The following is a 1153433-nucleotide window of genomic DNA, read 5'->3' as shown; positions in this document are numbered from 1 at the left end:
AAAGAACTCTCCTTTGAGGCTGGGAGTTTCTTCGACTGCTGCCTCAACCCCCACAGGTGTTTTCAGTAAGTGGTTTGAGACTTTATTTCCCTGCAGTGGGGCCCTGTGTTGCGTAGTCCGTCCCACTCCCCAGTTGTTCCTCCCAGTTTATCTGTACAAGAATGTGTGACCGCCCAGTCTGCCAACCACTGCCTTACTTACCACCACCTTGCCACGAGTCCTCTCTGCTGCGCTGCCTGTCTCTGCCCCTCCTACCAATCTGGATGAATGTGTCTTCTTTAACTCCTTGGTTTTTGGACTTCCATATTGTTCGATTTTCTGTCAGGTCTGGTTGTTTTTTGTTTTTAAATTGTTGTTGTCCTTTTGGTTGTGCAAGGGGGCACAATGCGTCTACCTACTCCTCCATCTTTGCCGGAAGTTTGTGTTCTTTATTTCTGACATGTTATTTTTTATGGTTTCTATGTACTTTTAAATGCTTAATGTGTCTTTGTCTAAGTCCTTGTGAGATCATGCATCCTTCCCATAAGGTCCTTGAGCATTCCTAAAACCATTGTTGTAAACTCTGCATCTCGTATCTTTGTTGGTTCATTTTCATTTAATTCTTTTTCTAGGGATTTTTATTATTCTCTCATTAGGGACATATTTCCTTTGGTTTAAAAGATTTTATTTATTTTCTCGAGAGAGGGGAAGGGAGGGAGAAAGAGACGGAGAGAAACATTGATGTGAGAAACATCAAATGGTTGTGTCTTGCATGTCTCCAACCAGGCCTGTGGCCCCCAACCCAGGCATGGGCTCTGAGTAGGAATCAAACTGGTGGCCATTTGGTTCACAGTCTAGCACTCAACCCACTGAGCCACACCAGCCAGGGCTGCAGCATATTTGTATCCCCATTTTGTCTGCCTTTTTGTGTTTGACTCTGTGTATTAGGTTGATCTGCTATGACTCCCCTGCTCGTTATGAGGCTTTCTGATGTACGTGTGTGTTCCGGGTCTCAGTAGCACTGTCTCCTAGATTATTTGAGTTATGTGTTTAGAAATGTTTCTGGTGTGGGTTACATGCCCCCTCTGTTGTAGTTGAGTTTTGAATGCTATTGGCCTGTTTGTGGTTGGAGTTAACCCTCAGGCTGTCCGACTTAAGGATAGACCCCACTCTCAGTGTATGAGTCACTGTTCAGGAGCTTCCCCCAAGGTAGATTTGTCCCCAGCAGATTTTGGTGCCTTCCAGAGAACCCTTTGGCTATGCCATTTGTATGGCTAGTTGGGTAGAACTTTGGTGAGGTTTGAAGCCCACCACTAATTGTGTTGGTTCCCCACCCATTTGGATGCAGTTCTGGTGCAGGTCACTGTCAGATGTTGTGTATAACTGGCCACTGATTGTGGCTGTGTCCACTGGGCTACATGTGCATGGGAAGGGCCAAGCTGTGTACAACGGTTAGTTTACTGCAGCTCTGTGCTGGGGGCAGATCAATAAAAGGTTCAAGACTTTCTGAGGTTGGTGTTCACTTGTCAGCTACTCCTTTACCCCCTGAGGTTGCCTGGATTTCCTCCTGAACCTTTTGAAGAAAGACTGCAGAGTGGGCCCAAACTAGCCTTGCCTGGCTGCCCCTTTCACATATCACAGTCTTAGTAGGGCAGGGCTCCTGGATCAGGAGGATGGAGCGAGTGGGATCTTTTCTTGGGGATAGTAGGGTCAGACACTCAATGAGGATAATGTGGCCCTTAGTCCAGAGCTATAGCACTCAGTCTCTGATATTCTCCCACTTGAGGGCCCCAGGAAGAGTTCAGGTTGGGTGCAGCCAGTCAGCCCCACTGCAGGAGCAAGCTTAGCAGAGTGGGGCCACTGGAACTTGTGAAAACAGATCAAGACAGTCTTCTGTTGTGGGTGGTACCCACCAACCTCACTGGAACCCCAAACTGAAGCCTTCCAGGGAGATGCACCTTAAGTTCCCATCTCTGAGTGACCTGTTCTTCTCCCTATGGATCTGAGCTCAGCAGGATGGGGCTCAGACTTGGGAAGATAGAACAAAAGGTCTCCCTTTGAGGATGGTGCTGGTTAAGCTTGCAGATAGGGAGGAAAGACTGGCTCTTGCTCCAAGCCTCACAGTTCAATGTCTGTGTCTCTCCAGAGAAAGAGTGCACCATAGGTCCCTGTTGAGTATAGCCAACAGTCCTTCCCGCTGGACTCAAGCTTGGCAGGCTGGTGTTGCCAGTGTTTGGAGGACCAGGTTAGAGCACTTACCAGACTGGTGCTGTAAGAAAAGGAGCACCCAACCCTGGGAAGATAGCATCTGAAGGCAGTGTGGGATCTTGACTCAGAACTGGGACCTCCAGATCTTTCTTCAGGGTCACACCACCCAGATCTTACTTTTATGATTCTCATGTGCCCTGAGTCACCTTCCCTTTACCAGAGCCCTGGGTGAGTGCCCACAGCAAGCTCCTGTGCATTGGCCTTTTAGGAGATCAGCTGGAATTCTAGCTGACTCCCTCCTCTTCCAGGAGGACAGAGTCCCTAATGATTTCCACTGCCAGATGCTATTCTGGCTCCACTCTCAGCCCTGGTGCTCTGGGTTGAAGGTCCTAGTATGAGGTTGAGACCCCACACTCCACAAGGGGTCTTTTGCAGCTGAGGTATCCCTCTGGCTTCTTAGTCATGGGTGCAGGGGCCAGTCCTCTCTGTGTTTCAGCCTTTTTTCTAGTATCTATGTAACTTTTTTCTATAAATCCTTGGATATAATGCTTTTGTTCAGCTATCCTTTGGTTGATCATTCATGTTGATTGCACTATAATTTAGCTGTTAATTTGGTTTGGCACCAGGAGGAGATGAATATAATTTCCACCTACTCTATAGCTATCTTGAAACTCCTGAGGCCAATTGTAGTTTAAAAAGAACTTGTACAGTCTATGGCCATACCACCCTGAACACACTCGATCTCGTCTGATCTCGGAAGCTAAGCAGGGTTGGGCCTGGTTAGTACTTGGATGGGAGAAAAGGAACTTGTACAAATGAAAATATGTAACACACAACATATGTAATTATAAACCTGTCTATGGGATGGGATTAATATCAGAGCAGACAATACAGAGGAAAACACCAGTGAACTTGAAGATGTAGCAATAGAAACTTTAAAACAAAACACAGAAAGAAACCTAGAAATATAATCAGTAACCTGAAAGATAATGTTATGCAAGCTCAAACAAATTAACATACATGTAAGTAGGTCCCAGAAAGAAAAGATGTGATGAAGAGAAAAAATAATGTAAGAAATACCACAAAAAACTTCTAAAATTGACAGCAATTACAAACAACATTCTAGCTGAATGACAGCTAGAATAAACACTAAAACATACACACATTCATGCACACACACATATCAATCATATGCTCATCAAATCACTTAAGAACAAAAATAAATAAAAAGAATCTGATAAGAATGCAGAGAAGAAAAAAGTCACATTATATAGAAAGGAACAAACAGTTTTTATTTTAAAACAACCTAATTCTAAAAAACTACAAGGAGGCTACTAGAAATAATAAGTGAGTTTAGCAAGATTTTAGTATTAAATGTTAATCCATAAAAAATCAATCATGGCTCTAAATTCAATGTTTTTGAAATAAAGAGACCATTTATAATAGCATTAAAAATGTAAATTAATCAGAATAAGTATAACCAGGTTGTACTTGCCCTATACATTATAAACTTCAGTTGCTGAAAGAAATTAAAAAGCAGCTAAATAAATGCAGAGAGATACCATTTTTGTGTGCTAAAAGCCTTGAGTTGTTAAAATTTTAATTTCACAAAATTAATTACTTGATACAGTATAATCCCAATAAAAATCCAAGTAAATGTGTTTTTTTTTCATTCAAATTAAAAAGCTGTTTCTAAAATTTATATGAAAATAAAAAGTACCTAGAATAGCCAAACCAACTTTGAAAAGAAAAAAATACAGTTAGAAGACTGATAGTACCTGATTTCAGGACTTGAATAATGTTTCTCCAAAGAAGCGCAAATGACCAATAAGCACAAGATTCCCAACATCATTATCCATTAGAGAAATGCAAATCAAAACCATAATGAGATACCACTTTATTTCTACTAGAATGACTATATTAAAGAAGAGAGATAACAGCAAGTGTTAGGAGAAGGACTTGTAAGCCTCATACATTGATGATGGAGATGCAAAAATGGTGTACTTTGGAAAACAATTTCACAGTTCTTCAAAAGAGTTTAAGAAAGAACTGGCAAATTTAGAGATTGAGAGTGGATTAGAGGGTACCAGGAGCCTGAGTGAGGTGGCCTGAGGTGTGGCTTTCTAGTGGCCATTGGGTTTCTTTGGAGATAACTAGATGTTCTGGAATTATGTATTGGTGATTTGCACAACTCTGTGAGTGCACCAAAATCCACTGAATTGTATACTTTAGAAGGGTAAGTGTTATGGTGTATAAATTATATATCAATTTGAAAATTTATCATATCTAATTATAAGTATTTAAACTATAAAAATTTTGGAATAGGAGAGTATCCTAAAGAAATTGGGTAAATATTTTGAAATTTAATTTTTTAAATACTGGCTGTAATATGAAAGGATGCTCAGCATTGCTAGCCATCAGAGAGATGCAAGTTAAAACGGCAATCAGATATCACTTCACACCAGTCAGAATGGCCATCATAAACAAATCAACAAACAACAAGTGCTAGTGGGATTGTGGAGAAAAGGGAACCCTAGTGCACTGTTTGTGGGAATGCAGACTGGTGCAGCCACTGTGGAAAACAATATGGAATTTCCTCAAAAAATTAAAAATGGAACTGCCTTTTGACCTGGCAATTCCACTGCTGGATTATACCCTAAGAATCCTGAAACACCAATCCAAAAGAACCTATGCACCCCAATGTTCATAGTAGCCTTATTTATAACAGCCAAGTGCTGGAAACAGCCTAAGTACCATCAGTAAATGAGTGGATCAAAAAACTTGTGTTTACACAATGGACTACTACACAGCAGAGAGAAAGAAGAAACTCCTATCTTTTGACATAGTATGGATGGAACTGGAGAGCATTATGCTAAATGAAATAAGTCAGGCGGTGAAAGACAAATACCATATGATCTCACCTATAAGTGGAACCTAATCAACAAAACAAACAAGCAAGCAAAAGAGAACCAGAGACATGGAATAAACATCAAACTGACAGGGGCCAGAGGGGAGTGGGGAGAGGGATAATAGGGGAAAGAAGGGGAAAGGTCAAGTCAAGGAACATATATAAAGGACCCATGGATAAAGACAAGGGGGGAGGAGGATTGAATGTGGGAGGTGGGGAGTGGGTATGGCAGGGGGTACTAATGGGGGAAACATAGAAACAACTGTAACTGAACAATAAAATAAAGAAAAAGAAAAATGATAACTTGGTTTTATCTATTGTTTTTGGTTTATTCTAACTTGTAAGGATGCTTCAATATCATGAAATATATCAACATAATACAACATGCCATTCATACATTGTTCAATAAATGTAGAAAAAGCATTGGGTAAGTTTGATTACCTATTTCTGATTTTTAAATACTATGCTAGGAACAGAAAATAACATCTTTAACTTGATAAAGTGTATACACACATATCAAAAAACCTGTAGAAAATGTTTTCATGGAAATATTTAGATATATCTTTTTTATTGCAAAAAATAGAATATGCTAGTATTATTTCTAATATTATTATAGTGCCAGAGGGCTGTTGAATAGTGTGAGACATGACCATGTAGAAAGGCACAGGCACTTCAATAAAAGAGGGTAAATATCTCATTTTTATTGTGTGACCATCTCCAGGAAAGAGACCAAATTAGGGCAGCAAATATTACACAAACATTTTCATGACACCACCAAGGATCATTCAAAATTATGATAATTAAAATGCTATTTACATAGCAACAAAATATAAAATATCTAGGAATTTTGCTTAAGAAAGAATAAACCAATCCTTTACAGGTGAGATTTTAAAAACATCATTAAGTGAAACTAAACAAGATAATGTATATTCCATTTTTTTAGTATAGAAAGTTTTAATATTATAAACATTTTATTTAAATTAATTTACAGTTTGGATATAATACCAATCAAAATCCCACCTGGCATTTTATAGAATGTGACCAATATATTTCAATTCACGTGAAAATATTAAGGGGCCCAAAACCTTATCAACTTTAATAAAGAGATCAAAGAAGGGATATGCTTGTTCCTCCAGATGTTGGGGCATAACATAGGCTACAGTCATGAACAGTGTGATACTCTTATGAAAAATGGGATGGAAAAGAATCTAGAGAACTATTTATATACAGACAATACAGATTTAAATTGCACAAAAAGTATCAGTGGAGAAAGACAAAATATTTAGCAGATGGTATTGAGACACTGCTCACTATATATGAGTATACCTAACTCACACCACAAAAAAAAGAAATGAATTGCAGGTGAAATAAAAACCAAAATAAGAAAGGTAAAAGTATGATAACCTGTCTAATGTTCTGGCTTCGGGGCCCAGCAGAACCCAGGAAGGGGATGAAGCATAAAGAGTAATGGGCTGAATGATTCTAAGTACAGTGGAAGGATCCGCAGGGCAGGGTGAGAAAAAAAGGCTGAGATGAGAAGGAGAGAGCAGCACAGGAATGAGGGGGCCTGGGTAACGAATGATTAAATGTCTTTGGGCTGCTCGAGGAGACAGAGGTAGGAAGAGGAGATAGTGTTTTGAGAAGTCAGTGATAATTTTATTTTAGCTTTACTTTTGCTAATATGGTATTTCTCAAACATTTGCATGCATCAGAATAATCTAGAAGGTTTGCTAATGCCCAGAGGGGAAGATCTGACCTCCAGAATCTCTGACTCGGCAGATCCAGGCTGAGGCCTGAGCATGTTCACGTCTGAAGAATTCCCAGGTGGTGTTAAATTGTTGCTACTCCAGGTACCAGGTGGGAAACTGCGCTTTATACTTCAAAGCCAGGAATCACATAGTGTCATACTTTGCTGTGTATAATGCGCATTTTTTGCCCAAATTTTTGAGGGAAAAATAAAGGAGTGCATTATACATGGGTAGTACCTGAAATACCTTGTATCTGTTCTTGTGTTTTGTAATTATTTGTTACATACAGTTTCTCGTACCATAATATGTTAAAAAATAAATCCTAAAATTCCTTTATAATACAAAAAACAAGTATCTAAATATAAACAAAATTGAATGAAAAAATTAAAATGAAAGATTGTTTTCCTGAAAGTTTGGGCAAAAACATGGGTGCCCATTATAGATGGCAAAATATATTATATTGTGAAGGTCCAGGGAGCACTGAGTGGTTGGTCATTTAGTTAACTTCAGTTTATAGGAAGATGCTTAATGTATAGAAATATTCATTAAAACCTTGCCCTAGGGATGAATGAATGAATAAATGACCCATTTCATGGATTAGGAAATGGAGGTTTGAGGAAAGTCAGGGGACTTGCCCAAATTATGCTAATTATTTCCAGTTTCCAAATCCAGTAACTCTCCCAGTGTATTATCCATGTGGAATATGAGGTGGGAAAATATCCTTCTTGGCTTAGGTAAGAAAGACTTCAATAATGAGCATTAGAACTGAGTGTTAAAGAAAGAAGAATATGGAAGTGGTGTGGGCTAATCTTTGGAGGTAGATCTGGGAACTTGAGTGACAGTCAGGTAATCCGACAAGTTTTATTTCGACACAGTCCAGTCTTTCTCGAAATGTGCACCATGCATATTTTGAGAAAGCCTGGGATGTATAGGTCAAGAGGTAAAACTGAAAAGGGCTTCACTGTACTGTATGGCTTTATAAATACAGAAGAGTCTGTGCCTCTTTCTGTAGGCAACTGAAAGCCATTAAATACCTTTGCCCAGTGAAATTACATGATTGGAGCTGTTCTTTAGGGCAGCAATTTAGACAATAGCTCTACTCAAAGTCTTGCCTAGAGGTGGAAGAAATTAGGTTCTGGGTTTGCTATCTGGACATCTAGCATAAAGCCAGCAAAGCTTCTGCTCCCTGGTTTACATGTGGCAAACTGCCAACTCAGGAACACAAATTATATGTATTTAAAAACTGAAAGTAAGAAAAGCTTGTAATAATTAGTGCTACAGTGTGATGATAAAATTGCATTCTATAATCTAGTAATTAGATTCCTCTGTTTTTTGGTTGTCCATATGGAAGAAAATGCAGAGTTGAATGGCTGGAAGAGAGGGACCACTTGCTTCTAAATCCCTGAGGGTTGTTCTAAGACTGCTTATCACAACATTTCGATCGATTTTATCTGCTCGCAATAGTTAGCTTCATATCTTGTCCCTCAAAAAGATTGTCTCTTTGGAGAAAAGGGCTGGTGTAGATTTGAATGGTTCTCTGAAATGGCATCATAAAATACAGAGTTAAGCCAGGGGAAGGGATACAAACAGGATTACCTGGTACTTGGGTTTAGTTCATGTGTTCTGTGAGCATGGATAGGATGGAGATGAAGCCAGAGATAACATAAGAGTTCATGACAGCTAAATAGCACAAAGGTAGGAGTTACTGGACAGGAAAATACCTCAAATTTAGCAGTCCATTCTGTGTCTTGCAAGGGCCTTAGGGATGTCTATGCTTGAGACAGACATTATACGAGAGAAGGCTTTCCTAATATGTTTCCAGAAGCTCAAATCGACCATCTGGTTGAAGCAGCTGTGAGGAAAACCATGGTTGTGTTGTTTAGCAATTTGTTTCTGCTAGTGTCAGACAGGAACTTGATGCAGAAGGAACGGGCTACAGTACAAATGAAATTAAATTATTTAAAATAAATAATTGAAATTAGGGTGTCAGAGGGTCTAGGAAATTACTGACATGCCAATAAATTCCACTGTGTCACAATAAAGAAAATAAATCTAGAATAGTGGTCTAGTGAAGTGCTACTTTTGGGAATTTTAGTTAGATAGCCAGAATTAAAATAATGATTATGTATTTAATTTTGGATCACGACTATAAGGTATACCCAACATTATAAAAAACACTTCAATAGTATGTTAACATTAAAAAGTTACACTGAAGTGCATCTTTAATAAGAAATATGATTTAGAAGTTAAATGTACTTTTGTATAAAAATAATACATAGTTATGGGAGAGAATCAAAATAAAAATATTTTTGAAAACTATCCATAATGCCACCATGCAAAAATAACTTAGTATTTGCCTATATTGTATAAAGTATTATGTACTATAATATGTGTAGTATCATGTATTATATCAAATTAAAAGCTCTATTAAGGCAGGGATTTATTACTATCTTGTTTAATTTTGTTTATTGCTGTATCTTCAGTGTCTAGAGCATTGTCTACTTTATAGTATGTGCAGCAATTTTTGAATCAATGAATGTGCACATTATAATTGCATAACTAATAAAAATATATGACATGTAATTTCAGATTACACATAGATCACCTTGTATCCTCATTTTTCATTTAATATTAAGTCATCTGCTAGTAAATAATTTAATGGTTACATTGAATTCATCTTATGAATATATTTGCTTAGGAAGACTTTTCATCATTGCTGAGGATTTAGATGTAGAAGTGGAATGTAAACACCATAAAATGTTATCACAGTGCTCAGACCAGTATAAGAATCGTTTTCTCTTTCATAAAAAATATGACCCATATGTATTTATCATTACTATGAATATATTTATCTGACCTTGGCTATGTCTTCTTAAGCATTGTGTTTTTAATTTTTCTTTGCTGATTATTTTGATCTTTGTTAAATAGATTATTTTCTCTGGATTTTATTGGAAATCTGTTATATTAAGAGACATAAATTTTAAGTCTATTAGTGGTTATCTTATGCTTCCCCCAAAAATTAACTGTAATTCTCCATTCAGCTGAATATAAGCTGAAATTACAACTTTTAACTTCTTTTAAAGACATAATTAAACAAAATTTTGCTTCTATCTGAACTTAGAATCATGCCCATTTATGTGTGGTATACCAATATGAGAATAAGATTGTCATTTATTAAAAGTTACATATTTATACATATTATTTTCTGAATAATTTTGACATTGTAACACTTCATTTTAAAGTCACATATAAACATTATTTCAAATGAATCTCTGTTTAACTTGTTTTATTGTGTATTACATGTCCTTAAATTCTCATATTTTATTTTACCTTATGTCTGGTTTGTGTAAGTCAAACACAAATTATATAGAAAGCAGTGTGCCATTCTTATTCTTGCATATTTGAGGATACATTTTTCTCATATTGAAAGAGAAACTTTCTGTCATCTTAATCTACAAAGGTTTTTCCTCAGATCTCTGCATATATAGCAATATTACTCTTTATTAGTATTTATTAGTAATAGAAAGCCACTTGCCATTTTAATATATTCATGACGCCTGAGGAAATTTTCATAGCCCTTGTATTTCAAATATTTATTCTGAAAATGTTTAATGACATGACTTTCTCTCAGTCATTTAACATAAAATATGGGATGACGGTGCATTCTCTTACACGAATCTATTTCAGTTCAGAATATTTTCTCTAGTTATATCTTTCATTGTGACCAAGTTTCTTGCTTCTTAAGGTCATTGCTTATAGTTACATTTTTATTCTCTGTTGTCCAATTGTCTCACTTCCTTGGTACTTATTTTTAACATCTTTATCTTTTTGCTCTAAGCTCTAAGTTGATTTGCAAGTCTGTACACTGCATGACAAATTAAAGGTTTTTTCTTTGTCGTTTCTGTATTTTACTACCTCCAATTTTTGCGTTTTTGTTTCCTGGAAGTGTTTCCTATTTATAGTCACTTATAGTCCATCCTACTGACACTTATTTCAGGTTTTGTCCTTTAACAGGTTACTAACATTGTAGTGGCCATATATTTTTACATCTTACTGAGTGCGCCCATTTGTTTTCTGAAACTTGTTTTCTGATTTCCAAAACAGATGTATTTTGAGCTGTTTCTTTTTAGAATTTGTTACTCTGTTCTTTATGTGTCTTTTTCAAAAACCATGTATACATATATTTTTTATTTTGATTTTACTCAAATGAGGCAAGATATTTATTTCCAGACTTAGCATTTACTAATGCACATGAGTGTGTGTTGCATGAAGCTAAGAGATGACCAATAATCTCCTATTATTTTTCTTAGATGGGGTGCAAGTTGTGCAACAAGGACCTAATTCTCCACATTTGGCAGGAATTAATATACTACTTAATAACCAGCGGAGCATGTGAAATGCTACACTACTAAGCTGGTACTACTCTGGGATGTCTTTTTATCTCTGTTTTGACCTCATCCATTTTACTTGTCAAAACTATATGCCTCTCAAATGCAAAGCTTATTGTCAGTTTGTTGCTCTCCTGGCCTTGATAATTTGCTGAATCCAGGGGATAGCTGGGTTGAAGAAACACAAACAGAAATAGTCTTCATGCTTCTTCCCCAAGCACAGAGCAGGCTTGTAAGCAAACTTGAGTTTGCATAGGCTAGGAGTATCTGAGTTAATGAGAAATACAATATAGCGTATCCTCATAATTTTTAAGGCAGTATTCATTAAGAGGCAAATCCTGGGGAAGATTTTTCCAAATCAAACTTCATCTGCCTTATACTTGGTAAGATTCCTCTAAGATTCTGATGTATGTTTTTCTTTCTTTCTTTGCTATTAATGTTTGTGAGTTCCTTTTTTAAAATGTCTCTATATAGGTTTTTAAGCTGGAATTTGTGAGGATCTGTATGTAGGATTAGACTTGAGGTCAATTTATATATGCCAATTTTTGATGATTTTAGAAGAACGTAGTACCTATGAATTAAGTACTTGAATTACGCAAAATCACATGATTAATCAAAAATACATGCCTGCATTGTTGACAATTTCTAAATCTGTGAAGAAGTATCAATTAATGGTTTGCTAATACATAATAGCAAAAATAAGGATTAAAACCTTAAATATCTCCAATTTCTTAATATAAATTAATATTTCTTAACTTACTATCAGTGTAATAAAATGCACTCTTGTAATACCCAGATGGCATTCCTGATTGTGACCCCAACTCAGAGACTCAATGCCTAGAAGACTCAAATACTGTTCAAATGCTTATGCTCTACCCCCCACCCCCCACCCCGCCACCACTAATCCATGCTTGACATCCCAGCTTCAGTACTAGTTGGGTTTGACTTCTGCTTAATTTATTCATTCTAACATTTTGGTCTCTGTTAAAATACCTCCACTAAAGAGCTTAAAACTCTCAGCATCTATTTACATCTTTCTCTGAAGGAAATGTAGATTTGAGAGAAAAGAGAAGAATGAAGAGTGAGGCTGTATTTGATGAAACAATGTTTAGGAGGTACTATTCTTTGACCATGTCCAGTTGTTGAACATGATTTTGAGGTTTTGAGATGTGGTATTTACTACAACTATCAACATGGCTTTTATTTCTCTGAGCCCAAGTGTACCCATGAAAAAAAATTAAAGCTCTAAAAAGACAGGGAGTTTGTACTTTTTCTTTCTGTTTCCCTGATGTTGAGGAGAGTGTTTGGCACATAGTAGTTGCTCAGTAAACATTTGTTGGTTGAAGAGTAGGTAAATGAATGATAAAAGAAGTCAGCTATCATCAAAAAGCAGGATCAAAGTTTTTGGACTTTAGAAAATGTTGTCTTGTATAATGGATTGAGCAGCGATTTTCAACTCTTTTCATCTCTTGATGCATGTAAACTAATCACTAAAATTTTGTGACACACCAAGATATATATATTTTTGCTGATCTCACCAAAAGATAGGTATAATTTTGATTCATTCACACAAAGTGACTATTGTTGTGTTGGCTGTTGTCATTTTACTTGACAATCTAAGGGAAAAGAAGTCAGTGCCCCTGACTAAATAGTCAAGTGTTTCATGTTTTAAAAATCCTCACGGCACACCAGTTGAAAATTGCTGGGACAGAGTGTGGAAGAGATTTCAGAATTGAATCCTCCCTCCTGACATGGGAGTTAAATTGTTATGTAACATTTAGATTGATAGTTTTAGCCCAGCTACTGTTTTTCCCAACCAAAGTTTTCTCTTTTGTAATCTGAGTATTAAATGAGTTTTAATGAATATAACCAGCATAAATTCCTCCACAAACTCAAGTAGCAAATATAGTCACAGGAAATTAATTTTTCCAAACAATTACTGTAATATCCCATGTATACATTAGCTGTAAAATACTTGCTTCTTTCTTCCTGTAAACTTCTGTTAACCTCAAGGCTTATGCAGTACAGAGCCGAGAGAACATTAGAGTCTCGCCAGTCTGCTGCTGCTCTGGCTTTGCCCTGCCACCTGGCGTCACGCTTGACAGATGACATCAGGCCACCCAGCGAAGCTGCTCTGCTCTGTTCCACACAGCTGACCTTTCTGCTGTGACATCAGTAGAGTGAGGAAAATTCCTATCACTAGGGCCAGCTCGGTCAGCTCTTAGATTGCAATGATTAGTGCTCAACTCTTTGAATCCTAAACGCAGCGGTCTCCCAGGGTGCCCAGGAGCATGAGGACGTGGTTTGTGCTACTGTCCGCCATCTTTCTGAACCAGAACCACTACTTACTCTCTTCCCTCTGTAAGGTTCACACCCGCAGTGCAGGCTGGCTTTCTTTTAAACCTTCAGAACATAGATGGTCTCATCACGATGTCTATGGACTAGAAGACACACTTGCATTTGACATATATCAAGGTAAGTACTGCCTTCCAAATTTTCCTCCAGGGAGGGTCTCTTTACACACTCCTCGACTGCCTAGGGGACTGTCAGTCAAGGAGGCTATCTAGAAGTCCTGTGATGTCAAGACCTGGCAGTCTCTTTCATCAGGAAAGTGCAGATAGTGACTGAGATCAATTCTGATTAGGTGTCTAGAAGCAGCTACAGGCGTATTGTTATCGAGGGGGTAGCTGCATTTTCTGTTCTGGCAAATACGATAACAAACCCTTTCCCCAGGCAATGGGGCACTTTTCCAACCTTCTAAGTAAAAAAATCTCTTGGTGGTTCGAGAGATTCCAAAACCCACCAACTGGAAAAAGACTAGTCTCTTTCCAGAGCTGACTTACCATTTTAGGAATTAGAATAGCAACACACAATCTTCATAGATCTCTGAACAACGTTGAGTGGAAAAAAACAAAGCGTTGTCCCCAGCATTGCTGAATTTAATTTTCAGCCTCATTGTCAAAGCCAAAATAAGAGAAAAATGTGAAACAGATAGACACCTACCATTAACACCATGCCTTCTGCCTCATACCTCACCAGGTCCCATCTCCATCTCTCATCCTGTTCCTGCAATTCCCGTGCTCAAGTTCTCAGGGCCTCATGTGTACATGTGTCCCCCTCTCTCTCAGTGGGTTATTAAGGAAGTTCTACTAAGGCTTTATAAGTATGGTACTGTACACTGGGACATATTAAAGAAAAATTCTGTACAGGGAGAATTTAAATTGTCGAGTCTTTCATTGGATGATGGGTCTAATATGTTTGATGGGAGTGTTGCCTAATATTTCAAGCTGACCTGGTCACAGAAGTCCTACTAAAGAAGCTTTTGGAAAATGTCAGGACTCTGGCTCAGCCTTCCAGCATTGTGATTAGGGATTTTCTGAACATCTGGTCATAGCCTGCCTGGCTTCATTGATAATCTTGTCTGATTCCATTCTTCCACCAGGATATGAAATGTTAGGCTGCAAACTCACCCATAAAGTCTTTTGTGTATGTGTGGGGTGAGTTGGATATGGGGAGTTTGGCACTTGAATTTGACACTTCTCTCACTCGGATAGAGGAGACCTGCTCTGTCTCATCAGATGCGTTTCCATAGCACCATTGAGGTAGTGAATGAAACGAAGAATTGGGCACCTCTTCCGAAAGATTATTTAATTAAGTGAAATATTATTAGCTACATTTTTTTTTGTTTTCTTTACCAAATGTACATGCTTTTCATGGCCTCTCCTAATGGGCATTTTAAAATGAAAACTATAAGCATGTCTAATTGAACCTTACACGGTCAATGTTATGTCAACTAGCTAGGACATCACAATAGAAATCCCAGGCCTGGGAAGCATCTCCGGACAGTCAGACTATGGTAGCATCTCCAGAACATGAGGTCTGTCTAGAAAGTATCCAGCCATGTACTGTGAAAAATAGAGGCACTTATTGAAGAAGCTACACGATACAAGAAACATTGTACACAGGACAATGACACCTCAGTCCTCTTCCAGGTAGACACTTTGGGACCTCACACAGTTCTTCTAATCACCATCAGCTAACCCATTGTATTTTCTTGAGTCCAATCAAAGGTCTGAAATCACTTCCCTTTGAAAGGTGACTTAAGTTTGGGGAAAAGCCAGAAGTTGTAGGGCACTGAATCTGGGCTGTAGTGGGGCTGAGTCACCTAGGTGACTTGATGTTTCACCAAAAAACTCTGCACAAGATGTGATGTATGAGCAGGTGTATTTTTGTGATGAAGCTGCCGATCAGCAGTTGCCCATAGCTGTGGTCTCATCCAAATAGTTTCCACAGAGGAATGTTCAAGCTTAATGCAAAATTTGATGCATATTCATTGATCTACTCTCTCAGTCATTTGAATGCCACAACTACACAGTACACATGCTCACTCAGTGGTGTCTATTCCCCCACTGACTAGTACAGTGAAATCATCATTGTTCATGCATGTGCATTCCAGTCTACTCTCCTTGGCTGCCAAGTTACGTCCATGTCATGCAAACCATTCTCGTTGTATTAGTAATGGCTGGACTCTTTGCGGACAGACTTCATATAATCATAAAAATCTATTAAATGCAAGCACACTGATTAGCTCTTCAAATGTAATATGTGTGTCTGTAGGATGATGTCCTTAAATATAGTGATACATTTTAAGAGACATTCTGACCATTAATTGATATGACAAAATCTGTAGAGGATGAAAGTCATGATTCTAATTTTAAGTATGATCAGCCACATATAATTTCAAGTTCTATATGCTTTAGTTGTTAGTTTTAATATCGTTTAGTTTATAGTCAGGTTAGATGTAAGAGGGTAAAGAGGCATTAAACCAAACTGCAACCAAGTTGTACAATCCGTTCTTATTTCCCGTTAAACTCGTGGGATTTGAGGATAAGCTATATTTAAAATCTGTATCTCTAGCACATACTCTAAGCCCTGACTTTTTTATTAGTAATGTAGAACTGTTTTCTTTTTTAGGAGGGGTGAAATAATTGCATAGACTTTCTTCAATTATATTGTACCATATGTTGTAAGATAAGTTACACGAGCATATGTATTTCATTATGAATATGAGCATATCAAGAAGAGAACACAGGATATTTGGACACTTCCACTGTATGCCATCTCTTCTCCAACCCCATCAAAACCCCTGAAGTCTCAGGAAATTTGGATGCTAATCACCTGTGAATCTTCTCACATAAAATTTCCAGTAGTTCCTGAAGTTAATACACCAAAAATGCCAATAGAACAGACTTTGCTATATTGCAGAACATCTGGTTCTGATCTTGGCAAGAGAAAATGAAAAGTAATGGAAACCAACATTTTGCCAGGATATGTTTTTTTCAAGGTTCCTTTTTAGAAATGGGCAGAAATTCAATGGGCATCAATTCCAGGAATTGCTCGTTCCCTCCCCATTTTCGTTTCTATAGCTCTTTCAATTATGCACACACCCAGATTTATATGCAGCTATATCTTCCTTTATTTGTAGAGCAAATCTTCACTAGAAATTTCAGATCTATAAGGTGGCACACTTGCAATATAGTCAGCACAATAAATCTTTCAAGTAACAGGGTTACAGCTCCTAATTAGAATGTGTTTTGCATTTACTATGTAAAAAACAAGTTGTGGGTGTTCACGATATGTCAGTGACACTGGCCCCCTTTATTATATTCATATTTCTAAAGGCTTAGAAATCCATAAGAGAGCTCGTTTCACAGAAACAATACAGTGCTAAAGACAAAATGTGCTGTTACATTTGCACGTAAGAAGGGAATTTTTAAAAGTTCTACATTTAAAAATAGGAAAATAATAGTGTATGCATATACATACATACATACATATATACAGTCATATATATGTATCTATCCACATGTAACAAATATAACTTAATTTCATATAGAAATAAAGACCTCACCTTCTTTTGGACCCTTTAATGAAAAAAACACATTTGTCCCTGGATTTAATATTATGGCACTATTTATCAATAAACTACATTCTAAGAAAGGCATGAAGACATATAACAAGGCATAATAAAGTGTCTGACTAGGGTTGCATTGCATTTCATTTTACTTAAAATTAAAGCTAAAGAATGGTCAGATGTTCGATACTCCTAAGAAAAAAGAATATTTTCATTTTTCCATTGCTGTATACCCCCTTCTACCCTGTAATCAAGTGTATTTCTTGTGAGAAGTGGAATTTTAGATATTTTGAACAGAGAAAAGTACCTCAGTAGAAACAAAAAGATGATATGAAAGAAGTCATACAAAATATGGACAAAAGAGGCATTGGGAGAAGCCAGAAATTCAGCAACTTAGGACTCTTTTAAAGCAACCCCTGGCATTACAAATATTTTGTTTTTAAACTGCTATCATATTCCTATTGCATTTATATAATTCATTGTTTCATGACTCATGTTACTAAATACAGGGTCCAGCACAAATAATGCCCCTTTTTTTGTTACAAAGCCATAAACATGTAATTCTGTAACACAACAATATCACATTCTACCACATCATATGACATGTTAGGTGAAGTGTTCAAAGTCCTGTCCGTCTCAAGTAGGACATTCACGTACCCTGCCCACCACACTCAAGCAAGCCTTACCCTGTATATCCGATATACCGTTGGACCCTGTATATCCAATATACAGCTCCAATCCTAATAAATTAAAAGAAAACCTTTTCTCTCTAATATTTTTATTCACTGTCTGGCTTTAAAAGAACAGATTTGCTAGAGGTAGAGCAAAATATTGAGAAAATAAAAGGCTCCAGATCTTTTCAGCCTTCTTTCGAGTGTGGCTGTAACTCTATGAAACCTGCCCACTGCTGTGTCTTCCAGGTTCCCGTTCGTAAAATGGACCTGTAACGTGTGCCGCTGCCCTCTTCTCTCCAAAGCTTGTGTTTGCTCACGGACAAACACAATTCGACTTTTCTGGTATCACAAAATTCCCTAAGAATGAAGAAAAATTTGCACTAACTCCTTCACAACATTAAGTCCTGTGTAACCAAAATTAAACCTACACAAAATATTTTTCAAAGTTTTCAGCACTCCCTCTTACCCTTCCATATGTTCTGTGTTTGTTTTTCGTGCCGAACAAATAAAAAGGGGAAATTCGTTTTCAGAGAAGTGTGTTACAGTTGCTTTAGTAAAAGCGCTGCCTCTCCATCAAAGCCATTCCCAGTATTGCTGCAAACTGGATGTGAAATTTCATAAATGTGTCTATCCAATATCAGGGCAGGAAAAAATGTACGTACCCCAAAGGTTTAGGCAGGCCATGATCTGTCAGGTAAATACATTTTGACATGTGTCCAAACCCCAAATAAAACTTCAAAACCATTTGGGGAGGTCTCAAGTAAATGTTCTTGATATTTAAAATATGCTCTGCTTACCATATGTTTGTGGAATTATGAATATTGGCCAGTTTCTCCTTGCGAACAGTTGCAGTGCTAGGACTGACTTTTATAAATTCCTCACTACAGAAGAGTGTCTCAAGGATCATGTGAATTCTGTGTGTATGAACTGCATGAATTTTTAAGTTTTAAAGGATTAGTGTCAAGGCAGTGGGGTTGGTTTAAATCAAGGACTGGGAAGCAAAATCAGTTGCAAAGAGGGAAGGGATAATCTTTAGAAATAGCAGGCTTTTGGCAGCAAAGGGGTCTCTTTCCTTTGTCAGCATCTTTGGCCAGGTCTTGTGCACTGCTGGGCCACCCACAAGTGAGTGAAGACAAAGTTCTGTGCGACACATACAGTGAGGAGAGGGCCATGTCATGGTGGAAGGTGAAGGCCCCTAGCTGTACATCTTAAGGAGAGCTGAGAGCAGTAAGCCATGGAGAATAGAATACGAGCTGCAGAACCAAATGGGCTGGTTTTATGTTTTGATTGTTTTTCTCATTGGTGGCTCTGTGTAAGCTGCTTAAACTCTCAGACCTCTGGGTTTATCGTCTGTAAAGTGGGGGTAATGAAATCTATCTACAGAGTCTTGTATTAAGGATGAATGCACTAACAAGTAACTGTGTCTAGCGCATATTAGTCGTTCAATAAAAACTCTTCTCCCTCAGCCTATTCGCTTTGCATGATCTTATCCATGCTCAAGGGTTAAACTAAGATACATGCTGATAACTCCCCAGTCTACACAATACAACTCAGACCTCTCTTCTGTGTTTCAGACTCATGAACCCAGCCTCTCCACCCACAGTTTCCCTCACGTGGGTTAGTGCCCTGGTTCTTTAAGCACCCTTTCTGCCTGCTTCCCTCAAATTCATCCCCCACACTTTTGACAAAATGATCTAAAATGCAAACATAACAGATCTTTACCTTGTGGAAAACATTCAATCATGCTCCATTACCTCTGGCAGAGATCTTTAATCTATGGCCTAAGGGCCACACACACAAAAAGAGTGTGCCACAAGACTGTATGTGATCTGTAAAGCCAAACATATTTGCTATCTGGACCTTTACAAAAAGGTTTCTCAAACAGAACACATTCCAAGTCCCGACTTGCACACACCTCTTCAGTCTTATCCTTGTCTCTCCCTGTCTTCAGCCACCGTGGAGCACTTGTGCATTGTTTGGTCATAGAGAATCTACCATTGCCCGCCTCCACGCTGTGGTCTCCGTCACAAATGCCTTTTCTCTTATCCTCACCTGGTTTGAATGTTCATATTAGCTCTCTCCTCCAGGAAGCCTTCTTTGAATACCTACCTCGCACATACTAACAAAGCAGAGTTCATTGTCACTTCCTCTGTGCTCCCATAATTTCTTCAAATATTCCTAATATGACAACCATTATTTTCTTACACGAGTCATAAGTTGCATCTTTTTTGCATGCTTAATAATGTTTGTTTGGATGGCAGACATTGAGAATTTAACCTTGTTAGATATGGATATTTTTGTATTGTTATAAATATTGGTGAGCTTTGTTCTGAGAGAGACTTAAGTTGCTTGGAAAAAGTTAAACTCTTTTGGGTCTTGGTTATAAGCTTTATTAAGCTGACTGAAACACTAGGGCTAATTCGGGCCCATTACCGAGTAGTCAGCCTGATGCTCTGTGAATTATGAGATTTTCCACTCTGGCTGGTGGAAAAACAAATTATCCTCAGCTGTCTGTGAGCTCCAAGTATCATTCCTTCTAATCCCTTCAGGCCATTTTTCCATTGGCCTTAGACAGTTCCATCAGCGACAGGAACTGATGGGTTCTTAGACGAAGGTTTGGAGGGCACTATCTGGGGTCTCTAGGGGCGTCTGTGTGCCCCGCTCTTCTTTGCTATATTCTGCCGTGATAACTCTAGCTGCTTGGTCTGCCAGAACTCTCAGATCCAACTCTGCAGCTCGAAGAATCCTCTGAGCTGGGGCTGGGCTCCTTCTTGAATCAAGGCCTGGAAACTTGGTAGTGAGCTAGGGCAGTCTTGCGGCTCACCTGACTATTTCTCGTCTCTCAGAAATCATCGTCTTTTGTTGCTTCATGTCCAATGTCTTAAGAATCATTGATTTATAGATTTTGTCATTTTTTAGTTGTTTTAGCAAGAGGCTAAATTCCTTTACTTCATCTTGATCAGAAGCGGAAGTACCACACTATGTTATAATTATTGATTTATGGCTATATTTCCTCTCACTAAACTGTGAAGTTCATTGTAGGACCTTGGAATTCTAACACCTAGTACAGTGATGTTTTCCACGCAGCAGTTTCTCAAAGTTTTTTTGTTTTGTTTCGTTTTTAAGCAAATGACAATGGCAAAAGAAAAGTGAGGAAGAAAGAGACAAAATTCACTGGATCCCGTGTCTTCTATGGGGATCCCCAGAACAGAGGCAGACACAAAACTTTGTCCGTCTGCTCTGCCAAGCCCTTCATCGCTAACCCAGGAGGTGTGTATCTTCCACCAGCATCTGTGAAACTGTAGCAGTCTAACTTGTTTGTGTATCAGAAAATAAAACCTCAGACCCTTTCAGTGTATGACAGTTGGGGTGACAGGGAGGGGGTGCTGACAGAAACGTGGCTTTCTGGAAGAGGGAAGGGCAAGGGTCCTTTATGGGCTGGGTTAGGACATCTGAGAAGCCTCCTCAGGGTCCAGTAGCAAATGCTTTCCCCCAAGTGGTGAATGAACTGGTGGAGTAAGGGTCTCCTATGGTCTTGCCTCTCAGTGAGGCTGAGCGCCAGCATGTAGGAAAGAAATAAGCTACCTCGCGGTGCATTTACTGTTGTCCACCCCCCTTCAGGCAGGAGGAGGAAGAGCCAAGGAGTCTCTAAGTCTAATGCAGAGACCTGAACGGAACACAGGCATTAGCAGTTCTTCTAGCTGAGCCATGATGCAGTTACCGAAAACCCGAAGTGCCTTGCTTACTGGCACCAGAAGTAAGTGTCTTGCCTTCATGAGGTCTGTCTCCGTCCATCCCTATCTCTATCTCTATTTCTATTATTTCTATCTGTCTCTGTCTCTGTCTCTCCAACTGTGTTCCTTCACCCTCTCACTCCCACTGGACCCCAAACTCACCTACTTCCTGAGTATACTGGGGAATACCAAAGAGGGAAGCACTCTATCTTCTGTGACCATGGTCCTGTTACAAACAAGAGGCCAGTCTTCATTCTGCACAGACCTGAAGAAGTGGTGTTTGGATCCCACTGGTGGGTTTTAGGCAGGGATCACGGTGGAGGAGACAAGCTAACAAGATCTATTGCATGGGGCTTGGCCAATCCTAAGTGTTATTTTTGTCTCTTCTACAAACTGATGTGTTGTCTGCTTGTACATTCTGGCTGTATAAATGCCCAAGGAGATTATCCCAATCTAGAAAGAGCTGCGGGTAAAAAAAAATGCTAGTGGGACTTTGGGATTAAATATGAACATTATTCTCCCCTCTGATACCCGAAGTTTTCACTATAGAGACCACATCCTCCTTTCCTTTGGCAATTCAGAATCCTCAGTCTCCACAACCCTGAGAAGGGTACCATCACACTTCTGTCAACAAGAGTTGTTGACTAACCCTGAGAAAGTCAGAAGCCTGACTTTCTGACTCTCTAGTCCCAAGCAAACTTTGGGACTAGAAGGATGGATTCACAATGCTCAGTCTATATAGCTAGCAGTTCCTCACCATCAACAAGGAGGTGCACCACCTCACTGGGTCCTTTGGTTACTGGAAATGGTGCAAGTCTCTGGAACTGATGCTTTCGTCAACTGGAGCCTTTAACAAAGGAAGGCAGCCTCCACCTGGTGGCAGCATTGGGGCTTTAAACTTGTGGCTTCTCTGATGTGTCTACCAGGTTCATGCCTTTGGAGGAAAAAGGTGCTAGATTTCTACTGAACTCTAATCAGACTTAATGTGTGGGCCATGGAGGGCTTGTGACTCTTTAACGTGACATCCATTTTTAGGTGGCTTAGTTTGGACTCAATGGCCCACAAAATGGGAAAGGCTGAGAAAGCATGTTTCTCAAGTGGGAATGACGTATCAGGAGTGCACCCTGCCTGACCCCAGTGGCCTGTCAGTTTTACACGCACCAAAGTGGCAGGTATTCTTCTGGAGGAAACTTCATTCCTGCCTCTCCCACATGAAATGAAACCACTGGCTAATAGGAAACTTCATTTTCAAAGATTCTCTTAAATGCCTGGGCCTGGCTCACCAATGTTAACACTCTTCTTCAAGCTACTCATCAGCTGACTTCAGACATACCATAGGACCGGGGCGTGAAACTCAGTTTCACCAGGGGCCACATCAGCCATGCGGTTGCCTTCAAAGGGCCGAATTTAATTTTAGGGCGGTATACATGTAACTGCTCCTTAACAGTTAAGCGAGAGCTTGGCACTGCTGCTGGGTAGAAACAAGGTGCCAGGCCGGATAAAGCAAGGTGGAGGCTGGATTCAGCCCAAGGGCCTTGTTTGCCACCTGTGTCATAGGTGCTCTGAACTTACTATATGTCATGTTTTGTCTTTTCAGACCACTGATAATGTACATTTCTCTCTCTCTCTCTCTCTCTCTCTCTCACACACACACACACACACACACACACACACACACTTTTTCTTAGCTTCCCTTCCCTTAGACCATAAACCTTAGTAATGCAATTTGGTCATTGATTGTTGCCCTCCCCAGAAAGGAACATTCTTTTTCACCTGCTTCTGTGGGGATTTTCAGGAGTGGCTGGGAGTCAAATGGATTTAATTAAAAATTTAGAAGTCCATTTTGAACATTACTGGGGATGATGCGACTTTATTGTCCCTAACAGTAATCCCTGTCTAGCCTGGTTGATACGTCTTCTAGGTGGCAGCCTCGCCAGAAGGGGGACAATGGGAGTCATTCTTAATTCTGCTTAAGTTTTATAGAAGTGCCCTTGAGTGTCTTGTGCCTGACCCTTCTTGCTGAAGAGATTAGATACAAGTAAAGAATGACTGGGGGCGGGGAATGAAGTTAAAGCTCCTGAAATGAAATACACTGATTTGTGACATGAGAAAGAAAATGACAATCTGAAACCTGGAGAAGGTCCACCTTTTACTCTGGGAAATATGGGACAGGGAGGGACATGGATGATCATGGCGTCTTTTTCTAGAAAGACAACATCCTGGTTCAACTCTCCCAAACTGTTGCAAATGCCTTAAAATGAATTGACTGCTGGGTCTGCCATCACTTGCATGGTGGTTTTGACCGTGATTTCATTGTCACTCCCTTTAACCTTGGCGTGAAGTCTCTCAGAGACAGCACACCTATCAACATCTCTGGTGTTGCCTGCCCCCATCCTCAGTCACTTAACGGGATAGATTAATGTCACCTAGCTGGTGTCATGGACGAATGGAACAAATTAGACTAGCTCTCCTCAGGTAGTCCCTCCACCAAGTACTGGACTCAATTCTTCAAAATGAACTACTAATTATAAGATTCTTATACAGACAAGAAGCCACGTAGAAAGTACTGTTAACCTATGCTGCCCATGGATATAAGTGTCACTGAATGTCCCAACACTTGTACATACTTTTTTTTCCCAGGAGGAGCACCACATCTGTGCTCAGGACTATACTTCTTTTGTGGAAGACAGACATTCATTTGCTTTCCTCTGTAAAACACAAACCCACTGTATATACAGCATCCATTTGGGACTCCCTCCGCATCTTTCCCATGGGATGCATACAAACATCAGAATGATGCAAGTGGGCCACTTACTGTGCCATGAGGTAATAAGGTCCTGACCCAGGAGCCTTGTGTTTTCTGTCAGCAACTATATTAAAACTGGCAGACCAGCTTCTTAGCCACAAGCAGGATAAAAACTTAGCTCCTTCATAGTGATTGGCAAGCTACCATCATGAACTGGGTATAAGCTCTCCTTCTGACTATGGAGTTGAAGAAACAGAAATCTAATGGAAATAGTGCTGATGGATAAGTAATAAGCTAACCTAGAAGGTGAAAGTTAGTTGCATGAGCCGATTACCCCTTTAGCTTTTCTAGTGCTATATTGCTTTCTCTCTCTTTTTAAAAATTGGTGTTTTATAGAAACCAATAGCCCTGAATTCTCGATAACTTTCAAACTCCGATCTCACTTTCTCTGACCTGATTTTATCTAGGTACCTTATCAAACCTGCTCTTTTGTCATGACATAATGCATTAAAAGCTAACTTCTCCAAATAAGTTCTCTCAGTATATTCAGTTCATTCAACAAGTATTTTCTTGAGCTCTTACAATTTGTTTAGTATTGCCTTATGATTAAGGGAAGGGATAGATGTGCAGGCTGACTCCTGTCCTTACATCAGTGGCAATTACAGAATGTTTTCCCATTTTTTCAGTAAGGACTTCACTCAAACCTCTAAAATATTTGAGTCTGAAGGAAATGCTGAAAGATCCATAGTTGGAATAACATCTTTTAGGGTAGCAAAAAGACAATATTAGCATAAATATATTCTAGCACCAATAGACTGCCACCCCCTCTGAACCACCTAAATGCAGTTAAATATAGATATTAAGCCATAAAGCAATATTTTGTTTAATTTGGGGTTCTTTATGTTTCTTACTGACAGAGTTATAAGCTGTTCAGTTTCTTCTCTGAAAAGTTTGAATGCTGGTGTCTCTAAGAGATTAAAAATTTTAACTTTGTATTTCTATTTCATTTAATAAGCACTTTTCATAAACCATCATTTCAACTCTTTGCTCAAGAAAAGTTTCGTTATAACATTTCACCTAATTTTGGAAGCCATTTTTTTAAAAAACTAGTTTCCAACAGGCAAGGAAATTATCATCTACTGCAACATTAACTAGAATGAAGTTAAAAATAGTACAACTTATTTTATAAACTGGTATTTTCTTTACAATTCTTCTCAGTGTTTTTCTTTCTTTTTTTTAACAATGTATGTTATAAATTTTTTAAAACTTCACAATAATGATACAACTGCTGCACAGCTAGGTTATAATAATTGCACAGCAAGGATTTCCAAGCATCTCACTCTTTGTGCAATATCTTTCTTTTACTCCCCGAGAGAAGGTTATTGTATAATAATTACACACCTTGTTATACCTTATTACTTTAGTATTGTACACTCCTCTCTGTTACCTTGTTAGCAAAGAGGATGGGATGCAATGGAGGACTAATAGCAAGTATTGACAGGAATAAGTCCGTAATAATTTCTGGCTCCAAGCACAAGTGTTGATTATGATTAATATAATTAGATTAAACTAATGAGAAAGAAAAATACAAGTAATATGTTCAAGTCCCTCCATATTTCTTTCTTCTTTCTATCCATAATGAAACAGGAAACAACTCTTTTCCATAACAGGAAAAAGTTGAGAACAGCCATGTGAAGGAGAGCTAGAGAGGAGAGAGAGAGACGTAGAGATGTGAATCATGGGAAGGGCTTCATTTCTTACTCCATATCTAATTTTCTTACTATCAAAATTCTGGTTATCACTCATGCATAAAATTATAAAAATTATGCATATACCAAAATAATAATAATAATAATAATACATATACCAACTATTGTTATTTTCTCCCAATTTTCAGATCTTTTCTCTCAGTTATTTTAGTGAGTTAACTGCCAGTGATTAAAACACGCCATCTCAATTTCCACTCTCACAACTTAGACTTTATTACTTATGATCAGATGAGCCCTAGCACCCAGTTTCTGGTGATCAATAGGTAATATAAAACCTGGTCGTACAGAAACTCACTTACTCAAATACTACTTATTAAATGCCCTTATGCTCCAGCCACTGGTTTAAGACAACACACATATTGGTGAGAAAGATAGGTGTAAATTCACGTAATCATAAATCTTCTAGTGTGGGAAGAGATAAATGCTGAAGAAGAAATTAATGTGAAAAATGTCACGAAGTGGAAGTCCAGATGAGAGCGTGTAATAGGGACCTAAAACGCTCTGGAGTAGGGCCAATTGATTTAGACAAAGCGATTAAAGTCTTCCTGGTAGAACACTTTCATCACTGTGGCCTAATAGAAGTCAGCGAACATGTTTGGGGGTGAGAAAGGAGAGTAGGTAGAGATTAGAAACAACAATTCCACAAATAAAACATGTGCAAAGAGGTGGAGAAAAGCCTGCTGCTATCCATGGACTTAAAAAAGGGTTCATATATAACGGGAGCATTGAGAACAAGTGGGGCATTCTTCAAAGGAGTGTCTTAAATCTCTGTCCTAAGCCCTTTTTTCCTCTCATTTATGCTGTTTCTATAGCTTCAAGGGACCATGGCTTTGATTATGACCTACAAGAAAACGGTTCCCAATTCTATTTCAGTAGGTCAGATATCTCTGAATTCTACATCATTATATACTAGTTTATGGAAGGTCTTCAACTTGCTGTTGCAAAAGCACCTCAAAGTTCATATGTATAAAATAATGCTCATCATCCTCCCCTGAAAAACATTCTCTTCTAGTGTCCTCTGTCTTTCCATTATCTTGTCTCATAAACCAAAAAATTAGAAGTCATTTTGGACAATTAAGTCTATTTTCCTTCCCTACCACATCCACTCTATAATCACAGATGTTAATTTTACTTCTTTCTTATCTCTTGAGTGGGTCTATTTATCTCCTACTCCACCACCACCATCACCACCTTAATCTGAGTAATCATCAGCTCACTTCTAATAGAGACCTCACTTCCTGGCTCTCTTGCATCCATTTTCCAGTCACACCATATATTTTTCTCCAAACTGCAACACTGACATTTTTCCATTCATTCTAAATTATTTACTTCGGCTTAGAATAGGGAAAGCTAGGAAGAAAAGAATTTTCACCCTTACCCCCCAAAAAACCAACAAAAATCCTGGACAATTTTCAAATTCATGTATGTTTTGAGCTACTTATGGAGCAAAGGTCATAGGACAAACAACTAACCTGAGACCTAAGGAAGACAGGTGCACGCAAAGAGAGACATGATTCTAGCTTTACCTTACCTGCGGTAGGTCCCACAGAGTAGTGGAAAGAATCGTTCAGCTCATTTTTTTAAAGGAATTGGTAAATTTCTTAAGAGTTTTTCATTTTTGAAGTGTGAGCTGACAAGAGAATAGAACTCCTAGGGGACACAGATATGTGAGGACAAAAGAGTTCAAAGAAAGCCTCACTTTCAGTGCTGTGGGAAGAGGGAAGGGAACAGCAGGCACTGGGGGAAAGACATGAACAGCACCACCACCTCCCCCCTGTCTTCGTCGTCGAACAAAGGCCTTAAAGTGCTGTGAGAAGGGCATCGAACAGCAGCCTTCTTAGCACACTGTTACAAACTCTTTCCAACAATCCATTGGCTGGGTAGCATTTTTATGCTTGGTGGAAATACGAAAGACCAGATATATGATCATCATGGACTTCTGGTTAAAATAAATTTCTGACTTGTAGAAGTATGCTCTAAAAATACAAGCTGACTCTAAAGGTTTAAAAAACAACTCATTGCCTTTGGCGGAGGGCAACAGGAAAAAGCCCTCTACCCTTGGGGTAGTGGCAGAATGTGTGCCGTGCCAAGAAGTAAAGCCGGGAAAGGGCTGGGACGCTGAGAAGGCCACACGACCTAAGTCAAAGGGCAATGTGTGACTGAGACTTCATCAGAAAAAGAGAAAAACAACTCCATACTCCCCCCTACCACCAAGCTAAAAGGTTTGGGGCAACAAATAACAAATACGGACCGGAAAAAAATGGCTGGATAAGAGCACGAAAAGTCCCTCTCTCATAGAACAAAGGGAGCACCTCTGAGATTGGTACGTACATTGAGAAAAATTCTTGGGCAAAACAGCTCTCCCCCTAAACACAGAGTAATGTTGGAGAAATTTGAAATCAGTGTTACACTTGTAATAACCATAGCAATCACAAGCCTCAAGTCTTGCTCAACTCTGAAAATGCAGACTCTAAATCTCACACTTATGTCCTAGAGCAGGCAAAGTTATGACTAATTTTAGCCATAAAATCTCAGTCTCTGTTGCTGTAAATATGATGTTTAAATTTCAACAACAACAACAAAAAAGAGGCATACAAAAGTCAAGAAAAACCAATACAATAGCAACAGACAACACGGTCTCTAATTTGAACCAGATTCAAACAAGATACTGATGTTGGAACTATCAACACACACAAAAATAAAGTGCTTTAATGGAAAAGGTGGGGAAAAGCTAAATGAGATAAATTCGTTCAGCTTAGAGTTAGAAGAGATTTTCAAAAACTAATCAAAATGCTGTAAATGAAAACTACAATAACAGAGGTGAAGGTTTCTTTCAGGGAGTGCATACGGAGACACAACATAGCCAAAGGGAAAATAAGAGAAAAAGCAGAAACGCAAATACACTGCAAAATACATGAAGCAAAAACTAACAGAATGAGAGGGAGAAGTAGAGAATTCAACAGTGACTGTTGAGGACTTTAATACCTCACTTTTAATAATAAATAGAATAACTGAGCATAAGACCAACAAGAAAACAAGACTGAAACAGCTGTGGACCCTCTAGACCTGCGGGCAACAATGGAGCCCTCCACCTGATCTCGCAGAACACGTGTTCTTCTTGATTGCACATGGCATATTCTCCATGACAGACCATTATTGTGGGCTATAGAACAAGCCTTAATACATTTAAAAGCATTGAAACACAGGATTCTCTCTCACCAGAATACAGTACAATTAGAAATCAGTAAAAGAAGAAAATTTGGGGAATTCACAAATGTGTAGACGTTATCACAATCTGAAATGATAACAGGTCAACAGAATAATCAAAGAGAACTAGAAAATACTTTGCTATGAGTAAAAATGAAAAAACAACATACCAAAATCTATAAAGTGCAGCTTAAACAGTGCTTTGGGGGAAACGAAAGCTGCAAATTCCTGTAATAAAAAAGAAGAAAGGTCTTAGATCAATACCATAGTATTCTGTCTTTAAAAACTAGAGAAAGAAATACAAACTAAACCTAAACCAAGGGCAAGAAAAGAAATAATAAAGGGTCAAATGAAAACAAATGATTTAAGAGAGTAGAAAACCAATAGTGAATCTCGAAACCAAAAATTGTTTTTTTGAAAGGACCAACAAAATTGAAACTTTATAGTGACTAAGGAAAAGAGAGAGAAAATTCAAATTAGCAAATTCAAAGGCAGCAAAGAGGACATCATTACAGTTCCTTTGGAAATAAAAAGGATTATAAGAAAATAATATAAATAACTATATACCAACAAACTAGTGAACAAATCAAGAAGAAATAGAAAGCCTGAATACACCAACTGACAAGTATACAGATTAGTTAGTAACTTTTTAAAAACTTCACTCAAAGAAAAGTCCCCAAAAGAGATGCTTTCACCAGTGATTTCTACCACACGTAAAGAAACTCTGCAAAGAAATCAAGACAGGAACACTTCGCAAACTCACTAAATAAGTATGAACCTTTTATTAAAACCACACAGATTTTGCCCAAGAAAACAGTAGACCAATATTTCTTATGAATATAGATGCAAAAGTCCTCAAAAAGTTTCTAGCGAACTGAATTCAGTAACATGCATAAGGAATTTATAGGTAGGCCTGGCTTTTTGAAAGCTTGCATGTATCACTTCAATTTATGAAAGACCTATGTTAGTACCTGTTTTTGCTGACTAATAGAAACCCAAAGAGGATTTTACTCATACAAAAAAAGGCAAAAAACAAAAATATTGTTCAGCATTTGTTTTACATCGAACCATTACAAAGGCAGCACCTACCTGGAGCAGCGAGAGCAACGCTACCAAACTCCTTTCCCGAGAACTATGCTGAGCATGTCAGTGTCAAGGTTCCATAGCTTTGAATGGTGTCTATGAACATCTCTACTTCAGCTAGCTTTATTCTGTGCATCTGTCAAAAAGATGTGTCCTAAGGTATCAGAAAAGCCTAAGAGAGCTTATAAGGGTATTAACACTTAGAATAAAATTGGATATAACAGTGCTTTTTGTACAACTTGGCAGGATAGGTTTGGGTCTGGGAATGCTCAAAACTTTTTCCACATATATTAATGGTGTATGCTTTTGACTCTATGCTACTTCAACTCACAAAAGCTTTCATAAGAATGTACTACTTTTGAATAACTCTAACTGGAACTTATTCCAGAATGCAAGATTTGTACAATGCACAAAAATCAATCAATGTAATACACCACAATAGCATAAAGTACAATAATACCTAATCATGTCAATAGACACAGAAAAAATCTGACAAAGCCTAACACTCTTTTACAGTTAATACTCTCAAAACACTAAGAATAAGTCTTCCTCAACCTAAAAGGGGCATATACAAAGAAGCCCATAGCTGACATCCTACTTCTGAAAAACTGAAAGCTTTTCTCCTAATATCAGGAAGAGAAGACAAAAATGTCAGCTTTTGACACTTCTATTCAATATTGTGCGGTAGGTTCTATCCAGGGTGATTAGACAAGAAAGATAAATAAATGGTACCAGGTTGAAAAGAAAAAAGTAAAACCATCTCTCTGTGCAGGTGACGTGATAAAGAAAATCTTAAGGAAATCACCAAAAACCTATTAGAACTCATAAACAAGTTCAATAAATCTACATGATTGACACACAAAACTAAAGCACATTACTATACTGTAGCAAGTAACATTCAAAATTTGAAATGAAGAAAACAATTTTTTATAATTATACCAACAAAAATAAAATTTTTCAAGTATAAATTTAAAAAAATTGTAAGACTCGTACACTTTAAACAATGAAGTGTATTGGAAAGAAATTAAAGAGAATCTAAGCAAATAGAAAGAAATCCCAAAATCTATCTACAGATTCAATCTCTATCAGATTCCCAAATAACTTTTTTTTGCAGAAATTGGCAGTATGATTCTAAAATTCATATGGAAATTCCAGGTACCCAGAATTTCCTAAGCGATCTTGAAGAAAACAAAGCACTAAGTTGAAGGACCTATACTTCCTGGTTTCAAAACTTACTACAAAGTTATAGCAATTAAAATGGTATGACACTGGCATAAGGACAGACACACAAAGCAATGAAATAGAGATTTTAGAAATTAACCCTTTTATATATACTCAACTGCTTTTTGACAAGGGCACCAAAATCATTCAATGGGCAAAGGAGAGTCTTTTCAATAAATGGTGCAGGAGAAATTGGTCATCCATATGACAAAGAATGGGTTTCACCTTCTTCCCATACTGTATACTATGGACTTAAACGTAAGAACTAAAACTATAAAACTCAAGAAAATAAGAGTAATCTTGTCACTTTGACTTAGGTAATGTTCTTTTAGATATGACACTGAAATCACAAGTGACAAAAAAATATGTTGGACTACATAAAAATGAAAGCCTTTTTTGCTGCAAACTGTACCATCAAAAAGTGAAAAAAAAACAAGCCCCAAATGGAAGAAAATGTTTACAAATTCTGTATATGATGAGACTTATATGTAAAATAAGTGAAGAACACTTACATCTCAACAATAAAAAAGACAAATAACAGTTTGAAAGTTTGTAAACTGTGTTTCTAGTTTTTACAAACTTGATGCTTTAACACCCGCCCTAAATGCATGTGCTGGACAGGCCATATTCCAGGCAACCTGATTATATCTGAGTCACCTGCCTCTCTTAGGGTCTTTCTTCCATGGGATGCAATTTTCAAATATATACCAATCAATCCAGAGTCCATACCTTCACCTATCTCCTTTATCAGACTCTCACATGCTAGGCCACTATCCACCTGCCCTAATCAACCTAGTAGCAATAACAGAGACAGTTCCTATGTCCCAGAGCCTGCTGAAATTATTCAAACTAGCCAATCCTCAACTTCCTTTCCCTACCTTATCTATTTCTTCCTGTGGAAATTGCATGTGCTTTCCCACAGTTCACCCATCTCATCTCTGCCTCATGACTGACCTTGGTGCTTCCCCATTAGACCTTTTCCAGCATGGCATGTTCCCTGCTCTTCGAAACTGTAACAAACTACTACTGCCTGGCTATTGTGGCTCAGTGGATTGAGCACCAGTCTGGGAACCAAAGGGTCACTGCTAAAATTTCCAGTCGGGCACATGCCTGAGTTGCAGGCCGGGTCCCCAGTAGGGGGTGTGCAGGGGACAACCACACACTGATATTTCCCTCCCTCTCGTTCTCTCTCCCTTCCCCTCTGTATAAAAACAAATAAAATCTTTAAAAAGAAAACAAAAACTGTAACAAACTCTCTCTTCAATGACAATTATCTCTTGATCTATGGGTCTTATTATACCTCAAAATTTTATTAATACAGTATATTTTAAACTTAAAAAATAGGCCAAGAACTTAGATTGATACATCTCTGAGAAGATATACAAATGGGTAAAAAAACATATAAAAGAATGCTGAACATATTTATTTATTAGGAAAATGCAAATGAAAATCACAATGAGATATCTACTTCACATCTACTGAGATGGTTATAATAAAAAAGACAAGCAATCACAAGTGTTCACAGGGATTCAAGGAAATCAGACCCTGCATAAAATGCTGGTGGAAATGTAAAATGATTTGGTAGTGCCTCAGAATATTTATCATACTCTTACCATATGACCTGGTAAATCCATTTCTACTTATATACCCAAGAGAAAGAAAAACGCATGCCCACCCCAACATTTGGACATGAATGTTCATAGTGGCATTATTTATATTAGCCAAGAGGCAGAGACACCCCAAATGTCTATCATCTGATAAATGGATAAACTGATGTGCTACATGCATATAATACAATATTATTCAGCCATAAAAATAAAGAAAATGCCACAGCATGAATGAACCTTAAAACATTATCCTATGATTCCATTTATAGAAAATGTGAAGAACAAGCAGGCCACATAGACACAGAAAGTAGAATAATGATTGCCTAGGGCTGTGGGGTAGGGCGGGAAGTTACTGCTGATGGTTATGGAGTTTATTTGGGGGGAAAGAACATGTAAAACTAGATTGTGTCTGTGGCTGTCTAAATTTTAGTGAGCCCACTAGAAAATGAGTTGTACTCTTCAAGTGAATGAATTGTATAGCCTGTGAATTATACCTCTCCAAAGCTGTTAAAACTATTAGAAATCCCTTTAACATCTAAGTGAAGATGCCAAGTGTCTAGCTGTAAATATTAATTTGATAGGCATTTGCACGTAGCAGAGTAGATGCGAGCTATCAGAGGGAGGCAGCAAGAAGGTGAAACCCAGGGCTCAGTTGACTTGCTTTACTTTGCTAATTCATCAAAGTGAGTTTTTTCAAACCTTGAATGTCTTCCTCACGACTTCTAATAAGTATAATTTTATTGTATGTATTATAATTGCAGGTGCTATTACATGTTCATTGTTAATAGCTCACTTTCCTGTAGGCTTTGCCATTTCGCTTGGCTTTAAAAGTGTCTTAATGGTATTATAAAGGTGGGCAAGATGATTGGCCTATTTGTGGACAATGTGCCTATTTGGGGAACAGAGGAAAGAAAAGCAGGAAAGAGGAGAAGAGAGGGAGTAATAGAAATAGTAATAGCTTAATAATCCCACTAACATTTTTTTATTAGGGCCTTCTGTGCTTTGGCCACCACCCAGTGAGTGAGATATCTGGCAATTGGTGCTGGGGCACAGGGAAAATGGAATCCACCAGATCATTAGTAACTTCGGTGACCAGATTTCAAACATAATCATTCCTCTTATTCATTTATGACAGTTTATAAATGTGTAACTGTATCTAACAGGAGAGACATTAAGTAATTTGATTTTTATAATAATGGGGAAGCTAGTATTTTTCATTCATTTCTGGTATATTGTTTCCTCAAGGACAGTTTTCAAGAGCAATAGAAGCATCTGAAATGTCAGCTGAGTCCACAGTAGCAGGTCCTCACAGGGGTGCTTTCCTCTGAGCAGAAATGCGGAAGACCTTTTGAATAGAATTTCAACTGTGCTTTAATTAACTTGCCTGAAGAGTACAAGTATAATTCAAAAAAAAAAGTATAGCAGAGTTGTTTAGGTACATGTTTGAGCAGCTAATAATCAAAAAGGGGAAACCAGCAAGACTGGGGACAGGTGAATTTCACTTGAGGCAACTGAAAAGTTAACCACTTAACTGCATCGATGTGCAACACCTCACAGTTTCGAAGAAGTCATCATGTCTAGTTATTTGGGAATTATTTCTCACATTTCAGCTTTATGTTTTTCTTTTCTGTTCTCACCTAGCTCCTAAATAGTGGGCAGAGATTATGTGAGAGCACTCAAGTATATATGAGTATTTAAAATTTGAGATCTAGAGAGATACTTGATTTCAATGGCAAATCAGAATTTTTAGAAGAGGTGGACAGATAAGGTGTAATTTTAAAAACACATTGTATGTTTATATTGTGAGAGAGAGAGAGAGAGAAACAAAACTACTGTTGTTGTAAGAACTATAAGGAATAAAACTTAGCAATACTTTACTGACCAGGAGGCATGGTTAGGAGATACCAGGCGTCTTTCATGAAGGGAATGTTCTTAGACCAGAGATACTAGGAGACGTGTATATGAAATTCTAAATTTTGTGTAAGGGGAAAAATGTCTTAGGAAATTTGGAAACACTGATTTAAATAAATACCTCTTGATTTATAGATATTACAACTTCAAATTTTTACAGGTCATAAATACCCTAAGTAAGCCCTGTCTGTCTGTCCATGCTCATTTCCTGTTGTGCAACCCACTGTGTTCACATCTTAGTTTGCATAATCACCCTCATGTCTTATGGGATGTCAAAATCTCCCAGAATTCCCAGGCTCTCCCCCCATTCCCTCTTCCACACCACACTGTGTTCTGTACAGCCTTCCATCATAACCCTGTACCTGGGCTGCACTGGCTTGTGTTTGTCTGCATCGCTCCACTAGCAAGCGAGTTCTTGCAGAAAAGCAGCTGAGTTAGTAGCACTCCTGTTCCTGCTCCTGTTTCCATCCTTGAGATACTGTCGACAGGGAAATGCAGGACGCTCTGAAGGTGATCATTTTGTTGTGAACATTCAACAACAGCTGGGAGGGTTCCAGTGAGGTCTTCTGAACAAATGTATCTCTAAGCATCATGGGAGACAGGGGGCCTACGGCAGGTATTCAAATAAATGTTTAAGTGGAGTCAGATGAGAAATACTTGCTCTCTTAGGAATAAAATGATTCTACATGAATATTATGCTCAAATGGGGATTTCTTATGCTATTTGTTTACTTTTCATCTTATTTATACTTATCCTAATTATTAATACTTTACTTTTATCTTTAATAAGCACACTGTGTTTTTAAACCTCCTTTGCATCCGTAACTGCGTAAGTAGAGTTTTTAGTATGTACAGTATGCTCTAAATTTGTAACCTGTTATGTGTATCTCAGACCTACTTGGTAACTGATCTACAAAGCTTTCTTTGCCCTCAGGAAAGTCTCTCTTCTGCTCTTCAAATCTCTCTCTAGTTCTTTCTCTCTCTCTGTCTCTCTCTCTCTTTCTCTCCCTCTCTTACATATGCACCCACACACAAGTCGCGGTTGGTATCTCCCTCCTTACTCTGTTACAGAGCTTTTGAGCTGCTACAGAGTGAATGACAGGAAAAAGGGGGAAAAAAACAACCTGAAAAAGATCAAAAGCAAGTATGATATGGCGATAGAAAAAATGAAAAAGAAAAACTTTAAGCAAAAACTGAAATGAGTGAGTGGCAGGACTGAATTATGAGATGTTGGCATAGGTCCAAAAAACTGTCCAAAAACAAAGACTGAAATAATATAAATGTTTGGTTGTGAATTCAAAGAAGAAGAAAAATCAAGGACATGCCAATTGTATATCAAAAAGGTCCTCTTGTTCCTAAAAACAGAAGGACAAATGTCCATAACCTCTATTCTGAGTTCATGTAATTGACTTTGTATATGTGGGTATATATTTGCACATAACTATCTGATAATTACATTCCAATAATTACTACTATTTGCAAAATACTGAATTTAGGTAACTAAAAGATTCTTAAAGATGTATCATGCTCAGATACTTTTTATCATAAAGCAATTTTTAGGCTCTCAGGAGCTAAATTAAGTAAGCTAATTTGGTGCCCTTTCAAAATAACCTTTGAACAATTTTTTTCAAATTTACTTAGTGAAGAAGGAGAGACACAACTTTTCTAATCATTGTATTCACATATAAATTTGCTTACTCATTTGCTTTCAGTAAGTGAAGTAAAAAAGGCAATATGTTTTCTACTTCTTGAGGTTTACATTCCACCTTCAATTTTCTTTTCTGAACCAGGTGTGTTTGGGAAGCGGCACAGTAAGTAAAGTGCTGTTTCCCATTTTTCATTCCCAGTTTTATATTTATTTCCATAGTGATTAAAATTTAGATGATAAAGAACATCACTTGTTCCCAGTAACTAGCATTGTATGCAATCGTCTGTTTCAGAACTTTAGCTGTTTGTGACTGCCAAGTTCAGGTGACTGTCTACAAGCTAGCTTCAGAGTTGGCTGGCAAAGAGTGTTTTTTTAAATAAATTTCCATTCAGGGCATCACCACTTTGGTGGGAGCAGGACCAATATTCATTTTGCCAATAATATAAGGAATTGCTTGTGGAAACCTGAATTTTTTGGCACAGTATATTTGATTTATTCCACTGAAGTTTTAGCGCCCCTTACAGATTAACACCCCTGGTGAGAACCAGCTGGCCCTTAATCCAGTTCGTCCCTCACTCAGAGGGCATTTGCTATTCACCATTGTGCAGGACTTTTTAGCACATGAAACAAGAAATAGAACGTGTAAAGATTGGAAAGTGCAAAGCAAAATTATTGGTATTTTCACATGCTATGCTTCCTTATCTATAGACAAAAAGTCCAAATGAATCTATACAAACCAATACAAAGTTTAACAAGATCATAGGCTTAGTGGTATCCCTTTATGCTCTCACCGGACAAAGATAAAAAGTATTAAGATCTTTCTATTCAGAAAGCATTGACATAACCAGGAGTTAGTTTATCAAAACATATAGAAGGTCTTTATAAAAAATTTTGAAAATTTATTGAAAATATCAAAGATCTACCTAAATAAAGTAGATTATACATAAGGATGTGAATAATGCATATTTTAATAGTGCCCATTATTCACAAATTAATCTGTAAATATAAGACAACTCCAAGCAAACCTCCAACTTTTTTAAATGGAAATTTACTAATTCTAAAATTTATGGGATGCTAAAGCGTCAAGAGCCAGTGATGTAAAAAAAAAAAGAGGAAGAGGTTAGCACTCACTCTAAGAGTGATAAAACATATTATGAAATTATGGTAATTAAAACTGTGTTGTATTGCAATATAAATAGATGAAATTAAAGAGCTGTGGAAGAACCCCAAGTGGGAAAGGAAACAGGGGTCATAATCAGAAGGACAGCATGTATCGATGAGGGAAAGAGTGAAATAATAAATTGTGCAGTTATTTGTCATTATAAAAATTATAAATTATATTTCTCTCTTGTACAATCCTCAAAAATACATTCCAGTTAGATGATTTCCTAAATGTGAAGAGTAAAACATTTAGAAGAAAATGGACAGACTTATCTTATGACCTCCATATGGAGAATGACTTTTGAAAGACACAAAAAGCCCAAATTGTAAAGAAGAGCATTGACAAGTTCGATGGCATTATGATAGACATTTCTTTATGACAAAAATGTGCACAGACTGAAAGAAGATATATGCAATGAACAAAACCAACAATAATTAGTGTTCAGAATAAAGCAATCAATAAATGTATAAATCATTAAAAAAAAGACAACCAGACAAAAAGAAAAAAAATCAGCAGTGGATATGAACATGCATTCAATTCATGGGAGAAAATAATTCATGGGCCCAACAAACATTTGGGAGGTCCTCAACTTCAGTGCTCATTAAGCACAGTGGGGAGAGTGGATTAGTTCATTCCGTATCCATTCCTCCCTTCCCATTTGGAAAGGGAAGAAAGCTACATGTACAATTCTAGACCTTCTCTGTAAGTATTCCAGATGGAAATTAAGTCTGTCTCTAATTGTACACAGGAGAGATTCAAAAGGCAGAGAGACGAAGGGCTCATTTGCTTTGTCCACTCCAGCTGTTTTTCACAGGCACGTGGTAGAAAGAAATGTGATCCTGCCCCGGGACAGGCTTCCAATTCCATTCTCTAGCTGCCTGGGTTATGACTGTTTGCAGCACTTCAGTGGTAGAGGACACCCTTTGGTCTTGACTTTCTGGTCATTGATTGGCAGCTATGGAGCGTGTGATTTCAACTCCTGATTTCCAGAAGTAGGCCAGAATGGGTAGTCATCTGAAAGGGCAGTTCTGCTTTGCTCTGGCATTACTCTAGAGGGCTCCCAATCTCTCTATCAAATTGTCTCTCTTCTCAGTTGACCCAGAGAGTCTTTTGTTTTTACTGCACTGAACATTGATACAACACGTAAATGTTAATTAAAATTATGCCTATTTAACGGCCTGCTAACAGACAAAAATTTTAATTTTTTAATTGATAGTAACCAAACATTGCTGAGGAGAGCTGGAAATAGTGTGAATGAGAAAGCTATCAATTGTAGTTTTCAAGATAAAAAAAATAGAGAACCGGCATTACAGTTTAGTGACCAAGGGCATAGCTTCCAGATCTGGATACATAATTGTTTGAATTATGCCTCTCCTACTCACCTTGACAAATCCCTTTATTTGCCGTATTTTTTGGACCATAAGATGCATCTAGGTTTTAGAGGAGGAAAACAGAAAAAAATTGAAGGAAAAAATGTGGTAAAATATTTAATAACAAAAATAACATAATATTTCACCAATGTAAATGTAAACAGAACTCAACAGAAGCATTAACAACCATTATTCCTCCCAAATTGGAGGTAGGAGGGTGCATCTTATAGTCTGAAAATACAGTAAATGTCAGTGTCCTCAGCTCTAAGATGTAAAAAAATGATAGCTACCTGTAGTGGGAGAATGAAATACAGTAACATATTATTTATCGAGTCTGAAACTCCACAATGGTAGGCATTATTGGATTATATTTCTATGCCATGAAATGGAAAAGAATAAAAAGTAAATGGGAAAATGAGAAACTATAGAAAATAAAAACCCTTAGGATGTGTTAGAATTTAGGAGGAAATTAGAAATTTGTGCCTCCTGGACTTTTAAACTATGGCCAAAGAATGAGGTTACCCAACCTTTGAATACATAAATCAATTATATTATAATTTCTCACCAATCTAGTTATTATAATCATCACCCCCAAACTGTACCTCTCAGGCCTTTTGCTGCTGAATTTCATGGAACTGCTGAGCCCCACTCCCCTTCCTTTGTGATGGCTCCACTCTGGCCCTAGAGGAGAAGCACAGATCTTTCCATTTTCCATAACCTAACTCAAACCAAAGGGAGAGAGTAAGCAAGACTTGCTGGAGCCTTGAGAAAGAAGTCATATTAACACACCAAACAGCTTATAGCTGCTTCAGGCAGTATTTCTTAGAACTCCCATATTCGTAGCAAAATCCAGAGCCCTGGCATTAATGCTCACAGACTTTTACACAGCAGAAGCCATCTCCGTGTCACCGTCAGGATCTACAGTCATCTCCACACAGCAAGGTTCAGGCCTGTGTTTCTGTTGGTCCCAGAAAATGAATGTTCATTTCAGTTTTTGCTGCAGGATGGTTGTGGGAAATTATAAATTATTTCAGAAAAAAATTCTGTATAACAATATATATTTTTAAGTCCCAAATCTGTTAATCAAAATGTTTTACACTGTGAGGTGTTCTGAAATTGAACTATCTTTGCATTCCAGGATAAATCACATTTGGTCAATCTATTGTTCTTAGAATGGACTGCTGTATTAATTTTATGTATATAATTTTACATTTATTTCTATAATAAAATTATCCACCAGCTGATCTCTTCTGTGAAGTTTTTGCCTGGTATCATATAAAATATTACTGACCTCAAAAAGTGAGTTGCCTGATTCACCATCATTGTTCTATTGAGGAACAAATTGTAAAAGTTACGGAGCAGAACTGCTCTGTGACAGTTTAGAAAATCTAAAAACTCACCTTTGTTTGATGTCTCTTTTAGGAAAATATCTTTACCACCACTTTGCTTTCTATTACTTTGGTTTGATCCATTGAAAACATTTTTTATTAATTTATATCTCCCTAAATTTTTAATTTTATCTGAACTTCCAAATTTTCATTATATAAGTTTGTTTATAATAGTACCTTATAGATTTTAGTAAATCTCTTCCCTCTGAATTGTCTCCTCTCTCCCATTCTTAATGTCATTTATAATTTTTCTCTTGATTAATTTTCCAGGAGTTTGTCTGCTTTGTTAGCCCATTAAAGAGATGTCTTTTCAGCTACATGCAAAAAAATGAAACTCGAGCACCAACTTACATCATATACCAAAATAAATTCAAGGTGGATAAAAGACTTAAATATAAGCCGTGACACCATTAAAGTCCTAGAGGAGAACATTGGCAGGAAAATCTCAGATATTTCACGCAGCAACATTTTTAGTGATATATCCCCTAGAGCAAGGAATATAAAGGAAAGAATAAACAAATGGGATCTCATCAAAATAAAAAGCTTCTGCGCAGCTAAAGAAAACAGCATTAAAATAAAAAGACAACCAACTGTATGGGAAAACATATTTGCCAATGATACCTCAGACAAAGGTTTAATCTCCAAAATATACAAAGAACTCACACGACTTCACTCTAAGAAGACAACTAACCCAATTAAAAAATGGGGAAAGGACTTGAACAGACACTTCTGCAAGGAGGACATACAGAGGATCCAGAGACACATGAAAAGATGCTCAATATCACTAGCTATCAGAGAGATGCAAATTAAAACTACAATGAGATACCACTTTACACCGGTGAGAATGGCTATCATAAACAAAGCAATAAACAACAAATGTTGGAGAGGGTGTGGGGAAAAGGGGACTCTGGTCCACTGTTGGTGGGATTGCAGACTGGTACAACCATTATGGAAAACAGTATGGAATTTTCTCAGAAAACTAAAATTGGACTTGCCTTTTGACCCAGCAATTCCACTGCTGGGATTGTATCCTAAGAACCCTAAAACACCAATCCCAAAGAACCTATGCACCCCAATGTTCATAGCAGCACAATTTACAATAGCCAAGAGTTGGAAGCAACCTAGGTGCCCGTCAGTAAATGAATGGATCAAAAAACTATGGTACATATACACAATGGAATTTTATGCTGCAGAAAGAAAGAAGGAGCTCCTACCTTTTGCAACAACATGGATGGAACTGGAAAGCATTATGCTGAGTGAAATAAGCCAGGTGGTGAAAGACAAATACCATATGATCTCACCTTTAACAGGAAGCTAAACAACAAAACAAACAAGCAAGCAAAATATACCCAAAGACACTGAAATAGAGAACAGGCTGATAGTAACCAGAGGGGAGAGGGGAGGGAATTTCAGGGGGAATAGGGGAGGGATTTAGAGGAACATATATAAAGGATACATGGACAACAACCTAGAAGGGTGGAAATGGGAGGGAGGGGGGAGCACGGGGGTGGGATGGGATGGGAGTAATAGACAGATAACTGTACTTGAAAAATAATTAAATAAAAAAATTGGAAAAATAAAAAATAATAAATAAATAAGAGATGTCTTTTTTTTTATTTGTTGGTTATCACCATTGGCTTTAGTATTCTCCACTATTTCTGTTTTATATTTATCATGTTCCATTTTATTTGGATTTATTCTGTTTTCCTTCTGACAGTATCTTTAGTTGAACAGTTAAATTACTTTTCTTTCTAATTTGTTAAAAACCAGATAAATGATATTTTCCTGGTGATTTGGTTGCAGATGTTTATCATTTTTATTTAGGTTTTCTCTTTAATCCAAAAACTATTTATAAATGTGCTTTTTAGTTTTCAAATGGGGAAGCTTAGTGATTAGTTGGTCAGTTTTCTGAAAAAAGATGAAATTTTACATTGCTATGTACTCAAATACTGTTTTCTTTCATTATATGGCTTGTAATCATAATTTGGTCATATAATATTCCATAATGCCAATGTTCCATAATTTATATAACCATCTTCCTAGCATTAGACTTCAGCTTGCTTTTAATTTTTGGTTGATGAAGTTAGTACTTCACTAATTTTAGATGCAATGTTTTTTTTTCCTACAGGAAAAATGAACTTGGTTAATAAAAGAAAATCCGAGAATGAAAGTCATAAGTAGGGAAAAGATGTAGGACAATACCCTAATGCAGGGTTAAATGGGGAACAAATGCTGTCAGCACCACTAAAGAAATAATGTTCTCTCTCAAGTAAGAGGAAATTAAGGGAATTAAGTATTATCAAATTTAGTAAGAAGTAATGATGACTTAAGTCGTGAAGATAAACCACGTAGTGTTTTAAATACAGCAGAGCAAGTTGTACAAGTTCATAGTGTTCTCCCTTAGGAACATAGTTTCTTGGTCTCTCTTGGATTTTTAACACAGACTGAGTAGCCAGTTGCTGCTCTTTGCAAGGCTTCGGCATCTAGGACCACTGTGCCAGAGCACTTCACACCTCGTCAAAGGATCAGGGCAATGAGGCACAGCCCTCACTGCCTTTGGAGGTCTTTCAACCCTCGCCATTCCCCAAGGCTGAGTGGGAATCCTCCTCTCCTCGGCGCATTTTCACTTCTTCCAACTCCTTCTCCTTGAGGGGCTTACAAAAATTAATTAATCTGGGGTTTCTGATTGTTTTCTGTTTTTGTTTCTAACATTCAGACCTGTACAACAAAACAACGTAGGTCTTTTTTTCTGGAAGGCTAGATGCTCTATTATTCTCTAGCAGCCCACAGCAGCCAAAAACAAAACAAAACCGAAATGCATGTCAGATTCTGTTTACCCTTAATAACTCCTTGCAACACACCCGTCAAGAAACATCTCCAATGTCACCTTTCTGAGTGTCTTCAGTGAAAATGAAAAGACAGCCTACGTCCTTGTTAAAGTCAAACTAGAGATATTTTGTTAATGTTCTTTGCCTGAAAGGAATCTCTTACTCACCTCCCTCTGTTTTGTGTAACTTTGCCCAGCTGCGACCTGGAGCTTTGCCCAATGTCTACAGTCATATATGGCAGAGACCGTGGATTTTAAATAATGTTTCCCTTCATAAGGGAACTGAGAACACAACAGTACCGCGGTAAGTCGAATGTGCTGTTTGTGCAGGTAATGTTAGCGTTATCCTGGGAGGAAATTTGAAACTTGGTGGTCTCCCGAGTCACTCAAGTTCAAGTTTTAGCAGATCAAACACTAAAAGGGATTTGGAGCTACTAAAGGAGTGCAGTGTGATGCTGTGCTTGAGGCCTCCCTGTCTTTGGTCATTATCTTTGCCTTCCTCATCATGTGTCATTTTGGAGATCCATAAAGAAGATGAAAAAGTAATTTTAAAGAGAAGTATCTGAATGAAAAAGGAGTAATCCAGATAAGAAAAAAGATGGTTAAAACAAAGCTGACACTAGAAAAAAACAATAGAAATGTATTTTAATGGAATAAAGTAGAAAAATAAAAAAGTTAACATTTTAAGAATTTGAAGATGGGAGTAATAGACAGAAAACTGCACTTGACAAGTAATTTAAAAAAAGAATTTGAAGAACAAAACAAACTCAAATAGCAAAATTGTAAAGACATTAAATCTTATTTTGGAGCAAAATCAAACTATTAAATCTTGCCAAGGTGTTAAAAAGAGTATGCATTAACAACTTAAAATCAATAATCATAGTAAAAGAGAAGAACTGCAATCACAAACTAAAAGATTGAGAATAAAAAATAAAATGAATAGTGAAGTATTCTAAAAAGCAAAATTTGTTTTAACACCCAGAACCCGTCCAGGTACTTCCAGCCTGTCATGCACCACCTGGGTCCTGCACAACATTTCTCCTTGTCGCTGTTTGGTGGGGAAACACCACTGTGCTCTCACCTCATCATCGCATGTGTCTTCCATTCCGAACAGGGTCTTGTCGGGCCCAGTTGCAGACAGGGTTTTGTCACGTGGACTCTCCAGTTGACAGACATAGCTGAAAAAAAAACAAGGCTTTTGTTCAGAGTGAGCATTCCAGCCTGCGGCAGCAGGCCATTATCTCCCCGACTCCCCCAACCATCAGGTTCTGTATGAAGGTAAAGAGGAGGGAGAAGAAAAGGTATGTTCTTACTGAGATGCCCCCCTGGGAGACAAACCAGGTGTCATTGCCCAGAAAAATTTGCCACTGCGAATGCCATTGCTGACTCCCACATCCCAATCTTCTCTTGCACCTTGAGTTTTGAGGTGCAAAGGAGTCCTGAGGAATGGCTTAGTATCAAAGGTGCATCTGAGCCCTAAAAAAGGATGCCGTGGAGTGAGCTGCAGCTGTGAATGAATCCTATAGCTCCACTGCAGCCCCAGCTACACTCAGATGAAGGCTGCTGAGCTAGCTGGTCTCCATCAATGCATTCGCCTCTGAAGGGAGGCAAGGAAACACAATATCATATAAATAATTCAAACAGAGCTTCAGAACAAATTGTGCCAAGCTCCCTCTCCTCCTCAAGTGCTGAGCCCAGGTATCTCCTACACAGAAATCCTAGAGCCACTGTGTGCTCCAATAAAGCAGTGACACCAGCCAGCATGGCAGTGGCCCGGCCATGGCAGTGGACGTCAGCACAGTGCCCACAGCAGAGGTGGATGGCCTCAGTACTCTGAAGTGGTGGTCTCCTTTCTCTTGATAACAGGGACCAGCAGCAACAGGCATGACAAAATGCATATTTACATATTGGTACTAAGTGGGGAAGGTAAAGAGTAGCTGTGTGAATATGTTCATGAGTACATGTGAGATGTCTTCCTAGGAACCCAAGAAACAAATGGGGGAGGGTACAGAACAAGGCCTTGAAGGGCTGGGGTATTTGGAGCATGGTGAGAAAGAGCCAGGGAAATATTCCTATCTATCTCATTTTTATTCAAAGTCAACCGTGACTAGAGAAAATATACCAAGGCATAAAGAATGTAACTTAAAATGGCAGTAGCCTGAAGTCTACAATTGAAATGAAATCTGACATAAATTGCATATCCTATATTAAATCCTCAGCCCTCAATTCTCTAACCATCCTGAAGATTTTACTCCTTAGGGAATCGCTCTCTGCCATGATGCAATATCATTTTTCCCTACTAGTTTGCAAAGAAAAAGGAATATCATGCTTACAAATTACATGAAGAGGGTAGAAAAGATTGTAACAAAGATCATCAGGCTTGTTAACATGAGCAATTAGAAAATGTTAAAGGAATCAGAGTGATGTGTCCTTGAGAAAAGAAAAAAAGGATGCCTTCATAAAAAGTTCAGGTATTTCCTTTTCAGTCCTGAGGGAGAATTTGGTAAGACAAAAGGGCGCAGAGAGGAGAAGTGAAGGAATGTTAATGCAGCTGGGGGTGTGCCTTGAGGGATGATCCTTTTGAACAAACAGCAGAAAAACGTAAAGCATCAACAGAACAAAAAAGTGTTGGTGCTGCAATTCATCTTTGAAAAAAATAAACAATGAAAACCCTACACTACATGCAAACTCAAAATTTAGAAAGCGTTAGGTAACATTTGGAATGTGGGGAGAGGGTCATACTATTACGAGGGACCTGTTAAGTGAGGGAATGACTTGTGTCCTGTGAGAGGTGCTATGGACAAAGACCTAGAACAACAAAAGGTGATCTCTGGGTGAAAGCAGGGAAGAAATGTATTACTAAACGCATTCCAGAGAAAGCCGTTTGATATATGTAGAAAATATATGAATATAATATCTGGAAAATGACAAGAATTTCTGAACTGACAAAGTTCAGAAGCCTCAGGCTTAGCAAGCTTACCTAACTTTTTTTAAAATATAAAAATGAAAGAAACAGTCATGAAGTGTTCTTCTTTAGGCAGTTATGTATTTCACATGGCTGTTAGGCAGCTGTCGGTGTCAGTGATGAACTATGGAAATGGAAGCCTGAAATTTTTTTAAAAAAAGGTCCTGTTTATATGGATTAAAAAAACTCAACTAACCAACTGGAAGAAGGGCAAAATGAGAAAATACATGAGTAGTGAACCAAATATATACTTCTTGTCCTTGAATTTCTCAAGAAAATTCTGATAAAAAGAAATGAATCTGAATTTGGGGTATAAGAGGAGAGAATATCAAGTGTGGGTCAAAAGGAGATGACCTTTTCGCTCTCCTGGTTCTTGCCAACAGTACATGTGAGGTCCCTAATAAAGACTTACAAAGACCCCTCATTTCCCATGTCACCATGCACATGCGTTAGGCAGGCAGGAGCGTCCAAGGACAAGCTTAGAAGAGAAGGCGTGAAACAAGCCCTTGCTTCCTAGACAGGTGAATTTCTGTATCGGCGAAGTTTGTTTAGCCTAGCTTTTTTTTCCAGGTCTGAATAGGTTATTGCTTTTATTTTTTTTAAAATGTAATACACAAAAAATAGTTCAGTTTGTTTTTTTAATTATTTACTTTTTTAATTTTTAATTTTCCCCACGACCAGTGAGTCCCCTCACACCCCTCCCCCACCATCACCTCTCTGTTGTCCATGTCCATGAGTCCTTTGCTGTCCTAGTTGCAGAAACTGCCATTGTTACGACTCCGGATTTCCTCAGTGATGCGCTCCTACTGGGAGAGTTCTCTCTTTAGTCTAAATGAAGTGTTTACATATATAAACCAGCCATGTTTTCTCACTTCAATACAGAATGCTCGTTATAGAATCTCTTTAATTTTCTCTTTTACCGGCGGAACAGTGGCAATTCCTACAAACTTTTTCAGAGACCCTTGAACCAAGTTCTTATCTAAACATTTAGACAAGATCTCATGGTTTAGAAACGTAGACACTTTCAAAACTGACTCTGCAGTCTCAAAGGGCTCAGGGAAACATGAAGGCAACGATCTTCCCCACAAGGATGCATTTGGGTTTGTTGATTTAAGAGTGCTGCATTGCTGGCTAAATAGAACTATCTTAAAATAGGCTGGATAACATCTGTGGTGGTTGGTTAATAGGTCAGGTTTCCTAAGGAAGAGGATTCCCTTTAAAAAAAAATTCACATTAGCTCAAATACGTAACACTCAAAAATAGAAATGAGTTCATGAGATACTTTCTTAATCACAGAAACAAAGCATTCATGGGAAGTGCAGTTAACTCTAATAATAAAAGTAGGAAAAGAAACAAAATGAATAAATGTTCTCCTTTTTTCCTCTTGTGCCTTTTAGTTTCTTTCCTCCTCAGTTCAGTTATTTCTCTCCTGAGAGTCCACAGTTTATCACCGAAGCATCAGACGAAGTGGGCCAACTCAGTTCAGAACACTCACCCAGGTCCCGCTTGTCTCCCTTACCTACGCCGCTTTGAGTCAGCATGGCCAACCAGCAGCAGACAGTTGCCTTGTTCCGAGGTGAGGAATAACCACATGCTGTAAATGTATTCATTTCCTGTGACAGCATAGTAAAATTCTGAAGCGAACCAGGTTGAGCTTTAATTTTGTATCAGGTGGAATCTGGCTATAGTTTCTTTCCTCCCCCTGGGTTTTGGGCCATCCCTTCATTTGGCCAATGTCAATGTGTCCCCTGCCCCCTTACACAATACTTGACATTGTGAGCCTGTGATCCCCACATCTGGTGCACTGGCCTTCCCCTGGTCTGCCAACATCACTCATCTGATTCCTTTGCATGAACATCTCTTCAAGCGCACCTCTACGATATGCCTTTTTTTCCCCTCATTAAATAAAAATGAAGATCCTTCTCAATGAATGGCACAGAGTTACTCTTTATACCCAAATCTATCGTACATCGTAACTCTTAATTTTCTTTCTTTCTGTTTGCTTTGTAATTTAATTTCAGTGTACAATCTTACAGTGGCTTATTATCAGTTTTCTCGGTCTATTGTCACCTGTTTTCAATTGTAAACTTTAAAGAGCAGCAGGGAGTGTGTCTGTGAACTGCTCTGTGTGGTGTCCAGAGCAGCATTACACAGAGGTCAGTGTCGCCTGGATGTTCATTCATGGCGTGGTCCAGGAGGTTCTGCCTTCCCAGTTCACGCTCTCATTGAACTGCCTACTAGTGAAAGAGGGTTTAAGAAAATGCTTTTGTTAGACTCTAATCGGAATGCCACAGTGCTGTTTCCCTCTTTGTGCCATGCCCTACCGTGGCTCTGGCATTCGAGTGAGGGGCAAAGGAGAGAGAATACCCATGTTTCACACAGGCAATGTCATAGAAGATTTGGGACTCGGCGTTTTAGTGGCCTGTAGTTGTGATTGTATTTGAATCATAGCAGATACTCTACTGAAAAGTGTTCCTTCCTCCCTTCCTCCCTTCCTTCCTTCCTTCCTTTTTTCTAGACCTATTCAGCATTGAACAATTATAGCAGAGAAGATTTTATATCACCAAAGACAGACACAATTACATGGTGAGTGTAAGAACAGTTTGGTGCAGGTTTCTATAGAAAAATATATTTTCCATTGTTGATTCAAATACCTTTCCTCACCCTACCTTGAAAGAAAAGCTCTTTCAAAGAGGCATTTTGGCTTTTTGTCATTTATCTGTTTAGCCATCTCTCCTCGGTATGTGCATACAGTGAGTTAACAGAAATAACCCTTTTTGTTTCTCTTGAAGATATCTAAGTAAAGTTTCAAGTAGCCAATTAGCTTTTTGACCTAAGCTTTGTTGGCTGCAGAAAGCTCGAATCTCAGGAACATTTGGTTCTCAAGGCATTTGGATCTCATAAGAAAGACTCGGTGCCAGCACCAATCAGAATGGCTGCCAGTTGTTATTCTTCTTCACAACTGGCGGCCATTCCCAGCACTGTTACGGAGCCGTGATCAATCTCTGCACCTGTCTATCAGTGGATGTTCATAGAGAGAACGGTGTGGGCTGCATCTGCAGATACCACATGTAACCAGAAGGGAGAAAGGAGGAGGGAGAGTGTAAAGCCCCGAATGTGTACAACGAGAAAGGCTACAGGGAGAGAAAAATAACGTGCCAAAGCATGCACCAGTTAGCTATATGTTGTTACAGAAATTCAGAAGAAAAGAGGAAAATAGTGACCTATAATTGGATGCTTATTGTTGGAATATGTAGTTCCACCCCATGCATGAGCTTAGTTTTTAATTTAACCCTTGAACGGGTTATCTCAATGTTTCACAGATATGTCTTATCTTTGCAACAATAATTTAAGAGAGAGAATCTGAGAATCTTATATTTATAGGCTCTGTACCCTCTGTCGTTAGAATCCTTCTGTGCCTACGATTATGTGTTAGTGTGTAAGAACATGGCATGTTGGTTATTTTATATATGGTCTTGGTTTTTTTTGTTTTGCCTGTTTTGGTTTGAGGTTTTTCTGGCATTTTGTTTTTTTTTTTTTTCCAAATCTGCTAACTTCTTTCTTGCAAACAAGGAAACTGAGCAATCATTTTGAAAATTAATAAAATAAATTGTCACATGTTTTATGCAGGAGCCTATAAAGTGGTGATTATAGGTACTTGTATTTTATTTTTGTAAATATTATAATTTTTCGAAAACTGGAATAGGAAATTCTAAATTTGATCAGACTTAACTTAAAAGTATTGCATAGTTTTTTTACCTTTGCAGGTGCATATACTTATTTATGTCCTTTATACATTTATTGGAAGCTGCAACATATGATTCCCAAAGCAGTTTGATTCTGTGTTGAAAGCTGAGTTCACATTGCATAAAATTTCTGTCTAATTGTCCTGCAACGATCTTAGCTCCTCAGTGTTTCTCTCTGAGTAAGCTTAATCTGCCTTATGCAGTCAATCAGTAAACAATTTAATATCCCTGCTCTTATTTCATAATGCTGTTTTATAAGTATTCTCTTCAACTTCTGCATTCAATAAAATTATCTTGAATAAATGGATTCATGTTAGTTTTAAAATGAAAGAAGAAAAAGCACTTTCTAAAATCTTAAATCTAACAAGATGTTTGATAGAGTTGAAAGATCAAACACTCTGAATGAAAGGGTGAAACAAGAATATTTCAAATTTAACAAAACATTAAAAATATTCCACATCTGTCCAGGGATCTTAACCTTCTCCCAGTATCAGTTAAATCAGATGAAGTAATAGACATTTTGGGGGGAAAATGTATATATGTGGGAAGAATGTATATCAGTAAGAAAAATTACCTCTATGTCTGCTTTTCCATCTATTTTTCTTGACACCATGACCATATGAATTTCTAAAGGGAAAAGAAGAGTACAGAAAAATTATTTCAGAACTATTGCAAAGAGCATACTCAGAGCAAATATAGATAAGTTATTTTGCTTAATTCACACTATCTGTAGACTCTCCTGTAAAAATCCAGCCTCAGTTAAATATTATTCTCTAGTTGACATAAACCTCAATTCTTCATTTGATAAAACTAGGTCCAAAAGGATGGTAAGTTTGAATCTTCCAAAGTTAAGCTATGAATTTCTTCTGCAGTGACGACATTTGCATTTATCAAGTCTACCAGACCCGAGTGTGAAAGGAGGCAGAGTTTTTCTTGATAAAATCTCATCACTTGAAGAATATTCTGATGTTTTTTCTTTCATGAGAAAGAAACCAAGCCTTCTGAAAACCTGGGTTTAAGTAAAGGATGAATTGTCGTTTTTCTAGAACACTCCTTAGGTTATATGGGGGGAAATGGTGGAAAAGCAAAAGATAATCTTAATTGGATATCATTTTGAAAAATAGATATTCATATTTCTGTTTTTTAATTCAATCTTTTTTTATCTGAGTAGCAACAGAGCATGAGCTTTCCCATAAAATTAAGAATCCCACAATTCATTTGCTGTTTATTAAATGCTCTAAGCTGTAGTCCTGAAACAATTATCCAACATCACTTCTCTCAATAAGCCAGAACAGAGAGGAAGCCTCTGGGCAATTCGGTGAAGTGGTAATGTGGTTCTTCAGCATCCTCCAGGACTTTCGGTGCATATACTTACCTCTTAGTGATTGTTGTCTTCATGGGCAGCTCAGAGACCAAGATAATGCTCTTATCTTTCTCCAGGAGAGTTCCCCCAAAATGTGTTCCTTTCATATCTCAATCCCTTAGAACCCTACTGGGAAACAAAAGTAAACAGATACAAGTAAACAAATTAGATTTAAAGTGTGAGTGGTTCTAGATGTTTTCATCCAATGCTCTCCCAGATAACCCCATCCATTACAATAACAGAATAAGCACCATGGAGATTTTAGGCAGGATGGCAAGTCAAGTGAAGAGGTATTTGGGGGCAAGAATTTCAGTGCCTATGAAATCAGAACAATAAAGGCAACCGCATTTCCAAGGAGTTTCAGTTTTTGCATGGCTGCTGGGCCTTGGGAAAGGACAAGACTCACCAGCTTTCAACACTTCATGCTCATTGTTTTTGTTGCTATGCCAAGTTCATATGTAACCACAACAGCCTAGTTGACTGTGACCGGCTGTACCACCACTTTTAGAGTTTAGAGGTAGAAGGTCTTCCAACATCCTAAGATCAAAATCTTACTAACGAGTTCTTGCCCTCTGCCTACCTTTCATTCCAGTCTTGTAAGCATGAGCTTCTGCTTTCCTGCTTTATTCTGTGAACACTCTAGCTTCACTTTCATCACCTGAACTGGCTCGCTGGCAATTGTCCTCAGAGGTTTGCGAAAAGGGGGAGGATGAAAGAGAAGATTTATTTTTAGGCTTTTATATGTCTTTAATGAGGAAAAGAGATTTTTGTACAACACCGCAGGTCCGCATCCTGGCAGCAAGGAAGCATATCTCCATATGGCACCAAATCCCTGATGGAAGTAGAATTCTAGAAAATAAGATAAAAAATACAAGAGATGGTCACTTTTACTGTAATGTTACCCATATTATTTTCTTGCTGGAATTTAGAAGTGATGTGTGGAGATAAAGCCACAAAGTATACTTTCATAAAAACACCATAACTACTTTTAAGCCAAGTCAACTTCTGCAATCACTCAACATATATCTGCATTTTAGCACCAGTGAAATGGGAGATTATCCAATTGCTTTTTATTATAAAATGGGGTTTTTAAAAAATAAGAATTAAATTCCCAATATGCAAAATGCATAGGGGAGAGGCCCAAGTTAAATAAGATATTCACTCACTAAATTTCAGTAGAATACCTACCTTGTACAATAAATATTACATTTGAGTGCTTATAATGAATTTTAGATGCACTAACCCATTTATTCCCCCAAATAGCCCTATAAAAAACCAACATGGGACCCAGAGAAGTTAAGTAACTTTCCAGTACTCGTAACTACTCAGGGTATAGAGATGTATAAGTCATGTTTCTTCTCCTCAAGAATGTTCATTTTGAAATAATTCCATTTAAAAAGTATGATCACAGAAGATGAGTTATGTAGATTCTCTATTCTGTCCTCCAAACCTGGCTTAGTACTTGGAATTCAATATATATCAAAAAATATCTGCAGGAAGAATAAAGTAATTAATACGATACCATCTTGAGAAGAGTATCTAGTGCCTGGGAAAGGCATTTGAATTAGTGAGAAGGGGTCTCTGGGTGAGGGTCAATGCGTATGACCAGGAATCTTAAGTTGAACAAATCTATTAACTTCAAATTGTTTCTTTAAAGTCCACTTTTAAAAGTATGCATTTAAAGTGAGTGGAACTAATTTAAAATGTTTTTGATGATATTGCTTTAGTAAAACATCATTAGGATGCTTATTTTCAAATTCCTTCTTTATTACTAGAGCAAGGCTCCTGCTTCCTAAAGAAGGCACAGTTGCAAAGTGGTCACAGTAGAGGGCAACCTAGAAAGAAAACCTTTTTCCTCTGAAATTTAACACACCCTACGACCTAACTGCAAAGCACCCAGTGTCGTCAGCCCTTACCTGGGCGGATAACATTACTATGCATGCATACTCCCACCGAGTTGATGTGTTGTCCACGACGACAGCTTGTAGTCTCTGGGTCCCCGTTCTGGGTGCCAGCTGATGCGGACACTGGCCCGCAGTGTCCGCAGTGTTATGGATGAGATATGAGACAAATTCACATGGATTACTGAGTCCTGTGGAGGAAAAGGGATGGCATGGCTACTCTCTCAAGGGAAGAGTGCCTCGGAACAGCCTAGACACTCTCTTAAGAGGAGAGCACACTGACTCTTGCCTTGACAGGTTTTTATTGGGTTTCAATTTGAACAGGAGTACAGGTAAAGTTCATTAATCATTGTCAGGCAGTAAGGATCAAACAATAGATAGCATACAAAGAACTATAAGGGCTTACTCTGAGTTAGGGTCTTTTACCTAAAGGGCTACAAAACTTTGGGAAACAAACTAATTTCCTGCTTGGATTCATATTTAACTGAGAATATTCTTAGCAAAGCAAGTTTCACAGAATTTTATGTATTCTTTCTTAGGCCTGATCACCTGGGGAACCTGCCCTTTCCAGCACAGGACTGCATCGCCCTCTGTCATTGTTTCAGGCTTAAGTCAGGCAGGGGAAGTAAGGCAGCCAAGAGATTAGGAGACTTCTTGCAGACAGAATGAGGACTCAGGCTGTCAAAGCTGAGAGCGAGGTCCATTACCCTCTTTTGCTATAGCACCCTAAGTCCTGCCCTGGGGCCTCCCCGTGACTGTGCCTGTCTTAGGCCATTCCCCCTTTGGGGAATCTTACCCATCATTGGCTAACCAACCAAGCATTGGGGGCCAGTTATGTATGAAGTAAAAGGAGCAGAAGCAGTGCTCCTGTCAGAGAGATAAGTTTCTATTCTTAGTGGCTTATGGTCCAAAGGTCCCGGAAGTTGCTCACTCAGCCTTAGCAATGGGGGGGGGTTAGAGCTTCTGAAACCAGGCAGGGTGATTCCCAACACTTTGCCTCTCACAGGCCCCCAATCAGGGATCTGGCTTGAAATCCAGACATGTGCCCAGGCCAGGAATCAAAACAGGGATAACACCCAACCCACTGATCCATACCAGTTAGGGAAAAATGTTTGTTTCATAACATCAACTTGGAGATGAGTAGATATAAAACATTTTTTTTTTAAATGCGAGCCCATAAAACTCTTAACTATTGACTATCTCTTTTAATGTCATATAGAATTTGTATTACTCCAATGAAGAGAATACATTCCACCATTCTTTTGGGGAAGGCTTTTTAGGAATTCACAAACAAACCTGATTTTAGTTTAACACCTTTTTGTTTGCACTGTTTAAAAATGTAATCTTCATTGTATTTTTCCCCATTATCATTTAGTCCCCTTATACTCTCTGCCTCCCCACCCCCAGCAATCACCACATTGTTGTCCATGTCCTTGAATCTTTTTTCCTTTTTGCTCAATCCCTCCACTCCCTAACCTACCCCACTCCACTAGCTGTCATCTGCTCTCCATCTATGAGTCTGTCTCTGTTTTGCTAATTAGTTCAGTTTGTTTATTAGATTCCACATATGAATGAAATCATATAGTATTTGTCTTTCAGTGACTGTTTTTTTTCACTTAGCATAATGTTCTCCAGGACCATCCATACTGTTGCAAAGGGTAAAATTTTCTTCATTTGTATGGCCAAGCAGAATTCCATTGTGTAAATGTCCCATAATTGTTTTATCCACTTAACTACTGATGTACACTTGGGCTGCTTCCATATCTTGGTGAAAATAATGCTGCAATAAACATAGGGGTGCTTATGTTCTTTCAAATTAGTGTTTTGGGTTCCCTTGGATATATTCCCAGAAGTGGGGTGGCTGGGTCAAAAGGCACATCCATTCTTAATCTTTTGAGGTACTGCTTCCCACCATGTCTGCTCCAAACTGCATTCCACCAATAGTGCAAAAAGCATTCCCCTTTCTCCACATCCTCGCCAGCATTTGTTTATTGATTTATTGGTGATAGCCATTCTGACAGGTGTGAGATGGTATTTCATTGTGATTTTAATTTGCATTTCTCTCATGATTGGTGACATTGAGGATCTTTTCATATGTCTATTGGCCATATGTATGTCCTCTGTGGAGAAATGTCTGTTCAGATCCTTTGCCCACTTTTTGAGTTGTGGGTTTTTTTTGGTGTTTATAATTACTTTATTTATTTTGGATATTAACCCCTTATGAGATATATTGGTGAATATGTTCTCCCTTTCTGTGGGTTGTCTTATTTTGTTGATAGTTTCCTTTGATGTACAAACACTTTTTAGTTTGATATAGTCCCACTTGTTTATTTTTTCCTTTTGTTTCCCTTGGCTGGGGCCATATGTCTGATAAAATATTGCTTCAAGCAATGTCTGAGATTTTGCTACCTATTTCCCTTCTAGGATTTTCATGGTTTGGGGTCTAACATTTAAGTCTTTGATCCATTTTGAAATAATTCTTGTGTGTAATATAAGAAGGTGATCTAGTTTCTTTTTGCTACACTATCTGTCCAATTTTCCAAACACTATTTATTGAATAAACCATCTTTAGCTTATTGTATGTGCTTGCTTCCTCTGTCAAATATTAATTGACTGTAAAGTTATGGGTTTATTTCTGGACTCTCTTCTGTTCCATTGAGCTATGTGTCTGTTTTTACTCAAGTACCAGGCTGTTTTGATTGCTATGGCCTTGAAGTATAGTTTGATATTAGGTAGTGTGATTCCTCTAACTTTGTTCTTCTTTCTCAGGATTGCTGTTCCTATGTGAGGCCTTTTGTGGTTCCATATAAATTTTTGAAATATTTGTTTTGGTTTTGTGAAAAGAAACTATCATATGACATCCAAATCTTCAAGAGATAGTAATGACAGTGGACCAGAATAACCTACAACTGAGCCATAAACTTCTGATTATATAAACATGTTGCCAGACTCTAGCATAGGGACACCCCTAAGTGAGGGGAAGGGATAAAATTGCAGAAAAGACCTATGGGGTTGCTACAGAAAAGAAATAACAAGAAGGAAGCTGTAGTATGTCATTTTTCCAGTTGTATCTTGGGAGTTCTTGTTTCGAACAAGACTGGTTTCTGTAATAATCAATGAAACAGGTACTAACGATTGAACCCCTGCTGTGTGGCAAGTCCTGTTAGGTTTCAACATCACGGAAAGGTTTAACTGCAAGGAACATGTCATTTAGGTTCCATGAAAGATAACATGGGAGTGGGATTTACTGAAACCAACTCTGTGATCAGAATCACTTCTTTTATTAAGGATTACTAAACTAATACAGCTGCATTTGGCAAGCCCCAATATGTAATAAAGTTTCATTGATACCTAAGAGAACAAAGAGAGAAAGTGTGAGAATGAACTCTTGGATAATTTTTAAGTGACTCCTAATATCAAAACATTCTCTTAATTATTACCATAAACCTCTTTTCCAATCAAAACACTACAAAAGTTATTAAAATATTTAAATTGCCTGATTTTGGCATTGACTTTTCTCCATTCCACTGGCAGCTTTTCTACTTTATGCCTCTGTTTTTACTTACACAAAATGAGTATAATACCTGCCAAACTATATTACAGCATTGTAGTGAGAACAAACAAATACATATATAAGAGTAATACATTTAAATAACACATGAAAAATTATTGTCACTTATATTGCAATATATTATTCAAAGATACTAATGTTCTGAAAAAGGAGCAATATAACCAAGGCGAAATGTAATTTAGAGATTATTTAATCATTTCTCACTTTGTCTAGAAATAACATTATAGAGAAAGTGAAATATAACAATGTCGATAGCTCTTATGGGTTAGAAAAATGAGCTTTATCCTGACTCTAAATTATGAATCAGGGTATTTAAATAGTCATTCAATTATTTGGAGAGGGGAGAAAAAAGTCTTTACCCTTTGGCTTCCCATCACATATGGGTGGTGATATGGTAAGGATTTCATTATATACATGAATTAGTATTCAGTATAGATGACTTCCAGAAAAATTGTACCTTATGGATCTTTGAAGAAAATAATAGAGACATAAAATGTTGAACTTTTTATTTTGCCGGAGGAAACTGACCTTGTGTTTACACTTTGCCAGAACAGGCTGCTCTATTTTTTAAAAAATCAGGTGAAGCAGGTACTTAGAATTGTTAAAGGAAAAACAAAAAAGGAGTTTCTTTTCATTGGAGTGATGAACTGCTTTGTTTCACTGTGCTTTGTTTTTTAATCCTGTCAACTAGTCCTGGCTGCATCAGTGGACTGGACTTGCCTCCGGAGGGAAGGACCAGTGCGGTTGAGGGGTTCGGCTGAGGCTCTCCTCTCAGCTCAATTTGTGATTTCACCCTGCAGGGAGCAGGGACCAGCTGGGTCTGTGAGATACTGAGAAAGCAAGAATATTGCACCATAACAAAACATGGAGAGAAAGACAAGGGCTTGCTGTACAACAAATTAATGTTGAAAAATTAAGGGCACCATTTAAGAAAAGAAGGAAGTACCGGAAATTATAAAGGGAGGTTGTGATACTCCTTCATTGCAGTTGTTATGTTAATTACATTTAGTACAGTAAAAAAAGGGGGGGGTTGAACAGTCTATCATGAACTGAAAAATCATTGACGTTATCTCTTTTTCCATTGGGAACATTTTGTTTATGTCAATTTTTAACTATTGTTTCTACTTTACATGTTAATAAATGTGTGAGGATTAGATAATATCTATGAATGAGTTCTTCCAATATACTACAAATATTATTATAAGATACATTATTATATACACCAAAGAAAATGTGTAAGTTACAGCAAAAAAAAAAAACCCACAACTTTTGGTGGGGAGGGGACTTAACGTCAAGGTTTTGACTTTAGAATAATAGTTACCTTTTATCTAAATTTATCCTCTTGGCTACAGAAAGGGTAATTCAGAAAAATTGAGATGAGTTTTGAAGATGACGCCTTCGTTGATCTTGATGATTTAGGGAGGCTGGTTCATCCTTCCTCTCATGCAGGATTATCTGTAATGATTTCCAGGGAACCCAAGTGCATCCATGCAGTGGCTCCCTAAATCTTTTGCTTTGCAAAATAACCCGCCTGAGTTCCAGGGACGGGCTAGGAAAGAGGCAGAGACATTAGGATTCTGCAATGCACTAATTGATTTAGCAGCAGTTTAAAACAATGTTGAGCATTGTCAGAGATGTTCCTTTGAGGTATTAAATCAAGTTTCCCAAGATGGATTGCATGCTAACCACATACTATCTAAAAATCTCAAGGGCTATTTATTGTTCTGCAATTTATGATCGCCTTGTTAGAGGATTGCACATCAGCTTCCCTGGAGCCTAGGAAGAAACAGAGACAAATAACGTACAAACTATATTGAACAATTCATTATATTATATTGTAGAAACCTAAGCACAGTGTGGAGATAACCCTTTTATGTGTGCTGCCTTATTGAACAGTAATCACTCTGTAATGCTTTAGATATTTAAATCATATTTATAATAACACATATTAATGTAACATCCCTCATAAAGTTCTCAAGGCATTTTATGGGGTATATAAACCATGGAAAAATACAAAATTTTATAATGCAGATATACCTACCCTGGGGTCTTTGAAACAACCTAATGAGGAATATATACAAAATCCCAGGCTGACAGTTTAACTATTTAAGTAGCATATAGAATATTTCAAACACATTTTAAGATATTGCTGGTTACAAACTCATTCTTTATTGAAATATTTGGCCAGGTTGCATAAGTGCTTATTTTTAGTTTTACTGTGATGGGTAGGAAAAAAGATTTAAAATGCTCAGAACATTTTCAATCAAAGTTTTCAAATTTACATGCCTGAAAATCAATCACTGATTTGGTTCTATGCATTGTGTAAAATTACCTGCTTGGAGCAGTAATGTTAAATTTATTTATTTTTATTATCCTTCAGTTACAATTGCCCCACCTTTTCCCTATTGCTCTCCCCTTCCCCATCCCCCCACTCCCTCTGTTATCCATGCCCATGAGTTCTCTATTTGTGTTCCTTGGCTTGTGGAGTTAATTCGAAAACAAATGAAGGTATTGATCTTGGTATGGCTTGCCTAGATTTGGTACAGTGTTGGGCACGTATGTGTCCAGTAAATAATTCAATAATCAGCTATTGACTGATTAATCCATTTATCCTCAAAGAAAGGCAATTATGAGTCTTGGTGTTCCACAAGAGTATTCTGTACTTTTCACAATATGGGGGTCTCCCTAGTCTAAATTGGTCTAGTTGTTTCACTTGAATGTTTTTAGCTATTTTTTACCATTTAGTGGTTAAATATAGAACTATAAAAAAGTCTGCCATCAATCTAACTATGTAAATGGCAGTATTTAATGCTCTGGGTTCTGTTTGTTAAACTTACAACACACAACACAAATAATACGAATTAAAGAGTATTCTCATTTATAGTTACACTGCTTTTATATGAATGACACACACAATGTTTCATTGAAGCAAGTCCACAAGTCAGGTGGAGGAGAGAAAATGAGAACAGAACTTTCTGACTTGGCCAGGCATACCATTTACGACAACATCACCAACCACAGCCATTCACTTTCCTTTATTGTTCTTGGTTCAATGCTATTGTTTGAACACTGTATTCAGTGGTCGGGAGACACCAAGTATTCCAGGAAAGGAATAGAATAAATGCAGGATAACCAACTCCCAAGTTGTTCAGTAGTTGTTTCCAAGTCAGAAACCTTTCTCGTCAACAGCATCTGTAACAGATTAATACAACTTAGAATGTTTCACATGAAGGAAACATTTTAGTGTGAATAAATGGTTTCCTTTTTGCTGGGAAAGAATGGCACCCAGCAGGAATCAGTTATTAGCATTGACATTCAATTGTTTAAATATAATAAAAATTTTCTCAGTGGTATCCTGCTGGCTGTCTGGTTTTGTGTCCTTAATTTTAACAAAGCTGTTAAATCCAGAGGTCTGCTCACTAGTGTTGCCATAAGTTGCAGTACATACGAAGTTCTTTTTATGAAAATAGGGTTTTCTGAAAATACAACTAAGCTCAGGTCTAACTGTAAAAGAAAGAGTCTTTTCTTAAAATAAATGAGCTGCTCTGCTGTTTTAAGCAGAACTGTCTGGACAACTTATCTCCAGTTTTCTCAAGTTCTGAACTCAAGTGTTTGTAGTCAAATATAAAGAAATAAGAAAGATTAAAAATATTTTCAGAAGTCCTGTGACTTAAATAATATCAATTCATTCCTGATCATCATTTTATACAATTCCTGGGAATGACTACCTATTGTATTTGCTGTAATCCACACAACGATTTATTGTGCAGGGTTCTATGCTGGGTGTTGAGAATTCAACAATGAACACAGAATCCCTGGCTGCATGGGTTTTCTGGTGTGAGGACTTTCAGCTCCCAGCTAATTAGATAATTTGGGATATATATATATATATATATTTATATTTATATATATTTATATATATATATTCTTATATATATATATAACTTTTAACAACATGGGTTTGAATGGCATGGGTCCACTTATACACAAATTTTTCTCAATAAATACAAACAGTACTATAAATGTAGTTCGTCTTCCTTATGATACTCTTAATATCATTACTCTATAGCTTACTTTATTGTAAGAATACAGTATATTATACACATAACATACAAAATGTGTGTTAACCGAATGTTTCTAGTATTGGTAAGGCTTCCAGTCATCAGCAGGCTCTCAGTATCTAAGTCTCTGAGGAGTGCAAAGTTACATGTGGATTTTTAACTGCCAGGAGTTGGCACCTCTAACTCCCACAATGTTCAAGAGTTAACTGTATGTATAATCTCCAGAGTATTTTCATGCCTGTGTCTTTATGGCTTTTATCAGTAAATCTGACATAAGACTGACATGGACTTCTGATACAGGTTTTTGCCTGGTGTTGTTTGTGGACTGCACTCCAGAAACGTGGTGCACAATAGGATGTTCATAGAATGACTGTTGACCAATGAATTAATTCCAATTCAGTTTCCTACACTGTGACTTTTTAAAAAAGATTTTAGTTATCTTTAGAGGGGAAGGGAAGGAGAGAAGGAGAGAAACATCAATGTATGGTTGGCTCTCATGAGTCCCCTGCCGGGAACCGGCCTGCAACCCAGGCATGTGCCCTGACTGGGAATCGAACCACGATCGTGTGGATTGCAGGCCCGCGCTCAATCCACTGAGCTACACCAGCCAGGGCTACGCTGTGACTTTTATTGAAGGGCTCTTTCCTGTGTCTTTGGATCAACCCAGAGTTAACCTCCTTCCTTTATCACATGACAGCTTTTAAAATGTGTTAACTAAATTGTAGTGTTCCTAATAAATCATGTCTCTATGAAACCAAATTCATTGTGTCTTGAGAAAACATACATCACTTAATGTGGCTCTGAGATTTCCAAACATACAAGTCACTCACTTCTCTCTGACACAGTTCAGGTACCTGTACATTCTTGGAATCTGGTGAGATATTATTGATAAAATTTGTGAGGGAGAGTGTTATCTATATTGCTTTCTATTTTGTCTATTGGTCTGGTTTTCCATAAGTGTCTTGATCAAATTATTTGATCCCTGTTCACAAAAGGTCGTACAGCAGTGGACAAAGTGCTGACTCTGCAATGAGACTCACCGTCTTCCCATCTGAGCCTTGCCGATACTCGCTCTGTAATCTTGAAGTGATTGATTAACTTACAGTTTTAATGTAAAATGGGGAATTATTTTAGCTCATTTGTATTTTGTGAGAGAATAGCAATAAGTGAGGTAAGGTAATAAGCACCCACCTAGAGACTGTGATACAGTAAGCACTGTAAGAAAGTGTAGGTACTTTTATTAATACTGTCAGTACTTGTAGAAAGAGTACATAATGTGGTACCTAATTCAGCTAATCAAGTTCATTTTTTGTCCTGAGTATAAGAACAATTAGAATATCTTTTTTTTCCAGACATGATGTCGAAAATGATGTGAGCCTTATAAGTCCTTTGGGAAATAAAATTATGATTTACTTTGACCCTTGGAAACTCTGACTCTGTTGAACTTTGAACACAAGAGCTCATTCCAAAGGTTATAGCGTAATCGTTTTAAAATGTCGTCCCAAATGTATATGGATCTGATTCATATGTCTTAAATATAGCTAGTTCTTTTTATAAGACTAAGAGAGTTTTAGAAATATAATTTCATTTTCTGAAAATATTCTTGAGTATAAAATGAAAAATATGGCAGTTATTCATACTTAGTAGATGGGGAAACTAAGGAATTGAAGGTTTAATTGAGTTGTTAAAGACCATTTTGCTAGTTAAAAGTAGAGTGAATGCTATAAAAAATGTTTCTTATTTCCTGTGGAGTTTGAGTACTTTTTCTCCTAAGACTATTTTGAATAAGAAATCGTATTTTTCATAGTCTTAAAAGATTAACTTACAGAGGAAATGAACAAAGCATAAGATAAAGAAATAAATTAATTGGCATTGGTTAAAACTTAAAGGAAATAGGACACAAGCTGCCAAAAATACAAAAAAAGGACATAGAAAGTAGTTAAACAAGGAGTACTAAAACGTCATCAGTAAGAGCAAGCACAAAGCAAAAACTGAGTGTGAAATTTGAAATGGATAAGACATTAAACTTATTTTTAAAACATCTCTTTATTATAAAAGGAGAAATCAGGATGCAATGTCATGAAATCTTGAAAAAATATATTTCAACCAAAAACCTATTTGCCAAGTACTTTTGCACTTTAAGGTATATTAACATGTCCAGATGTAGGGCATCCATGGATATTAGTATAAATGGCAAGTAAGATTTATAAGCTTCTTACGATGTGAGAAGTCTCATCTAGTCACAGAGTAGTTTAGGAATTGTCTTCTTGGTTGATATTTCCCTTCTCAATCCCTCATAATAAGTATTTAAGGTAGAGGATTGCCTGAATAAAAAATCTCCAGGTCTGAGTAACCTGGAAACCTCACGGTTCTAAATATTTAGAGAGCCATAATATAGCATTTTTTATTCATAGCACAGCTTACGTTACTAGATTTAGTCTTTATTCACTTTAACATCCAACACCACTACTACCTGAACTAATCTAATCTGTCAATTCAATCAAACGAACCAGTTATGTTTTTTATGTGGACACATATAATAGATGCACATTAAATCAGCTGTTGCTTAAGTTTGAATTTCTTAGAGGACATATTATTTTGAGCCTAGGTTGATATAGCATCTAGAATAGAAGAACCATAAAAGTTGTTTGGCAACTTTGTTTTGCCAATCTGACTGAGCCACTTTATTTCATTTAGTCTTTGTTTTCTCCTCTGTAAAATGCTGTATCAGTCAGGATAAGCTAAGCTATGCTGCAGTAACCAGTTTGATTCTTTATGGTAGCCACTCAAGGACTCAGGCTTATGGAGGTAATATTTGCATGTTTTCATGATTGCTGTGAAAGAAGAAACGTCACATTGGCAATGAATTGTTTTTGTCTGAGAGTGATATATGAGGTCTGTCCAGAAAAAGTCTGACCACTGTTAATATAATGAGAATGGTTTGCATGGTATCGATGTAACCTGGCAGCCAAGGACAGTGGATTGGAATGCGCATGTGTGAACAATGACGACTTCACTGTACTAGTCAGTGAGGGCGGTAGATGTCGTTGATTGGGTATGTGTGCAGTGTGGCCATCACATTCAAAATCACTGGATGAGTAGGGTGACAAATTCACACCAGATTTTGCATTAAGCTTGAACATTCCCCCACAGAAACTATTTGGATGATATACAAAGATGCAACTATGAGTATCTGGTGATAGGCAGCTTCATCATGACAATGTGCCTGTTTATGCATCACGTCTGATTTAGTTTTCTGGTGAAAGATCAAATCACCCAGGTGACTCAGCACCCCGACATCTGGCTTTTCCCAAAACTAAAATCATCTTTGCAAGGGAAAAGATTTCAGACTGTTGATGAGATTCCGGAAAATATGATGGGGCAGCTGATAGAGACTGGGAGTTCCCGAGGTGCCTACTTTGAAGGGTACAGAAGCATCATGGTCCCATGCATCTTGTACCTTCTTCAATAAATGTCTCTAGTTTGCACAGTGAATGGATGGATACTTTCTGGACAGAACTTGCATGTTCCTTCTGCTTAGATTTCATGAGTTAACGCTAGTCACACAGCTATACCTAACTTCAAAGGAGTGGGAAAGTACAATCTTACCATATGCCTGAAAGGAGAAAAACTAGGTTAATTATAAATAGTCCTATTACTCTCTGGAATAAATGGAATGACTTATTTAAAAATGCTTGGAATATAATATGCTTAATCAATGATGATATTTTGTTTCTATGTATTTTGAAAGTAAAAGAAATTGAATATTATAAGAATGGTATGATATGAGCAGAATTTGCCAATATACGTAATCACATGAAAGTTCATATTTTATTATAATTTTACAACATTCCTGTGCACAAAAGCTATGGGGATGCTTGAGACTATCCCAAAGCACCAAACAGGTTCATGTTTAAAAATGAAGGTAACTGCCCTGGCTGGTGTAGCTCAGGGAATTGAGCAAAGGCCTGCAAACTAGAGAGTTGTGGTTCGACTACCAGTCAGGGCACATGCCTGGGTTGCAGGCCAGTTCTCAGCAGGGTACCCATGAAAGGCAACTGATACACTGATATTTTTCTCCCTCTCTCCATCACTTCCCCTCTAAAAATAAATAAATAAAACCTTTAAAAATTAAAAAAATAAGGTAACTTTTTAAACTTACAAGGTTAAAACAATTTAATTTAGAAACATGAATGTTAAATTGAAAAGATTGAATTTCTTTTCAAATTTACTTGTATATGTGGACCAATTTTTAAAAATCTTCTCAAGAGTTTTTTTTTTTTGTATCTGTGAAGTAAATTTGCAAATGAAGATAATTCAAGCAAATGTTAGGTTTGTTCATTTTCTTGCAGACTGAATTACCTGACTAAATTAGAACAAAAATTAGGCAGAGATACAGTGTTTTAAAGGAAAATGCCTTGCTCTCCCTAGGTTGGAAGACATCTAATTTCTCCTATTTCTGTCCTTTCAGTTTCCAGGGCAAAGAAAGCTCCAAACGCATAGAAAAACAACAGGCACCTCACCGGAGGAGAGCAACCTCCACAGTAGGTGGCAGAAGCCGGAGAAGCCAAGGAAGTGTTGGTTTACACCTGGTCTCTCCTCTCCTGGCTCCACCCCAGGCTGAGGGCTTCTTAATAAAAACGCGTCCTCATCTGAGTGTGGAGAAAGCTCACCAAAGCAAGTTCTGTGCATGTAAGTCCCGAACATGCTGTTAGCAACGCAAGCACTAGTATTTAGTGGGAAGCAAACCTGTCGCTTCCATGATGTGTGACTTGAGCGATTCCTTAAATCTGTCCAAATCTCCATTTCCTCATCTGTAAAATGGTTACAATATCACTTGCCTTCGCACCTTGCAGGGTTCGGGGGAGAGTCAAAGGAGACAATGCAGAAGTAAGTAATCCGCCATGGTAAAAATCAAATGCATGTGTGGTCCAGTTTCTCCACCCATCTGCTTTCGACCTTTGTTTTCTTTCCATGCACATGAGATGACACAGCTTTGTGGGGCGCAGTCTAAGTATGAGGCCCAGCACCGAGTGGGACAGAGGGATGCGTCCCGCCCTCTCCTTGCCACTCAAGAAAGCACAGCATAATGCAGAGGCAATAGGAGTGATACTGTCAGAGAAAATAAAAACAGAATCCCTGTAAATTTATTTTTTAAAGTAAATGAGTTTCAAAGGTGAAGACGTGATTAGGAAAATTGTTCTGGCATATCTCACGATAGAATACACCCTGTCCAGGAGTCCAGACTGGTAGAAAGCCACGTTTGCATTGACTAGAGAAAGATGGCGTGCTTACCGGCCGGAGGGTCCCGTACTCCGTCGTGGCGTAAGAAGGTGGTGTTCGCAGCATCCCTATTGACCCAAGGGGTGAACGGCCGCAGAGGCCAGCGTGGCAGTAGGGAAGGCAGTGTCCCCACCGGCAGCAAACACTTGACTCCTGAGGTAGTCGGTGACTGCCCAAGCATAACAATCTGACAGGTCTCATTACTGGTCGAATAAATGATAGTGTGTTAGAGAAAACAAGATGGATAACGGGCTGCTGTGTGTCAGATTGTAGGGACCACTGGAGCTCTCACAAAGGGCATCAGTCATAAGAAGGGGACAAATTACAGAGACACTCACCCATGACTTTCCACATCATTTCCCCAACACTTCTTCACTGCCCATCAACTCCAAAGAAAACGACTATTTTAGATCCTAACTTGAATGGAGGGTTTCCCCCTCGCATCTTGTTGTACTATTTTCTGTCTAGTCATAATATGCACCTAAAACAACAAGTGAGGACAAGTTTCACTTAGGATATAGCCTGAGGCTTGAGCACACGGTTCACTACAGAGTTGCTAGCAGTCAGACCTTGGCAGTTTTACTTAATGGAATAACAGATAGAGAGCAAGCATAATAGCTCCCTTGTCTCTCAGTCTATTAATAGGGGAACCATTAATATTGCAAAATGACTGGCAATAAGAATATTTTAAGGGGGGGAGAAACCTTTGCAACAAATGAACTTTTATAGCTAAAATGGTTGTTAGAGCATGAGTCTAATTCTTAAGAAAATAGAACACTAGTTTACTGGATACACATATTTGTTATTAGTTATTATTGTTTGTTTATTATGTTATTCTTCCTTTCTAAAAAAGATGGTTAGTCATTTCCCTCTTAGTTGCGAAGTCCAAAAAATACATGGCAACTCATGACCTAGGAATATATTTGTATAGCATCACAAACGTTTTCCATGGCAACAAGCCGTGCCAGGCTGACAGAGGCCACAAGGCAGACTTCTGAGAAGTTTCCGAACAAATATAAGTCTAATGTAGGAGTGACTGAGAATCCCGATTTCCTGAAATGGTATCTAATGTTGAAACCACAAAAAGACAGGACTGCACACCAAAACATAAAAGTAAATATGAAAAGGAGAAAATGGACTCGTCGTTATTATATGAACTCCATTTACTTGGACAGTTGTTTGTTTTCAGAAGATGGTGACCATTGTCTTAAAGTTACAGTGATTTTTCCCAAGCAACCTTATTTCATGAACAGTGACAGTTTAATAAAATTTTAAAGAAATTCAACAGTCAATGTAAACATTGCACCATTTATATCTTGCTAATGAGAATTACAAAGAATTAAAATTGAGGTAGTAAGAAAGACAAAGTTTTGGCTTGTTATTTCACCTCTCCTGTACTTTCTGGTGTCCCAGAAAGCCACGGAATGAAGCATATTTGGTATAGAATTGCAGAGCAGTTCTCTGGTAGCAAGATATAGATGGTAGACAATAGATGAATGAACGAACGAATGAATGAATGAAAGGATAGATACATCTGTCTCCTGGTTAACTAGCAGATAACTGTCACCAATCTGAAAATAATACAGTATATTTTGGTCAATAAGTTAATTATTAAATAAATCTTGCAGTTGAACACCCTGGGAACAAAGAAGTACTTTTACTCTCTCTGCATTTTTTATTAAGCCTTTGTAATAGTTGAGAGTAAAATCTAACAGTATGAATTCCATGCCTTAGAAGACCTTAATTCTAGAGCTCAAAAGACCTAGGTTTTTATTCTGGTTCTGGCATTATTTTGATTAGTTCTTGCTCTGTAACATACCACCCTAAAACTCAGTGGCTTAAGGAGAATCAGACCTTGTGATTCTGTGGGCTGGCTGGACGCAGTTAAGCTAGTCCTGAGGGTGAACACCCATGTGCTGCATTCATCTGGGGGAGTCGCCTGGGAAGGCGACACTGGAAAGTCAGCTGGACTTTCTCTCTTTCCATGGTGTCTCAGGGCGTGTCCCTCTCCACATGGCCTCTTCATGTGGTTTCTCCTACAAAATAATCAGGCTTCTTAGTGGGTCTTAAGGATTCCAAGAGTATAAAAGTAGAAACCACCAAATCATCTTAAGGCTTAGTCTTGAAAGTAGTACAGTGTCTGTCACTTGTGCTGAATGCTATTCATTATAGTGAATCTTAGATTAGGATAGGGGGTTACACCCATAATATCCTAGGCTTATTTTCAAATCCACACTGAACAATCCTCAATGTTGAATAGAATTGGTAGATAGCTCAAACTGAGTACATCTTAATCATGACCTTCCTTTTATATCTCCTCTTATCCCTGTAGTCCACGTCGCCACTGATGCCATTCTTCTTTCAGTTATCTTTGTCAGAAATGTGGAAGTCATTCCAGACCCTTTCTGTCACAGCATCCACCAGCCATCAAGTCATAATAATACTATGAAGGCATTACTGTTATCATCCCCATTTTTCAGATGAGAAGTACAAGACACAGAGCAGTCATGATCTGTCTAATAAGACAGAACTAGTAAATTCTGGAGCTCAAGTTCCTAATCATGATGACACCCTTGAATTGTTCGTGTAATAGATAATTTGTACATTTTTCAATAATAGTGTTGTTCTAGGAGGATGGATTTAAGAAAAGGATAAGTTCGCCGTCCATTGTATGAAGGCTACAGTAGAAATTCTGTGTCATGGGTGAGGAAAACGAAGATATTCATGTTAAATGATTCAGCCCAGAGGAGCTGGCACTGGAATCATGTGTAGAAACTGCTAGCAATTAGTAGCTAATAATTAATTAGCTGAATGAACTGGACATATGGTGTGGGTTGAAATTATTCAGAAGGCCATGATTCTGAGGTCAGTCTCTCAGTAACAGGTTTAATCGGTTACTTTGTATCTATTCTAGTTAAAAAACCTTTGCAAAGAAATGAGAAATGTTAGGCGAGGTCATGTGCTACCAACTTTAAATACTTCTGGAACTATTCTTAATACAATGTTTGTGTAGGGGGTACGAGATAAGGTCTTTGAGACACTTGAAGTATATATGAAGGTTTTTCTGAAAATAGGGGAAACTATGGTGGAAATGTTTCTTTTCCTGAGAATGAAATAAGTCAATAAATTAGTATTTAAAGCACTGAATAATCCCCTTTCCCCATCCTTTTAAAATTACTTGTTTTGACTTTGTATATGTTTGCCACTAATTCTCTTTGCAAAAAGAAAACTACCACATTGGCAAGTGTGTGGATGTTTTCTTTGAAGCCATTGAACAGTTGCAATTTGGCTGATCACACTCTCCCCCTGCCTGTCTCCTGGCAGCTGGTTGACAGTAAGGACCCTGGGGGCACCATCTCTGGGGACTGGGGAGGAATTTCTTCCCTCTTTGGTGTTCCCCGAGGCCATCCATTAAAGACAATTAGGAAACACTTCACATAGACCTAATAAACACCGATCTAAACTGTCTCCTCACGTTCGCGTGTGTTCATTCACTCAGAGGTTGGTTAATTTGATGAATAAACATTCCTCAGATCTGCCCTCCTTCCACGGTTCCCCATTTCATCCAGGCTTAGTATAAGCTACCACTTGGTTTGTATTTCCTTCTATTCCATCCTAGCCTTCTGGCAATCCCTAGGTCTACTGCATCTAAAGTCATCTATCAATTTCTGTTAAAGTCCTAAAAATGTATATGTTAAAAGGGCACACTAGTAACAATGCAAAAGAAGGGGTGTGGATATATTAATCCCTCCTGCTGCCTCAGTTACGTGTGAGGCATTTTTTCTCCTTGCAATATATTCATGTAAGGCTTTGCCGTGTGGGGAGAGTAGAAGGAGTTCATTAGGATGCTTTGGTCTGTGGCCCAGCACCCAGTGTTTACTCTGCTGCCTGATCCCAAGTGATCCACTCAGAGCACTTTTCTCATGACATCGCTAGCCCCATCCAAGAGAACTGATGCCGCTCTTACTTCTGTGTGATGCATAGTTCAGTTGTGTTTTATTCAAAGAGACATAAGTTTCTTGGGTTTATTTTTATAAAAATAGAAACACTTTAGGAATGTATTTCACCCAAATTCTGAGTTCCAAAGAGGGGTAATTTTAGAGAGCCCTCAAAATCCATTCTCCACTGTCTTCACAGCCACCACCTCTGTGTCTGTGGCATCATCTCCCACGGGGGCCACCGACACCCATCCCACTTCCCTGACTCCAGGCATCACCCCAACACACACACACACACACACACACACACACTGAGTGGCTGCCAGAGGAGTAGTTGTACCGAGACAGAAGCCTGACCACACTATTCCCTGGCTTAGACACCTCCACTGATTTGCCATTCCCCTGTGGGTCAAGTCTAAACAAAAGAGCATGGACTTTCCACTCTCTTCCAACCTTCTTTACTCATCTAATCACTATCTCTTCCCTTCTATCTTATGTTCAGATAGGCCAGACAGGTCACCCTGTTCCCGCAAAAGCATCAAGTTCTTTCACACTCTCAACCTTTGCACAGATGGAAAGCTCTGTCTAGGTGCCTTCCTCCCCTTCTCCTCCCAGTGAAACTCCTGCATATCTTTAAAGACCCAGACTAAGTGCCACCTTCTGTGGAGGCTTTCCCAGTGCTCACAGGGAGAGTCAGTGCTGGTGCAGACAGACGTGTACTAGAGCCCGTGCCACACTGGACTCACCTCTTCCCACTGGGCACAAGCATGAAGCCTGTGTCTCACACATCTTTTTGTCTAGATTAGTGCCTTGTACAGAGAAAGCACTTCAGAAATGCATTCATTCATTCATTCATTCATTCATTTGTTGAATAAATGTGGAGTAATTGCTGGTTTACTGTTGAAAAACATATTAAACATAGTTCCTACTAATAGGTATTATAACGAAGGGGAACTAGACAAACACACAAATGAATATACAATTACCATCTCTAATGTGCTTTGATAGAAAAGAAGGGCACAAGAAAGACCATAAGAAATGGATGAAAGAGCCAATTTACATGGGGAAAGGAGAAAGAAAGACATTTCTGAGAGTGGCCTTTAAGTTGGGGTCTGAAAAATGGGTAGAGATTCGCCAAGAAATGAGTCAGAAAAAGCATGTGTGAAGGTCTCCAAATGGGAACCAGCTTGTGAAAGGAACTGGAAATCCGTCAGTCTGGTACCATGGAGTGAGCAAGGCAAGCAGATGTAGAGAGGCTTGGGGGACAGGCAAGGACAGATCACAAAGAGTTTGTATTTCATTGGAAATTCATTGGGAAGCCATTGAAGGGTTAATGAATGTTGAAAGTAAGTTCCAAAAACAGACAGCACATTAACTTTGGAGTGACAAGAGGTTTTCTTCCTCAGGGACCCTGGATGAGAGATTAATTTAGCTAATGCTAGGATGGAGAAACAAGTTTATCACTCATCCTTACAGAATAGAATTATTGACAGTTCCCTTTGGAACAAGCTGACTCTATTTGTCGCCAAGAGCTACAGTTTCAACTGTTTGAAAAGTTATTAGATCTCTCCCTTATGACTGAGAAAAACGTGGAATATGTCCTCAAAGGAGTAATGTTCTGATTAAGGACCAGGGCACAGTGCTATAGAGCGAATGCATAACTACCGGCACACCAGACAGCTTCGCATGGATTCTAAAAGTCACTTCAAACTCAATCTGCCTAAAATGGAACTTCCCATTCCAGTTCCCCACCTTCCCATCACCACCTCTGTCCACGTGGCCCTCCCCGTGTTCCTGATCTCAGTGCCTGGCACTCCCATCAAAATCAGATGTGAGCACTGATACCTTCCTCTTCCTCCTCACCCAGGACCAAGCCATCACCAAGTCCTGATTATTTTACTTCCTAAGAAATCTTAGTATGTCAACATTCCTCCTTCTCTGCTACCATCGCACAGTTCAAGCTATTACCAACTCTTTTCTGGACCTCTGTAATAATCTACTAATGGATACACTGTAGGAGACTAATGGATATCTCCTGTTAATTCTTTAACTCTCAAGCTAATGTTTTCAAGTGGTAGAAATGTTATTAAAGTTAACATTCTACAAGGTCATATTCACACAAAGCAAACTGAAAAAAATTCCAGGAATACAAACTATGATCTCTGTTAATGTACTATCTTTTGTTTCCAAATGTCAAAAATAGACATGTCTTAATGATACAAAACATCTTTAGAAAGTCAAATCCACATTCCCTTTGTGTTGAGTAAAAATCCTATTGTCTTCATTCATTTCATGAAATTCATGTTAAAAGAACTGTGTCCTGGTTGTATATTCAAACTTATTCTTAAATAGCAATTAGAGAGAACTTTTAAAGTACAAATTGGCATCTCCCTGCCACTGACATCGTTTGTGGCAAACTTTGGAAGAACAGAACTCCTTATGGAAACTTCGGATGCCCTACCTATCTGGACTGGATTTTGCCTGCTCTTGATTTTGTATACCTCTTGAGCTTAATCCTGTGATATGTTTCCCCTATGCTTTGTATCCCTAGCACCTTGTACATGGTTTAGCACATAGTAGATGCTTAATAAATATTTGTTAAGTAGCTGAATGAATGAATGAATGAATGAAAGAAAAGCAAATATCCAAGAGTTTCTCTATATAAAGTCATGGGTGCCAAAGGATAACTGAAAAAGTGGACATGTTGTCCAGAAGGAGACCCAGCTGATCAGTAGAAATCACAGAGACTGAGTGAGGGAGCAAAATGTCTCCAGGGCAAATCACCTTCTGTTCATTACACTTCCTGCCTACTCATTCTTTCAAATAAATCCACCTTAGAGACCCTGGAATGTCCAAAAGGTTATATTTTGTAGGTTGCATGTTTTGGGTAAAGGGGTGTGTGACAGCCTCCTACCCCCACCCCTCAACACTAAGCCAAGTTCTACATGTGCTCTCTTTTACCAGCCTGGTTTGCCTAGCATAGTAGTGTTATCACTGAAAATCTCATGTCCTAGGAAATCCCTCCAGCCCAGACAGACTGGGAAAGTGTGTTCTATTACCTCAGTATACGTAGAAGTTACTGAAGTATGTTTTTCAAAATATGATTGATGAATGAAATTATTGCTACACACTGCTTTTTCTATTTTGTTTAGTAGCATTCCCATTTTTCTTACTTATTTCAGTTATTGTCTCAGAGACTGTTTGATTTTAAATCATTAAAAATGTTTCTTAATAATACTATCTAAATAATAATAATAATAATGCTATTTTTTAAAAATTCTGCAATGTATTATTATTTTTGTCAACCATGGTCAGGAACCTGAGAAGAGAGTGGTCATCGCGTGAATTGCAATCTATATTATTTTCCCACTTTTGTTCTTGGCACAGAAGTGGCGTCCAGGATGTTTGGAAGCCAAGGAGATCCCGTGACTTCTAAGGAGCGTGCTAGGCTTTGAATGGAATTGCACACAATCAGATTTTCTTACATTCTGCAAGGTGGGCAAAACAGCTCTAAATTTTCCCTGTAACTTTTACATGCATGAAAGAAAGTAAGTAACAAAGGATATATACGTGCTTTTTCCAAAGATTACTGGTGGGTGGAATCCTCAAACTCAAAGAAAAGGAAAACCATATGGGCATAAGATGGATTTGGTATTAAAAGTGAATTTCTTTTCCTATACTGAATTGTTCTATACTTTATGGAAATAAATTTGTTAAAGTTTCTCTAGGAAAGAACTATTATAGCTTGCCCACTGAGTGGGTATGTTATGAAAAAAAGTAGGGAGAAGTTGAGCAAATTTAAGTTGCTTTTAGACTTTGTGAAAATGAAACTTGCCACACTGATAAGTCCACATGTGAAGTAACTTCCTTGAGTCACTTACTTTACTGGAGTTGAATATCTGTCCCACTGGATATGAACTTGATTCCAGGAGATGCTGGACAGCATGACCTGATCTAGGCTAGAGGGAGCTGATGATATTTTCCTTAGACACCTGTTTGGGTAAATCTAGCTCAAATGTCTTATTCATAAGCCAATATAAGTCCTTGATCTAGAACATATCAAAATGCTAAATGTTAAATGCTCTTCTGAATTTGTATTCTAACTTGGAGTAGCATTCTATATTCCTATTCCTAAACTTTTGTGTATAATGCACATCAAAAAAACCCCACCTTCCTTAAAGCCCCAGCAGCAGGTCCAGCTTGGTGATAGATGTAATGAATGAGAGAAGTTACTCAGTATGATAAATAAGGATACGTTCTTTTGATGTTTTTGTTCCTGCTTAGGGGGTAAAAATGAATTAATACCTGAGTTGTGACAATAAAACCTTCATGTTAATAAATAACACTATTTGTTCTTTACTCTTAAGGCATTAGACAGTTTGCATGTGTTACCTCATGTAACCCTATGAAGTGGGTTGATGATCAATCACTTCCACTTTATAGGCAGGTAAACTGAGCCACACGAAGATAGAGCCATGCAGGGTCACACAGCCCATAATAAAGAGACACAAGTACTGGTTACATGTCTCTATGAACAGAATGGACTGTCTTTAATAGTACTCTCTACTCAAACAGATTAGTAGTAAAACTCCAGTGAAACCACAGGCTTTTTTTAAAAAAAGCTTAACTGCTAAACCAGGCAAAGACAAAAAAAAAACCTAGTTCAAAAGAGAGTACTTTTGAATAATTGAGGAGAATTTTCTAGGCAGCCCTCAGGCCTTAAGCTGAGCCTTTCTCACACAAAATAAGAAAAGTTTAACAACATATCTTCTACCTGCTTCTTGGAAGGAATATGCAAGTATTTGACCATCAAATATTTCACAAAGGCCATGTGGTGACCATGTTCACATTGGGAAAAAATGTCTTTCTCTACAATTACCTGCATCCAATTGCTTTGCTCAAGCTCAAATATTACCTATTGAATTTGAAATGATAAAATTTGGGATAATGTCGAAGCAGTTTATATGGCCTAAGACAGAAGTTCTTTACATTTTAAGGTTTTTTATTGTCTCTTCCTGTTTCCTTCCATTCCTGAACAAGTTAAGCCTGAGACCATTAGGTGTTCCAGAGAAAGATAGATGTCCTGGGGCAACAGAGCTGTGGGAGCGGCGAGTGGGAGGTTGGATTCCAAATGAGGTGAAGAGGGCTAACAGTGAGGAGTCTCCTAACACTGCAGGCTGGACACCAAGCAGGACGAAGAAGACACCGATGCTTGGGAGTGGCCTGGCACAGGGTTTCAGACACCAAGTGGGCAGTGGAGGGTGTCCACACACCCTGGCTTGGCCCAGGATGAGGAGGGCGTGCCGGAGGGAAACTGGCAGCAGAGAAGGGAGATTGAGAACAACAGGGGACTGAACAAAATGTAAATAGGTAAATGGTCATGGAATCCAGTTTCTCATTATTGGGAAAGGCTGTTAAAAGTATAGAAAGTAAGATACTAGAATAAACCCTGAGGTTTAGGTTTAGATTGGAAGTGTCTGTGTGAATGCCCAGGATGAGTAGACAAATGGATAGACAGATATAGATAGACAGATAGACAGACAGACAGACAGGTGGATGGATGTATACCCATGACTACATTTACATACATACGTTCTATAGCTCTATGTGCTGAGAGGACCCGGGAACAGCATGTCTCAGAGCAGTAAGCACACTTATATTTCAAGATCTTGGCTTCTAAATATTATTCTCCATTGAGTAGATCCAGAATCTTTGCAAAAAATAATTTATTCCACAGCTATGGCAAAAGAAATGCAAGGTAAGTCTAAAATACCTTGTGTCAGACATCAAGGAAGCTCTCCAAGAATGATGGAGACACATCAATAGGGCGGGGAACATAGCTGGAAGGGGCCGCCCTTGATAAGAGCCAGCACAGTTTGCCATCCAAATAAACAATGCTTGTCATGAATTTAGCTCATTGAATAAAGTGGAAACCATGATTCCAAACAGTTATAAATGAATACATGCATTGAAATAATATAAATCAATACACTTAAAAGATAATGAGAAATGAGCTATTTAATCATAGCTTCAAAATACCTAGATTAAAAAAATAGATACTAAAAAAAGAGAGAAAAAGTTACTTTAAAGTGGAAAAACCTGGCAGGCACCATTTTAAAGTGAGCTAAATGAATAACATCAAGGAGATCCCACTAAAATCACGTGCCCTTAAACATGATATAATAAAAATATAGCATCACTTCCATGCTTTTCTTGTCAAAGATATAATCCATAAGGCAAATCAGATAAATTCAATTTAAGAGATATTATAGCTGGCCTTTCATCTTCAAAAGTATAAAAGTCATGAAAGTAAAAAGGAAGGAAGTGTTTCAGAATGAACGAATCGAGAAAAAAATGGCAAATAAATGCAACTGGAGATTCTGGGTTGAATCATTTTGTTATAAAGGCCATTATTGTGATAACTAGCAAATCTGGAATAGGATCTGTGGATGAAATGGGAGCGATACATCACTGCTAACTTCCTGACTTTGATGGTTGCACTGTGGTTCTGAAGGACAATGTCATTATCTGTCCCAAGTACACGCTAAAGTATTCAAAGGTGTTAAGGTTAACATCAACAATGTACTCCTCAACAGTTTTGAAAAAATAAATCATCCTTGTATTGTATTTGCAACTTTTTGTAAAAAAAGTTTGTGAAACTCAAAATTCAATAAGATATTTTTAAATAAACTTTTATTATAATTACCTCATTAACTAATATGTCAGCTGTGACACAGGAGTTATCACTAGCTTCATATGTGCATATCAAACAACACTGAAGCAAATTGTAGTACGAGGGTAAACAAAGCGAAGAAAGGAAAACGGCGTAAACCTGAATGCCGGTAGACACTACTCAGGATTAGGTGTTTTCTACTAACACCTTAGTGTGGAAGGATTTACAGTTACTGGTATTTATCCTATAAGAATATTGTTAAACTTTCCAAAATCTATTAAATAGTGAAGGTTTATTCTTCTCAACTTTTTAGTCATTGTTGAATTCTTGGAACTCTTGTATCAGAAGATGTCAAATTGCAGTGACCAGAGAGAAGAGGGGAAGGAATTTCAGGGGAAATAGGGGAGGGATTTAAAAGAATATATATAAAGGATACATGGACAACAACTGAGAAGGGTGGAAGTGGGAGGGGGGAAGCACGGGGGTGGGATGGGATGGGAGTAATAGACAGAAAACTGTACTTGAAAAATAATTAAATTAAAAAATTGGAAAAAAGAAGTTGTCAAACTGCAGGGATTCAGTGGTCTTTGCTCTTCTAATGAGCAACAGATAACATGCTTTCACAGAATGATCTCTGAATAGGGAAAATTAGTGTCAGGAGTTGAAGCCATTAAATCTGATGGAAGTCCTGTCTGCCTTATTCATAAGTACTAAACTTATGCACCTTGGTCTTGGAGAAGATTTTATGAATTTGGCCCCAAAACAAGAGAAGTAAAGGCACAAATAAGTAAATGAAACTATATCAAAGTAAAAAGTGTCTGCATAGCAAAAGAAACTGCCAACAAAACAAAAAGACAACTAATTAAATGGGGGAAGATATTTGCAAACAACTCTGTAAGGGGCTGATGTCCAGAATATATAAAGAACTCACACAACTCAACACCAAACAAACAATCCAATTTAAAAAATGGTCAGAGGACCTGGACACTTCTCTTAAGACACAAATGGCCAACAAATGTATGAAAAGATTCTCAACTGCACTAACTATCAGAGAAATGCAAATTAAAACCTTGCTGGTGTGACTCTGTGGGTTGGGCATCACCCCACAAACTGAAAGGTTGCTAGTTCAATTCCTGGTCAGGGCATGTGCCTGGGTTATGGCTTCCATCCTTGGTCAGGTTGTTTCTCTCTCACATTGGTGTTTTTCTCTCTTTCCCTACAGGCAATGAACAACAACAACAAAAATATCCTCAGGTGAGGACTGAAAAAAAACCTACAATAAATACCACCTCATACCTGTTAGCATAGCTATTATCAATAAGACAAGTAATAACAACTCAGTCTACTTTTACTCAGTAGAAAGAAATCACAACACACACTCATATATTCACACTATGTATATTTAGAAGAAAAATGGAATGGAGAGACTCTTGAGTTACCCAACTCTGTCAAATGTAAGTAAAAAAACTATGTAAATGGATAATTTTGCAAATTTTTCATTTTTATTCTCTAAAAATATATAAGTCCACTGGGGGGGCAGGGCTGGGAATATAAGACAGAAAACTGTACTTGAACAAGAATTAAATAAAAATAAAAATAAATAAAGTAGTAATTTTATACAGCTTTATTTCTAATGCAGAACATTTAGATGTCTTGGAAATCTATTATTTTATATGACTTATTTCTAAACTGTTGTCTTTCAAAAGTAAATTGCCTAATTTTTTTATATTTTCAAATTTCTCTATAAAAATAGGGTTCTCTTAGTGGTTCTTTTTAAAAGGATAAATATTAATATGTGTTTTCAGAGACATGATAGATAAAAGTATAGACATATGAAGTCACTGATATTCATATCCATAGTTTAGTGGTTTTTATATTAAAAGAAAATAAAGTTAATCTGCAATGTAGAATATAATGAAGTACCTACTGAAAAAATTTTGACTTTTCTATGGTTTATTAATAAGAGTAAGTGAGCATTTCCCTTTAAAAGGAACTGCATTTTAAAGGAGAATAATGATTTTTTCCACATGGAACTTAAATGCAGAATATTAATTTCACCAAAGGTGGTAGCTAGTTGTAGTTTTCCCCCATCTTTAACCTGTAAAGTGGCTTTCCTTGGCATTAATCACATAGTTCCATGTATCTATATTTATAATTTTAACAGATAGTTCATAAATATGGAAGCAGGCTATTATCTTGATAATCTGCCACTTTTCTATAAATACAGAGATAGAGTAATTACCACTAGAACTATCTGATAAAATTCAAAAATAGATAAATAATGAATAAGTCTTCCATTCAGTCATTAAAATTCAGAAAACAAAACAAAATATATTTAGCCATTATCCTTTTGATGAATTTGGCTCTCTGCCTTCAAACCACTACCAATTTCAGCTGGCACATAAGGAGCATTTTTGAATACTGCCCAGTGTGCGATGAACTGAACTAGAGACACTAGTCAATAACAGCCCATTGCATTACCCAAACGAAGAAGCAAATAAAACATAACATTTTTTAACACTATAAAAGTTGACATGCAAAATAGAAAAGTTTAAACATTTTAAGTGCAATTCAGTCTGTCCTATAATCTGAGTTTTGCTTCAAAACTGGGAGACAAGATTATGATTAAATACATATTAGTTGCTATGAATTCAGGTATAGGTTTGCAGAATGGTATGACGTTTATCACGATAGTGTGATATAGCGTATTCTCATGTTGCAGTAGACTTAGACGGTCCAGTTTATGAGAATTGATTCCATTCTACATAATCCTCAAGCCCACATGTGGAATATCATGTTCAACCACTCATTTTAGAAATACTAATTTTTAGAGATAGGGAAATGGAGGGAGAAAGAGAGGGAGAAGAACATTGACATGCAAGAGAAACATTACTTGGTTGCCTCTCGAACAGCCCCAGCCAGGGATCTGGCCCACAACCCAGGCATGTGCCTCAACCAGGAATCTTACCTGTGACTTTTCAGTTTGCAGGACAACACCCAACCTGTTAAACAACACCAGTCAGGGATGTGATTCTTGCAACACAATAATGAATAAAAGATTGTCTCTAGTTGCCCAAATAAACAGACAATTTAAAAAATACAGTAAGGCTATGATGATGTTTACCACTGTGTGTTACAGAAACATAAAGAAAAGCCATCCAACTAGCTTTTAAAGGGGTCAAGGAAGAATTTCCACTGAAGAGATCATTTTCTCCAAAACGATATTCTAGGCTGCCTTGTGCACGTCAGATTCTGGCACTCTATCTTTCCTTGAGACTAGATCTTGCAGTTTGAAATTGTATGTCGATTTGGGAGTATTTTTTTTTCAGTTCAGTCCCCTCTATTAAGTTTGAAGCACCAGAATGACACATATTTTGTATACTATTGTCTGCCCATTCCTTGGAACAAATTTGTGTATCATACCTAAAGAGAATGATGTCTAAGTTTAAATCCCAAGAAAAAGCAGGAGTGTGTAGAGAAGGAAAGGGATTCACTTCTAACAGGCAGTCCAAAGGCAGTAGGGTGAAAATTGTCACAGCAGACATTAGGGACTAAGTAAAACCTAGCATGGCTGAAAATGACACATGGGGTGGGCTGAGGGGTGTGATGAAGGGAAGACTTCCAAGAGTTGGAAGCTGAAGAATTGAGCAGGAAACAGAAGGTAGGTCCAGAAGAAATAATTAAAGAAATAATTATTTCTCCAGGCCCTGAGAAATAATTAAAATCATCTATGTATAGTGGTTTGCAAAATATCTCACACATAGTAAACAAAATTAAAATATTCTTTTATCATTAAACATTTATTCTTTCACTTTTACCTTATATATTAAATTATATGTATATTTCATATATATTATATATATTGTGTTTTGTAGATAAAGGGAATTGGCATTTCACAGGATGCAAGTCTCTTAATTCATAGAGTTTACATTCTGGAGGGTGAGGGTAGGATATGAGATAAAGTAATTAATTTTAAAATAATGAGGTAGGGATACAGGCTAAGATGCTAATAACACTGATAATGTGATAACTGGAAGACTGTGTCAGGTGGTCAAAAAGGAACTCTGAGAAGATGACTTCTAAGTCGAGATTTAAGTTAAAAGAGTAAGGCAGCAGTATTGGAGCCTCAGAAATGGGAATTCTAAGCAGAAGAAGCAGTTGGTACAATTGTTTTTATTGTGAAAACTAGCTTGGCATGTTTAAGGAATAAGAAGAGGACCAGTTTGATGAGGACCAGTAATGAGCTAGAAGAGAATCACTGGTGGAGGTGATTTTGAAGAACTAGGCAGGGGCCGTATATGAGGTCTGTCCAGAAAGTACCCAGCCATGTACTCTGAAAAATAGAGGCGTTTATTGAAGGAGATACAAGATACAAGAAACACTGTACAGAGGACAATGACACTTCAGTCCTCTTTGAAGTAGGCAGCTTGGGACCTCACAGAGTTCTCTGATCTTTGTTGTTTGCATCCTTTCCATGTTCAGCATTCTTAGGTGTTCTGCTTGTTGCAGGCTTTCTAGAATGTGGATCACTTTCAACAGATTCATGGCCATCTTTGAAGTATTTGTGCCCCATTTAAATTTCACTGCACTCATTGCATTGTCTCCAAAAGCCTTCTGAATTACCTGGATATTTTGCACAGTAGAATGTGCAAGCCTAACACAAATTTGAGGCAGATTGTTGCTCTGCTTGCTCAGTCATTTCTAATGCAATAACCACACAGTACACATGCTCACTCAACAGGGTCTACTGCCCCCACTGACTGGTGGAGTGAAGTCATCATTGTTCATGAATGTGCTTTCCAGTCCACTTTCCTTGGCTGCCTGGTTACATCGATGTCATAAAAACTGTTTTCATTATATTAACAATGGCTGGACTTTTTCCAGACACACCTCACACTTTTCAGCTTTATGAGTTATGCTTGGCAGTTTGGGTTTTATTATTAGTGCAACAACAAAATAGAGGATTGTAAGGTGAGGAATTATTAAAGTAGATTTATGTTTTAGACATACCATTTTGAGTATTAAAAGATGAGTTAGTCACAGTAGATAGGCAAATCATTGTAAAATACCTTTTGGTGGGGATGTAGTAAAAGAAGAGAAACATTGCCCTGTCTGAGCAGAAGGCTGATCAAAGATGGTCTAAGCTGTTATCATCACACATGAATTATGACAATACTCGTATGGCTTGCCTCACCACTTCTGCTATTGTCTACCTTCAGTCTATTCCTAAAACAAAAACTTGAGTGATTCTTTAAAGAAGATATTGATAGTTATACCTTCTCATTTTGCAAGTAGAACAATCCAATGCCTTTTATCTCACTCAGAGTATCAGCCAAGGACCTTAAAATGTCCATGAAAATAAACACAAGCGAGGTCTCCTGCTATCTACCTTTATTCATCACCTAATGCCCTCTGCTTTAGTTATCCAGTCTTCATTTCTCTGATAAGACTGAAAAACAAGTCCTTACCTCAGGGCCTTTTCATTGACTGTTTCTTCTGCCCAGTCTGCTCTTCCCCCAAACATTTCATGTCTTAATTTTGTTCTCCATTCTAGTCTCTTAAAACACTGCCTTTATCAGTAATGCTAATACTCATAACTTAGATAAAATACTACAGCCTCCAAAGATATGGGCACATCCTAATCTCTGGAATTTGTGAATATTACTTTATTTGGATAAAGGTCTTTGCAGGTGTGATTAAGTCAAGGATCTTGATTTGAGTGGGTTATCCCAGTGGGCCTTAAACATCATCACAAGTGTCCTTAAAAGAGAAACACAGTGTTTGAATAAATACATACAGAGGGGAAGATGAGGTAAAAACTGAGGCAAAGATGCAATGGATGCGGCCTCAAGCCCAGGAATGCCAGCATCCACCAGAAGCTAGAAGCAGCAAAATATAGATTTCCCCCCTAAGGTTTCTGGTGTAAGCACAGCCCTGCTGACACCTTGATTTTAAATGCATGGCTTCCAGAACTTTAAGAGAATAAATTTATTTTTCAGGTACCAAATTCATGTAACTTGTAATAGCAGCAATAGGAAACTGTATCAAATACCTGTTCTGTTTACCTTATGAAACCTAAGGGAAATAAAAAGAAATGTATAATGAGAAAAGCTCCTGGTGGTTAACTGGCTTCAGATAAAATTTAAAAAGCAGAGCTTAGCGGTCATTTCTGCCGAGGGGGCTCTCACACAAACTGCACTTCACAGAGAAGCCTGCACTAAAGTACTTGCCACTGCACTGAGCTGCCTGCCTGCAGTGTTTTAGCCACCTGAATCAGCCCTTATAAAGGAGTTGCCGCCATTCTATTTCAACGAATAGAACTGGAACTTTCCCTATCCAATCAGAGCTTCACAGCTCCAGCCAATCAAAGTGGCTCTATTCTAACCAATCAGAAAACTTTCTCTTGGGTCAGTCAAACTGAGCTTTTGGAGTCCTCATTTGCATGAGGACCAATCAGGCCAAGAGCAGGATGTCTGTCCTTATAAGCCAGCTACCCTGTGGCTCGGAGAGTGTACTTCCTTTTTCATTGAAGAACGAAGACTGAGCTGAAACACCTATTTTGATCTCCAGAACAAAGCGGACGTAGACCAGCGCAGCGCAATGTAGGTAAGCGCAGAGCAGACCATGGAAGAGCAGATCAGAGCTGCCTAAGCCAGAGAAGGGCATGGGACCAGGGCCGCCTTACAGCCATGCTGTTTCACATCCGAGCTGTAACAGAGTAGAGCCGTGTTGCACTGCAGTTTCATTCTTCGTCACGCCCCAGATCCGGACGCACCAAAGTTAACTGTTGCCATTAAATTGGTGCCAACAACCACAGATTGACAAACATTGTTTTTATTTCATAACATTTATTATCTGCCATAATATTCGTTACTTGGTTTTTGTGTGATTGTAAATCATGTGCTACGAGAATATGAGTATCTTAATGACAGGAACTTTTTGTGCTATATTCCCTTCTAGGCACAGTAGTTCTCAATGGTTTTTTGAAGGGGAGGAAAGGAAAAAGGAAGGGAAAAAGAGGGGAAAAGAGGGAGAAAAGAAGTAAGAACTTAGTCTTAAATTTTCAAGGTGGAGAGGGGACAGCATTCCAGGAAGAAGACTTGTCTTGTTCTTAGAACAATGATTATATGGACAGAAAAATTAAGTACATTTAGAGGAGAGCAATGAAGATGGTGAAGGGGCTGGAACATTACTGTGCAAAATGTGCCTATAGAATCTAGACCTGTTTAATTTAAAGAAGATAATTGTTGGTCTGGGCGTGGGGAATAGATTATAATGGACATAGACCAATGAATTAAAAAAAGCTTTATGATAGTATATTCCAAAAAATTCTAGAAGTTAATCCCATCCACATTAGAACATTAGAATTGACTACATTATGACCTATTTTATGACAGAGAGAGTGGTGGAGTGGACTGGCTCGATAATCATTAGGAAAGTTAAAGGGGAGATTCCCACATTATATAGCAAGACATCTAAAATTTCTTCCAGTTAATTGGAAAGGAATGAATCATGCCAGTACATCTCCCTGCTCTGATTTACCTGACAAGATTAGGACACTCGTTCAGAGGTGGCATTAATAGTTTACAATAGTTTATCTTACCCTCTTTTTGCATCAGTAAAGCAGAAAACTAAACAAATGCCTGTACAAATGATGGATCATTCCACAGTAGTTCTCAGCCTAAGGGAGGGCGTCAGAATCGCCCAGGATAGAAATAACGTCCTATGTAGAGTGTGGCTTGAGCGAAACATTCTTAGACGGTGCTGATATGTTTATTGGGCTGGGAGGCCTCCACATTCACTCACTTGCCTAAATCAAGGCTATCCTTTTTTTGATCCCAAGATTATCCTTTTCTAATTGAGTTGAAAATCTTTATATTTGGCATGAGGGGAGGCTGCAGCCTCTTAAACTGTTCCTTGTTTATTTCACTTTTGGATTAAATAAATAGAAAAATGGACTCACGGACACAGACAACGGTGTGGGGATTGCAGGGGAGGGGAGTGGCAGTGAAAGAGGATAAGGGAGAAACATGGTAATGGAAAAAATACAATAAAAATAAACAAATTCTTAACAAGGAACTGGTAGTGATAAGGTATAGACAAGTTTTTCTGAAAGTACTTTATTTTTAGAACTAAAATATTATTCAAAAGAAAGCTTGATATGATTTGAAATGTTTTAAAAGAGTAAAAATTATTTCCAAGGAATTAAGAAATTTTATTTTTGTTCATTTGTTTTTTTAGTTTCAGGTAAGAAGAAAGGGGAAGAAGGAGAGAAAAGGAAAAATAACTTTCCAAAACTATCTCAATAAAAAACAGAAAAGCCCGAATAGAGTTATACATGTTAAATTTAATTAATTAAAAATAAAATATTTCCCCCTCAATAAAAGTAAAATACCAGACATGGATTTTTGCAAGGATGAGTTCTACTAAGTAGTCAAGGAACAAATTATTGTCATCTATACTATAAAGTATTCTAAAGTTAAGAAAAAGAGCCATCTGATTGGAGGAGCCTAAAATAACCTTAGTAACAAATTCAGACAAAGACCATATAAGAAAGGAAAAAAAATCATGGTCTCCATTAATATATAATTATAGATGAAAAAAGTGCCAAAAATATTAGGAAATCAAATACAACAAGGTATAGAAAAGATAATATTTCAAGACCAAACTGATTATGTCCTGGGAGTGTAATATTGATTTAACACTGGGAGTTCATCAGATTAACGGAGATAAGTCATATGGTTATCTCAAGAGATGCAGAAAAATATTAGATGTAATTCAACATCTATGCTTTTCTTTAACCTGAAAAAGGCTGTCTACAAATAACATAAAGAAATAATCACATTTCATCGTAAAGTGATGGAATCTTTTTTGTAAAAGGGGAAGATCTTTTTTCCCCCTGAACTTAGAAGCAAAGAATTGTTGCTTTCTTCAATTCTATTAACACTATATTAGAGGTCTAGGCAGTGCAGTAAGGCAAGGACACTAAATTAAAAAGAAAGCAGATGTAAAAAGGAAATAAAACTGTCATTATATAAAGATAATATGAGTTTATACATATAAATCCAAAGGACTCATTATGGGAATTCATTGGAAACTTACCAATGTTGTTGGAAGTAAATTTTAATACCTATTTTTTATACATCAACAACCAGCCATTAGAAAATGTAATCTTTTAAAAAAGACATCATTTGCAATAGTTTGCAATAGCATTTAAAAATAGGACCTTCCTGACAATCACTCTAACAAAAGTTGCACAATTTTAAAATATGATCTTAAAATTTTTTGACTATCTCTCCTCACAAGGTGGGATGGATGCCCCTCGCCTTGAATCTGGGCCAGTGTGGTGTAGCGGAAGTGGTGCTGTTTCAGTTTCCAGAGACAGGTCGAAAGGAATTAGCATTTCCACTTCCTGTCACTTAGAATGCGGGCTGTTAGGACTCAGTCACCTGCTGAAGGGCACTCTACCAACTAGTCCTTGTGGGGAGACCCAAGGCAGAGGCCCTGAGACCACATGAAGAAAGGTACAGGGCCATCTGTATCTCCCAGCTGCTCAAATCCCCCCTTCTCATGAGCTCCCACCCCGTTCCAGACTCAGTCGTCATCTCACTACACCCACAGAGAGAGATGCTGGGTCAGAACTGCCCAGCAGAACCCATCGCTTTCAAATATCCTGACCACAGGAACCATAAAAGGCAATGAGGTATTTTTGTTGTTTTGAAGTTGCTGAGTTTGGTGATGGTGTATTACATCAATGATAGCGAGTCAGAATGATCTCTATGGAGAAATTTCTAAATTTTGCTGAATAACATTTAGACATATTAATGAGGGTATGGTTTAAATGCAGTTCATCAAAATCTCAACAGTCTTTTTGTTGAAACTTATTAAGGACAAGATGGAATCTTTTCATATAGCAACAATTATTTTGACATTATAATAGTTAAATCGGTGTGGTATTGTAGCAGATATTAACAAATTCAAATAATTTGTTAATTATTTGATAATAATTAAAATTAATAGAGAAATATTTCTGGAAAACAACTCCTTCAGTCGTATCTTATTCTTTAACAGATGTTAGTTGTTCTTGTCAGAGGGTGGTAAAGTCAGGAACAATCTGTGTTATCACCTTGATGGCATTAATCACTGGATAACTCAATATTAATGAAGTTAAGAATGGCACAGCAATTTCATTGTTATTTTATACTGTAAAAAACTCTTACAAATAGACACAAGGAAGCATGTACAAGAATGTAGTACTGTGTGAAATAGCAAAAATTTGGAAACAACATAAATCCATCAGTGGTAAAATGGTTAAATATATTGTGGGAATTAAATATTGGAAAATATATACCAGTAGAAACATCAAGGAATTAGATGTACTATAGATTATTTGCAGTAAAAAACACCATTTATATAAAATTTTTAAATCATGTAAAATAATTTTATTCTTTGTTTAGGAATAGGTATATAATAAAAAATAAAATCCATGGGATTGTTAACCAAACTCAAGACTGTGGTTTCCTCGGGTTGTGGGATTGAATGACATTGGGGAGGGGCACTCAAATGTTATACCTGTAGGCTTCATGTCAAGCTCAACTTCTACCAAGTTGTTTAATATACTGTTCCTTATTTATTTATTTTATCTTAAATGTCCATAAACATTTTTCAGTTTTTAGGTCAGATTTGGCTGCTTGACAAATGTACAATGTCCTGTACATATGTGGATACCTATTGATTTTATGAGGAAGTCAGATCATAATTTCAAGGAATACCTTCTGTGTTTTAGAGAGAGTTCAGAGGTTGACATTCTAATATTAACTGAAAGCAGACCTGAGGCTCATGAGTCCACTTTGAAAGTGTCCTTTCCAGATGGCAGGACTGAAAAATGTCTGAATCTTAAGCGGAAATTAATTTTTAATAATCTCTTACAGATAGGTAAGATTAAAGCTGTAGAGGAAGTTTAAAAGATCAGGATCTTCACCTTGATTCTCAACTCGGCAACTGTGATAGTAATTGAAAAATGAATTCCAACCAAAAGACTGCTGAATACAACCTCAGAGGCAAAATGATGCATCTGATTGTTGTTGTTGTTGCTGTTGTTTTTAGATTCAAGATTTATGTTTGCCAACTCCCTGTGGAATATTTATACCTGGTTTATCAGCCTAAGATGAGACATGGGGTTCTGAAGTTGTGCAGGATTATTTTTTATGAGCTTTCTAGCCTTTGCTTTTTGTTTGTTTAGATTGTTTCATTTTGTTCTGTGTGAATAAAGATGTTTAAAATTATAAACAGGGGCATATGCTTATCAAGGATCAAAGTTATGAGCTGGGAAGAATTTATAGAGTAATCTAAAAATAATTTGAGAGTTAATTGTTTTCTTGCTGATGACCTATATACTTTCGAGGAGTTGACGTGTGATTCCCTTAAGAACACTGACATGGATTATGTCGTGGTCTGCATGAAGAGCCAGCTTACATTTTAAATATTTTCACCCTTTATTTTGCATGTTAACTGACAGAGCTCAGGGTTGGAGAGAGAGAGAGAAGTCATATATTCAACAGGGAAAAGATTAAGTGTGGTCAGTTATGAAACCCCTGCCCTGTTCAACTCCCAGACTAGCCATCTCTTCAGTCAGAGAATGTTCTGCCTACAACTTTCTATGGATTGCATAAACACTTTTTTTGTCTTATTTATAAATTGCTATGGTAATGTTTGCAGTGGGACAATGATACCAGGTGTTAGACCTCGGTTCAGCAACCTCGAGATTCAGAACCAAGACTCAAATTATAAGAGAAAGTTTATTTAGAAAGTCACAAAAGTGAGTCATAGATGAAATGAGCTTAGGAAACAAGATACAGAGCCAAAGAAAGCCCCTTGAAGTTTAGGAGAAAGACAAAGAACAAAGAAAAGGCACCTTGAAAGAAGCAGAGGGGGAGAGAGATATTGAGCATGCTGGTTGGATGGAGGGAGAGTAATTGCCCTGGGGAAAGAAGGAGGTGAGGAAAGGCAAGGGCGTGGTCCACAGACACACATGTAGGGACCTTGGTATTAAGGGCTTTTATCTGGAGGTCTCAGAGGAGGATCTCAACAGAATATTCGTCAGCTTTCCAGGTGTGTCCCTTGTGGTTTCCACTGACTGGTCAGTGCCAGGGGTCATTAGTCAATGTATCTGGTCCTGATGTCAGGCATGGCAGCACACTGTTTGAATTTGCTGCTTCTCTGGGCCTGAAGCTGAGACACAGAGGAAGCCTAGGTATCATCTTCTACAGGTTAATGCATAAGGGATCGGTTGTGCAAGGGCTTGTAGCTTGGCCATTTGCTAGGCACCTGCAGCTCTCTGGCCTGGTGACCCTCTGCACCTCTGCTTATGCCTGTCTAACTTCCTACTTCTGTAATATTGTATTTTTGTGTCTTTATAGCATTTTTCACTTCTGGAATCCTAACATTAGCTACAGAAATCCCTTGACACATTAGGCCTTTATTTTGCTTGCTCTTTGATCATAATGTCTCTGTGTGACATGGTTTGGCATTTGCTCATGTAGTAGTCTTCCATACAATTTTAATTGTTTGATCCACATCCCTAAATATTTTGACAAGTTAAGCTGCTCTGATTCATTTGCAGCAACCTCAGCTCTGAGAATGAATGCCTTCAATTAATATACTAACAAGTGAACAGTTCAAGGAAAATGTTACAGAGAAACAAGAAAGGAATGCGCAATGCCACTGTCTGTGCCTCATGCGGAGCACTGCAGCTTCCCCCACAGAGCCAGAACTTTTGGCTTCACTCTTGCTGTTAAAGACTCAGGGCCTTCAAGTACTGTGCTCTTACTGCCTTAAAAAATGGTCCCGTGTGAACAAAATTCCAGCAAATGAGGAAATTTACCTTGTTTGTTGTTAAAATCCTCTAAATGTCAGATTTCAAGTTCGGGAATGACCATGTTTCAGTAAATTGCATGACTGGGTGCTAGCCATCCCAGTGCACAGGCTGCAGAATCAAAACCATTCCACTCACACAGGTATGTTCCCACAAAATGAAACACAGTGTGTGGCCATGTGATCAGCTGCCACGAAAGGAAAGCCTGTCATTTATACCACCAGGAAAACGAGCCAAAAAGAGCCAGTTGTTTGCTATTGAAGTGCAGGTGTATGGGAAGGCATGGTCACTGAGCAGGAAGATCAGCACATTTCAACTCAGATGTTTCTAAGACGCGTGTAAATTCTCAGTCAACTGTTACACAGACCCTCTTTCTTAAACAACCTTAGACCCTTCTAACAAAACACATGTCTAAGATATTTTTTTTTAGAATTTAAAATACCAGTTGAAATATGTAGATACGTGAAAATGGTTATAAAATCTAAACATCCCCTTCCCAGTTATCCATGCACAGATAGAAGCTCAGAGAAAAAGAGTTACAGTTTACCTTAAACATGAAGTTGAAGTTCATAAGAACATAGGAAAGACATCGGCTCAAACGCACGTTCCAGCAAGCCCAATAGTCCATGTACTGTCACACCAAAAGCTACCTAATGGTTGTGCCAAGGATGTCGTCCTTAAAAATTAGGACATTCATGTCACATAATTAAATGAAACGTGTGCAAATCAATGAGTATTTGTTTACACACCTCTTTACTCTCTTTAAAAATATGCAAGTCTTCTACTTTTCACTGCTAACTCCTACTTTAGGAGAAGTTGGGGCTATGCTAAGATATATCATCATGTTTATTGTAGAAATATGACACAATTTATTCTATTTAGACATAAAGAAGCTTGCGGATTGAATTGTGTAATAGTCTGCCCCCTCTCTTGGATTGCCTCTGCTGTGTGTGGCTTACACAATATGAAACGTTAAAAGTGAAATGTATGACTGCTCTAGGCAGAGAGATGGTTGACCATGTAATACAAGAAGTACAGAGAGTTTCTGAGAATTGGTTTTCTTATTGTACTCAGACTGAAAATTATGGTTTTCAGTGAAAAAATTAGAATGAACTATAAAATCACAATATGAAGAAGAGATAGGGAAAGTGGAGGAAGAGGAGAAATATGTTTGCAGTATGAGAAAAAGCAGAACAAAAAAGAATAATTCAAAGAAGAAATGGAATTAGTCGACAGTATTTGAAGATGGAGGGTGGCTAATGAAGGCGAAAGCAAAGAGGAGTATTACTTTTAAACATTAGGCTAATCATGGTGGGGGCAGTCATGCAGCCGATTTTTTGGAAGTAAGACTCGTGGGAAAACGATAGAACTTTAAGAAGCACCAGAGATCATCAGCATTGTCAGTAATCTGTAACTCTGACTACTGCAAACACCTATAAAAAGGTGTGTGTGTGTGTGTGTGTGTGTGTGTGTGTGTGTGTGTGATTTTTTTTCCCTTTGAGAGTCTCTGTTGAGAATGTAGTTCCAACAACCTGTCTCCTTACCACTCCTTGCCCGTTCCTCTCCCGTGGTTGATGGGTCTAACCGGCATTTCCTCCACCTGGTTAGGAGTTCCTGACAGACATTAGCTGGGGCATCTCCAGACCCCACTTAGGAAGTCTGGTACGGATGAAGCATTGACCGGGGAAAACACTGCTCCTTCCTTCCTCCTTTCTTCTACCCCCTATCAGAACCCCCGAAGCATTTACCTGTATTAGGTGGTCACAAATAAACTTAAGGAGATCATTTTTTGAATGGCTCAGGGTAAAATTTAGATTTCAATGGACTGAGAAGTAATTGCACGGTAAGTAAAGAGCATAACTATAAGAGTGTCTCTGAGAAATTTATTGCTAAAGAGGAAGATGAGGCAGCAGTTAAAAGGGTTATCAGTTAGCCTAGCAAAAGCAAATGCTAACTGGAGATGCTTACTAGAGAATTTTGTGTATGGTCATCAGTGGAGGACCCCTGTCTACTTCATTGATTAATCAATACTTCTGACAAAAGTACGTGGTTACGCCGGAGACATAGACTTCCATTGTTTTAAAGCATTTTTCTGTGATCTGTTAACAGTGAGAATCACTGAGATATTTATGATTGTTTAAGCAAACAAACCTTTAAAACAGTTCAAATCCTATTTACAAACATTGAAAATCCTTTACTCACAAAGTAAACATTGCAATGTTCTAGTTAGATTTACCCAATTTAATTCTATTACCAACACATGATCCTTCTTCTTAGTAGAAGAAAAACATGTTTACTAAAGGACTTTAGAAGTGGTTATCTGGCGTCACTCTATTCTCATCCTCCAAATTATTTGCATTGAGAAACTTCAATGTGGCGTCCTTATTCTGAATGAGATTCTTTCCCTACGTAGCCTTCACCTTGGTGTGGTACTAGCTTTGTTAAATAAATAAAAGAGCTGGCATACTTGAAGGGGGCTGGTAGAAAATGAAAAAAACTGAATGCTAACGTGGAAATATTAAATTTCTCTTTTGACAGCTTTTCCTATAGCAAAGATGAGAGAGATACTTTAGAAGCATAAACAGGACTCTCCAGTGAGGTTTTGAATGGTCTTATTTGGTCAGCATTGAGCTAGTTACCTGGCCATCTGCCAAAAAGCCCCTTTTACTTTGTGCTATTTAGAGTCTAATGTTAGATAATATCTAATTTTTAATGCTAAGAAGTGGTGTTTGATGTTGTTACCAGTACCTGGTGGAAAGCAAGGGGCAGGAGGTCAGGAACAGTTTCCTGGGAAGTACTCTTAAACTGTTTTCTAGGCAGTAGGGAAAGTGAACAAAGAGAAACCCTGTAGCCACCGTTTCCTTATCCTTCCTAAGAATAAAGAAAAAGGAAAAGATTTAACATAACCTACTCAGCAGGAAACTCAACTTTACAGTTTCACAACAGCATAATTGGGTATTTTATATTAGTCTATCATATCCAAGCATTTCAAAAATAAAACAGGAACAGCTTTTAATGCAATCTGTGTTTACTAATATCTGCTAATACAATCTCATAATATTATTTTGTATTTCACTAATGGGTATTGCATTATAGGATATTAGTTAAATCACCCATTATTTCAGTATTTGGTGTGATACTCATAGCAGGAGTATACGTAGCATAGTAAGAGAGATCTGGTGGGAAAAAATAGGGTGCCAAAGTAAATATGGACTTTTTAAAATAGGTTTTTAAATAGATCAGTGAAGGGAGGAGAAGGAGATGGAGCAATGATGCAGACAGGTATTCCATCCTTGGAGACCTCAGTCTTCTGAAGAAGCAAGGGATAGCTTCTGGGATTGCAGCAGTGACTGCCACAGGTTGCTCCAGTGAGTAGACATATTCAGAGATGATGGTGGTTTGATTGGTTACAGCTTTAGATCTTGAACTTAGACCACCAAGTTTGCTATCTTCCCATTAGTCCCTCCAGTCTGAACAATGCATTTGGGTACTGAAATGGTGTCAAGCCCAAGATCAGATGGACAACAAGTAATGGAATGGGGATTTTCATCCAGGCTGTCGGAGACAGTGCTGTTATGTGATACCGCCTTCTTATCATTTTTTCTTCTTTTAAGCTACAACATTTAACTCTGTGCTAAATCAGACATGTACATACTAGGGCTATTATCGATGGATGGAAGTAGGAACCAAACATTTACGAAAGAACACCACGTGTTCCCGGATGAAAAGAATGTTAAAATTAGAAATGAAGAATGGTCTGAAGTCTGGAAGCCTTCATCTACTTTGTGCATCAGTGTAATGAGAGATTAAGGATTGAATGTGAGTGGAGCCAGTATACAGAATATCTACTAAGATCATGGATCTTGAAATCAGAGACAGACTCCTTCAATACTGATTTAACCTTTTCAAGATGTGTGATCTCAGGAAGGCAGTTAAAATTTCTGTCATTTGGTTTCTCTATCCAAATTGTATGGATAACAAACATTTTCTTGAATGTATTTTAATAATATTAAATAAAGTCATGACAGAACTTATATTAAGTGCCATACATATAATAAATTTTTATTAAATATACATGATAATTACTTTGAGGGGCATAATATTAATTGCTGAGCTGGCCGTCTGGGATGGTTAATGTTATATGTCAGCTTGACTGGGCTAAGGGGCTCCAGAGAGCTGGTAAAACATTATCTCAGAGTATGCCCTTAAAGATGTTTCCTGAAGAGATTATCATTTGGAATCAGTAGGCTGAGTAAGAAGATCACCCTCACCAATCTGGGTGGACATCACCAATCCATAGTAAAGGGATATATACAAATATAACAAAAGGGAAAACAAAGGGCATGCTTGCTCTTTGCTTGAATTGGGGCATCCATTTTTTTCTGCCTTCAGACATGGTGCTCCTCCTGGTTCTCAGTTCTTTGGCTCAAACAGGGACCGACTCCATTGTCCCTGCCCTAACACACACACACATTTCCTGAGCCTTTGGACTAGGACTAGGACTTAGACAGTTGGCTCCTCCAGTTTGCAGGCCTTTGGATTTGTACTGAATTACGCCACCAACTTTCCTGTTTCTCCAGTTTATAGACAGCAAAACATGGGACTTTTCACCTTCTAATATCCTACTGGTTCTGTTTCTCTGGAGAACCCTGACTGATATACCATACAGCCTGGTTTATCTACAATAGTCCTTATTCACATCTTTTATCCCAGCATAACTATTTATGTTGCTCTCTTTTACTTGCAAAAGTATCCTGATTTAGGCAATAAATTATTATATTCTTTGGTGATAGTTGAGATGTTGAATACTTGCAATATGGCAATACTATATTTATTAAATGTTTTTAACTAATTTAATCCTTACAACTCTTGCAAGATAGGTGGTGTTATTATCCCATTTTAGAGATAAGAAAAGCAAGGCACAAGGCAGTAAAGTAACATGGGGGTCTGAATCCAAACTTTACTCTGCACTGCCTAAGAGTATATTATTTCACCATTCATTTATTGGGGTGATATTAGCACTGTAATTGCTCAAGCGTGCTTGAGTAGAGATAAAAAGAAGAAAAATAAGAAAAAAAAAGAATTCTTGCATCGATTCCCTGACCTGGGTATTATAACCATGCATTAGTTTTGTTCGTTACAATTTCTATATGAGGCCAAATTAATCACATGCCCTAAGATATGCCTGAATTTCTACTTTCTACAGTAATTCTTCCACAAGTATTAATTCCTTTCTTTTTTAAAAAGATTTTATTTATTTTATTTTAGACAAAGGGGAGGGGAGGGAAATAGGGAGAGAAACATCAATCTGTGGTTGCCTCTTGTGCACCCCCTACTGGGGACTTGGCTTGCAACCCAGGCATGTGCCTGACTGCGAATTGAACTGGCAACTGTATTTGGTTCACAGGCTAGTTAGTGCGCAGTCTGCTGAGCCACACCAGCCCGGGCTCCTCCCCTTTTCTTTATGGCATTTGTAAAATGACAAACAGTGATACTTTGTAAAAGTATCACAATTTGGGTTTGTCTGTTTGCTCATGATCAGATCTATTCTGTGCATTTTGAGAACTTCTACAGCAATGAAGTGCTTCCCAAAGACATTACGTCAGGGGTCACAGCATGTCACTTTGTCTCATGATTTTTTACATTCATTTTGATAATATGGCTAAAGGCAGCATCCATCAAACTTTTTCACCAAAAGGAACATTTGTTTCCCTTTGTACTTAGTACATGATAGGTGAGGAACACCTGAGACTGTCTAAAAATACCCTATTACCTAACACCATTCTCCCATTTTTTGAGAAGGTGTTAGTGATTTCTCCATGAATCAAATATTCTGTGGTTGTATATAGTGATTTCCTAAGTATTGATTGGCATTCCACTATTAAAAAAATATACTTCAGGTATCTTTTCTACTCTTTCTTGCCTTTATTAGATTTTCTTTAAAAATTTAATGTGTTGTAATTCTTTACTGACTATTCATCTTGCTGCTCAAAGCAGCCCATATTTGGCCAGTAAGAGTTTCATCAAGCAGGCTTCTTTTATTTATTTTTAATAAAATTTATTAGGATGATGTTTGTCAATAAAATTATGTAAGTTTCTATGTGTTTTTAACAAGCTCCCTCTTAATTTCTGAATCATTTCTCTTTTTTTTGATACAACAAAGTATTTCAAGCACAACTTCTTCTTTACTTAGCCCATAAAGTCATTTTTTTTCAAGGTTTCCTTGTTCCTTTGGTGAGGAAGGGTATCTAGAAATCAGGACATGGGTACTAAATGAGCTCAGTGATATTGGGATATCAGGGTATCAAGGATACTGGGATACATGTATATGTATATTGTGTATATGTATATATGGTGAGTTGTGTGGATATATACACATACCATGCATTACATACAGATCACAAAGTGTAAAACATATGTTCTATATCCCAGGTTCACATTACTAATCATAGCTCCAACCGAATACCACAGCATCTTCCTTGCATCCCCCAGTTACTCTTTGGGATCTCCCTTTAGTAAGAACCCCAGCTGCTAACAATATCAGTATATTTAGTAATTTCCTGATCCCCTTAATTCACCAAAAAATAACTTCAGAATTGCTACAATATCACTGTAATTAACAACTAACCTACTAAGTAAAGTTCAAGTTTTTTTTTTATATTGCTCTTTGTGTCTCTACACATAAGGCATGCAAAGTAATGTGTTTAAAAGTTACTTAGATAAATTATTTCTTTTTTCTTCACCTTAGTTATCTTTACACATTTTATATATATTTCAGTTCACTTGTTTCTGTTGGTAGTCATTTTTAGGAAGTGAGATCTGTCTTGGTTAATTTAAACTTTTTACATCTGTATAATATTAATACAGTTTTAAGTGCAAAAAGTATAAAAAGGGTGTACCCAACTAATATACACCAATAATGGCCTACCAGGAAAGGAAACGTAGAAAACAATCTCATTTACAATTGCGTAAGAAGGTGTACTCGGAGGAGCATTACTCTCTCCCCTACCCCTTGGACCTCTTCCCCATCTAACCCTTGCAAATAACGTTTCATTAATTTATAGTCTATTTTTACTGTCTCCTTGTGTTTCTCTTTGTAATTAGAAGTATTACACACACACTATCTATTTCTTCCTTTTTTATAATACTCTTTTGCATTCATATTTTCTAATTTAAAACGACATTTTGTAAATCATTCCTTATCAATTACTAGAGATCTTTCTCATTCTATACAATTAGATAGATATACCACAGTTTATTCAAGCAATCTCTGATGTACGGGCATTTGCATTTGTGAGATAATAGAAAATATATACATTAGTCCCTACTCTTGGTTCCTGGCACAGAGCTTTTAAAACCCTTATAACTTCCTGAGTGATAAGAGCACTAGGAGCATTTTTGTTCTAATATTTGGCCTTTGACCATGGTTTCTGACACAGAGTTCCTAAACTTCTTGGAATGACCTGCGTGATAGAAATGTCTTTTGTTTTAATGAGGTGACTCTTGATGGGTTCCAGGGTGAGGGCTGGTCAGCAGAAAGACCAAGCAATGATTAGAAGCTTAGAATTTTTAGTTCCATTCTCCAGAGAGGTAGAGGGGCTAGAAATGGAGTTGTTAATCGTTAATCGTGTCTACTTGGATAAAGCCTCCATCTAAATCCCCAAAGTACCAAAAGTGCAGGGTTCAGAGAGCTTACAGGTTGGTGAACAGATAGAATAACTGGGAGAAGAACTGACCCCCACATACAGAGTATGGAAGATCTATGCCCCTTCTTACATACACCCCCAGTGCATCTCTTTTATTTGAATTTAATCGGCATCCTTTATCGTATCTTGTGTAAACTGATAAACGGTAAGTAAACTATTCTGAGTCCTGTGAGTCACTCCAGCAAATTAATTAAACCCAATGAGGGGGCCGTGGGAACTTCTGAATTGCACCGGATGGGTTTAAAGCACAGATAATAGCCTGGATTTGGGATCGCGTCTGAGTCAGAGTGGGAGCAGTCTTGTGGACTGAACTCGTAACCTATAGGATTGAGTTGGATTGCAGGACACTCAGTCAGTACACCAGAATTGCTTGGTGTGGGTTGATGCCCCTCAAATGTGGTGTCAGAAGGATTGTAAATGTGGGTACAGGGAAACACAAGAGAGTTTAGATTTTTCCCATGGGTTATTTCTGAAAATTTGCAAGTACACGTCATGCAGCGTGCTATAATGCTGCAATGAATATCTTGCACAATTATTTCCTATTAATGAAGATGTATCCTCAGGGCAAATACCTACCATTTGCTGGACACAACCAAGTGCAGATGTAGCATTATCAGATATTCCCAAATCCCGCCTCACAGGTATTGTGTCGCTTCCCATTGCCTCCACTGACACATGCAGGTGCCTGTCTCTCCACAGCCTCTACAGCAAGGTGGGTGTTCAAGCCTTTGATTTTTTGTCAGGGGTAAAAATGCAATGGGTAAAAATGCAATCTTACCAGTTTCAATTTTCATTCGCCTTATTGTGAGTAAAGTTGAAAATCTTTCATTTGTTTAGAGACTACTTTTGTATCACTTTTTATTTTTGTTTTCAATTTTTTAAAAGTTTTTTATGTGTTAAGAATATCAGCCTTTTGTTTGTGACATATATTGGAAATAGTTTCTCCCAGTTTGTCATTTGTCTTTCGAATATGCCTGTGGTGACTTTTGTCATTGAAAAAGTTATTTTTAGATATTAAAATTTATCAATATTTAATTTTGAGTTGTAGTTAAAAAGTCGTTTTTCTCTCATCAGGTTCTAAAGGAATTCACCTATATTTTCTACTTTTATATGGTTCTATTTTTTATATTTAGATCTCCTGTACTGTCAAAGGTTATTTTTGTGTATAGTGTGAAGCATGAATCCAACTTTATCTTCAAACTGTTCATTTGTCACAATACCATCTATTAAAATGTTCACTTTGTTCTGAATAAACTGATAATTTTTAATACAGTACCCTACTACATATATAAAAGAAGTACTTTTTATTATCAATAGATCCTTGATGCCAGTTATTATTATTACACTGACATTTCAAAACACAGTTGTTATTGTATAACATTTGCCCTGTTCTAAATAACCCCACCCAAACCACCAATATGTGACAGTTCTAAAATTAAGTACAAAAATTTAAGCTTTCTGCTGCTTTTTGCAATGTGGCAGACAAGGTATTCTGAAAAATCACTTTATTTAAACATTTAGAAATTCTGGATAATATTGAACAAATTATATTGATAACACAGTTCTGGGCTAATAATAAGGTAAATCCATCCAGGGCCAAATGAACAGAGAATTAAAACCCAATAGGGACACAGAGTGGGAAACAGAGATGGGGTCATTTGTTTACGTCTGGAAACAAAGCTTTTACTCCAGAAAAAGACAGATATCTCAAGGCAGCCTCCTCATTGAAAAGGCAGGGTTTTAAAAAGCTACCTTGTGGCAAAATGAGTCCAAAGGAAAATTTGGGGCCAGCCAATTCCCCTGCTTATGCAACCTAGAGGAATGTATGTATTGCGTACATGTTCCAGGAGACATGTACAAATACAAAAATAAGCCAAAGTTCTACAGTAAATATCATTTGCAATTGTGCCCTCATTTAGTAGAAAACTACAGCATTAGAAATGAATAAACTACATCATTGTCAACATGAATGAACCTCCCAAACATAATGTTGAGCAAGAGAAGAAGTACAGAGACATGTCTTTAATTTAAAATACATGCAAACTAAAGAATGTCCTTTCGTCTAGACATGGGCACCTGTGAGGTATAACTATGAAGATGTTCAAAGGAATGACAAAGTCCGCCTGTGTTTAACTCTGGAAGTGGAGGGGAAAGGTGTGTGTGAAGAGTGCATAGAGGGCTTCAAAGTTTTAATAATATTTTATTTCTCAAGCTGGGCATTGTTTTATTAACATCTGTTTATATCTTATATTCAATTCCTTTATTTACTCCACAGAGATTTGTTGACCACCTACTATGTGGCAGGTGTGGTTTAAGGCAATTGGTACATCGGGAAACCAAACAGATGAAAAATCACTGCCTATGTGGATCCTGTGTTCCAGAGGAGGAACACACAAAAAATTTTAAATATTAGAAGTAAACTATGTGTAGTACGCTGAAAGAAAATGTGTAGCGACATAGCGAGGGTTGGCAGTACAGGTGATACAAGAACCATTCATTCAGAATAACGCAGGCTAGGAGGTCTTGTTGAAGTAGCATTTTAGCAAAAACTTAAAGGAGATGAGGGAGAATAAAATATTTTGAAGGAAAAACATTTTCACAGGTGCAACAGCCAGCGCATAGCTGTAAGGCGGGACCCTGCCCTGAGAGTTCACGGGCAAGCTAAGATGAGGATGAAGTGGGCTAAGAGTGATTGGAGGGGAAAGCAGCAGAAGATGAGGTCAGAAATGTCCTGGGTGGTGGCCAGAGAATTTCTAGGGATTTGAAAGTAAATGCTATTTACTTTCAAATCCCTAGAAATAAAATAAAACATGTTTTATTTTACTCTGAGTAAAAGGGGAGCCAATGCAAGACTCTGATCAGAGAACTGACAGGTTTTCACTTAATTTTTAAAGCATGAGTCCAGCCGAGGTGTGAAGAACAGACTGTGTGAGGACAGGGACATAACTGAGATAACCAGTTAAAAGGCCACTGCAGTAATCAGGGCAAGAGGTGACGGTGACCTGGACCAAGGCAGTAGTACAAGAGCCAAAGAAGAATGGTCAGATTCCTCAAAGAGGCAGAGACCGGACTGCCCGTCGCCAGTGGGGAGGGCTTGGGAGCCTGGGTGAGAAGGTGAAGAAGTTACAAGGTACAAATTGGCGGTTACAAAATGGTCACAGGGTTGTAAAGTACAGCATAGGAAATATAGTCAACGACATTGTAGTAACTGTATATAGTTATAACTGTATATAGTGCCTGGTGGCTACTGGAAATATCAGGGGATCACTTTGTAAAGTATACGGTACTTTACCGCATGTGGTACACCTGAAACTGATATGAAATAATATTGAATGCAAGCCATAATTGAAAAATAAGGTTTAACAAAAGTAGGTAGATTCTATTCTGAATCTAGAGACAACAAGAGTTCTAGATCAACAGAACATAGAATGGGAGAAGAAAAAATAAGAGTCCCGGAAACTCCAAAGTTTTTGACGTGGGCCAAAGAATGGAACTGTTGTGAACTGACTTAGGGAAGACTGGGTGTGTTTGTTTGCTAGGGCTACCAAGAAACGAATATCACAGCGCAGGTGCCTTAAACAACAGAAATTCATTTTCCCACAGTCCTGGTGACTAGCAGTCTGAGATGAAGATGTCAGCAGCTTCAATTTCTTCTGAGGCCTCTGTCCTTGGCTTGCAGATGGCTGCATTCTGTGTGTTCACAGGGTCTTTCCTTTTTGCACAGGCATGTTTGGTATCTCTCTGTGTGTCTTCATCTCCTGACCTCAAAAGGCCACCAGTCGATATTGAAACAGGACCCGCCCTTATGACCTCACTTCACCTACTGTCCTCCTTAAAGGCCCTCTCTCCAGAAACAGTCAGACTCTGAGGTACTGGAGGTTAGATTTTCCTCGTATGAATGGAAGTGGGGACACAACCGAGCCCGTAACCGTGGGTAAGTAGGTTTGGGGATGGAAGACCCAGAAGTTTAAGTACACGTTAATTTAAGATATTCTGGGCGTCCCCCCAGATGTGTTGAGTAAGCAGTGTGAAACACGGGTCCGGGGTTCGGGGGAGAGATTACGGCTAAAGGTATAAAGTTTAGTGGAGTTTAAAGCCATCAGACTTGATGGAATCATCAAGAGAGCATAGATAAGCCCTGGCTGGTGTAGCTTAGTGGATTGAGCGCGGGCCTGCGAACCAGACGATCGTGGTTAGATTCCCAGTCAGGGCATATACTTGGGTTGCAGGCCAGCTTCCAGCAGGGGCCAGTTCCCTGCAGGGGATGCACAAGAAGCAACCATACATTGATGTTTCTTTCCTCTCTCCTTCCCTTCCCCTCTAAAAAGATAAATAAATAAAATATTTAAAAAATATTCTCAACTCACAAGTGATATAATAAAAAAAGAGAGAGAGCATAGATAAGTAGAAACAGATAAGAGAACCAAAGTCGGAGCCATTGTGCTCCCCAACAATAAGTAATCAGTGATTAGCNTGGGATCATCAAGAGAGCATAGATAAGCTCTGGCTGGTGCAGCTTAGTGGATTGAGCGCGGGCCTGCGAACCAGACGATCGTGGTTCGATTCCCAGTCAGGGCATATGCTTGGGTTGCAGGCCAGTTTCCGGCAGGGCCAGTTCCCTGCAGGGGATGCACAAGAAGCAACCATACATTAATGTTTCTTTCCTTTCTCCTTCCTTTCCCCTCTAAAAAGATAAATAAATAAAATATTTAAAAAATATTCTCAACTCACAAGTGATATAATAAAAAAAGAGAGAGAGCATAGATAAGTAGAAACAGATAAGAGAACCAAAGTCGGAGCCATTGTGCTCCCCAACAATAAGTAATCAGTGATAAGCAGGGACTGTCGAAGAAAATGATGAAAGACTGTAAGAAGAAAATTGAACAAACCATGAAAAACAAGAAGTAGCAAGAAGGAAAGAGAGAGCACAGTATTTGCTTGTAGGTCAAATAAGATGTGGTCTAGGGATTGGTCACTGAGTTTGTCAATGTGAAGGTCATTGGTAAAATCGGTCAGTGTAATACTGGTAAAGTGGTGGAGGATTGAGGCCTGAGTGGAGAGAGCCTAAGAGAGAATAGAATCAGAGAAATTGAAGTCAGAGTAAAGGTAATTGTTTTAAGAAATTTTATCCTAAAGAGGAGCAGATGGAGGAGATGGGATCGAGAGAAAGTTTTGATGTTAAATATGGGAGAATAATAGCATGTATGAGTGCTGATGAGAACGAGCCTGTAGAGAGTGCAAAACTAATGATGTAGGAGAGAGAAAAGGAAATCGCTAGAGCAATTTCCTCAAGTAAATGAGTGAAAATGGGATCTGCCAGAGAGAATATTTTCAGCTAGGAAGGAGAAAAGATAACAACAGGCATATATACATTATATATATACTTTATATAATGGATTAATATATGGTATATCTATTTACATACATATTTCAGGCTTAAGTATAATTTTATCTGCCTACTTTACATAATACATATATACTTTATACAGAATATCTATACTTTATATACAATCCATATAATATGTAAGAATATAAATGTTATATCTAATATATAATGTATATGTAATATATTTATATATTTACTTACATATATAAAAGATATTTCAGACTTAAGTCTCACTTAATAATTTTTGCCTGCCCTTCCCTTTATTCTGTTCTTCTGGATATGCCCATTCATAAGAATTGGGGGCTTCTGGAGAGGGGTGTGGACTTCCAATTGACCAGAGAAACGAATATATAAGTCACAGCAATTTATACTAAATGGCCCAGGTGTAATCATGTGACCACTCAGTGTCCTCGTTTGAATTTTTAAAATAGAAACTGAGCAAAGGTACTTCTTTTCTTCTTGATCACAGCATTGCCAGGCTGGAAACTTGAAGCTTCCTGCCACATTGACAGGCTGTTCTAGAGAATGAAGTCCCCAAGTCATCAAAGAGAGAAGATGGAGAAGAATATTTCTGACATTGTTTATGTCCACGTTCTAGTTATCCTGAAGATGATTTCTACAGAGTCCTTCTAGTAACCTGAACTGTGAATTAATTAATCTCTCTTTCTCTGCCTGTCTCGCTCTGCTTCTGATCTTTCTCTAAAAGAGGTTAGTCAAGGTAGTCCTACAGAGCTGAAACAAATGTTTCTGATCTTTTCTTCCTATCATAATATTTGTTCCTCCTTTTTCTCCCACAGTATATTACTTGTAATTGTAATGAACCTTCACTCCTGCTTTTTTCCCCTCACACCTCACATCCTAATAATCAACCAATTCTTTAGCCTCCACGAAGTACTTCCTGAGTCAGATCCTCACCTCCATCATTCTAGTCCAAGCCATCCTTATTTCTTACCTTTTTGAGTGAATGAATGACTCTTGATTCCTTCCATTTTTTTCTAAGTTACTTCATTCTGTTTACTCTACCTGGAATTCTCCGTCTACTCAGCCAGAAATGTCCCCACAACTAGGTAGTAGTTTCTGACCTTTTCAACATGAAGTGACTTCTTCCACATTAAAACCCTTTAGACCTCTCATGTCATTTGTTTTATTTTTGCTTTGCTACAGTTATTTGGGATCTCATATGGGATGGTAATCATTAAGGTGAGAGCAGTTCCAATCAATAATGAGCATCTTCAGCAGCTTGTATACACTATGTTCTCAGTAAGTATATACTTATATAAGTACACACATGTTTTTGTATTTAGGTAAGAAAGTTTGGTGGGGAAGTATCAAGACCTATAGGTTATGATATACTCGACTACTATTTGTAAAGTGGCTTTTGGCAAGTTTTGGAAATCGTAATGATTAGTGATGAAAAGACAAGAATTTATGCCACGTGGCATCCTGTGTTTACATGATTGTATGTTCCCTTTTTCATTTTAAAACCTGTTTAAGACTGAGAAAATAATGAAGGAAAAAATTTAGAAATGTGGCATTTCAGAACAGAACATGGATATGCCAGTATTTTTAGACTGCAGTTTTTGGTTCTATAGAAAAATATCATCATGACCTCTCTTCAAGACGGCCTCATAAACAGAAACACATCGGTTGATGTCTCCATGTAAATGTTGACCTGGCAACTGCTATCTTTGCTTTCTAAATGTTGTCTAATTTTGGAAACTTATTTGATTACACAAAAGCTGCTGCTCTGAGGCCTATAGGTTAATTGTGCCTATTCACACACACAGAAAAGTTTAAATTTGTTGCTAAAAATTTCTGAGTGTAGTAGCAAAATTTATTTTGATACAAAAAATGTTATTTAACATTTTAATTAAGGGCCGATAGAGAGGGCTGCCACTGAGTCATTGCTCCTCTTACACTTGGAACCACTTATATCTCTTCCTTTAATATCGCGTTTTGACAACAGGACATGACAAGGATTAAACAGCTAATGATTGCCTGAGTGAAACCATCTTCTCAGCATTAACATTAGTACCAAACATTAGAAGATCTAGCCCATGATCATCCGTTCTCCAATTCTGATTTTACAGATGGTGAAACTAAATAATAAAATAGATTATCCTGTTAACCTATACCAAGAAATCCCTGGTGCACGCTAAAGCTAATAGCTTGTCACAGCCACGAAAATGAAAAAGCAGCACCATTAGACTAATAATGCCATATGATCTGCCATGTAATGCAAATACCAAATGTTGTGTTCCTGCAGAGAACGCAATGGAAATTTTGTTCTGTGGTTATGGAATGTTATGTCCCATTTGGATGATCTTCTTTGGGCCCATTTTTACCCTGAGATAATGAAAGCTTTGCATGAGTAACCTAGGAGAGACGATGGTCTTTGAAACTAACTTTTTATTACTGCCAAATAAATCTCTTTTAAATATGTTCTCTGTGAGGCAATCATGACATCCATTGGCCAACTGGATCTGGGGTTATGCCTGGATACTTTCCACATTGCACGTGGTTGTCAATTTGAATTGTGTATCAACTACCCATCATATTTGGCACATCTGTACTTAACATTGGCATTAATTTTACCCTATTGTTCTAATTGCAGTACTTTGATGTAATGACACCATTCAATTCACAGATGGTACTGGTGGGGGGTTTTCCCAAAAAATATAATGTAATTTTAATTTGGAATGTGAGAATGCCAAAAATAAGAGCTTCATTGATTAAGTTATCTGAGCCTGCTAAACAGTAGAACATTTGAACTAAATAGGAAAAACTGGGAACAAGAAGAGCAGGTTTCAATGCCACCCTACTACAAGTGTTTTGGTGTTTGATTATAGCCTACAGGACTCGTAAGACTAATCTGTTCACAAACAAACTTTGAGGTACTTAGAAATAAGCAAAATAAAATCTAATTTAAAGGTATTTTTTAAATGAGGAAACCATTGAATGGGTGAGTTGAGAGATGGTTAATTTGAAATGAATGTAATTTAATTATTAAAATGATTTAAAGGATGATCACAGATTAGATATGCATATATACTATATTTGGCTGTCAAAAGATTTCCCTGAACTATCACTCACAATTTTCTGTGACGTAGTAAAGTAGTGCCTATCACAACTAGTATTTTAGAGAATTGCATCAGGGGAAAACTAGGTAACTTTCCAAAGGCCACAGAACCCCTCACTAATGAAGGAGTGACTAGGATATAAATTGTTACTTCCCATTTGAATTTATTTTATGAGTCCCTGCCCACTTTGTTGAGTCAAAATCTGCTACCATGTTGTTTCAACAGGAAACAGACTACGCTCCCAATAAGGTATGGTGGCAGATGTGTGGGTGGAGGACCGTGGTACTTAGCTTTAGAATAGGGCCTGGAGAGGGTAGACATTAAGCCAAAAGAACAACTGATTTTAGTTATTGACCTAGAAATAAAAAATAAATGCTGGTGGGAAACACAAAGGGAATGAGAGGCATTTGACTGCATAATGAGTGAGAATCCCAGAGAGCTATGTAACTAAAGTAACTAATCATTAATTTACTTTAATAGAATACAAGAAGCCAGGGTCCCAATGAGCTAAAATAGTTCTCATATGGCTGGGTATGGTTAATGAAGTGATGGGGTGGTGGACTCATTGATTTTTTTTCAGCAAGCTTGTCTGAGACTAAAGGGTCCCCCAGATAAAGCTTGATCTGTGAGCAACACCTAGAGAAGGCTGAGAGCTAATTCCTGGCCTTCCCTGAGACTATTGCTGGAATCTATGAGAAAGAAGCTGCTAGCTGAAACAAAAAAAAGTTGTTTTTTGTAAGGGATATTTATAGCCAAGTGGTAGAAACAGCCTAAGTGCCCATCAGTAAATGAGTGGGTCAAAAAACTGTAGTATATTTATACAATGGAATATGATGCAGCAGAAAGAAAGAAGGAAATCCTACTTTTTGCATGGATGGAACTGGAGAGCATTATGCTTGGTGAAATAAGCCAAATGGTGAAAGACAAATACCATATGATCTCACCTATAAGTGGAACCTAATCAACAAAACAAGTGAACAAAATACAACCAGAGACATGGAAATAAAGAACAAACTGACAATGACCAGAGGGATGGGAGGAGGGACATAACGGGGACAGAAGGGGAAGGGTCAAGTCAAGGAACACGTTTAAAGGACCCGGGGACAAAGACAAGGGGGGGGGGATTGAAAGTGGGGAGTGGATAGGGCAGGGGAGAGTAATGGGGGGGGGAAATGAAGAAAGTGACGAGGCATCTTCCTTAGGTAGACTTGTAAGTAGGAGATAACAGGAGGATGCCTCAGACATTGGAGCATTGCTCCTGAATGTATCATAGACACTCCAAAGTTCTTTCAGGTATAACTCAAGAGAATTTCAAGGATTACCAGAGCCTTCTTCATTAGTTCATTAGTTTACATAGAATCGTTTGTAGTTTCAGTTGCTTGCAGTCAACTGTGGTCTGAAAATATTATATGGAAAATTCCAGTTATAAACAATTCATACGTTTTAAATTGGGCACCATTTTAGGTATCATGATAAAATCTCACGCCATGAAGCTCTATTGAGATCCATGAATAATCCCGTTCATATGATCTGGCATCTCCAAATGATCCCTACCCTTTAGTCATTTAGTAGCCGTCTGGGTTATCAGATGCCAGATTGGTGTGGTATTGCAGGACTTGTTTTCAAATCACCCACATTTTACTTACTAATGGCCCCAAAGTGCAAGAGCTGGGGTGCGGGCAATTTGGCTATGCCAAAAAGGAGCCATAAAGTGCTTACTTTAAGTGAAAGGTAAAAGTTTTTGACTTTATAAAGAAATAAAACATACACTGAGGTTGCTAAGATGTACAGTCGGAATGACTTTTCTGTGGAACTGTAAAGAAGAAAAAAGAAATTTGTACTAGTATTACTGTCCCACCTCGAACCATAGAAGTTATGGCCACAGCATGTCAGGGCTTAGTTAATAGGAAAAAGGCATTAAATTTGTGGGTGCAAGATGCAAACAGAGGATGTATTCAGATTGACGCATGTCACACCAGAAAGCACTGAGCCTGTGTGAAGGCTTCAGCAAGGGATCCCTGAAACAAGGGACCATGTTTGTGTAACTTCTACTACAGTATATTGCTGTGATTATTCTGTTTTATTATTTAGTGTTGTTAATTTCTTACTGTGCCTATTGTATAAATTAAACTTTATCATAAGTAAGTACGTACAGGAAGAACATAGTATATATAAGGTTTGGTATGGTTTCCAACATCCACTCATCCACTGAGGATCTTGGAACATTTACCCTGAGGATAAGGGGCGACTACTGTATGCTAAAAACGGGAGTTTGGATTTTAATTTGCTGTAAAACTCATAGGCTGGAATGTCTTGAGATTTGAGTTTTAAACATGCAAATCCTTAACGCAGTGATCTCCCTGCACGCTGCTCTCTGCCAATGGTCACAAGCTGCAGCAGCCCATTAAAATTGCCAATTTTGTGGGTCAGCTTCAAGCACGTGTACACTCTGAGGCAGCATATGATAGGAGGCCGGCTCAGGAAGTCCTGGTCCTTAAATGGTGCCGATTCACTTTGAACATACTTCTGGAATTTTCTCCTGCATCTCTCTTCAGCCTCTTTTCTCCAAGGCCCTCTTATTGTTTGCATAAGGTGTAGTTCTTTCTGTAAACATCTCCTGTAAATACCATGCAAAAACTTTCACTCAGTTCTCTTTCCATGCCTCAGTGTTTCTTGTGAGCTTTCAACATCAGTGCTCTCCAAATTTGTATTGCCACTATCTGCAGTGATCATTATTAGAATGATAGCCTACCCTTGATTTTTCTAGATCATGCCCTGAGTGGTAAATTAGGTGTCATGAAGTCAGTTGGAAGCCTCGGTTGGGAAAACGCCAGTTCTACCTCACAGTGCCTTATCAGATCTTTAAACATTCTGGTATGCATTGGGCTCCATGGAAAGCTAATTGTGGAGAATATGTGTGTGCTAAAATCCTTGGAACACAGCCTCCCAGAAAGGCTATGACTCACAGCTGGTGCTCTGATACACTGCAGAGAATCATGGGAAGACAGCCATTAAAAACAGAGGGGCTCATTCTCCTCGTAGCTATAAAGAGGCATCTTAAAGTTTGACAAGCATCCTTTCTGAGTAAGTAAGAAAAGTTAAGGGGACACTTTGTTTTTCTACTTTCCACCACTATTTTTAGAATCATCAAGAAGTTATTTCTCTTCCATAGATATGCTGCCATATCTCCATCCCATTTAGATTTATCTGCTTCCATATCTCTTTTACCATAATTTTCTAAAACAGCTTTCTCTCCAAGTATATTATTTATTTTACATGTATGCGTGCATGTGTGTGTATATACAAACTTCCTCATCTACTGCCAACAGTTACTGCATTCTAGGTAATTTTTGAGGCTTGTGCAGCTGTTAATTAAAGTGGCCATTACAAGATGATTTAGCATATAATTTTAGAAAAGCATACTGCAAGTTTGAAACATCTACACCTGTGTTTACCTGTGTACTAGAACTGGTTCTAGGGAAATCCAGATGAGACCCAGGTGCCCAACCCACTTTGTAGCAATATTTACATTTTGCACTAAATATGTTTATACCACACATTTCTAGTTACACAGCCCTAATTATGATGAACAACATTTCTATACCTCTCTCTGGGAAAGGGAATTTCTTTTCTTTAGAGAAGGAGAAGTACAGAATTGACTTACTGTTGTGCCAATTTTTCAAGCTTATTGGAATGAAAATTCCAGGATATTGCTCTTCGATGAGTCTCACTTTAAGCTAGTTTTTAGGTAACTAAAATAGCAAAGCATCTTTCACATAAAATCTCTTTGTAAGAGAAGAAATACTAGGAGATTGGAGTGCAAAATTTCAATGTCTGATCAGATGAGACGAGCTCATAAACATTGTTAGAGTGTGCTTGGCTTTTAATTGACAAGACTAACCGATTGCACTACGTGGCATTAAAGGTTTAATTTTATTTGCAGTACTGAAATTTTTGAATGTGCCGTTGCTGTCTGTCTTGCTAATTCATTAATTTGACATTTATTGTGCTAAGAAATGAGAAATTCTGAAATGTGGTCTTCCAGCTAGAAAGTTCTGGTTGTTAGAGTTTCAGATTTTACAGATCCAGACATGTTTCTATTAATTTCCTGAAATAAGGTCTACGTTCATGGCAGTCAGCAGATGAGATTATTAAGTGACCTAGCAGTTTTCTAAGTAGCCAAAAATGTAATTGCCTAACTAATATAACTTTGATCTCATTGTCTTAATCACCTCACTGAGTCTTCTGTAGCTAAAACAAAAAAATGTTTTTCAGTTCTCCTTCATCTGGCCGGTCATTCCTTTGTCCCAAACCTGGGGTCCTTCAATCAAGATGTGCTGAAGGTAGCAAGATGCGATTGTGTTTTTAATAGCTCTGTGGAGTGGTGGTTAGCCTCACTATTTTCTGGTAAATGTGAATTGAAAACCTTTCAACCATTTTTCCCGAGTTTTAGATGTTCATAGTATTGATTTCCTAACTTGTCTCTACAGTAAGGATTTTTTTTCATGCCTAAGAGCACCTTTCAAACCACTTGATTCAGTATGCAATATTTTGAATGACCTGAAGTCATTCACTGCACCAATAATAAGACCGTATCATTTCTCTGTCATCATTTTTAAGTAGTATTCATGTCCTGAGACTTAAGAAAATATTTCAGCACTGTTAATAGTCTCTGCAGTATATGTATGTGCTAGTAGTAACTGAGCCTTGTCTGAGACTACGAAACTTTTTTGTAGAGAATTAATTGTCATAGAAATGAATGAAGGCTACTCAAATAAGTTCCTTATAACTTCCTTTATATATTAGAACAATAATATTTCTCTAATAAAAGAACAACATGAATGCAAAATATTCACTCTTTTATTCCATTTAAAAATGAAACAAAACTTACCATTTTACTGAGGTTACATCTTTTATAATGATACTATTTATTCACTCAAAAAATATTATGACATATAACTATGCAAAAACCTTGATTAGTTTGTGATTTTATCACAATGCCAATCCCTGGTCTTACACTTTGACTTTTGAATTTTCATCAATCAAACATTCTGACAAAAGAAGAATGATTCTTTCATATTTGGAACACAATGTATGATATAAATCAATTAGAACAAGATAAATATGTTTTAAATGAGAATCAACTGATTTTAATTTGTGTCCTGAAGAAATGGAGAGGAAAACTACAAGTTTCTGAGTGATTACTATGTCCTAGGGACTAAGCTTAGCATCTTACATCTTTTTACCCATCTACTCCTCATAAGATATTATATAATTTTTACTTTATAATTAAGGAAAATAAATTCTAGAGTGTTTAAACAACAGTTTAGTGCTTTTTTCAAGTCTATCCTTATGGAATTCCTAGAATTTATTTATATATTAATTTTTTATTTTTAGGATCACACTCAACTTTTGGGCAAAAATCACCTGAGAAGTACGTAACAAATTTCTCGCACACCTGCTTTTAAACTTCTCACACAAACATCAGTTCCATCTACATGTCAAGGAACCTCAAGCCAAATTAAAAATGAGTCCATGTTCTTAGCATAATCAGTAACAGACTTCTTATTAACCTGCCAGTTCTCTCAAAAATAGAGTTCACTTTTGCTTTATAAATGAGAATAGATTAAGCAATTTTTTTCCACTGATTTTTTATTGACTGCAGCTATTACAGTTTCTTCACACACACAAGTAAGAACTTGAAAAGTCCTTCTTTGTGTAACTTCATTATGCAGGTGAAATATAGACGTGAGAGTGTGAGCTTTCTTTACCTGCTGCGTGGGTCCCCCATGTTCAGCTACTCTTCTGTTTGTTGTGTCTGGTCTCCTGGCCCAGGAATCAATAGAAAATAGCAGGAAAAACAGAGGTAATTTCTAATGCATCCTATGAATTCTAATTTACAAGGATTATTTAATAACACCTCAAGGATAATTCCCTATGCAACATCATAATTAGGACTATGTAACGGGCAATAGGACTGTATAATATAAAGGGAAAGGAAAAGTTACCAATTAGGGAACATCTACTATTGGATAGGCACTATGCTCTGTGCCAAGGGTCAAGAAAGTTTTTTCATGAAAAGGCTAAATAGTAAATATTATAGGCATTGCAAGCTGCTTGGTCTCTGTCGCGTCTCCTCAATGCTGCTATTGTGGTATGAAAGCAGCATTAATAAGAAGCAAGTGAATGAACTTGGCCATGTTCTCATATTTTCTGTGTAAACACCAGCAGTGGCCTGCTTTTGACTGAAAAGCCATAGTTGGTGACCTTCTATATAAATTACCTGTAGTCATTAGCACAAACATCAAAGGGCGGTATTGTTTAATTTATTCTATAGGTGGAGAAAGTTGGATTCAGACAGATTTAGGATTCAGACAGAACTCATTGGGAAAGCAAAGCTGACCTTCCTCAAATGAATTCAGTAACAAGGCACTAGTTAACAGTGTCTGAAGTGCTAAGAAGCCAACCAGGGTGCAGAGAGACAACTCCAAGGTCAGCAACAGAAGAAAGTTGTTACCGTCCGACAGGAGGCAGTGGCGTTGCTAGAACCCAGGTGATGTTCATCAAGGACCTTGTTGGAAAAGACCTGTCAAGAGAGACCTACAGACAGAGGCTACTATTTGGGGGAGCCTGCAGCAGAAAAGGGGAGAGATTCTTTGGCACACTCTTCCTGCCCTCCAACCTCCCACCACGTTGGTGGACCTTAGCTGGAATATAGTTTGCAAATTATCAGCCTCGAGGCTGAGCAGGGAATTAATCTTGAAACACACAAGAAGTATCAGTAGCATGTAGAAGTAACATGGTCACAGTTAGACTCCCCCAAGCCTGTCTCCCCCAACTTGTGGGCACTTCCACTGTGCTACAGTGTAAGTACAGCTCACCTCGTTTCTTTTCCTCTTCTGTTTTATACACGTAAAGTTTCTTAACCCCTCAAAATAAAACTCTCAAAATCTTTAGCTTCATTCTATAGTGCTCAGAATAAATGATACCCTATTTCTGTGAAGAACTGAAATGGTATTTCTGTTACTTGGCCAATGCATTATTTCACAAAGTTGAAAAGAACATGCTTACCAAAAAATTAGCCAATTGGCTTTCAGTTATGTACTCAAGTAAAGATTCATATAGAAGACATACATAAAAGGTTATTTCATTTTCATTCGATTACTAACTTAGCAGATTTTTATTCCCATTAAGTCTTAGTCTTAACAGATTGTTTTCAGGACAGAGAAAAAGAGACCTTGAGAAACTGGCAATCTTAGTAGTATGGGCATACATTTTTAAAAGACTGTTGTCTCAGTGTTTGCTGGAGTCATTGCAAACATATGCAGCCTATGTAATAGCAAACACATGGTTAACTTTAAGGTCCCAGGGGGCTTCAAGAAGAGGGAGAGTGAATTGAGGTGCTCAGATATTGTCATTTGCTCTAAGATGCTCTACCTTCTTGGGGAGCCCTTTCAGTTACATTGCAACATGGAACTATTTCATTACCCAAAGGTCCAAAATGAAGATAAATAACATCATGACAACAACAAGCAAATCATGAGAGTCCTTAGAGATTTGGAGAAGGACACAACACCATGGCGCCCTGCAAAGGGGAACCTAATCCCCAAGAAAGAAAAGAAACATTGGGAATTTCGCAGAGTACCCTTAACATAGAAGTCTGCCACTTAACTTGAGGCATAATGAATATGTTAATGCAGAACTTAGTTTGAACTGTAAGCGACTGCAAGATGGAGAGACTGAGGGTTCTCTGCAGTTAAAATTTGGACTCCCTTAAGAAAAAATCAATGATTGCTGGATCAGCTGACGTGACGGCAAAGAGAAGTCCCAGAGAACAACGGCAATCCTGCACCCGAGGGAACACATTTGCTTTGGCCACATTCACCTCTAACGATTTCACCCCTTCCCAGGAAGAAATTAAACAGAACCACACCATTTATCATTTACAATCAGCACACCTATTTATTTCCTTTGAAAGGTCCCGGATAGGGGCCAGTACTACAATTCTCATTTCAGACTCTGGCTACCTCAGTTCTCAGTTGAGACTCTGACTCTTTCCCGTCATCCCAAATCAAAAGTAGACACGCAAATGCTATTGAAGAATAATATCGGGTGAATCGAACTCGCCATTGCTTGTGAGTCTCTTGTGCCCACTGTGAGCTGATCATGGGAACTGAATAATGTAGTGGGTACAGGCACAGGCTCTGGATTCATGGGTCTGAACCTTGCTCCACTGTCACTAGCTGCAGGCACACGATTGACACTCTTTGTTTGTACTCGCTGTGCCTCAGTTCTCTCCTCTACACAACGAGAATAATAACGGTGTTTTTAATATTGCCATCGTGAGGATTAACCATGTAAATCATTCTGTGTTTCCATATGCACACGAATCACCTGGGAATCTTGTTAAAATCCTGTTTTAGTAAGTCTGGGGTGGGGCAGAAATTCTACATTTCTAACAAGCTCTAAATAATGCTGAAGACGTTGGTCTGTGAACCACAGAGTAGCAAGGATTCATAGAAGTGGCTGGTGTGTGGTAAGGTTTAAATAAGTGTTGTTGTTGTCGTTATCGTTACACAGCATCCTTGGAGAATGGTGCTTTCCCACATCTCAGGCCCGTGAATGTCACTCATTTCATACATTATTTTGCAGATACTATCTTCCAGAATGGCTACTTTTTCTGCCTTACTTGCCCCAGGCTGAGTTTTCTGTTTGTGTGCTTGTTTCTCCTGATGCTTTCCTTTTCCTCATCACTTCCACTGGAAGGAATCTTTACCTTCTCAATTATCAATGTATTTTCTGTAACACTTTTGCAAAATGACCACGTACCATTCCTTGACAACTTCTCTACTGTGTAAAAAAACTTCCCTCCAAATAGAACGCATGTTCTAATGCCTTATCGGCCTTCTGAACCAAGTACTTTTCCATCCCAATGCCCTGAACATGTGGGGTCCTAAGTGTGTTTATTTGACTTGGAGAAGCCATTGCCTGTTCATACTTCCTTCTCTCTGAGATGAGCTGACACAGGTTGAGGGTATGGGGACCTGTCCCTGTGTGCTATTCTTGGTATAGCTGCCTTGCCCTATTACCTTGCTAAACCAACTTGAGACAGAGAGGCACAACACATTTATTTCCACTGGAATGGAGGGCAGTGCGAATAGGTTCTTTCCCAAAATACCTATTATGACTGTCAAAATCTTCAAAGTTACTTGTAAAAGATTTGGGGATAAACAATATATGTATTTTTTCAAATATTCTGGGTAAGCCTTGTGAAACACAAGTTCTAGTCAATCCTTTTGATCTTTCCTGTCCACTGATAAATCCCAGTTGGATGGATAAACTGGGATTTTTTAAAAATTTGAGATAAAATTTGAGATAAACACTTCATGTCTGAGTCTGTGCTGGTGATTGGATGGCTTTACTAGGGATTTTAAAAAAATTTGAGTCAAATTTTCTGCTGTTAATTTTATGAGCCTGAATAGTTTGGGAAGGGAACATAAATGTGCAAACACCAGAGTCTTGATGGTTGGACCTCATCTTTAGCAACTCTGGCTCTGTGCTTAGCAAAATAACCTGCCTGATCCTCACGTTTCTCTTAGATTAAATGAAAGAAAGTGAAAGTGATAATTATTGTGTGTGTGTGTGTGTGTGTGTGTGTGTATACATATATATATATAGAGAGAGAGAGAGAGAGTTACTTACAACAAAATTGATCAATGGATCTGACTCATTTTTATTGTAGATTTTTCATATTTAAAAAGCAACCTTGAAGGTCATGATTAAAAGATCTTTCAAAAAGCTATAATTTTTTTGTCCTGGCTGGTGTAGCTCAGTGCATTGAGTGCGGGCCTGCGAACCACACGATCGCAGTTCGATTCCCAGTCAGGGCACATGCCTGGGTTGCAGGCCAGTACCCAGTGGGGGACACATGAGAGGCAACCACACATTGATGTCTCTCTCCTCCTCTCCTTCCCTTCCCCTCTAATGATAAATAAATAAAATCTTTTAAAAAACACCATAATTTTTGTTCTTACTGCAAATGAGACCAAAGTCTTGAGTTTTGGTCAACCAAAATGTGAACAGGAAGGAAGGAAGGCAGGCAGGCAGGCAGAAGGAAGGGGAAAAGGGAGGCTGATAGTAACAGAAGGCAGTGAAGGACAAGAAAGAAAGGGATGGAGATGGAAAGGAACAGAACAGAGAGAAAAGTTTCAGAGACCAGTTGTGTTAAGGAGAAACTGATAAACGAGCAGTCAGGTGAAAGCTCTAGGACAAGTGAGCACAACTTGACTTTGATGTACCCCTTGACCTCTTCAGAGGAGGATGAATCCAGGAATGAAGTTCTTCTCAGCGGTAGTTCAAGTCAAGCACTTACATTAATTTACTCCAATTTTAAGTGGTAAGACATTTATACTCTGAAAACGCCACAATTTCCCACTACCAGATTCTACCACAATGTTGACAAAACACCTACTTTTCAAAGTCAGACAAACTGCTCACCACCAGCCGCACTGCATGCAAGGTGCTTTTGTTGTATGAGGTGATGCGTCTTCTGCTCGTTAAATGAGTCAGAGAACCAAGAAAAGGCTTTGTCTTCCCGATGGGCGCGGTCACCAGTGGGCCCTGAAGTAAAAGTTGCCATCAGTCTGCGTTGTTTGAAACAGTGAACAACTGTAATACCTCCGTCAGCACAACCCAGTGTTCGCGTTCGTCTCGCATATTAAAAATGCCATTAAAACCTTTGGGGATAAAACAATCTTTTAAAGCAAGGATACACTTCTAATTTGAAACCTTTACATACTAAATTACTAGTATAATTTAATACAAAGATAAAATTATTATAAAACACCATGGCCAAAATTTTCATTCTGAAAAATTGATACCAAGAAAAAAAATAAAATTTAAACCGACATTATGTGCTAGATAATAGTACACACTATTTGTGTTTTATTTAAAATCATTTTATGTATGATACAAATGCAAATAGTTGAATCTTGAGTTGTTACAAAATCTCTATGTATGTACCATTGCATTGGGTAGCTATCACCACAGTAAGGCTGCATCACAAACAAACATAAAAATCTCGGTGCCACACTATTTCACACATTTATTTAGGTAATAAACTTGTAGTTGGGTGGGAAGTTTAGTAATCTGGGCTGGGCTCAGTGGGTGTCTCTACTTCAAGCTGGGCTTGGCTACTTCTCGGGGTTTGTGCTAAGAGTTACTTCGTGTGTGTTTATTTTTAGGCCCAGCCTGGAGAGCGGCAGCCACAGGGCGAAGCTGCTCTCATCACGATGGTGGGCGGCCCCAAATGATGGGCAGAAATCGCCCCATCTCCTTCAGGCCTAGTCCCGGAGCTGGCACACCCTCACTGCTGCCTCGTTCTCTTGGCCACAGGTGTAGAAAGAGCCCTGAATTAGGGTCTTTTGTACAACTTACTACAACCATCTTTACCTAAAACAATATTATAGTTCACAGCAAGAAGGACCAACAGGGACAATTACAGACCTATGAGAATCACCAAGTAGGTAACTGACCAGAAGCTACCTAACTGTTGGAGGATCCTAAGGGCTGAATGCAGAGCTCCTTGCCCCTACTTAAGGAGTAGTCACGTGTTGGGAACCACTCTGCCTGGTTTCAGGACTTGTAACCGCCCCCCATGGATAAGGCTGAGTGAGGGACCTTCAGACCTTAAGCCACAAAGGAGACAAAGCTCATCTCTCTGACAGAAGTGCTGTTTCTGCTTCATCCATCTCTGGCCCCCAACACTTGGTTAGTTAGTCAATGATGGGTACGACCCCTCAGAGGGGGGGCAACCTAAGCCAGATATGATCACTTGGGAGGCCTTCAAGGAAGGACTTGGGGGTTGCAGCAAAGAAGGGGTGGTGGACCCTCGCCCCCCTGGCTATTCTGACACAGCCTGAGTCCCCATTTCCATCTGGGAGAAGTGCTTCCTGGCTCTAATCCACTTAAACCTAAAAACCTGTGACTGGGAAGGCGATGCAGCCCTTTGCCAGCTAGAGTGGGTTCCGGGGTGATCGGGCATAAAAAAGAATTTGTAAAGTCCTGTGAAGCCTGCTTTGCTAAGAGTGTTTTCATTCATGTGATAAGGGTCCAAGCAGGAAATTAGTGTGTCTCCCAAATTTCTGCAACCCCCTTACCTGACAGACACTGACTCAGATTAAGCCCTCAGATTTCTTTGAAATGTTATCTACTGTTTGATCCTTGCCACCTAACATTGATGAGCTTAACCTGTATTCCTGTGTGTTATGAACCTAATAAAAGCCCTTGAGGAAGAGGCTCTTGGCCCTTCTCCTGTGAGAGAATGACCACCTTTCCTCCCCAAGCAGATCATCATCCTGGTAGTTTATTTTCATCCATGGCCAACGGGGGGACCCGCAGGCAAAGTTTCCCCCACAGTTACATTTACCCAGTCCTAAAATTGTGTTTGGCCCTTTGAAGGCAACCGCGAGGCTGATGTGGCCCCTGGTGAAGATAGGTTTGACAACCCTGACTCATAGATTCTAATTTAATCAATTTAGAGTCTATTTAGGGTCTCAGATTTGGCAACTTCTTAAAAGGTACGAAATAACTTCCAGGTGCAGTCAGCACAGAGCACCACTGGCCTGAACAGTCTTCCCCTCCCACTGCCCCGTCTCCCACACACCCCTCTCTAGATATGGATCCCGGAACCACATGGTTGGGTTTGCTTTATGGAAGAAGAGTGTAGGGACAGGATGAGAAGGGAAGGGAGGAGAGGGAGGCACTATGCATTTGCCTGCCATGGAAGAAAGCAAGGGTGGCAGCTCTATCCCCGTGTTTTATAAAATTTAAAGACTCTTTTCGTGGTGGGACACGGCAGACTGAGACTCGGACAGATGAGAGGCAGAACTCAGTAACATATCTGTCAATGGGAAAGGGCTGCCAGGCAGGGCTCCATGGGGCCTGCACTCAGGACCAGGGTAACAGCAAGCTGGAGGTCTAAGGGCAGCCTATGTAGGGTAGGTAGGATGGGTTTAGCTAAGGTTCACAGGCCTCCTGGGGTTTGGCTGCATTAATAAAATTTCACAAGCTCCGGGGCACAGGAGCTGTCCCTAGATGTCAAGTACCTGAATCTAGGATGATTGGGACAAGAGCATAGTGGCCCCAGATTGTGAGAGCCAATAAAGAAAGTGGTTGGGGTGTGGATTTAATCAGCTTTCCAAAAAGCTTGGATGCAGGATTTCAAAGCTGGATCAAGACAACATTAAAAAAAAAAAAACAAAAATGTATAGCCTTAGAGTCATCAAAGTGATGCCTAGCTCAAAGGAAACAAAAGCCCTGAATGTCCTATGCTCTGACCGATCAGATTCGAGGCTCCTTCATTGTCAGGAAGGGGTCAGACAGGAGTGGTCAGAGCTTGGAAAGGAGCACAAAATACAGGTCCCCAGCTGAAAGCACAGGTCACGCCCCTTTGTCCAGGAGAGACCAGATGCATAATGGAATTCAGAGGTGTTTTGGTAACATTTCTGACGGAATCTGGGACAGCAATGCGAAACACATGAATATTTCTGCAGTTAAATTTATTAATATTTATTTTAAGTACGATAAATAAAGATTACAAGCAGCTCATGTCACTTCAGATCAGGTTTGCAGCTGCCTGAGTTCAGTTCAGGTCAGGTACCACTGCAAAGTGAGGTAGAAACAAAAACTTCTGTTTTAAGACCTTTAGACATTTCAGACCTGAAAATAAGAGGTTGTAGAGGTGGGCAGAAGTAGGTGGACATCCCTGGCTGGTGTAGCTCAGTGGATTGAACATGGGCTGAGAACCAAAGGGTTGCTGGTTCAATTCCCAATCAGGGCACATGCCTGGGTTTTGGGCCAGGTCCCCACTTGGGGGCATGAGAGAGGCAACCACACATTGATGTTTCTCTCCCTCTCTTTCTCTCTCCCTCCCCCTTTCTAAAAGATAAATAAAATCTTTTAAAAGTAGGTTGATTATTTTTAATATGGAAAAACCCTGCAGGTTATGATGACTACAATAGCTTCATTAGCACAAAAGAATGTCACAATGGCACAGTGCACTTAGGTACAATCTCATAAGTGCTCAAATAAATAATACACTAATTAACAAATAATAATACAATAATGAACTGTGTTTCATGCACTCATAACTGTAAACCTACTTTTGCCCACCTCTCTATATCTTAGATACTATCTGAATCTACACTGTTACACTACAGGTGATAATGATTTTATAAAGGTTAAAAACCCCAAGATAATTTATTCATTCCATAAGTACTTACTAAATACTCAGCAGGCATTGAGTATTGTCAGGGGTACTGGGGATACAAAGAAGGCCATGACAGAGTGTCTGCTCTTGTAACAGTGGGAATTGTAACAGGGGATTTCTAACCCACCTCACAACTCTTTTTTTTTCACATTGTTTCTTAAGTGCTGACTCTGTCTGATATTTAGCTTGTAGATAAATAGTATGTTTGTATAAGGATCCTAGGGAATGACTTCAAAAGAGACAGACTGACTGTCAAGCATCCCAGCTCCAGGAGATTTGCTGACCTCCACCCGTGGAGTCAGGACAAGGTGAACCCAGAATGACGTGAATCCAGGATGACGAAATCAGGATGCTGCACACTGGACAACCACTGGCCTTAGCGGAATGGACTGTGATTGTGGGCACGTAGATAACATTTCGACCCCTCCCTTGATCTCTCTGTTCTGTTCCCCTCTGCCTCTTTATAAAAATGTCTGCCTCCACTGACATGGGAAGATGTGATTTGTGACAATAATCCTGCATCTTCCAGGTTGCTGCTCCCTGAAAATGAATCACTTTCCTTTACATCAGCACCTGCCTCTCAAGGATTGGCTTTTGTAGCGACAGGCACTACAAAAGGCCTATGTTCGGTTACACTCTCAGAGGGCGTACGCTCTGGTAGAGAATGTTATTATGTAAAAGCAACCTGCAATAAAGCTTCCCCAGTGGCCTGTTCCCAACATAGTGTTTGGTTAAGGCACAAAGGTCACAGAACCAGACAGAACAGGAGTCAAGACCAAGATCCCAACCTCCTGATTCCACACATGACAGCATCCTGGAAAAAAATATTTTGAGTCATTTATACAAAAGCAAATTATATTTAATGGTGAGATGCTGCAAGGTAGAAATCATTGCACAGAAGAAAATAAAAATCCACCATTGTTTCACCAACCTGAGATAACCAGGATCAAGGCGGTGTTTCTCCTCTTTGCTGCCCAGGGTAGCGGGTAAGGGCTGGTATTTTGCACTTTTGCTACCTTGGTTTTTATGTCCTCCCCTCACTTCCTGACTGTTTGACCTTAAGCCTGTTACTTAATTTTTCTATCCTACATCACTTTATCTATAAAGGGGCACCAATAAGAATACTATATCTGTCCTAGTGTTGTTGTCAGGATTAAAGGAGTTAATAGATGCAAAATGCCCAGCCTAGAGCCAGGCGTGCCGTCCACATGCTGTGAAGGTTTGCTGTCTGTTAACCGCCTGGCATGTGCTGGATTGCCTGCTGCCCACTTTGCATCGCGACCACCCACTTCTAAGGAGGTGTCTTCTTTGCAGGTGTTGGGTTAGATTTTGCCCATCCTAAGAACCCCCCAAGGTTTGGAAGGCAGAAGGGTGGTGATGGTGTGAGGCAGTTTCAGTGGCCAGGTCTAAGGGCAGCTGCTGAGTGCTCATCAGCTTCTCAGGCTCCTCCTCCTTCCTGCCGCACAGCTGTAGACACAGCATCTTCAGACACTCAAGAATTGCAGCCAATTCTCAGACATGTCCAGAAGCCTGGACCTTTCATTTCAATGTTAGACCAACTTAGTCCTACAATATTTAAAGTGCCTCTGTTTTTCTTTTATTTTATGCTACAGCCACTTCAAAAGACAGTTTCTTTTTTTTTTCTTCTCATTCTTTCTTTTTCCTTTTAATCCTCAGCTGAAGATATATCCATTGATTCCAATGAGAGGGAGAAAGGAAGAGAAAGAGCAACAATGATGCAAGGGGAACATCGATCAATTGTTCCCCCATAGGAGCCCTGATGGGACCGAACCTGCAACCGAGGCACGTGTTCTAACTAGGAATCAACCTTCGACCTTTTGGGTATGGGTCAACACTCCAACCAACTGAGCCACACTGGCCCGGGCTAAAGTGCCTCTGTTTTTTTGACTGAACTCATACAGCTCCTCTTGTGTCCCCCCGCCCTCCGTACCAGAAGTGGTGCCGGGGAAGGGAAGCTTTACAGACATGAATCAGGAATTAGATTAGACTTGATTAATTTGATTAGATTTTAAGGCTCCCCTGAAAATGAGAAAGGAGACACTGGCGCTCCCTACGGTACCATAACGATTACGTTACTCAGATCATCCACTGTCGCTAGAGTCAAGAACCTCTGTATAGAGGTCAAGAGTTTGGGAGACAAGTCTTATGCAAAACCAACCCTGATGGCACCTCCATCTTAGACTTCGAGGTTCCAGAACTGTGAGAAAACACATTCCTGCTGCGTAAGCCTGCCAGTGGGGGGCGCTGTGTGATGGCAGCCCCAGCAGACAATTCAGTGTGTTCTGCATGTGTTTGGACACATGGTAATTGTTAAATAAAGTTTTGTCAAATTCATTAGAGTTGAAAAATAAAGAATAAAGCCTCTAGGACAGTTATGAAAAAGAAGCTGCATGTACGGCATTGAATAAGATAGGGTATTTCAGCTATGTGTAAACAGAAGGATTTTCATTCTGAATATTCTGTCTATAGTGTGTGTACCTTAAAGATGCTTCCTTTTGGAAGTAATGTCATACTTCCTGGTTACATTTAGCTGGGGCAAATATCTTCCTTGTCCATTCTTCATGCCCACCTGCCTTGACCACGACTGAGATTTTGCTATAAAAAATATTCCTCCAAAAGGCTCTTTTCTCTTATGAAAATATCTAAAGTTGTCTCAGGCACTTGACCCTATTATCCCATTTTGCTGTCTTCATAACATTTATCTCAATCTGAACTTATCGTAAATATATTTTTCTTTTTATACCTTTCAATAAAATATAAATTCTGTGTAACCTTGTTTTTGTGCTCACTGCAGTATGCCTAGCACCTAAAACGTTGTAGGGATTCAATAAATATTATATGAGAAAAACATTTTTGTAACTGACTACAGGAAATCTTTGAACTAAATTTATGGCCTACAGTATGGCCTAAATTTTGGGAATTAACTTTAATTCTTCTAGCATTTATACCCTATTTTTCATTGGGATAATATGATTTCATCTCACTATGTTATAAAAATCTTTGTGAATTTTCTAAACATTTTTGGAGTAAGTTGGCATATGAATAAACAAAACTCAGGGTAGGTTTAGGTTTTAGGTTATTCTCCCAAAATGTGTTTACTCCGTAATGAACCTAAAGTACAGCACAAAACTAGCATTTATCTATATAATATAAGATATACAGCATAGAATATATAGTTAAAATGTTTGTTTTATTGTATATTTCAAATCCATTGAAGAATATATATATGTATGTATTTATAAATAATAATATATGGCAATGTATTTTATATAATATATAATATTCTTATATGTAAGAAAGATATATATATATAACATTATTTCTAACAGCTTACAGATACTAGTTAGGTTTTTCCAGCTATAATAATGTACTCTTGTTCTCTGTCTCTTTTTTCCTTCCATGATCTATCACCTGTGTTTTTTTGCCCTGCTCTCTGTCTCACTTGGTGACCTCCACAATGGCATTGCTCAGGTCCTCTTGCCATCTGGCTTCCAAGTGGACTCAGCCAATGGCAGGCACAGACCAGACCTGATGGGAAGAGATCAAGATAAGGTATTCATCACCCTGTGCCTGTACCCATGCTGCCTCCCCCCTTGCCCCTGGTCTGACAGTGACTGTGTTCTGCTATGACCTTGATCCATTCAGACAACCTTTCTGCCACACCTCCGGCTTCTTCCCTGCCATAGGAACTGCATGTCCTCCTCTTACTCCCTCAAACTTAGGGTGGCAATGGCTTCCTACTACTGCTTTACCCTTTTGGCTTCTTTAACCCTGCCCCATTACTGTAATTGGTTCTTTCATTGATCTCTCTTTAGTTAAAAGCTTTGAATGTGCTATCTCTTTCCTGCCAGAAACCAGACTAAATCTAATCATGAAAAATCTTCTGGCTGTGTTTTAGTGGACTAGGGTAATGGTAAAACCACCATGAGCCATATAGTTAGCCGGTGGATGTTTATTAAAAATATAATATATACAAGGCACCGTGCTCTTAGATTTAATAGCTATGATGTTGCATAAGACATAACCCCTCTCCTCAAAGGAACATTTAAACAAAGGGAAAAATATCATAAGTTACTCTCTATATCCTGATGTTAAAGGGAACAATTCCTGCTGTCTCCATTTTGGCTGAGGTCCCAAAATAATCTGAGAACAAAGGATGTTAATACCTTTTCACAATAAAAAGTTTTGTTTGATCATCCTTGCGTAACTTCCTCAGAGATGACCCAAAATATATCAGAGAACACTTAGTCCTCACTCACCTGGAAAGCACATATGGATAGGATGGGAGGGAATGTCAAGAGAACTGTATTGTACCAATCCCTGTTTCTTCTCAAATTTAAGAGATTCAGGAACACGACTCATGTCTGAAAAGTAGGCTAAATGTAAAAGACTGGATCTTTGTTGAAATATTAAAAATAATCTATTACACTCTTATCAATAATAGAGTATAAGTTTAATTACTGAAGTCAAATGTACACTCTGATGGAGAAACATGGCTCTGAATGGCCTTAAACCCTAGTGCACATTGTAAAGGAGAAAGCAGGCTTGGAGAACCAGGGATCGGATGGAAGGTGGAAGGAGCAAGTGACCTGGGAACTGAAGCCAGAGTTCCCGGTTGGGGAATCTCTAAGGAACTCATCAAAGAAAGGACCAGCATTTCGAGGGCTACACCCATGTCAGACTGCACAATTAGCTATCAAGCTGTACTTTGGTATCCTTCACGTCTATTTGCTCTTCCCATTTCATTCCAAAGCATCCCAGAGACCACATATTGAATGGAGGAGGAAGACCAAGGTGGTGGCAATAAGATTTCTCAGACTCATCTGTAAGAGGAAAAATAGTTTGAATTGAATAAAAGATTTAATGTTGACTTGTCAGATTGGACTGTACTTTTACTATGACTATAAAATAAAATAATTAGTTTGAAGATGATGAGGAAGAATTTGGGGTCACCAAAAAAATATTTCAAGGAGACTCAGCTGAGCATGGAGGAATACAAGAATATGACAGAATGAAGCTGCTTTTGACTGGCTTCTACCTGAACCAATTAATTAAGTAATAAATTGGTCAACATTTTGACTAAACGAAGAATAAATGTGATCAAACAAAACCTTTTATTTACATTTTGGCTTGAATAACAAAAACTATGTCTGCTAAAACAACAGATATAACTAATTAAATTGACCTTTCCTACCATCCTATTGGTCAAAATCATATACAAGATGAAATTTTTACTTAGTTTGGTTGAGAGAATTCTTCACCAAATTGCCTAAGGAATTCTAAGACTTGATTTAAATTTGTAGCACATTTTAAAAAAATCATTGCTGCAAACCCTCCACTTTTTCACTTTTTAGTGTGCACACACTGTTGTATGAGTTTCATTTTTCTGCATCCAAGATCCAAGAAATTCAATTATTAGATATGCAACTTAGCTCCAGTTTAGTATTAGTAGAAACTGTAGTAATAGTAGTAGAAGTAGTAAACAGTGATAATAATAATAACAGGAAGTGTTAACTACTTCCAGCACACAAGACAAAAGTACTAGGTGCTTTCAATGAAACACCTAGGAGAGCAAGACAATCTTCGATGTGTGGGAGAAATATCACTCTGTTGCCTCTCAACAGGCCGCAACCAGGAAGCAGGACCATGACCCAGGCATGTGCCCTGACTGGGAATCACAACAGCGACCTCTTGCTTTGCAGGATGATGTTCAATCACCTAAGCCGGGCTGGTCAGGGCTCTTCTGAATTTTTAATAATCCCAGGGGACACTAGATAACATTGTTCCAAATTCCATATGTCCTTAAAAATACCATCAGATCTAAGTAAAAGAAAAAAAATAGCTTGAAACTATGGAAGGTCATTAGTTTATAGCCAAAGCAGATTTTAATAATACTACATTTAAGGAATTTTCCCTATCCTAGAACCTAACATAGTACATGAAGTAACCGATAAGGAGTAGACCATTTAATAGGTCTACTGTTAAATAAATTAATATTGCTAAATAAATTAACATTGATTAATGTTGAAAGAATGTATAGGAGACTAAATTTTGTATATCTTTATAATAGAAGTCATGAAATATAGAACAGAATTCAAACTTAAAATTATGCATATCTCAAGTAAATATAAATTCATATCTGACTATTTTATCGCATTCATTTTATTATGTATTCACTGCTGACAGTAATAAGCATTCAGCTCAGCAATAAGGATATTAAAATCTTGACAATGATGATGCCCTAATTGAGGTTAATTTGGGATCAATTAAAACCTGATTGAGTTTTTAATCCTGTGATAGGGATATTAACATTCTACACAATATTTTTTTCTCAGCTAAAATTATAAGGATACCTAACAATAAGGACTTAAATCTAAATAAATGTAAACTGAAACTATAGCACAGTGGTCTCTACAACTGTTATTAAGCAAGTGTAGTGGAGGTTATTCTTTTGCACCATTCCAGAAGCATAGCATGTGGTTTTTTTGGCTGTCTGTCCATTCACAAGCTGAGGTAAACATGTATCATTGAGTTCAAAGTTCAGCTCCAATTGTCACCTTGTCCGTGGACCCTTCACTGATCTTCATGGACCAACACACTGGTTCTGTCCCCTGTCCCCTCACAGAACTTGGTTTCTATTAACATGAATGAGGACAGGGCAACCTGGTCGGCATATTTTAGTCATCTCTGAAATAGAGTGGTAAATTTATCTCCAGGTTTCCTCTTTAGAGCAGCCTAACACATGTGTCAAACAGATTTCCATGAGGAAGAAATAGAAAGAAGAGAATGAGCCAGCTGTTGACTCAGCAGCTTTCCCAAGAAATCTGCAGCTTACACCTTGTTTTTGGTGGCTATAAAAATGAATACCAATATTAAAGAACTGCAGAGGCATTTGGGAAACGAGGAGCTGCTCCTGAGTCTTAGGTACCATACTTGTTTTCAAGAGGACAGCAAATTTGTGAGGAAAGGGTCAGAGTCTGAGTGGAAATGTCCACACCCGGTATTCAGAAGGATACAAAAGACAAGCAGGTCTGCAGGTGGGGGGGTCACTTCTTCCTCATCTGAGCAAAGGCTCGCTCTGCCTACTTCCAGGCCTCTCTACGTCCTGTGCTGATTCTACTGTCCTTGCTGTATTTGACAGTTGTGTAAATCACAGGAAAGTTTTATGTATACACACATGTGCATTAATTCATTTAACCAGAATACCTAAAAGTGGGCAAAAATTGCTCACAAAGGTAATACTGGGAAATAGAAGACAGCCCAAATACAGAATCACCCTCAAATCTCAAAACAAACTAAGCATTACGCTGGGTGTAAGAAGGGCTGAAAGTAAGAAAATAATCTTATGCATTTCACTAGACTCTTTCTAATGGGCATAATAAAACCAAATGTCCAATTGTACTTTAGAAATAGCAGTGATTTTTTTGTGGGAAACCTTTTAAAATAATTTTACACTCATGGTGCACAACTATTTTTATAATAATGTGCCATCTCTGTTTTGCAGAGAGAAGCTGAGGAAAAAAATCTGTATCATCAGCTGCAGTGAACTCAGAGAAGAGTTAGTCCAAATTTTCCAATTTTTCCAATTATTCCAATTTTCAACGGCTTATCACATATCAGTTCTATGTAAAAATCTGTGACTGACTTTGAACCCAAGTATTTACACCAAAGCTTTGACCATTTGTATAGGTTACCACCTTTTTTGTTGTTATTGTTTGACTTCAAATTAATTAACTAATTTAGTTTATACAGGTTACTTTCTAATTTTTTGCCTCACTTTGTTCCTCCCATATTTGGAATAAAACCTTAGAGAACTGGAGAGATAATTTGCACCACTATATAAAATGTTCTTGGCTATACAGTGCCAGGTAGCTGCCAAACCTCAGCGAATTACAGCAGTAGTTACTGTAGCTGTCTTTGTTTGCAATGGAAAACTATCACATTTCTTAGTCACATTTTATTCAACAAGGTAGTCTGGACAAACAGTGTCTAAAGGACATCCCCTTAGATAAGATCGAATTCCGTTCTTCTCTAGGCTCTAGTTTTGATGGAGACATGCCTTTAGGTTGCCTTAAAAGAATAGTTACAGCTATTACACTGATCCTAATAAATAGTAAAGTGCGGTTGATACAAAAGTAATTTATATTCATGGATTAGCTGGGTACATAGGTTTAATAATATTGACATCACAGTAACATGCTTAATAGCACATTGTCACAGTATCATCTGTTAAATATTTCTTACCAATGCATTTCATATTCTGGCTAAAAATAATTTGTTAAAGGCAATGTAGCTGCACATGTTAATTCCTTAGTAAAAAATGTGAATATCTCATTCTTGAATGGCACATGACTTAATTCATGTTAACTTGGGTTGTAATTATATGAATAGAAACTCAGCCTCATCTGAATGGGAAAATTGCACATTTGTAGACCTATTACAGTTGGGAAATTAAATGTGAGTGGAGTGACAACTGCTAAGATCTGCAATAGGGAAACATTTGACTAAATGCAGTGAAACTGGTCCACGTCACCATTGCCACTCATTCCTTGCCATTTCATCCTCTGTGAAATGTATGGCAAGATGGCTGAGATGAAATGAGGATATGATCCTTTTCCTCAGCTACCCAGATTATATTTAGTTGTCTGTTTCAGCCTGTCTAGTACAAAATAATAAAATTAGTGGAGCTCACCACATCACATTTTTTTAATTTTATTTATTTATCTTTAGAGGGGAAGGAAAGGAGAGAGGGAGAGAAATATCAATGTATGGTTGCCTCTCGTGTGTCCCTGCTGGGAACTGGCCTGCAACCCAGGCGTGTGCCCTGACTGGGAATCAAACCACGATCCTCTGGTTCGAAGGCCCGTGCTCAATCCACTGAGCTACACCAGCCAGGGCACATTTTTGTCTATCAGAGTTACAGAAATGCCTTAAGTTTCATTGACTTATTCAATAAACATTCATTGATCACCTGCTATCACGCGGTACTGGATTAAGCACTGTAGCTACAAAATGAAGACAAATATCCTGTCTACAGAGCATCTTAATTAAGATGGAGATTATGAAATAAATTAGAGATGGAAAAGAAAGGTCATAAGCAAAACGCAGCAATAACTGTCACAATTTCCAGATATAAAAATGCATGTATTTAAGATTCTTAAAAGCTGGTCAAACAAGTTGCCTGCCTTCTAAGAAATCTTATTGTTACTGAATATAATGAAGTACATAAAAGATTATATAAGGGTATTTTAAATAGTTGATATTAAATGTGGTAGAGAGGTGTGATTCCCAGCTCTTTCTTATTATTTATCCTCAAAATCTTGCTAAGATCCACAAGAAATCTTCCTTCTTGCGATGAGTATTTCCACTTTAAATTATTTTCTGTAAGACTTACGGTTTTGCATACTTTAGGTATATTATCTCCTGTAATAAAACTGATCATTTGAAACTTAATAAATTTATACTTCAATTGAGACATCTGATCTTATTGAAAAGCATCAAGAGAAAGGTAAACAAACAATCTGGTCCTTTTTCATTTGTGTATGATGATGTTTGCTTTCCAGGTAGGGTGAAAACGTGAATTACGAGGAAATACTACCTTACTTGTCTCATTTTCCCCTCCTCCCAGACACCTATTGTTCTTCTGGTTTTTCATTTTCAATAAAAAAATAGTGAGATACTTTTAAAATTTATGTTAATATTTAAGGGACCAAAATTAGCCCACATGATCTCAAAATAAAAAGAAAAGAGTTTGAGGACTCAAATTCCCTAATTTAAAAATGTACTACAAAGTGACAGGAATTAGACAGTGTGGTATTGACATAAGGATATATATACAATCAAGGAAATAGAATTGGTAATAGGGATAGAAACCTTCATATTTACTGTCACTTACCTTTTAACAAGTGTACTAAGGCAATTAAATGGAAAAGAATAGTCTTATCAACAAGGAGTGTTAGATAATTGGATACCCACCTGTAAAAGAATGAAAGTTGGACCTTCTACCTCATACCACATACAAAAATTAACTCAGTATAGATCATAAACCCAAGTTTAAGATTTACTATAAAACTCTTAGAAGAAAACATAGGCATAAATTCTCATGACCTTAAATTCGGTAATGATTTCTTAGATATGATACCAGAAGAACAGGAACAAGAAAGAATATATTCATAAACTGACCATCTTCAAAATTTTAAAATTGGAGCTTCAAAAGGACGCCATCATTAGAACAATGAGATAATCCACAGAAAGGAAGGAATATTAGGAAATCATATATCTGATACCTTGTATCCAGAATATCTATGGAACTATTGCAACTCAATCATTATAAAATAAATATCACACTTTTTAAATGAGCAAAAGATATAGATGTTTCTCCAAAGAATATACACAAATGGCCACTGACAAATGAAAAGAAGTACATTATTAGCCACCAGGAAAATTCAAGTCAAAACTACAAAGACATACCACTTCACACTCAATAGGATGAGTGTAATAAAACAGAAAGATATCAACAGGTGTGGTGAAGTCAATCTCATACACTGCTGGTTGTATCCACTTTGAAAAACAAAACAGACGTTCCTCAAGTTTAAACATAGGATTACCATTTCATCTAGCAATTATACTTCTACATATAAACTCAAGAAAAAATGAAGATATATATCTATGCATAAAACATGTATGAATTTTTATAGCAACAATATTCATTACTGCCAAAAATTGGAAACAATCCAAAGTCCATTAACTGATGAGTGATTTCCTTCATTCATAATGCTTTTTAAAAATTTATTTCTGTAACTTCTTTTTTTATTGATGTTCAATTACACTTGTCCCCATTTTTCCCCTATTACTCTCCCCTACCCTACCTACCCCACCTCCCATATTCAATTTTCCACCCTGTGGTCTTTGTCCCTGGGTCCTTTATACATGTTCTTTATGGTTTAATGTTTATCCATGTTATATATGTGTACATATATGTATATATAGATAGAGTTATAGTTCTATATCCGTACTTTATTTTTTGTTACTGTTGAATAATAGTACATTGTATAGCAATCAAGAGGGAGCAGCCATGGTCAGGTACAAGGCTAACAGGGACAAAGGACAACACTGGAACTGAGTGAAGACACTGTTTTGAGAACGAAAGAATGACCAACTTTGTTAAATGCTGCTAAGAGGCTGAATAAGGTCAGGATTTAAAATTTACCATTGGGTCTTTTAGTAAATTGATCTTAACAGAATTCTTTGAGTAAAACAGTTGGACAGGGTTCAAGAGAGAAAAGGGAAAGGTAGAGAGTGTGGAGACAACAAGCAATGCCGAATCTTCTGTGAATTTTACACAAAGAAGAGCAGCGAAACGTTGCAGGCGCTGGAGAGAATATGTGGTTGAGGCTCTGTTTTTGTATTTTTTGTGAGATGGATGATATTATGGTGTACAGGACACTAATGGGAAGCCCTCCGAGAGTTGAATACGGTGGTTGTGCAGGAAAGAGAGAGAGAAGTTGGTGTATAAGGTTGTGGGACGTTTTAGAAGTTTTCTTGTAATTGCTTCTTTTCTGTTGTTGTTGCTGGTTTTTTTTCTCATAGGATTTTAAAGACTACTTTCGAAGCAATTTTAGGTTCACAGCCAAATTAAGAGGCTAGTGCAGAGATATTCCATACCTCCTCCCCCTGCACACACACAGCCTTCTCCATTATAACATCTTCCACCAAAGGGCTACGTTTGTTACAACTCGGAATCTGAAATCGAGTTGCTCCTATTTTTACCTATGAAATATGAAGCCTTCTTATGAGTTGTGACCCAGGAGAAAGAAGCTTCTAGAAGCTTTAGGTGGGGTGTGGTCTCTGGGACAAAGAGAGAGTAAACTGATTGGAAAATGACTAAGAAAACCATGGAATTAAACATCACTTTCAAGGGCTCATTTTCCACCTGTGACCATAATAAATTTAGTCTGAGGCCAAACACTAGTTGCTTGATTGTGATTGCCAGTTTCCGTTCCTTGAGTGTAAGGTTGGAGTAGGAGAGTTGCAGCTTAACAAAACTGTGTTGTTGTTTTTCACCAGTTAAATGTGACAAACAGGGAGAGACAAGAAAGTAGTGGTTTTATAAGGGACTATGATAATGATGGATAATGATGGATCCTGATAATCTTCCTCTAGTTGGAAGGGATATGGTGACAAGAGAAATATACAGTGAGAAAACAATCAGGTTAATGGACTAGCGGTATTGGTTTAGTAAGGAATTAGAGAGTGTCAGATGGAATTATAGTTGGTAGCAGTCCGAGGGTACAGTGATGTAAACTGAGAGGTTGGAAATCGTGAAGTTACTGGTGTGGATGTGGATGCCTGTACAACCATGGCAGTGGGTGGCGGACGGTAATGGGCAACTAGATTGGTGAAGGGAAGTCAATAACTGAGAGACTAGAACTCTCCCACTGCACCATCCATGGGGAGGTGGGGACACCATAGGCGGGAAGTTGATAATGACCTCAAAAGGACCAGCAAAAGGAAAGCGGACCACTGTTTGAGAAAATGGAAGACAAAGCATCCTTGTTAGAATCAGATTTCAGGTGTAACAAGGTGAAGGAAATATTCAGAGGAAAAACTGAGGGTATAGGAACTTTTTTTAATATATGGCAGAACATATGCCTGTCGTGGGAAAATATTTGGGATGCCTGCAAGAGGCATGAGATGAGATCAGAATAGTACATACAGAGTTTGAAAAGAAGCATAGTTTGCATGGTTAGTTTAAGTGTACAAGCTGTGTTTACAGCTACAGATGTGGCCGACCCTTCACACTTCATCCAATGGTTTGGAAACCTTAAGACAACATGAGTACATGAAACATCATTTGTCGTCGAAAAGGAAAGATTTGAGAGTTTATTTCATCTAGTTTTGTGTTTGTGCAGCAGATAAATCAGACCACTTGATCATGTTGTTCTGTGAAATGCTGTATTCATTAGCATTATTTCCATTTCCTTTGAGTATAGCCAAGAGATTTCCCCCCCACGCAGAATACATAAGGACTGAGAATGTGTTTGCCAATGGACCACTGGATGGGATAAAGACAGCTCATTCTTTATTCCACTTCGATCTCTGGCCTGTGTGGTGGTGCTGTCAACGAGGGGGTGACACATTGCCAAGTATCGTTGTGATTTTTATGACCTGGACATCTGTCTAGTATGTACTAGACTAGGACCACAAGTTCTGTCACAGAGGCCGTGGAGAAACTGCCAGATGGTAATGAATTTTAGCCACTGCTGACTTCAGCTGGATACAAACAAATGACCTAAGGCGACCAGATTCCATATCTCACTTCTAATCCTTGCAAGCTAACCACTCCTTCCAAGATATGATTACAAATGCAACATTAATGCCGAAACAAACGTGAAGCCAGAGAGTAACATTAAGGTAAATAATGTGTATTATACAGCAAAAATTAAACACTTTTGTGAAGAGATACTAAACCAAATAATCCCTGTTTTTATTTTTTGCAAACCTTTATACATTTTTTTCTTCATCTAAAAGGGTCAGAAACAAAACTAATGAAAATTTGCCACATTTGCTTTTTTTGGTTTTGTTAACCCTAAATAGAAAAGTTTATTATAATTACTGTCTCACAACATTCACAGAATAATGCGTAATAAAATGACACATATTTTTACCAGCATTATACTCAAAGGATAATGTGTTTTGACCTGACAATTTTAATTTTCTGATAAACAGAGTGTTTTTATTCATTTTTTTTGTTTTCATTTTTGCTTTAGTTTCAGGCCATACTAAAATTTTTATATGTATAAGCAGTTACCTCAATAATATAGTAATGGAAATAACTATTGACTTCTTTGACAGGGTCTTATGATCGTAATAGTAAATCTTAATTTGGATGGTAGAAGAGACTAGATTGGGATTGTACTTACACGAGCTTGTTTTATTCACTCTCGTATGTGATTGAATTCCTGTATTTTTTATTGCTTCTTTTTCCCAAAAATGAGAAGAGAAAATACTAGCTCATTATGGTCATGATTAATTTGTATCTGACTAATTAGTTTAGTTGGTATATTGAGTATTATAGTAATCGTAGCTTTTTGATCTCTAAACTCACTTTCTCTATATAAATGCATATGGTAATTGCATGGGATCTTGGTAGAACTCTGCAGAAAGGATGTGGTAGACAAATCATTAAGAAAAAACAATTTGGTTGCACTTTCTTTTTAACATATTGCCTAGAAATGAGGACCCCACGCTCTCTTGTTCACGCGCCAAGTGGGGACGTAATGGAAAATCTCTTTCCTGACAAATTATGTAGGATTTAATGGAAACAATCCTTTCTCAGTGTTCAGCTATGCAAGTTTTGATGAAGGCTCAGTCTGAAACTTTAGTTTAAAGGATTTAAACTAAAAAAATTTAGGGCTTATATAGAGAAGTAAAATTTTAAAATGATATTAAATTTACAGTAAATGGAATCTTTGAAGAAACAGCTTAGAGGAAAATAGTTGCATGATTACCTGGACAAATGATGCATTCTTTGAAATACAGATATGCCGCGTCTTACAACAAGGTAGTCCATCTTATCTTTCCTGCTGGATTATAAGTGCTTAGATAGGAAGAACTGTGTGTCGTCCATCTTGGTATTTTCCACAGGTGGATCTATGCAACAGATGCTCAGTAGTATGTGTTAAATGAATGTCTAGAAGTTATCTCCAAAAACAGTGAAATTTCAACCAGAAATTTTTAAAAGCTAACAGAAAAGGGATTTTGGAAATTAACAAAGCTCTGAAAGAAAGGTCATGAACTATTCTTTGGAAGTTCCTTTACTACCCACAGTTAGAATTAGTCCTAGAAGAATCCAAAAAATAAAAACACAAATAGTCCCTTCAACTTGAGGAGCTATTAATCTGAAAAAAAAAACAGAGAAAGATTTTTAAAAAGAAAGATAAATACCAACAATTTGTAATATAATGCAAAATGGAGTTGCATGGACTAATATGCTATGGATCATGGTCATCAAAATCATTAAAGATTCTAGAAAGCTTTCTCTTTCAATGTAAGTGTATGTATTGAAATATGCTATATTAAAAGTTAAAATTTTTAATTCATTAAAAATATTGGTAAAAGTAACAGTAAAATATCATTATATATCAATAGTAATATATTTTTGCATAAAATATATTTGTCAAAACAAAAAATAAAAAGAACCACATGTTAGACATTTTTAGTCAGTTATTTTTCATATAAAAACAATTTTTATTAGTTTTAAATTATTTATATGTATGGTGTGCAGGTCATACCTTGAGAAAGACTTAGGTTCAAAAGTCATTCAGAAAAATAGTATTGTGTTAGACATTTAAAAAATCACTTTAATGTCTGACTCAATAGGAGTCAGCTGGATTGTCTTATCTTCTGCATTATTCTGTTGAGAATTCACATGTCACACAGCCTCTAGAAAATTCCAATCTGTACTCATGAGAAAACGAAAGAAAAAAGGCAAATGATGTCTTTGGTTATGAAAGTGGTTTTGATCACATTAGTCCCCCGAGAGGATCCTGAGACTGGACAGAGGGTGGTAAGACTGGGAAGAGTAGGGGAAATTTTAATGGGATGTTTTTGAAGTGTTTATCTTAGGAAGACCTAGTGAAATGTAAAGCTTTTAAAACCTGTTATGTTTTTTTTTTTTTTAGTGGGATCTTGAATTAGGATGCAAAGGATGAATAATTTGCCTCTAGATGTCAAGATCAGAGAGAACATAAATGTTCTATTTTAGTGCTTTGTCCAGTAATCCACTTGAGTCCTCAGGGCACTTTCCCTACTGAAATATTTCACAGTGGTTATCAGTCTCTCTCTCTTTAAACACTTTATCTATCAGACTATCACTCAGAATGCTGCTCTCCCCTTTTCTCACCTGGGCATTCTTTTTCAGCTGCTCCTCTTCTCTCGGAGCAATTGCTGTTGTTGGGCTTCACCAGAGCACAAACTTTGTCCCTTTTCTCCATTCCATCTACACTACCCACTACATGACTTCATCCCACCTCATGACCTTAAGTAACACCTTTGTGCCAATGAATCCCAAATGCACCCCTAAACTTCAACAACTAGCTGCCTACCGTGCATATCTACTTGGAGGACCAATAAGAATCTCAAACTCTATGTGTCTAAACGCAAATCTTACCTCCACCTTACTGACCCATCTCCTGTTTCTTGCTCCCTTCCTGTTCAGGTACATAAGGTTTCCTGACTTTCCAACAAGTCCTTTCTATAGCTCTTCTCTCTGTTCTATTTCTAAGTACACTGGTGGCCCTCTTCCTATTTAATTTTTGCCCCAATGTCCCTTTCTCAGTCAGGCCTGTTAAAAAACTGCAAACATATTACAATTTGCAACTCTGTGCTCCTCATTGTTTCCTGGAACTCTCTATTCTAGTAATTATATTATATTGTAGCATGTACTATATACTAAAATTTTATATAATTAACTATTTGTTTGTTTGTTTTTCCCCTAGGTGCCAGTTTTGTTTATTTTTCTTTCTATATGCAAGCTCCACCAGGACAAGAACTTTTGCTTTATTTGTTAGTGTATGCACAGCCGTCCTCTCTCTTATCGGCAGGGAATACATTTGAAGGCCCCCAGTGGATGCCTGAAACTGCAGGTAGTACCGAGCCTTGTCTATACAGTACATTTTCCTGTACATCCATACCTATGATAAAATTTAATTTATAAATTAAGCACAGTAAGAGATAAAAAACAACTCTAATAAAATAGAACAACCATAACAATATACAGTAATAAAAGTTATATGGATGTGGTCTCTTTCTCAAAATATCTTATTGTACTGTACTTATCCTTCTTGGGATGTGAGATTATAAAATGCTTACTGATGGGAAAAATGGAGTGAATGATGCAGGCATTGTTAAGCTGCTGTGCCTTGGGGGTCAATGTTAAGTAAAATAGGGGCAATTGAACACAAGCACTGCAATACCATGACAGTCAATCTGATAACCAAGACAGGGACTATGTGACTAATGGGCACGAAGCGCACACACTGTGGAAATGCTGGACACAGAGGTGATGTCATGTCCTGGGGGGATGGAGTGGGTTGGCCCAAGACTTAATGATGCTATTCAGAATGCAATTTAAAACTTATGAATTGTTTATTTCTGGAATTTTCCATTTTGTATCTTCAGAGGATAGGTAACTGAAGCCATAAAAAAGCAAACCCACAGATAAAGCAGGAGGCTACTGTATTCCCAGGTCATAGAATGGCACCCAGTGGGCACTCAAATGTTTGTTAAATGTATAAATATTTATATTAAAATCTGAAAGTCATAACAACCAGAAGAAGCAGAAAATGGCAATGGAACAGAACAGAGTGGGGCAAATTCAGGGAGGCAAGCACAGTAGGTGCGAGCTAAGTTTGATTGGAAGAGTTGCATGCTTCAGAGCTGTATATGGGAAAGGTGTTCTTGACAACAATGAAATGTAGCCTTTATATAGGCTTTCATGGGATGCTATGGCATATTTTTTCATGACGACTGCTAAAAATAGCAAAAGCCAGTTCTCAGCCATTTGTAAGTCTAATCCACATGTAGGTAGAGACTGAATGAGATTACGGTTTGGTCCTTTCCAGTTGTGTGTTGTGGTATGTGAATATGAGTTTCAGCTTGGAAAACAAGTCCCTCATGTGTCCACTATGTACCAAGTCTATTACCTAATATATGTAATGTTGGTCATATAAGCCTATTTTTGTGAGACTGTAGATAATAGTGTGAAAGAGAATGAGTATTATATCATAAGAACCCTAAAACACCAATCCCAAAGAACCTATGCACCCCAATGTTCATAGCAGCACAATTTACAGTAGCCATGAGTTGGAAGCAACCTAGGTGCCCATCAGTAAATGATTGGATCAAAAAAACTATGCTACATATACACAATGGAATTCTATGCAGCAGAGAGAAAGAAGGAGCTCCTACCTTTTGCAACAGCATGGAGGGAACTGGAAAGCATTATGCTGAGTGAAATAAGCCAGGTGTTGAAGGACAAATACCATATCATCTCACCTTTAACAGGAAGCTAAACAACAAAACAAAGAAGCAAGCAAAATATAACCAAAACACTGAAATAGAGAACAGGGGAACAGCGATCAGAGGGGAGAGGGGAGGGAGTTTCAGGGGAAATAGGGGAGGAATATAGAGTAACAAATATAAAGGATACATGGACAACAACTAAGACAGGTGGAAATGGGAGGGGGGAACATAGGGAGGTGGGCTGGGATGGGAGTAATAGAAAACTGTACTTGAAAAATAAATTTAAAAAATAATAATAAATTAATTAATTAATTTAAAAAAAGAGAATGAGTAAGAATACAGGCTGAAGAGGATTTAAATCATCTTCTGTGAGGGTTAATATTATTTTTTTAAATTTATAATTTGGTTTTGCACATTTGCCAAAAATAATACTAGCAACTAAGTCTCAATCATTTTATATCCAGTGTCTTGATGGCTTACTGTACCGTTACAAAACACTTCCCAGTCCTCAATAAAGATAAAATTTTCAACAAGGGAAAACCTGTCGAGCCAAGTTTGGAGGTTAAAAACTCAGTAGTGAATATTCTTGTTCTTGTGGGTTATCTCAGATTCTTAGCATTATTTTAATGTCATTTTTAATGTGAATTTCCATGCTATTTTAATTCATTAGTCATGGGCTATCATTTTTTGAAGTAATTACTGTAATTTCATCAAATGACATAATTATAGTAAATACTTTGATGTAATTACCATAAATATGGAAAGAGACACCCAAAGGTGTAATAATGTCACAAACTAAGATATTTATGATGTGTAAAGACAAATTATGATGACATTTATGACATGTAATAACATCATAGAGTTCTATGTTTATGTTGTATAAAGAATAATGATATAAATAGAATGTAAAATTACATCATGAAGATTAATTTCTTTTAGAAATAGTATAGAAACTTGAGAGCTCTACAACACTTCAGGTTTGGATTAATAGGTCATTGCCACTTTTTGGCATTTGTCCCTTTGAACCCTAATAAATGACTATACTATTTTATTAGGGATTAAAGTATTTCCCTTTAAAGGCACAGACATAGAAACAAAGAACTAAACCACATTTAGTTCTTTAAAAAGTATTTATTTGAAGAGTTAAAAAATAATTTTATGTTTTGAAGAACAGTCAATGTTTGGTCCACATTGACAATTCAGACTCTCATGTCATTTCAGTATTTTCTTGACCACTTGGCACTTGGCAAAGCAGACACCAATTTGAATGAAAGATCTCTTCTTTTGTCACATTATTAAGTTTTGACTCCATGAAAAAATAACTTTGCATGTCCACATTCTGACTATTGGGATGATGTGAAAATATGTTTTAAGAAAAAAGGGAAGTAGAAGACCACAAGCCTGCAGCAAAAATTTGTAACTTGTTTACTTTTTGTTGTTAGACAGAGACAAAACGAGTTCCATCAAATTAATTTCTACTGCACAGTTGCAGCCTGGAGTGAAAGACGTTCTGGACATCAGTTAATTCATGTGTGATATTGTCAGTGATCAACATCTAGTATAAAGAGAAGTACAGTCTCAGAAGAATGGCCTTTACCACCTAATGTATTAGCCAAAGGATTTTTGGAGCATTCACTTTATCTGAATATACCTTGAACGTGAAATTTAGCAGCTGAGAGGCTGAGACTCATTTTCTTTCCTTCTATTTATTCTCTAGGACATTTTAAAAGAGACTTCCTAGTCTGTTGCCTTAGAATTCCTCACAGACTCAATAGTGTTTTAGGGCATGGTAATTTTCCCTCCATGCACACTAATTCCAGGTGACCATCGCAATAATTTTGTTAAATGTTTTGCCACTTTTCACAGTGGGCTGCAAACCTATATTAACGAATAACAAGTGAATTATTTCTGGTTTTGTTTTTTTGTTTTTTTGTATTTTAAAAACAATTGACCCAACAGTCAACCCACAGATTTATATTTCCTTGAAGGATTGTTGCCTGCAAGTATAGTATTTCTGATACAAATTTCTGCATTTGTAAGTGTTCTTAATTGCAAACAACAGGATCCACTTCAGCTAAATTAAACAGTAAACAAATTTATTAAATCATACTTTGCAATTCACGTAATCTCCATGAGGGCTAACAAATTAGACCCAGCAACTACACTACTATCAGGAAAATATCCAAATATGCTCCTGAACCCCTTGTGGGCATAATGGTACTTCCAGGAGTACAGCATACCCCTTCCTGGGAAAGATGGGTATGAGGCTTTGGAAAGTTACTACTGGGACTTTTGTCCTTGCTACATCTGATAGCTATTGCCCCTGTGCCAAATGCCTCTACACGTGTCTGCAAAATGGCGGCTGCACATAGCTCAGTCCCCATACTGTTCTCTTCTGCGAGGAAGTCATTGCCATGGTCGGATCTGATTGTGGGAACCTAGCATGCTTGGTTTTGCCTCACCTGCAAGAAAGACAAAAGGGTAAGGTCCTGACCTCACACTTGGAGAAGAAAAAATTAGAATGTGGAAAGCTACCTTAAAATATGAAAATGGTTTTCAAAAGTTTCTAGGTTGACAAAAGCTTCACATATGTCCACTATATCTGAGAAATAATCTCAGGCAGCAGCCCCCAAGATTTTTGGCACCTGGGACCAGTTTCGTGGAAGACAATTTTTTCACAGACAGGGTGAGGGGAGGACAGCAGGTAGATCTCACAATGCCAGTGGAGCTTTGCTCCAGGGTTGGAGACCCTGCCCTAAGGCGCCTCAGGTTTAGGAAACACTGGAGATAATTTTAAGCTGTTCCTGACCATCTCACTCAAGGTTTACCCTTTGATGAAATTGCAAAAGCACATGAATGCTTCTGAGTCTACCCGCTGTGTCTCAGTACCTCTGCCTGTTAAGACTAAGATGTGGTGATCAAGATGAAGATACAAAGTGACTCCTCTCAGAATGAATATGAGTTGCTAAACCAAGACATTGTTTTAAACAAAGTGCCATCACACATTAGTAAGTGTCACCTGTCATCAGGCTCTCCATATGAATTCGGACTGCTTTTATTTCTGCTAAATTACTAGGGGTCACCACAACATATCTGCCACAGAATTGACTGATATTTATGTAATGTGAGTTCAGTCCCAGTTTCTCAAAATGATTTTAACAGGCAAGATAGTCACTAGCAGTCACTGAGGTGGCCTGAACACTAGAATAACCTTCTTTTAAATCTATGGTTTTCATTTTGGAAAAGATGGTCATTGTGGTTCAGTACCACAACAGAAATATACGTGTCCACATTCAGCTGAGGGTCCTGTTTCAAGGCAAAGTTAGCTTAGCTCAAATATAAGTAGTTCTCCCACCTCCCAAAAAGCTAATTCATACCAAGGATGCTAACAGGTTTAAACACAAACGAAACATGATTAAAAATGACAGTCTGCATTAAACTTATAGGATTTTTCACATATTTGGAGTGTAGTAATTCATTAAAAAACTAAGAGAAATTTAGTCTACAGTAGTGAACAACACAAGGCCTAGCTTGATAAAAATCCAGCTAAGAAATGGAGGGGGGAAAGTGGCAATAATTTCTTTTCTAAGTATTGAGATGCTAATAGCTCAATACTCCAGAATGTATATATTTAGCAAAAAGATGACATCAACAAAGTTAGAACTTACAACAAAACGCATAGTATAATCAATTATATTTTTTAGTTGTTATCTTCCTACGGCCAAATGTTCTGTTCAGTTTACCAACAGTGTTCCCAGGACAGGCAGGAAAATGAGCCATTTCCAAACCCAGCTCTGTTTTGCTCTATGTGTTCCTTTTTAACCACATTACATCAATGGTTTCTTAATCACCAGAATTACTTGCCATTTAAAGTCTAAATGGTGTCATTGTAACCAGCTCTTATAATTTCCACTTTATTCCAAATTAGATTTATAGCACCCAACTCTTTTGGAGTTTTTGGTTAAAAGCTCTGCTTTCTTCAGACTATCTTTAGTTAAAATACATCTGAATGGGAAGACTCACTGAGTAGGTGAGTTAGGGCAATGGATGTGGCCAAATCTCAGCATCAAATATCGGGGGTGGTACAGGGAGGTATTAAGCAACCCAAAATGGGTGGTGTATTTAGAACATATGAATTCTGAACCTGACTCCTTGCCTGCTTGCCTGTCTGCCGCTCTCAACAGATCATCTAACCTCCCTTGCTTCTGTTTTTATTATCTATCAGATTAACTGTGGTGGAATAGTATGCCTGTCAAATTGCCACAGTATGACAGGGATATGTTTGAAGCTGGTAGAAAATGGTTTGTCCGTCTCCTCAGCAAAATGGAACAAGCCCCTATTGTGTTTTAAGAGTGAACTCAATTGCCTGATTTATGCTGTCACATGTTTGCAAAGAGTGTAAATTGATTTTCACTCAAAGGAGTCTGAAAAGCCAACGTGCTTGCCAAAGTCGAAATCACTAACCTGTCTGAAATAGCTCACCCAAGCCCACGGAATTTGAGGGAATGTAGATGTTTAAATCAGACGCTTGGAGAAAGCAAGTGCAGCCAGAATCGTTCCACAGAGCCAGCTAATTAAAAGCTACACACACAGATAAATAAACATCCTTCTCAGGAGTGCAATGGTCAGGGTTTTTTTTTTTTAATTGATTAAATTTCAGCACAACTGGACTGAAAAGGCTTCACACATATTTATGGTGAGAAAACAAATTTCTCTAGATGTGTCTGTACTGTGTACATGGGCTAACGTTATTCGGGACAGGGAGTACTGCGCTGACTTTTTAGGGTACACATGGAAGTTTCCGAGAGTTGGGCAAATAAACTCAGAAACAACAAACCTGCTATTTCACCACATCTGAACATCATGGTCAGAAACTCAGACCCAGCTTTGCACAAGCCCGAGTTTGAAATTGAGTTCTGTGTCTGAATATACTGTGCTTGCTCTTCCTTGTCTGCCAGGGCAGATGGTGATGGTGGTCCCTCCGAGGGCTGCTGTGAGCATTGACCAGGTGAAGCCCACACTGAGATGTGCACGGTAAATGCTGAACATTTATCAGCATCCACTGAATCACTTTCTCTTATAGCTATTTTTTTAAATTAAAAAAGCAGGGAAATTAGCTCCATAAAGTGATTCACCATCCAGGCTTATCTGGGACCGAGTTTTATCAAGGATGTAGGATGTTCAGAGGACTGTCCCTGGGAGACTTGGTCGCCATAGTCTTTACTAAGAAGTAACTCAGACATAGAGTCAGAATCGCACCTAAAGGTAGTGAGGCCCTGGAATAAAATCAAAACCAACTGTATGTTTTTAACTTGACCACACATCCATCCATGTAATAAATGTGATTCAGCAAGAAGTGCAGCCCTCTCCTCCATTTAATCAGTCAGTAAATAAAGTGAAGAGAAAATAAACTAGGTGTTTCCACAAATTTTTATTGAGAATATGCTATATGCACAGTGTAGCTAGAATGATGAATATGTGATATATGAGATAAACTGTGACAGGTGCTCCAGTAATCGCACTTAAAGGTACAGTATGTGGACACATTTTGCTTTTTTTCTGAACCCATGGTGTTAATATTTGCTAACAGCTGCGTCCCTCAGTATGTTGCAGACTCCTTGGCAACAGGACCTACACATGCCTTCTTCACCTGTAGTGCACAGTAATTAAACAGCACTATATACTGGTCCCCCTGTAAACACTGATCAAATAAACTGTTATGTGACATATATGTGTGCTCCTACAGGACATTGTCATAGCATCATCAATTAAGTGTTTTTACCAAGAGATTTGTTAAGATCTAAAAATGTCCAGATCAAGACAATTTTGTAGCAATATGTCAAACTCTGTTTAACTTCTGATGAAATGCCTATTATCCAAAATGGTGGTGCTATTTACCTTTCTGTAAATTTTCCACTTCCTACAGTGTTTATTACTGTTTGTCATTTTACTTTAGCCATTTTACTGAGAACAACGTGGTTTCTCATTTAATGGAGACTTAATTTTTTTTCTTGCTGGCTAATAATGATGGACATCTTTTTATGTCTTTATTGGCCATTTGTATTATCTTTTTGAAAAAATGTCTCAGATCCTTTGTACATTTTCAATATTGAGTTGTGTTTTTATTGTTAATTGTAAAGGTTCTTCATATTTTCTAATACAAGTTGTTTACCGATATGGTTTGCTTTTTTCAAGTTTAGGGGTTTTTTTTACACTTTTTAATTTTAGTGACTCTCATGTTAGTTTTTCTTTTGTCACTTGTGTTTTTGACATCATAGCTAAGAAACCTTTGTATTACCCAAGGTCACAAATATTTATTCCTATGTTTTCTTCTAAGAGTTTTTAAATTTTAGATCTAATTAGATCTCTGATGTGTTTTGAGGATCTTTGATGTTAATTTTTGTACATGGTGTGAGGTAGGGGTCCAACCGCATCCTTTTGTATTTAGCTATCCAGTTCTTCTGACAGCCTTTGTTGGTAAGATGTTTTCATTTAATTGTCTTAGCACCCTTCTTGAAATCAAATCAACTTGAATGTAAGGACTGCACCCATGTTTTCTTCATTCTTTTTTCTCTCTTATCTATTTTGTATATTACCTACTTTCTGGCTTCCTAGTTACTGGTTCTATGTTCAGATTATTCTAAACTGTTGTTAAACACTTTCACTTAATTTTTGATGTCAGACCTTATAGTATTTGTTTCCAGAGTGTCCACTGGGTAAATTACATTCGTGTAAAATCTGAGTAAATTCTCTGCTTCTTTCATCTCTTTTGTTAATATGTATTCTCCTTTTCAAACATATTAACTATAATTATTTAAAATTTTTTATTTTTAAAATATTTTATTTATGCATTTTTAAAGAGAGGGGCAGGGAGGGAGAAAGAGAGGGAGAGAACATCAGTGTGTGGTTGCCTCTCATGCAGCCCCTACTGGGGACCTGGCCCACCACCCAGGCATTTGCCCCAAGTGGAAATGGAACCAGTGACCCTTTGGTTCACAGGCCAGTGCTCAATCCACTGAGCCACACCAGCCAGGGCTATTTTAAATTTTTTATATAATTCAAATAACTGAACTATTTGCCTTCAGTTTTTCTCTTGTTCATTTTTTGCTGCTGTTGTTTTTGTTTTCTCTCTTTATGTATAGTAATTTCTTATTCCATTATAGATTAGGTCTAAAACAAACATGGAGAGTCTACATTAATATTATTTACCCCAAAGATGTATCCCATGTCTTTTAAAGAGATAGGTGAGGAACTGATTACCTCAATTGGCAGTTCGCCTGGGCCGTGTAAGATTGCAATAATAGTAACTAACTAAATCTACCTGTGTTTTTCCCCTGTCTCTAGGGCATGGCTTTCCTAGGCCTTTAATTGGAAGCTAATGGATCTTTGTCTGATTAGTTGTACAGTACTTCAGGAAGTCCTGTTTTGTCCTTCAGAGTTTCCTAGTTCAACTCTCTAGCGTTTCATGCTTTGCAACTTCAAAATCTAGCAAATACCTTCAGAAGGAAAATAACCTGATGGAGGCCCTTTACCCTGGTAGGATTTTGTTTTCTAAGCACTGTGAGGCCATGCTTTTCATTCTGTCAACTCACCCTCAAAAAAACAAGGTCCAGCTGAACATCTTCAAACCACCCTGGAAGGAACTGGTAAGAAGTATGGGTCTGATTACTCTCAATTAATCCTGTGTTTTTTCAATAAAATTCTGAGTTAACAAAACTAATTTTGAGAAATGTTTTATGCTTTGTCCCTGATTTTGTATAAAAATTCACAGTGGCATATAAAGCCTCTGGAAAGAAGTATAAGGAAATTGTTTGACTTTATTTATTCAGACAATTTCCTAACTGTTTTCAATCTTGGAACTCTATTTTTAGATGATAAATATTAACATCCTGCCAAACACATTTTTAAAAATATTATTAAAGGATGGATAATATCTGGATCTATTCATATATATCACTAATATGGTAATTGGGAATACATGCATATTGGTTTGTTTACCTAGCTTTTACCCAGGAACAATTTCAAATATTTTACAAGGATATACATAATGAAATACAATAGTACAAATTAAAAGCAAATGATTAAAAGAAGAAAAGGGGGATGGTGTAAGAATATTAAGTCAGGAATGAATCATAAAATACATGCTAAAATAAATAACATTTATTAGAGGTGGGTAATACATTTTATTCAAGATTTTGATGCCTAAAGTAAAAAAAAAGTCCATGCATTTCCACAATGCTGTTTTTGTTATTTTAATTGTTGTTTGCACAATTATTTGTATTTTTACATATCTTAAGTTACTACTAGCTAATCAGATAAAATTCATCAAAGCTACTTTATAAGAATAAGTAACTTGATCAAGATTTCATAGGTATTAAGTGCATTGAACTAATATATATTGGACCCATATAATGTGTCAGTCACATTATTGAATAAATCACAAACTTATAATATCTCTGAAAGGTAGGTATTATGTTCTACACTTTTTTGACAATGGGTATATGTCAAATATTAATTGGTTTCCTCACAGAAGGGTGGTTAATGATCATATTTACACCTCAACAGGATCAATAATCAAATTAATTTTATCACTAAGGTTATTTGTGTTTGTGTGTGGGGGGGATTAAAGCAAGGAGCAGGTATTATTTCCCAAAACTGGGTTTCTAGTTAACCCTGCAACAAACAGTGTTTCTAGAGCCAGATTAATTATTGCCCATGTTTGTGACCCTCAAATTCACATTCTGAAATTAACCTCCCATGGGGTGGTGTTAGGGAGGTGGTAATTAGGTTCAGATGAGGTTATGAAGTAGCGCTCACATGGTGGCCCTAGTATCCTCATAGAAAGAAAGTCTAGTCCTGACCAGGGTGGCTCATTTGGTTGGGAGTGGTCTCCAACAGTGAGAGGTGCATGTATGCAAGGCAGCGAACCAATGTTTCTCTCTCACATTAATGTTTCTCTTCCATTCTTTCTGCTTCCCTCCTTCCTTCTCTCTCTAAAAAAAACACAATACAATGAGGAGATGCCACCACTACACATGTCAAGAAGAAGACCCTTATCAGACATTGAATCTTGGGACTTCCCAGACTCCAGAACCACGGGAAATGTCTGTTGTTTAAGCTACCCAGTGTATCCTATTTTTGTAATAGCAGCTCAAACTGCCTGAAACAGACCTATAAGTCTGGGGAAAGTTGGCTAATGTGAAAGATACAAAATACTAAAATAGGCATATGATTTTGTTTCTAGCATCCATCAGTCTTCAAAATAGAAAATTGGCCACCATCTTCAGCTTCTGTTGACATTTGTAGTTTTGCCTTAAGCATAAACCTGCTTTGGGGCTTTTGACATTGCTAGTGAAGTATGTTGTCAGCAAGGTCACCTTCCCTTTCAATGTTAACAGAAACTTGTTTAACTATACAGTAGTGGCTGGTAAAAATTCTAAGGAAGGACACTTCAGATTCCCAGGTAATCTGTTCACCCAAAGTTGCATCTGAAGCCGTTAAACCTTTGACCTATACCTTCTGGGCATGTGCCCAAATGGAAAAAACTAAAACAAAAAAACCTCAGCCCCATTACTACTTCTTGCCCTAAGCTCTTTGTCTTAGTGACTAATTTGTATAGGGAAGAATTATGTCTATTCTTGGCAAATGCTTACTTACTCATGTTTCTTTTGAGATGAAAAATATCCTCCACAAAACTGATGCCAAATATTCTTGCTTAATTCCTTCAGGTAAGAACATAGGAAGGTATAGGGAATTTTTAAAAATCTACTGCTTGTGCAGTTAGTTGTATTTCTTCTTCTTACTAGTTATTCTCATTTATTTATGCACATAGGCAATTTCTAAAAATCAGTAATTAAGCAAATAAAATTCTAGTACCAACAGGTAGTCTTCTGTAAAATTCTCACTTGAGGACTTCCGGGCAAGATGGAAGCATAGGTAGACACACTGTGCCTCCTTGCAAAACCAAAAGAAGGACAACAAAAATTTAAAAATAATACATAACCAGAACTGACAGAAAATCGAACTGTATGAAAGTCTAACAAGCAAGGAGTTAAAGAAAAAACATTCATCCAGACCCGTAGGAGGGATGGAAAGAAGCAGCCGGGGGGAGAGGGCTCAAGGCAGGGTGGTGGCTGGCTGACCAGGTGGTCCCACATTCATGTGCAGATAAACTAGGAGGAACAACTGGGGAGTAAGACAGACCTCCCAACCCAGGTTCCAGTGCAGGGAAATAAAGCCTCAAAACCTCTGACTGAAAACACCTGTGGTGGCTGAGGCTGTGAGAGAAACTGCCAGATTCACAGGACAGTTCATTGGGGAGCCCCACAGGGTCCTAGAATGTACACAACCCCACCCACTGGGGATCAGCACCAGAAGAGCCCACTTTGCTTGTGGGAACCAGGGGGGAAGTGACTGAAAGCCTACAGAGCTGAGCAAGTGGCACTGTTCCTTCTCGTACCCCTCCCCCAGCACCACAATTCAGGGACAATGGGTTGCCCTACCCTGGTGAACACCTAAGGCTCTGCCCTTTACTACGTAACAGAGGCCTTGAGCACCCCCCAAATGGCCCAAATGAAAGAATAGATCAAAGCTCCAGACGAAATATGACTAAGTGACAAAGAGATAGCTAACCTATCAGATGCACACTGGTAGGTGAAACACTGGTAATCAGGATGCTGACAGAATTGGTTGAGAATGGATGCAAAATAGAGGAAAAAGTGAAGGCTATGAAAAGTGAAATAAAGGAAAATATATGCAGGGAACCAAACATGATGAGAAGGAAACCAGGACTCAAATCAACTGTTTGGACCAAAAGGAAGTAATAAACAGTCAACCAGAATAGAATGAAGAAACAAGAGTTCAAAAAAAAAAAAAATGAGGAGAGGCTTAGGAATCTCCAGGACATCTTTAAATGTTCCAACATCTGAATCATAGGGGTGCCAGAAGGAGAAGAGGAAGAGCAACAAGTTGAACTTATTTAAACAAATAATGAAGGAGAACTCCCCTGATCTGGAAAAGGAAATTTTTGGACTTCTAAGAAGTCCAGGAAGCTCAGAGAATCCCAAAGAAGTTGGACCCCAAAAGGAACACATTGTGGATTTACCATAATTTGCTCAATTGTACCCTTTTCCAGTCATTTCATTTGTTTCTAGTTTTACTGAAATTCTAATAATTATGAACAATGTTGCAATAGTTATCTTTGTACATATTCATATACATTGATGCTTTTGATTCTTTAGAACAGATGTCCAAGACAGAAATTACTAGGTTAAAATACTCACTAGTTTCTGTAGGTTAGACAGTGTAACTCAGGCTCTGCTGAACACATTTCATGTGTGGGAGGTTTGTTTGAGATGGCCTAGCAGAGGTAATGTTACTGTTACGGATTGAATGTTTGTGTCCCACCCCCACGCCAAACTTCTGTGTTGAATCCTTAACCCTCAATGCAGTTGTATTGAGAAGTGGAAACTTTGGAGGTAATTAGGTTTAGAAGAGATGATTAGTATTCTTTTCTTAAAAGAAGCTGAAGAGACACCAGTTTCACTTGCTCTCTCTCTCTCTCTCTCTCACTCTCTCTGCCAGGTGAGGACACAGCAAGAAGGCTGTAAGCCAGGAAGAAGACCCTCAATAAGAACCCAATCTCCTGGTGTCTTGAGCTTAGACTCCCAGTTTCCGGAACTATGAAAAGGAGCATCAGTTGTATAAATATATCAAAGCACTGTATTGTACACTTTAAATATACACAATAATTATCTGTTAATAAAGTTGAAAAAATATGGTATTCTGTTACAGTAGCACAAGCTGACTGATACAGGCACACACCCGTCCTGCTCAGTCATTGGCTGGAATTAAGTCAAATGAGGAGGAAAAAATGTAATCTAACCACTTACCAAAGAAAGATAGAAAAATGGATTTTCAAAATGGATTTTGAGCAGCAGCAGGCATTCTCTATCAATAAGTGTGTATGCATCTATACTTCACTAAATAACAGAGGTTTGCTTTTTAAAAAGTCTGTAACTCCACATTTATTTATTGGCCGAACACGGGTATTATCCTTTCTTTAAACTTTATGACGATGATTTTAAAATGATGTTTTACTTTAAATTTAATTTGCACTGCTATTTCTGACAAGTACATTTGACCCTCATTTCAAATGTTTGCCAGTCACTTGTGTTTGCTGCTCTTTGGCCATTTTTTAACTGCAGTTTTTGTTTTCTTCTTATTAAATTACAACAGCTTTATTATAGTTATTAACCTCTGAATTGCAAATATCTTTCAAATCTTTACTACATTTGTGCTATCTTTTCCTATGAAGTGTTATATTTTAAAATAATAAATTATCTGTCTTTTTATGGTTTGTGGTATACCATCTTGGTTAAAAAATTGTCTTCTGCAAAAATTGTGCATATAAGTCTTCCATATTTTTATGTTTTACTTTACTGCTAAAGTTTAAACATTTTTATCTATCAGGGTATTATTCATGTTAAGGGACGTAATAAATTATGAGTGTAAGTAGGAGAATTCATAATTATAAGATTGGATGAACTCAAACAAATTTGGGCAGAACACTGACCTGTACAGTGTAAAATAAAGGCCAATTTTATTTTCTTGCAAATGTATAAGGGCCCAACCTCTAAGTTTGGGGGTTCCCTATAATATTTCAACCAATAGTAAAAAACTTCGCCCTTTTTTTCTCCTACTGTTCATCTCTTGGAGTACAGGGCAACAGCTCAGTGAGATCACCATAAATGCCTCTTGGGATTTTGTGAGAAAATGAGCATCTACTATCATGCTGTACAGAAGAGAAGCCCTATGCAGGCTTATCCAGGAACTGATCAAAATCCAAATGTCATCACTTAGTCTCATAAGAAATAGTGTAACTATATAAAGCAACTGCAGACTTAAAGTTTTGATAAACATTATAATAAAAATCTATACTATTAAGGAAATCATAGATGGATGTGACGTCTCACCTTCACCCAGACACCTTTTTTCCTTTCATTGTCTTTGCCTTTATGTTCAGGAAGTAATTGCAATCCATTGATTCTTTCCTTTCATTGTCAAAAAGTTAAGGTTAGAGACCATTACCAGTCACATGACTCTGGAGTCACACTTTTCTTTCACTTTATTCTTTTAAAAGCTCTCTGCTTGAGCTTAGTAGGGCAAGTTGACTGCCTGAGATCTAAAATGTCATAAATAAATGTTCTCGTAAAAACACACACACACACACATTTCCATGAGCAGAAATATTCAGAACACAAGGAGAGGATAGCACATTTTAAAATACCGAAGTAAACCATGGCATTCTTTCCCCAATCAGCTGAACATAGCTTCTGTTAGATTGTATGCTAACAGAGCCCTCACACACAGAATGTCATTGACATCAAGAAATTCTAAGAAAAAAAAATTTAAGTGAAGTTTCATTTTCCTGGCAGACACTGCTAAAGCTATTCCAGTTTAGATGCTCTGCACGCAGCCTTGAATTTCAGCACTTCTCTAGTTTCAATCACTTCCCCAGGCATATCTTTATTTAATCGCTTCAGTTTGAAAGGCATATTTGTTGTCCATTTTAAGCACATTTCTTTCATTATCACTTTGTCACCCCAAAATAGTATTTTCTTGAGGGCTCATTTTTATTTAGCAAAAGTGACCATAATGCCCTTTAAAAGTTGTGAAATCTTCTTTTGAATGTTTTCAATACCTAGAGCCACAGACTCAAAGATTTTTCAGAATGATTTTAACTGGTGTTCATGTATCAGGCTACAATATGTTTGAAGAAGAAAGAAAATAGTGTGGATGGCAAAGTGGTGATTTCTTAATTGTAACATTTGGAATAACTCAAACAAACTTGTTGGGTAAGAGCCTTGCCTGCAAGTATGCTTTCTATTTTATTGAAAGCATTTTCTGATAATTAATCACTGCCTCTTGAAGAGAGCTGCTATGCTTATCTTGTTTCTGGGTTTTCTGGTTGGAAAGTTGCTTTACTATGACTTCTCTAACAGCTGTTAACTATCATTTCACCCAGATGAAGTAAAAAAACATAATTGTGTAACAGTAGCAATTATCCTTGGGTTGTTGAGAATTCTGAGAAACTGAGAAAAACTAAGCTTACTCTTTCATGAGGAATGAATGGAAGAACAAACACTGGTGGGCTGATGAGGTGTTTCTTCGTTTCCATGAAGCCCTTTAATTGACCACACTCTAAGGTTCAATTTCCTCATTGCAGTTATCCATAACTGTGTAACTATAGTGCCGCCAACTTTCACTTAAAAGTACACATGTTTATTATCTCACAGTTTTAGCCGGTAGGGGTCTGGACCGAACTTCTGGGTTCTCAGCTTCCGTGTCTCACAAAGGTGTAGTCCAAGGTGTTGGCTGGGTCTGCAGTCTCTTCCGAGCCTTGACTAGGATCCACTTCAAAACTTGTGTGGTTGTTGGTGGGATTCAGTTTCTTGCAGGGCCTCGAAAGCCTTATTTCCTGCCAGCTCTCGGGCAGACACTGCCCTGAACACCTTGCCACAGGCTGTGCTACATGGGCAGCTCACGACGTGACATTCTAACTAGCGTCTTTACAGCCAGCTGGAAAAGAGACTTTCTTACCAAGACCAGCCTATGGCTTTCTTTATTCAGCTATTGAAAGATAATTAACACTAAAAATTGTATATATTTAAGGTGTAACACTTGGTGTTTTGATATATGTTTACATTGTGAAATGATCACCACAATCAAACTAATTAAAATTTCCACAACCTCATTCTTACCTTTTTGTGTGTGCATGGCGAAAATACTGAAGATCTACCATATAAGGAAATTTTATAATAAGCATACAATATAGTTTTCTTAACTGTAGTTACTATACTGTATATCAGCTTTCTCAGAACTAATGTGTCTTGCATAACCGAAACTTTGCACTCTTTGACAAACATCTTCCCATTTCTCCCTCCCCCAAACGCCTAGCAAGTGCCATCTACTCTCAGACTTTTGAATTTGACTATTTTAGATTTCTCATGTGAGTGATATTATGCAGGATTTGTCTTTCAGTGTCCACTTTGTTCCATTTAGCATGTGTCCTCCGGGTTCATCCATGTTGTCACCAGTGGAAGGATTTCCTTCTTCTTAGAGGCTGAACTGCATTCCATTATATACCTAGATCTATGTAGATATAGATAGATGATGATAGATATAGATAGATAAGTGGATAGGTACATAGGTAGATCGATAGATAGATAGGTAGATAGGTGGATAGATAGATGATAGATAGATACATACATACATAGATACATAGATGATAGGTAGGTGGATAGACAGATAGCTAGATGATAGATACATAGGTAGGTAGATAGGTAGATGATAGACTGATCTATCTCACATTTCCTTTATCCAGTCATCTGTCGACAGACATCAGACACTTAGGCTGTTCCCATGCCTTGCTGTTGTGGATACTGCTGCTTGAATGTGGGAGTGCAGATTTTTCTTCAAGATTCTCATTTTCTTTCCTTTAGATCTCTACCCAGCAGTAGGATTGCTGGATCATACGGTAGCTCTATTTTTGATTTTCTGAGGAACCTCGAGGTTGTTTCCCACGATGGCTGTACCAATACTGTACCAACGGTGTAGAGGGTTTACTTTTCTTCACATCCTCCCCAATACTTCTATTTTTTTTGTCTTTTTGATTATAGCCTTTGAACAATTTTAAACATGTATGCGTTTATAAAATGGTGTTCTACATTCAAATCAGCTCAGTAATTTTTATAAAATTGATGGGTTCCTACATATCAACTCACATTTTTTTTTAAAGAAAATGGTTTGGGTTTGTACTTGTTATTTTCAAAATGAAAAGATCTATAATCTTCAAGCCCTGTAATCTGGTTACTTCATCAATAAGTTCACGATACTTATTAAATAATCTCAAAATCATATAAGGTAGTAAGGCAGGAATTGTTTTCCTAGGCCCCTGTTTTGGTCAAGGCCCTTGGACAACAAATAACTTACCATTGAGGGTGAGGAGAGGGGCCATTTAAATCTGACTGAAGTCATCACAGAGAACTTCATGAAACAGATTCATAAACAATATCGAACCTGGAGAAAACTATGAGATGACTCACTCCAATGACATGAAGGTGCAGGTGTGAAGACTGGCGTGCATGCCCTTAAGTTATACAGACAGCTGCTAGGAAAGAGAACATTAAATCCTAGTGCATGGATGCTCTATTCTATTTCATGATACTGTTTCTGTCTTTACATTTTTTCCAGGCAGAAGCGAGGGGGTTTTACTTAACCCATACTTTAGAAATTGGGTGTGGAAAAGAGTCTTTTATCACAAATGGAGGTCATTTTGTCTTTCATGGTGACTTTTTGCTTCTTACTTTAGAAACGAGAAGAAATCTTTTCTGAGGCAGCATGAACCAAGGTTTGGAGTAGAGATCCAATTGCCCTAGTGTGGAGATGGCAGAAGAGAGGTGAATCTGTACATTTTCTGGAAAGAAACTTGACCAGAACAATTTCAAGCATTTTGATCTGTTAATATTTATAAGGAGCCCTGGCTGGTGTAGCTCAGTGGATTGGGTGCAGGCCTGCAAACCACACAATCGCGGTTCGATTCCCAGTCAGGGCACATGCCTGGGTTGCAGGCCAGTTCCCAGCAGGGGACGCACGAGAGGCAACCATACATTGGTATTTCTCTCCTTCTCTCCTTCCCTTCCCCTCTAAAGATAAATAAATTGAAAAAATAAAAAAATATATTTATAAGGAAAAGGGTACCAACAAAACTGTATATAATATATATATATGTTCACAATATCATTTATATAGCAAAACTGAAAATTATCTACATGTCCAATTAGAATGCAAACAATTTAAACCAGAAAAAAATATTACGTTCATTATATTTTCAATTTTATAAAATGTCATGTGTGAAGGTAAGCCTCCAGAGGTAAACACTCCAAAATGACTATTTCTTATTTTTCCTAATTTATGCTTTCTACACTTTTAGTGCAGAATTTTTAAAATTATAAAGAAATACATATTTTTAAATAGTACTCTTTCAGACTGCGTCATTTGGATTAGTATTAAATTAAAGTATCATGATATCTCAAATGGATATCCCTTTATTTTCTAATTATAAAAATCTTGAAATTTATCTTTAAACCACAGTAGAGAGCAGCAAGCTTGAGAATACTTAAAGTTAGCTGAGAGGAACAGGAATTGATTTCTTCATGAAGCCATCATTTGATGAACCACTGATCAGGTGTCACCTGGCAAATGTCCACACCTGTCTCAGAAACTCCAACTGCCATCCTTCCAAACTTGGAAAATAAATTAGTAACATAGCAAGCCATGATTGCATGAATAGTGTAATAGTTGCCTGTTGATGAAATGGAATGGGCAGTATTCTGTGGAAATTATATTTTGGGGTGAGTAGATAAAATAGTCATGGTACATATATACAATGAAATATACTTGGCCATAAAAAAAGAATGAAATGTTACCATTTGCAACAGCCTCGATGGACCTAGAAGGTATTATGCTAAGTGAAATAAGTCAGTCAGAGAAAGACAAATATCATATGCTTTCACTTATACGTGAAAAGGAATGAACAATATAAACAAGCCAACAAAATAGACACAGACTCATAGAACATATTGATGGTCTCCAGAGGCAGCAGAGGGTGGGGGACCGGATGGAAAAGGTGAGGGGATTGAGAAGTACGGACTGGCAGTCACAGAGTAGCCATAGGGAATATAATGAAATATATTGTAATAGCTGTGTATGGTGGTGAAATATTGGGGGTACGTTTTGTAAAGTATGTTCCTTTATATTCTGAATCTCTGCTTTGGATTGTTTACTCTGCTACAGTGGAGATGGAGTGCTAACTTGTCGGGGGGTCCACACTGACCCCAGTTGTGCTGTCCTCTTGGCAATTGGCAGAATGACCACACGTTACAAAAATGAATTCCTAAGCTGCAAAAAAAAAGATCATTGGTTGAGACAAAGACAGTTTCAATTTGGCTAAAATCTTTAAGAGAATAGTCATTAACATTTTTAGAACTCCATCATTTGTTATTCCTGATTAAATGGAAACTCTATGCAAGAATTTCTATAGCAGTAAAAAAATAAAATAAAATATGGAAAATACAAAACAATGATTCCTGCGATAAAATAAAACAAGAGATTTTCTCTTTCTTTTTCTCAGTTGTTTAGAGACAAATGTAACACTACAAGAAATTTTGAAAGGGTGGCTTCGAAGAACAGCTCCACTGTCTTATTGATAAACTGATATATTATTATTAAATCACTTGAATTCATCCTTCAAAATGTAATAGTTATTTCAGAAAAACTTGGAGACGCTTTTTAAGAATAATGCATCTTGCCCATCATTTACCTTCATCTGTCATTTAAATGCTATACTGATTTTTTCCCCATGGGGAAAAAAGTTTTACCACTCTTTTCAACATGCTGTCAAGGATGTCTATTGTCATTCCAGGAGTTGTCTATGCAATTTTCTCCTCCCTGATGGGATAATACATTGACCTTCCTTATTCAGGCAGAATAAAGTAGGTTATGATGGCACTACCCACCTCCTACGTACAACTTCACTTTCTATCAGGAAAGAGACAAAAGAACCTTTGAGAATCAAGATCATTCATACTCTGTGTCTTCAGTGTTCCTTTCAGGTGTTCTTTGGAAACCAGCTGAGGTTGAACATTAATTAAGATCTGAGGATTTGCAAACTTCCTCTCAAAATCAACCCAATTGCAAGTTGTTCTGCTTAGTGATGAGAGAGAAAGGGGAAAGACAGACGGTATTTTCTGAGACCGCAGAGGCAGGATGTCTTCAGCAGAGATGCCCCAGAAAAGTGGCAGTTACACTACGCCCTTTTTATTCCTTTTTAAGTGAGAATTCTATCTTTAAAAAAGAAAATAGATGTTTTATGGAATGTGACAAAGGTATCCGTATAAGAAACAGCTGAAGCGATAGAGAATTTTTATGAGTTTATTTGAGCCCGACTCATGACCTGTACTGGGGAGCAAGATGTCAAATGCTCCAGAGAATAACAGCTTTGCAGCTTCTTTTATTCATTTGAAATTCAGCAGGGGATCTAGGAAGGTTGGAGAAAGCAAGGTGGGGGCCGGATTACCGGCCAGTTAACAAGATTATGTGCTCCCTTAAGGGTTAATACCCTCTTCCATGCATGTTGCTTCTGGCGTTTCAAAGGTGTGTTAACCTGGATACACAAGAACAATGGACAGGGCTTGCTTAAAAACTTTTAATAAAGAAGTTATAGGCCAGGAGTCTGACTACCCACTATGAACTGCTCGGTTAGGAATTGATGATCAGATAATGATCAGATAAACCTGTGAGGTTACTTTTCAAAGAACTCCTGGTTGTTGTTTTTTTGTTTTTTCATTTTTGTTTTTTTGTTTGTTTGTTTTTTGTTTTGGTCCACCAAGGTGCAGTGTCAAAAATCAGGGTTGTTTGTTTGTTTTATTTGTGTGTGTGTGTGTATTTTGGCTAAAATAGTTTAATTATGTCTTCATCAATTTAGTTTTCAGAAAGTTGAGAATTACAGCATGATTCCCAAAATTAGGAGCAAAGATGAAAGCCTGTATAAAGAATAAATGTCCTCAGTTTAGTTTACGGAATTTAATAAGAACGACCTCTGAGACATTAATAGGATAAGTGCCTGTAGGCTAAGATGGAGCTTGTCTAGCCTTTGTGTAACCAGACAAAAAAACAGAGGTTCAGCTGCCTGTCGCCACAAAAGCCAAAGGCATGTGGCAGATGCTGGTGCAAAAGAAAAGAGGTTTTATTCAGGTGTTGCATGGTCTGCGAGAACGCCAGACTCCCATCTCACAGATCATTTCTTCTTTCTGCCATGAAGAAAGTCTAACCGTGTCCTCAGCAAGGGCCAGACAAAAGCCGGTGTCCAGAGTTCCTGCTCCATGTTAAAGCACAGTCCTTTGGAGCCCACGGGCAGCTGGAAAAGGTCTTATCCCCATCCAGGGAGCTTAGCTTGTTCCCGGCTGCTGTCCATTTCAGGGTCCCTCCCAGAGCCTGTGTGAACCCCGCCTGGCTATGGGCCATGAGGCTGCTGGGGCCGTAGTTGCATGCTCCCAGGTGAGAGTGTATGTGAACACATAGGTGATTGCATCAGCAGGTGGACAACAGAGTGAGAGGCTCCTCCTGCAGGCCATGGGCCACGTGGCTGATAAGACTGCTAAGGCCACAGGGCCCAAGGAAAGAATAGATGAGTGCATCATCGAGTGCACGTCCTGGGCAGGAGCGAGCTTCTTTGTTCAGTTGAAATTATGTTAGGCTGGGTGTGAGATGGAACAAGCGCTTTCTCAATCGACCGATCAGTTCCCCAAACATTTTGACTTCTATAGCACAGGTGCCTGCCTTCACCTGGTTCTACCCACAATCTTGCACCAGAAGGAGGGGGACTTTTTTTCTGCCTGGCTATCTTCCTAGCTTGTCATGCACTCGGGTAAGAACATCCCCCTGCCAACATCCTGGTTGATGGGGGAGACTCCCCAAGGTTCCCACTGACCGTTTAATGGTAAAACGGCAGTCAGGGTATCAAGTGTCATTCTTTAAACTTTAGATAGCAATCCCACTGATTTTATTAAGATCATTTTGTCCCTGATAAAATGAACATCCATCTGACATCATGCATAGCTATTACAAGATTATTGATACATTCTCTATGCTATGTTTTATATCCCCATGACTGTTCTGTAACTACCAATGGGTGCTGCTTTTTAAAAAAAAAACAACTGAATTTATGAGAGTGACCAAATACTGGTTATGTGGCAGTAAGGGAAAATTGATTGTATTTGTTGTGAATCACTTTTTCTTTGAACTTATTGAGAGATTAGCAAAAATACCACTGCTGTTGAATTATAATGGTGAAGTATTTGTGGAGACTGTACTATTCATAAAAATTATGTTTTTCAACTGTACATATATTCATTTACAATTTTGATAGGGGCAAATTTATTTACAATACTATTAAATCTCATTGTTTTTTTTTATGTGGAGCTCAGGCTTTCAATAAAAACAGCAGAATTGGGGGAAAACATCTTGTTCAATTCCCCTAGTGCCATCTGAAAGATACTCTAGTATTTATATCTTTTTTTTGGCTGGAGAGTATATCATTTTTGTGGCTCTGAGTGTGACCTGGCTGTGACATCAGCATCCTACTGCCTCCTAGGGTTGATGGAACTGAGTTGGCTGACTGGGCTGGGGTTTGTGTTCCTCATTCACCACCCTAAAAGCCGTGCATGGGCAGAGGATGACAACACACCCAGGGAGACCAGAGCCACTTAGTTTTTGTCAAAATGAAAATGATGTTTTGCTCTTAGCAGTCTTGACTCAACCTGTGACTAAAGTTCTGATAGGCTCTTTTAAAATAAAAGCTAAAATTATTGAACCAAAAATATAAAAATTAAAAAAACTAGAATTATTTTGTTATTTTAAGCTAATTTTAAAGCAAGTGCTTTTGCACATAAGAGTAGAAGATTTGTTAGTGTAAAGTTATGCACAAGACCTATTATTGAAGCCTCCATGACTCTCATCCATTCGTTCATTATTTTACTATCTTATTTATTCACAAAGTTTATTTTCAAGTGCCATGTGCTATCCCAGGCACTGGGGACACACAACTGGAAAATGTATACTTGCTCCTTCAAGGAAGTTCACAGTCTCATTAGCCAAACAGATTTGCAAGATTAAAAATGTATTATTTTATTTTCAATAGTAATTATAAAGTATATGTAGCTTTCAGGGAGACACAAAAACAGGAATGGTAAATTCTACTATAAACAAAGGAAGTCAGGACCTGGCTGATGTGGCTCAGTTGGGCTGGCAAGCTGCCCCATGCGCTGAAAGCTCATGGGTTTGATTCCTGGTCAGGGTACGTAATTAGGTTGCAAGTTCGTCCCTCATCCCTGGTTGGGCCTCTCCTTCTCTCTCTCTGTCTGTCTGTCTCTCTTCATTCTCCTCTCTTTAGAATCAGTGAATATGCCCTCAGGTGAGGACTTAAAAAAAAAAGTCAGAGATTTTTCTGGAGACAAGTTCCAAGATGGAGGCACAGGCAGAAAGGCTTCACTTCCTCGCACAATCAAAAGAAGGGAAATAATCTATTAAAAACCAAAGAACAACCAGGGCTGCCAGAAAAATGTTGGCTTAGAAGTCCAACAACAAAGAGTTGAAGAAACATTCAACCAGAGGGCGGGGGGGGGGGGTGCGGGCAGCAAGGGCAGAGGCTGGAGGACCCTGTAGGCAATCCCTCATTTGCAAGCAGACAAGCCTGGGGGAAAGTGGGGCAGAGAGACAGACCCCCAAACCCTGGGTTTCAGAGTGGGCAACTAAGGACTCAAAACCACAGTTTGGGGAAAAGATCTGTGGGGATTATGTTGGTGGGAGAAACTCCCAGCCTCAGGGGAGAGTACATTGGAGAGACATACAGGGTCCTAGAATGAGCACACACCCACTCACCTACAAATCAGCACCAGAAGGTCACAAACCACTGGTGGGAACTGAGGGAAGTGATGGAAAGTGAGAAGAGAACAGAGCAAGTGGCACTGTTCATTCTCTGACCCCTCCCCCACAGCACCACAAAGCAGCAAAGAGGGTTGCCTCGCCCTGGTGAACACCTAAGAGTCTCCCCCTTACATGTAACAGGTGTGCGGAGAAAAAGAAATATGGCCCAAATGAAAGAACAGATTAAAACTCCAGAAAACTAGCTCTGGCTGGTGTCGCTCAGTGGTTTGTGCGCCGGCCTGTGAACCACACGATCGCAGTTTGATTCCCAGTCAGGGCACAGGCCTGAGTTGCAGGCCAGTTCCCAGCAGGGGACACATGAGAGGCAACCATACATTGATATTTCTCTCCTTCTCTCCCTCCCTTCCCCTCTAAAGATAAATAAATAAATATTTTTTAAAAAACTCCAGAAAACTAAGTGACAAGGAGATAGCTAACCTGTGTGATGCTCAGTTCAAAACACTGGTAATCAGGNCCCCGGCCCTCTCTGACTGTCTCTCTCTCTCCATTCTCCTCTCTCTAGAATCAGTGAATATGCACTCAGGTGAGGATTTTTTTTAAAAAGTCAGGGATTTTTCTGGAGACAAGTTCCAAGATGGAGGCACAGGCAGAAAGGCTTCACTTCCTCACACAATCAAAAGAAGGGAAATAATCTATTAAAAACCAAAGAACAACCAGGGCTGCCAGAAAAATGTTGGCTTAGAAGTCCAACAACAAAGAGTTGAAGAAACATTCAACCAGAGGGTGGGGGTGGGGGGGTGCGGGCAGCAAGGGCAGAGGCTGGAGGACCCTGTAGGCAATCCCTCATTTGCAAGCAGACAAGCCTGGGGGAAAGTGGGGCAGAGAGATGGACTGCCAAACCCTGGGTTTCAGAGTGGGCAACTAAGGACTCAAAACCACAGTTTGGGGAAAAGATCTGTGGGGATTATGGTGGGCGGAGAAACTCCCAGCCTCAGGGGAGAGTACATTGGAGAGACTTATAGGGTCTAGAATGAGCACACACTCACCCACCTACAAATCAGCACCAGAAGGTCACAAACCACTGGTGGGAACTGAGGGAAGTGATGGAAAGTGGGAAGAGAACAGAGCAAGTGGCACTGTTCATTCTCTGACCCCTCCCCCACAGCACCACAAAGCAGCAAAGAGGGTTGCCCGGCCCTGGTGAACACCTAAGAGTCTCCCCCTTACATGTAACAGGTGTGCGGAGAAAAAGAAATATGGCCCAAATGAAAGAACAGATTAAAACTCCAGAAAACTAGCTCTGGCTGGTGTAGCTCAGTGGTTTGTTCACTGGCCTGTAAACCACACGATCGCAGTTTGATTCCCAGTCAGGGCACAGGCCTGAGTTGCAGGCCAGTTCCCAGCAGGGGACACACAAGAGGCAACCATACATTGATATTTCTCTCCTTCTCTCCCTCCCTTCCCCTCTAAAGATAAATAAATAAATCTTTTAAAAAAAACTCCAGAAAACTAAGCGACAAGGAGATAGCTAACCTGTGTGATGCTCAGTTCAAAACACTGGTAATCAGGATGCCCACAGAATTGGTCAACTTTGGTTGCAAACTGAAAGAAGAAATGAAGGCTATACAAAGTGAAATAAAGGAAAATGTACAGGGAACCAGCAGTGAAGGGAAGGAAACTGGGATTCAGACCAATGATTTGCAACAAAAGGGAAAAGTAAGCACCCAACTGGAACAGAATGAAGAAACAAGAATGCAAAAAAATGAGGAGACACTTAGGAGCCTCTGGGACAACTTTAAATGTTCCAACATCTGAATCATAGTGATGCCAGAAGGAGAAGAAGAAGAGCAAGATATTGAAAACTTATTTAAATAAATAATGAAGGAAAACTTCCTCAATCTGGTGAAAGAAATCTGGACCTTCAGGAAGTCCGGGAAGCCCAGAGAGTCCCAAGGAAATTGGATCCAAGGAGGAGCACACCGAGGCACATCATAATTAAGTCACCCAAGATTACAGGTAAGGACAGAATCTTAAAAGGAGCAAGAGGAAAGGAGAGAGTTACCTACAAAGGAGTTCCCCTAAGCCTATCAGCTGATTTCTCAAAAGAAATCTTACAGGAAAGAGGGGGCTGGAAAGAAGTATTCAAAGTCATGAAAGGCCAGGACTTACATCTAAGATTGTTCTATCCAGCAGAGCTATCATTTAGAATGGGAGGGCAGATAAAGTGCTCCCCAGATGAGGTCAAGTTAAAGAAGTCCATCCTCACCGAGCCCTGATTATATGAAATGTTAGAAGGACTTATCTAAGAAATAGAAGATCAAAAACTATGAAGAGTAAAGTGACAACAAACCCACAACTATCAACAACTGAACCTAAAAAACAAAAACTAAGTGAACCACCAGAACAGGAACAGAATCACTGAAATGGAGATCACATGGAGGGTTATCAGTGGGGATGGAGAGGGAACAATGTGGGGAAAAGGTACAGGGGATACGAAGCAGAATCTGTAGGCACAGAATTCTCAGGGGGAGGTTAAGAATAGTATAGGAAATGGAGAAGCCAGAGAACTTCTATGTACAACCCATAGACGTGAACTGGGGTGGGGGGGTGGCATGCTGGAGGGTGAGGAGGGTGGTGCAGGGAGGAGGGTGATAAAGGGGAGCAAAAAATTGGGGCAACTGTAATAGCATAATGAATAAAACACACTTTAAAAAAGTCAGCAACAATTTTGTGAGGACGCAAATAGAGAACTATAGCAAAACTATTCTAAAATAGAATGAATTAGTCTTGAATCCTTGACAAAAAAATAAGATTTATCATGTTCTATTAAAGTTAAATCTCAAAGAGATCAATTAATTGTCTAAGGTTGCTTAGTCACAAGAAGGCACGTCAGTTTTGAATCCAAGCCATCATGTCTCCAAACCCATGCCCTTCTTCCCATGGCGCTACACTGCTCATTCTCAGGCCCCCTTTTCGTGAGCCTATTGCAATGATTTCTCTCCGCCCTCCTGCTCACTCGTTTTCAAAACCATTGCCATTCAAGGCATTTCTTCCTTCTTTGGATGCTCATTGTATTTACCTTCAGGGTACTATATGTGGAATGCTAGAATTGAAAGAGATATTTGAGGTGATCTGATTCAATGCTTTCTGATACAGCAATGAATAACAAAGGGGCCACAGAGGTTAAATGATCTCAGTAAGTTTATAAAGCTAGTTAGTTGCCGACTAGTTCCAGAATTACCAAGTTCAGAAATCTTCCCTTGTGCCTAAGCTATCCTTTCTCTTGGTGGTCCTAATACCTAGTGTCTAGCTCCAATGGATCATGTGTTTTAGGGAAAGAACGGGCTTTCTTCATTTTTCCCTCAAAATATATGCTTTGGGGGGGGGGGTGCTGAAAAGCCTGGAAGGTAATGACAAAAGAGATAGTTCTGTACAGCCTAAGAAATGCAAAGGAATTGGTGTGTGAAAGAATAGGAGGAGAATTGAGAAAGCGAAGCATCCAAGTCAGAGCTCCAGACTGTCAGGGGTTGAGAGCGTATTTAGAAGCATAATTGGCATATTAACTTTGTCGTGTGGCTGAATGTTGAATCCTCTTTGTCTTCGTACACTTGCAGGAGCACCTACCATAGGCATCACTACTTTGGAGAAGAAAAAGGAATTACATTCCATTTCTGGGTTTATATTNGGGGTGCTGAAAAGCCTGGAAGGTAATGACAAAAGAGATAGTTCTGTACAGCCTAAGAAATGCAAAGGAATTGGTGCGTGAAAGAATAGGAGGAGAATTGAGAAAGCGAAGCATCCAAGTCAGAGCTCCAGACTGTCAGGGTTTGAGAGCGTATTTAGAAGCATAATTGGCATATTAACTTTGTCGTATGGCTGAATGTTGAATCCTCTTTGTCTTCGTACACTTGCAGGAGCACCTACCATAGGCATCACTACTTTGGAGAAGAAAAAGGAATTACATTCCATTTCTGGGTTTATATTGTCAATTTTTTTAAAACCCTGATTTATAAGGAGAGACTATTGAAAAAGATCTTGGCACAAGGAGGTGGGGTGGAAAGGACATTGCAGTGAGGGGGTGTTTTTACCATAAGGAGAACTCCCAATAACATTTGCAAGGGTCTTAGGGGTTAGGCATGAAGGATTTTTGTTTTGCAGGGAGGAATAAATAAGTCTGTGCAGAACCAGACCTGAAGAAGTGGGATGAAAGAGTGGCCTGGGTTAGTAGATCACAGAATGTTTGATCCCAAAGCGAAGCCGTTCTCAGAAAGAGCTGTGTGCTTGCTCAGATTGAGGGTGGGTCTCCTGGTTTGAGGGGAGGAGGAAAACTTAACCAAAGTGTTTTGCTCCCACTGATCAAGGAACACAAGTGGTTAAGCTCATCATTTATGGGTCAAAGAATGGGATTTTAGTCTGGCTTTATTATAGGTAAATCAGAGCGGGGACAATTTATGAGTTTTATTTAACTCATATGGGGCAGGCTACTTCCTTGCAGTAAATTCATTTCCAGAACACGGAGGGTGGGGGAGATTTCTTAAGCTTTTCTATTTTCCAGGAATACGAGGATCAGGTAAAATTCAACACTGTCAATTTGGAGTAGAAAGAATTCTTTGAGAAACGAGATGGGAGTCAGATAAGGGGCCTGTGGAAATAGCAATTTAAAGTCACCAAAATTTTACCCAGTGTCTCCAGATACACAAAGAATTCTTGCGCAAGTTCTGTGGACTCTATCATCTTGATGTCCTTCTCCATGATCATAACAATATTTGTCTGCCACCTCAGGGCAATAAGCAACTGGAGGCATATCATTCGCCTTTCTTCTCTGTATTCCTAGCACCTGGCGTGAAATAAGTGCCCAAATTAACTTGTGTTTTTCGTGCTCATTCCATTAATCTTCAGCATTTTTATAGAGAAAGCACTGGGATTTCTGTTGGTCGATCAAAGCAGAGATGAACTCAGTCTATGGCTGCCCAATGCAGCAATGGGAAGGAACACCTGGGGTACTGAGCCCAGTGTGGGGCGGTGCGTCTGGAGAAGGGGTTGCTCTGTACTACCTCAACTGTAGGAGCAACCAGAGGGCCATGGAGAACCCAGCAGGAGTCATTGGTAACGGAGAAAAGGAGAGGGAATTGCAAAGTTCCCTGTGGAAATAAACTGTGAATAGACTGAGATTAAAAATCGATGAGATTTTTTTTGGTGTTGAGTTTTATAAAATTTGGGTATTAACCCCTTATCACATGTATTGGTGAATGTTTTCCCATTCAGTGGGTTGTTTTTATTTTTTAATTTTGTTGATGATCTCCTTTAAAGTGAAAAAACTTTTTAGTTTGATGTAGTCCCATTTGTCTTTGTTTTTCTTGCCTCAGGAGATATATCAGAAAAAATATTGCTATGAGCAATGTCTGAGATTTTTATTGCTTATGTTTTCTTCTAGGATTTTTATCATTTCAAGTCTAATATTTACATCTTGAATGCATTTTGAATTTATTCTTGTGTGTGGTGTAAGAATGTGGTCTAGTTTAATTTTTAAGCACAAATCTGTCCAATTTTCCCAACACCATTTATTGAATAAACTATCTCTAGCCCATTGTATGTGTTTGCTTCCTCTGTCAAATATTAATTGACTATAAAGATGTGGGTTTATTTCTGGGCTGTCTATTCTGTTTCATTGATCTATGTTTCTGTTTCCATGCCAGTACCATACTGTTTTGATTACTATGGCTTTATAGTATAGTTTGATATTAGGTAGCATGACTCCTCCAACTTTGTTCTTCTGTCTCAAGATTGCTGTTGTTATTTGGGGTCCTTTGTGGTTCACATCATTTTTTGAAATATGTCATTAATATCTTGATAGGAATTGTGTTGAATCTATAGATTGCTTTGGGTAGTATGGACATTTTGTTAATGTTAATTATTTTTATTCAAGAACATGATGTGTACTTCCTCTTATTTGTATCTTCAATTTCTTTCTTCAGTGTCTTGTAATTTCCTGAGCACAGGTTTTTTACATCATTGGTTAAATTTATTACTAAGTATTTTATTCTTTTTGAAATAATTATGAAGTGAAGTGATTGCTGGGAGGGAGAGGGTGGAAGAGAGTGGAAGAGAGTATAATGGATAAATGATAATGGAAAAATACAATATAATAAAATAATAATAATAATCCATTAAATTAATGAGAGTCCTGAGCAGTGTGGCTCAGTTGGTTAGAGCATCATCCCATAACCAAAAGCTTGTGGGTTTGATTCCCAGTCCAGGCAAATGACTAGGCTGCAGGTTCAACGCCCAGTTGGGGCGCATATGGGAAGCAACCTTTCAGTGCTTCTCTCCTGCATGGATGTTTCTCTCCTTTCCTCTTTCTCTGGAAGCAATGAAAAAAAAAAGCGTCTTTGGGTAAGGCTAAAAAATATTAATTAATGAATTAATTAAAATTGATGAGATTAAAAATAAAGGCAACTGTTGGACAGAACACATGAATTATAGCTAGGCACGGGTTATTTTTAAATATTTTCGTCACTTACTTTTAGAGAAAGGGAGGGAGAAAGAGAGGTAGATAAACATCGATGTGTGGTCGCCTCTCACACGCCCCCTACTGGGGACCTGGCCCACAACCCAGACATGCGCCCTGACTCTTTGGTTCACAGGCTGGTGCTCAACCCACCAAGCCACACCAGCCAGGGCTGTTTTTTAAGATTACTTAGTAGGACTGGGGATGACTCAGTAACATTGTTGCTGGGATTCTTGTCTATCAAAGGCTTCTCTGTGCAAGTACTGAAAAAATAAATAAATAAAAATTTTCTGAAATGGTACTAGTCATTAATAATCAACAACCTATCGGGCAACACTGGGGTGACTGAGGAGCCTCCACCTTGAGTTGAATCAACTAGATCACAGTTACATAGGGAGTGGCCACGTCTTGAATATAGCCTGGCCAACTTGGTTCTAAACCCACATGTACATACTTGTTGGAAAGAAGTGAAAAAGAAAGTGTCACAGTAGCATCACCTAGAAATGGAAGTGAGCATACCCCCATAATGGGATGGCAGTCAGCACTCGGGTATTCTTTGTCGTGTTCAATAGCTGTAGCTAGGTTTATAGCAGATTGCACTAATGTGAACTCAGACCTCCCATTGCTTGATCTAAGGCCAGGAACAATGGGAGGCCCCGGAAGCCCAGTCTTCTCTCTCATGGCCCCTACTGTTTGAGGGAGGTGAGGTACAGAGGAGGAGAGAAGTTCAGAGGGACATTCTAATTGAGAGAAAGCCCCAGAAAAGAAATACTGTGAGGCAATAAAAGCTACCTGGGGTACAAGACAATAAATAAAAGCAAGGGAGAAGTTAGTGGTCTTATTGACCTGTGATATTATTTCATTTCCATGCAGATGGAATTTTTCTAGTTACACGTTAGTTGCTTATTTGTAGTTCTGTTTTGTTGGGTCAAAAATATATATTGTGAGTGATTTCTTTATTGTGCTGTACCTTGCCAATTGTGCTTAAAATTCTGCAGGCACTTGAAAAGAATGTTAACTCTGTTATTGGGGGAAGTGAGCTACACCTGTCAATTAGGTCATGTTTGTCCACTGTCTCATTCCGACCTTCCATTTCTTTACTGATTTTCTTCCAGTTTGTTCTAATAGCCATTGAATGAAGTATATTAAAGCTCTTTGTTATGCTAGAGGATTTGTATATTTCTCAGTTTAATTCTGTCATTTTTGTTTGTTTTATATATCACTTGAAGTTACGATTTTTGGTATATAGATTAAAAACTTTTTAATATATTCCAATTGGATGACTCTTTAATCATATGAAATATATTTATCTTTTGTAATGCTTCTTATGTGAAAATCACCTTTTTCTGTTATTGGTAAAGCTATGGTAGCTTTTTATTTCAGTAGTGTTTGCATGATGTATCTTCTTCCATCTTTTTATTTCTATTGTTTTGGGTTGTATTTCCTGTAGCATCATTCATTTATTTTATTCAGCCTGACATTCCAGTTTTCCTTTAGATATTTTTTAATCATTCTGTTTTCTTCTATCAAAAAGTTAGTTACACATTCTTTCATGATTCTATTTTTTGTTATTCTAGCGGTCAGAGCAGGGATCATTATTTTCCTGAGATTGCTAAATAAGTAATGTTTATTTATTTAAAACTTGACGAGCCATGTGTACAAACCCAACTCATTTATATTAATACACATTTAATGTTATTTCTAATGATCTTCATCCATATATGGAATTCCTTTTCTTTAAATGTTGAATCATTTTCCTTTGAAATGATTCTGAAGAAATCTCTAACATTTCTTGGTCAGATCTGCTGCTGCTAAGTATTCCAAGATTTTGTTTGTCTGAAAATGTGTTTATTGCAATTCTTTTAGTGGAATAGTTTGTAGAATTATAGTTTAGCAAATTTTTCTTGCAGCAGTAAAAAAATACATTTCATTGTTTCTAGATTTCATTGTTTTTATTGAGCAGTCAGCTGTAAGTCTTATTGCAACTTTTTTATTATAATGTGTTTTTTTCCTCAGGCTCTTGTAAGACCTTATTTTTTCCTTTACTTTTAATGATTTCACTATAATGTTAAAATCATGGCTTTCTTTTTATTTATTCTACTTGGATTGCCTGAGCTTTTCTGTGTTTTGAATACTTCCTTGGACAAATGTGTGTGTATTTATTAAACTGTTTTACTTTACAGTTATCCTGTGCTCTCCTGTGTCCACTTGATTGTTATTCATAGATTTTATCTATTTTCTTGAATATATTACCTATAGTTACATTAAAGTCTTTGCTAACTTCAATATCAGTATCATTTTCGGGCCAACATCTGTTTGTCCTCCCTTGATTATTAGTCTTTTTTGGGCTTTTCATATTATTAATTTTTTTTTATTTCTAAATGTTTATTATAAAAGAAATACAAAGACTCAGGTGGTTTAAATGTTCTGCCACAATGCAGTCAACCATTCTTGTGTTAGAGAGGGTGAAGGACTGATCATTTTACTTGTATCAGAGATTTAGCTGTATTGAGTTTGCTTGGAAAATTTACCAATACTTAGCATATATCCATTTATGTGAGAGTATGATTTTTCCCAAGCTTTACTTGTGAGCATGGTGGGCGTTTTCCTCCTCAGTCGGGTCTGCTGTTCTAAACCTCCATCCCAAATCTCCAGGACTCTGCCCCTTGAACATAAAAGCTGGCAGGTATTTTGGGGAGACTGGCTGCATAGTTGCCTCAGGCCCCATGGCTTCGGCCGGCCTTTGTTTCCTGAGCCCTAAGTGTCAGCTGGAGACTTTAATTTTTCTTCTAAAAACTCCCCCTGTAAACCTCCAGCATCCCTCACAGCCCCAGAACTCATCAAATATGCCATTAGTAAAACCATCTTGTGTTTGAGGTCCCTCAAGTTTCCAATTTGTCAATTCAGATCCACACAACTGCTAGGCTATTTTCTCTTTCAGCCAGACGTTGTCGAGTCTATTATAGCACCCCAGAATTCGCTAATGCCTTCAATAAACAAAAGTGACTAGCAATTACAAGTGGATTCTTGCTTTTCTAGAACTGTGGTACACCTAATCCCCATTTCTTCCATAGTTTTCTAATGTCTTTAAAACATAATTTTGTGTTTTCCAGCTTCTTCTAGTTGTTTCAGTGGGAGGTTGCCCATTCATCACCTGCTCCATTTATTTAGAAGGTGAAGTCTCAGTAAATATAAAATAATTCTTGTTTTCATTAAAAATCCTGTATCACTTATAGATTCTAGTTCATGAGTGATAGTCTTATAATGTTTTATTACTTAATGTATGTCAGCTTTATTCCCTTGGAAGTTACAAATGTTGAGAGAAGAAACATTTTGTAACTTGCATATACGTATCACAATAATGAAGACAGCATAATTAAAAGCCAATTTGAAACATCTGATAGTTGAAAAACCTAGTCAAGGTGACGTGATAAATATTCATCACCATCGCCATTCTCCCAGCTTTATCCTTGTAAATCCGTGTCTAATCCAGATACACGGTTCTCTATTTACTCGTGTACTATCTCTCTCTCTCTCACCCCCTGCAAATTGTCTTTATAAAGCTCTGCTCAAGGACTGATAGAATAAGTATATATGAAACAAACCTACAGCTTTTGTAAATCTGCTTACAAAAAAGTGGCTCTTTACATTGTTCCTTATCCATTAAACGTGAAACCCATCTGAAAATGAATGGCAATAAAGCTTTATTTCTCATGATAAACTTGTATGTTTCCTTCAATTAAGCACTGAGAATTCTCTAATCCATGTAGCTTTTTGTTTTGCCCTGACTGCTATGAAAATAAGAGCTTTTTTCAAACGTTTTTCAGTTATTGAAGCGCCCTTCTCAGTCAGTATACACATGCATATACACACTCTTCTTGTAAAGAGACAAAAGGTAGAGACATAAAGATGAGAAATAAAAAGGAATCCATATACATGTGTGTGCATGTGTGTTTGTATAGTGTGTGTGTTTCTTGCTCTTTACCTTTTGACCCGTTATTTGCTGTGTGCTACCTATGTTGACAGTTTCAAACTTCTGAATTCATTGTAAACTACACCAAATTTTGAAAATGTGTGAAGGAGCCTAGGAACTTACATAAAGCCAGTGTGGTGAAGTAGAGAGCCAGAGATTCACCATCTTTGACAAGAGCTAGGCTTTCTATGACTAGCATCTATGAGGGTAGCATCATTTATTATTTTTCAAATCATTAAGGCAACACAAACTACACAGCTTCCTGATTCTTTTCTCATCCTTCACTTTCCCTGACTTGTATTTTTTTTAAGATTTTATTTATTTATCTTTAGAGGGGAAGGGAAGGAGAGGGAGAGAAACATCAATGTATGGTTGCTTTTCGTGCGTCCCCTGCTGGGAGTTGGCCTGCAGGGAACCCGCCTGCAACCCAGGCATGTGCCCTGACTGAGAATCAAACCGCGATTGTCTGAGTCGCAGGCCCGCGCTCAATCCACTGAGCTACACCAGCCAGGGCCCTGACTTGTATTTTTGATTTATGAAAATGTCTAAACATCTTTTCTAAACATGATGCAACCTCAGGCTTTGCATGTTTAAAATTTATGTGAACAGTAAGATTTAATTAAGTTTCTGAAAGTTTGTTGTCATAAACTATGAGCATCTTCAAGTATCTGAAATATTAAGTGGCCTTTTAGTTTTTACTTTAACGATAGGGGACAAAGATAAATCTCTACCAGAAAATATTATAAGCAAGGATCTAATATATAAAGGACGTAATATGCTATAATATCAATGCTTATATATCTGTGGAATCAGTGGGTTATGAGGAAATTGATAACTATTTAATAAAGACAACCTACTTTTTAAAACATTATCTATATAGTTAGCTGTTTGTGCCCAAATATTACACTATTGGCAATTTCACTTTATTTTCCAGATGTCAAAAGCTATATCATAATAAGGAAGATTGTTAATTCCATTTGTGCCTAAGACAATGTTGCTTGAAGAATCATTTTGAAATAAAAAGGACAATTTGTGTCATTATTTGGGGCCTACTAGTAATGACTGTAGTCCTGAGTCAAACTGAAGTTCAGGTGACCACAGTTTGTAAAGTGTACTGCAGTCAATTGCAGGTTTGGAATATGAGGCAAGTCTAGTGCCTGCTGGGGGCCAGTGTTGGAGTGAGTCTAGGGAAGTCAGTCATCTGTGTAACCAACCATCTAAACACATCCTATGGTTTCTCCAACTTTCTCCCAGGACCACATGAATTTATTTAAAACTTATCACAGCAGTGATTTTTATAAACAAAAGACTTTATTTCAAATATATTTTACAGTTTGCTTTCCAGACTCTGAAATTTTATACTAAATTGAACAAGCAGTATACAAAATGATGGTGTTTACTTAGGCCTACTTAATTCCTACAGTGGTTCTGCTAATTTTTTTCCTTTTAAAACTAAATCCGTAGAGACATCAGTATCAATGATAAAACAACTTTCATCCTCTTGGTTATATTTTGAATAGCAACTAAGTGCCATTTCATTCCATATTCACTTGTATGTTTAGAAAATGGTCTAGTAGGGGAAGCAAAATCTCATGGATGTGGATCTAATTAAAAAATGATGATGGACTGTGACCAGAGCTGAACTGGTTTATTCTTGGTGGTGTAAGGAGTTTGCTAAGCAAATTGGTAGAACAAACAAATTCTGAGACAGATGTTTAGCCTGTTTAAAAAACACTATTTTGAACAACTTTTAGCAATACTATTGCATACACTTTACATACTAGTTATAATGCTTACCTATAAAACAGGTCTTCTCAGTTAGCTATTAGGTTGTTTTAGAAGCTAAGAAAAATGAACAATTATTTTTTGTAAATAATTTTTAGCTTAGGCATTGTACTAATTCATGCTTACTTTCACCTCCATTGTTATAACTGAGGTTTCAATGATAATGTCAAGTTATAAATAGGGATGACTTCTGAGCTTTAAAACTTGGTAAGAATGACAGTATACTGATTTTTAAAAAACACAAATATGAACTTTCTCAAACATGAATAACTAAAGTTGGCAAAATTGAGACACATTTTTAAAAATGGGTTTCTTTCCACTACTACCAGTATTTGGTTGTTCAAGGCATTGGCAGTAAAAAACAACGTTTTATTGCCTGCTACTCCTAAGTATTCTGCAAGAAACTGAAAAACATAAAGGCCAAGAAAATAAGGTTTCTAAATGGGTGTACCACAAAACGGAACTAAGTGAACTGTACTTGATAGAACATGATTGGTGGTTGGGACCTGGCACCTGGGGTGAGCCCAGTTTTCATCGGACACAATTGCCCCACCCGGGGAAGCTGTGCTCACGATGCTGCTTCTTGAAGAAGCAGGATCTGACTGGAACCAGCATAGGCACAGGTGGTCTGTTATGACCACTACAGGGTAGGTTTCTGAACTTCTAGTGGTTGTATTCCTTTCCAAAGAACCTTAATTTGCTTTCCAGACATTCAGTGGGTGTGGTTTGTGTGTTGCAGATATATTTTCAGTGTTCCATTCTCCTGGAGATTCTGAAGCCCACTGTTTTGCAGTGATGAACATGAGAACCAGGGAAACAAGGGTAACATATAAGCATGGTCCCCGTGGATCAAATGCCCTCAAAAACAACCTACGAAGAGAGAGACTGAGTGCCCTTTCCCATCTCAGACGCTTGTCTACTCACTGACCCTAAATTCCGATGTTTTCACAAAGGCTTAACCTTCAAGCATGGTAGACAACAGGATCTGCAGAATGCACGTGAAAGGTAGATGGGAGAGTGAAATAGCCCCACCTCCTGGCTGTTTCGAAACCCCAGAGAGCGCAGAATAATTACTTGGAGTTATTAAACAGCAAAGCTTTGTCTCTCAACCTAGGTATTCTGATTCATTGCATCCGCAGTTGGACCCAGGAGTCTACATTTCTAACAGTAAATTCTGGATCAGGTGGCCCACGGACGAGACTCTGTATTCGTAAAATACAAGGTGTACAGTGGGCAATGTGTTTGTAGAATATTTTGTTACGTGACCCAGTGTCTTGATACTTATTCAAAAAACTAACCAACCAACTAAACAAAAAGCCTTGCAGGCAACGATTACACACAGAGCTATCTAAATAGAAAAAAAAATAACTATGGTTCGAGAGAGAAGCAAAAAAGTGTCATTGGAAAAAAAGGAGACGTTTTGTGCAACAAAACGTGCAACACTTGCTGAAAAGCTGGAGGTAGAATCCAAAGGCTAATGTCAGACTGTTAAAAAATCTAGAATATTTGTTATTTTAAATTAGACAAAAAGAAATTGAAATTATAATTATTAATAATTTCATAATCTGAAATTTAGATTTTTATAAACAAGGAAAAGGATGAAAGACAACTCTGAAGTGGTGACAACTTACCCTGCTGAGTGTCAGGTTTCAGAAAATAACATTAAGGGTGCTTCGGGCTGCAGGTTCAAACTCATATGTATGTGTATATATATATATGTATAAGAGGGGTATACACATTACAGTGCAGCTGTGACACAGTCTGCCTGCCCTTCTTGGAATGTCCACCTTTAAGAAGTAAAGCCTTCGTTTTCAGTTTAAAGTCAACTTCAGGAAGTGGGATTATTTATATTGAAAACAAAATTATTTTTGCTATTTTGGTCTTTTCTTAATAAAACTGATTGCCCCTTCATAACAATAATTGTGAAAAGAAACACAATATAATATGTAAAGAACACATTTGCTGTTTTTATTGGTGCCTTGCATGGCAGTAATACTGAAAAAAAGAGAATGCAAAAACAAAAAAACAAAAACAAAAACAGGTTGGTGGCAACCCACATCATTTTTTTTAAGAGCACATAAACTCCTGTTTTATTTTTATTGTGGCATGGATGATAACATAAAACCAAAAACATGAAAATATACAACTTATATTACACTATGTGTTATGAACAAAATATAAATCTATAACTCTATGTTATATTTACATAATTATTTATTTTATTAAATTTCAAGTGAGATGGTAGGTTGCACATACTTTGTTTTAAGCTCCAGGCATTTGATTGTCTCTTTTCTACTTTTTTACCGTTTTCACTCACCAAATCCAAAATGTTAGAAGGACGAGAGCTTTAGAGCCGGTGGAGCCGTATAAATACTGTTTAGTGAACCAGTGACAGCAACACTGGGCAGGACAGGGATCCATCAGTAGGAAACTCAACACAACATCACTTTCAACCTGGGAAACTGATAGTTACAGGGGATTTTAAAATTAAATACTGTAAAAGCCTGTCTAAACAAAAACCTATGCCCCATAAGACAAAGAGATATCTGAACCACTTTAAGTGGGCTTCATATTTTCTTTGCAGACCCCATAATTTTTATCTATTAACTTGATAAACAAATATCTTATAAACCTGTTTGTAAATATATAGGTGTTTATTACAATTCAATAATTTACCTATTAGAATGATTGACAATGTAATTATTTGTGATGTTTTCAATGTGACATAAGAAATTTCTTCTGGGAACAGTAACAACTTCTGGATTAAGAAAATATCTGAAATTGGACCATGAAATACTTCAAGATAATTAACTTTGAATGAATTAAGGTAAAAGTCTATTCCAGAAACCAAAGCTATGAAATGATTTCTTCAAAGAAAACTTATATTTGTTCCTTATAAGAGGTTTTGGTTTCAATAATAATAATTATGTTCTTGGGGGGGTGGGATTTTATACATGGTAAACTCTTAAGTGCAGATGCCAAATAAATGTTTAAAATTCACTGAACTAGTTTAAGTATACGCATACTGAAGAATACTTTTTGTATTTTAACCAATTATAGTAACCAGCTGGATTATGAGTAACTTATAAATGAGCAAAATTTACTTCCTTTTCTCCAGTAATGTTCTCTTAGATTCATATTAAAACATGACTGTTTCCAGAGGAAATGAGTACAACAGCCATAAAAAGCAGAATTCTGACACAATTATTCCTCAGTTCTGGGGTGTGTGTGTGTGTGTGTGTGTGTGTTTGAGAGGGTGGGGGGAAAAAGGAGAGGGGGGAGGGAGGGGGAGGGAGGAGGAATGTAGAAGTAGGGAAAGGAAGGGGAGAGGAGGGGCTTATGTTCATTTTACTTTGATATTACTTTCATTCCCTCTGCTTTTGGTCACCACGGGGCACAGAAAAAGAATACAAAGTTTTAGGATCCTTTACAAAAATTATAAACCAATCAAATGCCAAAAAAGGCAATGTGTTAACACAGTATTTTGCTATTCATAGCACCTTTATCAAATAATTTCAAAGCACTTTAAACATTAATATAATTTTTTGTTTCTTTTGGGGAAAACTAAGGCAAAGAAATTGTAACACCAATGAGATGTCAGAACAAGAGACTGTAATGCTGGGATATGGACTTGTTTTGTGTTTCAGTCCAGGAACGGTTTAGTCTCTTATAAAGATAAATGTAACTAAATAAAATTAACTTATGAATTTCAGCAGTTAAAGGTCGCCATTAACAATTTTTACCTTTTAAATAAAACAAACAAAAAGGACAGAGGTGTCTTGTCGATTCACTGGTGTGTGTTAGAATTGGTTTCAGCCGTGAATGCCCTCAAGGGGCATCTACCTGGAGCTAAAACAAAGTATTCTTGTAGCCCAAAGTCATGAAATGAAAACCAAGTGTTTTTATAACATGGAGTAAAGTAAGTATCCAGCAAACGTGAGAGGTGAACCCACATAAACCAGAGAGAATTTCTTAATGAAGACGGAGAACAAATTTTTTAAAATCTGTTTTCACATTGTACATAATAACGATATAAAAACAAGTGTCTAATTTTTTCTTATCCAGAGTGCTTAAAAACAAAATAAAACAAACAAAAACAAAAAGTTGGCTCTAGATGGCTGAGGCAATTAAATAACTAAAATGACTATGAGAGCATAAGTTAATTAGGATTGACTATGACCCTCCTATTAATTCACTCCTTTGTATTAAACACCAGAACTTGACATTATTGGGGCCAAATTTTTTTAAAGGAGAAAACTTATGGAAGGATCAGTAAAATTATCTGCGTAGATGTGTGTGTGTGTGTGTATGTGTGGAAATTCATTTTAAATATCTAACAGCTTATTGGCTGCACTTCCAAATCAGAGCAGAATAGAATAGAAAGGGAGAAATAAATTATACATAACTTACTAATCTGGGAACAGCTGACCATTATTATTATTATTACTATTATTATTATTATTTTATCATCATCATCATCATCATTATTACAACACTAGCAAAAAAGAGGCAGTTCAAATGAAAATACAGTCATCAAAAACAAACAGAAAAACAAACAAAACAAAATCTCTGACATGCAGGATATGATCAGCTCCTCCAAGCAAAACCCCAGAGCAAACCTTTTGAGAGAGAGAAAAATAAAAAGGATTTTTTCCTTATTTATATGTAAAAATCAAATTTTAGAGTCAGGTGTCCAGGGGGCAAGGTAAGAAAGCGATGACTGGAGTTGAAACCCTAGCGCATCAAACCAGCCGTGGGAGCATTTACTGTCTGATACTTCTGCATGAACAATGGCAACTGACTTTAAACGAGTTTGCATTTATGTATACAAGCCCTACCACCTTAGCATTTGGCTGGCAAAATTTAAACAAGCAGTCCCATCACCATCCGTTGTCGCTCTATGCACGAACTCTGCTGGAACCTAAATTTGGACTCCAGTGGATTTGTCTGACAGCGAGGGAAGAGTGAGGCAAAGATCGAGGGGGTTCAGCCAGGCTCCGCTGTGCTGGGCTGCGATGACTTTTAATCAAATCCTGCTTTTTGGCATGAGAGGCATGCGGCCTACAATTCTGAAATGCAAATGGCCTCCACCTCGTGTAATGGAGAGATGAAAAATACCTTATGAAATCATCAGTTCCATTTCCTCATCAGGAGAGGAGGGAATGTTGAAGAAATAAGCTAATTCTCTATTTCTGCAAAATGGGCAATATAGTCAAGGAAAACAATTGTTTTGCTTGAAGTTATTAACAGGAAAAACAAACAGAAATCATTAAGTAGCAAACGTTAGTGAAACCAAGTGACCAGGGAGAGGGGGCATCTGGGAGCAGCTTGCTAGTAGCTTCCATATTATACATGCACACGTTTCTTGTACAGGGCCACCTGATTCATCCAATAATAATTGTATTAGAAATTTAAAAATATAATTTCTGAGCCCTATATTGGTTAAGTTGTCATTTGAAGTGCAAAGTCAAGGTCAAGGTTGCTTCTAGACCAGTCACTTAAGAGGATGTGGGATTTCATCCCCAGGTGTGGGTTTAACTCACAATGGTCCAACGTTATTCCTATTAGTACCGTAGTCACACACGTACATACGCACACACACAAATCCAAGATCAGAAAATATTTTTCTCTAAATTTCTTATGTCTCTCTCTCTCTTTTCACCTGAGAACAGCACCTACAGTTTCCATTAAAAAAAAAAGAGTCAAATCTCACCAGCTGCTGGTATTTCAGGTTTTTCAAGGGATTGTCTAAGATATAACACTGTCCTAACTTAAGAAGGAACAGGAAAAAGAAAAGGAAAGAAATGCACTGGGTCAACACTTCAGTACAAATTTGGCACTTGCTCAAAGATGTAGTGTGGTGTGCAACAGATAGAATCCTCTAAAGAAAATAATTGCTTACTTCATGATGGATAGCAAGGAAGTTAAAAACAGGCTCTTTTTTCCTCTTCCCCCCGCCCCATGCGCAGACTTCCATCTTTAAAGTACAGAGATGGAGAAGGTGGAGAGAAGTAAAGAGAAATTCGTCTTTCTTTTTTCTGTCAGGTGCATTACAAAAGGAAAAAAAAAGAAAAAGAAAAAATAGGAAAGGAAAGAAAAAGAAAAAGAAAACCCCCAGAAAACTCCCAAAACAAAGCAAAATTTTTTCAAAATTGTAGCACAAAACAACAAAACACATTCACAAGCCACTTGTTGGCACTGTGTACCTGAGTGAGAATTTCTAGAACATTGTAGAACAAACAGCCATAAAGTTTATTTAAAAAAAAAAGTTGACGGGTAAGACTTCAGTGCTTGAATGTAGCAGCTGAATTACTGGCATTATTTTACCCATAGCTTATTTCAATCTCTTGCTGTTGATATTGTTGTTTGCTTGTTGTTGTCGTTGTTGTTTTTTCCTTTCCAAGCCTTTTGAGGCTGAGGTCTATTAGTCAGCTGATGTCCCAACTATTTAAGACTAACAGTTAAAGTAACAGTCAGTGTATGAGAAAGTTAATGTGCTTGGCCACTGGTAAGGATGAACCAGCTAGGGCTTCTTTAAGTCCTAAGGTCACAACAATCTTTTGACCCTTATCAGTTGGCTTGTCCTGCGATATGGTTTTCACTGTCACTCCCATAATCTACATCCGGGTCATCCTCTTCCTCATCGTACTCATCATAAATTTCTCCGTTGATGTCCTCAGCCTGTATCTCTTCTTTGATATGTGGCTCCTCCCCTTTCACACCGTAAGTGCTCTGGATGACGGGCATTCCCGGCTCTGGGCTGCTAGACACACTCGAGTGCTCGGAGGGCAGGTGAGGGGAGGGCATTCCGGCCATGGTGATGGCTCCCGGGTACACAACACCAGCAGTAGCGATGGGGATCTGTGCTTGTTGCCTGTCAGAGAGAAATGCCCCAAAAGAGACCATGGTGAGTGAAGAGTTAGGGGCAGGCCTTGGCATACAATGAATTGGCTGTTTGTCTAACTCCTAAGGCAGTGAGTTTCACCGTATGGCCCAACATTTTAAAAACTGTATCGCACTTTGATTCTAACGCCTTACTTCCATGTAGTGCTTTATAAATGACAAGACATAGGTGTCACTCACTGGAGTCTTAAAATAATTCCATTTTGTTACCATTCTACTTTATGAAAAAATTGAGGTGCAAAAAGATTAAGCTAAAGAATCTGAGTCCTTTATTTCAAGTTAATTTTTTCCATCACTACAGCATGCAGAAACATTTTTAAAAAGAATTATAATTCAATTTTAATGGGAAAATCCTAAAGTATTAGAGTTCTGAAAAAAACCCTAATTGCCCAGAACTCGCCAGAACTGGACAATACCACTGTCTTCCTAGTTCCTGACATAGTTTTAGGTGGTGGTAGGAAACTGAGCCAGTCTTACGGGTGGATGGTCTCTGAAACTGTATGGGTTAAAGGGCTTACAAAGATCCTACACTTGTCCTGAAGATCTGCTGTTACACTCTTGAAATTCTGAATAACTTTTAAACAGGGACCCCATATTTTCACTGTGCACTGGGATCCACAAACTATGTAGCTGGCCCTGGCAGGAAGTGATTAATAAATGGTGTTCATTCATGCATTTTTTCATTCATTCATGTGATCATANAGCCAGTCTTATGGGTGGACGGTCTCTGAAACTGTATGGGTTAAAGGGCTTAGAAAGATCCTACACTTGTCCTGAAGATCTGCTGTTACACTCTTGAAATTCTGAATAACTTTTAAACAGGGACCCCATATTTTCACTGTGCACTGGGATCCACAAACTATGTAGCTGGCCCTGGCAGGAAGTGATTAATAAATGGTGTCCATTCATGCATTTTTTCATTCATTCATGTGATCATATGCTCATTATTTCCCCAATAAGTACTGGGCTTCATTCTCAGCTTTGAGAAGAGCCAGGCACTGGGATCTAAATCACAGACCCTTGGATGGAGCAAGATGAGCCTTTCAAGGGAGCGGAGGGATGGGGCAGACTGGAAAAGTTTTTTTTCTAAGGTATCCTCTGACCATTTTCATAACTGTATTTATTCTTAAGCACTTGGGATCTTACTAACTTTTATTCTAAATACGAGCAATGCATTTCTGTGTTTTCTTGAGAAAATTCAGAAGTGCTGTGGGCGCAGGAAGTATATTACGAGGTGGTCAACAGCATTCCTGTAGGAAGCAGGTAAAACATCCTGAGAGAGAGATGCATTCCTCGTGCAGGAGAGACCTTCCCCATTCACACCCGCGCGTGCCCTAAATAGTTCTTACTCCACAAAGGCCACACATGTGCCTGGATAGCCCAGAAACCCCTCTCTACTCAGAAAGTAGTGTTTCTTGCTTTTGAAACCCTTTTTATATTGATTTCTCAACTCAATTGTTAGTTGGGGTGGCATTTATCTCCGTCAAGCCTTGGAAGTAATGAAAGCCAACGAGGAAAAGAACCAGTAACATTTCAAAGTTTGTAATAGCAAACTTCAGAATTTTTTACTTTCAGATATTGGATTTTCAAACGAGCCGTAAACAAAGTGCACATTAGAGCCATTGTTCTGGAAGCTTAGAGTGAAGAGTGCACTCTTTCCCGGGGGCCTGTGGGGGAGAGGTTAGTCCCTGCAAACACCCTGTGTTGAGGTTCTTTTCTCAAAATCCTGCTTTGCCAACCAAACAACTACGTTTCACAACTCGTCAAGGGTAACGGGAGTGCTCCCTAGAAAGACAGGACTGACAGGTCCATACCCAACATTGAAGTACTGCCGCATCTCCTGCCGCCTGTTCCGCATGATTGCCTTGTATTCACCGATGCGCAGCTTTTTGCCATCCACCAGGCAGGTGCGCTTGGGCCTGGGCTTGTATTTGTAGTCAGGGTACTTCTCCAGGTGCTGCTTGCTGAGGCGGGCCTGCTCCTCATAATATGGCTGTTTCTCTAGGTTTGTCATAGCTTTCCAGCGAGACCCTGTGAGAAAAAGAAGGTTAGGATTCCAATTTGCGCAGCCGCTAAGGATGCTAAAAAGATACGCCCGAGAACAAGGAAGTCTAGAGGGAACAGGCTGGCTCAAACCCAGAAATACATAATCATGTTTCTGACTCATGAGTGTTGACTCTAGAGGTGAGATTCCACAAGGACGGAGGTGTTGGTGGTTCTGTCCTCAAAGAAACTGTGCACCCAAAGGTACAAAATCTGGGCAATATATATATTTTTTCTGGCACAGATTAATAACTTAGCCAAAGTTGTCTGGTATGTACTTAAAAGCTCACACATAGTTTAAAGGATGTATCTTTCATATTTTGATATTAGACAATGTTATAATTCAAGTGTGAACTGAAAAATTATGCAAAATCTCATTACATATTTTGAATCTGAGGTTAATTATATCGGTTTTAGTATTTTTATGTAGGGATACATTACTTACTACAAAGATTTCTAAAGGTTACGTGTAATTCTCATTCTCTCAACATGTTTAAGTATATTTACACGAATAATTATAGTTTAAAAAGTCATTTCATTCAAATTTTAATGATCAACTATTACATTAACAAATACGCACTGTTTAACAACTTTGTGCTAGGAATTGTGCTACAATTTCACATAAGAAGTCTAATTTTTACCTTGTACCACAATCCTGTAAGATAGACAGCATTTATACCTATATCCATAGGCTGAGAAAATTGAAATTCAAACAGGTGAAGTGAATTACCCAAGGTCACACAACTATTAAAAATTGCAGATCTGTGACTCTAAATCAGGTGATGGAATTGATAGCGTGCCGTAATGTATATCTTTACATACCCACACCCATGTACTATACGTGATCTAGCAGAGGTCAGAGCTTCAATATCACTGAATCCAGGTAAGACTCTTCTCTTAAGGAAACACTGTCAATAATGCATAATGTCACTTCCTGGGATGCAGTATACATTGATAATATTAACTCATTGTTTTTTAATTTTATCAATTAAAACCCAGTAATAATTGTCCCCTTCTTTTTACTTTTGGTTTTGGTATGGATTCAATTAGGATTGCAAAAAGCAACCATTGAAGCTTAATTACAAATTGTTCATGCAAATTTTCAATATAGATATGATTCGAAACTTAGATTCTATCAGTATGCCTATGTGTAGTACTAAAAGAAGTTGTAGTAGTGATGTTTATTTTTTACTGAGCATGTGAAAAAAATCTATTTGCAGGTGGAGTGTATTTATCTGCAAGAATTCAGTTCAACCCTACCCAAATGCAAAAATCCAAATAACTGAAACAAGGCAATCCCTACCAAATATGTACTGGCACTGTAGTTTTTACCTGCCTTCCAGAGTCATCTGAGCAAGATCTTAAAAGCTTTCCAATGGGCTCATTACTCAGACATAACTCCATATCTCAAATGCAAATAACTGCTGATGAACAGTTCTCATAGAGAATTTGTCAATATGGGCTGTTATGTTTATTGAAGGAATACAGTGGAAGGGACAATATCTCTTTCCTTAGAATTGTTTCTTATTGGAACAGATGTTGCCTAGGTGGGTATATCCACACAGCTGTTACAAACATTTATAAACATATTTTTTGATCTAGATAGCCAATATGATTTCATTTTATTTACAACAGAAACCTAGGTTACAGTTCAAATAATACAATTTATTTTTCTATTCCTTTATCAAACTTGTACTTAATTAGCAGTATCCAACATTGTCAATTGTAGGTAGTCTCATATTCCTTATTGCCCAACATTATTTTCTAGAAGTACTTGAAAACCATGATGTTATTTTCACAGATATATACACAGATAAAGCTATAATACTATTGAACTGAATCAATTCTTTTCGTGGAGTTTCTTACATGTATGTATTAGTGTACCAGAATTTTAGACCTTTAGTCATGGAGTGAAAAGCAAGCTGACCAAAAATAATTTACTGAATAATTATAGGAATACACTGAAAAATGGATCAAGAATGGTTGTCTTAAAATTGGCTAGTTACCTTTATCACCATATAGAATGAAAAAACTAGCATTCTCATTTCAAACAGGAGTGGCCACTGATACTTCCCTAGTTTAAAGACTCTATTAGCTCAAAAAGAATGTTTCTCTAAGGAATGAAAATGTTTATGCCTCCCAGTTCCCTGCCTTGGTATGTGAAAACTCTTCAGTTTTCCCACTGTGTGGATGATGCTGTTTTAATTACTGGATATGCAGTGGTGAGTCATTATGGTTCCTCTTGCAGTAATGAAGAAATATATTAAGCAGTATAAATTTATTATTTTAATTACAATCGGGGAAAGTACAAGAAGCTGTAGGAACATATGCTAAGGAGGTGGCACCAAACTTCTGCAGGTGAGGAAGGCTCTGCTGCAGAAATGACTCCTGTTAGTATCAGAGAGAGAAGAGCATCCTATGCAGGAAGAATGGAAGGTCAAGGCCTTGCAGTAGAAGGGGGATTAGAGGACCTTCAAGAAAGTTGGGTATGGCTAAAATACAGAGAAAAAAAATGGACATACATACATACATACAATTATATCCATCTATAATAAAAGATGAATAAATTTTCTAAATCTTACATGACCTGGAATAACAAAATATTTAGACATTTAGTAATATAATTTCTCTGGAATTATCACTGAATCCTGAGCTACATTTTAAAATATGGCCAAATCATAGTTACTAGTCCCTTTAAGATTAAGAATTAAGATACCTTAATAATTTTCTGGGTATGGGTCTTTTACCTCCTTGGTTAAGTTTATTCATATATATATACATATATATTCATAAGCACTGACTGGGATACAATGGCTCACTCTTCCATTTTATGACAGGGCAGGAAAATGTTTCAGTTTAGTGGCAAACGCAGTTTTACTCTTTAATAATAATTTCTGAATAGAGTTAACCAAATGACAAGGTAGGTGTTGGTTTCAATGGCTTTGTAGGTCCAACCACTGAGATGTAAACCCCTGAAAGCCACTAGATGAGAATGATAGGAAAGCATTTCGTATATTCCCAAAAGTATGAAAACATCAGCTTAATTTGGTGTGGCTGGTTGCTTCTCCTGGACCACGCACAGGGACTAAGGTCCTTGTTTTGGCAGAAGACTGGCCTTTGACAATTAAAAATAGAGAAGGACATTCGGGTATTCCTTCTGATGACGAGAGGAAGATTCAGTGAAAAATATTGGATGTTCACAAGATAGAAAAAAAGGGGTCTTGAAAGTGCTTTTCTTCTTTCTAAATCTGGCGATTCAATAAAAATGAAGAGTCTGATGTGAGCAACACCGTCATCTCCATGGGGTCTGTAATGAATTTGCACACTTCACTCCAACTACTGTATGTCTAATCAGAAAAAGATGTCCCCCATTCCCTGATCTAGTGCCAAGCAGTAAAAGGTGATTCCTTATGTTAACAATTTCAGCAGAATGGCTTATTAAAACCAGATTTTAGGGTATTATAAAATGCTTAGAAGCCCTTTAAAATGTCAACTAGGATCCCCAGAGACTATGTAAAATGTCAACCCAGCTCAAGCGCCTGTTTTAAGCAGAATGAATTAGCGGCATGCTGTCGGAGGCTGTTATCCAAAACAATCAGGAAAAAGGACAACATCAAGCTTTCTTTGTACTTTTTTATGAAATGGCCATTCAGAATAATCTCATGGTTATTTAAAGATCACTTATTTATTTGAAGCTATGACTAAATATTGAGGTTCCAAACACCTCAGTGTTTTCTTTTTCCTGCTATATCTTTATTAATGCAGCTTCACTGAAAAGTCTGAAATTAGACAGTTCTCTCCTTCATGTAGTCCATTATTATAATGTAATCATACAGTTACTGTAATATTCCTAACTTTTAACCAGAAATGAGTTCTTTTAGCCAGTCATCTATTTCCAATAGAGGCTTTTGATAAACTTTCCTACAATACTTTACATCATCAAAACTGCTATTTCTCTTATACTCAGGATGAAGTATTCATCAGTGATTATTGCTTTTTTAGAATTCTGACAGATGAGTTTAGTGACATAAAGACAATTTAAACAACCTTAGTATTTAGCTTGTTTTTACTTTACAGTTGGGATTTCTATTGGATTGGCCAAAACGTTCATTAGGTTTTTTCATACGATGGCTCTAGTAGCACTTAGTCATTTTTAACTTCATTCAAAACAATTTTGTTAGATTGTATTGTGACCACTGTCCTATCAGTGTGCATTTAAAAAAACTTATCAAAATTGGTGAATTTTTGTGTAGCCATTTTAATATAGAAGGTGGAAGAAAATAAGCAACACTTTTGGTATATTATGCTTTATTATTCCAAGAAAGGTAAAAAGGCAACGGAAATGCAAGAAAAAGTTTCGTGCAGTGTATGGAGAAGGTGCTGTGACCGATCTAATGTGTCAAATTGGTTTGCGAAGTTTCATGCTGCAGACGTCTCGTTAGAGGATGCTTGTTTGGGTAGACCAGTTGAAGTTGACAGCGATCAAATTGAGACATGAATTGAGAACAGCCAATGAATGCTCTACCATGCAGGAGATAGCCGACATACTCAAAATACGCAAATCAATAAAGTTATAGGTGGAAATGAAAATGAGTGTCTTTTATTTTATGAAAAAAACTAACAAGACTTTTTGGCCAACCCAATAATTTGAAAATGACTGATAAAATATGAAATATGGTTACATAAAGCATTTTATTCATTTCTAGAGTCCTTCCAAATACAATAGGTCTGATATTTTTTTAAGGAATGAATAAGTCCATGTGTCAGGTAGAAAATAGTCATAAAATGAAAAAAAAATCAGAGATGGTAAGAGATGCAAAAAATGTACATTTCCCTTTGATTAGTTCCATTATTTGATTATACAAGTATATATGCTTTTATACTTAAGTATTCACATTTTCTAGGTCCACCTAAAGCTTCATATCCTTTAAAAAACAACATTCATTTAAAAATCTCAGAATCCTTTCCGATGAAATCTGAGACACAAGTTTAATTGATTAGCATTTTTTGTTTGTTTGATGTCTTTACAGACGCTCGCTGTGCACTGCTCAGCATTGAGCACCATTGTTGAGAATGTGGGATCACAAAAACACATGCGTATGTTTAGTAGCTACCTCTGGGTGGTCAGTGGCTTCATGTAATACTCAAAAGCGACACTATGTTAACTACCTGTCGTTCCAAATGCATTATGGATTTTAATAAAGTTTTAATAACTTAGACAGATACTGTTACCTATTTGTTAAAGCTAAAATTTATTGATAGAATTAGGTGTTCCTATTGTATTTTTCTCATTTACCTCATAGAAGGCAGTGAATAAATAATCAAAATTTGCTTTAGGTTGTTCAGTTCCTGGCCATCGCACTACTTGAAGATGAACATGCTGATGATGTCAGTAACGACAGTGATGGTGCACAAAAGAAATGGAATCTTCTCTTCATCTTCTCTGGGATTTAAATCGGTCAATAATAGGTCTTTACAGGCAGCACCCTTTCTCCTCACCCATCTATCCAGCGTGTTTCAGAATAGATGTAGGCAGGGGAATTATGAACCATGCTATCTGCTTGGCAGGAAGTGCAAAGGCAGTATGCAAATGTGCAATCTCCATCTTCCTAGTCCCGACATTGTAAACTGACTTTTAGCTCTAGTCCTAGAGCAAGCACCGTCTCCACCCTTACCCCACCCACACCACAAAATGAATTCCACAGCTGAAAAAGGAAAAGGTAAATATGGTTGATACCAATATTGACTAGCTCATATGAAACAAACTTTTATCCTCTAAGGGGAGGGGTTTGGGGGACTGGGTGAAAAAGGTGAAGGGATTAGAAATACGAATTAGTAGTTACAAAATAGTCACAGGGATGTAAAGTACAGCATAGGGAATACAGTCGCTAATATTGTATTGTATTACAACAATTAGTAAAGAGACACACAAGTAAATAAATTAGCTGTAGTAATTGGGCACATTTCTCAAAGGCTTCAATGATGGTACTTATTCTTATATATGCAGATAACATGAGCTGGCTAGCCTCCAAACCTAGCATCTTTCAACAAGTGTAGAAAACAGAACTCTACATTTAATCCATGTATCACTTAACCTTTAATACTTTTCTTACCCAATATTTTGCTGATGTTGGAGTTGTGCATGTCAGGAAAGGCTTGAAGGATTTTTCTTCGTTCATCTTTAGCCCACACCATGAAGGCATTCATTGGACGCTTTATGTGGGGTTCATTGCTCCCACGCCCCCTGGATTCCCTATAAATTCTTGATTCTGAGACTCCAGCACTTCCTAAAACCAGGGAATATTATTTCACATTAGTGTTAAAACTTTTTATATTTCTACTCCTTTCATTACTGTCTTTTAGTCTATTAAAATATCTGAAAATAAACAGTACATGTGATAATGGTACTTCCAGTTCTTAAGACAGATGCTTGTTTATGAAGTTTCTGTGATAAGGCTTGTGGTGGCAAATGTTATATTTTTAATCCATTCATACTGCATTTCCCTTTCTCGCAATGGTGGATTATTTCACCATTCACTTTTAAGAGCACCAAAGAAACCTAAACATGTAATCTTTGATGTAAATTGGAAAGAGAAGAGTTGGATGAGATCAATAGACATGGAAGCTCTGTAGATATATTAAGTAGGGGGAGAAGCTCACAAAACTTTGAAACACTAATGTGTTCTACAGAACGGATGCGTACAGGTAAGTGGGTGTCTCGGCCACCTAAGGACCATCAGAAGATAAGGCACCCGTGCCTTCTTCCTCTCTTTGCAGTTATAAAATTGAAATGTTGGTAGATTACATTTGGAGGTTAAAGTACAACATCACTTGTAATGTGTCTGGCTTTTCTTTGAAATTATGTGCTAATAATAATAAGTGCATCAAATATGCTGATGCAGAATAATAGTCTGCACCCCGAGAGATATTTAAAATAGAAAAATGTGCAAATAAATAGTTCCATTACTCTGGTTTCTTAAAAAGCCAACAGTCACATTCAAGATAAAAAATAATATATTCATTTCCCTTAATTTTGCCCCTAATGTGTAAGTTATCCAGAGACCCACTGAAAGTTACATTCCAATCAACAAGATTCATGATAATAAAACACAACCAAGAGTCTAAGAGTCACAGTGGAATCTTATGGAGCTGTAGTCACTCCTCTAGGTTTTCTGTGACTTTGTAGAATAGATACAGCAGACCAAAGAGCTTCTACAGGTACTTACGTTTGGAGAGAGGGGGAAGAGAGAGAGAGAGAGAAAAAAAGAGAGAGAGAGAGAGAGGCAACACATGAAACTCTGACACTAAGTTTTCCAGGGTTATCACTATAAAAGGTGGGAGAGAGATATCGATAGCATAAAATTTCAAAAATAACTTGGAAGTGTTAGAGCCTATATTATTAATAAAGCATTGTTTTTTCCTCCTTCACATTCTTCTTCGTTTCTTTTCTTAATTTGAAGGAATAAGAATGAACCAAAATGGCCCAGATTTGAAGACCTCTACAGAAGCAAACCAAAACATACAACATCTATGTGGATGGAGTTTCTCGTTATTTTTCATTCATTATATGCTGTTTGGTCTCATGAATATTGGCAAATATTTTGCATATAAGCATGGCTGAATTCAAGAACCAACATAACAAAATTTTGATGTTTTAGTGCTGATTATCATGCATATATTTTTATCATGCCAATACAACTTAAAATTTATGAGATATGTTATACCAGTAATTGGCTTTTTACTGACAAAAGTGAGTGTTAATATATGGTAACATCTTTCTAAAATGGGTTTGTAACTAGCAAATGATTACTTGCACATCTGTCTCTCCTTGTTCTTACACCTTACAGCAACATAAGTGATAAAATCAATGTTATGTGGCTTCATCAACCTAAACAAGCTCTTTGTATGTACTTAGGCCAGTTCTATTTTATCCAAGCAAAGTAGAAAAGAGAAGGAAATGTTTGGACATGACAGGCCAGAAAAACACAGCCTTTTCTTGGCTATCCAGTTGAATAAAATTCAGTTTTGACAGAATTACCTGGTTAAATGCTCAAGTCTGGCTAGTCCCTTGTACAGTGCAGAATTGGACATAAAATAATTGGCCCAAGGCACAAATTGGCATTGTGTGTTTTGGGAGATTCAAATGCACTCCTCTGTCGTAAAGAATGGTTTGTCCTGGCACAGGCTTTTCCATAGACAGGCGACTTCCTCTGGAATAGTAACAAATTGGAGGACAATGCTCTTATAATGCATATATGTCACCTGATACTGGAAGAACATTTCCAGCTGGGGCTTTGTGTAATAGCACTTTTTTCTCCTCTTTGTGCTATTAAAATTATAGTATCATTTTACTTAGTTTTCACTGCGGATGCTAGAAGTTCAGAGATGCAGACAACAGAAGTCTTGAGGCATGTGAGGAAGGCAACAGACTGGTAGTTGGAGTTCTAGTTGGGTTGTAGGGAGAGGTAGGCAGGACACCTCGTTGTATGGTAGATAGCATAAGAGGGAAAGGTTTCAAAATGCAAGAAACCATCCTAAACACATCCTATGAGCCGTGGGTCCTGGTCTGGGTTTGACAGATGAGAACTGGAAAATGAGCCTATAGATACAAATTGCTGAAAAGTTTGTTTCAGGTATAAGGAATAGAGAAGCAAGAGGCAGGGTAGATGGTGACTGAGAATATTTGCTTTGGAATCATTCCATTTGAATCCAAGACCTGCCTCTGGCACTTACAGCCCTGTAACCTTGGGGAAAAGGATTCAAAACTGAAGGACCGATCTCTTTATCTGTAACACTGCTTCTCTCACAGGCTGTGCTAAGGATAAAAGAGATGATTGATGCAAAGCACTCAGCCGGTGCTTGGTTCACGGGGCCTGCTCAGTACACTCGAGCTCTTCTCCTAATGATCAGGTGTGAGGTGACTGTCTTGTATATTTTTTAGTAGTTGCAACTGGCCCTAAATAGACACTTCCGCACACTACTGGAATGCATATGAACAACTTTCACGAACCATCAGAATCTCCACTCATATTGAAATCCATCATGGCATGGCTAAATTTTCCTTCTTCATTCTGTTTAACAGCCAGCTGCTGAGTCAGACTCTCCAGTGTTGTTTTTTCCTGAAAAAAAAATTTATAATGAGAGCTCAATCTGGAAATTTTAATTATTCAAAGACATTTTTTCTTAGGCCATAGATAATACCTCAGCTTCGAGAAGGGATGGGATGTTGATTTATTCACCTTTGCACATTCAGCACATTATGTAATTAAAGCAAATGATCAACAGGATTTTTGAAGACACTCTTATTCTCAGAATCCCCTTTACAGTTTCGACATTTGGATTTGGTATGCCAAAAAGATAAATGTTGGGATCCTTGGAGATAACCTTCCCAAATCACAAAGTGTACACAGAAATTTCACAAAATAAACCTGTTTTGTAACATTTGGAATGCCTGCTTTACTTTTAGACAGACAGCAGAAGTATAGAAGTGGCATGTGGCCCAGAGAAAGTCTTCCGATAGTTAGGTGACCACCTGATAGGAACATAATTTAAGACTACTGCCCTCTGGTTGCCATCTCCTTAAATGCCATCTGCATTCCTCATGAAAGGGTAATGAAGATATTTAAATATTCATTGTTAACTGCTTGTCAAGGCTCTGTACATTCAATGTGAGTGCCTGCTACTTGGACTACAATTTGGTTTGGATTGCTAAGGCAAAATATTGAGTTGGCGAATTATTTGAAATACAAATATACCAAAATTAGATCTGCAAAGAAATCAAGTCATTTAAAAGCATGCAGTGCATGGCTTGAATTCATGGAGAACATGACATTGCAAACTAAATTATTTTCAAGGAAAATATAATGCTTAATACAAACTGCAGGAGATGTTAAACCACTTCAAAATCAACTGGGTGAGTTCAAGAACAGAAAGAGCATGCAATAAAAGGTTTACAACTTTCTCTAGCATGCTCCATCATCGCCCTGAGGACAATGTGGTTCCAAAATAGTTTTAAGAAAACCATCTACTGAATTTCATAAAACTTGCTCATTTTTCTTTATAACTAGGCACCTCGTTTTCTGAAGAACACAGATCAAGTTAGCCACATGCACTGCAGAATGACACAATAAAACATTCACAGGAAATAATCAACTATTTAAGATAATTGTGTTACAAGTGAAGAGCCTAAGTAATGTTTCCACCAATAGCCCAAAGGGTGTTGAAATCAATACAGTGCATGCTTTACCTCTACACAGTCTCCGACAGTTTTACTTACTAGATAAAAAATGCTCTTCCTTCAGTGGCCTTGGATCTCCTATTCTCTGTATGTCAAATTTTGTATGTGACTTATGAAAAATATTTTTAAATTGTAAATCACGATGAAATACAGTAGGGAAACTGGGAATAAAATAGTTTTATCTACTTTAGTACTATAAGATTATCTAGTATGAACATTGAACTAAATTATCAATTTAAAAATGTAGAGCCCGTCCCAATTTGTTTTGTGTGTAATGTTGGTATTTTCAACTGCTTTATATGTTCTGCATTTTCTTTCACTGAGAGTCTGCCGTATATAGTCCACTGAACTCAGGAGCACTAAGGATACCAGCTTAACAGACGCTCCTCATAGTCAATGTAACTGTTGATGTAGGAGACAGTTACATAAAAAAATCACATTCCATCAACATGATATGAGAGTCCCCGGGTCAATGAAGACTACGGTTCTGTCTTTGGGAAATACACTGGGCATAATCACCCCCCAGGTTCTGATTTAGCAGTGTATAGGAAAATTATGCTACATATATTCTAGAGAGTTTTTCATTCTGAAGCAAAGTCTCCAAGAAGAGAAGGAAAAATGAAGGTGATCTGAGTAGAAAAATAATGAAATGTTAAGTGACTTCTAAGGTTTTGAGTTCCTCTGTGAAGATCTTGCACCATCTTACCGAGAGGCAAAATGAGCAACTCCTGGGTAGGAAAGCCAGAGCTAGGTTTTGCAGTAGTGATCGCTAATCATCTACCTCTGAAGCACATACTATAAAAAATGACTCAATTAGTTACTCCAAAGTGGAATTTACAATACTTCTCAAGAGGATGTCAGTGGGAGATAGTAGAAGTTAACATGGTAGAATGTACCTCTTTTATGACATTTTCCGTAGCCATTTTAGCTAATTCTTAGACATGTGAAGAGGGAAAGTTGGAGGAATTGGAGAATAGGGTGCCTTTAATTAAAACACATGTAAATCAAAATGGTAACACTGCCACACTTTAGAAGCCTTCACTGAAAATAAAGTCAGAAGGCCATAAAAAAATTGAGGCATGGAGGATACGAGAAAATGGTTACATGGTAAATATAGGTTATAAAAATGTAGTGCTTATATTTTAAACAGTTGTTAATGTATTTCCACATAAAAATTGATCCTGTGGTAAAAATTTTTATTTAGTTCTTATGTATAAAGGTAGATATAAATCTACATGTGGATAGAAGTCTGGATAATATACTGAACCACCAACAGAAAGAGGCTGATTTAAGAATAGTTCCCAAGGTTTAATTAAATTCAATCTGTTTAGGCATGTAGGAGAAGAAAGTATTAGCCAAATGTTAGAAAGCACAAGTGCTAGCACATTGGGAATATCCTCATTTTCTTCCAGTCCCACACATTTCAGGCTGTTCCCCTCCCACAAGGCCACTTATGTATTATCTGTCTAAAACTCAACCATTTGAGATTCTGTTCCTTGGGCTAAATATTTCCCTTTCCAGAAGCCTCTATTCAAGTGTGCAACTATCACTGAGAATGCTCTTATTGTCAAACTAATTCTTTGTAAATATAGGCAGTTAAAACAAAATGAGGGCAGGGAGGGATCAATAGGAAAATGGTGAATAGGAAAACACCAAAAAATTGAGTTTGCGGAAACAGAAACAAATGTTGATGGGCAGAGGTGACAATTTTTACCAAATTTATACTTTTAGTTCTAATGGGTTCCAATAAAAACCACATCAATCAACAATTTATACAAAAAAGGAGTATTTTGTGCCTCCACTTTAAGATCAGTGTTCTAGAACACAAATCTCTCACTTTTGCGCTCTCTTAATACTATCCAGGCACTGACCTGAAACTGGCAAGATTCACTGATTTTCTTTTGTTACCTTTTTTTCTATTAGATATAAGCCAAAAATCAAAGAAAAACAAACACGTTTAAAGAAATACTTGCCGAATTATTGCTCTGAGTAACTTCAGAGCGGAGGATGCAAACAGATTTATTATTACAAAGTACTCAAAATTAAATAGTCTTGACCTATATGCTTTCTCTCTTGAATAAAAACTAGTAATCAGGTAACTACTAGACTTCTTTTGGAAAGATGATTCTTTTTGGTCAAATTTTATACAGCTATGTGGGTTTACTAAGGTGGGAAACATTAGGTAAAGTCTGGTGTTACTTGAAAATCTTAGAATTCTATGTTGACTTGTACAAAGATCTGAATGAGTGGTATCTCATCCACAGAAGAAAAGAAAGTTTTAGACTATATAGTTTCTTGGGGTCAAATGCATAACACTAAAAGTCAACATTCAAAGAACTATTATTACTATGTTAATATTCACTTAGGGGGTTTGGCAGCTGGTCTTGGGTTATGTGGCTTATCCAATGATTTGCAAAACAGGAAACAGCACATGTATTTTGTACATGACACCAGTCTGTTGTGGGAATCAACAAGAAGAACCACAAAATATCTAAAGAAATGTGGCCAATGAGTCGATTAGAAGTGGGGAGTAAAGATTTGTATTTTCTAAGTCAAGAACACTCTGAATGGCACAAGGCCACAAGGATTAATGGGAAGATGACATATTTGTAAATGCAGGCAATAACCCACCTAGAAAATAATGGATTTGGGGATCTGGGACATCATGTCTTAATGCAACTGCCTTATATATTAGCTATATTACTTTAGAAAATTATCTTCCCTGTGTCCCAGAATCTAATTTGTAAAATGGGGTTTAAATATATGATATATTCTCATTCATTTAAAAATTTAAGATATACTTTAATTATTAGGTAAAAAAGTCAATGAGGGTAATTAAAAAGAGTAAGATTCTTTCTGACATATAAGAATTATAGAAATAGTCAGTTCAATGGGTATTAAGGATTCTGACATGGTTATGACCTCACCTTCTACTCTCTGTGGCCAAGTAGTGGACTAATGTGTTAAAGAGCAGAGTGCTGGTATCAACCCNATTATTAGGTAAAAAAGTCAATGAGGGTAATTAAAAAGAGTAAGATTCTTTCTGATGTATAAGAATTATAGAAATAGTCAGTTCAATGGGTATTAAGGATTCTGACATGGTTATGACCTCACCTTCTACTCTCTGTGGCCAAGTAGTGGACTAATGTGTTAAAGAGCAGAGTGCTGGTATCAACCCTAAACATTATTGAGGGTCATTTTTCCCTCTGGTCCACCAGCTACAATAATATATTTAATCTTTTTTAAAAAATTTTCCATTTGATGCTCACGCATGATGGTTTACAGCTCTATCATATAAGTCTGCCAGATATTTAAATGGAAAATTTCTCCTATTCCAATTACTTCAACTAATACAGAAAACACCTAAAAAGTCACAGTTTGTAAAGTCTGAAATGTACATCCTTTGTTGATATTTAATAGAAAAGTCAATACACACACACAAACCCCCCCACAGACTGTACTTTAGAAGAGGTAATAGATATTTCCTTATACCCAAGCCTGAATTAAACAGTTCATCAGTAGATGGTTCCTCTATTACCCCTTGAAATCGGGATTCATCTAAGTGATGAGCTTTGCTCCCCACCAGACACACATACACAAAGGGAGAAATGGGTTATGGATCAGCTATCATAATGGACATCCGTGAAATAAAGCTCACAAAGCTATAAAACTCATAAAAAGCACATGCATGAAATGACAGAACAGAGTGTGACTGTCAAATGTTGACTCAGTAATAGTTAAACTCCTTCTGGCTACACTTTTTTTATGGTCTCCTTCTATACTAATGACACGGGAAGAACAAAGAAACAAAAAAGGTTTTTAACCTTCCATTTATGTGAATCCCACAGACCACCCAAGAAGATGAAAGATTATTTATAATGTCATAACAATTTATTAGTTGGAAATTGTTTTCATCAGCTTAAGGAAAATACAAAGCAACAATGCATGTGTCTACCCCTCAAGCTCTCAGTTTTACCCTCACTTATTACGATCACCATTTCCTAAAAAATAATAATCCACCCACATAATCTAACACAAAGGGAAGAAAAGGCTTTCTTCTAAATTGTATATAAATTATATACAAATACATACACATATTCGCTTTCTCTCTCACACACGCTTCCCTGCAATATCAACAATAATGTAAGTTGAAGAAATTGTTCACTAATTTTATTCTGGTCAAATATTAATTGATCCATTAAGATGTTATCAGATACTTTGGTACTCTGAAATCTTGTATTTCTTAGGAGTATTTTTTCATTTATTTTCCCCAACAGAGTATCACAGGGGTACATTTGCTAAGTCGTTGGAAAGGCCCTTAAGTGACCTCTGGTCTGATCATTTCCAAAATCAGTCTTCTCCAATTCCATTTTTTCCCCTTCTAAATTCCACTAGATTCTCCTGGTGAAGAAAGCATGAATTAGGAGTCATAATATGATTCTACCCTCAATTTTCTTTTATGAAATTTGGTAGCTAGCTTCATGAAGTATTTCTTGAAGTATAATTCTAGCTAAATTTCTTAGAATTGTAATTTCATTGGGCAACCTGATGTCACTGAAATGTATTGCAGATCAAGTTTTCCTAAGAAGTATTAGGAAGGTGAAGGTAAATGGAATGGTTTTGAAGGAAACACACAGTTTCTATAAATTCAAGTCTTTTTTTTTTTAACGCTCTCTTTTTTTTTAAGATTTTATTTATTTATTTATCTTTAGAGGGGAAGGAAAGAGGGAGAGAAACATCAATGTATGGTTGCCTTTTGTGCGTCCCCTGCTGGTAGTTAGCCTGCAAGGAACAGGCCTGCAACCCAGGCGTGTGCCCTGACTGGGAATCGAACCTCGATCGTCTGGTTCGCAGGCCCGTGCTCAATCCACTGAGCTACGCCAGCCAGGGCTCATAAATTCAAGTCTTAATCCACATGAATAACTTGCTAAGATGCTAAAATGATGTGGATAAATTGAATCCCTATTTATGATTTTTAAAGAATTGATTTTAAAGTGGAGGAAATATTAGAAAATTGATATTTCCTCCACTTTAAAATCAATTCTTTAAAGCATTATGCTGAGTGAAATAAGCCAGGCAGTGAAAGACAAATATCATATGATCTCACCATTAACAGGAATCTAAACAAACCAAACAAGCAAGCAAAATACGACCAATGACACTCAAATATGGAACAGGCTGTCAGGGCCCAGAGGGGAGAGGGGAGAGAATCATAGGGGAAAAGGGAATGGACTCACATGAACAAGTATAAAAGACACATGGACAATAACTAAGGGTGGGGGGTGGAAAGGGGAGGGAGGCGGGGAGCATGGGGTGGGGGGTGGGCAGGGTTGGGAATATAAGACAGAAACCTGTACTTGAACAAGAATTAAATAAAAATTATATTTAAAAAAATAAAATTCATAAACATAAAAAAAGAAAATTGATGACAAATAACTAATTCTGATTCATTTCAATGAAGAGAAAAATGTGAGGACCAATGTCAGTTAATGTATGTTCCAGAAAAGACAGAGCCCATTGTTATGAGGATTAGTTAGGAGCACTTGGTAGAGGATGTGGCAATAACTAGAAGCTAGTGAGGATTAATAAAAACAACGGTATAATAACCTCAGTTTTTTTTTCCCTATAGGACCTGGAATGAAGGCCAGCAAAGTTCAATGGCTACAATGTTTCGGACTTAAACTCAGCATTGGAATAGATTCTTACCGATATCCTGTTGTCAGGTTGGAGAAATTGCATGGGACCCAGGAAAAGAGAGTTGAATGGAGTGGGAAAAGGAGATCAACACTAGCTATCTTTAAATATATGAAGACTCTCCATGTTTAAAAACAATATAACAGGAGACCTGTTATTTGTGAAAAAGAGATAGAATATGGCCAGGTGTCGTCAAGAAACAGAACACTGACCGACGGTTGTAAGTTACCCGGTGAAAGACAACAATCCCGTGAAGGAAGAGCTCCCTGGGAGGTCAGAGCTGTCTAGCCACCGAAAGGACTGCCCTGGGATGTGAAAATGTCATTTCCCTGGAGTTTTTCAAGTATTGGCATATTAGAGATGGCGGAGAGCTTATCCAAGGTCAGGTGACGCGCTGGATCAAAGATCCTTTTCATTTTGTTGGAAACCTGACCTGCAATTCTGTGTCCTACTTGACATATTTTCTCTATCCATAAATAATAAATTCCTCCAAAGTGGTTTAAGCTTCAAAACTCAAAGGCACTCTATTTCTGATTGAGAATAATATAATCATTTTCTTAAAGTCAAGAAAGATAATTCAGCCTTGGCTGGTGTGGCTCAGTGGATGGAGTGCAGGCCTGCAAACCAAAGGACTGGGTGTTCAATTCCCAGTCAGGGCCCATGCCTGGGTTGTGGGCCAGGTCCCCAGTAGGGGGCATGTGAAGCAACCACACATTAATGTTTCTTTCCCTCTCTTTCTCCCTCCTTTCCCTTTCCTCTAAAATAAATACATGGTTTGTTTTTTTAAAGAAAGATAATTCAATTTATCACAAAACAAAAATGTGGTTATTGAAATACATTTTATGAAGACAGTGTCCAATAAAAATCAGATTTACAGATTCAGGTACTCTGTAACAGACGCAGTTATATGTGCTCAATTCAACAGTACAACTGGTCCTTCAACAGGAAAACGAGTGCCCTCACAGAGAAGTCGTCACGGGGCGGGCTGTGCGATGCAGAGAAAAGCCACTCAAGGAGTCAGATCGCTCACAAAGAAGGTAGGCAAGAGTACTGTCATAGTAAAACACTGACTCTTATTCATCTGTCGAGGGTGCTTCTGGTGGAGACGTTTGGAAGAGGAGGCAGGAGAGGAAAACAATAGGACCTGAGGTTTCAAATGCCTGTATGTGTGGTCAGCATTCAATGACAGTCTAAGAGGGACTTTGATGTAATTTCAGAGCAGGGTGGCTATCGGTGCTATGCACACTGAGTCAAATCAGAAGAGTTAATGGGAAAAAAGCACAGGAGGCTAACAGAGACAAATTATGGAATTCGCCGCATACATGGGATGTCCAGTCGGTGGGAGGGCTGCCCAGATGGAAACAAAACTGGATGTTGTCTGATAACAGTTGTTCTATAAACAATAGTTACCCATATACTAGGTAACTCAGTTACTGGGTTAGGTATAGAATTATTCTCTTTTATTTTTCTTTTTCATGAAATAAAAACTATAAAACTCAGCATTCTTAACAAACGCAGCCTCAGTAGCCAGTAGTTACCTCAGTTAAATAAATATAATTGGACTACTTTAAAGAATTGTGGTTTGGTTCAGAAATGCTGGGTCTGACGAATAGAAGCAGGCACATCAGTTCACTTCTCAATTACCCATGGTGGTTTAGAGGAAGGGAGAGAAAAATGTAGTTTAGAATAGATATTTAAATCTCACTTAACAAACCCTAAAATTTCACGTTTTATTAGAGCTGCTATGAAGTGCAAAATAAGATTGAACATACTCTTTTTGTTTTTCTAGTTTATTCTCTGGTGAAGGGGCTGATGCATGGTGAAGAAAGGAAGATCTAGAAAGGGAGCAGAAAGAGGAAAGATAAAGAATTGGAAAAATATATAAATTGTGGAGATTGCTCAAATGAGATTTTTTGTCACAAAGACTCAGAAAGAACACACTAACTGATGCGCATGTCCAGCCCTGCAGCACAGGCACTGGGTAAGTTGCATGGACTCCAGCTTGTCCACTGGTCCGTAGAAAAGAGACTCAAGTTCTAGCCAGACAGCCCTGGATTACAAACCAATCTACCACTTCAATCCCTGTCATCTTTGCAAAACTCTGGGTATTTAAAAAAAATTAAATCAAAGAGAAGCATACTGTTGTGCTTATATTACAGAACGTATAGGGTTGAAATTTAATGGGAAAGCACTCTGAAAATGGTAGGACACAAAATAAATGCCAATAGCCTTTTATTACTCCTAGGACCCACAAGCAAGTCTTTCTCATTTGATCTTCAGGATGAGGAAGGGAGCAAGGGAGCAGGGCAGGGAAGGAAAGGCCATTCTTAAGAAACCATGTTTTAAAAAGGAGGCGTTCCAGTCCAATAGCAAAAGTGATTCTCATTTTACATACGGAAAAATTGGAAATGTGGGGTCATATATGCAAACTTAGAACCCTACCACTTCTGTATAATTATGTTTATTATTCTTTTAGTCTTATATATATCTATTGTACAAATACACTTTAAAAATATCTAGATTACCTAGACTGTTCCCTGCATAGTGTTTTCAAACTGGCTTTGTATAGTGATTACCAGAGGGCAGGAGGGTAGGGGACATAGGGGAGGACAAAGAAGGGTGAGTGGTGACAGAAGGAGACTTCGGGTGGCGAACACACAACACAACCAATATACAGATGATGTGTCATGTAACTGTACACCCGAAACCTCTATAATTTTACTAAGCAATGTCATTCCAATAAATTTCATAAAAATTTAAAAAGAAAGAATACTATTGTAAGCATAGCCTCAGACCTTTGAGTGAAGAGATCATCTCAACCATCAGAGACCCCGGTGGGTGTCCCTCTGGAAGCCCCCTCTGGTGTGCCCCGTGTGACCCATTTTACTGAGCCATCCTGCACAACCCTGTACCAGAATGATGTAAAGAACACAAGACTCTCTGTTTGAAAACACGCATAGCTTTTCTAGGCTTGAAAATTAAGCCATAAAAAGTTTACTGAAAAAAAAAAAACCTTTAAAAAGCTCCTTAAAAACTCACACCATAATTGCTCCCCACCAAGCGTGGGCACTTGCTAGCTGCAAGTGGTGGCACTGTGACAAATGTAGCAAAACTGAAAGCGGGCTATACTAAGAGAAAGAAAAAGTCTTCCACTGGCCATCTGTGAAAATAAGGCATGTGGCCATTAAATGCAGAGGCTGTAAATATACACAAACTCCATGAAGCAAATGGCAAAAAAAGGACTAAACTTCAAGCTCAAACAAATCAAAATGTTTAATGCATAGTTACCACTGCTGGACGAAAACAGCTCTGATCTTTGCAGTCTGCAATCTCGGCATGTATTTCAATTAAATACGCCCAAAGAGAAGAGAAAGAAATGAAAAGACACGGGAAAAAAAAACCCATCTGGAACAAAAGACTATAGACAGCCTATACTCAATTTCTGGAAACAAACAGCCCCTTTAACTCGCACCAGCCTGTCGAGAATGTCGATTGGAATTATTGAAAGGCTGACATATAGAGTGATGGATGGGTGATGACATAATACCTACTTGCCTTTTTGTCTCGGTCTTTCAAAACGGGCTGCTCTGTGCTGATAATATTCACTAAGGGGTTTTCCTCTCCCGTCCTGTCCCATAAGAAGTGTTCCCTAGCTAAGACCCTCAGAATTAAGAAGGTTTTATGAATGAAAAACAAAAGAAAAGGAAACCTAAGAATCAAATGGCAACTTGCATGTAAGAAGCTGGTCTAGATTTTTAAATCATCAGTTGCCTAGAAAGCAGCTTCCTATCCATTTATATACATTTGCAATGTAGGAGCTCCAGCAATAAAAGGCAAGTATGCAACACCAGATTTTGTGTATCTTTTAGTTAGAGTCACCAAATACATAATTACATGTAGAAATTTAAAAATAATATATATTCACTTTTAGAAAGATAAATATCAATCATTTTGTTATTTTCATTTGTTCCTAGGCAAATTCTAGCCAGTGGCTTTAAAAGTTTAGGGATTTCTTTTAACACACACACACTCCCCCCTCCCCTCACCCTCCACCCTGCTGCTTATTAAAAGCTCCTGCTTGGCCACAACTGTTGTCATATCTCATTTCCTCCTGAAGGATTTATCTAACATGTTTTTTTCCTTCATGAAGTTTCTCTCTAACCACTGAAATATATCTAGTCCTAATTTGACTTCTCTAATGCATTTTAACTAAAGGAAGCATCTTCAAAACCAATTTACAAATCATTAAATAACTGTAGAATCTTCCACTGAATGCAGAAGCATGAGTTCCTTCATATTCACCCTTTTCAAAGAAAAACCTGTAGTTCACAGACGCTCACATGTTTCCTCCTCGTCTCAGGGAAGGGGCATGTGTTAAGCAAGCTGAACTAGATGCGCTGTGTCAGTTTCTGAAGAGTTAACGCTGCTGGCCCCATCCATCAGATGGCCAGCGAAGCATCAGGGAAGAATGATGGATGTAAAATTATTACGGGGCTGCCATCCGATACACTTACTGCCATTTGTAACTAATGCTGGGACTGACACACTTTTTTCATTATTAAACATCCACATTAAGTCAACATTGGTCACTGTCGTTTCACGTTTGGCTCTCTGTTAGAGGGAAAGAAAAGGGATGACAATGGCAGCAAAGAGGAGGCTGTAACAGAAGAATACCCAAGTGCCAGAGTAATGAAAAGTCACCTTCGTTTACATATCAGTCTAGGTATATAGTCTGTGGTAAAGGTTCCTGTGAATATGACTGACAACTGGAAAGAGAAACCAGTGTTACTAATGAGTAAATTATAATCTACAATATACATGTTATTCACCAAATTTTCATCTTATTCTATGGAAATTGGCAAAGAATTTTCACTGAATCTCAGAAGAAGAAGTAAGAAGATTTTCCAGCTATTCTACTTTGCAGTTCTAGATGCATTCATAGCACGCACAGGAGTTTAAATTTCAGGTACGCTAAAGGCAATTGATATTTAGTGAATACATTCTCTCCCTTAAGAAATGTATGTGCACATTTGCATGTTTATTTCTGTGAGTAACACCTGTTTTATATCAGAAAAGCAATACAGAAGTTGGCCTTAACAGGTAGAGAGCATGTGTGTGAACACTACCCAATGATTTAACCTGTTACCAAGCATGCTTTCTTTCGGACATGATTGCATAGGACATAATTCTTTATGAACAACAGACAAGTTATAAGGAAGGTCCTAAACATGCCATGGGAGAAGAGCAAAAGTAGTTACATGAAGGACGACAGATACAAAACAATAAAAACAAAGCAGTTTCAAGAGCTTTGATCTAACTTTTCTAATGCAGCCGTGGTTCACAATGGCCTTTTCCTAACCAGTAGCCATTCTGGTCCTTTTTTTCTTTCTTGCCAGTATTATCTTTAATCTTAATATATCCCTTGATATAAGGAAGGATAGAATAAGGGCTCTCATTCAGTCCCAGAAAATAATTCACGGTCAGTTTAAAGCAACCTCTCTCCCTTTACCTAGTATCGTTATAAGGGTGTGATGTGATGTAGCCCCACCCAGAGCGGAGGTGTGTGGAAGCCAACCTGAGGGGTGCAGTAAAGCAGCCTTCTGAGAATGACATGACAAACAAGGCTAGGTGAATGAAGAAGGAATGAAAAACATCCCCATGGGAACGAAGACTGACCTTAGCAAAGAGAACACTAATTCCCCTTCCCAGAACTGCTTGCCTTCATGGGATAGTTGTAGGTGCAACAACATGCTGTGACCCTATAAGAAAACTAAGAAAATCACAGAGATTTTAACCGTGACATCGCTGAGCTGATAAACTAGTGTCACCAACCTTCCACTCCTAACTTCACTGTAAGTTAAAACTTAATCCTTGTTGAAGCTACTGTATTTAGATTTCTTGATACATGTAGTAATTACATTTCTTTTTAAAATGTTATCATTTTTTGTTTTCAATTATAGTTAACAGAAATTATTATAATAGGTCCAGGTGCACACTTCAGTGACTAGACATTACATAACTTACTAAGTGATCATCGTGATATATCTCACTCCCATCTGGCACCATACATAGTTATTAGAATATTATTGACTATATTCTTTATACTGTGCTTTATATCCCCATTATAATTTTTTAACAACCAATTTGTAATTCTTAATTCCTTCACTTCTTTTACCCATTCTCCAGCCCCCACCCCCTGCAGTCTGGCAACTGTCAAAATGTTCTTTGTATCTGTGTGTATGCTTCTGTTGTGCTTGTTCATTTATTTTGTTTTTAGATTCGATTGTTAATGATATGTATTCATTGTCATTTTATTATTTATATATTTTCTCTTTTTTTCATATTCTTAAGACCATGTAACATTTCATATAGCACTGGTTTGGTGACGATGAACTCCTTTAGCTTTCTCCTGCCTAGAAAGCTCTTTATCTGTCCTTTGATTCTAAATGATAACTTTGCTGGGTAAAGTAATCTTGGTTGTAGGTCCTTGCTTTTCTTCACTGAATATTTCTTGCACATACCTTCTGGCCTACAAAGTTGCTATTGAGAAATCAGCTGACAGTTTTATGGGAGCTCCCTTGTAGGTAACTAACTACTTTTCTCGTGCTGCTTTTAAGATTCTCTCTTTCTTTCTAACCTTTGGCTTTTAAATTACGATGTGTGTTGGTGTGGGCCTCTTTGGGTTCATCCTGTTTGGAGATCTCTGCTCTTTCTAGACTTGTATGCCTATTTCCTTCACCAAGTTAGGGAAGTTTTCTGTTATTAGTTTCTCAAATAGGTTTTCAATTTCTTGTTCTATCTCCTCTTGGTCAGGCACCCACATTATACAAATGTTAGTGTATTTGAAAATTTCCCAGAGGCTCTGTAGAGCCACACATTTTGTGTGTGTAGGGAGATTCTTTTTCTTTTTGTTGTTCTGACTGGGTGTTTTTTGCTTCCTTATATTCCAAATTGCTGATTTGATTCTCAGCTTCATCTACTTTACTGTTGAGTCCCATAAATTATTCTTCATTTTAGTGAGTGTATCCATCATTTTTGGCATGTCTTTTTTAATACTGTTGAGGTTTTCATTAAATGAATTGGCATCCTTTTACATGATGTTTTGAATTCTGCATCTAAATGCTTGTCTCTGTTTTCTTTAGTTCTTTGTCTGGAGTCATCTTCTCTCTCTCTCTCTCTCTCTCTTTTTCATTTGGGACAAGTTTCTTTGTCTCCTCGTTTTGGTAAGCTCCCTGTGTTTTACTCTATGTATTAGGTAGAGCTGCTACGTCTCCCAGGCTTGGTAGAATGGCCTGAGGTAGTAGGTCTCATGTAGAATCCAGTGACACATCCTCCCCAGTCACCCAAGCTGGCCACTAGAGGTGTACCCTCACCTGGGCTGCATACACCCTCCCCTTGTCATTGAACCTTAATAGTTCTTGGCATATCAATAAAAGGGACTTACTCCCAGGCCAAGCACTGGCTGCAACCATTAATCATTGACCTCCTATGACCTTGGTGAATCAGCTATACATGGGCCCACTCCACAGAGCAGGACTTACTTCAGTAGAGCTCTGGTGATCAATGAGTCTACCCCTTGAGCATTTTGTTTATGGAGGTGATTGGATGGTGATAATCTGAAATCATCTAAACCTGTCCACTGGGTTTGCTGTGTCTGAGGCCTCCTGAGATGTGCAGGCCATTGTCAGCCACCACTTGTGTTCTGTCCAGAATTCCCCAGCAAGAACTACAAAATGATGTGCAGATAGCTGCTACTTGTGCTGAGCTTGGAGGTGCCCAACTAAGTCCAAGCTGCAAACCAGGGTGGGCTGCTGCTAATGCCAGGGCTGGAGCCAGTTAGCAAGAGGTACAAGGCTTGCCAAGGCCGGATGCTGCTTGTTTGAAAGATTTTAGAAAAATGTAAAGCATGAGCTCAAATAGGCTGTTTGTATAGGAAAGTCACTTGCTGGAAGCAGCTTGGGTAGGCCTGAAAGTTGGGTGGGGTGGGGCCTCTGAGAATCACCAGGGTAGGGTAAACAGTGATAGCCAGGATGAAAGAAGCTTAGATGTGGCACCTGCCTGCTAGCTCTGTGGGGGTGGGGAGGCTCAGCAAAGAAACAATAGTTTCTCCCAGCTCTTCTGTCTGGGAGAAAGCTGTCCCTCAGTTCTTGTCCTGATGATGGACGTTCCAGTTCCTTCCAATATGCCTTTGGTGTCTTTCAAGCTGCTGTTCCCCACACTGGAGCTCAGAGGGAATGAGTCTGCGTATGTTTATTTTTGGACCCTTCACGAGGAGCTGCCTGGGACTCCAGAAGCTTCCATCTTCCTTATCTTCAATCACTGCTGATTTTTACAGCCAGGAGTATGGGAACTTCTCTTCCTGGCACTGGAACCCTGGGCTGGGGTGCCTGATGAGGGGCTGATACCCCTAGCTCCTCCAGGGGGAACTTCCACAGCCCAGATACCCCTCCTGATTTTTTCTACCTGTGTAGATGTGGGACCAGACCCTTTCACAACTCTGTCCCTCCTACCAGCCTTGATGTGGCTTCTTTCATTCCCTAGTTTTAGAATTTCCATTCAGCTCGATTTCAGGTGGTTCTGAAAGACGGCTTTTCAGTAGTTTGGTTGTGATTTTGATATGATTGTGTTTACCATCTTGACTGAACGTTTAAATACATTCCTTACTGATATTACCGCGTAAGTATCATCTTCCTAAGATAACAATACTGGGAGTGAGAGGAAAGGGCAGGGAATCTTCTGGTCTATTCTTCATTTCAGTCCAGAGCATTGGGTCTCTATTATATTTGTATTGCCTGGTGGACTCGCCTTTTAGGTATGGATACCTTCAAACTTTAGGTCAGAACCTGAGTATGCAGTCGAATATACGGTTAAAACTTCCACTTACATGTTAATGAAGCAAAGTGGGTGTTTTTTACAAAACAAATTTATGAGGGTCTTCTTTCTGAGTCTTTCTACCTAAGAGGCTTACGCATTCATCCATAACACTACTCTGTAACAGAGCTGTGTGGTAAAAAGATAACATTATTTGAATATACAATCAGGCTATAATTAACCAGAGATGACAATTATAAATAACACTGAGTCCCAGAGTTTCCAAGAAACCTGACATACACAGTTCTTGAGTATGTTGAAACACTTCCAAGAAAAGTTAAGAAGTACAAAATCTTTTAGAAGTCTTCAATTAAAATGTGTTTTGGTAAAACTGACTTTAGTACATGTTACCGGAATACAGCCATCCCTTTCTTCACACCTCTAATTGTTTTCACTGTCCAATGCAGCTTTTCAGAATTAAGACTTTCCAGTTGGGGCAACCATACTGGTCATCTGAAATGTGAAGAAAAGCTAATGTGTGTAAGGTTTGTGTACTCAAAAAAACAGACCTCCACCTCAGGATTCCAATTATCTGGGTCTCAGGTTTTGCTGTCACCTTTTAGACTGATGGAAAGCACCAGGCTGAATTTCTTTCCCCCTTTCCTTTCTTCCAGCTTCTCCCTATCTTCTTCTCTCCTTTATTGTCCCCACTCCTTATATTTTCTGGGTTATGAAAACAGAAAGTATTATTTTAGAGAGAAAAAATTCCCCCTTTGTGATTCTCATGACATGAGAATATAATAGTGCAAACTATAGAAGGATGTTATCCTATGTCCTGTTTGTATTTCATTATGAACTACAGAGGAAAATGTCAAACCAATTACTAATCTACCTGTGCTTTGGCATGGCTAAAATTGGATGATTATAAAAATCTCTGAAAAAGGTAGGTACTAGAGAAATACACAATATATTTAATGATGTCACTTTATGTGGAAGAATAAGCATCCACCTTTGTCAACTCAAGTCTATAACTGATCTGATATGCTAAGCAATATGGGGTCTTATTCAATTCCCATAGGAAGACCTACATACATAAATATGTCATGATTAATGACCAAAATAATTTGATCTCAACGATAAACACTATAAAGGCAAAGGACGTTTTTCTTATTCAGTGCAGTACCTCAAATGCATAGCATCATCCCTAATACATAATAGGTGCTGATGTGGAATAATTACTGATTGAAATATATAAACTTGACATCATCTCATTCCTATGAGTCATACAGACATATATTGATCACTGATACTGTAGAAGTGATACCCAAGTTAGTTCAACAAGAAAAGGCAATCCCAATGATAACCATTTCTAAGAGAGCCTCACTAATCATCATTTCATTGTCAGGTGTGAAGGGTAACAACGTAAGGGGTGAACTAGTTTGGATCCTGCTGAAAACGTTTACATAGACATTATGAGAGTTTGTCGTATCATTATACTAATGGAACTGCTCACCTTCATATGTTAAGATTTTCACTTGAAAACTCATAAACATACAAGACTTTAATTGAAGATGTAACACAACTGGATCAAAAAGGCATGGTTAAGACATCTTAATTGGCCAGCAGATTTTGGCAGGTATTACTTCCAAAATAGTCTTTTAAAAAGGTTATTATAATTCTACAAAAGAGGAAAACTGAAAGCAGCAGTTTTCAACAGAGGCAACTCTAACTCCTGGACCTCAAATAGGAAGTGCTAATCAGAGAAATAAAGTATGATGCTGGAGGTGGAGCACAACGTGGAAATGAGGTTCCCCAACAATGGACAACTAGGGAATGAAGTCAATGCAGATGGTTCCACTCCTGTTACTTAATCAAAAGGCTGAGCGGAGTCACTGGAGCCAGGATAAAGTCATGTGTTAGAACAACAGCTGATCTGTATTAGAGGAGATTAACTCGCAGTGCCACGGTGGAGGGCCCGGGATTATTTTATGCACTTCCATTGCTTTACAAGCCGTCGGCACAATTATTGCCCTCAATGTGAATGACTGATCTGTAACCAGAGCTAAACTGCATGCTGCTTGGGGGCCTAGGAGCTTCATGAAAATGAATTTCCATACCATCAAAGTGCTTTTAATGGGCTCCCTGATCCCACCACAAGGCCTGTTTTGCAAGTATATAGAACTTAGCATGAAGGCTTCCTGTCCGAAAGGATTTGGTCGGTTGTCACTTGACAATTCCCAGCCAGCACAGGGGAGGAGCGGGAGAGATAGGTAGAGTTGTCTCTGCTTTGGAGGATTTAAAAAAAGAAAAAGGAAGGTACAGATGCTTGCTGAATGCAACCAACTGCTGTATCCACAGCTGAATTCGATGCGCTTAACAAATAACGGCAATTTAGCTATGCTTGCGAGGAATAGCTTGAGTCACTTTGCATTAGCATCTGGCTGAGTGTTAAACTCATTTCTACACGGGGAGCAGAAAAAAAGGAATTTCTGTTCAAGCATCCTTTCAAGAATGTTTAAATATTTGAATGTAAATTCCTTTATGCTTGCTATCATTTCTTCTCATAGCTGTCACTTTGCTTTTTCCCTTCCCTTCTGATGCTGAGCTAGAAAAAATTTGTGCCCTTCTTGGAGCACCAATGTCTTCGTATGTTGTGAGACTGGAAGGGGTGATATACTGACCCCTGTTTTGCTCTCCCTTTTAGAAGCAGAACAGAATTAAACTTTTTGACACATATTTGGACCAGAAAAAAAGTATGGTTGTGATGGGATCATGCATATACTTCTTCACTTTGCAGCCTCACACTGCCAGCTTCTTAGAGATTATAAAACCTGGGTGGCCAGTAAAGCTATCCAAAGTACCAGACTGCTCCTTCTCTACAACACCGTTTGACTCATGTTTCCTATGATAATTAACTGTCAAGTTAGTGCTCAGAAGTTGGTCGTTTTCCCCTTTTACCTATTGTAGATATATGTAACTGGAGGGTTATTTAAAAGAAATTCAGTAACTTTGAATTGAAGTTTGGTATTTCAATTTAAAACACATAAAACATTACCAAAAGAAGTATATCACTATAAGCCTTCTATAATTTATATTTTTCTGAATAAAATGAAATCTAGGTAAGAGTTGAAACTTATTACACACCAGATAAATTCAGAAGTTTCACTCTCTTAGGTAGAATAATAACGTCTAAGTTTTTAAAAATCACATTTTGTTTTATAATAAAGTTAAACTTTCCAATGGTGCAGTCACCTAAAACTTGACAGTGCTTTACATTAGAAACATATGACAAGCTCAGGCTCCTAGATACTTAGATTACGATCATGGGTATCATCCAAGCTTATGCTGGTTAAAGAAGATTCAGCATTTCCAAATCCAGCTCATCCCCAAATACAAGTTAAGCATGTCTGTAAAGCAACGCTTTCGCTCAGACTCTGATCACAAATGCCATTTCATTTGAATACAAATGGATGGCAGAAAAGGAGATATCAATTGTCACTAAAGCTTGAAGACAGATACAAGATCATTATAACCCTACCTATTTATTGCTGGTTTTGATTAGAATAGACATGGAGATTTCTGAATGACAGAAGGAAAAAGGGAGAGAAGAACCATTATTTTGAGATGAGGAGAAGATTGGAAATACCCCCCAAAAGAAACCATTCAGGCAAGGGAAGTACTTTTGGAAAGTCAGTTAGTTTATGAACTAACCTTTTCTGTCCGGCAGTTATTGAGACCTAGACTATTCACAACAGCCACCTTCCCGTCAAGCACCTGTTGTTCCCGCCGAAGTTGCTCCTTCATTTGCCGAGCTTCTTGGATTGCCTTGGTGACAGCATCGTGGTCATTTAAGTAACCTGAAGATGTGACAGAACAAAGGATATATTTTGTGCAAATGCATGGATAAGTTAACCTTTAATCATAACAAGCACTTCTGTTGTGGGTAATGGCTAGTGTCTGGCATTTAATAATGCTCAGTAGAATTCGCCTAAATGAATGAATGAATAAGTAATTGATGATGATTGATTCACACAGTCATACATGAACATCGTGCCAAACATCTGTAATAAAAACATAGTATTTAAGTGAAATATAGTTGTTTTCACACACTTGGAAAAAAGTTTAAACTACTATTTTTACATAAGCTCTTTTCAGTTATGTGAATATTTTGTAGTACAAAACTAAAACCTACTTTTGATTTTTTTCATGTAGGGATTGTTTGACTGTTACAATAGGATGCCAATATTGATAATTATCAGTACAATTACTGACACTCTCATGGCATTAAAAGGGCCAATTTAAAGTTTATGTATATTTATGTATATTATGTACATGCATATTTAGGTTGTTATTTACGAGAAAGAATAAAGCAATTTAACTGACAAAGAAGAGCATTTTGCCTCTGAACCCATTTATGGGGAGATAAACCCCAGGTGGCAGTGGTTTACTATGGATACATCCTTGCAATAGTTAAGAGGCTAAATTTCAAGCTCAGACTGTAAGCAAACACCTGTAATTGTTCGATAAAAAAAAATTGGCTACTGGTAAGTATAGTCACTCAATTCACACTCTTTTTTTTTTTAGATTTTATTTATTTATCTTAGAGGGAAAGGGAAGGAGAGAGAGAGAGAAATATCAAAGAAATATCAATGTATGGTTGCCTCTCCTGTGTCCCCTGCCAGGAGGGGGACTGGCTTGCAACCCAGGCATGTGCCCTGACTGGGAATCGAACCGTGATCCTGTGGTTCGCAGGCCCGCGCTCAATCCACCGAGCTACACCAGCCAGGGCTGAATTCACACTCTTAAAAAGATGATCGAATGATCAGCCCGTATCTGCTCTACATTCCAGAGTTAGCATAAAAAAGCCAAAATATATGTTTTTAAAAATAACAGGTCTAAGAAGCAAGACTAATTTAAATTTAACTTTAACACTGGTCCTTTATTTACTTGATGCACATTATTATGATAACTTGCAAGATCTTAAGGTAGAATCCTAATGAGAAAAGACTGTTTTGCAAATATTGAAAGGAAAGCTAATATCTCATATTCTGCTCTCCTTATTTTTTAACTAGGGCATAAAATGGCATCAACGGAATCTATAATATGAAATTGCCCAGAAAAGGGACTTGTTTGTGACATGAGGCTAAATCTAAGCAGATCCATTGGTGAACTGTGACAGATGGAGGGACTGTGAGACAGAAGGCAGGCACTAATCACACATAAAATGACCGGCTTGCCTCAACATGTTCCATGGATTCCAGCAAACTTTACACCCTAATCCATTTTTAGAACAAAAAACATCTGGGCCATAAATCCTCTAATCTGCCAAAACACACTATTAAATCCCATGATTTGTTGAAAAACACTAAGATTAAAGAAAGGAAATATAAAATGGCTAACTGCCGTGTTAGGAAAGTGTTATTAATACTATTTCTTTGTCTCAATTATGAATGTTCTGGTACTAAAGAGCCTTGTCTAATCACGTCAGATTACACATCCTCGTTGTATAGCCGGGCTCCTCTATCTGATCTGCTGATTGCCAAAAAACATAGGGTACTTTCTTGCTGCTTAAATGTTTCTGTTGCAGAAGCTGATGGGAGATTAGTGCAGCACTGCCTCTCCCCGACCCCTCTTTACTGCGCACAGACCAGGCCTCGCCCTCCCATCTCCGTCAGGCAGAAAGAGAAGTTCCAGAGTAGTCGGTAGAAGAGGGAACCAAGAAGTACTTTACAGGGTGGGTCAAAACTGGCTTACAGTTGCGAGTACATAAAACAGAGTTTATTCTTGCATTATGGTTTAATAATGATTGTATTAGTTTTCATATGAACAACTTTCTACACCCAGGTCAGAGCTTTAGGGTTTAAGATTTACTATAAAAGGTGGTTGTTTTTAATGTCAACATCATATTACCCTGGCTTGAACAACCTTCTTCATAAATCATTCTTGAACTATTCTGTTCACAAATGCTACCACTCTAGAAGGAAATACAGCTCTTATTGGGGAGCGAGGATCTTGGTATATGTTCATTTAGTAACATGCTACGGAAACCCGCTTGATTTTTCTACCCTGTAATTCCTGTTCATGTACAACTTGACATTGCGTGCTTCTGTAGTCTGTTTAGCTCTTCCAGAGCACAGATATATGTGAAATGGTTTGACGCACGGCATTAACTAAAATGTAAAATTCTTTGTGCATTTTAGGTGCTGCCAAGATAATACTGTGTAGAAAAAATGATTAATACAGATGCAAAAGAGATGCAACTTGTTGTGGGGGTAAATGACTGGCAGATGTATCTCTTATAATGGCTTCTTCCAAGTTGAGGTGTGTGTTTGTGTGGAGGTGGAAATAGGTGTCCATTTTAAAGTAAACCTTCTTGCTTTTAGAGACTCTTGAGTATTAGTTAAGATGCTATATGAAATATTAACATTGGCACCTCTTGTATTAAATCATAAAAGCCATTTCTGCCCCACAGAGTTAACACTACAGGGATTGTCTGGTGGTTGTTTACAGTCTGTTCTTTTTGCAGTCACCAAGTTCCCAAACCTGTGACTCCCTCTCTTGGCAAATGGTCTGGCCTCTGGTTTTGGACCTTCCTGCTCCCCCCTCCCATCCTCGCCCCATGCTAACTTCAGCTCTATCTCCATTTATGCCTCTTCCTGCTTCTGTGAAAACAGGGACTCTACTTGCATTCAAGGTGACTCATTTACCCTCGTGCCCCAGACTCCTATACCCCGTCATGGGTATTCTCTTTCACGTTTGTCATCTATATGCTCTTCTCGCCCATCTCCACCACCTCAACTTGTAAGTACGAAAGGTTCTCCTCCTAAAACAAGCAAATTAAGTCTCTCTCTCAACTTTGTGTTGCTCTCTTGTTCCACCCCTGTCTCTCTATTTATTTACCTTGTAAGCCACGCTTCTCAAAAATTCATACTCTCCCACTCCTTCCTCACCCTCCCATTCCTAATGCAACCTTGTTTCTGCCTCCTGTGTCCTTTCAATTGCCAAAGGAAAGAGTCATTTTCCATCCTTGCAGAACTGAGCAACTCCTCACTGAAACTCCTTCCTTCCTTGTTTCTCATCACAGCCCTGGATCCCCTCTCCTCTCTGGCTCCTCCATCTTCATATCCTTTCCTGGGATCCTTTTTTCATCTGTTCTTTAGATTTTGCTGCAGGGTTTCAGTCCTTAGGAGAAGTGTATGTTTTCGAGTTGGTCAAGCCTGAACTAAAATCCCAGGTTTTTCACTTACTAGCTATAAAATTGAGTGTGCTGATTTACTTTTCTAAGTCTCAATAGACTCATTAGTTATATGGGGATAACACTCACCAGACAACACAAATGTTGTGAGGATTAAATGAGTTAAGATCATGTTTTTTTGGTACAATGGTTATTTCATAACCATTGATTTATCTGCCAAATAGCATGAGTGAAACAGGTAATATTTGGGTTTGATGGATCTGGGTTTCTAATTCTTGGAAAGTGTGATATTTGACCAATTATAACAATCTCATAGAGTTTCCACTTCCCTCACCTGTAAAATAAATGTAAGGTCTGGAAGAATTAAACAAAATAACACATGTGAAGGTATATATAGCACTTGGTACCTGAAGAGACAAAGGAAAATGTTAATTCCTTTTTTTTCTTTCTTTTTTCATTTCCTAACCATGCTTACCCTCAGCAGTCTTCATACACGGTTTGAACCATTATGATAAAGTCTGTGAGGAGATATCATTACTTATTGGTGGAGAGGTTCACATAAATGAAAGTCTCCCATTAGAATCCAAAAAGAACCCAAATGATCATTTGATACATTTTATTCTTCCTCCCTTGTATATTGAGGCAGCGATTTTACCTAAAGGCAGGATTGGAAGGCAGGTGTGTGTTTAGGAGAGGTTTAGTCAGCCTCAATCTTAGGAGGGAAGTGAGAGGGCACAGGCCAACATGGGTGAGTTGACATCTCAGAAGAGATCTGGGAAACGCAAGTTGGGAATCATAAACATAGTTGCGAGATTCTGTAACCCCATAAAATTTACCATGAATTAGTGTTTTATGTCTCAGTGTGTTTTTTAACCAACAAAATTCTCAAAATTAAAAAGGGCCCCTATTATACATTTTCAGGGGCAGAAAAAATGTACAAACTGCAAAGTCCAATCTAAGAGAGAATACAATGTACCCAGAAAAAGTGAGTAAGGGCTGCTCCACAATGAAACCAACTGTTGACAGGTGCAAAGAAAAACAGAAAACTACTTGTAGTCTGGTAAGTTGTGTCTCTCAGAAATGTACATCTGTGTCTTATCCTCACCTCCAGTGTCTGTGAATGTGACCTTGCAGATGTAATTAAATTAAGAACCTTGACATGAGATCACTTGTATTTAGGATGAGCCCGAAATCCAATGGCAGGTGTCCTTGTAGGGAAAGGAAAGATTTGACATGTAAGGACATCGGGAAGAAGATCACGTGATTATCGAGACAGAGATTGGAGTTATGCATCTAAAAACCAAGACACACCGAGGAAAGCCAGCAGCCACCAGGAGCTAAGCAAGAAGTATGGAAGAGATTCCCCCTCAGAGACTCCAGAAGGAACTAGTCCTTACTGACACTTTGACTTGGGCTTTCTAGTTCCTGCTTAGTGACAGAACATGTTTCCTTTAAGCCACCCAGCTTTTGATTTGTTGCATCAGCTGTAGCCCCATTATGTCACAGCTGGTCTTAAACACAATGCTGAGAATCAAGGGGTGGTTCATAGCCCTGGAAAATATCATCCGTCTGCCTCCAATCCTTGCTGATTCCCAGGTGCATATTATATCTGTCTCCTAAGCTTCTCTACTTGAATGTCTAATGAGTACCCGAAATGTCTACGACAGGGTTTATCGTCTTCCCACTGCCTCGGTCTCTTTCTACCTCCATGGATATGAATTTCAGGTTACCCATGCAGTCACTTGGGAGTCATCTGGGAAAGCTCTTTTAAGCAGACATAGAAAAGGCAACCAAGCCCCGACAGCTCTGTCTCCTCCTCAGATCTCAAACCTGCTTCTTCTCCACACCCATGTTACCTGCTTTGCTAAAGCCACCTCACATCTCTCTTGGGCTAATGCCTTAACCTCCTAACAAGTTTCCCGATCTTTAGGCTTAGGTTCCTTGAACCCACCTCCTACTCTGCTTTCAAATAAAACTTTCCTAATATTCCAAAATAAGGGATTTGGATCATGCCATTTCACCTAATTAAAAACCCATCTCTTGGTACCCTAATGCTTTAAAGGAGCATTTCATAAGAAGACGGTCTGTTATATTCTGTGAAGGAGAATCATTGCTTGTTCACATAAATGTGGCAACTACTAATTAAAGTGAAACATTTTTCTTCATTGCACAAATTCTCAAAGTCTTGAATATGTTAATGTGCATCACGAATCGTCAGAAGCAACAGAAATATGCAGCCTTTTCAAAACTTACTGGAACAAGAAACACTTTAATGCTCCCCCTAAAACGTCATTCCAGGATAAATTCCAGACACTCTAAAATGGCCTAAAAGTCTCTTGATGATGTCAACTTTGCTTATCTTCTCCGTGTCTCTTCTTGCTGAAGCTGCCCAGGACTATTTCCGGTTCCAAGGACGGGCTTTCCTCCTCCCGCCCCACCTCTCTCTCCCAAGATTTTCTTTTACTGAAATACTCTCTTCTCCTCATGTGTCAGGGAATTGATTCAAATGTCACCTCTTCTGTAAGGACTTCACTGACATACCCCAGACATGCTCCTTGGCAACATCAGTACTTCCATTTACATGCTTCTTCAAAGCCTATGCTGTTTCTGTCACATTATCCTTCATTTTTCTAAACTTGTCTTTCACACCAGTCTTTGAGCTAACTGCTTGAGGGCATTTTTTTTCTCTTGTAGTCTTTTTATTCCTTTGGCCCATGGCAGACTGTTGAAGGAAATACATGGATATTTCGAAATTAAAAGTATTTAGTTTTATAATTCCAAGTTCATTGATTTCCTGTCATCATATCAGTGGAAGCCTGTACCATATGTCATAGACTTATTGAAATTTATGGACTTAACAGAAGTTATCAGGGTAATACAAATTCCTGTTTACTACGCATTTGTTTTACATAAGACTTTTAAGCTAGAAGCAAAAGTAAGGGCACAGGTATTTCAAATTATTTTCAACAAATATTAAGTTTTTCCTATTTTTGAGGTCACACCATCATCAAATGTTTGGTATCCTGGTATTTCTTCATCTATGAAACCTCACAAGAATTAATTAAATAATAAATGTGAAAGCAAACTGTAAATTATAAGGTGCTTTGCAAACATTAATTGCCAGATGTTGAATGAGACCCCTAACGTCCTGATAATCCAGTGGCCTTCTATGCAACCATTACAATATTTTTGTTCAATGACACACTCAGAGAAGGTTTGCTCATTGAAAATGTAAATGTATTCAAGGTAATATTCTCCTTCATGTCATCATATTTTAAATTAGCAAGTTGTAGAAATAAAGTACCAAATTAATAGACTGAATATATTTCCCTTCCTTTTATTGAATCTGTCTGTATATATACTATATATGCTGAGGTAAACTTTCACTTATCATATGTCAATGCCCCTGAGGAATGAAGGATAAGAATAGTATGTTCCAGTGTCTTCCAAAGACATGGTAGAAGAGACTGTAGACATCTAAAGCCCCAGCCCAACACTTTCCTACTTATCCTCCAGACTTAGCAAAATGTATGGCATAGACACGATATTTAACTCCCATTTATTGAATGAGTGAATTAAAGGTTAAATAGATGACCAACAAAAGCATGTAATACAGACAGACTACAATAGGCAATAACTACGAAGGTGGAAGAGGGTATAAGGAGGATAAATAACAATAGAAAATACAATAAAATGAGCTATTAAATTATTTTATTTTATATTTAAAGATTTTATTTATTTTGAGAGAAAGAGGAAGGGAGAAAGAGAGAGAGAGAAACATAGGTGTATAAGAGATACATCAATTGGTTGCCTCTTGTGTGCCCCCAACTGGTGACCTAGGCTGAAACCCAGGCATGTGCCCTCACTGGGAATTGAACCAGCAGCCTTTCGGTTTTCCGGCCAGTGCTCAATCCACTAAGCCATATCTAAAAACAAGTTTAATAAAAACATCCCAACCCAGAGATTCTGACTGTTAAGGCCTCCACCTTCATTGGCTGGGAGTTTGGGCAAGTTACTTGGTCTTTATTTACACTTGTTTCTTTGAAATCAAACAGAGGTGATAAACACAGAATCACAGAGAGCTGTCTACACTGTGAGACCCTTAGACTATCTGGTAAGCACTTAGCCACATGAGGTCTCTGCTCCTCATCTGTAAAATACCAAGTTTTGACTACATGATATAGATATTTTCTCTGTCTAGTTAAGGGTCTAAAATTTTACAGTTTGTGGCAGGGAGAAAATAGATTAAAATGCTTTGAAAAAAAAGTTAAAGATGTTCTAGATACATGCAACCTAAGTGAAAAAGTCCAATGAGGGAAATATAACATCTGGCCCAGATATCCTAAAATTATCCCTCATTCTTCTGAACCATTCAGAGCTTTTACGGGGTCCCTTTCTTTGGAGCTCCTTATCATTTGCCCACCGTATCAAAGGCATTCTTATATAATAAAATGTAATACTGGTCACCAACCTCAAAAACTCACTTTCCATATTTATAGCTGATAGGTATGTGACAAAGAGCCCCATGTCATTAACAATATCTTAAGTTATCTTTTAGTTCACAGTTTTCCATGCTGTATTAATGGCATAACACATTAATTCTTCTTTCAGGAGTGACCTTTACAGCACCATTAATGCTCACAGCTTTTATCCAACTACATTATTACTCATTACAGTTTCAGCTTTCAACATCTGCATTTATTGAAGGGAGAAAAGTGAATTATAGTGGCTTCAACTCCTTGGAAAATACGAGGGATGTTGTGTATGTGGTGATGGGATGTTTTGGGGAACAAAATAAGAGAAGTTTCAGGAGTGGAGAAAGTCACATGATAAATACCATTAAATACATTTCTTGTCTTTCAAAAAGACTTTGTCATGCTCAATGCTTGGAATGCTAAAGTACAAAATCCTTATAGGATAAAAATGCAAATACAAAAGCATTAGTTAGTCCATTAATTTAATATTAGTTAGTCCATCTATTTAATATTCTATTTAATATTCTTTAATATTCTAATATTCTGATGACATTACAAAAGTAGCTCATATACCAACACTGATATTTACGAGTGTTCACGTCTGCTATGGAAAGAAATCATTCTTGCCAAATAAAATATTTTTTTCTTTTGCCTACTTAGGACATGAAAGCAAGTCTTATCTTGGTGTCCACTTGGGATGCGGAGCAGAGTACCTGAGAGTGCAACCATGACAGAATGGTGCATAATAAGAAGAAACCTACATACACCTCAAACCTTTTTCGAACTTCTCGGATCTTAAGTTTTCATTGTTGCTCTTCTCACTGCTGCGACACTGCCCCGAACTGACTTCCCCTTGGCAAATAACCCAGAATTCTACTTGCAAAGATGGAAGCAGTTGAAATAGACCCATTCAGCTTTCTCTCCATCCCATAATTTCTCTATAACTTTACCCCTTTTTTCTTCATTTCCTTTAGTTTCAGAAAATATAATGGGCTGTTCTCCTTTCCAAGGTTAATTTGCTTTCATCATCTCTTATCCTTGTTGCACCATATGATTTTTCTAAAATCTGTCACTATTCAGCTTTCTCAAAATCACTTCTCAACACCAGTCTTTAAAGAAACTGGTCTATATATCAACTGTCCTTTATTCCCCATATTCTTCAAATCTTTGTAATTGGAATTTTCCTAAAAACTTCTGCTAAAACCTCTGTCTGCGTCTGCCTATCTGTGGGCTCGAACCAAATCCTACTGCTTTTCTTCTTCATCATCTTTAACTTTTCTGGAAGTGCGACACTATTAATAACCCCTTTCTTCTTGGACTATTTTTTTCTTAGTCTAGTATAACACTGCCCTATCTACATTCTCATTCTAAGACACTCACTTGCTTTTTATCAGTTTTCCCCCTAAAATATGTGATGGTTTTAGAATACGTCCAAAGGTATTTCGATATTCCTCTCTTCAGACAGGAAGCCTAATTTCCCTTCTTTTGAGTTGGGCTAGACTTTTTGATTCTCTTGTAATAAATAAAAAAAAAAGCAGAAGTGACTGTGTGCAACTTTGGAGACCAGGTCATTAAAGGAACTGTGCCTTTCTCTTTGCTCTCTCTCTCTCTCTCTGTCACTCAATCTGGGGAAGAGGGAGCTGCCATGTAGGAGCAGCAATACGGGAAGACCCATTTGGCAGAGAACTGAGCTCTCCAGCTAACAGTCATGTGAGTCAGTCTTATTGGAAAATTATCAGCCAGGTCCAGTGAGGTCTGAAGCCCTGGCTAACATCTTGGTTGCAACCATAAGAGAAACTCTAAACCAGAACCACCTAGCTAATCTGTTCCCAGATCCCTGACCTTTAGGAACTGTGAGATAATAAATGTCGGTTGTTTTGTACTGTCGAGTTTTGAGTTGATTAGTCAGGTAGCAGGAGATAACTAAAACAGTGGACAATATCTATGATTATTTTTTTAAAATATATTTTATTGATTATGCCATTACAGTTGTCCCATTCCCCAACTTCATTCCCCTCCACCCTGCACACCCCTCCCCCATTCCCTCCCTTTAGTTCATGTCCATGTGTCACAAGTTCTTTAGCTTCTACATTTTCCACACTATTCTTGCCCTACCCTCTATTTTCTACCTACCATCTATGCTACTTAGTCTCTGTACCCCCCCTTCCCACTCCCCTATTGCTAACCCTCCATGTGATCTCTATTTCTATGGTTCTGCTCCTGATCTAGCTGTCTGCTTAGTTTGCTTTTGTTTTAGGTGTGGCTATTAATAATCGTGAGTTTGTTGTCCTTATCTATGATTCTTTAGCCCACTTTTCTTCTTACCATACACACTCTTTTCTTTTTTGTGTGTGTGAAATTACTTGCTTTGATGACTTCAACAAACTCAATAAGAAATAATTTCCTTGTCAAAAATTACAGCAATCCTTTTGAATATCAGGTTTATATTTACAAGTTCTTCACAAATAACTCTACATTAGTGGCTCCTTGTGCTTCAAATTCATTATCTACTACAGTTTTATATTATGTCTTCCCCCAAATCTGCTTCCATTCTGGTCTCCCCTCTCACAGCACTATCCTCATTTTATTCATTCAAAAGTCTTAGCCTCTGTCTCCAACTTGAACCTCACCAGGTACATTCTATGGTAGAGAAGGGATGCCAATTCTTCTTTAACAACATCTCTGCCGTCTATTCTCTCCTTTGCTTATCATTGGATATTTTCATTTCAAGCCATTTACTCTTCTCCAACAATAAAACAATGATTCCCCTGTTTCCAATCTATCTCTGGTGCCAAAACTCTTTCGAAAGTTCTGATCAGATTGCTGTCTGGAGAAAGTCAAAATTTCTTTCGGGGAGCATTCACTCAGACTCCATCTGCCCCTTTCAGCTTTAGCTCTGATCACTTTCCACTACACACTCACTCTATATGTAGCCAGATCAGTATATTTCTCAAAAATATACTATTTTACTTTTTTCCCACAATTTAAAATGTCTAGGAATACATCTTTTCTTCAAGGCTCCATTTGAATTAAATTATCCCCAGCCTAGCCTCCCTTAATCCTTCCCAAATAGAATTTAACACTCTCCTTTCTATGACCAAAGGATTGTATATGTGCTCTTGAATGTAACTGGCTATGGCTGACTTGTACAATAAACCCGACTCCTCCCCAACTAAACCCTGAGCTACTTGAAGGCTGGTCTGTGTTAGCAGCCTCATAGCTATCTGCAGATAATAAACATACCAATAAACATGAGTTTAAGTAAGTATTTACAGTCTAATTTATGTGTTAGTAAAATATAAATTATTGAAAACTTTTAAAAGCATATAGAAGCATTTTCTAATGTTTGGTTACTCTACTGAAGTGAAAATTGTGCAAAAATAAAGCTACCCACTTTTATAATACTTTGATATATCAAGATAAATTTCAAGCAGTATGGAACTAAACAAACTTCACATCCTGATGATTGACTGCTGATATAGGCAGAAGGTATTTCATTATTATGTATACTGTACACATCGCGAAAAAGAGAAATAAATTTCAGCTATGGAAAATGCAAGTCGCCTAACGAAAACATTCTGGAACCATTGCTCTCTGTGACTAATCATTAGGCTTCTTTCATATAAGCTAAAGAACATCAGGTTATGTCAATACATATAAGCAGTTCAATTTGATTTTCAGGGGGGACATTGTAACTTGGGGTTCAGTTATAAATTTCAATTGCATGTTTAAAACAGACCTATAAGATTCATCACATTGGAACTCTTGTATGGAACTAAAGCCATGCATAGGGTATGCGTGATTTGCCATTAAAAGATGATTCCATTCAATTGCCATACACAGAAAATCAGCAAGAACAAAAGAAACAGAACTTACCTATTGTGCTAACTCTGGCTGAAGGACTAGCTAATGCTGCTGGGACAGAGGCTTTGAGGGGGCCTGCCCCACTGTTTATTCTCAGAGCTGGCATATGGGGAGAGGTGGGTGATGTGGGTGATTTGCCATCAGAGGTCTTGGGTTTGGCTGATAGGTTCAGTGGCTGGGCCACTTCATCCTGCAATGATCATCAGAACATGAGCTGTGATAAGGAAAAGCTGATTCGAAATGTCTAGAAAAACACAGGCATGGCGTCTGTCACTTCCCAACAAATGACTCTACCAATCCGTGATCTTAACATTCAATCTGAACAGTACACATGTTTGGTTAGCTGTCAAAAGACCATCACTTTCGACTGTGTCTTATGATATACCTTTTGCATAAGATAAGGTATAGGTGCCCTAGGCTCTCCAGAAAGCACGTAAGTGATATCACCTGTAAGAAATATTCTGAAAGGGCTATTATTTTTACTTTCATTTTTATTGAGAGACAACCCATAGTTCATATAAAATTATGGTGCAGATAGGTTTTTTCCAGCCTCCAAAGAACAGCCCAAACATCTTTGTACCCTGGTGCTTAGGCAGAGTGCCTGAAGCACCTGTGATGGAGAAGTTAAACGATGCATACCTCTGATCAGAACTGCTCTCCAAATTCAATGCAAAAAAGAAGAAAGCTTTCTAACTGTCTTATAGAGTAACCCCTTTTCTTAATTTTCACAGAAGTACTTTTGGTTTTAACTTAAAATTGAAAATAAATATAATTAACATTACACAAACATATACTATTTATTTACGTGCAACACTGTTCTAAACACTTAACATTACATTTTTAAAATCCAAATTTGTTTTACAGATTTTGTTTATGGTGTACTACATGATAGTATAAAGATTTGTATGTAGTCAGTTCAGCAGGTACAGAAGCTTTCAATTGTTCTATGCTTGAATAGGTCATGTTTCATTGTTAACATTTTATTATATATATATTAGCTCTTATGGATACAATTATCACTGAAATTTTAATCACAATATATAATAATTGGATGCTAATGTTACATCATTTTTCTTTCATTACAAATAAAAGGTTATTATTTTTGTTCCCTCAAGTTGAAATATTATGTCATTTATTTTTAGTGTTTGCATTATATCCAATATTATGTAGGTATTATTGTAGAATAAAAATATATTTTCCACTTAGTACTGTTTAATCTTTATGAATTAAGTACGCCAAATATCTACCAGTAGTAGCAGGATGACTTTTTGAAAGTAGAACAATTTAGAATCAAATGGTATGATTTGGTGACATGGGAACATGTTAATAAACAAGTTAATGTGCACACAATTTTATGTATATAGTTTCAAAAGCACTGAAACAAGGCACTTTATTAAAATGTTAAAATGATATAATATAACATCTATTTCAAATTTGTATTTTAAAAAGTGGTTAGCTGTACGTATGAGACCCATGGACAGGCTAGGAAAACAGACTAACACTTTTTTCCATTCTCTTTTCTGTTTCATAGAAAAGAACAGTTACTTGAAAACCCAAGAGATAATCAAATGGCAGTCTGTAATCATGTCAGGTGTATAATAAATTAATGACCGTTATTCCAAATTTAGATGGATTCATAGAACCTTGGAAGAAAGTGAAGTAAGATAATTCCATGACTGGCCTAATATGTAATTTTGGAAAGTTTACTTTAGCATTTTCAAAAGTACATGGGTAAAATCGCTCCTACAGTCCTCAATTTGAACATTTACATGCACCGATCAGCCATAATCTGTGTACAAGATGCTAAGGTTGGCAGACACCCAGAGGTATTCTTTCCCTTTTTTCACTCCCCTCCAGGATGAATGACTACTCAAAACGTGGTCCTTGAACTAGTACCACCAGCACCACCAGGACCTATCAGAAAGGCAAATTCTCTCTCCTAGAAATTTTGGAGGTGGGTTCCAGCAGTTCGTGTTTCAAAGAGCATTCCCAGGCGATGCACACCAGCATTTGAGAGACACTTCTTTACATAATACACAGGGAGATTACTAAAATACATATTTATTGGCTTCAAACACTTTAAAAACTTCCTCAAGATAAAGAGGTAACATTAAGAATTATGGAATATTTCTTCAACCTTTAAAATTTTGTAAGAACGTACCATATATGCTAATAATAATAAATATAAACATGCATATACACAATAAACTAAATGTTACTGAGACTGAGTGAGCCATTCAGGATTAGAACCCATATTTTCTTCCTGTTATTCAGCCAGGTAGGAGCTTCACTGTTTACTATACAGCTATGAGTATTAGAGGCACTTTCCCCCCATCAAATGTTGCACCTGCTTGCAGCTACCTTCCTTGCTAAACCACTGACTGGCTTTTGTCATGACAGCCTGCAAACTTCCTTTGAGGGCATCACAACTCTGGCAAAAGTTCTGAGGGGATGCTTGAAGAAATTAAAGGTGATTGTTTCACTTGACTGCGCAGAAACAAGAGAGGAGGTTATATAGTCACAGATTTGCAACAGAGATTTCTGAGCACAAGGAAATAGAGCGTGTGTGTGCGTGGAGAGAAGGAACGGTGGTGTTGATGAAGACGATGCAGATGTGGTGTTGATGGGGTGAAATGCCACCGGCTGTGTTTTAAGCACTAAGAACTATTACACAAGAATACTAAAAAATGACTACTCAAGGCAGTTATAGGGCAAGAGATCCACTGGAGTTCTTAATATTCTCCTCCATTCAAGGCAGCACAGATGTCTGAAAGCCAAAAAGTGCAAAGCCCCAAGGACATAATACAGGTTGACAGTTCCAGAGTTGATAGAAATGTCATTTGCGATTGCCCTTTCATTCACTTTCATTGTGTGACCTGGCTAATGGTGTATTAATAAGAACCTGCATGCTTGATCCTCATACTTGTAACGATGAAAATAATTTTGACCCATTGCATGATATTATTTCATGATTTGATTCTTTTAATAATTTATTACAGAGGTACTATACCAAATGCTTAGTATTCATGGGGAATACAAAAGTCACAGTAGTTTCCCTACTTTATCAATTATTTTTACTTGACTAGAGAAAGATTTAAAAACCCAAACTATAAAATGGAAGTGGACTATTCACTTATGACATGCATCTTATTATTATGAATATGCAAAATAAACACCAAATGTAAGGCTTTTTCTACTTTATTATTTGCAATATCCCATTTGGGAAAAATTTTAAAGCTTAGCATGATTAACTTTATTTTTTCATGTAAAACACATATTTAAAAAATAAGATAAGTAATTTAGACAAAAACAAATATAAGCAATTTTTAAGGTCAAGAAAGCAGTGTAAAAGAGTATTTCTAAGTATACCATCAAGTAGTGAGGAAAGCAATTTCCTCTAAATAGTTGTTCAATTGTTAAATTATGTTGTCAGCTCACACTTTTGAAGATAGCACATATCATACTTATTTCATTTCTATAAAAATGATAGTTAAAAAGAATCCTATGTGCCTGTTGAATAGCTCTAAACTTGTGTATGATAAATATAAAACAAGCATGTAAGCTAAAGTAAATGTGTAAGTTAAGTAAACCAGTTTTAATGAATAGAATACTATTATTTACATCGGTAGAATTATAAATATTTCAAGTCATTTATTTAATTTCCAATACTATGAAGTAATTAAGAGGAAACTATGATTCAGAAAGATCTTTAAAATTTTTTTTCATTTCTGTATGTCTTTTCTTTTAAAGATTTTATTTATTTATTTTTAGAGAGAGGGGAATGGGGGGAGAAAGAGGGAAAGTAAAACACCAATGTGTGGTTGTCTCTTGTACACCCTCTGCTGGGGACATGGCCTGCAACCCAGGCATGTGCCCTGACTGGGAATCAAACCGGCAATGCTTTCATTCATACGCCCAGGCTCAATCCATTGAGCTACACTAGCCAGGGTTCCAGAAAGTTCTAATGAACCCAGGTTTTCTTACTTCAACACACAATATTGTTCATTCACATGCCAAATTTAAACTTAAATATAAAAAAATGTTGATGAATATAATTTCTGAAATTCAGGCTTAACTATATTACCACAAAATGGTCAGTTGCATAACATAATAAAATTAAGTAATACACATATTTCTTATTTTATACATTAGTTTAAAAGTTGAGGCACAAATCATTCACTTATTTAGATTTGTTTATGCTTCTCTCTTCCCTGCACTATATAGCATCAAAATGTTCCTTCCTTAATATTAAAGAGTTAACTTAGACTATTTTTTTGAGAAAAAATACCAAGGGTTTATATACAACATGCCAGAAATAGAACAATTGAAACAATAATGTATAAGAGAATACCATTTTGTACATCCAAATGCAAGCTTTAGGCACTATTCATGGTATAGTTTCTCCTAATAAAGTACTTTCTAATCTTAGTTGTCTGGGACAATGCAAAGCAAGTACAACCCAAACCACCATAATAGTTCAGGCTTGTTCAATTTCCTTACAGCTAGTCTAACTTGTCTGGAAGCAAACATTTCACTTATTATCAGCTTGTGGTCACAATACTAAAATTATCATGGAGGTCCTAATGAAATTGTATCCAAACCAATGAACCCCCATGTCATTTATTATATAAGTAATAAATCAGATAAGGAAATAATTTGACATAAGTATATAGCCTTAGATGCACTGGAGAAATATCATTTGTCATCGGGAATGCAGATTATTCCATGTAAACCTAGCAAACACTGTAAAGGATAGAGTTATAATTATTATTTCATTTAGAAAAACATATTTAATATAGATGATTTTCAAGTAATAAGTTTATTCTAGAGAAGAACATGTTACTCTAACATAACTGCATAGTGTTTATAATTTTATAATGCACAAATACCAAATACATTTTGATGTTTGATTACTTATAGAAATCAAAGATAATTTAGAAAAGAAAAATCATTCTCCAGAACCCTGGGGGGTTATTTCTTTCTTTCTACTCCTTAGCCTTCCTTCATTTCTTTGCTAATGAATTTTATTAGAGAACTAGAAAATAAGGACATCACTGTCCTAAAGAAGTCTATTTTTTCCTTCCTTCCTGCCTTCCTCCCTCCCTCCCTTCCTTCCTTCTTGCATCCTCGTTCTCCACAACATGGAAATATACCCACATGCTGACCTTAGATCACAAGATGGACCACCAAGTATGTGCAAATGATTGTACCCTCCAGAAAAAAAAAAGCTCATTTACTCATTCTCTTTATCTACTTGGTGATCTAGTTTATGCCACTTCACAATAGTCTCAAAATTCAACATCCTTAAATATTTACCTGAAGTAGTCATTGTAAAATCAAACATTTATTTGGTAGTTAACAAATTTATAGCACTCTAATGGTAACGGACAAGACCATATAAATTTATTCAATTATTCATCCATCCATTCATTATTTATTGAATAATATTTCAACTATTTATTAATGGCTGTTATATGTCAGGCGTTAGAAAAACACAAATGACCTGACATCTAGGCATGTGGCAGCTCTGAGGCTTTTGTTTTGTGCATTCAGTCATAAAGGAGCAAAGAAATGCGTTTTTTTTCCTATTTGAGATCTAGGTGTATATGTATGTGGAGTTGCACCTTATTAAACTGATCTTTTTAAGGATAGTTTTTCTATGCATTCAATATATTATTTCATTTCAAAATATGCTTTAATCCTTTGATAGCTGTATAATGATATATATATATATATTTTTCAGGCTACTTTCTCTGCACAATTTGAAAACTGCAATTGTCCTCCTAGTCATCATAAACATTCATGTGAAGTAAGTAGCAATGCTGACATATGGACATGAGTAAAAGCATTTATGAAACATGTTGCAAAATTAATCACGCTGTCGCTATTATCCTCTCTGATGAAATAATCGTATTAAATTAAGTAGGGAAGTTATATGACAGGCTGCACTGCCTCATGTGCACGAATGCCACCCCTGTTCCCTAGCTTGCGGTCACCTTCGTCTTCTTCTGCTACCCTCACTGCTCACCGGGGGAGCCCTCTTTCACCTTCCCCACCCGAATGAGACACACCTTTCTACAACCCAGCAGAGGTTTACTGAAGAGAAGAACAAAACACAACAGACATACAGTGAGGATCTTCAAAACGTTTGCCATATCCCTCCCTGATCTTTCCTTCAAGTAGAACTTAGATGAGAAAAGGTTTACATTTAAGTGCAAGGGTCAATTAAAGAAATATAATCTAAAAATAACTTTAACAATCTTACTCCTTTTTAACCTCTGTAGAATTAGAAATCCTGCTCAAGTAATCTCCCCAACTCCGTGCGTACTTAATTACTAGGTTTATCTTACAGAGCACAGAATCCTGAAGCCTCTTTCATACACACATGCTTGCTTTTGGACTTGGAGATTGCAAGATGCCTTACTAACCATGCAGACAGGGCTCCAGGAATTCTTTGGTAGGTATGCTTCTGCTGTGTGAATGCTATCATTAGACTTGACTGCCATTTAAATGCAAGACTCCAGTTAATTAGCCCAGGGTAATATGTTCTAGCTTCCCGTTTGGCTTCCTCATTTTTGCCATTTTATACTTTTGCTTAATGTGCACCTACTTCTTTTAAAACTAGGTGCTAGCAGTGTAATTGGGGGACATTTGCTTCTCTGTGGTAATTCATCATTGCATTTACATTTAAATTGTTGGCCCTTTTAATTTAAAACAATTCAAATAGTATTCATCATTTAATTTGTGGTGTAAAATGCCCCCTGTGCCTTCTCCATTAATACTTTATAATAAAGTATTTCCTTGTTTTCTGACTTTGTTGATTTAATGCCTCAAAACTATACATTATACCCACAAACACATACATAGATATTTAAAAACAAATACAGCAAAGAATAAAAAGCCTGGCTTCTGGAATATCATATATTTCACTTTTTAATTTAAAAATTGCTTTGAAATACCTAAACCAAGTAACACCATTCTCTCTATAGACAAAGTGTTTCTGTGACAGCCAGCCTCTGAGACGGGCCACAGTAATTTTTGCCTCTAGGTATTTATGTCCACATGTGTTCTTCCATAAGAATAGGGCTGGTCTACAACACCCATAGGGTACTGCAGAAAAATAAAGTTTGACTCCTGATACTAGCTCATAAAAGACTAAAGCTTCCACCCTCCTCTTTTTTGGATCACTTGGTTCTGGAACAAGGTTTCTCAACATTTTAGAATGAATAATTCTTTGCTGTGAGTGATTGTCCTATGTGTTGTAGGAAGTTTTACAGAATTTCTGGCATCTACCACAGGATGCTTGTTAGTACTCCTACCCAAGTTTCAGAAACTCATTGTTTTTCCAGGCATTTTCAAATGTTTCCTGGGGGACAAACTCACCCCCCAAGAGGAAGCGAGGTGTCAGGAGGATACTCAAAACAGCCTATTGGAGCTGTCTACCTGGAAGGAACTGAGGCCTGTTGCCAACAACTGATGCTAACTTGTTAGGTCTGTGAGAATATGAGTGAGTCATTTTGCAATTGGATATTTCAGCACTAGTCAAACTTTCAAATGATTGCATAGATCAGTAAGAGTTGATATTAATACTGCACTCCTCACCTTATCTGAGGTTTTGCTTTTCTTCTTGTCAGTTATCTATAATCATCCACAGTCCAAAAATACTAAATGGAAAATTCCGAATTAAACAATTCAGAAGTTGTAAGTTGCATGCTGTTCTGAGCAGCACGATGAACTCTTGCATTGACTTACTCTTCCTGCCAGGGACCCAAATCATCCCTTTGTCCAGCATCTCCACACTGTATGTGCTACTTACCCATAAGTCACTTAGTACCCCTCTGGGTTATCATATCAGCTGTCACAGTATCACAGTGCTTATGTCCAAGTAACCCTTGTTTTACTTAATAATGGCCCCAAGCACAAAAGTAGTGGTACTGGAAGTTCAAGTATGTCCAAAAGAAGCTGTTAGTGTATGTATGTTTAGGGAGAAACATGGTACGTATAGGGTTGGTACTACCTGAATTTCGGGCACCCAGTAGGAGGGGCACTTGGAACATAGCACCTGCAGATAAGGGAGGACTATTATAATCACACCAATTCCTCTTACTTATTCCTAAATGCAAACCTCCAAAAGCTTTTAAAAATGCTCTAGAAAATTAAAACTTTGGTCACTACATGTAAAAGAATATAGACTTTTTAAAAAGATTTTATTTATTTATCTTTAGAGGAGAAGGGAAGGAGAAAGGGAGAGAAATATCAATGTATGATTGCCTCTCGTGTGTCCCCTTCTGGGAACTGGCCTGCAACCCAGGCGTGTGCCCTGACTGGGAATCGAACCGTGATTCTTTGATTTGCAGGCCTGCGCTCAATCCACTGAGCTACACCAGCCAGGGAGAATATAATGTTTTCTTGGTACCACCTCATCAGTCCTTAATGCCATAATTAAGCATTTGTCACTGTTGCTTTTCTATTAGTTCCACTAAAATATATGAAAAAAATGAAGAACTCCAAGATTATCAAATGACAGAATGGGTTTACAAATAAAGACAGCAGGAGCTCTCAGAGGAACACAGCTTCACAAAATAGAAGCCACCCTGTGCACATTGTACTGCCACCTCCTTGCTGGGGATGGCACCTCTGCCGGTTCCTGGTGCCTGGATGCATGAAATTAGCACACCCATCTCCCTGCATCCACAAAAGGGATTCCTCTCAAAAGGACAGCGGGACAATATAAACACCACCCATACATGTGAGTAGAGACCCTCTGTCCCACTGGAGTGACATAAAGGATAGGTAAATACCACAAGGAGGCCTATTGTTGGGAGGGAGGGTAACACTCCTGAAAACTTTAAATGAAAAAATGGATTTATCTTGAAACAAATAAAATCAAATACTTTCAAAGACCTCAGAAGACTAAAAAAGTTCCCTTGCAAAAAAGATCTGTTGGGAATTGAAGTTTTTTTAGATCCTGGAGAACGTTTGGCCTGGTTTAAGAAGATAGGCCATCTTTAGATAACCTAGTTAACCTAGAAGAAAGGTGCAGAAATAGAAGGTAGAGTCATATATAAGTCATTTAATGTTAATTCTAAATATTAATAGAAGACCTCATTTCCAATATCCACATACATGCATTTACAGGTTCTGATGGGTACAAATCTCTAGCAGTCTGGTGAACCAACTGTGACTAACTAGTTAATGATTAATGACAGTTATGACAGCTAGTATATTGGTGTATATTTGGGAGACTTGAGGAAGGGCTGAATTGTCTAAGGCATCGAACCTTGGGGAAGAAGGGATGTGTGTATGTGCATTTGTGCATCTGTAATGGGTTTGAAGGTGAACTGGACACAAAGCAAGACAGTCAGAGAAGACTCAGGTAGTACCTTCTCATTACTGATTGTGACAATCATATCACTGCATTTCATTTTACTGCATTAGCCGTTTTCCTGAATTGACGAGAAAGAATCAGGTTTTAAATAGTTTAAGAAGACTACTCTTTAAAGGAATCTTTGCCGATGTTCTCGAGTACTCTCACCTTTTACAGTGTGATTCTCCTCAGGGTAAGCATTACTATATTAATTGTTCTTATCACTCACATATGCCTTAAATAAAATAATAAACATTAACTACTGAATAGGAGCTCATGCATGACTATAATGTATCCCTCCGCATTTAAATCTCTTCAAATGAATTTTTCTCACCACTTGAATTTCATAGCTCTTCCCAAGTCTTTAGAGCTTTGCTCTCTTTTCTTCTTGCTTTCCCCTTAGAGTGGAAGGTTTGATATCTCTGGGACTCACTGCTTTCTACGTGGAGATGTCAGTTAACAGAGCCATTGTCAGAACTTCTTAGTGGCAGGTTTCCTATTAATTTAACCTGAAACTTGACTAGTCAGTACCAGGAAACTACAACTCCTTCATTGTTCATTGCAGACAGAGCAAAAGGGGCGGTCACTGAAGATAAAGGGTAAAAAGCCCAAAGATAAGTAAAAATAAAATTAAATGAAAAACTCTGTCCTCTTCTTCCCACTTGCCCTCACCCAGACAGATCCTCACCCTTCAGATTAAGAGCAGTATTAGCCAGGTTCATTTCTGAATATAGAATGAATGAAGTTGTTCCATATGCCCTTTTTTTCTCATGTGGTATTTTTATTCTTTAATTTCCTACAAAAGCATCTTTGAGGCATGATTTCCAACACTGGTAGTAATGAAAGGGGAGGAAGTAATTTTCTGATTGGTGAAGTAGTATAGAGGCACTAAATCATAGTACAGTTTAAGGGTATTAAATTCCTAAAAAATTATATTTAAAGAAATATCACTGTGATTAATCTAAAAGAATGTCACAAAGGAAGTTCTTTTGAAAAAATTGTATTTCATTTAATCTGGATTATTTAAACTGAATTCTTTGTCACAAATGTGATTGGGTCACTAGTCTAGGACTGGGATTTAGATTTTAGATCTTAGATGTTTAAATGCAATTTTCAGGACTATTCATAACGTTATAATTTCCTTATTCTGTGGATCCTCATACCACTTTTTTCTGGAGTCTGAAAACACAAAAGGTACCAAGAACATGAGCTCTTGGAACATTAAGCTCTATGAAATTTGCTATTTAGGATCAGATTATTTCATTTTTCCTCCCTCAAGATAGTTATCAAAAACAAGTATTTTCTGTCCTGGCTTGTGTGCCTCAGTGGACTGAGTGCTGGCCTGTGAACCACAGGGTCACTGGTTCGATTCCCAGTCAGGACACATGCCTGAGTTGTGAGCCAGGTTCTCTGCAGGGGGCACACGAAAGGCAACTACACATTGATGTTTGTCTCCCTCTCTTTCTCCCTCTCTGCCTCTCTCTAAAAAATAAATAAAATCTTTTAAAAAGCAATTATTATCCAATTACTTTTGACTAAAAGCATTTTTTCCCTTTCTCCTTTTCTCACAATTAACCTATTAGAAAGTGAAATAAGACAAAGGTATGATATACGCTTAATTGCATACAGGAATTATGCATTTTTTTACCTGGGAACTTCTCCCTACTCAAAGAAAAAATTCTAATTTTTAATGCAATTTTCTCATTAAGAGGGTTAGTCTTCAAACAATAAATAAGTGCTTATAGCCCTGTTTCCTCTGAGTTACATACATATTTGGGGGGGTGTCAGTGAAACATTAGAAGATATAAAAAAAGTACATTTAATAAGTTTTGTAAACTAAAAAGTAATACATTTAAAAAATTAATTTATATATTTTATATCTGCTCATTTCTAATGCTGATTTTCTAATACTTTTGACTTTACTCCCTGAAATCTAAATTTTATTTTAAAAGTTACAAAGCTTCCTGATATATTTTCTCTTATTTTGGTCTCAGCCCAAGAGTATAAGATACAACCATTCCACTTCCCAAATAAGGAAGATGAAATTACAGACACTCTGACTTGCCAATAGTCAAAGCTGTAGGAAGCCTGGGACTTCCACTCAAGTCGCCTGGGTGGATATGCTTAGGCAACGTCTCAGAGCTGCTTCTCTATCATCTAAATGCCGGCAGGGAAAAGTTTTTTAAGCAATAATTTCTTTGAAAAATCACACTAACCACTGTAATCTTGTAATTTGTTCTTAATTCTAAAAAAATTTTTATCTTTCATTATGATAGAGACTATATAGAGTTCAATTTGGGCAACATTAATCTGAACCCTTGCAAAAGGTTTATAATTGCCCAAACATGAAAGATTTTAATGAAGTAGCTACAAGCACATTCCAAATGCATTTATATAGCTGAAGTATGTATCAAAAGAGTAAATATTTCAAGTAAGTGCCATAGACATCTTCAACACTATATTCTGAATGGACCTATTTTATTTCAACACGAAACACATGTCAATTTATATATATCCAGGTGCTGTCTAGTCATTTCAAGAGGAACTAATATTGCAAGAAATGAAGGAGGGAATGGAAAAGACCTTTAGCCCACCTAGTGGCTTGACCAAAGGCTATGAAGCCATCCCAGGTTCATTTCAAATGAGCTGTGTCAAAGGTTACCCACAGGCCACTTAATAGTGATTTATAGCTGATGTCTGCAAATCTCCTTTTATTTTAATGATAACCTCAATAGAGTCATTAAGGCATTCTTTGTCTTCCCTGCAGTAACCAGGAGGGAACTGATGATGTCTTTAAAGAACTCTAAAAGGTGATGACTATTTATAGAGAATGTCAGTCCAGACCACTTTTTATATTGTACCCTGGAGACAAAATACTTTTTTCTCAACATATTGAGGATGCTTAGCTTGATTATATATATTCTGCCTACCATTGTTATAATTCTAAATTCAAAGTATAGGCCCAAGAAATTCAATAAAGACGAAAAGGCTTAGAACTGAGCATCAGGTAAGAGCCTGATTTTAATTATAATCTCAAATTTATATTAAAGCTCTCATAGAATAATGATTCTTAAGTGTCTGTATTGAGTTAAGGATGTCATGAAGCATGAGGAATTGCAAGACTGACTTATCAGTTATTCATTCAAGAAACAGTCAATTAAAATAATTAATGTGTAGTGAAACTCAGCTGTAATGCCTCATAACTAATTTTTCCCAGCCCATAAAATTAAGAGAATAACACATTTCACAGTCTGGCATAAAAGATTTTAGATAGGAACTGTAATGGTGTTACCACATAGGAGTTTTGATCATATGTTTTAGATACAACTAAGGAGAAAGAATGAGTCTATGTGCCTTAGACTTGACCTTAGCTTGAATGTTGCCTTAGACTTGACCTTAGCTTGAATGTTGCTTTGGGTCATTAGATTGCCAAATAAAATGAATCTACATTCTTGATTCTTGCATTAATAAATTTAATATATGTATATTTACATATAATATATAAGCAAATATGTGACTGTATATACATAAGATCATTTCTCTGCCGTATGTAAACTAGATTGTTCATTATAAATGAGAAGCAGTGAAACATAATCTCATACAAATAAGAGGGAAAATCATAATTTTCCTCCTCAAATTTTATTTGAACTGCCAATGAAATAATATAATAAAACTATCCAATATTAGTCTAAGCCTGTGACTTTCATTTCAGCATCCACTTAATTCTTCAGCATATGTCTGGGAGGCCATTCACTTGAACATGAATTCATACAAAACAAACTCAGAAAACTAATGTGCCAACCAGAATGCCAGTTAATTAACTTATACCTCACTAGAATACAGCTGAGATTTTTTTTTAAGGTAAACTTTTTCTATTTTCAAGATTCCTGAAAAAGCAAATTTCACAATCAGCATGAGGGCCAAAAGAAGTAACTAATGAGTGCTTCATTCAGATCATAGTAGGAACCGAGAAAGGTAAACATGCACAGTTTACCTAAGATACTGTCTCTCCAATGAGCAGAATGCTCACTTTTCCTGTATCCAGTGAATCTCACCTAGACCGACAGGATAAACAAGGACAAGCCTTACTTTCAGTTTCCATCATCTTACTGCGCATGTGGCCTTTCTAAGCAGGACAACAGCACTGACTGCTTCATTATTCCCAGGTAAAGTTTGCACAGCTCAAGCTGCCTGGCGATCACCCTCCAGTGACCCAAGCCATTGACTTTCTTTGATGTTTCCACCGAGGGGGTCCCCAAATTAGTCATATGTTTGAACCTGGTATCTTGCTTGGTTTACTTCCACAGATGATTTGCTGATTTGTTTGTTTGTTTATTCTTTTAACAGAACTACAGCAATGATTATATGTTAATTATTATGCTTGGTGCTAAGGATGAATAAGATATAATCATCCCTACCCTCAGGTGACTCTGTGTCATACCAGGGATCAAAAATACAATCAAGTGTCATAGCGGTGCTGTGATACTATTCAAGGGGTATCTGTGTGGTGGGGTCACATGATAAAATAGGCAATTCTGCATAGAGGCGCTAGTTGAGATAGTTCTCATGAGCAGGTGTGAGAGAGAAAGTGGAAGGAAGAGGGCAACGGCAGTTCAGAGAGGTGGAGTGTGACGTCACTAGAGCACACAGTGTTGTTGGGATGGGGAGAAAGGCAGAAGGAATAAGTCAGGCCTGTGAGGTGAGCGAGGCTACATCAGAGAATGCCTGGTAAGGTTACACTCCATCCTTGGGACACTTCCATATTTCTTTATATTTTCATTCTTCGCAGGTTCTCTTCCAGAGTTCTAGAGAGACATTATATTGGCCTTACTTGTTTATAATTCAGACAAAATCCAATACTCAACTCCTTTATACCCTTGTGTCTTTGCACAGGCTGTTTTGTTTTCTTTTAAAAACCTTCTCAATGGCACATTTCCTGGAAATCTTTCCTTATCCTATTTCTCCTCAGGTTGTGCTGGAAACCATTTTCTTTACCTGTATGTTATTCTTTGACCAGTACTTAGCCCATATTATTTAAATTCTTTTTTAAAAGATATTATTTATTTATCTTTAGAGGGGGAGGGAAGGAGAGAAGGAGAGAAATATCAGTGTATAGTTGCCTCTCGTGAGTCCCCTGCTGGGAACTGGCCTGCAACCCAGGCATGTGCCCTGACTGGGAATTGAACTGCAATCGTGTAGTTCGCAGGCCCACGCTCAATCCACTGAGCTATACCAGCCAGGGCAGATTATTTTAATTCTTCGTCTGCATTCCTCAATACACTGTACAGGATGTCGGTTGCTGTTCTTTTTTATTCCACCACAGTACTGAGCACGAGCACATGGTATGTGTCAATAAATATTGTTGGATATCTTCTAAGCGTGACTCTAGAAACTCATTTATGACTAACAGAGTCAACATGTGATTTTGAAAAATTACATAAACAAGTTAAGAAATGTACAGATTTGTTTCAAGCAAAATGTAAAGTTGGATGCTTGGAACATGTCTTTTTCCAGAAGAAGACATTCTTTTCCTGGTAGAAGATATCTCATTTAAGATAAATTATATTTTATTAACTGCAGTTTAAAAAATAAACTACAGTTTATTTTTTAAAAAGAATTCAAGAATATTTTGAAAGATTATATTAGAGCTTAAATATTTTTTTAGTCTTATCAAATTCTCAATGTTTAGTTTACATGCTCAGAAATCTATAACATAATTTAGTTACATCAAAGCCTCCAGAGTTTATTTGAGAAGAATTTAAAAAATATATTACTGAATTTTAAAAGACTCTATATACTAAGCCCTGGCTGGTGTAGCTCAGTGGTTTGAGCTTGGGTTGTGAACCAAAGTGTCATCAGTTCGATTCCCAGTCAGGGCACATGCCTGGATTGTGGGTCAGGTCTTCAGTAGGAGGCATGTGAGAGGCAACCACATATTGATATTTCTCTCCCTCTCTTTCTCCCTTTCTTCCCTTCTCTCTATAAATAAATAAATAAATCTTAAAAATATAAATAAAGTAAAACTAACTAAATAAAAATGATAAAATAAAAGAATCTATATGCAGACACATTCTCTTAAATCATGCTGTAGGAGTAAATGTAATTGCAGGAACATATAGTGAAAACTGTATCACAGTGACACCTAAGATTTAACTACTTATTATTAAGGTCAAGCAGTATAATATAAACATTTTATCTAGTAAACACTTACTGAGCACATACTATGTGCCAGCCACTTAAAATTCAATGGGTGAAGGTGTACCTGCTGGTCAGTCTTGTGGAACTGATCTTTTCTTCATTTAGTTTGTTGCAAGTCCAAGTTCCAGGTATAACAGATCAAACTTGTAGCTTGCTGCAACGCTATGAATGCTAATATAAAAAGATAAGCAAAACCAAATCCAACAAGAACTACCCAGAGGTTCTCTTAAAATTGGATTAGAACCATCATTTTTAAAATAAATGACAGCACTATTTGCATGAAAGTAGCGCTAAAAATTCTATCATTTGACCCAACATTCTTGTCTCGCCCTAAATTTATATGGGGTTGACCTGAATATTGAGCTCCTGTTGACTTAAAATAAAACTTTGATCATCAAAAGAGTTGCATAGAGAAGTACAGGAAACACAAATCTGTACCTATTTAAGGACACTTCTATTTTTGTCTTAATACTTTTATACATACCTCACAACTGCATTTATATCTTATGTTATTTTAAGTGCTATTGGAAGTACTGGAAATAGCACAAAAGAAAAGTGTAGAATTTTATCTTTTCTATTTTTGGTTTAATTTTTTTCTCCTATTTATAAAATACCCACCCTGCCCAAAGTCACCAAAATTGCACAGCAAACCATAACAGCTCAAATTATATAATAAACTTGAAGAAAAATAAGATTCCTCGGTTATTGAAAGACCCAATCTAAGTGAAAGTCTCATACAGAACCTCATTACTGATAATTTAGTTCTTTGCAAGAACGAAATCAGAGCTTTAATAAAAATAGTTTGTCATTTTATGAAAAATATAAGGTTCATAGTCTTTTCTGGTATTGGCAAACAATTTGAGAGAAAACGAATTTTTATTTATTTGAGTATATATCTGTTTCCTTCACATTACTCTGGTTATATAAATCTATAAAATGAAAAGTCTGGTCTTCCTTTTCTCTAAATCAGAGATCTCATCTTTATCCACCTGAAAATCAAAATATTAAAGGGTTTTTTGTACTCTTGGGTTGTGATAAAAGTCACCCGGTGGAACCAGCTAGTCCACCATCAGAAGTACAAGTGCTAAAAGCTGTGGGGTATCGCAATGGTTAAGTCCTGCTGCTCACAGGAAGGGGTCTGTAATTCTAAGAAACATCCAATTATAATACCTACAAGGTTGCCCAGAACGAGAAAAGGATATATTCTTGTCATGAGAGGCTTAGGACACCTTAGGACTCAGGTCGAGGGAAACTGCGAGCTGTTCATGATATTTCGACATGGGCACCCACAGGTACACTGCTTTCCAAGTAGCACCTGCTACGTACGTTCTTCTCAATATTCAATGATCTGAACCACTAAGAATGTATTTTCAAATTTAATACTTATGAAAATGTCAATGACCAAAATTCTTATTTCAGCATAAACATTTTTCAAATATATTTTCAAGTAAAAGAAGTTGTAAAAATTTTTCCTTATTTCCCAAAAAGCTATTTTATATTTTTAGTGCTATTTTGTGTCTATGTTTTCAAATCTTAACATACATGAGATAAGAAATACATGCTTGCAATTTCATCTGCTAATATTAGGCAGACCCTAAACAATAATTAGCAATCAATATGAATTATGCCATTCACTGTGCATCAGTTGAAGGCATTTTTTCACATTACTACTAATCAAGTGATACAATTTTTAACTGTTCTTTGTTTAAAAGAACCATAATTAAGAATATGTGTTCTTCAATGGGTTATTAGAAGTAACGAAAAACAATATGAATAATGATGGAAAACATTATCTAATAACACTCTGGAAAGGCACTGGATTCAAATAACCTCTGTTCCTCCCTAAGTTAACTGTGCAATTAATACCACTTCCATATTGTATATGCTTGAGAAAATGTAAAAATTAGTATAACTGAAAAAGTATCTCCCTTTATAGAACAATAAAATAGATATATCGGAACTTAAAATATAAACTCAAAGTCAGTAAAATAAAAAGCATTTTAAGTGCATTATAAATGTACGATTTTAAATAAAGTGTATAATGATTTTTTGCCAATAAAATAATTACGTTATTTATAAAACGTGTACAGAAACTTTACAAAGTTTTTTTTTAAGCGGATAGCACTGCGTATTTACGACAAGAGGTGAGACCAATACAGCTCATAATTGGAAGAAGAAAGGGAAGGGGAGGAGGGGAGGAAGTGGAGGAAGAAACAGAGGAAAGAAGCGGGGCGCTGAGTTTGAAGGAAGGTTGTCCTCTCACAAATTCTCTGTGCAGGAGAACACAGGTTAGCCCTATGACGAAAACGAAGCTATTTATAACTTAAAACTACTCTCTTGCAGTTCTTTTAAGATGGTAGTGAATTTTTCTCTGACAGCTACAAGTCTGCTGCACTTGGCAAAGCTGCTGGACTAATACTGCATTATAAATTTGGGGGTAAAAATTTTTAAAAAATTAAAAAACAAATATCAAAAGCAAAAACCAGATTAATTACAAATTAGGGCCCATTTTCTTTTTTTTAAAGATTTTATTTATTTATCTTTAGAGGGGAAAGGAAGGAGAGACGGAGAGAAATATCAATGTATGGTTGCCTCTCATGAGTCCCCTGCTGGGAACTGGCCTGCAACCCAGGCATGTGCCCTGACTGGGAATCGAACCACGATCCTGTGGTTTGCAGGCCCACGCTCAATCCACTGAGCGACACCAGCCAGGGCAGGGCCTATTTTCTAATGTGGCTTTTTAACTTGTCCAAAAAACATTACGTAAAATGAAAATTCCAAAACTCTTATGAGCACTTATGCACAGCAATTATAATCTTTTAAGGTGGCTATGTTTAAATCAATACTCACATGTTAGTGTTAGTACCAACATATCACTCCAAAAATGCAACCTTTAATTTGCTTCACATAGGTAATGACAAGTATTATCAGTTTCATATCTACTAATGAAAAATCCCTAATGAAGTGAATCTGAAAAATCCCCAGGAAATATGTGAAGTTCAATCCATACCCTTGGCACTCACCTGCCACCTGTACATGTGATTGCCTCTTTCTGTGCATATCCCTCTCCATGTTCCTCACTGCGAACTCACTGCTCCATGGGGACAGAGACCTGTTGACACTGTTCACCAGCGTCCTCATGTCCAAGGACTCAGATCACCACATTATGGGCAACTGACAGATAGTTGTTGAATTAAGTGGCCTTGTCTTTTCAATGGCAAGGCCCAAGACAGGCTATTAGGGCTCAAATATATGAGTGTTTCTAGGGAAGTATTGTATAGATGATTAAAATATTAATGGGTCCAAGGGATAAAAGAAAAAAAATTGTCTTTGCTTCAAAGACATATTACCCTAAGAAAGGAAGACATTAAGTAGATAATCACAGCAGTTTAATAAGTGGTATGACAAATGGAAAATATATAATGTCTCTTCAAAAATGAATCCATTTACAATATATTTCAAACTCCTGATTGTGAAAAAGTCCTGTGTGACTCATTCCCAGCCTCAGTTTCTATCATTTCCCCACTGCCTTCTAGCTACTCCAGCCTATTTTCTAAAGCTGGAATTTGTCAACCTCACTGACATAGTAGGGTCTTTGCAATTAATTGCTGTTCTTCCTGTTTGGAAGACCTTTCCCTCAGACCTTGGTAGGTTCTTCCATTTTCATGATTCAGAGAGGGCTTCCTTTGTAAGTCAAGAAGATCACCTCGCTTGTCCCCGCGCACTCCATATTTTACCATGTTTTATTTTCTTCATAGCACTTACAATATATGAAATCATCTATTTTGTTAATTACTCATAGTTTGTCTCTTACCCTTAACCGACAACATCTTAGGAGGGCAAACTGTTATGTCCTTTGCTGTAGTAGCTGTAATTCTACTGCCCTGAACAGAATTTGGCACTGGTGAGGCAGACATTCAGACAAGTTGAACCAGTGAATGGTGGGTATAAGCACAGGGAGCTACTGAACACGATAGAGGGAGCTAAGTTCTTTGAAGAGTAAGAAAAGAACAGAGCTAAGAGATAGAAACCAATTCCATGTCCTACTGTTTGAGTGCCTGATTAGGCTGCACCCGAATTCAGAATCACCTTTTAAAAAATGTTAACGGATACATTTCCTTTTTGCTCAATCCATTTGGGCCGGGTTTTCTATCACTTGCAACTGAAAGAGTATTAACAAATACAATCGCCGTTCAACGGAACCCCAAGATGGAATACTGGAAAGTCGATTATAGTTCTATTTAGATGTGAATATTATGACGTTAATAGTTCCTCTTTAGAAAATAATGCCACCTCATGAATTGCCTAGTAGGGGTCTAGGCAGAGGCAAAGTGACCTTGTGACTGGCCATTATGAGTTGGACCACAAGCTTTCTGGGTTTCCTTCTTCTTTCAACTTCCATAATTCTACAAACAAAACGTTTGACACGTTTTGTTAAATAAATGAAACTTTGGAATATTTTGGGTTTTGAACTTCTCTGTCTTCAAGTTAGAATATTATATCTCTTTACATCTCTTTGACTCTTACATCTATATCCGTTTAATTACTATATTGTTTTCTATCTCCTGTCCACTCTTAAATGCATTAGTAGAATGCTTTGTTTTGTCAGAAAAAATCTATCGATGAAATCTAAAATAAATATGCATATATACTCTTTTCATCAGCTAAATAAAATATTAGTAGTTGTAATTTTAATAACACATCTATAGTTTGGGGTGCTTCTGAAAGAGACCATTAACATTCCTCTTATTTATGAATATGAAAGAATTTTTAAGCAGAATATATTTAATTCAATACAGAGAGAGAAATCTGAGGTGGAGAGTAATCTTTCATGGTGTCACTTTTCAATTCTCTTTTCAAATACTTCCAATCCAGAGGAGGGAAAAAGGGGAGAAAAGGGTTAGTAATCAGTAGTTCAAATGAGGCTCTGATCAATTATTTAGGATAGGTAACAAAAGATCTTAATTGACTCGAAGAATGTTGTAGGAAGTCAAAAGGACAAATGATTCCATAAAAAGAACGATAACAGATGTGTACTTTTGCTTTCTCCGTCTCTGACAAGGCCAGAGAGTGGAAAAGACAAGAGATGTTAATGAGTTAACAATTGCAGGTGGAAACCAACAACCAACAAAAGGCAGATAACATTTCTAAGTGTATCTGGAAACTTTGAATTAATTTCCAGGTGGCTATTTTTACCTAGAAGTAGAATAGCCAAAGAGTTGACTACTGAGTTGGACACGATCTTTTCTGGACTGTTAACCACAACCAACCCAAAGGAGCAAACACTTCTTCCTTACAGACTATGTGCCTATCCCAGAACTATCCCAACTCCATCCGCTTTATCGATAGCCAGAGTAATCCTTACAAAGTAACTTCCATCTTTCTTCCCCAAAGTGTTTGTATGGAAGAGCCCTGTCGATCCCCAGATGGGAGACACTGTGTCTTCTCCATCTAAAACTGCTGCTCCTGAATCAGACTGTGGGCCCCAGGACCTGGTCCCTTTTTCAGCTCGCATAGGGCTCAGTACATCCTTTCTCTGAGAAAAATTTTTGGGTGCAAATGGTTTTTCTTCAGCACATGTTGAGCTATGATATTCATTGAGGTTGCGCTGCAGACTTCAGTGCAGAAGCATCCTTTCATACGGTTCTGTTGTTCTTTCACCTTCTTTCACCTACTATTTAGGTTTTAAGTGCCTGGTTTTAAAATTACAATGCTTTAAATACACAGCTTTTTGGATAGTGAATCTGCTTCAGGTTGGATCATTGGAGAGGGCAACTTTCACTTAAAAAATGTGATTCTGTGGCTATCCCTGTGTCTCAACATCGTGGTTTGCATTATTAAAGTGCTTTGACATGACTCATCAGAGCTAGCTGCTGTGTGCAAGACAGGCTCCTGTCAAAATAAACTGTACGCTGGGAATCAAGAGGCCAGGCCTGCGGAATTCAAAGGCCATTAACTAAATCCCTCAGTATATTTTGCTTTTTTTAAATACCAAGAATATCACTAGTCTATCTCTTTGTTTTTGGTAATTTTTTTGTTTTTATGACACATACGTGACCAACCCTCTTCTTCCTGAGTCATAAGAATATATCACCAAATGACCTCCTTGGGCATTTCATACCATGGCCCTCAGAGATGCTCCGTTCAAGTACCTGGCTTTTTGAGATTCCTGTCAACTGAATATATCCATAGATGAAAAAAGGAAGGAAGAAGCTCATCACAGGGGTTCTGTTGATAACACTTCATTTAACATATTTCAGTTTAGCCACATGGATCAACAAAAAGAAAACTATTTCATTTAAAATGACAGAGCTACTATGTTACAGCCACCATAAACACGTTCCACCCAGAAAGTGATGATAATGATAATGGGCCACATTTACAGTTTAACGCTCTGCAAATGAATTCACCTCTTGCATAGGACACATGCATATCACATCTCAAAGACTCACAAAATAGGCATTTTATGGATACTGAAATATGAGGGAGCGAAGAATGCTCAACAGCTCTTCCACAAAACACAAAGCAGCTGTACAGAGCACGGTCTGAAGGAGATTCTAGCATTTAATTGATATGTCAGACAGTGTTCAATGCGTAAGAATAGAAAACGGTCGATTTGAATGTTGCTATAACTAGCTGAGACTCACATCTCTTTCTGTTCTGAAGTTGCAGAAGAAATGAAATCTGCCAAAGAACAGGTCCAACAGTTTCAGGATGGATCGGTGATTTTATTGTATCTTACACGTATAGATGGATGGCATCCTCCTTGTATGGATACTGCTGCTTAAGTGGATTACTTGGAGATACAACATTCAGAGACCAGTTCTAGCCCCATGTGGTGAGTGAGTAGTAATTATTTGAGAACTTGACCTGGAAAGCTCTAAGACTAAGTCAAACAGTGGTATTCAAGGAAATTTAACAGAATGGAAATTACATTTTAGCAACTACTGTGACTCAAAATTTTTGTGGCCAGATAAAATGTGAAAAATACTAAGTGAAGTCATAGTTGTACTGAGCAGTGCTTTTTGAACTTTCCCTTCATGGAAATACTCCTGTGGAGGCCTTGGCACTTCTCTATTTCAAATTTATAGAATCTCTTTGATGCCTTGCGCTTTATCTTGAAAGGGTGTTTTTTTCAAATAGTAAAATAGTATTTTTATAGTAAGTGTTGGTGATGGTTGAACTTGGTTGTGGATATACTGTATGTGTTCTGCCTGCCCTCCTCCCCCAGCATTACAGAACAGTTTCAAAGGTAGCAAAAAAGCTTTATTTCCCAAATCTCCCGTTAGAACTAATTTTCAATTAAGATGAATCATGATTATCTTCCAGTTTCTCATATTCATGCATAATGCTAAGTATCCTTGTGCATATGTGTACCACAGTTTGTGACTCAGTCTTAAAGTACAAAATTCCACACTGCAGATAAGTGTGTATGGATACCCTTATTTGATAGCATGAAACCACTGGGCTGCTACTATAACCAGCAAAAACAGGCACCCTAACAGGAGTCATTGGCACTTTTAACATTAGGAACACAAGCACGTGGCTAGTGTTCGCATGGAGCAAATCAGAAAAGATCTTCGTTACTCTGCCTGTGACACAGGATCTGCTAAGAGTATAGTTCCACTTCTGGCTTCTGAATTTGAAGCAATATTTACATGGATATTACACCTCAAAAAACCTGATTATGTCTGGTAAGCTGGCCAGGACTGTTTCTGGCTTGTTGGAAAAAGATATTTCTTCTTCTTGTCATAATTCCCAGGTGCTACTGCTGAGCAAATGGGAACATCACTGCTGGGAGTATTTGAAAACAAGGGCAAAAAATGGATTGGGACGATCTATATGATCCTGTCATTGACAGAGACATAACTGTGACCAGGGGGAGGAGGAGGGCCACTGCAAGGTTACAGAAAAGCACCCAGAAATTGTCTCTTGTCATCAGCTTTTCAAACGAACTCTTCTTGGTTACTGTGGGCATTAAGTTTTCATCAAATACTAAGAGACATTTAATAGTATTTATAAGTTGTTCCTATAATTTTCCCAATAGATGAGTATATTTGGCTACTTTTGCCAAGGAAAAACACTTGAAATATGAAGTTCAGATTATTAGCACATTTATGACATACGATGATTTCTCGATAACATGGAATTGTAAGTTTATACATTGCCAACAATTGTGTGAGTCATGTGTAAAATGGAGTAAAAATAGTCTTCTCCTAAGAGGACTATTTTAAGTCTGATACTAATTCTCTTATTAAAAATATGACTATTCTTATAAAACAAATGTTATCATGACATCAACTGCTATCACAAACCAAAGGCTATTTAGGTTATTAAAAACCTGAAACAAATACTGTAGAAATAATTTAAATAAAGAAAGATGTGGTACAAAAGTGAAAGTCACTGAATACATGGTGTCCATCCTATGGCAGAAGGCTAAACTATAATAAAAATTTAACATTTGTTAAGAAAAATAAGCAGATTCAAAGCAGCAATATTGAATTTGAAATTTAAGAGCCAATACTGCTCTTAAATTTATTTATAATTTATAATACCTTAACTTTATTTTCCTTAATATGGAAAGTAAAATTATTTCTCCATTTTCCTTTAAACAGGATCTCTTGTGCACAAAAGTTCAAGATTTCATACTTTCATTCAGTTTTTTTTTACCAATATTTAGTCATAAACACAGTTGTGAGGACATGAGCTATTAGATTATTTTGAAGAATTAAATATATTTCCTCTCACTGAGCAATAAAAAATTGTCCTGGGGTAGAATTAAAAGGAGAAAAAATTAAGTAACTGCAAAAAGACAAGTATACATAAATTAAGATTTTATGTAACACCTGAGAAACTTAAAAAACCTGCTGATCTGAATTTTGAACCTTTGGCAAAATAGAGCATGAAAAAAAATCTTTTCTTGTCCTGTGCCTAATAAAATCAAAGCATCTTTTCCAAAAGTTAAACCAATGACCCTCTGTCAGCCAGTAGCAAAAATAGCACACAAACAGTAAGTTCAAGGACACACATATAACTCAACAAGTAACACTGTCCATGTTCTCCAACAGGCATTTGGAAGAGACCAGATTCCTTTCTGAGTTTTCCCATTCACAGACTCCATTTCCTATGTGCAGGTTTTAGAGGTTCACTGTGAGTTCTCTAAAGGCCTTTTTTAAATCGTTGAATATCATAAATAATTATGTTCCTAAGCGGCAGTTCAAAGCTCAGTACAGCACTCAAACAACACCAAGCGCAGGTCAGATGACCTTTCTCTAACTCTCTCTCTGGTGCCGAGGACAGACAAAGTGATATGTCTGTCATACGCCATTACCATTAGAACAGAATCTTGTTCTTTTATTACAACTGCACTCCGCCAGATTTCTCAGCAGGAATGCTAAGTGAAATCAATGTCTTGGATTTCCAGGCTGAGCTTGGAGGTCACAGCCACTCTATCATTTCTCAGCATTATCCTTTCTCGTGCGCGCACACACTCCCCAAGCCTCCAACTGGCACACAGCAGATTGAAAACAGCATGCATCAGAGGACTCATGCTGTACAATTTTACAGTCTTTTGGAGCCCCCTCCCTTTGACTCCCCCCTTCTATTTTTTGCAAATTGCAAATAAGTTTTGTTTGTGTCCTTTCCGACAGTTATGAGTCAAAGGCAAAAGGCATGCCTAGGAAGAAGGGCAGGGGAAAAAACATCCAAAGAACATGGTTTTTGACATCTGCCAATAAGATCATTTTCCTTATAGCATCACCTGGATGTGGCTTACAAGTCCATTGTCCCAAACAATAAATGTACTTTCAATGTAAACCATGAATTTGGCTTATGCTGGGAATGCATGCAGACAACAGAAAGCCCTTTAAGAAAACACTTCTACAATATATAAGACAGACAGGAAAATGCACTAATAAATCATACAGAAAATACCCCCAGGACATTTATAACTAATTGTATAAAATATAAATATAATATTAAATTATTATTATATAGAAGTAAAATATCTTGTGAACTGAAAACATTTATTATGCTATGTATAAATGTCAATTTCATGCCTTCTTTTATTTACTGTTGGTTTTATTTATTTTTGGCCATTTTCTTCACCAAAATGACAATGTTAGTATTTATTAGGCCATTTCTAACCCACTAAACTTTACTGCTGAGCTGAAACACAAGCACTTTTAGGACATCTTCTCTGACGATAATTGCGTAGACAGTGTGCTAGAGGATACCTAACAAAGAAAGGATACATTTCCAGTAAATTGCAGTTGTTACTTAAGAAAAGGCGCTTTATTTGTGGTTAAACTTTTTTATGTTTTTTACAATAATTGCAGATGGAAGGACATATAATGTCTACAGCTATACTAAATTTTATATGATAGAAAACTTATGAGGGCTCATATTCAAAATTAAGAACCTTAAAAATAAAGTATAAATATATTTGTTAAATTTGTATGATCATAGCTATAAAAACAACACATTTTTCTCTAGTACTAGATACGTGTAGGTATATGAAACCAGGATATGTGCCAGAATTTTAACATTATTTAAATAGTCAGTCTCTATACTTAGTACTATACTGTAAAGTTCTATGAGTGTCTAGAAGCACATAGTATATAAAGCAGCATCCTCATTTTGGCAAAGCAAAAATTCAGTTACTTTTATATGTGCCATGGTTACCTAAAAAAAGCAACATTGTAGCAATTGCTCAATAAGTGTCTGAATGGATGAACGAATGGATGGATGGATGAATGCATAAATGGATAAGGCTAACATCCAAAGTTTCATGCTTAAGTGATTTGGGGAGAAGACATTAATGATAAAACTTTATAAATGATAAATCCTAAAACAAAATGCCATATACAAAATAATATTAAATGCAAACTGTAATCGAAAAACAAAAAAGGTCCTAATGTAAAGCATCACTCTAAGGCATGATACAGAATGATATTATTACATGTAGAAAACATTAATAATACCTCACATGGTTATTTGTGTGTGACGATGACTACACTGCTACAACTATTTATTTTACTCAGAGTTGGCCTGTATATGCACTATGTTAAAACTGCTGGTCCCTAAGACACCACCATATCAGTGCTTTCAAATTAAATTTTACTGACTGAATGTTATAATTATTGCCAAGCTTTAGAAAATGAACGTTTCAGACTGACAGTTGTCAGAAGGGAGGCAGGGAGGGGAGCAGGGGAACTGGGTGAAAGAGGTGAAGGGACTAAGCAGCACCAACTGATAGGTACAAAACAGGCACAAAGACGTGGGTTACAGCACAGGACACAAAGAGACAACAGAGTCATGAGGACTGTGGGGGGGTGGCTGGGTGGGTGCTGGAAGTATCAGGGGGCCACTCTGAAAAGTACAGGATTTTCTGGGTGCTTTTTGTACATCTGAAACTTATACAGGATAATACTGAATGTAAATTGTAACTCAAAAAAATATGTTCTGCTGTCATTATAAAGAAAAGCAGACCAGGCCTTAGGTATATATTAAGCACTCAACATGCAAGGTCCATTACGGGGCTGAAAAAGACCTTAGAAGTGGCACATGTGTATTTCCCAATGTCAGGAGTGTGTGCAATAATCTGTAGTAAATAGCTGCACTCACTGCTGTTGAATCAACTTCTAAGGTCCTTTCCCAGGTTACGTTACACTTCCAAGTATATTTATCTCTTAATAGTACAGCAAAGGGGTTTGGAGTTTTGAGAAGATAGAGGTTGGAGTGCACTTTCCAAACTGATCTCTTTTCTTTCCCCATTCACTCTCTGGTTAACTGTGAAAGGGATCTGTTAGAGCACAAGAGGTTAAAAAATTCTTTGAATTTTTCTCTTTTTCAATATTTTCTATTTTTACTCTGTGTATTTTTAAACTCTTGTGAATATTCTTAAACTGTTACTCTTTAGACATTTCAGCATGGCTTTGATGAAATGAAAAACAGAAGCAATTTTCTAGGTAATTCAGCAAAAGACAAAACTTTTATTTTGAGGGTACATTACTGTGTCAGATTTCTACTTAACTTTTCCTAACAGTCAGAAAATATTTGTGATTATTTCCTTCAGTATTCTCAGGAAAGCTACTTTATGGTTACTCTTTTAATTGACCCATAAAATTTAATATAGTCATATGTCATCTAATGTATAAGGTCTCCATAAACACACAAAAAATCAAATACATTTTTCTGCATGCCTCTTCTTCTAAGTCAAGAAACAATTTATTGACTTCTGGTCAAGATGGTGGCATAGATAAACATGGCTCACCTCCTTGTACAACCACATCAAAATTACAACTAAAATAGAGAACGGCCATCACTCAGAACTGTCAGAAATTGAGTTGAATGGAAGTCTGAAAACTACAAAATTAAAGAAACCACATCTATACAGACTGGTAGAGATGTGCAATGGGCTGGTCCCACATCCACATGTGGTAGATAAAAATTTGGGAGGGATATCTTGGGAGCGAGGAGTCCCAGCCCCACACCATGGCCCCCAGCCCAGGGTTCCAGTGCCAGGAAGATAAGTCCCCATAACTTCTGGCTGCAAAAACTAGTGGAGATGAGTCAGTAGTAGAAAGTTCTGGAGTCCCAAGCAGTTCTTCTTAAGGAGCCTACACAGACTAACTCAGACCCACTGCTTCTGAGCTCCAGCACTAGGGTAGTAGCTGGAAAGGCACCAGTGGCATACAGGGAGGGACTGAAGTGTCTGGCATCAAGGCAAAAGTAGGGGTATATCTTTCTCCCAGACAGAAAGATGGGCAGAGGCCATTGTCCCTTTTTTGAACCCTCCCCCTACAGAGCTACAGAGCTGGCCTGCTGGTGCCATGTCTAAGACTCCATCAACCTGGCTAACACTGCCCCACCCTGGAGATCCCCAGAGGCTTTGTCCCACCCAACTTATGTCAGGCCCACCTAAGCTGCTTTTCTATCAGAAAAGCAGGCTGAATGGCTGGTCTTGGTTCATTTTTTCACAACTTTCTAAATTCTCTCAAACAAGAGCCAGCCTCAGTGAGTCCCATTCTGCTGTACCTCTCGAAAAGTGGCCCCAGGCCCAGCACTAGCAGCAGCCAGCCTAGATTCATAGTTTATTTTTTTTTGTTTTTTATTTTATTTTATTTTATTTTTAAATATATTTTATTGATTATACCATTACAGTTGTTCTATTCCCCCCCTTCAATCCCCTCCACCCGCACCCTCCCTCCCCCACCATTCTACCCCCCTTAGTTTATAACCACGTGTCTCAAGTTCTTTGGATTCTATATTTCTCCCACTATTCTCGCCCTCCCCCCTATCTATTTTCTACCTACCATCTATGCTATTTTCTGTGCCTTCTCCCCCCTTCTCCCCCTCCCACCCCCCTGTTTCTAACCCTCCATGTGTTCTTCATTTCTATGGTTCCACTCCTGATCTAGCTGTCCTCTTGGTTTGTTTTTGTTTTAGGTGTGGTTGTTAACCAGTGAGAGCCTAGATTCATAGTTTAGCTTAGCCTGGCAATCTTCAAACTCAGCACAAGTAGCAGCCATCTCAGATTGCTTTATAGCTCAGGCAGGGTGGCCCCAGGCAAAACACAGGTGGGGGCTGACCTTGGCCTGTACCACCCAGGAAATCCCAGGGCCAACATACCCAGTGGACAGCTACAGACCATGTTGGAGCACCATGATCCTGCCCTTTGCACAGCTGGGTCTCCATGGAGGGAGGGGGTTGGTGGTCAGTGATCACAGGCAATCCTTGCAGCTGACTGGCCTTGGTAAATCCCTTCCATTGATCTGCCAACAGCCACCAAGGCTCAAGTACAAGAGGAAGGGATACTCAGCCCACAGAAAGGGTGCACCTCAAGTTCCCAGACTGGGAGGTGAAGGTGGATGTGCCACTGACCCTACAGTTCACCTACTACTTTAGGCCAGGATACCAAGACAGGAAGTCATAACAGCTCTATCTAATACATAGGAACAAACACAGAGAAGCTGCTAAAAGGAACAGACAAAGAAATATGGCCCAGATAAAAGGACAGATCAAAACTCCAGAAAAAGAACTAAAAAAATGGAGATAAACCACCTATCAAATGCAGAGTTCAAGACACTGGTTATAAGGATGCTCAAGGAACTGAGTGAGTGAGGACCTAAATAGCATAAAAAAGATCCATTCAGAAGGAAGGATGTACTAATTGAAATAAAGAATATTTTACAGGGAAACAACAGTAGAGTGGATGAAGCTGAGAATGAATTCAGTGATTTGAAACACAGGAAGCAAAAAGCAACCAATCAGAACAACAAGAAGAAAAAAAAAGAATCTCCCACACATGAGGATATTATAAGCAGCCTCTGGGACAACTTCAAGAGGTTCGACAATCTTATCATAGGGGTGCCAGAAGAAGAAGAGAAAGAGCAAGAAACTGGAAATCTAGTTGAAAAAATAATGAAAGAAAACTTCCTTAATTTGGTGAAGGAAATAGACATGCAAGTCCAGGAAGCACAGAGAGTCCCAAATAAGATGGGTGTGAAGAGACCCACTCTGAGGTACATCATAATTAAAATGCCACAGGTTAAAGATAAAGAGAAAATCTTAAAAGCAACAAGAAAAAAGAAGTTAGTTACCTACAAGGGAAATCTCTTAAGACTGTCAGCTGATTTCTCAAAAATAAACTTTGCGAACTAGAACGGGTTGGAAAGAAATATTCAAAGTCATGAAAGTCAGGGAACTACAGCCAAGATTGCCCTACCCTGCAAAGCTGTCATTTAGAATCCGAGGGCAGATAAAGAGCTTCCCAGACAAGAAAAAAACTAAAGGAATTCATCATCACCAAACCATTATTATAGGAAATGTTAAAAGGACTTATTTAAGAAAAATAGGATCAAAACCATAAAAAATGTAGTGGCAATAAATATTTATCTATCAACAAATTGAATCTAAAACACAAAGTAAGCAAACAACAAAAACAGAGACAAGACCATGGATACAGCGAATGTTTTGATGGTTGCCAGATGGGAGGAATATGGAGGAACAGATGAGGAGGTGAGGGGATTAAGAAGTACAAATAGGTATAAAGGACACACGGACAGTAACTAAGGTGGGGGGCGGAAATGGGAGGGAGGTGGGGAGCACTGCGGGGGCAGGGCTGGGAATATAAGACAGAAAACTGTACTTGAACAAGAATTAAAAAAAAAAAGAAGAAGTACAAATAGGTAGTTACAGAATAGCCTTGACAGTATACAGCACAATGGAGGAAATGGAGTAGCCGAAGAGCTGATACACAGGACTCATGGAAATGAGCATTGCTGTGGCGATTGCCTAAGGGAGTAGGGAGTATGCGGGCAAAGGGGGAAAACTGGGACAACTGTAATAGCATAATCAATAGAACATAATTTTTTAAAAAAGAAACACATTATTTAAAATTCCCCTGATCTTTTTTCATGTTCTCTCAGAAAATATTTCCTGCTTAGCTTCTAAAACAAAACAAATTTTAAACAGTCTTACTTGTGACTCTATTATTATCCTCATATCTTTACATGATAACCCCATTGGATGAGTGATATATATATATATATATATATATATATATCACTCATATATATATATATAGTGGTAATGCATTATAATAGTTACTTATATGTAAATTAAACATTTGCTGTGTGCTTTAATCATATTTTAAGTTCTATTTCAGTTGCCCTCCCTTTGGGAATCCCTCCCCAGGATGACTCACTGAAGATAATCTGTTTGTCCCAATAACGCCGAAAGCACCTTATCTGTAACTCTTATAGGACTTTATCATAGAGAATGGATATCTATATTTGATCACACTATAAGCTACTTAGGTACAAAACACCTACCTTATAACTCTTTGTATTACTCACATTTCTTACTTTAGCTATCAATGCATGTCCATAGAATAAATGGATAACTAAATGTATGCATATAAATTTATACACACATTTCACTGATCCTACTAGACTCTCATCCACTTGAAGACCCAGTTAACCCAGTTGCTGGCACATATCAGATATTCAACAAATATCACTTAAAAATACAACTCTAAATGACAAGCCATGTAGCTTCTTGAAAAGGGTACCTTGCTTTTGGGTGGTGGGCTGTTTGTGCTCTTGTCTGTGTGAATGCTGGTAGGAGATACAGCAGCACCAAGGTTGCCTTGGGGTATGCCTGGGAGCTTTCCTCCTGGAGAGACCTGCATTGCAGCTAGCTGGGCAGCATATAACTGCTATAGAAGAAAGAGAGAGAGAGAAGGGGAACATAAAAAAGACCATCAGTAATAAAAAATCAATGCACCCCTCAGAAAGTACCTTATCCGATGTGGCATTTTTCCTATGGGTATTTTTGCTCAGTGCATTGGAATATTTTAAGAAAAAAGCTGTCACCTACACTTCCATGACTTACTTCAGCATTGGTATGTCCAGAGAGTCCAAGCAAATAACACTCGTCCATATTTACTCATTCCCAATGTCTCTGGAAGGCAGGTATGTCATCCTTTGGTCTAGACCTCTTTTTGTTGTATTTTAAGTTTTACTCATCATGTTAAAAAGAATGCATTTTCATATACAAAGTAACTTTTATATTCATGGTTCAAGTTTGGTAACTTCTTTTTTTGACTTGCTGAAATGAGTATCTGTAACAATTTTTGGTGTGTGATTGTTAATTGTGTAGACGTTAAAAAAGCTATTAAGAGGGACCAGAAAGAGAGTATTGAAGAACATTATCTGGTCAGTCTACCTAGGCTGATAAAAACTGTGATATTTATCAGAAGTCCACTTTATCTCATAATCTGTAAACACAGACAAACCTGAAACTATCTTGAGGATTCAGGTTTTAAGAAATACTGTGTAAACCTGTGATTTTTAAATCGTTTTCCTTCTATAAAGGGAGATTAATGTAAAGAAAGGCACAAGAGCAGGAGTGAGCTAGATGTCGCAAAGGGAGAATGGGACACTGTGGAGCAGTGAGTAGTTTAGAGGAGGCGGTAGAAAGGTGCATGGCCTGAGAAGTGCACGGCCTGAGAAGTGCACGGCCTGAGCAGAATAAAACAGGACTGGATATGTAGGCTTAGTTCACCTTATAGAAAAGCTTGAAATACAGTCACATTATTTTAGATTTAATATGTAAACAAGAGGAAGCCACTGAATGTTTGAGAGCAATATGTAGGTTGTTTTTAACTAAAGATAAAGCAAGATTATTAGTTATGAGGTTATCAAAATAACCAGTGATCATTTTAGTGATAACTTACGTTGAAAAGTTACAGTTGTGACAATGAAGAGGGAAAAATAATTCCAAATTATATTAACTTCAGAAAAGGAAAAAGAAGGAGAACAGGATGAATTGTGTAATTTATATGAAGTCTTCATTTCATAGATTTAATGCACTAAAGCATTCACCTGTCGTACGTTCACATTCACGTATGTAGTCATTGGATTATCTTCGTGAGGTAGACAAAACAAATATATGTGTATATATACATGCATTTTTCCTTTTTTGAAAAAGGAAGACATCAGAGAAATTTTCTTATAATTTTACATTGTGATAGTAAAAATGCTAGAACCATCCCATCATGGTCTTCCTCTAAAATATAGCTCATGAAGTACTTCTTTAAATATTATGAGCATGATGTACTGTGTCTGTAACAGGAGCAGGAACTGTATTCAGCACAGCCAGACCTACTCAGCGCTTTCTCCGCGGCACGCACATGCGCACCGAAGCACAGCTAGGCTGACAGCGGACCTACAGCTCATTAGCGGGCATTCCGGGCGCTGAGCTGCAGCGATCCAGTGCAGGGTCCAAAAACGTCTGATGGGACGGTAAAGCACAGCTATTTTAACTTGAACTAGTTAGTACACATAATAGTACTAACTAATTTGTATAAATCAATCAATTGCTAATTTGGGGAAAAGAGAACAATTGTACTTGGATAACATAACTTTTAACCAGTAAGATACAACTGTATCTTCTTACAAAGGTAACATTTCACTCAGATATTCTAAGCTAGTGTTTATTACTTTTCAGTGCTAAGGGTGGAGAAATTTCATAAAACAGCCTATTTAAATTCTAAGATAGACTGTTTTGTTGATTCCTTGAGATAGTAAATTTCTGCCACTTCTCCCTAATAAGTTATTTTCCCCAAATTGCTAAAAACACAACTTCTCCTATTGGCTACTAGCCTAGTGCTTAATTGCCATCTGGAGCATGCGGCATCAAAGCATTAGAAGTGATGAAAATATCTATCACTATTTATTCCCTCAAACCATTCATTTGTGACGAGTGAACTCCTTGAAGGCAGGGATTATGTTTATTATTTAATGTTTTCTCAGAACATCTTGGAAACAAGGAAAAGAAGAAATGAATAAAGGCAGAAATGAACTGCATAAAATAATATAATTTATTTTTAACAAAACTACATTTCCAGGACCTAGTTAATATTTAATACTAATAGTATCTATACAAATTTTAAAATTTGGAGAGAATTTGACATTGTTTTACTATTTGAGGAATTAGAAAAAAGGTTTACTTGTGATTTGATAAAGCTCATCATTCACTCATTCATTTCATTTACTTAAAAAGGACAAAGAAAATTAATTTCAAAATCAAATCAGCATAAAAACAAATATAGTTTAGTATACTCATTATAGCCATAATCTTAATATCAAGTGAATAAATCAATTTGGAATTATTAACAGGAAAAAATGGTAAGATTACTAGAAAAATATGTTTTGAAAAGACGATGAAACCATGACTTTAAGCATATAGATATTCTTAAATATTTTGCAAAAGACAAATGAGAAGTGCCTTATTTCTGATAAATGGATACACATTATTACTGAATCTTAAATATTTATTACTTAGTAAAGTTATTTAGTAGATGTAAACTATTTTGGGAATCCTTTTTTATTGCTTAGGTCAAAGCTTACTTTTCCATTTGAACTGGAATCTATGATCAGGTGTTCCTTTCATGTGAAAAAAAATTGAATAAAGGCCCAGGTGAAAGGACTGACACTCAATTTGGACAATTACTCAGGAGTCAGTAGCATATGACAGTATGTGCTTTGATCCAACGGCCTCATCTCTCCCTGATGCAACCATGGCTGACAGACAGGGACATTCATCGTTTAATGAGCAAACAGTGCACAATAAGTCAGGCCCACCCCTCTCCCTTTGTCCTCACCCCCTTTTCCCCCACACCCCACATGTCTCTTCCCCATGTCTCCAACTTTACATCAGATAGGAGAGCTGGGTACAAAAAGCAATTAAAGAAAACAAAAAAAAGAACATTAAAAATATGAGTGAAAATGTTGTCTTTCCTAAATGCTATATGTTAAAACATACCGATTCTTGAGGAAAATTTGTGAATTTGTACATTGCCATTGTCAGAATGGACAGTGCTGACAGAATGAAAAAAACATTTAATATTGTTTTTGCTGAGTTAATTAAAATTATTTTTATAAGTAGAATTATTTTCTCCAAATGATATCTCATATCCAACACTAATACCTAACAGAGAGAGAAAAGAGGTATACTGTGATGCTAAATAAATTTTACATATTTTTTATCCTCACCTGAAGACATTTTTCATGGCTTTTTAGAGAGAGAAATGGACATAGAGATAGAGATGGATGGGCGGCGGGGGCAGGGAAGAGAGATATTGATGTAAGAGAGAAATATTGATCGATTGCCTTTTTGAATGTGCCCAGACTGGGGATCGAACCCACAACCTGGGTATGTGCCCTGACCGGGAATTGTGGGACATTTTGTTCTGTGGGATGACACTCCAACCAACTGAGCCACACCAGCCAGGGCAAATTTTACACATTTTTATTTTTTAATCCATAAAACCAATGAGGCTGCTTTAATTTAATAACTTAAATAGGTATAGGCCTGGAAGTTCAATTCCTTTATCACCTTTGGTGATCAAGAAAGCCCTTACTAGGAAATTAGTGTGACTTCTAATCTCTTGAGCAAGCAAACACATGGAGACCTAAATTTTCAAAAATAACATTAGAGTTAAAAAGAGCTAAAATCTCCCTGATTAATATCACCATGAAGTGCAAACACACTCATAGAAATGGCTGGTGATTTTGTTTTTTAAGTGTAAGGACTAAATCTGGCAATAAAAGTAATATATATTCACCATGTTAACCACTTAGATTAAAAAATTTTAAATGTGTGCATTGACCTTTATTATGATTTTTAAAATAGGTACACATGCACTTCTAATTTTATGATATAGGTTAGATGTAATGTGTAAGAAAAGCATTTGTTTGTTTTTTTAAGGGAAAGGACAAAAATAACATTTGTAAGGAAAAACTCCAGAAAACAATTTCAAGGCTCTGTAAGTGTTATCTTTATGGCTTAATTTCAACTACTTAATGTAACTTAAATGTGGAGTTTAAAGAGAAACTAATGTACTGGAGAAAATCTTTCAAAACATATCAGTATGTTTCAATGTGAATAAATTTGCTTTGCCCATTAGTTTTCACAACATTTCTTCAGAGAAAATTATCAAAGCAACTCCCTTACAAATATATTGTAAAAATATTCAAATATATACTTTTGATGTTATTCAACTATATTGTAAAAAAAGATAGGCCTTACATTTACTGGATCCCAGGGCAAAGGTGCACATAGAAAGTCACATGCCAAATTTATAAAGAATTAAATTTTACAAATCAAGTATGTTTCATTCTCCTGTCTTGACAAACATACCTTCAAAATACCTGCATGCAAAGAAAACCACAAGATGCCATTTCACAATAGGATGGCTATTATTAAAAAGCAAAAATTTTTAAAAAACCCACCAGACAATAACAAAAGTTGGCAAAGATGTGGAGAAATTGCAACCCTTGTGTATTGCCATTGAGAATGTAAAATGTTGCAGCTGCTATGGAAAACAGTATGGCAATTCATAAAAAAATTAAACAGAATTATCATATGATCCAGCAATCCCACTTCTGGGTATATATCCAAAATAATGGAAAGCAGGGACGGGAACAGATATCTGTACACCCACACCCAGAACAGCATTAGTCACAACAGCCAAAAAGTGAAAGAAACCTCCATGTCGACATCATCGACAGAATGTTAGCACTTGTACCCATCAAGGAATTTACTAACATGCCAACATGAGCTCAAAAAGTTGATGACTTTTGCTAACCACTAAGGTGACTGCTGGGGAAAAAAATGAAGATCAGACAGAGCTGACAGGGAGACAGAGCTGGGAGAAGATGGTTAGAATTCTCTCCTAGCCTCCTTGGTGATTAGCCCATAGAAGTGAGGTGGGGGCTGGAGGAGTGGAGCATTTCTCTTGCTGCTTTGGAGGCTGTAGCACAAACCATGGGAGAAGATGACTGAAGAAAGGCCCCGGGGGAACTTGGTAAGAGTTTTCACTTCTCCAATTTAAAGTTCCACCTGAGGAGTTTATCCCAAGGGAGTGAAAGGAGTAGAGGTCTGGGCAACCCAGGGACTGTCCAGTCACTTGGAGGGGCAAGTTCAAGCAGGTATATACAACATAGAAGATTGAGGATCTTTCGTATTTGGGCACAATTCTTAAGGCAACTTGAGAGCAAAAAATATAACAAACTGACAAAGTAAGTAAACTCAGATTTGTCCAAATGGAGGAAGCCATATCGATGGGGCATAATTTAAAAAATGAACAAGTTGGAGCTATAGGAATACAGGAGTTTCAAAAGCAGGTTATGCAGGAAAGTGACCTGAGTGGACAAAACCTCCAAAAGGCTGATGATCAGCTGATATCCAGCGACAAGTTCAAGACCGTGGAGGACAAGCCACAGGGGAAAAATCAGAGTTACCAACTTCAGAAAACGAGTGCTCTGCCTTCAGAGAAGACAGGTGTGCCTGTGAAAAACGTGTCTGAGGAAATAAGGGGGTCTCTGATAGGGGCTCAAAGGCAGAAACTAATACTGTCATGACCCACCCCTCCGCATATATGTATGTATATCACTCCTGGGTGATATTTCTTGGAAAAGCTGGAATGAAATAAAATATTATGTCTGGCTGTAGTACAGTTTTGCCATTAAAAAGCTACAGAGTGCCAAGTAGGTACTGGGAATATCAGGGGGATCACTTTGTGAAGGAGACGGTTGTCTAACCACTAGGCTATACACATCTGAAACTAATAAAAATTATGTTGCACGTAAACTGTAATTTTTTTAAAAAGCCATAGGAAGCCATAATGCCATCTCTGTATAGCTACAATCATCAAATATTAATAATACACAGGCCAACTTTAATATTTTATTCCAAATTCAGTCTCACTCACTGTGAAACTTGGAATGCTGGGCTATCAGTTAGGAGCAGAGTGTTGAGAGGGAGTGAAAATGGGCCCCTGCTAAAAATTCAAGAATATATTTTGACCTTAAATCTTAAGACCTATTTCACAGGTATGATGCTGTCATGGTGTTTCTGTTATATTACAGATACCAAAGTACATGCATAAGGAACACTTCGATTGTACTGGATTAAAAGGCTTTCTTCACTTTTTTACATACCAATAAATCTTGAAAAGCTAAGAAAAAAAAAACATTTTGACTTTTATAATTGAAGCAGTTCCATAAAGAACCAGATCTATTTGCGAGAGTCATGCACGAAAACACCAACTGATAGTTATCTCTCCTTCTCTCCCTCCCTCCCGCCCTGTTTTTCTATTCCACAAGCCATCTCCGTGTACCGCACAGTAATCCATTACAATATGTTCTAACATCTGCCTCCCCATATGATGTATGACCTATTCGATTGACCCTTTTTATGCCGCTCCAGACTTGCTGTTCATGACCGTGGGAGGAGGAACACTGCATTTATTCCTGAGGTCACCAACCAGTAAATACATCTCCATTTGGCAAGGTAAGAAGGACACTCGCGGCGGAGCTCTTCAAATCTTTACATATCAGTTACTATACTCATATCTCTAATTAGTGTTATTTATGGGAGAGTAAAAAAAAACTGCTGAAATTCCTTTCAAAGTAACAATAAGAAGAGAAATGCTTGTATACTGGGTGGGGTTGGGGGGGTGTTCTCTTGTTACTGAATACTCATCTTTTAAAACAGGAAAGCTGAGCATAATGAGGAAGATTTTTAAAGCAAACACTTACCTTTGCCTAAGTTCACAATTGTGAAATTATTATTCAGTTTATCCCAATAGATTGTGTGTGTGGGGGGGGGGGGTGGTGGTAATAGTCTTCCCAGTATTAGTAATGGCATTTTTCTCAATATAAAAATAAATTGCAAATTCATATTAGGTCGGGCTACACATTATTTTGCATATTATAAAAATCAGACTCACTTCCAGAATACATGATTCTGGATTCTTGAAAATATAAGGTGCGTGTAAGGGAGAGAAAATAAGAGCCACAATTTTCTCAGTGATTCTCAGGGCCAATCTAGAAGTCAGCTTGCCGCTATAGGGATCGCCATAACAACTCTGCTCAGGGGAGGAAACGAAGGCTTGCAGTGGTTCCATAACTTCCCACAGGTAATCAACTAGTTTTTTTTTTTTTTTTCAGAAATCTAAGTATCCCTGATAGTTCTCCTTTCTAGTCTATGCCATATAAACTTGCCACATGGGTAGCCACGTCTCTGTGTGAACTGGGATTCCCTTGCCCACCGATCGGTGAAAATAGAAAGGATCCCCAAACTCTGAGTTGATGATAACTTCCAAGACCTAAGTTTAGGCTGCAAGAGTTTACTCTTGAATCAGGCGACAGAACTCTACTCTCCCTGAAGAAAGCACATAGCCATTCAGGACGTTCTGCCTTAGTTCTGTTTTACTGCTGGTACTAACAGACACCACATATGACGGGTGAAAATGAAAACTACTTCTTCCAATGGATTTCCCCCTCATTTTTTTCACTGTAAACTTTTAAGATTAAGAAAACATTGCATAGTAACATTAGTGTTGATTATTTGAGTACATAAATTAAGAAACATTAGTCTAAATTTCAAGAGAAATATGGACGCAGAATAAGAACAACCACAGCAAAAATAACCATAATAGCTGACAACCAAAGAGCTAATTGTGTGTCAGGTCTGTGCCATACCTGACATGGTATATGCCTTCTGGACAACCTTAGAAAATAGATACTATTCTTATTTTGTGGAGGAGGACATTGAAGAACAGAGGGAGTAAAAATCATTTGTCCAAATGATTTTGTGACTTCAGGACAAGTCTGGGGAGGGCAATTCTAACAATACATCTGATAAAAACCATATTATCACAGATTTAGGACAGGAAGTGACAAGTATTCCCGAGGACGCTCTTCCTGGCATTTTTATCCTCCTTCCCCTTGGCTATTGTAAGTAAAAAAAAATGTTTCAGTTTGGTTTTCTTCTCAATTCACAGTGTTGTAAGAACATGCAAGACAGAGCTATAATGTGCTCAGGCAAATGAGGAAAGGCTTCCCTATAAATACAATTAGTTCAAGTAAAAGTAACTGCACACACAGGACAGGAGAAAGTACTGGCAGAACATCCTTGTGGTGGCAGAGAACATGACAAGCACAGGGCATTGGAAGGAGGCCAGTGAGGTTCCATGGGGGGCAGGGGGGTGGCTGGCAAGGTAGATGGGAAGCTCTAACAGCTTAAGAAGAGGGATGACATAATTAGATCTGCATTTCCACAAGATTAGTCTAGACACAATAAGGAGATTGAAAGGGTTTGGTTCACCTGCAACCTGCTTTCAACCGGAATAGCATCTACCTAATCACTTTTTCTTACATGATTTAAAATTGATTCAAAATCAATTGTAGAATAAATCTGTATATATAATTTTCAACATTCTGAGTCTCATTCTTAATTTAATATTTGTTCTTTCCCATATAGTTCACACTAAGAACTTAATCATATCTTTAAAAAATCTATATTTGGATACAATGCATAGTCACTAAACTTGGTTTTTCTAGAGCATTTAAACAGAATAAGACAGAGATATTTAAAGAGGAGCCATTTGCACAACCCAAGTCACACATTACTCTTAAATAAATTAAAATAACAAAATGCACTCTACTAGCACCTTGCATTTGCAATGTGTTTTGACTTTCACTAGCTCCTTCGATCACAACAGGCTTCTTTTTCAATTGCACAGAACACCCTTCTTGTACATCATCCAAATCGTCCAGAGACATAATCAGCAATTGTTACGTTTGCTCTTCTTCTTTAAATCTATTGATTCATTTAAAATTTCTTTATGAGCACCTATCATATGCCAACCACTGTTTTAGACATTTACAACCTATTAGTGAAAAGAAATCTCTTCCTTAATGAAAGGATTTTTAATGATTTTTTCCCCAAATGACTTGCAAGACTTTAATCTTTCATTCTATCTTTCCAGTAGCTATCTAGTATCTCCATGACACTATGCATTACTTATAATTATTGTGAGAGGGATTTATATAACCACATTTTTAACATCTGTCGGTGAATATTGTTCTTAAAAGAACTAAAGTCATTCTTAAAAGCGCATGAGTGAGAGATACATGCTCCAGCATAGATAAAACTTGAAAACACCATGCTAAGTAAAATAAGTCAGACACAGAAGGACAACCATTGCATGATTCCACTTACACAATGTGCCTAGAATTGGCAAAGTCATAGAGACAGAAAGTGGAAGAGAAATTCTGAGGGAAGGGGAAATGGGGAATGGTAACATTATTTATGGGTACAGACTTTTCATTTAGAATGAATTCAAAGTGCTGGGAACACTGTGAAGGGATTTTAAAGCTACTGAATTGTACATCTAACAATATTTAAGACAGTTAAAGGCCTAAAATGACTAAAATTATGAATTTATTGTTACGCATACTTTACCACAGGAAAAATATCTATGATGAAGAGGAAAACAGAAAAACATCAGAGAGCAGGCTGACAGCTCTTGGGGTTGGGGGTGCGGTTGGGGGAGGTGGGATCAAGCCAGAAAGAGAAAGAGCTCATGGACACGGACAGCAGTGTGGGGACTGTGGCAAGGAGGCTGTGGGTGGACATGGAAGACATTATGGGGAGCACAAATGGTAATGGAAAAAACATAATAAAAATAAACTTTTTCCCCCAAAAGAACAACCTCACTGTTTTTCAGTACCCTATTAAGCTTTATTTTTTAAAACAATTTTTCTCCTAATTTGCTTCCATGTGTTGGATCATTTTGTACATTAATTCAAGAGAACCGTTTTAAAGGGAGAAAGAAGTACTGTTATTTTGGAAATAGTACTGTTGGAAATAGTCTTAAAAACAATGATTAAAAGTCACCCCAGGCTTTGGAAACACATATAAATAAAAGCAAGGTAACTGATTCTAAATCAACCAAATAAAGTAATGCCCATTTCAAATTAAAGGTGGCTTTGACAGGTGCTGTAAGATCACATTGACCCTTCACCGACGTTGCAAAAGCCAGCACTTCCTGGTCCTACTGTAAAAAGTAGTTCCCTCTTCATTCCCCTTGCTACCCCAAAGCTAGCTTCTTTTTCATATTCACATGACTGTTTACGAGCTCAATCCTGTTTCAACTGTCACTCTTTACATCAAGGAAAGATAGATGGGACACACCAACCCCAACCTAAATGACCTTTGGATGTGACAAGAGTTTTAGGTCAGCCTTGCTAAATGGAGGCCTTGGTGTATCGAGACATGCCTTGGGGTGAAATTTACAGTGAATTTATTATCTCCCAATGCCCTTTGGACTGCTTCCCACCATCAAACACCATGGCAGCACTTGGAACAGGAAGAAATACATTAACTGGAATCTGATCGTTTTAAAAGGTTACAGCTGCCCAAATATAATTTAATTTCATACTTGCCCTTTGAGGGTTTGGTGTATATTTTCATTTTATGACTGCAATGATAAAGCTCTTAAGATTCCAGGCAATAAAAAGAGAAAAGTATTTTAAGGGTTAGAAGTCTATTCAGTTCATACTCAATGAGTGAACTGACAAATTAGCTTTAAAAAAAATCTTAACATTTCTCTCTCTCTCTCTCTTTTTTTTAATTTGGAACATCTCTTATTCCTCTCCTGACCCTACACTTCAACATTTGGTTGAAATCAGCATGTAAACACCAAGTTCTGATCTTTATCAGTTTGAAAATAAAAAGGATGATTAAAAAAATGAAGATCAAGTCATTCTGATTTAAAGTAAAAATATATTAATGTCGAGGACCCATATTTTCAGTAGCGTTTCCTTTCATATAATTGGGACAACTTACCCATTAAAGTATATCCATGTCAAATTGACTTACTCTTGGTCATGTACTTTTCTAGTCTATCCCACTTCCACAAACTAATGAAAGGTTCACAAAGTCTCCTTTAAATGGCACACCATGCTTTATCAAATTAATTAATAAACATGGTTATTATCATTTCATATTTAGGAAACAAGAGATGTGCTGTTGTTAATGCCAAAGAAATAATCAGAAAAAAAAACAGACCAAAAGTTCAGATAAAATCACCCATAGTTTATTTTAGCCATTATAATGAAACAAAAAGCCCGAAACCAACTTTTGCTCTTTCCCTTTAACTCAATATTTTACCAGTAACTCAACATATCTTCAAATATCAATCCAATAGAGTTTGAGGCAACACAATACTTTGGATTTACTGTAAGTAATAAGAAAAGCCACTTGGTGACACTTTTAACCCATCCTGGTCAAATGCGGCTTTAAGTTGTGTCTATGTGCACACATAGCCATTCATTCATCACTCATTAATTTAGTTAATGAGTATTTCTTGAAAGATATTGAGCTAGTTCCAATGAAGTTTATACTTTAAAAAATATTTTAGATTTTTAAGAGTACTCCTAACATATGAACAGCAAAATATATAAGTAATTAGCAATTACGTATTATAAAACTTAAACATATTGGATAATTATAAATATTAACTACATATTTTATTAGCAAGCTTTAATTTCATGTGGATAGATCACTGTTTTAAAAGTATTTTATATGGTATTTAATCTGCATAACAACCTTACGGGGCAGGCATGAATACCCCCATTTATAGGTTGTGAAAATGGAGCCTCCCAAAGTTAAGGAGCTTCTCCAGGTCGCAAACCTAGTGGCCCACTGAGACTCAAATGCTCTGGATCAGGGTGTCCAACCTATGGCCCATGGGCTGCATGTGGTCCAGGATGGCTATGAGTGTGGCCCAACACAAAATTGTAAATTTATTTAAAACCATTTTTTGCTCATCGGTTTTTGTTAGTGTTTGTGTATTTAATGTGCGGCCCAAGACAACTCTTCTTCCAGTGTGGCCCAGAGATGCCAAAGGGCTGGACACCCCTGCATGAACATGGGAGATAGTATTTACTCTTTACTCCTTCATTTACTTATTCCTCTTTCAGTCAACACATCCACAAAAAGAATCTTACTTCAACACCTCGGACACCAGCATTTCGACCTTCCTTGCCAAGAAAAATGTCAGGAAAAGTGGAATTTGATACCATGGTAGACTATGAATATTTTTGAAAACACTACAAAATTTAGACTTGATATTTCTATATTTCTAACATGTCCGTGTGGATTTAAAGAATGAGGAGCAAACAGTATGAGTGTGCAGGAGAGCAGGTAGCTGGGGATGGCCACCCACCATTTGAGGTAACAGGAGTATAAAGCACTGAGAGTAGGCTATTCAATAAAGCAAGTGAAAGCAATTCTTTCCATTTCAGTTGATGCTAAGAAACCAATTGTGCAGTACTTTCTTAGTATAAAAATAATGAGCTGTACTTCCACCTCTATGCTTCTCCTTTCCAGGAGAACTCACATTTCTTTCAAGTACAGTTTGAGAACATCCCAATTCTAACTGGACAGTGGATAAAAATAGGACTGATGTGGTTTTATGGTCTAAAGGATTGCCTCTACCATTGATCTTTTCATGGCATTATTTGATTTTATTAATAGAGGAGATAAATTATGGATGTTATCAATGCTGTTTAAACTAAAAAAAAAAGCAGAAAGGGGAGCCAGATATATTTTCCACTCCTTGCCATTTGGTACTCCCAATTCTAACTCTCAACTCATCTGCTCATATCTAGTTACTGGTATAAATGTTAAGCCAACAGCAAGTACTTCTGAAGGAGGTGGTTCCTCTATTTTCACAATTGTGAGGAAATTAGAAAAAAATAGCTAGAGGCCCAGAACCTTGATAAACATGAGAAAGGAGACAATAATTAAAGAAAAGAGGCATAGGAAAAAGAGGTAGAGAAGGATTAACATAAGAGGGTAGGTAAAAAAAAAGAAAAAAAAACAAATCAAAAGTTAAATAAAGAAAAAGAAGATATAAAAGTAAAAAAGTGAGAGGGGAATATTTTCAATAAATAAAAATAGAAAGGGAGAATTTTTTTTTTTGCAATAGATTCGTATTTTAAAATGTTTAGCAGCCTTAATGTCCAACAAGTTTATAGAGGGCTGTGTGATTCAAAATTACAGAGCACTCAGATTACTGCTGCAAAGGTATTCCTACATCAGAGTATTATTTATTTCCAGATAGCCCTCCTTCTTTTGTTGTTATGTAGTTTATTGGGTAATCTAGCAGGTCTGACCTGCTCATCTTCTTTGTCATCCCATGGAGATGTAATGGGAATAATTAAAACTTTCTAATTGAATCTTCACAGCTGGCTTTACTATTTTTGACTATTTTTCAATCTATAAAGCATTTCTTTTGAATGCCTCAGATCGGTGATTGCCTCATCACCCTTCTCTCTTGCTTTTCTTGACAGCACATGAATAAATGTTCTCATGAATCAGAGAAGTCCACTAGTAAGTTGTAAAGGCTCCTCCTGGCTACTTTTATTAGTGTGTCTTTTGCCTCATTTTTTTCCCCTTCCTCCATGATATATAAGTAGGGCAGCTGTACTTATATGCATTTTTAAAACAAGAAAATCCATGTACTGGCCAGGTTAAATGACTTGAGATCAGACACATGCATCACTTCAGAGACAGGTTGAGACTGGAACCCTTATTTCTTAAGCTGCATCCGTTGACCTATTTGGAAGGTTAGAGGGATCTTGATAGTTAGGCCAACTCCTCTGGCTACCTTTACTATGCTCTACCTACCTATCCATCTTGCTGGAAAACTCTCCTAGTGTAACAAAACACTACAACTTTCCAATAACATGGCTTTTCCTGCAAAGGGAAAAGTTTGCTCCTTTCATAAATATTCCTTAATGTCATAAAAGCAAAGATGTTCCAGTAACTCTCATGGAATGAAAAAAAAGATTGAGAAATTGTGTACTTTTAGGAAGACTTGAAACATAGATTGTTTTGTGCGATCTTACATGTAGAACAAAGATTTTTATAATGAAAAGATATTTTATTTTCATAAAGATTTTCTGCTTGCATTAAATGTAGGAGCATGGCTCCCAAAGATGGGTTTCTCCATTTGCCATATATCTTTGTATTACGTGACATAATTGTTATACTTTAGACAATTATTTCCTAAATTAAAATATAGAAGAATTAACAAATTATTCAATACAAATGAACCTAATAAGGCTCACTTCTGATAGCGGGAAATCCCTGAATCTGGGAGCAAATGATGAGGGTAATGATAGCAGCTAATGATGTCTGAATACTTCCGCTAGACTAAGCATTTTGTATGTACTATCTCATTTAATCTTCAGAGTAGCTTTATCATTTAGGAACAATATTATCACATTTTACAGTTGAAGACATAGACCAGGAGGTATTCAGTATCTTGACCAAAGACACACACAGATAAGGTCTCTTGTCACAAAGCTTAAACTCATAACACATTATACTATACATAAAATACATACATACATAAGTACTTATACTATACATAAGTTCATTTAAATAGTACTTACTTATGAGATTTATTTTAACATTTTAAAATGTTTAAAACTTGGGGAACATCCTTTTAAGGAACAAAAAGCTTGTCATCTAAATCTTCCAACTGGTTGCTGTACCAGTATATAAATATACTACTAAGTGGTTAGTTATAAGGCAAAGATATAACCTAGGAAAATTAGGTATTTTATGGTTTCATAACATATTTAATGATAGCTTCTGTCTAAAGTGACACTAAAATAACCAAACTTAAAATTGCTCTGGAGGTAAACCAGCTGCAGAATGAATTAAATCAAGATGAGGATAAAAATGAAGAACATTTAAGGGCCTTTGCATTTTTTTATTGCTTAGTTACATGTCTTGGCTGATTTTCTATATGCTTACCAAATGTTTTAGCTATACTATTTCTAATAATTCAAAATTTCTTTAAAACAAAATAACTAAATTCAGGGGAAAACTAGTCATATGAAAAATACTTAGGGCATACATTGGAGGTCGTAGGAGTTGTAGAGCATACGTAGTATAGTCACATTTCAGGTGGAAACATCTTAAAACACCTGTAACAGATGGAGGCTCCACACTTTGAGTAATTCTACCTTATTCCCAAATGGAAGTCACTGTGATTTGAACTATCACAATTCCCTTTTTCATTCGATGTTAAAGAAGTCCTATAGCAATGGGGAGAGCAAGAGGACATCGTTGTGTGTCGGAGGCATTAATTATGCCCGTCCAATCAATGCTCATCCCTCAGACTGTTGGGGAGCATACTTTAACTCTGTTTCCATTCCTTCTCGTCTACTTTCTTTGTCCAAGAAGTTGGGTAAGAAAAAAAGAGTCTGGCCTTAATGGAAAGGTCAGGATTAAGAAAATGGAATAATTAAGAGTTTGTTCCCCTCTTACCCTTTATTTTTATGCCCTAGGTTTGGCAAGGCAATACTGAGAAACTTCCACAGGAAACAGTAAATTTGAAATATGCTGGGCTGGCTTAGGCTTTTTATCTAAAGGAATCGAACAGGGCTCTATTTTCAACCCTCGTGAAGACACTTGCCAACCAAACACAGCTCAAAATTGTAATGTGTTTTTTTTCTCCTTGGTCTTTCTCTTAGAACAGTTCATTCATGACTGCGAAATCTTATCTGCATGATTATATAATGATCTTTCAATACTATCTTTCTTCTAAGAAGCAAATGAAATAGCAAGAAATCTTGTGATGTAAACAATCTCACTTTGAACCTCCTATGAACAAATAGATATGAAACAGCACGCTTCTCTGTTGTTTTGTTTTCTGAATTCCTTGATCTTTCAATAGCTTCTCACAAAAGAATTAATTCACAGAGCACAATTACTGAACTCAGCAAAATGAAAGCAATTCAGAAGGTTGCCATTGTTACTAATATGCAAATCCTTCCCATTATTTTATTCATCCTTAATTTAATAGTCTAAATGCAAAAATAGCAATTTTTCTCTCTTCATTTTACCCAAAATAACTTAGAAATACTATATAAATATATGCATTTATTTTTAAAGATATCATGTTAGAGTGGGAAAAAGCACGATTTAGTTTTCAGTTATGAGGATTCTAGGCACATTTCTGTTACTGTCTGATTTAGGTCACTACTTAGAGTCTAAATTGTCTCATCAATAAAACTAAGGAGTTGGAATAGAAGAAGCGTTTTTAAATTTTGTTTTAGCAGCAGAATCTTTAATTCAAACAATCTTAACCAATAGAAATCAATCTATAAAACAAATAAATGAATGGGACTGCTTGGGGTGCTTAAAGGCCCTGAACTTCTTTAAATAGTTTGAACCAACTCTTTTCAACAGTCTCTGAGGTCTTTTCCATTTCAGATATTCTTGTAAGAACAGGAAGTTGTAAGACTTTCTTCAAATTCTATCCCATATTCACGCTCAATACATCCTCTTTAATTTCAAGCTTCTCTATTACACCAAGTATTCTTAACTGACTCATCTGCATTCCTTATGACGCTTAGCTTAATAGCTTATAAAGAATATTTGCTGAGTAAATAAAACTCTAGGATACTATGGGGTTTATAGAAATAAGCTGCTTCCACATTTAAGTTTGGAACCATAGGAACTACTTCTTTAAATTCCTTTAAGGAATTTACTTCCATAATGCAAGTTTACAAATTTTCTCAGATTTATATGAGACACAGCTTCACTGTACACAACAGAGTAGAATAAGGTCTATGTCTTTAGTATACATCCTATTAACATATCTTTGAAAAGAGTAAGATTTGAAGGGTTATACCAGAAAATCTTATATTCTTTATTTTAAAATATGTACATTGCATGAAAAACATCTATGTGAATAACTTATTTTAAATCTTATAAAGTATTTATTTAGAATAAGTTGCAGGCAGCTTATAGAGACAATTCATTTACATTATACCCATGGGAAAATAGAACTCAACAGGAGGCATTATTTTTATGTTATATATATATATATAACACTATACCCCAGATAACTACATAGTCAGGGATTTTTTTTGTTTTGTTTTTGATAAGTAAACTCATTATCTCACATAGATTTCTGTGATGGGCCTTAAAATTATGCCACAGAGGGGAATACAATTATTTCCTCATAAATAAGATGATATGTCTCTATTTTACTAACTTGCTTTAGATGTTGCCCTGAAAAGTAAATTCACAGAAAAAAGATCTACTGAATGCAGTCTGAAAGACTTCCTTTAAGCAATAACAACGGTTTTAATACCAGTTAGTAACAGTTATTAACTAACTAATAATTCAAAGCATTTATTATTACCTATCACATAGTATTTGATAAATGGCAATTTAGTCTTTTATTGCTCTAAGCACTTTCTGTATATTATCTCATTTAAACCTCATAATACCAATTATACCCACATTTTATAGAGAAGCAAACTAAGGCATGGAGAGGTTAGGTAACTTGCCCTAAGTCAGAACTAATAAATAGAAGAACTATGATCTAAGGCTAAACAATTAGGTTATAATGACTCTCACTAATAGTGAGCCTTGAAATATTGATCTAAAGATAATGCCTTAATAGAATAAAAACTTTTACTTTAGCCTTTATGTTATCTTCCTTTTAATTATCCCCTGCTGAGAGACTGAATTTTTCTGTATATAATCAATTAACTACAAAGAAGTCTGTCCTGTGTTCACCAGTTGCAGTAATGCAATTTACATGTTCCAGTTGCACGCTTTGAGATTTAGCCATAAAAACAATGGATACTATTCAACAGTTTTCTAGTTCCTACAAACCTAGCACTTGTTTCTCTTGTCTTCATCTGGGCTCTCTAGGCTCAAGATTCTTATTGGTCCTGTTAAGCTAATATTTTTACTCATGTACAATTTTTCTACTAAGGTTGAATTCATCTTCATAAAATACTCCTTGAATAAATTAAAGGATATAGGTAATATAAACTACATGTTCAATTAAGTTGAAGAAAAATTTTAATATAAACACAACCTATAAATCTGAAAAATATTAGTTGCTCTCTGTTTTTACATATAGCCAAGATTAGAATATTAAGTAGTTCTGTTTCCCCTGATAAAAAAACTGCATACTTTTAACAGTTCAATAAATTGGTATTGTTGTTAGTATTGCATCTACTGTTGGCCTTGAGCCTAGCAATGCTTTGATGTACAATAATTGGGCCAGAGACATTTTAGGGTAACCTAGCCATGTTTTGATTAAGAGAAGACAAAATGTCATCAAGGAATTGGCATGGCCTTGTGACCAGAAATCCTGGCACTGACAAATACTCATATTACCTCAGTGTACAAAACAATAGAACTTTAAATATAATTTTAGAATTTACCATTTATTTGATTGGTCATTACAATAAAAAATGTGCACTGTGGAAGAAAGAGCACACGTGGACTGATGTTTCCATTAGCATGTATCGAGACACTATAAAGCAGCTGGAAACAAACAAATACAGAAATAGCATGAAAAAGACACCGCTTGTACTGTCTCCATTGTCCAAATGTCAAACAGCTCCCAGGAACCCTGGGAGTGGTAATAGCTATGGATGTAGCTCCTACCAGGTCCTTCCTTAAAGGAGATTCTTGAACGCGGCTGGGGTCTGACTCTACCCCATATGGGCTTAGAAGAGTCAGAGAAAAATGTTGGCTGCACTTTTTCAGGCCTATTTGCATATGTTCTTTAGTATGCAGAATGTTTCTGTATATAATTTAATTGTTGTGGGTTTTTTTGCCTCTATTAATACACATGCAAATGACTCACACTTGCAGCTGTGCTGTATTAATCATATGTGCGCTTCTGTCTGTCTGCCCTACAGGCTTGGGGTTGAAAGGAGAGGAAAAGAGGGGACTCATTCTTCTAACCTGCAAGAAAACTCACTCATACAGACAGAATCCAACAGAAAACAGTACTCCAGAGGTGCCACTGAAATGAGGAGCAGTGGATCATTTTTCACCCTGTACAAAACAACTATGACCTAAATGTTAAGCTGAATAGTAGAGTGTGTAGGTAGGTAAAGATGAATACTTTACAAGTATTTATCCTTGTAAGTAATGCCTTCAATATCAAACTAAAAATCCTCATATCCAGACCTCTCCATTTGGTTATTTTTTTCTTGGTTATTGAGTATGGTTATGGTTATTGATTTTCTGGGCGTTTCTCTCGGCAAGAAGGAGAAAGCCATAACCAGTCACTTACAGTGCTCTGGGGATTAATAAACATTTGTCTGTCCTGTCATAATTATTGACCTCCTTCTGAGGTCAGAGACTGACAGGAGGTTGATAACAAGATGAACTTTGGTTTTTCATCCACCTTGATGTTACTTTCTACCAGATAGAAGCTTAACCCATTTCCACTATGATACCCAGGGACTTTTGATAGCTATGAAGAAAGATTGATTTCAGTTGATATTGTATACGACTCATTCTCTATTGTGGTCCCATGGCATCTCCCATTTCCTCTACCCCAGAAAATGCATATGATTGATGTTACTGGTTACTGAAACTGTACCCCACGTGATTTCATTTATGACAACTTGTAATGGTGACTCTTGATTCAAACAATACTATTTGGATTTGAAAATAATCCAACTAAAAGTATTAGACAGATAATTGATTCAATAAAATTCTTGAATGAATATTACTTGCTGATTTTGAGTAAACTATAATGATTCAAGAAGAATCTGTACCTTTTCTCCCTTTGGTTTTCACTGTTGATCTTGGAGTCAACATTTGGGCTTCCTATAGATAAAAGAGGCAGCAACCATCTTTTGACCAATACAAATTTAGTATTTATGACGTGAGAAATGAGTGAATGAATATTTTCTTCTAATTCTGAATCTGAGAACCCTAGTTAAAAATTAGAAATAGCCCGGCTGGTGTAGCTCAGTGGATTGAGCACGGGCCTGCGAACCAGAGGATCACAGTTCGATTCCCAGTCAGGGCACATACCTGGGTTGCAGGCCAGTTCCTGGCAGGGGACACACGATACATTGTGTGTCCCCGGCAGAGGCAACCATACACTGATATTTCTCTCCCTCTCTCCTTCCCTTCCCCTCTAAAAATAAATAAATAAAATTAAAAAAATTAGAAATAGTACACTACACCACAACCACTACTAACAAAAAATTCATGATGCATCAAGTAACATGCAAATTGATTAACAATAAAGATGAGAGATAAATGTGAGATGGGTTGTTGCCATTGTTCGCTTTTATTGATTAGACGTAGATGATATGCCTACCTCATTCTGTGTAGTCACAAAGATCAAAAAGTTTCAAAGTGTACCTTGATTTTTCTTGAACAATTCTACTCAGTTTTTAATATTAAAGTGAAGCTGGATTAAGTTTCTATATCAATCAATCCTTCTTCTTTAAAAAGGGACAATATCAGGAGCACAAATGTCAAAATTATCTTTGGCTTTTGGAAGAAAGTTGGAAGAGGAAACAAACAAGAAAAAGATGGGGAGTAAGAAAAAGAAGGTAAATGCAGTATAAGAGACTGGTAATTGGCTAGTTATAATTTTCATAATACATCCTTCCATTATTTAGAAATAATTGACTTTAGTGTTATATTGGCAAGGTGAGCCATACTGAGTTGAAAGTAACTTCAGAGTTCATATTCTTATGAATGTTTATGCATTGTTTGTTATGTACTCTTAGACATTAACAAATGATACAGGAATAACCAATGTTGCAATGTTTGGCCTTTTTTTTTCATTAAATATGAGCTTAAAGGAATTATATAAACATGCTAAAACACATTCTTTATGTAGCAGCCCATGGTTATGATAATATAAAGGAAGCAAAAAGCAGAGAGATAGAGTTAGAGATTTCTCACATACAAAAGAAACTCCTAGTAGGGGCTGAAAAAATGAAAGTTCCTTTGTCTTTAAATGAATATCACTTGTTCAATAAATTAATCATATATTGCTTTGTTGTTTTCATTAAAAATAGTTATGACCATTGGCTCATAAGGGTTTCTTTGATTTTATAAATGTTTTATTCAGCACCAGCTATTTGCTAGGCATTCATCTGAACACATAAGATACACTCATGAATAACAACAAAAAACACAGCATTTCCTGCTCTGGTGGAACTTAGAGAATATTTGGGACAAACAGACAATAAATAAGGAACCTAAGTAAGTTATATGGTATGTTTTAAGATTATTAGTACTATAGAAAAAAGGCAGAAAGAAGGAAATAGAAAGTATGGTCTTTCTGGGAGGGTTACTTTATGAGATAAATAAGTTAGATAGGTTAGGTCTCAGAGGGATGACATTGGAGCAAATTCTTGAATGAGCTGAGAGGCAAAGGAAAGAGCCTTTCAGGCAGAAGTACAGCTAACGCAAGACTCTAGGTAGGAGCCTGCTCCAGCAAGTTGAAGGCCAGCGAAGAGCCCAGTGTGGCTGGAGGAGACTGAGAAGGATAGTATGGACTAAAACTGCTACAAAAGTAATTTTTTTAAATACCATTGTGCCAAAAATGGTACTAAGTATATAGTGTTTTCATATGTCTCCTTTATTTTACTAAATGAGAATAGTTTTTATTATAAATTTCAATGTATATTTTATTGAATAGAATTCAAACTACAACTTTTTTCTTCCATGAACCTCTAATGCTTTTGATATTTGTATTTCTGCTATTGCCTTTTTAAAGGATGAAAATAAATGTATATGTGAAATTAATCATTAATATTCAGCTTAATTCCAATATTATACAGCAGAGTAGCTATTTGAGCATAATATATTTACAATTTATTGAAAGTGTAATATTAAGATACACTTTTCATGTATTCATTTAATATATATTTATTGAGTCCAGAAATATTTCAAGTGTTGGGGCCCTGGCAGGTGTGGCTCAGTGGACTGAGTGCTGGCCTGTGAACCAAAGGGTCACTGGTTTGATTCCTAGTCAGAGCATACTCCTGGATTGTGGGCCAGGTCTCCAGGATGGGGCATGGGAGAGGCAACCACACACTGCTTTTTCTCTCCCTCTCTTTCTCCCTCCCCCTCTCTAAAAATAAATAAAATATTTTAAAAAATATTTTACGGCAAACGATAATGAGTCATTGACTTCATGGATTTTGCCATCTGGTAGAGGTGAGAAAGTAGGGTTTCAAACATGTTCTACAAGGGCTGTGTGAGTAGGGAAATATCATGCACTCTGGGAACATGCAAGAGCTGCATTACTCCAGGCTTGGGGGCACTGAAGTCTTCCCTGAAAAAGTGATGTTTAAACTTGGAATATTAGGGATAAGTGGGAGTTGGCTTGGTAAAGATGTAGGTAAAGCTTCAGGAAGAAGAAACACCACACATAAAGATCCAGAAAAGAAAAGAGGGTTTGATAACACTGGGGCATCATTTGGGGTCTTTATGTGGGTGTGGGAGGATGTGATAAGATTTTTTAAAATCAAAAGATCATTGGACTAATCTATAGGTAGTGAGTACATTGAAGGAGTCAAGATGAAGACAGAAAGACCAGTTGAGTGGCTAACGTGGTAAATTAGCCAAGCCATGAGGGTGGTCCCGTCAGAAGAGTGAAAGTTACAAAGGACACAAATACATGGATTCTTGGTGTATTTAGTAGGTAGCGTGAATGACTTGGTACAGAGGAAGGGGGGTTAAGCATGGTTTTCATGTTTCCAGGTTGAGTGATAGATGAAATTAAGCTATTTGCAAAGACCAGAGAATGAGCAGGTTGGGGGGCAAGGAAAAAAAACATTGAGTTCTATTTTATTCTCAATTTCTATGGTCTGTAAGCATCTACATATTTTCGCTAAATATCCAACAAGTAGCCAATAAATAGTTAGCTGTATGCATCTCAAGTTCAGGAAAGACTGAAGAGGCAGAAGAAGCAAAGATATTTCATTATAAAAGAAATAAATACAATGGTGCTTTATTAAAAAGTTCATTTGTATGCTTTATGTACCTAATCTAAATCAGTCATTTTTCTCTATGAAAAATAAATACATGTTAATGCTTAGACTATTTTAACTGCACCTAAAGTACACAGTAAGGTGATGTTTAAGTGAAAAGTATTTTTATTACATGGTAAATATTTCATTATTTTATCTATGAACAAAAATAATATTTAATAAAAGGTAGTTTAATTTAAAACATGCCATTTCACTGTACTTTTTCAACCATTTGTATTATCTTTCTATATTTTTTTTAAAATAAAGATTCGGTTTATTTTAGTTTTCGGTTTTAGTATTTGGTTTAGTTTTACTTAACATAACACTATCCAAGAATGAACAATTATATGCATACAATTATTTAAAAGGTAAACACAGGCCCTGGCTGGTGTAGTTCAGTGGATTGAGCACGGGCCTGCAAACCACATGATTGTGGTTCGATTCCCAGTCAGGGCACATGCCTGGGTTGCAGGCCAGTTCCCAGCAGGGGACTCACGAGAAGCAACCGTACATTGATATTTCTCTCCTTCTCTCCTTCCCTTCCCCTCTAAAGATAAATAAATAAAATTTAAAAAAATAAAAATAAAAGGTAAACACAAATGGAAGGTTAAAAAAGTCAACCATGGGTAGGAATATATTTAGAGCATCCCTTTTTAGACCAAGCTATTTTTATTTTTATTTTTTAAATATTTTATTTCTTTTTAGAGAGAGGGGAAAGGAAGTAAAAAGAAGGGGAGAGAAACATCAATATGTGGTTGCCTCTCATGCACCCCTAATTGGGCATGTGCCCTAGACTGGGAATCGAATCAACGACCCTTTGGTTTGCAGGCCGGCACTCAATGCACTGAGCCACACCAGCTGGAGTGGATCTAGATATTTTTTAAAAGAAGCTTGAATTTATATCTACATCTATATCTATATCTATACCCATATCTATCTATAATATATATCTTTACAAAGAGGTACGAAATAAAACATGCAAAAATTGAAGTAGAGAGCTGTCATTTCAGGATTGCAATTCATAAAGAGTATTTGTATAAGTGCCAATTGATCAGAATTATTGTTATAATTCTATTAGCATATTAATGAGTTAAAATGTCTTAAGAGGAGCAATGTCCTCAAAGTATCAAATAATAGCAGTTGTATTGGGGGAAGCAAATGTAATTGTTTAAAAAACTATGGATTTTGGACTCTGTGACTCAACATTTTCTTCTTTGTCAAGTGCAGACATTAACACACAACACAAAGTAGTACAATAAAAATGAAATGATATAATCCTTGTGAAAACCTTGCTAGAGAATCTAGCACAAGCATCTAGAACGGAATCATTTTTGAAAGTAATTAATTAATTATTTTAATTGATTATACTATTATTACAGTTGTCCCAATTTTGCCCCCTTTGTCCCCCTCCACCCAGCAGCCCCCGCTCCCTCCATCAATCCCTGCTCATGTTCATGTCTATGGGTCACTAGTTTAAGTTCTTCGGCTACTCCATTTCTTACATAAATGAAAGAGAATCTTAGTAACTGAAAGGGTCTTGAAACGCATATTAAGGGATGGGAAATGGAAATTTAACAAAAAATAATTAAAAGCGGAGTTCGGAGAAAATTAAAACTGGCTCATACATTATACTCCACTTAGAGGAAACTTCTTAGAAATAGTTTCCCGAGTTTAGTGTGAATGTTAGATAAGAGTTAAGACAAGACTTCTGACTAGACATTGTACTTAGCTTTTCTCTGACCCATCTGGGTAGGTTTGTGAAGAAGAAAATAATTTGGATTCTATTTTAAAGCAAGGGGAGGGGAAGTATTACAGGTCTCTTGTAGCTCTGGGGAAAGCTGAAGTTGAGGACAGGCATTTGTGAATTCAGTACCAGTAACATGAGTACAAAGTGCACTGATTCAGGCAGCCCAGCAGAGGTAAGATTCAGTCCTCTTCTGAGAAAAGCCAGAGTATCAGCCACGTCATAAGGTTGGGCTGCATTTGCATTTGAACACCATTTTTAATTATGAGCATAAAATGTGTGTTAATAGTAGCTGATAGCTTATCAGGACAGAGTTTTAGATTATTAATCTTCTTGTTATACCACAGTATTGATTTACTGAGATCTTAATTAACACTTGTATATTAGAATCAGGGACAACTGTAATAGCATAAACAGTAAAATACAATAAAAAACTGTATATTTTAATGGGTACAATGCCACTTATATAAAGGATCCTTATCCTGTTTATAGATCAAGCATGTTTGGTGTCTTTTTTTTCTTGTTTTCTGATAAAGAGAAAACATTTTATAACTTTAAATTTTAAGAGAATCTGCTATTATATCATAAGAAAAGAAATAAAACTTTATTTGTGTCAAATATTCTAATTTTTTGTAGGAAAGGAAGTTTGGATAGTTGGCTAAGGAAGCTACGTTCTACAAGAATCCTTCAAGGATGCCTTGGCTGGTGTGGCTCAGTGAATTGAGTGTGGCTGCGAACCAAAGGGTCACCTGTTCAATGCCCAGTCAGGGCACATGCCTGGATTGTGGGCCAGGTCCCCAGTGGGGGCTATGTGAGAGGCAACCACACATTGATGTTTCTCTCCCTCTCCCTCCCTTCCCTTCTCTCTAAAAATAAATAAATAAAAACTTTTAAAAAGAAAAAATCCTGCAATGAAACACAGGGAAAACCTCCAGCTTGCCCTTGCTCCCACTTCCCACCAACCCAACGGTGAAAGGAAAAGATAAAATCTAACTTGCTTTGAAAACAGACGTCCTCAATCTCTAAAGCTCTTATTTTTTTTCACATTCAAATCTATGGCTGGATATTCTTTCCCTTTTCGTTAATTCTACCACTCCATTTAGTTTTACCTATAACAACCACTTTTCTGTATTATAGAATTTCACAGGTGCTATTTCAAAGTGTAAGAAATGTCCTGTTACTTTTATTGTCCCCATGGTTCCAACAATTCCCAAGGTATTTCCAGCTCAAAGAAACAGAAACTCACACTGCAGGTTTTTGCAGAAACGGTAAAATAGGAATGGCTGTTGTTAACCTCTGTGGAACCCAGTATGTCTGAGCTTCTCCTGCAAGGTTCAGCTGGGTTTTCCAATCCCACCAGGCCTTCTGACAACCCCCTTTGCTGACCAGATGTGTCTGCATCTTGACACTAACATGCAAAACTATAGCTTTCCTCCTTGAAGATCATCTATCATGACAATGCACTCTCATGTATATGAATAAATTGCATTAAGCACAACTGCTCTATATCCGGCTTTACAGGCAAAAAAATATGAAGCTTCTTGAAATGGAAGATTATAGCTGCGTAACAATATAGTCTACAAAAAGAGAAACTAGGCAAGATTTTGGAGGTTGCTGATTCAAAGATTTAAATTGTGAAAAATGCCTTTAATATAATTTTATTGATACTCTTTTCAACCCCAGAGACAAAATTTCCGAAAACTACTTGCTTGTTTGGTAAAGCACTCACTGACATTCTTGGATGTATAAGAATATGTATTCTGCAGGGATAAAAAGGTCTTAATTGGGCTGTCTCGATAAACAGTGCTCATTTGGGTACCTGCCTATTTACGGTCTACTTACCTTCACTTGCCCAACTGTGCAGACGTTAGCAGAGAAATAAAGAGACCTACAGAGTGCTTCAGTAATACTGGGCGACAATTTCAAAAGTAATTCGGTTAAGTTGCCTCGATCCGTAAGTACCTGTTTGAACACCCTTTGTAGGTTTTTTGTTCCATGAGCCTTGATGAGGACCATTCGATGACAAAATTATGGCACTGGTAATCAAAGCAAAACTACAGCTCTTTTTGTTAAATCATTCCAGGCAATTAAAAAAAAAAACACAATAAGCTATCTTTAGTACAGAACGCAGGCTAAAAATGAAAAGAATCAACATCTCAACTTTTGGTTGAGGATCAGCGCAAATAAATTCAAAAACAGAAAAGTGTGAGACAGCTATCAGTAGTTGGGTTTCTTTTGCTTTAACAGGATAATAGCTGTTTTCAGTATTTACTTAACCTTTGTCTCCTCCGTATTGTTTCCCGACTTACCTGCAGTTGGAGTGGGCCTAAGCCTGGTGTTGCTGCGGCAGCAGCTGCCATGGTAGTTGGGATCAGCTGAACAGGGTAAGGGTCACCTAAGTAAGAGAATAATAGAGGCGTCAGCACCTTTTATCTACTCTCCACCTGCAAATTAAACTCATGCATTCACTCTTTCCAAAAGCCTTCTTTTGTGTGCCTTGCTGAGGCCTAATGAAAAGCTCTATTGTGCAGCCTTTTACTAACACTCTTTTCACAATTCTGGCTGAGAGAGGAATGCGAATAAAAGGCACAAGCAATTAAGGCGGAAACCTCATCCTTTTTTCATGATGTATTTAGAAAAATGGGAGGAAAAAGTGCACATTGATCAGAGGGCTGCACTTTCTAACACACACACATACACACACCTGACAATCTTGATACGAGCATACCGACTCCTCGGCACATTTAAAATGGCATTGTAATAGGAACAGAGCAAACTTAATGCTATTTTAACAAATTAAACTCTAAAGGTTGAAGCCAGTAGCGTACTTTTTAAATGCTGTGATTCAAGTAACCACTTAATGTCTTGTGGACAAATTCATAATAAAGAAAACATTTAATGCACTTTATAAGTTACATAAAGTATTGGTACCTGTATTATTCTGGAAACAAATGTTTACAAAAACATAAAGAAAATAAAAAATAGATGGTTTCTTCCCAAAAGATTTCTATTGGTGCAGATAGCTAGAAATTAAATCTTAGCAATTTAAAATTAATCTTAAAGTTGTAATATATGTGACCTATAAATATATAGACACAGATATATACACATGCACACATAAGGAAGATTATAATGTACATTTTTGATGCAAAGAAAAAGTTTTTTCCACTCACTAACGAGATACAACAGACTTTTTGAATAGGGCCCAAAGATACGTACATTATTAGTGTTTGAAACATGATCAAAACAAATAATGGAAAATAATAACTATAAAAATTATATAGTATGTAAGACATATTTTAAAAACCTAATTTGTGAAAAACTTGTTAAATGTCAAATGTATAAAATATAACTGATAATAATTGTTAACATATTAATTCAAAAATATTTATTGAGTACCTGCTGTGTTGGTAAGCACTGTCTTGATACTAGATATATCACTTTAAATAAGACTAATACACATGGGCATATTTATTGGGAATTTAATAAAGCTGAATCTTTGGGATTCTGGAGAGGGCTCCAAGCAATATTCATAGGGCCATATATTTTAATACTTTTCAGCTTCCTTAATTTTCTTACTTTGTTGTAACTTCTTTTTATAAGTGAATATTCAAATTTCACTTACATATGTGTGTATATATTTTTCATATTTTTTAAAGGTTTTATTAATTTATCTTTTAGAGAGGAAGGGAAGGAGAGAAGGAGAAAAATATCAATGTATGGTTGCCTCTTGTGAGTCCCCTGCTGGGAACTGGCCTGCAACCCAGGCATGTGCCCTGACTGGGAATCGAACCGCGATTGTGTGGTTTCATATTTTTATTTTTAAAGAGGCCCTCAAGTTAAATGTTTCAGGCTTCAAAATACCAATATCTAAATCTATTTCTGCTGAGCTGGCTTTCCCAAATCTTAGAGTTTAATGGAAGAAAATAATAAAGATAATTTAAAAGAAAAAGTTAAAGACAAGTATAAAATATAATGACTGTCAAGATAAGGATGTATATAATACTATCAATTACATTGTGGGTACTCTAAGCCCAGTCCAAGAGGTCAAAGCCCTATAAGAAGAAGTCATATTTAAACTAAAATTTGAAGTAAGTGAAAGCTACTCAGGCAAATAAGGGAAGAAAGACCATTCCAAAAAGGGATACAATTGTCATGACTCAAAGTCAAATGGGAAGGTTTTATTAGGGTGCAGTGACTGAATTGCTGAAGTTCAGAGATAATGAATTGCAGAGATAAATGGGGCCAGAGAAGGACTCAGGGGCCAAATTATGTATGGTTTTACAAACAATTTTAAAGAATCTAAGCTTTATCCTATAGAATAAAAGAGACTACAAGCACGGAAAAAAGAGAGGTTGAGTAAAATCTTTTGGGCTAGCAGTAGGAAGCTGCAGAATTCTACATAATACGTAGTAATGGTCTGGACCAGGGTGATGATGTTGAGATGGAGAATGACAAGATCAAGTGATATTTAAGAGGCAAAAATGACAAAATCTAATGATTGTTTATAATGAGAGAAAGAGAAAACTCAAGGGTGACTTGCAAGGTTTTGACTTGAACAGCTGATTTTTCAGTGGTACTGTTTGTTGTTGGGTTTTCAAAGATGTATACGAAGCAAGAGTGCCAGTTTGGCTGGTTAGGGGAAAAGACAAGAGAGGGGAGGAGGAATAACCAGTTCAGGTTTGAATATTTAAGCTTGACATTACTATTAGGCATCCAAGTAGAGGTTTTCATTGAGGCACTTGATAAACATTAAATATGTCAGGATTTTAGGGGAGAAATCCATGTAGGAGGCCTACATTTGAAAGTGGTCAGCATATATCTGGAATTTTCAGCTATATAAACTTTCATGAGATCATTCTGGAGTTAATAAAAAAAAAAGAGTTCCAAGGATTGATTAAATTGTAGGATACATTACACTTTTAGTCAGGGATAGGTAACTAGCAAAAAAACTGAGAAGAAGTGTAAATTTGGTGTTCCAGAAGCCAAGTCAAGAAAGATATTCAGAAAGAGGACTCAATTTTTTCCAAAGGCTGAATTTACTAATGGGAATTTCAAGAAGGCACTATCAGTGGCGTGGAGGGCGAGAAAACCTCACTGGAGTGAGTGAGATCAATACAGGATGACTGAAATTAAGAAACTGGGGTGGGAAGTGCAGGTGCTGGTTTGCTGACAGACCATCACTGAAGAGCAGCACTTAGGAGTTTCTTAGAAATGTAGAATTTCAGACCGCACCCCAAATCTACTGAGGCAGGCAGCCTTTAGGATGGAACCTCCAAGGACTCCCACTTCCTGTAATGTCTCTTCATGTGACTCCCTCCTCTTGAACAGAAGACACAAGTGAGGGCAGCCTACTTTTGAGACTAGGTTGTACAAAGTCTCTGGCTCCTTCTTGCCTACCCTGCTGCATCCCTACCTTCTCTCTGTTGTGGAGCAAGCAGTTATGTTGTGAGTTGCCCAATAGCAAAGGACCGACGTCATTGGCCAACAACAAGCAAAGACGGAGGCCTACCAACAGCTAAAGGAGGGAGTTTGGAAGAAGACCCCTTCCCAAGGAAGCCTAAAGCTGACTACAGTCCAGGCCAACACCTTGACTGCAGGTATGCAAAAGACCCTGAGTCAGAGGGACCCGGCATGGCTATGTCCAAATAAATGTTTCTTGTTTTAAGCCACTAAGTTTTAAGATAATTTGATAAAGCAGCAAGCACATACCTTCTGAATTAGAATTTAAACTTTGACAAGAGCCCTACATGATGTGTATTCCTTTAAGAAGTGCTGAAATAAACAATTGCACTGTAGTGTTTTGCAGTCACTAGTGAAGGATATATGCTCAAGGAAACTTTCTTTAAAAGGTACATGTTAAAATTATAGCATGCTTGTACACCAGTGAGAAAGATCCAGTAAATATTCATATTTTCCCCATTGGGGAAAAACCAGTGATGAGGGAGAATGGTTGATGTTACATGGTCAGAACTTAGTTATTATTTGGTATTTTTAATATTTAATCTAGAAAACACTTATCATATTTTATCAAGTAAAGGGAATTTTAAATGTTTAAATGTTGAATTTGTATTTATGGAGAACTAAAATAACAAATGTTATAGTATGACTATTAGAATTGGCAGTTTAAATACTTAAAACAATGTAATTCATTTATATTCTTCATTTAATTAATATAATAAAATTAACCATAGCAAACATACAGAAGTGTTAGTGCTTCACAATGATAATTCATTTTATTGAATTTACTTTCCCTGTTGTGAATTAATCAATTAATAAGCACTTATCACATCTACCATGTGACCAGTAATTTGCTTGGCGGTATGGGAGAAAAAAACAACAAAACAAAACATAATAAAACTCGGTCTCTATAACACATCTATATTTTCTAATTAAGTGTTTATTTGAGTAGTACTTCCCATCAGTGAGCACAGAGGACTGAAGGAAAGCCTACTGTCTTCAGAGAACAAAGGCAAAAAATAAGACTGAGCTTGGCCTTTGAAAATGTACAGACACAAGGGAGGAGAGATGTTTTAGGCAGGCTGACATGTATCACAGTTTGACTATGACATGCTGAAGGAATGGAGCGAAGACGGGATTAATCGCTAGGTGGTAATACAGAGGGAAAAGAGAAGGGCAGCAGGGAGTTGAAAAGCTTCATACTTTTAAAAAAAATTTATTTATCTTTAGAGGGGAAGGGAAGGAGAGAGGGAGAGAAATATCAATGTGTGGTTGCCTCTGGTGTGTCCCCTGCCGGGAACTGGCCTACAACCCAGGCATGTGCCCTGACTAGGAACTGAACCGCGATCCTTTGGTTCACAGGCCCATGCTCAATCCGCTGAGCTACACCAGCCAGGACAGAAAACTTCAGACTTTTGACTTGAGGGTATTTAGATATGAAAAAGCAATGGCTATGAAATGAAGTTTTAACAAGTGTCATTAACAAAGTTAGGTAGTAGGAGGTCTTGAACATGACACTGGAACCCAGGGACAAAAACTTACTCATAAATTTGCATTGATAGTGAACACCTGCAGAGGTGTGTTGAGCACTTGCAAATTACTAGCATCCAATTGTCAATGAAAAATTGAGTATTATACATATATTTGGAGCCCATTTTAGTTAAAATATAGAGGCATATATTGGAAACTTATCTTTCTTCATTCCTTGATTTCATCAGTATGTACTAATACAATGAATATAATTTTGTCCTTTGGATATATATACACACACACACAGTACCCTTGAACAACACAGGTTTGAACTGCACAGGTACACTTATCTATGTATTTTTTCTGTAAACACCTTATTGTTTTTGACCTATGGTTGGGAGTCATCAGATGTACAGGGCTGACTGTATGCACTGATCTACACCATTTTACATAGTAAATTTGAGCATCAGCAGTTTGGTATCTATGACAAGTCCTGAAACACATCCCGTGTGGATACCAAGGTAAAATGAATTTTAGGGAAGTCAAAAGTAATATGCAACTTTTCAGTAGCAGGGAGGTCAGCAGACCTGACCCCTGCTTTGTTCACCATCAATGTGTGTGTGTGTATATGTACTTATATACATGTCATATTGAATGTGTGCATAAATTTATGTATGCACATATGAAACATTAAACATTTATACAAGCTAAGTAATTATATGTGTATGTATATACTATAGGCTGCCTTGTTTACCCTTCAAAAATTATATGCTTAAGTCCTAACACTCAGTATCTCAGAATGTGGCTATATTTGGGGATAGAGTTTTTAAAACATAATTAAGGTGAAGTGAGGCACCAATCCAATACGACTGCTTTCTTTATAAGAAGGGAGTAGGACAAAAACAACCCAGACAGAGGACAACCATGTGAAAACAAAGAGAAAGACCATTGTCTTAAAACAAGAAAAGAGGCCTCAGAATGGAATCTACCCAATTGACACCTTGATCTTGGACTTTCAGGCTCTAGAAATGTTAGAAAATAACTTTTGTGGTTTTTTAAGCCCACACAGTTTGTGACACTTGTTATGGCAGCCCCAGCAAACTAACACAAAATGTTTGCCATCAACAGCCACATATCAATGTATTGGGCTGGGCAAAAACTTGCGTTAGTTCTTTCTGTAGGATGGCTCTAGTCGTGCTTAGTTGTCTTTAACTTCATTTGATACAATTTTGTTAGATTGTATTGTGACAGCTGTCATGTCACTGTGCATTTCAAAAAAAATCAAAATTGGTGAATTTTTTGCAACCATTTTAATTTTGAAGATGGAAGAAGATACACAACAATTTCAGTATATTATGCTTTATTATTGCAAGAAAGGTAAAAATGCAACTGAAACTTTAAAAAAAGATTTGTGCAGTATATGGAGAAGGTGCTGTGACTGATAGAATGTGTCAAAAGTGGTTTGTGAAGTTTCCTGTCACTATTGATATTTTAGCCAAATAATTCTTTGCTGTGGGGCTGTCTTATGCATTGGAAGATGTTTAGCAGCACCCCTGGCCTCTACCCACTAGAAGCCAACAGCAGGAGGTAGCTAAAGGTTTTCAGGAGGTTTTCTGATATACTCAAAATATCCAAATCAATATAATTATTGGTGAAAATGAAACATGTATCTTTTATTTTACAGAAAAAACTAAGTGGACTTTTTGGCCAACCCAATATTTTATGTTTAAGTGAATTGGAGAAAACAAAAGACTGGCAGTGGGAATTAAAAAGTCTACTATGGCTATATTATATCTGTAATTGTATACAGTTCCCAAGATATAAATATATAATCACAGGCAAGATACTGGATTTCTAAAAGTTTGTGTCTAAGGCACCACAGAGAGCAACCATCTCCACCATACATACAAATGCACAAAACTGGAAGCATGTCTACCTTACAACCAAGTTCTCAATCCTAGAACACCCAGCTTCACTGAAATTTGCCTCAAGTCACTCAGTAAACATGAATACAACACCTGTGAAAATGGCCAACATATCCACTTCGGTCTTAATAAAATTCAAAATACATTGCATGCATGTGTCAGTGTTCTAAAGTGGACAACAATAATCTCTAAAACTTTAGAAACAAGGTCAAGGGTAGTTTTTAATGGCAAAAGAAAAATTCAGAAATTGTTGGGGAGAATCTTTTATTGACATAAATAATGTTGTCTATTTGTGGCATCCCTCAATTAACTGTACTAAAAAATATTACAACAGGTTTATTTTGTAAATACTGCATGAGGTACTTATTTTGTGAAAATTAGATAATGGAAAATTCTGACTTTTAAAGTTCAACCATGTGTAAGTTATTCAAATTGACTTTCAACTAGTTAAAAGTAATTTCTTTTACTCTTTCCTAGGTTTTAACCATTTGAACAGTTTTTCCCTAAGCCTTTCCAAAATTAATTTGCTTCTTATTTGAGAGCCAAGTATGGAAAATTCTAGCTCAAAACTAAAGGTTTTCAAAGAGTTGAAAATACATAGGTATATTAGTCAATTGTTTGCAGAATACTAGCTACTTTACAATAGATATCTATTGACACAAATGAAATAGCTCCTATTAAATAACTTGACCCCTTAGGAAGTATATTAATTGCATTAATATTAAATTAATAAATGTTTAGATAATAATTATCTCCAGAAACACTATGAGGGATTCATCTCTATGCTATGTAGCACAGAGTAAGAAAAACATTTTCCAACAAGTTTATTTAGGCTGAGGGTGACTGTCAAAAGCAATTATGTTCTTATCCTGGGTCAAAGACACACACACACACACACACACACACACACACACACACACACACACACTTTCATCCACTGAGCTAATATAAAAGCTCTGGGAGGTTTCTGGAATTATTTTAATTAGAATAAGGGGACTTGTTCTGTTATTAGCCTTACATAGTTTTTGGTTGCTTGTTTAGTTTTATTTTGGCTTCTCAACAAATACCAGATTACTTCTATAGGTGCTGAGAAGTATAAAAATTAAACCTATACACAGACATGCACAAAATCCCTGCCCTAAACCAATCTTGAATTAAGTGAGGGGGATAAACATACAAACCAATCAGAAGAGTGCAGAAGGTGTTCTAGACACCTCAAAAAATTACCTTGCCAAAGGTAATTCTTTCTGTATTCTTGCCAAAGAATGCTGATGATGTAAGTAAAGTGTCTCTTAAAAATGGCTAGTTCAGGACACATGGACAGTAACAAGCAGGGGTGGAGACAGGAGGGAGGTGGGGAGGGCTGGCTGGGTGGGCTGAGGTGGGGTGGGGGTACAGGGCAGAAAACTGTACTTGAACAGCAACTACATTTTTTTTAAATGGCTACTTCAACAGCAGATCATCTTCCTGGATCATTTTACTATCTATTTTCCACGTCTTTTAATTGCTGGAGAATCATGCAGTAAATCTCCACTGTTCAGTGCAACTGGGATGGCTCTTTTTTAACTCTCTTCACAGACTGGTACTTAAAACATCCCGCTCTTCCCCCTCTGACTTTCAAGTAGAGGAGGATCTGTAAAAGTCTAAGACAAAAGAAAGTGAAGTACACCATGGATGGGACTCTTGAAAGAAGTTGTGTTCTTTCATCTCCTGGACCAACAGAGGAATTAGTGGGGTCTTTCTGCTTGGAAGGAGCCCTCTGCTATTGATAGGAAATGCTAATCTGTGCAGGTAAAAGCAGGTAGGACACACACCTTGCAGCAAATTGTGTTATTTGGAAGGCAACGTTAAGTCACTGAAAGATTTTAAACAGGGAAGTGACATCGTCTTATTTCTGCTTTAGAAAGATCAATTTTGTGCAAGGGCTAGAATTGATTGGAAGAGGGAGAGACTGAAGACAGATGTGTTAAACACTATTTTAGCAAAGCTAGTGAGAAATGATAATGGCCCAACCTTATAAGGGAAAGAGAGGCGGTAACAGATTCAGGAGCAGACTTGATGATCAGTTTGATGGGGCAAAAAGAGATTCAAGGGGAAAAAACAGGGGGAAAAAACATAGGTTAGGCTATTCATGTAAAGAGGTATTAAACTGTTCAACTTCATTTTTGAATGATTGACTATTCTCCCACTGAGTTGTATTGTGAGCAACTAATATGTGTTCATGTTTAGCTCTTTGTTAAAACATTTTACATATATACATATCAATATACATGTATGCATCCATATAGACATGTAGATGTTTATATATGTGTGTATATAAACATCTCATCTAATCCTCACAGCTCAGTAAGGTAGACATTCTTATTCTACAAATTAAAAACAAAAATATCTTCAGGATTGCACAGTAAGTACTATAGTCATTACTAATTTAGTAAGAAATCATTATAGATTATTTTAGAGCAATATTAAAATATAATTTAATTTAAAAATATATAAAAATAGATGCAGTTATAGATATATTCATTTAATGTGCATTCACCAAACATGTATCAAACACTATGTGGAGGACACAAATGAATAATCGCTACAGTCCCTGTTTTCATGATATTTTCAGTTATACAAATGAGACATACAAATATGGAATGTGAAATGAATAAAGCCATGTGATTAGAATCAAATGAATAAGAAAGGCAGTAATGACCAAAGAAGGAAAAAAATTTGAGCTGAAATTATTGGGGAAAGTATCAGCAAAGAGGCTGGTCTCAAATTAAAAAGAAAGAAAGAAAGAAAGAAAGAAAGAAAGAAAGAAAGAAAGAAAGAAAGAAAGAAAGAAAAGAACTAGAAAAGACAAGAGCCCAAGAGCTGCAGTGACTGGTACCCACAGATACATAAATATTTGCTGAATGAATGCATGGGTGAGCCTAAAAGTAAAAATTAGAAAAATGAGCAAAATGTCTTAATGCACTAGCCTGCAGTTGTACCTTATTCATACAGTAGCTAACAGTGTTTAGAAGGTTGACTGAAGTCCACTGAGTACTTCAAAAATCAGTGGAAAAATTTATACATGTCACGTCTTTCAACATTATGCACAATTACCTCTGATCCTAAAAAGCAATGAAATATCTAGATTCTATAATCCCTCTAAGGACTTTCTTTGGTATTTAGTAAGAAACATTTATTTCCATTCATTTTTCTCATCTAAATTGCTAAAAATTAGTTTTGCAACACTTTAGTCTCAATACAAAAACTTTTCTTGGAAGTGCTTTATACATTTACTGATGATCTTGAAATTGCAAAATTTTAATGGACGCAGTTGTGCAGCAACTGATATTGCTAATGGTGCCCTACTTTTTAACTATTTGAGTTTTCTTATATCAGAACATGCCCTTCTGATTCTCTTTATACCTTGCTCATGGTGAATTTACTATTTCCACAATAGGGTATTCTAGAATCTTTTCTTTGCTCATTCTTTAAATATTGGTAGTCCTTGGGATTTATTAATTTTTTCTTTATTTTTTTTAAATTTATTTAATTATTTTTCAAGTACAGTTTTCTGTGTATTACTCCCATTCCATCCCACCCCCCCACACGCTTCCCCCCTCCCTCCCATTTCCACCCTTCTCAGTTGTTGTCCATGTGTCCTTTATATATATGTTCCTCTAAATCCCTCCCCTATTTCCCCTGAAATTCCCTCCCCTCTCTCCTCTGGTCACTGTCATCCTGTTCTCTATTTCAGAGTCTCTGGTTATATTTTGCTTGTTCATTTGTTTTGTTGTTTAAGGTTTTATCTTTAGTGTTGCACTTTTCTCACTCTCTTCACTTTATCTGAATGACCTTATCCAATCTTGTGGTCCAACTGCCATATACAAACTAACATACTCTGAATCAGTGTCCCCAAACTAGACCTTTCCCATTATTTTTTGGACAATCACTCCGTGTCTTCCCCAGATGTCCCATAGGACACTTTTTCTTCACATGTGCAGAAACATAATCCATCATTTTTCTCACAAATCCTCCTTCTACTGATGCTATTTCTATCTCTTTTGGTGACACCTGGTCACCTAGGCTACAAATATGATCAAATCCTTGATTTCTCCCTCCCTTTGACCTGCCATGGCCAATTGATCACAAACTATTTTTAAAAATAAATCCAAGGCTTTCATTTCTTACTACAAAAGAGTTTCCCAATCACTCTCTGTGGCTCCGGTCCTCTGCTAGAGAAATTAATTCTCCATTCGGCTTTCAACAGCACTCATTACAAACACACGATAAATATTCACTGGTTGAAATTAATAAATATTTATTGATCATAATATACTATGTGTTGAGGACTGAAAATTGCAAAAGTGAACCAGATAAGTAAGTCCTGTCATGGATGGATGGATGGATGGAAGAATGAACAAATGCCAGTATCATCCCACCTCTGGCTCTTAGCCTTTCAATGTTTTTTCAGTACCTCTAGCATTTAAAGTCTAAAAATATTTCCAAGTTGTCTCTTCTTATGTTCTTAAGCTACTTACTTGTAATTCCTTGCCTTATAATATACTCTCAAAACCAAACTCTATATAGGTCCATGTATAACCTGTTTCAAACTTTGCTTTCTGGACTTTATCCAAGCAGGGTTTTTTTTTTTTTTTTTTTTAGTTACCTGTAATGTTGTTTCTGTATTCTTCCGCCCCTAAAACTTCTTTAATTGCTTAGTTGCCTTTCATCCTTTGAGATTTGACTTAGACCCCCACTCCAATAAATCATCCCCCAAACTATCCACCAGTCTTAGATTTAAATTCTTTGCCTTTCCTCTGAGTGGTGTTTAGTGCTATGCATATATCTATCACGTTACATCTGTTTACACCCCATTCTTCCCAACTACAGTATGAGCATCCCGAAGGCAGGGATTTTATCCTACTCATCTTTAAATCCCCAGTTCCTAGCATAGGAATTGATAAAATGCAGAATTCAGTCAAATACACAATGCAGGCTGTTAAAGTGTTTGTTGACTAAATAAATGAAGAAATAGTTCAAAAATTAACAAATATCAAACACAAGAGACAACTCAGCCCATGTCAAAAGCTCAAGTTTTAGTAGAAGAAACAAAAAGGTATAATAATAATGAACAAATTAGTTTTTTTGTACAGGATTTATTTTGAACAATAATGGAGTTTTATGTTGGCTACCAATGACAAAAATGTAGAACAGAAAATGAAAGGGGAAAGAAAGGCCTAGAGTTTTGGGGATATGAGAAAATAAAAACCTGGAGGAAGTAGTTAAAGTATTTTCTATATTTTCTAAAATATAAAGTATTTTGTACATTGAAGACTTCTTTTATAATATTTCATAATTTATCTCTGTTGTAAGACTTGATTTTCAAAGTAATTCATATCCCATTGGATGTTAAAAATAAATAATGTGAATTTCCTAAATCTTAAAATGATTTGTGCTCATGAACAAAAATCCACTATCTCGATGGCACTGCAGCACCTGAGTATGGCCAAGGTGTCTGCTGGGCTGAGAGATGTTCTGTGTACAAACAGATGTTCTATAAAAACCAAGCCTTCATCACGCTGATTGTTCCAGATCACTTTAGACTTCCTGAAATCCAAGCAAATTGAACATGGCCTTCTTATAGTAATAAGCTCAGCTATATTTTTTTGTCATTTTAGGTGGTTAAATCAATAATTCCTCTAAATCAACTGTGGAACCAAGTTAAGAAGTTCAGAAAGATTGATACACTACACACAAGTAAAGGTGAAGGGGTTTCTAAGTGCATAAAATCTATAATACCTTTATAGATTTGCTAGAATAGTGGATGACTTTACTATTTAAAATTTTTATGATAAAGGTCAATACTTTTGCAGTAAACTCATAAGATAAGTAATTGATATAAATATTCCATATGGATTTTATTTGATAAGGTAAAATGAATAAATCATCTCTTGTCTGATTATATAGCTATTTTAAAAGATGATATTTTAGGTAGCTGTTAATTCCTAACTTGCCACAGGCTCACTTTTTTTTCAGTAAAATATTGTTTTAAATAAAAATATATTTGTCTTTTTAATGTAGTATAACAAATAAAAACTTTATCCTACTTAATTTAATAGTTACCTAGACAGCTAGTTTAGTAAAAGATTATAGATCCTTTATGAAACATCTCTCCAAATGGGAAGATATTTCTGTGCATAAAAGATGATAACATTCTTTCCTCACCTCTTTTCCCATAAATTGAATGAATTGTGATACCAGTGAAAATTCCTGGATGAATTATCTAAGGAATTTGAATATCCCTGAAAAGGTGACAAGGAATCAAAATGTCTTCTTTCCGTCTATATTCCAGCATTACTACTAAGGCATCACTTATGCCACTATATAATTCATTTTTAAGCCGCTCAAAGGGACACATTAGTTAGGGAACTGCTCCTTTGTCCAGATCTGTATTAGACTACTGCGCCTAATTTTGCCTCTGCGTCCTCCGAGGAAGTAAGTGTTGCGGAGAAAAGCAACCAGGGTGATCCAGGAATTAGAAAGTAGGGATTTGGAAGAGGGGCGTTTGTATGACCCAGTTAAGAGCGAATCAAATGCTATTTCTCTTTTATTTTCCACTTTTGGTATTAAGGGTTAGCAAGCATTTCATTATTTGACACTTTTTTTTGACATTTTTTTGACATTTTATAACCTTTCCACTTTTCTATCAGGGCTTTTTGATATACTTCCTTCCTGCTGCAGTGCAGTCAGAGTCTGTGATCTGCAGTGTGAGATCAGGAAGCTTCCTAATCCACGTAAAAATACGCCTTTGGATTATACGTTTGAGCTTTCTAGGCGAATGGTGAGTTTTAGACTTCCGAAAACTAACGAGTGTTAAGGAATTTCCCTTCTTCCTAAAAAATGAACCACAAGTAATTCAAATGTCTTGAATGGTCAGAAATATAGTGACCTAGAATAAACTCCCGAAATTCTTTTCACTATGTCACATTCAAAATTTTCAAAACCAGTTAATACATTTAATAAATAACTTTGACACATTATACTTACACAATAATTTAACATCTTTAGAAATGCAAGCACTCATCCTACCTAATTTTTATAATCTCCTGGGAAGTGAGTTGGGAAGACATTACTAAGGTCTGCAGCTACCATAAAGATTAAAAAGCTAAGACACAAAGAGAAAAATGACTTGCCCAAGAACATAAAATAATATGAGATGGGATTGTGACTACAAAGTCTTCTAATACCTTGTTTAATCTTTTTTTTCTGAAAGACTTTATTAAATCCAGACAATAGTTTCTATTATATCTTCTTGGTGCTTATTGGTAGCTTAACTCTGAGGGGTCAATTTTGAAAGTTTTAAAGCCTGCATTTACTATCTCAGCCTTAGAATTTATAGGCAATCTTTCAGTGAAAAGTGTTCAAAATGGAACAAAATGAAACAAATTAAAATAACATAAACTGGGAATGGACTGGTTACATGAAAAATTCATTTGGGGCAAAAATACGCACACAAAAATGCTTATTGTCACATTGTTTAAAACTCTCGATATTACAGACAAACCTAAGCATACGTTAGTGGGAAACGCAAATAAAATATGGAACATCCAGCTTAATAAAATATAATGCAGTGGGATTTAGGTCTAAAAGTATAAAAGATGAAAGGTGGCCATAATATAGTTTTTACTTGTGAGTAGAATATACTCTTTTTACCCTCACATACATTATATGTGGGAGTACGAATCATTATATGCAATGTATAGGTAACATAGGATGCATATTACAGTATGCAGATATGCTAACATCCTACCTATTACATATCTATATGTAAATATAAAAAGATGTATATATATATTTATACATAAATTTTTACATATTTATATCTACATCTAGTTCTGGAAAAATATGTAGCAAATTGTTAACAGTAATTTCCTCTTGGGAGTGGCATTATAGGTGTTTGTGAGCATAGGCAGACAACTTTAGTTTCTATTTTCTATACTTCTGCATTATTTGAGGTTTGTACAGTCAGCAGATGCTGTCTTTAATCTATTAGAAAACATGTGAAGGGTCAGTATGAGCTGACTATATATAATAGGTTTAAGAGAAGTTTAAACATGTTCTTTGAAAACAGAGCCAAAAGAAATTATTAGAGAAACCATACTGTTTACTTAGTATCTATAGTTCTCCTTGCCTCTGCTCTTTCTGCTGACTCCAGTGTGGAGAAGGTAGTGGGGGAAGACGCCTGGCAGGGAGCTGGGAGCCGTAATCTGTGCCTGGCAGTGTGGTAAAGAAAGGACGATCCTGGGACCTGATACCCTGGAGCTTCTAAATGAGCAATGAATGCTTGAAATATCATGTAAGTGAAAAAGATTTTTTATCATGTTTAACCTAGTATTATTTTGGCCTTTTACAGTAAGTAAATTTAACAGAGTATCTGATTTCACAGGACATTCCAAGAGCATGACTTATTCAGTCTTTGTGGATAATATATATCTATGGTAGCGTTAGAAGCAAAATGCTATCTTAGCCTGTTTTATTAAATATTATGTTGGCCAGAAAGTTCAGCTTTTTTCCATAAAATAAAACACACATTTTTTTCATTTTCTCCAATAACTTTGTTGATTTGGATATTTTGAGTATGTCAGCTTTCTCCTGTGTGGTATAATGTGGATTGTTCTCGATTAATGTCTCAATTTGATCACTATCAACTGGTCTACCCGACTGCAGAGCATCGTCCAATGAGACATCTCCATCAGGAAACTTCACAACCCACTTTTGACCGTTCTGTCAGTCCCAGCACCCTCCCCACACACTGCACTGATCTTTTTGTGTGTGTGTTTCAGTTGCATTCTTACTTTTCTTGAAATAATAAAACATGATATTATTAAATTAAAAAATGTTATTTTCTCCCATCTTCAATATTAAAATGGCTACACAAAAATTCAACAATTTTGATTTTATTAAGTGCACATTGAAATGATAGTTGTCACAATACAATCTAACAAAATTTTTTCTGTTTCCCTACTTTTTCTTTCAACCTTATAAATGAAGTTTGTCTTCTAGTGGAACTTTCAACCATGAAAGAGCACATTTACTGGAGAATACAGTGTCCGGTTATCATTAATAGTTACACTTATTCACATAAAATCATATACTGGTGTTCTGGGCTTACATTGCCGTTTGATGACCTTAGCATGTGCTGAGATATTTTCTCATGTTTTCTGCGGCAACAAAATTATGAAGTTAGAATTCTGAGTGTTAGGCTGGACTAGGTCAACTTCATATGGTGATACCATGTTTCGAGGCCTCTTGACTGAGAGCTCATAGTGTCATTCATTAGCTAAGCACTCTTTTCGTTTGATATTATTACATCATCAAGAATGACAATCATGCCAAAAAGAAAATACTGAGCTAAAGGGGCTCATGTTTAAATTGAATGGCATTCTCATGTTCCTAACTGTTAAAAACCAAATGATGTGGATTAAAATATTAATATAGTTACAGTCTAACACAATTTGAGGAATTCATCAAAAAAGGGCATTTACTTTTTGTTTGATTGTGTGTGTGTGGGGGGGGGCAGTGTGGGGGGGAGGGCTAGATCAAACCGTAGTCACTAACATAGCTCAGTCATCCCCTCACTGATATGCTTAAATTCATTATGTGTCTGTTTTATAAACAATAATGTGTAATATAAGCTCTTATTTTTTTACCATGTTATGATACTTGGTCACAATAAAAATATACATCTATGTCCTTTTCTCAGTGATAAAAAGGAGATAAAATTAAAATTATTAAATTACATCAAATTATTCTAAACTATTTTAGCAAAAAACATATTTTATTGAGAACTGGAGGGTGGCTGTTACTGTGTAATTCTGGAATAGCATATACAACATTGTACTTAGTTCTTTTTACTTTTTAATCATTTCATATTCTTAAGCCATCAATCTAACTTCCTTCAGGTGGGAATTTAAATGATTGTTCAGGTACCAAAGCAATTCTTTAAAAATATAAATATTTTTAGAGAGAACCAACTGATGGTTGCCAGAGGGGTGGAGGGTTGGGAGACTGGGTGAAAAGGTGAAGGGATTGAGCAGTGCACGTTGCTAGTTACAGAACAGTCGTGGGATGTAAAGTACAGGATAGGGAACATAGCTAATAACATTCTAATGACAGTGTGTGGTGCCGTATGGGTACTGGAAATATCGGGGAAAACACTGTGTTGTGCACCTGAAGCCAATACAAAATAATACCGAATGTAAACTGTGACTGAAAAAAAATCATAAAGAAATAAAAAACAAAAAATAAAATAAAGTAAAATATGAATTATTTACAAGGGAATCAAGTTCACCCAAAGTCTTTGATTTATAAGATATTTGGGAGGGGGAAAGAGATAAAAGGAAGAGCCAATCACAATAATTCTTGCACACACAAACACAGCAGCCTGAGATATGATTACAGCCTCTTCTCTCTGCTTATATAGCACGCGATCCTGACAACACATTTCCTGTTTTGTCAGTTTGATAAAGGCAGAACACGTCAATGGCTTTTAGCTTATAATTTGGTGATTGTTTTATCACTGACTGTCAATGACCTGTATGTCAGCTGACACAGTTAAATTAGAAATTAGCATGCAGTCTCCTAAAATGCCAGACATGAGGACCCTTTGCCCATGAGAGATATAATGGAAACCACATGACACCCCATTAAACAATAAAACATGTGACATTAACTAAAAACAGGAACACATCAACAAATATGCCTGAGGAAGTTTATGGTATTTAACTCCTAAACATTAATTTTATTGTGGTGTATGAGGAACTAATTAACTGAGAGTTTCCTCTTTTATTGGAAGTGGAAACACTGTTCAGAAAACTGATGAAGAGTAAATACAACATATTTTAAGTTTATTAAGCTTGGCTCATCGACTTCTATTTATTTAAGCTAATCTCATAAGGCAATTTAATATTTCAATCAGTAACTCTATATGGCTATTTTATTTAGCAGATTTCTGAAAAATTAATCAATGCATTAAAATGCAGAAGGGGTATATGAATACATTTCTAGTTTCATATTGCCAAAACAATGACTAAATACATTTTTTAAATCATATGATCTTTTCCAACGTGAACTCTGATAGACAAGTGGAAAATGGCAATAGAAAAACATTTAAGACTCATGATTATAATGAAAATAGTTAAGGTTAAGGTTATATCTATAAGAGATAAATATTTCCATCAGCACTGTAATACTTTTCTCTAAACAATAATGTTTTACTAGTTCAGAGGAAGCTTCATTCAGTTGTGGTCAGAATGAATTTGATCCTAGATAGGATATAATATGTGGTTAATTGCTGGGTGGGGTTTTAGAATAGAATCTTCTTTTATTTTTTAAAACTGGATCTGTGTTTTCCTGGCATTACACTCAGTATTTGTCATTTATATACAACTTAATAAGAGAAACAATGGTGGACACCCTTTCATATGTAATACTATTTAACCTCTAACAATTTAGTAGAATGGGTTTTATTAATCCACTTTGTAGATGAGGAACCTGAAGTTCAGTAACTTGTACAAGGACAATCAAAGCAGCAGAAGGAGGCCAAACTTGACTCCAAGTCCACACTCTCTCAGTTAAGTGCCTCTTTATTTGTAGTTGCCTATTTGAGATTAGGTTAGTTAAACCAAACAAACAGAACAATGGAATGTATAAAATCACATAGACCAAGGAATCCATTACTTATCTATATAATATTGTACACAGTCTTGTAAATGCCAGATAAGTTTTCTTATACTGTGTATTCTGTTCTGTGGTTGAAATATGATAGGTGAACAGCTTCCAAAAAAGGTTATAATAATTTTAAAAAGTGAACATACAGTAGGCTAGACCAAAAGGTCCTACACTTTCTTGTATTCAGGCACCACTAGTGTGGCTCAATAATTTCTCATGGCTCCCCTAGGACAAAAGAAATGTCCAACTATCCTATTTTATCAAGTAGGAAGGTCCAAACCACTAAGGTAGTTTATGTAGTGTCTCTGTATTTTCCCTGAAGTTTTAAAATGTGTTGCATGTCCCTGAGTATCAGCCACAGCACGCCGGAGCCTTAGGGCACACAGTTTGGAAACTATAACACCAGGCACATGCCCATGAAAAGAGAAAGGCTCTATATTGGTAGCTATGTGACCGACCCATTCAATTGGTCCGTTTGTGCTAAATTATCAAGATGACTCTTTTTTACACAGTCTTATCATATATACAAAAATGGGTTATTTTATTAGATTTTGCCTTTCTGCAGATTTTTTATATCCACATAAAATGTCTTCATGTCAAAAACTTCAAAGTGTCTATTAGAATTGCATGACTAAAAATTACACACCCAAACGGGAATAGCACTTGACCTAAGAGTAGGACGGACGAAGCTGTGTGTTGGGGAAAGAGAACTCAAAATTGGTATTAGAGAAATTGGTATTGACCAAACTTAGGACTTTCAACCACCTCATCTAAAAGCCTCCCTTGAGCCCTGGCTGGTGTAGCTCAGTGGATTGAGCGCGGGCCTGTGAACCACATGATCGTGGTTAGATTCCCAGTCAGGGCACATGCCTGGTGTTGCAGGCCAGTTCCCAGCAGGGGACACATGAGAGACAACCATACATTGATATTTCTCTCCTTCTCTCCTTCCCTTCCTCTCTAAAGATAAATAAATAAAATAATAAAAAATAAAAGCCTCTCTTGAGTCTAAAATGATAGGCCAAAACCAACATTCAAAAATATTTTGAATTTTGGTACATGTTTTTCTATGATAAGGAAATACAAAATAGATGTCTTCCTAAGAACAAAAATTATTCTGCACGTGTCAAAGGGATGTATATTTTACTTCAAAAATATCTACGCAATACAAGCTTTGCAGTTCACAGGTTGAAGTCTTTGGTTAAGAGTTTAGGGTTCCACTCAGACTTTCCACCAGAGGCAAATGGACTGTGTCTCTAGATTCTTCCATCACCCAAAATGTACTTCATTCATACACCCATTTACTTTATAATTCAGATTTGGAAACTTCACGATTTTTCAAATGTATTTCAGGACTATGATTGTTTTCTTTTTTATTTATTTATTTATTGTATTTTTATTTATTTATCTTAGAGGGGAAGGGAAGGGGGGGAGAGAGAGAGAGAAAGAGAAAGAGAAATATCAATGTATGGTTGCCTCTCGTGTGTCCCCCGCCAGGAACCGGGAACTGGCCTGCAACCTAGGCATGTGCCCTGACTGGGAATCGAACCTCGATCGTGTGGTTTGCAGGCCCGCGCTCAATCCACTGAGCTACACCAGCCAGGGCCGATTGTTTTCTAATTACAATGAGCTAGTGCTCATAAATATAATTTAAAACTGTGATTTTTATACTGATATTGTTTAATGATGTGCAGCTCTGTTCTACTGGTTGTCTATTGCACACCATATCTCTAATTCTGCCATGATATTTCTTAAAGAAAAAATATCTTTATGTCCACAGAAAGCTTCTTTTTTGAGAAAAGATGTTAGTTAATTGTATGATGGTTAGGACTCCTGACCTATAATTTCGTTTTATTATTTCCTGTTGACAACATTTTAGCTTTTCTGTGAAGGTCCCGAGATTTTTATTTTATTTATTTTATCAAGACACACAGTCTAAACAAGAAAATTTATCAATACTTTCTATGAAGTTTATGAAAAGCATTTAAGTTACTGATAACAAATGGTATATTTTTCATATTTACTTGAAACTCATATCAAGATGGATGAGTCAGTCTCTGTCATCGACAACTATTAATATTAGTCTAAACACTGACAACCGGAGAAGTCACATAGGGTTGACATCTATGAGAGGATAGAAATTAAGGCACACTGAAGAGAGGAGATGTTGAGATTTGTCCCTCTCCCTACCCCAATTCCTTCCCCCAGATGTGATTAGGTAGGAAGGAGTTTGTAGCACTCTTCACTTCCACCAAGCGCCTCAGTCACACTGATTCAGTGTGCTAGGCTGTCCACAAAGGGTGGCGCTTTCTTTGGCTACTGACTTCTTAGTTTTGCAGTCTGGCATGATGCTGGTTTCAAGCTTGCCTGCAACTGTAGAGGCTTTATTGTATTTTATTTCCAAGGTTATAAAAGGAGTGGGATTGTTTTATAACTTTAAGCACTGCAGGTACGAACACCAAATGGTTAATACACTAACAATTTTCGAAAGGAAACATGCCTGGGTGCCACATTATACTCACACTGAACAACTTAGTATGCCAACTCTGTCAACTGGAAGTGAGGCTGAGGTGTTCTTGACCTTTTCCGAGCCCACAGTTATGCTATTGTTCATACTCAATGTGGTTTTCTCTTCAGCACAATATTTGCTAATGGGACTTATTTCTACAGTTGCTTAAAAAAGTTCCTTTTGGAAAACAGAACTAGTCTATATGTGTATACTGCAGGTGCAGTCTGAGGCAACTGATGATTTTTAAAAGTGTCTTTTTTTTTCATTTTAGTAACCAAGGTTACCAAAACCACATTGGAAACATATGTTTAATGTGAATAGTAATTCCTCAGGAAAATGGAAACAAAACAAAAAACACAAAAATCTTTTATGATTAAATTCCCAACATTTAGTGTGGCAATAGAATTTAAAATTCCATTTTTTGAATTTAAATTATTACTAGAATGTAAATACTTAAAATACATAGTCCTTAATTATTAAACATGTTGGCGTTTATGGATGCATTGATCTACAAATATAGAATGATGTGGCAAATAATATTAAATGAATTTAAGGAGCCAGAGTGAGAATACCATCTTAAAACACAGGAAAATAATATCAAAAGAAAGATGTGCAAATATAGTGGAAACCCCACAAAGGGGACAGTACCATAAATGTGTGAATTTTTATACTGCTACGTTTAGTTCAGTTTTTATCTGGACTTCATAGTTGCAATTAGGTGTCTCAAACAAGTTTATATATTTGAAAACATATATCCTGTTTCTTCAATATACATAGAGAAATGTTTGAAGACTAGAACTAAGTGGTAAATATGAAAATTCAAAACATCATTTGACAAGAAACATACATCTGATTTCTATTAATATTGGATAGAGTTATACAAATATAATAAGTACTGAAGCATAGGAATATGCTAATTTATTAACATAAATGAATGAAAACCTATTGTTTTTTACAAAATGATGTTCTACATAAATATCTAAAATGTTATTATTTTACTAATTGTTTTCAGTGGTGTTCTACTTTTATCAATGAAAATATTTCAATAAACTTGCTTTCTCTATATTCTTTCTAGCCCTGATAATGTTTTAGAAGATATTTAGCTTATCAGTTCAGACCCTTTTTGGAATTTATTACTATTTTTATGTAACACATTATAGTTGGCATTTTGGCTATATAAATTTTAGAAAATGAAGTATTAGATTGTTTACAAACTGACAATGGTCCTGACTCTTGTGGTTGAGTTGGTTGGATGTCTTCCTGGAAAGCAAAAGGTCACCAGTTTGATTCCTAGTCAGGGCACATGAATGGGTTGTAGGTTAGGTCCTTGGATGGGGCACCAGTGATGTTTCTCTCACACATCAATATTTCTGATGTTTTTCACCCTTTCTTTCTTCCTCCCTCCCCCTCACTCTAAAAATAGATCAATGAAGTGTTTAAAATATCTAACAATGTGCAATTTCAGTTTTGGTAAAAAAAGGAAGTCATAAAATGACAGGCACCTAAAATTAATAAGCAATATTAATGGTTATGTTGGTAACTTACCACTTAGTAGAAAATGCCCTTGTATTCTTTGTAATGAGTACTCATTCACTATTCCTACATTCATTTAACAAATAGTTTAATGCTATACTAGAATTTTAGATACAACAATAAGTAAGACAGAATCAGGACCACCCTTCATAGAGAATGCAATTAAAGTAAAGAGAAAAAACAGGGTGGGCAAAAATAAGTTTATGGTTGTGAGTATGCAAGATGGAGTTTATTCTTGTATTGAATATTATTCATTCATTCATTCATTCATTTATTATTGTATTGGTAACACAATATAATTGTAAACTACTTTTTCAAATCTCTTTATTCAGGATCCAAAGGAACCAGAAGAAAGAGATCTAACTAGGTCAGCTGAGCTCTCTCAGGTCTGATTTGAAAGAAGTTCAGAATATTAAAGGGAAGGAACACACTGATAATTCCAGCCCAGAGTTAAGAAAGAGGTTTAGTCTAGGAATTAAAAGAAGACGAGGGCACTTGGGCTGTGTCCACGTAAACAACTATGGGACACTTACACAATGGAAAACAACTTGGCTATAAAAATGAAGAAAATTTTACCCTTTGCAACAGTATGGATGGTTCTGGAGAGCATTATGCTAAGTGAAATAAGCCAGTCAGAGAAAGAGAAATGCCATCTGATTTCACTCATATGGAGAATCTAATGAACAAACTGAACTTACAAGAAAAACAGAGACAGACTCATGGAGAGCAGATGACAGGTTAGGGGGTGGAGGGATTGAACAAAAAGGAAAAAGGGCACATGGACATGGACGACAGTGTGGTGACTGCTGGGGGGTGGAGGGGTATAAGGGGACTAAAAGGTAATGGAAAAAATAAAAGAAAACCAGGGAAAAATACGCTATAAACACATAGGGCGGAGACGGATAATGGAAGAGCAACTAATTCACATTAGGAAACTGGGTTTCCTAATTAAAGGGACAACGGAAAGTTATTGAAAAGCATATTCCTATCTTATCTATGCAAAATAAATTTAGCCTGAATATTATATTCGTATTTTAAGACTACACTGGAAATAGATTAAATTATGAAACTGAATTTTAAAAAGTAAATTTTGGCTTCAGAAGCATAGAAGTAATCTAAGCTCTTTTAAATACCAACCTAAATCCCTTTCAATACCTTCTGTGTGTTCCCTCTTTAAAATAAAAATGCTATATGGGTGATCTCATTTCTTGGTGTGGCAGAAATGTTAAATTGCCCGATTTAACGCCATCTCCTCCACCCACTCCCAGATGAAAAGTCAGGGATACTTACTACATCCAGCCTTATAGCTGAAGCCTGGAGGGAGGAGGAATCCTTGCTGGGCAGCAGCAGCCAGTGTCCGTTGATCAGGAGGGAATACGGGAATCATTAACGGCGGTAGTTGACCTTGAACCTGCTGAACATGATAAAGTGGATCAAAGAGAAGAAGTTTGGGTGCTCCATGCTTCCCACCCTCCTTATTTTATGATAAAAGAAGATCAACTATTCAATTCAATATACTGGCATACAATTTCACCATAAGCCGTGCTTTGGGGATTACCTTAGGAAAGTCAAAAGACACTATAGTTGAAAGGTTTTATCAAGTTCACTGTCTAACCTGATGAAGAATTTCCCTACATGATATCATTGAGAGTGATAAAGCATCACTATTTCACACAGTACGCCACCTTCTCATTACATGAATAGTTAAAAAATTTACCTCTTAGGTTGAACTAAAATCTCGTATAAATCCTACCTGCTAGGAATAATTCTACTTTCTAAAACACAGCAAAGTAAAATAGTGTCATTTTATATGTGAACAGCTCTTCATTACTTGAAGATAATTCTTATGTTTACATATAATATTGAAATTTTATAATTCTTGAATAAAATAGCTGGATGAAAGCTTAGAGAGTGAGAGCCCCCCTTTTTTTATAAAACTGGGGCTAAAAGACAATTTACTTGGCCACCGTCATTGAATGGGACAGTCAAAACTAGGTGTAGAATCCAATCCCTTAAATCCTGCCCTGTACTATACTATTGTCTTTGGCTATCACTTTTCAAGCTTTAAACCACTCCACAAATGACAAGCCCGGCTTTGGTTGCTATCTTTGGACTACACCGTAATTAGCTGGTATAACTCTCAAAACAGTGTTCACACCAGCAAATGAATAATACAGCACAATAGAATAACTATCTTCTTTGAACTGAACAAGAATTTCCAGAAGCATAACCTAATGCTGCCATTTCTGTAGCTATTTCATATTAGTGACTAATGCAGATAGTTTCATTAAGTAAAATACTTAGGATAATTTTTTCCAAATATTTAGCAAGACTTCCTTGGTGAACATGATTATCGGTTAGTGTTTGTCACTGAATATGCGGATAAGAATTTACCTAATCTGAAAATCACCTATCAACACTCTATTTTCACTTATTACTCCTACCACACATTAATTCAGTTACTTGGAAAATATTTGATAAACACCTACTATGCACAAGAAAGTGAACTAGGTAGTAGGAATATAATAGTGAACAAGAAAACCAAGATCTTATACCCACGGAGCTTACATTACAATGGGAAGAATAGTAAAATGTAAAACAGGTATACAAAAATAATTATGAATTCATTCATTTTCTAGTCCGTACACCAACTCTGAGATATCTCCCAGACTTGTTTTCCTTTCTCCCTGGGCACTGAACATTCTTAAGGCACTTATGATTCTTACAGTTCTCATCATTTCTCACTCTGAAAGTCCACCTTCAGTTTCTCCTTCATCTTTCACAGTAAACCTCTAATCTATTTCTGAGATTCTGATGGATGAGTGTCCTTTTGGGGGTGGGAAGTGAGAGAGAGAGGGAGAGCGTGGAAGGGAGAGAAGAAATGGGGGAGAGAATGTGCGAGCGAGAGAGAGGGAGAGTGAGAAATAAGCACCATAAGAATGAGGGATCTGCTTTCAGCAATGACTCCAAACGGGAAAGCATTACTTTTAGCCAATAGGAGTTTAAACCTATCACTAGCATACCGTTTTAGTAAAACTAAAATGGAATGAAAGCAACCAGGAAAACAAAAAGTATCTTAAGGTTAGAGCTGAAAGTTATACCACTACAACCAGCATTTTTTGATATCCTGGGGAAAAGATAAACCTTATGCAGAAAACAATGAAAATAAATTGGTTAAAAACTCAAAAAAAAATAGAGATTACATAGTGAGCAAGTATATAGGAGTAAGTGGCCTAAAACAAGAGATAAACATTGGAAGGCAAAACAGTATAGGGACTAGTTCAGTGTAAGCAGAGGGTGCTGGTCAGAATAGCATGCAAAGAGACACACAAGAAGCCAGACACAGTGGATAACGGTTAACACCAGCTGTTGTATACCCTTAATACGTCATTGTTGGTAAGTTAGATTTTATATAGCACCTCTCTTCCTTTCTAAGATAACATTGGCTCTAAGATGTACCATAAATTTAATAGGAGAATTTTGGAGGGTAGAAGAAACCGAATGAAATACATACATGTATTATGAGAGCCATTCAAATTTCAGATACCTTAGGATTTGGGAAAAATAACAACTAGAACTGCAGAAACAACAGGTTTTAGGTTTGGTGAACTCATTCTCAAGCTTGAATGTATATTAGAATCCCTGGGCAAGCTCTGAAGAACTCCTAATGCTCAGACTGCTTCCTAGACCAATTAAATCTGAATTAGGGGTGAGACCTAGCCATCAGCATTTTTAAAGCCCCCTTGATAATTCTAATGTGCATCTGAACTTGAGAAGTACTGTCTCAGAGAACATTTTCAGTCACTGTCAATGCACCTTTTTGTCTTCTTCACTTTTGCCTTGAGTCACAAAACACCTTCACATACATCAGTAGTTGAAAGGGAGACTCTGCCTGACATTTACAGGTTCTGGTGCCCACAGGATAAAACCAGACATTAAGCTATACTCCTCATAGAGTTCCTTCAGAATGAATCTTGTATCTGTTTTTTACATGCTCTTCTTAAAAAAAAAAACAAAACCTTCTGACGGTTTGCTTTTGCCTAGCAATAATGACTAAGTCTCTCCGCCTGCAAGTTTCTCCACAGTTTGTTCGCTCTTTCCAGACAGTTCTGAGGTCCTCCTTCAGAAATCCCATACTCTCGCCTCGTGGACCATGAGGCGTTCTTGCATACTCGGTGTTTTTCCATGCTTGAATGCATTCAAGACTATTTCCTCTTCTGTTTTGAGTAATTTCTCTTTTCCTTTTCTTCTTGGCAAAATTCTATTTATTTTTCAAAGGCCTTTGAGACATACATAATGTCTCTGCCTGTGGAGCACTTTTTTCTTACGGTGCAAATTTTCAGGCAGAAAGAACTGTTACTTCTTTTAACCTCATAAAGCTAATGAAATACTTACTGTATTGAATAGTAGTTACTTTTAAAAGATGAGTTTCCCTATGACCTATGAGCTTAATAAGGAAAGAAGTTGTAATTTATTTATTATTGTACCTTCGGAGCTCAGAACAATAGGTGAAACTATTATACCTATTGATAATTCACAAATAGAGAATGAAATATCAGTCCCATCTTTCTAACTGTAGTCAGGTGTACCAACTCCAAATGTCTAAAAAAGTCATGTGGACTAAAGAGCTATTTAATGACCACAAAGGAATTTGATTTTACCAAGAAGAATAAAATACCGATTGTTTTGTGTGTCTATTCTTTAAGACATAGCAAAATGGTCTTATATGTTATGATATATCCATGACTCTTGGAATTATGCATGTATGAAGAAATAAAAAGACTCCAGAAATATTAGAAATTTATTACATGCTTTTCTAATGAATAGGCATATCTGCCTATTATGTTTAGTAACATATTTTGTTTATGGTTCACTTATTATAGCTTTGCAATATGTTTTAATAGAAGTACTCTATTCCTACCATTTTGTTTCCAAATACATCCTGGCTTTTTTGACATCTAATTTTCCTCATTAATTTTAGGACATAAAATTTCCATTTGAATTTATCAACCTGATGGTTTGGTGGCTAACAGGAGGTTATATCTTCCAATATAATTAAATCTTCTTTTGCTTTACATCATTCTTATAGTTTTTAGGTAACTTTATTTTTAAGATTTTTAAAAATATTTTTATTGTTATTGTAAAGAAAAATGTTTTTGTTATATTGTTTAACTGGTTGTTGTATGCACATACATTTTTCTATTTTTATAGGACAGTTTTTTTATCAGGTAATTCATTTACATTCTAATAATGTATAGTATTTTCCAGCTAAAATTTTAGTATTTTAAAGAATAAACTGTAAGGAATTCCAGGGTTTTAAAAAACATGTGTACCCTCCACTTTTGTCTTATTATAATTATTGAAATTAATTTTTCTTTAGTAGTATAATTTGTTTCAGTGTATAAATTTTTCAAGATCCACACATAAAAAACACATATGTGTTTTATATATAGAACTACAGAGTTTTAAGGCTGAGAAAGATCCTAGAGGTTACTGGGCACAACACAATCATTGTGCCCATAAGGAAGTAAGACTTAGCTTGACTGTATAAATTGTTTAAGATTCCACATTTAAGTAACAGGAAAGTTAACACTGAAACTGCAACTTCTAACTCTGCCTTTAGCACTCCTGCACACAGTGGAAGGTGTACAGGAGAGAGGAGTGAAGCAGAAGGACCTCCAAGGGACAGACAGGAACCAGAAGAGAAAAATGAGCCTAATTTCAGAGTCCCAAAGATGGGTTTTCTTTAGAATATTGTAGAAGAGATTATAGACCATTGTACTAATATTGAGAGTAAACTAAGAAGCAAAATAAATATAACCCAAAATATGTGGTTAGTGCACATAAGCAACTAGAAATACACTTCAAAATACAATTGAATATCATTATCTGAAGATTTTGTATTTGCAAATTTGACTTCTCATTAAAATTTACTTGCACCCCACAAAATGTACTTGTGCCAGTGCTTCTGCAGCCACAGGCTTGAGCAAAGTGGAAAAAAATCCTGTTGGTGATTTCACCATTTAAAATGCATTTAGAATCAATAATAAAAAGAAGGTATCTTTAAACAGAAACATGTAAAATACGGTTATGTTATTGATTGGTTGATGGAAATGGTGTGACTTGAGGCTCTCAGAAACCTAACTCTCTGTATATCCCTCTAGGGACAATTGCTCAGTATTCATGAATCAGTGTTCATGGCAACTTCATGGAACACAAACAGTGCAAATAATGAGCATCAACTATGTTATTACTACATATTAATTAATGTTCAGGTCACTGCCACTGAAATTTAGGCACTCTTTGGGAGAAAAGGACACATTATATCAGCACAGTATAATGTTTTCTGGATAAATTCTAAAACTAGTTATAAGAGTTAGTTATTCCTTTTTGCATATTTGCCAGTGTTAAATATTTCCAAATCCTATTCATTATTAACTTCATTTATTTCCTTCCACCTAATGAATAAAATTTCCTTTAAGCTCCTAATTAAGTTTTAAAATGTGTGACATTTATAATTAAGTTTCTGTAAAATACTTTTGTCATAAAATTTTAGTCTTTTTATTAGGGGTCATGTTATTCACAAGTTAAAAAAACAACCTATTAAAAAATTTAAAATCATATATATATATATGTATATTTTAATATTTTATTTATTTATCTTTAGAGAGGAAAGGAAGGAGAGAAAGAGAGAAACATCAATGTATGGTTGCTTCTCATGAGTCCTCTGCTGGGAACTGGCTTGCAACCCAGGCATGTGCCCTAACTGGGAATTGAACCGCAATCATGTGGTTCGCAGGCCCACGCTCAATCCACTGAGCTACACCAACCAGGGCTAAAATCCTATATTTTTAACTCCAAAATGAAATACTATGTTTTAACACTTTTTATAATTCTACTACATAGATAGTGCATGTAGGACTTGCCCACTAAAATCTTAAGAATCCAAAACAAACCAAATATATTATCGCACTGTAAAAGAGAAAGCAAATACTTATCAATTATTCATAGTTAAATTTTTATATTTTATGTAAATATTTTATTGCAAAACACTTTGGTGGCTCCTTGAAAGCAACATATCAAGTAGATATTTAAGATTATTAATTTACTTTCCAATTGCATGGGTCTGTTTTTTACTTTATTCATTCAATTGACATTTTTACTAAGCAGAACATACACTTTTTGGATAACTAGGGATACAAAGATGAATTCACATAGAACGTCTGCTCAGGAGGACCTGACTCTGGTGGGGCAAATGAGCATTCACATTGCTGTTAACTGAACAAAATAGACTTGTATAGCACACTATGGAAGCACAGACAATAGACTCCTAACAGAAGTCAAGGCAGGCATCATGGAGGTCGGTACAGTAGGTGTAGGGACAGGTAGTTAAGTAGGAGTTAGCCAGCCAGAGAGATGGGAGTGTGAGGCAAGGATTCTGGGAGGGGGAGGCATGAGCAAAGAAATAGGGACGAGAAAAATTGTCATGTGAGGTGAACACCAGCTATAATCTAGAAGAGCAAAAAACACAAGAGGGAACCAGTGGTGAGAAAGTCTGCCTGAATCAATGTGTGTATTGGGGTGAGAGACTTAAGATTTGCCCCCACCATAGGCCCTGTGGAACCACTGAGGGATTTAAATTAGCTTAGGTAGAATGTTCTGATGAGTAGGCGGAGAAGAGATTTGAGAGACCAAGCATAGAGAAGAGGTAGGTTAATACAATTAATTAGGCAATAGATTATGAGGGCCTAATTAGTAATAGAAGGGTTATAAATGAGAAAAAGCCAATACATTATTTAGGGAAAATATGCAGAACATTGATGATAGGTGCGGTTATATATGTAAGGGATATATAAGAAATCTCTGTACATATGTGTAAATATATACAGGAATGAACAAAAGTAGGTTTACAGTTATAACATAAGTAAATGACAAAATCATAAGTAATATAAGAATGAACTGTTTCAAGTACTCACAACTATAAACGTACTTTAGCCCACCCTAGTATATATAAATACTTGTATACCACCCTGGTATGTATAAATATGTTGAAAACTTGGGTGTGAAAAAAAAGGACGGACTCAAAGATAACTCTTGGGTATTGACTTTATATAACTATACAAATATAAAAGAAAAAATGAGTAAAAGGTAGTGATAGTTTTCATGGGAAGCTAATGAATATGGTTTTGGATGTGATGTGTTTGACATGCCTAAATAATATTCTACTGGATTCATGTTATGGGCAGATAGATGTTCCAGTCTGAAATTAGGGAACAGACTTTTAGAAGCCATGGTATGGGGAGTCATTCATTCACTGATGACATTGAACTAGTTAATCTACAAAGGGTCTGAATGATAAAGAAATGGCTCATAAGATAAGAATAAAGAACATCACGATTACAGTGTCACAGAAACCAATAGAATTTCAAGATTGAGATAGTGACTAAAATGTAGTGGAAAGAGTACTGAAGATACAAAAAACAATTCTAGAATTGTTAATTAGAAGATTGTGATAATTCTAATAACTTCAAGTCTATTAGAACAGAGGGTAGAAACCATATTGTAAAAGGCTGAGGATTGAATGACAAGCAGGAAAAAAGAGAAGGCAGACATATACTACTCTTCAGAGAAGACTGGATGAGAAGTTAGGAAACATCAGAGAGAAGCTGCATGGGATACACAGGCTTTACTTAGGTTGCAGAGTTTCGAGTACATTAATTGGCTAAAAGGAACAAACAGAAAGAGAGAAACTAAGTGGTGAACAAACCACAATTTCAGAGAAGAGTGAAAAACAAGTAAGGAGAATAGATACTACTTTTGAATGGGAACAGCATTGCATCCTCTAAGCCCCGAGGAGGAGAGGCATATAAGTGAAATAAGCAAGTATGTTTTATATATAGTTAGGGAAATGAGAAGACAAGGAAAATCAGGCCTGATAGAAGGTAGTTTCTCATGATGGAGGCAAGGTCATATTGTTACTGTAAAACTGTCCGCTGGAGCACCAGTGAGTCACTCCCATTGGCCCATTGGGAGCTTCTTACACTGAACATGTGAAAGCTGGCAAAATAATTGGATAGGAAAAAAGTCGTTTTCCCTTCTTCTAATACTAGATTGGGGCTGAGACCTGGGAAGGCAGGCACACATGCCATACAGGTCAAAATGGCTTGGTGGAGGGGGCATGGTAGGCCAAAGAGGCCTTTCAGTTTAGCCTGGGGAAAGAAGGGATGGGTTGGGAGATGGACTGACTGAAGTACACAAAACTTGGGAAAGTTGATTGGTCATTTTGAGAAAGCACTTGGTCTGTCCCACACCCAATCTAATCCCTGGGGAAAAAAGAAGCTCTTGCTTGCTTGTGACCTGCACCAGCACAGTGAACTTGCCTGTTCTCTCCATGGCCATGTGGCCTCAGTAGCCAAGTTGCCCATGGCCTCCAAAATAGAGCTTCTCTTCCTCCCTCTGTTGCCCACCTGGTGATGCACTTCACCGTGGGTGTGTGCACCCTCTCACCTGGGAACACATGGCCGTGTGGTGCTGGCCACTGCATGGTCCGGGGCTGTGTGGGCTCCACACATAGGCTCCAGGAGGAAGCCTGAAATGGACAGCAACCAAGGACGAGCTAACTACATGGATGGGGACTAAAACCACTTAGCAACCACTTGCAGGCTTCAAAGTGCTGTACTTTAAAATGGAGCAAGAACTTAGGATGCTGGCTGTTGTCTTGGCCTTGCTTGGCCCTTGCATGGACTTTTGCCATCGCAGAAAGTGGCAATGGACTTTGAGATGGGAGTCTGCCATTCTCCCAAGTTGAACAGCACCTGAATAAAACCTCTTTCCTTTTGCACCAGCATCTCCCTCATGATTTTGGCTTTTGTGATGACAGGAAGCTGAACCTCCACTTTTGTTCAGTTACAGTATCTTAAAAATCAGAGATACTGGGAATGAGGGAGTTCAGCAAAGGTAAGGGCATTCAATGATCATTGTGAGAAATGAAAAATAAAGTAAACCATGGAAAATTACAAAGAGCGATAAAAAAGTCTAAGGTCTGGGAAGTGACCACATAAATTATGATGCTTGTCAGCTTTCTCTGTTGTGTGTGTGTGTGCTTTTTTAAAAGAGTACCTGGCCACTGTAGATGAGGATCGGATAAGGTATTCATCGGATAAGGTACAGCATTCATGTTGGGGAAAAAACAGGGCTTGGGGGCACACCAACAAGCAGAGGTTAGGAGGAAATCAAAGTTGCTTTTGAACAACAATTGGCTTTTGGCTTTATTCCATCAAGAGAAGCCTGGAAGGCGTCACTACCTGGGGGAAAGTACAGTAACCAAAGAACCAGAGAAACTCCCAAGGTATCAAGGAGCAGTTTGTATGAGAGCTCAAACAGGGCATTATGGTAGAACACTTTTTAAAAGTACACACACAAATGTCAAAATAAAAGGCAGATCTACGATTTAAGTCAGCACAATTTCAAACAAAACGTAAAATCCGAGACTTTCCCAATGTTCAAGTGTTTATTCTGATGACTGTCATAGTGTTCAAGCATGTATCATCTTTAGGGATCAGCTCACCTACAACCGAGATTCAGCCACCTTCGGTGGGGAACACAGCAGCTATTTAGAAGCACACAGTGACACTACACAGCAGTTCTGAGAAAATGAAGAATATAATATCCAAATGAGATTACAACAGGGGTTTAGGTTGGAGGATATAATTACCCAAACTGGAGTCACCAGGATAACAAAGTTGACTTTCCACCATTTACAAGAAGAGGCATGGGATCGTCAACGGCCAGTAATAGTCTGTGATTTTCCATTTCACGGAACAGAAAGTTGATTTGCCAGTTTATCCTACCCAATACAGGTCTTTGGAAAAAAATAGCTACACAAAAATTAAAAAACGAAGGAGTCAATTTATTTCTCAATTAATCTACTAGGAAGACGAAAAAAAGTCTCATTGAGAGATAGATAGGGGAACATAAGAACACTGCTAAAATTGAAATCCCTACCTCTCACTTCCCCATAGTCACATTGGAATTGTATCACTTCTAATTTCGTTTGATTGAAGACAAAGACGAAGTAGCCATATTCTTTTAGAACAAAAATGAACAGCCATGTGGATTTTTTACATAGTACTCTTCTTCGGCAAAAAGCCACAGAACTTTTTTAAAAAATCGTTTCCAAGGATGAAAGTGACTTTGCCAAGCAAAGTGGCTTCAAAACAGGCCTCAAAAATACTAATAGAAAGACAGATGGTTCTACTAAGAGCTTGGCTGCCAAAATAAAAAAAAAAGTAGGAAAAAAAAAAGAGTGATGCTATTGAAGCTGACTGCAAAGTTATCTGATGACTACAAATACTTTTGTCCCACTGCAAGTGCTAACTCTGCCTCCAGGGCTGATACAGCCAAAATACTCACTTCCCCACATTTGATCCCCCGGTATTCCCACCCCTCCTAAATAAAACCTGTCAGTGCCAAAACCCCCACAAAACAGCACTAGCACAAACTTACTGGATTCTGACTGACTCTCGGTGAAAGCAAAATACTGCATTGGAGGACTCCTATTTAGGAAAAGACCCACAAGGAAAATTGCTTTTCTTTTTAAAACTGCCCATCACATTTCCTTTTTCTAATTCCTTTTTCTCCTCCTTCCAGTCACCAAAGGGCCCCTGGGCCCTCTGAGTTTACACGATAGGAACTCAATTTGTATACAGAAGGCAAGAAGCAGCACTACATCAGAGGTGGAGATAGTTTGCAAGGATAGAAAAATAATCCACTCAAGAGATGGTGGCAATTTTCTGTTGGAACTACTACTACAATAATACCTACACTTTATTTCCTTCAGGGCAACTGTCATTTCTTTTTAACCAGATTGCTACTAGATATAATAGAAACCGAAATATTGTATGGTCACTGACTCTTCCTTTCAATGGCTCATTTCACTATTGCACTTTTACTTTTGCATGATGTGTTTATTGTTGGCATTGTTACTAGGATACAACCACTTCCAAATACTGTAGAATTAAGAGCTCTGTCACATGAAAGCAGTGAAATTTCATTCTTAATCCTACACAAGTTGACGTAAATATTCTTTTTTCCTAGCAGTATCCTGTATTTATTTTCATAACTTAAGCATTGCATTTTTATTAAGCACCATTTTAATATATATTAAACTCATGTCAACAAAATGAAGACATTTATTATAAAGATAATACAGGCTTAAACAAAGTATATTTGCTGACTTCAAGAAAAAACATTCTACTTTAAAAATTGATTATCATTAACTGGTAGGTGGCAAAATATGATATTAAGAAAGCAATTGGGGGACAGTATGCAAAAAAAAGAAACATAGCTGTTTTATTGGCCAAGGACAATTTTGAGCTAAAAGACAGAATTTAAAAACACGATGATTAAAATACATCAAATAATGCACTATTTAGGACGGCTACCATCTATTTCTTAAAGGCAATGTTTTACCTAGCTTGATAGCTGTTAGCTGATGAAAACCAAAGTCTTTCTATATAACGTGGTTCTATTTGTTCCCTCAAATGTGTGTGACTACTTAAATTACTTCTTGTGGCTCTTCACAACAAATAGACTGGGTCATACAAAGATGCGTGGTTCTTGTTCCTAGGAACAAAGTCAGGTTTTGTAAGTAGTAGCACGATCTTATTTTATATTATGCATTAATTACTAGGTCAACCGTCACTTACATGCAAACAGAAGACAACAAAAATATAGTGGTCAACATAAATACAATGTATTTTTCAATTATATTTATCAGGAGGCCACAATCAGAAATTTAATAAAATTCTCTATTGATTCCTGATTGATGATGTTTTGATCAAGGGTTTATAATAGATTATTAGTGATTTTTTCTCATATGTTATAAGTCTCAGTTCAACACTGTTTGAAGTTTTTAAAAATATTAAACCTCAAAAAATTATCACTTTGTGGGGAGGGCTGAAATGAGAGTGACAGCTGATGGTTACAGGGTTTCTTTCAAAGATAAGCTAAGGAAACAATCCCATTTGCTATTGTAACAATAACAACAAAAGGTACCTAGGAATGAATTTAACCAAGGATTTAAAAGTTCCTGTACTTGAAAAACAATAAAATATTGAAGAAAAAAAATTGAGAAAGATATAAATAAGTGGAAGCATATACTGAGTTCATGGATTAGAAGAATTACCATCATTAAAATGCTCATACTACCCCAAACATCTATAGATTTAACATAATTTTTATTATAATATCAATGGCACATTTCACACATATAGAAAAAATATGCCAAAAATTTACATGGAACCAAAAACAACTTGAATCACCTCAGCAAAATTGGAGGGGTCACAATACCTGATAAAAAAATTATACTACAGCCCTGGCTGGTGTAGCTCAGTGGATTGAGTGCAGGCCTGTGAACCAGAGTATCATGGTTCGATTCCCAGTCAGGGCACATGCCTGGGTTGCAGGCCAGTTCCCAGAAGGGGACAAACCAGAGGCAACCATACATTGATATTTCTCTCCCTCTCTCCTTCCCTTCTAAAGATAAATAAATAAAATCTTTAAAAAAATTATACTACAAAGCCATTGTAATTGAAAGAGCCTGGTACTAGCATAAGAACAGGCATGTAGACCAATGGAACAGAACAGAGAGCCCAGAAATCAACCCATACCTACATGGTCAGTTAACATTTGACAAAGGGGCAAGAGCATGCAAAGGAGTAAAGACACTGTCTTCAATAAACGGTGTTGACAAATTGGAAAGGTACGTGCAAAAAAATGAAACTAGACCACCATACACAATAATTAACCCCAAATGGACAAAAGGCTTAAATGTAAGAATCAAAATCATAAAATTCCTAGAAGTATATACAAATGGCTAATATAGGCAGTAAAGTCTCAGATATCTCTCTTAGGGCAAGAGCAATGAAGGAAACAATAAACAAATGGGTCTACATCAAACTAAAAAGCTTCCTCACAGCCAAAGAAGCCATCACAAAATGAAAAGTTAACCTACTGTGTGGGAACACATGTTTGCCAATGATGCATCTGATAGGGGTTAATTTTCTAAATATGTCAACAACTTATACAACTCAACCACAGGATGGCAAACAATACTCTTAAAAATGGGCAAAGGACTGAAGAGACACTTCTCCAAAGGGGATATAGAAACGACAAGTAGAAATATAGAAAAGTGTTCAACGCCTCTAACCATCAGAGAGATGCAAATTAGGACCATGGTGAGATATCACCTCATACCTTCCAGATAGCTACCATCAATGAAACAACGAACAAGTGCTGGCTAGGATGCTGACAAACGGGAACTCTAGCACACTGTGGGTGGGAATGCGGGATGATGCAGCAACAGTGGAAAACAGCATGGAGTTTCTGTGAAAAATTAAAATTGAAACTGCCTTTTGACCCAGCAGTCCCACTTCTGGTAATATACTCTAAGAATCCCAAAACACAAATTCCAAAGAATATATGCATCCTGATGTTTCACAGCAGTGTTACTTACAATAGCCAAGATCTGGATATAACCCAAGTGTCCATCAGTAGTTGAGTGGATAAAAAAAAGATGTGGCATATTTACACAATGAAATATGACACAGTTATCAAAAGGAAGGAAATCTTACCTTTTTAAACAGCATGGATGGACCTGGAGATCATTGTGCTAAGTGAAATAAGTCAGTGAGAGAAAGACAAATGCCATATGATCTCACTTACATGAAGAATCTAATGAACAAAATAAACTGATGAACAAAATAGAAACAGAGGCATGGACACATGGAACAGACTGACAGCTGTCAAGGAGGTAGATAGGGGAATGGATAGAAGAAGGTGAAGGGATTTGCCAAAGAACATACACGTGTCTCACAGCCACAGACAACAGTGTGGCGATGGCCGGAGGAAGGGGGTAAAGGGTGGTGGGGGTGGGCAGAGGGCGGAGTGAAAATGGGGACATCTGTAATAGTGTCAACAGTAAAAATAAAGAAAAAAAGCATCGAAAATAAGTTCAAATGTCAGGCATTGCCATTAAATACATTTAAACTATTGGCTCTCTCAGTTAATGATAGATAAAACAATGTGTCTTAAAGGTTTCAAAACACCTAAAGAACAGAGAACTTAATTTGTGGACACGATTTTGTATATGTTAAAAAAAATAACCTCTTGACTAAAAGAATTCAAGAAAATCGTTGTACCCTTAAACTCTGAATATTATTCTCATTTTGTTTAAGAAACTAATTGTGATTATACTGCTTCTGTTTGTTTTGTCCAAAGTTTTCCCAGTGCTTAATTTCAGTTTTTAACCAGCAGGAGTAAGATTGGTGGGAATGACTAGTGTACAGGGATTTCTTTGCAGCATGCAGAGTATACCAAGTCAGTAATGTTAGATAAGTGGGAAGAAGCCCTTACTGCAACATTCCTGCCCAAAAAAACCCACCCCAAACAGCATTTAAACACCTCCCCCCAAATGCAACCTGAGTAGGAACCTGTTAAGGTCTAGTCCCATCCCTTAGGATATAAAGAATCCATGCTCTTTGCATAATAATGAAGATTCCATGCTCTTTGCTGCCTCACAGTCGATGTTGGAACTTGGTATTCAGATGTTTGTCTGATTCAATGATTGCTGAGGACATTCTGACAGTAAGTCACTCACTGAAACATCTGTCACTGAAAATAAGATGTGTGAAGTTACCAGAAAGGGCATTGTGGAGGTTTCTTAAGTTGAAAATGTGAAATATTTTTGTAATGGGACAACCCATTGAACACAGTGTCATTTATATAATAGTTTTTTAAAATCTTTATTCAAGAAAGATTAATACATAATATACCAATGTAAATGCATTCAATAATAGGGAATTATACAGTACTGGCAACAATCTATGGAAGTACAGTTAATTTTACCACTTGGCAAATTTACTTGATACTTTCTAGCAAAAAGCACTGTAGCTTGCCTACACATGATGACATTATTTAAATAAAGATGAATTATGCAATGCTGGAGGTACTTACTGCTTTCTTAATTTTAAAATTTTTCTTTTAGTCACCAAAATTGTGATAATTCTGGTTTTGTATGAATATTTTTAAAAGACTTTATTTATTTTATGTTTAGAGAGAGGGGAAGAGAAGGAGAGAAGGAGAGAGAAACATCGATGTGTGTTTGCCTCTCCTGTGCCTTGTACTGGAGGCCTGGCCTGCAACCCAGGCATGTGCCCTGACTGGGAATCGAACTGACAACACTTTGGTTCACAGGCCTGCGCTCAATCCACTGAGCTACACCAGCCACATACATGAATATTTTATTAGACAAAAAAAGAACATGGATTATATAAATTATTTCCATCTTCCTGCCCTTTCCCAAAAGAATATGGTTATCAATGTTAGTTCTTATTCTCCCTAAGCCTCTCTCATGATACACTGTTTTTCATGTTTATTTTTGCACATTTCTATTTTCACTCATCCAAACACACAAAACCCCTCCATCACCCTGTTTATAAAAGTGGAAAACAAGTAATGCCTAGAATCAGAAAGCTAGCAAGTAAAAGAACTAAAATTCAAATCTAGGCAGCCTAGCTACAAAGTAAGCTTTAATTTTTTTATTTTAATTGTTGTTCAAGTACAGTTTTCTGCCTCTTACTCCCATCCCAGCTCACCCCAAAGCAGGCCTTTAATCACTATGCTTTAGTCACTTGAATAAAGGATATAATACACACAGATCTTCATTAACCATATCAAAAAAGTTATAACTTGCTTGAAATTTTTAAAAATGACAAAAACTTTGAGTAAAAGTTTGAAAATAACTATTTCAAGACCTAATTTTTTAAGCATAATAAAAACAGTATTAAATTATTAGGTTCCTAGAAATCCCTACTACTACAGTACAAGTAGATCCCGGTACATAACAATCAACATATTTTTTGATGCGTTTTCCAAGGAAGTTCGACATGGGAGAAAGGGGTGGCCAGTAAATTACAAGTGGGTGTGGCAAGTGAGGGCTATCTTGGTAAGAAATGTAGGTAACAGCACCTGAAAAACAAGAGGAAGCCTTGGGTCCCTCAAAAGCTAAATTTCAGACTCCTGTACAGACCCAGGACAGTGAAAAGGGGGTATATCATTAGTGAAAGATTGCAATTAAGGCAAACATACTGGAATGTTTCTATAACAGCTTTGGTAAAAAAAAAAAAGACAAAAACACTGATGATTATGATGATGATAAGGATGATTCTTTGACAAATATTTATGGAGTGCCTATAATGCACAAAGCATATTCCCAGATCCTTGGAAAGGAGAGTAAAAAAACAAAACAAAAACAAGCATTAAAATCCTGATCTGGGGATTTACAATCTCCTACTATAAAATACTAATGGTGATAATAATACACTTCCACTTTTCAATCACAGACCTTGCATCACTGGGGTTTGCCATGCAAATCACACTTCCTATATGGTCAGTGAAATGCCAAGCAATGGCATTAGAAATGAGTGATCTCTGGTTTGTACTGCTTTCTGTAACCTGGCAGAATAATTCAGTCCAGTAGACCAGCAGCACTAATTTAGAAGCTCTGATTTTTCACAGATTAAGTTCAGCCAAATGTAAACTCACAACAGAAATTAATAAACATGTGCATAGTCCAGCCTGTTAAAACAGAATCAAGAAGCATCATACTTAGATACTAAAAGTCATGTGAGTATTGGGTTATCTGATGAAGAATAAAAGAATATACTTAAAATGTTTACTAAAGTAAAAGGTAGAATAGCAATTAAGGATAAGTAAAAAAATTGACAAAGATATTCAGAAAGACTTTAAACATAATTGAATAGAATTTTGATAAATGAAAACAACTGGAATGTAAAACCAATTGAAGGCTAGAGAGCAAATTAGACAGAGATGATGAGAGAAGTCATTAACTGGAAAAGACATTTAAAGAAATTAGCCAGATTTCAGACCACAGAGACAAGGTAGCAGAAAACAGGAAAGAGTAGTTGAATGTCATGAAGACTAGAATAAGATGATACAGCAAATGTCTAGACAAATGTTTAGGACAGAATAAGAAAAAAAAGGTTGACAATATTCTAAAAATAAGTCATTGTGAATCTTTCTGCATTTAAAAGGTATAGGCCTACTGATGCAAAGGACAAATATATATACCATCAGAATGAGAGAAAATACCACTTAATAATCTGAAATAGAACTGCAAAAAACAAAGGAACAGAAATATTAAAAGCAGCCAGATAGAAGCCATCAATTAGTATTCAGGTATGTCAATTAGTTTGACAAGCAAATTATAAATAGTAATACAAGAAGTAATTGGAGAGATAAAAGAAACTGTCAACTCTGAAGTGTTTTCCCACCTCAAACAATGAATACAAAATAAACCCCCTTCCCTCAGAACAGAGTTGACCCCAAATTCCTTCACTAGAGGAATTTCTGAACAATATTTCTAGGAAGGAAGGAAGGAAGGAAGGAAGGAAGGAAGGAAGGAAGAAAAAAAAGAGTGAGCAAGAAAGGACCCTCTAGAAAGAATAGTGAGTAAAGAAGCTGGTGAACATGTAAGTAAATTAAAACAAAAAACAAACAAACAAACAAAAAAAACTGTTCAATGAAGATAATGTCCAGTATGTGGATTAAAAGAAGAAAAAACAAAAACCAAGACTTAGTCCAAACCCAATAACATTTAAATAAAGAAAACATAGTCATAATTAAGAATTATAAGATTATTTTATAATTCAGGAGCAAAAATACAGTATTTGTCAAACTTAGACTTTCTTACCCATACTTAAACATGTTAAATCATCAAAGAGAACTCATACGAATGGTATATAGTAAATAATGACCAAACCAACAGAGACAAAAAGATATAAGAACAAAGTTAAAATTAGTACATAAAAAAAGAAAAAAGGTACATACAAAATGTAGACAAACAAAAAGAATGAATAAAACAACAGAATTACATGTAATCCCAATAAATGTAAGTGGACTATGCTCACGCTCATAGGCTAAAAAACAAACAACAGATTAAATTTTTAAGAAAATCCAGCTCCATCTAGTTTATAAGAAAGAGATATACTGACATCATCATGACAAAGAAAGGTTGAAAAAGGATGAGAAACTATATCACGGAAATATTAACCAAACTAAAAGGTAAACTAAAAGGCTGGAGTACCCATTTTAGCACCAGTTAAATCAGGCTTTAACACAGAAAGGATTGTTGTGGACACAGTTTTTTGAGGTAACAATAAAAGTTGCAATTCATCAGGAAGATTTAAAATTTTAATTTTAATCCACCTATCAAAAGAATCTCCTAATTTATAAAGCAAATATTGACAGAGCTGCAAGGAGAAATTAGTATACCTCCATTATCATGGGCCATATTAGCATAACTTTTAAAATTGTTAACAGCTCATGTAGACAAAAAATTAGTAAAGATACAGGCAGTTTGCACAACACAATTAAAAAGCTTAATCTAATGGACATGTATAGAATTCTGTACCTGAAAATTACATTATACAAACATTTTCAAGATAAACAGAACATTTTTAAAAATTTCCACACACTAAGCCATAAAACAAGATTCAACAGATTTCAGAGTATTAATAATACTATGTAAATTTATGATAAAAACATTTGGTTTCAGACATAGGGAAAAGCAAGTTTTTAAAAAGGGACTCCAGGAATAACAATTTCTCTTTTTGAATGAGTGGTGGTGTCTAGCTTCAGGTTTATGAGGTATATTTTAGAAGAGATTGCAATATTCACCTGGGGACTGAGTTTATATTTTCAATAAAAATACAATTTGATTATTGAAATGTTAGCCTTATTTTCTAAATGTGCTTTACCATTGACAAGTGGGATCATTAAAATTGCCATGTTTGTTCTAATTAGTGTGTGGGTGGTTGGCAGGAATTAGAGGTTATTTAATACCACGTAGTGGTTAGCAATTTAAAACTTGTACAGTTTGAAGATTACACTATTGGGGAAAACAATCAAGAAGAATACATTTAAAGCCACTATGGTTTTTTTTTAAGTCAACAAACATCACACATAATGCTTTTAAACTCTAAACATGTATGCTAAACTTTATTAAATAGTTTGTTCACTTAAATGACAAAAAGGACTAAAATCCTAGTAGCTGTTTGAAAAAAATACAGATGGTATGTACAAAAATGTTTTTTTAATGTGAAGAAAATCATACAAATAAAAATGTTAAGATATCAGCAGTAAATAAAGTGGACATTGATTTAATCTTGTAAAATAAAATGCCATTTAATGAGTTGAGAATAGATTTTGATAGAACCAAAATCTTTAACATTTTCACTAAATCCCTATTTTAACTGGCTTCTGAGTTCAACACACTTCATAACTGATCTATAAATGACAGTGTATCTATCACAGTTTTATTGGGTCATTTATCTTTCAAAACTACTCTTTTAGATATTAGTCTTAGCACAATTAATATTGCTTCCATAGCTACTACTCCTAAAGCTTATACGTGGTTCTCAGTACCACACATGTATTTAGCAAGACCTGGTTCTTATCAAAGAGGAATTTCAGTCTATGAATAGTTCACCTGGGAGAAAACTGTAAGGGAGGAACAAGCCCAAATGTTTCAGTACACGAATTTATCAGCAGTAGAAAGCAGAATAGTTCAGAATGAAAAGAAATAATTGTATTTCAATTTTATTAGCAACTGGATTTTACTTGACATTTTGTACATATTTGCTAACAATTTTCTTATTAAATCTTTCTCTACATTAACCTTAACACCCCACTGGTTTGTGAGTACTTTTCACCAGATAATGTTGAGTAGCAGAAAAAAGAAAAGCAAACTTTTCAGGCTGGCTTTCAGAGTTAAAACTATTGAAGTTAAGGGGTTAAGAAAAATGGGACTGGGATGGAAGGTGGGTGCAGGGAGGTGTGAAAGAAATAAATGCATGATATCATATAAGCACTGCACAGACAAGAAAATATAAAGACAATGTATTTTTAGTATCTTCCTAGTTTCAGTATTATACGAAAAGTATAATGAAGATACCAAGGTTCATCTCTTTTACCTAGAAATGTGCTCTACTCTTAGTTCCATTTCTAAGCCACTATAGGTATTAAACAGCAATTTACATGTGATTTGCATTTTTTTTTGTACTTGTGGTTTTGGTAAGTCTTCCAAACCTAATGACTGTTCCTTTGGCCAGCAACATAAATGCTATAATCACACAATTATTGTGCTGGGAACAGTTTAATTCAGCATTTTGTTCTCAACCACAGAACAATTATTCAACAATTTCGGTTAACCAGACTAGCTAGCTGCCTGGAGAGAAAGAGGAATATTCACAAGATCTATTGTTTTACATAAAAGCAGCTACTAGATCAGCTGGAACTTTCTAGTATTGCTCTGTTCACAGTTTCTTTTCAGGATCTTTCACATATCTTTCCTAATGAACATGACAAACATCACGTTTTCCTGTATGGATTTGAGTATTTATTCCGTTCTTTTGATTACACATTTGCATATTTTTTAAAGAACATGAGGTTTTTTTGTGTCTGGAACTATAAGCCTATATATAAATGTACTTTAAAAAAAAACATAGTTAATACAAAGAGCTGCAAATCAAAAGTTTAAGTTCAAAACTCTTTCTTACAGCTACCCTGGAGTGCCCAAAGTGATGAGAAAGGCTTCGGAACCGCAGGTGATCTCATCTATCATTTAAATTACACGACTTTCTAACAGTGCAACTGGCTTAATGTCAACCTTCATTCTATATTTTTAATTTTTTTAAGTGGAAACAAAGGCGATACACATAATCATGGCTGTTTAAAGTTCAATCTGTATTGTTATTTTGTTTAATATTAATTTAAACTATTAGAACAACAATGTAGGGGTGTTTGAGCATATCGTTATCAAAATATTTAGAGATACACAATTAAATAACTTGTGCACCTGAGTAAAAACATAGGTATACTGAGATTGTCATCCTCCTCACCCACTCTGCATAAGCACAGACAAGGATCTGGCTAACCCTGGAAGCCAGTGGGAAACAAGGCAGTCAGCTGATAGGGAACTGGGACAGTAAGGAGTCAAGGGCGTTAGTAGTGGAGATAGGTGACCCTAAAGAAAGAGGTCTTCCTTTCTCTCCCAGTGTTCTCTCCCTAGTCCCTTTGTTCCCACTCTCTCTGGTTTTTCTTATTCTCCCACTTTTACTTTAAAAAGTAAAGTAAACTATTAGGGGAAAGGGAAAAGGTAGAGAACTTATGATTTCATTGTTAGGAACATCATAACTTATGATAAAGATACCCCCAAATCAGAAAAGGTCTCAGACATAAAGAAAAGATTTGAAAATTCTGGCAACTTAAAATTTTAATTCTGTCTGTCTATATATTTGAATGAGCAAATAACAATAAGGTAGTAAAATATATGGACAAAGGGTTCTTTATGTCTAGGTTACTCACCCCCTGAATTATGTTTGTCTACAAAGAGAATCATAAGTGTATTGGTTTCAAATATTTTTCAAGCTACAAAAATCCTTCTTGCAGACAAACCTAATATATGAAAGACAAACCCTGACTATGAAAGTTCGGCATGGAGGGTCAGGCTCACCCATACCCACCAGGGCCCCTCTGTCTCTTAATACATGATCCCATCCCAGGTACCAAAAGGATCCTGTCAGTATAATAATTTGAACATCACTGATTTAACACTTTCCTGCGTGATTACTCAGCACCAAAATCTAACGCTATAGATGGTATAGTACACAATATTGCATTTAATTAGCAGAATTGTATGCTCAAATAAGATGGTGTCATGCAATGATAATTTACAGTAAAACACAGGCTCATTCCAACGTAGAGTCTTCATGTCTTCTAAATGAAAATTAAGAACAACATCTTCTACACAATAGTCACAGAGTTCAATGTATTTTATCATGAAATCCATTTGCAATATAGCATAAGCCCCTGGTATAATTTCTAATTCTCTAATCCAGGTATTGAAATGAGCTGTCATTAGAGGGCAAACATTCATAGAACTGAGTACAGTCTCTAAAAAGGGAATGCCAAAATAGTATCAGGTTCTTCTGAATGAAAATAACTCAATTTAGCGCAAAATTTATGCCTAAAAGTGAGCCAGATATTAAATTCAGAACAAGAAAATTGGCTATCTCCTTGCCATTTCCTGGTTAATTTGTCCAAGGGCCAATCTTCCGATATTATGACCATCCTGTAGCCCCAGTAAGTGTTTTATTTATTTATTTTTGTATTGCATAAAAACACCAGCTCATGAAGGGAAAATCTGAAATGGATGACATATTTTAGAACAGCTTCTCCCAGAATACAAAAATATTCCCCCACTCAGAACTGAAACAAATAGTAGAAGTACCAAGCGATGCCAATTGGCGACTCTCTAATGCCATTCAAACTTCACAAATGCTGGGCTCTCAAACGGATTTTAATTATTCCAAAGAAAACGAGGAAATGGTTCAAATAGCAATTGCTTTCACAGAAATACAAATTCTCTTTTAAGAGAAGCATATGACATATCTTTTCTTTATCTTGTAACACTGCATTAAATCACCTGGTTAGTGGTTTCTTCGAGTAGGGTAGTAGCAAGAATGGGAGTTCCCTTCTCTAGTCTTCCAGATTGCCGTATGCCTCTAAAAAGTTACTTTTTATTGATACAGATTAGAAAACAAATGAAAAGAGATGAATTTATTATTGAAAATTGGAGGAGACAAGAACACTGAGTAAAAGATCGTTCGCTATGTCCAGGTGCCCTTCCATGAGAACTAATTCCACAGACATTTAAAAAAATCATTTCTGTGGACAGGCAGCCTTTGTGAGAGAGGGCCTCTGGTATGAGTGTGGTGTCAGGTTACACATGAACCACTGTCAACTCATTATGTTACTGGAGATTTACCTCACTGTCTGATACTGGGTATGTGCAAAGATGACTGTATCGAGTTTCAATGAAGCAGCATGATGACATTTAAGTGTTTTCATATATATTATAAGTGGTAACACCATTAACCTCAAAAAAATTGTCCACACGGGCCTACATGTGTGGTCATTAAGGAACAATAGTGGTTTTTCAAAGTGGCATTTTGTGAACCTAAGGCGAACTAACTTATAATCGAGATTACTGGGTTTTCTGAAATGCATGCCCAAATCCAACAACATATCCAGTATTACTCTCAGCTGAGCAGAGCAATGACTTTTAGAAAACACTTTTTGGATGAACTGATTCTAAAAGAAAATAATGCTTTCATTGACTTAACCCAACTACACTTCAGCAAGAAATTCACAGAATTTTAAATGTATCTAAACTCTTCAATAACAAATTAGAGACTACATGTTCAGAGTCTGTTTTTCAGCATGACTCATTCATTCACAAAAGCCATGGATCTTGTAGCTGGCTTATGGTAGCACTCTAAATTAGTAAGCACACAATGGAGAGCTTATAAGATTGCAATGGTCCATATCCAGTAAAAACTGCCTGAACACTCAGAATAATAGGCTCAGTCTCCAATAATTCAGAAAGAACCACTTACAGCTGCAGACCACATATGACCATCCCTACAATGGCTAAAATGAAGCACCAGGGACTATTTCCTCTGAATCAGTGTTCCCGGGTAGAGTCGTTTCAGATTTTTTTCATCTTAACAAAAAGGTATTGTTTTGTGCTACAGTCAGCCTGCCACTGATCACCTTTCACATATTAGCCTCTGCCCTAGAATACTCTAGACAATAGTAATGGTTCCATCTGTGCTTTCCATTAAATCCTGATAATCCTTCAAGAACAGCTGGACCTTTGGGTCCCCCCCACACAAACTCTTTCTGTAGATCTGTTTGGTTACAATTATGCTGATGCTATACTTACATCTGCTTTCAAATGCCTTTTATGTGGTCCTTTGGGGCTCTGAAGTAGAATGGCCTGACATCACCAATTCAACGATACAATGATATAGTTTTCATCTCAATTATAATGTGATATTTAGTCACCTCTAATACCAAGCTGCACTTAGAAAATTATTTTTAGACATATGACAACATTAATGACAAGCTTCCAACTATAATGTGTCATTAAATAATCTGGAAGTAACATTTCCAGTTCATCAAATGATTTTGATATACTCTCAGTATTGGAAACACTGCATATCTTACCTTTTACTTATGCAATTTTTATGAGCAACATAGTAACCCACTCTAGGGTATAATAATTTCATCAGATTCATGTGAGTACACAATAATAAATAAAAATTTAAATGACAACATGTAAGTGGCTATCAAGTCACATGAATGGTCTAAACAGGCTATGATACTAGTGGTTTCGTATGCCTCACTTACATTCTATACCTCTCTCTTCCCTTATTTATCTTCCAGTAGTTTAGCAAGTTATCAGAAACCCTCTGCTGAATCCTGCCCAAGTAACTGCCATCAGCTGAGTCCTACATTTTCCATTTTCGTGTGAATAATTCCATCATTAACTAGAAAAACACATCTCAATCTACCTACAACCATGCAAATAATAACTATCTATTCACTATACTGTAAGATCCACAGGGGTAGGGATTACAAAAATCGTATTTTGACAAAATCATTCAGGTAGAAGGACTACCTTAAAGAGAAGGAGTCAATAAATGTGTGTTAAATGAATAATTAAGCGGATAAGAATATATACTTAAAGATCAGGACATCTTGTATAACCTTCCTTATCTATTGCAATATTTCACAAGCATATCTTCCAGAAAATTTTTACCTGAAACAATCTCCAAGCTGTGGTATAAGCTCCTTTTCTTCTGCCTTGTCTTCCATGGAAACCAAAAAGCTCTTCTTATATTTGATGTTTGTTATAAGTCAATGTCAACATTCTTTCACTTTTTTTTCAGGCCATTTAGATTCAATTTCTTTAATTCTTCTTAATGCATAAGTAGTCTTCATTCTCCTCCGTGCAACTACACTAGCTACAGCATTCACCCACAGGTGTAACTCCATGCACACAGAGGAGTTTGTGTTCCCTCTGTGTGTTAGGAGCTGTGGAGCCAGCTCCCACTCCTGGAGACCGTATGAAGGAGTCTCGTCCACAATGTCCCGTGCTCACCAGCCCTGCTCAGCTCCTGCTGGCTCATGCCTATGCTTATTTCACTGAGTGAACCCATCTCATATTTGTCCTTTCTTTTTTCCTGCTGCCTTCTACTTTTCCCCAGCATTATAGTCTTTTCAAAAATGACTACACAATAAGCAAGCATGCTTCAGGCTTAATTTGTCTGAGGGCATACTTGCTTGTCTTTCTGGTGGTCCAAGGTAAGCAGAGCGCTCTTCCTGATACCATGTTTCAAATGAATATTTTTTTTTTCTGATCAGCCTTCTTGACTGTCCATCTTCTATGGCTATACACAGTTACTGGTAAAAACCAAGTTGTATATTCTTAGGTTGTATTGTTTCACATGCTTTCAAAGCCAAGTTTAAAACATACCTTGGCGGACTTGATAGTTATCTGCTGTCCAACTTGTTCTCATTGGTTCAGGCCTACTTCTGCTGTCCTCATTCATAGACTGGCCTTCAAATATTTCTTGTTCATCACCAGCACCCCACCCCCAGCCCCATGCATGCACTGCTATATTACTTTCATTTTCATTGACTGCACTTCTCAAATTTACCTGTCACTGTGCAGTCTATTTCAACCTCTGGAGTTCTAAACACTTCTTCTCATCCATTTGTATGCCTTTATTGTCAGATAAAACAGTCTATTCATCATGTCATTCAGATTGTTAAGTCTTCATCCCGAAGCCCAACAATACGCACCACATATATTACCTCCTATGATGTTTGGATTTTATCATGATAAAGTGAAGAAAGGAAAAGAGAGAAAGGCATTATTAAGGAGAGGCATGACAGAAAAAACAAGGGTTGAGAAAGAAGAATAAAAGTATTTGAAAGTATACTTAGAGAAAGGTAAATAAAAAATCTCTCACACTGAGAGATGTGCTCAGTGTTAAAAGATACGGCACAATGTTAGAACTGAAGCTACTTGGAGGAACTGCTTTCTGATATATTCAAATATATGTATCCAATTTTATGTCAGATATTATTTATTTCATGAGGACCTCAAGTTCATCATGGACAAAACAGAGTTTAGACTCTACTTACAATCTCTAAATCATTTAGTCACTATCTCGAGTTGGATCATGGCATCAGTTGAGTGATTTCACTGTCTACCTCCTAGTCACCATCCACTCAGTTCAAGCTTCAGTTTCTCTAGGAAGATTTCTCTGGCCCCTAAATCTTTATTAGTGTCCCTCTCACTTCCCAGTTGGGGGAGGGAACATATCTGCACTATTTTATTCATCACATTGAATTATAATTTCCTACTGCAGAATATAACATAATTTTTGGCTAACATATATGAGGTCTGTCCAGAAAAAGTGCAGCCATTGTTAATTTAATCAGAAGAGTTTGAGTGACATCACTGTAACCTGGCAGACAAGCTAAGTTGACTGGAATGAACATGCATGAACAATGACACCTTCGCCATACTAGTCAGTGGGGGCAGTAGATGCCATTGAGTGAGCATGTGTGCTGTGTGGCCATCACATTCAAAACGACGTAGTGAACAGAGCAACAAATATGCACCAAATTATGCATTAAGCTTGAATAGTCCTCCACAGAAACTATTTGGATGACTAAGAAGGCCACAGCCATGGACAACTGGTAATTGGCAGCTTCATCATGACAACATGCCTGCTCATGCATCATGTCTCCTGCAGAGTTTTTTTGCAAAACATCAACTCATCCAGTTGACTCAGCCCTCCTAAAGCCCAGATTTGTAGCCTGTGACTTCTGGCTTTTTCCAAAGTTAAAATCACCTTTGAAAAGAATGAGATTTCAAATGGTTGATGAGATTCAGGAAAATATGATAGGGCAGCTGATGGTGACTGGGAAACTGTGTGAGGTCCCAAGGTGCCTACTTAGAAGGCAACTGACGATCATTGTCCTATGCACAATGTTTTTTATATCTTGTTTCTTCTTCAATAAATGTCTCTGTTTTTCATATTTCATGGCTGGATACCTTCTAGGCAGACCTCACATATCAGAACTGGGCTTAAGTGACAGTCAAATTCTACCCCTTTAATTTTCCAAGAAATACCTGTAAAAACAGTCATATTTATTCAATTTTACATTCAGTGATTTATTTTGTTGACTTCTATATGCCAGACACTGTAAGACAACAATATTAGAAAGAATTGGTCTGATCAATTGCCAAATTGATAATTATTCATTGAATACATCCTTACTCTTTGTTCCTACCAATTTCCAATTGTGATTTAGATCCTCCTCATCTCTTTCTCCCAGTATTCATAGGCTTTAAAACTGGTTTCCACTTACATGCCAAGTGTACCTAAAATGGAAATCTTCACACTTCAAAATGACTCAATAGTTCTCTATCCCTAGAGTATAAAGCGCTAATTCCTCATCCAGCAGAATAGCCTTGAACTAACTTGCTCCTACCTCATCTCCCACATATGCCAGATTGCCAGGATCTCCATGGTTGTCTCATTCTGCTCACTCTGCCTGAGATGTCCCTCTCCCCACTTAAACGACTCACTTGCACTCATCTTTTAGCCATCAGCTCAGGCTGAGCTCTCCAGTAAGCCTTTCTTAGGTACCAATTCCTCATTCTCCCCACCCCCGGACCCTCAACCCAGCTCTTTCCAGACTGAGGGAGAGGAGCACCCTTTTACACTATTACACTCACCATACTGAATTACAATAACCGTACTCATTTTCTTTTTATCAACTGGTCTTAGTATATTGGGAACAGTGCTCAGAGTGCAGTAGAACCAAGGGCAAGTCAATGAATGGTTTTAAGCATGGTAGAGACTAGGAAGAGCAAACTGAAAGCAATGAGAAGGGATCTGGAGAGGCAGCCAGGCCAAAGGCAATGGGGCAGAGAGGGTACTCAAATGAGTATGTGGGAGAGGGTATGGGCATAAAACAAGATGGTGGTGATGAGAACAGCACAATCCCTAAACTGTCTCACTGCCAAACACTATTATTTTCTGTTCTACTGTAACAAAGGGGCTCTCCCTCCACAAGATAATTCTGTTTTTTGGGGGGTCCCCCCTCATGTAATTAGAAAATCTGTTCTTTGAAGAGTTGGCAGAATGGATCTGTAAAATAATCCAGTATTTCTCTGTGGGAAGATTTTAAACTACTAAATCAATTTATTTAATGATTATAAAATCATTTAGGCTTTGTATTTTGGTTTGAAGTTTCTATAAATTCCATTTTTCCTAAGAATTCATCTATTCCTTTTATGTTTAAATAAAATTATCAGCAAAAGTATACAGTGTTTTATTATTGTATTTTTAATCTTTGCTGTAGCTCAACTTCTGTTTTTATTATGTGTATTATTTATTTCTGTCTTTTCAGCTTTATTGAAGTATAAAATGAGAGAAGTAGACAAATGAGATCATAAGCTATCTAAAGTGTACAACACGATGATTTGATATACATATCCACTGTAGAAGGATTTGCTCCACCAAATTAATTAGCACACCCATCACCTCACATATTTACCCACAATTTTTTGTTTTGCTGAGAACATTTAAGTTTGACCCTCTAAGCAAATTTCAATTACATAATATGGTATTATCAACTACATAGTTTGCATGTCACATACTACATCCTTAGGCCTTATTTATCTTCTCTTTTTTTAGTGATAAGTCTCGCTAAAGTTTTGACTATTTTTCATGGTTGCTCAAATAAAAACCCATTGGCTTTAATGAGCTCCTGTACTATAACTATCTGTTTTTAGTTATTAATTCATCTAGTATTTATTACCACTTCTTTTAGTTGTTTTGCATTTAGTCTATTATTATTTTTCTAATATCTTAGCAATACCTATTGTTCACCTTAAGTGAACAATAACTTATTATTTTCCTTTTGTTACCTATATCAACAGAAGACACTTATTTCAGCTGTCCAAATTTTTAAGTGTTATTAGCAATAAGTTCTAAGAATATATATTTCTTTTTATAAATTCCCCACACCCCAAGATTCTTTCTCTGCCTATAGATTATTTAAGAGATTGTTAATATATTTCTAGGTATTTTGGGTTTTGTTTGTATTTGTTACTGATTTCCAAGTTAATTACATTATTATCAGTAAACATCGTATGACACTAAGTTCTATGATAATTATTGAGAAATTATCTTGTATATGTGTTTGAGAAGAATATTTATTCTATAAATACTGGATATAAGGTTCCAAAAATTTCTATTATATCATTTCTTTCACTGTTTCCAATTATTATGTATTTAATAATAACGTATCTTACCCAATTGCCCCTGCACCATTTGTTTAAAATATTGTTTTTTCCCATTGAATTGCCTGGACACTTTCATCAAAAGAATTGAAGATACATTTGTGTATGTATATTTCTGTTCTTCCTATACTGTTCCACTGATCAGGCATTATGCCAACACATTTTATTGATTAGCATAGCTTGAAAGTAAATCAAAATCAGGAAGTATAAATCCTTCAACTTTGTCCATCTTTTTCAAAAATGTTTTGAATGTCAATCAAAATTTAAAAAATAAGTTAGTTGATTATGGCAAAAACAAAAAAAACACCCAAACATTTAATTCAGATGGCATTAAATCCACTGATAAGTTTATGGAGTTGTAACATTTAAAAATACTGTTTTCCAACCCATGAATGTAATATATATATATATATATATATATATGTCTACATTTCTTTAGGTCCTCTTTTCTCTTAGCAAAATGTTGTAATTTACATTATGCATGTCTTGCATATCTATTGTCAAATTTATTCCCATATATATGATATTTTAATAAAATTTTAAATGCTTTTTACATACTTCAATTTCTGATTTTTTAAAAATTCTAGTGCTATACTTCATATGTTGACACTGTATCCTGTGTTCTTACTGAACTCATTGATCTGTTTTTAATAGATTTATTAGTATTTTCCACATAATCATGTTATTCATGAATAAATATAGTTTAGTGTCTTCCATTCCAATCTGCATGCCTTTATTTATTTTTGTTGACTTACTGCATTGAAGAATTGGACCTCCAATGAAATACAGAATAAAAAAAAAAGAGTAGTCAACCTTAGAAAAATAATTTTCAATTTTTCAACATTAAATATGAGGGTAATTATGTTCTTTGTAGAAATTTTTCATTTAATTGAGAACCTTATTATTTCTAATCTGCAGACTGAATTATATCATTAATAGGCATTGAAGTTGGTCAAATGCTTTTTTCTGCTACTATTTAGATGATTTTTTCATTGATAATCAATTTATAACACCTTATGGAAGAGTTTGTATAGAATTAGCATTATTTTTTATTCCTAAATATTTGGTACAATTTACCTGTGAAGCCACATGGGACTGGGATTTTCTTTGTGGGAAGATTTTTAACTGAAAATTCAAGTTCTTTAGTATTGTATATGTATGCAAGATCTGTGTTTCTTCTTGGGGGAGTTCTGGTAGTTTGTTTTTCAAGGAACGTGTCATTTATCTCCAAGTTGTGAAATTTATGGGCATAGAGTTTTTCATAGTAGCTCCTCGTCCTTTTATAGTTTGTAGCAATTATAGACGATGTCTCTTCTCATTCCTGATATTCATAATTTGTATCTGCCTTTTCTCTCAGCAGTTTAACTGAAGCTTTATCAATTTCTTAATCTCAAGAAGCAAATTTTACTTCCCTTTTTTGTGTCTTTTGTTTTTCTATTTTACATTCCAGTGATTACTAGTCTTTATTTGTTTCCCTTCTGCTTAATTTGTATTTGATTTTCTCTTGCTCTTCTACTTCTAGATTCTAAAGGGGAATATTAGCTAATTGATTTAAAATCTTTTTCTTTTCCAGCATAAGCTTTTTTCAAGGTTTTATCAGTTTTAATATCTTCATTAAATGTATTGGGGTAACACTGATTAATAAATTTTTAATGCTATACTTTTTTCTCTAAGGTGCTACTTTATCTATGTGCCACAAATTTAAAATATGAGATTGAATCATTTTGATTCGCTTCAAAATATTTTCTCATTTTGCTTGTGGCTTCTTTTTTGGTCCATTGCATTATTCAAAACTGTGCTGTTTTTTAATTTTCAAATATCTTGGCATTTTATAAATATTTCTGCCTTACTATTTTCAGTTTACTTCTATTATGATCAGAGAACATACAGTGTGTTAAATTAGTTCAGTCCTTTTATATTTATTGAGGCTTTTCATGGTCCAGAATAAGACCGGCATGCTAATTTTCTATGTGTACTCTATTTATTTTTTTGAAGATTTTATTTATTTTTAGAGGGGAAGGGAAGGAGAGAGGGAGAGAAATATCAATGTATGGTTGCCTCTCATGCGTCCCCTGCTGGGAACTGGCTTGCAACCCAGGCATGTGACCTGACTGGGAATTGAACCGCGATACTCTGGTTCGCAGGCCTGCACTCAATCCACTGAGCTACACCAGCCAGGGCTCTATGTTTACTTTAAAAGAATAGTTATATTCTTCTGTTTAATGAAGAATGCTGTAAATGTCCGTGAGGTCTGGGTGGTAAAGAGTATTGTTTGACTCTTTCCAATTTCTTGTCCAGTAAGTTGCCAATAGACAGCTATTGAAATATCCAACTATAATTGTAGTTTGTATGTTTGTCCTTTTAGTTCTATAACATTTTATCACACAGAATTTGAACTTCTGTTATTCAGCACACAAATATTTAGGAATTTTATGTCCTCTTGATGAACTGCCCACTTTATCAATAGGAAATAATATTCAATATTCCTGATATGTTTTGCTCTGGAATCTACTTTATACTTTATAGCCATTCCAGTTTTTTAAAAAAATTACTGTTAACTTATTATGTCTTTTCCTAATCCTTTGGTTTAACCTGTCTGAATCTTTATATTTAAACTGTTTCCTGAAAACAGCCTATAGGTGGGTCTTGCTTGTATTAAAAAATAAAAAGGTGTGTGACAGTCTTTGATTTTTAGTTTTTCTAGATATTTCACATTTAATGTGGTCAGTGACACAATTGTGAATAAATCTACAATCTTGCTATCTGTTTCTTAGTTCATTTGTACTTTGCTCCCTTTTTAACTCTTCCCTTCCTTTGGTCCAAGTAACTTTTTATGATTCTATTTGATCTCTGTTACTGGCTTCTGAGTATTAACTGTCTGTTTTGTTCTGTTGTGATGGATGCTCTGTGCTTTACAGTACACCTATCTATCACGGTCTACTTCGGATAATGTTATACTCCTTCATATATAGTATAAGAAGAAACTTTCAAAAGCTTACTCTCTATATGGAATGTGTCTTTTGTCTCGAGATGCTTTTTGGTGTCCATTACATCACTGTTTTTCAGCAATTTGGTCATGTGTCTTCTGCTTTGGTTTGCTGAGTTTGTTAGATATATAAGTTTAAAATCTTAAAAAAATTTAGGGGCATTATATCTTCAAATAATTTCTCTGCCTTCTCTTACCCCCTGCCCCAGCTCACTGGTCATTTTTTTATGTCTTTTTCTTCAGTTTTATTTCTGAATAGTTTCTAGTGTTATGTCTTTAAATGCACTAATCTTATCATCTGCAGTTTCTAATCCCATTCAGTATATTTTTTCATTTACAATATTATACTTTTCATCTCTAAAAGTTCAATCTTGAGCTTTTAAAAAAATCTTCCATTCATTTCCTCATCATGCTCTCGAACATATGGAGTGTATTTGTAATAGCTGCTTCACCATCTTTGTCTACTAATTCTAACATCTGTGCCACTTTGGGCTTGGTTTTTGTTGATTAACTTTTCTCCTGATTATATATTATATTTTATTGCTTCTTTACATGCGTGATAGTTTTTGAATGATAAAAAAATGAATTTTGCTTTTACATTTGTAAAAATGTTTCATTAGATATTTTTGGTTTTATTCTGGAATGCATTTTTTAAACTTAGAAACAATTTGATCCTTCCAGGCTTTAGAATAGCTGTCAGCCTAAAATTAATCTGATTCTATTACTAAAGTAATATCCTTCTCAAAGGCTAGACACAACGACCCATGTGTTAGGAGTCTCTAAACACAAATTTCCCTAGCCCCATGTGAGAACTGGAGATTAGCATTTCTGCTAGCTCTTTTTTCCAAAGGTTCTTTACCTGGCTTCAGTAGTTTACATGCATGTGCTCCAATCACTATTCAGCCAAAACCTAACAGAAAAAACCTCTGCAGATTTCCAGTGAGTAAATCAATCTTCCTCTTTTCCTCTCCTATGCAAAGCTGTCCTTCAAAACTCTGTCTTGCAAGTATATCTGTTTATCTGCCTCAGTATTCCTGAAATCCACTGTGTATCTCTTAAACTCAGAAAGAATGTCAGGCTTTCTCTGCCTGGGCTTCCTGTTCCCTCCAGGCAGAGAGCTGGGGACTTTCACTGAACTCTCCTCACTTACCACCTCTCTCTCAGGGAACACTGAATTGCCTTCTCTCCAATGCGTGGATACTTCTGTTTCACATATTTTCTGATTTTCTAAATGTTTAATGTAGTATAATTAATCTGGTCTTTGTAACGAGAAGCCAGAATATGTCCATTTATTGAATTTTTAATTCCAGTTATCACAATGTTCATTTCTACAGACTCATTTTCAAATAGTCCTATTAATTTTTTAGAGTTTTAGATGCTTTCTTTCTGTGATTTCATTATTTGTTTTCCTAAGTATTTCATGCATATTTTTATATCAGCTACATGACATTTCCAGTATCTGAAGTATTTGGAGTGTAGGGCTAAACCCTTGAGCACTTCTCCCAACTCTTATTCTTTATGGATCACTTCTTTGTGTGTTACACAATTTCTTAAATTTGAGTTCATGTCTCTTTCATCATGCTTTGTGGGAATCTCCAGGAACTAAACTAGAGATACTTTCCTCCAGATGGTGTTTGTTTGGTTCTGTTCAGTTTTCAGGAGCACTACTAAGCGTGAACACCTAGGTCCCTATGGTAGAGTCTATTCAAAAATAGTTAATGCCCTATTTTACATAGGTCCATGCAGTAGGGCTTGACTTTTCATATCACCGATCTCAGGCTTGGTCATGTGACTCACTTTGGCCTATAAAATAAGAGAGGATGATGGGTGGGACTTTGAGCAAAACCTTAAGTGTCCTTGCATATTTCTGCTGTAACCTTTCTTCCTCTGTCATTAGACTATCGTGCCCCAGGCCAGAGCTGCTCCTTAAGTCTTGCTTGGTCTTGGATTGAAGAGGAGGTGGGACAAAGCTGCCGCTTTGGGCATACGATGGGCATAAATGTGAATGAAATTTATACCTCTAAGACCTGGGCATTGTTGTCGTTGGTGGTGGTGGTGTTACTGTAGTGTGAGTTTGCCCAAGCTTGATCAGGGACCCTCAGGTTAAGCCCCGCCACAACTCATGGGTTATCTATCCAAAACTTGTTCTCTGATCCAGCAGTGTTGGCATTGGTATTTGGGCCCAGGAGCAGCCTACTTTTGGTGAGAGCTTATTCTGCAGTCTTCCACGTTCTGGACTCACCTTAAACATTTCTCTTTCTTATATAAAAGGTTGAGATTTTTCCTTAATTTGTGCAAGAGCAGAAATTATATACATATAACGATTTATATTCAGAAATAAGGTGTGTGTGTGTGTTTTGTTTGTTTGTTTGTTTTTATTTTAGCATGAGGAGTCTTTAAGCACTTGTTCCTTCAGGTAGCCATCTATAAAAGCTCATAATTCAGGGCAAGTAGATGAAAGGGGGCAAATGTTAAGCATCTCTCGTGGTCAAAAACTCCCTTTGGGGGCAGCCACTGCAATTTTCAATGCTAAAACATGAAAGATAGTGTAGAAATTAATTAAATGCTTTTCCTTTCTGATGTAAATAATGGGTTACTAGTTTCTATCAACATGTAGAGAGCAATCAAGGTGACAGAGTTATTCAAGCCAAATGAAAAAATCATAAAAGTGCACTACCCAGGGAACATAGAAGAGTCCAAATGAGGCCTTCCTTAGTCACTGTGACTATTTACATATCTTTAAATGTTTTTATTAGGTTGATAGCTAATAAAAGTTTCACAAGTTTCAAAGAGAAACATATTACATATGTCCCAGTCTCATAACTTTTTATGGAGAATTTAGTGGTTTTAAAATTAAAATTTATTTTCATTGAATTATTCTCACTTATCTGTAATTTCATGGTATATGAATGGATTTTAAATTACCTCAGGAAACTTGAGGTGGCCTATGTAGTACTCTCCGTTGCTGCTCTTCAAAACTGCTTTCGTACTTGTATTTGATTTCAATCAAACTTTCCAGCCACTCTTAATAGAAACTGTGGTGGTGTTCATATGTGCCCACACATGCGGCCCAGTAACTGCCTGTTTTCTCATCTCTCACAGACCTAGTGCAACCAAAACTCACAGACAACCTTTGTTAGAATGTGGGAGGTGGAGGTGGGCAGGGCAGAAGAGCAATGGGGGAAAAATGGGGACAATTGTAATTGAACAATAATTGTAAAAAAGAAAGAGTTTCTCAAAAAAAAAAAAGAAATGGCAAATACAGACTAGAATTTTAGAGTCTTGAGAAAACGTTTTTTTAAATGAGAAACATCTTTTTCTTAAGTTGCAGCTAAATTTGGTTAACATTGTTTATCCTCTTTTCCAAACTCTTTTTCTGTCTCCATCATGGACATAGAGCAATGGATAATTCATGCATTAAAAAATTAAACCAACAATTGAATTAATAATCGTTATAGACATAATATTAAATTCAAACACAGTCAGTTTCCAAACTTTGGTCAGTATTTAGAACTAGCAATCAGTTTTTAATACCCATAGTATGGACTATCTGTTCCTCATCAGCCAATATATTACTATATGATTAGTTAAAATGTGAACAAGGCCCTGGCTGATGTAGCTCAGTGGATTGAGCCTGGGCCTCGAACCACAGGATCGTAGTTCGATTCCCAGTCAGGGCACATGCCTAGGTTGCAGGCCAGTTCCCAGCAGGGGACTCATGAGAGGCAACCATACATTGATATTTCTCTCCTTCCCTCCCCCCTCTAAAGATAAATAAATAAAATCTTTAAAAAATCTGTAAGGTCTTTGAACAAGACCTTTCATAGAGGTTATATTCCAGCAAAAACAAAATAAAACAAAACAACATTTTTAGACCCTCCAGTCTTTACTGCATATTTGTATAGACTTGTAAGCACTTATCCACATCTTGGTAATTGATACTAGCTCTCTCCTCCCATTACTACCACTCACATAATCATAGTTATAAACCAAAAATATTTATATTCTCTTCAATTTCTCTTCTAACACTAGTTGTTCTGCACTACCCCTTCCCCAAAACACACTAAATTATACCAGTCCTTAAGAATACCAGCACTTGGTAGCCAGCTTTTCATAGGCTGATATGAATCCTACTCATGAGTATTGGGTAGTGTTACTAACATCAAATGACCTATTAACAAAATGTAGGATAATTAGGGAGAAAAAAGTCTAGATGCAAAAGATTTACATTATTGAATATAAAGCTGAAGGACCCCAACCCTCTTGTCTTCACCTTTGGTTGAAATAGGTTTGTGTCTTCTAATTTTCTCTTTTGCATAGAATAATAATAACTTAACCAGAGTACTTGTATATTAAGGATTTGTGTATTTAGTGCCTATGTTACAATATTACTTAATACAAAAGATTAAGGAGATATGTCATGTCTAAGGTGAAGATCAGAAGGTTGAATATTTTAAAACTTATCTTTTAAGACAAAAACTACTTTTTATACAGAGTTATTGTCTGAGTGTAAATTCATTTCTAGGTCTCAAAAGATTTGCCCAAAAATTTACTGCCTAAAATATTTAAATTCATTTTGATTCATAGACATCAAAGTTGGGTTATAAAATTGAGTGGTAGTAGTAGTCATTCATTATATTTGGATGTGAACCAAATGAAGCTATTTGTTTATTAAAACTAGGGAAACCAGATTTACTCCAACCGAATCAGCACTTAAATATGAATTCCTGCGGATAACAATGGCAATCCTGAATAGAGTTCAAGGATAGTCTTTCACCCTGGTAGTAACACTAAGTCTCTTGAAATGATACGGAAAAAATAAACTTGAGAAAGATTGTTACCCAAACAGTAAAATTCCAGATTTTCTATCATTTAGACATGCACGAATTACATATCCCCAGTGAGTTAATCTTATTCTGAAGGAACACGAACCAACCAGAGAGAGCCATGAGTGTGTCTGTACATGCGTGTCTGTCCATGTAGATGGAGCAACCAGAAAAGTGACTCTATAATTTAAATGTAAAAGAATTCTCTTGTCTTTCCTAACCTAACAGAAAGGCAACGAGTACAGGACCCACGAAAACAAAAGAGCTTCTTATTATAATTTGCCATTGTCCGTGGGTAACTGCACATTCATTTGAATTCCCGAAAAACTGAATCTTGTAAAGAGAACAAGATGGGCCCCATATTAAAACTTTTAATGACTTTAGGAAAAAAAGGTGGAACTTTGCAGCCAGCTGGCTCTATACCGAAAGCCAGGCTGCACAGCTTGAACTTAAAGCTATCTTAACATAATGAATAAGTGCCAATAATTAGCATATGTAGTGTGAACAGGTTTGCTGGCACAGGCGAGTGAAAAACTCCAAGGTAAAGTTATTATTAGGGAGTAATTAGCTCTGTGAAGTAAATGAGTGAAACAATAGCTGCCAGCACTGACAATATGGCTAACATCTGACTATGTGGAAGATAACATTGTAAAGTATTGCTCCCTGAGCTCGAATCTGTTAATAACCATATGTTAGTGTAATTAATGCGGAGTCTTTCTGACCTGTTGTCACATAAGAACAATACTTTCTTGGAAACATTCAAACAGGCAGTCCCACACTCTGGGTAAGAAATAATTGTGAAAGTTGCTTACAAACAACTCTTACATCTTTATTTTTTTTTTTTTATGGAAAGAAAAAACAAATTCAGTGAGTGAAAAAGCGGAAGGACAGAGAATGAGACGAGGTAAACCTGTTTCTTGTCTGACATCCCAGACACCAAGAATGCAACTGCAACGGGATGGATCATTCAAGGTGAGTGGGATTCAGCATACGTTTGCACAGATTAAATGAGAGATAGACAAAGCATGTTTCAATATGAAATGTGGAGCTCTGCACCAAAGGCTCCCCCCTCGTTTTCACAGGAAGCACACACATGCACATACATGTGCCTACACATATGCCATAGCTTGAGAAACACTTCCAAACAATTGCAAGTTCCAATACTATTAAGATCCTTTTGCCCCTCCACTGAAACTCCTCAGGAATAAGAACTGTATCTTATTAAATTATTGTCTGTGAGTGTTAATAATATCTTATGCACAGTACTATCTTCAGTAAGTATTGGTTAAATATAGAAGACATTTTTGGGTTGTCAGTGATTTTGGCAACACAACTAAAATAGAGGGGGGTGGGCAGGGAAGGAAATTATATAATACAATTTCTAAAAGACAGTCTTAGAAAATACCATCTGAGAAAACAGTATATAGAACTAAGTGGCTCTTTCCACTAAACAATTGTTATTATCCTTCCCTTTCTGCTTCTTATTTTTCTCCTATTTCCTTCACCCTTTTCCTCCTCCTTTTAAAACTATTTTGCACCCTTATAAAGTCTTTGTTAGTTCAAAGAATGCTTTCATATACAATATTTCACAATAATTATCTGCACCTACACATTTATTAATTTTTCTTCTAGTTCACTATTAGTTCCATTAATTTACAAATCATCCTATTAGTGGTAATCCAATTGACAGACATATTTTGTTTAAAATGAATTTAATAATGCAAATGTTGAAAACTTGACATTTTCTAATAACAATGGTACTTTCTGGTACAAAATATAATAAAATCAATAATTTTCCCTTATGTTTTCAATGATAGGTAAATGTTTCCCTGAGACTTTACAAGAACCTTCTCATACAGCCATGGCTTAAGGTATTAAAAGTGCCAGGACCAGCCCTGGCTGGTGTGGCTCAGTGGATTGAGCGCTGGCCTGAGAACCAAAGGGTCGCCATTTCAATTCCCAGTCTGAGCACATGCCTGGACTACAGGCCAGGTCCCCAGTAGGGGGCGTGTGAGAGACAACCACACATGGATGTTTCTTCCTCTCTCCCTTCCCTTCTCTCTAAAAGTAAATAAATACAATCTTAAAAAAAGGTGCCAAGACTAACAATATTTCTTTCAATAGTTTGTATGATTCTACTACCATAACGAGGTGAGGGCAATTTGTCATGACACCTAACAAAGTTGTTACCACCAGCAAGACAGTACTACAATGGACAGAAACCTCAAGTCCACCATTCCCTGTAATAGTGATAAAATAATTGATGGTCCTATCTCCCAGAGCTAACTAGATACACACACTTACACTCATAAATGCAGACACATATACACTATATAAACTTAACTTCTTGTCAAAGAAGGAAGTAGAAGGCACTCATAGCTTTTCTTAGTTACAGACATGTAAAGTTATTAAATATAATATAGTTCATGATGGAAGTTCAGTTAAATATATGTTCGTATATTTTCATGACTATTAAGTTTTCAACCCATATTATTTCAAATCATATATGAAAAATATAAAGCAGTGCTGCTTGAACATTTCTGGGTTAAGATTAAACTTAATTTACCTTGAATCTTCTACCTTTTCCAACTAGGCTTAAATATAGCCCATGAGGCCGAACACTCAGACTCATTAATAAGCACTTCACAAGCTATAAGAGAAAGTTTTCATCAATCCCTGCAGAAAGTTTGGTGACTTTCAAATCTAAGCTGTATCAAATCTGGATAATAAAAGAAAGTTTGAGATTTCTTTTATTAATGGAAGCTTGTTAGTAACTTTCTCACCCTTTCTAGAGGAGGGGCTTTCTTTAGCAACGTTCAATACTTCACAGACTGCAGTGGCCCAGTGAAAGAACGCTGTGCGTTTGAGATCTCACACATTCATCTTCGCACTAAACATCTGTTTAAGGCCTGTGTGATCTACCTGTCAGCACCAGTGATCCATAAAGTGTTTGAACCTCCTGTCACAAACCTCCGAGCTGGTTTGATCAGAGGCTTTGTGCACACTAATCACAGCCTTTATCTTTCTAATGTTCGATGGGGAAGCACACACACGCACACACACACAGCAAGACGGTCTTCTCAACCTGACTGTAATTAATCTTTCCAAGGGGAAACCTGCCTGGTTTGAAAAGCAAAGATCTGATGGGCTGTTGCTCTTTTTGTATAAAGGCCTTATTTTCCTACCAGGCATCTTTATACTTGGGTGATACCCTTTACAAACCACCTTAACTGTGGCTCAGGGACAGTGAAACAACCTTCAAGATCACCTTATGAATGAACCTGTTGGTAACTTTACGTAAGAAAAGAAACCAATGAAAGGGAGTTCTACAGGAGCTCTTTAAATGATTCTCTCTTTGTAACTGCACGCAGGAAGAAAGAAGCCAGAATGGGAAGCGGTCCCCTTTTCATGTTCCTTGTAAGCTCCTCTCTCCACTAATAATCCCACTGCTCCTTTTCTCTAGCTCAGTTGTTCACAAATGTATCAAGAGCTGCAGGAGCTCCTACTGAGGGAACATTTAACATCTTTTTTTTTAACTGTTTAATGGAATGCTTTATGCGTCTTGCCTCTTACCACTATTTGCTTTTTATTGCTTTAAGTGAGATGAATGCCATGGTTGAAATAACTTGGAATGGCACTGATATTCAAAATGTAATGGACCATTCCCAAGGGACATGATCCCCTGTGTAACAGTTTAAAAACAATTTGGAACATAGTAAACAAAAGGCAAAGATGGGGAAAGGCGCTCTATGTCAGCCATAAAAGTGGATAAAATAGCACAAATCACAGTCATTGGATGATCTTTCCCAATTACTGGCCCTGGTGTGAAATATTATCTGTAGGACTTATGTACCCTATTGAAATTAAAGACCCAACGTTATCAAGATGCACATAAACCCCACAAATAAGATATTTAGTCAATTGCTGGATACATCCGATCTAGTTAGGCAGATAAATTCTCATAGGATTGGATAGCATGGACTAACTGAAAATGAAAGCATGTCGAATACCTGGCCCCATGGCGTTTACACCCAAATCCTACCAGTCATAAAATACCAAGAAGGCTCTACTACAGAGGAACAAACATATATTCACTGCACGATATCTCTGGTTAAGTGCAGAACATTTGATTTACAATGACAAATTATTCTAAACACACTTTCACCACAGAAAAATGCATTTGTTCAGATAGGTCTAAATATTTAAGTTAAAATGCATGAGGTCAATTTAAAGAAGTTCAAATAAGGAGTATGTAGAATGTTTTATTTATAAAATCTCTGTAAACTAAAAACAGTAACAATTGGGATGTTTTATATTTAATAAAGTGTATCAGCACTTTCTGTCAATGTAAATCACTTATCTGCAGATGGTAGGATATGTTAGTGCTAATCCAATGCTGTTGTAAATATATTGAAAATAGTTGCAGAATGAGATAGGGACTGTCCCTGAAACACTATCAGTGCAACCCTCAACTACAGGTTACAAATAACACTGCAAACTATATATCCACAGTTAAAATGCATGTTTTTAAAGACATTTAGTCTAGCTCACAGTTTAAAAAAAATTCCCCATGATGTCCAAATGGTCAGTAATAGAAACTAGTATCCCTATACACGAGCACTTATGAAATAAAGAACAAAATAATTAAACTGTGTGGGGTTCTAGGGCCAGATTTAAGTTTTATTCTATTGAAAGTACTGTCCTAGCCACCAGCATGAACCTTCTCCTCAATCCTAATAAAAAAGCCTATTCATTTTCTTGGCACCACTAAGAGGTTTATTTTGCTTGTAGGACGGTGCGTTAGGTCACTGGGTCTTTAGTAAGCACTAGATACCAACAGAGGCCTACTGTAGGACTAGGCTTTGAAGGTAACTCCCAAATATCAAAACAGGTTGCAGAAATTCCTGTCTGTTGAGCCCCTTGGTCCTGGCCACTGAGTGCATTGGTCTGCGTTTCAGGAGTGTGAGGCAGACTAAAGCTCCATGGCTTTAGCTGGGCTTCAGGGAGGATGGAGGCCGTGAAACAGCATATCCTGAATCGGCCGGAGCCTTCCTCTACACTAGAGATGAGGGTAGTATATGCAGGAACTTCTCTTTTTACATGACACTAGAGTTTCGAAACAGGCACCTATTCACTGTTTTTAAGGAATTAACTAAACATGGATTTGCACATATACAAAGGACTCACGGACATGGACAACAGTGTGGTAATTGCCAGTGGGAGGTGGGAAAAGGGGTAAAAAGGGATTAAATGATAATGGAAAAAAATACAAGGAAAACCAAACCAAAACAAAAGAAAAAACTTTTTGAAAATCTTGCTGATTGTGAAGATGCTTGATTTAATTAAGGCACCACTGAAAAATTTAGAATTTTTCTTATTTATACCAGCGCTCTCTAGGTGAAGTCAGGGACTTTTAATTATTTTCAATTAATGTCTTTATTAATATGTATCTCATAAGAAAATCAAATGCATGCTATGAAAATACAAAGACAAAGTCTATCAAGATTCTTCTTTCAATGAGAAAGATAAAATATTGCTTAAGTGTAGCACTAGGCAGAAAGCTGTGGGACCATAAAGAGTTACAGAATGGTAAATGCTATAGGAGTTCAGAGGAACTTCCAGGTCTAGGGAGATCAGGGGACTATGATGGATAAGAGAACTATGATAGATGGATATGATGTAAATTTGCCTTGTGGATGTGACTGTACTTGACATAGGGAGAAGAAATAGAGAATACCATTACAGGAGAAGGAATCCACATGAGTCAGAGAGCATAAAAATGTCAGAAATAGAAAAGTAGTTAAGTTAGCTGGATCGCCAAGTTCATAAAAGGAAATAAGAGAAAATAAAGTCAGAAAAGTAAGATAGCACTGAATGGTAAAGGGTAATGAATGACAGGCTAGTAACGAAGCATTTAATCATATAAATAGTTGGGAGCTGTTCAAGATTTTGCTCAAGGGATGGGCATTAGGAGATGGTTTCTTAAGATTGATCTGACAACAAAAATCATGGACTGGTACACCTAAAAAAGTTACTTTACAGTGTGTAAATTATTCAATAAATTTATTTACAGATTTAAAAATAAAATAAGAAACTAATCCATGAACAGCAGTGAACAAAGAGAACCGGGGGGTAAAGCTACTAGAGTCAGACTAAATAAGGAGGAAGCCATTATAAAGAATGCATATCACCCAATACATTTGGATCATTTCACAAAATTTTAAACTTAGAACCATCAATTAATAATTACCAAACACATCTTGTGCCTTGTTTTGGAATGATATTTGTCAAAATTTAAAATATAGGCAACAAAGTCTGTGTGTGTCTATATTCGAAGAAAATAGTTACACATTTGAATATGTATTTATGAAAAATCAACAATGTTGGCACACATCTGCTGTAGATCTTTGAAGCAAATATAGTATTTAATTAATACATTTGAGATTAAAAGCATATTTCTGTTCTAATATATTATATGTATTTCTACATACAAATGCATTTTATGGAAACATATGCTGATCAACTTTCTATAGCTTATAAAACAGAAGATGGAATGTTAGCTAGATGTCAACAAAACTAAACAGAAAAATTTTAACAGGAACCCAAAGTGGTTGCAATCAGAAAACAGAACTGGAAGGCATTAAAGTATTATATTGAAAAAGTAATTGTTCTGTCACAATGTGACAAATCCTGGCTCTTATTTCAAAAGGAAATAAAACAGTTCATTTCATTGGAAGTTCTATCATCATCTTCATCACAGAGGCTATTAATATTTTATTTTAACTACCTTTTATTAAGTACCTCCTGTTAGCTGGTCACTAACTCGGTGCTTTAATTTATCTCTAATGAGCATAATAAACTTGAAACAAAGACATATTACCTGTATTGGAGAAAGGAGGAGAGTGAGTAAATGGTTCATGTCATACCATTAATAGCTAGTAAAGCAGCCATTTAAACTTTGTTCTATTTGACTAAGGTGTCCTTGCTATTTTTCACCACACTTCTCATATGACACCTCTCATGTAAGAACAATGCCAACATACCAGCCACCGTTGTTTTTAATGCAATAAAAATGGAATCAAGTTCTCTTGTTTTAAAACCTGACTGGCCTCATCAAATATTTGGCGTCAGATTAGACATAGCCCAAGAGTGATACATAATTCTCTTTCCAGATGGTCAGAAGTCTAGTGTATGATGATAAGAATAATAAAAATTATGTTAAACTGGTATTTAACATTTCTTAATGATGAAGGCAGTTTGTACAGATTTCATCAGCTGAACAGTATGGATTAGGTACCAATGACCCTTAGGCTGTGTCCACATGCTCAGCAGCCAAGCTGTATGAGATCTCTATTGAATGTAACCCCAGGAGAGACCCAACAGCCAGAATCCACCTGGAGGAAACATATGATTACAATAATCATCATTAATTATGAACTTTACACTTGCAGTGCTGCCTAGAATTTACATATGAATACACTGGCACTACAAAAGATTAAATATCCTTCTAAGCTTATAAAACTACTCAATGATAGAGCCAAGATTTAAACTAAAACTAAGCTCAGAATGCTGTTGACTGTATGGCTCAATAATAACTCTGTATCATTACAAAGTACAGACACACTAAAAAACAGCTCTGCAGAATGACCGAAAGTTAAAATTTACATGCCTATGGCATGGGAAAGCGGTTTTGAGTATTGACAGTGTTTTCGGTAGTCAGGTAATCACTCTTCTCTCTACTCAATACTTTCTCAAAGAAACAAGATATCTAGCAGACAAAACACCTGTAGTGCAAGGTATAAGTAAACTTAATGGCTGTAATAGGTGGGAACGTGTCCCCCAAGGAGATATGTCCAAGCCCTAACCCCTGGTACCTGTGAATACAGCCAAAATTATTTGGTATTAGAGCATTTGTAGATGTAATGAAGAATCTAGAGCTGACAACATCCTGAATCTAGGTTGCGCCCTATGCCCAAATACTAGAGTTCTTATAAGAGATTGGAGAAGTATATTTGAGACAAGCAGAGAGGAAGGAGAGAAGATGATGAGAAGATGGAAGGAAAGACTGGAGTGATGTACCCACAAACCAAGGAGCCCGCCCCCAGGATGCTGCAGAGCCAATGGAAATCAGGGAAGAGGCATAATACAAATTCTCCCTCGGAGCCTGCAGAATAAACCAACCCCGTCAATATCTTGCTGTCAGACCCTGGTGCCCAGAGCTGTGAGAGAATAAACTTCTGTTATCATAAACCTCCAAGTTTATGCGGATTTGTCATGGCAAGCCTATGACAGCAGCACATTAGCAGTTCTAAAAATACTGAATAGGGATCTTACCTCCCCAGTAGGTGGTACTGAAGGCTGTAAAATTTTTCTTGCAGTCCTGGGTGATAAATAGAGTCTAACATCATTACTTCAGCCCTAAAGGATTTCTGGGATGTTGACGCTATTAGTGTTATCTGCATCATGAATGCTGTGGTATCATGTAATTGTCCTTTCGGTTTTATGTTCCACTAATGGAATAAGAGACAGATGTGATCTTGTTCTTTTTCTTTCTCTTCTTAAATTATTTGGCCTGGATAATAATATATATTTTGTTTTATGACTAACATTGGTCACTGAACAATATATACAAGGTGGGGAAAAGTAGGTTTATAGCTATACACATGAGAAATGCAGATTTTATTCTTGTATTATTATTTAGTAATTACTGTACTATTTTCTATCTGCACAACTGCAGGCCCTACCCTGCATGGGTCATGTTTCTGGCTGCTACGTATGCCAGGCCTTACTCTTTTTAGTACCTGTGAAATATTCCATAGTATGAATGTACCATATAAATTTATCTCTCAATAATCTCTATAGTACAATATAAAGGCAACAGCAATAGGCTCATCTCCATACTATAAGTCACCATTGAAGTTAGTAGTATTTAAAAGTGATTTTAAACAGTATGTCTATAGTTGTTTGTTATTTTCTGTATCAGTATGCCTGACTTTGAGATTATTTGATTTAATATGTATAAAATTCAAATGCAAAAAAATATATTGAAAAATTACCTATATTTGAAAAGCAGTGTTGACTTTTCAAAAGAATAGATCGATGTAAGTATTCTTTAAATGCTGCATTGAAATTTTAAAGTCTCCCTTTTTAGTAAGAATATTTATAGGGTTTTGACCAAATATCTATGTAGTAAGGTATGCCAGTAAGGAGAAATTGATATTAATTTTAAAATTAATATATAGTAAATTTTATGGAATGATTTACAACTATCTTTCTGTGACACATAGGATTTTCTATTACAAAATGCACTTTGTGAGGGCATTTGCAATGTTGCTTTTTCTACAATTTTAAATTAAGTGTGAGTCTTTAAATTCCATACCACCTGGCTAGTGACGCAGTAAACACTACCAAGTTTGGAAACAATATTTGAAATAAAATAAAATGGTTGTAACACACACATTAATTTTATATTGTAGGCTAGGTCAGAGACACTTAAAAAGGTCACACAGAAATTCTGTTCTTACTCCTACTTGGCAGAGATCCCATTATTACTCTCAGTACCTTAACGATTTTTATAACCAATAACAACATTAGTAGTTATCCACTAAATACAGCCATGCCAGGTTATTGGACACAGCTGGAAGCAAGATGCCAGTTGTGATGAAGCAATCAACTGCTCCCATATGGTCCTTTTAAAGAATGAATTCTATACAGCAATGTCAGTGGCAAAGAATGCAGCAAGTCAGCACAGAGTCCAGTGAGTGGCGTGAAAAGGACGGAGTGGTCATTCCTCCGAAGAAATGCTTGGCCTCAAACAATTAACAATGCAGTTAACAATTAAATGACTTTAAACTCACTGTCTGTCTTCCACACATGGTTATCACTAGTAATACATCACATGAAGTATGGACTTAGCTTAACTATTTCCTGGTTTGCAGAGACCTGATGCAATTTGCATAACTAAAAATTGACTTAAATGCTTCCTACAGATGATTCTAGTTTTCTCAAGTTTACCAAAATTTTCAATCCAAAAATACGGAGGAACCATAAGTTATACAACACACAGAATATATTGGGAACCACTGTGAAACTAAACCACATTTTGTTGAACAATACTAACTAGCGTGCTTACCTACAAATTAATTTAGGCTAATACCTGAATTCAATTTGACTAAGGACAAAGTTAATTCAGAAATGTAAGTCAATAATGATACTGAAAGCTTGCATTTACTCTTGTTAATAAAAGCAAAAAGAGCCTTGGAATAGTTCATGGTTTTGTCAGATCACTGCTCTGGACAATAAGCAGCCATGTTTGTTATTTCATGTGTATGGTACTGTAATGTGGTATAAGGCGTAACATTGGAAAATGAGGCTGTAATCAAGCAAACTCCTTTAGACACATACTAATATATATGCTACAAATTAAAGTTAATTATATCAGTTGTAAAGTACATTCATAATTCTCTTTTTCTCTCCTGCTCCAATCCCCCAAAGGGCAAACACAACTAAGAAACGAACGAAAACCTTGCTGGGATGTTGATTATTCAGATTTCCAGTTCAGAGTAATGATATGAAGCAAAGGAGGAGATAATAATTACCATCAACAATGTATATTTGCTCTAATGTTCTACAGATTTTAACACACACTCGCACTGTTATTTGATTATTTTATCTCAGCAATCATGTGAGAGGCACTAAAATTTCCAATTTACAGTTGAAGAGGCTGCGAATCAATGACATTAAAGACTTGTTCAAAGTCATACAAGTAGAAAGCAGCAAAATCTCCAGTTTCTAAATCCTGTGGTCTATACTGCCTTCCAAGGACAAGATCATCATCTGTCCTCCATTCCTGCCCCCATGTGTCCTCTCAAGGCCCTTTCCTAAAAGATGACATGGCCGAAATTCACACGTCAAGAAATGCCATGGCACTTCTATGTGTGGTCCTTCCAAGTCCTTTATCCTGTTTTCCATCCCATTTGTGTTGGCCCTTCAGTGTTTGAAATAGCTATGACCACGGCCTCAGTTTACTCTTCTAATAAAACTATAGCACTGGCTTTTTCCCACTGGATTCTGAAAATCTGAGTAATATGTGAGCATTGGTTAAAAAGTGACAAGAATGTCCTCATTATAGTTGAGCAGGATATCTGAGATATTTGACCCTTACCTAATTGATAGTACTTCGAGGTCCTCTATACTTTCCATAAAGATATGTAAAGATATGTAATTGTAAAAGGCCAAGAAACCCAGTGTTGTTAGTTATATACATTGTAATAATTAATAACATTTATTAAAATAAAATATGTAGAAAATATAATATACACCTCATGCTTTGTAGTCAGTTCTCAACCTTGATTTTTTCCTTTTGCCTCAATAACTACCCACCAAAGACAAGCATTTGTATTCTTAATTACTGCTCTTTCCCTTTTAGCAAGTAATTAAACAGTGAACAGAAAAAAGGACTGTAGCATTTCTCACCACCGTGTTTATTAAGACCAGCCCAGGACTGCATAGGGGAGAATTATATTTCCTATGCAGGCAAGTGGGTTTGCAGGATTGTAAAAAGAGCTTCAGTGAATGTACCCCTATGAGTAGGAATAGACCATTATAACAGATGACCTGCACAAGACATCGCACTGACATTTAGTACAGCTTAACACAGCCAGAGCAGAACAACACTTAACAGTGGTCGAGGTGGAGAGAACGGACAAGTAGTCGTAAAATAAGGGCAATGCATCCTGAGGTTATTTCCTGTTTCTCCTTCAGTTTCAAAGCAGTACCATAAGGAGAGTAGTCCCCTAACTACATTGCAGTCATTTAAATAGTTCATAGTACTAGCAGAAGATGTCTACTTGGCTTTGCAGATCTTTCCTTAATAGTTTTTCTTCTTTCATGACTTTACTAGGTAAACTATAATGTGCATTTTACTGTCTGAAGGTTTTTTATTTAGAAAAAAATTAAAATTTCCTAAACATGTCATGAGCACCCTTGAAATATTTAAAAATCAAAGGTACGCTCCAAGTTTGAGATACCTAATAGTTTAAATCTTTACGCAAAAGAATTAATAAAAGGAACCAAGTCATAAATGTTATAGCTTATGGGGTAGAGGTTTCAAAGAGAATATGAACATTTTAGTATATTACAACTTCTTAATGCTTTTACCAGGTCCTAATCAGAGGAAGTTAAAAAATGAACTTGGGCAATTATTCTGGGATATACACATTCCTTGAACTTTCTTGAATATTCTCAGTGAAAACAAATACAAAATTCAAGATTTATTTCTTCATATAAGCCTTTCAGTTGCATTCTGAGGCTGTAAACCTCTTAAAGATAAGGACCAAACTTCCTCTCCTAATCTTTACATCTAGAAAAAGAGATTGGACAAATAGGTTCCACATCTTAGGGTCCATAATTCCGGACACTTGATGGAATTACATCACAGAAGGTTAAGCTAAATTGAACTTGGCTGGTTGAAAAATAAAATATTTTCACAAACCATATTTACCCTTTCATTTTTTTTTCAGTGAAAACTCAGATACTTTTGAATTTCATAGGCCTCTCTGTCTTCCAGGTCTGATGTCATTTCATATTATTCTGTATCAAAAACTTCATAAAACATCAGTGTTACCTTGAGGGGGTTAATTTTTCATAGTTTTATATTTTCCAATATGTTTTAGTCTCCAAATGAAGAAAATCAATTAAAAGCTTTTACAAAAAGGAAAAGAATGAATATACATACAGCTATTAAATAAATATAGAGAGAGGAGAGGAGCTAAAAGGGAATATTAACTCCATGTGCCTCTGAATATGGCACAGAAAAGCTTAGACAAGAGTACCTCCTTCCCATTTTAGATAGAAGAATTCTGAGGATTTGCTTGGATGACAAAAGAACAATGACGATAGTATCATCAGAAGCCATGAGTAACCTTCACAAAGTGGGCGAAGTGACAGTGTACGAGCATTCGAGGACTTCAGTGTGTGCTGTAAGTACAGTCCACCCGATTTCCTTTAACCAAAGAGTGGTCACTGACTTGCTTTATCATTTATTTTTTCCTGTGATAGATCCTTGTTATGTTATTTCTAGGATTATTACCACACAAAAAAGAAAATAGTCAGATATCTGAATTTGTATGATTGGGATGATCATGGATTCACTAGATGACTTATATCTAATTGCTGCATTACTTGAAGTGAGTTTTATTTCCATGTATTATTAACTTTGTTTCTTACAGTGCCTATATAAGAGAAATAAAATATAATGATACTACCATGAGATGATTCACAAGATAGCTCTCTCATGATTATAAGGATTACTGGCATTTTCATGCTATCAGGGTACCAAATTTTGAAAGCAGGTATTTACAAAATAGCATAGACAGTAATATCTGCATTGTGTTCTATCTCCTAAAATCTCACTAGGTTGATATCCAGGAAAAGTTTGTGCCACAAACGTGGGAATAATTGGAGAGAATAAAGTTGTGTAAGAAACTGTGTCAAAAAAGATACAAGGTAGCAGAAGACAGGTTAAAGAGAAGACAGTTTAAAGTAATAACATGTTTATGGAAGTGTTGTATACCTCAAGATGGTGCTTGCAATGCATTTAAGAGTGCCTATTTTAATTAAAACAAAACAAAACAAAACTTCATGCACTGTCTAAAGGATGAAGATTTTAGAAAAAGATCTTGCTTTTCTGTTCCCCATATGAATAAAGAACTTGTTACAGAACAAGACAGAAAGAAGATGTTTTCAAAACAACAGGAGACTGGATGGTAAAGCCTTTTTTGACAAAGGATAGAATAAAAGTATAGCAACTCTCCTAAAGGGGGAGGCTGAGGAACGGGCATCATTTTATAGTGAGGGAAAAAATCAATTGCATAATGGGGAAATATTTTCCTTTGCCAAAATATTCATTTCCTAATTTAGGTTTTTAAAACCATATCTAGAAATCAAAGAGTTCCTGAAAAATATTTCAGTTTTACTTTAAAAGAGCCTCAGCTACTGTTTATCAAAAGAAGATTTTTCTTGGAAAAGCATATCAATATTATTCTCATAGTAGAATATCATTTTTTGCTTTCTATAGTTTATTGACTCTAATGATATGTCATTATAAGTTTTGACATAAAGTGGGTCAGAGATACTAGTTCACTGTAAAAATGATAATTTTCTTAAAACACTTAAGTGTCATCATGAACCAATAAATGTTAAGAAAGCTTTGTGTGTGTGTCTTCCAAAAAGATATACTGATAATTTTAGTGAATCAGAATTTGATTAACATTTCCTCATTGTTTTCTCCTAAGTGATGCATCGTTTAAAATTTCTATGGAAACATTGAGATGCTGTTGCTAATTTCTTTAGTGAAAGACTTCATATCAGTTCCAAATTCCACATAAGGTAATAACCACAGTTTGATGGTCTCCAAAGAGCTGCTGGTCATTTTGCGTTCAGGGGTGCTAATGGCCTAGAACTATTTAATATGGTCATCTAGGAGTAAGAGACCAGGGCCTACATCTAATTACTCATGGGAACTGGGCATAGCTCTTACCATTTTTGGACCATATCTTCACCATCTATGAGACATAAAAAGACTATGTGATCTCTAAAGCCTCAGTCTTTATATTAATTATTTTATTGATCAAAGAGCTTTAATTCCTTCCTACTCAAAGTACTGTGATGAGGTGAGGCATTTATACTAGTATGGCAACCAGAAAACTGCTCCCTTCATCTGGAAACTTATGCAGTAAAAAAATGTCAGCTGAATTAAAGCGAGTTCACAAGCTCCTTATCTCATGGAAGAGTCGTAGCAGTATACAGACTGGTCTGGGGGCCATCTTGTCTGAACACTTTTTTTTTTCATTTTTTAATAATTTTTTATTTAATTCTTGTTCAAGTACAGCTTTCTTATATTCCCAACCCTGCCCAAGGCTCCCCACCTCCCTCCCATTTCCGCCCCCCACCCTTAGCTATTGTCCATGTGTCCTTTATACTTGTTCATGTGAGTCCATCCCCTTTTCCCCTATGATTTTCTCACCTCTCCCCTCTGGACCCTGTCAGCTTGTTCCGTAATTGAGTGTCATTGGTCATATTTTGCATGCTTGTTTGTTTTGTTTAGAACCCTGTTAATGGTGATATCATATGGTATTTGTCTTTGACCACCTGGCTTATTTCACTCAGCATAATGCTTTCCAGTTCCATCCACGATGTTGCAAAGGGTAGTAGTTCCTCCTTCCTTTCTGCAGCATAGAATTCCATTGTGTAAATGTACCATATTTTTTTTGATCCAGTCATTGACCGATGGGCATCTAGGTTGCTTCCAACTCTTGGCTATTGTGAATTGTGCTGCTATGAACATTGGGGTGCATAGGTTCTTTTGGATTGGTGTTTCAGGATTCTTAGGATATACTCCTAAGAGTGGAATTGCTGGGTCACTTTTTATAATGATGTAAACATCAGTAGCCTTCAGTCCTACAGCAATTGAGAGGAGTGAAATAGTTTTCAGGCTTCATCATTCTATCTCTGAAGTGTGCACTTGGCAGTTCCTTAAATTATTGAGAGACTATACACTGAGTGCAGCCTCCTCAAACCAGTGAAGCTTGAAGAATCAACCCTGGCTATAGTTATTGTGACTTTACCTCCAAACTTAAAACTGGGACACAGGTCTGACAAAAACAAGTCTCTTTATAGGTTTTCAAACTAAAACAAGTTATTTAAATACACAGCAAGACATATGCAGGAGGGTTAAAATCATTGGAAGGATATTGCATCTCTCTTAATAGAGATCTATAGAGTGAAGAAAAACAAAAACTTTTTGTTAGTAGACAGACAAAATACTTGAAATATGAATCTCCTAGAAAATTAACAGCAAGATATATTGCAGTATACTTATAAGTATACACATATTAGTATACATATACTAATAACTGAGTACAAAAATTGTCATTTCAGAAATTTCTATTTGTTGAAATTATAATCCAATGAATCTGTATATTCGTTCATTAACATTGTCTTAAAATTACATTTAAAATTAAAAGAAACAGCCCTGACTGGTGTAGCTCAGTGGGATGGGCATCGTTTCACAAGCTGAAAGGTCTCTGGTTTGATTTCCGGTCAGGGCACCTGCCTGGGTTGTGGGCCAGGGTCCCTGGTTGAGGGCGTGCGAGAGGCAGCCAATTGATATTTCTGTTGCACATTGATGTTTCTCTCACTCTTTCTCCTTCCCTTCCCCTCTCCCAAAATAAATCAATAAGATCTTTAAAAAAATAAAAGAATCATGTCTCATCCTACTGTATTATATAATCATGGTATTTAAGTTAGATATAGCATAATATTTTACACATATATTTTAAATGATAAATATTTACACGCAGAAAAGATAAAGAGAATGTGGATCCCTCCTTGGGGTGAAATGGCTGCATAAGTAGATGGCATTTTTATTATTCAGGTGCTTCATGGCATGCATCTGGTCAAAGCTCACTGATTATATAAACAATGGTGGACGGAGCACTATAAGTATGTAATTTTAAATTTGGATATTTCAAACCAAGTGTAAATTTCATCAAAACATATGTAAATCATTTAACCATCGATGCATTTCACAAATATTGACACCTAACAACACTCTGTCTTGCATCCCTTTGCAGCTATTTGCTTGTCGAATAACTTTCTTCTCTCTCCATATACACATACCCATATACCACATCTCTATATACATTACTTCCTTTTAAATGTCTTTTAGTGCTTCTGACTCTGACTGATGTAAGATGTTATTTTGAACATGCCAAAGCATCTAAACGGCTCCAGCCTTTTCTCTTCATCCCACATTCCCTGATAAGTGGCAAAGCTTCCCACTTATCAGTCACTCAAAGTGACTGTAGCTGTCAGTTGTGTACAAAGCGCAATCAGTTTAGAAGCGGAGACACCAGCATTTTTCTTCTCAGCTTGAAGCAAACACATTTTGACTGCTAGTCATTCAATTTTAAAGCATCCTCAATTAGGGGCGGATGAAGATATAAAGAAAACACACCCTGCACACCTCCAGACCAGGCAACAGAAAAAATTTATTGTTATCTCTGGATTTACTTTACGGGGGCGCCGTCCCTCCTTTTCTCCTGACCGCATGACACGGTGCTCATGACAAGCCACTCTCTATCACACAAAAAACTGCAATAATATATTACACGGCCACTCCGTGAACCCTGTCTTCCAGCCTGTTTATGTTCCTTTTGCTCTCTCCCTGTTAAATCACTCCGCAGAAATTCAAGTAATTTACTTTTCAAATTAAAACAAGTGTGTGTCCACTTACTTTGTTTGTGAGTGTACAACTTTCTAGTCAACGAAAACATGATTCTGATAGAACAATGAAAAGAAGAAGGAGAAAAGTCAGTCTGAGAAAGGTCTACGGGAGAGAAAAATCACAAAGGATGAAGGAAATGGCTGGAGGCTCTGTCAGATGGGCAAGCAGCAGGTGTGAATGCAGGTATTGGCAGAGGACTATAGAGGCAGGAGTAAAAAATTCTGTATTCAGAATTAGGTAGTGGGATGGTAGAAGGCAACTTTTTCAAATACATATCTTGGTACTAAATTTAAAGATGAAGGAAAATAATGATTTAAAAATTAAAGAAACTTGAGTGTATGTGTACATGTACATGAATACAAATTGCTAAATATAATGTCTTATATAAAAATTGGCTTATAATTAATTTTACCTTTTTTAGTGAAACATATGTGTATCCTATGAAAGAGGACTCTGCTAATTTCCTTTTTAAGTATAAGTTTGCCAACATAAAATAATTCTTTTTAAACATATGTATTCTTTGTAAACATGGTGTCCATTTGTTGGCATTTGTTGGTGAAGATTAGCTATATGCAACATTTGCTTATGTGAAACATATCTTTCTTCCACTCACATATATTAACTTCCCTCACTAATAAAAGATCACTCTTTTATCTGGCTTACTGTAGAAAGAAAACTAAATCACTAAAACAAACAAACAAACAAATCTGCCACATTTGCCAGTTGAAAAGATGAACTCAGTTTGATAAGATCAAGTATTCTTATTTTCTTGAAATTATCTGAATTGAATCACTTATTGCTACTCCACTAAAGAGAAAGAGAAAGAAGGCACCTTTTCAGTTCACATGGTACTTGACTGTCAGGATCTCAGAAGCATGCCCGTGCGCACGTGCGCACACACACACACACACACACACACACACACTCCTCACTTCCACTGCCTGGAAAATGGAGATAATGCCATAACTTATCTGAATCCTTGTGATAATTATATGAAATGACGTCTGCAAAGAGATAAGCACTTAAGAAGCAATGGCTGCTCCTTCTTACCAGTATAGTACCAGGTACAAAATGATTTTACAAATCATACACAGCTCGGAGAATGTTTGTTATCTAGTTTGATGGCTCCCTAAACATCGATTTGAATCCCTGGAGAAAATTATTGTCTAGCGTATTATACACTACAGAGTAGGCGATGTGATCTTACTTTAATGAGTCATTCATTCATACATTCAAGAAATATTTTAAAGTTCTTATATGCCAGGAACTATTACAAGTAGTTCCAGTACAGTAGTGAGGAAGACACCCAATCTTTGACCCTCCCCAGGATTTATTGCCAGTGTGTATTGTGATAGCAGTTAGAGGTACAGCCCAAACCAAGTAAACATAAGTGTATAATTAGCGCTGTGAAGGGAAGTAAGGGTCCAAGTGACAGAGATGCCTGGGGGACTGGCTGGTCAGAGTCAGCCTCCCTGAGAAGGGTGCCCTTGAAGAGACACTGGAATAAAGTGAGGGTGTGAGGTACATGGTGACCTGAAGCAAGCATTCCTGGCCAGGAGAATGATAAATGTAAAGACCGTGTGCTAGAACATTCTTGGCATAGCCTTTGAAACCAGAAGGGACATGTTGCTGGGGTGGAAGGAATGAGAGTTAGAGACTGGCAGTGGTGAAATGAAGGACAGCCCAAAGGACGAAGGAGAGAACATTTATTTCAAATGACTTAATTTTGAACATGGCTATAGCACATTAAATGTCAAAGGGCACTGCAGTAGCTATGTAAACAATCTACTCAGGGGGTCCGTAGAGGAAATAGGATGACTGACTTGGTTCGGAGCCTACTGTGGTAGTTTAGGTGAGAAAAGATGTTGACTTAGACTAGAGTGATGGGGGGAGGAGTTGGTCAATTGGCAGATTTTGAGGGTATAAACCAATGCTGATAGGTTAGTCGTGAGGTGTAAAAGAATGAATGAGAGGATTCAAGGATAGCTTCTTGGTCTTTGGCAACAACAACTAGGCAAGTGGTATATTATTCATTGTTGTATAAACAGATAAAAAGTTTGGGAAAGATAAAGGTTCTGTTTTGGAAATACAAATATTGAGTACCTATTAGTTATCTATTTAAATAGACCGAGTAGGCAATTGGATATTGGACTCTGTGGTCCAGGAGAGAGATGAAGAATAAAAAGATGAATCCTAGCCCTGGCTGATGTAGCTCAGTGGATTGAGCACGGGCCTGTGACCCAGACCATCGCGGTTCGATTCCCAGTCAGGGCACATGCCTGGATTGCAGGCCAGTTCCCAGCCGGGGACACGCAAGGGGCAACCATATGTTGATATCTCTCTCCCTCTCTCCTTCCCTTCCCCTCTAAAGATAAATAAATAAAATCTTTAAAAAAGAGTAGCCCTGGCTGGTGTAGCTCGGTGGATTGAGCACGAGCCTGCGAACCAGAAGATCGAGGTTCGATTCCCAGTCAGGGCATATGCCTGGGTTGCAGACCAGTTCCCGGCAGGGGACACATGATACATTGTGTGTCCTCGGCAGAGGCAACCATACATTGATATTTCTCTCCCTCTCTCCTTCCCTTCCCCTCTAAAGATAAATAAATAAAATATAAAAAAAATAAAAAAGAGTAAACAAAAATAAAAAGATGAATCCCGGAGTACTATCTTTAGGGACAGTATATAATGCCAAAGGATGAGATCATTTAGGATGTAAGTGGGGATAAAGAAGTCAGATGCTGGAGAACTGCAGCAAATCATCTTTTTAAGAACAGGAAAGAACCCACCAAATGAGACTGAGAATGAGGAACAGAAAGTTTAAACGTAAAGCAGATTGCGATTTTTTTAAAGGTCACCTGAAGAGTATCACAGGAAAGTGGGAGTGATCAATTTTATTAAATGATGCTGTGAGCTCAAGTGTAATGAAGACTGTGAATTTGCCCCTTGTGGAATATTCATAGAAGAAGAGGTAATTTCAGTTTTTCTTTCTGCTTCTCCTTACAGGGAGCACTTGGGACCATCCCAGAGTCCTAAAGGCAACCACTGCATTCTGTCTTTCCTTACCCACTGTTCGGACTGTGAGCCTTTCTTTTTCTGAAGATATAGCCACATAGAGACACACCTACTCACACAGTAAAAGTTCGACTAATTTCTCATTGACTGTAGTTACAGAACATTTGCCAGCCTTTGAGTAGAAATTAGTATTCTCATTAGAAGGTGGAAGCAAATTTGCTCTGTGCTAGGGAGGTCTGAAACATGTATCTTGACTCATGATGTAACTACTCTTCATAGAATAATTCATTTTATGGTAACACTCTGTTAATTCCATTGGCACCTAATTTTCTACCTATTTATCAACTCTGTTCAAAGACAGGAGACAGAAAATCTTTCTAAAGATTTTTTTGAGCAGTCCTTGCTACAGCATTTATTTTACTACAGTAACGCATAAACCAAGATGAAATAAAAGAGCTTCATTTTAGACTAATACATTGACTTCTGGCCTATGTATTCAAACGTGTTGTTACCCTGCTCTATTTTGTTTTGTTTCTCCCACTTTGACAATTACATCCCTGGAGGTTTGTTTAAGGACTGTGGACCCTGTTTTGTTAACTGTTTAAAATATGGAGTGCAGAGCATCAGTGAGGAACAGTGTTCAACTTTTTCCAAAGGTGATGTTGTTTTGGAAAAGACTGCAAAGCCATGGAAATACTGCTGTCGGTCTGCTCTCTGGGCTAGTCTCGGTGGTTCCAAAATGTCCGTATTAAATTAAACGAACACAGGCTTGATTTCAGAAATTGTATTGCAAAGATTGGAGAAAGAAGAAACACAGCAACAACACAGATATGGGAAGGCAGAGAAAGAAAAACCATGAGGAAGATCATTTGAGATTCCACATAAAAATGAGGAAAGAAAATCTGTTTCCATGAAATGTACTCTGTGTTTTCAATGACAAGCCCACATCAGGATAAATGAATCACAGAACCAGGGTTACAACTTTTAAAAGCTGTTGTCAACATCACACATCAAATACAGTTTTTCCAACTAAGGACTTCACAATAATATAAAAATTTTAAAATATCAAAGTCATAGCTTAAAATTTTATATAAATATAAACTTATTTTAGTTGATAAATTTATCAAAATGAGAAGAATCAAGAAACTCCATATCTACCTACGTCCCTTTTCCCCACTATCTTCCCATCAAAGAAACTAAAGTATAAATTATACATTATATAAACTTAGAACTGTTAAAGTTTGGTTTTAGGTTCTCGAGTTTTATTTTTCTATAATGACTCATCTACTTTATTAAAAGTCCTTCATTCCCAGTCACTGGTTATTGTCTTGAATATTTTTCCTACTTAAAAACAAAATTTCTCCTAAAAAAATTTTAAAAATTGATACCCTGATTTGCCATCCAAGTTGATAAACTAAGCATGTATTGAGTACCTCCACTATTTCCCAAGGACCTCAATACATGAGGTTTAAAATGATATTAAAGTGATAAATGATAAAAACAAATAAATGTATAAACTTCTATCACTTAAGATAATAAAGAATAAGAATCATACCCTGGCAAGAAACTTGACCCAATTTCTGGAAAATTAAGAGCAATTGTAGAGTTTTAACTGATGAGAGTGGGCAGAACAGACTGGAGTGTACATGGAGGGGGTTAAGTGCAAACGGAGCATAGGTTCCCTCAGTGTCCCCCAGAGGCCTCCCCACCTCCCCCCAAAAGTCTTGGGACTTGAAATCTCAGGTGTGAGAAGCAGTAGGAGTGAGACCTGGTTTGAAAACAGTAGGATTAGTTGAAACTGGGTCTCATCAGTCCACCGTTACTCCAGCTACACCACACTCCCTCAACAGAAATTGAACAGCCGGAGGAAACTTAAGATGGCTACCGTGATCACTGGTATCTCAGAACAAAGACACTTCTTTACCTGTAAGCAGAGTTCACATAACACATGACCAGCTTCCTATTCTCACTGAGGCAGTGCCCACCTGTTGATAAGCCTCATGCACAATCAGAGCTCCCAATATATTTTTCTTATCTCATTCTTAAATCTGAATGGGTAACCATTTTAATTCAAGTGGAACTTGAAGCCGAAAAAGAAGCATCGAAAGAAGTGAAAAATAAAGAAAAAGGTAATTTAAGGAGAGGCAAGTTTAATTTTTTAAAAACATCCTCAAATTTGCATAGCCTGAGATATTCCAGGAGAAATAATCCATTACATGAGAATAGAATAACCTAAAAAAAGAGTTATCAGGGAACAAGAAGAAGCTCATGAAAATTAAAAAGGCAATTTCTCAAAGTAGATTCAATTAAAAAGTTTAAAAATAAAGTTTAGGCAATCCTCTAGAAAGAATCGAGAAACAGAGACAAAAAATATGAACAATAGGAAACATAGTTATTAACCCAGAAAATATAGTATCTGCCTAATGGGAGGTCCATGCAGAAAAAAAAGGATGTCAAACAAACAAGAAAGAAAAGAAGAAAGAAAAGAGAAAGAAGTTTATTTTCCAGAGTGAAAAATGCAACTCTTTAGACTAAAAGATTCATGGTATTTACAAAATAATAAATGAAAGCTATCTGTACACATCTCAATGAATGTTACAGTCAAAGAGACAGACAGAGCTCCTTGGTGAGAATATAGCCCAGCCAGCACCTTGACTGCAGCCCCATGAGACCCTGAGAAGTGGACCCTGGGAAGCTGGCGAGATTCCTGGCCCCCAGAAAATGCGAGATAATAGTTGTATGTTGTTTTCAAGATGATCTATTTGTGGCAATTTATCATGAAATACAAAATTAAGACAAAAAGGAGCTTCTAAAAGCTTTCAGGAAAAAAATAACAGTCATCGCCACCAATAAAAAATCAGATCAACATCATATTTCTCACAGATGCTACAAGATGATGACCATGGATTTGAAATATAAAGAAAATGATTTCTAAATTAGTTTTATTTACAGCCAAATTGCCAATCAAGTGGGGGGGGTGGAACATTATTACATATGTAAACCACAGGTATATTTTAATGTAAGCATCATTTACCGATTTTCCACTTTTATTATTTACCTCTTAGATAAAGCTAGTACATACATACACACATGTTGTATGAATTGAGAGTAAGCACAAGTCATGGAAACTGGCGATTGGAAGTGAGCGAAGAGAGAGACCGTCTTCATCTGAGAAGGCAAATATCAAGAGACACCATGTATAGTTGACTGAGCAAGAAAAGCAACTATTTAAAGTTTAGAAGTATTTATTGGGAGAACTTAAAGGAATGACATATATTTGAGGTGAAAGAGGGGAATAGAAGGGTATGTCAGGTTGGCGATACAGGAACCAAGCAAATCGTGCTGTTTCTAAGTTAACAGTATTTACTGTTGACAGAAATAGCACTGGACACATACACCGGAGGCTATTAAAACACCTTAAAGATTTTAAAGTGGTTCCTTCTGAGTAAAAGGACTGGGCACAGTACAGCAGCCTGGGCTGTGGACAGTTGCTTTCATTACTCCCTTATGCTCTGTTAACCACATGGCATGTGCTATATCAATCAAAATGAAACGATATATGAATATCAGTCTGTCTTTATCCACAGAGACACACTTGCCTGGATACAGAAATAACATGAATGAGTGAAATACTATCATTAAGTCATCATCAGGAGATGTAATTTTAAAAAATGCTGAAAGGATTTAAAAGTAGCTCCCTCTGAGTGCAAGGACGGAGGTGCAGTTCCGACCATTGTTCTTTTGGAAGAGGTTGCCTATCCCTCACTCTTCCAGAAAGTACAAGGAAGAGAGGAAAGCCATCTGTAAAGCTACTTCTTTGTATCATATCACCATAGTTTTCTCCTCTGCTAATCTATCTGAATGTCAAGGACTATATTCTTTCCAGCTGTGCTATATTTTATTTCATATGGCAAAACATTAGTTGGCGCTCAAGGAGTTAATGCATTTCCCTCTCAGGTTGAAATGCTACCTTAATTGCAGGGTGCTTATTCTTGGCATTTCTAGTCTCCTAAGTAGACAAGGTTACTTTGCAGTCTCTTTGTGCTCCTGTACTGTGTGTGGGGTCTTGCGAGGGGGGTGAAATGTTTCCAACTTACCACACTCAGAGAAAGAAATCATAAATCAGCAGGTTGGTCAGGTACTACGATTTCACCTTTAATGTTATTTTGTTTTCAATACAATGTTTTAATGGATTTCATTCTGCATAACAATTTATCAAGAATTACCAAAACTCTTCATAAACTCAGAGAAGTTTGGCTCCAATAAAATAAAACCTTTGCCACAAATTGGTTGAGCCCATGACTACAACTTAATCATTCAATTGTACAAGAGTCACATTGTATTTTTGCTTCGTAGGGATAAGTTCCCAGTGAAAGAAAACTCATTTTAAAACTTTGGGCCGTTAAGCCTTAAATGGTAGAATATCAGTGAAATAAAAATGAACGGAGCCAAGATCTGAGAAACTTGGAATCCAGCCATTGTTCCACAAGTGAAAACTTCTGTTGACTTTGGGAAAATCTAACCTTCCTTGGTTTCAGTTTACAAATGTCAAAAAGAGAGATAGACCTAAATAAAGGCTTTCTAAAAATCCCTTGTAATTCTAAAATCATATGGATTTGGAACACTGAATGCACAGTTTTCAGGGGCTACTGCCATGTAGATTATAATCATATGTTCCTAGAAATTCTCCTTTGGCTGGTAATATTCATTAAATTGTCCATCACCAGAAATGTAGAAAGAACACGTTTTTCGCTGTAAAGACTGGCAAAAAATGTTAGCGCTGTGTGCTTGCTACATGCCAAGAATGATCCCACTGAATCCTCAGAGTAATCAGTTGTGATTTATCTGTTATAATTCCCAATATATAGATGGGAATAATGCAACTCAGAGGGATTAAGCAATTTTCCCAAGATGGCACAGCAGATGAGGTATGAAGATGCAAAGACTAAGTTCAGGTATGTTTAATTTCAGAAAACCTGCTCTTTTATCTTTTCAAAAAATCATTTAACACAATTAAAACCGTATTTCACACAGTTAGATATATTCTTACATCACCTAAAGAGCCAAGCTCTTTCCCATACACTATGGAATATACACTGGCCAACTAACAATAGGAAAGAATATAGCAAAGGCACTTTGCTCTATCTTTAGCTCCAGTCAGAATCATCAACCCCAAACTATTACCAGGCCAGAACATGCTTAATTTATAAATCAAAAACAATGATGCAGTTATTAAATACCAATTCTCTTCCCCAAGCAAATACAGTAAACAACTGTTGGAAAAGGTTATCAGAAGGGGAATGCAACAAATTAAAGGAATCTCTTTATGAAAATTCAAACTCTGAACTTTCAGTGTGGGAATCGTGACAAATATTCACTGGAATATAAATATCTTTAAATTTGCTCTTAGAAATATCTTAAATGAATTTCATAGTAAAGCACGTGTTGAGTTGGCCATGGTAGATGCACATAAGAACATTATATTCCATTAAGTATTATTTAAAAAAATAAAAAATGCAAACCTAGGACATGCTTCCCCACCCCGAAGCTGCAGAAATCCTGTCCCATAGAGAGCTTCAAAATCAAAGGGAAATTGGGTGTCCAGGGATTGTCACTATAATGGAGGCTCAGCAGAGGTCACATTCACTTATTTTAAAAAGTTTTGGTAACAGTGAATAAAGTCAAGATGAACCATTGGTCTAGGATCATTGCTGCAAGCATAAACACCCAACTATCAGTACTAGTTGTCATTTGACTTAATATAAAAATAGATTATTCAGAAAATAAAATTGCTAAAAATGGAGACTGTATGTGGCAGAAGCAATTGAGTAAAAAATATTACCTTCAACAGATCTAGAAAGATATTTCTTTACGACATACATTTCATCTACTATACTAACATGTATTAAAAGCGAGCTAGATGCAGTAAGTAGAAATGCAAAAATCTTCTTTTTTAAGAACAATTAAAGGAAAACATTGCCAAGTAATAGAAGACAGACTTCTTGGTGTTCCTAAAATTAAGAATCTAATAAAGAAATGAACAAGTTCTAGAGGGGTAATGGGGTGTTTCTTGGCATTATATGATTTTATTTGTAGAATAAGCTGATTTATAATCTTACAAAGAATAACAGGAAAATTTATTAATTTTTCTTTTAATCTTGAATTATGTGTAAACCTGGAAAATGACTTTAACTCTATAAAGGCTTTATAAGGAAGTAGTGCAGATTGTGTTTTCAATCTTATTAGAATCATGTAATTTTAAAGTTAAGGATGCTTTTGAAAGAGAGAAACCAGTTCATAAAGAATTGATCCTGTTATTAATGAAAGCTGGTTAATTTGGTAAATCTTATGGCATTCTCTCTTCAAGTAACTAGAGTAAAACCTACCACCACTCTTTTTATCTGGTATTGAAAAAAAAGAATTAAGAGGCCCAAATAAATTTTAAATAACTGGGTCATAAAAATATATGAATGTTTGTGCATATACACATGTACAAACATTAAATGATGTACTTCAAATAAAGTAAACATGTCTAAATTAATTTTTCATTTAAAGATCTGAGTAAAAGAAGGAGAAACATATTGGGGAATGTTGTCCTCCTGCCATTTAACAAATCCACCAAGCACGGAAATTTGTCTTGCTCCCTTACCTTAGGTCAGTCCAATCCACAGAGCACATCTGTCTAGCCCATTTAAGGTATTGCATGCCTTTACCAATATTTGGATCAAATTAATGTGTTACGTATTTTAATTGAGACAGAAAATGTAAAGGCAGCCTTTTTTTGTGGACTAGAAACATTGTGGTACACTATTCTATCAATAAAGGAACTGGAATGCATTGTTTTCTCAAATCCAAAGCAACAATAGAACAAAACATCATGGAAAATGAAATCAAGATGAGTAACGTAACTTGGCATGTTTATTTCCACAAAGTCTTAAAGGTCCATATTTAAGAAAGAAAAAAGTAAATTGAGTTCAAAATACATAAGTATTTTTGGATATCAAAAGAATTTTAATCTCTGGTAATCTCAAATTTTTATGTGAGGATTTGACTATATATGCATTGAAAAAATACATTTTTATAATCAAATTTGTTTTATATTTTATTTGCCTTCTACTACAGCAGGTTTGATTTTTACTCTTCTTCCTCTTTTTCCTATGTTTCCAAGGGAAAGGAGCAAGTAGAAAAAAGAAAAAAAAGAGAGAAAACATTCTAAAAAAGAAATATGATAAGGATTTGTGTGAGAAAAAAACAGGATATATCTTATCTTTTTAATCTCTTGTTTCTACATATACCACTATATTAGTGCTTCCTATAACTGTCTGAACAATATCTCAATAAAATGTTTTAAATATATTCTGACTTTCATAACTATTGAATACTTGTAAAACTGCCCCAAATTAATAGTTTAAAGTAATCTCTAAAACTATGCTCTTAGTTAATGAATATAGTTATGAATGAATTCCTTTAAGATTGCCATCTTTCTCAGTACTTATTTTTTACCCCAAACATTCCCTACTTCCCAGATTTTTAAAAAATGATAGTTGGATGGGGTTTGACTCCATCAGTATCTTTTACCTGTACTACAACTAGAAAGAGGAAAACTACACAGATACAACACCTCAGCATTTCTCTTAATGTTCCCCAAATTACCATCTCTGTGAACTAGTGGAAGCCAGCAGCTTAACATTTTGATCAGATAAAAATTCTAAGCTTTTAAATTGCTCATACTTAGCAAAATTTCTACTACCCGTCAGAGAAGTTTGTCTTTGATCCTAGCTCTTCCTGTAACTGAGTGTGGGATCTTGGACAGGTCATTCATTTTGGGTTCAGCTCTCTGGAATACAGTCTCTATAGTCATGTCTTCTCTAGTGAAAATCATTTTAAGGTACTTTTCTTTTCAAAATGCTCTGACTTATTAATTAAAGTGATGTACGCTCTGGAGCAAGAATCTACCCATTTCAGCATTTGGTCATTATGACAGAGCTTAACACCCACATTGCAAATGTAGTATTCATAATTGTAAAATAATTCCCAAAAAAGAACCAAAGGTGTTGGCTCAATTTAAATGCTCAAAACAAAGCTTAGCCTTCTATAGATTTATAATATGGATTTACACATATTTTTGCAATTCTGCTTAACAAAGAACTTCTCTCAGTCTCATAAAAAATTGAGACTGAATCCACTAAAACTGTATTCAAAGTCAGCATAGTTAGACCGAATCTGGAAATCCCATAAATAGTTTTAAACCATTGAACAAACACACTCCACATATAAACTGATGGATCATATCACATTAGAAGTGTACTATTCTCATTACAGCCAAGGAAGGTGAAGATTTTGGTCTGGATCACTTCACTGATGTTTCCGTCTCCCTGAAGCTGTGACCCGTTCATTGAAATCTCTAGGAAAACAAACCTGAGTAAACACTGCAGACTACATAAAGAAATTAACTGCCTGACACAGTTAGATAAAATGGAATAAACTTTGTCACAAAGATGTCCAAACATGACTAACAAAGGAATGAGATAATTTTGACCCGATTTCTTCTGTCATGTGTTCAAATTTAATAACATACGTTGGATTATCAAGATAAAACTTGGAGATTATGATGAATTTCTCCCCAGGTAACCTACCTGCACATTTAATAGTTACTTCCAGATGGATGATGTTACACATGGTTGGACCTAGGTTCCTTTTCTAGGTGGCCAGAGCAAGTGAGTATTGAGCACTTTCTATTTGTCTTGACACTAGGCTAAAACTCTCCATCCGTGACTTCGTTAAATCCTCATAAGTACACTATGATATAAGTGCTTTCAGAAAGGGAATTTTCAGGATGGGATACCCATTTTGTCAAAGTTTGTGCAGCAAGCAAGTGGTGGAGACAGGATACCCCCGGCAAGTTCCTTTTTCCTTCTGTTACCTATACAGCTGCTTTATTTCTTCTTTACTGAGATGCTCCTCCTCATTGCTAACTTCCACACAGGAAAAATAACAGGCTACAGAGCCCTCAGTCTTGGTTTCTTCTGGCAATAGTAAGGGTGAGATTCTACTGGAACATGAAACCATACGCTCCCTAACTCCCACCTCTATCACCCCCAGTTCTTGAGTGTACAGTAAACCTCTCACCGCTGCTGCTCCTAATCAGTGATTTTCAACCTTTTTCATGTCATGGTCATATAAACTAATTAATAAAAATTAGCAATACAGCAAAAACCTTTTTTCTGCTGATCTCACAAAAAATAACTCTATTTTTGATTGATTTCTACCCGGCAGCTAGTGTGTTGGCTGTGTGTCATTTTTTTATTTGATGATCTAAGAGATAAGAGGCCAGTGCCCCTGAATAAACAGTCAGGTATTGCAGGCTTTAAAAATTGTCATGGTGCACCAGTTGAAAATGGCTGCCCTAAATGAAAACTCACTACACCCCTTTGCTTTGGTTCCCCTGCACCTTTCCCATCAAGAAAACTTTCAGGACTTTCAAGCATACTTTAAACATTAAGCCATAGAGAAAACAGACCATGTTTAACATTAACTTCCCCTCAATATGGGATGAAAAGTATTGTCAACTTGCTTAGGCTGAAGCTCCCTGGGACAGAGAGCCACCATTTGCATCCTTCTCATGATACAGGAGGCACTGAGTCACGAATTACGCTGAAAGCCATTTTTACTTTGTAGGTTGTTTCAAGTAGGTCCAACTAAGAATGAGAAACAACATATTTTTTCACTGGAAGCATGCATGAAATTATGATTTCTGACCTGGATCTGTTGCTGAAGCAAATTGATTTTGTGTTGCTGCTGCAGAAGTTGCTGCTGCTGTCTGGCAATCTGTGGAGAGACGGCACAGGAAAGTGTTAAAGTGTGTTGTGGTCCTGGGGGGAAAGCACCAGTGTTCTGCTTCTCAAAGTTTGACTTGGCACGGGTTATTAAGATGATGCAAATAGATGTACTCGCATCTCTATGGTCCCAGCAATTCATCCTTAAGTAAGATTGAACAAGACATTCAGTCTTTAGGAACATGTATGGTTCTTTTGGCCTAGAACAAATGAAGCCCTAAGACACTGCAGCAATGATCTAATCCAGTTTGAAATGTTCGTTTCAAAAACCTCACTTCCTGGAAATATGTTAAGAAGCCACTGTCTTGGATATTTTCAGCTCTATTTTATGAAAGAAAGTATTGATTAAATGGGGTTTGGGAATCAACGAGTTCAGAGTAGCACAAAGTATTGTAAGCGGCTTTATTTCTTAGTGATGTTATAGCTTTTGTGTTTGTTTGTTTCTTGCTAAAATACTCTCCTCATTTTTGCTTCCCACAAGCCTCTGAACTGCCATCTCCTCCACGCACACCATTCTGGTGTCTGCTCCCATTCCCAACTACAATGATTCCTAATGAAGTCACCAGTCACTTGTATTTTTTAAAAATTCCGAAGCATTGTTCATTCCTCACCTTTTGACCTTTCATCAGAAGTCAACACTCCAGTGCTTTCAATGATCCTGAACCTTATTTCCCAGCTTCTGGGACATCACGTGTTCCTGCTTTTGCTCCTGCCTCTCAGGCTGTTCCTCCTCAGTCACCTTCAATAGCTTTATCCAATGTCGTTGTTCTATAAGGCTTAATTTTAGACTCAGTTCTTTTCCCTCAATACCTACTTCCACACGTATGCCAAGTGCTTATAAATTTGTTTACCTAGACCAGACTCTTGCGTCAAGCTTCAGAGCCATCTCTCCAATGACATTCCCACAGGTACTTCAAATTCAACAGGTTAAAACGAAATTCAGACTGACGCTTTCATGCGGTCATCTGAACTGTTTTCTAAGCCAGTGACTAGCACAATCACCCTCTTATGCACTCTGATTACTATCTCTTACTTATACCCACTGTGCTATGGATCATATATGTTTTGTTCACCATTTGCAAAAAAGCCCAGAGCAAAAGGAGTACAGAATAAATAGTTAATGAGGAATGCTTGCTGGAATAGATGAGAAGAAAATTTTAGGCAATTCATTGCATCATAAAGGGTAAGTAATCATCTTAAGAGATTTTTAACATCAACTCTCTTACAAATAAGCTCTGATTCTTTTACTAATCAGAATCATTTTCATTAAAAAGTGTATTTCCTTAAATTCAGTATCAGGAAGCTAAAAGCTCAGGATAAATACGATTCAAGCAGAGTCCCTTAGTATGAATGCAAGAACCCATATGCAATGGATGGGTCTGCCTGGCTATGCAATAAACTTTTTATTTCTCCTATGGATACTGGTACAACTATAATTATTTTAATACTTTATTTTATCTAGGGATGTAGTAACAATTATTTTTTCTGAAGAAAGGTAGGAAAGGATATGAAAAGGGAGTATCACTTTTTCCTTATCCAGTTCTTTCTTCCCACATACCAATATTTCAGCTGGTATTTAAATCCTCTCGTTAGCATCTTAAGAATTTAATCAAGAAACTGACCACTTCATACCCTCTACCCTTATTTCTGTTCCAAGTTACCATTTCTTCTTGCCTGGATTATTATGATAGCTTCCTACTCACTTTTTTACTTCTGCTCTTGCTCCCTAAAATCTATTATAAACTAGCATCTGGAGAGATTCTTTGAAAATATAAGCTGTGTCATATTCTTTATCATTTCAAAACACTATTTCACTCAGAGTAAAGGTCAGTGTGCTTGTAATGCCCGCAAGCCCAGTATGACTTGGCCACCTGCTACCTCTCTGACTTCAGTTCCTCCTTCTCTTCCCTTTGCCCCTCCACTCTGGCCACACTCCTCTCCTGTCTCTTGAACATATCGAGGATGTTCCTACCTCTCAATGAAACTCCTGCCTCTGGACCTCTTGCTTTCCCCTTGTTGGAAACACTCTTTTTCTAGGCAACTGCATTGCTCACTCCCTCACCTCCTACAAGTCTCTACTCAAACATGACTCTGTCGATAATGTCTCCCCTGATCACTTGCTTTAAAAGAGCTACTCTATCTGACATCCTTATCCCTAACCCTCTGCTATATTACCATAATTCTTATCAACAAATAGCACATTTTACTTTTTAAAAAATGTATCATCTATCTCTTCCCCAATACAATTCAATATATGAGGGACTTTTGTCTGTTCCATTCTTTGCTGGATCCCAATCACTAGAACAGAACCTGGAATCAAATTGGTACTCAGTAGATATTCACTAAAGAAATGAAGGTGGAATGGAATGCAGAGTATCGTGGGAAGGCTGAGCAGTACCAGGTTTATTAGTATCTCCCAGGGCTTTCAGGAGAAGATTCATGTGTACAGAGTAGGCATACTCTATACTAAGTATACCAAGTAGGGATTGTTAGAAGGAGAGTCAGAAAAGAAGTCTTCGGGAGAAGATAAACCTAAACCTTAAGGCATGACTACTAAATGCCATTCAGAGATTTTACTGAGGCATTTTATTATAGATGAAAATGTCATCTTTCGAGCAGTTATGAACCATCAAGTAGAGAGAATAAATGGAAAGAAAGGGGATCCCTTCAAATATAATCTAAATATTTTTTTACCTCTTTCAACTATTCTGGCTCACCCTTTGAAAGCTATATTGACTACCCTTGACTAAACAATGGTTCTCCTCCTCTGTGGACGGTGAGTGGACTGAACCCAGAACATGGGATATTAAAGAGAGTTACCTACAAAAGATGAACCGTCTCTATGTGTAAGCTCAGCGTATGATACCTCTACCTTCCCTTCTTATTACTACCGACTTTCCTTTAAGTAATAGTGTTGATGCTTTGTTCCCCATTCCCCACCGCATATCAATTCTTATATATGCCAATTCTTATTGTCTGATTTCTTCTATTAGAGCTCCATAGAAGCCACACTCGGAAAGGCCAACAATAAGAATCCAAATGACAAATCTAGTAACTCTTTGGTTCTAGATGTGTTCATTTTCCTACTCTAGCAGCTGTATAACAGTATCTCCCAAGGATCTACCCTTTAAGGCCTTTAAATTTGCCACTTCTCTGCATGAAACACTCTGAGCCCAAGCTATTGATATGGCTTTCTCTGGTATGTCACTGCAATCTGAGCTTAAGTGTCAAACCCAATCTACGAAAGCATTACCTTACCATGTAAATCAATATTTATCAAATCACTTTTCTTACATTTCTTCAAATTACTTATTACTACTTAAAAATACTTTGTTAATTTCCTTTTTTCTTTGTTCATCATCTCTTTCCACTAGAATTTGGGGGCTTTGCCTTTCTCATTAGTTGAGGTAGCCTCCGCCGTTGGGAAAGTGCCTGGCATATAAGACGCACTTGGTTGAACAGGTGAATAAAACTGATCCACTCCAGTGTTTTAAACTTTCATCTCTAAGTAGAAAATCTAAAACACTTAGTTCAACCCTCCCTTCCAAACCACTGATTGACATTTCTACCTCTCTCCTACGTACCTCTAGAGGGACAACCTGACAACAGCTCTAACTCAATATAATCCATCCTTCGCTGCTCCAAAGTTGCCTTCGCCCTGACTTCCCCAATTACTCAGGCTCGGCACTTTTCCTCTGCCTTTTGTCCACTTATAAAACTCAACTAACCATTAACTCTTCCAGCTGTTTATTTCTTTCTCCTTTTTACCCATAGTCATTACCCTATCTAGTTTAGATTCTTACTCTTTCTTATTACTTCAAATCACTGCCCCGTAATTGAAAATTTACTTTACTTGGTGAATCCTATCTTTCTTCAAAGTTCATAACGAACCTCTTTAGTGAAATCTTTCATAGTGTCCCTGACTGGAAATGTTCTTCTGACCATGTTTCTTTTAGGCAATTCTCATATGACTTAGCGGCATCTGACCTTGATTATAATTACCCCCATGTTACATGGCGCTAAAGTAGCCGATGACCTTCTTCAGATCAGAGTTTGTGTTGGTGTTTTGCCTTTTTATTTATTTATGTGGGGGAAAGGGGAGAGAGGCTTTAATTGCCCTTTGTATTCCTAGGAGAGTGACATAAATAGTGCACAAAACAAAGCAATGGAATTTGACTTTGTCTCTAGTTCTTACTCACCTGTTCTTGTTGCTGCTTGGCCAGCTCCATCTGCTGGCGCTGCTTCTCGATCTGAGATGCAGCCAGTTTCTTCTGCTCGTCATGGGCAGCCAACAGCTGTTCTCGCAGGCTGGTCAGCTGATTGATCATACCCATGAGCTGCCTCTCCTTCTCAGCTAGGCTTTCCGGAGTCCCTGAAAGTCATACAGCAATAAAACATATAAGAAAGGATACATGAGGTGACAATCATTTTTCAGCGACAATGATTCTGTTTTATAGAGAACTGTTCCAAATATAAGGTCGAACACACAAATGATACTTTCTTTTGGATTTGAACTCAGCAGTAAAAAGTGATGGTTATTTACCCATAACAAAATATCAGAATGAGCCCTGGCTGGTGTAGCTCAGTGGATTGAGCGCGGGCCTGCGAACCACATGATTGCGGTTCGATTCCCAGTCAGGGCACACGCCTGGGTTGCAGGCCAGTTCCCGGTTCCTGGTGGGGGACACACGAGAGGCAACCATACATTGATATTTCTCTCCTTCTGTCCTTCCCTTCCCCTCTGAAGATAAATAAATAAAATCTTTAAAAAAAATATCGGAATGAATGAATATTATGACTGTTTTTATTATTTATAACAAGTAACAATTTGTAGCTTTATCCCCTTTATTGTCCAAGTAAACCAAAAGCCACAGGCTGACGAGCTACTATTTTTAATGTCCTACGTTGGAGCCTGATGGAAATAAAAAGAAATCTAAAGTGCAGTTCTCCTGGACCTAGGTAGTTTTTCAAACCAAATTAAAGTAGTAGTACAAAGACATGAAAATTTAAGAACCATAATTATTAAGAGTTCAAGGTATTATTATCAGTGATATGATTCCTTAAAAAGAAACTTGAGGAATCAGAACTTAGGAAGCTTACATTCAAAGGGGAAAACAAGCCATTCACCAATCAAGTCTGAGCCTGGGTTCTCACATGCCACTCAGACTTTCTTCAAAAGTAGAATATAGCTAGCAAAGAAAATATCCAAGTTTGAGATACATATTTAGTCTATCATGAAATAATGTAATATGATTGAAAATGAACAGACCACATTATGGTCACTCAAGATTACAGTTAAATCTAAGATCTGAAGAAGTCACAGCAGTCATTTAAAATAAATAGCATGCTCAAGATTTGAAAGCACACCAGTGAATCATTTAAGTGGGGTTAACATACTTATTTGATACCATGGAAAGGTGAGCAGTTCACCGAAACAGAAACATTATCACTTTTAATTGTTCTAAAACTCACCAGAGATAAGACCCCTATGGTAGAGTAATAGAGGAAGGAGAGAACATACTTTTTAATTACAATTTTCACTTGAAACATAAGACACTAAGCACTGTTTTAATAACGCATTTGCCACCTGTGTAAGTACTTAGACAGAAGAACCTGTGACAACTCGGTCGCCCTTCCCCACCCCACTGCATTTCTCCCTGCCAATTTATGCTGAAGAAGCATGTGCTTTTTAAAGAAGTAGTAGCTATAGTTAGTGGCTTAAAATTTTCATTTGCCCATTGGGAATGGAAATAAAGTTTCTAATGCAATTTACATAAGCTAGAAAGGAAACATCCATAAAAGAAATTCTGAGTGAATGTAAGGCAAGAATCATGCCTTATACTCCTGCCTTTCTCATTGCAGGTACTCATTAGATAGACACTAATAATTTATTATACCTCAGATATTTAGATCCATCAAAACAAGGACACTTACTCAAAGAATAACTATGTGACTATTATAATTAGAATTCTAACACTGAAAAATCCAAGTACTGGAACGATTTCTAAATGAAAATACCCAGACCTGGCTGATGTGGCTCAGTGGACTGAGTGACGCTTGCAAACCAGAGGGTTGCTGGTTTGATTCCCAGTCAGGGGCACATGCCTGGGCTGTGGGCCAGGTCCCTGGTTGGGGGTGTGTGAGAGGCAAGTGAATGATGCATCTCTCTCACACATTGATGTTTCTCTCCCATTGTTTCTCCCTCCCTCCCCCTTTCTCTAAAAGTAGGAGAATAAAATCTTTTAAAAAATGAAAATGCCCAAATGATGGTAAGATGGGCATCTTCATACACTGTCAGTAAAGGAGTAAATTCTACCACATTTCTGGGATACACAGTAGAAAAAGTAACCCTAAATCATCTTCAAGGGCACAATTTCACTTCTAAAATCTAGCCTAAGAAAACAACAGGAGGCCTGGCTGGTGTGGCTCAAGTGGATTGAGTGCGGGCCTGTGAACTGAAGGGTCCCTGGTTCGATTCCCAGGCAGGGCACATTCTGAGCTGCAGGCCAGGTCTCCAGCAGGGGGCATGTGAGAGGCAACCACAGATTGATGTTTCTCTCCCTCTCTTTCTCCCTCACTCTCTAAAAATAAATGAATAATAAAATCAAAAGAAAAGAAAACAACAGGAATTCAACCCATAACAGTTTCCTTCACACAGTGACAATATAACATAAATACTACTCTACTGTACTTAGAGAGAGTGCTTGCTCCCAATTCCCTTCTCTGTCTCCATTGTCATTCTCCATCATCTTTTTCATGCATTGTTACAGCAAACTTTTAATAGAACTTCCTGTCATTAATTTTTCTCTATATAAGTAGGCACCAAAATTATCTTCCTAGAAAACAAATGTAATATCACCTCCTATATTTAAATACTTCCACTATTTTCTAAAGAAAATGTCAACTGATCCTTAGAAAAAATGAAATGAATCCCTTCAAAATATAACCCAACCTTCCCATTCCTTTGTGCACCTTAAATTCTAGTCACACTGAATTCTCCACCATTCTCCCCAAATAACACCCTTCATGAGTGCAAACTACCTAAACATTCCTTCTTCATGCTGGAGCTCATGTGTGCTATGCTTTGTGATTCTTTTCCTTATTTACCCTAATAACAGTCATTCCCTTCCTTAGGAATCCAAACAGGATGTACCTGTATTATGGTAATTAATCATTAATTGTATTATTTTATTTTCACATTTGTCTCCTAAAGCTGGCAGAGACTGTTGTGACAGCCACAGCTGTAAATTATCATTTTTGTATCTTCATCACCTACTATAGAACCTGCCATAGAGGGAATCATCTAAGCATGTTTAATGCATAACGTAAATAGTAAACTCCATTCCCTTTACACCACTCTGAAGGCTGGGCACGCCGTATAGCCAAGGAAAACAGGGACATGTTTCATCGTATAAAATATTGCATAAGTATGTGTTCCGGTTTCGACTCAAAAAAAGTTAAGCCAAGGAACTTAAGCTTTTGTAAAAGAAAATTTCCCCATTTTTATGAGTACTAAATGAAGATGAAGGAGTGAGTTCCATGGTTTCATCTCTAAATTATCATGTTCTTTATAATTATCTCCCAGTGTGTGGGGAGGTTGTAATAAATGATCTTAAGAATACTGAAAATTTGGGCCCTGGCTGGCGTAGCTCAGTGGATTGAGCGCGGGCCTGCGAACCGGACGATCGCGGTTCGATTCCCAGTCAGGGCACATGCCTGGGTTGCAAACCGGTTCCTTACAGACTAACTACCAGCAGGGGATGCACAAAAGGCAACCATACATTGATGTTGCTCTCCCTCTCTCCTTCCCCTCTAAAAATAAATAAATAAATAAATAAAATCTTAAAAAAAAAAAGAATACTGAAAATTCTAGTAATAGTTACAAGACATCCTAGACTTAAAAGAGAATTAACTAGATCACTGGGAAATCCCAGAGGCACACTAAACAAAAAGAGTAGCTACTTTCTTTACTGAGACTGAAAATTTTAGGATTCAGACAAGTTTGTAACACTATGCAGACACAACCATGTATGTGTATATGGACTAGCTCCATCAGACTCAAATAGTGTTTGTCATTGATAGTAGTTTATTTTCATTTTCTCAGTTATTTGAACTCTTATGTGTTTCAGTCTATTCTAGTCTGGCTTCAATTCTTTAGGATGAAGGATTACTGAAGTAAAAGACAAAAATACTCTACTTTCCAGTTTTTCCTGCTGCTTAGTAGCTACAGGCATATTAATCATTTGAGTGATTCCTATAGCTCTGTAGGTTCCATAAGAGAAGAAAAACAGGTAAGAATATCCCTTAATAGAAAAATGTACAGATGTCATGAAGCCACGAAACCAGCTTCAGTCATCCCCTGCTTAGTAAGAGGTGTCACCGCCTGACCCATGTTCGAATTCCTTTTCCTGCCTCACTTTCTATAGCCAATGCACTGGGAATCCAGCTAACCCAAGACCATATTATAAGTCAGCCCAAGGATTGTCATTTCCACCACTACTCCTTACTCCAGATCACCATCATTGCTTCCTTGCCTTGAGGACTACAAGTTTCTAACAGTTTCTAACCATTCTACCTGCTTCTACTTCTTCCCCTACTAAATCCATTCTCCAAGCAAAAGTTCAGAGTACTGTTCAGAAAGGTAAATCAAATCCTATCACATACCTGTATAAAACCATGTCATAGCTTTATACTGCCTATAGAATAAAATTCACAGTCCCTACTCTTACAAAGCCCTGAATGGTCAGACTCTGACTTTCTGTGGCATCATCACACCCATTTTCTCTTTTGCAGAAATGCTTCGGTTGCATGGCCTTCTTTGAGTTCCTCTAAGACCAATACACAAACATGCTCTCACCTCAGGGCTTTTGTTTCTACTTGCTTCCCCTAGAAACTTCTCCCCTACATGGCGGTTTCCCAATCAGGACACTTACTCACCCTTTGGGCCCTAGCATTTTTTTTCTGGAGTTGTATTCAACAGTGCCTCTGGCTAGATGTTGGTAGTACTCCCCACCTAGTCACAACCCCCCTTAAAATGTCTCCAGACACTGCCAAATTTCCCCTTGTAGAGCACAAACATCCCCAGTTGAGGACTCCTTCAAATGCCTGGTTATTTTCTTTAACTCCTCCAGCGTCTGCACAGAGTTCCTCCCTCGTGTGCCTCACACCAGTCTGTGTGCTGGAGATGCAGCGGGCGCGAGCCTGACAAAAAGTCTGCTTTACAGACTTTGCATTTAAATGAAAGGATAATCAGTCAGTCAGTCCGTCAGTCAGTCACATTCAGATCCATCCAGATAGCAGTGTTTGTTGGAGTAACTGAAAATACAGTGAATAAACAGACGAACTTAAGTTAGCCTAAATTTAGGACTAAAGCTTCTTTTAGTGGCCTGCTTACCCACCAAGAGAGGAAGGCAGGCCCCCTTCAGCTTTGTTACTTGGGGTCTGGTTCTTATCCCCGATCTTCTTGCTTTCAAATTGCTTAATGTGTTTAAACAGAATTACCTCTTTCGAGCCCCATACTGAATCAATATCTCTCTTTTATCTCAAAATGTTATGTCACCTAAGAGAGGATCTACGTTAATCCACATGTTGAATCCACCTAGGATGTCTTTAATTCATGAGCTCCAAAAGGCCACAGTATTGCTGAGTGCATTATTCCCTTGGATCCATTCATTACTGGCATCATAGAACTGTGTGGTGTTTGCCTTTGTGTCCCAACTTCTAGAAAGAACAAAATGATCAAAAACGGCCGATTTTTTACTATCTTAGCTTCAGCTGGCATTTTCCTTAACACCAGATACCATACACACTGCCTGCCTGAGTTAATGCATTCTGAGCAGGGTGAGAAGAGTCTAGCAGGGAAACTGATGGGAAAGAAACCAGGCTCTCCAGAGGCAGGTGGAGAGCATGAGCTAGGCATTTCTGAGTGGCCTAGCCAGAAAACTTCTCCAGCAATGCCCTTCTTCTACACCCTCACCACACAGAAATACTATGTGAGAGAACTTTGCACGCAGACATTTTTTGTTATAATTCTACAACTCAATTGAAGTCAGTAAAAATACAAACTTGCAATGACGCTACTGAGAAACAAAAGATCTGTTTAGATTAGTCAGAGCCACCACGGATCCTCGGATACTGTTCTCAGGTGAAGTGCCAATGCAATGACCTTCATGCTCACTGAAACAATGCGTGACACAATTGGCTGTCATCTGGAATGCGGGCATTGTTTTCCCTCCCCCTTCAGTAACTAGGAGGCTGTAAAAGGTCTTTCTTTGTTGCACAGGACCTTTAGATACAAGCAAAACCACTGTAAACTGGCCAGTTCCACTATATGGCTGATAAGAGAAGAAATAACTTTTTTTTTCCAGGCAGCTAATTAGTTTGTCATGTAGATGGACTGTTTGCTGTCTGCAGAACTTCTTAGTCAAACTGCAAAACTAGATCTAATGTCCTTTTTTCTCTGTGTGTGTGTTTTTAGAGGATTGTTTCTAATGTAACTTTAAAACCTAACTACTTCACACTTCCAAAGTACCAGACCATAAAATGGTATAAATTCATGCGGACAAAATAATATAACCTGAAAAATAATTTTAGGCTTTTAAAAGTGGTGACCTTTATGGGCTCACATTGTTTCTTAAAAAGTGAGATTGACGTTGAGCAGGCATGACAAAAATTTATTATTGATAGCTGGACTATCCAAACCAAATGCTATTTCTTTTTCCTTCTTTTAAAAAATTAGCATTTTTACTTTTTCAATAATAAGAAACATGTCTTTGAAACCGAGCTGTAACTGTAATCTCTGTCTACACACCCTGAAAGTAACTTACTCCCAGCAGCAACTGGAAGCCAGCCCTTAGGAGCTGAGCTCTGGCCTCGCTTGGCTGCAGCCTTAGATGCTCAAGAATAGGTGTGTGCTGTCGTGTGTACGCATGCACGCACACACACATTCGTGCAGCCAGTTGCATTTTTCCTAGAACTAATTAAAAGTCAAATGCAAACCGGTCAGCATAGACCGGTTGGAGAAAAGGTTCAATCTACAAGAAGACTTGGTAAATACCATAGAGGGAATACACATCCTAATATAAGCAACAATTCTATGCCAATAAATATTCTAAGGTATCATTATTAAATTAGCTAAAAATGACGTATGTTCATATTTTCAGATTAAAAAAGCTCATACTTAGCCTTCCCTACCCCAGCCGAGTCCATGAGACTTACACCTTTTTCTACCTCATAAAAAGCAGCTGCTGAACAGCTAAGCCATTGTTCTTGTCCAACTTCTGAGGTGGCATGAAAACCACATTCCTGGGCCCTACATAATCATAGGGAGTCTGACCCCCCAAGAACCATTAAGTAAAATTTATTTACCCCCAGAGGGCAACCCACAATTGTATCTTCTCCACTTTCTAGCCACCTATGAACAATGGATAGTAATTGCAACTGTCACGGGCAGTCAGCAGGGAAAGCAGCCCAGCGAGATTTTCCCAGTCTTCTGCCAAACCCGATCCAAGCACGTAACAACCATGCCCCCGACACAAGAAAGATCTACAGTTGCTTTTAAAGTGCATCAAAAAACAGCATTTTGAACAGAACCAGAGCACAATAACCAAACTTGTGCTCAGAATGTGAAGCTTAAAAAAAAACCCTCAAAATTAAAGACAGAAACTTCTCTTGCGACTGCACTACAGCTTCCTGAACTAACCCCACAGGCAAGCCTGAAAGGACAGCTGAGCTTCTTTCCCCTAAGCTTATCATCACTGCTGTTGCTGCTTTTAAGTCTGACTTGTGAGGAAAACCAGGGAGGGAGAAACGTGTGTCCTCCAGTGCAACGAGATCACAGGGTTTGGCACGGGCTCTACGTTCACTCGTTACCTAGGTCAGAGGAGAACACTGTACCTCGGAGAATAATACATCCTTTATGTCAGGTGCAAATGGGTTAAAATCCAACAAAACAGTGTAAAATATATGCTGCCTCAGTAAAAACTTCTTTGTTCTCTTTCAACTTTGTCTTCAAGTTATTTTGGGAAGAGTACTGTTTGTTTAAATTGGATTTCAATACAGGTTTTGTTGATTCACACCTATCCATTCTCTCACCTCCCATCCGTCTCTAATCGTAGCCTGAATATACGGGAATTCCAAATATACTGATGAAAAGTGAACTACTCAGTCAACTATTTTCTGGAAGTTTCAGATTATGATGATGTTAGTGGCATGTGGGTCAGGCATTCGTGAAGCCCAGTCTGTGCTTTGCCTTCCTGCAGAACGCTCTAATGTGGAGACTTGAGAGAGAAGACGACCTCACGGGGAGCTGCACACACATGCACACGTGTGCAAAGAAGTTGCTTACACACATAGCTGTACATGTACACCAAAAGAAATCTGGTGATATTTTGATAGATATTCAGTCCCTATCACAGAATATACAGAGCAATACATAGTAATATTTTAATATTTATAAGTGTTTTTCTAAAAACATATCCTTCAGAACTCAGAATCAAAACTGTCCTATTAGCAACAAATAGAAAACCGTAGATTGCCTACTGTGCTCTAAGAAGACACACTTTTAAATTAATTTGAAAGGATCACTTGACCACATTTTTATGGGAAATTTAATCTTGTTCCTTTGTTATTAGGATAAGTTTATTAATATGTGAATATTCAGTATTGTCTGAGGTCTATATAGAATTTTTCTGTTATTTGTATGTAAATTCTGACTGAAAAAAAAACAAAGGCAAAAATGTGGCTTTTATTAGTACAAAGTAACCTTCTTTTAAGCGTTCCTCATTCATCATTCTGATTTTCAATGTAGATTATATACATCCATACTTCTAATATGTGGCATGTATGAAATCAACTTGTAACATGCAGTTTTGAAAACTTTAGGTACATTCCTACTTAAAAAGTATATCACTAATTTTTTTTAAAAATATGAATCTCAAAGCCTGCTAAAAGTACAGTGAAATCAGTCCATTGAAATACGCCATAAGGTACAAACAGGGCAAAAATAAGAACCCTGACACACCCACTTTCAAGCTAGAAAGAAGAAACACAGAAGACAGTGCATGCACCAGGCAGAACAGGGTGGGAGCAGAAGTACTTCATTAGCATTCACATTCCTAAATATGAACTTCATTTTGATACATTTTGGAGCAAAATAATTACAAACATATTACCTTTTATTTCACCAAAGTTCCCTGATCCCATTGCAAGAAGCTTGTCTTTCCAGTCTTTTGATAGTAGCTTCTCAATACTGGGGGTTTCTAAGTAAAGAAGAAAAAGTGTAAGCAATCAACATGACTATCTTTAGAATGGAGCTCATCAAAAGTCTAGGTGCTAGACCCTGGTAGGGGAGCTCAGTTGGTTGGAGTGTTGTCCTGATACGCCTACGTTGTGGGTTCCATCCCCAGTCAGGGCACATACAAGAATCAACCAATGAACACATAAGTGGAAGAACAAATCAATGTTTCTCTTTTTCCTCTTTCTCTGATCCCCTGCCTCTCTCTCTCTTTCTCTCTCTAAAATGAATTAAAGTTGTTTAAAATTTTTTAAAAAGTCTATCAGCTAAACATAAAGCCATCCCAATCCCAGCCCCAGTTCATAATGACTTCATCAACAAACTGATAACAGGGGAGGAAAAAAAAAGGAGTGTTTTGTCACTTGCTGTTTCAGAATCATTAGCTTTTTCCTTTTGCAGAACAAAGCGGTTCTAATTCTTTATGACAATGGGTACATATAAGCCTGCAGTTCATTGTTTTTCAATTTGGTGAATAAATTCCTGCTATAATGGATGCTTGTCAATTTCAGGGTGTTAGTCTGCAGTCAAAAAATAATTATGTTGATAAAATGCAGAGTAAAAAAAGGCAAAGAATTAGCTCTTAAATCTGCTACATGTAATTATATCCCTCTGTGTGTTTACAATTACATCCACTTTATAATATGTGTTTAACATCATGTGGTGGTAAGCACACTGTGGAAAGATTTGCCGTGAACATTTAAAAAAAAAAAGTTGGTACAAAAGAAGCTGTACAAAGATTGCAAAATCTAGAGAAGTGAGGAATGCCTATAATGGAAACCTATTATTTGCTTATTTCAGATTTGTGTCACACTCTTTTTAAAACGCCCTGCACGGGGACCGGGCACACACATTTGAGAGAGCCAAGCTACGCTGTAGTCTCATATTTGTTTCTATACATCACCCAGTTCTGACCTCTCCTTTTGTGTCTGAATGTTAATGTATAAGTAAATATAAATGCCAACAAAACCCCCAAACATTAAACTTGGTTCCAAACAATGTAATTGTATATTCTTGTCAGCATTTAGATGGGTACACAATTACAATGGCTTTCAATCCCACGATTAGCACCGCATTCAGTTAGAAAATGGAGTGCACTAAAAGATAAGTGTCCCAGTATGCTCCATCTAAATAACAATGCCCACACTTATTATCTAGATCTGAGACACACACTGCCTTTCTCCCCACTGGTGTTTATGTGTGTTTGTGTTTGTGCAGACACTCGTTACCCCCTACAAGGAGCATTAAGGGCGTACATGTTAACTTATCAAAGGGACCGTCTGGCCTAGAGACCATAAGATTATTAGACACTGGTTAATTTTCCCCACATCAAATGCATTTTAAGACCCCTTCATCCTCATCTTTAGCTAATGCCATCTACTCTTCTTAAGGCCGTGATCTTGCTGCCATCCGCTATCAGAATCTCAAAGCCTGTGTGGAGGAGCTCTCAACAAAGTAAAGGTGAAACTTTCCTGGGAGTAACTATAACAATACGGAATGTTTTGTTTTCAGATGTCAAAACCTTGTGGAAAATAAAATGGTTAAAAATCTCTGATTACTGCTTTACATAGTCTGTATTGATGGTGGAAATTATATACATCACCACTACACTGTGCACGTTTACCTATAGAATGCATGAAATGTATTTTTTTTCCATTGTAACAAAATATGTATCTCTATTTTTCACATTTAGGGAAAACAGTCTAAACAATTTACTTTTTTTCTCAAAATATTCCTTCTTATACCACATTGTTTTAAAAAATGGTAATGACAATTATACAAGCAATAAAATGAGTTAAATATATTCTTACTGTTACTGTTTCTGATATTTCTGTTTACTTAAGCTTTAAAGGTAACTTTAAACTCTTCTGCAAGGATTTCCAATGTCTCTACCTACCCAGTACACACTTCATGAGTGAAATTATTTTTTAAACCTTATCAGAGTAGGTCAAACAAACACCACTGTTTCTTTTTTCTAGCACTCTACAAAAATTCTTGAGAAGCATGTAAACAGGGCACAGCCAATATGGTATTCGCAATAGAGTACCGTCAGTCATTAAAAGCTAACAAACCTTTGCAAAGCAGGAATGCAGCAATAGAAATCCATTGTGCACTAACAATAGGCCCCTGAACCTCCCGGCACCAAAAGCAGACCATTTTACTTTTAAGGCTATTGTCTGCAAAGTCCATGACAAAGCTTTTCCCCTGCAGCTAGACAAAATATTCACTGTAGTGTGCTCATAAAGAAACAGAAGTCTTCTGTCTAAGTTGGAGAGTTAAAGAAACAGCCACCAGATTTCTGAAACCTGCAGAACATTCCTGGCCTCTTTATTAACTTACATAAAGATAGAAGGCTCGTATACAGAGCCGCTTTTTTCAAGTACCTGCCTTTTAACATAAACTACAGAAAAATGAATAACTTCTTTGAGACCAAGTGATTCGGGAGATGCAAAATCAGAAACATATCTCACTCCAGGTTGTCATGTCTGCGGCTGAATAAAGACACTGATATTTGCAATTTGTATGAGGTATATGCTTTACATTCAGATCCAGTAAACATTTATTGAGCAGCCTCTGTGTCAGGACCTATGCTAGAAGCCTTCACCTGTATTTTCTCATTTAATCACAGCCATCACCTGAAGACTCAGGTTGTGTTGTTACATCCACTTTACAGGTTTAAAACGAAGAGAAGGACTTGTGTCTTGAACTGTTATTGTTTTGCTGTTCCCTACAAATTCCTAACTCCCTTGACAACAATGAGACCCTGAGGACAGCTACTATTTTGAGGGCTAAATGCTTAGCAGGATACTGGGTTCTCTGCCTGCGGCATCTTCAACGTCTCACAATAATTTTCTGAATTAGATTTTTATACATCCATTTTTACCATATGAGAAACCAAAGTTTTGGGAACTATTTGTGACGGTTCAATACCAAGTTAGTGCAAACGACTGAACCTCAAAGCCTTTGCTCTTTCTAGCACACACACACACACACACACACACACACACGTCTTCACTTCATCTGCAAAATGAGTGTGGACAGTATGTGGACACTGGTGTCACTGTGGGGTTTCCAGGGAGCCTCCCCAGAACATGCCACCCTGGCTGGCAGGTTCCTTCCAGCTGAAAACAATTAAAGCCCAGCAAAGTCAAGAGGAGTATTGTTTTTTGTTTTCAACCTCCCCCTCACCTGCCTAAAAAGATTCAGATAGAAAAACCTGCTTCAGGAAGGGTGCTCCAGCATAGTCACCTTAGCACTTAGGATAAGCAGAGCAGGTGGGGAGGATCCAAGCGAAAATCTGTCCACTGGATTCCCCTCTGCGTCCCACTGTTCCTACGTGGCCCTGCGAGAATTTGTTTTCACCAAGTGTTTGCTCTTTCTCATCTACCTGTGAATTGCCTACCTTCCCCTCCTTAGTCCCAAATGACATATAAGCCTCATTTTTCCCCATGGTCTTTGGAATTTTCATGCTACGTGAATTTCCTCTGCATATATATTAAAATTAGATTTGTCTCCTGTTAATCTGCTGTATGGAGTTTGAATTATTCAAACAGCTAGAAGAACTAAAGGGGCATGTGGGAAGTTTCTCAGCCCCCAAATCATTAACTCCATTGGATGGGTGAAGTAAAAACTTGAAAGAATAATTGAATTCCCTGGTGACATGTACCTATGAGCAGTATGGATTAAAAGCCAAGATTTCATACAGCTCTCTTTATGTTCAGGATACGGTCCCACAATATGACTTTGCACTTTAGAATTTGGGGCGATTTAAGAAAAACCTGTGACCATTTGGCAGCAATACACAATGAAATGAAAATGCATTCATATAGTGGAAAGATTATTGGCCTGTAAGTCAGACAATCTGGGTTCTCACCAAGACGGGCTCCCTGGCTAGCTCGGAGGGACCAAAAGTACACTATTTTACGCACTTCACCTCTCTATCCAAAGTACTGTAAAATGAAGTGTTTTAAGCAAATCCACACCTGGTATTCTATCAGCTACTGTTTCAACTTGTTTTCATTGTAGCTCATGAAGCAGTGGCAAGAAATGATCTCATAATAATCAGCAAAATGGATATACAGGTACAAATAACTGAAATTTCTCTAAAAATGGTAAAAATTATGAATATTCATAATTATAAATGTAAAAGATCAAATGTTAGAAGCTCAATATTTATAATACACTGTTCATGAATGTATGAATATAAGTAAAGTAAAACTTAAAACAATTTGAAAAATTTAATATGAAAGTTCTGCTTCGGTGTTTATGGAGTAAAAGAGATAGTAATTACTTATTAAATATTCCATTTTTAAAATATAATGTGTTTCTATAAATACATATCAAAATCCATTTTATATTACTATGACTAAGGAATGTGTGCTTTATTATTTCCAAATGTTCAAATTCTGTATTACCCATTATTTCCATGTTAAAATATATCATCATTTTAATTGGAAAACTTTTTAATTTTTTTAGTCCTCACCTGAGGATATGTGGAGAGAGAGGAAGGTGGGAAGAGAGAGAGAGCGAGAGAGAGAGCAAGGGAAACACTGATGTGAGAGAGAAATATCAAATGGTTTCACCCACACGTGACCATAAATCAAACCCACAACCTTTTCACGTGCACAGAAGGATGCTCCCACTAAGCCATCTGCCCAGGGGTTAATTGAAAAACTTTTAAAGATTTTCCAGAGATTTACTTCTCCCAAGTGTGAGTGTATCACAGTTTATGTGAAAATAAAAATTACAGCTCCATATATTAAAATAAATGTGAGGAATAATAATAGTTCTTAGTATTTGCATAGCATTTCATTTGTAGAATGATTTCGGATGCAAACAACAATTTTGTCAATGGCATACATTATTGTTATATCCATTTTGCATATGAGAAAATTAAGGCTCAAATGCTACTTTGTCTGACATTGCCTGGGCAGAAAGAAGAACAAATGAAATACAAAACCAGGCACTCTTAATTCGAGGATCTGTCTCTTTAAAGAAAAGGCGAATTTTGTACATACTTTAAAAGAGAAAATAAAATAAATGTTAAGAAATAAACTATGAGATAAATTGGAGAGGTAGGAAAAATACCCTTATCAGCGTATTAATATTAAGATGCCTCTAATTGGTTTACTTTTGTCCCTTTTGGCCAACTGGACCCTTTTGATATGTTTGCTTGCTTTCCCTTCTTAACCTTGCCTCTCTTGCTCACATATGCTTCTTCACATCAATGACTGTACTATAGCAATCCCCACCAGCGAATGTCCCCCCCAACTGTGCCAGCCATTGTTACGGCAGCATCCTGCCTCTTTAGGGCCTGTTCATTCCCTATAACTCTCACTCCTTTTTCCCTTCAGTGCCAAACACTCTTAAGACTGACTCCCTCATCTGGAACAATGAGACCTAGAGACTCATGCCAACATATTGTAATTCTCCAACAAGCTGCCAGTGCCAAGAATTAAACCACATTCTCTCCAGTGCAGTAGCTTTACACACAAGCTCAGGTTTTTGCTTTGTGTTTATGTAGGTTTTCCCCCTTAATCTCCCTTGAGCTGCACTGGCAGAGCTCATTGAAAAATCAAACAAGCAAAAAAATATGTATGTGTAGTATCTGACTTTTTAAACAAAGTCCCAGGAGTTAGGTCATACCAAATCTACCACTGTTTATATTTTAATTTTGTAGCTCAGACTAAGCTGTGTTATTTCTGACATGTGATAGCGTGCAGGTTTAGGAATGGGAGTCTTCTTTTGAAAGGAAAAACGCTAGGGCTGAACTCTGCAATCTACCAATAGCTGCTTTGGAGTCAACAAGTAAAAAGCACAGGTAGATTATTCATGTCATAGAATCAGAATTTTAAATATGGGAAGATATTTAGATATCATTTAGATAAGCATTTCATAAAAGTCATTCACTAAGACATACTGGACATAAATAGAACATGTATTGTTTGGTTACTTAAAACCAACACATACAAAATAAGAATTCCATTATCATGTAAATCTAATTAACTTTAAACATATTTACATTTGTTTCTGCAAGACTTAGATCTTCTTATGTACTGACTGTCAATCTTTGAGTAATGTATTATATAGTATTATTTAAATATTTGTCCAAGCAAATTAGTGTTAAGAGATGACTGCTTTATCCAATACAATTTGTTAATAGGTGGCTTAGATCAAATTCTTCATTTTACAGACTGAAAATTGTAAATTAAAGTTAAAACGTGCCCAAGATCACTAATTTAATTAATGATAAAGGCAGAACTTGAAGCCTAACTCCTAATTCAGTGCCCTTTTCAATGTACTATATACAGGTTATTTTAATAAAGAGCCAAAATTTAAAAACATGAAATGTCAGTCTAGTTTTAGTCATCCCCTCTTGTTTTAGACAATAGTTATACAATATAGTTGGTCTTGATTCCTAATCTCTATTAGAATTACGTAATGTTAACTCGAATGTCGACTCACCTAGTTAACATTATCTAATTTCAACAGAGATTAGGGATCGAGACCACCCCTTAGAAGCCTTTTTTTGATGGCCCCCATAAAACTGAAAAATAGATGCAAGTTAGTGCCAAATTTTTTTTTATTTTTCTTCAAAAAGATCATGGCAATTCGATAGGTCAATATTTGATCATTAAATAATTAAAAGTATTACTGAAAGATTGAGCCAAATCTGGAATTCATATATCAGTAACCGTTCAGGTGAAGCTGACAATAGCTACATGTCTAGAAAACATGTGGGAAATACTAAACAATGCAATGGAAGCGGCGTAAAACTTTTACATATCTGGAAAGTTATTTGTGCAATGAAGACCAGAAGGCCTTGGAACAGTCCCATTAGCCAAGCACTGCAGCTAGTCTGCCACTGGAAATGTCACGTTCTTCTAGGAAATGTTAAAAAATAACACATACCACAACACACAACAGAAACACATCTGAAATTCCAAAGCATTAGGATTTCAATAAGCCTCATTTTTATATGTGCTTATCCTAAAATGAATTAAAGTCTAGAAATACTTTACATTCAGTAGTGCCAGGAAAAAAAAAGTCGTCTGGCCTGCTGATGCAAGTTTTGAAAATTTTAATATGAACTACATTTTTGGAATACTGTAATATCTAAATCATTACTCACAGGCTTACATTTTCTTCTTGCAAAGACTGAAACTATTAAGCTGTTAGTCAACTATATCCAATCTTATATCACATCTGAGAAGTATAGCACATGACTAAATATGCCACAATCAATATGCTATAATTCCTACATACAATAACCTTGATTAACCTTGAGAGTACTCCTTCCAAGATGGCTCTATGCTTTCTACAGAAAAATTTCCATGAAAAGATAGACTTACGAAACTCTCATAGTTTTATCCACTCCATTAGTCAGAAAATAAGTGCATTTTCTTGCATTGACTACAACACTTTGGTTTGTTTTTGTTTCGAATATTAGATTCCAGCAAAAAAAATAATAATAATTTGAGGGCAGCATTTCAGAAAGTAATTGCATACAGTTATTCTCACATACAAAATCTTTCATGTTTTGCTACCAAATATAAAAATAACAATTGGATGTCATATGACTTGTCTCCATCAGTTACTAGTTTTGTGACCTTTGGCAAGTAATTTAACCCCTCTGCTTCAACATACTCACTTGGAAAGGGAATGGCAACTGCATTTGTCTCATACAGCTGTCAAAAGAATTAAAGGAGCTAATTTATGTAAAGTGCTTAAAACAGTGCTAGGTACACAATAACACTCAAAAATGTTGATAAATAATACAAGTGCAACTTAATACACAACAACCCTAGAAAACTACTTCACAAATCAAATGAAATATATACATATATATGTACATATGCTTCACTTTGCCCATCACTAAAACCACCTAGAAATCAAAAGCCTCTTCGAAGAGTGAGAGCTCTCTCTATATATACATTTTCATGATAATGACCCACAATCCTTATTTCATTTAATATCTGTGATTCTTACAAATTTTGCAGTTGGTGCAGGTCAATAAAGATGATACAGAAAGAGATGTAGGACTACGAGGGATGAAGAAATGTGTCACTTCCATTAGGTTAATGTATGAACTGTCCCAAAACATCACAGACGTACAAAAAACACTCAACTAATCTTTGTGAGATTTTTTTTGACAGTTGTCTTTCTAACTTTCCAAAGGTTTTATTAGGTCCTCAACAATGGTTAAAGCTTTTAAGTCCGTGCTGTTGACAAGTGAAAGGGAACAACAAATAGCTTTGTAGTGCACTTTTCCCAGGGTCACTCAGCCAATGGTAATAGTTATTATTTTTATTTATTAGCATTGTAGCCCTGTCCTCTATCATCACTAACTCACCCCAACCCCCATGACAGCAAAAGCATTTTAACTTTTAATAAAAATGGGAGCATGCACCACTCCTGTGTAAAGATCTTTCAGTAAAGTGCACAGCTAATGAATACTGTCCATTTGTATCCAAATAATTTATGATGTTAGCAAAGGGTGGGTGGGGAAATGTGAATTAAGTTCTTGCCATTAGTTACAATGCAAAGGGTGAGAATGGGGAGTAGGAGGAAGCAAAGGGATGAGTAAGGCAACAGGGGTGGAATATAAAAGCAGAAGCAATTTGATAGAAAGACAGTTGGAGACAGAATATCATGATGTATCAGTAACAGCCAACACAGGAAAGTGAAAATGAAAACATTTCTCATAAAAGATTTTCATGACTATCTTTACTATTTCATACATCAAATAACTAACTGCAATTGTAATAAATCTGTTATTTTCCATATAATTTTATTTGAAATAGTATTTCCTCAACAGTACACATGTGAGATAGAACAAGAAAGAAAAATAGAAGACAATCGATAAGAACTAAATTACAGCAAAAGGCATTTGAAAAGCAGGCATATTTTTAAAGTTCTAATATGCAAGCAAAATATATATAAACAAATAAAAAAAGGTTAAGATAACTTGAACATATCATAGCTTAGTGAAGATGAGACTGCATAGTTTTAAGCAAATTATATTAAGAAAAATTACCTAAATATATATTTGAATTATAAATGAAGCAATTATCTTTCTTAAAAAAGTGTATACACATAATCATCCATTTAATTTAGATATCTAGACCATGCTGAAAACAAAAATTAATGATCACATTTGTAGAGCTTTTATGTTGTTTAAAATTGTAAAAGTGAGTAGTGGAGATGATAAAGAAGATACAAAAAGCATAGAAATAGAAAACCACTTAACATACATTAGAATAAGAATTCCAATACTTTAAAAATATGACAGAATGTTTTACCACTGGAAGTGAGAATTAAAGCGCATGCAGCCTGATGCTAACCCACTACACATCCTGAATCTTCTCTATCACAACATATGTGAAAACAAATCGCAATCTCAACTTGCCAGATGCCTGAAAAGATATGAACAATAAAAACTGACATGATTCATATGATAAATCAGAGATTGTGATATGCAGGTAGTTGAACAGTTGAGCTGAAAAGCAACTTATAAGATTATATATTTATGTTTAGTACAGAACATCAGATTTTAAAATTAAGAAAATACCCTCTGATTTGCTTAAAATCATATATCTAAATTTGTGCATATTCTTCTCAACCAAAGTAGTCCATCTGCCTTAACAAGTTGTTATATTTCTCATAACCTTTCATGGATTTTTGGATCATGTCATTTTAAGAGTAATTTTAGATGAGAAAATACAATAGGGTTTTTTTGGCAAAAAGGCATTTAATGTTCACAAGCTTAGACAAAATCTAGTCAAAAATGAAATCTATAATTGTGTGTCAGCTATAATATACTGTGACCCCCAAAATATAGAACAGTAAGAAAAGGACCTGTAAGAGTTTCCTTTAAAATGTCTTTTCATTTAAGAAAGAAAAGTGAAAATTTTTTAAAAAGCAAACAAAAAAGAAAAAATATGTAGATAAATAGAAAAAAGAATAGTTTGCTTTACACTTTTTCTGTATCCCCAGACTTATAACTCTCAAGGTCAAAGGCAGTGGGTATAAAATTAGGCATATACAAACTATTGGTATATTCATTTAATTTCTGAATTCAATGAATGTACAAAACTATTATACTAACTTTTCTTCTGGTGTCATGTACAAATACTCTCATTTTCTTTATTTTGTATCATTTATACACATGCATGCAGCACGTAAGATCGGGAGGCATCAGGTTCTATTTATTTGTTAATTTATCTGACAATTACCTACTAAAGCAGCTACTGCGGCACTGTGATCCACGTGGAGACATGGCCAGTGCACTTCAAGTAACTCACCATCTCCTGAGGGGTATGGGTAGAGTAATGGTGGTCAGACACTAAACCTTCAACCCCAATTATTAGTGTCACTGAGTTTCTCTCCTATTGTTTCCTCTGTCGAAGTGAAAGTAAAGAGAACAATGCCTTACTTTAATTATTATAGTAAATAAATATTTTGATGGATTGTTTCTAAAACTACTATCATAGTATGACCATAAAGAATTCTAAAATAGTCTTCTGTTTAGCAATCAAACCTGTTATAAAAATATTCTACTAGGCAATAATTTCCAAAAATGGGACCAACTTACTATCTTGTCTGTAGTTGGAAAAATAATATGAATTAAATCATGCTAACAATATAAAGTTAAAACAAAAGATATTTTTCTTGGCATTGGGTATAAGAACATGAGCAAAACAAATGTGGACAAACTACTTAGAGTTCATAGCAATAGGGAAGCGTTCTTAAAACACAAATTTCCACGGGAGAGTCTGGCCCTTTAGGCCCCAGGAATCTGTACTTTTCCAAGACCTACGGTAATTTTTTTGTTGAACAAACACCGATTCAGGATATAAACATATGGATAAAAACATTCTATTAAATCTTTAGAAATTTGAGTTCAAAACGCTTCTCAGGTAACTAAGACCTAAAGTAGAATTGACTGAATTCTTAGAATGGTAAAAGAATCTTACTGGCACCATAGTGTCACTTCAATGATAATTTAACCATTATCAACTAAAAAATTTTCAAAGACACACCAACACTTTCCTATTTTACAACTCAGAGAAATACAGCATATCCAATTTTAAAAAGTCACAGTAAAATGCTGTAATGAACTGCCAGAAACTCATATCTACTTTATTTATTATAAGGGAAGAAATGACAAATTACTACTGGAGTACTGTCAATAAAAATTTGCTTCAAAAGTCTCAAATAAGGGAGCATGAATAATGCTAGATACACATTTATATTTTCAACATAATGTGCCACACGCATAGGAGACGTGCATATGCTGATGTATGGGCAAAAAGAAAAGAGAGACGCCTGGGATGCAGACAAATGACAGCACCCTCTCTCTGAATGCTGTAGAAGTGAGGTGGAAAAAATGATGAATTAATGTTGCAAGGAATTTGGTAGATCTGAGAAAAATTAATGGGATAATACCCTCATTATTCATTTAAGGGAATGGCAGGACAACCAACTACTAATCTTAGGAAAGGCATTAATGCTAGAGGATAAAATAATCTATACCTTGAATACAATTAACACATAGCATTGCAACCTTTTGGTTCTCATTTTTTCTATATTCTTAAAAACATCAATTAGTAATATCTAGAAAATTATGTCTCGCATCTAGTAACTGAGAGGAAAACATGATACATCAACATTTGGAAGGGAGGATAAAGAATTATTCAGGGATAGAAAGAAGACCCAAAAAGAGAGATATGTAGAAAATTCCTTTTTTTTCTTGTGCTTCGCTTTCCAGAGGTGAAAATTGAACAATTTCACTCTCCTTTATGTAGTAAATTATGTATATGTATATATATGTCACAAAAATCTTTCTCATTCACATATACTTAGTATAATTCATATAATATTTAAATGCAATTTGAACTCATTACAAACGCATCTGAGGAAAAAGCACGACTCAGGTGGGAGGGGGTGTTCACCACACTATGACATGCATCCCATGCCTTTTCTTTGATTCACTGATTTAAAAGGGGAAACAAATGTTAAAAATATAAAGCATTATCTAAAAAAGCTTAGGGATTTGGAAGGAGTGCAGTCAAATACTAGCAATTAAACATTAAAATATCAATTGGTTTTTATAACAAAGAATGGGCATCTAGTAAAATGACAGAGGACCCAATTCTCTGACCTGGGGGTCAGAGAGCAAGCACACACAAACTTGGGGATGATGGTCTTTCAAAAGTCTCAAAGCTCTGCGTTCTACATGCTGAAAACTCAAGTGTTCATACCTCTGCAACTTTTCCCTGAAGCGTGTGAGAACCCCCAGGAACCTACCATCTCAGTTGTCACAAAAGGTGCAGAGCATGCTGAAGCCCCCCAGGCTTCTTTGTGACAGGACATTGGGTCTGCCATGCTAAGTGAACACTGGGACAAGGGCAGAAGGTTCCAAAAAGGCTTCTTGGACTTCAGCTACTTCAGAAAATCTTATACTTCTCCCAGGAAAAAGATTCAGATAAGACATTGTTCACAACTATGGTATATTAGAAACATATATTTAACCATTCTCATAAATTAAAGTATTTTAATAAAGAGTAGAATCCTTAGCTAAATTACAAGCACTCCAAAGAGGTCCTTCCAAGTATGGCAGCTACCTATAATCGTATTTGCTGAAGGTGAAAAATTTATTGCAAAAAAAAAAAAAATGAGAGTACACGCCACTTGTAAATCATTGCAATAAAGTTGTAATCGACAATGTTGATCTTTAATAAGCGCATTATGTACTTAACACACATGTTTATGAAATTAAAAATTAAAGAGTTCCATTTCTAAAGGGAGAGAGGAAAACAACACTGTTCCCAGGCAGCCACCAAAGAACAATAGAGACATTACTTGTTCAATGAGGTGGTTAAATCACTTATAGGGAAATTTCCAAATTTATTAATTACATTAGATACATAATCTAACGGGTTTTCCTATTACATAGTAGGTGTCAGTTTATTTTTTAGGCCATAATTCTACGTGTAAAACCCAACTTATTTATTTTTCTCTCTTTTCTGCTCAGCAAATTGTTCCAAGCTTACAGCGCGGCACCCTCGAAATTATAAAGCAGCAAAGCCAAATCTCAAAACATGTGAGGACTTCTCTGCCAAACAAAGCTGTGTAAAAACTAAAAACCAACACCTTTAAAAGATACTTGATTTGAGTTTAATTGAAATGCTTGTTTTCATACATATCTCTGCATTTCTGGTTTTGTTGTGACACTTCAAGTGCCTGAAAAATAATGATCAGTGAGGGTTCACAGCATGGAGGGGGAAAATAATAGAAAAAAAAAGTTTCCCCCACACTATTTGAATTCCATTTCAATAGTTCTCTATGGGTCTGCCGCCAAATCCTCTAAGCCCACCAGCCTCTTACCTACATTAAATTAATGAGGCATCTTGAGCATTCATTCTCCACCAGCATCTCTAGGCTCTCCAGTTGGACACCTACAATTTACTAAATTACAAATAGTGACCTAGGGGAGACATCTGTTTGTTACATACAATAGTGTGTTATAGTATAATCTAGGCAAATGTTTGGGAGATTAAGATGATAAGATGTATGTTGAATGATATTTTCTGGGGCCGGCCCATAATTCTGTGATCGTCTCTTTACCAATTCAAGTTCCTATTTACTCATCAGGAAGTAAAGGCCTCCAGCAATCAACATTATGAAATACAATACTTACGAACAATCCAATACTAAAAGGTCCCTATTATGCCATGATACTCACTACCCCCACACAATACTTTTATTAAGCCTCAAATACATTAAGCTTGATTATAATCAATTTTTTAAAAAAAATACCACCTTCTTACTAACGCTCATAACACTTGGCTCCCAGGGATGCACTTATAATGAGATGGCCGGGTGTATTTTCCATTAAAGGGCTCTGTTGGAGTTTCTGTAGCGCTTTTCCTCGTATATTTCAAGTTAAATGCTCCCTCTATTTTTATGTTTGCCTCACAATAGCCAGTCCCTTTCAATGATTAATTTTCTATTCAAAAACAATTTGCTTCTTTTTTCCTTTGTTCTGTCATGGTTTCAGAACAAGCTCTTTCCTTTTCCTTTATCCATGGCTGGTGAGACTTACCTCCTCCCCCTTCCCCCACTACCTTCTGGACTCCAAATTCTTTTTAGTGACATATAGTCCAAAATATTTAGGAGCTCCTCCCAGCAGGAGGCTACTCAATTAACAAAAACAAAAGCCCTGAGAGATCAAGGCTATAACTGAGCCAAGAAGTACTGTAGCCATTTATATTATATGACCTCAGCAGTCTCCTGATTGAATTGCACGCCTGCATTAAATCAAACACTATGTGTTGTGTGCGTGATTTTATAAATGCTGGGTGTGTGAGGTGGGATCAGAAAAGGGAGAGGGGTGGCAAAGAGATTAAAATACGCTCAGAAAAAAACTCTTGATTCAGAATGTATTCGGTGTTTTCTTTTTTAACATGCTCTTTACTTTGTTTTGGAACTTAGATGAGCTCTGTGAAATCCTCTGAACTGGTATTCCTCAGTATGTTTAAACAACAGAAATAATGGAAGCATAATTGATTGCAGCTGCAAACTGTCACCCTATCAGCAAGCAGCACCTAACTGGCAAATACTACAAGCCTGTTACAGATCCCTTTATGAATCGGGCACTGTATGAAGACTGGGCATTCTTTATACCACACACTCAAATCAAAATCTTCACTGATTTATTTCTCAAATTTTACTACACTAGAAACAGTAAGTGGTTAGTCTGTTGGCCTCTATCCAGTAGGTTTGGGCAGAGAAGGTAGGGTACTTGTTTCATAAAGTGAAACACATAACAGATTTATAAGCATGCTAGATCTTTTGTCGTGGAAGAGATAGAGAGTAAAAAACAATCTTCATTATGAACTTTGATAGGAGAAAGGGGGGAAAGTAAAAATAGGGATTTTTTGTGAATCAAATTGCTATAAATTTCTCCATAGATATCATATTCTAATCGGGGACTACCAAGACTCAATTCTTACCCCCCAAAACTAGCTTTTATATCACTCTTTAAGTTTATTTACTTAACTCAGACTTTCCCCAAAAAGGGAGAGAAAAAAAAGAAAAGAAAGGAAAACTAATAATTCCACATTAACTTACTAAGAGAAAAGCTACAGTAAGGCCCTTTTCCTATTTTCTTATATTTGTGTAGCTGTTAGACATTTTGCAAAGGAGGGGAGTACCAGCCAGCCTCTCACAACAAAAGACCCACTGTCACTGAGCCAGTCCCAGACATGGTGGAAACCAGCCCACAGGAAAAGGCCTGGCTCCAATGTTAGGCCCCGGCCGAGTACAGTCACTATATTCACTCAAATTGGCAACAGGTCTCAGTGTTCCTGGCTTTGAGCTGTGAACAAGGGTCGGGATTGAATAACCAATTATACAACCGCTGACTGAGTTTATCCAAGGTTTGCAAACTGCTATAATAGCCCAGTATTCAACCAACTGTTTTATCCTTTTCCAGATATAGTGTCATATCTCCCCTTGTGCTCCATTTACATGTCACTTTATTACATACATCCATTAAAGAGGTTAATACAGTGTCACACTCAATGCCTAAATGTTGCCTTACAGGAGTTCTGCTTCTCTCCGGGGCATTTCATATAGACACCTTTCTCTGTCTTTCACTTTCTCTCTGCAAGTTAAACCAAGTTTCTGTCAAGACTACAGAACAGTGGATGAAAGAACAGTAGCCAAATGTCAACAGTTTCAAAAATACTCCTTATACTAATAGGCTGTTTTAACCCACTTTGGTATATTAAGAATGTGAAAATGCTAAAGTTTGGCAGTTCAGACTAGCACCCAAATTTCAGGGGTACATATAAACTTATCCAAATGTGTGCCTCCCCATTTGCTAAAATGGACATCTCTCTTAACATTCAAGAAGACCTAGGGAGAGTTCTTTCCTGACATATTTGCATGCCCGCCTTTATACAAAGTGGCTATGATAGAAAAAGAAAAAAAAAGGAATTGCAAGTCCTGTTCCTAACTCTCTACAAAACTGAAATTCCAGAATGAGTACCTTCCAACTAAATACACAGGGTAAGAAAAATGGTAGAAATATCAAATAGTTGTAAAAGACTTTTTTTTTTTGATGCCTTAAACTTTGGTCTTTCATTTTCACTTTGGGTTTGGTATGAACTGGTGTTTTCCACTGTGTAATCTTATCTTTACCACTGTGTCTTTTTATCTTTAAAGTCACTAAAACAGATTCCTTCTAGAAGTCTAAGTGATATCCACTGGGTTATATAAGAAGTGAATCAACATTCAATAACAAAGCTGGCTAAAAAGAAAAATAACCAATATTTTACAAGACCATTTACAGATTTAAATATCTGGAGGTTTTTTTAAAATCTATAATTAAAATCAGAAAAAAGTTCCCTCTAAATTCATAATGAAAACTTTTTATATAATTATATGTTGTAATTATAATAGCTGAGCAAGAGTAATACTTGCAAGTACTGACTGATATGATGCTTAAGTGGTTTACATCTAATTTGATTCCCTCAAAATTGTATCCATAGTTGTTACGAACTGGACTTTATAGTCAGAGTCTCCCTCTCTCACTTACGAGCTTAGATATCGTGTGAAACGACAACCTCCTACGATGTAGTATCCTCATCTGAAAAGTTAGTGCTACCTAATAAACCTACCATATAGGGCTATTGAGGCATTAAGTAACTCTCTCTAACTAAAGTGTCTTATTACAGTATTTTTAGATGTTTATCATCCTTGCTCTCCTCCTCCTCATCATCTCCATCTTTGCAAGTAATACACTGCTCAAATTACCAAATGTGAAGCATGTCAGTGAGTAACAGAGATTATAAGTACACCTTGCTTCTTCAAGCATATCCGTAACTGCATGAATGTTACATGTTACATGTTTTGTATTATTAATAATAATAATACTTATTATTAATAATAAGTCTTCATTTATTGAACATCTACTATGTTTAGCTATTTGAAAAGCAATTGTAGCAGAAATACTATTTTAATAAAGAGTTCTAATCTTATTTCTGCAACTCAGGAGTGTGATACACTCAACTATTTGAATTCTACCATAGCTTTGTTTAAATCATTATTAATTCTAGCTAAAAGTGTTAAGCATGACTATTTTGGCTATTACGTATAAAAGCATAAACACTTCCAATTTCTTGTTGCTCATCTGACACTAGAAATAAGTTGTTCAGTGAATGCAATGGGTGAGAGGAGTAGAATCTATTTTGAAAACCAAAATTATAAATTGTAAGTAGTCCTTTCACTGTTACCAGGACATTCACTAAAGTTAGAATTTGTTGCTGATCCTTTTATTTTTATTCATTTTTGAAAGACTTTATTTATTTATTTGTAGAGAGAAGGGAAGGGAGGGAGAAAGAGAAGGAGAGAAACAGCAGTGTGTGGTTGCCTCTCATTAGCCTGGCTGCTGGGAACCTGGCCGGGATTCCAGGCAGGTGCCCTAGACTGGGAATCAAACCCACGATCCTTTGGTTCATAGGCAGCACTCAATCCACTGACCCACACCAGCCAGGAGTTGCTGATCTTTTTTTAAAAGAAAAACAAAAGCAGCTGAATTTTTACATTTTATCATGTTTGGAGATATAAAGATGCCAGCTATGAAACCTAAATGTTCATATAAAACACTAAAATGTTAATGGAAATCAAGTGGAATAAGGCGGACATTTGCAGGTACCTGAAAAAAATTAGTTTCATTACTTTATCAAAGGTAGAAGGGAGAAGAGTTTCTTAGGGAGAAGAAAACTTTAGAGTCAGAATCAGATTCGAATTTTAGTTCTTCACTCACAAGTGGCCTTGGCCATGCTATTCAACAGTATCAGTTTGCTCATTTTCAAAAGTGAAATTATGATGTTTGTCTTACAGGGAGAAAGAGAAAGACAGAGACACAGACACAGAATGTAATGGTGTCTAACACAAACTAACTGCGTAATAGAGGATGGATGGTATCAGCATCTCGGCATCCTCGTCAACTTCATCAACATCATCATGTTACCCTTTTACTGCCATTATGAGTGCACACCTGTAAGCAGAACAATTTTCTTTTTCGTAGTATTTTGGAACAAATGACTATGATATAGTTAACCATATCTATCTATCTATCTATCTATCTATCTATCTATCTATCTATCTATCTTTAGAGGGGAAAGGAAGGAAACAGGGAGAGAAATATCAATGTATGGTTTCTTCTTATGAGTCCTCTGCTAGGAACTGGCCTGCAACCCAGGCATGTGCCCTGACTGGGAATCGAACCGTGACCCTCTGGTTCACAGGCCCGCGCTCAATCCACTGAGCTACGCCAGCCAGGGCAACCACGCATTTCAATGTATGTTTTCTAAAGCAAATTGATGCTTTGATCTGGACTCTATAACTGGACAATGGTAGGGGAAAAGACAATAAAAAATAAACCACATTTTAAACATATTTGGGCTATAATTTTCAATGGAATCAGCTGAAATATTTACGTAATGAGTTTCATTTAAATATTGGAGTAATCTAAAAGACTAGGATTGAAAAATACATTTTAATATTTTTTTCTTTCTCCCAAAATGTTAAAGCATGAGAAATTATTGATTTTTTGATTACTATAATAATTATGCTAAGTAAAGGCAGATGAGAAATACGTCACCCTAAGGAAAAGAGCAATTCTGCATGGAGAAGCCTTCTGTTCTTACACTGAGTTTTCTTTAGGTCACTTTCTCTAAAGAAAAAAATAATGTCAGAAAATTATACCAACTAAGTGGAGAACTTTGAATAAAGTAGGATTATACAATCTACGCAGGTAAATATTTAACCACTGAAAATATTTTTTTCTGGGATACACCTTTAATCTGAATCAAAGATCTTATAGGGAGATTTTTCCCAGTGATGCTCTTTTAAAACATGCAAATTTAAGCTACCTATCTTCTTTTGTGGGTATGAAAAGTAGAATTTACCTTATAACAGATTCTGCATCTGTAATGGCTAAGAAAAAACTGTGTAGCTCAACAAATAATAAAAATTACAAGACCAAAGAGACAGCTTTGTAATCCCAACCCAATTAAACAAATGCTCTAAGTATCATGAAGTCATTAATATTTGACTTCACTCTTGTACCATTCATAGTACTGTAGTTTATGTAATTATCTCATTGAATGCTTAAAACAACCTTAAGAGGTAGGTACTATTATCATCCATTTTATAGAAGAGATTGAGGTGAGAAATGTGAAGTCTTTTCTCTAGAACACACAGCTAGTGAGGAAATAAGCCAGGATTCAAGCTTATATCTGTTTGATTTCAGAGTTTGCTCTCTTCACCAGTAACTGTGCTTACTCAACAAGCTTACAATAAGTGACATACTGAAAATAGAACTGAGTGGATATAATACAATACCAATCTGAGCTCCTGCTGGTGATGATTTCTGAGTTCTTAAGGATATTCCTTATTGTTTGGGATTAGAATAAAACAGCCTCTTACCAAGGCTGATAGAGTTACGTGAGCACTTTCTCCAGTCATTTTCTACTACACTTCCCATCATGCACTCACCACTATGGCCATCTTTATACTCGTCAACTAGCTAAGTTCACCCACACTTCTGTGGGTTTTCACTTTGAGTTCTGTTCCCTTTATTTCAGACACTGTTCTCCAGAAATGTCACATAATTGAGTCCTCTTATCCATATTTTAAATTGTATTTAACCTTTTTAGAAAGGCCTTCACTGATATATCTTCTAAAGCAATATAGCCCTACTATCACTTCCAGTCAATTTCTATCTGATTCCTTTATTTTTATAGCACTTATCTCTAATGAAAATCATCTTATTCATTCATTTATTTACTTCCTCTTTCTTCCTACTAAAATATAAGCTTTAGGAGAACTGAGAATATATTTGCCTTGTTGACTATGTACTTCCATTTCCTAAACTGAAGCCTGGCATATATCAGACACATAAAAAATATTTATTGAGTGAATGAATGAGTATAGGAATTTCTGCCAGACTCTCAGATTCTTCTGCTATAATATGATTCAAAGTTATTGTAATTTGGAAGTCCTTCCTGATGTATAGGAAGACCATTCTTTAGGTCAACCATAATTATAGTATAAAATGACACATTTACATTATCCAACTTCCTTATCTCTGATTATACTGTGGGTATAGGCAGGGCTATACTTGTTATCTCTAATTAAATATATTAAGAGAAAATGTAATCAGAACAGTATTAGCTATATAATTTCCTTGTCCTACACATGATTCCGGACTCACATGTTTCCTAATTTTGGGTGAGTTTGGATTTCTTCTGGACGCATTAATTATGTTAGGCTGACATAACCAATAACATTTACATCTGTTTGTTCCCAAATCTGCGTGTGTACATACACATGAAAATACACACAACATTTCTTACTGCACATACATTTAATATAGCTGCGTGTGCATGCTTTCTGAAGGATCTATAAAACTGTGACAATTATTTCAGTAAATTGAGAAAAAATTCTTTAATGCATTTACTGTGGAGTCACATTATACAAATATTTAACTCAGCTCAATTCAACTATATTTGTAATTCTAATTCTAAATTTAGGTTTGTAATTACATCTAAATCTAACACCTATATTCTAAATCTAAAGCTGCTTTTGTAATTACATCTAAGGCCAAGTTCATTTGTGAAAAAAACATAAGTAAAGGAACTACCAGTTTAAGCAGGGCAGACAATTCTGTTTTTCACTGCCATTAATAAACTGCATCGAGTTGACACATGGCGCATACGACTTGAGAATGCCGTTCCTTCAGTTGGTCTCAGTTCCTGTCTGCCCCTCCCAGTTTGAGCACCTCACCCTCTTAGAAGTGAGTTTCATGCATAAAGACGCACACTTTTCGTTCTCTGTGAAACTCAAGTGAACAACTGTATGTGAGGTCCCACCAAAGAAACAGCAACATGGTGCAGTGCTGTGTTGGGATGCGAAGTGATCATGGTGAGATGGTCTCACTGTGGCAAGTGCTGGAGTTCTTTTCCAGTGTGATTATGTTCTTCCCACTGACTTTAGAATCTAAACACAATAAATGTGACACTATTGTATTGGTTGTAAATAAAGATTAGTTAAGTATTGAATTTTTACTTCATTGTTTATAAGTGAGGATGTTATATGTTTCTCCTTCATTTTATTTGCTAAAACTTTGGACATAATATCCCAAATCTTTATAATCTTTTCAAAAGTTGACATGCATTAAGAATTGAGAATATGAATGACTATTGTTCATATATATTCTGTGCCCACTGTGTGCCCGTGACTATGCTATGCACTGTAGTTACCAAAGGGGGCATAGTCCCTGACCTGACATGCTTACAGGTCAGACATATAACTTACCACTGGACCAGGAGCTATGGCAGAAGCATGCTCAGAATGCTGTGAATCACAGAATGAGGTAGTGGAGTTCAAGTTGGAAGGTCAAAATGTAAGAAGATGCACCAAAAAAGAAGAGTATGTTAACCGAGACAGGTTTTGAGAGCCAAAAGAAGTTTTTCATGTGAATAAAAAGGACAGTATCACCCAACAAAGAAAAGCAAATGAAAAAGGACACGGTAACAAGAGAGACTGATGTGTACTTTGATTGCTTCCAGCATAAGGCAAACGTTTTCCATAATGTAAAACACACAGTAAAACTTCCATAATGAATTTTAATGTTTAACTTTGTGCCCTCAAATGTAAAATGGCAATTTTCATAAATCTTCATTTAACAATACCTCACCTCATAAAGGTCTTAATAAATGTTGTTTTGAGAAATACTAATTTTTTCCTCATGACACTTTAGCCACAAAAGCAAGTTCAAGGGTAATCATTGCTAAAAGGAGGGATTACACACATTACAAAATCATCTGAATCCAATAAAATCACTTGACTTTACTTCTCCTGAAAGGTCTAACTCAGACCTCTCTAAGACTTTCGAGACTTGTTACTGAGAGTGTGCCAACAAGTACATTCAAATGACAAAAATAAATGAACAAGTAAGAAAGGAATTTTAATAAATATTAGTACATAAATTCAAAAATAACCAATTATACTTAGTTTGACAGTTTTTGATTAAATTCATAGACTAATTTGAAGATACCCGTGAATTTAATGTGTATACCTATAAATATAGTAATATTCTCTGCTAAAATTATTCCTTGTCCATATGATGAAATTAAAAATTTAAGGGTTTGACACAAAGTATATTATGAGTAAAAAAATACTGGCCTAAATTAATTGCATAGAAACTTCTTGTTATTTCAGTTTTCCAGCAATTTTTTATCTCAAACATATGGCTTTGGGAGATTTCCCAAAGTTTCACTTGTGTCTTTAGTATATGATCATATATTCATGCACACATGAGTAAAAAAATACTACCCTAAATTAATTGCATAGGAACTTCTTGTTACTTCAGTTTTCTAGCATTTTTTTAATCTTAAACATATGGCTTTGCAAAATTTCCCTAAAATTTCACTCGTTTCTTTAGTATATGATTATATATGCACACACATGCATGTACACACATATATGCATGCATATACACATACTAAATATATATGTGCGCATATATATATATATATATATATATATATATATATACACATACTAATGGAGATTAGAATTAATTTGGCATTTCACGTTTGTCGGATGCATCAAATGAGCTAGTTGTAATGCTGTGGAATTCCCTAGTCTGTAAAATAAACCACATGTATTCTCTTTCACTATCAAATTCCAATCTTTTAAACCTAAGTTCCCTTTAGTTTTAACCTTAAAAAGTTAGAGTGGAGTAGGAGTAGGTAGAAGAGGGTGTGGTGATGCAAGGAGGCTTGACTTGGGATGGTGAACACAAAGCACAATGCACAGATGAATTATAGAAGTGCCCACCTGAAACATATAATTTTATTAAATAATTTCACCCCAATAAATTAAATAAAAAAGAAATAACTGAAAAAAAGTTTTCACTAAGAAGTTATACACTCTACTTACTAACATTTCACTGGCCAAAGCAAGTCACATGGCCACTATTTTTTTAAGTTATTATTTTCTGTTAGTTTAACAATCATCATGATTCATTATCTAATTTCACTTAGTCTAAATAAAAGTAGTGTCTGGATTTTGCCTTTAATATGACTTCAGTTTTCCAAATTCTTTCAACTCTGTTGATTTAGGAATACAGAGAAAACATACTCTATAAAGAAAGACTGACTGTGTTCAAAAGAATGAACAGGAGGAAAATCACACATACAAAGAGACAAAAAAGACAGAGAATAAAACACATTCAAATATATTTTGAGTTCTACTTTGTGTTCAATTTTCATTGGCTAATATCATTCTTTGTTTTCAAGAGTCTACCTGAAACTGTTTTTTGTTTTTTTTTTACTTTTCATCATTTAAAAGTAATTTTTGAATTAAAATTAAACTATGCTTATGCTTTGCTTTCTCTGTTGCCTTTCAGAAAAAGGCCAACACAGCTGTTTTGAACAACCAAACCTTGTGCAATTTCAGGTTTCTTTCTCCTTTGTTGATTTCTGCAGGTATCTGTTAGGAACAGTTACCTGTCAGCAGCATCATAACACAGATTGGAAGGGAGGCAGTTTTTAGTCCTATGGTTAGGCGGCCAGAGCAGAGAGATTAAAAACAACAACAACAGCAGCAAAGACAGAAACTTTCCATAGTGACAGAAGAGGTTTTCATTAAAAGCATTAAAGACATGAAGTACAGAAAAGCTGATCTACTTATCCTCCTCAGATAAGAAATCTTACCCTCAGTTCCTAGCCTCTATCCAAAATACGGGTACCACTTCCTTTGTCTTCATTTCTGACTCCCAGGGTAAGGTTTAGAAATGACAACAGGAGTGTAGAGCTATAAGTATTTCCATTACATAAATATACATTTTTCAACAATAGGCTAGAAAAACCTCTTCTACATAAGGTTTTATCTTGTATCATCTTCAACTAGGTAGACATAAGTTTTATGAGCATATGGGTGTTTCATGCTTTCTCCAAGATCTTGGTAGTAAAAAAATATAATTCACTAATAGAGATACACAGAAAAGCTCAGTATCAAAACATAATGGAAGAAATCCAACAGGTAAAACCCGTATGGCTCCTCAGGTTTTTAAGAATTTAATTGAACTTGTTTGAAGGTATTAACATGTCTAAAAAAGAAGACGAGTATAAGAGGAAGTTCTAGGTATCCAAAAATTGAAGGGAAGGATTGAGGTTGGATGAATATAGGAAAGGAGCAGAAAAGTAGACTCATTCACTGAAAATGACTGGGGTCTGGAAAGGTTGTCAAGGCTGTCCCTGGGGTGGACATGGGGGGCTACAGCTACAGCCAGCACAAGCCAAGCTAGTCCCGTTGGCAAAACTACCATTATTGTTGTAGTTACATTAGCATGTAACACTCTCGTTCTAATAACATGGTTACCAACACCTTTAAGACAATTATTTAGCTTATCACAGGAATCTGCCCAAGGAATAGAAAAAGGTTGTTTTGCCATAACGGTGTTCAGTATTCTAAACTTTGTACTTTTTATTTTAAAATTATACTTTTGCATCTGAGCTTAGATGGAGTAAATCTACTGCGGAGAGATGGATCTGCTCTCATTAGCTGATAAAATCCTATTTATAAGCTGATAAGGTCGTTGATCACTGAGTGAATGAGTACTCTCCGGTAAGATACCTCGAATGTTTTTCTTACGAGAAACAACACACTGCCATCCTTATTAGTTCTCAGTTCAAATGCCACTTCCCTAGCAGATGTTTCTGACCACACCATCTAAATTAGCTCATCATCATCACTATTATACTAATTTATTTTCTTCATAGCTCATATTATCTGAAAAACACCGTACCTGTTTCCATCTATTGGAGTATATGTTCCATTATAGTCTATTTTGCTACTCGATATACCTGGTGTCTAAAACAATGTGTAAATTAAAAAAAAACCTTTGAAATGTTAGTTTAAGGTTGAATAAAGGAAAGATAGAGAAGCTGTGCCCAGTTCCCATAAGTTTAAAAAGTAAATTGATGTGAATAATAGGACCTTTGTCACTATTCAATCCTGGAAGGTGTATTAATTTGGGGAGAGAAGGAGAAATCAAATGATTTTATTTGACAACTTAGAATTAAGCAAAATTTTAAAATATTTTGAGCTTATTACTATTTAGGAATATAGAACACTAGACCTAATTCTAAGGGACTGAGTTGAAATAGTTTGCTTTATTTAGCCAAACATAAATTTAACTTGAAAAGGACTCTTGTGTCTAAAAGACTGCTTTTGTCTTTGTCCTAGCAAACAGAAAGTAACAGTAATAATAATAACAACAACACTGCAAGCAAAGGAGCAGAAAGCAAGACATTAATCCACAGATTAAATCACAAATGAAAATTATTTAGTACAAGTGACACTTATAAATTTATTGTTGTCCTAATTTCACAGTAAAATTTATTCAAATTTTATGAAAAATAGATAAGATGTTTTGTTATTGTTTCATTGATATGGAACTTGCAAGCTCCAGATAAACAACTAAAGTTCATCCTTCAATGTTCAACAAATTCAAATGGAGAATCTAGTACCAGAACAAGCATCTGCAAGCTCAGCAGTGAAACAAGTTGTGGGCTCTCCCCTGCTTTCATGGAGCTTATAACCTAGAGGATAGCTATGAGCTAAACTTCTGTGACCCAGTCATTTTAGTCTTCCTAATAACCTATCTCAACCAGAATTTAATTGCTGAACAACTAACATCAGAAATTTCCAAACACATATTTATAATAACCTAACAAAACAAGGAAACAAGGAGTAATAAGAAGAACACAGGCCGGGGTTGGGGGGGGGGGGACCTGGTTCTTGCCCTACCTTTCCTACCAATCATTGGATGGTAATTTTTTAAAAATATATTTTATTGATTATACCATTACAGTTGTTCTATTCCCCTTCCTTCATTCCCTTCCACCCGCACACTCCCTCCCCCAACCATTCTCCCCCCCTTAGTTTATAACCATGTGTCTCAAGTTCTTTAGATTCTATATTTCCCCCACTATTCTTGCCCTCCCCCCTATCTATTTTCTACCTACTGTCTATGCTATTTTCTGTACCTTCTCCCCCCTTCTCCTCCTCCCACTCCCCTGTTGCTAACCCTCCATGTGTTCTTCATTTCTATGGTTCCACTCCTAATCTAGCTGTCCTCTTGGTTTGCTTTTGTTTTAGGTGTGGTTGTTAATAACTGTGAGTTTGCTGTCCTTTCACTGTTCATATTTTTCATCATCTCTTTCTTATATAAGTTCCTTTAGCATTTCATATAATAAGGGCTTGGTGATTATGAACTCCTTGAATTTGACCTTATCTGAGAAACACTTTATCTGTCCTTCCATTCTAAGTGAAAGTTTTGCTGGATAAAGCAATCTTGGCTGTAGGTCTTTAGATTTCATGACTTGGGGTTCTGTACCTTCTCCCCCCTTCTCCTCCTCCCACTCCCCTGTTGCTAACCCTCCATGTGTTCTTCATTTCTATGGTTCCACTCCTAATCTAGCTGTCCTCTTGGTTTGCTTTTGTTTTAGGTGTGGTTGTTAATAACTGTGAGTTTGCTGTCCTTTCACTGTTCATATTTTTCATCATCTCTTTCTTATATAAGTTCCTTTAGCATTTCATATAATAAGGGCTTGGTGATTATGAACTCCTTGAATTTGACCTTATCTGAGAAACACTTTATCTGTCCTTCCATTCTAAGTGAAAGTTTTGCTGGATAAAGCAATCTTGGCTGTAGGTCTTTAGATTTCATGACTTGGAATACTTCTTTTCAGCCCCTTCTTGCCTGTAAGGTCTCTTTTGAGAAATCCGCTGACAGTCTGATGGGTAATTTTCTGTTCTTTGGCTGCATCTTTGTTCTCCAAACCTTTGTTGTATTCAAACTTGGTTGTGGGAGAAGGAAGGCACAGTGTTTCCACCTACACCTCCATCTTGCGGAAGTCCTCATTGGATGGTTATGAGCAAACACATATCCTTGTAGAGCTTTCCTTGGTGAGATGAAGGCTTGGATGACAGAACCTCTAAAGTTCCATCTGGACCTATGAATGGCTCTCAGATTCATTTGACTAACACATTACATTTATATATAATCAAAAGTAAAACGGGGATATGCAGCAAAGGTGGTCTAGTGTGAATATACAGCTTTCTCTAAAGGTCTGCTAATCACTCAGCTTCGAAGTACAGTAGACCCCTCAAATCTGCAGATTCATGTTTCATGGTTTCAGTTACTCACAGTTACTGTAGTAAAAATATTACATGGGAAATTCCAGAAATAAATAATTTACAAGTTTTAAAGAGCACACTGTTCTGAGTAGTGTGATAAAATCTCACGCCTTTCTCCTCTGTTCAGCCCTTTATCCCGCATGTCCACACCGCATACCCTCACTTCGGTTACTTCATAGCTGTCCAGGTTATCAGATCAGCTTTTGCAGGAGACAGGGCTTGTGTTCAAGTAACCCTTACCTTACTTGGGGGCCCAGAGGCAGTGTGGATATGCCAAAGAGAAGCCATAAAGTGCTTTTTTTGAGCGATAAGGTATGTATGTACAGGAAAACAACATAATACACATATAGGGGTTAGTACTACCCACTGTTTGAGGCAATTGACTGAGGGTCTTGGAACCTACCTCCTCTGGATAAGTGGGGACTACTTATTGCAGCTCTATCTCCATGGCATTGAAAAATGTCATCTATTTAATTAAGGCCTTGGAGGTCCTCTTTGGGGGGAGATCACAACAACTGACAAGTGTTTTGATATACATTTTTCAAAGACATTTAAAGCATGATTTATATAAAGTAAATTTTATGAGGTGATGGCTTTCCAAATTGGGAGCTTTTATTGAGAATTTGGACATTCGGCTGGTCATAGAATTCACCTTTCACTGTTTAAAGTTAGTCTTTCGAAGTTGTAAATCAAAATCTACTTTCTAAAATACTCAATTTTTCCATTTCCATCAGTTTGTTGTTATAGGATTAGTATGAATGTTGAATTGGTGTCATTTGTGTTTAAACTAAACATTGAATTAATTGTGGAAAAAATAACAAGTTAATGAATCTTGCAAATCAAATAAAAACATTTTAATAAAAAGTCTAAATCATTATAAATATTAAGTAAATTGTGATGTTTATTTCAAAAGGATTTTTATCTAATAACTTACTTTCCTTGTAAGGAACTATATGAACATAATACTTAGCTAAGCAAATTTTGTTTGGTTTTGTTTTATTATTTATCAATTTCAAATACAACTCATTAGAAACCATGAAAATCACTGACATGGATAATAATGTTAATCACTACTATGTATTTTTGGAAAATGTTTATAAAACACTGGAGTAAAATTATACATATACACACACATAAACACACACCACATACTCACTAATAGAATGCTCTGAGAATACTTTTTGGATATAAAGAAAACATGATTCCTTAACTATAATAAATTCATGTGAAGCTACTTAGTCTCCACAAAAACAAGAATAGAACTATAGATTTGTGTGTGTGTGTGTGTGTGTTACTAAATTAAAATTTATCTCTTCCATTTTTGTTTGCATTTCCTTTTGTTATTTGGGCCAGAATTATAAACAGGAAAGCAGATTATGAAGACATTTTAAATAATGGGGAAAACATGTTATCTAAGTTCCTTTGAATTTATCATGAGAACAATTTTTCTCATTATCAGTTCGGTATTTTTTGTTTAAAAAAATTGGAATATTATTTTTCTGTTTCTCACTCAAGTCTTTCTGCAAGGATAGCGACGTATAATAGTTTACAGATTATAAGAAATCATTGATTTTCCCCAAAACCACTCGGGTCGGACCAGAAAGCCATCTTTCCACACTCTTCTTCTTTCAGGTATTTGTCTAGAATACTGAACAATAAATTCTGCATTCTTGGTCACAGGTTTTAGGCAATAAGTTGAAACTACTGTTTATAGCTATTTAAATTTAAAGAGAAACAAAGAAAAACAGGATATGATTTCCTCCCTGAGTCCCCTGCCAAAGCTACACAGCTTTGGGTAAATCACAGAACTTTTTGCTCTCAGGTGCTAGGAATGGAGGAGTAAAGAGTGTACTAGAACCACATAATTTCTAGATATCTTCCTTATGATTTTAAAATTTTAAATAATCATAAAATATTTTAAATCTCAGTACAAGGAATAGACAGAGCTGCTAGTTATCACACATGAAAGTAAATTATACGGTAAACATACATAAGATTTTGAATATATGGATCAGGAGAGATACAAAATTCTGAAGCACCAATGTTTTCTCTAGTACGAACATACTATTTTAAGAAGTATTGAGAGCTTTTAGCTCACTTATTATCAAGTCTTTTTGATTATTTCTAAAAAACAATTCAGATTTACTAATTAAAAAATAGGATGCCAATTTGGCAATTATTTTACGTTAATGTAAAGTAAGAATATAAGGGTTTGGAAGATATACTTTTAGTTAATTCTACCCCTAAGAGAAAAAAAAATAAGAATTCAGTTTCCCAAAGACAGACTCAGTTGCCTGTGAGGTCCTTTCTTCATTCAAGGTTGTTCAAGTAAGGACTGACTGATGAAGTAATTCCTGATGATGTCATAAAAGGTCATCATTTTCTTTGCCTCTAACAGGTGCCCACTCATTTTTCACAGCTGAATTAAGCACAGCCTCCTCCAGAAAACCCTCTTTGAGTTCTGATTTGGGTATCACTGTGTGTATCTGTACCCTGGCTTTATATTCAAAATACATTTTTAACAAAATGTATTTTTGAATATTTAGAAAGGTATGGCCATGAAGGCCTTATGTTAATCTCCACACGTTAATTCTTGGATCTTAGAGAGGTCAAGAGGTTCCTGAGGGTAGGCCTGAGCCAGCCAGAGTAGTAAATGGGTGTTCAGGAGCTTGAAAGGCTGTCTAGTCACCAGTGATGAAGAATCATTTTAATATTCACTAATTTGTAGCTGATGAATATCAACTTTGTCTTACTGAAACATTAGTCAGAATGTGCCAACAAGAATAGACTTTATTTTTCTGTCTCCCAACTAAACAGTAAAGTCCTTGAGAGAAGAGTCTATATTTTCCTATTTTCTTTTTATCCCTAAGATTTACAACAGTGTCTAACACAAAGTAGGCAATCAGAGCACATTTCTTGGGTGTATCAAATCACAGGGATCAACTTAGAGGCTGAACTAAATGGTTTTGACAATTAAAGTTTATGTCATTGTATTTTGCAGTACATTTGTTTACCTCCTGAAAACCTCAGGGTGCAATATAGTGGTCATACGATTTCATAAGGTATTGAATTTAAAATGGTTTTGAATTCTTAAGAAAATACTTTATTACTTTATTTACTTATTCTTAAGTAAATACTTTATAGGTTTTACATAGTGGGCAGTGAGATTCTAAATCTTATTCATCCTAAAAGTGTCATTGTAAGGTATTGTTCAGGGAGGTTTTAAACAGGACACAAATGGAAAACTGAAATGACAGAATGATTAGATATTGAGCTTTTAATGCTGAGTCAGCAGAAGGGAATGCAGTAGATCACGTCTCCTGAATCCTGGCACCAAATGTTCTACACTGTATTATACTGTAAGGCAATTTAAAATCTCTTTCTCATATAACCGTTTAAAAAGAATTTCCCATTTGCTCTGATCCAAGATTTGCACATATGATGAACACTGCCATTTAAAATATATCAATACCAACCTAATTGTTGCCATAATTATAATTCTTACAAGAACACAATATTGGGTGTTAAACTGCATTATTTTGAGAAATAAGCCATAATGCCTGTCTTCTAATTAATCAAAGACACTTCAGCTAAGTACAGAAGTACTATGACATCTAGAAATACTACTGCTGTTTTTGTAAAGTGAGAGTTATAAATCACGGCATTATAGTTCAAGGTTCAACGAACAAGTCTATCACCAACATTAGCAGGGGACACATGTGGGAAAAGAGAGAGTGCTCTTCTTTGAACCTGAGATGCAGCAGAAGGAGTCACAGTCTTAAACAAAAAAGAGGAAAAGTAGTATTCTCATGTAAACACAGTGAGGAGGATAACTGCTCATATATTATTTTATACTGGTATTCCTGTATTTATTATACTAGGTAAGTAAAATTGAATGATAGGCAAAATAAGTGCTAAAGTGTTTTGAGAAAGTTCAAATATTCTATTAAATCTAAGAATTGAAGTTACATATAGACTTAAACTGTGACAACAAAAAGTGAAAATACAGAAAAAGAAAAGAAGGATTTTAAATCAAATGAATTGAGTGCTCAGGTGACAGAGTAGCATAGACAAACCTAGGTATGGTACAATTGCTGGCCTTTCCTACTCTTCAGAGCTGCAAGGGAGTTTACAGCTTTATGATGCCTATCAGGTAAACACAAATATAGTGCAGAGGTATAAAAGAGCTTGTCCTGACACACAAATCTGAGTGAATATCTTCCCATGGGTCTGCATTAATGGAACACCCAATTTGATATAGTGAACTATGCGTATCCTTGCAATAGCATATTTTTATGAACATTTCCTTTTAAATTCTTCAACGCAGTCTAATGATATAATGCCAGAGCATAGTTTAATAAAAGCATCGTACATTATTGTACATGGAGTAAGAGTAGAAATGATGAATTTCTAGGGATAAAATTTTCAAACTTCCAGGTCTGTTTGGACTTAGAGTAATAAATATAAATATTCTATTTTGCACTGAGTTCTTTTATAACAATTGAAAAACAGTTCAGATGTTATATAGATTGATAAAAATGTGTCATATGGACATCATCTATTACATAGTAGATAAATTCAATAAGTGTTTATTGAGCACATAATGTGCGCCTAGTGCCATTTGTTGGAAGTGAACAATAAGAGTTTAAACAAAAGAAAAGATTATGTATTGATAATTGTACTTTTCTGTGTTTATTGTGGCTAAAGAAGTCCCATGTAAGGTAAAAATAAATATAGTAAGGGCCACAGAGAAGAACCTATCTGTATGGTCTGTCAATGAAATTTTCCTTCAGGTAGCAAAACTGTCACATTGAAGTAAAAATGTTTCAGAACCTCACAAAATAAATCACAATTCTCTATGGCTGATAACAATTATGTCCAAAAAATCTAGTATTATAAGAAGATAAAGGTAAACGACTTTTGACACTGCTCCTTGCTTGTTTCTCAGATGCCCCTCTGTGGCTTCCAGAATATTCCGTATGTGTGTTCACAGAGGGTAATTTTGGACATCTCCCATCACCCAGACAAGAAGATAACAGTAATTGTTGTATTCTATATACGTGACGACTTGTATAATGTGTAACATAGTGGGGCTACAGAAAGAAGAAAGGAAAGAAAAGGAGACGACCAAGGAGAGAATGGAATAGCTGATGAATCAAAATGCAACCCCAGACTATACATTTCTCTAATTTAACTCTAATTGTTTTGAAACAAAACAAAAACCACACTAGATTACGGTAACATTTTCAAAGCACGTGTGATGAACACTGTCTTGTGTTGTCTTTAATGATGCTTTTAGAAAACATCCTGTGATAGATACTCTATAATTCTTTCTAAGAGTGACACATGGGAGTTCGAGCTTAATGAAGCTGGAATGTTATATTTTATTGAGGCACAGATTCATTGTTTTTGAAAAGTATGATATGTATCTATATTTCTATGTATGATTTTATGATTATTTTCCTTCTCACATACACCTGGTAATACCCAGATCAAGAAGATTTGATTTCGTTGTATTCAAACAACAGAAAAAGTGATTTGGGGTTCTATTATCTTTCTGTGATCTCCTGGTAGACCTTGAAATTGAAGTTGGCATATTTGTAAATGTGATTTACCTTCCTAGGTCTTTTGAAAGTTCATTCTCTTGGCAGACATATAATCCTAAGAATTCAGTGGTAACGTTGTCTATATTAACACAATAGAAAATTAGCCTTCATAGTTCCAGGTTAACATATTTCTCTGTATTACTATGAAGGTAATTGGTCCTAACATGATAATTTAAAAATCGGGGCTCTCTTAGTGCATAACTCAGTCCTTAGAATAGGTTAGTCCAGAAAGCTAAACTACATACCACATTTATAAACCTTGCCTGTATTAGTTTTAACTTTGAAACAGCTAGCCAGACAAAATCTGTTTTGAAGTTAACAGGTAAGAAGGTTGTTTGCATGGATAGATGAACACTCTTATCCCCTTATGAGTAAACTATAGGAAAAGCTAGCTTGTATTGAAAGCTTTCCAAGTAGTAGTGATATATTTGCAGTGATTCATTCACTCATTCCGGGCTTCCTGTAATCAGTAGCATGTGGGCGAGGAACAGTTTAAATCTCTCTGGCTCATGTAGGTATTTCACCTGTGACTTTGCCCCTGTGCACATGGTGGTTTCATTTAGCGAATGATGTAAAAAAGAAATATTGGACTCTCCTTTAAGAATAGCCCAAAGGCAGGATGTGTAAAAATCAACAAGTGGTTCCCCCTCTCCCTCATACCACATTTACTAGAAAGGATGTCTTCTGTTATTTAAAGGATAATGCCAGTGAGAACAGAAAAAAGCACATGTTCTTCGGATATCGTTGGAAATAGGCAAGGTATCACTATTGTTGAAATTAAAAAACATGTTAATAAGACAACTATGTAAACAAATAATATTTAATTTTGTGTGTTAGAGAATCAAATATAAAAACTCATTTCTATAGAATGTATTTATAAGTTTGGGTTCAATATGAGAATTATTGTAAGTATAAAATTGGTAACATAACATTTGCTTTAACTTTCCCAGTTTATGTGTTCTACTTATTCACCAGAAGATATTATTTTTCTTCATTTAAATAATTTTCTCTGTATTTGAGAGTTTTATTATTTCATCATGACAACTTAAGTACTGATTTTCAAATTACAAAAGCATCTCTTAAACCTGGATACAGTTTTTAAAAAAGAATAGTATTAGATTATCTTTGTTTCATTTGGTTCCTTTTCTAGGGTTCTGTTCTGTTCTCTCATTTGGCCCATATTTCTCTGAATCCTCAATTTGGCAGCCTCCCTGTGTTTGTTTCTGTGTATTAGGTAGAGCTGCTTTGACTCCCTGTCTTAGAAAACACACTTGTAAATTATGTGGGGCAGAGCCTTAGGTAATCACCAGGACCCAGCAACCTTCTTCACTGCTCTGTGAATCTGTGTGGAGAGGGCTCAGAAAGGGGGCAATGCCACTGCCTGGTTTCTGGAGGTTTGCCCGGCTTTTGCCCCCTTTCCAGTCACTTCCCCCACTTCCTGTGTGCAACTTTCACCCTTCCATCTGTTGCCCTGGTGGTGAATCTCAATAACCAACCTATTGGATGCAGAGTTCAAAATACCGGTGATCAGGATACTCAAAGAACTCACTAAGTACAGCAAAAACATAAGGGAAGAAATAAAGATTATACTAAGCAAAATTTATAGAGAACTAAGAGTGGAGAAGATGAAGCCTAGACACATCAACAATTTGCAACACAAGCAAGGGAAAAACATTCAATCAGAAAAGCAGGAAGGAAATTTAAAAAAAAAAATGAGGATAAGTTTAGGAACCTCTGGGACATGTCCAAATGTGACAACATCGGAATCACAGGGGTGCCAGAAAAAGAAGAGGAAGAGAAGAAAATGAAAACTTATTTGAGAAAATAATGAAAGAAAATTTCCCTAATTTGGCAAAGGAAATAGACATACAAGTCCAGGAAGGACAGAGAATCCCAAACAAGTTGGACCCAAAGAGGACCATACCAAAACACATCATAATTAAAATGCCAAAGGTTAAAAATAAAGATAAAATCTTAAAAGAAGCAAAAGAAAAGCAGATGATTGCCTACAAAGGAGTTCCCATAAGAATATCAACTGATCTCTCAAGAGAAACTTTGCAGGCAAAAATTATTCAAAGTGATGAAAAGCAAGGACCTACAACCTAGATGACTCTATCCAGCAAAGCTATCATTTAGAATGGAAAGACAAATAAAGTGCTTCCCAGATGAAGTAAAGCTAAAGGAGTTTATCACCACCATACATTATTACATGAAATGTTAAAGGGACTTATTTAAGAAGAAGAAGAAGATCAAAACCATGAACACTAAAAAAGCAACACAGCTATCAATAACTGAATCTAAAAATAAAAAAAAACACTAAGCAAACAGCCAGAACAGGAAGAGAATCATAGATATGGAGGTCACATGAAGGGTTACCAGTGGGGATGGGGAGGGGAGAATGGTGGAAAAGGTATAGGGAACAAGAAGCATAAATGACAGGTACAAAATAGAGGGGGGAGGGTATTAAGAATAGTCCAGGAAATGGAGAAGCCAAAGGAATTATATGCATGATCCAGGGACACGAACTAAGGAGGGGATGCTGGAGACTAGGAGGGTACTGGGCAGAGGGGGACAAAGGGAAAATTAGGACAACTGTAATAGTATAATTGATAAAATATATTTAAAAATAAAAATAGCACCAGAAAACTAAAGATTATATCAAGACCTAGATATGATGCATACAATAAATGACTCAATAACAATTTATTACATTACACTTAGTTCTCCTCTTTCTCTTAGAACTTTTCTGACCTTTCAATGTCTGCCCACCCCTTACCTTCTCTCTATGTCTCTCTCTATCTCTGTCTCTATGTCTCTCTCTCTCTCTCTCACACACACACACACACACACACACACACACACACACACAGGAAAGTTCTGTGATACACGTTTTCAAATGTCTCCTAAATGTCTCTTTATCTTTGTCAGTTAATATATTCATATCAGAATGCATCTTAATAATAAAAATTAGTGTCTAGTTATTGAGTATATAATATGGGCCAGCACAAGACTAGACTTTTAACTAATTGTATAAGCTTATTTAATACTTACACCCGCTCTGTTAGGCAGATAATTCCTATTCCCTTAAACTTGAGGAAAAGTTACCTGTATTCTTACAGAAAGTAATTAGCAAAATTTCCATTTCATCTTGGCAAAGCTCTGTTTCTTTAATTCTCCCAGTGTTCCCTATCTCAGTAAACCATGAACCAATCTACCAACTGCTGAGGATCAAAATTTCAGAGCAAACATCTACTTTTTCCTAATACATCTGCCAGAAACCAAGACTTGCTAATTGCACAGAGGCAGCCCTTCTCACTGCAAAGCAGCTCTGACCATGAGTATGCAAGGCGACAGGACTCAAGCTACCCAAGAAAATGTATGTTCTGGGGTCCAATTCAGGAAGACAGAATACATCCTTTTATGTGTCAGTCTATGATCTAAGACAGTTTACGCAACTATGGAAGTATGCTTACATTACCAGTTGTTTTTATTGGGGAGAGACACTGATTTTGAGAGTATTACACCTGCAGTGTTTAATGAGCTGGATATTGACAGTTATTTTGAGTACAAAAAGACAGCTATATTCTTTGGAAGCTTTATTGCAATTTCTGTATCCACAATCTGTGTTCTTGTGATGTCCATCAAAAACAAAGTTTGGATCAATTAGACTGCAAATTTAGTCAATTAAAAATATCTCCAAGATGCTCTGCATTATGAAGACTGGCCACACTTGGAGTAGTTTGTTTATATGTGTTACTGGGGCTCAGTCATTAGTTCTCTGCACGTGGCACAAATTAACTGAAATACTGATGCTCCCACAGTTTGCAATAGTTTCAACTATGTCTTGAGACAAGAGAGACTTTAGCAAAAATTAGTAGACAATAATGGGGTGAAATTATTCCACAGCTCTTTATGGTCTTACCTCCCCCTAATCAGACAAGATTTTAAAATTATATTTATAAATTTGGATTTTTATATTTGAAAATTGTAATATGTAAAATGGGCCATTATAGAGAAAAATCACTGAAAACTTAATTAAGGTTTTTGAAATTGAAACCCAATTATCAAGGAAAAAATTTCAAAGGCAAAACATAAAAAAAAAACTTGAAATTTTCCTCTTTCACCTAGAGATTTTAGAACTACCATTAAAACTGCAATAATCTTTCCCTAACTGCAAATATTCTTTTTGTGAAAATAAGTAGATACCATTTGCATACTCTTTTCATCACTGCAAGAATTCTTGATAGAATACCTATGAACCATAAGTAACTCCAAGTTTAAAAGTAAAAAAAAAACAACAAACAGAAAAACCTGGTAGTTATTATATAAGCCATTGTTCAACGGGCATTTATGAAGCACCTGGTCTGCGCTATGCACCCTGGTCGGTCCTCATCCCCTAGAGCCTTAGGTGAGGAACAAGAGACAGACTCTAAAGTTAGCACATTAGCCAAAAGTAGCTTATAAGAAAAACAACCTTGAAAAATTTTGTGTTTGGCCTAAAGGTACTATATACATTTTGGGATACCCACCCCTAAAGAGTAACTTCTAAGCCCATGAATACTTAAGAACTAGCTACATTGGACTAAAGGGGAAATACACAGAATGCCTGTGTAAATATGAAAGCCATTCTGTACTTAGGAAAGCCATCAAATCCCTAACCTAAGATTAGGAAGGGGATTCAGGCTTCTAAAAGATTCCTACCTTTCTGCAGAATTTACTCAATTGTTTGAGGCATGTGTAGGGTAAGCAAGACAGTATGTGAGGATTAAGCATAATAATGGTGAAGATGTAAGCAGTCAAGTTCTGAAATTAGTAGTATGTTAATTAAATGTGTTTGTGTTATAACTACATGACACGGTAAGAAGCATCTGCCTTCAGGGCTGCACCCTGAGAAGAGCCCAAGGAGCAAAAGTTTAGGAGATTCTCATTCTGAGAGTCCTGCACTTGTAGACTCATTTGCAAGACACAGAGGGAATGCCTTCTTACATATTGTGGTAGAAGTACTGGCATTTTATATTAACCATCCCAAGAGACTGGATGCTTCTCTAGGTTTCTTCCTTTTACAGGGTATGGTGACTATGGTCATTTGTTTTGTTAAAGATAAACCTATAAAGATGTATGCACTTTTTCTATAATCCTTCATTGGAATGATTCACATAAAATGAATTACCCAGTATTTCATTGAAACTACGTAGGGAGCATATTGAAAAAGTTTTATCTATCAAGAAATAACCCTTTATTTTAATATACTTATATATAATACAAAAGGATTTACTGATATTCTCTTTAGTTGGCATGCTCTGCCTACTAGTTTATTTTGGGGAATACAAATATAAATATTATACCCATATTTACCTACATATATATTTATATAGGCAGACTTATAATTCTAGTACCCTCTAAAATCTTAACTCCTTTAAGCAAACTCTTCTTACTCTGAGATTTTTCAAAGACACAATCACACAACTGATATCAGAATCCTTTTCACAAATCCTGTTGTCTGACAGTCGCTGATATGAGGTGCATCACTGTCTCCCTCTCATGGGTTAAATGAGATGCCATAAGAAAAACGCTATGGCCAATCTTGATTTCCTCCCCGGGAGGTGGACAGGATGCGGCCTTCTTTGTTTTAGCATTCCCTGCAACAGACAGTATATCTTTCATATAGCAGTCATTTAATAAACATGAGAAAAGCATAGCATCATTCTCACTGAGAATGTTTTGTATTGTTTGTACAAAATTTTACAATAATATTACTGGAAAATATACAAAAATATGCATTTAGTCTTTTTCATCAAAATAGGACTGCCATATATATATATATATATATATATATATATATATATATATATTCATGTCTTTAGCTGGCAATATGACAGATTAATTTAGGACTAACTTATTTAGGTCTATGAGAGAATATATTTTTGTAGTTTTTGCATTAAAATACTTGTTAGTCAAAATGTAGATTCTCATAAATGCTCATCATCTCTTAATAATAGTTTTTAAAATTTAATGTACTATTTAGCTTCTGTTAGAAATATGATTTCTAACAATTCAGCTGATATATTCAAGTATGAAATAATTTATTTCTAACAAATACACAATAAGAGGACCTCAAAAGGAAACTAACACTACGGAGTGTCAGGTGCCACCATCCCTTACGTTTGTAGTTGTATTAGCAGACTGGATCAGAACTGTTCATGATGCAGTGCCCTAAACGGTTTATGTCAAAAGATTATCTAAAGGTGAGTACTTAGTGTCTGACCTCTAGAACAGAGTAATACTTTGGATTTTCTGAAAAATGGGAGGAATCAGTTCAAATGGCACTAAAAATAGGGTTGGGGAAAAGATTCACAAGGGTATCTTTTACCATTGATTTTTTTTGGTGGGGGAACTACTATAAAAGTTTCAAAGAACAGAGTGTTCATAAAAACTGCTAGCAAGAGATGTTCTAGAGACTTATTCTGTTTAGTACAGAAAAGTTACATTATGACTTTAAATATAATTCCCCCCTTTCCTTACCACAAATATGTTGCTCAAATTGTACCTTTTGGGACTACTTCTGGATACCTTTTTAATAGCGTTAACACAAGCTTGTTAAGTTCTGCCTTGTGGCTCACTTGAGGATCAGATGAGAGCCAAACGGGAGGGTGGTTTTTGTGATGTGGGGTCAGCATGTATGTGTGAGTGTGTGCTCATGGGTATGTGCCCATTAACTGTTCAAATAATCCAGGAAAACAGAAAAAAATGCTGAATGGAAGTTTTGTGGGCAGGACTAGCCATGGAACAGAGCCTTAGCTGTGCATTATTAGTTAGTGGATTTCCAAAGACTGCTACCACACAATGAAGCTACAGTTTCCAGAAGGCCAGCCCTAGCTAGGAGCCCGTGTTTGTGCGCAGGTGTGTGTGTGCACAGGCAAAATGTAAAATAGTTCGGAACATCTCTGTTGATCACCATTTTCTCTTCCTGGAAACAATCTTAAAAAAATGGAGCTTTCTAGTATTTAAATTACCAGGTAGTATTTAACTAATAATCTAAAAAAAGGGTCCGGAGTCCAGACGACGATGTCTAGAAAGGGTGTAATTTTGGAGTCTGAACCTGCCTGATACTCAGGTCTCATTCAGCCACATAAAAGGGAGTGTGGCAAACCCCTAACTGTTACCTGTCTATACCCAATCATCCACAATGTCCTTCTCAGGACAACTGGGTTATGATGCATGCTTTCACACTACAATGAATCCTTGGTGTTTGCAACTGAAATTATACACTGCCATTTCATTCAAAGTTCTTTTGCCTAAAGTCTTGCCTGGCAGCTAAATTCTTTCTTTCTTACAAGCATAGTGTGTAATGCAACATTGAACAAAACCCTGCAAAACCCGGTAAGATAGCAGTGGTCAATGGAGAAAAGCGGGGAAAGCAAATGTACCATTATTCTAAAGATGTTTAAATATCCCTGGAGGGAAACACCCGGGGGAAGTGTAAAAGAAAAGTATATGTTAATGAGTAGTCAGAATTTCATAAGTTACCAGGAGTCAAAGGGCACATTTTTATAGTGGAGTTGCATGCTAATGCTAAAAAATCATATGAAGGAGTTCAATGACAGTAAAAGTTGGAGAACAGGCAGGCAAAAAATATGAGTTATCACTGGTGGTGAGATTTTCATATTCCAATGGGCCTTCCTAGGAACTAAATAGGAGGGATTAAGTCTGGATTAAACTCTCAAACTGCGTTTAGCTCCTAAACTGGATCTCCTAAATGAAGACCAATTGTTCCTAATTGCAAAATGATGGGGTTTTACAATTCCAATGCATGAAAGAGCTAACTGAAAACTACCTAAAGAGATCAGCAATACAGCAATGTCCATTCCAATTTGGTGTATGTACTCATTCTTATACAGTATTACATGTGTGCATATTTAAACATGTTCTACACTGCAGAGAGCTTTAAAGTAAAATATATTTGTAAAGAGATGAGAGGTGGAGCTAATCTGTGCCTCCTAATCTTATGTCCTTACTATTTTACGACAGATATTTTTATTTAAAGAGAAATTAGTAACTGTATGTTATACATCTTAAAAAAGCAAAACATGAATCTAACTTGAATGTAAAATCTGAAAAATAATACAGCTTCAAAGTGGTCTTAACTGTCGCCAGATGCTTAATGAGTTTAAATCTTATTACTGGAATGGATTCCTGATGCCCTTCTGTTTTTTGGTACCTTATTTGTTTGAACTCTTTTAAAATAAAAGTGTCTTATTATTTTTTAGGCTAGGTATTGGCATGACCAGAATAGTAGAGAATATTCTCTTTAACAATACTTTGGGCAGTTGAACAGAAATCTGCTTTTAAAGTATTGAGAATATAGACAACTGTATGTTGGCCATTAAACATGCTCTTTCTGAACATATCAGGATATGTGCATCTCCTGGCCAAATTCCTAAATTATGGAGCAAAAAGGGATTACTGAATCATTCTCCACTTGAGTTTTGGCTATAAATAACTTTAAAAATAATGGGTGCAAAGATAAAATTCTACTTGTTCAGTCCCCAAACAAACAAACAAAAAAAGGCAAAATAAGAGATACAAATTCCAGTGGGTCCAGAAAGAACCTTGAATAAAAACTTCAAAGTCGGAGGAGAACTCATGTACCTATCTGATTTTGGATTAAAAGTTCTGAAGCCTCTAAAACTCTAGTATTGTTCTGGAGAAGTCTGAAAATAAAGAAATCTTTCATTCGATTTAGTCAAATCTTTCTAAGATGCTGGATGCATTTCCAAACTAGGTATTGTAGAAGCGCCCCACCCACAGTGATTATAATGTAGACAAAGAGCAAAACCCTCATCAATTCCAGGTAAGGGTCAAGTTTGGTAAAGTAAGTGAAGGAATAATCTAGAGTAAAAATCTGCCCAGAGAAGATTTCTCTAAGAGAACGTTATACGAGAATTGGCCCTGTGTGGACATTAGCCAAGTTCTAAACTGCTTATTCCACCAGGTAAGTTTAGTCATTCTCAATGAGTACTTTGTTGTCTGTCTTATAAAGTGTACAATAAAGAAAACTTTCTCAGTATTATTTATCTGAACAAAGTTCATCAAACAGAAAATTACAGTCAGTGTTCTAAAGTCAGGATTAAGGAGGCCATATTTCATGGCTGTGCTCATTTTTGCTTGAGACACTATCTAAAGTTTAAGAACCTATCTATTTTACCTATGATGATTTAAATGTGTACAAAACATATTTCAAAACAGATAATAAATTACATGAATTTTCAATAATTCAATTTCAATGCTAATCTTCTAAAGGTATTGAATGCAAATCTAAACTTTTTAAAATAACAGTGCACTTGACTGTTGTTTGAACTTTTCTAAAGGGCTGAAATATTCGTACCATGAGATCTAAAATGTCAGTGAGAATCATGGAAGATGTCACCATACTCTCTTTTTTATTTAATCTTTATTGTGTTTTTTCCATTACCATTTAGTCCTCTTAACTTCCCCCCCCAGCAACCCCCACACTGTTGTCCATGTCTCCCCAGGTCCGTTTTCTAGTATCAAACACTGATAAGACTTTAATAAAATTGCACCAACCCTGTGCCCAAACATACTAAGAATTCCACAAATATTTGTTAATACATGAATAAACCATTGCCATGTGATGAACCAAAGGAATGAACATAGTAAGAAAGAAGTACTTAAAATATACACACCAATGAAAAGGAAGCTATGGCGATACTTCAAAATTGGGACATAAATTATAAAGTGTTTAGTTGTCACTTTTCTTTATAAAACAAAACCTCTGTATAAAAATGTTTAGGTGGTTAAGTATCTATAGCAGTAATCCACTAATATAAAGAGAGAGCAGGAGATTTGATTCTGCTTTCTTTTTATACCTGTCACAGTAAATGTTCCTCTAAAGCGCGGCGTTGGGAGAGAAGGAACACCGCAGCTGCTCAGATGGCAAATGCATTTACAACAGTATGGCCCTGAAAGAGGAAGGTGCATCACGAAATTGACAAGCCTTCTCCAAAGAAATTTCTTTGTAATTTCTGAGACAGCCTTTACGACTGTTTCCTTACCTGTAAAACTGGGATGATCTTACCTAACAGAATTGTAAATTTAATTAAGTAATGTTAAGCTTTTAGTTATCTGGAGAACTTGTTAAAATGCAGATGCATTGAAAAAACACTGTGTGTCATTGTAAAGCAATAATCAATAGGGCACGGGGCCACACTTTAAGAAATACTCCTCTAGGAAATTGCCATCTTTGCTTCATCCCATTACTGTTTGGGCTTATTTCTCCAAAAAGCAGTGAGAAGCCTTACCATCAACAGGGTGTCTGGCTACCCATTTTTTCTTGGTCTGAGGAGCAATTCTAAAGCTCCCATACCTAGTGACAGGGTATCAGCAAAACCCAATGCATAAACTTTACCAGCAATAATACAGCTGAGGATTATAAAGTGGTGGTCCATACGAGGAAAAGGAAAGAGAGAGGCAGAAAAAGAAAAAAAGAAGAAAAGGAGGAGGAGAAGAGAACATGGAGAAGATGAATAAGATATAAGAAAACAGGGTGCAATTATAAGGTGTTCCTGAAGTCTTCCAAACCCAGATTGCCCAGAGAATTTTTTGGAAGGGTTTTCAATGGACAATGGTCATTCATTCATAATAAAAAAGTTAGCTTATTCAGTGGGTGATCTGTCATACTAAAGCTTAAGAGAATGATCCCAAGTCTATGTATTAAATTTTTTTCTGTCTTTTTCTTTTTTTGCTCAATCTATCCACCCTTAACCCAGTTTCCCCAATGAACAGCTGCCAGCCTGCTCTCTGTGAGTCTGTTACTATTTTGATTGTTAATCTAGTTCATTAAATTGCCCAAATCTCTACCTGAGTAATTCCTTTAAAAAACACATCTTTTGTTGGTGAAACTAAAAATCCACTTGACATAGTCAAATATTAGGCCATAGTATCTCATTCATTTTATACATAATATTTTACTTTTTAGCAAAGTATAAATTCTTACACCTAGTATTTTCTCTATATGTTTTAACACTATTAATTTTACAAAAATTTGTTTGCACGTAGTTCTTCAGTTTGTTACTATTACATTAATTAAATTACAATGATACTTGTATTCCAGTCTGGCTGCTGAGTTTGGATGTCAACGGTATTTTTGCTTTCACTTTTTGCCTTAAAACATTAATAGTTGAGGGAAACAAACCAGGCATTTTACTTTATTTATTTTTATTAAATTTATTGGGGTGACATAGGTTAATAAAATTATATAGGTTTCAGGTGTACAGTTCTATAATCCGTCATCTGTATATCGTACTGTGTGTTCAACACTCAAGTCAAGTGCCTTTCCATTACTATTCACCCCCCTTTATCTTCTTCTCTCTCTCTTCCCACCCTCTTCTGCTCTGGTAACCACCAGGCTGCTGTCTGTGTCTATGAGCTGGGTTTTGTTTTGTTTTGTTTGGGTTGTTGTTTTTTACTTTTTTCTTTTACCTTTTTCACCCAGCCCCAAAGTATTTTAGTTCATTTCACCATCCTTGCTACCTTAGGAATCCTATGGAAAAAAAAGATGGCCTTCAGAATCTAGTTTTTAAGCCCTCGTTCAGGAAATATATCCTACAATGGTAAAATTCAAAATATTAGAAATGGAACACATTTTAGAGGACAATTAATTCTCTCCTTACTCTTTTCAACACATGAGACCTAACTAAGAGTTTTATATATAAAGTAGCCAGTCTATGGATACATATAATGCTACTTAGATTACAAACACCGGTCATTCAGATTCTTCACACATTTACTAATTCTAGAGTCCTTTATCTCAAAATACACCACATTTATAACACATGATTTACTCATGAAAATCAGAACAGTTTGGTAGTGTGATTATTCTTTCTACTGGAATGTAAAATCTCCCCCAAAAGTCCACCTCCCTCTTCATGTCTTCCCAGATGTAGAGAGAACATAAGGGGCAACGGTGATTGTTTGTAAAATGTGTGTTTCAACAAAGCATTTTCATGCTACCCACAAAAACATCCCCCATGGATTTGCACACTATTGTCGTGGGAAGTGGAAATGCCCCCCAAACAATTATTTAACCTCACTCTGCTGCTCACATAGTTTATCACCCTGGTGCTTCCCTTTCTGTATCCTTAACTCTCTATAAGCTGACTTCTGATCAGATCAGTAACTATCTATTTCTAAGCCACATCAGTGAATATCATATTGCTAACAACTTACACTCCGGCCATTCTTCTCCAACACTATTAAAACGATGTGATTAACTAGATGGTGGGAATCTCTTCTCAATGTACATTTATGTCAAATTATCCAAATGTGTGTATACTGTCAATATATTTCCATTTTACGTGACAATTGCACCTCAGTACAGCTGGAAGAAAATGATATACAAAAAAAACCTCTATATAGACTTAACTGGAACTGTTCTTTCCCTGTTTTTTTCTCTCATTATTTATTCTCTGGTACTCTTCCTCTCAATGTGCTACAACTAGGTGTCCCACTAGATTCTACCATTCCCGTCTCCTCTAAATTCACTGTTAAAATCTCTCCCACTGATGCATTTAATTATCATTACTATGTGAATGCTTCACAAATTCTAATGTCCTTTCCTGACCTCTTTCTTGCTCTAATTTCTGGGAAATACCCATTAAACATCTCCATATGGCCCAATGATCACTCAAAATTACTATTGCAAAGTGAAGACTTACCTATCTCAACCAAAAATCCAGCCCTATCCCTGAGTCATCTACCTCCTTTAATAGCACCTTCGTTATTGCCAGTAGCTTTGTATCACTAACTTCTCTCTATTTTTGCCTTCACATACAACCCGCCACCAAGTGCCATTAAATTTTACCCTTCAATATGTTTCTGAAATTTTTGTTCTACTCTTTATCCCTAAAGTCCAAAACCTTGTTTTGGTTTTAATTAATTCTATCTGAGCCCTCTGACAGCTTCCCGACAAAAGTCCTAACCTTTAGTCTATCACTCTTTCACCAAATACTTAATACTGCCAAATACCATTTAGTGTAAAAACACAAAAATGGAATGAAATAGTCCCTACCCTCAACACAGGAATAATCTACCGGAGAAAGACATTGTGAAATACTGTGACTAAGTGCTATGAGGTATAAACAGTAGAGCTTATGTAAGCAGAAAAAATGAGCACAGGGCTTGCATTTCTAACCAGCCTGATGAGAGAGATTAAAAAATGCCTCTTAGAAGTATTGTGTGGCTGAGTTTGAACATAGTTAAAAATACTACTGTAGCCCTGGCTGGCATAGCTCAGTGGATTGACCGCGGGCCTGCGAACCACATGATCATGGTTCGATTCCCAGTCAGGGCACATGCCTGGGTTGCAGGCCAGTTCCCAGCAGGGGACTCATGAGAGGCAACCATACATTGAGACTTCTCTCCTTCTTTCCTTCCTTTCCCCTCTAAAGATAAATAAATAAAATCTTTAAAAAATATATTAAAAAAATACTACTCCAGAAAGTAAGGAGTTAAAAGCTTTCAAAAAGATGGTACAGTATTAATAGTAACTTATCAGTAAGAAAAGCTGTAATAAGGTCAAAAAACCTCAGATGTAAATGTCTGTTCAGATACAGTTGCAGGTACCGGGAGACAAAGAGTTCCTTGGTTTGAGTTTTGCTTCTTTAAATTGTATCCATTTAGCAAATAATTATATTATTAGCAATCCAACACTTCCTCATTAATCCCCTTATTCAATAAATAATAATTAGGCAAATATGATTTATTGACTCATGCTATTTAGTAAATAAACAAACTTCCTGGCCCCAAGGTACTTAAAATTTTATGGTGGAAATGAGCTATTAACAAAGATTATAGGAAAAACCAAATTCTATGAAGAAATAACAAAATCGAGGGTAGATGCATTATATAAATATGGGGTTAACTAATCACAGCACCTGCAACACCTCTCACCTAAAACCCCAGTAAAATAGAAAATAACTCCATACACATTGATCTATATCAGCTTATCCATGGTACTACTGTTTAATTGTAGTTGTTAGCCAACGAAGCTCAAGCAAGTGGGTAAGGCGGAACGGTCAATGATAAAAACAGGTTTGGAGAACTTTCAAAAGATCACTCCCCTGTTGGAAAGTAATCACTAGCTTTTCAATGACTAACTTATAGAAAGTTCCAGCTCCTTTTAGGGCTTCTCAAAACTGACCCTAAACAACATGTGGAATCTAATTTGTTTTCCTTGTCTTAATCTATTTTTGCTATGTTATTTATTAATTATTCCTGATCATACCTGACTCATTGTAATCTCTGTGCTTTTAATTAAACTATTAAACTTTTCATGCTGACTCAGCTTCACCCGGAGAACGCTCTGAGTACCCTCTTTCCTCTCTGTCCATTCATATGCTGCCATCTTCAATGACATCACTCCATCATGAAATAATCCACTTTTTCCCATAAAGGTATCTGTGCCTTATTTATAGAATTTTATCATTTTCTGGCATCTGACTTTTTCTCTATCTACCTATTATTGCATACAACTATTGTTATACTTGGTAAAAAGTCTTCAGTGCAAGAACCCCACCTATATGAAAAGGTTGGTGCCGTAGCTGTTTAGTTGTGTGTCACAGAACTTTGTAAGCCTAGGTGTTTCAAAAACATGAGGTGTGCAATGAATCGGTGAATAAATTAATTCATTCATTACCTAAAAAATTCACATTGACTGTGCTCATGATAACATTTGAAGTTGTGAGAAATAATGTAGTGTAACAGGTAAAAAAAAAACACCTAATTTTGCAAGAGATATATCAGAGGTCAAATCTTGGTTTTACTAACTTTTCACTCAATTTGTTTGGTCCATCTAGATACGTCTCCATAGAGAGAGAGTGCACATTGCCTGAGAAAAACTGTATGTTCAGTAAATGTTATCTGCTATTATTAAAAGGTAGCACCACCAAGGTTAGTACAATCTTTCAAGCTAATCAAAATTAGTTCATAATTTTTTTTCTGTTCTACTTCCTACCATTAAATGATAAAGAGAAAAATGCTTATGCATTTTATATAACCTGAACACAATGTGTTAGGAATCTGATAAACAAGCATCAGACTGGTCTATACAAATACACACAGCCAAACAAGGTTATTCAGAACTCAGTTAAGATTACCATCTAAGTGAAAGTTTTCGCGATCTGCAAATTTTTATATGCTGCCGTCACTTCCTCTTAATACCCTTGAAATCTAATATTTGGCTGAACACATTACTGTATGTACAGTTACATTTTCATAGTCAATTAGACAGTGTATGCTGTGGAAAGCATTTGTTTAACATTCTTCCGAGGGTCCTGCGCATACAAATAGAATGCATCGCTGGAATACATTGCCTAATTTATGAAATGGGGACTGTTTTAACGTTTACACAATCAATTTGATGAGTAATTTCATTTTTTTCTGGCAAAATGAAAACCCTCTCAATCCTTTTTCTGCTTTGACTGATGCCTTACAGAGCTTAGGAAAAGGAAAACTCTCCCACTTCCCCTCCCAGGTTTTTTTTTTTTTTTTTCTCTTCCATTAACCTCTATACTTCAGTGAAAAATCAGTCCTGTGCACTTAGACCTAACGTTTCGCAGCACAGCTCCTGGGAACGCCAGGAAAAGCACAAGGCAGAAGGACAGAAATCTTCTCTGTCTCACGCAGGAAAGGTCAACCAGCATGCACCGCATATCCTCCTGCCCAGTCAGAAGCACTCAGCTTGGAGGGCGGGCTTGGACTACAGCACTCGGCTCCTCCTAGGTGGCGGGGACATGTTTAACTCTGACATAAATACAGAGAGGTTAGTTTGAGTCAGATCTACTTATACATTTCTTTTGATCTTTGGTTTAAAACATTGGAATCAATGTAAAATGTAAACCAAAAACGGAGGTGTTACTACAATGGAAAAATTATTCTTGTTCTATTGAAAGAAAGAAGAAAGAAAAAGAAAGAAAAAAAAGAAAGAAAGAAAAGAAGGAAACTTCCTATAATAAGAATAGTAGTATGAATGGAAAAAAGACAGGATTTGCGGTAATTTCTGGCTTTGTTTTTTAAACCATAAGAGTGTTTTTACAAAATAGTCACAGTCTCAGTAACAATGGGATACAAGTTCCAAAAAAAGAAAAAAGAAACAAAAGAAAAACATAAACTTTGTGGATAGGTTTTCCCACCACAAGACGCTGTAACTTTCTTCAAGCCAACAATAAGCCCAGATCTGCGTCTCTGGGCAACAACTCGGCTTTCAGGGACACACACGTTATCTTCTGTTATAAGGAAGAGTTTTTGTTTACACTTTGCAATCTTCTTATTTTTCTTTCAGAATAATTTCCTACCTTTTCTCCACTTGTAAATATCTATTCAGGGTCCTTAGGTCAACTTTTAGATGCCCACATTTGCCACTGAAAAATCTGTTTAGATGGAGTGGCCTACATCAATGTTTCTATAAACTCAGAAATATATTATCCTCTTTTATATGTCAATATTTATTTTTATATAGCAACTCAAATTCATACTGTGATTAAATAAGTTCGTAGAAACTTATGAAGGGCCAATTGGCTCATCATTTGTGTATTTTTAAGAATGCTATGGGTTGAATTGTGCCCACAAAAAAGTTATGTTGATGTCCTAAGCCCTAATGCCTGTGAATTGAACCTTATTTGTAAAGAGGGTCTTTACAGATTTGAGTTGAGGTGAGATTGTCACGAGGGATAATTCAATATCACTGGGGTCTTTATAAGAAGATGCATGTAAGCACACACACACACACGCACACACACACACACACACAACCACGTGACAGAAGAGGCAGAGACTGGAGTGATTCGGGTACCAGCCAAGGAAGAACAAGGCTTGACCACCACCAGAAAGCTAAGAAGAGCCAAGGGAGAATTCTACCAAGGGTCTCCGAGACAGGATGGCTTTGCTGACATGTTGACATCAGACTTGTAGTGTCCAGAATTATGAAAGAACACATTTCCATCGGCTTTAAATCGGCCAGTTTGTGTCATTTGGCTACAACAGCCCCGGGAAAGTAATACAAAGAGTAGCTTATTCATTCAAATACATTAATCTTTACCACAATGTGTTCAGAATGTATTTTTGAGCAAGGCACACCAGTTTTCCTGATATCTGTAAAGTGTAAGCAAGCATATTGCGATGAGCTTTCTTCCTGTTTTTCCATCATTTGCTTTAAAGGGCAGATATTTCTGCTATGATGGCTTTGGAAATCAAGGGAGAAAAACTAACTCCATATTTCTATCCACCATACTTTCTTATGCCTTTCTTATAATGCTCGGCATTGCCCTGCTCTTCACCCTTCACCCCTAACTTAGTGCTCTCACATATATATTTTATACATTGCATTAGTATTTAATGACTGTTTATTGCTATGCAAATCATGTTTACAGAAACTAAAAGCAAAAGCCATCAGCAGTTGAGTCTTATTAGCATTACTAATATTCTTGTTATCAATTATAATTTTCAGCTATAATAAATTATGTGATTTGTATCAGTATGTATCACATACATTGTAACCTTACCATGTATGCTCACAAACACATATGCTTTCTTAGGGAATAAACATTATACAATTAAATTCAGGGTAATGACATCTTAGGGTGTGTGTGAGTGTAATCGCCTTCTGATATACACCTTCCACCCATATATGCTCATATTTATACATGTGTGTGCACAAAATATCTTTGGAGATATACTGGAGAAGACATTAAATAGATACCCTGAGAAGAATTGGGTCAGTGAAGAACAAGGGTAGGAAGGAGAAATCCTGCCCATTATACATATTTTATCACATTTTTCATTGTTTACCTTGTGCATGTAATACTGTCCTAAAAATGAGCTACACTTTTATAAATTTATATAAATATGAAATTGTAAATTCCTTGGAAATTAATAAATGTAGAGCACAAGGACTAAATCAGCATAAATTTATTCAGTATCTGCATTGTACACATTTAAATAATATTGTAAATTAGCCAGAAAATTTTGACTGATATATTTGATTAAAAATTATTTTCATTGTTGATTGTATACTATTCCTAAACATAAATAATCTCAATCAATTTAAGCCATTTCTTCCTTTATTTTTCCTTTGAAACATACTTTTAGTATTTAAATGTAGGTTTTGTAAAAGAAAAAGAAAGCCTATAATTGTTCTATTTTATAATGTATAACGTCAGGATAGGAGGGAAATTCACTGGCTCCAAACCATTATCCCAGTGGCAAATGAAAAAGGGTTTTTCCTTTTTTAAAGAGTCGAGATTACTGTACATGTGCAGTGGGTCGCAATTGTTGATAACAAACTGAATTTCCTTATAGCATTTCCTCCTCTCCACAATATTAGCTTCCCATGCTACTTACTGAAACAGATCCCAAATATTGAAATTATATATAAAATGTCTGTTATGATTTAAAATGTTCAGTAGGAGATCTTGCCAGAAACATTATATTTGGCTTAAAAGTGCAGAGTTACTCAAACTGTTAAAAAATTTTATTCAATATTTCAGTGAAAGACAAACCGTAAATCTACCAGAAGGAACTATTATTTCTGGAAACACAGAAACCATCGTAAGCAGGTGCAGTACTATCTTCTGTCTCCTAACTTTATCACACCTCCCTCTCTCATGCTTTCTAAGTTGACTTATTGGTCATTAAATTAAATCCCCCCCAAACTTATGTCACATAACTCTAGACTATAGAAAGAAGTAGCATTCAGCACATGGTTTATTTATGTATTACAAAACAAGGCACTGGAGGGTCTTTTGAAATCACAACGATCATGTTGGGTGTGCAGCATCACAGTACAAGTCCCTTTAAAACGCCACAAATTGTTACTCTATTGCATTCAGAGAGACACACAATGCAGGCTTGGATTTTGGCAACCTGTGAAAGTGCCCAGTCCAAAATTACTAACAGCTGGAGATGACAGTTGTTTTAACAGCTGAGCTGACAGGATTAATTTAAATGCACTGAAATCAAAAGTAGATAACACCTGTTTAGTCTTCCAGGGCCATTCGACAAGGTAGGCCGAAGGAAAAATGCAGAGCCAAAATTGTGTCCCTCTCTCTCTTGGAAGGACAGAGGGGCTTCAGAGGAGAATGTCACCTTTCCTTGGAGGTGAGGTTAGATTTCCGCAGCAGGGGGTTGGTCAGCCCTTATCGGTTTTTAACATCTGGTTCCTATAATGTACCTCCTTCCTTTTTTTCCTTCTCTGTCCAAGGTCTTTGACCCAAACTCAACAGTGGATAAAGATCACTCGATTTCAAAGCTACAGTTTCTCACTACAGCTTCCTAGAAATTCTCTTGGGTTAATTAATGTATTCTCTTTGAGCTTCACAGCCACAGCCACAGACGAGCTGCTTGCTTTTTTTTTTTCTCCCTTCTTATCTTTGGTTTTAAAAGACATCATGTCATACATGACTTTGCATTTCAAATGGTTGTCAAAAATTATTCAGAGTTGGATTTTGTATAGGATATTTGTCAATAGTTGATGGTTTTAATCTAAGAAAACTATTTCTCCAAAAGAAGGCATATTAAAAGGAATCTTTCTGAATTGAAGAATAATGAAAAAATGATTTAGGTTTGCATCGGTTGGGATAATAGGATACTGTAATTTCCTCAGAAGGTCTGGATTTATATATTCTTATTAACACAAGAACATAATGAAGCAAAATCAAATAGTCTGGAAGGAGACGTATTTATTTTGCTTTCCTTCCAGGAATTAGGGTCTACACTGACCTGAGGAACATGAACACTGGTTTCCATTTACACAGAGAAATGTGTTGACCTGATATAAAGAATCCTAATATGCACAAATAAAAAAGCATGTATTAAAATATTTTGCTAAAATTATACTCATGTAATCTGCAGGAACCATAGAGAATATGGAGTAAATTTTGACTAAACAAAAATTATGCCCTTCAAAATTTGACCAAATTCTATACCTGCTCAATTTAAAAGAAAGTATACATCTAGTCTGCGAAGCAGAAAAGGGAGCATTTTCAGGATTAAGGCTGCATCCTTCTCAGCCAGCTCTGGATGTTCAAAAATGCAGAGCATAAGGTTGTTATGTTTGTTTGAATCACAGCCAAAATAAAGAGATAAGACAATAATGATTTTCTCATTTGTGGAAAAATATATGTGCATAAGCTATTTTGAGGAGACAAAATTTTTGAAAAGTTTGAAATTTTGGAGGTATTAAAATGTTTGAGAATGTTTTACATTTAAAACAAAGGTATTATTTAGAGTCTTGGCTAATTATGGGAAATGTAGGATAATGTACTTTATGGGTGGGCCATGAAGTGAGTCCGTAGTACCTCTAGTTTCCCATTTCATAAATACAAGTTCTGCATTAGAAGTACTTAAAAAAACAAACCTCATTAATAGTAATCCAGAAACTCGTCTTGAAACACTCTCATTAAAAAGGCCGATATTTGTTAACCTCAGAATAACATGGCTTACCCACCAACTCAAAGCAAAAGCCGGCCTTTAAAATGTCTAATTTTAATAAATTGAGCTGTTTAATTTCCAAATATTTGGGAATTTCCTACCTAGGCATTTCTCTGCTATTGTTTCCTATTACTTTCATTGTTTCCTGAGAACATACTTTTTATGCTTTCTTTTAAATTTTCCTTCATGTTTTAATGAGGTATATTACATTGATTGGTTTTCATTTGTCAAACCATCTTGCATTTTAGGAATAAATTCCCTACTTGGTCACAGTAAGAAAAAAAGTGCTTCAATTTTGTTCACTCACTGGGGAAAGAAAGAGTGCAGTAACTGAAGCAATTCTAAATAAGGGTGTCATGCTCTTATTTTTCCAAATAAATTGCAATGGTATTGGGATATTTTTAAATATTGGAGACCCATTAACAATTACATTCCATGAAATATATTGCAACAGTCTCTTTTAAAAAGCCAAGAAATGAATTATTTCTGGTAGTTACAGTTTCTACAGCTAACATCTGGTCAGCAACTGAAGTTGTATGGTAGAAAATAGCTACTTATGGTATACCTTTCTGTTTTTATTCATATTCTAATAACAGGTTCACACAAATATTAATTCTGGTGTGACTGAGGTTTTATTACCTAATGGACTGTAATAAAGGAACTGTTGATAAAATAATGACCATCATTTTTTCTTGTCAACATCAAAGCTATGACAGTGTTATGAACATTAAAAGTGCAATGACATATTTTAAGTACTTTGGGTCAGAGTATATCTAGTGATAATTTGTTCTTCTCAGTAGTTTCTTAGAGCAATTTCCAAAGAAAAACACAGATGGGGATTTTTTTAAGAAAACAACATTTATGCTTTAAAGGACAATCTGTTATATGGTATTAGTTATTAGATCTCTTTAGAGAAAGACACAGAAGAAAATTTCGAACCCAGAAATAATGTGAGTTAGGCCAAAACCAAACTCAAGGGGGATTTTAAGAAGCATAGCATGCTTCTTGTTTGTTTCTCTTATATCCACTGTCTTCATATGTGACAGATGGGAGAGCAGGGCGACTCCACAAAGTTTAAAACCTCAATTATTAAAATCCCATTTACCAATAAGCAATTTTGCCTAAAAAGGATGAATATCAACGTACTATACCTCAGCAAATATATGCTTCTCATAAAATGCACACTAAAATACTCCTACTTGAAAGCATAAATAAACTATATAACATATAAAGAAAAAGACAATACAGACTGTGATCTTCAAGTGGCAGTTATTGTGAAAACTAAAAAAGTGTGTGTGTGTGTGTGTGTGTGTGTGTGTATGCATATAGCCAAATGATGTGAAGAGAAATTCTTCAAACTGTATTTCATTTTTCTCTTACATTTGTCTTTTAAAACATCATACATTTTCAGAAAATCTAATTGTATTTTTGAATCATTAAGTTCCAGAAAAATCATTTGGTTTTTCTATGTCATAGTCATAGCAAAGTTTTTGGTCTATTGGGCATAAAACAATCATTGTTGATCTATTCTGTCTAATAATAGCTTCTTCAACTTTAATAAAATAAGGATCAGTTTCTTCCCTGCATTTTCTCTCTTTACACGACTCAGAGACTCAAAGAAGATAATTACGAACAATGCCTGAAGAATGGTTCAGTTAATGTTAATTTATACAACAAACTAATTACTACCAAATGGTAAAAATCACATGTGGAAGTCCCTCTCTCCCACGCACATAACTGAACCAGCAACCATCTGTCTCAGCTTGGGGAGAGCTCGGGGAGACCCGGAGACGATAAGGAACAGGCAGGGTGCAGATGCCTCAGCTCATTCACCTCCATGCAAATCACAAGATTCGATCACCACATTTCTGAACATTAAAGGCTTTCAGGAAAAGCAGCAAAGTAAATACACAGAAAAGAGTTGTTTCAAACCTATTTTAATAAATGCACATGTTCTGAAATCCTCATCACAGATTGAAACCTATACTCAGCAAGTGAATGCTTATTTTGTTTTAGACACAAACTACAGATTTTTTTTGACTGTCATTCCTTGTCTATGTACCATTTTGCCATGGAAGACACAGCACGCATATTTGAATTTTCTTAAGGAAGTTAATTTCTGAGTTCTGAGAAGTGTGTGTCTATATTTTAGCATTAGTTTAAAAACTCCTTATACATGATGACTGTAACAGTCAGGATACTGGCTAAATTACTCTTACTGAAATAAGTGTGTACATTTTAACAAATAATATAAAGCAATTGATATTTTGACATGTAATTAGGCTAGAATTATACCAAATGTGGCAAAATAAGGGTGGCTTTATTCCTTTACCATCATAAGGCAAATCTTGACATAGAAACAATAATGGATTTTCATATGGAAAAATCTAAATGGAAATGTATGAGTATTAAAATGTTTTTTTATTTTTTAAATTAAAAGAATATTCATCTTTGCCCAATAAGGTTTATAATCTTACCCAAGTGTAGCACTTAGCAGAATGGATACATTCAAAATAAAAATTAGATTAAACAAAAATAGAATATTAATTCATAGATATGTTCGATGATGTTTTTAATGTCGTTCATAATTCCAATTGGAGAAAGAGGTGCTTGGCAAATATTTGTTGCGTGAAAAACTGAATGAGAAAACCAGAGGTAGGAATGGTACTAATTTCCCATAACACATGCCCGTGTGGAATTAGAAATATTTTACAAAGAGCGTGTTTCCATCTCACTGAGATCGGTTCTCTTGCTTGCCCTTCACATACTTGTTGGGAGCTGACCTGATCTGCTGACAGAATGCACAGCAAACCCTGAAGCAGGTGGGTTTGCAGGAAGCTTTTCCCCTTCCACAATCAGATACCCCACACGGGAGAGCTGAAGGCCTTCGATGTAAGAGACCCTTGTGGAAGGCAATGATAAGGATGGTCCAGCAAAGCAGGAGGACCTTAACAGCAGCAGTGAGGACACTGTAAAATGAACTATTTTAAAACTTATTTCTTGAGATTATTTCATAAAAGTTGACATAGAGCTACTAGAAAAATATTTTTTTCTAAATCTTTCTGGTTATACATAATTTTTAAATTCATTTACTGGCTTTTACATTATTAGAAATGTTTTCTAGTATTTATCAAATTAGATAAAGTTCTACATGTGGGAAAACCAGGAAAAATTATTTGAGAGCATCCTATTGAGGGTATTCTATATAACCAGTTAGGCTTTTTAGAAAACACTGTAGAACATTTAGAACAGTTTTCAGTGCTGCCTTTTAATGTAGCATATAGTGAAAGGTATATACTAAACTATACTAGAAATACATGCAATGATCCATTTTTTAAAACATATTTAAAAATATCTTTCCATTTTGTTCTTTTAACTGTACTATTTTTATACATATGTATAATTACCAATTTTTCTTGAGAATATTCTAATGCAGGTAAGAATATTTTAAAACAAAAGTTAAATTTTTTTTTGTCTTTTTAAAATATGTTAGAAATAGGTAAAGACTTCAAAAGGGTTTTCACCCAAACAGTCTCTAGACTATGTGGTGATATTTTCATTCCAGATGACCTTATGACTACCCAAGGTTACAACGGGCAACCCTATTCGACTCAGAGAAGTCACTTTAGAGATGTTAGCAACTTTGTAATTCTCAACATCTATAAAATGAGATACGCAGATTTGGTTAGCAAATGGCCCTTCATTTAGCCTGCAGTATCTCTGGGGAGGCAGCTTCATGTGAGGGGCCGACACGATTAAAGAGAGAGAGAGAAAGAAGAGAGGAGGATAATTCAGGATTCTAGAAAAACTCATCGTTATTTGCACAAAATTATCACTTAAAACAATGTGGATAAATTAAAAGTCACAAAATTTACAATAAAAGGGCTTATCTTCTATCTCAGTGTGTAAGCACTAGAGTTGCACTTATTCGAATTCCCACAGAACGCCTCATCAAAACCTATACTAATAAACCCATTGTACAATAGGTCTATCAGAGTTCACTGTTCTTTTTTTTTTTTGCCCATGATTCTTAATAAAGAGCTCTCCAGTTCTGTTTTTTTTTCTTATTTTTACATATTGACGTAATAAAAATCTTGATATACCTCTAGAATTTTATATCCAAAAAGTATAAAACCCATTAATGTAAATAATTTTATTTTCCAGTATACGCAATGAAAATGAACAAAGGAAAATGAAGCCCTTGTCCAAGATCACACAGATGATAGAGAAAAACTACCACCCAGGTGCTCATAATTCCATATTTCCTCTACTGAAGTTCTTTCAGCAAGAGAGCTAAAACCCTGGGATGAATACTTTGGTCCAGGTCAGAGTTAGCTTATTCAGCCACTTAATTAACTCATTCAATTAAGTCTCTGGATAATGGGATGACTGAGACTCTGTTCCTGCCCTCTAGAACATTCTTCCACTGACTTCTCTATAAAGGGCCAGATAGCAAATATTTGGGGCTTTGTGGGGTATACTAATCAACTTGACCATTGTAACACTAAAGTGCTTACATTTCGAGACACTATCTCAATATGGAAGTGAATAAACACTGGTGTATTCTAATAAAACTTTCTTTATAGACATATTTGAATTACACATAAAGTTCAAGTGTCATGAAATATTACTGTTAGCTCATAGGTCACACGAAATCAGGCAGCAGCCTAGGCTTGGCCTACAAGCCATATAAGATCAAAATGTGATGGATGAGAGAAAGACACACACATTTCTTAAGGGAGGGAAGATAAGCCAGTTAGAGTTAGCAGAAAATTCCTGGTAGAGGTGAAATCTAAGCTAAATATTAAGACAAAATGGATGTCATCCAGGTGCAAAGCAAGGTAAAAGGTATTGCAACCGACACCATGAGCAAAGAAAAGCATGGTGGCTGTGAAAAGCCACAGGCAATTCAGCATTGCTGGAGCAAAAGTCATAACAAATGATGCAGGGAATGGTAAAAAATGAGAAATGAAGCATGAGAGTAAGGAAGTGAAGTCACTGCAGCTGCTGGCTGACTACATACCCACTTTAACAAGGGTCTGTGGGAGACCCAATAAAAGACACAGGACAGCACATGCCAATTAAGGCTATTTCTCTAATCTTACAAAGAATTTAAATAAGTCTACTTCCACATCCCTGATGCTGCTCCATCATTGTCTTTTTTTCCTCTTTGGGATAAAACAATTTATTTTAAAGTGTGGATTATATTTTATTAACAGCCAGCATGGCATGTGGGCATGTCAAAAATGATTAATACTTTGTCCTATATGTACCTACTTTATATGTATTATATATGAAACATACATACATAAAACACAAATATATGTGGGTGTGCTAAAATTCAAACAGTTCTGTTTAAAATTAAGGTTACAATTACAAACAAACTTTTAGTAAGTTATACCTAAGCATTCAAACTTTTGACATGAACCGACTTACAAAGTTGTGTCTTTTAGATGTCTGAGTCAGATTTAATTTAGGTACTCATTATTACTATTATCGTCATGATTTTGGCTTGACTTTCCAAGCATCATTTTGCTAGTACTAAAACTAAAATTCAAAATGAATATCCTCTACTATTTTAGTAAGGAAAGGCTCACCACTGCTGGAGGGAAGATAATACACTACATGTCTACCCTTATTAGCGGGATTACCTGGGGAAAGCAATTAGAATATCTTCTTAGAACTGTAAATTTTTCTTAGAAAGCTGTGGATAAGCAGAAATCAATAGCCTTGAAAGTACCCAGACAACATGGGATGATAAATGGAAAGTACATTAAAAGAAGTTATGTCATAGAGAGATGGGTCCCGTGAATACCGTGACATCTTTTTGCAAAAGCACTTGAGAATTGGCTAGAGAGGTCATAATAACCTCATAGGTAACATAAACAGCAAAAATATGTATTAACATGTAAAATATTAATTCAGTCTAGAAGATAATTGTGTGCACTGATTACAAACATGTGTATAGGGCCCATCTTCTCTACTTCCAGAGCTTCCTGTACCTTCTCACTCACAGTTCATTTCACTGTTAAGTTACATGGCTTGTCTCCCCCACAAGACCACCAGAAACTTAAGAACAGAAACTGTATCTTCCATTTATACCTCCTCTTTAACCTATAAAATAACTAGCACACAGCAAAACCCCAATAAATGCTTTCTGCCGGAACGACAGAATGAGGGAACAGATGAACAACCAAAACAGTGCTGCAGGAGAAACGAGGTATTGACTCTGCGTTGGGCACCTGGAGAGACTTTACACAGAGGTCAACAGGAGCCCAAAGGTCGTGAAACATGAAATCTAGAACGGAATGGTGAGTTCTATTCTGTACTGAGATCCTGACCAAGTTTCGTCAAAAATTGTTCTAGGTCAAAGTTCCTAGTTTGGAGATTAAGAGGGAGACAAATTCTCCCCCAAATCTGTTACCAGTATACTATGCGTGTGTGTTACTCATTTGTTTCAGAGAAATTTTAGAGCTCTAACAGAGTTGGCAAGATTGTCTTGTGTATGTAAGCATAAATACCAATTAAAAATCTGATACAGATTTAATACATTTTAAATTCTAAGGCTTTGAAAACAATTAGACAATATTTTAGAAGGTTTCACAATGTTTGTAATTCAGTTAAACCATTCCAAAGCATGACTGTATACATCTCTAATAATGCAATAAACTTTGAAAATAACAATAATTTTTATTTCAATATTTTCAATTTAGAAAACAAAGAAAAAAATCTTGGCAACCAAAAATGACACCAAAAGTTACTTTTTTTTTTACTTAATGAATGCCCTTTATTAACCCCTAATTATAATATTCTTTAAATGATAAAAGTGTCTAAAAATGTGTAACTTCAATTTATCTTTAGTTTTGTTGGTTCATTCTTAATGATTCCTACGAGCTACGTGGAGAAAGCACTAAGAAAACCAAGAAGGTGGCTGTCCCTCTTTAGCACGGAACAGAAAGAGCTCGACTTAAGCATTGAGGAGGTAAAACATGCACAAACGTGTCTAATTCTTATCCCTTCTATTTTGCTATTGGATTTTTTCTTTCTGGAATTTGGAGCCCTGTATGAAAGCCAAGAACTGACCCCTCCTATTTACATTGTACTGTTCCTGACATTGCTAACTCCCTTGTTTATGTGCTTTTCTTCACTTACACATGGTATGTTGACATTGATGAAAAATATTAGAATGCCTGAACAAGACCAAAGCATAAATATTAGGGTTAAAAAAAACAGAGAAAACAAAACTCCAAAGGGCGGAGGGTGCGTTTTCTTCATTTATACTGCTTTCTGCTCTCAACTCTTCCACATGACTGATGACAAGGTGGTGTGCAAACCTTTCAGGCAAATTTCTACAAACAAAGTGTAACTTCTCAGAAAAGATAGGCCTATGCAACAGAGATTTAATTCATCTTGAAACAGCAAATCAATTCTTATCTATTAACAAACTAAATACCAGCATAGGAGCACTGTCCTGTTATAATAAGCACACACACTCAGTTATGGTGTGCTTTCCTAGCTACTGATCTCTTCAGTAATTATACGGTGCAGTGAGTTGTACATTGATATTATATTAATTTGCAGGGAGGAGACAACTTAAATACAAACTAAATCGAAGCTAAACATTTCAGTAAAGCTTGCATAAGGCTTGAAAACAAATGGTATGTTTCTTAGGAGGGAAAATGATGATTCGTATATCTCATTTTCAGTTTCTAATTGAAAAGTTTAGAAATGAAAACTATCTTAGAATTCTAGTCCCTTACATGTCCATTTCAAAGTAGGTAAAACTATCGTGTTTCATAATCACCTGCAATTGGCATATGAATAGCAAGAGCAATAACAGCCTTCAAAAAACATTTTATATAGACAGGTGGCAATAAGAAGGGAATAGCAAGCAGAAAACTTGTCCTACGGACAAAACAAAAATACAAAGTGCAAGAAAAGATTCCTTATCCTTTTGCAGAACTGTCAAAAAACTTCTATTGACCAAGAATAGCACACAGTAAACATTCCAAACAAAAGAAATGATGAAAGATGTATTTCCTTGTTCAAGACTTTCCCTTTTATTTTATGTACACCAACACTGAACAGTCTGGATTGTGTTAATAAATAACCTGTAGCAACCTAAGTGGACCCAGGAGGGGTTCCTGTGATGCTGCCAGGAGAGAGACGGTTGCCCAGCACTGCTGATACAGTCCTCCGCACGTGCATTGCACGCCCACACGGGAAAGACAGCACGTGGGTTAATGGACGAATCCTTTCATTGATTACCAAACAATGGAAGGAAAAGGAAAAAAAAAACTGGAAAACAGTAGTTTGTTTTTGGGGTTGTCCAACACTTTCAATTTGGGAAGAAATAAATCAATTTTACGAACCATGTCCTGCCAGACTAATCTATTCTCAGATAACTTGCTGTGGTGACTTGGAAATTTACTAAACCATAACTCTGAACTGTTTAGTATTAAGAAATACTCATTACTTTATTTTTCAGCTTGTTTCCAATGAGGGCTCCATGCTTTGTTACACGTAAATCATCTGAGATCAAATTTGAAATATTCTGAATAAATCTTTCCATTTTCATTTTCTAAAATACAAAAAGTCCAAATAATAAGCATAAATAGAGATTAAAATTCACAAACTCAGTGATGAGAGTGCTAATAGTTTACTTCGTGTATGACATTACATACACAAACAAGAATGCTACTGTGTTAAGTCGGCTTAAGACATTTGCAGTATTTTGAGCTTACTCTTCAACAAAGTTTGTTTCCAAGTGCCCCATGACAGTTCTCCCCGAAGCCACGGGGAGACTGTAACACAAATGAAACTAGACTAAGTCTAAACTATGAGAGTGGAAGTGAACTTGTGTATGTATTATATAACTTACCTTTCTCTCTACATAATACATATGAATTACTGTCTCAAATTGTTTTATATGAGATGTAGATGATCTAAGAAATATTAATTGAAAAGATAGGTGAATAAAAAGTTGGCTTTCAAATTCAAGACATAAGAGAATGGGCATTCATTCTGAATTTCACACAAGATCTTTCCTCCAGCCCTCAAAGATCATATCCAAAAAAGAGTACAGCGGTGGGGGGGGAAGACAGAAAATTGTACTTGAAAAACAATAAAACTGAAAAAAAAATGAGAGCACAGACGGCACAGAGCCGTCTGGTATCCAAAGTTCATCAACATGTAAGATGGACTATCTTAATCAATCCAAATGCCCAGGTCATATGCTCACTCTGTGTGCCCCAGCCTCACTGCTCTCTCATGATCCTGGCCATATTTCTCCTCGACATTAAGGGTAGTTAAGGGAGGCACACTGGGAGTTCTTGAGGTCTCCGAACTCTGGGAGCAGGTGGCAAAGGAAACTCTGAGTGAGCTCTCCATGACTCTAGTGCCATCCGTGCCTTCCCCATAAACAACTTTATTAAACAAAAAAAAAAAGACCAAGCATCCACTAGAACAAAACCAAGCAGGCTTATTTAATTAGGGCATTTGCTCGATATCCACTTCTTCATGTTAAACACACAGCCACACAGGCCTAGAAGGTCTGATTAATTTTAATATGCACGGTCATGACAAGTGCCTCAAGGGTAACTGAGTGAAAAACAAACGCGCAAACACACGGAATCCTCCAGCTAGTTGAGTCTGACAAATCAGTTTCAGAGAAATGCTGTGTGTGTTGCCCAGATTAGAGTGTTACTATTCAGCAAGGGCACGGACCTTTCATGTGAGGAGAAAAGAGGCCTCGGAAACAGGTGGCTGGCTCTTCGTCCTTGAATAAATGATATACCCGAAGGCTGAGGCACACCAGGGACAAAAAGGGCTGTGCCACACCCCCCTAATGTCTATTTCTAATACACAACCTGGGTCAGTGGGTCTTTGCAAAGTGCTCCACTTGTTAGAACTGGAAGACCAGCACTGACAGTTTTAGTTAAGAACAAGAACAGGGGCACCCAGCTTATCTGAAAGGTTTAAAAATATTAGAAACACTTGGGTAAAGAGATATTTGTAATGATATATGTATACAGTCCTGTTAATAGCAGACAAAACCACGTGTGAGCAGGAGTGAAATGGAGCTCTTCTTATATTAACAGACAAGTAGCCGTCTTTAAAAAAGAACATCGACTCGAATGCTGTCCACAAAAGAATACAAATTAAATAATCTAAAATATGATTGTATTTTATTAATAAAAGTACATGTTCTACTCAAAAAGAAAAATAGAAGCTTTCTTGGGCCAGATGAGGTCCTTGTACAGACAACCTGAGATCTCAGCCCCGGGACCTCCTCTGGGGAGACCCCCAAACGCTGTCCCCGAGCCTTTACAATCCAAGTAAAAAGGCCTTTCAGAAATACAAATTAATTCTCTGTAACACTTAATGAAGTCAACAATATCAGGATAAACTGCTATGACAGACACCACTTGAAAAGGAGATGACAGGGAACAAGCTTCACTTTAGTGTTGAACAATCACAGGGCTTCAAACTCAGCTTACTGCATGCTCCAGCTAAAACACTTCTTCCTGAGGAAATAGGCTCTACAGCATTTGAGCGTGTCTTCTCGTCCTGATCTTTAAAAAATAAACTCTTTCCTTTCTCATCATCTTATGAGTTTCAGTCTCCATACAGTGGAGCCTTTGAGAAGGGTGCCTGGAGGTTAGACTCCAGCTCGCTCAACAAGAGAGACATTTTTCAGTGACAGACTGCAGAGATGAACTCGTAGCCACGATGCATTAGGAGGAGCCTCCAACAGCAGCGGGAGTGTGAGGAACAAAACTTAAAAGGCTTCAGCTGAAAAGTACCCTTGTTTGCCCTTCAGTGGAACAGCACTTACAAAGCCTCTTCAACGTGTCAAAAGGACAGTGAGTAACTGAACAAGGCAAACCCAACCTCCCCCAATTCAAGTATCTTTAGGCTTTTCCTCTGATCCATTCACTTCTTATTTTTCCCACCTCATCAAATGAGGTTTTAAAACAAGAGTGAATTTCAAAGTGAATTTCAATATTCTTAATTTAACGGAATGCTTTGGGATTTTGAATTTAGGAAAGCCAATCTCTATATTTCCCTGTAAAAAAACCTGTAATTAAAAAGTTGGTAAAATTAGGGGGGTAATTTTCAATTTCTTTTTCAACTTGTCTGTTAATGTAATATGGTCCAATTTAAGTTTTAAAGGGCTGCTCAACAGCAGACATTTAAGTGAGAAGAACAGGCATTGTGATTTATACTGTAAACTCAAGCATCAAACATGCAATGCCTGTAGGGATGTTCACAAGGGCAAGTATCATGCACCAGGGGCCTGTCTTTTAAACAGAAGAATTATATAGAACGCTGCAGCACACCACAGATGAAAATATATTGCTTATAGCATCTCTTTTAAGACCCCTAAAATATGTCTTAAAATAAGGGGGGGGGGAGCTTTATATCTATTAGAGGATCTAATGGTTCTATATGTCAACACATTTGTAATAAAAATGGAAAGGCCATTAACACATAATTATATCTGGGGGAAAAGCACAAGGAAAGTAACATAGAAGGTGCAATCAACCAATCTGAGTTATTTTCAGTAGATGTGAACATGCAAACATCAAAGAGATGTGCTACACAATAAAAATATATTTTTTAAGTTTTAGGAGAGGATAATTCACAAGCAACAATGAATACATTTTTGTTTCGTAAACTACTAGTTATAAACTTAAACACTGTCCAATCTATTTCTATAAATGGTTCAAATGGAGTTAAGTGGAAGGTTTTTTTAATATTTGCTACTGAGATTTTGCATTGCAGTACATGATGTTAAGTGATACCCACTTATGGTTTTCCACCTAAAACATCAGTATTCCTTCCTGTGTTTGCAAGAGAGAGAGGGGGGGAGAGAAAGAGAGAATGCATATGAATGAGAATCCCACACTTTCTTCACTCAATGACAGTTCTACAGGTGACACAGAGGGTGGTGCTGGCTTGAGGTCCACCACAGTACATACATGTCCAACTCATTCCATTTTTCAGTTCTCATAAGAAGAGAACTAACTGGTTTTTTTTGTGTGTGTGTGAAGTCCATGCTAAAAGCAATGGATTGTTTTATGCAGAATAACATTAGGTTACTTTGCAAATAAGTTATGCCTTTGGGGTCTTGCCATATAAAATTGTGAGTAAAGATTTTCTGCAGTTCAGAAAAAAAGTTCCTGTTGTGTAATCATGATAAAGCCTAGTTTGAGTAGAAACAAAATTTCACACCTAAGTGCAGTTTCTCATACACACGTACACCCATCATGCCATGATGATTTTGAAGGTGTGGGTTTCACAGCCTAAGAAGGAAGAATACTGACAGATACAGATGCCAAATAAAAGACAAGCTTGTGTGGGATCTGAAAGGAGAAGCGCACTCACATGTATAACCAAGAATAATAAGAAGAAAGAAATCAAAGTGGGAGGGAAGTAATACCACTTAGAACACATAAGAAAACGCTAAAATGTCAGAAAAATTATGAAACTTTGGTCAACAGAGCCCTCAATCACCTCACTTACATTTGTCTTCAGTACACATTTACACTATTGTAGAAATGAGATTAGAACAAATCCACACCGGGGTTAAAAGCCTCTCCTGGATTCACATTGGTTACCATTTCCTATTTCATCTATATCAATTCAGATGAAACTTTCTTTCTTTTGGAAAATTAACTCTTCACAAGGAAACTAGCCTACCCACATTTTATTTAGGAAAATGTATATAAATAAACTTCAAAGCAACTACCTACCCCAGGATTTTTGAGAATGTTGGGTGTGTTGGTGTTTTTGTTGTTGACGATTTGTCTTAAATTTCCAGATTGTGAAGGTCTGAATCAGAAATTTTCAGTACACAAAAGCACCCTGGGAAAACAGCACTGGAAACTCTACACTGTTTCCATCATGCCTAAAATAACAATGTTTCCAACCAGTCAAGATGTGATAATGACAATAACTGGTGCAATTCCAAGTTGGTTATAATTTATAAAGTACTTTAACACGCATTACCTCATTTGTTTTCTTCAACAGTCTTTTGATGAAAGCAGGGCAGTTAGCATTGCCAGTTGAGGGCAGATAGTCATTACACTAATACAATTATTATAGCAACTTACAGGCAAGTAAATATAATGATTTTTACAATGCAAATTATACGGTTAGTGCTCAGTTCTCTGCAAAGAGATTCCTATTTAAAATTAAAAATTGCATTCCCCAAATTGTTGCAAAATAGATAAAATGGCATTTCCAAATATTGCTAAATACTTATGTGATTGCCTCTAAATTGATCAGAGACTAAACTAGATAGATGTTACACCACAATCACGTAGTAATCAGTGGCAGAGTCAGGACTAAAATCCAAACAGTTACTCACAGTGTAGATACTCTTTGTCATCAGTGGTTGATTTGATTATCAGTCAGATAAGAATGATGAATTTTGTACCCCCAAATGCCCAAAAAACATATATTGTCACCATTTTGCAATCACTTTCCAGGATTTCTAAGTCCTCTGAAGGAACTTAGGAATCCTGAATTGGAAACTACCCTTGAGCTAACATGTTAGAGTCCTCGGAAGACTATGCGGAAGAAGCAATGGGTTGAAAGGAATCAGTTACTTTTCTTTCACCACAGATAGCCCTCCTAAGACGACCTGTGCAAATGCTGGTGGGGTAGACATTGTGGACTGGAAGATCCAATAATAAACTGGCCCCCTCTTGAGCCCTTCATAAGAAATAATAACCTTCTCTCCCATGCCAGCTCTTTGCACCTGCAAAAGGGTACTGGTCTCCATCATGTTGAAATAATGTTAAAGACCGGTTATAGCTTTGTACTTTGGAAAGTGTTCAGAGATCAATCCAATTCACTGCACAAGAATTATTTTCTATGGCCACAAATTCACAGACAATGCCAATAAGTTTTATTAGAGAAATGTTCGTTATTAAAGTTATTTAAAAGATTAACACAAATGTAAACTTTTCGTTATGTGAGTATTTCAGTTTTGTATCCTGGGTCTTAAAATATCTAGCTTTGTGACCTAGGATTACACTAAACTCCAAGTCACAAAAAATTTGAAAGTAATGGTCTCAAAGTTTTCTTAATGATAAGGGTATGCATACCATAAGATGAAGGTTGGGGAACACGTGATGAAGTAAAGATATTGGGAGGTGAAGGAAGAGTTTGAGTAGGACATGGAGAATAGTGGACAGGAAAATGAGAGGCAGAAAAATGAAACCTAGCCAGTTTTTACAGGAGTGTTGGGCAGAAAATGTCAATTATTGGGTTGACCCTCATCCACTATTAACACAATCACCTACTATGCGCCAAGTCCATTCAAAGGAAGCAGGAAGGCACAGATAACTGAACCAAGAACCCTTCATCTCAACATTCACATACTACTGTGAAAAATAAAAGTAAATAAACCATGGTGGTAATGCGGTCAGAGTGAAGAGAGATGAGTCCATGTAAACAAAATTCTGACAAAGGTGTTTGGAGAAGGTGTTGACTGCTGAAAAGGTGCGTACCAATTCAGTAGGTAGATGAGATAGGAAATGACATTTAAGGCAGAGGAAACAGCATATGAAAAGGAAGAGTAATATTAAAAACATACAGAGATTTGAGAGAACTGCATGCAGTTTGATACGATATCATAAGAACATGTACCTTAAAACGTGGTGGGAAAAATAAGGTTAAGGCAAAAGAGGAAGCTTGGGTCAGATTATGTTTGCTCTTGTGTTCAATGCCAAGCAGTTTTGCGGAGGCTAATAATTTTGGTCTAATTCTAGTTCCTCCATATAACAAGAACATCAGCAAGTTCTTAATCCTCCATTTTTCATTTATAATAAGAAGTAAAACCAACTCCAGAGTTTTGGAGGATTAAAAGAGGTAACTCATGTAACATTTGGCAGAAGGTCATGGACTTACTAAGATCTCTCAACCCCCTTCCCCACAACAGCAAGGAATCAGCATGAAAACTGTCGAAAATCTTCTCAACAACAATTTTTAATACTTAGTGTGCGCACTATTTGCTCCCTAAGGAGTATAATATGTGGGCAGAAACTGACAAATAAATGGACGATTGTATTATAGTAAAGAACGGGTAACAACAGAGACAAGTAACAGTTTTTTACAAGGTGAAAAAAGTAATTCAGGGAACGTAAATAACTTTCTAGCAACTACACTTGGGTTAAGGGACTTGGATGGATGAAGAATAGGATTACAGATACAGGAGATGGGATTAAGAAAAGGCGTTGTGTTTCTAGGAGGAAGAGATGTAAATTGGTCCATAATATGAAATAGCAATTCCAAAGAGTTATTAAAGGTAATATAAATGTTAAAATAAAAATGAAAATAAGCAGCCTGTTTTAATCTTTGCATCTCAAAGGATTCTCTTTCAGCTGAGATATCGAAAGTTCTCATCAAGGTAAAAATTATTTTCACTTGCACAGTTAATGAACCTAAGTTTTGAATGAAAATCAACTTAAAGTCTGAATCTCATCTTAAATTTAAGTTCTGATTTGTTTTTAGAAGTCATCCTTAGCTATCTGGAACTCGAGAACACATAATATTTGAGGATGCCTGTCTATCTTGTTTTTATTAGCTCAATTAAGATATCTGGTTGTTTTAGATTCATTTAAATTTAAATGACAATAAAAAAACTGTAAGAGGAGATAATGGCATTATTTCTAAAATAGTCAAGAAAAGGCAAATATAAAAAATGTATGATGTAACTGAACAGGAAAAAATACAGTGCCTGGGCCTGTAGGATGTGAACTGGGTTCTCATTCTGGTTTTAACACCCCCTTGGTGTGTGGTTCCAAGTGCATTTCTGCCTCAGTCTCTTCCAAATGAGGACACAGGCCAAAATGTGTCTACATTTATTCCGAGTGTACATTTCTACTATTCCACAGCTAATTTGCTCCCATTTTTCTAAAACAAATTTTTATTGAGATATATCCTCAGTTTTTTTTCTTTGTTTTGTTTTTTGCTTTTTTTTCCTTGAATACTTTAAATTCAAACTGTTTAAATTGATATGATTTTTATAACTTCCTGGAAATTTGATCACTATTCAGGCATAAGAAATTTATTTTAGCAGAATATTCTTGAATACTAGTTTATTGTTCATTATTTTAAATGAATTTAGGTACACGGGTGCTAAAGAATAACATTAAACTATTACTGACAAAATTATTAATTGGAAAAAATAATATAACAATGGATTTAGGGCATGGATTCCAGTTTAAGATCGGCTTCATTTTCAATAATGACCCTGACAGTCACCCTGTTACATATTTAATCCTTAGTTTCTTCATCTGAAAATGGAGATAATAAAAACCAGATTATTCACTTCCTGAAACTGGAATAGCCGCACACAGTATTCCTGGTTCTAAGGTTTATTGGAAAATTAAAGGAAGTGTTTCATATAAATTACTTAAGATACGCACTGAATATATGCTACCATTTCCCCCCAAATGATTATTTATTCAATATTTTATATGGGAATTCTGTGTCACATATTATTAAAACTCATTGTCATTCTTAACTTCTAGGTCTAGTAATAAGAGTGAACTGGTATAACATAGTGACTACCAAATATAATGTACTATATTTTATCCGTCAGAAATTTTGAACTTTGAATTTACCATGGACTCAGGCACGTTCCCTGTCAATGAACTGACACTGGACAAACAATACTCTTTAGCAGCAGACCATTTTGAGTCATGCCAGGCAAAAATTCTGATGGGGGAAAAAGACATAAAAAATACAACAGTGAACATCCCTCCCCCCTACTTACAACTTTTAAAATATATTTAATTAATTGCTTGAATCAATGAGCTAGCTGGCATAAGAGAGCCCTTTTTAAAATCCATTTGCACATCTAATTTTCTTTCTGACCACTTCACCTCAGCGGCCTCCTTTTGTATGAGACGCCATTCTCCGGCACCTTCTGAATTTCTCTTAGTGTACTGTGGGCAGGGATATGGCTGGAAATAATATGGACTTTCTACTGAAACCTGGTCTCCCCCCTCAATGAGAAGAAGCAGAGGCATGAATATGGCGCCCTCATAATGATTTAGCTGGGACTTAATGACTTAATGAAATTTTCATCACAACCTGCTGTTCATTTTAATGGCCTTTGAAAAACAATGGAAAAAATAGCTTGAGGGAAGAAAAGATTTGTTCTGTGGCATGTATTTGTGAGTTTAACATTTAGTTCCCTTCACCCTATCTCTCTGCTTCCCTCACCCCATATTGCTGCTCTCATCCAAGGGCTGTAACAATGTTTTGTAGTTTCTCGAATGCACATTTTGCAGTTTTTTCTTAAAATTTTTCCTACATATTTTCCCTTTCGATGCTACAGTACCCCACAGAGCTACTGACAGCTTGTTTGCACTGTACACAGGGTCACTGTTCTAATGCTTGAATAATGTCAGGTGCCCATTCTCATAGTCAAACACACACCTGGACCAGTAGTCTCTTTAAAGCCAGTGCAACTTTCTACTTGCTGTGGAGATTTCTACATATTTCCCTAGATAAAGTTCGTCCTTTTTCTCTTTTTGCAGTAAAAAAACTAAATAAAAAATAATGGAAGTTCCCTTCATTTTCCTATTCCTTTTCTATAAAACAATTTTTGGCTCCGCTATTACTTTAAAAATTAACTTAGTGGTTTTAGAGAGAGAGGACGGAAGGTGGGTGGGAGGGAGAGAGAGGCAGAGAGAAAGAGAGTGTATTGTCCCACTGATTTATGCAGTCATTGTTTGCTTCTTGTATGTGCCCTGACCAGGGATTGAACATGCAGCCCTGTCGTATCAGGATGATAGTCTTACCAACTGAGATATTTGCCTGGGGAAGCAATTATCTTTTTCTTGATGATTAAGATCATCACTTTACACAAATGCATAAGTTGCTGCTTGATAAATCTCTCAGTTGTCACAGTTATTAAACATTCCTGCCACAGTAAATGCCTTTATCAATAATTGTGAGTCTATTTACTGTATATTTTTTAGTATTCAATGTACATCTAAGGATCTTATGTGCATATAAAATGTATCTTGGGCTTCTGTATTCATAACAAAGTTATCTTTCTGAAACGCAGGCTTTTAGATGCTTGTCATGTCCAATTTATATTCTAGTTTTCCATAAAGACATCTCTGTATTTTCTCGATAGCTTTATATTATTCAATAACAAGCCACTCTTGAGCTGAGCTTTTATTATAATTGATGGGGGAAAAGTACCGAAGAAGTTGTGGGAAATACAATAATGAAAACAGCGTAATGTCCTCATGTAATAGTGATGTTTCTTTGTGCCATCTCTTCCTTCTGCGGATGCTCTCTCTCTTCTTTTGCCTGTTACTAGCCAGTACTACATATTACTCTTTTCTCCTAATTCCCAGTACCTCTGAATATCTTCTACTAAGCAAACTGGGGGGCGTTTCCTCCTGCTCTCTTTCCTACTATGAATAATTCATTTGGCTTTGCCATGTCTTAAACTTCCAAATTAAGAATTTGTGCACCCACTAGAAGTCAACACAACACACTGGGGAAATACCAAGGTCATATACCAAGTCTCTTGTAGGATGTAATCTAAAGATAAACCCTCCCCCCACACGTACATTAAATGCACCCCACAGCATTGCTGGTTCTCCCTGGGCCTTTGTCCTGGAGTAGGAATATATCTCAAACAAAACTTAAAAGTGTTCACCTGAGAGCAACACCCCTAACTCATTCTGTGAAGTCAATATTGTCCTAATATCAACATGAGGTAAATACATTACATGAAAAGCTATAGACCAAGAACAAAGAATGCACACGATGAGTTCATGGTACCTTATATGCCAGAAAATAAAAAAAGTGCTAAAAAAAATTACCCACAATTATAGCTCTATGTCAAAGTGACAAAGAAGTCAGTGAGAAGTGGTTCCAATGGCTGGAACCTGAAGTGGTTCCAAATGGTTCATTGGAACTATTGAACCAGAAATTGTTCAATGGTTCCAATGGCTGAACAATTTGAGCAACAAAATAAAATAGAATTAGGCTATAACTCAAAATGTAAAATAAATTTCCACAAGTCCATACTTATACATATGAATAATTGAATAAAATTAATGAATGGTGGAGAGGAGATAAATCTCCTATGGAGAAGGATTACAAATGAATCCTGTAGCTACCCCACTGTGAAGAAGGGGAGCCAGGCTCCCTGCCCCTTCAATGTGGGTTGCCCATAGCACCTTCCTTCTAGAGAGTATGATATGGAAAGGGGACAGGGAGGCTTTGTCGGGCAGACACCTGGCAAATGCCTTATCGGTCAGTTGGTCAAGGTCTTCATCCACATTTGCAAATCATGTAGACAGTATTTATTCTTGATATGATGTCCTTTTTATTAGTACTTCTATGATCTTCCTCCCCAAACCTAAAACCCCAGTTTAACTGAAAGAGACGTCACCAGGCAAATTCCAGTAAAGGCGCATTCTACGATATATCTGAACAGTATTCCTCAGAACTTTTAAGGTTATCAAAAACAAGAAGAGCCTGAGAAACTGTGGCAGCCAAAATGAGCCCAAGGAGACATACCCACTAAATGTAATAATGTGTTATCTCCGAAGGCACCTAGAGCAGAGAAAAGCACACTCGGTCAAAATAAAATATATGAACAAACTACGGGCTTTAGTTAATAATAACATATCCCAGCATAATAGAAAAAATAATTTTAAAAATAGAAAGTTAATCATGCAAAATGAACAGAAAATATTTAAAAAAGGATAAAGGAATATATAATAAGCTAAGAATGCTATGGGAAAGCTACAATTTGGGTGATTTTTAAATTTTCTTCCTTTTAATATTTTTTTTGTTTTTTAAATGATTCTTGTAGTAAGATAAAAATTTATAATATCAGAAAAAATCCCAAATATTAAAAAAGTTGTCATCTGGGGCCTCCTCAAAATCTTATTTTTATCTGCATGCAGATGAGAGCCAAAAGGTTTTTAACTGACTAGATTATTTCTAAAATTCCTTCCAACTGTGAGATCATGCAAATTATATAAATTTTAACTAAAATCCATGCCCCAACTATGCATCTGATAGGGACCCAGAAATTTTAATTACCATATGACTCCCAAATATACTGGTTGACATACATTTTGCCCCAGATACACTCACAATTTACCAGTTTCCTAATAAAAATAAATCTGAGTATTACACAGTATAAATGCAGTATATTTTTGGTATAAAGTATGTCTTTTTTATATTCCTGTTTTTGTTTGTTTTCATCTTTCATCTGACTCTGAAATAGGAGGCATGTTCTTTCATGCAATACGGTATCCATGCCTTCGATTGACTTGGGTTTCAATACGATTTCAAAAAACCGTCTGTAACGTAAAGGATGACTTTCAGTTATGTACAGATTATCCAACTTGTATCAGTTGTTTTATTAGTTTGTTTGCTTTAAGTTTAAGATTAGTCCATGTGCATGTCACCTGAAGGCTGCTATCCATAACTATTAAAAAAATTTAGAAGATGGAACCCTAAAAGAAAGGCATCCTATAAGTTGAACAAATGCGAAGTTCAGGAAAGCCAACAGATTTAGAGAATCCCTCCTTTCCAAATTTCAATAGGCCTACCTGTATTAATTGTGAACCATACAAGAAATACTCCTAACTATGAAGGTGGTATGAAATGCATTAATATATAAAGGTTATAAAATGTAACACAGTTATAAAATGGCCTCTTGGGCTCTACTGCCACATTCTGTTCCTTTTTTAAACAATGAAACATTTTTATTAGCAACTGTAATTTAATATTGGGTTAGTATTTCAGCTAACAAATGTGAAGCCATACAGCACAATTAATAAAGAATAATTGATTATTAGGATCACCTGCATATTCTTACATGCAATTCACCATCCACTCTGTTTTACAATTCAACACTCCTTGACCACAGGGAGTAAAAGGGAAATGGATGCATACAGATTGTGTTCCTTGCTGGACCAAGTACTCAACGTTTGTGCCAAATTGAGATACATTTATAAGAGCACCTTGAGAACACAGAGGAAACCACTCCAGTTACAAAGTGCTTTTTCCTTCCTATTGGCTGGGGAGCCCCTCCTGGCAAAACTTCCCGTCCGCCTGTCACAGGCACATCATAAGTCACATTCTATTATTTTTTCTGTTTTTAAGTATATTTTATTGATAATGCTATGACAGTTGTCCAATTTTCTTCTTCACTTTATCCCCCTCTGCCCTGCACTGCTGCCCCCTCCAGCATTCCCCCTGCCTTGGTTCATGTCCATGGGTCGTTCTTTGGGTTCTCCATTCCCTATACTATTCTTAACCTCTTTGTTTCATTCAACCACAATTTTATTCACCTGTGAAAATAAGACATCACAGCAGAACTTGGTGATTAAAAAAAAATAGAATAGCCATGTTTAAATAGTACCCTTTTTCAGAGCCATACGTTTATATTTTGTCCCATTTAACTCAGAGAGGATGGGTCAAAAACAGAACTAGAGGTTAGAATCCAAATATTAAAATAAGGAGACGGCCACAATGTTCTTTCCCAGCCTTTACCTTCCGGCTCGTTTTTGATGAGCTCCTCCATTTTCCTCTGCTTTAGGGTGTCCACGACGTCAGCTAAGCTGCCTTTGCGCCGTTCCGGGGTCCCCAGGGCCGCACCAGACACGGACTCGCCGCTCTGCCGCCCACCTTCCTCTGCCTTCTGAGGGGAGGTAGATGAGTTGTGTGGGGCAAATGAAGATAGGACTTTATTGCCATCAACTTCCTGAAAGAGAAAGCAAAGGAAAAAAACTGTGTTTAAAATTCAGTAAGTGAGCCCTGGCTGGTGTAGCTCAGTGGATTGAGCGCGGGCCTGTGAACCACACGATGGCGGTTCGATTCCCAGTCAGGGCACATGCCTGGGTTGCAGGCCAGTTTCCAGCAGGGGACTCACCAGAGGCAACCATACATTGATATTTCTCTCCCTCTCTCTTTCCCTTCCCCTCTAGAGATAAAGTAAAAAAATAATAAGTAAATTTTAAAAAGAATAAAATAAAATTCAGTAAGTGTATTTTTTAACAGTTATGTGGCTTGAAACATTAAAAAGTGAAATGTCACTCTGCAAGAGGTAAAGGAAGGAAGGCATTTCCAAAAAGAATATATTAATTTTACAGGTTAGCACCTGAATCAAAGATTAATTCATCACAGTAATAAAAATATGAAGACACTGTCCCTTAGACTGAGTGCGAAGGGCAATATAGCCTTATACAAAGCCTATATTATTGATCAGATTCATTTATGTTTCTGCATTTGTTTACAAGTCTTAGATTTTTCCTATGGACATTAAATGTATTTATCTATTCAACTTCTTCATGACGTTGTAAAACTTAAACAAATAACATTCCACGCACTTCATTTTCATTTCACGCAGCCACCTCTTCTTAATGGGACTCTTAAAGGAGAGCCCTCTTTTAGTTCTGTGCCTCCCTCTTGTTTTTTGAAGAAAGCACCAGCCACACAGGTTATTTTGACACCAGACAGGAATATTGCAAGTTTATTTCCACTTAGGCTGAAGGTGTTTCCAATGGCATTTGTTACTTCGAGCACTGTTTTTGTCAATAGTTTGCTATTTTGTACTTGAAGCCTCATTCGCCAGACCAAATGAAGTTTCTTGCAGTCCTTACCTATTCATCATTGTGCATTTGTATAAAAATGATTTATTCTGTACCTCTAAAATTTAAACATATTTGGGGTGTTCCTTTTTTTTTTCACTATTATCCCCACAATTTCTAGCACAGCTCAGGCAATCTGTATAATATTTGGGGTACATACTATATAAAAGGCACTAAATGGATTTTTCAGGGTGTCAAGAACGTATTGGAATGAGGAAAAATAATTACCTCATTTAAGATTTTCCTCACTTTCATAATCTTTTACTTCCATAATTCTTTGTCTTCCCACAAAGCAAAGCTGTTTTTAAAAGAAACTCTGAATCTTAAGGTCTTTGAGGAAGTTAGTTTCTCCCTAAGTATATTTCTTAATTCCACATTATTAAAATTTTCCATTAAAATATACTTGAGTGTGTGCATATTCAATATTCAGAATAATAGATTGCATCTGTCTACAATTTTTTCTCTACCTATTTAAGACATGCTACTAGAATATGTGGACACCAGAAAAGTGACAAATCATATCATTCTGATATCTAATGTTTCAAAGCTAACACTAACATTTTACCTAGCTTGAAAATATCTTAAAAAATATGTCATCCTATTTTTTAAGAAAATAGACTTAAGTTGGAAGGTTAGCACCAAGATAATCATAAAATATTCATATAATTTTTTGTTAATGGATATTAATTAGTACAAGAACATTAGCTATGGTACAAGCATCAGTTTGTTGGGTGGGGCTAAGAAAATGGGGAGAAAGCAAAAGTAAAAAACAAGTGTGCATTGGCAAAATCTTTAAAATTATTATTCTAAACCCCAATATGATTTCCAATTTTTAAATATTTTATTTATTTATTTTTAGAGAGAGGAGAAAGGAAGAAAAAAGAGAGAGAACCATCAGTGTGTGGTTGCCTCTCACGTACTCCCTACTGGGGACCTGGCCTGCAACCCAGGCATGTGCCCTGACTGGGAATTGACCCAGTGACCCTTTGGTTTATAGTCCTGCACTCAATCCACTGAGCTACACACAGCCAGGGCTGATTTCCATTTCTTATAAACATTACAGAATATGCCTGTGAATGAATATTCTATAGATAATACTTTCACAGATGAATCTTAGCTTATAATGCTTTTGGATTTAGATCAATATACATAATGTAATAATTACAAGCCCCTGCAGGCTAAGTGAAAGTACATTTCTGGAATCATGTATTTAAAACCTACACACAAATACAAGTAAGTGCATAAACACACATACAGAGCAATCACAAATTCATTCAGTAAACTGAGGAATGTTTTTATCAATGGTGCATAAAACATATTAGCTCAGTTTAATGTGCATATCAGACATAGAAAAACTTGTATATTCATTTTTTTACCGACCTTTCTTCTCATTTATTCCAGAGACAGAGGCAGAAACATACCAGTTTTAGCTTCACTTTGAACATTTCTGTATTATTCTGTTTTCATATATTTGATGACAAAGTTTACAAACGAGAATTTGGCAGCTGAACTTCACTTGCCATAATTAAAAAGTACACACATCTTCCTATAGCATCTAGGTAGAGAGTATGGCACCTAAACTATATGCAATTAAGTCTATGAAAATATCAGAAAATATTTCAAATTAATGTAACACACAGTAATTTCTTATTTTTCATGTCTCTAACTCTCTACACCTTGCAAGATGAGAGGGCATATTTTAAAGACTACAATATATTTCACAAATACTCTAAACTCAGTTACCACAGAGTTTAAGAACAAATAAAGTGTTATTGCTATTTGAGGAAGGAATATTTATCTTATTGCTATTTTACCTGTGTGATTCCATCTTAGCCTCCTGCACAGTTAATCCCTTTAAGCATTTTATGTCGTTAACACATTTTGACTGGGGACTACCTTGTTTAGCTTTGTGGTGAATAGCTTGTTCAGGAGCTGGCACAGGCAAGGAAGCCCTACATTTTTTCAGTTTCCACCCTGGGTTTGCATTTATGCCGCCTGAAATAATGACATCATGTTTCTCTTCACTTTTCTGTCAGGTGACTGCCCAGAGAGCCTACTAACAATGGCATTAGTGGCACAGGCCAGAAATACATATTCAGTCCTGATTTACCGACTCCAAGGAAGCCTAAGGACCAACCTCGGTGTTTTGCTAAAGAGGTGTCAGAACTGGGACATAGGACTTCTAAAGTCTACTGATAAAAAAAAGAGTTATAAACTTTTAGAATGAGGTTGATAGTCTTTTGTTATTCTTAAACGAGCTGTACTTAATTTTGCTCCCTCTGTCACTTCTGCAACCAAGAGACAGAGTCAAGGCTCTGCCTAATAAATCCATCCTCACTGAAAGTTTTTTTTTTCATTTTTAAATTGACCCCAGAGAAAAGAAGAGAGGGAGAGAAACATCAATGTGAGAGAGAAATAATGGTCCATTTTCCCTGTACACCCCCTGACGGGGGACCAGACATGAAGTCCAAGCATGTGCCCTGACCGGGAATCCAAACTGCAATCATCGTTTTGTGGGATGATGCCCAAACAACTGAGCCATACCAGCCAGGGCAAAATAATTTTTTTAAGTGCATTATTTTAGCCCTGGCTGGTGTAGCTCAGTGGATTGAGCACGGGCCTGTGAACCACATGATCGTGCGTGGTTCGATTCCCAGACAGGGCACATGCCTGGGTTGCAGGCCAGTTCCCAGCAGGGGACTCAGGAGAGGCAACCATACATTGATATTTCTCTCCTTCTCTCCTTCCCTTCCCCTCTAAAGATAAATAAATAAATAAATCTTTTTTAAAACGTGTATTATTTTAAACTAATTCTAAAAATTGCATTTTGCTATGAATACTTTGAGAGAAATAATATTTCACCCTTAATACCCAAATCTTTGTTTAAATAATATGGTGATTAAAAAGAATGAACTTAATTTGAAAACAGAGGTCATGTGTGACTCAATCATATATATGTATTCCTTTTATTGTCCAAATGACATTCATCTTTGACTTCTGGCCACAAGAAACTCATTATCATGCTGGCTTTGATCTATCGATTGCAATTAAATTCATACAAAGCAGTAAAAACATTACATTTAATAGTCAATCTACTAGACTATAATGCTAAGAACAATCGTCAGCATTTATTGAATATTTACCTTGTGGCAGGCACTGTTTAAAATGTTTGACATGCATTTACTTAGCTGAGCCCCCCAGGAAGCCTAACTATGATTGGACGTCATAGCTGGGGAAACTGAGGCACATAGACTAAACAAACTCCTGTGATTGTAAAATTAGTGGTAGAGTACGTAGATAATCAACCTCAACCTGTTTGGCTCCAGAGCTCTGGTTCTCCACCCCAGTACTAATACCACCTCTCTCATAAAACAGGAAAAAAAAAACCCAAACTAGGTTTGGTTCACTGATCACACCTATCAATGCTATCCGTGAGCAAGATACACTGTCTTCTTCTTAAAACTTCAGTACAAAAATGAGAGGTTTCACTCCTATCTGTTCAATTCCTATAGAAATAACAAAAAATGCACTGAAATGAATTAATCCAACTATAGTCTAGATTTATAAAGCTCACTTGGTTCAAATACCCACTGATTTACGGCATACTGAAAAAGATAAAGCTTAAGGGTTAAATAATTGTTTAAACTAAACACAGTATTGACCTTCAAGTGGCTAATCAAAGAAATGGTGTTTAGTAGCTTGTGATTTTTTAATTTATCTTTATAAAATGTGTGGGCATTTCTAGCATTCTTTCTAGTATCATAAAGTTTTGAACTCAGAATTAAAATAGTACAGAAGATTTGGACTACATTTAACTAGCTTCTCAGTAATACAAGTTCATTAATTTTGAAATTGCATGAAACAAACTACAAATACGTGGATAAAGGTTCTGATGATGAACAAGTTTTGACATGGTCACATTATTCTTCCAGTAATGGGCTGCTCTTGTAAATATCACCAGGACAAGGCAAAAAACCTGAAAAATATTTAAAATCTATATGACTTGGTTGACATGAGTATAGGTGGTCAAAAGTTACAAAATTCCAATTATAAAATAAATAAGTTCCGGGATGTAATGTACAGCACAGTGACTATGGTTAATAATTCTGTAATGTGTACTTGAAGTACCTAAGTATCAGCATGAAAGGTTTTTGCCCCTATACATCCAATTCTTAAAGAAATGATAAAAATGCATAAAGGTTTTCATCATAAGAAAAATATTATAACTGTGTGCAGTGATGAATGTTAACTGAACTTATTATGGTGATCATTTCATAGTCCACACAAATACCAGTTCATTATGTGGTATATCTCAAACTAATATATGTTATATATCAATTATATCTCAAATAAAGAGCAATATTATTTGGTTATTCCTTAAACTTTTAAAAAATGGGATAATATGTTAGTACAAGTATTTATTTCTAAGCAAAATTGTGTCACTTATAACCTCCTTTGTCAAAATTCCTTTAGTAAAAGAAAAATACAAGATTGAGCGCGGGCCTGCGAACCACACGATCGCGGTTTGATTCCCAGTCAGGGCACATGCCTGGGTTGCAGGCGAGTTCCCAGCAGGGGACTCACCATACATTGATGTTTCTCTCCTTCTCTCCTTCCATTCCCCTCTAAAGATAAATAAATAAAATCTTTTTTAAAAAATTAAAAAAGAAAAATATATAATTATTGTGTAAAAGCTCAATTATTGTGTAAAAACTCTAAAAAACTCAATTTTTAGAGTTTCTCTGTCAAGATGATTTTTTCATGAATTCTGCATGACACCCTAAACCAGCAATGCTTACTTATTTTGGCTTACAGATTCTCCATCATAGCTGCAGGTGCTCTCCCAACTCACATGCACATGCACGCAGCCAGCACACACATGCCACCACACACAATTTCACAGGTTTAGAAAATTCATTTTCTACTCTTATAGTTCCAACTATGAACTTCCTCCATGAAATCTCCTAGAAATTCTTTAAAACCACAGATTATAGGATAAGAAGCTCTAACCTAAGTGTGCATCTTCATAGAAAAGTACTATTAACCCACGAATGAATACTAATTAGACATTTTAAAAATATATATTTTATTTGTTTTATTTTTAGAGAGAAGGGAAGGGAAGGAGAAAGAGTAGGAGAGAAACATCAATGTGTGGTTGCCTCTCATGTGTCCCCTACTGGGGACCTGGCCTGCAACCCAGGCATGTGCTCTGACTGGGAACCGAACCAGTGACCCTTTGCTTCACAGGCCCATGCTCAATCCACTGAGCTACACCAGCCAGGGCAGACAGATTTTAAATGACCAATTATTTGTAAAAGATCCTCAGACAACTGACAGTATTGACATTTTATTCAGATAAACTTACTATATTTGAATAACTTATTTTTTTACTGTTCCCAAGGTAAGCATTTTGAAAGAGATCTATATTTTAATTGTACTTAAAGAATAAGAAACACATTGAAGAAAAATTACTTTATTAATGGCAATTGTTTTCTTACTCAGCAATAACCCTGTGATAATACATATACATTTGAAATGGAAGGCAAAACAAATTGCTAACCTTTATAAATGAATGTAATCATTTTGACAACTTATACCAATTCAATTTTCAAATACAAATTTTCCTGAAAACAGGATGTAAACATACAAAGGATATTCTGAAGAAAAAAATAACACTTAAAATGCTCCATAGAGAACATTAAGAGAATTTCTTTGGTTAATATGGTCAGATTCAATATTCTAGGAATAGGATATGGTCAGTTCCCAAGACCTATAAAACAAAATCAGCACTTACAATGGATCCCTTCGTTGTCTGTTATACTTGTAATCAAGGCTGGTGTTAAAGCTATCCAACTTAAAATTATTTTTAAATTTTGCCTTTAAAAAGATGCCTAATGTGTGCCTAGTACAGTAGTTCAACAATGGGAAGTGGGCAGATTTTCATTTGGGCAATTTTCAGTCATCTACAGAGACAGAGCTTATCACAACTGGTCCCTTTTCTACGTTAGAAAAAACAATCACTAATAAACCTTTGAAACTTATTGAGTTTTAGAAAGGCAATTTTTAGTGCCTAAACTGCTACAGAGTAAACTAACTGAGATTCCAGATATTAGATTAGTGGTTTACATGACCACCTAGGGAAGGCACTAGCAAACTATGGATATGCATATTTTTATTGTTATTCAATTACAGTTATCCCCATTTCCCCCTATTATTCTCTGTTACCATTCACACTCACACCTACCACATTCAGCTCTTCCCCACCCCTGGTTATCTTTGTTCATGGGTCCTTTCTACATGTTCCTTGATAACCCTTCCCCTTCTTTCCTGGGTTATGCCCCTCCTCCCTCCCCTCTGGTTACTATCAGTTTGCTCTTTATTCTCATGTCTCCGGTTTCATTTTGCTCACTTTTTTGTTTTGTTGAGTAGGTTCCATTTATAGATGAGATTATGTGGTATTTTTCTTTCACAGCCTGGCTTATTTCACTTCACAAAATGCTGGTTCCATCCATGCTGTCACAAAGGGTAGGAGCTTCTTCTTCCTTTCTGCTGCATAGTATTCCATCATGTAAATGTACCACAGGTTTTTTTTTTTTTAAAACCACAGATTTTTGATCCACTCATTTACTGATGGGTACCTAGGCTGCTTCTAGCACTTGGCTATTGTAAATTGTGTGGCTATGAACATTGGGGCGCACAGGTTCTTCTGAGTTAGTGTTTCAGAAATCTTAGGGTATAATTCCAGCAGTGGAACTGATGTGTCAAAAGGCTGTTCCATTTTTAGTTTTCTGAGGAAATTCCATATTGTTTTCCACAGTGGCTGTACCAGTCTGAATTCCCACCAATAGTGTGCCAGGGTTCCCTTTTCTCTAGATCCTCACCAGCACTTGTTTGTTGATTTGTTTATGATAGCCATTCTGACTGGTGTGAAGTGGTATCTCATTGTGGTTTTCATTTGCACCTCCCTGATGGCTAGTGATGCTGAGCATTCTTACATATGCCTCTGGGCCCTCTGTATGTCCTTCTTGGAGAAGTGTCTGTTCAGGTCCTTTTTCCATTTTTTAATTGGATTGTTTGTTTTCTTGGTGTGGAGTTATGTGAGTTCTTTATATATTTTGGAGATCAAACCCTTGTCTGAGGTAATATTGGCAAATATATTTTCCCATACTGTTCATTCCCTTTTTATTTTGCTGATGTTCTCTTTAGCTGTGCAGAAGCTTTTAAATGGATATGCATATTCTTAAAAGTTCCCTGGGGTTTGTGACAGTCAGATGCTAGGCTAGGATGTACTTGGCCTACCCTATGTTGCATGCAAGCTAGTTATAAGAAACCAAGGTCAGTTTTTAAGGAAACCTTCTATTTTATATATTTCAACATTTTATGAGATCATTGAAATTCCCTAAAAAGTAGTACTATAAATCATTAGAATAATTCAATTGTCAAAATATAAAAATGGATGAAAATTCTAAAATACTCAAATATGTACCTGTATCTTTTTTGCTTTATGATCTACAGAAATGTCTAATTCTACGTTCTTTTCTGTTCTAACTTTTAAAAAATACTACAGGAACTTTAGAGGTACATCAGCCTCTCTAATGAGGACACAAACTACTCTCGGGGCAAATCTAATATGCTAAATAGTTACAGGCCTCACCAAGATTAGAGAAAAGGTTATTATTTTATAAAATGGCTCTATTATATTTAAAATACAGTACCTAGTCCATATTTTAAAGATTTTTTTCTGCATGTCGAACAGTGAAAGTGAAAACTGTTTGATGTTTATTCAAAGCCTAAAAATAGAGAACCTTTTAAAGACTGCAGTGCAATAGGATAAAAATTTAGCAAAGGTCTAAGTTGTTATTTTTTTCAAGATGTTTTTTGCAATTTTTTTGCCAAGTACTGAGATGAAAGTTTAGCTCAAGCTCATGTTTAATTATTGATCAGAAAACTAAATAAACATTTAAAAGTGTGTTCTTAAAATGCATTCACAGGTACTAAACAACAATAAAGGAGTCCTGGCTGGTGTAGCTCAGTGGATTGAGTGTGGGCCTGCCAACCAAAGCATTGCTGGTTTGATTCCCAGTCAGGGCACATGCCTGGGTTGCAGGCCAGGTCCCCAGTAGTGGGTGTGTGAGAGGCAACCACTCATTGATGTTCCTCTCTCTCTCTTTCTTCCTCCTTTCTCCTCTCTCTAAAAATAAATAAATAAAATATTTAAAAACAACAATAAAGGACAGGTGATTTGTACAGATACAATTTTCAAATTGGACTTCTTGAATGAGAAAGTCAGAGGGCAGGGTTCAGAAGTGTGACATACAAGTCTTCCTGGGGAGACTGACACACTGATAAAGTTTGAGAAGCAGTATAGGAAAAATTGAAAGTTTTAAAAAGAGGAAGATGACTAAAAGCTGCAGGGGTAAAGAAAGGTATCATAAAACTGATGGGAATTAATGGTTTGAGAAGAGAACTAGAGGGTAATACATTCCAGAAAGGAGAAGTAGAGGGTGGGAGAGAGGGAGAACAATTACCAAACACAAAGAAAAAACGACTAACACACATATTGGCAGAAAAAGGAATCGACTTAATTTTTTCAACATCCTTGCTGGCCCATGTTGAAATGGGTTTAGGTTAATGATTTTCTTTCTAATTGTATAGATTAGAGAATCTCAATTTTATGTCAAAATTACATTGTGGAAAGAGATGGTTTTTAGAAAGGTATTAAAATTTGCTTTAAATTTATTAATGGTTTAATGTCATTTATAATATTCATACAAAACAATGATAGTATTTCTATTGTTCTTTTAAAATCCATACAATTACAGTGAGTGAAACAAATTTAAGCACACATTTTCTCATTTGATAAGGGTGTGTACCAATGGGAAATACAGTTTTGGAAAATATTTTCATTTGTAGGTGGATGTAACATGGGCAGAAGTGTCAAATGGTTGTTTTTTCAGAATCACATTTACTAAGAATCTCCAAAATGCTACATTCAAGAATAAAATGTATGTTTTCATGTGCTCTCAAAACCACTTAATAAGCAAAAGTGGCATTTAGAGAATTCTAACACATTAACTAATAGAACCTGTGAAAACAAAGAACATGTTGTGCTGGGACAGTTCATTATCTTCTCACTGACGATGTGTGCACTGCCTTATGTTTAAACATCTAGTAAATATGCCTTAAGGTATTTGACGATCTCTTCCCCCAGGGCTTGAAGGTCAATCATAAGATGTTTCTGAACAAAAATTAGACTACACATTAAAATACTTTCATTTACCACTAGCAGTATGGATTATAGAATAATATTTTAAGAAATAATGAAAAAAGTTTTAAGTAGTCACTAATTATATATAATAATCCATCTATCCTTTTCCTAACAAGCCTCCTGAATAGTCTTATAATGTGGTTGTGAATACATTTGACTAAATATTTATTCACTCTGAGTTTGAAGGAAGACATGAGAAAATTGAGGAATTTCTCAAATTGTGATCTGTTTGGGTAATGACTTCTCTTTATGCCACAGAACAGAGTGTGGTGTCTTATACATAGTAGACAATCAGTGAAGCTAATAAGCTAACTGCTGGCACTGCTTATAATTGAGCACTGACCAAATGTGCAGTGAGAAGTGAAATCAACTGATTCTGAATGCAGTAGAACATGATGTCAGCAAAGCAGTTTAAAGCAATGTTAAGCAAGCTGGAGTCTGGAGTGAGAATATTCGAGTTCAAATCCAGGCTATGTCCTCATTAACTATATAACCTTGGGTAAGTTATCTTTACTCTCCAAACTTCAGTTTCCTCATCTATAAAATGAGATAATACATGATAATTACCTCATATGTGCTACCCTTCTAATATAGTATATGCTAATAGTAATACTAATAGTAAAATTATTAAAATATAAAATACTATATTCACACAATTTTCTCTTTCATTCATGTAATAAAAATACATTGAACACTAACTTGAGAGGCAACATAATGACACTTTGAGTTTAGCACAGAGACACTAAAGCCAAATAGTTTTGTTTCAAATCTTGATTCCACATTCAGGAGCCATGTGAGCCCAGGCAAGTTATTTAATCTTCTTGTCTCAATTTCTTCATCTCTAAAGTGGGCATAAAACTATTATCTACTTTATTGGGTTATTAGTGGGTTGAGTTATACAGTAATGAGTTATTTGAGTTAGGGATTACAGTATATTAGTTAATATTTCTTTTACAAATTATAAAACTCATAACATGCTAACTGGGAAATGACAAGAGATATACAGTATTGATTAATATAAGTATGCCCCAAGAATTAATCAGAAGCAAAACACAGAAAACATAAAACCGAAAAAAGAAAAAGCCAGGCCCTTTACCTGGAAAGGGAGAAGAAGAGGCAAACGCCTCCCCTACCACCTCACCATAAAAAAAAAGAAAAGAAAATACATAGACCATCAGGTTCACAGTTCTTTCCGCTGAAATCAAACTACATCTGTGGAATCAATCTTTCAAAGAATCATTTAAATATTTTAAGGTGACCCATTTCTAAAGATAACCTAATACAATTTTTTAAAGAAAATACTATAGTCCACAAAATGCCATGTGACATTAATGCGCTTTTATCTCTGTTGCATAGTCAATTTTTAAATCTCACAGTTTCATAGTTTTCTACAAAGTGATAACTCATGGAAATGATCAAAGAAAGAATGTTCAATTACTTCTCATTATGAAATAAAACTTTTTAAAGTCAGTGTCTGAAAAAACAGAGTAATAAATTATTTTTCATAAATACATGACACCAATTACTCATTGTGCCATATTTCTTTCATATTTCTCCTTCTTTTTGTAAGATAGACATACTGAGATTTTTGTTTATTCATGAGAAAATTAGCACCACTAGATTCTCTTGCAAATAAACCCTTAGGTTCCTTACACTATAAATACAAAGTAACAGAAAAGCTAATGTGAGGAAGGCTACATTAGGTACTCACAGCTTTTGCTAGGTTCCATCATCTAGGCTCCATTAAATCTCGAGTAGCATTTTGTCTCCTTAGTAGATCAGGCTAATGACTTCATAGCCTAATGTCAGTCAACTTTGTTATGTCATTATGCTAATCCAATTTTCCAATTAAAAACAACAACAACAATGATAAAGGCCTATTTTTCTATACTAATTAAAACTTTCAATAGAGCACTATGTTTATAGCAAAAGTAGTACTTTTTTCCCTGAAAGGGAATCGACATTAAGCAATTATTTGAGATATAAGCACAAGCGTCAGCTCTCATTGTAAAAGTAATGATAAGACATTAAACAGCCACATACTCATAAAATTTCCCAACTAGCGAAATTATTTATTCATGGTATAAATCATAATTTCCTGAGCCTACTGTAGCAGGCATAGAAGGACCGCTTTGTAGAGCGCATAATCAAGACACTGGTATTCTTACAGGTGAAACATTGTGTCCTCTGCAAATATTATTTTCACATGGCTTATTTGAGTAATGGTATAAATACATTTTATTTTAGTCTTATAGGTCTGAAGACTTTGAAAAATACTACTAAACTATTAGGAATTTCCCTGACCAAATACACAGAATCTATTTAAAGTCACTAATGTTTCAGTAAAATCACAGCTACCACTCCTGGAGTACTCAAAGGCACTGCTCTAAAACTTTTATGGACAGAATCTTTTATAATTCTCATAGAAATTCCTAAAGACTATTATTCATATATAACAGAGGAGGGAATTAAGTTCGTAAGAGTAATTTACCCAAAGTAATAGTAGGAAATAGTAAATTAGGGAATTGAACACAAGACCATCTAACTTTAATATCCATGCTGGTCATCATTAAGTTATACTGATTTCCCCAAATAATTCAGGTGCTATAAAAGATGTCAAATTTATATATAAAAATAGGGCTGATTCTCTCTCTTCAAAGAATTTAAAATTAAATTTGAGTGGCACGTGTATATGATGAGGTCTGTCTGGAAAAAGTCCAGCCATTGTTAATATAATGAGAATGGTTTGCAGAACATCAATGTAATGAGGCAGCCAAGGAGAGGGGACTGGAATGTGCATGTGTGAACGATGACACCAATGACTGTAGTAGTCAGTGGGGGCAGTAGATGCAAGTAAGCATCCATTGGGTGAGCATGTGTACTGTGTGGCCATCACATTTAAAATGACTGAGTAAATAGAGCAATGAATCAGCATCACATTTTGCATTAAGCTTCAACATTCCTCTGCGGAAACTATTCCATGATTCAGAAAGCCACAGCTACGGGCAACTGGTGATTGGCAGCTTCATCATGACAATGCACGTGCTCGTGTATCACATCTCGTGCAGAGATTTTGGGCAAAACATCAAATCATCCAGCTGACTCAGCCCCTCTATAGCCCTGATTTGGTGCCCTGTGACTTCTGGCTTTTCCCAAAACTAAAATCACCTTTAAAAGAGAAGAGATTGCAGACTGTGGATGAGATTCAGGAGAATACGACAGGGCAGCTGATGTACATTGGAGAACTGTGTGAGGTCCCAAGGTGGCTAAACTGAAGGGGACTGAGGTGTCATTGTCTTATGTACAAGGTTTCTTGTATTTTTATCTTCTTCAATAAATGTCTCCATTTTTCCTATTACATGGTTAAATACCTTCTGGACAGACCTCATCATTTGCAAGAAAATATTAGTAATTATAATGACTATAACAAATACTAAATTATATAGCAGCAAATTATACATGCAGAAGAAACTTTAAAAAGAAAGAACATTGGAAATCAAAGGAAAGTGGAAACCTTTTATCATAGCACTTAGCACACTGTTTTAGGCTCACTTATTTAATTTGCCTTCTGTACCATGAAGGCAGGAAACATGTTTAATTATTCACAATATACCCTGGATCATATTATTAGTACTTCACTTATACATACTGAGTCAATTTCTTAATTTCTTAAATATTTATGTATAAATACTTTTTGTCTAAGCCTAAAAAATAGGTAGAAAAGAAAAAGTATAGAGCATTCCTCCCTAGAGAAATCATTCAGAGAATTTTATAGTGTACACACACACACACACACACACACACACAGAAGGTAGTGACTTGACCCAAATAAATAGATAATCATAAATATGAAGAATGAATATCACAGGAAGGTCATTTTATAAAGGGTCTTGAAAGTGAAATGAAATTGTTTACATTTGACCTGAAAGGCCATGGAGAACTATGCTCATTTCTACTACTGAGTGATTCTCTTGAGGTCGGTTGTTAGGAAGATTAGCCTAGTTGCGATAAGGAGAATGAATTGGGTAGAAGAGAAAGTAAAGATGTCCACTGAATAGGAAACTTTTACCAGGCCACATGTGCGATGAAAAAAAGCTTTCCACTATACTGTAGCTCTTAGAATTGAAAATAACCACTACATTCTAGAGACAATTCAAAGCAAGTAATGCTAAAACTAGAAAACTTGAAAATAAGGAAGAAGGAGACAAAGATAAACATATTTCTTGCTTGGGAGATTGAAACAATGATTATTGTATAGACCAAAACAGAATGGTTAGCAAACACAGATGATTATTAAAATAGAATCAGTACAACTAAAAATTAATAAATCCACATACTAACTTAGTCTATACTTTGAGTGTTACTCCCAACTTCTGAGGCTGGCAATGTAAATAATAGGTGTTCTACAATCCCCCTCAGTATTCAAATGATGAGTTTATATTGCTCAAAATCTTTAAATTTGTATGTGGAACATCGAAATATAGACATGCCTCAAAATATAAGATACTGGTAAAGAAATAAAGGTTGTAAAATGATGATTTACGAACCACTACTTTCTAGTGAATGGTTAAATCCATATCTGTTCATGAGCTCCCAGAACTCACCCTCCTCTACACCCAGGGAAATGAGCCAATGGCTAAGCCTTCTTCACTTATATCTAAAAAGGAGTTCACCATCTCCTTCATTTGGACTTGGATTTACCATGTACATTTTTGAAAGTGTATCATTATTTGTAATTAGATTTTGAAAGATAAAAGGTGTTTTGGAGAGAAAAGTGCATGCATGGAAATAGCAATGGACACCTATAGAATATGCGAAGCAGAGAGAGAAAGCGAAAAATGAGAAAACTGTAGAATGCAAATGTTACTGTAAATGATGTCTGTTATTCTAGGAAGTAAGACTAAAGCATGATTAAAAAGATAGCCCTGTGTAAAAGAAATTGGACATAAACACCCTTTTCCCAATTTACAATGATTTATCTCTCAGAATGCTGTATTTTAACCTCTGCATCTCTTGCCATATTAGATGTTAGAATGAGGGGAAAACAAAAACAAGATTTATCAACATCAAGAAGTTCCACAGAAACCTACTGCCATGAGTGCTTTACTGAGCTGTGATCACAGGTGTAAATAAGAGGAGATGGTATTTGCTCCATTAAAATATCATTCTGTCAAAAGAACTCAGGGTGTATGTATAAAAAATAAAAATTGTATTTGTCATACTAAACTCTATGCAGTATAGAGAGGAGCTAAATAATTTTGGATTTGGGACAGATGCACTTTCTTCTACAATTCTACCTGAATTCCTGGCTTCTGAATATACCTGGCTAGTTTTGATATCTCTAAGTGATTCTGCCTTGGTGTTCGAGAACCCACAAAAATGCCAATCCAAAATAAAGGCATGTTTGCTTCATATTCCCCACACCAAGAGAATATAAGCTTTACTTGTGTTATCCAGCCATATTGTTTGACTAATGGAGCTCAGTTTAAATAGTCATTCTTTTTAAACCTGCAATTTATTAAGACTACCTCTCAGGATGGGGTCCAACAAGGTATCGTTAGGCCTACCAGCTCTGAAATGACACATACACAGGGTCTTCTTACAAAGGCCTTTTGCAGTATCCATTTGTTATACTTAGCAATATCAAACAGGGAAAAATAATTAAATAGCTCCTATTGAGCACCTAGAGACCTTCCACATAGACAGGGGGTAAATACAAAGAGAATATTTTGTTACAAGAGTCACACATCATTTCTTATTAATTTTTTTACAGTACAGTTTTGGTGTTTCCATTATGTTTCTTCTACTCCCTTCATTTTAACTTAAGTATGTGTATATACATGTATACATATTTATATTTACATATTTTACTATGTACATTCTTAAATATGTATATATATTTCATTAAGAGGAAATAAAATGGTTGTCTTTAGTTAAGATGTTTCCATTCACAGAGACTACACATTTAAAAAATAAATTGCCTGAATAAATTCAATTATCTACAGAAGCAAAGAAAATCACATGCAAATGACATTATATGCAGAGGCCATTCCAACAGCTTCATGTTTATTTTTATTGTTTCAGTCAGTGGAAGACAGAAGCTGTCAAAAATGTAACATCTCTTCCTTTTTTAAAGGCCCAGTGTCTCTGGTACTGAAAATTGCATGAGCAATAATATCAAGAGAAGAAATCTGTCTACTACTTAAAATAGAAGAAGGTTTACACTCCCTCCAACTTAATGCCAGCTAACAAGTTGGCATCTCTACACCTTGGTTGTATGTTGCCTACAAAAAAAATAGTATAACATTTAACTTGCAAGTAGTCCAGTATCAATTCAGCCACTAAAGACTGTAGTGTAGCCAAAAAAATAAGTAAATAAGCTCACATGTTAAATTAGCCTATAACATTATTCTTAGTTCTATCTTCTGATACCAGGATTGTAAAGAATGGGTACTACAAACCACCAGTAACCAGAGGGGAGGTTGGAGGGGATAATAGAGGGGGGAGGGGGAAGGTTTGTCAAGGAACATGTATAAAGGACACACGGACAAAACCAAAAGGGTCAGAATCAAGAGTAGGAATTGGGGATGGCTGGTGTCGGGGGAGTGGTGGTGGGAAAATGGAGACAACTGTATTTGAACAACAATTTAAAAAAGAATGTTATATACATGATTTTATCAAAAGAGATTCTTCAGCCTCTTACATTAAAGAAGAGGTAAGAAGTAATTAAAAATAATATTTTTGCCTTGTTCTTTGAATATGACCAAAATACATGCAGAAGATTTAAGCTGACTTTGAAATAGCTTCCTGCTGAAAATCTCTGGCTTTTTATACAGAATTTGAGTGCTACCTGAGTTCTCTTGAAGCATGAATGTACCAAGTAAATGTGGCATATGTTTGTATTTTCTTGCCAATTCCAAATTCATTCATTCAAATCACTCATTGTAGGCCAAATTCTTATCCAATTCCACAGTGCCACCGATTTTCCTGGAAGTGAATAGTTGCTTTGTGCATGGAAACGGGGAAGTCAATAGCAGGTCTGTGCATGGAAGACCTATGCAACCAGTGGAAAGGATAAGACTGTGACCACAGAGATTCTTGAGTGTGGTAAGACCCAGTTTAAAATGACCTGCACGATGAAGCTTTCGACACCTTTACCTGAGTGTCAATTCCAAACCTTGACAATTTGAGTAGCTGTGTATTTTTATACAGCTATCTCAAATACCACTATTTTTGCAATATGCATGAAGATAATTATTTCATTTACTATATTTGCATTACCATTTCTTTATCATAGTTAACCTCAGATTTTCTCAGAACCTGAAGGCAGATTCTTAGCAAAATAATAAAAGTGCCATTTATTAAACTTACCAATGGGTATTTCACTATAATGGGGTTCCTAGTTTACTATTACTTTGATCACTTCTAACAGACTTATGAAGTGGGTATTATTATTACTGAATTAATACATATAGAAACTGGGTTTAAATTGTGTATTTCGAGTTAAATAACAAATAATTTGAACCCATGTAAATTTGATCATGTTACACAGCTTCCGTTTGGACTAAAAACACCTAATGATTCTAATTTTACTAATCTTAATCTAATTTTACTCAAAGTTAGTTTTATCTCCCTCCATCTCCTCTCTCAATTCTGTATAGTGTTTCTGACATTCCTGTTTGTTTTTATAATATACTTTAATACCCATGCAATTTTCTATACTATTTTCTTAATCTCACCTGAGGACATTTTTGGAGAGAGAAGAAGGTGAGAGAGGAAGGAAGAGAGGGAAGCATTGATGGGAGAGAAGCACTGACTGGTTGCCTAGCAGACACACCCAGACTGTGTCCGTCAGGGTCTGGACCTCGGGTTTGCATGTGCCTGGTCCCGTGCCAGGCACGGGATCGAACCCATAACCCAGGTATGTGCCCTGACTGGGAAGCAAACCTGCAATCTTTTGATTCCACGATGCCCCCACCAACTGAGCCATACCAGCCAGGGCTCTATACTATTTTTAACTGGCTATTTTTATTTTATTTCTAAATATATTTTATTGATTATGCTATTACAGTTTCCCATTTCCCCTTTTTATTCCCTTCCACCCTGCCCTCCCCCACCACACAGCTATATTTTATATTTCAAACTCCTTGACTTGTATTTCCAAATGAAAATTAAGCAGTTTTGTCAAACTCCTAATAGTATTTTTAAAACTGCCCCCCGGAGTGTTAAAACACTCCAATGAAGCATGAATACAAAACTGTTAACCACGTTATCTACTTTTAAAAAAACATCAATGTTTTTAAAAAAACATCTTGAAGTCCTAGAGGAAAAACAAATAATCTCCTAATAGTTGAATCAAATATCTTTTATAACTTCTTCAAAATGTTTGCGACTACAAAACAGTTCTCACACATTTCTGAGGGCCTGCCGTCTGCTGTTCATTCTTATCCTAGGCACTGCCTGTTTTGACCTCAAATCCTCTAAAATGTATTCAGCAGCCGTAATAATTTTCTACTTCTCTCTCTCTCTCTGTCTCTCTCTCTCTCTCTATCTCTCTTTCTTGGATATGATCTTGACATTATCTATTAAAGATTCTTCTATGGTTTCCATGCAGCTTTCAGTAAAAATTTAAGAACTCCTTTGGATGATACATGAACTTTATCATCACTCTCCTCCCCTCTTAGTGATACAAGCATAATTTACCTCCGGCTTTCCCCAGGCCACGTGCTCCTTATTTTCTCACTCCCCTGCCTCTTTCAAGGCAACTTCAAACTTCGAAATGTGGTTTAGGTTTACTTCCTTGGGGAATTGTAAATTCTCAATGAATATTTGTGGAATAAATGACTCTCCTCTTAAAATTGAAATTTCCAAACTTGCCTCTATGCAGGTAGTTTTCACATTTCCATCTGTTGGCAGGGAAATTTCAATCACATATTTCCAATAATCTGTTTTCCACCCAAATATCTCGGCATCTCAAACCTAACATATATAAATGTGAACTCAATTCTGTCACCCAAACCAGCTGTTGCTCTTGGCTCACTTTTGTTTTCTTCCTTCAGGCGGCATCAACACTATGCTTGTCACACAGTGAAGCAAAATTCACTACTTTTGATCTTAAACAAGTCTCTTAACCTCTGTGAACCTTAATTTTTCCATCTCAAAATAAGTATGTGAACTAAAAGCCATCTAAGATGTAATGCCTGTTTTAAACTCCATAGGTCTGTGAGTGGTAAATATGTGACCAGGGAGACCTGAGTCAGGGGGCTGCCTCTCCTCGGTTCGCCTTGCTTGCAAGAGAATTCAGGCGACAGACAACGCGTATAGTGAAAATGAGATAGCACGTTTATTTATGAAACACATATGAGCACAAAGCTGCAAGCAGGCACCCAACTAGTCTGAATGGCCCATGTATAGAGGAAATAAAGCTGTTAGTAAGTTTGTTCTGTACACCTGAGCACCTGGCTGCAAGATCATCTGAGTGCACCAACTATTGGGGTTCAAGGTTACATACTTTTGTCAGTTTCTAAGGTGCCCCTCCTCTCCTTTGCAGATCATCTGAGTGCGCCAACTATTGGGGTTCAAGGTTATATACTTTTGTCAGTTTCTAAGGTGCCCCTCCTCTCCTTTGCAGTCCTTGGGGCAGATCCAAAGGCTTTCTTTCCCAGCTAGTGAAGATGACACACACAGAATTGCAAGGGCTTCCCTCCTCCTGCACTATCACAGTTTTGCTTGTGATGTTTGGAATGCCAGGCCATCTTACCAGACCAGGCTCAGGACTGATGGGTGAACGGGTAAGACACGGCCTCCCTTGTGTTTCTAGCCTCCTGTTTTAGGTTCTTTATTAGATCGTAATGGCAGGGGCCCCCCTGCCTTATTTCCCCTCTGGCTGATCATGTCTAGCTGCTACCTAACAAATACACAAGAAAATACAGCAGATCTTATCTTCAGTCTTTAATCATTCTAAAACTATTAGCATTCCATCTTTCTTTAAGTAGTCCACATTAAAAACAATCCCTTACCGGGTTTACAGTAAGATAAATTAGGGATTTGTATTATTTGCCATCATTGAAATGGACTAAATGGCCTAAGTCTGCCCCTCTGGTAAGGAATAAGTTTTTGTCCCTGGGCACTATGACACCACCCAATGGACAGTATCTTTTCCTCTGGAAAGCAGATTCATAAATTAATCTCTAGCTGGGTGTGAATAACAAAGAAGACAGTTTCAAAAAATCTACATACATCTGTACACCTAATATAAAATTTAACATATTGCTAACATATGTATGTGTATAAATATATGTATTTGTGTGTATATGTTTATATATCAAATAAAACTGCCAAAAAGGTAGTTTTAACTTCAACTGAAACGAAAATGACAGTTTCAAGAAAACGTGATGAAATGAAACAAAAACCAAGATATAAAACTTTAATTTCCTTCTTTACTTCCTTTTCCCTTGCTTTTTTCAACAAATGTGTTAAAACTTCAACTTCTTTTAAGATGAGGTTGCTTAACCTAGATTTTGTATCTTGCTTTTTCTGTTTGCAGCGAACTGTTCTATTTTACAACTCTACTCAGTATTTCTAGGAACAACAAGGCAAGATTTCTTTTTGTTTATTGCTCCAAAACACTTAATTATTCATCTGATTTTGTCACGTTCTGATTGGCCTGGATAAATACATAATGTTAAGACTGAGAAGAAAATTAATTGCAAGTATTGTGAAGCAAATAAAAGATTTTTTTTCATAATGACCGAGAAAATGAAATACAGAAAGCTCTGGTCATTTCTCAAACTCCTAATAGAACCTACTTTCTTTTGTTTTTGGCAATATCTATATAAGCCAATCCTGGGTTGCATAAAGCAGGGTCTTTTTTTTTTTTGCCAGTTACAGAATGGACAAAAAGTTGTGTTTTTTTTTAATTTTCACAGAATTTACTTGACACTTGATGTGTTTCTCTAAATTACAAATAATTACTAGCCAAATATTTGAAGGCTTTTCTTTCTTTTTAAAAAATATTTCATTTATTTATTTTTAGAGAGAGGGGAAGAGAAGGAGAAAGAGTAGAAGAGAAACATCAGTGTGTGGTTGCCTCTCATGTGTCCCCTACTGGGGACCTGGCCTGTAACCCAGGCATGTGCCCTGACTGGGAATTGAACCAGTGACCCTTTGCTTCACAGGCCCATGCTCAATCCAATGAGCTACACCAGCCAGGGCTGAAGGCTTTTCTTAAACAGAACACCTACCTCTTCTCACTCTTACCCCATCCCAGACTAAACCCTGGTTCAGTTTGCTTAGATCAAGTCTGAAATCAAATGAGGATTCAACTTGTTTCTCCTTTTCCTCAACATGCATATTTAGAGTCTAAATTAACCATACACTAATATTTAGTTCATGATGTAGGATTTTTATAAAGTCATTGGTTCTTCCACAAACTTGCATCATTCCCCAACAATTACAAATTATATAAACTCCAAACTTTTGATAGCCTTCAAGGTCCTCCACACTGGGCCTTAATCTATCTCTTTTTTTTTTTTTTTGGTAAAGATTTTATTTATTTATTTTTAGAGAGAGGGGAAGGCAAGGAGAAAGAGAGGGAGAGAAACATCAATGTGTGGTTGCCTCTTGCATGCGCCCCCACTGGGGACCTGGCACACAATCCAGGCATGTGCCTTGACCGGGAATTGAACCAGAGACCCTTTGGTTTGCAGGCCAACACTCAATCCACTGAGCCATAACAGTCAAGGCTAATCTACCTTTTCAACGTTTTTCCATAAACACATGATCTTTTGAGTCAGGCCCATTCTTACTGGCTGTGTGACTTTATTTTGGTATCTCCCCTTTGGTATTCCTGACAGGAAATGTGGATAATAATACTTTCTTAGTAGAGGGTTGAAAAGATTATATAACATGATAAATATAAATACTTAGCACAATTCCTAGCCCACATTGTATTTACCTTTGGCTAAATGATATTCCCTTTTTCCTGAACTCCTTGAAAGCACAAAGTTGCCTAGGTTTCTACACACATACCTAGACATTCTCCATCAAGATACAAATAATAGTACAGGTTGTACACTATATAATCTTCACAACCATCACTAGAAGGTCTTCTTATTGTGAGCTCTTTTCCTTGAATATACTTGGACTATCCCCCTTCCCCTCCATTCTCTCCACCCAAACTCACTTTTTCAAATCATACCAATCCCAGAAGAGTCAGCTTAATTATCCTACTTTTAAGAAAGGCCTTCATTAAACTAAGCCTTACTTAATATTCTCTCAATAAAATCTATCCATGTACTGCCCTAGTGCCCTTTTGAAATTGGTGCCACTCACTTCTGCTGTATTAGGAATTGTCCGTGTATAGAGATGTACTAGAGATATTCATCACCCCTCTGGTGATCTACATAGACGATGAACATCTATAGATATAGAACACACTTCCCATGGTTCTCTAGAGGAGTCACCCTCAAGCACCAGGCCACAAGATAAGTAGCTGCCCCTAATGGAAATCAATAATATCACTACCAATGCTGTTAATTCAGCTGATGTTTTTTCTTCGTAACAAGAATTCTCAAATGGAGCAGGTAGCACAGACCACATTTTGAGAAACGCTGCTTAGGAACCATTTGTTCAGCAGTGTCGTCTCCTCTTCAGTCAGAAAACGTTCTTCCCCATAAACTTCTGCAACATATCATAAATCCCTCCATCTGTACTGCTCACCACAATATGATCAAGCCTTAATTAGGATTTATGTGTGTACCCATTTTCCCCACCAGATTGTGAATTCTCCGAGGATGAAAATGTGCCTTTTTCATGTTTGTGTCTAATATATTTTACACATAAGAGGTATTTGATAGATCTTAGTTTAATTGAATTGACTTCTTTCCCTTGTCATTACACTGAAGGAGGCATTTAAGATTTAGGTAAAACTTGACCCTTTTCTTTAGGATACCCCCTCCTTTAGGATAATTTGCTCCCAACATACTGGTACTCATAATGCATGTAGGTGTCTACAATGTTTGAAAGAGTACTGAAATAAGGGCTAAATATAGAGAGTGCTTAGAATGAGGCAAAGACTAAGAAAAAAGTAATTAAAAATGAAATGAAGAAAAGAGTATATAGAAGTCTGTGCCTTAAGTAAAAGAAAATTTGAGCAATTTCTCATTTAACACAGTATTAAGAAACCATCTGTTGTTCAACTAGAATATTGTGGAAAAGGGGGAATGGTGCGATAGTTTTGGTACAGTGAGAATTATACCTGATTTCCAAACTTTTCTTCTATACCAAAGATTCTGATTTGAGGGGGGGGCGGTGTTCATTATAAATCAAGAGGTCTTTCAAAGCTTAACACATTTCCCAAACAAATATAAAGTCTATAGAAACTCTAACTCTACCCATTTTTCTTCCAGATAGGAAAGCATGTAACAATGCACATTATTAAAAGTAATTAAAATAAGAAAATGATTCTGAATACAAATATATGTATATGTATCCATATATAACATTACGTGAAGCTTTCAAAATTAAAAAATGCAATCTTTCAAACTACTTAGGCTACACCAGAAAATGGATGTAGATGTACTTGCAAAGTCCAACACCACAGTTAAGCCCATTTTTAGCTAACCAATAAGGACTAAGATTCTTATCACAAACCCACAATAACTATTCAACTGACTTTTCCCATGTAGCAATGTTTGGACATAAAAACATGAGTTGGTGCTAAATTTTACTCTAAATTGGATTTGTGCCATTTCTACTGGTTTTACTGTATTCTTATTTCTTAGCTATGGTTTCCAGTTTCACTAGTCTTCCAATTTTTTCACTACTGCTACTTATGTAAGATTAAATATGATGTATTTTTCTAGTCGAGGTGCATAAATGAGGCTCTTCATTCACCAAGGAAATCTCTTCATAATTACAGGTATCATATAAGAATCCTTTTATCCACCATGGAAATCTGCAGCTACTTGAATGTAACAAAAATACTTAACTATTCAATATTAGATGAAATAACTAATGTTTCTTTTCTAAATTATAAAATAAAAAAAATTGAAGGCACATATTTTCCTCAAAAATAATAAAAATATCGGTAAGAGAAATATTTCAATAAACTAAATGTCTATGCATACATAGCACATATATTAAACTAAAAGCATCTCAATTACAAAAAAATCAAACACTGTCTTATTGATATTAGTTCTTGATTATTTCATTATGTCTGCATAAACTATCCAGCAAGTAAAAAGAAATAAAAGAACATGGAAAGAAAAATAGAACTAAACATCTTTTTGTTTTAGTTTTCTATTAAATTTGTTTTATTTGTCTTATTGTTAATTATATTACACAGCTACTTGTTTGTATAATAGCTATACTTTATGTAATATGTAAATTACTTAACATGGGTCTAAACCGATAAATAACTTGATCTTTGTTTTGGACTAGACAGTAGATGAACATTGAGATCAATTGGTCAATATCACAATTTAAGCTACTAAAGGATTGTGATAACAAAATGACCTAAATAAAAATTACATTCCAATTCCAGACACAGAATGGTTAACCATGGAATGTAAATGAGTGGGCATGAGGGTTAACAATGAAAACGCAAGACAGTGGTAGGGGCTTCATAGAAGGGGCATCTTTGAACGTGTTTTCAAAATTGTTTTAGGTGTTTTACCCACCACCACAGCCACATCATAACTTTCCTGGTTCCTAAGCATTTTTGCCTTCAGAAACCTCTTCCCTCCATGAATATAAATAGAAAAATGAACAAACACATACATACATACAATCAAATCTTTAAAATACATTTTCTGACTCCACTGGTATAAGCACAAACACATGCGAACTGTAAATTAAAGTATTTTCTTCAACCTAAAAGTCCACATTTTCTATTCTGATTTTAAAGCCAACCAAAACATCTCCAATGGGACCTTGAAAGGACAGTGCATTCCTGGCACTCTCTCAGCAGTGCCTAATGGACTAGATGGCCTTGCCTACAATAGATTTTCTGCCTATCTTTACTTTTTCCTGATTATTCTAAGAACATTTGGCAGCATAATGTTTCTGCAAAGCTTGATTTAACACAAGCATTATTGCATTTATTCTCACTGAATCTTTTGTACATGTTATATTTATCTACTTCTATACCTTCAACTTGCTGACTAACAACTCTATGGGTTTTTATCATGAATAGTCAAAAACATAAGCATAAGCATATATATCACCAGACCGATTCTCTTCTAGAAATTATACTACTTACCATAAAAAAATACCTGAAAATGTAATGTCTTTAATGGTTTGGAATGGGAAAAGGCATTCGAAAACTCCAAACCTGTGTATTTGTTCGGAGTACAGACGGGCAGAGCTATAGAAAAGCTTAAAACTTACATTTAAAGTATTTCCCCACAAATTCCTTGGATTATGAAATCACAGACACCTAATATACACTTATATGATCATATTACTATTTCCCTTTACTACTGGTGACTAGTTGCTACATGGGAGTTCTATCAGAATGTTATTAAGGTAACTTCAATTATAGAACCACTGGGAAGATGGTTCTCTTCAAAAGAATGCTGGAGGCTGGATAGAACTGCAAGAAAAAGAGGCACAAATCTAGCCACTCACATTAACCAAATGTACCCTGAAAATCGAAGGGGTAATGAATGTCCCTGGGAGACTGTCTTCATGTTCAGCGGCAATTAAAGCTAAGCTAGTGGAATAAATGTTTCCACCAAGTGCAAAGACAATCAAAATGACCTTTGTGCTCAAATTCTCTAAACCTGTAAAATACTAGCAAACTTTAGTTTCATATCTTACTTTCCCCACATGACACAGCTTTAACAAATGAAAAGGAATCATTCTTAAAAAGTTACATTATTTTAGCTAATAGGGAATTTTTTTCATTGTAACTCAAGTTTGATATTTGTGTTTCTTATTAAATCATGTATGAGATCATATATGAGCATTTGATTCCAGCCAAGAATTAACTCCAATGTCATTGCTGACACCAAAAATAAACCACTTGTTCACATGTTAATGAACCTTTATTACAAAGTACCAATTTGTACGTCTGCTAGCTAAGGAACTCATTTTTATCCACATGTCAATTATAAATTATGTATGTATACTCTAATTCCCATATAAATCAAACAATCTCTTATTTCTGGTTTAGGTAAGATCACTGCATCTTCTTCAGTGTGAAGGACAAACAGGAGCCTACTGGGAAAGGGTTACTACATTGTGGAAGGGCTGTATAAAGCACACAGGGATGAATTTTATTTAAAAGATTCATGAAGCAAGTTTGAAAAGCTACATGTCATGAACTGGTCAATGTGCTACCAATACATAACTTATTAAATAAAAAAACACTTTCTGATAATTTGATTATCTAAGGTTTCACCAGATGGACTTTAACATGCTAAGAGTTCATTGGCAAAAGTATGGTTAATTGTGAGACTTTTTTCAGTGAATTGTCTGAAGAAGAAAAGACGTTGACTAGTAGGCTCTTTGAAGATGGTGATTCATGAAACTACATTCTGTTGTGTGAAATATCAAGGAATGAGAAACAAGCATAAGAAAGTCTATAAACCCAAATCCTATCAGAAAGAAAAGGAAAAGATGAGGATAAGTTTTCTCTGGCCTAGAAACCTAAAGATATTTCATTTCCAGTAAGATTCAAAATGATACCTCCTTATCTGAGTTCTTAGGTGAAAAGTCTCATGAAAACAGCATTTTAGCATTTGTTTATTTATGTTTAATAAAATTGACACCACAGCTAGGCAAAGAGGAAATCGATCCCAATGTTTCCACTTGTCCCTGGGTGCTCATGGCTGGTTGTCAAGTCCTGGTAGCAACCAAGGCAATCGGGTTCAGTGAGATACTATGACAGAGAACACTTCTAGAAACCTCTAGGATAATAGAAATGGGCCCCATGAAATGACTATCTTTTTTAAAGTGCCCTAAAATGAAAAGGAATGGGACTGGACATCTGGAAAAGACATAACAGGGTTTATCAGTAGGTGCAGGCCTGTCGTATAGAAGAGAAGTTAGAATATTACACACGGCGACAGGGAAGAGAATTGAATCAAAAGCTGGAGTTATAGAAAGGGACGTGCAATGGAGAGGTGATCCCAACGTATCCAGGTGCAAGATGAACCCAGAGGCACAAGGTGAGTCCAAGGACTCTGCTGAATCTAACTATACTCTCCAGGGATCCAATATCAAACTGAACCTAAGGGAAAAGGATTAATTCTATAAATGATGAAAAATGCTTTGAAAAGACAGAATGCACGTAAAACAAAATCCCTGAAGTCTTGTATCAGTCCAATTTTTCAACTCAAGCCACAGGGTGCACAAAAAAAGAAGAGGGGGGAAATGAAATCGGAATTGGTGGGTGTCTCCTCATTTATAGCTTAAAAAGCTTCATGCTATGTGTGCTTTGAACAGACAATTTCTAGGAACAGGGAAGAGTTTTAGAGTAAGCCATCAACCGCCATTCTGCGTCATGGTCCCGGTGTAAGGCTACAGCCATGGAAGGGTGAGTTTCCTTGGCAATCTTCAAGTTCAAAATGTGACGTTTACCTGATGTTAGTAACAAATGGTTATTGGTCTGTGGAAGTGAGAAATTAAAACAATGCAGAAAGTTTCTATCCAACAATCACAAATTATAATATTCTGACTCAAAACAGTAATACATAAAACCATTATCAAGAGAATCTTTAATTTTTTCTGAGAAAATCAATGAGTATAGAAAAAATCATTTGTTCTATATCATTAAGAAAGTTTTCTTTTGAAAGGATTTCAATAGGATAACTAAGAACTTCAGAACATCCTTTTAAGTTCTATAATTCTGGAAAAATTCTTCACTGTTTTTTCTTGAATGCTCCGATATCTTTTCTTAATATTAAGAAAGGAAGGGCCCTGGCTGGTGTAGCTCAATAGATTGAGCGCAGGCCTGTGAACCAAAGGATCGTGGTTAGATTCCCAGTCAGGGCACATGCCTGGGTTGCAGGCCAGTTCCCAGTAGGGGACACACAAGAGGCAACCACACATTGATGTTTCTCTCCCACTCTTTCTCCTTCCCCTCTAAAGATAAATAAATAAAATATTTAAAAAAATAAAGGAAGGAAGAAAAAATAAAGAAATGAGAAGGGAAAGGAGAGAGAAAGATAGTTGTGCTATTACTTTTTAAGTAGCTTGAAGTTATTTTTTTAAATTTTAACAAAATAATTTAGTAGTATACTGTCCTAAATTTACTCAAATGATTTATAAGTATAGATCCATAATAAGCCAACCTTACTAACTATATTTAACTAATCACCTATGTATTTATTTGTTGTTTTTAGTCTAACCCATCTGTGAAAGGGAAAAGAACACTTTACTACCTCTCAGAATACTTTGTTTCTGTCAACAAAGTATATTTCCCTTTCTATAGGTTAATGTATTGAAATAATGTTTTCCTTTATGTAGTTCATGTCATGTACAAATATTCCTGACATTTCATCTCTATATAACAACATAAATGGCTTCTATCTCTGACATTTGCTTCAACGTGGTCTAATGATAACAATACTGCCTCTGCTTCCTGTCTGTGGATATCCACTCTATTTTTATCTTTCCTTTTGTGTTTAATATTCAACATTATTTTTAGATTTCTGGCATTTTTAAGAAGTATAACACTATATTTAAAACATTTAGAAAATGTTAATCTTTTAAATGAAAAGTTTACCCATCTATACTTAGTGTGATGACTGTCAACTATGTTTACCTTTACAGGCTTTCTCTTTCGGTCTGTTTATATACATTTCTCTTTTTCCTTTAGTTTTTCTGCTTTTTGCGAAAAGTCCTATATCACATTGACTTTTTGCATAATAAATATCTCAAAAAGAATCTCTAGTATTCAAGTAGCCTGCTTATTGCAGGCAACCAGTCCCAGAAAAAAGCTCTCTGCCATCCCGTATTCCTGGTGGTCATGGCTGCCTGCTCCTCGGACTGCACCGCTCCCGCAAGACTGGCCCTGAACTACGGGGTAACAGTACATTTTTCCAGGGCCCTATCCTGTTCCTCATGGATATGTTGCCATTTTGTAAGACATAAAACTGCGTCTATCTTCCCTGACTTCCTGTATCAAATTCCCGATTTATCTGCAAAGTTTTAATATGTGAGTGTGTAGAGTACTCATTAAGCACATTTATTAAATAAATAAGATGGAACAGAAAGTGAGGGAAAGGGGAAAGCAAAGTATTTTTAATTACTATATTAAAGTCCAAAGAGAATTATTTCTCAAGGCTGGCAATAGCTCAGCACAGAAGACAGTGGCTACCCAGTGATTTTCTCTTTTTTTTTCTGTGTTTGCACTGTTTTGTTTTGTTTTTTAATTTTATTTATTTATTTATATTTTTTAAATTATTTTTCAAGTACAGTTTTCTGTCTATTACTCCCCTCCCATCCCATCCCCCGTGCTCCCCGCTCCCTCCCATTTCAAGCGTTGCTAAAGCACTTAAACCAGCGATTTTAAAACTTTTCTTATCTGATGGCAAACATAAACTAATTACTAAAATTCTGCAGTTATTGTCATTTTTAAAAAAATTTGACAGTCTAAGGGAAAAGAGGCAGTGCCTAGGACTAAATAGTCAGGTACTGCATGTTTTAAAAGTTCTTACAGCACACCGATGGAAAATCGCTGATCCAAACTGATAAAAACTACTGGGGAAGAAAAAATTGGCAACAGAGAAGAAGGAGAAAAGGACTGAATTCAACAGTCACTTTAATCTTAGCATACAAAGGAAGCTTGGTGAAAATTCTGGCCATTTTATTTTATTTGGAGAAAAACACTACGCCTGTGACAATGCTGAACATACACGAATTGCTTTGACATTAAAAAGTCTGTGTTAGTCTAACAACATTGTACCAGGGTATCTGAGGAAAGATTTAATCACGTCACTCCTAGATTAATGTGTCTTCTTTTCATAGTTCTGACATGCTAACTTAAGAAAAGAGGGGAGGGAGGAGAGGACCATGGGCAGAAGAAAGCAAATAACCAGGAAAAAATGCACTGCCATTGTTCCACAGCCCTTGCAAGCTAAATGGTCTTTCTGTGTTTCTAGGCTCTGGAGTCTGAATCCGGGATACGGAGAAGGGTACTAAAGAACTGGAGGCTTTCCTTGTACTAGAATTACAGCCAGGCTCTTGAGCTACTTTGCTCCAAAAGTGGGCCCAGGAAAAGGATACTGAAAGAAACGCGTTCAGTGGTCAGGAGCAGTAAGTAGACAGAGGACCGATTCCCACATGGCCGCCCTGTGAAAACACCCCATGGCAGGCTCGGCAGATACAATTCCTGACTACAAAACAAGTGGGGCCGGAACTGTGTCTGTAAGTCAGTATCGTCATCGCCAGACATACAGCAATGGATCGCAGTATGAGGCCTGCAGCGACACCTTAAGACAGACTTAAATTCTAGAGAAGTAATTAATAATCTATTTTGTGGCTCATGCCGCTTAGAGACTCTAATGAAGGCTACGGATACTCTCTCTAGAAAAATTTCTAAGTGAATATATCATGCAGTTTCAGGAGGCTCACAGATTCCATAAAGCTCTCCTTACAATTCTTAAAGTGATTTAACGCCCATGTGGAAAACACTTGCTCTAGAGTTAAATAAAGAAATACGAAGAATCCGAGGAATGAAGCTGTACCTGGTAAACTCTAGAAGATGACATAACTCGGGTACTTCTGGCTAAGGCACAATACCATTGCTAGTTTTCCTGGGCTAGCCCTCTACCCGACCAGTGGGAAAACCAGTGCCTGAGCCTTACTTCCCCTATTTCCTTACTACCAATCAATTCTTATGAATAGTATAGAAATTAATGCCTACACAAATTACTAGGGTATTTGTAGAATAAAAGCAATTAAATAGCAGCAAATATATTCTTAATTCCAACGTATGGATGTATAAAGATGTCATGCTGTGTTTAGAACATTGGATAAGTAAAATCTTATCATTCCACCCGAAGTGTTCATTTTATCTAATTGCACCTATCTGTTGTCACCTTAATATAAAAATCACAGTTTTCTATATCAATTTAAAAAATGGCAATAGTCTAACCCCAAAATGCTTTAAGGATAGATAGACAGACAGATAGATAGATATAGAGATATATAGATATATATAGAGAGAATGTATATAAATGTGGAAAGAGAGAGAGACTTAAATACTATCTCTCTCTGGCTGGTGTAGCTCAGTGGATTGAGCACGGGCCTGTGAAGCAAAGGGTCACTGGTTCGATTCCCAGTCAGGGCACATGCCTGGGTTGCAGGCCAGGTCCCCAGTAGGGGACACATGAGAGGCAACCACACATTGATGTTCTCTCCCACTCCTTCTCCTTCCCTTCCCCCTCTCTGTAAAAATAAATAAATAAAAATATTTTTAAAGATACCGTCTCTCCTCTAGGCAGCAGCAACTTCCCCAGATGAAGAGGTCACCAGTGTTTAACAATGTGCCGTCATGCTAATTTAGGATGACAAGATAAAGCAGCAAATCTCTGCTCCTGGAGGCTGCAAACCCCCTGCTATCTGGGGACACGCTCAAGTCGATTTGCGCTGTATATCACGTTATACAATGGCCATGACAAAGCCCCCTGGGTCCTCACATGGAAGCCTCTCCACCCCTCTCTTCTAATGCCCCTTTTTTTCTCTTTCATTTCCTCCCAATTTCTTTCTCCGTGCTTCACGTCCAGGTAAAGGACATCCACTCAGCACTAAGCTCTGAAACTCAACGCTTTGCACATGACAAGGGACACACAATACACATCCCTCTCACGACTACTCTGTCAAGTCCCCCAATTTAAGAGAAGATGTTCAGGGACTTAGATAATCCATTGATCCCACTTGCGTCGGCTTTTATATTTCAATCTGTCATGTTAAATTGTCAAGGGGAGAGATTAAACTGATGCTCTGTGATTCCAGATTTACTTTCCGAGCAGAGATAGTTTTCAAAGCTTGTCTTTCTAAGTTCTGCTTAAAGATTATCCTTAAGAAAGCTGGTGCATCTTTATGGGTATAAATCTAGTAATGAAACGATGAAGTGTTTTAGGTAAGGACATTTTGAAGATATGCAGGGTTATAAACATAAAAATGTAAAACCGAACAAAATTTGGATTTTTAAAAAAATGTCATCTGTGTAGTTCTCTCTGCATGAAGCAAAACACCATATGTAAAAAAAGAAGGAAAAACATGTTTCTATCTACGTAAAACAAAAATAATTATAGAATCACTAAAGAGGACATAAATGAACAGGGAAGAGTTTATATGACAGGAAATAAAAAGATCCCCTGAAGCCCATTAGGGAAGTGACAAGTCAAAGCTTTATCCATTAAAACAAAGGCAGAGAAATACATTTAATCATCAAGAATTAACAGCTAGAGATGAACATGTTTTGGTTAGGTGTGACAGTTTGAGACATGTCCTGTCAGATTTTTGATGGGTCGAGCTGTTATTTATATCCATTTGTATTACTCCTCTCATCCATATCACATCCTCTTTTCATCATCTCGAGCTGCCCTTATGGGTAAACAGAATAAGAGTTAAAGGATGAATACATACAATACTAACAAAGGACTGAATTCCCCACAGTACCTCAAAAATTTCTCAAATCACACAGAAATTTTTAAATGTATGGAAACATAAAAACAAAACAAAACAAAAAGTGGATAGGCTAATAAACCATAGTAATAAATAAGAACCTCATTAGCCACATCCTAAAAGAAAATCACTATGTAGCCTCTAGGACATTCATGTAAGAAACCTTAAGCAATGTTTAAAGATATTCTGTTCTAAAATATCTTTGCTGTTTTGTTTGTGTTGGGGTTCTTTTTCTCTGGTCCACTACTTGCAGAAATGAAATATGTGACGGCACAGAAGAACACTGGGGTTTTTTGGTGAGTGATTGGGAGAGCAATGGGTCTGAGAGAGTTGGAAAGGGAAGGAAGTTGACATTAACTGAATATTCAAAACCGGACAAGCACTGCGCTAGCTTAGCTAGTTATTGCATTCACTCATTCAACTATGCATGAGTTAAATGTAATTTCAATGTATAGGTAAGAAAAGGTGCATTCAGTGTCTTCGATGAGTACAGGTGTTGGAGACACTCATGCATCCATCCAACCCTATTTGAGAAACTTGTAAGTGCATCAGCCACAGTACCAGACTCTAGAAATACAGTGTGGAACAAGACATATTACTGAGGAGATTTCTCCTTTAAATGAGTTTGCATCTCATGTTCATGATGAATTATATCCAAAAACACTGGCAGAATTTAATGGTGAGACTACTGAACCACTTAAAATAGGGCAGGAACATGGGTGATATTCCTCCAGGTGACTAAAAAGAAAACATGAGTATTGAGAGCACAAAAGGAAACCAGGTTTTGTTCTGGTAATTAATAGTGATTAGCCAACAGGGTACAAATTATACAAAAACTATAACATCTATTATTTGCCACCCATGATTCATGCTATGTGCCAGGCATGATTCAAAAACACTCCTGAGAGTTCCATTCAATCCTCACACCACCTCTGCATGTTGGGAGGTTCTGTTACCATCCCCGTTTTCAGATGAGAAACAAAGGCACAAAGAGATTCCACAAAACACAGTCAACATACCACACATCATGTCATGTGGAATTATGGCCACAACTCACGCTGTTTAAGGGCAAATTTAGGCTCTTTACCACTGCATCCCATAACCATATCCAAGCAGTTCTGACGTGGCTTAGGTAAATCAAGGAACATACACGTTTCTTTATACATTTGTTTAACCAATAAATAACACTGACTAAGTTCCTGATATATTCCAGGCACCAGAGTACTATATATATATATATATATATATATATATATATATATATATATATATGTATAAAATATACTTAAACATTATAAGCATTCTGTAAGTTAGATTTTATTGGTTGTTCTCATTTTACAGATGGCAAAAAATAAGATAGAGAAAATTAGAAAAACTTGCCAATGGCCATGCAGGTATCAAACAACAGAACTTGGAATAAACTCAGGAATTCTTTTCACCAACGCCCACGTGCTCAGCCATGCTACGCCAACATCTGCAGCCAGAACGCAACATGTATAGCCAGGGCACAACCAATACCAATCTGCATGTGAAAGGTTTAGCAAATGATCCTTTGGAATACCACATATCGCCTAACGTCCCATGTGAAACGTCCGGTACACCTTCTGAAATCGTTAAACCTCCTGGCCCATTCACGTTGTCTCTGAGTTAAGAGTGAATAGTCAAGCAACAATTGCCTATAAGTCTTTCTAAGGGTTTTGGAAAGTATTTATTCTGATAAACTGCAAAGGTGATTTTAATGTTTGTATGAGTGGAGAGTCACTGAGCGCCCTTATTAAGTGCTTGGGCTGTGAGGTCATGAATCCAAACTCTACCACTGACCTATCAGACAAATGACTTCTACCAAGACTGTTTTCCATCAGTAAATCAGGGGTAATCACAGTTGCTGAACTTACTGGATTGACACAAAAACTGGCTAATATAGGTACAATGGCTGGCACATAGAACACATGAAGCATCACACATTTGTATTATTAATAATTATTAAATACTGCATTCTAAAGAACACTGATTCTTTGAAATCTCCCCTATTTGAGTGGCAATGATCAGATAGTCTGTAAGATATATTCACACAAGACTTTCAAAGTTTTTTCTTGTGTTCTACTAGTGACCCTGGGGAAATCAGAATGTTGGATAGAGAAGCAGCAAATTCTCTGACTGCGTGTCCCCAGTGTGCAAAGCATTCTGGCCACAGCCACCAAGCCTAAAGATGGATAGTATAACAGCCCAGCCACCAGCCTTCTCCAGGATATATGTTTATATAGGTCCAGGATGGCAGGAGAGGTGATTATGACACTGAAGTATGTTATTAACTGTAATACTATAAGTTATTGTACTTTATGTTTTGTTATCCATTAATATAGGTTTTGACTTTTTAGCACAGCATACAGTTTATATTTCTAAATACATGCAAAGCTATTTAACAGTACCTTTGTAATTATACCCTTTTTCACATCCTATCTTCACTTTAAATTTCTTATTAACCCTTAGAACATTATTTTCACGTTTAGGGATATTGACCAACAAGATTAACTGTTTTATCTGGAGACAGGCTAGATTTTTAAGAGCTAAGAGGAGACACTGGAGTAAACACTGCTTCTCTATGTAATGATAAGATTGTTTGCTCGGCTGCCACAGCAGCGCCTTGACTAAATAAGACACAAAATCCAGTCACTTGTGTTCACTGACTCTACGACACGATGTCAGTGTCACTGAGCGGGCCAAGGCTGCTCTCCTTACATTCACACCTCATCTGCTCACATAGATCATTCCTAAAAACAGCCTATGGGAGATATAAGAAAAAAAAACAACCATTTTGCCTTTGCACAAAGAAGATATGTAAATAAAAGGACATATTATAATTGCCAACTTAACTCTACATTTATTTCCTATTTCAAATACCAAAGACCCTCATATCTAGTAGAACACAGAAGAAAGATAAAATGTACTTTCTGAAACAAGAAATGGAGGGAAATGGCACAAGATAACCAACTCTGGTACCATACTGAAATACTGTCATACAGTTAACGTTCGCTTTAATGCTGGTACAGATTATGGACAGCTCAAACTTTGTGGAGGAAGTAAAGAATTTAAATACATATGATACTTTTAAATGTATTCATTTATTCATTCATTCATTCATTTCTTAAAGAATTATCTCTTGAAAATACCTGCCCCCATCTTATTAGATTTTTCCTATCCTATAGAATTCCTTTCCATATGTCAACTTATCTCTTGCTCCCACAAATCCAAAAAAAAAACTATATGAGTCTAATTGCCAAAATAAGTGAGAATAATAAATTAAAACTATACTCTAATATGTCCTGACATTGTGAGTTCACTTTAAGACCCAAATGAACTGCTAAATGGTGGTGCTTTTTAAAGTGGGGGCTACACAGAGATCCCTGTTCCCTTTGTAGGTACAGTGAGAGCTGTAGCAGCAGTTACAGCCAAGAGGAAAGACAGTGGAAAGTAGTATCTGAAATATTTTGAGGTTCCATTGGCAATTGATTTACAGAGTCTTGTAGACTTCATTCCAATTCCTAGAATTCTGGCACCAATGCTGCAAAACTCCTATTTTTGGATCCCTTAGAAAACAACGAAGACAAAAATCAACTAAGTTGAAAAAACAATAACTGATTGAAAATACTGACAGAGGCTGTCGAAAAATTTAAAATGGAAGCTACTCCAGACACACAAAGGGCATAGGAATCCACTAAAGCACTAGATCAAAGACATTTAGATTTGCTGTTAAGTGCAAATTAAAAAAATAATAATAATTCAGGAACCAACACAGAATTCTAAGTGTTTTTTTCCAAGCAAGGACATTAAGAATAAACTTATCAGTACTATTAACATTGGATCATAAAAGTAAAAGAATGCAATCTGAATAAATTGAAGAAATATAGTTTTGGGAAGAACTCACTATACTATGCCTGTTGATGAAAAATCAATGAAAACTTCACCACAGAACCAATTGATCCATTAATCACGTACAGTAAGGGAAACTTAGGCTTACTGAAGGAAGGTCTGGCAAAGTCCCAGGAGGCAATATATGCAAATAAGAAGGAAGTATATATCAGTGCACAATGGTGCTGATTCTCCTACCCCGTCTCACTTCCTGATAATGGCCCCATTGAGATCCACAAGAGGACTCATTAAGAATGTTTTCTTTTTTTTAATTTATTTATTTTTCAAGCACAGTTTTCTGTCTATTGCTCCCATCCCATCCCACCCCCCTGTGCTCCCCGCCTCCCTCCCATTTCCACCCTTCTTAGTTGTTGTCCATGTATCCTTTATATTTGTTCCTCTAAATCCCTCCCTTATTTCCCCTGAAATTCCCTCCCCTCTCCCCTCTGGTCACTGTCCCCCTGTTCTCTATTTCAGTGTCTTTGGTTTTTCTGTTAGAGGCAAATTAAAGGGAAGAGAAAACGAGAGGAGCAAAGGAGAAATAGAACAAACTAATGAAGAATCGAAAACACAGCATCGAAGATACAGAATGAAGCTTGGTTCCTGAACTTGTCACTACTTTGAACATCCAAGTTCAAATGATCCTATTATGCAGGTCCCAGAATAACAAATGGAATGAGAAACTGAACACCTATCCATTCAACAAAATCTGAAGAAATGCCATTCAAGTTTCTAGCACAGCTTCTTAGTGTCCCTCCTATTCCCAGTACTTGGCCAAGCAGATCATCGCTCTTTCCATTTCATTTAAGGTGGTCATCCAGATAAAGAAAGGAGATATTTAAAACCTCAGTAACTAAAATAGCTGTTTGTACTTCTTCATATCTTTATTAAAATACGAGGTGCATATTTTAATACTTTCTCCACCTTTTATTTCATGACAGTCATGGTGCGCTTTGTCTTCAGTGTTAACTTGTTTTTTCCTCTTTCATATTTATTCTGGGAAAAATATGGAAAAAGCAAAACTGTACTATAAACTAAAGATCTTAAATTACTTATAATTGATTCAATGTGAATATATATTTTTTAAAATATTATGGCACCTAGTATGTTTTTTATGGAAACAATTCGAAAGAAATTTCTTTTTTGTTTGCCATAAGTGGGATATCTTTTAACACTTGTTAGCCTGTATCAGGGTTCTAACATTTTCTAGAACATTAGAGTGAACATTATTATTCTGGGCTTCTCTGACATCCACATTTTGCAAGAAGCTATAAGGGGGAAGAGACTAGTTATTATTTATTTCTGTATCTCCGCTCATGGGTAGTGAGCAGAGGTACAATTCATCGTATTGAGTTGAACCTTTCTACAACACTCCCTATTAAATAAGTCATTAAATTCCATTAGGCCAAGTCTTCTTTTGCAAACACATGTTCCCCCACTACCACAGCATTAGAAGTTCTTTCCTATTCCCCCATCATGGCACAGAGCTACATGGGAATGCTTACAATGGACCTTCATTAAGTGTCCTCAACTACCTCAAAACTCCCATATGAAGCTATTTTTTATGTGAGAGTACGTTCATTAATTTCTCCAGGCTCCGTTAACTTTCAATTCAACAGCCAGTACTGTGGACGTCATAGGAACCAAGGGTTTTTCAACGTGCTCTTAGACCCTCCCCCAACCATGTAACGTGGAACGGAGCAGCAATAGGGCAAGCTGGTCTATTGCACAACTTATCCAACGGCTTTGTTGGACCCCAACTTATTGTTTTTCTCATGTCTTCATTCCTGCTATCTCTACGGGTAATTTTCAGAAACAATATATTATAAAGATTGAACCACTTACATCCAAACAAAGGCCTGGGTTTTTATCTAGATAACTTCATGTGGTATTTTCTGGCATCTACAGAATAATGTTTGTAACAATGTAATTTCATTGTATGATAAACATCAATTTACCATAAAAACAAATGCAAACTTGTCACCATTTTCACCTTGTTTCAATTGAATTGGCCCCGTTCAGATAAGCAAGCCTATCTCTTCCAGAAACAACAGTTTATAGATAAACTGTGTGAAATCCAGTATGTGTGCATAGAATTATACTGCCTACTATCATAATTTTATACTGCCACACTGCACATATGGCTTGCAAGCTTACTTTATCTGAATCTTTCTGAATCTATTCTCCATGCTATTAAACTGAGCACATTCTACATCGTTCAAAAGTAACTATACTTTTGTCTAGAGTGTAAGAGAATGGTCTCCCTAAACAATGAAATTCTCATTATTAGAACTAGCACAATAACCACACTGGTGTTAACAGCAGTGTGCATTATACTATCACAATAACTTCTGCTAAGTTTACTGTACAAAGGTAACCAGAAATTTAAAAGCTTATAAAAACCACCATATAAAAATAGGAATCTTTACCATGCCATAATTAAGGTCTTATTCTGTGACTTATTTTAAAATAAAATATGCATTTTTCCTTTTTTCTTTTTTAAGTTTTCTGAACAGTACTTCACACGTAACATTATACCAGTCACACATCAAAAACACATTACGTGCCCTGGTCAGGTAGCTTGGTGTGTAAGTGTTAAAGAAATCTGGGTCCACATTAGGTTTAATAGAAAACTTGTTGTATCCTAATGTGTTATAGGATATAGCAAATAGCCTAACGTGTATAGGATACCTGAAACCTTGGTTGCAGGTTTAATTCTGATCAGGGGACACATGTAAGAATCAAACAATAAACGCATAAACAAGTGTAACAGCCTCTCTCTCTCTCTTTCTCCCTCTCTGTTTCTCTCTTCCTTCCTCTCTCTCTCTAAAACCAATAAAGAAAAAATGTAAATATATTACTAATCACCATTAGATTATCAGCAAAATTTACATAAAGGGCATCTCAAAACACAGCTATCATAGAGCATTAACATTATTTAAAATTATTTTAGATAATTAAAGAATCTCAGGAGTTGAAAGTGAGCCTAGCAAATAAAAGCCTTTCTCTAGCACGTGTGCTCTGAATGAATTATTTCAGGGTTTCAGTTTGAATTTCATACGTTGTAGACTTGCAATTATTATACTTGATTCCCAGCTATATGGCCAACTTCTATAGAATATCAGCTTGAGTGGATTTTTTTCTTTTCTTTTCTTTCTTTCTTTTTTTTTTTTGATTCTATTCATTTATCTTTAGAGGGGAAGGGGAGGAGAGAAATATCAATGTACAGTTGCCTCTTCTGTGTCCTCTGCTGGGAAGTGGCCTGCAACCCAGGCATGTGCCCTAACTGGGAATGAAACTGCGATCATCTGGTTCACAGGCCCATGCTCAATCCACTGAGCTACTCCAGCCAGGGCAAGATACAAGTTTTTTATTAAACCTAATATAGACCCAGATTTCTTTAATAATTTCAGTAAAATGTTGTCAATATAAATAATAAATAAGATATTAAAATATAACAACATGTTTCCAAATCCAATAGATCTTTAAAATTAAAAAAAAANTTTTTTCTTTTCTTTTCTTTCTTTCTTTTTTTTTTTTTTGATTCTATTCATTTATCTTTAGAGGGGAAGGGGAGGAGAGAAATATCAATGTACAGTTGCCTCTTCTGTGTCCTCTGCTGGGAACTGGCCTGCAACCCAGGCATGTGCCCTGACTGGGAATCAAACTGCGATCATCTGGTTCACAGGCCCATGCTCAATCCACTGAGCTACACCAGCCAGGGCAAGATACAAGTTTTTTATTAAACCTAATATAGACCCAGATTTCTTTAATAATTTCAGTAAAATGTTGTCAATATAAATAATAAATAAGATATTAAAATATAACAACATGTTTCCAAATCCAATAGATCTTTAAAATTAAAAAAAATACACACAAACATAGCATTTATTTCACATGTAATTCTGCTATCAGTAGAATGGGCAACTCAAATTATTTTAATAAAACATTATATAGTTAAAATAAATACCTGTATTTTAAAAATCAGTCTTGGGAAGCAGCCACTCTACACTTAATACAAAGCCATTCAATCAACTCAAGAGAGACTTAAGGATCAAAGAGGGAATTTGGCTGAGACAAGAGTAGGATTTTTGTGGGAGGGGAAGAAAGCAACTGATAATTCAGTAACCACAGGTGGTCAAGACTTTCATTTCACATCACATTTGACACGAGAACAACAATCTCACCAACAGAAGTAGCCTGACAGAAGATACGCACCCAAATGGACACCCTAGAGCCCCCGGGCTGTCTCTAATGCCCAACTTGACTTTTCTTCCAACTCACTCTCTCTGGTACTCATAAATAATCATGTAAATGACGTGGGGACATATCTACAGTAGTTCTTCACATCATGACATGAATCCATCTACATCATATCTACTATCAAAAATGAGCCCAAAGTTAGTGAGTCTTGCTTGTCTCTGAAACTCAAGTGACAGCCTCCAACCACATGTTAAAACACAGAAGTGGAGCAAGATGGTCAGGACTTCAATAAAAATAAAACTGAGGGCTGCTTTTCCACTCATGTCAGAATCTGACTTGCCAACCCTGCCTTTTACCTTTTTGAAGGTAATGTGAGAATAAGATTTGCTGTTAATTGCTTGGCAAGATTGTAAGCACTTCACAGAAGGAACCAACATTCTTTTTCATTCTTACACCTATCTACATCTCAATTTTCTACTGATTAAAAACCTGACAATACTTTATAAATACATGTGTATAATCTGCTTAATACAGTTCATCTATAGTGTACTCTGAATAATAGCAAAACCTTCCAAGAATAGAAGGAGCCAGAGCACTCATACCAGTTACAACTGTTTTCGGAGTGGCTCTTTGTTAGGACCTTAGTTTATTTCTCGAAAATACTAAGGTAACAAACACAAGTTCAGAAAGAAAAAATTGAATCCTTAGCTGACCCAATTCCAAATGCTAGTGCTTCCATACCCTGGATATGAACAAAGGATCTGGACCCTAATTCCTCAAAACTTTTATATGGCAACAGTTATGAAGTATATAGAGTTTATATCTCAGGAAATATTTCCAATTTCAACTTTATGTTGAAAGTATGTCTCTATAAGCCATCATTACAAAGATTACTCATCAGTTTTACTTTGTCTCTAAACTATGTGAGAAATAAAAACGTAGACATCTCAATATCTTTCTTTTTTATTTCAGAATATAGCATGAATGTCACATATAAGTTAGCAATGAAATCTAGAAAGCTGTTTTTCCTCTAATTGAGCTCTGATACAAACACCATGAAACATTCTATTGTTTTCAAAGATATTGAATAGAAGTGTATAAAATGCATTTTTCTACTGAAATAAAAGGACATGTTATGTGAATATGACAATTATCTAGTATCTAGGCAGAAATATAAAGTGTTTGTGTTAAGAAACAATTCTATAAAGATATTCAATCATTTTGATAATGGGTAAAATGTCTTAATAAGCTTAATAGTTGAATGTATCATAGCTATTATACTTTCTGCTTTTGGAATATACTACATTAGTAGATTCTTTTTGAGTTTTAAAATTTTTAGAAATCAGCATATTCACAATGAAAATGGCCTTAACAACTTTGCCCAACACATATATTTAATCATCCATATAAACTCTGCCATTTAGTCAGCAACCATAAATTAACTATGTATTATATGTTGGATATCAGAAATACAAATATATACGGCTATGCCTTCAAGAAATGCATGGAAAAGTAGACATGTAAACATACAAATTATAATATCAGCCATTGGAAAAGTTATAAACAGCCCTGGCTGGTGTAGCTCAGTGGATTGAGCTTGGGCCTGCAAACCACATGATCGCGGTTCTATTCCCAGTCAGGGCACATGCCTGGGTTGCAGGCCAGTTCCCGGCAGGAGACACACCAGAGGCAACCATACATTGATACTTCTCTCCTTCTCTCCTTCCCTTCCCCTCTAAAGATAAATAAATAAAATTTTAAAAAAAGAAAAGTTATAAACATGTGCCATAGATAAAAAAATTACAAAACAACCATCCCACCTGGGGAGGCCAATGAAAACACCTAAGAAGAAGCAATGGCTGAGCCTGGTCTTCTGTGAGATACACAATACACTGGGACCATAAAACATGAAAAGAGAGACGTTTTCCAGGTAGAACAAATAAAGCTGTGTCATCTGAGGTCACTCGGTATGTTTAGGAATACTTTTCAATGTCTGGCATGATTGGAGCTTCGGTCCCACGGCAGGATGTAGCAGGAGAGAACAGGAGAGCCATAATTTCGATGCTAGTTTGTATAGTATTTTATGCTATGATAAAGAGTTTTACACTAAATCCCATAAGCACCAAGGACCCAGCAGATTCCAAAGTGGGGTAAAGAAGCTAACTCATTTCTCAGGGCAACAAATCTTTTGGAAGTTGAAGGAAAGACTGGAAAGAAAAGAAGCTGAAAACTTGAGATGACATAGCAGACTCTTCCAACTGCCTACTCAAGAGGCGAAAAGCTGGTGGAATCAAGAAACATTTGAGGGAGAAACGAATTTAGAAACCAATTAGACATACAGTAAGAGAAAACTGTCAGTGGTGATGTCAGGAAGATGAAGTTAAATCATTTGTATTCAAACTGTCTTAACTTCTAGAGCAGCAGATCTTAACCTATTTGGGTTACAGATCTACTTGAAAATCTGATGAACACCCTATTCCTACCCACACATGTGCACACACAGAATTCTCCATTTATTTTCAGGCCCATACACCCCAGTTAGAAACTTCTCCTCCAGACAAAGTTGTTTGAGGAAAGGAGTTGTGTCTGACTTGAATCCATTTCCATAGTACTCAACAAAAAACTTGGTACAAGGCAGGCAGTTCATAGTTTTATTTAGCTAAACTGAATTTTCCATTACAAACTGAACGGTTTCATTTTCACTGCACCCTGCACCGCAGAATTCCCTCCTACCAACTACAGAGTGTAATTCAGTATGTCTTTCTTATACCCATCCTTGACTATACTTATAATCTCGCCTTTATCCTTGTGGTTTTCTTCTAATCATAACTATTTATATCCACTCCTTCAAACTTGCCTTTATGTTTACAGGAGTACCTCAAGGAAACCAAACCAAGATGCACTCTCAATAGGGCATTCCCTGAAGAAAAGCAAGGGTGACAGGGAAAAGGCATGAGCAGTGAGGCAATGTCAAATGAAGAGCCCGACATCTCCTCCCTGGTGAACTGTGCACTACCATCTTCTCACTTTCTTTCCCCAGTTTCTGCTCTGTGAGGGAGGCAAAGGGTCATGTCACTGCACACAACGAACATAAACTCCAAGTAGAGGGAGAAGGGGGAGATCATGGGCAGTATGACTTCACTTGCCAAATAAAATGTGCCTGTGCTTTTGGGAAGAGCTTATAATGTATGTAAGCATGGACTCTAAAACTAGACTGCCTGGGTAACACCGTGGTTCTCCCACTTATTAACTAGGACCTGGAACAAGTTATTTAACCTCCTTGTGCCTCAGCTCCTTCCCGTGTAAAATGGGATTTCTAATAACAGCTCAATGAAATACTGTGATGATTAAAGGAGTTAATATTTATAATATGCTTAAAATATATGTAAGTGCTTTATAAGTGTTATCTACAACATTATTCTTGGTAGAAAAAGCTTGCGCATAGTTAAATGCCCATAGAAATTTTTATCTATAAAGCTTAAAATGTTGAATGAGAGTATTTAAATCGAATATGACTACCAAAGATTAGTGTCTCTTTTACAACTAAAGACATCTGATTCTCCGTGTTGATTTAACTCCACGTGTATTTAGGCAATAACATCAACAAGTGGGCATATCTCAGTACTATGCACATTTATGATGTATAATGATTTGCTCAGAGAAAGCAAAAAGAAAGTACTTAACAAATCAGAGCTGTCTTTAAAGATACCAGAATGTGTGATGAAACATTTTTGTTTGTTGTCATCTGGTTCACACCAATGGCATTGTCATTCCTGAAGGTGAACAGGAGGGGAGGTGGCAAAAATGTGACATCCACCCTAGCAGCCATGTGGGAAGGCAAGGGTGGCCTGCTGGCAGCCAAGTGCCCTGCCACCTGGCCAACAAGTGGATTCCGTGTATTTGTGTTCCTCTGACAGGCCCAAACGCCTCATTTGTGTGTCTGCTGTCTAAGCTTCAGCCAAAGAGGCAATGCTGCCTTCTTTCTTCTCATCTGTGAAACCACAGTTTCCCAGTGATCCGGATCCCAGGAGGAGAAGCCAGATGAATTTATTCTGTGTCTGAAATTCTGGAATAGGATACACCAGGGAATTGCTGAACTACCAAAACAACAGCATGAATGGGGCTGAATTAGAAATCATAATGTAGTCACATTAAAAACTATAGTCTCTATGAAACAGATACTTCTATAACATTGCCAGTACTTTAAGGAATACTGGAGCCCAAACTGGGCAAAGAAAAAATTGAAAAAAAAAGATTTATTAGGGTGCACATCTTCAAAGTACGTTGTACTTCTATCTGGAAGAAGCTTCTGTTAGAAATGGTATGACATCGCCCTGGCTGGCGTAGCTTAGTGGATTGAGCTCGAGCCTGGGAACCAAACAACCACGGTTCGATTCCCAGTCAGGGCCCATGCCTGGGTTGCAGGCCAGTTCTCAGCAGGGGACATACAGGAGGCAACCATACATTGATATTTCTCCCCCTCTCACCTTTCCTTCCCCTCTAAAAATAAATTAATCAAAAGAAATCTTTAATAAAAAAAGAAATGGTATGTCATCTAACTTTTCTGCTGACTAATTTTAAATATGTTACCCTAAAATCATTCTTATATTTCTATGTTTTCCCCTCAAATTAAATCATAAGTATATCAAAAGCAAAATTCTTGAGAAACAAAAGATAGCATATCTTTTACTACCTACTGAAATCAATTTACTTCTAAAGAATTCTAAGATGGTAGGAGTGAATCTTGTGTATGGGTATTAAATAGATGTTAATTGTATGGCAAAGGACTGAAGCCAAACTGCTATTAGAAGGCTAGACTGGTCAAAAAGTAAGTGTAGGCACAATAGTCCACGAGAAACCTACCATTGTATTGTGCTGAGAAGTGGGAGTCCTATGGCCACAAGTCTCTTGCGTCAGCAGAGAAACTGGCTGAAATTCCTCAGAGTGAGGCTTGTTGGGAAAACTCACATGCAAGGGAAGGTGAAAGGCTGGGAGCCCGTCACTCTCCTCTTCTTCCACTTTCTGTCTGCTTGTCACCATGGCTACCTCTCCATCTGCTTCCCCATACGGAGAGGCTGGTCGCTTGGAAGACATCCTGGAAGGAACAAAAGAGGAGAAAATAATGAAACCTCCACATAAATCCTTAATGCTGTCATTGTGTGGTTAGGGGCCATTGTAACAGAAATGCCATTCTGGGCTGGCGGAGAGCAGGAAACCATCCAAATACCACTGCAAAGCACACACAGTCAGAAACAATGGCCAAGCAGGTAGCAACAGAACAGTGCTTGTTTGTTGGAGAATAATACACTAATATAGCACTCTCTTGTATTCTGGCTCCTTAAACAAGAGAATTCACCTAAGAATACTGCATAATGAAAGACCATTCCGTTTTAAAGAAAAGAAAAATACCCATCTAGTTTTACACTTTGATAGACTTTATTGAAAACAGAACATCTATGAATAGCAAATACGGTTGGGAGTTAAAAGAAAGGAAATAACTAAAATGTGTTTCATCAAAACTAGACAAAATAAACAAATGATTGCCATTATAAAAATTTGCATTTAATTTAAGGTAAGATTATCGTGAAATACAGGTCCTGGTTATATGTAAACCTCAGAACACATGATAGACAAAGAAGTTTGATATTTGTTTAAAGCTTAAGAATTGAATACATTTTATAATTACTGTAAATCTTGAAACATTTGAAAATTTTTCTTCCCTAAAATTCTAAGTCACCCAATTGAGGCATTTAGTTCTAATATCAAATTTGCAGAATAGTATTCAGAGGTGAGAAAATGAAAATATTTCAATATTATTTCCATAATTCTATGACAGATTTAGATATGGCACCAGATTTATTTACTCCTCAGATACCCAAGTAAAAGAAAATCAAACAAGCATGTTTTGTTCGGGTAAGCTAATACCTATATGACAATGCAGTTAGATAACTGAACAAAATTAAAGATTTTTGTAATTACACCTGATTGAGAATATAATCAGAAGTAAAAATACATGGCAAATATTTTAAAATAGATCTCCCTTTTCTTTCATTAAAAGTTTGACAGACATGTATATTGTTAAAAACCTTAATAAAAAATAAACTCTTCTATTCACAACTAGATCTGACCTTGAAAAATCTATGTTTTGTTCAACAAACAGAGTGTTAACAGAATCATCTATTCTTATCCAGAAGAGTAGGGTAGGCCGGGTATTAACTAACTGCAATACCACTTCATATATCTCACTGATTTTTACATTTTAAATATAATACAAAAAAAGAGATGTCTTTAAGCTTGCTTGAATAATGCTATTCTTAGCATTAGAAGTTTCAAAAGAAAAGTACTGGAGTACTGAAGACATTCTATTAAGAAATAATAGGACTGTAGAAAAATAAGAGCTCTGGAAGCAGACAAACGTGGACTAAAAAACTTCGCTACTTAGAAACAGTGAGACTATCGCAATTTGCTCACTGTTAAAGTGAGATGTGATACCTACTTATAAAGCTTTTTGAGAATGAACCGTGCACCATCTGAAAACAACCTGTAGACCATTTATCACAGAGTAGGAGCTCAATAAACAATAGCTGTTGTCTACTCTAACACACATTCTAAAACTGCAGTATGACACACAGCCTTACCCCAAAACAAAACCACAGAACTCCAAAATTAGGAAAGCGGATGGCCTTCGAGGACTTAAACTATAAAGTCAACGTTAAATACAAAGGCTCCTAGTAGAGAAATGGTCCGTGGCCAGTCCGACTAGACAATAAACTGACCAAAGATATGGGCAAATGTCAAAGAAGATATGTTAACAGTCGGGATTTTGAACCATTGAAGAACAGAGAAAAGAAAAGGAAATATTGGTGGCTACCATGGAAGCACTGCCTGAAGTAGACTGACCCAACACCTTTCAGGTACCCTTAACTATTTCTAATCTCATCATGAAGGTTTACTTCAAGTACATTCAAGTATGGAGAAAAGAAATCAGGGGCTGAAGTTAACAGAATTAGAATANACTCCAAAATTAGGAAAGCGGATTGCCTTCGAGGACTTAAACTATAAAGTCAACGTTAAATACAAAGGCTCCTAGTAGAGAAATGGTCCGTGGCCAGTCCGATTAGACAATAAACTGACCAAAGATATGGGCAAATGTCAAAGGAGATATGTTAACAGTCGGGATTTTGAACCATTGAAGAACAGAGAAAAGAAAAGGAAATATTGGTAGCTACCATGGAAGCACTGCCTGAAGTAGACTGACCCAACACCTTTCAGGTACCCTTAACTATTTCTAATCTCATCATGAAGGTTTACTTCAAGTACATTCAAGTATGGAGAAAAGAAATCAGGGGCTGAAGTTAACAGAATTAGAATAATCTTAGTCTCATTGGCAACATCAAATTGATATGTTAAATTATACACACTAACTCTGAACACTGGGGATATTTAGCTTCCACTGCCCTGCTCCCATGCTCTCCAAGCAAACTTCTGATTCCCATATTGAAAAAAAAATGGGCTGACAGAATAGATTTAAAATACTTTAAGGTCTTTGCGGTTTGTAAGAATAAATCGATAAAAGAACTTTTAATTATTTCTTGGTTTCAGATGTAGCATGATTTCAAGGAGATTTCTCATGGTGTGCAAGCATTATCATTCTTGCTGGAATTTCTAAGTTCGTATTCTGGTGTCTGCCTCAGTCTTATGCACAATCGCCTACTGAAAACTCCAGGCTATTGGCGAGAGCCAGTCTCCAAGTGATCAAAACAGAAAGCTGGGTTGTCTGGCCTTTTCTAAGTTAATACACAATTCTATGACTCACAGAAGGCATGGCCATTTTGCTGGCATTCACATTATAAATATAATAAATTATTCATAATAAATACAATTATCCACAATATAATTATGAAAAGTAAAAGACTAAAAGTAGTCATTAGGCAGACAAATATCACTACTCTTCTCAAAACTTGTAGTCATTTCAATATCTAAATTATCTTTATATACAACTGAATAAACATTCTATATAAATATTTATATCTATATACATACATATAAAGTTTTATATAAGTAAATATTTCTATGAAGCAAAACTTTCAAAGTCCAAAACACTGAAAATGAAGAAATTATGATACTAGAAGGCAATTGATTCTGAAATATGACATATTTCATATTTGTTTTAATTCTGTTTTCAGAGACATAATTTCTTAATGTGTTGAACTTAAGAGTATTTTTATACAATTCAGGTAAAAGATTTCTTAAAGATTTTTTAAGTTAATACAATAAAATGACCATAGTTATAGTTAAATAATAGGCTACTAATTAAAAAAATAAAATACTTAACAAATTATGTACAGAGATATCAATCTGCACTGCTTCTAGACATACTGATAACAAAATTACCGATAACTTTAGATTCTTAGATTTTTGTTCATCTATTAATGGTTTTTATTTTGGACAGAGAAAAGCCTCATTCATTTCTAAAAACATTAAGAAAGCACTGCAGCCCTGGTTGGTGTAGCTGAGTGGATTGAGCATGGGCCTGCAAACCAGGTGATCGCGGTTCGATTCCCAGTCAGGGCACGTGCCTGGGTTGCAGCCCAGTTCCCAGCAGGGGACGCATGAGAGGAAACTGTACATTGATATTTCTCTCCCTCTCTCCTTCCCTTCCCCTCTAAAGCTGGGAATATAAGACAGAAAACTGTGCTTGAACAAGAAATAAATAAAAAAATTTTTAAAAAGCACTGCAAATTTCCATATATTTTCTATCTGGGATGTGTAGGGTTCCAATTCCTGCAGCTTATGCTACAGGGATGTGATGAGGTGAAAGGGTACCTGGAAACAATTTAAGGATCTAGTTTGGTGTATGCTCTTATGTAATAATTCAGAGATAGTTATTGTTATGACTGTAGTACATGCTAGGCTTATCAATGAACAAAACTCAGACTTCAAAGAAACTGACGTTAGGCAGAAAAATATAATCCCGTGGGAAACGAACTAGTGGAGCTAAGATGACAACACTGATCTTTAACTAAGTTTTGTGTGTGGACAAGAAAATCTTGAAAGAATACGTGTTTTATTCCAGGGCAAAAGGGAATTTCAAATCATTAACAATTTACTGATCACTGCCTATGAATAAGACGTTTATCTACGGAGAATTAAAACATATAATTCAGGCTTTCTACTTTAACAAGTTTATGAACCCATTGACAAGATTTTAAATAAAAGGAGAAAAATAATGAAAGGCAGTTCTAGTTAAGGGTAAGATGACATTACAGCCAACAATCTGAGGGCTTCCTGAAGGCTCAAGCATCCCAGAATGCTTCAGGGAAGGGTTGACCAGTTTGGGGTTTGAGGGAAGAAAGGACAAATTGGAAACTTTGAGATAAATAAAGAGGGAATTTCATGTAGGAAGTAATGGAAAAAGCCAAGATGCAAAGAGCATTTGAGAAAGCACAATATAAATTTGTTTCAAGTTTACTTTAAAAGGGGGGAAATTGAGGAGTATGGACAGAATCCCATCTCTAGTCTGCAACATTCCTACCGTTGCTAAGTTACCTAAATGGCATAGATAAGAAATGGCCTTCCTTATAAGGGGTAACTTGCTTTTACAGGGAGCTTTTTCCCTTTACTTGTCCCTGTAGCAATCTGCATAGTCAGGCTACTCTAGTCCATATGTGAAAGTAATTTTAAAACTACTGGAGTCCTCTGCTGTTGGCTACAGGCTGTGTGCGTGCACAATAATCGCTCTCTAACCAGGATGTGCTCAACTGTATTTAGCCATGGGTAGCAAACTGAGGGGTAGGGTAAAGGGTGTGGGGCTGCAACAGAAAACCAAACCAGTGGTTCTCAACCCTGGCTGCCCAGTGGAAATACATGGAGATGTTTAAAAAACAATTGCTTGGGTCGTACTACTTGACATTCTGTTATTATTGGTCTTCGAGTGCATGTAAGGTTATCAGAATTTTTTAAAGCCTTCAGGTCTTTCTAATGCACAGTCAAGTTTGCAAATCATTTGCCTTAGTTGGAATAATGCCCCTCACTCAAGATGCCAGAACCCTAATCCCTGAAGCCTGTGAATATGTTACCTTACAAGGCAAAAAGAGGCTTTTTGCAGATGTGATCAGTTTAAGGACAATGAGGAGATTATTCTGGATATTCTGGGTGGGCCCACAGCAATCACAGAGGTCTTTACAAGAGGGCAAAGCAGGAAGATCATAGTCACAGACATCGAAAGACACTGAGAGGCTTGCTGTGAAAACAGATGATGGGGCCATTCCCCAAAGGCTGCAGGTGGCCTCCAGAAGCTAGAAAAGGCAATGAAACAGAGTCTTTCCTAGAGCCTCGGGAATGAGCCTCTGACAACACCTTGATTGTAAGACTTCTGAGATCCTGAGCTATATGTATTGTTAAAGTCATTAAACTTGTGATAGCCTGTTACAACAGCACCAGGGAACGAATACACCACTCACTCAAACCTACCTCTTTCAAGGTTGGTACTTTTTTCCAATCTGAAATCCTCCCATCTCAGACATGCACCTGCCTGTTCCTCACAGCATTTAGCTTTCTCACCAACATCACTTCCCAGTAAGGCCTCCCATGCTCATGCCCCCTGAACCAGCACCTTGTCCCTCTTTGCTCTGCACCCTCTACTTTGTTCACAGCAATATCATCACCTGAAAGTTTTCATATTTATTTCTTTGTCTACTATCCATCTCTACCACTATAAGATACAAGAGGGTAGATTTCATATTTGCTCACAGCTACTTATCCAGTACTTAGAATCATTTCTGAAAAGAGTAATGCTTAAATAAATATCTGTTACATGACAGTTACTAAATAAAGCCAGCAACTCCCTCGCTATTCTCCATGACTAGGGGTAAGATCCAGTCTTACAGGACAAGTATAGATAGTGTTTTTAGATTTTCAGAAAAATAGAAAATGTAGCTCAGTGATTCCATAGCCTTTAAAAAAAATAGTTTCCATGGAAGTGAATTGGTAAACTGTATTTAATTATATTTAAAGGTATTGTAAAATCTTATAGTTCTTTCTAAAGTGGTAAAAAACTATAAAAGTGAAGTAACTGTAAAAATGCAGCATAATTAATTATTAATAGACCTATTATTGAGGAATCATCTACTATTACTTTAAACTTAACTCTGTCTATTTAGGATACGTTCTTTGCTCTAATTATTCTGGAAAGTGACAGGCACAAAGTCTAAGAATTGGTATATGAAACAGACATAAAATGGAAGACTCAGAATAACAATTGCTTTTCTTTTTTATAAGTTTATTTTTAAAGTTTCTTTCTTTCTCTAGTTTTTAAAAAACTCTGGTTAATTCAGAGATAAAGTACTAGCAAGCAGTGCCTTCTACTGGTTATTCTTTTGGCATATTAATATTTCTTTTAAGGTTTGCAGCTTTGTATTGAAAATTGGGAAAAATTCTAAAGAACAAACTCATATTCTCACTGTCCTACCAAGTGAGTGTGGAGACCGAAGTCACCGCAGTTGAAGCGACTTCACCCCACCTCCAGCTACACCAACTCCTCTTGTTGCCCAACAAAACACTGGACCTGAGGGTAACCTGTGGCGTTCATTCAATAGTTTGTTTTCCCTCCTCTTATTATACTTATATACTTATTAGTATCTAAACTTAAACACAAGTACTTGGAAAGCAAGAATGTTATATTTTAATTTCTTAAATTTACCATGACACTTAAAATGTCTTTCATTTAATACCATTTTAGTAAGTACAGGTCTATTTTTTACCACTTCACCTGGTCTTTCTAAGATTAATGCTAAGTTTATAACTGACTACATGATAAAGGTCTTTCCCCTTGCTCAGTATTTTTTCCCTAAATAGTCTAATTCTTTATACTGAATGAGATACAGTTAATTATATGGCAGCACAATTCCTAGCACATGGTTGGCCACTCATTGTACTTTCCTATAAATAAATGAATGAATTGAATGAGTGTTTACTTTATGTTAGGCAAATGACCTCTGTGTCAGGAGGAAAGAGACAATTTAGACATGAAGACCCTTCTGCTTTGCCCTCACAGCAGTATAGTTTAGATGAAAAAAGATAGAAATATACCCACTCATCCATTCCTTCATTAATGGAAAATAAATAATGAAAGAAAATTTACTGAAAGACCACCTTGTGCCTTTAAATAGCAACATAATTATGAAATCAATATAGAGTATTTTAAGGTAAATTGGTTTTTATAAATATTAGCACTATAATAGAGAGATACCATCTTGCTAAAATAATAAGAGAATACTACACATTACGAGAATTCAACAAGGTAATAAAAGATGGATAAGATGTCAATAGAGAGAAGAGGAGAAAATTACAGAGAAGAGAAATGACAATGGCAAATAAAAAAATGTATAGAAAGCTATGGGTTAGTGAGAAGGACAGTTTGGTCAAAGCAGTAGATTCTCAGATGCAACTAAGTAAATGCAATTAAGAACGAAAAGTAGTGAGCACATGATCTCGATTTTTGTTAAATCCTATCAGGTTTGAATGTCTAAACAAAAATTAGAAATGGGCACTAAAGGTAGTAGGGAATCGGTGATGGTTCGTGAGTCACATAATAATATAATCAAACTTGTATTTTAGAAAGAATATTTCTCAGAAATTAGTAGATGATAGAAAGTTTAGGGTGGGAAGCATAGATGGAGAACAATGTGGTGAGATATTTCAAAGATAAAGAGATGACTTGAATGTATAATTAAGAGAATACTGACTGCTATATAGATAAACATATGAATTAGAAATAAAGGCTAATTTGTAGAGGAAAAAGAAATTCAGTTTAGAAGTAAATCTTTGTTGAATGCAGGATTAAAAAAAGAAATCATACATGATCAGAAAATGCAGGACTTTCGTGGAAGGAACCAAGGCTATGAAGTCTTTCATACATGAGTAGAGAGCTAACCTATAACTGAAATGATTTCTTGTTGACTTGTTCCATAATGCTTCTAGTCAGTGTTTTTATTCTTAAAAAAGAAAACTGAGTCATAAAGTAGTTAAATACTCTTCATCGTTACAGTACTTGGTCTTAGCACTATCATAGATAGCAGTTAAGAGCAGAATTGTCTCTCCCAGGGAAAAATAAGTAGAAAATAAAGCAGAGGAGAAAATAATCTGAATCTTGCAGTTCATCCTAGTTTGGGAGACCAGTGCATAAAAAGGATTGAGCAAACAAGACAGATAAAGAGAAATCAAAGTGATAAGCGAAGCAGCTTAATTATTCTCTAAACAATTCTAGAAAACTAAACATTCTGAGTATGAACTTTAAAAATGCTGGATCATGGCATTTATTTAATTTATAACTCACTGTTTGCTCTCCTAAATACTTGTTTTTAATGGTTACTTTCTCATTTTAAATTTTAAAGCATAATAGAAATCTTTAAAAATGAATATGGGATATTACAAAATAAATTTTAAAAATAGCAATCTTTCATATGAAAAGATTATACTGTTTTTCTAGAATTTATGTGTCTCAAGTTTTTCTAGCAGTGGGACCATTTCATCAGGACATTTACATTTACTTGTCTGGTTAATGTTGACAGGAGAAGGTTAATCAAGACGAGGAATGAAATGCTACTGTTTATCAAAGATATTTTCACAATAGAATGTTATCTGTCTAATATGGAACATCAAGGTAGACATTTAGCATAAATGAACAGGTGTTGATTCAATGAATGAAACAACCAACACTTCTATGTGATTTACACAAACTTAGCATACCATTTTATGTAAGAAAAAATCAACTTCATTACCTTTAACTATGAATTTCAACTGTTCTTCATATCTTATAGTTTGTTATTTTTCTTTATAACATGTTTTGACTATCTTCATTTTCCTACAAGTTCAGAGACAGCTTTGTGTTTACCCTGTGAACACTCCATGTATATTTTATAACCAACTCTGTCATATATAATGTTCAGAAGCTTTTTAAATAGAAAATTGATTTGTGGTCTTAACATTTTTCTTCTCTTTTCTCTAAATCTTCTTTGCCATCAATTTCTGATATAGAATATGCCAATCTCTATACTTCTCTCCCTGTTGCTTCCCACATACAATGACTTCATTCATTATACTGTTAGTTAGAGGCATCAACAAGTTCATCAGATCTTGGCATATTCTATATATGGAAGTAGAAACACAGATTTCATATAAATACAAAAACACGTAACAAAGAATAATAAATAAGACTAGACTTTCTTTTAAAACTTACTACACATTTCACTAGAGTAGACCCTTATTTCAGTGAGTATTTATAAACAAAACTTACCATAACACTGAAGTCTAAAAATAGAAGTAATTTTTGAGCTATAGCTACTTAGGAAAAAAATTGTTCTTTTGTCCTCAAATACAATATGAATTTATTTATTAAAAATGTAATAAATATTAAAAAGGTTTAAACTGTATTTAAAACTGTGTTTCTTAAAAATATAGTCACTAAGAGTTTTGTCAAGGCTCTTTCTTGTGTGGTACCTTGTGTTTATCATATGTTTTTCGATTTTGAGATGGTCTCTGCAATGAAGTCACGCAGTTCATCACTTTTCCTTTTCTCTGAGAACAGCATCCCTTTTAACTTGTATACCACCTGTCTGCCCTTCTATTTGCTGGCATCTCTGCTCTTACCAAATAGCTTTCCCTAAACTAGTTCAAACAACCAAAGAATCAGAAAATGGAGGAATTAAAAAGAAGAAAAAATAAAGAGGTACAGAATTCTTCACAGAATGTGTAGAAATTAAAAGAAAAGAAGCAGAAGATAAAGAGTGATAAGGAATGATTCAAAAAGAAAATTTAACTCGTCGGTGCCTGAAAGAAATGCTTCTTTATTACTTGCACACAAGATATTGCAGCAGGGCTGGAATAGCAGAACTGAGGTTTGCAATAAAATTAACTTTAGAGCGTCCATTTGTTTTTGTTTTCTAGTGAAGGGAGACAAGTACCAAAGGTAAGCATTTACAAAGTTTATGATAGTAAAATTCCATCTTATAATGATTCAGAATTCAAAGTTTTATTCCTTTTCTACTTTCTTCTCTTACTGTTTTACTAATAATTGTAAGTTGTTATAACTTATTCCAATGTTAAACCATATGTTAGTGGATGAAGACCCACAAAACTCATATAAATAACAAGATTGTTTTACACGAGCAACCTCATAGCTGGGCTCTAAAGCCCAAACTTACCTAAATAAATGTATCTGCCAGCTAAAAATTCTGATGTTTATGTTATATTGTATTATTTAAAAATTAATTCACACTTGCTAAAGGCTTAAGACAATAATATGCTCAATATATATAAAGATACAAAGATTATTAAATTTAATTAAACTTGTCCTATAGTGTTCTACTTAGAAAATGTAGAATGAATTACAGGTCTGACAAGCAGAAGGAGAAGTAGTTAGGGGAACTTTCATAACTGGTGAACACAAAGTCACTTTTTCAAAGAGAAGAGCTATTAAGCATTTTTACAGAATTCTAGATTATTTTGAAAAAAATTATCAAAAATTTTCTCATGATTTGCAATATAAGTCAATGGCAATAAGCAGTCTCTACTTTAAAAATAATTGAATTTTATGACTCACTTAATAATTGTTATAATTTTATTTCCTTATCTCAAACACACATGTGAATTATTAAATATTTGATTACACAATCTTTTTAATCACCAAATACACTAACTTCAATCAAATCTATAGAAATCAATATAAGTAAAGACTTTTAAATATTGAAGAGAAATTTCCTTTAAGTTATAAACAAATGACAAAATACATATGTTTAGAAGAAAAAATAAAAATGATAAAATACCAGTTTGCTGCAAATTATTTAATCCATGTATTGTTATAGATTTGTCACTAGTCACAAACAAACAAAATAATATTTAAGCTTGAGCCATCTACAGGTTAAAAAATGTCAAAGTCCTTTTGTTCTGATTATTTATAAATTACTTTGAATGATCTAGCATTATGATTTGTGGTTCTAAAAACTTGTAATTATAGTTAGAGAAGGTATACTTTTTAAGGAAATAAAAAGCTTTTTCCATCTGAGCATGGGTTTGCCTTTCTGACAGCTCTAAGTCCACAGGATGTGGAGGGATGATTTAAATTTTACATCAAAATTGTGACTGCACCGGACTTTTTTCCTCCCTTCTCAAGGGAGGCATTGTTCTTGCCTTTCCGTAACCAGGCATGACAGCGCCAGACTGGAGTCATACGGCTGGTCTCTGAGTCAGCGTGAAAGTGCTCACCTCCTGAGTTTCCCCAGATGCTCGGCTCCTTGGAAGTCTGAAAGCTGAGGAGCCACCTACTCCAGTCCTGGGACAGATAGCGAATGGGAGGGGAAGTCTAGAGACTAGTCAAAACTGTGTCTTCCAGTGCACGCTGTCCAACTCTATTAATAACAGTAAGAAGAAACAACAACAACAAAAACCCACACATTTAATAGGAGTGCCATTTATCTAGACTGAAAGTTGGGACAATTTTTTTAAACAAGTAATTGTATGCTTCTGAGTTAAAGAAATAAAGTGAAAAAATCGGAAGCCTTTTGGAAGTTTCTCAGACATGTGGTTGCCACATGTATAAATTTCAGGTTAAAGACAACTGGATGGAAGAGTGAAAGAATATTGTATGAAATGAGTATCAATTCTCAAGACCTCTACAAAGGTGATTTTTAAGAGCTTTCTGCAGAATCCCTGCAAAGGAATAATCTTTACCGCTGTCTATCAGAACAATTGCTAGCAAATCAGGGATTCAATTTCTGTTCTTCTATCCTTGAATAAATCATACAGGGAAATTTGAGAGTATCCATGTCTTGTGTATATGTGCAATCTTATGTGCATGTATGTCTGTGTGTGGGTGTGTGAGTGTGTGAGAGAGAGAAGAAGGGGAAGGACGAGGGTGAGCAGGAACATGAGGAGGAAGGTAGAGAAGATGTTTACTGCATAATGATACATTAATGGGAATTAACACTCTTTTAATACAACCTTGTTATTAAGAATTGGATGTCACCATTTTAATTTAATCCTAATCATATACTAGCATTTTTTATTTACAATAAAATGTAAACTGGTTGGAAGCTTTCAGCATTTTAAAGGAAAAAAATAAAGAAGTAGAAATGAATGCCTTTTCAATTTTTTAACCATACATAACACACAAAAAAACCCACCAAAGGAAATGTAATATGGAACTATTACTATCATAGTGAGTAATATTAACCTGTAACTTTGCTTTCTAAAATAATGCCAGTTATTTTCCATGTTATCTTCATGAGGATATCTGCATATCTACATATGTTCACACACATATAATAACCTATAAAAACAGTTCACCAGTTTCTTTATATTTATAGTGAAAGAATATGTATTTTCATTCAAACATCACTGGTCAAATGAAGTGCATATGCAAGAAAATAAACAGTTTTTAACCAGAAAAGAATATTTATTTAGGTTTAATGATATCGACCCCTTTGTAAAAATATAATTTCACTGATTTTAGTGACTTTGTCATTTTGAGTCTCCCAAGAGATTCTCCCTTTGGCAGAACTGCAACATGGTTCTTTGGAAAATTTTATTTTCCAAATTACCTTTAAGTACTTATTTTGAAGCCCCTTCCCTATCTCCTTATCTGAGCATCCTCTGAAAAGCCCACCCCCACCCTGCCCTCTCTCTCTTCTCACATTACTGGCTAAGTCTAAATAAATAGCAAATTGTTCCATAATCAAAAGTGACTTATTCTTAGCATGGTGTATGCCTTGAAATAAAATCTGTGGCATGTTTAATTTATTTAGGATCTAATAACGATGACAAAAATAATTAAGTAACCAGTCTTGTTTTAATTTCTTTTGTTTTCAAAGGTCATTGTGAAATCAAGCAAGTTAAGCCTTCAAAAGCAAACCTCTAGGGAACGGTGTGCTGTTTTTTTCCCCCAGCAGAAATGAGAAAGGAGGCTTATAACTAAAAGAAATACTGAACATCAATGTCAGATTTGTTGAGAATGACTAAGTAGTTCAATGAAGAAAAATATTATGACCCCTACCCTTTCTGAAATCAAAATAACCCTGGCAAAAAAAAGTTTTCGCTTTGCTAAATTCAGGCCAGAGTTAAGGGGACTCACTCTTCCTTTTCAGCCCTATACACACTTGGGTGCAGTCTGCTTCTACAACAGCTGTTGAAATATGAACAAAGTAAAAAATATTTATGTTATATTCAAAATAGACTGCAAAGAACATATATACTGTGCACAAATCTTTCCAAGGACAACAGCTTCTGATGTGCAAGTTAGGCATAGTAGGCAAAGACACCTTTCTGAACTTCCCGGCAAAATGAAGATTTTCCATTATAATTATGAAAAGTCCAAGAGTAAGGGTGCAGTGCCAAAGAGGATGAGCATCTATCAACCAAACTCCAAAACAGCGGGATGCAGCCCGGGTTGATGTTATGAGAATGCTCAGCCTCTTCATTGGTTCCTTTCATGCCAAAGCTTCTTTGCTTGGATGAATATGAATTAAATCCATAAGCTTTCTTATTTTTCTAGCTTGACCTCTAAACTCATTTTACATCTTAACTGTTTATCTTTTTCCCCCATTAATCTTTCTGGTTTTAGCACATTCCCTGTTGTTTTTAAGGGAGAAAAAAAACCTTTAAAAGCATGGCTCATACTGCCACTGTGGACAAATTAGGAATGCTAGCTCTTTTCTATAAATGGGTACAAACTATTCAGTAGTGACTTACAGGCCATCAGTTTTCTGCCTGTAGAATAAAAATTCAATGATATGGCATATTCTGTAAAGAAGAAAATAATCAAACTCTTATGAAGGTATGACACGTATAAAAGCACAAAATGATCTCAGGGCAAGGTTCACACTGGAGTTTGAACAGTGCTAACAGTAATGTCACCCTCAAATTTCCATTAAAATGTTTTTCAGTATTGACACATAGATAAACTTTTTTTAAACACTATTTGCTTTCTCTTTTCAAACGGTTCTATGGCTAAGCACACACAATGTAGATGTTCCTTAAAATACTATGTCACTATCTTAGAAATGTCTAATTTATTGTAATTTAGTCAGTAATATAACTGAGTTCTTTCCTGTTTTGTTCATTAAAATATAGCTGATAAGAAATTTTACTGGTTAACACAATCAATCTACCCATAGCACCATGAAATCTGCCAATAGAAAGCCTAAGAATTTTAAAGATATTCATTTTACAAATCTCTAAAAGAAAAACTAATCAATCAAAAGCAAAACTTTAAAGGTGAAATCTCGCACTCAATAGAGTGTTTACCATTTACTATTTCATGGATCCTCTGACATATTTTCTGCTGTTCTGTAGTATTTCCCCCAAAGCTTAACAAAGACCCAGCTGTATAAACCAGCCCTGTCAAAAAACATAGTTAAGGGATGGATAAAACAGGGAGGGGTGTCTAACATGCTGACCACTGTCTGAGCTTATGAGGATAAAGGAGCCTTGATGGAGAAAAGTAATCATCCATTGCTATTTTTTTAAACCTCATTACCACATGCTAGAACATTTTTTCCACTACCCAAACACCCCCATTCCGATCCCCCACAACTGAAAGACCTTTGTGTTCCAAAGGGGACAGAGTTCTCCCCTCCTTCCCTCCCCTTCCCTCTCTGTCTCTCTCTGTCTCTCTCTCTGTCTCTCTCTGTCTCTCTCTCTGTCTCTCTGTCTCTCTCTCTCTCACTCTCTCTCTCTCTCTGTCTCTCTTTTGTTATTCTACTGAAAGCATGATCATTTAAAGACTTCTTAAAATACTGCTTTTCTCGCCATTAAACCATCTATACACAATTCCCTGAAAACATTTTAATGGTTATATAACTTTATTAGCCTAATATAGCTAAATATTATCAACAGCTTTAGATTGCAAGATAGCTACTTCTGCCAAGACTCCAGGAGAATATACATTCTTTTAAAAGATAATAAAGCATATATAATTGAAGTAGAATGAGTGCTGGACATTCTAAAGAATGCTTCCCGTAGAACACACATTTCAAGAGAATTGGCTAGGTGCACACTCAGTATAACCTATGTGAGATATGTTTCTGAAGTTCGAAGAAATATTTAGACTGAGCTAATTAGTCCTTTCAAAACCTTCTTCTTGTGTGTCCCAGAACATCAAACCATAGAAAGGATTTTCCAGAGACTTAAATACGCATTTCCTATTTTCCCGTTTGTCATTCTTACATACTACACTGACATTATTTATACAGGACTGAAGCCAAGTTGCATACAAAGAGAACTACCATAACTGCATTTAAAGAGTCAGGGAATCATATTAAATGTCCAAGGAAGTCTCTGGGCAAGAGCCACCAGAATGTATATGGAGAGAGTTGTATCATCTGTGAAGTTCTATTTCAGGGTGTCCTTTGAGGTTGGGACAAACGCTTGCGTGTTATTAAAGCCTCTATTTATCCATAGGTTGCTGCAGCTGCAGGGTAAGACTTCTTCACACTGTCTAGTCAATGACCTAAAGGAATTACCCTTTCTGAGATGGGGTCAAGGTGATTCCTTTGCCAATCTGTATACTCTTCTATAAAATGGATATTTATAATATGAGGCACAGTTTTGTTTAGAATGAACTGTGTTCCTTTCAGAGATTATCTCTTTCCATATCCACAGCTGGTGAAGGCCCTAGAGCAACAGGCACTCATATTTCTACTTGCTTCATGTGGTATTCTGCTTTCAGAAGTAATTAAATAGTTCCCTTGTAATAAATACTTGGTCCTGATGAAACAGGCTGAGCATATCCAAGTGTATCAAAAACAATACCTGCCAGTGTTGTATTCAAATCAAGTAAAATACAGATAAAATAATTATACACTCCATCGCAAAAGAGAGCAATAGTTAAACACTCAATTCTTTACAATCATGAACTTCTAACCTTGCCTTTCCTTAATATACTTAGTCAACTCTCCAGAAATAATTGTGCACAATCTATTGAACAGTCACAAAATCCACCAAAATATTATTATAAAAAGAGAAAACCAGTCCTGATTGGTGTAGCTGAGTTGGTGGAGAGGCCCCTGGTTCCCTCCCGGTCAGGGCACATGCCTGGCTTTCGGACCGTCTCCAGCAGGGACAAGTGCAAGAGAAACAACTGTTTCTCTCATACATCGAAGGTTCTCTACCCCTCTTTCTCCCTTCCATCCCCTCTCTGTAAAATTAAATAAATACAATCTTACAAGTAAAACCCACTAAAAATAGCACAATTGTATGACATCTTAAGCAAATTTATGATAATTTAAATGATTATTTATGTAAAACAAATTACTGCAATATATGTTTTTAAAGAATTTTTCTCCAAAAATAGGAATATATTTATAATTTCTGTCACTTCTATTTAAATGTGAGCTTTTACTGAATATTGTTGTTAGGTCTAGACTAAGTAAATGTTCTTTGTGCTTTTACATTTTTCTCATTAGTTTCTTCTTTTTTCTTTTAGCACCTTCTTTGCAACATACTCTTTTTGTGGAACCATGATATACAGATATTTAATGACTGTGAAGAAAACAACATACAGAATCATTCCCAATGCCCATATCGGACAGATAATATCCTGTTCTCCCATGATGTCTTCACAGTGGTAGGCTATCAATTTTTACTTTGGCTTCTACTAATTTCTTCATTTAAATGCTTATAAAAGATATAATGTGTTATCATACTTCCAAAATAGTTCAGTCTGGAGCAGTTTGATCCAGCATTTTAATTTGGTTAATACAGGGAAGTCTTTGGGAAGGTAGCATAATCTCCAGTGACTCTGAGGAAACCTCTAAAGAAATCCCAACCTTTGTAAATAATTTGTGGAATCATATCCAAAATAATTACCTTGAGCCTGAAATTAATTCATTTCCTATCAGACAGACTACTGTTGGTGCTAGCTGTGTAATCAAGCCTTAAAAATTATAGTAGGAAAACGGAATGTATAATCTGACTGTGTTTTTAATTTTTTCTTAGTAGTTTGCTTACAAATACATATCCACCATAATAAAAGTAGGACATTGCCCTTGCTTATTAACGTTCTATAATATATTCTAAGATGCTTTAATAGTTTGAAATGATTTAGGACAAATCAACATAGGCTTATTAAATAAACATTTAAGTAAATATAGCAGCAAGTGTTTCAATTTTATTTCTTTAAAAATAACTTACACTTTCTCATGGTGGAGAAATTAATTAGGAGGAAGAGGCACAGACATTTGCGTAATTATAATAATAACTTAAAAGTACATATCTAACTGCAGTAAAGCACAGGAGCTTACTGATTCCTAAGGAACCAGATACTGTTCAAGTCAACTAGTGTTATCTTAATAATTTAAGAATTGTTTTTCCAATCTGTGCTAGTAGTTGATATTTATTTATTTTTATCTTTATTTAATCTCTACATAACTTTTGTACTACTGTAAGTAATCTACTTGAAAATTCTAGATTAAAATACAAAACCTCCCATTCTGGTCTTTATCTGTAATACTGAACCTCACGTATCGAACTTTTTAATCCATAAGAAACTTTTTAAAGCAAAATCACAGTGAGTTTACTCACTTTAGATATTGAACTTCAGGAGTTACTTTGTGAGGTACTCACTTTGAATTATAAACTCTTTAAGCCCCAAAAGTATTACTCATTTTTTTTATCTAAAGCGGGATTTTGCACAGAGCACAATAAACCAAAGTGGAGGAATGTGGGTAGTACTGAGAGCATGAGCTTTGATTGAACAAACCTGGGCTGAGTCTTAGTTGTACTATTTCCCAGCTCTATGACCTTGACCCTACTACTTAACCTCTCTGCATCTCTGTTTTCTTACTGTACAAAATGTCAGCTGCATTTTGGAAAAAGTAAATAAGTATGTATGTAAGCAAGTAGCATGTTACCAAACACACTATATGTATTGACTAATTGCTATCTACTGTTATTATTATTTGGAATTGAATTGAGTTGAATCTAATTTAAACAACTCATTTGTACAGCATAGTTAAGGTTAGGGTATGACCCAACCTAATTAGCTATGAGAAGCCATCTGTGTTTCATATATTTTGACCTATGAAAAAGATCCAAGAGTTATTTTAATACTTTTCTACAGCCATATTTTTATTTTTGAATTAAAAATATAAGATTTAGAATTAGCTGCACTAGGCTAAGATTTCTGAATCTTGCTGGAAAAGTGACTAATCAATTCTACTATCTGGCAGTGAATCATGTTTGGCCTTCAAATAATTTTAGTTGCAAGCTAAGTGGAAAGAAATTACTCTTGAGTGACACTGAGAAGCATCCTAGCAGTCTTTGTACTACTGAAGTACCCCGATGTTACCCCGTTGCTAGGAGTTTAGAATATGGACTTTGCTGTATGACATTTATGTAAACAACTTATATAAAATAGATTCCTTCCACCTGCTTTCAGAAGGTAAGGTAAATCCCCTTAGCATAAGGGAAAGTAGTATATGGTAGTATAAGATTCGGTCATTATAAAGGTTTCATTAGAAATTGCTATCCACATAAACCATTTCCCCATTCTATGTATAGGACTTAATACTTCCAGACAAAGAAATGCTTTCAATTGTGAAGAATCGGTGTGGAGGACAGGCACATTGGGTCACTGGATTTGCTGCACTAGTACAGAAAGAAACTCATGGTTTGGGTTAGATTGACACCTAACATTCGCATGACCATCTGAGGACCATGAGGCTAAACCCCAAAATGATCATTTTGACCAGAAAAAATAAAGCTATTACAACAGAATGGGAAAAAATAACTAGTAAACTAGTCAGAATTTCATTTTCAACCTCTATAACTACTCAGTTACTGAAACAATTGACGAACTCTCTTCTTTCCCCATATATTATCAATCAATAATTTTTAGCCATCCCCATTCCCAAAATGACCCTGTAGTTCACCTAAAAACATTTTGTACTTTATATAAAATATTTTAAAACAAAGGAAGATAGCTATAAATACTCCAAGAGAAAAACAATTGAGTTAGAATGCTCTATCATCATTTGGCAAAAGGAAATCAGTCTAAAATGTAAAGTGGCCGGCAGGTATCTCCTGGCTATTAACAAAAAGCAAACTGAAATAATAGCTACTTCAAAACTGAGTGATGTCAAGAGAGTTTAAATACCACCGATCACTTTTCATACGGGCTATATCCTTTCAGCTCGTGGAGTATTTAGAAACTAATCAGAATCAATAACCACCACTGTCACAATACTCTCAAGAAATATAGTCCTGGCTGGTGTAGCTCAGTGGATTGAGCATGGGCCTGCTAACCAAGACCACGGTTCGATTCCCTGTCAGGGCACATGTCTGGGTTGCAGGCCACTTCCCAGCAGGGAACTCACGAGAGGCAACCATACATTGATATTTCTCTCCCTCTCTCCTTCCCTTCCCCCTCTAAAGATGAATAAATAAAAATCTAAAAGAAAAAGAAATGTAAGCCCTCATTCATATTTTGGAGGTACTGCAGACACATACAAGAAACTGTACAGAACTATAATCTAATGGAAGTTAATACAATTAAATTATATTTTCTGTTGAACATCAATGTTACCGATATTATTTTTATATTATTTTAAAGGCAAACACTGGATGAAATATTTTATAATAAATAATCAATGTAGCCTTCCTGATTCTTGAAATCCACAGAGCATCATCAAGGAGTGTATTGTTAGAATCCACACTTCAGTGTTAACATGGGCATCAGTCCAGGAGCCACTACTGAAGTTCAGGTCTTAGACATTTTCACCAACTTGTGCGGCAATTTCTGCCTATAGAGGAATTTCTATCAGGGATTTTTGAGTATATTAAAATGTGTTAACTTCTAAAATATCATACATGGATTTTTGTGCTATATATTAGCATACACATCTATCTCTCTCTATATATACACATGTGTATGTACATATATGCATATACATATATAATTTAAAAATTGTTGAAACATAAACTTCTGCTTTGGCAGAGGTTTTTTTTGTATTTTTTGTGTGGTTTTAGAGGACATTATCAGAGCTATTCATTCATTCATTTATTGATAATATTTACCGAAGTTCTGCTATGTGTTAGGTGTCCTACCTTGCAGAAGCTAGCACATAAAAAGAAAATTGTAATGCTATATAATATACAAAAGATATACAAATAGTGATGAGAGAATAAAAGAAAAGTTAAAAGCAGAAGTTCAGAGAAGGTGCATTTAGGCTCCGTGTTAAAAAGAACCTACTAACTGTCAGAGCCAACCAAACATGAGATCGCTTGTCTAGTGGGATGATGGGTACCAGGACACTTTAAGTGCCCAAAGGGAAGACAGATCACACGTCAGAAATGCTTCTGAGAGGACTCATGCATATCTTTAAGAGGGTGAACTAGTCAACTTTTGTGGTTCTTTTCAACGCCTCAACATTTTACTCGTCTCAAAAGATGATGTATGCCTGGCTGGTGTAGCTCAGTGGACTGAGCGCGGGCCTGCAAACCAGATGATCGCGGTTCGATTCCCAGTCAGGGCACATGCCTGGGTTGCAGTACGGTTCCTTGCAGGCTAACTACCAGCAGGGGACGCACAAAAGGCAACCATACATTGATGTTTCTCTCCCTCTCTCCTTCCCCTTTAAAGATAAATAAATAAAATCTTTAAAAAAAAGAAAGCTAATGTATTTACTATCTGTCCCTGTACACAAAATTTATAAAAAAAAGATGATGTATGATTTGCTAATATTTCTATTATGCTATATATTATAATAAACAAAATTCATTGTGCCTAAGATGATAGTAAAAAATGTTGGAAAATGAAAATTATTATAAGAGCACATTTAGGAATTTTCATTAGAACCAATCAATTGGACATACAGGGTGGGACTAAAGTAGTTTGGAGTTGTTCATACAGAAAGTAATATAATTAATAAATAATAACACCAGAATAAACTGTGTCTCGTGAACTTACAACTGTAAACCTACTTTGGTCCCACCCTGCATACTACATACTTTTGGATAATTCTTTATAATATGATAACTGCTAATGTAACTATTTTATAAATTACACAGTGTATTTTCCTTCAGTTTTAAAGTAATACAAAAACTGACAAAAGGTTGTATGAGTTATGTCTTAAGACTGATGGTAGATTTAACATGATTGCTCTTCCTTATTCTTCTTTCAAGCCATTAGCATGCATTTGTGGTTGTTATAAACACAGGGAGACATACCAATATATTACATGCAGGTTTTATGCCTACTAATGATACAGCTCTAAATTCAAAATTTTCTTTGAATTCATGTTTTTCCATTTCCTAATGCATTTTAGGGACTTTATATAGAATTTTTTCTTGACTCAAAGTATTTCATTTTAAATTTCAAAGCATATGGTTCCTAGGGATTCTATTTTGAGGCAGCATGGGCACGCAGTTTTTACACCTTCTTTTTCTTCCATCTAAGTGTCAGGACATCTTCCACCACAACGAGAGGGCTGTTACCAACTTCGACGCTGCCCGTTAAAATACCTGAGGCTGTAATCATCACCTTGGGATCGACCAAAAGGATCAGAATAAAACCTTTGCCATATGACTTGTTTAAGATAATGAATCTGGGTCTTTGTTTGCGGACTGTATTTATATTGGATTGGCCAAAAATCTGTTTCGTTGTTTTCTGAAAAAGAGAAGACACTTTTTTTTTCATTTTCACTGATAACTTTACTGACTTGGATATTTTGAGTATGTTGGCTATCTCCCATATAGAATAACATTGACTGTTCTCAGTTAATGTCTCCATTTGATCACTATCCACTTCGACTGGTCTACCCAACCGTGGAGCATCATCGAATGAGAAATCTCCAGCCCGCAACTTCGCAAACTACTTTTCACACGTTCAATTGGTCACACCACCTTCTCCACACACTGCACAAATCTTTGTTTCTTGTATTTCAATTGTGTTTTTATCTTTCTTTTAATAATAAAGACATTTTGCTTATTTTCTTCTATCTGCAATACTAACATGACTATAGAAATAAATCACCAATTGTGATGTTTTTAAATGTATGCTGATATGACAGCTGTCACAACACAATCTAATAAAATTGTTTTGAATGACATTAAAGACAACTAAGCACTACTAGAGCTATCTTAGAAAAAAACAAACTTTTTGACCAACATGACATATATAAGAATTTGCTGTAATAAAATTCTGCTATATTTGATCATACCTTTCTGATATTCTCCCCCTTATATTTCAAAAACTTATATATAAATATAACAATGCTCCTAATTCAATCCTGAATTAGGATATAAATATCCTGAGAGTCTCTGTTTTCAACTACTACACTGTTTCTATTGCAAATGTGTACAAGGCGCACAAAACGTACACATTTTTACCCCTCCCAAAAATACCCTACCAAAAAGTTGACATATATTCTGGTAAATATATTTGTACCACTTATTAATGGGTGAGACAGTCTGCAAAAGACAATTTAGATTCCAAAATGCTGAAGCATTTGGATGATTTGGATGGTGTATTGTAATATTTGACACTAAAATTATCCCAGAAAATCCTGGACACATGATTAGTAGACTCTATTTTAAATCTAATATATTGTCTGTAGCCCTGTTGCCAACTATCAGGATTATTTAACCAGCACTCTTTTTGCCTAAATGCCTATTTACTTATGGCATATTATCTTTTCTAAAATAGTTTTTTTCACCTCTGCTGCCAAAAGAAAAAATGATTTAAAAGGATTAGCTTTTAAATTGAAATTTTCTGATATAAAATATCATTATGCTAAAGCAATAAAAATCCATATTTATCATGAGTTTTAATTTGTTTACTTTTAATTTACCTAAAATATAATTTTCTAATTTCCAGATTGTTTGTATTTTACTTGCAGATGACCCTGGATGCATTTCAAGTATGAGAAAAACTTTAAGAATGCTTAGTATAGTCTTTGAGGGAATCTGGTAGTCTAGCCAGTTAATTCTTTTTCTTTTTTTAAGTTTGATCTGTTCAATCTTCTGAATTAGTTTTTTTTAAGATTTTATTTATTTATCCTTAGAGGGGAAGGGAAGGAGAGAGGGAGAGAAATACCAATGTACGGCGGTCTCTTGTGCGTCCCCTCCCTGCTGGGAACCGGCCTGCAACCCAGGTATGTGCCCTGACTGGGAATCGAACCGCGATTGTCTGGTTCACAGGCCCGCGCTCAACCCACTGAACTACACCAGCCAAGGCTTAATTCTTTATTAGTAATAAACCAAGACAAAATTTACAGCATAGAACAATGACATTTCTTGTTTATGTCATTTAATTTTCCATTTTGATTTCAGTCTCAAATGTGTATAGGAGTCAAAACTTTCACACGGACTACATGGGAACTGGTAGTAGGAACTCACTGACACTGTTTCCATGAATCTTCTCATGAAGACCCAAAAGAAACCAGATTGTCACTGGCCTGATCCATGGACCGGCCCTTATGAAATATGCCTGCCAAAAATTGTCTATAAATGGGAGAAAAAACAATATATTAGTGGATGGAATCTAAAACATATCTTGCCTAGACCTACATTTCTGTAGTAACTTTGAGAGCCTCAAAATAAGCAGTTTATAAAATATAAGTACAATAGCATATTTCAAAAAATGTTCATTAAGATAAGGTTTATAAACAAAGCTGATAAAAGCTAATAACATGCTATGAAAGACTATATAAAATGTTTAATAGATAGCAAGGTGAGCTACTATTTAGACAGGGAACTTTATGAGGACAGAGACTATCTATATATATATTTTTTCATTTCTATCTATCTTCGGCTAACTCAGTGTCTGACAGTGTGTTTTTGTTGAGTGATTGTCCAAATATATAAAATAATTCTTCCATCTATATCGTTTAAACAATTGCTGGTACATAACTTACCTAATACACTCATTCAAAGGGAATATATGAGTTAGAACAGGCTCTGACTGCCAAGAAAACCTAATAAAAAAGTACAAAAATAATCAACAGGAGCAGTGCATCAATCAGAGGAGGTCTGATCATGATTAGGTAAGAGCATTTAAAAAACCTCAAATTTCCGTTCATAAGTAGAATTTAAAGCAGCTGTTCAGCACTAGCACAAAGTCTGCCCTAAGAATTAAAAAAGAAAAAATTATATAAAGCAAATCATGGCAGCAAAGAAATTATTGCTCTAAGACCTCAAAGTTGATATGACCTTTAAAAAAAATTAGAAATCCAAAGGAACAATTTTGCCTTTTCATATTGCACAGCAGACAAAAAAGAATCTGGTATTCCAATGGTGGGGCCTCTGTTTTTAAACATGAAGAAGAGGTGTTTCCCTAAAAAGCAAAGGTCTTAGGGGACATGTCTGTCACAGCAGTTATTTTCTGTTTCACTTGTTGGCAAACTTACATTTCAAAACAACAACAAAAACGAGCCTCCCCAGCTCCCTGTAAACCAAGGAGGTAGAAACAAAAAATATTTCAAAGCAAGAAAGCAAACAGACTGTGAGGACTGAAACTCAGACCAAAGGCATCTGCTCTCCAACTCACACTCCCCACAAGCACCCAGGCTTCTTACAATCTTACAGATTTTCCTAAGAGATGTTGCCATTTTAGCTTTGTTTTTCCCCCAAGTTCTGGCAATACCCATCACTGCAGGCAAGGCAGCAAAGCCACTAGCAGAATCCAAACCGGAAAACTGAAAAGCTGTTCTGTCTTTTTCTTCCCCGCCACTCCATTACTAATTTATTTTTTCCAAAGTAAAACTCCACTCTATCCAAAACAGCAATCACTAACTTCCAGCATATAACAATTATTTCATTAGGAGCAAGGAATACAGAAATGATTACCGTCTGCAGGGGAAAAAAAAGACTAGTTGACACACCAGACAATTTCCCCTCCGGCTCCCAGTTTTTTCAAAAAAGGAATAATACTATAAACTAGCTAGTATGTTCATGCTTTAAAAAAGGACCAAAGCAATCTTTTTTTTTCACTCCTTTCTACTATACCTACTCCTGAATTCCACCCAATATGGTCATTGGCAACACAGCTTCCTGTTGTTCAGGCTTGATTTTTTTTTTAAAAGGAAAGAAAGAAAGAAAATAATAGAAAAGAACAAAATGTTAGATGCCATGTTGCCAATGACTATCAATATATCATTTATAATACAAGAATAATACTAAGACACGACTCTTCGAAAGATACCAGTTTAGAAATTCTACCAACACACAGTGCTTATATTTTTCCCCTTTAAATTTACAATCAACAACCCACAATATGAAACCAGGGTTTTGTGTCAAGAAAAGTATCTCTATTTGTACCCGTACAAAGAGAACAGGAAATCCACCTGCATTCATGGGTCACTTGTGCCTTACAAATATTTCTCTCTGTGATTTAGTACACTTAGCTTCATATATGTAATTGAAGTTCAAGTGGGCTTTTAGATGATAATATTACAGAGAAGATGAGACCCTATAAATAAATGACAGTTTCCACCATATTCATATGTAAAACCTATCAGATATACCCTGTTAAAAATATGTAAGTTCAACTGCCATTAAATCTGTTTTTTGAAAAAGTCAATCCAAATGAATAAGCATTTCTCAAATGTTGATATTGTTTTTGGTGCGAGGAAATAAAGATGAATAAATCTTAGCTGATACAGTCACAATCTAGGGACATCACAATCTAGAGAGGAGACACAACTGTGAGAATTACTGTAAATAGAGGTAGAAAGAATCCTTTGAAAGTCATGGAGGGAATACATGACTTCCTCAGTCATAGGGGGCTTCAGAGAGCAGGTGGATAGTTCTTCAGTGAATATGCACCCAAAAGATAGTTATTCAATAAAAAATGTGGTTATGCTGAAAGAGAGAGAGAGAGAGAGAGAAGCACAGACTTGAAAGAAATATAGAGTGATATAGATCGGTTAGAGAATGGTGTGCAGATGAGAATTGATAGGTAAATAACTATATAAGTGGTAAAATAAAGAGCCAGAAAGTCAGAATGGGAATTGATAGGTTAAGAAAAAACCTAGATATATGGTGAAATCAACAGCCATAGAGTCTTGAACACCAACATCATCCATGACACTGGAGCCGAGGATGCTGCTGAGTTATCAGGTGTGACTAAATTAAGCAGTGTCATGACTAAATAACACATTAACATAAAATTGTTTTAACATGCAATCATTGCATCTAAGTTCAAAAATCAATACTTTTCCATTACCTACGGGCTAAAAGCCAATCCTGAGGTTCAGCTCCCCCAACAGCCTGTCACTCACTTACGTGTTTACACCTTGTGTTTTAGTCACACAAGATTCTTGCCATGTCCAAAGCTGAGCACGGTGGTACGGCTTCGTTCATGCCAATGCACAATCTTTCAACCCTATGCCAGGGGATCTAACAGCCAATACAACCTCCAGAAGCCAGTTGGAAAGGGAGCGCCTTTATATATAACCTTCTTCTGTCTTCATTGTTTGAATTTATTTTTCCCATCTTTGAACTCCTGTGGCATTCTGTACCCATTGCACTTATAAAATATAGTCTTGTGCGATTTACATGGAGTTTTCTGCTATGCAAATGAAGTAGGAGGGAGAATTTGTTCCTCCAAATACTGCCTAAAAGGCTTTTGCATTGTTATATGTTCAGTGAATATTAACTGAATTGCACTAAGAAAAAAGATTTAGGTAGGTTTGTTTAGTTTTTAAAAAGTGATCTTAAAATATGAAAAATCATCTGTGCATTTAACGTCAGAAGTGAAGCAATGGGAAGCATGCCACTACTTCCTTAGTCTGTGCAAATGTTGTGGTAAGCCTTCCCACTTTTTTTTTAACCAGAAGCAGACTTTTAACATCAAAAAGTTTTGTACTGATAAGGACATGCCTAGGCTTGATCTTAGCCAAAGGCCAAGAAGCAAATCAAAAGTACAATGGGATACCACCTTACACTTGTTAAGATGGCTATTATCAGTGAGACAGGTAATAACAAGAGTTGGAGATGTTGTGGAGGAAAAGGAACCTTCCTTTACTACTGGTGGGAATGTAAAGCAGTACAGCCCCTATGGAAAGCAGTATGAAGGGTCCTCAAAAAATTAAGAACAGTTACCACTGACACAGCAACCCCTCTGTTGGGTGTCTACCCAAGAACCTCAAAAGCGTTTATTCACAGAGATATATACACCCCGATGTTCACTGAAGCACTATTCACAGTGGCCGAGACATGCAGATAACCAAAATGTCCTTTAACAGAGGATTAGATAAAGAAGATCTGGTACATGTATACAACGGAATACTACTCAGCCATAAGAAAAGATGAAATACCATTTGCAACAACATGGAGGAACCTTGAGAATACTATGCTAAGGAAAATAAGTCAGTCAGAAAAAGTAAAGAATATGTGATTTCACTCCTATGTGGGATATAACACGGAAACTCCTAGACACAGACGGCAGTATGGTGACTACTTAAGGGAAGGGGGTAGAGGGGTAGTAAAGGGGACCAGATACATGGTGACGGCAGATTATCTGACGTTGGGTGGTAGACACACAATGCTACATACAGCACGTGTATCATAGAAATGTACAATTGAAACCTATATGAACCTATTACCAATGTTATCCCAATAAACTTGATTTTGAAAAGTTATAGAAGCTGATATAAGGTATTTGAAGGTAAATTTACAAATCTTATATAATTTGACAAATTAAAGTGAAATTTTTAGTGAAAATACCCAAAACGATGAGGTAATATATTTTTCCTTTCTACCCGATGCTCCTCAGTCCTGAGTAAAAATGATACACATTTAAATCAGGTGCAATGAGAAAATATTACACAAGTTTTAAAGTGCACAACTTGTAGATTACTAATAGCTTAATTTTCCACTCATTATAATCCTTAGCGAATACATGAATGTTTGCTAAAATTTTAAATATGAGGAAAATTTTAATGTATGTATATATATATATCAAGGAATTCACAGGATTAACATAAAAGAGATATTTTTATTATTTATTATTTATTTATTTATTTAATAATTTTTATTTAATTCTTGTTCAAGTACAGTTTTCTGTCTTATAAAAAGAGATATTTTTTAGATATTTAATTTATTACTATTGACTTCAGGACATTGAGTAATTGACACTTCCGCACTGTCAACATTTCCAGCCTAACTAAATCTTAGTGAAGCTCATATAGTTAACTCCATGTATTTTCATTTTAAATTTCTTTTATTCTTGTCACATGAAATAAGTTAATATAAAACTCAAGCCATGGTGTATTTTCCATGTATCACGCCAATAAATCATCACAAATATGTTACCGAATTTGAATTTTTGCAATCACTATAGCTGTATGCTGTTTTCATGATACAGCCAGAAACCACAATTATAACCCCATATATTGGCATAATGTTTTGGCTCTCTATTATAGGTAAAATTAAGTGGCATTTCTCTTACACAAGAAATATGCATAAGGTGATTTGATAACTCGGTTACGTTTGAATTAATTTACTGAGTACATTTACTATCAGTGGAAAGCAAGTGGCACATCAGTGTAATTTTTAACATCTCCTTAGTGGGTCCCTTATGTCATCTTCTTCATGATTCCTATATAAACATAAAATGTCATGTGCAATTTCATGATATCATTGGTAACTTAGTGATAGGTGCCAGAAGTAGTATTTTCCTTTGAAAACTCTATCCCAATGTCCAGTTAAGTATAAAGAGGAATAGTAAATATAAAAGGTGAATAGTAATCCATACACCAGAAAATAATTATAGCCCTGGCTGGTGTAGCTCAGTGGATTGATCTCAGGCCTGCGAATCAAAGGGTTACTAGTTCAATTCCTAGTCAGGGCATATGCTTGGGGTTCAGGCCAGGTCCCCAATGGGGGGTGTGTGAGAGGCAATCACACATTGATGTTTCTCTCCCTCACTTTTTCTCTCCCCTCCCTTCTGTCTAAAAATAAATAAATATTTTTTAAAAACAAGAAAATAATTATAGTGCTGTTTTTTTAAAGACTTTATTTATTTATCTTTAGAGGGGAAGGGAAGGAGAGAGGGAGAGAAATATCAATGTATGGTTGCCTCTCATGCATCCCCTGCTGGGAAATGGCCTGCGACCCAGGCATGGGCTCTGACTGGGAATCAAACCTTGATCTTTTGGTTTGCAGGCCCATGCTCAATCCACGGAGCTACAACAGCCAGGGCAAATAGCATTTTTAAAAAAGTGATATAAAACTTATTTGTTTACCCTAATTTTCCTATACATAGATACATCTTGAAAACAATGTGGGAAATGTTATACCTGCATATTTTGCTCTGACACTATGAAACATAATATTTCATTTTATTTAATCCTCACAACAACCTGTGGTTAAAGATGACAAAATATCTTACTAGGGAGTATAGCATGGCACCGACCAATGAGAATGTATCCTGGCCGTCACCGCCATCACAGCCACACTGGTTATAGCTGCTGCACATCAGCCTGCAGGGTGTGGAAGAGGGTACTGACACAGGCAGGATAAGATGCCAGGGTTTTCTATGTCCAAACCCAAGATGACTTGATATTGTAATCAATAACTCAATTATTTACCATGGATTTTTACATTATTGGATTTGGTTGAATCAGGAGTGGTATCCCTCACTCTTACATTCTCTTCATGTAGATAGGCATTTGCAATATTGTCATCTGTGGTATGTCTCCGAAGAAGAAAAGTTGTAAAAAATAAGTTTCTCTCATCAAAAGAATTAGAAGAAAGTTTATATTAAACAAGCTTTTTTGTGTGTTTGTTTTTTCATGAAGGACTTGTCAGAGCCTCTGATATGTATACCAGAAAGGGAGGAGAAAAAAGTAAACTGTGTTTGTCAACCAAGGAATCATTCACATCAGACAAGGAAATCTCTTTTTTTATATATCACATGAAGATATAAAATCTTTTCAATCACAGGTTAAATCTACTTTTGGTCAATGTTCCACTAAACACAACTGAATTTATGAATGATGCTTAGTATACTCAAAACTCTTTCCTTCTTTTTTTCTATAGCCTTTTGTTCTTTTGACTTAAAACATGACTACAGCCATTTTTGTCCTACCAAAAGAGGCATCACTTTGATAATAGATTTCAGTGATTAAAAAAAAGTGTCAAAGAGTACATACATTTGGGTATGGTTGCCCAGGGGTTCCTTTTTATTATAAAGTATATTTTATTGATTATGCTATTACAGTTGTCTCAATTCTTCCTTCTTTGCCCCCAGCACCCACCACTCCCACAGGCAATCCCCAAACCTTGTTCATGTCCAAGGGTCATGCATATAAGTTCTTTGGCTACTCCATTTCCTACACTGCATTTTACATCCCCAAGGCTACTCTGTAACCACCTATTTGTACTTCTTAATCAGAAGAATAATTCTTAAAAACTTGAATTGGAAGGTTGACCAGCCTCAGAAGAGAGGGAAATGTCAAGAAGCTTATTTCAAAGAGGACTTAAATAGATTCACAATGATTAATAAGATAAAGAACTTATCTATTATATTAAATCCAAAAAAATGAGAAAGGATCTACCTAATACAAACATAAATAAAATAAGGACAATCACAATTAATTCGAAAGCTTAATTTTAAAAATGAACATGCCTTTCTTTTTCCCGCACCCACCCCCCACAGCCAAAATGTTAGGATGCATCAACATTATCAAAATCCATATACATTAGCAACATCCCTTTTCACGGACCCTCACTATCATTGCAACTCTTCAAATTTACCTGAAATAAGCTCCATAACCTCTTTAGGGCAGGCTCTGGATTCTATAATAATGTCTACCTGTGAGGGAAAGTAGGGTTATCCTTCCTACTGGAAGGATATCACTTCCGTGAAGAATGCCTGGCATTTTACTGAGGGCACTCCCTCTCATTTTTCATCACTTTCTCTGTTTGTCTCTAAGTTGGAACCTCTCTCTCTCTATCCCCTCCTTCCCTCTCCCTTTTACTCTCACTTCTGCTTTCACTATCTTTCATTCTCACTGAATATGCAGATACACACCCACTCACACATACAAGTAGGGTTCCAAGACACAAGTTCAAAGATAGTATACTTTCCACAACTAGTGGAAAATACTCCACCTTACTAAAATGACCATGATAACAAATAGTTATTCTAATTTTCCCGTTGTTTTCACTGGCTCTCTAATGCCTACAAATCACTATCCATCATTGTTCAATGACAAGTTATATAAATATTTTGTTCCAAAGAACAAATTATGATGTAAAAATCCACCTTAGAAAAATATGCAAAATAGCACTTCTGTTTGGTTTTACTGGGTCTTTGAGAGCTACAGGTAGTCTGGTACCAGTGCCTTATACTTTAAAGGTGTGCGATATCATATATCCTACAAAACATAGAGGTCCTCACAAACTTGCAAGGAAGTTCACCTTGAAATGCATTAGTCTCTAAATGGGTGTTATATCTCCCAGAATCGGAAGAGTCACAGTCTGTGCCATGGCTCTAAAACACACTCCAAAGTAAAAGGATCATCTGGATGGGATGAGACAGAGGGAGAGGACGGAAGCAGGGCATCTTACAATCCTGGATCTCCCCAGCGAAAATCCACTGCGCGAACGAATAAGGACACTGGACTGTAGCGTGACTCACAGGAGCCACAGGTAAGAGACATGAAGGGAGGCCAGATCAGTCACTCGAACTACAGAGTAAAAACCAAGAAGTGAGAATAGGGCAAGGTACAAGGGAAAACACAAGTCCCGCTGTGAGTCCGAGCACACAAGAAAATTGAGCTATCTGAGATTCAGAGCAGAAGGCCCTTTGGAGGCAGAACTGTGGATTTCCTTTCTGGCTTTAATGGAGCTTCCTGCCTGCATGTGGCTGAGGAATTTTATGGTAATCGACAGTCACACTTTAACCAAAACAGAACTCTTTAATATTAAAGCCCAACAAACTGACTTGGAAAAATGCATGAATTTTTCACCTTTAATCCTTATTAGACATTTAACTTCATAAACCTTTAAAAATACTTTTAAGTGTTTGACTCATCTCTAAGTCAAAATAGGTAAAGTATAGGAAAATATAAATTTATTTATTACAAAATAATTTAAACACTCCTTGACCTTTAAACACCTATTCAAAATAAAAAGTCATTTATAAATAAGGAAATTAATTTTGGCTGCCCTTAGGTACAGTAGAACAGGTAGCATTTTCTCCTGCCTGACTTTTCAATAAAAAAAAAAAAGTACTTGTCCTTCTGGCAATGATATTAAAGCATCTTAGCTCTTACAGCTAATAAAAGAGGCAAGCAATAGCTAATGAGTAGAAATTTGAACTCTTAAAAATCAGGAATGCAAAAGAAAACTGTTTCTCCTATAGATGTCTTAATTTCTATCACCCACTACTATGTTAAAATTGCCTATTCCTATTCAATTAGCTGTATTACTAATTTATGCAAATAAATATAATTATAAGTATAATATCCAAATATAAATGATAAGTTATGAGCTTCTCTTGTAATATTATTTCAAATCTGCCTTATAAAATAGTTAAGACATAAGCTCAACATTAAAAATATAGTAGTATTTCAAATACATATAGAAATTCAAAGTGGAATAATCAGCAGAGAATTTGATATTATCCTACAGATAGCGTCTCCTTAAATAACAATGGCCCATTTCTTCTCAAATGTGGAATGCCCATATTGAAATTTGTAAAACTCAACAAACTAGTATAAAATCCTACTAAAAATATTTTTAAACTATGTAGGAAAAACAAAGTTATATACTAGATCATGCTATAAATGAAACAGAAAGAAATGAAAAGAAAAAACATTATTTGAGAACCTGTTAAAAAGGTAATGCTGCTCTTTATTGCTTACCCTTTTTTAAAATTAAAAAGTATACTTAAATTCTGCATTTTTGAGTTAAACAATACTGAACAGCAATTCAATTAAGGAGTCTTCAAAATAAAAGTCAAAATTCAAACATCCTGGTGCTGGCTTTTATCTGAGCATTGAACAAATCCAATACAGAAAAATAAAAAGTGAAATGAAGACCACTGTGAAAGAAAATAAACAATCAGAAGAACCCAACCTTCTAAACACAGGAAATTCAACTGATTATAAGTAAGGTCACACCAGAGAACATAATTAAAAAGTATATGTCAGGATAAGTATAAGCTATACTTGTATTACAATTTTTAATTTTTATGAACATACATGTTTTCACCTGGGGATATCTAATACCGTTAGAAACCAATTTTTAAAACTCTGATTTTTTTGATCCCTAACATGACAGCTTGTATTGAATCAATAAAATGTTATATTTAGAAATTCTTCAGTTAGATAAAAAGCATTGAAGTTTATCAGACTCTATCAATCAGCAGGATAAAAACAACTTTACAGTTTCATCAAATTAAATCATTCTTTAGCATTTCCATTCAATAAAATGGGACAATCAACAGGCTGTTCAAAACTAAAACTTCCCAACAATATCTTTACTCATCCTCATTCTGACCACACAACTGACTCTTTTCAATTCAAACCATGCATTCTGAAGCTCCCTTTCTCACCCCTCACAAACCTTGGTGGAATGAAGGGCATTAAAAGTAAGTAAACAACCAATAAATGTAACTATGTTACTGAGTCATGTGGGGAGGAGGGCAACATGCGGAGAAAATGGCCAAGTTGTTCGCATTGGTAAAGCAGACTTTGTTCCATAAACTTTCCAAGAACATTGATAGAATGCTTCATTTTTAATTCCTTCAAACCCATTTAAAATTTACCTGACTACAGCAATTTGACTAGGTTATTTCTTGCCCTCACAAAATGCCAGTTCTATTAACACACCCGAGAAAAAAATAAATGTGTTCAGCTTGATATTTTCACTTATGTTTTGAAGATCGGACTCATGTGAACCTACAAAAGAAAGTTCTGTAACCGTTTATAGGGGAAGGAGAATGAAAGCCGAAGGAAACTTGCAACAAAGGATCATGGCACAGTCACATCTGAGAAATAAATTAAGGCACTTTAGGTCCTCCAGGTGATTATACTGGTATTACCGGGACTTTGAATAAGCTGAATTCTCTGATAATACAGCTAACATTTTATTGGGTACTTAAAATACAAAATGACAGTTCTGAGTTGTCCATGAATTGCTTCTTTTAATTCTTGGAACACCCCTATGGGGTAGGGAATATTACTATCACCACTTCAGAAATGAAGAAACAGGCAGGCACCGACAGGTTAAAGACTCACCCAAGGGAAACCACGTTGCCCATGGTTGAACCAGGTTTGTAAACCAGACAACCTCACTCTAGAGCCCACACCTGTGACCCACACCATTGCTTAGGTAGGAAAGTCCTACCATTCTTCATCTTCTATCCTCAGCCCTCCTCAAAAGGGCTCTAACACACAGACCAGGAACAGATCTCCTTGTGTTCATCCGTAACACCGCATACGTATACTTCTCCACTCACAGAATTTGCCTTTACACAGGGTGAGGCAAAAGTAGGTTTGCAGTTGTTTATATGGAAATACAACAATTAATAAATAACATAAGAGTAAACTGTTTTGCATACTCACAACTGTAAACGTACTTTTGCCCACACCCCTGCACACTGCAATTGCTTGCTTAATGTTTGTCTCCCTTTTCAGACTATAAGCTTGATGAAGACAAGAGCTGTAGGGCTGTTTGTCTCTTGTTCATTATTAAATCTCCAGAAGGTAGCATTGTGCAGCATATACTAAGTACTCATGAATAGTTCACAAAGGCATGCACAAACATTTTACTATTGTTTAAAAAACCTATTCTCTCAGGAGCCACTCAAAAATTTCTGTTAGTAACTCCAAGAATGATAGTTTCCCATCAATAACAGCTAATGTGTATTCAGCACTTACTATCGTATGCCCAATTCTAAACACTTAATTTATATTTGATTAGTTAACAGTCAGAATTTTTTCATATGAAGGGGCAATGAAATGTCAAGAGGTGAACTAACTAGCCCCATACCACACAGCAGGTGAAATATGCAACTGGGGATCTGAACACAAGCCTTTGACTCTGGAGCCTGAGCTGTGCACTACCTCTAAACAGGAGCAATTTTCAAAGGGCTAAACTCTCTGATTTAATGACTGCTTTGTGCTGTAAAGCAGTTAAGAATTGGAAAATTCTGGGAAAGATCTCCATTCCTTAATCTTAGAACATATATTTAGTAAATAGTAGAGTGGTGGAGATAAAACAGAAATGAATAGCCTGTACTTGTCCTTGGTTTTTTCAAAATTATAAAATATTTTAGTAACTTTAAGAATATTATTTCTGATTTTCAAAATATGAGAGTGGGGAATGAAGAATAAGAAAAATAATTTAATTAGTTTTGCTGAGGTAGTTGACTTTTAGCATTTTTTCATAAACAGTGAACACTGTAGTTCTAAGTAAGAATTCCAATCCAACAAAATACACATTTATAGTGCTCTACAACTTATAGGCCTTCAAAGCAATATTTTGAGATTATTACTTGCATAAAGTTTTATATTTATGGCCATTTTCAAAGAAGACTTTATAGATAAACTTTGATGGTTTCTTGGATTAAGGGAGGACTGTTTTCTCAAACAGTATCAAATAGTTCTTTGCGACAGGTATCAGTAAATTAAATAGCTCTCTGATCATAGATGACCGTAGTTCTCTTAAAATCTAAGCTGGAGAAAAAATTGTCTTCATGAACCTGGTACACCAAAATTTTAACTTGGTATGTATTTACTTCTGACAGACCTGATTATAATTATCAGTTATTTTTAAAAGGACACTGGTCTAATACTTGTTTGAAAAGTTTGTGTCTAACCTGAATCGATGAGGACACAATTTGAGGCAGTACAGATTGTGAGATACCATATGAGAAAAATGGCTTGGACTTTTCAAATATGTTGATGTGAATGTCAAGATAAAAGCATGGCAGGGAACTATGTACAATGAAAGCAGACCCAGAGAGATATGAAAAGTAGAGGCAATACCTGATGCTTAATTTCAAACTGGATTTAACTTTTAAGAAAGTATAAAGGGAATTATTGGAAAATGGGAAAATGGAAATATAGGCTATATCGAATAAGCCCTGGCTGGTGTGGCTCAGTGGATTGAGAGCCGGCCTGTATTAATGTTCATTTCTAGGATGTGCTCAATAATATTGTGGTTATGCAGGAGAATGTCCCAGTTCTTCTGACTGTTAATGTGCAACTGACTTACAAATGATTGAGAAAAGAAAAATAAAGAGAGAAAGCAAAGGGACCAAAATGTAATAATTAGCAAAACAAGCTGAATAGTATATGGATGTTCATTGTACTACTTTTTAAACTTTCCTGTAGATCTGAAACTTTTAGAATAAAGACATGGGGTGGGGGGTGGACTGGGAAGGGAATAAAAGATAGAAAACTGTACTTGAACAACAATTAATTTTTTAAAAAAAGACATGGAAACATTAAGGAAAGCTGTGTATCCAAATAACTACAACATATTTTAGATGACTGGGATGTTTTTAGTTGTAACAAGTGTAAAATAAAAAACTTCTGGTCTTAGGAGTCGTATTTGCCACTACGATCTGTAAGTGCCTGAATGTTGTCATAAAGAGCAGTTCTAAAACAATCATGCCTAAACCAAAACCATTGGTTTTGGTGATACTTCAGTTTGCCAATGGACAATAGAGGTACTTTTAAATAATGTTCTCACATTGATGAAGTGATAAATTGTAAATATATCTTTTATTTTTTCTGCCTTGTCACTCCCTCCCATTTCTTTACCCCCATTGATGTGTACCTTTATCTTGCCAATTTATCTGCATAGTAAGTATTCACTAAATATTTTAAATGAATACATTAATATGGAGATAATGTTTCTGTGTACATCACTCTAAATATCCATGTAGTACCAACTCATATGAAAGCTTCTAAAATTATGTGCTAATTTAACTTATTTCCATTAACTTGGAATGACTTTTCAAGTCAAATCAACTCAGAGGACCCAGTGAGATGCTATGTTGTCCAGCACCGGCAGAAACAACGCATCTATCAGAGCAGACAATTACTGACAGACAATTTTAACATCCTTCAGACGAAGACCACCCCTGCTTTACTGTACTCCTCCAAACTCTAGGGCCTCAGTGGGATGCTCTTTGGGTGCTCAAGCAGAACCTACAGTGTTTGCTGAGGAAGTCTGGCTTTGTCTGTACGTACTCCTAAGGACAGAGGTGGGCGTGCTCCTACATCTAAGGCAAGAACACAACTCAGTCAAGAACTGTTTCTTCCTCATCTCTTGGCAACAGTCTTGGTGTGACTACTGTTATTTAAAGGTGATAGTTTAAGGGACACATGAGCATTTTTTTAGAATCCTACAGTGTCTTTTCATCAGGAAATCCACATACCTGGCAAACAGTAGTTTATCTGCTTTTAAAAATGCCTTCCTACACTAAGTTTTCACTCAATATTCTTTCTCTTACAGGGTATCTATTAAAAATGGCAATGTGAAGAATGTCTTAAGAATCTTAAGACATTTAAGGAAAGATAATACTGTTGAGGAAAGATAATTTAATTGAAGATAATTTAAAGAGTCATATAATAAATTACTCCCTTAGACATCAGGGCTCCCAAAAAATAGTTACTGATAAAATATTGTTTCTTTTTAAACAAAAAATGATAACCATTAACCTTATTACGACTGTCAGGTAACATAGAGTTAATTCTCAGCCATAGTTTTAGAAATAATTATCTTCCCTTTTCTATCTACCTATCTGTACATATACTTACATAATATATATGGTGTTCAGACAATATGTATAATATATACTTTTATAAAAAGATTTAACCTGAAAAATTTTAATCTTTCAATTAAAATCTGCTCAAAGGAATAGTAATATATGTTTGGAGCATGTCAAGTTACATATACTTTCTTACTTAACTAGTAAAATGACCTAAATGATGGGAAATAAAATCCCCATTTCATAGGTGAAGAAATTAAGGCATGGCGAATTTACTTAACTTGCAAAAATCATGTAGCTAATAAGTGATGAAGTTGTAAAATAAATATAAGCCTTCTGACTCCAAAGCTCACTGGTAATTATAGTTATATTGTCACTCCTTAGTAAGGTATCAAGAAATTGAGGAAAGCACCAGAAACCAGCAATACCCACACATGAAAATACACTTAAAATATTAAGATTTAATAGAGACTCATGAAACAATTAAAAACTGTATTAAAATATATAAATTTAACAGTCAAGTTGAAAAAATTCATAGAATTAAGCCATGGGGTTTGTCCCTATTCCCAAATGCCTTATTGTTCCCAGGAACCTGCAATCTTTTTATCAGTCACATTATTTTGTTATACCTGATTGAGTTTGCTACTCAAATTTACCAACTTTCCTGCCTGCTACCCAGTAAAATCAGTATGTCATGGCTACAAGTTAAATCAAAGAATTAATGTGCTATTAATTATATCAGTCTTTACCAATTCATCATGAAGTTTTCTATATTAACATCACCGAATAAGATGGTGACCCTAAATACTTAAAAATTACTATACCATAAAGAGGCTTCCTGCCCATTAAGACAGCAAAAACTAATCAGATAGACCCCCTGAGCCTTTGGAGCTAGACTGTATGGGTTTATACCCCAGATCTGCCACTCACTACCTGTGAGAAACCGGGCCACCCTTTGCTTTCCTTCATTTGTGACATCGGGATGACAAATAGGACTCCTGCAACCCTCATTTGGCACACAGTCAGTCCATACTAAGTGTCAGTGGTAACGCTATATCTACACCATGAGTAAATCTCTGTGTGAACAGAGAAAGAGCTCAGACCACAGCTTGGGGATCAATTTTAAAAACTGTATGTAGTTTCAGCTGTGATACAAAAGGGAAACGTATATCCTACCCAACCATGAACTTCTTTAAACCCAGTAGAGAAATTGCAGATAAACAAGGTGGCATTTCAAATAGTAAATATAATTTCCTTTTTTCAAACCTATAATCTCTAAAATAATCCATACATTCTTTAATCAAAAACCTTCCTTTCCAATGTAACTCCATGGGAGTCTGGAGAAACAGACTGTATGCATCGGGTAAAAGATATAACCATTGGTACAAGTCACTGTTACTACTAAGATTTTTGTAAAATGTGATAAAATTTCACCTTCTTGTATAACAAAGCTAAGAAAGAAGACAGTTAATAAAATCTTAAGTCTTTCTGACTCATCGCTGTCCTCCTAAGTTGTGAACTAGTGGAATCTAGATATAGATAAAAGCTTTGATTCTCCTCCCTCCACAGAAAAGGATAAGACAGCACCATCCTGTAGAAATGTAATGTGAGCCACAAATATGAACCCCGCATGTAATCTGAAAGTCTCTAGTTGCCACTTTTAAAAAGTAAAAAGAAAAAGGTGCAAATAACCTTAATAACATTGAAGCCAACATATCCAAATATTATCACTTCAACACATAATCAATATTAAAAAAGCATAAGATATTTTGCATTCTCTCTTTCAAAGTAGGTCCTCAAATTCCAGTGTGTATTTGTGGTTACAGCAAATCTCAATACAGACTAACTGCACTTCAAGTGCTCCCACAGTGGCGTGTGGCTGGTGACTACAATACAGGAAAGCGCAGACATAAAAAATTCTGAGGGTATTTGTTTACCCTTTTCACTAACTCATACACCTCTCCCTCAAGAGGTAAAATGGGCTCAAGATAGCTATGATAATTCATACAATCTAAATAAATCAAGATAAATCTAGATAAATCCTAAAACACATTCTAATAGCTTATTTTCCCCCCAACATTCAAAAATACAAAATGTATTTCAGTTAAAATAAAATAGATGAAATTACTTAGTCAAATTTTTTTTTGCTTATCATGTGCTAAGTGATGGCCTATAATAGCTCTTACCAATGACTCTATAAATTTAAAAGCCTCTGGTATATAATACTTGCCAACATTCTTTTATTGAGGATTTCTTCCATACCTTTAAGGTAGATGAAATGGGTGAAGTAATTAGATTCTGCCTATAATTTACTATCTATGGCATGATTTTCTTTTACGGAACTAGTGAAGAAACAGCACTGGTCTGATTTAATACTATAAATTCAGAACAAATGGGAAAGCATTAAATTCAGAAGTGCTTCTGGACCATTAACTTCCATGCTGATTTGACATGCACCATCGTACTCAGGCAACAGACTCAGGAATAAAACCTATTCCTAAAGCAAACAGTACTTTATCTCATAACCATCTGGGGTGTACATCCTTAGGGCCACTGCATACTCTCATCTGGTATATTTTAATATCTTGAGAGGTACAGCACTAAGACTTACTTTATTAGTGAAACTCATTTTGCCAGGAAAAGAAGACTGACATAGAAGAGATTATAGAGGGAACAAAATTTTGGATAAGGCCCTTGTTTTCATTATTTAGCTGAAGAAAATTGTGGGTTATATACTTTTTCAAACCCTCTGGTTTTTCTAAGGTACCAATAAAAGTGATACCATTCATAACATGGACAGTGGTCTCTTTCATATATCGCCTATAGTCGCAAACTTAAGTGCCAAGCAGATGGTTGAAATCTGTTTTGTATAAAATGTGTGCTTTTTTCCCCCAACTGTGTTCTTTGTATTCATATTCAGCCTAGGTTTTAGCCATCAAAACACTGGCACTATGTCGATCATTAGCAGCATTTTAGACAACTGGCAGCTAAGGTATTCACTGTTCTCCACAAAATGTTCAGCTAATATTTCCCAGATGTATAATTAAGGCAAAAGATCATCTTCTTAAATTGGTATCAGCACTTTGGATGGCTTCTGGATTTCAACAGATTATTTTAGTGGAAAACAATTTTACATCAAAAATAAGGGTTCTTTTTCTCAGATGCTTCTGTTTGTATGTAATACAACTGCTCATGAAAAGAAACCTACTAATTTGCCCAAGCTTCACCTACGGTCTAAGGAATAAGTAGCCTGCTAAGGCAACGCCTCTTGCATCATTTCTACTATAAATTTCTAGGATATATTATATCTGTATCAATAAGTTTCTTATAGCTATTTAAAATGTTCTAGTTTTCAAAGTATTTGTAAAATACTTTAAAAAGCAATAAATGGCATGTGACCTTTTTTAAAATCTTAACAGAAAACCACTCTTTTTTTGTTGTCTAAAAATTTGTTTCATAAAATTATTCAGTATAATGATTATACACAAGTAAATGAATTTCAATTTGCATAGGTTTTAAAGCATAGGAATGAGATAAGTTAGCAAATTCATTATTTAAATACTAGATACATTGATACTTCCAAAAACAGCAGTTAGTGTATCAGATTTCCTATATACAACATGGGAAGAGATCTTTCTTAAAATGTTTTATTATTAACAGTCAGCTGTCAAAAGAAACTATAGCTATATGGCTGCTATTTAGGTACAAGTTACCTGGAATTAGTAATCATAAGTGCATTTAAAATAATTATAGTTGTATTAACTACAAAGTAAAAAATAAATAAATAAATACATTTTTTACATATATTGCTTTATATGATATTTTTCAACTATCAGGCTAGAATGTTATCAAACAAAAATATATAAATTTTATTGAAGTGCTGGTCATTTTATATTTTCCAAAGCATCAAGCTAGTTTTCAAAGTTTGAATTCAGTGGCTTGCATTCAGAAATGAACAAATATTTTTTCTAAATTTTCTAAGTTTAAGATGACTCGTTAACGTTGAGGGATAAATAATGTTATACTCATTCTAAAGTCCATTTTATAGATGTATGGCTAAAACTCAAAGAATCTGAGTGACCTACACATCATTAATTCTTGATTTAGAAACTGTAGGAACAGAGGCCAACTTTGCATATCAGTAAGTGCTGGATGGTATAATATATTAGCAATAAGTTGTCCAACTGAATGATTTCCAGATTTTCTCACTTTTTTAAGAGCAGGATATTTGCACATTTCCTTTTGGTCCTTGTTTTACATGTAGTTCTTGTTCAATAGGCACTTTTCTGTGTGTTTTCACACCCTCTACATCTGTACTAGGAGGATCAAATAACAACAATTCTATATTCCCCAAATCAAAGTGACAGGAATGTAATAAAATAGATATTATAATTATTAATCAAATAATTAATTTTAATATATTGCCAATTCGATTGTTATCCCAAATATGTGAATCTACATTTAAAGCTTATCACTAATTTATACTTCATGATACCATAGTTATATTTTCAAGGTATACATAATAAAGAAGGGCCTTGCATATATATAGTGAAAGATTATGTTACTGATAGTATAACTATAAAATTTTCTGCACACTGGGTCACAAAAACCATTCAATCTGCCGAATGCAGTATGCCAGTGATATTTGGACCTTCTCCTCTAAGATAATATAATTTTGTACATGCACCTTCCACTGGTTGTTCCTGGACTCCTTGCTTCAGAGGATTCAGCATTTCTTCTCTTGAACTGGCCAATCATCAACTGATGTACATTGATGGCTGGCAAGGCCAGATGCTAATGCTAATAATTGTCTACTGTATTTTGAAAACCACTTACAATCTTTCTTTAGACTCCCTCCTTGTAATCTTAGTTGATCATGACATTTTCAAGCCCTGTTTTATTTTTTCATATAAAAACATATACTGCTTGCAGACCCCGTGTTGTCCTAATGTTTCACTCTTTTTTTAATCTTTTAGCTTATCCTTATAAATAGATTTTCAGCACTTTGACCTAAAACACCATTCTCATGCTTTTCATGTTATCCCAGAGTGTCTTGTTCAATAGTCCATATGTAATTTATTTTCCACAATATTTGTAATAGTTGAGGATGGTGATCTGATACACCTAAGAGTTTCAAATACATGAAACTATGAATCTTACCTTTGAAACACATAGCTTCAAAATAGTTCATAGCAAATTTGAGCACTTAATCCTACATAAGAATTATACATACTATTTAGATTTGAAATTCCAAAATATGCTATGGTTACGTGTTCCTGCATGCCACCGCTCAGTTGACAGGTAAGGCGAATTGAGAAGTGGTTCCACATGTTACACTTTGTTACATGAGATACTCTGTCTACAACAAGCTACATAAATTCGAGAATTCTGACCACAATAGTAAAGAGCTAGGGATCTTCCATATGTAGTTCGAAGTGACGAAATTTTGAGATTTTGAGAGAATTTAGAAACAATTCAGCCCATCTTCACAGATGCATAAACTAAAACCCCAAACCTCTTCTCAATCTGTAAGAGAGAAGTAGAACTTATCTTACACCCAGCTAATAACACTTTCTATTATGGTACACTTCCCCCCCAAAAACAGGGCTGCTACTGGCAAATGTATATTTTTACCAAAAAGGAGGACATTTTTCTATGCTTCAGGAGTAAACACTCAAAATCCACAAAAACTGTCATATTTTTATGTATGCTTTAGGCCTCTAACGCTCAACTTTCTCATCTCAATCTGAAGTATCCGATTTTATAAAAGCAAAGTTTAACATACCCAACTTCTTGAATTCAAGTTTTTTACTAAATATGCATGACAATGCCATATTCAGATTTTTAAAGCTGGAAAACTGTTGTAGGTCCTTATAGCTGACGCAAAAGGATTTTGTGTTACAAGTGAAAAAGTAGGAATGGATCTTGTTTGTATTTACATGCAATATTTCTTCCTTTCAAGATTTTCTTCCCTAAACTGCAGCTTCATCAGTGTTCAGTAGAATTTATTCAAAATTCACTTACCCTATAATGAAAAAGTTTCTCCTGAATTCCAAACTTTGCTTATAGGTATGTGTATAGCTATTACATGCCCCCAAATCTTCATATAACTGTTACTGACTCCCAATTATCCTTTAATTTACTTATAAAAGTCTATATATTCTGCTCCTTCACTCTAAATCTTTAAATTGCAATAAGGATCTCCTAGATATGATTTTCTTTTTCGAAGAAAATGCTTTTAAAGCATTAAACATCCCTAAATTGTTTTTAGGTCAAATTAGATCCACTTTATTTTTCCAGTAATGCTAAATTTTCAAGAAACAATTATACTGCCATATTTATATCCCATAATCCTTAGGGCTGTAAAAACAATATCTTTTTTTTGGTTTCCTAAATTCTGGCTATGTTGAGGACTACAGGAAAAAGAAGTTTTTGCCTCAGAAATAGCATTCATAATCTTTGTCCATTCCAAGGTCTTCTATTTGATTAATGGTACTTGGAATATTGCATAAAATTTTCTCCACATCTCAATGACACTATGGTAAAGATGATAATCTGAATCTGATATTGTATATTCAGCTATCACTCATTTTAATTCAAAGGTGAATTAGTGAATGAATAAAAACTAATTTGATTACCAGGTCATTTCTTTCTGTACTGAAGAGTAAGAACACTATATGTTATTTAACAAATCTTCAACATGTCTATTGTAAAACAGATAAAGAAGAAGAAAAGAAAACTATTAACATGATTTATGTGACATCATCCTGCAAACTCTTTTCAAACATATTATGAAACTCAATAGCAAATAAAAAAGGGGGAGGTGTTGAAACAAAGGGATAACAGGAAAGGAGTGAAAAAGTCTTTGAACTTAGTAAAGTATTGCCCAACAAACTCTGGCTCAGGTAAATAACCAAAAGGAAGAGTTGTAGGCAAACAAGTAATAACCTTAACTTAAGAATCAGAATTAAAATGTTTTGAAACTGTGTCATGCAACCTCTATTAACTGTGTATAAAAAATTAATAGCATATATATAGCATTCCTCTTCATTTTGTGTTCTTATGTGAATGCGTGTTTCCCATTTTCGGTGTTTGTGTTTCTTTTTCACTGGATGGCCTTTTATTAGATAAGTATGAGATTGTTTCAAATGCAAAGTCAATGGCTAATATGTAAAAGTCCCACAACCATTTCTCAAACAATCTACCACCTTGGTATCTTCACCCTAATTAACACAAAAATAGAAAATCAAACCAAAATCAGTTCTCCAGTAAATGATTTACTAGATTTCAAAACAAATTTTTATTAAAATGTAGCAGGAAAACATTATTTGAATCTGTATCTTTCTTTTACTACTAGATTTAAAAATTATCAACATGCAAAGTAGGTTAACCCTTCCCTTTCTTTTCTCAATGATGTTTCTAAAGCCCTAAAGGAGAAAACACATCTTTTATGAAATTGCTGATCAGTGTCCCTAACTGACCAGCAAATGACCTAACTCTCTTAAACTTTAAATACAAATCTTACAAGGTTTTGAAGGTATCTTTTGGGGGGACCCTATGAGGTGTACTTCATTTCTTCCAAATACACCTTTTCTCAGTGCAGCTGATTCTTAGGTTTCAATGTGACAAAAATGATTGGGATGGGTAGAGCAGGCGCATATGCATAGAATATAATAAATATGCATCTCTACAATAAGAAACATTAAAAATGAAGCTACTAATACATTTTTAAGAAATATCGTATCTCATGTTTAACATTTTCTTTTCTAAAAAAAAGCATTCTTTCAGAGATGTGAAAGCAGAAATAGAAATGCTGTTACATATGAAAGTTTCAACAGATTTGCTTCCAGAAGCTTTTCTTTATAGTGTTCTCTTACCTACAGTGTATGTTGGCACTGGCAGGTAGCCCTAATTCGTTAGTAGCCAAATTATTTTTGTCCCTGAAGTACGAGAGATCTCCACAGCACATGAATGAGACATGGTTTACTAGTTTACACACATTTTTATAACTCCAAGAAACCAAAAACTCATTCACAAATGCTTTCATTTCAGTAAAGAGAAGGGCTACACAATATCAGAGACATCTATTTTGAATTCCCGGTCCCCATTCTCCAGGAGAAAACGAAAAGAAAAAAAAATCTTATTAACTTCAATAGAGAACTTTGGTCTTCAATGAAAGAAAAATAAACAGCTTTCTATTTGCCATACTCCACATTTCAATTAAGTTGAAATATTTCAGCATAAAGAAGTAAGAAAAAACATTATACTTTAGTAATAAACCTAAATGTCTCCATGTCAAAATGCATCACAACGGCATAGTAGTTTTAGATAATGTGGTTCACAATAACTAGCATCTTCATACTGCATGATCGCCAGCTACATTTATATACTGCTGTACCACCTTCACTAAGTTATAGAGAAACAACAGGAAGATGAAATAAGCAACACTTAGAAATAAACATATAACACAAGTGATGATTCAGCCACAGCAAAAGAAAAAAATATCTCTGAATTTTAAGGCCATGACAAAACTAAAGAGCCAAGTGCCTACAATGTTACTTAGATAAAAGAAAGAGAGATCTAAAATACAATAAGCCAAGTTCAGGTTTGAATTGATTAAAGGTTAGACACTGATTTCAAATGTCTACGAACATCCACAAGCTTTTGTTTTTAATTTTCATTCTGTCATGTTTTATGGGTAAAAAGTCCTTAAACTACCTTGTAATAGATTAATTGCTTTCAAGCTGGGTGACACAAGGGCATAATGACCGGAAAAATAATACAAAAGAGACAGAAAAAGCATGTTAACAAGTTTCTCAACAAACCTGGGTAATTCTCATCAAGTACAGATTAAGGTTCAGTGGTTCCAAACTGGCAGCATTCAAGTTGGGTTCATATTTGGGTTTTTTGTTTTGTTTGTTTTTTTAAACCACCTGTCCTAAAACGACATTGTTTATGCTAATTATCTTTGTTTATGCCACAATTCTGTTTGTTTACTACATTCTTTTAAAATACCATATCCCTATAAACAGTTCTCACCAGAATTCTTCTAAATCTTGTTTCGGTCTGGTCCTTCTCGGCAGCCCACTGAGCAGAATGCAGTTCTACAATGAAGGCGCAAGAGCTGGGAGCAACTTTGAGTCTCTGACTCCTCAGACTGGCAAAGGCAGGGAGTACTGCTGAGGTTTTACTCAGCCTCCAACGGTAAAGGATACTGAACGTGTAGAAATGCAACACTCCCCTATTGGACAAGCAGAACCATACGCCACTGTATCTCCAGAGGAGATGTACAAACTCTCAACTAGTAAGTGAAGAGAAGAATAGATAATACTAAGGGGAAGGGAGTGAAGTTTTCAAACTGCAGGAGAAAACACACAGGGTAAAAAAAAAGATAGAAGAAAGATCTTCTCCTGAGCCGTAATCAGTTCCTGATTAATGAGGAAATATATGGCATTCTCCTAAAGGATATCCAAATAAACGCTTCACCTAAGCAAAAGAATATCAGTCTTTAAAATTTTCTTCTCCAGCAAAATGGCTTAATCGTCTATGTAACAAACACTACGTTAACAATACCACAACATGTATAAACATTCCGATTTTGTATTTAATAAAAATGATGATGATATCAATTGATGGAAAGAAGAATAGAATGAATGAAGCAAGGAAGAACTTATTATGTTTTAGTTCATTTCTGGTTTAACAAAATATTTCCATTAGAAGGATGGTATTTCAGGTTATGGTGAAATCTATGGACATCTTTTTATCTGATTGCCATCATCTGAGTCAGAGACATGACATATTAAATTATATGTGAATTAGTACAAGAGAGACATATTGGTTTATTTCCCAGCCTATTAGTTCACCTCACTGAAATTAGAAGTGAATAATAAATTATAGAAGAAAACAAAAATTAATCAGTTATACTTAACTAATCTATGAAAAGGGATGTGCTCGACCTACACAATACCTATCTGCGTTATGCATATATACTCATTAGGGGGCTGGAGAATTGACAGTGGAAACAATAGACAATAAAAATCAGACTTTTCTATGAATGCAATTTTGTTTTTTTTAAATGCATTATAAATGTAATTCATTTGAAATAGCTTCCAGCCCTGTGGAGGAGTAATGTGCTAAGGTATTAGAATAGAACTTATTATTTGCCTCTCAGGTATGATGCGTGCACTTTAGTTAAAAGCTCCCTAAGAACAGGTAAATACTTTATTGAATGTTTATTATAATTCAGAAATATAAGAAAGAACACACCAATATGTGAAGTAATCATAACATTCACACATTTCTATATCCATTAACCTGCTAAACACTGAGCAGTACACAGTGCCACCTGAGTTAACCCTTAATTGTCCTTGGAGATCAGGCAGGACTCCTGCTAAGTCCTCAGGACAGAACTCCCGTGTGGGCGTGATGGAAGTGTAGTTCGCCCACTGCTTCGGGCAAGCTGCATGCCAAGCTAATATTTCAGCTCAGTTAACTTGCAGCTTATGGAGATGGCGATTAAAATTTATAATCAATGATGGGCACCTTTTCCTTTTATGTACTTATACTACAGAGCATAAGTACATAAAAATAGCAAAATGGACAAAGGCAAATAGCAGAACACCCTGAAAACTTCATATCAAAGTTACAGGTTTACAGTTGCCATTAGGTGACAGAATGTGAACAGGTAAGTTCCCTTCGATTCACAGCGAGAGAGTACCTGCTAACTTGAATGTGCTTATCACATGAGAACAATGATGTTTTTTTTAAGCTTCTAATTAGGTCAAATAAATCTGTCTAGGTTACAAATATTTTATCAATATTGCCAAACTTTAGGTAATTAAAGTAATGTGAATGTCAGAGATATTCTTGTAGACCGCTAATAGCAATTTGCCATGGTAGCTTAACAAATTAGTTTGTCACAATACCTGCTGTATATTTGTTTCTTCAGAAAAACAGTTAAAAGTTTCTTAATGTGAAAAAATGATCTTTAGTTAACATGACCACAAGTAACTGTGATAGGCATTTAAGTTAAATATATTACATCTTCATTAGAGAAGGTTTTACTCTTGCAGAGGTGTCTCCGACACGCAGAACACAGGCAGCCTGTGGTCTGCACCCGTTTTGAGAGAAGCAGCCAAATAGGTGATACTATGAACTTCATTGGCCACATCCTAGTCTATTCAATCCCAATTTTTCTATTTATTATCAAACTTTTTCTTAAGCAGTCATCTTCCACTTGCTTTTTACTTAAGCCTCTAGTATAGAGCAATCAGAAAGTGACAAGTAGCTTAGTCATAACACTACCAACATTATCAAATGGAATAAATATAAAAGAAATGAACAGCATCCTGATGGGACCAAAATGACTTTTTTTTAATTAATCAGAAACAAATATTGATATTTAAGGCCAATTTTTTCATATTTTTATTTTAGAGAAATGAAGAAATAGATGGGATTCTTAAAGGACAAATCTTAACTCACAGTGTTTTATTACTTATTTTCAAATAAATACGTAATTTCACTGTCTTCTCTTAAAATTTGTTAGGAGAGTCCATGCATTCATTCTAATGACGCTGTTACTAGCATTTAGACCATGTTGCCAATTGTGTCTCCTCTAAGCTGCATGACCTAAAAGACTTTGCTTACAAACAATTCCTTAGAACATACTTCGCCTATTCATGTCCCACCTGAGAATGGTGTTTTTCATTCATCATACCCAGTTATGACAATAATGCTTGAACACAAAAATAAAAGACTGTGATTCCTTTACTTTGCAGAATCACTGTTTAATCTGCTCTACCTCCTGAGTGTTTTTTTAACAGACAATAAAACTGTTACTACAGCTGAATCAGTTAACTGCTTATTAGACTGAGAGTATTGACCACGCACATTTCTAGGGCTACAAACACACGCATAACAAATCTCAATCCAAATTTTGATCCTGATACTTAAGTTTTGAATATTCCTTAAAGTTCCAACTAGCCTACAGGTTGCACAGAATAATAGAAGATGGACACAACTGTACCAATGATATTAGAAAAAAGATCACCTAAAACTTCCAAAATACATCAACCCCTAGCAATTTGTTTATATCCTCTAGAACAAAGTTCTCTATTTCATAAAGAAATTTTGAAGTCTTTTTTTCAGATTTCTGACTAAGTTCGAGTGAACAACTTACCTATAGCAGGTGAATAAATAGAATAAAAATCAGCACTTGGTTGAAATAACCTACTTATTCAAAGAAGGTTGCAAATACATGAAAAGGGAAAAATAACTGACTGTGATAGTATAGTTATAAAATATATCTCTCCTTTGGAGAATATAAATATTCAATATTGAAACTGCAAGATATATACTCTATGTGGATGACTACACACACACACACATACACACACTCACCCATGCAAATTGAATGTAAACTAGTAACAATTTACTGAGATTTTTGTATATTTCACCAAGTATAACCACAGGGGAAATTATTAAGAAATTTTATAGTATATGACAGTTTCCAAAATTATTTTATCTGCTAATATTTACAAATATGCTGTCTATACTAACAACTCTATTGATTATCACTTGCTTATTTAATTAGCCAGTTAGAAAAGTATGCCTCTGGGTGAGCCCCCCCCACCCCCCAAAAAAAGAAAAGGGGAAAAAAGATAATCTCACTAGGTAGAAAAAAATCGTTAAGAGATTTGACCATCAGAATAGAAGAGGGAAAGTTTAGTTTAAAAAGAGATAACCGAAAAAACACAAATAAAGTCCACAGCAGGAAAGCTTGCCTATACAGAGAAATAGGCTACAGCCTGTTAATATGTAACTACCTTTTTATAAGAAGAGTCTGTTAACACGCTTCAGAATCAGACTCAGAGTTTTATTTCCAAAAAGTATAGAGTTGAAGAATACTGTCATTTAACTGCTACTCTGCACACATGCTGGAAAACTTACTGTGGTGTATTAACAAACTGCTACATGAAGCAATAGTGTGTTCCAATATTAATAACTTCAACATCTACATATGAAATCGGCTGCATTTGCAAACAAAACCTTTTTAAAGAGCTAATACATAGAACTTTGAAGAGACAAATTCAAACTATTAACAAAGCTCAATCATTTACTGAAATTATCTAGTGAGGATTCACCTTAATTTAAAAAAAAAAGGTGAAGAGGAAATGAAAGAAAGAAGACAGTATTAAAGTATATATGTTAGCTATTTTACTTTCTTCCCTGATCTGATAATGGCTTCTGTAATATTTGGTCACATTCAAGTATTATTTTATTCCCAATATCCTTCTCTTCTATTGCTTTATTCTAGAATGTTTTAATCTTTGTCCTTTCTTTTTTCATCTTTTCATATCAAATTCAGTTGTTTGAGCGATGAACAGCTTGACTTAGCATATTTTTAACCAGCTGGTCTAGCACCTAGCTTGCATTGCATAGTCAGATACAACAAATGTTTATACAGAAGGTAGCTTTCATGAAATTGGAAAAAAAAAGCCAGGGTATCATGCATCCTGGCTTTTTTTAGCTATTTTTTAATTCACCATACAGAATACAAAGTTTGAATTCTTTTTAATGGCAAACAAAATTCTATTTATAGTTCTAAAAATGAACTTATGCTGGGATAAGAACTCAAATTTAAAAATTGCAATGTGTACTTATAGGAACACTAAGAGGACTAAAATTCTTTCAAAGCCCTGCTTTACTTGCAATAACATCAAATGAAAAGATGTTGCACGTATTTCTACTTAATTACAAATACACTTATCCCATCATAGCAACAGGAGAACATGGAGTAAATCACAATTTACTTTAAGACAGCCAGTGCAAAAAGTGGCCGCGTAAACTTAGAAAGAGATCATCACTATTTCCCCCTCTTTTGACATTTCAAAAGCAATCCACTAATGGAGTGCTGTGATGTTAAATATTCTTTTAAAAGAATCTGCTCTCTTATATCAACAAAAGGTCATGTGCTTTACTGAGTAGCTTCCAAAGTTTTACGGAAGGATCAAATAGGAACTTACAGCCTCCGTTTAACCACCACTAAAATCTTCTGTCACCCCAGGAATTGCCAGGCAGAGATGTTGAAAATGGTTAACACTCTGCACAAAAGCATTTTCAAAGGTGTAGAAGGGAAGGAAAATATCAATGAAGGAAGAAAGTAAGAGAGTGAATGAGAAAGAGAAAAGCTGCGAGTGGGGGGAGAGAGAGATGCTTAATGTTCATTTAATTTCCTGTTATAGGACGCAACCGAAAAACATTGAGATCTCGGAGACTTTACAAATCAGTTCAATTGGGTCCGGGCAATCACCACAAAAATCAGCTAAGAAGCTTGCAGAAACCCTGGCTAAAGGCTTTTCTAACAAACAGGGGAGCATCTTCCAACTGATTCAGAGCCGACTGTAAAAGGGGAGAGTTGTACTTCAATATATTAGGGGTAAAAACTGTACTCACCTTTCAAACTCCTGAGGTAAATCAGGGTCAGTAAGCATGCTGGAAAAGCACAATTTCCCTTTGTCACAGCAGCCACCTATGATCGTCTCCAACTGAACCTGTCAAGTGAGTCCAAACCTTCTGAACCAATTGATTTTCTCTCTCTCTCTCCCTCTCTCTCTCTCTCTCTCTCTCTCTCTCTCTCTCTCTCTCTCTCCCTCTCTCTGTCTCAATCTCTCTCTCTCCCCCCTCGTCCCCCTCCCTTCCCTAGGACTCCTTGACCAGTCTCTTAAAGGGGTAGCGCACTTCCAGCACGGGGTCTGGCTGCTCCCCCTGCACGGAGCCGCACGCTCGCTCAGGCTGCAGAGCACTAGACAACCTCAGGATGCCTGTCCTTTCCTTTGAATTCCCTCTTCCAGACATCACCGAATGTGAGGAGTCAACTCATGTAACACATCTCCCATACTCTCCTCTAAACAACATAAGTCCTCTTTCCCTCTCTCTCTCTCTCTCTCTCTCTCTCTCTCTATCTCTCTCCCATATACACACACCGGTAGATTTTTTTAAATGCATTTGCTGCTGATTAAAAGAGAAACCTGTATACTAGCAGAATTGATTAAACTGCATTATTAACTTATTAAGCAAAGAAATGATAGTAATCGCATTTTACACAAAGAATTGTTATTCCTTTTCACCCCTTTCTAGGCTCTCTAGAGCACACACGGAAACACACACACATACACGCACACACTCACACACAACAATCAGGCATTGTTCTGAGGGAAGAAAAGCAACTTTGACAGATTGAAATATAGCAGAGGCCCCTTCAAGGAAACCTGTAAACAACTTGTCACTCACTCTGTCGGTCTCACTGTTAGCTCCTGCTTTCCACAAAGTGGTGCGAACGTCCTGGCAACCCAACCAAAGTTTCCTGAGCTCCAAACTCCATAAAACACGACGTGCGATGTGGAGGGGAATAGGTATCCACATGCCAAAATAATACGCACACACAAACACACACAGCCACGAGGGGACAAGAAGCACAAGCCAAACGCCCAAAAATGAAAATGAAAAGATGGGGCTCGGAAACTGTCCTGCTTGGGCTCGCCGAGGAGGTCAGGGGTAGGACGCGCTCCCCTGGCTGTGGGTCTCTTTAATTTCCTCTGGCCAAGCAGCCACAGATAACAAGGTGGACGAACTATGGCTTTACAGACCCTAAGCTGGCTGGCAAGGCACAGCCTCCATAGCAGTTCCAATTATCTAGATAAAAATCTGGCAGGCGAGGAAGGTAATCAGGTAATGCACCTTTGACATGAAATGACAGAGGCACATGCACACAGAGACACTTACACAGACACGCATGCAGAGACGGTGGCTGCCCCGTGCACTGCAGCATCTGGTCAGGGAGTGAGCACACACTCACCAACACGAGATAGTGTGCATTCTTCACACACACACACACACACACACACACACTCAGTCACACACGCTCTCCACTCCTACTGGGAGGGTTCATTCTGCACAAAAGGCTACATTACAGAGCCCGCCCCAATAAGGGAAAGAGAGAAAAAAAAGCCTTCCATTGTTGAGAGGGCAGGTCAGTTGATTAGATTTTCTGTGGAGAATTCCACGAGGAAATTCCCTTCAAAGCCGAAGTGATTAACTGGGGGCTATTCTGGAAATGGAGCAGACAATGGCTCAATAGTCTGCACAGCCAATGTCCAGGCTGGCACTGAACTCACTTTAAAAAAAAATAAAAGCCAGACTCCCTGTTCTTTTCCACACATTCCCCCCCCAACCCCCTCCACTCCTTCCAACTTCCCCTCCCAAGTCCTTTTATTTTGCAGCTGGACAACATTAAGGGCCTTTAAAACCACAAGGCTTGACCCCACAGCAGTTTGATTAGGTCCCACTTTTTTTTCCCCTGGCGACAGGCAGACAGTAAGTTTACTTTCCTAGACATACACGATGTGGCACCATGCACATGTTCCAGATATCAAGATCAATGACTAACCTTCGAATATTAATAAATTTATTCTTCCAGCAAAGCTTATATATTTGTTGACAAAGTTGATAATAACTTAATAAGGAGAATCATCATTCACCGGGTATCCTAAAAATAAATGTATGTCTACTACAAAGTCAATGTGGAATAAGATTTAAGCATGTCACTATGGAGTTAAGACACTAACAAAACAGAGAATTATGACCCACCCTGAAAAAGCTGTTAAGAAGGGATGTGGCAAAAATGACTGGATGCTGACACGATTTTCATTTGCAGCAGTTGGGGAAGGGGGAAGGGTATTACTCACTATTCTTTCTTGTCGTTAGCCTCGAATTATTTTTTATTACAGCAACAACCCACTCCTACAGAGGAAACTGAGCAAATTGTTGTATTTATTCAAATATCTGGGTTTTTTTTCAGCCCTTCTGAGACCTACAATTTGATACACTCTAATTAATAAAGTCTACAAAAAAATAAATGTTTTCTATTGTTAGTATTGTTTATGGGAATTAGGGAATGGTAGCTGCATGGCTACTACATACCCTTTAAAAATAGTTTTTGTAAAAAAAAAATTCTAATGAGAGAATCCTGTTTCCTCTTATATAAATAGAGAAAAATGAAGGAGGGAGGTAAGTTACAGGGGCGATGGGAGCTGGAGTCAGGAAAAGGAGGAGGCGGTGAGGAGAGGATGCAGGGAGAGCACAAGGAGACACAGTGGCAGCATGAAGATAGAAACAAAGATAATGGCCATAAGGCAGGATGCTGAGATCCGTATGGTCCCAGCTGCTGTCTTGCTACAGCTAGTACCTCTGGTTGTTTCTCTGAAACTCTAATCCAGAAGGTCAGCGGAGCAGGTAGGAAAGAGAGTAGGAGTGCTCCAGGACAACTATAATATAACAAAAAGATGCCCGTGTCAGAATCTTCCTTGTCTTTGGTTCTGTTTTTATAGGTACTTAGTATATGGATGTGGAAGTACACATATGCCCAATAAACACAAAGCATATACAGGAAAATAGTAAATGGTCTGGAAGTCAGGTTAAGACCTCAACATATAAACATTACTGTAGTCATTCAAAAACAAATTATTTCTTGCACAATCACCGCTGCTGAACAATCTGACATAAAGTGGGAACTAGACAGAAAATTTGCCAAACATAATAATGATCATTTTAATAATGGTACTTTGAAGTAGTAGAACTCTCCAGCTAATAAGGAATTTTGGTCACATAGATTAGCTCATGGATCATATGCAGCACAGGAAAAAAGGGGTTACGTGTACCTCTAAGTTCCCCAGTATTTAAACTTGGGCAAAAGGGATTTAAAGTCGTACAACTGGTTAGTGGTCCATTTGTTACTTGAAGCCAGGTCTTATTTTGCTTGTGATACCATACACAAAATAAAATAACACTCCAGAATTTAGAGCTGAATGAAAATCCCAAGAAGGTACTCACTTTTTAAGTGACATAAAAGGCTTTCAAATAATTGCTAATGAAATTAAATTTGATATAATCTCATTGGCATGAAGTTAGTACTGTATTTGATGGTTGAATGGAATAAATATTTTTAAATGTAGCTCTCTTGGCCATAAAAGTTTTCTTTCATTTGAATTCTATATTACAAATTAGAATTTCTATAAGATTTAGAATGTCAGCCAAAGATAAGGCAGTTCCAAAATGTTCTCATCAAATCTTATCATTGGCAATTTCATTAAAGGATTGAATTGATCTAATTGATCCAATGACGAATGTTACATTGCTGTTATAAACTTATTTTACATTAAATGTTAAAATGTTGAAATATTAAACATGTTCATGACTACCATATAATACGTGTTAAATAAAATCATATTTTTTATCCATTACCTAAAAATTTTAACATAATCAGTTGGTTATGTATTTAGTATTCTCTACATAGGAATTATTAACATTGGAATATGATTGTGCTATTATACCATTATACCATTATAAGTAGATCTCCAGTAGGTTTCATAATATCTGTAGATTAAAATACACTTCAGCATTCACTGAACATCTATTAAATGCTTAGCAATATGTTAAGTACTAAGACTTTAAAAAACTATTCAAGAAAAATTTGTGACAAATCTCCTATGTATGATCGAAATCCAAATTGTTTCATGCCCAAACCCTCTAAAGCAAATATGTCAAGAAAAGTTACAACCAAAATAAATAAGCAAATAAATAAAAAACAATGATGAGAACTTAATTGAATCATAATTAAATGAGTGGGAAATATGAAAATGATCTACAAATGCAAATATAAAAATATAAATACATCTTCTTAGAAGACTAGAGCACAAACTACAACATAAACCTATTAAAATTACTTTTCATTTAATGAATCTCTGTGACGCTGCTGCATTAGTATTACGGAAAACGAAATGAACTTAGAAACGTGTGCTTTTGAGCTCATGTTTTTTCCACTGCAAATATAAACAGGAGGCTCACACAGGCTAAGGAAACGTAAGATGTGGTACTGAGCGCTGCTGGAGAATTCTCAAAGAGAATACAGGAACTTTTAAGATCATGAGCAGACTATTTCCAAATTTCACCACTTACAGGTATTGTTTTACGCGAGCATTTCTAATATTTCTCTCATTTAAAAGGAACTATTTTCTGTTGCCATTAGGTTGGTTGTTTTAAGAGAATTGTAAATGTTTTCTGTTGTAATAACTGAAATTTAAATATATGCTACTTTAATATTTGATGTATGTTCCTACCATCAATCTTTAGTTTTTTCATTTTATGAAATTTGAAAGGCTATTTTTGAGAAACAAAACTTTTAGTGTTACAGTCACAATGAGTTTAAAGCAAATCAGTGTCAGGTGGTACAAAATTGTATTGAATTAACCTGACACAGAGGCATGAAGGACATTTTCACTTATGTTTTTGTCAACTTACTGTATTATTCTCCTTACTTTGTCACAAAAAAACATTAAAAAAGAACCTTCCACTTAAAAAAAGAGAGATCACTGACCTAATATGTGCAGCTTTAAACTTTTAGTCTTGTCATTGAAAGTCAATAGCCTATCTTTTTCATTTCTAATTTTTATTTACTTTTAACTTTATTTTTATTGTTGACACTATTACGTGTCTCCACTCCCCCATTTTGCCCACCCACACCAAGGCCCCACCTCCTCCTCGCTAGCCTTAACCTTCCATCGCCCAGTCCATTCCTTCCCCATCCCTTCTAACTTCTATTTTCTTTTTTGAAATACCTAAACTTCAATTCTCTACATCATTTATGCCCAAGAATTGGCACACAAGCCCACTTAGGGTATTGTCAATTAGTTAGTTACTTCACTGGTTAGTTAATTAGAATATAAATATGAATTGTCCTCAAATCACATATTTGACCAACTAGTACTGTTCAAGAACAAACTAAAAATGTGTTCACTTTAGAAACTCTAGTCTCATAAATTTCTGAAAGGGATGATGTCATTCCCAATAATACGTGCCACTGATTGATATCTTACTCTTTATTACCTTCAGAATAATTTGAAGAAATTTTTTAAAAACATTTTACTTTTTAGGGCTTTCTACAAGTCACTGTGATGCATATAAAATAAAATTATCTCATTTATCTCATATTCAAAACTACAATAGGAGATATGAGTAGTGTTATCCCAAGTAAAAATGAGGCAAGTAAGGCCCTGGCTGGTGTAGCTCAGTGGATTGAGCGCAGGCCTTCGAACAACACCGATCACGGTTCGATTCCCAGTCAGGGCACATGCCTGGGTTGCAGGCCAGTTCCTGGCAGCGGACACACCAGAAGCAACCATACATTGATATTTCTCTCCCTCTCTCCTTCCCTTCCCCCTCTAAAGGTAAATAAGTAAAATCTTTAAAAAACCCCACACATTTGGAAAAAAAAACTGGTTTTGGCTACCAAACAGTAATTTCTCCACCTGGAAATGAATCCACGGAGCACACTACACTGACATTTTATTGTAAATGAGACAACAGCACAGTGAGTAGTAGCACCATGACCTTGGTAAAACACAGCTTGGATTCTTACTTATTATGTTATTTCTGCAAAATATTTTAGGACACGTCTTTCAACAAACTTTTCCCACTGTAGATGTATGTATTTCTTGACACTAATTAATTAGAGCAGAAATAAGAGCTAAAACTGGGTAACTGGGAAACCATTTGGACACTTAGCTTCATTTTTAAGTTGATTATACTTATCTATTCTCTATATTCTCCTGTGATAGCTTACTAAGCCACAAGTAAATCTTATTCATAGTAAATGAGAATGTTGCCCCTTGACAATGTTCAGTGTGCTTCTATCTAGAATAGCACAGAAAGAATTATGGCTAAGGAAGTTAGCAGGCCTGTGCTCTAAGCTAGGAGTCCCCACCCCTCAAGCCCAGGACCAGTACAGGTCTGTGGCCTGTTAGGAAGGGGGCTTGGAGGGAAGCTCCTCTGAGCTCCGCCTGCAGTCTCTGCCCTCCCAGCCCTTCACCTGGTCCACAGCAGGAGGTGAGTGGCAGGTGAGAGACAGAGAGAAAAGAGGCTAGCCTTAGCCCCTCCTCCTTGTCTGTGGGAAAACCAGTCCCTGGTGCCAAAAAGGTTGGGGACCCTGCTCTAAAGAGAGGCTATATTCCTTCCTAACGAGTCATGTGGTCTCGCCTAAGTCTGACATCTCAGGAAAGATGAGTTTTAAGGTCCTTTTCACTCTCAAATTCTGATTCAATAACTGCTTCTTTGATGAGTCAGTTTATAATTTGCAAAATAAAATTTCTTACCCTTCTCACTTTAAACTGGTTACAGAGGTTTTAAAAAAATTTTAAGACTATCCTTATAATTTTTAAATCCTTTAAAGTGTATCATAACTACATTCACACACATATAAGATGATCAGGAAAATAAAACTTTTATTAATTGAAGTTAATTCTGCTAAGTTCTATTAAATTGAAATGATCAGGAGAACTTGATCACAAAAAAGGCCATGTTTTCAAAAGAACTAATTTTATAAGTGATATTATCGATTTGTAAATCTGAAAATTTTGTGTGCTTGAATTTTCAAGTCACAACCCTCATTTTCTCTAACTACAATGACATTTATTAGCATTACCTAATTCATAAAAGAATTAAAGCAGTTCATTACTATATTGAACATGTCACATGTGTGTGATGACAGTGACTGGCGTGTCGGGAGAAATAAATGCAAAGTCTGCTGTTATCCAGAATTTCAAAACACAAATGAGAAACTCAAAGACAGACTAAAAAGTTGAAATGTTAGAAATCCTGACAGACAAATCGTATTCAAGAAAACCTAGTTTTTAAAATGGATTTTGTGAACACCCTGTAGAACTCCTGCCAAATAACATCTTCTTTTATGTTATTGTTAAAAAACTACTTACTGCCATAATATAGATCAATTCATTAATACTAGCCACAGGATAAAAAAATGCAAGAAAACAGACTTTACCAAAAGAATGCACTCATTCAATTACTCCACAAACACATTTAGAAACTTTAATCTACACTTGGACTGTAAAACATTGGTATATTAAGACTTTATCATATACACTGCATACTTTCATAAAATGGAAAAAAAGATAGGTTAGTGCTAATTTACAAATATTAATGGTCTCAAATGATGCCTTAGGATTTAAAGACACCTAAATATAATTAACTCTAAACAACTTATAGGTCCATAATTGGAAACATTTATCTTTAAATTCTGTTTCAAGTCAAAGCACAAACTAAGCTATGACAACCATTTGTAAGATATGATGGCATCCGAACGAAGCACATCTTTAAAACTATGTGTATGTCTATGTCCTTCCTGGCCCGTGGCCCACTTACCCTTAATAAATACAATCATATAAACACCAACAATTCTAAGTGACAAAAGGCTCTATAAACAAATCCGAAGACATAAGACAAGTTGTAAGAAATATATGTCGCCATGATATATAAAGAGCTTTTTGAAATCAATAGGAAAAATATAATCTAAGAGTAGAACAGGAAAACAAGTTGTTCAAAGAAAGTAAGAATGATTCTTAAACAAAGGAATGATGCTCCAGCATCCTTTAGTGAAATGCAATTTACAACTACAATGGGATCGCCGTTTTTCAACCTAGCAGCTTGGCAAAAAACCAACACTTGGATTAACATTGTATATGAGATTGTACTATTTATTCATAAATAATTTCTTAGCTCCCTTGCTATACTGCCCTGCTGATAGAGTTTATGTCCTACTCCATGGACTTTACCTTAGTCATACACCTAATGTTTGATTTAGCCCAGCCGCCTGATCTTGTTTCTGCCTTCTACCCTGAACTAACGTGTCCCAGACAGAGCCTGTGCTTCCGCCTGCGTCCTCCAATGAGAAGAAACATGACACAAATTTCCCGTGTGAGGCCACTGTTTTTTGAAAAAATATATGTAAGCATACATAAATTAAATGATTTAAATACACATCGAATTAAACTAAAATCCCTCCAATCATCGCCCATCAACCATATACAATATTTCCCAAATTCAGATAAGCAGACCCAACACATATTTTTGGAGGCTTATAATTAATGCGTAATGTATTATGATTAAAAAGTATTTTACCCCATTGGAAAAAGATTCTCATTTGTAACAATAATCTTCAATTTAAAGATATTTTCATAGAATATAATTTTCTTTTCGGGAATAAACATTCCTTTAAAAAATTCAAAGCCTGCAGTGAACATATTTTTGGACTATGTAATTTTTTTCTTTATTTTTCTTTCAAAGAAGCTTGTGTATAATTCAAGTTTGAGAGGTGACAGCCTTATTATAAATCAAATATCTGACTCTCACTCTGCCATTGCCTCCTTACCCAGTCTCCTCTCTCCCAACACGCCATGAACTACATGCTCCTGCTCCACGAGACAGATCTACTTGAGCGTATATAGCCTATTGTTTCTTCCTTTGATGATTTTGTTGAACTGTGTATTCTTCCTGGAATATCTCCAAAGTCCCTTACCACTATTTGGCATGCTAATTTCTACTCATCCTTTAAGATCTGTTGAAGCATCGGACCTTATATGAATCCTATCTTTATCTCTTACCCGTTAAGTTTCTTGGGATTTCCATAATACAGGTAGAATGTAAGTTCCTACTACTTGGCTGTAAGCTTTGTAAAAATAGATGGTTTTGATTTATTCATTTTTGTCCAAGGGTGTCCAACCTGCAGCCCCTGGGCCACATGCAGCCCCAGATGGCTGTGAATGCAACCCAACATAAAATCATAGATTTACTTCAAACATTCTGAGTTATGTGTGTGTGTATGTGTGTGTGTGTGTGTGTGGTTGTGGGTCATGATGTACTTAATGTGTGACCTAAGACAACTTTTCTTCCAGTGTGGCCCTGAGTCACCAAAAGGTTGGACACCCCTGCTAGACCAGCCATTTCAAGTTCTGCAACACCCATGGCATTCTCTAACTAAAGAAAAAAAATCCAGAGACTCAGAACCCTGTGCTTCTGTGCACTGGTACATATGTGCATATACATCTGAGTATACATAAATATACATATATATTATGATGATTACCATTCTTATTATCGATATTATTATAAAAGGCTAACCAACACAATCATTTACCTCAGTGTTTTCGGGCACAATCTGTTTCCCAAGATCACAAGATGCTCCCTACTCACGTCATCACTTTCACATCTAGGTTTAAATCAGACTTCCTCAAGAAAGCTTTCCCTGGACCAGGACTGAAGGATAAGAAACATGTCCTGAAGTGTTAAAGTTCATGGACAACAGTATTAACATTAACGCAAGTTTGGAAGTTGGCATTGCTTGTGGGAAAAGTGATGCTACATTGAATATGACGTAATGGCAGAACATGTAAGTAGAGGTTTCCAACTTAGAGATGGAAACAGTCCACTTAATTACGTAAAAATGTCATAGAAAAAGTAAATTTTAGTTATAAGTATGAAAGGCTCTTTTACAAGGTAATATACTAAACTAACAAAGTTAAAAGCTTCATGAAAGGATAAATAACATAATGACTTTTTCTTCAAAAAGAGGCCTATTCAAAAGCTACAGATCTGAGGAATTAGGCAGTCCCTGGTGAGAGATGCTCTTACAATACCATGAGAACAGAGTCCGTCTCTGGCAAATGAAATCATAAATTCTATAGACGTCCCCCACCCCCCGGCACACACACACACACGCCCACACACACCACATGGAAGCATGCACACATATATTTTATTCCTTTCACAACAAGGTCTCCAGAAGGAACATAGGGCCTCCATATTAGGAACTGCATCTGAAAGAGAAAGTATCACCTGAAGGCATGTTCAAGAAAAAAACAAACCAGTGAAAATGTTAAAATTAAAACATCTAAAGTTTCTGAGAAAGAGGTAATGCACTAGCCATGACTTTCGTACATAATGGACTTCATTCATTTCATAATGGCAATAATTCCTATCAAACGAGACTGCCATTTCATTGTTATGTGCCCAGATGCTGTTTTGGCAATTAAGCAGTCAATGCCATTTTTGCTGCATTTAAAGTGATCAAGTATGCAATTGCCCACTGTTGTCCTTTTCTTCCAGTACAAAGATTTGAACCTTATTTTTGATCTAAAAATATTCCATTTATATCTCTTTGTTGATAGGTTTTCCTGTTGCTTTACTTCAAGGTCCTGTCGAAATCATTAGTGACATTATGCCAAGGGCTGAACCTCATAAGCAACCTGAACAGTTTGGTTCACTGAAAACCCAACCCACAATTCACTAAAAGAAAAGGTAATAATGACCTGTCCAATTAAAACGCTTAAATTAAATGGAGAGAATCTAATGATTTTCCCTTATCATCCTGATATTCTAGAAGCATGGCAGGGGAACAATAAATACCAACACGTGTGAAAGATGCCCACTCTATTGTCGTTTAAGGAAAGCAAGCAGAATCTTTTAAAAGGAAACTGCACTGTTACATAAAGGACACTCTAATGGATGCATCTAAGTACAAAAAGGGGCAAATAACCTCCTCTAAATTAAAACATATTTAAATAAATTCTTAAGCCAATTAGACAAGTAGGAAGCTCTCCTATTAACGTGATGAGGAAGCACAGAGAAAATAGGAAAGGCTGCCTGGGCGTAGGAGTAGTTATGAAAAGCACAAATGAGAGACTACTTATGTTCTATTAGTTCGAAAATAACGAATTTCTTTAATTTCTATAATTCTTGTCAAATACACATACTCACGCCCCCCCAGTAACATACATGCATTTTTGTTTTCATACCTTCAGTTAAAGAAATGATAAAAGCAGACTGAAGGAACTGTCCTTCACCCTGAGTATGGCATACCCATATAAAAGCAAAATCCAGCACCAGGGAGAAGCAGGCTGGTTAATTTAATGACCTGACTTTAGAAAGCTTGCAGAGATATGTTCAACAGGATTAGAACTGACTATATATGAGTCTAGCATGCACACAGGCATGAATGAATGGGGTACAAGAAGTTGGAAGACTCTAAATTGTACTAAGCGAATGGTTTTTGCATCTGAAGTGTGCACTATGTAAATAAGCATTCTGTAAGTAAAAACAGGCTGCTAATAAACTAGCTATAATTGGTTAATAAAAATCTAAAGCAGTCATCTCCAAACTTATTAGCCTTGGATCACTTTCTCAAAAATGAAACAATGAAACTTGAGGGGAATAGAAATACAAAACTAAAGAATAGGTGTGAGTTTGTTTGGTGGTATTTGGAGTATATAGTGGCAGAGCATTTCACTAAGTCTCTCCCTTCATTCCACCAAAATAATTCTAAATGTCTACAGAAGCAAATTAAGGCAGATTTTGGGAGATACTTACTGGAAAATTAAAAGGATTTAAACTAGATTCTTATAGGTATTTTATAACTTATACCATAAAATATCCTGTTTTATCATGTTTGCCCCTTTTTCCTATATGATTTTGTCACTATTGTAAGTACTATACAAAACAAATATAATTGTTATATGCCCCATTATTCACATGTATTCCTCAGAAACAATCATTTACTATCCCTTCTATTACGTTACTGATTATTTACTGATCCTGGGCAAGGAAAATCGTATCTAAGTTACTAAGCATTTTATTCTTTCTTTGAAGACACCTAGCTCTCCTGTTAGCACAGGGGTTTCAACATCAGATAGCCAGGAAAATATAACATGTTCACATTTCCTTCTAGGCCAATCTTGAAAGAGAACCTAACATAATATACTCCTAGAGAAGATTGTTCATTGTTTTGTTGTGTAAAGTCCACTGTAACAATGCTTCCATACGTGTTCGTGTATTTGCTCCATAAAAAGTCTAGCCATTGTTCATATAACAAGAACAGTTTGTACAATATCCATGTAACCTGGCAGCCAAGGAGAGTGGACAGGAATAAGCATGCATGAACAATGACAACTTCACTGTATTAGTCAGTGGGAGCAGTAGACACCATTGAATGAGCATGTGTGACCATCACATTCAAAATGACTGAGAGAGAAGAGCAACACATCTGCATCAGATTTTGTGTTAAGCTTAAACATTCCTCTGTAGGAACTATTTGGATGATTCCAATACAGTTATGGGCAACTGGTGATTTGCATCTTCATCACCACAACGCACCTGCTCATGCATCACATCTCACGCAGAGTTTTTTGGTAAAACATCAAATCACTCAGGTGACTCAGCCCCACTACAGCCCAGATATGGCACCCTGTGACTTCTGGTTTTCTCAAAATTAAAATCACCTTTGAAAGGGAAGAAATTTCAGACTATCAGTGAAATTCAGAAAAATATGACTGGGCGGCTGATGGAGACTGGGAGAACCATGTGAGGTCCTGAGTCACCCACTTTGAAGAAGACTAAGGCATCATTGTCTTATATACAATGTTTCTTGTATCTTCTTCAATAAATGTCTCTATTTTTTACATTACATGGCCAGATACCTTCTTGACAGACCACACACACACACACATGTATATATATAAATTTAAATATACCAGGTAACCCTGTAAATGAATGCAATAATTTACCTCAGTATTTACCTTAGTATTTTTAAAATACATTGAGCACCTCAAATAGGGCAAAAAAGGCTTTACTTGGTTATTTTAAATATGAACAATAGGTTTGTACATATAAATGCACATATACAGACATCTGTCTAATCATAAAATTAAAAATGTATTTACATATTTCTACTAAGTTTGGCCTCCGTTGAGAAACAAATCTTTGACAGTGACTCATAACAGAAAGCTGGGAGGCTGCACTTGTAAATAACTAAACGAAGAAGCAGCCACCAGGGGTGCAGACCCTAGGCAGGCGATAGGCCGGAACCAGGGTGAGGGTGGCTGGTGGGCACAGACTCAGTGCAGACAGGGCAGGAAAAGACAGTGCCTGGTGTGCACATCAATATCCACAATGTGCCCTATGCACACATCATACACTGCAGGACAGGACTGTCTCTGTGGCACTGTCAACTGCCCTCCTCGTGGAGTCTACACAACTTACCCACACACAGTATCCAGAACAGGTGGTCAGTGTCATGTGGGGAGGCCGGCACACTAAGCGTGGCCAGTGTCCAATCAGTCTCAGATACCTGTTCTGCCATGTTTGAGCAAAAAGCCTACCGACTTGTCATTTCATTTTACTAACAACTTAAGGTTCAACTCTGGCGGCCAGAGCATGTTGGACCACTGGCAGATTCTGCCTGGAAAACACCAGCCACCACAGCTAGGTGGTGGTGGTGACGTATGGCAAAAAAGACCAGAAGTAAGGTGTGCCAGCACTGCACAAACTCCTGCACAACTTGGGGACAGACCCTGTGCATGGGGGTTAGGGTCCCCTGACGATGCTCTTAAGTGTAACTACAATCAATAAGCAGATGCACATATTTGATCTGCCTGTTATCATCCTTACAATTGGCTTTGTAGCACCTTGAGACTGACTGTCAGACCACTGCGATAATCAGCCTTAGAAGTTTTGTGTTGTTTATTACCCGATGCAGATTGTTTCATTATTCAAGATTTTAGAAAAGCAGTGGAAATGCCTGTTTGCATGTTCAGTTTTCCAAATTGAGAGGTAGTAGTGTTGGGAAAGAAGGGATGGGAATCCAACACCTTTTTTCCTCTCCCTCTACCCTCCATTTCTTCTCCATTACAGAGAGAAACCCAGTATCACCACAAAAAAAGAAAAGAAAGAAAGAAAGAAAAGAAAAGGAAAAGGAAAAGGAAAAGGAAAGGAAAGGAAAGGAAAAGAAAAGAAAAAAAAAGAAAAGAAAAGAGAAAAAGCAATTGACTACATCAAAAGGTTTGCCTAGGTAAACTGCCTGTACTAGATTTTTTTTCCTCCTAAAAAGGGACAGGAAATAGTTTGTTTCTATTTAGTTAGAAACTGACGGGAAGGAAATTTCAGGCAATGATTGCCATAAACATTTAAGTACTAAGTTTTCATTTCAATGTATTATATATATTGAAAATAAACATATTAAAATTAAGTTGATCAAAATAAAATATTTTACTTGACCAGAAATAAGATCACAGAAGTGCAATGAAGAAAGCTATATTGGGCTTTCCCAGTACAGTTAATTAAATCTTATTAATTTAATTAGCAAATAGGACAGTTTCTGAACACTGACATGTTATGACGGCCAGTCCAAATTTTATTTAACATGTATACTGAGTACACAATTGGCTACACTAGCTATTTATTGATTGAATTATATACCAAAGTCTCAGAAGCAATATACCATAATACAGTGAATAAATACAAACATTTATTATGTAAAGCCAGAAAATCCAGGCTCAAGCCGTAATTCTCTAATACCTCTCTGATCCTTAGTGGACTTGCTTGCAAATTGGGAATAATAACAATAACTATCTTGCAAAGATGGTATAAACATTTAATATGTACTATACATGGTAAATGCTTTGTGAAATGTGAAATGCAATATGCAGTAGCGATTATTAGTCAATAAGGCATTGTTTATAAACTAAGAAAAGTAACTCCACTGCATAAGATAAATCACACAAATTCTTATATAAAATGACCTCTTTCAGTAACGCTACTTTTTATACCAGTGATTACATTTTCCTCGTCAGTGAATGATGCTGAAAAGAGCAATAGGATGCTTTCTAGCAGCTGCACGTTTAACCCACCATCAATTATTTTCAGATTGTTTACGTTGCATATGATGCATACCATAAGAAAGGAAATAACAACAGTAAGTTTCTGAAATGAGCTTTTAAATGTTCAGATTGTTTAAGCATTTCATTGATTACATGATTTATATGATGTTTAGCATAAGCATATGCACACATGAGGGAATGAATTTGAAAACTCAACACTAGGTGGGTCCATAGTAATGAACTGAACATTTTAAGTTGTTCAGTTCAGTTTAAACTGAAATGTTGAAAATGTTCAATTTTCAACATTTGAAATGTGAGAAATATCCCTGTTTAAAAAGATGCATTACAGCTAAAAGGAAAATCATAAACCAATGAAACAAAGAGAAAGAAAAGCTCATTTGGTATTTTTAAAAGGCATATAAAATATACATAAATAGGAAATATAAAAAGTAACTAAATATGCAAAATATTCTAAATTATTTTTAATTTAGAGATTTAGCATCTGCCAAAACAGTTTCTTTCCATATAATTATACAGAAAATATGCAACACATATAGAAATAGGAAGATAATATAAAGTATGTAAGTTATCTAGAATAATAGTTTCCCAGATAAATGTAATTTTTATTAAAAATGATAATTTAAAAATACCCCTATAATTTCACAATAATTTTAGCTAATGGATGTAACAAAAATATTGTATTTTATCTCATTAATAAAACATTGTAGGATAGTAGAAAATGTGTAAAAAATATGTGGATATAGAAATGGGAAATTGGAAAGACTTTTTAAACAAGAATCATTAATTAAAATCAATATAGACAGAACTTAATGTCTCCTATCTGTCTCTATCCTCTGATTTCCCTGGCTTTGGTGTTCCTAAATAGACATTTTTTCAAAACTATGATGTTTTGGTTTTATGGTTGAGAAGATTCCTATAATGGAAATTCTGATGATCCTGTCTCATAGTGGGTGGGCAGTTTCATTTAATCTCTTCTATTTTAATAATCTTCTATTTTAACGATGTCTATATGTCAAGACTCCCAAATAATATTTCTATCCCAGACTCCTCTTCTAATGTTATAACTCCACTTGGATGTCTTAGAGGCATCTCAAACTCAACATGTCCCAAAAGTAAGCTCTTCATCTCTCCACTCTCCATCCCAATTTTTCCATCATGATGCAACATCTACCCAATTATTTTGGCCCCAAACCTAGGATTCAGTTATTCTTTTTTAAAGATTTTATTTATTTAATTTTAGAAGGAGAGGAAGAGAGGGAGAGAGAGAGAAACATCAGTGTGTGGTTGCCTCTCGAACACCCACTACAGGGGACCTGGCCCATAACCCAGGCATGTGCCCTGACTGGGAATCAAACCAGTGGCCCTTTGGTTCACAGGCCAGTGCTCAACCCACTGAACTACACCAGCCAGGGCAGGATTTGGTTATTCTTGACATACATTCTTAGGCTCCCAAATTAATTTTGTCTCCAAGTCTTTCCAGTTCTATTTCCTAAATACATCTTGAATCATTTAATTGTCTCTAATGTCATTGTCACCAGAGCAATCCAAAGCATTATCATCTCCTGCTAAAGTACTACAATTTGCTGTTAATCAGTCTGCCTCTACTTACTCTTATTCTCTTCAATCTACTTTTCACCCGACACAATACTCAGATTGCTGTGCTTTGAACAAAAATCTGATCACAATATTATTTCCCCTGATTAAAATTCACCAATCTTCACATTTTTCCTTGGAATAAAATCCATAAAGCTTACTGGGGCCTACACAACACTTCTTTATTGCTACCAGCTCCAGTCATAGCTGGAGGTATTTTATCTTAATTGATGAAATATACGAAATCATTTCTGAACTGAGGCTCCTCCCTTCTGTTATTTTCTCTGTTTGTAATAATGTTTCTCTAATTTTTATTTGGCTAATTTCCACTTACACTTTATTTCAATTTAAATTCTACTTTTCTCTATCTCCAGACTAAGCTCACTCAAACTAATTTTCAGAGTTTTGAACTTTGGAGCAACCATTGTTGGTTATTTCTTTAATTTCATGGTAAATTGTGGTTGAAAATAGTCCATAATGTATTAAACAACACTAGAGCTTAGAGACAGGCACCATTTCAAAGATGGCTGGGTATGATTCTGGACAGCATTCTTTCAGTTTACTACCAAACCAGCATAATGGTGCAAATATGTGACATGTGCTACTCAAATGGACAAGCGTAAGGACAAAAGCTCCAAATGACTCTAACGTAAAACATACCAAAGTTCCTCAGTCGTCCATCCCTAGCACTGACTAACTGAACAATTCACTGAACTGAAGTAGCCCAGAAACATTTCCTAGAACAATAGTGTGTCAACAGGCACAAATTCTCCCTATTAACATACAACACACTACTGTTGGGTAACAGTCACAGTAGCACTTTATGTTACACCGATATGCGAATCGATGTGACCCACCCCACTGCCTATTATAGGGAAAGAAAAGTACGGACCCCCTTCTCCCTACCAAAAAAGCCCTTCGCAGACTTGCGGCTATTCAGCAGCTTCAGGAGATGTGATTCATAAATACGTGGTTCACCCAGTTTAAGTGTGTACTTTAATGGTCTGGGGTTTATTACATTATTACTTTTTTAAAGTTGTGGCTATATATAATAAAATTTAGTATTTCATGTGTACAATTCAGAGCATTGACTGCATTCATGATGTTTTTAAAGCAGTACCACTGTTTTCAAAATGTTTTTATCACAGCAAACAAAACTCTGCAATCATTAAGTAACTTCCCAGCTTCCCTCTCCCTTCAACATCTAAAAATTCTAATCTGCTTTTTGTCTCTATGATTTGCCTATAATAGTATTTAGAACAAGTGAAATTGTACAGTATTGTCCATTTGTGCCTGGCTTATTTCACTTACCATAATGTTTTCAAGGTTCATCTGTGTTGTAGTGTGTATCATTCCTTCTTATAGTTGAAAAATATTCTATTGCATGAAAATACCACATATGTTTATCCACTAATGGGAAATTAAGTTGTTTGCACATTTTGCCTATTGAGAATAGTGCTACAATGAACACTGATGTATAAGTATGTGTTCAAGTCCCTGTTTTCAGTTTGGGGGGTACATATCACCAAATAAAATTACTGGATCATATGGCAATTCTGTTTAACTTTTTGAGTTGATCTTTTCCATAGCATTTAAGCTAGCAAAGCAAGATGCTTCCAATTTCTCCACAACTTTGTCAACACTTGTTCTTTTGCATTTTTCATTGATATGTTTTGTTTTTTATTACTGACATCCTAATAGGTATGTCAGCTGACTCATTTTTGTAGAACTAATACAAATTCACCCAGGGCAATTATTACTAAACTTCTTCCACAGTGGAAAGATTTAGATTTAAATAATTATAAATTAAATTTAATACAATAACTCTATAATTGATTAACAAATGATAAAGCTGTATAGATTTATGATGTCTAGGAAACAAAAAAATGGAATAAATTTAAGTGTTCTTTCAATAATTCTAATATTGTAAGAGAGAACTAAAATCTCTGTTAAATCCTTCACCTTTCACAAGACTGTTAATTATTTTGCCAATTAACAGATTTGGGGAGCGGGAAATCCACACAGATTTAGTGTAAGTGCTGAACACAGGGCAAGCACTTTTATATGCAGTATATTATATATTCCTCAAAATAGATAATAATTGGTATTTATTATTTACTATTACATAGATGCCAAAGTGAGAGTATAAAATAATTATATTTATAAAAGTAGCAGAATTAGAATAAATTCATGGCATTGAAATTTTTACTAATGTTTCACTTTTTTAAATTCTCACTTGCGGATATGTTTAATGACTTTAGAGAGCAAGAAAAGGAAGGAGAGAGAGAAAGAAAGAGAGACATCAATGGGAGGAAGAAACATTGACCAGTTGTCTCCCATATGCACCCTGATCAGAGATTGAACCCGCAATCCAGGTGTGTATCCTGACCAAGAAATGAACTCATGACATTTTGCTGTAGGGGATGATGCTTCCATCAACTTGGCCACACTGGTCAGGGCAAATTTTTTACTAGTTTTTCATCTCTATATTTAATAAATATGTATTAAGCACTCACTAACTTCTTATATAGCATTTCCAATTATAAAACAGGTCAAAATTATACAGCTTTGGTTAAAGGCTGGGAAAAGGTTGGGATATGCACCATGAGCCCTTGTTCTCCAAAGCTTCCCAGAGATCTTCAGTTTGACATAAAAAAGATGAGATAATACTACTGCTCCTTAATCTATAATGTCAGTTGAGTATTTCCATATAGGATTAAAAACTGAGCATAAATACTTTGGGATAACATAGGTTACAAAACTAAAAAGCTAAGACTCTAAACATATCCTGGACGAATTCTTTCTTTTTTTTCTTTTTATAATTTTGTTTTATGTTGTTGACACTAACATTATCTCAGTGACTCAAAATTCTACACTTTCATTCCAAGTTAAAAGAAAACATAAAATATCACCTACACATAATCTAGTCAAAAAAGAGGGGATCCCAAATCTTGGCAATTGTAAGCAGCCCATGTGCCCAGCAGGAGATGAGTGGGTAAAAAAGTGGTGGGACATGTACACAATAGAAAACTACATGGCTGAAGAAAAGGAGGAAATCACCCTTTGCAACTGCATAAATAGACCTGGAGAACATTAAGTAAAATAAGCAAGTCAGAGAAAGTCAAATACCATATGAGTTCACTAGTACGTAGAATCGAATGAACAAAACAAATGAACAAAATACAAACACAGAGACAGAGAACAGACTGACAGCTGTCAGAAGGGAAGGGAGTAGGGGGTAGTAAAAAAGATGAAGGGATTAAGAATAAAACAGAAATAAAACACCTCACAGACACAAACAATATGGTGATAATGGAAAGAAACTTGAGGTGGTGAATACACAATACACTATACGACAGAGGTATTAGAAAACTGTACCTCTGAAATCTATATATCTTACTAACCAATGTCACCCCAATAAGTTCAATAGTAAAACTAGATGAGATTATGGGGAGTAGACTCATCATTGTTCAATAAACTCATAACCAGCCTATGGTCTTTCTTTTCGAAACCAGAATATGATCTTCCTGCAAAAATATTAGGCCCATGCCTTAGTTCTCTAAAATAGTTAGTCTTCTGGACAGGAATGACAGAAAAAGAGAATGGATTATTATGTAAGCAAATGAAAAAGAAAAGTAATTTGTGGAATCATACTCTTAAAAATGAATTGATGCATAAAAGGCAAAACACATAATTAAGGATAAAGCTTCAGTCTTACAAAAAATGAGGAATATTCTTGTACAAGATAAAAGGAGAATTAGGAAAAACTTACAGAAAAAAATTTTGAAATGTGTTACAGAACAGAAGAAAAGTTAAGACAGAAAATAATCTTGATATGTTTGGAAAAATCAATAAAATCATGTTGACAAAAAATAAGCTAAAATATGTCTAAAAGTAAGTCACTTCTATTTCACTATAAATCTGTATCATATTAAGTTGTCAGTTAAAAGAACAATATAACTTAATTTGTCAGTCTTTTTTTTAGCTTATATATAAGCATGCTCAAATCCTAAATAGTCATAGAGCAATGGAAAATGTTCAATTATTATATTTATTTTTTGTTTAAAATATATTTTATTGATTATGCTATTATAGTTGTCTCATTTTTCCCCCTTAATGTCCTTCTTCCCTGTATACCCTCTCCAACTCACATCACCCCCTGCTTAATTCATGCCCATGGGTTATATGTATAAGTTCTTTAGCTTCTACATTTCCTATACTATTCTTAACCTCCCTCTGTCTATTTTCTACCTACCATTTATTCTACTTATTCCCTATACCTTTTATCCCATTCCCTCCCTCCCCTCCCCTGCTGATAACACTCCATGTGATCTCCATTTCTATGATTCCGTTCCAGTTCCAGTTGTTTGCATACTTTGTTTTAGTTTCTGCTTTTTTTTTTTAGGTTCAGTTGTTGTATGAGTTTGTTGTCATTTTACTGTTCATAATTTTGATCATCTTCTTTTTCCTAGATAAGTCCCTTTAACATTTCATATAATAAGGGCTTGGTGATGATGAACTCCTTTAACTTGACCTTGTCTGGGAAGTACTTTATCTGCCCTTCCATTCTAAATGATAGCTTTGCTGGATAGAGCAATCTTGGATGCAGGTCCTTGCCTTTCATGACTTTGAATAATTCTTTCCAGCCCCTTCGTGCCTGCAAGGTTTCTTTTGAGAAATCAGCTGGTAGTCTGATGGGAACTCCTTTGTAGATAATTGTCTCCTTTTGCTGCTTTTAAGATTCTCTCCTTATCTTTAATCTTGGGTGATGTAAGTATGATTTGCCTTGGTGTGTGCTTCCTTGGATCCAACTTCTTTGGGACTCTCTGAGCTTCCTGGACTTCCCAGAAGTCTATTTCCCTTGCCAGATTTGAGAATTTCTCCTTCAATATTTTTTCAAATAAGTTTTCAATCTCTTGTTTCTTCTCTTCTCCTTCTGGCATCCATACGATTAGGATGTTGCAATATTTAAAGATGTCCTGGAGGTTCCTAAGCCTCTCCTTACTGTTTTTGAATTCTTCTTTCCTCATTCTGTCCTGTTTAAATGTTTATTTCTTCCTTCTGGTCCAAACCATTGTGACCCATGCCTGTAGGCCCAGCTATTCAGGAGGCTGAGGCAGGAAGACTGACTGAGCCCAGGAGTTCTGGGCTGTAGTGTGCTATGCCGATTGGGTTTCTGTGCTAAGGCCGGCATCAATATGGTGACTCCAGGGACCAGAGGGCCACCAGCTTGCCTAAGGAGAGGTGAACTGGCCCAGGTCAGAGATGGAGCAGGTCAAAACTCCTGTGCTGACCAATTATTAAATGTAAATTAAAATATTTTCCAAAAATCTTAAAGTATTACCACAGCCAGCCAGTGAAAAACATCTAAATCTTCATTATGGATTTATTTTTTATGGACTCCTTTTTTTTATTGACAACCCAGTACAACAATAATAGACTGCTAAAGCAGACCCTAATTCTTAAGATAATTTGATGAATTTATATAAAAAGCAAAAATGAAGCAGGATTAATTATAAAACATGAAAGATCAAATACCAAGTTCCTTCATTTTCATCCTACTTATTCCTCATGTATTCAAAAAGCACTTCATGTTGCCTGGTCAGTTGTCTTGAAGTGTGGTTTATTTTGTCTTATGGCCACTAGTGCTCTGCTGTTCTCATTTGTTTGAGGTAAGAATACGTAACTCAAACAATTCTGGAACAGTTTGGAATATGTCTTTCCTCCCAGTGTGGCAGTGTGGTGTCGTGACTAAAATTGTGGGCTTAGACGGGGTTCACATTGTATCTCTGCCATTCATCAGCTACTCTCTCTGCTTCAGTCTTCCTGTGTGTTAAGTGAGGCTGATAATAATAATCCTTACTTGATAGGGTTATGGTAAGGATAAATTCAACAAATATGCTTAAGTGCCTTGCACAAAACATGCATTCTTTAAGTTTTGCTATTAAGACCAGAAAGGAAGTCAACATTTTTATAGCCTGAGACTTGTATTTAATCCGCCATGTCACTTACCCTAATACAAGGTCATCCTTCTCAACTTAGTTGTAAGCAAAATGACAAGGGGTAGAAATTAGAATTAGCATGCTTTTTCTAGATATAGACATTAGCCTCAAATATAGTTCATATAACTCATTTTAACTATTAAATACAGCAATGAGTAAAAAATATGTTCTATGTATTATGTAAATATATAAATTTAAAGGACAAATGAATATTTTATTTCACTCTTATTAAACAGCTAATTTTAATATAAAATTGTATTCATTTAAATTCTTTCAGAGCATAGAATTAACGGAATCCTTGAATATTTATAAGATATTCTCTGAACCAATAAAAGAAAAACTTCTGTCTGGAATTAAACAAACCTAAAATCTATTTTGTCAAAATTGCTAAGAAACTGACACTGAACAGTTTGACAAAATTTTAGGAAAATAGGTAAACAGTCTTTTCAAAGAATTTCAGTCTCTTATAGACCATGTCTTCAATCACTTCTATGAGGTTAACACTATTTAAAAAACTAAGTGGAAGATAAGGACTGTAAATGAGAAGAGAAGAATCAGAGAGACCAAAGAGTTACTAGAACCCAAGAAACAAATTCAGGGATTGGCTTAATTTTAGTTATTTTATTGAAGATTAAATGAAATAGGATTTGTTAGGATTGGAGATCACAAGATTATAAGATTGGAAAACAGAAAGAATATTACTTAGGAAGTGACACAGAACTTCATTAAACATTCCTTTGAAGGTAAATTTATAGCTGTCACAGAAGTCAGGGAACTATGCCTCTCACTATAATAGTATATTGAAATCTCTTTTATATGCCTGGGGTATACAGAGACAGTTAAAACCCTGATGACTTCTCTTTCCAAGACCCTGTATTCACTGTAAACTTACTACTTCTTTAATAAACAAACAGAAAAATACCAACTTTATTTTTAAAATCTTTTACTTTAGACATAGAAGAAAATATGCTGTGAAAAGCAAATATAAGTTGCTAAAATTAAAAAGGAGGAAAAAAATCAGAAGGAAGAGATTCAGATTCTGTAAAATGGCCTTTCTCTGAAATCTAGTAATACCTTGCTTTATTGTAACTGAACTTGGCATTTAACATCATTAGCTTCCCTGATATATCAGTGAATTCATACTTGGATTAAAACTATTGGAGGCTGATAAAAAGGGCAATAGCAAGGAGATAAGATTTCTTATAAGAGATTATCATCTATAACTTAATATGAATTAATTTAATCAGCATGAATTTCTTCCAACATTTCATTGAGGTCATCCTCACAATATGGAGGTCACTCAAAGGGAAGTAGCAAGCAATTATCTGGGAATGTGAAACATGCTATAAAATGATACTCTATTACTCTATCTCCAGGTCCCAAAACCAAAAAAGGAGAATCAATGTGACTCAAGTTTGAGTAAACAGAAAACTGTTATCATGAAGAAAGTTAAGATGTAGGCACTGGCCAGGTAGTTCACTTGGTTAGAGCATCATCGCCATGAACCAAGGTTGTGGGTTCCACTTCCAGACAGGACATATATAAGAAATAACCAAAGAACACAAAAATGTGGGAGTAATGAATCAAGGTTTTTCTCCCTCTCTAAAAATTGATAAAATAAAAAATATGCATAAAGAGAGGCTGAAAATGTTGAAGGCAAAATTTATCTCATTATTTTATCCAGGCCACCCTATGCATAAAAAACAAAAAAGAAACAAATGATTTTCTTATCCCCCTTGAACCACAAGCACACCAACCCCCACCAATCACTGCTCTAAATCTGTTAACACCGTACCCCAGATACTAATTTCTGGATTAAATAGGTTTTGATGGGCTGGCCCAGTTATTCAAACACAATTCATAACTCTATTTCTGTAGGAAAATGTGTTGTGAATTCCAAATCCCAAACAAACTACTTGAAACAACCTGTTCACAAGTTTGGGACAGCTTGCATACTGGGTATTTTGTGTTTAAGAAGTTAAATAACACCTTACTTGATAAAAATGTATTAGGACATGTGATTTGTATTGCTGTTACTAATCTTCAATACATTCATCTGGAGTAAGTACCCAAAGGTGTGCTAACTTAATTTAAACATCTGCAAAATTTGGCTGGTAAATTTCCAAGAACAGATTGACTCACGATATTTTCAGTGTCCAAAAATTTGTCTTTCAGTAATAAAGAATAGCATGGTGCACATTTCAACATGTATTCAATCTTAAATAAAAATGAAATCGAAATGCAGCCAATAACAAATGCAACCCAATCAAGAGTATCAAAATTTAAAACCATGTCTTTTGATTTATGGTTTATATAGGAAGCAAAACTTTGGAATTTATCATAAAGAGTGTAAATAGTATACTATTATTTTGTGTATAGTATTAATTATACACAAAAACTAAAACATGATACCGTAGATGTAATATTGAACTTCCCTCCAAATACTCTGCTATACTACATCTGAAGTTAGTCTAAAGCTTGTACAGTCTATTTTAAGAGGTTTCTAAATTGAGCCTCTATGGTAGGAGTCCTCAACCAGTAGCCAACATCTACTAACAGATAGCCAATTCCGGTTCCAATACCTACATGCCTCCCCAAGGGGTATACCAAAATGGAAGTTAGTAGTTCTCTCTTGAGGGATTTTTATTAATACTCCTTCCCATTTTATTTGCACTAGTTTAGAGGATTGCTAAATCTTTCCATTCTGGGAAACTCAAAGTTTCAATGAAATGAAAATAAAAAGTGATACTTCCTTTAACTGAAATTCCAGAATTAAAAAATATATATATATCATAAACTTTTCAAGATGCATTAGGAATAGTGATTTAAATACATTGGGGTATTATCTATCAGATCTGTTTTTTCCCATTGCATTTCCTAATCTTTTATGGTCAACATTCTATTCAACATGTGGCCTGGTGTTAATCAGAACATTCCCTGACAACAGAGATGAACTACTACTCATCAACCATCACTACAGTATATATTTTTTTCTGGGCATTTTGCACACACACACATTCATGAGAAGCTTGGGTTTTAGATTCTGATTTATTTAACTCACTCTTTTTTTTAATCACTGAATGTGGCCTTTAAAAATTATTTCTGAATGAAGAACTCTGAAAACATAGGATGACATTTGTTTGTCTATTTTTGTTTTGTTTGTTTTCCAAGAAGGAAGTTCTTAGGTATACTTCCTGCAGAGGCTCAGAAATGTTATCATATTGATGTTCATTTTCCCAAATTCTTGCCTAATACATGATAGTTATTTTTGTCAATTCATAAATATAAATCCTTGTTTTCTACTAATGTACTCAATGATGCCTAGGAAAATTTACTCACATTCCTTGATATGAGAAAATGTTGCCTCTGTTCCTGAAATATTTATGACAACATTGTATTGTAATATATAATATTGATTTAATAATTTAACAAGCCCTACAGCATACTACCTAGAGGGCAGAGATCATATTGTTTTCTACATGTGATCAGCATTCAGAATAGTCACTGAATGATGTATGATTGAGGAACTATGTACATGTATGATCTCCTTGGGAAGGAAGGAAGTACTAAAGACTATTTTGAAGTCAAAGTTTAATTCTAAGCTTTGGAAAATGTACTTGGAAAGGATCTTTTGAATGAATATAATCATAAAACCCTGCTTTTCCTAAAAGTCCATTTTATGACGTGCAAACAGTGTGTCCCTCTACCTCACCCTTTCACCATTAATCCACGAGAAATATCATTTCTACGTCACAAAGAGCTTACAAACTGGACTGCTCTTACGTTTTGTCCTAACTTATTATTTGTCAAATTATTTAAGGTGAAGAAAGGGAAGTCATTTTTAAAATAATAGCTTTCAATAGTGTTCTTTAAACATAATTTTAGGTCAAAGTGAATTAAAACAGAAATTTAAACAAAATTTAAAAACAAAGTAAGATTTAACGTGTAGCCTTGGAAATCAACATCGTCAAGAGTGATCTGAGGCAACACCAGAAACAGCATGATTTCCAAACTGTTTCCCAGCTTTGAAGCTACAGGTTCAGAGGAAAAATATTAAAAGAATAACCTCTCCTCCTTTGATTTTTCTCAATAACTAATTTCTCTGTATGTCTTTTACCTAGTCATCGGTCCATTTATTTAGTAACTATTTGCTAAAAACCTATTACATGCCAGTACTGTGCTAAGAAGCATCAGAGAAATAATAATGTACAAGGCATGATCCTTGCCTTAGAGAAATGTATGGATATTGAGAGAGGAAAACAAGCAAAAAGGCAACTTCAACATGCTGTGTTAAGTGCTACAAAAGGAGTAAATCTGGATTATAAGGAACTGTGAAATGCACAGAGTAATGTAGGAGAAACATTTAGCTCAGTCTTGGATTAGTCATGGAAAGCATTTTACAGAAAAGACTTCTAAACGGAAGTGATTTAGAAGTCCACCAGTGGGTGGAAGCAGGGGCTGGCTGGACTTCTGCATGCTTCCCAATAATGAATGGTGTGCTTACAGTTCCAGAAGTAAGAGAGAATGCAACCCATTGGGGGGAATAGTAGGGGGTCGAGTATGATTATATCACCAATTACAGTGAAGTAGTGATGACAGACAGAATGATACACATAATCTAGGTTCTTGTAACCAAAGACGTATAATCTGGGTTCTTAACATCAGTTTCTGATACATGAGAAAATAAAAAAAGACTATCTGAATAAACAGATAATAATGCCAAAATGAGGGTAGATTTCAAACTATCTACATTTTTANCAACCCATTGGGGGGAATAGTAGGGGGCCTAGTATGATTATATCACCAATTACAGTGAAGTAGTGATGACAGACAGAATGATACACATAATCTAGGTTCTTGTAACCAAAGACGTATAATCTGGGTTCTTAACATCAGTTTCTGATACATGAGAAAATCAAAAAAGACTATCTGAATAAACAGATAATAATGCCAAAATGAGGGTAGATTTCAAACTATCTACATTTTTATTCTGTAAGCTTATCACTTCCATTAAATTGACACTCTGTGCTTAAATCAGACATTCTGTAGATCTAGGAGTCAAAGTTTGAAAATGTTGCTAGTAAATATTGAATAGACATTTGATATAATGGACAGATAAGAATAACTGCAATTAGCTATTGTTTCTTTGTAAATGTGTTTTTAAAGCATTTGAAAATGATTTAAAATCATTTGTTCTCTGAAGTATTTTAAGTGGCCCCCCATGAGTTCAAATACAAACTTCATTTATATAATTTTTATTTTGTTAAAAAGAGAAACTGCTACCCAGCATTTGCAAAATGACTACATATTCTAACTGGGCAAAATTAATATGATCAGCTTTTATTGTATTTGTTTTTATACATTTTCTTCTCTAACTGATAGTAAGTACATGTGCATCTGTAAAGAGATAACTTAAAGTTTGTAATTAAATTACATTATACAAATTTGTATTTGTGTTCTTACGATATGAGGGGAGACCCCCAAAACAGAATTATCTTCTGGAGGGCAGGCCCCTTGTAATACAGGCTTCCCCTGCTAGGAGATTGTTCTAGGAGCCTATCTGTATCAGTGTACCAGCTGGTGTTATTGTGAGAGGCTGCATTTCACTTCAGTGAAATTTTTTGAAGACTCAGTGTGTTTGTCCATTTTGTAATGGGTGATTTATATGTAAACCTGCCCACACCATGCTGAGTGTTCAGAAGTTTTTGACAAAAAATTGGTAGGGCCCCTGTGCCTCACCCTTCGTATTCACCTGATCTCACCTTGAGCAACTTTTTTTTTGTTTTCCTGATTTTTTTAGAAAAAGTCCTTAAGGGGAAATGATGTGGAAGAGGTGAAACAAAAAAATGGCAGAAACACTAAAAGGCATCAAAATTGACAAGTTCAAACAGTTTTGAGCAGTGGAAAAATGTCTCATTAGGCGTATTGCATCAAATGGAAAGCACTTTGGGGGTGACTGAAGTTTAAACGTATAAGAATAAGTACACAATTTGCCCTTGCTGCTGTAGCTCAGTGGATTGAGCGCAGACTACAAACCAGACAATCACAGTTTGATTCCCAGTCAGGGCACATGCCTGGGTTACAGGCCACTTCCCAGCAGGGGATGCATGAGAGGCAACTATACATTGATATTTCTCTCCCTCTCTCCTTCCCTTCCCCTCTAAAGATAAATAAATAAAATCTTTTTAAAAAGAATAAATACACAATTTTTATAAATAAGTTCCATTTTGGGGGGTTCCCCTCATGCACAACCTAAAGAGTTTGCATAGTGAACAAAGAGAACTTGAAAGAATTGCAATGCCATTGCTAAGCGAAAAACCCTCATAGGTACACATTCGAACTGCCCACTTCCCTGCCTTGATGTGCTCTTTTATATTTTGTTGCTGAGAAGAAAACCAAGAGGAAAACTGTATTAGTTTCCTACTGCTGTTTAACTGAATTATCACAAACTTAGTGGCTTAAAACAACAAAAATTTATTATTTTGTCACTTGGGAGTCAGAAGTCCAAAACAGGTCTCACTGGCCTAAAATCAAGGTATTGGCAGGACTGTGCTCCTTCCTGGAAACTCTTGGGGGGATTTCACTGTCTTGCCTTTTCTAGCTTCTTGAGGCTGCATTCATTACTTGTCTCATGATCCACTTCCATGTTCAAAGTCAGCAATGTTGAGCCTTTCTGAGAATGCCATCTCTCTGCCTCCTTCTTCCCTATTTAAGGGGGCTTGTGATTACATTGGGCCCATCTGGATAATCCAGGATGATCTCCATGTTTGAGCCAATTGGCCTTCTCAATTTCACCTACAACTTTAATTCCCCTTGCTATGTAATATAACATATTTACAGGTTGTAGGGATTAGGATGTGGATATCTTTGGGAGGCTATTATTCTCCCTGCCAAGGAAACAGAGTAAGAAGCTGAATCCATTTTGAACCTACACTATATATAAACTATATTTTATTTTTGCCCACTAAGATCCAATGGGAAAATGATGTTAAGTAAGCTTTCATTAAATTTCAAAGAAGACACAAGACAAAATCCCTGTCTTTGTGAAGTTTGCAAAAAGAAAAAATATCTATCTACATACATATACAACATATACACATCTAAGTGTATATGTGTATACATGTACACACACATATATACACACCCAAAGTAGAAATCTTTTGGTGACAACAACCTTGCACCACTTTAAGTACTTATTAAGTATAAAAATAATCACTGTTATTATGAACATCAATCAAATTAATGTGATAATGTATCAATGGTAATAATTTCATTACATAAGATATAATATACTATTAGAAGAAAAACAAAATATGTCTTTCATCACTTGGGTGATTCTTCAGTCCCCATAAAGAAAGTAAAAACATTTAATCATTCAACCAGCTAAGTGACATGGTGCTAAATAACTGATTTGAATGATCTTATATTTCATCGACATTAATGAGTTTTTTTTTCCACTGAAGTGACAGACCATTGTAGTAACAAGTAGGGGTGGTGCCAGTTTTAGGAACGATAAAAATACTTTGAGGATTGTAATAATCATTTATTATCCTTTAGAGGTTTGTATTATAGAGTTTATCAAGTTGGATAACCTTTTCCTTTATATTTCATTATTTTTCAGGAAAAAAAATCTACTCCGAGTTCCTCTTCTTTTTGTGCTAATCAAAAACTCACTTTAAAAAATTACTCTTAGGTTTTTGTTAGAAAAGGAAAAGTTGTTTACTTTCTTTTCTCAACTACAAAATGTGGTAGAGTTTAATTAACAGATTTTACTTGCTATTGCAGTTAATAAAGCTAACTTTAATTATTGGTTTAACATGCTATTGAGTACCTACTACCAAGTGTAGTACTGTTCTAGAAGGTATGCCTATAGTAGAAAATAAGACAGACATGGGGAGAATAAAATCCATACATAAGCCAGAACACAAGGATCAAACAGTGGTGTCTGTCACGCAGAGAATTAAAGTGAATGGTGTGATTCAGAGTGACTGGGTGTCTTCATTGTGTGGTCACCCACAGGTGACCTCACAAAGGATGGCATTTAAGCTGGGATATTAATAACAAGGAGAAGCCAACCATACATACATTGGTAGAAGTACACTTCAGTGGTCCTATGGGACCACTAATGGAAATGAGCACTAATGCAAGCTTGGTGTGTTTGAGATGCAGAAGACATTTGAAGCCAGTGCATAGTAGGCTAACAGGCTAGCAAGGTGAAAAGACAGTAATACAAAATGGCCTTAGAGAGGCAGCCACACCATATTTAGAGGATTCTGAAACCATGGTAAAATAGGTGATGGGAATTCATTGAAACATTTAAAGTAAGAAGAGAATTTTATTTGATATATGTTATAAAATGATGCCTCTGGCTACTATGTGAAAAGATAATCAATTGTGGGGGAGGGGGACTGGTAGTAGAAGAAAAAACAAAGTAGAGACTATACTACATTAATCCAAATGAGTGAAGATGGTGATTTGGCTAAAATAATGTAACAGAAATTAAGAATACTGGCTAGCTTTGTGTTATCTCTCAGGGGTAGCACAAAAAGTTTGCTGACTGCCTGGAAGTGAAAGGGAAATTATAAGAATCAAAATAAAATGTTTTTGAATTGAGAAAGCAATTGAAAGATTGTGCTATTTATAGACATGGAGAAGAAAAATAGAAAAATGGGTTGGTGGTGGAGGAAAGGAAGAGTTCTATCTTATGAGAGATGCATGTATCTCCTGTCAAAAGGATTTGAGAGTAATGTGGGAGTTTGGTATAGGAAGGACTCAATAAAGAAAGAAGACCATAAGTTAACAAGCACTAATAATGTGATTGTGTGATTTCCTGCAGAAATGTTTAATAGTCAGGCATAGAAACTGAGAAGGTTGTTTAAACCAACCTCTTTGTGGTAGTAAAAGTGGTATTAAAAGAGCTAAGTGAGAGTTTGAAAGCTCTCATAAGAGTAAGAGAAGTGATGCTCAAATGGGTCTGGAATCAATAGGGAATGAAGAGAAGTTAAAGGAACTTACGGGTTAAGAGACAAGGGAGGACTGAAAAGATGGAAGTTTTACAAGACTGAAAACCAAGGCTAGTTGGGGCAAGAAAGGGCTTCCTTTGCACTACTTCAGGGAACATCATTCACATTAAATTCCTGAAGTTGTGCTCATAGAGAATACAAAGTCAGTAGTGTTTCCTAGAGTCATTGTATGTGGCATTGTTGGAGGCACATAAAATCGCAGTTAGAGTCTCAAATGAGAAGTTATGTTTTCAGATGTAGAATCTTAAGGAATGGGGTCTGGTCATGCAAATAAGTGGCTCAATAGACAGACTGGTAGAGGACACTGAATGGACAGTTCATGAACACTGCTCATCCTTAAAAGAAACACAAAAACTGTTGCAACTGTTGAATATGTCCAAAAATGGTCAAATCTAGAAAGAGAATACATTGAGGTAGAAGTGTACGAAAAGACAGTGTCATTATTGACCACAATTAACATAATTATAGGGGGAAATAGAAGAGTAGAAAGGAATGGGGGAGAGAGAAATGGAGAGAGAGAAGGAAAAGGGAATAAATGAAAAGTCAGGAAGGTATGTTTGACAAATTAGAATCAAAAGACTATGCTACAGATTATGACATCTGCCCCCTTAATTGCATTATTCTCTTAAATAGTCTCTATCTTGTTCCCATCTGGTACATTTTCACAAGGCTTCACAAGAGAGCTTTTTAAAATACCAAATGGAACACAGCACTCACCTCCATAAACCCTTCAATAGCCTCCCATTATCCATAGACTAATGTCCAAGTGTGGCAATCAAGGACCTGGATGATCTGATCACTGTTTATTCCTCCAAGCACATTGCCCACCACGTTCCCCATAGTTTCCTTGCAATACAATTACTTGTCCATTTATGCAAATACTATGTCACTTCTCACATCTGTTTTATGCTCTGGCTATTTCCTTTAACTGTGCTGTAATTTGAAAGCATCATATTCTCTGTAAAGCCTTCCCTAATTCTCCACCTGGTCCATTCATCCATTTCTTGACATCTCTATGCCAAGAAAGAACCATCACCCTATCACTTCCTATTCTACACTACACTCTGTATCTTCTGTATGCTTCTATAATGCCACATTTTCTGCTATATTATTTGTTAGTAATGTTTCTAAGCTTTTTGAGAGCACAGACATTGTGTTTCTTTAGGACCTAGAAAATAGTTGCTACTCAGTAGTGTGTGCCGAATAGATGTTTTCTCATATAAGGTAGAAGGCATGATAAAGAATTAATGAAGATGCTATATAGCATAAGGTAGAATGTTTGAAAGTAATCAGACCACACTAGAACATTTTTATGTTTTTCTAAAATAATCGGTAGACCTAAATTTAACTGGTAATAGTATAGGTAAACAGACTTATCCAAGACCCCAGAGGCCAAATGAGCTTTAGAACATTGAAAAAACTGGGTTACAGAAATGTAACATGGTATACATACCACATATTATATAGCACTGCCAGTGAGGTCTGGGACACTATCCCATTATCTAATATGTTGATATTTCTTCCATAAAATACATGAATATTCACACTAAATAAATAGTCTTTTGCCGGGTACATTTAGATTTTCCATTAAATTAATTACTAAAATTTTTATATTTCCAATTTTCTACTTACAAAATCACTTACAAAGATTTTAGACCTGCCATAAGGAATTGCAAGTCTGTTTGAAATGATATTAAATTCATAGTCAATAACACCATAGGAAGTAATGACTGCAACTACTTCAATTCCCTTCTTTTGTTAATAAAATAATTTATAACAAAATGAATCAAATGCACTAACCAAGTAGACAAATACAGGTTTTTGGTTCCTTTCCTTTAAAAAAAAACTTTTTGTATAATTTTGCAGATTGAGTCCTTAAAAAAATAACTAATAAAAAAATGCACAAATAACATAGACCTAATCATCTCAGTCTAAGAAATGATGGCTTGGGCTGATCCATAGCCCTCTGGTAACATTTCACCTGGTTTAAGAAACACCTTGTCAATAATGTTCAGGTATCACTTTTTGAAAGACTTTAAAGACAGAAACAATATAAAACCTATTTTCTACTATGAAGCTTTCCACAAATTGTAAGTCTTGCACTCATAGTATATTATGAGCCTTAATCATTAGCAATAGCAAAAACAAAATAGTAAATTTTCAGTCCTACAAAACAACAATCAGTGTTGGCTGGAATCAGTATTTAATTATATTAAATACTTAATCATCATTAAGTTACCCAAGATTAAAATGAAGGAGAGAATCCTAGAAGCACCAAGAGATAAGGAGATAGTTACCTACAAAGGAGTTCCCATCAGACTGTCAGCAGATTTCTCAAAAGAGACCTTGTAGGCAAGAAGAGGCTGGAAAGAAGTATTCCAAGTCATAAAAGGTAGGAACCTACATCCAAAATTGCTCCATCCAGCAAAGCTATCATTTAGAATGGAAGGGCAGATGAAGTGCTTCTCAGATAAGATCAAGTTAAAGAAGTTCATCATCACCAAGTCCTTATTCTGTGAAATGTTAAAGGGACTTATCTAAGAAAAAGATTATAAAAAACGTGTATAGTAAAATGACAGCAAACTCACAATTATTGACAACCATACCTAAAACAAAAACAAACTAAGCAAACAACTAGGACAGGAACAGAACTGCAGAAATGGAGATCACATGGAGAGTTAGCAACAGGGGAGTGGGAGGAGGAGAGAGGGGGAAAAGGTACAGAGAATAAGTAGAATAGATGGTAGGTAGAAAATATGGGGAAGGTAAGAATAGTATGGGAAATGTAGAAGCTAAAGAACTTATGACACATGGACATAAACTAAAGTGAGGGAATTTGGGTGCGAGGGGGTGTCCAGAGTAGAGGGGAATGAAGGGAGGGAAATGGGACAACTGTAATAGCATAATTAATAAAATATATTTAAAAACAGAACATTTCCATTGAAATTGATGTGCTATACAAAAGATCCTTTTTCAAACCAGTTTGTTAATTTGAATATATTTCTTGAAATTGCTTCAAATTGTGTAAATAAACTATTAAAACATAGTATTTAATATATCATTTGCAAAAACTTCTTTTATAATATGAATTATTAAAATAATAATAGTTGCCCCAAAGTTTAACATTTTATCTATTCCATAAAAGCACCTAATTTTTAAAAAATATTTCCATGAGTTCTCACTCACTGTCCAATAACCATTTTGTAGCTGGCAAGAAAAAATAAATTGTCTATAGAATTCTTAAGAATACAGATGTAGATATACATTTTTTTCGTAAGTTTTTCTTTGAGGTCCATATTATATAGCAGTAACACTTAAGCTCCCCCCATAAGGAAACTCTCTCTTCATTATATGACAAGCTTCTCAAAGCCAATGTGAACTTTCTTTATTGACACTGCAGATCTGGTTAGCTAGCTCCATATCACGACCATAAAAGTATGTATAACAAGAGGGACAAATCCATGCTGGTAACAATTCTACTGAACCACTTTGCAGAGGAGGATGTAAAGAAAGGGGTTAAGAAATTATTATAATGGCCATGATAAGCAAAGCAACAAACAGCAATTGTTGGAGAGGTTGTGGAGAAAAGAGGACCCTAATCCATTGTTGGTGGGATTGCAGACTGGTACAACCACTATGGAAAACAGTATGGAATTTTCTAAGAAAACTTAAAATGGATCTGCATTTTGACTCAGCAATTCCACTGCTAGGATTATATCCTAAGAACCCTGAAACACCATCCAAAAGAACCTATGCACCGCAATGTTCATAGCAGCACAATTTACAATAGCCAAGAGTTGGAAGCAACCTAGGTGCCCAGTAAGTGAATGGATCCAAAAACTATGGTACATATACTCAATGAAATTCTATGCAGCAGAAAGAAAGAAGGAGCTCCTACCCCTTGCAACAGCATGGATGGAACTGGAAAGCACTATGCTGAGTGAAATAAGCCAGGCGGTGAAACACAAATACCATATGATCTCACCTTTAACAGGAAGCTAAACAATGAAACAAACAAGCAAGCAAAATATGACCAAAGACACTGAAATAGAGAACAGGGAGACAGTGACCAGAGGGGAGAGGGGAGGGAATTTCAGGGGAAGGATTTACAGGAACTACTATAAAGGACACATGGACAACAACTAAGGGGGGTGGAAATGGGAGGGAGGTGGGGTGTACTGGGGGGTGGGCTGGGCTGGGAGTAAAAGACAGAAAACTGTACTTGAACAATAATTAAATAAATTTTTAAAAGAAGATATTATAATAATATCTTCTTATTCTGTACCTCTGTGTCTCCTCCTTATCAATGGAAAAACTGACCATTAAACCTACCCAGAGGACTGGAGCAATTCCACAGAAAGTTGTCCTGGACATTTAATAATCAGAATTTGTAATAGCCTGCACTCTGGTCCATAGGTTGGATATCTTGGACTATTTGGAACTGAACACCGTAAGACATTTCACATTTATTGACACTATTCAAAACAATAAATAGATATATATATATATCAATGAAATATTGAATTTCACTTTTAACAAGTTGACTTCACAGTGACACCAATGCATATTTTAAATTTCTTCCTTTTAAATACAACAAATAAGCTATATTGAAGAACAGGGCTTTGGTAATTCAGACCATAATACTGAAAACAAGATAAAATAAAAAATGCTCACATAGACATTTTAATATCTACCTTTAATCTAGTTAAAGAACATACAAGTGGGTTAAGTCCCAGACACAATGTTTATTTTTTCAGTTGGAGCAGCAAAGCAAGTCAATGCTGTCAAGTCAGACAAAACTGCCAATTGCCATCACAACTTCATCTCAGCCTCTCAGCATGGCAAATCATTCTCCCAGTCACTCTGTGGTCCAGACTCGGTAACCTGCGCCTTTGTAACCCCCAACTTATTGCTTCATTGCCTCAAAGCCACAAAGGATCAAAAACAGAAAAGACATTTTCAGGAATCTTTGGTAAAAGATTCACTTTAGTCGTTACTTGAAGTAAAGAGAGTGAGAAAAATTAAAAGGCAATATACATGAGAGCATTTCTAAAACTATTTATCATAAGGAGGGAATACACGGTGAATGACTGAAGACATGGGAATAATGAAGTGACATAGTAAAAAGAGGTAATTTTAAAGCAAAATAAAGAAAGAATAATAACGAAATAGATTTTTAAAGGCTGGAACGGGGTTGCTGGCAGAGGAGGAAAGGAGATATTCAAATTACAGCAATAATGATATTTTCTCCTGATAAACTAATATCTACATTCATGGTCACTAGATGAGGTGCAGTAGAACTGTGTCCAAACCTCCAAGGACGGACAGGGAGAAGTCAGAATGAACTTCTTTGTGCTGGTGGCCGAATATAAGAAAACAAGCTATTGCTGCATACATCTCTGTAGATGTTCACAATTTGATGGACAATATATCTGGAACAATTGGACAACAAAGTGAAAAATCCCAGTAGGATAAAAATATATCAATTACCTACAGTATGTCCAGAATCAATCTTTGCAAGGGATGATTATGGTTTGACCCAAGATCTGTCAAGTATATTTTCTTCCAAGGAGTCCCTGGTGCTTCCAAGCTCAGTCCCTGCTGGGGATCCATTATAGGCTCCAAAACGAACAGAATGTTAAAAACTAACAAGATTCGTAAGAGTCTTTTCTTGGCAAATTTGACAACAATTAGTGTCTATTAGGTTTTTATTAGCTACACAGTAAATGAAACAGAGGACATGATATTTAAAGATATATATTTGACATTTAGCAAGAAATATTATGTATATAAATACTGCTAGTAAAAAAATAAGTGCTTGGGAGGAAGAAAGGAAAAAGAAGATGGGGAGAGAGAAAGAAATAACTTGGCATTACTTGTCCATCTGAACCAACACAGAATGAATCTATAGCATAAATATATATTCTAAGAAATCCAAAGGTAGACATTAAAAACCTCTATTCCAAACAGGCTTGTCTGTCTTTGCGTAGCTCCAGGAACCATGACAACTTGTTTGGGACATTGTAATAGTCTGTTGTTTCATCTATTCTTATCCACAATGCTGTAACCCTCTTGATTATCCACAAAACAGCAGAATTATTTTTTAAAGCGAATCTGACCATGTCATCCAGAATCACATGTACTGTATTGTCAGATGAGAGTTTACAAGGTGAAGCAGGGTTTTTCCCCTCCACCTCTCCAGTCTAATCTTGTACCACACTCTCTTACCTGATGCAAGCAACAGTCACAGGAGTCTTTTTAGGCCCTTAAATTTACCAAACTCCCCTTGCAATGGAATTTTTTCGAATATTGTCTCTCCTATCAGGAAAGATCTTCCAGTTCTCTCATTGCCTAATTAAGCCCTGGTAGGTTTTAAATATCATTCCTCAGAGAAGCCTTCCTGTGGCTCTTCCCCAGAGCTCTGTCAACTCTGCTTCAGAGCACACTGTTACAGGTGCATTTTGTTAGCTTTATGATTATATCATTGATACATATACCTCCCATTAGACTGAAAGGTCCATGAATGGAGGAAAGATAATACTTCTTTCTCATAACTGTTTCCAGAGCCATTAGAGCACTTGGCACACATATTAGGTACACAAGAAATATCACTGAATGACTGAATAAATGAAAAAAATGAATGAAATGGGTCAGATGATACACTCAATATCTTCCTCATCTTCATTATTTGGTAACATAAGCTTTTCAGCATAAATGATCAGAGTAATCACATTCAAGATCGGTTATCAGTACTTCAGAAAACTATTGTTCTTCGTGGCTTTTAGTGAACTGAAAGTATTGGAAGTTAACTGAAAACAATCTAAACCCATGCTCTTCAAACAGACAAAAATACGTAGACAAACAAGCATATTTACATTAAATAATAATTAGAATTGTTAATATTTGTGTGGTGTCAAAGTGCTACAACTATAATGACAGAAAAAAACCCTGCATCTTCAAGTTTGAAAGAAAAATAGCAATGCAGATGAGTTCAAATCTTAGATGAGATCAGATCTTATTCGAGAATTTCCACCTATGAGGATAGTGGCAAGTAACATCAGAAGCTAATGCTCTGCTCATAAAAGTTAAACATTATTCACTTAATAAAATTTTCCACATGTGAATATTAAAGTGGATATGTCCTTTACATTCAGTTGTTTGCTTTCAATAAGTAATTTTTTAAGTCTTCATGTAATGTTATTTCAAAAATATGTGTTTACTGATGTTGAAAGCAAACCTACAAAATTAGTTCCATTAAAAAAGTGTAACCTCTACCCCTCTACGATGCTCATCTATGGGACATCGCAACATAAGGTTTTCCTTTGGTTTTTAAGTATAGGAGACATTCAGATCAATCTCTCTTTATATATCTAGATATCTTTTTCCCTTTCTCTCGGTTACATGGTGGCACACTGCACAAAACTTTCTCTGTCTTGCTTTTGTTTTTCCTTTGTTAACAATACATGCCTCCAAGCCTACAAATGATATATACAAATCTATGAAAGATAATAATATATAAATACACACATATATGTATGAATATGTATATTATGTATGTATATTAGTAGTACATACAATTAATTTTAGATGTTTTAATAAATATGTAGTGATATTCCAATGTGGTTTTAATCTCCATACCCTAATGGACAATGATGTTAACCATATTTTCATGTGCTTATATGACAACTATCTTACCTGATCAAGTGTTTGTTCAAAATATTTTGCCCATATCTTTAATTAAATTATTTATATTCTTATTACCGTTTTTTACAGACAAAAGCTGTTTAATTAATATACCCAATTTGATGTCTTTGGAGATAAGGATACACTTGTGAAACCATCATTACAACTTATACCATAAACCTATACAGCACCTCTAAAAGTTTGCTCTCTTACCCTTATTTATCAGTACTATTATTATTTCTGTAATAAAAACACCTAACATAAGATTTATATTTTTGGAAAAATATGAAGTATATAGTACAATATTAACTCTAGGTACTGTGCTGTATAGTAGATCTCTAGGATTTGTTCCCCTTGTATAATTGAAACAAAAATATAATTGAGTATTTCAATAGCAGATTAAACCTCTGCATGGAACAAAGACCAAGGTGAGTGGTGCAAGCATGAAAGTTCTTAAATATGTTACATGGCACCTCACATATATGATAAATAAGACAAAAGTATAAATACAAATGTAAGATACATTTATTTAATTCACCTTGATTACTGGAATAAGTCTATTTCAGTCAATAAAGACAGACTTGCAATATTCACTGTTTGGGTAAAATAAATAAAGGCAAGACAAATTCAAGACATTAAATGACATCATGTAACATGTAGTAGAACACATTGCTATACTGAGAAAAGACCACAGAGCTGAAATTCTAGACACCTGAAATCTAATCCATGGACTGTTCCATGATTTTAGTTTAAAATTTTAAGAAGAATGAAAAGATGTTCAATGTTACTAGTCATTAGGGAAATTTAAATCAAACCCACAATGAAGTACTGCTTTCCATCCACTAGGATGACTATAGTAATTTTTTAAAATATAAAATAACCACTGGTGAAAAGGTGAAAAAATTGAAATATGCATTTTGCTGGTGAAGAATGTAAAAACATGTTTTTTTCTTATTGTTAAATCCTTTAAGATGTTTTAATAAAATAGATTTCATAAAACTAATTATAAAGTCACTGGGAAAATGTATTGTCAGGCTTATAGTGTATGGAAATTCTATTAAGGTGGAGGAATGAGGCTGTAATAGAGCAATAGAATTAAGCAGATAAGCATATGGTAACATCCACAGAAAGATATGAAGATCACCAAAAATAGTAAATATGTGAGTTGATATGAATAATTTAAAATATATTTGCCCTTTTTCTCTCTCAGAGTTCTTTAAGACAATGTGAATCAATAATTATAACATTGTATTATTGAGTACCTGACATAGATACATAATGTGATAATAGTGCAAGGAAGGGAAAGCAATGGAAAACATTGGAGCAGAATCTGTATATAAGAATTAGGTTAGTGTCAATCTAAACTAGATGGTGATAATTTGAAATGCATAATGTAACCTCTGCAACAACCAGTAATAAAACAAATAATACGTCATATATATATATATATATATATATATATATATATATAATCCCACATTCTTTTCAAGTGCACATGAACATACTCTTTAAAACATATATAAAGCTATTAAAAAGTCTTAATACTTTTAAAGATTTGAAATTATGCAAATTATACATGTGCTCTGACCACAATGGATCTAAATTAGAAATCAACAACAGAAAAGAATTTAGAAAGTCAAGAAATATTTGGACATTAAAAACGCACTTTTAATTAAACCACAGACCAAAGAACAAATGACAGAAGAAATGAGAAAATGGTGTGAGTGAACAAAAACAAAAAAATAAAAGAAATTTTTGGGACATCACTGTAATAGGGCTTAACAAAATTTAAAGTTCTACTTTCCATCTCTACAAAGTAGAAAAAAGAGTATAAACTACTCCAAGCAAGCAGAAGACAAGATAAAAAACAAGTAAGAGTGGAAGTCAGCAAAATAGAGAATAGAAATACAAGAGAGAAAAATCAATGAAAACTATCTTGATTTTTTTAAAAGATCAATAAAATTGACAAACCTGTAACTACACTGATGAAGAAAAAAGTGAGAAATCACTTATTACCAAAATCAGAAATGAAAGAAGAAATATTACTACTGACTTTGTAGAAATTCAGTATTATAAACACCTTCAATCAAAAATTTAATGTTAACAAATCAGACAGACAAAATGGACAACTTCCTGAAAAGACACACAACATCAACAATAACGAAAAAGCAGAAAAATCTGAATAGACCAATACTTTTTAAAAATGTATATAAGTAATTAAAAATCTCCCCACAAAGAAAAGCTTACCACCTAATGGCATCATAGGAAAATTCTATCATTTAGAGAGAAAGTGATACTAATACTTCCCAAACACTTCCAAAAATATAGAGGAGGGAGAATTAATTAGCAATACATTTTGAAGACTATGTCACCCTGGTACCATAGCCAGCCTAATATATTTCAAGAAAAGAAAAATGCATACTGACATTCATCATATGTATGGATGCAGAAATGCTCAACAATATATTAGCAAACTGATGCAACAATAAAGAGAAACAACTGTACGCTCTAACCAAGTGGAATTTATGTCAGTGATGCAAAGCTGGTATAATAACTGAATATAATTTACTGTAACACACCATAGTAGTAGATTAAAAGACAGAAAATACATGGCCATCAGAATGATGAAGAAAAAATGACTAAATCCAACACCTGTTCATGTTAAAAATTCCCATCCAACAAGGAAAAGAAGGAAACTCTCAACACTAAAAATTGCATCTGCAAATTGTGGGGGGAGGGCAAGTGGGTGGAGGTGGAAGAAGGTATACGGGGATAAATGGTAATGGAAACATTTAAAAAATAAAGGAATATAAGGGTGTGCTGGTATACATTCAAACCATGTAATGAAAATTTGGCAAAGCATCATGAAAGATGTATTAAATAATTCTAAATGATAGCTTTGCTGGGTAGAGCAATCTTGGCTGTAGGTCCCAGCTTTTCATGACTTCGAATATTTCTTGCCAATGCCTTCTAGCCTGAAAAGTTTCTTTTGAGAAATCAGTTTATAGTCTTATGGGAACTCCCCTGTAGGTAACTAACTGTTTTTCTCTTGCTGCTTTTAAGATTTTCTGTTTATCTTTAACTTTTGGCATTTTAATTATGATGTGTCTTAGGCTGGGTCGCTTTGCATCCATCCTGTTTAGGACTCTCCGTGCTTCCTGGACCTATACTTCTATTTCCTTCACCAAATTAGGGAATGTATCTGGATTTATTTTTTCAAGTAGATTTCTAATTTCTTCCTTTCTCTTATCCTTCTGGCATCTCTATGATATGAATGTTTGAATGCTTGAATTTGTCCCACGGGCTCTTTACACTATTCTCATTTTTTCTGGATTCTTTTATTCTTCTCATTGTTCTGATTGGTTGTTTTTTACTTCCTTATTTTTCAAATCATTGATTTGATTCTCAGCTTCATCCACTCTACAGTGGTTTCCTTGTAAATTTTTTTTTAATCTCAATTAGTGTAGCCTTCATTTCTGACTAGATCTTTCTAATGCTGTTGAGGTCCTGTCTAAGTTTCTTGAGCATCCTTATAACCAGTGTTTTGAATTGTGCATGTGATAGATTGTTTATTTCCATTTTGTTTAGTTCTCTTTCTGGAATTTTGATCTGTTCTTTCACTTGTGCCACATTTCTTTGTCTCCTAATTTTGGCAGTCTCCTTGTGTTTGTTTTTGTGTGTTAGGTGGAGATCCTATGACTCCTGTCTTGGTAGTGTGACCTAATGTAGTAAGTGTCCTATAGGGTCTAGTAGTACAGCCTCCCCTATCACTCACACTGGGTACTCAAAGTGCACCCTTAGTGTGGGCTGAGCACACCTTCCTCATATAGTTGAGCCTTAATTGCTGTTGGCAGGTCAAAGGGTGAAGCAGACAAAGAGCTTCCCAGATAAGAAAAAAGGTAAAGGACTTCATCATCACCAAACTATTATTATATGAAATATTAAAGGGACTTATTTAAGAAAAAGAAGATCAAAACTAGGAACAATAAAATGGCAGTAAATGCATATCAACAATTGAATGTAAAAAACAAACTAAGCAAACAAAGAGAACAGAGACAGAATCATGGATACAAAGAGAGTTTTGATGGTTGCCAGATGGGAAGTGGGTATGGGAAAATGGGTGAAGAGGTGAAAGGATTAAGAATTACAAATAAATAGTCATGGAATAGCCAAGGGGATGTAAAGTACAATATAGGAAATGAAGTAGCCAAAGAATTTAGACGCATGGCCCATGGACATGAACAATGGTAGGTTACTGGGTGGAGGCGGGAAAAGAGAGAAGAATTAGGACAACTGTAATAGCATAATCAATAAAATACAACTTAAAAAATAAATTCTACAGTGTGAAAAACTATGGTATATTTAACTGTGAAATTTTAAATGGTTTCTCTCTAAGATACCAAACTAATTAATAATTTCTGCTCTCATGACTTCTAGTTAACACAGTACTGAAGGTTCTAGCAGTGCAATAAGGTAAATAAATAAAATAATTCATAATGGAAAGTAAGATGTAAAAGAGTCTATACCTATAGATTATTTGACCCATACATATAGAAAAGCTAAAAGAGTTGTAAAAACTGCAAAAATAATAAACAAGTTTAGAAAAATTGATGAATAAAAGATTGATATACAAAATTATTTGTGCATATGAGCAATTAATAATCAAAAAATAAAATTAGGAAAACAGTTTCATTCACAACAACATCAAAAATAAAAAAACTCTTAAGGAATAACTAACAAAAAATACCAGACTTACATACTGAAAACTATCAAATTTCACTAACAGGAGTTAGAGAACTAAATAAAAGGAGACATTCCACGTTCATGAATTGGAAGTTTAAATATATTAACATGGAATTTCTCACTCAAATTGTCTACACATTAAACCCAATCCATATAAAATGCCATCAGGCTTTCTTCTGCAGAAATTTACAAGCTGATTTTATCATGTATATGATTATGCAGAGGACATAGTTGAAAAAACAACTCTGCAAAAGAACAGAGTTAGAGGAAGTCATTTATTTCTTCAGTAAAATAGTCAGGTTTTTTCCTCACTACTAAATATCAAGTTCATGTTGAAGATGAAATCCACTTTTTTCTCACATCCAGCCACATTCTAATACAAGTTGTATGTTAAGCATGTTTCTGTTGCAGAGCCTTTGCATCTGAAATTTCCTCTCTATGGTGGTCATTTTCAGAGTTAGCATCCTCATGGCTCATTCCTTCACTTCCAACTAGTTGTCGGCTCTTTAAAGAAGACTTCTCTATCTAAATCAGGCTTTCTATCTTCTCTCATCCCCATTACTTTACATAAATTTCCCTCATTATGTTTCCTTTAAGTCTATTATTAAATATAGAATCAAACTATCAAAGATACAGCTATTGCCATGAGTAACATAATGTAAAACTATGTTTAGAAACACTTATAAAATACAGAGCAATTAAAATAATAAAAATATGCATTTGTTTCACTAGCTTTTATATAAGTTATCAAAGCTTGAAAAAAATGACTATATATTCATTTTATAAAATTTTCCAATAGAACAAAATACAAAGGGAAAAAAAAACTGAATCAAGCTTGAACCCCTATTTACATCTGGAATAGTTTTATATTCACATCCACTCTGGATTCATCCCTTTGGCTAGGTTTAACATGGGTTTATTTAGATGAGCTCTTGATGCCAAAAGCCTTTATAGTGATCATGAATGGAAAAGAATTATTCTCTCGACTGAGTCAATGAATAGGACAGCTTTTGTCCAAGTATGCCGTGGTAACTCTTACACATATAAAGAGAATCTCCATCTTTTCATTAGGATGATGGAAGAGAAAGAATATTAAAATAGCAGAGCCTCTTGAAAAAGAAGGTAAGAAAATTATTTTCATATGGCTGCTTGTTAATGGTTTAATGATGAAACCCAAGATGATTTAAAAAATAAAACTGGGGGAAAGCAGTGGCAACATGCTTTACCTATTGCTGTTCTTACTTGTGGAGGCAATCCCATTACCATGCCCTCCTGGTTACTCACTCTCCTCTCTGGCACTGCTTTCTATGGGAGGGGCAGTAATTTCTGGGTATGTCCAGGAGTAGTGAGAGAAACCAAAGAAGAGTTGTCCAGTTCCTTCCTCTTCTTCTTGGAACCTGGCTGCAGAGGGATCCCAACTTCTGCTTGGTCGTATCCCGGTGGGAGGAGGTCTGCCCCTATTCACTCATACAGCTGAGTGGGCAAACCTGCTTCATCCTGGCATTCAGTATTAGCAAGGCCAGCTACCCACATCCTCTAATGTCACATTTATCAGTGATTAAGGCAACTTTTTAGCCCTCATATATCTTATTATTTTTTTACAACTGTTGGTTGACAAAAAGAAAAATCAGTTCAGAGAAGATCCTTTTATTAGACTTCCTCAAACAACTTGTGATAGGTCTTAACTGACCAGTGTTAATATCTTAACTGACCGAAACCCAGAAACAATAACAACAAAAATTCAAAATAGAAGCAGTGAGAATTAGGGAGTAGGCAGTAAAAATTAAGAATTTAAGTCTCTAATGTTTAACATTTTAAACTTATTTTATAATGGGTCAGCTTCCTTAGTTCTTAAGTGGTATTCAAAAGTCTTCCTAATTAAATTTAAGGCATGGGCCAAGAGAGAAAGAATATCTTTACTTCAGCTTAAACACTATAGGTATTTTTATGTATAGTTGCTACTCAGTAAACTGTACATGATTATGGAGAGGAATGACTGCAGAAAACGGTAAATGTGTGCAGTAAGAGACTAAGATAGCTCTCTTCCCAGTCTACTAACTGAGGGACACTTTGATTGAAACCATTTGAGATGATAAGAATAAAAAAAAAATAGATGAAAAACCATGAAGCTTCTTTTACCAAAATACTTTTTAAGGATTTTCTTTGTACATTTTCTAGAATATTGAGGCAAATAAACAACTATTCTAATATAAAGGACCCATAGTATCAATTATTATCACTGTCAATCAGAGAATGAAAGCATTCTACAATGGGACTTGACAGAACCGACGATTATGATTGTTTCTGCAACATTTGAAATATGGAAATGAAGACACTTCAAAAAGATTTTGACACAACAGGTTTAAAAGATAAGGCCTAATTATGTCAGTCAGTGGAATTCAATTACCAGGAGGACTAGATGGACATCCTCGATCAGAGGTTCGATTAAATCTGTTCATATATTCTTAAGATTTAGTTCCAAATAGAAAAGATATTCAAGATCTCAATCCCCTGAGAGTCTATTTTAAAGGAATATGACCTCCCATTTAAATATTAATTAGAAGAATCAGTATTAGAAAATAGATTATTTTAAGAGGATAGTTTAAGTATTCAAATTTTGAAAAAGTTGCTGGTAAATCTTTATGTTTTAAGAAGTTCCTCCTCCAAAGTCAGATATAGCTAACACTTGACAGGGAGGATGTAGCTAGCCTCCAAATATAGCCCCCAGTGGACCCTGTTTTCCCAAATTTGTATCTGTGCGCTTCATCTGGGCTGACCCTGTGATCTGACTTTTGGAATGCACATCAGTAGAACGCAGCAGAAATGATGCTACCTGACTTCCCAGGGCAGATAATAATAATTCTTGAAGCCTCCCTTTGGGTCTTCTGAAATGTTCACTTGAGAGGAATCCCGATGCCATCTGAGAGACTGCTGTGCTTGCTAAGAGTTGGTATGTGCACAGGCTACGTGGACGCTATTCTGGCTATCTCAGCTGTGATACCAGACACGCAAATGAAGAAATTATCCAGCCACTCAGGCCATCAGGTGACTCCAGCTCAGCTGCGCTCTGAGTACAATTGCATAAAAGACCCTAAGTGAAAGTCATCCAGCTAAACCCTATCAAATTTCAGGGCCATAATGGACAGTTGTAGGCTTGAGACTCCAGGTTTTGGGGTGGGCTGTAATGCAGCTACACAAAACCAGAATAGAAAGAAGTAGAGTGAGAAGAAATTAGACTAGGTACAAATCAGGACATTTCTTCACTTTCTGCTCAACTCCACTACTTGTGTGTTCTTAAATAAAGCATAATGCAACCGTATCTCTATATTTTTAATTATAAAGTGAACAGGTCAAATCTAGATCTTTGACTAGATCTAGGTCAAATCTGAAAGGCCACTGAGTGGATTCATAGCATCTACACATTCCCAAAAATTTAGAGGAGGCATGGCTTTGGGGGCCAATGGCTTTCAAGAGATTTTCAATGGGATGCTAAACCTCAAGAAGAGATCAATGAGATCAAAGTATCTTTAAAACCTTCCGTTTGAAACTTCCATTATTTTATGAAAGTCAAAGAGAAAATGGAAGCAGAAAGAATAACCTATAAGCACTGATCGAGAATTTTTTAAATATTTTACATTTTTATAAGCAAGGAATATCAGGTCATATTTTTATTTAAGAATGTTTATAACATTTTTTATCAAAATGGTATTGTTTCTATGTACCAGGAACTTTCTACTTCTTTTTTTTAATTTATTGAATTATTTTTCAAGTATAGTTTTCTGTCTATTAATCCCATTCCATCCCACCCCGCCATGGTCCCCCCCTCCCTCCCATTTCCATCCTTCTTAGTCAGAAAACTAAAATTGGACCTGCCTTTGGTGCATATGTTCTTTGGGATTGGTGTTTTAGGGTTCTTAGGATACAATCCCAGCAGTGGAATTGCCTTTTGACCCAGCAATTCCACTGCTAGGATTGTATCCTAAGAACCCTAAAACACTAATCCCAAAGAACATATGCACCTCAATGTTCATAGCAGCAAATTTACAATAGCCAAGAGTTGGAAGCAACCTAGGTGCCCGTCAGTATATGAATGGATCAAAAAACTATGATACATTTACACAATGCAATTCTACGCAGCAGAAAGAAAGAAGGACTTCCTACCGTTTGCAACAGCATGGATGGAACTGGAAAGCATTATGCTGAGTGAAATAAGCCAGGTGTCAAAGGACAAATAGCATATGATCTCACCTTTAACAGGAAGCTAAACAACAAAACAAACAAGCAAACAAAATACAACCAAAGACACTGAAATACAGAACAGGGGGAGAGGGGAGGGAATTTCAGGGGAAATAGGGGAGGGATTTACAGGAACAAATATAAAGGATACAGGAACTTTCTACTTCTTATTACTCAATGCATTTCCCAGCAGTTTCAGAGTCAAGATAAGCTTTTTTTTCCCCACCTATCTCCCTACTCGAATGTAATTCAACACGGGCAGTGATCTTTGCCAGTTTTGTTTACTGATGTATCCCAAGGTGTACCCTCAAAACAATGCCTGGAACATACAGGAACTCAATAAGTATGTGCAAAACAAATGACTAAGTGTGTGAGTTGGGAATAGTACTGAAAGAAAGTCACTAGAAGTGACATATTGCTCTGCATCCTGAGAAGTATGATCCCTAGAAGAAGAAATGTTATAGAAACAAAAATAGTAGGTAGCCTAAGTAGGTAATACAAGAAGTTAAACCAAGGGACTAAAAACCAGCATCCAGGACAATGAAAAGAAAAGACACTCCAACTTATATAAACACTGTCATTTCCACCAGTTGTTACGTATTTCTTGAAAAATGTATTTCTTCTAAATCTTTCTTTAGAAATTTGAATAGTTTTAAAATATTAATAGCATTTTGATGACAGATATAAGAAGACTAAATTTCAAATGATATACAATCATTTTTTGATCCAAATGATATGCTAATCATTTTTCCTTGGTTTGAAGAATTAATATCAGCCCTGGCTGGTGTGGCTTAGTGGATGAAGCACCAGCCTGTGAACCAAAGGGTCATTAGTTTGATTCCCGGTCAGAAGACATGCCTGGGTTTTGGACTGGGTCGCAAGTTCAGAGTGCACAAGTGGCAACCACACACTGATGTTTCTCTCTCTTTTTTTCTCCTTCCCTTGCCTTCTGTCTAAAAATAACTAAATAAAATCTTTTAAAAATAAAAATAAAAAGTTAATATCAGATATGTCAGGGGAAAATCAACAATTTAACAATAATATAGCAATAAAGTGAAGTATGCAATTTTGAAAATTGTTTACACTATGGGAGTGTTACTTATGCACAGACAGGACTGCTTATTTGCAGAATGACTATAGAAATAAAATAACTGTTCTAAAGTAACAATTAAAAATAAATAAACTGCAATAGGTGGTGATTTCCACTCTGGATAAATATGTATCAGGCCACCTGTTATTTTGAAATTAACCAAAATTTAAAACTAGGAAACAGTGTTCCCTATAATGCACATGGGTACATACATATGTACACACACACACACACACACACACACAGAGGAATTCACTTCGCCTAAGTAAAAACAGACACCATGGCTGGTATCAATGGTTTACTAGTTTCTAAAGATTGGAAAATACATTTTATTTTACTAAAATCATTCAAGAACCCTTTGCAACTAAATTTCCTTATTGTTCTTTTCCATCTATTCTCTTCTTTTGTCCAAAAGAAGAGATTCCATCTTGTCTTGTTAACAAGTTTAATCTGGTAGAATAGGAAGAGATACTGACAACTTCAGCCCACTTTCAGGGCTGCTCCTTTACGGAAACAACCCCTCTGTTGCTCATTCTTCTTGCTGTGCCTGCAACCTGATTCATGCCTGAGGTGATTGGAGATAAGAATCACCTTAACACTGGAGGCACAGGTTAATGGAAACTGTTCTAAAGGAACAATTAAGAATAAATAAACTGCACTAAATGATGAGATTCACTTTGGATAAACATGCATCAGCCTACCCATTATCTTGGTCAACTTTTAAATTTTTTATATTTATATGTCAACTTTTATATTTAAGTTGAAAGTACTTGTTAAAGAATGGGTGTTAGCATGGACCATTTCCTCTGCCACTTAACTAATAAAAAGTGTTTTCTCCTATTAATTGGTGGTATAAGTGTGACTGAAAAAAAAGTTACACATATTTCTGTTGTCAGGATCATAGTCATTTGAAAATTATTCCTAGGGCTCCCATCTATTTTTATTCATCAACTACAGGTTCAGGTCTTTCTTAAGTACACATTGCTTTTCCTAACTTTCCAATACTTTGTAATTACCTGCTAATAATTATTTAAAAACTGACAAAATCTTTCCAACTGCAAAATTTAGCAGGAAAAACAGAAATGATAATTTTCTACAATATGGACTTGCAACTGCACCTTTCATGGGAAAGTTAATCTTCACCTTTTCAAAAACTATTTTATTTACTTTTATAGACAGAGGGGAATGGAGGGAGAAAACGAAGGAAAGAAACATCAGTGTGTGGTTCCTCCAGCACACCCCTCCACTGGGAGCCTGGCCGGCTAGGCGTATGCCCTGACTGGGAATCTAACCAGTGACCTTTTTTGTTCGAAGGCCTGCGCTCAACCCACTGAGCTGTACCAGCCAGGGTTTACTTTTAATGTAAGTAATTTTCTTCCATAGTGACATAGGCAACTAGAAAAGCATGCTCTCTTGCAAGGCAGAATGAATCAAGGAAAGTCATGCTAATGAGAGCAACTTCCAAGTCAATGCGAAAATATAGCTTTCACTAGACGTGCTTTTCCACACTAGAAGAATCCAGAAGAAATCCAGGACAATGAAATTTCACATGACAAAAAAGTCATTTTCGTATTGTCCATAATTTTCCCCCTAATAATTAGAAGAAAAATATGTAATAATTGAGGACATGATGGGCTGGAATTTTTTGAAAGCTACAACACAAAGGAGAGAATTTTGAAATTGAATGAAAACATTTTGTAATCAATCCTTGAGTCCCTCTGAATCAACCCAAGAACTAACTCCATGAGCACAAAACTATAGCCCACAACTCCAGGCTTTTTGCTTGTAGTTTATGACAATAAACAATGGCAGGCACTGCCAGATCTTGTCTGAGAAACCTCCAAGGAACTGACAATTGCTCTAGGATGAGAAATCAGCAGGTGGCACTCTTTCCTCTGCATCCATTTGAACCGCTTTTTCAGGGTAGAATATTAGAAGTTACTTCCTCAGTGGGGGAAACCCAAGGTCTTGAGTGAGCTATAATAATAAGTCAACATTGAATACAAGGGCCACTTATGCATTAGAGAACTACCAAATCCTTCCTAAATTTATCGGATAGACACACTCTTATTCACAATTACTTCCAGTCATACTGGTAAGTAGCCACTGCAATCATCTGGTGATAACTGCACCCCTATATTAGATTAAAACACATGCTGTGGGTGAAGAATTTTCTTATCCAACATGGGCAAAATAGGTTTCTGCATAGACTAAGCAGTTTTGTCATGTTTGGCTTTCCACCTTCTCAGCATAGAATCAATCAAGGCCTTTATAAAGAGATTAGGTTCTGCGTGGGACTCGAGTAAGCTGAGAACAGGAACTGGGCGGACGGACCCTGCAGTCAGTCCTGGAGGAAAGAGGTGCTGGGGTGTGTCTGGAGAGTGCTGTTTAAAGCTCCGATACTCTCTGAGAAGAAAGCAATTCTGATCAGGGTTGACTTACGGCTACAACCATTTCTCTGCCTAAGTGTATAACTTACTAAAGTGTTTCATTAAGAAAAGAAAGATATTGAGGGCACATGCCCTCAAACCTTAAAATAGCTTTATAAGTTTAATGAAAAAAGCTCATACCCAAATAAGAGGAGACCATTTCATGTGTCTGTTTGAAAGTGCGCTTTTAAATACGTCTGCACATTCAGTGTCCGTGGTTGCCAAAGGTAGCCTTGGTCTTCCAAACTTCAGAAAGATGTTCCAGCTTTTTATAACCATGTAGTATTAGGTAATTTGTCCTTATATAGTAAGTGGTTACTGGGAGAAGACTCTTGTTGAGGGTTTGCCATCGTAAACTAATTTGTCTCTTCTCTTATTTGAGGTGCTCGAAAGTATGTTAGAAAGCCTATCTGATTTCCTGCAAAGGCTCAGACAAACAGAGGGCTTAAGTTTGGCACAAGAAACAAGATTTTGTTTTTGTTTTTGTGCTTAAAATCTAATAAACTTTATAACAAATTAGAATCACATGATTTAAACATTTTCATATATTTCTTAGACTGCTTATAAACCCTATGAGATGCATCACTTGTAGCTGCCCAAATGCTATAGTGGGATTAAGAAATAGTACCAATGCAGCCCTGGCTGGTGTAGCTCAGTGGATTGAGCATGGGCCTGCGGACCACACAATCGTGGTTCGATTCCCAGTCAGGGCACATGCCTGGGTTGCAGGGCAAGATCCCAGCAGGGGACTCACGAGAGGCAACCATGCATTGATACTTCTTTCCTTCCCTTCCCCTCTTAAGATAAATAAATAAAATCTTTAAAAAAAAGAAATAGTGCCAATGCTCTAGAGGACTGGATGACTGATAAGCAGGGAATCAACTTGGGTACGTATCTTCTTCCCATTCCCAAATAAACAAGAGAAATGGGTAGTATTCTTTGAAGAGAAGTGTGTATTAACATATATATCATACTGAGAACGGATAGTCTGTTGTAGTTGTTATGAGAAGATTTGTTTTCCTTTTATTAAGAGTGTGTTTTGAAAGAGGACCGAGGAGGAGACCTCCACGAGTGTGGAACGTGGGTTTTGCAGGGCATTTTTAAAACAAGCTAGTCACTCTAATTTAATCAATACATTTTATGACTAGAAAGCTCATATAAGCCAAGATTTCTCTGTCGGAGCCTCCTTTAACTATGTGTCATCACACATAACCTTCATGGATAACTATTCATTATGCATGATGGCACAGCAACCACGGAGAACATGACGCCGAAAGCATTATGCTCATCAGAGGCTGCGGGTTTAGCCAATTCTCAGAAAGAAGCCCTGAGACTTCTGAGCCTTTCAGCTGAACCCTTTCAGCTTCTGTGCCATACTCAGCCCTTTCTCTGGTGACTGTGCAAGAGGCAGCAAACAGCCTGGCAACACTCGCTCACTGCACCTGAGCGAACTAAATAGCTGTCCCATTTTAAAGACTTAAAAGTTTGATGTACAACACAAGCAACTGGAAGTGACTAACAAGCCTCAATATTGGGTTGATTCAATAGGTTTGTTTTAGTTGAAGTAAAATAATTAAACATTGTATGTCACCGCAATAGAATGGTAGGTTTGGGGAAAGCCAATTGGAAAAAAAAAAGTAGAAAAGTTAAAGTTAACTTGCCTTGACAAAAACTGGAGCCATAAGTAGTTTCTTAGAGTCACTGGTTATTCAGTATAAAATGAAGAATGACTTCTTAAACCCCCAATTTGAGGGCCTTGTTCCTTAATATAGACTACAGGGTGTTGAGAAGCACAGTATATTATTTCATTAAGTGCTTTTTGGGAGAAGGGGATTTAGAGGTAAAACTGCTGGCTTTGTGTGGCAAGGTCATGACCTTTGACAACTTTGGAGTTTATATCTCTTTCATCTTCTCATTCCCCCGAGCCCCCTAACTTGCTGAGGAATCAAGCCTATAAGCTAGGGCTAGACAGGACTCAGCATTGTTGTGGAGCTAGGTTCTCTCCCTCTCTCTCTTTCTCTCTTCCTTTCTCTCTTTCCCTCTCTCTTTTTTCCCTCCTCTAAACAAAACAGAACTGAACTGAGCCAAGGAAACAAAAATGTATTGTTCCTCGCAGATGGAAGCGAGTGTCGCCTAGGTAACCAGATTAATCTCCTTTTTCTCTCCCTTCCTCTCTTGTAGTGCGGTAATCGGTGGGCTCTTTTCACAAAAAAGCCAGCCTCAAAGCTGGGGCTCTAACTAGGTTCCTAATTAGCTGCAATTTACAATGAAGACAACATGATGAGATAATAGAAATTTGCAAAATAATGACATACCTCAGCAAAATATTCCTCCTCCTAAGAACCATTTTTATACAAAAACAATAAAGAGGGCCCTTCTAAAGCAAAGCTGGAAAATGGTGGTGTATTATGTGACACAGAACATTATTGTTCGCCTCTTGTTCCCCCAATCAACAGCTTATTGTTTGGCATCTTAAATAAAAATGACTCAAATACAGGCCACATAATGATCTCCATTGCGCTAATACACTGTATATACTGAGTAGTCAAAGTGGGGCTGATAAAGTAGCAGGGCCCAGGAAGGTAATTTACAATACAATGTAATAAGCATTATTACTGTTCTTAATCACACATATCTTTCTGATTCCTGTCAGGATGCACTCTGACATCAAAAAAGGGCACCCAAAAGGAGGACAGCTAGTTAATGAAATATGATGGATCACATTTGTTTTCATGTGGTGGTTAGCTCAAATGAAGCAGCCTCCAGACTGTTAGCCAACAGTATTCTCTTGAGTGACATCAAAGACTACCATTCAATGAGGGCAGGAAAAAAAAAAATCACAGTAAGACAGCACCGAGGGAGGAGCTCCTAGAAACTGAAAGAACCATTAATAGTAATCTCTACCTTATGTCCAAAAGAACAGAGCATGAGCGAAAAAGGCCAAGGCCAACCAGTCACTGATTTCACAATGGGGCTCATCAGCACCTACGCTGACTTAAGAGAGAAAAGTACAGTTAACATGCCACGGGTGAGGTTTGACATTTTGCTACACAGGAGCAATTTGTCACCAGTGACAGGAGGTGTATTCCCTTGTGCCTTGTCTGAATCAAGATTACAGCATCCAATGGAACATGGAATCCAAATAATAAACTAGAATTCAATGCCATGTTTTGCATCAACAAGAATCACTCATAAATGGCAACAGATTGTCTAACCAATCAGGGGGAAAAAAACAACTGTACACAAAAAGTAAGTCCACATTTGCTTATGGACTGGTAATTGGGGAGAGTACAGCTGCACATACTTGTGAACTAATGGCCCTGGACCTTCCCATAAATAACTACTGACTAAAAACCAATTGGCCAGGACAGAAAAGGCATTAACCCCTTGGTCATTTGGCCCTCAGCAACAAGAGGACTAGATCCCCTCACAAAGTAATTAAAAGGTAACAAGTAGGACAGATTAGAGAAGGTGCCAAATGGGCTCTAATGACTTTGGAGGAAAATTTGTTGTATTTGGTAATAACATTTGCAGAAATGAAAAAAAGAGAGAGAGAGAGAGAGAAAAGACCATCTGGGTGTATCACAACCCCAAAGAGTTTGGCATCCACATTTTGGAAATGTCACAATAATATCTTGACTTGCATAGGGATATCAACCTTTTCCAAAAGTTTAATTTTTTAAAAAATTTCAGCCAAGAGAGAAAGGGAGCAAAAGGCGGTGACACAGTGATGAAAGCCAAGCGTTTGTGGTCATTAAGACCTGAGTTTCGGCTTCTAGATTTTTTATGGATTTGCCATTTTCCAACCATAGTTTACTTTGAGTTTCATGTAGTCCTTAGAAGAAATGTTCTCACCCATAACATTCACTGAATGAGGCCCTGGCTGGTGTAGCTCAGTGGATTGAGTGTGGGCCTGCGAACCACACGATCGCAGTTCTATTCCCAGTCAGGGCACATGCCTGGGTTGCAGGCCAATTCCCAGCGGGGGACACACAAGAGGCAACCATACATTGATATTTCTCTCCCTCTCTCCTTCCCTTCCCCTCTAGAGATAAATAAATAAAATCTTAAAGAAAACATTCACTGAATGACTCAATAATAATTTCGAAGAAAATAAGGAAGAGTAATTGTGACACTATCAAATGACAGTATAAGGTGCAGGGAAAAGAATGTTTGACTTCCGCCCATTATCCACCTTCCTAAAACCTCTGTTTCCATCTCTCTAAACTGTCAGTAAGCATGTTTATCTTACAAGATTGTTTGAGAAATTAATAAATCAATGCATGGAGGCATATCCACTTGTCTTTTTCCCTGCACACGCCTCCCCCCGGAGCTCCCATCCTGAATCAATGTGACAATCCACTTCTGAAGCTCATCCACCCTGGGATGAGCTGAACAGAAATGGAGATTACGCAGCAGCCCAGAACTGGGCCACCAGCCTACCCACACCTGTGCTCTAACCCTACACAGGAATTGCTTAGTTGTGCTTTCTTACTTCCTCTTACTCTCTTTAGTTCGCTGTCCTAAAACTTCATCACTGTCTTTAATACACCCCTCACTTTATTTTCAGACCACCTCACTTTCCATACGTGTGCAGTACCTGACCCCTCCACACATACATCAGTCTCTGCAACCCACCTAATCAACTTCTCTGCAGGGTCATAGGATAAAACATCTTTCCTTCTGTTAGGTATTAACCCCACCTGCCCCACGGCCCGGTAGTTGGGATCCACTCTGCTCACATCACCTTAGGACCGCGCTTCATCAGTTTTCACCATTCCTTGGCATAGCTTCTGTCCTGTCAACTCATTCTCATTAGCCTACACACGTGCTCAAATCATCCTCATTCTGTTGCATTTTTCCCTCACACCCTCTTATCCATTTTAGTTCTGCCCTATCACCTCTCCCCTAGTTGTTTTTTTTTTTCCAGCCTAACCTCATTGGTCACTTTTGCAGCCTGTTATTCTAAAAGTAAAACTTAGATTTTAAAATATAGATGAAAACACATTTTCCCTTAATGTTTGCTGTTATTTTTATTGTTTGCTAAGACATGTTACCAATATTTTCATCTATCAATACAGTGAGATAATTCTATCTGAAATTCTAGAATAAAAAACACAATATTCAAGACATCTGATGAATTAGCTCAAAATCCTCATAATGATGAAACTATCAGAATCATGGAAAGTCATAATTGAAAGAAACTTATGCTTTATTCTTGCTAATTTTGCTTAAGTTGGAAATGATACAGCAAGTTAAGAGAAGAGCTATAACCTGACCTAAACTTCCCTGGCTCCCAGTTTATTGTTCTTTCCTTTACCAATTGAATTCTATTCCCTAAAATATTTTTCTTCACATATACTATTTATTCACATACGAAGAAACACAACATGACATTGATAGCAATCATAAGAGGAGGCCAATTTAAAATATACAATAATAATGCATTTAAACTAAAATGCTTTCCAGCCTTTAATTCTATGGAAAATAGGCATCTCTACTCAATGAAAGCCTACTAATTTTCATAGTCAGAGACAAAACAGAGATTAGAGAAATAAATGACCAAATCTGGGATTTGGAATGGAATATGTAAATATAGAATTACAGTTTTAAAGATGAAAGGAACCACCTAGATCGTCTGGCACAACTTCCTGTTATTTCTTTGTCTGATGTTTATTTGTTTATTTGGAAAGCTGAGTCTCAGAAAGAAAAAGGTCATACACCAAGTGCACACCTCTCTTTATTTCACTCTACACCTCTGTCCAAACCTGAACTACATGGCAATGAAGAGTCAGTGTTTTCTAGGGTAGTCAGACCTTGGAGAAGTTACCTGTGGCTTTGTACAAAGATCCTAACAAGTTCACTGCAATAGTGGTTAATAAACCACGGTCTCAGAGCTGATTTACCACGACAGGGAAGCATTTTCTTCCAAGGAGGGACATAGTAACTCTGTAAACTGGCGTTCAGTTTTACTTAACATCATTCAATCTGTATCTGTATGTTACATATTCCCTTCCAAAATATGAGAAGCAGGTGAGGAAATGGAGGCAACTAATAACTTTCACCAAAGGGAAAATAGTCATTACCAAAATTCCACATTATGCACACTAGGTTCCACACTGTGTGGCAAAGCCTGTTTAGTGGAGCTGAACTATAATTAGGTCCATCCAGTAATTAAATCCCTTTGGAAAAAGGAGGAGACAGAACCAGGTGACACTGAATTCCAGACTTATGTAAGTCACATTAAATTTCAATTTATTTACTCAGTTTGGACTAAGCAACGCTAAGCTGTCCTGAAAGTATCAACAGCACCAGACTCCACACAATAACCAAGGGTCCCAGTTCTTCAACGTGGCCCCCACCATCAACCAAGCTCCCAGTCTACATGAAGATGAGCCGTGTGGTTTGAATGTTACTCAAACTGTGGTTTGGGTAATCCCTCCAGTCAGCACACCTGAGGGTAAAGACAAGCTCCTGGATCTCTCTCCACTCCACGCCAAAGTGGAGACAAGCAACACACATGAAAGAAGCTCCTCCAGCCCAGAATTTACAACGTTCAGCCGGTGCTCTTTACTTGGAGGAAGAAAACAATTAAGTGAAACCTTGAAGTGATCTCCTTCTGCCCATTTAGCCTCTTTAGCCCTCCATGTGTGGTTAGCAAGCGTGGCAATCAGGGCGAAGGCCTGCTATCATCCGGCCTTAATTTAAAAAGACACAAGCAGCAGAGCTGTGAATGAGAAATGTAGCTACGCACTACCCCTGATTAATTCGAGGCTCATGTTGGATTAATAACTCCAAACAAAGAACAAAAGGAAATTGTTATGCGAATTGCAGCCCTCCCAGGCCAGACAAAGGTCAAATCACAGGATTTCAATTTCATCCGGAGTCGCTTAATCAACTCCCTCAGAAGGAAGACCATGTGTAGTTCTGAAAGCGACTCATTGTAGTCCTCTTGTCGTGGGACCTGAGGGACGACAGTCATCCTCTCACACTATTCTCAATCGCTTCTTCTTTCCCCTTTAATACGACAAAAACTTCATTATTACCAGTGATTAAAGAAGGAGAGATCTGCCCTGAAGAAAACATACCAACAACTGCCAGTTTATAGAGGAAGCTGGAGACTGCTGGCACCCAGCCTACAGAGCTTGCTCCCTTTCCCCCAAAAGGTCTTCTCCAGCAGCGACCCAGGCCCAACTACCCCAGTGGTGATGTCACTGGCCAGAGCACTGGGAGGGCTGTGGTGCTACAATACCAAGATGAGATACAAAAACTTCTGCCTATTGACTGGAAGGAAAGTGAATGAAACACACAGTCTGTGATATTTCAGGTGTCAGGAGACAGAGAGCTCCGCTGTGGCTAGATTAGCAGCTCTCCCTGAGATGGGAACAGAGGTCCAAGTGCCTCAGGAGACCCGCCAGGCACAGCCACTCCTACTCTCACCATTCTCAAGTTCATCTGCACTCGGGCTTTTCTCCCCTGGAGGCTGAGGACTGCTGTAGGCTAACAGGGGCAGACTCTCATGAGCAAGACCGGTTTAAGTGGTTTGAAGATGTGATGACTTGCACGACAGCTTGAGCACTTTTCACCCTGTCAACACCAGGGTGCCACTAGTGGTAACCTCTCAGGACCATTACAACACTGTCCTGTGGGATCAAGGCCCAGTGCTCCTCAAAAAAAAAATCTACAAAATTAGGTAATTTTCCCAAAGGACATATATAATCATTGGGGGATCACAAGGAGAATTTCAAGGCAGCCTTTTGGCATAATGAGGTCAGCATCAGTGTCTTATGGCAATGCTGGTAAATAGAATTATTATCTGGGTGACTCATTGGGGTACTTTATAAAGTCCCCTAAAAAAGGACAGACCCTCAGTCATTGGGGACTGTTAAGACTTGTAACGTACAATCAGATAGGGCAGGATTTTCAGCCTCTGCCTTCTTCAGAGGATGCAATAATAGTTGTCACTTTCATCTATTCTAGATTGAGTCATTTAGAAAATTAATTTATTCCTCTGAACTCCCATGGTGTTTTGTTAGGACTTCTTTTATTGAATGTAACATATTCTCATGTATATCATATTATTCTTTCATTTATTTAGCCCTTTATTCACTGAGCAAATATTGATTGAGTACCTGTCATGTGTCAGGCACTGTGCTATTCACCGGAGGTAAAAGGATGACTAAACGCAGACAACATTCTTGCTCTCGTGGTCTTTACAGTTCAGTCAATGAGGAAGATAATCAAATGAATGCATAAATAGATGTAAAATTAAATTGTGTTCTGTATCACAAAGGAGCGGTACGTTGTAACATGAGGTTTTAACCTATTAAGGGAGGGTGTGGGTGGTTTCCCTAAGAAATTGACACTTTTGTCTCTGATGCGAAGCAAAATGAGAGTTCAGCTTGGTAGAAAGCAAGAAGACAGAGGCAGAGATTCTGTTGTCTGATGAGCATGACAAGTAGGTTGGTCTGCGAGGGGCCTGTGCTTAGAACATAGGTGGCAAGGCAGAGAGCAGTGTGAGCCGATCCAGGGGAGGCAGCTGGACCCTAGAAGAGAAAAAAGAAGCCTTCTAGGCCGTATAAGGATTCCAGTGTCACCCCAAAGACAGGAGAAAACATGAAATTCTGTAACAGGAAGCGTCGAGATACAATCAGAATGTGTGGCCGTTATAATACGCCCATCATCTTACAAGATCTCCAGTGGTTAAAAGCAATTCAATATTGTCCTTTCCCAGCGCCTAACTCAAGGCTTTGTAGAGCAGAGTGGCAGTTCCCTCTCAAGGATATTGGCAGGGCTAATGCAGTACCAACTACTCCACAGGTAGGTACACTCCATGCCTGAGCCACGAGCCTTGTTCAAGAAGACTATCTTCTCCGGAGGAGGAAAACCATTTTTTGAAGAAAGGTAATTTCCAGTAAATTAAATTCAAAAGCATTTTACTATGCTGTTTGTTCAGTACTGTTGAATGAATGAGTGGTTTTGACCTTAGCTGCACCCCTGCAAGATAGCAGCCAGCACCCTCACCCAAACTTCTGACCGTGAGTAAAGAACTTGCGGGCTTTCCTCCCTGACATTTATGGCTCTTGTACGGGTTGGATGACTTCTCTCCAGAAAATGACAGTTTCCTTGTCTGAGACATCCAAAGGTATAATGGCATGCCTTCTTGCAAATTAACCCCCATATCTGAAACCTAAAGTTTTATATTTCACTTTGTTGGGTATCCAGAAGTTACAAATGTATCCAGGAGTCCCAGTCCCCAGAGAGCATCCATACAAGCTCTGTTTCTTATGGGACACGCAACTATCCCATAATGAGCCCATGCAGGAAGCAGATTCAGATGTTCGGCACACACGACAGAACAGCTGCATCAAGAGCTTTTTGCGGATCACTCTTCAAGCTTCCCTTAGAGCCACTTCATTTCCTGTCTAAAAAGCACTATTACTTGATCTGCATAGTTAATACAAACTTTGGGGATTAGATGAATGTTAAATTCTCCATGTTAGTCTGAAACCCAGGAAAGCTTTCCAAATACCAGATATAACATGCACAATTATCTTGTAGACATTTTAAGTCTTATGGTGTCTGATTTGGAGAACAAAAATGTATCTCAGTACAGAACTCGTCGACTCTCTTGAGCTAGTTTGCGAACACCACTTCGAACTACAGTCAACCAAATGAACAACCAAATTAACTGCTACACTTGACTATTGCTTTGACTGGATTTTGACATTGGCACATACAGCACTAAATTAAGGGCTACTTTAAATGCTTATCCTTAGAGTTGACATGGAAGAATCATAAAAATAACTCCCATTATTAGTTAAGCAATTAAATGTATCATACACTCAGCTATATAATATATGTGTATGTATGCATTTATTAACTAATTTAGTTTTAACTAAATTATTAAGAGCCACGAGGTGCAAGTATCTATTCATCAATGCATTCAATATTTACCAAGTACTTGAGCAGTGAAAAAAAAAACATAATCCCTTTAGTTATCTTTTTGACATGTGAGGAAAATGTGACTTACAGAAATATGGAAATTATTCTCTGTCATATACTAGGAAAGTGGTAGATCCGGGCTTCTGAAATTCAGTGTTAGGTTGTAACTATTCTGCTATGCTTTTCTTAAAATAATGTGCCCTTTGGTAAGCATTTAGCTAGATTCCCTCATAAGAGAAGTTAATTTAGACTAAGATAAATTCCTTGAGAATATTCTCAAGTTATTAGGATACAAAGAAGTATATTCATTATTGCTTTTGTATTTTGAAATACAATAGAAATAAAATTTAATAATTAGATGTTAATTATGCTTTCTAAGATGGCAAAGTTCTATTTACTGTAAGATACTTTGTTTTAACTTCAAAACAATTTCTTTCAATATATTATAAAGCATTACCTAATCGAAATATCAAATGAATTTTATATCAAGACAATGAAATTATAGAGTCTATTTCATCTGCATTGCACTGTATTACATTAACTAAAACCAAACCAAATTTTATAGCGACACAAATTGATTCAGATATAACTGTTAAATAACTGCTACATGACAATTACGAAAAGTAAGTAGTATAGCTTAAAGTAACCACCTGAATTCTGAAAATATAGGAATTCACAGGCATTTCCTCAAGACAAATATTTTGCTTTAAAACAAGTTCAGTTAACTAAATCTGACCACATTTCAGAGATTTTAAAAATATGTGCAACATTTTTCAACCATTATTTTCAAATTATTATGGTCACAGATACTGCCAAAGTAGCAAGTGGAAGAGGTTCCAAATTGTGTTAGGGTTGGACAGAATATGTAAAATTCAAAACAAAACAAAACAAGCAAACAAAGCTACAATCTTGAATCTCCTTAACATATCCAACCTGTCACTCTGAGCATTCAGAATTTTACTTGACCTAGTTACGAGAGTTACGAGGCCTAAATGTGAGCACTTAGATTTTCACTGTGCAAAGCAGAGTGAGACCCACACTGAGTGCCTCTGTCCTGTAGAGAATTTCAGAAATAGTTTCTCTAGAACATGATAACCTATATGTACATTAAAATTGGATTACTGATCAATAAAATAAACTATAACCTGCACTCTGTAGTTGAGCATTTATTTAAAATCTTCCCTTAATAATAATATAAAGAAATCTGTGGGAAATATTTTTAAGATGTTATCTATCCCCTTTTGGGGGTATAAAGTACAAAAAAAATAAAGAAAGGAAAACTGGCCCTGGCCAGGTGGTTTAATTGGTTGGAACATCATCACGTTCCCCAAAAGGTTGTGAGTAGATTTGATTCCCAGTAAGAGCACATACCTATGTACTGGGTTTAATCCCTCTTTGGGGAATGTACAGGAGGCAACAAAATCAATATTCCTTTCTCTCCCTCTCTCTCTCTCTAATCAATAAATATATCATTGGATGAGGATTAAAAATAAAATAAAGGAAAAATGAAACAAAAACAAAAGGGAAAACTCCGGAATAGAGGGTATCTGGGTGAAAGTGGAGAAGGTGGTCCTCATAGTTAAAAGATAGCATTGGAGTAAGAAATGAAAAGCTAGAAATCTGTGGATGCAAATTCAAACGGTATGGCTGCCAGGAATCTGGGATGACAATAAACTCAGTGTGTGTCTTAACGAAAGAAATCTATCTTCCAAACTCCAAAAAGGGATCTCAAGGTTACAAAACAATGGAAAGAATCTAGTCTAGAGAAAAAAACTGAAAATTACTAGCTCAACTCTAGTTCCCTTGCTCGAATATCTTCATGTGTACTTTTTAAGACAATATATTTCCTGGAAGTTTTCCCCAATGACAATGTTACCTTAGATATAGGGAACAGTGATGCTCTGTATGGCCTCCCAGTATGCACAGAGATGAGTCCTTCTTTGGCTGCAGAGACTGTCTACCCCTGCCTACTGGTGCCTACTGCTTACTGTAGGGAAGAGTAAAACACTCTCACACTATACAATTAGTCAGTAATCAATAAACAAATGGGCAATGACACAATACCAATAAAATTTCCAGTTATTCAGAAAATAAAATAGCACAGTTAAAACAATACCAATGACTACAACAATCACTGAAAAGAAACATTCCATGGAATAAATAACAATACAGTTGGTCTCCACACCTGCAGTTTCTGCATCTGAAGATTCAACTACCCTCAGATTGCACATTAAAAAAAAAGAATTTTACATCATTACTGATGATACTAAGCAGTGAAGCCTACAATGGCTGTGTCTGTATTGAACAGGTACAGACTTTATTCTTGTCATTATTCTCTATACAATATAGTGTAACAACTATTTACATACCATTTACCTGGTATTAGGTATTACAAGTAATCCAGAGATGACTTAAACTATATGGAAGGAGGTGCACAGGTTATATGCAAACACTGCCACATTTTATGTCAAGGACTTAAGCATCTTTACCTTTTTTGCATCCTCAGGGGTCTTGGAGGCAACTTCCTTCAGAGACCTAGAGATGACTATACTTATTTGTGGACACCGAAATTTCTTCTCAAATAAATCAGAAAAGTAAGCTGGCTCTCACTAAGGTGAATATTAAGATTGTTAGGAAGGAAATAATAAACATAGGAACTCTGTGTACTTAACAATTAGTTCCTGGAGACCAGATTTGCTTTCTAATCTACATCTTTATTAGATTACTATATTTAAATAAAATCTTAGCATCTAAACATAACCCAACACAGCTTAACTTCTTTTTTAAAAGTTTTTTTTTACTATTATTTATTTATTTTTAGAGGGGAAGGGAAGGAGAGGAGAGAAATATCAATGTATGGTTGCCCCTCGTGTGTCCCTTGCTGGGAACTGGCCTGAAACTCAGTTATGTGCCCTGATTGGGAATTGAATCACGATCCTTTGGTTTTCAGGCCCACACTCAATCCACTGAGCTATACCAGCCAGGGTAACTTCTTTTTGAATGGTTACATGTTGGGAACTGCCCTGCTTGGTTTCAGAAGCTGTAATCCCCTGTGGCTAAGGCTGAGTAAAGGACCTTGGGACCATAAGCCACTAAGGAGACAAAGCTTATCTTCCTTGTAGGGGCAGTGCCTCTGCCCCCTTTCTCTTCACCCTGCTTGGCCCTAGGCAGATGACTGGTTAGCCAATGATGGGTAAAATTCCTCAAAAGAGAGACAACCTAAGACAGGCATGGTCACGAAGGGCCCTCATAGAAGAACTTGAGGGGCTATAGAAAAAGGGGGTAATGGACCCTTGCCCTCTGGTTTTGACATAGCCTGAGTCCTCATTCTTCTGCAAGAAGTCTCCTAATCTTTTGGCTGCCTTACTTCCCCTGCCTGACTCAAGCCTAAAACAATGCCTTAAGCCTGAACCAGTGGTGGAGGTGGGTAGGGCTCTGTGCTGGAAAGGGCAAGTTCCCTAGGGTGATCAGGCCTAAGAAAGAATGCATAAAATCCTGTGAAGCCTACACTGCTAATACCCTCAATTTAAATGATAAGAGTCCAAGCAGGCAGTGAGTTTGTTCCCCAAAGTTTTATAGCCCTTTAACTATGTGACCCTGACTTAGAATAAGCCCTTAAAGTTCTTTGAATGTTATCTAGTATTTAATCATTTCTCCCTGACAATTATTGATGAGCTTTACATACACATCCTATATTCCTGTGCAAATTGAACCCAATAAAAGCTTTTCAAGGCAAGGGTCAAGGTCCTCTCCCATTGAGAGACTGGCTGAGCTGGCCCTTTTCCTCTATAAGACTCAGTATTCTGTGAGAATTTGTCTCATATCATCTATAATGCCTTGGACCCCAGGGATCAGGATCCATATCAGTTACATTCAACATAGCTACACTATTAAAAAGCAGTAAGAAGAAAGTAAAATATCCCATGATATTTAGGATGAGCATAATGAAAGGAAAACTAAATTTTGTGTTGGCAGTATGGCTCTTTACTTTCCTGAAGGAATGAGTCAGGGTGGCCGTGGGAGGGGAACTTTAGTGATACTTCCTGGACTACAGGAGACAACATGATCCTAACATGCAAAAAATGGCTCCAACTCTGCCTTAGATGCTCTTAGGATAAAAGATTTCTTATCTTAAAAGAAAGAAGCCTAAAAAAAATCTTACTCTCTCCCCATGAAAATCTTTGATTATAATTAGATAGTGGCTGGGAAGTTCCCATACTGTGGATAGAATTGACAAAGCCTGACTCTAGAAAAGCTGTTGACTCTGGCAATGGGTGTTAAATTTTGTGCAAAGATTTCATGAAAGTTCTCCATTGCACATTTGCAACAGAGTTAATGTAATCTCATCCACTCTGAGAAGAGGAAACCACCAAGGGAATGAAGTATCACCATTGCAAACTCACACCAGGCTCCAAAAACTTTGCAGTGAGTGTGAATATAAAACCCTAGGCCACAGCAGTAATGAAGCATTAAGTAAGATTTATATACAGGTAAACTTTAAAAGTTAATCTAAAAGCCAGGTGAACCCATAAAGCTTTATATTATGTTGGTATAGCTATCGTCTTACTGCTTAATATGGCTTCTTCATAGCAAAAAAAAAAAAACCTGTCAAAATGGCCTTTGATTCACAACTTAGTACATGTTAACCCACTAAAACTCTTCATTCACATAGATAAAACTAGCAAACACTCATTCACATATCCCTCCTCTTGCTTAATTCCACAGCAAGTCTGTCACTACCAAATGCTCCTATTTCCTCAAAACACATCTTCTCCCTTGGTTTCGGACATTCCAGCCTACTGGGCAAGACCCTTCACTTATGCAATCCCTGGTGATCCTTCTTCTTGGTGTACTTTATGTGTTAGCAAGCCCATGACTTCAAGCACCATACACACAAAAAAGAACACCGCTCATTCAACTGCAGACTACGACATTCCACCACCTTCCACAACACCCTTTGGATGCTTTGCAGGCACCCAAAATACAGAATGTTTAAAATTAAATTCATTATCTCCCCCTGCCCCTTCTTAACATTTTCTAAATAAAACCACCATGGGCTGAAACTCCACAGCTAGAAATTTAGAAATAATCCCAAACAGCTGGGAAAAGATTAGACCCTATCAATCCACCCTCCTGTACATCTCTCGACTTGGATGCCCTTTCTAGAGCACTGGACTTAGGGCGGAAGCTCAGAGAGACAAAATGGTCATCAGGGATGAGGACACCCCCTCAGCATGCTTGCTAAAAGCAGTCTTCTTTCTGTGGAAAGGTTATTCAAGTTGCTATCTGAAGGTAATATAGCGTGCTATTTTTTAAAGACCAAGATGTAAAGTCATAAGGAGGGCATTATGGAAGCAAGACAGAAACACACAGAGAGGCCCTCCTAAAGAACACCCTTTACCATGTGCTCACTCTTCCATCAGTCAAAATCACCTTTCTGCCTACAAGTCACCTCATGTTAGAACTTGGAGGGGGGAAAGGGTCTAGTCAATGAACAGGTCAAAATGATCCATGGACATGGACAAGGTGGGCATTGACTGTGGGAGGAGAGAACAACAGGGGAAAATTGGAACAACTGTAATAGAATAACAATTAAAAAAGAAACAAAGAACTTAGCTGTGCCTTTTTAGGTTACCATGAACTCTTCCCTGCACCACTAATGTGCACTGCTCACACATCTCCCTGCTTCCGGTCTTGTTACGCTCTTACAGCTAAACTCAAATTTGAAAATGCAAATCCAATCACATCAAATATTTTCCATTACCCCCACAATTCTAAGAAAAGTCCATATTTTTAACAGGCTTCCAGGGCCCTCCCCAGCATGGCTCCTGCTAACTGTATCTTGACTATTCTCTTTGCTACCCCATGCTTCTAACCTTGTAGTTCCTTGATTCCATCATGCTTTCTCTCACTCTGGACCTTAAAAAATGCACCTATGATTTTTGTCCTTTGTGGATAGGAGGAGGTTCCCTGGTTGCCTACATTATGACAGTTTCCTCTTAGGCAAACTGTGCAGCCAAAATTACTGCAGCAGTCCACACTTTCTTAATGATCACATTTTTTATATGACCATATCAGCTCTAAGATGCCTGGAGGCAGGAGGTCATAACTGTCCTATTCAGTGCAAAAATCCCAGCACTTAGCACAATGCCTGTCACACAGCAGGGACCTACTGACTCAATTTAGTTGGATGAATGTAGTTGGTAGTTTCTTTGTAATATAAATTAACAGGAGTCATGAATAAGAGTTTTAAAGTATTAATATATCAAATAGCTGAAATGAAGCTTTGTCCAAAGTTGAACTAAAAGGTGGACAGTTAGAAAAATATATGCTGAGTGTCTCATAACAAGACGTGGCGTGTTCCTCTAACCTCTTGTATTTGCATGCTGCTATGTTGGAACAGTAAACAGACTAATTTAAAAATCAAGTAACAGACTCTAAGAAGTTGCAACAATCCCTGGATTAGTATAACATGATAAGTAAAGGATCTGCTATATTAAATCATGACAATAAAAGTAAAATCCCTCCATCTTTTCTTGGATTACATTTACAGCTCAAACCAGAGCACTAAATGAATAATAATGAATGTATGCATCTGTGAATGATTGAAGATTGAATCACATTTTAACTAGACTATATTTGTAAGTCCCTTTGGATGACATAATTATAATTCAAGCCATACACTAATTAGCAGTAAACATCTACTTACTACTTAGTCAGTTTTATATATATATGTGTGTGTGTGTGTGTGTGTATAATGTATATATTTATATATATAAAATTTATGAAAGCAAATAATAGAAAGGGCACTTTATCCAAAAAAAAGAATGTTAAGAAGCTAAATCAACAAATGAGTTCATGCTACTTAGGAGCAAAAACAATCATATTTTATAAATAAATAAGTATATTTTATTTTAATAAGGAATAATGATGGTGGGAATATATTCATATATAGGAACACAGCAAGAAAATTTAAAATACAGTTTTGCCCTGGCTGGCGTAGCTCAGTGGATTGAGCACAGGCCTGTGAACCAGAGGATCGTGGTTCAATTCCCAGTCAGGGCACATGCCTGGGTTGCAGGCCAGTTCCCTGCAGGCCAACTCCCAGCAGGGGACGCACAAAAGGCAACCATACATTGATGTTTCTCTCCCTCTCCCCTTCCCCTCTAAAGGTAAATAAATAAATAAAATCTAAAAATAAAAATAAAAATAAAATACAGTTTTGCCCCAAATAATATTTATAATAACAAGTTCACATTGTTTTACATTTTATACTTCTTAGCAGTTTTTCATAATTATTTTAAAATTGAGATGTCTCTTCATTAATTTTATACAACAGTTAAATATAGCTTAATGAGCTATTTACTAATATCTAAAACTTTCCCAATATTTTATTTGTATATATGAAACTCCATTTGCCCAGCTTTGCCTGACCAATGAATCCTTCATTAATTGGGATGAGCTCTTAATTGCATTTATATTTTTTCAAAATGTTGGCCATTAACTTCAAATATTATTTTTTTTTAAGTTTCTATGCCTTTTTTAAGGTCCTGAATGGAGAAGAAATAAAGAAAGAAGCCCTGTAAGATTTCAAAGTATAGTACTTGAAGATAAATTTGTTTTACTTAAATAAATAATCAACTTTGAGCACTATGTTTTGTGACGTATTGTTGGATAGCTTTATTCAATTAAAAAGTTAAGAAAAACTATGGTTCAAACTTATCACATCTATGCTGCACTTCACATGTGCCAGGTTTTGTTCTAACTTCTGTATATGTGTTAACACATGTGAAGTAGGTGTTTTCACCTTTGTTTGGCAGATGGAACACTAAAGCCCAGGAGGCAGAAGTCATATGTCTCCTTACAGGGCAGGCAGAGGAAGGGGCCTGGGTGTGAATGGAGTCAGTCTCGCTCTGGAGTCCACGCTCTCCACGGCTGTGCTATGCCAACTCTGTAGGACATAAACAGAGGCAATTTTTGCCTAGTTCACACACAAAAATATGCTCTTCAGAGTATGATGTTCTGATGCATGCTAGTTCCTCACTTCCAAACTACTAGTCTTCTTAAAAATCATTTATAAATTATTATCTTAGTACAATGACTGCACTAACCCATAAAATTCTATATAATGCTCTGTTTCATGCATCTTGAGAAATCGGAATGACTGACACCCAACACACCAGAAGAGAAAAAGCCTCAGTGTAACTCAGTATGGCTGGAGAGTCCCAAGAACTGAGGCAGGGGCCACGTTGTGAAGAACTGGGGTGCCGCTATGCCTTCTCGATTTTATTCAGAGGTAAGGAGGAAACAAACATGTTTTTAAATATCCGTATTTCTGAAGGATCCTAACGGGGGAAATATTGAATCTAAGCTGGGGGCAAAGATATTATTTCAGTGCTGTTGCTAACTAAGGAGGCCTAAGTTAAAGTATTTAGGGTGGGGAACCGGACAAAAATCAACAAATACAGTAGATAGTTCTGATTTAGCCATTTATAATACTGGGGCTACTGGTGATGTAACAAATTATGAGAAAAATTAGAGTAACAGCTAAAATTTTATAAACATCAATGTTTTGATATTTGATTTTCTAAAAAATAACCACAGTCAGCACAAGAATAAGCCACAGTGGTGAAAAAAAGAGGTAACATTATAAATATTAGTTTCTGTCATATGTCAATGTCATCAGGACATTGAAAATCCATTAAAATCTGCATTTTTATATAGCATTTAAAAGAATTGAGTTCCTGAAAATACTAGTACTTTAAAAAAGTTTACCTATAAAAAGTCATCTAGCATAACCAGTAAAATATTATTATAGCACACATTAATATAATACACTAGAAATATATTTTTCTTGTTTAATTTTTAAAAATGCAAAGATAGGTAACATTTTTAATAGTAAACTTTGTATGAAGAATTAGATCAGTGCGGTAGCATTTCCTGCTGTTAACTGTAGCAGCTACCAACAAATGACATTTAAAATTAACGCATTTGTTTGTTCATTCATTCATTCATTCAATAAGATTGTGCCAGATGAGTACTGGATGGTTAAAGTTGTACTAAACTCTTTGGGCGGTCTAAGTGAAAGAGAAAGCATGATTCCTGTCTGAAAGAAATTCAAAATTCAACTAAGGAAACTAAACACAGGTACATCTCTTTCTAACAGCAGCAAATGGACATTTTTATAAACAGAACATTTCATTTAAATTTTCAGACTATAACCTCTTCTACCACTTACTGGGACTAAATACGGCAAACAGGTCATATATTTCACACTTTGTTACACTTGAATTTTGCGAGGGTCTTCGGGGGGGGGGGGGGGGGGGGGAGTATGAAAAGCTCTAAAAGTGAACTCTCAAACTGGATGCTGAATTTGGGAAGGTCCTAAATTACATTTGTGAAAAGAAGGTCTATAGATTTCATCAAAATTTCAAATGATTCCACGATACCCAACAGGTTAAAAATCACTGGGTCTTTTATCTATATAGGAAATGAATCTAAACCACGTTTTTCCAAAGCCAGTTGAAGTAATGTTTCTAATTTATTTTTTCCCAAATGTCTTTATCATTTTACTGCAGGATTGGAAATAATAAAAGATCACCCAAAAAGCACTGCCATAAAATTGCTCATAAAATACCTAGCCAGTCTTAAAATTTTCAGTTGTAAAATTCAAGATTTGTATAAATTATTTATTCAAGATTTTTGATGTCTGACTCTAAAAAGTACTTTGAAACTCTAGGATCAATACAAAGTAAAGTTATTTTAAAAAATTATCAATCTAGGCACTAAATAAATAATATTTAAAGTCTCTATGCTTTTATGAAAATCCAAAATATGATATCATTTTAAGCCACAATTTTCTGCAGTGTCAAAATGTTCCATTTTGAAAACCAGAGGTTTCATCTAGACAGAACAGTTATCACTGACTTTCCAAAACAATCTATGTCTATAGACATAAGTACACAGTAAATGAGAAGATGGTGATTAACATTTTCAGAAATAAAAGAATTTCTTAGGACTTCATTTAATATCTTGTGGAGCATGGTGAGTAGGAATCAATCCAAATTCCCAGGGAATGTACCTGTAAGTCATAGAAATAAAACATTTCATCTTAAGAGACTGCAATCAGCACCTTTTTTCTACCAAACGTAGCATAGTTAGTTGTATGAAAGACAGATAAAGTGCCACCTCGCTGTACACCTGGCTTAGATTGGAATTGGGAGTAGATGAGAACCTTGTCCTCCTGTTTTCAAGGATGCTTAGTTGGGATTTGCAATTTGCAAATAAATGTTTTTACAACTCATACAAATTTTAAAGTCCAGTCTCTATTCAGAGACCCTAAATGTAGGATCGTCAATCTCAGCCATTAGAAAAACATAACTGTTTGAAAGTCCAGGTAATTGTCATTTACTCTGATGGAGAAAGTGAAGCATTCCCAAGGTGCTGATAGTCACATAGTCATGATTATTTTACAGCAAGCAAAGACTTCTGTTCAGCTTCAAGAGAATGAGTGAATGAGAAGGTATTTCACTTTTCCAAACTCCCTTCTCACTTCTCTAACACAATACCCTAAGAAACAAAAGGCAGATTATTAAATTTGAAACGACGCTACTGGTTTCTCTCCCCTGTCTGAATGCCTCACTCGCCTCGCCCACCTCGCCCTTGCCTCTCCGCACATCTGGTAACCATGTGTGGTGGTGCTAATGAAGACCTTCCTGAGTGAGTTACAATTAGTTCCGACTGCCACGTGCTTTCCTGGGCAGTACCAAAGTCAAAGACAGGGATGGGGGTGAAGGAGAATCAAGAACTCTTTCACGTCACAAAACAGAACTCTCCTCTGCCGTGATACTCACCACCATCACTCCAAAGGAATTTTTGGGAAAAAGGCATCAGCAAATCCTTCAAACTCCCCTCCTTCCTTTTCTCCAAGCAGCAGTTTACCTAGTGTGATTGAATGCGACAGGCCAGCAACAGACCTGATCCTTTGAACAATAGAGAATTGTTCAACAGATGCCATTTTCCCTTTTGGTCCACTGTTACACTCACCTGACAATTTTATCTACTTTAATAAAATAAATCTGGGTGTTTACCTATTTGATGGATTAGAGGGAACTGCGGAAGCAAATGCACTGCATACAATTAAGCTGCTTGAAAACGCAGACTTTTGTTTACCCTAGGCCTCTTCCCCCTTCTCAATCAAGGTACTAATAGAGCTGTTTTAAGTTTCAACAAGGACCATATTAACTGTGGGTCTCCACATGAAACAGAACGCTAAAGCCCAGCATCGCCTGACCATGTAAGTGCACACAGTCTCCCAAATCCTGTTTTACATTTCTGTCTGAAATCACAGTCATTTCTTTCCAATGCTTTTTTTCTGTACCTAGAAAATTATGAGTTCTCAATAAATACTAAGCAATGGCAGCAACAGTCTTTTCGAGAGGATTCTGTGACTCTCAGGGTAGAAAACTTAATAGAATTATTTTTGGCAACTCGTACTTAAACCTCATCTTAGTGACATCAGTTTTTTAAAAATTTTACCAACTTGGGTCTTACTATATGCATTTAGCCAACAAGTGATAACAACCACATTTTCCATTTCAGCCTATCATATAAGCTCATGTATGTACAGTCAGCACACAAACCCCTATGCCTACGAACAGTTCATAAATAAACATTTACAAATAAAAAATTTAAATCACAAAGAAACTGCTTTCCTATATGATCCTTTGAAGGTATTACAATGTGTAAGCATCTCTAAACCAAAGAAACATAGCGATAAAAACAAACAGCATAGAAGAAAGCTATGGGAATAGTTTTTCTTCTTTTAAGGGAAATCAAAACTACATGTACACACCCAGGAGTAGTGACTGCAAATAAAAGGCAATAAGCATATTAGGTTCGAAACATAACGCACAGTCCTTCAACTCATATGGCACTTACATGTAAGTAAGTTATTGATAAAAAAAGAGAGAAACCTCTCCCTCACTACCTATAAATGAGAATATTTTAACTTTACAGAAGTGAAATTTCTACAACTACTTCTGTCTCTGTCTCCCCTCATCGTCCCAAATGTGCCCGTTCCACCGAGCGGTGCCACCACCCCAGACTGGAGGGAGCTTTGCTCTGGGCTGGGCCGTCTCTTTGCTTCCGCCCCTCGGCAGTCGTCCCTCCTAACCGATCCCTGTTCCTCTCAGTAGCGTCAAATTAAAACAAAAACAAAAATCCTCTGCCGATCTTTTGAAAGTTTTTTTTTTAACATGCAGGATAACCTTAGTGAAAGGAAAATGTACACACACACAAACATGCACAAGACACAGTTTTTTTTTCATTGCTTTAACTGCAGTGATGAAAATCTTGACATGTATCAACATTTCCAAATGTCACTAGAATTCTAAAATACAGAATAAGTTAGTTAGAAACACAAACCCTGTATTATAGAAGGACATACTTTTCACCATTATTTTTCTTTATTTTTACAAATAGGAAGTTGACTTTACTAGCAACAACTACAGTTGATGACAACCCCGTGAGTCATTGCCTCCTGGGTCTTAAGGAGGGTAGTTCCATGTCTAAATGATATTTAACGCCATTAAACATTCCAACACTACACTTACTTAACAGCTTTGGGCACTCAAACTCTGCGATGCTTCCAGTGTACCTCACCAAATAATTAAATACTGCGAAGGCACACGGGCGGGGTTAATCTGCAAGTAACGGCCTGGGATTGCTCCAGCGTATCTCTCACTGAGTCCGTCGGTCTATTCACATCCGCCAATCACTTTATGTGTGGGCATCATGTTTTTATCAAAGTGAATTTTATAAGCTGTATAAAAATTCAGCACCCAGTCAGCCGCTCCCCTGTTTTGGTTGACAACTCCTCTTGGCCTTGTGCTGCTAAGCGTTGCCCTGCAACCTGCTTCTGCTGCCGTGGGGAGTCAGACTGCTTCATAAGGTGATTCAAATTCATTTTCATAAACCATAGAGTCCGTGATATATATTAGGATCAGAGAGAGCCCTTCTCGGAATATTTCAGGGGGAGAGCCAGAGGAAAACTGAGAAAAGTAATAAAGTAGTCACGTATTGGATAACAACTTTAAAAGTTACTTAATACTGGTAAACACATAAAAGGATCTGATTTCTTGATAATAAAGGATTCTTTTATTCCAAGTACAGATGTTTAAATTAGCACACACATTCCATTCTTATCTCTCTTAAATTCAGCAGAATAACTGTAAGTCTTTACAAGGCATGTTATCAATGTAAAAGCAATAAAAAAGTCGCCCTCTTGTGAATTACTATATACAGTATTTCACAAGAATGGCATTCACACGTTCCAAATGAACAAGGTTGTCTCTTTAAATTGTAGGCCACTGCCTTCACTGTTCGGTTAGCATTAGTGATGGGGGGGAGGGGTGGGAGAAAACAAACCATTTTTCTATCATCTGAACTCTCTTTGACCCTTGCAAGCTATTCAAGTACGCACTCAGGACAATTCAAATAAATAACTTGAATACACGTGCACAGAGCAGACATAGAGATAGCAAAAGAGTGACTGAACCCTGATGAAGTAGGTAGGCTACTCTCCATAGATGAACCATCTTAGCCTGTGTCTTGGCACTGCCATTGACAGCACAAGTGAAATTCCCATTTATAGAAAGTAACGCCATTTCATGAATTTCATCAATAACTATGTGAATCGGTGCATAAAAACTTACCATGAATCCATGACAGCTAAAAGAGCTCCCTGAGTTAAGAAAAAGAGGGAGCTACCTTGTTCCCATAATAACTTAAAAAAATTAATTCACGATCATAATTATACCAGAGGAGTGTCAAGGAGGCTGGCAAATATAAAATGCAGTGAGAAGTATATAATGAAATATATCATTTAAGTGATATTTAGTTTAAATTTTTCAAAATATTCATCTTAAACTTATTTCTATTCCAAAAGCTAAATATAAAATTTTATGAAAAGATGTTACATCTCATAAATGTGTACTTGTACATATCTATAGCTACAAGAATTATTTATTCATCTCTACTAAAATATTTCCTCAAAATAGAGACTAATGGTGTCTGTCTAGCAATTTCTAACACTATCTCTCCACTTTAATGGTACTACGTGCTATAGTTTTAAACATATGCTTAATGATAGTATTATTGGATCTTCTGCAAACTTTTTTACACAGAACCCTGATAAAAGCAGTAACACAAACTCGACTGGTAAATGCATAAAGAATCATGCATGTCATAAATACTTTCAGGATGCTGTCTAAAGCCAGTCATTTATCTCTTTCCCTCAAAAAAAAAAAAAAGATTCACAAGGAGAAAAAAATAGAAATGAAGATTTAAAATAGGAAAAAAATACTTTGTAAATTTTCTTAATGTTTAGAGAGCTTTAATCATACAGTTTGTAGAAACACAAACAACGTTCTACAAAAATTAACAGAGGAAGATAGATATAAATGAGTCACTGAGTAAACCTTTCTTTCAGCCAGAAACCATGTGGATGTGAAGGTTTCTTCACAGCAAAACAAGTGCCTTGAGTTCCCAGGAAGCTCTGTCAGTGGCAAGGACTTGGAAGTCAGTGGTCCTGAACATTCACCCCACCCAGGCTTCCCTGTTACCTTCTGGAGCAGTGACAATACCAACTCTAGAAACCAACTCAAGAGGGAATTGCTCTGCTGAGATTTTCGGTGATCCACAGCGTAGCATTTCACCAGTCCTACGACGTGTAACTTGGGGAGCTCGACTGTCACATCCAAAAATCCTAACAGAGGCTCTTCCCTTTGTGAAACAAATTAATTACGCAATCAAAGATTGCCACATTCATGAGGCCTGTTGACATAGTTGGGACTTCAACCCTCCACTTTGTTTTGTATTTGTTCAAAAGAGTAAAAAGAGATCCAGGTAGAGCCCAGTATAATTCAAGTAAAGGAAGAAAAAAGGCAAAAAATGTTTTGATTCAGGACCAATGGTAGGAAATTATGTATTTTAGATTTGAAGTCCAAGTAAAAATAATTCAAATTTGTACCATTCAGTCTTGTGTGCTATGTGCTAGAGAATGAAGGAAGATTGGTTTATCCACTATTTCTGAGTCTTCTAAGCTATAATTTTTTCATCAATATTTATAATCCCCCCAGTCCTGTTTACAGATGTGTATCAATAACATCAGCTTCCACTAAGTTGCAGAACTTCCTATGATTTTTATATGGCTATACTAATTAAAAATTATAAACTTTTGTTCTCACAATTAAACTGGCCTTTAAAAGCTATTTTATTTATTATATTTTCTTCTTATTCCTGGCTTCAAAATAAGAAAAATTACCTGCATTTATTGCATAGCCTATCCAATCTAAGTTTTATCAGGAAATAGACTTTAGGAGCTTTCCCCCCTTCTCACATCCCGGGTGGGATAAAATACCATTTTTAATGGTAAACACTCAAGTAAAAAAAGTGAGCAATCATGGAAACTGTGAGTTTTCACAACGCGTGTGAGTCACTGACATCCCGAGAAGTAATGAAGTCTCCCGAAAAATCATAGACATTAAAAAACCCGATAATTTGATGGTTTTTTCCTGTGTCTAAGTATGATTGGCTATGACTAAATAATTTCTCAATTGCTAGACTGAAACAAGCCAAAATAAATAGCTTCTAAAACTAAAGTCTATTGTGTGGTGGTGACTGTTCAAAGTCTCATTGAAGTCAACACTGGATAGGGAATACTGAGATGAGTTCGAAGCAAGAGGCTATTCTTGGATTCATTGATTATAGGGGGGAAAAAACTTGGCAAGACTGCTGCAACTAAAAATGTCAATTAAAAATAGAATATTCTAATTTATATATTAACACGCATGATATGGTTTATATTTAATAGAAAAGATAAAAGATAAACACTTCAGTTAGGTAATGGTCAAATGCTTGCAAGAATGGTAAAATATTTTTCTAGATATAATAATGATGACAGAGTAATCTCACCACTTTCAGGTCAATGAAAATTTTACCTAAATCCCACAATACATACATACTAATTTTCTCTACTCCTTTTAAATCTTGTATGTTTTTTCTACAGACATAAATACAAGGAGGGTAATGTATGAAATATACTTAATTAAAACACCAGAAGAAAATCCATTTATGTAATCAAGAAACTTTTATCAATTGCCAATTCTGTCCAACCTGAAGTAGCCCAGTAGGAAGCTAAACTACAGTGGAAGCAAACACTTGTTTCCTAACCTTGCTCATCTTAATCTTATAGGAACTAGGTAGATATACCATTTTTTTCAACAAAAACTTAATTCAGGCAAACGGGATCACACAGGCAAGTCTCTTGCATCACCCTGGTTCAATTATGTTAGCGATATTTTTCCAGGAAGATAAAATGGTTTCTGTATGTTTGAAACCTACCACTGTGATAACTGTATGGTGGGTGTTTAATACCTAACTATGGATATATTATGAGACAAATCCAACGGACAAGCACATGGGAAAAATTTAGTTCTAAGTATTACTTCTTTACCAGTTGGACTTAGAAAAATAAACAGAAATTAAAGTTCAAAATACTTACAGTCCTAACATTCTCACTGCATGACCTTACACAAATTACTTAGCAATCTTGAATGTTTAATTTCTATACTATAAAATGGCTTGGGATGAAACTTCATCAAGAAAAAAGATAGCATATTTATCAAACATAAATTTCTTGTAAATACTTGCATATGTCAGCAAGAATGTAATTGTAGCAAGATTATTATATTATCATAAGACATAATGTCCCTCGGTTGCTCATAATCTACATGAAGATTTACTGATAACTAAAAAAACACACAATTTTGATGTTTTCCCACATGTATTAAATATTTAACTAAGCTTCAATTTTGCAATACTTATTTATAACTCATTTAACTGTTTGGAATACGCATCATTGAGAAAAATCTTTGTAAATGATACCAAACATTTAATAAATTAAGTATAATTCTAAAGAATATTTCATGATTATCAGTCATGAAAGTATACCAACATTTCTCAAATTAGAAAACCTGGGCATCTAGGAAAACTTTTGTATCTATAACGGAGTCAGAGCTGCAGAACACCAAATATTAATTTTAATTCTCCTGGGGCCCTATAGAAGGGGAGTTTCCCTAGCTTCTGAAGCCTGAAGAGCTTTGGGTATCAGAAGATCCCTGAGTACTTGTTAACTGAGCGACACCTATCTGAGGTACGTGTGCACTTTCAGTCCTTCTATCTTAAACAAAAATAGTATTTGTCAAGATGAGAACACTGAAATGAAAAACTCCAGAGAACTGCTTTCTAGAGATATCAAGAAAACTGTCAAATTCCTGGATTCAGAAGGCAGAGGGAGAAATCAGTTTGGGGCTGAAGAAATGCTGTTGCCACATTTGAAGTTCCTTTGATTAAAGACCGTGTCTCTACCTATCATTTCTATCTTTGTCTATCATCTCTATCTCTATCTATACATAGACATATCACCATAACTACATATGTTAAAGTCCTTAAACCATTCTTATGAATGTATAGCTGAAAGAAAAAGAAAATCACTTCCCAAACTGTTCACGCTGACAGGAGCATAATGGTGAACAAAATGTTGAAAGATCCTTATAAAAATTAAAACACACATAAAACAAATAATGCTGCGCAAGCTCAAGATAGAGCAAGAGGTCGAAGTGAAAATTAGATAACATGCTTAGACAAAAATTTCTGTACTTGGCTATAAAAAAAATAGTCAGTAAATCTTTAAAAATACTACCCCTAAATTTCAGAGAGTCTTGTGATAAATGGGAAAGTAATGAATTTGGGTAAGACTCTCTTTATTCCATATAGTGGTTAATAACAAGTTATCACTGTTGCTTAGAGCTGCATTTCAACATACTACAAACAGCACCATGGTCCTGAACAAGTAACTAAAGTTTTTGTTTAACATCTACCGCGCACAACATACAGTCCTGAGCACTTCACCTGTGTTTTAAAGTGATTGACCCACACTGCATTGAACCCTTTTTAATGTCTTCAAACACCATGAAATCAAGTTAGGGTAGAATTGGAGACAAATAACATTTATTACAAAAATAAGGGACAAAACACAAACACACATAAGGCATGTAAACAAAGAATTAAAATTTTAGGAAGACTTAGCATTATTGTTAGTTCTAATAAATATTCTTTAAGTTTAGCATAATAATATCAGTATGTACCTTTATGATATCATACAGACAAGGCAGTTATAAAGCAATTAAAATGGATAAAACATTATACAATATTATCTTAATTTTGTACTTATTGAATATTTCCTAATATTCACAGTAGAATCTAGAGTTCAATAACACATCAAGTGTGCTATGCTAAAAAAATTTTTTGGAGTATTTTTTGCTGACCAAACTTGTTCTGTTCTGAAGTTGTCTGACTGGACTTTCTCAGCATTTCTATAGATGATGTAATTAAAATGTTCTCCAAATCCATAAAAATTATTTACCCTTTTGAAAATGTATACCTAGTATCAGTTGCTCAATGATAGTCTGCCCCAGTGAATTCTACAGTTAAGTTGCATGTTGTGTAAAAAATTGCTTCCTTTTAACTGTTTTGATCATGATATTTGATTTCATTGGGCATTTCATCATGAAGAAAGGTAAAAAAGTACACGAGTTAAATGTACTTTCCATTGTCATCATTGGCCCATACTGAGAATATTTTAAGTTGGAATTTTATCTTTTACTCATGGAAACAGCATAGTGCTGGAGTTTGTAATTCCTTGTTTGTCAATAATTTCACTTTCTACTTTTGGGAAGCACACAGAACCTTCACCAAATGTGTTTCTCAAAGAATGTGTTATGTAATAATATTTATCAGAGTTTAACCATCACATCCTAAATATGAGTATTAATACAGGAGAAATAGGAACAGACAACCCAATGTTGGATCCCATAAAAACAATGGCGATTGCTCTCCACCAGAGACAGAGCCGACCTTAGGATCACACCATTGCAAACCACCTATAGAAGAGATGAATTGTCTCCACAAATTTTCTGGTCATACACTTCCTGTGGAAAGGAAGTAATTGTTTTTGTTTAAAGGAAACATCCTGGCTTAGATTGAGCAAAAGTCCCATTTTCCACCAACAGAAGACAAAGCAGCAAGGTTCAAAGGTCAATAAATCGAAACATTAGCCACTGTCTATCAGGCACCTGTATGTACAAGTGTGGAGGGCACCAAGAAAAAAATTTCAGAAGGTCTGACTTAATTTTCTCATTTTGTTCGAATACTCTGCATTTGGTATAGGCATAATATATGAACAAATTACTAAATATGTAATAAATGTCAATACCTACCTTTTAAAACAAATTTCAAAGTCTATAAACTGTAACTTTCTGATTCAAAATAAAGCATGGCCCAGCTGAAGCAATCTTCACCTCCACCCACAAACGTTCAATTGGTCTGAGAGCATTTTCCTACTGATTTTATGCAGGAGTTACAGCAAAGGTCCCAGAGTCCACTGTGGGGCGTTGCTCTGTTTTCCATATTCTACCAATGCACAGGTTTCCTCAGACAGTTATACATTGCCCAAAGCAAATCTTTCCTGATCTACATGAGTTTTCTTCTTTGTGAATATGAAGATTTTTATAGAATTAGAAATAAAGATATAAATGTAAGTTATAGTTACCTCTTAAACTTGGGATTACTTTATTACTTTTTAGAAATGGGGGGAGAATATTCTTATCTTCTTATGTCTTTTCTGTTAGGAAAAGTAACAATAAATTTAATTATATAACATTTTAAGTAGAGCAATCCATCATGTATATTGCTTTCAATTTTATCTTATAACGAGGCATATATGCTTCATGAATTAAGGTTAAATGTTAAATTAAATAATCCATCCTAAAAATATGCAAGAAAGTGTTACTAGGCCTTCTATAGTAAACATTCAAATAAACTATCTATGATAGTATTGTTGTTATTTTATATAAGGAATAATTGTCTTTAATAGCACAAGTTGCCTTGGACAATCACCAATTTTCATATTACACATATAAGAGTGCATGGATATGCCTCTTATTTATATATGTGCATGATATATATTCATTGATTCACTTAATAATCAGATACTGAGTACTTTCTACATGCTACATGCTATGACAGGTACTAGAAAACAAAGATGAAAAACATAATGCCCTTACTCAGGAAGCATTCCGAGGACATCTAATAGATATATTAGATATATAATTAGATCTAATTATAGATATATAATTCTGTTACATCTAATAGATAAGTATAATATAATATGTTATGTGCAACAATAGAATTATGCACAGTGTGTATATTTTAAAAGCCAAAATACTTCTACCCTTTCTAATCTAGAAAGGGCAAGGAGGATCACAGAAGACTACAGATTAAGACTTTAACACTTCACCCTGGCAAGTGTGGCTCAGTGGATTGAGTGCTGGTCTGTGAACCAAATGGTAGCTGGTTTGATTTCCAGTCAGGGCACATGCCTGGGTTGCAGGCCAGGTCCCAAGTTGGAGGTGTACAAGAGGCAACTACACATTGGTGTTTCTCTTCTCTATCTCTCTCCCTCCTCCTCTCTCTATAAATAAATAAATAAAGTCTTTTAAAATAGACTTTAATGCCTCTTAGAGATATTCTCTCAATGAGGCATGCTCTTTGTCTGAAGTATGTATGTCCATTGTCATTAAGGAATGAAGTGGGCAAAGGGTATTTCCATCTCCACGATAACTTCAAAATGTTTGATTCAAAAGCTCAAAACAACATTTCATTCTGAGTTAAAAATTTTTCTGACTCTGTCTAAGCATGACTAGTATTCACCATTAAGAATTTTGCTATCTTCTTGACTTGCTACTCCTGCACCTAATTAGACCTAAAATGCATCCTTGATTGACTATGTGTCAGCCAAGAGACCATCCCATCACCCGTCACAGTGCCTAACGTGTAGTATGCACTCAATAATGGGCATTTGTTGAAGGAACAAATGAATGAATGAACTCTCAGTCCCTAACCATCTTGGAAGAGCTCTGGACAAAAGTAAAATGCTCAGCATTGTTAATGAATGTAGCATGCTTTCACTATTTTTTATATATTTCTGGGTCTGGCATACGCATTCAGAAGTCTCATTGTGGTTCTGAAACAAATAATAGATTTGAAAAGAATCTGAGCAGGGCTTGCAAACGACTAACATTTGTAAAATGTCGTGCTAGCATTGTATGGCCATGTATTCAGCAAACCACAGTAATTAAGAGAGAGGTCCCTGGACCCCTGCTGCTTGGGATCCAATGGAGACCATAGCCCGAACTTGCCACTGACTGTTAAGTTCCTTCACCTCTCAATGCCTCAAGCTTTTCAACTATAAAATGAGAGTACAACAATGCCTCCCTCTTAGGGTTGTTTTAAGGATTAGTGGGATTAAATATTTGAAATACCTTTAAACAGCACCTGTAGCTAGCAGGCACCATTGGAATTTGTTTACTAAATCAGCAGTCATTTAAAAGTCAACTTTCTTACAGATGGGGGACGATGATAACCGCTATGTATGTCCGTTGAATTAAATTTGGCAGTTCCTTCCTGTGGCTCTTTTCAAATTTCAGTGTGCAGCCCAGAGATACTGGGAAATCCGTGTGCATGATTTTCGTTCTGAAGCTGACTTGGTCAAAAGTGGTAGGTGGCCTCACAGGTGTGCTTCCGCTTTTATGAAACTCTGGTCTGGGCAGGGGAATCCCTCCCCCAGTTTCAGCCTTTTTCTTAGGATTCCCCACTCATACAATCCAAGCATGTTTTCTGCGGCCAAGTTGTTGCACAGATTCCCCTCTGTTTTATATGTTTTGGTTTATTCCACAGCTATTATGAGTCTGCTGTCACTCTGGCTGTTTTGGTTTTGTTGTCTGTATTGAAAGGAGGCCTGTGGTTGCGTCTATCCCCAGCGTCTGTGTTTCGAGTTGTGCGGTTTGCCCCTCTGTCTCTCATCATGGCTTTTGGCTCGGTCCCTTGACAGGAAATGAGAGATTTATTTTATCTGGCTTGAACTGCATTGTTCCTTCCTGACTACTGGTGTTACTTCACTCTAAATAACATGACTTTGTGCTCACAGTCTGCCCAAGGTCAAAGCCTGAGGGTAATAGACACATTTAAAAGCAGGGGAGGAGAATGAGAGTATAACCAGAGTGGAGGAGTGGGCAAGAATTAAAAAAAAAGGACTGATGCAAAAGTTAAATTTGCAGCAGGTCTGAATTTTCCAGCTTGAAAGGGAATCTGTTCTCAAGAGCTGAAAGGCAAATTCCCCCCAGCCCACCCCTTCCAGATGTTATCAATTTACAGTGACACTCTGAAGAGACCTAGGGCTGGAATTCAAATTTAGTTTTAAAAGAAAGCATGAGTTGTCTGGAAGGAGGGTTTACAAAGCTTATTGATACCTATGATATCATAATTGTAGTGGGTTTTTAATCATTTAAGTTAAAATAATTATTGGAATTCAAATATCCCTCCTTGGCTTGACTCAAGGATAGGGAATTGGGACAGTGCATTCAATTAATAAAGGCAAGTTAATTATTTTAAAAAATAACCTTAGTAAATGATACTCAAATTTGGAACTTAAAGCCATAAAGATTATTTGAGATTTTGTTTGAATTTAAGCATAAGCGAGAGTTTGTCTGAACCGTATCTCCTGACCTATTCATGTTTTTTCTTGCCTTCCTTTTTTTCCCCCTTTAAGGGTGTGAATAAAACTTTCTTGGTTTCTTCAGCTCTCTCTAGAATTTCAAAGGGTCAGCAGGATGACCACCCAACAACATGGCAAAAGAAAACATCTCAGTTTCACTGCTCACGCCGTCAGGCCGATCTGAACCTCCCTGGGATGCTTAAAAAGATCGAGGGACAGAGAACAAACTGGCGCATCTAGACACATATATTTCTTTCTGTTCTTTTAACAGATTTTCATGCCATTTAATAATAGTTTTGCCTCAGGAAAGTGAATGTAATGAAAATGAACTTTAAATGAAGCCAAAAGGATTTAGGTTACAGGTAAGGCCAAATTTTGCATGCAGAAAATCATTTCACGTGGGTATTCCATTCTGGGGGAAGGGTGATGAAATCCTCTTTGCTAATGATCTTTCTACACACATTTCATTATATACAGTAAGTCTGATTTATGCTGTAGTTAGGAGGACATCCCCAATGACATCTTAAAGATTGTGTATGTTTGTGACTTATAACACCTCCTTCAGAGTGCCCTGATCTTTTCCATGGAACTATGTAGACATTCTGTGTTGGACAAGGGTCCAAATTCCACCAATCATAGATTCTTTGTTTCTTCATGTAAATACCTCATCTTGAAACTCTAATTGGAAATTTATTCCTCAGTATCCCTTAAACTTACATGGTATATATCAATTATATCTTAATTAAAAGAAAAATATATTCTTCAGAATCATATTTCCCTCTTATGTCATTTCTTTTTTTAAAATATTTTATTTATTTTATTTTTATACTGAAGGGAAGGGAAGGAGAAAGAAAGGGAGAAAAACGTGTGGTTGTCTCTTGTGTGCCCCCTCCTGGGGACCTAGCTGGCAACCTGGGCATATGCCCTGACTGGGAATCGAACTGGTGACACTTTGAATTGCAGCCCATCACTCAATCATTGAGCCACACCAGCCAGGGCCATGTCAGGTCTTTATGAGATAGATGATGTACATGTGAAGTAACACCCAAATTCTAAGATGTGGTAGACACAACTATATAAGAATTTCAATAAATTCTCATTTTAACACTAAGCTACTGCAATGCTTTCTATATAGCATTTTGTTTTCTGATTATTAAATTCTCAACATAGTCCTACAGAGTAAACAAAATTGTGATTCCTTTCTCCAGGGAGCCTAAATCAGCCAAGAAGCCCCTCACATGAGTACCTACCTCATCCCTACAAGCTTTTCCTTAAGTCCCTCCCTACACCTTGAGTACTCAGAAGCAAAAGCAAAGAATCAAAAGAAAATAGCAATTATCGGAAAGTTACTGTGTAATCATCAGTGTGCTAACTTCTAGCTCCTTGCAAATATATCACCAGGCTCAATGCACACAAACTTCAGACAAAAAACAGTGTTATCTACACTTTACAGATGTCAGAGTGAAATTAAGATGCATTAAGCAATATACCTAAGACCAGAGTTCAAAAGTGGTGAAATTGAGATTCAAATTTAAGTAAGTCTAATTCTAAAACCAATGCCCATTCTCAATTCTAGAATAGGAATTAAAATGTCGAATTACAAAAATTCAGTGTGCTCACAGCCCAACGATGTCCCTCATGTGTGCAAAATAAGGAGTTACAGCTAATACAGTCCTTGTGCTCCTTGACAGGTAAAGCACAGAGCTACCAGCTGACCCAGCCATTCTAGTCCCATAGATGTGCTCCCAAAAGATAAAAATATATATGCACACAAAACCTTGTACCTTGTGGCTATGCACACAAAATATGCATAGCCACCTTCCTATAAAAGGTAGAAAGGTGCCCATCAGATAACAAATGGATAACAAATATGCTATATTCATCCAATGGAATATTACTAAGCAAGGAAAGATGTGGAGTTTTGACACATAGCATGAACTTTAAAAACATTAATGCGAAGTGAAAGAAGCCACAAAAAACCACATATTACATGATTTCACTTAATTTAAATGTCAAGAATAAAAAAATCTACAGAGGCAGAAAATAGGTTAGTTGTTGCCTGTGGCTGTGGGGTTGGGGGAGAAATGAGGAGCATCTATTAGTGAATATAGAATATCTGTCTGGGTGATGAAAATGTCCTAAAATTGATTGCAGTGATATTTGCCTAACTCTGTGAATATACTAACACTAATTTAATTATACATTTAAATGATTGAACTGTATATTCTCTATATATACATATACATTATATCTTCACCTGTTTTTAAAAATTGTTATTGATTTTTTTAGAGAGAGACATCAATTTGTTGTTCCACTCATTTATGCTTTCATTCATTAATTCACAAGAATCAACACTGACCAGGGATTTAACCCACAACCTTATTGTATGAGGACCACACTCTGAGCAACGGAGCTACCGAGCCAAGGCAATAAAGCTCTTACTAAAAAACATGTATTTGTGTAAAACGTTTGCATCTGTGTCATCAAGAAGGAATAGGTAGGGCATCCACTACGGAAAAGAGAAACTACTAGGGAAATCTAGCTAGTGCAACAGAGTGGGGCAGAGAGACATTGTTATCTTTTACCATTTCCCCTACATGTCAGCAAACACTGTTAGTTGGCTGGGTTCAGGTGGTACTCTGCTTCACTGGGAGAATCGGAAAGCTATCCCGCTCTGGCCAAGTACGCTCTGAGGCCAAAGTTTGTTGGAAAAGTCAGAACCACAATCTGGTGGCTTATTTACTCAACGTTAAACAGCTCGTTTGACATTTTTCATCCAAACTGACTAGTGATTTGAGCATTGTGTAGACAACCACAAAGAACAACTGAACAAGTAGGAAAGTCCTATTTTAAAAGTACTTATGCTTTTATTAACACTTAGGGAGTAGAATTCACTGCTTCTACGCAGATTCAGTCTCCCATGTTCCAGTGTGAATTAAGTTCTCCAATTGGTATATTTGTCAGTGTAAGTTGCAGTCCTGCAGCCCATTGTTAGATAACGGGAAAACATCGTATTGGGCAAAGAATCAATAAGCAGTAATCAAATGTCCTACAAGGCTGACCTTCCCCAAGCTTCCACAGAATTTTTTTTTTCTGGGAGAGAATCTCAGAGGTACTAGAGCACAGAATAGCAGGTTTGTGAAGGACCAGCTCTCTGGAGATTAGGACACATTTTATCTTGCTAAATTTGAGATGTTTATACCTTAAAAGTTACTCCATTGAAATTGCTTTCAAATGAAACATCATGGCTACAGTGTTTCTGTTGTGATTGTCGGAGGGAAGTGGAGCCAGTGCAATTTGTCCATGTTTTACAAACCACCATCTGGCAGGAATATGGCAACATGTGAAATCTTCACAGGACTCTTGTTTTTCTCCTATCTGCTGGATAACTAAGGAGATCACCAGACTGCTGGGATGCCTGCCAGATGGTAAGCAGGTATGTTTACGAGTTTAAGATTCTCATTTTCTTTTAGTGCTTTCACACGCTGTGGGCGCAGAGGCAGAAAAGTGAAAGGGAACAAGAACAAGTGAGCGGGTGAGTGAGCGACTGTGCATGGTCCTACCAATGCCTTGGATGTTTCTTGAAATGTGAATTTTCCGAAGTCCACATTGAATCATTTTCTACCCAGTAGAAAAACCACCAGTCATATGGTCCCAGGATTTTTTTAAAATGCTCCATTTTTCATTTTCATACAAATAAACAGGTGTAAGGTTTCTTCGGTCTGGGTGAGTAGGCACGCGTTACTCAGAGGATCGTGAGCACCATCAACAAACATTTGGTGAGCGTATACCCTGGGCATGGTACTCAGCTAGCCATTTCAGCAAAATAAAAGTGAGGGTCTTTTTTTGTTTTGCTCTGATTATTTAAATAGACTAGCAAAGGGAAAGAATATCTACTTAGTAGAGTCATAGTAAAAAACGCTCTAACAATCGAAGATTCGCGTGGCTGAATCTGGGAAGTAGGCAGTCATCATAAGAGTAGCTTCTATGAAAAGAAAAGGGAATCCTGAACAGTTTTGACAGATAATAAATAAATATCACAAAAGAGGTAGTATCTGTTTACACAGAGTGGTGCGGTTCTTTAAAGTTGGGTTTGAATGCCCACTCGGCAATACGCCAGCAATGGGATCTAAGGCGAGTTTCTGGAATTCGGCAAACTTCAGGAAGTTCCACCATAAAAACTGATAACAATTCCACATCCTATTACTGTTGTGAGATTAGAAATATAAATAATGCGAATTGCCAGAAAGACTAAACAGGAGGCCCCCTATTATCTGTGGTTTCGACTCACAGTTTTAGTCCCCTGTGGTCACCTGGAGCCCAAACATGTTAAATGGAAAATTTCAGAAATAAACACTTCATATGTTTTACACTGCACGCCATCACAACTACAGTGATGATGCCTTAAACCAGCCCACCCCATCCCACCCCGGACATGGAGCGCTTCCTTGTCCAGTGCATTCCTGCTGCACAGCCTGTCCACAAAGGGAAAGATGAGTCCAGTACAGTAAGCAATTTTGAGACAGCGAGAGAGACCACATTCATTTGTGTTATAGTATATTGTTATAATTGTTCTATTTTATTATTAGTTATTGTTAACCTGTTACTGTACCTTATTTAGAAATTAAATTTCATCACAGGTGTGTATGTAGAGTTCAATAGTATCTGCAGTTTCAAACTTCCCCTGGGGGTCTTGGAATGGATCCCCCACGGATAAGGGGGGACCACTGTAGTTGTCTGATAAATGAAGCTATTATCATTATTATTGATATGAGCATAATCTAGAGAGGACTACTTCTATGTTAAACCCCTAGATAAAGAAGTTACTCATATGAATTATATAAATATACACTTAGTCTTATAAACTGTATTTATATATTTAGACACAGGTAAGTTTTATATGCAGTTGTATGCTTACAGGCAAAAAATGCACAAATACAGGCATACATGCATAATAGTATATACACTTCACCCAATCACAGGAAACAAAAATAAATATTTTGGCTTAAAGCTCTGTAATCATATTGAGTAAATACTAATAAGAGCTTCACAGTTTTCAGAAGCGATTTTTAGGCAAATGACTGAACCTCGCTGAGCCCTTAGCTATAGAATAGAGAGAATAAAACCTGCTTCATGAGGCTGAATGAAGATTAAGTGTCATTATTTCTATATAACCCATTGCATAATGCTCGTCAGAGAATAAATGTATAAATACATATTTCCTTTCCCTTTAATTAATAATTACCCTACACCTCTAAATTGAATTTATTTTTGCCCATCCTTAACTTCTTCTCTCAATTAAAAAAAAAGATGTCTCTGCTTATTTCTGGCCCTTCCAATTACATTAATTCCATCGCTCCTTCCATCAAAATAACTTTTCTTTTTAATTACATAGTTCCTCTGTCCATTTTTATCAGAAATTCCTTCTTTACTCATTCCTCCTCCTTAGCTGAAAATATACTAAGATATCCCAACAATAACTGTCATAAAGATAAGCTACCAAATGACTAAGAGATAGAAAGCCTAATAGGCCAATGATCATAGAAGAAATTAAAAATTGTTAAAGGTCTGTCTCTAAAAACTTTCAGACACCAGTGGATTTTTTTCTGACCCATGTAATAGATACTTTTATATTGGTACCAATGAAACTAAGTTCAAAGTAACACTTTTTTCTTGTTTAAACAGTCCAAAAACATTGAAATGAGTAAAAGACTCATAGTTCTTTTACAAGGTCAGTACAACTCCGATAACAAGGCATGGCCAACACAGCATAGTGTGTACACACACACACACACACACACACACACACACACACATGTGCCAGGACAGACCAAACTCACTCCAAAAGGAAGAAGCAATATTCTGAAAGGAGACCTCAAGAGTAAGCTAAAGAATGAGGCACCATAACCATACAGCGTTCATTGCAGGATGAAAGGCAGGTTTAGTATAAAGATATATATTGAAGTAATTTTTAACATTTAAAACAGTAGACAAAAGGGAAAAACCCCACAAGCAATTGTTTAAAAGTCTTTGGGGGGGAAAAGTGTCAAGCATTCCAGACTTGTCTAAGTTATGAAGGGAGGAAAACTGCCGTCTATGGGAGTTTGTCGTAAACAGCACTAAAACACCTAGATAATGGGAAAAGAGTCAAATTTTCACAAATGATCCAGGTTTCCTTATTTCTAGCTTCCTTTTCCTCTTACCAACAACCACATTGCCTGCGAGCTAGGTCCTGGTCACAACTTCCTACTCATCTCTTGGGCACGTCCAACCCATTGCAAATGCTTCTGTTCCTATCTTCTTTTGCAGCTCATTTCTTCAAGACACCAAGACTCCACTTCATTTCAAGTCCAGGGGCCTGTTCTCTGGCCCCAGTCTTTTTCCCCTCTCTTTAGCATTCAAACCAGCCCACAAAAACCTCAGTTGTTTGCCTTCCTCGGTTTTAACAGTGCCTCTTGCTTGATTCTCCTGCCTCTTCCGCCTTCCCCAGCCTTCCGCTGCCTCATCTTGTTCTGCTCACTCCTCCTGGAGGATCCCCAGAAATCTACCATCTACCCCATTAAGTGGTGCCTTATCCATGAGGATGGAGATCAAAGTTTAAAAGGAAGTAGCAAACCAGGAAACTATTACTGAACTATTACTAAAACTATACCTAAAGTTGCATCCAATAAAATAACTTATACATGACTTTCAACTTTTCAAGTTGAAAAGTCAACTTTTCTGGACAGACCTCTAATTTAAATTCAAAATACCACTTTACTAATTTTTTATAATCTTGTTTCTTAACCCTTTGACTATTGAATTTGAAGTCAGCTAATGCCACTAGAATCATTAGGATGCACCTGCAATTTAGAGTTCATTAATCATTTATTGAATAACAGTGACATTTGAAACATTGTTTTATTATCGTCCTTTAATATTTAAATTTCAATGATATGTACATACATTGAACTGATTTCAGAATATAAAGCAACAATTTTAAGAAAGTGCTGATGTTTTAATCATTGTAATTCTGAAATAACTTTCTCTAATTTGTAACCAAATAGTAAATGTAAGCAAAAACATCAGAAGGACAATTACATAGGTGTCCCCAAATTCCTCATTAAACAGTCACCAAACTGTCAATAAAAGCTCTTCAGAACACTAGGTCATCTTCCTCCACTCTCTCATCTCCAGATTACTGTCAGATCACTTTCTGCTGCTATGGTCTCCTCCCCCACCTCTGCAAAACTTTACACATCACTTGTAAATAAAACTTCTTTTGATCCTTTACTTCTTTCCTTTCCTCTGATATTTGTACACCTAATGGTGCGTTTTTTTTTTTCAGGTAATTTAAGCAGTCAGTGCTACTGTGCTATCTCTTATTCGATACATATTACTCCCTTAAAGAAAGTATAAATAATAATAATGAAACCACAAACAAAGTAAAATAGGGTGTATTCACTTTACAAAGATATCCTTATCTTTTCACAAAATTGCCTGTGGAATCCCACTGAATAGTGATTTTCTCTAATGCATGAAAAGTGCAAGTCAATTAAATAACATACATTTATATTCAACTTTTCCAAAATTGTATCAGTTTTGCATAGTAAGCTACAATTTGTTCTCATTCAATTGTTGCACCCCATGCTATACGGAATTGAAAATGAGGCACAGCCGGACTAAACAACATGGTTTCTTGACACCAGCTAAGGTAGTTATTCTTCAAAAACAGTGGATTTTAAACTTTCTTTAAGCCATTGAAATAGTTCTTCACTAGAAATCTTACAAGGATACAATTCACAAAAGAAATAAAAGTGGTAGGGTTATATTCCTTCTCCTTCCCTTCACTAACTGACTACAGGGTTCCCTACAGAAAACCAACAGCCTTCTCAGATTGAAAACTATTGTCCTAGACTGTTTTCCACTTCCCACTAAATATCTGGCTACCAAAATCACATTCTGACTACAGAGTCCCAACATGGCCAGTTGGGAGGTCCTTGGGCATTCCCAAGGAGCATGCCTGTTCTTTGTTTAAAATGGTACTCAGCACACAAGAAATGGCCAACAGTGGTAAAAATAATAATTTTTAAAATAACGAATAGATAAATCTCCTTGACACAGGAATGGTTTCCTTTTCCTGTGCCAGTTGCTCTGCCATTGCCAACTCTAACACACACCCCTTCCAGGAGTGGCATTCAGCCATCCTGGCAACCAGAATTAGAGCAAAGAAAATATGAAATTGCTCTTCAAAACATGAGTGGAAAGATAAATGCAAAGCCAAGCGAAAAGTACCCAGATTCAACATGCACATTGTCTCATGTCACATCATAGTAAGACACGTTATGAACCTCAAATGAACATGGATGTGTATCAGCTGTCGAAAGGAGGACAGGTACAATCCTTTCAAGAGGATCAAGCAAGAGAAGACAGACTAGAAGAACAATACAAGTTACCAGCTCAACTGCTGGAGCCCCAGGGGAAGGGACACTGAGTAGGTAAATGTTGAGCGGGAATGGGAGGAATATTTTCTGTTGTACACATTTTAATACTTTTTGAGTTACGAACCATGTGACTATATTCTAGAAAGCAATTTAATAATTTGAATTTTTCAAAAAGTGAGGATAAAAAGATAATACCCGTAGGTCATTCTGAATAACTGTTAGCATAACACTGAACTGTTTGGGTTTGGGGGTAAAATCTGCGACAGGAAAACTTTTCATCCTAAGAATCTAGATTTAGGCCAAACAGCCTCATCAGCCAGGTGTACTTCTTCTCCTCCTTCAGACAGAGGTAAGAAAGAGGCAGTTATTGATTGACGCCAAGGACTCATGTCCCAATTATCAAAGAGAAAGAAAAAGTGGCAAAGGTCCTCAGCAGCCCAGCTAACTCATGGGGGTCTCCACATTACAGGTCAATGGTCCACGGCATTTGGAAAAGAAAAGTCAATGTCTTGCCTCAAATTAAAAATCAGAGAGAGAATTACACAGCTCTCCCTTTGTGACATAAAAGTTGCAAAGATCAAAGATAAATCCTCATTTTACCGCCCCGAATGGCATATGTTCTTCCATACACAGTGTTTCCTGTCTGTAAACCGGGACCATGATGCTTGTTGACTGACAGATCTTGCTCTGAGCATTTAGTCACCAAAAGGGTTCTTTAGAAGAGAATACTGAAATCCTAAGAAAAATATTAAAAAGTAAGATTTCTTTCAAACTAGACATGTTAGCCAAATTTTAGTATCTCAAAACATCTTGACAAACCATTAGATACAAAGAATATTATAAATGAGGAAACAAGTATGAAATACAATGACCCCTCTGAGGCACCATGGTTTATTTAACTGGATGAAAAGGCAACATTTTATTGGTAGATGCCACATTCCTGTGAGCTGATTGAAGGTAGCTGACATTCCACCATGAAGTTTGCATTCCTTTCCAATTAGCTAAACAGGTCAGACTTACCTCTGGGACCAAGAGCCTACAGCACTGTGATTTGAGAGAAAGGAATGGCATAAAATGTTCTTGATCTTTAATCAGTTCTAGGGTCATGCAGCAACATTTTTTAATGTTCTAATGCCACACTTTCCACAACATAGGAGAGTTGTATGCTGAATGCGAGTGTTTTTAGTGTATGGAACAATTTTTCATTTCAAAACTGCACTAATTAGATGCCTAATTGCATATGTTGTTGACATAGTGCTTCCCAAGGGTCAGGCAGATAGACTCACCCCCACTTTTGAGGAGCTCACAGTCAAAGTGCCTTTCGTGTGTCCCCTGCTGGGAACTGGCCTGCAACCCAGGTATATGCCCTGACTGGGAATTGAACCGTGATTCTCTGGTTCGCAGGCCCGCACTCAATCCACTGAGCTACACCAGCCAGGGCTGGATTTTTTAAAAGTAGATCGATATACATGATTGCACTACTTCTCTTTCATTCCACACCCCCCCTTAATCTGTTCAAAGTAGTAGTACCCAGGACAATTCAGCTGTCTCCCATCCCACGAGGTTAAAGGACTTAGGTGCATACTAATGTGATTCATCACTCAGCTGCTTGCACAAACTTTGTGGGCTCCTCCTACTCAAAGGAAAGGGGTCAGACACTGTAAGGAAAGAAAGGCCCTAAAAAAAGAGAAAGTAAATGGGCACTTTGTTCATTTTACAATGCTTTTTTAGTTAGACGAGCTTAAATTTAGAAGAAAAGATAGTCAAAAACAGTGGTACATTTTACTCTGTACATCATACTATCAAAAAGATTTTTTAAAAAAGAGGGAGGAGAAAAGAGAAAAACAAGGCCAGGCTGAGTTGACCTCAGAATGGTGTGCAAGACAAAAAAGAGTAAGGAGGAAAAGATAGAAATGATCATGTAAAGAAAGAATTAATAAAATATTACAAAGTAAATGTGAAAAGAAAAAAAGGAGGACAAAGTAATTTTAGGGCAATTATATTACAGATAAATATAACGAAAGCATCAGACACATTTTTTTAGATTTATTTTTTCCATGGAAACAATCAGGGATTCCCCACCTCCATCCTCTTTATCTACTAACAAATTATGATTAACATTTTGGGTTCACTTACATAATATTTTTAAAGAGCTACTTTCAGGTGCATTATATTGCCTGACTTGTAACCTTTGAAAGAAAGGTTTTAAATTTCACTGCAAATGCAAACTGACTCATATATATTTGTGTTATTAGTAACTCATAATTTAAAACAACCAAAATATATGGAATCCAAATGATTGTTAAACTTTCATAAGTCGATTTATTTTCAATAACTGCTTAGTGAACAAAATGAACTTTTTCCTATCACCACGGCACAACACAGGCAAAAATGTATTGCCCAGTGCAGCCATGGACACAGCATTTTTTTGTAACGCTGTGTTTCCCGTGTTTCCAGATGACAGCATGTAAACATCTTATTTGTGAGTTCAGGTATTCATAAAAAGACGGCACTCCCTGGAACGATACAGTGCAGCCAACAGCAGGGAATCAGTTTGCTGGTGGAAAATCTAAAAACTAGTAGCAGTCTTCAATTTTTGTGTAAAAAGAAAAATACACAAAATAAGCCTGTTTTTTTTTCCTTCCATGTATTCTAACATGGGCCATTCTTTCAAGTAAATCCTCTGAGCATAATTTGTACATTATGACTGCCAACCCTTTGCAGCTCAGTAAAGCAAGGTAAGAAGATAGCTTAGCATAGCTTTTATCTGCAAGGATTCCCTGAGGCACTTTCTGTAAAAGGGTTAATGACAGATGTTTCCATTAAATCTGACCTACCTCTTAATTTTGCCATTGCTTGATAATATCCTGGCTTTGTGCTTATTTGCATGGGCAAATGGAGTCGCTCCATAACAAGTAGCACACCGCCCTCATCGAAACAAAGGTCAATTCATTTTAAACCGATGTGCACAGTATTTTTTGTACTTGCAGTTTAAAAAAGAAAGAAAGAAAACCTTTCATACAATGCTACTATTTACAAAGAATTAAAAGCTCTGTTTTCTAAATCCCTGGACACAATGTACAACTGTAGGCAGAAACAAGTATTATGAGTAGAAATCAATACATCTCCATGTAGGTAACCAACTAGAAAAATCACTTCTGTCTCTAAGATGTTCCTCTTATTTTTATATTAAATACAACCAGGACACAGTACATCTTCTTTGCGGAGGAATTAGTTGAAAACTCCAAAATGCTAGCAGCACTTTCTTGTTTACTGAGTGTTATTACTTTTGCAAAGAAAATAAGCTGTAAATATAGAGGGAACATTTATCATCTTAGGTTGGATAAAAGAGATAGGCATTTTAACCTTTAGGCTGATAGTCCAAATGCTACCAATTTAGAATGTGGCCAAATGGCTTTATAACAGGAAAAGAGTCAGTGACCTTGAACTTTGACCAGGTTGCTGTAATAAGCTTCTTAAAAAAATAGATAAGGGCAGTGTAAATAGTTAAGTATAAGGCTCTACTCAAGCCTCTTCTTCTGACGGGAGGATCTAATTAGTCGAAGACAAATGTCAACAGGCCTTCCACGATTCTTGCGCGCACACCTTCCAATATGTGCTTCCTTTATGAATAGTCTATAGCCGAGACTCAAGAAACACTGCCTTAATCTAACTATGCTGTTTTACTTTTCTGTAACATTTAAGGGGTTTAAAATTATCACTTTCCAGAGATGTTCCTTCTATGTAATCATATACAGAGTTTTATCCAGATAGATACAGATACCTTATATGCATATTATATTTTATTTTATCATTACTCTTAATCTCTAAGACATTTAAATATTGAAATTCTGGCATTAAATTTCACCTTACTCTGAAAACAGTTCTGTGTTTTATTGATAGTAAATCCATATTCAAAAAAACTCCCATTATACCAAAAACTTTAATTATCTGCAAAGGAAATGGGCTAAATTGGTGGTTAGTAAAGTGATACTTGCTAAATAGCTACTTTTCTTCATGTCAGATAAATAAAGCTAATTTTCTTCATCTCAGATAAATAAAGCCCACAGTTGGCACTTGGGCAATGCAAAGCACTGAAACAATTTAGAGAACCCACTTGCCTAGTCCAAAGTTTTGTTTCGTTTGATTTGCTAAAAAAAAAAATTGCATTCTCACCATGCTGCCATAACTTTTTCAGAAAATGGCACAGATGAGAAAGGACAGATGAATGATCCTCAGGAAGGAATCTTCTCTGCTGGCTCCTGAGCCTGGGGGCGGGGACGGGGCGCAGGAGGGAGAGGTTAGTATTCTCCCTTCCCAGAGATCAGATGTGATCCCAGTGCCAGCCTCGAACCTGCAGTTACCCAGGAAGCTGAGTAACCATGGCTTCCCTGCTAATCCCCTATGGACGGTCTTTCAAGACACAACTTAAAATTCAAAGTATAAAAATCAAATGAAATCAANGAAAATGGCACAGATGAGAAAGGACAGATGAATGATCCTCAGGAAGGAATCTTCTCTGCTGGCTCCTGAGCCTGGGGGCGGGGACGGGGCGCAGGAGGGAGGGGTTAGTATTCTCCCTTCCCAGAGATCAGATGTGATCCCAGTGCCAGCCTCAAACCTGCAGTTACCCAGGAAGCTGAGTAACCATGGCTTCCCTGCTAATCCCCTATGGACGGTCTTTCAAGACACAACTTAAAATTCAAAGTATAAAAATCAAATGAAATCAACAAATATTTACTGAGTATATAATCTATACAGGATTCTAAGTACCATAAAGGACAGAGTCAGAAAAATATGTGTTTCTGTTTTCCATACAAACTTACCCCTTCATTAAGTAATAATAAAGTTAAACAGTAAAATTGACTCTAGAAATAATATTAAAATGTAAAAAAATAAATAAAATCAATGTAAAAAATTAAATATATGGAATTGGCTGTGTTGAACAATGGGGGAAATTAGGGGTTTCACTCAGGTGATGGTTTTGGTTTATCAATTCAGTCTGCAGTTGGGGTAAATCAGCAAATAAAGTGAAGTCAGAACAATGGGTGTTTCAGTTATAGTTATATAGTTAAAAAAACAAAACACTACAATAATAGCAGAATTTATTGAGCACTTAGGTTTCAGGACTACACAAAGCAGTCTGTCAGTTTATATCACTTAATCTTCACAATCACACTACAAAGTAGATGCAACTATTGCCCCCATTTTATGTTCAATAAATCTGAGGTTTGAAGAGATCAGTGCTCTGTCAAGGCCACAGAGTTGGTGGAAATGCTGGACCAGGAATCACACCCGCCAGTTCTAACTCTAGCCTTCCACTCTCAGCCAGGATACCTCCTTTTTGGATACATGGGGTTTGAAATCAAACAGATGGGGCTATGGGCCACTTCTCCGGTATATTTACTATGTGAGTTAAGGCAAAGTCCTTATATTTGTAAACTAGGAAAAACAAAACTGCACCTTTGTCATGGAGATTGATTGTTTGGGCCTGCCTGATATATTCTCTTTAAAACAAAACAAAACAAAACCACCCATCTTCTTATGTGGGGAAAAAAGTCAGTCTCCCATTCTCAAACAAGTGATAAGTATACAACCACGCCCTATACAAACACACAAACAAACAAACAAAAAACACACTTTATTCTCTTAGCCACAAGGATGAGTTTAGTTTTGGACCCAATAGACAAGCTAAACTAGTAGATGGGCTGTATAGAAAGTGTGATAGAACTATGAAGAAACAAGTCCCAACTTCAAAATTTTTAGGACGAAGGGCCACATCTCCTCAAGCAGAAACCATACGCAAGAAGCCTGCATTACCACGAAGCCAGCCCAAAGGAAGACAAGGACAAATGAGAGATGGAGAGAGTGAACGAGTCCCAACACGGCCATGCCAGAAGCAAAGCAGCTCTTGGTGGTTTCTCTTATTTAAACAACAACAAGGCCTCCTCTTTTGCATTCAAGACTATCTGAATTGGGTTTCTGTCCCTTACGGACAAAATAGCCCAAAGCTAATAAATCACCTAACAAAGACAATGCATGCGAAGAACTCAAGATACCTGGCGTTAGTACCTACTCAGTGAATGCTGGCTGTTTTCCTTGTTATTTTAGTTATTATTACAGTTGTCAGGTCTTCATACCAGCATTAGCGTCCTTAGACAAAAACCAGGAATGGAGACAGAAGAAATGACTATAGTTCAGTTTCCCTGTGCCAGATACCATGAAAGGACAAAGGGATAAGTTTTAAAAAGTCTAAGTATTAAGTATGAAGGAACACCGAAGGAGACTTTCTCTTTCTCCCCAGCCAGGGTTAGCGCATTCCAAATCGGCCTCAGTGTCTCCACAGGGGCCAGCACCAACCATTGCCACACGCCCACACTGGAGCCACAGGGTAGAATCATACATCTAAGTGATTCTCTAGAAAGAGGTAGAACTGTATAAAAACCAGGTCCCCACTTGATTTTGCTGCAATTACAGTGTCAATGATAACTTGTTCACAAAGCTCAAAACACAAGGCCTTGCAAAAAAGCTAAGAGATCTGGTTCTGAGAAGTTTCTTCTATGTCACCCAAGAGTCTAAGGTCAGTAATTGGAGCACAGTAATAACTGAATCACTGAAAGTTTACATGGTTGCCATATACCCTCTGTATCAATATGACAGGGGAAAAACAAAGCAATACAGAACAAAGTTTCCCTCTTCAGCTCCCTTCCTTAAACAGGCCTTTATAAGGCAAGAAGCAAGAACGGTTCCAGGGGAACTGCTGAGCCACTGCGCCAATCACAAGAACATTAAAACACGGCTTGCTAGTCAGTGCAACCTAAAGTATTCTCTTGCTCTGTTGAAAATTGGTTCAAATAATTGTTGTGTTCGAATGGGAATTTTGTTCTTTTTTGCACATAGCAACTTGAGAGAGCGAAAAAAAGATATAGTCAAGAAACAGACCAATATTAAAATAGTTGACTCAACTCATTGCCGTCAAATGGCATCATCCTATTTGCACAGAAGCCATACATTGTATGTTTCTAGACCCAAAAGGCAGGCTCACATCTTGACAGTATAGTTGGAAAACTGAGGTGTAACAATAGCAAGAAAGGGACAAGAATCTGACCTGACCTACCCGTGCAAAGAAAATCCTCCTCTGACTTTAAAACACTATTGTTTCTCCCAGGTGTCTCATACTACAGAGCTAATAAGCACGAGTAGAATCAAGTCTGAGAGATTTTCACCTTTAGCTCTGACTTCTCCATCTGGTTTCAGCAAAGTTGATTTTTAACACTGTTAGTTTTTGGTTTGTGTTAGAGAACATGTGATATAAGAATAATGCAGATATTTGCCAAAAAGAAATGGACTGGGCTAGTGGTCAAATATCAGGAGCTCTAAATGTTCCTATGTGACAGAAACGGATGAAGGAATATATTACAGAGCCTTCACTTCAAGCCAACAAAGACTCATATCATTATTATAGACCAGAGCTCTTCAACTCGGGTTTCTCTGTAGGAAAAAGTAGTGAGCGGCAGAAGGGTGGGGCCTCCTGACAGCTTTCTGAAGGCATGGCCCGAAAGAGCTGGAGCTTGCCAATGGGCCACCCACGGAAAATTCTACTGCTTCTATGAACCATCACATTGAGTTATAAGAACGTAAAGGAACAAAGTAGCCCGTCTAGCAATTCTTGCAAATAAGTTCGGAGCCTCAGAGACTGGACAGAGAATGATGGGGTGGTATGAGGCCAATCTTCTGTGGAGTGGCCCTGGGCAAGTTGCTCCACACCCCCCTCTCTGCAGCTATAGGCTCGTGCCGCCACTGCGATTACTGATGATAAAAGAAAAATCCCAACAACTCCTATTAACATTATGGTGAGAATTAACATGTAACTAGTGATTTAAGAATGAGGGAAGAAAGGTCCAATGTTATACTATTACAAAGTGCTTTATCAACCAGCGTATTACATAATGTGTTATAATGTACCATGTGCCCATGGAAACATGAAATCATTCATAGTTCTTAAGTACTGCCAGATGCGTAGCTATAACAAGTTTCAACCCTTTCAGCGAATTCACCCACACACTCACTTCTCCGACCAATATTTCCACTGGTAACTGTCAGAGTTGAGAAATCATAGAACAGACCCTTATTCACATTTCTGTGGTAATTACATATAGCTTGCTTCATATTTGGGTAGGGAGCATGTCTTATTCATGATTTTATAACTGGTGACTTGCCCTGTTTTAGTATATAATTAGTGTTCAATAAATGTTTGTTGGATGAATGAGTGAACGAGCAAACAGATAGCAATCAGACATCGTAAATCAAAGGATAAACCTCGGTAATGGCACTGCCTAGACTGAGAAGAGTCTCTGATGTAAGAGACATTTAGAATGGAGGTGGTCAAAGATTGGCTCGTTCCCAGCGAGTCTATACATTATTTCCTAGTATTAGTTCATTTGTCACTTGTCATAACTTTCTGGAATGTACAAGTAATCCTATTACAAAAGATCCTTGCCATTCTCAATGGAGGCATCTGGCTTTACTTAAGAATGTTGAATGATTTCATTTTTTAATGGCTGGGAACACAGTACATTACATCCTTCACAAAGATTGAAGAATCTCCGAATATTATAATATACCTGTGGTAGGTAAAGAGATACTCTAAATTTTGCCCTAATAATCCTAAAGCACACACATGCAATGAATTGGGAAAAATCTGGAATTAGAATCCGAGAATCTAGCCCTGCCACATACTCGCTCTATGACTTTGGCCTACTTACCTCGTTTTGCCCAAGCTTCTGTTTTAATCTGTAATGACAACTATGTGTAATGAAAAAACTCACCCATGCAGGGTCAATGAGGTACTTTAATAAGTCAAATACTGTAGGCAAAAGTAGCCTGTACATCGAAATGCCACGTTATAGCATGGAAGCTAGTTATAGAGTGGCCGAGGAGTCCATGGTGTGAGTAAACTGTGAGATCCTTCAGCTCAGGGTTCATGAGTTACTTACCTCAGTAGTTGGTGTACCTAGCACAGGGCCTTAAAAAAAATCAAACGGACCATCAGTCTCAGCGGTTGAACTGAAGGCACCAACAAGGTATGTGTGTTCAATTCTCAGAGTGGCCCTTCCACACTCCCTTCTGATAAATTCTCTAATACAGTGCTCTTTCAAGTGTGGTCCTCCCAAAGCCAGCATTAGAATTGGCTAGTTTGCTTGTAAAAGTTCAGGCTCCCAAAACTCATCCAAGAAGATTTTTATGCAATATATCAAGCACCCAAGATAACTGTTATGTATGTGCACTAGTGTAGTAGGTTTTAAATCTACCTTTGAACATCCAGTACCTATGGCACAAGATCACAGAGGGGATGTGCTCTTAACTTACATATTTTATGTATACATCTTTTTTACAGTTTACAAACTGCTCTCAAATACATAAAGCAGAACATTAAAGACAATGAGAAATGGTTTTTAAAACTGTATAGTAGTATAGAAATGTAATATAATACAATATTAAAATAAAGTCATGTCCATAATATATTTAAATATTATTGGTTTTTCTTAACACATTTATGTAGTTATTGTCTGTGTCTCCCTATGAAACTGTGCTTTACTTGATTCTGAAGCCTCACTTTGTTCCCTACTGTATCCTAGCTTTAAAAATGGCCTGGCACATAGCATTTGTTAATAAATACTTGTTGAATAGAACAATGAACATACATATATACATATATATAAAGAGAATATGCATGTCTTAGAAAAGTTGTTGTCTCAAAATATGCCTGTTCCTTCATACATAAGAATCAGTTCATATGAAAGAATGGATAGCCCAGGGTCTGTTTATCAGAAGAATGTAGGTACACAGGATACAGAAACAGGCTATCAGTCAAAGAGATTTTAAATATTCCTCTGAGATCCTAACTTTTAAACTGAGGTTGAAAATGAAAACTGGAAGGTCATTTCTCGACTTGCACAGTTCTTACTCCAAAATTAAATCCAGTTGCACAGAAAGGCCTCCTGAATAATGACACTTTGCAAGAGCGGCAACGGGGTGTAATAGTTTTGTGACAGGAGTGTAAGTAGTGGTCAGAGTCTCCTGAAGTTGAGAAGAAGGACTGTGGGCTGTCAGAGATACTAAGTTTAAGAGCCAAATCTTGACTGGCTGTTGTTCCCCAGGACTCCACTGCTGGCAAGCTCACTGTGTGCCCTCCAATCCTTCCAAGTTAGGGGAAGGCTAACTAGTTGCAGGCCTCGGGAACAGTGATAAGAACACAAGAGAACCATCTGATGTCACCTAGCAGTGGTGTTCTTGCTAAACAAAGAGTGTAGTAAGTTCAGTTTCCACAGGGATGACATTTCGCTCTAACTACACTTACGAGTACATGAAGGTGGATTTGGGAATAGGTAAGTTAATAAGGTAAAGGTTGGGGCATAGCACCTCCAAAATGAATAATCACTAAATGGGTTCAGTGCTAAAATCCATGCTTTTTAATTGCCAGGTTCCCACAATGACCATTGTCAACATGTCCATCTCTTCCCTTCATGGTCTCCATGAAATATTATTCTTATCTATCTGGCTCTGCGTTGCAAATAATACAAAGGTGCAACACCCATAATTACAAAACCACCTGAATCCTTAATTAAGTCAGAGTAGATGAGGGCATAGTCAACTCCACTATGAAGGAGTTTTGTTCTTGAGAGGGGACCATGCTTATTCATCCATGTATTTCTATATTCTTTCATTCAAAAAATATTAGAATGCTTCTAGAAACTTACAGTCTAATGATACTTGGTAGGATATCAATAATAGTGTATTAAATAAATAAATAAATAATGAACAAGTATTCTAGGATTAAAATAGTTATAATTCTGCAATGAACCAACCACATAAAGTTACCAAACAGATAGAAAACTTTTTCTTGATTATCAATTGATATGGAAGATGGTCTTAAAATTTGAGAGGTCTTAAAATTTGCTGTCGCTGCTAAACTAACAAGTGTCAAAAACAAATAGGAAAACAAAAAAAAACCCCACAGTCTAACCCATGTAGGTATTTGTAAAGTTTAATAAAATACTGAATTTTCAGATGGTGTGAAGTAGAAATCAATCAATTATGAAAATGAAAATATTCTAAAATAGTTTATGATAGAGTAAAAAAGATGAAATAGCCACACATAATAAGTGTTCAACAGGTGTTTGTTGAATGAATCCTTGGAAAGGCCCTTTTTAGAAGTATGTAGGTAGAAATACAAAGAAACAGAATGAACAAAACTGGAATTGAAGGTTTCTGTACATAAACAGAATAAGCAGCAAATTCCAGTGTGTAAATATCTAGAGAGATATTTTCCAATGTTCATCCGAAGGTCAGAATAAAAAAATAATGTGTTACATTTCTACAGATATTAGTTAATACAGTACTAAGACAAAGTCACCTCTGGTATATAAAAGGCACCAGTGGTTAAAAGTTCACAGTTATCCTTTAAAATGTTTTAAGAAAATAGGAAGGAAAATATTACTTGTGCTTGTAACTAAGCAATGGGGGAAAAGTAAGAAAAAAGAGTAAGAACTCTCCTAAATGGCACAGAGTTGAACCCCAACAAGATGAACACAGGTGGTCACATATTCCATTTAACCTTTCACCTAAAAATTGCCATCTTCCTGAAAGAACTAATTCTACCAGTGGCTTAATTCTGATTCAGAAGGAAAAGAGTCACTTTCTGACTCATAATATCACCCTGGTTTTCCTTTTGGTCCTTCATTCCAAGCCTACCAAAACCCTACCCATTTTAATTTGTCTGAAGGTGGCCTGGCCAGCACCAGAATTTAATGCTTCCATAAATGAACTCTGATTGACATGAAAGATGACTCACTCCCCCCCCCCAAAAAAAAAAACAAAACAAAACCTTGCATCGCTGCCATTTGGTCAGTTTTGAGTTTGTTTTTAAAATGAACGCCAGTTGAGGCTGAGCAGAAGCCAGGGTGTGTTTTTATTTTATGTCTCAAATAAAAATAAAGAGCTGGGTATGAATAATCAGAGTGGCAGGCACCTCCCTGGATACTTCTAAACCTTCCAAAAGCAGTCCCGAGGCTCAGCAAAATGTAATATAGTCAAAACACCCATGAACAGCATTAATACCAAGGGTTTGTCCCAGAAAAATAAAATAATCACCATACGGATTCCCTTGTAGCCGCAAACTCTAGTGCCTTTTAATATTATATTAAGTTAAAATATCATTTTTAGAGGGTGGTAGTCCTAGAAAGAGTATTTCTAGAAGTTAGAAAGATTTCATATAAAACATAGATATTATTATATAGTATGACTCTTAAAACAAGCAGAGATTCTTCCAATTAACTCTACATACTTTATCACTGCCTATTAAACTGTAGGAGACATATGGTGAACTTCTTGTTATGCTGACAATGATCACCAGTTTTATGTATTATATGTATTCTTCGCTTCCCTCTCTACAGTTTGCATTTTCTTTGGATAGTGCATAATGCTGACTCACTCAGAAAGAAGAGAGGAGAGGTGGGGAGGGGAGGGGGAGGTGAGGAGGGGAGGTGGGGGGAGGGGAGGGGAGGGGAGAGGTGGGGAGGGGAGGGGGGAGGTATTTGAAAAGCAATATGAAACTAAGAGTGAAACTAAAAAAGCAATGGATCAATTATTTTAGAAACAACTGTAATAGTGATAAGAAAAGGAAAACTAGCAGATTAAATTAAATGGGGCTTCTGTATAAGTTATGTATTTTAGTTAACATCGTGTCCTAGGGAAAAAAAAATTAGAAATGAGAGGCAAGTATGCAACAGGATGGTGGGAAGTTTTGATGGTATTTTTCCAAGAATTTGGAACATCAAATCAAAAGCAATCTGAAAATTTAAAATTATATTATGGAATAAAGAGAAAAGTAAAGTTTTAGTGGAAAAACATCTACTCCTAGAGCATGATGAATTTGGAAGCAATTAGCCTTAGTACATATCATGACGATAAATAAAATGATGTTTTGGAAACCTGTGAGGGAAAAGAGCCTTTACTTGCACATGGCCTCGGTCAAGTTGAACGGCACTGCCCTGCTACAGAATGGGGACTATTTATCTTTACGATCTGCTACTGCTGACTTTCTTGTGGCCTTAGCAAAACAACTCTCATAATATCTTTATTTAGAGAAAGGCCAAAGCCCTTCATATACATTAGCATATGAGCCCCCAGTTTATTTCTGAGATAGATAGGTATGTCACCACCAGTATAAACACAGGGCGGAAAGAGAGAGGAGTGCTGGCCTCCTGGGCACTGGGGGCGGGCGGGGGGGGGGGNGGGGGGGGGGGGGGGGGGGGGGGGGGGGCGGGGGGGGGCCTGAACTAGTCTAACAAGGCGCACCTCCTCCTCTCCCCCCAGCGCGGAAGCCTCAAAAACAGGGACTCATTTCCACACAGCACCAAGCAAATGAGCACTGTCCCAGAAACTTAGCAGGAGTTAACATTGATAATAGAAATTGAGAGTTGAGCTCAGTGATTCAGAGAGCTCTCTAGCACCAGGCTGCTTCTGCCATCAGACTTCATGCGTAGGGTTGCCAAATGGCACTACAGTGTTAAGGGTCTTCAAAAATATAGGCAAGGCTTCCCGGAAAAGAGAACCAATGGTAGAAATTTCGGTTAGCGCTATAAGGGACAATGATTTGTAAAGTGTCTTCAATTTAATTGTTCTAAATCAGAGCACAGAAACCGACGTCTTATTTTCTATTCAGAAGCCCTGCCTTAGAAATAGATGTACTGAAGTTCCCACCTTCACACACCAAACTGAACCCTGGGTATCACCCTGACTCTGGCAGCAGAGAGAGATAAACAGCTCTTCTGTATGTAAAGTTAAAAGTTTAATAATTTCATAACCACCACGTGATTAAAACAGTTATATGTCATTTTAAACCTACGGTGTCGTACAAATTACTGTGAGCAGAGCAGACTCAGCATTACAAGTGGCGCTCCAATATCAGAAAGACACTCCGTGCTGAGATAGCAGTGACTCCGCTGTGACGGATTAGTAGATCTGCACAAGGGAAATCCCGAGTTAGGGACCACAGCAGGATCCCATCCATCACATCACATGTTAGTTCATAGAACTAAAACTCTTGAAGCATTTTTGGCAGCAGGGAGAACTTTCAGCATCCTAATGCTTTTACAAGGCTGGATTTTTCTTTTCTCCCCAATGTGCTGCAAGATTTCATAACATGAGAAATATAGGAGCAAAAGTGAAAATGTTTTAATGGCCCCCATAGACTATTTAAATAAACACTGTGATTGCAATTTAGAAGATCTGGAGTCCATTCCATAGCAAATACCCACCCTAAGCTTACAGCTACTACACAAATAGGGAATTCATGGTATACTCCACATGGCCATTTACTACGGCAACCATTGCCTCTCGACAATCATGGGGAGGAGCTAGCTAAGCCTAACATCACACCAGTTAAATCTGTCAACAACTGGGAAGAAACCTCCGCAGAGCAAACACACTGCACCCTCTCACACAGCCTGTCTTTGTCCTGACTTTGCTGCGACTCCGCGAATCTCATACTATCTTCAACAATGCCAGCAGAAACTTCTACACCCAGCGGTAACAAAAACGCCTTTCTTTATTTCACACAGTGTATGTATATGTTTATGCTGTCCCTCCTGCTCCCTCCCCCGCCATTTCCACTCCTTCCTACAGACCCAGTCCCAGATACAGCTTGACTGGAATAAATCATACGCTATTCCTCATCTCAGAAAAGTACTTGAAGAAAGAGGCAATAGGACTGATCGCGTCTTTTGAACCAGGCCCCTGTAAGAATTAGACTCCATAATGTACAGTTTGTCTACACCAGGGGAAAGAGTAGAACCAAGAACTAGCCAGACAATAAATATCCTAAAATACGGTGTGCCAAATTGAAGCAAACGGGTGGTGAAACACATAAAGCCACTGAGTGTTCCTCCAACTGCTTTCAGACATCAGGGGACGCAAGGAATCACGGTGCGCTTTTCATTTTTACGAACTGTTGAAACAATACTGAATGGAAATAGTATTTTGGTTATGGAATTCAAAAGTATTATTACTTATTGAGATTTTTTCCTAGTTATAAAATATGCTATTTATGTTTAGGAAAGAAAACAAACAATTTTTAGGCAAAGTTTACATTCAATGAAATAAAAAATCAATTTCTACCTATGGATCTATCTATGTAATAACTCTCAGATTAAGATACAGTGTGTTTCTGTCATCCTGGATGGTTTATTTATGCCCTTTCTCAGTCAGTTCTCCACCAGATGTAACTCCCACAGATCAGTTTTGTCAAGAAGAAAACGAGGCTGCTTTTGCCTAATCACCATGGGTTAGTTTTGCCCGAAACAAGCATATTTAAACCTTCTGTGCCAAACATTATCCTGAAAAATTTTTATACATCATCTCATTTTAAACTCCTTGAAGTCTTAGTACAGGGGAGAGACCAGTATTTCTGCCTCAAGTTTCTAAGAGAGAGGATCAGTCACTTGCTCAACATAAAACCACACGTGACATTTTTATCTACTACATGTAAAAAATCAGTAATGCCTTATTTATGCTGTATGTAGCATTAAATGTGATCCCCAATTAATAGTTTACAAATTAAATTCATCACATATTAACAGTGTGAATAACAACATCGGTCCCAGTCGATCTGGCAGGCACTGGACTACATGCTTGGTGCCATTGCCTCATCTGACCCTCACACCAACCCCATATGGCAGCCTTGCTGTTTCTAGTTTACAGATGGCTCAAGAAGGTGAAAATATTTCCCCACATTTAATTAATAAGTGGGTTCAAATCTTGTACTTTTTGACTCATAGTGCTTGGCTCATAAGCATGCAAAAAAAAATATGTGTTGGATCACTCCATTAAAGGGTGAATAAAAATGTTTGAGGGAGAATGGATATGTTATGAGAATCATAAGCAAAGTTGTTCATCACTCCCATGATAGAATTTATAGGGAAAAAACTACAGAAATTGAAAGTTAGATGGAACCTTAGATATTATTTGGCCGTTCCCTGAATTTCAGAGATGAGTATACTAAAACCCAGACTGATGGTTCAAGGGTATATAGTCCGATAATGTTGAGCCTTGGACTGGAGTTCTGGTTTCCTAATTCCCATTCAACTGTTAGCATTGTGCTATTTTTATGCTTCCAAATCAAGTATACTGCATGGGGTCTAAATGACTTTGCAACTGCATTTGATAAGTTTATCAACACTTAGTCATGACAATAATTTTGTTATATGTTAAGATGAGAAACGGGGAAAAAAGTAATACAGTGCAAGGTTACTTTCCTTGAGATGCTTAGATACTTCATTGTCAAGATAAGAATTAACCTTGTGAGACAGTAAGTTATTAAAATGTGTGCTCCTAAAAGAAAACAGGTTGCCATATAAAAGATGGTATGATAAAGTATATCATTAACTAAATCAGGCACCACAATTTATGGAAGAGATAATACCCTCAATGAAAGGAAGAAGGAATGAGATTGGGGTTGGCAGCAAATATCCAGACACTTGAGACCTGTTTAAGAAGTTGTCATAGGTTCACATATCTGAGGAATCGTCAGCGCTAACCCCTCGTTTTATACGGAGGAAGTGTGCGTGGGAAGGTGGCAGTTTTCGCCCACAGACACGAACTCCTCGGTAAACAGTGTGGTCACGGCCACTCTCTTCCAGTCCAGGATTCTGTCCATCAGCACTATTTCATCAACCTCTCCATGAGATATTGACAGAGAAAATCTACTCTTCACCCAAAATGGTAAAATAAATTAAAACATTAATAAAGCGGTTGACATGCCTTAAACAAGACCCATAAAAGTACTGCTTGGCAGAATAATGATCAAGTCACTGTTATTTTGAAAGCACGGTGCAACTGGACTTTGGCCCTTACTGCACATTAATTTCTTTCAGATTATTAAAAAAACACAAGCCTAGATAAGTCACAGAGAATGTTGGGATACCACATACATCATGTATCTCATTCATTATACTAAAATATACTAAAATAAAATATAGCTCAAAGGAGAGCAAACATGGAAAGCACATATTTTTTTCAAAAAGAATTTTTGCTGACATCTTATGATAGAATATACTTTTCTTCTGCATTTAATATTGCCAATGGTGCACAAGTGATTTCATTATGTGAACCCTTGAGAAGTGTGACCACATGCAAGCCTTCCAGCTGTTGTTCATCAAGAATTGTAATATTTATTCTGGAAGAAGCACACAACAGATGCATTTGGAGAATGTGAGTTCACCTGTTTCCTATAGCCTATGAGTTCAAATTCAATTTGCTATCCAATAAACATCTTGTAAACAAACAACTACCAACCCCTCCCCACAAAAAACCCCCCACCAAGTTCTACAAATTTAAAATGCAGCTTCCATCAACAACCTTGATTTTAATCTTTATCTTCCATGCCCCTCCCATATATACTGTGATTAATGAGTAACCGACTGGGGAAAATGATGTAGCACCATTTTTTTCTATTTATTTCAACACCTTATCATGATGTCTTCTGTAAAAATGGCCTCCCCATTTTTTGGAATGATAATTTACAGTTGCTTTTGAAATGAAATAAAATGTATTTTCAGCTCTCTTTCCTGATTTACAGCCATTTTCAATAAAACTGCCAACCAGGCATGAGAATCCATGAAAACACTTCAGGGTCCCTGAAGGACCATCTATCACTTTCAAATGAACATCTGTATTAAAAACCAGAATTTTTCAATAGTGATTCAAATTTAACCTTTTACCTAGCAAGTACTCCAATTACATACTTCTGATATCTTCTAAAAGGAAAAAAAGGAATAATGTAAAATGAATTGAAGCAATTACACTTAACCATACTGAATAAATAGACAATTTTTATTTATTTATTGCTTCTTTACTCTTGCTCCCAACTTTTGGTTATTTGAGAGGTAATATACAAAAGAATAAACTTGAGTTTAGAAAATGAGTAAAACACATCAGACGACTCCTTGATAAATTTCTAATAAAATCTTAGTGGTCTAAATAACCTTTTCAGATAATCTAGAAATTTTTGTTGCTTTTATTAATTGGGGATGTTCCTTTTAGCAAGATTTTTAAAGAGTGAGTCAGTTGAAATGATGTTAGCATGAAAAATTAAAGGTATCTCCTCTCTGAAAGTTACATTAAATCTTAACTTTTCACTGGAAATTAAACTATTTAATATAAAGATGCTGAATATCTGTTAATTCATGCTCAGAATATGTTTACCTGTGTTTCTGTAAAAGTTCAATGTAACCACACTGCTTCCATTTCCTTTCAAATTCACTTTTTACTTTCAAATTCATAGATATTTCCAAATAGGAATATAGATGTGCTTGACTTCTAATGAGGGCACACATAAAAACCAAACGAATTTATTTCCTCTCCCCCAACACTTAAGTAATGTTCATGATGTTTAAATCCTGCATTGCCACTAGGTCTCAAATGATCCCAATCTCAACAGATCAAATTAAACCTGCATACTCAGATTCTATTTCTATAGAAAGACAGTGAATGATCTCACAATCTCAAAGCAGGAAGAAAAAAAAAAAGCTACCACCTGCACCTGGATAGCTACCAGCAACGATTATAAAAACTAACGGCATTAAATACAGTTAAACATTGCTGTGCATTTTACTATCTACTTGATTAATGAGAAGAGTTGTAGCAGACAGTAGCAATATGGAATCTGATGTTTACACCAAACAGTACATCAGTCATTGAGCCCAAATTTACCTTACTCCCACACAAACCTGGTGTCAGGCTCAATGTTTATTTCCGTAAATTACCAAAAAAAGCTCAATATTCCATTTAAGATGTCTTACTTTTTCACACAAACAAAATTTATGCACGTGATAAAAGCCTTTCAAACCTGGAGCATTTATCACAACTTTCTCAAAAGTTCTGTGCCCTACTCAGACATCTTAACGATGACTACTGAATGACCTGGAAAAATTTGGTTTGCTTCCCCTTCTTACCCTCCAGACATAAATTTGCTACCTTCCTGATGACAGATCATTTACTTCATTAATAGTCATTGGCATTTGGAAACAAAGCCTGCAGGTTTTCCCAGTTTTATACCATGTGAGACTTGAATAAAAACAGCAAGAATATATTTATCAAAATCTTCTTTCAAGAGACAAGAGTGTCAGTAAAAACCCGATACTTTCACACCAGAATGTGATGCCCTGAGTCAACTGTAAGCTAGAAGGAATGAAAAATATGTATTTGGCTTAACAGTGTTCACTGTAACACTGCAGACAGATATTACGGAATAGAGCCATAATCCAAAGCTGCCCACCCAAATTTGAGAAACTTACCGTTGTAGTACATAAAGAAATTATACCTTAAAAGCCATGGCTGAACCACAGTTAAAAAAAAAAAAACACATGGTTGAAATAAACTCAAAGTTTAAATGTTTCTCAGCTGCAATCATACTGAAAGTAATCACAGAATCTCATGGCTTGAGTTTGTTTGTTTCTTTGACTTTTGCTAAATTGTTTAATTCCTGAACATGCTTTAAAGGAGTTAAGGAGTACAAAGTAAAATTATACTAATGTGATACAAAGGAAACACTCAGAATGCACAAGTGCCTGCAAAAAGACATGATGCTTTTTCCCTTCATATGAGGTCTGTCCAGAAAAAGTCCAGCCATTGGTAACATAACAAGAACAGCTTGTATGACATCAAGGTAACCTGGCAGCCAAGAAGAGTGGACTGGAATGCATAAGAGTGAACACTGACAACTTCACTGTACTAGTCTGTGGGGGAGGTAGATACCATTGAGTGAGCACGTGTACTGTATGGTCATCAAATTCAAAACGACTGAGTGAGTAGAACTACAAATCTGCATCACATTTTGTGTTAAGCTTGAATACGCCTCTGTGGAAGCTATTTGGATGATTCCAAGGTAGCTATAGGCAGCTGGTGATTAGCAGCTTCCTCATGACAACACCCGTGCTCACACATCAGGTCTGGTGCAGAGATTTTTAGCAAAATATCAAATCACTCAGGTGACTCAGCCCCACTACAACCCAGATTTGGAGCCCTGCAACTTCTGGCTTTTCCCAAAACTAAAATCACCTTTGAAAGAAAAGAAATTTCAGACTGTCAATGAAATTCAGGAAAATACAATGGGGCAGCTGATGGTGACTGGGAGAAGTGTGTGAGATCCTGAGGTGCCTACTTTGAAGGGGACTAAGGTGTCATTATCCTGTGTACAATGTTTCTTGCATCTTGTATCTTCATAAGTAAATGTCTCTATTTTTTATATTACATGGCTGGATACCTTTCTAGAGAGCCCTAGCATGCTAACACACATACTTAGCATGATACATACATGCACGTATATATATGTGTGTATATATACACATATATATAATGTAAACAAGCAAATGAAAAAATGAAGCTAGAAACTTCAGGGGATGAAATGGAGATAGCTGATAATTAGATGTGGAGTCAGGGAGAGAGGAAGGTGTGGAGGAGACTTTTGGAGATGGAAAATAAAAATGGTCGTAACTTTTCCCTCACTGGTTTCGTTCAAATCCAGCTCGTAGAATGAAGGAGCGTTTGGGTTTCTTTCCTTAGAGCCCCTCCCCAACATGCCCACATGGGTGGCATCTGCATCTGGGTTTGGACGGCTTATTATTATCGTTCTAAACATATAGTTTGATATTCCATTAATTAAAATGGTGACCATCATCAAAAACAACGTTTCTGCAGAAAGACCTTGCAAACCCACAAAATCCAGGCATGGGGTTGTCGAATCTGCAGGCAGTTTTGTTTAAGTGAGCATGAAAGACTTGGCAAGACCTCTGTGCTCTCATTTTCTTATTCTCTATTATCTATCCACTTAATAATTTCAGAAACCTTAATCAGACCCTGACCAAAAAATCCACACAGCGCTTGGGAGAGAATGATAATGCCATCTGTTTTCATTCTTGTGTGGGTTCTTTCCAGCTGTACGATCCAGCACCGCTCGCTTACTTCCCAGCTGTACAATTCTGCTCGCTCACTTCGTAACGATCCTGACATTACAGGTGCTTTAAAGGAAACTCTCCTATGTCACCTGCTCCTTGCAAACATGCAGAACCTTTTCAGTTTCAAAAAGTCTGGAGTAGTTTTATCTACATGTTGATTACATTTGAATTCTACAGAAAAATAAGACCAACCCCAATATTTTAAAAGATTCAAACTACTTCCTTCTTTTTTTAATGGTTGGTAAGAACAAAATTCTAGTCTAAAAGAATTTATTTGACACGAGACTTCTAATTCTCTTCAGATCTAGATAAAAATTTAAAAAATAAAATATCTAAGCCATTTCTAGAGAAACTACTGACTTACTGAGAACCTTTATACAATGAATTTTCAAATGTGCATCTATACTTTATTCTTTAGAAATTAGACTACAAGATTATTGCTCAAATATAATGAATAAAGAAATGATGATACAGTTTCCTTCTAGTCATGGTAACAGCTAAGAATTCAGAGCAAAGGTCAGATGCTTTTAAACTCCTTGGCACAGGAAAAATTAGCCAATGACATGGAAAAATACACTCCAAATAACTCAGTTTTGCAGATTTTAACAATCAATATGGAGCACCATATGATAGATATGGCTCCAACAATCTGTATCAATCACGAAGATTGGCAGTGGCAAACCACACAGACCAATTTTTGTCATGCTACCACAGTCGACTTTGCAGACTCTGGGGAACCGAGACTTACTCTGGTGCTTTCCCCGACGCACCACACGGCCCCTTCCAAGATGTGCTTCCAACACATGCGAGGGCTTTTCTGAACCAAACCTGACTGAAAACCTTTGGAGACTGGCACACAATTCTTACGATACTCCATGTTTTCCTTCCAAAGGCTGCATCTTTAATACATTATATTGGGTTTTTCCCATCACACATTTAATGTGTGAAATTTCTAAACTCTTCCCCTCCACTTATCTAAATTGAACTTTGGCAGCCAACAGTTAACTGTTAGAGAGTTGCTTAAAAACGATCAAACCCTTTCTAGAACTGATTGCAAGAAGTACCGGTGCCAAGATAGAAATTTCAGTCCTCATCATACACAAAATCAGTATGTATGCTTCACTCTGAAAAGCAAGCCACCTTGAAAATAATTAATAAAACATCAAAGCTGCATACAACTTCAAAAATCCCCATGCGACTGAAGCATTTGAGGCAATTAAAAGAAATGACTAATTTATATAAGGTGGTAATTCTCTTTGAAAGGTATTTTCATATATACATGTAAATAAATAAACTAAAATCTCAGTAACTTAGTTTTGGCTTCAAAACAGCAATTTAAAATCTTAACAACATACCCACAGTGATTATGAATGTTACATTAAATACATAAACTCTGAAAAACCTTAAGAAAAATTTGAAAATATTTGAATAATATAAAAAACTATAGAGAATTGCATCCTATTTTTTTTATTGAAGCTGAATTCATAGACAAAGTATTAGAAATTGCAAAAGACACATGAAATGACCCCCATAAAACACATTTGGCAACAAAACAAACCTCACCTATCAGTTGCATTTTCGTGTTCTGCAGAGTTAGCTTTTATTTATTCTTAAATATATGGACTGTGCTTGGTGGTAAATATTTAAAAATTGGTTTAATAAAAGGTGACTAACAAGCACAGTAGGTATGGGAGGGAGAAAGAGGAGGAGGGGAGAGAGAGAGGAGGGAGAGAGAGAGAGAGAAAGAGAAGGGGGAGAGAAGGAAGGTACCTTAGAAAAGGAAAGCTTGGCAGAAGAGAAGAGGTTTGTTTTCACTTTGGAAAATAAGCAATAGTTTCCAAAGGCTGTCAATGCCCATCTTGGACAAGGATGCACAACTGTGGGAAGAGGAGGCAGGAAGCTGTGCCCGGGTGAGATAGATAAGGACCTTATTTGACTGACTTAGGTGTCCAGACTTCACCTATAAGGCCACTGAAAGTCATCAGAGGTTTTCAGCAGGGAAGGTGACATAACCAGATTTGCATTTTTGAAAGATATGCGGCACCAACCTTGAGATCCATGGATCTCTAACAAGAGCCAGGGAGGCCAGAAGTTCACTCCTGAGAATCTGTGGGAGAATCTGTGACGCACCGTGACAGGCAATGAGAACGCCCAGGAAGGCGGACACAGTGATGCCAGAGAGTTATTTCCTGCTCGAGATAGGGCCCTAACCCTGTATACCCAATGTACTGACTTCAAGGACCTGCATGCCATGCTACAGTACTTTCTAGAACTTTATTTAGTATGTCTAGAATATATATCTTTGCAGGGCACCTTTTTTTCCCCAATTTTGAGAATATCCAAAAATGTCATGTTAATTTGTTTTAAATTGAGATATCCTTTATATAAACATAATATTAGCTTCAGGTATATAATATGATTTTAGAGGACGTTTTTAGGCATTTTTTAACCGAGCTTCTCAACCTCCTTAGCAACGAAAGGTTGAAAATTTTTACTCTTAGTGTAGTTTTTTTTAATTAAATTATTGTTACAATGACTTAGTGCTCCTGAGTCAATAACTTGGGAGCATCACGTGACCCACTTCCTAGTGGGCCGTTACCTTTTACACCTGCTGATGCTACGGAACGCCAACTGTGTACCGTTGCTGACGGGGTCTCTCCCCACATTGGTCTTGTCCTGCTTAATGTGGCCTCGTGAAGCTGGCCAACATGAGGCAAAAAGATGGAATGTGTTTGAAATAAGAGACGTAGTAGAATGGGAAGAAATGCTCTGATCGTGGAAGGAAAGGCCAAGAAGTTGCTTTAGAATTTATTTTGTATTTTCATTTTAAAGTGGAGAAAACTGGACCCAGTGAGATTAGGTAATCTGCCTCAAAGAAAATCAGCTGCTGCCAGGGGGTTTCTAACCAGACTGCAGTAACATGAGTTAATATGTTAATTCCTATGTGGAAGCTGTTTGTTTTATAAATTATAAGGTGTTCATGAAATTTTAAAAAAAAACTTATTTTCCAAGCACCCACAGAAAGCATGAGATGAAAATAATAAATATGTTTTTATATTTCCTAAATTAAGGAAGATGTTTACTTTATTTATACTTTTATTAAATGAGAGGGGCAATCACTTAATAACTGCTCACAAAATTTTGTTACACACGTCCTCATTCAGCAATGGCACTAAAGCACACATACCTGATTTGAAAATATTAATTAAAATGATTGTTTCCTCAGATTCATGTAAAAATTGAGACTAGCTAGTCCTTTGGGAGATGTCATTGATGACTTGGATGTTATAACATGACTGAATGAACCAGTCAACCCTTCTCTTTGAGATCTGATATTTCAATAACATTTTTTCTGATTATGACTTTTAGGCAGTTTATATTTTCATAAATGAGAAAATGACTTAAAATATTAGTGTCTGAGCTCACCAGTGAGTTTTACAACAAAATAATTGTTCCACACAGAACTAAAAGTTACTGACAGAGAGAATGTTTGTGTTATAAACACTCACTACCACTCTATTTCCTCAGAGTGCAATCGATGCAAGGGGCAAGGTGCACATGTCCAGACAATGACATATTGTTTAAAGTCAGGAAAAGAGCAGACTACTTTTACTTCTTATAATTCTAAATAAATTTAGCAATATTTTGAAAAAGTTACTTGAGGAGGGATTCACATAAAAATACTCTTCTGAAAAAGAAAAACATCTAAATGCAACGTATACAATTGAAAAATTGCCTTTGCATATTTCTGTCAGAAATTGACACCAAACCATGAAAATACTTTGGAAAAATATTTAGTATAGATTAAATACCTCTCTGATTGCAATGCTAAGAAAATAGAAGAACTCCATAAGTAAACATTTAATGTCTAATCCAAATTTGATATTAACAGAGTACACAATGTTATCTCCCACATTTTTATATTCTTCCATATTGCTATAAAGCAACAAGACACACTTAAAAAATGAAAACAATATTTGGCTTGAGTTTAATTATTGTAGGCATTTGTGCAGCACATGTAATTTCCATACGTATTTGAAACTCATTATTGCTAATACTAGTTTCTATTGTCTGTCTGTGCACTCTCCCTGGGACTGTGGACTGTGTGTTGAAACTTCAATGTTTGAAGATCTGCTTCTTTGCCCTTTGAACTGCAAGTCACTTTCGTTCCAAAATATTGTTTGCTACATTCGGATTGACCTCTGTGTTTCTGCATCTTCCCCAGGATTCCAGAGCTATGCCACTTTGCTTAAACCATGCAGAGTAAGCACAGATATTTGATAAGCAAAGTTGATTTTTAAAAATCTTTGTGGGGGTTAGAAGTGGCATTTTAACCCATCTCACTGTGATGGTTAAATTTAAGGCAGGGAAAAGACTGCCAAGGAAGTCAAAACAAAAAAATTTTAAGAACAATTGTATGTTCTTGTACATATACAAATTAGGATCACTTTAGCTTAGGCTCTATAGTCATTAGCAGTAATACGCTTATTAACTTGTTAGTTTAATACATATGGCATCAAAGTAAAATCCAACGATGGAAACAGGCAAAATCACAAAATGATCGTTTTCTCTCTTTACTCTAAGCTGAGCAAGGAACCTTTCCAAACAGTGTGAACTCATTGGCTTCCTCCTAAGTCTACAGAGCTCACGCTGCCATATAACTGGGAACTGAAGAGGTGAGGTCATTTCATCACTCCTTGCAAAAAAATGCAAAACGTCTGCTAAAATCTGACTTCATTTGATTTACTCTCCAAGACTGTTTTTTATTAAATATGTTTGACTGCTATCTCTAATTAAATGTAGAATTAATTTTGGCAAACTAACCACAGATGCAGTTTATGTTCAATTTTATCAGACAGATTTATTTATAAGCTGTCAACTTCTTGAAAGACTTCATTTTGGAGCAGTTTTAAATTGCTAACAGTAGCTGTAAATGGAGCTACTGTTCTCTGGAACACTAAAGGAGAAGTATGCTATAAATGTCCATTCCATCTGTGAGGAATCATAAAACAATCACATTCCTTTATTTTTTTCCCTCCTTAGGACCTTTATTAAATTAGTTCAACTCAATTAAAAATAACTTCAAAAACATTTCAGAGCCTTTTGTTTCATGGAATACTTGGAACTCTCTGCACGGAACGTCACCCTTTTAACTAATCCCTTTTAGTAAATGGAGGAGAATAGTGGTATTGTGACTTCAGACAGTGCTTTCAAGGGTCTCTACTGTACCGAATTGAGGTCACTGCAAGACAATGCTCAACACCCAATAGCCATTCAAGCATTCTTCACAACTCTATCAAACGTGTCTTTCTTTCTCCCGCCCGCTTTCTCTCATGGCCAGCTCAGAGGACAATGGAAAAGCCTTCAGCACCATTTACGGTCACCATATTTGCACATGACAAAGTCTATTCTTCCTGGTTTGCCCACTCCCTCTAAAAAGAATGAATCCTGGGATAGATTTTCCCACCATTACTGTTATTCAAACTTAGTTCACATTTAATCTGTTGTTGTTGTTGTTGTTTGAGGGCTGGTCTGGGGCGTCTGAGAAGCTGACTTGCTATTTTCCTGTGTGAGTAACAAAGCAGCGACTAAATGCAGAATCAAATTTGTCACGTTACAGCCAGCATATGCATGATGGAGTATACAATTTAGTACAAAAGAGAGTCAAATGATGAAGTTGGAATTATCATACCTTGTCTTATTGTCTAGCATAAACAATAGTATAAAACTTGCTGTTTGCCAACGGACTTCCATGTCTGTGCCCCACAAGCACTGTTTAGTTTTGCTTGGGAATTTTTATGGCTGTAGCCACAAACAAACACAATCAATTGCTGTAAATTTTTTCTCACCAGGGCTGCTTCTTTAAAAAAAAAAAAAAGATGTATCCAGAGCATCACCCTCCAAACAAACAAGAAAAACACATATTTGCCAGCTATATAGTGAAGTTGTTACCATGAAGACTTTGATTTTAATTAAGAATGGGATTTGTAGGACAATTAGTGAGATGTAATATTCTTTGCAAGAAACAGTGCCCTTATTGGAAATACTATCTAAAATGAAATGGGGGCATTTGGAGCTGCACAGAGACATTTCTATGGGTTTCTACAGTTAATGAGAAAGAAAAAGACAAGGAAAATGTATATACCTCACCTGAAATGCAGGAGTACAAACATAGTTTGCACTTTCCACCCACCCTTATTTTTTTCTTTTTACACCTCATAGGTATCTATGCTATTGAGACTTCAACCAGGCAATCTGCTTATCATTAATATACTTGTAAGTTATTTTCTTCACAGTTATTTTAAACTACTAATTCCTAGGAGCATACCTTATCTCATTTGATGAGTTTACAAACATATAATATATATTTAACAGCAATAATGGCAACAAACTTCATTTTCGATATGCTTAGCTACCCTAATATTAAAGAGAGGGCTTTTTCTCTAACACAGAATAGGATTTGTATAATTCTTAAATGTTGGAATGGCCATTTCCTTTGCAGTGTATAAGTTTTCATGTGTTTCAAAAACTAAAAATGAATTTCCTAATAAAACGCCTGATGATTTCTTGAATAATTATTCAATTAATTTTATAGCATATCTTTCATTTTTCCTTTCTATACACTAAAGATTAACCATAACGCAGTAAATTTAGGGACTCCTCTATAGCAGAGAGAAAAATATCTTTAAATATGTCATCAGATACCGTGCTCTGAATTATAAAGACCAAATATATATTGTGACATATATGTAGTTTAAAACAAGGCCTGAGCACCAAAGTGCTGCAACATTTGTTCTGCTGTATTTACTAGGCATATTCTACCCGCCAGGCAATGCACCAAGCAATCGTGCAGTATAGGACCCTGGAAGGTGTCCTAATGCTGTTTACATTAAAAGGGACAACATACACTAAACCAGAGTAATCACTCCCACTGTGTGAAGACTTGTAGATAAACAAATAGGTATAGGATTTCTTTCATTTTATGATTCAAACGCAAACTCACCAGAACCATTCACGCAGGCTGAGTGTAGTTTATGGCATTTACTGAATACCCATTTGAAAAGTATCGTCGTAAGTGTATTAGGGCTGAGAGTGAAAAACAAAACTGTGTTTACCTCGAGAAAGAGACAGAGGAGCAGGAAGAAACAAAATAGAAAGGAATTAGAAACATATGGATCAAAACCAGCGCTATTTAGTGGCCCATTATGTCTACAGGGGGGCTGTTCTATGGAGTTAGGGGAGAGAGGCCCGGACTCTGGACCAGGGCAGCAGCACAGTCACTGGTGCTTAAATGCTAGCCTTTGGTACAGCTGCATACTGTGGAAAGTGACAGAAAGCCAGAAAAGGAATTCCAAGGCAACTTCAGGATTTCAGCTGAGAAGGGATGAGTGCATGGTGTTTCTGCTGTGCCAAAGGAAAGGGGGAGATGTATTAAAATGAGGGGGGAAAGCCCGCCTGCTCTGGAAGCCAGATATGGCGGCTGGGAAGGGGAAGGGAGTCAACATGATCTCAAAGGTTTCACACCAGCTTGGCGGCGTCTGTTAAATGCAACTACATGGAACTGCTGACCTAACACGTCCGAGCATTACTGGAATATTTGGTAGAGAGAGAAGAAAAATCCAATGAGAGAAATGTGGTCTGTGTTTAGATGCAGGAAGCAGAGGGTGAAGCAGAGTGAGCTGATGGTTCCACGAAACAATGCCTCCCAGAGCCAGGACTCACACTCTGTTTCTGCAGGAACCCTGGAACAGAGGAGCGCTCCTGGTTTTCTGCTCTGGTATGAGCTGCAGAATCCAACAGAGTTCACGTTTTCTGTATCTCTCGGAGACCTAAGGAACCTGGTTTATTATTTTGCTTCTTCATCGTCCTTTAATGAAAGCTCCCGGGTGACCGCTTTTAAAATGAAATTTCGTTAAAAAATAGTCCCCTATACATTTTACTTCAGAATACATGTTAGGAAAGTCTTGAAAATAAAAAATGTATATGGAGCACCTTGCCAATTCAAACATCCATACTTCCAACCAGTTACAATAACTTTGTACTCAGGATCAGTTATTATTATTAATTTCAAGAATCATCCTCCTCATGCGGTTTGTAATCATGTTCCTCCTCCCATTCGATTCTATATATCCAGCGGAAATTCAAAAAGTACATGTTGTCTTTTAATAGCTGTCCCACTACACATTGCCCTATCCTTTCCCTAAGCAGGTTACCTAAATTATTGTAAATGCTAAATCTTAATTATGGCTATTTTTCTCCTAAGTAATAAGTCTCATATAATACCAATGGTGCTAAATGGAGCTTAAATATAATCACTTGGATATTTGCCTTGTGGCGAAAGTATTAACATCCCACTTTTATAACGATTATGTGAGATGGGGACTCCCTTCAAAATCCCAGAACAACTGAAAAAAGGAGAGTGTGTGATGATAATGCAGACAGCTGACACATAGAGCCACCACTACCCTGCCTGGCATCTTTGTAATGAAAGGACCCCTCCTTCGGAGTGACCTTGTCTAGCAAGCAAGAGCAGCTCCAGTAAAAATAGTGCAGGGGGTGAATTTTGACCCCACGTACCCCTCCCCTCATCCTCTACTGAGCACCTATGGGCCATGTAAAAACTCCACAGTAAGTGTGGGGCTCTGGCTTTGCACAGGCCAGGAACTCTGTTCTATGCCTTCCATATACACTAATTCCATTAATACCCACAAGAGCTCTCTGAATAAGGCGCAATTATTGCACCCATTTCACAGAGGTAAACTGCCTTGCCTGCGGTCACAGCTGGTCAGTGGAAGCACCAAAATTGTCAGATGGGCATTCTGAACTCAGAGCCCTCACACTATTAATTTGTAAAGGGTAATAAAATGAACTCTGAAAATACATCATCTGACACCTTATTCAAAATAAAAGCTTAGTCAGTGCACTTAAATTAGTGAAGATAAACCCCAAAGGTCAGTTGTCCATGCAAACATGCGCAAAGCAAGCAAGTATATGCTCAAAAAAAAGTATTTAAATTACACTAAAAATATTTTACTTGGTGGTAAAATACTACTTAAAGTATTTCTCAACTCAAACTACTTCTGCCAAATCAAAAGTTTACTTTTGGGTAGTTAAAAAAGCCAAGAGTATTCAAAATGATTTCAAAACCATTTTACCTATTACTATCTGTTTCCAAGGGAAGGGTTGGCAAACACAATTTGGCTGTTAAGGAACGAAAAAAAAAAAAAAACACTGTGCAATCTTTATTATTGTCAAAATAAACCTTCACTTAAGAAACTCCTGGTTGGAAATCATTTAAAATCTCCGGAGTACTGGGTAAAATAAGGCTATACTGACTCATAGAATGTGTTTTTCTTTTTTCCTTGAGAAATGATTCAGGAAACAACTGAGGGTATAGTGCTAAATTCCTACAGAGCTTGTACAAATGCCATAAGAATAGAACATTGATTCGCTTGTTTTTAGGGTGACCTTAAACTTAGAGATTTTTGGATTATAGAAGTTAGCATGGAAGAAGAAGTAGGAGAGGAGAAGGAGAGAGAGCCATGCCTCACAAAGAGAAGTTTCAAAATACATCATTGGAGCTAGTTGGAAGGAGCAATTTTCAGAAATGACTTCCTATGTACTATGCCTCAACCTCAAACTTAAACTTCAGAAGGAATGTTATTGTTTCATTTCTAGTGACTAGAGTTCTCTCTGTGGAATCTGATGGGCGCAGGAGAGTTATATTATTCAGGGAGATAGTTATATATATTTTTTTCTTCTTTAAATTAGTTGCTAGATACAAATCTGCTAAGGTTGATGAGACTGTCCAAACTCAGTCAACATTTAACTGTGAAATATGAAAACACCATCAAATGGCCAAGGTTTAGAATGTTATATTAATTCATTCAATGATTACATTGGTGACAGTGACATTTTAAGAATATTTCTGAAAGTATCAAAGACAGAATTCCAAAGTCATTAAACATAAATGACATGTAAATATCCTAGTTTCACAAAACTTAGAGTGACCTGTTTTCTTGATTGTTTAAATCTGCATATAATTAACTTAGTACCAAGAACTTCTGTATATGTGTCTCCACAGTAGACACTGCCCACAACCACAGGTCTGAAAGGGATGGCAACTATGGGTTCTCATTCTCTCACTCCATATATACATAAATATATATATACATATATATATATTCATCATATATATTTATACATATAAATCCATATATACATAGTTTTAGAAATATTTTATTGTATAAGGAACACTAATAATAATTAATCATGATTATTCCATGATTACCATAAAGTGCTAAAATTTTATCATTATTTATGAGCAAGGTATTGATAAAACCAAAGTGTATATTGACAAATTTCCAAAGAGAGATGCTATGCTTCAATTACAGAACCTCCCCTGCGCACATATTTAAAAGAGTAATATAGAGTAATATGAAGTGATACATATCCCTTACTTTAAAAAGTGTATTTAGTTTTTTCCTGTAAAATAAAAGACACCAATAACTTTATTGATTTGGATCTTTGGAATATGCCAGCTATATCCTGCTATTACCTTCTAGTGGGCAGAGACCGGGGGTGCTGCTAAACATCTCCCAATGCATAAGACAGCCCCACAGCAAAGAGCTATTAGGCCAAAATGTCAATAGTACCAAGAAACTTCACAAACCACCTTTGACACATTTGATCAGTCACAGCATCTTCTCTACACACTGCACAAAGCTTTTTTGGGGGGGTCAGTTATGTTTTTACCTTTCTTGAATGATAAAGCACAATACACCAAAAATGTTGCATATTTTCTCCCATGTCTGTATGAAAATGGCTGCACAAAAATTCACCAATTTCGATGTTTTTTAAATGTTTGTCGATATGACTGCTGTCTCAATACAATCTAACAGAATTGTTTCAAATAAAGTTAAAGAAAACTAAGCACTACTAGAACCATCATACCAAAAAGATTAAATAAGCTTTAGCCAAACCAATAGTTTCTATTTTAACTTATGTGTTTATTTAAGTATATAAAATAAAAGCAATCTGATACTTATCAGATTAAGTAATAATCTGATACTTATTGGGGGGGGTGTTACTTGGTTAACAGGTTTATGTGGAGTCCATTAATTTTTTTATCTTTGCTAAATTAATTTAAATGGCAGATAATGTACATTTTATTTCAGCCGACAGTAACTACTCTGAAAAGGAATTATGAAGGTGATGTATATTGGTGATCAATGAACTTTAAGTTAAGGTGTAACTCCCAATTATAAATTCCAAAATCATTTGATTTACTACTAGAGAAAATATGTTTAGAATATGTGGGGAAATCACATTCTTTTTTCTAGGAGCTAATTCTTAAAAATATTTTTTCTATGGCATTTTAAAATACTGAAGGAAGTTAGTATTTAAAAATAGACTTTTCTAAATATTCACAGCCTTCATGTATTCCAACAACAGGCAAAACTAAAAGCAAGTCTTGTCTCCCTCTTCCGCTACCAGAACCAACAGGGTCTCAGCATGATGGAGAAAGAAACAGGGATCTTTATTCCTCACCGTCTTCCAAACAGCGAGTCTCTGCTGGTGTCTCAAGAGATGGAAACAGGAGAAGGCACTTACACCTCCCAGGGAAATTGGGAGCAATGGGTTAAAATCTCTGCCCTTGTATTTTAAACGTACTAAAAGTATAGACACCCCTTTTCATAAGTCTCGTCTTTAAAAATAAATCAAGGGTGTATGTATCAACACAAGACTTCTGAATCTAAAGCACACTCATCTTAAATACTTTCAACTTCTATCTAATGGCGAATATAGATTTTAGGGGAAAGGGGCTCATCTTGAAGATGGACATCCTCCTGTTCCCTGTAATTATAAGCTCTGAATAAGCTGTCTTAACAACTATTTATTGTTGTCAATTATATAACATAGTAAGTGTTTGTGTTTAAGAACAGTTTAGTATCACAATTTCTGCTACTAAAGCTGCTTTAGTGAGGTTGGTGCTGGCAGCCAACTACCGGACCCTCCCACGAATACCTGCTGAATCAGGAAAAGCTAGTGAAAACATCAGTTGGTGAACTGGCAAACCATTAAGAGGAAAGGATGTGTGTGGATTTGATTACTTGCATGTAAGTGAGTGATTTCACAATCTATATTAATAAAGATATTTTGAGTGACTTATTTAATCAAGGGGTAGTTTTAGTCTTCCTTCCAATTACTAATCCAATGATCTGGTGTTTCTACTTGAGTAAAACTATAGATTCTTATGCATAAATCTCCTCAATCAGTCATTTGCAAAACTTTTCTATCGCAGCCCACTTGAGGGACATTATACGATCCTACTAGCGACAGTGGCCCATTGTGGCAGTAAATCTTAATTAGGAATATATATTTAAAAGAGAAGTATTATTTTTAAAGGGGCCCTCCTCATCTGGCCTGCTGAATCACACCTCATAGAAAGGAATCCTGTGATAAAGAATCTTCACCTACTCCCTTAGGAGTGGAACAAAATGTTTAATTACCAGTTTTCTGCCTGAGATGCCTGTAATGAAATTGCTGATGACTCGTTAAAGACTATTTAGATAACGCCAGTAATATACTCCTGGATGCAAATGAAAAATATTCGTATTCATCCAAAAGTTAGTAATATATCTGCATAAAAATATCCATACATTTTTAGAGGGTAAAAATATAGTAAAGTGGAAAGATAAAACAAGTGTAATTTCTAGCTGATCGTTAATTCCCTGATTTTGTCCTTCTAGCAAATTCCTCCATATAGAGAGGACAGCAGACTCTTCCACTTCATTCTAAAAAAAAAAACAAGGATTGCTACTCCCTTCCCCCAAGGTTCTTACATACAGTCACTAAAAGCCATCTGCATTCCAGTTGTCATTACAAACACTAATTTTGCCAGATCTATCCCCAAAATTGATATATTGAAAAAGCTGGCATGGATTTTGAATGTTCTGCCATTCTAAAGAATAAGCTTTAGGTTTTATATTTATATATGAACGTTATAAATTTATATAGGACTCTACATACACATGCCTATATATATTCATGCACAGAAAAAAATTAACCAAATAGAAAATTTAATTTTGGTGAAGTTTTTTAGTGTATCTACTCCAGACCTATATTGTCATCTTTGATAAATGTGGGAAATTGAGGCACAGAAGCACCCTCTAGGTGAGAACCAAACAGCATATGACCAAGAGCAGAAAGACTGGTAAAACGCCCAGGCCTTATGTGCTTTCCTCTCCGGTCTAAACACCAGATTGCCACAGAGATTCCTGTAAGGAGTTCTTTAAGATGAGACCTGAATAGTTAAATTAAATGTAAGATATATTCTGAATAGGGGGATTCTCAGCTACTGTGTTTCTTTTTTCTTTTTCCAGAAGGTTAGTTGGCCCTCGACAAGTGTTTTGTATAATAAGAGAGTTATAGGTATAAAGGTGATTCTAATTGTTTTCTGCAGTTATCACACCTCTATTATATTAAAAATGGAAAGCATACAGGTGTACATTACATTAATGAAAATAAATGATACATAAGACCAGGTAGAACAATTTAGAGATCGCGAGTCAGTGTGCCCTAAAAGACATTTTGATTAAATATTTTAGATTAACAGATTATATATTTGATTTAAAATACCTTATAATTTCCAAAAGATAATTACCAATTTCTCAAAATGTATTTTTACTAAAAACCTTTGTAAAATATTTCTACAAGTTTTATTTACTTAAATTTTGGTTTTAAAGAAAACAGCAAATATGTAGTATACAAGTAACCTTTTCAAATTTTTAACTTCAAACTCAGTGAAATTAATCATTTACCTCACTGAAATGATAGTTGACTAATGAAAGGGGAGTGTAAACTCACATTCATTTATATTTCTATGCGACCACAAAGAACACTCATGGAATTACAAAATGTTCTCTCTTACTGTTTGGTCAAAGACCTCTTACTGAATTACCCGAAGAATCCAGAGAGACACATACAATGCCAGTAGCTGAGCCAAAATAATTATATAGTAGTAGTATGACTCTCTATACAGAAAATACAAAATAACTGTGTGGTCAAGGAGTTCCCTCAATGAAAAAGCGTATGAACATGTTTGATACATATTTGCATAAATTGAAATATTTGCATTAAAATATATCCCAAATGCACACTTACTTTACTATAAAACGTCCACTGTTTCTGTTAAGGATTATATTTTATCAGTATACTATCAACGTAAGATAGGCTGAAGTCTGTGTCACAGGCACCTTCAGGGTCATGGGCGGTATGCTGTAGGCACCCAATCTGAAAGCCAGCCGTGAGACGGAGAGGCACTGGCCCTTAGAGACAGAATGAGTTGCACAGCACGGACACATCTGAACAGGCGCTCTGAGCATGCTGGGGGGTTGGGGGGGAGCGCAGCAGAACACCTGACACATGACTGCTTTTTGTGTTTCCAGCCCACAAGTTGACAGAGAACTGTCGACACCTTACGAAAAAACCTGAAAAACATTCCAGTGAACAAGAGTTCTGCTGCTCTATTTTCTTTACCTTCTCTCTTTTAATTGTCATTCAGAACAACTTTTGAAGAACAAAGCCCAAGTGGATTCTTAAGTTTGATTCTTTGTTCACAGATTCAGAAAACACACTTGCTTTGTGACATTGCCTGACAAGAGATCACAGTATTTCAGAAATGTTTGACTCCTCGGAGGAATACACAGCAAGTATGGATCTTTTAAAAATTGTACAGGTTTTTTGTTTAAGCTTTCTTAATAAGTATTTTATATAATAAGGAGACATAGAATATAAACAAAATATAACTCCATGTCATAACAAAATAATGATATATTATCATCATTTATAGCACCAATGGTATTTTACTGGTTAAAGTTAATGGCAAAATTTGAAATTTGAAAAGTTTCTAAAAGTAGAAAATATAATTAGGTATTCACACAGAAGTGTCAAATGAATTGAGGATACTATTTTATAATAAAGGTTAATGAAACAGTCCAATTATGGGGTGAGGAAGATGCAAATAAAAAATGATATACTAGAAAAGAGGGAATCCACACTAGGATTGAAAATATACTACTTTTCTTTAAAAGAACCCAATCCTTCAAGCTGTGATATATGAAACTCGTAGTTCAGTGTGGGCTTACGGCAGCCGTCTAGTCATTTATTTATTTTTCTAATTGCTCTTTCATTTCCACCTCTCCTGTCCTTTTTTATCTACTGGACTTCTACTCATCCATTCAAACTCCCCCATGGTGCCTTATCTGAAATTTACAGTCAGATTATTAAGTCTTTTCAAGACATTGCTAGTTGCATCTAGCTCCGTCTGGATGCTTTAGAGATGGTGTTTACTGCTTCACAGGGCACTGCATATTTGAATGACATTTCGTCCTAGAAAATTATTTTTCATGGTAAGCCAATGTGAACTCCCCATAATTTGTGCATGCGTGCCATAACATTTAAACATTGGCACCTATGAAGATTAAAATGGGTATGAGGTATAAATGTAAATAATATAGCGTCTCTAGCCTAGATTTAAATCCTGGCTCGGGGAAGCTTATTTTCCCACGATTTTTAACATAATATGTGCTCATTAGAGCTATTACAAACTTCAGAAGCCATAAAGAAGAAAACACGGATGACCCGTACCTCAGCTAACGAGTGGACAGTAACTGTTAAAGTCTGGCCCATCTCTTTCTGGTTTTCTCTCTACCCCGTGCCCCTCAGCCCAGTATCTCTTATCATAGTTACTGCTTCACTGGCTACTCCTTAACAGGCTCCTGCTGCAGGCTTTCAACCAGAGTGCGCCTGCAATGCCAGTGCCAAGGAAGTGAAGCCCATTTGACCTCAAGGGTTGGGTTTTCATTTCACCCTCATTCCTGAGAAAACTTCTCCGGTTATAGAGAAGTGGACGTGGCTGAATTTCTCTGATGCATGGCCTTTTTTCTCTGATACTCTTGGGAAAATAAATCTCTAAAGGAGTTACTCTTCATGCCAAGGCCAAATGCTGCTGATTTTTTTTTTCAATTATCTTTTTGGATTTACTTTAAATACCCAGTAAGGGAAACTCTCCCCTCACAACAGGGCCTTTACATTATTGAGGAAGCAGAATCTCTCATTTATTATCCAGCCTTAGCAAGTGATGTCTGCCCTAACCTTTAGAAGCCCCTGGAGTATGCTGCTTCATCAGTAAATCCCACTCCACTAGAGAGAGTCTGGCCCTGGAAGCCGATAGCCTCTTCCCCTGACAAAAACTGGCTAAATGTATGGCTCTGGGTAAGAAAATGGGGGTAAAGCCATTCTATGAAAAGCTGCATCTTAACCTGGTGCTAAGTAAAGGATCCTTACCCAAGCGACTTATACAAAAGTTCCATAGACCAAGTGCAGATACCTGTGTAACAATACCTGTAGTTGATTGCAAAACACAGACATATTTTTCCCATACAGATATCTTTTTTGCAGTGTAACTTTGTGGTGCCTCCCATTAAGAGAGAAGTATATTTCTCCACCCCTAAATCTCGGCTTGGCCATGTGACTTGCTTTGGACCACTGAACCTTGGTAGTGATTTAAGAAGGTCCTCGTGCTTTGGGAATGTGTACTTTACTGTGTTTTAGAACTCAGAGATTGCCTTCTGAAGCCAAGGCTAATCTTCCGAAAGACATGACACCACACCACGAGAGGCTCCCACCCTCCAAAGTCTCAGTCATCCCAGCCAACCAACAAAATCGTGAGCTAAATAGAACATTCACTGTTTTAAGCCACTGTTTTGGGATGCTTTGCTAATGGTAAAAAATGCTAATGGTACAACATCTTACTCAATCCAGTAATCAATACTGTGTGGTTAGGACTATCCAATCGGTTAAAATGTCATTAAATTGTGTGTTCCGTGATCAACACCTTCTCTCCATGTTCACTAAAAATAATTCATTATATCAAAAATTTAGCATGTTCATATCTATCCATATTGATACTTACCATCCTAGTTCATTCATTTAACCACTGGGTGAATAAACCCTATAATTATTTTGTCGAAAACAGCTTAGATTTTCTTTTTTATCCAACTGAATATTACCAAGTGGCTCTCCAATGAGACTGTACCAATCCCCACCGCCACTAAACCTGCACGTGAGTTCCTGCTGCTTTGTACTCTCACCAACATCACTACAGTCACTCATTTTGGGGTAATCTACAGGGTACGAAATAGAATATTAATCTGAATTTCTATCATAATTAGGAAAGTTGTACATAATTCCATTGAACATCATGTTGCTTTTTCTGTGCAATGCCTATTTATTCCCTTTGCCCATTTTACTATTAGGTTGTTTGTCTTTTTCCTACTGCTACAATCCTAAATGCTTATCCTTTGGTGACTATAGGTTTTTCAGTATCTCCCTTCTTCCCTTCTGCCAGAGGCTTCTTCTTCTTTTTTAATTTTCTTGTAGGTCCTTTTAATGCATAGAAAGTGCTATTTATGAAATCCTTCCTTAACCTGATGTCATAAGAATACTCCTATTTTTGACTGTAGAACTGTTAAAGTGTTTCTGTTCACTTTCAGATTTTTTAAGCCACCTGGAATTTATTCTGTCTCCAGAACCTAATTTTACTTTTTTCCATATGGGTAACTAATTGTCCTAGCACCAAGCACTGAAAAGCACCAAGCACTTTCCCGACCATCTTTTAATGCCACCACTGTCAAGCATTGTGCTTTCACAGATGAATTTCATTGTTTCTGCCCTGTCAACTCTTCCCCTCTCTGGCCCATGTAATAGACTTAATGCTAATTTTAGAATGTCTAGGGTTTGGGCTTTATAATAAGGAAAGAAATTTTACAGAAAGTAATCCCCAAATCTGGACTTCTCCAAAATTGTCATGGCTACCTCCTCCTTTCTTATGTTTCCCCAGGTAAATAATTTATAAGAACAGCCTCTCTACCAGGAATGACTGATGACGTTCTTCAATGTAAAGACTAAGCATTATAAATCCTCTTTAATTCCCCATCACGCTCAACCACAAGGACACATACAGAGACACACACACGAGACAGAGAGAGGGAGAGAGTGAGGAAAGAGAGAGAGAGATTTCATTATTCTAGAAAAAATAACTTTCTAACATTACTTACAGATCACTAGATTTTACTGTTAAATAAAATAGATTTTGAACAGTTTATTTTCTTTCTTTCTTTGTTTTCTGATGATGTTCATACAGCACCATCACCCTCAAGCAGTTGATCTCTTCCTCTCACACTTTGTACAATGTTGGAATAGAATGTTAGGTTCTAAAAAGGGAGATAAGTCTAAAGAAATAAGTTGCTATTTAAAAAGTTATTTTTTTGACAGTGCAATCAAAGGGGTCTCAATGCAGAAGAAAAGAAAAAGGCATCAGAAATATCCTGTCAGGAAAATTAAAATTAGATTTCATTTATGTTTCAAAAAAATGCAAAAGCAAAACAGTAAGGGAAGGGAGAGGGCAAATCACACACACACACACACACACACACACACACACACACAGTTTTCAATCACTTGGAATATTGGTATCAGCTGGACCCTTTGACTGAATTCTTTTGCCCTCCATCCACATCATGGGCTCTTCCTGTAGATTACAAAACTTATTAATAGGGTGAGGTTTTGAAAGTAGCCACAGAGCTTACAAGAATAAATTTGATTGCTACCACTACCCTGATAAACTACGTGCTCTTGGATTTCAGAATGAATCTAGAAATGTGCCGATGAGAGCAAAATTTCCTTTAGTAAGGCAGCTTTTCTTCCCGGGAATGTGCATCATTTCTTTGTCTTACACTCTCAGCCCTCACCTTCTCTAGCTTCTCTCTGTTCCTCCCCACTCCCTGAAGAAGCTCCCTAGACTAGCTCCTGAGCTCACACTGGCCAAGGTTAGTAGTGCCTGGAAGCCACATCCCCACTAGAAGGAAAGGTCTGGAATTAGTCCTGTGTTAGTATTCTCAGACTCATGTTAGCCCTGGGCATCTATGTGCCTTCCCAGGAGTACAGCTTTCTCATTCACTGGGTTTCAACATGGTTTATGCTTAATCAAAAGGCTATTTGCTAGTCCTGACATCTCTTCTGAGCCTAGAAATCTGACCTGAGGCTCTGATGATTCCAAAGTTTTTGTATGTTACTTCTCCACTGGGCCAAAACCTGGTAACCACAACTCCCAACCTCTAGCTAAGGTCTTATTCTGAACTGAGTCAATTCTCCACCATTATAACCCTGACATGAAGTATGACTTCAATCGTTCCCTTTGCTAAACATAATCTGCCTACCAGCTGTGACTTTTTAAAAAACTATCCAAGCTACATTGCTGCATTTAAGTTTTAATTATCATTCATATCCCTTGTGGGTTTTGTAGGTCAGGGTCCTTAAGAAAGCGGATTCTGAGATGAAAACTTGCAAGCAAGAAGATTATTTGGTATATACTTGGGATCAATAAACCAAAACAGGATTGGCTGAGAAACAAGCTAAACTGTGATGCAGTCCAAACAAAAACTTCAGCAGATCCTTCAGAAATCTTTGGTGGCCATTCAGAAGTGCCCTGGATTTAGATAGAGGAGTTGAACCATTTTATTTCATCAACCAATCATTGGATGCAGTGTGCCCATGGGAAGAGAGTTTGACATGAGCAAAAGTAGCACTCCTCACATAAGACAAGTCTCAGAAAGTGACTCAGCAGAGAGTGATCAGATGCCGACACTTCCAGCAGCTGGGGAATGAGGGCTTCCGTCTTGAAGAGTGACACAGCATGACATGCACTAAAGTCACTACACCTGAATCAGAGCCACTGTCCTGCCTACTGGCTTGCTGAAGAGGTACTAACTTTGGTTATGGATACAAATGCACTGGTTATGACATTAACCAGGAAAATGGCATACGTTTCTACTTTTCTACTTCCTACATTCTCCCTTTATCCATAAATAGTGCTCACTGTACACTCCCCAATTTATTAATAAAGCTGTAAGACAAAGATACAAGTCTCACCTTATACCTGTAGCTTTGTTCTGGTCAGTTGTAAAATATGAAATCTGGATGTGATGTGCATTCCAACTCTACTATTCTATGATGATAATCCCATTATGCCTGATGAAATGTAATGCAGATACACAAATGCAGTTCATGAACTTAGAATCTTATATGGACAGTACTCTTCTTAAAATACTTCTCTACTTCAGTTCTTGCTCCCACTTCCAGCATTTACAATTCCTCCCTTTTCGATGGATTGCAGGTGTTAGAGTATCAATACATGGTCTGGTATTTTCCACCTTAAATCAAATAAAGAAACACAATTTCCCTCAAACTCTGCATCTCCCACTGCTATCCCAGTTTTAGCCTCTGTACCCACAGCTAACACTCTGAAACAGCATTTCTAAACTCCCATCCTCCACTTCCACATCACCCAACTCATTCTTACCTCCACTCCTTCCACTCTGCTTCCGTTCCCACCAGTGCACTGAAATGGCTCTCTTCAAGGTGAATATTACCACTGTTTCCCAGAGTCAGCAGTATCTAATGCCATCAGCTTTCATGAGGTCTACACCTAAAGAGGGTGTAGATAAAGAGGCCCCCAACCCAGACTGAAGTACTCAACTTTTAGAGACTGTGCAAGGAAGGGGACTGAGAAAGAAGCACCCAGTGACTTGGGAGGAAGACAGGAGAAGAGAAAGTGGCAGAAGTTAAGAGTCAACTGAGTCAGCTGTGCCAGTTTCTTCCCCGTTGCTATCCTGTGCTTCCCACCTTCCTTCAGCATAAATTGGTACACTGAGAAAATTCAAGTTACCTTCAGCATTAAGCTAAAAATACGATGCAGAGCATAGAATCATTCTAAAACATTCACAGAGTCCTTTTAAAATATAATATGACCAAAGACACTGAAATACGGAACAGGCTGACAGGGTCCAGAGGGGAGAGGGGAGAGAATCACAAGGGAAAAGGGGAAGGACTCACATGAACAAGTATAAAGGGCACATGGACAATAACTAAGGTGGGGGGCGGAAATGGGAGGGAGGTGGGGAGCATGGGGCGGGAGGCGGGCAGGGTTGGGAATATAAGACAGAAAGCTGTACTTGAACAAGAATTAAATAAAAAAAATATTTTTTTTAAAATAAAATATATATGTAGAAAACAACTTAGGATTATCCAATGGTTTCAATCATCTACATTCCATCATCTTCCATTCAACTGGATTCGCAGGAGTTGAGTACAAATCTCTGCAGCAGAGGAGTTCCTCTAGCCATGTCGCTCATTTGGTTCCATTTTTCAAGTGTTGTATAACCCTGATGTTACAAATAAATAGGTTTCAACTCTCCATTAAATTATCTGTTCTTCTCCTTTGCTGAATACAGAATTGTTGTTTTGGCTAGAATTAGTCAGGCACAGTTAGTACAATAACACTCAGTGCCTTCCTGTGTAGCACCTGCTGCATGTTATTTATTTCTTGTTAGCTGCATAGTACAACAAATTGTGTCTTTTAACAGCTCATTGAGTAGAGGAGGAGGAAGTGATGGCAGTGGGTTTGTTGATAATGTTCAGGGATGTCAATATATCTCTTCTCCAATAATCCAGCTAGTAAATTTGCAACAATACTATTCATTTTTTTTGGAAAATTTTGTTGCAACATGATTTCCAAATAACCTTGAACAGACAGCAGCATAAGTAGAATAAGTGCAGACAGCGGCCCATGACTTTACCTGTTAGCAAAGGCAATTTTAATTAAATAAATGCAGTATATGGAAATGAACCAATACTCTTTTTACAAAAAGATTTGAAATGTTAAGATAGTGGTCAGATATTAAATTACCGTGCATTATTCAGAGTTTTAGATTTAACAATATGGTCAAATCTCAAACCTTGAAGAGAATAAAATTTACCCTAGGAACTTTTCCAGGGTACTACCATGTCATTGGAATATCTAGAACAGCACAGCTGTGATAAGGTCTCTAATCGGTGTATATGCACACGTGATAATTTCACATCCTGCCCAGTAATTCAGTTTCACCCATGGGCAGAATTCAACAAACAGTGCTTGAATAATGTACAGGGATGGGCAATGACTACTAATTTTTTTCATCCATGCATTATGTTAGAGACTCTAATTGAACTTTGTTCCAAGCTATTAAGCTATGACAGGAGACTGTGGAGATAAGATTTCACTGACATATAGAACAAAGAAAAAGAAAGGGCGTGAAAATTACAATGACAAGGTTGCCTTTGCAGTTTTGAGGTGGTAAAATGAAATCCCTGACTAATAGGCCTAGCTAACACAGGGATGGTGAGGACATGAAGAAGAGAGGACAATCTCCAGTGCAGCCCAAGAGGTTTCTCCAAGATCCTAACAGATACACACTGTTATTGCAAAGTTCAAATTACAAAGCATATGAAAGTACTCCTGTGATTGTTATAAGCTGCACAAGAGGTCCACATACAAGGAATAAATTAAGAAGAATTGAGTAAATTTTTGATGTTATTTAAGTTGTTTTGTGTGTGTGTGTGTATATGTGTGTGTGTGTTTATGTGTGTGTGTGTTTTAGAAAATACTAAACTCTTTTCTCTACATTTTATAAATTACTTACTCTTCTTTGTTGTCAGGAATTCAAAGTTCTAAGGCTCTATTCTGCAACCAAGTTTGAATATCTTTGCATATCTTTGCTTTTTAAATGTTGTAACTTTGTATATCCTGATATAAATAGTGGATAAAAATTGTACCTGTTATCACTTGGTTCATTGTGAACATATACATGCAGGAAAGTTCATTGAAAGCACATTACACATTAGTACTGATATTGAAAAATAATGTGTTGAGAAACACAGAAATTAGAAAAGACTATCACAATAGAATGAGTTCATAAATTCTCCACTAAAATGACTGCTGTTTCAGTTCCTTATTTATTTTATATCATTTGTAGATTTTATTTATTTAAAGGTCAAGAATGATTCACTCACTGTAAAGTATATATATTTTTTATAATCTAGAAATCGCTTCTGGGAAACCAAATGTACATCTTTAGGGGATCATGCAATCTGGAGACTTCATGGATTTAAGCAACCTCTCACACTTTTCTTTAAGGACTTTAAAGAAAAGATTAAAATGTTCATAGTACCTAAAACACCTAAAAATGCTTATTGACATGGCCATCATTACTGTTGATGTAATGTCACTGAAAACAATGATTAACTCACAGCTCATGTGACATGATACCTACCATTTCAAGGTCCTACCACTCTCAGCCAGTGAGCAGCACCAGGAGTACCCATTTCAGAAATGTCTCTACTGAAGGAGCTCTTTGCAGACGAGCTCAGATAAGGGCAGAGCACTGGCCTATGTGAATGCAATATTGTGACCCAACACAGGAGTTGGATTTTATATTCAATTGCCTCATTCCAGGACAGCCGCACAACCGGGGGCCTTTATCATCAGTCAATAGAGTCTCAGACTACTATCGTTTTACTCAGGCCACATATCACCTGTCAGATTTGACTTATTGAGTTGTTCAGATCCCCACTTTACAATGGTCTGTAAGTCTCTGTATGGAAAGAAACGACTAAGGAAAAGAGACACAGTATATTAATTCACCGCAGACTGAAGGCGGCCATTAGTTTAGCCTTTCTGATAATGTCAGTTACATCATTGGTAGCAGATAAATTAATTTCAATCCCTCTATCTTAACTTGCTTGCCTTATCAAAGATGAAGTGACCCCTAAAGCACACTTATTCAGAGTGTATGCTATCAATTTTTTTAGCCAAGTCCTTATGTTCGAAAAATGTGATTTAAAGCCATATTGCTTTATAAAATGTTCAGACAGGACCATGACAAATCTGTAACCAAGCAAACTGAAGATTTGATGAAAAATACTACAGTTTCTTAAGATATATATTTGCTATGCTTCAGTTTGCAAATAAATATAAAATATTTCCTCACTGTTAAGACAATAAGTTTCTCTTGCCACTGAGCTGGTCATTTAATGTCACTAAATTCAGAGTTTGTGAGTTACAGAGAATTTTCTGACGGGAAAGCACTCAGAGTAAGTTTCCCTCAGAGACAAAAAGGACGGAAAGAAGCTTCTGTACAATCATAAATAATCCAAGCATTCTTCTCTTTTTCACAATTCAGGAAACATTTCATTATTTTACCTGATACCCAAGTATATCTTGCATCATAAGAAAATAGATCAGTCTACTATACTACTACTTCCCTAATCTTAAAAACGTTAAAGGAAAAAAGGAGCAAACCTCCGCCCTTGGGCCAGGCAAAGATTTCTCAAATGAGACGTAACGAACACAAACCATAAAAGAAAAGCACGGGTAACCTGGATTTTGTTTTTAAAAATCACCTATATTTGCGCTTCAAAGGCAATGCTGACCAAAAAAAGACAAGCGAAAGAACGGAAGAATATATTTGCAATAAATGCATATGACAAAGGAAAAGAAAAACACAACTATTGAAATAATTAAATTAAAAACGAGCAACATATTTGAATAGACTTTGTCAAAAAAAGATATATGAATGGTAAAACAGCACAGAAAAAGACAATCAGCTTCACTGGGCATTGGAAATGAAATACAAGCACAATGAGATACTAGTTGGTAATTATTTATTTGACTAAAATTTAAAAGACTGACAATGATGAGTATTGGTGAGGATATGGAGCAACTGAAACACTCATACACTGACAACGGAAACACAAAAATGTCACATCTACTCGGGAACACTCTTTGCCAGGTTTTTATTAAGATTATATATATATATGTGTATACATATATATGTAATTGCCTAAGAGAAATAAGATCTATATGTATATACCCAAAAACTTGCATACAAACACCCTTAACATCTTTATTCGGAATAATCAAAAAGTAAAAATAACATAATGTTCATCATCAGGTGAATAAACAGAATGTGATATATCCATACCATGAAATTCACAATAAAAACGAAAGAACTGCTGATTCCCACAAGGTGATGAATCTCAAAAGTACTATGCTGAGTGAGAGAAGTCAAACATAAAAGAATGCTTGCTGTATGAGTTCATTAATTTGCAACCCTAGAAAAGGCAAATCAATCGAGAGAAAGCAAATCCACGGGTGTCTGGGGCCAGTGGTAGGGAGGTGACTGGCTGGAAAGAGGCATGGGGAACTCTGGGGACGGAAGCCCTCTGACCTGACTGTGAGAGGGATGCATCTGTCCAAGCTCACTGAATCAAGCACAGTAATGGGTACAGTTAACTGCACACAAATTAAAGCGATAAAGGTAATTTTTAAAAGTACCTTCACAAGTCATGGTTTTAAAACTATGTATTCCATCAGAAAAAACACCCAAATGTATATACAGTCTCTGGATGGACAAGGCACTGTGAAATGCGCGATAGTCTATGTAAAATGTGCCTGCTGAAGATTATAAAGATATTAAAGTCAAAGAGTTGAAAATAACAAGAAAAATGCATTAGACTCTATGTTATATAACATGAATAAAAGAAACTAGAAATACCCCAAAAGGAATGATAAATTTGATTAGCTAGTCTCAAATACCAATGAAATCTAACACAAAAATCAAATGGGACGAAACTGTTACAAAATTTGAGGTGAGATAAAGAACCCTAAAAATCCTGAGTTCATATTAACAATCCTAAGTAAAATGAAAGAAAAATCGTTGTGACAAGCATTGCATTGTACATGCTATTCCTCCGGCCTGTATCTCTGTTGACTGGGTACCCATTCATCCCCACCCCTAATCCCTCCAAGAAAATTTTGTTTCTTCCACCCAGAGCACGTAATGGGTTAAAACACCCATCACTGTCTGCCCCATCTACAAACAAACTGTAAGCACCTTTGAGCACAAACTCTTCTTATTTGAAAAAAAAAAATCTAAACAATGTCAAACATGTTGGTTATTCAATAAATACTTCTTACCATTGTAGTGTGGTTCAGGAGATGGTAGCCCAAGAAAGAATAACGGCACCAAAGACCATTTGTTTCTTGTGAATATACCGTTTGGGTAAATACACTAAAGGTGAGGGGGCATTTTGTTTACTTCAAAAAAAGGTATGGGAGTAGAATTATTTATGAACTTTATAGACTGAACAGAATTTTAACAAACTACTACTCAAACATCGCTGAATTTTAAGTAAAGAAAGCCAGGGCATCTTCTTGGAAAAAAAAAAAAGCATTAGTGTTTCAGTGGTGTTTACTGAAGTGTGTTTTATTCCTTCCAAGATAAAGTCCCCAAAAGGAGGGTTTAAAAGGAGGATCTGAATCTTTAACCTAAGAGGACGGAGACCTTGATGTGAAGAAAGGACAAAGCTAAGATTGCCGGGGAGAGAAAAAAATGGAAACAATCAATGTGTTGATGCCAGCTTAAAGAGGGTCACTGAGAGATCAGCCTTACCTGCATCTGTTCCTTAATTAAAAAGAGAAAGATGACAGTGTCCACTACTCATCACTATGGTAACATTTAAATATCGGGCAATTTGGACTAACAGTTGACTCAAAAGCAAAGCGAAGTGAATGTTTAAGTAAATCCATGTCATCTAATGGCTTATTCCAAATACGATGTGGCAGAGACACAAATAAAGTTCTTAAAGCCAAGCCACATGTTTATTTTCCTCTGGCCTTTAGTAAATTAGAAAGTTTAAAGAAACCATGCTAAGGAAAAGGCAGAATAAGATACGCTGTGTGTGAGGAGGAAGACTTTTAATAGAGCTTTTGAACAGATTTGCATTGTTTCTACGTACAAGTTGTACTACACTCTCTGTTGCCTTTCACCACGTCTGTGATCCACGCCACATCTACCCTAATTGTCTCTGATTTTCCTCGTTCACTTTGTTTCATTTTTATTCTGCATAAATATATTTCACTTACACTAATTATTGTTTGTGTATAGCTTTTGTTAATTATAGATTTTCCATCCTTTTATCTTCTGGTTTCCTATCTCCTCATCCAATTCATGCATCATCATTACTGTCATCAGGGAATGTTAATCACTGAAAAATGGGGATTTTTTTTCAATAAATCAAGCAAAATATGTAGAGCTTCTCGTTATCCGACTGATATTATGCATCACTTATTGTTCCGTATCCCACACCTTGTATCAGTGACTTCTGCCAACAAGTTAGGTATTTAGTTATTTCTTCTACAGGTATTTTCCAACATAAAAAAGGTAAAAGGTTGAAAAGATATTAACTACAGTTATTACAAAATAAAACAATCATATTTATATAAAGAACACATGCATTTGTTTCATATTTTATACAGATTTTATATCAGAAAGTGATTATTACCAAACAACTTTTTGGTACGCTGCATTTGCAAAATACATCTTATTTAACAGGGTATTATCCTCTATCAGAGTTTAAATCCTTTACAAAGGGTATTTTCCTACTTAAATGTTATGCTTAGAATAGTAGCAGATTCATGAACCAGCAAGGTACTTTACAAATGAGGAAAATAAGAACACTGTTCGCTTAGACAATGCAATAGTCTATCGATGCTGTGTTCATTGCATGGTCATCATTAACATTAATTTTATTTGAATAACATAAAGGTTTTTGAGCTAGCAGTGTAAGTCTTTTGCACCTCACGGTGCCTTTACCTCTGTTCTTTTGGTCCTGTTTCCAGTGTTCTGAAGGGTAGCATATTTGCAACTTGTGGGCTTAACACTATATTTTACTCAGTCAAAATGATCTTTATTTTGGAAGTTTTATTGAACAGCAATACACGTAGATGCCTAAAATATCTTATTTTGATAGCATGGCTTTAAAAAGCAATTTCCTTTGTAAGTCATTGATTTGCATACCATCAATTTTCCTTCACATTTATTTGTGCCTCCAAGTAAACTTCTAACTACTGGTTAGATAGGCAACAGCACCAGATTGCATTATGACTACTTTTAAAAAGTTAGTCAGTTAAAATACAGGAAGACAAAATAATTAGGGAAACCCTTTCATTTAAGACGTGTTTCTGAAAAATTGCAACTTTTGCTCAAGATATTTCTATTTTTCTAACGTGAAAGGATTATGCACTTCTGCCACGGTCTGCCTGGTCAAGGGTTTCTGAAACGGCAATTTAATCACTAGGAGTTCCTCTATAAAAAAGAGCAAAACTGTCCTGATCTTGTACAGGACTTCTGAAAGTGAGAAAGAAGGGCCCAGTCTCACCCACAGTCACCTGCTTCTCTAGGCAACTCCTGAAGCTAGCTGCTTCTCATGTCCACTAGGGGGACCATTACACAGTAAAAATAGATTGGTCTCTTCGCACGTGTTTGGTTTCTTTCTCACTTCATAGTACCAACGGTTTTTGTTTTCAATAACGACCATCAAAAATCAGTTCCACAGAATAAATTGTAAAGTCCTTTAACATAAAATCCGTAACATGTTTGTTTGTTTTAAAGAACATTAGTTTAAATTCCACATGTGGAAACTAAGCCTACGGTCCACATCCTAGTTTCTAAAACATAAAGACAGAAGCAGAGCCCCTGAGAAACCTACAGCCACATGTTCAAATACGCTGTAGCACAAACTTACTTTATGTTCATCTCATTGGAATTTTTGTGCAGGGGTGTATTAGTGGAATAGCGCTGCTCACACTTTTGAAAGAAAAGGAGACATTGACTGCAGCCCTCTGCTCACAGGAGCTGTCACTCACTAGTGGTTCCTCAACAGTTTTGGTCTATGCGGTTACTTATGCAAAAACAAGAAGTAAAGATTCTAAGTCAACTATCTGGACCTATTCTCTTGCCAGTGCAAATACAGCTTCCAAAACTTCATGACAAGCCCGTCCCTGCTTTGAATGAAGCCCAAGTTGCTGCTATCAAGTACCAAAGGAATACAAAAGTCATGGAGAACAGCCATCACATGGGCACCTTCACTCTCTAGCAGTAACCTAGATTAAGACCTTCTCTTACGTAGTTTCGTAGAGTCAGCCTAGGCCCCACATCAACTGTTTATTAAATATTTGATGAACAAATGAATGACTGACCTGGGAAGAAGTATGGACAATCACTGATTCATTTCCCTATGATTCAGATATACAGAGAGATGCTGCATTTTTACAGGTCTCCATAACAAAAACCTAAAATGCCAACCTCGTTGGTGAGCATTTATATGGTATTGATTTGGAGAATTCTGAAGGGGTGTTTCCTAAATTGTAAATTAAGTCAGAGTTTCCCAACTTCAGCATCATCGCCAGTTTGGGTCAGGTAAGGCTTTATGGAGGGAGACTGTGCTGGGCACTACGGGACATTTGGCAGCATCCTAGGACTTGACTCTCTACACGTCCTTAGCGTCTCCTGGTTGTGACGAGCAAAATGTCTCCACACATGGCTGACTGCCCCCAGTGGGTTAAAATCACTGCCAGTTGGAAGCATTACACTAAGCAAATCACATTCCTAAAGTTGAAACAACCCCCAAAAGTCTGGGAAAGCGTCATGGAAGGTTTTATACCTCAGGTAGCATCTACCTGAGATGCAAAGTTGACAGCCACCACCTATGCTTGCATGGCAAAGAAAGGAGACCGGGCGCGACGCAGCCCAGAAGGACGGACTAGCCCAATCAGCCTGGCAGATCTCCAACCCTATGACACCTGACTGAAACAACGACCAGAAATAAAAGTCCTACTCTACTGTCATTATCAATAGCACTGAAAGGCATCACTAACTCAGTTGTTTTCATGCTTAAGAAACTTGTGCATATCATTGAAAAACACATCTGTTATCTCCCCAGTTTAGTTCAAAAACCAATGTTTATCGTATCTAAATATGTTCAAGTTGAGGGTAAAGCGGGATAAATGGGAATGATAGCAAACTTGACTTGGGGTGGCGAACACACAGTACAATCAATATACAGATGAGATGTATCATAGAATTGTATACTCAATACCCATATAGCTTTATTAACCCATATACAGATGTGTTATAAAATTGAATACCTGATACCTATATAACTTTATTAACCAATATTACCCCAAAAATTCAACAAAAAGAATCATTTAAATGAAAATAAATTAATTAATTAAAAACACATAAGTAGATATACCCAAGGATGTTCACTGCAGTATTGTTTGTAGTGGTCTCTAACCTAAAATAACCTAATTGCTAACCAATGGGAGACTGATACATACATAAGACTTAATATCATGCAGACATGAAAGAGAATAAATGAGAGCTGTTCATGCTGACCTGGAAGGACACACACAAAGCATTGCTGGTTGAAATAAAAAGGCATGCTAAAAAAGGGAAAATTCCAATAATTCATTTTGTCAGCTGATCTGTGAGAGCTCCTGATTCTTACAACCACGACAGTCCTTATTCATAAACCTCTAATCAAGCGTGTGTGTGTGCACATGCACACACATGTTTGAAAGCTTTTCTTGTTACATTGTCAAGGCTGAAAAAAATTAAAACTAGCAACCATTAAACCTAAGAATCCTTCATGGTAATTATTCAAATATGTGATGACTCATAGGAGGCCCTCAAAAGCTTTTCTTTTTCTTTACTAATCACAGCTTCAATCATTACTCATAAATTATTTTTCTTGACCTTTAATTATTTTAGGTTAATCCACTGAAGATATTTTCCACTCTCTCTACATTCCTTCTTAATGGAATGATTTCTACTTGGTTCAAATTTTGTAAAGGATCTTGCCATCACCAAGTACAATGAGAGACTTAACAGTAGTGTTTTTCTTTTTTCGTTCTCATGGCAAGAGAACATGTGTAAAGTAACTAAGCTTATCAATCATCACAACAAACAACCAAGTAGAGAACAAGAAACCTTCAGGAAAAAGAAACAAAAACAACTTCCAAAGCCATGTTATCATGGGTCAACAACTAAAATGTAGGCAAATATTTCAAGATGTTTAAATGGTTTTGCTATCAGATAATAATGTCATCACTAAGGACAGTCTATTAAAACTGAAAAGTTTAATAATCATGAAGATCAAGGGTTTGGAAAACTATGGCTTGGGTGCCAAATTCAGCCTGGTGTTTATCTTTTTTGTAAATAAAGTTTTATTGGAATACAGCCATACTCACTTGTTCGTAACTTGTCTACGGCTGCTTTTGTGCTATACTAGCAGTGTTAAGTAGTTGCCATAGAGATGGTCTAGCTTTTGAAGCCTAAAACATCTACCGTCTGGTCCTTTAGAGAGAAGCTTTGTTGGCTTCTGTTAGAGAACATCCAAGTAAGACATCATCAAGTAGAGAACAGGTAGATGGAATGTTGCTGATTTACAATCATGTTCAGAAATACAGAACACTTCCTGGTACTTATTTCTAATTCACTGATATTAAAAAGCATCAATGGAAAGAGTTTCTTTATTTTTTTCTTTCAATATTTGGAAGTGTATGCCCATATTCATTACAAAGGATGAAAGAAAAAAAAATTAGTTCTGTGATTTAGATCACTGTTTTTCAGCCTTATCAGATCCAAGACAAATTCTTAAATAAAGATTTTTATTGTCCATTACTATTCTGAAATGAAAGGCATAAATAATGTAAATTATTTAGATATTGATTTCAACAAAATCAATATAATCTCCTAGATATAAAATAAACAAGAATATAAAAAGGGGGTGATTTATAATATAATGATATGTATTCAAATATATAAATACTCAATAAATCTGCACTGAAAAAAAAATGACCAAGTCCAATCTTTGCAACCGTATGCAGAATCACTAAAAATCCAGAGTAATTCAGAGGTAAAAGTACATATTGACACAATTGGATTGTTACTTAGTGACTTAAACAGCATAAGGTGAAGTGATATTTTCAATGATGAACACCGTTAATAAAGTTCAGAACAAAATAAAATATAATCTTTCTTTGTTTTATCACTTTTGGTTGCATTTGTGAAAAAGTAATATACATTAAACTATACAAAAATACTTTGTTTTGATATGTAATACAAAGTTAGGCCATTTAGTCCATTGTAAACAGTATAAAATTGTTATTATTACGCTGTGATACATCCAGGGCTTCTGGGTGAAGATTACAAGCAGACTTCTCCAATCTCTCAGAGACAACTTGGAAGTGTAATAATGAATTACAAAGAGATATGACACCATAAAGAATATGTGGAATGATCACTGGATTAAGACTGTGCAAAACATTTCTGGACAATGAAAAGGTGTGGGAGAAAGAATAACTTAAACCAAACAGAAAAAACTGTACGCTGGAAGAATCATGGAGAGGATACAAATGAAAGTGTAACTGGGTACCTAACCTCTTATACTTTGGGAAGGCTCAGGACTTAGCAACTCTAGCCAACATGGAGGGCAGAAACGAAATGGGCGATGGGAAACCTGAAAAGTAATGGGCTGAGATCCTGACTCATCTGCTTTATCCCTGTGTGTATATTGCCTGGGACTCAACGATACACCAAATTCCCATAAGGGTTTTTGCTAACGAGACTGACGATCCTCCAAACCAGATCTCTCCTGTTTAAAGGACTGAGGAGACTTTAGATTTATGGCTTGCCATCTGACCCTCCCCCCCTAAGTAAAGCCTGCCTATTGACCAGCTCTGTCCAGATGTACAGGCCTGAGTCAACTTCTTTTTACAACTTCAGATAGGCAAATCCGGAATCAGCAAACATTGGAATTAAGTCTGCAGCATGAAAGGAGAGACTAAATTAAAAGAAAAATATTCGAGTAGAAACAGATAACTCAGGGAAGAAAACTTAAAAATAAATATCAAATTAAAATCTTCAAAGAAACTTGAAAAGATACTGAAGTTATAAAGTGGCAAGATTCTATGAACAAGGAAGTATCATAAAAATAGGTATTTAAACATTAAAAAGGAATGGGCTACAGATTTTTTCCAATTCCAAGATAGGCTTAGAGATTGAGTTGAACAAAATCACAAATGAAACGTATCAGGAAAAAAGCTATGAAGGACCAATACAAAAGGTTTCATACACAAAGAGGAAAGGGGAAGGCAAAACGGCAAACGTTACAGGAGAAGAGTTCAATCCAAAAGGCACTAATATTCTTGATGAACAGACACATACATGACCTAGTCTGAGTATTCCAGAATAAGTAAATCATTGCTTATAAAGCAAAATACCAATTAAATAACCAACTAATCTTAACACATCTTTGGGAAATTTTGCAAAACCGAAATGGTCATTGACTTGGAATTCTATATTCTGTCAAACTATATAAATCAAATGTTCGAGCAGAGTAAAATCATTTTTAGACCTGTAAAGTCTCAGAAATTTTAGTTACTATGCAAAGTTCCTATGCAGATGTATCCCGATAACCTCTGCAGTAAGTGTAAAAAACAATGCGAATGGTGTGAATAGGACAGTCAGAAGAAGAGTTCAAAAATGGTAATTACCAGGAATTAAAGGGGAAAAAAACACCAAAACCTTAAGCAGGAGTAAGGTACTTCCTAAAATCAGTAATATGCCAGAGATTTTGAATAAATTGGTGCTGTTACACAGGCAAATACTGCAGATAAATAAGTAAATAAGACTAAAGGCAGGCAATCAGAAACTTTAACATGAAAGACAAGGATGTAACCTCAGTCCGCCTGTTAGATGTACAGTAAAAATTTGCATAGTCATAACAAGGTAAATGCTGTTTACAGATTTTAAACTTCTGGAACCAACACTGATTTAAAAATTAGAAATTTAATTACTGTATTTTTAGGACTACAGGATGTACCTAGGTTTTAGAGGAGGGAAATAGGAAGAATAATTTTGAAGCAAAAAACGTGGTAAAACATTTAATAACCTGTGACCCTGCTCCACCACTGCCCCCTCCCCCCCGCACAGGGAGCCAGGTAAGCTACATTCAGACTGTAAGATGTACCCCCATTTTCTACCTAAATTTGGGGGGTGTCTTATAGTTTGAAAAATACGGTATGTTTTCAGAATGTCATAATGTTTTATTTTATTTTTATTTTAAAGGTTTTATTTATTTATTTTTAGAGAGAAGGGAAGTGAGGGAGAAAAAGAGGGAGAGAAACATCAATGTGTGGTTGCCTCTCATGTGTCCCCTACTGGGGCCCTGGCCTTCAACTCAGGCATGTGCCCTGACTGGGAATCAAACTGCCAACCCTTTGCTTCACGGGCCCATGCTCAATCCACCGAGCTACACCAGCCAGGGAGTGATGATGTTTTTAGAGCAGATCACAAGTGTTATTGCATTTAACATTGTTCACAGAGAGGTAAAAAATGACAGAAATGGTTAAGGAGGAAGGAGGAAATGAAATGGAAACCAAAGAAAAAGATAGTAATGCTAATGCCTTCCTTTAGTAAAATGGACTTCAAGAGATACGGTCAATTGCAACAGTAATTGAAAGTATAGGTAGAGTCTTAAAGTTAAAAGATAACCAATAAAAAAGCAAAGTGGAATCATATAACCATATCAAAGAATAAGAGAAAGAAGAATAAAAGAAATAGTGAGCTGAATCCTCCTATATTATCATAGCAGAGGGTGATTCAAATGCCTTAATTTGATAAATCAAGAAAAGAGCTGGATACACATAATATTTACAACAAAGATATTTAACACACACTTGGAATGGACCCCACTGTCAGTCTGGGGAGGCCTATGGCACTGCTCTCAAAATACTTTTTGACTGCATAAAACAAAATATAGAGAATGGCAAGGAAATAGTTATATTGAATTTCAAAAATACTAAGTAAATGGGTGATATTTAACAATAGATATGCCTTTTTATTAAATAACAAGATTGAATTTGGAAGTGGAGATGAGTACAAACAATATTTCAAGATAGATTTTTGCAGCAACTTACTGTAATACAAAACATTTCTGAATTCTATATCTGATAAGGTCATAGTACCACTAAAACTACTGTGGATTGTTGGCTATGCTAAATTTCAATTTACATGTAATTCCCTCCCCTGGAATCCAAGTACACAGACCTCTTGAATCCTATTCGTCAACTACAAGTTCAAAATTCTTGACTTAAAATTATGGGGGAGAAATCAAAATAAAGTGAAAACATTTGCCCCTGAAAAATTTCATAGGGTTTGTGACTGTGGCAAGGGACAAAACTACTGCTATGTACTATTTGATTTATTTTAAATCATATGTATGTATTACTTTGATAACAACATTTAAAATGCTTTACTCAAAATTTAAATTATGCATATATAAAGCAGTATGTTTGTATATATGTATATATTTATTATATTATGATTAATATGGCATGATATATGACATATGAGATGTGATGTGATATGATATGATATGTTGGGCATTACATTTCTCAAACTTGGTTCAATCACCTAAAAATGAAAAATTCTTAGGCCTTTACATATCTTAAAATCATTAACATAGACAGTTCTCAATACCCCAATAAAAGACAACAAACTATCAAAGGTCATTCAACATTTTGATAATATCAAAACTATTATACGAGATTACGTGGCCACAGATTCTTTTTAAGAACACTAGGGAATCCTTCAACTGTAATTGTATTTATTTAATTGTGGGCAGGAAAATTCATCTTCAGATGAAAGAAGACATCAGACTTGGTCAAACCTGAAAAAGCTTTAAGTAAAATAGAACCTAAAGGACTTACATTATTTCGTAATCAAGGCATTTACAGTGTTAAGGAGACTAACATAACATAAAAATACACCAACACCACTGTAGGGTTATTGTAAACAGGCATTTGGCAGATAATATGAGAACGACCTTAAATTACACAAATGTGTTTCTATTAATACAAGCAATTACTGAGATTATGCTTGTGAACATATTCAGTTGACTGAAAAGACAGACATTGAAAAATATTGAAGAGTTTTGGTCTCAGTAATGAAAAGCATTAATGAGGTATCTTTAGTCATATTCCTTAACCTTTCTGGTCTGTTTCCTCATGATAAAAAAGGGGAGAAGGAAATTAGTCTGTGATCACACAATTCTAAAAATTCAATGTTCAGACTATGATTTAAATTTAAATTGGTATTTTTTATGAAATCACTTTTAATTGTTATTCTTCTAATACAGTGGCCCCTTATTAGCAGTAGAAACTAAATGAGCATTTGGTTGTTTGTAAGGAATATTTCTTTTTTTTATTTTTTAAGGATTTTATTTATTTATTTTTAAAGAGAGGGGAAGAGAAGCAGAAAGAGAGAGAAACATTAATGTGTGGTTGTCACTCACTCACCCCCAGTGCCAACCTGACCTGCAATCCAAGCATGTACCCTGATTGGGAATCAGACCAGCAACCCTTTGGTTCACAGGCCAGCACCCAACCCACTGAGCCATACCAGCCAAGCCTAAAAGGAATATTTCTTCAAGAATGGTGAAGAGAGTAAGTGCAATTTGAGGAAACTTGCTTTGGGTGTAGTACTCTGTATAAGATATCTAAAATTCCTTAACTTTCATAGTGAACAAAAATTAAAAAGCAATTTCCCATTTTATAAAAAAGTTGTGCATCATTGGAACTATTCATCATTAAGCAATATAAGGAATCATTAAAAATGAAAGGTATTATATTGGGTATGCTGTATGCATACTAGGTGATTTACGCTTGAGGTTACATTTTACTTTACAAATTTTTTGAAAGGAATACAGAGTCTTAAAAACACTTCTGAACTTGACAAAAATTATACCTTAAATATAATTTGTAAAACTATAATTTAAAGAGTATTTCCACTTAACAATCTACTTAATTTATCCTAATTTTACACTAAAATGTACAATAAGATAATAAGAAATATTAAAAATAAATATACTTCCTTCAATCACAATTATTTTACTGAAATTAAAAGATCTATTTTTTTCATTTGAATGTATCATTAAAGAATATCCACATCAAAAAAAAGTGCACAAGCCATAGTGTCCAGCTTGATAACTAGCAATTGAACAAATCGGTGCAATGCTGCATCCCGATTAAGGACTAAATCATGAGCAGGGCCACAAAAGACCCTCCTCTTGTATCTCTTTCCAGTTCCTGATATCCCCAAGGCAACAAGTGTTCCTGCTTTATGAGCAGGATAGATTGGCTTTGCCAATTTTTGTACTTTATGTAAGTGGAATCGTACAGTATATTCTATTTTGTGTTTGGCTCATGTGCTCAACATTATGCTTGTAAAATTATATATAGTTGTGTGTAGTTATAGATCATATGTTTTCATTACTCTATAGTTTTCCATTTTGAAAATAAACAAAAATGTATTTATGTGTTCTGTGTTTTTTAGGCATCTGGGTAGTTTCTTGTTTTGGCTATTATGAGCAATGATACACTGAACATTTATACATACACATTGTGTGTGTGTGTGTGTATCTATTGGATATACACTTAGAAGTCGAATTGGAGTCACAATTATTCATTCATAAGTTCAACTTGAGTAGACACTGATGATCACTTTCTTAGCTGGTTATGCCAATTTCCATTCTAAGCAGCAATATATTAAAACTACAATTTCTCTACATCCTTACCAACACTAAATATTTTCTGTTTAAAAGACATTTTATTTTTAATTCAGTAAATATTCATGGAGCACCCCCTAAGTGTTAACCACTTTAAATTGATTACTTTTCTAATTATCACAAGTGATAAAGACCTAGAAAGCAAAGATGACTATATTATCCAAAAGACATTTTCAAACTATTATTTCAGAACTATCCAACTCTTTGTCAGCTAAACAACAAAAAGCAAAATGATTTTATTTGAAACATAATAGAGGATATTATTAGAAACTATGACATGACCTTCAAAAGTAGAGGCTTCAACATTTCTTATCTGACCTATTAGTCACTTAAGACTAAATAAAGTGACAGTGTATTTCATTAAGAACACTATATGAACTCTAAGAACAATACAAGGAGCAATATGAGAACTATATGAATAATATAAGGAGACACAATATACCAGTAACCTTTCCTTAAGGCAAAGGACTCAAATGGATGATCCAAGGACCGGACCTGACTTGAGAGATGTGTTTTATTTAGTTCCATTGTGATTTGTGTCCCTCTTTTTTGAGAAACATCTAAAAATCAGAACATTTTTCATAAATAGCTAGACTTCTGACTTTTCTTGAAAAAAAGAAAAGACGGGTAAAAACAAATAGAACCCATAAGAACTATTAACAGTCTACTTTGCTGGACACAGCTGCTACCCTGTTTCCCAGGGTCCCCGGGACCTCCAGTTTCCCCAAACAGGAAACCTGGGCCCAGGGTAGAACCGAGCACCTATAGTCAAAATTTGGGGCACAGCTGCATTCTTACACTGGGCCAATTCACAAATTGCCTTACCTTCTAAATTCGGGAGACTAAATGCTTACCAAACAGACTTTTAATGTGTGGCATCAAATTTGTAGCTTTATAACAAGCTATCAAGGACTTAGAGAATTTTAGGGAAAAAAAGGCATGACAGCTGACAATTACTACAGATCCATAAATACACTGTAACATAGGGAACGACCTGACCTACAGGCCAGGTAGGGCATTGGAGCTTGGGGTCTTGGTACCTCCCCTCACATAGAGGTGACTCCTTCAATTTTGAGAATTGTAAAATTCTAAAGTGCTCCACAGTGGCATCAGAAGTAGCAGTACAAGCTCAAAGTCTGGTTCATTAAGGAGGGGAAGGTCATGACTCAAGACAAACTGCCATCACAGGTGAAAGCACTTTATCATCCCAAGGACGGTGGTCCCTTCACGGACTGTTCCATGTCCTTTTGACATTTGGTCAACAAGACAAAAGTGAACCACGAGATCAAAATACTTAAAGAGCAGGAAAATAAGAGACTAGGCTCTTCAGTAAAATTAATGTAGCACTATGGATATTTAGTTTATATTATATAGCCTAACAACACCTGGAGTAGCCCAGTGGGGTAAACTATTATCTCTTTGTTTTCCTGCTATGTTGCTTATATTTCTTTCCTGAAAAATGTAAAAAATAAAGTTTCTTAAACGCAATTTCTATAAGTGGAGGTCAGCAGAACATAATTCTACAGAAAAAGTAGGTGGACACAATGTGATGTTTACTTGAAGTAATGTGATGTTTGCTTAAGGAGCTGGAAAATTGCTGTTGGGGGTGCTGTTGTGAAGCCATTAGAGGCAAGTTCAATGTCAACCAAGGCAAGAGGTTAGGTATAAAGCTCACCAACAAAAGCCAAGAGTTGACTAGCAATTTTTAGTTACGAACATTATAGGGAAGTTGCATGTGCTGCAGTTAAGTCATATAATGTATCTCAAAAGCAATATAAATTAGAGTAATATGTACCTCTTTTTTTGTATTCCTTGTACCACCCTTCAGATTTAATTAGGAGCTCACGATAAATCATTTTGGCATAAATATCAGGCCTATTCCAAAACAGAGAAACCATTATAATTGTGCAGACCAAACAAATTGTATATCATTTCCGAGATGTAGACTATGAAGCCATTCTTTCTAAAACATCCTCACTCCACTGAGGACCACAGTTGACCAGCTGGTACTCCATCCAAACTAAGTAAGTGATCCCATTCCCTCTCGTTCTTATTATCTCTTTCCAGAAGTCACACTGTAAATTTCAGGGTCTCACCTTCCCCTCCAAAATAGTATCACTCTTCTTGTGACACAAAATTTATGAAGTTATGTCCAAAAGTTAATCAATGGCTGGTGAAATACTTGGGGAGAGCTTTTGTTTTAAAAAAAGTAGAATAGTAATAGACTCATCTTAAATATTGCATGCCATTTTTTCTTTTTTTAAAAGATTTTATTTATTTATTTATATTTAGAGGGGAAGGAGAGAGGGAGAGCAACATCAATGTATGGTTGCCTTTCGTGCATCCCCTGCTGGTTGTTGGCCTGCAAGGAACCGGCCTGCAACCCAGGTATGTGCCCTGACTGGGAATCAAACCGCGATCCTCTGGTTCGCAGGCCTGCACTCAATCCACTGAGCTACGCCAGCCAGGGCTCCATTTTTCCTTTTTTTTTTTTTAAATTAAAAAACTATCTGCATCCTCTCTCGATCCTCCCTGCTGCCCTGATTCACTTTGTACATTTACTTTTTCTCCCACATTATAATCTTTCATAATGTGTCTGCTCAGCAGCAAACCATTCTTATTGGCTAATGCAAGGTAGAAAACTTTTGCTCTGTGACCTCCTGCACACAAATTCCTTGGAAAACAGAATCATGAAATGCATGCAACAGGTCAGTTCTAACAATAGCCTTAGGACATTAGAGTATGGCTCTCCTGACAAAACCATTCACTGAGGAGTTTAGAGAAGAATGTGAAGTCAAACTCCTGGGACACACCAGTAATTCCTCCAGCACACAGAACAATCCAGACCTCATTTCAATGAGGCCGAAATTGCAGGCCTCATTGAAAAGGGCATGCGTCGACTCACCTTCCATTATGCAAATGTTCTTACATAAATCACTTGTGGAATATTATGGAACTGGACCAAATAAAGGAAAAAATGGATTTCATTTTAGACAGATCCCCAGGACCAAAACCTGATACATATTTGGCTAAGAGTCTTTTACTTAGAAAAAGAAGAATTAGGATCCAGGGAGCTACATTCCCTGCTGGTCTCCATCAGAGACGAATGCACTTATTGGAATAAAGTATTTCTCAAAGATAGCCACTATCGTTTCTAAATCTAAAACCAGTAATTCAGCCTTTATTATAATTTAGACATTCAGAATATAATAAATGAAGAATAGCCATAAATACATGATAGTATTTGTGACACACAATCAGATATACTTGTATGTATAAAACAAGATTTTGTTTTCCCCCAAATTCCACTCTGAATGAGGCAGTGACATCATAGACTTCCTCAAGTTCTAAGTACAAAGAGAACCTCTGTGAAAGTGAGATGAGAGAAATTTCCTAGTGATTATAAATATAGCTATTTTTTTCTAAAAAGAAGAATAATGAATGAAATTAAAATTAGATTGACTTTTAATCCTGGGTCAAAATATTTTTTAAAACCCTTATTTTTAATGCAAACACAATTCTCCATTGTAAAATTTCTTTTTACAGATCTCCTATACAGGTCAAAATTTCCTAAACGAGGAATTTCAGAGCAATTTAATAAGGAATATAAAGACCTTGAAGATATAAACACAGACTCAATTAGGAAATATCAGTTGCAGACTTACTTGTTACCTTTCTTCTTCTCATTTCCCTTTTCTCCCACCCTAAATCACAATCACTCCCAATTTCAAAAATCATTTTCTTTCTCCCCTTTTTTCTTCTCCCCAGAAATAGTTCCAGGCACAAAACACTTATTCAATCAATCATGCAGCAAACAGCTACCAGTACCTACAAAATCTGTAGCAACATAACTGCTTTCAGGCTGATCTAACATCATGCTTTCCATTCATTGCAGAGTCCCTCTTTGTTCCTCTATTTTCCTAACTCTCTTTGACCATGACTTCTGAGTAGCTATAAAAAGAAAACTCATCAGGTAATATTTATAAATTCTCTCTGTGTTGGTCTAATAGATGCGGTGAAGTTAATCCACATTTTCAATACATAACCTCTCCCTTTCCTTCCATCAGCATTAAACAAACCAAAGTCTTTTTCATCTTAAATATATAAAATCCAAAATGAAAACATAAACTTTCCTTAGACATTAAACTTCCCTTAAACTTTACTTCCAAAGAAAGAAAGGGTTGGGAATTTTTTTTCTGAACATTCTCTAACTTGTTACCCTCTCCTCCACTCACACCATTTTGGTTTCCACATTCTTCCAAGGCTGCTGCACCAGCACACCACTGCACCCAAGGTCACTTTTAATTGCAAACATTGCTTGATGTCTCAGTAGATTTTAACCACCATGGCTACTTCTTTCCTTACGCACTCTCTTCCCTGGGCTTTCAGGACACTCCACTTTACTGGTCCTCTTTCTCTCAGCCTTCTCTCTCAACTCTTTCTCTTTCTCAGCCTGAACCCTGAATGTGTGAGTTCTCCAGACCAGCGTTCTGGGTTCTCTTTTGATTCACTATAAAATTACACCCACTCCCATATGTTAAATTTCCACCCATAGGCCAGTGCCTTCAAAGTCTGTATCTCTTTCCTTGACTCTTATGGCATTCTCCAAAACCCACTCACTCAAATATTTACTCAAGATCCCCAATGGAGACAGTTCAGAAAATGCAAAATCAACACGCCCAGAAAGGGACCCCTGCAATCCTGCTGGCACTCCTCATTTCCATAAAGATGGCACAAAGCACCCTGCTGCTCAGGAAAACGGCAGAAAAATCATTCTTACTCCTTTCCCCAGCCCACCCTATCTGCCACCTAACTAATAAATAACTATGACTTCATAGATTTCTAACCTGACACTTCCCTGTATCTGCACAACCACTGTCCCCTTCAGCCCACTAGCAACTTTCCTTTGGACTGATGAAAGACCTACAGAAACCTTGCTTTAGAATGCAAATTTAGCCCTGTTGTTCCCTAACTAAAATAAGTTGCTTGGCTTCCCTCTCGCATCTGTGTACAGAGTCTTTCATAATCCAGCTGTATGTGAGCCTCCAGCTTGTCATTCTGTGCCCCTTGCTCTCTGGACTGCAGCATACTGCTCTCTCCAGGGTCATTGCCCAAGAGGGGTTAACTCATCTCTGCTCCTACCTTCACAGAAACTGCTCCTTGTATGAAATTCTATTCTTTCCTTGAACCCTCTACTTTAACCACATTCTGCTTCAGGTCTAATCATAGAACACTTCTCAAGGATGCCTTCCTTAAAGTTCAACAAACTAGTATTATGGTTATGTGCCTATATTAAATATTATATGATAGTTATACATTACAAGTGGATTTAACATGAGATGCACAGGATAAGCAAATATCACAAAATTTTCAAGTAAAGGTGACATATAATAAGTTGGTTACCTAGTTTTGCTCTGCCCTATTACTGCCATCAGGACACTGCTATGACACTTCTAAATATCTATTTTTAGATTCAATTATAAGCAACTTAGGGTTAGAGGTCGAGGAATTTCCTAAGCTTCCCCTCCATACTTCTGCTATCACTCCTGATGCCACTGTGTAGAAATGAAATGCCGTGGCCTTGGCAAGGCATTTAAATTCTTGCGTGCCCTCAGGGCCCTTCCCCAATGAGACAACAAATCACCACTGCCTTTTGCATGCCTGCAACCCCACCTCCAACAGGACCAGACTCTAACTTAGGAAGTTGGAGCCCAAGCCAAACACACAGAGAAGTGAATGCATTACAAGTAACACTGTCTCGTTGTATCTAATTTTTGTATCAGCTGCTCCCTGTAGCCTGAGATTAACCCATTGTCCCCATGGCAGCCTACCATTTCTCTCAGAGCAGCAGCCCCCAACCTTTTTGGCACCAGGGACTGGTTTCTCAGAAGAATGGGGGTGGGAAGGAGCAGTAGGAGGCTGAGCTCAGGTGAACTGCGGGCCTGGTTTCTAATAGGCCACAGACCCCCGTCCACAGCCCAGGGGTTGGGGACCCCTGCCTTAGAGAAATAAGACCCATTCTGGCAGATACAATTTCCTGGAATTCCTTGAAAAATCTTTATTAATAATGGTGTTTATCCTTTGAATTATTATTTTTTTCTTTCTGTAATTATCCAGCCAGGTCAGTTATCTGTAGGGGGTTTGGGTGGGTTTGGCATTGTCCCTCCACTTGATGAACTTCCTTTCTCCTTTTACAGTGTTTGCTGCGGTAGTTGTTCAGGGATTCCTCCCCATCCATCCCCCATTGTTATCATCATATAGAGGTATCTTTTTCATTAATTCTCAAGTGGATGGATGTTTAAACTGAGGTTACTAAATTTATTGTTATAAATTTAATAAGTATTGCCTACACAAAATATCTGTGCCAACCACTATGCTAAATATTAACAGTACATGGTGAAGAAACAGGCTCGACCTTTACTCTTCTTTCATGAAGCTGACAGACTGGTAGGGGAAATAGGCAATAAACAAGTAAGCACATTTTTCTGTATGCATCTGTCCAGTTTTCCCAACACCATTTATTGAGTAAACTATCTTTAGCCCATAGTATGTGCTTGCTTCCTCTGTCAAATATTAATTAACTATAAAGGTGTGGGTTTATTTCTGTTCCCTCTATTCCGTTCCATTGTCCATGTGTCTGTTTTTACACCAGCGCCATGTTGTTTTGATTACTGTGGCCTTATAGTATAGTTTCATATTAGGTAACACGATTTCTCCAACTTTGTTTTGAATCTGGATCATTGTTGCTATGCAGGGCCTTCTGTGATTCCACATAAATTTTTGAAATATTTGTACTAGTTCCATGAAATATGTCATTGGAATCTTGATAGGAATTGTGTTGAATCTATAGATTGCTTTGGGTAGTACAGACATTTAATGATGTTAATTCTTTCTATCCATGAACATGGTATGAGCTTTCACTTATGTGTATCTTTTGCGATTTATGTCTTCAGTGTCTTATAATTTTCCAAGTATAGTTCTTTTACATCCTTGGTTAAGTTTATTCCTAGAATAAAGAATAAAATTAAGTTTATGTTATTCTTTCTGACGCAGTTGTGAATGGAATTGTTTTTTTTAACTTCCCTTTCTGTTAGTTCATTATTGGTATACAAAAATGCAACTGATTTCTGGATATTAATTTTGTATCCTGATACTTTGCTGAATTCATTTATCAGTTTAGTAGTTTCTTTGTGGAATCTTTGGGGTTCTCTATGTACAGTGTCATGTCACCTGCAAATAAATACAGTTTTACTTCCTCTTTTCCAATTTTGATGTCATTTATTTCTTCTTTTTGTCTAACTGCTGTGGCCAGAATTTCCTGTACTATGTTGAATAGGAGAGGTGAAAGAAGACACCCCTGTCTTATTCCTGATCTTAAGGGGAGCACTTGTAGTTTTACCCATTGAATGTGATGCTGGCAGTGGGCTTATCATATGCGGCCTTTATTCTGCTTAGGTGTGTTCCCTCTTCTCACTTTGCTGAGGCTTTTTTTAATCATAAATGGGTGCTGGATCTTATAACAAATGTTTTTTTCTGCACCTATGGATATGACCATGTAGTTTTTGTCCATCATTTGTTTAAGTGCTGACTTGTATTTATCGATTTGTGAAGTTGTACCAACTCTGCAATCCCATAATAAATCCCACGTTATCGTGGTGGATAATCTTTATGATACATGACGTATTCATTTTGTTAATATTTTGGTGAAGATTTTAGTATTTATGTTCATTGGGGATACTGGCCACCTTCTTACACCATGCACAATAATACATTCAAAATGTATTTTAAAGACTTAAATATTAGATCTGAAAACACAAAAATCATAGAAGAAAACATAAGCAGCCAAATCTCAGACATACCTTTCAGCAATATTTTATCAGATATATCTCCCCAAGCAAGGGAAACAGAAGAAAAAAATAAACAAATGGGACTATATAAAACTAAAAAGATTTTAGATTTTGCACAGCAAAAGAAAGCATCAACAAAATAAAAAGACAACTGACAGAATGGGAGAATATATTTGCCAATACAGCTGATAAGGGGTTAATATGCAAAATTTATAAAGAACTTACAAAACTCAAAACACCAAAATCCCCAAACAATCCAATTAAAAATGGGAAAAGGACCTGAATAGACACTTTTCCAAAGAGGAAATACAGACGACCCATAGACATATGAAAAAAATGCTCAATGTCACTAATCATCAGAGAAATACAAATTAAAACCTTGAGATAGTATCTCATGCTGGTCAGAATGGCTATCATTAATAAATCAACAAACAAGAAGTGCTGGTAAGGATGTGGAGAAAAGGGACATTTTTGCATTGTTGGAGGGAAGGCAGACTGGTGTAGGCACTGTGGAAAGCACTGTGAAAACACCTCAAAAATTAAAAGTGGATCTGCCTTTCAACCTAGTGATCCCATGTCTGGCAATATATCTAAATGAACCCAAAACAGTAATTCAAAATAACATAAGCATCCCTATGTTCATTGTAGTGTTATCTGCAACTGTCAAGATGTGGAAGCAGCCCAGGTGTCCATCAGCAGATGAGTGGATAAAACAACTATAGAACACTTACACAATGGAATACTACTCAATCATTGACAATAAGAAAACTTTACCCTTTGTGACAGTATGCAAGTACCTGGAGAACATTTTGCTACGTAAAATAAGCCAGTCAGAAAATGACAAATACGATATGATTTCACTCACTTGTGGTGTCTAATGAACAAACTGAACTAACAAGCAAAATGGAGACAGACTCATAGATAGAGGGCAGATTGACAGCTAAGGGGTGATGGGGCTATCAGGTGGAGGGATTGAGCAAAAAGGGAAAAGGACTCATGGACGTGGACAATAATAAAGTGGTGATTGTAAGGGGAGTTTTATAAGGAGATTAACTGGTAATGGGGAAAAATACAAAAAAAATAACATAAAAGTATAAGCACAATGACACAAAATTCTATTATTACTAGCACTCAAAGGAAACAACATGGTAAAAAGCTAGAGGGAAAAAAGGGCAGGATACTACTTAGATAAGGTTAAGAATTCTCTAAATTTGATATTTTAGTGGAGGTCTGAAGGACGACACAAAGCCAGACATGGTGGGTGGATGGATGCGGAGCAGGGGCAGCAGACACAGTGTGTGCAAGGGCCCTGAGTTGGGGACTGCTTTCACTACCTTCCCCAAACTGAATGCTAGTGTGATTTTAGCTTCATAAACACAAGGTTAGAGGCTCAAATTGAAATCACAATAGTAAGCAGAAGCCACATACTGCAGGGCCTTACTGACCAAGACAAAGAATTTGGATTTAATTCCAATTGCAGTGAGAACATACTGGAGGTCTCCAAACAGGGAAAGACATGGTCTAATTAGAATATAATCTGATTTTTATTTGAAGGGGATCCCTTGGGTTTTGGGGAGACCAGATTTGTAGAATCAGGTGAGACGGTAGGCAGTTGGGAACACACTGCTGAGTCCAGGAGAATGCTTTTGAAATAGGAAGTCATCAAAGACAAAAGAACAGAAGTGGAGAGCTACAAGATACAATTTTCAAATAGAAACATCAGGATTTGTTGATGGATTTAAACACAATTATGCACATTTACAAGAACATCTGACTACTATTAATCTATATAAACATTCAATCAAGACTTAACTTTAAATTGTGATTATAATGGGTATAATCAGTTGGATGGATGATACTAATTTAAAGCAAAGAATAATTTAGAGAAAATAGTGAAAATACATCTATAATGGAGGTTTCTTTGAAGGAATGTTAAACACCTTTTCGGTCGAATAAGCCCTTTATAGTCATTAGCAACATATTAAGAGCTTAAGTCTGTTAAAAACAAGTTTAGTACAATAGAAATATCATTTTTGTCATGACTAATGTACCTTTTACTAATCTTTTTCAAGATTCTGTGAACTGTGTTGGCTATGCATTTCATTGGCCCAGCATGCTCTTTATTCCTCATTTCCTAAAAACATCCTCATTTCTTTCAGGGTATTCCTCTCCTATACTTGCAGTTTGGGCATGGGCATGGTCCCTGCTTGACTCAGTACCTAATCGTAGTAGTGACCACGAGATAATTGCACTGGGATGGGTACATAGTCAGGACTGCTCCGCATTTCTTTGAATTGCACAGCAAGCATGCCTCTACCCTCCCAAGGGAGACCCAGAACTGTCAGTGCAGAGGACGCCTGAGCTCAGAGCAGCACCAACTAGAAGATAACAGAAAAGAAGTAGGCTCAAAAACAGTTCTAAAATCAAAGTAGTTTAAGTTAGTCTGAGTTGAGTTTATTTCACTACAACTGGAAGAGTCCTATATAAGAGTAGGTAAATTTAATAAAGAAAACCAAAAAGATATTAGGTGAAGTGTCAATGGTGAAAACGTTGAAAAGCCAACATTAGTTTTGGGGTTTTGTTCATTTGTTTTAGAGCAGAATTCTAAAATGCCCATAGTAAAAACTGTAACAAAACTGGTTTTGCATTTGTGTGTGTGTGTGTGTGTGTGTGTGTGTGTGTTCCTGATTGCATAAGTATAGCTATATCTGAAAGAACATTCAAGAAACAGTTAATGGTGCTTGTCTCTGGGAGAGGAAAGAAAACAAAAGGGATAGGTGTGGAAAAGAGTGCAAAATGTGCAAACCGTAACCAAGGAGCAGGGAAGGCAGATCTGAAATAGCAGATGCGAAAGTAGTGGTGTAAAAGCCATCTATAGATATAACAGAATTGCCTTAAACAATTCACCACTCAAGATTCAATTCCAATGATATGGCCTCTGAAAACTTTAATTAACTTCCTCATACTTACAACTATTCTGGGCACATCTGCAATATTTTTAAACATTTTTAATATAGCATTTATAACCCAGTATTACATCATTTTATTTGCATGGCCTCTTTGACGTTAGAGAGGGAGTTTCTAGAGGGTAAGAGATACATATCTAATGCATTTTTTGAATCCTAGAATCATAGAAGTAAAAGCCCAATTATTGTTCATTAACATTTATTTTTCTAAACCATTTGATGTCCTTTCACAAAAGAAGAGTAGTCCATTTTATATTAAAATGCATTACCAAACTAACATTTTACATTTGCAGCATTAATTTTACATATATTTATAATCCCACTGTAAGAACATAGAAAAGATGACAAAGTACAACAGAAGTACATATCAGGTGGATGACTTTAGATCTGCAGCTGCTATTATTTATACCTGAAGAATCCTGAACTCTGTGAGTAATGGCATACAGTATAAATGCACGTGATTGCCATGTGCAGGATATGTGAGAAAAGAGAAGGAGGGAAGTGATACACATCTGTGTTATTATAATGGTGTCTATGTTTAAAACAAGTCTTTTTCAGACTTCACAGGATCATTGGGCACAAATGCACTACTACCACATTTTGTCTACACTGAACTCGATTCTAAGCATTTTTTTCTTTATTTTTTCCCCTTTCATGTCAGAGGGTGATTCAGCCCCACTCAAGTCCCGAAGAACTCAGGGGACATGACCACATGTCCCATAATAATTTAAGGAGCATTGTTTGCTTTATCACCCTAGTAAGTTCCTATTATTGGCTCTGTTCAACAAACACCCAATGCTAAGCAAAAAGTTAGAAAGAAGTTGAATTCAGCTACATTCGACAAACATGCATTGATCACACATGCACCAAAGCATTCTGCTATGGGCCAGGATACAGAGATGATAAATAGAGACAACATCCATTCTCAAGCAGCTTTCCATTAAGAAAAATTAAAAGTTCAGAATACACTTTGTAAATCTTATCACATATACCCAGTACACAACCCACTAAGTAAATTCTTCAAGCAAAGAGCACAGTTTTCCAAAAGGGTGACTGATTTTTTTTGAATGTTTAATACATTTTACAAAAACAAAGTCTGCCATACAGATACTTTAGATAAACAATTGTATGTAGGATTTAAAAAAAAAAATTTGTCTTCCATGTCCTGTTCTGAAAGCTTGTACCAGAATCATAAATGCCCATCCATGCTCCTGTGAAGTGGAAAGCGAGGAAAAGGTAGAGAAGGCTCTTAAGTTACTAAGGACCAAACTGCATGGGAGTACCTAACTCCTGAGCTGAAATATTAAGGACCGGCCCTGGAAAGCCACATTTATATAGAAATTACCGTCTTAATTTCAATATAAACTGTGAAATGATTACCACAATAAGTTTAGCAAACTTCCACCATCATACATAGTTGTATTTTTTCCTCATGATGAGACAGACTTTTAAGATTTACATTCTTAGCAACTGTTGAATATACAGTAGTCAATTATAAGAAAATAGGTAAGAAGTTACATAAGAAATTATTCTGAAAGAGAGAATCTTCAAATGCCCTCATACTGAGACCTGACTATTTTAATTCTAGTTTTAAAATCAACTAAAACCCATGATGACAATATCATAAATCACAACCATATCATGGTAGAAAAATACAGAATTCATAAACTAAATTTTGAAACCTGACATTCTTAAAGATACTTCAAAAGAGAGGAAGGATATGAAAGAAAGGAAAGGCATGTATTAGGGCATGGAGCTAGTACTGCATTGCCCTGGAACTCACGTCAACGCCCAGACAAGACAACCCACAGCATCCTAAGTCCACTACTTCAGATCAGGAACCCTGGTAGGCCAAATATAAAATCAGCCAGCATTGTGATCCCGAAAGTCAAGATGTCATGCTCTCTGATTCTCTAGATTTTAATATTTCTCTAATAGTTTTTAAATTTTATTTATTTTTTAGATTTTATTTATCTTTAGAACGGAAGGGAAATAGAGAGGGAGATAAATATCAATGTGTGGTTGCTTCTCCTGTGTCCTCTGCTTGGAACTGGCCCCTGCTGGGGACTGGCTTGCAACCCAGGCATGTGCCCCGACTGGGAATCGAACCGCCATCCTTTGGTTTACAGGCCCGTGCTCAATCCACTGAGCTACACCAGCCAGGGCCTATTTCTCTAATATTGTTAATACCGCAATTAAAGCATAGAGAATGGTGGTTGGCCTCCTAGCTCCCTGTTCTGCTTTAATAAGAAGGAAACTCAAATGTAGAAAGTTACTGATGAGATTCTGGGTCTTGCTACTGTGAACAAGTAGATCACTCAGGACCTGTCACTCCCTGGAGAAAGAGTCACACGCATGGCTTTAAAAAGTCATGAAGGAAAGTCCAGTGTCATTTTTTTTCATCCAGGGTAACCAGTTTATGAGCTGTGCTACAGGCCCCAGCACCTTACCTAGATATCACAATCATGTGGAGCATCTTCTATATTTAAGAAAGAAGATAAACAAGAGATGAGTGTGGCGCGAAATGGAGAGGGGGGTTGGGAGGGTGAGGGACTGCCTTCCCCTTTTAAGAGCAGCATCAATTAAGCCCAGGGGAGAGGGGTACAGTTTACTAGTTAATTAGTCCAGGGATGAAGTTCTTTCATGTGTAATTCAGAACAGGAACACCTGGTGTTCGGCTCTTCAAAGCACCAGGGGGGGTAGGGAAGCCAAACAATGCAAGAGAGGTCACAACAGAAGCAACAGCAAGAGAACAAAAACTGTTTCTCTCTGACCTTCACCCTGCTGTAAATAAAATGAGATTCCTGAGGGTCCCTTCCCCCATAGATCTGGAGAGAACAAACAGCTCCAGGCCCACTTGGGGAGTTCTAAAAAGACATGGTGTTAACTAATTGTTTTATAACCCAATTAAAAAGAAAACAGAGAGCCAGAGAAATGCAAATAGGGGTATAATGATTATAATCACATTCTGACATACAGCACATACCAAAAATATTGACATGCTCTTTCTGTTTTGTGACCAGGGCTGCCCAGGTAACATTCAACAAAATTAGGAAAGGGCCTTCCATTTAGGACAAATTACCTTATTTTATTGGATCAAAAATTGAGCAGTTTGCTAATGGAACACCTCTCCTTGTGAATTCTAAAATGGTGAGGTCATTTCTTAAAAAATTGTTGCTTCTAAACATTCTGGTTGTAGACAGGTTGATAAATGCAGGTGAAGAAACATTAACGTTTAAATTGAGCCAAATAATATATGATTTCAGCTGTGGTATCCATTTAAAGAAAAAATAATAAATGTTTAGGGTTTTATTAGTGGGCTCATTCAGAAAGAATGAGGGAAAGAAACCTGGCATGGGTGGAATCTAGTACCTTTTAGAAACCGCTGCCATGCGGAATTCTGTAACAGAGACCACAGTGTCTAAAGACACCATGAAAAGTGTGCCATAAAAGTTTTAACCTAATTTTAAAGATTGCAGTTTTTGAAGAAAATGGATTAACGATTTCTAGCATTGATTATGCTTGTTACTTCTGTAGGGAAATCTTTAGCAAAAAAACAGGCAGACCCCTTATTTCATGTGTGTGGATGGGAGGTAGTAAATGTATATTTATTTACACTACACATACACAAACACACATAACACACCCAGGCTTCTGATCCATGAAACCAAAGGCATTTGAAGGACAGGGATATGAAAAAAACAGTGAAAAAATTGTGAAAAGGTTCCTAGCATATCTCTATAGCTATAAAGCTGTATTAAGAATAAACAATGAGCCAAAGACAGGAGCGTTGAATAAAAACAGAATTATCTGGTGGCACAAAGAAAAGAAAGTCATTCAAAGGAATAGTAAAAATAAGTGTAGACAATTGAGTTGAGACTTAAATGTGCATGAATATGCATTCTTAAACTACTAAGCACAAGGAGAACAATATTCTACTCACCATTCAAAATTATTAGTTTCAGATTCTAGCCATTTAAATAATAATCCAGAGAAATAAAAGCATCTTTTCTCTGTACTTTTTTTAATTCATTCACTTATTTGAAAGAATCAAAATCTGTCCTGGACCAAAAGAATGAATGTTAGCTCCGACCAGAAAGAAGAGGAAGCGGCCGCCCCTTGAGTCAGACTAAGAGGACAGACAGGAAGAGGTAAACAGTAAAACCAGAGAGCACTGTTTCTTCCAAGGCCATGAAAGCAGTGGTAAAATGACATAAGACCCCTTCACTATTACCAATGTCATCCCCAGCCCACTTTAATATTTTCATTTCTTATCAGGAGTAGCCAATTGCTGTTAAACTGCTCCAGCCCAAATTATGAAAGCACCCAAAGCTTAGGGAATGCCCACTTCCAATCCCACCTCAGAAACAGCAACCAGTCAGAGACTGAGCCCTCCTTCCCCTCGACCCTCCTCAGAGTCTTCAGTAGGAACCCAGCCTCAAAACTTACTCCCTCTTAGCTCTTGGAAAGAGACTCTCTTAGTTCTTCGGCATTCCCCCCCTCCTTACACTTCTGATTTTGGCCAACTGCAGGCTTGTTCTAGGTGCCTCCGACTGACCAGGTTTTAGACGTTCAGTAAGCAACTGTTGGGTCTTTCCTATGTGGAATGCTCTGGTGTTCCGGGAATGATAACTGAAAGTATGAAGCATTGCTTGTTTTTCTGAGATTCTACTATCTTGGAGAGATAAGACAGAAATATAAATAGTGCAAATAAATGCCACATGCAATAATTAAAACAAGACAGGTATAAACAAAGTATGCTGAATGTTCAGAGGACAGTAGGATGGTTGTCAGGATAGATCTGTGGATGTTTGGAGGGAAAGTAGCATAGGGCCTGTACCTTAAAACAGATTTCCTGAGGCCTGGAGGCAGGCCATCCAAGGGGACACAGAGCTGGAGCTCAGATGTAAAGACTGGGAAGACCATTCTCCTACCTCCTAACAAGGTAGGAGAATGGCAACCTACCTTAGCTGGAACACAAAGAATACACTGGATATGACTGGGAAGTGAGCCTGAAATCTGAGGCTAGAGTCACTATATTTTACTTGGTGGATGATATGAAATTACTAAAAGTTTCTGAACAAAGAAACGGCTCCATCAGAGGTATACTTTAGGATCAATTACCGTATAAAGTTATGAGAAACCTGAAAGTGTTAAAGAAAAAATTTCCTTCTTCACATGCGTTAAAGCAGTGAGGTGGACTTTATTAAGGGGACTATCTCAATGGAAACAGGGACTGCAGGGCTCCAATGGGGTATTGTAGCAGTGGAGAGAGATTGGGCTCAACTCAGAAACACAAAAAGGAATAGTGGGAATTTATAGCAAAGGAGCGGAATGGCAAGGGTGGGGAGTGGTCAGTGGATGGAAAATTACTAAGAAGAAACATCAGGGGTGAGGAGAGATTTGTGGCTAAAGAAACTTAACAGGACTCTTGCTGAAGGCAGGTCCCAGTGAGCAGACATCACCTGGGAGAAGTGAAAGATGAAGAACCTAGTAAGATATTGAGGAAGGGCATTCTGGCTAAAGTGACTCAGCAAGATTCTTGCTCCAGGTGGACAATATCGAGGTGAAATGGGAAGCACAAAAGTCGAGGCCTGGCTAGAGGAGAGTTCAGAGTAGCCTGAGTGAAAGTCCTATCCAGGAGAGACTGTCAGAAGATGGAAGGCTTTTTAAAGCAATCCCAACAGGCGTTAACCCCAGTTTAAAGTAGATGGTGAAAACAGGAATGGAAAGGAAAGAAGCATCTAAGAGCCTGCAAAGGCCAAGTATCAGACAATGGTGACAGACAGAACAAGAGAAGAAGGAGAGGAGTCAGGGAGGACTGCATGTGGAGCTTGGGTAACCATAGCCGACTGTGGGACCCATAGAGCCCTGAAAAGAAGTAGGAAAATCTGGAGGGGAGATTACACGGTGGAGCAGAGCCCTGGGTTTACATCCCCACACCACCCAGTCCACAGCAGTCCCCTTCCCATAAGGTCTCTGCTTTATTTTAATAGCCATCCCCGGGAGAGTGAGCAACCCTTTCAACTGAAGGAAGTGAGTATATGATGGTGAAATGTGAGTTTAAGTGTCACTTTCCATCAGTACCAGAGAAGTTATGAACTTCTCTAACCCTCGAAGTCTCTTTCTGTGAAAAAGAGACTATGCCAGGGCCTGTCTCACAGAGGCGTGCTCACTGAATTCAATGAGTGAGGGATGTGGAGTGTTTGGCTGGAGCTGTGGGGGCTTGAATGGGATTCAGACTTTGGGGAGTGGCGGTGGGAGTGGAGAGAGTTTGGACTGACCAGAAGCTTTTTCTGTCCTGCTACAAGCACACCTGAAAAGCATGACTTTCTGTATCTGTTTAAAAAGTAATAAAAGCACCAAACTCCTATTCTGAAAAGGACCTTTGTTTTCTCTTCTAATGTTGTGTCTGTTTGTTTGGGGTTGTTTTTAAATACAGATGTTATCTGATATATTCAGACCGAATTGGAAGCCTTTAATTTCTTACTTTACCTCAAAAAATAGAATTTTAATAAATGTATTATACTTATTAGGTCTGTTCTCACTCGAAATCTTGTAGTGTACTTCAAAAACATTATTCACTCCTGAACAAGGCTAACGAAGGTCTGGAAATGTAAGTGCCTCGGTCTTAGAAGAATAGACAAGAACAAAGTTACTATTTCCATTTGAAAGTGATCTTCCAGTTTCCAAAAACTCAGCTTTTTAAAAAATCAGTCTGTAGTGCACAGAAAAAAAGGTAATTTGTTAAATAAACACCAAAATAAGTCCAGTCATTACTGAAAATTTGGGGTGGCATGTGTGGTCTGACAAATCAATGTAACCTTTGAATCTCAGGCTTCTTCCCTCCTGAGCTTCTGTTGTGTCCTGTGGTGAGGAGGTGCAGTAACAGTGGAGGGGCCTGGAGGATTCAGGTATCAACCTCCTTTTACTGAGTTGTGAAACTCTCTTCTAGAATATTCTGAGTTTATAATTTACAAATATCTTACATCACAATGAGAGGAATACATGAGAGCTTATTTGTGGGGATCAGTGAAAAGAAAATGTGTCAAGTGCAAAGTCGTCCTCAACCAGGATAATGATGCTATTTGTTCCTTTCAACTAGAGGAGATCAAATCCCCCACCAATGGCTGAGATGTAGCATCTCTCGGATTAGAGTGTCCTGCTGTTGGGCAGTTTGAAACGGAAAGAAAAGAACCTGATAGGTAACAGAGAACCTGCGAAGAAGGTATGCGTGGTGCAATGCAATTACGTGGTGAGAACTCAGCAGTATACTAGCCTTAACATGCAGAAGGAATTGTGCTATTTTGGAGGCCACTGGTGGGTAGAACTCTGCTTTACATCTCATCTTAAATATAAACTTTTAGCAAAATCTTGACACTTAAAAAAATGTCAGAGTAAGTTTCAGTGTACCAACTGAGAGAACAGAGGCATACCCACTTGTAGCAGAAATACCAACGCAAAAAAAAGGAAATGTGCTTGCTTTTGACAATTGAATTTTTCTCATGTTCATCTGCTAACACTTTCTTACACTGTAGTTTGCATTTATTTTGCAAAGACTATATTGATCCTACACACAGAGATGACACCACTCCCCTCCAGGCTGGCCTGTCAATCAACATACCATCTCTTCCCATACAACATGTTCCATATTTTCTTTGCTAACATAGCCAGTGGTGTTTTGGTTTAGTTGTGCATTAAGTTAATCCTACATTTTCATGAACACTTCAACATCAAATCTAAAGATTTAGGGGGATAGTGGGTATTTTTTTACAGAAGCATTTGTGGGTTTGCAGGGTGAGAGTGGGAAAATATGTTGGTGGGTCAGGTAAGAAAACACACATTTCATTTTAAACATATTTCGTCTTAAAAACACAGGCCTAAAATTCTACTCTAACAAAATGACCTTATGTTCTCAGTATATGCAGGTGAAAGTGCAGATCCTATTAGGTACATTTAAGAGACAAAAAATTTGTCACATCGATTTCAACCACGTACATCTATAGGATAATCCTGGAGACATTCTCCCCATTTAAAAAAACTGCTGCAGGGTGTTCCAGCAATCGCAACTGTGTGTGTCCCAGGCAACATAATAGATTATACCTCGACTCCTTAAAGAGCACCCTGATAATATGCAAGGCTAAAATGTCAGAAGCTATTAGAAACTCTCAGATGCACAATATATCTCCATCCCTGAGTTTTCCCCTTACACTGCGAAACACCAGACAACAGGCATGCAAACTGCTCAGCTGCAACTGTTCCAAGTCGAATAATTACAACTTGTCAGAAAGAATTAATTTTCCCATTTCTCATAAAGATGTGTAAAAATTACCATGTTATTATACACTGACACTCTCTGGAGGCAGACACAAAATTTAATTTTGAATTCTTTCCGCATATTAAATTAAATCCATAAATAAGAGTTTAGGCATTCACTCGGAAGCATATGTTCATTGGGAGCGAAAGCCAACACGAGCCCGGCTGTAATGGCTGTTGTAATGTTTTAATAGCTCGCTTCTTCTAAGCACCAATAAATTTACATGATCATAACAGTCGTGGGCATACAAGAAGCCCATTACTGTCTGGGCACAGGCAGCAGCGTTAACAGGATGGAAAAATGGAAAAAGGGAAAAAACTCTTAAATAAAATTAGGCAACTGCACTTGTCAGCTGCTCCATGATTGAATTTTTAATATTGTGGTCAATTGGTCAAAACAAATAATGGGATAAAATATTTTAATGTATTTAGAACCTGTTTCTGTGCTTAGTCCACAAAATAGTGTTATGTTTGTTGGTTTTTCAAAAAGCAGACCTATCTTGCTGTTTTGAACAATTTGATTCTTAAAGATACACACTGTAATATTTAATCTGTTAGAGCACATTTGCTCTCTATGCGCCCATATTTGAAATCAGAGCATTTCAAACTGGGCTCAAAGGGTGATTCTTTCTATCCAATGGAATCTCGCCTTAGGGAAACTGCTTGAGGTGCTCAGAAGTGATCTCTAAGGCAAGCCTAGAGGGACACACAAGTGCAACACCTGCCTGCCCTGGGCCTGGATCAGAGAATGCTTTCTTTTGGAGATTTTAATGAATACATGTTCCATAATTAGAATTCAGATGGAAAAGAAAACATTACTACAATCAAGTGTAGGTGTGATGTAGATTCCATTTATGAGGGTTTGTTTTCTGAAATAAACAGCTTACTTCTTACCTTCTATTGGGTGAATTCACCCTGATTGTAAAAAAAAAAAAATGCAGGAAAACCTATACCATATTTCTCAATTATTTAAGGGTTTATCAAGGATAAAGACCCCAAAGAAGTGAATGGTCTTATATAGGTCAATGCTTGCCAGTGGTATTTCTGACACTGATTGTACAGATGCTGTCACTGATGGGAGCTATGAGGGTGAGGCGAGGTGGGCGTGTTAGTGGAGAATTGGAGAGGGAGTGATGTTCTGGACTAAAAAAGTTTTGTTAGAAAGAAAATGTGAATGGACCAAGCCTTCCTTCATAAAGGCATAATGGGCGATGCATGCCTAGAGAAGTGATATGAATTAAGTCTGTAAATGAGAAAAACAATCATTTTTGGAAAAATGACATGTGGGTTTGATTTGACTTGCCCTATAGATATAAAACTATTTTTGCATAGGTAATGATAATCCCTATGATTTGTTTTAATTGAGAAATTAATGTCATCTAAATATATTTTAGTGTTATGGCTCAGTTTTGAATCATGAGGTGCTTTATACATGTTCAGATTAGCAAAGAAGTCAAAGGTTTGAGGGCTCTCTGGGACAAAAGACTAAACCTAGTAACTCACACTGCAAAGACAGTTACCAAACTCTTACCTTAACAAGATCTTAGAATCTTTTCAACAAGTACTCCAATTCATTGTTGTCATTTAATAGAAAGTCAAAATAACTGCTCTACTGTTCCAAAGCATTCATAGATGCAACCCAAATTTCTTTAAAAACAAAACAAAACAAAACAAAAAACACTGAGGTTGCTAATACCAACTGAAGTCAGCTTCAGATTTTCAATTAAATTTATAAAAATGAACTAAATGTCCTAATATTCCAAGTAGCACATAACTATATTTCTATCAAACCATACATATTAAAAGGTCACTAATTCTCAAAAGCTTCAAAGGAAAGGACAAAACATGAGCATTAGGTATTTCTAGATCAGAAACAGAAGAAAAAATATAAAACTATTAGAACATTAAGGGAAAAAAAGACACACCTTCCCCACACTTTATGACTCTGAAGCCTTTCTGCAAACATTTCTTTTTTCTGCTAAAAACAAGATATATATGAGGCGTTTTTAAACCTCCTCTTAAGTATTTCTTCTTTACCGTTATTTAATCCAGATCACTATTAAAGTAGTTTACCAGGTGAAATATATTTATATCCAAAGTGTTGCAAAGTATTATTAAACAAAGTAAAATCTGTCAGCAGGAAGTTTTAACGAACAAATGGTTGTGGACTATACTTAGGGATGCAGGACGGTGAACACACTGAAGGAAGTTAGAAGGTGTTCACAGCACAATATGCATATAGGCTGACCAAGAGAACACAGCTATATTAATAACAGTACCTGTGGTACGAAGAAAGATTTTGATTAGCCATGACACTACACTAAATGATCTCTTTTTCTCAAGAGGGCCTATTACAATATAAATGGTTGGAAAATCCATCAGGAGCCAAATGACCACTCTGCCCATTTCAGAAAAGACACTGGTTGCCCTAAAGGACAGGTACCTTCTCTGACACTAGTTAGTCCTAGTAAACAAATGAAATGCATTTTATAAAATCTACGTGAATAACTGAATATTTCTCAAATACTATCAACGGCGCTGTGTGACTGTTTATTATGCACAGTACTACATCAATGTGCCACATGCCAACATTCCAGTAAAAAATGTAAACAGGCGCTAATAACAATGGGGGTTATTACGGTCTGAAACCTGATAAAAGGAAAGTTGGTATAGTGATCAGGAGGCTGGGAAATGTAATTACCCAAACTGTTGAATTCATCCGTGGTTGAATCATGTTTATCTTTAGGTATAATAAACTTTGTGAATGGAAAGACGTTCTTAATTATAAAATGAGGTAAGCATTAAAAGCCTACTAGAGGTTTCTTTATAATAAAATGTAAGGGCTCGAATTATACAGTATGTGTATTTTCTCTTTCATATGCTTCCCCTTGAATCAAATTTAGAAAAATGTATAAAATGTCTCCTTTCCCTCCATTTTCCCTACTTTAAGAAAGGAAGTGTCATCGTCAACAGAGGGAATGTTTCCCTGGTACACAGGGGAAACTGAAGTCACAGATAGGCACTCGCGGGTGTGAAGGCAAGGAGGGAAGGAACCAGGAGGAGGGGGCTATCTCCAACTTTTCTCCTTATTCTATCTCTTGAGATTGCGTTTAAATTATAGATCCCTATAACACTGAGACCCCAAATATAAAAGGGATATTTAATGTACTGCCATCTATATACTTAAATTAACGTGTAATGCCTCTAATGAGGTAAAAAAATCTGGATTATGGTAGTTCTGTTCTAGACTCTCTCCAAAGAAGGTTTGTTGCTAGTAGTATTAATAGTGGTATACAGATATCTTTTTTAATTTCCCTTTTCCTCTCTATATGGGAAATTTGTGGTATCAGTGTTTAATAAAGATAACCTCCTCATCTCTGGTGAGCCTATGTTGATTCCCAACTACATTTACATATTCTATCTACTTTTCTATATTTCTAACACATGCTATTGGGACAAGATGGAGTAAGAGGATTTACCTTTCTGTCTGCAAAAACTAAAATAAATAGACATATATGTAAAACAATGCTTTTTAAGATACTGCACATTACATCCCAGAAGACATTGATCCTTGAGGACCAAGAAACAATCAGTCCTATGATTGACCCAGGTTACTCACTTGAAAGAGTTTCCGGCTCTAGTTCAGTAAAAAAAAGGAGCACAGGAAGAATTGGTAGACTCCCTGAGTTTAGGAGACACAGTTAAATCCAGGGAGACAAAGGCAGCTAGGGTTCACAGGATAAACTATGAGAGAAGAGAGGACTACACAGAAGATTTAGAAGATGCTAGAGAGTTCCTCCTCAGGTGTTTAGCAGAGTACTGATAAGTGCATGTTTGAGAAAACTGCCTGAGGCTGGAGAAAGAACCATGGATCAGAATTAAAGGAAAGTAACTAGTGTTCACACAGGCTAGGAATAGGGCCCATTTCTACCAGCCACACTGGAAAAACTTACAATTCAGTTAGAGTACTCAAAAGTGTCTTAGTAGTAGAGAACAATGAGTTCTAGAAAAAAATGCTTGTTTGATCCCAACTAACATAAAATCCAGACCCCAAAAAGGATTGATCTGTTTCCACCAAGTCCCAGAAGAATGCTCAAAATATACAGGAATAAAAAATATCCAGGATCCAATGAGGTGAACTTCACAAAATTTGGTATCTATTAAAAAAATACTAGGCATGCAAAGAAGTAGGAAAATATGACCTAAAGTCAGAAGAAATCAATCACTAAAAATAGACCCCAAACTAACATACAGGTTAAAATTAATAAAAAAATGTTAAAAATAATTTTAATACTTATTTAACTGCATTCCATGTGTTCCAAAACCTGAGGTAAAGAAGGAAAACAATAAGAAAAGACATGAAAATATTTTAAAATATGAAGTATTTTAGATATAAAATCTAGAATGTTTCAGGGGATGGCAAAAAGTTTTACTTGTAGTACATATAATTAAAAATATATTTGATGGGATTCCTGACAGATAAAGACTAAAGAAAGAAATGTTGGTGAACTTGAAGACATAGAAATGAGTAATATCCTAAGTAGAAAATATAGAGAAAAAAAGACACAAAAAAGAGCAGAGAATCAACGAGTTATGGGACAACTCAAGGAACTGTATATTCTGAATTCTGACATATGTAAAGATGGAATAACAAAAGCTGAGTCAAAATACTTTGTTACAAGTATATCTACCACACAGAGATTTTAAAGGAAATCCTTGAAGCAGACGGTGACAAATGATACCAGATAGAAACATAGATCTACAAATTGGAATGAAGAACACTAGAAACAGAAACTCTTCAGGTCAATCACAACTGTTTTCTATTTGTTTCACTTTAAAATACAGTTGAAGCAAAAATAATAATTATATAGCATTAACTTTACAATAAATGTAGGAAAAAAGTATATGGCACAAATAGCACAAATGCTAGCAGGAAAAAATGGAAATGTAATATTTCAAGGTTCTCATATCAAATGGGAAATGGTATAATAGCACATAAGTGTAAAGTATGATGAGTGGAAGATGTTTAGCTTATATATCCTATAGCAATCCTATAACAAGACATTTATAGCCTACATTTCAAAGGGGAAATAAAATAGCATTATAAAAATATTAAAATAAATTTTAAAAAACAAAAAATAAAAAAGGGATAAAAAACAAATGAGCAAATACATAACAAATAGCAACAAGGCAGATTTACATCTAAACCTGGCAATGATAACATTAAATATAAATGGTATGAATTGCCTAATTAATAGAGATTGTTAGAGTAAATTAAAAAAACAATGTTTAACCACATGATACTGAAAACACCCCACTTTAAATATATAGACACAAAAATGTTAAAAGGAAATGAACACAAAAGATATTGCAATATTACAAATTTCTTTTGAAGATTTTTTTTTGAGAAGGGGAAGGGAGGGAGAAAGGGAGGAAGAGAAACATTGAAGTGAGAAAGAAACATCAGTTGGTTGCTTTATGCGTGCACACAACCCAGAGACAGGACCCACAACCCAGGTGCATGCATGCCCTGAATGGGGATCAAACTGGTGATTTTTCATTTTGCAGAACAATGCCCAACTAACTGAGCCACACCAGTCAGGGATGCAAGACAACAAATTTTTGAAAACTGTACTAATATTATATAAAGTAATTTCAGAACAAATATTATAACCAGGAATGGATAAAATTATTTCATAATAATAAAGAGGTTAGTTTATCAAGAGGACATAGCAAACTTAATATTTATCAAACACCAGATGTGTAAAATACATGAAGTTAAAATGATGGAACTTCAAAAAATAGACAACGCAAAAATCACAGTCACAGACTTAAAAATTCTTCTCTCAAGAACTGATAGAAAAGTATACAGAAAATAACTAAGTATAGAAGATTTGAAGAACATTATCAATCAGTTTGACCTAATTGACATTTCTGAAACACTGGATCCAATGAGAGCAGAGCATATATACTTTCCAAGTCCATGTAAAACACTTACAAAGACAACCCATATTCAGTCCATTAAGTAAATCTCAATAAATTTTAAGTGATTCACCCCTGTGTGGTATGTTTCCTTACCACATGGACCTAAGTTAGAAATCAATGACTTTATGATATTTAGAACATACCAAATATTTGGAGACTGAATACTATACTTTCAAATAACCCAAGTGCCAAATATACACTCAAAAGCAAATTAGAAAATAATTTGTAAAGAAAATGTAAACATAGCATATGAAAATTTGTAAGATTCTGCTAAACAATATTTGGGGAAAATTTCTAGCTTTAAATGCCTATATTGGAAAAAACATAAAGTCTCAAACCAGTGGCCTGTTTCTACTGTAGGAGCCTAAACAAAGAGATGAAAAAAAAGGAAGAACCAAAGTAAACAGAAGATAGCAAATGATGAGCATCAGAATGAATTCAATTAAATAAAAAGCAATAGAGAAAAATTGATGAGACCAAAATCTGGCTCTTTGGGAAGATCAATGCAATTGGCAAATCTCTAGCCAGACTGAACAGAAAAAGAAGAGAGAAAAGAGACACACATTACCAATGACAGAAAGAGCATCGCTGGAAAGCCTTTGGATATTAAAATGATGATAATATTATGAAAACTTTATGCCAAGAAATTTGACCACTTGTACAAAATGAATATATTCATTAAAAGATACAAATACCAATGCTTATTAAAGAATAAATAAATAACATAAATAGTTATGTTGATTTTTTAAAAAATTAGATTGTAGTAAAGAAAAATTTTTCATAAAAAAAAGAAAAGAAATTCTAGGTCCAGATTGTTTTACTGGTAAATTATTCCAAATATTTAGTAAATAAATAATGTTTATGCAAACTCTCCCACAAAATTGAAAAGAAGAGAACATGTTTCAAATAACTCTTTAAGGTTGTCACACCCTGACAACAAACTAGACAAAGAAATATAAGAAAAACTAAGTGTCACTCATAAACATAAATACAAATATTCTTAAAATGATAACTAACTGAATCAAAGTGGAGTTTACACCAAAAATATAAAGTTGTTTTCATACTTGCAAATTGGTTAATGTAATTTATAATATTAACAAACTAAAAAAAGACTAAATCATATATATAGATATATAGAAAAAGCATTTATAAAGGCCAACATCTCTTCTTGAAAATTCTCAATATATTAGAAGTAGGAGATTGCTTCTTGGCCTTTTGGCTAAGATGAAGTATACAATTGGGGTAGAAAAACTTCTCAACTTGATAAAGAGCATCCACAAAAAAAAATTTAAAGGCAGACTCATACTAAAATATGAAAAAATAAATGCTATCTCTTTTTTTAAAATCATTTTATTATTGTTCAAGTATAGTTGTTAAATGCTATCTCTTAAGATCAGGAATAGAACAAGGTATCCACTTATCACAATTTCTATTCAACTTTGTGTTATACATTGTATTGGAGTGCAATAAGGCAATAAAAAGCAATGAAGGACAGCTAAGTACAAAAGCAATAAATAAAACTGTCTTTATGCAGAAAACCTGATTCAATTTACAACAGAACTATTAGAACTAATGAGTTTAGGTAACTGAAATAAGAGCGATACACACAAAAAAAAACAATTGTATTCTCTACACCAAAAAGAACATTTGAAAATTAAAATTTAAAATACAATATCATTTATAATAGTACCAAAATTGTGAAGCAGAGATTAACCTGAAAAAAGTACGCCGGGCCTGTTCATTGAGTATTATATGTCTTTGCTGAGAGAAAATGAAGAAAACCTAAATAAATGGAGAGATATGACTCGTACTTTTTTCATTGGTTAGAAGACTCAATATTGTTCAGAGGTCAATTGTCTTCTCATTTTATATGTTATAGACAGCAATTCCAACATAATATCACCTAAAATTCTAGAAGATATTTCTATGAAACAAATTAATTCTAATATGCATATGAAATGTAAAGGCCCTGAAATAGCACATAACGGGGGGGAGGGGAATACAAAAGTGGAGTACTAACATGACTTGATTTCACGTCTTATTATGAAACTATAGTAATTTTAAAAGTGTGGTTTTGACACAAAGAGGGAAAAACAGATCAATGGAATATCAGAAAGCATTTAGAAATTGACCTGCAGAGACATGAAAAACTGATTTTTGACAAAGGTGAAAAGTGGAATTTCATTGGAGAAACTATACTCCTTTCAAAAACTGACGCCGAAACAATTGGCTATCCACATGAGAAAGTAAAAATATTGATCCACACTTTGCACCTTATACTAATGTTAACTCAAAATGGATCATAGACTTAATTATAAACCCTAAGTCTACAGAACTTCTAGAAGAAGACACAGAAGAAAATTTTTGTGACTTCAGGTTTGGCAAATATTTCTTAGATACAACATCAAACATAAATCATGAAAATAAAAAAATAAGTTGACTTCATAAAACAATTCTTCAAAATTCAAGTTATAGGCAATAGGAAAATATTTTCAAAACATGTTTTGATGAAACATTTGTATTCAGAATGTATAAAGGACTCACAAAGCTCAATAAGAAAACAAATATGTAGCCCAATTTAAAAATGGGTAAGAGATATAAACAAACATGTCACCAAGAAAATATGCACGTATCAAATAAACAAATGAAAATATTCTCAACATTATTAGTCATTAAATAAATGTAAATTAAAACCACTGTGAGATATAACTGCACATTTATCAGAATGACTACAATTGAAAAAACCAACCATACCAAATGGTGGTACGGATGTGGAGGAACTATTATAGAACCCCATTTACTACTAGTGAGAAAACAGTGGCAGGTTCTTAAAAAAATAAACATATGCCTACCCTCTGATCCAAGCATTTCACTTCTAGGTATTCACTCCAGAAATATTAAAAAATATAGACAATAATATTGTGGACATGAATGCTACTAGCAGCTTTATTTTTAATAATCAAACTGGAAATAACCCAGACATGTATCAACAGATAAATAAATAAATAGTCTATATACATAATAAAATATGATGTAACAATAATAAGAAATTAAATGTTGATACACATAACACGAATAAATCTAAATAATTATGATGAGTGCGAAAACAGACCAAAGGAAAAATATGTCCATAATATATGACCCCATTTGTATTAAATTTAAGAAATAAAAACTAATCTATCATGACAGAAAGAATATAGCCATATAAGAAAACTTTTAGGGTAATGGATGTGTTCACTATCTAATACAGTAACTATTTTGGAGGATCCATATTTATATTAATACTTATCAAATTTTATACCTGAAATATGTACAGATTATAACATATCAATTATACCTCAATAAAATAGAAACTATTATTCTACCATATATGTGTTGTATTTTCTTCGACTAGAATATATGCTTTATTCAAGCATAGATTTTTGTCTGTTTACTGTTATATACCCAATGCCTAAAGAAATGCTTGGCAGACAGTAGGTGCTAAATAAATATTTGTGTGATAAGCAGTCGAGGAAGGTTCTTAGGCTCTGACTCATCCAAGTGCAGAAGCAGTGGGTTCATTCAAAGAGATGTAGAAACAGAATTAAGAAAATGTTTTAGTTGAAGTGGTAAAAATAATATCAATTAGGAAATGTGAACTTGAGGTGTTTGTGATACCTCCAAATGTAGAAATTTAGTAAGCACTTAAAATAAATGAGTTATAGGCTAAAGATAAAAAATTAGGTGACTACCAGCAGTCAAAGACATTGATTTCAGTGAAATTACTCAAAGACAGTTGACAAAGTACAAAGATAAAAGTCAAACAGAACCTACAAGAGAACTGTCGTTTAAGGGGTGGGCTGGGGAAGAAGACACTCTAAAGGAGATTAAGATAGGGCAGCTAGAATGATGGAGAAAAAGCCAGTTTACCATGGTCTCAAAATCCAATAAGATGAACAGTTTTGAAAAGAAGAAATAGTCCACAACTCACATGAAGAAGAGGCACTAAGTAAAATAAGGGCTGAATCACAGATCCTGGGCATGGTCACAGAGAAAACGGGGTCTCGGGGAGAAGAGAGTTGTGGTGGATTTGGTGGTACAGGCAAGATCTCAGTGAGAAGAGGGTTTTTGAGTAAAGAATCAACACAGCAAAGGCCTCGTTTTAGGAGATATTGTGGTAATTGCATGAGACATGAATTCAAAGAGAATTTGGAAAGATCGTTTGTAAAGCAGTGTATTGCAGTGAGGTAGAGCCTGCGTACAAATGCTGCCAGTGGAATCGCAAGGAAAAGCACTCTACGACATCACAGAGAAAATCTTATACAACTTATTAATGTAGTCGCGGTAAAAGTCCAAAGATATTGAGAACTGAAAGGAGATTCCATGTTTAAAATCATGGCAGGATAAAAATAGGGATATTAATCAGTTGGGTATGGGACCCGGTTGCAGAAAAAGAGAGGGACATTCTACTCTACTAAGTATTTTTGTTCTTCCTTCATTTCTTAGTCCAAGTTTTAGAGTAGCTGCAAAGGTATACACAATGAATCTATAATTCATGACAAAGAAATCCCACACAGTCACTAGAATTTTTATAAAAGTTAGGTATGCTGACTTAATGAGATGGTGTATCGTCTATCATTTATTTGAGTGTTATTGGTAAAATCACAGCCATAGTTTCAGCTGCATAATTATAATTAAGGAAAAGTTTTCTCTGATATCTATGTTAAAGCTTTAGCTACTTGGTGAAGATGATATGATGATGAGGACGACGTGATGATGATGTGTGTTTTAAAGAAACTTTGATGTGACAGCAGTGGCCTGAGGGCATCAGATTAGTGGCTTGGTGTTTGCAAGACAAATGCTTCCTGAGCTACTCAAACAGCAAAATGAACACAATATACTCTCCAGCTACTGCTATGCCCTCAAGCTTGGGTTGGAAGTCAGGTGGGGGTGGGGAGAATCTCACTGAAGTTCTTTTTAATTAGGACTGCAGAAAATCAATTTCTCTCTTTGTTAACAAAAGTATGATTTTTTCACATGAATTTGAGGTAAGAGGTAAAAAAAAATAAGGATATTGTCTCTCAAGACCACATGCAATATAGTAAATCATGATACCATTTGATGTATACTTCTCTATACTTTATTCTTAATCATAAAGAGATTTGATTAAGCTAGGAAAATGTATCATCTCATTGAAATCATGAAGAAACATTTACAACCTTTAATTTCCTTCTATCAGTGAAATGTTTTCAACTGATTTGTTTTCCAATAAACAGGCGTTTTTTTCTTCTGTTGAAACCTTACCTTGAATCTTTGTGAATTTCTTTAAGCTCCCATTAATATACTACAAACATTAGAAAAAAATGTAAGTTGGCACATGTCTTGAGTAAAAGTAGTTTTTCTGAGAGTGCAAAGACTTTTGGGGTCATTGATTAGTCAAAATTATGTTAAACATTTCATATAACATTGATTAAAGAGGTCTTTAGTCAATTTATTACCAATCTAGCATGACTTTCATGCACATTTTATGAGTTTTTATCTGGTGGATTTTAACTACCTTGAGCAAAAGTACTTTGATAGCTCTTGTCTAGGGATGACCCCAGAAAGCAACCTCTTAAGCTATACATCTCACCATCCTTGCTTTGCAACAAATCTTACCCCACCTGGATTCCTCACCCAGGAAATGGAGATACATTTTTCCTGCACCAAACTGTTTTGAAATAAAAAATTACAGAACATCACCTTTAAAGTGACCCCAAAATGTCATCAGTGGATGTGTTAACATGTTTTTCTACCAAGAACAACACATCCAATTGATCATTGTTGTTACTGTTTTGTTCCATTGTTTAGATCAGCCTAAATTTGGTAGAGGTTTTCAAACATGTCAACATGCTAGAACAAATACCAGGAGACAGGATCGCATTATTTGGTAAGACTTGGTTACAAAATTAAGCAAAGAAAAGCCAAAGGAAGGTGCCCAGTGCAGCTCAGCCTTTGCATAGAGAAAAAAGCTGTACTCATATCTAATTAGTGTTAAAATAATGTTTTGCTTTGAAAGTTTTCATTAAATTAGCTCTGTTTTATTACATAAACATTTTTGATGTAGAGCACACTGTAGGCTCAAAGACTCTGATGAGATACATGGTGCAAAGTGTTCTTGCGCCCTGTGTAGGGCAGAGCCCGACAAGGCATGGCTGCTGTTAGCAGATGTCTGGACCATCAGTGGAGCTGGGATGCTCGCTCCAAACAACAGGCCTTCCCTTCAACCTTTGATGCTTCTACCAAACCTCCCATGGAGCTTTCAATTTTACAGCATCACAAGGGGACAAAGCAATTTCTTACAATTTGCCCCTCAGTTCAGAGATGAATTCTATGTAAACTTGTCTAACCTCTCCTAACATATTAGTTATTGTTGCCAGCCATGTGCATCCCCTGGCAATGAACTACTTGTTCTGGGAGGAGGAGGGATGTCCTTCGGTTTGATAAAGCAGGACCAGATTTACTGGCACACTTACAAGATGCTTGTCTCAAGACTGCAGCAAATTTAATTAAGCTTATTACAAATATGGTTTTCTTGATGATTGCATCACAACTTGGTCTTACTTTGCCTACTGCTGTTTCCAAGTAATATATGCTTTCTAAAATAGGTTTCTAGAAAATCTCAGGCTATTGGAATAATTACACTTACCCTTGTCATGACCAGGATATCTATGGTCATTTTCTCACACATACATAGGTTGACAGCGTCTTCTTTCCTCATCCTTGTGACCTTACCTTTTTCCCCTCATACCTTAATGAAATAATGGCAAGAAGTGACTTTACAACAAAACTGAAATGATTCTAAGACATTAAACATACACAAAAGTTCTGGTTTGGAAATCAGTGCAAGACTAATTGCTGCCCAAAATTCTTATCAGAGAGATTATTCTGGTCTATGAAAGTGCAAGGGATTGGGCTGCTTTCAGAGCACTAGTTAGGTCCTTAACAAACAAAACATTGTCATACACACACACACACACACACACACCCCTAAATGTGTATTTATCTCCAAAGTACTTTTGTCTCCTTAGCCCCTGACACCCTCAGTCACTAGAAGTAAATTAGGAGATTGGGAAGAAATTTTCAGCCTATCAACTAATCCTCAGCACATGCCAAAAACACCCCACCTCCAATTTAACATGCTTTCCTTTAGGCAAGCAACTCATTAGAGTCTTCTTCCAGATTTCCCAAGTAAACCAGGAGAAAGGTAGTAACTTTCACCCACGTGAGAGCAACTCCCAAGGTTCCCTCTGATCTCAAAAGGAACAGGTGTCTTTTTGCTTCCACCTGAGGTTGGCCTGTGGAAAATTCTCTAAAGGGTAAGCCCCTTAGGGCTATTCAGATTTAGGTGGCTAGACTTTTGATGGTTGTGAGAAGCCCCATGCCTAGTCAGCCCTGTCTGCGGCCTATTACTGACAAATGAACCGCATTCCAAATAGATGGCTATCTTTGGCAAGAGAGGAGGACAAAGGAGGGCACTGCAGAGGCTCACCAAATGGTAAGGATTGGAAGTGGTGATGCCCCCTCTGGGAGTTGCACAGCCACTACAGAGAGGCCTGGTCACAATCGTCTGGCTGACACTCACTTTGAAAGGGCAAAAGAGAAAATGTTGTCAACAACTTAGATGTCCAACTATCAGAGAATCATTAGCTTAACAACATATTCAATGGGATGCTTGGGTGGCATTAAAAAGATTTATGAAGAGACTATAACAACAGAAAAGTGAATATGCTTTAATGTTAGTTGAAAAAAGATAGAGAATTGTGCATTTAAGAATAAAATATCTGGATGGGAAAGAAAGCACATTTCAACTGGTTGTGATATTATAATGGTAAGGTAAGCTGCATTTTTACATATCTTCTTTTTCTCAGCCCTGATTTTTTCATACTAACATAATAATATAATTAAAATTAGTATATTGCATTACTATAAGTAACTATGTATTATTTTATATCAAAAATGAATATAAATTTTGTTTTGAAAATAGAATACTCTGTAAAACTATCAAAAGTTGGTTGTAGAAGCCCTATGCCTTATAAACAGCAGAAAATTTTATATTGTTGAATAAACAATTTGAGAATATTTTCTATCTCTTTTTAAAAAATATTTTATTTATTTATCTTTGGAGGAGATGGGAAGGAAAGAGGGAGAGAAATATCAATGTATGGTTGCCTCTCATGAGTCCCCTGCTGGGAACTGGTCTGCAGCCCAGGCATGTGCCCTGACTGGGAATCGAACAGGCCTGCGCTCAATCCACTGAGCTATGCCAGCCAGGGCTATCTCTTTTTGATTTCACTTCAAAAAAATTCTTTGAATCTCTTTACCACTAAGAAATTGAAAATAAATGAGTGTATCCTCCTTGAGAACAGGCATTCTTGTGCTCTCAGCCCTGCTCAAATGGGCCTCCTCACACTGCAGTTCCTCTATAAAGCTTTGAAGAACAAATATAATGAATGGTCCAGATACACATTGTTTCCAAGAGTTTCTTACAGACACATTAGATATAAGTCAACCCCACATATATAAGATAGGAAAACTTAGTCAGTCATAGGCACTGGTGGTGGATGCATAGAAAAAATTCTATTTATAATTCTAAGATAAATGAGAAATGTTTCCATTAGTTTTTTTTTTTTTTACTTATCATTTGTTTGTTAAAGTATTTTGGTTATTTTGAAAGAGCTTCCAAAATTATTTATTATCCAACTCCCCACTTTTTGGACACTGCTTCCCTGATGTACTATCATGACATGCAATTATTTTGAAAACAACCCTCGGCAAGCTGCAGACATGAAAAAACATTTGGCTGCAGAGGTGCAAAAAATTGAGACTAGTCATTGAGGCCCACTTTCTGCATATGGTGGCCCCCACACTGCAAAATGTCTTCCCTTGCACCCACCATGTCAGTGTTCCTTCACTTAAATGGTCTGAAAAGTTACAAGTAACGTGCTCACTTATGTCAACAAACAGCTGTTAAAAACAAAATATAAAGTTACGAATGAATTTGAACCTATCTCTTCTCAATGCTTAGTTGAGCTGTGCTAAGAATATGAGAATTTTGTTTAGAAAAAAAAATAGGCGGTAAAGCCTGAGAAAGGAAGGTGGGCCTGGAAACAGGCACCCGGATGGCAGATATAGGGTACCAGGTATTTGAAAATATTTGGAAAAAGCCACAGCAGGAGGTGAAAGTAAATGCAGAAGGTGGGGGGGACACAGTAAAGGCAATGGCTTCTATTTTGAAATTCTATTTATGAATTTCAATTTATTATAGGTATTCAGACCAGACCCCCTCTTTTGTGGTTCTGAGACCCCAACACCAGAATCTACAGGTGCTTTTTCTCCTGCTGGGAACCTGCAAGTTTTCTTCTGAAGACCTGCCCTTTGACTATGGTGGCATCTTGCACTGTAGGAGCAGGGAGCTGGAAGTGCCTGGCAACGTGTATCTTATCCCCTTATGTCCTGCCCTGTAGGCTTAAAGGCCTGGTCCCTGTGGAAGTCCAACTCATTTGCCTTAAGGGGATAACTCCAAGGGGTAATTTACATTCCAAGTACCCTCACAAGGCAAGGTCGGGACTTCTGAAATCACTCCGGACTTGGCTTTCAGCCTTCCCTGTCCAGCATCTCCCACTCCCTTACTGATTTTTCTTATTAAATAACTTGCACACGAATCCTTGTCTCTGGTTCTGCCTCTGAAGAACTATAATATTACCACAAAAATCAGTACACATGGTCACCTTTCCGTCTTCCTCTTTGTCTTCCTCTTCTGCTCGCCTGCATCTGTTCCTCCCTGACACCAGGGCCCAGAACTTGTACCTGGCCCTTATTCCTAATGTTTGTCCTTTATATATATAAAACCAAGAGGATCCAGTATAACTTTAGCAGAATGTAGCACTTAATAAAATATTATTCAATTAATTTATACATTCATATCTTAGATATAGTAGTAAATGAGTTCATTGACTAAATTCTCAAAACTACTTAAGTTGTCCATAACAAGGAAAGTAAAGGATTATGAAGCTATTATAGTATTTCCCCCATGCACTTAAAAATCTATCTAGGGACTAGTTAATCAAGAAGGTTAAATTTGTACGAAAATGTGTGTTTGTAAGTAATAGTGTTTGATGACACAAAATGAGAGGTGTGCATGGGACAAAAACAATATCCAAATTCTCTATGGCGTTCCAAGTTCTAAGACATATTCCATCCTGTGCTTTTCCATGATGATTATGACATTTTTCTAACATTCAGTACTTCTTTTTGATTAATCTAGTGACACTTCACTTTCCTTCTCATTTCCATTTTTTCATCTTTAGTGTTCCCTTTCCATTTGTATCAGAGTGGAGTTTCATTTCAGCTTCATAATCTATTTGATCTCTACTTTCGTTTCATTAGCATTTCTATGGAATTTTAGCATTTTTATGCATAGCTAAACTCTTTCAAACTTCTTAAAGTGTGTAAATATTTGATTAAGTAAATATGAATCCAAAATATTAAAAAATTCTTCATGCAACTAAATTAATACTTAGAATTGTATGCAATTATTAAAACACATTTAACTATGGCACTAAGTTCAAAATAGGAGAAATATACTGAACATTACATGCTGTAGAGATTGTTAGCTTAATTAAAACAATTAAATGCACAGAAGCAAAAGCAACTCTTACAGTCACAGCTTTCATCTTTCAATGTCAACAGGTATAACTCAGCCAGCATTTTTTTTCATTTAATCTCTAAATGCTTACTTGTCCACTTGCTGATTAATTTAAAAGGTCTAGGGTAACATTATAAAATACGTTAAATAGACACCAAGATAGGATTTGGTTGGGTAGATTGCAGGTCCAGTTCACAGCAGTAATCCTATGGGCAAACATTCTCTGATCTTCGACAATTGATTCGCAAATGAATTCTTTCTTGTTAGATGACCTGTCCTAATAGAAACCTAATAAACAATATTTTTTTTATTTTTTAGATGAATAAATTAGTCAACTATGTCATTCTCCTTGAACTCATCTGTCACATTAAGTGAAGTACCAATATTTATTGCCTTAAAAATGTAACACAGGAGCAATAAACGGAGAGAGTAATAATATGGCAATGTACAATGTCCCGCATCCATCAACCGATTTCACCTCTTCTTTTATATCTCATCTGTCTGTATTCTATTTAATAATCCTGAATGTTCCCAAATAAAATGGTATACGTAATTTTTTTAGTGTTTACGAATTCAGATCACCGTTCTTATTGTATTTTACTTTTGTTCCTTAAAAATGGGAGTTTTTAAGACAGGTTAAAGGTGAACTAGTTATTAAAGCAAAGGCAGTTGTATCAAGGTCAGTTTTTCAAAAGAAAAATCCAACACATTTAAATACCAAAACCTTTCAAATGATTTTACTGAGTTAATTAGCATGTAGGTCACAATAACACTCCCACAAAAGGGGGCAAAGTGACAGCCTGTGTCGCTGCTTTACACCACAACAGCTAACACAATAAAAATGTTTATTTAAGGAAACAAAAATCCTTGATCCTCCTAGAATTGACAAACCTTTAGCACTATATTTTAAAATTTCAGAATTTTTTTCTATCCAAGGAAATATTTTATAGAATAAATCAAGCTGAATTATCATTGCCCAGGAAGACAAAGGAATAATTCACATTTACCCAGAATAAATATGTATTTGAAAAGGTCTGACTTCATAGGATTGCATTCATATATGTTTCTAACTTCCTTAATGGGTAAAATCACATTAATCTTTATGTTATTAAATATAGATTTGAGGTGTGGGCAATAATTTAGTGAGACTTTTAAAAACATACTTCAAACCAAAATGAGTTTTTGACTTTCAAAGCAGTTTTCTTGGAAACAAACAAATAAAAACAAAACAACTCAGTCTAGTAATTCTATTGCTCTGCGGGTTTTGAATTGTCTTTTAGGAACTGCAATATATTCTTTGGGATACAGCTCAATAACCAAACTCCTCTGATGACATATACGGGTTTTGAGACTCAAAGGTCATTTTAAGCTTGTTTTTGTTTACTGAATCGGGTGAGAACACTTAGGTGATACACTTGATTAAATCCTTGATATGTTCCCATAAAATAATTAAGTATTGGCTAGTTTTCTACATAACTTCAAAATTATTCTGAAATTAAATATAAAATAAGATGTTCAAATGCTTTGAACAAGTCTTCAGAGACTAAAGCAACAACCTTGAAAAATGACATTCATTTGAAGGGATATGTATTTAGGTATGAAATTATTCTTAGGCATAACATGTAGATAGAGATTTGTTAACTATTATTAGCAGTTATATCTGATTGCCTAATTTCTGGACCTTTATTTCATTCATTCATTTAACCATTCATCCATCCATCCATTTAGCCATTTATTCATTTATTAATCAATCATTTAATAAACTATTGCAATGTGCCAGGCTAAATCCAAAGGCATGAGATGAGTAAGATATAAGTCCCTGGTTCTTTTGTGTGTCCTTAGAATTTTCCCACAAATACTGCAAATTAAATGATCTCCTCCTAAATAGAAAAATTGCTTAAAATACTCAGAATCATAAGGGAAATATTTATTTTGTAACAAAAGTCTATTTTAAGAGACAATATTCAACGAATTTACTGACATTGAGATTCGTGTAATTTCCCTATTCCCATGAACAACTAGAGTAACCTGTCACTTGGTTTTAAAACTCAATAAATTTTTCTGGATGAATTCACTATACATCAACCAGACATAGAAATGACTTAATCGCCTACCTCATTAGCTGAACTCTTAACCATATATTATTCTTATTCTCTAATATTAATTTTAGAAGATAGCATATGATAATAAAACAAATTCATGTTACCAGTTTATTTTAAGGAACAGATTCCAGGGAATATTCTGAGATCAGCATCATTCAAATGAACACTCTACTCATTCAACACTCATATCTGAGTAATTGACAAGGTGAATAATTATGCAGAAACATGATGCCGACAGACTGCAACGATCTGTAATCCTTATGGATATAACATTATTCAGGATACTGTTATACTTGGACAAAAAATTATATTCTCTCCAATGTTTTCAACAACAAATAATTTGCAAATTAAATGTTTTATATTTTTATAATTTTATACATTTTAATAATTTTATTTGATAAAATATTTTTAAACAGGATATGCTTTTAGGCAAAGCTTCTATCCCTGGGTATCTAATATCCAATATTTTTTAATAATCAAAGTTTTAATATAGATAACCATTAACATTTATAAAAGTACAAGCAAAAATCTACTGACTATTATCATAAACATAGCTCCTTCAGTCAAGAGAAAAAAGTTAAACACCTAGCCTTCAGCTTTATGTGACACTATTTTCTCTAATATAAAGATGGTGAAATGATAAAAATGTCAAAATTGATTCAGTCCAGAAAGTGGTCAGTAAGTTACAGTGATGAAAAATGAGCATGCAAGAATGACTTACACTTAGACATATTAAATTTTATAACATTCCTGGGGCTTTAATGACCATGATATCCTGAGACAGAAAAAATATAAGGGAAAGAATATCACCGTAAATCTTCATATGTCTTAAACTCTGATCATGACACATGCGGTAAAGGAGCAGAACGGCAGGCGACGGGGAAGATGGGAGGCGCAGTGAGCTTTCTAAGCTGCTACGGCATTGGCACTGCATCCTATAAGCAGTGTTCAACTGTTGAATGTTTACAATTATAAAATAATATGGTCAAATGTCTATATTCGAAAAACCACTCCACCAGCAGTGTGGAATTTTGATGCAAGAGGGAAAATGGGTGAAAAAGGATTCACTAAAGACTATAAGATGAAAACTGAAGACAGCATGAAACGAAATCAGGGTTACATCGAGAGAAGGGATAGACACAAGAGACACATTAGACTAATGCATTCAGGTCGAACTCCACTGAAGGGTTTCCTTCTCTATATTTTCATGGCCTAGACCAAATTGAAAAGAGTAACACCAGAGAGAAGAGTAGCGTAATATACAAAATTCTAGACAATGAAGACATGTGTTTTAAAGGAAAGCCATAAAAAATATTCTTCAGGAAATAATTCATATATAAAATCCCAGACACAAAACATTAACAATACACACACACACACACACACACACACACACACACGTGTACAGACCCCTGACCAACAGACCTTTATAGTTAATAAAGCATTTCCACAGACTTTCCTTCATGATCATAAGGGCCTTTTTGTAAGAAGTCCTGCCACCCCCACTTTGTAGTGGAGTACACCGAAACACAAAGACGGTGGTGTTCCTACAAGGTCATTCAATTGTGAACCTTCGGTGGGCTTAACTCCAAACCTTCCCACTTTGAGATGTTGTTGCCCTAACACCAAGTTATATTTCTGCCTGAAAGCAGTGTACTTCTAGACAACCTCCAAAGGACCTTTTCTAGAAAGTCTTAAATCCTGCACATCTACCACTTATTCCACTTAACCATATACTCTTGGCTAAGCAAGTTACTTCTCACTGAGCCTCAACTTTTGGAACAATAAAACAAAATAACGTATTTAAAGTGCCTTCGGTATCATCCAGCACTCTCTTAATCCCATGGTTTTTTTTCAAATATTTGAGGATAGCTACTATATCAAGCAGAAATGGACTCCATTTTACATGTCAGGTTTAAAGTATGCAGAGGTAAATGCTGAATATATCCATAAAATGTATTCTGTAGAGAAGACAGCATAAATATTAGAGAGTCAGTGCCAAGGCCTTTATGTACAATATTAATGAACATTAGCTAAGAAGGCCAAATAACAATAGTAGCATACAAACCAATTAAGAGTAGAAATATAAAATATAAGGAGATGAGAGTTTTAAGTAGTTACATATACCCAAATAGTATCAAATATTGCAAACAGAAGAGGGAAGTGAATATTAATAACAGATTAGTATTCCAATTACTAATTAATTATTAGTGTTAGTGAATACTAATAACAAATACTAATTCAAATTCATTTCATTGAATGTGACAACTTAAAAAGTCATTGTTCATAATAATAAAATGGTCATCCATGAGCTTTGCAAAATAGTTAAACACAGTCCAGGAAAAAGAGAAAGTCACACTTTGCTTCATAGAACATCAATTGGAGCCATGCACAGTATTAGGTAACCAGAGTCCCCATATGTATGTACAGTATTTCCCAACAATTCTAAATTTGAGAATTTTTCCAACTTAAAAAATCAGAATTACATCAACAAACTAAGAATAAAAATGTAGTTTTGAAGAAAAATTTGTGGTTTACATAAAAATTTCATAGAACTCATTGGTGAGAAAACTGCTGGGCTATGTTTAAAGACACTTTATGCTTTTAACAATATTGGCAGTAAAAAGAAAGAACAGGATACGTAGAGGAACCATAAAAAAAATCCTGAACCTAGGATTCATCACTACAATTTTTGGACAATAAATAAATTAATAAAAATCCTACTACGGTTCAGGAGCTTTCGAAACATTTTCCCTTTTATTGTATGCTTTTATTGAAAAAAAACAGTGCAATAGACCAGACTACCCTTAGCACACAGACCAGGTAATCCATAATCTCTAGGTATCCCACAGATATACAAAAGTTGAGGATACTTCTAGATTAACAAGCTAGTGCCTATAATTTAAGCACACTTATCTAGATTTAGCTAAAATCATCTTCATAAGTGCACACAAACAAAGTAAGTTTGGTATGATGTGAAGACAAAGTTCAATTGTTGAGGACTTTCACCAATAACTATTGATACCAGATTCCCCCTATATATATGCATTAATCCAAATGCCATATATCACACAATACCACAAAATGGAGTTTTAAAATAGCAAAAAGAAAAATAGGAATGAAGAATGTGTTCACCACTTTTCTCAGAGAAACTCTGAATCGCCATACCCTGTGTTTCAGAATAGGGAAAAATAATCAGCTTAGAGTGCTTTCAGGACAAGACACAACATGGGCAAATTTTTCCTTATCTTCTTGGAAAATGAACTATCTGGTTAACTAGGTTTATGTAAAGAACACATCTTGTCTGGGAAAGGAATCCTTCCCTTACACCCTTTTTCTCTCAGGGTTATGGGTCACCTAGTTTGTCCTGCGGAATCTTTAAAAGCAAAGGTACTTGAAGACACATTTTCAACAGGTCTCTTTCAGCCTGCAAGAGATAAGGAGTCACTGGCTGTTCGGTCATTCACCTCCAACCGAGAGGGGTGACCCAGATGATGGGCACCGATGCCCTCAGCCTTCTTCGCTTTAGTAGGATTTGTCTGGCCCTTTTTTTGGTTTGTTTCCAATGTAGGTAAATGAGCTCTGCAAATATTAACCTGCGGCAGGCATGCTGTGAGCCTCCTCCTAATGAGGCCCCAAGGATGTGAGCTGGAGGAGCTTTTTCAGCCAGTCTAAAGGTGATACCTAACAGTCAGACTTTTAATTTCACTTAAGTGCAAAGCAGAGAAGGGCAGCCCTGGAAAGCTTTTCAGATATGAAGAAATAAGCTCAAATCATAGTATAATCTAGTTAGCAATACAATAGGACTTTCAGAAATGACCTAAAGCAAGTAATTAAAAAAAAAATCCCAAGCTAGTCACACAGCATTAAGAAAGTCTGTTGTTTGAAAGTGCTCCTTTGCAGACATATCTGCATGTGTTTTAATAAAGAGTAACCTCCTGGTTCAGGCTCTGGGAGGTAACCATATGACAGTGATCTTGGTGACAGAGCTATTTGCAGAAATGCATTAAGGAAGAGGAGATCAAGCTTCTCAATGTTCTTTTTTGTCTGGTGATCATCACACGTGTGCATCTGGGCGTTCTCTTAAATTAATTCCCTTTTTCTGTATGTACACTGTGTTTTATTGTACAATCTATGCCTCGCAGATTCCTGCAGTGATATCTGGTTGGGGTTACGAGCAACCAGAATACAAGGGTTCCATTGGTATAAACAGCTCTAAATAGTGTCTTCAGAACAGCACCACAGGTCTTCAAAATGTTTTTCTGATAATGATGATGAATCTCTTCAGAAAAGTTAGTGACAGTCAAAGAAAAGGTGGAAGTAATTATCTTTAACTTTTGTCCAGAAAAATGCTTTCTTCTATAATTTGCCCTGATTTTTAAAATGGATGGATATCTATCTATCTGTCTCTCTGCCTATCTCTTATTATTTATCCATATCTCCACATGCCCCAAAACTGGCTCTTCTGGAGGTCAGGGAAAAGCTGTGGAAGCCCTGGGTCTGAAATTGTAAAACAGTGCAAATGGCAGGCATGATTCAAAGTATTCATGGAGATAAAATTGTTTCAATAGAAGAAAAATAATGTGGTAGAAATTAAATTGTATAGTATATGTCACAGACTATTTGAGTGGTTTATTAGAAAAATAAGCCTGTATCTTTGCCGATGGAGCAACAAATCCTTCCTCTACGTAAGGTCTTGGAGAATAATCTCTAATGAGGAAATATTCCACAAATTTGCACCTTTCACTCTATTTTCTTTCACGAGTCCCTTGGCATGCAATAATATCGCATTGTATGACACAAACACACTGGCTGTTATGAGATAGTCATAATACCCACTGGTAGCAATGGTATAAGATACTTTATTGTTTGAACATACACCCTTCAGAGTGTGTAAACTTAAAACTTTCTTAAATTGCTGTCAAACCTAAACATTATAATAATGTATGCTTTCCTTTTTAATTAAAAAAGCTCCAATATACATATATATTTTCATTTAATTTCTCACTCTTGAGCATATAATATTTGCTTTTGAAACCAAAATGATCATTTAACTTATTTACCAAGAAAAAATAATAATGCTGTCTAGTATTTAAGTATGCGCCCTATGAAACTCTGTTAAAATGTAAAAAAGTAAATTAAATTCACCTCTCCCAGTTGTTAATTATTCCAGGTGTCTATGAATGGAAACAAGTAGTTAGTTTATACTGAATTACTATCAATGTGCTGACTTTCAGGCCACCCTTTTTTTTATGGGTCTCTAAGTATATATGGAAAAAATTGAAAGCTGGGGAAGTAGATGGGAGATCATTTAAAGGTTACTTTTCACCTGTGTCCCCAGAATGCTTCATACCTCAAAATATTACTGCTTCATTTCCCCATTTTTCTGCTTTAAGATGGTAGAAATCATTAGTAAAAGATAGTTAATATGCCATTTTGTCCAACTGCCTTTGAAAAAAATTATTTTCTATGATGTAATTTTAGTGTTAATATTAAAAGGCACTGACAGCAATTTGTTCTAATTATTTTACAAGTATAAAGGCATTTTTGAAAGTCATATATATTTAAATCCAGAGTACAACTAGGAAGTAGAAAATTAAGTGTTCTTAATAGACTATCTTTTAGTCTAGAGGAAGCTGAATACAGTATTTCCAGATATTTTGCAAATACCATTTTCTTTCACTATTTATTTACAAGTATATAAGTATTACAACGTTCACACTTTCATATGATATTTTAAAGACCTTTTGGGTATACTCAGTTAACATTTGCATTATTTCTGTGAGACAAAGTACTATGTATTATAAAATGCTATGTTATCACATGTTCTCACACTTCACCTTTTTCCCTCAATATAGCAAACATGTGTTCAGTGCTTAGTATATACAAAATGTGGAATTATGGATTATGAAGGTCACAAAATAAACACAGTTTCTGTCTTCAAACAGCTTAAAACAGAAAGGATAACTTACCTGAATTTAAAAATCTCACAAATATCTTATAAGTCATAAAAATCCCTACTTTTCTCTGAAATTATCATCCAATCATATACTACTCTATTTAGATTTGTTAGCGCGATGGACTCTTACATTCCTCTTAGAGATTCAGTGTGAGCACATTCCAGTTCCGACTAAATATCTCTTTATAAAGAGATATTTAGTGTACTTATTTTAGTGTACTCATTTTCACTGCTTTTGTTCTATGGGACCAAAACAGCTGTACATAGAAATGTACATGTCACTTCTTTTACATAGTTTTTGATTTATGAAGAAATATAAGGCAATTGTATTTCTTAATAACAAAGGAAATAGAGCACACCAGGACACCAGGGTTGGGAAGGGCATTCCAGGAAGATGGAAACACACAGGAAAAGACGTGCAGGTTGATTGGACTGAAGTCTGGGAGAAGGCAGGATGAGGAAGAGAAAAAGGAGAAGGACAGGGTACTTAGAAGAGTTAAAGAGTAAGCAGTGTTTAAGGAAGACTTTGAAGCCACACTAAGAAGGTTAGAGTCCATGTACAAGAAAACATCATAGGGTTTTATGGAAAGCAGAGATATCATCCTTGGAGTTTTGGAAGATCTGACAAACATGTAGAGGATGTTTTTAGAAAACAGCAAGACCAGAGGCAGAGACATGTTTAAGGAGATATTATAATAACCAGGAAGAATCACTAGAGTAAATGGACCGAGGCAGTGAGGAAAGAGATGAAGAGGACGGGCTGGCCTGAACAAAAATTTAGGAGGAAGAAATGATAGGACTCAGGGAAGGGTGATGAGTTGGCAATGTCAGTCAGGTTTTAGGTTGGGTATCATTTGTAAGTAAGAGGAAAATACAAAGAGAGGAGGCATTGTTATTTCTTTGTGGAAGAGGAAAAGGGGGCGTGTGATATTGAACTGTTTGGGACTTTTCACATTTGAGCCGCCCATGAGATGGCCAAGTGGAGATGTCCAGCAGGCCCACAGATACACAGGCCTACTGTTCAGGACAGAAGTGGGAAGCAGAAAGACAAATGCCCATGCCATTCGCATACAGGTTGGTATATGAAATCTTGAATATGAATGCGAGTCACAGCAAATACAGAGCAACAAAAGAAACAGTAAAGGAGAGAGCATTAACGCAACTGCACTCTCCTAATTTCTCAAGCCTCATACTAATGATCAGATTACCTACATTTTGACGAGCAGTTAGCTCACTATCTTTGGGTCACCATTACCTTTATTAATTCTTCTTTCTCATTATCACTTGTCAGTGATTTAAAACATTTACTCATATCTTTGCTCCTGAAATTTTTTTTATTTTCACCTGAAACTATGCTTTAATACTTATCCACACTGTTATACATAGAGCTGGTTCCCCCACTTTAACTAACGTGCATTGTCTGCAGGCACTTTGCTTGTCCACTCCCCCTTTGGCGAACACTAGGTGGTTTCCACTTTTTTGATCCTAAAAAGCAGCATTGCAATCAATGTCCTTTAACACAGACAAGCAGGGAGTTTTATGAAAAGATATTTAGTCAGAACTGGAATGTGCTCACACCCCCTGTTTCCCCATAAGGAAACTAAAATTTATTGATATATATCACTAAAATATGACTATAGCTCAATACTACCCTCTCCATGGTTTTCTCCTAAAACAGAATTGAATAGGTGCCCATCCTTATCATTTCAAGAGGCAGAAAATAAGAAAGAGGATTACTGAGTAAAAATGAGAAATACATGTTACTAAAGAAAATAATATATATGCATGTAAGCTATAAAATGTTATTCATTTGCTAGCTATCATTAACATTTGTTTCTCTCTTCAAAGCTAGCTTTGTTTTGTTCAGTTCTCTGTATAATCATATAAAATGGACAAAAAATAGCTATTACTTCCTAAGGATGTCCTATCTTCTAGCTGTAGAAGGTAGCCATAATACTATGATTTTAAAAAAAAGGAATTGCAGTGAAATAGATTTGGAATCCTGTGCATGTGTACATTTCTTATAGTATTGAAATATATATTAAATCTTCCAAAAGCTCTAAAGATTGTTATTCAAGTTTGTTTAACTCAGTGTCTGGCAAACTTATTTCACTTAGGAACCTGAAGAAGTTCACATCTATTAACAATCTATAAAACTAGTGGCCCATGGAGCAGGTCAGAAGAGATAAGCTTAACTCAGTGCTCACTGGTGAGCTGATAAAGCCACAAACAGCACTGGGATTTCTGCAGGCCTTCTGAACTTGCCCTTCATAATAAGATGTTGACTTTCCCTCCCACAATTTCCCTGACCCTCCACCACTCTGGGACTTCTAGTCAAAGATTTACTGCAAAGGAAAACAATTTCTTCTGTCTTAAAATGCTAAATACTTGGTGGATACATAGAACATACACCTTTTTCTCTGCTCTACTAAAAACAGCAACTTCTTAATCTAAACAATATTTATTTTGTGTCTGATCAGCTCCAGCTACCAAGATCTTTATTTAACAAACATAATATAGCACTTACTATGTGTCAGGTACTATTTCCTATGTGCTTTATATAAATTCAATGAAGCCCTCAAAAGATTCTATTAAAAAAAGTACTCCAAGCACGCCCAGTTTGCAGAAGGGCAGGCTAAGGCTCAGAGAGATGAAGGGAAGCAGCTGAGCTGGGGTTAAAAGGCAGGCATTTCCCATCCATGCTCTCACCTGCGATTCACCTCCCATAGGGAAAGCACGTGACTGCCAAGATCTCTTAGGAGAAAAGGGCGTTGTTTGGATTGGTATCATCTCTCTCTGTCTTTTCTAGTTTTGTAACACATGACTGAAAATATATATTATATTATTATGCACATATACATTCTATAAAAATAAGAATTCCAATGTGCACACATATATACTTTATATATCTGTATTTATATTTTATTATACATACGCATTACCCATGTATATGCAATGTATATATATTAGACATTATTCTTATATATATATATATATATATAAAGGACGCATGTCTATGTCAATATAGATATAACTAAAGTAGCTGACCTGACAAGAATAATTGAGTCTGAACTTTTATAATGAAAATGTCCCTGCAGAGTGAGACTGAATTAATTTAGAACTGAGCTCACTTACTGCTGCATTTTGTTTTCTCTTGTCGTGAGTAACAACGAAGCTAGGATTTTTTATTCATTTTTTCTTTTATTAAATGTCTGGTTTTGCCATTTACAGACATATTGAGCATTATTCTTATCATTAATGTTTGGTTACTTTAAAAAAATATGTATTATATTGTCTCGCTTTAGATTTTTTTTCAGTTCAAATAACTGCAAGGAAGTAAGGGAAAATGGCAATGATCTATAATTTATATTTCAATAGAGATACTAAATGAAGCTGCTTTATTTTGATATATTTTATAGGTTTTTAAAGTCTTCTTTTGACAGCTACTGCAATCCTATCCTAAAGCAGAAATGGCTTGGAAAATATCTCACTCTCCCAAAATATCAATAAAATGAGCAAGAAAAATCAGCTTTACAGCAGACCACTTTCATGAGACACAGAAGTAAATCGGACAAGGCAGATAACATGATGCCTTTTGGAACATAATGGAGAATAGAATTAGCAGGTATAAAACAAGTCCCATCATCACGTAAATCTAGCTCCCAGGGTGGAAGGTGTGCCTTATGTATCTATGAAAAGATGGGGAGGCAGGCATTTGCCTACAGCGTCTGGGGCCTCATTCCTGCATATCCATTTATATATATGGATGCAGATGTGCCCATGTATGTTTTTCTATGTGGAGCAAAGTACAGCATCACTATTGTGAATAACAGAAAATAAACATTATTGTTACAACCTGAACAACCGTGAAAGAGAGAAAGAAATTCTCCTATATGTAACATTTGCCATGTAGACAAAAACTGCTTTCAAAAAAATAAAGCTGAATTTTAAAGGAGAATGAAATGATTCTTATAATGAATAGCAATAACCAAATAAAAAATAAGAATTCCACAGGATTAAAAGGCCTTCTCAAGCTAATAAAGTCACTTTTATTGTGATATAACAAAGGCAACTACCCTTTATTATATTCTCTCTTTAAAAATTAAGGTACTGGACTTATAAAATGTATTATTTAAAAGTCTAGACTCTTAAAAAAGACATATTCTAGAAAACCCCATAAGGTATTTGTTTAAAGTGTTTGTTTAAGTTGTAGGAAAAAAATTCACATCAAATAATTACTGTCAGTCTTCTCTATCAAGTCCATGACAGACCATAAAACCTTTGGGTTATGTCCTAAAAGTGAAGTTCTTACATAAATTCTTGTTCTAAATCAATTCCTCAGAAGTAGTTCTTAATAAGGGATATTTTAAAAAAACACATTATACACAATAGATTTATTTCACAGTGCTTCCAAAGCAGTAGCAACTTGCCAAAGAACACGCCCGATGCTGATATAAACAGAGCATCCATTTGTCCATTCACCATTTACGTTCCACCTGCTGTATGCTGTGCACCAGGCTGATGATGGAAAGTTAGACTGGAAATGAGAAGTACTAAAACTGTAGAAGGCTTGAATTAGACCTAGACTGTAGTGTCAAATGAGACACAGCATAACTGTAGCCTTGGGCAAATTATTACCCTCAAGGACTTTGGGGATGTTCTAGCCCTCGGTCCATACAGATATATAGGAGCAACAAATCTAGCCGACCGAGGCTACGATGTGCCATCCTCATCCCCACAGTACCAAAGCTGCCCAACCTCACACATATCCAGCTCTCCGGAGGGTTGGAGGAATGTGCCCTTAAGGTGTGTATTCGCCTGACCCAGAGGGTATCCCGGGAGAAAACAATAACAGAGGCTCATAAACGGAGTCTATGGACAATGAGTTAGTTTCAGAGGAGAGTGGCACTTTTAAGTACTGCAGGTTTTACGGTTTAAGATTGGTTCCTGACCCCACAATTTCTCTTAGGGGCTTGTGTCAGAATCCTAGGGAACGAAAAAGGCAACAACGAAATAAAAGAGGTGTTTCACAAAATTCATGGGAAGCACTAAAAACACAAGGCCGCTCGCTCTCCTGTGCAGCCTGTGAAATAGCAGGCGGCAGCAGAGCGATGGCAGGGAACTGGTGCTGCACTGCAAAGGGATCGTAAGGTGGCAGGTGACATCTCTGCATCCATTAGAACAAGAGAGACGAAGCACAGCAAACACCAGATGACAGTCCTGACACCGTGTCTGCAAGCACCTGTGAGGCCGTCTCTGGTGGGAAGAAGCCAGGTGAGAGGGCGAGAGTTGCTGTGCTTTTCCTGGATAAGAAAAACCTGGTTGCACCTTCGGACATCCACAGCAATGAGAGATGTAGGCTTACAACGTGCCCTTAGGACCTCTGTCGGGTGAAGTTTTCCTAGAGTCATTTTTTCACCCACTGCAAAGTCCATCTCCCCGCACATGTACATACCTGAATATGAGAGAGGGAACTTGAAAATCGATGAAGACTTATATTACTTAATTTGCATTTAAGCAAAATAGCGGCATGGGTTTTTTAAATAAATAAATTACCAAGTGCATTAGTAATAAATATGTACAAAATTCTCTTCCCAATTATCAAAAGAAGATACATTTGGCTTTCAATCACAGAGCTAATCTATTAGCCAAAGTGATGCTCTGGATTCAGAGGACACAGCATATTGGGAAGCCACTAATGACAAGCGTCTGCCAAGTCACGGCACCTACACTACTTCATCTACAGCATCATTACGGATTCACGGGGTTTGGGAATAACCACCCCTCCCGTTGAACCACCAGAAAGAAATATGGCTTGGCAAATAGCTACTCTGCTGGACCACCACTTCCAGCTCTGCTGGGTCCAGTGGGGTTCCAGAACACAGAGGACCGTGGCAAGTTTGGTTGCTAAATTTGTGTGCCCTAGAAATAGTAGAAATTGAAACTTGATGATTTATTCCCTGCATATTTTACCTGTAAGCCCTTTCCTCTTCACCCCAAACATATTTATTGGGAAATACCAAGGACTGATTTTAATTGTCTCTTTGCCTTTTATTATACCAGCTAATAGATATTTTCTAAGGTTTGATTATTATTTGCTCAGCACATTATGAGGCCATGGAAAAAAATTAAGCGAGACACAGAACCTACTTTCGCATACTGTCTCTGAGGGACACAAACCATAAAACGCAACGATAGTAGAGTTTGATCAGAGTGGAATGCACACTGCGCTAGAGAAGCCTACAAAGAGGAGACCCCTGACACTCCCTGAGTGAAGGGGAAAGTCTCCACTTTTACAGAGAAAGAGGAATTTAAGTGGCACCTTGAAGTTAGGGTTAGAGTGTTTAAGGTCTTCTAGAAAGAAGGATAAATCTAAGCAAAAATGAGAGAATGTGGATAGAGACGAGAGAATGTGGGGATATGACATTTTGGGGAATGACAAGCATTCATTGGAGGAACCTTGCGGGGTGTGTTGTGTGTGGCTTGGAGGTCGAGGCTATGAGCAAATTCTAGGCTCCAAACGTGCCCTGTGTGCTGCTCCTAGATCAGATTGAAAACCCCCTGGAGAGTCACAGGAGGATTTCACACAGGTGAGTGACATGAGAACATTTCCTTTAGAAAGTTCCAGGTTAGAGTGGAGGGACTGAAGGGGGGAAGCCAGTAAGAAGAGTAGTTCATGGAAATGAGCAGAAGGTCTCCTTTTTGCAGGAAAGAGAGAAATACCTGAGGGAAAAGGAGAGAGAGGCAGGAGTTTACTGTCCCTACCGTGAAGAGGATGTGAGATTTTAAATATCAGAAATTTCCATTCAAATAAGTCAGAAAGAAGCAAAGAGGTCCAATAAAATCTAGTTCGTTTTGCTATGGAAAAAATAAAGTTTTCTCCAGAGAATGAGAAATGCCATCAATTGCTGGGCACAGGATCCTACATCTTTATTATTACACCTTCAATAGGATGCGCTTAAAAGCACCCTAGGAATCTTTTCATAAAAATTAGGTGCATGCCTTTGAAGTCTCTCTTTCTATTTTAATTTGCTAGAGCAGAAACTCCAGAAACTAAAAATAGGGTTTACAGGGATGAGAGGAACAAACAGAGAGAGTGAAGGGGAGAGGGAGAGAGAGGGAGAGAGAGACACAAAGCGAGGGATTGAGAGACTGAATCCCGAAGACGGGTGCGTGGCATTCTCAGAAATACTCAGAGGCTGTCTTTCCTCTCCTGTCACCTCATCGAACCCGTCCCACCATCCCACCCTCTGACACACATGTGGACACTTGAGCTTTGAGCCATAAATCTTGCAAAGTCTGTCAACTGACAGCCTAATAACATGAAAGGAGTATCTGCAAACAAGATGGTTTCGAGCCATTGCTCGTGACCCTGAACAAATCAGGGCCTGGCTCCCTGCGCAGCTCGGAGCCTCTGCTTTAATCACTTAACTGAGCAGACGGATGTGGCATGTACAGAGCAGACGAAGAGGTCTCTATTTTCCAGCCATCTATGGGTCTCCTTTCCTTTTTCCCTAACAATTAAGTCTAGTTCGTCATATTTTGAGACCGAATCAATTTATAAATGAGGGACAGCTGATCATCTGGCCTTTTCTGCCCTGCGTTAGTTATTCACAAGGAAAGCAACCCTTTCCAGCTTTCTACCTGGGAATCATTGAGGAGTATTCAAATAAGGCCATGGTGAGGTTAAGGGCTAAGGCAGTGGTTATCAATCTTGGCTACACCGAAAAAAGTCATCCGTGGAGTTTCGTTGGGGAAAGGGGTGAGGAGCAGGGAGTGGTGGTATTTTGATATAAATGCTTGGACTATAAACCAAGCACGATAAATCAGAATTTCTGGGTGTGAAGCCCAGGCACTTTTCTCCACAGCCACTGTAAATTGTAATGCTCAGTCATAGTCAAGATTAAGAAGGTATCAGAAATGTACTCCCAAGTTACACCAGGAATGACTGATCTATAAGCAATGTTCCACTAGGGAAGCATGCAAAACTACAGATCCTCAGAAACTGCCGAGGCCTGTTAAATCAGAATCTTGCCAAATGGGAGCCAAATGCCTGACTTTTGACAGGCTTCTTAGATAAATTTTAGATTCTCCAAACTTTTGAAAACCATTCTGCAAGGACAACAATTAGCTGCTTTGTGTTCTGACTATGTCAATCCCAGCAGACATCATCATCGCTTGGGGAGTTGGGAGGAGCCTGGGGGACACTCCTTCGGGCCTTGCCAAATTACTATTCCAGATATCAGCAAGAGGAAGAATGGGGGTGGGGGCACTCAAAACAAATACAAGGAAGAAATAAGTTCCCTGCCTTAAAAGAAGGCAACTTAGTGGAGAAAACAATCACTGAGCAACCTGTGAATGATGGCAGATTTGCAGAAGGAAAAGTACAGAAATGCTACAGGAAGCCATTGCAGCCAGCTCTTTTTTTGACTAGTCATGCTTGGGAGGGGCTGGTGGAGGGACTAAGAGCTGCTTCTTGGTGAAATACTCCTTGGCAGACCCTACCTAAAGCCCCCAGACGTAGTCCCCAGTTGTCCTAAAACTAAAGGAAGGATGCAAATATCCTCAACTTTTACTGATTACATTTAGAATCACACTTTATGTTTTACACGGCAATTAAACACCCCTCCCTTTTATCTCATAGTTTGTCGTCTTGGCACCACTTTGTTCGGTTCTCTAGCATTTTTCCTGTAATAGAAACACTTTTACAGCAGTTTTCCAAGTCGTCTTTTCAGTTACACTTGAGTGATTGGGTGGTGTCTAAATGGGGAACCCCTCAAAGGGGTAATACGATCTCAAACCAAATTAAAACTAGGACATACCAAAAAAGTACAGAGGTGATTTGGGGTGACAGCATCTCTTTAAAAGCAGTACTCCACTCTGAGCAGGTTGGCTTCCGAAATGGTGGGTAGACTGTCAGTCTCCTGCACTGAAAGCATGGCATACGCTCGCTGGAAGCAGAGGTGCACAGTCTTTTGCAGGTACAGACTGCACGGGCACACAGAGTCCTCACATTCCCTCCCTGTTCATTCCTGGTGAGATGGCACAAGTCCCTAGAGCCAAGATGAGAAGGAGCGCTGACCTCCAATCATACTGTGAATGAATGGTAAGCAATATCAAATAAATTAGAAATGGCTGTGGGCCCTAACAGTACCTGCCAACTATACAAAAAGAAAAAGAAAAAAAGATTTCTACTAGAAGAGCTTCCCTGATGTCACAGACCTTGTTCCTAGGCTCCTCTGGCTTCTCATCGTGGGCAACCTATCCTCGGCAATGACCCCTCTATCAGAAAGCTAGCTGGCATCTCTTCCAAGAACAGGGCTTGCCAGGTCTCACTGAAAACAATCCCATAGAGGCTCTTTAGGCAGAAATTGGGCTTTAAAAAAAAAGCAGAAGGAATAAATTGACTGTGCAAAGCACACATGATTAAATCTTTAAAGATGAGTGGAGAAAAATTATGAACAATATGTTTTACATATTATTTAAACATATAGTGGTTCACCTTGAGCTAAATCTCTGGCCAGGTATCCACGCCACACACAGCCTGCAGTGGTTTAAGGGGCCCGCTGAAATGAGCACATTTCCCACCAAGGGAATTGGAGAGTTGGTGCCTGTGAGTCAATGGTGTACGGCCCAGACTACCGAGGGTTTGAGTTTAAATAAAGAAGGCCCACTGCTAAATTCAAGATCATCACAGCAGTGAGAGGTCTCTTCCTGTTCCCTTGCATTACTATATATACTGCACTGAGCCAGGGATTGATTACAAAAACAGAAGTCCAAGGTAGGAGTGGACTTAAATATTCTAGGTTTCTCATATTTTCAACTCCTCCAAACATTCTGAAAGGTGTCTTTTCCCTGGTACCTAGTTCTGCATCTTCAGGCTACAGACAAATAGCTAATTTCTGCTGATTACTTGTCCACTAACAGACCAAGTGTCGCTTCAGGAAACAGTAATTTACAGCATTGCACACTACATTCGGAGCAGCCCGGCCCAGCTTTGTTTTCATCAATTTGGTTTAGAGTTGGTGACTACATAAAATAATCAGAGAATACTTACTTTATCAAAAACTGGGTTGTGTTTAAAGTGCATCTTAAACCAAGGTAAGCAACAATAAAAACTAGCATTTCTGAGGCCTTTCTGTGGGCCTAGAGCTTTTACCATTAATTCTTCTCACTAACATTAGTAGGAAGGTGCTGTTATCCCCGCACTTCTTAGCTGAGGAAACTGAGGCAGTCTAGAGGTGGGACAACCTAGTTAAGCTCCCAGACTGGTTAATCAATGTTGGCACCTGACGGCAAAATGGGCAACCTAATTCCAAAGACCTCTTCTAACCATTGCCCTGTTGTGTCTCATCAAGAGGACACACTCAGAAAAATCATGATGAGGACCCTAGAACAATGCAAATCTGTTATTTTGTCAAATTCACTGTGATGCTTTATGATTATTGGGGACAATGATCTTCTTATAGAAGACCATGGGGACAATTAGTGTCAGAGTAATCCAGAAATTGGTCCCAAGATTTATCTCTAGAATTTTCTCTTCCACATATTCTACATGTTAGATTTTCAGTCACGATATTTCCATATCTAATGACTGTTTCTATATTAAAGGAATATTTGTGCTCACCTCCAACTCCCTTAGTATATTCTGGGGGGGATATGTCAGATATTGTTCATATAGGTAATGGTGTACAATTTTAGCCTGAGGGCAAACACAATAGGTTTATTTTCACTATTTTCTTGGGACAATCAAATTAATACCATTCAATGGGGTCACCAGTCACTGAGTCTTTCCCATTCAAAAGATTCACTGCTGTAACCGAACCAGGGCTATGTTTTAATTTGTGTGTCCCAATGGGATCCTTTCCAGAATATCAGATTAAAACTGGTCCTAAGTAGCTTTGCCATTTGTTTCAAGGATGAACATAGCAGTTTAATTTTATAAATGGCATGTAGTTGCCAACAGACTCTAGGGAGGTCCAGACAATGGCAATAAAACCATGAATACTACCTAGAAAATACACAGTAATCACTCAGTGTCATTAATTAGGTGTCCACATGGTTCCCAGAGCCATGGGGACACAGATTACTTATAGCAGCCTCCGTTTCAAATATTCAGTATCAACTGCAGATCACAAGTTAGGCCAGTTTTCAGTTTGGAAAGTACGATCTCCATAGACTGCTTCAGAACAAGAGCTTGAATTTTTTTTCATTTAAGCACTGCGAACCCCTATTTCTACTCATATACATCCGTTCTTCTTTGGTCAAAATATCATGAAATGGAGGGCTATTAGGAACAGGGTAATGTAGTGAATGAGTCCCAAGTGCAAAGGCCTAGCGGGTCATCTGAATGACAAGTGGGCAGGGGGTCTGCTGTGAACTGTTCGGCAAACACCCCGTGCAAAGGGCCTGCGGACACTCAGCTCGCGCCTGTTGTTCTGCACAAAAACCGGGATGCTGTGGCCCAGGAGACATGCTTTTTAAAAAAGAAGTTAGAAACGCAGATTCTCATATCACAGTTACCGATATTTATTTAGAGTTGACTATTATTTCAAAAATAATCTTAAAAAAACTGTGTAGGCCAGATTTTTGTTCTTTGGTAAAAACAAAACAAAACAAAACAATCCAACAAAAAACATCTTGTGAATAATACCTATGGGATTTTATTTCATCTTGTTTTCCTTCTAAAAATTTTTAATATAGAAAATAAAGCTAAGCCCTGGCTGGCGTAGCTCAGTGGATTGAGCGCGAGCCTGCGAACCAGACGATCGCGGTTCGATTCCCAGTCAGGGCACATGCCTGGGTTGCAGGCCAGTTCCCGGCAGGGGCCAGTTCCCAGCAAGGGATGCACAAGAAGCAACCATACATTGATGTTTCTCTTCCTCTCTTCTTCCCTCCTTCTCTAAAGATAAATAAATAAAATATTTTTTAAAATGTTTAAAAAAAAAGAAAATAAAGCTAAGTTACTTAGACCCTACTAAGTAACAGTTCATGTACTCCACGCCAGCCTATAAAACAGGTTTAATTATTCCTGTTTTACAGGTGGGCAAACTATGAGATCAAGTGATATTCCTAAGGTCATCTAGTGCTGCCATCTGGATCCACCTCACTTCAAAGCCCACGCTCTTCCCACCAATCCTATCTTTGACAGGCTCCAGGAGGAACAGAATTGGAGGACAATCTCAGAGCTTATAAGCTTCTGCAATGATATTTAGGAAAAATCAATGTAGAATGGACAAGCTTTACCATCTGAAAAAAAATGACTGGATAAAATGGTTTGTCAACTTATAAATGCTATCAAACCATTTCTTAAATCTAACTAAATATCTCAAATGTTATCAAGAAAGCTAAAACATAACTAATGGAAGGTATTGAAACTATGAGTTAAATAATTATTTAACATTATACAGCTCTCTTTATCTAAGTGAATTGTACCTAGAAAATCCACACGCAATGAAAGCACAGGGAAAGCTGTTTATTTTTTGACACTTCCATGGAGAAGGTGCTCTAATAAGTTACCTCACCAGCTGGCTGAGTGTTCTGGTCAGCTCAGGAAGGGAATGAGTTTGAAGAGGGTATCTGAGGCCTCAGGGACCAGCAACTTCAGTGGAAACCATCTTACTGCCCCATTCTCCCTCGATGTTGAACAAACAGTCTTCAGAAATAAATTAACAAGTGACTCGGGGACACTTCTCTACCGGTAAGACTTCTAGTTATGTTGGTACTCAAATGTCTTAAGTTATACTGTAGACCCTTGAACAATATAGGGGTTAGGGGCACCAACCTTCCACTCAGTAGAAAATCCACAAGTTACTTTTAACTCTACAAAACTTTATTAATAGCCTACTGTTGACTGAAAGCTTTTCCAGTAACATTAATAGTCAATTAACATACATTTTATATGTTATATTTATTACATGCTCTATTCTTAAAGTTAGCTAGAGAACACTTTATTAAAGAAAATCACAAGGAAGAGAAAATACATCTATAGTACTGTATGTATTCACTGGGAAAAAAAAATCCATGCCTAACTGGACCTGTGCAGCTCAAAGCCGTGTTGGTTAACACAAATTGGTTCCAGGGATCTGATTACTCCTAGAAGAGCTACTGCAAAGAGGTTTCTAAATTGTCAGTCTAAGGACCTGCCGTGACTGTAGGAAACATTCCATGTCCCGTTTGGCCCTGTCTGGGATGTTGTGATCACTTAACAATAACGGGACATACACGGAAGGCCCTTTCATCGCGGCCGTTACACTGCCACTCTCTCATCTGTTCTCTCTGTCAACATTCCGTCGGTTTTCTTCTTCATCCTTGCCCCCCATCCAAAATGTTATGGAGAATAAATTTACACTGCATAGAACTTAAAGCATGGTTTATGTTATAAATTATAAAATTCCTGCATGATTAGACATTATACTTCAATAGAACATACACATGCATTTTCCTATGAGAATTTCAAATGCTTTCATCGAACAGAAACAGGGAAAAGTTTAAGTAGTGACATAAGTGATATAATTCTACCACAGTCCTGCTCAGAGTAAGAAGAAGCGGGAGAGGTGAATCTGCATTTTTGGGGGGTCTCAGGTCTCCTGTGTGTGTCACGGTGTGAGCATATCACCATCAGGATAAATACAGTGTGTAAAGAGAAGTATTTTTCATATTCTGTGGCTCTCAGCACCAGCTGTCTACTTCCCCCTGCCTCTCACCTGAAGAGGTAGCAGAATGTTCCAATGCTGTGGGAAAAACTCATTGTATTTCTCCTCACTGAGGAATTACTGGAGTTTTCCAAGAATCCATGATACCAGACATTCATCTGACACATGGACTTTATGACCTGACTACCCTATTTGGGTTTGACTCCACCAAAATGCAAATCAGGTAGCGCCAAGTTGAACATAGTTCCACTCTCATCTCTGCTCTTGCAGGTTTGACCGTCTCTCCCAGTTGCTGCATAATCTGCCAACCAGTCCTGTCTCAGTGAAAACCAGAGGGAAGGGAACATATCTAAATTGATAACTGAGTAGTAAAACATAGCTAACTAATAAATGCAGCAATAACACACACAGATTTTGTTCTTTTTACCTACTTGCGTCATTTTAGTATGTACGTCTCTACTTACTATGTGGTCATAAAACGGCATACTTAAACTCCCTGTGCCTCAGTTTCCTCTTATGCAAATGAGGGTCATACTATGGCCTGCTTGGCAGAGCTCCTGTGACAACTAAATGAAATAACTTATGGGAAGAACCTAGGCTAGTGCCTGGCACACAGCAAACAATAAAATACATCAGATATTATTATTGTTGTCATTCTACTTTTAAAATGTACTGAATATTGTTCTAGGTTCTGGAGCCAAAAAAATTGAATAAGATCTTACCTTTGGGCAGCTGAAAGTTCAGTGGGGAAGAAAAATAAAATGAAAAATCATAATTAAAAATGGCCTTCTATATATGCCTTCTTAAAATGTGACCTAGAGTTTTCAAGTGGGTACATCTACAACCTTTTCAGCTTTCAGCTCCATGTATATACAACATAAACAAATCCAACTTTTGATTTTTTGTGTGGTACCAGATTTACTTTCTGTGAAATACCTTCTATGTAGAATTAAATTATAAGACAATTTGTAGGTTACGAAGCACAATAGATTTCGCAGTCAAATAACCTTCTTTGAATATTTCCCCAAAATTTTTAGAGATAATAGCTATAAATCAAGATAAGGGGATTTCTGGAGATGACAAGTGAAAATTACAGCAAACAAATACTCTCCTAAGGGACAAAAAGGCATTAGTGGACCCCAGCCAACTTACGGCAACCAAAAGGACAAGGTATATAGTCAAAGGGAAAGGTCTTTTTCAAAGGCCCTGAGTCAAGGAGACCCATTCGCAGCTCTGGGCTTATTTAATAATATTAAGCAAGAACACCTAACTATCTACAAGAAGGACCAAGAGCATAAATCAGACATCAGTCTGCATATTTCAATATCGAAGCTGTAAAGCAAAATGATTTGTGGGAGCAACTAAACAGGTGGAATATATTATACCTCTTTTCAGAGCTTACTTAAGCATATTAGTTGTCCAAATTAGGACTTTGTTGTTGTCGATGGAGCCAAAAAATGTGTTCTCAAGATTTTTTTCTTTCTATCTACAAGATACTTTTTGTGAAAGTAAAAGTTTATTCAATACATCTTAATGAAAGAATATTGATATAGTTATAATTCACTGGAAAAGTCCTAACCATAAGACTGAAAAAAACTCTGGAATTCCATATGGTTGAATTTTATTCAGATAGTACCACATTTACCAGCATTATAATTTGTATCAATTGTGAGATTTCTCCCACAAGGAACTAAGAACCATATTCAGGCACCAAAATACAATAAAAGCATATACATATTTGCCATTAGTATTCATTTTCTAATAGACTATGTATTCCTTTTGGACCACATTAGGCTATTTTTTTTAAGTTCCAATAAAACTGTATACTACTCTATTACTGGAAAAGTATTTTGAATCCTCATTTTCTTTCCATTTCACAAACAGCTGATATTGCCACAATTTAAAACACATACTGAAAACTGTATGCATGTGTTCTCTTGCACTCAGTGAATGACTGCAAAGGTCTCCCTGTATTTGCCCACAGCTAAGTGTGTTTTGCATTCACTATTACGCTGCCAGTGCACCATAAAGAACAGAATGAAGCTACCCCTGTGTGTAACTGATCTGAGGCAGAGTTTCCTCACCTGTGTTCTCACAGTGGATACCTAGTAAGTCACTTCCAATAGATAGTATATGAAATGTTTTAGGCCTAAAGCAACACATTGCGAAGTCCTAAGTATATGGAATATTAGAAAATATTCCAAAACTACCAAAGTTTCCAAATAATTCTTACTGAAAGTGCCACACAGTTTCACTGTTTTGATTTTGGTTTTCTATAGCACTTAAAAAGTGATAATTCCTGAATCAATATGGTTTGCGCACAGATGCTGGAGCAAGGGTTCAAATCATGACTCCACTACCTTCCAGCAATGTGAAGTTGCCAACCTCCGTGCCTCACTTTTCTCATCTGTCAAATGTGCCTATCAATGGTACTTACATCATTTGGTTTTGGTGTGAAAATTCATTGAGTTAATGTATGACAGTACTCAGAAGAGTATCTGGCACAGAGGACCTACTCTTTAGGTGGCTGTTGGTATTATTCACTGACAATACATAATTCCATACTACCTGCCTTTGTTCAAAAGCAAGCCATCAGCAAAATAATTTGATTCTGATTTTTAGCAGGGCTTGCTCGTATTCGACAGGATAACCAACAACAAAGGTAAGTTTTAAAAAAGTTTATGCAAATATGCACAGAACAAAATATTAGAGAAATAACTATTACACTAGAGGATGGAATCACTAGTCAAAAATATTTCAACCAAAATGATTAAATTTAAATTCAATACTGAGAAATGTAAAGCTGCCAAGATAAGCTCACACGATCCATGGCACAAGCATGGGATAAAAGAAATTGTTTCCACAGATAGGCATTTGGCAGTCTGAGCATTCAACGTGAGTTAACATATCTCATTCCTTCCAAAGTAGTTACTGTCATTTTGAGCTGTATGAGTTAGAATGGTCACCCCCAATAAAGATGCTAATAGCTCACGGTTTCTGTACCAGACAGAGTGCACGGATTGTTTGATTAAGGACTCTATAGCTAAAGGAAGAAAGGCCCTCCGGAGAGAGAAGGGTCTGTTTGGGATGTCCTGTGACTAAAGGATCTGGAATGGAAATGTTTCCAACAACTGATTATGTGGGGGATTATCCTAGAGGAGGATTTATATGTATTCTACATAGGTTCAAAGGCAAAATTAAGTAGAATTATAGGAAATCATCTTTTGGGGTCAAAATAAGAAAATACACACTCATACAAAGTTGCTTAATCTGCCGTCTGTCCCCAACCTTTTTGGTAACAGGGACCAGTTTCACGGAAGACAATTTTTCTGCAGACCAGGGAGGGGAGGACAGTTTCAGGAAGGTTCAAGTGCATTACATTCAAGCTCACCTCCTGCGGTACTGGTCCATGGCCTGGAAGTTGGGGACCCCTGGTTTAATGGACTGCTTGGTGAATCACAGAGTCCCTGTTTCTGAAAATCTTCAAGGAAAGTCACTAAAAGTATTCATGAAGTCAGTCAACAGGTGTTTATTGTTTGCTACTTTTTCCAGCACAGTTTATTAGATCTGGTGAGTAAAATAACAAATGAAGGACACCAGCATTTGGTGTGTTCATACAAGCTTAACATTGTGATTGGTACCTTCAAATACATCATCTCACTTCCCTTAACAGGCATTATCATCTGTCCTTGAAAATCCTCTCTGTGAAGTCAGAGGGACCTTTACAAAATAAAAATATGCTCATGAAGTAGCCTCCTTAAAAACATTTAATCACTTGCCATTGTCCCTTGAAGAGATAAGGCTTAATGCTGCCCAAAGGATTCTAGACCCTAACTATCTGCAGTCTCAGTTTCCCTCCAGCCAAGCTGCTGGTTCTTCGGTATTTGCACACGCCACATCCCCCCAGCCACACAGCTCCTCCTGCACACACCCCTTCCTACACATGCGGCAGACTTCCCTCTTTGCCTCACCTGGCCCACTCCTACTGTTCCTTCATATCTAGGCTCAAATGACACAATGTTAGGGAAAAAAGGGAGAAACAGAACTCCAAAAAATATGTAAAATATAATATTGTTTCTCATCACACTATGCATGTCCTCTTCATAGCTCTTGCCATACTACAATTTTGTATTTGTTTGCCTGCTATTTATTTGATGTATGTCTCCCCCACTAACTTGGAAGTTCCACAAAGGCAGAGTCTGTATCTAATTTTCTTTGTTTTAGGAAGCAATAAAACTTATTGACTATAACAACAGATTCTGGAATCACATCACCCTGTTTTGCTACTTACTGGCTACGTGACCTTCACCAGTATTTAACTGGCTGGTGCCAGAATTTCCTCATTCATAAAAAGGAGCTAGTGGCAGAACTTGCTGTGAAGATCAAATGAGTTCACAGGCATTCCATAAAAATATTGCCCATTATTAATAGTATTTTCTCATTGTATCCCAGAGTTCTACACTAGGCTGGGCACCCAGGAGATATTTAACAACATTTGTTGAACGAATGAAAGATGAAACTGAGGTGGGGAAATCATATCATGTCCTCTCACTAGATTACAGAGCAGAGGCAACAACAGAATGCTTTAGGGGCCTAGCATTGGAGCTTACCTTTAAAGAAGGGTGAGGCAGCACAGGGTACAAAGGAAAGGAAAGGGCGTTCTTGGGGAAAAGAAAGAACACGGGCAAAGGTATTGTAGTAGCGAAGTATTTAGGGAGCCATATGTAGTATGAGGTGAGTGAATGTAGGTCAACTCAAAAACATAGATTGTAATTAAATTAGAGAAGAACCTACATAAATGCTAAGAAATGCAAACTTTATTCTGAAGAAAATTGAAAGTCATCAGAGCCTTTGTTCGAGCCATGATCTTTTGAGTTGTTTATTTGTTTGTTTAACTTATTTTGCAAGGATTACATAGTTCACTGAACATAAGCAATCATTTGAACTAATATTAATGTTGTCCAAGCAAGGTATGAAAAGTTCTTTGACCCCAGGAGTGGCAATGGGAATACAAAGTAGGAAGGAGAAAGCAAATTGACCTCAAAACAAGAGAAATCAAAAGGAATTGACCCAAAACACTTTGATGCATTAACCCTGGTACATTTGTATAGAAGAATATAAAGTACTATGCAGTCATTAAAATGAAACATAAAATTTAACTACATGAAAGTATGTTCATATTATTAAATTAAAAAGTAAGCTCCAAAAACATTACAATGTGGATCAGTTTGTATAAAAACATAAATGTTGTTAATTTAAATTTATTTTATCTATTAGACAAATTTACATGTTTAGATTGAAGACTGTTTGCCAAAAATCTTACAAGTCATCTTCTTTTAGTGGCACAATTATGGTAGTAGTTTAAATATTTTTATTATTTTATTTTTTCCCACCTAGCATTTCTCCAACAAACATGGAATGCTTTGTAGAAAAGAAAAACATAATAACGTATTGAAAAAAAAGCAAAAGTAGGCGAACATTCCAACAGAAGTTCTGGGAAGTAGAATCACCAAATCTTGAAACAATTAAATGAGAACATCGGGGAGAAGAAGAGGAAGAATGACAATTCTAATTTGAAAATAAACATCACTGAGATGGGAAAAACACAGGAGCATCCTCAGTTCGTTCTGTTCCGCGAGAACAGTGCTCCTACTCACAGTGTTTATGGCTGTGTTCTCTAACCTTACACCTTTCTCCCTCACAAAGGCAATGACTGTTACCAGCACTGTGTGTTTCTTCATCACTGGATTGATATATTTTTTACTAAGTGAACCAGACATCAGTTTTTACACAAGAAAAATGTTCAAGTTATAAAATGGTTCTGTCTCCTCAGGCTTTAGCAATGAGGAACCAAAAGTCTCAACATGACTATAGTCTCATATTAAACACACATCCTTGGGGCCTTGGACATTTTAAAGATTTTGAATAGGAGTAAACTCTGGCTTGAAAATGGAATGGATAAATAAATAAGTAAATCCCACCCAAGCATATTATATGCAGAACTTCTTCTACTTTGAGTAGCTGAGAGTTCAGGTATCACATCCAGTACAGAGACAACTCTAGAGAAAATACTTAATGATGGATTCTTAGTGGAACTGATTGATCTAAAACCGTGGGATGGTAAATCAACCGGGAAAACAGAGAAATACAGTATTCTCACCCGCTGAAGTCTTGCTGCCTTCTAAGCTATAAATGTGACATCTCAACATTAAAATTGCATCACTCTTAAATATCTGAACAGACAATAAGATCCTATGAGCGTGTTAATTTATAGCAAAGAGTATACAGCATTACATTCAAAGGAAGGCATCAATTTGAAAAGATGCAAATACATTTTCACTGTATCTGTACTGTGCTTGAGTGTGCTTCACAAAATTGGGCATTGGGATTTTTTTTTGGTTACTATTAACCTATGTATTAGTTTAAATTTATATCTCTACCCTTGACCTCTCACCTTTCCTTCAGTTTCATTTTTCTTGCTATTTACAGGATAACTATTTTTTTCTGAATCTATTATCACCCCTTCTAGCATGTTCTTTGCCAACTATCCTCCTCCTTACCACTTATCCTTGAGGTTGTCTGCTGTTTGTTAATGGAATCTAGCATTGCCTTTCTGACATTAAAAACAAATTTCACTGTGTCTCAGTCACCTGTCCAAAATGCAATCTCATGGAATATGGGAAACGACTCCCGTGCTGTCTTCTGTGCCTTAAGGACAAGTGAAGTTTGCCTGTAAAATGCCCTATTAGTATCACTATTTAGCAGCAGAGTTTTAATGTAAAATCCTTTAGAAAATCTTTACTATGGAAAAAGGAATATGGTGCTTCTGCTGTCCTTATAGATTTTAAAGGATTTTTAATCTGCTGATGGTAGCCTGTAAATTCCAGCTCAAAGGAAACACTACTGCAACTCAGTACAAGTTTTTATTGGATTGTTTGCAGAGAAGTACAGGTATGATCAAAAGCCCAGAGAGAACAAAAGCTGAATGCATCCTTTCTCTTTTCAAGTGATTGGAATGCTTCTTTTCTACCTGTGTGATTCCTAAGTTAGAATTTAAATGTATAAGGCAAACAGCTTGAGTTAGGTAGCATGCAGATAAGGCAAGAATTTTGGGAAAATTCACGAGTTGCAAAGAGCTCTCTGATAATTAGTACTTTGAGATATTTATGCTGAAATTTTGTTAATTTATCCAATGTATGTTCCTTCTTTGTAGCGCATGCATCTATTGTGTACAGACTGCATGGAGAAACACGAGGATTTCACTTAAAAGTGAAAAATATATTGTTTCCAAAGCAATGTGTGAGGATTTTACAAAGAGGACGGTATTCGAACTAGGCATCACAGAGTAGCCCATAGTTAACTATGGCATCAAGGACAGGGACCAAGCTCATGGGGTCTTGAATATCACCAGGCTAATCAAGGGAGATGTCACTCAGCTGGTCATTTAGGAAGGTATTACCGTGTCTTAGCAGAAGAGTAACAGGACCAGAGTTGTGATTGAGGAAGACTAATCATTTGTAGTGTGCACAACAGATTTATCATAGGAGCTTGGAGGCGGAGAAACCAGCTAAGAGTTGAATAAAATGCTGCAAGTAGGAAGTGACAATGACTCACATATTTTCTTACAAAGAAGGAAATGTGTAGTTATAGGAAAGCAATTTCCAAAAAGATGATTTTTTTGAAGATGATATTGCTTTCTTTTAATAATGTTGTTTGAGATGTATTCCACCAGAAAACATTAACTACAAGAATAAAAATCCTAAACTGAATGCCTACCCCAAGTCAACTTCCATATTACATTTCATTTTTGCTATAATAATTTTTCCCTACATGTGTCTCAAAGCTTCCCACTTACTCGCCAGCAATTATTGGAAACTTTTTCAATAGTCAAAGCTTTGAGATGGCTGTTAGAATTTGAACTCCCATTACAGAACAGACATTCAGCCACCAAAGTCTCTCCCTGGGATATCTAACTGGTGAAGGGTATCAGGAAAGCACAAGAAACAGGAACCTGCTTGTTCTCTTATACTTCAAAGGCCTAAAAGCCAACAATGCATCCACATTTTTAAAAAAAACCCTCTGATTAGTCTTTTCAATTTGTAAGTTTGAAACTATGTGAAATTCTTTTGTGTGTGTGTAAGAGAGCTTTTCTCACATCCCTGAAATCAGAGATATTCAGGACACATCACTCTTCCTTCTACCTCCTGGTGCTGTTGACGGGTGATTTCAATAGCATCTCAAACACTTCATCAACTATGAATGCAGTGCTAAATGAGTGGGTAATTTCCAAGCAAGGACCCCAGGTAAGTAAGAGTGTTCTTACTTCTCACCTAGGAGGTCTCTTACGAACATCTCTATGGGAGGTGGATATCATCTTCAAAGGAGGTCCTTGTCTCTGAGGATAGCAGTCTACAATCCCTTATTATAGATAGTTGTTCTCTCTTAGTCTATTGATCTAGTTCTTACCCACAATCCTTTCGTGTCATTTCTTCAAGTACTGTTATATCGCCCATTTTTCTCATTGGCCCTATACACTATTTCTTCCTGTGAAAAATTTTATGTATATATGCTTGATACCATCATGGAATCAAGGCCTTGCCCAAATAATAAGGTCCCATATTGGGATGTATTGCACATAGCAAGCTTACCAATGGGGGATATCTGCAGCTCTTAAAATAGAAGAAAAGGGAGAAGAAGGGCTTCTGTTTAGGATGGAGCAAAATATACAGTAACTCAAAAGAAATTTGAGCAATGATGTAATTTATCTTGCAAGTATCCATTTCCTTTCAGATAAACAATTAGAAAAAATATTAGTTCCATGTGTTATTCAAATGTTCCAGTCACAATCTGTGCTCCTTTTAGACAAAGATGAGAATTTGGGGAGGATATTGTTACTAAAGAAGTCAATACTGAAACATAAAGTTAAACCTCTGTTTCAGGAAACTGAGAAGAATTGTGGGAACTCAAGAGTATACCATGAGGTTCCTGGCGGGGATGGGCTCCACTAAAGAAAGGGGAACCTGCATCCATTCCCAAATGTGTGGGTGTCACTGTTGGACACACGCATAAATGCATATAAATGGAGATGGAGTTGTCTACACTGTGATTCAAAAAAATTCTATTAGGAGAAAGGAGATGCGTGACGCAGTAAGTGCATTATGATGAAGACATTATAAAGACACAAAATAGTTCTTAAACACCTGTACAGGAGTCTCCTCTTTTGGACAGCCCTCTGTGGGATTGCTCTTTTCCTCTATAATGAGAATGTGGCAAGTTGGGGAAGAGGTATTTTAGATACTTGGAGATTTTACAAACGACCGGGGCCCTGTGAAACCCTATTGACAGTCAATGTCGGTGACATCATGTGACACTATAAATACTTTGGGGTCTTTATAAATCAGATCTGTATGAAATTATTGTTGGCAGCAATAAACTTTTAGACAAGCTCTGTAATTCATCCAACATGCCATATATTTGAGGGCAACCCCTTATTTTATGTATCACCAAGAAAAAACACTCTGGGAATTAAATTATGGTACAATTCTGATTTGAGTTGTATCCCAATCTTATATGTTAAAATGTCCTAGAATGTGTCTTAAAATAATGAATTTTGATGTCATTTTGTAGCCAGATTATAGAAACCCCAAGAAGAGAAAGCTAATCATGTTTGAGAGAAAACAGAATCAAATAAGGTAAGAAATAACCTTCCTTTGGTTGACATAAAAGGGGTGAGAAGAGAGAAAATAATGAGGATCATGTTCTCTGAAGGTATATAAATTTTACCCCTTCTTCTGCCTTGTGTGAATTGGGAGTAGGAAAGGAGGTGGCCATTATAAGAACTTAAAGCAAAACAGCCAAGGAGGTTAGTATTGACATGTTGCTTCAGTATCGGTCCCCAAAGCCAGGCAGACCTAATCGTTCTAAGCAGCCTGGATCCTGCTCTTCAGCAATTTCAGTAACTTATTTTTGTGTTTTGCTCCCTTACTGAGTCTACATTTAGTTTCCATGCATACATGTTTGTTTGTTTTTTTAACCTCAGGTAGTCTGCCACCAGGTTTTTTAATCTTGGGTGAAAATTTAGTCTCTGTTATTTCTGCCAACTTTCCCTGTTGCTCAAGACCATTTTATCCTTCTGACTGCTTCTTGCTATCTGTTGGTGGAGTTTCTGGTCATGGCATTCCACCCTTATTCCCTGGAATACACCCCACTGCCCACAGACGGACATTCAGCTCCTGTCTTACAAGATAATTTCCTATTGTGAGGTCCTCTGCTGGTTGGAATGTATGAACTTCCTCATATTGCTGAGATCTGCTCCAATAGCCATTCCTTATTGGTTATTTTCTCCAATACTCAGTTTTCTGCCCTCTGCTCATGACAACTGAGCCCTGATTCTGTCAGTTGTGGATATTTTCAGATTAACTAGGTACGGAAGAGGCAAGGATTTTAGTTTCATCTTATGGATTGTAGATGTGGAAAAAGGTGATTTAGAGAAAAGCAGAATTCTTCAGTCCCGGGAAGGAAACACACCAGAGGCTGCGACACTGGGGAAGAGAAAGCCCCATCACACAGAACCCAGAGCGGGTTTAGTCCGAGTTAAAATTTCAGAAAAAATCTACGAAGAGTAATTTCTAACTTAAACTAGTATAATAAAAGATAAAGTATTAGTGAGAAAGGTATTATAGTTTAGAGTTTACTTTCAAGGGAAGTTATTTTCTATCATTTGGGTAGGTAAAAAATGCTAGAATCACTCCTATTCATAATGAAATAACTAGGATAGGGAGGCTAAGCATCTTCCCATTTGGAAATGAATGAGTTTGTAAGAGCCAGCACTTAAAAAACAGCTCTTTTGACACATGGGCTTATGCTTCTCCTAGTATACGGTGCTGTTGGCAGGTTAGGTCTTAAAATTAACGGATGACATTTATGGTTGGGTTAGGTCTAAATTACTTTTAATTTTGCTTTGCCATCTTTCTTATTGAATACATAAAATAACAGCAAAACTAAAAAAAAAGTCCCTTTCACTCCAGTAGAAATATAATAGGTCAAAGAGTTGGTATAGCTCTTTTTTTTGACCAAATAAGGTATCTTCAAGAGTATTACAGCAAATGCAGTTTTTAACATGGTTGGCATCCAGTAAATGTTAATTTGATAGAACATTATCATCTTGTAGATTACAAAAAATAATCATGAATGAAATATCTAATTCAAAACACGGCCATCAAAATTATGACAGATCAAAATATTGCTCTTAAAATCAGATACAGACCCTTCTGCCTTACAGATCCACATTTAACACGCTTCTCAGTGGGAAAAAAGAATGACATAACATGGAGACGTCAGACTTGGGCTCAAATGAAAGTTAACCCATTTTTAATTCTAAGGGAACTCCCGTTGCACATTCTCTTGTGATCCCTCCCCCAGTGTTATTTATGTTCTGTGCTTTCCAGTGTCTTCCTCCAAGATACAGGAGAGCAGTTGTACATGGACCATGACTCATGTCTGCCACCATATCTCTGAGTCTCCTGCCATTATTTATGTTCATTCATTCCTTTATATGCACCTCTTAAAAAATTACCTAAAGGAGAGTGTAAAAATGGAACACCTGACAAAAAAATGCACCTGACAAAACTCTTCCGTTCTCTTCTAATACAGCCTAAAGAAGATTCTAATACAGCCTAAAGCACACAACAGCTTATAACCAAGGAGAGATGTACCACCAAAGCTGCTTCCAAGCAATAACAACAATACCCCCCCAAAAAAAAACAAATAAAAAGAGAAGCTGCAGGAAGACATTAGAAGGCAGAATGTAATTACCCGATTTGGAAACTGACCAGGACACTACGGTTAGACCCTCCTTGCTGCAAGCATTCTGAGTCTTTAATGACTACAAACGGCCAGGACTTCCTGTCTACACCTCAACTGAAAGATCATGACAACCAGCAGTTACTCCTCCAGGCCTCTAACCAGGCACTGAAGTCAATTCTAACTCAGAAAATAAAGGGCCACCTACAGAATTCACTGGCAATATTTGCTATCCTTGAATGCCTTTGCTAACCGGTCTACATGCAGCAAATTACTTAAATAATCACTCCCACATCTTAATAGAAGTACATAGTGATATAATTTCTTATCTCTATATAGAATTATGAATTAATGATGTGCATGCTCCTTGAGTAAAAGTTGTTAAATTCTGTTCCTTGGCTAATATTGAATAATGAGGATGCACCTATCAGTGAGGCGTTAAGATGCCTATTATTTAATCTTTGTATGCTTACTATCACACTAACTTATTTCTGCCTCATTTTTTTAAGAAACTGACTCAAGTGCAGTAATTAAAATACATTATAGTAGTGAAAGTGAAATTTGGAAAACTGCCAACCTTTTAGAGCTTATAATTTTCTTTTTTAGAGAAAAAAAGTAGCTTTGACATTTTTGTGCAAAACAGTCACTAACAGTTACTTACAATTTCAGGAAAATCACTGTTTTAATCATGACCTTTCAGCTGTCCCTGATTGAAAAAAATTGGCCACCTACAGAAATAATTCTGTTGGGCCCTCATTGCTTCTACTGATTGATGGCCTCATGTGGTTCTACATGTTTACAATTATAAATAAAACTATATAAAAGTGGCAGAGCTTAGCTCCCATCTAAGTAGAAAAGAATAAAACAGTTCTAATTGACAATGAAGGGGACTTGCTTTAAATGACATCTTTCCCATGTACCTGTATGAAAAGCAAATGGCATATTTTTCTCTGAATAAATGTGTATTCTTTGGGTCACCATTCACTACAACCATTACTTGAGCATCCACTGTGTAAAAGACACTGTATTATACTTTGTTGGGTGTGATGGAATGTGGATAAAACAGTTTCTGCATTAGATATCTTATTATCTGATGAAACACTCAACGAGCTAACATACAATATAGACATTACAAATGCATATGTGGAGATATTTGTATATATATATATGCATAAAAACTGGGTTTGGTTAAATATACTCATATAAAACTATGCTCATACTTCAGTAACAGTGTATCAATATATATTTAAACTTGTATAAATATATGTATATTAGGTTACACCAGAATACATTTTATTAAAAATTTAATAGTCCCTACATGTTAGTCCCTGGGTTTTTCAATACAAATGAAAACAAAGACTCATCCTACTAGCTAAAGATTTCCCACCTACTGTACAAGCAACAAAAATTGAGCTGGCATTCAGGACTCCATTAGAAGTTTATTGAAGCTCTGTGAGGTTGGAAAGCTTTTAGGAGTTCAGCATAAATCATTCAATACACACACACACACACACACACACACACACACAAAGCCTTAAAAAAATGTTCCCTTATATTCAATTTCTATGAGTGATCTCCAATTTACAACTTTATGGTCTACCCAGAAATTGAAGTAATCAATACAATTATCTTTTTAGAAATCCCTTTGTCAACTAAGTAGTTCGTGGAATAGAAAGGAAGATTGAGTTTCCTTAGATAGTAGGCTTGACGGCAAGATTCAGTTGTACTAAAGGGCTACCATCAGAAAGGGGCATGGTATAGTCTCCATATTTATGTTTTGGGGGATTATAAATGTTAGGTGATCCTTTTCTTTAAAATCCAAAACAATTATCTACTGGTTGCAATCTAAAATAAATTGTTGATGGTAAACAACAGCAGAAAAGGTTTTATATGATCATCTCATGATGAAAATATTGATGTAAAACATTATCCCATAAAATTTTATACTAAATTAGCCATCTTTTACAAACAAGATAAAGCACTTCTCAGATAAGATCAAATTCAAGGAGTTCATCATCACCAAGCCCTTATTATATGAAATGTTAAAGGAACTTATTTAAGAAAAAGAAGATAAAAAATATGAACAGTGAAAGGACAGCAAACTCACAGTTATTAACAACCATACCTAAAACAAAAGCAAACTAAGAGGACAGCTAGATCAGGAGTGGAACCATAGAAATGAAGATCACATGGAGGGTTAGCAACAGGGGAGTGGGAGGAAGAGAAGGGGGCAGAAGGTAGAGAGAATAAGTAGCATAGATGGTAGGTAGAAAATAGATAGGGGGAGGGCAAGAATAGTATGGGAAATATAGAATCTAAAGAACTTGAGACACAGGGACATAAACTAAAGGGGGGGAAAGGTGGGCAAGGGGGTGTGCAGGGTGGAGGGGAATGAAGGCGGGAAATAGGACAACTGTAATGGCATAATCAATAAAATACATTTTAAAAAAAAGAAACAAGTACATTCAGCCCTGGCTGGCATAGCTCAGTGGATTGAGCATGAGCCTGTGAAGCAAAGGGTCACCAGTTCGAATCCCAGTCAGGGCACATGCCTGGGTCTCAGGCCAGATCCCCAGTAGGGGGCCCATGAGAGGCAACCACACATTTATGGTTCTCTCCCACTCTTTCTCCTTCCCTTCCCCTCTCTCTAAAAATAAATAAATAAATATTTAAATAAATAAATAAATAAATAAATAAATAAATAAAAACAAGTAAATTCAGAATTCTGGAAGTCGCCAAGTTGTTCATAATCACCAACTTAAATCCAGTCATTTCCTGTGGCTGAAAAATTCTTGGTAATGCTCAAAGGCCATGATTTCAACATATCAACCAAGAGGAAACTGAGACAATTATTTAGCTAATCTGGGTCTATTTAATACGTTCACATAAATAGTCAAGTGATTACAGCAAAAAATGTTACATAATTATCTTTTCATATATATGTACTTTGAGCATATAACAAGCTTTGGCAACTTTAATAATCAAAGGGGAAGGAGGAGAACTCAATATACCTAATTAAAATTCAAAACAGTTACTGAATAAGAGAGAAAGTTATGAACCTAAATGATCGGAACTGCTTATCTCTCTAGCCTATATTCTCCAGTTGCCCTAATTTCTCCTTATGGAGGTCAGTCAAAATTGACAAGAATGCATAGAACTGATTTCAATGTTAAGGGTCTATACATCCTTGCTTACAAAATATTCAACTAGCCAACATTTTAATCAATTAGAAAATACACAGATATTAGGGATTTGTTAAGAACAAGCTTAAAATATCCTGGAGTCGGTATAGTCGACATAACTGTATATATGTTTCATCTATAAAGTCATTAAAATACATATTTGGTTTGGTCCAGCTTTGTACTATCTGCATTAAGCACATGGTTCCCATATATGAAGCAATTGAGGGTCAGTTTGTTACCAAAACAATATTACAAAGCAGATACATTCACAATGGCATGGTAAAACAATGTGTACTATACACATGGGTATATAGAAGAGCACTGAGTTAGCATTGAATTGCTCAGAATTCTTGTGAATTGTCATTTTATTGTAATAGATTTTACTGAAATTAACTCCATGAACAAGCTCTGTGCATTTGCAAATGTTTCTAAATGGAGAAACTGAGGTAACAGAGAGCCAAGAAAAAATTTTGTCAAAGAAAGGCGATCGGGTAAAGGATCCGCATACTATAATTTACAGCAATCTTCAACCAACACACTCTCACTGCTGAAGTGTACATCTCTTGTTTTTGCTCAAAAAGTACGATACAAAGGAATAAATAAGTTCATGGAATTTTGGTCTCTTGCAGTTGAAAACATACTGCTGCCTACAGATAATTTTCTGATTAGTAATTTTTGTTTCACCAGGCTTGAGGGGAAAAACAGGCAATTCAAAATGGCCTAGCCTATAAGAAAACATTTCTTTTCCAAAAACTATTCGTCAATTAGCATTTTGGGACTTGGACATGGGATTGAATCCATTGACAGGTTCTCTAGATTTGGGTAATGCCTCAGTTCCTTATTTCCAGATTAACTTAATAACCCCTGATAAGTAAGTGTGCTCTAAATATTTATGGAAGATTCTATAGAAAATATTCCAGCAAAACATGGATATATGTCCATTCAAGAGAGATGCATTTATGTGCATCTATTTGTATGTGTGTGTGTATTTTAATAAGCATAACTGAAGGAAATCTTAGACAAAGGAAAATATATGGCTAATTTTAACTAATTTTTATAAATCTGCTATTCTTGGAGCAGGACCAGAAAAGATGGTATGATAGACCATTAAAAGCTGTATCAGAGAATAGTAACAGGCTACCTAATATCTTCTCACTAAAATAAAGCAATTAAACATATACAAAGTCTGGCCAAAAAAAGTACATCATTGTTAATATAATGAGAATTGTTCGAGCAACATGGATATAACCTGGCAGTCAAGAAGAGTTGACTGGAATGAGCATGTGTACTGTGTGGCTGCCTCATTCAAATGACTGAGCAAGTAGAGCAAAATTTGAATCTGCACCAAATTTCGCATTAAGTTTGAACATTCCTGTGCAGAAACTATTTGGATGATACACAAGGCTGCAGCTTTGGGCAGCTGGTGATTGTCAGCTTCATCACAACACACCAGCTCATGCATCACATCTCCTGAAGAGTTTTTTGGCGAAACATCAAATCACCCAGGTTACTCAGTCCCTCTATAGCCGAGAATTGGTGCCCTGCAGCCTCTGGCTTTTCCCAAAACTAAAATCACCTTTGAAAATGGAAGAGATTTCAGACCATTGATGAAATTCAGGAAACTATGATGGGGCAGCTTTTGGCTATGGAGAGAACTGTGTAAGGCCACAAGGTGCCTACTTTGAACGGGACTGAGGCACCATTGTCCTAAGTACAATGTTTCTTGTATCTTGTACCTTCTTCAATAAATGTCTCTATTTTTCATATTACATGGCTGGATACCATCTGGACAACCCTTTGTAAATAGGCCCCTGCTAATACCACTGGGATATAAATGGAACTTGGTGGGAGATTCGGTGAAATTCGTTCAGAAGGGAATAGCTCTGACTGCTTTGGTTCTTTTGCCCTTTTTTCCTGGTGCTTCTCCTACTTCCTGCCTTGCCATGAGCTAGAGCTAGACTCCTGAAACCCTGCCAGCCCTCTCGTAAGCCTTACAACAAGGACGCCGGGAGGAACCTGGGTTCCACATAGCATGCTGGAACAGCTGGCTTGGACTGTGTGTGATCCTCTCCTACTATGAAAGAAAAACAAACTCCTACCATATTCAAACCACTGTCACTTGGGTTCTGTTAGCTGAATGCGAAGGCAATTTCTAAGTGAATGCCACTCAGAATTTGGTGTCAGATCAAATCCTGGTCTGCTCACTTACCACGGACTCTTAGATGGCCTGCTCTCTCTTTGCAACAGTTTGCTCATCTGTAAAATAAGGTTAATAGTAATACTTTTCTCAAAGGTCTACTCAGATAATTAAATGGCATAATCCACCTAACACACATAAACTAAGGTCTAAGTGCTTGTAGATTATTATTCATTATCACTGATCTTATTGGGCCACTATAAGAGAGGAGTTCATCGTGGCTCAAGACTAGGCAAAAATTATCACCAGAATTTAGGAAGCAGGGAACTCAGACCTTCTACCAGAACCATTACCCAAATAAGGGGGACAGAACAGTGTTACGGGAGGGAAGGAGGGACAGAACGAGGAGAAGAGGGGTTTAAATCTGTGGTGCTCTTTTCTACTTGGACGATTTGCTACTTTTCAGCCAGATCCTCAGGATGTGATGTCTACTTCAAAGGCCTCCTTTTTAGAAAATTTAAACAAAAATCTCTTGTTGTTTATCAAAATCTCTCTATTTGTGGATGTGTTTATATCCATTCTTTTGAAGAACAACAAAAACAAAGTCCATGTGAACTCACTGTGACCCCCATAAGGACAGAGTCTGTCTTTCCTATTTACTACTGCGTCCCCTGCAAATGACGTAGGGAATAGCACCCTGATGTGCCAATGCCCTCCTTTCCACGTACAGTCTTTCTCATTTGGGTTACAAGAAATCAGGAAAAAAATCTTCTGTTCTTCCATATGGAAAGATCACTGTATGTGTATAATAGCAAAAGATTTTGAATGTTGTGGGAACTTTTCACTTATGGAGAAAAAAAAAGAGTTACCAGGGAAAAGAGACCTCAGATGCTAAGGAGAGGGCTGTGCACCCCTACTCCTGCAGGGCAAGTCCACCATAGAGGTTGGGATGAGATGGGAACGGTCAAAAACCTTTAATGTTTAGGCTCTGAGCAAAAAAAGGGCTGTGACCAATTTCAGGAATGGCTCTTTTTGAGGCAGCAGCCTTACAGATATCCATGACAAACCAAAAGAGGGCACAGGTATGGCTGCACAGAAGGTCAAGGGTCGAGAGGCCCTGATGTCCCCTCTTGACTCTCCGTGGTATAGGAGTTGGCTGAGGGACAGCGATGACAGTCTGAAGGGGTCTCACTGAGGGTTGTGATACAGGGATGCAGATGGGAGCCACAGCATGGCCAGCACAACTGAGGTAGTGAGAGATGCCAGCAGGGATGAATGTCCATGAGCAGAGACTGTGACAGGACAGTGGCACAACCTCACCTGCACCAGTAAAAACTAGGTGAGGGCCTGAAAGCAGACATCACTTCTTACCTTCCAGCTCACTCTGAAGCAGTTAAACATATCCATAGGCAAGTCCCGGAACCAAACGTCACAGCAATTCTTTCGTGACCCACAATAAGAGCAGAGCGCAATTTCCAGCCCTAACAGCCAATTCTTTCTGAGTCATTCATTGAACCAATTAAACTTAGAATCTCCTTGCCTGAAAGGATGCTGTCTGATAAAAAGGTGAAAGATCTTATCCTTTACATCCCATCGTATCTCTGTTTGGTAAACCAGGGGGAGAAGTTCAACTGCATGGCTTGGAATAGAGCCCATGCCAGCAGATTGTGCTGGGTAGAAATAACACTAGTCTGTCTAGGTAAGATCAGTGCCAATGGTTCCAACTAAAATTAGAAAAAAGGAGACAGTACCTTGGCTCATGCTTATGTTGGAGACAAGACTCTAACTCCTGCTAAAGCCAAATGATGGCAATTCAATTTCTGCCTGCCAGTTGCAAATCCCTACACTACCACTGCAGTACTATCAAAAGACATTTGCAATCCAGTACACCTAATGAGGGAGGTGATTTCTTAGATTAGTAATTTAATGGGTTAGCAACTCAAGGGCTAGCAGCTCAAAGGTATGCATGCATTTATTCCAAAACAAGGAGGTATTTTTCAAAACTATAGGCAGGTTGTGAAAAGAAAAAATTAGTAGAACCTTAATAATTTGAGGTAGATAAAGGATATTCATTTATTAATTTCAGCATAAAACTAAAAAAAAATCAAGGAGAGAATGACCTCATTGCCTCCACAAAACATTATCAAAAGACCCACGACACTTTTCACGCATTTCAACAATTGTAATTATGCTCTAATCTCATACATGTCACGAGGCACCATGTCAGAGTGGAAACTGGGCCAGGAATCAGGAAATCTGGGTTCTTTCTCTGGCTCTGTCACTTACTAACTGTGTAAAATCATGCAAAATTTAACCTCTCTGAGCCTCATTTCCTTGTCTACTGAATCAGTGACTTAGTTAAGCATTATACAGAAGTCGTTAGTGATCAGATTACATTTTAAATATTGTAAGGTCTTTATAACACGTCTTGATATTATGTCTTTCATTAATCCTGGATTTAGAAGTCAAATATGTATAACATTCAAGGGACTCTAACTCTAATGGTAAAGAATTAGTGGTTTTTTTTATTTGATATACTCTGACATGGCAATACACACATTTATAGATAGGGACAATATTTGTGTCTCTTGGTAGATACTTTAACCTTTTTTGGCAAATGTCAAAGCTGTACAAAGTAACTAACATCAAAGATGTCTTCAAAGAAGAGAGGACACGGCCACTAGACAGAAAGAACTTCTCCAATGCCCCAGAGTCATTCGGGAAGCTACCTCTGGGAAGAATTCCAGATGCTAAACGAGACAGTACACGCAGAATGCTCACCTTCATAGGCAAAGCAATTGTGCCATTGTATTATTGCCCATAACTCCACTCCTAGAATTCACAAGCCATCTACAGAATTTTATTCAGATCATCCTAATGCTCAAAATGCTAATTAATGTCTCCATAGACCATGGAACTCAGGCTGCTGTTCACGCTCCTTTGGGCCCAGCCTCCTCCGGGGACTAATACAGTATCTGGCCAGCAAAGCAGACCTCCATCCTCGCTGGTTGACACTAGACCATCAGTGAACTATCTGCACTGAAAACAAATCATAACCTGGTCAATAGGATCATCACTGCCCTGACTGCTGGCACCTCAAGTTCTGGTTTTATTTCTGGCACTAACTCTTGGGATTCTGAGCCAAGTCTTACAATTTTTCTGTGAAATACTATTGATAATGATGCTTCTTCAGTATGTGCACTCTGAGACTTCCATATTCCCAAGTTTGCCAAAAATATCTCCACTCCATATTGTGCACTAATGTGGAAAGAAAAATCTTTAGTTTACTGTCTATAACATTGCAGACCCACTTGAAAAGTCCAATAGAATCAATTGACCCGTATCCTTTCCTCAGAAAAAAAATTGCCTGAATAATCTTATATACAAATTTTCATGTAAACTTAAGGGGTTCTCTGATACTGGAAGGAGGATCATAAACTGAAGTGAACATCCTGGTCTAGAATTCAAATCCTTTCTGTACTTATTAGCTATGTGATTTTGAACATGAAGACTCTGAGTCTCCTCACCTACAAAAACATAGGTAATGAAATCAATCTCTCTTGCCTATATCTTATAACCATGTTGATCATGGAATGTGTCTAATATGAATGTATGTGAAAACCAGCTGGCGGTACTCAGAACTCTGTACAACTCTAAGTTGCTACTGTTCTCAGTTGCTATTAAATTAGGACCCTAGTCCTTTAATGTTGTCACAAAGCTTGAGTCCTACCCCTACCCCACTGGCACCATCAACCTTGGGGTGGTATGAGTCACCAGACCCTGTTTCTTAAGACTCTGAACCCTCACAGACTGACTGGCTGGCTGCACTGTGCATTGTGCCTGTACTATCCAGCATTTGTGTGACTATTGATCTTTGTATGCACATCTGCTGAACTATGCTCTCTCTGTCTTTTCTCTTTTGAAATATCTTTATAACCTGGAGTTTGACACCTGCCAAAATACAGTTGCTCCTTCATTGGCATTAAATCTTAATCTTCATGTGAGTGCTTCTTAAAGTTATTGTTGCTGGGCTCCACACTCGACATCTCTGCTCTCCTCCATTGGTGTGAATAATTAGAAACCATATTGCTAAGATCATTATCCCTATTCTATTGGCAAATAGACGAGAAAATGCAGAGCCTTGAGAACCCTCAAGGCTTACACAGTGTGTGACAGAGCCAGTTACGAGAATCAAACCCAATTCACAATACTACACACTTATCACTCTATTATAGTTTTCCCTTTCTTCCTAGTGATATTAATCTCTTATATGGCAAATTCTTTCCTTTATAATGAAAAAGGTAGATAATACACACACATTTGATTTTCAAATCATGCATTTTAACTCTGTATTTTTTCATTTAACATTTCATTTTGAAATTATTTCAAACCTACAAAAATTACAAACATAGTACAGAGTTCCCAGTTTCCTTGCATATTAACACCTGACAAAACCACAGTATCATGACCAAAACTGAGTAATTAACATTGATAGTGTTCATACCGCTGGCAGAACCACAGAGCTTATTCAAATTTCAACAACTGCCCCACCAATGTCCTTTTCTGGGACCAGGAGCCAATATTTAGTAGTGCTGTTCTCTTAATATTTTCCCATTTGGGGCAAGTCATCGATCTCTTTTGGTTTTTCATGACCTTGATATGTTTTAAGAGCACTGCCCAGTCATTTTTGTAGTACGTTCCTCCATTTGAGTTGTCTGGTACTTCTTCATGATAAAAGTCATGTTGCGCATTTTGGCAAGAACACGACAGAAACGATTTGGGGGCCTCTCTCGGTGAATTGGAGCAGCACAGGACGCCGACGTGCCTCATCACTGGGGATGTTGACTTTGATCGTTTGTTGTAGGTGGTGTCTGCCAGGGTTTTCCACTACAAAGTTACCGCTTTCCCTTTTTATAATTAATAAAGATTTTGAGAGAAGATATTTTGATGCTACATGACTACCCTACTTATGATCATCTTTCACCAGTAATTAACATCCAGAGCTTATTATTGCCTGAAAAATATATGACTGTGGTGTTTACCAAATGGTGACCTTATACTTTCACCATGACTTCTGCAGTTACTACTGGTAATCTACTGCCGTAAAAGAGCTTACCCCCCTTTTATTCAATACGTTTTACAACATCATGAACTATACACGTAGAATCTATTACTATCATTATGTTCTTGCTCAAATGTCCCAGATGTGACCATTGGGAGCTACTTCAGGGTGGCCCCGCATGTCCTTTCAACATGTTTTAACCGTGTTTTTAGTTCTTCCTTCCTTTCCTGCACCACACAAGATTTTCTGTTATCTCCTTATGCACATACTTTTCCCGTTCTAGCCCTAGAATCAATCATTTCTACACCAATTTTTGTTTTCTTTTATTAAATAATGGTATTCCGAAACGAAGCTCTAGGTACTTGGTGTGCTCATCACTTTTGACGTATTATTGCTTGTTGGCCCTCCCCGAACTATTCCTTGGCAGTATAGCCTGGAAATCACTCTGCAGCCATTCACCACTTTAGACTTGAATGGTACCCCACTGTGTAGTGCTGCCTCTGTAAATCCAACTACTCTCCTGGGCATGATCATTCAGGTCGTTTTTTATACTTTACAATTATAAACAGTGCCACAACGAAGAATCTCATGCATGTGATTTTCATATTGTTGAAGGCATGTAGCAGGACGAATTCCTAGAAATGAGATTGTGGGGTCAAATGGTGCATATATGTAGATTTGTTAGATATCACCTAATTTCTACGTAAAAGGCTTATACTAATTTTCCTAACCATCAGTAACCTGTGAGAATAAAGCCTATGTTCCCGCAAATCATTTTAGCAGAGATGCTCAGCAGCATTTGCATGATTGATTTATTTATACTTACCTCTTCTCTCTGACTACAGATATTATCTAACCATAGCGCTAACAAGCAAAGCAAAGGTTTACATAGCAGTAAAGGCAGAGGAACAGAAAGAATAAGAGCTGGGAAATATCGCTCTTTGGAAAAAATAGTTGGCTTTGATCACAACAGCTGAGGATAGAGCTTAGAGTCTTCCCTTTAAAAGCTTAAAAACCAACGAGACTCTACGGTAACTCTTCCCACGGTCAAGATGAAGCTCTGCCTCCTTCACGTCCCCATGACCCATACCAATATTACAGCAAGTTGCACACAGTTCTTGAGTTATCTACTTAAATGCCTGTCTAGCATTACACTCTAAGTTTTAAAGTCAAGACCATGCATTGATCAACATGTATCTCAACTCCTAATGCTATGCTGGACGCACAAATTTTTCCATTAAATTTTTAACGGTAGTATTTTCCTGATACAAATTTTAAAAGCTAACTAAAATAAAAACAAACATTTCCTGGGTGCTTACTCTGCTCCACACACCATCCTAAATGCTTTACATGCATTGTCCCATTTCGTTCCCATAACAGTCACACAGAGGTTGGTTTTATTATTACCCCCATTTCATAAGTGAGAAAACAAAGACTCGGGGAAGACAAATAACTCTCCTGAAGTAATGTATTGTGAAAAAAAATAGAGTTGGAATTTGACAGGAAGTTGCATTGAGGTCTGTCTCATTCAGAAGCTCAGGATGCTTCACTTCCTGATTCCTGACACCACTCATATCCTAACAGTGCAGGCAGGTTCCTTCTCTTCCTACTGTGATGCCAGAGCTAATTCCAGGTAAGGGACATCAGGCCATTGTGTCGCTCTCAAGAATAGAAGGAAAGGTAGGGGTTTTAATGGTTTCTAAATAGACTCTTTAAAAAGCTGCTTGAGATTTTCACCTTTTGGCAAGCAAAGCACCGGCTCCTCTGATGCACGCACACGTTTATCACCCCCTGTGACTCGGTTTGCGTACAGGCATCCTATTAAAGAGTTTTTAAAAAGCTGAAATGTGATTTCCTTTCTGACAGCAAAGGAAAATAAAAAAGGTGTTCTTTGCCCTCCTGTTCTAATCCGCCTTTGGAAGTCAAGTCAGCAATTCCCAGAACTCTATCACCACCTTGTTACATTTTCATAAATCTGTCCAAGAATACAACACTGTTCACCCCCGAAAATGTAATATAAACTGTAAAACACATGCACATGATACCTGGATCCAATTCCCCCTCATTTCGTATACAAGTGAAAATAAAGCGATGCTTTAACTCTTACAAATGACAATATCACGTCACTTAGACAAGTCCCACCAAATCATGGTTGAAATTCTGATGGCATTTGCCTTGCTGATAAAAGAAAATTACCTGTAACACATAGTTTAAATAATTACTTTTAAACAAAAGCTTCTTTTCTGCACTGCGTAGTTATCTTCCGGGACCAACTCAGCAGGGCTATGTGCTTTATTAAAATTGCCTTCAGACTGCTAATGGCAGGGCGTCTGTTAGCGCAGAAAAGTGATGGCAGTTTGACTCCTATTCCTAATATTGGGAGTTAGTCCAGACACTTAAGAGCCAGAACTCTGCTGTGCATTTGACTATGTTATCAACACTTTCCTTGCTAATGATACTAGTGACAGCATTTCAGTATGATGGGTCAGACTTAAACAGGAAAGCTTATAATTGTGCTTACAACACCAAACAAACTCTTCCCCCCCCCAAAAAAAAAACATCTCTGTATCATAAGATCAGCTGGTGGTAAGTTTCCTGACTGGGAGTTATCGGGTAAGATTCTGTTCGATACAGTTTTTTTTTTTCTTTCTCCTTTCCCCACCTTGAATGGGGAGCCTCCATCAACACCTGATATCTTACCCGCTCAGAAAATGACAACTGAAAGCCTTCCTGCAGAGCAACCGTGTGCCAACTACCCAGCAGAAGGTCACACTGATGACTTCCCTGTGGCTTTTATTTTCCCCAGGGAAATCCACAGCCAGGGCTGACTGCCTGCCAAATATGCTGAGTGCCACGAACCAGCAGCGCTGAGAACCCCTATCCTTCTTGATGGGAAACAGTAAGCAACTGTGCTGAACACCTGTGTCAGCTCCTGTTCCTGGGGACACCCCAGGCAAGTGCTCATTCGGCATTCAGAGATGGGGCTCCCTTCAACTAGCTGGCACTTCTGCCCAAAAACTTTTCTCTAGTCATATGATAGTAGTTATGTTTGTCAGATCTCTACAACATCAATCAGCATGTCTAACTACCGTTAAAGAGGATGACTCAAATAATCTGACTTAAATATTTTCCTATGTCTAAAGGCAATGATCAAAATGAATATATCTCGTTATGATGAGTGTAAAAACAACATTCTCTACCACTTCCTTTTTTAAGGATTTTATTTATTTATTTTTAGAGAGAGGGAGAGAAACACCAGTCAGTTGCCTCTCATAATCAGGGACCTCACCCACAACCCAGGCATGTGCCCTGACCAGGAATCAAACCAGCGCCCTTGCACTCTGCAGGACAATGCCCAACCAACTGAGCCATGCTGGTCAGGGTTCCATCGCTTCCTTTTACAGATGCCTGGACCAATGTGCGGATCAGGAAACTTAATCTGAGATGTGGGAGACATGATTCCATAGATGAAAAAGATGAACAAATTGCATAGATAAAAAAGGCAAGAAAGAAAATGAGGACAGTAAATTAAAACTTTAAAACTAAAGAACTTTTAAAACTTTCATATATATATACACGTATATACATATATATATATGTATATACGTGTATATATATATGAAAGGAGAGGTAGCTGGAGGAAGAGGAAGGATCAAAAGGAAGTTTTTGTTTGTTTATTTATGTTAAGATGGAAAACCTGAGCATGTTTAAATATTAAAGGTTTCAGTAAAGAAGTTCAAGGTACTAGAGTGAGAAATCAACATTTCTGAAACTGCCAGAGGAGATGGGGTGTCAGTGTATGTGAAGACCCCAGACTCTCAGTGAGAAAAGAAAAGCTCCTTCACCCACAAAGGGATGTGAGTCAGCCCAGATTCAACAACAGTTGTAGGTGTGTATGTGAAGGTGAGGTAGGCGTGCGTTCTCCTTCAAAAAATAACATGATCCCTGGCTGGTGTGGCTCAGTGGATTGAGGGCTGGACTGTGAACCAAAGGGTCAATGGTTCAATTCCCAATCAGGGCACATGCCTGGGTTGCAGGCCAGGACCCCATTGGGGGGCTAGTGAGACACAACCACACATTGCTGTTTCTCTCCATCTCTTCCTCCCTCCCTTCCCCTCTCTTTAAAAATAAATAAATAAAATCTTTAAAAAAATAACATGAAAGAATAATTTCCTTATTTCTCTGTTTAATCATAAAACTGATACTTTTCTTATGATTTAAAACACTTCAAAATAAACAAGAATCTTCAAGAAAATTATATTAAATACCCATAAACAAATAGGTTTCATATATTTGTTGCATGAATATTCTGGTGGCCAAATCACGGGAATCTAAGCTTTAGACATCTAATTTTTGTTTAAAATCAATTTTAATGTATTGGTTTAAGTTTAAAATATTTTTTAATAAAATAAATTGATTTGGACATTAGAAACTAATAAGGCTACTAGTAGAAGGTACCCACGCCTTTCAAATTTTCATCTTTAATAGTCACTCTATTCTTTGAAATGACAGTAATAATAACTTTAGAAATAACCCTTTCTTCTAAGTATCAATGATATATTCCTGACCTGATAATTTTTTCTAAAAATAAATATGGACATTTATCTCTGTTACTTACATGAAATAATATGACTTCCTTTTTCATTTATATTATAAATGGTCACTTCTAGTAGAGGTGACTCTTAATTTGAGTAATTTGTCTTTGCCACCTGTTAAGGGGACACAGGCTTCACAAATGTAAAGGAACACAAAGATGACAACAGTGTGATTTTTTCAGGGAGCACAGTGCTAGTCATTTGCAGGCAGACACCGGTTACAGACCCCGAGTCATCAGGCTGATAAGTTTCAGAGCTGGTCCTAAAAGTCATTCCTTCTAATTTCTAGTTTGTTTTTTTTAACTACTTCGTATTTCTCCTAAAAATATTTTCAGTCATGTGATAAGTAAAATAAAGCTATAACAAAGTTTTCAAATATCTTCCTTGGCAAATAGAAGATGAAGTTCATCACTTATCTGTGTAGTTATACAAAGCTATGTAGTTTGGGTTAAATTTTAAATAGCAAACAAATGGGAAATTCAACTATGCAAAGGAACTAAGGGAATGCACATTATTTCTAATTATTACATGTCATTGTCATTAGTGTCTCAATCATAAAACAATGAGTTATTACACAAAGTCAAAGAACAGGATTAAATTCAAAGGAATTTTGCAATTTAGGGATATGAAAAAGAAATATAATAGCCGTACTATCTATCATTAGTTTTTTTAACACAATCATCAGATAATATCTTGATCAGACAAAATTGCCTGGGTCATTGTTCATTTAAGTTATTTGCATTCATAATTCACTTAATCCCATTCTGTGGATTAAGTGTAATTTTTAAAATGCTTTACACAACCTGTAAGTCTGAGTGATACTTAAAACATGCAAGAGAATAATAGCCAAGGTCCTCTGATGATGGACTCCATCCACGTCACCCTCTCCATTCCCATCTCTCGTCCACTCCTCCTCCCTTCCTGCCACACTGCCCTTCTTTAAACTTCTTCAACACACCAAGCACACCCGTTCTACCTGTTCTCACCACTGAAGGTTTCTCCCATCACCCACATATCCAAATGCTTCCCACTCTCACTCCATTCAGGTCTATGCTCCCTTCTCTCCTTATCAGAGGGCCTTTCTTAGACGCGTTATCTGATAGAGCCTCCCAGTGTTCTTTACTCCATCTTGCTGTCCTCATAGTATTTATCTCCACAAACAACATACGTATCAAAATCTTCAACTCATGTTTTCTACCACTAGATTGAATCTCCAGGAGAGTAAAGAACTTTTGTTGTATGAATCAATGAATCAATGGATGAATAAGCATCTTTTCATTCTACCTGGTGGAACAGAAAACTTCTCCAGAGAAAGAATAATAAAACAAACACACAAGTGAACACAAGAACCTTACTTGATTTCTCCAAATACCCAAAGTATCCATATCAGTTGTATTCTGTGTCAAATTATAAATTAGTACAGACAGCATATGCTGGTGGTTTTTCTGGATGTGTGCACGATATTATGTGCAGAATTGCTTGTATTCCCCAAGCTGGAAGGCAGGATAATGCAGCAGGCCTGCACCATGTCAAGCAACTCAGATTGAACTCTGTTAGTAATAGTTCATGTGCCACTGGGTGGCAACTTAGGCTTGTACAATAGACAGACTGCACTGAAGTTTTTTGTGTCTCTCAAGACTAGGGAAAGCCTGGGTATTAGGCTCTTTCTTCTTGATTTTGCTGCCAAGCACACAAAACCGAAACAAGTACTAGATTCCCTTTAATGTCAATATTTACAATAATAGCTGGGTGCCAAGAGAAACCACCACTTCGAGCTTCAAGTTATTTTTTTAATGTTTAGTTCAAGGATATTCATAAACTTAAAATTTGGGGTATTGACTAGCAGAAAGCACTTAATAAGTATCACCCTAAAGTGGTTCTCGACTCTACCAGAATCCATACAGACATACTTCCAACCGAAGTAGTTAGGCGTATCATTCTAAATACATCTTTTTTCCAAGACTCTCCATATTTAGCTAAAAGCAGAGACATCAGCATTTGCACCACAGTAAGATCTACTTGAAATTATTTTCCTTTAAGATGGAGGGTAACGTTCTCTCAAGATATATAACAACGGTAATCTATATAGTCCCCTAATACTAATGCTAGGATATCACTAAATCCTTGAAACAGTCAGGGAGAACTTTAAACTTAGCTCCTCTCTGAAGAAGCGATTTTTACCTAAAGAGATGTGCTCAGACCGAAGGACCAAGGCATTTGCCTCTCTGTGTGACGAAAACTAAAAACCCACTGGCAGCTCACCAACAGGAGACCTGGATGTGGAGGAGCTGAGTCAAACTCCACAGGAGCTGGGGACACAGTAACCCCGGAGGGGTAACAGAGAGGGAAAGGGTCCCCACATTCTGTCAACAACTAAGCAACAGTAGTGAAAGTTGTAATCACTGTTTAAAGCAAGCGGGGGGGGGGGGGGGGGGGGGGCGTCTCTGAAGCTGATGAACACAAAGCCATCAGTCACTCACGGCGACACCCAGGGCAATGGGACTGCAAGTGTCAGCATGGTTCCAGCTCACTGAGGAGTACGACTGCCACCAAAGCTTCCACAATGGCTGACAGATGCTCAGAGTAGACCCTCGGACTGTCTCAGTCTTCCTATTTACATAGAAATGGTCTGTTCTACAGACAATTTGTTTTACCCATGGTAGTCAACATGCAGTGCATAAAATTAATGTTAGCAAACGGATTGTGCCGAAGAGGGTCACGAGCTTGTAACGGTATGCCCCAGTCCAAGAATAGAGCGGAGAAGAAAGGAAACTTGGTTTTTGAGCCAAGCGCTCTCCTATTACAGTGACATAACTCATCACATTTTATATGTTCTAAGGTTTTGAATCTGGAAACGTTATCAAGAAACCTTCACTTTGATACAATTTATATACCATAAACAACAATAGAAGCCAGGGTATCTATCTATCTATCCATCTTATTAGCTCAGATATGTACTTCTAATCTTGAACATTTCTTTAAATTATTTTTTCATCTTTAGATCATAAAAGATGATACCCAAATGTTTATAGACATTTTTTATATAAAGGTGTTAGTCTTGATTTGCGAAACTAAGAACATACCAAGTACATGCAAGAACAAGAGGCAAGAGGCATGAGGACTCGAGAGCTGATGGCCAAACAACGATCAGCAAATGGTAATGAAAGGTCCTGACCTGTTGAGTCTCCCAGTCCAATCTCTCCTCCTCCCGACGTCCTTGATATTATCTATAGCTTGCAATGCTAAAAAATATAAAAAAGAGAGGTATTTAGCAAGAACTCAAAGTAATTTCAATATACTCAGGTGAAAAAAATTAAACATCATAGAGTTAAACAAGATTCCTACAACTAAGCTGTGTAAGAAGTACTGTGCAATTCTCCTTGTAATAACTTTTAAAAGACCAGTTTCATAGTCACACAACAATGCCAGACTCATGGACTATGCCGGTTAATGGTTGATGAATGAATAATAAACAGTTGGAAAACAAGTTTTTATAAATGATGGTCAAGATAAAATGACAGTTTAAATATAAAATATGAGCCATCTATATACATGCACACACATAATTGTACACACACCACTTATTTTGAAGCTATACCAATTAACTCACTTCTTATAAATCTTTATATTATTCTTCAGTCACATAAGCACATATGTGTGCATGTAGCTCTGGGCCTAGTTTTATTGAGAGAAACAATTTTAAGCATCTTTATAGTCCAAGATGGTTAACCTGAAGTATACCTATAATACAACATTACTTACAGCTATAGTACTTTCTGGAAAACATGCTAATGGGCACTAAAAGTTATTAAATACAGACTAGCACTTATCAAAGCACAGTGCTACATTATACTAGGATACTAAGTTTTACAAAAATATAAAGTTTACAAACTCACTGGATAATTACTAGGTTGAAACAACAACGAAAACAGTAGAATAAAAACAGAAGCACCCTATTTACACTCAGTCACTTTACCAGACACTTGACCAGTGTCACTGAGACCAGGGTTGACTCATTGGTCCCATGACAGAAGAGCTATAGGTCTTTGAAAATGGAACCTCCAGAAAGCTTATTGTACTGATCCACAAATGATTTCATCGTCCTGACATAAACTTAAAAATGAAAAAAGTATAATACATATAACTATTTTATTCAATATCCTGATTTTTTTTATTTGTGGATACAGAATAGTTTTTGTAAGGGAAAGCTCATCAGCTATTCTCAGCTTTTTAAGCTCTGGCTCCCGAAAAGATTAAGTTCCACAGTTTTAAAATGTTTAAACATTTACTAATGATTTCTGTGGCCTTGTTTAAAACAGAATTATTACAATCGGAAAAATATAAATTTTATAAAAGTTCTGCTCCGGGAGGGTAGAGTTGCTGGTATCACTAAGCTGTTTGTGCGATCTGTATTTTAAGCAAGACTTCAGAATGACACTTTCAGGCCAGTGGAATGCCACTTCTGGGACACTGGTCTAGCATACTGGAGACAGCGATTTACAGGCAACCTAGCACAAGGTCACTTGTATAGCTTTTGATTATGAGTTTACATAAGACTTTTCATCTTCATTTTCAAAGGCCTCAATAATTTTGGGTGATCTCTGAAGTACCTAAATTTTTTTAAAGTATATAAAATACTAAAAGCAATCATATACCAAGACCAAGTGGGATTTATCCTAGGAATGCAAAGTTGGTTTAACATCTAAATATCAAATAATGTAACATACCATACTAATAAAATAAAAGCCAAAACCATATAATCACCTCAACAGATGCTGAAAATCACTTGAGAAAAATCCAATACCCTTTCATGAAAAAAAACACTTTTGACAAACACTCATGACAAACTAGTAACAGATGGAAACTTCCTCAACCTAATAAAAAGCATTTATAAAAAACATCCACAATTATTACACGGAAGGGTGAAAGACTGAGTGCTTTTCTCCTAAGATTGGGAATAAGACAATGATGTCCACTCATACCACACCTTTTTGACACTGTCCTGGAGGTTAGAGCCAGGGTCATCAGGTAAGAAAAAGAAATAAAACATAGCCAGATCAGAAGAGAAGAAATAAATAAAACTATCTCTACTGGTATATAACATTATTTGTAAAATATTAAGGAATTCACTAAAAAATATTAAAACTTACAAACCAGTGCAACAGGGTTGCAGAATACTCATCCAATACACAAAAATCAATGGAATTTCTACCAATCAATATTCTGCAAGTACTGGTAACATTAAAAAGACAAGTTAATTTAAAACACCATGAAAAGGAATAAAATACCTGAGTATAAATTTCATAATAGATATAGAAAACCTCTAGTACATTAAAAACAGAAAGAACATTAAAAAATTAGCTTCTCCTTCAAAAAGCCAGCAAATGGCAGATGACGTAGGTGCTGCAGAGGCCATGAATGGGAGGCCAGAGCTTGCACAGAGAATTCAGCAGCAGCATTCAGGACTAAGGTCATGGCCGCGTCAGGCAGGTGGCAGGCTGTAGTGGTCAAGGAGGCAAGGCCCAGGACAAGGAGTGAACCGCTGTCCCCAAGGTGGGCTACCCGGTCAAGGACATGAAGATCAGCTCCCTGGAGGAGATCTATCTCTTCCGCCTACACATCAAGGAGTCTGAGATCGTTGTCTTTTTCCAGAGGGCATCCCTCAAGGATGAGGCTTTGAAGACCGTGCAGGTAGCAAAGCAGATCCAGGCGGGCCAGAGGACCTGGTTCAAGGCATTTGGAGCTATGGAGCTAAGTGATACTAATATGGAAATGAGCTAGTCAGGCTATAGTGAAGAAAAATACAAGAACTGGAAGCCTTCTCCCCCCACCTGTCACTGCTCCTTTTTTTCCTTTTATTTCATGCATGCTGCTTAAAACCAGTTTGTTTCATGAGCTTGCCCATTGTATTCATTGCTTTATCTCTAGTACCTAGAACAGTGCCTGATTTAAATTGGATTTTAATGTACACCTGGTAGATGAATGAATAAATATATTCATGAGGACATGTGTAAATTCTTCTCTTTACCAGTTATGTGTCCACTCACAAATAGACTAGCTTTTCAGCTTTTATATCCCCATTCTCTTAATGCAATAGTGATGAATGACTTTAACCTAATTCATTCAAATACTATTTATTAAGCACCTATTACGTGCCAGATATTGTTCTAAGCAATGTCGTTACATAGGGAACAAAACATAAAATCTTACTAAGTTTGTCATCTGATGAATGAAGAAAGATAAGAATATACCGTGACAATAAGTTAGATGGTAATAACTATTTTGGAGACCACACAGCTTGCAAATAGGAATCAGAAAGGAGTGTCTATAATTTTAAGACAGGTAACTGGGAAAGAGGACATCTGGAAGAGAAGAGCTGAGAGATTGAAACGCATGCATATTGGAGCTAGAGAACTTTTCACACAGTGAGGATTATAAGCTGGTGTGACTGTATTTTCAGAGTGGCTGGATGGAGGTGAGTAAAAGAGAGTAATAGAAACTGAAATCAGGTAAGTGAGGAAGGGGGCAAAGGCAGATTGGGTGAGATACTGGAGGCTCTTCTGTCGTAACCGTTATGGAATATGGCTCTTGTTCACAGAAAAACTAGGAGCCATTGGAAGGGTTTAAGCAGAAGCGGTATATGATGGGACTTGTAGATTTTTCTCTCTCAGCAGGGGTGCTATTGGCATATTGGGTTGCCTCGACCACTGAGTGCATGGCAGGTCATTCAGCATCTCTAAATCCAGCCCACGGAATAACAGTAGTAGTTCCAGACCTTTAACAACCACAATGTCCCCATTTTATTTCCAGATGCATGTTAAGAATAGACTGAGGTTGGATATAAAGGTATAGTCTATTTTAATATCCCAGGTTATGGTTTGTTATCTGTCTTTAAAAAGATTTTATTTATTTGTTTTTAGAGAGAGGGGAAGGGATGGAGAAAGACAGGAAGAGAAACATCAATGTGTGGTTGCCTATCACGCACCCCTTACTGGGGACCTGGCCCACAACCCAGGCATGTGCCCTGACTAGGAATTGAACTGGTGACCCTTTGGTTCGAAGGTCCATGCTCAATCCACTGAGCCACACCAGCCAGAGCAATTTAGTTCTTTTATTTTGAGCCAAAGTGAAAGCAATGAATTCATATATATATATATCAGATAGGATTTTCCAGTCAAAATGAGTGCAATGAGTGTATGAGTGAAGGCTAGAAATCAGGGATGACTCTTAGGCATTTGGAATGAGCAACTGAAAGGATGTTGTTGCTCTTCACTACAATTGTGAAAACTGAATATGGATGGAGCAGATTTGGTGAAGAAAGCAGGCATTCAGTCAAGACACATTGAAAACTACTATGTAAAAGTAGATGTGCATATGTTATACAAAAATTCTGTAAAATGAGGTAACAGGCACTAGTTCTAAACTGATGAATTTGTTACAGTGCATTTTATGGAGCGATAGGGTTAACAGAAATAAATATTAGGTGAATACGTGAATAAATGATTACTAGATAACTAATGGTAATCTATTAGCTATTTTAAGCAATTAGATTATGTCATAAAAAGTTTTCTTGTTGTTTTCTCTTAAAATAACTGCAAAAAAATAAGTATAATGGTGGAATTTCAAACACTAAATGCTGTGTGGGTAGGCAGGCTTTTAAAGTCCCACCAGGTCCACACTGCTCGGAGCAGACTTCCTACAGTGAGATTAAGCTCAGTCCTGGGAAAACAGTGGGTGCCCCAACTGGCCTGCACCTCCTACTGACTAAACACCACCACTTCCAACATCATGGAGTCAATTGGTCAATATACACAACCTTTTCTACATTCATGATCAATTTAAGGGTTGCAGAGAAAGGGCTCCTTCCAGATATGACTTAGACACCCTTTATGGACTGTCTTTAGTCACTCTTCCATGGACGAAAGAAATTATCTGAATCAGCACAATGCTCTGATCGATACAAACATACAATTTAGAGTTGCTAGGAGGGAGTATCCACTTGCATCCCTGCTGGACTCTTTTGCCCCTGTGGCAGCATTCTGCCTGCTCATTAGAGTAAGAAAGCCACGCTCACCATATAAACCTGACATCCCCCAAAATACGTTGAGTAACCTTGTGAAAATTCTAGTTCAATGTTTTCTATTAATATTCTCTATGAATAGACACAGGTGAGGTAATGTGCATTTCAAAAGAAGTCCTTGCACACACGTACACCACAATGCACTTTACTTCCCTTGGATTAGAACATGGCATCGGGTTGCAGACTGATCTGGCCTACTGTTAGGCACGTTCCTCCTCTCTATAAAAATTAACGGAAGGCAAACAAATGCCATTCTTCAAGGTGCACCTTAAATCACCACTTAGCTAAAGGAGTGAGAAGGTTCATGCAGAGGTGGCGCCTGAGCTACAGCAGAAGAAATGTGATCAAGAGGTACCCATGGCAGACAGATGCCCCGTGGGCTCCACATTGTTGTCCCACTGGAAGGACATCGTGTGTCATAATGAACTGCTATTCAGCCGAGCCAGCCGGACCGCTAGACTGAACCCGGGAACCAGGAGGAGGAACCGTGCCCGCACCGTCATCTAATGAGGGGACGGGGCTGCTTCAGTAATGCCACTTCACTCAATTAGTGAACCTGGCTTTTAATGCTGCTCTGCACCACTAAAGCAATTTTGATTACTTAGACCTAAGTCTCCATTTAAAATGCTTCAGAAGCTAAAACAGGGTGTGTGTGTTTTTTTTCCCTAATATAATTTATCTTGAGAGTATTTGAATGGTAATAAGCTATTTGAAAGCCAATCACATTATTTCCTATGTCTCCCTAAGTAACACTAAAATATATTTTTAAAAGTTCAAATGATAGAATATACTATAGCAAATGAAATGTAAATAAGACAGCAAATGATTAAGGATGTGCCGGGGGTCTGTGTGTGTGCACGTGTCTGCAGGCACTGTGTGGGTCTCTCTGTGCCAGAATTACAGTTGGTGAATTTCATGTCATCAGCCAACATTATCAGGAGGGTTGCATATTTATTCTATATATCCACGTTTAAAAAAAAGTTCAGATCTTGCCTCTTTGGCTGGGAGGACATATATTTCACAGCTTTTCATATGGAGAACTGACGTTTCTACTTCATTAATTTTTCCTATGTCACTGCATGATGAAAAGCACTGATATGGACAATGATACAATTTTCTTTAAGATTGGGACCACTGACCCAGGTCATAAGTAAAACCTTACCCTAACACAGGCGATTGAATTCCCTCCGTTCTCCTTGGAAACATACTGTGTTCTCACCCTGTATCTCACTCTAGTCATCTTGCTTTCTCTCAGCTCGGTGTGTTTAATTCTAAGACTGCCTTGCACTGCAGAAATTCTATAAAATTTTGCTTATTTAATTAGGGGGTCAATGGGTAAAAGGAATTACTAAAGTGTAAGACACACAAGAGATGCCAATAAATTTTTGTGAGATTGAACACAAATTCCACACCGATAAAGAAGGGGAACTTCATGGTTACATCCACCCGCGTCCTTTGCTTCTCTCAGGTGAATAGCAACATCACGACTAAAAGTGGAGAATGTGAATCTATAGCTGTACTTTACCATCATCAAAGTTATGTTTTCTTTGTTATTTTTTTAAAAAAGTAGTCCCGATACAAATAAACTTTTAAATGATACACATCTTCACAATTCTGTTTCATAAAAGAGCTACGTGAACACGGTGAGTCAGAGTCGTGAATGGCAGAAGCTAGGACAACGCTTAAAACTTTAACACTCTGGACCACTGGAAACCCATTAGGTGAATACATGAACAATTATCAGGTCTTTTTCCATTTTTTCCAATGTAATATTTTGTTTTCTTAAAATAATTTTAATAACCATTTTCTTACCTTCAAAAGAGTGAACTCCAAAAGCATGTTACACTCTCAGGGAGCTGGTACACACTAGTAGAAAGCGGTACACGATTGCCATTGTTTGTGTGGTAAGTAAAAATTATATAGAAAAAAAATATGCCTCAGGAAGCAAGTAATACTTCCTATAATGTGTTATATTTTTCATGATAATAATGACTTTAGGATCTGGCAAAGCATACGCACTGATTCCGTCCCCGGCTCCCCAGAGTATATGATGTGAAATCACATCATTGACTCAAATTATTGCCAAAGCAGAGAAAACTGCCAATAGTTTCACTTATTCCCTTCTCTTGTTAGAGGGCTACATGAGACAAGGAAAAGGGGCTTTTCTTAGTTGTAGGATTTTTTAAAAATTAAAATTTCAGAATTGAGTTTAGTGGGAAAGTTCTAGTAATATGAAGTTGCACGTATAATTCAATAGGTATACATCTCTTAAATGCTCCCCCCTCACTTCCGCTTTGTTCCCTAGGAAAGTATTGGTCAGAAGTACCGCCAACAATGATTATACCATTCAGCTTTCTACTAATGTTGGTATCTAACATCACAGATATTTTTCCATCCCAGTTGATTAAACTTTAATTTTGAACATATGCATATGATATTTGCATGGTTCAAAAGTTAAAAAAAGGTATATAAAAAGATAACTCTGAGGAGGCTTACTTCCACCCATCCCCCTTCTATTCAATCCCATCCACACATTATATGTAATTATTTTCATTAATTCTGGTTTATCCTTCTGTAGTTCTTTTTGTAAAAATAAGCACATACGTATGTATGCTTATTTGCTATTCTTTCTTGTGCAAAAGATAGCATACTGTCTATACTCTTTTAAGTTTTAAAAAATTTTCAGCTAACAATGTATCCTGAAAATATCTCCAGACTAGTACACAGAAACCTTCCTCATTATTTTTTTTATTTTTTTATTTAATTATTGTTCAAGTCATTATTTTTCATAACTGGGCATACGCCCATTTATTCAAAAGCTCTTTTACGGGTGGAAATTTACATTATTTCCAATACTTGACAATTGCAAATACTGTTGCAATTAATAGCCATTCAGCATTTTTTCAAACCCTCGTAAGATACTCAGAAAAGAAAGTTGCCTTACTCTGCTTGAGTAAGCTGGCGTCAGCTGCCTCCCCCTTGCCCCTGTGAGAGAAGAGGAAAATTGGCCAGCCTCAATCACTTCTGATGCCTCCAGTAGAGTTCAGTTTTACTCCCACTCTTGAATATAGATCTCTGTGAGTAAATACGAAATGGTCTTGGTTGGCATTAAGTGCAAGAAACACGTATTAGAAGTTTTCTAAAATTTTCTTCACTTCACAGGACTTTGAGACCCTAAACTAATCTGAACTCACAAGAAATCCTAAAAACATGAGACAGGAAATATCCTCCTATGTGCAAACATCTTTGTAGCAAGGAGCAACCCTCAACTTTCCTTAAGTGGAGAACTCATGTATTTAGGGCTCGACAATAGTGACAGATTGAGTGAATGGATGAATGGATCTGCTGGATCCAATAGAAATGCAATGCAAAAGCCTGGGAATAACTTCCAGGAGATACAAGTCTGAGTTAGAGTTCTGAAGGCAGGGAGATGTGATTAACTTCTTTCTGCTCTTCCAAAAATGAGGCAGCCAACCATAATGCCAAGACCATCTCTACTGCAGTCCCAATGTAATGGACATGGATCTTATTTCATGGCTTAAGGTCCTGTGTGTCCAATAACACATTCCTTTGTATGGCCATAGCTGTTATAGGAAGGATGACTAGTGGCTTGGGGGGAAAGTAGAGGTTAGACAAGGAGCAAAGAGAAAACTGCCAGGACCAAGTGGGTTTTACTCAACCCGTTTCTGTGAGGCATCCTCCCTTGCTGAATGGGCCAGAGTTCCTCAGCGGAGAAAGGTAAGAGGAAAGAAAAAGAGAAAGGTTGTGTTAGAACCTGCCAAAATATAAAAGACTGGGAAATCCTTGAGAAACCCCCAAAGGGAGGTAAAATGTACCTTACCTAAGACCAGTGTTGATTTTACCTTTGCCCTTGGAGCAGACTGAATAAAGTACAGCTAATGCTCCGAGGAAGCTCAGGGATTCTACGAGAGAATATAACACAGGTTAATGCTTTTTCACCGAGATTTGATTGATTTTAATACCAGGTTTTCATTCACTTGTATCATTTTTAATTCAAATATCGAATTCATCTGTATTACCTCAGAGAGGAAAATGGGGTATGGATGGCTGCCTAAGCAACAAAATCATTGCTAATATAAGCATTTCGCTGTATCACCATTTCATTATCACATGCAGGGCACTAATCGAAGCACCTCGTTTAAGGTGGGAAAGAGCTTTGCGAAGGGATGATCATTCAGTGCCGCACCTTCCCACGTGCCATGCCATCTCGATTCCTTTTTAGAAGTAGGCAGAGTGTAACTAATAAGTAAAATGTGAGCCTTTACGTTCATCTATCCAGAAGTTACAGGGTCTACTTTTTTTTAAGTTTCTGTGGTCACAGTCTTATTAAGTTGTCTCTAAAACTGCCCTGTCACAGAGCATCATGTATGTATAACTAAACGTATTTCACGTGTAAAAGGCACCCCAGAGGGATGAGATGTGGATGGGTGTGAAGAGTGGATCTGGGGAACCAAACGGGTGCAGATGCCCCACGGACAAAGGAAAAAGGCATATGGCCTCCCTCCTTCCTGGGGCTCAGAGAGAGCTCTAGATTTCCCAGTGACTCGCTTCTGTGTGCAAGCTTCCCTGGGAAGATATTTCGTATGCCACAGAAAACCAAGATGTTTGCATTCCCACCGATCCCGGGATAAGGCATTTTCTTCATACAGACACAAAACATACAGTATATGAATGTTTAATGGAGGCTAAAACTGGGAGAGGAACAGAAAACAAGAACAGAGCAGGTTAAAAAAATATCTGGTTTCTCTCTATCAAAATACTAATTAAAATTCATGTTCATGGGGATGATTATACATATATTTTTGAACTAAAAGTCTAACCTGGCACTATTTTTTGGCCTTATTTTTGTGACAACATTTTAGTCCATATGGCATGAAGTGAATCATTTTACATCTTTTTTTAAGCTCTATGTGTTTTTCTTGTTGTCTATTCCCTCTTCTCCCACCACACACACACTGGCAGCCGCTACCAAGTTACCAAATGCCAACTCAACCCTGCAAGCTGGCTGCATGAAGCTATATAGTACTGGCATTTTCCTTTCTTTGCAGAAATAGTCTCATTCTCCCTCCCTCCCTCTCTCTCTCTCTCTCTCTCTCTCTCCCTCACACACACACTCACACATGTATGCACACACAACCCCATTGAAACATTCTGAATATCTCTCCTTCATTTCCATGCTTATCTTTTGATTCTACAGGATTCCACCCAGTTCTCATGTGTTTGCAGCCCAGGCTGCTGGTTTGCGGTGTGCCACCCCAGCTGACTCAGGGCCTCTCACCCCTGGCCTTCCTTCTGTATGGCACTATGACAATTAGCGGTATGCTTAAGAACCGTTATAAATAAATGGTTAATCAAGCCCATGTAATTAGTTTAGTCACAGCAAAGTGCAAAAGCCATGATTGTCCGGTGATCTGCTTTCCTTGCTTCCTTTTTTTTCAGTCATAATAACACATGCCCCTGCTTTCTCAGACAGAAGAATGCTTCTGATCTGCAGCACAGCCACACGGCCTGGCCGTCTGGGTCCTGGATGGCACACGTTTAGTACACGTGCTGCCTCCTCTGGTATTAGGCACTGCTGAGTTTGTGTGGAGGGGCAGCAACTCCACCTAACAAATGTAACTTTAACAACAGTAAAACAACCTAATAGCTTAGCATGCCAGGGGGCTAATGTGGCGGGCCATTTGCTGCTGCACTAAATAGCCCCGGTTTGATTCTCATTGCCAAGTGTCGAACTGAGAATTGCAAGGCAGGAGTGGCTCCTAATTCATTAGATAAAGGGGGTCATTGCTCATAGGGCTGGAGAAATTGTAGCAGGATAAGAAATTGTACAAGGCATTCACCTTTCAAACGCTGTGAAAAGCTGGGCTCTCTGTGATCTGGGACAGCAGAGTCCCTCAACACAAGGGTTCTCAGCCTGGCACTCACATGCAAACGTCTAACTTTGGGCAAGTTTGCTTTATCTTGCCACATTGGCCTGGAAAGAGGCTAGATGGAGAGGTGATCCTAATACTGCAGCTATTATCTTTTTTTTTTGTAAATCACTGACACGCTTGGAACAAAAGCAACAACATTAGAAGAGTGTATGATTTCTCCTTGGGGTTAAAATAAACGACTCCTGAGATGCTACTCTGCCTCGTGTGCCCTGGAGAAGTTGCTGTGGACGGTTGTGACCTGGCTAACAGGCTGGGCAGGAGAGAGACTACTAGCAATCAGAAGGAGACCAAAATTCTTGTTAGCATTGCTACATCTCATCATATTGTCTGTCTTTATTTTTATTCCTTTTTTATTTTTCTTTCAGGCAGTTATAAAGAGTCCGAAGTTCAAACTACCCTGAATAGTCAGGGTAAAGTTACATGGATGAAATAACACCCTTATCTTCTTTTCTCAATAGAATAAAAATAAAAAAGAATTTCCAATGAGATCACTAAAATGGGACATCTTTATTTCTTCAACATTAGCCCTAAAACAACTGATTTCTCTAATCCCTGCCATCACTCAGATTGGCCTTGAATTACCTCCCAATAGGCCTCCCATGTGCTTCTAGATGAGAGTGTGTAATGGGGGATCTGTTAATTAACTAGAAGCAAAGTTGCGCGGTGGGGATCAAACACTGGATACGTCCTAAAACTCCCACAGAGAAGATGAAATGCAGCGCAAACTTTAAAGACTTCCCGTCATTAGCTGAGACCTTGCTGCTCCTGGCCCAGGCCCCTCCTGTTTCAGAGAACAATGAGGACAATGACGGCAGAAATGAAATAGTGCAGCCGGGGACAAAGGAACTAGCTATTTACCCGCAGAAAAAGAAAGAAAGCGGGGGAGGGGGAGAAAAAGGGAGAACTTTCCTTTTCTGTGGTTCCTGTCTACTTTTAATTAATTTATGACTGCCAGGAAATTGCACAGAGCTCACCCAAACACACTGTACCGAGCACAGTGTCAATATCTGTGCCATCTACTGTTTACTCCCAGGAAAAGTGCACCAGGAGGGGGAGGGGAGACCCGGAGGAAGGAGAGAGAGAACAGGATGGAATCAATGAAAAAGGACCTATTGTTGGAGTGAATTGTCACTCTTAGGATCAAGGTTCAAACTGGCAGATGATGAAAACAAAACAAAACAAAAAGCAACACTGTCCTGCGGGTAATAAATCAATTTAGATCAGTTTTTTTTTTTTTTATCACAGTAAAAACCAGCCACTGTGCCTTGACACCAGCTCAGCTTGTGCGATTTTCAGAAGTTTTCTGATACCTTCCATACAGAGTAAAAATCAGAGTCAGAAGCACACAGTTATATCGGCTTATGCTTTCCTGTTTCTCGACAAGACACAAATACCAGACATTATACTGAAAACTGAGCAAACTGTTGAGTTACGAAACCTGACTACTGAAGGCCCTCATCTCATTTTGCATTTTGCATTTTTGCAGAATTCAAATCAGGAGCTTTTCCGTATATCTAAAGTGCGAGGCTTCCACGAGACTAAGAGAACAAATAAGAACACCAGTAAGGCTCACAGAGAGGACAGCTTGGCTCTCCCTACTTCATGTTGAAGCTCTTACTTTGAGGTGAACCAGTAGGATGACGGGAACCATTGCTTAGAGGGCCTGCTTCCTCTCTTAAATGTTAGTTGATGTGGCCACACTAGAATAATTTTATTTGTAAAGCTCAGTGACAAGGCTTATTCCTGTGTTTTCAAATTAATATTTAGAACAATCAGTGTAAACTCTGTCTATGGATAAAACAAGAAATTCCCCTAGGACTGTTTTGGGACTACTTCCCTCACTTCCCACTCCTTCAATATGAAGGGTTTGGGATTAATAGGCTCAACCATAAACTCAACTACAGGGGAAAAAAGGCTTAAGCATATAGTTCAACCAACTGAAAATACTACATAATCAAAAGGGAATAAATATTAGAGGTTTACCCATTAGCTGCTTGTACATTCAAACCAGTATAAAAATAAACAAACAATCAAACAAAAACTCCACCTTGAAGTGAAAGAAACATTGTAAACATTGAGAATCTTGCCTGGTGTTTCCACACATAAACCCAGAATGAGTAAGGATTCCCGGCTACATTTTGTGATTGATAGGGCTACGCCATTTACCAGGACGATAGGGCAGAATAGCAGAATGGAATGATAGATAGGAAAGAAGGAGCCTAAAGTTATATTTCTGACATCTAAGCACTGTGTGTTTTAGGAAAGATTTATTCTCCTTGATATCCTGATTATTCTACAGGGTTGTTTTAAGTGTCAAATGATGTTATATATGTCAAAGTTTTCCAAAAACCATTAATTTACTTTCAATTTGACTGTCCTCTATGTTCCTAGAACTGCCATGGGTCCAGGTTACAAGGTATTTAGGACCTAAAAATCTACAATAGGTTTCTCAGTTCCTTTGGGATTTCATACCTCTTCAAACTTTCTGAACAGGTTTAGAAATCGGTCTAGGGCCCTGGCTGGTGTGGCTCAGTGGACTGAGCACCAGCCTGTGAACCAAAGGGTCTCTGGTTGGTTCCCAGTCAGGGCACATGTCTGGGCTGTGGGCCAAGAGGTGACCCATTGATGTTTCCCTCACACATTGATGTTTCTCTCTCTTTCTCCCTTCCACTCTCTCTGAAAATAAATAAATAAATAAAATATTTAAAGAAAGAAATCAGTCTAGGAATAATCACTTTCTCTAATCCATCCCAGTTAACTTCATCTTGCCTTTTATTCCGCTTGTATTTTTTTCATCCATTCACCATCATACCTTACAAGCGAGATTACATTATTTCTCTAAAAATAGCAATGGTTACTCTAAGTTTTACTCCACTCAACAGTTCTTATTTCTTCATTCATGCACTATCCTACTTACGGAAGTCTCTAAAATTCTTAATATATTTTTCTAACATTTCTGTCCTTATAATAATTTGAGAAAAAATTGAGACATTACCTTTGTATTTAATAACAGTTCTAGAGGTAGTATTAAAATCAAAATAACAATAACAGGACAGGGCTTCACATGCTAACTGTAAAGATATGAGGAATAACACAAAGATAAATCAACTGATATTTAATATGTTTAATGTTCCAATAACCAAATATTAGAAAAATAAATCTATTCCTAAAAAAAGGAAAGGACCCTGACCATTAAGATTATACTTGTTAGAGAAAAGTCCAAGGACAGAAAAAAATAGAGCAAATATTACTAATCCGTGACCCTATTATCAAATATTACTAATTGATAACAGTGATCTTCCAGTTTAATTAATTATTATTCAGCCAGCATATATCACCCAAGCCTAATCGCCCCTCCAATAGCTTTGAGAAGTAACTGAATATCACTGTCTTGTGTTCTGTTTGACCTGTATAGTACCAACACTTTTAAAAAGCATTTTCCAAAATCTAGAAATCGAGAAAACCCATATTTCTAGTACCCTCGGGAAGCTTGGAAGATCTGGCAATGCCATGTCCACCCTTGCACATGACAGCAATCTACCGACACTAAGTGGAGGATGCCCATGTGACAGACACACATTCTTGGGTTCATCACAGTCCTCACTAGTTCTGTGGGGCTCCCACAGCAAGTTGACTTTTGACCCTTGAGATTTTAGAATAGGTTTCAGGGGATTGGAGGAATGAAATATTCAGAGACTTTTTTCAGAACATAGATATGATAGTTGTTCCTCTTACACATAGCCTTTTTATAAAAGAAAAAAATGAAAAGCAATAGAAAAATACAAGATAATACAAGTCACACAAAAGAAATCAGTAAATGAACAACCCTTATAATACTCATAAATGCAAAGGAAATGGGATGAGTATACAGAATTATAGAATATTCTAAACTATATATGAATTACAACAAAAATACATAAAACACAGCAAAAATTTAATCAGGAATAAAAATGATGAGTATATACAATTATGAAGACAAAAATGATAAATTAATACACAAAAAGTATAACATAAAAACAATAGATTAAGATCATAAATTAAAATTATGGTAAGAAGGTATAGGTACAAGTTATGAAAGTGGGGATCAAAAATTAATATTGAAAATATGTTAAAGAAAAAAGTTAAATTTAAGTTGACAATGCAAAATCCAAAGCTTTAGTTTTTTTGGAGTTTCCCCCCTCCATTTCATCAGATAACTTTAATGTAAGGTAGCTGCGGACAGGCAGCCAATCTCCCACAAAGGTGTCCTTCTATACCTTTGCTTGAAGGGATTTCTTGAAGGGATTACCTAGTGGGTAAGGTCTGGGAACTCTCTGAATTTAAGGTGTTAAAAATAAGAATGTAATAGATGGAACTTTCAACTGTGCCACTTGATCCCATTTGGATATAGGAGTACTAGCCAGCACAAGGAAGGTCTGTATGCATATTTGGGATTAAATAATCAGAGATTTTTAAAATAGAGCCATAGAAAGAACAAGCTGGGGATACAAGCAGTCTTTTCCAACATGCTCAATTACGAACAGATCAAAGACAGGAGCATGTGTCCTGATTTTTATGCTGGAAAATGTGCTCAAAAGAATAAAGGAAAGGTACGACTTCCTTTCCAAACTATCAAGAACAATCTTTAGGGAAACTTTCTTTGTTTCATGAGCTTTTGACTCACAGCCAGTTTTGGCTGTCCAAATCTAAACACGGAGCCCAAGGCCAGCTTCCTCCTACTTCCCATTGTGCCACAGCTGTCTCCCCCCACTGCCCTACAATGTGTGCTCAGGAAACTGGAGGTAATTTTAGTATCACTTCATTAAGGGGCAACTCCAGAGGGCCAATAATATTTGACTGCATATCTGTGGGGGCAAATATTTTGCAAAATAATGATATTCAATCATGTCTTTTTCCAGTGTTACAGGAATATAAAGGATTGTACCTGGATTCCTGAATCATTGACATTTGTTGTATAAGCAACACCAATTTTTTTGAAGTTCTAATTACTAGAATATAGAGATTTCTAAAATATATCACGTATTCACCTGTCATCTTAAAGACAAGGGAGCTGAAGATAAACATTTTGATGGCAAGACCTATTATAAGAAACAGCACAATTATATTTTGAAGGATTATCAAGGTTAAATGCTACATCAGTGGTCCTCAGCAGGGGCTGATTTTGTCCCCCAAGGGACCTTTGTCAAAGTCTGGAGACAGTTTTGTTTGTGTCCACACTGAGTGAAGTGGGGGAGGTGCTACTGGCATCTAGTGGATGGAAGCCAAGATTGCTGCTAAAAGTCCTAAAACGCACAGAGCTACCCCTCTTTCCACCCTCATCTTCCCGGCAGAAAGAATCATCCTCCCCAAAATGTCAACAGCTCTGAAGACAAGAAACCCTATGGGAGCAACCCATTGCAACTGCAGTACTTGCACTAATTTTTATGTTTTGTTTTGTGGGGTTTTTTTTTGTTCCTTCCCTGCAAGACCTCACTCTGTGAGGCCTTCAGAATGGCCCTTCATCATTCTGATTTGCTACATTATTCTGCTGTGGGTTTGGGAAACACTCTCTTAAGCTTATTACCGGACGACCATAGAGCTTATGAAAGAAGGCTTTAAACCTACCTTAGGAGTAAATCTTGGTAGTTTAGAGGCATAGATCAATGAAATAATTTTAAATGTTCTAAGCTTATTTTGATTCATAGTCTAATTACTAGAGATCATCGGACTTCAAATATGTGAAGTATTGCTGTGGTTTATTCTAAAGAACCAACTGAAGAACCAACCAATAACTGAAAAACACACAAAACCAAATAATAAGAAAAAACACTGTGTATTAATCTACAAATACCAGATTAATATCTTCAAAATACTGAGCTAAAACGTGCCTTCTGCTCTGAGTAACAGAACTATTGTAGCGAAATGAATCTGATCAACAACCCTTGGAAGAGGAAGGGTAGAATGTTTCTCTTTCTAAGAAAGTACCTTTTATTATATGTGTTAAATTTCTTATATACTTAATTATAACTTGATATTTAGGCTCATAACTTTATATGGCAATGGCACACAATTTTCAATAGTCAAATTTAGCTATTTAAGGTATTCAAGAGTAACACAATTGAATTTAAAATAAGATTAGTTATATATAAGACTTTCTTTAGTGAAAAATTATGAAACTGTAAGAGTCGTTCTGGAAGTAGTAAAGTAGCTATAATCAGATGATAGGACTTGTTCTTTTCTTCTCACACTCTGTTAATCTGTATATCTAGTGCTAAGGAGCACTGCTTAGTGTTATAACCCAATACATTAATCAGAGAACACATAAAATTCATTAACTTAATGATAAAAGTGTTGCCATCTGGAAATTTCAGAAACAAAGATGAAATTTAGAATATCTGTAGGAAACTATTTAAAACTCCAGATTGTTGCAGGCGAGCAGGGAAGAAATGGGGCCAGGAGCACAAAGACTTCACTTCTGAGTCACTGCAGCTGCCAGTACTTCAGGGAGTCTTTGCCTGATTGATGTGCACAGGGCCATTGGTTATAGTTTTCTTATCTTCTAATTAGAAGGATCTGAAATCCAGTAGTAGAAACTAGGGGATGAACAGGAGCAAGTGGCAGAGTCGGGTAAGTTTGCAAAGCAGTTGATGGGCAGTAAGAGACATGTACCTGACACCATTTCTTGCGTGGAAGGGTTCAGCCTTTAGCCATGAGGGCCATTCGTATCCTGTGTTTTTGTAGTTATTCAGGTGGTGTGTCGCAAGGGCATTAAAGCAGGTGAAAGTAATAAACACACTGGGGCGTTCAGTGAAAGGTCATACTCTGCCCCCCAAAATAGGTCAGGATCTACAACTCAGAAATACAACCTATCATGCTCAGTGCGTCTTCTAGAAACTCAAAACAGGGCACCACTTGGGAAAAAGATCAAGGAGCCGTGCCAAAGTCTCCTCATCCTTAGAGGTGCAAACTGTTGCTTTCCTGCAGAATTTGGTGTTGTGACTATAGAGTATAAGTGTTGTTGGCTTCTGGATATTCTGAACATAACATGTCATTTGGTCCAAATAAATGTTTCAATATCAGGCTTCCCCTGGAAGTCTGGGTAGCTGAATCCCTTCAGTGGCAGCCCCGGGGAAGCAGGGGGCAGCGGGGGTGAAGGCTGTTCTGCTTCCAGAGACAGAGTTGCCTGAGCTGCCTAGATCCGTCCTATCTGAGATTTGGGCCACTATGATACTCCAATATTCTACAATTCTAGATAAGCTAGCTAAATTACTGACATGTGGAAACAAATGAACCTTAAATGATTCATTGAACTCCAACTAGTAAATACCAAAATCATCAATAAAGTGAGTATGTGGTACTGAATACTAAAAATAAAACATTCTAACAATTAGAAGTCCCAGTTTGTATTGCCATTTCTTTCAAATTAACTTAAAAGTTGAATAATCTAAATTCTAAACCTGGAAATCTCTCTTAGACATTTTTTTAAATAAGCAAATAAACCATTAAGAAAAAAGTAATAGTCATTAAGCATTTGAAATAATCAAGTTGCACTTTTTCACACGTGAATAATACATTTACAACTCATTTACTATCTCATTTAATTATCATATCCTATGTAAGAATCCTGCTTACACAGCTAGCTCACATAAGTCATTTGGGGCATGCCTGGCATTTTCAGTTCCCCAGAGCATGAGTGATAGTCATGCATGAGTGACAGTCATCTCTAACGTACAAGCAGATCAAAGTGCTATTGTTGTAAGCAATTTTAAATTGGGGGGGCATTTTTATGAAAGGAATCTAATGGCTACCAAAATATATTCAAAATAACTCCACCCTAATTGTCATTTAGGATGACAGAATTGATATAGTTACATATTTTTAAATGAAACATGGAATATCCCCCCATGTTTGTAGTGAAGGAAGGATTCCCTCTTCTTTCCTTCTCTTCCCTCTGAACCTCCCCTCCCCATCACTGTGTCCCCTGGCCTGCCTCTTTCAGCACAGTGCTGCCACAGGTGCACATAGGTGCACACAGGTGCTGACACATTTGCACTGCTGAGAACCGTGGTGGCTTTTCCGGCTGTGAAGGAGCGTGACCAGGGTAGGGGAGAGGTCAACATGACCAGCCCAGCCCTCAGGCATCCCTGGTCCTTCCTCTTCACAGCCCAGAGAGGCCCTGGTTGGGCCATAATAACTAAGAAGCAAAACACCACTCCTGGTGTTGACAGCCTCAGCCGGAGAGGAACCACTTTCCCTGTACCCCAAGGGACCAGGAAAAATACAAGTGGAAATGCTCCATTTTCTTATCCGTAGACTCCTTCTAAGATAACAAAGTGAAATAAGTATAATTTATAATCATGATCCCAACACATTAAATTTGGGACAATATAAAGTTACTGAAAGAAAGGATAATAGACGAGGACCTCTTAAAGGTAAAATAGACCACCTTCCTTCATGGTAGAGAGTAGAGAGGCACAGCGAGAAAGAGAAGGGAGAAAGAAAAGGACGAGCAAGGCAGAAATAAAGGAGGCCCCTGCGGGGAGCTGTGCTCTGTTAGGCACTTAAAGAAGTAGTCTCACTGCCATGAGGTGGCTGTTAGGCTCCACGACGCCCCATCCCTGAGCTCTCAATTCCCACCTTCATTTCTGTACTCTTAGAGCCCGCACATTTCACACAGTCCAAATCCTGAACCTACCCGTAGACACACTAGAACCCGAATTCCCATTGATTTGTGCCATATTTAAGTGTACCGTCAGAGAAAACTTCCGCCCACCTCCGACATTCAATGCGAACAAAGAAGCTCAAACACACGGGAACTACCTCCCCCCAATGCTGTTTTATTTCCCAATTGTTCATGAGTGTGTGGGCCACGGGCACTAACAAAGGTCTGACAAATGAAGAGATCCGCCTTTTATTTATAAGCATCTGTTTATACATTAACTACAATAGAAATATCAGATTTTGTTCAGGCTAAGAGAAAATGGCAACAACCTTCAAAACCCCAACACTATCATTATTCAATATCTCATTACGATTGCCGTTCAGAAGAGGTTCTGAGTGGACTAAATATGTAAAGTGAATTACTGCACTCCACTAAAAGAGAGAGTCCTACCAAATAATAACTGCGCTAATTGGTTAAACTATTCATAAAGGCTTGGATTCTGGCTGCTTTGGCAGCAGCTCATTAGACAACAACAACAACAACAGAAGGCATAGTTTTCAAATTCAACGGTAACTTTTCTTAGAGGTGGTAAGGAATAGCATAGAACCTAATGCCACAAAAATATCAAATTGTACCTTTGGCAAAAAATATCATGTTTCACAGCGTTGCCCCAAAGTGCAAATGCTGACTTTTTTCCAGACGTAATCTTGGCCTGGTGTGCCTCATTTTTATAGGACTTCTGAAACGAGGAATCGCCAGCATGGGGAGAGCCCATTAAAGGCAGAGGTGTCTCCTAGCACGCCATGTGACTGGGTCATGTTGTCTGGATTAGCAGCTTTACAACCCAACTAAGCCCTGAAGCTACAATTATCTGGCTACATTAAACTGCAATCACCTGAAAAACTTCACACTGAACAAGACCTTGGAAATGTCTAATCGGCCAGTTTACCCTGAGAAGAGAAAGTGGGGTTCAGTGGTTAAAGACAAGAAAACAAAGTTTTCTATCAGGAAAAGTCTCATCTTAGAGTCAGTACATGGTTCTAAAGGACTAAAGACATTTCTGCAATTTATTTTATGCCACTGTTAAACTTGTATTTAAAAAGGCGATTTAACCTGACCATTGCCTTTCAAGCAAATGCTCCAAGTATATATGTTGGATGAGGGTATAGAAGACGAAAAGAATAAAACCGCACAGCCACAGAGGGAATACACAGCTCCAGATACGCGGTCTTATGCTAATTTTAGCAAAATGTATGTATCTTTTTATATACATAAAATTATGGCACTATATAAAGAGATCCTTAAATGTGACATACTGAAATCCTATTTACTGCCTGAGTACCCATTTTTAAAAATAAAAATTCCACATAGCGGTTGTATTCATATTAAATTGTCTCAAAAATTCATTTTAGTTTATCTAAAGGTTTTCTTTTTTTTAACTTGTAAGAATAGGCAAACCATAATTCTAATCTTAAAATTCTGATTTCAGTACAATTTATTTAACGGCAAATCAAAGAAGCTGATGGCAGGCTCCAAATTGGGGGTCTCACTACTATGTAATACCACACTTGCCGTTGACGCTTCCTGTTCTTCATTTGTGAATTTTGATGCTGAAAGTTCATTTTTATCAGCTTGTAACATATTCTATAAAACCACATTTTCCAAAAGAATAAAAGTTTTCTGCACAAAGATGCAATGTATGGTGATTTGGCTATGCTGTATCTTGAAGTCAAAAGCAAAGGTTTCCAGATGATAAAATTAAATCCTTAAGTGTGCAAATATTCAAGTTCTGTATCTTATGCTTTACTGATTTATTGGCCAAATTCCTGTTTAGGCAATAAGTCATCTGCCCTTTCTTCCTTCCAATAAAATTAGGGAAAAAATAACTTTTATCCCAAACTAATATATAACTATGAATCACAAGATTGTCAAGATTGGCAGCTAAGTTTCACTCCAGAAAACCCTCCCCTGGGTGGGCAAGTAGAGGAAATTTATATGTGAAATGAGGTGATTCCACCAAGTGGTTTTTACTCTTAAACAACATCTATGGTGACGATACTGTTTTTCATACAGTTATTCTATTTTTCCATTAAAATTAACTGTAATATAAATTTCAAGTTGATACTCATCACTACACAGATTTTTCTTAGTGACATGATTTTTTTTTAAATGTGTAACTCAAGTACCATATTCACTGAGAATAGGTTGCTAAATTTCTTTTCTATGGCTAGAGTTTTACTTCAGTGTAATGGGTTATGCGTGGTGCTGTGAAAGAGAAAGATTGATTAGATGTACTCTGAATTCCCTCCCTTGGTTTTAAAAATCTATAACAGTAGGGAATACCTAAGCACACCTGGATGTTACTGGAATAAATTTAAGGTTCATTGTCAAAGTGTCCCTTATTTATAACTAAGCCGTATTATTTTACAATTAAAGTGTAATATCAGGATATATCAATACATCTAAAACAACAAGATATTTCCTACTAGTTAAAGGAATGTGGACCTGAGAACAACTTTAAATAATTTCACCGTAGACAGATTTTAAATACACGAGTGGCTTTCCCCTGCTTTGATTCCAAAAGCTTCTTTGTTCCAATCTTAAGATTTAAAATTTCTTTCAAAGAAAATTTAAAGCACAGAATACTTTTTCAAAACAGAAAAAAAACCCCAGGACAATTAAAAACAATCCATCTCTCCGTTACTGGTCATGATTACGGCAGGATGATCTCTTAAATCAGAACTAAGGGGCGCGTCGGGAGACGATCTAAAATGACATTCACTGAAAAATCAAAGCCATCCTCTGCCTTCACGGTGTCTGCACACGTGGTGCTCTGCGGAGCAAAGCTCCATTCCTAGTTTGCAACGTGAGATGTCCACAGGTGCCTCTGGGGAAGACAATGAGAAGCACCCACTGCTCTTTCGGTCTCAGTGGAACAGCCTAGCTCATTAGGCTGCCAGTCAGAAAACGTGCAGCTAATCTACAGCGCGCAGGTCTGACAAACAGCAAAGTTGGTATTTATAGGATATCAATATTCTGAATTTCTCTTCCGTTTATGTTTCTAAAATGCAATACACGTTTTGGATGATCCAGAAAAATTATTCAGCTATTAAATTTTCTGTTTTCAAAGCCATTGGGAAGAAAGTAAGTTTCCTTACTGTATATAGTTTTAATTTTTCAGTGAATTCAGGCAATGGAAAAGAGGAAAAAATTAATATTAATTAGTCCAGAAGAGTTCATTAAAATCATTTTTCACTATCCACTCTACAAACCAAAATAATTCAACATTGTCTATGGCAGTTTTTTCTTTGGGACAGCCAGCTGGCCATATAAAGTTATTTTGTCTATTTTGTAAAGTGATGTAAAGAACTTCAGAGATTTGCACAGAAAAAACACATGTCCTAAAGATGGGAGGAATAGTAATAAAAATTGAAAACCTTAAACTGAACTAATTGATTTGGAGCTATATACTGGTTAGAAGCTATTTTCTGATACAGGAGTGGAGAAAACTGTTTAACCTGGTTATGGCTACAAATACTGCACCTTCTCTAAATTAAATCAATTTTCTTGATGAAACTAATTTCTTGCCTGAAAGGTATTAAAATAATTTTGTGATAAATAAGGTTTTGCTACAGTTCTGCTCATTCCTCCACTGAAGTGGACGGTTCAATGTTTGTGTCAAGACATGCAAACTGTTTTTACAAAAGTGAGGGCATTTTGAAAACACTGGAAGATATGAATTAGGCTCATGAGCAAGACCCATTTTCAACATTCCATTGTTCATATGCCAAACTGCTATTTATTTTCACTGAGCAAAACAAAGGTGGTTTGTTTCTTCTTCTTATACGATATGTTTTCCAAACATAAATACACAGTAATAATCAAAGTAATGCAAGTTAAAAGTACAATGAGATATCACATTTCTATCCAACGGATACAGTTTTAAAAGATCATTCCCAGTGCTTACATCTGGGAAGAAACAGATCCTCAAATACAGGATTCCAAGAAATATTAGTGAATGAGCTCATGTATTAGTTAATGAATAGCGAAAATAAAAAATAAGAAGGAACTTTTTTAAAGAAAGAAACATAGGCAGCACACTTAAGAAATTTGCAAACAAAACAATGTACTATATTTTTAGGACTATAAGACACACCAAACCATAAGACACACTTAGGTTTCAGGGAAGGAAAATAGGAAAAAAATTTTGAAGCAAAAAATGTGGTAAAATTTTTGTGGTAAAAAAAAAAATTTACCACAAAAAAATTTTTGTGGTAAAAATGTGATAAAAATGTGGTAAAACCTGTGACCCTGCTCCATCACTGCCCCCCCCCAACAGGGAGCCAGGTAAGCTGCATTCATATTATAAGACGCACCCTCTTTTTCGTCCCAAATATGGGAGGTGCGTCTTAGTCTGAAAAAATACAGTACCTGCAATTGAGCTGGAAGAGCTAATTTGATCTGCCCATAACTTGATCTTAGATTTTGCTCTATATCCTAGATACCTTAACACAAGTNGAAGCAAAAAATGTGGTAAAATATTTAATAACCTGTGACCCTGCTCCATCACTGCCCCCCCCAACAGGGAGCCAGGTAAGCTGCATTCATATTATAAGACGCACCCTCTTTTTCGTCCCAAATATGGGAGGTGCGTCTTAGTCTGAAAAAATACAGTACCTGCAATTGAGCTGGAAGAGCTAATTTGATCTGCCCATAACTTGATCTTAGATTTTGCTCTATATCCTAGATACCTTAACGCAAGTGGGCAGATAGGGCAGCTCATTTCATTCATCACAACTTGAGTTGGGGCCTTAACTAGTTGGGGTTTGGAGGAAGTATGTGTGTGTTTGCACGTGTGTGTGCATTATTTTGGCCCACATCTAGTATTAGTAGATATGAAACTTGGCGAATTTTTAACAAGAATTAAAATCCAAACAATAACAACAACAATAAAATGTGACTAAGTTGTTACATAAGCGAAAGCTATCACACAGATATAATACAGAGAGTCTAAAAAAGATATATGGGAATACACAACTCAAATTTAATAAATGAGGAGGTAAAGAAAAAAACTCCTTAGTGAAAGAAAGAAGAAAGTATCCATTTTACATATTTCTGCCTTAACCTATGGAAAATTCCATATTCTACTTATCCGAAAGAAAAAATGGCTTCAATGTGGAACCGAATAAGCACCAACTACTTTGTGTTTATTATCCCACCTGTTAAGTGCTAATACCAATGGCTCATGTCAAGTGACCATATCAGATTTCAGCCAAGTTCAGTCCGTGGCCGTGAAATAAATCAATGCCTTCGACATTACACAACTGGTGTGCATGTATTTAAACTTTTAGTTTTAGTCCTGTTGAACCTTATATTTTAATATTTTTTCGTAACATGTCTACATAGGTGTCACATCACATCGACTATTTAAAAATTTGCGTATTCCCATTTTTGATATTATGTTTCCTGTTGATTTTCTCAAGTTATTTAGTTTTATACAAATACTATATTTATATAATTTATCAAACTGACTTTTAAAGGGTGTTCGAAATAAAATCTTTTAAGACAGTTACTGTCAGTCACATAAAACTCAACGCTTAAAAAAAAAGTTCAAAATACTAACCCCCCAGCACTGGCTACCAGGCCTACCAACCTACCATTGCACCACCTGAGTGAAACTGCGGGGGACTAAGAGCCTGGAACACATTCTCGTGCTACCAACTTTCTTTTTCTTAATTCCGAAACGTTGGCTCTTTTTGCCTCAGTTCCTCCATGCTATAAACACTGACATGTTGGCAGCCAATCAAGTAATGATTGGAAAGTGCTTCAAGCTTAAATATTCTTGGAAGAGAAGTAGTGTACAGGTGCAGAGTAAGAGAAATTTTTTAAATGTTCCCCCAAATTGAGGGAAAAATCACTAAATCCTTCTTGAGCCATGTTGATACAAGGATAAATTATTCCAACATCATTATAAGAGAAATGGGCTCAGCTGGGGTTGATTTATCTCATTTATTACTGTAGAGCTTCCCCAATGCTTCCAAAAAGCTCTGAGACAGCTTATAATAAAATACAAAGTAAAAAGACCACAGTTAGATGATAAAGAAAATAGGATATTTATTCAATAGTCATATAGGGAACTAAGAGAAGCACTAGCTGGAATACATACACACACACACACACACACACACACACACACATATATATATGTGGAATACATACACACACACACACACACACACACACACACACATATATATATATATCATATATATACATATATATATGTATGTATATGATCTGTCCATAAGGTATCCAGACATATAGTATGAAAAATAGAGACATGTATTAAAGAAGATACAAAATACAAGAAACATTGTACACAGGACAATGACACCTCAGTCCTCTTCAGAGTAGGCACCTTGGGACCATACATAGTTCTCCCAGTCACCATCAGCTGCCCCGTTGTATTTTCCTAAATCTCACTGATGGTCTGAAATCTCTTCCTTTTCAAAGGTAATTTTAGTTTTGGGAAAAAGCCTAAAGTCACAGAGCACCAAACCTGGGCTGCAAATGTACTGAGTCACCTGGGTGATTTAATGTTTTGTCAAAAAACACTGCATGAGATGTGATGCCATAATGAAGTTGCCAATCAGCAGTTGACCATAGCTATGGCCTACTGAATCATCCAAATCGTTTCTGTGGAGGAGTGTTCAAGCTTAATGCAAAATTTGATGCATATTCCAATTTTGCTCTACTTGCTCAGTCATTTGAATGCAATGACCACACAGTACACATGCTCACTCAATGGTGTCTACTGTCTCCACTGACCAGTACAGTGAAGTCGTCATTGTTCAAGCATGAGCATTCCAGTCCACACTCCTTGGCTACCAGGTTACACCAATGTCACTCAAACTGTTTTAATATATTAACAATGGTTGGACTTTTTCCAGACAGACTTTATATGTGGTTTTTAAAAACCATTTTCAGAGGGAAAATATGATGGCATTTAAAGATTACATTAAAAACTAATAAACAAAAGCATACCTGTTCCTCAAGAAAAGAGAAATGTAGCAGCCCTCAACTACATCTGTGATTTATTTTTGGAGATGTCACAGAGGGGCATTCATTCATACATATATACAGGGTCTGGCAGAAGTAAGGCCTGCCTGAGTGTGGCTGGTAGAGTAATAAAATTGATATAATAGGATTGAGCGCAGGCCTGCAAACCACACAATTGCGGTTCGATTCCCAGTCAGGGCACATGCCTGGGTTGCAGGCCAGTTCCCAGCAGGGGACTCATGAGAGGCAACTATACATTGATATTTCTCTCCCTCTCTCCTTCCCTTCCCCTCTAAAGATAAATAAATAAAATCTTAAAAAAAAAAACAGGAACAACCAGAAAAAAAAATTGATGTAATAATTTATAGTTTTAATTTGAACATTTCACCTAAAATGCCATATAGTGTGCTTGAGAGTGATTTCGTTAAGTTACAGAATTACAAGCTTGTAATTTTTGTAATAAAAGATTTTGTAATAAAAACAGGATGTTATCTGTGCCAGACCCTGTATATTTACTGTCTCCTAGGTGCTAGATACTGTGCTGGAGGTAAGGACACCCAGGAAAGATAGAAAGGCTGGTGTCTGCTTAGAGCTCGTAGTATAGAAAGGGAGATGGACACCAATCAACCAACCACACAAAAAATTAGTATGTAATTTCTGGCAGAGATAGTTTATGGTGGGAAGGAATATAATAAAAGGGTGGACAATAAAGAGCCACCCTTAGACTACAGACTGAGGGGAGATTGCAGGAAAAAGTCAGGCTGGACATGAAATCTACTCAATGATTAAGAGTTCACTCAGAGAAGAATGAGGTTGGTTAGAAAACATTCTACGGGGAGAAGGAAAAGTTTGTGCCATGGTTCAGAGGCAGGGGAGAACTGGGGGCTTTTGAGGACAAGATGGAAAGACCAGAGTGGTTGAAGCATAGAGCACAGTAAGATAAGGATGAGGAAGTCCTACTGGGGCCAGAGAAGTAGAGCCTTGTGGGCATATTAAGTCTTTACCCTAAAGCAACGCAGAGCTGTTGATGGCAATTCAAAAAACTAACAAAAAGGCCAGAGATGTTTATTTTTTTTAAGATTTTTTCAAATATTTGGTTTGCTTATTTTTAGAGAGAGAGGAAGAACAGGAGAAAGAGAAACATCAATGCAAAGGAGAAACATCCATTGGTTGCCTCTCAAGCATGCTCAACTAGAGACAGAATCTGCAACCCAGGCAGGTCCCCTGACAGAATAGAACCAGCAACTTTTCACTTTGTTGGACCACATGCAACCAACTGAGCCACACCATCAGGGTGAGACATTTTCTATAAGATTATTTTTCATACAGACTCTCAGAGAGTCCAGGAGAATCTCTCTGGGGTTTTTTTGTTCAAGATGAAGTTTTACTGAACTTGTCACAAAATGCATAATAAAGAAAGAATTGTGTTGAGCCTCCCTTTCCAGAGCAGGAGAAACAATGAGAACAATTTCCTAGGAGCACATTTTGAGGGACTTGAATGGGAGGCATGTAAAAGAGAGCTTGAATTTGGCATGTGGTGATTTGCTTTTCAAGTGGATTTTTTTAAACCCCAGGCTCAGAGAGCCAATATTTCTGAGGTACAGTGTAGCCTTCAGGGGGGTTTGAGGTAAAAAGTGGGAACCCAGTTTTTGTTCCATAAGAAGGAAGAAACGGGAAGTTCCTTTCTTGCCTTCTATTTTCTTTTGTTTCGCCTTTTTAGGCTCGTTTTCTCAGCCTCTTTCCTTCATGGTCCTCTTTTGACTGCACTGTCTTTGTTGCATGCTCTTTCTCTGCACAGCGCCTTTCTTTCTAACCTGGTTTAGGTTACTCATGTTTTTCAGAATGTTACATCCTAGGTGGATGCAGGACAGTAACAAAGAAAATGATGAAGAGGATCTTTTCATTAAACATGATCAAAGAATTGTGGTGCCCAGAAACAGGCTTAGAAATCACACAATAATGATCATTCTGGGAACGGGTGGTTACAAACACGTGCTGACAGTGGAAAAGATCCCAGAAAATGACTGCTTGGTTGTATCAATCTATCATGCCTAGGCCATCGATCAGCTCTCCGGATTGACAATAATATTTATCCTAAAGGAATAATTTGACACTTGCCCATCATGTTACCCTGCATAGAATACTGCTTAGTAAATGCTTAGTCTTACATTAAATGTTTTCCATGTACTGGGGAGGAGAGAGTGAACGTAAAAAGGTCTTTCCCAGGCTTATACTTGCCCTACAAAACAAATTCTCTCCCATTTGAACATCCCCCTGGGCAATCACAGGTTCTAGCCTTTGTTTTGTACGGTTGATAAGACTTTTCCCATTCCACTGGGTCACTCTTGATGAATCAGGATTGATTTTATATATCTACAGAAAAATAGGGCCAAGACAGAAACATGGGTGCATAAATGATACATAACCCAAGACCCTTTTCAAAAATATCATACCTGCTTTAGACCTTTCGGGGACAGGTTTCAGTGCATTTCCTTTTCACTGATCTTACATCTAATCAGACAACAGCCTGTAACTTTACTCATCATTACATATGGCCTATTGACAGTTGACAACAACTTTACTCATCATTACATATGGCCATTTACAGTTGACAGCTGTCAACCAGGCAAGTTCACATACGTTGCTTCACAATCACATGGCACCGCCAAGGCTGGGGTGAGATATGGGGCCAACGTGCCCTCGATCAGCCTGGAAGGAACCGCTGCAGCTGGAAACCACCTCACTGAAATAGAACAGATCCCACACTCATGCACTTAACCTCAGCGTCTTGCCATTAAAAAGCTACTACCAGATTCTAATTAAATGGTCTTTTATTTCACTCAGTGCTCTGAGAGCACTTTTGTTCTGGTGCGTACTTCTGATACTCGTGCTTTTCTTCCCTTTCTATTCAAGTTGATTTCCTATACATGAAAAGGAAATGGCATTGTGCTATCTAGACCATAAGGAAACCCTGCTCCTTAAGATAGAGAAGTAGGCATATCTCCACTTGGAGCATAACCAAACACTGATTTTAAATGCAGTGAATGAAATATCATAGGAGTTAAGAAACAAACGTTAAATCACAAAGATATAAGACTTCAGAAATCTATCTGAACTACTTGATTCTATTTGGAAAATATGCATGATTTTCAAAACCACCTCTAGTTTGAAGGGTGGCAGAATAAACTTGCGACCAGTATCACGAATGGGAAGTGAAAAGTGAGTGATGCTAGGTTTTGTTATACACCCATTGTACTGCATACATATAGAGTAAATAGGAAAAAATTTATGAGAAGCATCTTCCTCAATACAATTTACTCGCTTAGCACATTGTACATCATCACTGCAGTATTTATGCATAACAATTCCAATCAGGTCTTATAGAAAGGATTTTAGCCAATATGCCAACCAACTACAGCCAGTGATCGCTAACCTGCACTACCCCAGCAAGAGGCAGAGAACTCTTGAGACACAGCCTGAACATGTCAGAAGGTGGGTTTCCCATTAATACCAGCAAGAGTCATAAAAAAAACAGCAGTTCTCCTCGGAACAGAGAAGCTGACAGATTTGCTGAAAGGTTCAGCCATGGCAGGATTTTGTTAAAACACTAAAGGCTGCAACATGTCTCTTTGAAGTTCTGAAACATCTTGGAATTCAAAAAGCTCAACGAAGAATAATGTGGATAATTGGGTTTTTCAAAACTCCATTTTAGTTTAGCTTTTAAAATTTTATGTCAAGATATTTAGGGTGTCAATTCACTGAAAAGTACAAAGTCGGGTCATTAAAAATTGGGATGAAGAACTACAAATTGGTAGTCACACAATAGTCATGGGTATGTCAAGTACAGAACAGGGAATACAGTCAATAATACTGTAATAACTACATGTGGTGCCAGGTGGGTACTGGAAATATCAGGGGGTCCACTTTGTAAAAGCACATGATTGTCTAAGCACCATGCTATACATCTGAAATGAGTATAAAATAATATTGAATATAAGCTTTAATTGAAAAATAAAATTAAAAAGAAAAATGAAAGAACAAATAAAAATATTTTTAAGAGAATTTTCACTAAAACTACTCAAAGAGATTTCCAGTCTGGAGGATACATGCCAGGGTATAATAAGTTTAATTTGAACACCCTTCCCCTGGGCGTTCCCAATGATTTCAGCTGAAAGACACTTAACAGACACAGGTCCACAATTCTGAGTATTATATACTGGCTCCTATACTGAAGATCTTTTCAATTCAGAATATGAGAAATCAGATCCTCAATCACTTGTCCTTTATAATTCCTACAGTCTTTTTTCTAGCTAAACTTGCCCCCTAAACATTACAGTAAAGACCAACACCCAGGACTAAAGTTCCTGCAGTTGGCAACTGTATTATTCTGCATTGAAATACTCAAAGGGGAACTGCACAGTGTTTGGTACCAGCAACAGGTTGAGGGAGTCAGCTGAGACTAACACAAAAACATCAACTAGATTTATACAATGAAAACATACTGTGTGTATTTCTTCAAGATAAAAAGCAAGTCTTAGCTATTATTCTTATAAACCTGATATTTAGGAAATTAACTTGGTTCATTTGTATCCTAATTTTAATAGAATTGGTGAAATTTTAATGTTTATCTAATTAATTAACTGCCAAAAGTGTGCTAATGTTGAACGGTAGTCTTAATATATATGTCAGAAACTTAACACGACATGAAGTTCCAGTGTTGTGCTTAGTATTTAGATGACATTCTTGAATTCCAAAATACAAGCACTTTCTATATTGAATAAAATATAGTAAAATAACGACCACTTATCTCCTTGTCTCTTCTGGCCTATGTCACACCATAAATCTACATTTGATTGAAAGTTTCAGTCTTCTTTAGGGAACATGCCAGTCCTCATGGAACTATGATAGTCTATCATAGCCCAATAGACTTCAATATCGCAAACCCAGTTACTCAAAGAAGGACTGCTAAAAAAGAAGTGCAGAATGTGTTTTATTTTTCAACATAGGTTTAGTGTTTGTGTTTGGTTCTACAGATCTCAATCATTTTTGCATGACCAGCCTTACAAAATGAGCAAACGCCGGCCCAGCCATGAGGAAAGGGGGGAAAGAAAAGACAATAGCTACATACTCTTATAAAAATGAACACAGTCCCTAGAAAAGACATTCATTTCTCACATTCCATAGAAGAAAAAAATGGCTTTGACAAGCATTCCAATTGTATCACCCCTATGGAAAATTAGGAAGAAAATAAAACAAGTTAATTTTCTAAATACTAGTCTTATAAGAATAATAGCAAAGACCTATGAAAATTTACCTCTAGTTTCTAAGGCAAAAACAGTTGCTGTTACAATTTGCTACACTCGCCTTAGTTTTTTACATAGAAAATGTGTTTGGTTTCACAGGTAATTGGTAGCCTTGAGCACATGTAACTTACAATCACTGAATGAAAAGATTTGCTTTGGTGAATTAAAATGGAATGATTTCTCCAAAATAAAGGGGAAAGGGCAAAAAAAGTTAAGGGGATTAATAAGCAAGCATTTCATCTACTTTTTTTTTGCATTTAATTTGATGTTATAAAAGCTTTAGGCATCTGAAAATATATCTCCTTTATCCTTCTAAGTCTGCAAGATTTGGCTTTTGGAATAGAAAGAGTTTAGATGGGGAGGGAATTGTTGAATTCTGTGTCTATGTTTAAAAAAAAATAAAAGGGGCTGACCATAACCCGAGGCCCTAGCTCCTGCAGAGTGCCCGTTGTTATGAAAGCAAGGTGCTCCACACGATCTAATCATAGCACTAAACCTTGTTACAAGCCCTTTTACAGCTCCAATATCTGGGTTACATGGAAACACGCTGGAGAGCCTCCTCGTACTATGAAATAAATGTCATTCTGACTGGCATCCTCTCTTCCAGCAAGTAATTTCCCTCTGCTGATAAATCGATACAGCAAAAACAAATGAGAGCACACAATGGGCACAGTGAGGATTGCATTTTTATTCATTTCAGATCCCCTGTAGCCAAGTTTTTTAAGCACAATAGCAGAAAATGATGCACTTGAGCTAGGCAACAAGAGAGATGCGTAGAGACTTTAAGATAAGAAAAGAAAGACAGAAAAAAGAAAAAAGGAAGGGAATGGGAACAAAGAGTCATGAGACGGGAGGCAAGAGTGTCCCTACCATGAAGTTCAGTGGCAAACTTTTGTTTGAGGGTTAGATGACTATTTGTATTCCTATCCATCTCCTCAAAGATATGATAGGAGGGACATATGTCCGTCCTTGTTTACTTCTTTACTCTGTAAGGCTGCAGATAATTTGAAAAGGATCTAAGATCTTACTTTCCTTTGATTGATTATTTATACCAACATAGGTTCACACATGAAAATACATCCAGGAATAAAAAACCAGAACGAGAAATGACCGAAGAGACACAGTCAGTCTTCATTCATCTCCTGAAGTCCCTTCATGTCATTTACCTTTTTTGTTGCCTTTCAAACGTTGGAAGGGGCAACATTGGAAAGGGCAAAACAAAGGGGAACTAAGAACACAGTGGCTACGTATAAGAGGAATGGGAAACTCCCATGCAAGTATTACTTAAGGTTGATTTTATAAGTCCCAAAAGAAATGAATAGGTTATCATATCAAAGGGATGGAACATATGTTTTTGAGTGAAATTTTTAAGACCTTTTGTCTTTTGAAGGGAAAGGAGAAAAGACAACTTCATAAAACCTTGAAATCCCGAATTTCCTTTGGAGGGACAGTATTACACTTTCTGTTGTTTGCCATGGCATTTAACTCCTCTCAAGGCAATGGAAATAAAAATGAAAGAATTGTAAAGTCTTAATAAGGCTTTATAGATGATGCGCTACTGTAATCCTTACACTCCAAATAAACTCTTGGGCAAGTTACTCAACTATCTACGCCTTCATTTCCTAATCTATAAAAATAGGGGTGACGGTAATAGTAACTAACTCAGGGTTTCTGAGAGGATTAAATTTGTATAAGAAAAGTGCTCAGGACAGTTTCTAACCCAGAGTTAGTGTCACATATGTGTAATAATTGTCATAATCATCATCGCCATCAATATCATCAACATCATCATCACTATCACCATCATCCATTGCTTTTCAACAAACATTCACTTGTTTGGGTGTTGTTAACATATTCTAATTGGGACCCTGGCTGGTGTAGCTCAGTGGATTGAGCGCGGGCCTGCGAACCAGAGGATCCTGGTTCGATTCCCAATCAGGGCCCACGCCTGGGTTGCAGGCCAGTTCCCAGCAGGGATGCAGTTCCCGGCAGGGGGTGCATGAGAGGCAACCATACATTGATATTTCTCTCCCTCTCTCCTTCCCTTTCCCTCTAAAGATAAATAAAGAAAATTTAAAAAAAATTCTAATTGGCCTACGAGGTAACACTGTATTCATAATAATACATCCATAACAACATAAGGTAACACTGTATTCATAACACATTCATAACATCATGTTCCAGTCACTGCATAATACCAGACAAAATTTGTAAATGTTCTCAACTGTTTTGTGATATCCCAAATTCAGTAGACTCTTCAGTACACTCTTTTAGTAAAGTGAGTTGGAAAATGTATCACTCTGTTCAACCCACTAGTATTTTTTAATTTTTTTTTAACTACTGAAGTTTAGAAGACAGTGTGTGCCCTTTTTCCTCTATAAATATATATTAAACAAATATTCCCTACTCTCTCTCCAATGATAATTCTAAGTCATTGTTCAATATAGTCTTGATGTTATTTATGATCTTTCTCTTTAGGCTTTAATTTGATTACTCTTCATTCTTTTAAGAGCTTGGATTAATGCATACTTATAACTCCTGAGTCATTCCCTATGGCATCCCATCGTTCCATCCATTTTACTTCTAAAGAGTGGGTAAAAAATAGAGTAGATCACGCTGGTTCTTCATCTGGACCATGGGCACTGACAATACATGAAGACAGACAAGAAAAGGAAGCGAGGCAAAAAGAATGGTGTGGAGTCCTCCTGAACTCTGCCATCGTTTCTTTCTTGTACCCTCGATAAAAAAGGGGTGGGCATAAGCCCGAATCAGTGTCTCTCGATATTTTCTTCACCATCATCATCCCCAATCAATGACCCTCTTTATAAAATCTTCCCTACTATCCCCCCATGAAATGTTAACACAACAGATATATGGTATGTACTGTATTTGGATCTGTGCTTTTTGCATTAAAAAAGGTAAACCCTTTCTTGCCTAAGAACCCACTTTTCCCCCTTTAAGTAGCAAGCTCACTTTTTGAGGACACAGGAACTAATTCTTGTTAAGAAAACAGCTTTCTGCTCAGCACATTGGACCCACCGTATCTCCAAAAGGGGAGTCGAAATTCAGCAATAGTTGTGTGTTTGTGTTTTGTTTTGAGTAAAGTTTTAGGTATCAATTCATGGCTGTATAATTTATCTTACCCCAAACCCGGAACAGTAAGTTTGTGGATGGGAGATACATGGTAGCTTGTGAAACTTGCCTAAGAAGCTACAAGGCAGTTTATGGACAAGAAAAAGGGGATGGACAGTAAAATGGAATTGTTTCCAATTAAAGCAGCTAGGGAATTAGGTAGGTGGAATGTAATTATCTACATTGGAGTTTAGCCAGGCTTCTGGGCTCTTTTGGAAAAAACAAATGCTCTGTGATCTTTAATGAATACAGAGGTAGGTCCAAGTTTAACATCTCACCCCCCCCCCCCAAAAAAGAAAGATTTCTAAGTTCTTCTTTCCCGGAACCTAAGTGGCATTCTTCTTTAACAAATTAGAAACTGCTTATAAGTCTCATATTTTGATTGGAAATACTTATTTCATAAATCAATGACCTTGAAAATGGGACTGTTGGAGAAGAGACAGTAAAATGGTTCCAGCAATCAATGAAAGAAGAGGCATAATTTATAGCAAATAAGAGTCAAATCTGCAGCATTTTGAAATATAAGCTCCTGTTAAGTTGTATCAACTTTTATCTAAAATTGAACAAGTCTGTTTTTCTTCTTGTTTGTTCTTTTTTTTTTTCTTGATTACCTAAAGAAGTAACTCTTAAAACAGGTTGGTTTTGCTCAAAGTGTACAAACCCCTCCCCAACGATGGGGCTGCCAAGGCAGTGTAATGAAAACGGACATCTTTGCAAACCCGGGAAGCCAGAGATGCGTACCCAGTAAATGTAAGCAGGCATCATATCCTTCATGATCAGGGCGGAATGAAGATGTGAACTAAATAAGTGTTTGAGAAATATCGTAACTTCTAGTGGATGTAAAGACTGAAGTGTTAGACACCTTTCAGCTCAACTTTCATTTAATTTACCGCTCCCCTCCTTGTAAGTTTAAAAGGAGTGAAAAACTCTTCTCTCTAATTTCCTCCTCCTTTCATGACTAGACCACGAAGATGAAACCAGGGTACTTTAATTACCATTCAGAGCCAAAGGCTTGCCCTTTGATGTGGAAATCCCACTTCTGCGACCGCCTTTTCCCGGCCCCTTCTTCCAGTTGCCCAACAGGAATTTTAAGTAGCTTTGTCACCAGCTGATAGCGAAAGCTAAGTGTAGCTCTCTCCTGCTAAGTTTTGTTTTAAGTTACACTAGGTTTCTTTCACCAAATCAGAACTGCGAAAAGCAAGGAGCGAGGGGGAACGGAGGAGAGGGGGAGAGAAAGCAAAAAGACAGAGAGGGGGAGTGAAAGGGACACAACAGGCTCTATCCAGTGAAGCTGCCGCATCACACCTTCCGCCCCATCAGCGGGCCGTGTGGCCTGTCCCAGACAAAGCCTCTCGCTTTAGACAGACACGCAGAGCGCGAACCGCCGAAAGCTGCCAGGGACAGCTACCCCCTTATTGTCATCTGCCTGCCGCATGACTCCCGGCTTTGCTATCATTATTAATTGCACTTGTCAACTGTCATTAATTCCTCTTTAGCATCCCTGTCTTTGAGTAATTAGACAGAACAGCCTCACTGAGCTCATTGTTTAGAGTCCCTTGAAAGAGCCCACGGGGCTTTCTGCTGAGAAAACCATCAGGAATACAATAGAGCACTTCTCAGTTAACCCTTTGGAAGTGTGAATGAAAAGGAAAGTGCTTTCACAGGTCTGTGTGGCCTGCTTTGCTTGGTAGGCACTTAAAGTCATGGTCAGCTACCTTACACATGGGACCATATTTCAAATGTTTCTTTCCTGCAGAGAAGGGCTGCTGAAGTTAATTGAAAAGTCAGAGAAAGTCCTTACGAAAAACAAAATTTCCAAATTAGCATCGCTGATTTTTTTGAGCATTTTTTCATATGATCTTATGCTCTGTGTATTGAAGAAGCCACATTTTCCAGAAGCAACATTTCCACACACTTATATGCATGTACACATATGTGTACATATATTAATTATGCACAAGGTTTTTCCAGGAGACTACTGACTTTCCTAAATCACAATCTACAGTCTGAATTTTAGATTGACAGATGGAAGCTCCAGTTTTTCCTTAGTCCTTCTACCAGACTCCCACATAAGGAATCAGTTGACAATGCTTTGGCTTGTAGCATGGTGGCTCTGAATACAGCTTTGAATTTTAATTTAAAACTCCTACCCTGACAACTAACACACAATTGGCATTTGGCCCATGGACTCTTAAAAGTTCCCTGAACTTGGCCAGTCTCAGCTGGTGAAAGGAAAAATGGGCTATGTGATCTACGTATCAGTAGTAACTCTAAATAAGAATTACTATGTTATCATTTAAAGTAACATAACACATAAGAAAGCACTTTAAAACTATAAAGTGCTATACTATGTCATATTAGTATTTTACCATTATTGGCATATAAAACTAACTCCTTTGATACTGCTATATTTATTTGCAGATTTAAATTCTTCAGCAATTTGAAATACATTAGTAGAGTTGAGCTCATTAGCAATGATGTACATTATTAACTTCAGATCTTCATTTTCATGTTTAACTATGTAACTATTATCTGATGTTTGGAGCTTGGGTACACAGAACACAGACACAGTTCTTGTATTTGTACTATTCCTGGCTCCTCTGAAGTACAACCTTAGACCTACAATGCGGACAGTCTCTGTCAGTGGTAACCTCGCATCACGGGAACCACTAGCGAAAGAGGTCAACTAATAAAGGTATAATCAGTGCAAAAAAAGAATGAGAAGAATTTAGCCATTTTCTAATAATAACACTTAGTAATAATATTATCATAGCTATCTATAATTTGTTTAAAAGAGTCATACTGTAAAGCTTCTCAAAGCAGCTGGTCCACGGAGAAGAAAAATCATAGGAATTTGTCTTGAAAAATAATAAGGTCCATGAAGTTGTGGAAAATAAACTGAAGTAAGTTTGCTCACTAGAGATCATTAGAGATATTTCCAACTTTTCCTGAGCTACAGATTTTTTTCAGATATGAGATGAGTGCTTTTAGCAATAATAACATTTATTGAAGTCTTCATATGTGCTTTATGTATGCTATATCCATCAATTCATTGAATGCTCGAATCTCTATAAAATAGGTACTATTATCTCAATTTCAGAGATGGACAAACAGGCAATGAGTAGATAAGAAAGTTGTCCGGGGCTGCACAGCCAGTCAATGGCAGCTGAGGACTGGTGAGTCCCAGATTTCTGCTCCTAACTACTCTTCCAGACCACCTCTCCAGGGGCGGGATACTATCCTAATGAAGTTTCCACTCAAAGGCAATGGACCTAGATTTCTAGGAGTGTTTCCAAAAGAGCAAAATAGATTAGCATAACTGAAATACTTATCATATGTGCTGGACATCTTTGGAACTTGGCATTTAATACATTTAATCTGTACATTTAAAGTGAAACTGTGTGTGTGTGCAGAGAGAGAGAAAAAAGGTTTCGAAAATGTTGAAGATTATACCAGCTATCCTTGAGAAGTACAAAGTGTAATTCCCAACTAAAAGGGCTTTTCAGACTTACTGAAGAGAAAGAATTTTGAGAAACATACAATTAACACACTACAAAGTGCTAAATGGAATACAATCAATGAAATGTATTGTAGATTAAACGAAAGTGTCTAAGATCAATGACAAGCCATTACAGGGAGGGAAAATGTGACTTATTAAAAGAAAGAACATTCTAAGTATCAGAGGTAACTAACAATGAACCTGGCTGGTTTGATAAGTAATAAATACCCATCACTAAAGTCATTCAAGTTGGGTGACGATCTGTAAAGATTGATACACAGGAATCTCTGCAGTGCCTCTAAGGTGGAGCCAGACTGCCGAGTGTCATCTTGCATCCTAGATTCCACAGTTCCATGAAATACATTATTATCAAGGCGGGGAACTTATATTTTGCTTGTTCTTTACATATAAATCATCTTGAAGAAATTTGATATTAAATTTGACTTTGAAAGATTAATTGGAGATCAAAAAGTGGTGAGTAAAAAAAAAATCCAAATAGAATTACAAATGCAAAGATCTAGAGGTAGAAATAGAGAAAGGAAGATATGTTGAAAAGACCTGACACAAAGACTAACTTGAACTTGGGGCAGCAGGGTTGGTAAGGATGGTGTGAGGGAGCGTGGTTGGAAAGTAGCAATAAAAAACTGTCTCAGAAAAAAAAAAGAGGCAAACTTCCCAAAAGCAGGATCAGGAGGTTTTCTCATTGATTCAGTTGGAAGAGATGGGTTGATGGAGGACAAAGGGCATAATGGAGAAAAAGTGAATCAGGAGAGAGCCAAACTCTGGTACTGAGTTCTGTGGGGCTACAAATCTGATTTTTCACTGCTAACTGTGACCTGAGGCAAAGTACTTGAACTCCCTCTACCTCAATATCCATCTTACTGGATTGCGAATTAGGGTAAAAGAGTTAAACCATGCAAACCGTCTAGATAAAGTGCCAGCACATAATGAACACTCAATAAATGTTAGCTATTATTAATATTGTAGTATCACTGCTAACTAATGCATTATAATGTATGTCTAGTTGGTATGAAATTTATGGTAAATGTGAGAAGAGATGATTTAAGTGGTATACTTTTCTAACAGAAGTTCCCCAAAGTGGAATGGACTACCTTGGGAAGAAGTAAATTTGTATTTTTACTAAACTATTTATGATAAGAAGGGAATATTATCTATCATAATCTTGTGAGGAAGTTTTCTGCAATAAATGGGAAATTGGAACACATGTCTCTTAGCTCCTTTCTTATTCTAAAATGTTGTATTTCTAACTGGTTAACAGTAAACAGCAAGTTATTAAGGAGTTCATATTTTTTAGTCTTTGGAGAAAAATAAAATTTATGTAAGTATTTCCCTCACCTTTGGGTTTTGCAGTTGTACACTATTAAGTGTATAAATTCTAGAGCAAGACTACATAACAAATCCAAGCACAGTCATTTAATTCCCCTGCGTAAGCCTGGGCAAGACTTTTTAATTGCCCATGCCTCAGTTTCTCCAAATGTAGAACCAAGATAATTGACCCAATCACATAACATTGTTCTGAGGGCTGAGTTTGAAAATGTAAAGTGCTTATGAAGTACATATTTATGAGCATTCAATGTATGTTACTTATATCCTTCCCACTGAGATTTAAAATGTGGAATGTGAAAAACTAGGAAATTCTAAATTTTCAGCAAATAGCTGTTGTATATCAAGGTGAGGATACACTTTTTAACTTTCTTTTTTATTTTTCCATTCACCCTTTTTAATCCTTAAATCAGTGTGACTAAAATTTATAGCAGAAAAGTGAGCTGATGCACTCAGCTGAACACTTTAGGAGTATCTAAGCCATAAAGGACTCTGTAGTAAAGTATCGATCAACTGAGTTTGTATCACCTGGATTTACCATGGCTACCAACACCCACTCTATGAAATGCCTTTTTACAGTTTCTATTGGGAAAGTTATGTTACATTCTACTTTAGGTCTCTTGAATTCCAATATCAGCCCCCCGACACACACACACACAAACTACACACCACACCACAAAACAGAGGAATCTTTGTGGTAGTGGATAACAGCAGGCTAAACATCGACATTTTCTCTATGGGAAAAATAATATACCTATATCATCCAACTATCAAATTAGGCAAGACTATGCGTGGCTTTTTAGGTTGAATTTAAGGACCTGAAATTGACAGACTGATATGTTACTACTTGAGCCTTAATATTTCTGAGCCAAACTGCACTACCCAGTTTTTCAGTCTTGTACCTTTGCCCATGCTTTCTGGACACTCTCTTCCTTTCCACCTTCGAGGCCAATCGGAATACATTGTCTTAGCTATGCCGTTTTGAGTGTCCACTTCTACACCACAGACTCCCCATGGAAGATGTCCCCACTTCCATCCCCTGCTGTGGAATTTCTTTCTTCCCTGATACATGAACTGTAACAGAGAGCACCAACTAAAAGTATATGAGATAGTGGAAATAAAAGCAAAAGGAGGGGCATACTCATGGTAAGCATATTCCGTAAATGTTATTCCTTTGGCTACAAAGACTAAATGTGGCCCTCAGCTTTTCCATAGTGAATGACAAAGGGGCAATGGTCAGTCATACAACTGACAGGCAGGCGTCAGCAGACCCACTCTTCAGAAGCAGCACACAAGAGGAGTCGGAAATGTCGCCCAAGTAGAACCGTAGAGTGTAAACTGTGAGTTGCAGTGCAATGGATCTGGAACACAAGCCTTGATGGGCAAAATTTGTTTTATGGGGCTTTTTACAGCAGTCCTCGATCAGGGCCAATGACACCACATGTAAGCACGGATCATAAAAGCCACTTACTTGGGGTAATTATCAGGAGCACCTACCATGCTCACGGATAGAAAGAATTAACATCATTAAAATGTCCATGCTACCCAAAGCAATGTATAGATTCAGTGCAACTCCTATCAAGGCTCTAATGACATATTTCACAGAACTAGAACACATATTTCAAAAATTTATATGGAACCAGCAAAGGAAGCCATCAACAAAATAAAAAGTCAACCCACGGAATGGGAGAACATATTCATGGATACATCTGATAAGGTGTTAACATCCAAAATTTATAAAGAACTTATAAAAATCGATACCAAAAATAAACAAGCCACAACACAGTTAAAAAACATGGGCAAGGGATTTGAGTAGACACTTCTCTAAAGAGGACATAACAATGACCAATAGACATATGTAAAGATGTTCAACATCACTAATCATCAGAGAAATGCAAATTAAAGCCTCAGTGAAACACCACCTCACACTGGTCAAAATGGTTATCAATAAATCAACAAATAACAGTGATGGTGAGGCTATAGAGAAAGGGGAGCCCTTTTGCACAGTTGATGGGAATGCAAATTGGTGTAGCCACTGTGGAAAGCAATATGAACAGACCTCAAAAATTATAAATGGAATTGCCCTTTGACTCAGCAATCCCACTTCTGGAAATATATCTGAAGGAACCCAAACCACTAACTCGAAAGAACATAAGTATCCCTATGTTCATTGCAGTGTCATTTATATCACCAAGACATGGAGGAAGCCCAAGTGTCCATCAGTAGATGAGTGGATAAAACAACTACAGAACATTTACACAATGGAATACTACTCAGTTGTAATAAAAAAGAAAAGTTTACCTTTTGTGACAGCATGGATGTACCTGGAGAACATTATGCTAAATGAAATAAGCCAGTCAGAGAAATACAAATACCATACGATCTCACTCATATGTGAAATCTAATGAACAAACTGAACTAACAAGCAAAATAGAGACAGACTCATAGATAGAGAGCAGGGTGACAGCTATTGGGGGAGGGTTAGGGAGTGGAGGGGTCAAGCAAAAAAGAAAAAAGACTCATGGACATGGCCAACACTTCAGTGATTGCAGGGGGAAGAGAGTATAAGGGGAATGAATGGCAATGAAAATATAATTTTAAAAAAAGAAGGCTTTCAGGGACACACCTCAAGGCATCTCTGGATTACTTCAGAAATGGGTTTCAGACCATCTCAAAAGAACTACATATCCCTCAAACCATGTTCCCTTAATACTGTTTGTCATCATTGGGTATCTCCTAGAAGTTGTGTGGTAACAAATACGAACTTTTTGTCTCTAAAAGAAATGGAGTTCATGTATTCTATATAGTTCAACATTACATAAAATGCATAGGATTTTACTAGTAACAAACTGACCCCACCTTGAGAAAACTGGCATACCTAGGCAATTGAGCCGCTGGATGCAAATGATCCAGAGATGAGCTATTAACATTTGCATTTTACCTTTCACCAGAGGACTGGTGTACTTTTGCCACCTTTGTCCCTACTTATACCCCAGGATGTTCTAACAATTTTGAGGCCAAGGATCCCATTTTACTTATTGTTGTTTCTTCTGTAACAACCAGCATTGTGCCTGGCATGTTAACAGTATAACTGTGTCACGAAGAGATGCCTCCTGGCTCCTTTTTGTCCATCAAAATCAATACAACTCTGACTAAATACTGGAGCAGATAGGTGGTGGGCACACCCAAAATGGGGTTGCCGTCAAAGACTGGGTGTGCATCACACGTGGCTTCCAAAATATCTCATGAAGCAATTGCTAAAAAGAAGACAAATATAGAAACTGTTGAACCTTGTTTTTTTTTTTCTCTTTTGAATTATTTTGTTCAAGGAGTACTGAAGCAAAAGGTTAAAATCAAGAAAACAAATTAAAACCCTACTTAATGAATGTCTTAGAGATTGCCATGCAAGTACTTAGTATATGTTGAACTAAGACAAGCTCGCTGAGAAATATTACCTAAGTAGTGTTTCTGCTTGCTCAGGAGTACCATTTCAAACTACAGCTTCCAGAAAGAAATGTTTAATCAGATTTCACTGCTGGCCATATTCTTGCATACTTGTACTTTCAGGAGTTAGGCAGCTTTAATCCTCTTGAAATTTTAGATCATAATTCCAAGAGTTATTAGGTTGGAAAAGAGCTTCTGGGGAAATGATGTTATTCCAAAAAATGTTTTATAGCAGAAATAATTGTTGGATTATTTCTGCCTCACAGATAATATTGAGGTCTAATTTCTAATGTAATGTGGATATACTGACATGAGTAGCTTTTGCTTCCAAGTAACAATACTCTCAAAACAAAAGGGAGAGAGAAGAGGATACACAAAGATAATAAATGCAATGGTTTGTCAATAAATACAAAGGTTAAAGTTTCCCTGATCTTCCTTTTCTCTTCCATTCACCCTACTCTTCTGTATTTCAATGGCATTAGATAGATGCTTTCATATTTGCTACTTAAGGGTCTATCAACATCTTGAGTTCTACTAAGTCTCTGTGTCACTCCTTTCTGAAATCTCTAGTCTTAATGTATAAATTTCCTTTTAAACACATATTTACTATTGAAGAATCATTCTTATTCCTAAAATCAAAGTATTTGTTTATGTTTTCTAGTATCACTACAGATAAAGTTTAAAAATCGACTGATCATGTACCAGAATTCACTCATCTAAGTAACCATATGAAATAGCCTGGTTAATAAAAGAATATACCATTCATTTTGTAAGAGTTTCTTTAAATCTAAAAAGATAAATTTGTTTGAACAAATCTATGAAACATATTTAAAACTTTAATAAAGTGTTTCATCCTCTGGGTCATTTTATTGGAATAATCACTATTTATTGAGCTGTTTGGTTATTATAAAAAGGATGAAAAAGGAAAAAATGCAGTAGAACTTTTTAAAAATCCAACCATACATACTTCTGTGAATTCATGAATGTGAGCATGCTTACAACAGGGAGATAATTTTATCTTTTTAAAAGTGACTACAGAAAGACTAGAATAGAAGAATTTAATGATGGTTTTCAAAGAGTGAGTATACCAATAAGGAATGATTATCTGTTGCCCATTAGACAGGATCCAGAATTTATTTTCAAAGTTTTCTAGAAATCCTATTTCTGGAGCATTATGCTCAGTGACAGTGGGACTGACTGGAACTCAAATGAAGGTAAAGTAGCATAACACATGGATTTCCTGAGCATGATCAGCTTCGAAGCTGTGTGACCTCAAGTGTACCCCGGGAATTTTCTGAGTAGATGCTGGATAAACTTGCTGCCAGTGTTACAGTGTATTATCTAGCCATGTAGACTTCCGTTTAATGTGTTGAAAATACCTCCAAATATTTTGTCTTTCTTAATTTTTTCTAATTAAAAAATCAGAACCAAGAATTTAGTTATGCTTATATAGCAATCTATGTATACAGAAAATGTTAACATTAGAAAAAAGATGTATGGATTACTAATGCAATCTTTACCAAAATTCCAATGGTATTTTTTGCAGAGAAAGAAAAAAATTATTCTAAAACTTGTATGGAACCACAAAAGACTCCAAATACCAGGACAATCCTGAGGAAAAAAGAACAAAGTAGAATACATCATACCTCCTGATTTCAAAAATACTACAAAGCTATAATAATTAAAACGGTAAGGTTCTGGCATAAAAACGGACACATAGACCAATGGAACAGAATTGAGAATCTGGAAAAACACTTACATAATATGGTCAAATAAAACTTGACAAGGGCGCAAACTATACTCAATGCCTAAAGTTGGATCTCTTCAACAAACAGTGCTGCGAAAAGTGAATAACTACATGTGGAAGAACTAAATTGGACCCCTATTTTACACGAGCCACAGAAATTAACTCAAAGTAAATTAGAGATAAGCATAAGAGTGGAAGCATAATCTCTAGAAGAAAAGAGAAAGGGGAAGCTCTTAGATGCATGAATTACTATACAATTAGAGTTAAAAATTAACGTGTACTTTTTCTTCAAATGAAAATATCATATTTTGCTGTGTACAATGCACACCCACATTTTTGGCTCAATCTTTCAGAAAAAAATCTTTTGTTTTAATCCAATTTTTAAAATTTATTTATATTTAGATACTTGTTTTTTATATTCTGAAGGGTATTATTTTGCATATGAATATCATTATTGCTTTCTACATTACACTTTTAACACATAAGCATAAATGAAAAAATTAAAAACATTTATATAGATATGGAATTAGTACTATTCATGTATAATGCACATCCTTATTTTTCCCTAAAAAATACTGGGGCCAAAAAGTGTATATTATATATGTCAAAATATGATAATATATGTTTATTAAGAAAGGTAGCTAATACATACATCAAAAAGGCAAAAGAAATTTTAATCAGCCATAACCCTGCAGTCTAAGTATAGTCTTTTAGCACTTTTATGTATTTTCCCAGTACTTTTGTTCTATGCATGATACACGCTTATGTGCTCATGTGTGCACATGCACATGTATATGTATTCCTCGCATATTTATGATGACCCTGGTTCTGCTTCCTGTGTCATTCAAACATCATTTTTAAATGAAAATAATATTACATAATACATAGGAGCAACAATGTTTTCACTCATAGCCCATTTTTTTAGTATATAGGTTGTTTTCAATTTTGTGTTACTGTAAACACATATGTCAACTACTAGGTAATTTCCAAAAGGCCTCAGGTCAATATTAGCAGGCACTCTGCGCATGTCGTGAAATAAAGTTTCCTCCGATGCAGTAACATAACGGACAGCACCAGCCACAGTGAATGAGGCCTCATCCCAACGTGATCTCGTCAGTGCTGGTTCCTGTGGCATTTTAAATCCTTGTCCACTTGCTAAGCGAAGGAAGATCTCATGATTGAATTACCTTCCTTGAATTCTTATAAAAATCAAATATTTTGTTTATTCCTTATTTGATCGATTCCTATTAATTGAATATTCAAATTATTTCTCTACTTCTCTGTTATTTTGTAAGCAGTTTAAATTGTATTTCAGTTACACAAGTTGAACATACGAAATAGCTAATCGTCTGACATTTTCACCAAAGTGGAAATTTATATAGTTAAATCTAATATATTACAGATGTATGTCTCTATTCCTCATTTGTTTGTCATAATTTCGATGCAAAGAAGCTTTTAGATTTCTGTGGTCAAATCTAGCAAAAATTTTTCTTCTGTGATTTGCCTCTGATATAATGCTTAAAAACAACTTCCAACCCTCCCCAACTTACATAAATATACACCAACACTATATCTTAATATCTTTATGATTTTTTAATTAAGAAGTTAAATCTTTAATCCTCCTAGAATTTATATTGGCAATAGTATAGAAATTTAACTTGTTTCTAAACACTTAGAAAATTGTCCTACAACCACTTCTTTCATACAGATTTGAAATTTCTGAAATTACACTTGTATAAAAAAGCTTTCTCACATTAAGAGGGAATCAAATTCTCTAGTTACAGGTCTAACATCATGTTTGTAGTATGTTACATACAAGATTTTTTTAATTCTCTACTAAAAGATACATACATACATATATATAACTAAAAAAACAAAAATATCATAGTTCATAATAACTTTAAAACAGTGATTTTCAACATTTTTCATCTCTAAGGTACTATTGTCTTGGTGTTGTCATTTATTTTTTTATTTGACAATCTGAGAGAAAAGAGGTCAGTGCCCCTGAATAGGCGAGTACTGCATGTTTTAAAAATTCTTACAGCACACTGGTTGAAATCGCTGCTTTAAAAATTAGTAAATATTTATTACACTTTATAAGTGTAATTTTTATAGTGAATCTCAGCAGTTCAACTTTACTAACTTATGCAAAGTGTATTTTCATTTACAGAATGTAACCATGGGCAAGACTTATTCCATTGAGAATATGTATAACTTAATTATGCAAAAAGTTTTATGGAGACACTTTGCATTCAAGGTTTTTTCGCAAATTAAATTATTATTGTTAGAACTGTTTTTTGTTGCTTAGTATTCTAAATAAAGATGCAAAATTAAACAATTGCTTGCTCGCATACATTATTCTAAAGACTTCTGGTCAGCAGCTCATGCATAATTTTATTTAGAAAAAAAATCCTCTTAATCACAATTGATGAATAAGAAAAACAATACTCAAGCAGTTGTTATCAAATTATTAAGACATTGTTATCTGACTTTTATAAAATAACACAATTCTAATTTTCCTATAGCTTTTGAATGATTCTCACTTATTATTCCTCATCAATCAAGAAGCTGAAAGTCAAAGGAATTCTGCCTAGACCATGATTTTCTGCCAGGCTTGTGTTTTAGGGCTGCCTCAGGCGGATTAGCATTGGCTACTCAAGTAAGAAAATCTCGTTCCAAGACCAGTACAATGAAGCATTTCTACTTAATTGCATTATATTACTTAAGTTACATTTTGAAATGAACTCTGCAATTCAAATCACGCTAATAAAATTCCCCCAGCGCGTATGGACACATATTGAAACACCCAGAAAAATAAGCTTCTCACTTTGTGCTAAACTATTCAGATGGGTATTCGATATTTGTAGGTACAGCCTGAAAGCAAGCATGACGAGGCATTTAAATAAATAATTTTGAGTTAAGAAAAAAAATAACAGTATAATGCCATTAGATTTAAACATTCCTTTAGCATGCTTTTCACAGTGCTTTTTCGTCTGTAATGTTTCATTAACTTGAGGAAACTAAGCTGAAAGTATATCCAAAAAAGGTGTCTATTCAAAAGATTGAGTGTAGCAATAAGAAATGATCTCCAGTGGATTATAAGGAAACATATGATTGCATAATGAGTTAGTAACGAAGAAACAAGGTATTCAAATCAAAGACTGTACTTTTAGATACCAGTTCTACCATATGTTTTTAAAGAACTGTGGATTAAGGGATAGAGCATGCATGGTTAGTTCCCAGATATAAACTAAAGCATGACAATCCCTGTATCTACACATATCTGTATAACTGTGCAAATTGGTACCTTCTTTTTTTTGGCTTTTATTCATTTGTTTTGTTTTGTTTTTTAATAACCAAGAGTTTTACTTCAGAGGGCCATTGGATTTTGCATAGCCTTTTATCTACAGGTGGCAGACTTTTTTTAGTATCAGCTTCAATCATATTCGGTGTTTTGTTTTGGTGGTATTTTGCCACCTTCAACTGCCACCAACATTAAAATGTAAGCATGTGCTGCTCGGAGTTCTCATTAATGTTGCACAATTGAGATGATAGATTTGTCAACAAAGTGGCTCATTCTCAAAGGCCAGTGAACCCTGTCAAGATAAATGCCTTAAAAATTGTATATTACAGAGTAATCTTTAATTATAAAGAATTCACTCGACAATTTTCAACACATTGGGATTATTTTTTTTCTTTTGCAAGCAATAAAGAGTTTTGCTTTCTAGGTTTAAGGTGATAGAGACAAAAAAGTGATTTAGTTTGATAACAGTTAAAGCAAAGAGCTTGCTTTTTACAGGGAAAAGAGAAAGGTGACCGAAAGGTATGTATTAAAAAACCACTTAAGATCACAAATTATTAACTGGCTAGATGGCTATAAGTGCAGTGACGTTTTAAAAGAATGTTATCACAGAAAGAGATAAGCAAAACAAAAATAACGGCCACCAATGTTATAAGTAACCAATATCCTCAATTTCCCTCTGCAAAATCTTCGATTTGTAACACCTATGTGAAGTACGATTTTTGTTGTGTTACTTAGTTCGAGGCAGTATAAAATCTGATACTCAACCAACTCTCTTTGTAGCATCGTGTTGATGTATACAAAGGATGTTCTAACACGGTGATCAACTTCACTATGTACACAAACAAGATATTCACAGTGTTACAGTTCTGAAAACATGTCGGCAGTGCTCGATAGCCTATGTTAGACTTTTTAGAAAGAGAAGAGTAGAAAAAATAAATGTTTATTTTAATATCCTATTATTCTTAGTTTCTAATGTGGGAAACTCTTTACAAACATCTCAAATTATTTTACCTAATTATGAAAGATGTATTGATTTCATGTATACTATTTATAACCATGTTTCTCCCTCATAAAACATAACACATCACTAAAGAAATAAAATTTGTCGTAACTACTTGCTGTTTTATGGTAACACTTATTTACTATGAACTCCATATCTATATGATATACAATTTAACAAATGGAAGGAAAGCACGCACGGCACCAGGTACCCACCACACAGGGGCATGGGCACTCGCCCGTGAGTGCAAAAGGCTCTGACCCGAATCTCCCTCCGCAGCTCAGCCTCTGGCCTCACTCCCAGGGACCAGCACTCCCTGGCTCTTTCAGTGGTATTTTCTTGGGTTATTTTTATTTTTGCCATTTTACTGTCTGCAGTGCATCTCTGAACAATGTCATTGTTTGCCTGAAATCATCCTGTATATATTCTTATGTCTTTGCTTTTTTCCACTAACTATTACAATTAGATCACTATAATGTGTCCATTTTCATCACCTCGTATTTTACTGAATGACTATTCTACATTTTCCATCTGGTTAATGGCAACTGCATTGTCTCCAAATTTGGACAGATACAAATATTTCCCCTGTGAACATTCTTGTCCGTGTCTCCTGATACACATAGGCACATATTTCTATCAGAAGTCTTATCTAGCACTGATATGGTTGAGCAGGGCCATGAATTTCAGCTTTACTAGGTACTATGTCGGAAAGTGGTTGTTCCACTTAGTATCCCAATGAGCTCTCTGAGTGTTACTGCTGCTCTCATGCTTGTCCATGCTTGGACCTGCTCGCCATGTTTGTTTTCCAATTCTGAAGCATTCACAATGGGCTTTCATTAAGAGTTAACTTGTATTTCCTTAAATAATACTGAGGTTAAGCTCTTTTTCAATATATTATATTTGGGCATAATAATGCACATTTTGATTTCCTGTTTTTCTATTGGATTGTGTGGATTTTTACATTGATTTGTAGTTTCAAAAAAGTGTATTCTTGATAATGATACCACTTGTGTCAATGATGTTTTGTGATTTTTTTTCTGTTACTCCATGTCTTATCTTTTCTCTCTTGTTATGGTACTTCTTATAAACAAATGAAAAGAAATTAATGTGGACTTTAGTGTAAATGATGAACTCTAGGTGGTAATGATGCATCAATCCTGAACTCAAAAAATGTATCACTAGAGTGAGGAGGCAATACTGGGGGAGGGCGTGTGTGTGTGTGTGTGTGTGTGTGTGTGGAGAGCAGACAGGTAATGGGAAATCTCTGTATGATTTGCTAGTGGTGCTATGAACCACTAGTGGATCTGAATAATCGTCTACTAAAAAACAATGTAGAATATGCTTTTTCGTTTCAAGAACTCCTTCTCTACTCCCAAGTCATAAAATGTTCTTAGATTCTCTCATATGAGGATATGGATGACCCTCTGATAGGAGATTTTCTTATTGTTTTGTCTCTTACACCTCATTTTTGACCAACTGCAGTTGATATTTTTGTGTGGTATGAGGTTGAGACCCAATTTGTTTTTTCAATTAATAATCAAATTTCCCAGTACCATGTATTTAAAAAAACTGTTATTTCTATACTGCTTGTAAGTGTCATTCTTACTATAAATAAAATGTACACATACCCAAAAGGTCACTGAGCTCTATGTTGTCTCTTATTTGTCTACCTGTCTACACCCACAGTAACGGTGCCCTTTCTGGAAGCTTTATAATACAGAAGGGCAAGCACCCCTGCCCACACTTTCTTTTTTTTTTCAACAGTGGCTTGACTGTTCTTTGCTTTTTGCATTTCAGAATAAATTTGTCACATCTCATGCACACACACACACACACACACACGACTAACTAAATAAATAACAAAGAAATAAACACAAAGCAACCAGGTGCCATTTTGATTGTGATTACATTACACTTATTCATCAATTTGGGTGTACGTATTGGATCTTTTAGTCATAAACATGATTTAGCTCATCATTAATTTCAGCCTTGAAAATATTTCTGAAGTTTCACAATTTTCTGCACAGAAGCACTGCTCATCTATCATCACTATATACTAGATGAAAATAGATACCAATATACTGAAATACACTTGATTTCAGTATATTGTATTCTATGCATCAACCTTACTAAACGCTCTTATTGGCTCATATCATCCGCTAATAGTGATAACTGTTTCTTTTCCAGTCCTAGTAACTTTATTTCTTTATCTTGTTTAACTCCACTGGCTGTTGTGATGTCACCTTTGTCATTCCTGATCATAATTATTTGCCCCATCATCTCTTGCTCAGTCTCATCACCGGTGTGGAAAACTCATTCATTATTTGCAACAATCAATCTTTCACTTTCTTTGTCTTCTTTTTTACTTCATTAATTTTGCTTTTACTTTAATTAATTTCTTCTTTCTATTATAAGTTTACTTTGTTGGTATTTTTTGAAATTAATTATTGGCTTACTAATTTTCCTTTCTTTTTTCTAACACATTTATTTAAGACATAATTTTCCCAGTAAATACATCTTATGGGCATTATATCTTGTACGTAGAATGTTCACTTTTGTTTAGTTTAACGTATTACAATTTCTATGATGATCTCTTTTAACTCTGAAACTTTTCTAGCTATAGTTTTGCTATTCGTTTGCAGCTTAGTTTCATTATGGTTCCAAATCTTTGAAATGGTTGAGAACTAATTTATGACTTAGTGCACTACTCAGTTTTGTAACCATTCCATGTATTCTTCCAAATAATGGGACTTTTGTAAAAGTATGCAAAGTTCTGTATATGTCTATCCAGTCATTTCTTTTTTTTAAGATTTATTTATTTATCTTTTTAGGGTAAAGGAAGGAGAGAAGGAGAGAAATATCAATGTATGGTTGACTCTTATGAGTCCACTGCTGGGAACTGACCTGCAACCCAGGCATGTGCCCTGACGGGGAATCAAAACGTGATCGTGTGGTTTGCAGACCCACGCTCAATCCACTGAGCTACACCAGCCAGGATGGTCATTTCTTAATCTTGTCTTTTGATTCTACTGACTTACTGATGTTTTCTGTCTATTTTACTCTCCCCATTGCTGAAAGAGATGAAATGATATCTACTGCTATTGTGGATTTATTTATTTCTCCTTGCTAATATGTCAATGTTTCCTTAATAATTTTTAAATTTTGTTAGTAGCGCATTTAAGTCTAAAATTATTTGATCTTCCCACTGAACTGAAATTTTAATAGTTTAAAAAGTAAGTATCTTCAGGAAATGATTTGGGCTTTAAAGTCAGTTTTGTTTAACATTAGTCCAGCTACACCAGTGTTCCCATGGGAAGTACTGGCCTGAGGTATAGTTGGCATAACAGTGTATTCTATTATTATTTCGGTTTTATACATGAGGAACCAGTGGTCAAGGACTGAACCCAACAACAGACAGGCGTAAGGGACCCAGTTAGGAGCTGAAACCGTGTCTCCAATGCCTGTGTTCCTTGACATTACGCTTCCCTTGCAAGTTCCAAAGAATGAAGTCAGCTTACATTCACGGTGGGGTAGAGGGGAATGCCTTTACTTTATATCTGCAAAGAATTTCTCACAGGTTGCTACCTAACGGTGATGTTCTAAAGTAACAGAATACCATAAAAATACTTTTATAAAATTCTTAATCCAAAAATTTGCTATTATATCACATGAAAGTACTCAAATTTATCTAACCAAATTTATCAAATTTATCTATCTAATTTATCTCTATTGTTGGACAGTTTAGTCAATCTCAAATTCTTCCCATTATAAATATATGAAATTCATATATTTCCATTAATAAGTTTTCATCTCCTTTAATTATTTCATTAAGTTGGTTTCTTAGAAATGAAATTGCCAGATGTTGTTAGCTGGGCCTTAATATCTGTTCTCGTGTTATTCCACGGTAATAATTCCCCCACATTTATATTCCAAAATAAAAGCTGCATTTTCCAGACTCTTTTGCCCCGTGGCATGCTCATGTGACTATGTTCTAGCCAAGGGAATGTAAATAGAAGGAGTATGGACACCTTTCAGAAGATGTCCTTAAAGGGAGAAAAGGTGATCTTCTAGAAATATTTCCTTTCTGTTATTGGAATATGAACATGGTTGCTGACACACCAATACTGGACATTCCATGGTAAAAGTCATGCGTTCAGAGTAACACAGCAAAAGATGGAGGATCTGAGTCCCTGACAACTGTGGAACCAACCAACCAGCTCTGAGCAGCCAGTACAGACTTCACATCAAAGACACATAAAGCTCCATCTTTTACAAGTACTTGAATTACTTGCAATCAAATGTTCCCCAAACAAACAGAGTAGAAATACTGCAGTGAATGCTTTGGAAACATTGAAGGCTCTCAACAGAGATAGCCAAATCACCTCCCAGAAAGCTGAACAAGTCAAGTATTATTCTTTTTCCAACATCATTGAAAGCACCCATCTCCCCACATTCCGGCTATAATCCTGTCATTCCAAAATGCCTTCTACTAGTTATACAGTGAGTGATAATAACTTTTCACTAGACAGATAGTAACTTTGCATTCTGTTTGCTTTTTGTATCGGAATTACATACCTCATTAATAATATGTCCTTGTCTTATATTTTAAATTAAATGTGAGCATCTTCCTTATAATAACAGCTCTTTACATGTAATCTTTGTCCCATTTATTAGAAGTGGCCCAGTTTGTTCTTTGCCTTTTACTTACACTGGTGGTTTTACTTGTAAAATTACAGAAGTTTCATATTTGCTATACTTATTTGTGACTTAATTCCACTTCTATTAACATAAATTCCATTACTCACTATGCCTTCCTGCATATTATATTTCATTTGTCTGTGACTACATGAAGTCTATTTACAAAGAAGACATTTTAACATTATTTAGATTTATAACAAATTTATAAATGTAATTTAATTTTTTTAAGTTAAAAAACCACTGTTGTTTCTAAACGTTTTCACAAATAAATGTGTATCTTGAAGTTCTAGAAATAGTCATAAGACTTTAAGAGTAGATTAGTGAGCAAACGAGTTTTAGTTCACTTTGCAAAAAGACCACTGTTCCATTATTCTCTTCAGGCAGTGAAAGAGAATGCCTTTTCCATGTTCCTAGGGACAAACCACTCGGAACAACAGGATCCCTCACCTCCAAACGTCCCTGCTGCCCTGCGTGACCATTAGTCAGCCACGGGATTATAAAAGGATTTTCAACTCGAGTCTGTGGTCAAACTCTCAGTTCCTGTTCCCAAGAGCATAACTTCTTTGAAAAAACAAACAAGCATTTCATAAATGCATACACAAATAGATACCCATAAATTTTTCTGTCGAGAGAATTGGAATGTATCTGGCCTCTGCAAAATTGCGCTTTTGTGTGTGTGTATAAAAGCATACCCTGGAATACTTAATAGCCTATGGAAATTGCTGTAAAATGAGTGACCTACCTGTTGTGACCCAAAATATTTCTTTTACAGCAACAACAAAAAAGCAGCAACAACTGTTCTAAAATGTATTTTTCAACAGAAATAAAAAGCTTTTTGCAACTTCAGGAAACAGTGTCTCTCATTAAGAAAATGAAAATAATGTTGTTATCCCCTTTCAGGTCACAGATATTACCTTTATAAGGAGATTCAGAATTATATTTGTGTATCCAGTTGTCATCTGAATATAAAAAACTATGTGCTATAGTTTTATATACATAAGTCATAAATTTTACTTATAAATTAAAAATAAGAGAGGGCATATAAACTTCCATTTGGGGGAAGTAGCAAATGTAGTAATCAATTTTTCAAAAGTGTATATTATGTTTTTATGAATATACCTTATTCCTGTCCAGTGCAGTGCCAAAATTCTCTGTTTAGCTTTCAGAATCTTGTAAACAGATGCAAACAGGAATGGTGTCATCAGCAAAAGGAATGCTAGAAAAAATAAAGTCAGACCATTAGTGGTGCATATTTCTTTCTCAGTAAGTATATCAGCATACAACTTTTAGAAGCAGAACATCTAAGCTTTTCAAAATAAATTTATATATAAATAAATATAATAACATCATTGCTTATGGAAAAAGAGGTATTACTTTGACATTGTAATGCCACGCATTCATCTAAAAATACATACGCATGTAAGTTAGTTTTATGAATATATACAGATATATTAATTCTCTTAGAAGTTGTTCATTTTGTCTAATATCCATGTAAATATCTCACAGATACTTTAGGATGGAAACATTTTTATTTCTGGAAATGATTTACGAGAGATCTTCAGGTGTCGTCATAGGCCCCTTATTTGATTCCATTCAACTATATGACAGCAATGGTCAACTCATAATTGTATAGCGGGAGTCACCTAGCTAGCGACCTCCACATTCACATTCCTCCCTCTAAGTACCTCTGTGATTGCTTGGCTCATCCTCAGAAACACTGCTTTTGACACTTTCACAGGTAACTAAAACTCTGGCTTTGTTACCAGTTTCCCGAGGTGGACGGAAATGGCGTCCGCTAATCAGCTGAAATTCTGAAAGCAGGAAACACGGATCGGCGGCATCCACAGCACCGGCTGCAGCTCGGTCTCTTTGCTATCAGCTCAGTTCATGGAGAACTGGGTAGCACTTCAGTGCTCATTCTATTACACCACCAACTACTCGGTTTTGATCACCAGGTTTATGGTAGTTGAGATGCTTGATTACCAGAGAGCTGTGCTTTTCGATCTTTTTCATCTCATGGCACAAACTGATTACTAAAATTATGTGGCACACCAAGAAATACATTCTTGCCAACCTGACCTTAAAAATAGGTGTAATAATTTTGACTCATGCACAACAGACAGCTATTGTTTGTCAGCTGTTGTCATTTTTTAAATTTGGCAGTCTCAGGGAGTCGGTGTCCCTGACTGAACAGTCAGGTACTGCACGTTTTAAAAATTCTTGTGGTGCACCATTTGCAAACCACGGAGTATCCCTCTGGAGAATGGTTGGTAGGGAGGAGTGGTGCTTCGTCCCAATATCAGAACTCTTGACAGCATGCACAGAAATCCTAAAGTCCTTCTGTAGACAGGGGAGAACAGCACATTATTTCACCTGTTCACTAATGACTCCATTAGAGAATACCCAAAATGACAAAAGTTATTAAAAATGTTGAGCATCAGAAATTATGCTGCTGCAATGGAAGTTGTCTGCCAATTTAAAAAAGTACTTATTTTCATCAAAAATTTTGCTTCAAAAATGTATCCCAAACTTTACTTTTTTTTAGGCAAGTGAAATGTCACATCTGACTATCACAGCAGACTTTTCTCAAAAGGGAAACTGAGACGCTGTGCCGTAGCCTGTACGTGGGCAACAGAAAAAACAGAGGGGGTAATTCTACCCACAAGAGGGAGCCTGTATTTTTATATCTTTGTCATGGAACTCAAAAAACTTGAGTTAAAATATAAAATTCTAAAAAAACATGTTTGACACCATAATCTTTATGTCAGGTCAGGTTTCCAGACAGACAGATTTCAGTTGGCATACTTTTCCTCAACTGTAACACATCAGCATATCAGAAGATGAAATACATAAAGCTTTTTAAAATTTCCTACCTATATTATAATTAATTTTCTTTCAGATATAAGAAGAAAGATGTAACAGCCACAGCAGCCTAAGAGAAAATTCACTGTAGGTGGCAGCAACATTAATCGGGTAAAATTGACTAGAATTATTATGAGTTCTCTGAACCTGAGTTTAATGACACAGAAGTAAAATGATATTTCCATCATCCTCTTATCACAAAAGAGGCTAACACAATGATTTTTATATATTTATGGAACAGGAAACACGCTACTTTAAAAATTATGGTGACGGCCATTCTCACAACATCATAGAAAACTTGCCTCAGAAAGGACAAAGCTGTCGTCACACCATGGACTTCCTTAGAGTTGGGAAAAAGATCTTTGTTCTTTAAAACAAAATCTAAACTTGATTCATTCACATTAAATAATCTCCATAAACAATACCTTAAAGTAATAAAACTAAATAAATATACTCTGATTTTCTAAAAGTAAAATGTATTGACTAACTTAAAAACCACCTTAAAAAATCATTTGGGCAACTCTTACCAACCCAGAAGAACCTGTTCTATCACATTTAGAGACACAGTAATAATCTAGTTGAAATCTGTTTTGTGCTCCCTCGTCAAGTGCAGGGAAAATAGGCAATAAACTGTCCCTTTCGCCTGGAGTCCACTCCTTGCAGATATCACATCACAGAGGCAGGGAGCTGAGGAAAAAAGGGTTAATCACGGCTGCTCTTCCTCTGGAATTCCAACCTACTCTTTAAATCATTGTTTGTTTTTTCCCACTAGGGACTGTGAATCTAATAGTTCTAAAACCAATATCTTATAAATGACATTAAAAATATATTCATTTGGTGGGCTAATGTATCCTAGTCGCTGAACCCTATTTACACCCTCTTCTTTGCAAAGGGATGACAGACCCCTTTCTGCAGTGAGGGGTCATTCAGTCACTCCAGGGACATGACGCAGAATGCCCTTCGGGGCAGCCCCAGGGAGAGAACACCACCACAGAGTGTAAGGCCAGTGCCTTGCACTGTGTTAGAAGGCGTGGTCAGAGGGAGCATGTGGGGAACGTCAAACAGCTTTGCCATGTTCTAAGATGGATTTACATCTGCTTCCTTATCTTTTTTCACATCTTACTTAAAATTTTGAGTGCATCAAATATTGCCCGATAACACTGAATAAAAAGAAACAAACACACGTGACTTCTATTTAACAGTGAATTCTATAACGAATGTAAAAACAACTTAAAAATCCTTAAAGGTAGAAATGTTCACTAACATACCAAAGAGATATTAGTCACAGAAGTGTAAGGTGACACAGGTGAACTCTGGGGAGACTGAGGGCATTTCACCTATCAGAGCCATGAGCGAAAAAACTCAAAAAGATACAATGATGATCTGTTAGTTTTTCACATATTAAGAAAATATGCTGATAAGGGTTTTAATTTACAGAATATTCTTTAATCCAAAGGACACAAATACTTACTCCAAAAGCCACTTTTATCACATAGGAAGTATTATGCTTTGTCCAACATCACCAGGACCACCACCAACAACAACAACAACAACTCCAGCTTACAACTGATTGGGAACTTTATTTTATAGATTAACTCTTCTTCTACCTTTAATATTTTTAAGATATCAAATATGGAGCCACCCTGTAAAATGCAAGGATACTTGCAATGCAACGGAAAAAAGTATGGGCCCTGGCGGTTGTGGCTCAGTTTGTTGGAGCGTCAACCCATACACTAAAAGGCTGTGGGTTTGATTCCTGGTCGGGTCACATGTCCAGGTTGCATGTTCGATCCCCGGTCATGGTGCACAGGAGAAGGCAACCAATCAAAGTTTCTCAGTCACATTGAGAAATTGTCTCTCCCTCTCTCTCCCCTCCCCACTACTTTCTCTCTAAAAGGAATAAAAAATGTCCTTGGGTGAGGATCAAAAAAGGAAAAGAAAAAGCATGCTTAAAAAATCCAAAGAAAGCTAAAAATTAAAAGAAGACCTACTTCCCCGGAAAAAAATGTCATCTGACTTACTTTGTTTCAACAGGTACAAATCAAAATAGTCAGAGAATAGTGAGTAGAAAAAAGCAACTTTAAAATATATTCTTTGAGAGAATTTTAGCAACAGGTCAGCATGAGATTTCCTGTTTAGTTTTACTGGCTGAAAATTCATAGAGTTGTCCATTTTCAAAAGAAAAAAGAAAAAAACTGTTATTCTTCATTCCATTTGCCAACCAGAGTCATTTATCCCCTATTAGATAAAGTATAATAGACTCTACCGAAAGGGTCGCTGGCCTTCCATTTAATGATATTGCCATCCCCAATCTGCATTTTCCCGGCAATGTCCCTCAACACAGAATAAATGGCTGATCTCTTCACAATAACAGCTGATTTCTATTTATTAAGCTAAAAAGGTCACCATTTTCTATGGCTGGGCTGCCCTGCACTATTGATAATTTTATGCATAAACAAATGGCAAATTTGTGCCACATAAATATGCATTAGCAATTACTTTTTCCTCGGGCAACGCTTACCGCATGCAAATGTCTACCTCGAAGGGCCTGGGAGCTTTTGTTTTAGCTCTTCAACGGTGAAACAAAAGAGCACAATAAACAATTTTAAAATTGCCAATCAATAAGCAATGCAAATGCAAAGGTAAAGAGCCAGAAACTTGCTTAGAAACAGCGAAGAAAAAAGTGAGGTCGGGGAGGATAGTGGAAGTTTTTTTCTTAATATTGTGTCACTGCTTTCTCTTTCATAATGAAAAGGCTAAAGTGCTCTTGACATAGAACAGCTAGTGAGGCTGGTGCTCAAGCAGATGCCAGATGGGGAAGGTAGAAAATATACACATGTTGAGTAAACACACACACACACACACAAAGAGGGTATGGGAAAAATGGTGTTCCTTTGTAATTCCAATTGTACCACCTACCAAATTAGAGATCTTGCCATTTCAGAGACTCAGATAATTTTGAAATTGGGAGGAGCTACAGAGACACACAACCAAATCTTAACTGCACCAAACTTTGCTATGTTGTTTTCCAATATCATCTTCCTCGGGCAAAAGGAGCATATATGATCAATAAGCAGGGTGTTTTTAGAAACGTGAGGAAATGGAGTAAATAAGGAATATACCATAAGAAATAAAAAGCATCTCACAAAACATCTCCATACCCAGATGTTTGGGATCCAAAACCCATTATCTTGGAGCAATTCAGGAATGGTAAGAGGGCAGAAGCACAGAGAGATAAGAGGCTAATAAGGAAAGAAGCAAGCGGGTTAAGAATCCCTAGGAGAAAAAAGTGTTGCTTCATTTGAACATGAAAACAAATAATAATTCAAGGAAAGTTGCTATTTTTTAATCAGAACTAAACTTTGACGAGAGATTTTTTAGTGCCATCTACAATATACCTTTCTAAAGGCTTTACATTTAGATCTAGGACACTTGGTTTTCACAGATAATATGTCATCACACAGAGGCACAGGGAGGTTGGGGAACTTGACCAGCTCCTTAAGGCTGTGCCAGGTCTGGGCCTTGACCCAGTCTGATGCCTCAGCTGCAAGCGTCGCCGCAACTGGGCACTGCCATCCAGTCCTTACAATCCAACCATTTCGACCCAAATGAAAAAATCTCTTGCTTTGCCTTTGTGTACAGAAGTTGCATTGTATTTTAAAAATTTAAATCATCAGGCCTTATGCAAGTTCCCTTAACCAAGTTATTCCAATACTTGAGCTTCTGTAAAAATACACCAATATGAATTTGTGTATCAGCCCCAAGGGGCATTAGTGCATGGACACTGAGAACATGCTTGGTCTTAGTATAATCATTTGAGAACAAAAAACACATTTTTGATCCCTATCTTGATCTTACTGTAATTTAAAAGTTTTACTATTACACAAAGGATTAATAAGAAAGTACTAAGGATAAATACAGTGTTCTTGGCTTTAAATATTAGTAGGCAAACCTGAAAATCTAAAACCTGAGTGTAGCTCAGAGCCCTTCTGAGCGCCAAGATGGTCTGCAAGGGCACCTCTGAGAACCCTGATGTGGGTACGAAAGGTCAAACTTCTTTCAAGGAGGCCAAGAAACTTCTCTTGGCAATATTTCCCCAATAATATCAGTGTTGGGAAATTGGGGCTGTTGCCAGCACAAAAATCAGCTTTGTGTGAATAAGAGAAAGACATGCCCTTAGGTGGGTCATTCAGAAAATGTGTAATCTGCACCAACATGCAGGACGGTGCTGGAAGAGATTTTATCGTTTTCTTGTTTAAGAGAGGGTTATTTCTAGTACTAAGCTCCACCTTCTTTAGAACTAAAGAGTTTTGAGGTCCAAATGCCCACTTATTAGTATAAAATTAGTATAGATGAATTCCAAATATGATAGTAATATCTTATAGGTTAATTCAAATGATTATACAGCTAGCATACTCTCATTTTGCTATGTTTCGTATTAAATCTCGCTACTCATGGCTGAACATATAAAAACTTAAGTATAGTGTTTTCTTATTATCAACTAAATGCAATAAGTGTATGCCAAACACCAATACTATGTAAGAGGCCAAAGTTTTAATTATCATCATTCCTTGCTCAACGCCTCACTGTCTATGCAAAGTACGAATTTCAAACTGAAACTATGAATATTCCAACGGATCTGGAGTTTGTCCAGAATGTATAAGTACTTGTACAGTCTACTATGTAGAATGCATGTAATAGTCAAGTGATCACATTGTGCACGCTCAACCCCTTTTTCATAGCAACACAACTGGGTTTAGATACAGGGTACCACTGAGGGGTTCGGAAAGTTATATAGAGAGAGCAAGAAAAATGTCTGGCTAGCACTTTGTGTGTACAGATGGCAGGAGAGGAGTCACTGCCTCATTTGTCCTGGCAGAGGGTCAGCCAGACTCTCTGGCCCCTGTGGGTCAAGTGTCCCAGGCTTTTCTGGCATTTGGCTTCCAGGTGATTTCAACAGGGTGCAGGGGCAGGGAGGATCCAAGGTGCACTCGTGTGCACGCGTGGGTGCATGGGTGCCTGCCTGAGAGTATGCTCGTACGCTCAGGCACTCTTTCTCTCTCTCTCTAATATACTTTCTGAAACAAAAGAGACACCAGGAAAAACAAACCCTATCGACTCTCCAAAAGCACCAACATCTGTCAAACTTCTGCTTCTCTCTCTCTACTTTTCTGGGTGTCTCTGGTAGTAGTTCCATCTCTACCTGGCTCCCCCTCCTGCCAGACAGGTCCCCATTGTTCTAGCTTCCACCTAGTGACCCTAAAAACCTCGCCTCCTCCCTTTACTCTCAGCATATGGGTGGTAGTGACTTGTCAATGTTCTGGAATTCTAGGTGGCTGTTTTAAAATTCATTATTGTCAATGTCTAAAAATTTTACAATAGTACAATGCCCCCTTTTCAAATAATCTCAATGGTTTCTCTCTTCCTGCCTGTCCCTGAATATAAGTATACAAGTACCATATAGAGTGCATATTTTATTTTGCTTTTTATCAACTATTGCAGAACCTTTATCCTCTATTCGTAGCTTCCTTGAAGAAAGCCAAGGTAACCTAAAGTATAGGACCCTTTCATTACCATGAATTCAAGCATGCTGTTTAATACCTGCCATGTTATGTCCCTTTATATATAATATTCGTAATATATTCATGGACTACATGATCTATTCTTATTCTGTATCTCTTGTTGATTGTTGATTGACGCCCTGTTATTTTATTTACTTTTCTTAATCTATGGGCCGTTGAAGGAGCACAGAGACCTACCTATCGCTTCTCCTAGAAATCACATCCCAGCACCTGGTGTCATGGGAATCTGCCTGTCTGCTCCAAGGAGCTCAATCTGTAGTGAAAATACATTTTCCCAGTGCTAAATGACAGGGACTAGTTAACCAAGTTTATGTCTTAGATAAGACACATTTAACGTGTAAGCATTTGTTTTTCATTAAAAAACATGACCTTTTGATGTCAGAAATGAACACACACAAACACATACAAACACGCCATAAAAATGACTTATGTTCGATGGCTCTTACAAAATTACATTTTGAAAAATTATGGGACTATGAATCAGCCATATAGATTAAATTTCCCGAAAGAGACATGTGCTTAATAATTAATGGGAAAGGATACAAATAGTATTTATGAGTTTATCCTATCTAAAACACTTGAATAATTATGCAGTGATCATCATGCTAAATGAATATAGACTTATCAAATTTGAACTGTAATCTGTGAGGAATTCTAAAATATGAAAAGATCTTAAAATTGAAATGATGGAGTTATATACAAGCTGAAACTTTAACTTACTTTAACATGAAGTCTTTTTGTAAATATATCAAAATGAAAACATTTGCTTTAAGGAAAGTTCACAAGATTTTGTAATCTTTAATGTCAACAATCATAATTCAATAAAAGAACCAGACAGAGGTGGGGATGGCTGAGGTTTGGGGGAATCGTTGGGGGGGGGGAGATAAAGACAACTGTATTTGAACAACAGTAAAATAATTTTTTTAAAAAAAAGAAAAGAAAAGAACCAGAGCTCCAGAAAATATGGCTCAGTTGGTTGAGCATCACCTTGTAAGGCAAAGGGTTGTTGGTTCAAGTCCTAGTCAGGGCACATGCTGGAATTGTGGACCTGGGTCATGGTTGGAGCACATACAAGAGGTAACAAATTGGTATTTATCTCTCACATTGATGTTTCTCTCCCTTTCATTCTCCCTCCATTCCCCTTTCTCTAAAAAATAACTTATTAAATAAATAAATAAATAAATAAAATCTTTATATAGATATAATATATATATATATAATATACATGTTATATATATATATATATATATATTTTAAAGGAACCAGTGGCAGCAGTGATAAAAGAAAATATAGTTCATAGTTGTAGAGTGTTCAAATCAAAGTCAGATGAAACCTATGCCCAGTGTTAAGACACCATTTCAAACACTGGTTCCTGAACTGGTTTCTTACAGGTGGGAAATTGGGTAAGGATCAACACCCAGAAAAGACTAAGCAGAAACAGAGTGGGTATGACAACTGTGCTAAATCAAGTCCAGTGAAGAGGCTAAGATGTGTTCATCTGATAAAGGTCAAACTTCCGAGTAAGGGAGGGGGCGATCGTTGAATAGACTCAGATATTTTAAGAGTTGCAATTTACAAAAGTGTAGACTAGATATATTGTCTCTTGCTCCGCAGGAAAGAACACGGTGTTGTTTTATTTTTGCTTGTGTTTTGATGGCACGGTTATCAAGAGGTAGATTTCAGTGCATGGTAAAAATAATGTTCTTTTTTTTTTAGATTTTATTTATTTATCTTTAGAGGGGAAGGGAAGGAGAGAGGGAGAGAAATATCAATGTATAGTTGCCTGTCTTGTGTCCCCTGCTGGGAACTGGCCTGCAACCCAGGCATGGGCCCTGACTGGGAATCGAACTACAATCCTCTGGTTGCAGGCCCGCGCTCAATCCACTGAGCTATACCAGCCAGGGCTGAAAATAACTTCCTTTTCTTGTCTTTCATTGTTGTTCACTTATAGTGGTCCTCATTTCTGCCATTCTCTCCCCCTTCCTACGCACTCCCCACCTTCCATCTTCAATGCCCCCCCGCACATTGTTTTTGCCCATGTGTCCTTCACACATGGGTTATCCAGCAACAGGATTGTTTGGAGCAAACCAAATAATTTAAAGTTTAAGCAAGGCCTCTGAATTCAGACATAATAGACCATTTTATGGCTTTGCTACCTGCTACCAAAGGATGTTGCCTACAATCACATAACCAGTCTATGCCTCAGTTTGCTCATCTGCAAAATCTTCCACGTACAGTCTATATGGAGGGAAGGTAGGAGATCAAACAGATACCACAGGGCTACCTGTAGGAGGCTGAGAGCAGGATTTCTGAGTTGAATGGCATCTTGGATCATCTAGCTGTTAAGATCCATTCTAATCTGAAACTAAATTATTATATTTCTTAAAGTCGAGGCATATATTTTCATATAATTTAAGGCAAGGAGAGCTAGCACTAAATATTTAAAAAGAAGAAAAATTTGAAGCAGTTCTGCATTATTAAAATCATTTTAGCATCACATAGGGAAAGGATATTTATTTTTTACAACAAAGCTATTAAGTAAAACACAAAGTGTTTTCTCTTAATAAAAGATACATAAAATCATAAGTCAGATATGTAATTACTTCAATCAGCAATATCCGTTTTTTCAATTGATTTTAGAGAGAGAAAGGAGAGACAGAAAGAGAGAAACATTGATCTGTTATTCCACTTGTTTATGCATTCATTGGGTGATTCTTGTATGTGCTCTAATCAGGGATTGAACTCACAACCTCTGCATATCGGGACAATGCTCTACACAAATGAGCTACCTGGCCATAGCCAGCAATTTTTTTAAATGTACAATATCAACTTTATTTTTGTCTTTTTTAAAGTCTCTAGTTAAATAATCAATAGATACCCTCGGATACCAAGGAAACACGAACAAAATACTTCTGCTTTTGAACACTGATGTTGCTTCCTTGTGCTATGAGCGAAGCCCTCCCACCACCCTTCCAACCTCGCCTCTGCCCCAGCCACAGCCACACAGCACACAGCAGCGGGAACAGGGGAGAGAGTGCTAAGCAGGGCTACAGGGCGGCTTCTGAAGAAGTGACTCTCAAGTCCTTTTGTGACACCCTGGAGGTTCCCCTGGTTACTTGGAGGAGTACTCTGAAGTTTTTAGGGACTTCTTAAAAGAAAACCATTTTACTTTTTCTCATTTTAACAATTATAAAGCTCTTTAGAGTTTTCAATGTATTTTCACTTAGAAAGTCTCTGATTTGATTTACATAGCAGTTCTCAAAGGCAGGTATGACGGGGAATGAACCTGTTCTTGCAAATTAAAAAAAAACAAAACTCTGGAAAATTATGACTTGACTCCAAATGACAAGACCACAAAGCAGTAGAAAGAAGGCAAGACCCAAGTTCAGTCTTCTCTCCTGCCCACAATGTTCTGACGCAGATCACACACACTGCAAACGGACAGCGGGGTCATTTTCAAGTCCCTCGAACTATCAAAGCATTCATTCACTGAGGGAATTAGGAATGTTTATCAGGATTATGCTGCACTCTCTATTTACTTTCTCATTCATGGATAGAATGTTCCAAACGTTCCCACTTTTAAAAACAGGAAGAGCAGAGTGGTTCTCAGGGGAGGGCGACTTTGCCCCCGTGGGACACTTGGTGATATCTACAGACATTTTCTATTGTGACTGGGGCTTGGGAAGGAGGAGGACAACAAGAGTGGCATCTAGGGGGTAGAGGCCAAGGATGTTCTAAACATCCTACAGTGCACAGGAAAGCTCCCCACAAGAAAGAATCATCCGGTCCAAAATGTAAATAGTGAGGAGGCTGAAAACCCTGGATTAGCAGTATTTTTATTTAAGCCATCTGTTTTTGTCTTTTATTTTTGTTACATAATCATCATAATGCTTTCAGAATGTAACATTTGTTGGGTGCTAATGACTGGGTTGGCATAAGGTTATCAGCTCTTGGGTAGTCACTAATTCCACAAAATGACCTATGCTTTAACCTTGACTGTTTGACAATACATTGAACAGTGGTTCCAGTGACAGAGGTCACCATTGCTCAGACAAATGGATCATAAAACAATTTGCCAGCGTGTTTATAATACTTTGCTTATAAGAATGTTGAACATAGGGCAATGCAAGTGGGGAAAGTCAGAAGTATACCTTTCAATAGTATGAAAAAAATAGAAATGTGAGTTAAGGAAATAACCTCTGACTTCAACGTTATATATGGCTTACACCGAAAACTTCATAACAATGCACATCCAATCTTAAAAATGAATTTATCTTTTTATGCACTAAATCATTTCAGTAAGCGTTATAATAATTAGTCATTCCCCTTTCAAAGAAAAAGCCCTCCCTCTCTGCCTTCACCCTGTTAACATTCCTCACTGAAGCTAGGGCTCTTGGCTCTGTCTCCCGTGCATGGGGACCAGGGGGCCATCTCTGTACTGAGTTCCAGTTTTAGTATGAGCCCCATAAAAGCCCTGATTCTGGGACAGCAAGTTGCCTCCGTCATAAAGAGGCCTCATGGTTCTTTTGCTTCCTTGGTGTTTGTCCTTTGGTGTCCTCAGACATGTTGGTACCTAAATAATGCCTTAGAGATTTAGAGACAAACTTTTAGTTCACATAGCCCTTTAGGAATCTGAGGAAAGCTCCTAACCCACTCTACAGAAAGGAAAATTCCCATGTTGAGAGACCCTTTCATATGGGTTTCATGTTTCTGTAATTCTTGTGAGTGAAGGCACCAACTGCCTCTCGTTAGCACTACCCTTTCCAGCATATTTGTGTAGAGAAAGCCAAAGAAGACAGAGCTAGTGTCTTACCCCAGAGCAAAAGGCAGGTTTGTTTACCATCCGGCATAATAAGGATAGTGCCTCACTTAGTGGCAAAGGCTAGTCATGCTTTACTGCCTGGTATTAAAGAGGTGGGTTCCCTAAGCCCATTTTCTCTCCCTGAAGGGAAGGCATCGCCGGGCTCTCTTTGATTCACCACGTGGGAACCGGGGCTCAGGGGATGGTACGAGCGCTATTACTCTGGCTACGACTATTGCTGTGAGTGCTACGTTGTCATTTGTCTTTGATCTAGGGTTCCAGTGTCTTCTACTAGCATCCGTGGAATGGTGACAGGCTGATGTACTGGCCCCTCACAGTTCTCAAGAATGCATACAAACAACATTAACCTTAACATTTTAACAGATGGCCATTTTTTCCCCATACACAAATTCAGAAGGTAAAAGGTATTTATTTTTATTTCGTAGTGAATAGAGTGGAATGACCATAGACTTGAATATCTGAACAAAAAAATACCATGTTAAATTTGTTTTAACAAAAATTCATTTAGCTAATAATAATAATAATAATAATAATAGTAATAGCATTGATTGAGTGCTTTCTATATGCCAGGCACTCTATTGGAAGCTTGAACAGATATTACTTACGTTTATTCTGACAATAGCACTAATGAGGCAGCCCCTATTATCAGGATTCCACAGGGGAAAACAGAGACCTATGTGAATTAAGTAACTTAGTCAAGGCTACATAACTGTCAATGTTGGAGCCAAGATTCAAGTTCAGAGTTGGGATGTGACTCAGCTTAGGTCCTTACCACCTTTCTTTTCTGCCTCCCCGTATGAGTGACACAATGGTGCAAGGATGGTACGGTCCCTGCCCTGAGAGGCTCATGCTCTAAAGAGAGAGAGAGAAACACCGCGAGGTAACCTCAGTGGCACGCTGTAAGGGCTTCAGTGTAGTAGGCACAAAAAATGAACACAGCATCCCCTTCGGGGAGTACTGGCTTCCCAAACTGACGAATGGCTGAGATGAATCTTGAAGGCTGATTAGCAGTAGACTAGGTAAAGAAGTAAAGGTAAAATGCCTTTTCTAATTTTACTCGTGAAGAAACGAAGGCTCAGAGACACAAGGCCGAAGCTACATAGCTGCTTTAAAAAAAAGGTTGTAGTTTTGGTTGCTCAACTTTTCCCATCCCTTGCTGCCCTCAAAATTATTCCTCATTTTTTATCAGGCAATAGGCAATGCTCAGAATTTTCTAGTGTTTATATAGTCAGTATTTCTTTTATATTGCTTTTTTTAAATGAAATGATTAGCTATTGGACATTCAAGGAAATAATGTAGGAGGAATACAATGTCATAAGGGTATCTCTCTGCTAAGATGGGCATAGCATAGCACATGGTATGCAAAGGGTTAACAAATCACTGGAAATTTAAATGTCGTTTTCTGTTAGATTTTATTGAAGGGCTTATCATGATTATAGACAAAGTTCCAACAAGGTCAACATCAATGTTTCAAAGGCATGAGCAGGTAAGCTAAAGAGAGATCAAGTAAATTGTTTAAATGTTACAGCATAGGTGGTTCTCACGAATGTTTCTGCAGCAGCCTAACTTCCATTAACATAGTTAGAAACTCTCTGATATGGAGAAAATTACTATAACTTCAGATATTACTCTAAGGAGATATGGCTGTGGAATAGAAATGAAGAGATGTAGATAAATCTGCTAATGTGCATCTTATTCACATAAAGTGCTCGTAAAGGAAAACAAAAGCAAAAAAATTCAAGGACATCATGCCCAGTAAAAAGACTTGAGTCCAGTTGCAACACTTCCAAATGCATGAGTAGGGTACGTTCATACAGATTTCACAGAGATTCAGTATGCTTTGGTAGACAGTGCTCAGATTTGGGAAGTGAGGTATCAAAGAGTATATTTATCAAGCAGCAAAATATTAGCACAATACTCCCAGGTGGACAGACTGATTTTTTTAGGACAGGAATATCATCACTACCACATGTTGTATTTAGTGTTCCTATATAAAAGACACTTCTGTGGTTGCCAGGAAAAATGGAGATGAACGTGTTATGCACATATCCTATACTTGCCAGTGGAGGAATAGGTCACAGAGCTAAATAAAATAGCTGCTGTGATTCATCCAACAAATATTTGGTGAGGGCCTGTCTGAGCAAGTCATGATGGTAGGCTGACAACTAAAGAAATCTAAGTGAGGTATAAGTGAAGACCGGAGCTACGGATGGGAAAAGGGGCTAAAGGCTTCTGGCATTTCAAGTTCAATGATTTACAGTTCTTACCTGAACCAGAAGTGAGCAATGGGGACAGGATACCAAGATCAATCACAGCCTAGGATCAGAATCACATTAATATTGTCAACAGTATTCAATCTCATCAAATTGAGGGGTTATTTGGGGGTTAAAAAACATTGACTATTGTTCAGCAGAATTGGACTAAAAAGGAAATAATACTTGAGGTTTAACTATTCAAGGATAAATAAAGTTGTATAAGTAAAATTTTGACTGGGATTTAAAAAAAAAGACTTAGAATCAACCCTGGATGGTATGGCTCAGTGGATTGAGCGCCAGCCTGTGAACCAAAGGGTCACTGGTTCGATTCCCAGTCAGGGCACGTGCCTGGGTTGGGGGCCAGGTTGCCAGTAGGGGGCATGTGAGAGACAACCACACACTGATGCTTCTCTCCCTCTTTCTCCCTCCCTTCCCCTCTGTCTAAAAATAAATAAGTAAAATCTTAAAAAAACCCCACAAAGCTTAGAATCAAACTTAGGATAGTCTGTCAACTTAAACCAATCCATAGTCATGTGGCAAATGTTTTTCAATATTTAAAGATCTGCAGATATTGCCCTGGCTGGTGTAGCTCAGTGGATTGAGCGCGGGCCTGCGAACCAGACGATCACGGTTCGATTCCCAGTCAGGGCACATGCCTGGGTTGCAGGCCGGTTCCCTGCAGGCCAACTACCAGCAGGGAACGTACGAAAGGCAACCATACATTGATGTTTCTCTCCCTCTCTCCTTCTCCTCTAAAGATAAATAAATAAATAAAATATTTTTAAAGATCTGCAGATATTGTTTATTATACCAACGAAAGGGTCATTAGACACCAGGCATTTTGCAACTGTTGCAGAGTGTGTCCTTATCAGGGGAGGATGCCAATTATTGTGAGACCTGAAGCCTACATACTTCGGAATGTTGCCTTTAAAGGAATATAAAAGTATGACCTTTTCATATCAACCATAATTTCACCGAGGAAATTTTATGTACAGAATGGAAATTTACAGAGAGGGTTTCATAGACACACTTAGAGATACAAAAGAAAGATAACTTAATCTTTCCAAAGGTACGGTTGATAGAATTTTGTTGTTATCCGTGGTGTCACTGATAGTTGAAAAGAAGATTCTTTCATTACAAGTTGTTTTTTGGTAAGGTCATGTACAATTTTCAGACTGTATCAAATTTGAGAAAATCTTTATCAAGTTTCTTATGAGACACAAGATTTGAAAAACTTATCCACAGACCAGCTTCTGACTTATAGACCCTGAGAAAGAAGACACCTACTAAGAAGGGCCCCTGGTGGCTACTGGGCTCAAATTTAGAAAACAGGTTCACAAGACATAATAGTTATGTCTACACAGGGACCTCTCACAAAAACTGCACTTCAGGGGGAAGCCTGCACTGGGCTACCTGCCTCCACACTGCCTGCTCGCACTGGGTTCCTGCCATCTGAGCCAGCCGGTATAGAGGAGCTCCTGATATCCCATTTCAACCACTGGGACTGAGGCTCTTCCCATCCAACTGGAGCTGCGCAGCTATATCCTCAGCAGCTTCGACTGAAACATATGGCTATGTTATCACGTTACTAGGACTCCACCAGGGCCCCGGAATGGACTTCGGCTTCACTCACTTCAAGGTAAACCACTCTCTGGAGCTCATCAAAGATTTTTAGTTTTTACGACCTTCACCTTCAGGTGGTTGCACTGGCCATCGGTTAAATCACTTACCATAAATTATTACGTCGTATAAATCTATTATAATAATCCTTTTAGAACTTACATCGCTATGGCTGTACCTACAAAAGGACCCCTCAGCATAATGTACAAATACGTCTGGTCACAACCTCAGAGATGGGAGAAGGGTATGGTCATACCAAGGCAAACATAAAATAAAAACAATTAAGAACAAGAAAATTAAGGGAGAGGGAGTCATGGATTATGTAATTTAGAGACATACATTAATATTCCAGAAGGTGCACATTTATATACCAACATCAGCACGGTGAACTATGATGCTTGACTGATTTTCCACTTTCGTCCTATATTTTTGAAGCCAGGGGAGTATTCCCATGACCCTGCTGACACAGAATACTGAAAATTAAATTACACGCTTCTACCTTGCTATTAAAAGTGGGGTGTTTATGTAGGTTTTCTAAGCATGTCTCCTCCCCAAATGGCATAAATGTTCAAATCTAGTTTATCTCTTTTGATCATCCTATACTGTGTCTAGTGAAAAAAATCACCATGACACAAGCATAAATAGTAAAATAATAGAACAGCTGCATTAAAGAGTAAAATGCCATTTCTAATATTATGCTGACAACCTTAGGTCCTGCAAAAACTAAGGTTTAGCACTGGCTTATGTAAAAGCATCAGAAAGACATGTGTTTATAACTATAGACTCAAAATGCTAAACAGGAGTTTGATGTAAGGACCCCATAGAATGTGGTCCTGTGTATCCATCTGTTCACCTTCGTGTGAATAATGCTTACAGAGCCAATGCCGCGACCTCTTCTAGGACAGGCCCAGACACTTCTGTCACATCGGCTACATCCTCTGCTTTCCTCTGCCTCATCAATAGCGCGTGGGATTTGCTTCCTAACACTCAAAAACAGCATCCTGAGGAAAAAGCACTAGGGAAAAAAAGCCATTTCTCTAGTTCTCCTCCTTCTACTTGATTTCTGCCTCAGTAACTAATATTAACATCCAATGTAGTTCACTCTTCCTGGAAACAGAAACGTTTCAAGAAAGCCCTTTGGTTTCTCATTCCTTCCTCTTGAACCCCAAGGGGACTATTTCATTAGCCAATGTGAACACCTTCAAGCACGTGCTCACACTCTAAGAAGCAGAGTTCCTCTCACACTTTCTACCTCTCACGTGTGGCCCACGAAATGCAGTCACCCAAATGCACAAAATCCAATAGTTTTAAATAGTGTACACTGTTGTCACCTCTAAAAACATCTCCAAGAGGAAAACAACACTACACATGTTTAAACCATACCTGCAGATGTTTTCAGTGACTGCCTCTTACTGAAGGCAACCGAGTTCCCATGAAAATAAAATGAACTTGCTATACACAAAGTAGCCCTGACCCAACAGAGAGATGAAGCAGGCAAAGGTCAAGTTTGGGAAATCTAATCTACACACTCTGAGGGGCCCATTGCCGTTGGGCTTGCAACTGGCCCATGACTGCATTTTCTATGTTCTTTCCTGTTCAAAAAACTCATCAGATATAAAATATGGAATTCCAAGTTTGCAGGATTTTACAGTTAGTAATGATAAATCTCCTCTAAATTTTGGCACAAATAGATCTAATCACATACGCATATGGATCCACACATATGAATGTATGGAATTATAAATGATAGGAATTATATCTCACGTACACGTTTGAAGTTTCTTTTATTGGCAGCAAATATTGTCCTTAGCTAATTACTCTTTTTATTGCTGGAGGACCTTACTACTCTCTTCTGCAACAAGCTAACACTTTCCCTCCAACTCCCTCTTGCTTCAGCACACCTATCAATCGAAAATCTTTGTTGCAACATAGAAAATTGAGTGGAGGAACAATGCATATGCTGGCTGTTTCAGACACAGACACATGAAAATACTTTAACCCTGAAATTCAAAACTGCCTGCATGATACACAGAGCCTGGGGAATTTGAAGGGAATCGTGTGAACACTCAAATCCTTGCTCTGCATCATTTGTGCTCACTAATGGATATTTTGCTCTGTGAAACTCATACTGTTTGCACACGCTACTTTTCACTTGGTGCATCTAATATGCTGCCTTTAGACCATGTGAATCAGGACTTGCACTTGTGTGCGCTATCAAGCAGACTCATTTTGTTAATGAAGATTAACTACAAACCTCCTTTCACCCAGTGTATAATTTTGGAATACTTCGCTTTTTTGAAATCTGAGCCACTCATAAAAAGAATAAAGGAAAATGAAACCTGAGAAATAACATATCCTAAGATGATGCTGGAAAACTCCATAATATCTTCTTTACTAGAACACCAAGCAAAAATTCATCTGAGACTCTACACCACAACATTTCACTTCTGAATTAGCAGGGATAGCTTTTTGTAAGCTGATTTTATTTTTAAGACATAATCGCCAAAACTCACCTGCCTCATTTTTCCCCATGAATTTTTCAGCAGCAATAAGTTAATGGGAACAGTAATTCTGTTATCACATTATTGCGAGGCTGCCTCACTGACATGTAAGGGAAGTCACAAACATTCAAGATTCTTCTACAGTGAGTCCACAACGCCCTTTCGCCAGGGCCCCTCTTCACAAAGCCCTGTGTCCTCGGTCAGGACAAGAGCATTCTGAATAGACGTCACCGCTGTTTACAGCAATGAGGTCCCAGACCTGGACTTTTGATGCCAATTTCTCCCTTCACCTTTGACACAATCGTCTGTTATAAGCATGACCTGGATATGTAAGTATAATGTCAAACTGATGAATAAGTAAGGAAAATATCTTCGGAAGATGAGAAAAGCAACCACTGGGGCAACCTCGTTGTGATTTTTGCCTCGCAGCTCTCTGACGATAGGAACCGTGTGAAAGTGAGGGGATGGTGAAAGCAGTATGAACTCTCTCCCCTAGGCAACCCGCGTGTTCTCTTCCCTAAGGTATTACCACTTCACAGTTCTAAAAGGTAAATCTCTACGAATCAGATCCTGTGACCAGAAAGAGTACTTTGGAAAAAACACTAAACCTCTTTATTTCTTAGACAGTCTCATTTCTCCCACCTGGACACCCACACCCGCACACAGGCCTACAGAGACTGACGGGGACACACACAGGACATTGCTGGCTGCTTGCGCTAACGGACTCATCACGTGAACTGCCGGGCAATTAACGGAATTAATGATTTTTAAAAATACTTCACAATCACAGCCATCAAGGTGGTTATACAAAGTAGTTTATAGTTTTAACTTAAATGAAACTAAAATATAGATTCTTTCTTATTCATAGGCTCAAGTTTCTTCCTTGTAATTACAATCGTAGCTCCAACCCATAATTCGGCCAAACTCTCGAATGGCGACGACCAATGGCTTATTACAAGGAGGCTAAGCTAACATGATGTACATTTCCGAGGACAGCATTTACGGTTTTGAAATGACTGGGTCTTTCTGTGCAAAATAATCAGTGCTGAGCTTGCTCTGTTGCAGCTTCCCCATTCTCAAAGGGCTTTTTGCTTTCTTTCCAATAAAACAAGCTGTTCTCTCCTTTATCCACTTATCACCAGCTAAAAAGCGGCCCAAGACTGCAGCACGGGTATCTGAAAAAGGGATTTCCTTAACTATTACAAGTGACCCACAGGCTAAATCAATTCAACAAAACAGGTAAAATCACTACACGCTCCCTTAAATATTGTTAAAGCCACAGAATTGCTTTAAATAATGAACAGATCCATCAGAGCAGGCAAATGACTCAGCAAGCCAAGAAGGTCGTAATTCCTTTTAAGACTTTTCTTTTATATGCTCACTGCATCCCCAGTGCACCAGGTCAGGGAGGAACTTCAGAAACTGCGCACTGAGGAAACACCGCGCCTGTGGGGCTGGAACCGTGCGTGACTGCTCAGAACGTTCTCCCCAGCCGGAGAACCACATCAGGGCACAAGCAGTGTTCCAACCGCTTACTCGTTACCGGCAGTCTGCTGGGCGGGGGCACAGTGCTGCCTCTGAGAGCAGCGCAGAGGCGCTCTGCAGCCAGCCTCTACTGCCCTCCCCTGTCTACTCCGTTTGCTTCCAGTTCTCACTTCCACAGGGACTTTGGACAACAGATTTGAATGTATATGCCTGTTAGCTGTCAATGAAAAGTCATTAAAGGCCCCTTGACAAGCATTACTGCTACTTCCAAAATACTTTTTCTACAGTGCAATTTTTAAGTTAAAATATATGGATTTTCGCCCTGGTTGGTGTAGCTCAGTGGATTGAGCGCGGGCCTGCGAACCACACGATCGTGGTTCAATTCCCAGTTGGGGCACATGCCTGGGTTGCAGGCTAGTTCCCAGCAGGCGATGAATGAGAGGCAAACCATACATTGATATTTCCCTCTCTCTCTCTCCTTCCCTACCATCTAAGATACATAAATAAAATCTTAAAAAAAAAAGAAAGAAGTGGATTTTCGCCCTGGCTGGTGTAGCTCAGTGGATTGAGGCCGGGCCTGCAAATGAGAGGATCGTGGTGTAGCTCAGTGGATTGAGGCCGGGCCTGCAAATGAGAGGATCGTGGTTCAGTTCCCAGTCAGGGCACATGCCTGGGTTGCAGGCCAGTTCCCAGAGGGGGACTCACGAGAGGCAACCATACATTGATATTTCTCTCCTTCTCTCCTTCCCTTCCCCTCTAAAGATAAATAAATAAAATTTAAAAAAAAGAAATGGATTTTCAAAGATCTTGTAAAATACTATCAAAGGTCTGTCCCTTTTTAACTCTATTAAAATGTGTATGTTCTCCCAATAGTGAAGAAAGTGATATGTTTACTCCATACCAGTGAGAAGTAAAATTAAAGTAAAATTTCTACACTGACATGTAGAAATTTTATATCCAAAAGCTCTGTAGTTGCACTCACAGCAATCATGTTGACAATATTGGTAGAACAGTTGGCATACGATACACACTATTGCAAGTATTCAACATATACTTTTTCCATAGAAAGCTCGGAAAAATCCTATGAGGAAAGTACTTGGATTCACCCACACTTTATCACCCCACTCAAAGAACTACAATGTCAATGTCTGTGTTTCTGGGGAGTCTTAGCCACATGCGCTACTTACAATGTTCTCTTCCCACTGGTCCTGGACTAAATCACCTTTCAATGATCAGCCTGTGTCGTTTTGATATTCCTCTACGTGGTGTTCAATTCCTCTATGATATGACGGAGTATTTAGTAACTTAGAAAATGTTTCATAATTGAGGTTAAACCCCTAACTTTCAAACATCAGTGTAAGTAGAAAAAAATAGACCTCAGTCTGAAAGGAGCAAGGTTTATACAAAGTTCTTGGTGTACAGCCAGGTGAGAATCTCATATATTAAGTATTTTTCCTTTTTAACTGCTAGTGCTTCTATCTGGGGACATTATAGAGATTATAATCTCCAAGAGTATAGGAGTGTACATTTTACAACTTATTGTCTATTGTTTACAAGATTTAAAATTTTCTGCAGAGCACCTTTAAATCTCCAGAGAAAAGAGTCCACACAGATACAGAATAAACGAATATTAGACAGCTTATGTGGTAGCACTTTCAATTTTCCTGATATGCTTTCCCTCTGGATCACGGACATGGATTCGTTTAATAAATTAATTTTGGAATGGAAAAAAAAGCCTAATTTATCCCTAGTGAATCTCACTGTTTCCTACTATGTCAACTAAGTGCTTCCAAAGTTCTGCACCAAACAAAGTTTATTTTCAGTGACAACAATCTGTGTCCTCTGATTTTATGATTAGCAATATTGTCTATCCCTGTTATTAGGAACCTTTATCCTAAATGCCACATGGAATTTAAGTTGCTAGGGCTAAAGAGGACATAACAACCTTTCATTTTTCCCAAGACCATCTCAAAAGTAAATGAAATTCTGGAGGCATTTTTCTAAAGGAACAAGCGCATACAAACTTTTCCTTACAAACTTCAAATGAAGAAGAAATGACACTGGAATTTAGAGACTATCCCCAAACCAAATAAACCATTGCTGTCTTCAATTTAAAACTTATTTTAAAATAACTTTTCAAAAGCCATAATACTGTATCTTTAAAGATTAACAAAAACTGAGACTGAAATCCTGCCAGTGGTAATTTCTGGGTTCAGAAAAATAGAAAATCATGCCAGAACGGGAGAAAAAAACCTGAAGAAAGATGAAAGGACAACTCTACAAACACAAATTAAAGTATACCGCAATTCAGATATATCTGCATTAACTATACATGTTAGCTAGCTACAGGAAGCCTTAAAAATGGTGTTAAACGCACCATCTGGAATCTTGTAAAATGAACTTTTACCTGATGGTTAGTGGCAATTTATTACTAAACACAAGAGAGATGTGTGAGCTATTTTGGACTCAAATAGGACATTATCCTTGCAACAAAAGTAAGCAACATATCCACTGAGCAGCGAAACAGACCACTGAAATTGTGGTAAAGAGCCGGTATCATAATGGCTTTCAGTCTGTGGACCAAGAGTCTTCTTAGTCCTTCTGTTAATCTCTCCTCACAACTTCTTTCTTCCAGGAAGCCATCCAGTAATCATTCTTCCAAAAATATAACCTCTATTCAGCTTTCATACTTTGCATCTTAAAAATAAGCAATATATTGCCTACTCAGAGAACCCCCCATCCCTGGGTAACTGATAGCCTACAGGTCACAAGCTGTAAGAGTCCAACTTTAGAATTTTAATGCTGGGGCGATCAGGCACATTCTTAAATTTTCTTTTTGCCATACCATCTTGTCTCGGTGTATGTCATATATATATGTAAAGGAAGTGAAATTTGCAAAGAATGCTCCTCTCCCACCACTACAAGAGTAAGGAAACTGCAGGGTCTCCAGACCCTGTGCCCTAGCCAGCGGTTGTCTCAGAAGGTCCAACAGACAGCCAACAGCTGCCCTCGTCTTCTGCTACAGGGAAAACCCAGGCACAAGAAACCTGCAAGCTCTGCTTCCCTATTTGCCTCCAACTGAATACAGGAAGTCACTGCTGATCCTGACATGGAATGTCAATATTAGCTATTGAGAAAAAAAGTATTCCACTTCAACCGGCAGTTAAATGCTCGGAGACCTAGTCCACTTTGTACTGAAATGCCATGACAGCTGCCTCAAAATGTCACCCCAAAAGCCTTGTCTTATGTGTCTAGATTATAAATGGAAAGCACCCATCTCAGTGAATATATCTTGTGATAACTATACATATATAATGATAAATTGTGTGAATATATCTTATGATATATTATGATAACCATGAATTACACACATTCCCCATCTCCACAATTAAGTAAAAGAACAGGGGCCAAAACATACCTTTGTAGAAAGTTTCCAGCAAAACTACAATAATTAGTTAGTTGATAAAATATTGTTATAAAATAAGAAAAATATTCCAAACTCTTCAGTCCCTGATTAGAGTTTCTAACAATTTATGGTTGTGACCAAAACACATTTATTTCTGAAGTTATTCTTTTTCTCTTTTTTCCCCTCTTTTTATTGTTGTCCAAGTGCAGTTGTCTCCATTTTCCCCTCACCACTTCCCCCCACCCCAGCTATCCCCACCTCCCACCCTCCATCCCACCCCACTTTGGCTTTGTCCATGTGTCCTTTATACATGTTCTTGATGACCCTCCCCCCTCTGCCCCCATTACCCCCTCCCATGGTCTCTGGCTACTGTCAGTTTGTTATTTCTGTTATTTTTTAAACCACTGTGAGTGACCACACATACACTTTTGCTGTCCTGGGTAAAGGATGGAGAAAAAAATGCATTTTCCTGTCTCTGGCTACAGAAGTCAATAAGTAATGCAGATATCAAGGACAAAATTACTGTGATCAAAGCTTATTTTAACACAGCAAAAATGTTTTTCCTCAGTTCTATTCTTTGGGCAATATATACCAATTGGATCACTTTTGGTAAAATAAGAAACAAGAGTAAGTTTTGCTACAAATTGTATACTTACAATTATTTATACTCACATATATAAATATGCATTATATGGTCCTTATAAAATCTTAATAACTAGCAAAATAGATTTTTTCCAGCAGTTTTCCTCTGATATTTCAGTCCAAAACTAAAACATTAGAATCCAGCTGATAGAAAGTTCTCATCTTTTCAGCATACATAGTTCCATCCAGATGCAAGAGGATTCAGAGATATCAACAAATAGCCCCTAAGGTCTCTCTGGGTTGTGCGTGTACTTTCTCATCTCTCCCACCTCTATCTCTTTCTCCTCTCTCTCTCTCTCTCTCCCCACCTCTTTACTTCTCTCTCACACACATACTGTTACATATGTATCTCTATAAGGTATTCTTTGATTAAAAGAAGATATAACAAAATAATAATGTCTATGCGTATGTACCTTTAGGATCATTTACATTCATGAATATCTTGATTTCTTAGATCACTGAATGTACCTGCAAAGGCCCAGAGGGAATCGTTTTATACAAGTTTTCATTACAATGTGCACCAGAAGCACTTTGTAAGTAAGGACTTAGAACATGTTTTCAAAGAGCTTGAAGGTACTGCTTCTTTTCTTACAAAACATGGGAAAAGCAGGTTCTAAACCAGTTTGCATAGGGATGGGTCAAGTGAAACCTGAAAATTCTTCTAAGCATCATAAGGTCCCAGGCCCCTGCAGTAGTTAAGACAATTCTCTTCAGGCAATCAGAAAAGAGGCCTTGACAATTCTGTTGAGAATTGTGATGCGGCTGGGTGTAGAAGTTGCAGCCCAGAGAAAACGGTGGGGAAAAATGAACTGCCAAGGATTTTAACACTGAAAGCGAAGAGAGAATATAGGCATTGTTGCCCAGAATCAGTCTCCTAAAATGAGTGATTAACGAGGGACAGGGTCCAATGTGCCACAATGGGACATATCAAAAGCCATTATACAGGGACAGCTGATGACAACAGTGCTCAGAGTGAGGAAAATGAAATTGCTGACTTCACATTAGTGATGGGCGAAAAACAACAACAGTAATAACAACAAAAACCTAATTTTCTAAAAACAATACACACTCAATAAATTGTACCAGATTGAAAAGTACACCAAGATTCATTGTGACCCAGAGGGGCCCAATGAAAGAGCACATGTGATATAAGTCAAAACTTACAAAGGCAGTTTTATACCTAATGTTATTAGAGAAAGGCCACCAAAAAAGCACTGAGCACAACAGAAATATGTACTAAAGGAAAGGAAGGGTGTAAAGTATAATTTCCAGGTGAACTTGTAGCCACACACAATTTTTTTAATCACCAAAAGATGTGGAATCTATATACATCCAATACAGGAGTGGGAGGGAGCAGGTTTACAGTTGTGAGAACATGAAACACAGAGTTTATTCTTGCATTATTAGTTATTAATTTGTATCATTATTTATTCATTGTATTTTCCATACAAACCTCCTTTTGTCTACCCTTGTGTAATTCAGATTTTCTTTGAAGTGACTAATTTGTCTCACCTGAAAGTTAATAATAATATCTACTGTAGTATGTAAGTATGTCCAGAGAAAGTTCAGCCATTGTTAAAATAATAAGAACAGTTTGCACAACATCAATGTAATGTGGCAGCCAAGAAGAGTGGGCTGGAATGCACAGGTGTGAACAATGACGACTTCACTGTACTAGTCAGTGGGAGCACTAGATGCCATTGAGTGAGCATCTGTGCTATGTGGCTAAGTACAGCATTGAAAATTACTAAGTAGAGCAACAAAAAGTGCATCAAATTTTACATTAACCTTCAACATTCTTCCACTTAAACTATTTGGACAATTCAGAAGGCCATAGCTATGGGCAACTGGTGATTGGTAGCTTCATGATACAACACAGATACTCATGAAATCACATCTCATATTTGGATAAACATGAAATCACCCAGGTGACTCAGGCCCCCTACAAACCAGATTTGGTGCCCTGTGACTTCTGGCTTTTCCCTAAACTAAAATCACCTTTGAAAAGGGAGAGATTCCATCAGGCTGGTGTAGCTCAGTGGATTGAGTGCAGGCCTGTGAATCAAAGGATCACGGTTCAATTCCCAGTCAGGGCACATGGCTGGGTTGCAGGCCAGTTCCCAGTGGGGACTCATGTGAGGCAACCATACATTGATATTTCTATCCCTCTCTCCTTCCCTTTCCCTCTAAAGATAAATAAATAAAAATCTTTTTAAAAAAGAAAAGGGAGAGATTCCAGATTATCAATGAGATTCAGGAAAATACAATAGGGCAGCTAATGGCAATTGGGAGAAATGTGTGAGGTTCCAATGTGTCCACTTTGAAAAGGACTGAGGCATCGTTGTCCTATGTACAATGTTTCTTGTATCTTGTATCTTCTTCATTAAATGTCTCTATTTTCATATTACATGGCTGGATACCTTCTGGACAGACCTCATCCTCTACTGATCCCTATGCTCTGATAATACAGAGCATAGGGATACTTAGATGTGATGCTCATCAAAGTATCACAGTTGATGCTCATTGACCCGCAAGTTTGAACTGTGCAGACTTTTTTCCGCTAAATTCAATTGGCTCTTTGTACGGAGCATCGGGTTCCATATCTGTAGGCTTCAATAGCCACAGAGTCAACCAATCACAGGTCAGATCAAGAACAGTATTTTTTGCATTAACAAACAGTTTCCCAACCACAGATCCAGGGATCAAAATTGTGCTTTCGATCCACACTTGGTTGAATCCATAGGTGCAAAAGGCCCACAGTAGGTATGTTTTTGGAGAGTCAAAAACTATAAGCAGATTTTTGACTGCACAGGATCAGCACCCCTGACCTGCATGTTATTGAAAGGTTAAGTGTAAATGTTTGGCAGCCAAAGATGACCTCAGTTCCAGACCCCCAGAGGAAGGGTGAGCAGTGTGCAGGGAACATGGTCTGAAAGAGGTTTGCAGCTGCTGGGATAGAAAGGCAAGCTCTTTGTACAACACCAGAGTTTGCAGACTTCTCCCTTTGGCCAGATTCTCTACTTGCTCTCTATTTTTAGCTCAAATGTCTCTCCTGGTCCACATTTCCAATATGTCCATTCAAATGTTAATAAGCACAGCAAACTTGGCATGTCTCCCAATTACTTACCACCTCTCCTCTCAACTCTGCTCTCCTCTCATGTACCTTCTATTTGTCATCAGTACTATTGCTGATTGCATCCCAAGACAAGAGACAGGGCCACCCAGACCCTCAGCCACCCTGGACTCTTCCTCTGTCCAGCCACCGTCCCTGACTACTGGTCTTCCTCGCCCATTGCCAGCTTCCCTGTGTACGTCCCTCAGAAGTCTTGCTACCACGACATAAAGCTAACTGAATAATCTGGGGGCATCTTCCATCCTAACCACTGACTTAGTCCTGAGGAAGACGCTGGAAGAATTCTGACAATCAAATCAAGGGGATGAGTTCAGAAGCCTTGAGAATAACTGATGTTAGATTTTTCACCACTCTAGTAAAAAGGTGGCCTGAGAATGAACAATTATGTAATTATGACTAAATATGTTATCATAAGATAATCATGTCAATAATTATGTTGAATAGTATGCAATAAAGGAAATGATATTGAGCAAACACGTGAGATTGTGTTCTGATGTTTCTCCACAGTCTATACGGTGCCCTCTTCAGGGATTGCTTAAAATCCTGGAGTCTGCATAACTGTAATAAAAAGAGATGTCGATCTTTAGAACTGAACCCAATATGCTTCGTGACCCTGATTATCATTCTGTTGGACACAGGGTACGGAAACGAGAGAACCACATATCATTCCTGAAATATCAGTGGCTTGTGATGAAAATGAGTTCTGTAAATTCCATAAGCAGATACCGGGTGACTGGTAGAAATGAAGCAGCGAGGCAGCCTTGTTAGATCTGGCTAGAGATACTAATCCTTTCTGCAGTTCCTAAGGGAATTCCTAGAAGAGGAAAGGTGAGGAAAGATATTTTAAAGGTCTCCACCTCAGTCATGAAATTTCCTTAAAAAAGACAAAAATAAAAACAAAATCTGGAACACTTCCTGGAAATGGGTGGGTTCTCCCCAAGTAACTTAAGAATCAGAAAGTATAGATCTGACCTATTTAGAACAGGTTTTGGCAGGTGTAAACTGAGTACCATGTTCTGCTGAAGGCATTATCAGACGGAGTCCCACACCCATCAAAAATTCTCCTGCAGCTGGAATTCAGGGCTGGCCAAAAATGGGGAGGGTGGGGAAAGCTGGCATTTGCTCCTCAGCACGGAGGAGCCAGGGAGCCAGGCGCAGACTGGGCGATGGCTGCACCCCCACCTCAGATCCTGGCGATAAGAAGATGAGGCTTGGCACAGCGATTCTAAGCTTCTGGTGGTAATTTTAGAATGCCAGTAGCAGCAAAGTGACTGCCAAAGGACAAGGAGCCATTGGTCCTTAACCTACAATTCTTCCACTGAAGTTGTGGCCTGGGATCATTCAAAGAATGCTATTTGGAGTATAAGATCACACCCCACAAGGAGAGCAGAGAGAGTCCTAGTGAGCCTCGGAGAAGGGAAATTTCCGGACTGCCCTGTGACCAGGAGAAAGTGCAATCGCTCTTTTGGCTTTGCTTGTGGAGAAGACAGATGTCTGTCGTACCTAGACAGAGCCCATGAACTTAACCCATGACCAGCACTGGGAAAACTAGATCATGCTTGAAGGGGCAACACTTAGGAAACTTCAGGGGGTCAGCAAGCAGGCCATTTCCCCCTCACATTCTGGATGGCAGAAATCAAAGGATGGACGAGAAAGGGGGGAAATATCCTTTTGGAGACAGATCCTGGATGAGAAGGTGGGCTGGGAATGACCGCTAACCTTCCTCTCTCACCTTGTAATGTGAGCAATGCCAGAAAACTACCCAATTTTCAGCCCAGTTCCTAGACTTAGGGAAAGACAAGGGCTCTGAGATGGAACGGAGCGAAACTGCATATACTGGGCAGCCTGCATTACCACCACCAAATTGTGTCTTCCGTCTTCCGCCAAAGACCAAGGCTCACCTTTTAAATATTTTAGGATTGGTTAAAAATGGCAACAGTGGGCAAAAAGGGGTGTCAAATGTCCTTAGGATTCAGCTGTGGTAAGACCACTGCTGGGGGAATTGCCACACTCAGAAGTTCTTGGTTAGCAAGAACTCCTCTTTCGAGTACAGGCGCCACAGGGTAGCAAGCAGCCTGCAGAGTTTCATGCAAAAGAATTTTGACTGTCAATCAATATTTATTGAAATTTATCTTCTGTTCATTAAGTACCTGCTATACCTATTTACAAGGGAAACACGAGGCTTGTGATGTTTGTCTTCAAAGACAAACATAAATATAGGCATACATTTGTCAATGAGAAGACAATCACCCAAACAATTTAAAGTAATTTTGAAGCATAATAGTGTATTTATATACTCATATAAGCAACTGCGATTTCTCTGCAGATCCACAGTAACTGAAATGAGTAAATGAATAAACAAACAAATAACAAAGAGCTAAACAGCTACTTTCCCATTGCCTGTCTCCAACCACACACCTGAATTCCACTTCTTCTTTGCTCCCAGCTTCATTTTGCAAAATGTATAGTGGACCTCCAATAAGCCTATGGGATGATGTCCTGAGTCCTTCTACAAGTCACAACTGTGCAAATAAAGATATATGTGTACAGGAGCTAATTGTTCATGAATCACAATTCTATTGAGAAGCTTGTATTGCCTGAGTTTCATTCCACACTATACACTTACTATACTAAGTTAACAATCAAGCTTTCACTGAAGTTTGATTTCTCACTTGATGGCCGCACTTCAGAAGGACAGTGAGGGCAGAATAATAAGGCCTTGCTTGGTGGGATGCCCATGCTGGGAAGTCAGGAGTCTTTTCTGGCTAGTGATTAAATTAATACTAATGGTAGATTTCATTTACTGAGGGCTGACCATGTACCAGACACTTCATAGATTATCTTTATGTCTTTTCTATTTATGTTACAGTAATTGTGACAACCAACTTTTTGAGATAGATTTCACCATCCCCATTTCACATTAAAAAGCTGTAGCTTCACCCTGGCTAGTGTGGCTCAGTGGATTAAGCACTGGCCTGTGAACCAAAGGGTTGCTGGTTCAATTCCCAATCAGGGCACGTGCCTAGGTTGCAGGCCAAGTCCCCAGTAGGGGGTATACAAGAAGCAACCACACATTGATGCTTCTCTCCCTCTCTTTCTCCCTCCAACTTCGTCTAAAAATAAATGACTAAAATCTTCCTCAAAAAGCTGTAGATCAAAGAGACTGCCTAATTGTGTAGTGAAAAACTCAAATCGCAGGACTGTCTAATTGCAAAGCCCAGATCTGTGACCACCATGCTACGTCACTTCCCCGTGAGTTACTTCCTCTAAGACTGTCGATGCACATTTCAAATGTCTGCCTCAGTAAAATTGCATATGACTACATCACAGAGCTCCAGAGGCTATGGGAAAAGTAAAAATATGAATGTTAATAAAATAGAATATCTTTTGTATGATATAACTAATTTCTTCCTTGACTTAAGCTACCCTCTTTCTAAAATTATAGTTTTCATGGTATACAACTCAACTGAAACAGAATTCAATTAACCTCTTAGGTCCAAACTGTGTAAGAACTTTCATATATATCACCTCCACCATTATCCCTCAGGGTCCTTGGTGTGATACTACTTTTCTTATTTACCAATGAGGAAACTGAAGCTAAAAAACATTCAGGTATTCAGCCCAAAGATCGTACTCCTTAAATACACAGATCATGTTTTTTTTTTTTCATTTATATATTTGCATGTATTTTTATACTTGTATAACAAGAGCCTTAGTCAATGTTGAATAATAAATAAATAAACCAAATACAAGAAGTAGGACCTGGCAGGAAAGAGGTCTTTCTTGTTTAGCACAGTATATAGCTAGATGTTCAATAAATGTTGAAAGAAGGGAGAGGGGAGTAAAGAAGGAGTTCTTACTCCAAGCCTCTCTCTTTCGAGCTAGAGCTCTGCTAGACTAACTCTCATCATCTTTGTATTTACAACATCTAGCACAATACCTGGCACGCAGTAAGTAGCACTCAATAACTTCAGATTGACAGGGGAGGATAGATAACTACTAAATATCAAATTTTGAAAAAATCTTTTCAATACAGCCAGACACTTCCAATGGCAAAGTAAACCCAAGTCAATGCTCAGGTTTAAGACTACAGAGAAGCAGACAAAGATCAAGTTAAACAGAAAATCAGAGAAACTAAAATTTCTACCTGTGGGAAACTGAGCATGGAGTGTACAGAGAAACTACCATGACAACAACTCACACATGCACGCCTAGCACAATACAAGGGTGGGCAAAAGTAAGTTTACAAGGGGTATGAATCGACTTTGACCCACCCCTGTACAGCCCTGCAGAGATGAAGATAAATGGCATCATGGAATTCTTCACATGCACGTCCCATACCTTTAATACCTAAAGGAAAAGGTTAAAAAAGATAATGAAATCAGCCACCAATGAGAAAAGCAGTGCCGTTAAATACATGGAGCAACTGAATTCACACATTCCCCTCCCTTCCGGCTGTGATTTTTATAAATTGCAGAGAGCAGTAGAATGATAATGTCACTGTCAATTGTATGTTCTACTTAACAAAAATGGTCAAATTCCCATTTTCTTCTTCCTTGGGGAGGCGTCATCTCGAAATAACCTTTAAATAGAAACAACCGGCTTTTCAGCAGAGCCTGATTATCAATTTGCACCTCTGGCAAAGGAAGGCCTCCCGTTCTATTGTTTTGTTAATTGTCAATTTGCATCTTTGAAAGGTGTTGCATTTCCTCTTCTTTTCAGCAGGTTAAGACTAATTCTGGATGTTAATAAATGTTATACAAACTTCCCAGAGAAACGTAGTTTGCTAAAAAGTATGCTAGCATTCTCCATTTTCCTCTACTTAACTACACCTTAGAGTACCAAGTTGACTTTATAAAAACTAGTTAAGTTGTTGAAACTGCTTTTTCTTCAGGAAAAGAAAAACACTGTTAGACAAAATGCTGTTTTAAAATAATACTTGTTGATGGTCATGACAAAGTTACAAGTCAATCAAGGCAAAATTTCCCAAGGAGACTTTTGAATTCTACCTCGAATAAGATGATTTGAACATATTCCTTTCCTTTCTTCTGGCCCATAGGCAGCATAAAAAATAGAAGAACTAGAAACCAATGGCCATTTTACAAAGTAACAGAAAACATGGAGATACGCAAGTTGTAAAAAAAAAGAAAACGTTCAGAAAAGTGATATGAATCAGATAAATACTGCTCCTTACACTTGTGTTTACCAGCAGTAACCTGGACTACCAGAAGTGTTTAACGTGCCCTATTGGTACCAGATCCAGTACTTGAGGCAGAATGATAGGATCTTTTTGATATGCTTGTCAAAGCAGGTATTTTTAATCCACAACATTTTCCCTCGCTGATGGCTAGATATAAAATACTAAATCAAATCTTATGTGGTGTTTAAAAAGATAAGTGATTACCTCCTGTCAGATACAAATGAGGATGTTTAAAGGCCATTTATACTGCCTTAAAAAATGGCTTCTCATGTCCTAAGTAGTTTTAGTTTACTATATTTATTTATATTCTATCCTTTTCCTTACAGGGTCTGAGGAAGGTAATCCCTATTTGTGTTACATTGGTTTCTCAATTGCCAAATCACAGCTAAACAATAACTAGACATCATTAACCAAGATAATAAACTTAACATCTGTAGAGTACTGTGTAAAATAGGAATGTTGCATGTGTTGTTTATTACTGTCTGTGGGCTCACTTCTAAACATCCATGTTATCACTCCAAAAAACATCCACTTAGTGGTATACCTTTACATTATATGTAAAAGCTTTTTTGAAAGTATTAACATCTTGAAAAAGTTTTTCTTTAACCTGTAAATCAACTTCCTCAATTCAGCCTACATCCTTGGATTTGTGTGTGTGTGTGTCTCTCTCTCTCTCTCACACACACACACACACACACACACACACACATTATACATGAACCTATTTTACAATGCCTCTTACTACTGTTACACATTTCTTTTATTGACAATGTGTGATACTGGCCAGACTACATCCATTTGGGGGGAATCAGAGAAAAATGATACCATGGTAACCATAAGGAGAAGTCACTGGATACAGAGAATTAATGGAGTAATGAAGAGGTGAGTTTTACCAAAGCAAGGGGTTAATTCTACGTGCAAATAACTCAATCCTGACAATTACATGTCTGGGAAACATACAACATTCATTAATAGTTCAAATTAAACATCTGAGCTATAAAGGATATTCAGTGTCTTTGTTTTCTTTTGGTTCCCTCCCCTTTTTTCCCCTTTCACTTTAAAAGAACACACTTCCAAAATTTAAAATCATTCTGGAACAGCAGACATCCACTATTACATTTCTTGAACTTTTTATCAACTACTATGTGCCAAGTTGGTTGAACTAATTTAAAAAACAACCAGAGTTTGCATGTGGGATATTTTAGGAGTAGGACTGAACATAATATTACACAAATTTCCTGTTTTAGCTCAAATATGATATCTCTGGGCAAAATAAATATAATTAAGTCAATTATCACCAGAGAATAATTTAAGCCACTTTATGTAAATTGGTTGGAATTATTTTTAGGCCACGCTGTCAGTGTAAATTTTGAAGATGAGAGACCATAGTTTTAATTCTTGATATCATTCAGTTCTGTCTAAATGCTGAGGAGGTACCTGTTAGACACAGCCTCTTAACAAATCCACAACTCTGTGCCTTCCTCTTTTTTTATAATGATTAAAGCTGTACTTAGGAGTGTGATGCCTAAGAGGACTTTTTACAGTATATTAAACAATAACAACATAAATACATGTTTGGTCCCAGGCAAGTATGTCTCAGGGTCTGAAGATCAAAAACTGTATCCCCCCAAAGTATGTAGAACTTAAAGAGTTTTATGAAACTGCCTTTAAAACAATTAATTTAAAAACCTGTGGAATTGAGCTTAATTGCTCAAAGAAATTTGTACTAAACAAAAGAAATTAAGGACCTTGGTTTATTTAATAAAGACAATAAAAATGACTTCCTTTTGACTTTTGAGATCGTAACTAATTCTTTTTCAAATCCCACTGATTCTGGATATATGGGAATTGGACTGAAACCGCAACGTAAAGGATATAACTAATTTCTGCTAAATTTTTAATCTCAACTTTTCCGTCTTTAAGGCTTTATGATCACATATCACACATCCCCCAAGGTGTGTCCCAAGAGTTTCCCACAATCCTTGCGATGAAGTCTAAAACTCATTCCCCAGGTTGGCACATCCTGGAGGACCACTGTTCTGCATGGATTTCCATTACATGACAGTTGGTTACATTTATTTGGGCATCAGGATTTAATCTTTGTATCTATACTCACGTTCCCTCCTTCTCTTTCTATTTTGTCCAGTTTGGACAATGTTAGCTTATATCGGATGAAAATAAAAACATTAAGCGTTGAGGATGTTTAGAAAGAGCAAGTTTAGTGATGAATTGCAACGAAGAAGTGAAGTGAAGAAGAAAAACGAGGGTGGAAAGGCCTGAATGACTTGGTGAATTCAAAGGGGTATTGTCAGCATTATTGAATTGTGCGAACTTCATTGACAGTTCCTTGAGATGGAGATTGTGTGAGGAGAGTAGGGGATTTGAAGATTTCCTGCTAATGATTCTCACATTTATATTTCTACCCCACAATTCTGTTCAGTATTGCTACTTGTGATTCTCACATTAATATTTCCATCCCACAATTCTGTTCAATAGCACTACTTAGATATTTAGTAGGAACTGCAACACTTATGTTCAAACTGATCTATTCTTTTTTGTGTGCTTTATTTTATTTTTTCCATTTATTTAATTATTGTTTAAGTACAGTTTTCTGTTTTTTACTCCCATCCCAGCCCATCCCCCACTGTGCCCCCCACCTTCCTCCCATTTCCACCCGTTAGTTTTTGTCCATGTGCCCTTTATACTTGCTCCTCTGAATCCTTCCCCTTTTCCCCTGAAATGCCCTCCCCTCTCCCCACTCATCCCTGTCAGCCTGTTCTCTATTTCAGTGTCTTTGGTTATATTTTGCCTGCTTGTTTGTTTTGCTGTTTAGGTTCCTGTTAAAGGTGAGATCATATGGTATTTGTCTTTCACCTCCAGGCTTATTTCACTCAGCAAACTGATTTATTCTTTACCCTCGGATCTGTTCTTCTGTTCCCTAAATCTCAGAAAGGAAAATGGCCACTTCCCTGGTGCTCAGGCCAAAATCCTCAAGTAACCTGTGATTTCTCTTTTCCACATACCCCATTTTCACGGGAGTCAACAAATCTTGTTGACTTAATCTTTAAACTACCCTAAAGCGAGGTTTTGAGCACTTCTAACTGGGAGAGCCTCCCACAAGCTTCTCTGTTTCTGACCATCACCAGCCTGCATCTCTCCCCACAGCCAGAACAACCCTTCGAAAATGGGTTTCAATTTTCTCTGCACAAAACCCTATCAAGACTTCTCATGTCATTCAGAGTCAAAGCCAAAGTCTTTGCCATGTCCTATGATGTCTAAATAACCCCCGATTGTTTCCTGACCCAATGTCCTGCTACTCACTTCTTCATACACTCTGCTCCAGCCAATGTAGACACATTGGCTTGCTCTTCCCTAAGCACTACAGACTTATTCCCATTTGCAATTTTGTTTTATCATGTTCACTATTTGCCCATGAAGGCAGGGAATTTTTTTTAGTTGCTTTGTTCATTATTATATCTTCAGTACCTAGAACGGTGCCTGGAACATGGTAGGTGTTCAGTATTTCTTTCTTGTTGGATGCTGACATGACTGCATCCCTCTACTGGTTGTAAGCTCTTTGCCTTGCTTATTAATATATTCTGAGTGCCAAGAACAGTCCCTGGTCCATGATTAACATTCAATGAATGCTAACTAATTAACAAATGTGTGGAGTTAATGAAATAATAAAACACTTTAGCAAAGAACAAAGCTTTAACATACAGCAACCACACTGAAATCAGATGAGTCGCCCACTGACCCTCCCTCCTCTGCGACTTGGTAAATGTCTTCTCTGGTCACTTCAGCAAGGATTTCTTCGATCTTCGTTTTATTTTAATTAATATTCTAAGTAGATCGGGTTGAGTTATAGTTCTGTTTCTAGCTGTTTATAAAGAAACAGCTACAAAAATAGCAGAATTGAAGTAAGACCGTTTTTTCCTATTTTCTCTCCTTGTTTACACATTTATTAAATTTTAAACTCTTTGCACTTAAAATATATGACTTGCTAGTTAGTCAAAATAATGTAATTTTAAAAGATTAAGACATTATAAGGCAAAAAAATTTACAGAATCCTCACATCCTCACTCAATTTTTCGAGTATTAGTAGTTTAAGAAAACATGAGTTTACCGTACTTAGAAAGTGTTTGCACTTGTTCATAATTTCCATTATTGTGTAAAAGTGTATGTATAAAGCAATGTCTTCTTCAAATTTCAAATGAACACATATATAGGTTATGACCAACTTGATTTCTTTCCATCCCCTATCAGCTTCATCATGACTTTCATTACCAGGATGGAGAGTAGAAAAATCGAAGTAAAATACAGAAATTTCCTTCTTAAACAATTCTCATTCAGCAAATCATTGAGAAAGCTTTACTAATCTCCTCTAGTTTCAAATATACAGGGGACACCAGTCACATGAGAACCATCCTCGCTGCACCTTGCAGCGTGTGGTCTTCTTTACTCCGAAAGCCTTGAGAGCAAATGAAAGTTACAACCTTAAGCCCCACAAAGAAATCTCCAAAGTGTCAAATACCTGTTCATCTAACTCAGCCCTCAGAAAGGGAGGCATGTGATTCTTACTGAACCTGCCTTCAAAGCTAAAGGTCTTCAGCCACAGGCCTCCCGGAGGTTCACATGACTTGGGGTCCACTGGTGATCAGACAACTGTGAAGCTGCCTGTGTGGCCTCAAAAAACTTTGCAGCCGCTTATTAATATAAGCGGCCATGCCAGGCACAGTCACCTGGGTAATGTGTGGTTTCTCGGGGTCGTCATTACAGAATAAAAATCACCGGAGCCCTAACAAGTGAAGGAGGTGCCAGGAGCTGAATTCTCTCAAGATTGCTTGAACACGACTAACTGAATCTTTGCTGTATCTTTGGTGTAAGCAGTGTGGGGGTGGGGTGAAGTGGGGCGGTGTCCACCTGGGTACCCATTCATACCGCAGGTCCAGAGAAATCACCACCTCTCCCAGAGGAAAAGCATACATTCAATCCCCTCTCTCTGAACATTAACCACAGATTTGACATTGCATAATCTATCTTAATGATCTGCCAACACAGCACTTTTTTTCAGATTGCTAATTCCCCATACAAAAGGCAAAATTTTCTGCACTCTCTATACACTCGCCCTGAGTGACTGCATTTCGCTATTCTGGTCTTCTTACTTTGGGTGTGGAAAAAGGAAGGAAGCAGAAAATCGGCCTAAATACAAACTAGTCCACAAGCTTCAATATCTCTTAACATTTATATAGGAATAATGTAATAGAACCCAATCAACTATACTCAAATGCCACATGTCATTTCAGAATATATTTAGGGAGAAATTTAAAAATTTAAAGTTAAACATAAAGGCTTGCTTTAAAAAGTATTCTTTATTAGGTAGGATAGTCTTCACTTAAATTTTACTTTTCTGAAAGCAAAATAGTTTTCTATTTATACAAACACCTTCTAGTGTCAACAGAAGAAACTGGTGGTGGGATGGAATAATTTGATCTTAAAACAACATTTTTTAAATGGAAAAGTTTTTAAAAAATAAATTTAGCTTTAAAAAATATATAGCAACCTTAACCCAGGGATCGACATCTCACAATCTCTAATTCTGTGCTGTCAGGGAGCAATCAAACTACTAAAATGACCAAGAGGAAGGCAGCTCTCTAAAGTCATAGAACTTGAGCAGATCAGGGTGGAACTCCCATAATGAGAGAAGAGATGGAGAGGAGCTGAGAGCCTTTCCTCTCACTCCAGGACAATAATTCACAACTGGATTTAACACATGTGTCAACCATAAAATATATTCTGGGCATTATTTTAAGAAAGCAATGTGTAACACATGGTAGAAACTTTTCCATCAAAATGGTTTGCATTGAATGAAAAGCTTCAGTTATCTGAAACAGCACTGATTTTAAAGACCAGTGATTTTGAATATAACAATGTCATCTATATAAAGCAAACTTGAACTTTGATGAAGTATTTCTCAAAAATGAAACAGTATAATCATTATCCCAGTAATAAAAATGTGTTCTAAATTCTTATCAGCACTATTGTGATATATGTTGCAGGATAACCATCGAAGCATCATTCTTGGACCAGTCATTTAAGATCTTCGTTTCCATTCTCTAACCCCCTGGCCCCTAAGTACTTTCACACGATACCAGCAAAATACAAAGGGCATTTACTCCATTGCGGTGGGACGACTTCCCCATCTCCAAAATCTTCAGCTCTCACACTCTGCTCCTCACAAAATCTCTCAAGGAACTCCCCATGAAGTAATGCTGAGAAATACCTCTTTGATCTTTACAGGTTATTCCTTCCACCCTCTTTTTCCTTCTTGACTTCATTTCTTCGTTGTAATTCATCGTTTAAATAGACTCTTTCTTTGTACCCTCAACTCTTTATTCTTTTCCCTTTTCTTCCAATATATCTTGAAATTATCTAAACCTAGATCAATCAAACAAAGGTAAGAGTCCTACTGACTATTTGGCTCTCTTTTATTTTAAATTTTATGTATTCTACACAAAAATATTTTACAGCCTTCTTTGTAGTTAGATGTAGTCTTGCAAGGAAACTTCTAAGAATGTAAATGAAGGCAGGGTGTGTAATTTCTGGGATTGGACATTAAATGAAAGGGGAGAGACATGACTTTCTTGTCTTCTTCTTTTTTTCTCAATGTGTAAAGTATGACGGGGCACTGGCAACCTTACTGTATCATGAGGTTGCTCGGCAATGTCACAACAGTGATGTAGAACAGCTCCCGTACCTGAGACCATAGAGGATCATACCAGTTCTGGACTTAAGATACTTTCACAAAAAAAGAAACTTTGATTTGTTTTAGTCTGCTACTTTGGCTTGTCCTCCTACTGGAAGACAAACCCAAGCTGAACTAATTGGGCCAACAATCTGCCTTCTCCACATTTAAACTTCTCGATGCCTCAGCTTTCCTCTTATGTAAAATGAGAGTAAGAATGATCCTAACCCATGAATTTGTTCTAAATAGTAAGAATTTAATTGTGCCTGATACAAAATAAGCATTCAAAAATGCTGGGTGTTATAATTAGCACTATCCAGGTACAACTCTGGTGCTGAGGAAATCTGCAAAGCTACAAGCAATGGTACTGCTGTTGAACCATCATCAGTGGTAGTGACATTCTCTCCTTTGCTTTAGTTATTTCCTAACCCATTTCCTTCAGTAACTATTCTGCACACGAGCACCCTCCTCAATGGTTTCCCCCTATTACCCAGGCTTCATCTTGCCAGATGACACCTGTACTACAAAACCGAGGCCAACAAGTATCCACTCCCTCCACAGAGAGTGACTCACCTCTAGCCACCTCTGTCTTCTCACTTATGCTGCCTGTCTGTCTTCTGCCTTTCCTAGGGTGCTCCTCTGTTCAGGGATAATCTTTCTGGCTGCCTCTTAGTGCCCATGCTCTTCCTTTCTTATTTCAACTCTTCCTTGTAGATTCAGCTTTGGCTTTTCTATCAACTCATCTCCCCCTTGTCAATAAATATGCTCCAGATTCTACTGATAATAAGCATAAATGTTCATGAATACCCCACAAGCCTGCCCCATCCCCTTGCTAATCCTTCTGCATTCTAAACCCCAATTAATAAAGTTATAAATTATTTTTTGTTTCTAAATCCATTCCTGTGTTTCTCATTAACAACCAATCACATATTTCTCCAAGCCAAAAAGCCAAGAGTCGTTTTCTCCTTTATGCCCCACAACCAATTAATCATTGTATGTTCATTTTCCCCCTTAAAAATCTTAAAAAGTTTTCCTTCTTGCTCTGTCCCTGATGCCGTTTTCTTTGTTTAAGCCTTCTTCACATCCTACCTAAATTTGAGAAATACCTATTTCCTCCTCTCCACAAACTTTGGCATAATTTAACTAAACAATTGAACCAAATTCATTATAAAGTCATGAAACTTTTTTCTAGGACTAGTCTAATACAAAAACATTCTTCACACTTCTATTCAGTACACCATCTACAGGATGTGAGTTTTGCCTTTTTTTCCCTATCTATGTTGAACTAACATCCATATTCTCTTTCTCTGCCCCCTCGTTAGCAGGCCTGCTTGCGTGAGCATATTAGCCAGAGTTAATACCAGAGCCAGAATGTCAGACAGCTTTGCTTCTTGTAAAGCTAGGATTAATCTATGGATTTAAAATGTCTAAAAACCCAGTTCTGATATTCCTTCATGATAGGTGAGGAACTGCTGTTTGTGAATCAATAAATTTCTTCATTAATTAATAAAATTCCATGTGCTTAAGATACTGCTGCTCTAATTTATGTTTGAGCAGAAAAATTGCAAGTGGGCAATCATGCTGATAGGATTCTAACTACATTTGCATAAAATTTGAAGATTAAAACATGAGGTAATTTCAATTAAAGAGATATATGAAATATACTATTGGGAACTTTGTACAAGGCGAATGTCACAATTTTTTCACATTAAAGTGTTGAAAGGCCTACCGCATTAAAGCTAAAGAATACAATACAGTCAATCTGGATAATAAGCCTCTACATGTATTTTTTTTTAATTTTAGGTCCATGAATATCACATGCTTATTTCATATTCATACCATACTAGAGACTATCTTGGTATTAGAATGTTGACTCAACATATCTGAACAATTAATCACATGGACCATCTAGCTAAAATACAAGAAAAACCAAAATATATACTATTGTAATAAAACAAATCCTAACATTTCAAGGAAGTGCCTTTAGGGTTATTGTAAGTCGAATATTTACTGCACACCTGCAGTAGATTGGGTGAAGAATTTTTCATTTAATTTAACCTTGAATGAAAACAGAAATTGAAAAAAAAGTTTTATTATGTGAATGAACCTCAAAAGGTTCAGAACTTGGCCCTGATATACTCACATTCTCATCCAACTGTAAGTCTGAAATATTATGTTGAAAATGGCTTAAAACTGTCTTTTTTTGAAAGATTACAGAACCTTTATTTTCTCCTTCCTACCAGACTATAAATGCTGGAAGAACAACCTGTCTCATGGCATTTTAGGCACACAATTTCCCTTCCCAGCAATAAATTGGAAGTACAGAGTTTATGTCAGTTTGATTCCCATCTGTCAACTAAACAGCAGTGAGATCAAATTTATCATTCAATTTCGAAGGCTGTTTATTAGTTACATGCTTGATCGTGGCCTTTTAGGAATCCCATTCATAAGATGAAAAAAATCAAGGTAGTAGCCTCTGTCACAGTTGTGGTAAATTTAAATTAGGTGTACACCAGTTTGTTTCTCAGTAGCTGTCACATGTTATCATTAGCAGCAAGGAACGTGTATTTAAGTACGTGCTTAAGGTACTGTTTTTGATGTGACTTATGACAAGTTAAAAACATCACCTTCTCCAAATAGGGAGAGGCATTAGGAAGCCTGAGAACTAAACAAGGTAGCAAAGTCTGTGCTAACTACTATTGTCAATGAACAATGTTTACAATAATGAGAGGTATTGATATCATGAATGGAGGTAATGGAAATAATGGCATTTTTGAAAGATAAAGGATGTGTATGCTTGCACGTGTGTGTGTGTACAATTATTCATTCTTGTATGGATTCATTTTTAAGGCTGACCTAAATTTTTTATCCTCTCAAAAATCTGAAACTGTTATGTTGGTGTTTCAGTGAGCTGGCATTTTTCACAGTGATTATACTTAATTGTCTCACATTTTCTCTAACTTATACCTTGATAACAAGTTAGAAGTAGAAGAAGAAGAAAACACTACCTAAAAACAAGAAACCCCAGCTAATGAAATCCTGCATTGCATAGTCAACGTGCTGCTTGGCGGAGAAACCATACCTGTACTTGCAAACAGATGAAGTGGCAGTGTAGAGCAATGGTGTGTGGCCTAATCTCCAAACGTTGTTTCTGTCATACTTCATAGTCATTATTACCTCCAAAAACTCAAGTAAATTCAAAATCAAATTTACTCCCCCATTCAAACAAAGCATGGTTGTTCTTGTGTTGCTAAGTTGTTTGTATTTTTTTTTCTTTCTTTCTTTCTTCTTTAATTTTCACCTGAGGACATGCTTATTGCTTTTAGAGAGAAGGAGGGAGGGAGGGAGTGAGAGAGGGAGGGAAACATCAAGGAGAGAGAGAAACATGGATCGGTTGTCTCTGTTGTATGTGCCATGACTGGGAACCAAACCCACAAGCCAGGCATGTGCCCTGACCAGGAATCGAACCCGTGATGTTTCAGTTTATAGGACAACCCTCCAACCAACTGAGCCACACCAGCCAGGCTTGTTTGGCTTTTCTCCTGGACCTCATTCGGTTTGATAAGGCAGCACTTCTCAAAGTGTGGTCTCAGGCCCAGCAGCCTCAGTATCATCTGAGGACCTGTGGGATATTCACATTCACAGACTCCACACAAACCTACAGATCTGAATCCGCAGGGGTCAGCCCATCAATCTGTTTTAATAAGCCCTCCAATTATTATGCACCATTATAATAAGTGCAATAATTTTATAATATGAATTATTCATTCTCAAAACAGTTTAGTGAGGTTGGAGAATAAAACAAACAGTTACGGATACATAATTTTAGGATGGAGATACATACATTATTAAATTACTTCATGACTGAGTAGTGAGAGAACTGAAGTTCAAAACTCCAGATGCAAATCATACCCACTTTCTGGCACATACACATTAAAACATACCCTTTCTTTAAGGTGAAACATAATTAAGATAATGCAGTAGATTTTTCATAATATTCATCTCTAACATGTTTTAAATGTTAATATATTTTCATAATATTAATTTGTTTCTTTTATAACAAGTTTTAAATGTTAATAATTAAAACTCCCTGCTATATTTCAAATGTTCCTAAGGAAACAATGTTCCTTCTAATTGCTAACACGTTTGAGGTACTTTAGTATAGTTTTAAATACTGGAAAAATATAAATGGCCTCTTGAAATATTAAGGAGTAGCTAAAAGGTATACCGTTCTCTAACATTCAGATACAGCAGCTTCCCAGTACTGGGAAGTGGTAGTAAAGGGATTGTTTGGGAAGGGGAAAAGTTAGTATATTTCTACTGCAGATGGGAGGAAAAGTCAAAAATGAAAAGGACAGCGAGTTTCACTTTCTTTCCTTAGCTAAGTTCCTGGAGAATGAGTTGATATTTTTTATAAAGACTGCAAAATGACCATGAGGAAATATTCAATTCATGGAGAAAGATGCCTTAGTTATGAAATAAACACAATAAATTGCTAGGTACAAAAACGGCTGCCACGAATTAAGTGCATTACAGTTCTTTACCTTTACAAAGAAGGGTGAAGACCTTAGACTAGGGGGACTCAGATGAAAGAGAAACGGACTGGAGAGCCCTTGGCTGCCAGTCGCTCAAATTCCGCACTTTAGGTGGAACGGAAGCAATACATCTGTTCTTGCGTCTTACAGTTCTTCCACATTTACTCCAAGGGTCGTTTCGCTTGAAGTTGGTTTAAAAAATTTAACGATTAGTAACTAAGCATTAGTTATGGTATTAATGTATTAAATATTTTGTTTGGAAAAATACTAGTCATATTCACAGTGTTCTACTTTTCTGGATGTGAAAATCAAGGTTCAGGCCCTGGCTGGTGTAGCTCAGTGGATTGAGCACGGGCCTGCAACCCAGAGGATCACGGTTCAATTCCCAGTCAGGGCACATGTCTGGGTTGCAAGCCAGTTCCTGACAGGGGACACACGATACATTGTGTGTCCTTGGCAGAGGCAACCATACATTGATATTTCTCTCCCTCTCTCCTTCCCTTCCCCTCTAAAGATGAATAAATAAAATATTTAAAAAATATAAAAATAAATAAATAAATAAATAAATAAATCAAGGTTCAAACATTTCCATAAACTGACTTTGGTAGAGGAGATGGATAAACAAGTTGATTCCAAGGTAAGCTATCTTCTGTCTGTTATTAGAGTTCTGTCAGACTATCTCTATCTCTTATTTGATCTTTAAATTATTTTTAATAACAATGTATGCCCTATGAATAGTTTTCCTATTCATAACTAAGTACAAGGAAGGACTATTTTTCACGGGCAGCTCGATAGGTAGTTGTGACATTTATTCATTTTTTTAATCCTCACCTGAGGATATGTTTATTGATTTTAGAAAGAGAAGAAAGGGGGAGAGAGGGAAACAGTGACGTGAGAGATCATTTGGTTGCCTCCTTATATGCACCTTATGTGCACTCCTATATGCAGGGGATCAAACTGGCAACCTAAATATGTGCCCTGACTGGGATTTGAACCCACAACTTCTTGGCACAGGGAAGGATACTACAGCCAACAGAGACACCTGGCCAGGGCTATTTATTCATTTAAAAAAAAGTTTTTGTGATTCTGTATTACATATTAGCCATTCTTCAATTATACATCTTTTAAAAATTATTATTTAAACACTCTCTCTTCTCTTACCGTGACAAATATCAGTATATAGCAGAGCAGTTAGAAGCCCAGATAATGAAGCCAAATTACCTAGATAATCTTTTTCTACATTCAGTACTTAACTGTCTTTGGGCACGTTACCTAAACTTCCCTGTGCCTCCTGTTTCATTGGTGTAAAATGAAAATATTAATGAAACCTAGCTTATAAAGCTATTGTAAAACTTCAATGAATTAATACATTGAAGACTTATTTAATACAGTGCCCAGTTCCTGAGAAACATTCAATAAAGGCTACTTTTGGCTTTAGTTAGTATTTTTTATATGGGGAAAAGTTATTTAATCTTTTTAAAGCTTCATGTTTCTTAGACATAACAATGCAAATATTCATTTCTTCCTTTCTACTTAAAATAAAAACCACAAATTAAGAAACATCCGAGACACTGACATGGGAAAACTAGTTAAATGTAGATATACTTTCCCTGATTGAAAGTCAAGATAATGCCAGTTCTAGCAGTCATGTAATTGTATCGCCTTTGAAAAGTTATTTAATCTCATCAGTTTAAATAATTATTTGTAAAAGTGAAGTTGACAAAAATAAACCCTTGAAAATGAGCATATTAACTGAACATAATAAACTTTATACACATGGAAATTATTGACTGTGAAGACAAAAAGGTGGGCTTTCTGCTGGGCTTATACTATGAAAGACTTTAGAGCTATATAACCAAAGACATGCAATATAATTACAATATTTTATTATTTATTTGTGACAGATTTAAATGCCTACATTTTTAAAAAATTAATATTTATCATAGCTCACATGTGCTATTTCAGAGACATCTTAGATAATCATATGAAGAAATTAGAAAGGGAAGGTTCACTGAGACAGGAAACAGGAAGAGCAAGATAGGAAGACATGTAATGAGTCTTGACTTAGAAAAAAGATAGGACGATGCCAATAAAACCTCAGTGTCTCTCCCTCAGTGAAGAATCCCGCCACCTAGATGCATATGCTAACACATAAAGATTGGTAAAGAATAAACCTACCCTATATCTGCAGAGAAAGAAGAGCATGTATTTTCATGACAGTGAGAAGTGTTGTAGATATGATATTAAAAGGGACAGAATGAGATGGGTAAACTGTTTCCCAACTGAAGACAATAAAGTCCTCACAGATTCTTCATGAGAATACACAGGAGAACATTTAACTTAGAAAGAGAATAAGAGGATCCACCACAGAGGTAGAGAGTGTATGTGTATGATTGTGCGGTGCTCCATACTTGGCATTAGCTATTTGTTATTAAGACTCGCAAAACAAATTCAGTCAAGCCTTTCCACATCTAGGTGGAAACCTTATCATGGGCAATGCCAGTCCCAATATAGTTCTAATTGTATTCACTACCTCCACCTTTACCTTTATCCTATAACATCCCACTTGACAGCATAACTGTGGATGTGTGAAGATATGGATGTACACTTTGAGAGTTAGGAAGAAGACCTCACTTTGAATCTTGGCTCAACAAGTGATTTGCTTTGTAATTGAGGACAAGCTCCTTTCTTAGATCGGAAGTTTCATCATCTCTAAAACAAGGACCAGGAGACTCAGGTGCACTCTGGTGAGAACAAAGTAAGACCACACGACACAGTGCCTAGAACAGCACCTGGCACCTAATAAAGCTTCCTTTACTTACTTCCCTCCGCAGAACCTAGAGTATAATCCTCTACTACATTGATACTATTCCTTATATACAGGCGTGGACAAAAGTAGGTTTACAGTTGTGAGTACCTGAAACACTGAGTTAATAGAGCTGTTGTAATAATAATCATAACCTGCATGCATTTTTCCATATAAACAACTGTAAACTTACTTCTGCACACAGTTTTGTCCACCCCTGTATTTACAGCCATACTCTAGTTCTCCTTACCCTGAGCATCTGCAAAAATAAAAAGAATTAGGAGTAATCTCTGATGCAATTTAAATCAGGAACAGACTTGGTATGAACTCTCTCCTGACCTCCCATGGAGAACTGACTACTTCCTCCTTGAGGGCTCACTGTGCCCTCAGCAAACTCTCAGGGCTCCTACACAGTTTTATTCCATTGTTCTTGTTTATATGTTTTCCATCTCTACTAGATGGTGGTAAACTTCATGAGGAAATAAAGAACACATGGCATACAGTTGGTACACAATATTTTTAGGTATTTTTTATTGATTATGCTATTAGAATTTTCCCAATTTTCCCCCTTTACCCCCTCCACCATGTCACCTCAACCCTCTAACTTCCCTCGCCCCCTTAGTTCATGTCCATGGATTGTACATATAAGTTCTTTGAGTTCTCTGGTTCCTATATCATTTTTCATCTTTCCCCATCTATTTAATGTCTACTAATTATTCTGCTTCTTCCTTGTACCTTTCCATCCCCCCATTCCTCCCTTCCCCCTCCCTACTGAACTCTCTCTGAGTGATGTCCATTTCTCTGATTCTGTTTCTGTTCTGGTTGTTTGCTTAGTTTTTGTTTTTGTTGTTTTTCTCTTCTTTTAGGTTCATTTATTTGTGAATAGTTGTGAGCTTGTTGTCATTTTACTGTTCATATTTTTTATCTCCTTTTTCTTAGATAAGTCCCTTTAACATTTTATATAATAGGTGCTTGGTGATGATGAACTCCTTTATCTTGACATTATCTGGGAAGCTCTTTATCTGCCTTTCCATTCTAAATGAAAGCTTTTCTGGACGGAGTAATCTTGGATGTAGGTTCTTCCCTTTCATGACTTCAAATATTCTTTCCAGCCCCTTCTTGCCTATAAGGTTTCTCTTGAGAAAACAGCTGATAGCCTTATGGGAACTCCTTTGTAGGTAGCTGTCTCTTTTTTTTTCTTTCTGCTTTTAGGATTCTCTCTTTATATTTAATCTTGGGTAACTTAATGATGATGATGTGCCTTGGTGTGTTCCTCTTTGAGTCCAACTTCTTTGGAACTCTCTGGGCTTCCTGAAGTCTATTTCCTTAGCCAGATTGGGGAAGTTTTTTTTCATTATTTGTTCAAATAAGTTTTCAATTTCTTACTGTTGTTCTTCTCCCTCTGGCACCCCTATAATTCAGATATTGGAGTGTCTCAAGTTGTCCCAGAGAGTCCTCAGCCTCTCTTCATGTTTTTGGATTCTTGTTCCTTCATTCTGATCCAGTTGGATGTTTATTTCTTCCTTTTGTTCCAAATCATTGATTTGAATCCCGGTTCCCTTCCTGCCACTGTTGGTTCCCTGAATATTCTGCTTTATTTCTTTATTTCATTTTGGGTATATTTCACTTGTTCTTTCATTTTTCAACCAAGCTCAACCAGTTCTGTGAGCATTTTGATTACCAGGGCTTTAAATTCTCCATCAGTTAAGTTGGCAATCTCCTCATCGCTTAGTTCTCTTTCTGAGGTCTTGCTGTGTTCTTTCATTTGGGCCATACTTCTTTGTCTTGGCACAGCTGACAGGTTGTAGGGGATGGGGCCTTAGGTATTCACCAGGATGGGGCAACCCTCTAAGCTGCGCTGCCTGTGGGGGAGGGGCCAGAGAGGGAGCAATGCAGCTCACCTGATTGTCCCTAGTGCACTTTCTAACAGACTTTTGTGTGAGACTGGAGACTGGAAGTATCTCTCACCAGGGCAACCCCAGCCTTAGCCCACAGTCAACTCTGAGTCTCAGTTTCCCCTTAAGTCCCTCAGCTTCGCAGTCAGCCCCACCACTCAGCACCCCAGCCCGACCCACGCCTTATGGGTCTGGTTGTTCTGGTTGATTTTTTTTCTTTAATTCCTTGGTTGTCAGAGTTCCATGCAGTTTGATTTTCTGGTGCTTCTGGTCGTTTATTGGTTTTAAATTGGTTGTTTTCCTCCTTTTGGTTGTGCAAGGAAGCGAAGGGTCTCTACCCGCACCTCCACCTTGGCAGGAACTCGGTGAGCAATATTTTTGAATGAGGCAGAGAATCAGCACTGCACCATTTCCACCAACACACTCCTGGCTCAGGGTTTTGTACGTGCTGTGTCCTCTGCCTGGAAAACTCCTCTATCAGATCAGACATGGGCTTGACTCCCTCCCTCACCTACTTAAGGTATCTTCTCAAAGGTATCTTCTCAAATTTCAGTTGCTCAGTGCAGCCTTCTCCAACCACCCTATTTATAATTATATTTTTAATAAATTCTTTTTTAAAGATTTTATTTATTTATTTTTAGAGAGAGGGGAAGAGGAGAGAAATATCAATGTGCAGTTGCCTCAGCTGCCTCTCCCACATCCCATACCGGGGACCTGGTCCACAACCCAGGCATGTGCCCTGACTGAGAATGGAACTGGTGACCCTTTGGTTCACAGGCCCATGCTCAATCCACTGAGCTATGCCAGCCAGGGCTCCAACCACCCTATTTAAAATGTATGTGTGCTCACATACATGATGCATGCCCTTTTCCACCATTGACCGCTATCTGACACAGTGTACACCATTCATACTGGTTTTCATCTGTCTTCCCTCATTAGAGTATAAACTTCACAAAGTCAAGGTGGGTTTTGTCTTTCTTTTCTTCACTACCTATCACTTAACACAATGTCTGGGGCATAGTAGGTGCTCAATCTATGTTTGTTAAATGAATGAATTTCACAATGACATAGCATTTGTTAGAAGAAAGAGTATCTTTGATAAATAATGACAGTTAACAATTGTAGTAATTCAAATGTATATGATGATTAAGCTAACCTCTTGGTACTGTGTATCTGCTCAGAATTCATTTTATGTTACTCAATCTACTGCAGTTTCAATTTCTTCCTCAAGCAAGAAAGCGTTGTTTCTTCTCCCGAGAAACAAACTAACTAGATTTATCCAGTATTGAGTTATCTCAATCATTCTTTATCAACACAGATGAAAGACATGCTGAAAGCATCCCTAAAGATGACACAATGCATCCCCTTTGATTTACGGATGAGAGAACTGAGGGCTAGAAAGATGGAGACAACGGATGTCAGTGTCAGAATTGGAATTCAGCTCTTCTAACCAACCCTCAGTACAATTTTGGACAACTCTCTCTTTCTACAAACGATTTATAGCTAGTAAAACTTAAGTATCTTCATTGCCTACATGATACTTGTGTCATTTAGACTAAGTTTAGTTGTTAATTATCCAATCTAAACTATTCAAGGAGATGGCAAAGATCTATCACGACAGCAAATCCTGTTTCCTAAATAAGCTCTTGTCTCAACTCCCACATTTGAAACATGAACAATGTGTCCACCTGGACTTCTTGGAGGGCTCTGCTTTGCCTGGACAATGTATGCTTTGGTTTATCTACGGAACAATCAGCTTAAAAAGTTGTATTCAGATATTATTAATGTTTTCAAACCCACTTCCTATTTTCCTGCTGAAATCTCTGCGAAGCACACACTTCAGCAGACACTAAAATAATTTGGGTAGTTGACATTCAATCCAAATTTTCTATGGAAATCTGCCAGATTTGACATCTGTGAGCAAGTGGGTAATTTTTATTATCCACAGAGAGCAAAAGCTTAGTTTGATATTTCTCTACCTCCACACATCTCCCTGTAGTGAAGCTGCTATTCAGATAAACACAAAAAAAAGTGGGTAGCAAGGAAAATTATTTAACTCTTTCACCTTGTCAGAATATGGAAAAGGCTTAATTAAAACTAATGTTAAAGAAACAGTAGCAGTGAGTAAAAGAAGTTTCCAAAGTGAGGGAGATGCAAACTACCTTTATTATTACAAATTCATTTTGTCCGAAGCTATTGAACTATGATTTATCTGTTGCTTTAATATAATGATTTGTCTTTAAAGCCCCCTTCATTTGGTTTCAAATGTAAAACCAAAATTTCAAGTTAATTTTCTTTTTGGAATGTTTTTTATAAACACTAATAATATTTGAATGAGCATTAATACAGAAACATGTGTAGAAATTACACAAATATATTTCTAGTGATAATAAATTTTATTTCCAAAGATTTGCATTTAACTCTTAAGGTTTCTTTCAATTTTAAACGAGCAATAAACCCAGATATTACCATATCCTTATATACTAAATTCTACCAAGAATTACATGCTACAAAGGAAGTCACATTAGTTCACTATAATAAAACAGGAATTTTCCCACTCATTCTAATCTAGTTATTTAGCCTGGCTTAAATTAAGAAACTAAAAATAAATATAGCATCTAGGTCTAAAGTGACAAAGGTTTAGAAGTAGGTCACGGGGAGAGAGAAAGATAGTAAATTACTAATTTTACAAAGGTAGAATTCAAACACTGCTGGTGTGTTCTTAATTTTTAACATGAGAATATGCTATTTGAAATACATATTTAACCACCTAAATGTAACCACTAGTAGAATTTTAAATAGAATATGAAACTCCTAAACCTCTGAACAAAACAGGGAAACCATACCCTATGGCACAAATGACAAAAAATAGTATTAAAAATGGAAAATGTAGTTCTGAAGGAAGTTCTGACAAACTAAGATTAACATATCAATTGTAACAGCAAATAAAAAAGGTTAAATCGACTTTTGGAAAAAAAATTCACATTGGCTTAAGGAATGAATTTCACACTATGTTTCCATAAAAAGTAGACCTAAAAGAAATGTTCACCAGGAAAAGTAGAAGGGTCAGAACATGCCTGTGATGATCAGGCCCTGGGGGCAGGAAGGATGCTGCATTTTAAGACGGGGACAGGGGGAGACAGTGAGTCTGAGTCTGTTCGGGCTGCGCATTTGGAGCACAGTCAGGACCTTGCCTTCCCTGGGATCCGTCTTGCCTGGAATCGATAATAGTGAGGCCACTACATACATTTTGCCTCAGCTTCACTATAGAGCAAGTGTCCTCATTCTGCACACGCTTCATGGTGGCCGGGAGAAGTGTAGGTTCAACTGGAGGCTCTACCTTTGGGAATACCTTGTCACATGGCAGGCATGACAAGCATATGTTTTGAATGGGCGAATTGAAAAAATAAGGGAGCACTGGCTAGTGTAGCTCAGTGGAATGAGTGCCAGCCTGCAAACCAAGGGTTCCCGGTTCCATTGCACGTCAGGGTGCATGCCTGGGCTGCGGGCTGGGACCCTGACTGGGGGCGTGTGAAAGGCAACTGATAGATGCTGCTCTCACAAATCGGTGTTTCTCTCGCTCTCTTTCTCCCTCCCATCCCGTCTCTCTAAATAAAGAAGTAAAATCTTTATAAATAAATAAATAAATAAATAAATAAATAAATAGTGTCTATACAGCATGTTAGGAGACCTACACACAGTCATTTCAATCGATCCATCTCGTTCTCAAACTTCCACTGAAATGAATAAAACATTTTTAAAAAGTTACAAACCCAAACAGTAAAGAATAAGAGAAGAAAATTATAAGTTGTCAAGCAACTAGGGGAAAAAAGAAATCCTTCCTCCTCCATAAACGAGTCTCCATCCACCACAGATTTCAGAAATCTCCCTAAGAGAGGGCATTGTTTTTCATTTTCATTTCACTATGTCACAATAATAGCCTTTATTGAGTATTTTGCATGAACTAGGCACTGTTACAAATGCATTACATATATTAACTTATTTGAGCCTTCCAACAACCATTATCATTCCCATTTTACAGCTGAGCTAACAAGATAGAAAAGGGTCAGCCACTTGTTTGAGGTCACTCAGAGAGTGAGTGAAACAATGCGATTCAAAGCCAGGCAGTCTGGCCCCATGGCCCACCCTTCTAACTACTATGCTGTTAGAAATATCTCCTGGGAAGAATTGAAAAATGTACCCAAATTCGCATGAAGCCATGAAGGGTGTATCCCTTTTAGGGGAAGATTCTGCCTGGGAAGGAATGCCTGGCATTTTGAAGGACAGGCAAGTAACACTGAAAAATGTACAGAATATTCCATTGGTGATATTGAACATAAATCTCATTATTTTATCACTGCCTTTAACACCACATACAAAATCAGTTCAGACTAGGTACATCCTCCGTAGATTCTATTTACAACTGTCTGCTTTCATTGGCCAAATTTCCAATACGATTTCAAGGTTTAGGAATTGAAATATTTTATGACGTATATTTTCAATACTTGCTGGTTTCAGACTAGGCTAGGAATATTACCTGTTACGCATTACCAAAATTAAAGGTTTTGTGGCACAAATGTGCAATTGCCTACAAATATCTTAAATTCAAACTAAAATAAAACAGAAAATATGTTTTTTATGTCAAAGTTCAGAGTAACATTCAGACAACCATTCAAAGCTGTAGAGGAATTGTTGCAATGGGGTGGTTGGGGCCAATAAGACACGATCCTAGCCAATTGAAGAACTCCAATTTACAGCATCCATTGAGAGGCAAGAAAATCAATGAGAAAAATTTTGCATAACAATTCAAACACATCATTCAGATGCAACTGAATATAACATAAAACACTTTAGAAATTCTCATACAGTAATAATTCTTACTTGTATACAGTATATAGTACATAAACCATCTTGTTTTACTACCTAAATAGTAGTTTGTTAGGAAGGAAGGAAGGAAGGAAGGAAGGAAGGAAGGAAGGAAGGAAGGAAGGAAGGAAGGAAGGAAGGAAGGAAATTTTCCATCTGTTAGAGGCATAAGTCATAACAATAAAACTAAAATATAAGAAGTGCAGGAGAGGAGGAGAGAGGACCCATGTAGGCATGTGTCTCACTACAGAACAGTGAATACAATCCTCTTTTACTAACAAGAAACCAGGTTGAGCAGAGAATGAGGTTATGGTCCAGACATTTCACAGTCAAATGCAATCCTCTGGGCATTTTTTTTAAGGCAAATACACTTTGTAACAGGATCTGTATGAGCCAAAATAACACTTTTGTGGACCTGCCCACCAAATGCATGCAATATAAGCTTCAGTTAAGGCACTCTTGTATGTTTCGGAGATCTTAGAACTCTCTGAAGCAGTTAATGATTTCAATGGCGTGGGGATCATCCCCTTAATAAAGCTTAACCAGAGCCCACACATTAATCACCACTTAGTGTTTGGGGGCAAAATCAAAGAGAGTAATGTCTCCAGAGAGCATAGTAGCTGAGTTTCTTTTGTCTACGTGGCTGTCACCACCTGAACACATAAACAACATTTCCTTTACTTCCTACAGGTCCTTTAATCAGACATTGCTTCAAGTTCGCAATTCTCAGATATATGAGATCTGTCCAGAAAGCATCCAGCCATGTAATATGAACAATAGAGACATTTATTGAAGAAGATACAAGGTATAAGAAACATTGTACAAAGGACAGTGATGCCTCAGTCCCCTTCAAAGTAGGCACCCTGGGACCTTACCCAGTTCTCCCAATTGCCATCAGCTGCCCCATGTATTTTCCTGAATCTCATTGAAGGTCTGAAATCTGTTCCCTTTCAAAGGTGATTTTAGTTTTGGGAAAAGCCAGAAGTTGCAGGGCACCAAATCTGGGCTGTAGAGGAGGGCTGAGTCACCTGGGTGATTTGATGTTTCACCAAAAAACTCTGCAAGAGACATGATGCATGAGCAGGCGTGTTGCCGTGATGAAGCTGCCAGTCACCAGCTGCCAATAGCTGGGGCCTTGTGAATTATCTGAATAGTTTCCGAGGAGGAATGTTCAAGCTTAACACAAAATTCAACGCAGATTTGTTGCTCTATTCCCTCAGTCATTTTGAATGTGACGGCCACACAGTATACATGCTCACTCAACAGCATCTACCGGCCCCACTGACTAGTACAGTGAAGTCGTCCTTGTTAACACATGCACATTCCAGTCCAATCTCCTTGGCTGCCAGGGTACATCCATGTCACTCAAACCATTCTCTTCATATTAACAATGGTCAGGCTTTTTCCTGACAGACCTCATATTTCAACTGTATTAACACAATGGCTTTATATTTTTGCATCAAGCTGTTGAAAGATGAGATTCCTATATTATCTCTTTTTGGTTTGGTAGATATGTATTACTTGTGTTCTTAGAAATGTCCCTGTGAAAAACAGTGAGCCTTAAAACTGACACTGCCACTAAGGCAGGAAAAGATATTTTTGCTAATGGGTAAACTTTTAAAGCACTGGAACATTTTTCAATATGTTTTTTAAAATATTTTATTTATTTATTTTGGGGGAGAGGGGAAGGAAGAGAGAAGAGGAGAGAAACATCAATGTTTCTGGTTGCCTCTGGCATACCCCAGGCATGTGCCCTGACTAGGGACCTGGCCTGCAACCCAGATGTGCGCCCTGACTGGGAATAGAACCAGCGACTCTTTGGTTTGCAGACCAGTGCTCAATCTACTGAGCCACGCCAGGCAGGGCTCAATATGGTTTTTATCAGATGAATGGTAAAGAGGTCACAATAGTCATGATATATAAACTGTGTGTAGATTTGTTTGGTATGAAGAAATAAGGCAAGAACTTTTTTGAATCACATGTAATCAAAAGGTGACTTAACAAAAAATGTGCATAAAAAATAGTTATTTTACCCAGATTGAGGTGTACTTCTTGTTTTTCAATGTAGAATTAAAGGAGTAAAACAATGAAGTCATTCACTTAAGGAATGTCAAAGATCTTTCACATTTATGAAATATTTTATTTTATAGCTCTTATAAATTTTTTATTGACTACTTTATTGGTGACTTACTTAAATATTTCAATTCTTTTTTATACCTCAAACAAGTTATTTGAAATCCTTACTGGGTATATATACTAGGATGTGTTAAAATGCTAAAAGGTGAGATACCTATAAAACAAGACCATACCAGAGTATGTGCTCTGTTCTTCACATAAAACTCACCCCATGTTATGTGTATGGAACATATATGTGCTTATGTATATATATATGTATATGTCTTAAAGATAACAAGGAAGACCAGAAACATAGTGAAGTGTAGAAAAGTGAAAGAAACATTATTTTTGGACCTGTAATTAAGAAATAATAGCTGATGTTTAATGCTTAAAATTGCAGTTGTTTATCACATTGTACTTCTTAGGGAGATGAGAGTCATTTCTAAACCTTGTTTTCAGGTTTATTATTCAACCTTGCTTATTTCACAAATAGTAACTGATCACACACAATGTGAGTAGCAGTATGCAGGGTGTGGTACTGAACAAAGCCCTCAGCTTGCCTGCCCTCCTGGAGCATATAGTCTAATGGCAGAGATAGACCTGATCAGTCTCCCCCCCCCCCTCTCTCACACACACACACAGAGTTACTGAGGGAAATTACAGCATGCAGTACAGTGAAATGTGTAGAATATGTGACAAGATCTGGACCACCTCTGGAAAGTTNTATAGTCTAATGGCAGAGATAGACCTGATCAGTCTCCCCCCCCCCTCTCTCACACACACACACAGAGTTACTGAGGGAAATTACAGCATGCAGTACAGTGAAATGTGTAGAATATGTGACAAGATCTGGACCACCTCTGGAAAGTTAGGATGGGACTCATGGCAGGGAACTCTGGGCTAAGAGAGAAGGAGATCATGGGGCGTGAGTGTGACAGGGAGTGGCAGAGGGTTCTGGAACATTCCCGGCAGAGTGTACAATGTTTACAAAGACCTTAGGTGAGAAGGGCACGGTGGCTGTAATACGAAGGGTAAAAAAAAAAATGGAAATGGAAAGAAATAAAGCCACAGATATAGCCAGAGTAGAAAACTTTAAGTCTTGTCAGGGAGTTGGGTGTTTATGCTAAGTGCACTGAGAACTACTGAATGGGTACTTTGGTGGAGTGATAGAATCAGATTTGCATTTTCCAAAGATCATTGGATAAAATGAGGAAAATAGAACACAAAAATGATGGCAAGAAAGACACCATTATGTGGCAACTGTGTCAATATGGCCAAAAGATGCTAGTAACTCACACTGGAAGTACAGTGGGGGGTATGACAAGTAGACACTTGGGACAAGGTAGCAGTCAGATGCAGGGGATCTGCGGTGTGCCACAACGGTCCCCCTTCAGGACCCAGGCAGTCATTCCCCCAGCTCAGCAGAATACTAGCTACAGAGAGCTCACAACTGAGTTACTTCTGGAAAATGGAAATTCCCCTTAGCTGAAGGAATCGCTTTCTCCAAGGAAACATCCCCCACGGCAGTAGCCTATGCCAATGTCTACATGTGAGGGGCAGGCGGGTGGAGCAGTGGCTTAGCCCGCTGGCCTGCATTATGGATTTAGGGATAACCACCAGCGGCACATCTTTTAGATCACCACCTCTCTAGTCTTGCTTGCCTCTGCCCTTATAGACGGTCCTGAGAGCCTTCTTCCATAAACCGCCTGTATATAATCTCCCGCTGTCTTTTCCTAGGGAATCCAGCCTGAGACAGCAGAGTGTTTTCTGCTTGCTTACTTGTTTTTAAATCATCATATATATTATTTCACACTCATCAATTAATATGCTTCTCTAAAAGACAGTATATGTTACTTAAAGAAAGTATACTTTGGGATTATCTTAGGTCTGGTATTAGATTGAGCCAAATAAATTGCTACTCAACATGACAATACTACAGCAAAGCTTTGGCACCCAATTCACTACCCAGGAAATTAAAACCCAAGCAAGAGACTAGCTTGACCCAGTTAATCCACCTACAGGTTTTTCATTCACTGGTTTCCCAGTAAAACTTGTAAACACTTCCATTAAAACATCTGGGAGCTAAAGCTGGCGAACAAGTATCTGACTCTGGTGTGAACCAGTAGACACTAAATGGGTTTGTCTGATCTATACAACAGAGCGTTCAACCCAGTGATCTGAGCACATCCTTTCTGCTTCATTGGTCACCAATAGATTTTCTGTTAAGTTCAATTGAGTCTGGCACTCTTTTTAGCCTTTCTCTTTTGAGGGAAAGGCTGATGCTGTTTAAAGGTCTCACTAAAAAGCAGAGCCTTTTGATTGAGAACCTCAAAAATAGACTATATGAAGAGCACACCTTTTAATACAGAGCTGCACACTCCCTTATTTTAAGCCCAGCATGGGAAGTCTAATTGTCAGAAGGATCTTTTATTAGTTCATTTTTAGGAAGTGCACATCCCCACCGAGGCAGCTGAATCTGGGGAGAAGACTCAGCAAGAACACTGATCCAATGTACAAATTTAGAGTATTTAGTGGGTCTAGCTCTAATAGCCATGTGGGCAACCAAATAACTTTTTTTTTGTGCATTTTTTGGTTCTTACGCCCTACTAACCTAAGGAAAAGCACAGTCTTATAGAAATGTCACAATATAAAAGTCCTCATGTTGTGAGCTAATTTTAAAAGATGGTTAGTAATCTGTTTGTAATAGAGTTTTAGTTTGATGAGGTCAGTGGGAGCAAAAGCAGGTAATGATAAAATTAAGTATATACAATATAAAATCAAATGTCATGGCTAATTGATTCTACTTTTATAACCATAATTTTATTTTTTTCAAGTCTGTTTGGAGAGATGGCTGCCCACTGTCTGTTTGTTCTCAGACCGGACTAACCCATACCCTGCTCTACACCACGGGAGGGTAAATCGTCCACATCTTTCTCCAGGATCTGCTGCTAACAAGCAATAAGTCAGATTCTTGCAACGAGAGGAATTAGTAGAAGTAAGTGGGAAGAAAGAGAAGCCGCCTTTCTCGGCTTCTGGAAGCATCTCTGCCAACAGCTGTATTTGACTGGGAGGTCTAGCTCCCAGGAGAGAGAAAGCCGCCTCCTCTGAGGGAAGCTGGCCCTCTGGGTCCAGCTCCCACTGGGCAGCCTTGGATCCTAATTTCTAGTCAATGCTGCCTCCCCACTTGGTTCCTCCAGCTTCAAAGGTAGTGGTTGCTTCCTGTTATTGATAGTCTCGTCTCAACTAAATCCTTGTGGTAATTCAAATTTCTCCTATAGAATAATTGAACACGAGCCCTGTTTTCCTATCTTGCCACCAACTGACACATAGACCATACAAAATTACTTTAAAAACAGGTCCTGATTTACTGTCACCCATTTTCCTAAGATTTGTTTTTAAATCTTTTTTGCCTGGAATATATGGTACTATATGATAAATAAAAAGTCTTCTCAATCTGATTCCTTCCTAATCCCTTCCGCATCCTGACACTTCCCTCTAGCCACGGCGGACTCATTTCACCCTGTGTTCACTTCGTACCTCATTAACATCATTTATGCCTGCGGCTGGGAATGCCCACACCCACCTTTTAAAACTAGTAACTCAGTTATTCTGGGACACAAGTGTAGTTATCTCCTCTCATGTCCCAAAGAAAATGTAGGAAAGTGATGGGTTACCATTCTGGATCTGAAACATCATCTGAAATAAGCGCCAGGCCAATAGCGTGTGCAGTCTCCTGGAGAGCCAGCCTGGCTTTTCCTCGCCTTCTCATCTTATTCTACTGTCTGTGCTCGGTCTGCCGGCATCATTTCTCTACTTGTTCTTCCCTTTACAATTCCTCCCCTTAGTCATAAAGTCTTTGAATGAAAGTCATGGTAACATAAGAAAAGACATTTAGGATAAATCAACTTGCTCTCTGCCTCTCTACTTCCCCCCTACCCCAACGCATTACATTTTCTATTTGAACTGCAGTCCATTAGCAAAAGATAAAATGAGGCCACAAATGATATTATATGGATACATACGATAGATGGACAGATAGATAGATTGATTGATTGATTGATAGATACAAATGATAGAAAAGATATATATCCATATTTAGAGCAGGGATATAGTACAATACTTAGTCTATGTTTTTAATTGTTCTCAGCTTCACATTTAGTAGATTTTGTTTTATTTGTGGTTCTACTGCCAATTCCAAGGACACTATAGACACATAAATACTTAACTATCCTGGCTTGCCTGGCTCAGTTGGTTGGGCATCGTCCTTCAAACTGAGAGGTTGTTGGTTCTATTCCCAGTCAGGGCACATGCCTGGGTTGCAGGCCAGGTCCCCGGTTGGGTTTTGTGCAAGAGACAGCCAGTCAATGTTTCTCTCACACATTGATGTTTCTTTCCCTGTCTTTTCCCTCCCTTCTCCTCTCTCTAAAAACATGTAAAGGAAACAAAAAAATACTTAACAAATACTCAAAAAATAATTCAGTGAACATTCCTGACAAAAAATGAGCTACTCTGGTTGAGTGACAGGTAAGAAGTTAGAGACGCTTCTTTGAGGGGAAGGATGCAAGGCAGAAATAGACAATGGAGAAAGGGAGGCATTTGGTGGGGAGAGGAGAAGCAACAGTGTGGCCAGAAATCCAACTATAAGTTGTATAAATTGTTAACTAGGGGGTTGTTGGCATGAGGGTTTTAGTAATACTGTGTAACTTTGGAGGATTTAAGAACTCATGTACATGAGAGTGAGTTGTCATGCTCATTCATCAAAGGAACAGAAATCACGTACAACACAAATGATGCCTTAAAAATCCCTTTTATGTTGCCTATCCTGTCCACAGTGCACTCTCGCTGCTACTTGATCACAGGGGATTTGGGGTTTGCTACCGACAGAAACAATGTGGGGAGTGGTTCTGACACCAGACAGGGCTGCGGCTCCCTTTGAACACCTCTGGGCCAAATTTCCAAACTCGAGATCAGTCCAGAAGACCAGTGTCATGCCACTTAGCCTGATGACACAGAGCCAGAGAGACCGCCACCTCTGTGAGGTGACAAAAGAGTCTTGACCTTCTTCAAACATTCAAGTGAAACTGCAGTTCTCATCACTTACAGAACTCTTCTGTACTTCTCATTCTAAGAAGAACTTACCAACTGAAAGGGACGTGCCAGGGTGGCCTTTTTTTAGAGCACACCAATGTGCTCTGAATAACTGAAAAGTATTTTTTGGTAGAGGTCAAAAAGGCTTCAGGTGGAAATACAAAACAAAGGCTTGTGTTTTAAAAGCAAAACTTGGACGGTGTTGATTTTCTACCCAATCACACAGCATATTATTGAAAATATACTCTTATCAAAGATTGGAACCATTTGTGTCCTAGTTATACTTATAAAAAGGAAACCTGGGCTTCTCATAAAGCTCATCAAATTTGTACAAAAGCACGTGTATACATACCATATGGCATAAGAGCCTTCTAATGAGTAAAGAAGCTGTTATTTAGTCAGTCTGAGCTGTTATTTAAGTGCACTGTGATCCTGTGTAGCTGTGCTTCTCAAACTGGGATTTCAGACAAACGCCTGAGGGTGTGTGTGGTGTGCTGGGGTAAGAAAACGACATGGGTGAAACAGATTTAAGAACTCATGTACATGAGAGTGAGTTGTCATGCTCATTCATCAAAGGAACAGAAATCACGTACAACACAAATGATGCCTTAAAAATCCCTTTTATGTTGCCTATCCTGCCCACAGTGCACTCTCGCTGCTACTTGATCACAGGGGATTTGGGGTTTGCGCCACCTCCGCCACCTCCTGGTATGCCAGGCTTAGAAAACAGAATTAAGTCATTAAATGTAATGGAAACATTATTTTAGCATGAACACAGCTATTTTGTGGGACAGGGTTCAGAAGTCCCTGAACCCTCTCCAGGGACTCCAGCCCATGCCCTTTTCCTTGGCTACTTTTTTACTGCTCAGATACCCAAAAGCCACTTTTTTGCTCTATTATTTCATGTTGCAGTTGGATCTTCCCAATCATTCTTAGAAATCTCATTGAGAACAGGGTCATGATCTTTATATCCCTTTACTTATTATTGATTATATGAATTATTGCCAGAAGTCATTTTAATATTAAGACTATGATATTAATACTCCAAATAAAAAGTACACAATTAATATTGATAATTCCAAAAGAATGATGACATGGATATTGCACTTAACCTTTGTCCTAGGATCTAAAAGTATTTTAAAAATACGAGGTAGTTTTCCCCTGTTTGGTATGGCTCAGTGGTTGAGTGCCATCCTGTGAACCAAAAGGCTGCTAGTTCAATTCCCAGTCGGGGCACATGCCTGGGTTGCGGGCCAGGTCCCCAGTTGGGGGCCTCTGAGAGGCAACCACACATAGATATTTCTCTCCCTCTCTTACTCCTTCCTTCCCCTCTCTCTAAAAATAAATAAATAAATAATCTTTAAAAAAATATATTAAGTATTCTCATCCCCATTATTTTTTGAAACACTTAAATTCTTAAATTGCACATGGATAAACTACAAAGTTACCCTTACTTCACGGATGGCATTAATAGAACTGTCATGAAGAAGAATGTGCTGGCTTTACATGGGGCTTGTTCACATTAGCTGAATGCTTCTCCTGCGGTTCTCGAAGCCCGCCTATTCCTTCTGCTGTGCCATTGCGGCTGGTGTAAACAAGACAGCCCAGAAGACGGCCTTCTCACCCCATTCCATAAATTACCCATACTGCCCCGTCACAGAGGTTGATTGATCCAAACACACCATTCCGCAGCTTTAAATTTTCACTGATGTGTCATCTCATTATGAATATATTTCTGCTTTTCTTCAAAGCCAGACTTCAAATCTTCCAGATTCAGGACCTTCTACTGAAATGTGGGGGAATGAACAGCATCAATACATTAAGGGAAATTTTTCCCAGAATCTTTCCAGGTTACTGATAAACTGGGACAAATGCTAGGTGGGAAAGGCCCAATGAAAATTTTTGGAACTACTGTGCTATTTTAAACTTTGAATAGTACAAAACAATATTGCAAAGTTGTAGGAAATTATTCAACACATTTGAAGTAGAAAAAATATATATATGCAGAATATAGCACCAAAGTATTATTCTATTAAAGTGGGTGTATTTTTCAAGTTTATTAATACTTTAGGTAATGGCTTTTCCATCGAAGAAAATCAATATATAATAGGGTATTTAACAATAGTAATATATCTAAGAAAATGTATTTTAATGAAGTAAGTTCTTATCAAAAAGTTTCCTTTTCATAAGAAAGTTTATCATTCAAATGATAAACTTTTAAATTCTGTGTTTAAAACTCTAGGATGTGGTACAGTATTAAACCATCTGTAATACATGGGCACTGTTAAATGCAGCCCTAGACAGTTTTCAGCAAAGTCAGCAATACTAATTGCTTAAATTAGGGCCTGCAGTGGCTCTGAAATCACGATAGTGAGAAGTGATGAACTGAGCAGGCCCCAGAAAACTTCCAGAGATGCGCAGAAGCACTTTGCACTACAAAATGAATGCAGTGTTTTAGGTCATGTTTCACAGGTACTTTACTCAGGCAGATATAATGGGAAATTTTTTTCAGGATGCACTCACTTAAGAAATAATATAGTGGATAAATAAAAACAAAACCCTACCAAGTTAACATACTGCTTCCAAATATTTTAAAGATTGGGCAATAAAAGATGCTTTTTGAAACAAAATGGGTACTCTAAAACTTTTGATCTCCTAAGGTGCAAAAAGCACATGCACACACACACACCTACACATACACATTTATAATATTTTTTTTATCCATTCATTCAGTGATAATATTTTTTTTATCCATTCATTCAGTGATGGGCATTCGGATTGCCCCCATCACTGTTTGCTGGGAATAATGCGGTTACGAACATGGGTGTACAAATATCTTTTGAGACTCTACTCTGAATTCTTTCAGAGATACACACAAAGTGGAATGGTAAATCCCATTCATTGTTTAGGAACCACCATACTGTTTCCCAAAGTATCTATGCCATTTGATATTTCTCCCAATAGTCAAAAGGGTTTCAATTTCTTTATACCCTCATGGACACTTGTTATTCTCTGAGTTTTTAAAAATAGTTTCTTACTTGCTGTGTTTTTCCATTACCATTTATGCCCCTTTCACCTGCTTCTACCCCCACCCACCACCCTCCCCCCTCCAACCACCACTCTGTTGTCCGGGTCCATGAGTTATTTTTTATTGTATTATATTGTATTATACATTTTCATTGCTGTTTAGCCCTATTATACTCTCATTCGCCCCCTCCACAATGACCACACTGTCCGTGTCCATGAGTTCTTCTTCCTTTTTTGCTTGATGCCTCCTTCCCCTAAACTCCCCCCACCGGAGCTGTCATCCTGCTCTCCATCTATGAGTCTGTCTTTATTTTTCTTGTTAGTTCAGTTTGTTCATTAAGATTCCATATATACGTGAAATCATATGGTATTTGTCCTTCTCTGCCTGGTCTATTTCACTTACCATGATGTTCTCCAGGTCCATCCATGCTGCTGCAAAGGATATTTTTTTTTCTATTTTATGGCTGAGAAGCATTCTATTATGTAGCTGTCCCATAGTTGTTTTATCCACTCATGTATTGATAGACACTTGGGCTGCTTCCATATCTTGGCATTCACAAATAACACTGCAGTGAACATAGGAGTGCTTATGTTCTTTCAAATTAGTGCTTTGGATTTCTTCAGGTATATTCCCAGAAGTGGGATAGCTGGGTCAAAAGGCAGATCCTGGCCCTGGCTGGCGTAGCTCAGTGGATTGAGCAAGGGCCTGTGAACCACACCATCACGGTTCGATTCCCAGTCAGGGCACATGCCTGGGTTGCAGGCCACTTCCCAGCAGGGGACTCACGAGAGGCAACCATACATTGATATTTCTCTCCTTCTCTCCTTCCCTTCCTCTCTAAAGATAAATAAATAAAATCTTTAAAAAAAGAGATCAGTCTCATAAATCTTTAAAAAAAAAAGGCAGATCCAGTTTTAGTTTTCTGAGGTATCGCCATACTGCTTTCCACAGTGGCTGCACCAGTCTACATTCCCTCCAACAGTGCAAAAGGGTTCCGCTTTTTCCATATCCTTGCCAGCACTTGTTGTTTGTTGATTGATCAATGATAGCCAATCTGACAGGTTTGAGATGGTATCTCATTGTCATTTTAATTTGTATTTCTCTGATGATTAGTGACATTGAGCATCTTTTCATATGTCTATCGGTCATTGGTATATCCACTTCAGAGAAGTGTCTGTTCAAGTCCCTTGACCATTTTTTAATTGGGCTGACTATAAAGATTTGTGTTTAATTCTGAGTTCTCCATCATGTTGTCATGCTGTATGTGTTTGTTTTTATGTCAATATCATACTGATTTGATTACTATGGCTTTATAGTATGGTTTGATATTAGGTAATGTGATACCTCCAACTTTGTCTTTCTCGGGAGCATTGTTGCTACTTTTGTGGTTTCAGATAAATTTTTGAAATATTTGTTCTAGTTTCATGAAATACATCATTGGACTCTTGATAGGAATGCTGTTGACTCTGTAGATTGCTTTGGGTAGCATGGATATTTTAATGATGCTAATTCTTCCTATCCATGAACACAGTATGAGTTATTTTTGTTTTTCATTTGATCCCTCTACCCCCTAACATTCCTCGCCCCAGAACTGTCAGTCTGCTCTCTATGAGTCTGTCTCTCTTTTGCTTGTTAGTTAGATTTGTTCATTAGATTCCATATATGAGTAAAATCATATGGTACTTGTCTCTGATCATAGTTTTCCTTATAGATGTGAAGTGGTTCTTTCTATATTGCCTTTTTAGCATGTGTCTATCTTTGTTTATTTATTCAGTTTTTAAAAATTTCTTACTGATATAGTTTTTGAAATAGGATTGCCAAAAGGATATTGAGCCTAATCTAAAAGATGTGATAGATGCTTTCTGAAATGGTTTTGGTGTAGCCTGGAAGTAATGTGGAAAACAGAATCAGTTACAATTAAATATCCCATTCCATACCACTGACTGTGAGTACACATCTGAAAAGGCTCTTGATTATTCTTTCTATAAAAACTTTGGAACCTAATAGAGCCCAGCTTGAACTAGGATCTCCAACTTATTTCCTCAGATGGCCTTTTGTCAGCTATTTAACCTTAGTTTCCTAATGTGAAAATGGAGTAAATTAGTTCATTTAGAAGGGTGGGATGTAAGTCCATAAGAGAATTAAATGACCATATCTTGGACACAGAAAGCTCTCGATAAGTGGTAGATACTTTAAATTATATAACTAATTATCCCTTATTTTGTTATATACAAGATTCTTGCACAATCATGAAATGTAAATACCACCTATTTAATGTCTTTTGTAGTGTATTTAATGAAATGAAATTTGAAGATATATAAACTTCCTCATTAATCACGACTTCCTATTTCATCTGCACCTTTTCCCCTGGCCCTTCGCCACTGCGCCCCAGGCCTAGCAAACCACCCAACACACAATGTGTTTACTAGTCCTGGCAGTGACTCGAAATTAGTCCCTAGTTATTGGATTCTGCAACTTGCTCCCCACTTCTGAGCAGGGCCCTATGGGAATATTCCAGCAACACCCTCCCCCCAAAATGAAGGAATTGAGAAAAATTTTGAACTTGTTCTAAGAAGCAGTCCCAAATCACCAGTAGTTCGTAGAGGGGCAGTGAATCAGAGTGGCCTCTAGGTAACTAGGTTGAAAGAATTTCTTAATTCCTTTCTATTATACTTAAAATATCATTTTTATTGTTATTAAAAATTGTTAATGTCAACTCAATGAACATGTTACCCAGTTCCCAGCAGCCTAAACCGTTGAGGTAAGAAATTATAATGGTTAGTTATTAGAGTGAAAACCATTACATGAATGCAACAGGGAGTCACAAAGCAACAACTAGATAATTTCTGTCTAACTACTGGATAATTAATGCAGGAAGAGAATAACGTTTACATATTTGGAATGAAGAATTATAGATTATTTGCACTTATGTTCTTTCTGTGGCAATTAAATTAACTATCTTTGATTTCTCACCTGTTACCATGGTTATTTTCAGTGATCTAGGTCATTAATGTCTTGAATATAATAGTTAGATTAAAATTACAGCTCTTTCAACTTTGCAAAAATATTCTGAAGGTACTGTACAAGAGAAAGCTGATGGCTTAAGGGAAAAGAGTTGCCTGTTGAAGGAAACTATTTAATCATCTTAAAGCTAAGAAGTCCCACACTTTTCTCCTTCCCAATTTCACTGAGATTTTGTTCGCTTAAGACAGCAATGAAATGAACTGTTTTCATGACAGTTAATTCTAACTATGCTATTAACTTTCTACTTATGTTGTTAATTTTTTCTCTTAATTATGAGAACAACACTCTGGTGGTGGAGTATGACCTCCAAAGGACTGAGCATCACAGAAGCTTACACAGGCCTCATGGGCAGGTATGAGGTCTTTGGACAGGCAATTACAAGGTATGCAATCTCTGGAGCATGTCTAGAATAGCGCCTAGGGGATTTCTCACCCACCCAGGGTTGAGGGGCACAGCTAGAAGATGGCAAAGGTGAAGACTTCCCAATATATGAGGTGCAAGGCAGGGCTTCCAGTTTCTCTGATCATATGTTATGAAGAATATAATCTCCTTGAAAGGCAGGCATCAATAAAGTACCCTAACTAACTTCATATCTCAAACCTTCTCCATCTCCAAAAGCCGTCCTTCTTGCCAGTAACCTGTGTCAATGTGTTGTGTTAAGACAGGAATCTGACACTGATTCACCAGGTCAAATCTGAGATTTGTGTATCTTCTATGAGCAAATGGGGAAGTTCAGAAAATGCAAGGCTTCATTTCCTGTAAGGAAACTTTGGAGGGCCTTCTGCCCCACTTCCATTTCTTGTATTGAACAATGCACAGTTTTCAACCTCATCTCAAGAGTACAGCAACAAGCCTCGAGCCACCGCTTTTACACTTTTGAATCTCAGAGAACAGAAAAAGATTGGAGCCAGGTGTTCAGAAGCTGCCAGGACAGAGAGTGAGAAGGAGGGGCCAGTCAGGTTGACAGACAACTATCCCTTACTGGAAAAAGGAACAGAGTAAAAAGAAATGATAATGCTTTGCATATTCCAATAGGACTGTAAAGAGTATATGTGAGAATCAGGAAGAGTCTCCTGCATGTGTGAGAATGTTTCTCAAATTGATTCATTTATTTTCTTACTCAACAAATATTTTTAAGAACCTTCTATACACTACACACTGAAGAATTAAGAAATCAGTGGTGAACAAAATAGTTGAGGTCCCTACTCTTACCAAGCTTATAATCGTACAGACTACATTAAAGTTAACCAAGCCATTATATTAATACTAATATAAAATGACACACTGTGAAAAATATTCAGTACGGAAATGCAAGGCATCCTATAAAAGCAGAGAATGGGTTTATTCAATCATACCTGGGGCTTCAGAAAAGACTCCGCTGAGATGTCATTTCAGTTAATCTGAAAATCACAAGTTGTAGGCAAAGAGTTTTCTAAACAGAAGGAAAAGGAACTGAATGGTGCTGAAGGAAAGGGGAGGAGTGCACCAGAAACTGAACGATGGCCAGTGTACCCCCAGGGCAGGGAGTGAGGGGGACAAGGACAGGTTAGATCATGCAGAGCCTCGGAGGCCATCACATAGATTTGGGTCTTTATTCTAAGGACGATGGAAAGCCATTGATAAGTTTGCTTTAGGGAAGACCTATGATCAGATCTTCATTTTCAAGAATCTCTCTGCATTACTGAGCACCTGCCAGAGCACAGGGTAGCAAGAATGGTATAGAAAAATCTCTCAACGGGGAGTTTATGGCAGAATCCAGGAACAATGGCACCTTGGCCCAGGATGGATGGTGGTAGAGATAAAAAGAAGTTGATGGATGAACAATACTTTAGAGGGTAAAATCAGCCTGGAATATCAAGATAAGTAAGAGGGAAGGTGATCCTTGGTTCTGGCTAATACAACAAGACTTGTGGTGGTGCCATTTGTTAAGATAGGGGCATTGATGAAGTCATATTTGGGTGGTGGAGACAAGTTCAGTTGTGCATCTGAAGGTCTAAAAGGCAGTCGTGGCAAATTTCATGAAAAGAGAGTTGCAATCAACCACTCTTACACCAAACTGAGGATGAGAGGGAAGATTCTCTCACTTTTTATCATGGTTTCCTTACCTCTATTAACTCAAACTAAAAATAAAAACTAATAAGAAACTGTACATGCTTATTTTAACTCAGTTTTTAAGTTTAAAACATTTTTAAACCCCATTAATATAACAAATTCACAAGATTCTCAAGCTGAAAAAAAGCATACAAATTATAGGAAGTTTTAACAAATGTGCTCCCCCAGAGCTAGTGATTAGCCCCAAGGTTACTCAGTCAGTGAAGGATGAGGTTAGAAATCAGCCAGAATTCTACTGATAACCAGAGCAGTGCTGCTTCCATGACATGAACAGTGTGATTCCTAGGCTGGCTGATAGCCCCCATCACCTGGAGGTGGGGTTAAGGACTGGGGCATGGCCCTTGCCCACACGCTGGGCCCGCAGCCCTGAGATTCTCTCCCAGGCAGTCTGGAGTGAGGCCGAGAGTGTGCTTTCAAATGCCTTCCAGATGATTTGATGATTGGCCAGATTTAGAATCCACTGCATTGAATACCCCATAGTAGCTTTCCTTAGATCATTTTACACAATTTTAAAATTTGTATTATATGTAAAAGTCATTTTTCCTAATTGAATGCTTTCAGTATATAAGGCAACTAAAATTTTTCATTATGAAAAGTATTCATCACTACAGTGAATTCAAACGTTTAAAATTAAGTTTGACATAGATGTAAATGAGAAAAGGTGTTTCCATTTCTGTGAAAAACAAGTTATTTCTAGTACAAAAAATAATGCAATTTAAATGCTTCCATTTAATAAAATAAAAGTCCCTTGGTGGGGGTAAGATTCTTCTGGAAATTTAAAGTAGCTTTGTACTCTTAAGAGTAAATGTCTAATTTAGGCATTTCACTTTAAACAATTTTTTTTTAAAAAAGAAAGATATGATAAGTCAAAACCCAACCCAATTTACTCTTTTCAGACTACAAAATGCTCAAAACGATAAAAAGAAGTCTTTTATATACAAAACTGAACATTTTTGTATAAACAGCACAAATACCAGATTTTACAAACAATGCACACAAAAGTGTACACTTGAAAACCAAGAAAACTGGATTATTACCAATATCACATAAAATGATACCTTAAATATTGACCATTGATCTAGACTTCGGTCAGAGTGGCAGGGATCAAAGCTAAGCGAAGCAGTTCCCAAGCACATGAACGGAGGCAGGAAAAGGGCGCAGGGATTCCAGGTAGGGAGCTGGCACATCTGGCTCTCGCGCGGAGAGGAACGCGGTGAGTTATTTTTGTCTGACTGACCATTATGTCACAGAAACATGCAAATGCTTTCCTGGTTTCTTTCTTTGCAGATTCCAGAGCACCTTTGTTTCTCTCTGTTCCTCCTCCTCCTTCTCTCCCTCTTTCTCTCTTGGTGGCCATTAACTATACTGACAGTTTGACAGGCTGAAATAAGGAAATAAAACACTTAAACATTGTTTCCTGATGTATGCATTCATCTCCTCTGCCAAACACAGATATTGAGGAGATACTTCACTCCTCCTGTCAGCTCCCTAAATTATACCCCCCTCTCCCAGGCTGTACAACTCAGGTCTCTCAATCTCGCGTTCCTTCCCAAATACGCAAGGGCTTCGTTCCACTTGCAGAGAGCCTTCCTTTATCTTTTTTTAATGCTAAATTTTCTGAAGCTATGGACTGCATTTCTGTATAAGAGCTGATTATTTTCCCACCTTTTAAAAACTGTCAGACTTCAGTTTAACTTTCTAGAGCTTCTGTGGTAGATTTACTCTAGCAATGGCAAATGGAATACCAAAGGGCTAGTTAAATGTTCTATTTTTCTCATAACCAGTGAAGAGTTTGACTTTTTAAAAGTCGGTACTCGTGGGACGAGGTGGCTGAGTGGTTACGGTGATGGACTGCTAAAAGTCGGCACTAATTAATCTAACGTGGATTCTCCTAACAGGTCCAGGGATAGAAAGAAAATAAGTTGATTGTGACATCTGAAAAATGTGCCGGAACACAAATGATAGATATTTCTCCCATTATTTTCATGTGGCAACTGAAGTCAAACTTATGTACAGAAAATCTTGTACAAGATTTTCTTGCAAGTAATATTTAACTTTTTCCAGAAGAGATTGCTGTGGATTAAATTTTGAGAAAATAGCAGGTGAGAGGGAGAGAAAATAATTTTTAATTGGTTGCCTCCTTCTGACCACTATTAACATGAGGAAGGAAACATTTCAAAGTAAAATATTTAAGAATTTAAGACAAAAGACAATGGAAGTAAAGCTCTAAGACCTTTTCTTTGAGTCTACTCGGTCTCTCAGAAGCATTTATTTAGAGTCTACTATATATAATGCAAAACTCTATGTTCTCTGAAAGATGCTAAGGTGAATCCCACGTGTATCCTGCCTGGCTTCTCAGGAACTTTCAGTCTGGGAGAGATGCTGCAATCATAAGGAACCAGAACGCGAGGTGGAATGTATTCCCAAACGCGGATACAGATAAAATGCAATGAAATTCAAAGGAGTAAGGAATGCCCCTACCCCCCACCTACAAGTAGGAATTCACATCTCAGTTTGATCAAAAGATCAAAAAATTTCCTCTCTGATAAGACTTACATGTTTTATTATAATTACTTGTTTTATATTATGTACCTCTTCTGTCAAGCCATAAAATGTGTGAGGCCCTGTGTTTTGTCCACTTTGTCCAGGACAATATTTTCAAGACAGACACAGGGGTGGCATGTAATGTGCACCCAATGAATATTTGTTGAACAGATGAGTGAATTATCTTGTCATGAAAAATAGTGACTGAATCTAATTCTCCTGAGGATAGTTTTCTGAGTTTTTATCCATGCAATTCCCCTCTCTCATGGAAGACCACCAATAAAACAAGTGAGAGACTTCTGTAAAACTTCTGGACACTTCAGTGATCTGAGATACTATATTTAATTAGCACAATTGCTAAAACCTAGCCATAACCAAATGACCATTTTCGTAAAGCTGACAGTTGTCTTTACTCATAAGGAGGCCCTTTTGCAACCTGATAATCATTAGTGACTCCAAGATTAATCACAAAGGTGATGAGCAGGAAGATTCTCTGCTGTGGTTCCTGCTCCTCCTGTGCTTCATGTTTTTCCCAAAGATTAATACTTTCTAAAAATGTCCTTGTACCATCTTTCAAGAATGATGATCTACTTATTGCTGATATAAATTATGATTAGATGTGAAAGGTTGCTACAGTAAAGATTATAAAACAATAAATGCAAAGATAGGTCATTAATGGAACACATTTGAGGAACATCTCACCCAGATAAGATTAAATACTTTTACCATAAACTATTTGTATCTAAATCATTTGGCTTTATCAAATATATCTGAAATAATAAAGCTACTATTTATTAAGCATTTACCTGCAGACACTAGGCGTCCTGTTACTGGAATGTTTCTTCACTAAAGTCCCATGATTCCCTTACAAAAAAAGGAATTTTTAGACCCACATCACAGATAAAGAAACTGAGGCAGGGAAAGATTACCCTAGAAGGTGAGGAATCTGAGTTCACTGCATTCTGATACCCCAAACCATTTCCTTTCCAACTATTCGACATTCAGCAATCATTAGAATATATAATTCATGGATTACATTTACTTTGGCTTATAATTCTCAAATATTTCACAAGGAAATTCTCCTTAGTAATGGTCATAACTTTTAAACTAAGCTCTTTAAAGTCAGTGTAACATGCAAAATACAAACTCATGTACGTGACTTAAAAAATGTGTCAATTATAACATGACATTTCTTATCTCATGAAAAAATTCTTAAACAAGTGATCTGAGTGAAAACACCATTTTGATGGTGGGGTAGAGGATTATGACCAAGGCTATGGGTGGGGGAAGAAGGCCTACAAGTTGCTCTTGCTGGGGATTAGTGGGTAAATCAGGACATAAACAGCAGGACACTTTGGACCAACATCGCCTAGCTGCCTCTTGCTCTTGCTTTCTCCGAATGTGTTCTCAAATGTCTTGCCAACATGGTACCTTTAAAAATGTTGAAAAGGCACTTTGGGGGGGAAATGTTCTTCTAGTCCCCCCCAGCCTTATATTTGAGGTGAGAGATAAGAATAATTCTGACACTCCGAACTGCACTTTTTCTACTATGATATATTGCCTTCAAATAGTTTCTTCTGGATTTAAGAGGTCAAGAGAAACTCTGCTTCAGCCACGCTCCTGGACCTTTCTCTAAATTTAATTAATATGTATTTAATCAAGGGAGAGGAAAAATGCTAGTCTTTCCTCAGTTTGTAAGACACCCAGATCATATATATACATACATGATTGTTTGTATATCCTATCCTTCACCAAAAAATACATTCAACAGGACTGAAACTATCTTCTTTTACTGAATTTATGCCTTTTCACAATTCTATTTTAAAAATAGAATATCCACATAAAATAACACCAGCTCATTACCTTGTAATATGGAAAATAAAGAGAGTAAAGATAAAAATGGATGTAAAGAACTAGAACAATTATATGGGGAAAAGAAAAAGAAGAAAAGAAAAAAGAGTGGAAGGGAAAGAGGGAGGGAGGAAGATGCTGAAAAACCAAGAAGAGAAGGATCCGAATCTTTGTGTCTTGTTCACTCCCCTTTGTAAAGCTAGAGGTTTGCTTTAAGACAAAGTTGCCTCTTTCACTCAATGACATTTTCTTCTATGTAACTTCCTTCTCAAATAGATTAATCACAGAGGCAATTAGTCTAGCTACACACAGGATGTCACTATTCCCTTATATAAATACAACGGGCACACATGTTTCAGGCAGAGAAAATATCAGTAAGGACCAAATTTCAAAATGTATCAGAATTTCTCACTGTGAGATGCTATTTTTTCCCATTTTGGGTGAAGTTTAATTGTTATCACAATCCTTATTTATTAAACAGTCTTTCAGTTTTATTATCATTAAAGAAGTGTTGTATGCAAATTAGAAATTTTGTCCAAATCAGAATAAACAATCCAAAAAGAAAAGGGACCATGATACTGGCTAACTACACAAGAATAAGTAAGGCCTATCAGCAAGGTTAATGGCTGGAAATGAAACAACTAATTCTGTATTAGTTGAAACAAATGCTCTGACCCATGCAGCCTCCAAGGTTTTTTGTGTGAGGGCTTTACTTCACATATCCAGAGTTTGGAAATTCGTGATTACTATTGTTCTGAGAACTAGAGAGAGGATTTGTAGCACAAGACAAGCTCTCCTAAAAACGCAACACACGCAGCTCTGGGTGGCACGACCCAGTCTCGGTGACACGCGAGGAATTCACACGCCCAATTGTTAGATCACTAATAACGGCATCCATTTTAGCCTGAAACTCCTAACTACTAATTATTGCACGTACGCTTATCAAAACCCAAATAATAAAGTGGTCTTTAAGAGAATAAATTGCTGTATCTTCTAGTAAATACATATTCATAGAGGGGACTTTGTCCTGCTTGATGGTGGCTACCCTGGTGACAAAACTGCAAAACACTGGTGACGCCCTAACATCTACGGTTCATCAGCTCACTTGTTTACTGTGGTAATGGAGAAAGCTCGGTCTTAGGGTGAGATGCGTGCATGAACGGATGCATTCCTTTCTCTTCTACAGCCACAGACTATTCACTCAGTTTTTCTGGCTGTCTCAACAAAAGGTTTGCCATCAGTCTCAACAGGATGAGAGAGACATACGGTGGCCATCCATGCAAGGAAAAGAGCTCAAATCCCGATTCCTACTGAACGATGGCTCCGCTGCAGTCTTTCATATAGTAAGTAATTGATATATTGCTTACCCACCAACCTAGCATAGAGTGTGTACTTCAGCCCGGGGCTCACTCTGCCTGGGTTTGAATCCTGGCTCCACCTCTTTCTAGTGGTTGAGTCATGGCCAATTACTCAAGTTCTCTCTCAATTCCCTCAGCTGAAAAAATGAGTATGATAATAATACCTACTTCATGAGGTACTTCGGAAGCTTAAATTAGATACTACAGGCAAAGCGAGAACAATACCTGGAAAAAAAAAGTCCCCAGTAAATGATAGAAGTATTCTGTAGTGAACATAAAAATATTGGAACTTTTTTCTGATTTTATATTTATGTATTTAAATCTGGAGGTCTTGCATTTAAATTTAACCTCCTGTAAGAGAGAGCAAAATTTTTAAATGTGGTTAAAAATTCTACAGGATAAGTGAACTGAGAATTGTAAAGTCCTCTATCAGCACCAGAATCTTCCCAGAGTCTAGTCTGGGATAGCAGTCTTTCAAGAATTTCAGTCTGGGCTTACCTGAGTATGTTATCAACTGCAATGCAGAAATGGGCTTTCTTCTTCTATCATGAATCCAAAGCTACTGCTGATGACACAGGAATGGGCAGGAAATGGAGTGATGTCCCCTGCAGCAGATGAACACTGCCACTGAGAACTTCGTAAGTAACTTTTTTTGTTGAAAGATCACTGGCTTTATTGCTTCTGTTTGATCTTTTCGCCCTACTTCCTCAAGGGAGTTTGGTGGTGGGTGGGTAAGTCAGCTTTGCTGCTAAGCCAGCTAGGCAAATAAGTTGCTTTGACTATAGTGCCTACAAATATAGAGATGTGTGCATATGCATATTCTTTCCCATGCATGCCACAAGACAGCTCCAGAAAGTATGACAAGTAGAAGTATATTACAGATGTTATAAAGAAGCACATTGGGATTTCTCCTCAATGTAAAAGCCAGATAAATAGTATTTATTACAAGACACACACACACACACACACACACACAGTGGTTTCAATATCATCATCTTTTCATTTGGGGATTGCCTGATGACAGTTAGTCCTTTTGTGTAGAACAGGAACCTTTAGGTTTTAGAATTACTGATTTTATATTTTCAGCCACTGTAACAGCTGATTTGGACTGATTTCATGGGCAACCAGATCAATTGTATAGACATTAATACTTAAGAGGAAATGAAGGAAGAGAATCAACTAAAGCAGCCTGTGAAATGAACAATAAAATCACTATCAGAATAGACTCTAAGAACACAATAAAAATTCTTCACAGTCCAGTTCTTCTTTATACAAATTAGGGCAATGAACAATTAAAATCAACCCTGAAGCCAGGACTGTGTGGTCAGGTAAAGAGTAAACACCAGGAACAGTAAAAACTTTCTGTTAATTTGGCTGGTCAGTTAGATGGGTGTTATTCTTTTTTCATTTAATAATTACTTGGATCTAAAACAACCAATCATTCAGTTTTTTGCTTCAAATTCTTTAAGATTGCAGAAAGAAACTCATAGTAAGCTAAGATATCATGTTAAAAATAAGGTGTGTATCAGTGTAAGAGCATTATACACAGGATAAAATGTCCCAATGCACCATGTGATTTGAAAAACTCCATTCCTCAAACACTTCATTCAGAAATATACAAAAAAGTAACTAAATACTATTATTTCTATTACATAGTGAATATATTATATAATTATTGATGCAAAAATGCATATAAGTGCAAAGCTGTTTTTGTATTATTCACCATTATCTTCATTTTAAATTATTTAAGTAATTAAAATTTACTTGTGAAATGTCACTTAACTAAATTTTGCTGAAGTGGTTTTACTAATGCTTGACTCCTATTTGCTCTGCTTTTCTCCCCTTTCTCTCTCTCTTGGCTCCTGACTTTTTGGGCAAAGAATAATAATAACAATTTAGGTTCATTTTTTTTTGCTACATAGAGTTTCATTTTCCCCTCTCACTCTTCCTTTTTCTGCCATCAGCCCTGGAAGGCAGCCATAAGCCACACTGGAGAGGTGCCAAGTAGTTTGAGTGCCTCTGTGTACATCTCGGCTAGGCTTACCTAGGTTACCATTTACAATATTGAGTGGGAAGTGTGGGCTGGAATAGCCAGCGTTTGTAAGTCAGTGGGTTGTGTGATACGAAAATATATAGCCAACTTCAGAATTTATAGCAATAACATTTATGTATCATGTTACTCCTAGAACAATCCAATTTATAAAGTGCCTATTGTGTATACATAAAGAATAATCATAAATCATTTACATTAAACAGTGTCAACTGGCAAAACACAACTTTCCCACTAAATTCTACACACTGAGATTAATGAGGTTTGGGGGGGGGAGAAAAAGCACACTGAAGAAATCCACTCTGATTCATCCTACATGGATAACATACCCATATAAAGGAGCAGGTGTCGGGCATGATTTAGAACACCTACGGAACATCTCTGGAAAATATTAACTTTCTCTGAAGTCCAAAGCCGTCCGCAGAGTGAGCTGGGAATGTGGCAAGAACCCAAGCCTCTCACCAACCTCGGGCTTTCTTTCATTTCTTCTCAGTAAAGAATGGATTTAAAACAAACAAACAGAGAATACCTCAAGGCCCTATTTGACCAGTTGTCTGACATGTTTTCTGTACGGGCACTTTTAGAAAACCTGGGAAAGATTATGCAGATCACCTGCTGGCGTCTTTGACTCCTAGTGGGAGAGAAACCCCAGTCACTGACCAAACCTATGAAAAGTCCAAAAGAAAACTCAAGTGCGTATGTAGATTTTCTGTTCATTCCCTAGCTCCTCCCTATTCAAAAAGGCAGCTGTCTTTAGAAATCTATGCTTTGGGGTCTTGAATTAAACCCACTCCTTCTCCCTAAAAAGCCATTAAAATTAATAATAGGGAATGTTTTGACAGTCCACATCTATAAGAGCATTTTTTTTTTTGTTTAAGAATATTTAGTCTTACCTGAAACTCATACCTACACAGCTGAATTGGACATCATATAAGAAAAATGTATTTTGAATTTCTCTTACAGTATTTTGGCCCTCTATCTTCTGTCTTTAGAAGGGACACAGGAGCAAAATGTTTCTCCTGCCTTGACTCACAGCCTTAAAAATATCCATTGATTTCTTTTAGCCAAAATGGAAAAATACCATTTTTATATATGAAATATTTTTTCTTTAAAAACCTCACTTCTCCAAATTCTCTTGATGACTAGTATTACTATAGAGAGAAGCAACTCCCTATCTTGATAAAAATTAAAACTGAATCTGAAAAACAAAGAGAAATATGTAGCAGGAAAAGCTATAAACCAGCTTTCACTGAATGAACTACCTGCTGTTTCTTAGTCAAAGTTCATTGACACTGTGTAGAGATACATTGCAGTCTAGACAGCAAAACAAAACAAAAACCATCATGAACAGAGTAAGAATAGAGCCACACACTTCCCAACTGACATGAGAACTGCTGGTAAGCAGAGGTTTTTCCAGAGATTTTTAAAAATAACATGTTAATCTGGAAAGTCAGAGATACACGACGGCTTTTGTAGAAATGTTCTGAAAACTGGGCATCCTCCAACTTCACTGGATTTCAGTTGCATTACTTGGTAGGAAAAATAAGATGTAATTTTTCACAGCTGAGAGTATTAAACTTAAGAGGCAGTGACAACTCACTTTCACTATAAATAGAAGATTTTGGTGAAAAAGCTTATTCATTCAAGAGTAAGAAACAGAGTTAACCTCAGAAGGTTTTTGTTTGTGTGAAGAGAGACAAGATGACACACTGAACTGTTATTCATTTAACATGTTTATTTTTCAAATTTATCTGGTTATCACAGCATTCTTTCCCATTTTTGAGTGGCATTTTGATTCACTTAAGAAGAAAACCTTTTATGCTCAGTGAGGCAACTTCAAATCCCAGACCAAAGCCTTCTCCTTATCAATAAACTGAGAACTCGGGAGCCCTGGCTGGTGTAGCTCAGTGGATTGAGTGCGGGACTGCGGACCACACAACCGCAGTGTGGTCTGATTGTGGTTCGATTCCCAGTCAGGGCACATGCCTGGGTTGCAGGCCAGGTCCCAGCAGGAAATAAACTGAGAACTCTACGTAAAAATGAAGTGTCATGACGACTGCTCCCTCAGCGGCGGCTGCTCTGTCCTCCACATTGTGAAAGACTCCTCTTCCCCCAAGATTAATGGAAACTACACAATCACTATGCAGACATTTTTAAAGAATCTGTATTTTCCTATGATTAATCTATACTTCCCACCCACTTTTTCTACATTCCTAAAGTAAACATAATTTTTAAGAAGGTAATGACTTCCCCAACGTGATCCAAAATAAAACACACCTAAAAATTTGTTTCAGGTCAGCAAATCAACAGGTAGTGCAGGCCAATAACCGAAAAAGACTTCCTTTACACATTGCTTTCATAGACCTGCCCATTACTTTTTTAACTGCACTGACTAAATGGAAGGGTTAGGATGCACAGAAACTGAGACTCCCGTGGCAACAAATGTTGTGGAATCATCCCTGAAACCTTCTCTCTTTTTTAATGAAAGTCTTCTAGTGTTATAAAGTTCTGACCTATCAGAAAAGATTTTGCCTTATTTCCTTACACAAAATGACAGTAAAGCACCTTCAGGCTGAACCACACTTTCCACCTCAGATAACAAAAAATATAACTTCTTTTTCATTCTTACTTTTATACTATCAGTTAAACAACTGGTTATAGATTATAGTTGTTTGACTCTTTTATTCAAGAAACAATGCCAATAACAATTCATTTTTTGGGGATGGCTAAAAATGTCAGTTGTTTTCTGTTTGTTCCGGGAGGCATCAATTCAATATTGCTTTTAGACTTTTTTAAACTAGAATCCATGGATTGCTTGGAAATCTATAAGGTTCTGAAATTATATGCAAAATTTCCTATGTATATTCCCATTGGGATTTTTCTGGCAGCAAACCATTCTGTTTTGCTACCTAGCATCCATGTGCCCTCTTTCAGTCATTAGTACCCACCCTCTGTGATTCAATCCTTAGTCCATGGAAAATTACAAAGCTGACTCTATCCCTGCTCCAACAGGGGTGTATTTGGGTGACCCTGTGATCTAATCAAATCAAATTAATATGAAAAGACTTTGGATGGGGCCTCTGGGAAACATCCTTTTTTTCCTGTTAGACCTGAAGCCTAAGAGGATGTTGCAGGTGAAGCAATGTTACTGCCACCACCTTGCTCCCAAATGAAGCCACAGACTGAAGCTGTATTAGTGGAAGCTGAGAGATGACGAGAAATTGATTCCTGATCACATTATTTTAACCCACAACATAGCTCTTTGCCTTGCCTTTCCATATTTCAATAAGCAAGTAATTCACGCCCATGTGCATTCATGGCATCTTACTCCACAGTTTTGCATAGCTGACTCCTTCAGCTTAACTGGTACAGGCTTTCCATGGCCTTTCCTATCTGATCTGAGTTCCCTTCTCTTTACTCTTCACTTATGTCCATCCTAGTCCATCCCACCTGTTGTTAATCTCATTACCTATTGTCAAAATCACACTCCATGTGCTGTTTCTTAATTTAGTACACAGAAATCTGGTCCTTTTCCCAATCCTTTTCAGTCAAAGCTTATCCAACGCACAATTATTTTCCCGTTGAGGGAGCAAGGGAAGGAAGGAATAAAGGAGAAAAAAAGGAAGGGAGGCAGGGGACCAGGTGTTAAAAACTGAAGATTCAAATAGAAAGCCATGTGGTAAGTTTCATCAATGGTCAAACAAATTGAGATTCTGATTAAACTCAGAGAATCCATTATGGTTAAGCAAATATCTTTACCATGGACTAGTAGGAAAAGATTTTTATGCATTTTGATCTTGATTACAACCAGCCTTGGCTGACATAATTATGAAGCCCTTAAAAGTAACTGTCGTGGTTTAGAGGGACTTGCCACTTCCTTCGAACTAGCTCTATAAATGACAAGAGTGAGTATTTAGATTAAGTGAATAGATTAATAAACATCTTTGCAATATCCATCATAAAGGTTGATTTATGTTCCATTGCCAGCAGTAATTCAAGAAAATGCCAAGCTATTCAAAAAATATTGCATGTTTTTCTCACCACTTTGCCAATGTTATCACACCATGTAAGTATAACAATATCTATATTTTTGCCATACTAGCTATGCATAAAAAGCCAATAGATATTAAACCACTTTAAGTTTGCATGGGCATCAGCACAGCAACCACTTATATTTATAACTCTGATGAATGGCCTTTCATTTGTGAATTTATAGTGTATCCATAATTTCTTTAGAGAACCAAGAGGTTCATTCAAAAATTGCCACCACATATATCTATGCAAAGATGATGGATATGGTTTAGAAAATTAAATGCTTTAAAAAATTAAAATCATATTGCAAAAAAAGAACGTGTTCTTTTCTGGTTTGCTCACATTTTTAAAGAGATCAGAACCACACTCTTGGCAGTTATACTAGTTAATCTAGATAGCATATTAATATAATTATTAAATATGTTCAAATATATTGTTGGTAGGGTTGTATAGCATCAGTATAGACTACTAGACATCAAGTTCACTTAAATTTATTGTTTTATTTTGTAACTGTATTCCTTTATATTAAACTATAAAAATATAAAGTATCTTAAGATATAATTTTCCTTACTTACATTTACTGCATTTACTGTATTTAATTCTTCAGGACTACTCCCAGAATACCGCTTGGATAATTGTAAGCATAGTCTATTATAAACTATAATTTAAATAAAATTACTCAAATAAAATACATATTAGCCAACAGTCAAACTAAACAAGGAGTCCTATTTATCCCAGTACACACTTTGCTCAATTGGAGAAGTCAGTGAAGTAGAAGATGAAAGATAACAATTACTACTAAAGTAACCAATAAAAATCAGAATAGTCACTGTTATTAAGTGTGAAGGAGAACTGTACTTGGTTGCTATCTGTGATGTGTTCTGGCATTTCTATTCTCCCTTCACTGTGGTCATTTACCACTTTAAATGGGAAATATACACAAATCTCAGAGCTTTGGTTTTTTTAGTTTTGTTGTGTTTTTTCCCAGAGTAGTCTTACTTTTTTAAATCTATCCTATTATTAAGGAGTCATTAGAAGATTGAAAGCAGGTTTAATTACTTGATTTGGTTATATGAACAACAATCTCCAAGTTATCAACTCTTTAGCATGAACTCATCTAATAGAAAAAAAAATTGTCCCAAAGCTTGCAAAACCTGTAGACAAAATATTAGGCTGGCCAAAAAGTTTGTTTAGTTTTTTCCATAAAATGAAAGACACATTTTTCATTTTTACCAATGACTTTATTGATTTGGATATTTGGAGTATGTTGGTTATCTCCTGTGTGGCATGACATTGATTGTTCTCAATTAATGTCTCAATTCAATCGCCATCAACTTCAACTGGTCTACCTGACTGTGGAGCATCGTCCAGAGAGAAATCTCCAGCACGAAACTTTGCAAACCACTTTTGACATATTCACTTAGTCACAGCATCTTCTCCATACACTGCACACATCTTTTTGTGTGTGCATTTCACCTGCATTTCTACCTTTCTTGAAATAATAAAGTATAATATGTCAAAAAATGTTATTTCCTTCCAACTTCAATATTATAGTAGTGATCGCTGGGGGGAGAGGAGTATAAGGGAACTAAATAGTAATGGAAACAATATCCTAAAGATTATACATTTAAAAATTCACCAAGTTTGATAAGTTTTTGTTAAATGCACACTGACATGACAGCTGTCACAATAAAAATCTAACAAAATTGTTTCAAATGAAGTTAAAGACAACTAAGAGCTACTAGAGCCATCTTACAGGAAACAACCAAATGAACTTTCTAGCCAGCCCACTATTTTTTACATATTGAATTCTCTCTCTTTTGATTAAAATAAATTAATATTAAAAATAATAAAATGAACAGTTCACATACCCCAGTAGATCGCTAGCTCCTTGTGGGCAGGAACATATTTATCATCATCTTTGGGTCACCACTGGCCAGCACAGCACCTGGGATAGAATGCACATCCAATAAGTGTGTTTGAATTAATTAGATGAATGCAGTGGTTTTGGGAATCCACTTGGAAGGTATGAATTCCATGAAATAACCATTCTGTATATCAACACTCTCTATATATATCCTACATTGTAGAAATAGCAGTGTACATTCTTATACATTTGAATGACAACTTTAGACTGAAAACTCAATTCTCCAGAATAACTGCTTCTACGTGCTTATTACATTGTATGTTCTTATTGTCTTGGTTTGGTTGGAAGGAATGCAGTGAAGTGTTTGAAAGCTCTGGTCAGGGGATAGTCTACAATGTGATTGATGATGGAGGCTTGGGGCTTTGGGCCACGCACATCAATTTTGCCTCCAGAAGGAGCTGGAGATCAGTCGAACATTGACATCTACGAGGGGCTAGAAACTAAAGGTCAGCAACGTGGGCAGTATATGATCGAGTCCCATTAAAAATTCTGGACACCAAAGGCTTAGTTGAGCTTCCCTGGTTGGCAATGCCTCACGTGTACTGTCACGTATCAATGCTGGTAAAATTACACATCCTGACTCCTCAGGGGGAGAACAAGGAAAGCTCTGTTGCTGATTGCTCTCGAGCTTCAGGCTCAGCCTTATATACTTCTTCCCTTGGCTGGTTTTAATCTGTATCCTTTCCCTGTAATAAACTTTGACTATGAGTATAACAGCTTTCATTGAGTTCTGTGAGTGCTTCAAGCAAACTGTCAAACCTGAGAGTGGTTTTGGAAACCCCTCAAACTAGCAATTAGTGTTAGAATTGAGGGTGGTCTTGTGTGGAGAACTGGCTCCCTCGAACTTTGTAATTTAAGTACTAGGTTGTCCCAAAAGTCCATTTACTTTTTTCTTTAAAATAAAAGACATATTTTTTACATTTTCACCAATATCTTTATTGATTAGGATATTTTTAGTATATGCTCTGTCTCCCAGGATTGCCTTCTAGTGGGTAGAGGCCAGGGGTGCTGCTAAACATCTTCCAATGCATAAGACAGCCCCACAGCAAAGAATTATTTGGCTAAAATGTCAATAGCACCAAGAAACTTCACAAACCACTTTTGACACTTTCAATCAGTCACAGCACCTTCCCCACACACTGCACAAATCTTTTCTTGTGTGTATTTCAGTTATGTTTTTACCTTTCTTGAAATAATAAAGCATAATACACGGAAAAATGTTCATTTTCTTCAATCTCCAATATTAAAATGGCTATACAAAAATTCACCAATTTCGATAAGTATTTTTTAAATGCACACTAATATGACAGCTGTCACAATACAATCTAACAAAATTGCTTCAAATGAAGTTAAAGACAACTAAGAGCTACTAGAGCCATCATACAGAAAAAACTAAAACTTTTTGGCCAACTCATTAGCTTTACAGTTGGTGAAACTCTCACACCTTCCTTCTTTAAATCTAGAGAGCTCAAAAGCTATAAAAGATATCTTACTTTACTAGTCAAGGGAACTTAACAAGGCTTTCATGTTAAAAATCACTTTGAAGTGACAGTGTTTACGTATAGGTTGTATGCCATCATTTTATTTTCCCCTGCACAAACAATAACAACCCCTCCCTCATAATAGATATAGAAATGTTTTGTTTGGGGCAAAGTAAAGAGTCACACACAAGTAAACTTTTTAGAGGTAAGTAACAGCAAGTCCGTCAAGGTCAGATGTTAGAAAATTAACTTCATTAACAGATATACGGGTTTTGAAACAAAGTATTTATTAAATCAATGCAGGGTTTCTTTTTTTCCCCCACCATTCAAAAGTAGAAATGTTCCTATGAAACTTTTCATAAGCTAAAACAGTGTAAAATACCTGTTTTGCTAACTGAAAAAAATCCAAAGAGGATTTTTACTTTTATAAACCATTATGCTACTAATATAAGTCTTTCATAAAAGCAAAGTGGCATAACCCAAACTTAAGAAAGCAGGGGGGATCATGAGCTTCGCCTAATTGCTTAGAGTGCAGTATGCAAGAGACTGCTCATAGCTTTAAAAAATAATTTTTACAAATAATGATTTGGTAGGTAGAATTATCAGATGGCTTTCAAAATACTTCTATTGGTAAATCTATTCTCATAATGCCCAGAATTGTGAATATGATGGGTTTTCCCCACATGGCAGTGTACGTTATATATCATAGTTGATTTTAAAACAGAAAGATTGCCTGGGTGAGCCTAAAGAAATCACACATACCTTTAAATCTTGGTCTAGAGATGACAGACAGAAAAAGATGGAGATTTTAGGCATTAGAAGTATTTGACACACCACTACTGGCTTTAGGATAGAGGGAGCCACATGGTAAGGAATATACAGAGCCTCCTGGAAGTATAGGCAACCCCCAGCTGACAACCAGCAAGGAAACAAACACCTCAGTCTTACAACCACAAAATGCTGGATGTCACCAAGGGTAAATTTGGAAGAGGACTTTTCCCAAAGCCTAGAGCTCAACTTGGCCAACCTTGATTTCAGCCTTGTGATTCCCTGAGCAAAGAACCCAGCCAAGCCATGGTGGACATGCATGAACTTTGAGCTAATAATTGGCCATTGCTTTAAGCCACTAAGATTCTGACAATTTGGTACGTACCAATAGAGAACTTATACAGACAGGAACTAAGGATTCTGCATGTATTTTATTGACCTCTCTTCAGTCTTTCACTCTAAAAACAAGTATCATTTACTTACATGCTAGGTTTCATTAACCAAATAGATTCCAGACTGCCAATGCCACTACTGAAAATGCACGGACCATCTCTGAATGAAGAATACCAAAAGAATGGTACTGTGTTATATGCCCTATGTAATATACTGAATATTTGTGTCTGCCCCAAATTTGTATGTTGAAACCTAATGTCCAATGCCATAGTATTAGGAGGTAGGGCCTGTGGGAGGTGCTTAATTCATGGGGGTGGAGCCTTCAGGAATGGGATTAGTGCACTTGTAAAAGAGACCCCACAGAGCTCCCTAGCCCGTTCTGCCACTTAAGGTTACAGCATAACGACAGCCACCTAGGAGTAGGTTCTCACCCGTCACCAAAGGTGCTGGTGCCATGAATGCAGGCTTCCTAGCCTCTAGAACTGTGAGAAGTAATTTCTGTTTTTTATAAACCACCCAGTTTAAGGTATTTTGTTATAGCAACCCTTATGTAGTAAGACATGAATGTGTTTATCACTTATGCAACAGATCATTTAAAAAACTCAAATCTATGTCCCATATGGAAGATATTGAGATACTTTGTATCTCAATACAAAGTATCTTAAATACTTTGTAAATTATCTCCAAGTTTTCATGGACCTTTTTAAGGTGGGGACAGAGGCAGGGGCTGTGCGTTCTTGAGGCATATGTGGGAAACTACCATACGTTCAATGCAGAGTATAGAATTCTGGAGTAAGATTAGGGGTCACTTGAAAGGAAGTGACCAGGTGTCTTCCTAGAACATGCTACTACATTTGCTCCCTGTCTCATTCCCTTTTTTTATTCATCTACTACAATGTTGCCATATTATTTTTTTTGAAACACAAATCTTATCATGTTGTACTCCTACTCAAAATGATAAATTTTGATGACCTTCAAGATAAAATCATTCATTCACTGATGCAATAAATAATTAAGTGTGTACAATATGCTAAGTTCTGTGCTAGGTGATAAGGATACAATGGCAGAGATATGATAGACAAGGTCCTGCTTTTCACTGAAATGTTCTCTTTGAAAAATATACTTTTCATCTTGTTCAATTAGAAGACTCTGATTATCTTTAATCCCTAACTGGGGCTTCACTCCTCCGGGAATCTCCCTTTGACCCTCCCAAGCAAAATGAGACACCCTTTCTCTGTGCTTACATAAAATACTGTACCTAACCATATAATAAAATGCAGCACATTGTACTGCATGAGATTACAGGTCTGCATCTTCCATTAGCAGAATATAATGGAGAGAAAATTCAGGAAGCATGCACATCCCCAAATTCTTATAGTAAATAAGAAGTTATGAGTGAGTAGTTTTTCTTAAAAAGCTGAACCTGGACCTAATCCCCCCTGTAGGGTGGGATATACAGAATAGATCCAGAATGAATGGGGAGTATTCCAAGTTAAGAGTAGGAACTAGGCTAGGAGAAAAGGAATGAGAGCCCGTGAAATAAATACCTCTGCTACCCACATGCCTTGAGGTGTGCTGTGATCATAGTTTCTCCTTACCTTCACACCCTCTGTTTCAATGCTGAGTCCTGGATGTCTGGACCCGAGTAGACACTCCAGTATTCGATCTGGAGGTCAGCTATTATCCAGAGCAAAGGGGCCATTAATGAGCTTACTTAGTGAGAAAATAAACTTGAATGATGGATTTTGAAAGTAAAATGCAGTTTAAACATGTCCAAAAATTCACCAAAAGGAGAAAGTGGATCATAAACAGAGCCAGGATGAGGACTCCCATGTCCCTACAGGGGAAAGGGAGGGATGTCCAGGGCAAAGAGAGAGGTAGAGTCCAGGGTCAGGGCCAGGCTTTTTCCATATCTTGGTATTTAACCTATAAGGAGGTGGGGCAAGATTATCCCAGGTGGATAAAAGAAATCTTTGGGCTGAAAGTTCTGTTTCATGGACATTACTTATTGAGGAGGGAATGGGAGATGTCTCAGGCCTTTCAGGGAACACTGTTAAAAGTCTTGATCAGTCTAACCTTGTGAGAAAGAAAAAAACAAAAACAAACAAACAAACAAAAATGGTAAAGTAAAATGCCCAGATAGATTGACTTAAAATTGGTTACTCCTCCTGGCTGGTGTAGCTCAGTGGATTGGGCACAGGCCTGCGAACCAGAGGATCGCGGTTCAATTCCCAGTCAGGGCACATGCCTGGGTTGCAGGCCAGTTCCCTGCAGGCCAATTCCCAGCAGGGGACACACTAGAGGCAACCATACATTGATGTTCCTCTCCTTCTCTCCTTCTCCTCTAAAGATAAATAAATAAAATCTTTAAAAAAAAATTGGTTACTCCTCACAGGTTGTGTGCACATGCAAAGAATCTGAAAATTTCTTTGTTCTGTTCCATCCTCTCTATCCCCAGCACACATACATGTACACACACATGCACGTCAGCAGGACACAGAGGAAGACTGGGAAACCCTGGGACAGGAAAAGAAAGCAGGACCTCAAGGTCGAGGCAATGATAAGTCAGCAGCAGCTGCTCTGTCTCAAAATCCAAAATCTGGGCCCCAAGGACAAGAGACACTATCAGAGGGCATAAACCAGGATGGATGCAGAGGACAACCTCAAGGGCACGCACAGATGTGACATTCCAGACACCCCCACCAGCTACAGTGATACACAAACCCCTGAAACTTCAACTTGTTAGTGGGGACACAGGCAGGGCCGGCACAAAAGTGAGGTTTGTGTGTACCTACGGGGGAGCAAAATGTAAGGAGACGTCTCTCACCAGATAACTTTTTATTTCCTTTCAGTGTGCCAGCAGAGTACGGACTCAGGAGCAGGGACACATTAAGGAAATAGGTCCATTTTCTTTGTATATAAGAGTAGAAGTGGATAAATTCTGACCCAATTAGATGCGTCTCAAAAAATTTTACAAGGTTTTACCAGATTATTTTCCTACTTACTTTCTATAAAAAATCCTTTAATCTTTAGACCTTTATTTCTTCTCTAAGCATATCAGATTCACTTTCTCCCATACTATTGAAAATTGTGTTACTTCACATCACACACAAAAGGAACCAAGAGCATCGATTTCTTAAGACTCAGTAAGACAGAGGAACACTTGTCCTCCCTGGCCAGCCTGAAGCCCATTTCCTAGTGAAGTTCTCTAGTGACATCTTCCAACAAGACACAGGACCTGAAACCTTAAATTGCTATAAATCTGAGACACTACAGAAATTTGCCTAATTCAAACCCTTATGATGTGCTTTGTGGTTCCTTTTACAAATTTCAACAACTTTCACACGTTTTACTTAATAACACCATAGGGAGTAGTATTATACTGGAAACCATAGTTACGCTCTGTGGCTTTACCTCTGCGTTGTTCAGTTAGCTGAGGGTTCTTGGAAGAGTCCCTTGACCTTTCAGCATGTTATAGTCAGCGCGTTAAAGGCTGGCCCACACAATTTCTGAAGTTCTGCTCTGATCTAATATGTCTGCCTCAATGAGAGAGTAACCCAGAGAGTACCATAGACTTTCTAATGCACGAATGCAGGCATAACACAAGAAGTTACCTGATACGCTAATCATAGGAGAATTGGCAGCATGAGGAGCAAGAAAAAGATGTTCGCTGAGACTGAGGTGACCAATAGTAATCATAATCAAACACTTTGGTATTTTATGGTAGTAACTATGAGTAGGCATCATGCTAAGTGCTTTGTATGTGATATCTGGTTTACAACAACTTTATGGGATAGCACTTCCATTACACCCATTTTACAGATGAGAAAACTGGCAGGGGAGATTAAGCACTGTGCTCGAGGTCACAGTGCTAGGAAGCCTTTAGCTAACTATAATACTCTTCTCAACTGCAAGCAAAAGAATCCAACTGAGATGCAGTGAAAAGTACACAATAAAGAAGTAAAAGAAGTTCTAGAATCACTGGATTTTAGAAATGTTTAACAACCATTTCTGAAACCAAAGCTAAATGAGAACACAGTAGAAACTTACTGCTCAAAGAGTTTACTTCCATGAGGTAGTGGTACACACATGCTACCGGCATCGGACAGGTTGTAATGATTTCTTCGCTTCATTCCACAGGTGAGGAAAATTCGTTGAGTAGGGTAACGGCAGGTCCGTGCCTGGCATGCAGGTCTCCCTTTCCAGCCCCAGGCTCTTCCCAGTGGTTTTCTAATCTTTCTCAAAGGCAACAGTGGTTGAGAATGCAGGCTGTAAAGCTATACCGCTCAGTTTGAATTTCTGTTCTCACTCACTAGCTATGTGATCTTATGCCTCAGTTTCCACACGCGTAAACTCTAAGTAATGGTGCCTACTACATACATTTCTTGTGAAAATTAAAATAATTAACACAGCCCTGGCTGGTGTGGCTCAGTGGATTGAGAGCCGACGTGACTACCACGGGGTTGCTGGTTCTATTCCCAATCAGGGCACATGCCTGGGTTGCGAGCCAGGTCCTCCGTAGAGGGCACACAAGAGGAACCACACATTGATGTTTCTCTCCCTTTCTTTCTCCCTCCCTTCTACTCTCTCTAAAAAGAAATAAAATCTTTTAAAAATCAAATCTTTAAAAGTAATAATAATTAATATATATAAAATGCATAGAACTGCTCCCAGTAAAAGTACTTACTTAATAAATGTTAGCCTTTACTATTACCAAATAGCACATTGAGAAAATGAAGAGGCCAAACCATGAAGAGCCACTCGGCGATGGACAAAAAAAGAGCATACAAGGCTTGTTAACACCATTTGAGATACTCCACACTGTCCATCTAGGACTATATTCCTTACTCTGATCAGCACACCATATAGATAGCAGAGAAAACATTTTTGTTAGGACCATGGAGATCGGAAATGCTAAAGGAAGCAATGGACTTGCAAAGATTTAGGGAGGAGTCCTAGCCTCTGGTTTTAGTTTTATCATTAGTTACCAAATTTTGGAAAGCCAAAATTTCAGAAATCTCCAAATCTCAGTTTCCTTTTTAGAACTTTCCTATGTACAGATACCCTTCGAGGTTCTCAAACTTCATTAATAGCCGAAGTCAAAAAGGAGATTTCATATATTAATTTTAATAATCCTAACCAAGTGAACAATGTATACCCTTTAATTACCAAATCTTTTGTTTTTGTTTTGCATCAGATTTCCTGCCACTATTAATTTAAGCATAATTATAGGAAAACATGTATAATTTGCAATTCAAAGAGTCTTTAATCTTAAAAGGATTTTGAAGAGTGGAATGAATGGGGACCCAGTCCTCCAGCTCTGTCCCTTGCATAGCCCACCACTTGCCCAAGGGATCTTAACTCATAAAGGAGAAGCGCTGTATAGCTTTAAAATGACTTCATTCCCATATTTACATATTTTTAATAGGGCTATGATGAATCTCCTTCCGCTTGACTCCTATTTTGAGCTGTGATATTTTAATCTCCATTCTTGCTGCAACTTAGCAGATGAATGTGCAGTGTGACAGAGCTCAGAGGAAATAGTATAAATAAAGCAAAGTGGAGCTATGACATCTCACATTTTATAGCTTTTTTATTGTAGCCGAAGCATAAACAGAGCACAGCTGTGTTATACTTACCGCTGTGAGCACTCCCTCAATCTTCACCCCCTATTGCTTTTAAAAAGACAGTGCTCTTATTCAGAAAGCTTTGGCTGTGGGTAGCATGGCCCCACCGGGGCAGCCTCTACCCCAGACCTCCACATTTGACAGGTTTCTCCTCTTTCAGATGTAGATTTGTAGTGTTCCATATCATGCCTCTGACTGAAACCAATAGGCCAACCACAGCTTATTCTGTGCTGCAGCAAAAGCCCACGACCCTTACCTATTGGAAGATGGCTCACCATCACGACTACGGTTTTCACTCCTCAACACACGCACACTGCACCCAAGCAGTTCATAAGTGCTTTCTTAACAGGCACGACACAACTAGCTGGGAGTATTCAAAATAGTGCACTCTCTTAATGAAAGCCCCAGTTAGAATAAAGCAGTTGTATTTTCCACTTTCAAATGAACTCTTAGATATGTTCGGGTGAAAGTTGGAAATGGCAAGAGGGCCAAACATGGTGAGAGAAGAGCTGTGTTGAGATGTGCAAGACGATTTTTCATGCTAACATAGTCATGAGGTTTTAGGATTTTCCAAGCTGGTTACATGTTCCATTGAGTCCTAAAAAGACAGAGTAAGACAAACAACAAGCACTTTCTACACTCTGACAAAAATGAGGTTATATGCACGTACACAGGACTGGTTAGTCCAGGATAAGCACCTGATCTAAGAGGAGCCCACAGAGTCCTTCCTGAGATGTTTTATTTAAGCAGAATGGAAAAGCCATTGAGTGTGACATTTCAGTGCTACCATCAATGGCATTACTTCCTCCCACGTGGACATATATCTCTATCACAGCAAGAAGGATTCAAGTTGACATCCAAAGTGCCATGGAGACAAGAGAAAGGCATGAAGCCCTGACCAAGGACAGCTCCCAGGGTCCACCTGTTCCCGAGATCCATCTACATTCCTGCCTCTCCCCCGTTTGGTTTTTTGCCTTTTCCGTACTCCTTTACCCAACAAATTCCAGATGCTTTTTCTCACACTGCCTCAAATTGATTTCTACCACTTACAAAAAAAGAATCCTAACTATTACACCTTCCAGAAAAGGGTTCTTTTTTTCACTTGGGTTAGGATTTAGACTTTCTTTTTCAAATACCATCACGCTATTTATGGGAAGGAAGGAAAACCCTCTGGGCTTGTAGGGGAATGTGCAATGAAAATTCAAAAGACACATGCATCCAAGTGAAAAGAATATAGGGGCATAGTAGCCTATACACCAGCAAAGTGAAATGAATGAGAGGAAGATTGATTTGCATCGTCATTAACATGGAAGGAGAAAAGCACAAGAACACAATAGCTGCAAGAACCACCTCCTTTGACACACGTAATTGTTTCGAAACAACAGGCCCAACTGGGCTAACACAGGGGCAAAGTTGGTATCCCAAGCTTCTCACCCAAAGTTGCTCTTCTGCCAAGCTCATTGTTTACGGAGCTGCCAGCCCAGCCCAGGGATCTGATTAGCAATTTGCACTTTTGTGAGAGGATTAACAGAATTCCTTTGTTTTGATGTCGGATTATCAAACTGCATCTTTAAAGAGGTGTGACCTCATCCAGATTCATAAGCCTGCTCCCTTGAGAATGACGAATTTTACTCCACTTGCGAAACATATAATTTCATAAAGGAGTTACTGTCAAAACACAAACACAGTCCTCAATTCTTGATGTGTGTGAAGAAGCACATTTGTAATGTAAATAACCTCAGAAGTTTTGTGATATTTTAAAATAACCCATCTGGTGGGAAAACAAGGATTTTCAACCCACTGGATTCCAGGGCTCGTAAATTATCATGCATCTGGCTCACAGAACGGAGAGATGAACCCCATTCCCAAACTGAGACGCACCGTACTTTTATCATAAAGGGCAAGTGTTTTTAATTGTCCCATGTTCTTGACATATTTTTTAAATGGAAAACAGAATGCACGAGGGAGTAAACAGAAGAAAATCAAAGAATTTGAGGACTTAGGTCAAAATGATATCAAATTGTTTACCAACTGCATGATTTACACCTATGTCAAGATAAACATGGATAATGCAATAACCGTTTTGTATTTCTAAGTTTTTCAGTAATAGGCAGCTACTAAGAAAGAAAAGTCCCTGCCATTTCCCCCAAAGTCTGAAACAAGTAAAACTTCTAAGGGTGCGGGGTCGTCGGGGAGGAGGGGGAGCAGGGGGCGCAGAATTTATAGGATAGCATGCAACAAATTGAGAATATCAGTCTTCAGACTTAATACTAGCATAATTTTTACCTGAGGAGAAAATCACCAATAGAATCGACAAGAGCAGTGAATCCTGGAGAGGCATGCATCACTGGGGTGACAACCTGTTTGGGCAAGTACACAGATGCCCACTCAGGTACAGATGGCAAAAGGTCAGTCTGGACATATCAAACAACCAAAAAGCCAGGCACTGCTGGAGACTAAGTGGTGACTTTTACTCAATAACAAACTAAAAAATTCAAAACAAACGAGTAACCAAAACATCTTGTCTCGTAAAGAGGAAACAAGTAATATTAATGCATGTTGTCACCTGCATTAATAAAGAAACATTTGGGATGTTTCTGTAAGTTAGGGAACTTGCAATTACTATGAGAGCGTATACAACAGGGTATAAGGTGTAAGGTGTGCTTTTCTGGAAGTACTGTACATATACACACAACTGTAACATCAATGGTTAACAGGTGGTTGTGTGGATTAATGGATTCACCTGCAAAATCTTTTTCTAAATACTCAAGTTTTGTACTCCAACTTACAGCCAGTGGCTAGAATGACAGCATATTTTTCTGAAAAAATCTCACTTGGGTATATTATAAGAGTCTACATTTAAACATCTGTCTCATATTTGAAAACAGCCCTTTTGTATGGATTACTTGCTAGTCTTGTCTAACCAACTAAAAGTTGGAAAAGTAAATTCAAAAGACTTATCATTCATGAATAGGGGTGTGATAGATGTTATCATAGCAGACAAATGCTTGAGAGAGTAAGGATGACAAAATAATTTAGTAAGAATTTGACTTTAACCCCAGAGTTGCCTACATGGAATTCAAGAAGAAAACAATAGACATTATTTAAGCCTTATCTGGTCACAAATACAGAACACCATCCAAAATCAACTTTGAATTATTCACTTATTCAACAAATATTTATTGAATGTCTCCATTTGCCAGGGGCTATTTATGGCTCTAGAGAGAGAGCTGTAAACAAACCAGACAAAGTTCTTTGCCCTCATGCAGCTAATATTCTACTCAGGGAGACCAGGGGAAAAAAAGAAGATAAATTAATGGATATACTCTCTTAGGAAAGTGCTACAGAGAAAAAAATTACAGCAAAGGATGATACGAAGTGCTTGTGGGAGGGCTGGAAGCAATTAGTGTAGAAGAAAGGACTTCACTGAGAAGGACCATTCAAGTCAAGACCTGAAGCAACTGCAGGAATGAGCAGAGTCTGAGCAAGAGCCCTGCAGGTGGAGAGGACCTTGCAAAAGTACAGAGGCCTTAAGAGGGGCAGTGTCCACCATGTTAGAGAAAGCACCATGGGTGACATGATTAATGCAGAGTTACAGGAGGAGTAATAGTAGGTGAAGTCAGAGAGGGCATTGTAGGTCAGAGTAAGAAGGTTCCCTTGAGGGAGGAAGCCAATGGAGAGTCCAGGACAGAGAAAGGCAATCTGACCAGTTTACTTTCAAGGCCCCTTCTGGCTGCCATACGAAGCAGACTGAAGAGGCACAAAGGTAGGAGCAGAAATGACAGCGGCTTCGACCAGACTACAAAAAGTGGGCATGAGGACAGGTGGTTGGATCCTGGAAATATTATCTGAAGGTAGTCTTGACAGAGTTTTGCAGAGTAAAAATGAAAGCAGAAGTCAAGGATGAAAGGTTTGGGGTCTGAGCAATGGGAGTTTAAAGAGTGGAGTTTCCTTTAAGAGCTGGGGAAGACTTCCAGAGGGGCAGGTGTGAGGGGCCCGTGCACAGCTCATTTATATGCACTAAGTGGAGCTGCCAAATAGCCATTTAGGTTTCTGTGTATGGGGTTCAGGAGAGTGGTTACAATGCAAAAGAAATTTATGTTCTCAAAATGTGTCCTAGTTCTTACCACTAAAAGCAATTGTTTTCAAATGAATCTTTATTTAAAAGACTTGAGAGAATTGTCAGTCTTCAGTGATTGTCTTGTAAAAAGTACAGAAATCTTTATATGGCAATTTGGTATTTTTTAAATCTTTATTGTATCTTTTTACCATTATCATTTAGTCTCCTTATACTTCCCTCCCCTAGCAATCACTACACTATTGTCCATATCCATGAGTCTCTCTTCCTTTTTGCTCAATCCATCCACCCCTTTACTTCACCCCCACTCTGAGCTGTCAGCCTGTTCTCCATCTATGAGACTTCCCCCCTTTTCCTTGTTAGTTCAATTTGTTCATTAGATTCCACATGTGAGTGAAATCATATGGTATTTGTCTTTCTCTAACTGGTTTACTTCACTTAGCATAATACTGTCAAAGGTTATCCATGCTGTTGCAAAGGGTAAAAGTTTCTTCTTTTTTACAGCCAAGTAGTATTCCATTGTATAAATGTCTCATAGTTGTTTTATCCACCCATCTACTGATGGACACTTGGGCTGCTTCCATATCTTGGAGATTGCAAATAATGCTGCAATGAACATAGAAATGCTTATGTTCTTTCAAATTAGTGTTTTGGATTCCTTCAGTTATATTCCCAGAAGTGGGATAGTTGGATTAAAAGGCAGATTTCATTTTTTAATTTTTTGAGGTATCTCCATACTGCTTTCCACAGTGGCTGCACCAATCTGCGTTCCCACTAACAGTGAAATTGAGCTCCCTTTTCTCCACATCCTTTCCAGCACTTGTTGTTGGTTGAGTTATTGAAGATAGACAATCTGACAGGTGTGAGATGATATCTCATTGTGGTTTAATTTGCACTTCTCTAATGATTAGTGATACTGAGCATTCCTTGATGTGCAGCCATTTGGTTTTAATAGAGACAATTTATTAAAGCTCATCATATACTGATAAATCATAGGCAGCAAAATTCATTCTGCCAATGCATGTAATACATGCTTAAGGAATAGCCTAGGTTCTGTGGTCTGCCTTGATATATAAGTAGAGTTTAGACAATCCAGCAGAACAAGCATGAAGCACCATCCCTGGATGTGCATGTCTCCTCGCATCTTTCTAGGAATGGCAAGGAGACTTCCACTCGTGCTTCTGAGAGTCTGTTGATGAGACCTCATGTTAAGTTTCATGTTTTATCTTTCAGATTTATGCGGAACTTTAAAAATACATTTAAAAGATTACATGTTTCCAAATTTCCACTAAATTACCTGACATTCCCCCAAGTCATCATATAAAACTGACTTTGATAATTGTAGACCACTTTACAGTCATCAAACCATCATGACAATGGCCACAACTCTTTTTATTAAGCCCTAGAGTGTGTTAACCCTTCTGTATGACATTTTTGATACTACATGCCAAGCCTTATGTATTATTCTATATGTATTAAATCACTTAATTCTAATAGTAACCCTAATTTATTCATAAATATTTCTTACACTATAGTTAGATGTCTCATGTAAAACACTTGTAAATAGAGAAATTTCTTCTTATTGTGAAACCAAAAAACAACAGTGAAGAGTAGAGTAACATATGTAAACACATAGAATGGGAGGCACTCGTGGGTACTTGCCATATAACTAGGAAATAATCCTATACCAAATAACATATGCCAAAGATAATGCCCTATACAAGTGAAATGCCATTCATTACAGTGAATTGACAATAGTCAGAGCTGCAATTTGATGAAAGTTAAAAGAATACTTGTACAAATAAAAGTAATCTAAAACTATTGGCCTTTAGTAAATAGTAAAATTTACTGTACAAAATATTGAAAGGAGAGAAAAAGCAATGTAATTTCTAAAAACACAAAAATATCTAATCAAGTATTTATAAGCTATATAAGGATGTCCAGAAATGAAATAAATAGAAAAACATACTTCCACAATCTTGACTATTTCTTCCAAATCCTACATCCATTTAAGTTGGCAGGGCATATCAGTGGTTTATTTGGATATTGTCCACAGTTGTAAATGAGCATCTTCATTTCTGTATTTTTGGCAGTGGACCATGTAAATGATTATACTGCTATATATTTAATGTAGTAGATATAAAACATGGAACAAAGTAAAAGTACCAATTTTAGAAAACCACAAAATGCATCAAATAACTTCTCTAAAGTCATCAACATAAGTAGCCTGCAAACGATGTGGTTGCTGAATACAGCACCTCCATTAACATGATCACTTAAGTGACCTTCCACTTTCTTCTCCTACATTCAACCCAATCCTGGAGACAATGACTTCACAAAGAGGTGAAGAGTGACATTGAGCACCCATTCTGGGTGCAGCAGAGAGTCAGAAGTGGGTTCCATGGGGGATCCATCACTCCCCCTACAATTCCAGAAGGGGTCCTGCAGGAGAGAAGGCACTCATGCTTCCTAGACATCTTCTATGCATCAAAAAAGCCAACTATAATTTTCTTATGGGGAATGTAGAAGTGCCATCTTATCACTGCCATTTAAATCTAAAAAGGAAAGTGGGGCTAATATACATAATCAGTAAAATTCTTAAGGAGGCGATTTTACTTCTCCAAATCCTATGTCTTCTACAATGACAAGTTTCTCTATTTTTCTTCTGCCAATTCTCTCCTCTAACTGTCTCTGGCCACATTAGAATCCAATTTATTTGTTCAGTGAAGTTGAACTTAATGTGAATACCCCATACTTACATTATTTCCTTTGATTTCTCACTCTCATCATAGTGTATCTACTCTATGTTCTATTAGCCAATGGCCAAACCTTGAACTTCCAACATTATAGCTGGCCAAAGGATAATATTGTCAGTGCCAATATGCCCATGCTTAGAGGTAAAAACTTGGAGTTGCAAAGGGAAATTTCAGAGGCAATTAATTTAATATTTCACTTAAAACTGGAATCCTCTATATAATTTCACTATCATCATCTTAGATTCAGTTCAACTCTACTTCCAGCGATCACATTTTACTTCACTTTGAGGCAATGCATTCAATTTTAATTTTCCTTTACTGGTCTCAGTTCTGGATACACACAGAATCACTTGCATTTTCACAACCAGGTGCAGACTCCACCTTTCACCTCTCTCTGTGCCCCAGGCAGACTCCCAGGGAGTCTCTTAATCTGATTTACAGATTTCAAGCTCATGATTGGGTCTTAAATAGGAGGCATCAGCAGAAAATTGGAGAGAAAGAGAAGAGTGAGGTCAAGATACGTATTTCTGCAGCCTCCTCCTTGGAGGAGTAGGGCAGTGTCTCTCCAGGCAAGTAGAATGTTCCATACAGCTCCCTCCCAGTCTCTCCAGGCTTAAGCATAATGACAACTCCCAACAATTATTATCCCCAGAGTACTGTACCCACCCTTGACGGTTCTCTTTGATAACAGCTTTAATGAGAGATAATTTACAAACCACACAATCAACCATTTCAAGTGTACTATTAATTGGTTTTCAATATATTCATAAAGTTGTATAACCATCACTCTGCTCAATTTTGGAACATTTTCATCACTATGAAAAGAAACCCCATCCCATCAGCAACCCCTCAGCACTAGGCAACCACTGATCTACTTCCCGTCTTTGTAGGGTCACCTATCCAAACATTTCGTATAAATGGAATTACACAATATGTGCTCTCTTGTGACTGGCTTTAGTCACTTTGAATAATTGTTCAAGGCCCATCTATGTTATTAGCATTGTACTATATATCAATACTCCATTTCTTCTCATTGCCAAGTTATATTCTATTGTATGTATATACCACATTTTATTTATCTATTCATCAGATGATGGATATTTAGGTTTGTCTACTATTTGACTATTATGGATACTTCTGCTATGAACACTGTGCACAAGTGTTTGTGTGGCCATATATTTTCATTTCTCTGGAATAGAGCTAGGAGTAGAGTTGCTGGTCATACAGTGACTTGTGGTTTAACATTCTGAGGCCCTGCCAGACTTTTTCCCAGACAGAAGCCCATTTTCCACTCCCAGTAATAGAATACGAGGGTTCTAATTTCTCCATATTCTCACCAACACTTGTTATGATGTCTTTTTTATTGTAGGCATCCTAGTGAGTGTAAAGTGACATCTTACTGTGGTCTTGGTTATTTTTAGCCCTGTTAATATACTTAAAATTACTCCCGACAGTGTATTCTCCTCCTATCATTTCAATTAGGTCCACCAACTGTTTCTTGCCAGACCCTGACCGACTCAAAGGCTAATACTCATTCATATTTTTGAAGACTCTTTTGAAATTCTCCCCATGTTTTTCTTTTCAAGCTAAATAATTCTTCTTTTATGAACTGTTCATTTCTAGATTGTTTACTCTTCTAATTCACTAGCCTTAAACACTAAATTGTCAATCTCCTTCAAAGTATTTTACCCATAAATGCCATATGTAAACTGACAAATGTATATTTTACCAGGCAATTATGTCATTGGTTATAGACACTACATTTCTTCTACTAATGCTATTAAAGGCAACTACCCTTTGTTTAAGCAGTTATGTCCTACTGTTGGCTTACATGAAACATAAAATCAACCCTACTATCCTGACAATGGACTATCAATTCATATATCCCCTACCTGTAATAGACAGATAGAATTACTTTAACAATATTAAGTTACATCTCATTAAGTTTTGGCCAACATTGAGCCTATTACTGACTTCCTGAGCACCAGATGAGATAAAATAGATTAAAGTACCAATTATGTCCTTGCCAGAAAAGTCAGTGTTAGTTTCCTTACTTTCTTTCTTCCTTCATCAAAACTCTTAATAAAAACAGTACAGATGAAAACCCAGCGAACAGAAAAGATGGCACATGACTACAGATCTCTTTTCAGGTTGATATCCATATACTAATCTATACCCTTTAGACATGGTTCTTCAACTATTAGTCTATATTACCACACTGTCAAACAAACCAATTTCCTTTCTAACTGCTCAGAACTTCATGACATAAAACTATACTTTATAAATGATATCTGATAAAAGGGTAACTCTACTGGACCTCAGAGAACTCAGAGTAACTCTACTGGAACTCAGAGACCTGGCCTCTGATGAACATTGTTATCCTTCTAAGTGCTCAGAAACAAACTATATAATAGTAGAACCTGGGCTTTTACCAAAACCCTAACACATAGCATTTTTAAAGTATAAACTTTTCTCTCATTTTAAATTCAGGGTAACATTTTGCTCATCTTGAGTCTTCTGGCATTTTACTTCTTCTACATGCTGTTTCGATTTTACCAACAAGGAGTCTTCAAAAACAACGTCTAGTTAGTAACCACTGTACTCCACTCTACATCCTTCCCCAGGATTACAGGTTAATTGTGGGCATTTTGACCATCAGTAGTCAAAATCAAAACATCTAACTATCACCCTTGATTGTTCTCCTTTCCATACCTGTCCATGTTCAAACCATCAACTAGAGCTTTTCATAATTCATGAAATGTTCACTACTTCTTTCCATTTCACTATTGTCACTCTAGAACAAGCCAGAATCATCTGTCACTGAATAACTGTAATGGCCTCCCCAGTGACATCCCCACTTTCACTTTTGTCCCTACAGTCTACTCTCCGCACAGTAGCCAAAGCAAGCTTTCCAAAATGTTCATCTGATCATTTTTAAAATGTTCATCTGATGCAAAAACAACCTGCTACCCATCATCCTTAGGATAAAATCCAGTGACCTGACCCTGCCTTCCTCTCCAATTTCATCTTCTTAATGATCCCTCCCACGCTTACCCCCAACACCTGCTTTAACTTCACTGGCTTTTGTGATGTTCCTGGAACTTAACACACTCAGTGTCTCTTCTGGGCCATCACTTTTACCATTTCCTCTCCCTAACATCTCCTCATAGATTTTCACAGGACTTGTCATCACTCATACCTCAGAGGTCATCTCCTCAGGGAACTTTCCCTGGCCTCTTCATCCAAAATAGAACTTCCAACTCTGCCCCTTAACTCTACCTTATTTCCTTCATTTGATTTATCACTGCCATGAAGTATGGAATATTTTCTTATTTCTATCTTCACCCCTAAAATCTAAGCATTTTCATAGAACAGGCTTTCTCTGTCTTGTTCACCAATATATTTCTAGCATCTATGATAATAAATAACACAAAGCAGATGCTCAAAAATTATTTTAAATGAACTGACTGTGATCCCCAAAGGAATAGGTCTAATAATACAAATTCTGACCTTGGTGAAGACAGGGAGAAACATGTAGGACTGGGAGCAACTGTGGCAAGTCTTCCAGTCACACTGTGCTGTGGGCCCCCTATGTGAGAGCACAGTCTTCATTCACTAACCACGTCAATCAACAGACCAACGGGTCTGGCCCAAATCCTCTGACATCCAGAGAGCAGCATACAAGAGCCTTCAATCTCAAGTGTAAGGCAATGGCATTTTTTTCCTATCTCAACCACCATTTTCCAAATTGTAATAAATGAATAAAGTAGATTGAAACTAAGGGAAAATAAAGCAAAATCAGAATCCGGCCAAAAGCAAACCCAGTGCCTGGGGCAGCCTGGGGCTGATGGATGATGGCAGCTAGCAGACAGATCCTGTTCCCCATTCTAAATCCTGTCTACTAGACAAATTAGCAAGCTCATCAATATCGGCAAGGCATTCACCTTCTGCAGCAACAGCGGCTACAAAACCGAGACACTGACTTTTTGGGTTATGGGCTTTCGGATGGCATGAAATTATAGGCCAGTCAGGGTGGGAGACAATAAAATGACAGCCCGATAACACAGGGAAGGGTTTTGCAAGGACATGGAGGATAAACAGCTTAAGGGTCACCTGATCTGAATCTACCTCTCACCCTTACTCCTCCCCCAATAACTAGATTTTTGAATGATGAGATGTGAAACGTTAATTCTTGTGCACATAATTAACTATGTAAAACTTAAAGTAAAACATCAACTTATTAAGGAGAAACTTATGACATATAATCTTATATCAAGATTATAGCTTAAAATATGGTCCTTTTCATGAAAACTAGTACTCAGTGTGGAAATTATATTAAAAAACATCAAGACCCTTCTATTCATTAAAAAATATGACACAATAGACTATCTTCTATTTTAGCACAAAAGAAATTTCGTGCTTCAGAGAGAAAGACCAAATATTACATATATGATATAACAAATTCATCTTTCGTAAAACTATGAGTGGCTAAGTTAATGATACACAGAAGTATTTAGGAACTGAAAACCTGACCACTATTAATTAATTAGGGGAAAGGTGACTGAAAGACAATGGAAGGCGCTGTAGAGTACCTGGGTCTCCATCAGGCATTTTCTCATGAGAGCCCTGAATTTCTTCAAAGTGGACCGTATCACCTCCACCAGGAGAAACCCTGCATCTCTCTCCAGCTAACCATGCCCCTCCGTGCTAAGAGCCAGCAAAGCAGGAGAGGCGTCCCAAGAGAAGGCCAGCCTGTGGTCACCCGACAAATAAAATGAGAAGGAAATCATGAACCTTATCATGGCTGAGTGAAGCCGAAACCTAAGGCAGAGAAGTGTCAGTCACAGATCAGCCTCCCATGTGCCTTCAACCAATAGTACTATTTCAATACCTGTGCAGAGGCTGCCTCTCAACACTAATATATAAGGTCCCCTTTCCAGGGAACATTCCAGGCTGACATCTGTTGGCTGTCCAGACCAACCTGAAAAGCTTGCTGCTATTGGGGGTAGATGTCAAGGTTCTTATCATCTAAAGAGGTCTCGCAGAGCAGGTGTGGTTACTCTCACCTCTCCTCTGCTCTCAAGTACTTGGTACCTGCCTTAGTAAGGCACTCACCAAGTTGTACAATTAACATTTGTACAAGTGTCTGTATTCCCATTAGATTGTGAGAAAACAGGTATAGTTCTTTTAGGGGCATCTCTAGAATCATACTTGAAAGAGCTGATCAATGCTTCTTAAGTGGTAAGCAATAGGGTGTTCTTTTGTTCATTTATTTCCCTTACGTTAAAAATGAAGATGAGCACTGGCTGGTGTAGCTCAGTGGATTGAGCGTGGGCCTAAGAACTAAAGGGTCATTAGTTTGATTCCCAGTCAGGGCACATGCCTGGGTTGTGGGCTAGGTCCCCAGTAGGGAGTGTGTAAGAGGCAACCACACACTAATGTTTCTGTCCCTCTCTTTCTCTCTCCCTTCCCCTCTCTCTAAAAATCAATAAATGAAATATTTTAAAAAATGAAGATGAAAAGAGTAGAAGGACATTAATTCAAACAACAAAAGTAATATTTTAATTTTTCACAATTATAATATCCTTATTGGCTTTCTGCAGAAATCTAAACATTTTTTTCAGATTATGATAAATCTTTCCACAAGATGGTGGGCTTTAAGAGGTCAGAAATAATTTTCTCTTCCCTAACATAATGCTTGGTGATCTCATAGATTCTCAAGAAAAGTCTGTTGGTTAATGATTATTCTATTAACGCCAGCTAGATATTGATGATTCTCTCATTTTTTCCCATCACTCATTATACCTTTGTTAAAAGAAGAAACCGATTTTAAAAGTTCAGTTCCTTTCTCCTTCGGGGAACAAGAGCTTTACCTAAGATGTACCAGCATGGGGGATGGGCAGGGGCATTCACTCAGGCCCAGAGCCTGGAAGAAGAGACCGCATAACACAGAGCTAAATTTTAAAAAGAGCTACCATTTTGTCAGCAGCCGCAGGCCTTCGGAGCCTAGAAGCCACAAATCAGTGCTGGGTATTGACTTTCTAAAAGCTCAATCAAGGGAAGTTTTAACAGAAGAGCCATTTTAGAAATGAGATAATTAATGGTGACTTGAAGGAAGTAGAAACAATTGGCAAAAACATCTTTTCCCATTGCTCCCTGATTTGCTGCGTGACTTCAAGATGTGTGAGCCACTTCTCTGTGCCTTACTTTCCTTATCTATAAAGCTACTGGGGAAAAAAAAACCACACTAAACCCTATTAACTGTCAACAATTCTAATAGGATTAAGTTCAATGTTTCCTCATTTTGTGACCCTGAAAGTCCATAGCAGGTGACCAGCACACTGAAAATAATACTACAGCACCCTCCTTGTGCAAATGAGCCATCAATCGTGCATATTTAGGGTTGCCATCTCCCTCATTACCTATTCTGGGGCACTGGAAAAGAGTCACTTTGGTCATTTTGCGGACTCTGACAGGCTGATGCCTTGACACACTTCTGCTTCTAATCTTCCAGAACTCTCAAGCTGAAAACAGCTTTCAAACAGGGACTTCCTGGGTACCACAAGCACTGACATCAAAGCCTGCAGTTCAAGTGTCACATCTTCTCTCCCACTCCCCTGATGTCTCTGTCTGGCCTGCCACACTGCACGAAATGCCCTCTTTATCTCAAAGAAGCACAGACTGCTATGGGAAGGAGTCTGGAGAGGCAGGTTATTGGTTGCAATTGTTTGAAAGATTCTAATAATTGCAGCAAGGGATCCATCCTCTTGTGTCATGTAAGTTAGAAAATGGGTCAGACATAATGCATTTGGTTAAGTGTCTAAACTGAAAAGGTGCTATTTTATTTTAAATGGCGTAGTCTTTACAAAGGCTAAGGTTACTGGTGCAATGCTCTCTCATTTTAAAACGTATCAGGAACATGCCCTCTGAGGGTCAGGCTTTCATTTGCTGATGTTAATTCTCAGCTGCCTGCTCCTTGTCCTTCATTGTACCCTGTGTCTTAGCTGGGCACGCTCCTGATTCCCTGCTATATCCAGACGGTCCATGTAAATAGTGTTTATGTTAAGGAAATCATGTTCAGTGTGACTGGAGCACACAGAAACTGATGTTGTTGTCACTTTAGATTAAGCTCTTATTTTAGTAAAAGAGGCAATTGGAGCAGGCAGCTGAGTGGCCGAATGAAATATTCAGCTCATTTCATTTAGAGCTGCCCTGTTTCCATTGTTCATGCTGGCAAGGCTGGTTAACCCTGCTGGTGCCGGCACGGCAGCAGCCCCCACTCGGTCACATATCCACACTCAGGCTTCCTCCAGCTAACACTTTCCAAGTCATTCATCCACACTCCTCGAAGCAATCAGGTGAGCGCTGTAGGAACAGTCATCCCTGAATGCATCTTTGTGAACTCCTGTCCATTTGTATGCCCAAACGGATGCTTTAAAAAGGGTTTGTCTGCATGTATGCAGATTATGTTTAAGTCTCCAGGTTCAAGTGGAAAATAGGTAAGCAGAGAGATGCTTGCAAAAGAGCATTTTTGTGCTGGTAGTTAAAATGTGAAATGTAAAATGGATTTACCGAAGAAGGATGTTGGGCTTCATTCCTTGAAACATTGTAAGTGCTGCCCTGTGATGAGTTATTTAAAACACAGGTAGGTACCACTAAAACAAATGTACTAGTTATACCAAATTTTGTTTGAAACTTACCCTTTGGAAGGACTTATGCACAGAGAAGAGAACCTTAACAGAACGTTGCTATTACCTTCCTAGGGAGGCCAATGACTCGCTGTGTCCTGGCCACCTTTCGGAACTGGAGGCACCTGAGCGAGACTGTCCTCTTCCATTGCAACATTCAAGTCCATTTTGACCAGAAGTTCTTCTGACGTACGAGGCTTTCTCTTTCCCTCCCTTCCTCCTCCCCTTCCCTGTCTTCTTCCTTCTTCCTTCCTTTTCCACCCCCCACTTTGACAAGTTAAACCAGAATAGGTAGTTCAGGTAAATGATAAAGTGAATAATATTTCCATATATCAAACCTATGGTTAAATGAAGGACTTTTAGCAGTTTTTCACTCATAAGAAAGTGCTTCGTAAAATAAATGATTTCATCACCTCAAGACCCGGACAAGGTAGCAAATCCTTCTTCCCTACAGCTTACAAATATTAATGTCCATACAAAGCACCAGTCATCATTGGAAGAAATAACTAAATATTGTTATGGAAATGCATTCAATTCCAAACACATAACAAGTGACAATTATATATGAGGCTCTATGCTAGGTTAACAATGACCTTTACCTTGAATAATATCTAAATATTTAATAAGTATTAATTCTGTGGATCCAGGTTTTGTGGAAACCCAAAGCTTATGTACTATTAGAATAAGAACACAAATTAAAATTTTTAATTTAACATGAAAGTAAATATTTACTCAGTGAAAAAATGTAATAAGTTACTACTTTAAAATTCTCAGACATATCACAAACATCACAAAATCTGGGAAAAAGCATACTTTTCATATTACTTAGCTCTCTGATCACACCTCTCTCCAGGTATCAGGTATCTGGAGGGTATGTCCATAGGACATTATGGCCTCTGGTTCCTGACCTGCGTGTCACAGTGCTCTAGTGAATTGGCAAAGTGCAAAGCCATCAGTACATTGCTAAACATACAAGTGTCTGCAAACAACACAACTATATCCCACTTAATTTAAAATCACCATATCCCCGGTTGGACTCGCCCTTTGGTAAAATATTTCCCCACACACACCAAAACAAACCTATAGCTTCTCCAAAGCCAGTACAAAAGAGAAAAGGAATGGGTAAAGGTTAAGGAAGAGGCAGTGGTCATAAATGATTGCAATTAATTTTTTTTAAATAGCTCACTTAGCAAATTTTACAAAGTATGTGATTGATTGAACATACTACCTACAGCTTCTCCCCAAACCTGGAAAACACAGAAGGACTCTAAAGCTTACTTTTACCCCGGATAAAATGATTTACTCCTTTTCTAGTTGAACAATTTTTAATAACAAATATCATATATTTGTCAATAACCGTGCTTATCAGTATCTATTAAAATGATTTATTTTAAGATACAGTGATTCCAATTGGTAATTCACAATAAATGGAGAATTCAGTGAAAAATAAAAAAAAGAATGATGTTGGGAGCAAACTCTGGTCTTGAAATTAGAAAACTGTTAGTACTAATTTTCTAAAAAGGAAAAAACAGAATTTCAGTATCTGAAGTATAAACAAAAGGTCAAATTAAATATTTTTTTAAATTGCCAAGCCCTGGCTGGTGTAGCTCAGTAGATTGAGCTCGGGCCTGCGAACCACACGATCGCAGTTCGATTCCCAGTCAGGGCACATGCCTGGGTTGCAGGCCAGTTCCCAGCAGGGGACTCACGACAGGCAACTATACATTGATATTTCTCTCCTTCTCTCCTTCTCTTCCTCTCTAAAGATAAATAAATAAAATCTTTAAAAATAAATAAATAAATAAATAAATAAATTGCCATACATTTTAGCAGCTAAATAAAACCAAGATAATGATTGAGAAGAGCGGTCTGAGTGAGTCACAGGCAGAAAAACCATGGAAATGTGCATGTGGGACCCCGCTTTCCAAAGAGCCATGGAAATAAATGAGAGAAGAAAGGAATTCCAAAGTTATTTTTGAGGGATTTTTCTCCTGTGACATCTCTCAGACAGAAATTACAATCTAATAGCACATTATCTCTGAAAATTATATATAGCTATGGTTGTTGTATACATGGGTATAGCATATTTGTCAACTAAACAAAATATTAAGTCAAATATTCTACATACCAGTAACGTAAGCATTTTTTATATTTTTGAAACAAGGTTTTATATTTAGCTTATTCATTTGAATTACATTTGATTATGCATTAGAAAGACACCAATTCTTTGTGCCGTACTGACTAAAAACTTCCCATCCAACTGACAGCTCGCAGGAAATCCAGCCATGACTCAAAAGCACGCTGGGACTTTTGTTATACGCACTTGCTTTGTGTGAATAGATGTTTACCACTTTATATTAAAGATGAAATAAGTATTAAAAAAAGAAACCTAACCCATAATTCAGCATACTCATGAAAGTAGCTGAATTTACCCAAGTTTTAATAGATTCCCCAAATCATTCGGTAAGCGTTTAAAGGAAAAATTGGTCTTGGATTTAGGAATTAAATTCCAGTTGAAACTATTGACACATATGGCCCAGTCTCCCAAGCAGGTGACATGACCTGTTTATTAGCTTTTTAAATTTCCATATCTTTCTATTTTTTTATTTTCCTTGTTCCTCTTTCTCTTCTTTCTGGAAACCATAGGAACTGGGTGGCCTTGCAAGTGAAACATGAATTATAAAATATATTTTGTAAGTTTGAGAGGGAAGGTTAAGGAAGAATTAAGACATTTTGAAATGTTGCTGAGCAACAGCAAAGCTATAACCAAAGCACGAACCTCCCAAAGTTTGTAGAAACAGATGTTAATGAACAGAACCAATTATAGCCAACTCAAAGTCAACAACAGGGATTCTTCAAAGTCCTTCCAATAGGTACTCCAACAGACCAAATTTGGACTTGCCAAGTCTAGTTTCCTGTTTCACTTCTCTGGTCTATTAACCTAAATAGACAAAATGCTTTATTGCAATAGTGTTGTTACCCCAGCTATCTCCCAAAATACCACTGGCAATGGAAAGTAAAGCCACCCATGCCCCACACACACACAACACACACACACACACACACACACACACGTGCATTTTGCTGTTTTACAAGTTGGAACTACCAGGGGTTAAAACAAAGTATATGGGAGAACTGAAACTTACTATCAAATAAAACGCTTAACAAAGCCTAATGAAGAAAATGACTTTTAAATGTCATTGTCGAAAACACAGGTTGGCACAGTATGTCCTGCAATCCAGATCCAGCTCACCGCTTGTGAAAAAGGAACGGCTTAATGAATTAACATTTACAATCACTTTGAGGACACAGAACATTAACTTTGAACTACAATTAAGTGAAATGTCTCCCCCACAAAAAGAATTCAATGTTTCTCATTATTAGACTTCTATTATGGCAAATGACAAATTTACTCAATTATTATTATTACATTTTGAACTATGTCAATAAAAATTTTGTGGAAAAAATTTTCCCTCTTAAAGTAATTTACACAAAGCCTCAGTTTTATCTCCTAGCCTACAGAGCATGAATATTTATATCTGGTCTCTATCAGAAAAACATTGCTAATACTTGATCTAAAACTATCTAATCTAAAAAATGGTCTTAGCTCCACCTATTTCTAACTTTTATAATATATGTATATATGCATACATTTGGACTGTATGACATAACTACTTACATAAAAGATTTACAACTATCTTCTAATGCTTCCTCAATCATTACCAGGAGAGTAATAAAATGAAAAGGAGGTACTGATTTTGCCCAGTAATTGAGTTTAAAAATTATAATGCCCAATGCTAGTGGGAGTAGACAAGAAAACTCATTTATGCATTAATTGTAGCAGTGTTAAATGGCATAATCTACCTGGAAAGCAATTTGGTTATAGATAACAAAATCCATTAAAATATATATACACTGTGATACAGCAAATCCACTTTTGTAAATTCAAAAATATAAAACCTACACACAAAGATGTTCAATAAACTGTTAGTTACAATAGTGACCTGCCTCTGCCACTTTGTTTTTTTTTTTTTTCTGTTATCAGCCCTACCATTCACCAAGCTATAGGAGTAAGAAATCTTGGAAATATCCTCTCCCTCACAACAGCACAGCCAATAATTCCTCCCCCTTAGTCTTCCACATTTTTTTTCAGCTCTACAGTTACTATCTTGGTTTAAGACTTGTCATTTCTCCTCTGGATTGTCGCAGTACCATCTTGGGGATGGATCTGCAAAGTGAGGCCTAAGCGTATGCAATTTGGGGATCCTTTCAAAGAAAAAGAAGATAAAACCGCAAATACAAAATGTGTCACCAGTGCCAACATTGAGAGAAACATAACAGAGAGATAGGAGTAGAGAAAGCAAAGGTACTCTCAGCTGATGGCAGTTAATGACTTCCCTTTTTTTCAAATTTTATAAAAGCTAATGACCATGAGAACACATTTTAGAGTCCCCATCAAATACTGTTAGAGGCTGATGCAAGCCAAGCATCATTTATTTAACCTTTATTATAGCTTCTTGGTACATATATATTAGAGATAGATAGCCAGATATCTATCTATCTATCTATCTATCTATCTATCTATCATCTATCTGGCTCCTTACCAAAAAAAAAAAAAAAACCTTAGTTCCTAAAGTCTGTAATTTCTAAGCCATCCAGCCAATCACATTGCTAAAGATTAATTTTTCTGAAATAAAATTCTAAACATATTCCTTCCCTACTTGAAAACGTTCTTGCCAGTAGGATAATTGGCACTAATCCCTCCATGATACCACCTCCACCTACTACTCCAACCTCATTTTCGGTCCTCACAGACATGCTACATTATTTACAGTTCCCGTAGGATGCTATTTCAATCCTCCCATACCTTAGCAGATGTTCTCTCCTCAAACTAAAATGTATTTTCTTCTCTTTTCTGGCTAACAGATTTCTTCACATGTTTCTATCTCAACTTACCTAATAAAGCTTTCCCGGACCTAACAAGAGTTGACAGCAGACTCTGGCTCACAGGCCTCCAGTACTGCGCTCATCACCTATTACAAGGACTCATTCACTGTCTATCTCCCCTGATCGTTTAAAAGTTCCTCCAGGGCAGAAACCTTGTCCTAGCCCTCCTTATTTCCCAAGTGTCTGCATTAAGTAAGTGCTCAGAAATCCTCAACCAAACAAATGAATAAAAAAGGAGAGAAAAACATACCAAGAAGTTAGTTTTACTGCTTTTACTTGGTTTTGTTAGCAACTTTTTACTCTTGTTTAAAAATATTTTTTGTTACATGGCTATATTTGTTTATAATGGGAAATCTAATTTACAATGAAATATTTCTTTGAGGCTTACTCTGATTTTCATTAGATCTGCTATCTAATTCTCAAAACTCTGCACACCTGTGCTAGGCTTATTTCCATTGCCAACAGTCTTCTTTACTTGATATCATGTTTAGATCCCTGTACACAATTAGGTAAATAAATATCATTAGTGCAGCTTCATTAAAGTGTATTTTTCTTAAATATTTCTCAGTATACATATTTCTTGGTAAATGTGCATCTATTAGAATTTTGGCAAAAAACAATCTTGTAACGGACTTATTTCTGTAGGTATATATTTCAGGCACTAACTGAAAAAAATAATAATTTTTTTGCCATCTGGAATAAAACAGATGAATACCATAAGACTCAAATTATGTTCATATGCACAAATCCACTTTTCTGAATCACTTGTAATTTCTATCTCCCCCTCGGATGCAATAAAAATTGTTTTAAAAGGGAAAATATCCAAAATAATCTGATAATTCTCCTAAACACAATCCTCATCAAAGTTGAATATATATTATTCTTTTTTAGTAGAGCTATCATTATCATTATCCAGTCAATGCTTGCAGGAACTTTATAGCAGAGAATTTCCCCTTTTCCTTTTGCATGATTTAAAAATGTTGGTTTACAACACACTGTTTAAATATGCCATACGTGAAGCAGACCACATACATACGGCATATGGAGATATGAATACAAGTCAAAAGCACCCAAAATGCAAACCACAGGACATAGAAATAACACCACCAACCTCAAGTTGACACCATTTTACTAGTTTCAGACCTGCGTGTTTCCTGGCATAATCTATACCACTAGTTCTAGCGGATGGGATAATGGTGCACAACGGTATTAGATTGGAGCTCTCCCCAAACAAGTTCCTATTTCTCCTTTGTGTCAGGAGAGTTAGTCTGAGTTGACGCAATGGCACAATCTATAACTAAGTCAGAGTTCCTTTCCTAAGTGGACCCATGCCTCACTCACCCTGGCTTGGTTGTTTAAAGGAAACACAGCATTCTTCTCATTGCATTCAAAAGTCTCCTGGGATGAAGTGTGTGGAGCAGAAAGAACACAAGCCCTTAAAAGTCACCCAGTTGTGCTGCAGAATCCCAGCAATGGCATTTCAAGGTCTGTGTGACAAGGAAGCCAGTGAGCCTCTTTCAACCCTGGCATTATCATTTGAAACGTATCCTCCCAAAATTCATATTTTGAAGTGTTAACACCCAATATCTCAGAATGAATATTTGAAAATAGTTCATTGCATATACAATTAGCTAAGAAAAGATCATTGATATGAGACCTAATCCAGTATGGCATCCTTCTTTTAAAAAGGAAAAAAGAAATTTGGAGATGGAGACAGACACTCACAGAAGGAAGATGATGTATAGACTCAGAGAAAATGCCATCCACAAGCCTAAAAAAAGGGCTGGGGTGGGTTCTCACAGCCCCCAGAAGGAACCAACCCTTTGACACCCCATTTCAGATGTCTGTTCTCCAGAACTGCAAGACAATAAATTTCTGTTGTTTAAGACACCCTGTTTATGGTGTTTTGTTATGGTGGTTCTAGCAAAGACGTCTGGTTTCCTCGTATGTCAAATTTTTAACATAAAAGATTCAGGACTCGCCCTGGCTGGCGTAGCTCAGTGGATTGAGCGCAGGCCTGCAAACCACACGATCGCAGTTCGATTCCCAGTCAGGGCACATGCCTGGGTTGCAGGCCAGTTCCCAGCAGGGGACTCACGAGAGGCAACCATACATTGATATTTCTCTACTTCTCTCTTTCTCTCCTTCTCTCCTTCCCTTCCCCTCTAAAAATAAATAAATAAAATCTTTTAAAAAAAGAAACAATTAAAAAAAGATTCAGGACTATTATAAAAATTAAAAATCACATGGTAAGTACTCAAAAGAGGACAGGCAATTTTTTTAACCATAAAGGAATATGACATTTGCAATATTTTATTTCATTTCCTTTAATTGTGCTTCTTTCTTCATTCAGCCAAGGAACAGGTAGAGCATCCCTCAAAAGCTTGCTACCCCATACATACGTCTAGAAGTCAGCAATCTCACAATGTTGCCACATGGTTAGAGGAAGAATCTAAATGTGGAGAATGTAAATATAATTTATATTTGTCTACAAAAGAATAAAGTTACATTTCTTGCACACTCGACGCCTAAACAAAGACCTACCTGCCACATGTGAGGAGGCTTATCCAGGACTTCTGAGGATCCTCTTGAAATAGGTCTTTAGACTGTGGACTGATTAAAAAACCTGTAAGAAAATTAAGAGATAAGTCATTTAGAGGCAGATTCATGGCATGTGGAATCAAGCCTAACTCTTTTAAAAATTTAGTTATATGGGGAAATACCAGTAGATGGTGATAAGCTGAACACAACAGAATACGGAGCATCTGCAGTACTACAGAATCCTTAAATTCTACCTAGACAGGTAAGGAGCCAAGAGTAGAAAAAAAGAAAATAGAATGAACTTTTCTTAAGGTCTCTTTTTCGTTTCATTGTTTTTATTTTTAATGCGTATACTGAGAAATATTGGTTAATAAAATGACATGGTTTTAGGTGTACAATCCTATAATACATTATCTGTATATGGTATTGTGTGTTCATCACGCAAAGTCCAGTCTCCTTCCATCACTATTTATTCCCCTTTTACCTCTCCCAACCCTCCTTTCCTCTGGTAATCACCATACTACTGTGTCTATGAGGGGGTTTTGTTTTGTTTTGTTTTGTTTTTACTTAATCCCTTTACCTTTTTCATCCAGGCATCATTGGAAGAAATAATGATGATTATTTCCCCCAACCCCTAATCTCTCTGACAGCTGATAGTCTGTTCTCAGTATCTATGAGTCTGTCTCTATTTTGCTTGTTAGTTTATTCTGTTCATTAGATTCCACATATAAGTGAAATCGTGTGGTACTGTGTTTCTCTGACTGACTTATTTCACCTACAATAATACTCTCCAGGTCCATCCATGCTGTTGCCAAGAGTAAGATGTCCTCCTTTTCTATGGTGAGTAATTTCCCATTGTATAAATGTACCACAGCTTTCTCATTCACTCATCTACTGATGGGGACTTTGGCTGCTCACAAATCTTGGCTATTGTAAATAATGCTGCAATGAACATAGGGATGCAGGTATTCTTCTGAATTAGTGTTTTGGGGTTTTTCAGATATATTCCCAGAGGTGGAATCACTGGGTCATAAGGCAGTTCCATTTTTCGATTTTTTGAGGTAACACCATGTTGCTTTTGAAATCAAATGCTCCAAATCATAGAACACACAGAAAGGACAAGACATAGTAGGAAACTGAAGGTTCCTAGAAATTTGAAATTATAAAAAACATTAAATCCATTTCTATGAAAGAAGAAAAACAAATCCAGGTGAGGGCACAGACTGTCAAGGGCGCTACTCTCGAGAGCGCTTTCAAGGTGACATTTAAGCAGGATCAGGGCAATTGGGCAGAGCCAGAGGAAGGAGCTTTCCCAGCGGAGGAGGGAATGGCAAGAACAGCAGTGCCCTCCATCCAAGGTTTCGCTACCCACCCGGTCTCAGTGACCTGCAGCCCCAAAATACTTAATGAAAATTTTCAGAAATAATTCATTAGTTTTAACTTGCATGCTGTCCTGAGCACCTCACTTTATCTCATCACGCAGGCACTGTATCATCCCACATCAGAAGGATAAGTAAAGTGCAATAACATGTTTTGAGAGAGAGAACTAGAACAGTCCCAGACTTTTGGTACAGTCTATTGTTAGAACTGTTCTATTTTTGTCATGAGTTTTTGTTGTTAATCTCTTACTGTGCTTAATTAATAAATAAAACTTTATACATGGAAAGGCATAGCATGTACAGGGTTTGGTTTCAGGCCTTCACTGGGGGGGTGGGATGCATCCCTGTGGATACGGGAGCACTGCTGCATCAAGGCTCTGCAGTGAGAGCTCGCCAAGCATGTCCACGAGCAGTAAGAGACCCCCGTGGCTGCATGCAGCATGGGGTGTGTGAGGAATTAGTAGGGAATGAATGCGGTCGGAAAGGGCCACAGGAAGGCTTTGGACTTTAATCTAAAACCTAATAGAGGCTTCTACTCTAACTAAGCATTTTTGTTTGAGATCACTGTAGATTCATATGCAGTTATGAGATACTAATACAGAGAGATTCTGTGTATCTTTATCCACTTTCCCCAAGATGTAATATCTTGCAAAGCTATAGTACCAGATCAAAACCAAGACAATGACACTGATAGAGTCAAGACACGGAACATTCCCCTCACCATAAGTATCCTTCATGTTGCCTTTTTATAGCGATGCCCAATTCTCTCTTACCCATCTCCCCTTTTCTGGGGGCCTGGGTGAAAAGGGGGAAGGGATAAAAAAGTACAAATTGGTAGTTACAAAACCGTCAAGGGGATATAAAGTACAGCACCATGAATACAGTCCAATAATACTGTGCTAACTATGTACAGTGCCAAGCGTGTACTTGGAAATATTCAGTGGACATTTTGTAAAGTATAATTGTCTAACCACCGTGCTGTATACCCAAAACTAACACAAAATAATATTCAATGTAAACTGAAACTGAACAATAAAATTTAAGAAAGCCTGGAAGCCATTAATCTCTTAACAATTTCTATAACTGTCATTTCAAGATTATAAAAATGAAATAATACATTCAACCTGAGGATCTGGATATTCCTCCAGGTTGGTGAGTGTATGGATAGTTCGCTCATTTTGATTGCTGAGTCATGTTTTATGGTATGAATTGTTTAACCAGTCACTCACTGACGGACACTTCGATATTTCCAGTTTGGAGTTACGATGAACAAAACTGTTACAGACATTCATATACAGGTTTTTGTGTACAAGTGTAATTTATCTGGGGTAAATACCAAGAAGTGCAATTTCTGGGCTGTGTGGTAGTAGTATGTTATGTTTTCTTTAAAGACCTGCCTAACTGTCTTGCAGAATGGCTGTACCATTTTACATGCCCTCCTCCCCAGCAATGCTTAAGTGAGCCAGTTTCTGCATATCCTTGCCAGAGTTTGGTGGTATCACTATGTCTCATTTTAGCTATTCTGCTGTTCTATAATAATGAATGGATGTCAAATTTCTTCTCGTGTACTTATTTCATATCTATAGCATCCTCTCTGAGGATATATTCCTTCATGCCTTTTGTTTATTTTCTATTGGATTTATTGTTTTACTATAGAGTTTTTAAAGTTTATATTCTTTTTTTTTCTTGGTTCAGTTTTCTCACTTTTTATTGTGTAAATTATTTTATTGTTGTTCAAGTACAGTTGTCTGCATTTACTCCCCACCACTCCTCCCCACTCCAGCCTACTTACCTCCCTCCCCTAATTCCACCCCTGCTTGGTTTTGCCCATGTGTCATTTATAGTTGTTCCTGAAATGCCTTCCCCCCTCTCCCTGTTATCCCCTCCCACCTCCCCTCTGGTTACTGTCAGACTGTTCTTCATTTCAGTGTCTCTGGTTATAGTTTGTTTGCTTGTTTGTTTTGTTGATTAGGTTCCATTTAAAGAAAGTTTATATTCTTTACACTAGTCTTCTGTCAAATACATGGTTTGCACATAGTTACTCCCAGTCTATAGCTTGTCTTCTCAACCTTCTAAAAAGTGTTTAATTTTTATAAAGTTTTTAAATTGATAAAGTTTTCAATTTTGATAAAGTCCAATTAATTATTTGTTTCCTTTCAAGGATAATGCTTTTGGTACAATGACAAAGATGTTTTGCCTAGCTCAAGATCTTAAATATTTTCTATTTTATTCATAAAAGTTTTATAGCTTTAAGTTTCACAGTTAGGTTCATGACATATTTTGAGTTCATTGTTATATAAGAAGTAAAACTGTAGTCAAGCCTGGCTTTTGCTGATGGGTGTCTAATTGCTCCAATATCATACGTCACACAGTCTTGATGAATGTAGCTGTACAATAAATCTTGAAGTTGGGTAGATTGATTTCTCCCACTTTATTCCTCTGCTTTCCCATACAAATTTAGAATAATCTTGCCTAAATCTACAAAAAAACATCTTGCTGGAATTTTGATAGCAACTGTACTAAACCTGTATATCAGTTTGGGGAGAAGTGAAATCTTTGCTATGCTGAACCTTCCAACCCATGAAAACTACATATTTATGTATTTAGATCTTCATCAGTATTATGTGGCTTTCATCATACAAGTCATATATACATTGTATTAAATTTATACCTAAGTCTTTGATTTTTTTGAGTGACCATAAATGGTACTATATTTTCAATTTTGGTATCCAGCTTTTTATTGCTAATATACATGAATATAATTAATTTTTGCATGTTTATCTTATGTCCTACTACTTTGCTGAATTCACTAATAAGTGAATAAGTGAATAACTAATAAGTTTGGCAAAAAATTTCAAGTTCCTTAGGATTTTCTATCTGAGTAATCATGTAACCTGCAAATAGGAAAAGTTTGATTGCTTCCTTTCTTAACTCTCTGTTTTTAGCTAATTTTTCTTATCTTTGTACTGGCTAGACTACATTGAGTAACAGTGTTGAGTGCAGACATTCTTGACCTTGTTTCTGATCTGAGAGGAAAGAATTCAGTCTTACATCATTAAAATTAATGTTAGTTGTAGTTTTTATGTGTTTTTTATAGATGATCTATGTCAAGTTGAGGAAGTTCTCTGTTCCTATTTTTCTGAGGGTTTTTGTCATAAATGGGTGTTGAAGTTTGTCATTTTTTTTCTGCTTGAATGAGTAGGATCATGTGCTGTTTCTTTTTTAGCCTGTTAGCATGGGGATTTACAGTGATAGGATTTTTCCGAGTTGAACCTTGGAATGACCCCCAACTGGTTCTGGTGTATAATTTTTTATATGTTATGAATTCTATTTGCTAATATCTTGCTAAGGACTTTTGTGTCTGTATTTATGAAAGATATTAGTTTTCAGTTTTGTTTTGTTTTGTTGGGGTTTTTTTTTGCACTGTCTTTGGTTGTTATATCTAGGTAATACTACTTTCATAAAACAAATTATTTTCTAGACTAGGTTATATAGAAGTGGCATTACTTCTTTAAATGTTTGTTAGAACCTCCTGGGATTGGGTATTTATATTTTGGAAGTTTTTTTAATTACAGACTCAATTTCCTTATTCATCATAAGGCTATTCAAATTACCTGTTTAATATTGAGTGAGTTGTGGTACTTTGTGCTTTCTGAGGAGTTGGTCCGGTTCATCTAAACTGTTGAATGTATGTGTGTGCAGTTGTTTAGAGCATTCCCATAACACCCTTCTCACGTCTGTCGGATCTGCAGTAATAAATACTTTCTCATTCCTGATATTAGTAATTTGTATCTTTTCTTTTTTTTGCCATCTTGCTAAAGCTTTGTCAATTTTATCAATCTTTTCAAATAACTAAATTTTAAAAATTAATTGTTTTTCTCTTTTCAATGTTATTGGCTTTTGTTCTTATTATTATTCTCTTCCTTTTGCTTCCTTTGGGTATATTCAGCTGTATTTTCTCTGGGTTCTTGCAATGGAAGCTTACATGATTGATTTGAGACTTTTTTTAATGTATTCTTTTAATGCTATACACTTCCCTTTAAGCTCTTCTTTATCTGTGATCCTCAAACTTGGATGTTGTATTTTTATTTTCACTCAGTGCAGTGCATTTTTACATCCCTTGAGGCTTCTTTTTGACCCATGGATTATTTATAGTATATGCTGCTTAGTTTCCAAGTGTTCAGAGATTTTCCCATTATCCTTCTGTTATTGATTTCTAATTTGATTTCATGGTGATCAAAAAATACATTCCATATGGCTTTAATCCTTCCTTCTTTGCTGAGATGTGTTTTCTGGTCCTGCATAGAGTCTGTCTTAGTACAAGTTCCATGCCACATGAAAGGAATGTATGTCCTGCTGCTATTAGATGAAGTGTCAATTAGAGTCTGTTGGTTACAGATGTTGAATTTCCCATGTCTTTGCAGAGTTTGCACCTAGTTTTCTATCGATTGATGAATAGGGCTGTTCAAATTTTCAGCTATATTTGTGAACTTGTCTATTTCTCTTTTTAAACCTGTCATTTTTTATTAATTTTTTAAATTTAATTCTTGTTCAAGTAGTTTTCCGTCCTCCACTCCCATCCCAGCCCACCCCCCACCCCGTGCTCCTCACCTCCCTCCCATTTCCACCCCCCTTAGTTGTTCTCCATGTGTCCTTTATAATAGATTCTATGAATCCTTCCCCTTTTCCCTGGAATTCTCTCCCCTCTCCCCTCTGGTCCCTGTCAGCCTGTTCTGAATTTCAGTGTCTTTGGTCACATTTCGCTTGCTTGTTTGTTTTGTTGTTTAGATTCCTGTTAAAGGTGAGATCATATGGTATTTGTCTTTCACTGCCTGGCTTATTTCACTTAGCATAATGCTTTCCAGTTCCATCCATGATGTTGCAAAAGGTAGGAGCTCCTTCTTTCTTTCTGCAGCATAAAATTCCATTGTGTATATGTACCATAGTTTTTTGATCCATTCATTTACTGATGTGCATCTAGATTGCTTCCAACTCTTGGCTATCATAAATTGTGCTGCTATGAACATTGGGGTGCATAGGTTCTTTCGGATTGGTGTTTTGGGGGTCTTAGGATATAATTTCAGCAGTGGAATTGCTGGGTCAAAAGGCAGGTCCATTTTTAGTTTTCTTAGAAAATTCCATACTGTTTTCCATAGTGGTTGTACCAGTCTGCAATCCCACCAACAGTGAACTAGGGTCCCCTTTTCCCCACAACCTCTCCAACACTTGTTGTTTGTTGCTTGTTTATGATGGCCATTCTGACTGGTGTAAGGTGATATCTCATAAATCTGTCATTTTTTTTGCCTCATGTATTTTGCAGGTCAGTAATTTAGTGCATACATACTTAGAATCTCCATTCTTTTTGATGGAACCATTCTTTGACCGTATATAATATTCTGCTCTGTCGCTGTGATTTTATTTACTCCAAAATCTAATGTATCTGATATTAATATAGCAATTCCTTCCTTCTTTTTATTAATGTTTGGACAATACATCTTTATCCATCCTTTTACTCTCAATGTATCTGTATCATTATAATTAAAGAGAATTTCTTATAGATAGAATACACTCGGATCCTATTTTTTTAATATACTCTGACAACATCTTTTAATTGTTGTATTTAGACCACTTACATTTAATGTAATTAGTGATATTTTAGGGTTTAAATATGCAATTTGTTTGTGTCTTCTATTTTTCATTTCTGTTTCCTGTTTCCTAACTACATATAATATTTTTTGTAATTCAATCTTGGTTTATTACAGTGTTTTTTAGTGATTCTTTGAATAGCTTTTTTAGTGGTTGCTTTGGGAAACACATTATATACACATAAATTACCATGGTCTGATGGTGTCATCAGTTCATTAGTTTGAGTGCAGTTGTCATGAATCATGCCCTATTGAATATTTCTGCACATTGGTGAGATGAGTAACCCAAAAATGTAAACATCAGAATAAATGTAGCTATGTGGGATGTTCTTTCTGTTTTCCCCAGAACTCTCCTGTTTCCCCCTATCAAGAGCATGCAGTTATATCTCCACTAAAAAGATAACTGAGAAATTAACTGAGATAAGTTGGGGGGGGGGAACCTGACTGATTTGAAACATCAAGATTTCTGTCATTTAATTTACACTATACTGGATAAGACAACTTTAAAGATAATGCCTAAGAAAATGTCTTTTCTAATGTATTAAAGTAAGCAGAAATCTTTAAAGTCTTTGAATTCTGGACAAAATGTTCCCTTTATTTCATTTACCAAAGATATGTACTATTGACAATTCATTCATAATCTGTTAAAAAGAATAGGCTCAACAATGACCTAGGCTATTGTTCACTGTTTAGGAAGGTACATTTTAGAGAGATGAAGTTAACTTACACAAGGTCCCAGGCAAGTAAGTAACAGCAGTGAGCCTAGAACCACGGTCTGATGTTACTGAACTGCACATGAGGGATAAAAAATATTAATTTTTCATCTAAACTATCAACGATCTGCATGAGAATGCAGAGCTTCCTTTCCTCGAGGAAGGCAACATAAAAACATGGCAGATGGAATATCGTCACTCATCCACTCTGGAACCTAACCAGGACACCAGGGTTTAAACTTCCCCACTTGCCAAAAGTATCAGTTGATAACAAATAAATGGCCCAACCATCGATATTATTGTAGAGACTGGCCCACAAGAGGTTCCAAAAATGAAATTTTGAGCGTTAGCGTGTTCTTTCACACTGTGTGTCTGTGAGTTTTCCCATTTCTTCAGGTTACCGCAGACTGGCAAGTTGGAAGGACACTGGCTTGTTTTCCACATTATGAAAGTTTTACTCACTTTAGATGTAAAAAACACTTGAGTGTGTGCAAAAGGAACTGTCCTCAATTCCCAAAATATATTTTATACTCCCTGATTCCTTTTGTAAAAGATCAAACCTCTAGCTTGTTGCCCTGAGTGACAGACTTCTCCTTTTACTTATGCATCTTCTGTGATCCAAACTGCACAAAAATTCTTGCTCTATATCTCCCATTTACATTCACAGTCAGATACTATAATTAAATAATAGAGTTTCATTTACTTGGGCTCAAAGCCATTATTTTTTTCTTATTTTTACTCATATCTTTTCTCTGAAATGTATCCCAGTATTATTATTATCCTTGAGCACACGAATATGCAGATTTGTGAAACTATAATGAGGTCTTCCTATCCTTTTTAGCATGGATTTTGCTTTGATTATATGTCTAAATCACTTCTACTTAAATGCTTTCTACATTTAAACAAATATATGATCTTTCTGAAAAAAAAGTCATCTTTTAACAGCTAACCTCCTGACCAAGTACATATACTATGTTTACTCCAGGAAAAAAAAATCTGTTTCATGAGCTAACTTGGATTCCTTGACCTGATACTAGCAGAGAGTAAATGTGCTGACACTCTACACCAAAGTGAGAATTCCAATGCCCTTCCATCCCAGCTCAGTGGGCTGCCCGAAGACAGAACGCCATTCAACATCCTGTGTAGAGAGAACCATCTACCTGCCTCTCAACCAGGGATGCTGGATGTGGTGAGGGACAGGGCAAGAATTGGGGAAGGTGCTAAACCTTCCAACAGGGATTACGAGCTGACTCAGAAAGAAAAAACTGAGCTGTACAGCTATCACTGTGTCCAACTCTTTAACCAGACAGAACTTCCACACTCCTGAACTTCCTCTTTTTCACAAGAGGAGAAGAAGAATCTGTATTCACGTGCCCTAAGTTGTGTTCTCGCCACATGCCTATAAACTCCCCTGTCAACAGAGCATATACCCTGGCCTTTTCCTCTCTCTCAAGATCTCTACTCCAAACCCCCAGCAACTAAAAGCAGTGATCTCGGAGGCATGCGTATAGCTGATGCAAATTATATTTCTTTGTTTGCCTCCTGAAGATGGGATGGGAAAGGAAAAGAAGTGTAAAAGCTCCAAAGTGACAGCTAAAACCAAAACAGCTAATGTATCCTATGACATTGTTCCCCAGTTTGCTGTGTAAGTGCCCATTGCTAATTCAGAAGAGACTTTGTGATTTATCTTACTGAAAAGCAAATTAGATATACTTGTATACTCATGTTTATGTACCAAACTTGAAATTATACTTTATCAGTTAAAAATCAGTAGATGAGTAGACCAAATACCTTCATTATACTCCATGAGCTGTTAATGGGACGATAAACTATAAATCCAATTTTCATCATTTATAGCCACCTTTTGACATAAAAAGTACCATTCCCCTTTCCAGCCATAGCACCATCATAGGTTAAACGTAAACTAAGATAACTGACATCTAGCTTGGACAAGATAGCATATAGTATTTTAATGCTTTTTACAACACAAAGCCAGTACTCCTGATTACGAGCGAAAATCATAGGGAAATGCCCAATTCTATATTCTAAAAACAAAAACTGATCCCAAATTAACCCCTCAGCTGACACATTAAAGACTGAATGGATAAAGATGTCAGTGGGTTTCACCCTACAGCTCTTAGCCTGAGCTGAAAGTGCAGAGTAAAACAGTATTCAGGCCACCTCTTCAGATAGAATGAAATTCCTGGTCCTCATATTAGTGTCATAGAAACTTCAACCTATTTCTGAGTACTAAGTCAAATTAAATATATTGTTGAACACTGTCTGCGAAGTACTTTGTTAGATGATGTGGAAAAAACAAAGTCATTAAAACGTATTAATAAAGAAGCTGTGATCTAACTACTTCAAAGTTGGAAAAGTCATTAGCAGAGAAAGAAGTAAATGAGGAATGCACTCCAGAATGTTAGGAAAGGGGCTGTTGCCACAGAACATAAGCTTGTGTGTTCATAGATAAAAAATTACATGCCGCCTAAAATACAATAATGTCAAAAATAACAGAAAACTCATCTTAGACATCTGGGATTCTTGGGTGGGTCAGAAAAAGAGGAAGGGGAAGAAGATCTGGAGTTTCGGTGGACCAGTGGGTGGTCTCGTGGAGGCACTGAGAGAGCAGGAAGAACCTGAAGAACAGGGCCTGCGGGCAGGCCCAAGCAAGAGCAGGGTGGGCTCATTTCAGAAGGAGCCAGAGATAACAGGACCCATACACTTTCATCTCGGGAGCTCTAAGAATCAGGGCTTCAGCATCCACAGCTCACCCATCCTGTATTTTTTTTTCCCTCAGTGTTGGCTAAGCTCTATACTAACAGAGCTTAGACTAACACATGTAAAATATTCATGAATCTCCACCTTATACCCTACCCCTTCTCCAGGCAATGGAGGAAGATTTCAGTAGCCAACCTGCTTTTTCTCTACAAATGTCTCCCCACTGAAAAAATCTGCCATCTCTTGGAGTATAGTGTCTTTGAGGCCACAAAAACTTATGAAAGTATTTAAATGAAAAGATCTGAATAAGGTAACATCGTTACTGAAACACAGCCTTAAGAAAGCAAATCTAGTCACTCAACTAGCAAGTCAAAATTTCAGATAAGCATTTACTTTCGGATTCAGTAAAAAAGATGAGATTATATGAGAAAGTAGAGGCAGTGAGTATCTGAAGAGGACTGCTACTGATGACATGTAAATAAGGTCTATAGAGTATACAGGTTACTTTTATTTTAAACGCTGGCATTCAACTAGTTGAATTAAAATACTACAATCATAGCAAAGTGGCTACTAGCATAAATTCTGGAGTTTATGTTGGGTTGAAGCTTTCTATCTGGATGATTGGGGCAACTTACTTAATCTCTAAACCTGAGTATTATCTATACATTAGAAATAATACTTATCACAGTAATCGTTATTCAGCATCTTATTGAAAAACCATGCTGCCTCTACTCTCAGACTTCATGGTTCAGTGAGGGTCGGCCCACACCCCCACTTGCACTTGAGGCATGACTGCCTGGGCCTGAGTAATCTGGGACCAGTTCTGGGAAGCTATGTGGGGATTCCCACGACCACAACAATTGCTGGAAAGATCTCTCTGTCTCTCTCTGTATGTCTGTTTCTCTCTCTGTGTCTCTCTCCTTCTTTCTCTGCCCCTCCCTCCCTCCATCCTTCATCTCTCTCTGTGACTGAGGTTACTGAAGATCATTGAAACCTAAAAAAGACAACTAAGAGGAAAGCAAAGCTAAGACACAGGACAACAGAGTAGGAAACAGATGCCTGGGACACGCTGTGATCTTAAAGGTTATTTTCTGTTAGAGTACCATTATATTCCCTTTCTGGCTGCAACTATTTTGAGACAGGTTTTTCTTTAACCTACTACATGGAGATTTCTTGTGTATGTGAGGAAAAATAAGATACTGCCCATAAAGTATTTGTTATTACGTTGGTCATAATAGCAAGGGCTTAATAAATGTGAGCTGTTTTTATGTCCAGAATGAGAGATTCTTTAAACGTCCCTTTCCAAGAGGACTACATGAATTTTTTCTCTCATGGGACTCATTAAGATATCAGGGTTTTTATTTTCAAGAAGGTCATAATTAATAGTAGAAGATGTTAATAATAGCTCAAAGACATAAAATAGAAAAAGTCTCAAAAGGCAGCAGATGATCTGACTAATAAATGAAATGAATAAAAAGTAATACTTAAAGTCATCAGAGCAGAGAGAGAAAACAGCCTCAGGCTTGGCTTGTTGCCAAAAGGCTTCATAGACATCGTATTTGAACTGGGTGCTGAGGAGCAGGAAAGGTCTGGGAGGTTGGAGGGAAGAGCGGACGGTATTCCAGGAACGGGTCTAGAAGAGTCTAGAAGAGTGTCACTCCTTGACCTGCAACAGGGTTCCCGAGGAGAAGCCACGGAAGAACGACGGAAACAGTCAGCTCCAGGCTGACGGCAGCTTTTCAGGGCGAGTTAAATCTCATTTCACAGAAGCTGGTTTTCACTGAGCTCATCCAGAGGCATGAAAGCACAATATTAGGTTGCGCATGTCACCCATACTCAGTCAAATTTTAAAAATAATAAAAATCAGAAATTATTTGAAAGGTCTTTGTAACCAAATTACATATCTTTGGATATGTTATATTGTTTTTCCAGTTTTCTTACTCCAATTGTAATTGCTCATTTTTTACTCATGTTCTAAAGCCAAACAACTGAATATACATGTATAAATAAGCTCTAAGGCATCATGGAATAGGTACTGGGATTTTCTCCTAAATATCTCCTCCTCAGCATGTAAGAGCTATGCAGTTTGAGGGCGTGAACCCAACCTCAGGGGGGTGGGAAGGGGCATGTTAAATTTAAGGCTACCAAGGTAGTCCATTCCTCGCTGCCAGTGATTATTAGTGAACCCAGGCCTAGGTCACTCTATAGACAGCATTCCCCTGGAAACACAGTTTGGATCCAGAAATATGACACCATGTGGGCCATTAAAGCATGCACGAGGTTTGCTTCTAGGAAAGCACTTTCTCACTGTTAAGAGAAAGCTCCCAAAAGAGATGATCTCTTCCTCAAATGCTATGGTCACAGACCTGGAACTGGAGATGCCACCTGCGTAACCTACAGAATACAGCTGACACGCAGAGTCATGAAGGGCGGGGCTTAGGGAATTGCAGAGAAGATGCTGAAAGACTGGGCAAAGCCAACCCAATAGTCTGCCCTACCTTTAACATTTGGCTATCTGAGATATTATCTTCATGAGTACATCCAGCTGGACATTTTTCTTTTCCTCATTCAAGGATACATTTATTGATATATATATATATATATTTAGAGAGAAAACAGAGGAAGGGAGGGACAGACAGACAGATGACAGATATGCATCAGTTGCCCCCTGTACATGCGCCCTGACTAGGGAGCAAACCCTCAACCTTCACATGTAAGGGACGACACTCCAACCAACTGAGCCATCTGGCCAGGGCTGGTTAGACTTTTTTTCCAAAAACTACCTTAATTTCTTATTACAATACTCTAATGACCCAGTATTTTTGTATCATTTGCAAATGGCTGTGATCCAATAATATGTCTAATCTCATAGCCCTCTGGGCAAGTCTCAGAGCCTCCAGAAGACTCCAAAAAGTGGGCATCAAGACCGGTAAACACGTGGAATGAGGGATCCATATGTATTCAAAAGCCCCAGTGCAGCTAATCCACTTCAGAGAAGTAAACAGCCTTTTCTGAAAAGATGAAGTAGTTAGTTGTCAAAGTCACCCAGACTGGTCCAGGCATTCTTGTCAAACAAGGGTACCCCCAAATTATACTTAACCAAAGTTCTAATAAACATAAAACTTTGGATCCCACAACTCCATACATCTTTCCTCCTTCATAGCTGCTCTGAGTAGGGGCATTTTTATTCTGGGGTCATACTAATCTAAAGAGTTCTTTACCAATGAAGCTCAGCTTGAAAAAGGTTTTCTGAACAAGCAAATGTTATTGACTGTGACTTCCTGTTTCATTGACAAATGATGAGTTGGGATATAATCTATAGAAGTGCAATTAACCATTTAAGATAACTAAAATATGGGCTATATTAGTTTAGTAAAATGATGATAATTCTGCTGGTGTTAACTCCCTTATTTTTTTAAAAAACTAATTTTTAAATGTTTAACTACAAGTATATATAAGTAATATAATATATATGATAACTTCTAAAGAAATTACTACATCAGATATATATTAGTAAATGGTGATCAGGATAAAACAATCAGGTTAAAAATAAAAGTATTGTAGAATGCTTTGCATAACAGGCTGTAGAGATAGTAATTTGTAGCAGATTTGATTATCACTAGTCAAAAGAGACCCAACTATGAATTACACTATGAAAAAAGCTTTGTCCACATTATTAAGCCCAAAAAATACTAAGATTAGAAACATTTTAATTGTATACATTATGTTAATAGCTAGAAGATGACATTCTTCCATAGCTGACATGTGATTCTTTAAAAATATTCATGAAATTTCTGATACATCTATCATTAGGACATTTTTAAATGCTTTTGTTTTGACATGGAATTTGGTATTTCAAAAGTAATACTTGAATACTGGAGGTGAAATTTCTAAGCATATAAAATAACACTGTTAAGTCTATAAATAGTGACCCAGCCACAATCAATGAACATAACTAGTGTTCAGGAAACACGGCTCCTTGGAGATGCAGGTGCGGGCAGGATATGTATAAAATGTACCTGAAACATTGTAACAAACTAGATACCAACAAAGCTGGCACAGATGACCATCTGAACAGGCTCCCTTAGTCAAACATGAGACAATTTGATTAAAAGGGATAAGAATTGTAATAGATCAAACTCACCAAATATATTTAAGCTCATGATTTCATGATTCTATTGAAAAGAAATCACTTGGTTTCCTTCTGAAAATGACAGGAAGCTGTTGCACCTAAGTGTTAAAATACCACCTCCCCCATCCATGTCAAAACACGTCCCTGTTTTCCTCTTGCTCACTATGCAAAAACGTTAAATAAGATACAAACTTTTGTCACTGGATAAACACCTATTAGCTCCAAATATTCTTCTTTGTTTAGAAAGATAATGGGGCATTCATTACACTAAAAGTGTGTTCTCTTTTCTTTGTAGATCTTATCAGAGTAAGTAAAAGAATGTACTGATTCTAATGTTTTGCAAATGGAATAACCTCTTTTCCAACCTGAGAAACTGTTAGCTACACTTAATGTCACCAACCTTTATCAAACTGACAAAGGATGTTCTTCTGCGGTGTTTATCATTAATGCAAGTTGGTCACAGCTACAATTTAAAAGCTCACTATAATCCCATCAGTGAGGGCTGACTGCATGGTGACGTTAGCCAAGGTAAAATCTGTTCCATAAAACCCACGGTCGGCAAGGTCCATGATGTCTAGGCAAATGGGTGCAGCAATGAATAGGAAGAAAATCTTATTGTTTTAATAACAATCATTCACTACAACCCTTGCTATAATTTCACCACATATTCATGAGTGGAGTTTTATATTTCAAGGATGTCCTGAATAAGTGGAATAAATCAATACTGGATAAAACCAATATTACTAATACCAATTAATATCTGGTTCTCCTATTTATTTAACATCCTGAGGAAATTAGGAGTGACCATGTGATTAGTCCTAGCAAGAAAATAGAAGAAGGGATGTTTCTTGCTCCTGTAATGAAATATTTAGTTGCTAATGCTCAACTCTCCAGCCCTTTCTCCCCAGTAGGAAGCAGGATTGTATGGAAAGACCGTGAATTCAAAGTCTGGGAAGTTAAACCAGCCCACGGAAGACAGCTGAGCCACTGAATCACTTAAACTCATAAATGAGATTTTGGGGTTGTTTACAACAGTAGCATAACTTATTCTAACCCAAATGATGTGTGCAAGTGCGCAGGTTCTGCACTTTTCTCAAACATACTTTCCACAAAGATCTAATAAAACTACCCCAAAATATTGATTTACTGAGGTCAAACCAATTATTTGGATTAAAAAAGTGTAAGACATTAGAATTAATATTTGCAGGATTGTGAATTATTTGAAGATGTCAACTATATTTGATAAAGCATGCCCAATAACAATAAAACAACAAATCTGTACACATATAAATAGAAACTTATTCTCAGATTTCTCTACTGAACAAAGAATGGCATGAATATAATGTGAGGTAGCCACTCTGAGCCTGGTTCTACCTTAAGACCTATGGAAAGACCTAAGGTAAAAGCCAGTTGTTGATGACATTTATAAAATCTCTTCAGTCTCAACTGATTCTGAAAAAAACTGATAAGGTTTATATTTTCTTGACCTCCTAATCCTTGGAACCAAAAAGACTTAGCAAATGAAATTGGTCTTTCCTGACTCCTTCAAATCTACTTGCTCTGATTAATCTAGTATGTGGTATCAAAGAGTATTGAAATGATAAAAAGCTCACTGTGAGATTTCAATAAGACAAATTCCTAGACTTTCATTTGATGCCTTCTCTATGTAGAAATACAAGAGAACTTTGAAAGTGGAACTCTGTATCTTTCCTCATACAGGGAGCATTTCATACAGTGAGCAGTGGGTAAAAAAAATCACACAATATTCCCAAGAAATTTAATCCCTTTTACCCAAAGCCTCAGCAATCAATAATCCAAAATACCATTGCCTGCTGAACACACAGGTGTTTGACTGGGTCATGAACTAAAATGGCAATTGAACCAAATATTTCTATTCATTTGATGGGTGCCATAGGAGCTTAAATAGACATGCTGGAGACGGCAATGCATGGACTATTGATTTGAGTATGACTGAGGACTAATGAAATCTCTTGCTCAGCCACAAAGGTGTCCTAGGAGGTCTGCTAGCCCAAAATGACCTGGTGGCGTTTGAGAGGTGCAGGCACCATCTGACACTACACAATAATGATGGCACTGCATGGAAAGTGGAGATAAGAGCTTCAGCATGCATTCTTGGCAGGGAAATTCACAACATTTCATTTTTTAAAAAAAGACAGTGGGCAATAACTATACAGTTTAATTATTCCTTTGGGTTCCACAAAGAGCTAAAAATATATAAAATCACCAGCCACCAATCTGCTACCTGTGGCGGCAGGAAAATATTATAGTGGAACTTCAGGGCAGATACTGAAATGAGCGTGTCCAAATTATTTAGAAAAGGATCTTCAGCCCAAGAAGAATTGACAGCATAGCTTTAAGAACAGATAAAGAAATGCCTCAAGGATCTGTCCTGTTTTCTTACTTTTAAAAAGTAATACCTTCATTTGCATAGTAATAACCCAATTATTGTAAGATTAGGTGACTGGAATCTCATTATTGCTATTTCCACAAAACAGTCAATATTCTATTGAATGTCTTTTAATGTCACCCACCTTAAACATAATTATTTCAATATACCTTCATTCATCTTTAATGTAATTTTCCTTTTTAGAAAACTTTGCCGTAATTGTTGGGGTTTTTTTTTTTTTGGAATATATTAGTATTTAAACAAGTAGTTTTCCCCTCAGGCTGCTTTGAGAAAAAGCAGAAACACCCAATAGCTTGGGGGCATTTCTGCCTTCCTCCGGCTCTGAGATTAAGCCCACAAAAGCCCAAAAGCTCTGCTACTGAAATGTGTGGTAACAACTTGCACGTTCTTCCCAAAGCTCTAGTTTCCCTCCGTCTCTTTCACTTGCATGCTCCACCAAGATGCCTCCATGATGGATTTTGGTCTAAGGCAACTTTGAAAGTGTCAGTAAATACATTCTGTTAAATTTCAAATCGTAATCTGGGCTCTTTGTTTGTTTGTTTGTTTGTTTTCCACCCAGACTTCATTGTACTAACAACAACAGAGTCCACATCCCACATCTGAGACAGCTGACTCGTTGGGAAGACCATCCGCCTGCCATAGGTTTATCTGCCCTGGTTTTTAGAGTTTCAACGACAAGATAATCAGTAGAATAAATGGCTGGTTACCAGATTAACGGTGAAAACAAGTTAAGGAAAGCAGAGGGAAAAGAGATAGGACTGTGGGCCTTAAGAGAATACAAAGCCATACAGGCTTTTACTTCAAAATGATATCAAAATTAATGTACAGTGAAAATAGCAGTTAGATTTTTGTCACGAGAAGAGGTAATATCAAAGGGCTGTACTTTGGAATCGGGAGTTAACACTCCTTGACCGGGGCCTACAGACTGCATACACTTCAGGGTGTTAACTTCTCTGTATTTGGTGTATTCATGAGGATAACAATTTATAGAAAAAAAGCACTGTGTCCCTTAGTCAACACCAACTACATATTCTCAATATGTAAACTTCATTGATCATTAACATGATTCACTGGTATTTTTTACAAGTGTTTGATTCACAGAATTTCAACAGATACCCGATGCTCCTGACAGCCCCCTGACCACACTCTCTATCGGTCACCCACACTTCACAACTCCCGTCCTTGACCTTTGAGGGAAGTACCAAGGCTGGCCCATCACCCTTCTGCAGGTTTAATGAATATCCATATTTTGTCCTTTTTTTATAACAATGGGGAAACCACCATTCTTTAAAATGAGTTTAGTGGCTCTAGACAGTGTTTCCCCCAAACAGAAAATGCATTAGCAAATTTCTGATTTAGTAAGCCTTTACTGGAATTAAGTTGTATGGTTTACCTCTTTCAAGTCACTGGGCTGCTCTTCAGCAATTACTCTTAGCAACAAGGATGTGAGTCAGACATTCAGTAGAACCCTCATCCCCCTTCATGAAGAGTAAACTCACAGGGCACACACTGAGTCAAGTTCACCAGTCTCAGTCTGTGGTTAAGGTAGACCTGGAGTTCAGGCCTTCCAAACTCCCATTCCAGAACTCTTCCTATTTTCTCTCCCACATACCTGAATTCCAGGTTACACTACAGTGATGGAGTGCAGTTATATTTTTACCCCTCAGTGAGGAACATTACCAACAGACTACCAAACAAACAAAAAGAGCAATAATTAAAGTCATCCTTTGTACACTAGATGTCAATGTATTGTTTCATATTAAACATCAGAACCCCCATTCACTGTTGAAAAGCTGGATTCTATGAGGTTTAGAAAATTGCTCAAGATCACAGAGCAAGTTCTAGAGTCAGGATTCAAAACTAAGTCTGTCTTACAGAGAAAGCATACAAGTTGCCGACATAAAAACAAAGCTTTCTATGCAATTTACATGGATGTTGGCCTGACTCCCATAACCTCTGTCTTTGCTACACACTCTAGACATCCTCCCACATTGCAGAGAGATTGTACTGGATGCGGGCGAATGCAGGCAGTTCAGAGTCTCAGTTAACCACGCAGTCCCAGGCCACCTTCCCTTTAGACGTGATATTCTCCTTTACTGTAATGCCCTCACATTCTTCTATTGCCTTTATCCACCACCGTCACTGACTAAACTTTCATTCATACCTCAAAAATCCTGGAGTCTCATAAAAATCAACGTCTCACCTGTTCTGTGAAACGTTGCCCTACCCGACACCTTCCAGCAGAGTTCATCCTTCCTCTGTTCCTTCTGAATGTTCAAACTACATATTCAATTACTGAATGCAATTATTAGTTTACATGCCATCTCCCCTGAGGAAAGCTTCTCGAGGACTGGGCTTAATTCATCTTCTATCCATAGTTACTGTTTGCAATATACCTCAAGGAGAGGTGCTGTTTCCAAATGTCCAACAGCTACTGAAGAAAAGGTATCTCTCAGAATTCACTTAACAGTAATTGCCACAGTCTACCTTGCACGGGAAATTTCTGCTTATGCCTTTTCTGTATAAGCAATAGCTCCTTTCTTGTTCCCCTCACCACACCAAGAAGAGTGCCCTTACACATGACAGGTGTTCTAGAAACGTTTGTTGATTTGAATTGCTGACAGGATTTCTAAAAGGGGGGGATAACCCCAACCTTACAGGCTGCTTTAAACCTAGTGAAGGACACTAGTAAAGTTCTCTCTTCTTCAGCCATTTTCAGAGAAGTGCACTGTAGTTAAAAACTTGATGACTGAGTCCATGCCTAAAATGCTACTTTTCAAGAGGATTAATTGAGTGCAATCGTTTATCTGTTTCTATTCAGCATATGTACTGTATATCTGCTATGCATCTGAAGACAGCTGCCATTCTATTTACAGCATTATCTAAAAATGGCAACATTAAATCCCTCTTCCATCTCTTTTGAGATCTTTTCAACCACAGAATCATCTCAGATGTTCTGCTTTTAGAGCAAAATATATGAGGTGTAAATGTGTGTAACAGTAAAAGACTAACAGGCAGAAATCCACAATGGTGGAATTACCCACTGAGGGTTGATAAAATTTTCCTCCTTTTCCTATCCCAAGAAAAGCTAGGACAAGGAAACTAGAAAACATCAGGGGGCAAATTAAAAAGGTAGAAAACCCTGCTTCTATACCCCTATCAGGAGTCTAAGAGCTGAAATATTGATTTTTCAGGGCTGTGTTGCCAAACGAAGAGATTGTGAGCATAGACTGAAAAACAAACAGCAGACGTGTACACTTGACAAACCTTCCAAATAATATATTATATGCCTGATTATTTTGGGAACAAAGTTAAAATTAACCTTTCAGTTATTATGAGAGGGGGAAATGTTGTTACTACCTGATTATTTATTTTAACTCTCCATATTACACATCTTAACATGAATCCTCTCTCAACTTCACTGACACCTATTCTCAAAGAAGAAGCAAAACCTAATTTTACACAAGCATATATAGTACTGACCATCCTGACCAATCTGGACAACCCGGGGAAGTTTACACTCTTTTAGTTGCTCTTCTACTCGAAACTTCAAAGACGCACACTGTCTGTCTTACTCAAGCTTCATTCCATTTTCAAAACCAATGTGGCCACTAGACACGACAGGACATTGGAGTAGCTCTTTCTCTGCTGGTGAGGATCAGCTAGAGTTGGAAAAACTGAAAGTCCAATTGACCCCTTCCTTTAAGAATATTATTTGCTCATTATATCATTGTTCCTACAAGGAAATAAGGAAGTGATCACTCTAAAAATATTCTGCAACTTGCAAACAGTGCAGTGAACTGGTTGGTGGATAGTGGAGGGTGGGGTGGAGGGGGAACCAGACTGCCTGGGTTCAAACACCAGTGCTACCATTTCCTCGGTGTGTGATGCTGGACAAGATAAATAACCTCCTGTACCTTCTTCATATGGTTTTGAGGAATAATTGAGTTAGTGAGTATAAAGTTGTTGGAATAGTATGCGCCACATAATGAGAAAGATACTACTACTTATTTTTATTATTAGAATATTCCAACATTTACTAAGTGCTCAACACTAAAGATAAATTCATTGGTTTCAATATTTTTCAAATAAGGTCAGGGTTATGTGGGGAAAATACATTAAAAAAGAATTTCTATAAAGAAATTACACATGAGGGGTGGGATGGGATGGGAGTAATAGACAGAAAACTGTACTTGAAAAATAATTAAACAAATTTTTAAAAAAAGAAATTACAAGAATTTATTCACTAGTTGTCAATTCCTTACCCAGTTATTTTCTTGAAACAATTATGTGTACATATACATACTCATACCCAATAGTCATATACATACATGTGTACAGGTATGTAGCCCTCCCTTTCAAAATTAAAGTCATTAAAAAGAGGCCATTTTTTAGGTCATCCAACATGTTCTTTATAATGTCTAAGACTAGTAAATACACAAATATTGTTATCAGTCAATCTCTAAATTATTTTTATTTTATTAAAGAAGCAAAAAAATCTCAAAGATCATCAGAATAACATCCAGGCAACAGGTTACATATATATTTTTTCCAGTTTCAAAAAAACAACTCAAAAAAGCAGACAAGTATCATAATGAGACACTCATACACAATATCTGCCATTGGTATTCTAACCTATTCTACAAGTTAGGTCAAGTAGAACTGAAATTACTAGTCATCAAATATTCCCTAATATGAAATTCAAAATTTTAAAAGAAAAATCAAAGTTATTCAAAAAAGCCAAATCCACTAACACAAGTTTAAGGTTTTTTTTTACAACGTGTTTTACTCTAGAATTTACATTATCATCATTCTGCAAATCATTTTTGTAAGTCTTGGAGGGGCAATTTATGTACACACCAAGAGTCTGTTTGAAACATGAGCTAAAAGTTGGAGAACTGAAAGTGGAAAATACATGTTATGCCTCTTTAAAGAAAACCTAATGCATAATTTTTGCAATCTGCCAAAGTCATCAAATTACTCACATTATTAATCTTGGGTGTTTGCTGACTGGAAAGACTTCTAGTGAGTCTTTCTCTAAAGGGCTATAAAGCTTTCAAAATACTGTTATAAAAAGTGGTAAATCCACAGTTTTATTACCACGAAGACAAGAAGGTATATTTTCAAAAAGTAGTATAAAAATTTAACCACAATAAAATTATATTTAAGAAAATTCTAAATGCATGCTTATATGTGTACATATATGTTTAATATGCAAAATTCATTAAATTTAAGATTATCAATAAAATTACAACAAATATTTGCTCTGTGAGATAAAGCATTAAAAGTACCATATACACACATAGATAGTCATGATATTTTGCTGAGAGCAACAATTGTGCTTCATTACAAAGATCCCAGTCCTAGAAATTAAGTGATCATTTCTGACTTTATTGTAGACTTCTTATTGATGTATTAGTAACTACATTTCCAAGACTTGAATTTTCATTTGGATTACAGAAGTCAATCTTCCATATAATTTATTTTCAAGGAGCATTCCCATAATAAAGCTTCTTAAAGTTTATCTCCTTTGTCAGCCATCAGCAGTAACTTCAATATCATACCAACATATAGGACAAGATTATGGAGTCTAGGTTCTGCCATTAATCAGCTTATTTCCCAGTTCTGAGCCTCATATCTACTCATCTTTACAAGCAGTGTTGAACTAGATTAATATGAGGTGTCTTATGTCTGAAATTTTTATAATTAAGTTATACTTTTCCAAAGAGGGATCTAACCAAAATTCAACTTTACTGCAGAAAGCAATGCTCAAAATGTGCTCCCCGTCCTATTGAAGAACAAATACAAATCAAAAGGCTGCTTTAGTATTTTTTTAAGCAAGATTTCATATTCACTGGTCACTGTAGACCAGACAGTGTACACCTATCTAGCTCAATCTATAAATATATATCTCGGATGATAAGAAAAGCTCAGAGAAATTATTCAATATTCAATTGACCAGAGAGCTAGTAAGTGCTAAAGCTGGAGATGGAACCCAGAACTTTCTGACTCTGAAGACTATATACTTTTTATCTCAGCAATAAGTTCATTAAGAACCATGATAATGGAGAGGTAACTCTATTGCTAAATCTATTAAATAGTCTACCAGTGCTAAAGTCTTCCTCACTCTCTACTTTTCTTATGCAAGTTCTATCCATTGTTTGGTACCCAAAAAAGGAGTTTTTCATCTTTAACCGGAAGTAAAATTCAAGTATTCAGTGCAAGCTGTTTATGGCTGGTTATAAAAGCAGGAATTAATGTAAGTAACTTGGTAGTTGATAATACACTTATTGATGATAATGGTACCTCTTCGAAATTAGAGATGTATATGGGCTTTGGTGACAGTGTTGAAGCAGAGAGAAGAAACAGAACAATGCTCTTTAGAGGGCTTCTCTAATAGGACTTCAGGATCACTCTCTGAATTACCAGTGGAAAATCACTCCAAGCTTACCTCTTGGCTTAGGGTTTCCTCACAGCCCTGTCATAATATTACCCTGCCTTAGGAATCTTAAAAATTGGCAGATTGAGGAAACCAAGAGAGCGATCACACTCAATGTGACATCTTATTATAATTATTCTAAATGCCCTCACTGTATTGTGCTGTAGATTTCAGCACAGACTGGAGACCAAAAACCTGGATTTGAATTTTGGGTCTGTCAATTACTAGTGCTGTAAGTTTGGTCAAAATATTAAATATCTCTGTGCTTCAGGTTCTTGTCCATGAAAGCTGGATAATGCTGGGTACCTTATGGAACTGTAGTGAGGAGTCAAATACTGTATGTAAAGCAGTGAGCACAGCACCTGTCCCATGAGAAGCCATCAATAAAAGTTACATGTTGCACCCCTGAAACTAATGCAAAATAATATTGAATGTAAACTATAATTAAAAATAAAATTGAAATAAAAAATATTAAAATGGCTGTCATTATTATCAAAAAGCAATAGAATATGAGAACTTGCATTTTAACTGAAACCCCGATGGTAGGATACTATTCATAGCGGCCATTTTCTGAGGTGGCAGGTGAAAGTTTCACTGCAGTAAAATCCAGAATATGCATGATATTTTTGTTAAAAGGAGAAAATACACACACAAAACGTCTGGTCTGACTACTGTTTCTTAAAATAACAAAAGAGTTCTATTCCAAAATTTAAGCTTAGAAGCTCTATATGCATTTAACAGTGGTCACTGTGAATAAAATTTCATTTGCTTCTTTCTCGCTCAATAGTGTTTCCTAAATTTCCTACAATACCCATGTATTTTGCAATAAATATTTCATTTTTTAATTTTCTTAAAATAAGAATTATACTCATGCTTCAAAAGTTGAAATAAGATAAAAACCCACGTATATAAATGCAGAATGTTAGGTAGTAAAATACCAGAAGTCGATGCCATGATACAATGTTATGACTTACTGTCTAAAAGGAGGGTTAAAACTCAAGGGGATTGTCTCAGATGGTTAAAATGATGCCTGTGTGTAAAGCAGCACAGAGGATCAAACAACACTAACACTAAATATTTTTAATATCCTGCACAAATCTATAATGTTTAATACTCAGCAATCATTCGTTTTCAACAATCTTCACATGGATGTAATATTATAAACATCTTTCAGCACTAAAATATACTTTTGGCTTGTAATATGACCTATTATGTATTCAAAAACATTGACCACAGTGAAATGTGACATTTCTACAAAATGAATTGGGAAAATTACTAAAATTCTTCTCAGACCGAAGAAAACAGTGTATGGACCTGCGAAACACGCTTCCTGATGCAGTCAACCAGTGACAGCCTTTCAGATGAAAACAGTGGAAGTTACCTTGGTAAGAACACCCACTTGACTAAAAGCAAACTATGTTTGCCTTAATTTACTCATTATAAAGTGCTAAGGATAGACATTTACCTAAAGGTAGCGATGTGATAACCAATACGGAATTCTCTGATGCTTTAAATATACGGACAATCATGCAGAGAACACTGAGGGGGCAAATCATAGCACTGGAAACGAAAGTTCATTTTGTAGCGAAAGGCTTGAAAAGCTAGCAGTTGTCATCATTGTCCTGACCCACAGCGACCTCTCCATATTCTGCCTGTATTAGGCCTTTTCTGTGAATTATACAGACCAGGCTGTCTGCCTGGGCTCTCTCTATATTTCTCCCCACACTTAACTGTTTTCATTATAAATCTGTGTCGTTTTCTATCTACAACTCGAACTAAACCTGAAATACTGGCTTTTACCCTTTAAGTGTGGAGGAGGGCTTAGTCTACCACGTCCAAAGTCAGTGATAATATGAAGTTATTCAGGGATACCAGTTAGAATAGAGGATTGAGGTCTAAATAGGGGTTGGAACAACATTAAATCCTTCTTGATTGTTGGCAAGATATAAATTATAAATTAAATTTTAGAGTGACAGTAGCGAGATAAAAGAATATCATAAGGGAAATGTTCAATTTGTGATCTTTATGGGTCATGGAATTTGGGATGCGCAGTGAGGGATCAGAACTCTGTCACAGCCATCGATACATATGAGCAGACAGACGATCACCGAGGACATAAGAATAAATGGGATCAAACAGAAAAGAACATGCACATGGGAAGAGAACTGAGCTGAGCTCTGGGGAAAGGAGACATTAAGGAGCGATGAGAAATAAAGGGGCCAGCAGCAGTGACTCCCAAAGAATGCACAGGTGAGCAGAAAAGGACCAGAAGAGAGCATTGTCTCAGAAGAAGGGAGGGGAAAATTTCCCGAAGATGTGAATCATAGTGTCAAACACTCAGACATATCAAGTCAGACAGGGGTGTAAAGGGGCGACAGGATTTGCTGATTAGGAAATGACCAGTGACCTTTTTCAGGGCAGTAGACGTGTCAGTATGAGTGAAATGGTGATCACAGTGTGGGGGGGGGAGGGAGAAACTGAGAAAAAATATTAGAGAGAATAGATAACCTTCCAGATGCAAGGACCTACAGAGAGAGCCACAGGACACTGAATTTTCTGAGTTTTGTAAACATCATGGGTTGTGTCTTCTGCCTAAGGGGGAAGCCTTCCTCTGTGTCCCACCAAACTCTCTATTGAAATCTCAAAAGCACAGCTATTACTGTCACAACTTCTTGTATACTTTCTGCAATCACCAGAAATCTCCCTTCTCAGCGCTGCCCCTCAGTCAGCCAGTAGAGATAGGTTTTGGCTTGCTCTCTTTATCACTGCTATCCTCTGGTGAAAGAACACCCTTCTTCTGGAGGATACATTCCAAGTAATTTTGTCTGGAACCAGCTACCTCTGCTCTCAAAGAGGTGGGTATTTAAGCAAGGGCAGCTCAATGAGAGCACCCCATCTCCCCGAGCACAGTGAGCGATTCAGAAAGGGCAGGGAACCCAAAGTGCGCCAGTCATAAGAAACCCCCTGGGCCTAACAGAAAAACAAGACATGCATGCATGCTTTTCTCTGGATGGACTAGTTAAAGCAGTGGCACAGCCCAGAGCTGCTTCTGTAAGAAGAAAACGACCTGTGCATGAAGCTAACACAGAAATGAGCAGAGCAGGGTAATGGGAAGAGGGACGTACACCCGATTTTGCTGATACTAGTTGTGCCTGAAATAGGTATCGTTCCCTGCACTCTCTAGTTATTAGAGCCAATAAATCTCTTCCTGGGTTGTTATTTCAAATTGGGCCATTGTCATTTTTAATAAAAGATGCCTAATTAATTTATATTTCACTAATCATATGCTTCTGAATACTGCAATAATCTGTACTAATGCAATCTCTCTACTCCACTAGATTATATCTTTCTTGAGGGCATGAAAGATGTATGTCTCCTACAATGCCTTATGCATAGTACCTGTTTAAGAAATATTACCAAAGAAGCAAATGAGCAAAAGAGACTCTTTTACATCATAGCATCAAGAGCTAAAATGAGACTACTCAGCAATGTGGTCACAATAAAAAATACACAGTTATCTGGTCTGCTGCTCAATTTCTCCATGTATCTCAAGAGACTGTTGTTGGCATGCTTATTTCTGCCCAGTCCTCAGCTCAATCGCCTTCTCACCTTGTTCAGTTAAGTGGAAGTGGGATGTCCATATTATAAACTATGTCCATGGATCTGGAAATTGTTTATGCAAATCCCAATTTTTTTGGAGAGGACCAAATTGCACTAAGAACAAGATAAAAGAAAAACTCATCACTAGACATATTCCTTGAGGTGATAAAATACATATGCTAGTATGGTGCTTTGCACGTACTACTTCTTCAATAAATATTTACTAAATAAGTGAACAACTTAGTTGAAAACAGTTTAAAATTTTAGTCAGGAAACATCTGAGTTGATTTTTGACTGCTGTCTGCATAGAGGGTGAGGAGGAGGGAAGAATTAAGAGATAGAAAAAGTCTTCTTTGTCTGGGACACTCATATTCTGCCATTGGCCAATGTCCCACTGCGGGCCGTTTCTTGTAGTTTGTGTTTTTATGGGTTCCTCAGAGATTCGCCTTGCTGAGGTCCTCAGAATGTGGTTCTTGGACACTGGTCATGCCACAAATGCTGACTAAAGAACCCCCTCAACTTCAGAATCAGATCACCAAACTACAGCCTCTTTCTGCTGAGACTGACTTCCTCCCTAGGCGTACATCTTCAGTTGTGTGGCTGGTGGGCAGAGAGGCAGGCAGTGGAGGAAGAGGCCATAATGGGCTCCCTCCTATGGGATCCACGTACGACCTCTGGGAAACCACATCTTCTCCTAAAGAACTGTGGAAACGGGGCTTATTCCCACTGCATACCTGTCTCTTTGTTATCACTCTCTTCTGACCTTTGCTACCATCAGAAACCTGAACCAACGGCCCCCTAGGCCAGGCTACACACCTCCAACTCCCTGAATGGTTCCCAGACTTCCCATTCACATGCACTTTCGTGGGGTGGGGGAAAAGGATGAGCGCAGAATGAAACACCTCAGTTTCATTCTCTCCACAGGAATTCTTATTACCACATTCTTCACCGATTTTGCCATAGTCTTCTTCCTCCTCCCCTCACACACCCTCTCCTGGTGAGTGAGATGCAAACAGTAAAACAAACAACAAATGAGATTTCTCAGTCTCCTTGCAAATCCTGAGTAGGTGGCTTGACCCACATTATTCTCGGTCCTTTAGAGCCACGCTGCAGCTCTGATACAACACAGTACGTCAAATGTAACAACCTGTTATATAGGGGACATTATGGAAAACCACGACTTTGCTAGGACTGGAGTGGTCCTTTTACAAAGTAACCACCTGAGGTTGTCAGTCAGGCAAGAATTCATATTGTAGTCCATTCTCATTCACTTTCATCCGCTGGTACGGCTGGGATGAGAGCCCAGGATTTAATTCCCAATACACAGCCCCTCTATAACATTTTGATAGGAGGAATAAAAATTTTCTAACATACCCCTGTATGCAGAGAAATCATCAGAAATGCCAAAAATCCTCCTCCTGTCCTTCTGTATAAAACAAGTAATCCTCGCATCATCCTCCACTGTGCGTGTGATAAGGAGTACCATCCTCTCTTGTATCATGTTTGGTATTTACACAACACTTCTCCTCCTACAGTCCACCTAATCTCAGGAACATAACTCTTTTCTATCTTCCTCCTCCCTCCACAAGCTTCATTGCTAATTCTCCTGAAGTATATGTAAACAAGTCCACTAACCTTCTCTGAAAGCAAGCATCATATATCAGCCTAAAACAGCAACTGGACAAAGTGCGTCTACTATTATATTTTCTGAGCTTGCTTTTAGCACCTTCTACAACAAAAGTTGGTTTTTTCCCCTGTATAAAGTGGCTGTGGCATTCTGTGGCGGAATGCTACAGGCCCAAGTTCATGGTAAGTTCAGAGGAAAGGAATGTTCAAAGAAAACCGAACCCAAAGCATTGTGGGTAGTGATATGGAAAGTTGACAAAACAATGATAAACAATGAGGGGAAAAGAAATAATTAAGTGTTCCGAAGTACTGTATCAGCATTTTATGCATTGTTAACTTTTCGTTAGGAAACTGTTTTATTGTATGTGGTTTCATGGAAAGATACTAACCCAGTCTGCTGGAACAGCATTCTGCATGTATAATGATTATAAAACTTTTTTAAATAAAAAAGAAAATAGGCAAATATGCCTGCCTGAGATAAGGCTTTCTGAACAAAATATAATACATGGAAATCCTTTTTTAAAATGCTTTGTGGATTTAAGGAGGTAGGGAACTTAAAACAGTGGAGTTACAGTAAACACGTAAGTCTAAACAAGGTGTGAAAAACTGGACTACGCACACCAACAGCCAAAGCAAGAAGTAAAAAAGAAGCAGTTAACAGAGAAAAGTAAATACTTTACAGATAAATTTTCTAAAGGTATCTTTAAAAAACAAGTTGAGTAATGAGACTTATAAAAGAAGCAAACTTTTTATATTGTTAGAATGCAATCCAATATCATCGTTCAGTCTATAATCGATGTCTTGTTTTGTCCATTTCAATACATAGTATGCCTTTTTATTTGTATTCCTTGCATTCATTCAACAAACGTTTATTTAGTTTCAGAGATTATTTTACACATAAGGATACACGAGTGAACAGAACATGCAAAACTCCCTGCACCCTTGAGCAATATATTCTAGCTAGCAGAGAAGACAATAAACAATAAACAAACACATATACATGAAATCGTGAGAGGAAATATTAACGAGAAGTTTGGTCACATTTGCTCAAAGTTGAAGAAGGTAGGAAAGCAAGTCAAAGGGCCTGGGGTGGGAGCTGTCCCAGGGGTTAGACCATGGGGCTGGTGGGAAGCGAGTGTGAGGTGAGATAGCCCGTACTGAGTTCAGAAGTAATCGGAGAACCAAAACATTCAGGGCATCACAGGCATTGTAAAGGCATTAGTTACTGTTCTGAGGGAGATGGGAAGCCACAGGAGTAGCCTACAAAGTGACACGTACATTTTCAAAACTTTTAAGTTTAGGGAATACTTTTAAAAGATCTTTTAGACCTCAAACCCTAAAATGATAAGATAGGCCCAGGTAGGCTGAAATAAGAATATTTAACATGATTACTATGACTTCACTTTCCCTCGCTGATCAGCTAAGATGCTACAGGAATTCAGCAATTTCTATCAAGCCCTGTTGAAAATCACTGATTGAATTTGTGGTACCAGCCAATAACATACCCGTTCAGCATTCCAAACCAATTTGCTTCTGTCACATCTTAAAGAGACAATTTACTTCTTTATATAAACTAGATTCCTACAAAGAGAAAAAGGGCAGGCATTGTTGACATCAGTCAAATGTCTGTTTGTTTTGTTCAGCACACGTAAGATGCTAGAACCAGATAAGTTGTCACAGTTTTAGATGCACGTATTTGATAAAGAATCACTGAGAATGTTTCACTGCAGGAAAGATAATATCTCCCAGCAGGCCAAGCTGCACAATAATCAGTATTGACTCAAATCAGATGTTATTGTGCATTATCAGTGTAACAGGTTGAGACTAAGTTTCCTCTGCAGAAAAAATATTTTGAGAGAACAAGGAAAAGCAGCCTTTTCAACATACATTCTAGTATAGTACTATATAATAGCTGCAAAAAAATGCACTGCTTTCTTGTCAGCTATGAGCAAAGGATGGGTCAGTAAATTCTTAGATTATTACTCATTAAATGCTAATATTCAGAAGTTTAAGAAACTTCCAGAAACCTGCAGTTTTTAAATTAGTGTGTAAGAAAGAGTTGAAAATGGGGGAGGGATCGAGCTAGTTCTGGATAGTGGATCATTAATTTTTTTAAGGTTCTTCAAACATATTTTATATTTTAACGCTGCATCATCCTTGAAATGTGCACAGGATCCAAGAGGAAGAAACTACTCTATTTCAAAGGGAGGAACAGGGGTCTGTGAAACCTATTTCTTAGGGTTTTAACCATTAGTTAAAGATGCATTCCAAGGTCTTAATAAAATAAAAAATTAAAAAACTAACATCTATTAAGTATTCAGCTATGTGCTAGGCCTCTGTATTTGTGTGCATGTATTTCTGTACCATTATCCCCACGCTACATAAGGGAACTGAAGGAGGAGACATTCAGAGTAGATACGGACCCTTCAGCAAGTACAGGAGTGTCGTAATTCAAGGAATGAATACATAAGTAGGAAGTTAGGACTGAGACATGAACTCTATGTGAAGTCTGCTGTAGGAGATGCTGTACTACCCGCACAACCTAAATCTTCCCTTCAGTACGGACACACTCACTGCCCAGCTGTCAGCAGCAGAGTAGTTTTTCCTCATCTGTGGTTTCGCTTTTGGTGGTTTCAGTGACCGCCAGTCAACCCCATCCAAAAATATTAAATGGAAAATTCCAGAAAAAAACAACTTACAAGTTTCAAGTGGTACACCATTTGCAGTAGTGTGATGATGAAATCTCACCTGACCCACTCCATCCCGCCCATATATATTAGGGTGGAATGAATCATCCCTTTGTCCATTGTGTCCAAGCAGTATACGCTCCTCACCTTTAGCCTCTTAGTAGTCATCAGTTATCATATGGATATAGTCCTGCATTTGTGTTCAAGTAACCTTTATTTTACTTTATAATGGCCCCAAAGCACAAGAGCAAAGATATTGGCAATTTGAATATGTCAAAGAGGAGCTGGATGTCCATAATTTAAGTGAAAAGATGAAAGTTCTCGATTTAATACGGAAATTTTTTTTAAATGCTGAGGTTGCTAAGACCTATGGTCAGAGTGAATCTTCTATCCATGATATTGTGATGAAGGAAAAAGAAATTCATGTTAGTTATACTACCGCACCTCAAACTGCAAGTTATGATAACAAAAACTACTGTATAAGAACTACTTATTACGATAAGATAACTACTTATTAATAACTACTTATTAAGATAAGAAAGGCATTACATTGTGGAGGACCTATTTATGTTGGCCCAATGGCAAAGGCCGGTTCTTTACCACAGCAGTCCGAAATGGGTCTTGGAGGGGAGGACTTCCAGCCAAGATAGAGACATAGGGAGATACGCTTTGCTTCCTCGCACAAACAAAAGAAGGACGACAACCAATTTAAAAATGAAAAACAAGCAGAACAGCCTGAAGATGGAACTGTATGGAAGTCCAACAACTAAGAAGTTGAAGAAGAAACATTCATCCAGACAGCTCCGCGGTGCAGCACGGTGGGTTGCCCCACCCTGGCAAATACCTAAGGCTCCGCCCTTTACAACATAACAGGTGCGCTGAGAAAAAGAGATGAGAGAACAGATCAAAACTCCAGAAAAAGAACTAAGCAACCAAAAGACAGCCAACCTATCAGATGCAGAGTTCAAAACACCGGTAGTCAGGTTGCTCACAGAAATGATTGAGTATGGACACGAAATAAAGGAAGAAATGAAGGCTATACAAAGTTAAATAAAGATGAATATACAGGCAACCAACAGTGAAGGGAAGGACACTGGGACTCAATTCAATGATATGGAACAGAAAGAAGAAATAAACATTCAACTGGAACAAAAGAATAAAGGAACAGGAATTTTTAAAAAATGAGGAGTGTCTTAGGAACCTCTGGGACAACTTTAAATATTCCAACATCCAAATCATAGAGGGGCCAGAAGGAGAGAAGGAAGAGCAAGAAATTAAAAATTTATTTGAAAACATAATGAAGGAGAACTTCCCCAGTGAAGACAACACCACAGCAAGAATAAATACTACATGATCCATTTCATACCTTTTGAAAAAACTGAAATTAAAAGGTAGTAACTGATTTTACTGGGTACTCCCATGGGCTAATGTTAGTTTCTAACAAAATTCCCACTATAACCAGAAACAAAGCACAAGTAGCACAGTTATAAAGAGCTTATCTTTAAGTTGGTTGAAACAATAACGAATCATTGGATTAAGTGAGGGATTATGGATGAGTGATTTTATATTGACTATGAAGTGCTATATAGCTCATATAGGCTACATGGTGGTCAATCTGCATGGCATCAGATATGTCTAATTAACTGCATGCACTTTAATATGGTAAAACAGTACGCTTGCTTGAGAAGCTTGTACATTTTTTTAGAATTATGTAAATGCATATGAGTTCAAGGAGCATAAGAAATGGTAAAAGGAGAAAGTAAATTTTATAGCAACATACTATTGATTTCCATCTAGGTCCAAAGAGAGATTCCAAAGTGGATTATCAAAGTGTTGGCTTTTGAGCATTAAAACCACGAAACAGACACCGTAGGAGTCAGGGTGGGTTACAGTGATAATGCAAAAAATGGATCCAGTGTTCCATATCTGGCTGCAGTTAAGTTACTGACTTCATGCTGATTGTGTCGAGGTTCAGACAGAGATATATGGTGGATACTATAAACAACCAAGGGTATGATGGTGAACAACCATATCCAGAGAGAACTACCTTGTTTGATATGAATCGAAACAGAAAATGTCGGTGGTTCCAAGCTCTGCCTCTGGCTCTCTGATCTTGGCCTGGTGATCTGCAAAGGAATCACAGGGAGGGCGTGGTCAGGCTAGAAGCAAGTGTGTATGGGAACAAGGCTAGCTTTGTTTTCTAAGAAGAAAATCCACTATGACAGATACAACATGTTATCTGATAAATTATTATATAATTTCAATCGGAATTGTACAAGGCAATCTTATAAAAGATGATAACACAAAGTAACAAAGTATCGCAACATAAGGGCCAACAGATTATAGAGGTCCCAGAGATAAGCGTTAGAAGAAATCACTGGTGAAAAAATTTACACCATTAAAATGCCCATACTACCCAAAGTAATCCATAGATTCAATGTAACTCCTATTAAGATACCAATGGCATTTTTCACAGTCCAAGAGAAATATTCCAGAAATGTATATGGAACCAAAAAAGACCCTGAATAGCCTCAGCAATCCTGAGAGGAAAGAACAAAGTTAGAGGGATCACAACACCTGATATCACTATACTACGAACTACAAGGTCACTATAATCTAAATAGTCTAGTACTGGCTTAAGAACAAACATATAGATCAATGGAACAGAAGAGAGAGCCCAGAAATAAACCTATGTCTTTATGGTCCACTAATATTTGACAGAGTAAGCAAGAGCATACAATGGAGTAAAGACAGTCTCTTTAAAAAATGATGCTGGGAGACTGGTACACACACAAAAATGAAATTAGACCACCAATTTACACCATATACCACTATAAACTCAAAATGGATAAAAGATTTAAATAGAAGTCATGATACCATTAAAATCCCAGAGGAAAATATACACAGTAAAATTTCAGATACCTTGCATAGCAAAATTTTTGCTGATGTATCTCCTAGGGCAAGGAAAATAAAGAAAAAAGTGAACAAATGGGATTATATCAAATTAAAAAGCTTCTGCAGAGCTAAAGAAACCATCATTAAAATGAAAAAAAACTGACTATATGGGAGAATATATGTACCAATGATACATTGGACAAGGGATTAATCTCCAAAATATGTAAAAAGCTTATATGACTCAACACCAGGAAGATAAAAAATCCAATTAAAAAAACGGGCAAAGAACATGAATAGACACTTCTCCAAGGAGGATATTCAAATGACCAATAGACATATGAAAAAATGCTCAATGTCACTAGCCATCAAAAAATGCAAATTGAAACCACAATGAGATATAACCTTATACCTGCCAAAATGACCATCATTAATAAATCAACAAACAACAAGTGCTGACAAGGATGTGGAGAAAAGGGAACCCTAGTGCACTGCTGGTCTGAGTGCAGACTGGTGCAGCTACTGTGGAATACAGTACAGAATTTACTCAAAATAACTAAAATTGGACCTGCCTTTAGACTCAGCAATTCTACTGCTGGAGACTATATCCAAAGAACCCTGAAACACCAATTCAAAAGAATGTGTGCAGCCACCTGTTCAAAGCAGTGCTATTTACAATAGCCAAGATTTGAAAACAGCTCAATTTCTCGTCAGTAGATACATGGATTTTTAAAAAAGAAAAAAATTGTGGTAGATCTACACATTGGAATACTCTGCAGCAGAAAGAAAGAATTGCCACCTTTTGCAACACTGTGGGTGGAACTGGAGACTAGTAAGCTAAGTGAAACAAGCCAGTTGGTGAAAGACAATCGCATAAGATCTCACTTAAAAGATGAACCTAATAAACAAAATAAAGTAATGAGCAAAATCCAACTAGAGGCATGGGAAGATACCACTGGGAGTGGTTAGAATGGACGTTCAGAGACCAGGTAGGAGGTTACTGCTGCAGTCATTGAGCGATGACTGTGATGGTTGACTATAAGAAGATACAATTTAGTAAGGGTCATCATAAAACCTGTTTTGATACCCACAGTTCTCCCCAAATCATACCCAGGTATAAAACAGGAGTTACCAGTACCACACATCTTAGAAACACAGAGTAAACAAAATAATGGGCTATGTCAAGGGGGCATAAGAACCAACTTGAAAAAGCCACCAATGCCCATGGTGGAGCAATGTGAGCAACAAATAAAGACTGCACTCTTGGACTGCAATCCAAAGTATCAAATCAATATCCAGGAGTCCCATACTGATATCAATAAATGACTGCAGAGAAAAACAAATAGGGGAAAGAGAGAAATCACCCATATAGAATTCCAAGTAATTTGTGTAAGTAATGTATGTTTAATTCCCTGTCTCTTGAGAATGGTCTGCTCTCCCAAAGAGTACAGTGTGGAAAGGGAGAAAACAGTATATTTACAACAGGAAGCCTCGGCCAGCTGACCGTGGTTAGCGTCATCAGTGATGCGCCAAACTGACAGCAAGTACTCTTGAAATGATGAGATGGGAACGGCACTCCGCCTTCGTGATCATCCTCCCCCGAACCCATAACCTAAGTCCAACCATGAGAACAACTTCAGACAAGCACAAATTGAGGGATAGTCTACAAAATGCCTGGGTGTCTAGGTGATAGAAAGCAAGGAGGTTGAGACACTGCTACAGTCCAAAGGAAACTAATGAAACGTGACAACTGAAAGTAATGTATATCTTGGATGGGATCCAGGGACAGACAAACTAAGGAAATTCAGATAAAGTACAGAGTTTAGTTAAATAGCAACATACTAATGTTGGTTCATTATTTGTGACAAGCATATCACAGTACTATAAGACGTTAACAATAAGAAAAACTGCTTGGAGAGTACATGGGAACTCTCTGTACCATACTTCAATGTTCTGATCTAAAACTATTATGCAATTGAAGGTTTATTTTATTTATTAAAAAAATGAAAGAAGAAAGGGCACAGGGCCTTGGATTGGTTCCCATTAACAGAAGTATGGCATCTATGGATTGGAAGCCGACTCCAACTCCATGCAGTGTCGTAGAAATGTAGCCACAGTGCTGTGGGAAATGCAGAAATGCCCGGTGCCGGGCTTGGAGAGGGGCGTAGGAAAAATATACTGGAAATAAGAGTAACCATAACAGACAAAGGGCTTAAAGTTTTCTCACATGGGGAGCAGCTAAAAGTACAGGGTGAGCTTCATCGAGAAAACATGAAGGATACAACAACTACATCAAGTTATAAGAGGAGTTACTGTAAAAAGTGAGAATTTGGCCTTCTTCTAAGTCTTGAGTTATGGGGTTTGGTAAAAATGGAGGGACGATGATGAGTGAGAAAACATCTATTGGAAACAAGGAAGAACTTACTGTAAACCTAGCATCACCTGTCCTAGGGGAAAACAACCTGCCCTTCCAACACAGAGCATTCGGACCTCTGCTGGAAGGCATTGTCCAGGTGTCATAGAGGAGACAGACGTTTGAACTCCTGGACACTTTCCACGCATAAAATACTGAAGTTTAATGTTTTCCTGCTTCTCTATCAGCACTTACTAAATGATAAGAACACTGTGTGATCCCAAAATGCATACTACGCTATAGTAATTTGTGTCCTGCATTCATTTTTAGTTTATTATTAACATATATATTCATTTCTTCATGCATTCATTTTTTAGATTTTTCTTTGTAAAGTGCATTTTAACTGTGATAGACTTTCTTAACTCTATTAATAAAACGTGAAGTAATATATTCCTGGACCTCCAGCCCAGACTACATGCTTTAATTTAACACTCACCTGGGCAATTGCCTAGCTGACCTCTCCACTTGAATGACTAATAGGCATTCCCAACTTAATTTCCTCAAAGCAAAACTTCTGATTTTTCATCCAAACCTGCAATTCCCACAATCTTCCTTATCAGCAAATACCACCAACCTACATCTAATTCCTTCCATCCACCCCCACCTCCATTTCATTAGCACATCCTTACAACCTCTGTGTTCAAGTGTCCACTCTCTACATCATGACCACCACTGCTCCTCCAGACTAGTCCTTCCTAGACTATCACCTTCACTTCCTAACTGGCCCCTGAGTCTCTTCTTTCCCCTTATGGGTTACTCTCCACAAAGCAGCCAGAGAGAGAGATCGTACACATACACACACGTATAAATACTTGGTCAAGCCCCTTTTAACATATGTCTAATAGTCAACCATCACACTTAGGAAAAAATTCTAACTCCTGACTCTGTGATCTGCTTCTTCCCATCTCTCAGAACTCTCCTTATCAGTGTTCCCCTTGCCAGTGCTGCAACTACATCAGCCTTGTCCCTATTCCTCGGTAGCCTCAAGTTGGTTCCTCCCTTAGGGATATTGCACCAGCAGCTCTATCTGCCTAACATGTTTTCCTCATGATCTTCAAATGTCTGCTTCCTTCCTGTTAATCTAAAATAGGCATGAAGGCACTCTTCATCACATCAGCCTATGTTATCTCTCTGCCTTGGCCTTATCACTAGTGGACATTTCCTTATCTAGTCTATGTTTGTGTTGCACTTGTCTGTGAGTTGTCTGAGAATAGAAATCTCACACACCTTATTTGTGGCTATAGTCTCAGAAATCCAAACAGGGAAGAGAATGTTATAAGCAGTCAATAAATATTTGTTCACAGAATTAATAATTTTAATAATGCAAATGAAGATGATATCTTTTACCATCTGGCTTAAAATATTCTTAAAGTGAGCTTTCCTAATATATAAAGAAATAAGACCCATCTTTTAAAATATAATTAACATTAAGATTAATAATAAACACCCAATGACACTTACCTACCAATCTTCTTCTATGTTACCCAAATTCCCTCCTACACTTTCCTATCTTTATGAACATATGTTTGTACTGTTCCACTGACTGAAATAAATTCTCCTCTAATGTTCTCTAATCCCCATTATCTATGTAAATTTTATCATCTGTGAAAATATTATCCATTTTTAAGAACTAATCTCAAACACTACCTTCCCTTTGAGGCCTTCTCTGATTGAACAATTAATGTCTGTTTTGCACGTACTCTGACTACTTTGCTTCTTAATGACAACACTTATCTCAGTAAGGGAGCTGGTATTGTTACATACGTTTCTTAGAACGCTAGAACTTGAGATAATTTGTAAAATTCACATTAGCTTGGGAAACACTGCAAAGTATATATATACTTCTTTGGGGGATTCACAACATGCAATCATATTAAAGGCTCTAAAAAAGTTCCACAGTAAGCAATGTATGGGGCTTAACTTTCTGTAACTCAAATTTTGGTTTGTACTATCTGACTATGGAATCATCCATTGTCTTTAAGAGAAAAACATATCTATTAACATCTCACAGAAGCTTGAGATATTCCTGACAAGGTGGCTAAGAACATGGGCTTTAAGAAGTTAGCAAGTGAGAGGACTTCAATTTTAACCTGGGCTCCAACAGTTATTAGAGAGAGGAGTGATCATAAGCAAGTAACTGATCCTCTCTAAGTCTCCACATCCCCATCTTTAAATAGAGTTCAGGAGAACTGCCACAAAGGACTAGTATGACAATGAATAACATTGGCATGGTGCCTGGGACTTAGCAACCACTATGCTATAAATGGTAGCTGGCATTGGAATAATATTAACTTTAATTACTGTTGTACCTCAGTGAACTCAAATCTTAGGTGTTCATTTGTGAATCTCCCACAAGATCTAGCAAATATCATGCAAAGAGACGTAAGAGTTTGCAAACTGAACACCTCCAGCAGAATATGGCCCAAACACATGTTCTGATTGGCTAGCACCAGGTCTTAAATCCTTCAGGCCTCACACTATTCCTGCTGCATTCCTATACAGGTAGGACTCAACTCATGGATTTATGTGATCAGTCCAGTTCTCTAAGGCATTCAGGTTTACTAATTGACGACAAGACTCATCAATTAATGTTCATTCAATCACTTCCTCTCAATGGATTCTGACTTCCTAAAATTGTCATCCACCAGAGCCCCACTCCCCTTCAAAACAATACCTAGATATTTAACATTGGTCTCTTTCAAAAGGTTGGCTCACTAAGGCAAGGATTTATACACAAAATCTAAGTTAAGAAGAAGGTAAAATCTATAGTTTAAAAAATTCTCCAGTGTGTGCCTCCTTTCCCCGCTTGGTGCACAGTGCTGAAGCGATCCAGAGAAAGAAGTGGCCCCTTTGGACTGCCTGGTAACGTGACTCCTGGAAGGTGGGAAGCACTCTTACAATGAGGGAGCTGTGCTCTGATGACCTCCAGGGGCGCATTTCACCCTTCAGTCTCTACGAAATCATTGGAATTTAAAATAGAGCACTAACAAGAACTTTAGATCATCAAGGCCATCCCCTTGCTTGTTATACTACTTGTGTATTTCCAGGTTCAATGTTGAAGTGTGAAGGCTCAAGCTGCAGCAGAAATCAGTGGATTAGAGGGCAGACAAGCTTAGGGGGAGAGAAGAGAAAGGAAAAGGAAAATCTGAGGATAAAGGAATCTATGCCCTCCCAATTAACCTTACGAAGGACCTCCAAATTCCCAAGGCAACCTTGATTCTACCTTTCTTTCTTTTGTTTTCAAATATGGAATTTTCCCCCAGACTAATGTTAGAATTGAGCATATTCTTCCTTTGATTCATGAGAACATTCAGGGAATATAAGGTCATGAAAGTTACCAAACCAGCTGGCTTCACTGCAAAGTAATTAAATAGAAAGTCTCAAAAACTTAAAATCCTTACTAGACTTGTTTCAGAAGAATGTTACGTGTATTTTCCTTTACATTTAAAGTACCCACTTCTTATATTTTTAAAATATTTATTCTAGATTTACATGAACCACCTCCTTGAAATGGGAATGGACCTAATTCAAAAAACCTGTAAGAGTAGAAAGGAGAACATCTGTATTTGTGGTGAAAACAACTAGTGGACAAGCACAATTCAGGAAATAGGTGGTTAAAGTAATTAGATAGCCAGAGATGCTTGTTAGTTCAGAAAAGCAAAGTTAAATGCTAGAATTTTTTCTTCCAAAAAGCCACTATGATTTCAAATAAGAAAAAAAAAGCCAAACTGACTTCTTAATAAGTTGAGCAAAAGTACATGCTTAAGTGGTTATGCTCTAAACATGAAAGCATTCTAATCAGAATAACATTAAGAAGTCGGTTTAAAAGCTATCCACCTATTAGGTAAAATATATCGTGCTGTACTATTTATTTTTCAATTCCTTTGATTCTATGCTTAAATTGTCCTTAATAGTACCTTATAGACCAGAGCCCACCCAGAGCCTTTCATGGCCCGTCTACTCCAATACTGTCTTTAAGAAAAATCAGACTCTGAAATGCATCTCAGCTGCTAGGTTTGGTAATTCTTTTGCAGTGTGCATATTCAGATATGCATGGTTAGTAGTTTTTCTAAGGACACTGAGTTTGAAACTATATTCTTACAACTGTACTCCTGAGCACAGTCTACAAATAAATCACTTGGACATTTAGCAGTTAGAAAGCAGGGCCAATGTCTGCTAAATAAACATGATAAACTAACTAGTAGCAAGCTTAGGAGGCAAAATAGAAGACAATGTTCTGTGACTTTTGCATGTAACACAGAAGTTTGCTTTAATATAATGGCTTCACGTGCTGACACTCTATCAGTGTCCATATCTCTCTGATTAAGCATGACATGACAGCACTCTCAGTTTTGAAAGCCAAGTGTTTCCATTTGCTTGTACCCTATAGATATCCAAGAACAACGAGAGTGGCTACATTACATTTCTCCAAACAAAACCGTAGGGTACTCAAATCAATCCAATTATCTGTGACCCATTTTGATACTACTGCCAAAAGCGATGTTAGAACAGAACTCTTCTCTTGATTTATGCTCTTTGTTTTTTCATTCATTCTCTTGTTTTATTAATTTGGCTGAGAAAATACCCTTTCACACCCCAAATTCACCTGCTTAGATATTCCCTGCATATGCTTAAACTACTGTAACAGTATGCTCTGTCTAGCAGCATTTGGAAAAATGTCATAAATATGGTCAAAATTGTCATGAGTTTCAACAGAGGTCTGAAAGAATTCTAAAAATTGACGCAGCGTCATTTTCGCATTTAGCAATCCCAGTCAAGCAAGTAATTCTGAGCTGACTACTAAAACAGGTTCAATTATTAGTCCATCAAAGTTCAGAAATACCACCTGCTTGTAGATCTTTCCATGATGTTGGATACGGTGTGACTTTTCCACTTGCATCTTTCTTAGCTCACACTTACCCTCACTCTCGATACTATTCACTGCAGCCTCTGCCTTACAGATACAAACAGGTGGCAGGTTATGGTATTTTAGAAAATAATTTCGAGTTACATAAGTAATAGAGATGAATGGTTCATTATGGAAACTGTTTTATTTCTAATTTTTCCAGTCACAAATTTATATTGAACTTCCATCTTTGGAAGCAGGAGACTTAATTCAAAAAGTTTTGTGTGGTTTTTTAAAATTTATTCTCTAATTTACTGTCATTCTGAATTTTTAATGTTTTTAATGAGCAAAATTATATGCTTGGATTTCAGCCTTCAGCATAATGGTATTAAAACTAAATTTTTATTTGAAATATGTTTACAGTAATAATAACTAATGTTTCTTTTTTCATGACATAGGTTAAAAGTCTGCAGCCTCTAATTTGACAGGGACTCTATTATCACTTTCTACAAAATTAGACGAGAAAAATATTAAGACATCTAAAATCTGACACAAATAGAAATCGCTTTCTCTCACTTTCTTTTTTTAAACCAGAAAGATGATTATATGCTGTTTGTCATTCCATTTTCAGGCCAACTAAGGGAATATAGAAGTTCACACACTATTCTACCAAATAAGACCACTAAAAGAATACACTGATATTTGAATACTGAATTTCTTCAGAAAATAGATAAAGTTAGCTTTATCTTTTTGATGTTCTTATCCATTCAGTCCCCTGTTTCAACTAACACAAAATTTCCTTCACTTCTGGGTCCAGTCTAGAGGGTTGGTCCACAGCACATCACCGATGAAACATTCTGTCCAAAAGTTGAAAAATGGTCAGCTAATTAAAGATGGGTGAACAGTATTGAGACAAGAATTCCCCTGTTCAAAACCAGAACAGAATCTTATTTTAAGGTTCCAAAGTAGGCTGATTTTCTCAGTGACTTGTATGACTGCTATCTTTTTTTTTTAAGTCTGGTACTATGCTTGGGCACTTTTTGTTTTGGTCATAACTACAGACGAAACTCTAAAAGCCAGGGTGGTTTTCCATGGTGCCTTCAGAGAGATTTTTGTGAGACAGATCCCTTAGAACTAGTCCATCCTTCTGCAAAATTCAGCAAACATTTCACATCAAAGTACGTACTTTGACTAATTTCACTTCGGAAAAGGCCTAACTGGAGACTGCACTCAAAATAACACTCCCGAGTCCACCCAGAGATTCTAAAGCTTAGCATTTCCCCAGAACCTCACTGAAAAAGACTACACTCCACCTGAGACTGGTGGTATCCTGCTGAGAACAAGTGGGAGACCCTGAGGTGCTGGGAAGCTTCCCTCCTGCCATAGAGGCTGGGTCAGATTCTCCTTGTGACCAGCCACTCATTCCAGGAGGCCTGGCTGCTGCTACCTTCCAAGTGATTCCTCCTCAGGACCTGCCCCCAGGAGAAGGAGTGAGCCAAATTGCTTGAAGTTAGGCCCCTAAAAAGGGTCTGGGGTGATAGAGGCCCGGCGCTCTCGCCTCAACTGCCAACAAAACTCTGGAGGGCCACGCAGCACCCAAGCTCCCAGTGGGATCAGCTGAGGCCTGAGTTGTAGCTGTATCTCAGGCCAGCTCCTGAGGGTCTAGACTCCCTAACAGGTGTAGTTGTGGGCCAGGATCCCAAAAGCATCCCCATCTCAGCACCTCAGTGAATCCAGCCCAGGACACGTTACTATGAGAGGAGCTGGAGGGCAATAGCGGAGACATTGTCATTCTACTTTCTGTAAACGTAAAGAAACCTCCTTTGTAAACGTAAAGAAATCTCAGCAAAGAACAGTTATATGATACACATGGAATCAAATGTATAGTTAGTCCCAAGTCCAGACCATCTACCTTTGACGTCTATGTGGCTGTTCTTTCCTTTATTAGAAATCAGTTCCCTTAATGGACTTCAACTGGACTTTACCTAACCAAATCACCTTTTTGGAAGATTTTATTTATTTATCTGTAGAGGGGAAGGGAGGGAGAAAGAAAGGGAGAGAAACATGGATGTGAGAAAGAAACATTGACTGGCTGCATCTCACACGCCCACCAGCCAAGGACCTGGCCCACAACCCAGGCATGTGCCCTGACAGGGAACTGAGGTGGTGACCCTTTGGTTTGCAGGTTGGAACTCAATCCACTGAGCCACACAAGCCAGCGCACACAAATCATCCTTGAGCTTAAATCTGACCAGATAACAATCAACAGTTTATCTCGTTTCAGAATCCTACATGCCATACTTTATTTCTAAAAACTCTACCAGGGCAGGAGAATGGTCAATGGTCTCAGTGGGTTTGGAGAAATTTAGAACATCAGGACGGTTGAGATGAAAGCTAACTCTTTTTCTGAATCATCTATTGGGACCGAGCAAAGAGCTTTACTTGTTATCTTAATCTTCACAACAATTCAATGAAGAAACAGTCCTTTTCTCATTTTACAGATGAAGGGACTGAGGTCCAGTTTGGTTACGTGAGATTTGACTCGGAAGAACTGATGTGTCTATTCACTGCAAGGACCCACCTGAATGAAACAAACACTCGCTATCCTACCTGGATTCACTGTGTTTGCAAGTGCCGGTTATCATCTGCCTTCCAGATTCTCACTAATTAAGTACAGCTTCACTATGTGATATACCTGTTCACCTGACTCACTTCAAATATATATCAATGCCACACCTTTCAGAACGCTGGCTAACATCTATGATTTTATAGTGGCGAAAGTAAATCATCTAATTTGAAGGATTTGTAAAGCTAAGACACATTCTTACTGGTTTTTTACCACTGTCAAAAATTTACAAAGACATCCCTTAACTAGGCACTTAAGAAATCATTTGGCACTTGACTTTTTGCCAAGTACCATACATTGTTTAAATGTCAGATAGGATGCAAAAGTTATTTATAAATGGAAACATAACACTATTAAAGCTCACTGTGATATACAGCAACACGTTCCAAATAGAGTTCCCAACACTACATTTTAAGGCGCAAATCACTGCATTCAGTACCAGCACAGAAATGTCTTCTTCCTTAATAGAGTACCAGATGTGTGACAAGGACTCCAAACAGGCAGACAGTGAAAAGAAAAATGTAATGATATCAATAATGTATTTTTTACCTTAACCTGAAAGTGAGTTTTTACAACTAAACTTTATAACCTGTCTTTCCGGTGTCTGGGACTCATAGGACATGGCTAGCCTAGGTTAAGCGTGAGTTCACAACAAGAACTGTCACTTGTCACCATGCCAGACTTCAACCTGTTAGTGAATCCAAGGCACTTTGTAAAAGACTAGCATTTATTATTTGTATATATAGACCCAACTTTTTAACCTTGTGGGACTGTGTTTTCATGGTCAGACAATAAGCCTTTGGGTGATTCTTTCTGGAGAGTTCCGGTATTTGTACTTTTATGAGCACAACCAATTGTTACTCTGTAGTACTACAAAGTGACTTCCGAACCCCATAAACAAAAGGACTGTAAATGCTGTGATAATTTTTAAATAACTAAACTTAATGAAAATGTGAAATATTTTAATGTAAACTAATTATTGCCCTAAAAGTGAGACAGCTGCCTTCTATTTTTGAATGCACAGAATAATGCGTCTTTATTTGTTTCCCACACATAGGATGACGCTGTGGGGTCTGTGAGCTGGTTTTATTTTATGTTAGGTTTACAAATCTGGAGGCATTACAGACACATGAAGATGAGGTAAAAGCCAAGAGAGGTAAGATACTCAACATGTTCTGTAAACTCTAAATACTAAACAAATGTTGATTCCGTCCTCAAGTAGGGTTGTGAGAACAAATACAAGATGCCCAAGTAAATGTAAATCTCAGATAAACAAATTTCTAAGTGTGTCCCATGCAATATTTGCATTGCGCATATGTGTCACCTGAAGATCTTGATAAAATGCAGGTTCTGACTCAGCAGGTCTGGGATGGCGCCTCAGAGTCGGTATTTCTATTTGCTAACTCTGGCAGCCTATCCTAACTCATTTTTAAAAAAAGGAATTGCTAAAGATAATAATGTTAAATGTTTATTTGTAGGATAATATTTACAGTTAATAAATGGAATGATGAATTGGTTTTCATTTATATATTTTGTTCAGTGTCTTCTCTAACAACTTCAGATTAACAGCAAAAACAAAAACCCTGAGGCGGGTTTTGAAAACATTATTTATGCCATTATCATCTCTGGGTAATCTTCACCACTGTCACGGGTCGTTACCTAATCAGCGATGTTCAACTTTGGCTGAACATCAAAATCACCTAGAGAGCTTCTAAGACTCCAGTTACCTAGCCACACGCTATGCAATTAAGTACTAACCACTGAGGGAAGGACAGGGCCCAGGTGTACGTGTTTTTAATCTTCCCAGGGGATTCAACTGTGCAACCAAGACGGAGAACCTGCCCCAAGTCCCCGCTCCACCAAGTGCAGTCTGGGAGTCAGCAACATCAGCCTCACTTGGCAACAGGTTAGAATCACAGAATCACAGGACACACCCCAGACCTTTTGAATCAGAACCTGCATTTTAACAAGATAGCAGATGATTCATATGCCCATTACAGTTTGACAAACACTATGTGATTTAGAGATAACAGCTAAATGGAGCCTCACTTATGACTTTCACTATATTATTAACTGGAATTCTAGGATATCCCAACATAGTAAAACTTGTCTATTTAAATGCCATTACTGTGTCAGAGACCAGAAAGGAAATCTTCAGTATTCTCTCAATGCACATAACTTTAGATTTCCAGCAGAAATCATATGAAGTATTCTTATTCTACCCTGAAATGCAAATATCAGTTCCCAAAGGACAGCATACCTCATCCTGGCCATAACCCTACAAACCAAGAAAGCGGTATCTAAATAGCAATCACTGCTTCTTTTTCCCCACTGATATCAATCCTAGTCAATAAAGTTACCTTTCTTATAGAAATATCAAGTCACTATCCTGCTGTCACAGTGCTTTGCCCCCAAAGTGGTGGTATGTCTTTAGTGATTAATGACTTGGATGTTTTCCAGCCATAAATTCATAGGTTTCCTGTATACTTCCCAGCAAGCAACTGAGAGCTTTTCCCCCCCAAATAATGGTACTATTTAAGAAGGCTAATAAATTAACCTCCTAAACACAGTAGAACTAAGCATTCATTCACTTCAAGGCTGAAACCTAGGTCCTATGTTTTGAAAAGTGCTGGAACACTTCCTGTCGAATTGTCTGCCCACACTTAGAACCGCAGTTCTATTAGCAGTAAGTTTCTTGTGTTAAGTAACATCCTCTCCTCACCCTGGCTGGTGTGGCTCAGTTGTCTGGAGCACTGCCCTCAACACCGAACAGTCACGGGTTCGATTCCCAGTCAGGGCATATGCCTAGGTTGCAGGTTTGGGCCCTAGTAGGGGACATGTATGGGAGGCAGCCGAGCTTCCAACCCACCTTGATTACCTAAGGTTGACATTTTCAACCCATATGAGCAAGAATTAATGCTTCATATTTGTATAATTTTGTTTTATCATTTATTTATAATTCATTGAACTATAAAAGAATTCTTTCAAATGGCCAACTGCTGAGTTATTCTGCCAAAAAACTTGAAGAGAACCTAAGACACAGTAATTTTTATTTTCCATACATTATATATTATACCTTACTGGAGCATGAATCTGAAACAGAAAAACTGAGGTTACATAGAGTGTGCTTTTGGGTGAATAAAGATTTCCGAGCATAATTTTAGTTTTATTATATTTCATGAATTGAGCAAGAGAAATTGTGTCTGCATCAATGTAGTGAAGGAGTTTCTCATCTCCAAAGCCTGTCTGTATTGATATCAGAAAAGGGTAGGGGTGCAAAATGACAGCAGCTGGCCTGCTCTCTCACCTTTCTCACAGGGCTGGTAGCAGGAATGAAGCTTAATCAATGCAGTGGAAGTGACATTTTGCAGTCAAATCAAATTAAATGGAAATAAAAGGAAAATCTGAGGTCCAACCTAAAGGCTGTTCCTCTTACCACTGAGGTCATCTCCATGGCAACTAAATGCTACAAATGTGTAGAGTAAATCCTTAACAAATCTGCAAAAAGCATGTCCAATTGAATATGATAGTGTCTGTCACTGTACTTTGTAGCTTCCTAAAAGCTTACATTAGAAGTAACAAAAAGGACTTCAGCCAGCAAGTAAGCAAGACAGCACACTTAATCTGACTACTCCCCAATGGCAGAGAGACACAATGCAAAGAATGAACTTCTGAGGAAGTGAGCAACTTCAAGACAGACCAAGTTAAGTGGATTGGGTTCAAACAACAATGTTTTCCAGAATTTTTTTTCACTTGGACTTATTCAGCCTGGAAATCTCTCTGGTCCTTGTAAAAGCAGTGTTACATCATGGGGAACAAACTGCATGGAGATACATCTGACCATTCCACTTTCCTTTTCTCGTGTACTTCCCCTAGAAATGCATTTCCTCTCGTCTAGAGGATGGATTTTAGGTTTGTGAGAAAACAGCACTGTAGTTGTACTAGCAAAAGAACAGCAGGGGTAAGACCTCTTTAGCATAGCTTCCTCCACATAGACTCTTCCAGAAGATTTCAACTCACTCCTATGCCCCTAGGTATTTTTATGCACCACATGGCCAATCCAAACTGACTTGGGTAACTTGGAATTGGTTTCCTCTTATACCCTATTTTGTTGGAGAAAGTAAATTGATATTACCAAACTGATATTCCCTATAATTGAATAACCATTAGTCTTGCTCTCCTGAGAACACAAATTCTCAAGTATATGTGTCAGTTTTGTTTTACATTTCAATATCCTCTACTAAATGATGATACATTTACAGAAGGAAGAATAAGAATAAATGTCTAAGTATACCAGGTCCACCTAGTAATGCATACTGAATTCATTGTCCAAGCCATACAATGAGAAGCATCATTTTAAAGGCGGATTCATTGTGCTAGCTTGGCATGCTCTAAACTACCACTCAATGAAGTCACAAAGTGGCCATAATGATTCTTGCTCTGAAAACACTGAATCTGAAGTTTCTAGAGATGCTCATGCTATGCAATATGAAAGATACCAACAGACTTGTGTCTTAGATAAGAGAAATGGGAGGAAGACAATTTGATGTGAAGTACATGACAGTTTTTGCTCAAATGCATAAAAGCATGGGTCATCACACTCTATCCCCATTGAAATAGCTATTCACATTAAGGACTGAACCTCTAGCGAGAAATTCCTGCTTTCTGAATGGTGGTGAAAACAGCAACAACACGGCTAACTTAATAGTAATCCTTTACCATAAATATATAAGAAATTATTCATCTTTTTAAAGTAGCACTAATTTACTTTGGCTGGGGTGATACATCTAGTAATTTATCAAAATCTATGTAATAACAGACCTAACCTCCATTGAATACCTTGCCAGTGATGATAGACAAGCAACATAAAAGTCTGCTGTTCTTTGAGACACCTTTTTCCCACGTGGCACTCATGTTTTAAGGTTTATAATAAACCACAAAACAATTGTGTTTCATATAAGCATCTCCATAATGTAGGGTCCAGCAGAAATTAACACCTACCTGAGTGTGGTTGGTAGGGCAATAATATGGGTGTAATAATTTATAGTTTTAATTTAAACATTTCACCTAAAATGCCATATGGTGTGCTTGAGTGTGATATTATTATTATGTTACAGAATTACATACTTATGATTTTATAATAAAAGTTCTATAGTAAAACAAGGGTGTTATTTTTCAGGACCTTGTATTATACTTGAGTTTAATTTAATGGAACATTCTCAGTTCTTGGAAACTTTAATTCCAGCTCAGTTATTAATTAATAGCATTTGGGGTTACATCATTTTCCTCTCTCTTGACAATATTCTCAACTGCAAAATGAAGTTTATTCTCCTGGCCCTTCTTCCTTCATAGCATTACCTGAGGATGCAATGAGATAATACATATGGCAAAGCTCTGGAGAGTATCCAATAATACACAAGATGTATAACTTCATGTTATTGTTACTCTTTCACAGAGACCATCTACTAATATAAAAATATAGCTAAATATTCATAATTATATCTTGGTAATATAGTGAGCCTGGGATCAACTGGAAAACTTCACTTTTCTAACTATACACCTATAACTCTTAGTGAAAATTAATTTTAATTTGGCAATTCTGTGTATAAAAATTGATTGAAAATATTATAACCCAAATAAACATCCTGCAGTTAGCTTTTCCAAAGTCAATACCTGGTTAGCAGTTTCTTTCTTTAGGATTTGCTTCTACTCCTAAAGTCAAATGTTAGAAGAAAAGAAAGGCTTATTTAGGCCTTTGAACACTGAGTTCTAACAAGTTTTTTTGTAGAACTTTTTGAATATTTAAAGGAGACAAACTCCACCCTGCCCCAGATTGTTTGCTCCTTGGACATTGCATTATGCATTTAAAGCCAAATGTATATTTTTCCAGCAAGAACAGAGATGGCCGATGGCTACATGAAAAAGTGCTCAGCATCACCAACCATCAGGGAGAAAGAAATCAACACCACAAAGACATGTCATCTTGCACCTGTTAGAACAGCTATTATCAAAAAGTGGAGAACTAACAAGTCTTAGTGAGAATGTGGAGAAAAATGGAACCCTCACAGACTGTTGGTAGAGATGCAAACTGGTGCAGCCACTAAGGAAAACAGTAGAGAGTTTTTTCCACAAATCAAAACTAGAACTACCGTATGATCCAGCAATCCCACTACTGGGTATTTACCTGAAGAAAACAAAAACCTTAACTCAAAAACGTATATGCACACCATGTTCATTGCAGCGGTATTCACAATAGCCAGGATATAGAAGCAACCTAAGTGTCCATCAATAAATGGATGGATGAAGAAAATGTGGTGTACATGTTATGTTCAATGGAATAGTATTCAGCTGTAAACATTTAAATCTTGCCATTTGTGAAAACAAAGATGGACCTTGAGGGCATAATGCTAAGCAAAATAAGTCAGACAGAATAAGACAATTACCATACAATTTCACTATATGTGGAATCTAAACTAACAAAGAAACAAAAAACATACACACACACAAAAAAGTAAGCTCATGGATACAGAGACAAGGTTAGTGGTTGCCAGAGACAGAGGGTAGCAGTAGGCGGGTAGGGGAATGGGTGAACAGGGTTAAAAAGTACACATCTTCAGCTTTAAATAAATAAGCCATGGAATGTAAGGTATAGCATGGTGAGTATAGTTACAATACTGCGTTGCATATTTCAGACTCACTAAGGCAATAGATCTTAAGTGATTCCATCACAACAACAACAAAAAATTTTAATGGATGGTGATGGATGTTAATTAGACTGATTACACTGATCATTTCCCAATATATACAAACATTGAATCAATATGTTATACACCTGAAACAAATGTCTAATGTCAGTTATATCTATATTAAGAAAATAAAGCTATATTTTTCCATTTAAACTTTTTGCCCCACTTGATCCAAAGAAGCATCTGGGGCAATTGGAGACATTTCATCAATTATGGATTCTAAGTTTCCAGTATGTCAATGGCTATGCTCTAGGTACAACTGAATTTGAAAACAAAGACAGGAAGCCTTGCCATAGATTATCGCAAATCACACACTCTTAAGGAAACAGAATGACAAGATTTAAAAGTTACCATGTCATATTTACTTTGGAAATTGCCATTATAACTGAAATACGGTTTGACAGCAGTTTTAAACTTCTCAACACTCAGAGATTTTATCTAACTAATAAACTTGTGGCTTTATAAACCCACAAAGCTCCTGTGATACCATCTTATTTGAAAAGGGTGTGTGAGCTTGCCAGGTGTAAGGAAGCAGATGCAATCGAATTGGTAAACTGCAAAGTGTCTATTTTCAGAGATTATAGGGATGGCATTGGTGCCATTGGTTAAGATAGCAAATTGATTTCTTCAATAAACTAGTGCTCTCATTCACTCACCACAATTTTCTAAAATTGCCCTTTTGATCTGAAGCTTCCAATCTTGGTCAGGCATCTTTTTTTTTTTTTTGGAACAGTGAAAATGAACACTATACTCTTCAGCTATTTTTTTCTTACATGACTAGAAACACAAACGTTTCTCTCCTCATTCACTCCACCGAAATTGAATAGTTCTCTTTAAATTGGCTTCTAAAGAAAAATAAAAATTTAAAAACTAATCTCAAATTTCATAAGTTTAGAAGTGTGTTAACAAATAGGGAATAGCTACTTAACAGTCACATACAAAAGGTATCTATCCACTACTGAATGAGTACCATGTGCTTCTAATTGTGTTTTATATCTTATTTAATGCTCAGAAACTCTGTGAGGTAGATAATATCTTCAACCTTCTCTTCTTGATGGGAAAACTGAAGCTAAGATAGGATAAATAACTGACTGAGAGTCACTCAACTAACAAATGATAGAGCCAGAACTAAACAAGAACTCTCTACCTCTGGCGCCCTTACTCCGAATGGGTACAGTGTCTTGCCTTCAAATGAGTAATAATTGCTAACACATACTAGGCACTTAGGTGCTGGACGCTGTTCTCAGTACCTTTACACATTATTTTACTTTCTAAGTTAAATTATATTCCTATGTTTTTTATTTTGATTGATTTTAGAGAGAGAGGAGAAACATCAATTTGTTGTTTCACCCATTCACTCATTCATCGGTTGACTCTTGCATGTGCCCTAACCAGGGATCGAACCCACAACCTTTGGTTTATTGATGCTCCAACCAACTGAGCTACCAGCCACAGCGATTATTTTCCAATTTTCGGTGTTTGTGTATTCAGTCAATCAACCAATTTTATTGAGCACATCAAGCAGTCCACATTCTACTTTGATTGCTAAAAATACAATAATGAGAAAACAACACACTTGCTCCTGGCCTTCTCATGTGCACATCCCAATGGGAAATTGAGGCCAGAGAGGACAGTTCATTTGCACAAGTCACGAAACAGGTAACTGGTAGATCTGAGACGTGAAGCCAGGCAGACTGCTGATCTTGTGTCTTTTCTACACAGCTGCATCATAGTCACACAAGGGCAAAAAAAGACAGGCAAGCAATTCAACTGCAAAATGAAATATCAGATGGGGATAAAATAAATTTAAGATACAGACCCATTTGGCAAACAGCACCTAAATTTCCAGTAAAACAGATAACTGTTCACTGCAAATCATTCCTGGTCCATCATCCCAACCCCACAGAAACTTTAGAGGCCTCCCAGAAGAGTCTCCAACACACACCAAAAAAAACTACTGGGGACAGAGGGGATGTGTCATAGCACTGTCCTATAGATGGACAATGTCCCCTTACTGTATACCAATATTAGTTTGATACCATAGTAGCATTTACTCTAATAAGACCATTGTAATCATACCATACTATATATATATAGTGGTCTCTGTGGTCCCACATGGCCAAAGGCTTCCAACACCCAACATTATATTCTAGGTACTTCCTGTTGTACCAAACAGCAAACACTTTACTCCCCACCCCCAACTCAAAGACAAGCTCCCAGTTCTAACTGGGCATCAGAATCACCCACGATGCTTCTCAAAACACTCAATGTGAAGGCCCTCACACAAAACTGATTAAACCTTTGAGGATGAAGGCCAAGAAATCTAGGATTTTTAAAGTTCCCCTGGGTAATCTGATGTACAGTTTGATGGAGCCGCAGTGCTGGTTTTTCCACACACACCGAAAGCTAATGCATGTTTGCTCCTATTCCCACTGTTACAGTCTTTTTATTACTTTTATATGCCTAGTTTCTCAATGCTGAAAGTCTTTACGTTTTTCTTGTCTATCATCTGTAGCTTTAGCTGTTTTATCTTTAAATATTCGTATTTCTCTACACTTCCATTTTCTTGGTCTTCAGGGATTTTAATGATGTTTTCAAAAAAGATGAATTGTTTCTCTATTGAGCTTCAAGTACCTGGCCTGCTTCTGCCCTATATTTTGTAATCTCAACTTGTTCCCTTTATTTCTGCTTTGGTTCCTGATACACACTTCAGGGTTCTCCTCTTGGCTTCTCCCTTCTTATGGCTTGTTATTTCCAGGTTCAGCTTCTCCCCCTTGGGCACTCAAGTTCTGGGTTCACAACTTGGTGATGCTTTTTATTTAACTCGTGCCTTTAGAGCTTCAGTTGTGCACAAAAACACAGCAAGAGCCACTTTCCCTGACGCCCCAAGTTAGCGCATTATGAAAATGTTAAACAAACAAACCAAAACAAAACAAAAATCCCCAGGCCCAAACAGCTTATGAATAGATAGCTATTCTCAGTGGAATGAAGAAATCTGGTTTTACTTTGTAAAGCTCACTTTATGGATACTCAATCCACTATACTGAGCTTTAAATGACAGTCCTGGGTATCCACAGGGGAGATGAATGATGCATACCAAAAATCTTTTTTCTCCATCAAGCTAACTGATTACAATTGGAGTTTCCTCAAGTGAGCTTGTTTGATCATTTATCTCATTACTACTGAAAAGGAAATGGAAATCAAGGACTTGAGGGCAGGAAGCTGTAAGCAAATATGATGAAAGGTTATTTTGTATGAGATGTTGATTTAGTGCAAAATAATAAAAAAATAAAAGATCGGTGTCCTATCAAATCATAGATACAATAAACATTTAGACTATTAATTAGGCTGCTATACACTAATATTATAAGCCTTACAAAATAACTGTATGTAAATAAGCTGAAAGCATCGAATACAGATGTCTTTAAATGTAAACCAAAGTACAGAGGATGTAGAAACCAACACTGAGCGCCATTTATTACTTTCCTACTAATTCTAGGTTTAGGCTCTTCTTTGAATTTGATTGCCCAATTACCCACATCTATATTATATCATCTCTAAGCATCATTAAAACATCAGCTTCAATCTTGTGGGAAGGACGGTAAACAAAGGCCAGTTGGCTAAAGATAGATTATTACTGACACATCCACAATAAGGGAGGTAACTAGGAGTAATGAGTATAATCACGAGAAGTAAATTTAGGCTAAATACCAAGAAAGAATGTTCAACAGTGAGGATGGATTCAGCAGGAACCTTCCAAGATGAATGATGAAGATCACAGCCCCACTCACATCCATGTCGAACAGCGTTTCACTCAAAGGGGTATTTGATAAAAGGGTTCCAACGGTGAGAGAGCTAGAAATGGGAAAACACTTATTCTCGTGGAAAAATTAAACATAAAGAAATAGGTTGGTGATGTGATTTCCTCACACACACACACACACACAAAAAGGAAAACGTGCTTTTTCAAAATAAATTACTGTGACAAGAATTAGAAAACAGCCCTGGCTGGTGTAGCTCAGTGGATTGAGCGCGGGCCTGCGCACCAGACGATCGCGGTTCGATTCCCAGTCAGGGCACATGCCTGGGTTGCAGTCTGGTTCCCTGCAGGCCAACTCCCAGCAGGGGACGCACGAAAGGCAACCATACATTGATGTTTCTCTCCCTCTCTCCTTCCCCTCTAAAGATAAATAAATAAATAAATACAATATTAAAAAAAAAAAAGAATTAGAAAACAGTGTCATGGAAAGCACCCGAAGTTACAATGATCTGAAGTCATATCTCACCTGTCACTGACTGGGTGGATAAACTCCAGCAAGGCATTTGAACTTACCAAGCCTCCATTTCCACAACTGCAAAGGAATGTAACAAAGCCCAGTTTGCAGAGTGACTGCCGTGTAAATATGGTAATATATAAATGAATCTAAGTGTTAATTACTTACTGAGTCCAGAATACTGCCTGAAATGCTGTTAACAGTAAATAAATGCTAGTGTTATTATTAAATTTTTAACTCTAATCTAAATAACATTAATGAGGCATTTTGATCCATGACCATCTACAAATAAGTGTATTTTTTTCTTCAAAGCAGTCAATGAAAACTCAAGTTTCATAGCTGTTTTACAAATGACCTGGGGCATGTGTTTTAAATCCAGAGGTTTCTGAGACATCTAGCAAAGTCAGGTTAAAGTAGGTGCTCCTATTTTAATGCACCTCACAGAGCCTGCACACACCCAGAGATTGGGGTCTTTTGTTCCCTGACACCCCTGTCAGACTTTTCTTTGCTCTTTAATGTGAAAAATAAATTATGAATTTTAAACTTCAGCTAACCAAAATGTAAGAGAGAGCTGGAATTATTCTGGTCAATTACATTTTATTTTTATTTGTTTTTTCTGACTAACTAGAAATCCTCAATATAAAAAATTATATTAGCGTACATCATTATGGCTTTCTGCCTTAGAAGTAGTATACCATGAACATATTTTCATCTTTAAGAGAGACTCTTGCAATACACCCATCATCATTATTCTGAACCTTAATTATCAAGGTAAAGTGCTGAGGATGTGAAAGATGAGATTGAGCTATTTCATATCAAGCCATGTTCCTGAAATTGTTTTATAATAAACAAAAACCTGGACTCTGCTTGTTTCTTCTAAATGTTAAATGGGGTGGGGGGTGGGGTGCACAGGAGGCTGCCAATTTAAGATGTTTCTAGAGTTCTGATAAGTTGTAACTTAATAAAAAAGACATGTTAGTATGTGTTACTAATGGAATAAACAAGCATACTTTGTACCCTTGCTTATAAAATCATAAACCAATTAGATTAAAATGGTGTAGCTTTCCAACTTTCACACATCAGTTATATTAAGTTATCAAAAAGTTTTTCAATAAGTTTATGCACTTTTAATAAGCAACAGCATTAATCAGTGAAAAACAAGGACTCTGATGCATTCAGAGCCTATAGATGTAAACCAGACAAAACAAAGCCTCATAAATGTGTTTGTTCATTAATTTTTAAAAAGCCAGACTTTGAGTTGTTATCATGTCAACCGGCACCAAACCATAGTCAATTTAGTGCAACTACAAAGTGGAACCCATAGTCTACAATGGCAAGGTTTTTGATCACGCTAATTAACAGCCATTTTGTTTAAAATAAACAGATACGAGTCTAATTGCCTTTTTTACATAAGAAAGAGAAGATCTTAAAAGTAAAAACACGCAAAAGAAAAGATCAGACAAACACCACTCAGACAGATCACCAAAGTGTGTGTGAAAGGAACCCAGAGGAAGTCAGGGCTGTTCTTTGGATTGACAGCGCAGTGGAGCAAAGAGAATTAGTCTCTCAAAGGTTAAAGGGAATTGAGAGGCTCATGGCCTGAAACTACCCATCATTTCATCTTTCCCCTAACAAAAGACTGAACCTTAGTTCAGAATGTGGTAAGCAGTAACAAGCCTGATAATCCTAATTAGGAGAGAACCTCTGATTACAGACAAATTATTCCTTCTACTCTAGCGTATGCTACCAGAAGAGGACCTGGTGCAACTACAAGTTCAAAGACCAGCCCTGACTGGTGTGACTCAGTGAGTTGGGTGTCGCTCTGCAGATGTCCAGGTTCATTCCTAGTCAGGGAGGGCACATGCCTAGGTTGCGGGCCAGGTACCCAATGTGTGGGGAGTGCACATTGATGTTTTTCTCCCTCCCTTCCTGTCTTTCTGAAAATAAATTTTAAAATCTTTGTATAAAATGAAAACAAATTCAAAGATCAGTTGTGGACTGGTTCAGGAAATTCCAGATGTTTTCATTAAATTTTATGTTCAAACAAATGAGACCCTCAATGAGTGGCCTGTGTTTTCTGTGGCCTCCAAATGGTCATTAATGTAAAGATTGTACTTGGAATATATTTTGATTTGCACACCAACACATAGGTTTGTGTGTGTGTTGACTTTTCAACTCCCTGGCCTGGAAAAGTAATTCCTGGAGACATTCAGAGGGCTTCAGGTGCCAGAGCCATCAATAAGAACATTATCAGATACACTGCCTTACTTTAATTAAGAAACAATGGGCTTCCCTGGCTGGTGTAGCTCAGTGGATTGAGTGTAGGCCTGCGAACCACATGATTGAGGTTTGATTCCCAGTCAGGGCACATGCCTGGGTTGCAGGTCGGTTCCCAGCAGGGGACTCACAAGAGGCAACCATACATTGATGTTTCTCTCCTTCTCTCCTTCCTTTCCCCTCTAAAGATAAGTAAATAAAAAATCTTTTTAAAAAAAGAAACAATGTGCTAATTAAGTATTACTATATGCACACGTATATAATGCCATATGTGATATACGCCACGAACAAAATAAACATAATTTTAAAACAATACCTACTGTGTCACTTACAGTGAGCCATTTTAATGCACAACCAGTATTAATAGGCCTGTCACTCATCCTGCAGTATGTAATACTAATCAGTATATAAAACAATTTGTAAGTCTTTTATATGATTTTAACCTCTGCAAAGACTATTTCCCCTTTGGTTACTCACAGAATATTGACAACTCAAAAATATTCACCTTCCCATTTATCTTCACAGTTCCTATTCTAAAATAGTACCACCATGCAGAGGGCAGTCTTTCTAAAGTGTCTGGAGAACCACTTTCAAAACTAAGTGAATGTAATCAGCACACACTATCACCGGCATTCATGATAAGATTAAAGCTAAACCAATGCTGTGCTGATGTTTAACAACAGACTCTCCAGAAGGGGAAATAAAAAGAGAAACAAAAAAAAAGCCCTGACTGGTAGCATTTCCGAATTTCATGGTGAAATATGCATGATGGCCACTCTTGAGCTACACCCCGCACAGAGTCACTGCACAGAGAGCTGGGAAGAGACACCCCCAGGGCTCCCACACGCAGGCCTGCAGGAGCCAGCGTGGTCACACCACTAGTTGGACCAGAAACCCTTTGGAAATACAGCAGCAAGGCCCCCAAAGAGGGTTGAAGCTGACTCTGGTATTTCCCGTGATCTATGTCTGTGAAACTCCACTATTTCAATTTAAAATATTTACATCTGCAGTCTTCAGATCACACAAAACCTGGGTAGGGAGTGAGTAGAGATGTGAGACAGCCTCCCAGGAATGGTTAGAGTTGGCCTCAGTCAGAAAGGATTCTGCAAAAGTCTAGCCCCTCCAGTCCTTCTCGACTATCCTAATGTAATTTCCAGTATCTGAGATTTGAGGGCAGATTTGTAACCTAAAAGGAAATTAGGTGATTATAGTGTTAATTGATAATTGATCAAGTTATTTTGCATATCTGGCTGCTGTTTATGGATATATAAAATATGAAAAGCAAACAATGCTCAGAAAACTAGAAAATTATTTGTGTGACAAACATCTTGGTTAATCAATAATGTGTCTTATAAAAATGACCACTCTATAGCATACTAAACTTCTAAAGAAACACATAAACATGTCTTATTTGCATAAAGAATGCTATAAATTATTGTCATCTAAAGGACTAAACGACTAGAAGAGATCAATCAGATGTAAAAAGGTTATCAGATTTGAAGAATCACTTTTACTTGAAATAAACAATGAGGTTTTATACATACTTTGTAAAACAAATAATAATACTATATAAATATACTTAATTTTGGCTTAGATAAATGTTTGATTTAATAAGATTGATTAGACAGGACTCTTCTAAAATGGTTTCTCTAACAAAAATAACTTGACTTATAAACCAAGAAAATCTGTTGCCTATATTTGGTGCCTTAAAATCATATTTGAATAACTCCATCTGGATGACACACCTATTATAATGGCATTTTAAGTCTCGATGTCTATCATGGGGAAATTTGACCTTAAGAAAATTTAGTGGACTACTATGTCATAATTTAAGTGATTATATATAAGTTTATTATGGAAATTAATAATGATGATTCTGTATGGACTAATTATACTGCCATGTGCTTTACTCTATATCTATACTTTTTTAAAAAAAATCCTACAATTCATTTGAAATATGAAATAGTAAAATTCAAAAAATTAACAAGTTAATAATGTTCAGATCATTTGTGTGATAACATATTAAAATGTAGCATATTTTTAATGATTAACTTATTTATCTTTAGATGGGAAGGGAAGGAGAGAGGGAGAGAAATATCAATGTATGGCTGCCTCTCATGAGTCCCCGCTGGGAACTGGCCTGCAACCCAGGCATGTGCCCTGACTGGGAATCAAATCACGATCCTCTGGTTCACAGGCCCTCGCTCAATCCCCTGAGCTACACTAGCCAGGGCTAAAATGTATCATATTTTTAAAGGTACAGGAAAACAGATTTTTGGTCAGAGCCTCTCTCATAGGAATGAAAGGGCTGCCTGTCTTCCCATCCCCGCAGCCCACCCAGCATCTTGCAGGAAGTAAGCACACCAGAATGTGAGCTGAGCTAAAGGTGGGAGTGATGAGTGTGACGTGGAAAGGAATGAGAGACAGGGAATAGATTGGAGGATCTGTGCTATCCCCTCTCCTTGCTTTCTTGGCTCTGGCCACCCTGTGTGATATCAGCATACTGGAACAATGAGTACCTGGCAAAAGACACACTACATTTCAGAAAGGACAAAAAGAATGAATCTTTATTAGAGTCAACAGGTTAATTCTAAGCATTACTTGGAAGCAGAAGGGAGAATTTTACAGTCCACTCCCTGGAAAGGCAGCCTAATGTGTGCCGAGCAGCGCTACCTGTGTAGGCTGAGGCCCACGGTCCCTTCACGAACTGCTTGTTGCCAGTGTGCAGAGAGGGGTATGCAAAAGTACAGTAGAAACAACAATTTGACAGAGCCCTCTTATGTTGTTGAATCTAGCAATGAAAAACCACGGTTTGGATTTTGTATATCCTTGGTTTTCTTTTCCCCATTTTTCAAATCCATTCTTACTGTGTGTGTTTTTTTAACAGCATCTGTTCAAGACAGATTAGAAATTTAAAAATAAAATAAAATAAAAAGCTGGTCATCATCACAGGTAGTTTGCAAAGCACCAATATGGATGGCAGTGCTATTCTGAAGAATTCAGCTGGCACCCATACATACGTATTCTTAAGGTGGTCAATTAGGGGTCAACCATCAAAGATGGACAACATGAAACAAAAGAGACTTATAACAATGAAAACTAACCAACAGTTAGAAATGGCTGACCTAAAATGTAGTGAACTGACTGTTGTTGTAATAGTTCAAGAGGAAGGTGGAAAAATGAAAGAGGAGGTGGCCCCTCCTCCATCGTGGGCTGGTACAGCTCTGCACTGCCCTTTCTCAGTCATCACACTACACTGCAGGCCTCTCTGGGGACCAGCCTCCCCCATCAGACTGGGACACAGGCCTCCCTGGGGACCAGCCTCCCCCATCAGACTGGGATGCAGGCCTCCCTGGGGACCAGCCTCCCCCATCAGACTGGGATGCAGGCCTCCCTGGGGACCAGCCTCCCCCATCAGACTGGGATACAGGCCTCCCTGGGGACCAGCCTCCCCCATCAGACTGGGACGCAGGCCTCCCTGGGGACCAGCCTCCCCCATCAGACTGGGATGCAGGCCTCCCTGGGGACCAGCCTCCCCCATCAGACTGGGATGCAGGCCTCCCTGGGGACCAGCCTCCCCCATCAGACTGGGACAACCTTGAGGGCAGGGACATGTTTTATTCATCTTTGGTCTCTAAAAACAATGGAGATTCATAAGGTTTACTGAAAAAAATAAATCTTTGACATCAGACAAATACAATGATATTGGCATCCCCTACTTCTGGGATTCTGGGATTGATGAGAATTAGAATTCCAATCTGAAGGAAATTTCCTGACACATTTCAAAAATAAGAGTAACTATTCCAAAATTAAATAGTTAACAGCCTCCCATACCATTTCTATTTACACATTCATACTTCAGTTCTAGGGTGAAAATTTAAATATTTTTACATATTGCTACATATTAGATTTAGTGAAAGAATTTTCTAAATCACATACAATCAAAACTTTACCAATTTAATGTTGAATATTACCACTGTCCATCAGTTTTTAGAAATTTTAATGCACTGGGTATGAAGGACACATTGAAAAAATAAATTCTTCATCACTATATGTGAGTGACAGTCTCAGTTTAATTATAAGAAATTATTTTAAAAGAAATAAACAAATTCCTTTAGTTCTCTGGGTTTCAGATTCTCTTTGGAGTGATAAAAAATATTGTCATAACTTGTATCAAATACTACTGTAAATTAAAGAGTTTGCTAAATATTATTTACTATTATATATTTTTATTTATGCTATTTATATTTAGATATAAATACTAATCATTTAGATTCTAATTGGTCAGTACGGTTGTCTTTTTCTTGAAGCCTACTAATAGAAACAAGCCAAAAAAGCTAAATAAAGTTACCTTCAATGGAAGCCACAAGTTAATAAAATACCTTGCCTAAGAATAACTTACTTTATTAACTTAAATTGATTTATTCACAGGTAAAAAAATAAACAGCAAAACTCCCCAAAGAAAAACACAAAATTCTGAAAATAAATATGATCAAACGTTTTTAAAACATTTGTCCAATACCTAGGAAATCCAGAATTAAGCACAATTCCTTTTGTTATACCCCAAATAATGTGCCTGGTAATACGTTAAAAGAGCTTTTAAAATTACTACTGAAATGCTAAAAATAATCTCATTTTTTTTCTTTTTTACCTGTCTTATCATAAAACCTTACCACTATTTAAACAGAGTTTATTGTATTCGATATTAAAATATCAAGTTCATAAAGGACCAGATTTCCATCTGCCCCTCAAGATAATGGAAGAACATATCTACATCTTCCTCTTTGTACTTTTCTCGTTTTATTTTCTTTAAAGAAACAAAGGTGCTCTCCTATTGCACTATAACTCAGTAGCTTTATCAGAACACTGCAATATCCATCCTCTGTCCACAAGTTTCATAGTTGGAACTGTATTCCTTCCCACCTACTTAAAGAAAGACTCTCCACCCAAATGACCCAGATGGAGGTCAATATCTTGAGCTCAATTAACTCCAAATGCAGTTCATTACTGTTTCTATTCCTGGTCAGACTGCTTCATGTCCTGTGCTCTTTACTTCTGTTGTCACGGCGTCATCTTCTTAGTTACCTGAAACTAAAAATCTTAGAGCATAATCTATCCATCCTCTTGCTTTTCTTTCACATCCAGGTGCCAAGTTGTAACAATTCTTCCACTGAAATCTCCTTTTCCATCAGTTCCTTTCATTGCATTCTCACATACACTACTGGCTCAGGACTTTATTTTCTCTTCCTTGAACCATTACTCACTCCTTCTCCATGCGATCTTACTGTTCAGTGCCTTTGTTTCCAATTTCTTCATCTCTACAACACCCTACTTATAAATGCCAAATGAAATTTTCCTGAATTCTTCAGGAAAGTCCCAATCATGTCATTGCCCTGCCCAGAAATCTTAAAAATCTTTCAAATGCCTGACAAATAACACCCAACTTATGCAAGAACGTTTATTATCTAATTCCAATCTACCTTTCCAACTCTATTGCTCACTATTTTGCCCACCAACAGTATAAATGGATGTCTCCTTCAATCTATCCAAACTGCCCTTCTCACTGTTCCCACGAAGCACCTGATGTTTTAACTCTGAGTCTTCATTTCTGCTATTCCCTCTACCTGAAATGCCATTCCTCTGCACAGAGACCATCTAATCCCATGCATTCTCCAATGTACAAGTCAAGTGCCAACACCTCCTAACTTTCCTTGATCATCTTCCCCGTCGCCCACTGCTGCCCCTTGGAAATATGCACCACACATTAATCTCTTTTATTGTATCACTTTCTACCCTGCATATTTGTTATATACATTTTTAGCTCCCAGGCTAGGATATATGCTAACATCTAATAAGTGTTTACTATGCCACTCACTAGCTAAGTGCTTTGCATATATATATTCCCCTGCCCAGAAATATATATATAATCATTTCCTCGTTGTAATCACCCTTTTACAGATGAGAAAAATGAGCTACTGTGTAACGTATCTCCAACTCTGAAGTGCTTATGACAGTATTTGCACATATTGTGACTTCAATTAAAGATATATTAAACGACACCTTGACCGGTATAGCTCAGTTGGTTGGAACACTGTCCCATAGACCAAAGGGTTGTGTGTTCGATTTCCCATCAGGGTACATACCTTGGCTGTGGGTTCCATCCTCATTTGGGGTACATAGAAGAAGGCAATCAATTATTGTTTATCTCTCACATGGATGTATCTACCTCTCTCTCTCTTATAATGTCTGTCTCTGTCTCTCTCTCTTGCTCTCTCACCCTTTCCTCCCTTGCTCTTTGAAAGCAATAAAAAAAAGTTCTCACATGAGAATAAGGAAAATTAAAAATATATTAAATGAAAAGAAAATTCTATAAAAATTTTACATTGGGAAGTATCTAAGGGATATCCAGATATTTATTCAATTTTGTGTATATTTGCCTATCATGAGATTACCTAATACGAGATAGGTGTTGGAGAATTCATGAAGAAATATAATAACTAATAACTTACTGAATACCTACCATAGGCAGAATTCTAAGAGCTCAACCAATATTAACTCATTCAATTCTGAGAGCGAAACCATTCCTATTTTTAGAAGCATATGTCTTTGAGGTACAAAGACAAAACAAACTAGCTAACTTGCCCAAGTTCCCACAGCTAGCTGGGACCAGAGGAAGAATCTGGACTGAGGCGGTCTGGCCCCAGACACTGCATGCTAAGCCATGGTGCTATGCTGCTGCTGTCTCAACACTGAGCTTCCATCTGCCCGGAAGGACCTCAGTACCTTCTGGATTATTTGCTAGTATGAGATGATTTACCTAAATTCAGAAGTATTTTTAAATGAATTCTTTAAAATACCTTTTGGTAAACCTGTCTAATGCGAACTAGGAGAACTCTAGATTATTTGTAATCATAGTAGCTAATATAGTTATCAAAAGCCTTAAAGGTTGAGAGATTTTAAGTAGAATCACAAAGTACGTGAACAGAAGAACTATCTTTAACTTCAGACATTAGAAGAAAATTGCCATTCCCCTCAGTATCCATCCTACCCAGCACTTCTCCACAGCAACAACTCCTAAGACAAGAAGCAGCAGCGAGCGCTGCCGTTTATGCATGGATAAACTGCACGCTCACACGCTGAGAAAGATTCCCATATGGGAAAAGAAAGAACATAAACAAAAGAAATATGCCAGCGCAGGAACAGAAATTGTCCTTAAGTGACAGTTTCTCCTGACACAGAATGAAAGAGAAGTATAACTCCCCAGAGGAGAGAATGGGGAAATCAGGACAGCTTTCATTTGGCAATGGTAGCGTATTAGGAACAATTTTACGCATAGATTTTTTCAGTCTTTGAAATGTTTACCAGAAATGACACTCTCCCCACTATTACTATTGTACATATCAATATACACCAGAGTAAAGATGTTAAGTAATCCTCGACCCAGGTGGAATGATTGATCACCTAAGAAATAAAAATCTTCACACTTTTTTCGCTGAAATTCAATTTCAGCATGTATTACCCTTCTATAAATAGTATATTTATGAACAAGTTTATCCAAGAAGTAGACATTCTAGTGTTTTCCTTCTGCTTATGTTTCAGAATAATTTTTCATTCCTATGATTTCATTTCATGATTCTACGTATAACTTTGTGCAAAATGTATCTTTAAAAGACCACAGAGAAGAGAGGAACCAAGTGAATGCAGATTCCTGATACATTATGTATGCACACTTGAAAATTTACAGTAAGGTTGCTCTAAATTATCACATTGATACAATGTTACTTCTGTCCATGTTGTTCTTTAGTGGAAAACCAATTTTGGATTTTCTTGTTACTTAGTGTGTGTGTATGTAAATATATAAATATACAGACATATATATATATATATATTTACCCACTATCTCCACACCAGTGTCATAGCTAGAATGAAACTACAGAGAACCACAGTGAAAATGCAGTTAAAACATTGTTTAGGGCAACTCAGATTCAGTTACAATGATACTCATTTCCTCAGTTTGTTGACTAATGAGAGACATTTTAGATAGGTTCCTCATTTTTCCTTTAAAAAGCATCAGGCTTTTCTAAGCTTCAAAAATAAAACTGTTTGTAGAAGATAATGCTTCCTTTTCTTTTATACAAAGCAAAACAAAACAAAAGAGAATAACAACATGTAGAATTTTCCTGGACCATGAAAACATCAGGTGAATTAACTTAGCTCTACAGCAGTTTTTCTCTTTCAGTGAAAGTTCTGACTCACTCACCACAGAAACTAAACCTTGTTTTGGGCATCCCCATTCTTTGTCACTTTAATTTAGTTACTTTAACTGCACAGTAACTTTTCCTCACAGATGAGATGCTAATCATGAGAGCACTCTTGTGAGTCAAAACTGGAAAGAAAATGAGTACTTGTGTATTTTACCATCACTGAAGCTTGCTGAAGTAAAGGGACTCCTTTGTTTCAAGGACGCATGAATGATCATCTACGTTCTCTCCGCCTCTCGTAACGAAGACACCTGCCCACACAGGACACTTCTCTACCATGTAGGAGCCTCACAGATCGACACCCAAATCATCTACATGGTAATTTAGCTGCCAGGTGATTTAAAACACCGGCCACAATGAGCTGAACTTGGCTACAAATGGATTTTCTAAGCCTTTTTCATATTTTAAACTCCCTATTTGACTCATTTTTAAACTCACACCAAACTCATTTTACAATCCATCTTTTGCATTTTCTTCATTAATGTTCTGTCTCGACATAACACATGAAATCCTCAAAGTGCTTTGCCTACATTTTTTAAAAATTATTCATTTTTTATGTAAGAAAAGTATGCTGAATCAGATATGCATGTCACAAAGGCAGAGATTAATTCTATTTGTATTGTCCATTACATGTCAAGTTTGTATATGCTGCTGACATAAAAGAGCTGCAAGAAATGCATGACTTCCACGGTGTTGGTAAACACCATCTTGCCTGTACGAAGAGTCTTTGGTCTCAACAGCCTTACACAGGAGTGACATTGGCTGTTTATCATGTCTCCTACCATAATACTCATTTTGTCAAGCTATACATATTTAGTTCTTCTAATCTTTTCTCATAAGTCAGTCTCTTGAACTCATTAATCTTTCTTGCTCCTTGACTCTGGCTGTTTCCATTTGGTTTACTAAGATAGTAGCATTTTACAAAAAAAGCTTCCCCTGCTTCTTAATTTCAAGTCAAAGGATTATAAAGAATAAGAAGTATGTTTTCTGGACTTAAAAATTAGTTATAGAAATAAGATGCCTCATAGGAGATAGTTGCATCACCTTGCCTTTTGCTAGCTGACAATGTTTTAAATCATATTAATTAGCAACACTCCGTTTCTTGCTTCCTTCTAGGAAAGAATGAATCACAGCAGGGCATCTTCAGACTATAGAGGAGTTGTGTGTGCACTTGTGCACGCAAGTGCAGGGTGTGTGTGTTGGGGGCCGGTTACTACCACCACTGAATGCCTTGTGATAAAATAACCCTCTTACAGGAATCGAACTACACTGTCCCAGTGGCAATTAACATTGTACATTCATCATAACAAGCAATTGTTATTCTGTTTTAAAACATTATTTATGTCACAGGATTTCTGAATTTAATTTCTAAAGAAGATTCCAGATCTTTTTTTCAAGTAGATAGCATTCGGTCCATACAATCATTATAAGCATAATTAACATGTATTCTTCTCAACCCATTGCTTTGTATAAGATCAAATCAAAAAAATTAAATCAGGAGGTAGAAAAAATAAGCAAATGATAAAATTAAATATAAGCTCTTTACTGAAAATAACTTAAAAACCCCATGGAGGGAAAAAATGCTTTTGTATTCAGATGGGTGGAAAACTTTGAGGGATAAAAAGAAATTAAAGCAGATTCAGAAATTGGGATTTAAAGGAGGATTCACAAGATCCTGACAGATGGAGGAATGAGTAAGAGTGTCTAGGTATTGGGGAAATGGCCTGCAAAGAAAAATAGAGTCGGGTTTCAGTAAAATAGTAGAAAGAGGTAGACACACGTTATTCAACAGAACACCAATAACATATCACCACAGAATGAAAACTGCAAAATGTGGATACCAAATCCCAACAAATAATAATGAGAACATAGGCCAAATAAAAATTAACATTTGTGGGGTTCTTGGCTTCGAACTGTATCAACCGTTTCCAAGGTTTTTCCAGCCCTCATAATCAAAACTCCAATCTTGGAGGCTATTAAAAATAACTTTACCAGTAGCTCAGATTAGGATATAAGTAGTTCAGAACTGGCATTAAAAGCACAGAATTGTCAGAACAAACTGTTAGAAAGACTTGTAGTGGTGTAGTGGAAACAGCCGACCAGCCAGAAAGACTTCGCTGTGACTCTGCCATTGGCTTTGTGTGTGCCTACCATTCTGCACTTGGGTTTTTCATCTTTAAAATGTATGTAACAAGTGCCCCTCCCACTTCTTGTTAGTATTAGAAAAAAATGTGTCTCGAAGCACCTATTAAAAATGTCTCACACATAATAGATATAAATAATTGGTAACTATTAATATTAAATACTTTCCCACACTAAGGCTTCTTTGTATGATATGGTTAAATGTTATTACCCCTGCCCTCAACGCTGAAATGCTTGTCCCTCCTCTGCCTCTCAAAAACATGAGTCTTTCAAACAGATCTATACTACATTCATACATAATCCACCACATTCTATACACATCCACTACATGCCCCCTGATAATGTTTTCCCTAAAAGCCCTTTCAATTTTTGTAACTGTGTTTTGAGCTGCAACAAATACAATAGTTTGATTAACTAATTAACCATATCCCTTTAAATCAATAATGTGAAACTTGAGAATTTCAGGACCTACAAGAGACTCAGAAGCAACCTAGCCCAACCATCACCAAATGTATGAGTTTCATCTCTAACATCCTAACAGAATTAATACAACTTTTGTGGAATATGTCCAGGACATCCACTATGTCTAAGCCCACTCCAATCTGAAGCAGTTTAGCAAAAGGCTTTTCTTTCGACTGGGCCCACACCTGTCTAAGTACACTCCTGTCCACAGGCCTTTTGGATCTGAGAGCCCCTCTTCCCTGTCTCTTCCCCAAGTCCCCTCATTCTGGTTGCTATCTCCTAATCCCAAAACCGGAAAAAGACACAACAAAGAAAGAAAACTTCAGGCGAATATTGTTGATGAACACAGACACTAAAATCCTCAACAAAATACTGGCAAACCTCATCCAGCAATATGTTAAAAAGATCATACACCATGACCCAGTGGAATTCATCCCAGGGCTGCAAGGATGGTACAATATTTGCAAATCAATAAATGGAATACACCACATAAACAAAACAAAAGACAAAAATCACATGATCATAGCAAGAGATGCAGAAAAAGCATTTGATAAGGTACAGTACCCATTTATAATAAAAGCACTCAGCTAAGTAGGACTAGAAGAAGCATTCCTCAACATAATAAAAGCCATATATGAGAGACCTACAGCCAACATTATACTCAATGGACAAAAACTTAGAGCTTTCCCACTGAGATCAGGAACAAGACAAGGATGCCCACTCTCCTGTAATTGTTTCTAACGTATGACTTAAAATTACTTAAAAAAAAAAAATAAGACTCCTGCAATGTTACAGAGTAGTTTCAGTTCCATATCAGTATCACAGCCCTTGAACAGAAGCTCAACTTCTGTTACTGCAACCCAACATCACACCACTTTGGGGGGCAGCCCAAACAACGTTAATAGTATCACAATGTTAACCCACACTGAGTCCCCCTAAAGCCACTAACCTTTTACCTTGCAATACAAGGAAATCACTTCTTTATTATCTCCTTGAGTGCAGGGACTTTATGTTGATCCCAGTAGACCTATTCCATCCTGCTGAGATGACTTTGAACCCTGATACTATCAACCAACATACTGCTCATTTATTCCAGTCCTGACAACTCTCAAATTTGACGAGCCAGCCAGCAGGGCACTCATGGACAGAGTGAATTATACACTATAATGAGAGACACAGCTCTCTGGTGAGACACTACAAGTTTTCACTATTATATGGATTAACGTAATCAGCATTCTTTAGCTCCAATGCTATAGTTTTCAATGTCATTAACAAATTCCCTGCTTGTATCTAAATACATTACAGTTCCTGTATTCCCTTCATCAACCATGTCTTTTTTTTTAATTAAGAAAAGAAACATAAAACATCTTCTATGATGCTTTGGTTTCCACAGAAAGTAAATTTTTAAAAAATGGTTATAGCTGCCTATATGCCACCTAGGGAAAAAAAAAACTAAACAAACTACTGTGCCACAGGCATTTGTTAAAATTAGAAGTTGATCAAAACAGTTGATCAAATTTTATCATTGACCAGCCCAGCTCCCCATTCCCCACCAGTAAGAGAAACCACAAATTATTCCAACAAATCTAGAATTAGAACCAAAAGATGATTTATGCCTTGCTTCATTGATCTGAAACCAAAATTTAAATTTAAAACATTTTTAGAAAAATCTTTCTTTATAATATTTATACACTTTATAGTTTTAGTCTTATACATTTTAAATGAATGTTTATTTAAATGCTTATTTAACTTTTTAAAACCCAAGCTGCATTCTCTAAATATGATCAATGTTTCTTTTCCAAAAATCTAAGGGTTAATTCTATGAACTGTAAGTCTGAACAACCCAGAGCACTTTACAACTCTTCATTAAAAGTGACAACAAACAAACGAGAGATCCGAGTGGAGGGGCTCTGCCCTGCTCCACTGTCTGGGTACAAGGAAGTTGAGGGGGAGTTCTTCCCCACTTCTGAAAGGCTGAAACCTGATTCCTCTTCTTTCCCTGAAATGTCCCTGCTTCTCTACCTCCTGGCCACCTCATTCATGCAGCTCACCATCCATCCAAGGTGACAACCCTTAGCTCTGTATCCACAGATTCCCTCGTTTGCACTATACTAAATGTCGATTCCAATTTGACACTAATTCTGGTGAGAAAACTATGAGTAAGGAATACTAACTGTGTCTCCACTTCCAGCCAAGATGACAGTGTAGGTGGATATGCTTTGCATCCTCACACAACCAAAAGAAGGAAAACAACCAGTTTAAAAGCAAAAAAAAAAAAAAAAAAACCTGCTAGAAAATCAAACTGTATGGAAGTCTGACAATGAAGGAGTTGAAAAAGAAACATTCATCCAGACTGGTGTGCCACAACAAAGAATATGGACCAAATGAAGGAACAGATCAAAACTCCAGAAAAAGAACTGAGCGACCATGAAATAAACAACCTATCAGATGCAGAGTTCCAACTACTGCTAGTCAGGGTATTCACAGAAATTATCCAGAGTACAATTACAAAATAAAGGAAGAAGTGAAGGCTATACAAAGTTAAATAAAGACAAACATACAGGGAACCAACAATGAGGGAATGGAAACTGTGACTCAGTTCAATGATATGAAACAGAAGGAAGAAATAAACATTCAACCACAACAGAATGAAGAAACAAGAATTTTTTTAAAAAATGAGGAGAGACTTAGGAACCTCTTGGACAACTTTAAGTGTTCCAACATCTGAATCATAGGAGTGTCGGAAAGAGAAAAGGAAGAGCAAGAAATTGAAAACTTATTTGAAAAAATAATGAAGGCGATCTTTCCCAGTCTCATGAAGGAATAGACATGCAAGCCCAGGAAGCTCAGAGAGTCCCAAGGAGTTGAACCCAAGGAGGAACACACCAAGACACATCATAATTAAATTACTCAAGATTAAAGATAAGGACAGAATCTTAAAAGCAACAAGAGAAAAGGAGACAGTTACTTACAAAGGAGTTCCCACAAGACCATCAGCTGATTTCTCAAAAGAAACGTTACAGGCAAGACAGGCCTAGAAAGAAGTATTCAAAGTCAAGAAAGGCAAGGACCTACATCCAAAATTACTCTATCCAGCAAAGCTGTCATTTAGAATAGGAGGGCAGATAAAGTGCTTCCCACATAAGGTCAAGTTAAAGCAGTCCATCATCACCAAGCCCTTATTATATGAAATGTCAAAGGGACTTACCTAATAAAAAGAAGATCTAAACTATGAACAGTAAAATGGCAATAAACTCACAATCTTCAACAACTGAAAAGAAAACAAACAAACAAAAAAAAAACAAAAGCAAACTAAGCAAAAAACTAGAGCAGGAACAGAATCACAGTAATGGAGATCACATGGAGGGTTATCAGTGGGGAGAGGGAGGGGAGTGAATGGGAGAAAAGGTACAGGGAATAAGAAGCATAACTAGCCCTGGCTGGTGTAGCTCAGTGGATTGAGCATGGGCCTACAAACCAGACGATCGTGGTTTGATTCCCAGTCAGGGCACATGCCTGGGTTGCAGGCCAGTCCCCAGCAGGGGACGCACAAGACGCAACTATACATTGATGCTTCTCTCCCTCTCTCCTTCCCTTCTCCTCTAAAGATAAATAAATAAAATCTTTTTAAAAAAGAAGCATAATCAGTAAACACAAAATAGACAGAAGAGGTTAAGAATAGTATGGGAAGTGGAGAACCCAAAGAACTTATATGTACGACCCACAGACATGAACTGAGGGGAGATACTGGAGTGAGGGGAGGTGCAGAGCAGAGGGGGATAAAGAAGAGAAAAAAAGTGGAAGTATAATAGCATAAGCAATAAAATACACCAAAAAGTGGGACACAAATCAGGTACATGGAAAGACTGGATTTACAAGAAAAAGCCAAACATTTCCCTACTATTTCTTTGAATATTTTACATAGACTTAAAAAAAAACCATTGTATTTATTTATTTTTAAGGAAAGGAAGGGAGGGAGAAAAAGAGGGGGAGAAACATCAACCTGTGGTTGCCTTTCCCTCCACCCCCTACCAGGGACCTGGTCCACAACCCTGGCATGTGAATCTGACTCTAACTGGGAATCCAACTCTGACTGGGAATCCAACCAGTGACCTTCTGGTTTGCAGGTCAGTGTTTAATCCACTGAAACACAGTAGCCAGGACCCTATTTCTTCTTTAAAGAAAAAAAGGCAATCTTCTTTAACATTCCACTTAAGACAGGAAGTTACTCCAGAGCAGCAAAACTTATCTCTGTAATTACCAACATTTTACTTTTAGAGATATTTCTCCCAAGGAAAGACAATAAATATTTAGTTCAGGATCCCATTCAAATAGGTCGTCATCATCAAAATTCTAATGTGTGCTTTACTAAAGAAGCAGTGGCCAGGAAATGAACAAACACCTCCATCAGGTGGGTCACAGTAGCCAGTGTCTTTCAATAGACATTCCATAGAGTTTTAGAGTCTGGGTGATACTAAGGTGCACTCCATATCTGGGGCATAGAGCATACCAGGAGTTTGGCTCTTGTCCGTCTCCCATAGCAGGCTCAGGGAACACATTTCCCTCCCAATTTCCACACAGTAGAGGAAAACCAAATGAGTATTACTTCCCTGCAGCAAAACTAAAATATTTAGATTGTCAAACTGTCAAAGGAACAGATCTTAAAAAGAGGAAAAATGCAGATAATTGCATAATTCATCTTAGATCCATTCAATAGTGACTTAAAATGTTTGCTTTTACTTAAGGTTAAAAAAATTCCTCAGCCACTTACTATCTAGGTCATGTCCTACTCTTTATCTGGGAGGAGTTGCCAAGTTCCCAGATACTAGGCATTCCTGCTCAGTGATACCTACCATATCAGCCTATCTGCAATGAGGTCTGACTAGAGAAAGCTGCACTTACTGTTAAAGATGTTCACTGTTAAATCTTTTATTTCACCCTAAGTCAGAATTGTTAATACTTCAAAATCCTCCTGCATCCCCAACCCAGTTCTTATCCAGACCCCTTTTCAGTATCTCCTCTAAATCATCCAGTCCGGAATGTGCTCTGAAGCATAGAGGTGATGGGAGGTCATTTCCACTTAGAGGCATTATCATAAAATCTCTACAGAATTCAAAAAGTAAAATATCACAAATTAATTTTAATCCATTAAGGATTTCAAGGATCCTGTAGTTTTAAAATATTCTAATAGAAAGTTAAAGCCAAGATGGGATAAGATCCCAGCAAACTCAATTTATTGTGTTTATGTACCATTTGTCTTCTGGGCAAGTAACTAAAGGTCATTTGTTCTCCATGGCAAGTGTTGAAAATAGTTTACATTGAAGGCCTGACTTAAAGGAACAATGTGAAACTCCTGAGGCCTAAAATGACCTTTGTACGCCAACACAGATGTCCAAATCCCTTAAAGAGCAGAGCAGTGATGTTTGCACTCTGATTTCCGGCTACTTAACTGCCTTCTCCTAAATGTCTCTGATGGAGAAATTAGAACCTTTTCCTGCTTGTAGATCTCAGTGTATTTGAAGAACTATCATACCCAGGCATCCAAGTTGAACGTCAGACTGAAGAGGGGCACGTTCCCAACCTGCGTCTGTCAAATGAGAGGGAAGTTGCTGCAGAGAGAGGCGCGCGGTGAAATGTGTTTGTGAGCAGGGGGTGCTTCACTCCCCAGAGGCCTGAGTGGGCCTCTGGGAGGCTGTGCAGTCACCCAACACAAGGCCTGGCCGAGACTCAACCAAGTCTCCTCAGAGACTGAGGGAAGAGGAATAAAGAGAAAAGGAGACGAGGCCTACAATTAAGGTTGCAGGCTACTTCACTTCACAAAAAAAAAAAAACTTCAGGCTCCCAAATACCTGGGGGCTTTAAGGCATTCTTGCTTCCAAATCTTTCAGTAAAACTCAGAATTGTCAAGTGGTAAAAATATACACATCTGTCCAATTAACGTTTACCCATATTCAGATGACAACTTAGCCACATTCCTTGCTGTCCCAAAGAGGGGCACCAGGACATCTCCTAACAGCAAACAAGGCCCTCGTGGAGAGAGAGGGATGTGTGTTTTCATTTTCTTTTCCAGATCAGCTGGGCTTATTTTGCCCCCCTCAGGCTTTACTAATCACACATCAGGGTTTCTGCCCATGCGGAAACAGAAAAACCCACACGTGCACCTAAAACCTTTGCTAACTTTTAATGTGATCCATAAACACCCCTAAATTCGAGTTCACTCCATACTGCTCACAGAGAAAGACAAAACTGATGTAGAAGCCCTTACAGGAAACCTCCCCCGGGGTTCCCAGGCCCTCCTGCAGGTTATGGCAGACCTCACCCATTCGGCCAGCTGCTGGGTCACATCTGGGGGCAAAACCATGGCACAAATACCACCATGAAGAGCCGAGCCCATTTTCTCTATAGCACGGTTTTCTTCAAGTCACCTATCCTATCAATATTCAGGACAAGAAAAGCACCCAGGGCACCTAGGACAGACTCAGATCTGGGGTTGCACTTGTGTGGAGTCCTTTTTTAAAAAAAATGTTATTGTTTACACTATTACAGTTGTCCCAGTTTGTTCCCCTCTGCCCCTTCCCTGGAATTTTGCCCTGTGGTTTCCCAAGACTGTTCTCGATATGGGCCATCAACATCGAGGAGAGAAAAAAAAAGAGATAGATTGCTTTTATAGCACTTGTAATACCATTTTCCTTTTACTTACTATAAAGTAAATTACCCTGTTGAACTTTTTTACGAGACGTTTTCTTCAAAGATGATCAGTAGTACTACACAAGCAAAATTTTGAAACAGGTATGAAGCCAGTATGTCCCAGTATGGCTCAAACCAGAACAGCTATTTTTTTCCACTTACACAGGAAAATTCAGGGAAAAAATTGGTTACATGGGCAACTCACAGTTTCTTTTGGAATGCTTTCATGGAAATTCAGGCTGCATTTGATACACACGCCATATTTTTAATGGTGTCGTGTGGGTGGGTTGGAGACACATGAAGAGCTCCAACCTCCATATAAATATCCAAAATGGGCACGGAGAAACTCACTCATTTCCTTTTTCATTGTCTATTGCTCATTGACTAACTTACTCGTAGCTTAATACTCTAATATTCCTTTATGCACATTTTAACTTAACCATTACTAGCACCAGGTTTCTAAAATTCATGGCTGAAAATGCTATCATCCCCCTCAAACAAGTATTTAAAAACAACAAAACACCAAAAGAGCTGCTACATTTAAAATAAGAGGTAAGATGAGCTTGCCCCTATTCTTTTCAACCCAAAGCCAACCAAGGTAGATAAACGAACCAGCAAGCAATAAACCTAACGTATCTCTCTTTCTCTCTCTAACTCACTTTCTCTCTCACTCTCTTTCTCTTTCTCTCTTTGTGCCAAGGGTGCTGCCTGGGTGGTAGCCACTCATTCTGGCTTGCCTGCACTTGGAGTAAAGGGACTAGTTAATGGGGAAATTACAGATGACTCTGTATGGTGGGTTTCATGTTTACATTTGTGGTAAAACCCAAGGCAACTGATCTGTAACCCTGACTTGAATCGAGCCCTTGCATGGAAATTTTCCCAGCCTGTGGCAGCACCTAAACAGGCTTTCTGGGAAGGGTGCAAGAACCTACTCTTCATACCGTAGCCTTTGCCAGAGGACTTTATTACACTACTCATAATTGTCCTGAACAGCCCTCCCACACCCATCCCCAAGGCAATGCTCACTACAGTCACATGCTAGTTCGTGTACGGTTCAAAAAGATTTTCAGGCAATGCAAATTGACGAGGGTTTGGTTCTGAATGGCAGAAATAACATCTGAATCAAAAAGTGAAGATGTACAAAAGGCTTTTGAAGCAAAGTAGTAACCAAAGCACGTTCCATGGACCAGTACAGTAACCACAATGAAGAACCAAGGGGTGAAGGCGTAGTGAAGAGAGAAAGGAATGGGTACTTGGAGCTCTCATGAACACTGGAATCACATTTCAAATCCGAAGCTGTCCACTGCAATTAGCACCCACTCTAAATGGATGCGATGGAACTCGGTCTACTTTCCTTGCGCTGTTTTTCCTTGTGGCATGAGGAAATGCTTCGCCTTACACCATTGCAGGGATTTGCTGTTTCACCCTTGGTGTAGAAATTCTGTAAGGTAAACTATGAGCTAGCAAGTCAATACACGTTCGGAATGCATTTGCCAAATTAGGAACCCAACATCTTCACTCCAGTTAGTTCCTTTGAGGTGATAAAGTATAAACAATCTTGGTTAAAGCAACAACTACAAGCACACTTACCAGATTTGGGGTCATAATGAAGTCCTTAAACTCAAACTAATCGAAAGAGGGAAACAAAGAACTACCATCTATCTCCTCTTCATGTTAGCGTGTGAGCTTCACAGTATCAGGCTGGGTAAGGGGCTCAGCAGTGCAACCTGCCCGTGAGGCGTCAATGAAACTCAGCCACCAAGGGAGCTGTGGATGCTGGGAGCCGAATGTCAGGTAATAAAGGAAATAAATGCCTTCTGATTGATTGTTTAGCCTCATCCTCCCAATTTAAAAGTCCCTGAAAAGTTCTGCCTCCTTTGGTGTGAAGCAAAGAAAGCATTTCCCCCAAAAGGAAATACCTTGCCCAAAGGAAAATAAAGTGTATACCACGGTACATCTATCTCAGGAAGTTTCAGTAAAACTGAACACCTGCAAAAACGTGAAGCACAGGTTGTAGGCCACAGGGTACAAGATCAGTAATGTTCTTGAGATGATGAAAAGTCATCATGTTATAGTCTTTGGTGAAGTTGCACTGAAAAGCCAGTGGTTCAGTCCCCTCATGTATGAGGTGGGAGTCAGAGTTATAATAAACACATAAGGCTGTCTTGTCACTGGCACGTGACACTAAACAATGTCACCATAACTGACTGCTTTCTGGAGTCCACAAGGAACACTTCTGGATGTTGTTCTTGATACTTCTGATAAAAATTGGTCTTTTATGAAAGAATAGGCTGTAAAATAGTTTACATGTGTTGCTCCACAGAAGGTCTCAGGAGTTAGGTTTAAGATGTGAAGTTTTATGTGCACATTAAAAATTGTTTTAAGAAAGAATACATTAAAATAAATTCAAACATATATGAGTACTATTCCAGCATTTTGATGACTTCTTTCCCTCTTTCTACTTCATTAAGTAAAATATTTTCACTGTCATAAGCAAAACTGATCAAATAACATGGTCTTTCCCATTGTGAATCCCTTTTCCACTTTACAAGTTGATTTTCCAGACAGGCAGGGTGTCCTGAAGGAATCTCATCTCTTGTGACAGTTCCTTGCTTGGACACTGCATGCCTTGCCTAGTCTACAGCTTCTAGTAAATGACACCCTTCTTCACACTATGAATTTTACTTGTGTATAATGGTGGGGGAGGTCTATTATCACTTTCTTTTAACGAGAAGGCTTGAAATCCCTGGTTAAAAGTCAGTGTCAGCAGTACTAAAACTTGTCAAGATCATTAAAAACAAGAAAAATCTAAGAAACAGGCATAGTCAAGAGAAGCCTAAGAAAACACATTATTAAATGTAATGTGGTACCCTGGTGGAGTCTTAGAACAGAATAAAAAGGATATTAAGTAACAAAGTATAGACTATAGCTAATAATAATGCATCAATACTGATGCCTTAATTATAAAATTAATGCATCATCCTAATGTAAGATATGAATAATAGAGAAAACAGTATAGGGATTATGTGGGAACTATTCGTAGTGCTGCTTTTCCATAAATCTAAAACTCCTCTAATATAAAAAGTGTATTTTAAAACATCTGGGTCAGTAATAATGCAACTCTCTTTAGAAGTACTGGTATTGTTTGATAACTTTGTCAATTGTAGAATGTATTGGGTGATGTGAAAGAATTGAAAAAATTGACGCAGGCTCTTTACAAACAATATCTATTGAGATTTCCTGCCCACCGTGAAAATGACCTCAAGGATTTCATCCTTTAAAAAGAAGGAAAATATCTGAGTAAATGATACCAACTTGTGGAGCATACACGTGGGGAACTCCGCCCCTTTCTCTGACCCCTACAGCACATAGGACGAGGCAGGGAAATGAAAGTCATGTGCATACTCCTCTTGCACTTGTACAGTATAAAAAGGCAAGATAACCATGAGGCCTGATGGGTTTACTGCTCCTTGAAGATCAGTTACCAAGGCAAGAAATGTTTTCTAAGCCAGGCCTTCCAATGAAAATGACAGCTAATAATAATACCTTTGGAAGTTTCAAAGTGCTTCACATTTATTATTTCATTTTATCCTTGCAGCTGTATGAAACAGACAGTGTAGACGATGATGGTTATTATCATAATTGATGGAGAAAACAAAGATATGAAAAGGTTATGAAACTGACCTAAAGTCATATCACGAGTAAGTTACTGAACTCAAGCAAGAATCTAACTCTAAACCTCCACCTCCCACCTTAACTCATACCTGGGAATAATGTGCTTTCATGAAAAGAATTTCCTTATCTTAACATTGTGTTTCATAGTCCGGTGCACACCATTCTAAGCATAACAGAAGTCTATGTTGAGGCGGTTCCAATGTACCACAATTTCCTGTAAAACATTAATGACAAACAGAGTGAAAAGGCCAGGATAGTGTAAGACCAAGTTGATTGTTCTTTCCCTCAATATCAGTGTATTAGAAACAAATACTGAAAAATAGTGTTGCTACAGAATTAGGTTCAGAATTAGTCACAGAATTCCACAGATTCATCCCTAAATGTTATGACTAGAGTGCCATGAATGTTGGATCTGACTAGCGCGTGCTGTATCGTCTTTGCCTTAAAAAAGCAATTTTACCTCCGATGCCATGATAGCCTGGCCACTCAGCACATTCGCTTGCTGACGTGCCACTGAGAGCCACTTCCGTTACAGAGATTCTGACGGAAGACTTAAAGTCCATCTTGTTTCCAATGAACCATTATCAAAAATGTGTAGTTATAACCTGGCATTTACTCAAGAAACTAAAATGTAGTTCTTCAATTCAGCTGTAACTGAAAAAAGTATCAACATGATTCAGTCATTCGCTGACTATCTACTGGATGCACTGTGCACACTGCACCACAATACGGACCTAACGTGAATAAAGTACGGCGCCCGTGCACTGGAAACTTCAGTCTTACCAAGAAGCCAGTATAATTAGGTCAGAATCAGAGGACTTGAAGGGAATGATATTCTAATATTCCTCTTGTTCTTTTTCCTTCCTCTGCTTAGAACTACAAATAAGCCCAAAAAGTAAAATACTAGGAAAGTACTTTGGGAAAGATAATGTGCAAAATGCTCTTCATGGATATCATTCTAGATAATTTAACCTGGCTTCATTAAAGAGCACGAACCAATAATGAGTCTGGATGTCAGTTTTTCAGTTTGAGTGCACATTTGAGAACAATGGCTACTCTGAGGTCAACTTCCAGAATAACAACATCAAAAAGGTACAAGTCATTTCTGGATTAGGTTCAAGGGTCTGATTAAGGAATGCATTTTAGGTTGTGAAATATATTCCATCACACACTAACACCTGAGATTGCATTCATTTATAAATATCAGAGGTGTAGATTTAGAATAAAAATCAAAAGAACCATAGCACTGGGGAGGGTGTAGCAGGGTCTCCAGACCTACACCTAGAGTAGGAGTCCAAGAGATTCCTTTTCTAACAAAGTCAAAGACAGAACTCGGATTTGACCCTGGATAATTTGTATTATAAATTAATACAGTAAATGACTCTGAGTTTTTAAAGTACGTTTGAGAATAAACATGAAGCAAATCCCATAACTTTATTCCATGGCAATAAATTCAGTTGAATATGCCAAAATGCTCTAAATTGTTGAAAGGAGAACAAACTTAAAATAACTTAATCTCATAACCAAAGAGATTTAAAACTGAGGAACAGTGTTCTCCGTCCTCTTTGATCCAGAAGGCATGGGTTTTTGAACTCCAGAACCTTAACGACTTCGACTTTTGCTCATTTTCAAGCAACTCTTACACCAGCAAATATACCTATAAGGAAGAGTAATGCCTAAATATTGAGAAGTTATTTAAATGTTACCCAAACTTATTGAAAAAGTCAAATTGAGCTACAAATCCCTGGAGACATAGTTTGCCTCTGTCCTTTCTTGGCTTTGCCTCTATGGGAAAGAACAATAATTACAGAAAGTACCATTCACTTTTAACACTTCTCCCAGATTCTTTCTTATCTTCCAAAAAATTATCCAGCTCCACTCTTATGTTTAAGGAAGTGAGAATTCCAGAAATTTTGACCCTCCAGCTCAGTATACCCAAGCTTCACAATTTCCAGGTAACTTATGTAATATTACTGGGAGTAGCAGAAGAGAAACAAAACAACTGTACAAAAAGCCTTGAGGGATTTTTCTTTTTGGCTGGTTACAAAGTTTCAGAATTATTTAAGAGTTGGAAAAGGAACAATAAACCACACCCTCTAAGAGCTCCAGTCTGAATTCCACCATTAGTTTATACCACGTTTTCCAATCCAAAATTTCAGTCTACTAATGAGACTAAAAGGAAAGAGCACCCCCAAAATTGTGCTGATGTCATATGAGCTGGCCTGAAATAAGACTTCTAAAACATAATTTAATCAAAGAACATAGACTGAATTCATCACTTAACACCTTGTTCTTTATGCATATACAAGTTCTACTGGCTTCTTCCCAAGGTGAAAACGCTCAACTCTCCCCCATGTGTGGTTTCTACAAGTGCCATAAAGCATGAAATTTCTTCCAACACAGAACTTCCTGGGACTTTATACACAGGAAGCTGTTAGACAATCATTACACCTATAACAAACACAGTCCTTGGACAAAGACACTACGGACAGTGCTAATATATATAATAATAGAAGTTCTAGAACTTGGTCTATCATCTGGGCTAAAGTCAGGTTGTAGTTTCTCATATAACTTTATAGTTGAATCAATTATGAAAGAAAATTAGTAAGATGTATTTAGATTATGACTTTTTACCAAATGCTGTATCCCTCTCTCCAAATATATAATTTGCTAAAGATATATTTCTCCGATGCCACACAAGAAATAAAAAGGAGAAGTGTTTGTTTGAGTCTATTTATTTTTTAAAGACTAAGTCACTCCATTTCCAACAACAATAGAATCATCCTAAAATCCCAGATAAAAGGGGTAAGGACGTCAAGGATTGGTTTGAGAGCCTGAAAGAACTTCATCAAGGGCCTCACAACAATGACCCTGGGGAGGGCCTTTGTTCTAATGTTCTGGGGATTGATTTGTTGGGTCTTCGTCATGTGCCAGGCTTCGTTCTCAGGGTTTTACATGGCTGATCTCGGTGAAGACTCGTGACAGGCTAATAAGGTAAATAATATCATTGCCACCACCTGACTGGTGCAGAAACAAAGGCTCAGAGAGATTAAGCAACTTTCCAAAGACCCAGCAGGTCAAAGACAGACTGCAGTTTCTACTCCGACAGCCTGACTCCCAAATCCACACTCCATCCCTTTGCTGGACTGCGCCTATCATATGAGCTTATGCTCTTCCACCTCTTCCTCCCTCCGAGGACCATGACCATGGCCACCAGTAAAGAGCCAAGTATGATCGTGAATCTTTCTGCTCCTCTTAAATATTAATTTCAAACCCCTATGACAATAATTTCTCAGAATCGCCTGATTTAATCCCTCAGCAATCCCACAAATATTTACTGACTGCTTCTTATCTATGAACAAAACTGATTAAATGTATCATTCCTACCCCCAAAAGCTCATAATCCATTACTTTAAAATGACTATACAATTAATTGAAGTAAATGAGATGGCATGCCAAGACCAGATCATTAAGCTCTTGTGCCTAACTCTTTTACCAAGATCTGAAAATCAACACCCTTTGTGCTGGTTCCCAAATCCCTACATGAACTGGCCTGTCCCCAGCTGTCTCAGGGAATCTTACTACTAACCGCTTGGCTCAGTGTGCTGCAGACACTTGACCTTCCTCTTATTCTGGGAACTCACCAAGATTTCTCCTGTCTCAAGACCTTTGTGCCTTCTCCCTCTTCTCCTAGATCTTCTCAGGGCTGGCTCCTCCTCTGCATTCAAGTCACAGCCGAATACCACCTTCTTGAAATGACCTGCCCTGAATGACTCAATCTACTCTGGCCTACACTCTCTTCCCTGCAACCCCAAGTATAATTTCATCACAAAGATCTAATGTATTCATAGTATGTATTACCATGAGAAATTGAGAATTTTTACATTGTATCTACTTGTTCATGGTCTGCAACCCCATCCTCCACCAGAAGGCAAGGCCCATAAGACCAGGAGCCTTGCTCTTGCACCTCCTGGACGAGAAAATTTGCACTAAACTAATCATATAAGAAATGTGGTTTCCAAGAGATGTGGCAAAGCTGAGTGCTCTGGGCCCTGCAAGGAAAGAGAATAACATGAGCAGAGGAGAGACGTCTGGAGCATGTTCAGGAAAGATAGGATAGTTTAGTTTGGGAGGTGCACATCCAAACATAGGAGAGGCGGATTGAGTTAACAGTGAGGGTCTCCAGGGTCAAGAGGAAGAATTCGGTGGGTAGTAGGGATCCACAGAATGTTTCACAGCAAGGAAGTAGTACAGGCAAAGCCTAGCATAGCATTAGAAAGATTAGAGGCTGAATTAATAGTCCAGGTAAAAGATACTAATGACATTTTAAACCATTGTGACAAAAACTAGAAATCTCTGCCTTTTTTAAAATAGAAAACTCTCTAAAGAGAACAGGAAGAAAAGAACTATGTGCTTGGTGCTGTTAACTATTGGAACAGAAAGTACAATGTTATGAAGTATAAAGTTGAACATAATGATGAAATTTGTTTCTCTAATATCTGTTCAAAAGCCTTTTGCAAAATAAACACAGATTTATTATATCAAACCACCCAAAGTGACTCATCTCTTTGGAAGTACGTCTCTGGCATCTTCTTTCCTCAGGCCTCAAATTCCTCCGGAAAGTCTAGCAGATTAGTGGCCTGATGACAATACAGAAGTCGGAACTCAAAACCCTAAATCCATTTCTGCCACCAACTAGCTGTCTGACACGGAGCTTCGTGTCATTTTTGTATCTGTAAAATCTTTATGCGGCAACTGATCAGTGGCTGGTAATCACCCTAATACACCAAAATGCATGGAAAGACTTTCAATGAAGTCTCTTACAAATGAAGTCTCTTTCAATGAAGTCTCTTACTGCCCTATACTTACGTTTTTTCCCATATCAGGCAGTGTAAGTAGAAATATGTACACTAACGCACGTATGTGTAAGTGTCCCCAACAAGCAGTGGCTTGGTCCTTAAAATTTCCCAGATAACAAAATTGAAAAAAGTGTCTTTTTAAAAGACATGATGATGTAAACACAAGGAAGTTTAAAATAACACTTGTATAAACTGTTTGAAATTGAAGAGAAAAAAACACACCCCAAAAGCATTTTGTCAGAACAAAAAGAAAACAAATCCAAAATCCTGACAGCAACATAAAAGCCAAATTCTCCCCCTTCCTTTCATAATGGCTTTTCTATTGAGCTTCATTTTGACCTTCCATTACTTTCCCGACGTTAAAGAACACTGCCTTTCAAATCTCCGTTTCTGTGCCGGTTGTACTGTTATTCCCTCCCCCATTGTTAAGAGTTCTTAGCTGCTGCTGTACAATCGTTGGTCTCGCCTAACAAATAGAAACCAGCATTTTTATATACTTTCCACTTTAAATTCATACCCTGCATAAAAAAGATAACCATAAATCCATAAACACACCAAGAAACAGAAAACAGGAAAGGTGGTTATCACTTTACTAGACAAGAAGCAATCCATGTTAGAACTGATCTACAGCCAATGCACCTTCACCCCGCCCCTCGTCAGAGGCAACAGGATGTGCCGTGTGTGAAAGAAAAACAGCTTGACTTCATTAGTCAGAGCTGGGAGGGTGAACCCACTGCATGCTCTGATTGATAAAGTTTCATTACAAATTAGCCCATCGCTTTGATGAAAACAAGCAAGGCAGAGACTACCACAATTTTATCCTCATAAATTAGTCAACCAGACAAACACTAAACACAGCTTGCCACATGAGTGGCAAGCTAATTTAATTAATTCATACACAGCACCTCATTAAGAGCAGTTTTAGCACTAAGGTTGTGATCTCATTGAGTCTGCATTATTGTCCATGAAGATGCCCACTTTGTTGTCAGGGATGAGAGGCCAAGATAGGGGCAACATGCATGTGTGTGTGTGTGTGTGTGTGTGTGTATATATATATATGTATATATATATGTGTGTATATATGTGTATGTATATGTAGATACATAGGCCTTTGTGTACTATAGCAATTGAGAGGACCTAGTGCAGGGAAGAATAACATAGACACATTCTACACTCCGACAACCCAAACAGGCACATACAAAACTTTTAACCTGACGGTTTATATTAACGGGTCACATTATGCTTTTGCTTTTGTTACAGGTCCCAAACTTTCAAGTAGTAGCAAAACCAAATACACTTCCTCACTGGTAAGGTATAATTCTTAGCTGATGTCGTAAGCAGGAAAAAAAGAAAATGGGTTGTGTGTAAAAAGTAAAGATCCTTACAAGTGTTTCTAGGTCATCGTGGGGAAAGACCCACTTGCAATGCTCTCCAATGTCTTCACATCCTGAAGAGAACCCTCCACCTGGTACTGGCTCCCTAGACCCACTACTTGGAAACCACCTTCCTGAGGGCAGCTACACACTTCTAAATATTCTGATTTATGTATTTACTACTTCTTTGTTTTTAACATGCTCTTGAAGACACAGGTCTTTTTTACAAATTCATAGGACAAGATCTTAGTCTCGAACCACCATTCTTCAGAGTTATGTAGCTACGTAGAAGGGGACTCTTTGAAGTAGCTGATTCCAATGATGAGTCAGGAAAAGTACAAGATGAGCCTATAACATCTTTTGGTGCCAGAAATAAGAAAGTGCTAGAACAATAAATAAACAAATAACACAGGAACCTCTTAAAAGAAGACAAGAGATCAACCTGAACAGTTCCCAAAGGCAAAAAAAATAAGAAGCTGAGCAACAAAATAATACAGATATTAGTAGACTGCAAATCACAAAATAAAAATAAATATCCACTAGTCCACACTATAGGATTTATGTGATTTATAGATGATGCAAATTAATCATTGAATATATAAACAAATACACTGGGGAGAAGGAACAGCTCTTCCTTACAGAGAAATTCCAAAGAAATGGAAGAAATGCAACATCACCATTAGAACACTACCATAATTATTGGTGCAAGCAGGATCTACTGATGGGTGCTACATGCAGTGGGCAAAAGTTCAAAACAAACAAGATATTTGCATAATATCTTGTATTTCCTCCAAAGACATTCATTAATTCAGTGGGGGAAACTAGTAAATTTACAATGAAGAAATGCAGCAGGTATCAACCAAGTTATCGAGATTAACATAAACTAGTGCCATAAAATATAGTATACCCCTCCCATGATGCCCTGAGAAAAACACATGACTTTTGGAGTATTCTCATCAAAAGTGTATATCCTTGATCTGATCATGGAAAAATCAAACCTAAACTGAGAGATATTCAACAAAGTAACTGACCAGTAATTATTAAAGTTGTCAAGATCATGAAAGACAAGGTCATGGCTAAAGAAATGTCATAGACAAAAGGAGACTAAGAAGATGCAACAACTAAATGCAATGCAGGATTCTAGATTAGGACTTAAACCAGAAAAATAACATTAGTAAAAACTAAGTGAAATTAGAATAAGGTACGTATTTAGAAACAATATTATATAAATGTTAATTTCCTGGTTTTGATCACTATACTATGGTTATATTAATCGTTAACATTAGCAGAGGCTGAATGAAGGCTATAAGTAAACTCTATATTATTTTGTAACTTTTCTGTAAGTCTAAAATCGTTTTAAAATTAAATCTTTTTTAAAAAATCATAGGTCCAAAGGAAGATAGCATCAGCAATTCTACAATGAAGCTGCTAAAACCAATTGTAGAATCACCAATCTAAACGAACAGCCACCCAGACTGAACGCTTTACATTTTTTTGTTTCTCCGATTAAAAATTCAAAGCTTTTTCCAGCCAAATTATAGGAGAACATACAAGAAATGATTTACTTTCTTTAACTGTAGAGCTATTTTCCTGTGGCTTTGCTTCATAGCAGTCTTTTAAAATATAATTAATAGCTAGTTGAATTAAATTGGCTAACTTATAATCTAATTTCTTACACAGAACTAGTCCAGTCGTTACTGCACATAATATGTTCAACAATTATATCTTTAAACTGAATACCAGACTCTACGCCATGTCAACGGTTGCACTGTGCTTATTCTTACAGGACCAGATGGATGGTCACTCTTCTAAACAGGAGCCCAGAACAAACTGTAGGTTCCTAAGCATAATATAAAATATAAAATTTTAAAAAATATATAAAAAGTTCAGGTCACTAAAAGCCTTTTTGCTTAAAACTATACCTAATTCGCAGATATATTTTTAAGAGTAAAAATAGTTATCAACAAAATATGTCAATAAAGCTATTTTAAGAATTAACAATATGACAGAAAAATACAAGCATGCCACAACCTCTTTCATGACAAACCTAACATTTAAAGCATGTGTACATTATTTTCAAAATATCCACCATATTTTCAAAACTAATGACAAGTGCAAAAATAGTGGAGAACTATATAAATAAAGTGTATACATAAACATTCAAATAGAATCTACTCATTTCTTTTTGCTCACAATAGGTAATGATATGAACTCTAAATTTAGGGGTTTTTTTTTCTTTTTTACACAAAACCTGATCTGCTTTGAGTTCATATCTACCTTGATGAGTGAGCGGATTAAAGAGCCTTGCAAACTGAGCCTAGAGCTAATCCAAAAAGGTGCAATTACAATATTTCCAGCCCCTCTGACTGCTCTCACTTTTTTTTCATGCTGCATCTAAGATAAGATGAGGTGTAGATGAGGGAAGAAAAATCAAAACTATTTCAAGTATTGCCTCTCAATTCCAGGGCTGGCAACTTGTGCAGAGAAAGAAATACCAATAAGGAGACACTAAAAACCAGAATCTTTGCAGGAGACTTGAAGATTTAATTGTGGCACTAGTAAAATATTTGAGATCTGACCACATCGTAAACTGATACCTAAATATGGAAAAGATGAGAAAGCCCCATTGTGCCCTGTTCGCTGTTGATTTATTTTATAAGCTTCAGAAACAATGACTCAAACTGCTAAATTAGATAAATACCTGTTAATATCAGTACTGGGCTTCGAAATGACAGCTTGCAATGTGGAAAACCTTGAGTTATATCTGGAAAAAAGAAAAAAGCCATAGAAACAAGAGAGACAGTGAAATAAAAAGTTGTCAGAGGAATACGATCAATATAAGCAAACAGATGTTATGGAAATTAAAAATAAGAAAAAGGTGGTGGTTTCTTGAGCTGTTATTGAATTATGTAACAACTGAAAAAATTAAGAGTCAGTGTGTGTCATGCTTTTAGCATGGAACTTCTTTTGAATATGTCAATATTTAGCTATAAGGTAAACAAGACCTAACCATAAGATCTTTGTAAACACCCAGAGAAAAACAGGTGCTCCAATAACAAAAACCTATTCACAGCATCATACCACTGCTACAGAGCTAAGTTCCTCTACACCTGAGGCAACCAACCAGCCAAGTGAATCAAAAGCATTTTTTCTTTATTTTACAGGCGATTATTACACAACTTCTCCAACACATGCCCTACAAGTGCATCAATTTTTATGTCAAACATTATTGTAATAGCATATATCATGAAGATTAAGATTTTACCACTCCCATACCTGGAAGATGAAGGGCTGTGGGTCTCTGTGCGTTGCATATGGTGGTAAGGGTCAGCAAGCAGAGGGTGGGTACTTTCTCCCACGAACACATACCACTATTTTCACAGGCATTTCTTGCCCTCCATGTTTCTGGACCTCTTCCACAGCTCCTTCCAGGGCAGCTGAAGCACACAATTCTGGCATTTTGTTCTAGCATTTCATATATATTTACTAATTTAATTCTCAGAAGAACATTATGAAGTAAGTTAAATGACTACAGATGAGGAAATTGAGATACAGAAGAGTTAAGCATGTCATCCAAGGTAAATCGTCAAGCTGAGATTGAATTTGGGGATTTCAGTGTCATATCTGATACTAAGTCTCTACAATCTCTTTAGTAGTATGGGGAATTTCTAAATGTTATCTTTTGGAGTAAATGAATGGTACCAACACATGACTCATTTAACTTAACATGCCTTAAAGCGCTAACAGCCCTTCCCATTTCTTTATTATAAAATGAAACGAGCCCTGGCTGGCGTAGCTCAGTGGATTGAGTACAGGCCTGCGAACCACAGGATCACGGTTCGATTCCCAGTTAGGGCACATGCCTGGGTTGCAGGCCGGTTCCTTGCAGGCCAACTCCCAGCAGGGGATGCACAAAAGGCAACCATACATTAATGTTTCTCTCCCTCTCTCCTTCCCCTCTAAAGATAAATAAATAAATAAAATCTTTTTTTAAAAAGTGAAACAAAAACCCACTGCAGTGCCTACACCTCTGGGATCTGAGCCTTTGACTCACTGTCGCTTCTGGTCAGCCGAGTCCCTGCCTCTCCTGCTCCACTTCTGGAGGACAGAATTCCCCGTTTGTATTCCTTAGATCCCTGAGTTAGTGTGGTATTTTCCTTACCCCATCTGTTTAGTATCTATGGATTATTACAGTAATATAACTTAGATAAGAAAATAAGGAGCTAGTTTAAACAGGGGAAGAATTGAGGGTGGGGGGATGGGGAAAGTGGTGGCAGGAAAATGGAGACAACTGTACTTGAACATCAATAGAAAAAAAGAAAAGCTCAGAACTAGTAAAAAAAGTCAGAATATTAATTGAAATGGTGTAATTACTTCAAGCAGCAAACACACAAAATATATTTTCTAATGTGCAGGTCACATTGCATGCACAAATGAAAGAAGGTAAAATGGGGGTTTGCTGGGATAAGACTCTCTTACAGTAAACACTTCAGACTCACACCAGAAATGGAAGTTATGAAAAATCAGAATTTATCTCATTATGTGTACAAGGCCGACTTACTAATCAAATTTCAGGTCAGGCAGATGTTTCCAAAATTCTGTAAGGACAGAAACCTGTTGTATTTCAGTTCTAGGCACAAAAACCAAGAAACTTATTTTAAATAATGGACACCTACGATAATCTAATAAAGGTCATGGTGTCTTCACACATACACACACACACACACACACACACACATACACACACACACAGAGGACATATACCTAAATTTTTACACACAATTTCATGGAAGCCATAGCCCCTGGTTTAAGAACCCCTATTCGAGGCATAAACAGCAGGAAGACCATACATCCTGAAAGGATAGCATTTACAAAGTGCATTTGTATATCATGGTTTTCTAATTTAATATGGACCACAATTCTCCACATATATAATTTTTATTAATAATCATTTCATCAGGACAAATCCTCAAATCTAGTCTTAATAATACCTTTTAGACCACAACCATTTACAAGTTGTCATATAGACAACATATTCTGCATTCCGTTTGGGGCCAAGAGTCCAGACCATTTAGGGAAACACTGATCACTCTTAGTATGTGTCCTTCAGATCTTTTACAAGCAAGCAAAGGAGCAGAGTCAGGATGCATTCACCTCTTCCCCCTGCTATCCAACCCCAGGACTCCTGAGCCTGAGCCATGGTGGCCATTGGAAGATATGAGCTTAGCACTCCACCAATCAGTGCAGCTTTCTGAGGGTTCCTCCAAGTGTGATCATCCTGCACTTTCATATCTACTTATGGAAACGTTAAGAATAATTTGATGCCATACTTTTTTTGCTTTGTAAGTCACATTTTACACTTTTCCTCATGGTATGAATAGTAATACCAATAACAGTAAGGCAACATTTCTATATGTGATATAAAGATTAATGGGACCATAGTGTATTTTTTGTAATCTTCTATCACTTCATAATAGAACAGAAATCTTTACTTAACAATAGTTACATTTTCAGAATATTATTTTTAATAGCTGTATATTATTCCACTATTTGGTATACTATAATTTTCTTAAGCAAGGTCCCATTTTAAAACATTTATATTGTCTCTAAGCTTCAACTATTACAGAAATACTAAGTAAGCATAGCCAGCTGACAACTAACTAAATTTTTTAATCTGAAAATACCCCAAAATGCTCCAAGATACACACAAGTTTATAAAACTACCTCACAGGAAAAGGAGATGTGACTTCCGCCAAGATGGAGGCATAGGTGGAAACACTGTGCCTTCTCCCACAACCAAATTTGAATACAACAAAGGTTTGGCAGAATGAAAATGAAGGCGAGAATCCTGGAAGCAGCAAGAGAACAAAGGTTTGGAGAACAAAGACACAGCCAAAGAACAGAAAAGTGAATTATACGGAAGTCAACGAACCGTTCAATGGGGACGGTAAGAGAGGCGGAGCCAGCAGCGGAGCTGGGTCGGGCAGGACAGATCCCCAGACCTAGGCGTGCAGGCAGCCCAGAACCAGTCGGGGTGTGGGGCAGACTGACCGAGGTCGCACATTCACGCACAGTGAGGTGGACCGCAGAGGCCCCAGCGGGCGAACCCAGTGGTGGAGGGCTGACGGCGGTGGCACACTCACGTGTAGTGGGACGAAACATACGGCCCTGGTGTCGGTGGCAGCTGCGGCACCTGCGGCACCTGTGGCGGCAGCAGCGGCGAGAGGCAGCAGACAAGACCGCCATTGCTCCTCTTTGGCCCCGCCCCCACATATAGCATCACAACCCAGTGACTGAGTGGCCCTGCTCTGGTGAACACCTAGAGCTCCAATCCTGCTACGTAACAGGCATGAACAGTTCAAAAGATGGCTCAAGAAGAACTCAAAGTCCCAGAGCCCATAACTTTAAGCGACCAAGAGATTGCCAGCCTCTCAGATGCACAGTTCAAAACACTGTTTATCAGGATGCTCACAGAACTGGTTGATTATAGACACAAATTAGAGGAACATATGAAGGCTAAGCTAACTGAAATGAAGGGAGATGCACAGGAAACCAATAGTCATGGAAAGGAAACTGGGACTCAAATCAATGGAATGGACCAGAAGGAAGAACGAAACATCCAACCAGAAAAGAATGAAGAAATAAGAATTCAAAAAAATGAGGAGAGGCTTAGGAACCTCCAGGACATCTTTAAACATTCCAACATCCGGATTAGAGGGGTACCAGAAGGGGGAAAGAAACAGCCACGAGTGGAAAACTTATTTGAACAAATAATAAAGGAGAACTTCCCCAGTCTGGCAAAGGAAATAGACTACCAGGAAATCCAGGAAGCTCAGAGAGTCCCAAAGAAGTTGGACCCAAGAAGGAACACACCAAGGCACATCATAATTACACTAGCCAAGACTAAAATGAAGGAGAGAATCCTAGAAGCAGCAAGAGATAAGGGGACAGTCACCTACAAAGGAGTGCCCATCAGACTGTCAGCTGATTCCTCAAAAGAGACCTTCCAGGCAAGAAGGGGCTGGAAAGAAGTATTCCAAGTCATGAAATCCAAAGACCTACAGCCAAGATTGCTCTATCCAGCAAAGCTTTCATTTAGAATGGAAGGACAGATAAAGTGCTTCTCAGATAAGGTCAAGTTCAAGGAGTTCATCATCACCAAGCCCTTATTATATGAAATGCTAAAGGGACTTATATAAGAAAAAGAAGATGAAAAATATGAACAGTGAAAGGACAGCAAACTCACAGTTATTAACAACCACACCTAAAACAAAAGCAAACCAAGAGGACAGCTAGATTAGGAGTGGAACCATAGAAATGAAGAACACATGGAGGGTTAACAACAGGGGAGTGGGAGGAGGAGCAGGGGGGAGAAGGTACAGAAAATAGCATAGACAGTAGGTAGAAAATAGATAGCGGAAAGGGCAAGAATAGTAGGGGAAATGTAGGATCTAAAGAACTTGAGACAAGTGGTTATAAACTAAGGGGGGGGAGAATGGTGGGGGAGGGAGTGTGCGGGTGGAGGGGAATGAAAGGGGGGGAATAGAACAACTATAATGGCATAATCAATAAGATATATATTTTTTTAAAAGGAAAAGGATATGTGATGATAATTTTGGACAATTTATTTGGGTAGTTTGTATTCTACCAAGTTTCTTTCAGTAGCATTGCATTAGACCAAATAATCTACAGTCAAATGAATTTCCGGTTAAAAAATATGATACTTTCCATACACTGTGAAAAAGCTAATGGCAGACATAAGTATGCCATTTCATGAAAAGAGAAACTAACACTTCGTTTGGCTGCAGAATTAACAATGTCTTCCTATAGGGGAAATCCCCTGAGCTAAGTCTTGAAGGATGGCTGAGATTTAGCCAAGTAATAAAAAAAAAATTAAAAATACAAGCTTTTTTTTTTCTGTCTTATCTGGTATTTCCAACCTTATTTCAGGGTAACCAAATATTCTTAGTTGTAAAAATTCTGCTTTATAGAAAAGTTTCAACTGGTAACTATGAAAGAAATTATAAAATTATACAATTAGTGTTTTGCAACCCTTAATAAAATAATTGATTTAATCAGTAATCACCACAGGATTAAGCCATTAGTTGCACAATGATTGATGGTGAATTTTATAAGTGAGGGATGAGGCTGTCAGCACTTGAACCCACTGATCACTCTTAACCCCCTAAAAGAGAGGAAGCAGGGAAGAAGGAAGGAAGGGAATGGAAACTTAATCTAATCAAATTCCTAGATCTAGCTGCCATTGATAGGAAGTACGGTACATATAGAAACAAGTTAAGTAATACACAAGAAGACATAAATAAATACAGAGTATGGAACACTCTATAAGATGAATGGCCTTGTTTTTGCCACAAGAAAACAGCATTAGTAAAAGAGGGTTGTGGAACTGGTTTTCTTATGAGAAAATTAGAAACTTAACCAAATTTAAATGTGATACTTATTTGGATCATGATTCAAATAATTTAATTGTAAAAAGATTCTTTTGCAACAACTTGGAAATTTTCAGTATGTTTGGGGAATTAAATAATCCCAAGGAATTATTGTCAACTTTGGTAGGTTTGATAATGACTTTGTTGTTATATATGAAATTGTCCACATTTGTGAAGATGCATATTTAAGTAGGGGTGTTATTTTGTGCTATCTTGGATTTGCTTCTACTTGTACAAAAAAAAGGAGGGGAAAGAATAAAAAACCAGGGTATCAAAATCTTAACGTCGAATGCAGGAATTCTTTGTATTTTTTCCTCTTCTTCTGCAATTGTTTGAAAATTTTCATAATAATTTTTTAAGTTCAGTCAAATGATATAGCGTAGGGAGACATGAGCTGGAGTCTCATGTGCTGGGCAGAAAATATGGCATAAGCAGGAACTCTGACTCGAGAAAGAGCATGATGTCATCAGAGAGCAGGAAACAATTGGGTATAAAGGGTAAGGAGCACAGGAAGGCCAGGTCACAACCTTGAGCTCCAAGCTAAGGAGCTTGGGCTTTCCACTGTAGGGTATGGGAAACCTAGCAAGGGTTTTAAGCAGAGAATTACATGGTTAGATTATAGTCTAGTCTAGACCATCACTCCAGCAACCCAGTGCAGAGCGGACTTCAGGAAGGTGGTAGTAAGAGGATCAAGCTGGGGAAATTGAAGTCCAATTAGGAGCCTACTACAAAACCGAAAGCAATGGACAACAAACGAGTAAAACACAGTAGGAGTAAAGCAGAGAGACCAGGAATTAGCCATTGGAAGGGAAAGAAAATAAGAATCAAGGCTGACTTTCAACTTTCTGAAGGAATGGCCAAGTGACTTTGACATTGAGATATGCAACTCAAAAGGAAAAGTGGATTTTGGGGAAAATGTGGTGAGAAGAAAAGAGAAGGGATAAAGTCCATGATAAGCACATTAAATTTGACGTTTCTGTGGGTCCTCTGAGCTAGTTATATACATACACCTCAGGGCATCAATCACTACTAGAGCTATGGATTCAAGACTGCTGAGAATCTGGGCAGCAGCTGAAGCCCCAGGAGGGGCTAAGATCACTCATTCAATGGCTCAACAGTTGTGTTTGTCATTCTCTGATATGTAGCATGGTATATAGCATGGTGCGGGGCCCTCTATAAGAACCAAATAAATGGTGAATGAAATTGCCCAAAGAGAACACAAAAAGGGCAAAGAACAATGGACTACGGGCAGAACTCTGGACGCACAATGTTAAGGTGTGAAAGCATAAGGAGGTCCCTTGAAGGCAGTAAACAATGAAGTTCAGACTAGAGGGAAGACAGAGACAACACAGCCACAGAGACAGAAAGAATAGAGAATTTCTAGAAAGGATGTAGCAGGTTTGGAAAAGGCCCATTTGCTGGGAAAAACTGAGGTATCTGAAGATCTTAGACTTCCTAAATCTCTGAGGCAAATGAGCTACTCTGGTCACCCTAAAAATAAAGATGAGTAGCAGCACGATGACCAGTCAGCAGACACAAAATGCCACTACTTGTGTGACTGTGACCATGTCCTTTACCCTTTTGGAATAAAGCCTGTATCTATAGCATCTCTATAGTTGCATTCAATTCTAAAAATCTATAGAAGCAAGTCCTTTGGCTTAAAATGTCCTGCAGATAGTAAGAGCCAAGTGCCCACTTTGAGATCCATTACATTTTATGTCAGACATCTGCTCTACTCACTCTCTTTCCTTTGCTTCATCCCCATTTTCTCTCCCACCTTTATTTTTTTCTATAAGCTGTCTCTAAATTGCTTCAGAGTGAAAGTGATGGACCTCATGAAGAGAAAAATAACCAGGACATTTATGGCAATGAACAAAGGATGACAGATGAAGGAATATGTCAGGCCCAGCATTTACTTATGCCAGTAGTTCACAAATGCAAGAAAGAGTAATAAATAAAGTCCTAAAATATTCTTTGGGAATAAAGAGTAATTAATAATGTTAGCCAAAATGCCATCAAGCCAGCAAGTAATCATGAAAACATCAAGTACCAACTCTCCTGAGCTATGGGAAGTCAGAAAGATGCGCCGATGTGCAATGAGCTGACCTTGTCATCAAGCTATAAAAAGGCCCTCACTTGTATTTGCTCTGCACTTGTGCATGTTGTCATGCTCTTGGCCCTGCAAATAACTAAACAATTAGTTCATGTTGCTCCAGCAAATCCGTTAACTTAGGTCTTGTCTACTCTACATATTTAAATTATGTCAGAATGGTAGTACTTTAATATTAGAACCAGAAATCCATTTACAGTCATAAAGACAAGACAATGCATCTGACATTCCCAATCTTTCATTGACAAACATTGAGAATATCAACCACAAAGTTTAGTTTAAAAATTTCATGATTTCTTTTCACTTAACTGGTATTAATGGCTTCCCAAACCATTTTAAGAACAAATAAGAAACTTGTCATCTGATTAAGAAGTTTTCTCTTTACTACATCTGAAAAATTATCTAAAAAGACTCAAATCACTTTTTGCAAATTAACCTCACAATCTGGTAGCTAAAGAAACAAGCGCATTCATTTCATGTTCGAAATAGACACTTGTTCATCTTACTGTCGATAGTCAACCCACAGGCAAGCACAATGTGTTTTGGAAGCAATTACAGAACAAAAACTAAAGATACAAAAAACTGAATATTCCACACAATGATGATGGAGGGAATAAATACATGTCCACTGACCTGAATGGATGTTATACACATGGCAGAGAATTTTGACTGAGTTCTACTTCGCTATACCTCAATCAACTGGTTCCAACTTTTAGATTTTCAATGATCCTAAAAGAATGTGCCCCCAAATGTTGATTAAGACAAATCAAATTAAACACCTAAAGGAAGGCTCATTGAAGTGGCATGAAGAGAATAACCAGGCAGAAAGCAAGGACCAGGAAGATAAGCAAATGAGATGCAGATCACTGGTACCAGAAATTGGACAAAGTTATCCAAAACACTGTACATGTCTTTTTTCAAAAAAATACACTTGTCAGGGCCACAGCCCCAGAAATTCTGATACTTTCTGAATTCTAAAACTCCACAGATGATTCTGATGGCCAGCCAGAACTACAATCAAGGGGTCTCAGGCCCAAGGCAGGAGATCCAAAGAGAAGGGATACACGGAAGTCACTAGCAGAACACTGAGGAGATGACCTGGCCCCAACGAACATTTCCTGTATCATGAATCCCAATCAGGAGCTGGTCCCAGGAAACGGGCACTCATGGTGAACAATAGGTATTTCTAGCTGGAAGAAAGAACGAGGGACCATCTTTAGGGTGCATCCCACTTTTTTCACAATCACACAAATTGTAGGCAGTTATAATCAGCTGCTTCAGGTATGAGTGTCTTCCTCTGTCTCCATTCCCAAAGAAAGCACATTTCACAGGACCGGGGAATGTGACTTACACTTCTCAGGGATGGGCTGGGCGCACAGAAGACATGCAATGAATTACTGTAACTACTTGGTTCCAAGCAAACCTCCAAGCCACTCCTCCTTGCCTTTGCCGTCCTCCTCCCCAAAGTCGCATGAACCAGAAAATTTTTTTCTCCTTTGACTCTGAGTTTCAGTAACCCTAATTACTTTTTTAATTCATGATTTTTAATTTTCTAAATTAACATTAATTTGATAACCTATTCCTGTTTCACTGAACTTATTCACACCTCTTTCCCCATAATACCCAAGGTCCTGTGATTATGTTAAATCTCTTCATTTACATGGCATGAACATAGGAATTACTACTTATCAGGAATAGTCCAAAAATATTAAATTGCATCCATTTGATTATTTCTAAAGATATTTTCAGGAGTAAGATTACTTTTCAAAGTCTTAATGGAATTAATATTTACTGAGCAGCTCTGATTTTTTTCATATGCAATACTGTTGTACTGTAATCGATTCCCATTAAACTGGTGAACATATACTCTTTAAAGAGGTCTACACTTTAGACTATACATAAATTATAGTTGATGGAACAGATGTGTGTGGTATTTGGAGTTAATTCTACCAAAAACTAAAAATAGATCCTTAAAAAATATCTCCTTTATTTTTCAGTTTTGCTTTGTATTGGTTTCAGGTATACGGCTTAGTGCTTAGACAGTGCCATACTTTTACACAGTGTCCCCTCAATACTTCCAGTACCCCAACCAGAACCATACACGGCTATTGCAGCATTATTGACTATGTTTCCTATGCTACATTACTTCCCATGACTATTTTGCAACTACCAATTTGGCATTCTTTCCTTTTCATTGAATGTATCGGGGTGACACTGGTCAACAAAATTTTGTAAGTTTCAGGGGTACAATTCTATAACACATCATTTGTATATTGTGTTGTGTGGTCATCACCCTATATCAAGTTTCTACCCATCATCCTTTATCTCACCTATGCCCTCCTCCATGCCCATCCCACTTACCCGCCGATAAACAACACACAGGGGTCTGTGTGGATACCAATTTGGAGCATATCTGGTTTTCATCATAAATCTTAGTGAGTTAGATACTCATTTTGAAATTTGCTCAATAAAAAACACATTGAAATTATCACTGCAATACATTTTAACTGACAATTCATTATTGTGATTAAACCCAATATGAGTCAACTATTGTGGAAACAATGAGAACCACTATTTAAATCTACATTCCAATAACAGGGCAGAATAAACGAAACAATCATAAGGATTGTTTCAAAAAATTGTTTCAAAAAATTGTCACTCAAAGACTTTGCAGCAAAATATTCAAGCATGCTGACCTTCCTCTCTGCTGGAAGTTCAGAAGCCTAAATCAACCTAGGCAAAGTGATGTTCTGTTCGGAAGTCTTACACTTGCCCAGCTTAAAAACTATCCTAAAACGTGAGTACTTGATCTGTCTCCTACTGGAGTAGTAATCTACATAGTTTAGGAAAGTTGCTAAACTGTCATAGACTGGAAATTCTTTTGGAAATTAACCACAGGATCCTACCTCCATCCTGTCTGTTTCCACCAGAAGTTTTACAACTGACTCATTTAATTCCTAGAGATCAAAGTTTACTAACACTGAACAACTTAAAACTTAAATATAATACCTTTAACTAAGTGGAAACAATGTGCATATATGCTTCTTTCTTCTTTCTGTGTTTTGACACAATACATACCTTCAGCATAGTTTAAAACAATATATAGTGTGGTACAATAGAAAGCGATGTGGGTTCACTGGAAGTCATAAGAGCTGGGTTCTAATCTTAACATTGTTTCTAACTAGTAACTGTGTTACTAGTTAACTTGGCAGAGTTGCCTTCCATAAGTCATTCAATAACTCTAAAACTCAATTGTGCATCTGAAAAATAAGAAATTTCATTTTAATTTATCTTTCAGGTCTTTCCCAAATTCTGTATCCCAGTGTATAGAATCATTTCTATACTCAAGTAGACTCTGTTCAGCCAACGACTATACCCACCCAGAGTTTTCTGTGTTTTCTTGACATAAATATACATATTTATGTCAAGAAACTACATACATATATATGTATGTATGTATGTATGTATGTATGTATGTCAGGTAAGCCTAATGAGGTTAATTTGAGCAACAGTTGATGTGGTTTTAAGTATTTAGAAACCCAATATGGTTTCTTTTTACAAATGAAACCTCCATATTTACCTCAATACAGAAGCGAGGATTGTTGGTTTCCCAAATGAAACTCGTTGTTTACAGCCTGGCAAGTATTTCTTCTAATCAAAGAAACAGCAAAAAACTAGGGGATAATTCAAGGGACCTCCAATAAATGTCTGCGTTTTACCTCTCCAACACAAGGGCTCAGACTGGGCCCACTGTGTATCATTCCACACTTCTGTATTCATCTGTGGAGAGCACGAGAGTGTTCGCAGGAGAAATGCTGTGGTCGTGCCCCTTTCGGACTTCAATTACAGTCTTCAGTATTGCCAGGGAGATTGATCAGTTTTGTTTTTTTAATGCCCCGCTCATCTGCATATTATTTTTCCTGGAACGAGTTCCTCTTATCTTCTCAAATTGTCATGACAGGTTTGTGAAATGACAGAACTAGACAATTTCAAAGATGTGAAAAGACATGTAACCTTAACGATTTCCTAAGACAATTCCTGTCCTAACATAAACGACCCACCTTTTCCTCCGTAACAAATGTTCACGGCTTTACACTGGGGCCCTCACCTTATTGGGCAACTACATGTTTTGGAGGTTTTCCATTTCATAGCACTAAGATGATCTTCATCTATCTTTCTGACAGTTCTTTGAAAGCAGCACGAGGCAAGTATACTATCTATCTCTTCCACACACAAGATCTTTAAATATTTGAAGACAGTTGTGATGTCCTTAGTTGGGCCTTTGGACCAACTCAAATTTTTCAGCTGGGCCTTGCGGCAATTAACCTATTGTTTCTTTTTTTAATAACACCATCAGACCCCTGGCTTATTAACCACTTAAACCTCACATTCCTTTTTTCCCCCAAGGAACTACCTCAGGAGAGCCTCTACTATTTTAGTCTTATATACTATTTTACATTTATCTAAATATTGGATCCTGATCATTTTGATTGAATATATAAGCTACCCATCCGAGAGATTTGTTCTCTACAGATCTAGGAAGCTGGAAGTCTTGGGTGATGGCTGGTGATGATGGAGGTGTAGGTAAACACAGCTCATCTCCTCGCCCCACACAAGGGCTCCCAGCCCAGGGTTCCAGGAAGCAAAGTCCCCATAACTTTTGGTTACAAAACCAGTGAGGTATGCATTGGTAAAAGGAACTACTGGAGAAGTCATTCTTAAAGGTGCCACACACAGACTTACTCAGACTCACCCACTGAGCTCCAACACCAGGGGAGCAGCTATAAAAGCACCAGTGGCAAACATGGAGGAGCTGAAGTGTCTGGCAACAGGGTAAGAGCTGGGAGATGATTTTCGCCCAGACAGAAAGGTGGGCAGCAGCCACTGTTTCTTTTCTGAGCTTTCCACACAGAGCCACAGAAACAGCAAGCTGGAGCCATATCTGAGGCTCCATCAACCTGGCTAACACTACTTGCCCCACCCTGGAGATTCCCTGAGGCACTGTTCCATCCAACGTATGGCCCACCCAAGCTGGTAACAGGGGCTTTTTCATAGGAAAGTCTGGTCTCAGCTCAGGCTTCACATCTGCTTAAATTTTCTCAAATAAGTAACAAGCAACCTCAGTGAGCACCAGCCCCCATACCTCTAGCTGAGCAGTCCCAGGCTGGGCACTAATAGCAGCCAGCTTTGAATCAGTTTGGCTTCACCTGGGAATCTCCAAGCCCAGCACAAGTAGCAAGTCACCTGCAGATTGCTCTGTATTTCCTGCAGGGTGGTCCTGGTTAGAACACAAGTGGTGGCTAACCTTGGCCTACACCACCCGGGAAACCCCAGAACCTGCACATTCAGTGGACAGCTAGAGACGCCATTGGAACATCACTACCCTGTCCCTGCACAGCTCATCCTCCATGGAGGACAGAGGTTGGTGGTCAGTGGTCACAGCCAGTCCCTGCAGCTGACTGGTCTGGCTAAACGCCCCCCCACCATTGACCAGCCAGCAGCAGTTAGTTAGTACATGAAGTGTTAAAGGGACTTATTTTAGAAAAAGAAGACCAAAACTATGAACAATAAAATGGCACTAAGCACATACCAATCAACAATTGAATCTAAAAAACAAAATAAGCCAACAAGAACAGAGATAGAATCACACATATGGAGAACATTTTGATGGCTCCCAGATGGGAGGGGTTACGGGAGAATTGGTGAAGAGGTGAGAGTATTAAGAAATAGAAATAGGTAGTCACAGAATAGCCACAGAGATGTCAAGGGCAGCACAGGAATATAGTAGCCAAAGAACCCATACATGAACAATGGACCCATGGACATGAACAATGGTGTGAGGGTTGCCTGTGGGAGCGGGGGATGCTGGAAGGGGTGGGAGGTAAAAAGTGGAAAACTGGGACAACTGTAATAGCTTAATCAATAAAATATAATTTAAAAGAAGAAAGATCTAGTAAGCTCGCTTTTACTGAGGTTGTCGATAAATACTCAAAGACAAGGGCCAGGTCAGAGTCCACATTCCATTAACACTGATCCATGAATCAATTACCTACCAGTCCAGTTGTTCTACCTGCCAACAACCTACCTAAACAACTCATGCTATTATTTACCTAACATTTTTTCTCACAAAAAATAGGCACGTTCTTTTGTAAGCTCAAATATACTTCTGCCTGAGATTGGAAGCTTGAATTCATTTTAAGAAGTTCTCATTCTATTCTTTCTCGCAGCCTGGGCTCACACTTCCACCTAGGTATACTACAGCTCCACTTTCTATTTTTTAAACAAAACAGGGGTGGAGAAGTCCTTCCTTTGGTATGTCAATTATTAATATCCTAGTCCAGTGTTATCATAGTAGATTTTTGAGAGGAAAACCTCTTACCGTTTTAGGACCCACAGTGCAAACAAGAAAATCTGGCACAGAAGAGGCTCCCCACAAATGCTTGTTGAATTGGAATGTGTGGATAAATGACCGTGATCATTAACTCTCCTAAAGTCCCTGCCTTTCTCCACAAGTCCTAGCTTTGGACCCCTTTTTCCATCTTGGATACTTACTCCTTTAAATGCTGAACTTACCAGAGAGCTCCTGATATCGTTACACTTTTATTTAACTCCTTTTCCTTCACAGTAGGATAATTCTCAATTATATAGTCAGAATTATAATTTTAGAGCATCCCATCCTTCATGAGCTACATTTCTTCTTTATAATCTCTGTACATGGAATTATAAATCAGGCGACATTCATGCTTAATTAGTATTTTCAGTGTAATTTTTTGTTTCTTCCTCCATTCTTTATGCTTCAGCTTCAAAACACTTAGGCTCCTAACACCAGAAAAGATAAAAATAATAATATAAATTTGTTCTTTTTGTGTCTTTAGAGCTTTTATATTTTAGTTCCAATGTTTTAACTCCTTCATCTGTAGAAAAATTTAAAATCTTAATACTTACTAAGCAATAAACAAGAGAATAAAAAACTATTCCAAGGAACTTAAATACTGTACCTAAAATACACATTAGTTTTCAAAGGCAGGCCTATTAAAACGGATCCTTTAAAATAATACTTAGTCATTTCAATAATAATAACACCTCCTTTATGCAGTGAGTGTTCAGCAAACCTCAGCCCCTGAAACAGCAGCAACATCCAGTCCCATTCCCTCCTGTCTTGCTCCCACTTCATCACAGAGGAGACACCTTGAGCGGCAAATTAACAAATCTGAACAGATGTTAAAGATGGAAATCTCCAAGAATACCTTAAATCACTCATAACACAACTAACCATACAGCCCGACGAGAGGAAGGCTGTCACTCGCTGGGTGTGGCTGGGACCCAGTGTATAGGAGCTAAGCCCAGAAGCACGGAGAACTCACTGGAGAAGGGCAGAGGGCGAGGTGGGAGGGGGAGAATGCAGCAGAAGAGAGAAGCAGAGGGAGTTAAATGCAATAACCATAAGCAGATAGGAGACAAAAGGGCTCATGTACTCTTTGCAGTAGTCCCTGAGGATTTTAAACTTGGGGAAAGAATCCATGCCCTTAATGATGACCCTGGACCACAAATGGATGTCTAACCCTGACCAAACATGTCATCTAATAACAACTAAAATGCATGTCCATCAAAGAAAGCACATTTCTATGTCTTTTACCATTCCCAAGCCCAGGTTTAGAAATCAGCAACAGGTAGGTAAACTTATATTTGTACCACAACTCTCTCAGCCAAACATTAAATAGCTGTCTTTTATCAGGACTCAAAAATTAATAACAAAAATCGTATAGTCACTGTCCCTCTATGAAAGTGCTGAAATTTTATTTATACCAACTATCATATTTCCAAGAAGAAAACCACTGAGTTCACCTCAATAAACAGAAAACAGAGTCACCACACACGGAAGAAGGGGCAAGCCGCTGTTTTGAACCTGCCCCAAAATGAGTTTCTCACAACTTTCAGTGTTACTTTATTTTACACATGACTTACGGATCACAACGATTGTTAACCAGCTTTTGAACAAAACTGATTTTACATCTGGTTAGAAATGCTTCGTGTTAAAGCTCAACTTCTCCCATAGTTACTAAAGCAAGACAATGTCAAAAAAAAAAAAATAAGAAACTAAAAGGTAGTTTTTCCTTTCTCCAGAAAATATGGAGAATCACTCATGTCTCAGCCAAATACACTTAGAATATTGGCATCTCAAACCGGCATGATTGACACTAGTAAGCAACACCAGGAACAAACCCAGAGCTGGGGAACATCATTACCATACGCAGCTTGGGGACCCACTCTTCTTCCCTCCGTAAAACGGGTAAGACAATGCTCACAGACATCACACATAGCCATTTACATAGAGTATCATTTTATGGAATTTTCCAAGGTGTTAATTAAAGTTTTAATGAATGTTAAATATCTTCAATTTCATTAGCAATCTCTGTTCAACCATATGCTTCTCTTTTACACCTGAAAGTTAAAAAAAAACATTAAATTGTTTTACTTCCTGAACGTGCCATTTGTATTAATATTTAGGAAACAAAGTTTCTGAAGCTTATAAGCAATCTTCTATAGTTCCTTTATGTATTTCTAACTCCTTAAAATAAGGTATGAGGATGTAGGATTTCCATGGTCATACTTCCAAGAGACAATGTAAAAATCTTTATTCTTTTTTAAAGAAAATATTTATTCTTTCAAAGTTAAACTGGTTTTATGCCCAGGAAACAAGGCTGAGCTGGAATATTGAACATGGCATTGCATCCTGAAATGCTAGAAATGAAATCCAATCTCATTAAATCATTGTACAATGTTTGCTAACTTTAATTTTTCTCTGGTCCAGAGAATGTTTTCATATTCAATCATTCATTCATTCATTTAAAAATATTTACTGAGAAGTCTTGTAAGGTCTGGGTATTCAGCAATGAACAGAGCATACAAATACACATTTCTCTCCTCAGAGAAGCCTACATTCTGGTTGAAGGAGGCAAGAGAAGTCAGAAAATATATAGTAAATTCCAAAAGGCAGTAAGAGTGGAGGAGAAAAATAAAGCAAGCAGCAGCAAAGGGGAAGAGGGTGTGGATGCATGTTCTTGGAGAGGGGTAGCACAGTGATGGGGTGTCTAGGAAAGAACTCACTAAGTAATACACCTGAATAAAGACAGAAAGGAGAGCGAGCGACCATGCAGATACCTGGGGCAAGAGCAACTAGCACCAACACTCTCTGGAAGAACACCAAGAGGGTTTCAGAAACCGGAAGTATGGACAAGGCCATTAGCAAAAGGGATGGTATTTGGCTACGAGGACAGACACGTAGGGCAATTCCGAAGTGTTAAGCCTTGTAGGTCATGGTAATAACACGGCTATTGATCCACAAGAGAACTGAAACCTCTGGAGGCTTTGAACATAAGAATAACGTGATCTGCCTAACCATAGGCATTTTGACTGTGTGTTCAAAATTGGCCAGAGATGGGCCATGGTGGCGGCAGACATGCCAGTTAGGAGGCGACTGAAACAACCCAAATGAGAGAGGATAATAGCTTGAACTATGATAGCAGCTAAGAAAGTGATAAGAGGCAATCAGAATTTGGGTATACTTTAAAGGTACAGAAGAAAGGAGACTAGAACACTAAAAAGATGCTTAAGAATGACTGAGGATTTGGCCTGCGTCACTAAAAGAAAGGAGTTGCCAAAACTAAGGGGAGGAAGACTGTAGTGGGGTGGGGGGTATAGGGTGGAAGGAGACCAGGACTTCATTTTTGTCGCTATTATATTACAACAACCATGAGACACTCAGGGAGAGATGTCAAATAGGCAGGGAATATATGAGTTTGAAGTCTAGGAAGGAGCTCTGGGCTCTAGCTACGTATTTGGAAGTCATCAACATATATGTGTGCCATTTAGAGCCGTCAGACTAGATGAAGACTTGTTTTGATAGAGAAGAGATGCAGTTCAAGAACTAAGCCCTGGGACACACCAGTGTTTTAGAGATTACAGGGATAAACAGGGCCCTAATAAAGAACAGCAGCAGCTAGCAGGTGGAAGGGAAATAAAAAATGGAAACCAACAAAAAGCGTGCTGTGAGGCATCGAGAGTAAATGACAGTCTGCAAAGCCGCTGACGTAGAGGAAGGCGAGAACTGTCCAGTGATCCTGTCAGAGCGACCTGGGGGCCACTGTTGATTAAATAAGGAGCAGTTTCAGTGGCACGATCAAAGCAATTGTCCCTTGGGAGTGGTTTTGAGGGGAAAACTGGAGAACATTCATAAGACTTTTCAAGGAATTCTTTAAACAGATGGAGACCAATGGGGAGTAGCTAAAGAGGAGAGGTACAAAACGTGTGTTTTTCCTCTACAAATGGAAGGAATAACAAGTCGGTGGTTTGATGGGGAAGATACAGTAGACAGGGAAAATCTGGTGACACAGGAGACGGGCAGATGGGTGAAGTACCATGTGAGCAAGCCAGGTACCATGAGCAGCAGGACCTTGTGCACCAGCCTCTCCTGGCGGGGGTCAGCCTCTCCTAGGCCGCCAACAGTTTGTACAGCGGAACCAGAGAAGACAAGAGCACACGCAGGGAGGTGCGTGGCTATGATGACGGCTTTCGAGAGGTCCTCTTCCTGTTTTTAATTTTCTAGAAGAAATAGGAAGCAAGATCATGAACTGAGAGTGTGGATGGGAGCGGAGAGGTGACACATGTAACAAGGGTGAGAAGAGAGGAGAAAAGTGGGTTCTCTTCCCCAGAACATCTATGCTCTCCCCACCACTGGGCCTTGGCGCGCTACTACCTTTCCTGAGAAACCTGTCGTCCTGGGCGACCACACAGACCCTTCCTTCTCCTCCTTTAGTTCCCCCCTGTCACGCCCTCTTCTTCCCGATCCCCCCAAACAATGCAGATCCTGAGAACTACTCCCTTTCCTAGGATGACATTTATTCTTCTTCATGGGAAGCACTGAAGAACTATTTCTTTATGCGTAGTTTCTTTTTGATCATGAACACTAGCTTTTAACCTCCTTGAGGGTAAGGACTATTTTGTTCACTGCTTCATCCCCAATGCCAAAAAGAACGCATGGCACACAGTAGGTACTCAATTCACCTCCCCCTGAGCTACAGCTGGGGTAGCTTTCACCTCCCCAGAGACATGGTGCCTACGTGAGACATCTGCTTAGAGAACTTTCTCTCCCTATTTGGATTCCACATGCACATAATCCACATAAAAGAGGATCTGAAAGAGAGGTGAGAAAGTAAATCTAGTTGTATTTTTGTTACTATTATCACTTGCACCATTAAAGTTAGAACTGGCTGCACCCACATCCTTGCCGAGACTAGCGACAAGACCAAGAAATCAAGTTACGCCCTGGTCTGCAACGTGGCTGGGACTGACCTTGAGATAAAACACCGTCACAACAATTCCGTTTCCAAAGTCTAATGAAAGAAAACACGTGATTCGTAATGGGGATTCTGCTTCTATATTCCTTTTCATTTCCTCTATTGTAGACTTTGTGCATCTCTTTAAACGTTGCCAAATATAATCTAAAGAAAATCCAAATATAATCTAAAGGGAGGTTTTTGACATTCTACAAGAAGCTCAAGTTCAAGGGAGGTTTTTGACATTCTACAAGAAGCTCAAGTCACATTACCCAGCATCGTGTTCAACCATCTAGGTCAACGATTTTCAACAGTTTCATCGGCACACATAAACTAATTACTAAAATCTGCAGTGCACCAAAAGGTACATTATCTTTTTTGCCAATCTGACAAAAAAATAGATATAATTTTGATTTATTCATGTGGGACAGCTATTGTCAGATGGGCTGTTGTCGCCTTTTTTATTTGATGATCTAAGGGAAAAGAGGTCAATGTGATGACCCAATAGTCAGGTACTATATGTTTTAAAAATTCTTGTAGCACACGGGTTGGAAATCAGTGACCTAGGTCCCACACTTCACCTTGGAGCAGCTGCGGGGGGAACATACAGACACGAGCACTTAACCAACTAGTTTCTCAGGGGAATGTCTTACTGATTTCTTATGAAAAAAAAATAAAACTATTTTATCCCTTGAGAGAGAATAACAAATCACAAGTTGTAATACATGTAAACATCAAATAATTTACAAATGGTTAATTAAGTTTACATGATTTTTAAAAGTTGCTTTTCCTTCGAGGCATATTACTTATTTGATTTAAACTAGCAAAACATTCATTTACAAAAAGCTATCATTATCACTTACTTCCACGTAGGCAAGTTTAATAATTTTTCATTATTTTTGTTTTATTTCGGTGCAAAACACAGGGAAAGAATAACCTCTTCATGGCTTATTATGCGGCATTTTCACGAGAAGAAAGCCAACAAATTGTAGGGACTCTGTGTGTTAATGTAAGCCGTGACTAAATGCTCTCTTCATAGCCATTTCTCAGGATCTCATTTACACAAAGTGGCAGAGTCGGCTCTGCTGGTTTTGAACTGAACATCCCCTTTTATGGAAAATAGCAACAGGGATTTTTTTTTTTCATGGCTGGAGGTCTTTTTCTCATCTAAATATTAGAGTCTGACAAGTCTTTCCAACTTACTACTTATATAATCATGCTTGCTACTTGCTAATTAGTAGCAGGGTGATAACTATTAAAAGTTGAAAGAGTTTCCTGGTTGTTGCAACAAGTTCCGACATGACCCCAAGCTTTGTCAATAACCACCAGGGGAAAAAGAAAGCAAAAGGAAAATTCCTCTCTAGAGTCCTTCACTTCTGAGAGAAGGGTAAATGCTATTGACATTACATCACTCTCACTTGAAAGACTTCTTAATGCCAAAGGAGGCCAAATGGTAGACCAGGTCACGTTCAGACTGCAGAATACAGCCCAGCACTGGAGCCAGGAGACCTGGTTCCACGATCAATTCTCCTACATACCTGTGTGACTTTAAAAGTCTCATCCAGCACCCCTTGGACCTCAGTCACCTTCAGAGGCTTTGGAGGAAGGCTAATAGACTATAGAACGTGTCCCAGTTCTAAAATTTTGTTTCCACCAGCCAATTAAAAATCTCAAAGGAAATTTTGCAAAATGCACCTGAAAGCCAGCTCATTATACTCTGTCTTTTTTAATAGGCAAATGTTCAGTATTTTGATAACTAATATGCCTCTTTTCAATTTTAGAATATCTGAGCTTTTATTTTCTCCTTCATTCTTCTGAGCAGTCTTGGGAACTATGTTACGACTATTTCTTAGACAAGCTAAAAAAGAAAGAAGAATAAAGAAGAAAAAAGATGAAGTAACTTGCCTAACATCAGAATGAAGGTGTCACAACCAACACCCAGAATTATCTGCCTCTATCACTGCACTTGGAATCATAATTTATCAGCACAAGCCCACATCTAGAGGCTGATTGCTACACAGAAAATAGAAACAAGCAGTTAATATGGAGAGGGGAAAAAAACCCTCTGAGACAAGATTACAAATGTTTCCCACAAACTCAAATAATATATCATGTTACCACATTGGGGGTGTCCCCTCCACCATTTAATTCACCATTCTTCAGAGAAGTCAAACTAAAGTAAATTTGTCAGCAGTGGCAAATTTCCTAAAACAAATATTAAACAGAGCTACTGGGATCTTTGCAACGTTATCAAAATAATGAGATATAAATACTCAATTTTTACAACGCATACCTAGTAACAAAGAGAAAATATACAGATCATCCCCCAGATCTAAACTAAAATTTATATCCCCATAACTCAAGAAAAAGGAAAAGAAAACAAGAAGGAGAGTCTTAGGAGAGTTCAAGGAGAAAGGTCAGGGTGGACGCTGTCAGCACCCAGCAGTGCCATCAGAAATCTCATTTCAGCCCTGGCTTGTGTAGCTCAGTGGATTGAGCACAGGCCTCTGAACCACACGATCTCGGTTCGATTCCTAGTCAGGGCACATGCCTGGGTTGCAGGCCAGTTCCCAGCAGGGGACACACGAGAGGCAACCATACGTTGATATTTCTCTCCTTCTCTTCTTCCCTTCCCCTCTAAAGATAAATAAGTAAAATCTTAAAAAAAAAAATCTCATTCCAGACTGTGGAAGGATGGCTGTAAACATCACCCAAAAGCAGACCTTGTGGTTTTTCAGGGATTATAACTTGCAGGGCCAGTGTCATTCCACTGCAAAGTGGTCAAGGCTGAGCTTCACCAAAATGTATGTGATAAAGAACATCATAAAACCCATGAACCAAAAACTGCAACTCCAGCTGGAGCACTTTCTGCTCTGCATTTCACCAAACCAAGGGATGAACAGCCAACATCTCTTGGATTGTTACAGTTTACAAAATGTGCTCCTAGCACCGAGGTATTCAATTCTCCCAAGAAATCCTATCGGTGAAGCCCAATCTTACAGGTGAAGAAAGGGGAAGTCAGAGAAGTTCAGTGGCCTAAGTTCAGAAACCCAGGTCATGGCTTCACATCCTCACCCCACCAAGCGGCTTCGGACGTAACAACACAGAACTGGATTGGGGGCGTTATTATGAGACCAGAGGGTACACGAATAGTTAAGCCACTAAGAACTAGGAAAAGTCTTCTAATGATAATATTTAGAAATTTCCTAGAAAGCCTGTGTTTATTAAAGCCAACATTTATCCAATATGCAGTAAGTGCTCAGATAGAGATTTAGAGAAGAAAAACCGAGAGGGAGAAAGGAAGGGCATAGGGAAAGAGAAATGGAGGAGAAATTTCCTAACTTAGCTGAGTGAGCACATTCTCTTCCCTGGACTAGACAGCGTGACAGCAACAGGCAATTGCACAGAGAAAAGGCTGAGGTTTTAAAGTCAAACAAAAAATATGTCATTGAAATTCAGACAGAACTATTAAGATAAAACTGTTTAAAGTCTATTAAAACTGCCAGAATTCTGTGGTACTAGTTTATCTACTATGGTAATTCACTGCATTAGTATGGATGTAGCAAAAACTCACAAAGCCTAATATACCTTCACTTAAATTCGGAAAAAAAAAAAACCTCATCCAAATAAACCCAAGCCTTATTTTTAGTATTCATTTGAATTTTCCCCCGAATCCTCTCACTAGGAAAAGCACTCCATTCCATAGCCCTCCTCAAAAGGTGGTAATTCCCTAAGTTATTTGAGTTTTCAAATTATCTTCAGTAAGATTAAATATAATCAACTCTTTTCTCATAATCCAACTTCCTTATTGAATCTTCCCTTTAATTTATTTTTTTATTTTTTCATTGGTGTTCAAGTACAGTTGTCTCCACTTTGGGGACTATCAAACTGGAGGATTTGGACGTGGTCATATCTGAGATCCACAACAAAATGAAAATCATATGACCTTGCGAATCTAGGCTTCAGTTTTAAATAAATCTCCCAAATCGTGGTCTTTTAAAATTTGTTACTGTCAACGTTAGTCATGAAACTCGGCGTGTATACAACTGTGTGTGTCTCTTTCTGTTTATCTATGGAAGTGATCTATCTGCAGGCAACCGCAGCAGCCCTACACGTGACGAGGCTGCTCTTGAGCCAACAAATAAACTGTCTGAAAGTAAACTTCATTATTATGAAAATTGGACCAACCTCTGACCAATTTTAAGCAGAAAAAAAAAAGATCTACATTTAAGACTGCTAGACTCTGAAACTACTTAATTATCTGAAAAACAAAAAAACATTATGTCTCCATTTAAACAACTTATCTTAGCTCCGAATTAATGGTTTTGAAAAAGACTGCGCATTTTTTAGTAATTTTTAAAAAGAGCATGGACACTGATCTAAAAATGGACACATTTTTTTTACATTTCAGTTATAACACATGAACACCAAAAGATGAAATCTATTGCGATTATATAAGGTATGGCTGTAGAGGAATATAACATATTTTAAATCTGCTTGTAACCATATTTTAAACCTTCACCCATGAATAAGGGGTCCTTTAAAGAAACAAACTTAAGAAACTATAATTTATCTCCCTGTTGCTACTGTTGCTTAAAACACTTCTGGAGCCCCAGTTTCGAAATCTTCCAATCTGTGACCCGAGGTTCCCCAATTTGTGCGATCCTGGACTCACACTGTCTTTCTGACTTGTTTTATTCAACAGACGTGGCTCAGGTGTATCTCCGACTATTCGAATATACAGACTTTCTTCAAAGTTAGAACATCTGGCCACTGAGGTCCTCACAAGATTAAGCCTCGGGCCCCATGGCAGCTCCAAAGGAGGCAGTCCTGAAATATCCAAAAAACCTTGAACGTGAGTACACTAAATTACACTAAAATCTCTTTATTTTTTTTAAAAAAAGTTTCTTTTTTAGTTTCTGGTCATCTGACTTACAAATACATCTCAGTAAGTAAAAATATAAACGAAGTATTTTTAGGCATTTCATTTCACTCAGACAAATACATTGAGGATCATGGCTTTTTTTTTATTAAACTGAAAAAAGTTAACATGAGGATGTTTTCGTGCAGAGAAACTACTTAAACTGACAGTAGAAGTCAGACAAAGTGGTGAACTCTGTGAAGTAAGCCTACTGGGCGGAACTATCAAATGAAAGCAAAAGGAGGAAAACCTGTTACACAGAAGCCAACGAGATACTTTTCCTCCCTGCGTCTCAAAAGAGCATCCATTTAAGGCGTTGGACCTTTTTATCTACTTCGCTGATACGCACTTTATCTCTCTTTCTCTGCCAAACTTGTATTGCTCCAGGCGACTAAAATACCTAGGTTTTGGTGAGTTCCATATCCTTAACCTGCCCTATTTGGGGGTCTGACTACTTGGAATTCAATCCACCACATTTGGAACTATATATGGGACCAGAAAGGTTTTAATGTCCTGCCTTCCCAATACGCCCACATGACCTCCACCACCACATGAAAGTCAGTGGGGAACGAGACAATAACACACGAAGGTAGACAGAAAAACTAACAGTCAGATCCTGCATCAGACTGATATTTCCCCCATATTCCCAAAGAATATGGGTACTAGTAACACTGCCATTTTATCCAGATGCATAGTATCAAACGTGCTGAAAAGAGCCAACAAAAGAGAGATGGTTTATAATATTACCAAGAGGGTACAATTCAAATTTTCAGTGATATTTATCTGCATCAAATTCACTAATAATCTCTAACAAAACATAAATTTCATAAGACTGATTGCAAGTAAAACAGATTACTGGTAAAAGTATCATTAGCTTTTGACCCTTCTCCATACTGTTTTCCACGGTGGCTGCACCGGTCTGCATTCCCACCAGCAGTAGGAGGGTTCCCCTTTCTCCACATCCTCACCAGCACTTGCTGTTTGTTGACTCATTGATGATGCCATTCACACAGGTGTGAGGTGATATCATCTCACTGTGGTTTTAATTTGCATCTCTCTATGATTAGGGACATTGAGCATCTTTTCATACACCTATTAGCCATCTGTATGTTCTTTTTAGAGAAGTATCTATTCAGGTCCTTTGCCCATTTTTAACTGAATTGTTTGGGTGGGGTTTTTTTGGGGGGGATGAGTTTTATAAGTTCTTGATAAATTTTGGATATTAACCCCTTATCAAATGTATCATTGGTGAATACATTCTCACATTTAGTTGTCATCTTTTCATTTTGTTGATGATTTCCTTTGCTGTGCAAAACTTTTTATTTTGATGTAGTCCAATTGATTTCTTCTTTTCTTTCCCTTGCCCAAGCAGATATAGCAGAAAAAATATTGCTGCAAGAAATGTACAGAGAAAGAAACATACCATATAACTTTATTCATATGTGGAATCTAATGAACAAACTGAACAAGCAAAACAGAGATAGATGACAGCTAGTGAGGGTGGGGAGGCTAGCAGGTAGAGAGATTGAGCAAAAAGGAAAAAGGACTCATGGACATGGACAACAGTGTGGGAATTGCTGGGGGTAGAGGGGATATAAAGGGACTAAAGGGTAATGGGAAAAAATGCAATGAAGGTTAAATTTTTTAAAAAAAGAATTGTCCAGAACTAAACATGGATCTGCCTTATAACCCAGTAATTCCATTTCTGGGAGTATGTCTAAAGAAACATGAAAGACTAATTCAAAAGAATATATGCACCCATATGTTCATTACAGTGTCATTTACAACAGCCAAGACTTGGAGACAACCCAGTGCCCATTAGTAGATGAGTGAGTAAAAAAGCTGTGGTACATTTGCACAATGAAATACTACTCGGCCATAAAAGGAAGAAAATCTTACCCTTGCCAAAAGCATGAGTAGACCTGGAAAGCATTATGTTAAGTGAAGTAGATTACTCAGGGAAAGACAAATACCATATGATTTCACTTGTATACAGAATCTAATGATCAAAATAAATTAACAAACAAAATAGAAACAGACTCCTAGAGAACACACTGACAGCTGTTAGAGGGGAGGGAGACTGGAGGACTGGGTGAAAGAGGTGAAGGGAGTAAGCAACAAATAAATTGACAGACACAGACAATAGTGTGGTGATTATCACAGGGGGAGGGGGGAGGGGAGAGAAGTAGAAGAGAATAAAGGGGGATCAGTAGTGACGGAAGGAGACTTTACTTGGGATGTGGACATATACTACAATATACAGATGATGTGTCATAGGATTGCACACCTGAATCCTATATAATTATATTAACCATTGTCACCCTAATAAAGTTTTTACAGTAGCATCATCAATAAAAAGACTAAATGGTCCTTCAAACTAAGACTACCAATTTTTATATGCTTCTAACTCAAAATCTGTTCCTAAAAGCTTTCACAATGAAATAAAAAGTGGTCATGTGTAAAAGCACTGTATTTTGAGGACACTACATAATTCGTAGAGTTTTCAAAGTGAACTTTCTAAAATGAGCGTACTGGTAGCTAACCAAAAGCCACATGACTTCAAACTATGGGAAATCCACCAGCAACCCTTTGAAAAGAAGACTTATAATTTCAATGACTACTTTTACTGTATTCTGTACGATATTACTAAGATTTTCACTGTAGCATAACTTTTCAACAAAGTATCATGTAAAGCTTTAATAAATTCTTTGTTTTCTTCACAGCTGTGACACAGAAGCACATTTCTATTTTTTTCTTTCTCTTCCAAATTAGTATTTAAAAAACCAAAAACAAGAAAAGAAATTTGATATCCTATTGCAATTAAATAGCGGCAATTTCCATTTTGCAAGCAAGTGTCCCAGATTTTTTTAAAAAGTGCTAAGTCCTTAACTGAATTAAAGTCATTGTTGACTTTAGAACTCACAACCTCTCTATCTTAGATTTGGAAGATAATTTGATGGTTATAATTTGATGTTAATTTCTCATATATACAACACAGTTTTTGTTGCTACATGGAACACAGGCTCTTTATAACAAATACCCTACAGATCTTTAATTGGTAGTTAGGAAACATGCTTTTTCCAATCATCGGGTCTCTTAAATATTACATTTTTAACTACTCATTTAGGGAAACTAATGAGGTGAGATATGAGAGGGATAAAGAAGGTATGTTGTTTTCAAAATTAACATTTTCAGGACATCAGTCCAGCAGGCATAAAACAACATAAAACAAATAACTGGATAATCAAACAATAAAAGCAAACTAGAAATAATGTGAAGCCTTTTTTTAGAAACTATTATTGCACATATGCAATAATTACTTCCATCAAGAGTTTTATTATACATTTCTTTTTATGAAATCATAATGCACAAGTGCATGCTATTGTTTAAACACATTCACCACATACCCCATAATGGCATATGATGACAATATGTATTAAGGATAATACAGAAAATGCATTCTGTATTATGGTTCCATAATACAGCATGCAAATGGTTCTGACTAAGCAGACACAGGAGACGGTCGTTAGTGTGCATGCTGTGAATGTATATTATGAATAATGCATAAAACTTGGCTAAATCCTAATGAGTCCATTGACATCCTATGGGGTCCAAAGGAGGCTCAGATCCCAAAGCATAGCCCGGGTACATTTCTACCCACCAATCATTACGGGAAGCAAGGCCATGTAAACAAAGGACATTAAATGACAAATGCACTCTCATTCTAGGTAAAGGTTTTGAAATAAGCACAAAAATTGCAAGGAACTTTGAAAAGAGAGCTAAAAGTCCATCTTACATCATCACTCCATGCACAGTTTTTCAAAACTATCCCTTGCAATTTAAATGGGACAAAAGCTGCAGCTGAAGGTTTGATGTTATTCCTTTTCTCTGGTTTTCTTCAGGGAGCTGCTATTACAAGGAAGATCTGAGCAACCCCTACAAAAAGTGACCACACTCTTAGACCACGGAGGTAGAAAGTCTTTCTGCTTTCAAATGGTAACAATTACAAAAAGAACTGTAGTCAATTAAAAAAGAAAATGGATGTAAGGTCTGAAAGCAGTCTTTATGGTAGAAACTCCTTAAAATTCCAGTTTCTTCGCAGCCTTTTACAGAATCAAAGGAATGCCATGAGCATGCTACTTGTAGCCCACTTTTTAAAAAATTAATATGTTTCTAAAGTCATTAAAAACTGAGTCTTTGAGCCCTGACCAAGTGGCTCAGTTGGTTGGAGCAACACACCATACACCAAAAGGTTCCAGGTTCAAATCTTGGTCAGGGCACATACCTACGTTGTGGGTTGATCCCCAGTCGGGTTGCCCCATCGGGACACATAAGTGAGGCAACCGATCAATGATTCTCTCACATCAACATTTCTCTATCCCTCTCTCCCTCCCTCCCTTCCTCCCTTTTGTCTCTCTCTAAAACATATCCTCCGATGAGAATTTTTAAAAATCAAAAAAACGGGTCCTTGAAATAAGAAACCATACCTATTACCCCTTAGTGAGTGTAACCCCAAAATGAGCCCCTATACAAATATGTTCAACATGTTCACTGAGCCAAGAGTGCAGAACTGAGCAAGCTGGGCTGGAGATGCATACAGTAAGTATGTGACAGAAGTCTGTGCAACTGAGCTTGTCCTTGGAATGGGGCTGGGAAAGCCAGGACAGCCGCTCCCTCGCGGTGCTCCCAGGGGCGGTGGGAAATGGGCATTCTGAGAACACATCCCTAGAGTACCGCCACGAAGAGGCATAAGAGGCGAGGGCTGGCCACTTGGGGAAGCAGCAGGCCAAGAAAAACCCTGCTCTCTCAGAAAACATGCAAGAGTGAAATGTTGAAGTGGGAGCCAGAGTTAAAAAGTTCTGGGATGGAGTACTTGACAATTTGCCCAGGTCCTGAGGTTTTCCTGTCCCTTTACCAGGTGTAACCACCCGGCACGGTCTAGGCAAAGGCCAGAGCTGGAAGCTGACAACAGAGTTTAAACCATCGAAATGCATAAATACCTCCATCACTGAATTCTAAAATGCAGGTCAGTCACCATCCCATATTTGTGCTAAAATCAACTGCAGGCTTCATTGTTAATGGTAATTTAGCCCATACAGTGGGAACTGGGCACTCACTGGAAGACCCCTTCTGTGAAATCGCATTGCCTTATTTTCCCATCTCTCACCACCATCATAGCCAGAAATTCTAACTCTAAACATTTATGAAAAACAACCTTTGATACACTTCTATTTAAAGTACAAATACTCCTGGGTACAGTTAAGTAAGAGAAGTTATGATCATTTGCATGTGCTTTCTTTTGCGAAAAGAACTGGGACAATACAGGAGCCTGGCACACTCGGGGTAGGTGCTGGCAATTCAGAAATAGGGGAAAAGGTTAAAGATGGGACACACTGGCAGATTAACTTTGGGGCTTTTCTGACTGGACTGACTGTGGCACAGCCAGGGATTCTGTGATGAGGAATCACAAGACTTTCAACAGACCCTTAAAGTTCAAGGCTTTCTCGGCACTGTACCATTACGTCTGCAGTTACACCCGGGTAGGTGCTGCCACTGCCGCTGGAGCATGAAGTATGAAAATCACATGGAAGAAAATAAGGCATCTCCTGAAACCACTTCTGCGTTTTGCTTGTTCTAAAATTTGCCTCGTACGAGAGAACAAAGTTTGGTTCTTGATACGACAATTCCATAAAGCTATTCTCCCTCTGACAATCATTCTCCACCGCAGCTTGTCCCAGCCACATGATAAGGGACTGACAATTGCTTCCCCCCCACCCCCCCTCCGTGTTCTGTCACCCCTCCCAGATGCCACCAAAAGAATCACAGAAAGTCTCTCAGTAGCACTTTGCTTCTCAGCAGGAAACTGCACTGTTTGTGAGATCCATTTCGATACAAACCTAAATTAGGCCTCTGGAAATAGGTAATGCATAAAAAGAAGCATTTCTGTGTCACCAAATCATTATTACAGGTTACTGTTAACCCTTGGAAGATAGAGGTGAGCTCTGCGGCTCCCCACCGAGGTGACGATTTGTCAGGAAATCATAGGTCCTACCTCCAAAGGTGTTTCATGGGAGTTTGTGATGAGGCACACCGCCTGGCTGACCTACAGGGTTCTAAGAGCTAGTTTAAGTGGGGGAGCTAAGGACGCTGCCAGTTAAACAAAAGGATCAGCACAGCGTGCGGGCCGGCAGTCAGCCGGCACACACTTCACCGCTGACAGAGATGTAGGGACATGGAAACGGATCGGGGCATTCGACGATCACACACATTTGACTGTCCTCTTCAAAAGCTCTTTCTGCAAAGAAACGGAGAGGGGCAGAAATTCTGTGCGAGCACTATTTTTTAAAAGGTCACTTGGGATAAAACCATTAACTAGTCATGCTGAACTCATAAATTCATAGAATATAGAATATATTGATGTTCTAAACATTTGTTCGTATCATTCAAATGGTAAATACACTGTGTTTTTTAAATTCCCTGCTCAAAAATTTAAGCTTCTGGTCCATAATTAAGAGTGAGGGAAATCTAAAAATTTACCTTAAAACATCTTCTGTATTATAATTCTAGCACCAGTTCTTAAAAACATTTATAACGTTACTTTGTAAAATGTAACCTATTTGATTCTCTCTTATTCTTCTTCCTTCATCACTACCTTCAAATAAGCAGCATTCATAATACTAATAATTATAAACATAACTGAACTCAAGAATTCAAATAAAAGGCCACTTTCTAACAACCAATATTAGCAAAGAAAACACATTGAGTACGTATGACATCTTCTCACCTTTTAGCTCAACTCAGTCATCTTTGCATTAAAAGTTGTACAAGAAAGAGTCATTGTACAATACAGTGTCCTGTAATAATATCTCATATAACAATAATTTGGCTTCTCCTTCTTCCTTATGCATTTTATTCTGTTTTGGTAAAAAAAAATTATCATGTGTGTCTGGCTTACCTCATTAAAATAAACATACATGACTGAGTTCATTTCTCTTGAGACACAGTAAACACAATGCAAAATGTATTTTCTGAAGTTGGAATAACATATTTATTGAATAAATAACTACATCGTTAACGCTTCTTCAAAGTAAGGGTCATAGGCTTATGATGATGAAGAGCAACAGGATTATTCTACAACTGGTATCATAGAAAATAAAACAGCTCATAAGAACAACCAAAGTTTTATAGGGAGTTGAGCAGACTATGGATATCAGCCAAATTTCATAGCTATGTGGACTTTTTAGCTTTATCTCTAAATTTGAAGGCAGGATGAACACTCCTTTCCCCTTTCCCAGGTACAATCCATAAAATGATAGGTTCTTTCTAATGCCTAAGAACATTGTTTAGGTCTCATTCTGGTCAGCAACAAGATCTTCAGACTGAGAAAATGCCTAGTCAACTGCATTAAGCTGTGGTATACAATATTTAAACATCAAAAGCACTGGAATCACACACTTCGGGGAGAGACAAATGCATGACCCCGCTACAATCTCACTCAAGGAATTCTGACAAGCTAACTACTTGGCATGCTCGTGACATTTACCTATCCCCTGAATGCCTGCTACTGAAATTAAACGTCTTAGGTATCTCCTTTCTAAAATCATTCTGCAATTCAAAAATATTCAACAGCGTTACATCTGGTCATAGCTAAGGCACCTGGCTGTTGACAACGTACTTCCTTGAGTTTCTGCAGACCACCTGTCCCACACTGCACATACCTGCGCAGTCCATTCCCCGGGGAGCTGCTTTTGCCAGAGCCCCCACCTCAAAAATATCCCTACACCCATGCTGATTTTGTATCTGTTAGGTTCAAATTTCGATTCATTAGCACTTTTCTATAGTTACATTTCCTGCACAGTTGATATGTCCTTTTATTTACTGTGAAGTTTTCAGTGTAAGGCAACCAGGAATACCACCCTCTAAAATTATTACCTACCTACCATCCTCTGATAGAACATTAGCAGGAAGCTATACTTCCAAAGCCATGAAGCACAGACTGCCCTAAATTACACTGCAGTCGCTGCCCTGAGCTCACACATTTTTGAATAGAAAGGCTCCCAGGGATCACTCTGTACTGACTGCCTTTACTGCTTTAAAATATTTTTAACCCAGACGCTGAAGTGCCAGCCTTGCAGTTCCTCATGCTAATCCCAGCCTGGGTGGCTGTTCTTAAGGGAAAGCATTCAAAACATTGTAACAGTGCATCAACTTTGACCCTTTTCACTTAAACATGAGACTCTTTAAAAAAAGTTTGAATTCCAGAGGGAATCACTGAACTTTGACCTGCTTAAAATTAGTTTTGTTTTAGTGCCTTCATGGTGACTCAACAGGCCAATTTTCCAGACACTTAAGATGTTTCTGCCCCTGAAGATTCCAGTTCAAGTCCACAGCTATGTTTGCTAGTCAGATCAGAACACTTTGTCCCAGGGTTTCAAGCAACAAATTCCCAGATCTCCATCTCTTTGCCAGATGTTGGCACTAGTTGGTATTAAGCTGAATCTGAACACATAGACACACACGCACATGCTCTCACTTGCACATATGCACACACCCACGTGCACACAGGTGTGCTCACTCACATGTATGTGCACATGCTCACCAGCATGTGTGCACACATGCACGTGTGTGCTTACTCTCACACATGTGTGCCCAGGCATGTGTGCAGGTGCACACATGCACAATCACGTGCACATATGTGCATTCATGTGTGTGCAGCCGTGTGCACCTTCAAATGCATGTGTTCACACATGTGTGCACACTCGTGTGCATGCGCATGCACGCACGTGCACACATTCACATGCACACTGCACACAATCAAAGAACATGCTTTTTTTCCACTTAGAGCCTTTTAAGTTTTCCACTCAAAATTCAGTCATGGAGAAATGTTTATCAGGATTATATAAACACTACTTAGTAGCCTAACTGCTACAAGAATAAAACTCCCAACTTTTGGTAAGTAGTGCTATACTACAGAAAGCTTGTATTACAAATGCTTTCTGAACCTCCTTTTCCTAATGGGGAACAAAAACACTGTGGGGGTTTTATTTTCTAATGTACTACAAATTTTAGAAATTGCCAATGAATAATTATATTGCAAATGAACATTATCCCAATGTTACGCTTTTCTTCAATGGAATTTCAAGCATGACATCTGTGGTCAAAACCACATGACAATTAATAGGCAAAATAAAGTCACCTGAGAACTAAAGGTGTAGTAACTGTTTAGCTTCACAACTCTTTCCGATTTTAGGTAAACAAAGTTTTTGGCAAAAATGAAATGGCACCCAATATTATTAATACAAACTAAGATGTTTAATAAGAAGGAAGTAGCTATTAGTCTAGAATGAATCCTGCATAAAATCTGTGCTTTAAAATTTTTAGAATAGTCCAGGACAAAGGCATTCACAAAAAGAAACCCCATTTAGTTCTATGAGACTTGAAAGAAAAGAATGTTAACACAGCTAGTTAACCAGTATAAAAGTTTTAGTGGGACACAAACTCATCTACACAAATCTCACTGGCATGTTAAACAAAACGTCTTGATTGTCTCAAAAAGGCGAGCTGGCCACACTGAAAAGTGGGGTAAACATCGGTAAACACTGGCTCGCACGTCAGTCTATCGATTTTCCAAGAGCGTTTGATCCCTATTGTTCATACCCTCAGCTGGAAATGAGAAACTACAGGGCACAGGGTCACAAAAACTGATCACAGCAAAAATACATTTGAATCGCTTGCTCCCTCGTATCAGACAGCACTAACTCCAATCCTAATACTCAGGAAATAAAAACTACTCAACTGAGTCTCTCTGGCAATCATTTCTTTCATTTCCCACCCACTGAAAAAAGAACACACTAAAAAAGACGTTCAAAGTGGCAGTAAATGGCAAATGTTCTGGATATGTACATTATGACTTCATTTTCATTTTATTCATAAATCATTCAACACATTGTGTGAGTTGTACTAAATGGTCACAGATTATTTTACATTTCAGGCACATGTAACTGTTTGGGTTCTTAATTGATGGTTAAGAAAACAAGCAGTAATAGTTTTGAAAGCTAGGTCAATAACTTACATAAAGAGGTCAACTGAAATGAAAATCTCAAATGCTACCAAAGAGTACCTTCAAATAACATGAAAAATAATACGAATTGTGTAAGGTTCTAATTGAAATACACATACTTATAAATCACACAGTAAGTGGCAGTATTCAAATAAGATAAAATTTTACAGAGACATTCCCACAGGAGGAACATTATCTGAAGAATCTGCCAACATAGGATTAGCATTATAGTTGCTCAATGCTCTAATTGTCTTAATAATAAAATATGCTACTAATTGTGTGAAGTACTTCAGCCTGGCATTCCAAAAGACATATTTGCATTTTTCTTAGTATACATTGTAAAAACTAATATACAGTGTCATTAAAAAGTAATGTGACTGGTTTTTAAACAAACATACCATGTCATCCAAATAGTGGCCACCTCAGAACAACCATTCATTCTAAACATCAGCCTTACTGATTCTGCCTGCTTTAGAAACTGCTTTCTAAGTCGGCAACACACACATGCCTGTGTACTTCTAAATATCGTCAATGGTGACAAATTTCATAATTTGAAAGTCAATTTTAGCCATTTTCATCATTTCAGAGAGACATTTATAGCCAACTCTGGTGAACAAAAAAGGATGATGAATCTTGGTATAAAATGCGAATAGAAAGTAATGAGATGGATGTTTTAGTGAGGCTTTCAAATGATTCAAAAGACAATTCTGAGAGGAAGTTTTCCAAAATGTTTTGAACAAGGGCATCATTGGAATCATTGCTTTTCTGGGTGACAATTTGGGGAAAAAAACATTAACATGAAGGCATAAATTATGGTGCAAACACTGTTTTTAAAAATCAAACTCTGTACTTTTCACTTATATTCTTAAAATATGAAATACAGCAGACATACATTTTCATTTCAATATTTATAGATGTACATTCTCAAGTTCCCACTGCATGAGACTAACCATAGGTCAGTTTGCAAAATATTATATGTAATATAAACTTAACTGTTATGATCTTTCAAAAAGTACAATAAAAAGCCTTCTTTTCATAGTCAGATACCTACATCCAGCCCCAATCTACAGGCTTCTATAAACTTTTTTCTCCTATTACAATAAAAACCTGACAAGAGCTCACTGTGGGATTATGCACAAGACTGCAAATTTAAACAAGGTGCGATCGTATACTTTTTCACACATTATTGTATCATGCTGCACCAGAACACTAATGTATGCACAGTTCCAAAATAGCTTGGGCTATTGCTGCACATCCTTGAAAAGCACTAAAGCCCAGTAAGAGCACCTTTCAAAAGCTGTTCCTTCATTATTGCACACTAGCACAAGGTTGATTTCACTATTTGTATTTTACAATACAAAAAAAATAGAAATGTCTACGGCATTGCCTCACAATTCTGTGGGGTCTATTTCTTATTAGGCTCTTTGTAGTTATAGAAGTTGTCTCATCAGTGAGAACACGACAATGGTACTCAATACTATTTAATTGACTCAATTTTGAAACAAGTGTGCTTTTTCCCCTTATGATGCTCTACTTTCTTTTAAGTTGAATTTGAATTATTGATGAAGTTGCAATAAAGCATTTCTTTGCTACGCATCATTTAGAAGTAGAGAATGGTGTTTCACGGTTAATTTTTTAGACCCACAGTAATAAAATAAACACACTTGCTACCTTTTCAAAAAAGTCAATAGCATGTTCAAGCTTAAAAGAATGACTTGGGTTTTTCCTACTGTCTTAAACACATGTGGTGCTGAAATCGTGAATATGAATACAAAAAGAAAAGGAGAAAATGGTAATCAAAAGTGCACTCTAAAAACACCTTTCCAGGTCTTCCTAGGTATGGAAAAGATCTACACTTGTGATACATTTAGGCTCTGCTTTTACTGGAGTATTTTGAGGACCCATTTGGTCATGGAGCAGAATGAGGCCCCAAAAAATTGTAGAACACATAGTTTTCTGGACAATCACATTTCTTATTTAGACTACTCTAATCACTGCTTAACAGACAGCCCAACATCCCACTTTCCAAACATCCAGAAAGATCCGCTTAAAATGCAAATCTGAATCCTTTCATGACTTACCATGGCTTTTATGATAAAAACTGAAAACCTCAGCATCGCCTCCAACACCTTGTATGAGATGGATGACTCCTACTTCCTCCCCCAGCCTCATTCTTCACAAGTTTTGCCCTTCTTTTCTGTGCTCCAACCACTCCGGTCCCCTTTAGTTTCTCAGCATTCTAAGCTTTAACACTTCAGAGCTTTGCTTATGCAGTTCTCTACACTTCCTTCACCTAGTTAGCCCTTATTTTTCCTCCTATCCCAACCCAAAGGTTCCTTCTTGGAAGCCTCCTGTGACTTCTAGACTAAATCAGGCTACCTTATAAATTCAAACATCCCTGACTTCTTCCTCCATAGCACCAGCACTATATAACTTAGCACCAGCACTATGTAACTCTCCTCATTACCCTGCATTCACCCAGGCACCAGAGAAACGGCTATGCTGCATTCCCTCTGTCAAATATACAACTGGCAGCAGCACCCTCACGGCAAACGGGCTACTGTAGAACATCCACACACTTCTACTCTGACCATTTGTCTGCCTGATCCCAAGTCTGTTTATGTCCTTTGTATTTGTTATCCAGTGTGGGCAAATTCATGAAATATTATGTAACTAATGAAATATGGTGTGGCTCAGTGGACTGAGCACCAGCCTGCAAACTGAAAGGCTGCCGGTTCAACTCCCTATTAGGGCACATGCCTGGTCTCCAGTTGGGGGCGTGAGAACGGCAACGGATAGATGTTTCTCTCATGCATCCGTGTTTCTCTCCCTCTCTTTCTCCCGCCTTTCCCTTCTCTCTAAAAATAAATAAATAAATATTTTAAAAAGGAAATATGGGGGCAAAGAAGAATGTTTTCAATGATATTAGATTGAATGCCTGGGGTCAAACAGTTCAATAAAATGGGAAAATACAGTTCTTGAAACCTTGACAAACTCTGCACTGAGATTGCTTACCAAATGCCTCTAAGGTCTCCTGACATTTTTAGTAAATAAAAGTAAAAACAGTAGAATATATTATTATGGGTTTGACTTCCAAAAGCAGATGACCAGGATTACCGCGCAGCAGACCCACATGCAAAAGCCTTGACTTGTCCATTAGTTAATTGGCTAATTGCAAAACAGTGATAAACAATGAAACACTGATAAAAAATACATTATGTTTAAAATCACAAAGCATTTAAGGTAGATATCATTTCTTTAAGATTCTACGTTTTAGCAGTTTAAAAATAACAGTCCAGCTACCTGTCACACTGGAGAAAAGAATCTCTCTCTATGTTCTCTACTTGTCGGAACAATAAGCTGATCAATCCTCATCTTTCTCATTGACTGGAAGCTCTATATTGGCAGGGCCCAAATCTCTTTTGCTTACCTGTTACCCAATATTGGTCATATGTGACAAAGAATAGACTCACAATAAGAAATATTTTAAATAAGTGAATAATAGGTGAGATTTGTCAAAAACAACAGTGTTTATTTTAAATTACTAGGAAGATCAATATGCAGATAATTACAAAGAGATTGAGTACAAGTACGGATGGAATCACCTGAAGATATCAAGGCACAGGTTTGTTTGGGTTTTTTTAGACAATATACATCTTTGACTCAGTAATGGAAATATCATTTGTATATGTATAAAAAGAATGTTAAGTTTTCATTATTGTTAAAAGCACTGTAGCATAACAAGGTTTCTACCTTTTAACTTAGAAGCCATATTTAAGACTGTGTGATTAGGTTTTCTTAAGAACCCAACATTGAAAACCATATCCTTATTAAGATTTCTATATTAGGTAGAACCATTTCTTATTAAGATTTTCTGTATAAAAGGTAGTGGTTCCAAATCCACTACCTTTTCATTTTATCTGTAATGAAAATAATGACGCTACTTGAAATGTACTTTTCCCCTTCCTCCCAATATTCAAAGTAATAAACATTTTTAAGCAGGCCCTGTTAAATATAAAAATGAGAACACAACTAAAATGAATTTTTATTAGCAAACTAAAAGATATTAATAAGTAAGCTAAGCTATCTAAAGTTCAGGCACAACATGAAATCTGGGATAATTCTTTTAAGCCAGGATGAGTTTCCCCAGAAAAATCCTTATAAATATTTAAGAATCCCAAAAGGACATGAAGGAACTTACCCCATTTATGAAAGGTTTTTGTCTTTTCAAGTTCTCTATTGCTGAGACAACACAAATAAAGATATCTTTTAATTACTGCATGTAACTGATTTATGAAGTTGTGAGTCAGAGGGAAAAAGCATCAAGGAAACATTCAAAAGCATTCTGGAATCGACGGCAGGATACGGCTCTTAAATCCAAGCCAGACACACAGAGGGGAAGCAGCGTCGGTGTGGCCCCAGCCGTCTGGTGAACAGCGAGGACTTGCTAACCGGGAGGAAAGGCCACGGTATGATGGCCCAGGCCAGCACACCTGCACACAGAAGACAGACAACTGCACACACAGGCCCGCAGGCTCCCTCCGTAATTTGTAAAACAGTTTAAAGCCTCAAAACTATAATCCAAAACCTTATTTATTTTTTATACTTGGAGTTCATACAATCTCCTTTAAATAGTGGCAGAAGTCAAATTCATAAAAGTGTCAAAATCTGTCTCCAGTACACTTTCCCCCGATTTAGAATATAACTTCAGTTCTAGAGATTTAGCTCTGAAGTCCTCGAGACGAACGGGGAAAACGATGATCCACTGGAACATGGAAGAAAACGCCCCAACTTCTATTTACATTTCTTACCTATCGGTATTCTTTTTTCCCTTTTAAATCTTTGTCTTTGTGTTTACCCTTAGGAAAGTCATACTGTTTTAGTCACACTGTACGTACAGGATCCAAAAACAATGAGGAAAGCACTGACTTAGATGCCCATCTGGGACCCTGAAAAACCCTCCTCCGCTGTCGGTGCTGTCGGGCCAGAATTCCTCCACTCCCCCACCCCACCCCACCCCCACGTCTGCATCCGGTCCAATGTCCTACCTCCAATTAAAACGTTCCCTCAGTCTCACTCCATCACGAAAACAATTCTCCAAAGCTGCAAGTTCAAGATGATCCACATGGCTTTCTTTTCTAATCTACTGCAAGGCTGTCCCAAGGGGCACAGGGGTCCTCTTATCACAACAGGAAGGAATTACGGTACTGCTCTGCTCTCTTTTCTTTCATCATCTTGTCTCCCATTATAGTTTTCATATGCTTAAGGAAGTGGTTATGGATTATATTGTGTAGTTTTTAGCTAAATTAACCCTTAAAAGTTAACCGGTGGTCTTAAAAAATTTCCTTGAAAAGAAAACAAAAAAATCTACAAATTTTCAAGTTATTATAATGCAAATATAAGTGAACACGGGAAAAGGACAGAACTGTATTTTTTAGATCTATTGCTCTGTGTCAGCTATATTTCAAAAAAATCTATCAAAATTCAGAAAAATATAAGGGAAAAGTCTCAGGAAGTTTGTCTTTAGTGGATGTGGTGGTGTGCTACCTAGTGGCACTCGCGTCTGTTGCCGGGAGAACTGCTGAACACTCACATCGAAGGCCCTTCCCAAGAGTCTCCCTCATCCAAAGTTGTACCCCAAGCCGGAGATGGCAAACATCCAACACCAATGTGGGTTACAAAGGTCTGCTACCCTTGCCTCAGTTCAGGACGGCTTGGGTTCGGAGCAGCCATCCAGATCCAGGGCTCCCCATAGGTGAGCTGAAGCCTCAGCTGCACCACAGTCACCTTTACCTTCAGCCCATCCTGCATCTCTCAGCCCTCTGCAGTGTTGTTTCCAAGGGCCCTCCCATCAACCAGACCCACTGCATGCCAATCTGCCTGTCTGAGTTGGTCTCCAGGGAACTGTGGTATTACTTCAATTATCATGTAGCATAAACCATGCTCTAAGTCTTATTGTGCCCCGAATATTAACTACAGTGTAATACATGTATATGAATTAACATTTGAAATCTGTCCAGAAGATATCCAGCCATGTACTATGAAAAATAGAGACATGTATAGAAGAAGATACAAGATACAAGAAACATTGTACAGAGGACAATGATACCTCAGTCACCTTCAAAGTAGGCACCTTGTGACCTCACACAGGTCTCCCAGTCACCATCAGCTACCCCGTGATACTTTCTTGAATCTCATCGACAGTCTGAAATCTCTTCCCTTTCAAAGGTGATTTTCATTTTGGGAAAAGCAGAAGGGACAGGACACCAAATCTGGGCTGTAGGGGGTGCTAAATCACCTGGGTGATCTGATGTTTTGCAAAAATCTCTGCACAAAATGTGATGCATGAGTGGGCACACTGTCATGATGAAGCTGCCAATCACCAGTTGCCCAGAGCTGCAGCCTTCTGAATCATCCAGATTGTTTCTGTGGAGGAATGTTCAAGCTTAACACAAGATTTGATGCAGATTGATTGCTCTATTGCTCAGTCGTTTTGAATGTGATGGCCACACAGGACACATGCTCACTCAATGGCATCTACCACCCCCACTGACTAGTACAGTGAAGTCATCATTGTTCATACATGTGCATTCCAGTCTACTCTCCTTGGGTGCTTGGTTACATCAATGTCATACAAACCATTCTCATTATATTAAAAATAACTAGACTTTTTCCAGAAAGACCTCATAGGTGTCTATGCATGTATATGCACACACACATGTTCTGGAGGATTGTGGAACCTAAAAATTTCACTGACAGGGATCCCTAAACTATTAATATGCCACCAAATGTGCAAAGATAGCATTTTAGCTGCATATTTATGAAGTCAGTTTTCTTTCTTTCTTTTTTGATTAATGTGCCATTACTTCATTCACAAGCAAAGCAGACCATGTTATTTACCACTATAAGGTTCCCCATGGCCTAGAAGACAGAATCTGGAGTATGAGTCTGTGATAAAGAGATCACCTTGATCTGACCCCTACCAAACATTACAGCCACATCTCTTCTGCTCCCTATCATGTGCTTTATCTTCTACAGACACCAAACTCTCAATACTTTTGAAAACATTGATGCTATTTCTCATCTCCAAGCCTCTTAACTCATGTTGTCCTGTCTGCTTTCTCAGAGCACCACCCGCTGCCCTACTTAGCTTAACTCGGAGCCTTACCAAGGACAGGGTCATGGGAGCAGTGTGCCCACGTGAAGCAATAAGGGGCTGCAATGTAGCAGAAATTTTAACGAGCATAAGGTAACTGACTAGATATCAATGGGCTTCTGACTATCATCTGGCTCCGACAATTCTAAATTATGCCATAATACAACGGTCCTCCCATTAGGTCTGACTCACAGCCCTGGCCTCCCTGAATATGCCATTTGCCCATTTGAACTCTTAACTCAGAAATTCCAGAACATTGAGCACTTCTAGTAAAACTTGTGGGTTTGAACAAAGGCTATTATTAACTCCGGGAAAACCAAATAAGTTGTATGCAAAGTAAAATAATCAATATACAATAATCTCAGCAATAAACAACATTCACATAGTCAAAGTACATGAACTTATTTAACTCCCTCCCAAAAAGGATGTAATTATATTAGGACAATAGGAAAAGGAATATGTGTGGTATTACGAAGTAGGGGTCAGGAAAAGTATTATAACAAATAATAGCTGTAGGAAGCCAAGCTGTAGAAAGTTGATCAAAACTAACATTTTTTAAAAAATAAAAATCATGCACTGGCTGGGTCCCGCAGTTGGTTGGAGTGTCGCCCTGTACATGGAAAGGTTGCAGGGTTGATCCCTATTCAGGGCATATACCTAGGTTGTGGGTTCAATCCCCAGTCAGAGTGAATACCAGAGGCAACCAATTGATGTTTCTCTTTCCTTCTCTCTCTCTCTCTCTCTTCCCTCTCCCCCTTTCTGTTGAAAATCAATAAACATATCCTTGGGTAAGGACTAAAAAAATCAGAAACATAAGGGGTAAATATTTTATTTAGAAATACAGTGGAAAGTACAGAGTGGAAAGTAGTAGGAATGGGGTAGGCATGATCAGAAGTAAGATTGAGTGATACTTAACTACATAGCTTTGAGTTTTATGTGATGAGCACACACTTTATTTTAATATGCATTTAATAGGTCAATAAAATACTCAGCTCATACAATTCATTTAGAAAACCGTCCCCAACCTCTCTTCTGTGATCTTAGAATACTCTATCACTATACCTATCACACTGATATACTATAATTACCAGTTTGTGTTACAAGCTTCTCTATCAAATCCTGGTTCGTACAGACAACAACTATGACTTGTTTATATTCGTATCCTCTGGAAGAAAAGATACTTAAATTCAAGTCTGAATTCAATAAATACTTACTGAGCTTCAAATAGACAAAAGTAGTAATAAGATACAGGTTCCTGAGTTATGACCATAAAATATCATCACATCAGAGAGTTTATTATATGTCAAGGATTTTTAAAATACTTTGTATTCATTCTCTCTTGATTCCTCACAGATGATGTATGAGGTAAACATAATCATCCTCATTCTGCAGATAGGGAATCACAGACTGACAAGGTTACATAAATTGCCCAGCGAGAAAGAGGTAAATAATGGCCCCAAAGAACAGTATAACATTGAACTACGACATCCACATTCCTAGGCACAAACTCACATCTCTCAAAAGATATGTTTACAACATGCTTACGACATAGAGTTAAAGCCATAAAAGCTGCTAGAGATGTACATATAAAATCAGAAGAAGTCTTTGACAGTATATTTTGTGAGGCTACTGTGAAAAACTAAAATATAATTTGGAAATTAAAAGATGGGTAGTGTTTCGGGAAATCTATATAAAGGGCTAATATATAAAGCCAGACATAAAAATATGAAGGCTGATGTATACACGTAAACAGGAGGCACAACACTGTCTGTGGCACAGCTCCCTGCCAGAATGGGCAGGGCTCGAGAAGGTACAGAGCCAGCAGCCGAGTCCCTGGGAGACGTGAGGATTTAGGCATCTCTTCTCTGAACCAATGGAACATGGAAACAATGGGTAATTACCGGGGGGGTAATTGACGGGGGTAATGGGTAATTGACGGGGGTCCCGTCAGGTTGGTGGAGTCAGAATCTGGGGGGAGGAGTATTGTTACAAATTACCCGAAACTGGATGCTTTCCCCTCCGTGTTTGCTTCCAAAATCCTCGCGTGCGCATCTCCAACACGCCGCCACAGTCCAGTCCGAACCGCCCTCTGTCTCTCACCCGATCACTGCAATAGCTTCCTTATTAGCTTGCCCAAACTCATTCCTGCCTCTCTTAAGTTTGATCTACATGCGATAGCCACGAATTATTCAACGGGTTTCTTTTCACCCTTGTTAGGAAGACTCAACTCTCTAACGTGGCTTAGTGCTGTGATTCCTTCCCATCTACCTCTACAGCCTCATCTAGGTCCGATTCCCAGTCACTCTGCTCCAGCCCTGCTGGCCTTCTAGTTTCAAAAAGATACCCTCCTCCCTCTCTCTGTGGAACCATTGCACACGCTACTCCCTGTGTCTCAAAAGGTTTTTTTTTTCTCTTGTCTTTCTTTACCTCATTAACTGCCGTTCAAATGTGACTTTCTCAAGGCAACCTCCTCTGACTGCCCTCCCTAAATATATCATAGGCTTTTCCTATATGTTGTATGCATTTCAGTGGAAGTTCGTGATTCTGCAATCATGCACGCTGGTGATTACTTGATTACAGTTTATCTTCCCCAGTAAACTTTAAATCCTTGTCTACAAGGTGTGTGCCTGCTCCACACATCACTGACTCTTCAGTGGGCAACATGGCACCCAGGTCATAGTAGGTGCCCCATGAATATCTGTCCATTATTGAATGAATGAAGAGATAAAACAAAAAGAGAAAGCCAAAATACAGAGTCAGGAGGATTGGGAACCAAGATAAGCCAGTGGAGGTTTGCAGTAGAGGGGAAAAGCCAGTCTAGCAGAACCGCCTGAGTCATAGGGGGTTCAGGTGTGAGCAGGGGGCTGTATGTGCAATGTCTATGGTCTCTGGCATGAACATTCTGAGAACAGTTGATAAGGCTGGTGTGTTGCAGTCATTTGGGGACTCATCTGGGAAACTGCGTTCAACTCGAACCCGGATCAGAAGCAGATTGTTCTCAAAGGGAAAGTTTCAAATGTGATCCTCAAAAAGATTTGGAGATAAATTGTAAGGCCCTTAAAAATAGGCTTAAGGGTCTCAGTCCCATCCATGGGCAGTACTCAGGCACTTGGGATTTTTGAGAAAGGGCCAACATGATCTAAACAGCGTGTCAGGAAGATTGACCTGACAGTGGCGAATGCAGCCGACTGTAAAGAGAGACCCTAGAGTGGGGAACTTTTCAACGGCTCAGAAATAAGCCGAGAAGAGCCTGTTCCAGAGGGAGAGAAGTGCACATATAACGAGAAGGGAAAATACGGTGTCACTGTGAGGGCTGACTCAACAGGACTCAGACATGCTTCCTACGTCACGATGGGTAAGAGCCCAGTCTTCAAAATCATACGAGTCTGAGTTCAAGTCTCAGTCCCACCGCTTACCAAGTATGAGTGTGCCGCTTTGGGCAAGCTCAGTTTCCATAGCTGTGTAACAGGGCAACATTTGTGTCTGCATCAGGGAGTTGCTAGAAGGAAGCATGAAAAATACACTGCTTAGCACAGTCCCTGGCGAGAGTAAACTACCAGTTAACACTGACTGTTCTTTCAAGCTAGACAGGAGAAGGACACAGAGATGGCATGCCAGGAAACATTTTTGGTCACCTATTGCAAAAGGTTAACTCCTGTTCTGGCGTCTGATCTGGAGTCATGCCAAACACCATCACCTCTAACTCTTTCAGAGACCTTATTCTTCGAGCTGCTTAAACCATTTCTAAACTTACGCTTTTGAAATTTATTACCAGTTGCCCCCACCTCCAGAAGCTCTCCCACATACTAAACTTGGGGACAAACCCTTGGTGGCTAAATACACCACTCCTCTCTTCCCAAGAAATACCAGAAAGATTACGTTGAAAGCAAATGCAATGTTAAACTCGGTGTTTAAGAGTTAACAGAGAGTGATTTTTTTTTTTCTCTCCAAGGATAGGTAATAGCATCAGATTCTGAAATTAAGCACAGCAGGAAGAAAGAGGCAGCATAGATTTCACAGAGTATCACGGGCCTCTGCAATAAAGCACTTAAAAATGCCTTGTATTGCTAATTCTTTACACAATCTCCCTTTATTTCCAAAGCGGTATGCGGGGCTTGAGCCATGAGACTCGCATTGATGTTAACATTACACTGCTTGAATTAGAGCCATTTTTCTACTGAAACTCCTGTTAAGTTTAGAATTACTTTTTACCTTTTTCCCCCCAATACATTTTCCAGCCTGACTTCCCAGATCAAATGAATGGCTGCCTCATCTAACAATGCTGAATCCACCTTTGTAGTCATTACCTTAGCAAAACATCCTTCCCCACCTGATTCCAATAACCAGGCCTTGAACGTATATGGGAAGCGCGCCTACTTAAAGACCACTGGATCGCACATCACTCTGGGAATTCGAAGTAAAGGAGTGCACCTCTCTAGGTCTGCTTCCAATTTCCCACCTACCCCCCACGCACAGGCCCAAGTCAATACTGTTTATTCACCGATGGAACTATCCAGCAAATGCTTATTAAATAGCTAATATTGGCAAGCACCGTGCTAAGCACCATGGTGGATTTTCGAAACAGGAAAATGAGAGTGTCATCAGCAGGAAAGCACTGCTTGGTGACAGGCAAGCAGTCAGATGGAAACACCACTAAACTCTAAATAAACCAAGAAAGCACAGTTCTACGAAGTTTTGTCATTTTCACAATCACCCGTCAGTTAGCACTGGTAAAGATGTTTTCTCTTTTCACAAGACATTTTTGTACCTGGAGAAGCCTGTTGGTTTTTTTTCTTTTTCCGGTCCATGTGAATACCCTGTCAAATATGTACCCAGTCCTGTGATTATATGGGGAACGAAACGGACTCTGTCCCTGTCTTCCCGTAGTGACGGCTGCTCCCAAGACAATACAAACAGCGGCCTGATGACTTGATCCCGTAGCAGCCCTAGATTTGTGTCTCCATTGTTGATGTGTATGAAGGCACTTTCCTGGGGGCACCCTATTAGTTTCATTAAAACCTCGTGTTTGTCTTCTCACTGGGGTTCCTTCTCAGTATATTCTACCTTGATTTCTTTTTCCACAATAATCATAAGCAAACTATACTAATTATGTCCCACATATTATACTTCCTCTGTTTTTACCCACTCATTAAAACAAAGGTCTCTGAGCACCTGCTGTGTGCCAGATACTGTTCTAACTATTGGGGATACAGAACTGAAGAAATAAATCAACTTCTGGTCTTCAGCATACTTAGCCACCTTAGGTTTGTCCTGTTAGAAAGTCCGGTCCAAGCCTAGAAGGCACATAACTGGCCCCCTTCCCTGGAACCCCAACCCACAACTCAAGTTGGGCTTTATTTTGGCACTGCTGTACTTCTTTGAGGACCTTACGTTCATTCCATATGCCCATACTTCACTACCGAAGTAAATCAATACAATTTTTTATTACTGGTTCTCAAACCGTTGTGTGCAAAAGAATCGCCAGTCGTGATTGTTAAAAATGCAGGTGATTGGGCTTCAACCACAAAGATTCAGGTTCCCTATGTCTGAGCAGGGGCCAAAGAGGTAGATTTTTAAAAAATCATCCCAAGTGGTTTTCAGCTAGGTGATTCGCTAATCACTTTTGAGAAACCCTGTTCTTTAACTTCCTGTGATGTCACTTGGTACGTATCCAGAACCTCCAGTTCAAGTAAAAAAAGGACTTCTTTTAGTAAAGTGTAAGCAACATGCCTCTGTGTGTTCTATAAATACTTTTGGGTTAATAAATGGAGAGAGGGCACTTGATAATAACGACATTTAGAAACCACTGTGCAGCTCAGGCGTCATTTTCAGTGGCAGATGTCTTCTCACTCACCTGTTCCTATCCCCTGTGGTAGAAAGGCAGGTACAGTCAGTGCTCCCATCATATGGGTGGGAATCCACACCAGTGTCTTGGCCACAGCACAGTGAAAAATTACAAATGGTGGAGTCAAAGAGGACAGAAATCCAGGCATTGATTCTCCTGTTCATTAGCTGAGGAAAATGAGCAAGCACCTGACCCATCTGTGCAAAGGAGAAAATACCTACCTAGTTGGTGGGCTATGAAGATTAAACTAGAATATAGTCAAAGGCTCAACTGCTGTTAGTTTGACCACGTTCCCATCAAGCAGGGCTGCTCTGAACCCAAATGAAGCTTGATTTGCAAGACACATTGGCTCAGTGATCATTTATTCTGTTGCTGCCCTGTTCCACGCGTCATGATTGTGCTGTGATACAACACAGTGTCCTCAGCGAGCTTACCCTCTACGTGTTTTGTCACGCTGCGGTTACCCCTTTCAAACACGCAGCAATGCATCTAGCAAACCTTCCACTTCTCCCTTCAGCCAGTGAGACAGCACAGTGCAGAGTGGTCAGTGGTGCCCTGAGAATAAAGACCTCGTGGTGAGAGAAAGGTTTAATAAGGCGCGAGAAGCAGCGACAGGGAAAAGGAAGAAGGGAGAGAGGGGGGCGGGAGCTGAGAAAGTCCCTAGAAATAAATAATGGGCCCATTAAGTGTCTTAATATACTGACAGATTTAGTTAGTTGTTTGTTCAGTGTGCATTAAAGTGACCACTTGATTTCCTGATTTAATGCAGAAAGGACACTACTATCTTACGAGCAGTGAAGGTACGATGGAGATGAGGATGAGGCTGAGAGGCGGGGTAGGAAAAGTCAGGACAAAATGATAAGAAGTGGCATGCACTTGTTCAAAAGCATTGCCCAGTGCAAGAATAAATGAGACCGATCATGCCAGACGCAGATGAGAGACTGCCAATATTGCATAGTAACACCAGCATCGCAAGAACGGACATGCAGCCCTCAGTCAGCTGCTGGTACTACACATCAAACTTCAGCTTTCAGTAGCCACAAATTACACCAGAAAATCTTAGCAGACATCCGATTTGAGGGCAGGCCCTACCCAGAATGGGAATGGATCAGCAACTACTGTCCAGAGGATATAAAGCCTGGGTCAGCAAAGAATTAAATCAGACGTTTAGGGAGAAACAGCATCTAGGAAACGTGCCATCAAATGTTCTAATATTTTTTCTTTTTTTTCATAAATATGAAGTTATCAGCCTTTTTAACCAGAGACATTGAAGTAACCAGCACTCACTGTTTGGGGAAAACTGTGCCAGAAGCCTCACAGTCAGCCGTCTTTATCCTGGGCACAGATTCCCCGGAGGGGTCACTCGTCGGAGGAATGTGTCAAAAATTAGCTCTCTTTTCCTGCCTCCCATCCTCCTTGGATTTTGAAGTTGTCCCAGAGCCAGTTTCCCACACAGTACAATACACAGAGCCACCTAAAAAATGGAGGCAAAATACCAGTGGTCTCATGCATCCCACTTGAAACTGACATGCTAAGGCAATGTCTTGTATCCAAAATGAAGTGCTCCCTTGCCGACACACCAGAATCGCTCTCTGTTACATTACTGAGAACTGGTCTGACAGAGCCTAAAAGGCACAGTCTTCTTCCTCCATGGTAACCCCCCATGCCGGCCCCCCAAAAATAGCAACAACTCAATTCTCAGTCCAATAACGTCTTTTCTCAGATGTTGTTCTCCCAGTGGGTAGAAGAATGAACTGCCGCTATGCCACCAGCTCCTCTACGGTTTCTTTTAATTTAAAGTTACAACAGGAGGGAAGAAAAGAGACTTTCTATTAAGGGACAACTCCCTGAAGGGTCTCTTAGCTGACAAGCGGAGGACTGCTCATGGCAGTGATCAAATCCAACGCCACAAAGTGCTGGTGGCTCTGTGACTCATCACAGCAGGCGCTCGCGCTGAGGGCCACTTGAGTTCAGTGCTTTGTGCTGCAGCAAGTTGGTGTAGGAACAGTAACACAGGGAAGCAAAGACTGGCAAGGTGTTTGAGGCTTGAGATGAAATGCAAACTTACACAGTGCAAGTTCCTTCTCCACTGAATAGGAAGCCTGGAGGGCTAAGGAAATTAAGGGAACATTCTGTCTCCCTATTACTTTAAGGCAATTCACCTGAAGATGGTCAAGGTCAGTTGGTCTATGTGTTGTACAGTTTACAACACGGTAAAACTAAGGATTAAAGCATGAGAAATGAACTGTACTGTTTTTAAAAGGCAAACGTCAGGGATGTTTGCTTACATAAAAAATGCCTTCTAATTACATGAAATAGAAATTGCTTAAACATATTTATGATCCCCTGATACAATTCAGCTATATCTCTCAGTTGCATTTTATGAGTACATTAAAAAGAGTGCAGTACATGTTGAGCATTTCTTCTATGCCATGCATGGTACTATAGATTTACATATAACCCCATATAATCTCACTTAATCTAGGACTCTGTGAGGTGATACTATCATTATACTCATTTTACAGTGAAGGCAAATAAAGCATAAAAGAACTCAAAAAATGCCATGTCTGTTTTAGTGGTAGGTCCACCTGACCAGAGTGAGTGCTATTAACCACTGGGCAATACTGCCAAGCCATGACCATACCACTCCGATCTCCTGTTGCAAGAATATAATGGACTCAGTGTCCGCACCAGCTGCCCCTATGTCTCTAGCATCATGTGTGCACCAAGGCCATGCTTCAGGGGACCACCTAGCCAATGACTGAGCGCAGTGGGGGTGCAAATGCAGGCCTTTCCTTGGAAACCGTGGACTCTCTTCCAGTGGCTGTCTCTCCTCTGCCTACCCTAACCTCAGCTTCTTCCTTCTCAGTCCTCTGTCCTTCCTCCCATCTCCCCTGACATAAATGCCAAACCTGGATCGCTGGCAAAAGGCTGTCCCAGGTTTCTCCTGCTCCCTCCCCCAATAAACTTCGTACCTGTTTAACTCCATCTTGACATCTGCTTCTTAAGAGACCAAAATTAATGCAATAACCAAGTCATTTCTTTGCTTTTAAAAAAGCTTTTCCTTTATCTTTGGTCGGTTGTACATATACAGAAATTCTCTCTTTCATTGGGAAGAGAAAATAACCACTAATTTCTCCATGTTTGTATTATACGTCACCTCTTCAAACAGGCAATAGTGTATTTATTGTGCCTTTCTCCTTGCAACCAATTTAAACAAACAAACCTATGAGACTTTCCTTGAAGGAACTGTTGACTCCATAGAGCAAACTATTGCAAAGCCAGATTTATTTCTTCTCCAAGTAGGATTTCTCTCCATCCACATGTATTATCAGTTACTATAACACAGTGGTAGATAATTATCAATGGATAAAATTACCAAAAAAATTTATTGGTTTATATCTATAATGGGAAATCAAAAAGAATAACAAGAGATCTACAATTAGGTCCTAAAGTTTTTGTTTGCCTTTACCTATTATGAGGATAAAAATGACTAAAGGCAGATTTATATGAATTAAAGATAGAAATCACACTTGCACCAGATACAGCATCTTAATATAACCACATTCTCAGAGATCATGTATAGATGTTAACTGAATCTCTATTTTAAAGTGTTGATCTCAGCCTCAAAGAAGTGATATATTTTTCTCCTTGGACTCAAATGAGTTCAAAGTAAGTACAAAATGAAGCATAAAGCATTATTGATGATCATAAAAACTTGATTGGAGAGAGAGGAGAGTGCAGTTGTCACTTACTGAGCACCTAGTTCATGCCAGTCCCTATTCCTGGAATTTGACATGTACCCAGTGTAACTCATGTATGTCCCTCTGAGAAAAGCACTATTGTCCCCAGCTTTAGAGGTAGAGAAAAGGGGCAGAGTGCTGAATGTTTAGAACTCCAAGTCATGGAAGAATTTCAAATAGACCTAAACTGAAATGCTCCCCAAACTAGTGGGATCAGCTCTTCCACATCTTGGTTCTTTCCTGAATTCCCTGCCTCCAAGACTTAATTGGTGCATTAGTGACAATTCAATAACTGAGCTTCCAGGGAATGTCAACTAGAGGTCAAACCAGAGCCCTACCATACTATTGGACATGAGATCCCACACAATCATGAAGAGTAATTGAATGAGGAGTAACTGGGCAGCGAAGATGAATTTTTTTAACTTACAATAAACTTTAATAAAGAATGAATGAACCTATACTTGTAGAAATCAATAACACCACCACAACCACTCTGAAAAACACGGTCTGGGGGGAGCAGAATTTAACATTTTAAGCCTCAGTGTTTAAAGGGCGGTTATTCAACGCACTCTTTAAACACATCCATTTTTCCTCTAGCGTCATCAACATGTTGCCCCTACTGAACGACATTCTTACCTGTAAGCGGGTAAGAATTACTTGCCTATCAGGTACTAAAAAAAAATCCGTATGTCTATAAATATTTCTTCTTGGCAGCTTCACTTGATACTTGTAATCCCCACAGGTCTTCCCTAAGTAATTAAATGGTCGTAATAAACTGCAAAACTAATAATAATAATAATAACGCCTGGAGAATTAAACCATAATAAACTATTGACATCTTTGAATTAATTAATTTCTGCGCCAGAGGTTAAAATGGGGCAGAAATTTAGAAGGGTCTAGTCAAGCAAACTGGGCAGTTAGCAAGGGCCTACCCTAAAATTCAGGCCAGCGGTCAGAAGGGCATTCAAAAGCACCCATGTAGGCAGCTAACTGGGGAGAGGTGTGTAGAAAACAACCCCCAAAGCATATTCCCCTTAATTTTAAAGACAAGGAGATCGAATACAGTAAAGCTTATCAAATACACCACCAAATGTCCCCATATGGCCCAGTGGGAAACGACTGAAAGTGACTGAGTGTCTGCCCTACTCCTGAGCCTCAGGTGCTCCACTCCTTGCCCTTTAAATAGAAAAATCCATGATTTTTAAGCAAAATATTAGACCCTTGCTTCATATCCTTAAAGATTTCATTTTACTCTTCTATGAAGAACAACTTTTCATGCAAAAACACTCTTGGTTTAAGGAAGATCACTAAATAACTATCCTACCTGTACAACCCTTCTCCTAAATGTTAGGTGGGAGTGCTTATCTCTGCTCCATGACACACAGAAAAAAAAAAAAAACAGCAAAGACCCCACTCACGTTTGAGAATCATTTACCATTCCCACTCCCCACACTCCCCCAAGGGGAATTGCCATAACAAGACTAGACTGATCATAATTGGATTAAGAACTGTAATTCTTTAATTCATTCATCAAATTGAGGCATTTGGAACCACTTATTTACAGAGTTGTTTAGACAGTTTTGTGTAGTGTTTTTAAAGATAAACCAAAATGTCTTTCTGAAAGAAGTTTCAGATCCCAGATCATTAACATATGAAAACCAAATGTGGCCAATTTACAAATGGGTGTTTTAAAACAATGTTTGCAGCAAAATTGGACTTTCATTTTATTAACTATCTACAAATCTAAGTTCAGGATATAGTTTATATCAAACAGCCAAGCACTTTTTTCACCTTTAAAATAAATCCACATTTCGCAGGCTAAAACACTGCGACGAGTGTGTGCGGGAGCGCACTGACTCCAGGCCCAGGCAAGTAAGTTTTTCAGGTCACTCTCAACACTCAGATTGTACCATTCTCCACCATGGGGTGATTCATCCAGGTGATGCAGAGCAATCATACCCAACAGTTTTCCCTTTGAAAGTCTAAAGCGTTGAACATTGGAATTCTAAATTATTTGAAATCTAGTGTATTTTAGATTATTAAAAACAAGTTTTAGCCCTGGCTGGTGTAGCTCAGTGGATTGAGCACAGGCCTGCGACCCAGATGATAGCCGTTCAATTCCCAGTCAGGGCACATGCCTGGGTTGCAGGCCAGTTCCCAGCAGGGGACTCACAAGAGGCAACCATACATTGATATTTCTCTCCTTCTCTCCTTCCTTTCCACTCTAAAGATAAATAAATAAGATCTTTTTTAAAAAGTTTTATCCTGCCCTGTTTATCTCTTTTTTATATAATGTGAATATGCCTTCAAAATGCCTGCCTACCACTCAGTAAAAGCATAGAGCTGTTTCAAGAAGACAGTCCATTCTTTTAATCACTGTATCATACTTTTTCATTTGCTTTATAAGAAAAAAAAATTGTTCAAACTTTCAAGTTCATTCTTCTACCTGGAGAATGAAAATTTAACCTCTCCTATAGCTCATGCCGCACCCCCAACAAGGGCAAATAAGAAAGCCATCACACCTGAATATAAAAATCACTTTTTTTATTCTTTACTCTTTACTTCCATGTACTCCATTGATAACATCTTTATGAGCACATATTCATTTTTTTCCTTTCACAAGACCATGTGTCAGTCTAAACAGGATGTGCATTTACATGTGCAGCACTAAGTTAACTTGAAATAACCACTATATCTCAAATGCCTGGTTATTTACCAAATACCTTTGAGAGTGTTGAATCCTGTATATAACATGCCATTCAACCAGAACTGCTTAAGCTCAACAACAAAACTAGTGCAGGGTTTCTGTACAGAGTGGAAGCTCTTTTTTTTCATATATTAAGTGTTTACTCTTTCAAGTCTATGTCAGATTGGTTCATTCTTGCCCATTTGAAATAGGTACAAAAAGATTTTTAAAAACCCACAAGCAAATAAAAAAAAAACTCTATAAATTCTCCATGTATAAGGTTGTTAGAAGACCACTGAAAAGAAAAGGAAAAAAAAGAAAGAATTCCAAGCAAGTATGCTAGTATATAATTAACACAAATAACTAAATAATTATGCACATCCCTTCCCACCCCCACAAGTGAATGTTTTTAAACAACTCATCTGATGAAAGATCTACCTTTTAGGCAAACAAAAGCAATCCCTCCCAGTGTAAGGGGTTCAGGCTGTATTGCATCAGTTTGGAGCGATGCTTATGATTTTTATCTTGTATAGTTCTGAGGAGTAAACAGTTGATGACATAATTAGCAGCAGAACTTTGCACAATGCCTGACAGAACTTTCAGTGTAAGTGCTTATGATTTTAAATCATCGTGGCTGAATTTATCTAGGCTTCAGCCTCCGAGCTATATTTAAAGCAGGAAGAAGCACCCTCAGGAACCCTGTCCCATGTATCCATATTTGAAACCAGATCCCTTCCCCGTCACAGTGAACAGTTCACAATACAGCTGAGTTCCTTCAAAATTAGATCAAAACCCAGTAGTTCTGTAAAGACCCTAAGAAACTGCTGTCCTTTTAGATTCTGTAAAAGTCAAACTTAAAAAACATTTCCGTATACTTTAAAACCATCTGGTCCTTAACCTAATAACTCTTGGCAATCGAGCCTGACTCCTGTAATCCTGATCAAAAACTGTGCTCTGGTTTTTCTGATTGAAATGTCCATTCCCTGTGAATCTCCTACCCGCCTACAGCATTGGCCTGTTTTGTTTTTTTAAGGATACTAGGAGACTTTATTTATGAGCATCAAGGAAACAAATCACTCTGTCTAGTCCCTTTGCAGATTCCCACACTTATTACCCAAAATCCCACAGATCTCCCTTGGTCTTGCCCTTGACTAAAGGACTGTGCTGAGCCTGAAGGCAGCCTCTGGGGAAATCGGCTGATGCCTTTCTGGCAAACTGCTTTGGATATCTGGATATTGTGAGGATCCAACTGGGATAGCAGAGATTCCTAAACTTTTCTAAAGAAGTTACAGTTGACTGCCACCCAGAGTGCCTGCGTTGGCTGACACTGAGAATCTCACCCTGTGTATTCACAGAATTCCTCATTTTGACCTGCTTAGTTGAGACGGAAAGACAGTGAAATGAATTCACATTCACCACACTCTGAATTTTCGCACAGAGGCCAACGTCTTCAGACATTCACCAGGGTCAAACTATTTATTAATATCTTCGCTTTGCAAAGTGTAAGAAAAATTACTGTTAAAATATGTAAATAATGCTTCGCGTGCATCTGATGCCAACAGATCAATATGCAAGAAACTGCTCTCAAATGGAAACATTTCCAAATACAATTTGATTTCAACTTGTATAACCTCTTTTCCTTGCATATTACTGTAGCCCCAAAGTGCAAGCGAGATTTCCCAAACCCGCGCTTAAAGTGACAACACGTGAGAAGTCTTCACTTCGTTTGCAGAGTGTGTGTGTGTGCGGGGGGGGGGGGGGGCGGCGGGTAAGTAGTTGCAATTAATAAAGCTTCCGGTCTCTGAAATCCCTAGAATCCTGAAGGATGGGACTTGTTTCCGAAATTCCGGGCGGGAGGGAGGGGGAGTAGTAGGGAGAGGGATTGCAGAAAGCGAAACAAAAAGACAAAAAGGGGGAACATTCAGGTCGTAGGGTGGGCTGGGGGTCGAGTGTATATTCTAGGAAGGGGAAGGAGCTCTGTCCAACTTTTAGGGTCTGTCGTTTGGCGTTAACAGAGGTGCACAGACGAGCTTAGGATTTTCCCTGCGCTCCTGCCCTCAGCTCTAATCACCACCTCCACCGTCACCGCTCAGAAAACAATACCGGCGACAGCACGCAGGCTCCTTACCAAAAATACAAAGTTTCCCATTTCCTGATCTGGGTTCGAGCCCACACCCCAGGGCTTTCCCCCACCCCAGAACAGGCGCCCCCCAAGGGTGACAGGGCCACTTCCAGTCTCGAGCCGCCTCCCGCCCCTCCCTCGCCCCCATTCCAGTCCCCTCTCCCTCTGTACTTGAGGAAACTCCGGTGGCGGCCCCCTCCCTCCCCAACCGGCTCTCCAGCTGGAGCCGGGAACGAGTGCTGAGTGGCGGGCACGGCGAGCGGCAGAGGGGCGCTCTGCGCCTTGGAGGTCTGCCCACAACAACATCGGGACGAACAACAAAGTTAAAACGCTGCGATTCACGCACCTTACCGGGTCTCCTTAATGTCTCCTCTGGCGTGGGATGCAAAGTGGCACAGTGGCGGGCTGGGGGCCCCCGGGAGGAGAGTGGAGATGGGTTTGGTGGCTCGCCTTTCTCACTCTGTGTGTGTGTGTGTCTGTGTGTGTGAGTGTGTGTGTGTGTGTGTGCGCGCGCGCGTCCCTCTCCCCGGTCTCTTGCTCGCTCGCGATCCCCGTGTAGCTCTCAAGGACGAGGTGAAATCCCTTTGCTGGTCATGAGGCGGCTTCAGAGACAAACAACACAATGCGAGTGCAAATAACAAAAGGCAAAAAGACAGTAGGAACAATGGGAGAGGCGAGGGCAGCGCACCAGCCGGCGGTCACCACGGCTGGGCGCCTGCCCCGGGAGGTGCGGCGGGGGCGGGGGCGGGGGCGGCGCCGGGGGCTCCGGCTCGCTCCAGGTCGCCCCAGAGCTCCCGCAAACCCACCCTGACCTCCTTCCTGCAGCTAGCCTCCCGGTCGCCCTCTCTGTCCATCCGAAGGGAACGAGCCCCAGAGTTTGCTTCCCGGTCCGCAGCAGAGTAACTAGATTGTAAATAACGCGGTGATTACCCACACCATGCAGGAATTTTTTTTTTTAAATAATTCTGCCCTCCACTTAAAGGAGCGATAAAATGAAATGGCAGGAATGGGAGGAAGGAGCAGGCAGAATGCGCTCTCTCTGGATCTCGATGGAGCTCGCGTCTATAAATACGCATTCATATTTAGTCAAGTCCCCTTTGTCAACTTCTTCCCTGCGCTGGAACCGCACCCGCTGCCCTGTGGCCGTGACCTGGGACCCTTCTAGCCCCCACCCGGTTGCACACAGTAAAGCTGGACCCGAAGGCACACGCGGGGGTTTGCAGATGTCCGCGGAACCTTCTCGGAGGCAGCCGCCGACTGCCCAGCGCCGAGGCTGGAGCGGCGATAGGTCCGGTTTTAAAGCGACCACTGCCCCCCGCCCCAGCCCGGCTCAGCGCCCGCGAGTTCGCGCCGCCCGCACAGTGCACCCACCTACTCCTAGTTGGGGGGAGGGGAGAAAAGTTTTAAGGCGCTCTCATCGCTGCCTCCGGGGTGGTTGAACTGGTTTTGTTTTGAGTGGGTGAAGCCGAAAACCCAATGGCCAAGAACCAGGGAATGATATTTAGGGAGAAAAGGGCTCCGCGCTCGGCTACGACTCCTCCGCTCCGCCCGAGTTGGCGCGGGAAGGCGGGACGGAGACCCCGAGCTCAGCAGCCTCGGAGGAAACTCCGTGGGTAATGCCCTGAGCAGACGCTGAGGACTGATTTAAGTGCGCTCTGACAGCTCCGGGGCTGCTCCGGCGCTTATCTCTAACGATCTTACTTTCATTGACTTAAAACAGCTGCCGGTTTGTCGGGGGCGGGGGAGGGGGAGAGGATGGGAGGGTATCTTATTAAATCTCAAACCTGGGGGGGAGGGAGGGTCCTGATTGATCTTCTCAGAACCCGTGTCTACGAACGGGGCGAGGAGGGAGGTGTCGCGAGGGAGGCAGCGGGTCTGGAGGAGGGCGATGGAGAAGGGGTCTAAAACAATACGAGCAACACGTTTCTTGCTCTCTCCGTTCCCTTCCTCTTCTGTAGCCTTTTTCACCGATTTGCATGTTCTCTTTCCTCCTCTCGGTGCTTTTTTTTTTCTCCAGGCGCGCATCTATTAAATGAGCCGCGTCCCTGGGCACCCCCAGCATTTCCCAGAGTGCACCACCACCACCAGGGCATCAATGACCACAGTCTGTTTATTCTTCACGCGCCCGGAGGAGCAGGGCACAGGAGCAGCATGGGAGGGACGCTTGGGGCTTACCTGTCTGTGCGATCTCAGACTTCTGGCTGGTTTCTAAATGGCAGCGAGTAAGCAATTATAGTTTCTTAATGCATGCAACACCTACCAATCACAATGTATTCACTTAGAAAAGTGATACCTCCTTTCTCCCCCTTTTCCACCCTTTGTAGGTTTGTCTCTGGGGGTGGATTGCTAATACCTAAGATTTTGCACTTGTCTAGAGTGGAAGCTTTCTGGGGTGTTTGATGATTGATTATTTGGTACCTGCTTTCTAAAACAGGCTACACACCTTTCCTTCCGACAAAAGTGAGAAATGCAAATCTTAATAACTCAAGGCAAAAATTTCAAAGTGTAAGCACAGTTATCCACTCCCACAAAGAAAAGCTTCCTCTTCCGCAAATATTTGATCGCGCGGAGCCCAGTAATTAGGAGAGCTATCAAATAAACTCAGGGCTTTCGTGGGCACTCTAAATTGTCATCTATCCAGAATTTACAAGCAGGGTAACCAATTGCTGCTTGGATGTAGCTCTGGATATGGTATTCTCAATGTATCCTTCAACAATTTCTCTGCTTTCTTAAGTATTTAATGAGCAAGACCATGTATAATAATATTTAAATTGCTGGATCAATGTGGCATCAACAACTGTGCGAAAAAATGTTTTCTGTATGTGCGCGAAACACCTCTCCTGTGTGTTGCTTCTCACATTTCCGGTATCATCCCGGCTTCAAGTCAGAGACGCTAGTTTAACAATGACGTAAGAGTTCCTCAGTAATTGTACTGTGGCTTGAATTTAAGTGCTATTTTTATTTTACAGAGTTCCCGGCATGCCTTAAGTGATTTGTTCTCATAATACATATGTAGCTGCTTATTACCAATTACTATGTCAGGTCCAGATCCTTATATAACGTGAAAGAGGCAAATCAAGCCCAACTGCAAGAAAATAAATGTGCTCTCGCTACGCAGTACGTGAAAATATATATATAACATTTGAAAAGAGGTGGTCATTTACAGTGAATTTCCCCTAGATTTTAATCCACTTCTCTCAGGCCATACTCAATGAAAAGAAGGAGACAGGGAGTCCTTTACCCCTGGGTCTCTGGCCAAGGGGGACAGAGGTGCCTGCTTGGCCTAAACTCACCAAAGAGGTGCCACCTCCTCAGGGTTTCAGCATCTACTGCTTCTTCAGTGTAACAGCTTTGGGGGCAAGCAGGCTTTCTATTGGCAGGAGAGGGGAGGCTGGGCAGAGGGAGAGAAGGCAAAGCTGCAAACTGCCTGGTGAGATGCGGGTAAACATCGAATTATACCAACAACCTCTTCCTTTATGCTCCTACAGGCAGCGAAACTTCATGCCATTATGGTTATTGAAACCACATGCCCTTAAGATTAACCCATGATCATTATATAGAAACAGCATAACTGATCAAAAACTTCCAGGGGGATGTTTGTTTGTGTTGGACTTAAAAAAAAAAAGCACAACGCCCACCTTTGAAGTGGGGTGACATATTGAAGATCCGCGTATCTATTTATCCAGCATTCCCTATGTGCCAGGCTCTGGCTCAGACGCTTTTTTTTTAATGTATGTCATCTCTTCTTCTTACCATAAATTTGCAAGAAACGTTGCATCCTCGTTTTGCAAACTCGATGCTCAGAAAGGTTAAACGACCTGCCCCAAGCCACACAGCTTCCAAGTGGCAGTGCCAGGACAGGAATCCAGGGCCCTGGCTGTAAGCCTGTGCTCTCTTACTTCATCTCGATGCCGCTTACACTATATGTTGGGTCCACTGCCCAGTCAGAAATATTATTTTTCAAGTGGGTAGATTAAAAATACTGAGTTTATGCTCCATACAGTTTAGTCCCGAGCTATGTGGGTATTTTCACTCACAGTGCTCATTCGATAACTGAAAGCACCAAGAAAATGTACGCGTGCCATACATGGAGCATTCGTACATGCTACACATGATGCATAAAAGCTACTTAGCAATATGTGTGAAATTGGCTTATTTTGTAGGCTAAGCAATGATATACATGCATATGTACAGCGTGGAGCAAAAGGAGGTTTATATCTGTGACTCTGAAAAACAGAGTGTATTCTTCCATTATTACTTATTAATTACATTATTTTATATATAAATAATGGTAAGCCTACTTTTGCCTCACCCTGTATATATCTATGCTATATATATAATAGTAACAGTTACTAAAGTTTTTGAATCACTGTAACTTCAACAGACATTGTTCTAAGTGCTTTATTTGTATGAACTCGTTTAATTCTCACAACTATCCCACGGGCCACATAATTTTATTATAATATTTTACACATAAGGAAACTGAGGCACAGAGAGGTTGTACACCTTGTCCAAGATTATACAGTTAGCAGGTGATGGAGCCCAGACTCAAACCAAAGTAATCTAGCTTCAAAACCCTTAATCACTCTGCTGCGTTCCAATACATACACATTCCCTGATATATTTGCAATATACATATCTGTATTCATGGACAGATACATGCATATTACATGTAGCTCTCAAAACACAGGGGAAAAAGGTATATCAACTGAAATTCGTATCAATATGCAGCCTCGTATTCTAACTGCATCCTGAGGCAACCAGAAATACTGATAGGAGACGGCTTTACATTCAAGATTCTTCTGAAAATCTTTGAGGCAACCTCAATCCCCCCAAAGTATTTGGAGATATGCTAGTACATGTTAAAGGTGTATAATACTTGACCCTAGCCAACTTACACAAAGTTTACTTTGCATTTATTTGGTTATATATATTAAACATGTTTCATGAGAATCCTGAAGAAGGTAGCTTGGGATAGTAATATGCGTAATTGAATCCGCCAGCTGAGAAGTGGAGGGAAATTCAGGTAATGTAAGAGACCAAATATGTCATGGCATCTTAAAGGTTATGAATTATCTGTTTTTTAATTACGGTAATTGTCAACCCTTCATTAATAGGAATGTGTTATAAACTGGTGATTTAAGGTTAATAATTGTGGACTCAAGCACTGATTCTGCTCAAAAGAACCTTAAAATATTTGCTAAGAATCCCGGGTACATGGGTGCTTACCCTGCCTATTTTTACCGGTCTCACCCAACACAATATGCATATGAAGTTTTGGAGTGAGCGTCTCCAAATACAGTGTTGAGAAACTACTTTGAGATCCTTTCTTCTTTCTCCTCTTTTCTCCCTAAACAAAATATACAGGATTATCTATGGAAGGAACACTGACAACTATCTTCGTTTCTTATGTGTTCTCCATCCTGGTAACTCCTGAGATCCCAACCTCTTAACTACCAGTTGTACTGGGCCTAATGTACCTCTTCAAAAAACTGAAAAAGACACCCTATACCTAACAGATGCCACACATTAAGTTGTTACTGAAAAAAAACGTTTAGAGACCTATTACAGATACACATGTTTTCATTTAAAAACTGCTATGAAATCAAGTGTTCTTTTATTTAAGCATTCCCCTGTGGTTGGACGAGTTAGGGACTGGCAGTGCTGTGTTAACCACGGACAGCCAGACCGAACTGAATGGGTTAACGACAGCCGGTAAAACTGCCAGCGTTGGTTTTGTTGCTGAAGGTGACTGAAAAGCGAGGCAGCACATTAATTTAAAAGCAAATTCTAATTTTTTAAAACTTTCTCATTTTGCTAACTATTTAGGATGGACTTTTAAAATTTCAACCACAGTTTTGAAAAGAAATAATGCATATATTTTATACAACCAAAACCACAAGTGTATTGCTCTTATTAGTTAAGTGTGTTTATTATTCTGATTATTAAATTTTCCTTTCCTGGGAGAAAAACCAGAGAGAACAAGATGGGTTCTATTCAAGTGAAACAACTTGTAGTCCCCACATCTTGTCTCTTAATTTACAGTTTTCAACCTGACTTCTGTCCTTTAATTTTAAATAATGAATGTACAATGTGGGGAGGATTTTAACATGTAAATATCATTTTAAGTATATGTCATTGATTATGCTATTACAGCTGTACCATTTTTTCTCCCCTTGGTTCCCCTCCGCCCTGCAACCCCCTCCCTCCCACCCACATGCTCCCCTGCCTTAGTTCATGGCCATGGGTCGTACATGGAAGTTCTTTGGCTTCTCCATTTCCCATATTATTCTTAACCTTCCCCTGTCTATTTTGTACCTGCTATATATGCTTCTTATTCCTTATACCTTTCGCCTCATTTTCCCCCACCTCTTCCCCACTGATAACCCTCCACGTGATCTCCATTTCTGTGACTCTGTTCCTGTTCTAGTTGTTCGATTAGTTTGTTTTTGTTTTTGTCTTGTTTTTAAGGTTCGGTTGGTGATAGCTGTGAGTTTGTTTCATTTTAGTGTTAACGGTAAAAATCATTTTTATGTGTGGATTTCTTTCAGATTTAGTTTTCACAATATATTCTATATTCTCTATTGCTAATAAATTTGTATCATAAATATACATATAAAGGTTTGCATGAAGTGCAATACACTGAATTTATTCATAAGGAAAATTTTTCCTTATATATTTTGATGATTTAGAGTTGGTGTCAGAACTAATTGTCAAGCAAAGCAATGATATTTTGAGCTTGGATGCCAGTAAAGTGGAGGTATTTGGATCTAAGAATTCATGATAACTCCTGTTTCTGTTGCTTCGTTCAGATTTTTGGGACTGAATTACCAATTGCATCACATAATATGTGAAATATGGTGGGCAAGTGAAAAAACGTACAAAATGAAAGGTCAAAAATAGCATGAAGACAGTGATTATGAAAAGTCACTGAAAAGGGTGCTTATTTGAAATCCCAGTAAATTATTTTAAGACAGTAAGTAAAATTAGTCTTTAGATATCTAGGACTTCTTCCCCAATCCCATCTTCTCATTGGGATTGACAGCCTTAAACGAATTTAGAATTTAATTTTTTTAAAAGAGGTCAATTTTTAAAAAGAATATGCTGCATTATTGCATCCTAAACTAAACTGTGCTGCATGCTCGAAATTGTTGCTTCTCAGGTAACTTTGCTCCGGGACAGAGTAATCAATTGGATCACTACCCCACTGGTCATATTTGGTCATACCTATGCAATTCGTTTAACTACCCCTTTGATTATGCAGTACACCCATTAATTTTTCAGCCTCTTTTAATCTTGGTTGCATAAACAAGAACCTGACCATAAATTTATACAATAAAAATTTTGATTGCTGGAGGTGGTTACCAACTGTTGAGTATTTATCTGGACATAGCTGAGGCTCACACTGTGCTTCTTCTGCCTTCCTATAGCAGAAAATGACGACTGTAAAGCCTCATAGATTTTTCGGTCCAGAAAGGAATGAAAGAAGTAGTGAGATGATTTGCCCAAAACAGAATGAAGGTCAATGGACATAATTGAGTGTGGTATTGTTTGTAGGAAAGAATAGATTTGAGATGGTTACCCAGTAACATACATAGCTAAAAGGTCTGAGAGTGTTGAATTGGCTTGAGGACAAAAAAAAGATGAGAAGAAATCTTCAAATTAACATCAGAGGGTCTGGGTCTGAGTGCACAAAACATAAGAGAGCCTGGAGTACAGAGAAAAATGACAAAACTGACTAAACCATTGAAAACAGAACCAACAGGGTAGTGACAGAGGAGGAGACAGATGACGGCTGATTGAATAACTTTCCTCACAAATTTTTAAAGATAAAAATATGGACCAGCTGTTCTCCAACTTCAAAGAGAATAGAAGTAGACATAATATAGAGCACTGGCATCAGAAGGCCTGGATTTGAATTCCAGCTTATTAAAAATAAAAGGTATGGATCTTTGATACAGTTTTAAATGAAAGAAAAAGGAGATGCAGGTATAAAAGAGCGAGGAATAAGACAATAAAATGCGACCATGAGTTCACTACCAAATGTATATCCCACTTCACAGTCCTGTATCCATCATTAACATTATTTACTGAAGACTTCCGTGTGCCAGAGACTGTGCAGATTTAATTTCAACCTTCTTAGTATTCAGGAAAGAAGAAAAAGGGTCCATTTTCATATTTGCGATTGGTAGGGAGAAGCCCAGTATTTCCTGACATCAAGACCAATAGAAAATTTTCCTGGGGCGGGGAGCTCCTTTTCAAGAACATTGAGTCATGTTAAGGCAGGTTTTTTATTGACCAAGACAGCAGTGAATTTCAGAGGATTGTCTCCTACAGTTCTGTTGGGAGACACACACTGATATGGTCTCTCACGTTCCTCCAGGCCATGCAGGGGAGACCAAGAATGCAATTCCATGACTTTAAATGGGTCATTTCTCGGGGTAATGTTGGCAATGAGCTGGCTTTGGGAGATGAGATAATGTCTCCATCCAAACAAAGAGTAGGATTTTACTGTTTGTTATCAAAGCAGTGGATTCTCCAAGCTCAGTGCTCCTCGTCTGCCATACACACCCACTGCATGCAGGGCATGTAACGCAGACCATTCTTAGGCACGTGAAGTCTCTCTTTCCCTAACAGCAATCCTGAGCCATTCTGCTTGGCCCACTCCTTGGGTGGCAGCCCAGACAAAAGTGGGTGTGGGGAATTCACGCTTAATTCTGGTTCGGCCACCCAGAATGTCTCTTGGGATTTACAAGTTCCTAGATTATAATGTTGACGAGTCTTGGTTTAGTACATGGCTTAGTGAGCTCCCCTACGCAGCCCACATAGGTCAAAATGGAGGGCATCTTGGGTCTCCGTAAGTTTTGTAAAAATGTCTTGTCTCACGTGCAACTTTTAGACAAAATGTCTAGGTCCAAGTCAGAGCTGACCGAAGAAAGGTGAGGTCATAGCTGTGCGGGTGGACACACTAGTCTCATAGCTACCGAAGGATAACAATTGCAGCACTTACAGAGGGGACACCTCAGGTCTGGAGAGGTGCTAAGGGTGACGTGAGGAGTGACTCCTACCTCCAAGATCCAGCACCACAGTCTGGCAAGAAGCAGCCACGTCCACCGGCAGTTTGACCTGCCCCTGGTGCATCACCCCATCCATAGGCTATGAGAACAGAGAAACTCACGTGGACCTGGCTGTCCCCTAACTCTTCTTCTCTACCTGATGCCATTGAAAGCAGTGTCAGCTGTGACACCTCTCCTCTGAAATATGTACACACATAAACAGTGACACAGCCTTATTGCATCCTGACTGACACAAATTCATATTCTTTCCTCCTGATGCCCTCACTTCCCTGGGGCATGTCATGTATACCACCAAGGTACAACTATATGGTGACCCTGCGTGTGGCCAAAACAAAATAATGTACTGGTGATCCAAATCAAGTATCATAGCACATCCACTCTGGAATGACCTGGAACATTGGCATGACATTAGAAGTCGCCTGGCCGAGACTGACAAGGACTTATTAAGGATGGTTGAGAAGGAATAAGGAAGTGATTTAAGCTCTAGAAGTGATTAGGAAATTTCCCAAGACTCATCAGCTGCCTACCTCTGGGTTTTCATTATGGGAGACAAACAGTACTGTCATCTGTAAGCCCTAATTTTGCTGTTTCCTGTTTCTTGAAACTGAGTACAGTTATGAGGTAAACATTTTTGGGAGGGTCCAGCATCCTTCTCTTTTTCTGGAAACTGCTCTCTGCCCTCTATGTGAGATCTTCTCACTACTTTCATTATAGTGTCCTCTTCCTTCATGGTCCACCCCCTTGGAGACAGGGGTAGCTAGGAGGAATGGCCCCTTTTTTCACTCAGGCCTCATCTGCGAGACTTTTAAGCCCGGGAGCTGCTTTCAGCTGTGGATCCAAGTTTGCGACCGCAGCCAACCTGAGAAAAGAAGTCAGACACACAGAAAGCGACGGGAGGAGGTTCCGAGGGCAAAGGCGGTTATTATTCCACACCGAAATGCCATCCAAGCCACCCTAGTTTCCACTCACGTTTATAGTTCGAATTTTGATCTACTCTAGTATCCTTCCAATAGATGTTGTAAGTTTTATTTTGCTTTAATTGGTTCAAGATCAGCTTCTGTCATCTTCAAAAGCATAGCAACTAATACAGGAATTAATGCAAACCCCCTATAACAGGCTGAATGCTTGCATCCTCTCACAATTCATCTGTTAAAACTCTAACCTCCCATGTGACAATATTAGGGTGTGGAGCTTGGGGAGGCGATGAGGTCATGAGAATAAAGCCCTCATGTATAAGATTCAGTCCCTTATAAATGAGACCCCAGGGATCTCTCTCACTGTTTCCACAATGTGAGAATACAATAAGACCACTGTCTATGAACCATGAATCAGGTCTTCACTAGATATTAAATCTACTGGCACCTTCATCATGGACTTCCAAGCCTCCAGAACTGTGATAAATAAATGTTTGTTGTTTTAGGCACTCAGCCCTCAGTATTTTCGTTATAGCAGCCCAAATGGCTTAGACACTCAAATAACCAGCATGGAGCTCATTTAGGAGACACTACCCTTAAGCTTATTCCTATCGGCCCTGGAACTAATATCACAGGGAGAGGTATTTATGGAGCTCCCGCTGTTTATCGGGTGTTATTCTAGGTCCTGTGGATTCACTGATAAGCAACAAGATCAGGCCCTTGCTCTACAAAATCACACATTCTACAAAAGCAAGACAAATGCTAAGGAAGTAACAACTTAAAATATCACAGAGCAGTAGGTGTTTTAGAGAAAAATAAAAGGATATACCATGATAGTGATTGCCTGAGGGAATTATGTTGGACCAGGAATTACTTCAAATTAAGAAAGATCTCCCTAAATTGGTGATCAATGTTATTTTTCTCTTCTATGTCGGGGTGAGTTCCCTGCTTTCCAGAAGACTCTACATCCAGCCATCCTTATTCATGCTGAATAATGGAGATTAGGGGCAAACTTCTTCTTTTTTAGGCAGGAGAATCCTGGAGACAGAATGCAAAACCCTCTGCGCATCTCACCGGAAAATGTCAGATCCTTACGTAAAAAGTATTCCTAGGCACTGCTCTGATATCCCACAATTCTGGACAAGCATGCACATTCAGTTATATCAGAATTCTGGCAACAGCTGCTTGTCCTCCGTGGTCCTGTGCTATATAAGAATCAAATAAGATGATGGCAACAAACGCATGTTGTAACCTTCCAAGATGACTATATCAAGTGCTGTTGCATAATGATCTGTCAAAATTAAACAGGCTGTATACACACTCATCAAAAACAATGAAGAGGTTATAGATTTCCATTCCTGTTCATTTTAAAGGAAAGCCTAGAAAACCCGCAGTCTTTGATAAACTCTTAGGTCGGAGCACACTAGGAGCTGGACTAGACAAGTGTTTCCTGCCTCATCCAGTGTCCCGCTAATAACAGAAAGCATTAAACATTAAAACATTTGTATGTGTGCAAAAATAAACCTTAATTTCAGGAGAAAGGAAATGATAGCTGTATTCAAAAAGTGGAACAGACTCGAAGAATTGAATGTAACAAAAAATGAAAGAAATTCTGACATAAAATCTAGATTTCTTCTCTCTTCTACATCTCAATGAAGAAAATCTGCCTATTAAAAGTTCACATAAAGCCTTTTCAAGATTCAGGCATCCTTTAAAGTTGAATTTCTTTAAATGTGCCCTCATTTGCACTGGTGTTCATCATCATTCAACGCCACAGTTTTCCAGGAGAATGCTCCCCTCAGGCATTGTCAGCTCTCCCAGCCTTGGCCCCTGCTGTAAATGGAGTTTTAGAAAAGAGCTTATGATTATGCAGCTCTGAATCATGCAAGACCATCTTTGAAACTGCTAACCCCATCTTCCCTCCATCACCAATACCTCAGCCCACACAATACAATACTAGCAAAATCGAGAGAGGATGACTTCCTAGAAATATAGAATTAGACCAGTTGAAATCTTTTAAAATATGGCATTCCTGTCACTGAAAACTAAAACCCTTCCTTTTTAACTGCAAAATTGTATAAGAGACTAGCAAGGAAGACTACCTCATGCCTTTCCCCAGCACCATTTTCCTGTTGGATCGATAGGAAGCTATTGTTTGTGCTGCATTAGGCTGCCAGCATGAGGAACGGACAGGAGGTTCACGGAACTGGTTCAGGGACCTGTGGCCCTCGCACACCATCGGGAGGACGGCTCTTCATCTGGCCCGGGTCCAGTGTGGTCAGGTCTGTAGCTCCCACGTCTCTACCACCAGCTGCAGGTCAAAGTGCAGAAAATTCTAAAACAAAACAAAACAAAACAAAAAATCCAGAAGTGAGAATTGCAGTTAATTTTTTTTAAACTTCATTTTTTTTCTATCTGGAGAATGGCGTTGACAACAAAAGGATTAATAGGAAGTTAACGATATTGAGAACATGTTTTGTGCCAGATATTTACTGTGTTGAGCCTTCATACACACATTATCTCATTTAGCCTCCATAATAATCTACAAGACAAGTGCTATTCACGCTATATCTTAAATGAGAGAACTGGGGCGTGAAGAGGATAGGCATTTTCCCAAGGTCACCCAGCTAATATCTGCGTAATAGAAATGCAAAAACAACAACCCTCTGTGGTATGAATTGATATCTCAAGCAGATGGAATCAAATACGTGAGACTTTTTTTCATTCTTTATATTTCTAAAAATATTTAAAGGTACTATTATAAATAAGCAAAACATATTTAGACTAGGAAAAATTATTCAATACATTCCAAATGAGTTTCCGATTTGAGCTCTGATGTGTAAGGAGCTTGGAATTTATCACTCCAAATGCAGGGTGGGGCAAAATTAGGCGCTTGTACGAAAATAGCATAATAATTAATAAATAATAATATCAGGATAAACTATTTTGTGTACTCACAACTGTAAATGTACTTTGGACCCACCTTGTATCCTTAAGAAAAGGACATAGTGGAAAAACTAAAATTCAGTGCCTCTCCTTGGACCCATCAGAGAACTGAGATCACAGGGTAAACTGTCCAAAATCGGGAGGGACAGGCACATTCCAAAACTCACAGTCAAGGCCTGTTTACCTGGGTCAGAAGATGCTGGAGCCACAAACTTCTAGAAACACTTCTGCAGTGGTTTTGGTGAATTTCTGGTGGCTGTAAACTAGTGAGAGAGTGAGAAACTCCCATCTGCTGTCTCCACCCTACTTCGGTGCAATTTCCTTCCAGGAACCCCAACAGGTTCTCATTAGGAACATGCATTGCCACATGACTCTGGCAAGGGGAGGAGATAGGTGATAATAAAATGGCACACCCAGAGCTTTCTCCACAGCAGAAGTCTACTCTCTAGGGGAGAAGACTTTGCCAGAGGTTTATTTTAGCTGGAGGAAGGGCATTTTCTCCACTCGGCCCCTCTAGTCTTCTTGTCTCACTGGCTTCACCCAAGAGGAAGAAAACATGGTCAAGAGGGGCTTCAAGGGCATCCCTGCAGCTGGAAGAGAAACACTTGTGAAGATCAAAGCTCAGCCCCAAGACACAGGCTTCCCTAAAACACAGAGATTTACTCAGATGACAGAATGTGTCCCCTCCCCCACACCTTACCACCCCTGTGCCAGGGCTTCAATATAACAGTGATCCCAGCTGAAAGAACTGTCAGGCAGACTTACTCTAAGGAGGAGCACTCAGGGAAGCCCAAAGTCAGGAATGGAGATCAGGCAGGGACACTAGAAAAATATGAATCATCTTTGAATCATCTGGTACCTATTACGACACCAGACATAAACCCAACATGACTCCTAGCCATCCTGATAGAAATTCTCACCAGAAAGCCCTATTTACCCCACTTTCTAATACGTGATATAACATGCCCACCTTTCAACAACAACAAAAATACAAATCTTGCCAAAAGGCAAGAAAGAACACAGTGTGGTGAGAGAAAACAATCGTCATAGTGAAACTTTGTTATTAGAGAAATTCATTTGGAATTATCAGACAAAAAGTAGCATAACTATGATAAGTATATCAAGGGGTATAGTGGAAAAAGCATTCACTGCTGACTTTAAAAATAAATAAATGAAAGTAAAATATAAAGTCTTTTATTTTTCTTATTCTTAAATGATCTAAAAATGTTAATATAAAGTAATAATAGTAACAATGTATTGGGTGATTAGGACAAATGGATGAATGGAATAAGCAATGTCACAAAGGACAGGAGAGAAGAATTGGAAATATTCTGGTCTAACTAACTTGTACTACACGGGGAGCAGCATGGTGTTATCTGAATGTTGTCTTAGACTAGTTTAAAACATCTATCTTAAACTTAGAGAAAATCATTAAATTAAAAAAGCAGTGTAGTTGATATGCTAAAAGAAAAGATAAAATGCAACTAGATACAATGTTCAATTAAACCGAAGCATTCAGGGGAGAAGGGGAGGAAAAGAAACAAAAGGCAAATGTAACAAAGAGAAAGCAGTGACAGATATGATAGATACTAATCTAATTGTATCAATAATCCCTTAAATGTGAATGGTTGAAATATGTCAATTACAAGATAGATATATATATTTGTCATAGTGAGTGACCAAGATGCTACAACTATGTGTTATCTATGAGAAATCAGTTTAAATATAATGACTCAGGCTAAGAGAGAGATACACCAGGCTAACCCACTCCAAAGAAAACTAGAGCACCTGTATTAATTTCAAGCAAAGCCAACATCAAAACAAGTAAGATACCAGGAATAAAGAAGGGTACCACATAATGATAATGAGATCAATATTCAAAAAATAATAGCTATCTTAAATGTGTAAGCACCTCACAACTGAGTGTCATAACACCTGAGGCAAAAACCAATGCAACAGAAAGAACTAGAAAAATCTACTGTTACGATTGCAGACTTCACCATCTCCCTGTCAGTAATTAATTATTTCAGCAGGCGGGAATTCAGTAAGGCTATAGATGACTGAGCAGCACTATCAATCAATGTGATCTAATTAATATTAATAAAGTACTCCATCTGACAACCCTGTGAATATACATTCTATATAGAACATTTACCAAGATGAACCACATTTTGACCATAAAACATGCATCAAACAATTTTAAAGGACACAAATTGTATAAAGTATGTTCTCAGGCCACATTTTAAAGTAGATATCAGTAAGAAGAAAGATAGGCGGAAAACCCCTAAGTGTTTGGAAATATTAGAGCACTTCTAAATAGCCCATAAGTTAAAGAGGAAGTTTCAAGAGAAATTTTTAAACATTTTGAACTAAATGAAACTGAAATTACAACTTACCAAAATTTGTGGGATGTAGCAAACAAAAGTCTTGGAGGGAAATTTATACCATTTAATGCATATATTATAAAAGAAAAAATATTTAAAAAATCAATACTTCAGCTTGCCTTAGAAAATTAGAAAGAGAAAAGAAAAACTAAGCCTAAAGAGAAAAACAGAATAATAAAGATTAGAGCAGAAATAACTAAAATTGAAAACAGAAAACAATATAAAAATTCAGCAAAAGCCAAAAGCTGATTCTTTAAAAAGATTAATAATACTGATCTGCCCCACCTAACCAAGAATTAAAGAAAGAATATACAAATTATTGGTATAAAAAATGAAAGAGGGATAATCACTGCTGGTCTCATGGATAATGAAAGTATAATAATGAAAGACTTTAAACAAGTACATGCTTATAAATCATGTAACTTAGATGAAACAAACCATTCCATGAAAGATACAAATTATCAAAACACACACAATGAAAAATAGATAACCTGAATCATTCTATATCTACAAAAGAAATTGGTCAGTAATTACCTTCCTAAAAAAAAATAAAAATAAAAAAATTACACCAGGTCCAAATGGTTTCATTGGTGATTTCTACTAAATGTTAAAGAAAAATATAAGAACAATTCTCTGCAATTGCAAAAACAAATAAATGAACAAACAAACTAACAAGCAGTAGAGGGATACTTTTCAACTTATTCTTTGAAGCCAGCCTTAATCTAATTCTAAAACCAAATAAAGACATTACAAGAAAAGAAACTAGACCACACATCTCACAAACATGGCTGCAAAAATCCTCAGCCAACTATTAGGGGATTGAATTCAACAATGTACTAAAAGAACTATATCCTTTCAATAAGTATAAGAATTTTACATTTAATTAGTATTTTACTCCATAAATCGACCAAGGTTGAAATGTAAGAGGGAAACAATATAAAAAAGCAACTCTACAATAAAAACTACAAAGTTTTTATTGCATGTTTGTAATAGTCACTGATTGCATGTTTTCCTAAAGGAGCAAATAGTATATGGCCCTGGTCTTAAATTCATGTATTCATTCATTGCACTAATACGATTGCCAATACAAGACCACTTACAACCTGCTATGAGTAGACGTGTGCAGCCCTTTAACACAGGCCTGGCCTACAAACATCCCCTCAAAGTCTCATTTACGCCTATTTGGGTATGTGAGTCAAGAATCCAAACACAGCTCTTAACAATCAAAGAAAATAAAGTTATACTTAATTATCAAAGAGTCTAACAAACAAAATATTTGGAGTTGCTTGGGGAAGAGCATTCTCTAAAAGTAGTACCTTAATTAGTATTAATTATTTCAATGAGGATAAATCAGAGGACGTACATAATGTAACCTGGGAAACTGGCTGATGAGCTCAGATTTGAAGAAGATAAGCATAAATTACAAATGAGGTAAGATAACAAGAAATACAGAAGAATGACATACATTTTTTTAAAGTGTCAGAAAAATCGAAAGCCCTGAATAAACTGAGAGTATTGAAAAAGGAAAAAAATCTTGAAGCCAACCAAATAGTCTTTTTAGCTACTTAAGAGAAAAATAAAAAGGAAGAATTACGTCTTTTGCTCAAGATAATATAGTTCAATAGATGAGAGGGTGGGGGAGGAATGGCGTCATTTCTCTATTGTTTCCAACTTTTTATTTTAAAAAACTACTCTTCCAACAAGAAACAATATGGTAAACATAGCCAAAAAAACAGCTGAAGTCCCAAATATGCAGCAATAACAAGGCAGTGACTATTGCATTACAAGAATACAGATCTTACAGTCCAGATAAATCACAGACCAAGACACTGCAAGAAGTAATGGATGGCTTGCTGAACTACTACTAGGGATCTTCAGAAACCGTGATACCTGATATGTGCATATATGTTAAGGTCTCTTCCATAGACAGACAGCAATGTGGTGAAGGCTGGGCTGAGGGCAGAGCTTGGTGGAAGGGGGAGGAGGAGAGTAAAATGAGGGACATCTATAATGGTGTCAACAATAAAATTTTTAATAGATCTCTAATGCATGTCCTCAAGAGAAACAAGGCTGAATATGAATTGTATGGCCTCACATGTGTAAAAAAGTCATATGTGTTCATGTATATTTAATGAAAAATAACCAGAAAGATGTTCTTCAAGTATTCACCTCTAGTGTTATTTTTAAGGTGAAAAATAAAAGCAAAAACAATAAATAAGGAGACACACATGTTATAGAGAACCATGGAGGAGAAGAAATGGTGATGGGAAGAAATGTTCAATTAGACAAATGGTAAGGTGCTTTACTTCTAAGATTGCACACACACACACATATATACCCAACTGGTGGGACCCAGAATAAAAGTGTGTGCTCCAGTTCAAAACCTATTATGAATTTGAATATTCAACCACAGAACATTAGACCAAGTGCAGAATTCTTCTAAGTATGGATCCCTATATAAGCATACAGGTAGCATATTCTTGAAGCTGGTCCTATACATGTACACACAAACACACACTATGGCACAGGTGGCAAACACAAGGCTTGCAGGCTGAATCCGGCCTCCACCTTGTTTTATCCAGCCCAGCACCTTGTTTCTACCAGGCAGCAGCTCTGAGCTCTCACTTAACTGTTAAGGAGTGGTTACATTTATACAGTCCTAAAGTTACATTCGACCCTTTGAAGGCAACTGTGAAGCCGATGAGGCCCTCGGTGAGAATACGTTTGCCACACATGTACATATTTTATTTTTTCTTGAATGCAAGGATTATATCGTTAGGGGGAAAAGTAAAGCTGATACTACAAACACGTGTTTCCATATTTGAATGATGAGACAATCCAATCACGTGGCACAAAATAATTCAGATCTTCCAGTCCAGATAAATCACATCCCAGGGCACAGCAAGAACTAATGAGCAGTGTTCCCTGTAGCCTGGATGCATCACCTGTCCCTCTCTGCTCATCAGAACACTTCTTTCCACTGCCTTTACCTCAATTTTTGAGAGTTCAAGATCATCCATGTAGTTCTCGTCATGTTTTAATAGGCCACTTCAGAAGCAATGATAAAATCACTCTAGGTTAATTAATGGGGTGCAAATTACATGTGAGCAGTTTATCACAAGGTTGAAATCAAGACCTGCATTTTCCCAAGGTAACATTGATACTCACAGGAAATGAAAACTTTCTAGGCACTTAATAGGCTATGACTACACCACAGTCCCAGCCAGCAGAATGTGAATGAGTCCTAGGCTTTCTTCAGAGTTTCTGTATCATGCTAAGTAGTACAGATGGAGTAAGTAGGAAGATAGATAGATGATAGGTAGATAGATAAATAAGTAGGTAGATAAGTATGGTAGCAATAGAGAATACTAAGAGAAAACTCAATTCTAAGATTGCCCAGATCAAACATAATTTTTTTTTGCACACCCTTTCTAACTGACAGAGTTGGAATGGACCTAAATCTTAAAATAAAACATCATTTGTTAAGTAATTACTCTGTACTAATTACTCACAGTACATGCATTCTCAAACCTGCTCATAATCTGAGTTAATTTCTATTGGTTTTATTTTATAGATGAAGAAACTGGGAAATAAAGAAGTTATATATTTTGTCAGCATCACATAGACTAGAAATGTTGGGTCTGATCTGTGTGACTCCAAAGAATGTAACTTTACTGGCTATCATATACTGTTTCCCAGGCCTTAAATATTATCGAATATGCTTATCTTTCTGATGTTGAATTATCTGACATCCCCACCAGTGGATTCCACACTATTCTTGAATTTCCCCAACTGGGGAACTCCTCTGAGACAACCCGCCCTGAGTTCAGACAGCCAGGTTTTCTTTAATATTGTGCCAATATCTATCTCCTTGAAGCAACAACTTATTACGGTAGCTTTAGCTCTGCCATTTGTGAGAACATGTCTGATTTCTTTTCCATTAAAAAACCCTTTCAGATCTCCGAAGATTAATTTGAAGTTAACTATCAGTGCTCAAGAATCTTCACTCCTCTAGGCGAATCTTTCCAGGTCCTTCAGATGAAATTAACAGAAAATGTCTGACTTTCTCACCCAAGGTTTACTCCCCTCTGAATATAATCCAATCTGTCCATGTTTCCTAGATCCTCAGACCTGAATGACACACACAGGACTGTTCTGAACAGCTCCTGCAGCTGGACCATCAATGCCCTCATTCAAACCTCGTAGGTCTTTGACCACACTCAAAAGGTACATTAACCTTCCTAGCAGCCTCATGGTAGAGCTGGCTTTTATTTACATAAATTTATGCATCTTTGTTATACAAATGCCAATAAGCTGTGCTCCCTTCAGCCTATAAGAATGCAGCTCTGTGTATTTGAAAGAGAGAGAGAGAGAGGGAGAGTCCCAAGTGTTAAGCTCCAAACTTACTCATATTACATTTCCTGTTGTTAGATTTGACCATTCTTTGCATATGTTGGTGTTTCTATTTTTGTGTATATCTTAACTCCTTCGTACATGAAATTCTCTCAACTCCCAAAATTACGCTTCAATGCACATTTGATAAGCATTCTTTCATATTTTCATCTAAGTCTCTGACCAAAAAAAAAAAAAAAGGTGAACTGGACGAGAGAGCTCAGGCTTGCCTCTAGAGACCACCCTCCAAATTGGCATAAAAACTTTAGTCTTATTTTGGGGCATACAAGCAATAATGTATGACACTACAAGAGCATGTAGCCCATAATTCTTCATCCTAGCTAGGTTTGATAAGTGCCGCGCAGGAAAGATAAGCAGGAGACAGAGGAAGAGATGGTGGTTTCTTACAGGGAAGTGCTGTCTGTCAAGACAGCTGATTTATGTGGGAGACAGGTTTTCAAGGCAGGACAGTTGAGCAGCCCTCCTGAAGTTCCCTAGAAAAGCAGGTTTTCTCTCTTTAAAGTTGAACTGAAAACAAACTTGGGCCATCAGGGCAGATTTTCTTTGTTGTTCATTAGTCTTGGCAAGAAAACAATACAATTTTTCAGTGACCTCTTTCCCCCATCCCTCCCACACATGCTCAGAATACATGTTAAGGAGCAGAGTTACAAGTAAAAATTCTTTTCATTATCTTCTGATTTTTTAAATGTTATCTTATTTATCAGTGTGGTGTGACCAGGAAGCCCCTGAGCTAAGCAGAGTCCTTAGGGGGAAGGACCAGGGGGAAAAGCATGTACTTGGCTTATAAAACTGCATGTCCAGCTGTCACATCGGATTCTAGGTACGTATTACAGGGGTTTGAAGTGGGTGAACTAAGAGTGTTACTTACTATCAGACAGAGACCAATATCTATGATCTCACCTATATGTGGGGTCCAAAGAGCAAAATAAACACACCAAGTAGAAACAAACACACACACAGAGGTCAGACTGATGCCTGCCACAGGGGTGGGGACTGGATGCAAAAGGTGAGGGGGCTGAGAAGTACAGATGGATAGTCAGAAAACAGTCCTGGGAATGTAAAGCACAGCATAGGGAATATAGTCAATAACACTGTAATAACTGTGTATGGTGCCAGGTGGGTACTGGAAATATCAGAGGGACCACTCTATACAGTATACGACTTTCTAACCACTGTGCTGCACACCTGGAACTAATGCAAAATAATATTGAATGTAAGCTGTAATTGAATACAAATTTTTAAAGTGTTAACTTATCTATGCCTGTTTCATCTCTGGCTAATGCCTCAACACTTCCAGTGTGAGAGAAAAACAAGTCTCCCAATCCACCAAAAGCCAATAATACGGCATTTGGAATCCTGAATCCTTGCCTCTGGACTGTAGTTGGGGAAGAAAGAAGCTGTCATCTGGAAAGAGCTACCACACAAATATACATGATTGGTCACCAACTTGAAAAAGTGTCCTCACAGCCTACCATTTTCATAATACACAATATTTTTACTTTATTATTCTGTTTTGTCATGGGAAGGAATCTACCGTCTTAACAGACGGACGCGCACGGTGCACTGTCGTTAACTGTAGGCACCGTGTTGGTCAGCAAAGCTCTACAACTGCCCTTGCTTGGCTGAAACCTCATGCCGGTCGATTAGTGACTCCCCTCTTCTCCCCGCCCCCAGCCTCCAGGCCTATGAATTTGATTACTTCAGATACTTCATATCAGTAGAATCACACAGTATTTGACTGGCTTATTTCACGTAGCATAACGTCTTCAAGTTTCATCCACGTTTTCACATGTGGCTGAATTTCCTTCTCCTTAGGGTTGAATAATAATCCATCGAATATAATATTAAGGTATTCGTAAAGGGTTTATATTCTTAGCCCATGTTCCTGCCCAAGAACTTATCTTTGCCACACCATCCCAATAATGGCATTTCCCTCATGTGTGTGTGTGTGTGTGTGTGTGTGTGTCCCTGCTGTCCCCTCCGCAGCCCTGTCTACTTCTCCCTCCACTTGGCTCCCCTTTCTGTGGACCTGATGGCCAGCTTCTCTACCTTGTCCACGCTGAGAGGAGCAATGTGAACACTTCTCACTGTGTCCCAGGATGACAACTCCAACACCAGTAGCAGCAACAGATCACTCCCTCGGGGAACACGGGTGAGGAAGGTCGGAGGAGAAAGGTCTCTGTGGCTCCTCACACTTCCTCAATTCTGTTCTTGCTCTTTATCTCCTGCTTTTTTCCTATTCTGTTTTTATTAACTTTTCATTCTCACCTTTTTTCTCTTTTCATTCTCTTTTTTCTTTCATTTGCTTTTTAAAAAAGAAACCTTGCCTCTCCCATCTCTTCTTGGTTTTTCTTTCTTAATTCCCATCTTACTTTCTTTCCTGCCTGTATCTTCAGACAACTTTCTCCTCTAATCCGTATCACACCCTGTCTTTCGTGCAGTCTGGGCCTTGGTGTTCACCCATTCTGATTCAATGACTCGGTTTTGTTCGTTCATTCATCTTCAGGCACTGGTCTTTGGCTCAACATGTCTTTTTATTTTCTTTCAGTCTTATTTTATGCAGTTCATTTGCTCAGGAAGAGCTAGTCTCCAAACAACAAAATAAGTGAGTTTCCTCTGGAATGAAAGGTCAGGAATCAATGGTCAGCACACTGGAACTTTTGACAAAGCCATGAAAATACACCACTACCTAGAGCTGCCAGATTTAGGAGGAATTTTTTTTTTTAGTATATGTAAGTCCTGTCAATATTTTTATGTGAAAATTTTTTTGTTGTCTATCTGAAATTAAAATGTAAATGTGTTTTCTGCATTTCACCTGGCAATCCCACTACGGTTACATTGTCATATCATTAGTTCCTAAACACATACTAAATCCGACTGTGTCTGACTAGCATAGTAGATGATGTGAAACACATTACAGGCATACAAAATCAATCCTTGCCATCAAAGAGTTCACAATGTAAAGGGTTAAGAAGTTAAAAATAGCCCTGGCTGGTGTGGCTCAGCGGATTGAGTGCAAGCTGGGAACCAAAGGATTGCTGGTTCAATTCCCAGTCAGGGCACATGCCGGGGTTTCGGGCCAGGTCCCCAGTGAGAGCCATGTAACAGGCAACCACATATTGCTTCTCTCCCTCTCTTTCTCCTCCCCCTCCTCTCTCTCTAAAAAAAAATAAATAAAATATTTTAAAAGAAGTTAAAAATATAATAAACAATTGATAGACAATGTAAAATAGCATATGACTAAGTGTTTAACTGGTTCCAGTTATAAGCTAGTACACATTCAGGGCTGATCTGAGGGGACCAGCTCAGGAATTGTCCTGAGTGTGGAGGATGAGGTCTGGGTTAAAGGGATGAAATACACCCTCCCCGCAAACTGGAGAGACAAGGCGTTCCCAGTCTCCCGCAGGCTTTTCTGCCTGTACCGTCTGGTACCACGCCTTTCTCCAGACACAGTCCTACCCGGACTTCAGGGCCCTTCCCATCCCACATACCTCTTGGAGAAGCCTTCATTAAATACTCTATGGTATTTTCCACATGGTATTTGTTATACTCTGCATTGTTGTTCTAACCAATTTTGGGATGTCTCTTAGGTATTATTTGCTTTTTGAATAAAAATGTGGTGACTGTGCAGAGTAAATACTCTACAAACTTTGAATGAATGAATTATGAATCCCAGGACCATTTCTGACTCTCCAGTGATTACCCACAGTTACCACCATCACTACCTTTGGACTTCTCACAGGAAGAGCTGGACACTTCTTCTTCTGCGTACCAATTGCCCCCAGGATCTGTAATACATGCAAAACAAGCTACTACGTTACAATTACTTGAATACAAATTAATTCCTTCCACTGGCCTCTGACTTAATGTCCTTTTGCTCTTTGTAGCCACGGTGTCTTCTCAGTGTGTTCAAAAATGGGTGAAAAAGACTCTCTAAGAAGAAAAAAAGGGATCTTTTTCTGTTTACAGTAAGTTAATTCCTATATTGATTAAAGTAAATCATGCACTATAAGTTAGTAACAGCTATTGAAAGTGTACATAGAAAACCCTATTTTTCCCTGGCTGGTGTAGCTCAGTGGATTGAGCGTGGGCCTGTGAACCAGACGATCGAGGTTTGATTCCCAGTCAGGGCACATGCCTGGGTTGCAGGCCAGTTCCCAGCAGGGGAAACATGAGAGGCAACCATACACTGATATTAAAAAAACAACAAACAAACAAAAAAACCCTATTCATAGTAAAAGGAGTTGCAGGTGACACATTTCATCATGAAATGGGCCGATTTATTTTAAAGATTCTTATTTTATTTTTAGAAAGAGGGGAAGGGAGGGATATAGAGAGGGAAAGAGACATTGGTGCAAGAAACATCAATCGGTTGCCTCTCGCAGGCTCCCAACTGGGTACCTGGCCTGCAACCCAGACATGTGTCCTGACTGGGAACTGAACCAGCCACCCTCTGGTTCACAAGAGGACATCCAACCCACGGAGCCACAGTGGTCAGGGCCAGGCCACTTTGTTTTAGATGCATGTAATTTAACTTCCCAGCGACCTCACTATAATTTGTTTTAATGTATATAGTAGATAAACATATTGTTCACTTTTTAAAATCACTGTATTTTTATGGTAATATATTTATAAGAATACAGTAGTTATTAATGGGTTTTGGGTCTATTTGGAATTTTTGTTTGTAAATATTTTTTCTCATCTAGAGCAAAAATTTTTCCATGATGCCGTAAGTCCTTTCTACAAGCCTTTGTTCGCTATGTTTGGAAGATCTCCAGGCAGCACAAATTACTGAGAAACAATGCAGGACTTCAAAAGCATGTTTATTTGCACTATCGTGGGGAATTCACTGTCACACATAGGTATTCCGAGGCCTTTACTCTCACTCAGACAATAGGAAATTTTCCTGTAAAGCATTATAATAATTCACTATGATTTTCTTCTTTTGCCTTTAAAGACTTTTTAATACTATCCCTACTAAGAGTCAAAAAGCTAGGAGAAAAACATAGCCAGGTACAATGAGGTCCTTGCACAGTTCAGCGATGCTCAACCAGGACGACGTTAGTGTGTGAAGAGTTTTGAAAAGTCCCCTTGCAGAGACGCCACCCCAGATGCAGCACCAGCATTTCTGCAGGGGGGCTCTCAGCAGGACATTTTCAAAAACTGAATGGTGTGTCTGGTATTCACCCACCATTCGAAACCACTAAGACAGCTATTACTCAAGGGGAATAATCTTCAGGAACTAGAAATATGTTTTATTTCAGAAAATGATTAGAATTACACAAAATGTGGTTGATGTAACATACTTGCTTTCCACAAATTATATCTCTTCAACTGAATTAATTAGTCTGCATTTTGATTAGACTTTTTTCTTATTCATAGAAATAACTAAACAACTGACCCAATAGCACAGTTAATTATAATTATGACATCTCATCAATTTGGCAACTGGTTATTTCCAACCAATTATCTTGATTATATTTTAACGACTAAATACGATTGGCTATACTGAAATTCAAACTGTTTTTCAGTAGACTTAAAAACAATGTTCTTGTCTTACTGACTTGAAATTTATTCAAGGAAAACTGTTACCATCATAAACAGTGACAATCATACCTTCCTCTTAAAAAAAAAAGTTCTGTATATGTGTTACCAAACTGTAAGTTTCCAAATGTTGAGTCATTATTTAACCATGTTAATTTATGTATTTATATTTATAATGAACATCTATAAATCTATTTAATTCCTCCACTATTTATTAAACAGATCCTTAAAAAATAAATAGGTGATTTGCCTCCATGCTGAATGAAACAATTCGATTATCAACTCTAATATGTTGAAATTATTGCATGAAAAATGCACAGTATTTCTGAAATGATGATAGAAAGCATTACTTTATGTAAATTTTCTTCTCTCAGCTAAAACAAATTTACCCATATATACAACCATGATTTTGCAAAATTTTAAGATGGACAAGAACAATAACTATTTCGAATCTTTGTATCACAAATGCTTTTGAAGCAAACTTTCATTGACATTTTTGGCATCCATCATATAACAATATTTAATTAACCTGGTTTCAAAAGAAATAAGGTCACTTGCTCGTTTAAATCTTGTTGGGATAACTCCATGTCCTCTTAGATGGAAGAACATTACCCCCTCTAGTGGTAAAGGCAAAACACATGGCCTTAATGGCTGGAAAAGATAGATTTGGTTTCCTGAACTTGTCATCATTTAATAGGTTGATGAATTAATTTCCCTAGTTCATGCTTTACTTCAAGCATATTGTCTTGTGAAAAGGTGCTATGTCACATATATTTTTTATATTAAGATGTATACCAGTGTTTGGAACTTAACACAGTGCAATAAAGGAAATTAAGTTCATGCCAGGCATCCTGTTTCATATCGAAAAGAATGGACTTAGAGGATGTCATCCTAAAATGTTTACTTCTAGTGAGCAAAGCACCATAAAAACAAGTTCTTTCTAATCAGAGAAAAATAGCAGAAATCTAACATACTTTTTTTAAACAGGAAGTTTTAATCATTAGGTATATCTAAGTATATTTTTAAAAATTAAATGAGTCAGCTTTCTTACTTTAGCTTCTTTCTTTCTTTTTCTTTTATTTTAAAAGATTTTATTTAGTTTTAGAGAGAGAGGAAAGGAGGGAAACATTAATGTGTGGTCGCCTCTCATGTGGCCCCCACCGGGGACCTCGCCTGCAACCCAGGCATGTGCCCTGACTGGAAATTGAACAAGCGCCTCTTTGGTTTGCAGGCCAGTACTCAATCTACTAAGCCACACCAGCCAGGGCATAGCTTCTTTATTCAAAAAGAGAGTTGTTTAGAACTGATCATTAATTTTTTTATAAGAGGAACATTTGTTTTTGGAGTGGAGTAGAATAATACACAGTGTACACACATACACATTTGGGAGCTGGTTTATTTTCTGGAATTCACCTACCACCATAATGGTCCATTAAGTTCTGCTCAAACATGGGGACCTATGGGCATTCAACCTAGTAAGATGGTTGGCTTTACCTTCAGATAAATAGAATAAACAAATACCCACTCAAGTATAAACTAGTTTTACTTTCTCTACTTAAACCATCAAAGCCAATTTCCAAGTTAGTGTGTGGTGTCTGTCATTATCTCGTCTATTGCATTATTCACTAGTGAAGTGAATTTATCCTCAGCTGCCTCATTACTAAGAGATTTTTAAAAAACCGCTACAAATCATTTTGAATTACTCTTAGTATTTTCACCTCCATTAGGTCAGGTTTGAGTGACTCATTTAAATACATAATGAGATATTTGCAAACAGAACAAATCGTATTTATACTTATGTACGAGTACCCTGAGAAAGCCCAGGTAAGTGAGACTTATCTCTTTTTTAGGATAACTCTTCCATAGCCTCTTTATTGTCAGGTATATGGCTGCCGCCTAACAGACAAGCTAGAGGAAAGACAATTTTAAGCTGCTCTGATGGAAAAGTGAGATTGTCAATAGACTATCACAGAAGCTGTATAGCAAAATGAATTTGAAAATATTTTCAAAGCAATTAATAACTATAGCAATTATTGTGAGAGGGTATATATGTAAAGAAATACATAAAATCATTTATACCTTAGGATAACTTAAAATTTAATGGGAGAAAGCACCAATATTGCATAAAATAGAAGATTTAATGGGAGGTGAAAAACAGATAAAACTACATTTTTATAGTTGTTTCTCAGTCCACAAAATGTTGGCACACAAGTTGTTGCCTCAGTTTTCTTATCTGCAAAATGAAAAGAAGACCTACCTTGTTGGGAACCGCTCTGCCTTGTTTCAGGTCCTGTAACCTCCACTACCCTCCCCCACCACTGCCCGCCCCGTGGACAAGGCTGAGTGAGTGACCTCCAAACTGTGAGCCACTAAGGAGACAAAGCATATCTCCCTGGCAGGAGTGCTGCTTCTGCTTCATCCATCTCTGGCCGCCAACACTAGGTCGGTTAGTCAATGATGGGTACGACCCCTCAGAGGGGAGGCAACCTAAGCCAGACATGATCACTTAGGAGGCCCTCAAGGAAGGACTCAGGGGGCTGCAGCAAAGAGGGGGTGATGGACCCTCCCCCCCCCACCCCGGCTATTCTGACACAGCCTGAGTCCCCATTTCCATCTGGGAGAAGTGCTTCCTGGCTCTAGTCCACTTAAGCCTAAAAAACCTATGACGGGTAGGGCGGTGCAGCTCCTTGCCAGCTAGAGTGGGTTCTGGGGGGATTGGGCATAAGAATTCACAAAGTCCTGCAAAGCCTGATTTGCTATGAGTGCTTTCATTCATATGATAAGGGTCCGAGCAAGAAATGAGTACGTCTCCCAGAGTGTTCGCAACCCCCTTACCTGACAGACACTGACTCAGACTAAGCCCTCAGATTTCTTTGAAATGTTATCTACTGTTTGATCCTTGCCGCCTGACATTGATTGATGAGCTTCACCTGTATTCCTGTGTATTACAAACCTAACCTAATAAAGCCCTTGAGGAAGGGGCTCTTGATCCTTCTCCTGTGAGAGATTGACCATCTCTCCTCCGCAAGCAGTTCATGTCTTGATAGTTTCATTTTCATCTGTGCTGGATCGGGGGACTTGTGGGCAAAGTTACCCCCACACTACCTATATCGCAGAATCATCTGAAGATTTTAATAAGATTACATGTTGCCTTGCAAAAAGTTGCAAAGTCTGTTTGGCACGTAACAAGGGGTCAATAAATGTTAGTTCCTTTGATCCTCCTGAAGACCACAGAAGAAGAAAAACATTGCAAAACTTGATTTTACAGTTGAAAATCAAACTCAGAGAAGTTCCATAAATGTTCGGGAGTAGCACAAAGCTTAAAATCATAGTTTCCCCCTCTCTCTGTCTCTCTGTCTGTCTCTCTCCCCCTCTTTCTGTAAAAACATTACAAGTAAATTGTTGGAAATGATGGGAAAATGATTGAGTGGTTAAGGAGTGGTGAGTAAACCATTTGTACTGAAGTAGGAGCCTTAAAATGAGTACTTATTCATAAGATGGTAAAGACCAGTTGGGTATAAATTTGATACCGAGCTAAGGAGCTCAGATTTTATCTGCAGCTCAGCAGGGTTAAAGTTCTTTTGTTGCACAAATTGTGATTGAGGTACAATGAAGGCCTGAAGCTAAATTTTAAGAGACTTTATATTGATTACACTGAAGGCAATAATAAACAATAAACAACACAATCAAAATAATGTCATTGTGGCAGTTTTCAGGATGGGTAGAGGGAAGGAACTACTGCAATCAGGGAAATGAGAAGTGAAGTGGTTGATACACTAGGTTAGACTGAGGTGGAACATCCGAAAGAAGGGAGAATGCAAAAGACAATGAATAGAACATGTGCAAAAGTGCAAATGAGATGAGAAAAAATTAAAATGTATAGTCAAAGGTGATTTTGTAATTTTAAATCTTGTGCTCTCGTACCCTATGCAAAAATAGCGCATTTGGCTTGATCAGGAACATGAAATTTTCCATTTTACATTTGCTGAACATATGCATCAACCTATAGAGCAGCTTCTTTGGGAGACTAATTAGATTCTGACACTAAAGCATTTATTGTATCTTTTTTTTTTTAATGCTGAGGAAAACCTATTCTTAATCAATGAAATCATGGACTCTAGGGAATCCTGTATTTCCGAAGTCAACTTCCTCTTTTCAAGGCAGTTTTTGCATGCTTCACCAGTTGTGGCTGAGGCCGGACACCTGTGGGCACCACCAGTGCCTGCTTTAGGCAAAACTGTGAAGTAGCAAATCGGATTCGGCCAATCTCTTTTCCCTTTTCTGTGCCTCTTTACCTCCTTCGGGTATTCTCATTAGCTCAATGCCCTGCTGCCAACAGGGAATGAGCTACTCAAAGGCTCTCCTCAAGGTTTTTATTACCTAGAAGAGGGCTAAGCTTATAGAAGTCACTATATACATTTTAGCTCCAGGACTCAATAAGATGAGTGGATGAATGCAAAAGTGAATGAATGAAGTATCTGAAAAATCTGTTCGCTCTAGATTTGGGGTATTTAACTTGGGTATCCTTCCCCAGATTATCTGTATTGAGAGGCAGGCATCTGGAGAAGTGTAATCCACTGTACTCGAGTGGAAGGAATTATCACAGATAGATTTCAGAAAACATCGGGGACTGAAATTTGAGAGCAAGGGTCTCCAGTTACAACTTCAAATCGTGTGATAAGGGCAGTCATCTGCACACAAGATTGGCTCCTCTTGACAGTAGTCCTCATTTTGGTTGTCACCCACTATTCAGCCACTGTTGGTGAAATGAATTTATATTACATGAAAAGAAAATTCTGTATAATGAGCAGCATTCCTTCAGCATCACTGTCTGGGCCTAAGCTATAGCCCTACTCCCAAAAGCCTTTATTGTACAACAGGCAACTTGAGGGTCAGGTTGAAGGTGAATGCCAGTTTTGTCTCTATACAGTATGCCAGGAGACCACCCTCATCAGAGTTGTCGAGTTACATAGCCAGGGACAGTCAATATGACCATTTATTTGGGCTTTGGCTGCTTCAATTAGTCACTAAGGAGAGGACCTTGACTACAAATGGAGCCAAAGTGCTGGTAATATTGCTGTACATAGTAACAAGTTATAATATTTATGGTCACTAATTTTTATTGCTTTCATATGAACATTTTAGTAACAATTTTTATAATCAGCATGGAGAGTTGCATATTCAATATTTGGAAGCACAGTTCTAATGCATAGCCCGGGGCTTTGGTGTCTCTGAATCCCTCTGATTCTGAATTTGTAACCAGAAGTCTTGGGCGAATGGCTCCGTCTCCAGCCCTTTTCAACAATGGCTTTTCTGAGAGTAGCTGGTGCCTCAGCATGTGGCTCTGCATCAGGCCAAGGACAGGAAACACTGTCAGGGGACAGAAAGCTGTCACTGAGTGTTCTGAGTCCCTGAAGAATTTGAATGAAATGTTGCCAGTAGTTATGTTAGATTTTAATGCATTCCCCGGGTGACCGGCTGGTGATTACTAATATTCTTGGTTAAAATAACAAGTTCATGTATTTTGCAAAACCTACACATGTCATATTAGCATTCCAAGATGTATGAGTTTAAATTTTCTAGTCTGAAACAAGTGAATGTAAAAGTAGCAATATAAACATGTGGGCCTCATCCTTCCCAGAACTGCACAGCACCACATTTATTTATATTTATTTGTATTTAAGTATGTTTAATATAACCGGTAAATTATAATTTTGTATTTTCAAGTATGACAAAACATTAATTCATATCAACACAACCATAAATATTAGATTACAATTTTCAATGCACTTCAGATTCCTTCTAAAAAATGTATGCCATTTTACTAAATATATGCATGTTTTTAAGATCAAAGGGAGGACTTACAATCCTCCCTCTGAAAAATCTTGAAGAAGGAGTGACTGAAATTTGTGTGACTTGCAAAGATGGCCTGATGACTTTCAGAAAATATATAAATAAAATAAATTAATAGAACCTGAAATTTGTTTAAGTCACTCATCTTGTTTTACAAGGAAACTAAGGCCTATGGTTTGTGGACCCCAATTTAAATATATTAAGAGACTCAAAACCACTAGGTGGATTTATCTATTTAGAACTTGTTTTAATTTTTTATTTATGTATCAATTATTTTTAAAGCATTAGCAAGCTATGTAGCTCCTTATAAAATCAAATACTCAACAGAACATATTAATCTGACTTTACATGAGGCTCACCTACTAAGAAGTTCAATGTTTAAGTGCTATTTAATGACATCTACTAGAGGTCCGAAAGTCAACATTCCCGTGTTCAGTCCCATTGTGTCACGGAAATAGTAGAGGGTTTTTTTATGTTGACATTTACTAATCAGGTCCCTTATGACAGTAGAAAAATAAGGTGCATGAGGAAAAAGAGTATTTGAAGAGAAAATTTAGGGATCTGCATTACAAAATTACTAAAAAAAGACAGCCTGAAGTGCTTCATAACACATAAAAATGCTTTTCAGTTTTATGGTTAGTTAAGGGTGAGAGACATACAAAAATATGTGTATTCGGAAAGTAAAAATGGTGGGGGGAATGGAAGAGAAGCCAGAGATCCAGTGACTGGGGCAAGGACCCAAAGAAGAGAAGGGGGGGTTGAACAACCCACACTTTCAAGGAATAATAGTCACTTCTGTGTTTTAGGATGTTGTTAAGGACTCAGAAACTATGTTTTGATTTTACAACTTTGGGTATAAACAGGTAAGTCACACCTGAGTAATTTTTTTTGCACTCAGATGAACTTGCTCTGAACGAACTGGAGGGTAGTAGAAGTAGCTCACATAACTGCAGTCCCTCACCACTAAAAAAGAAGAATGGTCTGACCTTCGACATGGAAGTTGAAAATTAAGCTCCTACAAACCTGAAAGTGTTGGTCTCTCTCAGCTTTAGGTAGTGAAAGGCTAGCGAGCTTAACCATATCTGTGTGTGTATGTATCTTCTCTCCCCCTGCTGCCCCCTGAAGCCGAATAATTTTGCGTTGTACAGTATGTGTAGGTGTCCCATTGGTTCCTCACACCTGAAACTTCTCCTCTGTGGTCACTCTACTTACGAGAGCACATTCTGTATAGGGCTGTCAGAAAGTACAGGGGATGTGCTTAAAATATTGTTATAGTTTAAGCAAGACTGCCAAACATCAACACATATAGTGGCTTTGATATTTTTGTTTAAAAGTATGATGGTGCCACTGAAGTTAACCTCAAAATCAGCTGTGAAATACTGCCTAGAAAAGGCTGACACACTGACATTCCTATTTTAAAAAAATATAGTAGGACTGTACCTTTAATAGTCTTCAGAATTGTTTTGATTTATCTTTGCCTACTTCCTAATTTGTTAGCTGACCATTTCTTATTTTATTATAGCAGATATTTTTAGCGTAGAATCTATTTAAAGCATCAAGATAGGCAAAGAGTGGAAAATCATTACCGGAACATTGGTTGTTTAAAAAAAAAAGATTTGCATCTTTTTTTTTCTTTTTTCCTTTAAGGGATAGGGCTAACAACTTTTCAGAAATTCTAATAATGTTCCTGGCCAAGGCCAATTCAGAGTTGCTAGGTTGTGGTAGTCATTTCATGGGTTAAGCAAGGGATCTAACAGTTTTTTTTTTTCCATGGGACTTCATGCTCATTTTAAAAACAGAGTAGAAAAATACCTCTTAAGTGAGTGTGGCATTGAAAGGAACCAATTTTCTATCTCCAAAAGTTATGACTGCAACGATATCATGACTAAACCCTGGTAACTCACTTTGGATATGGCTGTTCTGCCAATTCCTCTTCCAAATGACAGTCTCGTGTTTTCTACCTTTCTGCTCAATGGCTTCAGTGAGCATCGGTACTTTCATAATGTACTCTAAGGGGACTAATTTGTTATACTTCATGCTTTAATTTTTAAATATCGAAGAATTAATTTTTCTATTACTGATATGATCTAAATTCATAACCTCTCAGTATTATATGTGGTAGGTTATATTGTTCTTTCCAACTATAGTTTCCACATATTATAAATCCATGCACTTTGCCTTGTAATGCTTCTCCGAGCAGCAGATACTGTTCTGTCACATTGTTGGGTTGGCTAAATGATTGGCTTTGGCCAATGGAATGTGAACACACATGATGTATGCAACTTCTGAGTAGAAATTATTGATGTATTTAGATGGTTCGGTTTGATCTGCATTCCTGCCTCTTCCATGAGAACAGCATTTCTAGATGAAGACAGGTCCTTTAGCCTGAGTCCTTTAGCCTGGGATGTGAAGATATAGGAAGTCTGTCCGGAAAGAGGCCAGCCATTACTAATATAACGAGAACCATTTGAGAGACTTCAATGTAACTTGGCAGCCAAGGAGAGTGGACTGGAATGCGCATGTGTGAACAATGACAACTTCACTGTATGAGTCAGTGGGTGCGGTAGATGCCACTGAGTGAGCATGTGTGCTGTGTGGCCATCGCATTCAAAATGACTGAGCCAGTAGAGTGATAAATATGCATCACATTTTGTATTAAGCTTGAAAATTCCTCCACAGAAAATATTCAGATCATTTAGAAGGCCGCAGCTATGGGTAACTGGTCATTGGCAGCTTCATCACGACAATGCCCCTGCTCATGCATCGTGTCTTGTGCAGAGCTTTTTTTTGAAACATCAAGTCGCCCAGGTGACTCAGACCCTCTATAGCCCAGATTTGGCTCCTTGCAACTTCTGACTTTTCCCAAAATTAAACTCACCTTTGAAAGGGAGAAAAATTCAGATTTTCAATGAGATTCTGGAAAATGTGGCAGGGCAGCTGATGGCGATTGGGAGCACCGTGTGAGGTCCCATGGTGCCTGCTTTGAAGGGCACTGTGATGTCATTGTCCTTTGTACAATGTTTCTTGTATCTTGTATCTCCTTCAGTAAAGGTCTCTATTTTTCCTATTACGTGGCTGGCTTCCTTCTGGACAGATCTTGTATTGAGCAAAACTGAACAGACCTGAGAGGAGCCCAGCAGAGCCATAGCCAACTGACAGACCTGTGAGCCAAAATTAAATGTTCAATACTGAAGGCCACTGAGATTTGGGGGGTATTTGTTGTCACGGGAAAAATGTTTAATAGGCCACACCATAAAAAAATAAGTGGTTCAAGTTTATTTGTAAAAGAAATAGAGAAAGGTAGTACTGAAAACTGAAGTAGAGATGAGACTAAACTGCAGGTAGACAAAGCTTTGGGATAAGTTTCAAAGGTGTATTATGCCACTTACTCACTCTGAACACTGGGTACTATATTAGTTTCCACTTTTAAAAAATTTCACCCCCACACTTAAAATAATTTAAAATGATAAACACTCATCATGTCACAGTTCCTGTGGATCAGGAATCCTGGTGTGGCTTAACTGGGTGTCTCTGGCTCAATGTGGCTCAGCTCGGGAGACTGCTGTCCAGCTGTCAGCCAGACCTGTGGTCTCCTCTGCAGGCTTAATGCAGAGGAAAGGGGGAGGCTCATTCCCAAACTCACTCACGGGTTGTTGGCAGACTGTGGTCTCTTGATGCGTGGATTTCTCCATGGGGCTGCCTTACAGCATGGGAGGTGTTTTCTCTCAGGGCAAATGATCCAAGAGAGCGAAGACAGAGTACTCAAGATGAAGCTGCCGTCTTTTATAATCTAATCTCAGAGGTGACAATCCATTAGTTCTGTCATATTCTATTCATTAGAAGTTATTCAATAAGTGCAGCCCACACTCAAAGGAGTTGTGGGTAAAGAATACACAAGGATTGAGGACCTGGAGGCAGGGATTGTCCAGTCCTTCAAGGTTGCCTATCATAGACTGGGCACTTGAACTCTTTGAGCTTCCATTTCCCAACCTGTAAATTGGGTATATTGTACCCACCCTGTTTATGTCTCAGAGCTCATAAGCTCAAAATAGTAACTATATGTAAAAGTGCTTTATAAACTGTAAACACAAGCAAATATAAGATGCTTTAATGATCTCAGTCTTCCAAGTAGCAGAAGCCCAGATGAAATTAAAGGCAGAAGGACACTTTTTAGGGGAAACATCTGTGAGAGGAAATGGGGAGGAATGGGGAGCACATCTGAGGGTCCTGGGAGAGCTGTCAGATCACCATCGATGCTTAGTGGAGGAGAGAGGAAAGGAGTGTTGTGTGGAAACTTACAATGCCATCTAAGAAATATTTGACAAGGCTTTTTGAACCAAAGCTTCCTGTCCAAGGGGTGCCACATTTCCCAGGACATGATCTGCCTTAATATCCCCACCACAATTAGTCATTAGCTGGAAATAGTTGGGGCAGGGGTTGGATGGGGTAGGGCATTGAGACTTAAGGTGATGACCTCAATCTCAACAGTTAAGGTAACTAGATTCCATTCTCCTTTTCTTTGCTTAAGTTCTATTTTAGTGTCATTTCTAGTATTTCTAGTTCCAGAATAGGGGCCATCCTGAAGGGGTTGCCCAGGGCTCTCCTGATGACTGCCTGTCTGAATCGCCTCTCAATGCTCTTGCTTGACCTGTTGGAGCTCTCTGACCCCGGGTTGAACCCCGTTGGGTCTGACTGCTGGACTGTACCACCACCTGCTAAAATTTGCCACACCCTTTGGACACCATGCTCTGCCCACAGGACCAAAGTTCCTCCCTGCACCTGCATCTCAGTCCATTCTTCCAGAGATTAGCTCCAGCCGAAAGGTGGTTTTCTTGATCTGGGTCCTTTCCAGGCTGTCCCATTGGCTCCCAGTTAAAGCCAGATTTCTTGAGCTTTAATTCCTGCTCTGTTATTCTCAAGCTCTGTAACCTTTGGCAAGTCACTTAAACATTGTAGATCATTGTAAAACGGTGGTGATAAGAGTACATATCTCATAAAATTTTTTGTTGTGTCTTGTTTTGTGAGACACTGACAGTGCCCAGCATATAGAAAGTATTCTATGGAAGTTAACCATTATCATTATTTATCAATTCAAAGACTTCCCAGAGTACAAACTAAAACACCCTATGCCATTTAGAGTCCTGTGACAATTCTGATTTGTGGCAATCTAGTTTCAGATTTGGATAAGAAAATAGACAATTGCCGGGAGTGGAAGGGAGAGGGGGGAGGTTTTGAGAGGGAGAGATCTTTTTAGGTATATTGGTGCAACTTCTGAAGGCCTTAATAGTTCAATCCCAGGCCATTTGTGCTTACCTACTAACTCTGTTTTGGACTCTTAGGCAGTTGGCCTAACGTTGGTCTACTTTTTCAGGTCAAGTTTGGTCCTGGATCCTAGTGCCGGGCCTTGCGTCCTAACTCAGTTCCCACTACCTGATCCTGAAGCTGAGTGGGGCTCCAGTCCCAGTCCGAGACAAGGAGGTGGGAACTCAGGGACAGCAGCACTCATTTCTAGACATTTTTGTGCAATCTAGTCCCTTCTTCACCTGCTTTCACAATAGCTTTGTTTTCTTAACTGCCTTGTTTGTAGCTGAAATAGGACTATCCATAAAGAAAAATGGTGTAGCATTTGGACTGGAAAAGATGGAGGTGCTTTTGTTGGTCCAATTTGTTTCTGAAGTTTCTTTTTTTTTTATTATACCTGTTCTCAAAGGCACTAATTCAGTATTGTATTTAGGTTTCATGAGCATTGGATGGAGAGGTTTAATTAAAAACACTTTTCAGAAACAGCCTCATAGGTTAACACAGAACATCCATTGCCTCCTTCCCACTCACAGTTGTGTTCCCCCCACTGTTCCTTTTATCACTTCATTATCTCAAGCCAAATGTTGATTTGGTCAATTTCCTGTTTGAGTGTAAGCCAATCCCTTGAAGTTATTTCAGTATTGTGGCTCTTAAAACACAAGGTTTCCCTGTTACATTTCCACCATTTTAACACTTCATCTATTGTTTCTTTTTTTCTTAATGACAAGCACCAATGGATATTTTCAAGTCTACCACTTAATAACCCCATGTGTTTTTGATACCCTGAACTCCACTGCTCTGTGTTGATAGTGACTAATCCTCGGAACTGTTAAAACCTTCTGTACAAATAGAGGTACATCCGGGGAATTTTTTTAATGAAAGCTTTATTTAGGGAGCCACTTTCTTTCCTGTATTTGCTTATTCAACCTTTCCATTTCAACTTGTTTTGAAATACCGTCAACCTACATACATCAGCGTTCCTTTTTTCACTTTTATCAATATAGCCTGATAAAATGGAACCAAAATTCTTGATTAAACGTTCCTCAAAACTGGCTATCTTTGATACAACAACACATCGACCTTTTGTCAATTTCAGAGCGGCAAAGAAAGGGCATTTCGTTCACGCTCCTCGGTTTCAGTCTCTGGACGCAGGATCAGAGAGGTTAGGGGACTTGTGCAAGATTGCCCATCTAGTTAGTGAGATGGTATTTTCTCTCCGGCTTGTTCTCTCTCTTGACGTAGAGCGTGACAATGTCTCTACTGTTTTCTCCAATTCCTTCCCTCACTGGTTCCGTTTCCAAAATGAGTAACTTCGAGTCAATTTTTAAAATTAGGTTTACTAAAGTATAATTTTTGCACTGCAAAATTCACCAATTGTAACTTTCATAAGTTCTGACCAATGGATACAGCAGTGTAACCACCACCATGACTAAAATACAGGACATTTTCATCACTCCAAAAAGTGCCCCCCATGCCCTTTTCTCTAGATCCTGACTCGAGTACTCAATTTTCTATCTCACTATTGTTGTGTCTTTTCTAGAATTTCATTAGCATGTATCTTAGAGCATGTAGTTTTATGCATCTGGCTTTTTTCACACACGTTATATACATCCACAGTTTGTTCTTCTTATTATAAAGAGCTTATTTTACAAATACACCATAATTTGCTTATCTATTCACCAGTTGATGAATGTGGTTGTTCCCAGTTTCTGACCATTAGAAATAAAGCTGCTGTAAATGTTCATGTACAAGGCCATGTGTGGTCATATGCGTTTAATGCTCTTCAATTAAAGCTTATAAATATAGGAACTGGATTTTGTATCAAGTGCACACTTACCTTTAAATGAATCTACCTCATTATTTTCCCAGTGGGTTGTACCCTTTGACATTCCCATCAGCTGTGTTTGGGGGTTCTACATGCTCTGCATTCTTGCCAGCACCTTGGGGTGGTCAGTCATCATCAGTTTAGTCATTCTAATTGGTACATAGTAGTATCACATTGTGGTTTTAATTTCCCCAATGAATAAAAATAGTGAGCATCTTTTTATGTGTTCTTTTCCATCTGCATGTTTTCTTTGGGGAAATGTTTATTCAAATCTTTTGCCCACTAAAAAAACTTGTGTTGTTTGCCTTTTTATTATCAAGATTTAAGAATTCATCTAATATATGATATTTTATCATTGTATCCCAGCTTGTCTTTTCATTTTCTTTTTTAAGATTATATTTATTTATCTTTGGAGGGGAAGAGAAAGAGAGGAGAGAAATATGAACGTATGGTTGCCTCTCATGCATCCACTGCCGGGAACTGGCCTGCAACCCAGGCATGTGCCCTGACTGGGGATCGAACCACAATCCTTTGGTTCGCAGGCCCGCACTCAATCCACTGAGCTACACCAGCCAGGGCTCGTTTTCTTAACAATGTCTTTCAAGGGACAAAATATCTTAATTTTTATGAAATCCTTTTTATCAAATTTTCTTTTAACATTTGTGATTTTTATGCCCTACCTAAAAAATATTTGCCTAAACTCAAGGTCACAAAAACATTCTCCTATGTATTCTTCTAGGGTTTTTGTAGTCTTAGGTGTTACACTTATACCTGTACTTCACTTTGAGTTAACTTCTATATGTGATTTTGACTTACGTTTTCAGTCTTCAACTCAGAAGACTTTCCTCTGCCAGTTTCGTCATCTGCTTCCTCTACTTCTTGGGTCAGTCTCTTTCTCTGGTTATGCCACTTCCAAGTCCCATATATTTCACATTCGAATTTCTGAAGTCTGCACTAGGTGGTTTCTGCAAATGATCAAAATACTGCTTCTTCAAAAAGTTTGTCTTCCTTTTAAAACTCCTCTTCACATTTAAATGTTTGTTTTCTGACTAACTCTTGCCTGTGACGGAGCTTAGTGAAGTTACCAAGCCAATCCCATTAGGTGAAAATCCATCCAGCAAGACTCCAGCTTTTAAAAATCTCGTAGGATGATGGTCTTTGTAGTTAAGTTGGCTGGAGCTCAAAGAGTATCTTAAAATGTGTTCTTCTTCTTTCACTCAGGGAAAATGCTGTTATCTCAAATAGAAGACACTCTCAGAGATGCTCTGACTTAAGCCTCGTTTATAACAGTTGAATCTCTGGGGAATCCCATGAGTCCTTGTCTCCTTGATGTTATTCAGCATCAGTCATGGATATAGTTGCTTAGTGAGGAACCAAACCAGAAGAAGTGGGAGAACCACTAACAGAGACCCAGGTATTTTGCAGTATACAGCTGTATCTTTCTTACCATAAGTAAGAGAGAGCTGGCACCTCACTGAGATGGTGAGAAGGGGGTAGCACCACACCCTTCCACACATGCTTGTGTTCTTATCGTTTGTAATGTGTTTTCTAACTTAAGAAGGAATCCATGAACTCATCCTGGAGAAAGTGGTTACAACTTCACTTTTGTTCCAGCTTTGGTTCCTATAGCCTGAGCAGTTCCTCTTGGAGCGTGAAAGAAGCAGCAACCATATAAAAGTTGGCAGGGAATAACTCACTCGGGGCTTATCATGGAGGGGCTCCAGGTCTCATGTCACCAGAGCAAACTGAGCAAACGCGGGCTCCGAGGCAGGTGAGGTGGGTGACTCCCCTGGTTTCCTCTCGAGCTCATCACACCTCGCAGAACTGGGAGGACCTTGACGGAGGTAGTTGTTCTGCGTACCTTGAAATGATTTTTTTAATCACTGGATTATCAAACTTTAGAGAATCTACTTAGGCAGATGGATGGAATCCTGGGTAAAGCAGGTATGAAGATTACATGTAACAAATAAGAAAACCTGATTCAGTGTGCAGAACTGTAAATTAACCTCTCTCTCTCTGGGAACAGTATCATATTCAGTAGAGGTGCCTGGAGCAGCCTCAAAAGAGCACGTCTCTTTTTAATAGAGACACTTGAACACAGGGATCATGTTCTCTCATAGTCTCCCCTGACTGATATTTCCAAGCATTTTAAATGTATTCAATAAATATTACCCACCTAATCTCTCTCCCTTGCAGTATCCAGATTGAAAACATAGATTGTGACTCCGCTTGGAGAAAAATGGAGAATAACTCTTCCCAAAGCTTTGATATTCATGCAATGTTATTTTTGTATCTTTCCAGCAGAATTGCTCACATACAGGTAATTCTGTGTAAAATTAGGGGATGCCCCTAAAACATGATCCTGATACAACATCCCTTCCTGCACAAGTGCGTATCAGCCTCTGCAGCCAAGTGAAGAGGAAATTCTTGCCATTTGAGTGATTGGGACTTCATATTTTTGTCCTAACTGGCCCTTAGCCAATATAATTATTTAAAGAAAGATTATATTCCTTCTTTCACATTACTTTTATTATGAACATGGGGGAAATAACATTATTCTAAACTCTTCAGCACTTTGTCTTTTAAAATTAAGACTAAAACCACGTCAGTGATAATGTCATGATAGGTGGACAATAATACCAAATTTGTGTGTGTGTATGTACAATTACCACCCCCAAAACAGGGTCAATCAGTTAACACTAATGTATAAATAGATTTGAATGCTAAAATTTAGCAGACCATAGATTAATTAATTCGACATACCACCTCCAGTTGTTAGCATTATTGTTACAAGTTAGGCTGCAAAAATGACAAAGGGATTAATTAAGCCTTATATTGGACAGGACTAGAGCCTGAATTAAAAGGCTCTGAGTTGCGAGTCCACGAGGAGCTCTTACTAGTGGAAGGTCACGCAGCTGGTCATGTAGCTCCATTACTCACTTTAAACTGTAAACTAACTGGTCTACGGTAAGGCAGGTTTGTTTCCTTTCTCTTCTCTTCTGGCCTCCCTGGGGGACTTCTCAATTCAAAGAAACTCAGGAGAAACAGGCCACTCACTGTGAATAATCCGAAACAATCTATAAGTTCAAAAGCAGTCAAAATTCCTAGAAGAGATCGAATGTTATAAGAATAAATGGGTTAGTATTTTAAAGACAAAACTTCCCTTGTTTAATATCAAGGGAGTATTAATGGACGCAAGTTTTATAGAACCTTTTATTATTTATGTAGTGGTCTCGACCACTCTACACTCCAGGAAATGCACTCCATGCACCCAGTCTAAGCAAATTTTAAAACAAAGGTTTTTTTCTTTTCTTTTTAAAGATAATAGCAGTGTCTGTAAGTAACAGTTTTCAACTTATTCCACAATAAGGCCAAATACACAGAACTCTTGCTTAAAACACTAGACAAATTCAATCTCTTGCTCCAAGAGGAAGAAATGATGTATATTAGGACATATTCCTGAAATACAAAAGCAGAAACTTTGTAATTTATCAAAAATAAGAAGAATGTCATACACGATGGCTGTGGAGAAAGAAAAAAATTAGTATTTTTGCAGTCAACTATTCTAACTTAAATATTTTATTTCAAATATATATATATATATTTTAAAAGTGGAGACACTACCCTCCTGAGCCTCAAATACACTTCCACTAGCAAACAAAGAATTGTATGTTTGGAACATCTTTTAAAAAACTTGGGCTTCTAAGACACCATCAAAGTTTTGCCCTCACAATAATACAAATCTTTGAAAATATATAATCATTGGGAGAGGGAAAGGAGGAAAATGTCAAAATTTGTATTTGTGTTTAAATTTGTGTGATGGAAATACTATTTCTCAGGATATCCCATGGAACTCAAAGAGGCTAAACCTAAGTGAAAGCCAAATAAAAAAAGTTATGTCAACTTTAATTCATTTCAATTATAATATTTATTGATGTTTTACTTTATATAAAGTATTATTAGTAAAAAGGCATGCAAAACATAATTCTATTCATTGTAATAGAGCTTACAGTGTCACTAGAAGTACACAATTGCTAAGAATACCAATATTAATTTTATAGGAATAGATACAAAGTATTTAAGAATAAAAGGATAGAATATTAGGATATCAGAAAAGGCTTTAGGAACTGAGAATTAATTTAAAGTATGCATATTTTTCAACTTGCAAAACTAACAGAGGGGGTATGAGTAGGAAAAGAACAAGGGTAGAGTGCAATCGAATTATAGAATGATAAAAAATGGAGAAAAAAATGTACAAAAATGCGTAAAAGTAGTATGGGGCCAAATCTGTCTTTCAAGCTCAATCCATGGAATTTGTCTTAACTTGGTAGGTCATCTGGAGCCTGTGTTTTGAGCAATTATGTGGCAAGCCATTATTTACTGTGTGAAGAATGGTCCAGACTGGGGCTGGAAGCGCCTAGTTTGAAAGCTCTTAGAATAGCCTCAGAGAAAGATAAAACTGGTCTGAATAAGACGTCATCGAAAGAAAGATGTAATTCAGATAATCTTATGTAATCAGAAATTTGTAAGGGTTTGAAACTAGTAGACATGAGAGTCAAGAAAGAAGTGAGAATACATAAGAGATTTAGCACACGGTTGTAAAAATAAGTCTAGATCTTGGGAAAAAAGGTGAAAACTAATGATATAAAACCATCTCAAAATAAGCCATGTTATCTTTAGGAATTTTGCTTTCAATCCAGTTTTTGGTCTGAGGCTATTATTTAACACTTGTAAATCAACCTGAATGCTATATAAATGCTTTTCTTTTCTTTTTAATTTTATTTTTAAAGGTTTCATTAGTCCATTTTTAGACAGAGGGGAAGGGTGGGAGAAAGAGAGGGAGAGAAACATCAGTGTATGGTTGCCTCTTGCATGCCCCACACCAGAGATCTGGCCCACAGCCCAGGCCTGTACCAACTGGGACTCAAACTCGAGACCCTTGGGTTCACAGGCCGGCACTCAATCCATTGAGCCGCACAAGCCAGGGCTATAAATGCTTGTTTAAAATTAACCTACTCACGAATTGTATGTATTTTGGTAGGACGGTTCTACTTTCCTAGATAAAACCTTTCAAAATTATGGATTTGCGTTTTTAACCTTACCCAAATGTCTAAATGAAATTGTACTTTCCCTTTTTATCTTCATGTCATTGTGAGCGTGATTATTTTACAATATGTGACTAAACAGAGTATTTTAAACTGTTAGCTTGAAACACTTTCAGATATACTTTCTCAGTTCACGGTGCAGTGCACGAATGGAACACACTTTGTATTGGTTGTGGCTCACCGGCACAAGGAAGACGACAGTTAGCTGTACCTCCTCCGTGTTTGATGACAACCTTTCAAAAGTATGTTTCTGGATATCCTTCTGATTTCATGGTTTACTGCTCAAAATAGTGCATTCCCCAAGCACTTTCTAATTAGTGATTCATTCGACTTCATAAACACCTCCTTTTAAGTGCAAGCATCCCTCTGGAGAGTTAGTTCTATCAGACGTTTTAACTTCATGTGAATTTAAAGACCTAATCTGTTAGGACTAACTGATGCCATACATATTGTGGAAACGGACTGTTGCGGGGTACGTGAGGAACCAAAGCCACTTTGATTTGGAGTACAGGCAGAAGTCAGGCAGGAGAGCCAAAGAGCAGAGTGATGTGAGACGCCACGGAGGGCAAGAAACAAGAAGTTGGAGGAGTATGTAAAGCAAAGTGTGAAGCCTCCAAAAATGCACCTTAACCTCCTTTATTTTTCTTTCTGTATTAATGGATTTTATTTGAACTGGATACTTGCCATAGTACATAGCATGAATATCCATTTTTAGGTGGAGGATTAACCAGAAATGTTACTGAGAGATAAATAAGTCTCATATGTACTTATTATCAAGAGGAAGGGTCATAACAAGTACCTGAGAAACACCTGGTTGGCAGGAAGTCTCCAACCCACTGCAAGTAAATATATAAGACTCCACGCACCAGATTAATTTACTTAGTGTTGTAGGCTTACCATTTACAATTATCGTCTGATGGCATAGCTGGGACCCATGTTACATAGAATTCGTTCATGGGTTACTGAGGATATCATGTGGCTTAGAGGGATAGGATACCTGGGACCACGTACATATTCAACATTTCTCGAGCTCAGTAATCCTGGCTGTGTGTTCCCGAATGGAATGCCATGCTCTCTGGTGAATAATTCCCAAGGAAAATCATTTTATTGGCTACATGGGTGAGTGAGGTATTTTTTTACTTAGGCAAGAATAAATCTTGTTACACTTTCTGATTTTAATAACAGAGTATTAATTTTATTACCTGCTTATTTGCTGTCCCAAAGCAATTAGGGTACTAGTATTTCAGTCCCTTGATAAAGAGAATAACTGTTATCCCCAGTGCCGGTCAAAAGCCTTGGTGGGAGAAATTGTTTTAGGAATATTTGTTTGAGGGACAATGTCTCAAGTCACTCCTTTAGCAATCCCCAAAATTTCTGAGTTTAATATTAGCAACAGATGACCTCATATTTGGTCATATCACCCTTGCCCTCAACAGAATGACCTAGAATGGATTGTATTTTATCATAAGGCAGTCAACACTCACCAATGGCCACCAATGGCACCATTTCCCTGTGGGCTGGACAACTGTGCCTGAGAGCATTGTTTATTCTTTCACCCTCCAGGAGCTGTTGCTGAGGTTTATGTTCTTGGTTCTATTGATCACATCTGGCAGAAATACACATTTTCACCATATTTACACTAGTTTTGAGAGAAAGGATGGCCAGATGATTACCATTCATCACTTCATTAATTTCTCATGCAAGTTGCCATATCAGTAAAAATTCTTTTCAGGAAGACAAAAGTTGGTGTTCAGCCAAAGGCTGCCACTTGAATAGGATGGCTCATTTGTGTGATGCTTAACCTGTAATCAATATATCAGGAG

At 37.2% G+C, this 1153433-nt stretch overlaps 1 protein-coding gene across 8 annotated transcripts; it reads right to left on the bottom strand.

Moving 5' to 3' along the window:
* Positions 1 to 179233: 179233 nt before the first annotated feature.
* Positions 179234 to 1108954, bottom strand: SOX5 (SRY-box transcription factor 5). Of its 8 annotated transcripts, XM_037033875.1 has the most exons (19): positions 1108595 to 1108954; positions 964920 to 965001; positions 934582 to 934658; positions 852273 to 852369; positions 797124 to 797190; positions 505966 to 506197; positions 459985 to 460195; positions 384909 to 384995; positions 375936 to 376108; positions 371660 to 371728; positions 304764 to 304887; positions 281177 to 281262; positions 253987 to 254133; positions 222359 to 222536; positions 210524 to 210669; positions 191081 to 191189; positions 188184 to 188357; positions 181842 to 182058; positions 179234 to 179998 (listed from the first exon to the last, which is right to left on the bottom strand). In XM_037033875.1, exons 6-19 carry the CDS (start codon positions 506194 to 506196, stop codon positions 179695 to 179697), a joined length of 2256 nt encoding a protein of 751 aa, XP_036889770.1. In that variant the 5' UTR covers position 506197; positions 797124 to 797190; positions 852273 to 852369; positions 934582 to 934658; positions 964920 to 965001; positions 1108595 to 1108954; the 3' UTR covers positions 179234 to 179694. The 8 variants fall into 8 exon arrangements, with proteins under 8 accessions (XP_036889770.1, XP_036889772.1, XP_036889771.1 ...); XM_037033877.1 differs by lacking the exons at positions 797124 to 797190; positions 852273 to 852369; positions 934582 to 934658; positions 964920 to 965001; positions 1108595 to 1108954 and adding an exon at positions 634774 to 634895; XM_037033876.1 differs by lacking the exons at positions 797124 to 797190; positions 852273 to 852369; positions 934582 to 934658; positions 964920 to 965001; positions 1108595 to 1108954 and adding an exon at positions 634630 to 634767.
* Between the last annotated feature and the right edge of the window lie 44479 nt (positions 1108955 to 1153433).

The sequence above is a fragment of the Sturnira hondurensis genome, unplaced genomic scaffold (genome assembly GCF_014824575.4).
Source record: "Sturnira hondurensis isolate 20B ecotype Veracruz unplaced genomic scaffold, ASM1482457v3 Scaffold0021795, whole genome shotgun sequence".
In the NCBI taxonomy this organism is placed as follows: Eukaryota; Metazoa; Chordata; class Mammalia; order Chiroptera; family Phyllostomidae; genus Sturnira; species Sturnira hondurensis.
The sequence above is the reverse complement of the archived record's forward strand: the minus strand, read 5'-3'. Positions and strand labels throughout refer to the sequence as shown.

Bases quoted from the DNA above. Each gene is read 5' to 3' on its own strand.
- SOX5 (XM_037033873.1), bottom strand. From the start codon at position 558,321: ATGCTTACTGACCCTGATTTACCTCAGGAGTTTGAAAG. The intron at 371,729-375,935 runs GTGAGTAAGAAC...GTCTCTCCACAG, and splicing joins CCAAGCAGCAACAAGAACAG to ATTGCCAGACAGCAGCAGCA. The intron at 304,888-371,659 runs GTCAGAAATCAT...TATCATGTTCAG, and splicing joins TGCTTCAGCAACAGATCCAG to CAGGTTCAAGGTCAACTACC.